This window comes from Lissotriton vulgaris, chromosome 1_1, assembly GCF_964263255.1.
Source record: "Lissotriton vulgaris chromosome 1_1, aLisVul1.2, whole genome shotgun sequence".
NCBI classification, from domain to species: Eukaryota; Metazoa; Chordata; class Amphibia; order Caudata; family Salamandridae; genus Lissotriton; species Lissotriton vulgaris.
Window position 1 is genome coordinate 84,484,348 of NC_141685.1, and position 1,153,433 is coordinate 85,637,780.

At 47.4% G+C, this 1,153,433-nt stretch overlaps 8 protein-coding genes across 14 annotated transcripts; 6 read left to right on the forward strand and 2 right to left on the reverse strand.

Moving 5' to 3' along the window:
- Window positions 1-49,730: 49,730 nt before the first annotated feature.
- LOC147737460 (uncharacterized) lies at window positions 49,731-51,810 on the reverse strand. 3 transcript variants are annotated; one of them, XM_086930865.1, is made up of 3 exons: window positions 51,422-51,759; window positions 50,642-51,169; window positions 49,731-49,969 (listed from the first exon to the last, which is right to left on the reverse strand). In XM_086930865.1, exons 1-3 carry the CDS (start codon window positions 51,757-51,759, stop codon window positions 49,915-49,917), a joined length of 921 nt encoding a protein of 306 aa, XP_086786991.1. In that variant the 3' UTR covers window positions 49,731-49,914. The 3 variants fall into 3 exon arrangements, with proteins under 3 accessions (XP_086786991.1, XP_086786910.1, XP_086786832.1); XM_086930784.1 differs by having other exon boundaries at window positions 49,731-51,144; window positions 51,211-51,810; XM_086930706.1 differs by having other exon boundaries at window positions 49,731-51,810.
- A 139,405-nt stretch (window positions 51,811-191,215) lies between these two features.
- Window positions 191,216-196,271, forward strand: LOC147737461 (uncharacterized). Of its 2 annotated transcripts, XM_086930590.1 has the most exons (5): window positions 191,216-192,424; window positions 192,509-193,012; window positions 193,181-194,083; window positions 194,168-194,278; window positions 195,926-196,271. In XM_086930590.1, exons 1-5 carry the CDS (start codon window positions 192,294-192,296, stop codon window positions 196,152-196,154), a joined length of 1,878 nt encoding a protein of 625 aa, XP_086786716.1. In that variant the 5' UTR covers window positions 191,216-192,293; the 3' UTR covers window positions 196,155-196,271. The 2 variants fall into 2 exon arrangements, with proteins under 2 accessions (XP_086786716.1, XP_086786636.1); XM_086930510.1 differs by lacking the exon at window positions 195,926-196,271 and having other exon boundaries at window positions 191,216-194,309.
- Window positions 196,272-249,880: 53,609 nt separating this feature from the next.
- LOC147737462 (uncharacterized) lies at window positions 249,881-250,952 on the forward strand. Its single transcript, XM_086924099.1, has 2 exons — window positions 249,881-250,223; window positions 250,309-250,952. Exons 1-2 carry the CDS (start codon window positions 249,881-249,883, stop codon window positions 250,950-250,952), a joined length of 987 nt encoding a protein of 328 aa, XP_086780225.1.
- Window positions 250,953-339,691: 88,739 nt separating this feature from the next.
- LOC147737463 (uncharacterized) lies at window positions 339,692-460,685 on the forward strand. Its single transcript, XM_086931217.1, has 2 exons — window positions 339,692-339,938; window positions 456,926-460,685. The coding sequence occupies exon 2, from the start codon at window positions 457,737-457,739 to the stop codon at window positions 459,168-459,170; it is 1,434 nt and encodes a 477-aa protein (XP_086787343.1). The 5' UTR covers window positions 339,692-339,938; window positions 456,926-457,736; the 3' UTR covers window positions 459,171-460,685.
- Window positions 339,893-829,376, forward strand: LOC147737464 (uncharacterized). 4 transcript variants are annotated; one of them, XR_015297554.1, is made up of 6 exons: window positions 519,874-519,971; window positions 614,818-614,860; window positions 626,570-626,620; window positions 654,676-654,726; window positions 825,512-827,995; window positions 828,036-829,376. XR_015297554.1 is itself a non-coding variant. In XM_086931333.1 (2 exons), the coding sequence occupies exon 2, from the start codon at window positions 826,650-826,652 to the stop codon at window positions 827,793-827,795; it is 1,146 nt and encodes a 381-aa protein (XP_086787459.1). In that variant the 5' UTR covers window positions 339,893-339,938; window positions 825,512-826,649. The 4 variants fall into 4 exon arrangements, 2 of the variants coding, with proteins under 2 accessions (XP_086787459.1, XP_086787573.1); XR_015297548.1 differs by lacking the exons at window positions 519,874-519,971; window positions 614,818-614,860; window positions 626,570-626,620; window positions 654,676-654,726 and adding exons at window positions 751,719-751,889; window positions 751,970-752,178; XM_086931333.1 differs by lacking the exons at window positions 519,874-519,971; window positions 614,818-614,860; window positions 626,570-626,620; window positions 654,676-654,726; window positions 828,036-829,376 and adding an exon at window positions 339,893-339,938 and having other exon boundaries at window positions 825,512-827,795.
- LOC147737465 (uncharacterized) lies at window positions 575,875-579,652 on the forward strand. Its single transcript, XM_086931091.1, has one exon. The coding sequence runs from the start codon at window positions 576,667-576,669 to the stop codon at window positions 578,155-578,157; it is 1,491 nt and encodes a 496-aa protein (XP_086787217.1). The 5' UTR covers window positions 575,875-576,666; the 3' UTR covers window positions 578,158-579,652.
- LOC147737466 (uncharacterized) lies at window positions 692,461-736,122 on the forward strand. The gene is made up of 3 exons (XM_086924126.1): window positions 692,461-694,285; window positions 734,018-734,875; window positions 735,323-736,122. Exons 1-3 carry the CDS (start codon window positions 692,461-692,463, stop codon window positions 736,120-736,122), a joined length of 3,483 nt encoding a protein of 1,160 aa, XP_086780252.1.
- A 200,573-nt stretch (window positions 829,377-1,029,949) lies between the features above and the next one.
- On the reverse strand, window positions 1,029,950-1,089,076 carry LOC147737467 (uncharacterized). Its single transcript, XM_086930976.1, has 9 exons — window positions 1,088,839-1,089,076; window positions 1,088,638-1,088,753; window positions 1,088,476-1,088,535; window positions 1,061,646-1,061,753; window positions 1,061,453-1,061,546; window positions 1,061,255-1,061,346; window positions 1,061,073-1,061,163; window positions 1,060,901-1,060,986; window positions 1,029,950-1,032,584 (listed from the first exon to the last, which is right to left on the reverse strand). Exon 9 carries the CDS (start codon window positions 1,032,054-1,032,056, stop codon window positions 1,030,467-1,030,469), a length of 1,590 nt encoding a protein of 529 aa, XP_086787102.1. The 5' UTR covers window positions 1,032,057-1,032,584; window positions 1,060,901-1,060,986; window positions 1,061,073-1,061,163; window positions 1,061,255-1,061,346; window positions 1,061,453-1,061,546; window positions 1,061,646-1,061,753; window positions 1,088,476-1,088,535; window positions 1,088,638-1,088,753; window positions 1,088,839-1,089,076; the 3' UTR covers window positions 1,029,950-1,030,466.
- Between the last annotated feature and the right edge of the window lie 64,357 nt (window positions 1,089,077-1,153,433).

A 1,153,433-nucleotide genomic window follows, 5' to 3' on the forward strand; every position in this document is an offset into this window, starting at 1 on the left:
CCCAAAACTGTCCCACTTGTGATTTCAATGTGAAGATGTAGTCTAGTCTGGAGTGGCTTTTATGTGCCGCGGAGGTATGTGTGTACTTCGACTCAATGGATTATGAGCCCGCCACAGGTCAATCATGCCCATCGCTGCTATCAATCCCTGTAGTGGTTTGCTTCAGAGTGTCCCCATTGCCTCGGTCAGTCTATCTAACTGCGGGTCCATGACTGCATACATATCACCCCCAAGAATGGGCATGTAGGCATGCCTATGGGCAACTCAAGTACGGTGTTTCCCAGCAGTGCAAGGGTATCACTACCTGCCTCGGAGGAATGTATACCAAGCAAAGGTTCAGGGTTTTCCCTTCCCAAGTGCTGGTGATTGCTACATACTGTCCTAGCTTGTCGAGCCAACACCTATTCACTATCAGTGAGACGGAAGCCTTAATTAGAATCCCCGCTCCCCTTGAGCCTGAGGTATACCTCGCGTGCATGTGCAACTTGTACCCATATCTATACATTGCATTTCAAGCGCCCCCAAACTAAGGACGATATGCCTTATTGGCTTGCTGAGAAACTTGACCAACTGGAAGCAGTATTTCCTAATACCACTCCTGTGGAAAAACACAGGATCCTCACAATTAGTTTGTAGAAAGACTTAGTGCCAGAGGTAACAGATTGTGAGAATTGGGTCAAAGTATTTGCAGCAGTATATGCGAAGTGCTTCGACACACCGTCTATGACTGTCCGCCCTTCGTGATCAAACGTGTTCAAGATGAGCACGGTCCGGATGCGGCAGTCGTGTTGGGAATGAGGCTTGTTGGAGTGTTTGACGTAGTTGCTGATCTCATCCTTTCGAATGTAAAGGGAGCTGCGGTTAACTTTCAGGTGTCAAATGCTTTGTCCCTGACGTCGACAAACCCCGAGTGGAGGCTTATAAGACCATTGGCCACAATAGTTTGGGTGTTTTGCTAAATCAGCAGCACAACCGCAAACTCAGACGGCGAAGTCTACTAAAGACGACTGTCCAAATTTTCCAAAACAGAATTGGAAGAATAAAAAACAGGGGAAGCAGCAACAGAAACAAGGGTCACATCCTGCATCACCTATACCAGTGTCTACTGAGCACACTTATGATTTGCGCGACCGCACGAGAATTAGGTCTCCTGATAGATTTCAGGTTCCTGATCAACGTTCTCCTCGTTCTTCACAGGAAACATCGGGCATGCAAGCCAGTGGAGGCGAACGCAGCAGAAGTTGGGGCGCCCCACAAGGACGTGAGCAGCCCCGCCTGACTAATGGTAAAGGCAAGCAGGACGACTTTCCATGTCAACGCCCTCAGTTTCAGAAAAAGAAAGTTGTTGCGTTAACTGCAATGTATGCTACAGATAGTGAGAACACAGCTTCGGAACCTGACATGGGCATTAATAGACTATATGACATTGCTCTTTTGATAGAAGGTGACATACAACGTGTAATAAAAGAGATTTTTTGGGAAAATGTTACCTCTACATATGACAGTCTGTTAGCTGAGGCAGACTGGCCCCCGCCTTTCATTTTGGCCGCTCCGAGAGGGGAGGAGGTGATCCTCCCTAGTTTTTCGCACACAGCGCCCAAGGAACAGGCGCAGAACTTTGCAGAAGAGTGGGCTCTGGTGCTTGCACCAGTGTTGTACCGTACTCAGGTCGGGTGGGATAAACTTTCTCCCAGCCACGAGATTCTATTGCGGTCTATGCCACAACCTGAATATCCCATGCGGGCGAGAGGCTAAAGCTCCCGTTGCAGAAAACCTTGAACAGTCAGAATACCAAGGTGTCATAGAGACATGTGTGTCACACATGAATAATCCTCTTTTCACTGTTACTAAACCTGATGGGTCATACCGCCTGGTTTTAGATTATCGACATTTAAATTCACAGTGTTGTACATGTGTGGTACAGAACACCCACAGTTCAGCTCTCGCTGACAGTCTGGTGCAAAAAAGATTTAAGACCACACTAGACATTTCCAACTAACTGCCTTTTTAGTCATAACCTGTCCTCTGTTAGTAGTCAATGAACAGCGTTCACTTGTGGCGGCAAACACAAACAATTTAAAAGATTGGCCATGGGCTATAAAAACAGCCCAGGCATCTTTGCCGTGTGTGTCTTCTGTATGTTAGATGGCATTGACCCTGATACATGCTCATACGTTAATGATATTTATCTCACGGATAACGAATTATGGCCGCATCTGTGTCGCGTTGACCGCATCATAGTTATGTTCGCAGACTTCGGTTATAAATTTAACTTTGCAAAAATCACATATTGCAGAGTACTCAGTGTTGTTCCTGGGCTTTGAGCTCAACAATGAAGGTAGGGGTCTTGCACCTCACTTCCTGGAGAAATGTGCACGTATGCAATCTCCTACAACACTGAAAAAGCTACAATCCTTGCTGGGATTTTTGAATTTGGGGCGTACTTACATTCCCGATTATGCCCAGTGTATCAAGCAGCTATATGCTTTCATAAAACTAACTTTTACCAAGTCATGCTGGCTGCCTGAACATTCAGCTATTCTGCAAGCTTTTCAGTCTGATCTTCTTCAATCTAAGTACTTATTGACTTGCGATAACCACACTAACGTGGTAATGGGAATTGTGCCAGGTGCTATGGGTTTCACGTACTTGACGTTTAATGAAGGAGACACAGTGTCTATCGCATACAAGTCGCACTTGTACACCGGCTGAAATGCGATTTTCTTCTGTTGAAAAAGTCTTGACGGCTGTGAAGATGGCGATTCTAAAACAGAGAGCGCTGTCACAAGGAAAACGCATGTTGGTTCTTACACCTTTCCTGCACTTGAAGCAGTCAGTGTACCAAATTCTAAAGCTTTACATCCTCATTGGATACAATGGGCCACCTCGCTGACATTTCCGGATGTCACATTTATCTTTGACCCCTCATTGCAGACTCAGGAGTTCTTACAGTATGAGTTTGTTCATTCTGCTTCCTCTGCCCATGCGCCCGCTTGATGATTACCATTGTATCATTTACACTGACGGTTCTTCGCAATCGGCGATAGGCTCTAAGCATTCTTATTCAGCGGCCTGCATAATAGTGGCTGGTAACATAGTGAATGGTGAATTAAAGTCCGATGTCGTGCACATGCAGACATTAGGTGACTGTACCGCCCAGTTGGCAGATCTACGTGCTCTAGTGCTTGCACTGGAGTTTGCTGACCCTCCTGTGACTACTTTAATTGTGAGTAACTCTTACTACTGTGTTCAGTCCTTCAATGAAGATGCATTCTTTTGGACGGTACTCCGCCCTCATGGTGAGATAGACTCTGCTGGGACCCTGTGCTGGTCATGGGATGAACAGCGCAAACGAGCGGGGATCCCGTTGCTATTTGCCCCTTTCATCCCATTATCTCAGAACCCAATGATGCCTTGCATAAGGGACAGTATCAGTAATGCTTTAGCTCAGAAAATGAATCTTCGGACATTCGAAGACCTATACCCTGGAGATTAATTCAGACCTCCCCTGTGGCACCCGAGGGTCAACTGGTCCCGTTTACTGAGATCTTTTTGTATCATAGAACACGCACAGCATGTAGTGCCCTCTGTGAGGAATTCCTGAGGGTGCCGCCGACCCTGCCTGCATTCGAAAATCTGCTTAAATTCCCGTCTCCCCATACACTTATTACACACCTCTATGTCCGCATGCAAGACACTGCTCCGATAGTAACGCCAAACTATTTTAAGCATTGGAACGACAAACTAGAAACGCCACTGACTGAAGCCCAGTGGGACTATTGGTGTGGCAGCTGTCGGAGCTTTCCCCGAATTATGAATGGAGGCTGATCCACTTTAAATATTTGCATAGATACTACAGGATCCCAGTGGGCCTTCACCGGATGGGCATTCGCGATGAGGATACCTGTTGGAGATGTGGCTGTGCTTCAGCTACGTTCTTACATGTTGCATGGCAATGTTCCAAGATAGCCGACTTCTGGGTGCAGATTTTTGAGTCGGTGAACAGCATATTGGGGGTGTCGCTGGCCCAGTCTCCCATCCTTAGCCTATTAGGGTACGTAAAGGATACTCCGCCAAAGTTCCGTTAACTGTACGCACTCTTCCTACTGTTTGCTAAGAGACAGGTTGTAATTAATTGGGGCAGACAGCGAGTGCCTTCCCTTAAAGATTGGGTTAGAGACGTCACATATGGGCACGCACAATTGAGCACATTTGGGGAATTGATGCCACCCTCATCCAGACCCGCAATATATGGGAGCCGTTCTTAACGTGGAATGCTGGCTTACAAATAACAACTGAAGTGACAGACGCGGAGGGCACGCAAACTGCTCCCCAGACGTGATATATCCACACCCAATTTCAATGCTAGAGCACATGAAGAGATAGCTCCGGACAGAGGACACAATGTACAACTGTAGCAAAGGCCGTCTTTGGGAAGATATGTTTAACATCATTACATTTGTGTTAATAATTGTTGAAATGTGTGCAATATTCCTAGCTTGATTATTATCATGCCTGAGATTTGTTGTAGGTGGGAACGATGTGAGCTATTATTAGCATTGTGTACTGAAATGACAGACTGTATACGCTCCTTTTCAATCCATTTCGTAATGGCTTGCTGGAATGTAACGGAATTGTGTTCAAAATGGCAATAAATTAAAAAAAACTGTGTTAATAGGTCCAAGCTGTGGCAGTTGATGTCCTCCATTGGCATTGACAGTAACATAATTTTATTTCTAAGGGATCTTCACCGTGATTCAACTGTGGTTGTCCGCTATTCAAAGGACCTGAAAGTGTCCAGTCAGCTTGACATCAAGAGAGGGGTGCTTCAGGGGTGCATTTTACCGCCCTTTCTTTTTAACCTATATATTAATTCCTTAGAGAAGGCCCTTTTGGCCACAAATGCGGATTGTCCCCAGGTAGGCAAGCTTAGCCTGCCAGTCCTCCTATACACGAACAACGCAGTCCTCTTGGCGAAGACAGCTAGGGGCCTACAACTTCCTCTGAATTCTTTTGCCCTTTTTATGGAGGACTTGGACCTTTTGTTTCATCATGCCAAGTCGTTCATTATGCAGGTGGGACCTCGTAAAGCTAAGCAGTTCACTTTTAAACTCTGACTTCATCAATACCGAAGACCAATGTTTTCTCCTATTTGGGAGTTGTGTTTGACGATTCCTTGAGTTGGTGCCCTTTGCTTACTTGGAAGAAAGGGGATCTAGTGAAAGCTTTTGCAGCTGTTTTTAACTCTGCCAGCAGAGTGGGAGGCAATAGGGGCTCTTTTGAAGACAAATGAAGACAAATATATCTAAAAAGGTTAGTTATGGGAGTGAGATTTTGGGCCACATTGGGGTAGGAGCAGTGCAAAATGCTGAAAACTCTTTCCTCCGAATGGCCCTTTCTGTCCCACAAAGTACTTCATTTTATGTCATGCATGAAGAGTTCGGAATGCCTTTCCTCTCAGATGTACTGGCTTTCCGTCCCCTGGCTTTGTGGCTTAATATTTGGGCTAAGCAAGAAAAAACACTTAGCAGAGACATCCTACGGGAATGCCTTTCACTTGACCGTGTCTTATGCATCCGATGGCTCCAGTATATAAGAGTTGGCCTCTCCAGGGTAGGTAGCTTTTGGCCGCCATAAGTGTGGCAGGGTGAGTCCCTTGCTCACTTTGCCACTGGATTCAAGCAAGCCGGGCTGAAGACGGCTGGAATGCCAGAAACCGGTCCTCGGAAGCTTGTTTCCGGTCCAGGGAAGACATGGATTGGCAGTTCGGGCTGGACTGTTCCCTTGAGGCACAGGGTCAGACTGATTTGCATATAGCCATGTCTGAACTGGGGTGGCAGAGTGGGCTAAAGAACGGTGATGGATTAAACCCAGATCTTTTGACTGGGTGTGAGTGTTTGATTGATTCAGATGCTCCGTCCATCACCACCCCCTTTTGTACCGCTTTTGGGCGCCATAAGTGTGGCAGGGTATGCTCAGACGTGAGTCCCTTGCTCACTTTGCCACTGGATTCAAGCAAGCCGGGCTGAAGACGGCTGGAATGCCAGAAACCGGTCCTCGGAAGCTTGTTTCCGGTCCAGGGAAGACTTGGCTTGGCCGTTCAGGCTGGACTGTTCCCATGAGGCACAGGGTCAGACTGATTTGCATAAAGCCATGTCTGAACTGGGGTGGCAGAGTGGGCTAAAGAACGGTGATGGATTAAACCCAGATCTTTTGACTGGGTGTGAGTGTTTGATTGATTCAGATGCTCCGTCCATCACCACCCCCTTTTGTACCACTTTTGGCCGCCATAAGTGTGGCAGGGTATGCTCAGACGTGAGTCCCTTGCTCACTTTGCCACTGGATTCAAGCAAGCCGGGCTGAAGACGGCTGAAATGCCAGAAACCGGTCCTCGGAAGCTTGTTTCCGGTCCAGGGAAGACATTGCTTGGCAGTTCGGGCTGGACTGTTCCCATGAGGCACAGGGTCAGACTGATTTGCATATAGCCATGTCTGAAATGGGGTGGCAGAGTGGGCTAAAGAACAGTGATGGATTAAACCCAGATCTTTTGACTGGGTGTGAGTGTTTGATTGATTCAGATGCTCCGTCCATCACCACCCCCTTTTGTACCGCTTTTGGCCGCCATAAGTGTGGCAGGGTATGCTCAGACGTGAGTCCCTTGCTCACTTTGCCACTGGATTCAAGCAAGCCGGGCTGAAGACGGCTTGAATGCCAGAAACCGGTCCTCGGAAGCTTGTTTATGGTCCAGGGAAGACATGGCTTGGCAGTTCGGGCTGGACTGTTCCCATGAGGCACAGGGTCAGACTGATTTGTATATAGCCATGTCTGAACTGGGGTGGCAGAGTGGGCTAAAGAACGGTGACGGATTAAACCCAGATCTTTTGACTGGGTGTGAGTGTTTGATTGATTCAGATGCTCCGTCCATCACCATCCCCTTTTGTACCGCTTTAGGAACTATTGGCTAACCCTGAGTGCAGATGTAAGAGGGACCTTTCTCTGGTCAAAGAGTGTTTTTTAAGAATGAGCCACTTTGATAGAGAGGGAAATGAGCGGTGTAAGCCTAGTGTTGTAATACTTTATTCGATAAAAGATTTATCACAAAAGTAGATACAATTTCCATCATAAAAGGAATAATATTCTTGTGTACCAAATACAACCAATAAACAATGCAATAAAAAACCAATATATACAAAATAAAAAATAAAAAGGTGAATGGCCATAAAATACTGTGACCTTATGTCTTATACAACCAATTAAAAAGGCCAATGGCCCTAATGTGCTGTGGGATTCATGTCTTATTCAACTAATTTCATTAGTCTGCAGATTTTCTACCTCATTTTAGATTGTAACAATTTCGAGCGTATCTGCCATGCCTTCCCCGGATACTTTGCAGCCCGCAAACAATCGTCAGAGATGTTGTGTCTGTTAGGATGCGCAAGGCCATCGTATACTGCCTAACTCCTAACTCCCTGCATACTGGTTTTAACCACCTTTTCCTAGCCCCCCTGTAGGCGCTACAGGCGAACAGGAAGTGCGCTAAGGACTCAGTGGGGCTTGCACAACCTGGACAGGTCGCTTGATGGGACAAGGAATTTCTCCAGATCCTAGTAAATTCATTCAATGGGAGTGTCCCATACCTCAGCTTTAAAAAAGAGAGTTCTATCACTGGGTATTTTAATAAAATCAAAAAAAGGTTCAAGCTTCCTGGCCGGTTTATGCTCCAGAAAATGGTCGGTTAAAGTCCCCCACTTAGTGTCTTTTAGTTCCTCAGCCTGCACCCACTCCCAGTAGATTTTCTTAACTGTTTGTTTGTTTCGGGGGGTTTTGGGGGGGGGGGGGGGAGAATGGGCTGACCACGATTCACCCAACCCTATGTTTATGACCAACTGTTTTAGTTTGTTCAGCCACACGATATTCTTTGAGCTGTTCAAACTAATAAGTTCGTCAAACACTGCTGCATAGATTGCCAATTCCGGTGTTCTTCTCAAGTGTACCCAGTATAGTAATGGGCGCAGGCAAACTATGTCTTTAATAGAACGTTGACCCAGGTCATGAAAAAGAGGTTTTAGGGGGTTTAAGAGTGGGAGCCCAACTAGGTCTCTCATGAACTTATTTTCGGCTTTAACTAGCTCCGCTGTGTTATCGAACCTCCACAATTCTGACACATAGACTGCAGAAGCCAGTGCCTTCCCAATACACGGCTAGAGCCGGGGCTATAGGTCTACTAATAGAGGCCCGATGATCTCTTAAGATGGCTCCCGAAACTCTGTTACGATTTAGGAGCATTTTTGCCACATGGGAGTCCCATTTCATTCTGCTGTTGACCCCGACCCCCAGGTACTCAAAAGCATCCACCACCACTAGCGGAGATCCATTGAGGGCAACATTAATCTTCCTAGATTTTTTAGGCCGGGACAATACCATCAGTTTTGTTTTAGTAGTATTGATAGTTAGACCTCGTTCTTCACAAAACTGACTAAACCTATCTAGTAGTTTCTGCAGACCAGAGGGGATTTTGGACATCAGGAGGGTATCATCTGCGAAGAGGAGGGTTGGTGTTTTCTCGCCCGCCAAGGTGGGGGCATCAGCTGGGTCCTCTCTCAAATGGTCTGCCACACCATTTACAAAGAGAGAGAACATCGTTGGGGGCCATCACACAACCCTGGCGGACCCCCCCTATTCACTGGTACCCTCCTGGTCAGTTGACCCTGGCATCCTCATCTGATTCTTGCATAGTTACCCTCATGTAGTCTTTTTATAAGCTCCAGGAGATATCGTGGAAAACTCATATCCGGCAGCACCTGCCAAAGTTTGGCGCGAGGGACCAGATCGAAGGCGGTTTTCAGGTCAATAAAGGCTAAGTACAAACAGCCTTTCGCGATGGACACAGATTACACCGTAAAGAATCTGAAAACCTAGTCCATCGTACTCACTTTCTGCCTGAATCCCGCCTGTAGGTGCGTCAGGATATTTCCCTCAGGCCATGACCCAATTCTGGAGATGATGACCCTGCCAACTACCTTCTGTACCACGTCGATTAAACTAATCGGCCTGTAGTTGGCAGGGTCCTCTCTAGCGCCCTTCTTGTATATTGTTACCACTTCTGCCCCTTTCCACGATTCAGGGACTGAATGGCCCTGAACCAGCAAATTCATCAGGAGGACAAATAAATTAGTCCACCACGTGAGATCATGTAGTAATAAATCACCTGGGAGCCCATCCGGACCTGCGCCCTTCCCGGGGGTTATGTTCTTAATGGCAGATTGAACCTCTTGGACTGTAAAGGGCTCTAATGGTTCAAGGCTCTCATGGTCTGATTCTAGTTTCAAGTGCCCACCTTGTATTTGGTCAGATTCAACCTCACCTCAATATAAGCTTGAGAAGTGGGAGTGCCATTGCTGCTCAGTTATGTGGTTTGGGAGAGGGTCTGCTCCCCTTCTGTTTAGTTTATTGATCAATTCCCAAAATAAGGTTGAGTCTTTTAGAAAGGCCGCCATTTTGAGTTCCTGCCAGTGTTCTTCCTCCCAATCCCGCTTTGCAGATTCTAAGGTTTTATTGTACTCCTTTCTAGCCAATCTAGCGGCTACCTGGTCCTTTTTACGGAGGGCTACGGAGATGGCCTCTCTTTTTCCTACATGCTGCTGTATACCATAAGTTGCCACATTTAAGTGCTCTACTTTTATGTCCACTAAAATCATTAACCATAAAATAAGTACCCAGATATACTATAAAATTCCCATAGGATTCACTCAATTGAAAACCCTGCTCGTTATCCTGGGAAGTAATGAGCAATAAGGGTTCCGCACTTTTTTGTTCTACTAGATCACCTATGCTAGTTAGGACATTCTCCTGGCATGCCACCTTAGGCCATTTTAGTTTGCGATTGGAGTTAGATGGCACTACTTATTTTGTTGATAATAGCGGTACATTTAATGTCCTCCTATTACATTCCCAGCTAATTTTCATGCAGAGGGGATTATGGTCACTATCCTCTGTTTGTTTAACTTCCATGTCGACTACATTCCGCCATAGTTGTGTATCCAACAAAATATAGTCAATTACCGAGGGGCCACTAAGTCTATTAAAAGTCATAGCCCCATGTGGGTCAGAAATCGTTCTACCATTCAATGCACGTAAGTTGTATTCCATTGTTAGGGCATTGATTTGTATCGCCCTAGCTGACCATGTTTTAATTGGCCTCAAGCTCAATGTGGGGATGGAATGTCTTGTGTCTTCTTCATTATTTCCCAAAAGGTCTTCTTCGCTTACAGGTTCATACGTACAGTTCAGGTCTCCTCCCACAATAATATTAGAGAGAGGGGGAATACCTTCCAAGGCTATTTCAAGTAGTGATACTGTATGCGAAATTTGAGCCCCTGGTGTTCCTCTAGCATATATATTAAACAACTCCACTCTGCTATCATTCAAGGGACCTTTAAGTGATAGGTGTAGAATATCCTCTGAAGCTGAATTATGGACGGTGATGTCCCAATTCAGGGCCACCTTGACCCAAACGTGAAGCCCCCCCGATGGGCGACCCTTTCCCGAGCTTGTCGCCGGTGCAAAATAGGTGGAATACCGAGACTTGTATAGGGGGATCGTGCTCCAAGTCTCCTGGAACAAGCAGACCTCAAAATTATTGATGAAATCATTCCATTCTGGCATTACCAGTTTCTTTTTCGAGGCCTGCAATGTTCCATGAGAGGAATCGAATCATCCCTGGGTTTCCTTCACCCTCTTTGTATGAATCTACAATTTCCAGACCCGACATTTCCCTGCCCAACGAACTAGCCGTTGGGCTGGTTACGCAAGGGGTGTTCCTAACGTCATCTGCGTTAGGTGTTATTACCGGGTAAGACCTACAATTAGCATTGGATAGTCAATCTATATGATTTAAATCTGAATCCTCCTTACCCCTGCTATGGACCAAAGGGGGAGATGTCTAATCTGTATGCTGGAGTGCTTAGGCGGGCACGTCCGAAACTCTAAAGCCACTAGGTTTTCTGCGAAAACTGCATTACATAGTTGGATTTCAATGCAATCTGTGTGGGAGCTGAACAGGGATAATCTATTGACGCTAATCATGTCCTCCCTGATGATGGATCTGCACCCCCTTACATGGCGGAGCCAGTGAATTGTTTTGTTGTGAATAGATTCACTAGTTTCATGGCCGGAGTTCCTGTTGAGTTTTGGGACTCCGGTCATGTAAACTGTTGCAGTGGAGTTTCTAGGAATTTTGCCTTTTGATGAAGTGTTTGAGGGGTCAACCTTGTGTTTTCCATTTTTGCCCTCACGAGTACCATTGGAAGTTAAATTACTCGAGTGAGCAACCCTAATTCCACCTGCTATTCCCCGTACTTTCATCATTTCAGCGTAAGGCCGAAGGCTATGCTGGCAAGTGGACACATCCCTACCATCTGATTTTTGATCCTGGGATCCTTTTTTTTTAGGCCCACCTTCTATCGCTGGATTCGAGAGTAAGGGTTCTCTTACATTAATTAGTGCTGGTACTATAGCGGGTTTAGGGGTTTTGGGGGGGAATTGATGCTGTAGGTATTTCCTTTCAGAGCTGACTCCAACAATTTGTTAATCGCAATCATTTCCCTCTCCACGTTCTCTAGTCTCTTGAGGAGTGCCCTGTTGGAATGTGCACAACTCACACATCCCCCAGCATCTACACCACATTGCTCTGGGGCCCTAGGAGCCTTGATGGTTACCGGTGTTGTGGTATCATTTAGGTCCCCAGCTTCTTCTTCTAAGACTGGAAATCTATTAGAACAGTTGATGCCTATTTCATATGCATTTTCCTTTGGCATACCATAATTCAAATTTTCCAGCATCTTACTCGACGGATTAGCCCCCTTTGGTACCTCTGCTAAGTCTACCGTAGAGGGCCCTTCTAATGAATTATGAACTTCACACGTCGTGATAGTTTATGGGGTGTTTTTGGCAAAAATTGCAGGGATCACTTTCCCTCGCTGCTGTTTTAACACCTCAGAGAGGGGATCCGGGGTTTCCACCCGATAATTACTGGAATTTCCTGCCAAGACCTCCTCACATTCACTGACAATGGTTTCAATTCTTGTCAAAGTACAATTAGAGGCTGCATGCAAAGCACTTTTTGCCTTTTTCCCCTTTTTTGGTTGTGACAATTGAGCTCCCCCCCCCCAAAGACTTTCTTTTGCCCATTATTAATCAAATAAATTTGAACGGGCACTCTCAAGCGCTTTTATACGCAAACAATGGTTCTTTGCGCACAAACAAGGGCAGCAAAGAAGCCGGGTGGACTCCCGGAGCCGTTCCCCTCACGGCAACACCGGGAGAGCAGGAGGTGACTGGCAAGCTGGTACTGCTAACAAGCGCGTCCCGCGCTGCGGGAGGGCCGGGACGAATTTCAAGGCCCCCGGCGCCCTCTTGATGACGACAGCAGCGCGCGCCTCACGCAGCCCCCTGGGAGGTGTAGTCACGGGGGCTGCGGGCGCGGGAGTGCAGGGTCCGTGGCAGGAAACAAACAAGGGCAGCTAAGTAGCCGGGTGGACTCCCGGAGCCGTACCCCTCACGGCAACACCGGGAGAGCAGGAGGTGACTGGCAAGCTGGTACTGCTAACAAGCGCGTAAGCCGAGTGTGTAAGTACACCGTGTTAAAAACTGTACCAACCAGCAAACCTTATCTTCTAGGGCTTAAAAGCATCCATAGTCATTTTCTATTGACCAGGTTTCGGCTCAACCTCATCCATTACCTCATGGCACACCCTCGCGGATTCCACAGAGGCCAGTGCCTCCTGCCCTGTGGCTGCAACAGTGAGTCTCCTCAAGACATGATGCACTTTATAATGTTTTGTAGTTTTTATGCTGTCCCTAGAAAGTTATTTATTATTCCCATTCTCAAAAAAGCGGGTTTAAGGCGTGTGAGACCAGCTCTTATCTTTTTACAACTCCTCTCTGACACTGTTTCGCATACGCTTTACTTTTTACGGGTCGCTGTTAGACTCCGGTCAAGCTGCGATTAACTTCTGTACTGTAATTCATGAATTTTTGTTTTATGTTTTGATTAACTTGGACATATTTTATTTGTCAATCTGCAATTTGGAAGATGTTTTATCATTTTTTGTATGACTTTTATGGTTTTCCTTTGTAAAACCGAATAAAGTTTGTTGATAATAATCACTAGGGGATTCATTTACAGGGTAGCATGGTATCCCTCACAATAACTCCAGGAGTCACAGTCCACACAATGTACATGCTTATTTCCCCCTACTTCCAACCTTACATATACCCCTAATCACCTCCCCAAACCTTCCCCTGATAATGCCTATGTGGTCCTCCGTCATCCCACAGACCACATTTTTGGCCTCTTTGAAACTGCCCATACAATAAAAATGCTGCAGTTGTAAATACATATCAACTACCATTTGTTGTGTTTGAAACATTTTATTGAATAATAAAACCTAATAAACATAAGCTGATTATTAAAGCAAAACAAAACATCAGTTGCCATACACATAAGAGACAAAAGTAGTACATAAAAATCAACGTACTGTAACACAGCAAAGTTATGTAGAGCACAATTCCTAATTTTGGGCAATCTTTAAAGTTCAACGATAGACACGTTCATAAAGAACAGGAAAGGAAAGAAAGAAGGTGGGTTACAGTGATTTCATTAATGTAATGCTTCCTACATATAGAAAAACAAAATGTATTATTTTCCTTAAGCAATAATGTCTGCACACTAAAATACTAAGAGAAATATATTGAACAATGAACATTTCATAAGTAATTAGAATTCAATTTGAATAGTTTAACCTCCTCAGCATTATTTGACTCATGATTACAAACTGAATGCTTTCTGGAAAGGAACTGCCTCATGGGGTTCAAAATCACATATTTTCCAACAATAGGATTACAATGATAAACTTGAATTTCAATTCAATTAATTGATTTAGGCCGTTTTGGAAATCAGCAATTTTAAATATATACAAAATCCATACACTTTTGTAAAATTGTCACCTAAACTTGAATTCAATCCACCTTTTGATTAAACACTTCCCATTCCGCAAGCATCACAGGACCACTTGTTGTTATCTTCCCAATTAGTGATAATGTTTCAGATGGCAACAACAATAAATATGTTTAGAATTTTACCTCCGAAAGGAAAAACATGCCATTTCTAAATCATGGTGCACAATAAAATGTAGGAACAGAAGGGCATTTTTAGGTATAGCATTCATTAAGGTTTGACCAGGCTTGAAATTAGAGTTCCTGAACGTTTGGACATTTAAATGTCATATTTTAAAAGAGTTCAAACAGACCCAGCACGAGCTCCGCGAAAAATTAAAGATGAGTGAATTGTACTTAGACAACATGTGCGGATTAGTAATCTATTGATGTAAAATACAGTGGTCAGGCAATGTTTGTGGATCTAATCTATTCAGATTTTAACTCCATAGTTTGTTCAATAAATTGACTGAGCATAATACTTGAAGGTCCATCTCTCAGATCAGTTCTATTACCGTTTTATTTGCAATAACACTAAAAGAGATCAATGAAAAATAGATTTTAAAAGCCATGGGTAGAATTGATCCTTGGTCTAAATGTAGATTATTGTCTGCAATAGAAACCAGTACAAACAGATCAAATCTTAAAGGATTGAATATGTTTATTATAGTGGCTTAGAGTAAACCCAGAAGACACACATTGGTCCTAAAACTCCGAAAATGTATCTAAAGATTATGATTACATCCAATTTATGTCCAGAGACCGCTTTAGATGCTTTCCTGTTTAAGTGACAACATTTGCAAATATACTTAACAAAACATTAAAGCTGGATGTCAGAAATTCTGTCTTTAAGCATTGTGTAAGAGTCATGTGTGATGGTTTTTATTTGATCTGAAGCAACACCATCACAAAATAGCTATGTGCACAGGTTATCATTCAACTAACATAATTAGCAAACTTAATTTGGAGGGAATTGAGAAAAATTGCCTCATGTACCAAGGGTTTTATTGTTCAAAAATCCACTAGTTCGGTAATTCACAGAGTTTGCAAATGCTAAAACCCCTTTTTGAAATGTACTAAGCCCATTTAACAATTCAGAATTTGGAAGGGGAATCTTAATAGTGTCCCTTCCGACTTTGTAATACATCCTTAAGGTATGTATTAAGCTTTGAAACCGTACGTGGGCTCAAAAACAGTAACAGGAGGTAGTAACCCATGGGGACATTTGTGAATCTGAAAGTAAAATGGGGTTCATTAAAAAATGCCTTTATTTAAAAGCATTTACAACAAGGGGTGGTGAGGGACAGAGTCTCTGAATTAAACAGAATACTCTCACCCAGTCAAGAGATCAGGGCTAGATCCAACACCGTTTTTTAGCTCACTGCACCATCCCAGTTTCAGAACCTGGCTGTATGCAAATTAGTCTGTTCCTGTCCCAGTGCATGATGGGAACAGGGCAAACCAAACTACAAAAGCCAATTCTTACACTGGGAAGGAAACAAGCTACCGGGGACCGGTTTCTGGCATTTCAGCCTCTTCGGCCCGGCTTGCTTGAATCCTGATGGTGCAATGAGCAAGGGACTCACATCTGAGCATACCCTTCCACGCTTAGGGTGGACAAAAATATTTACAACAAGGGGTGGTGAGGGACAGAGTCTCTGAATTAAACAGAATACTCTCACCCAGTCAAGAGATCAGGGCTAGATCCAACACCGTTTTTTAGCTCACTGCACCATCCCAGTTTCAGAACCTGGCTGTATGCAAATTAGTCTGTTCCTGTCCCAGTGCATGATGGGAACAGGGCAAACCAAACTACAAAAGCCAATTCTTACACTGGGAAGGAAACAAGCTACCGGGGACCGGTTTCTGGCATTTCAGCCTCTTCGGCCCGGCTTGCTTGAATCCTGATGGTGCAATGAGCAAGGGACTCACATCTGAGCATACCCTTCCACGCTTAGGGTGGACAAAAATATTTACAACAAGGGGTGGTGAGGGACAGAGTCTCTGAATTAAACAGAATACTCTCACCCAGTCAAGAGATCAGGGCTAGATCCAACACCGTTTTTTAGCTCACTGCACCATCCCAGTTTCAGAACCTGGCTGTATGCAAATTAGTCTGTTCCTGTCCCAGTGCATGATGGGAACAGGGCAAACCAAACTACAAAAGCCAATTCTTACACTGGGAAGGAAACAAGCTACCGGGGACCGGTTTCTGGCATTTCAGCCTCTTCGGCCCGGCTTGCTTGAATCCTGATGGTGCAATGAGCAAGGGACTCACATCTGAGCATACCCTTCCACGCTTAGGGTGGACAAAAATATTTACAACAAGGGGTGGTGAGGGACAGAGTCTCTGAATTAAACAGAATACTCTCACCCAGTCAAGAGATCAGGGCTAGATCCAACACCGTTTTTTAGCTCACTGCACCATCCCAGTTTCAGAACCTGGCTGTATGCAAATTAGTCTGTTCCTGTCCCAGTGCATGATGGGAACAGGGCAAACCAAACTACAAAAGCCAATTCTTACACTGGGAAGGAAACAAGCTACCGGGGACCGGTTTCTGGCATTTCAGCCTCTTCGGCCCGGCTTGCTTGAATCCTGATGGTGCAATGAGCAAGGGACTCACATCTGAGCATACCCTTCCACGCTTAGGGTGGACAAAAATATTTACAACAAGGGGTGGTGAGGGACAGAGTCTCTGAATTAAACAGAATACTCTCACCCAGTCAAGAGATCAGGGCTAGATCCAACACCGTTTTTTAGCTCACTGCACCATCCCAGTTTCAGAACCTGGCTGTATGCAAATTAGTCTGTTCCTGTCCCAGTGCATGATGGGAACAGGGCAAACCAAACTACAAAAGCCAATTCTTACACTGGGAAGGAAACAAGCTACCGGGGACCGGTTTCTGGCATTTCAGCCTCTTCGGCCCGGCTTGCTTGAATCCTGATGGTGCAATGAGCAAGGGACTCACATCTGAGCATACCCTTCCACGCTTAGGGTGGACAAAAATATTTACAACAAGGGGTGGTGAGGGACAGAGTCTCTGAATTAAACAGAATACTCTCACCCAGTCAAGAGATCAGGGCTAGATCCAACACCGTTTTTTAGCTCACTGCACCATCCCAGTTTCAGAACCTGGCTGTATGCAAATTAGTCTGTTCCTGTCCCAGTGCATGATGGGAACAGGGCAAACCAAACTACAAAAGCCAATTCTTACACTGGGAAGGAAACAAGCTACCGGGGACCGGTTTCTGGCATTTCAGCCTCTTCGGCCCGGCTTGCTTGAATCCTGATGGTGCAATGAGCAAGGGACTCACATCTGAGCATACCCTTCCACGCTTAGGGTGGACAAAAATATTTACAACAAGGGGTGGTGAGGGACAGAGTCTCTGAATTAAACAGAATACTCTCACCCAGTCAAGAGATCAGGGCTAGATCCAACACCGTTTTTTAGCTCACTGCACCATCCCAGTTTCAGAACCTGGCTGTATGCAAATTAGTCTGTTCCTGTCCCAGTGCATGATGGGAACAGGGCAAACCAAACTACAAAAGCCAATTCTTACACTGGGAAGGAAACAAGCTACCGGGGACCGGTTTCTGGCATTTCAGCCTCTTCGGCCCGGCTTGCTTGAATCCTGATGGTGCAATGAGCAAGGGACTCACATCTGAGCATACCCTTCCACGCTTAGGGTGGACAAAAATATTTACAACAAGGGGTGGTGAGGGACAGAGTCTCTGAATTAAACAGAATACTCTCACCCAGTCAAGAGAGCAGGGCTAGATCCAACACCGTTTTTTAGCTCACTGCACCATCCCAGTTTCAGAACCTGGCTGTATGCAAATTAGTCTGTTCCTGTCCCAGTGCATGATGGGAACAGGGCAAACCAAACTACAAAAGCCAATTCTTACACTGGGAAGGAAACAAGCTACCGGGGACCGGTTTCTGGCATTTCAGCCTCTTCGGCCCGGCTTGCTTGAATCCTGATGGTGCAATGAGCAAGGGACTCACATCTGAGCATACCCTTCCACGCTTAGGGTGGACAAAAATATTTACAACAAGGGGTGGTGAGGGACAGAGTCTCTGAATTAAACAGAATACTCTCACCCAGTCAAGAGATCAGGGCTAGATCCAACACCGTTTTTTAGCTCACTGCACCATCCCAGTTTCAGAACCTGGCTGTATGCAAATTAGTCTGTTCCTGTCCCAGTGCATGATGGGAACAGGGCAAACCAAACTACAAAAGCCAATTCTTACACTGGGAAGGAAACAAGCTACCGGGGACCGGTTTCTGGCATTTCAGCCTCTTCGGCCCGGCTTGCTTGAATCCTGATGGTGCAATGAGCAAGGGACTCACATCTGAGCATACCCTTCCACGCTTAGGGTGGCAGGGTATACTCAGACATGAGTCCCTTTCTCACTGCTCCATCAGGATTCAAGCAAGCCGGGCCGAAGAGGCTGAAATGCCAGAAACCGGTCCCCGGTAGCTTGTCTCCTTTCTGGTAAAGAATTGGCTTGGTAGTTTAGTCTGCCCTGTTCCCATGATGCACTGGGCCAGGGACAGACTGATTTGCATATAGCCAGGTTCTGAGCTGGGATGGGGCAGTGAGATAAATAACGGTGATGGATCAAGCCCTGATCTTTGGACTGGGTAAGAGTGGTCTGCTCAATTCAGACACTCTGTTCATCACCACCCCCTTTTGTAAATCGATTTTGGCCACTATAGGTGTGGCAGGGTATACTCAGACATGAGTCCCTTTCTCACTGCTCCATCAGGATTCAAGCAAGCCGGGCCGAAGAGGCTGAAATGCCAGAAACCGGTCCCCGGTAGCTTGTCTCCTTTCTGGTAAAGAATTGGCTTGGTAGTTTAGTCTGCCCTGTTCCCATGATGCACTGGGCCAGGGACAGACTGATTTGCATATAGCCAGGTTCTGAGCTGGGATGGGGCAGTGAGATAAATAACGGTGATGGATCAAGCCCTGATCTTTGGACTGGGTAAGAGTGGTCTGCTCAATTCAGACACTCTGTTCATCACCACCCCCTTTTGTAAATCGATTTTGGCCACTATAGGTGTGGCAGGGTATACTCAGACATGAGTCCCTTTCTCACTGCTCCATCAGGATTCAAGCAAGCCGGGCCGAAGAGGCTGAAATGCCAGAAACCGGTCCCCGGTAGCTTGTCTCCTTTCTGGTAAAGAATTGGCTTGGTAGTTTAGTCTGCCCTGTTCCCATGATGCACTGGGCCAGGGACAGACTGATTTGCATATAGCCAGGTTCTGAGCTGGGATGGGGCAGTGAGATAAATAACGGTGATGGATCAAGCCCTGATCTTTGGACTGGGTAAGAGTGGTCTGCTCAATTCAGACACTCTGTTCATCACCACCCCCTTTTGTAAATCGATTTTGGCCACTATAGGTGTGGCAGGGTATACTCAGACATGAGTCCCTTTCTCACTGCTCCATCAGGATTCAAGCAAGCCGGGCCGAAGAGGCTGAAATGCCAGAAACCGGTCCCCGGTAGCTTGTCTCCTTTCTGGTAAAGAATTGGCTTGGTAGTTTAGTCTGCCCTGTTCCCATGATGCACTGGGCCAGGGACAGACTGATTTGCATATAGCCAGGTTCTGAGCTGGGATGGGGCAGTGAGATAAATAACGGTGATGGATCAAGCCCTGATCTTTGGACTGGGTAAGAGTGGTCTGCTCAATTCAGACACTCTGTTCATCACCACCCCCTTTTGTAAATCGATTTTGGCCACTATAGGTGTGGCAGGGTATACTCAGACATGAGTCCCTTTCTCACTGCTCCATCAGGATTCAAGCAAGCCGGGCCGAAGAGGCTGAAATGCCAGAAACCGGTCCCCGGTAGCTTGTCTCCTTTCTGGTAAAGAATTGGCTTGGTAGTTTAGTCTGCCCTGTTCCCATGATGCACTGGGCCAGGGACAGACTGATTTGCATATAGCCAGGTTCTGAGCTGGGATGGGGCAGTGAGATAAATAACGGTGATGGATCAAGCCCTGATCTTTGGACTGGGTAAGAGTGGTCTGCTCAATTCAGACACTCTGTTCATCACCACCCCCTTTTGTAAATCGATTTTGGCCACTATAGGTGTGGCAGGGTATACTCAGACATGAGTCCCTTTCTCACTGCTCCATCAGGATTCAAGCAAGCCGGGCCGAAGAGGCTGAAATGCCAGAAACCGGTCCCCGGTAGCTTGTCTCCTTTCTGGTAAAGAATTGGCTTGGTAGTTTAGTCTGCCCTGTTCCCATGATGCACTGGGCCAGGGACAGACTGATTTGCATATAGCCAGGTTCTGAGCTGGGATGGGGCAGTGAGATAAATAACGGTGATGGATCAAGCCCTGATCTTTGGACTGGGTAAGAGTGGTCTGCTCAATTCAGACACTCTGTTCATCACCACCCCCTTTTGTAAATCGATTTTGGCCACTATAGGTGTGGCAGGGTATACTCAGACATGAGTCCCTTTCTCACTGCTCCATCAGGATTCAAGCAAGCCGGGCCGAAGAGGCTGAAATGCCAGAAACCGGTCCCCGGTAGCTTGTCTCCTTTCTGGTAAAGAATTGGCTTGGTAGTTTAGTCTGCCCTGTTCCCATGATGCACTGGGCCAGGGACAGACTGATTTGCATATAGCCAGGTTCTGAGCTGGGATGGGGCAGTGAGATAAATAACGGTGATGGATCAAGCCCTGATCTTTGGACTGGGTAAGAGTGGTCTGCTCAATTCAGACACTCTGTTCATCACCACCCCCTTTTGTAAATCGATTTTGGCCACTATAGGTGTGGCAGGGTATGCTCAGACATGAGTCCCTTTCTCACTGCTCCATCAGGATTCAAGCAAGCCGGGCCGAAGAGGCTGAAATGCCAGAAACCGGTCCCCGGTAGCTTGTCTCCTTTCTGGTAAAGAATTGGCTTGGTAGTTTAGTCTGCCCTGTTCCCATGATGCACTGGGCCAGGGACAGACTGATTTGCATATAGCCAGGTTCTGAGCTGGGATGGGGCAGTGAGATAAATAACGGTGATGGATCAAGCCCTGATCTTTGGACTGGGTAAGAGTGGTCTGCTTAATTCAGACACTCTGTTCATCACCACCCCCTTTTGTAAATTTATTTAAAAGCAATCACAGACAGAGTAGTGTGCTGACTCCACAAGCAACCACTTTTACCAAATGGATTATTAATACATGAACCTCAGTATTTCCAATATTGCTGAAATGTAGTCTCTAATATTTTTGTCGTGTGGTGTAAATATTTGTTTCTGTTATTTTATTTCCCATTTCCATATTGTCATGAAATGTACCTATTCTTTTTGTCAAACATATTGAAATATCTTTATCACAATTTTTGGGGCATTCTAAAAAGTGTTTTCACTCTCTAACTTAAAGCGTCCTAAGAACAATACTGACGCCAGTTCCTGGTTTCTCCTAGATCATTTAGCTTTCTCACTAAAACAAGCACAATATTGATTTGAGAGAGGTGGGTATTGTAGTCATATGCACTGGGGTTCGTTGTAAAAAGACAAATATTGACCTTCCTTTATCTTTAGAAATAATACTTGCAAACATTTATATTAAATAATTTCAGATAATTTACTGATAAAGATATCAGATAAAGATCCCCTAATTTCTTATACCTTGTGGTATTAAAAATCTTCTTGAAATAACAGACTTCTCTTCTAGATAAATCCAGGTTTGAGAAGGTATTAACTGCGATTATCAACTTTCCGTTATTTTAACACATTTTCTCAGTGCACAGAGTATTTTTCCTACATTGATCACAACATTTCAAGCAATGGTCTGTGCTTAAACGTACAATGAAGGGGTAAAAATGTATTTCTACCACAATCAAGAAACCCTTGGGTTTATGAGGATTACTGTTGCAAATTAAGACCCAGCTAAGATGAAATATCCCTTTAAAAAGAGGATTTTCCTCACCATGTTCTCTCTCTAAATGTATGCCAATGCACTTTAGGTGCATTACCAATTGGAACATGGATCACCTTGTAAGCCCCTGTACAGTGTACCCTAGGTACCCAGGGCATAGGTGCATCCAAGGCCTACCAGGGGCTGCAGCACGTATTGTGCCACCCCTGGCCTGGCCTTACTATTTGACACAACTGGCTGATCACTCAGCTGTGGCAAGGTGGTGTAATCACTCTTTGCTTTAGGTATAGTATCTCTATATCTAACATACAAAGGACACACAGTAACCTATAAGTCACTCCTATGGCAGGCCTTACCAATCCTGGAGGCAGAGTGCTTAGTTATGTGTGAGATGGTGCTCTAGCATGAGCTGAGCCTGTCTGCAGCTTTTGGGATAATGTCCTTTAGCTGTTTCCTGATAGCGTCATACCATATACTCTTAAGTGCATTATGAACCTTGAGGTTAAATGCTAACTCTGGTTTGACATTATCAAAACATGTCGAGTAAGGTGTCATACGAATTGGAATACTACCCCCGCACCAATTATGGCGACGGGGTAGCATTACACCCTTCTAGAGGGACACAACATGTACAGAACCTGAACCCCGGTTAAAGTTAAACAGAGCCTCAGCATCACAAAATGGATGCTGCCACCACAGACACAAGTCTGACCTCCTGCTGCTGGGAGTCCTTCCAGCGAGGGAGGCGTGGACAAAGGGTTTCCTGCCTTGGGAGGTGCTAGCACCACCCCAGACAGGATTTTGTGTAGTGGGTTAGGGAGGGCTGAATAGAATCAGACATGCCCGGGGCACACAAGGTGTCACCGTGCATATGCCAGTTCAAACCGGTGCTGGGGCACTCCAGCCCCAGCTCTGGCGCGAAACTGGACAATGGAAAGGGGGTGTAACCACCCCCCTTCCTGGTCCCACCCATAGGAGGGACCTAGTAGGTAATCCAGCCCCTTGATTTGGTTTAAAGGTAGGAGCTGTGTCCCCAGACTTTAGATTATCCTGAACTACGCTTGAAGAAGAAGAAACTCTGGACCTTCGACATTCTGCTGCTCAGAAGACTGAAGAATCTCCCTTGTGGCCAAGGAGTGACCACCCTGTGAACATAGGCACCATCCAGCGATCAATGACTTGCTTTGCCGCTGCCTCGAGCCAGAGCCCGACAAGAACCAGACTCCCAGACATCTACCAGCCCGATCCACAGTCCCTGCAAAGCTGAGACGAGTGGAGGCGACCTGAGACGTGGGACCGGACCTCTTGGAAAGTCCACGAGAAACTGACTGCGCAGCACTTGAGGCACCCTCACCGCTGTGCTTGGGGTCTTCAGAAGCCCCACCACCGAGCTACATTTGCACCAAGGACCAGCCCCCCAGCTCTAACGAGATCTGCGTGGGGCCCTTTTGCTTTGTTCCACTCGACGCGCCTTCCCGGTTGCTAGCCCGCTGGCTAGTAGCCATTTTGGCAACCAAACGACAACTTTCCACCGCTGGTATGGTTGCTCCAGACTGGCCCTTGCTGCTCCTAAAAGCAGCAACCCCTCTGACCTTGCTGGTCCGAGAGAGAAGCCTTCTTTGTTTCCTGTGTTGCTTGCATTAGCCAAGGCCTGTTTGCTCCGATCAAGAAGCCGACACCGCCATCAACTAGAGCCTTCGTGGGACAGCTCGTGAGTGACTCCTGGTCATCGTCATCGTCACCTGGTCCACGTGGCTGAAGAGAAAAGCTTCACGACATCACCTGTTTGCACCCGACAACGCCTGGTTCCTTCCTGGTTCCACGCCAGTCACTGGCTAGTGACTGTGAACATTGTCCCCTCTGCTTTCAGGTCTTCACCTCTTCAGATCCACCCTTGGATCCACCGGAACTCTTCACATTAGGTCGCCTGCAGCATCAACACTCCAAGGCTCCATCTGAACTCCTGCAGAATCCCGACACACTTTGGCACCACTGCACCCGCTTCCTGCGGGTGAGGTAACGCAAGCACTCTGGTGCTCCCGAGTAGTTCCTCTCTCCTAGTGTCCAGATTCCAAAGGGTTAAGTTCTAAACTGACGGGAAGACTTCCTACCTTTAACTTTAAAACGTTTACACATCCATTGATTTCAATGTGAACTGCTTCTAACTTTGCGCACTGCAAACCAGATCCTGTGGGCCTCCTAGTTCCTAACCTTAGTTAGATCCTCGTAGCCCCAGCGATTCCCAAGGCCCTAGGCCTTACTTCCTTTTGACTTGTGGTACTTATACCACTTCTTTAGTATAGGTTTTAGGGGCCACCCGGGCCTATCCATATTTTGTGCAACTTTGTATACTTATCAATTGAATTGTTTTAACGTGATTGCTTCTGTGCTCATAAAGAGTTCAGGGGACTATTTGTAGTAAATAAATACATATATATGTTCTATATATATCCTGTGTGGCGTCCTTTCACTTGTTGTTCAAGGGGTTACATATGGTAATACAGCTGGCTTCACATGCCAAAAGAGTTTAGCCTAAGACTGCTTTGTCCATGCTACCAATAGGATAGCTGGTCTATATGGTTGACTTACAACCAATCACCATAAGGGTTGTTTGGACTGATACAAGGTGGTCACTAGAACTAGAGAACATCATATATAGGGCTCCCGGTTTTCCGTTTTTACGGATTTTTACATATAAATACAGACGGAAAACAAGTTTTCCTTTATCTGTATTTATATATAAAAACGGGAAAATACTAGTGGGCTAAGAGGTGTCAGCCCAGGCTGAGACAGCTTCCGGGCACACACAGAGCTGCCAGCCGCACCCGAGTACTTCACAGGTCTATAAAAGACCGTTTACTTGTTGATGAGTCCTTGTTGTTCTTTCACCCCTTCTAAGAGGCCCAGCCAGAGTCAGATTAGGAGCGTCTATTTACACCATTGTTGCGAGACTGAAGAAACGCAGCTCGCTCCAGGAAGTCTCTTGGAGGGAGTGTGTTATACCCTGGGACACCATGAACACCCGCGTGGAAAGCCTGAGACCACTGCGGTGGAGGATAAAGACTGTGTGACATCATGGATTGTAATAATCTGCTAAAAAATATTTTCTATTTACTTACCATTTTCTTACACTCTCCCTGTGTCCCATTAGAGTTTTTTCTGATCTCTCTCCTCTGGGGCTGCACAACGAAGTCTGTTAAAATGCTCTAGTCTGCACTTGACTCCCATGGCTGGCAGCAGAGGTGTGATTAAACGGGAGGGCAGCAGAGGTGTGATTAAACGGGAGGGCAGCAGAGGTGTGATTATTAGCATCCTTCTCTGATCTTAGCAAGTCGAGGGACCACATAGAGAGGGGGCAGGGGGAGAGTGGGGCGGAGGAGGGGGGGCTCTCTCTGGAATTACCTCACCACGAGGAGTCAGAGACAACACGCTGACACCTGGCACGTGACCTGCTTAGCAACCTGTGGCAGTCTGGAAACATGATCACACCTGGCGTGCCCAATTTAATGCAGTTACGATTGGCAGAAGGCAGGACGATTGCAACGGGGCAAGCCCCCTTCAAGCTGGCCACACATTTTATCCGGGGAACAAGGTAAACCCTGTTGATGTAACCTCCAACCAGGCTACACATGGCAGTCAGACAACACGATCACACATGGCATGTGCCATACTAAGCAGCACCTGGTCCTCACGCAATAAGACCAACTTCCAGCTGGGGCAGCAGAAAGCATAACATACAGGCATCTGCACTGTAATAGATGCTTTGTTGTCAAATTCAATGGCTTGAATCGACCTCACTCAGATGAAAGGCTGAGTGGACCAGACAGGATAGGAACCCGTAATAGCAGTGTGAACATAGATTTCAGCAGCTGGCGCTTAACCGTATGAGCTATTTCAGCAGCAAGGACGTGAGGGAATCAGAGGGTATTTTAATAATGTATTATCCTTGGCTGCAAATATCTGCATGGCAGCCGAAGAATGCAGCCATTTTTCACCACGACGTTCTCAATCCCCAGAACGGGCTGGGCAGGATAAAAAGTGAACAAGATCACACCTGGCTAGGTCCTACTGACTGCATCTGTCATCCACAGTTCAAAACCACACCTGGCCAGACTACGATTATGTCACTTCACTTGCAGTCCAGCTATTTACTGCAACATATAACGTTGAAGGAAAACAAGCACTGGCAAAGTCAATAGGTCTAACTCTGGCAAACTGGTGCAACAGATTTTTTTTATTTTTTAATACAAATATATATGCCACAAAAACTAAAAAAAACTAAAAACTTGCTAACACTGAAGGATGATCATATGCTTGTTACTATATTGGTGTTACTCAATGCTCTCCCTGTGTAGTTAGAGTGCAGTGTCACTTTAAATAAATGTGGAAAAATACTAGCTGTACCGTTGTATTTTGCTTGTGGCAAAAATAAATGTGGATAAATACAGAAATAATGTCCCAAAAATAAATATGGATAAATACATACGGAAATGGCAAAAAAATAAATACCATAAAACCGGGAGCCCTTATCATATATCAGGCCAACTTCTCAAAGTCTCTGCTTCACCTCTGCAAAATAAAATTTCTCCCCAGACCTGGGAAGATCATTTCTACAATCTTTATTCAGTAACTCCATTTAATGAGCCGAACACTGTGCTGAGGACTGTGTAAACAGACTACTTTATAGCTGCACCTGGCCCTTTCCTTGACCTGGCTGACATCCGCAGCTCTGGATGCAATAACCAGAGGTAGAGCTCCAGGATTAGACAGCATTGCAGCATATATCCTTTGTCTACAAAGAGATTAATTGTATTAGTATAACCTTTTCTTAACTAATGCCATTATCAGTGGTGCCCAAGTACCAGACTCTTGGAAGGGAACGGACGTCATCCCGTTATATAAGAAGGGGGATAGATTCCATCCAGCCAATTACAGGCTGATCAGCTTGATCAACTGTGCAAAGAAAATTTCTGCCCAATTGGTCTTGAGCAAGATTGAGGAATGGACTGCTGCTATGGCCAAAGTATCTTCCTTTCAGACAGGCTTCAGGTAGAAGATATCCACGATTATGCCCAGGTTGGCTGGAGAACCCAGGGCCAGGTGACTGAACGATTTCCTATCAATTGAGGTGTTTGCCAAGGCGGTGCCCTGGCACCCACCCAGTTTTCTTTATATCTTAATGTTGTTCATTATCTGCCCTCAATTGATGCACCATACCTGGCAGGCAAAAAACGAACAAGTTACTTAACTTCGGTAACGATGCATGTGTAAGAGACATATATTAGTTATAGATTCCTTATCTTACAATTACCCCCAGGCGTCAGACTGGATCCGAAGAAATTTTTTCTTAGCAGTACCCCTGCGTGTCGGTAGGTGGCATCGGTCGACTCCGCATCCGTCATCGGCGTTGTGGTTGCCGGGATGACGCCGCGGTGTCTACTTAGACACCACTCCTGAGCGCTGACCACAGTGTTGACACAACGTTCAATGCCAGAAGCGCAGACCCATGCAAGACACTGGCCATTGGTACACAAAACTAGGGACCTGCAAGGGAATCCCTATCCCTATAAGTCAGTGTGCAGAATGGGGAGGGCGGGTGGGGCGGTAAGGCATCTATAACTAATATATGTCTCTTACAGATACATCATTACCGAAGGTAAGTAACTAGTTAATCTGAAAGAGACTATAAGTTATAGATAACTTACCCTAGAATAGATACCCCAGCAATTCCAACCCCGTAGGAGGGTCTGCAAACTAAGATCACACCAAGAAGTCCTGGAGAACAGAATGGCTGAAAAAGCCATCTCTCCGGACTTGGCTGTCCAGGCAGTAATGCACAGTAAATTTGTGCAGGGACGCCCACGTGGCTGTGTGACAGATGTCAACCAGCGGAACTCCACGTCCCAAAGCAGTAGTGGCTGCCGTTGGTCTGGTAGAGTGGGTGCGCAGTCCTACTGGAGGTTCCATTTTAGCCAAAGAATAACAGATCTTAATGCATAGGACGACCCATCGAGAGATGGTATCTTTGTGCACTGCCGACCTTTCTTGGTGCCCACATAATCCGTAAAGAGTTGATCGTCCACCCGGAAGTCATTAGTGCGGTCAAGGTAGATAGACAGCGCACGTTTTGGGTCCAGACAGTGGAATCTTCCCTCCTCTTTGGACGGGTGCAGAGGCGGGAAGAAGGTAGGCAAAGCGATGGTGAGACCTATGTGGAAAGAGGCAATCACTTTGGGCAGAAAAGAGGGCTTATATGGAGGACTACTTTGTCCGGATGGACAGCAAGAAAGGGAGGTCTGGAAGATGAGCCTGAAGATCACTCACCCTGCGAGCAGAGGTGATGGCAAGCAAAAAAGCAGTCTTCCAATGAGGCAAAGTGGACGATTATGTAGGGGCTCAAAGGGAGCACACATAAGATAAGTGAGGAAAAGATTCAAGTCCCACTGGGGAATTACGAAAGGAGAAGGAGGAAAGAGAGGAGTAAGGCACTTCAGAAATCTGATAACAATAGGATTGATGGCCATGCTCAAGAGCTCGGGGTACCAGACTCTTCGTGACCAGTCAGGAGCCACAAGAATGACTTGGGACCTGTCGCGTTTGATCTTCTTCAGCAATCTTGGCAGAAGTGGTACAGGGATAATGTCCTTTAGCTGTTTCCTGATAGCGTCATACCATATACTCTTAAGTGCATTATGAACCTTGAGGTTAAATGCTAACTCTGGTTTGACATTATCAAAACATGTCGAGTAAGGTGTCATACGAATTGGAATACTACCCCCGCACCAATTATGGCGACGGGGTAGCATTACACCCTTCTAGAGGGACACAACATGTACAGAACCTGAACCCCGGTTAAAGTTAAACAGAGCCTCAGCATCACAAAATGGATGCTGCCACCACAGACACAAGTCTGACCTCCTGCTGCTGGGAGTCCTTCCAGCGAGGGAGGCGTGGACAAAGGGTTTCCTGCCTTGGGAGGTGCTAGCACCACCCCAGACAGGATTTTGTGTAGTGGGTTAGGGAGGGCTGAATAGAATCAGACATGCCCGGGGCACACAAGGTGTCACCGTGCATATGCCAGTTCAAACCGGTGCTGGGGCACTCCAGCCCCAGCTCTGGCGCGAAACTGGACAATGGAAAGGGGGTGTAACCACCCCCCTTCCTGGTCCCACCCATAGGAGGGACCTAGTAGGTAATCCAGCCCCTTGATTTGGTTTAAAGGTAGGAGCTGTGTCCCCAGACTTTAGATTATCCTGAACTACGCTTGAAGAAGAAGAAACTCTGGACCTTCGACATTCTGCTGCTCAGAAGACTGAAGAATCTCCCTTGTGGCCAAGGAGTGACCACCCTGTGAACATAGGCACCATCCAGCGATCAATGACTTGCTTTGCCGCTGCCTCGAGCCAGAGCCCGACAAGAACCAGACTCCCAGACATCTACCAGCCCGATCCACAGTCCCTGCAAAGCTGAGACGAGTGGAGGCGACCTGAGACGTGGGACCGGACCTCTTGGAAAGTCCACCAGAAACTGACTGCGCAGCACTTGAGGCACCCTCACCGCTGTGCTTGGGGTCTTCAGAAGCCCCACCACCGAGCTACATTTGCACCAAGGACCAGCCCCCCAGCTCTAACGAGATCTGCGTGGGGCCCTTTTGCTTTGTTCCACTCGACGCGCCTTCCCGGTTGCTAGCCCGCTGGCTAGTAGCCATTTTGGCAACCAAACGACAACTTTCCACCGCTGGTATGGTTGCTCCAGACTGGCCCTTGCTGCTCCTAAAAGCAGCAACCCCTCTGACCTTGCTGGTCCGAGAGAGAAGCCTTCTTTGTTTCCTGTGTTGCTTGCATTAGCCAAGGCCTGTTTGCTCCGATCAAGAAGCCGACACCGCCATCAACTAGAGCCTTCGTGGGACAGCTCGTGAGTGACTCCTGGTCATCGTCATCGTCACCTGGTCCACGTGGCTGAAGAGAAAAGCTTCACGACATCACCTGTTTGCACCCGACAACGCCTGGTTCCTTCCTGGTTCCACGCCAGTCACTGGCTAGTGACTGTGAACATTGTCCCCTCTGCTTTCAGGTCTTCACCTCTTCAGATCCACCCTTGGATCCACCGGAACTCTTCACATTAGGTCGCCTGCAGCATCAACACTCCAAGGCTCCATCTGAACTCCTGCAGAATCCCGACACACTTTGGCACCACTGCACCCGCTTCCTGCGGGTGAGGTAACGCAAGCACTCTGGTGCTCCCGAGTAGTTCCTCTCTCCTAGTGTCCAGATTCCAAAGGGTTAAGTTCTAAACTGACGGGAAGACTTCCTACCTTTAACTTTAAAACGTTTACACATCCATTGATTTCAATGTGAACTGCTTCTAACTTTGCGCACTGCAAACCAGATCCTGTGGGCCTCCTAGTTCCTAACCTTAGTTAGATCCTCGTAGCCCCAGCGATTCCCAAGGCCCTAGGCCTTACTTCCTTTTGACTTGTGGTACTTATACCACTTCTTTAGTATAGGTTTTAGGGGCCACCCGGGCCTATCCATATTTTGTGCAACTTTGTATACTTATCAATTGAATTGTTTTAACGTGATTGCTTCTGTGCTCATAAAGAGTTCAGGGGACTATTTGTAGTAAATAAATACATATATATGTTCTATATATATCCTGTGTGGCGTCCTTTCACTTGTTGTTCAAGGGGTTACATATGGTAATACAGCCGGCTTCACATGCCAAAAGAGTTTAGCCTAAGACTGCTTTGTCCATGCTACCAATAGGATAGCTGGTCTATATGGTTGACTTACAACCAATCACCATAAGGGTTGTTTGGACTGATACAAGGTGGTCACTAGAACTAGAGAACATCATATATAGGGCTCCCGGTTTTCCGTTTTTACGGATTTTTACATATAAATACAGACGGAAAACAAGTTTTCCTTTATCTGTATTTATATATAAAAACGGGAAAATACTAGTGGGCTAAGAGGTGTCAGCCCAGGCTGAGACAGCTTCCGGGCACACACAGAGCTGCCAGCCGCACCCGAGTACTTCACAGGTCTATAAAAGACCGTTTACTTGTTGATGAGTCCTTGTTGTTCTTTCACCCCTTCTAAGAGGCCCAGCCAGAGTCAGATTAGGAGCGTCTATTTACACCATTGTTGCGAGACTGAAGAAACGCAGCTCGCTCCAGGAAGTCTCTTGGAGGGAGTGTGTTATACCCTGGGACACCATGAACACCCGCGTGGAAAGCCTGAGACCACTGCGGTGGAGGATAAAGACTGTGTGACATCATGGATTGTAATAATCTGCTAAAAAATATTTTCTATTTACTTACCATTTTCTTACACTCTCCCTGTGTCCCATTAGAGTTTTTTCTGATCTCTCTCCTCTGGGGCTGCACAACGAAGTCTGTTAAAATGCTCTAGTCTGCACTTGACTCCCATGGCTGGCAGCAGAGGTGTGATTAAACGGGAGGGCAGCAGAGGTGTGATTAAACGGGAGGGCAGCAGAGGTGTGATTATTAGCATCCTTCTCTGATCTTAGCAAGTCGAGGGACCACATAGAGAGGGGGCAGGGGGAGAGTGGGGCGGAGGAGGGGGGGCTCTCTCTGGAATTACCTCACCACGAGGAGTCAGAGACAACACGCTGACACCTGGCACGTGACCTGCTTAGCAACCTGTGGCAGTCTGGAAACATGATCACACCTGGCGTGCCCAATTTAATGCAGTTACGATTGGCAGAAGGCAGGACGATTGCAACGGGGCAAGCCCCCTTCAAGCTGGCCACACATTTTATCCGGGGAACAAGGTAAACCCTGTTGATGTAACCTCCAACCAGGCTACACATGGCAGTCAGACAACACGATCACACATGGCATGTGCCATACTAAGCAGCACCTGGTCCTCACGCAATAAGACCAACTTCCAGCTGGGGCAGCAGAAAGCATAACATACAGGCATCTGCACTGTAATAGATGCTTTGTTGTCAAATTCAATGGCTTGAATCGACCTCACTCAGATGAAAGGCTGAGTGGACCAGACAGGATAGGAACCCGTAATAGCAGTGTGAACATAGATTTCAGCAGCTGGCGCTTAACCGTATGAGCTATTTCAGCAGCAAGGACGTGAGGGAATCAGAGGGTATTTTAATAATGTATTATCCTTGGCTGCAAATATCTGCATGGCAGCCGAAGAATGCAGCCATTTTTCACCACGACGTTCTCAATCCCCAGAACGGGCTGGGCAGGATAAAAAGTGAACAAGATCACACCTGGCTAGGTCCTACTGACTGCATCTGTCATCCACAGTTCAAAACCACACCTGGCCAGACTACGATTATGTCACTTCACTTGCAGTCCAGCTATTTACTGCAACATATAACGTTGAAGGAAAACAAGCACTGGCAAAGTCAATAGGTCTAACTCTGGCAAACTGGTGCAACAGATTTTTTTTATTTTTTAATACAAATATATATGCCACAAAAACTAAAAAAAACTAAAAACTTGCTAACACTGAAGGATGATCATATGCTTGTTACTATATTGGTGTTACTCAATGCTCTCCCTGTGTAGTTAGAGTGCAGTGTCACTTTAAATAAATGTGGAAAAATACTAGCTGTACCGTTGTATTTTGCTTGTGGCAAAAATAAATGTGGATAAATACAGAAATAATGTCCCAAAAATAAATATGGATAAATACATACGGAAATGGCAAAAAAATAAATACCATAAAACCGGGAGCCCTTATCATATATCAGGCCAACTTCTCAAAGTCTCTGCTTCACCTCTGCAAAATAAAATTTCTCCCCAGACCTGGGAAGATCATTTCTACAATCTTTATTCAGTAACTCCATTTAATGAGCCGAACACTGTGCTGAGGACTGTGTAAACAGACTACTTTATAGCTGCACCTGGCCCTTTCCTTGACCTGGCTGACATCCGCAGCTCTGGATGCAATAACCAGAGGTAGAGCTCCAGGATTAGACAGCATTGCAGCATATATCCTTTGTCTACAAAGAGATTAATTGTATTAGTATAACCTTTTCTTAACTAATGCCATTATCAGTGGTGCCCAAGTACCAGACTCTTGGAAGGGAACGGACGTCATCCCGTTATATAAGAAGGGGGATAGATTCCATCCAGCCAATTACAGGCTGATCAGCTTGATCAACTGTGCAAAGAAAATTTCTGCCCAATTGGTCTTGAGCAAGATTGAGGAATGGACTGCTGCTATGGCCAAAGTATCTTCCTTTCAGACAGGCTTCAGGTAGAAGATATCCACGATTATGCCCAGGTTGGCTGGAGAACCCAGGGCCAGGTGACTGAACGATTTCCTATCAATTGAGGTGTTTGCCAAGGCGGTGCCCTGGCACCCACCCAGTTTTCTTTATATCTTAATGTTGTTCATTATCTGCCCTCAATTGATGCACCATACCTGGCAGGCAAAAAACGAACAAGTTACTTAACTTCGGTAACGATGCATGTGTAAGAGACATATATTAGTTATAGATTCCTTATCTTACAATTACCCCCAGGCGTCAGACTGGATCCGAAGAAATTTTTTCTTAGCAGTACCCCTGCGTGTCGGTAGGTGGCATCGGTCGACTCCGCATCCGTCATCGGCGTTGTGGTTGCCGGGATGACGCCGCGGTGTCTACTTAGACACCACTCCTGAGCGCTGACCACAGTGTTGACACAACGTTCAATGCCAGAAGCGCAGACCCATGCAAGACACTGGCCATTGGTACACAAAACTAGGGACCTGCAAGGGAATCCCTATCCCTATAAGTCAGTGTGCAGAATGGGGAGGGCGGGTGGGGCGGTAAGGCATCTATAACTAATATATGTCTCTTACAGATACATCATTACCGAAGGTAAGTAACTAGTTAATCTGAAAGAGACTATAAGTTATAGATAACTTACCCTAGAATAGATACCCCAGCAATTCCAACCCCGTAGGAGGGTCTGCAAACTAAGATCACACCAAGAAGTCCTGGAGAACAGAATGGCTGAAAAAGCCATCTCTCCGGACTTGGCTGTCCAGGCAGTAATGCACAGTAAATTTGTGCAGGGACGCCCACGTGGCTGTGTGACAGATGTCAACCAGCGGAACTCCACGTCCCAAAGCAGTAGTGGCTGCCGTTGGTCTGGTAGAGTGGGTGCGCAGTCCTACTGGAGGTTCCATTTTAGCCAAAGAATAACAGATCTTAATGCATAGGACGACCCATCGAGAGATGGTATCTTTGTGCACTGCCGACCTTTCTTGGTGCCCACATAATCCGTAAAGAGTTGATCGTCCACCCGGAAGTCATTAGTGCGGTCAAGGTAGATAGACAGCGCACGTTTTGGGTCCAGACAGTGGAATCTTCCCTCCTCTTTGGACGGGTGCAGAGGCGGGAAGAAGGTAGGCAAAGCGATGGTGAGACCTATGTGGAAAGAGGCAATCACTTTGGGCAGAAAAGAGGGCTTATATGGAGGACTACTTTGTCCGGATGGACAGCAAGAAAGGGAGGTCTGGAAGATGAGCCTGAAGATCACTCACCCTGCGAGCAGAGGTGATGGCAAGCAAAAAAGCAGTCTTCCAATGAGGCAAAGTGGACGATTATGTAGGGGCTCAAAGGGAGCACACATAAGATAAGTGAGGAAAAGATTCAAGTCCCACTGGGGAATTACGAAAGGAGAAGGAGGAAAGAGAGGAGTAAGGCACTTCAGAAATCTGATAACAATAGGATTGATGGCCATGCTCAAGAGCTCGGGGTACCAGACTCTTCGTGACCAGTCAGGAGCCACAAGAATGACTTGGGACCTGTCGCGTTTGATCTTCTTCAGCAATCTTGGCAGAAGTGGTACAGGCACAACTCCACTCGCGGCGGAAAGGGTAGCCGATCGAGATCCGCCTTGGAAACTCTAACACACAGAACTGCTGACATTGCGTGCTCTCTTCAGTGGCGAATAGATCTAACCAAGGCTCTCCCCACTGCTGAAAGAGACCTTGCACCACCTTCGAGTGAAGATGCCATTTGTGATCCATGAGGCACTGAGTTTGTCCATCCTGGCATTCAGTGAACCTGCTAGTTGTTGAACCACCAGAGATATGGCCTGATGTTCCAGCCATGTCCAAAGGCGAAGAGCCTCTTGACATAGGGTCCACAACCCCACCCTGTCCTGTTTGTTGCAGTACCACATGGCGGTGGTGTTGTACATGAACACCTGCACAACTCTTACTTTAACAGAAGGAAGGAATGCCTTCAGTGCAAGATGAATCGCCCAGACCTCCAGAAGGTTGATGTGGTGCCTGGACTCCGCCGGAGACCAGAGGTCTCTGATCTCCGCCTCTCCCATATTGCCGCACCATCCCAGGAGTGAAGCATACGTCACTACTGTGAACTCAGGTTGAGGAAGGGAGAGGGATCTGCGTTGACCCAATCCTGGTTCGTGAGCCATCACTGCAACTGACTTGCAGTCCCCTCCGAAATCTGAACGTCATCGGAAAGATTCCCCTGGTGCTGCGCCCACTGGAACTTCAGGTCCCACTGCAGAGCCCGTATATGCCATCTGGCATGATCCACCAGCAGGATGCAGGAGGCCATGAGGTCCAGCAGCCTCAAGGTCATTCTCACAGAAAACCGGGATGGATGCTGAAACTTTGGTATCATAGTCTGAATATCCTGGACTCGCTGCTCCGGAGGATAGACCCAAAACTGCGCTGTGCCAGAACCGCTCTGATTCAAAGGACTTATGGGAGGGAATCAGGTGCGACTTCCGCACGTTAACTGTGAACCCCAGCAAATGCAGGAAGTCCGCTGTAGTCTGGAGGTGGGAGACGACAGCCTGGGCGAGCCTGCCTTCAACAGCCAGTCATGAAGATAGGGGAAGACTGTAACCCCTGATCTGCGCACATGAGCTGCAACCACCGCCATCACTTTCGTGAACACCCCAGGGGCGCTGGTAAGGCCAAAGGGGAGCGTGGTAAACTGAAAAAGCTTGTGGCCTACCATGAACCGTAGGTAGCGCCAGTGGGCAGGCAAGACGCGGATGTGAAAGTAAGCGTCCTGCAAGTCCAACGCTACCATCAAATCTCCAGGGTCGAGGGCAGACAAGACCTGAGCCAAGGTTAAAATCTTGAACTTCTCCTTCCGGAGAAACCGGTTGATGTCCCTGAGGTCTAAGATAATACGCAGGCCTTCGTCCTTCTTGGGTACCAAGAAGTAGTGGGAATAGCAACCACGACCTACTTCTGGCACAGGGACGCATGTATCTCTTCTGGAATGGGATGGGAAGGCCCTATGGGAGACAGAGATTAGGGAACCCTCGTCAGCGGCAGATACCCAACTCCAAATCAAGCTGTTGGAGTTGCGAGCATTTCACTTGGCGGTGAAGGTCTTCCGGCCCACCATCACAGGAGGGCTGGAGCAGCTTCTCACAGACAAGACAGTCAATGGCGATGGTCTCATCAGGAGTCACGTTAGAACTTGTTTGACAGCGAGCCCAGGATTCATTGGCTGCAGTTGTTTGGTACGACGAACAGGCGCTGGAACTGCTTGGTGGAATTTGACTTTCGTGAGCAGTACCCCTGCGTGTTGGTAGGCGTCGTCTGCGGCTCCGCGTCCGTCATCGTGATCACCGAAATGACGTCACTGGAGTACTTAGACGCCACCCTCGCTGACGTCAGTTCTGTACATTATGTCCGCGCCAGGAACGCAGAGCCATGCAAGGAACAGACACTGGTACCATGAAACTAGGGCCCTGACAGGGAAATTCCTGAACCCTAGATATCGGTTTGCAGAAACGGGGAGGATGGGTGGGGTGGTAAGGAATCTAACACTAACTAATGTTTCTTACAGATATAACGTTACCGATGGTAAGTAAATTGTGCATCTGAAAGAAACACGTTAGTGTTAGATTCCTTACCTTAGAATAGATACCCCAGCAATACCAACCCCGGTGGTGGGTCTGCGAACCAAAATCACACCAGGAAGTCCTGGAGAACAGAACGGCCAAAGAAGAAGTCTCTCCGGCCTTGGCTCTCCAGGCAGTAATGCTTGGCAAACGTGTGCAGCGAGGCCCACGTAATGTAGGTATACTTATAGAGCGCAAACCTGTCACCCAGAGGGCATCCTGGCGCTTAGCTGCCTGACAAATGTCCTGCAAGGGACTCCCCGTCTCAAAGCAGTAGTAGCCGCTGTAGCCTGAGTGGAATGGGAGCGCAGCCCCACAAGAGGTTCCTTTTTAGCCAAGGAATAACAGATCTTGATGCACAAAACGACCCACGAGAGATGGTCCGCTTGTGCACTGCCTGTCCCTTCTTAGCTCCCACCTAGCCAACAAAGACTTGGTCGTCCACCTGGAACTGTTGTGCGCGGTTCAGGTAAAAGGAGAGTGCACGTTTTAGGTCCAGACAGTGGAGCCTCTCTTCCTCTTTCGAGGGATGTGGAGGCGGAAAGATGGTGGGCATGGTAATGGTCTGTCCGATGTGAAAGGCAGTAACCTTACTAACTACAGGAAGGGAACCGGTCTGTTTGGTGTGATAGAAAGACCACACATGTGAGAGCAGCTACAGTTCACCAATGATACATAACTCGCACAATCTCAGGCTTGAGCAAAGGCAGTAACCACCTTGGGTAGAAATGAAGGGCGAGTCCTCAGAACAACTTTGTGCGGATGGACAGAGAGGAAAGCAGGCTAAGAGCCTGGAGCTCACTTACTCTTCTGGCCGAGGTGATGGCAACCAGGAAAGCAGTTTTTAGGGTCAGAAGACGGAGAGGGCAATTATGAAGTGGCTCAAAGGGAGCGCACATCAAAAGGGTAATAACCAGATTCAAGTCCCACTGAGGCATCACGAAAGGAACAGGAGGAAACATGTGCGTGATGCCTTTCAAGAATCTATTGACAACAAGGAACTTGAAAATAGAAGGCTGACCAGGAAGCTACTAGGAGGCTGAAATGGCTGAAAGATAGCCCTTGATAGTGCCCAGGACAGAGCCCTGCTGGGCGACAGAAAGAAGAAAGAGGAAAACCTCTGAAAGAGGGGCAGAGAGATTATCCACAGCCTTTGCTGTGCATCATGCCACAAATGTGTTCCACCTGCAGGCATATACCGTTTTTGTGGGGGGAAGCCTGTCTGGCAGAACAGCATCACAGACTTCAGGAGGCAAGTCAAATGGCCTCAACTGTCGCTGCTCAATCTCCACGCATGAAGGTGGAGGCTGGACAGGTTCGGGTGGTGGACGTTCCCTGCTGCTGCGACAGAAGGTCCTCCTGAAGAGGCAGTCGAATCTGGGAATCGATTCACATTCTGAGTAGCTCGAGATACCAGTATCTTTGTGCCCAATCCGGAGCCACAAGGATGACTTGGGCCCGGTCGCGCCTGATCTTCTTCAGCACTCTGGGCAGAAGTGGGATAGGTAGAAAGGCGTACAACAGACCGCAACTCCACTCGCGACAAAAAGCGTCGCCGAGCGAGTGCCACCTTGCAAATTCCTACGCGCAGAACTGAAGACATTGCGCATTCTCTTCGGTGGCGAATAGATCTAACCAAGGCTCTCTCCACTGCTGAAAGAGACCTCGTGCCACGTCCGAGTACAGACACCATTCGTGATCTATCATGCACCGGCGGCTGAGTTCGTCCGCCCTGGTGTTCGGCGAACCTGCCAGGTGTTGAACCACCAGGGTGATGCCCTGATATTCCAGCCATGTACAGAGGCGCAGAGCCTCCTGACATAGGGTCCACAACCCCACCCGCCTTGTTTGTTGCAGTACCACATGGCGGTGGTGTTGTCCGTGAACACCTGCACTACACTTCTCCAGACAGAGGGAAGGAATGCCTTCAGTGCAAGTCGGATCGCCCGCAGCTCCAAAAGGTTGATATGGAGCCGGAGACCAGAGGCATCGGATCTCCGCCTGTCCCATGTGGCCACCCCATCCCAGGAGGGATGCACCCATCACCACTGTGTGCTCCGGTTGGGGAAGGGAGAGGGATCTGCCACTGGCCCAATCGCGGTCCATGAGCCACCACTGCAGCTGTCTCGCAGTGCCCTTCAAGATCAGAACGTGGTTAGTCAGGTTGCCCTGATGCTGTGCCCACTGGAACTTCAGGTCCCACTGGAGAGCCCGCATCCGCCACCTGGCGTGATGTACCAGCAGGATGCAGGAGGCCATCAGCCCCAGGAGCCGCAGGGTCATTCTGACCGAAACTCTGGATAAAGGCTGAAAGATTGGAAACAGAGCCTGAATATCCCAAACCCGCTGCTCGGGGGGATACACCCAAAACTGCGCCGAGTGTAGAACCGCTCCGATGAAGAGGATCTTCTGAGAGGGACTCAGGTGTGACTTCGGCACGTTGATGGAGAACCCCAGCGAGTGCAGGAGGCCGGCCTTACTCTGGAGGTGGAAGATGACTGTCTGGGGCGAGCCCGCCTTCAACAACCAGTGGTCAAGATAGGGGAAGACTGGAACCCATAATCTGCGCAGATGAGCTGCAACCACATGCCACGAATGAAGCGTTGACGCTCCTGAGGTCCAAGATAGAGCACAGGCCCCCTTTGCCCTTCTTTGGAACCAGAAAGTAGTGGGAATAACAACCATGTCCTACTTCTGGACCAGGAACGCGCTTGATGGCCCCCTTGGCCAAGAGGGCCGTAACTTCCTCTCGCAGAAGTTGCAAGTGATCCCCCGACATGGTACTGTGGTGGCATGGCTGGAGGGGTCGCCTCAAAGGGGAGGGAGTAGCCCCTTCGGATGATTTGCAGCACCCACCTGTCCGAAGTGATGGAACGCCAGTGGAGTACGTTATGGCAAACCCTGCCTCCGACTGGCGTGGAATGAGCCTGAAAGCTCAGACTAGGAAGGCTTTAAGGCAGAAGCTGCGGGAGCTGATGTGGACTGACTGGCTCTCTGACCCCCTGCTCCACCACGGCGGGCAGCACGTCCGCGACCGCGTTGAGGCTGTACTAACGTGTGGGGGTGCCCCTTCCGTGGCCACGAAAGAGACGAAAAGCAGAAGTTTACTGGCGCTGACCCGACAGGCCCAAGAACTTGGCCATAGCCCTGAAGTCCTTAAAGCGCTCAAGCTCGCTATCTGCTTTGTCGCCAAAGAGGAGACGGCCATCAAAGGGCATGTCCATGAGTGTGTTCTGGACATCCCCTGAAAAACTGGCGAACCTCAGCCAGGCGTGACGAGTAATCGCCACAGTCGTTGAATTTGCTCTGCCCAGCGAGTCCGTGGTGTCAAGTCCACATCGGATGGAATACCGTGCTGCGTCTCGGCCACCAGCGACAGCCTGGGCGAGCTGTGTCTGGGCCTCCGCCGGACACTGGGGTAGCACGTCCACCACCGTATCCCACAGAGAGAGCGTGTAACAGCCCAAAAGGCATGAAGTGTTAATGGACCGCAATCCTAGGCTGACCGAGAAGAACAGTTTCTTGCCAAACTGATCTAGCCTTTTGGATTCCTGATATGGCAGAGCGGTCGGGAATGCGGTCTGGGACGTGGAGGCCTGGATAACCAGACTCTCGGGGGTGGAGTGGGTGGACAGAAAGCAGGGGTCGCCCGGAGCCGGGCGTTCAAGTCAAGTCAAGTCATAAAATTTGTATAGCGCACTACATACCCAGAGGGTTTCAAGGCGCTTAGGAAGGGGAGGAGGATTATTTGTCAAATATCCACGTTTTAAGCTGCTTTCTGAACGCTAGGTGGTTCTGGGTGAGGCGAAGGTAAGCGGGGAGTGAGTTCCATGTTTTAGCAGCCAGGTATGAAAAGGATCTGCCTCCCATGGTGGTCTTGTTGATGCGAGGTACAGTGGCGAGGGCTTGGCTGGAAGAACGTAGTTGGCGGGAGGGGGTGTAGAAGGACAGACGAGAGTTGAGGCAATCTGGCCCGATGTCGTAGAGTGATTTGTGTGCGTGGGTAAGCAGTCGGAAAGTGATCCTCTTATTGACGGGTAGCCAGTGGAGGTCTTTCAGGTGACCAGAGATGTGTTTGTTGCGTGGGATGTCTAGTATGAGCCTGGCTGAGGCGTTTTGGATTCGTTGGAGTTTCTTCAGGAGTTTAGCGGTGGTACCTGCGTAGAGGGTGTTTCCGTAGTCCAGTCGGCTCGTGACCAGAGCGTGGGTGACTGTTTTCCTTGTTTCGGAGGGGATCCAGCGAAATGTTTTTCTGAGCATGCGAAGAATGTTGAAGCAGGAAGAGGATACGGCGCTGGCTTGTCTGTTCATTGAGAGTGAAGAATCCAGGATGACGCCAAGGTTCCGTGCGTGGTCTGTCGGGATGGGTGCTTTTCCGAGGGCTTCCGGCCACCAGGAGTCGTCCCAAGCAGAGGGGGATGTACCTAAGATGAGGACTTCTGTTTTGTCTGAGTTCAGTTTCAGACGGCTTAGTTTCATCCATTCGGCCACTTCTTTCATTCCTTCGTGTAGGTTAGTTTTGGCGGTGTTGGGGTCTTTGGTGAGTGATAGGATCAGTTGGGTGTCGTCCGCGTAGGAGATGATGTTGAGGTTGTGTTGGCGTGCGATGGCCGCGAGGGGGCTCATGTATACGTTGAAGAGGGTGGGACTGAGTGAGGATCCTTGTGGTACGCCACAGATGACTTCGGTGGCCTCGGACTTGAATGGTGGGAGGCGGACTCTCTGTGTTCTTCCGGAGAGGAAGGAGGTGATCCATTCAAGTGCTTTTCCTTGTATTCCGATGTTTCTGAGGCGCTGTAGAAGGGTGCTGTGGCAGACTGTATCGAATGCTGCAGAGAGGTCGAGGAGGATGAGGGCGACTGTGTCTCCATTGTCCAGTAGAGTTCGAATGTCGTCTGTTGCTGCGATGAGGGCGGTCTCAGTGCTGTGTTTTGTTCGGAAGCCAGATTGTGAGGGGTCGAGGGATTTGTTGGCTTCGAGGAAGGCGGCGAGCTGGTTGTTGACGGCTTTCTCGATGACTTTGGCCGGGAATGGAAGAAGCGAGATGGGGCGGTAATTTTTGAGTTCTGTGGGGTCCGCTGTTGGTTTTTTCAGAAGGGCGGTGAGTTCAGCGTGTTTCCAGTCTTCTGGGAAGGTAGCGGAGTTGAAGGAGCAGTTGATGACGTCTTGGAGGTGCGGTGCTATGACGGAGTCTGCTTTGTTGAAGATGTGGTGAGGGCATGGGTCTGTGGGGGATCCTGAGTGGATGGAATTCATCAGGCGGATTGTGTCCTCAGTGGAGATTGGATTCCAGGCGTTAAGGGTGTTCACGGGGGGAAGATGGTCAGCAGATGGTAGGGTGGGTTGGTTTCCGGGTTGGTTGTCGAAGCTGTTGTGGATGTCTGCAATCTTGTTGTGGAAAAAAGAGGCTAGGGAGTCGCAGAGGGTTTGAGAGGGGGTGATGTCGTTGGAGTTGGCCGAGGGATTGGAAAATTCCTTGACGATGTTGAAAAGTTCCTTGCTGTTGTGGGCGTTGTTGTCAAGTCGATCCTTGAATGCTGTTTTCTTGGCTTTTCGGATCAGTTGGTGGTGAGTGCGGGTGGCGCTTTTGAAGGCGTCCTTGGTGCTGGTGGTTGGGTCTTTTTTCCAGGCCTTTTCAAGGGAGCGGCAGAGTTTCTTGGACTTCTTGAGATCATCGTTGAACCATGAGGCTTTCTTGCTGCCAGGTTTGCTTTGACGTTTTTTCAGTGGTGCTAAGGTGTCGGCGGTGTTGGATAACCATAGGGTGAAGTTGGCGGCGGCTAGGTTTGGGTCCGTTGGCGTCGGTCCACGTACTGATCCACAGGGAGAACTGTGGAGGGCTTGGACCAAGTGCCCATCAGAAAGTCAGTGAGGGCCTCAATAAACGGCAGCAGAGGCTTCGTAGAGCTGACTGGCTCAGAGAAGTGTGGCTCAATGGTTAGAGCGGCAGACCCTGATGCAGAGGTCTAGTCCGGGACCAGGGTTCAATTCCCCGCCTCGGCGTCTCGGTGCCTATTCCAATCATGGAGTCCCACTCTGCAACTCTGGGCAATAGCTTGCTTAATCTCCACAACGGCCCCCACAACGCTAAGGATGCCTGGCCTCCACCTTGGGGGAGCCCAGGAGTGGACACCTCATAGGGAAAGCCAGGATGGGTTCCACAGCGGTATTCGTACAAGCGCCTTGAGACCCTTGCGGGTGAGTAGTGCTCTATACAAGTATCAATTTACATTTACATTTACTGGGGGTTGAGTACTGAGAAAAAGGGGTCCCAGTGTGGAAGCAACAATGATTTTACCATTTCAAACAAAAAAAAAATCAAAAACAACAAATGAATCCACATTGTTTTAATTCACAATGAGGATGGGTATAACGAATATACAAAGTATCGTAGGTTGTACAGTGCTCAAGGGGGGAAGGAGGAAGTGATTGAGTGAGGATGGTGTGGTACGGGAGTTGTGACAGTAAAATCAACCTGAGTAACAAAATTACATTTGTATGTTAATTCAAATACAAAAATAGGACCAATGGTTCAATGCAGCAGTATATACATGTAATACTCCAGAAGTGCAAATAATGTCAAATTAGGTATGGAGTTGACAAATATCGGGACAGTTGTCGACGTTTCGACCCTCAATGTAACGCAGGGATTAGTGCAGCCCTTGCAGCAGGGTCTTCATCAGGACATGGAACTGGGCGGGCAACCTAATGAATATATATAAGTTCTATTAATAGTTCAAAATAATCGTGGGACACAACTTAATTGTGAGTTGTAACAAAAAGCACACATCAACAAAGAGCATACCGTTATGATTATTGCTCTTCCTGTGAGGGGCTTTCATCGCCGTGGGTCATATTCATTACTAAGGGTGGGAGACAAATTAAATTAGAATTGTGGGAACCGAAGGTTCTGAAAGCAGCAGAATAAACATACTGTTATTCTTTTCAGAGGCTCAAAATGGATTACCGGTCATCATATACACAAGCGTTGTGTACTCACTTTGTGAAATTGAGAGAGCGGTGGAGGTCGAGACCGGCCCGCGGGCGGTGGATTTGGCCGTATCTGGAACAAGACATTGAGTTAGACTTTACAGAGCAACGTCCTGTTGGAGTGACTCGGCACCAGAGACGAGTGGAGAAACATGCGCTTACCTACATAATGCGGTAGCTCGGCAAAAAGTCCAGAGGTGGTCTTAAGGGGATCACTCCGTAGTATCTGTGAAGCAATAAGTTAAAAAATGATCGTGAATAGAGGATCTCATCGGGGATCACGATCTCAAAGACTGCAGTGGCAGGGCGGATGAGGCTCACCGAGCACCGTCCCGTGGGAGTGACTCGACACCAGAGACATGTGGAGAAAAGGGCGCTTACCTAATGCGGTAGCTCGGCAATAAGTCCAGAGGTGGTCTGAAGGGGATCCCTCCGTGGTATCTGTGAGGCAATAAGTAAAAAAATTATCGTGAATGGAGGATCTCATCGGAGATCACGATCTCAAAAGCCGGAGTGGCAGGGCGGATGGAACTCACCGAACGCCGACTTAATCGGGCATGTACTCCCGCTCGTTTTCTGCGTCTGCAATCGCAAGACGAGCTTCCTGGTTAGGTTAGTAACCTAGGGAACGGTGTCACGTGACTATGGGTCATGAATAGACATTGAAAAAAGACTGCGCGTTTAGTACGATTATAATACTTTAGCGGCAATTAATGGAGTTCGTTTGAAGTGCTCTATAATAGCCGAAAAGGTCATTGACATGATGAAATGATGATTAATCAGACATAGAAAAACCACAGACAATAGTTGCAAAAAGGATTAGATATAGAATTCCCCAGACACATTGGTGAAGCCATTGCAGTGTGTAACAACCAATCAAAGAGGAGCATCTTTAAGGATCTAACTAATTCTAAACGATTTTAGCTATTTTTGGCGTACCTCTCACATGAGGGTATAGGCCAGTTCTGAGTCAGATCAGTTCAGGATTATGCTACCACCCCAGGGTAGTCAGTTACATAGGAACATATTAGGGTAATATTGCTAACTGGGAAAAAGAGCTATCCTGTTCGTTGAGTCCATTATGGATAGAATTAAAAAGAAGCATCCACTTTACTTCGCGTACATTTAGAATACTAGCAATGTTACCACCTCGTGGTCCCAAAACTGCCTTTTCTAGTACCACCCACCGGAGACTATCTGGGGGGTGTGCCGCGAGTTTGAAATGGTCTACAAGTGGGGCGCCTTGGACCATACATCTGATCCTGCTCATATGTTGGAGAATTCTTACTTTAGCCTTTTGTTGGGTTTGGCCAATATAAATCAATTTGCATGGACATACTATTGCATAGATGATGTTAGATGTATTGCAATTGCTGTGGAATTTGAGTTTGATTCTGTGTTGGAGATGTACGAATTCCTTTGTTGGTATGGTGGTGTCACAGGCCTTGCAGTGGCCACACCTGAAGTGGCCAACAACTGGAGGAAGATTCCATAATGAGGTAATGGTGGGGTCATCAGGACTTGGTAGAAAGGACCCAACTACATAATCCTTCACACTTTTGGCTTTTTTGAAAGCATGTAATGGTGTAGCCATTTGATTGACATTGTCGGATATCAATTGCCAATGTTGGTTTACAATGCGTTTGATTTGATTGCTTTTAGTCGAAAACGTTGTCACACACACAATCCTGTTATTTTGTTCCTCTGTCCTGTCTTTTGGAGTGAGTAGTTCATCTCTTAGATAAAACCAGGCACGTTTCCTTGACTTCTTGACTAGTCGTCTAGGATAGCCCCGTTCTTGAAGACGGTTCGCAAGGTCCTCAGATTCCTTGAAATAGTGATCTTTGTTGGAACAGTTCCTCCGGATACGGAGGAACTGTCCGAATGGCAAGTTGTCACGGAGTGCGCGAGGATGATGGCTGGTATATTGTAACAGTGAATTCCTCTCAGCAGGTTTGCGATAGAGTGTAGTGAATAAGGTTCCAGACTCCTCGTAGATGGTAATGTCCAGAAAATTGATAGTTTTGTTGTCCAATTGGCTTGTGAATTTGAGATGGGGTGATTGTTGATTCAACCATATGAAGAACGATGATAATACCTCAGTGTCGCCACTCCAGATTAACAGTATGTCGTCAATATATCGCATCCAGAGACTGAGTTGGTCTCTGAATGGATTGGAGTTGTTTAGTACAGTATCATCTTCAAATGCCGCCATGTATAGAATTGCCACGTCTGGGGCGAAGGGAGCCCCCATCGCTACGCCAGAGATCTGAAGATAGAATTGATTTTTAAATATTAAAAGGTTTTTTGTCATTGCAATCGTCAGAAGAGCTACAATGAACTCTGTTGGAACTTGCACTGGAGCAGGTCGTTGGTTTAGACACCTGGTTATCACAGCTAAAGCTTCCTGTTGTGGGATGCAGGTGTAGAGCGATACCACATCGCATGTAGCTAGTACTTGACACTGTAGGTCGAAGGATCGATTCTCGACAATGTTTATAGTGTGCATGGTGTCACGCAGGTATGATTGAGGAGACTCTGCGAGAGGTTTAATGAAGAAATCGATATACTTCCCAAGTGGTTCCAGTATGGACCCACAGCCAGAGACTATGGGGCGTCCCGGGGGGTGGTCCATGCTTTTGTGTATTTTGGGTATAGTATAAATGGTTGCCAGTCGTGGATGTTTTTGATTAAGATATAAAAATTCGTGTTCAGACAGAAAACCCTGGTCCAGGCCAGCTTGCGTCAGCTGCTGAATTTCGATGGCGGTGGCTTTTGATGGATCCAATCTTAGTAGTTGGTAACTGGTCCCATCGTTTAATTGGCGCAAGATCTCGGACTCGTAGTCGGACATGTCTTGGATCACAATTGCGCCGCCTTTATCCGCTGGCTTAATCACCACATCGTTGTTGCGGGCGAGTGATTGCAGGGCCAACTTTTCAGTTTTACAGATGTTGTACTTTGTGAATGATTTTGTATCCAGAATTTGTTGCACATCTCTCCAAACAACGGTCTCATAGGCCAGTATTTTGTGTGACATGGCACTGGCGTGCGGTACAAAGGTAGATGGTGTTCGTAATCCTGTCAATGAAGGGTTGGACCGTGCATCAGAATTGTGAAAAAAATATTTCAGCCGTATTTTTCGAAAGAACTTGAAGAGTTCAGTTCGTATTGTAAAGTTATCAGGTCTGTGGGTCGGTACATATGATAACCCTTTGTTTAGAACTTTGATTTCATCCTCGTTCAAGTTGTGTTGAGATATGTTGATAACGGGGCTCAGGATCTCAGGAGTGTCTACCATCGGTAGGTTTTGTTGCGTGTTACCCTCTCCCCATGCTGTTCCGGTTGAAAGTGCACTTGCTTCGGGGCCTGGCCTCGTCCTCCGTCCCAATTGTTCGTATTCTGTTGGCCGCGTTGCTGGCCACCTCGCCAGTTGTTGCCTCTGCCACGGGATGGACGCCATGGTGCTTGGCGTTGTCCTAAAATAGGGTTATAATGATGTTGCTGGTAGCCGTAGTTTTGATAATTAAAGAAAGGGACTGGGGCCTGAACTATTAATAGAACTTATATATATTCATTAGGTTGCCCGCCCAGTTCCATGTCCTGATGAAGACCCTGCTGCAAGGGCTGCACTAATCCCTGCCTTACATTGAGGGTCGAAACGTCGACAACTGTCCCGATATTTGTCAACTCCATACCTAATTTGACATTAATTGCACTTCTGGAGTATGACATGTATATACTGCTGCATTGAACCATTGGTCCTATTTTTGTATTTGAATTAACATACAAATGTAATTTTGTTACTCAGGTTGATTTTACTGTCACAACTCCCGTACCACACCATCCTCACTCAATCACTCCCCCCCACCCCTTGGGCACTGTACAACCTACGATACTTTGTATATTCGTTATACCCATCCTCATTGTGAATTAAAACAATGTGGATTCATTTGTTGTTTTTGAATTTTTTTTGTGTGAAATGGTAAAATCATTGTTGCTTCCACACTGGGACCCCTTTCTCTCAGTACTCATTCAACCCAGGTCCCAGTGACTATTTTTGGGTAAACCCCCCCATATATATACGACTGGCGGTTGAAGCACCTCGGTGAGGAAGTTAGTCCTCACGCTGCTACAGGGAGCTCAAGGGCTAGGGCCTTGGCCGCCCTGCGCAACACCACAGCATAAGTAGCCCCCTCCTCCGTAGTCACGGAGGGAGGAGAGAGAAAACCAGTGTCAGGCGAAGTGGCTAGACCACTGGCATCGCCCAGCTCATCATCCTAGTCCTGACTTAACTGGCACTGCTGTGCCAGAGGGTCCTCAGACCCCTCCCAGTCCTCCCCTTGATCTGTGTCCTGATTAACAGGCATGTCAAATGTCAAAGGTTCTTATATAGCGCCTTATCACCGATAGGTCTCAAGGCGCTTGCTTTGGGAACCCGTCCTGGCTTTTCCCTGTGAGATTATCCCTACTGGGCATCCCCAAGGTGAAAGCCAGGCCTCCCGCCGCTGGGAGGCCGTAGTGGAGATTAAGCAAGCTATTGCCCAGAGTTGCAGAGTGTGAACCCGTGATTCGAGTAGGCACCGAAGCGAGAATTGTCGAGTCCGTGGACATTTGGGCTCAAGACCCTGCCGCGTCGGGAATTGAACCCTGGTCCCGGGTCTGACCTCTGCTTCAGGGTCTGCCTCCTCTAACCAGTGAGCCACACTTGCATAAATGACAGAGCCGGGTCATAGGTGAAGGGCTCACCCATCGACATCGGGGACGGCACTGCTCCGACGCCGAACCGGGACTGGGGCTAAAACCAGAGACGGTGTTGTCCGAGGATGGCGCCGGGGTCAGCACCAGCGGAGGAGTCATAAGGTCAACTGGCGTCGACCGGGATCCAGGCCTGGATCCCACGGGGTCCTGCACGCCGAGACCGAAGTTGCTGACGGCACCGGGGCCGAAGCCGCCAGCAAGTTAGGACTCCCAGTCGGACCCGCGGGCCCGAAGCCACGCCGGCAGGTGTCGACGACGGGAAGAGAGTCCTCTTGGCTACGAGGAAGTCTCTAATATCGCCCGGAGTCGCATTCAGTCCAGGGACCAGAGGGTGTGGGACAGGATGCGACTCCTGAGCCGCGTGAGTGGCGAGGGGAGTCCTCACTGCTTCTTTTTGACATGCCTCGGCTTACCCGAGTGCGAGGACTTGGATCCGGATGATCGGTGATGACTGCGGCTCCGCGACCAGTTCCTCGACTTCCTCCCCGACTGGGACCTCAAGCGGCACAGAGTCGACTGCCGGAGCTCGAGGAGCTTACGGGAACGCTCCCGCCTAGCCTTCGACGTCAAGGCCCGGCAGTCGGAGCACGACTTGTCATCGTGGTCGCCCCCAAACAGTAGGAACACCGGCGGAGGGGGTCGGTAACAGACATCAGTCGGTGATAGGCGTCACACAGCTTGAAACCGGGCATCCCTACTGGCACCAGGAGTCGAGTCGACTCGACAAAGATAGACAAATATGTCCAAAAAGTTAGTAAAAAATGACTAAAGGTACGTGCTCTTCCCGGATCTGCGCTAGCTGGCGCGGAAAAAAGAAGAACTGACGTCAGCGCACGAGGGCGGCGTCTAAGTACTCCAGCGACATCATTCCGGCGATCACGACACCGACGACGGACACGGAGCCGCAGACGACGCCTACCGACGCGCAGGGGTACTGTTGACGAAAAACTTTCCGTATCCAGTCTGACGCCTGGGGGTAATTCTAAGGTAAGGAATCTAACACTAACATGTTTCTTTCAGATTCTGTCTTTCAGATACTAGCTTTTTTGGCATAAGGATTTTCTCCAGTGTGGAGTTTCTCATGGTGAGATAGCGTTTTTCTCTGCAGCTCTTCTGGCGTTCAGAACACTCAAAGTTTTTCATCAGTATGGAGAATCGCTTATGATTAGTGAGGCTGTGCCTATCAGATAGGAATTTCTGGCATTCACAGCATTGGTAATGTTTTTCCCCTGTGTGCGTCTGCTCATGTAGAGGGAGATTGTGTTTAAAACTGATGCTTTTCTGGCACTAAAATATTTTGATGGTGTGTTTTCTTATGGCGCTTGAAATTATCTCTACCTCTGAATCTTTTCTGACAATTAGAGCACTGATAATTTTCTTCTCCAGTATGGATTCTCATATGTTTAGTGAGATTACATTTAAGGCTGAAACATTTTTGGCATTTGGAGCACTGATAAGGTATTTCCCCAGTGTGGGTTCTTATATGGTAAGTGAGACTGCCTTTTTTACTGAAACATATCTGGCATTCGAGCACCTATATGGTTTTTCCCCAGTGTGGGTTCTTATATGACTAATGAGACTGTTTTTTTGGCAGAAATATTTTTGGCATTCAGAGCACTGATATGGTTTTTCCCCAGTGTGGGTTCTTATATGATTAATGAGACTGTTTTTTTGCCCAAAACATTTTTGGCATTCAGAGCACTGATAAGGTTTTTCCCCAGTGTGGGTTCTTATATGCTGAGTGAGATTGCTTTTTACCCTGAAACATTTGTCACATTCAGTGCACTGATAAGGTTTTTCCCCAGTGTGGAATCTCACATGCCCAGTTAGAAGTGATTTAAGTGTGAAATCTTTTGGGCATTCAGAGCACTGATAAGGTTTTTCGCCAGTGTGGACTCTCACATGTGCAGTTAGAAGTGATTTAAGTTTGAAATCTTTTGGGCATTTAGAGCACTGATAAGGTTTTTCCCCAGTGTGGGTTCTTATATGCTGAGTGAGACTGAGTTTGTCTCTGAAACATTTCTGACATTCAGAGCATGGATAAGGTTTTTCCCCAGTGTGGGTTATTGTATGTTGAGAAAGAGTTCTTTTGTCAGTGAAACATTTCTGGCATTCAGAGCACTGATAAGGTTTTTCCCCAGTGTGGATCTTTGTATGCTGTGTGAGTCTACTTTTTAAACTGAAACATTTCTGGCATTCAGAGCACTGATAAGGTTTTTCCCCAGTGTGGATTCTTATGTGCCGTGTGAGTCTACTTTGTACACTGAAACATTTCTGGCATTCAGAGCACTGATAAGGTTTTTCCCCAGTGTGGATTTGTATGTGCCGTGTGAGTCTACTTTTTACACTGAAACATTTCTGGCATTCAGAGCATTGATAAGGTTGTTCCACAGAATGGGTTATTGCATGTTGAGAAAGACGTCGTTTGTTACAAAACCTTTCCTGGCATTCAGAGCACTGATAAGGTTTCTCCCCAGTGTGGGTTCTTATATGATGAGTGAGACTGCTTTTTACACTGAAACATTTCTGGCATTCGGAGCACTGATAAGGTTTTTCCCCAGTGTGTGTTCTTATATGACGAGTGAGACTCTTTTTTTCACTGAAACATTTGTGGCATTCAGAGCACTGATAACGTTTTGCCCCAGTGTGGATCTTTGTATGCTGTGTGAGAATACGTTTTACACTGAAAACTTTCGGGCATTCAGAGCACTGATAAGGTTGTTCCACAGAATGGGTTATTGCATGTTGAGAAAGGCTATGTTTGTTACAAAACCTTTCCTGGCATTCAGAGCACTGGTAAGGTTTTTCCCCAGTGTGGGTCCTTGTATGTTCAGTAAGTCTTCTTTTATCACTGAAACATTTCTGGCATTCAGAGCACTGGTAAGGTTTTTCCCCAGTGTGGGTCCTTGTATGTATAGTAAGTCCTCTTCTGTCACTGAAACATTTCTGGCATTCAGCGCACTGATAAGGTTTTTCTCCAGAGTGGATTCTCATATGTTCAGCGAGTTTCGATTTACGGGCAAAACTTTTCGGGCATTCGGCGCACTGGTAAGGTTTTTCCCCAGAGTGGGTTAATGCATGTAGATATAGACTCGCTTTGACACTAAACCTTTTCTGGCATTCAGAGCACTGATAAGGTTTTTCTCCAGTGTGGATTCTCATATGCACAGTGAGATAAGATTTACGCCTGAAACTTTTTTGGCATACTTTGCACTGAGAGTGGTTTCCCCCAGTGTGCATTGTGTCAAATTCTGTGAGATAAGATTTATGGCTGTATCTTTTTTGGCACATGTAACTTTTTCCCCCGACTTAGGTTATTCTGCCTTGATTGAGGCGGTTTTGAACACTGAATTTGTTCTCACAGTCCGTGTTTTTATAAGGTGTATTCCTAGAGTTAATATCTCTACGTTTAGTTTTCTCTTGCTTATATGCCACAGTAAGAGTGAACCCGATTTTAGAGTTAGGCTTGTTTAGATAATGTTCAGCATTTATCTCTAAAAGAAATTGTGTGTAATCTTTTTAACACTTGAATTGAGCAAACTATGTCTGGAAGCAGCCCTGTAACACCTGTCGAAATATTTCTAGCAGATAATAGTCTTTAGGTTATAGCCTATCCGGCAGCAACTTATTTTGTGACTGAAGATTTTCTCAAATCTATTTGTATAGGTTCTTAGCAATGCAGTGATAAGGTGTTAGTCTGATATTTATTAATTAAACTGATAAGTACCTTTTTGCACTGACGTAATGGCAGTAACTGAGGGCGTTAGAACGTGCACAGTACTATTGTGGATCACGAGTCTCAGAACATCAGTTCCTTTTACCCTTTCTATGTTTGGTGTAAGGTTAGGTTTGTAGTTCTGAAGACGAGGATTTATTTACATTACCTATAGTGCAACGTTGCTCATCTAATCGAGTTTTACCTTTAACAGTTTTACATATCACTCATTCACAGCAGATACTGTTGAGGCGATTTACATAGAATTACAGAACAGTACACAATAAAAAATAAACAATATGAGATGGTTATGAACACAATAAAGTGGTGAATTTTTAAGGTTTTCGCAAGAGTGAGCAGAGTGGGTCGTGGTTTTCTACCCAGAGTCAGATAGTCTCAAACTTGTGTAACTGGTTAAAAACAGTTGTTGAACAAAGGTGATTTTCCAATCTTTCGGTTGTTAACGTGTCAGCTTCAGAGTCTTCTCTCAGCGTCTTTTCTTTGATGGTCTGCAGAAGAAACCTTTTGTTATAACTTTCTTTTTATGCAGTGTGTGCTTCCTCTCTAGAATTACATGATGTTTTAGATGAAGGTTATTCTGTACACAGATATGGCTTTGCTCTGGGTTAATGAAATGCTAAATTAGAGACTTCACTTACAGTATAGTACTTTCCTCAGCTCCCACTTCCTCGACACACTTAGATTTTGGAAATTGTTTAAACATAGAATGCTGGATGTCCTTCAGTTTTTCAAAATAATCCTTCTTAAGGCACAGACTTCAGTTGCCTGGTGCTAAATCTTGCTTTCTTCGTCAGTAATTTCAATCACCTATAGTATTAAAATTAAATAGTTAATACATGAAAATTTCCCAAAATATAATTTACAAGCCAAATCAATGCAGAGTTGCAGAATTTTGAAAATGTTGAGCTGGTTTTCATACAGAGCAGAGTGTAGAATTGTAGCCTGAGAGTACTTGGATGTAGGAGTGAGGATTTATAGAATTTTCAACATTTTATTAAGCTCACAAAGGATACATGCACCCTATTTATTTATTTATTTATTTAATATATTTGTAGAGCGCAAGCCTGTCACCCAAAGGACATCCTGGCGCTTTGATCAGAGAACCGTGCACTTTGACTGAAGTAGTCGCGCAACCATTATTTAGGGAATAAGTGCGTTTTTAAGGCCTTCCTGAACGGAAGATAGTCCTTGTGACTCCTTAGAGAGAGTGGGAGGGAGTTCCATAATTTAGCTGCAGCCACGCTAAAAGAGCGACCACCCATCCTCACTCTTTGAAACCTTGGCACCACCAGGAGGTGAGCCGACGAAGACCGCAAAAGCCGTGGGGCCGAGTACCATGCAAACATATTTTGCAGAGGGATAGGGCCCAAAAGGTGTACAGCTCTAAACACCAAGCATGCCGGTTTAAACTGAACCCGTAGATCTACCGGGAGCCAATGCAGATCTCGTAGCGCAAGAGTGGAAGAGCTAGACCTGGGCCGGGAAGGGGCCAGCTTAGCTGCCATGTTCTGCACCCGCTGAAGCTTCCCTATCAAATTTTTTGGGGCCCCCAAAAGAAGTCCGTTGCAGTAGTCGAGCCGACTTAATATGGTCCCACGGACTACTTCCGGCCTGGCATGAACAGGGAGAAAAGGCAGGACTCTGCGTAAAATGCGTAGCAGCATCATACACGTTCCAGTGTTTTTGTTGACGTGTATGTCAAGTTGTAAATTAGGGCCAAACATTACCCCCAGGTTGCGTGCTGACTCCGATGCCAGCACTGGTTCGGAAAAGGTACTGGGCCAGAAGTTCTCGGGCAGTGCCCGCTGAATACGATCAGTAGAACAGTGGAGCACCTCCGTCTTCGAGCTGTTGAATTGCAGAGAGTTAGCTCGTAGCCAGTCCGCTGTGGCTGCCATACAGCGATGGAAGGTGCCCAGCGAGACCGCATTATTCCCTTCCAAGGAGAAGACCAGCTGGGTGTCGTCGGCATAATTAAATGCCGAGACACCGAAAGATTTTATTAGCTGGACTAAAGGGCGGAGGTACAGGTTGAACAGTATCGGGCTGATGGCCGAGCCCTGTGGAACCCCCTGACCTATTTTCCTTGGCTCAGAGCTGAAAGGCGGAAGTGAGACCAACTGTTGCCTACCACCAAGATATGAAATCAGCCAGTCTCTAGCCCCCTCGGTGACCCTGCACTCCTCCAGCCTCCGGACCAGGGTCCGATGGCAGACCGTATCGAACGCGGCCGACATGTCGAGCAGCACCAAAAAGGCTGCCCGACCACTGTCGACACGCGAACGCAGATTGTCCAATACGGTCACCAGCGCGGTCTACGTCCCATGTCCAGGGCGGAAGCCAAACTGGGCCTCGTCGAACCACCCGATGTTCTCCAGGAAGCCAGAGAGAGAGCGAGTTACCCACTTTTCCAGGATCTTGATCGGAAAAGGAAGCAAGGAGATCGGCCTGTAGTTGGAGAAACAGGCCGGATCCAAAGTTGGCTTTTTTAGCAGAGGCGACACCACTGCTAACTTCCAGCTTTCTGGCACCGACGCCGATTCCAAGGATTGGAGGCAGATCGAAAACAGAGGCTGAAGAAGTTCTGCATGAAAGGCCTTTCAAAACTTGGGGGGCAGCGGATCAAGCGGAGACCCCGATGACACCGAATGAGCAATCTTACAAAATTCTTCAAAGGAAGGGGGGGGGGGGAAATTCAGCCGGGATAGCCTGGGTAAAATGGTCGAGGCTCCCGGCCCAAGGGTAGCGGTAGCCGTCTGGGGTCGACTGGGCTGCTCCACCGGAGCTCCCACACCGATCGGCTGGGGTCGACTGGGTGAGCTGCCCGGAGCTCCCAGATCAGAGGCAGCAGTGCACGTCTGGGGTCGACTGGGCTGCTCCACCGGAGCTCCCACACCGATCGGCTGGGGTCGACTGGGTGAGGTGCCCGGAGCTCCCAAATCAGAGGCAGCAGTGCACGTCTGGGGTCGTCTGGGCTGCTCCACCGGAGCTCCCACACCGATCGGCTGGGGTCGACTGGGTGAGCTGCCCGGAGCTCCCAGATCAGAGGCAACAATGCACGTCTGGGGTCGACTGGGCTGCTCCTCCGGAGCTCCCACCCCGATCGGCTGTGGTTGGCTGGGTGAGCTAGCCAGAGCTCCCAGCCCCCGGTCGGCAACACTAATACAAGATCGACTAGACAGGTCAGCGGCCATTCCCAGGCTGGCCTCCGCAGATACGGGATGTGTTAAGCCCTCCAGGATCTTAGCGGTCTTCTCCTCGAAGGCAAGAGCCAACGAGTCGCACAGAGCCTGTGACGCCCGGACCGAATTAGCCGCACAAACCGGATGAGACAAGTCCTTGACAATTTTGAACAGGGCTTGAGATTTATTAGGCACCTGCAGCAGGGACGTTTGTATAAAAGTCGCCTTGGCCCGCTTGATGTTACAAGTCCACCCTATGGACTTGTAACATTGAATCCCAAAGGCAGAAATTAAAGTCATATGCACTGGCACCAAACAGATATTTAAAAAAGGACACTATTAATTAATTTTTAATGTAGATTTCTGGGACGGGAATTTCCCCTCCATGGACAACAGGCGTTTCCCCTGCCCTGAGTTACCACCTACTTGTATCTGGTATCCTGACTTTTGAGTTCTGGTCTCTGCCGCACATAAATCTATTGTGTGCTGCGAGGACTATGCCTACACATATCCCTCAACTATGTCCAGAGTATGAATCAAGGGCAATGAAATTAAGGAGTACTTTCATATGCTCATTTTATTCCACCTGATTATCAGTTGTTAGGTTTTTCTGCACCTGGATGTATCAGGTGTAGAAAAACAGGACACCATTTTTTTCCAGACAGGAAAATAAGACTGAAAAGACGCACAAGACTCTGGGTGCAGCAGAAGCAGCCAAGACTTATGCTGTTTTTATACAAACTGGGAGAAACACACAATTCTTCCCTTTGTTAGACAGTTCTTTACCCTCCCCTCCCCTGCTTCACCCATCGCCCAACCAACCACATGCATTTATCTACCACCTGCTTAAAACAAGTGGTAAATAAAAGCAGAAGACAATATGTAATAGTGAATGGCATGTGGTTTGACAGGCAGACGAATCTGTTCCTCGTGGCAACTCCCCTGTCCATGGCATCAAACTTGTGACTGCATGTTGCTGGGGTAAATATACCACAAAGTTTAAAAAAACACAATAACATGAGATTTTTCTGCCACTCCAGCACTGTGCAACTTCTAACAAGGGACTATGAGCGGTCTTGGACCAGTCCTGTGACCTGGAGGGTCACACCAAGTGTTCCCTTATTTAAGCCAGAGGACTATCATGGGTTTAACAGCTTGAGCGGTGGTGGCAATGCACCCTGTTGTAAGGATCAATAGCCTGATAAGATCTTTGCATCATGGTCAGTGGAGTGGCGTCCTGCTGACACACCTATGTTTATTTTTTTTTTTTTTGTTTTTTATTAGCAATACATGAGTATTCAACTCACAAGAGTACAAACAAATTAAAGTATAGTGAGTACATGCGTCTTAACCATCACACCACATTTAAGCATATACATTTAACTCGGACAGTTCCATAGCAGATCGACTTCTTCTGGTATGCCCAACTTTAGTACATAGAATTAAACACAACAAAAAAAAATTGCCATTCAAAAATCCAAATAAGATAAAACAGGACCCCAAATTTGTACGCCCAGCTTTCGCTTACGCCTACCTTTTAATGCATACAAACTATACTCTAAATTAAATTTAGCCTAGAACCTAGCCCTCCAAGCCTCAAACTATGGGGGATCCCTTTGTTATCAGCTTGAAGCTATACATAGCCTTAATACTGCTGTTGCTAAAAAATTCAAATATATAGCATTCCTTGGTACACTATCAGCATTTACCCCCATCTCTACACCCAACAAAAGCTGCGTAGGCGACAAATCAATAGGTGTTTCCAAAATAGCAGTTAGAAATTTATCAACATGCTCTAATAATTCTTTTAATAGTGGACACGTACAGAAGATATGCATCACATCTACATCAGGGTTATCACAGCAAAAGCATTTCCCCTCCTGTCCACCACCCCATTTGGCAATCTTATGAGGTGTCATATATAAATAAAAAATAGTTTTATAATGTTGGGCAGACAGGTTAGCAGTCATAAATAATCGACTAGCTAATTCAATGGAGGTCTCCAAACTAATATCAGAACATCCTAACCTGCTTTCCCACTTACGATTATGTTCTTCCAAATCATTGGATCTTGTTTCTAACATACAACTATATAACCCCCCTATTCTTACTGCTTTTCGGCTAGCTTCAATAAGAGAATTAGTCTGAATATTCCACCGGGCAGTGAGGAGATAGTTCCTAATTTGTAAATATTTTAAAAAATCTGCCCGGGTATATGGTATTGTTCCATGATCTGATTAAACGATTTCAGACCCCCTTCCGTATACAAACCCCCACTATTTTTATACCCTTACTCTGCCAGTTCTGCACTGTCCTATCCCAAAATACACTCGGAAAGCAAGTAACAACAGTTAATGGGGTATACCAGGAGACTTTCTCTATCATGAACATTTTCTTAATAGCTTTCCAAACCTTCCAAGCTGCTAATACAGTCTTGAATCTTGTGCGCTATTAATAGCTCCAGTCTAGGTGAATGAACAAACAGTTTTTTGCATCTGACCCCAGCAACATATGATATATAGCAGGAGATTCAGCAGCCACACTTGGCCCTATTCCAGTAAAGAGTATATTCATATGTTGGAGCATGCATGCATAGTAGTAGAGTGTAAAGTCCGGTACAGACCACACCCCAACCGCTCTAGGTAACACCATAAACCGTGCAGCTCTGCGGGCCTTCCCTCGTGCCCATATAAAGTTCATACATAATGACTGTAATTGTGTCAAATGAGTGCGTGAGACTTCAAGTGGAACACATCTAAAAAAATCCAGTATTTTTGGCAGAATCATCATTGTCAGCATATTGCACCTGCCAACTAATGACAGATGCAAGCATCCACACCGATCAAGCTGTCTACACCCGCTTCCCCTAATTAGCGCCAACTAATGCTGGTGCCGACGTCCTTAATAGCACTCCTAGATATGTTACTTCCTGTGAGACCCGTGGGTCATTAAAACCTCTAACATTATGGCACAAGATTTGCGTTTTGGCGGTGTTTGATTTATATCCCGAGACAGACCCATATTCTGCAGCGAGATGTTCTACTGCCTGTATTGCTGCTGCAGGTTTAACGGAAAGCACCGCAACATCGTCTGCGTAAGCCAGAACCCGATATTGTTGCTGCTGAACAATAACAGGCTGTATTTGTGGGCTATGGTCAAGCATTTTCAAAAAAGGCTCTATATACAGGGCAAATAATAATGGGGAGCAGGGGTAGCCCTGTCTAGTACCCCAATTTATTACCACTGCTTTTGACTCGAGGCCCAGGGTACAGATCTTAGCGACAGGTTGGCAGTATAGCGTTTGTATTGCTACTATATATTGCTGCCCAAAACCCCGCTGCCGCATTACTTCCCATAAAAAACACCAAGACACTCGGTCAAACGCCTTCTCGGCATCTAACAAAATAAGGCTCAGCGGGTCCCCAGTAGCGTTGGCGTTATCTAATAATGCAATAACTCTACTAACATGATTTGTAGTGCCACGCTTAGGGATAAAGCCATGTTGTCTAATAGACACAAGTGGCGATGTTACCGTGGCAAGCCGAGTGGCCAACATTTTTGAATAAATGGTGGGTCACTTACTGTCGGACGGAGGGTTCAGGCTCTGTGAAGGAGGCATCCTACAGCACCGGCGCACTTTGGAACTTGCACTCGAGGCTCCCAGCTAACTCCTCGCCGCACCCGCTCCGCGGGTGCCGCTTCGCTGGTGAGCCCCGGTGTGAGCAGCTTCGTGGGAGTGCACGCGAGGTCCTTGGAGGCAGGGCGGTAAGGGGCCCGAGGCACCAGCGGGGCTGCGAGCGTGCAGGGACTTCATTTCCCAGAAGTCCCTGCGAGACCAAGGAAGAGCTTCTGGTCCGCTCTCCCTGCTGTCCCGCCCCCCGCCCACCAAAGGATTACAAAAAGCGTACCTGCAATCCCCAATCTGTGGGTCACTTACTGTCGGACGGAGGGTTCAGGCTCTGTGAAGGAGGCATCCTACAGCACCGGCGCACTTTGGAACTTGCACTCAAGGCTCCCAGCCAACTCCTCGCCGCACCCGCTCCGCGGGTGCCGCTTCGCTGGTGAGCCCCGGTGTGAGCAGCTACGTGGGAGTGCACGCGAGGTCCTTGGAGGCAGGGCGGTAAGGGGCGCGAGGCACCAGCGGGGCTGCGAGCGTGCAGGGACTTCATTTCCCAGAAGTCCCTGCGAGACCAAGGAAGAGCTTCCGGTCCGCTCTCCCTGCTGGCCCGCCCCCCGCCCACCAAAGGATTACAAAAAGCGTACCTGCAATCCCCAATCTGTGGGTCACTTACTGTCAGACGGAGGGTTCAGGCTCTGTGAAGGAGGCATCCTACAGCACCGGCGCACTTTGGAACTTGCACTCAAGGCTCCCAGCCAACTCCTCGCCGCACCCGCTCCGCGGGTGCCGCTTCGCTGGTGAGCCCCGGTGTGAGCAGCTTCGTGGGAGTGCACGCGAGGTCCTTGGAGGCAGGGCGGTAAGGGGCGCGAGGCACCAGCGGGGCTGCGAGCGTGCAGGGACTTCATTTCCCAGAAGTCCCTGCGAGACCAAGGAAGAGCTTCCGGTCCGCTCTCCCTGCTGGCCCGCCCCCCACCCTAATCGCCACCTACATAACGCCATATCACTCCCGCAGCGCGGGACGCAGCCCGGGCTAAGACTGGGCAAAGACAGGGCCGTTTTAGGCCGTTAGAGGCAGTTAGAGACTGGACTGGGCCACACTATTTGATGTTCAAGTTTTCCTCTCAACTAGAACCCAGCATGGCAACCCGTGAGTTTAGAGACAGAGCTGCCAAATCAAAATTAAAAAATGGCACCCTGGATGATTTCATCACCAGGACCCACACAGCCATTGATAACGAAATAACCAAGATGCAACACAGGGTTTCATTAGAACTCGAAGCTGCTAGAAGATTGTCAGTCGAGTTAACTGCCGCCAAAAAATCCTCTCTTGGCCCTATTGCCTGGGCTAAAACTCCTGAACGGCCGATAGGCTCCACACCCGCCATGATTGTTACTAACGCCGATATTCACGCTACACAAGTAGCTAGTTCACCCTCCCCACAGGGGAACCTTTTACAAAGCTCTATCCCCCTCCCAAATTCCCATCAGGGTGCGAATGTAGACCAAAAGAAGGGTTGTGACGAGGGCTTATTCTCGATAGTTGAACCCACCCCTGCTTTACAAGAAAAAGGTGGTAGCCTACCCATAGCACAAAAGCATCCACACAACAAAAGGAAGCGTAATCCTACCTCGGCATACACAAGAAAAAAGGCAAAAGTCGCGAAGGCGCAGCTTCCAACCAAGGCACCTCCCCTTGATAGTTTGCCAACACCGAAATCTTCTACCCCAGTAACATGCACAGAAAACATCCCCCCCTCACACAGTAGTCATTCAAGAAAACAACGATCTTATTATAGAAAGCGACACTGCAGGAACCCCTCAATGCTCCATCAAAGGGAAGGATGTTGAATTCCTCACTATTGTTTGGGAAACACTAAAAAAACTACTTTCCCCAATAGAAAAGAGATTCACACATATAGAGACTCAGCTACTAGAAATAGAAAAAAGTATATTAAACTTGGCAACCATTATTATGCAGAACTCCAAACCTACATGTACAAATGGACCCTTGCTTTCAGCGGCACTCTCGGATCCTACCACCCAGGCAACAATGAATTCGCGGCCTCCTCCTATGGCCAAGAAACCAGGATCTATTAACACACTTCCACCTGCTGCATCCTCTTCCCTCACCACTTCTAATGTTACACCCAAGGTCAAACCAACCCCCAAACCCCGAACCAAGGTAGATGTCCATAATCCTCCCAGTGGGGTAATGTCAAACGCTATGCAACCGGGGGTTGCATCCCTTCTGCCACCCCCCCTAGCTGCACCCTCCCAAAGAACACCTGTCCCGACCGAACTCCCCAACGTGAGGCATAATGGCCAGAACACAAATCCTACAACATCGCAGAGAGCCAGCACCAGTTTTATACGATCAAGGGGATTTGTAGATCTGCCCCCTGAGGCTAGCCCCTATGTCGTGGTGCTGACTGGGGTAACCGAACTGATATACAATCAGCATGAAAACTTTGCCTCTCTCAAGAACAAGGTGATCCACTGGTTGGAAACCAATAAACCAATCCCCAACCACTTAAGGAGCAAAATCCTTATGGTACGGAGGGTACCTTGGGTAGGGACCACACAAAAGTCCACCTCTGGAGACTGTGTGATAATCACCTTTGAGGATTCCAACACTGCCCACGCCGTTTACTCATGGATTAACCACAGCTCAACTGCATCAATAATAGCAAGACCACTCACCTTCTTCTACCCACCACGTGCCCCTCTAGTTCAGGGGGGGAACTGGAGTAGGATGCAGGCGAGGAAACACACTTGGGGAGCACAAAGTAACTGGTGGGCAGACACACCCGGAGGATGGAACGGGGTCCCGACTTCCAATAGATATGGTTGTCTCGAGGAAGTGGACTGACTTTCACACCCAATAAGCACTGTACCCCCCCACCCATCCCAATTTACGACCACACTCAGTCTTTGGGCATTGCACCAATAACCAGTATCTTAAACACACATACGGTTGGTACATCTCCCCCAGCAACACCAGCATACATAGTGCCAAACGATGCTAGAGCAGGGGCATATCGACAAATCACATGCACTCCCAAGGGTGCAACTGCTGATTCTAACCAGAGGCTGAAATATAAACTCCTCATTCCACAGAGCCTCACACCAAACAGTGCTCCATTGGACACCTCCCCACCTAACCAGCGTGGGAAATCTGTAGCTCTAGGGCGCCTCGGAACATTAGACACCAGAAGCACAACAGAGGAGCACGGCATACTCTCCATTTTATCCTGGAATGTGGCTGGGTTAGCTAACAAAGTAGATACCCCTGACTGGACAGAACTAGTAGAGGGCTACGACATTTGTCTCTTTCAAGAGACTTGGGCTAGAGAACAACTTAGCCGCCAGGGATTCGCGACCTTTAGTACTGAAGCGAAATGGGGGGGAAAGGGCCGCCCTTCTGGAGGCCTTTCGATCTGGGTTGGGTCCCACCTGGCCTGCATGGCCACACCTATGGAAACCAATTCTTGTGACTTCCAATGTGTCTCCCTAGAATGGCCATGTGGAGGGAAGCTTGTAGTGATTAACTTTTATTCAAGGCCAGTTGGGGTTGCTGCAACATCGGGCCCAGTGGAAGACCTAGCACACTTTCTTGACACACACAATTTTTCTTCCCCTTTAATCATAGCTGGTGACTTTAATCAACAATATGAACCACTCCCTGCCTACATGGAAGGTATATCGGCCGAGGAGGATGACCTATGGGATATTCCTTCCTTGACAGACGCAGTCACCAAGGCATGTTCCCCCCTCGCCATTCAGATAATGTCCCTCACACTCAGCCACTCTTTGAGGGCGTGCAACGGCCGGATGGAGGGGGATATCCCGCCTCAAAAACACCTTTAATAGGCCGGGCCACGAGTCAAGGATTGACTATATAATGGTATCAACCAGGGACTGGAAGAGGGCGAAAGATTTTAAAGTCATCACCAGATACGATAGTGACCACAATCTGCTTTCACAAAAGTTTGAGATCCCTTACCGTCAACCAGAGAAGGTAGATCCCAATGCACCATCTCAGTCCGACTTAGTGTTAACCAGCAATAGGCGTAGAATAAAATGGACCAAATTGCTGGAAAATCACACTAACATTGAAAGACTCTATGCACTAATCGTCCCTACCCTGGAAAAAGTAGAGTGCTGCGTGAACCATCTAGCTAGCGAATCAGAGACTAACACCACGGGTAGCCTGGACTCTCAGGCACAACCGGCTGCCCTTGTTAACATCCACTCTGAGCTATGCACCAATCTAGCTGAAATACTGAACCCAGTTGCCAGGCTTCGTAAGCCCAAAAAGAGAAGAGTGACCTGGTTTAACGCCTCTTGCAGGGAAGCAAAAACTCTTCTGGTGGAATCACTGAAAGCCCGAGATACCCCAATCATAATCAGGGAGAGACGAGTAGCCTATAAATCTGCCCTCCACACTGCAAAAATAGAATGGGACGAGGAGAATTGGACAAAAATAACAGCCGCCCTCGCTTGCCAAGACTCACGGACCTTTTGACAAATTGTCAGGCACGGCTCGTCTGAACCACTTGCAGCAGTCGAGGCCTGTATAGCACCATCTGTTTGGGAGGAACACTTTAAAAACTTATACCTTCCGCATAGCAGTGATAATGGAAGCAGTGAACATGATGGAGAGTCCCCCAACACCAAAAACAGGCTAACGGACATCGAGGGCTTCACCCTAGAAGAAATCACCCTGGCAATTTCCTCCCTGTCTGCTGGTAAGGCGCCTGGCCTAGATAGGCTCCCAGGCGATCTTTATAAGCACGAACCCAATGTCTGGGCTCCCTATCTAGGGGTACTATTTAATTTATTTTGAAGGGTCTGCCAATCCCTTCCACCTGGCCAGGGGCAGAAATTGTGCCAATTTTCAAAAAGGGGTCGCCCCTCCTTCCTGCAAATTATAGGCCTATAAGCCTAATCGATGTTTCCCAGAAACTCTTTTCCAAGCTCTTGCTAAACCGCCTACATGAGTGGATTAGGGACTACATCATCTTGAGCCCTTTTCAAGCAGGCTTTAGGGAGAAGGTCTCCACAGTAGACCAGGTCTTTCGTCTCGCCATGATACACTGGAAAACAGTACAACTGGAGGGTGGCAGCCTCTACACCGTATTTGTGGACCTGAGGGCAGCGTTCGACTTGATACCGAGGAATAAGCTGTGGGAGGTCCTTGATAATCTGGGGGTCCCTGAAGGTCTCTTGAAAATGATAATACGCCTCCACACTAGTAACTACGCCCAGGTTAGATGCGGTAGGATGGGAGAACTGTCTGAGAAGTTCCCCGTTGGCAGGGGGGTAAGGCAGGGTTGTGTGCTTGCACCAACCCTGTTTTGCCTCTATGTCAACGGGGTAATCGCCCACTTAGCGGGCGTAACCAACTCTGACGCACCGAAACTGGCATCCGAGAGGGTATCAGCCATCATGTTCGCCGATGACACATTGCTTTTATCCAAGTCGGCAAAAGGTATCCAGTGTACCCTTGATGGCTTTGTGGACTTCTGTGAGACCCATGGATTAGAAATCAACGCTACCAAGACTAAATTCATGGTCCTCAACCCTCCACAGAAATTCCATTTCCGTCCAAGCATCTCACACATCAAGCTGGAAAGGGTAAATACCTTCGAATACCTGGGAATTGTTTTGAACGATAAATTTACCTGGAGCTCTCACCTGGAAAAAGCTGCACTGAAACTGACCCAGCAGTCGGGAGGCATAATGAAGCTCGTGGCAAACAACAAATCCTCGGTTAGGCCAATCGGCCCCCCATTACAGATCTACAAATCCCAGGCCAAGGGGGCTGTCATCTATGGATCAGAACTCTGGGGCCACGAAAATACAGCTAAATTGTTGAAGGTGGAAAACAGATTCATCCGTAACCTTGTAGGGCTACCACCGAGCACCCCCCTTGTCCCCTTGAGGATGGACCTTGGCTTATGCCCGCTTGATGAAGACCTGGCTCTACGCCCACTGGCCTTCTGGCGTAGAATATGGACAACTCCTGAATTGGCCAGTTACAGGGAAGGACTACGGGAGATCCTAGCCACTCCTGGTGCCGGAAAAATCAAATGGCTTTACTATATTAAGCTAGAACTGGTGGCTGTAGGCCTCTCAAGTATGTGGTCTGACCCCCAGAACGTGTGCCACACCATCTCTAAAAAGGATCTAGCCAGGTCATACCGAGAATCTAAACTTTCCCTGATTCTCAACCATCAACATCCCGGGTCCCTGACAGCGTCCTTTTTCTCTCACAAGGTGAACTACAACATGGAACCTATTCTAGACAAAATTTATCCCAATGTACTGAGAAAATTATATCTTCAGTGGAGACATGGCTCTCTTCCTATCAAAACTTTCACAACCAAATGGAGCCATGATCCTAGCAGTGCTTGTCCCGCTTGTAGAAACTCGGATGAAAGTGAGCTCCACATCCTTTTTTTCTGCCCAGCTTACCATGGGATACGTAGGCACTGGATTCTCCCTCTATGCAGAAACCTGGGATTTAAGAAGTGTTTGCACGCTTACAGAGTCCTAAAAACTGACTTGTCAGACCATATTGTTTTCACTATGGCTAAGTACTTGGGCGCCCTTTGGTCCATCAGAAGAAAATGCCTCAAAATATAGACTGAGTAAGGATCTGTTTTTACTATATGAGGATTCCTCTCCAGTATTGTTTATGCATTTTACATTTTATTGTACAAATCATTTAAATGTATTGTTTTATATGATTGTCTTTTATGGTAAATTTTTACCGAAATAAAGGTTTTCAAACAAGAATAAATGTTGCCATCCGCGTTTAAAAGAGATATGGGGCGATACGATGGTGGAAGCTCCGCTGGTTAACCTTTTTTTCTTAACACAATAATACTGGCTTCGTCCCACCTTGTGCTCTTTTAAATATTAATAACATATCATCTTTTATAAACTCGAAGAAAGCTTTATATACCTCCAATGGTAATTTATCAGGGCCCGCAGCCTTACCAATTGCAAGTTCCTTAATAGCTTGTTCGCGTTCCAACATTGTAATAGGAGCTTCTAATCTCGTTACGTCCTCCTCCCCAATATCTTGCTCACACTGTTGAGATACAAATTCCTTGACTTTCCGGACATCATATTGATCATCCGTGTATAATGCTTCATATAAAACTTCTGAACACCTCCAGTATACCAATCTCATTCTCAACACGCTGGCCATTACTAGCCAAAATGTAATTGATTCTCTCAGCTGCCTCCTTCATCCTTAATTTTTGCGCCAAGCACCTACCGCTGGCCTCCCCACATTCATAGTTAAGTCGCTGTCTTACTACATATTTTTTAGCAGCCTCTTGGCTCCATTGGAGATTTATTTTCGCCTTGATCTTTGACACTTCTACTACAAATGCCCCAATGTCCCTGCCCATATGAATACCCTGAACTAGAGCCTCTTCAGCTCTGACCAGACCCTGATATAGCTCATGTTCCTTTAATGCCTGTTGCGTCTGATTATACAAACCATAACTAAGGGTTTCTCCCCTAAAAGCAGCCTTGAATGCATCCCAAACATACTCAGGATCAGTACTACCCCGATTAATACGAAGGAATTCAGCCATCCAAGCCTGCATATACACAATAAACTGCTCATCCAGGAGAAGCTTCGGGTCAAAAGAAAATGCCCTGGGTTTATTCAGAACTGCTACACCTGGAATAGATGACACACCTATGTAATGCTCCATTTCTATGCCTGTGCCCAGACTTTGCGCTGACATCAAGTGCATGTTTAGGGTGTTGGTGTGCGTAGCATAAATGCAATGTGAGAGTGCGACAGAGTAAACTGCATCTCCTGCAGCCAGTTGTGTATACAAGTGGGACCATCTATCCCTCTTTTATACCCCAGTTCAAAGTCCTCTGTTACCAAGGAATAATGTGCTCTACAAAGTACCCAGGTGCCTGCTGTGCCACCAGGGATGGTGTCACCTGACAGTCTATCTAAGTTGATGGGACATCACCGGCAGGCTGAATTACTTAATGGAGAAGCTGTGTACCTGTCCTGAAGAGCGTAGAAGTCTGGCTAGAAGCCTGCCTGTCTGGTGAGAAAGGGAAGGGAGTTTGACTATCCAGCAGGAGGACAAGGCTGTCCTGGAAGAAGCAAGGTCCGACACATCCTCGTTATCTGTAGGGCGGGGCGGAAAGCCATCCAGCAGGACCAGCTAGTCTGAGGGACCCCCTCCTCCCCCGCCAAGACTCTCCCAACAGATCAAGGCAGGAAATAAAACTCTACCACAACGTGATTGTTGAGGCCCAGTTGGACGATTGTGTGCTGCCAACTGCCCATTCAAGGTTGCATTTGCCAAATTCCTAACACAAAAGGGTCTGAATCTATTGGCTTCCTGGAGAGCCTGTGTTGGGCTTTTAGCTGCTGAATTTCTGACTACTCTGTGTCAGAGGCCCATGAGTGACTACAACTACGCCAGTGTCGAACACCCTGTATGAGCTTACGCCTGTGGTCCAGCCGGCCACAGTGTGGGCTTAATTGCTGACAGTCGGGCCTCCAGAGGGGCTGCACTTACCGACAGGCCAGGTGTGACTTCTACCTTGGGACTGCTGATCTTCAGGCAAAGGCAAAGAAAAGACAGAGTGGATGCCCTACTGAATGCAGCCCTACATCCAGGACAAAAGCGCCCCACAAAAGCCTGCTGGTGGGTCACTGCTCTCTCGAGTGTTCGGGCGTGCCATTCAAGTGCCGGAAACAGGAAAGAGACCCAGACTAGACTGACTCATCCAGTGGAAGGATAAGACGCTTACGATAGAGCATATACGCATTGGGGTGACTGGAGTGACAGAACTGCACCTATACTATATTCATGATACTCCTAAATGTAAATGTAAATGTGGGTATACTTGTAAAGCGCACTATCACCTGAAAGGTATCATGGTGCTGTATACCGCTGTGGAACCCTTCCTGGCTTTCCCTGTGAGATGCCCCCTTACTGGGCACCTCCACGGTGAGGCCAGGCATCCTAGCGCTTTCGGGGCCGTTGTGGAGATTAAGCAAGCTATTGCCCAGAGTTTCAGAGTGGGACCCATGATTAGAGTAGGCACCTAGGCGAGAATTATCGAGTCCTTGGACATTGAGCCCAAGACCCTGCCGCGTCGGGAACTGAACCCTGGTGCCGGGCCAGACCTCTACCTCAGGGTCTGCCGCTCTAATCGGTGAGCCACACTTCTCCTCTTCCCCTAGAGGGGAAGAGGGTATCAGAACCGGACGCACCTATCTGCAGCACATGGTAGTCTGGCATGCCTGCACCATCCTTTCACCCAGACTGTCCATAAAGTTGATTTTAGAGCTGTTACGCACATAGCAGGGGGAATATCAGACCATTCGCTGGTGGAGGTGCAACTCGATGGTCCGGTTGTGGACTTCATCCTACCCCCAAGGGTTGATCCGTGATATTTAAAAGACAAGACGTTCAAAGGTTGTATGAGAGATAGAGCAGAATTCTATTTTAAAGAGAATGGGCGGCCTGTTGAATCAGCTTGCGTGCTATAGGATGAATTCAAGGCAGTGATTCAAGGCCAGACACAAGTCTTGATTGGGAGAATGTACGTAAGGAACGTAAATTGAAGTGCGAGGCTCAGGACACGGAATGTGCTTTCCTGGAGGTTCGCTTGGCAAGTGGGGAATCAGTTTCTCTCCCATTGCACCATCAACTGAAGCAGCACACATTAAGAGCACTAATGGAAAATAGCGGGCACTCATGCGCTAGCTACCCAGCATTGTCTCTATGATGTCGGTGATAAAGCCAATGAGTTGCTTACATGGTTAGAGAGACAAGACAAAGGACGGAACTGGATCCTTGAGGACACTGACAACAAGGGGACGGAAATACTGGGAGAGACTTCCTGAAAGACCTGACCCTGCCAATGCTAACGTATGAGGACCGAGACGCACCAGACCAAGACCTGACAGTAGACTGAATAAATAAGACAATAGGAACCTTGCACACAGGGTAAACGACGGGGCCTGATGAGCTCCCCTTAGAATTATATAAAAGCATGATGGATAAAATCAGGGAATACCTCCAGAGTAGGTTTCAGACTGCCTGAAAATAAGGGTGTCTCCCGGAGCACCAAAGAACATCTGAGGTGGCGGTCATCCCAACAAGCATTAGAAATGCAATAGGTCTCGGATTTATTTGAGTTAGAGCTAATCGCATTGTAAATGGCAATGTCTTTTAGCCATGTGTTATGGAGTGTATGCAGGTGGTGTGTAGTGGAATTATGTGGGTTGGATTGGAATCATAGCAATGGTGGCATGCTGCACTCACTCACACTCTGCCGCACTCACTCACACTCTGCCGCACTCATTCACATGCTGCACTCAACACGCTGCCCTCAACACGCTGCCCTCAATACGCTGCCCTCAACACGCTGCCCTCAACACGCTGCCCTCAACACTCTGCCCTCTGCATGCCCTCAACACACTGCCCTCAACACGCTGCCCTCAACACGCTGCCCTCAACACTCTGCCCTCTGCACGCCCTCAACACTCTGCACTCACACACACTCTGCACGCCCTCAACATGCTGCCCTCAACACTCTGCCCTCAACACGCTGCCCTCAGCACGCTGCCCTCAACACGCTGCCCTCTGCACGCCCTCTGCACTCTGCACGCCCTCAACACTGCCCTCAACACTCTGCCCTCTGCACGCCCTCAACACTCTGCTCTCTGCACGCCCTCAACACTGCCCTCAACACTCTTCCCTCTGCACACCCTCAACACTCTGCACTCACACACTCTGTATGCCCTCAACATGCTGCCCTCAACACGCTGCCCTCAACACTCTGCCCTCAACACGCTGCCCTCAACACTCTGCCCTCTGCACGCCCTCAACACGCTGCCCTCTGCACGCCCTCAACACGCTGCCCTCTGCACGCCCTCAACACGCTGCCCTCAACACGCTGCCCTCAACACGCTGCCCTCAACACTCTGCCCGCCCTCAACACTCTGCCCGCCCTCAACACTCTGCACGCCCTCAACACTCTGCACGCCCTCAACACTCTGCACGCCCTCAACACTGTGCATGCACTCAACACGCTGCCCTCAACACTCTGCCCTCAACACTCTGCCCTCTGCCCTCAACACTCTGCCCTCAACACTCTGCCCTCAACACTCTCTGCCCTCAACACTCTCTGCACTCAACACTCTCTGCCCTCAACACTCTCTGCCCTCAACACTCTCTGCACTCAACACTCTCTGACCCTACCCCAGCCCAGCGCCCCTCTGTGTCTGCAAGAACCATGCCCTAGAAGCTGACTGACCCTGCCCCAGCCCAGCGCCCCTCTGTGTCGCAAGAACCATGCCCTGGGAGCAGACTGACCCTGCCTAAGTCCAGCGTAGACACAGAGAAGAGGTTGACAGGGAGAGCTCCTTGCTCTAAATACATATTTGGAATTTTTGCAGTTTGCCAACTCCAGCTGGAAAGCAAGCGCCGGCCCCAAATGCTCTTGTTATTCAGTTCATAGACAGCTAAGCGGCCCCATTTGCTGACATAAATCATGGGCATGAAATGTATCCAGTCTCTCAATTAAAAGTTTTAAATATAATATACAAGTATATCTCTCAGCACCCCTGCCTACTCGATCTCATAACAGATATTAGTATGCCCGATACGAGAGCAACTCGCCACAAAAAACAGAAGCCGCAAAAAAAAAAAAGAAACATAATCGTAAACCGCCGGCGAGTGGTGCACGCGCGCACGCCACTGCCACCATATGTCTTGAATTATCTCTGCCGTGACGGCTGAGATAATTGAAGATATATGGCCTTCTAGTGCGCGTAACAGACACCAATAGGCCATAGTTGGAGCTACTCGACTGCCTATGGCCTATTGCGTGTTCTATTTCTAAAGCACACGCACACGAAGGCCAATAGCAATGCACGTAGCAAAAAAAAAGCACGAAAAACCACGAGCAGCCAGGAATTTGTTAGGTACGTTTTCGGAAGCCCTGAGAAAAGGACTCTTAGGCCACGCCCACTGCTGACGCAGTGGGACGGTTGGCCCGAGCCCTAAAAAGGACGAACCAGCAACTGAGTGTGTGGCTTCATATTGAGACTAAGGTCCCTGCGAACGCCCTGGCGATCTGCCTGCGGACAGTAATTGCAACAGTGGTTCATCCTGATCAATCGGGCTTTATACCACACCAGGGAACGCGCTTAAATCTCCGACACCTTAATGGAGTACCATATGCAATAGGGGATTCCTTTGCTGAACCAGTGGCGCTGCTGTTAAGCTCTTGTATGTGGCTCCTCTAGCCAGCATGCGCCTCAATAATACAGTCTACTGAGTCTTTGCCATCCAACAGGGATGTTCCTTATCTCCTATGCTCTGCACACATGTTTGGGTTCACCAGGACCTCTCATATGGGGTATTCCAGTTGATCAGGAGTGGGATGTGAGAATCTCCGTCTACTCAGACGTTTTGGTATATGACACGTAGCCAGCATTCTCGAGTGAATGAATCCTACACATTTTTCACATACTTGGAGATTATTCAGGATATAATATTACCTGGAAGAAGTCCTTAATATTCCTGCTGGTGGCAGGGACCCTGCGGCTGCACTCTAGGTGCACAGTTAGGGTGGCACTACATGGCTTTAAATATTTGGTTGTGTTCATTACAAGAGAGCACAGGCAGGAACATACTCCCGAAATTAGACCGTCTTCGCTGGGATACCCCACACTTGCGGGCGCTCCCGCTCTCCTTACTGGGCTGGGTGGCCCTATTTAAAGTGATGACCCTCCAGGGTCTCCTGTACATTGTGCAATAAATGTCCTTTAAGATCCTACCAGACATTTTTTTTCAAAAGATAGTCTGAGAACTTCGGCTCCTGTTGTGGGATGGCGGCGCGTCACGCTGAGTAAGGTGCAGAGGGGAGTTTATTAAGATGGACTGGCGGTCCGGAGTATTCACAAGTATTACTGGGCCTCGCAGCTGGTGGCAGTCAACAACTGGGTTTTTGCAGACTGTGAGTATCCTGCTTACCGGGTAGATAGATTGGCCATGGGCATGAGAGGTTACCCCACCCTGGTGCTGTATCGAAGAAAGTATGAGTGCACCCTGCCTACTCATACCCAAACATTGGTAAAGGTGTGGAAAGAGGCTACCAGGTATTTAGGCTGTGAAGGTAAGCTGACTGAAATTACTCCACTGTATGATGGTGATCTCTTAAGTGCAGCTGGAGTATTGCAGGTCTTCACAAAATGGGGATTGATTAGCCTAGAGCAGCCGGGCTATGTGTGGGGGGACAGGCGCTTGTGTCCTTCACGATCCTACAACAAAAGTATAAATTAGGGGAATAAAAACAGTTCTGGCATTTGCAGGTGGCCACGCTCTGCAAAGTCACATCCGGGAAGGGGGGCAGTTGCCTGATGCACCCCTACTGGAGGACCAGCTACTAATTGATCTCCTGACCGAAAAAGCAATCTCAACCATCTATAGGAAGTTGATCTACAATTCTCTGGATGCCTTGGGGACGCGGAGAGCTGTGCGGGAGAGGGATCTAGGCCCGCTTGGCGATGGCGATTGGGTTGAGGTCATTCAGGGTGTCAGGGAGTTGGCAATTAGAACTCATTTTTCTCTAATTTAACTACAGATACTGATACTGCCAAATCAATGACCCTGTTTACACTAAAGGGCAGCTTGAACTCAGAGCTCAACAACAGACTCGATTGAATAAATGACCGGCACACTGCTTATCTTGCCAAGACACAGGTACTTTGTAAATCTCTTTTTATTGAACAAGTGCTCAATCGATGGTGTTGACACCGAAAATACGGTGCACATTAATGAGAGTGATTAGACCAAAAACACAAAGTCTGCAAATATAGAGTGAGTAGCATAGCTTGGCTTGTCCTGACACTCCCTGGCCAAATCCCACTACATAAAACTAGATTGCCCTTTATCGAAGGCAGGTAGTCCTCCCAAGGTTCTGGAGGTCGCTGGGCTGCAAGACGACTTAACTTTTGGTTCTGGATCATCCAGGGATGCAGACAGGCCAGTAGGACTGGGACCAAGACAATAGTTCTCTACAGATCCTCACCAGCAGAGAAGGCTGCAGTGCCCGGCTCATCTTAGGTCGCCAAGAACTGAAATTCATGGTCTGGGGATGACACCTAAAATCTTGATTTAAGGATGTTACAAGGGAGTGACAGGTAGAGGCTAATGGGCTCCTTTCCTGGGGTGTCTACACCCTCTATCATGCCCACCTCCTGTGGGAAGGGGACATAGTCCTAGCCCTGATTGGATAACTCCCATCATCTTCAAGATGGTGGGCACTACAAAGTGTACTTCACCTCGCCTCTAGCACCTGAGGGATGGAGTTAACAGAGGGGGCGGGGGCACACCTCCTGTTGTATCTAAGGTTTCCCACCTGTCCTTGCACCTAAAAGGGGGTGAGGACAGGAAGATCGCTTGCTCCCTCTAACAGGAGAGGTTGGGGTCGCATTACAAAGGCGGCAAGGCGTTTGAAAATCCTTACCAAAGATGGCTCTTCCTGACTAGGGGGAGGTGTGAGCACCTCCACCCAGGAAAGGCATTGTTATTGACCTCGAAGTGCACAGGCACTCTCCCCATGAGGACAGAATACACTCTGGTGGTAGCAGGCAGCTCAGGCCAGTCGGTGACCACACTAAGGAGTGGTAGATTTTACGGGACCCCTCTAAGGGGTACTCTGTGTGCAATTTTTAATAAATCGGACACTGCAATCAGCGCAGGTATATTTCCTAGGACAGCGAAAACTATACAGCAGGTCTTGCTCACAGTCCTTATACTGTGACTGCCACTACTGAACATTAATCTTGAATTGTTAAACCAGGGCCAGGATCTGGACAGGAGCCAATGAACAGGAGGGCAACTCACCAGATAATAGAAGTCTTCTGTCTTCACACTCACTTAGAGAGAACAATGCCATCCCATGCATTGCATGAGAAAGAGACCACAACCCTCAGTGAAACACTCACCTCTCAGATGTGATTCGTTAATAAGAATAAAATGAACAAAACGGGTTCCTGGGAACCCCACAGATACACTGTTCCTACCAGTACCATAAATGCTTGGGGTCCCGCAGGTAAACCTAACAGTGCTATAAAGGCTTAGGGGCCCTACAGGTAAACCTTTCCTAACCCAGTGCTACAAATGCTATGTACTCACTGCAGCAGGACTGGGCGTTCTAGGTGTGCAATTAGGTTGTTTGGCATTCATCTACCCTTAGCTAAGCCACGTGATAAAGGCAGTAGATCAGAAATAGCTCTCACTATTGAAAAGGCGAAGACCCTGGTATAACACAAACGCAGAAATGCGGTTCGGCTCTACCAGGACATGTAGTAAACTATTCATTTATGTATATGTAGGATTAGATTGCATTGCAGGTTAATTCTTATTTCACTATTTTCCGCACACAACATACAACATAGATTCCTCACGAGCTTATCTCTTTTCTCACCGACTGAACGTTCCAGGTCTTTGCCCCAACGGCCAGTTCTGTTACTAATTCCTCTCCCTGCGGGGAACCCTATGGCTCCATTCTTAGCCCTTTGTTAATTAACGTGAGTGTCAGACCTCTGGCTGACATTGCAGAGGAGGCGGGCTGTCCCTGTTCTCCTATGCTGACGACACCCTGATAGTCTTCTCTCTCTCTGTGGAGAGGGTGTCTGAGACATCTGCTCTCCAGATGGGGTTGAGTAAAATTGCATACTGGATGCAGGCCAATTTTCTCAAACTCAATGGAGAGAAAAGTAAGGTCCTGATTCTGGGGAAGAATAAAGATCTTTGGGGTCCCCAAAACTGGCCTACTTGAATGGGTGTTCTTCCTCAGCTCTACTGCCAAGATCGCAATTTAGATTTTGATGAGAATAGCCCGGGCTGTTTTCAGCCAGAGTAACAAAGCTAGTAAAAGATTTTAATGACCAGGTATTGTCCTGTGTCGATGTCCTATATCTGACGGATGATGACCTCTTGGAACATCTGACAAGAGTAAATCGCATAATTCTGGAGTTTGCTCACATGGGCTACAAATAATTTTAGAAAATCAAAGATTTCTGGACAGGCCTCTCCTCCTCCGCACCCCTGGACAGGCCTCACCTCCTCTGCACCCCTGGACAGGCCTGGCCTCCTCTGCACCCCTGGACAGGCCTCATCTCCTCTGCACCCCTGGACAGGCCTGGCCTCCTCTGCACCCTTGGACAGGCCTCTCCTCCGGGCCTCACCTCCTCTGCACCCCTGGACAGGCCTCTCCTCCTCCGCACCCCTGGACAGGCCTCTCCTCATCTGCACCCCTGGACAGGCCTGGCCTCCTCTGCACCCCTGGACAGGCCTCATCTTCTCTGCACCCCTGGACAGGCCTGGCTTCCTCTGCACCCCTGGACAGGCCTCACCTCCTCTGCACCCCTGGACAGGCCTCTCGGTGAAGGATTCTCATGAAAGACAGAGGAGCCCAGAGTTCATTCCACCCCATACAGCGCCTCTGACTCCACCCTGAGCCTCGGGCGCTATGCACAGGCCCCGAAGAAAGACACTGCTCCCCTAGACAGGCCTCTCCTCCTCTGCACCCATGGACAGGCCTCTCCTCCTCTGCACCCCTGGACAGGCCTCTCCTCCTCCGCACCCCTGGACAGGCCTCTCCTCATCTGCACCCCTGGACAGGCCTCTCCTCCTCTGCACCCCTGGACAGGCCTCTCCTCCGCTGCACCCCTGGACAGGCCTCTCCTCCGCTGCACCCCTGGACAGGCCTCACCTCCTCTGCACCCCTGGACAGGCCTCTCCTCCTCTGCTCCCCTGGACAGGCCTCACCTCCTCTGCACCCCTGGACAGGCCTCTCCTCCTCTGCTCCCCTGGACAGGCCTGACTCCTCTGCACCCCACTCAGGCTCAGCAGCACGAACAGCTGAGCTCTCCTGACCTCACCATGGATGTCAGGCCGGGGGGGGGGGGGGGGGGGGGGGGGGGGGGGGGGAAATCTGATCCATGGATTAATAAATTGCAGCCAAGTGAGTTGGCAGCTCTCCTACCTGAGCAGAAACCTGTCCTGGCTCTCTCCTCCTCCTGGGGGGCAGATCTGGGGTCTGTGAGGGTCTGAAGATGAAGGTAACTGCACAGACAGAAAGGGCTCCTTCCTCTTCTGCAGCACACGAGGAGAGACAGGAAGTGATGTCACCACCGCTGCTGGTGCTGTCTCTACTGCCACTGACCCGGAAGAGGAAACCCTTCTCCCTTCCATACAATTTGCAGCTCAGTGGGTTTCATCAGCAGGCGAGGAGCGCCCTCTGGTGGCCACTGACGGAACAACTGCCTCCAGGCTCCAGCAGGGAAACAAGCTTTGGTGACTGTAAAGACCTGGGTTTTTAAATGTCACAGAGGTGTGGACACTCACAGTCCATGACAGGGTCTTGTATGGGAAACAAGCATTGGCACCTGCAAAGGAACAGACATGACATTCAGGAGTTAATTTAAATGAGGACTTGTATTTCATTCAATGTGTGAAATGTAGACTCAGCTGCTGCAATGAGGCTGAGCAGTGTTTCTAATGTTCCTGTTCCTGGGGGTGATTCTGTATATTTGACAGGGCCGTGAATCCTCAAACCATAGCTGCCAAAGTTTCAGATCGCTATGTGTGACATTTTCATAATTTCAATGACTATGAGTGACACTGACTTGCCGCGGGCAAAATCAAGTAATGAAGATTAGGGAAACAGATAAATATCAGAAATTACCCCCATTTGAGCAACAAGAAACTCTAACAAGGTCTTAAAACTGCAGCAAAGCAGCAGAAATGGAAGGAAGGGCACTAACCGGAGACAGCAGCATGACTGCAGCTCTCAGAGACAGAGACATTTTCCCCTGAAATAAAACTAAACACATAAATCCATGGAAAAAGCGAAATATCAGAAATTACTACGCCCTTTAAAACAGTAATACGCTTTGGAAAGACGTTCAAGCTTCTGCAAAGCCCCTGAATTGCAAACTTACTAACCAACAGCCCCTTTCTAAGATGAATGTTACTGGAAGGGGGCCTGCTACAAAAGGCATATGTTTCAAAACTCACTATTCACAAAGAAGGGGAGAGGGTCAAAGAAATTATACAACTCCACCACTCCAAACCCCCTAAGGCAAAGTATACACACAAGAAGGGGTGGAGGGATTAGAGTACACGTGTAACAACACAAGACAAAAAAAAGAAATCTGTTTTGAAAACTGCCCTCACTCACACAAAAGTGTGTGACATGCTTCATCATCGGGTCTGCTTACAAAACGCTCTGGTGTAGCCACACTCAGGCCGGAGCATAAGGGAAGGGGAAAAACTAATAATGGTTTGAGAAACTAGTCTTCTCTTCTAACCCGACCCATCCTCATTCTTTTTAATCCGGGTTGTGGAACCTATAAATAAAGGTTTCATTGGTATCCACAAACCAGTTTTAAAGCACTTTCCCATTAACTGCACTTTGTCTTATCACCGTTCCCAGTCACAGGGTGATATTCACTGTTCTATCACTCGGTTTGTTACATTTGTGTTGTGTCTTGTCATTTCTCAATATTTTATTATATTTTATCCCCTTCCCTTATGCTCCGCCCTGAGTGTGGCTACACCAGGGCGTTTTGTAAGCATATGTTTTAAAACTTCATGGGATATAAATTGCACACAGATGATCAATCATGGTAATTAAGACATCATTTTTAGAAGCATTAAATGTGAACTGTAACTCGTCCAAGCATGTTTTATTTAAGGGACCATTTCTCCCTTTTCCGTCTTCATACTGCGTTTCAAAAAAGGTTTTTGTTTTGGCGTTTATAAAAACAGAAGAGTTCAGGTCTTACAAGCAATATTCTGCTTAGGCGGCGTGTGGAGAGCAGGGCACGTGCACACTCCAGTACGGATGACAGCCCTAGGTCAGGTGTAACATGAAAACGAAGTACAGAACTCCCATGATCGCTTTTAGGTGACCTCGAGAAGCCACAATGTACTAAAAAAACAGCCCATGGAAAATACAATGCAATAGTTTTGACAAAAACGCAGTCATGTAGCTAAGAACCGGAGTATGTGCAAAACGAGAGGTTCGGTATTAAATACACTCGTATCACTGCTAAACAATGCCCAAGCAGGCCTCTGCAACAGGTTATGAAATAATTGCATAACATTATAATGTGAATGCAGAGCCCGCACACTGCCCAGATGAACAGAATGGCCCTGCACACATTTGTTTTCAGAAGTTGCTGTCACAGAGAGCTACTACATAGATACTGAACACGTGAACTGTGCTGAATTAAGTTCGCTAGAAGAAACCAAGAGAACCCGTTTACTAAATAGATTAATTCAGTCTAAAAACAAAGCTACATTGGCCCAACTAAGCTGAATAGCTTAGACAATTGTGACAAATGAGGCCTCTGTCTTTACAACAATGGAATAAGACACCTGCAATGTATTCGCATGTCTTGTAAAAAAAAAAAAGCTCTGTCACACATGCTAGTTACATGATGAAAGAGAGTGCCCAACGGGAACGTCGTACCACACATAAATCAAGGACAATTTGCAATTACATTTATTTTTACTTTTTATGGAACGCTACAAATTGAAGATATTTTCCATTCTTATTGTACGATGCCACTCCAGTAAGCAAAAACATAGCCGGGACTGCATAGAAGAGGGTTTCGCTGTGAATAAGCAGCACAAACTTCTACTATTTAGTACAAACAACTCAGGTCACAATCTGGCACTGAAAGTATTAGGAACGGCAGCACTGGCAGCGTGCTAGCGCTATTAATAAAATGTAAAGTACACTTTGACAAAAACCGATACCTCTCGAGGAGCAGCAATTGTACGGGCCGGACCTCGCCGCAATGACTACCTCCGACAATCAACACTCTCCCGCTGCTTTGCACCACATTAGGGGTTGCATTTCTGTGCTGCTTTCTTTTCACCTCCCCCTTCAGGGGATCACTCAAGAAAACAAGGAAAGAATCAGGTTGTAGTCACAATAAAGTCATGAGACATATTTTCAGGATATGTGCATGAGCTAGATATACAAATAATTAATGAATATAGCAAATTGGCAAGGTCCTGGCTCTACTTGGTCGCCAGGGGCTATTAAAACATTCAAAAATATTGAGCAGAGTTTAAGAACTGTTGCGCGGCCTTCATGGGAAGTCCAAATCTGCAAACAGTTCTTTTAAAAGTCAGTACTTCTCTAGTTGAAGTGTTGCAAGAGATACTTTACATAATCCGCACCATGTGCAACGCCCTCTCCATGTTTTGTTTGCGGTCATCTGTTTGCCGCGCTGGCAGACCCACTGTCTGTATGAACAAACGAATACTGCACAGAGGTATAATGACAAGGATGGCGTCACTGAAAAATCCGGGCTGGCCCGTTGCTATGCTTTCACACTGCACGCAGATTTTAGCAGCAGTTGCCTGACCGAGACAACGCGCGACCATCCTGTTACATGCACTCCCCCAGCACTGCGTTTCCATCCCCTATTACACGTACCCACTCACTCCCTGCCCATTACTCGCTAACATGGGTATGCATATGTAACTGATAGCCCGGTTTGAAATACACATAGCTTTAATGAGAATTGGTGTGTACAGGTATGTATGGTTATGAATATGCAATTGATAGTCCTGTTTAAAATATATAATGCCTTAGTGTGATTTTTAAGCATGTACTGAATACGCATTGCCCTTTAACTACTTATCGCCACAGAAAATACATAGTATACATATTGACTGACATGAGATGGGAAGCCCTGATTCGAACATGCAGTGCTGTAGAACATCTGGGTGACCAGATGTGGTTTGGATATTATTGGGCCCCCGACTTTCATGAGGGGGCGACTGCCTCGGGTTGAGTCACGTATGTGGACTTATGGTGAAATAAGGATTCTCGAGATGGTTTCCTTGGTTGTTGGAGTTGCTATGAGTGAATGCTGTAGAGATGAGTGCAGGCCTCTGCCTACTGTGGGGGTAGAGAGGAGTGCAGGCCCCTGCCTACTGTGGGGGTAGAGGTGAGTGCAGGCCTCTGCCTCCTGTGGGGGTAGAGGTGAGTACAGGCCTCTGCCTACTGTGGGGGTAGAGATGAGTGCAGGCCTCTGCCTACTGTGGGGGTAGAGGTGAGTGGGGGTAGAGGTGAGCGCAGGCCTCTGCCTCCTGTGGGGGTAGAGATGAGTGCAGGCCTCTGCCTACTGTGGGGGTAGAGGTGAGGGCAGGCCTCTGCCTCCTGTGGGGGTAGAGGTGAGTGCAGGCCTCTGCCTCCTGTGGGGGTAGAGATGAGTGCAGGCCTCTGCCTACTGTGGGGGTAGAGGTGAGCGCAGGCCTCTGCCTACTGTGGGGGTAGAGATGAGTGCAGGCCTCTGCCTACTGTGGGGGTAGAGGTGAGTGCAGGCCTCTGCCTACTGTGGGAGGCTTTCGAGGAATGTTTGGACAGAAGTACAGTCCCACTGCCTTTTGCTGGTTGCTTGCCCATATATCTGTATTATTGCTCAGTATGCAACGAAGATGAGTTTTGCTGCTCTGTCCCTGTTAATTTATATGTGGATAGTCCGTTTGGTTCAGTTTTGCGTGCTTGGAGAGAAATCTACATATATACATATATTTTCTCGCGCTCTGTAATGCTTTGCGACCTGGGTTGAGTTTAGGGGTCTGTTTTCTGCGGGAGGTACCTGTCAGGTTGGGGTCTTATTGCATTAACTGCCCCGGGCTGAGGGACCCCGCGCGCCCTGCACAGGCTCCAGACTCCTGGCACAGCTGTGGTGTGTAGTGTCGTTCTGCGCATGCTCAGCTGCGAGCAGGGGCCCCTCTGTGCAAGGTCAGAAGTAGAGAGCAGTCTCTTCTCCAAGGCAGTAAACAGTAACTCTGCGCATGCTCAGAGGTACGTGGCTCTCTTTTTTCTGCGCATGCTCAGAGGTACGGAACGCCCTTTTCTCTGCGCATGCTCAGAGGTACCACTCTCTTTTCTCTGCGCATGCTCATATGTACCCGGCTCCCTTTTTCTGCGCATGCTCAGTTGTACCAAAAAAGTCTCCTTTTTGCTCATGCTCTGAAGTGGCAAGTCGAGCCAGCAAATGTGTCTCCTGCGCATGCTCAGATGTACATTCTGTCTTGGGCCGTCAGCGAGCCCTTCTCCCGCGCATGCCCAGAAGGTAAGATTCACCTTTTGCGCATGCTCAGATCTGCAACTGCGTTGTACTTTTCCCCCTTGCGCATGCGCTTTAAGCTGTGTGTTCCTTGTCCTTTATCCCGCTTTATTCCTCGTGCTTTAATCCTCAGTGAAGCCCGGAAGTCATCCTCCTCGGCTCCTTCGTTGAGTTTGGATCGAAGAGTTATTGTCCTGCTCTTGTCTCTCCTCCCTCCAGCCTCCCAGAGACTGACTCCTCCCTGCCCCTGTCTCCTCCCAGGCTCCTTCCTTTCACCGCCCCCCCCTCGCAGGATGAAACTGTGACAAGGTAAGGAGTGATGGTTCTTGGTCCCCACCCTGAATGGACAAGGCAGGGTCACTGGGGGTCAAACCTACAATACTTATTCTGTCTGTGTGACTGCTAGAGGTGGGGGAGCCCGAGAATTCATGGGAAGGGCCGAGCCATGGTAGGGTCACTGGGGTCAGACCTGCAATGCTTCTGTTGTCTGTGTGACTGCTAGAGGTGGGCGAGCCAGAGAATTCATGGGAAGGGCCGAGCCATGGCAGGGTCACTGGGGTCAGACCTGCAATGCTTCTGTTGTCTGTGTGACTGTTAGAGGTGGGCGAGCCAGAGAATTCATGGGAAGGGCCGAGCCATGGCAGGGTCACTGGGGGTCAGACCTGCTATGCTTCTGTTGTCTGTGTGACTGCTAGAGGTGGGGGAGCCCGAGAATTCATGGGAAGGGCCGAGCCATGGCAGGGTCACTGGGGGTCAGGCCTGCAATGCTTCTGTTGTCTGTGTGACTGCTAGAGGTGGGCGAGCCAGAGAATTCATGGGAAGGGCCGAGCCATGGCAGGGTCACTGGGGGTCAGACCTGCAATGCTTCTGTTGTCTGTGTGACTGCTAGAGGTGGGCGAGCCTGAGAATTCATGGGAAGGGCCTAGCCATGGCAAGGTCACTGGGGGTCAGACCTGCAATGCTTCTGTTGTCTGTGTGACTGCTAGAGGTGGGCGAGCCTGAGAATTCCTGGGAAGGGCCGAGCCATGGTAGGGTCACTGGGGTCAGACCTGCAATGCTTCTGTTGTCTGTGTGACTGCTAGAGGTGGGCGAGCCCGAGAATTCATGGGAAGGGCCGAGCCATGGCAGGGTCACTGGGGGTCAGACCTGCAATGCTTCTGTTGTCTGTGTGACTGCTAGAGGTGGGCGAGCCCGAGAATTCATGGGAAGGGCCGAGCCATGGCAGGGTCACTGGGGGTCAGACCTGCAATGCTTCTGTTGTCTGTGTGACTGCTAGAGGTGGGCGAGCCAGAGAATTCATGGGAAGGGCCGAGCCATGGCAGGGTCACTGGGGGTCAGACCTGCAATGCTTCTGTTGTCTGTGTGACTGCTAGAGGTGGGCGAGCCAGAGAATTCATGGGAAGGGCCGAGCCAAGGCAGGGTCACTGGGGTCAGACCTGCTATGCTTCTGTTGTCTGTGTGACTGCTAGAGGTGGGCGAGCCTGAGAATTCATGGGAAGGGCCGAGCCATGGCAGGGTCACTGGGGGTCAGACCTGCAATGCTTCTGTTGTCTGTGTGACTGCTAGAGGTGGGGGAGCCTGAGAATTCATGGGAAGGGCCGAGCCATGGCAGGGTCACTGGGGGTCAGACCTGCAATGCTTCTGTTGTCTGTGTTACTGCTAGAGGTGGGCGAGCCAGAGAATTCATGGGAAGGGCCGAGCCATGGCAGGGTCACTGGGGGTCAGACCTGCAATGCTTCTGTTGTCTGTGTGACTGCTAGAGGAGGGGGAGCCTGAGAATTCATGGGAAGGGCCGAGCCAAGGCAGGGTCACTGGGGGTCAGACCTGCAATGCTTCTGTTGTCTGTGTGACTGCTAGAGGTGGGCGAGCCTGAGAATTCATGGGAAGGGCCGAGCCATGGCAGGGTCACTGGGGGTCAGACCTGCAATGCTTCTGTTGTCTGTGTGACTGCTAGAGGAGGGGGAGCCTGAGAATTCATGGGAAGGGCCGAGCCAAGGCAGGGTCACTGGGGGTCAGACCTGCAATGCTTCTGTTGTCTGTGTGACTGCTAGAGGTGGGCGAGCCTGAGAATTCATGGGAAGGGCCGAGCCATGGCAGGGTCACTGGGGGTCAGACCTGCAATGCTTCTGTTGTCTGTGTGACTGCTAGAGGTGGGCGAGCCCGAGAATTCATGGGAAGGGCCGAGCCATGGCAGGGTCACTGGGGGTCAGACCTGCAATGCTTCTGTTGTCTGTGTGACTGCTAGAGGTGGGCGAGCCCGAGAATTCATGGGAAGGGCCGAGCCATGGCAGGGTCACTGGGGGTCAGACCTGCAATGCTTCTGTTGTCTGTGTGACTGCTAGAGGTGGGGGAGCCTGAGAATTCATGGGAAGGGCCGAGCCATGGCAGGGTCACTGGGGGTCAGACCTGCAATGCTTCTGTTGTCTGTGTGACTGCTAGAGGTGGGGGAGCCTGAGAATTCATGGGAAGGGCCGAGCCATGGCAGGGTCACTGGGGGTCAGACCTGCAATGCTTCTGTTGTCTGTGTGACTGCTAGAGGTGGGGAGCCTCAGAATTCATGGGAAGGGCCGAGCCAAGGCAGGGTCACTGGGGGTCAGACCTGCAATGCTTCTGTTGTCTGTGTGACTGCTAGAGGTGGGCGAGCAAGAGAATTCATGGGAAGGGCCGAGCCATGGCAGGGTCACTGGGGGTCAGACCTGCAATGCTTCTGTTGTCTGTGTGACTGCTAGAGGTGGGGGAGCCTGAGAATTCATGGGAAGGCCGAGCCATGGCAGGGTCACTGGGGGTCAGACCTGCAATGCTTCTGTTGTCTGTGTGACTGCTAGAGGTGGGCGAGCCTCAGAATTCATGGGAAGGGCCGAGCCAAGGCAGGGTCACTGGGGGTCAAACCTACTATGCTTCTGTTGTCTGTGTGACTGCTAGAGGTGGGGAGCCTCAGAATTCATGGGAAGGGCCGAGCCATGGCAGGGTCACTGGGGGTCAGACCTGCAATGCTTCTGTTGTCTGTGTGACTGCTAGAGGTGGGGGAGCCTGAGAATTCATGGGAAGGGCCGAGCCTTGGCAGGGTCACTGGGGGTCGGACCTGCTATGCTTCTGTTGTCTGTGTGACTGCTAGAGGTGGGCGAGCCAGAGAATTCATGGGAAGGGCCGAGCCATGGCAGGGTCACTGGGGGTCAGACCTGCAATGCTTCTGTTGTCTGTGTGACTGCTAGAGGTGGGCGAGCCAGAGAATTCATGGGAAGGGCCGAGCCATGGCAGGGTCACTGGGGGTCAGACCTGCAATGCTTCTGTTGTCTGTGTGACTGCTAGAGGTGGGGAGCCTCAGAATTCATGGGAAGGGCCGAGCCATGGCAGGGTCACTGGGGTCAGACCTGCAATGCTTCTGTTGTCTGTGTGACTGCTAGAGGTGGGCGAGCCTGAGAATTCATGGGAAGGGCCGAGCCATGGCAGGGTCACTGGGGGTCAGACCTGCAATGCTTCTGTTGTCTGTGTGACTGCTAGAGGTGGGGGAGCCTGAGAATTCATGGGAAGGGCCGAGCCATGGCAGGGTCACTGGGGGTCAGACCTGCAATGCTTCTGTTGTCTGTGTGGCTGCTAGAGGTGGGCGAGCCTGAGAATTCATGGGAAGGGCCTAGCCATGGCAAGGTCACTGGGGGTCAGACCTGCAATGCTTCTGTTGTCTGTGTGACTGCTAGAGGTGGGCGAGCCCGAGAATTCATGGGAAGGGCCGAGCCATGGCAGGGTCACTGGGGGTCAGACCTGCAATGCTTCTGTTGTCTGTGTGACTGCTAGAGGTGGGGGAGCCTGAGAATTCATGGGAAGGGCCGAGCCATGGCAGGGTCACTGGGGGTCAGACCTGCAATGCTTCTGTTGTCTGTGTGACTGCTAGAGGTGGGCGAGCCAGAGAATTCATGGGAAGGGCCGAGCCATGGCAGGGTCACTGGGGTCAGACCTGCAATGCTTCTGTTGTCTGTGTGACTGCTAGAGGTGGGGGAGCCTGAGAATTCATGGGAAGGCCGAGCCATGGCAGGGTCACTGGGGGTCAGACCTGCAATGCTTCTGTTGTCTGTGTGACTGCTAGAGGTGGGCGAGCGAGAGAATTCATGGGAAGGGCCGAGCCATGGCAGGGTCACTGGGGGTCAGACCTGCAATGCTTCTGTTGTCTGTGTGACTGCTAGAGGTGGGGGAGCCTGAGAATTCATGGGAAGGCCGAGCCATGGCAGGGTCACTGGGGGTCAGACCTGCAATGCTTCTGTTGTCTGTGTGACTGCTAGAGGTGGGCGAGCCTGAGAATTCATGGGAAGGGCCGAGCCAAGGCAGGGTCACTGGGGGTCAAACCTACTATGCTTCTGTTGTCTGTGTGACTGCTAGAGGTGGGGAGCCTCAGAATTCATGGGAAGGGCCGAGCCATGGCAGGGTCACTGGGGGTCAGACCTGCAATGCTTCTGTTGTCTGTGTGACTGCTAGAGGTGGGGGAGCCTGAGAATTCATGGGAAGGGCCGAGCCTTGGCAGGGTCACTGGGGGTCGGACCTGCTATGCTTCTGTTGTCTGTGTGACTGCTAGAGGTGGGCGAGCCAGAGAATTCATGGGAAGGGCCGAGCCATGGCAGGGTCACTGGGGGTCAGACCTGCAATGCTTCTGTTGTCTGTGTGACTGCTAGAGGTGGGCGAGCCAGAGAATTCATGGGAAGGGCCGAGCCATGGCAGGGTCACTGGGGGTCAGACCTGCAATGCTTCTGTTGTCTGTGTGACTGCTAGAGGTGGGGAGCCTCAGAATTCATGGGAAGGGCCGAGCCATGGCAGGGTCACTGGGGTCAGACCTGCAATGCTTCTGTTGTCTGTGTGACTGCTAGAGGTGGGCGAGCCTGAGAATTCATGGGAAGGGCCGAGCCATGGCAGGGTCACTGGGGGTCAGACCTGCAATGCTTCTGTTGTCTGTGTGACTGCTAGAGGTGGGGGAGCCTGAGAATTCATGGGAAGGGCCGAGCCATGGCAGGGTCACTGGGGGTCAGACCTGCAATGCTTCTGTTGTCTGTGTGGCTGCTAGAGGTGGGCGAGCCTGAGAATTCATGGGAAGGGCCTAGCCATGGCAAGGTCACTGGGAGTCAGACCTGCAATGCTTCTGTTGTCTGTGTGACTGCTAGAGGTGGGCGAGCCCGAGAATTCATGGGAAGGGCCGAGCCATGGCAGGGTCACTGGGGGTCAGACCTGCAATGCTTCTGTTGTCTGTGTGACTGCTAGAGGTGGGGGAGCCTGAGAATTCATGGGAAGGGCCGAGCCATGGCAGGGTCACTGGGGGTCAGACCTGCAATGCTTCTGTTGTCTGTGTGACTGCTAGAGGTGGGCGAGCCAGAGAATTCATGGGAAGGGCCGAGCCATGGCAGGGTCACTGGGGTCAGACCTGCAATGCTTCTGTTGTCTGTGTGACTGCTAGAGGTGGGGGAGCCTGAGAATTCATGGGAAGGCCGAGCCATGGCAGGGTCACTGGGGGTCAGACCTGCAATGCTTCTGTTGTCTGTGTGACTGCTAGAGGTGGGCGAGCGAGAGAATTCATGGGAAGGGCCGAGCCATGGCAGGGTCACTGGGGGTCAGACCTGCAATGCTTCTGTTGTCTGTGTGACTGCTAGAGGTGGGGGAGCCTGAGAATTCATGGGAAGGCCGAGCCATGGCAGGGTCACTGGGGGTCAGACCTGCAATGCTTCTGTTGTCTGTGTGACTGCTAGAGGTGGGCGAGCCTGAGAATTCATGGGAAGGGCCGAGCCAAGGCAGGGTCACTGGGGGTCAAACCTACTATGCTTCTGTTGTCTGTGTGACTGCTAGAGGTGGGGAGCCTCAGAATTCATGGGAAGGGCCGAGCCATGGCAGGGTCACTGGGGGTCAGACCTGCAATGCTTCTGTTGTCTGTGTGACTGCTAGAGGTGGGGGAGCCTGAGAATTCATGGGAAGGGCCGAGCCTTGGCAGGGTCACTGGGGGTCGGACCTGCTATGCTTCTGTTGTCTGTGTGACTGCTAGAGGTGGGCGAGCCAGAGAATTCATGGGAAGGGCCGAGCCATGGCAGGGTCACTGGGGGTCAGACCTGCAATGCTTCTGTTGTCTGTGTGACTGCTAGAGGTGGGCGAGCCTGAGAATTCATGGGAAGGGCCGAGCCATAGCAGGGTCACTGGGGGTCAGACCTGCAATGCTTCTGTTGTCTGTGCGACTGCTAGAGGTGGGCGAGCCCGAGAATTCATGGGATGGGCCGAGCCATGGCAGGGTCACTGGGGGTCAGACCTGCAATGCTTCTGTTGTCTGTGTGACTGCTAGAGGTGGGCGAGCCAGAGAATTCATGGGAAGGGCCGAGCCATGGCAGGGTCACTGGGGTCAGACCTGCAATGCTTCTGTTGTCTGTGTGACTGCTAGAGGTGGGCGAGCCAGAGAATTCATGGGAAGGGCCGAGCCATGGCAGGGTCACTGGGGTCAGACCTGCAATGCTTCTGTTGTCTGTGTGACTGCTAGAGGTGGGCGAGCCTGAGAATTCATGGGAAGGGCCGAGCCATGGCAGGGTCACTGGGGGTCAGGCCTGCAATGCTTCTGTTGTCTGTGTGACTGCTAGAGGTGGGCGAGCCAGAGAATTCATGGGAAGGGCCGAGCCATGGCAGGGTCACTGGGGGTCAGACCTGCAATGCTTCTGTTGTCTGTGAGACTGCTAGAGGTGGGCGAGCGAGAGAATTCATGGGAAGGGCCGAGCCATGGCAGGGTCACTGGGGGTCAGACCTGCAATGCTTCTGTTGTCTGTGTGACTGCTAGAGGTGGGCGAGCCAGAGAATTCATGGGAAGGGCCGAGCCATGGCAGGGTCACTGGGGGTCAAACCTACAATACTTCTTCTGTCTGTGTGACTGCTAGAGGTGGGCGAGCCTGAGAATTCATGGGAAGGGCCGAGCCATGGCAGGGTCACTGGGGGTCAGACCTGCAATGCTTCTGTTGTCTGTGTGACTGCTAGAGGTGGGCGAGCCAGAGAATTCATGGGAAGGGCCGAGCCATGGCAGGGTCACTGGGGGTCAAACCTACAATACTTCTTCTGTCTGTGTGACTGCTAGAGGTGGGCGAGCCTGAGAATTCATGGGAAGGGCCGAGCCATGGCAGGGTCACTGGGGGTCAGGCCTGCAATGCTTCTGTTGTCTGTGTGACTGCTAGAGGTGGGCGAGCCAGAGAATTCATGGGAAGGGCCGAGCCATGGCAGGGTCACTGGGGGTCAGACCTGCAATGCTTCTGTTGTCTGTGTGACTGCTAGAGGTGGGCGAGCCAGAGAATTCATGGGAAGGGCCGAGCCATGGCAGGGTCACTGGGGTCAGACCTGCAATGCTTCTGTTGTCTGTGTGACTGCTAGAGGTGGGCGAGCCTGAGAATTCATGGGAAGGGCCGAGCCATGGCAGGGTCACTGGGGGTCAGGCCTGCAATGCTTCTGTTGTCTGTGTGACTGCTAGAGGTGGGCGAGCCAGAGAATTCATGGGAAGGGCCGAGCCATGGCAGGGTCACTGGGGGTCAGACCTGCAATGCTTCTGTTGTCTGTGTGACTGCTAGAGGTGGGCGAGCGAGAGAATTCATGGGAAGGGCCGAGCCATGGCAGGGTCACTGGGGGTCAGACCTGCAATGCTTCTGTTGTCTGTGTGACTGCTAGAGGTGGGCGAGCCAGAGAATTCATGGGAAGGGCCGAGCCATGGCAGGGTCACTGGGGGTCAGACCTGCAATGCTTCTGTTGTCTGTGTGACTGCTAGAGGTGGGGGAGCCTGAGAATTCATGGGAAGGGCCGAGCCTTGGCAGGGTCACTGGGGGTCGGACCTGCTATGCTTCTGTTGTCTGTGTGACTGCTAGAGGTGGGCGAGCCAGAGAATTCATGGGAAGGGCCGAGCCATGGCAGGGTCACTGGGGGTCAGACCTGCAATGCTTCTGTTGTCTGTGTGACTGTTAGAGGTGGGCGAGCCAGAGAATTCATGGGAAGGGCCGAGCCATGGCAGGGTCACTGGGGGTCAGACCTGCTATGCTTCTGTTGTCTGTGTGACTGCTAGAGGTGGGCGAGCCAGAGAATTCATGGGAAGGGCCGAGCCATGGCAGGGTCACTGGGGTCAGACCTGCAATGCTTCTGTTGTCTGTGTGACTGCTAGAGGTGGGGGAGCCTGAGAATTCATGGGAAGGGCCGAGCCTTGGCAGGGTCACTGGGGGTCGGACCTGCTATGCTTCTGTTGTCTGTGTGACTGCTAGAGGTGGGCGAGCCAGAGAATTCATGGGAAGGGCCGAGCCATGGCAGGGTCACTGGGGTCAGACCTGCAATGCTTCTGTTGTCTGTGTGACTGCTAGAGGTGGGGGAGCCTGAGAATTCATGGGAAGGGCCGAGCCTTGGCAGGGTCACTGGGGGTCGGACCTGCTATGCTTCTGTTGTCTGTGTGACTGCTAGAGGTGGGCGAGCCAGAGAATTCATGGGAAGGGCCGAGCCAAGGCAGGGTCACTGGGGGTCAGACCTGCAATGCTTCTGTTGTCTGTGTGACTGCTAGAGGTGGGGGAGCCAGAGAATTCATGGGAAGGGCCGAGCCATGGCAGGGTCACTGGGGGTCAGACCTGCAATGCTTCTGTTGTCTGTGTGACTGCTAGAGGTGGGGGAGCCAGAGAATTCATGGGAAGGGCCGAGCCATGGCAGGGTCACTGGGGGTCAGACCTGCAATGCTTCTGTTGTCTGTGTGACTGCTAGAGGTGGGCGAGCCAGAGAATTCATGGGAAGGGCCGAGCCAAGGCAGGGTCACTGGGGGTCAGACCTGCAATGCTTCTGTTGTCTGTGTGACTGCTAGAGGTGGGCGAGCGAGAGAATTCATGGGAAGGGCCGAGCCATTGCAGGGTCACTGGGGGTCAGACCTGCAATGCTTCTGTTGTCTGTGTGACTGCTAGAGGTGGGCGAGCCAGAGAATTCATGGGAAGGGCCGAGCCATGGTAGGGTCACTGGGGTCAGACCTGCAATGCTTCTGTTGTCTGTGTGACTGCTAGAGGTGGGCGAGCCAGAGAATTCATGGGAAGGGCCGAGCCATGGCAGGGTCACTGGGGTCAGACCTGCAATGCTTCTGTTGTCTGTGTGACTGCTAGAGGTGGGGGAGCCTGAGAATTCATGGGAAGGGCCGAGCCATGGCAGGGTCACTGGGGGTCAGACCTGCAATGCTTCTGTTGTCTGTGTGACTGCTAGAGGTGGGCGAGCCAGAGAATTCATGGGAAGGGCCGAGCCAAGGCAGGGTCACTGGGGGTCAGACCTGCAATGCTTCTGTTGTCTGTGTGACTGCTAGAGGTGGGCGAGCGAGAGAATTCATGGGAAGGGCCGAGCCATGGCAGGGTCCTTGGGGGTCAGACCTGCAATGCTTCTGTTGTCTGTGTGACTGCTAGAGGTGGGCGAGCCAGAGAATTCATGGGAAGGGCCGAGCCATGGTAGGGTCACTGGGGTCAGACCTGCAATGCTTCTGTTGTCTGTGTGACTGCTAGAGGTGGGCGAGCCAGAGAATTCATGGGAAGGGCAGAGCCATGGCAGGGTCACTGGGGTCAGACCTGCAATGCTTCTGTTGTCTGTGTGACTGTTAGAGGTGGGCGAGCCAGAGAATTCATGGGAAGGGCCGAGCCATGGCAGGGTCACTGGGGTCAGACCTGCAATGCTTCTGTTGTCTGTGTGACTGCTAGAGGTGGGCGAGCCAGAGAATTCATGGGAAGGGCCGAGCCATGGCAGGGTCACTGGGGGTCAGACCTGCAATGCTTCTGTTGTCTGTGTGACTGCTAGAGGTGGGCGAGCGAGAGAATTCATGGGAAGGGCCGAGCCATGGCAGGGTCACTGGGGGTCAGGCCTGCAATGCTTCTGTTGTCTGTGTGACTGCTAGAGGTGGGCGAGCCAGAGAATTCATGGGAAGGGCCGAGCCAAGGCAGGGTCACTGGGGGTCAGACCTGCAATGCTTCTGTTGTCTGTGTGACTGCTAGAGGTGGGCGAGCGAGAGAATTCATGGGAAGGGCCGAGCCATGGCAGGGTCACTGGGGTCAGACCTGCAATGCTTCTGTTGTCTGTGTGACTGCTAGAGGTGGGCGAGCGAGAGAATTCATGGGAAGGGCCGAGCCATGGCAGGGTCACTGGGGGTCAGACCTGCAATGCTTCTGTTGTCTGTGTGACTGCTAGAGGTGGGCGAGCCAGAGAATTCATGGGAAGGGCCGAGCCATGGTAGGGTCACTGGGGTCAGACCTGCAATGCTTCTGTTGTCTGTGTGACTGCTAGAGGTGGGCGAGCGAGAGAATTCATGGGAAGGGCCGAGCCATGGCAGGGTCACTGGGGGTCAGGCCTGCAATGCTTCTGTTGTCTGTGTGACTGCTAGAGGTGGGCGAGCCTGAGAATTCATGGGAAGGGCCGAGCCATGGCAGGGTCACTGGGGGTCAAACCTACAATACTTCTTCTGTCTGTGTGACTGCTAGAGGTGGGCGAGCCTGAGAATTCATGGGAAGGGCCGAGCCATGGCAGGGTCACGGGGGGTCAGGCCTGCAATGCTTCTGTTGTCTGTGTGACTGCTAGAGGTGGGCGAGCGAGAGAATTCATGGGAAGGGCCGAGCCATGGCAGGGTCACTGGGGTCAGACCTGCAATGCTTCTGTTGTCTGTGTGACTGCTAGAGGTGGGCGAGCCAGAGAATTCATGGGAAGGGCCGAGCCATGGCAGGGTCACTGGGGTCAGACCTGCTATGCTTCTGTTGTCTGTGTGACTGCTAGAGGTGGGCGAGCCAGAGAATTCATGGGAAGGGCCGAGCCATGGCAGGGTCACTGGGGTCAGACCTGCAATGCTTCTGTTGTCTGTGTGACTGCTAGAGGTGGGGGAGCCTGAGAATTCATGGGAAGGGCCGAGCCTTGGCAGGGTCACTGGGGGTCGGACCTGCTATGCTTCTGTTGTCTGTGTGACTGCTAGAGGTGGGCGAGCCAGAGAATTCATGGGAAGGGCCGAGCCATGGCAGGGTCACTGGGGTCAGACCTGCAATGCTTCTGTTGTCTGTGTGACTGCTAGAGGTGGGGGAGCCTGAGAATTCATGGGAAGGGCCGAGCCTTGGCAGGGTCACTGGGGGTCGGACCTGCTATGCTTCTGTTGTCTGTGTGACTGCTAGAGGTGGGCGAGCCAGAGAATTCATGGGAAGGGCCGAGCCAAGGCAGGGTCACTGGGGGTCAGACCTGCAATGCTTCTGTTGTCTGTGTGACTGCTAGAGGTGGGGGAGCCAGAGAATTCATGGGAAGGGCCGAGCCATGGCAGGGTCACTGGGGGTCAGACCTGCAATGCTTCTGTTGTCTGTGTGACTGCTAGAGGTGGGGGAGCCTGAGAATTCATGGGAAGGGCCGAGCCATGGCAGGGTCACTGGGGGTCAGACCTGCAATGCTTCTGTTGTCTGTGTGACTGCTAGAGGTGGGCGAGCCAGAGAATTCATGGGAAGGGCCGAGCCAAGGCAGGGTCACTGGGGGTCAGACCTGCAATGCTTCTGTTGTCTGTGTGACTGCTAGAGGTGGGCGAGCGAGAGAATTCATGGGAAGGGCCGAGCCATGGCAGGGTCACTGGGGGTCAGACCTGCAATGCTTCTGTTGTCTGTGTGACTGCTAGAGGTGGGCGAGCCAGAGAATTCATGGGAAGGGCCGAGCCATGGTAGGGTCACTGGGGTCAGACCTGCAATGCTTCTGTTGTCTGTGTGACTGCTAGAGGTGGGCGAGCCAGAGAATTCATGGGAAGGGCAGAGCCATGGCAGGGTCACTGGGGTCAGACCTGCAATGCTTCTGTTGTCTGTGTGACTGTTAGAGGTGGGCGAGCCAGAGAATTCATGGGAAGGGCCGAGCCATGGCAGGGTCACTGGGGTCAGACCTGCAATGCTTCTGTTGTCTGTGTGACTGCTAGAGGTGGGCGAGCCTGAGAATTCATGGGAAGGGCCGAGCCATGGCAGGGTCACTGGGGGTCAGGCCTGCAATGCTTCTGTTGTCTGTGTGACTGCTAGAGGTGGGCGAGCCAGAGAATTCATGGGAAGGGCCGAGCCATGGCAGGGTCACTGGGGTCAGACCTGCAATGCTTCTGTTGTCTGTGTGACTGCTAGAGGTGGGCGAGCGAGAGAATTCATGGGAAGGGCCGAGCCATGGCAGGGTCACTGGGGGTCAGACCTGCAATGCTTCTGTTGTCTGTGTGACTGCTAGAGGTGGGCGAGCGAGAGAATTCATGGGAAGGGCCGAGCCATGGCAGGGTCACTGGGGGTCAGACCTGCAATGCTTCTGTTGTCTGTGTGACTGCTAGAGGTGGGCGAGCCAGAGAATTCATGGGAAGGGCCGAGCCATGGCAGGGTCACTGGGGGTCGGACCTGCAATGCTTCTGTTGTCTGTGTGACTGCTAGAGGTGGGGGAGCCTGAGAATTCATGGGAAGGGCCGAGCCTTGGCAGGGTCACTGGGGGTCGGACCTGCTATGCTTCTGTTGTCTGTGTGACTGCTAGAGGTGGGCGAGCCAGAGAATTCATGGGAAGGGCCGAGCCATGGCAGGGTCACTGGGGGTCAGACCTGCAATGCTTCTGTTGTCTGTGTGACTGTTAGAGGTGGGCGAGCCAGAGAATTCATGGGAAGGGCCGAGCCATGGCAGGGTCACTGGGGGTCAGACCTGCTATGCTTCTGTTGTCTGTGTGACTGCTAGAGGTGGGCGAGCCAGAGAATTCATGGGAAGGGCCGAGCCATGGCAGGGTCACTGGGGGTCAGACCTGCAATGCTTCTGTTGTCTGTGTGACTGTTAGAGGTGGGCGAGCCAGAGAATTCATGGGAAGGGCCGAGCCATGGCAGGGTCACTGGGGGTCAGACCTGCTATGCTTCTGTTGTCTGTGTGACTGCTAGAGGTGGGCGAGCCAGAGAATTCATGGGAAGGGCCGAGCCAAGGCAGGGTCACTGGGGGTCAGACCTGCAATGCTTCTGTTGTCTGTGTGACTGCTAGAGGTGGGGGAGCCAGAGAATTCATGGGAAGGGCCGAGCCATGGCAGGGTCACTGGGGGTCAGACCTGCAATGCTTCTGTTGTCTGTGTGACTGCTAGAGGTGGGCGAGCCAGAGAATTCATGGGAAGGGCCGAGCCAAGGCAGGGTCACTGGGGGTCAGACCTCCAATGCTTCTGTTGTCTGTGTGACTGCTAGAGGTGGGGGAGCCTGAGAATTCATGGGAAGGGCCGAGCCATGGCAGGGTCACTGGGGGTCAGACCTGCAATGCTTCTGTTGTCTGTGTGACTGCTAGAGGTGGGCGAGCGAGAGAATTCATGGGAAGGGCCGAGCCATGGCAGGGTCACTGGGGGTCAGACCTGCAATGCTTCTGTTGTCTGTGTGACTGCTAGAGGTGGGCGAGCCAGAGAATTCATGGGAAGGGCCGAGCCATGGTAGGGTCACTGGGGTCAGACCTGCAATGCTTCTGTTGTCTGTGTGACTGCTAGAGGTGGGCGAGCCAGAGAATTCATGGGAAGGGCAGAGCCATGGCAGGGTCACTGGGGTCAGACCTGCAATGCTTCTGTTGTCTGTGTGACTGTTAGAGGTGGGCGAGCCAGAGAATTCATGGGAAGGGCCGAGCCATGGCAGGGTCACTGGGGTCAGACCTGCAATGCTTCTGTTGTCTGTGTGACTGCTAGAGGTGGGCGAGCCAGAGAATTCATGGGAAGGGCCGAGCCATGGCAGGGTCACTGGGGGTCAGACCTGCAATGCTTCTGTTGTCTGTGTGACTGCTAGAGGTGGGCGAGCCTGAGAATTCATGGGAAGGGCCGAGCCATGGCAGGGTCACTGGGGGTCAGGCCTGCAATGCTTCTGTTGTCTGTGTGACTGCTAGAGGTGGGCGAGCCAGAGAATTCATGGGAAGGGCCGAGCCATGGCAGGGTCACTGGGGGTCAGGCCTGCAATGCTTCTGTTGTCTGTGTGACTGCTAGAGGTGGGCGAGCCAGAGAATTCATGGGAAGGGCCGAGCCATGGCAGGGTCACTGGGGTCAGACCTGCAATGCTTCTGTTGTCTGTGTGACTGCTAGAGGTGGGCGAGCGAGAGAATTCATGGGAAGGGCCGAGCCATGGCAGGGTCACTGGGGGTCAGACCTGCAATGCTTCTGTTGTCTGTGTGACTGCTAGAGGTGGGCGAGCGAGAGAATTCATGGGAAGGGCCGAGCCATGGCAGGGTCACTGGGGGTCAGACCTGCAATGCTTCTGTTGTCTGTGTGACTGCTAGAGGTGGGCGAGCCAGAGAATTCATGGGAAGGGCCGAGCCATGGCAGGGTCACTGGGGGTCAGACCTGCAATGCTTCTGTTGTCTGTGTGACTGCTAGAGGTGGGGGAGCCTGAGAATTCATGGGAAGGGCCGAGCCTTGGCAGGGTCACTGGGGGTCGGACCTGCTATGCTTCTGTTGTCTGTGTGACTGCTAGAGGTGGGCGAGCCAGAGAATTCATGGGAAGGGCCGAGCCATGGCAGGGTCACTGGGGGTCAGACCTGCAATGCTTCTGTTGTCTGTGTGACTGTTAGAGGTGGGCGAGCCAGAGAATTCATGGGAAGGGCCGAGCCATGGCAGGGTCACTGGGGGTCAGACCTGCTATGCTTCTGTTGTCTGTGTGACTGCTAGAGGTGGGCGAGCCAGAGAATTCATGGGAAGGGCCGAGCCATGGCAGGGTCACTGGGGTCAGACCTGCAATGCTTCTGTTGTCTGTGTGACTGCTAGAGGTGGGGGAGCCTGAGAATTCATGGGAAGGGCCGAGCCTTGGCAGGGTCACTGGGGGTCGGACCTGCTATGCTTCTGTTGTCTGTGTGACTGCTAGAGGTGGGCGAGCCAGAGAATTCATGGGAAGGGCCGAGCCATGGCAGGGTCACTGGGGTCAGACCTGCAATGCTTCTGTTGTCTGTGTGACTGCTAGAGGTGGGGGAGCCTGAGAATTCATGGGAAGGGCCGAGCCTTGGCAGGGTCACTGGGGGTCGGACCTGCTATGCTTCTGTTGTCTGTGTGACTGCTAGAGGTGGGCGAGCCAGAGAATTCATGGGAAGGGCCGAGCCAAGGCAGGGTCACTGGGGGTCAGACCTGCAATGCTTCTGTTGTCTGTGTGACTGCTAGAGGTGGGGGAGCCAGAGAATTCATGGGAAGGGCCGAGCCATGGCAGGGTCACTGGGGGTCAGACCTGCAATGCTTCTGTTGTCTGTGTGACTGCTAGAGGTGGGGGAGCCTGAGAATTCATGGGAAGGGCCGAGCCATGGCAGGGTCACTGGGGGTCAGACCTGCAATGCTTCTGTTGTCTGTGTGACTGCTAGAGGTGGGCGAGCCAGAGAATTCATGGGAAGGGCCGAGCCAAGGCAGGGTCACTGGGGGTCAGACCTGCAATGCTTCTGTTGTCTGTGTGACTGCTAGAGGTGGGCGAGCGAGAGAATTCATGGGAAGGGCCGAGCCATTGCAGGGTCACTGGGGGTCAGACCTGCAATGCTTCTGTTGTCTGTGTGACTGCTAGAGGTGGGCGAGCCAGAGAATTCATGGGAAGGGCCGAGCCATGGTAGGGTCACTGGGGTCAGACCTGCAATGCTTCTGTTGTCTGTGTGACTGCTAGAGGTGGGCGAGCCAGAGAATTCATGGGAAGGGCCGAGCCATGGTAGGGTCACTGGGGTCAGACCTGCAATGCTTCTGTTGTCTGTGTGACTGCTAGAGGTGGGCGAGCCAGAGAATTCATGGGAAGGGCCGAGCCATGGCAGGGTCACTGGGGTCAGACCTGCAATGCTTCTGTTGTCTGTGTGACTGTTAGAGGTGGGCGAGCCAGAGAATTCATGGGAAGGGCCGAGCCATGGCAGGGTCACTGGGGTCAGACCTGCAATGCTTCTGTTGCCTGTGTGACTGCTAGAGGTGGGCGAGCCAGAGAATTCATGGGAAGGGCCGAGCCATGGCAGGGTCACTGGGGGTCAGGCCTGCAATGCTTCTGTTGGCTGTGTGACTGCTAGAGGTGGGCGAGCCAGAGAATTCATGGGAAGGGCCGAGCCATGGCAGGGTCACTGGGGTCAGACCTGCAATGCTTCTGTTGGCTGTGTGACTGCTAGAGGTGGGCGAGCCAGAGAATTCATGGGAAGGGCCGAGCCATGGCAGGGTCACTGGGGGTCAGACCTGCAATGCTTCTGTTGTCTGTGTGACTGCTAGAGGTGGGTGAGCCAGAGAATTCATGGGAAGGGCCGAGCCATGGTAGGGTCACTGGGGTCAGACCTGCAATGCTTCTGTTGTCTGTGTGACTGCTAGAGGTGGGCGAGCGAGAGAATTCATGGGAAGGGCCGAGCCATGGCAGGGTCACTGGGGGTCAGGCCTGCAATGCTTCTGTTGTCTGTGTGACTGCTAGAGGTGGGCGAGCCTGAGAATTCATGGGAAGGGCCGAGCCATGGCAGGGTCACTGGGGGTCAAACCTACAATACTTCTTCTGTCTGTGTGACTGCTAGAGGTGGGCGAGCCTGAGAATTCATGGGAAGGGCCGAGCCATGGCAGGGTCACGGGGGGTCAGGCCTGCAATGCTTCTGTTGTCTGTGTGACTGCTAGAGGTGGGCGAGCGAGAGAATTCATGGGAAGGGCCGAGCCATGGCAGGGTCACTGGGGTCAGACCTGCAATGCTTCTGTTGTCTGTGTGACTGCTAGAGGTGGGCGAGCCAGAGAATTCATGGGAAGGGCCGAGCCATGGCAGGGTCACTGGGGGTCAGGCCTGCAATGCTTCTGTTGTCTGTGTGACTGCTAGAGGTGGGCGAGCCTGAGAATTCATGGGAAGGGCCGAGCCATGGCAGGGTCACTGGGGGTCAAACCTACAATACTTCTTCTGTCTGTGTGACTGCTAGAGGTGGGCGAGCCTGAGAATTCATGGGAAGGGCCGAGCCATGGCAGGGTCACGGGGGGTCAGGCCTGCAATGCTTCTGTTGTCTGTGTGACTGCTAGAGGTGGGCGAGCGAGAGAATTCATGGGAAGGGCCGAGCCATGGCAGGGTCACTGGGGTCAGACCTGCAATGCTTCTGTTGTCTGTGTGACTGCTAGAGGTGGGCGAGCCAGAGAATTCATGGGAAGGGCCGAGCCATGGCAGGGTCACTGGGGTCAGACCTGCTATGCTTCTGTTGTCTGTGTGACTGCTAGAGGTGGGCGAGCCAGAGAATTCATGGGAAGGGCCGAGCCATGGCAGGGTCACTGGGGTCAGACCTGCAATGCTTCTGTTGTCTGTGTGACTGCTAGAGGTGGGGGAGCCTGAGAATTCATGGGAAGGGCCGAGCCTTGGCAGGGTCACTGGGGGTCGGACCTGCAATGCTTCTGTTGTCTGTGTGACTGCTAGAGGTGGGGGAGCCTGAGAATTCATGGGAAGGGCCGAGCCTTGGCAGGGTCACTGGGGGTCGGACCTGCTATGCTTCTGTTGTCTGTGTGACTGCTAGAGGTGGGCGAGCCAGAGAATTCATGGGAAGGGCCGAGCCATGGCAGGGTCACTGGGGTCAGACCTGCAATGCTTCTGTTGTCTGTGTGACTGCTAGAGGTGGGGGAGCCTGAGAATTCATGGGAAGGGCCGAGCCTTGGCAGGGTCACTGGGGGTCGGACCTGCTATGCTTCTGTTGTCTGTGTGACTGCTAGAGGTGGGCGAGCCAGAGAATTCATGGGAAGGGCCGAGCCAAGGCAGGGTCACTGGGGGTCAGACCTGCAATGCTTCTGTTGTCTGTGTGACTGCTAGAGGTGGGGGAGCCAGAGAATTCATGGGAAGGGCCGAGCCATGGCAGGGTCACTGGGGGTCAGACCTGCAATGCTTCTGTTGTCTGTGTGACTGCTAGAGGTGGGGGAGCCAGAGAATTCATGGGAAGGGCCGAGCCATGGCAGGGTCACTGGGGGTCAGACCTGCAATGCTTCTGTTGTCTGTGTGACTGCTAGAGGTGGGCGAGCCAGAGAATTCATGGGAAGGGCCGAGCCAAGGCAGGGTCACTGGGGGTCAGACCTGCAATGCTTCTGTTGTCTGTGTGACTGCTAGAGGTGGGCGAGCCAGAGAATTCATGGGAAGGGCCGAGCCATGGCAGGGTCACTGGGGGTCAGACCTGCAATGCTTCTGTTGTCTGTGTGACTGCTAGAGGTGGGCGAGCCAGAGAATTCATGGGAAGGGCCGAGCCATGGTAGGGTCACTGGGGTCAGACCTGCAATGCTTCTGTTGTCTGTGTGACTGCTAGAGGTGGGCGAGCCAGAGAATTCATGGGAAGGGCAGAGCCATGGCAGGGTCACTGGGGTCAGACCTGCAATGCTTCTGTTGTCTGTGTGACTGTTAGAGGTGGGCGAGCCAGAGAATTCATGGGAAGGGCCGAGCCATGGCAGGGTCACTGGGGTCAGACCTGCAATGCTTCTGTTGTCTGTGTGACTGCTAGAGGTGGGCGAGCCAGAGAATTCATGGGAAGGGCCGAGCCATGGCAGGGTCACTGGGGGTCAGACCTGCAATGCTTCTGTTGTCTGTGTGACTGCTAGAGGTGGGCGAGCCAGAGAATTCATGGGAAGGGCCGAGCCATGGCAGGGTCACTGGGGTCAGACCTGCAATGCTTCTGTTGTCTGTGTGACTGCTAGAGGTGGGCGAGCGAGAGAATTCATGGGAAGGGCCGAGCCATGGCAGGGTCACTGGGGGTCAGACCTGCAATGCTTCTGTTGTCTGTGTGACTGCTAGAGGTGGGCGAGCGAGAGAATTCATGGGAAGGGCCGAGCCATGGCAGGGTCACTGGGGGTCAGACCTGCAATGCTTCTGTTGTCTGTGTGACTGCTAGAGGTGGGCGAGCCAGAGAATTCATGGGAAGGGCCGAGCCATGGCAGGGTCACTGGGGGTCAGACCTGCAATGCTTCTGTTGTCTGTGTGACTGCTAGAGGTGGGGGAGCCTGAGAATTCATGGGAAGGGCCGAGCCTTGGCAGGGTCACTGGGGGTCGGACCTGCTATGCTTCTGTTGTCTGTGTGACTGTTAGAGGTGGGCGAGCCAGAGAATTCATGGGAAGGGCCGAGCCATGGCAGGGTCACTGGGGGTCAGACCTGCTATGCTTCTGTTGTCTGTGTGACTGCTAGAGGTGGGCGAGCCAGAGAATTCATGGGAAGGGCCGAGCCATGGCAGGGTCACTGGGGTCAGACCTGCAATGCTTCTGTTGTCTGTGTGACTGCTAGAGGTGGGGGAGCCTGAGAATTCATGGGAAGGGCCGAGCCTTGGCAGGGTCACTGGGGGTCGGACCTGCTATGCTTCTGTTGTCTGTGTGACTGCTAGAGGTGGGCGAGCCAGAGAATTCATGGGAAGGGCCGAGCCATGGCAGGGTCACTTGGGTCAGACCTGCAATGCTTCTGTTGTCTGTGTGACTGCTAGAGGTGGGGGAGCCTGAGAATTCATGGGAAGGGCCGAGCCTTGGCAGGGTCACTGGGGGTCGGACCTGCTATGCTTCTGTTGTCTGTGTGACTGCTAGAGGTGGGCGAGCCAGAGAATTCATGGGAAGGGCCGAGCCAAGGCAGGGTCACTGGGGGTCAGACCTGCAATGCTTCTGTTGTCTGTGTGACTGCTAGAGGTGGGCGAGCCAGAGAATTCATGGGAAGGGCCGAGCCATGGCAGGGTCACTGGGGTCAGACCTGCAATGCTTCTGTTGTCTGTGTGACTGCTAGAGGTGGGCGAGCCAGAGAATTCATGGGAAGGGCCGAGCCATGGCAGGGTCACTGGGGGTCAGACCTGCAATGCTTCTGTTGTCTGTGTGACTGCTAGAGGTGGGCGAGCCAGAGAATTCATGGGAAGGGCCGAGCCATGGCAGGGTCACTGGGGTCAGACCTGCAATGCTTCTGTTGTCTGTGTGACTGCTAGAGGTGGGCGAGCCAGAGAATTCATGGGAAGGGCCGAGCCATGGCAGGGTCACTGGGGGTCAGACCTGCAATGCTTCTGTTGTCTGTGTGACTGCTAGAGGTGGGCGAGCGAGAGAATTCATGGGAAGGGCCGAGCCATGGCAGGGTCACTGGGGGTCAGACCTGCAATGCTTCTGTTGTCTGTGTGACTGCTAGAGGTGGGCGAGCCAGAGAATTCATGGGAAGGGCCGAGCCATGGCAGGGTCACTGGGGGTCAGACCTGCAATGCTTCTGTTGTCTGTGTGACTGCTAGAGGTGGGGGAGCCTGAGAATTCATGGGAAGGGCCGAGCCTTGGCAGGGTCACTGGGGGTCGGACCTGCTATGCTTCTGTTGTCTGTGTGACTGCTAGAGGTGGGCGAGCCAGAGAATTCATGGGAAGGGCCGAGCCATGGCAGGGTCACTGGGGGTCAGACCTGCAATGCTTCTGTTGTCTGTGTGACTGTTAGAGGTGGGCGAGCCAGAGAATTCATGGGAAGGGCCGAGCCATGGCAGGGTCACTGGGGGTCAGACCTGCTATGCTTCTGTTGTCTGTGTGACTGCTAGAGGTGGGCGAGCCAGAGAATTCATGGGAAGGGCCGAGCCATGGCAGGGTCACTGGGGTCAGACCTGCAATGCTTCTGTTGTCTGTGTGACTGCTAGAGGTGGGGGAGCCTGAGAATTCATGGGAAGGGCCGAGCCTTGGCAGGGTCACTGGGGGTCGGACCTGCTATGCTTCTGTTGTCTGTGTGACTGCTAGAGGTGGGCGAGCCAGAGAATTCATGGGAAGGGCCGAGCCATGGCAGGGTCACTGGGGTCAGACCTGCAATGCTTCTGTTGTCTGTGTGACTGCTAGAGGTGGGGGAGCCTGAGAATTCATGGGAAGGGCCGAGCCTTGGCAGGGTCACTGGGGTCAGACCTGCAATGCTTCTGTTGTCTGTGTGACTGCTAGAGGTGGGGGAGCCTGAGAATTCATGGGAAGGGCCGAGCCTTGGCAGGGTCACTGGGGGTCGGACCTGCTATGCTTCTGTTGTCTGTGTGACTGCTAGAGGTGGGCGAGCCAGAGAATTCATGGGAAGGGCCGAGCCAAGGCAGGGTCACTGGGGGTCAGACCTGCAATGCTTCTGTTGTCTGTGTGACTGCTAGAGGTGGGGGAGCCAGAGAATTCATGGGAAGGGCCGAGCCATGGCAGGGTCACTGGGGGTCAGACCTGCAATGCTTCTGTTGTCTGTGTGACTGCTAGAGGTGGGGGAGCCTGAGAATTCATGGGAAGGGCCGAGCCATGGCAGGGTCACTGGGGGTCAGACCTGCAATGCTTCTGTTGTCTGTGTGACTGCTAGAGGTGGGCGAGCCAGAGAATTCATGGGAAGGGCCGAGCCAAGGCAGGGTCACTGGGGGTCAGACCTGCAATGCTTCTGTTGTCTGTGTGACTGCTAGAGGTGGGCGAGCGAGAGAATTCATGGGAAGGGCCGAGCCATTGCAGGGTCACTGGGGGTCAGACCTGCAATGCTTCTGTTGTCTGTGTGACTGCTAGAGGTGGGCGAGCCAGAGAATTCATGGGAAGGGCCGAGCCATGGTAGGGTCACTGGGGTCAGACCTGCAATGCTTCTGTTGTCTGTGTGACTGCTAGAGGTGGGCGAGCCAGAGAATTCATGGGAAGGGCCGAGCCATGGCAGGGTCACTGGGGTCAGACCTGCAATGCTTCTGTTGTCTGTGTGACTGTTAGAGGTGGGCGAGCCAGAGAATTCATGGGAAGGGCCGAGCCATGGCAGGGTCACTGGGGTCAGACCTGCAATGCTTCTGTTGCCTGTGTGACTGCTAGAGGTGGGCGAGCCTGAGAATTCATGGGAAGGGCCGAGCCATGGCAGGGTCACTGGGGGTCAGGCCTGCAATGCTTCTGTTGGCTGTGTGACTGCTAGAGGTGGGCGAGCCAGAGAATTCATGGGAAGGGCCGAGCCATGGCAGGGTCACTGGGGTCAGACCTGCAATGCTTCTGTTGTCTGTGTGACTGCTAGAGGTGGGCGAGCGAGAGAATTCATGGGAAGGGCCGAGCCATGGTAGGGTCACTGGGGTCAGACCTGCAATGCTTCTGTTGTCTGTGTGACTGCTAGAGGTGGGCGAGCCAGAGAATTCATGGGAAGGGCCGAGCCATGGCAGGGTCACTGGGGGTCAGACCTGCAATGCTTCTGTTGTCTGTGTGACTGCTAGAGGTGGGCGAGCCTGAGAATTCATGGGAAGGGCCGAGCCATGGCAGGGTCACTGGGGGTCAGGCCTGCAATGCTTCTGTTGTCTGTGTGACTGCTAGAGGTGGGGGAGCCTGAGAATTCATGGGAAGGGCCGAGCCATGGCAGGGTCACTGGGGGTCAGACCTGCAATGCTTCTGTTGTCTGTGTGACTGCTAGAGGTGGGCGAGCCTGAGAATTCATGGGAAGGGCCGAGCCATGGCAGGGTCACTGGGGGTCAGGCCTGCAATGCTTCTGTTGTCTGTGTGACTGCTAGAGGTGGGCGAGCCTGAGAATTCATGGGAAGGGCCGAGCCATGGCAGGGTCACTGGGGGTCAAACCTACAATACTTCTTCTGTCTGTGTGACTGCTAGAGGTGGGCGAGCCTGAGAATTCATGGGAAGGGCCGAGCCATGGCAGGGTCACTGGGGGTCAGGCCTGCAATGCTTCTGTTGTCTGTGTGACTGCTAGAGGTGGGCGAGCGAGAGAATTCATGGGAAGGGCCGAGCCATGGCAGGGTCACTGGGGTCAGACCTGCAATGCTTCTGTTGTCTGTGTGACTGCTAGAGGTGGGCGAGCCAGAGAATTCATGGGAATGGCCGAGCCATGGCAGGGTCACTGGGGTCAGACCTGCTATGCTTCTGTTGTCTGTGTGACTGCTAGAGGTGGGCGAGCCAGAGAATTCATGGGAAGGGCCGAGCCATGGCAGGGTCACTGGGGTCAGACCTGCAATGCTTCTGTTGTCTGTGTGACTGCTAGAGGTGGGGGAGCCTGAGAATTCATGGGAAGGGCCGAGCCTTGGCAGGGTCACTGGGGGTCGGACCTGCTATGCTTCTGTTGTCTGTGTGACTGCTAGAGGTGGGCGAGCCAGAGAATTCATGGGAAGGGCCGAGCCAAGGCAGGGTCACTGGGGGTCAGACCTGCAATGCTTCTGTTGTCTGTGTGACTGCTAGAGGTGGACGAGCGAGAGAATTCATGGGAAGGGCCGAGCCATGGCAGGGTCACTGGGGGTCAGACCTGCAATGCTTCTGTTGTCTGTGTGACTGCTAGAGGTGGGCGAGCCAGAGAATTCATGGGAAGGGCCGAGCCATGGTAGGGTCACTGGGGTCAGACCTGCAATGCTTCTGTTGTCTGTGTGACTGCTAGAGGTGGGCGAGCCAGAGAATTCATGGGAAGGGCCGAGCCATGGCAGGGTCACTGGGGTCAGACCTGCAATGCTTCTGTTGTCTGTGTGACTGTTAGAGGTGGGCGAGCCAGAGAATTCATGGGAAGGGCCGAGCCATGGCAGGGTCACTGGGGTCAGACCTGCAATGCTTCTGTTGTCTGTGTGACTGCTAGAGGTGGGCGAGCCAGAGAATTCATGGGAAGGGCCGAGCCATGGCAGGGTCACTGGGGGTCAGACCTGCAATGCTTCTGTTGTCTGTGTGACTGCTAGAGGTGGGCGAGCCTGAGAATTCATGGGAAGGGCCGAGCCATGGCAGGGTCACTGGGGGTCAGGCCTGCAATGCTTCTGTTGTCTGTGTGACTGCTAGAGGTGGGCGAGCCAGAGAATTCATGGGAAGGGCCGAGCCATGGCAGGGTCACTGGGGTCAGACCTGCAATGCTTCTGTTGTCTGTGTGACTGCTAGAGGTGGGCGAGCGAGAGAATTCATGGGAAGGGCCGAGCCATGGCAGGGTCACTGGGGGTCAGACCTGCAATGCTTCTGTTGTCTGTGTGACTGCTAGAGGTGGGCGAGCCAGAGAATTCATGGGAAGGGCCGAGCCATGGCAGGGTCACTGGGGGTCAGGCCTGCAATGCTTCTGTTGTCTGTGTGACTGCTAGAGGTGGGGGAGCCTGAGAATTCATGGGAAGGGCCGAGCCATGGCAGGGTCACTGGGGGTCAGGCCTGCAATGCTTCTGTTGTCTGTGTGACTGCTAGAGGTGGGCGAGCCAGAGAATTCATGGGAAGGGCCGAGCCATGGCAGGGTCACTGGGGTCAGACCTGCAATGCTTCTGTTGTCTGTGTGACTGCTAGAGGTGGGCGAGCGAGAGAATTCATGGGAAGGGCCGAGCCATGGCAGGGTCACTGGGGTCAGACCTGCAATGCTTCTGTTGTCTGTGTGACTGCTAGAGGTGGGCGAGCGAGAGAATTCATGGGAAGGGCCGAGCCATGGCAGGGTCACTGGGGGTCAGGCCTGCAATGCTTCTGTTGTCTGTGTGACTGCTAGAGGTGGGCGAGCCAGAGAATTCATGGGAAGGGCCGAGCCATGGCAGGGTCACTGGGGGTCAGGCCTGCAATGCTTCTGTTGTCTGTGTGACTGCTAGAGGTGGGGGAGCCTGAGAATTCATGGAGAGAATTCATGGGAAGGGCCGAGCCATGGCAGGGTCACTGGGGGTCAGACCTGCAATGCTTCTGTTGTCTGTGTGACTGCTAGAGGTGGGCGAGCCAGAGAATTCATGGGAAGGGCCGAGCCATGGTAGGGTCACTGGGGTCAGACCTGCAATGCTTCTGTTGTCTGTGTGACTGCTAGAGGTGGGCGAGCCAGAGAATTCATGGGAAGGGCCGAGCCATGGCAGGGTCACTGGGGTCAGACCTGCAATGCTTCTGTTGTCTGTGTGACTGTTAGAGGTGGGCGAGCCAGAGAATTCATGGGAAGGGCCGAGCCATGGCAGGGTCACTGGGGTCAGACCTGCAATGCTTCTGTTGTCTGTGTGACTGCTAGAGGTGGGCGAGCCAGAGAATTCATGGGAAGGGCCGAGCCATGGCAGGGTCACTGGGGGTCAGACCTGCAATGCTTCTGTTGTCTGTGTGACTGCTAGAGGTGGGCGAGCCTGAGAATTCATGGGAAGGGCTGAGCCATGGCAGGGTCACTGGGGGTCAGGCCTGCAATGCTTCTGTTGTCTGTGTGACTGCTAGAGGTGGGCGAGCCAGAGAATTCATGGGAAGGGCCGAGCCATGGCAGGGTCACTGGGGTCAGACCTGCAATGCTTCTGTTGTCTGTGTGACTGCTAGAGGTGGGCGAGCCAGAGAATTCATGGGAAGGGCCGAGCCATGGCAGGGTCACTGGGGGTCAGACCTGCAATGCTTCTGTTGTCTGTGTGACTGCTAGAGGTGGGCGAGCCAGAGAATTCATGGGAAGGGCCGAGCCATGGTAGGGTCACTGGGGTCAGACCTGCAATGCTTCTGTTGTCTGTGTGACTGCTAGAGGTGGGCGAGCCAGAGAATTCATGGGAAGCGCCGAGCCGTGGCAGGGTCACTGGGGGTCAGACCTGCAATGCTTCTGTTGTCTGTGTGACTGTTAGAGGTGGGCGAGCCTGAGAATTCATGGGAAGGGCCGAGCCATGGCAGGGTCACTGGGGGTCAGGCCTGCAATGCTTCTGTTGTCTGTGTGACTGCTAGAGGTGGGGGAGCCTGAGAATTCATGGGAAGGGCCGAGCCATGGCAGGGTCACTGGGGGTCAGGCCTGCAATGCTTCTGTTGTCTGTGTGACTGCTAGAGGTGGGGGAGCCTGAGAATTCATGGGAAGGGCCGAGCCATGGCAGGGTCACTGGGGTCAGACCTGCAATGCTTCTGTTGTCTGTGTGACTGCTAGAGGTGGGGGAGCCTGAGAATTCATGGGAAGGGCCGAGCCATGGCAGGGTCACTGGGGGTCAGACCTGCTATGCTTCTGTTGTCTGTGTGACTGCTAGAGGTGGGCGAGCCTGAGAATTCATGGGAAGGGCCGAGCCATGGCAGGGTCACTGGGGGTCAGACCTGCAATGCTTCTGTTGTCTGTGTGACTGTTAGAGGTGGGCGAGCCAGAGAATTCATGGGAAGGGCCGAGCCATGGCAGGGTCACTGGGGTCAGACCTGCAATGCTTCTGTTGTCTGTGTGACTGCTAGAGGTGGGCGAGCCAGAGAATTCATGGGAAGGGCCGAGCCATGGCAGGGTCACTGGGGGTCAGGCCTGCAATGCTTCTGTTGTCTCTGTGACTGCTAGAGGTGGGCGAGCCAGAGAATTCATGGGAAGGGCCGAGCCATGGCAGGGTCACTGGGGTCAGACCTGCAATGCTTCTGTTGTCTGTGTGACTGCTAGAGGTGGGCGAGCGAGAGAATTCATGGGAAGGGCCGAGCCATGGCAGGGTCACTGGGGGTCAGACCTGCAATGCATCTGTTGTCTGTGTGACTGCTAGAGGTGGGCGAGCCAGAGAATTCATGGGAAGGGCCGAGCCATGGTAGGGTCACTGGGGTCAGACCTGCAATGCTTCTGTTGTCTGTGTGACTGCTAGAGGTGGGCGAGCCAGAGAATTCATGGGAAGGGCCGAGCCATGGCAGGGTCACTGGGGGTCAGACCTGCAATGCTTCTGTTGTCTGTGTGACTGTTAGAGGTGGGCGAGCCTGAGAATTCATGGGAAGGGCCGAGCCATGGCAGGGTCACTGGGGGTCAGGCCTGCAATGCTTCTGTTGTCTGTGTGACTGCTAGAGGTGGGGGAGCCTGAGAATTCATGGGAAGGGCCGAGCCATGGCAGGGTCACTGGGGGTCAGGCCTGCATTGCTTCTGTTGTCTGTGTGACTGCTAGAGGTGGGCGAGCCAGAGAATTCATGGGAAGGGCCGAGCCATGGCAGGGTCACTGGGGTCAGACCTGCAATGCTTCTGTTGTCTGTGTGACTGCTAGAGGTGGGCGAGCCAGAGAATTCATGGGAAGGGCCGAGCCATGGCAGGGTCACTGGGGGTCAGACCTGCAATGCTTCTGTTGTCTGTGTGACTGCTAGAGGTGGGCGAGCCAGAGAATTCATGGGAAGGGCGGAGCCATGGTAGGGTCACTGGGGTCAGACCTGCAATGCTTCTGTTGTCTGTGTGACTGCTAGAGGTGGGCGAGCGAGAGAATTCATGGGAAGGGCCGAGCCATGGCAGGGTCACTGGGGGTCAGGCCTGCAATGCTTCTGTTGTCTGTGTGACTGCTAGAGGTGGGCGAGCCTGAGAATTCATGGGAAGGGCCGAGCCATGGCAGGGTCACTGGGGGTCAAACCTACAATACTTCTTCTGTCTGTGTGACTGCTAGAGGTGGGCGAGCCTGAGAATTCATGGGAAGGGCCGAGCCATGGCAGGGTCACTGGGGGTCAGGCCTGCAATGCTTCTGTTGTCTGTGTGACTGCTAGAGGTGGGCGAGCGAGAGAATTCATGGGAAGGGCCGAGCCATGGCAGGGTCACTGGGGTCAGACCTGCAATGCTTCTGTTGTCTGTGTGACTGCTAGAGGTGGGCGAGCCAGAGAATTCATGGGAAGGGCCGAGCCATGGCAGGGTCACTGGGGTCAGACCTGCTATGCTTCTGTTGTCTGTGTGACTGCTAGAGGTGGGCGAGCCAGAGAATTCATGGGAAGGGCCGAGCCATGGCAGGGTCACTGGGGGTCAGACCTGCAATGCTTCTGTTGTCTGTGTGACTGCTAGAGGTGGGCGAGCCAGAGAATTCATGGGAAGGGCCGAGCCATGGCAGGGTCACTGGGGGTCAGGCCTGCAATGCTTCTGTTGTCTGTGTGACTGCTAGAGGTGGGCGAGCCAGAGAATTCATGGGAAGGGCCGAGCCATGGCAGGGTCACTGGGGTCAGACCTGCAATGCTTCTGTTGTCTGTGTGACTGCTAGAGGTGGGCGAGCGAGAGAATTCATGGGAAGGGCCGAGCCATGGCAGGGTCACTGGGGGTCAGACCTGCAATGCATCTGTTGTCTGTGTGACTGCTAGAGGTGGGCGAGCCAGAGAATTCATGGGAAGGGCCGAGCCATGGTAGGGTCACTGGGGTCAGACCTGCAATGCTTCTGTTGTCTGTGTGACTGCTAGAGGTGGGCGAGCCAGAGAATTCATGGGAAGGGCCGAGCCATGGCAGGGTCACTGGGGGTCAGACCTGCAATGCTTCTGTTGTCTGTGTGACTGTTAGAGGTGGGCGAGCCTGAGAATTCATGGGAAGGGCCGAGCCATGGCAGGGTCACTGGGGGTCAGGCCTGCAATGCTTCTGTTGTCTGTGTGACTGCTAGAGGTGGGGGAGCCTGAGAATTCATGGGAAGGGCCGAGCCATGGCAGGGTCACTGGGGGTCAGGCCTGCAATGCTTCTGTTGTCTGTGTGACTGCTAGAGGTGGGCGAGCCAGAGAATTCATGGGAAGGGCCGAGCCATGGCAGGGTCACTGGGGTCAGACCTGCAATGCTTCTGTTGTCTGTGTGACTGCTAGAGGTGGGCGAGCCAGAGAATTCATGGGAAGGGCCGAGCCATGGCAGGGTCACTGGGGGTCAGACCTGCAATGCTTCTGTTGTCTGTGTGACTGCTAGAGGTGGGCGAGCCAGAGAATTCATGGGAAGGGCCGAGCCATGGTAGGGTCACTGGGGTCAGACCTGCAATGCTTCTGTTGTCTGTGTGACTGCTAGAGGTGGGCGAGCGAGAGAATTCATGGGAAGGGCCGAGCCATGGCAGGGTCACTGGGGGTCAGGCCTGCAATGCTTCTGTTGTCTGTGTGACTGCTAGAGGTGGGCGAGCCTGAGAATTCATGGGAAGGGCCGAGCCATGGCAGGGTCACTGGGGGTCAAACCTACAATACTTCTTCTGTCTGTGTGACTGCTAGAGGTGGGCGAGCCTGAGAATTCATGGGAAGGGCCGAGCCATGGCAGGGTCACTGGGGGTCAGGCCTGCAATGCTTCTGTTGTCTGTGTGACTGCTAGAGGTGGGCGAGCGAGAGAATTCATGGGAAGGGCCGAGCCATGGCAGGGTCACTGGGGTCAGACCTGCAATGCTTCTGTTGTCTGTGTGACTGCTAGAGGTGGGCGAGCCAGAGAATTCATGGGAAGGGCCGAGCCATGGCAGGGTCACTGGGGTCAGACCTGCTATGCTTCTGTTGTCTGTGTGACTGCTAGAGGTGGGCGAGCCAGAGAATTCATGGGAAGGGCCGAGCCATGGCAGGGTCACTGGGGTCAGACCTGCAATGCTTCTGTTGTCTGTGTGACTGCTAGAGGTGGGGGAGCCTGAGAATTCATGGGAAGGGCCGAGCCTTGGCAGGGTCACTGGGGGTCGGACCTGCTATGCTTCTGTTGTCTGTGTGACTGCTAGAGGTGGGCGAGCCAGAGAATTCATGGGAAGGGCCGAGCCATGGCAGGGTCACTGGGGTCAGACCTGCAATGCTTCTGTTGTCTGTGTGACTGCTAGAGGTGGGGGAGCCTGAGAATTCATGGGAAGGGCCGAGCCTTGGCAGGGTCACTGGGGGTCGGACCTGCTATGCTTCTGTTGTCTGTGTGACTGCTAGAGGTGGGCGATCCAGAGAATTCATGGGAAGGGCCGAGCCAAGGCAGGGTCACTGGGGGTCAGACCTGCAATGCTTCTGTTGTCTGTGTGACTGCTAGAGGTGGGGGAGCCAGAGAATTCATGGGAAGGGCCGAGCCATGGCAGGGTCACTGGGGGTCAGACCTGCAATGCTTCTGTTGTCTGTGTGACTGCTAGAGGTGGGGGAGCCTGAGAATTCATGGGAAGGGCCGAGCCATGGCAAGGTCACTGGGGGTCAGACCTGCAATGCTTCTGTTGTCTGTGTGACTGCTAGAGGTGGGCGAGCCAGAGAATTCATGGGAAGGGCCGAGCCAAGGCAGGGTCACTGGGGGTCAGACCTGCAATGCTTCTGTTGTCTGTGTGACTGCTAGAGGTGGGCGAGCGAGAGAATTCATGGGAAGGGCCGAGCCATGGCAGGGTCACTGGGGGTCAGACCTGCAATGCTTCTGTTGTCTGTGTGACTGCTAGAGGTGGGCGAGCGAGAGAATTCATGGGAAGGGCCGAGCCATGGCAGGGTCACTGGGGGTCAGACCTGCAATGCTTCTGTTGTCTGTGTGACTGCTAGAGGTGGGCGAGCCAGAGAATTCATGGGAAGGGCCGAGCCATGGTAGGGTCACTGGGGTCAGACCTGCAATGCTTCTGTTGTCTGTGTGACTGCTAGAGGTGGGCGAGCCAGAGAATTCATGGGAAGGGCAGAGCCATGGCAGGGTCACTGGGGTCAGACCTGCAATGCTTCTGTTGTCTGTGTGACTGTTAGAGGTGGGCGAGCCAGAGAATTCATGGGAAGGGCCGAGCCATGGCAGGGTCACTGGGGTCAGACCTGCAATGCTTCTGTTGTCTGTGTGACTGCTAGAGGTGGGCGAGCCAGAGAATTCATGGGAAGGGCCGAGCCATGGCAGAGTCACTGGGGGTCAGACCTGCAATGCTTCTGTTGTCTGTGTGACTGCTAGAGGTGGGCGAGCCTGAGAATTCATGGGAAGGGCCGAGCCATGGCAGGGTCACTGGGGGTCAGGCCTGCAATGCTTCTGTTGTCTGTGTGACTGCTAGAGGTGGGCGAGCCAGAGAATTCATGGGAAGGGCCGAGCCATGGCAGGGTCACTGGGGTCAGACCTGCAATGCTTCTGTTGTCTGTGTGACTGCTAGAGGTGGGCGAGCGAGAGAATTCATGGGAAGGGCCGAGCCATGGCAGGGTCACTGGGGGTCAGACCTGCAATGCTTCTGTTGTCTGTGTGACTGCTAGAGGTGGGCGAGCGAGAGAATTCATGGGAAGGGCCGAGCCATGGCAGGGTCACTGGGGGTCAGACCTGCAATGCTTCTGTTGTCTGTGTGACTGCTAGAGGTGGGCGAGCCAGAGAATTCATGGGAAGGGCCGAGCCATGGCAGGGTCACTGGGGGTCAGACCTGCAATGCTTCTGTTGTCTGTGTGACTGCTAGAGGTGGGGGAGCCTGAGAATTCATGGGAAGGGCCGAGCCTTGGCAGGGTCACTGGGGGTCGGACCTGCTATGCTTCTGTTGTCTGTGTGACTGCTAGAGGTGGGCGAGCCAGAGAATTCATGGGAAGGGCCGAGCCATGGCAGGGTCACTGGGGGTCAGACCTGCAATGCTTCTGTTGTCTGTGTGACTGTTAGAGGTGGGCGAGCCAGAGAATTCATGGGAAGGGCCGAGCCATGGCAGGGTCACTGGGGGTCAGACCTGCTATGCTTCTGTTGTCTGTGTGACTGCTAGAGGTGGGCGAGCCAGAGAATTCATGGGAAGGGCCGAGCCATGGCAGGGTCACTGGGGTCAGACCTGCAATGCTTCTGTTGTCTGTGTGACTGCTAGAGGTGGGGGAGCCTGAGAATTCATGGGAAGGGCCGAGCCTTGGCAGGGTCACTGGGGGTCGGACCTGCTATGCTTCTGTTGTCTGTGTGACTGCTAGAGGTGGGCGAGCCAGAGAATTCATGGGAAGGGCCGAGCCATGGCAGGGTCACTGGGGTCAGACCTGCAATGCTTCTGTTGTCTGTGTGACTGCTAGAGCTTGGGGAGCCTGAGAATTCATGGGAAGGGCCAAGCCTTGGCAGGGTCACTGGGGGTCGGACCTGCTATGCTTCTGTTGTCTGTGTGACTGCTAGAGGTGGGCGAGCCAGAGAATTCATGGGAAGGGCCGAGCCAAGGCAGGGTCACTGGGGGTCAGACCTGCAATGCTTCTGTTGTCTGTGTGACTGCTAGAGGTGGGGGAGCCAGAGAATTCATGGGAAGGGCCGAGCCATGGCAGGGTCACTGGGGGTCAGACCTGCAATGCTTCTGTTGTCTGTGTGACTGCTAGAGGTGGGGGAGCCTGAGAATTCATGGGAAGGGCCGAGCCATGGCAGGGTCACTGGGGGTCAGACCTGCAATGCTTCTGTTGTCTGTGTGACTGCTAGAGGTGGGCGAGCCAGAGAATTCATGGGAAGGGCCGAGCCAAGGCAGGGTCACTGGGGGTCAGACCTGCAATGCTTCTGTTGTCTGTGTGACTGCTAGAGGTGGGCGAGCGAGAGAATTCATGGGAAGGGCCGAGCCATTGCAGGGTCACTGGGGGTCAGACCTGCAATGCTTCTGTTGTCTGTGTGACTGCTAGAGGTGGGCGAGCCAGAGAATTCATGGGAAGGGCCGAGCCATGGTAGGGTCACTGGGGTCAGACCTGCAATGCTTCTGTTGTCTGTGTGACTGCTAGAGGTGGGCGAGCCAGAGAATTCATGGGAAGGGCCGAGCCATGGCAGGGTCACTGGGGTCAGACCTGCAATGCTTCTGTTGTCTGTGTGACTGTTAGAGGTGGGCGAGCCAGAGAATTCATGGGAAGGGCCGAGCCATGGCAGGGTCACTGGGGTCAGACCTGCAATGCTTCTGTTGTCTGTGTGACTGCTAGAGGTGGGCGAGCCAGAGAATTCATGGGAAGGGCCGAGCCATGGCAGGGTCACTGGGGGTCAGACCTGCAATGCTTCTGTTGTCTGTGTGACTGCTAGAGGTGGGCGAGCCTGAGAATTCATGGAAAGGGCCGAGCCATGGCAGGGTCACTGGGGGTCAGGCCTGCAATGCTTCTGTTGTCTGTGTGACTGCTAGAGGTGGGCGAGCCAGAGAATTCATGGGAAGGGCCGAGCCATGGCAGGGTCACTGGGGTCAGACCTGCAATGCTTCTGTTGTCTGTGTGACTGCTAGAGGTGGGCGAGCGAGAGAATTCATGGGAAGGGCCGAGCCATGGCAGGGTCACTGGGGGTCAGACCTGCAATGCTTCTGTTGTCTGTGTGACTGCTAGAGGTGGGCGAGCCAGAGAATTCATGGGAAGGGCCGAGCCATGGTAGGGTCACTGGGGTCAGACCTGCAATGCTTCTGTTGTCTGTGTGACTGCTAGAGGTGGGCGAGCCTGAGAATTCATGGGAAGGGCCGAGCCATGGCAGGGTCACTGGGGGTCAGGCCTGCAATGCTTCTGTTGTCTGTGTGACTGCTAGAGGTGGGGGAGCCTGAGAATTCATGGGAAGGGCCGAGCCATGGCAGGGTCACTGGGGGTCAGGCCTGCAATGCTTCTGTTGTCTGTGTGACTGCTAGAGGTGGGCGAGCCAGAGAATTCATGGGAAGGGCCGAGCCATGGCAGGGTCACTGGGGTCAGACCTGCAATGCTTCTGTTGTCTGTGTGACTGCTAGAGGTGGGCGAGCGAGAGAATTCATGGGAAGGGCCGAGCCATGGCAGGGTCACTGGGGGTCAGACCTGCAATGCTTCTGTTGTCTGTGTGACTGCTAGAGGTGGGCGAGCCAGAGAATTCATGGGAAGGGCCGAGCCATGGTAGGGTCACTGGGGTCAGACCTGCAATGCTTCTGTTGTCTGTGTGACTGCTAGAGGTGGGCGAGCCAGAGAATCCCTGGGAAGGGCCGAGCCATGGCAGGGTCACTGGGGTCAGACCTGCAATGCTTCTGTTGTCTGTGTGACTGTTAGAGGTGGGCGAGCCAGAGAATTCATGGGAAGGGCAGAGCCATGGCAGGGTCACTGGGGTCAGACCTGCAATGCTTCTGTTGTCTGTGTGACTGCTAGAGGTGGGCGAGCCAGAGAATTCATGGGAAGGGCCGAGCCATGGCAGGGTCACTGGGGGTCAGACCTGCAATGCTTCTGTTGTCTGTGTGACTGCTAGAGGTGGGCGAGCCTGAGAATTCATGGGAAGGGCCGAGCCATGGCAGGGTCACTGGGGGTCAGGCCTGCAATGCTTCTGTTGTCTGTGTGACTGCTAGAGGTGGGCGAGCCTGAGAATTCATGGGAAGGGCCGAGCCATGGCAGGGTCACTGGGGGTCAAACCTACAATACTTCTTCTGTCTGTGTGACTGCTAGAGGTGGGCGAGCCTGAGAATTCATGGGAAGGGCCGAGCCATGGCAGGGTCACTGGGGGTCAGGCCTGCAATGCTTCTGTTGTCTGTGTGACTGCTAGAGGTGGGCGAGCGAGAGAATTCATGGGAAGGGCCGAGCCATGGCAGGGTCACTGGGGTCAGACCTGCAATGCTTCTGTTGTCTGTGTGACTGCTAGAGGTGGGCGAGCCAGAGAATTCATGGGAAGGGCCGAGCCATGGCAGGGTCACTGGGGTTAGACCTGCTATGCTTCTGTTGTCTGTGTGACTGCTAGAGGTGGGCGAGCCAGAGAATTCATGGGAAGGGCCGAGCCATGGCAGGGTCACTGGGGTCAGACCTGCAATGCTTCTGTTGTCTGTGTGACTGCTAGAGGTGGGGGAGCCTGAGAATTCATGGGAAGGGCCGAGCCTTGGCAGGGTCACTGGGGGTCGGACCTGCTATGCTTCTGTTTGTGTGACTGCTAGAGGTGGGCGAGCCAGAGAATTCATGGGAAGGGCCGAGCCATGGCAGGGTCACTGGGGTCAGACCTGCAATGCTTCTGTTGTCTGTGTGACTGCTAGAGGTGGGGGAGCCTGAGAATTCATGGGAAGGGCCGAGCCTTGGCAGGGTCACTGGGGGTCGGACCTGCTATGCTTCTGTTGTCTGTGTGACTGCTAGAGGTGGGCGAGCCAGAGAATTCATGGGAAGGGCCGAGCCAAGGCAGGGTCACTGGGGGTCGGACCTGCTATGCTTCTGTTGTCTGTGTGACTGCTAGAGGTGGGCGAGCCAGAGAATTCATGGGAAGGGCCGAGCCATGGCAGGGTCACTGGGGTCAGACCTGCAATGCTTCTGTTGTCTGTGTGACTGCTAGAGGTGGGGGAGCCTGAGAATTCATGGGAAGGGCCGAGCCTTGGCAGGGTCACTGGGGGTCGGACCTGCTATGCTTCTGTTGTCTGTGTGACTGCTAGAGGTGGGCGAGCCAGAGAATTCATGGGAAGGGCCGAGCCAAGGCAGGGTCACTGGGGGTCAGACCTGCAATGCTTCTGTTGTCTGTGTGACTGCTAGAGGTGGGGGAGCCAGAGAATTCATGGGAAGGGCCGAGCCATGGCAGGGTCACTGGGGGTCAGACCTGCAATGCTTCTGTTGTCTGTGTGACTGCTAGAGGTGGGGGAGCCTGAGAATTCATGGGAAGGGCCGAGCCATGGCAGGGTCACTGGGGGTCAGACCTGCAATGCTTCTGTTGTCTGTGTGACTGCTAGAGGTGGGCGAGCCAGAGAATTCATGGGAAGGGCCGAGCCAAGGCAGGGTCACTGGGGGTCAGACCTGCAATGCTTCTGTTGTCTGTGTGACTGCTAGAGGTGGGCGAGCGAGAGAATTCATGGGAAGGGCCGAGCCATGGCAGGGTCACTGGGGGTCAGACCTGCAATGCTTCTGTTGTCTGTGTGACTGCTAGAGGTGGGCGAGCCAGAGAATTCATGGGAAGGGCCGAGCCATGGCAGGGTCACTGGGGGTCAGACCTGCAATGCTTCTGTTGTCTGTGTGACTGCTAGAGGTGGGCGAGCCAGAGAATTCATGGGAAGGGCCGAGCCATGGTAGGGTCACTGGGGTCTGACCTGCAATGCTTCTGTTGTCTGTGTGACTGCTAGAGGTGGGCGAGCCAGAGAATTCATGGGAAGGGCAGAGCCATGGCAGGGTCACTGGGGTCAGACCTGCAATGCTTCTGTTGTCTGTGTGACTGTTAGAGGTGGGCGAGCCAGAGAATTCATGGGAAGGGCCGAGCCATGGCAGGGTCACTGGGGTCAGACCTGCAATGCTTCTGTTGTCTGTGTGACTGCTAGAGGTGGGCGAGCCAGAGAATTCATGGGAAGGGCCGAGCCATGGCAGGGTCACTGGGGGTCAGACCTGCAATGCTTCTGTTGTCTGTGTGACTGCTAGAGGTGGGCGAGCCTGAGAATTCATGGGAAGGGCCGAGCCATGGCAGGGTCACTGGGGGTCAGGCCTGCAATGCTTCTGTTGTCTGTGTGACTGCTAGAGGTGGGCGAGCCAGAGAATTCATTGGAAGGGCCGAGCCATGGCAGGGTCACTGGGGGTCAGACCTGCAATGCTTCTGTTGTCTGTGTGACTCCTAGAGGTGGGCGAGCGAGAGAATTCATGGGAAGGGCCGATCCATGGCAGGGTCACTGGGGGTCAGACCTGCAATGCTTCTGTTGTCTGTGTGACTGCTAGAGGTGGGCGAGCCAGAGAATTCATGGGAAGGGCCGAGCCATGGCAGGGTCACTGGGGGTCAGACCTGCAATGCTTCTGTTGTCTGTGTGACTGCTAGAGGTGGGGGAGCCTGAGAATTCATGGGAAGGGCCGAGCCTTGGCAGGGTCACTGGGGGTCGGACCTGCTATGCTTCTGTTGTCTGTGTGACTGCTAGAGGTGGGCGAGCCAGAGAATTCATGGGAAGGGCCGAGCCATGGCAGGGTCACTGGGGGTCAGACCTGCAATGCTTCTGTTGTCTGTGTGACTGTTAGAGGTGGGCGAGCCAGAGAATTCATGGGAAGGGCCGAGCCATGGCAGGGTCACTGGGGGTCAGACCTGCTATGCTTCTGTTGTCTGTGTGACTGCTAGAGGTGGGCGAGCCAGAGAATTCATGGGAAGGGCCGAGCCATGGCAGGGTCACTGGGGTCAGACCTGCAATGCTTCTGTTGTCTGTGTGACTGCTAGAGGTGGGGGAGCCTGAGAATTCATGGGAAGGGCCGAGCCTTGGCAGGGTCACTGGGGGTCGGACCTGCTATGCTTCTGTTGTCTGTGTGACTGCTAGAGGTGGGCGAGCCAGAGAATTCATGGGAAGGGCCGAGCCATGGCAGGGTCACTGGGGTCAGACCTGCAATGCTTCTGTTGTCTGTGTGACTGCTAGAGGTGGGGGAGCCTGAGAATTCATGGGAAGGGCCGAGCCTTGGCAGGGTCACTGGGGGTCGGACCTGCTATGCTTCTGTTGTCTGTGTGACTGCTAGAGGTGGGCGAGCCAGAGAATTCATGGGAAGGGCCGAGCCAAGGCAGGGTCACTGGGGGTCAGACCTGCAATGCTTCTGTTGTCTGTGTGACTGCTAGAGGTGGGGGAGCCAGAGAATTCATGGGAAGGGCCGAGCCATGGCAGGGTCACTGGGGGTCAGACCTGCAATGCTTCTGTTGTCTGTGTGACTGCTAGAGGTGGGGGAGCCTGAGAATTCATGGGAAGGGCCGAGCCATGGCAGGGTCACTGGGGGTCAGACCTGCAATGCTTCTGTTGTCTGTGTGACTGCTAGAGGTGGGCGAGCCAGAGAATTCATGGGAAGGGCCGAGCCAAGGCAGGGTCACTGGGGGTCAGACCTGCAATGCTTCTGTTGTCTGTGTGACTGCTAGAGGTGGGCGAGCGAGAGAATTCATGGGAAGGGCCGAGCCATTGCAGGGTCACTGGGGGTCAGACCTGCAATGCTTCTGTTGTCTGTGTGACTGCTAGAGGTGGGCGAGCCAGAGAATTCATGGGAAGGGCCGAGCCATGGTAGGGTCACTGGGGTCAGACCTGCAATGCTTCTGTTGTCTGTGTGACTGCTAGAGGTGGGCGAGCCAGAGAATTCATGGGAAGGGCCGAGCCATGGCAGGGTCACTGGGGTCAGACCTGCAATGCTTCTGTTGTCTGTGTGACTGTTAGAGGTGGGCGAGCCAGAGAATTCATGGGAAGGGCCGAGCCATGGCAGGGTCACTGGGGTCAGACCTGCAATGCTTCTGTTGTCTGTGTGACTGCTAGAGGTGGGCGAGCCAGAGAATTCATGGGAAGGGCCGAGCCATGGCAGGGTCACTGGGGGTCAGACCTGCAATGCTTCTGTTGTCTGTGTGACTGCTAGAGGTGGGCGAGCCTGAGAATTCATGGGAAGGGCCGAGCCATGGCAGGGTCACTGGGGGTCAGGCCTGCAATGCTTCTGTTGTCTGTGTGACTGCTAGAGGTGGGCGAGCCAGAGAATTCATGGGAAGGGCCGAGCCATGGCAGGGTCACTGGGGTCAGACCTGCAATGCTTCTGTTGTCTGTGTGACTGCTAGAGGTGGGCGAGCGAGAGAATTCATGGGAAGGGCCGAGCCATGGCAGGGTCACTGGGGGTCAGACCTGCAATGCTTCTGTTGTCTGTGTGACTGCTAGAGGTGGGCGAGCCAGAGAATTCATGGGAAGGGCCGAGCCAAGGCAGGGTCACTGGGGGTCAGACCTGCAATGCTTCTGTTGTCTGTGTGACTGCTAGAGGTGGGGGAGCCAGAGAATTCATGGGAAGGGCCGAGCCATGGCAGGGTCACTGGGGGTCAGACCTGCAATGCTTCTGTTGTCTGTGTGACTGCTAGAGGTGGGGGAGCCTGAGAATTCATGGGAAGGGCCGAGCCATGGCAGGGTCACTGGGGGTCAGACCTGCAATGCTTCTGTTGTCTGTGTGACTGCTAGAGGTGGGCGAGCCAGAGAATTCATGGGAAGGGCCGAGCCAAGGCAGGGTCACTGGGGGTCAGACCTGCAATGCTTCTGTTGTCTGTGTGACTGCTAGAGGTGGGCGAGCGAGAGAATTCATGGGAAGGGCCGAGCCATGGCAGGGTCACTGGGGGTCAGACCTGCAATGCTTCTGTTGTCTGTGTGACTGCTAGAGGTGGGCGAGCCAGAGAATTCATGGGAAGGGCCGAGCCATGGTAGGGTCACTGGGGTCAGACCTGCAATGCTTCTGTTGTCTGTGTGACTGCTAGAGGTGGGCGAGCCAGAGAATTCATGGGAAGGGCCGAGCCATGGCAGGGTCACTGGGGTCAGACCTGCAATGCTTCTGTTGTCTGTGTGACTGTTAGAGGTGGGCGAGCCAGAGAATTCATGGGAAGGGCCGAGCCATGGCAGGGTCACTGGGGTCAGACCTGCAATGCTTCTGTTGTCTGTGTGACTGCTAGAGGTGGGCGAGCCAGAGAATTCATGGGAAGGGCCGAGCCATGGCAGGGTCACTGGGGGTCAGACCTGCAATGCTTCTGTTGTCTGTGTGACTGCTAGAGGTGGGCGAGCCTGAGAATTCATGGGAAGGGCCGAGCCATGGCAGGGTCACTGGGGGTCAGGCCTGCAATGCTTCTGTTGTCTGTGTGACTGCTAGAGGTGGGCGAGCCAGAGAATTCATGGGAAGGGCCGAGCCATGGCAGGGTCACTGGGGTCAGACCTGCAATGCTTCTGTTGTCTGTGTGACTGCTAGAGGTGGGCGAGCGAGAGAATTCATGGGAAGGGCCGAGCCATGGCAGGGTCACTGGGGGTCAGACCTGCAATGCTTCTGTTGTCTGTGTGACTGCTAGAGGTGGGCGAGCCAGAGAATTCATGGGAAGGGCCGAGCCATGGCAGGGTCACTGGGGGTCAGGCCTGCAATGCTTCTGTTGTCTGTGTGACTGCTAGAGGTGGGGGAGCCTGAGAATTCATGGGAAGGGCCGAGCCATGGCAGGGTCACTGGGGGTCAGGCCTGCAATGCTTCTGTTGTCTGTGTGACTGCTAGAGGTGGGCGAGCCAGAGAATTCATGGGAAGGGCCGAGCCATGGCAGGGTCACTGGGGTCAGACCTGCAATGCTTCTGTTGTCTGTGTGACTGCTAGAGGTGGGCGAGCGAGAGAATTCATGGGAAGGGCCGAGCCATGGCAGGGTCACTGGGGTCAGACCTGCAATGCTTCTGTTGTCTGTGTGACTGCTAGAGGTGGGCGAGCGAGAGAATTCATGGGAAGGGCCGAGCCATGGCAGGGTCACTGGGGGTCAGACCTGCAATGCTTCTGTTGTCTGTGTGACTGCTAGAGGTGGGCGAGCCAGAGAATTCATGGGAAGGGCCGAGCCATGGCAGGGTCACTGGGGGTCAGGCCTGCAATGCTTCTGTTGTCTGTGTGACTGCTAGAGGTGGGGGAGCCTGAGAATTCATGGGAAGGGCCGAGCCATGGCAGGGTCACTGGGGGTCAGGCCTGCAATGCTTCTGTTGTCTGTGTGACTGCTAGAGGTGGGGGAGCCTGAGAATTCATGGGAAGGGCCGAGCCATGGCAGGGTCACTGGGGGTCAGGCCTGCAATGCTTCTGTTGTCTGTGTGACTGCTAGAGGTGGGCGAGCCAGAGAATTCATGGGAAGGGCCGAGCCATGGCAGGGTCACTGGGGTCAGACCTGCAATGCTTCTGTTGTCTGTGTGACTGCTAGAGGTGGGCGAGCGAGAGAATTCATGGGAAGGGCCGAGCCATGGCAGGGTCACTGGGGGTCAGACCTGCAATGCTTCTGTTGTCTGTGTGACTGCTAGAGGTGGGCGAGCCAGAGAATTCATGGGAAGGGCCGAGCCATGGTATTGTCACTGGGGTCAGACCTGCAATGCTTCTGTTGTCTGTGTGACTGCTAGAGGTGGGCGAGCCAGAGAATTCATGGGAAGGGCCGAGCCATGGCAGGGTCACTGGGGTCAGACCTGCAATGCTTCTGTTGTCTGTGTGACTGTTAGAGGTGGGCGAGCCAGAGAATTCATGGGAAGGGCCGAGCCATGGCAGGGTCACTGGGGTCAGACCTGCAATGCTTCTGTTGTCTGTGTGACTGCTAGAGGTGGGCGAGCCAGAGAATTCATGGGAAGGGCCGAGCCATGGCAGGGTCACTGGGGGTCAGACCTGCAATGCTTCTGTTGTCTGTGTGACTGCTAGAGGTGGGCGAGCCTGAGAATTCATGGGAAGGGCTGAGCCATGGCAGGGTCACTGGGGGTCAGGCCTGCAATGCTTCTGTTGTCTGTGTGACTGCTAGAGGTGGGCGAGCCAGAGAATTCATGGGAAGGGCCGAGCCATGGCAGGGTCACTGGGGTCAGACCTGCAATGCTTCTGTTGTCTGTGTGACTGCTAGAGGTGGGCGAGCGAGAGAATTCATGGGAAGGGCTGAGCCATGGCAGGGTCACTGGGGGTCAGACCTGCAATGCTTCTGTTGTCTGTGTGACTGCTAGAGGTGGGCGAGCCAGAGAATTCATGGGAAGGGCCGAGCCATGGTAGGGTCACTGGGGTCAGACCTGCAATGCTTCTGTTGTCTGTGTGACTGCTAGAGGTGGGCGAGCCAGAGAATTCATGGGAAGGGCCGAGCCGTGGCAGGGTCACTGGGGGTCAGACCTGCAATGCTTCTGTTGTCTGTGTGACTGTTAGAGGTGGGCGAGCCTGAGAATTCATGGGAAGGGCCGAGCCATGGCAGGGTCACTGGGGGTCAGGCCTGCAATGCTTCTGTTGTCTGTGTGACTGCTAGAGGTGGGGGAGCCTGAGAATTCATGGGAAGGGCCGAGCCATGGCAGGGTCACTGGGGGTCAGGCCTGCAATGCTTCTGTTGTCTGTGTGACTGCTAGAGGTGGGGGAGCCTGAGAATTCATGGGAAGGGCCGAGCCATGGCAGGGTCACTGGGGTCAGACCTGCAATGCTTCTGTTGTCTGTGTGACTGCTAGAGGTGGGGGAGCCTGAGAATTCATGGGAAGGGCCGAGCCATGGCAGGGTCACTGGGGGTCAGACCTGCTATGCTTCTGTTGTCTGTGTGACTGCTAGAGGTGGGCGAGCCTGAGAATTCATGGGAAGGGCCGAGCCATGGCAGGGTCACTGGGGGTCAGACCTGCAATGCTTCTGTTGTCTGTGTGACTGTTAGAGGTGGGCGAGCCAGAGAATTCATGGGAAGGGCCGAGCCATGGCAGGGTCACTGGGGGTCAGACCTGCAATGCTTCTGTTGTCTGTGTGACTGCTAGAGGTGGGCGAGCCAGAGAATTCATGGGAAGGGCCGAGCCATGGCAGGGTCACTGGGGTCAGACCTGCAATGCTTCTGTTGTCTGTGTGACTGTTAGAGGTGGGCGAGCCAGAGAATTCATGGGAAGGGCCGAGCCATGGCAGGGTCACTGGGGTCAGACCTGCAATGCTTCTGTTGTCTGTGTGACTGCTAGAGGTGGGCGAGCCAGAGAATTCATGGGAAGGGCCGAGCCATGGCAGGGTCACTGGGGGTCAGACCTGCAATGCTTCTGTTGTCTGTGTGACTGCTAGAGGTGGGCGAGCCAGAGAATTCATGTGAAGGGCCGAGCCATGGCAGGGTCACTGGGGGTCAGACCTGCAATGCTTCTGTTGTCTGTGTGACTGCTAGAGGTGGGCGAGCCAGAGAATTCATGGGAAGGGCCGAGCCATGGCAGGGTCACTGGGGGTCAGACCTGCAATGCTTCTGTTGTCTGTGTGACTGCTAGAGGTGGGCGAGCCAGAGAATTCATGGGAAGGGCCGAGCCATGGCAGGGTCACTGGGGTCAGACCTGCAATGCTTCTGTTGTCTGTGTGACTGCTAGAGGAGGGGGAGCCTGAGAATTCATGGGAAGGGCCGAGCCATGGCAGGGTTACTGGGGGTCAGACCTGCTATGCTTCTGTTGTCTGTGTGACTGCTAGAGGTGGGGGAGCCTGAGAATTCATGGGAAGGGCCGAGCCATGGCAGGGTCACTGGGGTCAGACCTGCAATGCTTCTGTTGTCTGTGTGACTGCTAGAGGTGGGCGAGCCAGAGAATTCATGGGAAGGGCCGAGCCATGGTAGGGTCACTGGGGTCAGACCTGCAATGCTTCTGTTGTCTGTGTGACTGCTAGAGGTGGGCGAGCCAGAGAATTCATGGGAAGGGCCGAGCCATGGTAGGGTCACTGGGGTCAGACCTGCAATGCTTCTGTTGTCTGTGTGACTGCTAGAGGTGGGGGAGCCTGAGAATTCATGGGAAGGGCCGAGCCATGGCAGGGTCACTGGGGTCAGACCTGCAATGCTTCTGTTGTCTGTGTGACTGCTAGAGGTGGGCGAGCCAGAGAATTCATGGGAAGGGCCGAGCCATGGCAGGGTCACTGGGGTCAGACCTGCAATGCTTCTGTTGTCTGTGTGACTGCTAGAGGTGGGCGAGCCAGAGAATTCATGGGAAGGGCCGAGCCATGGTAGGGTCACTGGGGTCAGACCGGCAATGCTTCTGTTGTCTGTGTGACTGCTAGAGGTGGGCGAGCCAGAGAATTCATGGGAAGGGCCGAGCCATGCTCTCAGCTCTAACAGCCAAAGCACGAGCCGAGCCCAGGAAATAATCCGTCTGTTGGTAAACCACATAAACAGCATAAGTTAAGCCGCGTGGCAGTTTACCTTTCATTCTCAGCCCTGCCAGCCCCTCCTTTCTTATTTTCCTGAAGCCGTTCTTCTCTTTGCCACTCACTTCAATGTATTATTTCTCTATTTCTAACTCTTCCACTTCCTGCTTTTCATCTCATTGGTGAGACCTTCCTATGTTTTGTGTATATACTACCTATGTCTTTTGAGAGCTAATGGCTGAGCCCTACCTGCCCTCACCCCCGTCTCTCTGCTCCTTCTCTCTCTTTCCTGACTTTATTTTAAAAGGGTGGATTCAGCTTTGGGTGCAAGAAAGCGCTGTAAAGAAATTAGTGACAAAATTCAAAACTAACTACGATAGGAGGCAAACTATCAATCAATCAGTATAACTGTATTCAGTGGCAGTTAGCCACCCATAAAAGCAATATATAAAACAGCATACGTTTAAAAAGCATAAAAAGCAACGCATGGCACCAAGTCAAAATATATGCCCAATCGAATCAGAAGACCACATAAATAATAGAAGTTTAAAATGAATAACAATACCACAATATAGCATTAATAAAAGACAGATGTGCATCAGTAGAAAGGGCAGAATATAAAAGACCTTCACATCTAGATGGATTGTTTCTCCACATTCACACAGAGTTCCTACAGCATAGTCGGCTGAAATTCAGCGAAACCAGAGCAGAGAAGGGGGAATAAAAACCTCATAATGGGTCCGCCATGCACTCCCCATCTGCCCCAGCAACACACTTACATTTCTCAATTGTAGGACCATAGATGAACAGTATATACAGTAGATAAAATACACTTTGAGTGCATAATACCACCCAGCGTTGCTGCATAAGATTATACACTGTATCTTGTTACTATGGAAGAGGTAAAGACATTTGTTTTCTGGCATAAAAGACAGCCCAAAAAAAAGATGTCATATTGCAGCAAATCTCTAAAGTGGGGAGAGATTGTAGGTATAAATACACAGGTCGACATTGCGTAAAGCGTATAATAGGTATAATATGGCGCTTCCTCTAGTGGTTAAAAAACTTTCAGAAGAACACCACATGCATAGTATTCTGCGCCATTGCATCACCGTAGGGACAACTAGGTAAAATTGTGGACCAATCATTCATGTTTGGAAAACTGACCAATCAGTGGAAAGTGCCTAATCTTAAACGAGTCAGCACAAACCTGCGTCTTGCATTTAGAACTGCTTCAAGATACGGTTGCATATCATAGGTAGTTAAAATAATTAGATTTTTTTTTAAAACATTAGGTTTACAGATTTTAAATGCAAGTCTAACATTCTCCAAATGGGTTAATTTTTTAGGTCGAGCCGAGCAGCAGCACACATGCGCTGCTCACTCTGAAAGACTGCTGTAGGAGAGTATGGGAGAGAAGCCACGCCCACTCTCCACCCATATTTTACATTGGCTTGTGTCATTGTCTTTTGTAAATGCTGACTTCGTATTCAATAATAGGCTTGTTAGTCCCTCCTTAGTCCTAAGCATGGGCGAATTTTGCGAATCTCGCGTTCGCGAATTTTGCGGATTTGCGAACTCGCAATCCGCAAAATCCGCGAATTCTCGCGAATTTGCGGATTTTTTTTTGTGTTTGCGCGGGTTTCTGCCAGCTCGCGAGGGTTTTGTACAATTTCGCAAATTGCGAACTTACCTGTCGGGTCGCAAGTTTCGCGAACTTGTTGTTTCTACGTATCCAGCCTGTTTGGGACACTCTTCTTCATCACTGCCACTCTCTGTCACCACTGCCACTCTCTGACTACTCATGCCACCCTCTGGCCCACCCATGCCACCCTCTGTTTCATCACAGCACCCTCTGGTTGTCCAGTCAGTGTACATTATTGTGGCAACGCAAGCACACCTTCCCTGCCTCAAGTGACCTGAATTAATTTGGGGCTGATTAATGTGTCACAGAATATTTTTTTAGCTGGCACCTGCTTCCTTAGTGCTTCCTGATTAGTGATCTTTTGCACTTGCTAAGTGCTTTCATTGTTGCAAAATTAGTTACAACACCTGCCCTGCCCCAACTGACAATAATGAATTAGGGGCTGATTAATGGATTTGAACTTCCAGCCTGGCTCCTGCTTGTCTCCCTTAGCTGTAATTCAGGACCTTTGTGGCATATGTGTAACTATTCTGAGGTTCAGAGCAGGGTCACATAATAGTTGCAACTGGCAACTGAACTCTGGAGGGGCCCCTCAGGAAGCACTACAGGAAATGGCTACTAATGATGAGCCTGAACTTTTGAACCTGGTAAGTAGTTTCAGTTTTGCTAAGATCGTATTTCTGCAATTTTGCACGTATTCGCGGGGCGCGAAGTTGTACTGGGAAGCCGCGAACTCACGCGAACAGTGCGAGCAAAATCCGCTGCTCGCGGATTTGCGGATTTTGCGGGAGATTCGCGAATCTCGCGGATTGCGAATTTACCGAAAATCCACAAAATCCGCGAGCGAAACGGATTTTCCGCCCATGCTTACTTAGTTCGGCATTGTCTTCATTTGTAACCTCCCATGATTACTGGCCCCTTTTACTTTAGTTGTTACACAGGATCCAGCAAATTTGCCTCCTGCGCACGCTCAGATGCACAAAGTGCTGTTTCCCCCTTGCGCATGCTAGGATGTACAAAGCTGTCTTGGACTGCTCAGAGATACATGTTCCCGCGCATGCCCAGAAGTAACAATCTGCATTGTGTGCATGCTCAGATCTGCAACTGTTTTTTTCCACTTGCGCATGCGTATTAAGCTACGTATTCTCCGTACTTTAACCCACACTGAACCCCGGAAGTTGGCCTGCCTCGGCTCCTCTGCTACTTCGTTGAGTTTGGATCGAATAGTTATTTTTCTGTCCTTGTCTCCTTTAGCCAGGACAGCACATGGGCGCCATTTCCCCCCTGGTAGGCGTGGGCCAACTTTATGTACTCTTTCCAGTCAAACCTCCGGGCCGTCTTCTCCGAGGGCAGAGGAGAAGAGTCCCACCATGAACGCCTCCGAATCTGGACCCTCGCTATCCTCCTCAAGGCCTTGGACTCGTTCATTATCGCGACGAGAACGATTTTCCAAATCTTCGCCTTTAAGTAGTGAGTTGCGTAGTTGCTTGTGAATGTCGGCTGTGGTGTCTTCTAGAAGTTTGAACTTACCCGCCGCCTCCTGTTGCTGTGCTTCCAAATTGAGCATGCGTGTACCCACGGAGTCGACATCTGCCTGGATAGAGACCAGCTTTTCGCGCACCTCCGCGCAGAAGGTCTCAAAGGAGGCTTATAAGTCTGCCTTAATGTCCTCCCGAACCTCGGTGCGTAGCTCCTGCTTGAAGTCACGCAGGGAGGACAGGAGATCCTCTCAAGTCAGTGCCATGGTCGCTCCCTCTACCGTCGTCCCCCTTCCAGCCGAGGTGAAGTAGATGGAAACCCTGCTGTTGAGGTGGTTCTTGGGTGGCATATGGGGCCCTCCACCAGGTCAGGCTGCGATCGTCCCTAACACACTGGAAATCTGTTCCTTCTTGGACATCGCTAAAAGTGGCCCCATAGTGGGCCTCTGGGGGCCCGTTACTCCTGCGCCTTCTCTGGATGAGCCTGCCATTTTCTGCGGCGCAATCAACGCAATCAACACAATCAATCAACGCAATCAATCAATTGCTGTCCGGGACTCTACCAAGCATTTCTCGAAGCCTCATGGTCCATGATCAAGCCCACACAGGGCAGCGATATTGCCGCATTTCAAAATCCGCGGCTGTCAAGATGCCTTCATGCCCCTTAGTCAATAGGGCCCGGGACGGAGACGATCGGTCTCACGTCCAATCGGCCATGTTAGTTGGTCACACCCCCGGGATCTATGTTTTATCGGAGGTTTATGTTTTTTAAATCTTTCTGACCACTCTAAATCTATCCAGTCTCATATTAATGGTTTACCTGAATTATCTTCAGAAGTCCGACAAAATTTGAATCAGGGATGGTGGGATTGGCTCTTTGGGTGGTTACCTGATCTTGGTTTACTTCGTTCCATTTTGGGTGGTGCACTATTGGTCGTTTGCTTTCTAATTGCAATATGTTGTTGAATTCAGTGTGTACCTAATGTTTTAAGTATGTTTCGACCTGGTACTTCAACTAGATCTTTCAGTTATGTTTCCTATTATTCTGGCAATGATTTGCGTACTGTTTAATGTTTTTATTTGATTCGATGGTGTTGGACAATGGTCATGGGTGGAATGTAATGAATGTGCCATTTATATGGTTGAATGGCCCAATTATGACCATTGCTTATCACCATCTCAGTATATTCTGACCCAATATAGTGATGTATAGGCCTGCATAGTATGAATACGCTACAAAGTAGGGCTTAATAATGCCTTTTCTGTTTCCAAATGTATCTTGCTTCATGGCAATGCTTGCCTATCAGCTTTGGCATACTCTTATGCCGTCTTGCATACTAATTTTGCTCGTTTTCGGTAATAGAGACCTATGCTTGAGCGACTCCATTTTCTAGGCTGTCGCCATCTTCTGAACCTTTCTAGGTGAGAAACCATGTTTTGCTTTTCACTTGTTTTCTGCACTTTGTTTGTTGGTAGAAACCGTTTCTTGTCAGAGGAATGTACTTGCTCTGCTCCGAAGTCATAACAGACGCCTGGCCAGCTGAAGCTGTGGCCTTGGTGCAGAGCGGTACGGAATCTGATGGGAAAGAGGGGGCGAGGCTCACAGGAGCTTCGTCTTACAATTCCACTAGTACTAAAGGAGGTGTTTGAGCTCTGTTCGTTGGAAATCCATCACAGGGCACACGTGCAGCTGTGACGGTGGAACAAATGGCGTCACTCTGTCTCCTGATTCGGCCGGAGAAATGGGCTCCCCTCTGGCAAAGTGGAAGCGGGATGATCAGACAGTTGATGAGGTATTCCACTAATTCTTATATTTCTATTATTCTTATCTAACTATCTTCTGTTTTCAGGTTCTATACATTTATATACATATGAGTTCTATATATGTTTTACTGATTGCATTTAGCAATTGCCTAGGTGTTAGTTTGAGGATGGATATTTGCTTATAATACAATTTGGCCTACCGTGTATTCATGATACTAATAAAGAAACCCCTGAGTATATCATTATTTGTTTGTGTTCCTTGTGGAGGAAGGTCGGGCCCCTTTTTTACCAAGTGCTTACGGAAGGATGGGTGAATTCCCTTCCAATGGGAAATTGTTGATACGGGAGGGAAACCGGCTCCCAGCAAGGAGTGAAATTCTAATTCTTCCACCCCCAGCATTGTTGTAAGAGGCATTGTGTGTATTTGTGCATTGGGTATATGTTGTTCTTCCTAGGTGAGTATTCTGTAGCGGAGTGGAGCAGCAAATTGCCTCACACACAACGCCTGTCTCTAGGGAGATTGTAGTGTGTATGAGCCCTCTCGGCAAGGCATAGTATTATTATTAGTCCTTTTTTTGGGAAACATCCTTTACAACGCAACTAACACAACGCACTACCATTACAACAAAACTTTTACAACGCAAGATCCATTACAATGCATGCCATTACAACGCAGCTGCTATTACAACGCATGCCATTACAACATAAGTATGGGTAAGTATTTAATTAAATTTTAACCCCTACACCATCCAACACTTACCCTACTATTACGTCCCCTGGAGTTAGAATAATAATTTTAACCCCTACACTATCCAACACTTACACTATAAATTACTTACCCATACTTACGTTGTAATGGCATGCGTTGTAATAGCAGCTACGCTGTAATGGCATGCGTTGTAATGGCATGCGTTGTAATGGATCCTGCGTTGTAAAAGTTTAGCTGTAATGGCATGCGTTGTGAAAGCATGCATTGTAATGACATACATCCCTTTTTTTTGGGTAAGTAGTGTGGAGTGGAGTGTTGTATCTTTTGGTCCCAAGAGGAATGAACTTGCATGGCCTGATTATTTGCAAAAATCGCTCCATAACACCGGCTCCATTTTATGCACTCTATCTCTCTCCCTGTTCTCCAACTCTCTTGGGGACAGGTCCTTTGAAGAAACTTAGCTGCCGGCTCTGGAAGGCACTTTCTTCCCATCCAGGCCCACTGGCCCCTCTAGCTGCCCATCTAAATTCTCTAACTCCTCCCTAGGCTCTTCAGGAGGCTCAGTGGCATTCCTACATTCTACCCAGGCCTTCAGCGCCTTCTAGTATTCCTCATTCTTGGTGAGGCCTTTCATAGAGACTTTAACATTTCCTGCAAGCAGCTTTGAGATAAGATGTAGTGTAAGTGTTAATCCTATCTTCTTCGAAATTAATGTCAACATATGCATTGGATTCTGTTTTGCTCATGGTGAAAAACAGTTGGTAGTTCTCAAAAAGCAAAAAGAAGTTCCAAGGAAAATTCTACCAAAAAGTATGTGGTTTCGTTATGGTCTTCACTCACAAGTAGTGTACACCAATCACTGTATATGAGCCACAAATGCAAGTCCAAATCCTCACTCCTGACCACCAATGTTAGAAATGGGCATCTCTAGTTGGCAGAGGTAGGTACCTTTGACCAAATAGGGACCCTTCCTTCTAGTCAAGGTACAGGGCTACACTTCTAACATAACCCCTGCTCACCCCTTGGTAGCTTGGCATGAGCAGACAAGCTTATCTCAGAGGCAGTGTGAAATTCAGGGGGAGCCGGTGGTGAAGTCTTTGTGTCCTTGAGACTTCAGAACAGGAGGCAAGCTCAGCTTCAAGCCCCTTGAGATCGTCCTCAAGATAGTAAAAGCACACATAAAGTTCCTTTTCTCCTTTCCTTGGCAATAAAGTAACGACTCCAGGCCAACCCCAACAGCACTCCTCCTTCAGCTTCCTTGGTTCTTCTCCTTGGCAAAGGTGTGTCCTGATTCCCAGAAGTGATATAAAGTTCTGGGGTCTGGTCCCCAATATTTATACTGCAAAATCCTTTGTCCTCTGAATGCAGAGGGTGCCTGTGTTCAGCCAAAACCAGTTCTGGGTGCACTATGCCAGTGCACAACTTCTTCCTTTGTCAGTGTGGGCCAGGGTCATCAGACGCACCAAAGGAGGTGGAACCAGCATTGTGGAAGGCAGGCACAGCCCTATTCAGGCCCGGGTGCTACTCCTCCCACCACTCCCAATGCAGATAGGTCTATTCAGCCCAGTGCTAACTCACCCTCCCTCCTGGAGTCGCCCCAGCCTCTGTCACTCACAAACCAGACATGGAATACACAACCTAGCAGAGGCAGGCTGGATGGTTAGGCGAGAAAATACCTACTTTTAAAAAGTGGTATTTTCAAACACAGAATGTTAAAACCAACTTTACAAAAAGGTGTATTTTATCATTCTGAGTTCAGGCATACAAAACTCCAATTTCTACCTAGTACCCTGGGTCAGTTAGGATTATAAGATGTTATCAAATTGCCCATTCTGGCCTATGGGAGCAGGTAGCATTGCAATAGTGAAAAACGAAATTGGCTGTAATTCACTATCAGGACATGCCACACACATCAGGGCTTGTCCTACCTTTTACATAGAATGCACCATGCCCATGGGGGTACCTTGGGCCTACCTTAGGGGTGACTGATATGTAGAAAAGGGGAAGTTTAGGGACTGGCAAGTGAGTGCACTTGCCAAGCCGACTTGGCAGCCCCAGGCTGCTCTCAGGCTCTGCAATGGCAGGCCTGAGTCACATTTTACAAGCTGCTTCTGTGGGTGGCACAACCAGTGCTGCAAGCCCACCAGCAGCGGCTAGACCAGCAAAAACATAGGCGGCAACAGCAAAAAATGGAAGGGAGACCCACAGCAATGGTGCCAGGTCTAACAGAGCACATGTGTATGAGTGCGAATGAACTGCACCTGTACTATATTCATGCCACTCCTAAATGCACCAAGAGGATAAGAGGGGACCAGACCGGAAGAATAAATCTGATACTAGGGAGGAGAGGGGTGGACACGAGGGAGCGCAGCACCTGCCAACTTAAGAGGCTAGAGATATTGACTTGTTTTTGATTAATGTAGTATGTAGTATTGGGTGCAACTGAGAGAGTAAAGTACATTTTTGTTGGCAAGATAAGCAGCGTGCTGGTCATTCTTTCTATTGCGACTCTTGGTTTATTGCTCAGCGCTGAGTTCAAGCAGCCGACATTACCAGGCTGAGAATTCTGTAACTGCTCGCCCTCGTTACCTTGAGAGTCAAGTACAAAAAGGATTTACTCAGTCCAGTTTGCACAGTCATTCTGGAATAGGTCTCGGGACATCAAAGGAAAATGACCTCAACCCAGTAGCCCCTGCCTACACCGTGCCTCCGGAACTGGATTGAACATAGAGGCTGAAAAGAAAACCCCTTGCTTGGGTTTGTCAAGCTAAGGCCTTTGATCCTTGGCAAGGGACATAGCAGTGTCTTGTCATTCACTTATTCCTATGCAGTAGGTCACATACAGACAGCCTTCTATCTTTTTCTTTTCTCTCCTCTTCTATTTGTCAATGATCAATACTCTGGGCCTGATTTTAGGTCCAACGGGCTGCCTGCCTTGTGTCGAGATTTTCACTGGCCCTGTCAGTTCAGAGGAGCCACAGTGGTTTCTCTGAAGGCATGGAAAGATTGGTGAGCGGCTGCAATGTTTCAAGCGGCCACTCACAAATGTTGGTATTTTTTATAAACACGCTCCCAAAGTGGGTGTTATTTGTTTTTAGAAACAACTACTCACCCTTGACATTTTAAAGTTTTTCTGTTCATGACCACCACGTTTTCCCTGGTAGTCCCCAAGAAGAGAAAAATACAGACAGCCCGATCTAAAGAGGATGGGCAGCCCTATGTATTTACATCGACGGCACCCAAGTAAGGCTGGACGCAAAACAATCCACCGGACTTGCACTAGGTCAGGCAGACGATCCGTTTGTTGGACATGATACTCCACCACGCTTGTGAAGGAGTACCCAGCTCACCAAACTCTAAATCAAGACCTTTATCTTGTCTGTGCTATGCATGTATCTCTAGGTCTGCTTCATTATGTCCATCAGTCTTTGTATTATCTACCTGTTATTGAGGCCTGTGTGTTTAGTACAGGTTTAATCTTGATGTGTGTGTGTGTGTGTGTGTGTAGGTGTATTGATACACTGCGTTTTAATATACACTTGTTTATGCCCTTATTATTATAAAGTGTTATGTGCGACCAGATGTCTCCTGTTCGTGACTTCTGAGGAACCCACAGGTTCCTAACAGTACTATAAAGGCTTGGGGCTCCGCAGGTAAACCCTAACAGTGCTACAAAGGCTTAGGGCCCTACAAGTAAACCTTTCCTAACCCAGTGCTACAAATGCTATGTGCTCACTGCAGCAAGACTGGGCGCTCTAGGGCAGCAATTAAGTTGCTTGGCATTCATCTACCCGTAGCTAAGCCACGTGACAAAGGCAGTAGATCAGGATGATTCTCCTTGATCAGAGTAGCTCTCACTATCGAAAAGGTGGAAACCCTGGTTTAACACAAACGCAGACATGCGGTTAGGCTCTACCAGGACATGTAGTAAACTATTAATTTATTTATCTGTAGGATTAGATTGCAAGTTAATTCTTATGTCACTATTTTCCACACACAACATACAACATAGATTCCTCACATGCGCCCCCCTGATGAAGGGAGAACCCCCAAAATGAATTGGGGCAGACTGAATTTGAATTTACTTGCAGAACAGTAGATTTTGAAAGTGATTCTATGAGAATAAATATGCTTGAACTGGAATACAAGTGTATTTGCTTCCAAGTGAAGGAGACATTGATGCACTTTTACGGGTACAAGCTATGGAGCAGGAGACACAGACCTGATCTAGTCTGGCGCTATATAAACAACTGCAGCCAAATACATCTACCTTCTCGCACGCAATGAGTGGATTACATAAATACTACAATAATGAATAAAAAATAACTAAAACAAGACAGAGTGGGTCGAAAAGGGGCCAGGTTGATTTTATTCACACCCAAAACACATTAGAGCCACTTTACAGAGTTTGCCAGTGAAGCGCTACTTTTGTTTTCTTGTCTTTCTCTGAACAGCATTGTTTTCCTTGGCTGGGGAAGTGCACCATACCTGGATGTACTGCAATATCTGCTTGATCGGTGAATTAAAAAAAAAATGCATACCACAGCTCTGTATTCATGAATGCAGTCTTGTTAAACCATATTGCTTACGTTTTGTAAGGATATAAACAATGGACATTGAAACTGGTCCCTTCAGGCCATGTAGTCATGGCCTTAACTTTTCATGCAAAAGCACTCATTGATTTCTGAATAATAAGTGCAAAAGCGTTAAGGTAACCATGTTGTTCCTGCTTTCATTTCACATGCTTTTACTTACTCTTACATTCCTTATGAGTGTTTGCTTTTTCCAGGATGTTGTCACTTTTTATTTTAGGCAGCATATTGCTCTTGTCTAGTGCGTAATTTGAATTGAGTCGCCTCCAGGTGTTTAGTGGGGCACAATTGGGTTGTAGTAGGTTTGCTCTGTAACCTCTGGACTCCTGTAAACCTTAACAAACACCAGTAATCAGACACCAGGGCCATCACCTGGGATCACACAAACACACACATGGGGAATGGGATTATATGGAATTGTTTGACTAGATACAATAACCGCCCTGCGGGGACATGATGTCCATTGTCTCTCTTTTGTTTTTCATAAATAACAATTAAAAAAATATTGTTCTTCATAAATAAGAATGACAGTGTTTTTGCGGGGACACAATGGGTGAGATGCAACAACCGCCTCCCGCCGCGGAGCGCGAGGCGCCACAGCACGCGCGGAGATGGATTAAAGTGCAGAGCTCCTCGGGTTGGGTCCTCTATGGAAGGGGGAGTGTCTTTCCTCTGCGCAGGCGCAGTGAGGCTGAGCGTCCTCTGTCCAGGGCAGTTTACAATCTACTCTGTGCAAGGTCCTAACTCGGCGATAGGAAGTAGTGTGTTTGCCCCGCATGTGCGCAGCTGTGACGCGCGGTCCTGCGCGTGCGCAGCCGTAGACTCCATTTGTTCGCGCGCCCGATGGTGACTCGTGCAGCGCCGTGAGCGCGCGCATCACTCCGGGGAGGAATAACACACTGGGCACCACTCCTCACAGGCAGTCGGACTCAGGCGGGCCCGGTGTGCCCCCTCTCCCCCGGGCTCAAGGGGAGGTGAGGTGTCCTCAAATCGCCCAACCATGTGTGGTTTTTTTCGGTTCTTTTTAATTCCTGTGCTTCTTTGTGTCCCTGCGAGGATCCCGTCACCCTTTACTGCGCTCCGTGCTGTCGAGGCGTCTGTCCTCCGCGCATGCGCAGTTCTTCATCCAACAGGCCCTCTCTACTCGCGCTCCGCGGCGGGAGGCAGTGTCTGTCCTCAGCGCATGCGCAGTTGTTAATCTAGGGCCCTCTTTACCCGTGCTCGTAGTTCTGTCCTGGGGCTTTCCCGTTTATGATGGAAGTCACTGTTGACGGTTCTGGTTGTGTCCTCTCTTGGTGTTGATGGTCCCGGTTGTTTCCCCTCTCGGTTGGACTCTGTAGGCCGCGCTTCCCTGTGAGGCTGCGCGATACTCAGTGACACACTCTTACAGATTCATGCGCTTCACTACACCCAGCGCTTTAAGACTGCGCACTTGAGACACACTGTGTGTCCTGCGCATGCGCAGTTGCAGAACATCAGCGTGGCTCTTGTGTCGGTCGCGGTTTATTGTCCCAGCGGTGCCTCCAGAGCCACCTCCGCCGGGCTCCGCTGTCCCCTTCAGGGCCCCTCCTCTCTCACAGGCCGAACGCACGAGGGGAGTTAAGGTAAGACATGGCCTCGAGGCAGCGGTCAAGAGCATTAACGTATGAGATCTGCAAGGGGCGGGGCACGTGGGGGCGGGGTCTATGATTGAGGGGGTGGGGCCTGTGGGGGCGGTGTCTGTGAATTGGGGCGGTGTCTGGGTCAGTGGGGGCGGGGTTTGTGAATGTTGGTGGGGGCGGGGCCAGTGGGGGCGAGGTGTGTGTGTGGGGGCAGGGTATGTGAATGGGCAGGGTCTGTGGGGCGGAGCCTGGCTCAGTGGGGAGGGGGCCTGTGGGTGTGAGGGCAGGGTCAAAAGTGTTGCTATAAAACATAAACCTGCCAGCCTGGGGGCGTTGCATTATATAGGGAGCGGGCGCCATATGTTTCTGAGTTTGATTTCCTGCGTTCACCGACGCCTGTGCCTGTGCGGCCAGAGTTTGGAACTCGCTTCCTCCATACCTCCGCACCGCCACCTCTTCCCGCATCTTCCGAAAGGACCTTAAAACTCTTCTCTTTCAAAGGCACGGCGACCAATAACTCTGACTGTTTCGTGTTCCTCACGGCTAGGAGCGGACTTCAGGGCATTGAGGTTTGGTTTGCTCTCTTGACCGGCAGGGCTGCGAGCTAGAAGCGGTGGACTCCAAGTTCCAGGAGTCCCCGCGTGCCCGTGGCCACCTGGGCTGCTCTCCCTGCCGGCTCCGCCCCTCACGTCCAATCCCACTGTAATAAAAGGAAAGGGCCACCCCGCTGCGCGGGAGCGCGCGGGAGAAGCCCGGGACAAGGGCGGGACCGTTTGTGACCGTTCGTGACCCGGAGTGACCGGACCGGGCCACCCCGCTAACCTGTGTGCGTCCCCATCCCTAAGGACTATGGCCGGCAAAGACAATAGGATTAAATCCTCCCTGACTGGCAGCCTGTCAACCGCTGGAGGTATGGAGAAATTCCTCATAAGGGCTAATAACATTATAGATAAGGAGATTGTCATATTGGAAAAGCGTTTGTCCACAGAACTTATTTCTCTTAAACGATCTTCTATTGGACCCCTTGCTAATGCCAAAACGCCCATTAGAGACAGCGATCAATCTGCTATTGCGGATACAATATCCCCACCCACAGAAGACCCTAGCCACCTAGCTTCCCCGGTTATGTCAACTGTCATTGCTGCTGACCCTAATTGTGTACCTGTATGCAATAATGTCTCCATTTTATCCCACCTTGACGTGAGCACTACTGAGTCTAAGAACTGTGGGGAAAGAGAGGGTGCAGTGAGGAAACGGAAAAGAGTGTACAACAAAAAAGATGTCAAATTGGGAAGGGCCACAAAAACAGCTAAGGTACGGGAGGCACCACCACCCCAGACCAGCTTTACCCCCCGGGATGCTCAACCTCCGAATAAAGAAATATCCATGGAATGGGCCGTGGCTCTACTTAAATCAATCATATCCCCATTAGAGGCTAAACTGGATAGGCTCTGCTCCAGAATATCTAATGTAGAGAAAACATCTGCCTCCATTTTAGCCACCCTTGGTAACCTTCAGAACCAACACATCCCCACGACTACCATAACCCCTGCGATCCCCGCTCCCCCCAATCCGGTTTTGAACCAACCCAATATCCCCCCACCTAATACCTGCATACCACCCCTTATCCAATCTCAGTCAAATAATTCAACAACTAACAATGTGGCGAGCCAACAACCAAGCCAAATTAACCCAACAGATCATTCGGCCCAGGGAGCACCAAGTGAGGCACCTAATACCCCTAGACCTAGACGCCCCGATTTACCACCGGAGGCAAACCGGTTTACTGTCATCTTAGCCGGAGTACCACCACTAGAAACAGGGGAATCAGAAACTTTTAGTTCCTTGAAGAACAAAGTTATAAAATGGCTCAACTGGAATAGACCGCTCCCGAGCCACCTGCACAACGAAATTATTATGGTAAGGAGGGTTCCCTGGATAGGCAAGACCCCTAAAAACATCAATGGGGACTGCCTAACCGTTAGTTTTAGAGACCCCCGCACAGTATCCCATATATGTGCAGGTTTCAACAGATCTTTTGACTCTACGATCCAGACCCTTCCTGTTTCCTATTTCTTCCCACCAACCAACATCCGCTACCAACAAAGAAGAGGGGATTGGTCTGTTGTGGAACGGAGGGGCAGACAACGAGCATATGATGCTAGACCACCAAGACAACCCCTATACGCACCTCAATTCCACCCCTTTACGGATCACAACCGCTTTGGTTGCTTAGATGGCCTAGAGGGAGTAGACTGACTACACCCCGTCTCTCGCTCTCTGAAGCAGACTAACATTCCGGCTAAACCTGATGTCCCATCTATGGTTCACTTATCCACCCCTACCGTAGCTATCCCCATTAATCCAGCCCAGATTCTACCCGTTACGACATCTACCATACAATGTTCCGAAATTACTCCCCTTATCCCTGCCCCAGCTACCCCCACTGTACCGGATCTGGTCCGTTCAGATACGACCAGTACCACACCCTCTGTCCCAACTAACCACATTAATACAGTAATGGATCAAAGGGTTAAGGGCTATTCATTGATGAGCTGGAACATTGCTGGGTGGCGGCAAAAGGTTTCAGCACTGGGTTGGAGGGAACACATTGTGGATTTTGATATTTTATGTCTGCAAGAAACGTGGTCAGTGGAAGATATTGCTTTTGACGGTTTTGTTTCTTATAACTGTAATGCGGTGGAATCTGTAATGGGGAGGGCCAAAGGGGGATTGTTGATTTTACTTTCTGTACACCTCCCCTTACGTGTAAGGAAAAGCCATATTGTGGGGTCCCATTCGCAAATTTTGGAAATATTGATAGGCAGGGATAGAAATTTATTATTGATTAACCATTACAATAACACGTTTGACCCCTCCAGCACCACTGTAGTAGATGAACTTGAATCGGCCCTGGATTCTATCCTCTGCAATACAACTGTATCTTATGATATTGTTTGGGGAGGAGATTTTAATATCAGAACTTGCCCTCTCTCATACTCAACTACCTGTGGTCATGATGGGGAAAATGGGGAAAATTTACTCCACTTTTTACACTCTCCATATGGCACCTCACTTAACAATTTGATGTTAAAAATTAATATATCAATCCACCAACATGCCCCTGATAACGAGGGTAATCTGGCGCCTACCTTTAAGGGGAGAAACACCACCTCTATTATTGATTTTTTGATTATTTCTAACCGGGTAGCTTCTCATTGTTCGGTCCCCCAGGTCTTAGATCACGACCTGAGTGACCACAATGCACTTACCATGGTCCTATATTGTGAGCTCCATAGGGATGTATTCTCCGGTAGGGTTGTCGATGACATTACCCCATGTAGACCGAATGGGACTCGCATAAAGTGGAGTGGGGAAAAAGCAGAGAATTTACATCGCAGGGTGGTGAAAGCTGGCCTAAACACGATACTTAGCTGTCTTGATACGGAAGTCCCCCCAGAACAATCTGTTAATAACTTTGAGAAGCTGGGTGTCACAATTAAGCAAACTCTTACCTCAAAGAAGGCTAAAACCAGACAGGCCACACAGGGTTGGTTCAACCAAGCATGTACAAGGGCATTAAAATCCCTTAAACTTGCCCTCTCATCTACCCCGAGAGACAGGGAAGCGGTTAAATCCCTGAGGGCTAATTACAAAAATGAGCTCAAAATCAGGAAACAAGAACTTAGAGAAATAGCCTGGGAAGACCTGAGCAAAGCTGCAGCCCTCCGGGACAGTAAACTATTTTGGAGTACCATCAATAGCCCATTCCTGCAAAAAGAGGAATTCCCTGTTCTCACTGCCCAAGTTAATGAAGAGGGATGGGTGGCCCACTTCTCAGGGATCTTCGATCCAACTGGAGGGTCTCTTGCAAATTTTAACACCATTAGCAATACCCCAGTTGAATCCCCGAGAATCTCGATCCACGAGGTGGATTTGGCAATAAGGAATAGCAAAGGGGGGAAAGCCCCTGGCCCAGACGGGGTACCAATCGACCTATACAAATATGACCCAGCGCTCTGGAGCCCATTACTGACCATAGCCTTTAATGCTGCTATGGATAACAGGACCCCTTCTACCTGGGGTGAATCCATCATTATTCCAATCTACAAAAAGGGGGATAGAGGAGAGGCTAAGAACTACCGCCTTATCTCCCTGCTGGATTCCTCACTAAAAATTTTGAGCAGGGTCCTGTTAGCACGCTTGGAAGATTGGGCTTTAGATAACAACATTCTCGCCCCATCCCAATATGGCTTTAGAAAGGGCCTTGGTACGATCGAACAATGTATTAACTTGAACCTTTTAATAGGGAAGTATACCAAGGCCAAGCCGGGTTCATTATTTTTGTGCTTTGCAGATCTTTCAAGCGCATTTGATTTGGTCGACCATACCTTGTTATGGACAACTCTGCTGGGTATGGGAGCGCCCCCCGATATCATCTATTTCTTAGCCACACTCTATTCTAACTTATCCGCCAAAATTCGTTATGGTCCTGAGGGTGAATGCACACGGAAGATAAGAGTAAGATCTGGCATTCGACAGGGCTGTGTATTAGCCCCGTTGCTTTTCTCACTCTTCATTAACTCGGTGGAACAAGAATTAAAGCAAATTCATGCCGATGCCCCCCAAGTAGGAGGCACCCCTATACCGGTATTGCTTTATGCCGATGATACAGTTCTTCTTTCCAGGACCCCTATAGGCCTACAAAAATTGATGGATGGTTTCTATGATTTTATATTGAAAAGGAAACTCAAAATTAATAACTCAAAAACGTTTGTCATGGTGTGTGGGAAAAAGCTGAAACTTTTTAAACCTTTTTCTTTTAAGGAAAACCATATTGCAACTGTCACTAATTTCTGCTATTTGGGAGTTACATTTAACGACAGAGGATCATGGGCCCCTGAGGAAACAAATGTCAAAGCCAGAATGGGGAAAGCATCCTTAGGCGTCTTCCGCTTTGCTTCCAAAGTAGGAAGCCGCCGTATTGTTGATATGCTGACCATATACAAGCACAGATGTACCTCGATAGCATTGTATGGCTCGGGGGTATGGGGACATTGCAATGCCAAGGCCCTGCAAGTGGAAGAAAACAAGTTTATTAAACGGCTACTGTGTCTCCCCTCCTCGGCATCTACTGTTTTAACCCATTCGGAACTAGATCTGGATTACCTGTCCGACCTCACCGGATTGAGGCCACTGATGGTATGGAAATCCATTTTTACCAAGACGGAAACAGCTTTTACCTAAGATATCATCAAAGACTGCTTACTCTTGGATAAAGTCTCAAGTATCCCATGGCTAAAATATGTAGTTTCAACTGTTAAAGACCTGTTTGACATGGACCTAGGAAATGACCCTACCAATCTGAACACTCTAGACAAACAGGAACTAAAAAATGTCTATCTTAGGGCAAAATCGGATGTGCGATGTTATGCTACTAGAGAATATTCTACTCATATTTTCCATCTGTCCTTGAATGATGATAGCCGGGGTATTCCTATGTACCTTAATGTTATCCACAGACAGTCCCATCAGTTTGTTCTTTCAAGGCTAAGATTAGGTATAGTACATAACTTGGTTGCTTTCCCGACTATGAAATCTCACCCAGTTACCCCATGTCCATGTGACGGCTCTTCTAAACAAAGCACAATGCACTTTTTATTACTCTGTCCTTTGTATAAAGCGCAACGCACCTGTTTCCTCAAGCCTATGTTCCTTAAATACTCCATGTATACCACTGATAGCGCTTTGAGGCTTCTCTTTTCACTTTCAAGCCCAGATATATGTTTTTATACTGCCACTTTTATACTGAAATCTATCAGAGCTAGACTTAGCATGGTTTTCCCGTAATTTTATGTACAGCAATCCACACAGCATGCGACAATGTTATCTCTGTTTCTGCATTTTTTGTACAATGTATATGTAATGTTTTAAATTGTATACTTTTATGATGTTTTTTAAACATTCGAATAAAGTTATAAAACTGAAACTGACTAGTTCGTCCTTACGCTTCAACTGTGGTATGTGTTTTTCTGGAACCCAAAGCGCTCCAACTTTAGTTTACAGTGTGTCTTTTTTAGCGGATTTATACTCTGTAAATATGTTGCCATAATATCTAATCCTATATACTTCGCTCTATTGTAAAGCGCTCTGACACCAAGTATGCGCTTTAAAAAAATGACTAAATAAATCCAATGCCCTGCGACCAGGCTGTTGGAGACTCGTCTTGGCCTTAGGGCTCCCAGTCACACGTCCTCAGGTCTGTAGACTAAAGACGGTTGCAGTTTGCAACTCGGAACTGTTTAATTCCTCGAGCTCCGGCGGGCTGCTTTTGGAGGCTTCAGGCATGATTCTGAATACCGCAGTAGTCAGCGAATCTCAAGTTGCACATTCTTATCTTTCTCCTGGGCCACCGCAACCACAGACTTTACCCACTTGCTGCCCGCATCTATAAACGATGTGTTTTGACACAAGTGTGTCCACATGAGCATCTTTTAATTTGGCTGATCTGGGATGTTACATGGGGCTTGCTGCAAATATTTTTAGGTCTTGCCTACGCAGCGCACAAGCACTGCTAAGGCGGGACCTCTTGGAATCGCTCAGGACTTTTGTTTAAACTCATGAATGTTTTGCACTGTTCTCTATTGGCACTTGTGCACGTTTGGTGTTTCCCTTGCAAGAGCACCGTCTGTTTTCAATTATCTTGCTCGCGCTTGTGCTGCACGGTAGGTAGCCCTACATGGGCTCATGACCTGTAAACTAAGGGCCAATAGTAGGCTGCAGCACTGCTTGTGCCACCCACTTAAGTAGCCCTTTAAACATATTTCAAGCCTGTCTCTGTACGAGACATCCCTGGCAGGATAGGAGGGATGTAGTGCAACTAACAAGGACCCCCTGTAATTCACTAACTCATCAACAGAGACCACGTCATAACAGGAACTCATTGTGGAAGTAATATAACTACATTAAAACATATAGGAAATTTATTTTATTCATTTTTTTAAAAAATTCACACGGAAAAAATAAAGCAAAATTGTGGTGCATCATAATTTAGGTACAATTCAATTGTTATGTGATATGACAGAGCCAAAATGTGGTCTAAAATCGAAAAAGCACATTAATACATATACACAAACATAATTTGTAACCGTCTTACAAAGACAAATAATATGAGGTGGCTAGTCTGGGTCGAGTGGACGCTGAGTCTCGCAGCAGTTTTTGCGAGGTGAGTCTCCTGCTGCATCACATCACGCCTGGGCTCGCATTTTTTGTGGTCTTGATCACAGGACCACCCCCGCAGCTGCCGTGGCCCTTGCTATGCGGCTGGTTTGATGTTCGAGGGCACGGTTTTCTCTGCCGATATGCCTTGCTGTCGATCATCACACTGTGATTTCAAGTGCACAGGCTTTTTAAGTGCTGCCGGTTGAGCCCACTTATGAAAGATCTTCGGGACCTTACGTGCAAAATGGCGCTGGTGGATTTTTATCTCTACATCATCCGTGCCGAGAGCAATTTCAATCCCCTCTGAATTTGACCTGCGACTTGAATTGGCCCTTTGAACTCCCGGACAGTGAAATCCCCACCGAACTCCACCTGATTGTGCCTGCCGTAGCTCCGATCCTGTCAGTTTCAAACCAAGTAACATCGATACCGATATCGATACATGCTCGCTTGGAGAGCCTCGGCAGCCCCCGCTCCTACTGACTGACCCGCGGCTGGCTGCCTCCAGCACTCTGCACACTCCCAACTCCGTGCGGAGCCACACCTGCTTCAAGGCCTCCCCGAAATGTACACACGGCCCCTTCACCTGCTGGAACTGCAGCTACACCAGCCTCAGAGCCAACGAACCACCAGCCAAGAAAGACCCCAACCACCTCCGATGCATTCTACTGAACACCCGCTCCGCAAGCAAGCATGCCGTCGAGCTCTGGGACCTGATCGACACAACATCCCCGGACGTCGCCTTCCTGACAGAGACCTGGTTTAACAACTCCTCCGCACCCGACATCGCCATAGCCATCCCAGATGGCTACAAGATCACCCTCAGAGACCGCACCAATCGAGTCGGAGGAGGAATCGCCATCGTCCACAAGAACAACATCAGGATCTCGACCAGCACCGACGACGCGCTCAGCACCGCCGAACACATGCATTTCCAGATCCACACAGACCCTAACTCCACCCTCAGAGGCACCCTCGTCTACCGACCCCCCCTGGACCCCACCCCCAGTTCAGCGACTCCATCGCCGACTTGATCAGCACGCACGCCCTGACCTCCACCGACTGCATCCTCCTCGGAGACCTGAACTTTCACCTTGAGAACAACAACAACTCCACAACCCTGATCGATAACCTCGCCAACCTCGGACTGAAGCAACTCGTCACAAAGCCACCCACTCCGCTGGCCACACACTCAACCCTGTATTCTCCTCAAGTCCGCACGTCTCCGTCAGCCACACCACAGAACTTCTCTGGACCGACCACCGCTGCATCCACTTCGCCTTCCAGAAACCAACCACACACCACCGCACCCAGCAGATCTCCCTCCGCTTCTGGAGCAAAATCACTGAAGACCAACTACACGCAAAGCTCGCTCTCAGCCCACCCACCAAACCCTCCAACACCGACAACGCTGCTGCCCACAGCCTCAGACGCTGGATCGAGGACTGCGCCAACACCGCGCCCGCTGAAAAAAACCCCCATAGAGACACCAGCAAGAGGGCCAGCTGGTTCACCCCAGAACTCCTAGCCTCCAAGCAAGCCTGCCAGAACCTAGAGAAGAAATGGCACAGTGAACAAACTCCTTCAAAGACCGCCTCGAAACAACGCACACAATAGCAAGGAGCTCTTCAACATCACGAAGGAACTCTCCAACCCCAGCTCCAACACCAACGACATCCCGCCGTCGCAAACCCTGTGCGACTCCCTTGCCACCTTCTTCCATCGTAAGATAGCAGACATCCACGGCAGCTTCAACACCCAGACAGCCCCAACCGACAGCAACACAACAGACCCTCCGTACACCATCGACCATGACCCCCTGCTAGCCTGGGCCAGCGTGAGCATCGATAACACCATCAAGAACATGTGCACAGTCCACTCCGGCTCTCCTTCAGATCCATTCCCGCACCACGTCTTCAACAGAGCAAGCAGCTCCATCACACCCCACCTGCGCACAGTCATCAATCTCTCCCTTGAGACACGACCTTCCCAGAGATCTGGAAACACGCCGAGATCAACGCCCTACTCAAAAAACCTAAGGCAGACCCAAGAGACCTCAATAACTTTTGGCCCATCTCTCTGCTCCCCTTCCCGGCCAAGGTCATCGAGAAAACTGTCAACAGACGGCTAACCCGATACCTCGAAGAAAACCGAATCCTGGACTCTTCCCAGTCAGGGTTCCGCAGAACCACAGCACCGAGACTGCCCTCATCGCCGCCACCGACGACATCAGGACCCTGCTGGACAACGGAGAGACCGCAGCACTCATCCTCCTAGACCTCTCTGCCGCCTTCGACACCGTCTGCCACCGCACACTATGCGCACGCCTCCATGCCGCAGGGATCAGAGACAAGGCTCTGGACTGAACTACCTCCTTCTTCTCCAGCAGAACCCAGAGCGTCCACCTCCCCCATTCCGGTCCAAGGCGCACACACAACCCCACACACACACACAACCGCACACACACACACAACCACACACACACACACACACACACACACACACACACACACACACACACACACAACCACACCAAGCACTGGTATAGCCAATAGGTCTCGCCTTTGGGACCTTATAAGTGTTTAGCCACGCAACAGTTGATGTGGTTGCACCAAGGATATTGTGCTACATAACTAAATACTTAGAAGGTCCCAAAAGCGAGACCTATTGACTATGCCAATGCTTGTTCTTGTAGGCTGTTACCTTTGGTTTAAAGGGAATGATGTTGTGGTGTGTGACCTCAATGCTGTAGTTTGCATTTCATTACCGTCATTTGCTTATCCTGGAGAATCTCCGGGGTGCAGGAGGTTTGCTGTTCCAGAGTTCTTTCTTCAGCTTCTGGGCAGTTGTCGCTCTGTGGCGATCTGTGGTCCTGTTTCTCTGCTCTTCTTGTAGCAGCTCCTATCAGAGCTGCATCCTCCCGCCAACGATAATATGATGCCAGGCATCACCCAGCACACAACACAGCCTATGATGGGCTACGTCTATCTGCCCGGCACAGTTAGAGCGAGGATAACGTTCTCCGGATCTATCAGGCTGTGACTGTAACCTAAGGGCTTAAGATTAAATGAAGAGCTTACCTCCTTCCTGAGTGGCTCCAGACTGCTGTGAGCAGAACCTATAGCTGACAGCACCCTGGAGTATGTATGTATAAATCAGATTATGTTGGAAGTAACCTGCAATATAGTGGCAGGCAACACCCTGCCAACAAGTAGGATTTCTCATAGTATTTTATTTCCTGGCACATTAATGGTGATAGTCTTTTAACTGGCAGAAGAACATCACTTACCGTACATTTTCCTGGGTTTGTCTTTAAAATGACGTACACATTAGGAATGGCATTTCATTCTGCTGGAATGATAACACAAGTTATCTTGTACTCTGCTATGAAGTTGCACAGATCTTTGGCTGCAATGCCTCCATGTTTCATTCAAACATGCTTTCTACAGAGCACATACATGATTTGCTGCTGTAGATAAATAATGCTCCTGTGTACTGTGGCAGACTCAGTAATTTTGAAAAACTTCATGATTTCTCTTTCAGCACTTCAGAGTAAAACCTTTCACTTTTTGACTCAGTCATTTGGCAGAAACATAACTTAGGACCATTAAAATAGTTGTGATGGGGAACATTCATGTGGGGTTAGGACTGACTCGACCAGAGTGCTTGCTGACTTGGAGGAGTATGGAGTTGACCAACTTGCCTGGTCCGGTGTGAAACTAAGCCAGCGATGCTTTGCTGGAGGCTCATTTGCCCTGATAGCTGGTCAACTGTTTGAGGAGGAGGAGGTGAAGAGCTGGCTAAGTGTGCCATGAGGCTGGGATTTCAGTACATCCCTGACAAGTGAGCTTTGTGTCGATGTGGTGTTCCTCTTATACCACGTGCAATTCATCCTCTCCAAAGCCTCAAGAATTCTTGGGTGTGAAGGGCGACTGATTCTGATTGGGTGCTGGATAGTTTTCCAGAAACTCATGTTCTTGATTGTTCATGTTTGTCAGTAGTTAATTAAACACGCCCAGGGGTTTTATCTCTTCAGTTGACACAAGCTGCAATAAAAGTTTCTTTCTCGTTGCAAAAAAATATGACCGGCTGACGAGCCTCTGTAGGTCAAAGAATGGAAGGGCTGGGGAACTGTTATTCATCTCACTGCTAAGCAGAGCCATGTCATGCTTCATCCTCCGTCAGGCCTCTGATTTTGACCAACATCGCTTAGAACACTGGGACTTTAGAGCCCATCCTTTTAACGAGAAAAACAAAACTACAAGTCCCATAAGCAATAGTGGTGGAAGGTGTAACGCATGACCTGGGGCAACATCAGATTCAGCACATCCAGTTCCATTTTTTAAGCATTTGACACAATATTGAATTTATAACCTTTGTTTTTTATGGTCATGAGTCACCAGAATACTAAAAACGTGTCTTTTATTTTCAGGGTCAATTACGTAATGGTCACCAGCTTGGAAGCTTTGTTAATTCTTCAGTATTTGTCATTGATCTCCACATGTGGCTGGTTTGGGTCTGCCCCCTGCATCGTTCCCGATAACTCGCACAGGTAAGGAGCTTGTAGTAGCAACATGATAACCCCATACTCGTCTGTAAGAAGTGCGCTCCGAGGCAGGTATCCGATCATGTTTGTGAAACAAGGAAGGGCAAATATCTGCTATGTACATTTGTTAAAAAAAAACAATCAAATCACAGTATACTGTTCCGGAGGTTCAGTCCCAGAGTCATTATCTGGAACTGAACGCAGACACCCTAGGAAGCATGTGCTTTTAAGACAAGTTGCGTTCACTCACCTGAAGGTGACATGCTTCATCATTGGGATATTCTCCTCACCAGGCCGACTGTACAATGCCTGGCGGCACCACAAGAGCACACTTTGTCGGAGATTTTTTATTAAGTATGCCGGATGAGCATTTTAGGACAGAGAATGTTGTGTCATAAGATGTGAGATTGGTGAAAGTCTGACTATAAGATCAACTATCGACCAGTTGCCACAATATAGTTAATGTGATCATCCTGGTCCATGTTGAGATTAAAAACAGTGGCAGAGAAATTGAGGAACTAATGGCCCCTATCACTGTTTGAAAGTGTCGATCACCAATGGACCTGCTGGTAAGCTGGGGTCTATACTTTAGGTCAACCTTTTTCATGCCTTGTGTAGTCATGGAGCAATCTGTTGGCATTTCATCAGGACCAAATATGGGAAAATGGGTAAATGTGACCTAATCTTCTCCACAGCGTGAGGAGCTCTGTAACTCAAAGCCCTGCACCGTGCATAGGTGATAAGGTGCCTAGTACCATCTTACTACCACAGGTGAGCGCTGCCTAACAGAGTGCACTAGATACGGTAACCCTCCTAAGGGTCAGGACATACTGACTTATCCAATAGCGAGGACGCTGCATCAGAGGGCAACTGGTTTGAAAAGCACATGCTTCCTTGGGTGTTCTGTTAGAGATAATGTCTCTGGGACTGAACCTCCAGAACAGTATACTGTGAGTTGATTTATATGAAGAATGTGTATACTGGACTGTCATTTTCCTTAGCATCTCTTGTGCTAAGTAAAATGAAAAACAACACACCAGGAGGCTAACACATCTATCATACATTTAATGCAAAATAGCAAAAGGCCAAGCAAACTAACAAGTGACAATTGTCTGTGCAATGGACGAGAGCATCCACCCTAAAGCAAGTTGGATTATATAATGCTAATGCTACACAATGTATTTTTATGCACTTTTCCCCTAATACAAGTCAATGAAACGTGAACACGTGATAGAAACAGTTACTGAACAACACTAATGAGTAGGAGGCAGGATCTTCTCTCGAGAGGAATGTGAGGAGTCCGTGAGGTGCAGATAAAAGTTACACAGACAAGCTGCAGAATTCACTGTTTCTGGAAATAACACTTCTGTTTGTCAATATTCAATTTACTACAAGATGCAGGAAAGTGTGCAGATGGACTTTACTAAATAAAATGGTTCCGAGCCCTAATAGAACCATGTAACTTTGCAGGCATATTAAGGCGAACAGACACATCAAATTAATATAAGAATATTGTAATTTGGTAATGTAATATATCAATGCACGTTGTGGCATTCATGTGTAACCAATTATCGGTGTTAAAGAAACCAGTATATCCAGTTATGCTTTCTCAATTCCTTCTTCCTAGAGGCCACCACTGCTGCTATCCAGCTGTGTTCAGCAGTGCCTCCTGTGACCTGGAATCCTGCATTTAATCAATACCAAAGGTCGTAAATGCTTCTAGCCAACTCCGGTCACTGGTGCCACTCGCACCCCACCACCCTTGGGCCTGTTATTCTTTTAGCCGGCTCCCGTCAGTAGTGGCCCCTTGGGCCTTTATGTAAGCCTACTAGCCAGCTCCTGTTAGTACTGGCCCCCTGGGACCTGTTATCATTCTAGCCAGCTTGAGTCATTAGTAGCACCTTGGGACTAGTGATCATACTAACCAGCTTCAGTCAGTATTGCCCCCCTGAGACCTATTATCCTGCTAAGTAACTCCAGTCAGTAGTGACCCCTGTACCTTAAATCTCAGGGTTTCCTGAGGTTCAACAGCCCGTTTTGAACACTCCCTTTGACAAAGAACACCTGTTTGGTCCTGTAGTTGACCGATCCTTAGAAAAGAATAAAAAGGACACTGAAGTAGCCAAATCCATTGTAGCACTCCATTCCCCATCCAATAGAGGCTCCTTTCACCGCTCGTTTTACATAGCAGGGTCCAAAACATCATCCTCAGACTCAAATGCTTCCTCTTACAAAGGTAACATCCAATCCTTTTCCTCTAGAGGTTTCTACAGAGGAGGATATAGAGGAAACAAATCCAAAGGCAGACCCCTGCTCAAGAAGCCCTCCTCGCCCCCACCGACCTCAAGAACTACCGACCCATCTCCCTCCTCCCCTTCATGACCAAAGTCACAGAGAAGATCGTCCATGCCCAGCTAACAAAATTCATCGAAGAAAACTCCACCTCGACCCCTCCCAATCCAGATTCCGCAGCCTACCACAGCACCGAGATCGCTCTCCTCGCTGCCATAGACAACATCCACCTCGACCAAGGGCACACTGCAGCTCTGATCCTACTCGATCTCTCTGCAGCATTCAACACCGCACACCCACCGGCAGACTCCACGACGCCGGCATACAGGGAACCGCACTTGACTAGATCCGCTCCTTCCTCACCGGCAGAACCCAAAGAATCAGACTGCCACCCTTCCTCTCCAAACCCACAGAAATCAACTTCGGAGTACCACAAGGATCGTAGCTCTGCCACACGCTCTTCAACATCTACATGGCCCTCCTCGCCACCATCGTCAAACAGCACAGACTCAGTATAGTATCCTACCCCCACGACACCCAGGTCATCCTCTCTCTCACCAAGGACACTACACAATCAGACAACAGTACATCTACTTCACCAGTTGGGGTTTACAATAATTGCACAAAAATCTCACCTGTGTCCGGCACAAGTGCAATCTTATCTGGGAGCCTCCATCAACACTCTCAATGCTCCTGCCGCTCCCAATATAGCCAGGATTCACAATATCCAGGCCACACTATTACAATTTCAACTCAACCAATCATTACCCGCCAAAGTCTTCATGCATCTGCTGGGAATGATTGCATCCTACGTTGCAATCGTACCTCATGCAAGGCTTCACATGCGTCCTCTGCAACAATGTCTAGCGAGTCAGTGGAATCAATCACAGTGGGCCAGATGTACGACGTAATTTTGCATGCGCAAACAGGTTTGCGAACCCGTTTGCACATGCAAAATCACTGTTGGCCGTGTACAATTTCAAAATAGCAAGTCGCAGTTTATTTACGACTCTCTATTTAAGAATTGCAAGTCGCAATTAGGAAGGGGCCTTCCCTTCCTAATTGCGTCTGCAATGCTATGTGTGAATGTTTTGTGACCACAATTGCGGTCGCAAAACACTTGCAAATTACCACCCTCTTCAAGAGGGTGGTAATGCAGTCGCAATTTCGAAGGGGTCCCCACGGTACCCCTTCCACTTTGTGACTGTGTCTAAAAATACTGGAAGACTGGAAGACTGGAAGACGGAAGACACCTCCTTGGTGCCTGTTCAAACAGGCACCAAGAAGCATCTTGCCCGTCTGCATTGTAGAGGCTCCCGCCGGATCCTGAAGACTCTGTGACACAGGACACAGACTTCCAGACATCTCTGACGCTGCTCGACGTTCCCAGCAAAGCTGAGACCCGTGGCGGACACGAGATACGTAGGACCGGAACTCCTGGACATCCTGCATTTTGCAAGCTGGATCTACTTTCCGAGGTATTTGGAAGTTGTGCTTTGGGTGCTTGAAGCCCCAGATCCGAGCCACATTTGCACCGACGCACAGGCCTCCACACTCTATGAGTGTCCCGTGGGGCCCGCTCCTGCATTTCAGCTCGACGCGTCTTCGCGGTTCCTTGCCCTTTGGCTAGTGAGCCCCTGGAAGACTTTCTTTTAAAACTAACTCGCTTTCCTGGTTGCTCCAGGCTTGCTCCAGCTTCCCTACAAAGGATAAGCTCCTCAGACCTTGCTGGTCTGCTCCGAAGCCAATCTTCATCTCCTGCGTAGATTGCGTTTGCCAAGGCCTGTTGGGTCCAATCCAGATACCAACACTGCAGTCCACTAGATCCTTCGTGGGACAGCTCGAATCCAGCTCCTGGTCATCGTCGACGCCTCCTGGTCCTCGTGGCTGCAGAGACAAGCCTCACTTCTTCACCTGAAATCACCCGAAATCGCCTGGTTCCTTCCTGGTTCCTTCCTGGTCACTGGCTAGTGACCCAGACTCTGTCCCTTCTGCTTTCAGGTTCTTCAGATCTTCAATCCACTCTTGGATCCACCTGGACACTTTTCCTCCGGTCGCCTTCTGCCCTTCTTCGCAGCTCTCCATTGGAATCGACGACGAAACCCGACACGAAAAGACACCTACGCACCCAGCTTCCCTGGGTGAGGTAACTCGAGTACTCTGGTGCTCCTGCGGGTATTGACTCTCCTAGTGTCCTAGTCTGAAAGGGCTCCACCTTTGTTCACTCCCGTGTGCCCATAATCTGTAACTTTGTAACTTCTTCGTTTCCCATAGAAAGTCAATGGTAAGCTGCGGCTGTGTTTAGTCACTGCACGCGTCTCCCGTGGTCCTCCTGCATCCTAACCGTTGGTTGTTTAGAGTATCCCCAGCCATTCCACAGGCTATAGGCCTGCTTTCTATTCCAAAACTGGTTCTTATACCAATATTTTAGTGTATGGTTTGTGAGGCCCCTAAGGCATAACTGTATTTGTGCAACTTATCGTATGCTAATTAAGTAACTTGTATTGTGCTTTTACCTCTGACCTCATAAAGAGTGCAGAGGGGTTGTGTTTAGAATAAATAAATATATATTTGATATATACCTTGTGTGGTGTCCTTTCATTTGGTATTCAAGGGATTAAAAAAGGTAAAACAACGTGCTTAACTCGCCTCTAAGTCTTAGCCTGACGACTACTGGTCCATGCTACCACTAGGATAGCTTTCTATAAGGTTGACTTTACAACCACCATCAATAAGGGTCGATTAGACTGGTGCATGGTGCCCACTAGAACTAGTGGACATCATATGCCAGGCTGTAGTGTAGTTCCTATTTTCCCTATAGGCCCTGCGCATTGGAATAACATAAACAGCAGTGTAGACGTAGGACTGCGGTCTTCTAGGTCTCTACTGACTATGTTAGACTTAATTTAGGTTTGCGCCAGCTAGCTCAGAGGTCACTGGAAACTTTCTTGACTGAATAGGAAGTGATCAGCTTCCCTGGATCAGACAAGAAGGGATTCAGCTTCCGACAACCACATAAACATGACAACTTTGCTCCTCAGATAAGAGTCAATCTCTAGAGTCGTGTGAAACAATAGACAGCTATTTCACTCAGTCAGTTGTTCAGATTTTACTTTCACCAGGATGCAGAGAATCGAGAGACGGGCGTTTTTCAATAAAAGATATTATTTATTGAGCAGTCTTCCTTCTCATGCAAGAGAAATGAATTGCCACAATTGCAAAACTTGTTATTATGAAAAGTGCGTACAGTAAAAGGAGTATTACGAAATAATACTATAAAAGCATTGATATGGTTTCTTACCCATAAGATGGTTAAAATGAATAAAATATATACATTTCATATATACATTGGCTAACGACCTCAACTGGTGCTTCTACCTACGCCTTCCCCAGTGTACCTGACCTAAGCCTAACACGTGGGAGGGAGTAAGTAAGTAGCAGTTTAAGTTAAGTTGTTTTTGCCAAGAGTTTGTTTCAAGAATTCTCTCTAAGGGTTTAGTCAGCACCGTACCTCTGGAATAGAATGCAGGAGGTCTGGTATCTCCTCTCAGGACCCGATATCCCAGTTACCCGCAAGGGTAGGCTGGAAACTCCGGAGCTGGATTTTCTCGGCAGGAGAAAAGACAGCGTCTTTCTCAGCGCGTCAAGGAGGAGGCGGGGCAGCGTCCGTGGGCTTCTCGCATCTGCTGGGCTCTGCAATGGACAGCTGTTCTGCTCCAGTATTCACCACCACTGTGTGTTTGCTTAAGGCAGCATTGGTATATTTATACCTGAAAGGTGCTGAGTTTGACGTACGTTTTTGGACATAAGACGTCAATAAAGATGTCATTAAGAACTGGTCGTTCTTACAGTGCTCGCAGGAGTTCTATTACTAATCAAAACAAAGCAAGCGGGCTTTCCCAGGTTGCTGGGGGTTTGAGATGTCGAAAGAACTCGGTGTGTTATCTAGGAATCTAAGGAAGTGGCTTCTGCTGTGTCATGGACTGTCATGAGCTGCAGAGACGAGTTACTGAAATATGGCTCTGATTGTTTATGCCATTATAGGGATATGTATTTATTATAGCCGTATAGGGGCATGAGGTCACAATATTGATCGGGGTCCTAGATAGAACACAACAAGGCTAACTTCTCACAAACTTCATCCCCAAGTTCTTCTTCCCTACTTTCAAAACGAGGTTTTCCAGTGAACAACGCAAAAGGCCCAAACTCTGCATCCAGGTTCCCACACCCAGCATCCAAAGGCAATGCCCTATGGATGATTTGGTCAGGGATATTTGCTTACCCTTTTCCGCCTCTCCTGCTAATTCCATTACTGGTTCGGACACTCAGACAAACGTCCCCCACATTGATCTTAATAGCCCCCACATGGGCTCGCAACCTTGGTACTCTCATCCTTAGAACTCTCAGTCGTTCCACATCAAAAGCTACATCTCACACCTTGTCTCCTCACTCAGAGCCATTGAGAAATCAGACATCCAAATCCCAGAGAACTCAACCTAGCGATTTGGCTCCTGAAGTGATAGAGTTTAGTTATTTACAACTACAACCAGACTGTATGAATATTCTCAAGGAAGCTAGAAAGCCTACTACTAGAGCATGTTATGCAGCAAAGGATTAGTTACTTACCTGTAATCCTAGTTCTCTTCCAGGGGTATACTCATCAAAGTCATAAGCACTGAATAGTCCCGCCCTCGTGCGGGACCCCGGAGCAATAGCCAATAATATGCATATATCTACATATATATATATATATATATATATATATATATATATATATATATATATACATACATATAAATACACATATAATAACTATATATATATAGATAATATGCATTATACATATGCAGCCTAAAATAACCATACTAGGCTCAAAAAACTGCCCCCAAATGCCTGAAACAAATCTTTACATTTGTAAAATAAAGACATATAAATGACATTATATGAAAATGCAAAGAAGAAAGCACTGCCTTTGTTGTCTTTGAAACACACCGCCTTTATTTTCAAAGGTAAAACAGGCAGGACCATAGAGGCAGCTTTAGCCTAGATAGGCTGCATTGTAACAATAGGAAAAAAACTGGCGCCGTGCCTTTAAGACCTCCAGGAACCCCCAGGCTCCCATCATGCACCACAGGTGACAGTTAGGTCAGTTCTTTTGGACGGCGTATAACAGTGTAATCACAGCATGGGTAATGCTAAACACAATCCGGTCTGGTATTCGTCCGGGGAGGAGGGTGGGTGTGCTTATGACTTTGATGAGTATACCCCTGGAAGAGAACTAGGATTGCAGGTAAGTAACTAATCCTTCTCTTCCAGGGGATACTCATCAATAGTCATAAGCACTGAATAGAGTAGCAAGCCCATCCCATACCCTGCGGACGAACACCAGATCCTCTAGACAGCACACTTATGTGAATTACCCAAACAAATTTCTCAGTGATGCCTGACCAACTTGGGCATCGGCTTGAGCGTCAGAATCAAGGCAGTAATGGCGGGCAAATGTGTGAACCGACCGCCACGTAGCTGCCTTACAAATTTCATGCACAGGAACATTTTTAAGCATTGCTATAGTAGCAGCCTTCCCTCTAGTGGAATGAGCTCTAGGTCTACCCGTGAGCTGCTTTCGTGCCAATTGATAACATAACAGAATGCATGACACAATCCATCTAGAAATGGACCTCTTAGTAGCAGGAAAACCCGTATTTAGAGGACCGTAGTTCACAAACAGGTGATCAGTCTTTCTGACACTCTTAGTTTTATCAAGGTAAAACTTCAGAACACTTTTCAAATCCAAAGAGTGCAGAGCTCTTTCTGCTGCAGAGCTCGGAGTAGCAAAAAACGTAGGTAGTGTCACTGATTGATTTATGTGAAAATCCGAGATTACTTTAGGAAGAAATCTCGGATGAGTCCGAAGTACCACTCTATTCGCATGGAAAACGAGATAGGGTTCTGTTGCACAAAACGCCTGAATCTCGCTCACCCTGCGCGCAGAAGTGATAGCTACAAGGAAAGACACCTTCCACGACAGATGTTGAAGAGAAGCTTTATGTATAGGTTCGAATGGGGGACCCATCAATTTAGACAAAACCACATTAAGCTCCCAAGGAGGTGAGGGGGCCCTCACGGGAGGATATACCTTCCTGAGACCCTCCAGGAAATCCTTTACAACTGGCATTTGAAAAAAGGAACCCTGAGAAGGGGACTTTCGATATGCTGTTATTGCTGCCAGATGTACCTTAATAGAAGAATACTGCAAACCTGCTTTGGCCAAAGAAAGTAAGTATGGTAACAGTACCTGTTCCTGACCTCGAATCGGGTCATGACCTTCAGCTGCACACCAAGTGAAAAATCGCTTCCACTTGAAAGCATATGTTTTTCTTGTAGAAGCTCTTCTTGCCTCCTTTAAGATGTACATACAATCCTGAGAAAGACCTAGGTGACCATACTGGACGAACTCAGGTACCATACTGCTAGCTTCAGGGACGGCAGGTTGGGATGGAACACCCTGCCGTTCTCTCTCGTCAGCAGATCCGGACAGCAAGGAAGCCTCTTGTGCGGCACTTTGGATAGACACAGGAGATCCGGGTACCACCATTGGCGAGGCCAATCCGGAGCCACCAGAATCATGTCTGTCTTGTACTTGTACAGCTTCTTGATAACCAAGGGAATGAGTGGAATCGGTGGAAAGGCGTAGAGTAATGTCTCTGTCCAGTCTATCCACAGAGCATTCCCCTTGGATCCTTGTTGTGGGTACCTGGATGCGAAGACGCGGCATTTTGCGTTTTCTGCGTCTGCAAAGAGATCGATTTCCGGTAACCCCCAGGTTTGAAAGACGTCTTTTATTACTTCGTCTTTTAAGACCCAGTCGTGCGCTTCTGCGAAGTGTCTGCTTAGTTCGTCTGCTTGGACGTTGAGAACACCTGGCAGATGGACAGCTGAAATTTTCATACCCCGAGCCAGAAGCCACTTCCATGTTGCTTGCGCTTCCAGCGACAGAGGTCTGGATCTCGTTCCGCCCTGCTTGTTCAGATAGTACATCGGTGTTGTATTGTCCGTCTGAACAAGCAGAGAGGATGTCTTGAGCACAGGAAAGAAAGCCTTGAGAGCTAGATGGACAGCTCTGAGCTCCAACATGTTGATGTGATACAGCTTTTCTTTCTCCGACCACACTCCTTGAACTTGAAGTGACTCTAGATGAGCGCCCCAACCCTGCAGGGACGCATCTGTCACCAGAGATCGTTTGGGTATGTCCTCCTGAAAAGGTACTCCCACAACCAGATGATTCCGCTGCATCCACCATTGAATGGAGATTCGCACCGACAGAGACAGTGACAGTTTGTCTTCCCATCGGTTTGAAAACTGGGACCACTGATCCTCTAGTGACTGTTGCAGAGGTCTCATGTGTAACCTGGCGTTTGGAACAAGGAAAATGCAAGACGCCATGGATCCCAGCAGAGACGAGATCTGTCTGGCCGTTGGTCGAAGAGTCCTTAACATTGTTTGGCACTTGAGGAGAATGGATGATAGTCTCTCCTCCGAAGGATACGCTTTTGCGTCCTTTGAATCCAGAAGTGCGCCCAGGTAGTGGATCCTCTGTGTGGGATTGAGGATAGACTTTTTGAAGTTCACGTGCAGACCTAGTCTTCGCAGCTGATGAATACAGAACGTGAGATTTTGTTGAAGTAGAACTGGAGATGCACTCTTTAGCAGCCAATCGTCTAGATAGGGATAGACGAAAATATGCCTCTTTCTTAGGAAAGCCGCTACGACTGCCATGCACTTTGAAAAGGTGCGAGGAGCTGACTTTAGCCCGAAGGGCAAGACTGCGAACTGGTAATGATTGGTTTGTATGCAGAACCTCAAACTTCCGATGTTTTTGGGCAATGGGGATGTGAAAATACGCATCTTGAAGGTCTATAGAGCACATCCAGTCTTTTGGATGCAGAAGTGGGGTTATTTGATGTAACGCCAGCATTCTGAATTTTTCTCGTCTGATAAACTGATTGAGGCGCCTGAGATCTAGTATGGGCCTGTACTCCCTGCTTGGACCTTTCTTTTGAACTAGAAAGTAACGGGAGTAAATTCCTTTTCGACGTTGTGTCCTTGGGACCTCCTCGATGGCTTTCTTTTGGAGTAACACCGACACTTCCTTTTTCAAAAGGTGAAGACGATGGAATACAGTCTTTTGAGGAAGAATTGAGGGTGGTGGAAACTTGAACCTGATTGCATATCCATTTTGCACAATATTCAGCACCCATGCGTCGTTTGTGATGTTTTTCCACTCCTCCAGGTAAAAACGCACACTTCCCCCCCACCGGAGTGGTCAACGGGCTCAGGGGAAGCAAACACTCACTGTTTTTGCTGTTGCTGCTTGTTTCCAGGAGCAGACGGTCTGGTAATTCCGCCTCTTCCTCTACCAGGACGACGCTGGGAGAACTGAGATCTTCCTTGATTCTGTTGTGAAGACCATTGAGGGGTTTGAGCCCTCTGCTGGCCCTGTCTCCGATCATAAGGACGGTATTTTTTCTTAAAATTGTCCTTTCTCTTTTCGAGACCTACAGCTCTCACAGTATCCAGCTCTGTCTTCATTTTTGACATTTCGTCGTCAGCATGAGACCCAAAGAGCGTTTTCCCATTAAAAGGCAGGTTCAGAATGCGTTGCTGGGCTTCAAGTTTAAGTCCCGTAAGTCTTAGCCAAGCTGAACGCCTCGCGCAAAGACCATGAGCATAGCCATGCATGGATAGATCGGAAGCATCCGCAGCTGCGCTAATCACCTGATTAGACACTAGCCCACCTTCATGAAGTATTTCCAAGAAGTCATTCTTGTCTTCTTTGGGAAGTTTTTCAGCGAACCTGGATAAGGAATCCCAAAGAGAACGGTCATAGCGACCCAACAAAGCGGAGGAGCTGGCAACCTTCATGTAGGAAGCATAAGTGGCACACATTTTCTTTCCTACCGAATCCAAAGTCTTGCTATCCTTGTCTGGGGGAACAGACGAGGACGTTGATCCATTCTGATTCTTACGTGCCGCTGAGACGATGACCGAATCAGGTTGCGGCTCTGCTCTTAAAAATAACGGGTCAATGTCCGGAGCCCTGTACTTCTTTGCGATCCGTGAGGGGACCGCTCCCAAAGAAGCCGGTGTCAAGAACTTATGTTCGGCAGGCTCCAAGAGACCTGGAACCAGAGGAAGTAAAGGTCTCGATGATAATCTCTGATGCAAAGTTTCGAAGATAACTGTAGTCTTCGCAGTAGAGACAGGCATCTCTATATTAAGTTTCGCTGCTCCCCGGCAAAGAACCTCATTGAAAGTGATTACGTCATCAATCGGCGATATCCTGCTCGGAGGAGTCGAAGATAACGTAGGCGAGTAATATCTCTTCAAATTCGTAGATCTTGTCGAGGATCTCGTATCACGTCTCTTGGATGATCGGTGATGTGAAGACCTCGGAGAAGGTGACCGCCTTCTCACGGAAGGAGACTTCCTCTGCGGAGTACGCTGCCGCCTTCCAGGGGACTGGGTCACTCGAAGAAGAGGTTACCTTGATCTTGACACGGTTCTTTTCGACACCGGCGACCTGGACCTAGACTCTGGAAGATTGATTCTCCTTATCTTCCAGTCTCTAAGTTCTCCCAACCATCGTGGAGAGATGTTAGCTCCTGTAGGCGATGGCGCTCTTGAAGGCTCTGGAGAGATCTGAACTATATTCAGCTCAGGGGATGAAGATGAACTCCCAGAAACAGCCACAGAAACCTGAGATCGGTCTTTAGAAACCGTTCTAGGTCATTTAGCTGCAGGCGAAGTGGAACGTGGCCTCTTCGACGTCGATCTTTCCAGAGGTGATCTTCTCGACGTCGACCTCTTCGACGTCGACCTCTTTGGCGGCGACCTCCTCGGCGGCCTCCTCCTCGGCGGCGGCGGCGACCTCCTCGGCGGCGGCGACCTCCTCGGCGGCGGCGACCTCCTCGGCGTCGACCTCCTCGACGTCGAGGGTCTCTTAGGTGATGGAGTCAAGCGCTTCGACGGCGAAGCTTTTCTAGGCGTCGTGTGCCTCGACGCCAACTGGTCAGGGCTCTTCGACGTCGAAGCCTCCATTCCCCGGTTCGACGTCGATGTCATAGCGCCTCTTGACGGCGGCCTTGACTGACTTTTTGAGCCTCTCGACGGCGAACGGCGACGTCGATGAGACGACGATGAGACGACGTCGAGTCCCGTCCTCTCGTAGTCGTAGGGGAGCCAGACTTGGATCGCCTACGCTCATGGCGTCTCTCACCTCTCATCGACGGCGAATCCTTCTTCGACGGCGACTTCGACGTCGACGGAAGACGTGACGCTGATTTCGACGATTTCGAACATACCGGAACTCTAGAAGAAGATCTGTCCCTCGAAGTCGACGGGGAACGATGTTTTCGCTTCTCCCCTCTTTCCTTATGTTCTTTCCGCTGAGGAGAAGGTTTCCTGGAGTGAAGTTCTTCTCTTCCACTCACGGTTTCACCTCTGTCATGCAGGAACTGAAGCCTGCTCTTCTCCCTCTCTCTTAAAGTTCTGTTTGATAACTTGCTGCAATGGTAGCAAAGCTCTGGCTTGTGTGTAGATGGAAGACAAGCCACACAGACCGAATGAGGGTCTGTTTTAGACATTTTTTTTCCACAGGCCGGGCACTTACAAAATAAGGCAGGCATTGTGACTTGAAAAAAAGGTCAAAAAACCACAAAAATTGTTGAATTAGTCAGGAAAAGACTAAAGATGTCGAGTAATGACAAAAAATTGAAAGAACTACCAGAAAAAAGTGAAATAAAATCACCAACTGGCGAGCTCAATGCTCCAGGATCCTCACAGAAGGAGCCGAAAAAAAGAACTGACCTAACTGTCACCTGTGGTGCATGATGGGAGCCTGGGGGTTCCTGGAGGTCTTAAAGGCACGGCGCCAGTTTTTTTCCTATTGTTACAATGCAGCCTATCTAGGCTAAAGCTGCCTCTATGGTCCTGCCTGTTTTACCTTTGAAAATAAAGGTGGTGTGTTTCAAAGACAACAAAGGCAGTGCTTTCTTCTTTGCATTTTCATATAATGTCATTTATATGTCTTTATTTTACAAATGTAAAGATTTGTTTCAGGCATTTGGGGGCAGTTTTTTGAGCCTAGTATGGTTATTTTAGGCTGCATATGTATAATGCATATTATCTATATATATATATAGTTATTATATGTGTATTTATATGTATGTATATATATATATATATATGTAGATATATGCATATTATTGGCTATTGCTCCGGGGTCCCGCATGAGGGCGGGACTATTCAGTGCTTATGACTATTGATGAGTATCCCCTGGAAGAGAATGGAACGTTTTGTTGCCTATTGTAACAACAACAATATCAATCATCTTGATGCGTTTGTGCAGAACATCATTTGTTATCTGTTGCATTTACAGCAATGTGGATTAACTTACACATCCATTTGTTTACACCTGGGAGTCGTAGCTGCATACTTGCAAAATAGACAACACCTATCTCTCTTCAGAGTACCAGTGATTAAAGCCTCCATGGAAGGATTAAAAAGGGTTATACCGCCAAGTATTCACCCTGCCCCATAGTGGAACTTAAACATAGACCTTACAAGACTAATGGGCCCGCCTTTTGAACCAATGCACAAATTTCCGTTACAATTCCTACTATGGAAAGTTGCTTTCCCCATAACGATAACCTCACTAGGGAGAGTTGATGAACTTCAGGCATTAACTATACAAGAGCCTTTCTTTCAACTTCACAAAGACAGAGGGGTTCTACGTACCAATCCTAAATTTCTCCTTAAAGTAGTTTCTGCTTAGGGGTAACTTGTGTACAATATCAAATTAAAATAACATATCATTAGCAGTTTCAATATTAATTGAACCATCGGAATTCTGGTATAGAATTTATGTGCTGCAATGATAATAGAGCAAAAGACACACAATTGATGGACGGAATGCAGAACAAATCAAAACATTCACCCCCAGCCAAGAGATCTGGGTTGAATCCATCATTATGCTAGTTGCTAGTTTTGCCGCCATCTTAGGGAAGGTGCTGGGTGACGGTGCATTTGGCCGGACGATCCCACCCCCGGACAGCATAAAATGACATCACACTCTCGCCCGCGCAGCCGACGATCGCAGCGGGCGCGCCTAAGGCAAGCCCGTCTGCGCCCGTCCGGGCCCAGGGCCACACTCCCTGCCCAAAATCTTCCTGACAGAGGGCAGCTGAGTTACTCCAGCCAGGAGCACCTATCGCTAAGACCCAGAGCTACATGTCCCATTATCGAGTTACAGAAGGAAGGTAAAAACTGTCCATCCTGCTTGCGCGCTTTTGCATTCGCATCTACCGGGGACCCAAACCTGCCCCAAAACCAGTCCAAGATACCAAATCATAGAAACAACACTATCAAGGCTAGCTTACTCAATGTCAGGTTCTTGTTTAAACACAACATCCACACAGCGGAACTGATTGAAAGCCAAAAAATTGACCTACTATTTGTTACGGAAACCTGGGCAGATGAAGCCTCGGATGCCGATCTGACCTTGGCTATCTCAGAGGGCTTCTCCATTTATAGAGCCGACAGGAAAATGAAACGCGGGGGAGGTTTAGCAATCATAGCAAAAGAGGGGCTTAGGATCAAGAGTTCAGAAAAAGGGAGTAACCCGGACTGTGAAACCCTGATCTTTCAGATTAAGATCACAAACAATTACACGTTCAATGGCCTATTAATTTACAGACCACCAAGTGCCAAAACGCCTCAAATTGAGCTACTAAGTCCGTTCTTAGAATCTAGTGTGATAGGCCCTGACTACACAATTCTAGGAGACTTTAACCTACACTTGGAGAAAACTTCTGATCCCAAGGTAGCTTCATTCAAGGATGCATTGGCAAACTTTGCCTTGAACCAAAAGGTATACCCCGACACTCATTGTGCTGGCCATACCTTAGATGGTATTTTCACCTCATGTCAGAGCCTAAACAAAATTGGCACTCTCCCGGTTCCATGGTCAGACCACAAGCTGGTCTTCTTCTTATTAGAAATTAAAGAAGACACAGGAAGGCCCGCTGAAATTCTTAGGAACACTACATATCCCGACTGGTCAAAAGTCAACCCTCAGGCTCTTCTTGACACACTCCGCTCATCCTACCCAGTTCTCGATGCGGACAGCAATACAGCCTGTAAGCAATTTAATGGGTGGTTGGATGCCCCAGTTCAGGTCACTTCCCACAAAGGAGAGTGACTTTCAAAGGGAAAACCCCCTCACATCCATGGTTCTCAGAAGCACTGAAGGCACAGAAACAGACGTGCAGAAGGGCAGAGAAAAAGTGGAGAACCAATTACGACACCAAGCTCAAACAGGAATATAAAGCAGTCCTGGCCAGCTATAAAAAATTAACAATGACGGAAAAAAGCAAATACTTTGTGCAAAAAATCAATGAGTCAAAAAATTCTAGTAAAGCTCTCTTTGCCACTGTAAAAAAAACTATCAAAAATTGGAAACAATAGTTCGGAAGCAATGTCGTAACACATTGGGTGAACTCTTTGTCAACAAGGTATCCTAAGTTTATGATTCCTTTAAAAGTCACCACCCAGATAACGCAGCCCAGGCTCTCTCACACCTAACAAATCTAGCGGAACAATCAGCCCAATTCACACTGTTCCATTTCATCCCTCCTACAGCAGGTAAATTCGGAAAGAGGTGCTTACCACTAATTCAGGCAGTCCAATGGACCCTTGCCCGCCTAAAGTAATGCAAGTCCAATCCATACTACACAATGCCACACGATTCCACTCAACGTCATATAATTTGGAATAAGAGCTGGGTAACAACGCAGTCACGCATAGCAAATGTCATTTCTTTTTACAGGAGGCTTTAGAGGTGGGGCTTCTTTATCTATTTCAATACCACGGGAGGGGATTGGTGTGGGAGGAGTGTGAAAGGGACTGTGTGTGTTTCGGGAGGGGGCGGGTTGAAGAACAGAACACGCTGATGTCACGAGGGGGGATATTTCAGCCAAGCGTCCTGGACATGAATAATGTCCCAACTGTGGGTAGCATGAAAGCGGAGGGGGAGGCGGGGCTTTTAGAGATAGTTAGAGACGGAGACAGGACGGTTGGAGAGGGTAAACAATCTCGCGACCACGAAGAGGCAGAGTTAAGAGGGGTTTGAGGGACAGACTGCCAAGCACAGAGACAGCTCACTGGGTAGCGGCGCACACGCCCTGTAGGGGCTTGGTGGAAGAGGAAACGCCATGTAAGGAGTGTGTCAACTCTTACTCTAATATGGGCTTGATTCTAATGTCCACATAGGGGTTTGAATGATTGAATCCGTTATCGGGCATGAATCGGGCAATTTAGATTAGGGACCTAGATAAGAACATGACAGCTTGGGGTGCAGAAAGAGAGTGCCGTAGAAGATGGGTCTTAAGAGATGCGAACTCGGCTGTTGAAAAAAGCCCAGCGCTGATCGAAATCCTATGAGGCGTACCAGGGCATCATAAGAAAGCGGGGCAGAGTAACAATGGATGAGGGAAGGACGGGTAACAGAATACGAGGAAGGAGGGCAGAGGGGCGGCAGGCCACAAGAGGAAATATGCTGGTGAGGAAGGAGGGAGAAGCACAGAAACGAGCGAGAAAAGGAGCTGGCGAGGGTGAAAGAAACGGTCAGTTCACTCGGAAGGGAGGGATCGTCGAAAAAGGGTTGTGAAGGAACAGCATACGAGGACAGAGACGAGAACAGCACAAGCAGGAAGTGGTATAAGGGAGGGGGTGGCAAATGGTGAGCACTGTCGCGGCCACTTTGATGTTCTCAGTGCCACGCGGCTCACTGAGAACAACAAAGCGGCCGCGAAAGTGCTCCCAATGGCTGCAGGCTGACAAATGATGCACGCGCCCAGCCCACATGCACTGTACCCCTCCGCCTGCAGCCTTTGGGAGCACTTTTGAAAACCCCTTACTAAACTCTCACAGAGCAACGCATGTGCGTTAGCTCAGCGAGACCTAAAAAGGAACAGGACCTGCACTACACTCCCAACATGTTCCAGGAGGAATGTGGCTCCATCATATTATTATCAGAAGTTTGATAACAACAAGAATAGTGCACAGAGGGAGTCAAATGTTGAAGTTGAAGAGACAAAAAAAACTGAGATCAAGAAAGGGAATAGAGAAAGAAGAAACAGGGGAAAAGGAAACTTAGAGTTATAGGAATCCTTACCTGACAGTTATATTATATTTTGTTCCTCCGAGGGTGGCAGCCACGCTGCACTGCCTGGTCATCACCAGAATATCTTGAAAGGAAGTAAAGAAATAGTTTTGCTTCAGACGACAATCACACTTCATCCCATTTTACAAATAACCGTCCTGAACTTCCAAAACAAAAGAATCTCTTGTTCTCTGGACGCCATTGCCAAGCAACTCTGGTTATGAATAAATACTTTTTTGGTTCAAGAACCACGATCCTTTGCTGGGAAATGTCTCTGTGAATATGGAGTGCACCCACAGTCTCAGAGAACAAACCCTAACAACCCAGTCCACGTCTTCATAACCCCCATCTTTCCATTTAGATCCCATGAAACTTGCAAATCAAAACAATCTGGTTCACAAAAGGCATGTTAAAGTCCTTGTACATAATTCTGTCCACCATTCATAAATAATTCAACCAGACTCTTAGATTTTTCCAAACCATGTTCTCTGAGCAACTGCAATTCTAGCTCAAGCTGATGCAGAGTTCGAATGAATGAATGAATGAATGAATGAATACGCACTTATATAGCGCATGACTACCCGGAGGCATCCCAGTGCATTAGACAACCTAGTCATTACTCAACGGTTCAGGAAAACAAAAAGGTCTTTAAAAGTTTCCTGAACCTCAGATGGTTAACTTCCAATCGGATGTGGGACATTCAGAAATTTCTTATTGCTGGACCTTAAAGTCCGTGGAGTTTGATGGAGTTTGAACATAGGTTGTATCAAGGCAGGTCCGGAATCTATCATCGACTTATGCACAATAGTCATAGCCTTGAACCAAATACTTTGTTGCACTGGCAACCGGTGCAGTTGACGTAATGCTGGCTTAGTCAAGCTCCTCCTAGGGATGTCCAACAGCAGACGAGCCGCACAGTTTTGGACTGTCTGCAGGATTTTTATCGTTCCCTGAGGGGCACCCAGATAAACTGCATTCGCGTAATCAAGCCGCAATAGGATCAGGGCCTGCACCAGGAGGCGCCTGGCTTCAAACGGGAGGAGCTTAAGAATCTTTCTTATTAATCTTATTAGGGCGTAACAGGTGGTTGCCACCTTACGAGATTGAACCAGGAAACTAAGAGTTGGGTCTAGCCAGACACCTAAACTCTTAATTTGTTTCTTGTGGGAAGGGGGCTGGCCAAAGCTGCTAGGCCACCAAGCATCCACAGTAGTGGGTGCATTGTGCCCCAACATCATGACCTCAGTTTTTGTACCATAAGCTTCAGGAAGGACTCGTCCATCCAATCGAGTACTTTACTTAGGCATGCAGAGAGATTATTACAAGCCGAGCCCTGACCAGAGTGAAATTACTAACTGGGTGTCATCGGCATAAGTGACCAGTTGCACCCCCCTGGGCAAAACCACCTCAGCCAACGGCCTCATGTAGATGTTAAACTGGTGGGACTAAGGGAGGCTCCCTGGGGGACGCCGCAGTGCAGGGGCATCTGGGTTGAAATTACCTCCTCCTCAAAGACAGCAAAAGTTCTGTCCGTGAGAAAGGAATGAAGCCATTTCAGGGCCACACCAGATACCCCTATGTCACTTAACGTTTGAATCATGACTGTATGATTGACAGTGTCGAAGGCTGCGCTTAGGTCTAATAGGATGATGGCTGCACAGCTTCCAGCATCCACAATTTTCCTGGCTTCTTCGACCACTGCAATGAGGGCGGTCTCTGTGCCCTGTTTGCGCCTAAAGCCCGTCTGGGTGGGGTGTAAGGATTTGTGGTTTTCCAGGAAGGTGGAAAGTATAGCGTTCACATGTTTTTCCACCAGCTTACTAATGCCCTGCAGCAAGGAAATGGGGCGATAATTTGTCCAGTCCTCCGGGTCTAGATTCGTTTTTTTTTAAAATAGCCTTCCACTCGCCTGCTTCCAAGGAGGTGGAACAAGACCCGATGCCATGGAAGAATTAATTACCTCCTGAATGACTGGCGCCACCGTCTCTGATACCCTCTTAAGAATGGTACGGGGAGCAGCATTGGCGGGGGACCCGGACTTAAGATTTCCCTGCAGTAACTGCAGTGTCGAGCAGTCGAGCGGATTAAACTCCTCAAGCCTAGTCATCCCTTAAAGTATTTCATCTGAATGTTAGATCTATGTCTTGTCACTCCCAAGAAGTCTTTTCTTTGATTTCAGATGACAATCCGGACATTTTCTTTTTTACGGAAACCTGGCTACATGATCAATCCATGGCGGTTATTAATCTAGCACTCCCTGCGGGTTACATTATGCACTCCCTCCCACGCAAAACCAGAGGAGGAGGCATTGCAGTCGCGATAAAAACCTGCTATCCCTGCATCTGGAAACCTGTCACCATAGCTGGTTGCGAGAGTGCTCTCTTCAACATATCAGTGAACCCCCATTTCACATTCACGGGTCTTCTAATCTATAGACCACCTGGGCCCGATGCCGCGTTCCGCCAAAGCCTCCCTGAGGTGATTTCCTCTTTGGCCCTGAAAACCGCCAACTTCACGGTTATCGGCGACCTCAACCTGCATATGGATGCTCCTCTTTCAAACTCGATCCATAGTTTGTTGGCTGACATGGAGGCATTCCAACTGACTCAATTGGTACAATTTCCAACCCATACAGGCGGTCATTTATTAGATCCCATTCTGACCAACCTCTCTCCGAACATTACAGTACTTCATCCCAGGCCTATGGCATGGACTGACCATCACCTTATTGAATTTCATATCAGAACTTCCTCTTCCTCATCTAAGAACAAGTCCTCTGCCAGTCTTAGACGCCCCTGGAGAAACTTAAATCTAGAGCATTTCCATCAGCTCCTGTTGAAATTTCATCCTTCACCCCCTACTGAAGTGTCTAGCGGCTATGACAGTTTCTGTGACTGGTTAAATCACTCACTTGACTTACTTATTCCGGCTAAGTGGAGCAAGACTAGATCTAGTCCCTCCAACCCCTGGTACAATGACTCGCTTAAAACACTTAAAATCTCCTGTAAAAAGGCAGAACGCGCATGGCGCAAAACGTATGATACTGACCTCAAGGCAGCCTATAGGGCCTGCACTAGAGTGTATCATCGGGCTATATGCACGGCCAGGGCTGCGTTCTACTCCTTGGAGATAAAAAATAGTACCAACCCCACCAAGGTCATTTTCAGGGTGTGTAAGGACCTTACTGGTAAAAGGATTGATACTGCCGCTCTCCAACCTTCCATGTCACATTGTGAGAACTTAGCCTTATTTTTTGTAGAAAAGGTGGAGGCTATCTACAAGTCGTTTGCCCAGCTCCCCATTGCGGAGACTAGCTCTATGTCTCTGGTCCATAAACCACTGCTGATCATTCCTAGTCCGACCTTGGATGAATTTATTGCCCTGACGACTAAAGTCAAATCCGGCTCCCCGGACGATCCCATGAGACCCAATCAATTTCGGGAATTTGCTGAAGGCTGCTATCCTGCTTTGCATGGCCTCATTAACTTATCCTTCAGCTCGGGTAGTGTCCCCAAAGCTTGGAAACAGGCGACGGTGATTCCGATTCTTAAAAAACCCGCCCTTGATCCGACCAAGCCTGAACACTACCGACCCATATCCCTTCTTCCTTGGCCAGCTAAACTGGCAGAAGCTCACGCTAACGCCATACTATCTTCTCATCTGCAGGAAGCTAATATATTGGATAATTCCCAAAATGGATTTCGTGCAGGCCACAGCACAGAGACTGCCCTCCTGGCTGTGGTGGAACACATCAGGCATTTGCTGGATCTGGGTCAGACGGCGGCACTGATCCTATTGGATCTCAGTGCCGCATTCGACACCGTGTCTCACCAGATTCTGCTACACCGCCTGATGGAAGCTGGAGTTGGAGAGGTGGCACTTGAGTGGTTTCGCTCCTTCCTTCAAGATCGTGCCTTTAAGGTTTCCACTCCTCCTTTTGTTTCTGCCCCTCGCCCTATACTCCAGGGTGTCCCCCAAGGGTCGGCCCTAAGCCCTACCTTATTTAATTTATATGTCCAGCCATTAGCGGAGGTAGCCCATAACTTTGGTCTCTCCTTAGTGTCATACGCCGATGACACGCAGCTGGCGGTGGCACTCAATGGCGATTCCAACATGGATGCCTCCACCTTTCAGTCAGCTCTTAAAGCTCTGGCTGGTTGGTTGGCTGACAATCGGCTTCAACTTAATGCCTCTAAGACCGAGGTCATTATTTTTGGTAGGGAAAGTGAATTATGGGGAGATCAGTGGTGGCCGTCCGATCTTGGCCCTGTCCCCACCCCTGTGGCAGAGGTTAGAAACCTCGGGGTGTGGTTTGACAATAAGCTTTCTTTCACGTCCCACACAAAACGAGTGGCCGGTACTTGTTTTGGTACTCTGCAGTGTCTCCGACCTATCTTCAAGTCTTTCGATGCGGAGACTAGACAGATTATTGTCCAAGCCCTGGTGCTAACTAGACTGGATTACGCCAGTTCCTTGTTTCTGGGCCTAAACCAGGCTGAGCTATCTCGCCTACAGAGGGTCCAGAATGCGGCGGCTAGGATGCTTGTTGGCCTTCCTAAGTTTGTCTCGGCTCGTCGGACCATTCAGGATCTTCATTGGCTGCCGGTGGGGCAGAGAATTAGGTTTAAAGCTCTCTGCTTAACCTTCAAAATTCTTAAAACTGCCTCCCCTCCTATCCTTGCACAGACCATCCAGCACTATGTTCCCACCAGAGCTCTTCGCTCTGCCGGATCTAATCTGGCTATAGTGCCACGGTTTAAAAAATCAAGGTTGGGCGGCCGCTCCTTTTCAGTGATGGCAGCATCCCTCTGGAACTCTCTGCCGGCTTCCTTGCGCTCTATTCCTGAGCTGCTTCCTTTCAGGAAGGCACTTAAAACCTTCCTTTTTGCAACCACTTAGGCCCACCTTTTTAACTTCCATTACTTATTCTGTCGTGTTGTGTTGTTATTCTCCAAGCGCCGGGACGCCACTTTGCTGCGGCATCCGCGCGCTATACAAAAACCAAATAACATAACATAACATAGCATAACATCCCAAGAGGGGGAGGGAGGAGTGGTACCGGGTCAACCTGCTGAAACAAGGAGTAGATTTTGGCCACTTTAGTAGCAAAATAATTTGCTAATTCATCGCAACGTTAGCCTCGTATCTGTGCAACAGAATTTTTTCAGTCGAGCTGGGGGAAGCTAGTTCAAAAACTTTCAGTTCCCCTTGCGGAGTGCCCCAGGGGTCCTCTTTAAGTCCAACCCTTTTTAATTTGTATGTAGCCCCATTAGCTGAAAATCATTAGGGCAGCTGGCTTCACACCAGTGTCTTATGCCGACGACACCCAGATTGTGGTGTCTATTAGCAAGGATGTGAAAGAGACAGCGGAGAAATTCAGATCCTGCATGGTACAAGTCAGACAATGGATGCTCACCAATTGTCTGAAATTGAATGGGGATAAAAGTGAGGTTCTGGTGCTAGGGGGTGATCCAAACATCTGGTCCCCGGAGTGGTGGCCTGATAGCCTGGGCAGCTGTTCGGTTCCAGCAGAGAAGGTCAAAAATCTGGGTATGACCTTAGATATCAATCTTTCCTTCGACGCCCAGGCCAGTAAATTGGCTTCGGCAGTCTGGTTCATTTTAAAAATGATTAAAAAACTATTGCCCTTCATCCCAAAGGATGCCAGGAAAAAGATGGTAACTGCCCTTGTCCTGTCTAGGATAGACTATGGGAATGCCCTGTATGCCGGAGCTAAGCTGCAAATTCTATCAAAACTTCAGCGCCTGCAGAATGCAGCTGCAAGGCTGGTGCTAGACATTCCTAAACACGAGCCAATTACCCATAAATTAAAATCCCTGCACTGGCTCCCTATCGTCAAAAGGATTAAATTTAAATCACTGTGTCTGTCCTACGAGGCGCTCCAGGGGTCTGGCGCTCAGTTCTTAAAGACCCGTCTGAAACAGTATGAACCCTCCAGGCTTCTTTTTTTTCCAGTCAAGCCAAATTGATCCTGGTGCCCAGATTCAAAAGAGCCAGATGGGGAGGCAGAAGTTTCCTTCTACATACAGCAAAAATTTGGAACCTGCTTCCAATTTCTATAAAAAACAGTCCATCCCTGCTTTCTTTTAGAAAAGCAGTGAAAACCTGGCTTTTCACGGTAGCCTGCTAGAGGGCTTGATCAGGCCAGAAAACCTTCTTCTGTCTTAGCGCCAAGATGCCCTCAGGCATTCGCCCGCTCTATAAAATAATAAATCAAATCAAATCAAATTAAACCTGCACTACTTTCCCAAGAGGGGTGGGTTGGGAGCTCCCGTCAGTCTGAATGTGGAACGTGTAGCACATTTATTGATTAAAAGAGATGCTGGATTGCCATTTACTTCTTCTACAAAAGGGCCGCTCTGGGTGACCTCTAGGACTGCACCAAGCATGCAATCCTTCTCCTGTCTCAGGCACCGTCATTGTGTCTGATTCAGTCCAGTAAAAACTCCTAGTGTAGATGCAAGTTGTGAAAAATCCTTATTAATCACTGAAGAATTTTGTTGAAATCCTGAATTTGTTGAGAATTTGGCATTCTATTCTGTATTGGGCTGTGGGGCCATCAGGACTGAAGGCATGCTCCAATATATCTGTCTTTGATTCTGCAAGCTCGGCACAGAGGCCAGTTGGGCTGGGACCATTGACTGTGACATCCCATTGTGTGCCGTCTGATTCATGTTTCAGTTTCCCAGGTTCCTGCAAACATCGCAAGGATCATCTCTTATTCTGCACATTATTAGTGTTTGAGGTATTTAAATTGCCAAAACATCTGTGTTGGGTTTATATCTGTATATATACATCTGTTTTGGGTTTATATCTATAACTAGAATCAGAAACAACATTATTACACTTAGCAATTCTTCTTACATTCCACAACTTTCCATCTTGAGTAATTACAGAATTACTAAACACTTTTTTGATTTGTATAGGTTTACCAAACTTACATGACCCTTTCATCATCAGACCTGGTCTCATAATCCTTACCCAATCACCCACAACAAAATTATGAGTTTTGACCTTCCATTTTTTACTGTACCAACTCATGGTCTTGTGTTGCTTTGCTTCTACTCTCTTAGCTGTATCATGTACACATTCTTTAATGTCCAGTTTACCTTGGCACTTGTTCTTAAACCACCATGGACACGTTTTTGAAGCTGGATCTCTTCCTTTGAGTAGTTTAAATGGACTAAGCTCTGTTGTAGTATGGGGTGTAATTTGATACACCCACAATCTCTCTCTTAACTCATTCATCCATTCACCACGCGTTCTCACCACATCTGTTATATAAGACTTCAACACCCTATTAAACTGTTCCACCTGGCCATTCTCATGTGGTTCATATAATGATATACACTTGTGTGTAATACCATGTTCCTTTAAGAAATTCTCCATCTTTAATGATTTCAATTGCACCCCATTGACCGTAACTAAACTCTCTTTAAAAAAACAATCACCGCATTGGTAGTGGCATTGGGTACAAATTTTACTTCTGGCCATTTTAAGTGGAAATCAATCAACACTAGCGCATATTGTGAATTTTCTGGTAAATTCTTAAATGGGCCTGAAACATTAAAGGCTAACTTTTGCCACGGCATGTCTGGCCACTTAACAACCTTTAAAGGTGGAACATTAGTTTTTAGCATTTTCTCACTCGACACACACTCTTACATTCTCTTACTGTCCTATCTATAAATGCATCCATTCCAGGCCACCAAAAGAAACTCCTAATCAACCTCGTCATAGAAGATATACCGGGATGTGTCTTATGAGACAACTTGAGTATGAGATCCTGTATACCTTGTGGTGGAACACATTTGCCCTGACTTAAACAAAAAACCATTTTCCCATTCCAATTCATCCGCCACCCTTGCAAATGGTAAGAGCTCTTCTTTAATTAATTTTTTTTAGGCCATCCTTCCATTATATATTTTTTAAGAGTACTCCACCTATCCTCTATCCTGACACAACTGTCCCACTTCTCCTCTGTAATCTCTTGAAAATGGTCACCCATCACATCAGCTATAGTCACAATAAATTCTCCTTCCTTAACCACATCCACCTTGTCCTGTTCACACAGCAGACGAGATAGAAAATCGGCAGTGACATTTTTCTTTCCTGGAACATACTCTGTGCTAAAATTGTACTCCTGCAATCTTGATGATAACCTCGCAATCCTGGCAGAAGAATGCCAACCGCCACCTGTGGACAATATATTAACTAGCGGTTTATGGTCTGTCCTAAGGATAAATCTACAACCCCACACATATAACCTGAAATGTTCCACCGCCCACACACACACGAGCAATTCTCCCTCAATTTCTGCATATTTCCGTTCAAACTCGTTCAATGTGGGTGAGGCAAAAGCCACGCACAACTCCTCTTTTCCTTCTCTTTGGGACAGAATGCCCCCTAAACCATATAAACTGGCATCCACCGTGATTATGCACTCTTTCTTCATTCTAATGGGTTTCCATGTAGGAGCATTAATTATATCCATCTTTATACATTCAAAAGCCTCCTGTTGTTCATTTGACCACACATTTTGTCTTAATAAAACCCGCAATGGTTCCATTTTAGTCGCAAAATTTTCCACAAACTTACTGTAATATTCACACATACCCGTGAACGATAACAACTGATCCTTATTAATAGATTATGGGGCTTTAACAATTGCATCTACATTAGTCTTCTTTGGAACAATTCCATTTCCAGACAATGTGTGACCCAAATACTCGACTTTACGTTTGAAAAGATAACATTTGTGTGCCCTCAATGTGAGACCATGGCTCTCTAACCTTTTGCAACACTTCATCTAAATGAAATACATGCTGAGTTTCGTTCCTTGAGAAAATTAAAATATCATCCTGGAAGCATTTGACAAATTCATCCAAATCTCTAAATATCTGGAACATCACTCTTTGGAACACTGACGCGCCGACGCCAGGCCAAATGGCATTCTCGTATATTGGTATAGGGCAAAAGGCGTAATTAACGCTGTGAGTTTCTTTGACTCCTCCTCAAGTTCTATTTGGTGGTATGCTGATCGCAAATCTAACATTGCAAATATCTGGGCTCCCTCAAACATTGATACAACTTCGTTAATATTTGGCATTGGGTGACAATATTAGAGTTGAGAGCTCTAAGGTCAACACATACTCTCCATTTTTGATCCGGTTTGCGGACCAAAACTATGGGGGAAACCCACTCAGCCGATTCAATAGTTTCAATAATCCCCTCATCTGATAATTCTTTAACATATCCTTCAATTCTTGTCCTACACTAATTGGAACTCCCCTAATTTTTTGTTTGATAGGTGTGGCATTTTCCTTTAAAACTATTCTATGAGAGAAATCCTTTAATTTCCCTAACTTGTCACAAAACACATTCTTGTAACTGTTTACCAATTTCTTCTCTTTATCATTACAGTTATCGTTGTTACCAATGGTGGCAATCTGATTATATAGTGTATCATCACATAAAGAACTTAAAGAACTACCGCCCCATCTCACTCCTCCATTCCCTGCCAAAGTCATTGAGAAAGCCGTCAATAATCAGCTCGCCGCCTTCCTTGAATCCAACAATTCCCTCGACCCCTCACAGTCTGGCTTCCGAGCCAATCACAGTACCGAAACCGCCCTCATCGCAGCTACAGACAACATCCGAACGCTACTGGACAACGGAGAAACAGTTGCCCTCATCCTACTCGACCTCTCCGCCGCCTTCGACACAGTCTGTCATAGCACCCTCATACAACGCCTCAGCAATGTCGGAATACAAGGAAAAGCTCTGGACTGGATCATCTCGTTCCTCGCCGGAAGGACTCAGAGAGTACGCCTCCCCCCAGTCAAATCAGAGGCCACCGAAGTCATCTGCGGCGTTCCACAAGGATCATCTCTCAGTCCCACCCTCTTCAACGTTTACATGAGTCCAACATCCATCGCGCAACAACACAACCTCAACATCATCTCCTACGCAGACGACACCCAGCTGATCCTCTCCCTCACCAAAGACCCAAACACCGCCAAATCCAATCTACACGAAGTAGCCGAATGGATGAAGAACAGCCGTTTAAAACTAAACTCGGACAAAACAGAAGTACTCATTTTAGGATCATCCCCCTCTTCCTGGGACGACTTATGGTGGCCACCGGCCCTGGGCACAGCACCCACACCTACAGATCACGCACGTAACCTGGGCTTCATACTAGACTCCTCCCTCTCGATGACCAGACAAGTCAACGCCGTCTCATCTTCATGCTTCAACATCCTACGCATGCTCAAAAAAATCTTCCGTTGGATCCCCACCGAAACAAGAAAGACAGTCACCCACGCACTGGTCACTAGCCGACTGGATTATGGAAATACCCTTTAGGCCGGAACCACAGCCAAACTACAGAAAAAAACTCCAACGCATCCAAAACGCCTCAGCCAGACTCATACTGGACATCCCCCGTCAAGCTCACATTTCCGGTCACCTGAAAGACCTCCACTGGCTCCCCGTCAACAAGAGAATAATGTTCCGTCTCCTCACCCACGCACACAAGGCCCTCTAGGACCTAGGACCCGAATGCCTCAACACAAGACTGTCCTTCTACACACCCACCCGCCAACTACGATCATCCAATCAAGCCCTCGCCGTAATTCCGCGCGTCCATAGATCCACCGCTGGAGGAAGATCCTTCTCCTACTTAGCGGCCAAAACCTGGAATTCCCTCCCCACTCACCTCCGCCTTACACAGAACCACCTCTCCTTCAGAAAGCAGCTTAAAACCTGTCTATTCGATAAGTAATGCACCCACCCTCCCTCAAGCGCCTTGAGACCCTCTGGGTGAGTAGTGCGCTATACAAATTCCTGAACTTGAACTTGAACTATAAAGTGACTGGTTCTTTTGCTCTTGGATTCAATATAATTCCTAGTTTATATTGATCACGCCATCCCAGGACATTAACCCCTTTCCTTGCAATGTACAGTTTAATATCAGTACTCCTATGCTTAAAACAGATTCTCACTCCAAAGTAACCCTCAACTTCAATCTGATTGCCTTCAAAACTTTCAGCCAAAAAGTCAGATGGTACTAAATTCTCTAAACACAATTGTTCAACTGCTCTACAAAATATTGATGTGTGATAATTGTCCACTGGGACCCTGAATCTACCATTAACACTATGTTCACTCCACAAACTCTAAAATCACCATTAGGTTAATTCCTAATATAATCAGGAACTCCATCAATAATAGAAACAACAAAACATCTATCTACTTTGTCTGTTTCATGTACAAGATTAGGCCTGTTTACTTCATTATTCGCAACACATGACACTGCACCTCTGGAGGGTGTGACATTATGTCTAATGTCCCGACATACACTTGTGAAGTGCCCTACTCTACCACAGTTCCTACATTCCTTGTTGATTGCAGGACAACCCGGAAATGATGCTAAATGAGACTTATTGCCACATCTAAAACAAACCGCATTGTTCCGTGTTGACCCTTGAACATTCCTGTACATATTAGTGTTCAAACTTCCTCGATAGTAGTGTTGGAAACGTGTGGGTTGTCGTTGCATTTGGTTCTCGTTTTTTGGTTTAATATAACAAACCTCCTCCTCTGCCATTTTTTATTTGCATTGTCTTTGACAACCTCCATCCATTTTTCCGACTGTTCTAATGCCTTTGCTTCTGAAATTGCCTCAGCCAAACTAGGATTTCCTAAAACCCATAATCTTTCCTGTATTGTTTTATTTTTAACATGTACTATGATTTGATCTCTTATCATTTCATCCGTTAACAACCCAAAATTACAATGCAAAGATAAAGATCTCAATCCTGTGAGGAAGTCATCGAAACTTTCATCATATTTTTGCTCTCTAGTATAGAACTTGAATCTGTTTAAAGCAATACTTGTAACAGGCTTAAATCTTTTTTCTGTTCTTAATAAAGCCTCATTATACACATTCAAATTATCACCGCTTCCATAGCTCTGGGAAGTAATTTGAGGCAATGATCTAAAAATAATTTGCCCTCCGAACCTAAACAATGCAAAAAAATACTTTTCTTTCTTTCTGCCCCCATGTGTTCGCCATCTATAGCCTTCATGTTTGTGATAAATTCTTCCTTCCATCTCGCCCAAGGCATGGGAGGATCACCCTTGGACTGCAAAAACTTTGCTGGGGGTCAAATTGCATAGTTACACGTTGTATTAAGAAAATGTAACTAGCAGAATTAAATACAGTATATATGCATCAACTAAGTTTTAAATGTGTAACTATATATTGTGTGATAATAGAATGATAATTGTTATACTATGACTCTTAACATATTAATATAATTTGAAAATACCCTATCATTTAAAAAAAAAAATTAAATACCACATTGTAAAGAAACACCACATTAGTTGTCCTTTGCGTTGAAATGAAGAGTAATCACCGTGTAGTATTTCTTCGTAGAACACCAGGAAGAGAAACTGGCTAACTTTGAGGAATAAATGGTTGCGTAGTGTTTATTTGTAGTTTACCAGAAAATGAAGAATAAATTGCTGCGTAGTGTTAAACTGTAGAAAACAAGAAAAACGAAGCATTTAATGTTGTGTAGTCTTTAGATGTAAATCACCGTATTTGTTCGTGTTTTGTTTAAGAACAGTTGCCCCGGTGATAAAAATGCCCGCTGATGACATCAGACGTAAGCGTGCTATGTCCTGACGAAGATCAACGCGCTGACTTGTGTAACGTCTCGACGAAGATCAACGCGCTGAAATCATTGCCAAGACTCGGTTGCCATGGACGTTCGTCGGTGTTGGAATTCTGCAGTGCCGCTTAACAAGCGTGAGTGAAACTCAAAAGATGCAACAAACTCCCAATGTACACGATGCGGTGCCAAAGTAATGACCGTCTTGTAAGCTTCCCATAAAACTGACGGGGAACCAACAGATGCAGTGTTTTCCGCAAAGAAGTATTTTGAGGCTTTGCGGATTTCTTTTCAAATTTACGGGACTTGTAAGTATCTGGGGTAAATAGGGTAAAGCCTCTTACGGGACATTTGGTGGTAGGAGTAGGTTAACACTACTGGTGAGTGGTCTGATATACCTCTGGGTTTGATCGTAATGTCATCAACGTTCTGCAGACTGGTTTCCGATGTCAAAAAATAGTCTATTCTAGATAGACTGTTGTGTGCATTTGAATGAAACGTGTATTGTTGTGTTGTGTGATGGGTATGCCTCCAAATTCAACCAGCCCCAGTGCCTCCGCGAAACTCTGCAAGCGAGAGAATCCAGGTGCCTGCGTCCTCACCGGATATCTGTCTAACTTAGCATCCATTGTGGTATTAAATCCCCCCGATAATAAGGTCTCCTTCCGGCAGGTCTCCTCTCGCCAGTGGTATAGCGTCCGATATGTGCCCATTGTCCGTTACATACGCCAGTGGTCCGGTGTACAGGAGGCGGATCCACACACAAAACTTAGGGACAAATCCCAAATGAGGAAGGACAGCGAAAAGGTAACTCCACTCCACCATATCAAAAGCCATCCTCGCATTTAGGGATATGACAACCGCCGGCTCTGACAGGGCTGGTGCTTGAGCCATCGCTCCATGCAAGCGTCTGAGGTTTAGCGCAGTGTTTCTATTTGGCATGAAGCCTGATTGGTCCGGGTGAACTAAATGCAGGAGGGGTGCCATCAGTCTGTTTGCCAGTACTTTAGCAAACATTTTTGCCTCCGCATTGAGGTATATTGGGCGATAAGAGGTACACTCTGACAGAGGTTTACCAGGTTTCTGGATAGCCACTATTGTGGCCAGTCGCTGGTCAAGCGGCAGTTCGCCTCTATCTAAGCTGTCGGTGTACATTCGCAGTAAGTGTGAACTGATAGTGTCCGCCATCTGTTTATATAATTCTATCGGGATCCCTTTGGGTCCCAGCGCTTTGCCTGACTGCAGCGAGAAGATTGCGGCTTGCAACTCGTCCTCTGTGAGATCCGCCTCCAGCTTCAAGGAAGCCTCCTGCGTTAGTTTTATGCATTTCTATACCTTTTATGGAGGCTGCTGCCTCGGCCTCGGACATGCCCGATGCCGATGTATAAACATCTCGGAAATGCCCTGCCAATGTGCATATAATGGCCCACGGGTCTGTTGTGAACTGTCCCTCTGCTGCCTGTAGTTGCGCTATTCCCTTAGTGCTCTGCTCTCACCGATCAAGCCAAGCCAGGAGCTTCCCGTCCTTGTCCCCTACATCATATACCTTATGTCTGGTTGCTGTGAGGTTGGACATCGTCTCTCTTTGCAGATGATCCCTATACTGTTGTTGTTTGAGGTGCAGAGTGTGCGTCGAGTCAGGTGTGGGGTCCGTCGAGTGGTCTGTTTCGGCTGAGTGTAATTCTAGCTCTAGATCCATTAGTTCTTTCTTTTTTTCTCGTTTGTGTCCCGTATTGGAGACTATTGCCTGCCCCCTAATTACAGTCTTGTAAGCTTCCCATAAAACTGACGGGGAACCAACAGATGCAGTGTTTTCCCCAAAGAAGTATTTCGTGGCTTTGCGGATTTCTTTTAAAATTTTCGGGACTTGTAAGTATCCGGGGTAGATAAAGTAAAGCCTCTTACGGGACATGTGGTGGTAGGAGAAGGTTAACACTACTGGTGAGTGGTCTGATATACCTCTGGGTTTGATCGTAATGTCATCAACTTTCTGCGGACTGGTTCCGATGTCCAAAAATAGTCTATTCTAGATAGACTGATGTGTACATTTGAATGAAACGTGTATTGTCGCATTGTGTGATGGGTATGCCTCCAAACGTCAACCAGCCCCAGTGCCTCTGCGAAACTCTACAAGCGAGAGACTCCAGGTGCCTGCGTCACCATTGGATATCTGTCTAAGTTAGCATTTATTGTGTCATTAAACTCCCCCCCCCCGATAATAACGTCTCCTTCCGGCAGGGTAAGCAGAAATTCACTAAGAGCTGGGAATGCCACTGTGTGGAGCGCCGGGGGGATGTATCGTGATATCACATTAATAAGCTTACCTTCCCATTGACCCTGTATTGCTGCAAATCTCCCCTGATCATCTTTTCTGGTTTGGATTACTATGAAGGAAGAGTTTTTCCGCACCAGGATACCCGTTCCCCTGGAGCCCGACGAGAACTCCGAGTGTACCACCATCTTATACCCCATCTATCTAATGCCTTACACTCAGTGACTGTGAGGTGTGTTTCCTGCAGGAGTGCCAATGTGGGAGCTTGACGTTTCAGGGCCTGTAGCACCAGTCCTCTCTTAATCTTGTCTCCTAGCCTGTGTACATTCCAAGTGAGTAGTGTGACGGGGGTCACCTCAGCTTCAGGGGCTGTGTCCTGGGTACAATCAACTGGGGTGTATGATGCGGTAGTTGATGAGCGTGAGCCGTAATCCAACCATGTTATGTGGAAACCTGTCAGCCAGGGGATATTCCACCATGTTATCATTCGTGTTTTGTTTAAGAACAGTTGCCCCGGTGATAAAAATGCCCGCTGATGACATCAGACGTAAGCGTGCTATGTCCTGACGAAGATCAACGCGCTGACTTGTGTAACGTCTCGACGAAGATCAACGCGCTGAAATCATTGCCAAGACTCGGTTGCCATGGACGTTCGTCGGTGTTGGAATTCTGCAGTGCCGCTTAACAAGCGTGAGTGAAACTCAAAAGATGCAACAAACTCCCAATGTACACGATGCGGTGCCAAAGTAATGACCGTCTTGTAAGCTTCCCATAAAACTGACGGGGAACCAACAGATGCAGTGTTTTCCGCAAAGAAGTATTTTGAGGCTTTGCGGATTTCTTTTCAAATTTACGGGACTTGTAAGTATCTGGGGTAAATAGGGTAAAGCCTCTTACGGGACATTTGGTGGTAGGAGTAGGTTAACACTACTGGTGAGTGGTCTGATATACCTCTGGGTTTGATCGTAATGTCATCAACGTTCTGCAGACTGGTTTCCGATGTCAAAAAATAGTCTATTCTAGATAGACTGTTGTGTGCATTTGAATGAAACGTGTATTGTTGTGTTGTGTGATGGGTATGCCTCCAAATTCAACCAGCCCCAGTGCCTCCGCGAAACTCTGCAAGCGAGAGAATCCAGGTGCCTGCGTCCTCACCGGATATCTGTCTAACTTAGCATCCATTGTGGTATTAAATCCCCCCGATAATAAGGTCTCCTTCCGGCAGGTCTCCTCTCGCCAGTGGTATAGCGTCCGATATGTGCCCATTGTCCGTTACATACGCCAGTGGTCCGGTGTACAGGAGGCGGATCCACACACAAAACTTAGGGACAAATCCCAAATGAGGAAGGACAGCGAAAAGGTAACTCCACTCCACCATATCAAAAGCCATCCTCGCATTTAGGGATATGACAACCGCCGGCTCTGACAGGGCTGGTGCTTGAGCCATCGCTCCATGCAAGCGTCTGAGGTTTAGCGCAGTGTTTCTATTTGGCATGAAGCCTGATTGGTCCGGGTGAACTAAATGCGGGAGGGGTGCCATCAGTCTGTTTGCCAGTACTTTAGCAAACATTTTTGCCTCCGCATTGAGGTATATTGGGCGATAAGAGGTACACTCTGACAGAGGTTTACCAGGTTTCTGGATAGCCACTATTGTGGCCAGTCGCTGGTCAAGCGGCAGTTCGCCTCTATCTAAGCTGTCGGTGTACATTCGCAGTAAGTGTGAACTGATAGTGTCCGCCATCTGTTTATATAATTCTATCGGGATCCCTTTGGGTCCCAGCGCTTTGCCTGACTGCAGCGAGAAGATTGCGGCTTGCAACTCGTCCTCTGTGAGATCCGCCTCCAGCTTCAAGGAAGCCTCCTGCGTTAGTTTTATGCATTTCTATACCTTTTATGGAGGCTGCTGCCTCGGCCTCGGACATGCCCGATGCCGATGTATAAACATCTCGGAAATGCCCTGCCAATGTGCATATAATGGCCCACGGGTCTGTTGTGAACTGTCCCTCTGCTGCCTGTAGTTGCGCTATTCCCTTAGTGCTCTGCTCTCACCGATCAAGCCAAGCCAGGAGCTTCCCGTCCTTGTCCCCTACATCATATACCTTATGTCTGGTTGCTGTGAGGTTGGACATCGTCTCTCTTTGCAGATGATCCCTATACTGTTGTTGTTTGAGGTGCAGAGTGTGCGTCGAGTCAGGTGTGGGGTCCGTCGAGTGGTCTGTTTCGGCTGAGTGTAATTCTAGCTCTAGATCCATTAGTTCTTTCTTTTTTTCTCGTTTGTGTCCCGTATTGGAGACTATTGCCTGCCCCCTAATTACAGTCTTGTAAGCTTCCCATAAAACTGACGGGGAACCAACAGATGCAGTGTTTTCCCCAAAGAAGTATTTCGTGGCTTTGCGGATTTCTTTTAAAATTTTCGGGACTTGTAAGTATCCGGGGTAGATAAAGTAAAGCCTCTTACGGGACATGTGGTGGTAGGAGAAGGTTAACACTACTGGTGAGTGGTCTGATATACCTCTGGGTTTGATCGTAATGTCATCAACTTTCTGCGGACTGGTTCCGATGTCCAAAAATAGTCTATTCTAGATAGACTGATGTGTACATTTGAATGAAACGTGTATTGTCGCATTGTGTGATGGGTATGCCTCCAAACGTCAACCAGCCCCAGTGCCTCTGCGAAACTCTACAAGCGAGAGACTCCAGGTGCCTGCGTCACCATTGGATATCTGTCTAAGTTAGCATTTATTGTGTCATTAAACTCCCCCCCCCCCCCGATAATAACGTCTCCTTCCGGCAGGGTAAGCAGAAATTCACTAAGAGCTGGGAATGCCACTGTGTGGAGCGCCGGGGGGATGTATCGTGATATCACATTAATAAGCTTACCTTCCCATTGACCCTGTATTGCTGCAAATCTCCCCTGATCATCTTTTCTGGTTTGGATTACTATGAAGGAAGAGTTTTTCCGCACCAGGATACCCGTTCCCCTGGAGCCCGACGAGAACTCCGAGTGTACCACCATCTTATACCCCATCTATCTAATGCCTTACACTCAGTGACTGTGAGGTGTGTTTCCTGCAGGAGTGCCAATGTGGGAGCTTGACGTTTCAGGGCCTGTAGCACCAGTCCTCTCTTAATCTTGTCTCCTAGCCTGTGTACATTCCAAGTGAGTAGTGTGACGGGGGTCACCTCAGCTTCAGGGGCTGTGTCCTGGGTACAATCAACTGGGGTGTATGATGCGGTAGTTGATGAGCGTGAGCCGTAATCCAACCATGTTATGTGGAAACCTGTCAGCCAGGGGATATTCCACCATGTTATCATTGCCGTTACAAACTAGAACAAAAAAACTCGGAACCCATACTTCCCAACCCCTTGTCAAACCCTCCCACCCTGCCTCCCTGCCCGACGGACTCTGAACTTCCCGCTACCCCAACTCAGCAGAGGGCTTCATCCCAACCCAGAACAGTGTACTTGCGTGAAGGGGGTAGAAAGTCCATGGAGAAGCGCAGACCTTCCCTTCCCTCCATAGCCCGCATCAGCCCAGTGTCCAAAGCCGGCGCGTCTGCAGCGTTATCTATGTTTGGGTGTCTATTGATCGGCCCGCTTTCCAGTTTTATCCGTGGGCGAGGTCGTCCACTTCTGTCCGCTGTGAACATTCCCGGTCTGATTGCCTTTGATCTTGGCTGCTTGAATCTCCGTTCTCGTTCCGATAGCGTTGGCCTCTATTCCCGCGACATGGTCCGTCTACTCGTCGCCAGCCTTTTTTGCACCATTTTTTCTTAGCTTGTTCCATTGACACTGGCAGTACACTACTCGTGCATTATTTACACTTATTGTGGTTTTCTGCACCATTTTTTCTTAGCTTGTTCCATTGACACTGGCAGTACACTACTGGCTTTCTTAATGGCGGGTACGCACACCAATCCTACCCCACCTGACCTCAGCTGACGTGTGGGGACATAGGGGGGTCAGGAGATCCGACCGCGACGGAGGGGCCCTTCCCTGCAGGATCCGATGACAGACACAAAGTGCCTTGAAAGTGACCTTTCTTTAATTGGGAGTCAGTGTAACGCGGCCAGGGCTGCCCTAGCCGATGCCCTTCTCGGACGCCTCAAAATAAGGTGGGCTGCCACATTCTGCACTCCCTACAGACGGAGCATACACTTGGTTGTTGCGCCTAGATAAAGGACATTACCATAGTCCAGGCGCGACGTCACCAGGGCATGAACCAGAGTCTTCCTAGACGCTACAGGGAGTAGGTCCAAGGTTTAACGCAGGACCTTCAGGATCCCAAAACAGGCGCCTGCTACCCGTCTTGTTTGATAGTCTTAGGAAAGACTGGGATCTAACCAAACTCCCAAGTTCTTTGCCTGCACACAGGGCGTAGGTGACCCCCCAAGTCCTGGGGGCCACCATGCCGATGACAACACAGTCGGGGCCTTACCCACCACAAGCACCTCTGTCTTGTTGCTATTCAACTTCAGGCAGTTCTTAGCTATCCATGCAGCCAATTCTTGCATGCATGCCGTGAAGTTGGAGGCAGCCAACTCCTGTGCCTGGGTCAGGGAGACCACCAGGTGCGTTTAATCGGCATAGGATACGACCCTGATCCCGACCCCTCAGCAGTCTCCGCTACGGGAGCTACATAGAGATTAAACGGGGTCGGGCTCAGGGTCGAGCCCTGCAGCACTCCCTGGTTCAGCATGATGACCCTGGAGTAGTGTTTGCCCGGTCTCACCTGGAAGCAGTGACCCGACAGAAAAGATTGTAGGCAATTCAGGGCATTGCCAGATACCCCACCCTTCCTCAGACACTACCAACGTGTGATGGGCTACAGTGTCAAAGGCGGCACTTAGATCCAACAGGATCAAGGCCACCGTTTGACCTGCATCCACAAATTGCCTGATGGATTCAGTGGCAAGAAGCAGCGCGGATTCTGTCGAGTACCCAGCTCGAAAGCCAGACATGGTCCCAGCCCTACTGGCCTGTCTGCATACCTGGATGATCCTGAACCAAAAGTCAACTCGTCTTGCAGCCCAGCTACCTCCAGAACCTTGGGAGGACTGCCTGCCTTCGATCAAAACCAAGGTCTCCAGGGAAAAGCAGACCTATTCACAAAGTGGCTTGGTATACTGTAGGGGCGTTGTCTGGTATGTAAATACAACAGCTAGGCCCAATCAATTTGCATACTCCGCCTCTATCTGCAAGAATAACATCCAACACCATTCTGTTCTGTAAAGTTACGAGACAGTCCGCCTGAAGCTCAGCGGTGAGGTCTCAATGCCCCCACCGTATTGTTTACTGTAGCCTCGACAACGCGAATAAGGTGTCTGATGTCTCTGCTATTAGCCATAGGCCCCCAAAATTGGAGGAGTCCTTTGATAAAGTCCCCTCCCTCTTGTCCTGCCGTGTGGGGCTGTATATGTTGGAGGAAGGAGGAAAGCCACATAACACGATCCCGAAAAATTTATCGGCAACCATGTGACAGACAAAATATGTACCTTGAGCTGGTATTAACAGAGGAGAAGTCTGAGATGAAAAAGTATAAGTATGGTTACAAGTGCTCTTTCCTAATTGGGCTTTGACATTCTGACCATTCCCTTGCAAACAGTAATGGCCTCGACAGGGTAGAGTCCAAACGGGTGGAGATCTTTTTCGTCCAGCCCTATCTGTAAGGCTGTTTTTGTATCGGGTCAAGTTCCAACCATCATATGCTTGCTTCTCGTCAGGTGGGATCTTCCCACCTTCACCAGTATTCTTTGTCATGGCTACTATTCCCTTCATCAAGGGTTCGTGACCAAACATCAGTATTAACAGGGTATCGAGGTTGGTGCTCATATGCGTTGGAAAACATGGCCAGAAATGCCCAGGAGGATCCTTCATAAGAAAACGGCAAGACTAAAAATAGCATCCCCTTATCCGTGCTGTGAGGCATGAGCCCACAGACCCAACAATCGGTGGTGTTAGTGACCAGTTGATGCTGATGCAACAACTGTATGAATGAATTGTTAAAGTATTCCGTTCTCCTGGTCGGTTCATGTTCAGAGAGGGTATGTAGCTGGTGCGGGGAGACAGTAGTGTGAAAAGATATAGGGTGAGAGGTGGGTGTAGGTACAGGTATTGGCTGCAAAGTGTGAGTAACCCAACCCACACAAGCTAATAAAACACATAGAAAAATCAAAACACAGAATACTACGCCACATCTACTAAACAATAATTTACAATATTTCTTTTTCATTTCTGCTCTTTTATCATTTTCCGATTCACCAGAATTCATCCTCTAAAGTGTTGCTCGTGGCAATCTTCCTATCTCACTTAGTTGTGGTTATTAGCCGTCCTATGACACTACAGGTCCTGCAGGCCTATTGCCACTACTCAGGTCACAAACCAAGTCTCCTACCACGACCCTGCAACTTAAATTGGATGATTCCAGTATCACACAGGAAAGGAGAGAAAAAAATATATATGCAATTCAAAATTTGAAATGTAAGTTCAGAAAAAGGAAAAGTTTTCAAATGTCTCTTGTCTTTCTAGGCCAAAGATTGTATTTGTTTTTGTTAGTCGCAGTCTGGTCCTGAAAAAGTGTCTCTGGATCAGTTGTATCTATTTTGAGATGCGATGGTACAGCTTCTTGCAAAACATCATCGTCTTCCTTCTCAGTCCGAATTCATTCAAGGTACAAACCGGGGGACCCTTTCTCCTTCAAAATCACCTATACCTTTGCGGACCCACTGGTCAAAAGGCAAAGGCAAGGGTACCTTTTTGCAGTGCACACCATGAATGCAGTTCAGTTCTTTTTCCCAACAACCTTCACGGCTGTACGTGTCGTCAGCAGGACCTGTCTTGGCGGTCCCCAGCGAGCTCCAGATTCTTTTTTCTTTGGAAATTCTTCAGACACACCCAGTCCCCAGGTTGGATGGTGTGCCCGGGATCGGAAGAGGCCTGAGGCAAAAGCGTCTTGTACCTGCTGATGGAGAACACGCAATTTAGTGGTGATGTCATGCAAATAATCAACCAACATTGGATACTCTATATCCGAGTACTTTTTGGGCCTAGGGACACCCCAGACATTAGCCTGGCATCTGAACACAATTTCATATTGGCTAAGTCCCACACGAGAATGAACAGCTGTTCGGGTGGACAAGAGAGCCAAAGGTAAAGCATCGGCCCAGGCAAGACCCGTGCTGGCCTGTATCTTTGCAAGTTTAAGCTTGAGAGTGCCATTATAGCACTCTACCAAACCCGCTGACTGAGGGTCATTTGCCGCATGGAATTTCTGCTTAATACCTAGACCTGTACATACTTTCTGCATGATTTGGCCCACAAATTCACTTCTATTGTCACTCCAGACAATTCGAGGTAAACCAAACCTCTGGAAGTATTCCTTCAGAAGGACATTTGCTGTAGACAAAGCAGTATTATCCTTTAGGGGGTAGGCCTCTATCCATCTAGAAAAAGGCGCACACCACCATTAGGACATCCTTTAGGTTATTGCATCTCTCCATATGAATGTAGTCTATCTGCAACACCTCAAAAGGATATGTTGGGGGAGCAAAATGGCCTGCTGGAGTTGGTGTCCCTCTTCCTGGGTTATGCATTAAGCAATGCAATGCTTAACTAGATTGTCTGCACATTTAGGGATTCCCGCATTCTGCCATACCGTAGCCAAAAGCTTGCATATTCCTTTCACACTGATGTGGGCTGGACCATGCGCCATAGTCACTACTGGAAGTACATAGGCGTCTGTTAGCAGCCAACGCTGATGTTCCGACAATTCTATCCAACACCCCGTCACATCTAACATTCCCGTACCATCTTTCCACTTACTTAATTCTTTCTCTGTAGCCTCTTCCTGAATCATTTTCACACTTTCTATTGTGTCCTCACACATTCCTCCTTGACTGACCGATCTGGCAGGTCCAGCAAAATACATACGACTTGTCACATCTCTAGCTGTCTCTTTTGCTATCTGATCCGCGAAAGCATTTCCTTCACCTACGTCATCAGTGATCCTCTTATGTGCACTACACTTCACAATCGCTATCTGAGTGGGCAAGGCAAGTGATTCTAAGAGGTCATTTACTAGCTGGCCATGCTGTATTTTAGTACCGTGTGAGGTAAAGAATCCTCTTTCCTTCCAGAGGCGGCCAAAACTATTGACTACCCTGAATGCGTATTGGCTATCGGTGAACACATTCACTCTTTTTCCTTTAGCCAATACACAAGCTCTAGTCAGAGCTATCAATTCAGCTGCTTGGGCTGAATTCTTCCTAATGCGTGCTGTTTCTACAATTGTATGCAAGGTGGTAACAGCATAGTCCCAAGGGATCCAGAGAATTGTAGATCAACTTCCTATAGATGGTTGAGATTGCTTTTTCGGTCAGGGGATTAGTTAGCAGCTGGTCCTCCAGTGGGGATGCCTCAGGCAACTTCCCCCTCCTTCCCAGATGTTACCCTGCAGAGCGTGACCCACCTGCAAATGTCAGAACCGTTTTTAGTCGCCTAATTCATACCAACCGGACCATCGAGTTGCACCTCCACCAGCAAATGGTCTGAGATTCCCCCTGCTATGTGTGTAGCGGCCCTAAAGTCATCTTTATGGACAGTCCGGGTGAAAAGATAGTGCAGGCATGCCAGACTACCATGTGCTGCAGACAGGTGCGTCCAGTTCTGATACCCTCTTGCGCTCTAGGGGCATTTATGAGTATCATGAATATAGTATAGGGTCAGTTCTGTCACTCCAGTTACCCCCAATGCGTGTATGCTCTGTCGTAAGTGTCTTACCCTTTCACAGGATGAGTCAGTCTTGTCTGGGTCTCTTTCCTGTTTCCCGACATTTGAATGGCACCTCCGAAGACTCGCGAGAGCAGTGACCCACCAGCAGGTTTTGTGGAGCGCTTTTGTCCTGGATATAGTGCTGCATTCAGTAGGGCACCCACTCTCTTTTCTTTGCAGTTGCCTGTAGCTCAGCAGTCCCAAGGTAGCAAGTCACACCTGGCCTGTCTGTAAGTGCAGCCCCCTCTGGAGGCCTGACCATCAGCAATTGAGCCCACATTCAAGTCAGTAGATTCAGACTTTGTTGTGTTAGGAATTTGGCAAATGCAACCTTGAATGGGCCTGTTGGCAGCACACAATCGTCCTACTGGGCCTCAACAATCATGTTGTCGTAGAGTTTTATTTTCTACCTTGAACTGTTGGGAGAGTCTTGGCATCCCTCAGACTAGCTGGTCTTGCTGGATGGCTTTCCGGCTCGCCCTACAGATAACGAGGATGTGTCGGACCTTGCTTTTTCCAGGACAGCCTTGTCCTCCTGCTGGATAGTGAAACTCCCTTCCTTTTCTTACCAGACAGGCAGGCTTCTAGGCAGACTTCTAGGCTCTTGTGGACAGTTACACAGCTTTTCCATTAAGTAATTCAACCTACAGGTGATGTCCATTCAATTTAGATAAACTGTCAGGCTGACACCATCCCTGGTGCCACAGCAGGCACCTGCTTACTTTGTAGAGCACATTATTCCTTGGTAACAGAGGACTTTGAACTCTGGTATAAATGAGGGAAAGATGGTGTTTACTCTGTCACACTCTCACATTGCATTTATGCTACGCACACCAACACCGTAAACATGCACTTGATGTTATTGCAAAGTCTGGGCACAGGTATAGAAATGGAGCATTACATGGGTGTGTCAGTAGAAAGCCACTCCACTGACCATGATGCAAAGATCTCATCAGGCTATTGATCCTTACAACAGGGTGCATTGCCACCACCACTCTAGCTGTTAAACACATGACAGTCCTCTGCCTTAAATGAGGGCACACTTGGTGTGACCCTCCAGGTCACAGGACCGGTCCAAGATCTCTTATAGCCCCTTGTTAGAAGTTGCACAGTACTGGGGTGGCAGAAAAATCTCATGTAATTGTTTTGTGGTAGATTTATCCCAGTAACGTGCAGTTACAGTTTTGACGCAATGTACTGGGGAGTTGCCACGAGGAACAGATTCTTCTGCCTTTCAAACCACATGCCATTCACTATTTCATACTGTTTTTCTGCTTTCATTTACCACTTGTTTTAAGCAGGAGGTAGATATATGCATGTGGTTGGTTGGGGGGGGGAGATGGGCGAAGCAGGGGAGGGAAGGGGAAAGATATTTCTAACAGAGGGAAGAATTGTGTGTTTCCCCCAGTTTGTAAAAAAACAGCATGAGTCTTGGCTGCTTCTGCTGCACCGAGTCTTGTGGTTCTTTTCAGTCTAATTTTTCTGTCTGGAAAAAAATGGTGTCCTGTTTCTCTAAATCCAGGTGCAGAAAAGCCTAACGACTGATAATCAGGTGGAATAAAATGAACACATGAAAGTACTCCTTAATTTCATTGCCCTTGATTCATACTCTGGACCATAGTTGAGAGATAGGTCTAGGCATAGTCCTCGCAACACACAATAGATTTGCGTGCGGCAGAGGCCAGAGCTCAAAAGTCAGGATACCAGATACAAGTAGGTGGTAACTCAGGGCAGCGGGAAACGCCTGTTGTCCGTGGAGGGGAAATTCCCATCCTAGAAATCTACATTAAAAATTAATTAATAGTATTCTATTTTCAATATCTTTTTGGTGCCAGTCCATATGACTTTAATGTCTGCTTTTGGGATTCTATGTTACAAGTCCATAGGGTACATGTATCCTTTCTGAGCTTAATAAAATGTTGGAAATTCTACAAATCCTCACTCCTAGATCCAAGTACTCTCAGGCTACCATTCTACACTCTGCTCGGTCTGAAGAACAGCTCAACACTTTCAAAATTTTGCAACTCTGCTTTGATATGGCTTGTAAATTATTTTTGGGGATATTTACATGTATTAACTATTTAATTTTAATACTATAGGTGATTGAAATTACGGACGAAGAAAGCAAGATTTAGCACCAGCCAACTGAATGTTAGTGCCATAAGAAGGATTATTTTGAAAAACTGAAGGACATCCAGCATTCTAAGTTTAAACAATTTCCAAAATCTAGGTGTGGCGAGGAAGTGGGAGCTGAGGAAAGTACTATACCTGTAAGTGAAGTCTCTAATTTTGCATTTCATTAACCCAGAGCAAAGGCATATCTGTCCACACAGCATCGGAAATAGTGCCAGAAAGACCAATCACAACGTCCTCATCTGAAATATTACCAGAAAGACAAATTGCCTCAGCATAACAGAATAACGTTCATCTAAAGCACGCATGATCTAAAGCATCATGTAATTCAAGAGAGGAAGCACACACTGCATAAAAGAAAGATATAACAAAAGGTTTCTTCTGCAAACCATCAAAAAAAAGACACTGAAAGAAGACTCCGAAGCTGACACGCTAACAACCAAAAGATTGGAAAATCACCTTTGTTCAACAACTGTTTTTAACCAGTTACGCAAGTTTGAGACTATCTGCCTCGGGATATAACACCTCGACCCACTCTGCTCACTCTGGCGAAAACGTTAAAAATTCACCACTTTATTGTGTTGTTCATGACCATCTCAGATTGTTTCCTTTTTATTGTGTACTGTTCTGTAATTCTATGTAAATCACCTCAACCTTATCTGTTGTGCAGGAGTGATATTTAAAACTGTTAAATATCAAAATGGATTAAATGAGCACCGTTGCGCTAGCTAATGTAAATAAATCCTTGTCTTCAGAACTACAATCCTTAACCTTACACCAAACACAGAACGGGTAAAAGGAACTGATGTTCTGCGACTGATGAGCCACAATATTACTGTGCATGTTCTAATGTTCTCAGTTACTGCCATTATGCCAGTGCAAAAAGGTACTTCTCAGTTTAATCATTAAATATCAGACTAACACCTTATCACTGCATTGCTAAGAACCTATACAAATAGATTTGAGAAAAACTTCAGTCACAAAATAAGTTGCTGCCGGATAGGCTATAACCAAAAGACTGTTATCTGCTACAAACATTTCGACCGGTGTTACAGGGCTGCATCCAGACATATTTTGCTCAATTCAAGTGTTAAGAAGATTACACACAATATCTTTTAGAGATAAATGCTGAATATTATCTAAACAAGCCCGACTCTAAAATCAGGTTCACTCTTACCGTGGCATATAAGCAAGAGAAAACTAAATGTAGAGATATTAACTCTAGTAATACACATTTTAAAAACACGGGCTGTGAGAACAATTTCAGTGTTCAAACCCGCCTCAATCAAAGCAAAATAACCCAAGTTGGGGAAAAAGTTACCTGTGCCAAAAAAGATTCAGCCATAAATCTCATCTCACTGAATTTGAGAGAATGCACACTGGGAAAATCCTCTCTCAGTGCTCAGAGTGCCAAAAAAGTTTCAGCAGTAAATCTAATCTCACTACGCATATGAGAATCCACACTGGGGAAAAACCTTATCAGTGCTCTGAATGCCAGAAAAGGTTTAGTTTCAAATCGCAACTTTATCGACATGCATTAACCCACTCTGAGGAAAACCCTTATCAGTGCTCTGAATGCCAAAAAAGTTTCAGCAGTAAATATTATCTCACTGAACATATAAGAATCCACACTGGGGAAAAACCTTATCAGTGCTCTGAATGCCAGGAAAGGTTTTATAACAAACAACGTCTTTCTCGACATGTAATAACCCACTCTGGCGAAAAACCTTACCAGTGCTCTGAATGCCAGAAATGTTTCAGTCAAAAATCCAGTCTCACTCAGCATAGAAGAACCCACACTGGGGATAAACCTTTTCAGTGCTCTGAATGCCAGGAAAGGTTTGGTAACAAAGAAAGTATTTCTCGACATGCAATAACCCACACTGGGGACAAACCTTATCAGTGCTCTGAATGCCAAGAAAGGTTTTATAACAAACAAAGTCTTTCTCGACATGTAATAACCCACTCTGTGGAAAAACCTTACCAGTGCTCTGAATGCCAGAAATATTTCAGTGAAAAAAGAGACCTTACTGTACATACAAGGACCCACACTGGGGAAAAACCTTATCAGTGCTCTGAATGCCAGAAAAGGTTTTGTAAAAAACAAAGTCTATCTCTACATGTATTAAGCCACACTGGGGAAAAACCTTACCAGTGCTCTGAATGCCAGAAATATTTCAGTAAAAAAAGAGACCTTACTGTACATACAAGGACCCACACTGGGGAAAAACCTTATCAGTGCTCTGAATGCCAGAAAAGGTTTTGTAAAAAACAAAGTCTTTCTCTACATGTATTAACCCACACTGGGGAAAAACCTTACCAGTGCCCTGAATGTCAGAAATATTTCATTAGAAAAATAGGACTTATTATACATATAAGGACCCACACTGGAGAAAAACCTTATCAGTGCACGGATTGCCAGAAATGTTTCAATACCCAACCTGATCTCGCTCGGCATAGAAGAACCCACACTGGAGAGAAACCTTATCAGTGCCCGGAATGCCAGAAATGTTTCATTGACAAAAACAGTCTCACTCATCATATAAGAACACACACTGGGGAGAAACCTTTTCAGTGCTCTGAATGCCAGAAATGTTTCAGTGTAAAAATCAGACTCACTAAACATACAAGAATCCACACGGGGGAAAAACCATATCAGTGCTCTAAATGCCAGAAAAGGTTTTGTAACAAACAAAGTCTTTCTAATCATGCAGTGACCCATTTTGTGGAACAACCTTATCAGTGCTCTGAATGCCAGAAATGTTTCAATGAAAAACGCAATCTCACGGTGCATGTAAGAACCCACACTGGGGAAAAACCTTATCAGTGCTCTGAATGCCAGAAATGTTTCAGTTTAAAATCTAGTCTCACACAGCACATAAGAATCCACACTGGGGAAAACCCTTATCAGTGCTCTGAGTGCCCAAAACATTTCAACAGTAAATCACTTCTAACTGCACATGTGAGATTCCACACTGGGGAAAAACCTTATCAGTGCTCTGAATGCCAGAAAAGGTTTTGTAATAAACAAAGTCTTTCTAATCATGCAGTGACCCATTCTGTGGGACAACCTTATCAGTGCTCTGAATGCCAGAAATGTTTCAGTTTAAAAAGTAGTCTCACACGGCACATAAGAATCCACACTGGGGAAAAACCTTATCAGTGCATTGAATGCCACAAATGTTTCAGTGAAAAAAGACATCTCACACTGCATATAAAAACCCACACTGGGGAAAAACCTTAGAGGTGCTCTGAATGCCTAAAACATTTCAACCGTAAATCACTTCTAACTGCACATGTGAGATTCCACACTGGGGAAAAACCTTATCAGTGCTCTGAATGCCAGAAATGTTTCAGTGACAAAAGAAGTCTTTCTCGACATACACTAACCCACACTGGGGAAAAACCTTATCCATCCATGCTCTGAATGTCAGAAATGTATCAAAAACATTCGAAAAACATGTGGATGTCATCTGCCTGCAATTCCTGACATCTCGGGCATTTTGGTGGCGGTGATGGGGCGAATTTCCTGATTTTATAAGGAGTGTAGTAAAGCCTATTGACCACGAAAAAATGGTTCTTTTTCAGACAGGCAGGCTTTATATGTTTGTATAGTGTCTTCAAGGATGGTTCAAGCATGCCCTCTGCCTGTGGTGCCATGGAGAAATTGTTCCAAACCCCCTCTTCCAAAGCTATCCCATTAGTAGATGTTGATACCATACCGAGATTTCTTTTATAACAGGTGTGAAGGATTGACTTAGCCTTTCTATTTCCTCATTACTTTTTATCTCCTCACGTTCCGCTGTATGCCAGGACAGCAATTGAAGATATTTAAATCTTGATAAATCTGTCCCTACCTTTGCCCTCAAGTACACCCATGGGTATATCCCTTCCTCATCCATTAACTCTTTTCATTTCGTAATCCCAGCCCTTTTTATAGGTATGCCAAGGCATCGTTCAAGCAGTCAGGGGTACCAGGTGAATCCCAAACTGGAGCTGAGTCTGAATAGTACCCAATCCCACTGCTTACCCTTACCCTGTACCATGTTTCTAGGGCAGTTTTTAGTATCTTCAAACAAACCCACTTGAAGAATCTAGGAGATCCAAATTTATACATAAAGGCATCGCTTCCCCCTTCTGCTCTCACCATCTCTTCCAGCAATCTGCCCCAGGATGAGTCGCCTGGCTTAGTAAGTAGCATGCGTAGGCTCTTAAACTGGAATGCCACTACATATAGACTAATATCGGGGAGAGCTTACCCACCTTTTAATAACCTTCTTCTGAGTTTCTTCCAGGTCAGGCGCATCCCTTTGTCCCCCCACAGAAAACAACCTATTTTGCTCTGTATCTTATTTATGTCTTTCTTAGGGAATGTTAGCGGTATTGTGGAAAACAGGTAGGAGAGCTTGGGGAGAATGACCATTTTCACTAGATTCACTTTCTCATAGATTGACAATGGGAGGTTCTTCCATCTGCTAAACAAATGGTCCATTTCCCTAGTTGTTCTGTCCAGATTTAACTTAGGAATTCGATCCAATTCCCTCACAATATATATTCCCAGATATCTAAACTCCCGACTCTCAGTGCCATACCATTGATCTACGTTCCAACACATGACCTCAGTCTTGGATCTGTTCACCTTGTATCCTGATAATGCCTGAAACTCTGCTGTCAGTTCCTCGATCCGAGGAATAGCTGTACCTGGATCACCCGTATATAAAATCAAGTCGTCCGCGTACAGCGCCAGCTTAGAGCTATACTGACCTGACTGAAATGTGAGATTCCACTCTGGGGAAGAAACCTTATCAGTGCTCTGAATGCCAGAAATGTTTCAGTGAAAAAAGAATACTCACTACACATACAAGGACCCACACTGGGGAAAAAACCTTATCAGTGCTCTGAATGCCAGAAATGTTTCAGTGAAAAAAGAATACTCACTACACATACAAGGACCCACACTGGGGAAAAACCTTATCCATGCTCTGAATATCAGAAATGTTTCAATGAAAAAAGAATACTCACTCGGCATACAAGAACCCACATTGGGGAAAAACCTTATTGCATTGAATGCCACAAATGTTTCAGTGAAAAAATCAATCTCACTCACCATATAAGAACGCACACTGGGGAAAAACCTTATCAGTGCTCTGAGGGCCAAAAATGTTTCAGCCGTAAATCTGATCTCACTGTACATTTGAGAATCCACACTGGGGGAAAAACACCAGTGCTCTAAATCTCAGAAAAGATTCAGAGGTAGTGATGGCTACATGCATCATAAGAAAACACACCATCAAAAATACTTCAGTGCTCCAAGTGCCAGAAAAGCATCCATTTTAAATGCAATCTCACCTACATGAGCAGACGCACGCAGGGAAAAAACATTACCTATGCTGTGAATGACAGAAATTCCTATTTTTTGATAGGCACAGCCTCACTAACCATAATCCACTCCATACTGATGAAAACCTTATGAGTGCTCTGAATGCCAGAAAAGCTGCAGAGAAAAACGCTATCTCACCATGAGAAACTACACACTGAAGAAAATCCTTATGCCATAAAAGCTTGAATCTGAAAGACAGTTATGCTTCATGAGAGATCCCACTCTGGGGAAAAACCTTATGAGTGCTCGAAATGCAAGCAAAGTTTTGGTCACAAATTACGTCTCACTTGTCATGAGCAAACTCACACTGGTGTGTTCTGAATGTCAGATAAGGTTTAGTCTTGAATACAATGTCACTTCACATGAGAGAATTCACACTGGATTAAAGCCTTATACAGGAGGGGAAAGCCAGAAACGTTATACTCAGAAAGGAGATCTCACTAAACATGAGAAATGCACCCGCACCAGGTAAAAAGTAAGGCGTATCTTAAGTTGCAGAAAATCTTCTAACAACCTGACTTTACATGAGAAAACACTTATTGCAGTTGCAATAGGATTAATCAAGAAATTCTTGCAGGATAACTTAGGCTGCCCGCATGCAACCTCCAAAGAAATTTCAGGCCTTGAAAATGTTTTAACTGCAACAAAATCCACAATTTGAGTATCTGAAAGTTACAAAACTCTCAAGGTCTTTACTTGACACAGAGAAGTGTTAGTAATTGCAAACATCAACTAATTAACAAAAAATTCACAATATTAATGTCTTAAATTTTCTCCACCCAAAAGGTTTCTACTCACACTTGTTTCTTAACATATGACTGAAATCTAGATTTTCATGCTAAGAATAGGTCTAGGCGGTGTTTCTCAATGAAGAACTCGGCAAAGTGTCAAAAAAACTCAACCGCTCAATGCAGAGTTCTGCGAGCAGCAGAGTGCGTTAGGGTCAATTTGAACCGCTTTTTTGGCGAGTGGCACGCTACTCCAGGATCCCAAAATGATTAGTGGTGAATTAGTGTAGGGAAATATAAAATGTATTTGAGAGATGGACATGTTGGTCTGTTAGTTAGGTTGAAAAAGAGACTGGACGGATAGATGAGGGAAGGTTTTGCATTTATATAGCGCTTGCTACCCCTGATGAAGTGTTGAAGCGCTTTTCAGCGAGTAGCATGCTACTCCAGAACCCAAAAAGATGAATAGATAGATGAATTATTGTGGGTAGGTTGTTTTATTATATAAATACAACTGTATGAAAATTTATGAAATTCTCTTGTAAAGTTGTATCCAAGTGGCAAGTATAGTCTCTGATAATAATGTATACAAAGTTGGCTTGCCATCAAGACTGATGCCCCGTAATATTGATGCAAAGTCAGTTGTGCTGAAGTATTTTAGACTCTTGTTGAATTGTAACATCCACCTAGTAGTGTTGTAGACGAATCTAGGACCCTAGTGTAATTTTCCCGATTCATGCCCTTATATAGGTATAACTTATTATATCCTTATATAGGCATAAGAATCATAACCATATTTAGACATAGCCAATGCAGTCCAAATACGACATGGCTACTTCCACAAGTTCCTAGAATCCACAACGAATTCTTGGAGAAACTAAACTTCAGCAGTCCGGGACTTCCCCCTGCTTAAGTATTGATTTGTCCAAGAACTCATGGAGTTTTCAAAGAACTGCGAGTTCTTAGTGAGGTTATTATGTCCAATCTTACGTCGAACTCTGCACCTTCCAGGTATAAATATACCCACATCTGCCCTAGCAAACACACGGTGGTTTGGAGCTGATCGGCTAACTGCTTTCCCGATACCCTGCTGTAGCGAGTGACGAAGGAAGCCGACCTTCCAGCTGATGCACTGAGAAAGACGCTGTCTTTTCTCCTGCCGAGAAATCCAGCTCCAGTGTTTCCCTGCTACCCTTGCGGGTTACTGGGAGATTGAGTCCTGAGACCTCCTTCATTCTAAAACCAAGGTATGGAGCTCATTAGACCCTTAGAGAAATTTTGGATAGATTCTTGGCAAAAAATACTGAACTTAAGCTATACCTCACTTACTTCTTCCCTCGTACTAGACTTAGGTTAGGTACACCTGGGTAGGCGTATTTTAGAAGCACCAGTTGAGTACTTTTAGTCGTTATTTATCATTGTATGTATTTTATCCTTTTTATGTATCTTATGGCTTAGAAACCTGCAAATCCTGGTGAAACGAAGCATGCACAATTAACTGAGTCAAATCGCAATGTATTGTTTCTGCGACTCTAGAGATATATTTCTTATTCTTGGGGAACAAAGTTGTCATGTTTATGCGGTTGTCAGAAACTAATCCCTTCTTGTGAATTCGAGAAAGTTTCTAGTGACCTCTGAGCTAGCTGGCATTCACAATCAAGTCTAACATATTCAATAGTGACCTAGTTGACGTCAGTCCTACGTCTAAACTATTGTTTATGTTATTCCAGTGCGCAGAGCCTATTGGGAATATAGGAACTACACTACAGTAGGTACTGTTGTTTGTATCATGTCCACATTGTAGGCAGACACAAACGCCGAAATTGTGCACTATTTATATTAAGCATAATGTAGGTGAACAGATTACAGTAACCAATGTACAAGCTGTAGTAGGTGCTTGGAAGTAGAGTGACATAGAGGGCAATAAACACTCATTTTACTCTATCACTAGCTTAGTACAGACGAACGCCAAAGGCTTCGTACATGATGAAGCATCAGAGTGCACCCTCTTTCTGCGTCCCATGGGCATTTTGGCTTTTGTTCTACAGAAGAGGCTGCAGACACTTCCATAGTCCTTTATGTAGTGTGGATCACGTAGAAGAGATTCTCAGCGGGCATTCTTTCCTTTGTATTGGGCATGGCCACATTCAAATGTGGGAAAACCTTTTGTCTTGCGACTGCACTGTATTATTGACACGGGCGAAAGGGCAAACAAGCAGTTAGGAGGCGTACTGATTGTATACCTCCACCTGACAGGATGGTGACAGACCCCAACCAACTGCAGGGGAAACATGCCACCTCGTTTAATAGCTGCCAGACGCTTTACTTTGTAAGCAGACTGGTGGTTTACAACTGTACCTACGTTGGGGCACCACATGCTTTTTCCAGCATAATCTGGTGTACTTCCCCTGTGTGACATGACAGCACCCACTGAAGACTGCACCGTTGTGTAGTCTGGGACAGTGCACCTTCCCTGTAATTCTGAACTGGGCCTTGAAATACGGTACTATTTTGTGTGCCTTTTAATTCAGGTATACAAAGAATGTGGTACTACTTGTATACTAAGGTACATAATGAGATTACGTAGATTACACCCCTGTGTGCCTAATGCTGCCACTTGCATTTCAAGACCAGTGATTAATGTGGCTTTATGAAGTTCAATGCCATTGGGTGTTCCCGACCTGTCTGATACTTGCATATGGAAAAGATGGACCATTTGGAACCTAAAGATAGATAAACATATTCATAGGTCACAATTTAAGTCTGCATCTAAAATAAAACTGAAAATTAGGAGAGGTGATAAGTGAGATGTTAAAAGGCAGCCGCTTATCGAGTTGCATTTGTAAGTAGGCCTCCCGATATTATGAGATCTATTCCTGCTTCAGCCCTTAATTGCAATGAATACTTTAATACCCAGGCATGAAGTCATTGTCGAGCTGTTTAAATATCCACCTGTCTCCCCACCTCTTCCCCAATGCATCCTTAACCAGTGGCCTAGCCAGTGTGCCCTGGGCCCTAAGGCAAGAAAGGAAATGTGACACCTGCCCTCTGTTTGAACTGTGGAAAACAGCAATAATTGTTCTGTGGGCCCCTCATGCCTTTGTTTGAACTGTGACAGACTGCAGTTATCAGGGTTTAGTGGGCCTTTAAGGCGTCTGGGACCTGGTGCCACTGCACCTGCTGCACCAATAGGTAGCTAATCCCCTGCCCTTAACAGCTTCTATTCTAGCCCCACTGGTGAACTGAACCAGCCAAGTACTTCTCTGGCCATATCTGCAAGCTGCAGCCGCCTCTTCAACTGAAGGGATTTAAGTCACATGAAAGAAGCATGCGGGAAACAACTATTTCTGAGGCAGTCAACCAACCTGAATCCATTTAAAACCAGGGACGAAAAAACTGTTCATCCTCATCTCTTGCTTATCAAAAGTGTAAAACAGATTCATCTAACACTAGAGTGTACCACATAAAAAAATTGTGATTCTGTGTACAAATTAAAACTAGCATGCATAAAGAAAGGGGAGCCTTTGGCCAAAATAGCCATTTTCCCTACCCATACTTCTAACGCATCTTATACAAAAAAATGCTAACTACATTTTCATCCGGAAATAGTCATTAGCGCCTACTCATAAGCAAATGACATTTAGAATTCACTTTCACTTCAAGCTTTCAAAAGTAAAATGATATAAAAGCAGTTTTGAATTTTTATGACATTGTGTAGTCTTACCAAAATTTAGAGCATCAATTTTATATGACACGCCATAGAAAACAGGACTTCTATACATATACTAAACCTCCAGGAGCATTAGATTAACCAGTTATAAAGTCACGTCTAGCTTCGTTAGTTTATAGTCTTCTTTTTTAAGAGAAATTCTTTCACATTGCTACTGGATCTGCATGGCTAAACACTTATAAGGTCCCAAAGGTGAGCCTATTGGCTATGCTAATGCTTGTTATTGACAATGAGCAGCAGCACTTTTGATTAGGTCCTGAAGAAAACCGCAAACACCTCCTTGGAGGGTTAATAGGCTGAAACATGTTGACCTCTTATTAACTTTCACTCGGCTGCCCCCACTACCCTGAGCTAATTTTTGTGGTATTTAGTATACCTTTCTCTATAACAAAACATGCCTGAACTCCTCCGTCTCAGTGAGGGGGCTGTACCCTGTACTGTGACTAGTTATAACGGTGGGAGGAGATTCCGAATGAGGAAGCATGCCTACTATGGTGGGTGAAGGAAATCTTCACTTTAAAGGGATATTTCATCTTAGCTAGGTCTTCATTTGCAACAGTAATCCTCATAGACTCAAGGGTTTCTTGATTGTGGTAGAAATTAATTTTTGATTTTTGATACCACAAGGTATAAGAAATTAGGGGATCTTTATCTGATATCTTTATCAGTAAATTATCTGAAATTATTGGACATAAACTTTTGCAAGTATTATTTCTAAAGATAAAGGAAGTTCTATATTTGTCTTTTCTAAACTAACCCCAGTGCGTATCACTACAATAACCACCTCTCTCAAATCAATATTGTGCTTGGTTTAGTGAGAAAGCTAAATGATCTAGGAGAAAGCAGGACTGCGCGTCAGTATTTTTCTGAGGAAGCTTTAAGTTAGAGAGTGAAAACACTTTTTAGAATGCCCCAAAAATTGTGATAAAGATATTTCAAAATGTTTGACAAAAAGAATAGGTACATTTCCTGACAATATTGCAATGGGAAATAAAATATTAGAAACAAATATTTACACCACATGACAAAAATATTAGAGACTACATTTCAGCAATATATAGGAAATACTGAGGTTCATGTATTAATAATCCATTTGGTAAAAGTGGTTGCTTGTAGAGTCAGCACACTACTCTGTCTGTGATTGCTTTTAAATCAAGGCATTTTTAATGCACTCCATTTTACTTTCAGATTCACAAATGTCCCCCTGGGTTACTACCTCCTGTTACTGTTTATCAGCCCACGTATGGTTTCAAAGCTTAATACATACCTTAAGGATGTATTAAGTATTGAGAAGGGACACTATTAACATTCCCCTTCCAAATTCTTAATTGTTAAATGGGCTTAGTACATTTCAAAAAGGGGGTTAGCATTTGCAAACTTCGTGAATTACCGAACCAGTGGATTTTTGAACAATAAAACCCTTGGTACATGGGTAAATTTTTCTCAATTCCCTCCAAATTAAGTTTGCTAATAATGTTAGTTGAATGATAACCGGTGCACGTACCTATTTAGTGTTAGTGTTACTTCAGATCAAATAAAAACCATCACACATGACTCTTACACAACGCTTAAAGACAGAATTTCTGACATCCAGCTTTAATGTTTTGTTCAATATATTTGCAAATGTTGTCACTTAAACAGGAAAGCATCTAAACCGGTCTCTGGACATAAAATAGGATGTAATCAATTTCTGAGTTTCAGGAACAATGTGTGTCATCTATGTTTACTCTAAACCACTATAATAAACATATTCAATGCTTTTATATGTGATCTGTTTGCACTGGTTTCTGTTGCAGACAATAATCTAGATTTAGACCAAGGATCAATTCCACCCATGGCTTTTAAAATCTATTTATCATTGATCTCTATTAGTGTTATCGAAAATAAAACAGTAATAGAAAGGATTTGAGAGATTTACCTTCAAGTATTATGCCTAGTCAATTTATTGAACAAACTATGGAGTTAAAATCTGAATAGATTAGATCCACAAGCATTGCCTGACCACTGTATTAAACATCAATAGATTGCTTATCAGCACATGTTGTCTAAGTACAATTCACTCATCTTCAATTTTTCATGGAGCTCATCGTGGGTCTGTTTGAATTCTTTTAAAATGTGACATTTAAATGTCCAAAAGTTCAGGAATTCTAGTTTCAAGCCTGGTCAAACCTCAATGAATGCTATACCTACAGATGCCCTTCTGTTCCTACATTTTATTGTGCACCATGATTCAGAAATGGCATGTTTTTGCTTTCGGAAGTAAAATACTAAACATATCTATTGTTTTTGCCATCTGAAACATTATCACTAATTGGGAAGATAACAACAAATGGCCCTGTGATGCTTGCTGGAATGGGAAGCGTTTAATCAAAAGGTGGATTGAATTCGAGTTTAGGTGACAATTTTACAAAAGTGTATAGATTTTGTATATATTTAAAATTGTTGATTCCAAAAAGGCCTAAATCAATAAATTGAATTGAAATTCAAGTTTATCACTTTAATCCTATTGTTGGAAAAGATGTGATTTTGAACCCCATGAGGCGGTTCCTTTCCCGAAAGCATTCAAGTTGTAATCATGAGTCAAATAATGCCGAGGAGGTTAAAATATTAAAATTGAATTCTAATTACACATGAAATGTTCATTGTTCAATATATTTCTCTTAGTATTTTAATGTGAGGACTTTATTGCTTAAGGAAAATAATTAGTATTAGTTTTTTTATATGTAGGAAGCATTACATTAATGAAACTACTGTATCCCACCTTCGTTCTCTCCTTTCCTGTTCTTTATTAATGTTTCTATTGTTAAACTTTAAAGATTGCCCGAAATTAAGAATTGTGCTCTACATAACTTTGCTGTGTAACAGTATGTTGATTTTTATGTACAACTCTGTCTCTTATGTGTAGGGCAACTGATGTTCTGTTTTACTTTAATAATCAGCTTATGTTTATTAGATTTTATTATTAAAATGTTCCAAACACAACAAATGGTAGTTGATATGTATTTACAACTACAGCATTTTTATTGTATGGGCACTTTCAAAGGGGCCAAAAAATGGCTGCGGGTTGACGGAGTACCACATTGGCATCAGCAGGGAGAGGTTTGGGCAGGTGATTGGGGAGACATGTAAAGTTGGAAGTAGGGGAAACAACGCATGTACATTTTGTGGAATGTGACTCCTGGAGTTATTGTGAGGGATACTATGCTATCCTGTAAATGATTTCCCTAGTGATTATTAGCAACAAACTTTATTTGGTTTTATAAAAGAAAACCATAAAAGTCATACATAAAATGATAAAACATTTTCCAAGTTACAGATTGACAAATATAATATGTCCAAGTTAATCAAAACACAAGATAAAAATTCATGAATTACAGAGCAGAAGTTAATTGCAGCTTGACCTGAGTCTAACAGCGAACAGTAAAAAGTAAAGCGTATGCAAAATAGTGTCTTTAGAGAGGAGTTGTAAAAAGATAAGAAGTGGTCTCACCCTCCTAAAACCTGTTTTTTTGAGAATGGGAATAATAAATAACTTTTTAGGGACAACATAAAAACTACAAAACATTATAAAGTGCATCATGTCCTGAGGAGACTCACTGTTGCAGCCACAGGGCATGAGGCACAGGCCTCTGTGGGAGCCTAGAGGGTGTGCCATGAGGTAATGGAAGAGGTTGAGCCGAAACCGGGTCATTCAAAATGATTACGGATGCTTTTAAGCCCTAGAAGATAAGGTTCGCTGGTTGGTACGGTTTTTAACACGATGTACATACGCACACTAGGCTTATAGAGCTCATTTCCCTCTCTATCACAGTGACTCATTCCTAAAAAACACTCTTTGACCAGAGAAAAGTCACTCTTACATCTGCGCTCAGGTTAGCGAATAGAGTTCCTACCTACCCTGGAGAGGCCAACTCTTATAAACTGGAGACATCAGAAGCTTGAGACATGGTCAAGTGAAAGGCATTCCCGTAGGATGCCTGCTGAGTGTATTTTCTTGCTTTGCCTAAATATTAGGACACAAAGCCAGGGGACGGAAAGCCAGTACATCTGAGAGGAAAGGCATTCCCAACTCTTTGTGCACGACATAAAACGAAGTGCTTTGTGGGATAGAAAATGCCCTTCGCAGGTAAGAGTTTTCAGCACTTTGCACTGCTCCTACCCCAATGTGGCCCAAAATCTCACTCCCATAATTAACCTTTGAGATATATTTGTCTTCATATGTCTTCAGCAGTGCCCCTATTGGCTTCCCTTCCCCTCTGCTGGCAAAGTAAAAAACAGCTGCAAAAGCTTTAACTAGATCGCCTTTCTTCCAAGTAAGCAAAGGGCACCAACACAAGGAATCGTCAAACACAACTCCCAAATAGGGGAAAACATTGCTCTTCGGTATTGATGAAAGTCAGAGTTTAAAAGTGAACTGCTTAGCTTTACAAGGTCCCACCTGCATGAACGACTTGGCATGATGAAACAACAGGTCCAAGTTCTCCATAAAAAGGGCAAAAGAATTCAGAAGTTTTAGGCTCCTAGCTGTCCTTGCAAAGAGGACTGCGTTGTCCGCGTATAGGAGGACAGGCAGGCTATGGTTGCCTACCTTAGCACAATCCGCATTTGTGGCCAAAATGGCCTTCTCTAAGGAATGAATATATAGATGCTAAAATGCACCCCTGATGCACCCCTCTCTTGATGTCAAGCTGACTGGACGCTTTCAGGTCCTTTGAATAGTGGACAACCGCAGTTTAATCACGCTGAATAAAACGATGTTACTGTCAATGCCAATGGAAGACATAAACTGCCACAGCTTGGACCTATTAACCCAGTTGAATGCTGAGGACCGGTCCATGAAGGCTAGGTATATGGGGCTGGAACGAGTCACAGTGTATTTGTTCAGAACCATGTACAGGTTTAAACACTGTTCCACAGTGAAACGACCTGGGCGAATGCCGTTTTGGATATCGGATAAAAAGTTGTTTTCATCAACCCATGATACAAGTGTGTCAAGTACCATGCGGCCCACCACCTTCACCACAGAGTCCAGCAGAGAAATGGGCCTATAACAATAGTTACTGTCCCGCTATCCCTTTTTAAATGCCAGGACTAAAATCGATTGAGCCCAAGAATCTGTGCGGAAACTCCTGGACTGCAGTATTGATGACAGCTGTGAGGTCAGGCACCCAGGTTTTTAAGTGGGCGATGAAGAGATCTGGTGGGATCCCATCTGGAGCAAAATTATGTACCCAATCGTCCTCTGTGATTTGAGCATCCACTAAATTAGCATTATTTTCAGATTGAAATGGGCTGTTAATAATGCCTCAGAACTTTGAGCTATTACGCAGTGTACTAGCCTCCACTAAATTGATCCAGGCCTCCTCCTTCAGGATAGACTCGCGAGTTGCTAGAGCAGCCTTATATGCTCTTCTTAGTCTTTTGACCACCACCTGGTCTCGGGGCTTATCACCCAAGGTCTGACTCAGGTTCCTGGAAGCCTGGGAGCACGCCGAGTCAAACCATCATGGACCTGGTTGCTAACGGGCCCCGTAGAAACTTCCTTATGACAGTAGACATGGATCCAAATGCACCTATGATGTCCGGAGCACTTGCCTCATCGTCAAGACAGGTGGCAAACTCGCTGCGACACCGAATTAAAAGGGACTCGTGGGGTAGCTCTGGGACAATACACCCCCACTTTACACTCCTTCCCGCTTCCACCTCTTTAAGGGGGACACGAGCCCCCGCCCAACTTGGTGTGTCTGAGTGTTTGGGTCAGCCTGTTGAGACACAAATGGGGTTGTGGTCACTGCATTCACTCGCCTGCACAGAAAAATCGGTAACCAGAGAGTAAAAGGGGGTATATACAAAGGTGAAATCAATAACGGCCTCACACCCTCTCCCAATAAAGGTGGGAGTAATGTCTTTTTTCCCCGGAGGCAGCTTATTATTACAGATGTTAGATCAATTTCAAGTAAAATGGAGTTAAGCTCAACACCCTTTGGAGTATGTTCCATGTGTAAGCCTGCTTGTGGTGCACAGCCCATAGCTTCCACTCCTCCTTGCATGATGTCCCTACACATGGGTGTTAAAATCCCCTGTTAAAAAATGTAGTGATAACTTTGACCTTTCAAGATGCTATTCTGAAGTACAGGCCCCAGCAGAGTTATATTTCCCTCATCCAGGTGTGTCTCTCCAGCGTTGAAGAAGTTAACAGAGCAGCTTGCTCCTTCCACTGGGCAACAACATCACATGTAAATTGAGAGAGACATACTGTGAGGTATTGTAAGAAACTGGCTCTGTATACTGCACCAAAGTGAGGTACAGTGTGTATAGAGTCCAAGGGTCTCCAGAGGTCGGCAGAGGTTAAAGTTAGATAGAACCTTACTCTCTGAAGTTGTAGCTTGGTCGAGCAGTAAGGCAGTATAAGAGGACAGTGTTAAGCAATTGATGTACACACTCAGTCAGCAAATGAATTCACACACTCAAGAACTGAACTCTAGGCCAATTGTTTTTGCATGAAAAATATACTGTTGTTTTATTTCTAGAACCAAGCAAGCCTGGCACAGGTAAGCATAAAAATACTTTGCGGTAATCATTTACTTGTATGAACAAAGTTCAAGTATGCAGTAGAAATTGTACTTTGTTTGATTTACAGGGGAGAAGTAGTATGCAACACTTAGCAAATACAGTACATTGAAATGAATAGGCCTTTTCACTAAATTGCAGGTAAGTTCCTTTTTGCTTTACTTTTCTAACTCCGTGCTGGATACCTAGATTCAGCACTGGTACATTTCCCAGAAACAGCTAAGTAATTACGTTTTGGTTAATCGCATGATTTTTAAAGAATATTTCCATTTTTCAAAACTCCACACTTGGAAACTTTTTGGAGCAGTACATTGAAATGAATGGGCTTCTACAATAAATTGCAGGTAAGTTACTTTTCGTGTTACTTTTCTAACTCAGTGCTGGATACCTAGATTCCGTCCATCATCCCCTTTTGTATCGCTTTGTTCGCCCTAAGTTGGCAAGGTATGCTCGGACATGAGTCCCTTGCTCACTTTGCCACTTGATTCAAGATAGCCTGGCTGATGAGGGTTATGAACCCGAAACCGGTCCCAGGATACCTGTTTCCGGTCCAGGGAAGACATGGCTTGGCAGTTCGGGCTGGACTGTTCCCATGAGGCACAGGGTCAGACTGATTTGCATATGGCCATGTCGGAACTGGGGTGGCGGAGTGAGCTAAAGAATGGTGATGGATTAAACCCAGATCAGTTGACTGGGGATGAGTGTTTGATTTGCTCAAACGCTCTGTCCATCATCTCCATCATCCTCTTTTGTATCGCTATGGATACCTAGATTCAGCACTGGGACATTCCCTTGAAACAGGTAAGTAAACACGTTTTGGTTATTTGTGCAATTAAAAAAAATATTTTTAGATTTCAAAACTCCACACTTCGAAACATTTTGGAGAAAAAGTGTCTATGTTATCCAACGGAGGGAAATCAGGTTAACGGTTCTCAGGTAAGTAATTGACTGTGGGAGTTAATGTTCTGGGGTTAGACTCAGGGGGTCTCCTAGGGTCAGTGATGCACTGTTGTTGTACCCTCAGCTGTACTAGGACAGCCGGGTGCAGAGTGTTGAGGCCCAATGTTATCCTAAGGAGGATAGGGGGGCTTCGTTTGGTGGCGGCTGGCAAGCAGACCACAGGATTGTGGGAGCAAAGCTCCTAGGGTTTAGCTCAGGGAAAGTTGGGGACCAAAGGTGCACCCTCAGCGGCACTAGGGCGGCCGGGCGCAGGGGCTGTTTTGAGGTAGGGTGCCCTGTTGATTTCAATGGAGATTCTCCGGGACAAAGAAACACTGCAGGCTTGTGGATGAGGATCTTCCAGGAGCGACCACCACTTTGAGTGGTAAGTTGGGATCTTGTAGGTTGGTTAGGCACCGCTGGGTTGGGCACACAAGGCCGCGGGGCGTCGGATGTAGGGGTGCCTTTGGACGTCGGATTTTCTTACCCGCTCCGGTCACTGTAGAGGGAGCCCTCTGGATTGAGGCTACAGACGTCTTCTGGAGGCTTGAGGCAAGTCATGGGTCACCGGATCTCGGGTCAGGATCGCCGGGGGACCTCCTTGTGGTGTTTTTCCACTCGAGCTTGGGTCGGGTTCGGCGGGTGTGGAGTGGGCTGGATTCTCTCTTTCTGACTGGCACCCGACTCTGCAGTTTAAACACGTCCGGTGTTCACAGGAGAAACAGTCTTGAAAGTGAAGGCAGGCAGGCCGGCCATTTGGGGTTTTTGAGGGTGCTGGCTGCTCGAAAGGCCGGGGTTTCGCAGGAGCAGGTTCAAGGGAAGACAGGCCTGTAGGGCTGGGGCCAAGTCAGTGGGCGTCGTCCTCTTGTTAGCTCTGCACGGCTTCTCATCCTTCTTCTCTTCTTTTCTTGTTGTTGCTGGATATGAGGAAGGAAGGTTCAGGCTGCCACTAAATACTAAATTTAGGGACGTTACAGGTAGGTAAAGGGCAGGGACCAATGGGTCCCTTCCCTGGGGTGGGTACATCCCCTATTATGTCACTCTCCAGTGGGAGGAGGGCAGGAGCCTGTCCCTGGTTGGCTGGGTCCCCCCATCCTCAAGATGGTAGGGACTCGAGGTTGTGCTTCACCTCGCCTCCCCCACCTTAGGGGTGGAGTTGGCAGAGGTGGGCACACCTCTCTTCCGCACTTGTTTTTTCCGCCGGTTCTCCCGCCCAAAGTGGGGGGTAGAACCACTGGGGACCCATTGCTGAAAGCGGCAAATGGTCTGGAGAGTCTCACAAAGGTGGCATGCCTTTGAAGCTTCCCCTTCGTGAACCCTGGATATCCTGGGGGAGGAGGCTTGGCACCTCTTCCCAGGATGTACATTGTTTCAGGCCCCCGAGATCAGCAAGCTCTCGACCCAGGCATCCAGAAACATGTCTGGAGGTGGCAGCCTAAGCAGCCACTCAGTCAGGTCACTAGGAGTTGGTCGAGTTTCAGGGGGCATCTCTAAGATGCCCTCTGTGTGCATTTTACATTAAATACCACACTGGCATCAGTGTGGGTGTAATGTGCTGAGAAGTTTGATACCAAACTTCCCAGTCTTCAGTGTAGCCAGAATGGTGCTTTGGAGTTCGTAATGACAAGCTCCCAGCACCATATATTCTTAATGGCAGCACTGCACTTAAAATGCCCAGGAATAAACTTGGGCACTGTAGGGATATAGGGCTCATGCACCTGTACACTCACCACTGGCATAGGGCACCCAGCTAGAGGGGTGACTGATGTATGCCAGGGCAGTGGATTGTGGGCATGACACACAAGGATGTGTGCCATGTCGACTCTTCACTTTGTTCTGCACCAAGTTACTGTAACAGAAACCCACTGTTCGAGGCATATGAGCTGCAGAATTCACACTCTGTGCATAGATCGCCATCTGGTGTTGGGTTTGGATGCTTGCACCTTGTTGTTGTCTTTGAAGAAGTCTTTTGTAGTCATGAGATAGGTGACTCCTCCCTTAGACGATAGTGTGCATGGGCATCGACTCCATCCTCAGATTGTTTTTTTCTGCCATCGGGTTCGATGTAACTTCTGCGCTCCGGTTCGGCACCATATCTCCAAACCTTTTCGAAGCACAAACCATCATAAAATTTGACGGTATTGTTTCTCGATCGCGTGACCTTCGACACGCTCCTCAAATATCCCATTCCGGTCGTCGACACCGGCCGCTGGGCCTATCAACGCCATTCGGGCCTACGGCTCATGGAAAGGACTCCTCACAGTGACCACCACAAGGTCTGTAATCTGGGACTCTCGACAGAGCACGACGAGAATAATTGCCATGCCTGCACCTCCTTTAGATCCAAAAAGACCATCCGTGATTGCCGGGCCCGACGACACATCATGGCGCAGCAAGCAGTTCTGGTACCAGTGGACATCTTTGATGAAGGCCCGATGTCCCAGAGGAAGATTCTGAGGAACTGGAAATCGTGTCCGAAGCAGACGAGTCTGACTCGGACCACCCCATCCCTCCCGATCAACAAGTGAGTATCACTGCCGCAACCCCAACCCCACCTGCAAAAAAGAAGGCCCTGGTCAAGACTTCGCCTGTTGGTCCCAGCCATGACCAAAAACAATGTTCAGAAGCCCCACCCCCGGGCTCGGCTCCAAAGACAAAGGACAAGCCTTCAGGCAGCTCGTGACCGAGCAAGCCGCATGTTAGTGTCCCACAGGCTCCATCGGCACTGAAGTCGGGTGCACAGCCTACTGCCAGAAAGAAATCAGCATCGACCACCCCGGTGCCGAAAGAAATGGCATCTGATCGAAACCAACACATTCGGAACCGAAAAAGATTTCCGCCTCCACATCGAAGCCGAAGGATCCAAAAACACCTTCCAAGGCTCCGGAGCAGAAATCCAAAACTCGCTTGGACCCGAAAAGATCGGCACCGAAAGCGTCTACCGAAGAGGAATAACTTTTTCGACCGGATCCTATCGATCCGAATAAAAAAACACCCCACATAGACCCTAACACCAGACATGTGTCTACTGTTCCACACAAGAAAAGGAAACTGGATACACGAGGCATTCCTGCAGTGCCTCTTAAGAATAAAACTGTGCTACTTCTCCTGTTCTTCCTACCAATCCTATCTCTCCTCCATACTCTCCTATAATTACACCAATCTCATGATTACTACAGGTTGATGATGGTTTAGGGGATGGGGGAGGCAACAATGACCCTTTTACAGACCCTGATACCAACAGACGTACCACAGGACGACTGGGACGATTATGATGACTCGGTCGACCCTCCAGACCTCCCTGATCCCCAGGCATACCCAACAAAGCCATCTCCCCCAGATGACAATATTGGCTTTAGTCAGTTGGTAAATAGGGCAGCTACATACCATGTTGTGTCAATGCATTCAGACACTTTTGAGCAGTCACTAAAGACTGTACAAACCCTGCCAATGTTAAAAGGTGTCATTAAACATGCCCCTGACATATTTAAAGACCCTGTTAGGGCTAGAATTCTCAATGTGAGAATTGACAAAAAATATAAACCTCCTCTCAATGATCCCGCCTACATCAAAAGTCAACTCCCTTAAGATTCCCTGGTGGTAGCTAACGCTAAGAAACGGGCTAATTCGCAGACCTCTGGTGAGGCACCACCTCCTGACAAGAAGTATAAATTATTATATGCTTCCCGCAAACGAGTTGCTGCTCAAGCAGCTAATACCTGGCGGATAGCCAGCACACAAGCATTACTTGCTAGGTATGATAGGGCTCACTATGACCAAGTAGAAACCCTATTGCAACATTTACCAGATCAATACAAGACCAAGGCCAATGATCTCATCCAAGAGGGGAAATTAATAACAAATGCATCAATCAAGTGTGCCCTTGATGCAGCAGACACTGCCTCTAGGGCCTTTAACACTAGCATATTACTCAGACAACATGCTTGGTTGCACATTTCTGGCTTCAAACAGGAGGTACAAACAACTATCCTCAACCAGGTGTTCAATCAGCAACAACTTTTTGGACCGGCTGTAAACACCAAAAAATTAAAAAGGACACAGAGACTGCTAAATCCATGGGAGCATTACAGTCTCCATCGACACGTGGTTCCTTTCGCCGCTCCTTCTACAGAGGATAATCCAAGAACATTGGTACAGGCACAATTTCCTCTTCATACAAAAACACCACACAAACATCTCCCAGTAGGTGATATTTTAGAGGTGGATACAGGGAAAGTAACAACAAAGGGAGAGGTCGCGGTAACAACAACACTCGCACCTCCCCCGCTAGTAAGCAGTGACTTCCCTCCAGCCCATTCCACTCTGGTCGGAGGGAGACTATCACAGTTCCTACCTGTCTGGAATTCCATCACTATGGACAAGTGGGTAAGACATATTATCCAGTATGGTGACTGCCTGTAACTTTCTGCTACTCCCCTCAACTTACCACCCAAACAGCGTCCAATGTCCGGGGAACATCTAACACTCCTCAAACAAGAAGTTCTTTCACTGCTTCAAAAGCATGCAGTAGAACCAGTTCCCATACAACATCAATGAACAGGGGTTTACTCCCTGTATTTCCTAATTCCCCAAAAAGACGGGACTCTAAGACCAAAACTGGATCTTAGACCTCTCAATTTCTACGTTCAATCAGATCATTTTCACATGATCACTCTTCAGCAGATCCTTCCACTGCTTCAAAGAGGCGACTTCCTTGCCACACTAGATCTCAAGGACTCCTACTTCCAAATTCCCATTCACCCTGCTCACAGGAAATACCTAAGATTCACAGTTGACGGCCAGCATTATCAGTTCAAGGTCCTTCCATTTGGGGTGACCAGAGCACTCAGGGTGTTCACAAAGTGCCTTGCAGTAGTAGCAGCACACTTAAGAAGGCAACAAATCCAAGCATTTCCATACCTCGACGACTGGCTCTTAAAAGCCAAGTCATACGTCAGTGTGTTCATCACACTTATCAAATGATCCAGCTATTACACGACTTAGGGATCACACTAAACTACACCAAGTCACACCTTCAACCCTCCTACGTACATCAGTATCTAGGAGCTATAATAGACACTTGCAATGCTCTGGCATACCCAAATCCAGCCAGGATAGCCAGCATGCAAACCCTCATCACCAAGTTTCAGCCTCAACACTCTCTCTAAGCACAAGTGTTTATGCAGCTAATAGGCGTGATGGCCTCTTGCATTTTCATCGTACCTCATGCAAGACTTCAGATGCGCCCTTTACAAGCATGTTTGGCATGTCAGTGGAATCAGGCTCAGGGACAACTTACAGATCTGATGTTGGCAGACAGCCAAACACATCGCTCTCTGCAGTGGTGGAACACACAAAACCTTTCCAAAGGATGGCCGTTCCTAGAGCCAGTTTCACAAATAGTGCTAACAACAGACGCATCACTCACCGGCTGGGGAGCCCATCTCCTAAATCACACAATTCAGGGCAAGTGGACCACTCAACTAAAAGCGCTCCACATCAATCACCTAGAACCACTGGCAATATTTCTAGTTCCAAGTACATCTTCTCCACAAGGCTGCCTTAGTCCGGATGGACAATATGACAGCAATGTACTACATACAAAAGCAAGGAGGAGCACATTCTTTGCAGCTGTCTCACCTAGCGCAAAGTATATGGAGGTGGGCCATTACACAAAACATATATCTCCTGGCAGAACATCTTCCAGGAGTAAACAATCAGATAGCGGATCTGTTAAGTCGTCAGACTCAACAAATACACGAATGGGAACTTCATCCACAAGTCCTTCAACCTTTCTTCCAAATTTGGGGCCAATCAGACATAGATCTGTTCTCCACACACTCAAACGCGAAATGCCACACCTTCGCTGCCAGGTTCCCAAACCCGTTGTCCAAGGGCAATGCAATATGGATGAACTGGTCAGGGAGATTTGCGTACGCTTTTCCGCCACTCCCACTCATCCCACTAGTAGTACGCAAGCTCCAACAGCCGTCTCTCAAGATGATCCTGGTTGCTCCCACATGGGCTCGGCAACCATGGTTCACAACACTCCTCCAACTTTCAATAATTCCACACCAAAAACGACATCTGTCCCCTAAACTGCTGACGCAGAACCATGGAGAGATAAGGCACTCAGATCCAGCACAACTGAATCTAGCAATCTGGCTCCTGAAATCTTCGAGTTCGGTTACCTGAACCTCCCACGGACTGTATGAATATTATTAAAGAAGCCAAACGCCCGACTACTAGAGCTTGCTATGCAGCTAAATGGAAAAGATTTCTCATTTACTACAATAACAACAAAATTGACCCATTAGATGCTTCAATTCAGAACATTATTTGCTATTTACTACATCTACAAAGATGAAATCTTGCATACTCGTCAATCAGATTACATCTAGCTGCTCTTGCAGCCTACTTACAAAACAGGCAACATTTGTCATTGTTTAGGGTACCTGCTATCAAAGCCTTCATGGAAGGCCTTAAAAGAATTATTTCAACCGGACTGCCACCATCTCCAGTGTGGAACCTAAACATTGTTCTTACTAGGCTCATGGGTCCCCCGTTTGAGCCTTTACACAAATGCGAATTACAATTCCTTACATGGAAAGTAGCTTTCCTTGTCGCAATCACCTCTCTCAGGAAAGTAAGTGAGATTCCGGCTTTAACGGTACAAGAACCATTTTTACAAATACATCGCAACAAAGTGGTTCTTAGAACATTTCTTCCAAAGGTGATTTCTCCATTCCATCTTAATCAATCAGTAGAGTTACCAGTATTTTTCCAAAACCCTGATTCTGTAGCGGAAAGAGGTCTTCACACCCTTGATGTCAAAAGAGCTTTACTTTATTACATAGACAGGACTAAAGCCTTTAGGAAAACAAAACAACTGTTTGTGGCTTTCTCACCACCTCATAAAGGCAACTCAATTTTCAATGCTGGAATTGTCAGGTGGATAGTAAAATGCATTCAAATATGCTATCAGAAAGCAAAATGCATGTTAACAATTCCCCCTAGAGCGCACTCAACACGCCAGCTAGGGACTTCCATGGCATTCTTAGGGAACATTCCCCTAGAAGACATTTGTAAGGCAGCAACATGTTCTACTACATACACCTTCACCAAACACTATTGTGTAGATGTACAGGCAAACACTTTTTCAAACCACTGCAACAGATACAGGCAACCATCGCTAGGGGAGACACAGCTGTACAATCTATGCACAGAGTGTGAATTCTGCGACTCATATGTCTCGAACGGAAAATGCTACTTACCAGTATGCATCTGTTCTTGGCATGTATAGCTGCAGAGATTCACACGCCCCCCACCTCCTCGGGACCTGTATCTGTTCCAGTGTTATGTTAGATACTTTCTCATGGACATCTCTATTTCTTACAAACTCCATCATTTCCCTTCATGGCGAAAAACAATCTGAGGATGGAGTTGATGCCCATGCGCACTATCGTCCAAAGGAGAAGTCCCCTATCTTGTGACTACAAAAGACTTCTTCCGAGACAACAACAAGGTGCAAGCATCCGAGCCCCACACCAGATGGCCATCTATGCACAGAGTGTGAATCTCTGCAGCTCTACATGCCAAGAACAGATGCGCACTTGTAAGTAGCATTTTCCTTCCTACAGGGAGCAGAGATTTGTATTTGTATTTGTAGTTGAATTTATAGGGCGCGCAGCTACCCACAAGGGGTCTCCCGGCGCCAATAGAGAAATGATTACGCATCGTGATGCCAAGGACAGCTAGAGAAACAAAGGTGATAAGCCCCCTCTTGGCTCTCCCTGACCTGGATGGGGTAGCTGGAACAAAGAGGGTTTTATAGCCATCCAGGTGCTAATTATTGTCTCCAGCTCAAGTTTCCTGGAGGCATATCACATCAAAACTCTTAACAAGGGCCAACCATTCGGTGTTCCCAATCTTACTCTTCAGCCCACGATATTCCAAGAAAGAAATGTACACCCTCCATTCACACTCGATACCTGTTCCGGGGGCGACACATTTCCCTGGGATGCGGGTGCCACAGGGTCCGAGGGACCCACTCATCATCAATCGCAATCTTCCTATGAGCTCATAGGAGTAAACCTATTTGCTGTGCTTACCACTATAATCCCCTCTTCACAACCCCTATGGCCCACCTCTTGGAGCCGCTCGCGCTGGGACTGTAGGTGGTAATAATTGGGTCTGTAGAAGTATCCCAGTGGGAGTGTCAAGATTGCTGAGTTCCAACACCTGTGGTTAGACTGGGCAACCGTGCTTAAGATTCGGTTTACCATGACTGGATTGTTAAAATTGATGATAATGCAGTCCCCCAGCCAGGATTTCTTGACGCTATCAACCCACTGTGTCTGGCGCACCATGAGAATTTGGTTTTCCACCCTAAGCCTAGGGGCAATGTTTTAATTGAGCCAGTGCACCACCTTATTGTTCAGCTGGTAAAAGTCTTCCTTAGTCCCGGGGTTGAGGCATGGTACTCTAGCTAACACCACAACAAGCGTCGTGGACTCTGGTAGGAGATGAATAGAGCCCAAACTAGGATAATAGTTATTCTAGTCCCGGGGGCATGGCTTCCAGCCCTTCCCACCTATCATCGGAACTGTACAATCCACCCACTTTGAAACCCTGAGAATGAAAAGATACTGGGTTCTGAGTGCCCCTCACCCCCCTCCGGTTAGCTGGACGGTGCTGGTGGTCAGTCCTGGGCAATAGGTGCAGATGTATCTCCTACCATGTGACTAGGCTGCTTCGTGATAGACACTGCTCTGTCTCCTGCTTCTGTGCCACTACTACTGGGACTGGAAATGGTGGTCGAGATCGTAGGCCTTGTAGGAGGGATACTTGTGGAGAGAAGGACACGGTCCCTTTGCAAGTAGCTATCAGTGCAGACAGGTTGCTTTCCAGTGCAGAAAGTCGGAGTAGGATGGGGTCCAATTTAGTTCCAAATTCTGACAGCAAGGCTGCTTTGAGCATGTCTAACAAAATTGCATCCAGGTTAGGCACTTCTGGTTGCATGTCAGGAGGACACATTATCCAGTATTAGGAAGCACATAGAGCAGAAGATTGTAGAGCTGGAATTGTTTAACCTAGCCCATGAAAAAACCCAGGTCTTCCCCCTTACTTAATTTTATAGTAACACAATAGAGAGGCTGGGCTCGTTTGTTATTATCAAGGAGCCTAGAACGCTGAAACTGAACCTTGTCAAATCGAGTAACCTCTGGTATACGGCCACATGCAGAGGAAAGAGGAAGGCTTTAACTGTAGCCCTGCGCAAGAAAGACTTGACATTAGTAAGAGGAGGCAGAAAGGAGTACTCAAGAGCCACAGTTTTAGCGAAGCATGACTGGGAGGAACAGCACTGGCAGGAGCTTAAATCTGCCTCCCAGATGAAAGACCCAACCTTATTTTGGGAGTTAAATAATAAAGCCAATAGAAGGGGAGCTGATCCTAACCCAAACCACATTACAGAGCAACAATGGTACACCCATTTTCTCAACCTGTACTGTGGCGTACGAGAATCTCAGTCCCCACAAAGCGCTCCTGTAAGATCTGGATCAGAGAACTCTGTACCAGCAGAACCCTTTTCAATCAAAGAGGTACATGTGGTCATTAAGGGTATAGCCCCGGGAAAGGCTGCCGGCCTGATGGTCTTCCTGGAGATCTACTCTTATATGATCCTGTGCTTTGGGCCACATTTATTTCCCTCCTAATGAATCTTATTGCAAGGGGCCACGCCATCCCCGATTCGTGGAAGGGAGCTGAGGTGGTAACCATATATAAAAAAGGTGCTAGAGGACCCTGCCAACTACAGGCCGATTAGCTTAATCGATGTAATCCAGAAGGTAGTTGGCAGGGTCATTGTCTCCAGGATAGGGTCTTGGATGGAAGAAGGGAACATTCTCTCAAACTTCCAGGCAGGTTTCAGACAGAAGGTGGGCACGATGGACCAGGTATTCAGATTTTTTATGGTTTACTGGAAAATCGTGACCATCGGGAAAGGCAGTCTATACCTGGCCTTTATAGACCTAAAGACCGCCTTCGACTTGGTGCCCCGCGATAAACTTTGGCAGTTGCTGCAAGACCTGGGCCTCCCCATTTCTCTTCTTGATTTTATTAAGAAACTTCACGAGGGGAACTGTGCCAAAATCAGATGGGGGATCCGGGGCAGTTGACAGAGAGGGTGGCAGTGAACAGGGGGGTACGCCAGGGCTGTGTGTTGGCCCCGACTTTGTTCTCTCTCTTCGTTAATGGCGTGGTAGACCATTTGAGAGAGGACCTAGCCGATGCCCCAGTCCTGGCAGGGGAGAAAACACCTACCCTGCTCTTAGCCGATGACACCCTCCTGATCTCTAAAAGCCCAGCAGTCCTTCAAAAACTGCTGGATAGGTTTAGCTCGTTTTGTGTGGAAAGGGGCCTAACCATCAACACCACCAAGGCCAAGCTAATGACCCTGTCACCTTCAAAAATATTTAGGAATAAAATCTCCCTTAATGGTATTCCACTAGAGGTGGTTGAGTCGTTTGACTATTTGGGAGTTCGGGTTAATAACAGGATGAATTGGAACTCCCACATGGCCAAAATGCTTCTCAACCACACACGAGTGTCAGGAGCAATTCTAAGAGAGCAGGGGGCGTCTACTAGTAAACCAATAGCTCCGGCCCTTATGGTGTACGAAGGGAAAGCATTGTCTTCGGCAGTATACAGGTCTGAATTATGGGGGTTTGAGAACACCATTGACCTGGTTATATCTGAGAATAAGTTCCTTAGAGTTCTGGTTTCTCTTCCAGCCTCCACCCCTTTAAAGCCCCTCTGTCAGGAAAAGGGTAAACGCTTGATTAAAGACATAGTACGTCTTCACCCTCTATTATTTTGGGTATGTTTAAGAAGGACGCCTGAACTGGCAAATTATGCAGCAGCCTTCGACGAACTCATTAAATTGAACACCTGTAATAAGATCAAGTGGATAAGCAAACTTAGGCAGCTTGTCTCAAATATAGGGTTGAGCGAAACGTGGGCCAGCCAGTGCCCGCCACCCAAACAAACAATTAAGAAAGTATATTGGGAATGGGTGCAGGCGGAGGAGTTACATAATTCCAAATGGGGGCCCCTTACTGAGCAGTTTCTGGAGCACAAACCTGTTAGGAATCTCAAACCATTTCTCGACTTCATTCAAAATCCCAGAGACAGGACACTCTATTTAAAGCTGAGGTTTGGAACCCTCCCGATTAATGAAATCACAGCAGGCTGGAACAAGTGTAATTCTCCATCTGTTCCCTGCCCAGGGTGTACAGCTCCCACGGAGTCACCAGCCCATTTTCGTTTTGCATGTAAAGCATATAGGGTGGCGAGAAGAACATGGCTGAAACCAATCTGCAAAGAGCTGGGTTTTAGGCACCACAGGATGGCTCAACGTATCTTAGCATCTGATACTACGTCCTTGGTCATTGTCTGCGGGGTAGCCAAGTACCTGGGTACTGCTTGGCATACCCATACAAAGTTGTTAAAGAAAAACATGAGTTAGGAGATAGTGGGTCCACTCCGATTGCTTTTCCTCGATTGTACTGTAGCGGCACTTTAGGTTTTTATTGTACATATTCTTTTTATTGTATTTTATTGTCCTGTATATTGGTTATATCTATAAATGGATTGTTTTTATGATTGGAGGATGTACATACTTTTATGATAACATTTTTATCGAATAAAGTACATACAACAACAACAACACTTCTAGGTGGACTGCTGAAGATGACGGTGATCCAATGTTCTTTTTGCGTTTACAAGGGCCCACAACTGAGGGGCGCTTCCTCTTAGCGCCTCCTGGGACCCACCCCTTGCCAGGGGTCATGTCAGGGGCTGACCTAAAAATTGGAGACTGGGCACCGACCCGTGTGACAACTGGTGTGAGGGGGACGAAACCCCCAGCCTAGTCTTGAGGCATATCTTGAGGTATGTCCACCAAGCCTACTTGAGGAGACTGAGTATGGGAACCAGCATATGGAGCAACAGAAGAAACCCCTAGGGAAGGGTGGGAACGTGAGCGAGATAATTGTCTAATAGCCAGTTCAATCTCCTTGTCCAGAACCCTAGCAGCATGCTGCAAAAAAAGCATCCTATCTATGACTTTTATGTTTTTTTCCATTTATAACACCGAATAAAGTTTGTTGAATCCCCTAGTGTTTAGAAGAAACATAGATTAGACAGTACTGGACCTTAAAGTAAGCCTTTTCTGCCTGCTATTGCTGCATTTGGTGAGCCAAGTCTACACAGGAAGTAACTTGATTGGTATGAAATAAAATCTTAGGCATCGCTATCACCTTATTATACCTTTAGGGCCCGATGTAGGTAATCTCAATTTTCCGATTCTTAAATACTGAATTTTACCGATTCGGTATTTAAGAATCCGTAAATATGATGTAGGTAAAAAATAGGTAAAATTTACAGATTCGGTAATATTCCTAATTACCGAATCAGTAATACCGAGTAATAGCGGGAGCATATTCAAGGGTGACAGGGTGTCACATTGACACCATGTTACACCCCTGAATCGTGCATGTGTGCACATGTGGCGCACATACATGCCCTTTAGGGCATGTATGTCTGCCACATGGCACTTTGAAAAAAGCAAATAATTGCTTTTTTAAAGGTATTTGGTACAACAAGTTGGTGGAAAATAGAGAATGCTTAAAGCAAAAAGGAACTCACTTTGTTGTAAATGAATCTCGGACCCTAGTATAAATTTCCCGATTCATGCCCTTATATAGGTATACTTTATCATTCCCTTATATAGGCATAGAAATCATTACCATATTTGGCCCAAACCATACAGCCCAAATACGGCATGGATACTTCCATTAAGCTCCAAGAATTAAAAACGTTTTCTTGGAAGTACCCGCCTTCAGCAGCCCAGGACTTCCCCCTGCTTGAATATTAAGTTCTCCTAGAACTCCCGGCGTTTTCCAAAAAATTAGCCTTTGAGTGTCGTTATTAAGTCCAAACATGCGTCAAACTCGGCACCTTCAAAGTATAAATATGCCTTGATTTGCCTAAACAAACACACGGTGGTTTGGAGCAGATCGACTATCTATTTGCCCGACGCCCTGCAGCAGCAAGTGCCAAAGGAAGCCGACCCTCCAGCAGACGCACTGCGAGACTCTGTCATTTCTCTTGCCGAGAAATCCAGCACCAGTGTTTCCGGGCAACCCTTGCGGGTATCTGGGAAATCGAGTCCTGAGAACGAGATACAAGACCTCCTTCATTCTAGAACAAAGGTACAGAGCTGATTAGACCTCCTAGAGAATTATTGGAATCAGATTCCTGGCAGAGAACTCTCAGACTTAAACTCCTCCTCTAATACTCTCTCCCTCTTACCAGACTTAGGTTAGGTACACCGGGGTAGGCGTATTCTAGAAGCACCTGTTGAGTATTTTAGTCATCCTTTTATCACTGTATGTATTTTATACATTTTATACATTTTATTCACTTTATGGCTTTTAAACCATATCATGCTTTTACAGTATTACTTTATAATACTGTTCGTATTATATGCATTGTACTTCATAGTAAGCTTTGCTATTGTAGCAGTTAATTTTCAATGCTTGAGAAAAAAGACTGTTCAATAAATACCTTTTTATTGAAAATGTCTGTCTCTCTATTTCTCTTGCACCTCTGGTCAAACTAAGCATGCACGATTGACTGAGTGAAACAGTTATCTATTTTTTACGCGACTCTAGAGATTTGATTTCTTATTCTTGGGAAACAAAGTTGTCATGTTTTATGCGGTTGTCAGAAACTAATCCCTTCTTGTTTATTCGAGAACGTTTCTAGTGACCTCTGAGCTAGCTGACACTCACAATTAAGTCTAATATAGCCGGTAGAGACCTAGTAGACCTCAGTCCTACATCTAAACTACAGGATATATTATTCCAATGCGCTGAGCCTATTGGGAATATACGAACTACACTACATGGCGCCCAACGTTTGGTAAGGCGATAATTTAACGCTAGATACTAGAGTAACTCAGTTGTGCTTTTCACACAGACCCCTCTTTCCCGTAAAAACTCCAATAGACGTCTGGAGTGGGTAAAAGGGCATAATATCCGCCAAAACTTAGAAGGACGAGAATCCTATGTCTTAGTTTTTGGTTTATTCAACGTTGAAGGATACAGTGTTACAAAAATATTGTGCACCTAATCTTTGTCTCCTTGAATTCACAATAAATAAAAATGAGTGACGACGAAAGGAAGAGAGCTAGAATATACGCTCAAGGAGTGTTAGACAACACAACCTTCCCAGAAACAGACCCGGATGCTAGGGGCATCCCGGCAAATGTAAAGAAAAACCATAACTATAACACTTAGAGAACATGGGGTATCTTCGAGAGGTGGTTAAGTCATATTTGTGATAGAGGCACACAAATATCGGCAGACAGAGGTATTCTACTCTTGGATTACTTTTCCACAAGCAAATCCAGTAACAAAAGAGTTCCACTACTACAAAGCAGAGGAACCTCCAGAGGAAAATGTTCCTTTTGAGGACATTGAAATTCCACTAACTTACCAGGAGCATCAGCTCTGGTTTAAAGGCGCCCTAAAACATCAAAATCACATTACCAGGCTCGGTCCACTAGGTAGACCAGGAGCTATATGGCCGGTTCTAGCCAGCTATACACCACATCCTGACATTGAAGAAATGTCAGACAGAGAACTTTTTAGCTCAGCTAAAACAATTAATAAAAGCATATAGACAATTAGTTCAATTAACAATTGACAGTCCAACCTGCTACCAGAAGTTAAAAGAAACAGATATAGCAGACCAACCTTATGAGCTTGCCAGAATTATTGAAAAATCATATGAAGAATTAGGTAGAGATAGTTTGGGTGGAAAACCATTGACGCCCCAACTAACTGAAAATCCTGAAAAAACATTTATTAAGAATAATCTCAGTACTCCAAAAAAGAAGTGGGAGAGTAATAAACAAACTCTTCCTAGAGAAAAATATTCTCAACCCAGAGGAAGATCTCCCCAACAGAGACAAGTCTCCCGGAAGGGAGCCCTCTGAAAAAAAGATATAATCTTAGGAATAGGGATAATTTGAAAAAACTTGATAGATATCAAGATAATGATAAACGTCCCTCTCGATATTTTGAGACTTCCTCGCAGAAATCGGAAAGAAGAGGATGATTAGAACACAAGAAAGAACGCGTCAAGTCCAAAGACAAGGAACCCGTTCACCAAAGTAAAAAAGCTCAGTTTTCCAAAAAGAAGGTAGCAAGCATAAATGTCAGACATGCTGAGGATCTTGAGGACACAACTCAAGAACGGGGAATGGGCTCAGACAATGCTAGACAGCGCAGCAGAAGTAACCATAGTTCGCAAGATCCTGAAGGATCATCTGGAGACAGTGGACTTGAATGAATGCATTGAGGTTGAAACTGCAGATACCAGGGTTAGTATACCCCATAAGTTATATGAAGTAACACTCCGGATGGAGGGGGACATAACTAGAAAAATAAGAGCACTCTTTTGGGAGAAGCTCTCTAAGGGCTATGACATCCTTCTAGACTGGCCACCTGAATTTGTCAGGGAGTGCCCACATGGCGAAGAGATAATTATGCCAGCCTTCTCCAATCATATTCCAATTCATAAAAAATATACATATGCTGGAAAATGGGCAGTAGCCCAAGCTTCAGAATTTTATAAAAATCACGCAGGATGGGATGAGGTTTCTCCTCACCATAAAATCCAGTTAAAAAAACCAGCCCACTGCACAAAGGCAGTACCCAGTTAAGCAAGAAGCTAAAAAACAGGTCAGGGAGATTTTAAATCAACTTGAATACCAAGGGGTGATTGAAACATGCACCTCATCTAGGAACAATCCTTTGTCTCCTGTATCCAAACCAGACAATTAATATCGTCTAGTATTGGATTACAGACACTTAAACTCTTGTTGCAAAACATTTACAGCACAAAACTCACACAGTACAGCACTGATGAATAACATCGTGCGCAAAAAATATAAAACGACATTTGATATTTCAAATGGATTTTTCTTTCAAAATATTGCACCAGAAAGCAGGCATTTGACCGCTTTCTCAATATTGGGGACAGAGCGACAATTTTGTCGTCTCCCCCAAGGATTCAAGAATAGCCCAGGGTTATTTTCAGCAAACGTACAATGATGAGGCATTATCTTATGTCGATGACATCTATCTTACGGATGACGACTTGGACAAGCACTTGCGAAGAGTGAACACCATAATACTTTGGTTCGCTTCTGAGGGGTATAAATTAAATTTTTCAAGAATCAAAGAATCAAGAATTGCCCACCTCAATGTCATATTCTTGGGATATGAATTGTCAAGTGAAGGCAAAAGCCTAGCAGCAAACTTTCTAGAGAAATGTGCGCTGCTCCAACCCCCAAAAACGCGGAATAATTTGCAATCAATTCTAGGTTTCCTGAATTTTGGAAGAACTTACGTTCTGAATTACGCAGAAAGGGTTAAACCTCTCTACGAATTAATCAAACCCAATTTTAAACCAACACATTGGACTCAAACACACACAGAAATGTTGCTTTCAGTCCAAATAGACATGTTAGTAAAAACTAAACTAGACACACGCGAAAGCGTGCGTAACCTTGTAATCCGAATCATCCCAGGAAGATGTGGATTTACGTACCTAACCTTTAATGAAGGAGAAACGGTACCAATAGTTTACAAATCACACTTGTACACACAAACAGAAATGTAGTTCACTTCTACAGAGAAAATTCTGACAGCGGTTCAAACTGCTGTAGCAAAAGAGAGAGCTCTCGCGCAGGGTAAACGCATAATGATCGTTACACCTGTACCTGCCTTAAAGGCAGTGACAAGAGCAATAAGAAAAATAAGAGAAATCCTTTTTCATGTATTTATGGAGACAGACTGCTGTCTTTTTGGGATCTGTATCTCATTAGAATGGTGATGCATTAAATTGTATCTAAGGTTGTAACCGGATCAACAAATTTACAATTTCTACCAGGTACATCAATCTCTAACATACTAAAACATAATTTCAGCTGAAGAGAATGTTGGGTCAAAAAACGTTATTTATTGATTTTTCAAAAGTTTATTATGTACTTTGATTACAAAACATTTAAAAACTCACATTTGTTAAAAAAACATTTTCATAAGTTTTAAAAAAAACAATACAATAATTTTACAGTGAAAAATGTGTCGATGCGGCGTTTCGGTGATTTGAAAGTTCACCTTCTTCAGGACAATTTTTCAAGAATTAAAACCTCTAAAGTTAAAAAACAAAGAAATATATAAATACTTCTTATAAAAACAAGGTTATTCTCATCAATCAGTCATTTCTACATTTTACATTATCGTCCCTACATTCTCATTTTCGTTATTAAATTCCTCCTGTCAGATTTATAAATGCAAACAGACTATCCCTTTTCTAAATGGTAATATTTACGATCTCATTGTTACCATTGTATACAACTAAACATCATTTGTTGATCCAACAAGCCTCATGTATCTACCATTCAAACTGGATTTAATGCGGATCCCAAGATTATTAAGGATCTAATTTGGGTGGATTCCATAACTATATTCTATGGATTCTAATTACTCCAAATTTCTTATGCAAATTTTTTTTAAAAAAATTTGTATCCACCTTGGTGTTTCTACTTGGTCCAAGAATTTAACTCAAACATACCTTAATACGATGCTGTGAAGTCGCTTTGATCAATGGGCGATTTCAGAATTTTCCAGAGATTGTTCCATCCTCTCTAGGATTGGAAAGAACATTCTCATAAATCAGGAAGTTTTTTAAGATTTTAAATTTTCTCAGTCTAATTTTTATTGAAATTACCTTCTTGTTATGAAGGTGGTTCCCAACGTTCAATAAGTTATTTCCTTTATTGAGTTTGTAGGCCCTCTGTGTGAGTTTTCAATCCTCACTGTTTAAGGGAGACAATAATATTCATTTATATTGTATTAATCATGGCTACAGTCTTTATTATTTCATCTGTATAGGTGTCTGGCTATGGATTGCTTCATAGTCTCCCTGTTTTATCCCAGTTCGTATTCTCTCTTCCATTACATCTGGGACTTACTCATCTAAGGTGTTCCCTATGTAACTGGCTCCCCTTATTTCGTCTTTTTAACCTTAATGGGTACTGAGCCTTTTTTGTTACTATATGCCTTTCTCACATAGGTCTTTACCCGCGGAGAGGAACACAACGGAAACAAGTGAGTCACGTCGCGGCTCTCATCCCATCCCATAAGAAAGAGATTTTAACCCGTAGTTAGTTCGAGCGGCGCAATAACTTAAGCCCCATGTACCTCCTCTTACAGGTTGCCGCTTATATAAACAGTGCAGTCCTTGAAGGTTTTAAACAAATACCACGAATAACCTCATTGCAGACAACGAAAGTGCCAGGTAAGAGAGGGTGTTGAAAAGGAGTATATAAAATGAGCCCTTATAAGTAAAACATCAGCCTGAATATCCATCTATTTATATTCCCAGCAAGAGAATACGACATGATGGTATGATCAATAAACGGCCGTCCTTCTGAAGATAAATATACGAATTGGGAAGGTAAATGAAATTATTTAACAATACGGTCTCGAAATCCTATGTGGGAAAGGCATATAGTAACAAAAAAGGCTCAGTACCCATTAAGGTTAAAAATACGAAATAAGGGGAGCCAGTTACATAGGGAACACCTTAGATGAGTAAGTCCCAGATGTAATGGAAGAGAGAATACGAACTGGGATAAAACAGGTAGACTATGAAGCAATCCATAGCCAGACACCTATACAGATGAAATAATAAAGACTGTAGCCATGATTAATACAATATAAATGAATATTATTGTCTCCCTTAAACAGTGAGAATTGAAAACTCACGCAGAGGGCCTACAAACTCAATAAAGGAAATAACTTATTGAACGTTGGGAACCACCTTCATAACAAGAAGGTAATTTCAATAAAAATTAGACTGAGAAAATTTAAAATCTTATAAAACTTCCTGTTTACCGTCGGTAAACCCCTTCTTGGCTCCTTATCTCGACAGCCTAACCGACCCTGACCTAACACGACCCTATAGGTAATTATGTTACCCACTCGTGGTTAGAGTCCAATTGGCACAATTAGATCATGACTGCCAGGTGGTTTGAGACAGTCACACCATACCTCTGGGTTGTACATTCTCGATTGCATGTTGTACAAACCTACCTATGCACTTGTGCCGCTGTAGACGTTCACATCGTCCAACTGTTTTAAATACCCCACGAATGGAATTGTACTCAATATTCCCATGCACATTCGCCGCTTTCACTTGGCACTGTCGGCTTGTCACCTTCTACACGCACGACAGGCACCAACCTAGCATGTTTTTGATTACCAAACTAGCATTGCGCCGTGTTCGCCTGGCACTGGTTGCCTGACACCCCTTCACATGAATGACAGATACCACCTTAAGCATGGTATGGTAAACTGTTGGAACATGTTCTGTGAGTTATGCAGCTTGCTAATCGTTTGTCATATGTCCCCTTGTTTCCTCCTGTTAATACAGGCTTTCAATTCAGGCTAGCATTTGAATGTCCTGATGATGATCCATAATCCTATACTGGATCGAAACGCCGTCGACAAACTATGTAGTCTAAACACTAGCTGACAACCTTGTGGTTATCATGTTTTTTCTACATTTGTGAAGCAAATATATTGAAAATGTTCTCTTTTTGCTCCTGTACCTTTTTCAGTGCCTGAAAATCCTTAGTTAATTGTACTGTGTATTGTATGTATTGCGTTGTGGATACAGGACTGTGTCCCACTGCCCTAATGTTGTTTTTGAAATTTGACCTATTTCACTATCAAATAAACTTTGAAGTCCGGCTGGACTTTACGTTCATTATAGTGCACATTGTAGCCTATAATTATTGAAATTGTAAATTTTCTCTGTCAAGGACCATTGTTGTTAACTTTAATTGATACCCCAGGTCCTTGCTTACCTAGTGGGTTCCCTTGTTTTTTATTAGAGCCTCTTAAGCTGGGTGAGGTGTCTTAGACTAGCCCCCTGATCTGGCCCAGCGGTAGGGAACCCCAGGGACCATCTACAGTGACCTGCAGAAGAAGCCTGCCTGCAGCCCCTCAACTCAACCCCCCTTCGAGAATCAAGTAACAAGAAACAGGAAGCTGGTATTTACAAGAGCGCAAATCCATCAATCTCCAAGAGGAAGAAGTCTAACTGCTCTGACCAGGTACTGGACTGTGCTGCACCTGCGCCCCCTTTGTCCTGACCTGGGCCCCTCCGCTAACCTGCCACTGTCGTGTGGCCTGTCCTGCATCCTCTGGACTGCATCATTTACTACCGCTGACTGAACTGCGGTGCCCTTTAATAAGCGCTGGAATTCGGGAGAGGATTGCACCCCTGAAGCGCTGTTGTGGAAACTGCCCCAGCGCTGACTCTGCCAGAGACTGCTGCTTGAGGCGCTGTGGTAATTGCCCCCTTGAGCAGCGTGGTGATTCCTGAGAAGCGCTATCCCTGCGCAGTGCTCGCACCCAGAACTGCCTCAATGACCCCGGCTGTGTGCACCTCTGAAGCGCTGATGTCGACGGATCTATGAGGAACTTCCAGAGCTCCCTTACCTCACGAGGCGCTGTGAGGGCCGAGGACTGTGTGCCCTGAGGAGCGCTTATCCAGCTGTCAGCTGTCCCCCTCGGCGGTCCTCGATGCCAGGAGAGGACTGCCACCGTGTACCGTGGGCCGCGCTCCCATTGGCCGCCGGGCCGCGCCCCCATCAAGTCAGGCCTCTGATTGGCCCAGTACCGGGAGAAGCCCCGGCGGGCCTGAGAAACGTCGTGGAGGGGGCAAGGAGGAGAGAGAGCCCCCTCCGATTCGCTGCACCATCGGGCCCGGCGGAAACCCCGGCGCGGGCCCTGAGAAGCCCCGCAACTGGCCCCACAGCGCAAAGAAGACCAGATGGCTCTGAGTAGAGCACGAGCCCTCCCTCCAGCCTCGGAAGCCGCTGCAAGGGCCCCGGAGGGCCGAAGATTGGAGGTAACCCCCTGGGAGGAGGGCGGGAGGCCGCAGAAGGCCCACGTTCCCTCCTCCCCAGGGGAAAGTTGGAATTGGGCCCCGTTGACCCTCACAAGTCTCCCGGAACTGGGGAATAGCCCCATTGAAAACTGGTAACTGGGCCCCGTTGGCCCTAATTATTTACAAGTGGCCCCCTTGAACACTGGACCGGGGCCAGGGCCCCTCAACACACTGTGAGGGCCCCACTGGATAAAAGTTAACCCCTGCCTGGGGTACAGTTGAGTGCCGGTCACTGTAGCCTTATGCATGGCTTAGTGGGAATTAGCTGAATTGCTCACCTGTGCTGGATGCCTTGATTATTCCAGCCTCATGACCGGGTTAGCCCTGATGAGGGGAAAGTTCATTACTGCTAATGAGATTTTCCATGAAGTGTCTACTCCTGTTTAGTGAGATGGTTACCCCTGCTGAATGAAATGTTTAGTCATGACTAGTGGACTGTTACTACTAGACTGTAGGAGCAGCGTAGATATTGTTGAAGTGCCATGCTGCTTCAGTGAACGTGCTGAGGCTGAGGATATTATATGCTGCAGAGATTATTGAGGCAACTGCATTAGTGACCTGGTAATGCAAATATCGATTGAGTTCCCCTTTACTGAGCTCCTGGCTGTGCTCCCATGAAAAAGGGTTTACATATGCCTAATGAAAGGGGTATCCTTGCTTCATAACCGGTTGAAATAATGCCTACAGATCTATAACCACATGGTTGCTTTTCATAAGGAAAGTTTTATATGCCCAAGGAAAGTTCTACATGCCCATAGTTATGGAATGAGGTGCTCCTTGCTTTAATGGAATGTTTGCTTAACCGTTGAAATGGTTATTTCCTCATGAAATGTTCATACCTGCATTTTCCAGTAAGACTGCAGGGGTTTACCATGAAATGGTGATTTCTTCATGCCTAATGAATGTTTTCGTTTTACTTCATAAAGTGTTTAGGCCTACAAAGGAAGTTGTTTACTCCAGGTCTACCGTTATGTAAGGTACTGCTTACTTCGGGCTAATGAAATGTTTGACATTTAATGAAATGTTTTATCATTTAATGCACTGTTGATTCCCACTGAAGGAACTATTTTACTCTTGCAAAAGGAGTTTAATGAAATGCTTTGATGATTAATTGATACTGTGATTTTCCACTCCTGAACCTTAATCTTACATAAAAATTATTTGATTTTTAATCAAACACACTGGAGTGGCGTCAGTCATTGCGTGCCTTTTATTGTCTCAGTGGTTGCGTGTGCTGTGTAGTCACTTAACACCTAAGCTTTCGGGTGCCTACCTCCTTGTGCCAGGCTACCACCGGGGAACTGGCGACCCCAGTTTCTACAAAGTCAGAGACCGATTCATCTGCCTTTTGCTTACAGGATGCTAACACAGTCCAATCTATCTTTTCAGGAGGCAGGAGAGTTTTCAATTTAACTAGTATATCCTTTGAAGGTCTAAAAGTTCTTGTTGTGGTTTCTGTGCGGGTTCCCTTTCTGCATCTATCCTCTCTAGTACCTTCCAAAAATCCCCAAAAGTCGGATGATCATCGACTTTATGAATAGACCTCCACATATCAGGGGGTAGAATAAGTCCAAAAAACATATCAATATCAGATAAAGTCATGGTACAAGACCTAATGGCTCCTTCAACTTCTTCATAGAAAGCGGATCGATTTTTTCCGTGGGTCAGGCAAAGCAGCTTTAAGAGCCATGACAACTGCTCTATTCCAAGGAGTATAGACCCCATTATAAATAAAATAACCCTTCGCATCAGTGGAATCTTTATTATCATCTGTTCTCGTATCCCAGGAGGGACATACAAAGGCCCGGCTTCCCGCATGGGTTTCCCATGAACTACAATATTCTTATCCGTCCCTGGAGTGTCATCCTGTGGCAGGGTGGTCTGAATTGTATGTTCAGCTGCAGCAGCTGCCTTTTTCTCCTCTCTCAAACGGAATGTATCAGTTCGTAGTTTAACGACGTGTCTAACTAAGTCAGCCACCTGGGGAGGGAGAAAAAGACTGTTACGCAATTTTTTATAATCATCTGCGATATCAACAGGCTCTAATTCCGTGAAATGCTTTCTAAACCGTTCAATTAATTCTGTGGTAAACATCTCTACAAAATATAACTGCTCTCTATCCAGCCATTGTTGTACATCGGCTATTAGATCTTAAGCAGGAGTGTTAGCATGGGCTGCTTTGCGAGCAACAGATCTAAGAGTGGCTGCACAATCAGCAGTCCGAAAAGAGCGAGTCTGACATTGAGCATCTGATCCTGACTGATCCTGATCTGAAGAAAAAATATCAGCATCAGAATCAACCTTAGGGGCAGAGGGAAAAGTATATGGAAGCGGGCAACGATCTAACAAAATGGAATTGTCCTGTGGTTTAATAAATAGAGGGTAAAGGGGGCGCCGGACAGGGTATTGGACATTTACCTGTAAACGACGCTCCCTATCCTCTCTCTCTTTTATCTCCTTCATTTCTCTATTTTTCAGCTCCAGCGCTTTCGCATGGATATTTTTGCGTTGTTCCTTTTCTACCAAAGCTTGCTCTCTTCTCACTCGTTCACACACTTCTTTCTCCCACATTCGTACACAGTCAAACATATCTTGTCTACTTTTGTGCTTAAACATAGATTGTTCCACATAGTGAATTTTTCTAAGATCAAATGACCCATTTATAGGCCATCGCAACTCAGGATCATTACTAGTATATTTATTCCATAGTGTGCTATAGGTTATAGAAGGAGTACCATTTTTAATATACATGTCCCTATTTGGTGTACTCTCGGGGCGGGGGGAGACGGCTGATTCCGTTCTTGTTCCATATTGGTACCTCCAAGAAAGCAACACATTCTATGAAGTGTGCTAGGAACAGGCATGCCAAGAATCTTGCAGCATATACAATATTATTTGCCAAGTGGCACTTACCCAATGTGTGCCATTCACGTTTTAAAAAAGTCAGAGAAAAATCTCCTCTTTACCGGTCTATATAAATTGCAATTCATATATATCCAAGCAACTTCCAAGATTTTGGCCAAACAAACAAGAAGTGCCGCATCAAATGACCTTACCAAGCAAGAGTCTCCAGATTCCAAGTGTCCAAGTGTCAAGTTCTGAATCGACCAACTGGTCTCTGCACGGCAAACACCAGAAGGGATCTAAGTCAAGGACCGGCACCACCTGGAGGGTCAGATCGGGAAGAGTAGAAAAACTCTGACTGCCAAGACACGGTCCTCCTCAGGCAGTGATCATCCAAGACCACTCCGTCGGGTATCAGAGTCGCCGATGAGCTACACGGGTGGGTGCCAATTTGTAGAAGTGGACCTCAGCAAGGCCTACCAGTGCTAGGGGTTCATCCTTCTCTGCACACAAGTCCTCAGACCAGCAAATAGAAGTTGGCACGGAAACTAAAATGTCAAGTAAACAATTTATTAAACCTCATGAGGTGGAACTACATTCACACAACACCCTTCCGCAGTGTATGAAGTAGCACAAGGAATGGAAGAACCATGGGTCTTTTTTACCCACACAGGAGCTCAAAAGGAGGCGGTGCAAGTTCACATTGGAAGAGTTACATTCATAGATGGTTATACAGAGAATGCACAGTCAACGAAGGAGGGGCGATAAGTTGCTGCTCTCAGTTAAAACAGCCTGACAGTAACAGACTAGAGCTGGTGCATGGGCAGCTACAGACTCTTCTGAGCATGAGCAGAGTAACAAAGGCTAAGTATAGCCAGTTCTTGAGCAAAGCTGAAGGGCAAGCAACAGCGAAGAAGGAAAGAGCACATGGTGAGCACATGGTCAGACAAGATGGCTGCCGGAAACAAGATGGCTTCAGCTCAATGCTAACAGTGATCTCTGCCAAATTTCCACACGGTCTAAGCTCTTGTATTGCCCAGACTGGATTATGGTAGTGCCACTCTATGTGGCTTACCTCAATACAAGTTGGCCTCTCAAAGAGCCTCCCTCAACACGGCAGATACTTGTCTCTGGAACAAAATGAAATACACACATCTCCCCAGCCCTAAAATCCCTGAATTGGCTACTGTACGAAGCAAGAATTCAACAAGAAATTGCATGCATGACTCATAAAGTGCTACACATCAATACCTCCAGATATCAGGCCCAAAAGCTAAACCATGAGGGGGCTGCGGACCTTTGTGAAGTGTGCACACCCTGCTTCTGAAACCCAAATGAACCCATAAAAAGAAAACGGGCGCCAGCACGTTCTCCTTTGTCCCACCTAAGATATGGAATTCTCTACCTCCGAACGTTTATCTAATCTCTTCTACCACCTCCTTCTAAAAAGAAGCAACATCTTTTCTGCAGACTAGTTTTTTACCCTAAGACAATATATTTATGCTTATTAAAATGTAACCGTACTAACTACTCTTTATGATGCTTGACCATCTTATTGCTGACTATTATTGAGATCAAGCTTTTTACTCTATTTATTTTCATTGCTGTGTTTTTCATTCACTCATGTCTATTTTACCAGTCCAACTGTTACCCTACCTTTTGTCATGTAAAGTGTTCTAATACCCACTAGGGTCATGTTCGCGCAATACAAAACGATAAATAAAAATAAATATACATTTTTATATGAATTTCTCAGAGTTCTGAGCTTTTGTAGGTGTGGTGCGGGGGCTAGCCTCCATCGTCTCTCTGCAAATCTGAGTTTGCTTCTTTCTTCATTTTGGTGACCGTTATACCACGGTTGTGTTAATTTGTTTTTGGTCCTTTTTTGTTGTTGGGGGGGGGGGGCGGAAGGGGGGCTACCATCTCCATTTTGTCATTCATAGTTCCATGAGTTTGTGAACATCGGAAATGCTTTCCGGGGGTTGAAGTTTTCTTTGGCATAGATCATACAGGTCATCTCTATTCTTATTTCTAGTATCCCTGACCCACCGTCTAGGTCTAACCTCTTATCTTGTTACCTGTGCTTCAGGAGCTGAGATGTGGAATGAGATGCTGTGATGATCTGACCAATCGCATGCCATTATGGACTCTATGCATAGTGCTTCTGTCATGGAGATATGGGTTAATGATGTTCCTTTGCCGTGTGTTCGACCTGTGCATGTTTTTTTTTTTTTACAGAGTTTTTTATAATTCGACTTGAGCCGGATCGGGTATCAGAGCGCTTTACATAGCACCAGTTGCATTACATGAGGACACATTTTTTTATTTTTCATTTTTATTAGGCACAGGGATATTAAGTGATTTGCCCAGAATCACAGTATGTTCTGCGTCATTGCCAAGACTCTTTCCCAGTTCCCCAGATTCAAGGCCGACCGCCCTAGCCGGTAGGCCAACTCCTCTCCCCTGATTGCATGATTGCTCCAGATTATGGTCTTTGAAAAAAGATTTAGTGCAGGCACATGTGGGTCCTCAATTTAATTGCAATTTAGGTTGAAGTCACCTAGAAAGATTGTGTTTGGGTGTCGTAAGGTCTGTACTGTGATTGTTAATTGCTCATGAGGGTCTGGTTGTCTCAAGGAGGGTGGTAGATAATATGTAATTTGGTCAGGGAATAAATCCCCCTAACCCATGGGGACTTCAACTCCCATATATTCACAGGAGGATATCTTCTCCATTTGGAATCGTTTGATTTGTAAGGTTGATCTGTGAATGCACGCAACCCGCACGCCCCCAACTTGGTTGTAGTGTGTGGTTCAGTCTAATGATGTTGTAGTTAGGTGGAACTAAGATATCTAATAGTGGTGTGGAAAAGGTATTTAGTTAGGCCACTAGTAGGATTGTTGTGTCTAGCAAGGATGTGGAATTATATAGGCCGACGCCCAGGACATATTGTTTGAGGCCAAGGGCAACAAGTTTTCATTTGTATTTTGTCGTTGGGACAAGTAGGCCCAACCCCCCCTGCAGCACAAACCCTTTGGCTGCCAGTTTACAGTACCACATTATGGATCAGGAAAGGGCACTGTCTGCAGTTAAGGTAATATTTTTGTCCATATAATAATGCTGTTCAAGCTTGTATTTATGGTTCATTAATTGAAAACATTTATTATTAGGGTGAGAGTAAATGTTGTGAGCTCCGACTGCACTACTGACCGTGATTCCACTATAGAAACCTGTACACACGTTTGCAAAGTTTAGCAATTTGAGGCTATGTATAATGCTTCCTTATTTGATGCAAATATTTGCAGAAAATGGAAAGTAAGATTGATGAGTCTTTGCTTTCAAAATAAAATGTTCATAAATAAATGAAAGCAAAAAAAAATTAAAACTTCGCTAAACTACTGTAACATTTCAGATAACATTTCTTTGCAGCTGCAGCATCATTTAGTAACATGTGTTGATGCATGCTAGTATTTCCCAATACTATTCATTATGGAAAATCAGTGTAACCAGTTTCAATAAGATTAGGGGAAACAAAAATAAACAAGCATCGGCAAAGCCAGTAGGTCTGAAATTGGTGGTCAGCTTTTTAGTTTTGTCAATGTGCGAATTGTTTTGGCATGGTTTTTGTACAACCTTATTGGTCGGAGAACTGCCAGGCCCTCACCATTAAAACAAACCTTGGCAAAATCAACAATTGTTTTTGGTTTCAAATAGCATATTCTGCCACAGTAGTTACTGGCATTGAGCAAAACTACTGTGTGCCGATATGCTCCTTGTGAAAGAGCAGATTGCAGTCACTCACAGTGAAGCCAGCCGATACAGAGAGAGAGAACATTTTAATAAACGTCATGGTCAAGGCCAGACCAAATTAGGCAACCAATTATTAAAGAAAGTCTAAAAAGTGCACCCAGGGTATATGTCCTTGCATTAATTGCAGCTATACTGCTTTCGTGAATTCCCAAGAATTTACAGAAGTAGAACAAAAAATAGTACTCCTAGAAAATATTTGTGAACTGCATTTTGGCATGAGCAAATATGGATGTGTATCATCTGAGCTTTGCAAGTTAACTTTCCCTCCAACCACTCTTTTTCCCAACTCTGTAAGATTGTTTACCTATGCCATTGTAAAGAGTACATTTCCAACATTTCTCAGTATGGGAAAAGATCAGAGAAGAGTTGTTGAAAACCCTTAAAATATGCAAGTTAGTAGGTTTGCACAGACTCAAAAGGGCATTCTAACCCTAGAACTATTGCTTACCACTACCTTCAGCCCCAGTATGTAGATCTGCAGAAACGTGGCAACATAAGGGGACTGCAAGTATTCAAACACTACTCTGGTATGAGCCCTGGCATAATCAGAGAGGCTATATCAGAGCTCTTGTATAAAGAGATTGCTGCCATAATTTGTCACCACACTACTAGGGACAGGTGGATTTTGTTACAGTACAAGTAGATTTCTGAAGCTACCTTCCTCATGGACAAGTAGATATTTTATTAAATTCCACAGCCCTGGTCTAGGTTATGTGACTGGATGGGGTCGGCTATATCTTTGGCATATTTAGCTTCTGATTGCAGTTGTGCAGTAAGCTCCTCAGTGTCTTTTTAGGCTCTCTTTTTTCTGTCTTGATTACCTGTGATGAAGGTGATCTGTCTTCCTTTTGAGAGGTTTTTAGTACAAGCTATGACTCTTTGCACCAGAGAAGTATTTATAGCTATAGTGTGTATTTTATAAGTTGTTTGTGTGGTGAGGGTATGTTATGTAAGATTGGCAAAGGTCATCAATGTCCACCTCTAACATCTGGTATGTTGTCCTGATGAGGTGTATAGTTGTGTTTGGCAAAGGCATAGAGATCCATCTAGATGTGCTTGATACTGTGTGTTTGTGGTGGTTGGAGATCTATGTAGACTCTTAGTTTCCTGAGCCGTAGTTATTTCAACTCCCAGCTTAAGATTGGCCATGATATTCCATAATTCTTGTCTAGTGTCGACTCTAAGTTGTTAACACATGCTTTGTACTGCATGAAAGAAGTAGCATTGTTTGTGGTGCTGGGAAGGGGAGACTCTTATGAGGGTGTGCGTGCTTGCTCTTTGAGATATTGCTTGCCTGGTTTGGGGACTTGTGCGAAGAGGTATACTGCACAGTGAGTGGTCAGACTGATTTGCATATGGCCATGTCTGAACTGGGGTGGCAGAGTGGGCTAAAGAATGGTGATGGATTAAACCCAGATATGTTGACTGGGTGTGAGTGTTTCGTTCAGATACTCCGTCCATCACCACCCCCTTTTGTACCGCTTTGTTCGCCAGAAGTTGGCAGGGTATGCTCAGACGTGAGTCCCTTGCTCACTTTATTTATTTATATTTATTTATTTGTGTATTTTATAAAGCGCGCAGCTACCCCAACGGGGTGTCCCGGTGCTAATTGAACAGACAACAGATGGTCCAAAGCAGAGGCTTACAGGCAGAAAAGGAAGGCTTTAAGGGATTTGCAGAATTCAAGCTCCGACTGGCACATGCGGATGCAAGGCAGAAGCTTGTTCCAGCGCTGGGTGGCACACACTTCGAAAAGTGCTTTTTTGAATCTTGGAGTCACTAGTAGCAGTTTGGTGTTTGAACGGAGAACTCTGGAATTACTGTATGGGCGGAGACTTGACCTAAGATGGCCTGGTTCTATGACTTTCGTAGACCAATAGGCCAGGGTCATAGCTTTGAACTCAATTATTTTAGAGATGGGGAGCCAGTGCAATTTGCGAAGGTATGGGGAAATGTGTTGCCTAAGTGAGATGCCCCCGACCAAACGGGCAACAGCATTTTGCACTGTCTGGAGTCTGTGGCACAGACCTGCTGTCAAGCCCAGATAAAGTCCGTTAGCATAGTCAAGATGCGAGGTTATAAGTGCTTGGACTATGGTTTTACGGTTATCGCTGGGCAGATAATTTGAGTTTTGTTATGATTTTGATTTCAAAGAAGCAGGCAGCCGAGACTGTTTGTACCTGATACACAAAGGATAAACGGTTGTCCCATCGGAACCCCAGATTTCTAACCGAGTCCTTAGGGAGAGGAGCCTGGCTCAGGTCTTCCGGCCACCATAAATTAGTCTAATGGGGATGGTTGGTTGAAGAACAGGAGCTCGGTTTTTCCAGCATTGAGTCTGAGAAAATTTAAGTCCATCCGTTTCGCAATATTCCTAAGGCATAACTTCAGGGGGTCGAAAGTGGTGGATATTGGCTCATCAAAGGAAAAAAGGAGCTGAATATCGTCAGCATATGATGTAATTTTAATGCCCGATTGTGAGATAATTTCAGCCAGAGGGGTAAAATACACATTAAAGAGGAGCGGACTCAGCGAAGAGCCTTGAGGGACACCCCATTTAAGTGGCCTAACTGAGGAGGTATAGGGGGGGAGTATGAACCTGTTGTTTACGGTTCGAGAGGAATGAGGCAATCCAATTTAGAACCGTACCCTGGATACCAATGGATCTCAACCGTCTCAGCAGGATTAAATGAGAAACGGTGTCAAATGCTGCCGATAAATCCAGCAGCACTAACACCGCCCTCGAACCCCAGTCAAGAGTCCACCGCACAGGATCTGCCATTTCAATCAGGGCCGATTCTGTGCTGTCGCCCGAGCGAAATCCACGCTGAGAATCATGAAGGAGACCATGGGACTCTACAAAGCTGGCAAGTTGTTGATGAGCCAGTTTTTCCAGGATCTTGGCCGGGGCTTGAAGAAGGGAGATCGGCCTATAGTTTCCCGGGGTCTCTGGATCCGCATTGGCTTTTTTCCAAATAGGGACAAGAAATGCGTGTTTCCAAGCTCTGGATACATGCCCGATCTCAGGGAGGCGTTCCATATGGAGTTAAGATGGGGGTTGAGGAGTGCTGCTAGTGCTTTATATTGTTTTGCTGGCCCAGGGTCACTGGGAGAGCCAGATTTGCATTGAGCAATTCCTGGAGGGAGGTGTCTTCAGATATTTCCGAGAATTCCGCGAGGATCGGAGCGAAGGTTTTATAAATCTTCTGTTCCTCCTCAATATCAGAGCTATCCTTTGTAGGAAAAGAGGCATAGATAAGAGCAATTTTCTCTTCAAAGAACTCACAGAGAGTTGAGTACAGAGAGACTGAGACACAGGCTGACGCCGATTCAAAGCCTGTGGATCAGTGAAGGATCGAACAATTTTGAAGATCTCTCTGGGGGCATTGCTAGCTTTATCAATTCTGTCTGATAGAAAACTTAGTTTGTGTTTTTTGATTAGTTTACGATATTCTTTAAGGGCTGTCCGGCACTCAATTTTACTTTCTGTGGAGTACTTCAGTCTTCAGCAGCGTTCCGATATTTTGCAAGCAGACTTTTTCTGTTTCAATTCCTCCGAATACCAAGGGGCTGCAGGTGAGGACCTGAAGGTTTTAATTGGTCTAAGAGGGGCCACTGAGTCTATTGCCTTGCCCATCCAATCATTAAGGTTGGCAATACTTGAGTCCAGGTCAGAAGCTGGGGGCGGGCAGGAGTCTTTTAAATACTCTTGGAGGGATTCAGGGGAAATTTTGCTCCAATTTTTACCGAATTCCTTAGGGGTTAAAAAGGGTCTATCATGATGGGTCATGTGGATAGAAAAGGGAATAAGATAGTGATCAGACCATATAACTGGTATGGGATCCTCAACCAGAATGTCAGGGAGATTAGAGCAAATTAGATCTAGCGTGTGACCGAATCTGTGTGTGGGGAGTGCTACTAGTTGGAAAAGATTACAGGCAGCCAACGTGGAGATGAAATTCGAACTGAGGGGACAAGTAGCATTTTTTCCACATGCAGGTTAAAGTCTCCTAGGACCGTGAAATTGGCATATCACGTGCATGCTTGGATGATATAATCCGTCAGGGCTGGTAGATGGGAGGAGCTGGAGTGAGGGGGACGATACATCAGAAGGCCAGCACATGAAATTGAGGCCGACAATTTGATGCAAAAGGGAAGACCTTCAATGCAATCAATTTGATCGTAATGGGGAGAAGTAACCGTCCATTTAGATTTATAAATAACTGCCACCCCACCCCCTTGTTTACCATTTTGTCGATTGGCACATATAATACTGAGGCCTTCAGGAATGCCCAAAGTCAGGGCGGGGTTTGTCTCCTCACTTAACCAGGTTTCTGTCAAGAAAAGGAGGTCCCAATCATTATCCTTAAGGGACTGCAGAATGTCTAGAGAATGTTTAACCAGTGATCTGCAGTTTATAAGTGCAGCTTTAAGAGGTATTGTCACCTTGGGGCCCAGGGGTAATGATGAGCTAAGCAAAGAAGAATATCTATCCCGTGTGATGTATTTGTTCAAGGAGAAACCACAACACTTACATGAGAGATCCGAGCTCCGGGTTTCAGATGTGTGGAGCAGGGCGTGGGGGCGCCAAGTAGGTCTAAGTGCAAGTATCTCCATCTGGCTATATGAAGTCCTATGGGTGATGTTAAATCGGGCAGCGTTTCCAGCCCCGGCCACGTGCTGGTCGCGGACGGGCGCAGATGGGCTTCCCTTAGGCGCGCCCGTTGCGCGCGTCCGGTTAGGTATAGCCATTTTATCCTGGTGAGGGCGGGAGAGGCCAACAACTAGACCTCCACCCTGAGACTTCCCCCAAAATGGCGGCACTGTAGATCACAGATTGCTTGGCTTCCCGCGTCAGCGCTCAAATCGGCTGATGAGGGGAAGTGTGCAAAGCGTGCAGGAAGGTAGGAGCAAGTGCAAATAAGCTGGGGCAAAGATGTTTAAAATACAATTAAAAACGAAACGCTTGACTATGTTCCCGGCTTCAGCCTCAGGAACTGCTATCTGTGTAATCTGCGCGTGTGAGCCCCAGTGCGTCTTTAATCCTGGTGAGGGCGTGAGAGGCCAACAACTAGACCTCTACCCGAGACTTCCCCCAAAATGGCGGCTCTGTAGAGCACAGGTTGCTTGGCTTCCTGCGTCAGCGCCCAAATTGGCTGATGAGGGGAAGTGTGCAAAGCGTGCAGGAAGGTAGGAGCAAGTGCAAATAAGCTGGGGCAAAGAAGTTTAAAATACAATTAAAAACACCACTTTGCCACTGGATTCAAGCAAGCATGGCTGAAGACGGCTGGAATGCCACAAACCGGTCCTAGGAAGTTTGTTTCTGGTCCAGGGAAGGCATGGCTTGGCAGTTCGGGCTGGACTGTTCCTATGAGGCACAGGGTCAGACTGATTTGCATATGGCCATGTCTGAACTGGGGTGGCAGAGTGGGATAAAGAACGGTGATGGATTAAACCCAGGTCTGTTGACTGGGTGTAAGTGTTTGATTGGTTCAGATGCTCCGTCCATCACCACCCCCTTTTGTACCGCTTTGTTCACCAGAAGTTGGCAGGGTATGCTCAGACGTGAGTCCCTTGCTCACTTTGCCACTGGATTCAAGCAAGCCTGGCTGAAGATGGCTGGAATGCCAGAAACCGGTCCTAGGAAGCTTGTTTCTGGTCCAGGGAAGGCATGACTTAGCAGTTCGGGCTGGACTGTTCACATGAGGCACAGGGTCAGACTGATTTACATATGGCCATGTCTGAACTGGGGTGGCAGAGTGGGCTAAAGAAAGGTGATGGATTAAACCCAGATCTGTTGACTGGGTGTGAGTGTTTGATTGGTTCAGATGCTGTACGGCGTTTTCTCTCTCCCAAACACAGGCTCAAGAGTGAAGCGTGGTGAGGAAAGGCGTTACCGCTAACACCAGGATGCAGTAATGCGAGAGAAAGCGGGAGGAAAAATCGGACCCGTTTGAAAATTACACGCTGACCGGAGATTTTGTTTTTGCTCTACGGCGTTTTCTCTCCCAAGCACAGGCTCAAGAGTGAAGCGTGGTGAGGAAAAGGCGGTACCCTCGGGTCTCCCCCGCCGAAGTGATCGGCGTTTCTTTGGCAGTTCCAGTGCGCCGAGAGGAGGAAGGTGGAACCCGTCGGGTTGCAACTTTCACTGCAGACTTTTCAAGTTTTGATTCTCGGTTGCAGTGTCAGCCGGTGTACTTTGGATTTGTGGATGTGCCCACCGGCAGTGTTATCTCTGCCGGTCTCTGCTCCTCGACTGTGTTGGTGGCGGGCGGCAGCGGAGATAAGGCGCAGCCGGGTGGCTGCTGCACGGAGACTCCACACAGTGGCAGAGAATTATCATGGGAACAAGGGAAGGCACCGCAAGGCAGTAGTTGCAGCAGATGCTGAGATAGCCGGAAAAAACTGGAAAACGGGAGAAGTGCAAAGAGAACCGGCCGAACTGGAGGATCAAGCTAAAACCAACACTTGCCCAAGTAAGGTGGGGTTAACTAATGTAAGGGGGACCATAAGTAGCGAATGCATAAGAGGCTATAGTGAGGATCAGACTAAGGAATCTCAAGGGAGAGTAACAAGGAGCAAGGCTAAAACTTCAGAAAAAGAACTACAGGGCCCAGAGTGCACTTGGGGGGAGGTTCACAAGACAGCACAGGACTTAAAAAGAAAATCTGAATCAGTCCTAGACAGTAAAAAACAACAAAGAACTAAGAATAAACTCAAGAATAAGAGCTCGAAAGCCCCGGGGGATATTACACCATCACTGCGCTCATATTTTAGAGTCCTACCCCAAGTTCTGCAGATCACCCAGGATATGGCAGCAGCTGCATTAGAAAACAGCAAGCAAATGCAGAGCAACCCCGACTCACTACCAACCGGGGGTGTAACTGTGGCGCAACAAGATGAGGGGCGAGGGGCCGAAGCTTCGGCTACTCCACCCACACCTTTGGTTCCAAAATTACCTACAGAGAAGGAAGCTCATAGCATAATAGCAAAAGAGGGGGTGTCCCTGGATGTATTAGTTGGAAGTGAAGCTGAACAAAATATAGCTCTGAACCTTGCTAAATCGCTCGAGGGTATAGTCTCCTCCATTGCGACAATGAGAGAAGAGATTAAACAGGAATTTGTAGTCTCCAAAATTAATCAAAATGAAATAAGAGCAACCTGTGAGAAGTTAGGTCATAAGGTTGATGGCCTTTATGAGAGGACCGAGACTCTAGAAAGCTCTGTGGGTCTAATAACAAACAATCTTGAGTGTGCCAGGTCAAAAATATACAATCTTCAAAAAGAAGGAGAAAGCATGAAAGAGCGAATAGAAGTGTTGGAAAACTTTTCTAGACGCAACAATATCCGACTTTTGAAGATCCCGGAAGGGAAGGAAAGTGGAGATCTCAAGGGATACATAACAAAACTAATAAAAGAGGCACTCAACTTGGAGGAAACGGAAGAAGAACTTGGCAAAGACATCCAACGGATACATAGAGACCCTTTTCGTTTGAATCCGGCAAGGACCAAACCTAGGAAAGTGTTAATTAATTTCCTGACATACACTCTTAAGGAGAAAATACTAAACCTAGCTTTGAAAGCCGGTACAATAAAAGGCCCGGATTTTTCCTTTGAAATTCGCTCTGATCTTTCAAAAACTACACTGGACAGACAGTGGGAATTGGGGCAGCGCATGGATAAATTTAGATCCTATGGGGCTACGGTGCAGATGAGATTTCCTGCATTTTTGCGCATCATGTATAATAATAAAATGCATAACGTTCGCACTACTCAAGACGCAGATGAGCTGCTAGAATCCATCCAAGATCATGCCCGAGCCCAAGCCCACGATCAGGCTCACTCTCATAAGGCTTAGAAAGCGAATTATATACAGATAAAGAAAAAAGAAAAAAAAAAGGGAATTTTCAAATAGGGAGACGGTAAAAAAAACGGTTGAGAAAAAAAAAAGGGGGAAAGAAATGAAGGAAAAAGAGGGGGAAAAAAAAAAAGCAGGGAAAATGAGAAAAAAAAAATGGGAAGAAGGGGGAAGTAGGGGAAGGAAAGGGAAAAGTGAGGAAAGGGGAACAAAAAAGGGAAAAAGGAAAGAAAATATATAAAATACCCACAATAAATGTATATAGGTAGGAATGAATGAATAATTAGATATCATAGGTGTGCACGTATGCACGTGTATACGTATATGTATATATGCAAACAGCACTTGAAACTCCCACTTAATTCACGCTTACGATTACTTTAATGAGGTTGAGGAAGGGAAGGAAGGGAGGGAAGAGAGAGAGAGAGAGGAGATAGGAAAAAAAAGAAAGGAAGAAGAGATTTTTTTTTTTTTTTTGAAGTTCTTTTTTTCTTTCCCTACTTACTCATAGACTAACATACTCCTGTAATATTAGGTAGCAGTAGTAGTCCATGGATGGGCTGCAGACGGGCGTTAATCTGGCTAAAGACCAAGCCAGAGTAAGTATGGGGGGGTTTCCCGGGGCAAGGGGAGGGTGGGGGGGTGGTAGAAGGGAAAAAAAAAAAAACTCATTTGTGCTCCTCAACTGTTTGCTTAAATATTCAATATTACGACTTTTTACTAAAACAGGTTATTTTCATGCTAGGTCTAAGGAAATTCTATATAAATACAAAAAAACGAAGGGTGTCAGGAGAAGATACAAACTATGACATGCACTAAATTCTTGTCCTGGAACGTAAATGGCCTGCGCGTGAGAGGTAGACATGAGCGAATACTACAATATCTGAGGGACTCACCGGCGCAGGTCATAGTGTTGCAGGAAACACACCTTCTCAAAACAGAAGCAAATATTATATTAAAAAAACATAGATGGATTGATACATTTTGCTCCACAGACCATAACGCTAACGTAAGAGGGGTAGTGTTTATCTTTAAAAAATCTGCAAAGGCAGAAATATTAGAGAGCAGAGAAGACCAAACAGAGAGATGGCTAATGATAAGAGTTTCGCTTGATGGTCATACTAGAGTTTTGGTGGGTTACTATGGTCCAAACTCGGACGACCCATCACATCTAGATGCAATAAGGATTCAATTACTAACAGTGCAAGACCCAATAATCTGGATGGGTGATTTTAATATTGTGCTCGATCCCAAACTAGATAAATCAATAAGATCGAAAAATATTGGCTCGATCAAATCTAGGGAAACACTAAAAGCAATTATGGCACACATGGGTCTGGCTGATCTTTGGAGAGAAAAAGCGGGTAAGAAGATTGGGGTGTCCTATAAGAACAGCAGGTTTAAACACAAATCCAGAATAGACTATGCCTTTTTCAGTTATTGTCTAAAAGATACTCTAGAATCAATAGAATACCTTCCATCTCATCTGTCAGATCATTCGGCATTAGAGTTTACTCTTAAGGCTGAAACCTCTATCAAACACCCTTCATGGTCCTTTGATAGGACACTCCTGCTTGAAGAAGAGGAAATCAACTTCCTAATTAAGGAGTCTATAACCTTCTTCGATTTAAATAGAAACTCAGCCACCCCAACAATCATCTGGGAGACATTCAAAGCGTTTATAAGAGGACAAATTACCAACAGAGCTTCCTATAAACGAAAGCTATACTTTGACAAGATAAATAGAATAGAAAAAGATATGAAAACCTTAGAGTCAAAAACATCCTCACCATCAAGTACAGCTGAAGAACAAGAACAAATGGCTGAGTTGAAAGCGGAGTTAGAACATATACTGCAGGAGAGAATAAATAGAAGGTGGGAAGCGAGTAAATCTTCCCAATTTGAGTTTGGAGAAAGTGCAGGAAAAATTTTGGCTTGGAAAATCAAATCTGATAAAGCCCTAAACTACATCAGGGAAATTAAGATAGAAGGTGAGCCTGAGACAAGAACTACCAGTCCTGAGATAGTAAGAGCATTTCTTGAATTTTTTCAGGACATCTACAAAGAGGATCTCCCCAATGATCCAAACGCAAGAGATAGCTGGTTGGAAGCCATTACATTACCAAATTTCTCATCGACCCAGAGCAAATTATTAGAATCAGTCATCACACAAGAGGAGGTGAAAAAAGCTATCAGTCAAATCAAGAAAGGCAAAGCGGCAGGCCCGGATGGGTTGCCGGGAGAGCTCTACAAAACACTTGAGAACGCCATTATACCAATATTAATTGAACTCTTTAATGGCATTCTATTGGAAGAACAGCCTATGCCTAAATCTTGGGGCGAGGCCACAATTGTCCTTATCCCCAAACCAGGGAAATCCCCATTAGAGTGTGGGTCATACAGACCAATATCGTTACTTAACAACGACTATAAAATTTTTACAACTATAATCGCCACAAGACTGGCTAGCGTTATTGGTACTGTAATCCATCAAGATCAGAAAGGATTTATTAAGGGGCGACAATTAGCTGAGCTAACCCGTGAGCTAATAGGGGCTATAGATATTGCCACCGCTTTTTCTCTCCCTTTGGCTACCCTGACTCTAGACGCAACCAAGGCATTTGATAGAGTTAACTGGCTCTATCTAAATGATGTCCTAAAAAAATTTAACTGTGGCGAAGTGTTCTGCAGAATGATTAAACAGTTGTACAACTCACCGTCAGCTAGGTTGCTGGTTAATGGGTCCTTGACTGAAGCATTTAATATTACAAGAGGTACAAGGCAGGGCTGCCCGCTTTCCCCTCTCCTATTCGACTTATACATCAAGCCTTTTGCCCAGGTGTTAAGGGAAGAGGTGGACATTTCACCCTTCTGTTTCGGAGACTGAGAAAGACGGGTAGCACTATATGCAGACGACATATTAGTGTTTACAGCTGATCCAGTCAAGGCATACCCAGTGGTTATACAACGTGCTGTAGAATTTGGCCATGTCTCAGGTTACGACATAAATTCGAGCAAGAGTGAGATCATGGCATGGAACTTACCCAATTTAGATCTCGGGATTAATATCTCATCCTCAATGCGGTATTTGGGAATCAAAATAACTCAAGATGTCGGCACCCTTGCACAAACTAATTTGGAAAGAATACACAGTGAAAGCAAAAGACTTATGAAATCTTGGACACACCTGCCTCTCTCTATAACAGGAAGGGTTAACTTAGTCAAAATGTGTATTCTCCCAAAATTCACCTTTATTTTTAACACTATCCCAATTACTATGAACACCAAAATGTTGGAAAAATGTCAAAGAGAAATCAATTCATTTATATGGAATTACAATACTACAAGAATATCATGGAAGAAGCTCAGAAGAAGAAGAGAAAAAGGGGGCCTTGCACTACCGGACTTAATGTTCTATTCATGGGCCTTTCAGATGTCCTATTCTAGAATGCTTCTCAAAATGCCATCTAATCTACCTAATACATCCATGTATGGAGCCATGCTAAAGGAGACAAATCTTGCAGCATATGGCTTTATGTTTAAATTTGGTAGTCAAACTTTCTTCAAAAATATAAAACTGAAAATACTACACTCATGGGCCAAAAATTGGTTTAACATCAGGAAAAAACTGGGACTATCTTACTATTCAAACTATGCACCAATTTGGGACTCTCCCGGGTTACCACTATGCCTGAAAGATAACTTGTCCAATATAATTGAACAAGCAGGCATCTGTAAATGGGGCCACCTATTTAAAGATAAAAAACTTATAACTTGGGATGAGTTATACGAGCAAGTTGGCCCAGAGCTTTCCAGATTCAAATATATTCAAATGGATAGTTGGGCAAGATCTGAAATCCGTAAAGACAGTAACATTGGAAAAATAAGCGAAACGGAACAACAATTGGTAGAACGTCCAACTGGAGGAAAAGAAGTAGCTAGATGGTACTGGCTTCTGTTGGAAGAAAGCGAAGGGGAGTTTAAACTCCCGGATAAGTTATGGGGGACAGAAATTGGGATTCCATGCGAGGAGAGATGGATAAACTCTTTTGAGATTTTACGCAATATCGTAAAGCCCTCTTGGCTTGTACGAAATCACATTTTCTCTGTACATAGGGCATATTTAACACCGCAGAAACTCTCTAAATATCAAACAGACAAAAAATGTAATAAATGTAACTTAGCAGACGCATGTGACATACATATGTTCCTAGAATGCCCTAATATCACAAAATTCTGGGAAGACGTGAAAAACACTTTAAATTCCATACTAAACACTTCCTTGTCAATAACTCTCCCACTTGTCATCTTTGGAACAGAAGACAACATCACAGGCAAGGAAAAATCATTTCTCTTCTATGCAATTTTGATGGCGAGAAGACAGATTTGCATTCAATGGGTAGAGAAGACACCTCCTCTACACTGTTCATGGCTTACTTCATTATATGAGATATCCAAAAGAGACCTAATGAGATCTGTAAACAAGAGAAAGTTAGCATTTTGGGACCTCCTGACCAACTGGAGATGATCCGGGGTTTTTTTTTTTTTTTTTTTTTACCCGGGTCCGATGATTATGCCATCTTTACTCTTTTGGACCAAGGGCTAGGACAGTTTCGAACAAGGTCCGGCAGGTTGAAACATACCTAGATAGAGTCAAAAGAACGCTCCCCTAACTGGCTTTTTCTTTCTCGACACATATCTCCCGCCATTAACACATATCACGCCAGTAAGGTCGTGCAAGGTGGTTGGTATCTTCCATCAGAGGGGAAGGCAGATGAGGACAAAAAAAAAAAAAAAAAAAAATCTGTTTTTAAATCCACAGGTGATTGAAGAGTGGGCATAGAAGACAAAATGGTAGTCAGTAATAAGCAAATAATTGAAAACTATTAAAGGACCAATGCTAAAGAAGTAAAGTTGCTTCAGAGCTCCAACAAAAGAAAAGTATCTAATGAAAAGATGTGGTGAGAAACTTGGATTTGAGTAAAATAAAGAATGTAAAAGCAGTTTCTCTAAATAGACTTCCTGCTGCTCTAATGGTAAATGAAGAATGCCCTGGAGATGCTAACCAAGGGCAAGAAACCATCTGTCTGAACCAGAGAGGGCAAGCATCAGTCTTAAGTTCTATCCAGTCCAAGAGAAGATAATACACACAGAACAAATGGGACTTGAAGAGTTTTTAACAGACCTCAGCAAATGGAACACTTGAGCACCATATACAGTGAATTGTCTTTATATCAAAAACAAATATCTGTTCGTCACTTATAGAGTGTAAACGAAGATGCTTAAAAGACAGGTAGTCCGCTTAGAACTAAGATACCTCTTAGTTACGAACAAGCGATGTGGGTATATCTGGGACAAAGGGAAGGAGAATGAGGGGAATAAATGCACCTCTGTGACCAATGACCACCTTTTGCTTGTAGTCCAGGTCCCAGTGTCCACTATCATTCTTGCCCATTAGATGTGACCTCGGGTACTTGTTACCGGGCAAGACCTGCACAATCTTTAACATCCTCATTGTAGTCTTATATACAGACATGGAAGACATCCATAAGAAGGGTGACCAGAAACAATGTGCTGCTACTGATGCACAATAGTATTCTAAATGTTCATGCCAATACATTATGTGAATATGTACCTAGCTTTGAAATACTGAACACCAACCAAAGACCTGATCAATGCTTCATTAACTCATAAATAAATATGAGAAAAGGGTTAGAGAGTCCACATGGATGTAATGAAGAGGCAATAATCCCATGAGAGGCTTCCCCATAAGTACCAGCAGCTGCTGATATTAAGGTTGTAGGGTGAATTAGGTTGCCTACAGAGGTTATAAACTGTGAACTCTACAGAGAAGTGATCTTTGGCTAAATAAAAGTGTTAAGTTGAACAAGTCAGCACATTTGAGTGGGTGATGCTGAATAGGAATTAGTATTGTCATATGGTGTGTCAGCTAGAAAAATCCCAACTTGGAAATATTAACTTCAGAAAGAAATCTTATCTCATAATGGAATGTATACAAGACAAAACCGAACCTGGAGATATTAGCACCAAAAAGAAGTCTCATACCTGCTCTGAATGTGAGAAGAGCTTTAGTTGTCAATCCAGACTCAGTCAGCATGAGAAAATTCACACTGGGGAAAAACTTCATCAGTGCTCTGAATGCCTGAAACGCTTCACTCACAAACACCAGCTGACTCAACATGTGAGAATTCACACTGGGGAAAAACCTCATAAGTGCTCTGAATGCCACAAAGGTTTCCGTTGTAAATTCAGCCTTATTCAACATGAGAGAATACATACTGGAGAAAAACCTTTTCATTGCTCTGAATGTCTGAGAAGCTTCAATTGTAAAACCCTTCTCAGTCAACATGTGAACACTCACACTGGACTATCAGTGCTCTGAATGCCTAAATTGTTACCAATGTAAAGCAGATCTCACTCGACATGAGAGAACGCATACTGGGCAAAAACCTCATAAGTGCTCTGAATGCCAGAAAACCTTCAGTCGGAAAACCATTCTCACTCGGCATGAGTTAACCCATTCTGGGCAGAAATCCCATCAGTGCTCTGAATGCCCAAAAAACTTTAGTCGTAAATACCTTCTCACTCAACATGAGAGAACCCACACCGGAGAAAAACCATATCACTGCTCTGAATGCCATAAAAGATATGGTCTGAAAAGTGGTCTTAAATTCCATGAGAGAACTCACACTGGGGAGAAACCATATAAGTGCTCTGAATGTCACAACAACTTTAGAGATAGAGCTAGTCTCACTCACCATGAACAAACTCACACTGGGCAAAAACCTTATCAGTGCTCTGAATGCCTAAAAAAGTTCAGTTATAAAACCAGTCTTATTGTACATCAGAGAACTCACACTGGGGAAAAACCTTTTCAGTGCCTTGAATGCCAGAAAAGCTTCAGTTATAAACTCAGACTAACTTTACATGAGAGAACTCATTCTGGGGAAAAACCTCATCAGTGCTCTGAATGCCAGAAAACCTTTAGTCTGAAAAGTCATCTTACTGTTCATGAGAGAACACACAATGGGGGGAGAACCTTTTCGGAGCTCTGAATTCCAGAGAAGCTTTAGTTATAAAATAATTCTCACTCCACATATAAAAGCCCATCCCACCTAAAATATTGTATGAGTGTTATGAAGGCATGTAAAAATTCAGTTGGAAGGTCAAAGTTATAAAGGAAAAGTGTTTATTAGTGTTTTGAATGCCAGAAAAGCTTTAGTCAGAAAATTCATTTCAATGAACATGAAAGAATGCATCCTGTGCCAAATCCTTATCACTGTTCTGAATGTCAGAAACACTTGAGTTGTAAAATGGACGCCCGTCGACATGAGTGAACCCCCACTGAGTGAAAAACCTTAAACATATATCCTTTGCCAGAAGCACTTGTCACACCCATTGCAGTGGTTGTAAACCATCTATACTAAGAGCAAAACTGGTTTACTTCCAATCTCAAAAAGCTGACGCTGATAATTCCTCAAATAGATCTTTGGTTCTACCAAGCACAGTTCACAGGCTCCTCTTCTAAGATTCATGGGTTACCTTCGCTACAGCTTTTAGAATGACATGATGTTTTCCTTTTTTCTTTTAAACATATCTTTATCGCACGCACATTTTATAGCTTATGTTTTAACGCACCCCTCCAAGTGGACAGTCCATTCTTAAGATTAATTCATGTCACGTCTTATACACAGATCAAACATGTATACATATATTGCTATCTTTCCCACGTAGAAGACACCTGCGGAAAAATGTATCCAATTGCCCCCCATTCCCACATCTTATAGTGAATAGAAAGGTGCTCTACTATCCCTCTTCTAGTATAGCCACCCACCCGTCGGCGGTGCCCACACCCTTGTCCCTTTTCTCCTTGCCCCCTCTCCTTTTTTTTGCATATACTGCCACTTCCGTATGATTAATAGCCATTAGACGAGTGAGCCATTGTTGGATCAATGGTGCTGAGAGGTCTTGCCATGCCGTATCCAAGCTTAGCCGAAAATCCATCATTACAATAAACACAAATGCCTGTGCCTGGCTAGGGATTGATTCATTACTAATCCCCAGTAATATAAGTTGTGGGCTCTGCACTATACTTAGTCCCAGTTTTCCCTCCAGGAACTCAGTAATGTCCCCAATCAGGCCACCTAGGGCTGGGCAGGTTGCAAACAGCGTATCAAATGCGCCCCGTGTGAATGGCATTGGGTACAATGTTCATTTCTGGTTCCACCCCATTTAGCTATTTCCCCCTGAGTGTAGTACAACTTGTAATCTGTTTTAAAATGCTGTACTTGAGAAAGGCAAAACTTAAGATTGTCTGTGCCAGATTTCTGGACTCCGAGAGACGTCTTTTCCTGCTTGAACCTTCTCTTCACACAACATTATCTGCTTTTCTATATCATCTGGCATGAGCTTATTCAAGAACTGATAAAGCTTCCCGATGGGGGTTTGCTAATCGACCAGTTCAACCTTATAAATACCTTTGCCCCTCCTGCTTTTTTCAGTAAAAAAATCACAGAGAAATTGGGGAAATTTGGACACAGCTAAATGTTACCAAATTTTGTTAAACAATGCCCCTGCGCAGGATTCCATTTCTCTAGCTTCTTTGAATAGTATTTATAATTGGATTGCCTCCGCGGCCAATACGTGCCTGCCATCGTCGGCTAAAAAATTTAATGACCATCGCCCCCCTGCCCCGTGGTTTACGGAGCAGCTAAAAACTGAAAAAAGCAAGTGTAAAGCGGTGTAAAGAAGTTGGAGAAGGAACTAGGCTCCTGAGGCCAAACAGATTTATAAAGCCACACTGAAAAAATATCATGCATTGTGTAAAAAGGTATATGCTGACTTTGTTTCCTCGTCTATTTCGGGGGCAAACAATTGCTCGCGGACGCTGTTTTCCATGGTTAAAAAGCTGCCAGGTTCTGGGACTGAGCCTAGTCCGCCTGTTCTTGATGAACCTCAATGTGATTCCCTTCCCAGGTTCTTCATAAACAAAGTCGAACAAATTCATCAGAAACTAGGGGGAATTAATTTGTCAACCCCGGCCCTGCAGAACACTACCCGGATGTATTCCGGGTCAGAAGTCTCACGGTTAAAATTGGAGCAGTGGGATCTTTTGGATATAGGCTCCCTATTAAAATTTTTAACTAGTATCTAATCAGGTTCTCCATGTGATCTGCTTCCAGCCACAGTGCTTCTTCAGATGTAACAACCCGCTCTTGGATTAGTGATGGGACTACTAAACGCTTCTCTTAGAGAAGCACAGATGCCCACAGTCTGGAAACATGCAATGGTCTTACCTCTGTTAAAAAAGCAAATGCAGATCTAACCATGCCATCTAATTTTAGACCCATTTCCCTGCTCCCGACTTTCTCGAAGGTGTTGGAGAAACACGTAAATGGCCAGTTACCTTTGTTCGTGGAAGCATCCCAATTTTTCCACAACTCGCAATCAGGATTCAGAGCAGGGTTCTCTACGGAGACCACATTGATAGGCGTTACTGAGATGTTACGCTAGCGCTTGGACGCCGGTGACACAATTGCCCTTATTTTATTGGATCTAAGTGCCGCTTTTGATACGGTTTCTCATACCGTATTACTTGAATCTTTACAGGCACTGGGTATTGCTGGGACTGCGCTTGGCTGGGTGTCTTTCTTTTTAGCGGAATGAACATTCCCGGTGTTCTCTACCAGGGCCTCTTCAAAGTCTTATTCTTCCCTGTATGGTGTGCCACAGGGTTCTATTTTGAGCCCGTTGTTTTTCAATATTTATGTGCAACCATTAGCAATGATTTCGGAAGCTGCAGGGCTTGCATTGTTTTCCTATGCTGATGATACACAAATCATCTTTTCATTCTATAAAGAATATGTGGATCTCTTGCTTCCACACCTGACGATGGTTCTGGAGAAGGCTTTAGAACAGGGACAGTTACCGGCTACTATGAGAGAAGCGCTTCTGGTGGCACTGCCAAAACCGGGTAAACCGCGAAATAGGTGCGAGTCATATCGACCCTTGTCCCTAATGAATACCGATGTTAAAATTATTGCCAAAGTGCTCGCGACACGATTGCGCCTGCTTCTCTCGGTCATGGTGTTACCGGTTCAGTCCGGTTTTATCCCCCTTCGCTCTACCACTCACAATTTGAGGGCTCTGTTCGCGGTGCTACATCTCCTCAAACCAGACTTGGCTGCGGTGGCTGTTATGCTAGACGCCGCGAAAGCATTCGACTCAGTTGCATGGCGGTATATGATTGCGGTACTGCACCGTATGGGAGTGCCTTTTTTCTTTACCTCGCGAATCACTCAGCTCTACACGAATCCCATAGCGTGCGTGCGCGTTAACGGTCATGTATCGGCACCGTTTCCTGTCCAGAGGGGGACTCGACAGGGCTGTCCTCTTTCGCCTTTGCTATTGCTATTGTGTTGGAACCTCTGGCGTGTGTTCTGAGGCAGCGTTATGCTGCTGCTGCACTGAAGTTCCCTCTCAGATCCCTGGCAGTGTCCATGTATGCCGATGATATGGTCCTCTACGTGCGAGAGCCTGCTCGTTATGTGAAGTAGTGTGGCTCACTGGTTAGAGGCGGCAGACCCGAGAGCAGAGGACGGCCCGGGACCAGGGTTCGATTCCCGGCGCGGCAGGTTTCTGGACCAGGGTCAGCGGACTCGATAATTCTCTCGCCTCGGTGCCCACTCTGATCAGCGATCACACTCGGCAACTCTGGGCATTAGCTTGCCTCATCTTCACTAACGGCCCCACCAGACCGCCGGGGATGCCTGGTCTCACCCTGGAGATACCCATTAAGGGACCATCTCTCAGGGAAGCCAGGAAGGGTTTCGCAGCGGTCGAAGCGCCTTGGGACCCTACGGGTAAGTAGTGCGCTATATAAAATGCCAATACAATACATACGTTATCTGGAATCCATACTTCGGGAATTCGTCCGGTTTGGGCGACACTCGGGCCTTTCCATTAACTGGGAGACATCTATTATGCTGCCACTCACCGACATCACACTGCCTTTTCCCTTGGAGTTCCCGTTGGAGTGGGCGACGGAACCGGTGCGTTATCTAGGGATTTGGATGCATAGTGATAGCCGAGAAGTAATCCGGGCTAACTATGGAGTGGCCATTTCCAAATTGGAAGACCAGGTGGCGCGTTGGATTCGGCTCCCTCTCACATTCGCTGATCGGGTATCTCTGATCAAAATGGTGGTACTTTCGAAATTTTTATATCTTTTTGTTAATATCCCTCTCGCGCTGGCGTCGCATTTCTTCACCAGGCTGCAATCCTTGTTGATTACCTTGACCTGGGCTGGAAAGAAACCGCGAGTGAAGTGGGAGGTGTTGACTAAGCCATACGGCCTTGGGGGCTTCGCTATACCAGACATGAAACTATACTATCTTTGCGCACAGGCACACTTTGCCACCTACTGGCTGTCGGCCCCACCATATACCCCTCACGTAGCACTCGAAGCTAGTGCGGTCATGCCAATTCCCCTAAAGGCGATGATAGTCAATCCACGCTCGGTATTTGATAAAGGGGAAGTGGACACGGTGCAATCTACCTCTAAAGCTTGGCGCGAATTGGGTAGACGGGCAAACAGATTGCCGTTGTATGCCCCTAGTATGCCATTGCTGTATCATGCAGAGATCTCGGTCTCGAGCGAAATTGGGGCTCTACAGGTGTTACAGGGTGCGGGGATGCACACGGTAGGGGATCTCTTCCCAGGTGCCACGTTCCTCTCCTTACAGAAAATGTTGGAACAGTCCCCTAACACTGCTATGTCTACGTTTATGTATGTTAGGCTCCGTGCTGCCATACATACCTTATATCCTATGTATCCGGAAGAACCTCCGGCACTGGGAGCTTTACAGTTGATATATACCACGACAAATAGAGTAAAATTACTCTCCAGACTGTACCGAGCCTCGCAAGAGGATGAGGGAGGAGACGCGGGGACAGCCAAAGCTAGATGGGATGGGTGCTTGCCGGAACCGCTCACTGATGATGAGTGGTCAGAATGCTGCTCCATGACGGGAGGATTTGTGGCCAACGGCAACTTTCGCCTCATTCATTATACATTTTTGCACCAATGGTACTACACTCCAGTGCAGCTGGTTAGGTATGGTCTTCGTGATACGTCTCAATGTGTACGTTGTGGTATGGAAAAGGCAGACTTTGTACACCTGGCCTGGGGATGTGCACGTGTGTATGCCTTCTGGGTTGCTGTGACTGAGGCACTCTCTAAAATGACGTTGACTGTTGTTGTGCTGGACATACGCTTGTGTTTGTTGGGTATGGCCTCCGGTGTGCCGGCGGGTGTGAGGGGCTTGATAGTGCTAGCACTGCAAATTGCCAAACGTAGGGTTGCTGTATCCTGGGATGGAGACGGGCACCAGATGTTCAACTATGGTTGAAAGACATGGCATATTGCAGGGATCAACTGGTATGCTATTATGAGGAACTTCCTACAATGTCTCGACCACGTGATATCTGGGGCCCATACACGGCGTACATGCTCTCCCTGGTTGATGATGATAGTGCCGAAAGTGTAAGTGGGGATTCACCGACAGATGAGGGGGGTCCTGAGGGGCTGTGAGTGTGCGCTGCCTGCTCTGCTGTAGTGATTGCTGAGCTGTGCTTCGTCCCCTTTGCACAATTTGCCTCTTGCTAGTTGATAACATAGACATGTGGCTCTCCCCTCCGTGTGCCAGTGGCCTGTATCCTGTACTGGGATGGGTGCTCACGGGTTGCGGGATCTGGCCAACAGGTTTCCTGATTGACTGCATATTATACGTTGCTTACCCTATACTCTTCTGTATTACATGACAATGCTATGACCTGAATTCTGGGATGTTTGGGTGGGGGGATGCTGGGGATCTAGGTTGTTGTTCTTATAAAATCACAAAATGAGACTGCATTCAACATGTATAATGATAATACAAGGTACACGCAATGCCTGGAGCAATGTATATCGTTTGCTGTTGCTTATATCACACAGGTTGACCAGATATCGTCGATTATATGCATCATAATATTCTTCGTTTGTTTGTTCGCAGCCGGCCCTCTTTATGGGTTGTAGGCTAACTGGTGTGTGCTTGTATCAAGTGAAATAAAGGTCTTCCAAAAAAAAAAAAAAGATAAGTGAAGAGAAGCGCGAAAAATAAATAAAAAAAATCATCTTTTCATTATCAGCAGGGGGAAATAGGACCCTTCTAATCAGCAATTAGGCTTGCGCAAGATTGCAGTATCAATGCAACTCAATTTGCTCAAGCTTAACGGGGAAAAGACGGAAGTACTCATTTTTGGGAAAGAGTCTGAACCTTGGGGCCCCCAACATTGGCCAGCTGAAATGGGACCTTTACCCATGCCCTCCTCTCAGGCACGCAATCTAGGCTTTATTATCGACAATAAATTGTCAATGAAACAACAGGCAGTTCAGACAGCAGCCACCTGTTTTACCATCTTAAAATGGCTAAAAAAAATAATCTGGATGCTTCCTGTTGAGACCCAAAGAACAGTCATCCAGGCTCTAGTAACATCTCGCCTGGACTACGGTAACATTCTCTTCCTGGGGTCTAACAGAGAGGTACTACCTAAGCTTCAGGTTGTGCAAAACTCTGCTGCCAGATTGCTTAGCGGCCTTCCCAGAATGTCCAACATGGGAAATGCCCTGAGAGAACTGCATTGGCTTAAGGTAGATAAGGTAGAACATCGCATAAAATTTAAAGCCTTATGCTATATGTTCAGAATAAAGATCGGCTCTGCCCCCAAATATCTACAATATCTGGTTCATGAGTACCACCCCCGGCGCCTACTTCGCTCGTCATCAGGAGAACTGTTTGAAATCCCGAGGTTTAAATTGTCGAGAATGGGAGGCCGCTCCTTTCCTCTTCTTGGGCCAACCTTATGGAATTCCTTACCTGACGGGATGAGGAGGGAGAAGCTGTTTCCCGTCTTCCGGAAACAATTAAAAACCAGTTTTTTTAACCAACATTGCTAATTCCGATATTGCGCTGGGAAACCCTTGTTGGATAGCTGTGCGCACTACAAAATAAAATTAAAAAAATAAAATAAAAAAAAAGAGCTGAAGATATTTTAAAAAACTTGTAATGCCCTAGATTAAACCTGTGACGTAGGGTCTCAAACAATTCATGTAAGAGTCCCAAAAAATTACCGGGGATTAACATTTTTCTGTAATGCAGTGTAGATGTTCAGTGTAGAAGTTCAGCCAACCCAGGCCTACTTGAACAAACAATGGACGGTCTTAAATTGAACTCTTTTATAGTATCCATACTAAAGCTGCCTCCAAAATACACCCATTGCCGCATCCCCTACCAGAAGCTTGTACAGGATTAGTACTTTGATAAGCCTCTCATTTTATCCGCAATAAAATAGATTTCTGTTGCAGGACAGTGGCCCAGTAGTAGATTGTTATATAAGGTACTGCTAACGCCCTGCGCTCTCTCAGGAGGTTTAGATATTTCAGCACCATTATAGGCCTAGTACAAGCCGACAAAAATCGAGAGATCGTCCCATCAATAACCTTAAACCATTGGTTCCCTACTTCAAGAGGGATGGTCCTAAAAAGTAGAGTATTTTAGGGATCTTGATCAAATTGATTCTACCTATTAAAGACATTTGTAAGTTGTTTATTCTGCCAAATTCTACCCTTGTACTTTTTATTATTGGATCCAAGTTTGCCTTTATAATTTTATCTACCTCAACTATGATTTTTACCCCTAAATAGGTAGCCCCCTCAACCACTCGCCAATCCTCCCATTCCACTTCTGTGTTTTTAACAATTTGGTTTTATGGATATCCAGAAAATCTGCCGAACTGCTCAGCCTATTCATTTATTTCTCTTAATGCTTCCCTGGGATCTGTAGTAACTACTGCCAAGTCATCGGCCAGTATTTTTCTTTCCCAATCATGCAACCTAATAGGCTGCATAACATTTTTTTTTCCTAACCTCCTTATCATAGGATCAATATACAAGGCAAATAACAAGGGAGAGCAGGGATATTCTGTCTAGTACCTCACTGTATTTTTATAAGTTCCAATCCTAACCTTGAGATGCTGATACAATGCTTTCAAGGCCATTTAAAGCCTGGCCCCTAAACCAATCTGCTTGATCAGAGACCGTGCCAGCAGACCCTGTCAAATGCTTTTGCAACATCCAAGTGTATTTGCACCATTGAGTCTCCCTTCACTGCCGCTGCGTCAAAGTGTAAATACCCGCCTGATGTGGTCAGTTGTTCCTCGATCCGGATCAAAGCTGTGTTTCCAAGCAGATACGATTTTGCTAATTTTTCCAGACAGCCTTGTAGCCTAGATCTTGGAGTAGATTTTAGAGTCACTGTTCATTAGGTTAATCGGCTGGTATGAGCCTAGTTCTAATGTAGACTTCCCTTATTTTAGGAATACCACAATATTTATTAAGGCCCGAGACCCATGTGACGCCTCCCCTCCCTGTACTATCAGCAAAAGTTCCAGCAGGTACTTATTGAGCAAGGGGGACAAAATCTTATAGAACTCTCCCGGAATGAGTTCCGTTCCAGCTGCCATCCCAGCTGCAAGGACGGAGGTTGCTAACTCGATTTCCTCCATAGTGATTGGTTGACCTAAATATTCCTGGTCTTCCTCTCCTATATTCTCCATCATCACGGAGTTCAGATATCTTATCAAGTCCTCAGACTCCCCTCCCACATCCTTGGTGTATACCTTTGGTAAAATCTCTAAAAGGCAGCCTTTATTCCTTCTGGCTCTGAGACTATTCCTAACACAGGATCTTGAACTTCCTGAATATGGGACTAGGTTATTTGCTGCTTAGTCCACACCGCCAACAAATGACCCACCCCTAACTATATTCAAAAAAATTATATTTCTGCAGCCTTCTTTGTCTAAAAACTCACTGTTGCTACTTTAGCCACAGCCTCTTTCAGCTGTGCCGTCTGAGTCTCCATATCCAACGCCACTGTTTCCCTCACCATAGCTTCTGCGATTGACAGCCTTTTATAGAGGTCACCCAGAAGGAGTCTCTCTTTTTTGATGGGCCCAGCTGTACCAGTCAGTCTCGCCTCGAACCCCATCTTGGAAGGCATCCCAGATTATCCCAGCAGGAGCACTACCCATGTTTTTAGGCATAAAAACAGAAATCCATTCCTGCATGTAATTTAGGTATGCATCATTCAGTAACAGAGCCCGTTCAAAAGACCAACCCCACGACTGACCCAACTTATCTAGATGAGGGACCTCTAGTACCAACAGGTTATGGTCTGACGTGACCATGGGATATTTCTCTCTTCGGCAACCCTGCAAAAGATCTAGGGAAATAAAAAAATAGTCTAGCCTTGCATAAACTTTATGTGGAGCTGAAAAATTAGGGACTGACGCTAATCAAGAAAGAAGATCAGAACAAGCTGAACCGGCCAAGACATGGATACCAGCACTGCCGGCAAACTAAGATGGGACTATTCTACTACCCATCAGGTTTACAGTGAGGACGGGGGAGGAAAAAGCTTAACACGAGTCCGCTCTGGCAACTTCCCTGAACCAAAAGACCTCCCTCTATTGAATTTATTTACTCCACCTTAAAGCAAATGCAACGGGATGCCCGGTTGGAACATCGTTGGGCCCACTAGGCCACAAAAAATTGCTTGGGTCAGTTTAGAAAATCAGTAAAACTTCCTCAGATATCAAGGAGAGAGTGACCCTTGAGGAGGAAGGGGCCAGAGTAACAGAGGGGAAAGGCAGGAAACTCTAAAAGCATAACGACGCACATTATTCACACATGACGGACGTAATGTGGAAACTTGAGGAATTCGATAACCAACAGCATTGAAACAATCTAAGGTTTCTGGGTCTAGCAGAAAACATTGAGGGGAGTGATATCAGATGTATTATGGTGAGACTTCTTAAGGGAGTTTTTCCTGACTTACCTCAGTGGAACTGGGACACTGAGGTGCAGCAAGCTCATCGTTTTCCGATGATGCTAAGAAAAAAACAAGCACTGGCGTTGCCAATAGGTTTCGCATTTGGAAAGTTGGAGCTATTGGTTTTGTAAATGACATTTTATATTTATATATTGTTATTGGCATTGTCAATAACAATATCTAAATATAAAATGTCATTTACAAAACCAATAGCTTCAACTTTTCAAATGCGAAACCTATTGGCAACGCCAGTGCTTGTTATTGTGACTGTCTGTACTTTCTGAATTTCACTAAACATTTTTCGTATTTATATATATTTACAGTGCTGCAGTGCTTTTTTAAAGTGGCCCATCGGCACAGTAGTCATATATAAATCATCTAAGCAAACAGACAAACACGGCAAGGCTTTAAATATACTGTTTAAAATAAACTGTTCCAAGAAGCCTCCGAGATTAATCGTAGGGTCACATTAGCACGGGCATCTGGCTACTGTTTTCTGGAAAGCTTTCACAATTGTAGTAAAGCATTGGCTGGCTTCGTGAGGGGAAAGAGCATTACAGAGTGAGAGAAAGAATAGGTCTCGCTTTTGGGACATTATAATTATTTAGTTTTGCAGAACACTATCCTTGATGCAACATCAGCTGTTGCATGGCTAAACCTTGTACCTTATAAGTGTTTAGCCATGCAACAGTTGATGTTGTTGCACCAAGGATATTGTGCTGCACAACTAAACACATACCAATGCTTGTTTAACGATGTTGTGCAGCATGGATAAAGAGGCACCCCCCCATTAAAATAAAGATGCTAATATGCAGTCGCAGCAGCTGTGTAATTTTGTAGGTAAAAGCACAATACATGAACGCACCTACAGCGTGCGCGTGAAGTTTTTTTTTTCTTCATTTACTGATCCAAGTTGTACTCGTAAATAAAGAAAAATAAAGCAGTGGCAAAGGTTTTTTTTTTAAGGCGGGTGGAGGAAAATAACGAAAGCTGGGCTCAGAAGTAACACGGAAAGTACTGGTGCGGGAAAGATCATAGAGGATGGCGGCTGGACAAGCAGGGCGAGAGAGAGCAACGTGGAGTACTTGAGAACAGAAGCACACAGGAGAAAGAGAGCAACGCGGAACGGGTAGAAGCGCACAGGGAAAAAAGCAATGCGTTGGAGGTGAAGCACACAAGGGCAAGCACAACACTGGAAGTAACACTGAAAGTACTGGTGCGGGAAAGATCATAGAGGATGGCGGCTGGACAAGCAGGGCGAGAGAGAGCAACGTGGAGTACTTGAGAACAGAAGCACACAGGAGAAAGAGAGCAACGCGGAACGGGTAGAAGCGCACAGGGAAAAAAGCAATGCGTTGGAGGTGAAGCACACAAGGGCAAGCACAACACTGGAAGTAACACTGAAAGTACTGGTGCGGGAAAGATCATAGAGGATGGCGGCTGGACAAGCAGGGCGAGCGAGAGCAACGTGGACAGGGAAAAAAGCAATGCGTGGGAGGTGAAGCACACAAGGGCAAGCACAACACTGGAAGTAACACGGAAAGTACTGGTGCGGGAAAGATCATAGAGGATGGCGGCTGGACAAGCAGGGCGAGCGAGAGCAACGTGGACAGGGAAAAAAGCAATGCGTGGGAGGTGAAGCACACAAGGGCAAGCACAACACTGGAAGTAACACGGAAAGTACTGGTGCGGGAAAGATCATAGAGGATGGCGGCTGGACAAGCAGGGCGAGCGAGAGCAACGTGGACAGGGAAAAAAGCAATGCGTGGGAGGTGAAGCACACAAGGGCAAGCAGAACACTGGAAGTAACACGGAAAGTACTGGTGCGGGAAAGATCATAGAGGATGGCGGCTGGACAAGCAGGGCGAGCGAGAGCAACGTGGACAGGGAAAAAAGCAATGCGTGGGAGGTGAAGCACACAAGGGCAAGCAGAACACTGGAAGTAACACGGAAAGTACTGGTGCGGGAAAGATCAGAGAGGTTGGCAGCTGGACAAGCAGGGCAAGAGAGAGCAACGTGGAGCACATGAGAAAAGAAGCACACAGGAGAAAGAGAGCATCGCAGAACGGGTAGAAGCACACAGGGAAAAAAGCAATGCGTGGGAGGTGAAGCACACAAGGGCAAGCACAACACTGGAAGTAACACGGAAAGTACTGGTGCGGGAAAGATCATAGAGGATGGCGGCTGGACAAGCAGGGCGAGCGAGAGCAACGTGGACAGGGAAAAAAGCAATGCGTGGGAGGTGAAGCACACAAGGGCAAGCACAACACTGGAAGTAACACGGAAAGTACTGGTGCGGGAAAGATCATAGAGGATGGCGGCTGGACAAGCAGGGCGAGCGAGAGCAACGTGGACAGGGAAAAAAGCAATGCGTGGGAGGTGAAGCACACAAGGGCAAGCAGAACACTGGAAGTAACACGGAAAGTACTGGTGCGGGAAAGATCAGAGAGGTTGGCAGCTGGACAAGCAGGGCAAGAGAGAGCAACGTGGAGCACATGAGAAAAGAAGCACACAGGAGAAAGAGAGCATCGCAGAACGGGTAGAAGCACACAGGGAAAAAAGCAATGCGTGGGAGATGAAGCACACAAGGGCAAGCACAACACTGAGGGAGTGGCGGAGCAACATGGAGAAACAAGCACTGGAGGGAGCAGGTAGGAGTGCACGAGGAACACCAGAGAGCGGGGGCGAAGAGTCGAGCAGTGAGGTGCGGGTGAGGTGAAGCAACAGAGGGCGTGGGTAGGTAGGAGAAGCAATGGGTGAAAGAGCAGTGTAGAGCGGGTGGGGGAGAAGGACGCTGACGACAGAGCAACATGTAAAGTAGATTGGGAGAGAGGGGCACATGAGCGACGGCTGAAAAGCAAACAACACTTATGAATATAAAAAAAACGAGGTATAGAATGACGAGCAACGTGATGAGAAAGGGAGGGGGTAAACAAGAAAACGATGGGAATAGGGGAGAAGTGTGGCAGGCAGATGGCTGCGCGGAGGGAAGCCGGATAGGGACGGGAGAGCCTGGTGGGGGGCGGGAAGGTATAGAATGACGAGAAAACGATGGGAATCAAAAAATAGAAACGAAAGAAAAACAATGTAAACCCGGGAAAGCAAGACTATTCCGCCATGCTCGGCTCGAAAAAGCAAATGGCCGGATGGGGGCGGGAGAGCCTGGTGGGGGGGGCGGGAATGCGTGCGAGGGGAGAAGTGTGATAGGCAGATGGGCCGGATGGGGGCGGGAGAGCCTGGTGGCAGATGGGCCGGATGGGGCGGGAGAGCCTGGTGGGGGGGCGGGAATGCGTGCGAGGGGAGAAGTGTGATAGGCAGATGCGCGGAGGGAAGCCGGATGGGGGCGGGAGAGCCTGGTGGGGGCAGGCGGATTAGGGAGATGCTCGTGCGTGTGTGGTCACGTGACCCGCTTTTGTGGTCACATGACCTCACATGCACTGTAAAGAAACCGCAGTGGAAACCGCAGTGGTTTGACTATTCGATCGAGCCCATGAATTTTCGCCATTCCATTCGCAAGCGAATGGTAATAAGCGAAACCTAACAAGTGGCAGGACAACCTGAACGGCCTCTGGCAGTTTTATTTTTCTTCGATAACTTCCTACTCCGGTAAGCCATATTCAACAAGACAGAAGGCAAGCGCACCTATGAGGTGCATACGTTCTTTGTCCGCCCGGACTTTTGCCACACTATTGTGGAAAGTCGATGCCGACTAAGCCAGCTGATTTCATCCTTTCAGGGACTATGTAGTGAGGCATATCTATTAAATCCAGCCCGTCTTCAAGTTCTCTCTAATGGGAGGGTGCAGATTTTTACATCTGAAATGAAGGCCGAATAGTATCTGAATGAGATTAAAGGAGGTCCAGGGTGCCAGGATTAGAATGAAACTTTTCCCTTAATAACTCTGTAAGGATTTCTGCAGCCGGCAGTCTATGGACTTTAAGAAGTGGGCTCTTTTTTTTTTCCTTCTTACTTATATTTACCACTGAATCTTTCTTTTCCTTCCTTTGTCTTTTTTTCCGCCCTGATTTTTACATGAGGGTTGGAGCCTGGGGGCACTTCGGGCAAGGTGAAGTGGGTGGCATCAACAGGGTCAGATCTGACCTATTTGCTTGTTTGTGGTGGAGGTGGTCAGGGGGCGAGTGCCTTAGGGTGGCTTGGGGGAGGGGTCGGGTGACGTAGGGGCAGGGGAGGTCATCAAAGTAGACAGGGACAGTCATGCTAAAGGGGGGTGACAGTTAGCTTTTCACAAATTATGAATTTATTTGCAGATTGCAACTATTAATATTTATGGGTTAAATGATCCCATGAAAAGGCGTAGGGTAGCCCTTGATATGCTTCATCTCAAGGCAGGCATCATGTGTGCAAGAGGCACACATTGAGGGTTCTAGGAAGACACTGTTGGAGTGTTTAGGGTACCAAGGGGTCGGTAGTACTTCACAAGGAGCACGTAAACGGGGGTTGCAATTTTGGCATGAAAAGGCGGAGGCATGTTCCCAAGGGTTTAGGTAGACAAAAAAGGGCGCTGGGTCATCGCGCAGTGTCAGTTCCCCAAAGAGGGTTTTACACTATGTTCAGTATATGGGTCAGTCTTTGATGACCCAGCGGTGTTTGTGTGGTTAAACTCTGAGTTATCATTATGGCCACTCCTGCTTATCATGTGTGGGGATTTCTATATCAATTCAAATGTGGATTTGGTAGGCACGGGCCCTAGAAAGTATAAAGGTCGTACATCTAAGGCTCTTCAGTCTCTGCTGGATCTAGGCTCCACCCATGTTCTGAGGGACGTTTGGAGAAAGAAATATACCTCAGATCCTGGTTTTACATATTTGACGTGAAATTTTCCAATAGCAAGATCATTAATATGCTCACTAATATAAATGTCCCATATCCGCCAGAATGAGATCATTGTCCTTGCAGACCGACGCCCCTTCTGGGATTCCTTTGCCACACTAGTTGAAAACATTTGTAAATAAAATCATCAACAAACTAAAACCTATTACCACATGTTCAAAAGCCTGCAGTGCCAAAACCATTTAACCTGACCAATATGCCTCCGTGACAATCACCATATTTGTAAAAACATCTCTCTTGGTAGGAAACATCCCAGACATTAATGCTGTTATAATGACACATCTCGTAAAGACACCTGCCAGTGACCTAAATGTCCTTGCCAATTACAGACTGATTTCTGGCCTGCATCAGTATTACTAAATCCTGGAAGTATCTTAGTGACTTCTAGCTAGTCATCAGGCACCAAAGAAGTATTAAAACTATCCTATTGAACCTCTGGTAAGCATCCCTCTCTGCCAGGGACCACAGTAAAAGCTGCATATTGATCCTCCTAGTCCTGTTCGCAGCTTTATATACAGACAACCACATCCCATTATATCTGAAGGTACTAATATTGGCAGATTATATTTTTATGTCCCCCTCGTTACTGAATAATGCTATTTTCTATAATGCTCAGGAGTCTCCTTTGAGCGATCATAATCCGGTCATCCTTATCCTGGATATTACCTGTGGCATCCTGAGCAAAGGTGGCAGGAACTGGGTTCCAAATAAGGTGCTACCCTGTGACCAGGGGAGGAGGCTTAGATGGGCCAATGTAACTCCAGATATCTTTTTAAAGGGCCTTTGTGAGAAATGCACAGATAGTATCGCTATTTGCATTGACCCTCTAAGCACCAAGAATGAGGTACTTGGAGCTTTTGAGGGAATTTGCACTCAGATAGGCCGTGATTTAAGTATAAAAACTCAAATGAGATCCAAGTGTGGCCCTAAGTGGTTTGACGAAAAATGCTCACAAGCTCACCGCTCTCTAATGTTAGCCTTGAAAAAACAACCTCGGGATAGGGATTTGATAGCCGCGAGGAGGAAGTAGTATAAGCTAGTACTGCACAGTCGGAAAAAAGAAATCAAGGATGAGGCGTGGAATTCACTGTTGTCCGTGTAGGAGTTAAGGGATAGTTCCAGGTTCTGGACTATCATAAACACCCCCTTTTTTTGGGGGGGGGGGGATAATGAGGAACAGGAGTGTAATATTACAGAAGCCCAATGGCTTTCTCACTTTGAAGCGATTTATAAGGCGAGGGGGACCTCTGAATGTATTCCCTGGTCCTCATTTCATCAAGATAGTACCACGCTTGAGTTTAATGAGGGGGAAATTGAGAAAGCCATAAGAGTCACTGCTAGTAATAAAGCGCTGGGACGAGATGGTGTTCCAGCAGACCTCTATAAAAGCAACCCTCATTTCTGGGCTAAAATTCTTGCTAACGTCTTTAGTGCTGTGGGCACAGCTGGTATCCCGGCCTCCTGGTCAAAATCAATTATTCCCATCTTCAAAAGGGGCAGCAAGGGGATCCTCTGTGTTATAGGCCGATATCTCTTATTGATTCCTCTGTGAAAATTCTAGGAAAGGTAATTTTAACTAAAATCACAGAGTGGATACATGAGAGGGGGATCTTGTCTAATATGCAATATGGTTTTAGATGTGGGAGGAGCACCATGGACCAGTGTTTAAATTTGCATTTATTAATAGGCCAATACACTATGGCCAAGAAGGGCTGCCTGAAGATGGCTCTTATGGATTTGTCCAGCGCGTTTGACTTGGTCAACAGGTCAAAGCTCTGGAATATTTTATTGGAAAGGCTCTTGACCCCTGTCCAGTTTTTTTTTTAAGCTAACCTTCATCAAGATCTTACAGCTTCGGTCAGGATAACCCAGGCTGGTGATTGCACCAGATCTTTTAACTCTGGCAGGGGCGTCCGACAGGGATGTATTTTAGCACCCCTACTTTTTACCCTTTATATTAGTGATCTGGACAAAATGGTTGTGGAGGCGGCTTTGGATATTCCGCGTGTGGGAGACTGTTTTATCCCTGTGCTCCTATACGCGGATGGCTCTGTACTTTTAGCCCGTACTGCGGTGGGCCTTCAGCGGCTCCTAGATGCTTTCGGGACGTTTTTGCACTCACTGGACTTATTCGTGAATAACGGAAAGTCACACACCATGACAGTAGGCTAAGGAGCTAGAAAAACATGTTATTGTAATGGAGTGGAAGTTTCTCCTGTGTCCTCTTTCACTTACTTGGGAGAGCTATTTGACAATAGGTCATCCTGGGTCCCGCAACAAAAAGTTAAAAAGAATGCAGTTATACAAGCTTTCTCGTCTCTTGTAGGGTTTGCACAGCGTTTGGGGGCCAGGCCGATAGAGGCTATTCTAAAAGTTTATAAAGCGCTTGGCCATTGCGGCCTATGGATCCTCCATCTGGGGCTATAAAGATCAGGCTGGGATACAGATAGCTGAAAATAAATTCCTTCGGAGTCTTCTGTCTGTACCACAATCTACCCCAACATATGCTATTCACCAGGAGTTAGGGCTAGGCTATGTCACTGATATTTTGAATACAGCACCGTTGCTTTGCTGGCTCAAAACTTGGCTGAACCCTGACTTAACCCTGAACCATATGATTTTACAGGACTGTGTTAAATTAGATAAGTCCTTAAAAATCAAATGGCTGTCTTATGTCAAATGTATGTTGTTTAAAATAGGACGGCCAGAACTTTATGAGGAATAAAGTTTTGATGATGGGGCCAGAAGAGCAGGAGCTATGTAAACCTCTAGTTAGGCCCTATTACCTGTTAAAAACATCAATTAACATGGAACCTTATTTATCAATTGTTAACAATCCTTACCATCGTTGGCTCCTAACTAGGCTCCGTTTTAACTTGATTCATCTCACATTGGGGGATTATCGGGAATGGTGTAACCCTGTTGACGCTGAACCCTGGCAATGTGATAATTTCTCAACCCAGGACACCTTACATTTTATGATGTTCTGTGACTTTTATTCCAATATTCGTATGAGATTTCTGGTTCCTATTCTGAGAGGAAAGGGTTATTTTCAACATTGCATCTTTTTTGGTAGCGGCGCTGAGGCTAAAGAACAAGAGAAATTTGAAGATGATTTCTTCATAAGTAAGATTGTAAGGCGGCTCATAGTTATTTTATTAGAACAAGGGGTGCGACCTGTTGATAATGTTTTATTTAATGAATTGAAATATTGTCTGTGTATTTTAATCATTATGTTAAATTACTTGTAATATTGTTTATGTTTCTGGTTTGTTTCTGAACTTTTATGATTTTAACTAATCGAATAAAGTGGATTGACTGACTGACTGACAACCACATCATTCTCTCTTCTCAGCTTTAGACCTCTTTTGGGCTCAAATGTGTTCGACTCCAGTGGTTCAGATCGCATTTCACTAACTGCAATGACCAGTGATGTTTCTGAGGGTTCATCTCTCAGACCAACTCTCTTCACCTACAATGGCTCGACTCACTTCTATCCTCGACAACACCCGCAGTGGCTACCACCATGCTGACAATACCATAATACACATTAAAATCCCCAAAAAACTAGAGAAAAAATGTAACAGCATCATTGCCTCCAACACATAGAGAAATGGTTGACAAAAAATTCCTTGGAATCTTTTTCAACGATGAACTGTACGTCTCCACTTGCATTGTCTTTTTTCTTCAAGACCATAACTCCTAGAATGAAAAGAAAAAACAGAATTGGGACAGCAATTCACACCAGGACCTTTGAAACTTGGCATTTATGACTATGGATAACTTGCTACCTTCGCCAAGCGTGTTATGTCCTGTCTCTAAGAATTAATCTGCTCTGTTCTTTCTGTACCTCTGTTTAAAACCTCTCTGTTGTAATATCATTATGTACAGCTTGTTTAAAACTTAGATTTCCTTTATAAGGCATTCTTCACCCTCTATCTCCATTCACTGTGCTTTCACTCTCAATTCTCCCTTCACTTTCTGTTTGGCAGGTGTTTATTTTCCTATGTGTTTGTTTCTATTTTTTCCTGTGCTCTACTGCAGCGCATGCTCCATCTCCATTGTGTGTACATAAAGAGCTTCTGCCCATAGGCTAGTCAGTTGCTATAGTTTCCTTGCCTTGTATGTCTGCACAGGGACTGTGTAGAAGAGTAGGGTCTGCTTCCTATGGTCACCCCACTATTTGCTGTGATTTTCTGGTTTTTTGACTCTAGACTGGCTATGGTCCTGCTAATCAGGACCAATTGATACCATGTACTTTAGGTACATACCAGATTGGGTATTGGGTCACCTTTGTGAGCCCCTGTATAGTCTACCATAGGTACCCAGGGCATAGGTGCATCCAAGGCCTACCAGGGGCTGCAGCATGTATTATGCCAACCCTGGCTGGCCCTCCAAACTGACAGCACAGGTCTGTTTCACACAGCCTGGGTAAGGTGGTGTAATCACCCCTTACTTAGATATAGTATATCTATATCTACCTTATATATAGACACATATGCACCTATAAGTCACTCCTATGGCAGGCCTTAACAATCCTGGAGGCAGAGTGCTTGGTTTTATGTGAGAGGGTGCCCTAGCATGAGCTAAGCCCCTCTGCAGCTTTCGGAACCATCTCCTTATAGCTGATCTATGATATAGCCATACCATATACTCTTAAGTGCATTATAATCCTCGCTGTTAATGCTACCTTCAGTTTGGCTTTATCAAAACATGTTGTGTAATGTGTCAAACACTTTGGAATACTACACCCCCCCGCCAGTCCTGGCGGCAGGGGTAGCATTCCACCCTTCTAGAGGAAGAAGACATGTAGTTACTGGTAAACCCGGTTAAAGTTAAACTGAGCCTCATCATCACAAAATGGATGCTGCTGCCACAGACACCAGTCTGACCTCCTGCTGCTGGACGAGACTCCGGCAGGGGAGGCCTGGACAATGGGTTTCCTGTCCACGGAGGTGCCAGCACCTCCCCAGACAGGCTGTAGTGTATTGGGGCAGGGAGGGCTGCATTCAGAATGCATTTTCCAAACACTGCCAGGGGCACACATGGTGCTCCATGCATAGCCCAGTTCAAACCATTTGCTGGGGCACTCCAGCCCCACTCTGGCACGAAACTGGACAAAGGGAAAGGGGTGTGACCTCCCCACCCCCTTCCTAGATCCACCCATAGGAGGGACCTCCCAGGTAATCCCACCCCTTAACTTGGTATAAGTATAGGAGCTGTGTCCCTAGGACTTTAGATTACCCTGAACGAATCTTTGAAAGACATATCCTGGACCTTTGACGTTCCATTTCGACTGGAAGATGTAAGACATCTCCCTTGTGGTCAAGGAGTGACCATCCTGTGCAAACAGGCACCAATAGCAACTTTGCTGGTCTGCATTGTCGAGGCTCCTGCCGGAACTCGAAGACTCTGCGACACAGGACGTGGACTTCCATACATCTCTGACCCTGCTCGACGATCCCAGCAAAGCTGAGGCCCGTGGCGGACACGAGAGACATGGGACTGGAACTCCTGGGCATCCTGCATTGTGCTAACTGCATCGACTCCTGAGGTAACTCGCAGTTGTGCATTTGGGGTACGAGAAGCCCCAGACCTGAGCACCATTTGCACCGAAGCTAAGCCCTCCACACTCCACGAGTGCAGCGTGGGGCCCGCTCTTGCATTTCAGCTTGACGCGTCTTCCTGGTTCCTAGTCCATTACCTAGTGAGGCCCCTGAAGACTTTTCTTTGAACTTAACTCGCTTTCCTGGTTGCTCCAGGCTTGCTCCAGCTTCCCTACAAAGGAGAAGCGCCCCAGACCTTGCTGGTCTGACTCGAAGCCAATCTTCATCTCCTGCATGGATTGCGTTTGCCAAGGCTTTTTGGGTCTAATCCAGATACCGACACTGCAGTCAGCTAGATCCTTCTTGGTATAGCTCGAATCCAGCTCCTGGTCATCGTCGACACCTCCTGGACCTCGTGGCTGCAGAGACAAGCTTCATCTCTTCACCTGAGATCATTGCAACCGCCTGGTTCCTTCCTGGTTCCTTCCTGGTCACTGGCTAGTGACCCAGACTCTGTCCCCTCTGCTTACAGGTTCTTCAGATCTTCGAACCACCCTTGGATCCACCCGGACACTTTTCCTCTGGTTGCCTGCAGCACTTCTTTGCAGGTTTCCATTGAAAACGGTGACGAAACCCGACACCAAAAGGCACCTATGCACCCGGCTTCCCTGGGTGAGGTAACACGAGTACTCTGGTGCTGCCGTGGGTCTTGACTCTCGAAGTGTCCTAGTCTAAAGGGGTTTTGTCGTAGTCCATCTGGAAGTGCCCTTGAACAGGAACTTTGTAACTTCTTCCTTTCCCATGGAAAGTCAATGGTAACTCGTGGCTGTGTTTAGACACTGCACGCGTCTCCCGTTTGCCTCCTACTTCCTAACCTTTGGTTGTTTAGTGGAGCCCCAGCGATTTCCCAGGCCCGCTTTCTATTCCAGACGTGGTTCTTATACTACTATTTTAGTATATGGTTAGTGAGGCCCCTAGGGCAAAACTGTATTTGTGCAACTTATCGTATGCTAATTAAGCAACTTGTATTGTGCTTTTACTTCTGACCTCATAAAGAGTGCAGAGGGGTTGTGTTTAGAATAAATACATATATATTTGATATTACCTTGTGTGATGTCCTTTCATTTGCTATTCAAGGGATTATAATTGGTAAAACAAACTTGCTTTACATGCTCTCTGAAGTCTTAGCCTTTAACTGCTGGACCATGCTACCACTAGGATAGCTTGTCTATAAGGTTGACTTTACAACCACCACCAATAAGGGTCGATAAGACTGGTGCGAGGTGCCCACTAGAACTAGTGGACATCATATGCCAGCCTAACTTCTCACAGACTGTAATTCCAGGAAAAAATAAACTGCTTTTTCAAGACTTACCGCCTCTGGCACAACTCTAAAGTTTGGTCACAAGTTACTCTGCAGTCCTTTGTGGTGTCCACACCCTGCACCACAGCTGATACAGGTTTTTACGTCCTGTATTCACATCAGTATTTCTCATAACTGCGCTTTCCTGCTGGCTGATATTTTCTTCAAAAGTGGTTTCCTTGAGCTTTGGCTGGACCGGTCAAAATTGCTTTGTGGTGTTTAATCTCCTGATCAAGGCATTTCATCAACTTGGAGGGGCTGCTCCCTGTTATTGTGTAGCAGTGTCACTTAATGTTCAAGTTGAATAACGCTTCTGGCAATTAATTTCAGTAAAGCTTTATGTGCACTGAAATTTAATATCTACAAGCTTTACAAACTCAAGTTGCTAATTTTCACATAAAGGTGTTCATTAAAAACCTTCAGGTTAAATGTTTGTTTGTATATATATATATTGATCCTCCACGCTTCGGTAACTGCCGCAGCTGCACCTGAACAGAGGGTGCATCGTCAAAAACGGACCACCGTAGCCATTAGGCTGAAGTATTTTGTTTATCTCTATAGGCTTGGAAACATGTGACCATTCCTGTACTACAAATCACTGGGTGAAATTCGACCATGTCATGTGATCAAGGGCTCCAGGGTCCGAAACGTGTCATGGCGGACAAGAGGGTGCACAGAATAAAATAAGCGTTTAATCCAACCTGAATGGGTCCGTTTTGTTTTTCGTTTTTGGCTTCCAGTTTCTGTGGGGCGAATGGCGAAGTTCCAGATATATATATATATATATATATATATATATATATATTGATCCTCCACGCTTCGGTAACTGCCGCAGCTGCACCTGAACAGAGGGTGCGTCGTCAAAAACGGACCACCGTAGCAAGGTCCGGTATTATGCTTCAACTCCTCCCAACAAGGAAGGACGACGCCGTGTTCTGGTTCAAATAGTTTTAATTCAGCCGGCTGAATTAAAACAATTTGAACCAGAACACGGCGTCGTCCTTCCTTGTTGTGAGGTGTTGAAGCATATATATATATATATATATATATATATATATATATATATATATATATATATTACCTACTGGCGGTCGCCAGTAGGTATATATAGTTAGGATTTTTTCTCTATGGGATTTTTGAAAATTCTATGTCTAATAACTTTGGCGTTTGTGGACGGAATTGGCTGAAATTTTCAGGAAAATGGAACATTTTGTTTCTGAGCAGCCCCTGACAATTTGGGGCGGTTTCATCAAGGGGGGGCTGAGAAAAAAGGGGGGTCCCAAAACACATTTTTCCCATGTTAATTTCCATAGGGCGGTTGGCCTCACTTTTAGCTCGAACGGCTGAATGGATTTGCACGAAACTTGGCAAAATTGTAGGGACTGTTAGCCCGATGTGCCTTTGCTAGGTCTCAATATATGTGCTCCAGTGGATTTTGAGTAATTTAGGTTCAAAAAAAGATATATATCTGGGCGGAGCCTAACCACACATCTGATCTGATTGGCTGTCAGCACTTCATCCAAGAAGTGTTGTCAGCCATCTTGGGACCAATATACATGATAGCACCTCATTAAAAAGCATTGTAGTTAATAGAGGGTTTTAGGACTTTAGTTACATTATAAATCATTTGTTGATGGTACCATACTCGTTTTAGGAATTGTGGTGGGTTCTAAGGTGATTTTACCATGTGAAAAAACCTTCTGCTGTGATATCATGAATATTGTTTGAAAGAAAACTAATATCTCATGATTTTCCCACAGTGGTTTGGAAGGGGATCTATAAGCTAAACTGAAAGCATATTTTCTGTAAATTCACATCATCTTTCTCAGTCATGTGAAAATGAAGTCTGACATTCTCAGTAAAACATGTACATCCAACAAGGACAGAGACTGTCAGTTGATTCCTTTGTGTTCTACTGCAGCCTCCTAGAGTGTTCTAAAGAACAACTAGAGCGCTAACAGTCCTACTTATTACAAAGGTATGGCACACCTGAAGCCATCTTGATTGGAATAAAGTGGTAACTCTTAAAACATTTAATTTAAAAAGAAACAACATGAGGGGGTATATTTTGCCATAGAAAGTATGATTAGTGCTGCAGAATGAAAAATTAGGGCACATTTTGAGTGACTTCTCAAATACTTTTCTATTTCATTAAAACATTCTGACATGCAGTCTTCCAAAATGGCCACCAGAGACAAAAGAGCCCAAATTTAGCCCAAATATCACCCAGATGTAGCCCAAGTATAGCCCAATGACAGAATGTCCCAGAGTGTTCTAAAGAACAACTAGAGCGCTAACAGTCCTACTTATTACAAAGGTATGGCACACCTGAAGCCATCTTGATTGGAATAAAGTGGTAACTCTTAAAACATTTAATTTAAAAAGGAACAAAATGAGGGGGTATATTATGCAATAGAAGGTATTATTAGTGCTGCAGAAAGAAAAATTAGGGCACATTTTGAGTGACTTTTCAAATCCTCTTCTATTTCATTAAAAAAATTCTGACATGCAGTCTCCCAAAATGGCCACCAGAGACAAAAGAGCCCAAATGTAGCCCAAATATCACCCAGATGTAGCCCAAGTATAGCCCAATGACAGAATGTCCCAGAGTGTTCTAAAGAACAACTAGAGCGCTAACAGTCCTACTTATTACAAAGGTATGGCACACCAGAAGCCATCTTGATTGGAATAAAGTGGTAACTCTTAAAACATTTAATTTAAAAAGGAACAAAATGAGGGGGTATATTTTGCCATATGAATTATGATTAGTGCTGCAGAAAGAAAAATTAGGGCACATTTTGAGTGACTTCTCAAACCCTCTTCAATTTCATAAAAAAATTCTGTCATACAGTCTCCCAAGATGGCCACCAGAGACAAAAGAGCCTAAATGTAGCCCAAATATCACTCAGATGTACCCCAAGTATAGCCCAATGACAGAATGTCCCAGAGTGTTCTAAAGAACAACTAGAGCGCTAACAGTCTTACTTATGACAAAAGTATGGCACACCAGAAGCCATCTTGATTGGAATGAAGTGGTAAGTCTGAAAACACTCAATTTAAAAAGGAACAACATGAGGGGGTTAATTTTGCCATAGAAAGTATGATTAGTGCTTCAGAAAGAAAAATTAGGGATCATTTTGAGTGACTTCTCAAATCCTCTTCTATTTCATTAAAAAAATTCTGACATGCAGACTGAAACATGCACTTTGAATACCAGCAGCAGACGTCCCTGGTGAGCAGTAGCTTTACTACAGTGATCTAATGTGCAACTAGAGTGCTAACATTCAGAATTTATGGCAAATGTGTGACACATCTGAATGCCTTCTTGATGGAACCAAAGTAAACAAGCATTGAAAATGCAATAGATCTCGCCCTCGTTTAAGTTAAAGCCATTCTGTTTGTAATGAGGTGGCTTTTTAGCTTTGCTTTTATTAGTGTTTTTTCAACTTTCATGTAAATAACATGCATCTGTATGCATATAAGTATATGTATGCATGCATTTATGTTTCTATTTATATAGATATACAGATGATATATGTTTATATATGTATGTATATATATATATTCACTGAAAAAAACATAGGCTATAGACCATATATAGTTAGGAATTAGCATTTACAAAACCTTGAAAATTCACTGAAAAAGCCATAGGTTATAGACCATATATAGTTAGGAATTAGCATTTACAAAACCTTGAAAATTCACTGAAAAAACCATAGGTTATAGACCATATATAGTTAGGAATTCGCATTTACAAAACCTTATTTTACTCACACAAAACCATTGAAATTCCATATATAGTTAGTTGCACTAACTATATATCGCGCACCCGCAATCCACTGCTGATGATGTCACATATTACATCATTCATGACATGGTCAGTGACATCACTGATGACATCACTGATGACATCTCAAATGACATCACTGATGACATCACTGATGACAACATCCAGTGACTGTATGTTTCAGTAAAGTTAAAATATGTCTTACATATTGAAGAATGAGTGGATGTATAAGTGTCTGGATGAAGGATTTAGTAGGTGCATGACTGACTGTATGAGTGAGTGATTAAATGTGTCTCACTGAGTGCATGGGTTAGTGACTAAACTGTCTTAATTTGTGCATCATTATGTCTGTTGTTCTGTAAACTGTTGCATGTGTTGATAAGTAGCTATATGAGTAACTATATGGGTTATTGATTGGTTGCCTAAGTATTTGTATGGGAGACTGAGTGTTTGTGTGGGTGGCTGGGAGGTGTATGACTCTGTGCATAGATGTGTGAGCAGTTGATTCACTAGATGTATGGTTTCAAAAGTGCATGTGGAAACAGCTGTATGGGCGGTTGACTATCTGCATGAGTGTATTGGTGAGTGAATGGATATCTCAGTGCTACATGTCAAAGTAAGTACATATGTAAAACACAGTACATGTGAGAGTTGACATATATAAATAACTGTGCATAAGAGCCAGTGAATGTGTGAGTGGCTGTATGGATCATTGTGAACTTGTATCAGGGATTGTATAAGAGAGTAAATATGTGTTAGTATATGTTTGAATAAGTAAAGTTTGTATAACTGTATAGTTGAGGAAATGGAGGTGTGATTGATTCTTTGCATGACTGACTAGGTGTGTGAGTAACTCCATGGATGAGTGACAGTCTGTGAGTGTCTGTTTACACTGATTGTATCTAAGGTTATATTAGAGTCTGAAGAGGTTCATCGTATTATCACATGAATGATATCATCAGTGATGTGATCAGTAATGTCAAATGAGATGTCATCAGTGATGTCATCAGTGATGTCATTTGAGATGTCATCAGTGATGTCATTTGAGATGTCATCAGTGATGTCATCAGTGATGTCACTGACCATGTCATGAATGATGTAATATGTGACATCATCAGCAGTGGATTGCGGGTGCGCGATATATAGTTAGTGCAACTAACTATATATGGAATTTCAATGGTTTTGTGTGAGTAAAATAAGGTTTTGTAAATGCGAATTCCTAACTATATATGGTCTATAACCTATGGTTTTTTCAGTGAATATATATATATATATATGGTATTACCCTAGTGGTGTTGTCACTAGGAAATTACAGATAGGTCTGTTTTCCTAGACAGAATGTTTTCGGGTGTTCTGGTAATAACTCTGGCCCAATTTCCAACTTTCTAAAAAAGAGTTCATCCACCTCAGCTCCTTCCTGGAAAGTTTTGGGGTGACCCAGCAAGCAGTGGCCAAGATAAAAGGGAGTGTCACAAATCGCAAAATCCCCATGCATTTTTCATAGACTTCTTTAAGATGGGCTACAGCAAAAACTGCGTAATGGAATTACACCAAATTCTGCAGGAAGCTAGATCTTGGTCCACAGACTGCTTTTTTTTTATTTAATGTAAATTCATTCAGTAGTTTTTGAGAAATTAAGGTTAAAAAATGATTCTATATCTGGATGGTTGGGTTTGAAGGACTCTTGCAAGAATACTCTTACTGGCATTGAGCAAAACTACTTTGTCCCGATGTGCTCCTTGTGAAAGCAGATTGCTGTCACTCACAGTGAAGCCAGCAGATACAGAGAGAGAGAGACAACATTTTAATAAACGCAAAGCGTCATGGTCAACACCAGACTAAATTAGGGGCTCAATTATTAAAGGAAGTCTATGTCCTTTGCATTAATTGCAGCTATACGGCTTTCATGAATTCCCAAGAATTTACAAACGTAGGACAAAAAATAGTACCCCTAGAAAATACTTGTGAACTGATTTTTGTCATGAGCAAATATGCATGTGTATCTTTGCTCATGCGAACATCTGAGTGTTTGAAAGTTCAGTTTCCTGCCAACCACTCTTTTTCCCAACTCTGGAAGAAGGTTTACGTCTGCCATTGTAAAGAGTAAATTTCCAACATTTCTCAGTATGGGAAAAGATCAGAGAAGGGTTGTTGAAAACCCTTAAAATATGCAAGTTAGTAGGTTTGCACAGACTCAAAAGGGCATTCTAACCCTGGAACTATTGCTTACCACTACCTTCAGCCCCAGTATGTAGATCTGCAGAAACGTGGCAACATAAGGGGACTGCAAGTATTCAAACACTACTCTGGTATGAGCCCTGGCATAATCGGAGAGGCTATATCGGAGCTCTTATATAAGGAGATTGACGCCATAATTTGTCACCACACTTCATAGCTCTAAAGTGACAAGTGGATTTTGTTACAGGACAAGTAGACTTATGAAGCAACCTGCCCCTTGGACAAGTAGATATTTTATTAAATTCCACACCGCTGGTCTGGATTGTGACAGGATGGGGTTGGCTATGTCTTTGGCATATTTAGCTGCTGATTTCAGTTGTGCCGTAAGCTTTTCAGTGTATTTTAGGCTCTCTTTTTTTGTCTTGATTACCTGGGATGAAGGTGATTTGTCTTACTTTTGAGTGGTTTATAGGAGAAGCTATGATTTGTTGCTCCAGAGAAGTATTTTTTTTTGTTGTTGTTGAAAACCTTTATTGTGTAATTCCGGCAAACAGTTACGGGCCTACAACCACCTGGCCGGCCTCGGCTACGACATAGTGCACATTAGCAAATTTACGGTAACTCAATAGCACACCGATAGAAATAGCAAGCATGGCAAGTTACACTATAACCAGTGCGGTCACTGAGTATCAGGAGGAATTAAGGTTCATTTTTAAAATGTATAGAATATAAAGGATCAATAGCCGCACAATCTAGCAGGGAGTACCGAGTGGGCAATGCATACGACAGAGCAGTTGAACAGCGAGCAATTTCAGGATATCGATGCAGAGGCTATCATTAGGCAGCATAAACCATGCAAGCAACACACCAGCCATCGCCCATCCCGGCACGGAAGACAACCCTGATTCCTCCCACAGGACCGCAAGAAGCGGAGAACCGCGGGGGGTATCCAACAAACCCAGCATATCGACCCAAAGGAAGAAGAAAGAAAAAGACAAAGAAAAGAAGACACAAGAAAGAGAAAGGAAGAGAAAAGGCCCGTAGTAACTAAGGGAAAACAGAACAAGAACCTCAACCCCCAACCCCCCACCCTGCACCCCTGCAGAGGCTACGGCCTACCCCCCCTAGCAGCGTGCCTGTCGCCCTCAAAACGAAAACCCGAAATGTAGAAAGAAAGACGTAGGCAAGATAGGGCCATAGAACAAAGAATAGAGAAACCCAAGATCCCACCTCACCAACCCCCCACCCTGCACGTCGAAGAGGCTACGGCCCACCCCCCAACTAACGTGCCCGTCACCCCAAAAATGTCCCAATGAAAGGGAGGAAACGGGGGAAAGTCATTAATACCAAATCCCCACCCTCCCCCACTCACACCCAGTAGCCCAGGTCCGAGCACAAATAGACCCACAAGTCAACAAACAGTAAAGGCGTCATATCACAGATCAGAAAAGCGTCCTCAGCTCAATAGCAATCCGGGTATCCATCTTGCAAAACAATGATGAAAAGTTCACCCCTGGCCCATCTTGACCCTGCCGTCGATACGCGGCCACTGATAGTTAGCAACGCAGTACAACCTCAGATAGGCAGAGTAGCTGGGCAAACAAATCAGAACCGACTTTTGGGGAAACTCCGACAGCAGGGGGCCAAGAAGCCAGCAATTCCAGATACGTAGGCGCAGCAGGAAGGTTCCGGGCCAATCTCCCAAATCGCGACACAGTACAAGCGGCTTGAAGTGGATGGGCAAAGGAACAGTTTCAAGAAGGCAAACCAACTGGTTGCCAGCGTCAGACCCCATTGTCGCATGCACACAGTCAGTCGATTTCAACTCGTCCCCAACACGAGGCAGGTCCCCCCGCTGAGCCATCTGTAGGTATACGACAGTTACATCCAGCGCCAGTGGGGAGTCACTAGCAGCAGCACTCTTCCTCGGACCGTCGAAGCCCTCATCAGTCGGTGGAGCAAGAATGGCGTCCAGCTTCCGCCCGAGTTTCCTGGCCTCCCCCACCCAGGCAAGGTGGAGGGAGCCCAGGGCAGCAATAAGGTCCCGAACCGTGGGTTCCATCTAGCATGGCCAGCACAAACTCTCCTGCAATCAGTATAGCGTCTGCCACAGCCTGCGCCAGCAGGTCACACAGGTGCACCTGGTCACGGAGCTAGTATTAGAAGCAACAAACGGGTAGCCACCACACTGAGCTATCACTAGCGATCCGCCATTTCGCAATGGCCGCAAGCAGGTCACTCTGTCCGTGGGCGCCTGATAGGAAGCGCATGCAGTGGTCGCGCTGCGTTGTCTGAGGTCACATCACCATGGACAGTCCCGCCAGCCGCGTATCAAATTGCCGATCTTCATGTCACTAGGGTCCGCAAAAGAAACACAGGTCTACCCCAAGTCCACAAGTGTTTATAGCGGTACACCCGATCCAAAATGGCGACCCTCCGCCCGTCCAGCCGGCCCAAACAAGCAGCCCAAGAACAAAGGAACAGTCTTACTGGCCGATGACTCGAAATCTCCAAATGCAGCCGTATCCTTGGCAGCGCTAGTCAAGCACAGCCGCCTGAGCAGTTCAGATGCTGCCTCTCGCGATTCCGAGCGACGGGTGTCCCGGCCTGCAGGGCCGCGTCATCGAGTGAACCCAGCCACCGGCATCAACCTCCGGCCCCTCGGACAGCGGACGGGCTCAGTCTCGGTCCGGGCGGAGAGGAGCAGGAAGGAGGGTTGCCGGACCCATCCAGACTCCGGAGTTGCAGCAAACCAATCCTCAAGTCTTCCGACGCCGTAGTAGGTCGGCCCCGAGCTTGTGCGAGCGGGGGAAGGCAGGATAGTTATGTTATGTTATGTTATGTTATTTGCATTTAAATGCGCACAGCTGCTCCAGCGAAGGAGCGTCCTGGCGCAGGGAAAGGTAAACACAACACAACACTAAGTCCAGTAACAAAAAAGCAGAACATTAAAAGCAAGGAACATTTAAAACAGGAAGGTTTTCAGAGCCCTACGAAAAGATATTAAGTCATTCGAGAGGCGGATTTCCAAGGGGAGCGCATTCCAGAGGGTTGCAGCTTTCACGCGGAAGGAGCGACCCCCCATCCGACTAAGTCTAAAATGGGGGACGACCACCAAGGACTGTCCAAGGGATCGTAGTGAGCGGGTAGGAACGTAGGGAGAGATCAGTGTATTGAGTATCCCGGGTGCCAACTCTCTCAGAATTTTAAAAACCAGGCAAAGAGCCTTGAATTGGATACGCTTGCTTATCGGGAGCCAGTGCAGGGACCGCAGAGTGTTAGAGGTAGGGCAGGTTCGAGGCAGACCAACCACCGCCCTAGCCGCCGCGTTCTGGACTCGCTGTAAACGAAGAATCTCGGCTTGGTTCGCTCCTAAAAGGAGTGAGCTGGCGTAGTCCAGCCGCGAGATGATCATTGCTTGAATGACCAGCTGTCTTGTAGGAGCATCAAAGAATCGCAGCAGGGGTCTTAGCCCGCGTAATACTCCAAAACAGCAGGCCGCCACTCTCTTCGTGTGAGTCACAAAGCTTAGCGTGTGGTCAAGCCATACTCCCAGATTCCTGAGTTCCAGGACAGGGGCCGGCGCTGATCCCAGCTCCGGAGGCCACCATTCGTCCCCCCAGTGGTCCGCTTCCCTTCCAACGATCATCACCTCTGTTTTTGTCGCGTTCAGCTGGAGACAGTTGTTATTCATCCAGCTGGCCACCTCTCTCAGTCCACTTCGGAACCTGAGGGCATCCTGCTTGGCATCCCCGCTGATCGTAACCGCCAACTGAGTGTCATCAGCATAGGAGACCATGGTTAGGCCCCATTGCCTGACGACCTCAGCCAGCGGCTGCACGTACAGATTAAAAAGCGTGGGACTCAGCGAGGAGCCCTGAGGGACCCCCAGGTCCAAAGGATGGTACTTGGACTGAAATGGAGGGGTGGCAACGCAGAAGGAGCGATCACTGAGGAAGGAGCGGAACCACTGCAGAGCTGAATCACAAATGCCAATGTCCTGCAGACGGTGTAGCAGGATGCGATCGGAAACCGTGTCAAAGGCAGCGCTCAGGTCTAGTAAAATAAGCGCTGCCGTTTGACCTGCATCGAGCACACTCCGCAAATGCTCAACCATTGCCAGAAGGGCCGTCTCAGTGCTGTGGCCAGCACGAAACCCATTCTGCGTGGGATCCAGGACATTCACTAGGGTCATATGCTCCGTGAGGGCCAGATTTACATGGGCCTCCATAACCTTGGCCGGCCAAGGGAGCAAAGATATTGGGCGGTAGTTTTCTGGTCTCGACGGATCCAAAGATGTTTTTTTTAGGATCGGGGAAACCACCGCTTGCTTCCATTTGGCAGGGACCAGGCCAGAGGTCAGGGAGAGGTTAATCAGAGAGCACACTGCTGTGCGTCCCTGAAAAGCAACGTCCCTGAAAAGAGCAGATCTTACCGGGTCTGCAGGCGATCCAGACTTGACTCGCAGGGCCCACTTAGCAAACTCCTCATTAGAGATGGTAGGAAGGGAGTGCAGCGATGGACAGCTACTAGAGCCGCTCCAGGGAATCACTGGTGACAGTGTGCTCGGAAACGCCTGGTAGATTTTCCTGACTTTGTCCAGAAAGAAGGTGGCTAGGGCTTCACAGTGGGCGGTGGAACTGTCCGACTGTGGGGGAACTCTCTTTGCCATCAGGTCTTTTATGGTTGTGAAGATGGTTTTGGTCGGGTTGAGGCTATTTCGGAATTCGGCTGCGTAAAACGCCGCCCGGGCCCTACATATAGCTCGATGGTAAAGCTTAACTAAGGCCAGGTAGATGGATTTCTTGTCGGCATCGTACGACTTACGCCACTCCCTTTCTGCCCGTCTGCAAGAGGACTTCATTGCACGCAGCGCGCTGTCATACCAGGGGCTAGCCTGCCGGGGACTGGACTTGCTGGAGATGATAGGTACCAGGACGTCCAGCGCCCTGGTAATCCAGTTACAGAACCGGTCATAGCCCGAGGTGGCATTCAGCAGGGGACCAAGAGGCTCAGCACCCATAATGCGGTGAAGGTCCTCTAACCTGAGTTTGTTCCAGTGGCGTCGGGGTATCCGCAAAGGAGGTGGTATAGTGGGATTGGCAGGGAGGGGAAGCCAAGCAGACACCAGATAGTGGTCAGACCATATCACAGGATCAACCGCCACAATCCGGACATCCGAGAGAGTCGTAAAAAACGGATCAAGAGTGTGGCCGGCCATGTGTGTAGGCTGAGAAACAAGCTGGGTCAACTGCAAGGCCTCTAAGTCGGCCAAAAAACCACTGATGGCCAGAGACTCTAACCTATCAAAGTGGAGATTTAGGTCGCCCAAGATAGAAAAATTTGCACAACCACTAGCCAATAGGCTCACAGCCTCCGGAAAGGCACCTCTAAAAGCTACGTCGCTGCCTGGGGGGCGATAAACAACCATACCTGACAGCGAGAACTGAGGGCTGATAGAAACCTTAAACAGCGCACTCTCACATCCAGCAATCTGCAAGACCGTCCAGGTGCATAGTGAAAGGATTAATGCCGTGGCGAGCGGAGCTCACAAACTAGGCGGCCATCTCGTTTTGCGCTCGGCCACGCCCCCCTCCAGAGAAATATTTATAGCTATAGTGTGTATTTTATAAGTTGTTTCTGTGTGGTGAGGTTATGTTATGTAAGATTGGCAAAGGTCATCTATGTCCACCTCTAACATCTGGTTTGTTGTCCTGTTGAGGCGTATAGTTGTGTTTGGCAAAGGCATAGAGATCCATCTAGGTGTGCTTGATACTGTATGTCTGTGGTGGTTGGAGATCTATGCGGTCTCCTAGTTTCCTGAGCCGTAGTTATTTCAACTGCCAGCTTAAGGTTTGTCATGATATTCCATAATTCTTGTCTATTGTCAACACTACATTGTTAACACATGCTTACACCGGTAGAAGTAGCATTGTTAGTGGTGCTGGGAAGGGGAGACTCTTATGAGGGTGTGCGTGCTTGCTCTTTGAGATATTGCTTGCCTGGTTTGGGGAGTTGTGCGTAAAAGTTTACCGCACAGTGAGTGGGAGGAAGTTTTGATCAGACCCTTGAATAGCTTACTGATTATTACTGATGTGCACAAAACTGTTCATCAGAGTTTCCATCTTTAGACCTCCTCAATCTAGTGTTCCATTGTTCTCAAGCTTTCTTTCTCGAGAATGCCTAGAGCCCTCTCATCCCTCGCCCAAAATGAACTTACACTCTGGATGTTCTGTATTAGCTAATAAATGTTATTCCTTTGTTCCAGTTTGCATTCTTTAACAATCTCTATTTTTAAATCCACAGGTGATTGAAGAGTGGGCATGGAAGACAAAATGGTAGTCAGTAATAAGCAAATAATTGAAAACTATTAAAGGACCAATGCTAAAGAAGTAAAGTTGCTTCAGAGCTCCAACAAGAGAAAAGTATCTAATGAAAAGATGTGGTGAGAAACGTGGATTAGAGTAAAATAAAGAATGTGAAAGCAGTTTCTCTAAATAGACTTCCTGCTGCTCTAATGGTAAATGAAGAATGCCCTGGAGATGCTGACCCAGGGCAGGAAGACCATCTGTCTGAACCAGAGAGGACAAGCATCAGTCTAAAGTTCTATCCAGTCCAAGAGAAGATAACACACACAGAACAAATGGGACTTGAAGAGTTTTTACCAGACCTCAGCAAATGGAACACTTGAGCACCATATCCAGTGAATTGTCTTTATATCAAAAACAAATATCTGTTCGTCACTTATAGAGTGTAAACGAAGCTGCTTAAAAGACAGGTAGTCCGCTTAGAACTAAGATACCTCTTAGTTACGAACTAGCGATGTGGGTAAATCTGGGACAAAGGGAAGGAGAATGAGGGGAATAAATGCACCTCTAGGACCAATGACCACCTTTTGCTTGTAGTTCAGGTCCACATGTCCACTATCATTCTTGCCTATTAGATATGACCTTGGGTACTTGTTACCGGGCAAGACCTGGAAAATCCTTCACATCCTCATTGTAGTCTTATATACAGACATAGAAGACATCTGTAAGAAGGGTGACAAGAAACAATGTGCTGCTACTGATACACAATAGTATTCTGAATATAAATGTAAAGATATGTATATCCGTATTTGTAAAGTGCAAACTACTCACCCTTATGGGTCTTAAGGTGCAGGGGGCTGTCGTGGAAATTAAATGAGCTATTACCCAGAGTCACATGGTGCTGAACTGCCGCCGGAGTCGGAGATAGAACTGTGAACCCTGTGCTCCAAAGTCAGCTGCCCTGGCCGCTGCACCACACCTCTCCATACCAATACATTATGTGAATATGTACCTAGCTTTGAAATACTGAACACCAACCAAAGACCTAATCAGTGCTTCATTAACTCATAAATAAATAAGTATGAGAAAAGGGTTAGAGAATCCACATGGATGTAATGAAGAGGCAATAATCAATCAGAGTACTTGTAGAGCGAGCGTGCTACTTACCCATGAGGGTCTCAAGGCACTGAGGGGAGGGGGTGATGCTACTGCTTGAAGAGCCAGGTCTTGAGGAGTCTTCTGAAGGCGAGTAGTACTTGGGTCTGCCGTATGTGGGTGGGGAGGGTGTACCAGGTCTTGGCGGCGAGGTAGGAGAAGGATCTGCCGCAGGAGGTCGTTCTTTGGATGCGGGGGACAGCGGCGAGGGCGAGACTGGCAGAGCGGGGCTGGCGGGTGGGGGTGTAGAAGCTGAGTCTGCTGTTCAGGTAGGCTCGTCCGGCGTTGTGGAGTGCTTTGTGTGCGTGGGTGAGGAGCTTGAAGGTGATCCTCTTGTCGATGGGGAGCCAGTGTAGTTCTCTCAGGTGGGGGGTGATGTGGCTGCGGCGGGAAACGTTGACGATCAGTCGGGCGCAGGCGTTTTGGATGCGTTGTAGTTGTCGTAGGTGTTTGGCTGGGGTTCATGCATAGAGTGCGTTGCCGTAGTACAGTCTGCTGCTGACGAGGGCCTGTGTCACAGTTCTTCTTGTTTCGGTCGGGATCCACTTGTAGGTCCTGCGGAGCATGCAGAGGGTGTTGTAGCAAGAAGAGGAGACAGCGTTGACCTGCCTAGCCATGGAGAGGGAGGAGTCGAGGATGAATCCTAGGTTGCGTGCATGGTCGATGAGTGTTGGTGCGGTTCCCATTGTCGTCTGCCACCAGGAGTCATCCCAGGCTGAGGGGGTGGGTCTGAGGATGAGTACCTCCGTCTTGTCCGAGTTCAGCTTCAGACAGCTGTTCCTCATCCAGTCGGCAACGGCCTTCATTCCCTCGTGGAGGTTGGTTTTGGTGGTGTGTGGGTCTTTGGTGAGGGAGAGGATGAGCTGGGTTTCGTCGGCGTAGGAGATGATGTTGAGGTCATGATGGTGGGCCACTTCCGGCCAAGGAAATGGTGGCTCGGGCACTTATCCTCACCCGTTTGGATTACGCGAATGCGCTCTTTCTGGGCATCCCGGGTTTCCTGGTGAATAAACTGCAATTGATCCAGAACTCGGCGGCTAGACTCTTATTTAACATCTCTAAGAGATCTAGTATTAAATCACATCTGAGCGACCTTCATTGGCTGCCCGTGGTCCAGCGGGTGCAATTCAAGGCCCTTACTTTAGCTCACAGAGCTTTGCACGATGTAGGCCCCTCCTACATAAAGAAACAGGTGTGTTTCTACACCCCCCGCCGTGCTTTATGATCGGCTTCTCTTCGCTTGATGGCTACCCCCCGCTTTCGCCGCTCTAGGATGGGGAGGTCAGTCCCTTTCAGTCAAAGTAGTAATTCTGTGGAACAGCCTTCCTGTCTCGCTACGCCACGTACAGGACTTCCGCTGTTTTAAGAAACTTCTTAAAACTCATCTTTTCAAACAGGCCTTCTAGCCCTTTACATCTGTATGTCTGTAGCCCATTACGCGCCATGATACTCCCGAGTAATTGTGCTCGCTACAAATCCCCATATAACATAACCTAACATAACTTGTGCGAGGGGGTCCATGTAGATTTTAAACAGTGTCGGGCTGAGGGATGATCCCTGGGGGACATCGCAGATGATGTCAGAGACTTCAGATCGTAAGGGTGGGAGGCGGACGCTCTGGGTTCTGCCAGAGAGGAAGGACGTGGTCCAGTCACGGGCCTTCTCTTGGATTCCGGCTTCTAGGAGGCGTGTCTTTGGAGTGCGATGGCAGACCGTGTCGAAGTCGGCCAACAGGTCCAGGAGGATGAGGGCTGATGTTTCGCCGTTGTCTATTTGGCGCCTGATGTCGTCTGTGGCTGCAATGAGGGCTGTCTCGGTGCTGTGGTTTTGTATGAATTCGGACTGGGACCGGTGCAATATGTTGTTGTCTTCCAGGTGGCAGGTCAATTGTCTGTTGATGATTATTTCGATGACCTTTGCCGGGAACGGGAGCAGGGAGATGGTCCGGAAGGTCTTGTGGTCCTTGAGGTCCGCCTTGTGCTTCTTGAGGAGGGCGTTGATTTCGGCGTGCTTCCAGCTTTCCGGGAATGTCGCTGTTTCGAAGGAGATGTTGATGACCTTCTGTAGTTGGGGTGCGATGGCTGCGTCTGCTTTGTTGAATATGTGGTGTGGGTACGGGTCTGACGGAGATCGTGAGTGGATGGAGTTTATGACCTTGCGTGTCTCGTCGTCATTGACGTTGGACCAGGAGGTCAGGCGGATGGCGCTGGTGGTGTTCACAGGGGAGGTGGAGTCTGGTGTTAGTTGGGGCGGTCGTGGTGTTGAAGCTGTCGTGAATGTCCGCGATCTTGCGGAGGAAGAAAATGGCTAGTGAGTTGCACAGTTGTTGTGAGGGTGGGATGTCGTTGGCGCTGGGGTTGGAGAGTTCCTTTACGATGCTGAAGAGCTCTTTGCTGTTGTGTGCGTTGTTATCCAAGCGGTCTTTGAAGGAGGATCTGTTGGCTAATCTGATGAGGTGGTGATGTCTGCGGGTGGCGTCCTTGTCAATCAATCAATCAATCAAGAGTATTTGTAAAGCGCGTTACTCACCTGCTAGGGTCTCAAGGCGCTGGGGGGGGGGCTGCTACTGCTCGAAAAGCCAGGTCTTGAGTTGCTTCCTGAAGGAGAGATGGTCCTGGGTGAGTCGTAGGTGGGTGGGGAGGGTGTTTCAGGTCTTGGCCGCCAGGTAGGTGAAGGATCTTCCTCCAGTGGTGGTTCTGCGGATCCGTGGGACGGTGGCTAGGGCGAGGCTGGCAAAGCAGAGCTGGCGGGTTGGCGTGTAGAACGTGAGGCGGTTTTTGAGGTATTCGGGGCCCAAGTCGTGGAGAGCCTTGTGTGCGTGGGTGAGGAGTCTGAACGTGATCCTTTTGCTGATGGGGAGCCAGTGCAGGTCCCTCAGGTGGGCGGAGATGTGGCTGTGTCGGGGGATGTCCAAGACAAGTCGTGCTGAGGCGTTCTGGATGCGCTGGAGTCTTTTCTGTAGTTTGGCGGTGGTCCCAGCGTAGAGGGCGTTCCCGTAGTCCAGACGGCTGGTGACGAGGGCCTGGGTGACCGTTTTCCTGGTTCCAGTGGGGATTCAGCAGAAGATCTTACGGAGCATGCGGAGAGTGTTGAAGCAGGAGGAGGTAACGGCGTTAACTTGCTTGGCCATCGTGAGGGAGGAGTCAAGGATAAAGCCCAGGTTGCGTGCGTGGTCCGTGGGCTTGGGTGGGGGGGCCCAGAGCAGGGGGCCACCAGGAGTCGTCCCAGGCGGAGATGGATGGGCCGAGGATGAGAACTTTCGTCTTGTCTGAGTTCAGTTTCAGGTGGCTGAGCTTCATCCAGTCTGCAATGTCTTTCATTCCATCCTGGAAGCTGGCTCTGGCGGAGGTGGGGTCATTGGTGAGGGAGAGGATCAGTTGGGTATCGTCGGCGTAGGAGATGATGTTGAGGTTGTGCTTGCGTGCGATGGCTGCGCGGGGGCTCATGTAGACGTTAAAGAGGGTGGGGCTGAGCGAGGACCCTTGAGGTACGCCACAGATGATCTTGGTGACTTCTGCGAGGAAGGGCGGGAGACGGACTCATTGGGTTCTGTCGGAGAGGAAGAAGGTGATCCATTCCAGGGGCTTTCCTTGGATCCCGGCGTGGCGGAGGTGGGTTGTCAGGGTGCGGTGGCAGACCGTGTCGAACGCAGCTAAAAGGTCGAGCAGGATGAGGGCGGCGGTTTCACCGTTGTCCAGCAGGGTCCGGATGTCGTCGGTGGCCGCGATGAGGGCGATCTCGGTGCTGTGGTTCGCTTGGAATCCGGACTGCGATGGGTCGAGGGAGCCGTTCGTCTCCAGGAAGGCTGTCAGCTGTTTGTTGACAGTTTTCTCGATGACTTTTGCAGGGAAGAGGAGGAGCGGGATGGGGCGGACGTTCTTGAGGTCTGAGGGGTCTGAGGTGGGTTTCTTCAGGAGGGCGCTGATCTCTGCGTGCTTCCAGCTCTCCGGGAAGGTGGCGGATATGAAGGAGTTGTTGATGATGTCCCGAAGTTTGGGTGCGATGATGGAGTCGGCTTTGTTGAAGATGTGGTGTGGGCAGGGATCAGCTGGGGAGCCCGAGTGGATGGTGTTCATTGTGTGGGTGGTATCTTCCGTGCTGACCTGAGTCCAGGCGCCCATGGTGGGGGTGGTGGGGGGTGTAGGTTCAGTGGTGGGGTACGAGCGCCGAAGCTGTCGTGTATGTTGACGATCTTATGGTGAAAAAAGGTGGCCAGAGAGTTGCAGAGGTCTTGAGAAGGAGTTGTTGCTGGCGTTGGGGTTGGAGAGCTCTTTCACGATGTTGAAGAGTTCCTTGCTGTTGTGGGTGTTGTTGTCCAGTCCAGTCCAGTGGTTGTCCGCTGTGCGTTGGTGGAGCCATATTTTCTCCAGTTTCCGGCATGCTCAATTGCAGGTCTGGAGCTAGTTGGTGAACCAGGTGGCTCGCTTGCTGGCGTGGTTGTTGGAGGGTTTCTTGAGCGGGGTGAGGGTGTTGGCGCAGTCGTCGATCCATTGTCTGAGGTTACGGGCTGCGGCGTCTGGGTTGGTGGGGTCAGTGGGTGGATTTTGGGCAAGGGTGGTGATCAGCTGGTCCTCTGTGACTTTGCTTCAGCGGCGGCGAGGCAGCTGTTGGGTGCGGTGGTGCGTGGTTGGTTTCTTGAAGGTGAAATGGATGCAGCGGTGGTCGGTCCAGTGGAGTTCAGTGGCGTGGTCGAAGGCGACGTGGGTGCCTGTGGAGAAGATGGTGTCCAGCATGTGGCCGGCTGCGTGGGTGGGTGCGGTGACGAGTTGTCTGAGGCCGAGGTTGGCGAGGTTGTCGATCAGGGTGGAGGAGTTGGCGTTGTTGTTGTTCTCGAGGTGGAAGTTCAGGTCCCCGAGGAGGATGTAGTCTGTGGAGGCGAGTGCGTGGGTGCTGGCGAGGTTGGTGATGGAGTTGCTGAACTGGGCCGGTGGGGTCTGTCGATGAGTGTTGTTGGACTTGGCCCTTCATGCAGGTTCACCCCTAAACTTTTTGCTTTTTAAATGTGAATTGGTGGTAGTGATTTTTGGTTTCTGCGCATTTTCACTGTGTCCCAGTGGAAAGTGTGTGCTCACTCTGAGTGTGTGGAGTAAGGTTGGCCTGCCCTCCCATAGGAATGCATGGGGAATGTATGTGTCCCTGGTAGTTCCTGATGCGTGGGGTGTACAGGCTCGAGTCTGGTATGTGCGGACTCATGTGATTGAATGCTGCAAAATGATGTTTGTGGCATGATTGTGTCTTGTGTAGAAGTGCCACTTCTAGGAGTTGGCATATTAGTGTAAAAGGTGCTGGCGTGTGATTGGCTGGGATGCCAGGCTCCATAAGTCATGATTGGTCTGCCCGGTGGTGAGTGTTGAGATTAGCATGCTGATGGCTGGGGAGGAGTGCACCTGGTTCCTGAATAGGGCTGGGCTTTCCCCACTCAATGCTGGCTCCGCCCCCCGTGATGCGACTGATGACCCTAGCCCTGCCTGTGAATAGAGTGAGGGGCTGAGCACATCAAGGGTGCTCCAAAACCAGCTGCGACTGGTTTCTCCACTCACCCTGAGACAAAGACAAAGGATTTATGTGTATAAAAATGGGGCTGTGTCCCCACAGAAACTGTTCTCTGCCAGGATCCTGCCTGAGGGGGCTGCTGCTGGGGCCAGGAGGACCGCCACTTGGATTGTCTCCCTGCCTGGAGACCCAGTGAGCTGGCTCTGGGCCCAGCCTTGCCCCCCCTGCCTGCTGTAATTCTTGGAGGACTTTTGCTGTACTTGTGGGCCTGTAAGTGCCTGGAAGCGCTCTATTTGCTATTATAGCGCTTGGGGACGCTGTATCTTCTCTGCCGGTGGCCACCCGGCATTTGGCCACTTAATTGCCGCCCTCGAGGGATTCCCTGGCGTGGGGATCTCCCTTTTTGCCCATTTGCGGCGCAGGAGCTCACCCCGCTTATTTGCCGCTTATTGCCGATTTTAAAGTCCCCTGGCAGGTGTCAACCCTGCCAGGGACCTTGCCGCTATTGATTTGTGGCCCCCACCTCGCTTTATATTGAAATTGAACGAGGGAGCCCACCCCTCGTCTTGGCCCCCGAGATCACCACCGCAGCACCGGGCCGAGAGGAAGCAGCTGCCGACGTCACGAAAAGGCCGCGCTGGGATTGGCCCAGCCAGCAGAGACTCCCTCGCGTCATTGGGCAGGAGCTCCATGATTGGCTCTCCCCGGAGGGCTTCCCCAGGCGATCACCCGGAAGCCCCGGCCAAGGAGAAACTGCCCTAAGCCCTGCATCCAGAAGGAGTGAGGTTGCAGGGCTCCCATGTGAGCCATAGAGCCCCGTGTCCAGGAACAAAGAGAGCCCCCAGCGGAGCCCGGTGAGTTTTGGGCTGGGGGAGAGCTCCGGGCCTAGCCCTCGTACTAGAAAGAGGCGCAGAGTGCACCGTGTGTGTCGAGCGGCCCCATCTGGTCAGCGGGCCGCTCCAACTATCCCGCCAGTGATGTTCAGTCAGGGGGCATTTTGATATTCAGAGCAGGTCGAGGCTCCAACGCGGGGGCATTTGGTTACTGTTTTGAGTCCACGAGGGACTCCAAAGACGGCGCCAGTCATATTTTGAGCCACGAAGGCTCCCGGGGGGCACCATGGTTCTAGTTGTGTTTTGAGAGCCCAGAGAGGCTCGTGGGGCCATTTCTTTACTCAGAGCCCAGTGAGGCTCCAAAAAGGGGACAAGTATATGTTCAGAGCCTGCGAGGCTCCCACGTTGTCCCCACCATTATCTACACAGCTGCCCAGCACTTCGTGGACAGCTGCCACGTTTAGGCCCCTGACTTTGGGACACAGGGCGTCCTAGCCCTAGAGAGGCCAGTTGCCTAGGGACAGTCACAGGTGTGACTAATGTGATTTTTGCCCAATTGTGTTCTTTGATACACCTCTGAATGGTATTAGGCATCATGTGTTTTCCTTCCCTGCACCTCTGAATGTGTTGTTTATGCATCATGTGCCTTGTTCCTTTCAACTCTGAATGTATGGTTCGAGGCATGTGGGCTGCTGAATTCATATCTGTGTATAGTCCGCCACCTAGTGTTGGGTCCGGATGATTGCACATTGTTGTCCTGGAAGAGTCTTCGAAGTATCACGAGATAGGTGGCTCCTCCCCTGGACTACAGTGCGCATGGGCATCGCCTCCATCCCCAGATTGTTTTTTTCCGCCATAGGGTTCGGATGTGTTTTCGGTTCCCTCCTTCGGAACCGATAGTTGTTCGATTTTACTTGAGACCAAAAGGTCTTTAGGCTGGGCGTCGGTATTGTTGCGTTCGGGTTTTCTTACTGACTCTCAGCTCCAATCTCCTACTGCCCTTCCACGTGCTTCGACGCGGACGGGCCTACACTACCACTTTTACTATGGAGCGGACTCCATTCAAGAAGTGTCCGCTGTGTCACTCAAAATATTCGCACCTCGACGTGCACCCCGTGTGCAACACATGCTTGTCACCGGATCACCGTGAAGACACCTGCATGGCGTGTTCAAAGTTTAGGAGTAAGAAAACTTTGAAGATTCGCCGGGCTAATCGACTCCAAGCACAGTTGTCGGCTGCGGCGCCCCCACCTGATGACATCTTTCAGGAATCGGTCGAGGAAGAGGCCGGCGTACAAAAGTCGGACTCTGAACCCGCGTCCGAGGAAGAAACCTACGACGCGGATGAGGAGACCTGCGACGAAGTCTCCGGTGAGGTAGGGGACGACGAACTGATTTGTGCCACGATGGAGGATAGCTCAGAAGAAGAGCTTCCCCAACCGGACTCCGGGGTTGCCCCCCGTCATACGGCCCAGGTCGAGGGATCGCCTTCGGGCCTTACCCAAGATCTTACTATGAGTCCTACGTCCCCGCCTCCGGGCCCGGTCACGGACATTTCTAACAAGAAACCGAAAGTGAAGCCAACTGGTCCCGCACCCTCGGATGCGAAACCGAAACCGAAAGTGGCATTGGTGAAGAAGGTTCTGGAGGCGTCAACTTCCACGAAACCCAAAATGGCCGACTCGAAGAGCCACGCCAAAATGGCCGACCACAAGAGCCGCGCCAAAATGACCGACCCGAAGCCCTCTGGGTCGGCGCCGAAGGCGAAGGCATCCGACGCGGCTGCGTCGGCACCGAAAGGGGTCGCGGACCCGAAACAGGCTTCGAAGAAGCGTCACGCTGATGGTGCGCCAGGCCATGGGGCGTCGGCACCGAAGAGGAGGCCTACCGGCGACCGGACTCTCGGAGACGAGGAGTCGCTCGCGACGGTTCAGCCCTCGGCATCCCTTACAAAGAAGGTGGGAGAATCCTTGAAGCGGATCCAACAGTCCACTGTTGTTCCCAGCCAGGACACTGTAGTGCCTAGGCCCACGCCGAAGCCTGCCAAGGAACAAACGCCAATCCGTTTTACCCTTCCTCCCAAGTCGGCGCCGAAGGCCTTCGCGCCTAAGCAGAGCGGACACTCTCAGGAAGTATTGACGCCGAAGGCTGCCTTGGTGGTGTCGAAGCTTCGGCTCCAACCGCTCGCGGTGGAGGAACGTCGGGAGGTGACCATCGACGCCAACACCGGAAAATTGTCGCTCCTCAAACGAAAGATTACGTCGGAGCCGCCATTGGAACCTTTTAGGATTCCACTTAAGAACAAAAAGTACTCTGCGGACTCTTCGGCTCTGATGGAACCTCTGTCTCCACAAGCCATGGAACACTCGCCGGCCCATTCCCCAGTGCCTGGTGTGGACGAGGAGGACGATGAGTACAACTATCCTGCGTACTCGGATCCGGAAGAGGAGCAGGTGCCCTGGACAGCAGGAGGCGACATGGACGACCCGCAGTCGGGCCAGGACACTCAACTTTTCGCCGCGAAGACGTCACCGACAGAGGACTCGGCGGCGTTTAATGCATTAATAGAAAGGGCAGCAGCGAACCATGACGTCGAACTGCACTCAGACCCTGTGGATGCGGACTTCCTAGTCGACACCTTCTCGGTAGCCGAAAAGCAAGTCAAGACGCTACCAATGCTCAAAGGGGTGCTGAAGCATGCACAGGAGGTATTCAAGGAGCCCACCCGGGCGAGGGTGGTCAATCCTCGCATCGACAGAAAGTATAAGGCGGCGCCCACAGATCCCACGTATATTAAGGGACATTTGCCATTGGACTCCCTGGTGGTGTCCAACGCTCGGAAGAGGGCGAATTCGCAGACTACTGGTGATGCTCCTCCCCCAGACAAAGAGTCAAAAATCTTTGAGGCATCAGGCAAACGCATTGCTGCACAGGCAGCAAACATCTGGAGGATCTCTAACACTCAAGCCCTGCTTGCTCGTTATGATAGGGCCCATTATGACACATTAGAGGCCGTCCTGCAACACTTGCCTGACCAATACAAGGAGGCGGGGGAGATGCTCATTCAGGAGGGTAAACTTATTACTAACGCATCCATCAAATGTGCCCTAGATGTGGCAGACACTGCCTCCAGGGCTATCAATACAAGCGTGTTACTTAGACGCCATGCCTGGCTTCGAATTTCTGGGTTCAAACCCGACATACAAACCACAATACTGGGTCAAACAGTGGATCCTGACCATCTGTTCGGCCCTGAGGTGGATGCCTCCCTAGAAAAGATGAAGAAAGACACCGAAACTGCCAAGTCTATGGGGGCTTTACAAAGTCAGCAGTTTCGGGGCGGTTCCTTTCGCCGCTCCAATTCAAGAGGCACCTCAAGAGGTCAGGCATCCCAGTCCACGCAATACTACAAGGGTAACACCCAGTCCTCGTATAACAACAACAAGGGCAGGGGTGGCTACAGAGGCAATAATATCAAAGGCAGGGGACGTGGAAACAATGCCTCCAGGTCCACCACCTCCAACAAGCAGTGACGCCTTGTCACTTCCCCCCGATCACACGACACCTGTCGGGGGGAGACTCCAGCAGTTCCTGCCGGCGTGGAGGTCCATCACCACGGACAGGTGGGTGAGGTCTCTTATCCAGTACGGGTACTGTCTAGAACTTACGTCCATTCCACCGGACATACCGCCAAGAAGCCGTGCTATGTCCGACGAGCACTTGACCTTGTTGCAGCAAGAAGTACTGGTCATGCTGCAAAAAGGGGCGATAGAGCTCGTTCCATTGCAAGAACGGGGAACAGGGGTTTACTCCCTGTATTTTCTAATCCCCAAAAAGGACGGATCACTCAGGCCGATCCTGGACCTCAGGCCCCTGAACTGGTACATCAACTCAGAGCACTTCCATATGCTCACATTGCAGCAGGTGCTTCCCCTGCTTCAACGCGGGGACTTCCTAGCAACGCTGGATCTGAAGGATGCCTATTTCCATATTCCCCTGCATCCTTCACACAGAAAGTATCTCAGATTCAAGATCTTAGACCAGCATTACCAGTTCAGGGTCCTGCCGTTCGGGGTCACCACGGCACCGAGAGTCTTCACCAAATGCCTAGCGACTGTAGCAGCGCATCTCCGTCGCCAGCACGTCCATGTCTTTCCATACCTAGACGACTGGCTTATTCAGGCAAAGACGGAACAGCAGTGCGTAGACCACGTGTCACGCACCATTCACCTCCTGCACGATCTGGGATTCTCTCTGAACTACCCAAAGTCCCATCTCCAGCCCGCCCACGTGCGACAGTATCTGGGCGCAACAATCGACACTCTGGCAGCCACTGCGCAGCCGAGTTCGGTGAGAATCGCCAGTATCCAGGCGCTGATCCAACGATTCAGACCCCAAACCTCGCTTCCAGCGAAGGTGTTCATGCAGTTGATAGGCATGATGGCCTCCTGCATCTCCATTGTCCCGCACGCGAGACTACATATGCGTCCGCTTCAGGAGTGCCTGGCACGTCAGTGGACTCAGGCTCATGGGCAACTGACAGACCTAGTGTTGGTGAGCGGTCGGGCGTACAACTCTCTGCATTGGTGGAATCCACTGAACCTTTGCAAGGGCCGACCATTCCAAGAGCCTGTCCCACAGATCATCCTGACAACGGACGCTTCTCTCCAGGGATGGGGAGCGCATGTACTCCATTACACGGTGCAGGGACTATGGACTCTTCAGCAAAGGAAGATGCACATCAATGTGTTGGAACTGATGGCAATCTTCATGGCCTTAAAGGCGTTCAAAGTACATCTGTGCAACAAGGTCGTGTTGATCCGGACGGACAACATGACGGCCATGTACTACATCCAGAAGCAGGGGGGAACACACTCGCCACAGCTGTCTCATCTGGCTCAGAGCATGTGGAAGTGGGCCATTCAGAGGAACATCTTCCTCATGGCAGAACATCTCCCAGGCAAGGACAACCAGATGGCGGATCTGCTCAGCAGACACAGCCATCAGATGCACGAGTGGGAGTTACATCCATCAGTACTCCAACCGTACTTCCAAAGGTGGGGTCATCCAGAGATAGACCTGTTCGCCACAAAGGAGAACGCAAAATGCCGAAGCTTCGCCGCCAGGTTCCCACACCCCCAATCACAGGGCAATGCGATGTGGATGAACTGGTCAGGCAGATTTGCGTACGCTTTTCCCCCAGCACCTCTGATACCGCTGGTGGCACGCAAGCTCAGGCAACACTCGATGACGCTCATCCTGGTTGCTCCAACGTGGGCTCGCCAACCATGGTACACCACGTTTCTGGAACTCTCCGTGGTACCGCATCAAAGGCTTCATCTCACTCCCAGCCTTTTGACGCAGAGCCATGGCGACATTCAGCACCCAGATCCGCAACAGCTCAACCTGGCGATCTGGCTCCTGAAGTCCTAGAGTTTGGCTACCTCAATCTTCCTCCCGATTGCATGGACATCATTCGGGAGGCGAGAAAGCCCACTACTAGAGCTTGTTATGCGGCTAAATGGAAGAGGTTTGTCGTCTACTGCGTGGAGCACAGCATTGACCCGCTAGACGCTTCCATTCAAAACATCATATGTTACCTGTTTCACCTGTATCGGTGTAATCTAGCTTACTCTTCCATCCGCATTCACCTGTCGGCTATGGCAGCATACCTCCAAAATAGGCAACACCTGTCACTCTTTAAGGTCCCTGCTATCAAGGCTTTTCTGGAAGGACTCAAAAGAGTCATTCCACCAAGGACTCCACCAGCTCCTGAATGGAACCTCAATGTGGTTCTTACAAGGCTGATGGGTCCTCCCTTTGAGCCACTACACTCTTGCGAGCTGCAGTTTCTGACCTGGAAGGTGGCGTTCTTGGTAGCAATCACATCGCTACGGAGGGTTAGCGAACTGCAGGCGCTCACCATCCAAGAACCCTTCTTCCAGGTACATGCCAACAGGGTGGTGCTCCGCACTAACCCTAAGTTCTTACCCAAAGTGGTCTCGCAGTTTCACATAAACCAAACTATTGAATTGCCGGTGTTCTTCCAAAACCCAGAGACGCTGGCGGAGCGGATGCTCCACACCCTTGATGTGAAGAGAGCCTTGATGTATTATGTGGACAGGACAAAAGATTTCCGCAAAACCAAACAACTTTTTGTTGCTTTTGCCACACAACACAAGGGAAATGCAATCTCCAAAGCAGGAATAGCTAGATGGATAGTAAAGTGCATTCAGATCTGCTACGCTAAAGCAAAGCGCACTCTCACTATACCACCGAGGGCCCACTCCACTAGGAAGTTGGGGGCCTCTATGGCGTTCTTAGGTAACATTCCCTTAGAAGACATCTGTAGAGCAGCCACATGGTCTACCACTCATACTTTCACTAAGCACTACTGTGTAGACGTGCATTCAAAACAACAGGCAGCTGTTGGTCAGGCTGTTCTAAAAACACTTTTTCAGACTGCTGCAGCTGGCACGGGCGGCCGCCGCTAATGGAGGGATTGCTATGTATTCTATGCACAGATATGAATTCAGCAGCCCACATGCCTCGAACTGCAAATGCTACTTACCAGTATGCATCTGTTCTTGGCATGTAGGGCTGCTGACATTCATATCGCCCACCCTCCTCCCCGGCGCCTGTAGCAGCTGCAGTATGTATTCATATACAAACATATGCTCATAGCATGGTCATCACTCACTTCTTCACTCCATCTCTGCCTATGGCTAAAAACAATCTGGGGATGGAGGCGATGCCCATGCGCACTGTAGTCCAGGGGAGGAGCCACCTATCTCGTGATACTTCGAAGACTCTTCCAGGACAACAATGTGCAATCATCCGGACCCAACACTAGGTGGCGGACTATGCACAGATATGAATGTCAGCAGCCCTACATGCCAAGAACAGATGCATACTGGTAAGTAGCATTTGCATTATGCATCATGTGTTATGTGCTTATACCCCTACAGGTATTGTGATACTTAGGTGGTTGTTCTTGCTAGTACAGGTGGTGCTAGTGAGGTGCTAGTTCCCTGCGTGACCTATTCCTAAGGTGGTTAGGGTTGCGTAGGTGGTACTTACCTGCTACCAGTGATTACTGGGTGTGTGCTTTATGTTCTATTTTGTGCTACAGTGATTTATATTCTATGTTCTAAGTGCTAATTCTACCCAGTGCTAAGTTCTAAAAGTGCCTATTCCTGACAGTGGTCCATGTGGCCCTGTCTTGTACATATCCCCTGTAAATTCTGCCCGTGCCTGTTGGCACATTGTAAAGTGTGTGTTTTATCTAATGTGTTTTGGTATAATACAAAGGCTATTTTTATATATAACCTTGTGTGGAGTTTCCTTTATGGTGGGCCTTGGGTGTTGTTGCTGGGTGCGCACGCAAACACTTAACCTGCTTAGCCTCCAAGTTTAGCCTTGCTGCTCGCGCCACGTTACCTAGAGGGTGAGCAGGGGTTATCTTGGCGTGTAACTCCCTTGCCCTGACTTAGGAGTGGTGGTTTCTGACTGACTTTGGCGCAAGCCCTAGCCAGCCAGGGATCCCATTTCTAACATGTGTTCCTCTGAGGGTGGTGTTGGGTTCGGTGTGGATCCGGAAGTGCAGGTGTTCGGCGGTGTTGAGGGTGTCATCTGCGTGGGTGGCGACTTTGATGGTGGATTTGTTGACAATGGCTATTCCTCCTCCGTTTGCGTTGGCGCGATCCCTGCGGGTGACCTAGTAGCCGCCCGGGATGGTTATGGCGATGTCGAGGGCCGAGGAGTCATTCCACCAGGTCTCGGTCAGGATGGCCACGTCTGGGGCGGAGGTGTCGAGCAGATCCCAGATCTCGACGGCGTGCGGATCGGGTTTTGAGGAGAATGCAGCCGAGGTGGTTGGGTCCAGTCCTTGGAGGTTTGGTGGTTCTGTCGCAGGTGAAGCTGCAGGTGCGGCAGGAGAAGGGTCTGTGGGTCCGTTTCGGGGTGGCCTGGAAGCAGGTGTTGTTTCGGCCGGCGTGGAGGTTGCTGGCGTCGTAGTGGAGTCTGGTGTCGTGGCGATCGCGGGGTCCAGGGGTTCTGACGCTGGGCATGGTCCAGGCATGGATGGGCGCAGACAGGCTTGCCTTAGGCGCGCCTTCAGCGCACCAGCAGCGCGGCCGGACAACTGCTGCCATTTTAAGGGGATCTAGGAGGGAGGAGCAGCTGGGAGGCGGGAGGCAGGGGTTAGCGAATGGGTTCCGGGGGGGGCTGCGGGCGCGGGCCGCAGGGGCAGCAGCAGGGGGAACCACGAGCAGTGGGCGGGGGGGCGAAGAAAAAACGGCGAGGAAAACGGAGCCCAGGAATTGGCCAGTGGAACCAAGGGTGCAGGGCACAAGCGATGGAGGAGCAGCAGCGGGAGGGAGTGACCTACCTGGTAAGGTCAAGGGTCGCTCTCCTCACTGCGCGCTGCCGCCACTTAAAGGGGATCTGGGAGGGAGGAGCAGCTGGGAGGAGGGAGTCAGGGGTTAGCGAATGGGTGCGAGTGGCGGGGCCGCAGGGGCAGCAGCGGTGGGAATTCAAGTAATAATTGTATTGATACTGCCTTCAAGTGTTTTTTCTCTCCTGAATTTACATTAAGTGACTTGCGATTTAATTTCATGTATTTAAGGACTACGTGCAATGTAGTTCGTCAATGTTTCAGACCTGTGAGTCTGTTCACTCTGTTTATGAACATGTGACAGTATTTAATTCACTCTTACACAAACACTCACGCTCGTGAACAAGAGGGAGTGTCCTCGAAACGCGTCGAGTGGAGCCTGAATAAAGTTCGTATTTCTGCACAAGCTGGCCCGGACATTCCTTTTTTCAAATTTGATCCTTTGATAAGTTTGGTATATATATATATATATATATATATATATATATATATATATATATATATATATATATATATATATATATATATATATATATATATATATATATATATATATATATTCACTGAAAAAAACATAGGTTATAGACTATATATAGTTAGGCATTAGCCTTCAAAAAACCTTGGAAATTCACTGAAAAAACCATAGGTTTTAGCCCTTATATAGTTAGGAATTAACCACATCGCTGCTGTGCATTTGCCCCTCCTGTGCTGGAAAGTGTGATTTTGGTTCTTTCATGACGAGCTCAGCTCGTCATCAGCACAGCTCCACTGTGCCTCATGACAAGCTCAGCTCGTCATGAGCATGGAAGGGGTTAACATATAAAAAACCATTGAAATTCCTCCTATATAGTTAGCTGGACATTTTATTGATATAAAACCAATGAAATTCGACATATAGTTAGTTGTACTAACTATATATTTCGCGCATCTGCAATCCAATGCTGATGATGTCACATATTACATCATTCATGACATGGTCAGTGACATCACTGATGACATCACTGATGACATCCTCCAGTGTCTGTGTTTTTGTAAAGTTTAAATATGTTTTACATATTGAATAATGAGTGGATGTATAAGAGTATGGATGAAGGATTTGATTGTATAAGTGAGTAAGTATGTGTTAGTATATCTCTGAAAATGTAAGCTGTTCTGTGTTTAACTGTATAGATTAAGAAATCAAAGTGTGATTGATTCTTTACAGGACTGACTAGGTGTGTGAGTAACTCCATGGATGAGTGGCAGTGTGTGAGTGTCTGCATAGGTGTATGAGTGCATATGATAGTGTTGTAATGATGAGTGACTGTATGTACGAGTGACCTTATGGGTGAATGAATGAATGTGTGTGTAGGCGTAGGAATCAGTGAGTGCGTATGTAGTAAATGGTATTGGTGTGTCAATAGTTTAAAAAAATGATACTCTGTATTTTACACTAGGTGTAACAGAAGTTATATTAGAGTGTAAGGAGGTGCATTGTATTATCACATGAAGTATATCACCAGTGGTGTGATCATTGATGTTAAATGAGATGTCATCAGTGATGTCATCAGTGATGTCACTGACCATGTCATGAATGATGTAATATGTGACATTATCAGCATTGGATTGCGGATGCGCGAAATATATAGTTAGTGCAACTAACTATATGTCGAATTTCATTGGTTTTATATCAATAAAATGTCCAGCTAACTATATAGGAGGAATTTCAATGGTTTTTTATATGTTAATTCCTAACTATATAAGGGCTAAAACCTATGGTTTTTTCTGTGAATTTCCAAGGTTTTTTGAAGGCTAATGCCTAACTATATATATTAAAAGCTAATATATATATCTATACTTAAAAACTATGAATAATTCCAAAAAGAGCGAAACAACTCAGATTCCCCCCCACAGTACTGGAAGGCAGGACATAGACAAAACCTCTTATTACATCTGCCTACTGACAGGTTTACCTGTCATCACTGTTTCGAAAAAGTAAAAAAAATACAGTGAGTCAGTTGGCTTTGGGTCTTCTACTGGCTGACATGCATTTTGTCCTGATTTGTAGTTACTTGGATGGGCTGTTCATCAAGGCTATGGCATTTTGTGTTCTTTGGTATATTTTCCTTCGTCACATTACAGCATTTTATTTGCTTGTTCGCGGATTTTTTGTTAGGAGCATGAATGCTGTTTGGATCCCTTCCCCTTTCAGAAAGCTACTGAGCCGTTCACTATTTGCTCCTGAGCAGTCATGTGTCTTACGCTCTGTCATGAAACATGTTGGAATTACAGCTTTTTTTAAATCACAAAGTAAGGACAAAAGCATACATATAGGCTTTCTTAAATGTGCAACAAAAATACTGACCCTTTGTCAAAAGTGCCTATTGTGTAATGTTTTGATGTGTATGCCTTTAAAGTTCACCATTTACAACACAAATGCCATCGTCTGACTCATTTTCATAAACACTCTTCTTGCAGGGTACAGCTTAACCCTGATAATGCAGTCTTTTCAACAAAGGGACCCTGCTCCCTGCTTCCATACAACCGCAGACATGAGATTGTTTCGTTATCTAATTACTGATTGTGGCAACATAACGTTCCCCAATTATTACCAAACACTTTCTTTAGTAAAAAAGCCTGACTGACGGGATTTACCAGTTATTTTTTATTGTGTGAGCTGGACCTGCTGAACAGTGAGCGCAGCTGTGTTGATGCTCTGTCCTATCAGAAAGTTGAATCTCCTTCAGTGCCACCGTGGGTGACAGAGTGCTGAGCGGGTACAAGCGAGAGGCTGCACTCAGGTGAAGACAGGAATGACAGCAGAAAATTTCGGTGTAATTATGAGTGACATTCAATGATTATGAGTGACACTTTGTTGTAAGCAAAATTCAAGCAAGGAAGATGAGGGAAACATATAAATATAAAAAATTACACACATTTGAGCAACTAGAAACTCTGCAGAGCACCAGGAATGGAAGGCCACTAACCCACATGAGAAACAGACTGAACTTACAACAACATATCAGGCCTATTGTCATTGCCAATCCTAACTAACAGTATCACAGCCACAGTCCTTTCTACCGCCATAACAAAGTGAAATCTCTGAATGGCCACCTGACTTACTACTGGGCTAGCCTTTAAAATGCAGGAGAGACTGTCAGGTGCTTTATATATTGGTGCTGTCACGGTCTGTTGTTGGGCAGGCTGCTGTTTCCCATTAGGCATAACAAACTACAAGTCCCAGAATGCACAGGTGCACTCTGCTGCAGCCTGCCTGTTCTCAGGCTCGTCCCGGGCCCGGTGGCGCTCGCCAGCCAGACTCTCACTGTGAGCCGGCAGTAGTGTTTTGCGCACCCGGCCCGGGCCGCCTGCTGCGATCATACCTCTTGCGCGGGCGGCAGTTAAGCGCAGCATGACTCTGGACCTGTGGCTCGTCCCCGCATTAGCACCGTGTCTTTGCACGGCAGGTTGCCACCAGGAGTGCCGCGTTGCCTTGCCGCCTCCAAAGCAGTGCCTCCTAGGGCGCTCCGCCCCCCTCGCCCCCCCCCCCCCTAGCTACGCCAGTGAATACCCCGCACCCAGTGCTCGAAGTGGGGAAAAAAAAGTAGGGGAACTGTGGGCGGAGAATCAGGGGGCGGGAATAACTGAAGATTGAATCAGTGGGCGGAGTCAGGGGTGTGGCTAGAAATAGCAAAACATACCAATTTTTAGTACGTTTAGCATTTCACTGACCAGTTACAGCTTATAATGTTATTTAATTAAAACAATGGATAAACATGTTTGAGGTTTAATTCAGGAAAAAGCAAACAGTCATAGGGAATACAGGTTTATTTAAAGCGTGTGAAATATAAGCAGGAACAACATGTTACCTTAATGCTTTTACTCAATGTTCAGAAATCCATGATTATTTTTTGTCTCAAACATTGAGGTCATGAATACAGGGCTCCTCCTGTACACATGTGTTAAGCAGGGCTCAGAAGAGAAAGGGACTCTTCAGGAGAATCTAGACTCACGGAAACCCACAAAGGCTCCTTCATATTCATGTCGCCAGCTAGCTGCTCAATCATAAATTAATATAGCAAAAAGAACAACTGAATGCAGAACAATATCACACATTCACCCCAGTACAGAGATCTGGGCCTAAATCCATTGTTTCTTTGCTCATCATGCCATTCCAGTTTGGACCCAGCCATATGCAAATCAGTCTAGATTCTGAGCCCAATGGGAACAGTCCTGCCCCTCCCTTCTCCTACCCCCGTCTCCGCTCCTGCCCCCGTCACCGCTCCTGCCCCCGTCACTTCTCCTGCCCCGTCACTTCTCCTGTCTCTTCACTTCTCCTGTGCCGTCACTTCTCCTGTCCCCATCAATTCTCCTGTCCCCGTCACTTCTCCTGTCCCCTTCACTTCTTCTTCTCCTGGTCCCTTCACTTCTCCTTCTCCTGTCCCATCACTTCTCCTTCTCCTGTCCCTCACTTCTCCTTTTCCTGTCCCGTCACTTCTCCTTCTCCTTGTCCCTTCACTTCTCCTGTCCCTTCACTTCTCCTGTCCCCGTCATTTCTCCTGCCCCTGTCACTTCTCCTGTCCCATCACTTCTCCTGTCCCGTCACTTCTCCTGTCCCGTCACTTCTCCATCTCCTGTCCCGTCACTTCTCCTTCTCCTGTCCAGTCACTTCTCCTTCTCCTGTCCCTTCACTTCTCCTTCTCCTGTCCCTTCACTTCTCCTGTCCCTTCACTTCTCCTGTCCCGTCACTTCTCCATCTCCTGTCCCGTCACTTCTCCTTCTCCTGTCCCTTCACTTTTACTGTCCCAGCACTTCTCCTGTCCCTTCACTTCTCCTGTCCCTTCACTTCTGCCCCGTTCACTGCTCCTGCCCCCGTCACTTCTCCTTCTCCTGTCCCCGTCACTTCTCCTTCTCCTGTCCCTTCACTTCATTTCTCCTTCTCCTGTCCCTTCACTTCACTTCTCCTTCTCCTGTCCCGTCACTTCTCCTGTCCCCGTCACTTCTTCGAGTGGAGGATGGGCACATTTACTTATTTTGCTTTGTGTGCATCAGAGGTTTTCTGCAAAATGGGGGGCATTCTAATTTTCTGACTACTCCCTTGGTTGGATGGAGCAGTGAAGGCCGCTCTTTTAGGGAGTGCAAATGACACTCTCATCATGTGCTGCTTGCCATTATAAGTGTAGTTCAAAGTTCGGGGCATTTTGATTTTCTGGCTTCTCCCCTGAGCAGAGCCTCACACCTTAAAGGCCACAGGATCGCAGAGGAGGGCTTAAGATCACGTTGTCCTCCAGTTAAAGGGGTCTGGCAGTTTAAAGGAAAACCCTGTTCTGTTTATCAAGACCTGTATTTCGAACAATCCCCAACAATAGGCATCCCACGATGTTCCCTTGTTCAATTACGTCTGCTGGGTGTTGAGACTAATGAAATATTCGCCGGATTTCCTCTTTAATACATCACGTACCGAGCAGCAAAACACACTTTTAAAAACACAGCTTAGAGCACTAAGCAAAATATATATTCCATAAAACGCATTAGAAGAAGCAAGCACCTTCGGGCACGCCTTTGACAGCCACAAGTGTTTTTACAAGTATACTGTCTAAAAAAATAGCTTGATCGGATGTAATGCTTTTTCTCGCCTCCTCAGCGTCGTGGACGTCAGGGTTGTGTTTTCCAAACAGCATATTACACTACCCACAGCGCACCTCTCACGCCCCAGCGGGATTGTTTTAAAGTTTTGATTACACATTTGCGGACCCATCTCGTATATTTGTTGCACAAGATCCATGTCCTGCACCCAGATCCCAGAGACACCTCATGCAGATCTCACTGGCATATGCTAAAGGCAGGCAGCGGGCGGGCGCATTGTCATTCCAAAGGGGATAATCAGCCTCAATCGGAATGACAATGGGCCGCCCTCGGTCTGCACGAGCTCAGGGAGGGGCTGCTGCAGCCTCTGGAGTTCAACAGAGAATGCGAGCAGCCCCTGGAAGCTGAAAAAAAATGCACGCTTTTAGTAGGACTATTCTCTCCGTCCTGCCCGCCCACTTCTACCGCTACCCGCACCCCGCACCCTGCACCCAATCCCCGCACCAACCTACCTACGCTGCTGCTCGGCCAAAGCGTCTCCTCTTCTCCCGGGGCTCCCTCCGCACACGGGAGCCTCGTACCAGCCCACACTTCTCCTCAGGCCTGCATCACCCGGTCTCCCCCTCGGCACGGGAGGCCGGTCCGGACATTGAAGGCTTCCCCCAGGCAGGGGGAAGCGGAAATCACGTCCTCCCGGCCCCGCCCACAACCAGGCGGCGGCCATCTTCAGGCGGCTCGGGCCGCGGCGGTGATCTCGGGGGGCAAAACGAGGAGTGGGCACCCTCGAAATCGAAAAAATAAACACAAAAATGAAAGAGAGAAGCCACCCAAGCCCCCCCCAATTTTTTTTTTTTTAAATCGCGGGGGTTCGCGCACCAGTGCGCGCTTATAGATATATAATTTGTTTCTCTTTTAATTTTCTCAGGAACCACTGGAGGGATTTACACTATTTTACCAAAAGCGTGATCTGCGTACCAGACACTGCTATTTTGACAAGTTTGGTGTAATTCCCTTCAGCGGTTCAAGCTGTAGCCGAGTAAATGTAAATGTGTAAATGTGGCGTATTTGTATAGCGCGAACAGTGACCCGGAGGCATCCCGGCGCTTGTACTCCTACCACAAGGGAACCCCTCCTGGCTTTTCCTTGTGGGGTGTCCACTCCTGGGCATCCCATGGTGAAACCAGGCATCCCTTGTGTATCAGGGGGCCTTTGTGGAGACTAAGCAAGCTAATGCCCAGAGTTGCAGCGTGGGACCCATGCTTAGAATCGGCACTGAGGCGAGAATATCCGGTCAGAGGAATTTAAGCCAGAAACCCGTCGAGGCGGGAATCGAACCCTGGTCCCTGGCCAGCGTTCTGCATCAAGGTCTGCCGCTCTAAGCATTGAGCCACACTTCTCCACTGTCCGAGTCTAAAGGTCCTATGGAAATTAACATGGGGAAAACACGTTTTGGGACCCCCCTTTTTTCTCAGCCCCCACTTGACGAATCCCCCCCAAACTTTCAGGGAAGGAGCGGAGCGAGCCATCTTCTTTGAGAAATTTGCGAAGATTCATCAACCAGTTATTCCAAATAGAATGTTGGGGATTTCCTATGGAAACTAGGTCCTAACTATATATACCTACTAGCTACCGCCAGTAGGTAATATATATATATATATATATATATATATATATAACAATTCCTTTCAGAGTTTGAAACACGCACTCGCAGACTTCTTAGTTCCCCAAGCTTTTTTATTTCAGTCACATCAAGGTTGAGGAGACAACCGACGCGTTTTGCTATCCACGATAGCTTGATCACAGTTCAAGTTGGCTACATTCAATTCAACCAATAAAAACATATTTCCAAAATCATGTGACATATGCCAGTAATTATTATGTACAAAGTGTCCTGTGGGAGATGTAGTTTGTTTTATTTCCGCATTAGTCTTAGATTAGTTTGGGTTTTTATGAACTATTTACATGTATGTGTGTTATTATAAAAATGCCCTTTGCCATTTTTTAACCCGTGTTGTTTTGATCTTATTATTTCAACTTTTTATTCCACCCCGAGTGCAACTCATTTTATTATCTTTTGCCCGTAGTTACTTTCTACATAATTTTTAGGCTTAAACTTGGGACATTTTGACATTTGTTTAGGTAGAGTACCGGTTATTTTATTAACTCCGGTCTCTTTGAGATTTATGATAATCACTGGGTGTTATGCGTGCAGACGCATCTCTAGATGTTTTAGCACAATGCGAAAATGCCTTAATCGAATGATGGTATTATTTACACCTTAATACTCTATTGTGATGATTTCTCAATTTCTGCGTTTATTCATTATTTAAGAATATTTTATGATTTGGGCATTAATTGTGCGCACAACGCTGTTAATGTGATTTGCAGCGATTGCATTTTATTTGTTTGTAAGTGGAGCCCCCCAGTGGGCTTTTGTATCCATGTTACCCGGCATATTGATAATTATCTCATTAATCAATGCCTGTCTCCAGTTTTCCCTTTTAAATTGATTTTCTTATTTTAAGATTTTTAAATTGAACACGGGAGCAGGTGGGTGTTTTTTTTAATAATTAGATCTCAGTACCTATTCTTAGGGAAAGGGGCGACCATTCGGTCCCCCCGAACGTAAGGCGGAGTACCACGATCCCCCCGGGAAGCCATCTTGGGCGGGAGGCGAGTCTCGGCTGGTATGCCCGAAGCGGCGTAGCCGGGGCGCGCCTTTTTCCCGCCCTGGAGTGGGCTGGCCTAGACACTGACGCGGCCGGGCCACGCCCTCGGGGCAGGCCGGGGCGGGTTTACGCCCGCCCTGAAGACGGATAAAAGGAGCAACAAGCCAAGGAAGCATCCTCTTGTTCCAGTGCTCTGAAGCTGCACCACCTCGCTGCACGTGAGCTCGAGACGGAACGAGGAGCCAATTTTGAGCGTTGTAATCTTTCTTGTTTGTTTTGCAGATACTCTGTCGGAGAATGCCTAAGAAGGCGGGAAAGCGAATGACTACCGACCAGATGCTGCGTGTTCTCATGAAGGAGGTGACCGACCTAAAGAAGCGAATGGCGGATAAAGACGAGGAAGGGGGGCCGAAACGTCCTCTGGCAGGAGCAGCTCCAGGAGGAAAAGGCAAGAGGCCCAGAAGGGGAGCAGCTGGGGGAGACGTCCCGGTTCCCTGTACCCCACTCGAAGCACCCACTCCTGTGCCGGAGGAAGGGAATCCGATTCCCGTAGTGGTCACCCCCGTGTCCGGGGAGGATATGCCGCCCGAGCTGGCAGCACAATTAGCAGCGTGGTTGGGTAAAGGTAGCAAGGGCGCCACGGCTGACGACGCGCAGGTGTTGATGAAGCAGCTGCGTGAAACAAGGGAAGCGACGAAGGCACCATCGCCGGCTGCGGCAGTAGAGAAACCACCTGGGACAGGTCCAGTCGCAGATACAGCTTCCGGTTCAGGTAAGCGGCCATTGCCGATTGCGAGGGATGAGTCGGCACCCTCTCGAAGGGAAAAGTTGGGTCAACATGTCCCTCTGGCTATCAAAGAGAAGATATGGGCAGGGGAGTATATAAACATCTTCTCGTTGCTTACCGATCATTATGAGATGGAGCATGTTAAGAGCCAGAAGGAGCTCATGCATCCGAGTGTTTGGCGCGCTAAGATGGCCGCCTTTAAGGTAAATGAAAACATTGGCAATTGGGGCAAAGCATGGGGGGTTTTTACATCCATCTTGGGTGAACGTAGGCCCGAATTGCTGCCCGAATTGCCGATTTATCAGTCACGGATCATGGGGTATTCTGTATCACACGAGGGCAATCATTGGTTCTGTTACGATAATATTTTCAGAAAAGCGAAAGAGCATGATAAAAACTTAACTTGGGATTGTTATGATTCTGTGTCCTGGTCTAAAATGGAAGATACTGGTATGTTGAAGTTGCCATTGGTAGGGAGTAACGTTGGTGAATCCTCCCGCCAATATGCGGGGACGCCCTTTCGATCAGGTACGAGTAACGACAATCACTCGAGGCCAATCGGCAACGCAGGTAAAAGGGGGGTCTGTTGGAACTTTAACAGGGGAAAATGTACTAGGCCCCAGGGGTCATGCAAATTTAGGCACGAATGTGGTGGGTGTGGGCAATCATCCCATCCTGAGTCCATGTGCAGAGCCAAAACGGGTGATAACGGGGGTAGAGGAGGCGCCAAACAGGTCTGACATAGTCCGAGGGGCGCCTTTACCTACTCCGATTGATACCATGGCAATGATTCCCTGGCTCAGCGAATACCCGGATCACGCTTCCGCTGGGGTGTTGCGGAACGGGTTTTCATATGGTTTCCGCATCCCAGTGGGGGAGTTTCAGGGTATAGCAAAATGTAAAAACCAGATATCGGTCTTACAGCATACGACCGTGGTACAGGAAAAGATCAGGAAAGAGGTGACTCGAGGTCGAGTCGCCGGTCCATTTAATGTGCCACCAGTTGCTAATTTTGTTTGTTCCCCTTTAGGGGTGGTCCCCAAGAAGGACCCGGGTGAGTTTCGGCTGATACATAACTTATCAGCCCCACGTGGTCTTTCCGTAAACGATGCGATAGACCCGGAAGTGTGTTCGGTGCGGTACGCATCCTTCGATGAGGCCGTAGCCATATTGAATCGCCTGGGGCCCGGTGCGCTGATGGCAAAATCTGATATCGAGTCAGCGTTCCGGTTGCTCCCGGTACATCCAGACGATCAGCGTCTCCTTGGTTTCATGTTTCAGGGTCACTATTACATGGATAGGTGTATGCCGATGGGGTGCTCTATATCTTGTGCCTATTTCGAAAAGTTCAGTTGTTTCCTGCAATGGGTCTTCACAAAGAAGACGGGGTTTCAACATGTTATGCATTATCTCGATGACTTTTTGTTTCTGGGGGCAGCCGGGGATCCGGAATGTGGACAGGCTTTGACTGCATTTTGTGTCTTGATGAATCAGTTTGGCGTGCCATTGGCACCAGGTAAGACTGTGGGTCCCTCAACTTACCTCGAGTTTCTGGGGATCGAGCTCGACTCCGAAGAAGGTTGTTTTCGTTTACCAGGTGACAAAGTGTTAAGATTCAGGGCATCCCTGCAAATGTGTATAAGTGAGTCTAAGGTTAAGCTACATCAATTACAACAATTGGTGGGACAGTTGAATTTTGCCCTAAGAGTTATACCGATGGCCCGCCCCTTTTCCCGCTCGATCGCTCAAGCCATGGTCGGCCTGAAGGAGAGTCATCATCGCACAAGGCTCTCGGCAGAGGTTCGCCAGGACATGCGCATTTGGTTGGCATTTCTGGCGGATTTCAATGGTCGAATTGTCTGGAACAAACCGGCCGTGTCCTCTGAGGAGCTGGGGCTGTGGACAGATTCGGCAGGGAGCATTGGTTTTGGTGCCATATTCGGCACTCAGTGGTCGGCACAAAAATGGCCGTCATGGTGGCATGATAGTGGACTGACAAGTAACATTGCTTTCCTGGAACTTTTCCCCATTCTGGTGGCCCTGAGAACGTGGCCCGAGGGGTTCAGAGATCACTCTGTGGTATTCTGGTCTGATAACATGACCGTGGTTGAGTGTATCAATAGCCAGGCAGCACGATGCAAATGGATTTTGAGATTGCTCAAGGAAATCGTATTACTGTGTATGCAATTGAATGTACTATTTAAGGCGAGACATGTCCCGGGGGTGATGAACCAGGCGGCTAATGCGCTTTCTCGTTTTCGTATGCAGGCCTTCTGGGGTTTTCTGCCCACAGCGGACCCGGTGGCGGCACCCTTTCCCGAAGCTCTCTGGTCTCTCGGTGCCCCGAACTTCGTAACCTCGTGGGAGAGAGTTTAGCACCCAGGACGAGGAAGGCATATGAAGGGGCGTTCCGTTCCTATTGGGCCTTTTTGGGGGCTGCTAGAGGGGAGCTTTGGGGCCAGGAGGAGTGGGTAGTGAAATTCCTGATGTCTTTACATCAGGCAGGCAAATCGGTGGCTACGGCCCAGAGGCATCGGGCTGCCATTTCCTTTGTTGCTAGGGCTCATGGGATCCAGGACCCGACAGCGTCTTTCGTTGTGCAAAAAGCGCTACGTGGGTGGCAACGCCTTGAGGGTCGCAGAGTAGATGAAAGGCGCCCGATAGGTTTGGATAGGTTAGCCCTGTTATTATCCAGACTCCCTGCAACGTGTTCATCCCAGTATGAGACGGTGTTATTCCGAGCCGCTTTTACGCTGGCATTCCATGGGGCTATGCGGGTAAGCGAACTAGTGGCGAGGAACAAGCAGGACGTGATGGGGGGACTGTGCCAAGAGCACGTTCAGATCAGAGGGGAGACAATGACTGTCTCGTTTGTCAGGTCCAAGACCGATCAGGGTGCGATGGGTGATTGCATAATCATACGAAGGATTCCCGGGTCCTCCATGTGCCCGGTGAGTTGTGTAGAGGAATATTTAGCACAAAGGGTGGCATCATGGGGGGGGACCTTGTTGAGACACGCTGACGCCACCCCACTGACGAGGTTTCAGTTTCAGCGGGTGCTTGCGATGTCGATTACCGCTGCGGGCTTGAACCCGGGCGAGTTTGGGACCCATTCCTTTCGGATAGGGGCTGCTACAGAGGCTACAGCCAGGGGTCTGAATGTCGAACAGGTTAAACGTGTGGGGCGTTGGTCCTCCAATTGTTATAAAAGGTATGTGCGGTTGCACATGTTGTGAAGCTGTAATGATGTACTCACGCTTCTTGTTTTTGTTTGGTTTCAGTTGCGCAAGCCTACGAGGCGGGGCGGACTATGCATTCGACCCAACACCGGGCCAGCGGTCAGACTTCACCGGCTGTGAGGAAGGAGGTGTGGGTCGTGGGCCACTCATACGTGAGGCGTGCCGCGGACGTATTCAAAGCAGGTGACATGATTCACGTGGCTGGGGAATACGGGTACAGTGTGTCCTTCTACGGAAAGGGCGGACTCTGTATTGACCAGTTTCAATCATTTTTTGAGGGTTTGCTAGGGCGGACGAGGTCACCGCCGTCTATAGTCATAGTACATCTTGGGGGCAATGATTTGGTCACCACTGGTAGACGATTTCTTCTTGAGGCGATGCTGTCCACTGTAAGTTGGTTAGCGAGGAGAGTTCCAGGGTGCACGATTGCATGGTCCCATATGATCCCACGAAAAGTATGGCGGGGGGCGATTTCTGTTTCTGCTCTGAATCATTCAGTAAGAAAAATTAATAACAAAGTGAGTAGATTGTTCCGTTCCAATACACTGCATTCTATTTCGCATGGTTGTATTACTGGTGACAGCATGTATTTGGGGGATGGTGTTCATTTGTCCCGGGTGGGGAACGAGTTACTCATAGGAGACTGTATAGCTTGGCTAAAGACCTTAAGACATGACCTTTAGGTAGGAGTGTTGTGGGGGGTCCGGATAGAGCATGATCGGTGAGCACTAATTGGAAGATCCCTATGAGTGGGCGTCACCCATTACGGTTGGGAGCGCTCGAGGGAGGTGGCCATTGGCCCCTCAACGGGGAAGGCGGTCCCTTCTAAGGATGGGCCGCCGAAAGGAAAGGAAAGGCGGTCAAGGCCCCTTCCTGGGTAGGAGGGGCTACAGCCCCTCCTGGAGAATTTCCCGGGGCCAGGACATCTGCGACGGCAGATGTGGTAAGTTGTGTGGGGTTTGGGGGGGGGTCTACGCTACCTTCTAGATTCCACACACTCCCTCCCGTCTTCCAAAAGTTCAGAACCGTTTCCAGTTTCCCATCCTTGGGGATTGTGTTAAGAGGGGGTGGCGGGTATCTCAGCCATATTGTATGGGTGGGTAATTAAGTGATTGTGATACAAATAAATACATACTTTATTTTCTTCTTCCCCCCCATCCGAAGGACGAGGAGGCTTTAAAGAACTTTTCAATTCCCAAACAAGCAAATTATAAATGAATATACAATTCTTCACTTTGATTCAGACCAAAGGGGGTAAATGTCCTAAATTTGAGAATTTGTCTTGACTCTCTTTGTCTCAGTTTTTTCTCTCTGTTTCCCCCTCTGTCACTGGGATGTACCATTTCAAGTGCACAGAAAGTCAGTAATTTCCAATCTCCTTCGTGTTCTATCTCCATATATTTTGCGATTGCATTACTGCAATCCTTATTGACAGTTGCGCAAACATGCTCCAAAACTCTTTTCTTGAGTTCACATATTGTGCTCCCTATGTATTTGATGGAACACGGGCACTCTATCATGTATACCACGAATTGACTTCTGCAGGTTATCAGATCCTTGATCTGCCATGTTCTATTGTTCGGTAATGCCACTTGATTCATATTTTTGGCGATCTGACACACCTTGCAATTATAACATTTTCTGAAACCCTTTGTTTTTAACCATTGTGTTTCTTTTGATTTCGGTTTGATAGTGGCTGTGTACTAATTTGTCCTTAAGGTTCAGTGCTCTCCGAAAGGTTATATTGGGGTGATTTCCCATTATATTTCCTACTATTGGATCAAGTTATAACAGTTTCCAATTTTTTCACAGTACCTGGGCAATTTGTTTTGATTCACAGCAGTAGTCCATGATCAATCTTATGGGTTCTCTGTTTGATGGTACAATGTCCTGTGGTTTTGGTATTATCTTTAGTGTGTCCTGTCTCATTTTTTGATTCGCTCTTATCCATCCTTTCTTGATGATGTGTTCTTTGTAGCCGCAATTTTTGAATCTAGGTGCTGTTTTCTTGCTATGTTCTTGCCACTGCAATTACTCCGAACATATTCTGCGAATTCTAAAGAATTCCCCATATGGAATGTTTTCAATGATTGAGGTCTTGTGAAAACTGGTAGCATGTAGGGTTGCATTTGTGGATGTCTTCCCTTGAGTGTATTCCCGTCTTTTCCTTTCCCGACCCCTCCTTTACCTTCTTCGTGGGATTAAGTCGAGAGGTGAGCCCCTTTAGGAGACTTCACGCTGCTCGCTGCCTATCTAGTTTGGGTTTTTATGAACTATTTACATGAATGTGTGTTATTATAAAAATGCTCTTTGCCATTTTTTAACCCGTGTTGTTTTGATCTTATTATTTCAACTTTTTATTCCACCCCGAGTGCAACTCATTTTTATTATCTTCTGCCCGTAGTTACTTTCTACATAATTTTTAGGCTTAAACTTGGGACATTTTGACATTTGTTTAGTTAGAGTACCGGTTATTTTATTAACCCCGGTCTCTTTGAGATTTATGATAATCGCTGGGTGTTATGCGTGCAGACGCATCTCTAGATGTTTTAGCACAATGCGAAAATGCCCTAATCGAATGATGGTATTATTTACACCTTAATAGTGAGGAAAATTGAATTTTATATGATCTATGTATCCCCTACGTGTACCCCAACGTGTATATATGCATGACATCCATGCACTTTCCCTCTATGGCCGGAATGAAGACGCATTAGCATTTGCGTCCAACGTTAACATGTCATCTACCAGGCCCTCCATGAACGAAACGATAATTCAGCCTTAAAGCCTACGTTGCCAATGTATTCACATGGTGCACGTTTTAACATCGAGATGCACACGTTTTTGTGGCTCAGCCGAGCCAGGCCCTGAATTCAGGCTCCGAGCCTCTTCTTTCTCTGAAAACTGCAGTTTAGGAATGCATCCCTGACCTCTACCTTACTCCCTGCCCAGTCGAGCGGTGCCCGGCCCGGCCTGGCCTGCCTGCCAAGACGGTATTTTGCCTACAGTTATCTGCTCAGCCTCCGAAAAAACACATTCCAGTCTAGTGAAATAGGTAAACATATTTCCGCCTGCAGAGCATAGGGCCCAGCCTTCCTGTCTCCATACAAGTGATTTACTGAACCCGTTGCCATGGTAGGCATACGGCCCTTTTCATTGCACGAAGAAATATATGCACTCACTAGCATTCAGTGATGAACGGCCTCTGCCCGAGAGACCTTTTACTTCAGATAATACATCCTCCAAACACAAGATATCAGATATGCTATAGGTGCAGGTCGTTCTGACATCCCAGACACCAGACTCCTCTACTAGTGCTAAAGTCAAGCCCCCCAGCTCTCCCCAGTTACACGTCAATACACGTCATGCTCAGTTGCGCGCACATGTAGGGAAAAGGTTTCTGCTGACTCTGCAGATTTTCTCTTTGCATCCACCCACCTATGACACTTCTGTGACGCGCCCAGTACACACCTCCGTGTACGCCCCATTACACGCCTTCTTTTACGCCTATGTGTTCTTATCTCTCTACTTTCACTTGTTACGCCTACTGTATTCATTACAATTGTACGATTTTACTATATATAATGTGTGATGTTAATAAAGCATTAGATATCCCTTCCTGAACCTTAGTGGTGATGGAACCCGATTCTCGTTGACTCGAGTCATCTTAATTAAAGCCCGTATGACTCAGATACCACGGACTCTGCCTCTCATTTTTATGAGCTATTCTTATTGTTATTAATCTATAGAAAAATAGTCCCGGTAATTTTATTTACCACATAATCTGGCGCCCGAATAGGAACTAGTCCCCTTCTCCATGCGCCGGCGATGTAACGCAGGCCCCTGACCCCTTCTACAGCCGTGACGGACCCCCTTCTGTGCACATTCGCTGGTTTTCCTGCTAACTCCCTCAGGCCCACGGAGGAGACGGAGACTGCGACCAGGTATCCACACGAGGCGGTGAGGAATGCGGACTGTCCCGACCAGAGCCCAAGCCGAGAGAGCAAGGTCCGAGGTATCCAGAGGCCCACCTGTTTCCGAGGCGCATGCGTAGCAACCAGAAGCCGTAGCAGTCCAGTCCAGTGACGAGTTTCCGAGGCCTTCAGTTTTGCTTCCCGGTGAGTACCATTGTTGGGAACGCATCTAGACGGGTTCAATTATTTGAGCCCGGTCAAGACGGGTCTGGGTACACAGATCCGGTATAGAGGTGTCCATTTAGGTGGATGCGGTATGACGTGTCTCTTTATGGGACCGGTATGACTGTACTGTTCTAGCAGTGCATCCAGTATTCTAGTATTGTTTCTCGAGATTTTCAGAATTGTGTTATTTTATGTATCAGGTAGTATTTGTCCGAAATGTTTTAATGTCGTGGTATGAATGATTATTTACAGTATATTATTGTGCTCATTGTATTTTTGTCCAAGTCAGTTCAAACATGCCGCTGTTTTCGAAATTACGTCAGATAGGAACCAGGAAAGGGATACTCGAAGAAGCAGTTCCCGTCCCGCCTAGGGACACTCCCGGACATTTTATGTACCATAAACATGGCTTAGATGCCATACTGTACTTAGCTTTATGGGCGGACTACACTAAGGATCTGGAAGAGAAATATAGATGGCCTGTTTCAGGGACATGGGATGCTGATTGCATCATGAGGGTAGAGGAAACACTGTGGAAAAAGAAAGCCAGACAATCCCAGAAAGATGACATAGAATTGTGGCGTAAAGAAGCGCATAGAAGAACAGAGAAAGAAATTAGGAAAGCAGAAAAAAGTAGAGAGGCTTCAGAAAAAGCCCAAGAAAAAGAATTACTAGAAGAAGGTGAACGAGTTAGAGCAGAACAGTTAGACCGACAGAGAAATGCCCTTATTAAAGGTATGTATCCCCTTCTCGCCGAGGGCCTACCTAGGGTGACCCCGGAAGTACCCAGTAACTTGCCGCCACCACTGATCCCGACTACACTCCGTAGTCATAAACAGACCGCAGCGGACATTTTCCTTTCTTCCTATTTCGATGACGCTGCTCCAGAGTATGTAAATGTACGTGTACCACCTACTAATCCTCCTCCCAACCCTGTCAATAACGCGACTTCCCCCACTATTCCTCCTGTTACCAACCCCCCTCCGAATCCTTTTCTCCCAGCACCGGTAGTACAAGCTCAACCTGCATTACCAGTAACTATGCAACCAGCAGCACAGCTAGTAACACCTGATGCAAGCCTAGGCGATCTCAGTTTGGGAGCAGCGGGAGGGGGCCCCTCCACTCCGCCTCAGATAAAACGATCATCATTACGAGAACAAGCATTACAACGCACGCCAAAAGCAGCTACGTACGCAACCCTTAGACAGTACCTTACTGACTGTATATATGAACCAGTACCAGGTGAAGGTTCTATGCTCATATATTCAATATGTTTAAGACGTGTTGCAGATTATTTGCTTATTTTACCAGACATGAAGGAACATTTAGACAAAATATACCACTTCATCAGAACGGGGGAGGGACCAGATAGTATCCACGAGGCCATGGCACACAGAAAAGTGAAGCTTCAACGTATGATCTTACAGTTTTTGATTAATTGTTTGATCAGGGAACAAGACCAGCCAAGTAAAAATAGAGATGGGATTAAAGTCCTGACAAACTGGAGTGACAACATAGCTGCTGGTAAACATGATAAACAGACTTGTGTAGAAGCCATGTACAGAAAGATTCGTAAAGAAATCGTTGTGATACACGAGAGAGAAACCGAGAAAGAAGATGACGAAGTCTCAGAGGACGATGATTTAGCAATTGAGGAGCCAAGTAAAATAAATTACGTAGGTAGGGCAAGACCTTTTGATAGACCCATACGACAAGAATACAAGAAACGTTCTCTTTCTCCCATACCAGAACAGTATTCTCTTGAACACATATTCCAAGCTACTGACCAAGCATTAAAAAGACGAGTAGGGAGTAGTGAACTTAGTACCATGCATGAACAGGAACTAGCCCGGTCAGCAGTGCAATGGGCTGGCAATACTAACGTATATAAGGATGACGTAGTAGCGCAAACATTTTTGGAGTCTTCCTCCAGAAGAACAGCGTTTAGCTGGTATGTACATGATTCAACATCTCATCACATTGTACGAGAGTCAGCATTCCGATCCAGGTCCCCTATATAAATTATTAGACGATTTACTCCTAGCAAGATGGAGAGGTCTAGGCACTGAATTAATTAATGACATATTAGAACAACGACATAAATACAGGACTTTTCTGACTCCACATTTCGTTCCTGTTCCACACCAAGAAAGGAAGACCTTTTACATAGACAGACGGAATCCTTTACGAGAGGTTCACCCCGTTAGAGATAACGCGGGTACACTTCAACGAGTATTTGTTTATACACCCTTAACAAAAATGGAATTATTGGAAATGAAAAAATTACTACCCTGTCATGATAAAGATCCAGCAGGGTTCCACCGTGAATTAAAAGACATGCTCCGCATGGGAGAGTATACATATGCTGATACAATTAAAATGTTAAAAGTCCTGTTACCTGCAGGCATTTACGAAAAACTCAAAGAATGGGAGGTGGGAGAGAAAAAGATTAATTGGACAGAATTAGAAGACGAGGATAATGCACAAACTCCAGGTACTGGTCTCGGGGATAAAGTTAAAGAATTACCAGAGTTATTGATACAGGTTCTGCCGAGATTATTGACAACCAAAAAGGAGGATTGGGATGCCATTTCAGCCTGCAAACAGAAACAAGATGAAGACACTAGTGATTTCTATTCTAGATTTGAGAAATGTTTTATTATTAATAGCGGCTTAAAGACAAGTAGTGAATCGTATCCACATCTGTTTGTGTCCAAACTAGTAGAGAATTCCTTACCCCAGATTAAAAATAGAGTACTGAAGGTTGAAAGTACCTGGCAAGCCAATAGCCCTTCCCAAATGTTAAAGATGTTACAGTACCACCAGAACCGAATCAGAGAAGAACAAGAACACGAAAAGAGACGCATGAAAGACACGAAAATGAAAGTATTAGTTGCCCAATCAGTTCCAGCCGCTGATGGTCAGAGAAAGGGCGTGCCACCTGTAAAAGGGACCTGCAACTACTGTAAACAGCCAGGTCACTATATAAATGAATGTACTGTCCTGAAACACAATATCGCTACAGGCAAGACGAAAGAAAGACCGCATCCTCCTAGACAGGAACACATCCCGCAGAACACGCAACCTCCACAGAACGTACAACAGACAGTAGCTGTACCTCAACCTATAGCTGCCACACAACATGTTACACAACAAATGTACCAGTATGCACAGTCAGATTACCCAGATTATCAACAGTACTCATGAAACAGCCTAGAGAGGGAGGTTGGCTTGCCCCTTATTGAGGTTCCTGTGGATCAAGAGGGTCCCTATGTGCATAGTCATGTATTAGGGAAAGACAGAAAATTTCTGATTGACACAGGGGCGAGCAGAACTACCATCAGTCATGACGAGGTTCCAGGGGCACCCCTCTCAGGCTCACAGAATATTTCCCTGGGATTTTCCGGAAAGCCTATTGTTAACGAAGTATGAAAGCCAGTTTCCCTAGAAGTTGGTCCATTGTCCCGCACTACAGACTTGTTACTTACGAAATCATGTCCAGAAAACTTGCTTGGTATAAAAACATTGAAAGAACTAGGAGCAGTGATTTGTTGTTCTCCGGAAGGAGTGAGATTGTTTTTACGTGATTTTAAGGGACATTATGTGTTGAGAGATTTTGATCCAAGACTTCAGAATGTACCACAGCATTTATGGGCATAAGGTCCGACTGATGTAGGTTACATGCACATTACACCATACCGTGTCACCCTCAAGCAAGGAGTTGTACTGCCCCGAATCCGACAATACAAGTTACCACCTGAAGCTGTAGTGGCCTTACTGAAAATTGTTGACGAACTCATTGCACAAGGAGTGGTTGTAGAAACTGACTCCAATGTATGTAATTCTCCTATCATTCCGATTCTTAAACGAACTGACCCAAATGCACCACCGGTCTATAGTTCAAGTTCAAGTTTATTTCACGTTTATTTGGACCGTTGGTCCACAAACAATACATATCGATAAAAAGTTCATCCAAAAAGTTAAATAAAACATTTCATTACACACAGACACCCTAAAAACATATTTTTAAAATACTAATTATTAAAACTTGTTTAAAAGATATAAAACTGCCTTCACTTTTTGCATATATTTCCCCATTGCCACAGCAATATCTAAGTGGGACATTTCTGTCATCAGTGTCACAGCCTGGGTCCTAGTTTTAATCTCATATTTCATAAGAATTGGTTTTAAAAATTTGATACGCAAGTCCAAAAACTTCAGACAATCAAATAAGATATGCAGCATATCACATTTGGACCCTAAAGAGCAAGTACAGCTTCCCTCCTCATTGATCATGGCCCGCTTTACCGAGTTGTTCATATTACAAGGGTTAACCCCAATTCTAGCCCTCAGAACCTCATTTCGTAATTGACGGTCCGGTAACTTATCTATGTAGGGGAAGCAATAAGCATTATTCCATGCATCAATCATAAAACTGGTCGAGGTTTTACTTGCAAGATAGATTTTGTCCTGTGCATGCGATATTTCCTTTCCCGTTGACCTGAGTAACTTTTTATCAATATTAGCCACGGAGACAGTAGGGCACACATTAACTCTCATCTTCAAGCATAACTTTGTTACTTTCCCCCTGGTCTCTCTTGCCCATTTTAGTTCGCTGTCCTGTATTTCATTTTTGCCCCATTGAGATATTTTGGTAATTGCGCCTATTTCTAGGCGTTGCCAAAAGCGCTAAAGGGTCATACCAACTTGTATACCCCATGAAGTCAGGCCTAGTTCCAGTCTTACTGCCTGAACCATTGCTGACCGGGGGAGCGTAAATAACTTTTTTAGGTTTTTGCCTTCTTCCACATCCCAGTTTTCCTTACCACTTAGGAACAACAGTTCAGCACCATACAAGTATTGTGGGGGTACAATAGCAGCATAGGCTTTTAGTACTGGTTTGTCGGTCATAGCACCATAGGCTTTGTTAAACAATTTCAGACCGCTAATCGATGCAGAGGTTCTTACTTTAGATGCCTCTAAGTGGGTATTCCATTTCAAATTCTGCTGGAACCATAACCCCAAGTATCTATACTCTGATACTGATTGCACTTTTTCTGACCCAATCCACCATGAGAACTCAGTTTTCCTCCGGCCAAAGCTCAATGTTTTGGTCTTATCCATATTTATCACAAGTTTTTTTCTTAAGCAGTAGTCATTGAAAGCATTTAATTTTCTTTGCAAGCCAACCTCGGTCTGGTCCATAATCACCAGATCGTCGGCGTAGAGTAGGCATGCTATCTGCTTGCCATTTAGTTTCGGGCTTGCCCCAGTTCTGTTCCCCAACATTGATGGTAGGTCTGCTAGGAACAAGGAGAACAATAGGGGAGCTAATACACATCCCTGACGCAGACCATTTCCAATTTCTATTTTCCCTGATAGACTACCATCTATGTCTAAAATTATCTGTGCCCAGTTTTTAGTGTGGAGCATTTGAAGCAGCCGCAGTATATCATTAGGAATTCCCTGACTAATTAGGGCCTCCCACAGCAGCTCCCGGTCCACTAGATCAAAGGCTGCACGGAAGTCAACGAAACAACAGAACAACCTACCCCGCGATTCCATTGCCTTACGTGCTATGGCCCAAAGAGCAAAACAATGGTCGATAGTAGAGTGGCCGGCTTTAAACCCACCCTGTTCCGGGGGGATGGTTTGGTTTTCCTCTGCCCAATCTTTTAATAAATTTAAAATTACTTTTGCAAAGACTTTTTCCCCTATATCGAGGAGGTTTATAAGCCTATAATTTTTCGGTATTGTGTGGCTACCCTTTTTATGAATAGGCCTAATAATTGCACCCTTCCAACTTTCTGGGATGATTCCCGTATCCAGGATTACCAGGAACATCTTTGCAAAGAACTCTGCCCACCATTCAGGCCTCGTTTTAATTATCACTGCTGGGAGGTTATCTGGTCCTGCGGCACGTGTAAGGTTCAAACTAGCTATAATCTCCGTTATATACCTTGGGGTAAAATGGTCCTTTATCTCATCCCTCATCCGTGGCCAACCTAAGGTTCCCGGTATTGGTTGTGTCTGCCATCTTCCATAGATTTCTTCCAGATAGCCTACCCAATCATCTTCCGGGACCTTACAAGCGAGGGAACCGGCTTTACCGCCCAAACTCTCTTGGACTAATTTCCAGAACCCTCTCACATCCTTGGATTCAATCACCTCCAACATATTTGCCCAACATTTCTCTTCATACCTTCTTTTTTTATTCCGAATTAATGTTTTATACTTTAACCTTAGTTGCTGAAGTGTTTGATATAGGTCCACTTTAAACATGGCCCTTACTCTTCTCTCCTTCTGTCTTATCAGGGCCTTAGCTACCCTGCATTCATCGTCAAACCAGGGTTTCCTATTTTTATTAACTACATAGCTGCTCAGTCCTGACTTTTTTACCTTGAATTCCTTCTTGAGAGAATCTGCCAGCTTACCTATGGTCAATTCAAACCACGGGATTCCTGCATTAGACTGAATTTCTTCAGTTGGGATTGATTGTTGAATTAGCCCAAGCTTTTCTATCTGTTCGTCTGATATACAGGTTGTTAATCGTTTGGGGTAATCCACATGGACCTGTAGAACTCTCTCTCTACGTTTACATTTCGGGATGCGTATTTCTAACTTCAAAGGGAAATGGTCACTACCTGTCGTTTTCGCCACCTCAAAATTTCTTATTTGATTAAAGCACCAGGCCTGACAGAACATATAGTCTATTGGGCAAGGTTGCTGGCCCCTCACAAAAGTCTTTCCCGTGGGCTGGTCTTGCTGAAATCTACCATTTGCACATACCATGCCCAAGGACCCCATTAGCTGACTAAGTGACTCATCCTGCTGTGAGAGCTCCCCCCTTGGAAAGAGTGCAGCTTCAATGTTATATGCTTCTAGCAATTCTTTGTGCCAACTATCTACCTTTTTGGGGTCCAATCTATGGTTAAAATCACCTACTACTAGTACTAAATCCTTCAGATGCTTGGCACTAGTTGACTCCAGATCTTCTTTCAGTTTACCCAAATTCTCCTTATATTCGTGGGCCTTTCCCTTCTGTATATACACATTTATAATGCATATTCCCTCATATCTGGGATCTGCCTTCTGCAATAAGATTCTGCAACCTAGTGCCCAATCACTAAGTAGTTTTAACCTTTCAACCCTCCTGACTATCTGTGTGGAGATTAGCGTTAATTGACCCCCTGAAGGCCTCCCCAGATTATTTTTCTTTGCTGCTTTAGAGTGTTGGGCAAATCCTTCCATAACCAAGGAGTTTAGGGTATCGTCACACAGCCATGTCTCCTGAAGGCACACAATGTCATTACTCTTTATAATTTTATCGAACTCGATCTGTGCCGATATTTTCTTGTAGCCATTTATATTCCATGATAGACTGGTGATTGACCTTCGAGAATTAAACAAATGCATAATACCCCAGTACCCAGTGGTCCCAGACATTTCCTCCCTATTGACTGCCATTGATTCCGAAGCTGCGTTCTTCACTGTAATTGATCTCAAGAACGCCTTCTTTAGTGTCCCCATCCATCCGGAAAGCCAGTATCTCTTCGGATTCTGTTTAAATGGCCGAAGCTTCAAATTTGCAAGGGCTCCTCAAGGGTTCACAGAAAGCCCTAGTATTTACAGCCAAGCTCTGAAATGACAACAACTAGACAGTATTCACATGCCTACTGACACTGCATTGCGCCAGTACGTTGATGATCTTTTGATCACAGCGCGAACAGAACATGACTGCGAACGTGCATCACTGACAGTCTTATATTTCCTGGCCGAAAAGGGGCATAAAGTGTCCCCTTCGAAGCTGCAATTCTGTGCCCAGCAAGTGGTCTACCTAGGACACTTGCTGTCCAAGAGGGGTAGACAGCTGACACCAGACCGTTTTCAGTTAATTGCACATCTCCCAAAGCCCAGGACGCAAAAAGAAGTACGGGCCTTCATAGGCCTCACCTCTTACTGTAGACAATGGATTCCCCAATACGCATATCTAGCCAAACCACTCGTACAATTGACAACACAGGAGGCAGCGACTTCGACTGTCCTCCCTTGGACTCAGGAACATACACTTGCTTTTGATGAACTGAAGAAAGCTCTATGTCAAGCACCTGTTTTAGCGACACCATATTACAGCAAACCTTTTACACTTTTTGTCACTGAACGCGATGGCACAGCATTATCTGTTCTCACACAAGATCAAGCAGGAAAACACAAGCCTTGTGCTTACTTTTCTAGTACATTGGATCCAGTGGCCCAGGCTCTGCCTGCGTGCCTAAAATTGGTTGCAGCAACAGCTCTAGCTATCAGACAAAGCGATTCCATAGTGTTAGGACATCCCCTGACAGTACAGGTTCCACACTCCGTGGAAGTTCTCTTAAACAGGACACAGACACAACACCTGACCATAGCACGACTGACAGGATATGAACTGACATTGTTTCAGCCACACATAGAGATCAGACGTTGCAACATATTAAACCCTGCTACACTGTTACCCTCGATTACAGCAGACCCTACGCCACATAACTGTGTGGAAGTCATTAACACAGTGACGAAGCCAAGACAAGACTTGACAGACATTGCATTACCCGACCCAGACCTGACACTTTATGTGGATGGTTCATGTATGAGAACAAGCACAGGAGAGTTAGTAGCCGCATATGCAGTGACCACTGATACTGAAGTCGTAGAATCACATCGTATTGACACCTTGTCTGCCCACGCAGCAGAGCTCATTGCTCTGACCCAAGCCTGTATACGAGCCAAGAACCTGAAAGTAAACATATACACAGACTCACAGTATGCATTCGGAGTCGTACACGACTTTGGAGTCCTCTGGCAAGAGAGAGGTTTTTTGACCTCCCACGGTGCCAAGATACAGCACGGTCCCCTCATTCAAGCTCTGTTAGATGCAATACACTTGCCTACAGCCATAGCCATCATGAAGTGCAAAGCACATACGAAAGTTACTGACACCATTTCCCAGGGTAACGACCTGGCAGATCGAACAGCCAAACTTACAGCACAAACCCATACAGACATTCCAGCTGACATGACAAAGACCGAAGTACCATCACTGACGAATTGCATGACATTCAGGGATCCCACACAAGATGTACTCGACATACAGACACATGCCACTTCAGACGAAATTAAGAAATGGACTGAACAAGGAGGGGTCCAGACAGATCAGGGATGGATGACAAAGGGAAAAGCCACATGGTTTCTCCCCGACTCTATGGTTCAAGTTATCATTAATACAGCACATAGTCCAGCACACTTAGGAGAAAAAGCTATGTTAGACAGCATACAGAACATTTGGTTCAACAAACATTTACGTGCAGCAGCGAAACAGAAAGTACGTACCTGTATGATCTGTTGTCAGTTCAACCCAGGCAAAGGCATTCCCGTGGAACAAGGTGGATTTCATCCTCCTGACCACCCTTTTGAAGTCCTCCAGATGGATTATATCCAGATGGACCGATGTTGAGGATTCAAGTATGTCCTCGTAGTTGTATGTGCCCTATCCAGATGGACAGAAGCATACCCAGTCCCAGATTACACTGCTGTGACCACTGCCAAACAGTTGGTCCGTGAATTCTTCCCGCGATACGGCTTGCCCCGTGTCGTGTACTCAGATAATGGACAGCCATTCTCATCTGAACTTATGAAACAAGCATCCCTCCTGTTAGGGTACCAGTTGAAGTTCCATTGTGTACGACACCCCGAGGCAGCAGGCCTCGTCGAGAGACACAATCAGACTCTAAAAACATGACTAGCGAAGGTCTGTGCAGAAAAAGGCGTGGATTGGATGGTAGCCTTGCCGGTTGCCCTCTTTTACATGCATATGGTAGCCCATTCCAGAACCGGACTATCTCCTTATGAGGTTGTCTTCGGTAGACCCCCAAATATTTGGGGTACACCTATGCCTAGGAAAATTACTGATGTCGACAGTAATATGCTGACAGATTACCTGGCTTCCTTGATGTCTGCACTACTCTCTTGTCGTTCACAGGTTGCAGCCGCCTTTCCAGACAACACCCAGGTTAAGGATCACGCCATTGTCCCGGGCGACCTCGTATTTGTAAGGAATTTCGACCGGTCAAGCCCCTTGGAGCCACGTTGGAAGTCACCGAAACTTGTGCTGCTGACGACGAGGACGGCAATAAAAGTGGAGGGACGAAAGGGCTGGATCCATGCCCATCATGTAAAAAGATTTCATAGACTTGGCTCAGATTCCAAAGACTGTTTTGCGAAAGCCTCTGAGAACATTCCTGATACTGACACTAAACTCCTTTTGTTAGAAAACACTCCGCAACAGGAGTATCGTTCTAAGCTACGGTCTAGTAAGTCAGGCAGCGTTTAATTGTTTAAGTCCCCCTCGGGTGAAGCGGTTAGACAGGTTCCTGATATGTATGAGACTGTAGACCCAAATAGTGAGAGAGATAGACAGAGACAAATGAAAGTCAAATATTGTAAAAATCTACGTAGTAGATGCACCGTTACCTTGTTTATTATGTTTTTTTTAAGTATTACGATTATATGTATAAGCTTGACGCTATATGTTTTCTTTCCTCCCCTTGGTTCACATGTACATTCTTCTTTCAATGATACTGTAGAGCACACATTCAGCGACCTGCCACCTCACGAACTGTCCTATCGACTAGCACTGCGCAACAACACTTTTATCCGTATGTTACACCATTCTCACCAGACAAGCAATGTCACGAATTGCTGGGTATGTGGCCGACTCCCGCCCTACCAGAAAATGAAGGGAGCTCTGCCCCTTTTTCCTTATCCGTTTTCGCACAATGGTTCGTGCGGAGCATGGTTTGCTCTAATGTCCTCACTAGGCAGTAAGTCCACAGTTTCCCAGAGCAATTGGATAAGGGGAGATCTAAACACAGTTATGAATAAGGCATGTTTCCCAGACCAAAACGGTCTTCCCCAAAGGACAGGGACCGATCTAGAAAATGAAGTGTATGATTTAGGTAATTTTTCCCTTAACCTCATGATCCTAAACGTCCAGTCTGAGACTAATACAGATTTGCCGTTTATAACCGTCTTACCAGTAAAAGGTGAATTATGCGTTAGGAAAAATGGTTCAGTACACCTAGGACACAGTGATTGTAATACTGTGGTCGAATTCCGTGATAAAGGAAAATCTACTTTCAAAGCTTCCCGCCATTCCTATTTTATTTGTGGTCAGACAGCTTATGTACGTCTGCCCTTAGATTGGGGTGGAACGTGTTATATTGCGTTCCTACTACCACCGGTTTTCCTAGCCCCATCCAATTATCATCGAGATTCCCGACTCGTACATGTAAGACATAAGAGGGATATAGAGTCCCCAATTGTTGATCAGACTGAGACAACATTGGAGCAATATACAGATTTCAATAAAGGATTTTTTTTCTTCATAGGTCCCATTCAAAATAGTAAACTAATACGTAGATTAACCAGAACTTTGGAAGCAGTAGTGAATGAGACTACTTCTGCCCTAGGTAACTTAACGGAAGAGCAGTCTGCTATAAGACTCGTCGTTCTTCAGAACCGCCTTGTTCTTGATGTCATTCTGGCCGATAGGGGCGGAGCTTGTAGAGTGATTGGCTCCAGTTGTTGTGTGTTTATTCTTAATAACGCACCGTCAGTGTATTCAGCAATAACAAGGCTCCATAAAATAGCTCAACAGATACACCAGAATCCTGGCACCTGGACTTGGTTCGGTTGGCTCTGGAGTGTAATATCAGCCTGGGGATGGAAAGTATTGTCATTCCTAGGAATAATACTGCTCATAGTATTCAGTTGCTGTCTCTGTCTGCAATGAGGTCCAGCGATTTGCGGCTTGTGCGCCACTGCCTGTATTCCCAGTCCACGTTCACGTTCCCGTGCTCGAATAAAAAGGGACGAGCAAATGATGCTGTATGAACAAATAGACGGTCTCATGAAGATAGATATATCCTGAAGGGAACGTAGGGGACAAGGAGGGAATGAGAAAAATGGAATTTTATATGATCTATGTATCCCCTACGTGTACCCCAACGTGTATGTATGAATGACATCCATGCACTTTCCCTCTATGGCCGGAATGAAGACGCATTAGCATTTGCGTCCAACGTTAACATATCATCTACCAGGCCCTCCATGAACGAAACGATAATTCAGCCTTAAAGCCTACGTTGCCAATGTATTCACATGGTGCACGTTTTAACATCGAGATGCACACGTTTTTGTGGCTCAGCCGAGCCAGGCCCTGAACTCAGGCTCCGAGCCTCTTCTGTCTCTGAAAACTGCAGTTTAGGAATGCATCCCTGACCTCTACCTTACTCCCTGCCCAGTCGAGCGGTGCCCGGCCCGGCCTGGCCTGCCTGCCAAGACGGTATTTTGCCTACAGTTATCTGCTCAGCCTCCGAAAAAACACATTCCAGTCTAGTGAAATAGGTAAACATATTTCCGCCTGCAGAGCATAGGGCCCAGCCTTCCTGTCTCCATGCAAGTGATTTACTGAACCTGTTGCCATGGTAGGCATACGGCCCTTTTCATTGCACAAAGAAATATATGCACTCACTAGCATTCAGTGATGAACGGCCTCTGCCCGAGAGACCTTTTACTTCAGATAATACATCCTCCAAACACAAGATATCAGATAGGCTATAGGTGCAGGTCGTTCTGACATCCCAGACACCAGACTCCTCTACTAGTGCTAAAGTCAAGCCCCCCAGCTCTCCCCAGTTACACGTCAATACACGTCATGCTCAGTTGCGCGCACATGTAGGGAAAAGGTTTCTGCTGACTCTGCAGACTTTCTCTATGCATCTACCCACCTATGACACTTCTGTGACGCGCCCAGTACACACCTCCGTGTACGCCCCTTTACACGCCTTCTTTTACGCCTATGTGTTCTTATCTCTCTACTTTCACTTGTTACGCCTACTGTATTCATTACAATTGTACGATTTTACTATATATAATGTGTGATGTTAATAAAGCATTAGATATCCCTTACTGAACCTTAGTGGTGATGGAACCCGATTCTCGTTGACTCGAGTCATCTTAATTAAAGCCCGTATGACTCATATACCACGGACTCTGCCTCTCATTTTTATGAGCTATTCTTCTTGTTATTAATGTATAGAAAAATAGTCCCGGTAATTTTATTTACCACAATAGTCTATCGTGATGATTTCTCAATTTCTGCATTTATTCAAAATTTAAGAATATTTTATGATTTGGGCATTAATTGTGCGCACAACGGTGTTAATGTGATTTGCAGCGATTGCATTTTATTTGTTTGTAAGTAGAGCCCCCCAGTGGGCTTTTGTATCCATGTTACCCGGCATATTGATAATTATCTCATTAATCAATGCATGACTCCAGTTTTCCCTTTTATATTTATTTCCTTATTTTAAGATTTTGAAATTGAACACGGGAGCAGGTGGGTGTTTTTTAACCCGTTAAGCGCGCCGCAAATTCCGCCCCAGTGCGGACGTTCGATCGCGCTAACGGGATCCGGACGTCCAACGGTCGTGCGCAGCACTAGCGAGGTAGTGCACGCGACGACCGTTGGACGTTCGCAGCACTGAAAGGGTTAATATTTAGATCTCAGTACCTATTCTTATTGTATGGGTGGGTAATTAACATTTTCTGAAACCCTTTGTTTTTAACCATTGTGCTCCTTTTGATTTATTTGCGGTTTGATGGTGGCTGTGTACTAATTTGTCCTTAAGGTTCAGTGCTCTCCGAAAGGTTATATTGGGGTGATTTCCCATTATATTTCCTACTATTGGATCAAGTTATAACAGTTTCCAATTTTTTCACAGTACCTGGGCAATTTGTTTTGATTCACAGCAGTAGTCCATGATCAATCTTACAGGTTCTCTGTTTGATGGTACAATGTCCTGTGGTTTTGATATTGTCTTTAGTGTGTCCTGTCTTATTTTTTGATTCGCTCTTATCCATCCTTTCTTGATGATGTGTTCTTTGTAGCTGCAATTTTTTAATCTAGGTGCTGTTTTCTTGCTATGTTCTTGCCACTCCAATTCCTCCGAGGCTCCGAACATATTCTGCGAATTCTTAAGAATTCCCCATATGGAATGTTTTCAATGATTGAAGTCTTGTGAAAACTGGTAGCATGTAGGGTTGCATTTGTGGATGTCTCCTTACGATGTAATGTGGTTTGCAATTCATTATTGTGCACATAGATTTCAGTGTCCAAAAATACTATCCTTTCTTTGCTGATGGTATAAGTAAATCTGATCTTTGCATCTGAAGAGTTTAAAATATTAAAGTACTCCTGAAACTCCACAGCTGTACCATCCCACACGATCAGAAGATCCTCTATGTAGCCTAGCCATTTAGTGATCTTATTAACATATTTATCATTGTTGGGGTGCCATGCCACTTGTTGTTCCCACCACCCCATTACAAGACATGCATATGCAGGGCTAAAGGAGAGACTCATTGTAGGAGAGTAGGGTCTGCTTCGTATGGTCACCCCCACTTTTTGCTGTGATTTTCAGTTTTTTCGACTTTAGACTGGCCGTGGCCCTGCTAATCAGGACCACAGTGTACCACTTTTTACCTGTTCCCTTGCTGTTATCAGGGACTTATACCTCCTCCCCCTCTTTTAGAGAGTACCTTCCCCTTTAAGTAAATGTGTAGAGACCTAGTGGGAAGAAGGCAGTATAGTCCCTCCCTTCCTTTGAGCTGGTGCTTGGCTTTATTGTGTGTTTCCTGGTTCTAGGCCCCTTCTCCGTGACCCTTGAGTGTATTCCAGTCTTTTCATTTCCCGATCCCTCCTCTACCTTCTTCGTGGGATTAAGTCGAGAGGTGAGCCCCTTTAGGAGACTTCACGCTGCTCGCTGCCTATCTAGAAAGAAGGAGAACCTGCCCTCGGAGAGCTCGCATTACCGAGCTCTTTCTGCCAGATATTTTGAATCCGCGGCAGGTGCTGCTAGGTGGCCCTCTTCTTACGCGGGCGTTGCCGCTTGCAGGACTATCGCGGCTGAAGCCGCTAAGGAAACAAGTATCGCGGCTAGAGCCGCAAAGTGATTTCTGTGACCGCGGCCGCTGCCACCAGCGGGATACAAGCGGCTAAGTCGACAAAAAAGGAAAACATTGAGGCAGGAGCCGCTTGGTGGATACTTGGACCGCGGCCGTTGCCGTTTGCACAGACTTCGTGGCTGTAGCCGCCCTATTAAACTAACCTCGCTGCAAGAGCCGTTAACCAGAATTCCTCCCTCATGGCCGTTGCCGTTCTGGTGGGGAGTCGCTACTGATTGCCGCTAGGAGATATTCCACGGTAGAGGCCGCCATTTAATTACCATAGACACGAGAGAGAGACATAGTGCCATCTACTCCCATTCACAGGACCCTGGGGGAGTTAATTTTTTTCTTTAAGCTAGATTGGGTATCGTGTGAGATATCATCACATTTTGCATATAGCAACCTATAATGGAAGTAGACGCATCCTCCAGAGGATGCACCAAGCTTGGTAAATTGTAACTAGGCCTTCTTCTTACCGAGGCGCACGGCAGGAGCCGGCAGCACCGCCTCCAATGCCAAATTATCTAATTTTTTTCTGTTCTTTGTGACTTTAGAGACGCACGGCAGGAGCCGGCGGCATTGCCTCCCACGTTCCATGGGCCTACCTTGCTAGTGGCTGGGATTCCTTTGTTTGTTACAGTGAGGGAGTCTACAAGTCTATTCTCCCCTCATCCAAGACGCTACGAATTTCCCTTTCAGGGTAAGAGAAATGGTCTGTCCTAATTAGTGTTATATTGTGCTGGATAGTGCTCTCAGAGGTTCCTGCAACAGTAGATAAGCATTAGGGACTTTGTTTTTGTTGTTTCTCCAGGGCCGGCTGAATGTCATTCCCCTGATGTCCTGAGAGTCCTGTTCTCCTTTGGGACATCATCCCCCCCGAAACTTCCTGCCTAGAATCATCCTTCCCTAAAGAAGATAACTCTCTTTCTTAAGGTGTATTCTCCCCCTTCCCCTGTAGAGCAATCGCCCTATCAGTTTTAGACCTGAGTGGAGGATTGCTTTGTGGGGGGAGAGGGGAGGCTCTCATCGTTCCTGCGGTACCTGGTATTCAGGTGAGTGAGGTTGTGACACACAGCCTAGCTGTTCCCTCTCTAAATTGATACCATGTACTTTAGGTACATACCAGATTGGGTATTGGGTCACCTTTGTGAGTCCCTGTATAGTGTACCATACGTACCCAGGGCATAGGTGCACTCAAGGCCTACCAGGGCCTGCAGCATGTATTATGCCACCCCTGGCTGGCCCTCCAAACTGACACCACAGGCTGTTCACACAGCCTGGGTACGGTGGTGTAATCACCCCTTACTTAGATATAGTATATCTATATCTACCTTATTTATAGACAAATATACACCTATAAATTACTCCTATGGCAGGCCTTAACAATCCTGGAGGCAGAGTGCTTGGTTTTATGTGAGAGGGTGCCCTAGCATGAGCTGAGCCCCTCTGCAGCTTTCGGAACCATCTCCTTATAGATGTTCTATGATACAGCCATACTGTATACTCTTAGGTGCATTATAATCCTTGCGGTTAATGCTAACTTTGGTTTGGCTTTATCAAAATATGTTGTGTAAGGTGTCAAACACTTTGGAATACTACCCCTCCCCCCCCCCCCAGTTCTGGTGGCGGGGGTAGAATTCCACTCTTCTAGAGGGAGAAGACATGTAGGTACTGCTAACCCCGGTTAAAGTAAAATAGAGCCTCAGCATCACAAAATGGATGCTGCTGCCACAGACACAAGCCTGACCTCCTGCTGCTGGACGAAACTCCAGTAGGGGAGGCCTGGACAATAGGTTTCCCATCAGGGGAGGTGCTGGCACCACCCCAGACAGGCTTTAGTGTATTGGGGCAGGGAGGGCTGCATTCAGAAATGCTTTTCCAGACACTGCCTGGAGCACACAAGGTGCTCCATGCATAGCCCGGTTCCAACCAGTTGCTGGGGCACTCAAGCCCGCTCTGGCGCGAAACTTGACAAAGGGAAAGGGGTGTAACCACCCCCTTCCCAGGTCCACCCATAGGAGGGACCTAGCAGGTAATCCAGCCCCTAAACTGAGTTTAAGTATAGGAGCTGTGTCCCTAGGACTTAGACAACCCTGGACAAATCTTTGCAAGACATATCCTGGAGATTCGACTTTCCATTCTGACTGGAATATGGAAGACATCTCCCTTGTGGTCAAGTAGTGACCACCCTGTTCAAACAGGCACCATCAGCAACTTTGTTGGTCAGTTTCAAGGCTCCCGTCGGAACCCGAAGACTCTGCGACTCAAGAACTGGACTTTCAGACTTATCTGACCCCAACCCACATCAAAGCTGAGATACGTGGTGGTCATGAGAGACGTGGGACCGGACATCTTGGACATCCTGCATTTTGCTACCTGCTTGACTCCTGAGGCATACTTGCAGTTGTGCATTGGGGTAAGAGAAGCCCCAGCCCCGAGCACTCTTTACACCAAAGCACAGGCCCCTACACTCCGCGAGTGTCCCGTAGTCCCCGCTTTTGCATTTGTGCTTGACGCGTGTTCCCGGCTCCTTGCCCGTTGGCAAGCGAGTCCCCCAAAGACTCTTTCACCTTTAACTTGCTTTCCTGGTTGCTCCAGGCTTGTTCAGGCTTCCCTACAAAGGAGAAGCGCCCCAAACCTTGCTGGTCTGACTCGAAGCCAATCTTCATCTCCTGCGTGGATTGCGTTTGCCAAGGCTTGTTGGGTCCAATCCGGATACCGACACCGCAGTCAACTAGATCCTTCGTGGAACAGCTCGAATCCAGCTCCTGGTTGTCGTCGACACCTCCTGGACCTTGTGGCTGCAGAGACAAGCTTCACCTCTTCATCTGAGATCATTGTGACATCGCCTGGTTCCTTCCTGGTCACTGGCTAGTGACCCAGACTCTGTCCCTTCTGCTTTCAGGTTCTTCAGATCTTCGATCCACCCGGACACTTTTCCTCTGGTCGCCTGCAGCACTTCTTTGTAGATCTCTATTGAAAACATCGACGAAACCTGACACCAAAAGGCACCTATGCACCTGGCTTCCCTGGGTGAGGTTACACGAGTAATCCGATGCTCCCGTGGGTCTGGACTCTCGAAGTGTCCTAGTCTAAAGGGGTTTTGTTGTAGTCCATCCGGAAGTGCCCTTAAACAGTAACTTTGTAACTTCTTCGTTTCCCATAGACAGACAATGGTAACTCGCGGATGTGTTTAGACACTGCACACGTCTCCCGTGGGCCTCCTACTTCCTAACCTTTGGTTGTTCAGAGTAGCTCTCTAATAAAAGAGAGAGGGACCCCAAGGCCAAAGGGATAGGGTTCCACAACTGACTATAGTCAAAATAAGATTCCCTTTGGGCACCTTAACGTAGAGACATAAATTCTTACAAACACTTAAATATAGACTTATCAACAACAAAATCAAAATATGGAAGCAAAACAAAGATATATATAATAACAGTGAAAACACTATAGTAAAATAATTCTGCACGATTTATTAGTATACAAAGAAACTTAATTAAAATTCGGAAACAAACATTGTTAAAAAAGGACAAATTACATAAAATTGATCAAAAGATTCCTATTATTAAAAAGGAGATACAAAACAGGAACTAAATTCAGCAAAAAGTCAGAATTTTCCTTATTTTTTATCAGTTGTATTTCTCCTTTTGCATCGACGCGTTTCGGCGGTCTTTAGCATTTAACCACCTTCATCAGGAATACAATAAATGTCTCCCAATAGTTCTCCAAAATATGTTGATTAAACAGCATCAGGGGTATATACCTCCTTATCTGTACAGTTAAATTCTGATTAGTTCCCGTCCAGCGAGATATCAAATATCCATTAAAAACATATCTTCCTTGGCAGATGTGAGATGTCATCAAGAGGGAAGATAGCACCTGATGATACGGTATGAGCCTCTACAGATCCTCTGTTAAATAGTGATGTTCAAAGGACCCAGATAACATTAATCTTCTAAAATAGCGCTGTACCATGAAACTAACGTCATCACATGTGTACAACAATGTCACTATACTTGTAACCTCATCAATGCACGCGGTAGAAAAGTAGCCATTCAATGATAAAAACTGCCTCTTCACGGGGTTGTATCCACACGTATATATACCCAGATCAAACGTGAAAAACCGGCGGCTTAGTGGGGGAACTATTTTCAACTGCATGTGTAATTATCAGCGTGCCCTTCCTGCAACTCCCCAAATGGAGCGTGAAAAGCGGCGGCTTTACGGGACAAATATATTCAGCTGCACGTGTCAATATCAGCGTGCACTCCCTTCTTATATAGAAAGCCAGCGTCCCGCGTGCTGCTTCAGTAAAAAAAAAGTTTGCCGTATTTTCACGCTCCATTTGGGGAGTTGCAGGGAGGGCACGCTGATAATTACACGTGCAGTTGAAAAAAGTTCTCCCACTAACCGCCGGTTTTTCACATTTGATCTGGGTATATACGTGTGGATACAACCCCGTGAAGAGGCAGTTTTTATCATTGAATGGCTACTTTTCTACCGCGTGCATTGATGAGGTTACAAGTATAGTGACATTGTTGTACACATGTGATGACGTTAGTTTCATGGTACTGCGCTATTTTAGAAGATTAATGTTATCTGGGTCCTTTGAACATCACTACTTAACAGAGGATCTGTTAGAGGCTCATACCGTATCATCCGGTGCTATCTTCCCTCTTGATGACATCTCACATCTGCCAAGGAAGATATGTTTTTAATGGATATTTGATATCTCGCTGGACGAGAACTAATCAGAATTTAACTGTACAGAGAAGGAGGTATATACCCCTGATGCTGTTTAATCAACATATTTTAGAGAACTATTGGGAGATATTTATTGTATTCCTGATGAAGGTGGTTAAATGCTAAAGACCGCCGAAACGCGTCGATGCAAAAGGAGAAATACAACTGATAAAAATTAAGGAAAATTCTGACTTTTTGCTGAATTTAGTTTCTGTTTAGTATCTCCTTTTTATTAATAGGAATCTTTTGATCAATGTTATGTAATTTGTCCTTTTTTAACAATGTTTGTTTCCCAATTATAATTAAGTTTCTTTGTATACTAATAAATCGTGCAGAATTATTTTACTATAGTGTTTTCACTGTTATTATATATATATATCTTTGTTTTGCTTCCATATTTTGATTTTGTTGTTGATAAGTCTATATTTAAGTGTTTGTAAGAATTTATGTTTAGAGTAGCCCCAGCGATTCCCCAGGCCCGCTTTCTATTCGACGTGGTTCTTATACCACTATTTTAGTATATGGTTTGTGAGGCCCCTAGGGCAAAACTGTATTTGTGCAACTTATCGTATGCTAATTAAGTAACTTGTATTGTGCTTTTACCTCTGATCTCATAAAGTGTGCAGAGGGGTTGTGTTTAGAATAACTACATATATATTTGATATATACCTTGTGTGGTGTCCTTTCATTTGCTATCAAGGGATTATAATTGGTAAATCAAACTTGCTTTACATGCTCTCTGAAGTCTTAGCCTTTGACTGCTGGTCCATGCTACCACTAGGATAGCTTTCTATAAGGTTGACTTTACAACCACCATCAATAAGGGTCGATTAGACTGGTGCAAGGTGCCCACTAGATCTAGTGGACATCATATGCCAGGCTAACTTCTCACAACGGCCCTGTAACAAAAACGTCCCCAAAACCGGCCCACACCCGTGCGGCGCACCGGGGGATAGCACCGGTGCCCGCTGTGGGCAGTCCAGCCCCGGCCTCCTTGTGCTGAGGGGGTGCCGCTGCCAGAGGCGGCCACAGTGGACGGCGGGAGAGGCGGCAGAGCCGAGGCGGTGAACCGGGGAAGACTGGACACCTGGTGAGCAGTGATCCAGGACAGGGAGGGGACAAGAGAAGGGGGGCATGGAAGGGCTGGACCAGCAGATAACAGCGCTGGGTCAGACCCCGGACAGGACGGGGAGGGGACAAGGGAGGCAGGGAAAGGCTGGGGTCAGACCCCAGACAGGACTAGGTGGGGACAAGGGAATGGAGGCAGGGAAGGGCTGGGTCAGCTCAGTCATAAATGTAATCTCAGGAATTCGGTAGGGAGGTGGGGGGATATGGTAGACTGGCACAGGGCCCTCTTTCTACGGGGAATTTTCATAAGAGAAGAGGTGCTGCTGCTCCAGAGTTTGAGGTGAGCGGGGAGCCGTGGGAGGGGCGAGTACCGTCAAACAGAAGGGGGAGTGAGATGCTGCTGCAGCCTGCAGGGGGTTTGTGACTGGGCCGTCACTATTAAGGACACGTAGACAGCAGCCTAGTTTATTTAGGTAATGTGTTAACAGGAAGGCAGGTAAAACAAAAGACAAAACGTGAAGGCAAGGAACTTCAACCCATAGAGACTGTAGCAAACATAAGAAGTAAGTCGCAGACAGCACGGCGCACGGACCTGAGTTTAATGGTCACTTGTAGAGACTCGAAGCATTGACAGCCGCACAAAGACACGAGTCGACTGGAAGCTTCCCTGGGCGGGCACAGCAGAGCCCGCGCCAGTCAGTGCAGGGGATCCGATCTGGGGGTGCGTGGTGCGTGTCAGGGGGGCAGGGGTGGGGGGGAAAACCGCAGAGGTTCATGGGCGAGGGGGGGGGGGGTCGGGGCTTTGGCACCAACAGAGGGGGGCAGAGGAGGACAATGCAAGTATTGCAACAGGGGCACCCGTATGGAAGGGGGGGGTCAGGGCATGGCTGGTGAGGGGGTAGGGGCATGGCTCGTTAGGGGGGCTGGCTCTCGGTGCTGAGGCTCAGTGCAGGGCTGCGGGGAGTCCATGGCAGAGACCAGAGGGGGGGGGGGGGGAATCGGTGACTGGAGAGCGGCACGGACAGGCGGTGATCCTCGGCAGACAGGACAGTGCCCCCAACACACCCCCCCTCCCCCCCGCTCCGCTCCTCGGTCGGGGGGGGGGGGGGGGAGTTCTGCTCGGAGCCTCGGGGAGGAGGGGAGCCTAGGCTCGGACCGGTCCACTCTGGGTCAAGGTTTGAATCTCGGCGCCTCGGCCTCCGGTGACCCTCGGCGGGCGGTGTCTGTGTCTCCCAGGGAGGGGGTCGCTCCAGGCCAGGCTGCCCCCGGGGAGGGTTTACAAGGTAAGAAGAATGGAGTGAGGCGGTCAGAGTCCACGTGGACCCCCCACACCTGGAGGAGGAGAGGGGGGACGGGGGAGCAAGTATCTGAAGCATTGTATACAAGGCGGGGGGGGGGGGCAGCCTTTCATCCTTCCGAGGCCGAGTGGGAACGTGACGGAGCAGCACAGGGGGGGGGGGGAAGCGGCGGCCCCCGACGGTGAGGAGAGGCGCCTTGACGCCCATCTGGACTTAGTTGCGCGTTAAATTGTTTATCAGGAGAGCGCGCGGGCTGACCCTGATACGGAGCGCGTGACCCGCGAGCTGACCCTGACACGGAGCGCGTGACCCGCGACCTCACCCTCACAGGTGCGTGGCCTGGATTTCACGTCATGACCCAGGGACCTATGAAAGGGGAAAAAACGCCCACGTCACTGGAAGGGGGAAGAGAAGAACCCGGAAGGAGCGGAGCACGAGGAAACGCCGAAGGTCAGCTGCCCACCGCTGACCCCAGAGACGAGAGGCCACGAGCCCAGGGTGCTAACCCCAGAGACGAGGGGCCACGAGCCCAGCGTGCTGACCCCAGAGACGAGGGGCGCGTGAAGCCCACGCCGCCAGCTGACCCCAGAGGCGCTCGAGGCCGACGCAGCGCTCCGCCACGTTCCTGCAGGCGCGCGGCCGACGCAGGTATGTGCCACCCTTTCAGAGGGGCCCGGGAGGGGTCACCCTCCATCACCCCCGGGGGTGCACCCCTGAACCCCCTCCTCTGTCGTGAGGCTCCCCAGTGACTCTCTCTGAGGAGGAGTGACCTCCTCCAGGGATCCAGCTTGGGTCTGTCCCTCCCGCCGTCGTGTTTAAGGTCTCTCAAAAGTGCTCAGGTGTGTGCGCCTCTTAGTCGTCCGAGACTGTAGCCCCGCCCGGATCCCCTCCACTTTCCCCTTTGTATTCCTTCTCCCTCTAGCCCTCAACTGCCACGCACTTTTTTCCCCGAAAGTGAAAATTTAATGGGAAGGTTGGAGGTTTTTAAAATTGGGTTTAATTGCTAAAAGACATAACAATATTGTTGACTATCATATCAATTTGTCTTTTCTGTTCCTATTGCATCCTTCTTATTTTTTTTTTTCTAGTGTCCGAGTATTTATCTCATATATTTAAAAATTGTTCTTGGCATTTGAAACAATACTTCCAATTTCACTGCCACGCTAGGCAGTGCAATATGAACAATCGTACAACCATTTGTGACTGAGTTTTACCCCTCCTGCCTGTCACCTCCCCTGGTCCTCTGGGGGTTTCACGTGTCCCTTAGCAACTGGATAATTCTCCCGCTGCGTCACCCTTGTGTGGAGCACTCTCCTCTCATCTCACGCACCATATACATTGTTGTTTATCTCATTATCACTATCACTGAAGTCCAGGTTGAATGTCACCAGACAGGACACTCACCAACACGTATGGCAGGTTCTCACCTTAAGGCATGGCATGAATTCGGTTATGTTATGCAATTAAGGTATAAGTGAGAGTTTAAACAAATGTCCCTTGTGTCTCTCTGTTTCCCTAATTTTGATTACAGGCTTGCACTTTCAGGCATTACATTGGTTGTCCTGATGAGGATCCTTCATTCCTACAGGGTCGAAACGCCGCCGACAGTAGGTGTAGTTTAAACACCAGTTCCCCATTGTGTGACATAATTATGTTTTTACTACATGAGAAAAGCTAAGTTATTAGGTTTCATATGTACTAGCTTCTCACAAAAGAAAGATTGCCTGATGAACCTTTAACCCTTTTTGTTTGTTTAGCCCTGTTGTATGCTGTGGATACAGGACTGTGTCCCACTTCATAATTCTTGTGTTTGATATTGCCTTGCATTATTTTCATTGATTAAATCCTAGGGTCCGGCTGGACACCTTACTTATTATAGTGCACATTGTGGCTATTCATTAGCTGTCACATCCTCCTTTGTCAAGGACCGTTGTTTCAAGATAATACTAGTACCCTTGGTCCTTGCCTACCTAGCGGGTTCCCTTGTCTCTCCAATTAATATATTGGCAGAGACTGGTAGTTTTTTTTGGCGAGTTATATCTAAAGAGTGTGGCAGTGTGTTTCAATTTTCTCTGCAATGAGCACTGTGTAAGTGCTCATTCGAGCTGATACCCTGGCAGAATCAGTGATGACTGCGTCAAAGTTGAGGACGCTATCCAGAGTGCACTTTGCCGTTTTCGTGCTCTAGAGTGGCCTCACTTCATGTGAGGTACCGGGTTTTTAGGGACCCGGCGGTGCCAGGGGAACACCCAGAGACCTCTTGAGTTCTTCCTGTTTTGGCCCACAGAACCACAGAGTCTTCTAGGTGATGTCAAGGATCGAGTTTATTGGCTGCAACCAGTAACAGGTGTCCTAGAAATACAACAGCGTGAAGCGCATGTAGGTTCTTAGGAGACTGCTCGTTTTTACTGAACCAGTCTTCTCTTTTTATACAAAATATTACCCTTCAGGCAAGAATTCTTCGTTTTTACAGTTTGTCATATAAATACTTCTACTACAAAGAAAAAGCAGAGTCATGATGGCAAGCCCATATTTTCGTTTGTCCGGTTTGTGATAGATTACCCAGCAAGGCCCAGAACTTCCATCAGATATCGATGAACCCTCAATAAAATCGGGCACCTCCTCCTTGTAAAACTAGTCATAAAGAAGAAACAGGGACAGGTGTGTGTGAGATTAGCGTAGCTTGTATGCGATGAACGGTTTATGACATGTTGTGCCTCGATGCTAATCTCGCTCGGCCATTGGGATGAGAACTGCCCGAACAGGTTTAGCTTGAGGCAGTGGAGTCAGCTTGCCCAGGTCACAGAGGAGTCAGCAAAGGTGTACGTGTCCTTTCAGATCGACTTCGGCCTTGGTCATTTTGACTATGTAAGGGCAATCACAAGATGGATGCCGCTCACAAAATGGAACCCGAGGGTTCAAGACAGAAACTACAATTTAAGGGTGATTTCGTCACTCAATCATGACGCAAATACACAGGTATAATGTCTGGATCATTACCGGTCTGCCGATACCAAACTCGTTATGGTACGATGATATTTTCTGACACGAGTGTAGTGCTTCGGTACCATACAACAGCAGGGTCCAGAATTTTCAGTACCACAGACCCTCCTTTTGCCCTTATATAGGCAATAACCTATACTCACGCTAATCTGAGTCCAGGTCTGTGTGCATAAAGTCATTGAGATGCTGCTGTAGCATCATCCTGTTACTTAGTTCATCTCTTGATACAGGCTTCCTTACACATGATGTAGCACAGAGGCCACATATTGCAGGAGCGCACTGTACACACAAGCAGAACAGAACAGAATGGCTAAGACCATCCCAATGAATATCAGAATCTTCCATCCCCAGGCAGATATCAGTTTCCAGAACCACCCCATTAAGGACCAGTCTCCTTCATCCACGTGAATGGACTCGGAAATCTTATGCAGTTTGGAGATGGCCTGGTATACTGTCTGAGCATTATCTGGGATGAAGATGCAGCAACTGGATTGGATCACTTTACATACCCCACCACGTTCTGCAAGTATGACATCTAAGGCAACCCTGTTCTGAAGGGTCATAAGGCGGTCCGACTGGAGCTCCGCAGTCAAGTTACTAAGGGCACCAGCCGTTTAGATCACGGCCGATTCAACTACCCTCGTCAATTGGCGAATGTTCCTGCTGTTCACCATAGGCCCCCAAAACGGCAGAAAACCTTTCGCGAAATCCCCAAATTCTTGTTCCGCAGTGTCGTCTTTACTCACAACACCCCTAACTGTCCTTGTCCGATGGTAATATGTCTCGGCCGTGTAGGTGGGTGGCAGCAGGAACGAGATAAAACATGTGCCCGAAAAGTCAGGGGCCAACCATGTGTATGCTCTATCATGGCAGACGAAGTAGGTACCTTTAGCCGCTAAGAACGAAGGGGAGGTCTGAGACGAGAAGACATAGGTCTCAGTACAGACACTCTTCCCTAGCTGAGCTCTGGGGTTTTTGCCATTTCCTTGCAGACATAGGTGACCTTGGTGGGGTACTATCCAGATTGGGGAGGATTTCTTTGCTCGCTGGTTCTCACTTAAGGAAATTCCATATTTTGTTACATTCCATCTACTGTAAGGCTTCAGTTCATCTCTGGGAATCGTTCTATACGTGTCGATATCTCTACTCATATTTCTAATTCCTGCCACTAGTGCCTTGTTGCTCGAGTTTCTTCCTGGGAAATATGGTTCGAGGGAAAACAGGAACATTGTTTGAAATGCCCACTGAGAACCATGGTAGCTAAATGGCAGGACAAAATATGGGATGCCCTTATCTGTTGTGTGTGGCATAAGTCCACATACCCAACAATTTGTCGTGTTCATTACAGACTGGTGCTGGTGTAGGAGCTGAACGAATGAGTTATTTATGAATTCTAATCTTCTGGCAGACTCGTGTTCAGGTAGGGGGTGAAAAGAATGCTGGGAAACAGTAGGAGGAGGTGTGGGCTGTGTGGTGTGGGCAATTGATACTCGAAAGGTGAATAAAGCATAGCCCACCAAAAACATCATTATACTACACAACATGAAAATGCATATTATTAAAAATCGCGTTTTTGCCATCACAGTGCATATTCTCGTTTCAAAGTTCGTTGATCTGGCAGGTCTCTCCATCTGGGGAAACTCTATCCTCTAAGTTGCTGCCCGCGGTGGGAGATTGTTTCTGCTAAAGAGTTCTTCTGTCAGTTTAGGGCAACTCCCTTAGACCAACCAGAACTGTCGACCTAACCGTCTCCAGCTGCACTCCAAAGACTGTGGCAACCGCGGCCCTAGCAGCAGAACCGGATGGCAGTTCAAAAATCAAAAATGAGCAAGTTTCCTGGATGAGAGAGCTGCACAATCAAAAAGAAAAGTATTTATTTGTCCATAGTCATAGGTCTTGGCCTCAAGTTCTAACGGTTTCGACCAGGGGCTGTGTGGTCTAAAAACAGGAGTTCAGGCTCAGTAGTGTCCAACTGCATTGACGGTGGCACAGATCCTTGTAGAATGTTATCGCTTTCTTTTTCAGAAGTAGTTCCTTTCAGACGTGCATCACTGAAGGGTAAGAAACGAGGCACAGTCTCAGTCTCAGTCTCAGAGTCAGCAATTCCCTCCTGGACCCATCGGTCATAGGGCAGAGGTAACAGGACCTTCTTGCAATGGGTCCCGTGGATCCAGTTCTTCTTTCCTTCCACTCGAAATGACGATCTTGTGGATAGGAGAACTAGGTGAGGGCCGGTCCACCGGGGCTGGTCATTCCTCGTTCGCTGGAAATTTTTCACGAGGACATATGTTCCAGGATCGATAGTGTGTCCCGGAGCTTCAGAGGCCTGTGGCAGACTGTCGTAGACCTGTTGATGTAAAACACGCAATTTAGCCGTCAATTCATACAGATAGTCAAGCAGTACAGGATGCTCTATTTCACTAAACCTGGTGGGCCTTGGCACTCCCCATATGTTGGCCGGGCGGCCGAACACAATTTCATGTGGACTAAGTCCCAATCTAGAGTGAATAGTCATTATTGTGGATAGGAGCGCCAAGGGCAGAGCATCAGGCCATTTAAGACCTGCGCTTGCTTGAATCTTGGCCAATTTCAATTTTAACGTGCCGTTGTAGCACTCTACTAGTCCAGCTGATTGGGGGTGATTTACAGCGTGGAACTTCTGGTGTATGCCTAGCCCTTCACACACTTTCTTCATCACTCGTCCCACGAATTCACTCCCATTGTCACTCCAGACCATTCTAGGCATTCCAAACCTGGGGAAGAACTCTTTGACAAGGGCTTTAGCTGTGGATAAGGCAGTATTGTCCTTAAGGGGATATGCTTCGACCCACCTGGAAAAGGCACAAACAACAACGAGTACGTATTTCAGATTGTTGCACCTTTCCATGTGGATGAAATCTAGCTGCAAAACCTCGAACGGATACGTTGGAGGCGCAAAATGACCAGCTGGAGTTGGGGTTCCCTTACCAGGATTGTACTTCAGACACACCATACAGTTCTTGACCACATTCTCTGCACATTTAGGGATTCCGCTATTCTGCCATACTGGAGCCAACAACTTACAGATCCCTTTCACACTGATGTGATCCATCCCATGAGCCATCGTCCCCACAGCAAGCACATACGCATCGGGTAACAGCCATCTCTGATGTTCCGACAATTCAACCCAACAACCATTCGCATCCAGTTTACCCCTGCTTTCTCTCCATTCATTCACCTCTTTTTCTGTGGCTTCGGATTGGATAGACTTCACACTCTCGATCGTATCTGCACACACACCAACATCACCAATCCATCTCGCAGGCCTGCAACATACATTCGGCTCATGACATTCCTTGCAGTTTCTTTTGCGACTTCATCTGCAAACGTGTTTCCACGACCAACATCATCTGTCACCTTTTTGTGTGCACTGCATTTCACAATCGCAACTTGTAATGGCAAGGTCAGTGACTCGAGAAGCTCATTTACTAATTGACCGTGTTGGATTTTTGTACCATGCGAAGTCAGGAACCCACGTTCACGCCACAATTGTCCAAAACTGTGAGCCACGCCAAAGGCGTATTGGCTGTCCGTGTACACATTCACCCGTTTTCCTTTTGCCAACACACATGCTCTTGTAAGTGCAATCAATTCTGCTGCTTGCGCGGAATTGTGTTGGATACGTGCAGCTTCAACAATCGTGTGCAGTGTTGCCACAGCATATGCCGCAGTCGTATCACCATTTGGCAACTTGAAACATGAACCATCAACCCATAAGGTATCATTACATTCAGGAAGAGGAGTGTCCTGTAAGTCTACTCTCCCTTTTGTCTCTTCTTCTGTCCTAAAACAGCAGTCATGTTGTTCGACCTCATCTGTCTCTACTGGAATGGGCAAAACGTGGCTGGGTTGAGAGTGTCACACCTCTTAATGTGTACGTGACTCGCTAGCAGTGTCAGTTCATAACTTGACAGTCGAACACTAGTTAAATGCTGTGTCCTTGTTCTGTTTAGCAAAATGTCTACTGCATGTGGGACCATGACAATTAGGGTATTATTCATTACTAGCCCAGCAGACTGTCGAATACAGACAGCTGCTGCCGCAGTGGCCCTCAAGCAACTTGGCAATGCCTTAGCTACCGGGTCTAGAGTTGCTGAAAAGTACGCACATGGACGCTGTTTGCCACCAAAAGGCTGTGTCAGAACTGATAATGCACGACCTTCCTTCTCGTGGACATACAACGTAAAAGGCTTACTGTAGTCGGGGGTACCCAACACAGGAGCCGAACACAATGCATCACACAACTCGGAAAAACTTGTCTGACACTCTTCAGACCACGGAATGGGTTTCGGTGTATCCTTGCAAGTTAATGCCACCAAAGGTTTGGCCAACAAGGAGAAATTTGGTATCCATTGTCTGCAATATGATGTAATGCCCAAGAAAGCACGCACTTCTCTCTGTGTTCTTGGGACACTCAATTTTGCAATTGCCTGTATTCTTTCTGGGGTCAGCTTCCTTCCCTCCTTCGAAAAGATGTGACCTAAGTAGGTCACTTCTTGTCGACAATATTGTAATTTTGAAAGAGACTTTGTGGCCCAGATCACATAAATGACGCAACAACGACAAAGTGGCTTGCTTGCAAATCTCCTCAGCATCTGCAGCGACTAGTAAATCATCTACGTACTGAATAAGCGCCGCGCCATCAGGTAGAACAATCGCGTCAAGCTGCGATTTCAGAGCCTGACTGAATATCGATGGACTTTCACAGTAGCCCTGAGGAGCGCGTTTGAAGCGGAAACTTCGGCCTCCAAAATTGAAGCCAAAAATATCCCTGTTCTCCTCCGCAATTGGGATGCTGAAGAAAGCATTCTTCAAGTCAATCACCGAGAACCAAGTGGCTGACGCTGGAACCATAGTCAATAAGGCAGTGATATCGGGAACAACTGGAAACTGTGGCACAACAATCTTGTTCACTTCTCTAAGATCAATCACAAACCTATAAACCGGTGGCTGGGAAGTATCAGTGCGCTTCAAAACCGGCAGAACAGGACTATTACAAATGTTGCCTGTTGTCTCTTCAATGACATCTTTCTCAATCAGATCATAAATTATTGCTAACTACGCCTTTTCTCCTTCACTAGAAATCTTGTATTGGGGAATGCGTGGCAGTCTAACATTAGCTTTCAATGTTATAACATATGGCGCTATTTCCAAAAGACCCACATCATTGGCTCCAGTAGCCCAAAGTATCTGGAAGAGAAGAAAATTCTGCTGGAAGCTTTTCCCTCGACAAATGCATTGGAGAAACCACTTTCTTGCCCAGAGTAAGTTGTACTCCCGAAGGAGAACAGTACAAAGTCGCATATAATCTCTTTAACAGATCCAATCCCAACAAGTTTTCACCACAACCTGTGGTAAGAATGAGAGGTGCTTCTAATTCACATGGTCCAACCAAAAGAGACATAGGACTAGAGAGCGGGTTCCTAACCGGGGCGCCACAAAAACCTACTGAAACATTCATTTCGCCAGATAAAGGTGCACCAGGAAGTTTTGAGTGCATAATAGAACTCTTTGTAGCACCAGTATCCAACAGAAAAGGCTCTGACACACCTGATGTAATCACCTCAACATAAGGTCCATTCTGATCTACTGGAACTGAAACAACTCCCTCTCTTTGTCCATGGCTGTCCTAGCAATCATTACCCTCATTCTCGTTCTCTGCATAGTAGTCCTCAGCATAGTACTGAGCTGTCCTAGAAGACGCATTATTCTGTTGGTCAAAACTGTTCATAGAATTCTGAGGCGGAAAGGGACGAGCGTTCTGGGGGAAATTTCCACGGCCCCTACCTCTAGGAGCTTGTTGAACACCTCGACCTCTCGCACCAGAAACACCATTCATGCGCTGTAACAAAACCGGACAATTAACCTTGAAATGACCCTGCTCTTTGCAGTACGCACATTGGTTCGGACCATACGGTAAACGCTGTTGAAAAGACTCGTTTCTTTGCGAGTTCCTCGAATACTGTTGGGGTTGCTGAAAATCGTGCTGACTAGTAGTACGAGGCGGATAAGATTGCTGGAAAAGGACTTTATTTTTCAATTCTTTAGTCAGTTCAGTTTATAACTTTATTCGAATGTTTAAAAAACATCATAAAAGTGTACAATTTAAAACATTTCATATACATGTACAAAAAATGCAGAAACAAGATAACATTGTCGCATGCTGCGGGGATTGCTGCACATAAAATTACGGGAAAACCATACTAAGTCTAGCTCTGATAGATTTCAGTATAAAAGTGGCAGTATAAAAACATATATCTGGGCTTGAAAGTGAGAAGAGAAGCCTCAGAGCGCTATCAGTGGTACACATAGAATATTTAAGGAACATAGGCTTGAGGAAACAGGTGCGTTGCGCTTTATACAAAGGACAGAGTAATAAAAAGTGCATTGTGCTTTGTTTGGAAGAACCGTCACATGGACATGGGGTAACTGGGTGAGATTTCATAATCGGGAAAGCAACCAAGTTATGTACTATACCTAATCTTAGCCTTGAAAGAACAAACTGATGGGACTGTCTGTAGATAACACTAAGGTACATGGGAATACCCCGGCTATCATCTTTCAAGGACAGGTGGAAAATATGAGTAGAATATTCTCTAGTAGCATAACTTCGCACATCCGATTTCGCCCTAAGATAGACATTTTTTAGTTCCTGTTTGTCTAAAGTGTTCAGACAAGTAGGGTCATTTCCTAGGTCCATGTCAAACAGGTCTTTAACAGTCGAAACTACATATTTTAACCATGGAATACTCGAAACTTTGTCCAAGAGTTGGCAGTCTTTGATAATATCTTTGGTAAATGCTGTTTCCGTCTTGGTAAAAATGGATTTCCAAACCATCAGTGGTCTCAATCCGGTGAGGTCAGACAGGTAATCCAGGTCTAGTTCCGAATGGGTTAAAACAGTAGATGCCGAGGAGGGGAGACAAAGTAGCCGTTTAATAAACTTGTTTTCTTCGATTTGTAGGGCCTTGGCATTACAATGTCCCCATACCCCCGAACCGTACAATGCTATCGAGGTACATCTGTGCTTGTATATGGTCAGCATATCAACAATACGGCGGCTTCCTACTTTGGAGGCAAAGCGGAAGACGCCTAAGGATGCTTTCCCCATTCTTGCTTTAACATTTGATTCCTCAGGGGCCCATGATCCTCTATCGTTAAATGTAACTCCCAAATAGCAGAAATTAGTGACAATTGCAATATGGTTTTCCTTAAAAGAAAAGGGTTTAAAAAGTTTCAGCTTTTTCCCACACACCATGACAAACGTTTTAGTATTATTAATTTTGAGTTTCCTTTTCAGTATAAATTCATAAAAACCATCCATCAATTTTTGTAGGCCTATAGGGGTCCTGGAAAGAAGAACTGTATCATCGGCATAAAGCAATACCGGTATAGGGGTGCCTCCTACATGGGGGGCATCGGCATGGATTTGCTTTAATTCTTGTTCCACCGAGTTAATAAAGAGTGAGAAAAGCAACGGGGCTAAAACACAGCCCTGTCGAATGCCAGATCTTACTCTGATCTTCAGTGTACACTCACCCTCAGGACCATAACGAATTTGGGCGGATAAGTTAGAATAGAGTGTGGCTAAGAAATAGATGATATCAGGGGGGGCTCCCATATCCAGCAGGGTTGTCCATAACAGGGCATGGTCGACCAAATCAAATGGGCTTGAGAGATCTGCGAAGCACAAAAATAATGATCCCGGCTTGGCCTTGGTATACTTCCCTATTAAAAGGTTCAAGTTAATACATTGGTCAATTGTACCAAGGCCCTTTCTAAAGCCATATTGCGACGGGGCAAGAATGTTATTATCAAAAGCCCAATCTTCCAAGCGCGCTAACAGGACATGTTGGACAGGCCACGTGAAGGGCCGCTTCCCCTCTGCCCGACCAGGCCCGAGCCCGGTCCCTCAAGTGTCACACACCACCACTTCACGTTTTCCGTCCCCTCCGGGACCCTTGCCTCTGAACATATCGACCTCGTGGGCCCGATCCACTACTGGCCCGCGCGCCCAGCCTGGGCGCCATCTTGGACACTCCACCACGAGGCCGCGTGGCCCCCGATCGACCCCAACCCTGGGCCTGGCCAGGCCTCAGACATCCCGGCACCACCATCCACTCAGGAGGTGAGCGGACTACTTGGCAGGTCAATGGGAGAAAGAGGTGTCGATGGCTCTCCCCCGCCAGGTACCGCTCGCCCACAACCTCCCCGGGCGCTGGCTCCACCCCCCTGCTGGGTGTCTGGACTCCTTCATCCCGGACCCCCCGACCCCCAAGTGCGAGGGTCCGGACATCAAAGGGCACCAGCCCTATAACTGGGGCAGCTCCAGAGCAGGAAGTCAGTTGTATCCTGGAGTCGAGAGACGCAGAGAAGAACTCATCCTTGACGGGCTATTGGCGCTGCCGTAGCTCTGCCTTGCGAACTATCGTCCTGCCTGCTGGCGCTGCCGCAACCTTCATAAACCTTCGTCGTTGTCGGGACCTGCTGGCGTGGCCGCGGACCGTTTGTAACTACCATCTCCATCGGGACCTGCTGGCTCCGCCGCGGACCGTCGCTTCCTTCGTCCATCCCGGGACCTGCTGGCTCCGCCGCGGCCCGATCATCTAGAACGCCGAGCTTGAGGATTGAGAGCTATTTTTCATCTATTGGTAACAAGACTGTCCCGCTACCCCTTTTCCCAATCCAGAGACCAGAATCGAGGGGACCCCTGAGTCCAGACCTCCTTGTATCATTTCACCGTACTTAAAGAATTGCTTATAAAGTATTGTTAAACCTTATCCTGGTGTGGTGTCCGTCTGTGGGGGGGAAGTTACTTGTCTGTACGATCGCTGGAGACGGCTCTCCCCGGAGACCTCTCCCCTTATCCTCGGCCGACCCTTCCGGTCCGTCTAACATTGGTGGCCAGCGGCGTGATCCGAATCACCGCATAATCGTACAGAAAGTAGCTCACCCCACGACGAAATCACGATGACAACCAAAGAAAGCGGATCCACCGAGAAATTTCAGATGGAGAAATTGGACGAGTACAGCCATCGTGAATTAAAACAATTCTGCATCGAACTAGGTATCACTACCACCGGTCTAAGTACCAAAGACGATTTCAAGCATGCCCTAGAGTCCTGGGCAGAAACCGGGGCCGTCGGAACCACCGACCAAAACATCGCAGCAGTAGAAAAAAACACCACGGCCCCCGAGGAGCGAAGAACGGGTCTCTCGCAAGACGAGATCCAGGAACGAGAAAGGACACAACTACATGAACTAGAAATGGCTCGGCTCAAAATGGATGTTGAACTTAAGTTGGCCGAACAAAAACTGAGCTTAGAGCACCTGCGTCTCCGAGAAGAAAGAGAGGAAAAACAGAGACAAAGGGAGCTCGAGGAAAAGAGACTGGCATATGAACACGAGCGCAAATTAGCTGAGATAGACTTACGCAAGCAGAACAAAGAATTAGGGGTGCCCGAGCAACCCCACACCCCAGGGACGACAGATAAGAAGGTACACATCCCCAAGGATGTCGTTCGAGAATACTTCCGAGAAGACGACATCCAGCAATGGTTCAAGGCCTACGAAATCGCTATGACCGCCCACCGGATCGATCGAAGCGACTGGGGAGCCGGTCTATGGGGGAGATTCCTCAATGAGGGCCGCGATGCCCTGCTACAGCTCCCGGACCACCAGATGACCTCCTATGACCACATGAAAGCTGCCCTCCTCACCCGCTATGGGCTCACACCCGAGATGTACCGTCAGAGGTTCCGAGACTGCACCCGCATCCCGGGTACAACTTGGGTGGACTACGTGAACTATTTTAGCCGAGCCTTCGAGGGCTGGATCAAAGGAAGCAATGTCACAACTTACGAACAACTATTCAACCTCATGGTGTGGGAGCATCTATCAAACAATTGCTTCATTGAGCTGCGGCAGCACCTCCTCGACAGCAAATTGACTGATCCACGGCAGCTCGCAGCCGAGGCTGACCGGTGGGAAATCACCAGAGTGGGCCGAAATGGATCCTATGAACAGAACCGGAACAACAACGGTCAGCACCGTCCCCGAGGAGGAGGAGGGGGCCAAGGACGAGGAAGAGACAACGCTCCGGTCGCCCCCGCTACCATCACCACCCCCCCGGCCAACCGGGGCAGCACCCCGGCGCGACCGGGATACAGAGCCAATGTCACGTGTCACCGATGCCAACGAGTCGGCCACTATGCAAACGACCCAAATTGCCCACAGTACCAGAGCCCAAGACCCCGCCAAGTGGCCGCTGCTGCCCTGGGGGAAGAACAGATCTCCGAGGAGCAGGAAGAATATGAGCAAGAGCATCAAGAATGGGAGCCAGCCGCCATGGCTCTAGCATGCTTAGGGGGGAAAGACATGGTCCCGCGGGTCCCCCTCCCCGCTAACACCCGGAAGTACAGCCAATGGGTGAGCATCAATGGACGCCAGGCCGAAGCCCTCCGTGACACCGGGGCCAGTGTAACAGCCGTCCGCTGTCACCTGGTGACCCCAGAACAGTTCCTACCAAACATTCTCTGCCCTGTCCGTTCAGCCGATAACTCGGAAAGTCTGTGTCGGATGGCCTGCGTCCCTTTCGAATGGGGAGGGGTCTCCGGCATGTTGAAAGTGACGGTCCGGGATGATGCCCCCGTAGACTGCCTCCTGGGAAATGACCTTGAAAGCTCTCCGTGGGCAGCCGTAGAACGAAGAGAACACCTGGGGATGTTAGGCATCCCGGACTGGGCGTGCGTCACCACCCGGTCCATGGCCGCACGTGCCAATCCCCGACCGGAGGAACCCGAATGGCCGGCGCCTCCTCCCCCGGTCGCCCCAGTCGAAGACACCGACCGTGCCGTCCCCCCAGAACCAGCTCAACCTCCGGACCTCGCTGGCCTCGACCAGTGGCATCAAGAGGGGGGGCCCACACAGGAGCAGTTTCGCCAAGAGCAGAAGACCTGTCCCTCCCTCGAGGGACTCCGCCAACAAGCCCTCGCCCAGAGCGCAGGGGATACCTCCGGAACCCATTGGATTTACTGGGACAATGATCTGCTATACAGTGAGCAAAGGATCGCGGAGCTGGGGGCCAGCCGAGTGCTAGTGGTACCCCTCCGTTTTAGAGACTTCTTGCTAAACCTGGCCCACGATGTCCCCCTGGCCGGACACCTGGGTCAGGATAAAACCTACAGCCGCCTAGTGACCCACTTCTTCTGGCCCAAAATGAGGAATGATGTACTCCAGCATTGCCGATCTTGCCCCACGTGCCAAGCCAGTGGAAAGAGCGGCCGCAAACTAAAAGCCCCCCTGCAACCATTTCCCGTGGTCACCACCCCGTTCGAGAGGGTCGGGATAGACATTGTGGGGCCCCTGGACCCCCGTACAAAACAAGGACATCGGTTCATCCTGGTACTGGTGGACCACGCCACCCGCTACCCCGAGGCTGTTCCCCTGCGAACTGTGACAGCCCCGGTAGTCGGCCGGGCCCTGATGGGGATCTTCTCCCGTGTGGGCTTCCCCCGAGAAGTCGTCAGCGACAGAGGCACGAACTTTATTTCCAAATATATGAAGTCCCTCTGGCAACAGTGTGGGGTCACCTACCGATTCACGACCCCCTATCACCCTCAAGGAAACGGACTCGTTGAGCGGTTCAACCGCACGCTCAAAGGGATGATTGGGGGGTTGGAAGAGCCCCTCCGTCGCCAGTGGGATGTGCTGCTGCCGTGCCTCCTCTTCGCATATCGAGAGGTCCCCCAGAAGTCCCTCGGCTTCAGCCCGTTTGAATTATTGTATGGACATCCCGTACGGGGGCCTCTCAGTCTAGTCAAGGAAGGCTGGGAAATGCCCCCTCTAAAGAACCCTCCAGATGTCTTCAAATACCTCCTAACCCTCCGCAACCAGACCCGACGGTTCAGAGAGCTGGCAAAAGCAAACTTGGAGGCCAGTCAAGAGGACATGAAAAAGTGGTATGACCAAAATGCCTCCTCCATCGAATTTGAACCCGGACAACAGGTATGGGTGATGTCCCCCACCGAACCCTGCGCCCTGCAAGACAAGTGGACGGGGCCCTTCAAAGTAGTCGAGCGCAAGGGTCCTGTCACCTATCTCATCGGCATGGAATCTTCACGGAACCCCCTCCGAGTCCTCCACGCTAACAGACTGAAACCCCACTTTGTACGTTCAGAACTCAGCCTCCTGATGGCCACAGACAATGGAGCCGAAGAAGACTCCGAACCCCTCCCTGACCTCCTACGGACTCGGGAGAAAGATGGCTCTGTGGATGGGGTCCGACTCTCGGAGGCCCTCACCCTGGAACAACGCCAAGAATGTCGAGACCTTCTGTTGCAGTTCGCCGGCCTGTTTTCCCTCACCCCAGGTGTCACTTCCTGGTGTGTGCACGACGTGGATACGGGGGACAGCCCCCCTATCCGCCACCGGGCCTACCGCGTACCAGATCGGGTACGGGCCTGCATCCAGGAAGAAGTAACCAAAATGCTCACGCTCTGGGTCATTGAGCCCTCAGACAGCCCCTGGGCCAGCCCAGTAGTACTGGTCCCCAAAGCAGCCCCTCCCGGCACCACACCGGAACTCCGGTTCTGCGTCGACTACCGGGGCTTGAATGCGGTCACCAGAACGGACGCACACCCCATCCCCCGGGCAGACGAGCTAATCGACCGCATGGGAGCTGCCCGCTACCTCAGTATTTTCGACCTGACGGCGGGCTATTGGCAGATCGGCCTCACACCCCGGGCCCAAGAACGATCTGCATTTTCCACTCCTGATGGCCATTATCATTTCAAGGTCATGCCCTTCGGCATGAAGAATGCTCCAGCAACATTTCAGCGGCTCGTCAATCAGGTCTTGGCCGGGCTCGAAGGATTCAGCGCCGCCTACCTAGACGACATCGCTGTGTACAGCCACCATTGGTCCGACCACCTCCACCACCTCCGAGCGGTGCTACAGGCCCTTCAGCGAGCTGGCCTCACGATCAAGGCCAGCAAATGCCAAATTGGTCAGGGGTCCGTAACCTACCTCGGACACCAGGTGGGAAGCGGCCTGGTGGCCCCTCTGCAGCTCAAGATTGCCGCCATCCAGTCCTGGCAGCCCCCCATCACCCAGACCGAGGTACGCGCCTTTCTGGGACTCACGGGCTATTACAAACGGTTCGTGAAAGACTATGGTACCATAGTGGGGCCCCTCACAGAACTCACGTCCAAAAATCAACCCAAGAAGGTCAACTGGACCCCAGATTGTCAAACAGCCTTCGAACAACTGAAGGCCGCCATGTGCTCCGCCCCTGTGCTCCAGGCCCCCGACTACAGCCGGGAATTCGTCGTCCAGACGGATGCCTCCGACCACGGCATTGGGGCGGTCCTGTCTCAATTGAACACCGAAGGCCTTGATCAGCCAGTGGCCTTCATCAGCAGGCGACTCCTACCTCGAGAACAACGCTGGAGCACCATCGAGAGGGAGGCCTTCGCCGTGGTATGGGCCCTCAAGAAGCTCCGGCCCTACCTCTTTGGCACACACTTCCGGGTGCAGACCGACCATCGACCCCTGCAGTGGTTGATGCAGATGCGGGGGGAGAACCCAAAACTACTACGTTGGTCCATCTCCCTACAAGGGATGGACTTCACTGTTGAACACCGGCCTGGGCCAGATCACGCCAACGCGGATGGCCTGTCCCGCTTTTTCCGCCTCGACGAGGAGAGTCCCCAAGAGGATGGGTGACTCTCCCCGCCTTCAGCTGGGGGGGACGCATGTTGGACAGGCCACGTGAAGGGCCGCTTCCCCTCTGCCCGACCAGGCCCGAGCCCGGTCCCTCAAGTGTCACACACCACCACTTCACGTTTTCCGTCCCCTCCGGGACCCTTGCCTCTGAACATATCGACCTCGTGGGCCCGATCCACTACTGGCCCGCGCGCCCAGCCTGGGCGCCATCTTGGACACTCCACCACGAGGCCGCGTGGCCCCCGATCGACCCCAACCCTGGGCCTGGCCAGGCCTCAGACATCCCGGCACCACCATCCACCCAGGAGGTGAGCGGACTACTTGGCAGGTCAATGGGAGAAAGAGGTGTCGATGGCTCTCCCCCGCCAGGTACCGCTCGCCCACAACCTCCCCGGGCGCTGGCTCCACCCCCCTGCTGGGTGTCTGGACTCCTTCATCCCGGACCCCCCGACCCCCAAGTGCGAGGGTCCGGACATCAAAGGGCACCAGCCCTATAACTGGGGCAGCTCCAGTGCAGGAAGTCAGTTGTATCCTGGAGTCGAGAGACGCAGAGAAGAACTCATCCTTGACGGGCTATTGGCGCTGCCGTAGCTCTGCCTTGCGAACTATCGTCCTGCCTGCTGGCGCTGCCGCAACCTTCATAAACCTTCGTCGTCGTCGGGACCTGCTGGCGTGGCCGCGGACCGTTTGTAACTACCATCTCCATCGGGACCTGCTGGCTCCGCCGCGGACCGTCGCTTCCTTCGTCCATCCCGGGACCTGCTGGCTCCGCCGCGGCCCGATCATCTAGAACGCCGAGCTCGAGGATTGAGAGCTATTTTTCATCTATTGGTAACAAGACTGTCCCGCTACCCCTTTTCCCAATCCAGAGACCAGAATCGAGGGGACCCCTGAGTCCAGACCTCCTTGTATCATTTCACCGTACTTAAAGAATTGCTTATAAAGTATCGTTAAACCTTATCCTGGTGTGGTGTCCGTCTGTGGGGGGGAAGTTACTTGTCTGTACGATCGCTGGAGACGGCTCTCCCCGGAGACCTCTCCCCTTATCCTCGGCCGACCCTTCCGGTCCGTCTAACAGGACCCTACTCAGAATTTTTAGTGAGGAATCCAGCAGGGAGATAGGGCGGTAGTTCTTAGCCTCTCCTCTATCCCCCTTTTTGTAGATTGGAATAATGATGGATTCACCCCAGGTGGAAGGGGTCCTGTTGTCCATAGCAGCATTAAAGGCTATGGTCAGTAATGGGCTCCAGAGTGCTGGATCATATTTGTATAGGTCGATTGGTACCCCGTCTGGGCCTGGGGCTTTCCCCCCTTTGCTGTTCCTTATCGCCAAATCCACCTCGTGGATCGTAATTCTCGGGGATTCAACTGGGGTATTGCTAGTGATGTTAAAATTTGCAAAAGCCCCTCCAGTTGGATCGAAGATCCCTGAGAAGTGGGCCACCCATCCCTCTTCGTTAACTTGGGCAGTGAGGACAGGGAATTCCTCTTTTTGCAGGAATGGGCTATTGATGGTACTCCAAAATAGTTTACTATCCCGGAGGGCTGCAGCTTTGCTCAAGTCTTCCCAGGCTATTTCTCTAAGTTCTTGTTTCCTGATTTTAAGTTCTTTTTTGTAATTAGCCCTCAGTGATTTAACCGCTTCCCTATCTCTCGGGGTGGTTGAGAGGGCAAGTTTAAGGGATTTTAGAGCCTTTGTACATGCTTGACTAAACCAACCCTGTGTGGCCTGTCTGGTTTTAGCCTTCTTTGAGGTAAGAATTTGCTTAATTGTGACACCCAACTTCTCAAAGTTATTTACAGATTGTTCTGGCGGGACTTCCGTATCAAGGCAGCTAAGTATCGTATTTAGGCCAGCTTTCACCACCCTGCGATGTAAATTCTCTGCTTTTTCCCCACTCCACTTTATGCGAGTCCCATTTGGTCTGCATGGGGTAATATAATCGACAGCCCTACCGGAGAATACGTCCCTATGGAGCTCACAATATAGGACCATGGTAAGTGCATTGTGGTCACTCAGGTCGTGATCTAAGATCTGGGGGACCGAACAGTGAGGGGCTACCCGATTAGAAATAATCAGAAAATCAATTATAGAGGTGGTGTTTCTCCCCTTAAAGGTAGGTGCCAGATTACCCTCGTTATCAGGGGCATGTTGGTGGATTAATATATCAATTTTTAACATCAGACTGTTAAGGGAAGTGCCATATGGAGAGTGTAAAAAGTTGAGTAAATTTTCCCCATTTTCCCCATCATGACCACAGGTAGTTGAGTATGAGAGAGGGCAAGTTCTGATATTAAAATCTCCTCCCCAAACAATATCATAAGATACAGTTGTATTACAGAGAATAGAATCCAGGGCCGATTCAAGTTCATCTACTACTGTGGTACTGGTGGGGTCAAAGGTGTTATTGTAATGGTTAATCAATAATACATTTTTATCCCTGCCTACCGATATTTCCAAAATTTACGAATGGGACCCAACAATATGGCTTTTCCTTACACGTAAAGGTAGGTGTACAGAAAGTAAAATCAACAGACCCCCTTTGGCCCTCCCCATTGCAGATTCCACCGCATTACAGTTATAAGAAACAAAACCATCAAAGGCAATATCTTCCACTGACCACGTTTCCTGCAGACATAAAATATCAAAATCCACAATGTGTTCCCTCCAACCCAGTACTGAAACCTTTTGCCGCCACCCAGCAATGTTCCAGCTCATCAATGAATAGCCCTTAGCCCTTTGATCCATTACTGTATTAGTGTGGTTAGTTGGGACAGAGGATATAGTGCGGGTCGTATCTATGTAAACCGGATCCAGTATAGTTAGGGTAGCTGGGGCAGGGGTAATGGGAGTAATTTCGGGACATTGTGTGGTGGGTGTCGTAACGGGTGAAATCTGGGCCCGGTTAATGGGGATAGCTACGGTAGGAGCATAGATGGGACATCAGGTTTGGCCGGGATGATGGTCGGCTTCAGAGGGCGAGAGACGGGATGTAGTCAGTCTACTCCCTCTAGGCCGTCTAAGCAAGCAAAGCGGTTGTGATCCATAAAGGGGTGGATTTGAGGTGCGTGTAGAGGTTGTCTAGGTGGTCTAGCATCATATGCTCGTTGTCTGCCCATCCGTTCCACAACAGACCAATCCCCTCTTCTTTGTTGGGAGCGAATATTGGGTGGTGGGAAGAAATAGGAGACAGGAAGGGTTTGGATCGTAGAGTCAAAAGATCTATTGAAACCTGCACATATATGGGATACTGTGCGGGGGTCTCTAAAGCTAACGGTTAGGCAGTCCCCATTGATGTTTTTAGGGGTCTTGCCTATCCAGGGGACCCTCCTTACCATAATAATTTCGTTGTGCAGGTGGCTCGGGAGCGGTCTATTCCAGTTGAGCCATTTTATGACTTTGTTCTTCAAGGAACTAAAGGTTTCTGATTCCCCTGATTCTAGAGGTGGTACTCCGGCTAAGATGACAGTAAACCGATTTGCCTCCGGGGGTAAATCGGGCCGTCTAGGTCTAGGGGTATTAAGTGCCTCACTTGGTGCGCCCTGGGCCGAATGATCTATTGGGCTAATTTGGCTTGGTTGTTGGCTCGCCACATTGTTAGTTGTTGGATTATTGGACTGAGATTGGATAAGGGGTGGTATGCAGGTATTAGGTGGGGGGATATTGGGTTGGTTCAAAACCGGATTGGTGGCAGGGATCGTAGGGGTTATGGTAGTCGTGGGGATGTGTTGGTTCTGAAGGTTACCAAGAGTGGCTAAAATGGAGGCAGATGTTTTCTCTACATTGGATATTCTGGAGCAGAGCCTATCCAGTTTAGCCTCTAATGGAGATATGAGTGATTTAAGTAGAGCCACGGCCCATTCCATGGATATTTCTGTATTCAGAGGTTGAGCATCACAGGGGGTAAAGGTAGTCTGGGGTGGTGGTATCTCCCGTACCTTAGCTGACTTTGCAGCCCTTCCCAATTTGACTTCTTTTTTGTTGTACACTCTTTTCCGTTTCCTCACCGCACCCTCTCTTTCCCCACGGCTCTTGGACTCAGTAATACTCACATCAGGGTGGGATAAAATGGAGACATTATTGCTTACAGGTACACAGTTAGGGTCAGCAGCAATGTCAGTTGATATAACCGGGGTAACTAGATGGCTAGGGTCTTCTGTGGGTGGGGATATTATATCCGCAGTAGCAGACTGCTCGCTGTCTCTAATGGGTGTTTTAGCGTTGGCAAGGGGTCCTATAGAAGATCGTTTAAGAGAAATAAGTTCTGTGGACAAACGTTTTTCCAATATAACAATCTCCTTATCTATAATGTTATTAGCCCTTATGAGGAATTTCTCCATACCTCCAGCGGTTGACAGGCTGCCAGTTAGGGAGGATTTAATCCTATTGTCTCTGCCGGCCATAGTCCTTCGGGATGGGGACACACACAGGTTAGAGGGGTGGCCCGGTCCGGTCACTCCGGGTCACTAACGGTCCCGCCCTTGTCCCGGGCTTCTCCCGGTCGCTCCCGCGAAGCGGAAATACTACACTCCTGATATACTACAGCTGTGATTTCAATTGGTGATAGGCGGGGGGGGTGTGTGGCCAGCGGGGAGAGCAGCCCAGGTGTTACTGGTTGGGCGCGCAGGGGCTCCTGGTCACTGGAGTCCCCTGCCTTGCTCGCAGCCCCGCTGGATCACTTGCCTGACCCCGCGCTCCTCCTTAGCTCCTGGTGCAGCCTCAGATGGACGACGCGCTGCGGGACCCGCGAAGCGGGTCCGGCGAGTCGTGGGTGGAGAAGAGGAGGGAAAGGTCCGCAAAGCAGCTGGTCCGCCGCGCTCCGCAAGCAGGTAGCAACAATCCGTTTTAGGGTGTCCCACAGGCGCTGGTGTAAAGGCAGCTTTTAACTCCGTTGGCGGGGGGCGTGGCCAGCGGGGAGAGCAGCCCAGGTGTTACTGGTTGGGCGCGCAGGGGCTCCTGGTCACTGGAGTCCCCTGCCTTGCTCGCAGCCCCGCTGGATCACTTGCCTGACCCCGCGCTCCTCCTTAGCTCCTGGTGCAGCCTCAGATGGACGACGCGCTGCGGGACCCGCGAAGCGGGTCCGGCGAGTCGTGGGTGGAGAAGAGGAGGGAAAGGTCCGCAAAGCAGCTGGTCCGCCGCGCTCCGCAAGCAGGTAGCAACAATCCGTTTTAGGGTGTCCCACAGGCGCTGGTGTAAAGGCAGCTTTTAACTCTGTTGGCGGGGGCGTGGCCAGCGGGGAGAGCAGCCCAGGTGTTACTGGTTGGGCGCGCAGGGGCTCCTGGTCACTGGAGTCCCCTGCCTTGCTCGCAGCCCCGCTGGATCACTTGCCTGACCCCGCGCTCCTCCTTAGCTCCTGGTGCAGCCTCAGATGGACGACGCGCTGCGGGACCCGCGAAGCGGGTCCGGCGAGTCGTGGGTGGAGAAGAGGAGGGAAAGGTCTGCAAAGCAGCTGGTCCGCCGCGCTCCGCAAGCAGGTAGCAACAATCCGTTTTAGGGTGTCTTTTTATCTGCCTTCTCTAGCTCATCTTTGCGTCTATTCTCATAGTACTGGGCTGTGGCTAGTATCTGTGCTGACGTGGAAACAGCCCAAGCACTCTTAGAATCCTTCAACTTGTTGCATAATTCAGGAAGTAGATTATGTACAAATTTGTCGACAAACAGTCTCTGGCCACCCTCAGTAGCCATATCCTGACCACTATGATCGACGAAAGTCTCTTCGAACCGCGTGAAAAAGTCAGACACATTCTCATCTTTCTTCTGTTTGCATGCAGACAACTTGTCCCAATTCACACGTAATTCGGGCATCAGGGTCTTCATATATGTTATAATTCTACCAGGAAGTTCCGCTACTAAAGGCTCGGGCTTAGAGCCACCAACTTGTCTCGCATCAGCAGTAGCAATATTAACCCATGTATCACCTAACTCTTCGTCATGATCTGCATGATGAATCTTTCCCCATAAAGGCTGTGGAACAACATTTCCAAATAACATGTCTATGTCGGCTAAATTCATGATACAGGAGCTTGCAGTCTGTGACAATTCCTTATAATACCCTGCAGGATTTTTACGGGGATCAGGCAATGTCTGTTTGAGCGCTAAAACCTCAGATCTTTTCCAAGGAACATGTACCCATACACGCTGGAAATGCGGCGGAATGGCTGGATTCGCATTTGCATCACCTTCCCTCCAAACTGGGGGAACCTCTCTCATGGGATACTGTCGCGCCTTTTTCCTACCTGGCATGTCATGCTCAGACAGTGATCTAGAATTGCTTCCCTTACTCCTATAAGACAATAACATCTCAATCGCTTGTTCAACGTCGGCACCCACGATCATGCCTTCTCCCAACTTGAACCGCATACGGAATAATTTAAACATGTACTTTGGATCATTTCCCTCCAAATCTTCAGAGGAAGATACACATTTGTTCAAAAACATATCTCTGTGTAGATGCTTCCCACTGACAGAAGACTTCCATGACGGACTGAACGTCATACTTTACAGTGTTGGTAACCCAGTTACGCGCTAACTCATTCAGTACTTCTCTCTCTTGATAGTCAGGCAGTCGACTCCGCAACTGTCTACGTTCTGTTATAGGGGTCGTATTAGGCGACCCAAAGAAAGGTGAGAAAAGACCAGTGACAGTGTTTGCTACTCTCTGTCGAACAGAAGGAGAAGTTGACGGAAGGGTAGAAACGTCAGAAAAGACAGGCTGATGTAGAGCAGAAGTGGAGGCAGTAGCAGAGGCAGTATTAGGATAAGCAGTTGGAGCGGTAGGCGAAGTCGTAGAAAAAGTGGCTGGAGTATGTAGCAAAGGCGGCGGACCTTGAGAGGGCTGCGCCGGAGGAGTAGAAACCAGCTGAAGAGGAGCTGGTGGTTGTGGAGGAACTGGAGTTCGTGTGGCGGGGAGTGGTATAACAAAGCGTTGCGGGGGTGCAGTAGCATTTTGTGCATAGGGGGATGTCGAACTTAACAAATGCGACATTAGGGGATCTTTTTCAAGCTCTTTTGCTGCTTCCTGCTGAAGATGCGGCAAAACTGGGTAGCATTTATCTATTACCATTTTACGTTTCCTGTGCAACTGCTCACTCATCTGTTCTTCTTCATTGTCTTTATACTGCATAGCAGCTTGCATTATCGAGATACCCCTTTCTCTCTTATTTTTCTTCGCTAATTTAATTTCCTTTTTGTTTGGCCTCCTTACGCCATAGGCGAAAGGAGTCCAACATCGCCGGCCGGGCTTTCTTCTTAAAAAGTTTAACTTCTAGATTATCCAGGAGTTCCGTATCAATATTGGGTCCATTTTAAAACACCATCTTTTCTGGTGTATTTGATCCACACTTCATTGTATGCGATAGGGCCTACTCCATGTTTCACATATAATTCATATGTCGGAGTTCCAATCGGAGGAACCGGACACGAGTCCTCCAATCAGGAGTCCTTATTACAACCAAGACAAAACAAATTTCCAAGTCTGCTAAGACCAGGCATCGTCGCTCTCTAGTCTAGCTTCAAACTTTAAAGGATTATCGATTACGATATTTCTCGTGAATACACGAGTCCTTCGGCTTTGACGCTTGCAAGTTCCAAATCAAAGCGTATCCGAAGGATACCAAACTAAGAACCAAACTAAGGACTCGGAGACGCTCCACTTATACTTAACTGAAGTATCGATGATCGATGACGTCACTAGAAGACTCGTCTATGGTTTCGCTCTACCAATCGTCAATGGGTCCAAAACGGGGCAATAGTCAGGGCAGCAGTTCTTCGTAGCCGTCGGGACGCGGGGAACCTCGCAGCAAAGACCTTCGGAACCACGGCGACATACAGGGGTCGCTGAAGTGGCTGGCCGTCCTCTTGAATTTTCACACGAAGCTCCTCACGAACATCTGGCTTGGACCGACACCGCTTGATACCGCCCCGAGTTGGACGCCGACTGAGGTACCGGGTTTTTAGGGACCCGGCGGTGCCAGGGGAACACCCAGAGACCTCTTGAGTTCTTCCTGTTTTGGCCCACAGAAACACAGAGTCTTCTAGGTGATGTCAAGGATCGAGTTTATTGGCTGCAACCAGTAACAGGTGTCCTAGAAGTACAACAGCGTGAAGCGCATGCAGGTTCTTAGGAGACTGCTCGTTTTTACAGAACCAGTCTTCTCTTTTTATACAAAATATTACCATTCAGGCAAGAATTCTTAGTTTTTACAGTTTGTCATATAAATACTTCTACTACAAAGAAAAAGCAGAGTCATGATGGCAAGCCCATATTTTCGTTTGTCCAGTTTGTGATAGATTACCCAGCAAGGCCCAGAACTTCCATCAGATATCGATGAACCCTCAATAAAATCGGGCACCTCCTCCTTGTAAAACTAGTCATAAAGAAGAAACAGGGACAGGTGTGTGTGAGATTAGCGTAGCTTGTATGAGATGAACGGTTTATGACATGTTGTGCCTCGATGCTAATCTCGCTCGGCCATTGGGATGAGAACTGCCCAAACAGGTTTGGCTTGAGGCAGTGGAGTCAGCTCGCCCAGGTCACAGAGGAGTCAGCAAAGGTGTACGTGTCCATTCAGATCGACTTCGGCCTTGGTCATTTTGACTATGTAAGGGCAATCACAAGATGGATGCCGCTCACAAAATGGAACCCGAGGGTTCAAGACAGAAACTACGATTTAAGGGTGATTTCGTCACTCAATCATGACGCAAATACACAGGTATAATGTCTGGATCATTACCGGTCTGCCAATACCAAACTCGTTATGGTACGATGATATTTTCTGACACGAGTGTAGTGCTTCGGTACCATACAACAGCAGGGTCCAGAATTTTCAGTACCACACATGTCAAGCATAACTCTTGGATTCATAACTCTGCACATGGGCGGTGTCTCCTCTGAGCCAACGCACGTCTTTTGAAGAAGCTGGACTGTATTTTGCCGGTGAGTGGGGGGCACTTTTATTTGTGTTTCTTGTGCACTCATGATGCAATTTGGTTCATGGCAGTTGAACCGCTGCATTTTAAACATGTCACAAGCCTCTCTACAGGCACACCCTTACCGGTCACAGTCTTACCGGTCTCGTGATGCCTCCATCTTCTCTGACGTCCCGGCATTTCTGGATTCCAGCTGCCTATCAACGCGTTAGTGCACAAACGTGCCTTGAGCCACCCGGCGCCGCGTCAAGTCATGCCGCCATTTTGTGTTTATTGTACAATGCCTCAGATTGCCGGTTATGTTTGTTGTACTTCGTTCTGTTTGGCGATCACGGAAAAGTCGTTTTGCCAAACGCTGGGCTGTCTGCCTTCCGAGCCGCACAAGTTTGGCCAGCATGGTCAGTGTTACATTTTCTTCAAGATGCGGACAGTTTTGGCAATGTATCTGTTGGAGAGGGAGCGTAGCACTGGAACTCTCGACTTTTCTTCAAATATCACATTTCATAGACTGCCTGATACTACTTATGTGTGGCAAGATTCAGCGTTAACTGCGGACAGCTGTATGCAGACCCCGGGTGAGAGACCGCTCACCGGTGCTCAAATCTTTTATTTATTTCTTTTGAAGTGCTTAGCATTGTTTTGACTGCGCGCTGGTTTGGGCATAATCTTTTCTTTGGGTTGCATTATCTTTGTGGAGATTTCTGGTGTGTTTGCCCTATTGTGTGTATTTGAGGTCATTATGGAAAGTGTATTGAGAGCTGTTGTGACTGGATTGTTTCCTTGGGCAACATCTTTTAACCCTATGGTGTACCCTTCTTTGGGGAGGTTGTGTGCTTTGTGAGTAGTCTATGCCCATTTCTGTTTTCTAGAGTGATGTTGGATCTTATGGTGTACCCTATTTAGAGGATGTTGTAGTTTTGGTTTTCCGGGGTGAGTATCCTGTGGTGTACCCTACTTTGGGGAGGTGGTAGTGTTTGTGGGTAGTCCATGCCCCATTTCAGTTCCCAGTGTAAATTTCCTGTGGTGTACCCTACTTTGGGGAGGTGGTGGCGTTTGTGGGTAGTCAATGCCCCATTTCAGTTCCCTGTGTAAATTTCCTGTGGTGTACCCTACTTGGGGGAGGTTGCGTTTTGTGGGTAGTCAATGCCCCATTGCAGTTCCCAGGGTGACTATCCTGCGGTGTACCCTTCTTAGGGGAGGTTGTGTTATTTTACAGGGTTAATACTCTGTGCTGTTGCCAATATTTGTTGGTTCATTTTTTCAGGGTCAGTATCCTGGGTGTACCCCATTTAGGGGAGGTTGTATTATTTCACAGGGTTAGTACCCTGCGTTGTTCCTTATTTTTGGTGGAGATTATTTAGACATCTTTTCATTTTGACACTATCCTCCTGTCGAAGTTTACCTGCTTGGAACTCGTGGCCAAGGGTTTCATGTTGGTAGGTCTTTGAGTGAAGAGTGTTATCATATTTTCAGTGTCAGTATGTCTTTACCAGGGGAACTTTTGGTTTCTTGTCAGAGCATTTTTCTCTAGGGAATTTTTGCTATGGGGCTTACACTCTTCTGGTTGTCTAGAGTGAATTTTACCCCTGTTGTATCTTTCCCAAAGGTCTGTGTCTACGCTCATCTTTATTTACCAGAGTGCTTACCCTGTGGTGTATCTATGTATGGGGAGGTTGTGAGCGTGACCACCTTTCTTTCCTGCATTGGTCTTTATTCATTTAAACCATGCTGTTTCTCTAAGGGAGGGGGATGAGGCATGTAGTAGTAAAATTATTGAATTTCTGCTCATGCTAATGATACCTCATGTCGTACGTTATTAGATTTCTGTATCTCATTCTGTACTTTCATGCAAATGTTATATTTAAGGTATCTTGCCTATCTTTCTCTCTATTTTGTTGTCTTTCCCTAAGGAAAGAGGATGTGTAGTAAATTACTTCTCTACTCTTCTCCACTGAATAGAATATCCATGATATGACATCATAGGATGCCTGGGTGTCTCTCTGGCTCACAGTGTCAGTTAGTCAACTCAGGCTGAGCTGCTTGGAGCCTGCTCCTGGTGGGGTTTTACCTATACTTCCTATCTTCTCCTATTCATCTATCCTAGAAGGAATCTACAATAAAGGATTATCTAACTATATACAGCTGGACTGTGTATCTTCCTTTACTACAAGGTTCCCATATATCCCTGGGTCTTGACGCAGCCGGTAGCTCCACTGCATATAATACAAGATTTTCATTACAATAAACCGTATCCTTCACCCAAAACTTAGTCATAGGAGCCAACGCACTTTCCCAGTGCTGCAAGACTCGGTGCTTGGCCAATAACAGCACAGCGCGCACACATTTTCACATTGCACCCTTTAAGTGAGGTACATGGCAAAGCAAACATACTGATAGATCACACTGCAATACAATCCCAGTCATTTCCTGGCGTGCTTCCCCCCCCATATCAAGCGAGTGAGAGTAGAGCGGACGTCCCTGAAAAACTTTTGTCCACTTAATTGGGATGTTACAGAATAAATATAAAAAGCATGGTAGCACAACCATTTTAATGATCGCTATTCAATCTGCGAGGGAGAGTGGCAGCTTGTTCCATCTGTCTACCTGCTGTTTGAGAGCAGCATATGCTCTGCCATGGTTCTCCCTGATGACCAGTTAGGACTCCGGGGTATCCACACACCCAAGTATTTCACTGGGTCCGTAGTCCATACCAAAGGGTAGTCCATAGTTTTGGGGGGCGTGTTCGTTGTTAGTGGTATAACTATCAATTTTTCCCAATATATTTGTAGTCCTGAGAAGAGTCCAAACCGAATATATTCCCTTAACAACTGCGGCAGATACAGATCCGTCTCCCTTCAAAATAACACCATATCATCTGTGTACAGTGATCTACCTACGGGGCGATGTAAGAAATCCAGTGCAGATTCTCGGTGGCGCTGCCGTAGGATGCAAGCCAGTGGCTCTAGTGCCAGTGCAAACAGTAGAGGTGAGAGGGGGCAACCCTGATGGGTACCCCTATTTATTTGAAATGGGTGTGGTGTCAGTCCCCCCCACTCGCACCAGCGCCACAGGGCTGTTGTACAAAAGTCCTATCCAACCTAGGAACAGTGGCCGGAATCCCATGTGGCGCAGTACATGGAACATGTCACTCCACTCAATGGAGTCAAATGCTTTTGCCGCGTCAGGAGGATCGCAGCGGCTGTCAGTTCAGGGTTCAGTACATGGAACATGGCAAAGATAGTTCTCAAATTATTAGACGTGGATCGCTCTGGGATAAATCCCAATTGGTCCGGGAGAACCAGGTTGGGCATGAGGGGCTAAAGCTTGGTAGCTAATATTTTCGCCAGTATCTTAGCGTCCAGGTTTATCAGAGACATTGGCCTATATGAGTTGCACCTATCCAGGGCCTTTTCTTTTTTATGCCTCGCCCTGGCGATTACAGCGCGAAGCGTTGTCTCGCCGCGAGACCTATAGTCGACGCCTGTGCTTACCAGGAGACAAGAGATGTGCATGCGCAGCATGCCGGAATCGGATCAGGTCACGTGTGTGAACACGCGCCCCGATTCCGGCATGCTGTGCACACAGATGCACGCGCACAGACGCACGCGCACACAGAAACGCACACACAGACACATGCACGCACACATCCCCTCCCCCCCCCCTCTAACTCACCGGGCTCTTTCCGCGAGTCCCTCTCTGCCTCAGCAGCGGGGTCAGTCTCGGCAGCAGGCGGGGCTCGCTCACTTCTGGCTGGCTTCACGCGCACAAGAGCGCGGGGTAGGCTCCCGTCTGCTTCCTGTCTTTTTGCTGTCCCGCCCCGTCCCAACACAGGTTGCATGGCTTCCTGTCCAAGCCGGGCTGCCGCAGTGAGTTTCTCAATACCTGACTTGCTCTTTATTTAATAGAGTTCCCGTAATGCTTGTTTATTTCACAATCGCGGCAGAATGACGTGCGCAGTCGGGACAATAGTGTCTTAATATTATTATACCGATCGCGAAAGCGATCGCTTTCAGTGTTGCTTGTTTCAGTTATTAGTACTAGTGAAAGTGGCTGCACTTTCGCCAGTGTCCGCCTTTCAAAAGGCGCTGCCTTGCGGTAAAATGCGTGTGCGGGCCTACGTGCAGGCACTAAGTTCCCCCCTCCCTCCAGAGCTTGCCCCACCCCGCTGGTATGGGCAGGCTGCCAGGGGACCCACTGCGGGGCCCCACAATATGTCACCATGGGATAAAGCTCGGGAATGTGATCCCAACTTATAAAACCAGAATCTACAGGACTCTCAGCGGCAGGGCTCATGGTTTGGGGAAAAAGGGTGGCGCTAGGGGCAGGGTGAGGTGGGTGTTTGAGGGGCAAGGTCAAAATTCAACAGGCGGCCGGCTGCACATACCAGCTGAACAGCCATGAGGGCTGGGGAGCCCACAATCCTGAATCACTATTGACTCAATGCATGAAATCTGTAATCCGAGATTGTCTGTAATTGTGTCATTGGGTGAGAGCCATTCGCTTGACCACCGAGTCTGACTCCGTTTTTTCCCTTCTGTGACGTCAGAGCAGCAGGACTCCTGGCCCTTTTCTGACGTCAGAGCAGCATGGCTCCTGGCCCAGATGTCACGGTCTGGGGCAGAGGGTCTCTACTTACCGTGGACCCCACAGACACAAGGGAGGCAGGGATGACGAGCGGCGCTCCTGCACCCCGACCGACCCCTCTCTCTCTTGTCAGCAGCAGGTCTGGGGAGCCCCTGCTGACGGGGAACAGCTGTGTTGGTCGATGACGAGCGGTTGTTAGTGAAGCTGTCAGCCAGCCCCCTTCCCTCTTTCCCCCCACCCCCACACACACATAGGAGAGCGCAGCTCTGGGGGAGAGTAATGTATATTTTACATTAGTAGTTGTCACTAACCGTTTGTTTTTTTACCAGTGGTTTTCACGGACAATAATGATGCTCAAGGATCCACTTACCTGTACTGTAAGCAAAATACCACGTGTTGGACAGGCCCCATGAAGGGCTCGCTCCCTCCCCGCATGACAGGGCCCGGACACCGGCTCTCCAGGTGCTACCCACAGAAGCAACCCGCAACCCGTCCCCTACGGGACGCCTGCTCCCGGATATATCTGTATCACTGGCCCGGGCCACCGTCAGCACCATTGCCCGGCCCAGCCGCCATCTTGGACACTGCACCACGAGGCCGCGTGGCCTCAGCCCGACCCCAACCCTGGGCCTGGCCAGGCCCCGACATGCCGGCACCACCATCCACCCAGGAGATGAATGAACCACTTGGCAGGTCAATGGGAGAAAGAAGTGTCGATGGCTCTCCCCCGCCAGGTGCCGATCGCCCCCAGCCTCCCCGGGCGCTGGCTCCACCCCCCTGCTGGGTGTCTGGACTCCCTCAACCCGGACCTCCCGACCTCCAAGTGCGAGGGCCCGGACATCAAAGGGCGCCAGACCTATAACTGAGGCAGCTCCAGAGCAGGAAGGCAGTTTTATCCTGGAGTCGAGAGACACCGTGAAGAACTCATCCGTGACGGACTGCTGGCGCTGCCGCAGCCCTGCCTTGTGAACTGTCGTCCTGCCTGCTGGCGCTGCCACGGCCTTCTGCAACCTTCATCCTCGTCGGGACCTGCTGGCGCTGCCGCGGCCCGTTGCTACCTACGACCACCTCGGGACCTGCTGGCGCTGCCGCGGCCCGCTGCTACCTACGACCACCTCGGGACCTGCTGGCGCTGCCGCGGCCCGACCTTCCCGAACGCCGAGCTCGAGGATTGTGAGCTACCATCTCATCTCAAATACCAGATTGGTAACAAGACTGAGTTGGGGGCCAGTCGAGTGCTGGTGGTGCCCCTCCGCTTCAGAGACTTCCTGTTGAACCTAGCCCATGATGTCCCCCTGGCTGGACACTTGGGACAAGACAAAACCTACCACCGCCTGGTAACCCACTTTTACTGGCCAAAAATGAGAAATGACGTCTCCGACCACTGCCGGTCCTGCCCCACCTGCCAGGCCAGCGGGAAGAGCGGCCGCAAACTCAAGGCCCCCCTGCAACCATTCCCTGTTGTTACCACCCCGTTCGAAAGGGTGGGCATAGACATTGTGGGGCCCCTAGACCCCCGAACAGCACAAGGGCATCGATTCATCCTGGTCCTGGTGGACCACGCCACCCGCTATCCAGAGGCCGTTCCCCTTCGAACTGTAACAGCGCCAGTGGTAGGCCGAGCCTTAATGGGGATCTTCTCTCGAGTGGGCTTCCCCCGGGAGGTCGTCAGCGACAGGGGCACGAACTTTATTTCGAAGTATATGAAATCCCTCTGGCAGCAGTGCGGAGTCACCTACCGATTCACAACCCCCTATCACCCGCAAGGAAACGGACTGGTCGAGCGGTTTAACCGCACTCTCAAGGGGATGATCATGGGGCTGGAAGAACCCCTACGACGCCAGGGGGACGTGCTACTCCCGTGCCTCCCCTTCGCCTACCGAGAGGTCCCCCAGAAGTCCCTCGGCTTCAGCCCCTTCGAACTCCTGTACGGACACCCCGTTCGAGGGCCCCTCAGCCTAGTTAAAGAAGAATGGGAAATGGCCCCCCTGAAGACTCCTCCAGACGTCTACAAGTACCTCCTGACCCTCCGCAATCAGACCAGGCGATTCAGAGAGATCGCCAAAGCCAATCTTGAGGCCAGTCAGGAGGACATGAAGAAATGGTACGATCAACATGCCTCCTCCATCGAGTTCGAACCTGGTCAGCAGGTATGGGTGATGTCCCCCATCGAGCCCTGTGCCTTGCAGGACAAGTGGACGGGGCCCTTCAAGGTGGTCGAGCGCAAGAGCCCCGTCACCTATCTCATTGACATGGAAACCTCCCGGAACCCCCTCCGGGTCCTCCACGCCAACAGACTCAAACCACACTTCGTGCGCTCGGAGCTCAGCCTGCTGATGGCTACAGACAGTGGAGCGGAAGAAGACTCCGAGCCCCTCCCTGACCTACTGAGAACCCGTGAAAAAGATGGTTCAGTGGACGGGGTCCGACTTTCCGATGCCCTGACCCCGGAACAGCGCCAAGACTGTCGGACCTTCCTGTTGAAATTTGCAAATCTCTTTTCCCTCACTCCCGGAGTCACCCCCTGGTGCCTGCACGACGTGGACACTGGGGACAGTCCCCCTATCAGACACCGGGCGTACCGAGTACCAGATCGGGTGCGCGCCTGCATCCAAGAGGAAGTGTCCAAGATGCTCGCACTCGGAGTCATCGAACCCTCGGACAGCCCCTGGGCCAGCCCAGTCGTACTGGTCCCCAAAGCTGCTGCCCCGGGCACCACCCCCGAGCTCCGATTCTGCATCGACTATCGGGGTCTGAACGCTGTCACCAGAACCGACGCTCACCCCATCCCCCGAGCAGATGAACTGGTCGACCGCATTGGGGCTGCCCGCTACCTAAGCATCTTCGACCTGACAGCAGGCTACTGGCAGATCGGCCTCACCCCCAGGGCCCAAGAACGATCCGCTTTCTCCACCCCGGATGGACACTACCATTTCAAAGTGATGCCATTCGGCATGAAAAACGCTCCAGCCACTTTTCAACGACTTGTGAACCAGGTATTGGCGGGCCTCGAAGAGTTCAGCGCCGCCTACCTGGACGATATCGCGGTATACAGCCGCCACTGGTCAGACCACCTCCGCCACCTCCGAGAGGTCATGCAGGCCCTCCAACAGGCCGGCCTCACAATCAAGGCCAGCAAGTGCCAAATTGGCCAGGGGTCCGTGACCTACCTCGGACACCAAGTGGGAAGCGGTCTGGTGGCCCCCCTCCAGCTCAAGATTGCTGCCATCCAGTCCTGGCAGCCCCCCGTAACCCAAACCCAGGTCCGAGCCTTCTTGGGGCTCACCGGATACAACCGGCGGTTTGTGAAGGACTATGGCAGCATTGTGGGGCCCCTCACGGAACTCACATCCAAGAACTACCCAAAAACAGTCAACTGGACTCCTGACTGTCAAACGGCCTTCGAGAAGCTGAAGGCCGCCATGTGCACCGCCCCTGTGCTCCAGGCCCCCGACTACAGCCGCGAGTTCATCGTCCAGACTGATGCCTCAGACCATGGCATTGGGGCCGTCCTCTCCCAACTGAACCACGAGGAAGTCGACCAACCAGTGGCCTTCATCAGCAGACGCCTGCTGGCCCGAGAACAGCGCTGGAGCACCATCGAGCGGGAGGCCTTTGCAGTAGTATGGACCCTTAAGAAGCTCCGGCCCTACCTCTTCGGTACCCACTTTCGGGTGCAAACAGATCATCGCCCCCTGCAATGGTTAATGCAGATGCGGGGGGAGAATCCCAAACTACTGCGATGGTCCATCTCCCTGCAGGGGATGGACTTCACTGTGGAGCATCGCCCTGGCCAAGACCACGCCAACGCGGATGGCCTGTCCCGCGTTTTCCGCCTCGATGAGGAGAGTCCCCAAGAAGATGGGTCACTCTCCCCGCCTTCAGCTGGGGGGGGACGCATGTTGGACAGGCCCCATGAAGGGCTTGCTCCCTCCCCGCATGACAGGGCCCGGACACCGGCTCTCCAGGTGCTACCCACAGAAGCAACCCGCAACCCGTCCCCTACGGGACGCCTGCTCCCGGATATCTCTGTATCACTGGCCCGGTCCACCGTCAGCACCATTGCCCGGCCCAGCCGCCATCTCGGACACTGCACCACGAGGCCGCGTAGCCTCAGCCCGACCCCAACCCTGGGCCTGGCCAGGCCCCGACATGCCGGCACCACCATCCACCCAGGAGATGAATGAACCACTTGGCAGGTCAATGGGAGAAAGAAGTGTCGATGGCTCTCCCCCGCCAGGTGCCGATCGCCCCCAGCCTCCCCGGGCGCTGGCTCCACCCCCCTGCTGGGTGTCTGGACTCCTTCATCCCGGACCTCCCGACCTCCAAGTGCGAGGGTCCGGACATCAAAGGGCGCCAGACCTATAACTGAGGCAGCTCCAGAGCAGGAAGGCAGTTGTATCCTGGAGTCGAGAGACACCGCGAAGAACTCATCCGTGACGGACTGCTGGCGCTGCCGCAGCCCTGCCTTGTGAACTGTCGTCCTGCCTGCTGGCGCTGCCGCGGCCTTCTGCAACCTTCATCCTCGTCGGGACCTGCTGGCGCTGCCGCGGCCCGTTGCTACCTACGACCACCTCGGGACCTGCTGGCGCTGCCGCGCCCCGCTGCTACCTACGACCACCTCGGGACCTGCTGGCGCTGCCGCGGCCCGACCTTCCCGAACGCCGAGCTCGAGGATTGTGAGCTACCATCATCTCATCTCAAATACCAGATTGGTAACAAGACTGTCCCGCTACCCCCTTTCCCTTCCAGAGACTAGAATTGAGAGGATCCTCGTGTCCTGATCTCATTGTACCGTACTGCCTTACTTCAAGAACTGCCTATAAAGAGCGTTAACCTTATCCTTGTGTGGTGTCCATCTGTGGGGGGGAAGTTACTTGTCTGTACGATCGCTAGAGACGGCCCTCACCGGAGGCCTCTCCCCTTGTCCTCGGCCGACCCTCCAGGTCCCCGTCTAACACCACGAGAGTAATAACTTGCTGCAGTTTAGTGGTGACGTTCAATGGTTGCCCAGAGAGCCCAGGGTTGGATGTGCATGTGGCTCCCTTTATGATCAAGCAGCGGGCACCATGAGAAACCCGCACTACCTCATCCACTGCACCAGAGCGCCCGCCCACTCATGTCCGTCATAACACCCCTGGTCAAGGCAGCCGGCCGCATCGAGCAGTGCAGGCAGTATCTGCAAGCAAGAGTCTGCAATGTGTTGTAAGAAGGGGGGTCAGCTAATGTGCAGCATGGTAAACCCGGCTGCACTTTACTACCAACTGATTAGGAGAAAGTAAGTAAACCAGCATTCACGACAAAGATTTGACCAAACTCCTCAGGAGAGTTTAACAGTTCTAAATAGAAAAGCAAGACCAGCAATAGCAAGGGCAATCATGGGTGGAAAATTCGATAACATCAGTTTCTCTGTTTACCCAATCATTGACTCGTCACCAATCAGGAGCCATCAACTGGCCTGGAAAAGCCTGCAGAGGCTAGCCACCTACCCATCACACAGCACCAATCGTAGCCTTGATTTCCTTCAGGCATTCTAGCAAAGGTAGAAGGTTAGGGAAAGTTAGGAGGCTTGAAAGACCAGCCAATAAGTTACCAGATGACTCCATGTCATCAGAGTTCCAGTCCTTGTCTTCCATTTAGAAGGCAAACTAGGACATGAACTCCCGCCGCACCTTAACGCATGGAACTCCACTAAATCTCTAGGTTATAATATTTTGTAGAAAGAAAATTGGGACTAGAACACAGGATCCCTGACAGAGGCTCATGTGCTATAGTTCAGACGCTGGCACAATACCGTGTTCATTCGGACACAGGTATAAATCTAGTAAGGCAGACACAGCATTCCCTTCTCCACAAGTGAGTGAATCGAGTAATATTCACTCACAGTTGCATTTTGGGCGGCCAGAGGCAAAGAATAAGGGTTTTGTCCATATTCAGCAGGATGTGCCGACGCCGAAGCTCGAACACAGATCCCCAGCTCTAACTGCTGTGCCACTGACGGTCTCTCGCTCTGTGAATACCTGTGTTTGCCGAAAAGGCTTTGCTCTGATGTTTGCGAGCTGCATCTTTGTTTTCAATATTTTAAATTTTTCGTAAGCAGCACAGCACACTGCCTATGCTGCGCTTGTTATTTTAGTAACACACAGAGTCCTCCCCTCACCCTCCTCCAGGTCTCAAAGCATGTCCTTTCAATTAAAACAAGCACTGGCGTTGCCAATAGGTTTCGCATTTGGAAAGTTGGAGCTATTGGTTTTGTAAATGACATTTTATATTTATATATTGTTATTGACAATGCCAATAACGATATATAAATATAAAATGTCATTTACAAAACCAATAGCTCCAACTTTCCAAATGCGAAACCTATTGGCAATGGCAGTGCTTGTTTTGCTTAAGGCCTTTTTGGATTCCCACAGAAATCTAAGTGGCCCAGAGACTGGCGAAGAAGTCAAGACTGCCTCTCGCCTGCACCACAGGCCGGGCAGGAGCTCCCAGGAGGGGGTGTGGTGCGTGTCAGAGCCTTCCTGTAGGGGAGGGGCCGAGGGGAGTGGTGGTTCTAGTATGTAAAGCGTACTCCAAGGCCCCGCCCGTGAAATGTCAATAATATAATTATGTGCCTGCTTTCTGGGGCCGGCCCGATGATGAAACCTGAGCCAGTGATGTTTGACTGGTTGTTGATTAGCATCTCAAACGGGAATGCGCTATAGCGCTTTGATCGAGAGTACATGATTCCCCTCTCTGGTGAGCTCATACGGGACTGCCTGTTCTTTTTTGGTTGACCTTGACTGGATGAAGGGGTGGGATGGCCGTGCCTGGATTTGAACCCGGGACTTTCATATCATCACAATGAACGATTTTGGTTCTAGCCTCAAGAGTCAATGCTTAGAATGTCATCGTCATGCGTGTAGAGCGACCGCCCTCAATTAAGATTTTGTCACAAACCCACTCTTAATTTTGCCACGTACCTTGTCGCACATTTCACTACATAACAAGTATGAGGTGCTGCCCGCTGTGGTTAAAAGTTCCTGCGTTAATCTCCGGCGGCATGTGGTGATTCAGTCGGCCACTGCTGCACATTTCAAATACTGTTTCATTGGACTTGATGGCAAGGTAAACGTTCCTAGAGAACAGACTGCATTACAAGTCCTTTAGTAACCGTAATCAGGAGTCCCGCAGTCCCGCATTTGCGAGAGGGTGGGGTTACACCCGAGGTGCCTGGGGGCTTCACTGGGCGGGCATCCGTAGAATCCAATATGTTAACGGAGTACGACTGTGCCAGGGGAAGCGTGTGCAACCCCTAGCTCTAGTGAGAAACAGATGCAAACATAGATAGAAATGAGGAAGTCGCAGTACTATTTCTGTGTTGGTGGGATGTGAATAGGCAGTATAAGAGAGATTACTAACTGCAAACTGATACGTATTGTAGCGATAGGAGTTTACATTGTCAAGCTGCGGGCGGGGGAGAGCTCCTGGCAAATGGCCTCGCAATGCTGGCAAATGGCCGGAGGTAAGCCGGATGGGGGTGGGAGAGCCTGGTGGGGGGGCGGGAATGCGAGCGAGGGGAGGAGAAGTGTGGCAGGCGGATGAGGGAGATGCGTGGAGGGAAGCCGGATGGGGGCGGGAATGCGAGCGAGGGGAGGAGAAGTGTGGCAGGCGGATTAGGGAGATGCGTGGAGGGAAGCCAGATGGGGCGGGAGAGCCTGGTGGGGGGGCGGGAATGCGAGCGAGGGGAGGAGAAGTGTGGCAGGCGGATTAGGGAGATGCGTGGAGGGAAGCCGGATGGGGGCGGGAGAGCCTGGTGGGGGGGCGGGAATGCGAGCGAGGGGAGGAGAAGTGTGGCAGGCGGATTAGGGAGATGCGCGTGCTTGTGTGGTCACGTGACTCACATGCACTGTGAAAAAACCGCAGTGGTTTGACGAGTCGATGGAGCACTTGAATTCTCGCCTATTACATTCGCAAGCGAATGATAATAGGCGAAACTTAAAAACAACACCTCTAGTACTCTGTTCACTACAGAATCTGGGAGCCTCACAGCTGTGAGTACCTTACAAGCAGCTGGCTGGCTGCATTCAGACGTGTGCGGGCTTCCAGCTCCACTCTCTGTTCCCCTGTCTTGTAGAGAGGGAGGGGGGAGCGTTGCCCGATGTCACCCCTGCTCTGCTGGACGCCGTCATGTTAGTTTTTGGAAGCAGCACCTCCTAGTGTGAGCCTTTGACCAGGGCACAGTATCTCGGTGCAGGAAGCAGTAATTTCACTGTGCAAAGTAGAAGCACAGCTTGTCTTGCAGCCTTACCAAAGCCTGCATCCAAGATACCATTTGAGTTGCAGCGCAGCTACCTGGCTTTTTTATTTTATTTTACAAAACACCTTTAGTTTCTGATAAAAGTGCACTTGTTTTTCGAGCGTTTGAGGGATGTGCTTCCTTGAGATACGTGTTCTGGGGCTCCCCTTGCTCGACCAGAAGAATTCCTTGGGTTTGCTTGTGGAGTGGAGGGGCGGAGGGGGGGGGTGTTTATTGACACCTCCGTCTGTTTGCTTAGGAACGTTTTGCACACGTGAGCTGCATCTGCTGCTGCGTTAAAAGTGTTGAGCCAACATATTTACTGTTTGTGATCAACAAAGGCTTGTTTTACTTACAGCTGACAACCCCGCGCTGCGCTGTACTATGTGGAGCGCGTGCCACTTTCCTGCCTTCCCCACCAGAAGCCGGGCCAGAGTGTTGCACTGATGCGGAACCCGAGCATTCATTGCCTCCTGCCTTCATACCAAGTCGCAGTCAAACTGAAAGCAAATTATTCCTGTCACCATTTCTGTTCCTCTGCGTTTTTACTGTTTTTAAAGAAAATGTGTGAAACGCATCTCTCAGCGAGTTGTCATAGGAGAATCGGGCTTCCTTATCGCCGGAATGTCTGATTACAGAATACCACTTTCCTGCAACGAGCCCACGGCGCGCAGAGGCCATCCAGGGCAAAGCATCTCTCACCCACACATTTACCCATCCTCTTACCCACTCATCTAACCACCATCTTACCCACTCATATCACCATCCTCTCATCCATTTATCCATCCTTTCACCTACTTATTCAACCATCCTCTCACTCATTCATTATTCTATCCACCCAACCATCCATCTTTCACCCACCCACACATGCATCCTTCTAGCCACCCATTCATCTTTCGTCCACTCAGTGTTTATCCTTCCACCCATTCATCCATCTTTTCACCCACTCATACACCCATCCTCTCACAAATGTATCCATGATTTTATGCACCCACTCATCCATATATCCTTTTATCAACCCATTCTTTCACCAGCTCATCCATCCATCCTTTTTCCCCTTTTCTACTAGTAGCCCATCTTTTTTCTTCTTTATTGCGTTAATGTTGCCTGTTTATCTGCCATGTTGCAGACAGAAGAGGTACATATAGAGCCCCACCCGCTTTAGCTGCTAAAGTGGGGGTTCACAATGTCAATGCAATAGATCTATGATCTGTGGCTCGGAAGCTGGGGCGTGGCATTTGAGGATGCTGCCCACCGGTTATTCTCTCCCGTCTCCTTATAACCCTGCCCCTCCTTTCACCAGAGGCTCTCTGTTTCTAACCCGGTCACTTATTTCATCTCAACCTTTCAGTCTATCCCTGTGGCAATCCCCACCACCACTCTAGGCGATCTCCTAGTCACCCTGCCCCTTCCTTCACTAGAGTCTCTACTTCTTACCGGCCTCCTCCATTCACTTCACCCCTTCAGTCTCTCCTAATTTCCCTCCCCATGGGCTATGTCTCTCTCTCCGAGTCACTCAGTTCCTCCTTTCACCAGAAGCTCTCGGCTTCTTAGTGGACTCCTCCTGCCACTGTCTTCTAGTGGTACTGCCATCCTGTACTACACGGGCTATCTCTGTCACCTTTTCTTCCGTAAAAAATTGAAAACTCTTCTTTTCCCAAAATAGTTCCCCTTCCCCCTCTGGTCTCCACAAGTATTATAGCGCGGGGATGCCTCCGGGTCACCAGGCGCTCTATAAATCGCTAAATAAATCTCTCCACTCGTCATTCTGTCCCTCCTTTCAGCAGAGGCTGTCTTTTTCTCAACCAGTCACTCATTTCATCCCAGTCTTTCAGTCTTTCATGGTGGGGATGGGGATGGAAGAAAGACTTGAGGGGACACCAGGGAGGAATAAAGTCATAACATTTGTGAACCTACCTCATTCCAGTGCAGAGAAGCAAGGTGACTAGCCGCCTTCACCAGCTGGCATCACATCATGCCAGTGCAACGAGGCAGGGTGACTGGCTGCCTTCAGCAAATGGCATCTCATCGTGCCAGTGCAGTGAAGCAGAGTGACTAGCTGCCTTCAGCAGCTGGTGCAGGGTGGCTGGCTGCCTCACACACACACAACCACACACACACATACACAACCGCACACACACACAACCGCGCACACACACAACCGCGCACACACACAATCACACACACACAATCACACAACCACACACACACAACCGCACACACACAATCACACAACCACACACACACAACCACAACCAGACACACAACCACAACCAAACTCAACCACACAGACCCACACCCACAACCACACGCACGACCACACGCACGACCACACGCACGACCACACGCACGACCACACGCACGACCACACGCACGACCACACGCACGACCACACGCACGACCACACGCACGACCACACGCACGACCACACGCACGACCACACGCACGACCACACGCACGACCACATGCCCGACGACACACACACGGCCACACACGCCCGACCATGAACACAACACACACAACCAGACACACAACCACCACAACCACACACAACACACACACAACCACCACACACAACACACACACACACAACCACACACACACAAACAACCGCACACACCCGCGCACACACACACCCACACACCCGCACACACACACACCTGCACACACACACACCCGCACACACACACACACCGGCACACACACACACACACCCGCACACACACCCGCACACACACACACACACACCCGCACACACACACACCCCCGCACACACACACCCGCACACACACACACACACACCCGCACACACACACACCCGCACACACACACACACCGGCACACACACACCCGCACACACACACACACACACACCCGCACACACACACACACGCACACACACACACCCGCACACACACACACCCGCACACACACACACACACACCCGCACACACACCCGCACACACACCTGCACACACACCCGCACACACACCCGCACACACGCACACACACCCGCACACACACACCCGCACACACACACACCCACCCGCACACACACACCCGCACACTCACACAACCGCACACTCACACAACCGCACACACACCCACCCGCACACACACCCACCCGCACACACACCCACCCGCACACACACCCACCCGCACACACACCCACCCGCACACACACACCCACCCGCACACACACACCCACCCGCACACACACACACCCACCCGCACACACATACACACCCGCACACACATACACACCCGCACACACACACACACCCGCACACACACACCCGCACACAACCGCGCACTCACACAACCGTGCATTCACACACACCCACACACACACACACGCACACACCCGCACACCCGCACACGCACACACACACGCACACACACACACACACCCGCACACACACACCCGCACACACACACACCCGCACACACACACACACCCGCACACACACACCCGCACACACACCCGCACCCGCTCACACACACACACACCCGCACACAACCACGCACTCACACACCCGCGCACACACACACCCGCATACACACCCGCACACACACACACAACCGTGCACACACACAACCACACACACAATCACACACACAATCACACAACCACACACACACAACCACAACCAGACAAACAACCACACACTCAACCACACACTCAACCACACACTCAACCACACACTCAACCACACTCAACCACACACAACCACACCAACACACTTCACACACACTTCACACACACTTCACACACACTTCACACACACTTCACACACACTTCACACACACTTCACACACACTTCACACACACTTCACACACACTTCACACACACTTCCACACACACACTTCCACACACACACAACCACACACACAGCCACACACACAACCACACCATCAGTGCACACTTTCACCAGGCACAGACACCACCAGCCATCAGTGCACGCTTTCACTGGGCACAAACACCACCAGCCATCAGTGCACGCTTTCACTGGGCACAAACACCACCAGCCATCAGTGCACGCTTTCACTGGGCACACACCACCAGCCGTCCGTGCACGCTTCCACCAGGCACACAAGCCACCAGTCATCAGTGCACACATCAATTGTTTAACGCATCCACAATTAACTATTGTAGCAATTGCAGTATGGCGCACTTTACTATTGAACATATTCATCTAAAGCGCACCATGCCACCATTGCTACAAAAATAAATACAAATTTTTTCGGTCTACAATTTATAGACTTATTATTATTATTATTATTATTATTATTCTGAGTTTTGTATAGCGCCTGGTTACCCGTAGGCATCCCAGCGCTCACCAGAAAATAACACTACCAAAAGAATGCAGAGATTAAGCAGAAAACAGAAAGGTTTTTAAAAGTTTGCGGAACCGAAGAAGACTGGCTTCCGAGCGCAGTTGTAGGGGCAGTGAGTTCCACAAGGTGGCCACATTTATCGAAAACCTTCTGCCGCCCGTTCTGGCCTTCTTCACCCTCCTGACCTGAAGAAGATGTTGATGGTCAGAGCGAAGAGAGCGTGGGGCTTTGTAGGGCTGGACCATCTCCCCCAGAATAGGTGGACCTACCCCATGCAGAACTTTGTGGGCAATACAGAGTGACTTGAATTTCACCCTGTCCCTAACAGGGAGCCAGTGCAATGCCCTCAACGCCGGGCGAGCAGATTGACGCCTGGGGAGACCTGTCAGGAGCCTGGCGGCCGCGTTCTGCACTTGCTGCAGTTTGTTCAGGGTGGATTCGGGTGCGCCCAAGAATAACGCGTTGCTGAAGTCCAGCCGCGAGATGATAAGTCCCTGGATAAGAAGCCTCCTAGTGGCCGCTGGGAGCAGAGGTAGAATCTTCCGGGCTGAACGGAGCAGGCCAAAACACACGCCAGCGGTCTTTTTAGCATGAGTTTTAAACGAAAGGTCCTGCTCCAGCCACACCCCCAGGCTCTTGATCTCCTGCTTGGGGGTGGGAACCGTTCCCAGACAGTCAGGCCAGCTGCTGTGGGGCAAGGATAGAACAGAGTTCCAGAGCAGCATCAGTTCCGTCTTGGAGCCGTTTAGCTTTAGTGCTGAGCTGCACATCCACGTGTAGATCTTCTCAAGACACGTGTGCAGCCGGTCGGGATGGTGCCCCGACTGGGAAAGGCCTACCACCAGCTGAGTATCATCAGCATAACTGATGATTTCAATACCCAGCGGCAGTACCACACTCTCCAGGGGGGCCATATAAACGTTGAATAAGGTAGGGCTCAATGAAGAGCCCTGAGGCACACCACACTGGAGAGGGGTTGAAGATGATTTTTCATGGCCTTCCCACACCTCAAATGTACGACCTTCCAAGAAGGAAGCAAACCATTTGAGAGCCAGACCAGTGACCCCCACCCCCGACAGCCGTTGGAGAAGCACCTGATGGTCCACGGTGTCAAAAGCAGCACTGAGGTCCAGGAGGATCACTGCCACTGATCCCCCCGAATCCAGAATGCTCCTCGCATTCTCCACGACCGCCAGCAGGGCGGTGTCAGTCCCCTGACCGGGACGAAAACCCGTTTGGGAGTCGCCCAGGAGGGAATTAGCTTCCAAGAAGTCCGAGAGGCGACTGTTCACCAGCTTCTCAGCCACCTTACTAATACCCGGCAGCAGGGAGATAGGCCGACTTTTGCTGCAATATTTAGCAATGCCAATAGCTCAAACGTAATTATTGCGAGACCTATTGCATTGCAAATGCTTGTTTTAACAGTGTAATTATCAGGGCTTGGCAGAGGGACGGTGGCAGCACGCCAGTTTCATGTGCCTCTGCATACATTTCAAGTAGATGAGGCGCAAGCAGATCGATTGTATTCTTTATAGAATTCAGCCGCAAGCCCGTCGGGCCCCAGCGCCTTTTGGTTAGGCAACGTGCATACCACCGCCTTTATATCCTCTTCATCTATGGGTTGGCAAAGATTGACGGTGGCCACCCGACAGCCACGCACAGGCAATGTTGGATAGATAGGCGTCCGCGTCCGTCACACTCCCCAGTGCTGTGTGTAAATCGGAGTAAAACCTGCGGAATTGTTCCACTATCGCCTTGGGGCGTAATGCTCTGTGCCCTGCTGGTCTGTGAGCTTAGTTATGTGGTGATAGTCCTCACAAATTCTTATTATAGTGGCCAAATTTCTGCCTGGGCGCCTCGCTCCCCATAGGCTCGCGCCACATGTCTGCGTGCAATGTCGCGGTTCTCCGATTTTGCCAGTGAGTTGTATTTCCTTTTTTGTTCATGTATATGGGCTAGGGTTTCAGGTCAGTGATTGTCTGTGTATTGCCGTTCTAAACCTGTTAGTTAGTGTTCGGCCTGTGTTAGTTGGCCTCGAACATCTTTAAGAATGCCCACTGTGGTGCTGATACAAACCCCTCTACTAGTCACTTTGAAAGCTTCCCACAGTGTGGATGCACTGTCCACCGTACCCGTGTTTACAGCAAAATATTGTTCATTTGTTTCCCTGACAGTAAATACATCGGATCCAAAAAAGCATGCGCACGGAATTGCCACATGTACGGGCAATGTACCTTAGTCGCATGTTTAAAGGCGAGCAGCACCGGATTATGATCCGACAATGTGCTTGGAGGATCGTGACGTCTGTAACCCAGTCATTGGCCCTCTCACTGAGTAGCCAGTAGTCCAATCGAGACCATCTATTGTGTGCAGGTGTAGCATGCGTACCCTCCTTAGCTGTACCATTACGTAGTCTTCAGACATCTACAAAACCAAATTCGAGTATAGCATTATTAATGCACTGTGCTATTCTGGGTTTACGTTACCCCCTGCGGGCTTGATATATACAGCTGAGATTCTAGGTATGTGCTTGGGTCCCCCCACACACAATGGCTGCTTCAGGCCATTCGTGCAGAGCGCCGTGCAGCCGCAGGAAAGTGTCTGGCTCGTCCGCTATCGGCCCAGAAGTGTTTATGGTGGTGACATGGGAGAGCCCGAGCTAACCATGCCCTATGGTGCATCGCCCCTCTTTGCCTATGTATGTGTTAATAGGCGTAAATGCAATGCCTCTCCACTAATATTAGTACCCCTCTGGCATATGAGTAGTACGAGGAGGCTAGCTTGTATCCTGCCCATTTGCTGGCGATGTTCACCTCAGTGGACATACTCCGATGCGTCTCCTGCAGGAGCGCGATCTGTACGCTGTAGCGGTCTAAGTAGGCGAACACTTGTCTGATTTTTTGGGGGAGTATTAAGCCCTCTGACATTCCATGTCACAGTTATATTCCTCACACATAGTCATCACGAGGCGTTAAGTGTAATTGTGTCGGTGTCCTGCTGCCAAGGTCAAAGAATGCGATCAGTGTGAGTTCAAGCGTCTCTGGTAATTCAATCACATTAACAAACCCAGCTTTTGAACCTTGCCATTCTCCTCCCCCACCCACTTCAGCAGCCCCAAATTGCTAAAGCCATCCCACAAACAAACTCTAGAATCCCCCTTCCCACCCTTCAAACAAACCCCATTAGAAACAAGAAGATAATGTGGTGCACACATGGAGGCGGGAGCCGCCTGCCAGAAACCGCAGTGACAGTCACATGGGGGGTCGCTTAATCATCTAAGTTCCACCTTGCAGCCCTCTGACCTCCGTGAAGAAACCACTTATCAAAAATGCAAACCACAGCACCAAGAAAAGCTCTACATCATGCGCATGCGCATTCCCCCCACAGTTACATTTCAGGAACCATACATCATGACGTGTGTTGGTGACGTTTACTTATCTGTGTCCATGCAGCTCGTCATCGGTTGAAGACAAGCTGCAATGTGCAAGTACTGTCCAAGGGTCGAGGGGGTCCATCAATCATTCAACATCTGAAGTGTGTCCTTGCTCCTCCTACGGTCCCCTCAGTGATTTTCTACGTGGTCCTGGAGCGCCCTTCAGCTGCAAAAATTTAGGGATGTCCTTAGGGTCTTTGTAGATCTTGTTTTTTTCCCCGTCAATGACTTGAAGCTGTGCTGGGTAGACGTATGGAATATTCTGGTCCCTCTGTCATTTCTACTGCCACAAACTTTTTCTGCGCCTCTTGGACTTGTTGTGTGAAATCCGGCTATATGGAAATGTTCATCCCATCATGTGTTAAGTTTTCCAGCTCCCTGGCTTTTCGAAGCGCTGCATCCCGATCTCTATAGTTCAAAAGTTTCGCAATGATCGGGAGTGGTCTGGCCCCCGGCGGAGGCGGCGGGGCAAGTGATCTGTGTGCTCTTTCAATGATGTAGGATAGGTGTGTACGCACGGAGTGCTAATACATCCCCAGGTGAGGCACACCGTACACGATCATAACAATGATTCAAAAGTTCAAAGGAGGTTATAGTTGTTTTTCACTATTTATTTAGTTGAAAAGTTTTTCAGTGACATTGATCAGGTATCATTCCGATGTTACACTCATTGAAGTTGCCATGATACAATTACACTGCTCCAATGCATTTAGGGCGGGTGGCCCTTTATCACGGAGTGCTGAAAGGAAGACAGAAAAGGATCCGAAGTCGTGGTGGAACAATCATGCAAAAAGGTGAATACAACATGCTCGGTGGGTGGAGGGTGGAATGATGTTAGGGAAGGTGAAAGGTGAGGGCTTACATGCAAGGTGTACGTGAGATATAAAAAATAAAATAGGTGAAGGGCACTAGGTACGAGGGTAGCAGAAGTCATAAGTTTGAACGTCGGACTTACTTAGTATCGATGATGGTGGCTGCCGCTACCTCAACGAGTCGGGACAAGCGCATGGCGTTGTGACGGTTAGTAAGGGGTGTGTAGTGAATATTTAAAGTGTGTATAAGGCAGTGGAGATAAACGAAGGACTAGGGTTGAGATGGAAATGGTGGGGTCAAGGTGACGCCATATTAGAATGGTGAAAACGAATAATAGGAATGAATGTGAAAAAAGGATGTTAAAAGTAGGTGAAGAGTACAAAGAACAATGCAGGACATATATACAACTATATACAATAAAGTTACAGGTAACAACTGTATTTAGTGCGGTCATTCAGACCGTGTGGTTTGAGAGTCTGTAAACGGTAAGTCCATTCTAGTTCTCTTCTGGGTAAAGTTTTTCTGTTGTCAACACCTTCTTTGGGGATGATGGCTTCCAAGACAATGAATTGTAGTTGTGCTATGGTGTGTCGGGCTTCAGAGAAGTGGACTGCAATGTTTGACTTCTCCTGTTTTAGACGAATGTTCGATTTATGTTCATTCAAACGCGTTTTGATTTTGCGTTCGGTCTTGCCGACGTATAGCTTGCCGCAAGGGCATTTTAAAGCATAGATTAGGTTAGCAGAGTCACAGGTGGCGTTGACTTGAAGGTGAATCGCGTGTCCCTTCATGGGGTGTCTGATGCTGTTGAAACAGGTCTGATGCTGTTGCAACAGCATCAGACACCCCATGAAGGGACACGCGATTCACCTTCAAGTCAACGCCACCTGTGACTCTGCTAACCTAATCTAGGCTTTAAAATGCCCTTGCGGCAAGCTATACGTCGGCAAGACCGAACGCAAAATCAAAACGCGTTTGAATGAACATAAATCGAACATTCGTCTAAAACAGGAGAAGTCAAACATTGCAGTCCACTTCTCTGAAGCCCGACACACCATAGCACAACTACAATTCATTGTCTTGGAAACCATCATCCCCAAAGAAGGTGTTGACAACAGAAAAACTTTACTCAGAAGAGAACTAGAATGGACTTACCGTTTACAGACTCTCAAACCACACAGTCTGAATGACCGCACTGAATACAGTTGTTACCTGTAACTTTATTGTATATAGTTGTATATATGTCCTGCATTGTTCTTTGTACTCTTCACCTACTTTTAACATCCTTTTTTCACATTCATTCCTATTATTCGTTTTCACCATTCTAATATGGCGTCACCTTGACCCCACCATTTCCATCTCAACCCTAGTCCTTCGTTTATCTCCACTGCCTTATACACACTTTAAATATTCACTACACACCCCTTACTAACCGTCACAACGCCATGCGCTTGTCCCGACTCGTTGAGGTAGCGGCAGCCACCATCATCGATACTAAGTAAGTCCGACGTTCAAACTTATGACTTCTGCTACCCTCGTACCTAGTGCCCTTCACCGATTTTATTTTTTATATCTCACGTACACCTTGCATGTAAGCCCTCACCTTTCACCTTCCCTAACATCATTCCACCCTCCACCCATCGAGCACGTTGTATTCACCTTTTTGCATGATTGTTCCACCACGACTTCGGATCCTTTTCTGTCTTCCTTTCAGCACTCCGTGATAAAGGGCCACCCGCCCGAAATGCATTGGAGCAGTGTAATTGTATCATGGCAACTTCAATGAGTATAACATCGGAATGATACCTGATCAATGTCACTGAAAAACTTTTTAACGAAATAAATAGTGAAAAACAACTATAACCTCCTTTGAACTTTTGAATCAATGTTATGATCGTGTACGGTGTGCCTCACCTGGGGATGTATTAGCACTCCGTGCGTACACACCTATCCAGTATCGATTTACGTGTTTTTGACGGAAACACCACCCACGAGAGCACCTTTAACCTCTGAACTTTCAACATCAACCGAACTTAATTTTCATCTCTAACCCGGCTGTGCACCACCCACACCCTTTCTTCGACTTTCAATGATGAAGACATCCGAGAACGTGTCTTTGCCAAAAAGGCTCACTAGTAAATGTTCGATGTAGCGCTCCATGTTTCCCGTGTTTGTTGTTTTCGCCACACCCATGACGCGCAAGTTGTTACGGCTGGATCTCGCCTTTAAATCTTCTGATTTCGCCATGATAGCAGCCAGTGCTTTCTCAACCATTTCTTGTTTTGTTTCCATTTAGCGTTGTGCGTCTTCTGAATCTGATATTCGTCTTTCCGCCATATCTATCCTCTCCGTGTGACGATCGAGCCGTTTCGACATACAATCCACTCTATAGGTCAAGGTATCGATCTTCCCATCTACGTTAGTCAGCGTGGCTTGGATCTTCATGAACATTGACTAAAAATCCACCGACGCAGCAGGGTACGCATCCCCTATTGGCGCTTGAGTGGAGGATAGTTCCGCTGTGCCTGAATCTGTTGTTTTCTTGGCTTGATCAAAATTTTGGGCTGAGATTTATCCCGTTTCCCCATTGTGCGACCTGTTGGAGGCCGTGCCGGTGTGTCGCGTCTCGTGGGACCAAGGTACGGTTACCGTGTGGGTTGCGTGGGTAGTACCAGACGCCACGAACTCCGCACCGCCGCGCCTGCAACTTATCCTCTGCAGCTGTGAAGAACCAATAGGCCTCCAGTCAGCCCGTGTGTAGTGGGCCAGGCTCTGTGGTGCTCGGCCTCCCTAGATCAAACTTGGCGCTATCAGTGTTCAATGAGTGGAGGCCACCAAGAATTCAGAGCAGTGGTATGCCTGCGTCAGGAGGTGTATGATGGTCCCCGGACAACACACTCGGACAGTTCCACCCTCCCGAGCAGTGATTGTGGACCTCAGTAATGTACAGCTTCAGATGCAGGTGGGGAGCCAGGTGGGAATTTCTCTGTAGTCGATGCAGAGTCAAGTGGGGATTCCTCTGTAGCCTGGTGCAGACCATCCCCCTATGTGCGCATCTCAGTTGTTGCCGCTGCTTGAGCAAGGTCCTGGGGAGGGTTTCAATCTTGCAGCCCAGTCCTTTGGTTCTCCCCAGTCCCTGCACGCACACACGCCGCGCAGTTGCAACCTCTCAGGACCCACACCCCTGCGTCAGAGGGCGCTCCCCTCTGTCTCGTCGATCTCCTCAGCGGCCTCTATGTCGAAGTTAGGCCATCTGCTCCACGGGGGCACAATGCAGGAGGGTCACGGGGATCGCACAGCAGCACTTCACCTCCGCTGCATGGCTGCAGACAACAATTCGATCCAGGGCCTTTGCACCGCGATCTCCACAGCTATGCCACCAAGAGCCACAGGCTCTCACGCAGATCAGATCTGCAGCACGTGCTTCCGCTAATGCTCTCCTCTACCCTGAGGACTTGCTGCAGCTTCCTGCGAATGCCCCATGTCAGTCTCATACAGGCCTCCCGTACCGCCACTTTCAGTGCCTCCCATTCCGTTGCCCTAATGGTGGTCGCTCCCTCCCAGATTGTCATGTAGTCCGTCAACAAATGGGATGTGGTCTCCTTCCCAATCAGGTCTTCTAGAATGTCTGCCAGCATTTGCCATGTTCTGGGTAGGTGAGTGGGGGTGACCCAGCGGGCCACACAACTGATCAGGACATGATCAGACCGCAATCGAGCCAGATGGGTCACCTCCACGTTAGGAAGGCCCCCATCCCTGACACCAAGACCCTGTCCACCCTGCTGTATGTGTTATGAGCAGGTATACAATTTCTGCGTTGAGTGCCTATTTCTCCATATGTCCCTTATTCCCAAGTCCTGCATTACCTCCCGATGCCTCTTGGTCATCTGCTGCTTATTTCCCTGTCTAGGAGGGTGCCTGTCCAAGTTTGGATCCAACACTCAATCAAAATCCCCCATCCAGAGAAGAGGAACGTCCAGGTCCTGGTCCAGTATGTCTTGTATGGACTGATAAAAGCCCAGGTCGTCTATGTTGGGGGCATAGATCTTTAGGATAGTGATATCCCGTCTGTCAAGTATCACCCTGAGTAGGACATAGCGGCTGTTCACGTCGGCTTTCATGTCATGTACTGCAAGACAAACTGCGTCCCAGGAGCCACCCATATCAATACACCCCTCACATAAGTAAAATAGGATGAGTGAAATATCTGGCCTCTTCATTTTTTTTTTTTTTTTTGGTCAACCTATTTGCTCCCACGTCATCCAGGTGGGTTTCTTGCAAGCAGGCCACTCAGACGTGGTGTCGCTTAAGAAACGCGAGTACTCTGTTACGTTTTTTGTATGTACCCAATCCCCTTACATCTCATCTAAGGAACTTAACCTCCATAGCCATAGCGATATCTAGCTTGGTGTTGTCCCAGTCCCCAGCTGTGCACTCCACCCACATTCCACATGTGCTGCATATAACTACTACTAACAAACAAAGCAAACTGTGCCATGCTCCCTCCACCCCCCAAGGACCGGTAACGTTGAACCAAGCTATCGTCAATGCCCTCCCCATGCTTGTTCCAGGATGTGCGCAGCTTACCTCGCAGCCCAACAGGGGCCACTGAACTTCCCAAATTAACCAGCCTCACGACCTAGCCCGCCCATCACTATACGTACAAAATGACCGTCAAGGGAAGTGTAGTCCAGCTGGGGTCCCCAATATGGTTGCAGTACTCTCAATGTTACATTTGGATTGTTGTTTCCCCTCTTGCCACTCCAGGCACCTCCGTTTCCCCCCCTCCCCGGCTGTTCATATTCATTCTGCCCCTCCCCCCACCCACCCAGTAGTAAATGTGTGTCCCACATGCAATTCATTCTTTAAGTATTATAAATGTCGGAGCAGCCAACAGTAGTTCAGCACCTGTGTGAATGTCCCCTTTTTTATGTAGCTTCTGTCGCTGGAGCAGCTTCCAGGATGGTTTTATGGACTATGTACGTCGTTGGGTTCAGTGTTTCCGGGGTATCCTCAGTGGCAGGCCCAGATTCAGTGTTCGGTGAGGAGGAGGTACCCATCTTGATGGTTTTCAGATGCATGGTGCCGTCCTCTCCCACCATAATTCTCTGTTCATCTGGTGGGTCCCCGTCCGCGGACTGACCCGGGTGCCTTTCATTTCGAGTTCTTCCCCCAGACCAAGTGCCCCATTCCCTTCTTTTGTTATGATGTTCTTCGGGGGGGCATTCACACACCTCCGGCATCTCAAAGAAATAGGCCCTGCCTTGTGCAATTACCTTCAGCTTGGTTGGATATAGCAGCATGTACTGTAGTTGCATATCACAGAGCTTCCGTTTTACCGCCAGAAAGGTTTTCCACTGCTCCTGGACCTGCTTGGTATACTCCGGTAATATGACTATTTTACTGTTTTCATAGCAGAGATTCTAAGTCTCTCTTGCAGCCCAGAGGATACAGTCTCTATCTTGATAGATCAATAGTTTTGCGATTATTGCCTGGGAGGGAGCCCGGGGGGGGGGAAGTACTGGGGGGGGAGGGGTGAAGGCACCAAGGCTGTGTTCTCTGTCCACTGCAAAGAGTTCGGATAAGCCCCACGGACGCAACTGGGTGCGTATCCATCGCTCCAAGAATTGCTTTTTCCTGTCCTCCTCAACTTGTTCAGGGAACCCTAGGACTCTTATGTTGCTGTGCCTTGCGCGCCTCTCCGCAACCTCGGCCCGGCACTCAAGGGCCCTTGTGACTGTGGACGTCTGGGCCACGTGCTGCTTAAATGCTGCCACCTCTCCTTTTAAGTCCACTATATCTCCATCCGCCGTGGATACTTTATCTGCTACTTTACGTAAATCGGCTCTCAATATGTTCACATCAATAGACACAGTCTCAATTTGTCTTTCCAGGAGCTTCCTGGAACGCTGGATGGCCGCCAGGAGCTCTGCACATGATGGTTTGCAAGTTGCCCCATCTTCCCCCTCATTACCAGTGCCGGTTCGTCTTGTCATTCTTTGCGGGGGTGTCTAGGGGTAGTATACTGTGTGATTGTGTTGGCCCTCGCAAAGCAGGTCGTTTTGTCCTTGTCCATTGTGTGCACACCAGGTGCCCCCGTGCTCTAGACCCGGGTTGCATCAACCACCTCAGTTCATCAGCCACCACAGGCTTCTGCGTCTTCGTCAATCTGGGCACTGTAGTCACTGTATTATCCTCTCTGGAATGTGGTGGGGGAGAAGAAAGAAACAAGAGGAGGAGGCAGCTCTGTCTGACACCCCACCCCCAGGCCGTCCTAAATGGTCTGCAGCAGTAGGACCAGGCCACGTGCAGCTCGACAGAAAACCCTTTGTGTCAATGTGTTGTAATTGCCTGTGATAATGTGCAGCATCCCATGCGCCGCATAGCACCCTCAAGGTGAAGTTTGGTCCCCAGCACCCCGGGAGATTTCCCCCTTGGCCTTGCTCATCAGCAATCCAGGCCCCACCTCTCCGCCCACAGTCCAGGGGGCCACAGGGGTCAAACGACAACTGTTCCTTGACTCCAGCAGGGTCAAGAGTGTGCAACTGCACAATCTGCAGCCACCGCTGCAAAGGGAAATCGTCCTCGAGCTACACGGAGACCGAAGTTTGGGACTAGACCGTCCGACTCACAAGCTCAAGTTTTGGGCACAAAATAGGATCCCTCAGAGGCATGGACTGCCTTATTGACATCGCACAAGATACTGAATCCCTTTGTGGGTTGGAAAAAAATTTAAATAACTTGTGTATAATTTGTGCTTACATCGTGCACTTAACAAATTGTTGCTACACCTTTGACGGTGTGCTGAGGATTTCTTTGACTAGTCAGTTTTTGTATTTCACCCACAACTTGAACACCGAAAGACGTAATCTAAGATTAGCAGAAAGAGCCTGGAGATACTCTCCATCCATAGAGCTTCTAAAATGCTTAAGATCAACGAGGAACACATACAACAGAAGAATAAGGCAAGTGAAAGCTAATGTCTTTAGAGTACAGCTTGACCAAGCCAGAAATACGCCCAAAAACTATTTGAAATAGTCAAGCAGCAGTCACGCCGGAACCAGCGCCCTCCCAAACTGTGAAGAACTGGCTGTCTTCTTCATGGAAAAAACCACAAAGATCGAGAATGAACTACAAGTAGTGAATAAACTACTACCGGCTTCCTCACTCAGTTTTTCACTCACCACCCAGTATACTGAAAGTAGTGATCCATCCAGGCCCCCTTCCAAAAACAATGCCTCTTGCCACTCCTTCTCCTCAAACAATGAAAGTGACATTTACAAAATCCTTTCATCATTAAACCCATATAATCACTTCACTGACCCTATACCCCCATCTATATTCAAGAGATCAGCACCTTCATTCTCCCCTATGGTCTAAGATAGTAAATGCCTCGCTACATCAAAGCACTCTCCCTGATTGTCTAAAAGCAGGACACCCCCACTTTTTAAAAAAAAACAACGCAGACTGCTCTGATCCTAATACCTTTCAGCCCATCTCCAACATCCCTACTCTTGCGAATCGCTTAGAAAAATGTGTCTAGATCCAACTCTGCAACAACATAGACAACATTTAACTCCTTGACCAACACTTCACTGAATCTGCAATTACTCATTTTGTGGATGACCTATTAATGCTGGATCTTAATGAATCATCCCTCATGATACTGCTCACCTTTAGGGCTGCCTTTGACAGTTAATCACGATAGACTACTGAAACTATTGGAACAAAGGATGGGCTTATTAGTGGTCGTATTGCAATGGTTTTCCTCATTCCTCTAAAACAGATCTCAGTGAGTCCAAATGAATCCATCTCTGTCTAAGCCCCATAAGATCACTCTTGGCTTTCCACAGGGATCTGCTCTCTCACCCATTCTCTTCAATCTATTCCTGGAACCACTGGCAAACCACTCACAATCCGCAACCATCCACTATGGATTACTGTAATGGTCTCTTCCTCAACGCACAATCCAGAGTTATAACTAAACTACAAACTATCCAGAACGCAGCAGCACGTCTGCTTTCTGGCAAAACAAAATATGAATCAATATCAAAAAGCATAAAGGAACACCACTGGCTCATTATTCAAAACAGAATTCATTTCAAGTCCCTTTGTATTGTATACAAAGCGCTCAAAAACCAAGGACCACTTTTTCTGAAAGAGCAGCTGCAACTGTACAAACCAAGCAGACTGTTACGTTCAGCTACCCTCAGCCAATTGGTCATTCCCCGCACCAAGACGGTATCTTGGGGTGATTGACGCTTCTTGGTGGCAGCCCCGAAGCTTTGGAAGTCTCTACCCCTAAACATCAGGCAGAGCCCCTCCCTCCTTCACTTCCGTAAGCTCCTGAAAACATGGCTGTTTGATCAGTGATTGCCCTTTCCCCACTCTCCTCCTCACAAATAACTGGTTTTTATCAGCGCCAAGACGCCCGAGGGTATTTGCTGCGCTTTAGAAATATCAAAAATAAATAAATAAATAAATAATACCCTGGGGATGAGCTATACTCTTCTATCCGGGGGCTCTTGGGGCTGAGCTGGGCTCTTCTATCCGGGGGTCCCTGGGGCTGAGCTGGGCTCTTCTATCGGGGGGCCCTGGTGCTGAGCTGGGCTCTTCTATCCGGGGGCCTCTGGGGCTGAGCTGGGCTCTTCTATCCGGGGGTCCCTGGGGCTGAGCTGGGATCTTCTATCGGGGGGCCCTGGTGCTGAGCTGGGCTCTTCTATCTGTGGGCCTCTGGGGCTGAGCTGGGCTCTTCTAACCGGGGGCCCCTGGGGCTGAGCTGGGCTCTTCTATCTGGGGGCTCCTGGGGCTGAGCTGTGCTCTTCTATCCGGGCCCCTGGGACTGAGCTGGTCTATTCTATCCAGTTGCTCCTGGGGAGGGCTGGGCTCTTCTATCCGGAGCTGAGCTGGGCTCTACTATCCAGGCCCCCTGGGGCTAAGCTATACTCTTCTATCCGGGGCCCCTGGGGCTGAGCTGGGCTCTTCTATCTGGGGGCCCTGGTGCTGAGCTGGGCTCTACTATCCGGGGGCCCCTGGGGCTGAGCTGTGCTCTTCTATCGGGGGCCCCTTTGGCTGAGCAAGTCTATTCTATCTGGGGGCCCTGGAGCTGAACTGGGCCCTTCTATCCGGGGGCCTCAGGGGCTGAGCAGGGCTATTCTATCTGGGGCCCCTGGGGCTGAGCGGGGCTCTTTTAGCCGCGGGTCCCTGGGGCTGAGCTGGGCTCTTATATTTGGGGGCCCTGGTGCAGAGCTGGGATCTTCTATCCTGGGGCCTCTGGGGCTGAACTGGGCTCTTCTATGCGGGGGTCCCTGGGGCTGAGCTGGGCTCTTCTATCGGGGGCCCTGGTGCTGAGATGGGCTCTTCTATCCGGGGGCCCCTGGGGCTGAGCTTGGCTCTTCTATGCGGGGGTCCCTGAGGCTGAGCTGGGCTCTTCTATCCGGTGGCTCCTGGGGAGGGCTGGGCTCTTCTATCTGGGGCCCCTGATGCTGAGCGAGGCTCTTTTATCCGGTGCCCCTAGGGCTGAGCTGGGCTTTTCAATCCGGGGCCCCTGGGCTGAGCTAGGATCTTCTATCCGGGGGCCTCAGGGGCTGAGCAGGTCTTTTCTATCCGGGGCCCCTAGGGGCTGAGATGGGCTCTTCTATCTGGGAACCTCTGGGAGGGCTGGGCTCTAATATCCGGGACCCCTGGTTGATGAGCTATACTCTTCTATCCGCGGGGCGCCTGGGGCTGAGCTGGGCTCTTCTATCTCGGGCTCTGGTGCTGAGCTGGGCTCTTCTATCGGGGGCCCCTGGGGCTGAGCTGGGCTCTTCTATCCGGGGGCCGCTGGGGCTGAGCTGCGCTCTTCTATCTGGGGGCTCCTGGGGCTGAGCTGTGCTCTTCTATCCGGGGCCCCTGGGACTGAGCTGGTCGTTTCTATCCGGTGGCTCCTGGGGAGGGCTGGGCTCTTCTATCCGGAGCTGAGCTGGGCTTTCTATCCAGAGCCCCTGGGCTCTTCTATCCGGGGCCCCTGGGGCTAAGCTTACTCTTCTATCCGGGGCCCCTGGGGCTGAGCTGGGCTCTTCTATCCGGGGGCCTCTGGAGGGCTGGGCTCTTCTATCTGGGAGCCCTGGTGCTGAGCTGGGCTCTTCTATCTGGGGGCCTCTGGGGCTGAGCTGCGCTCTTCTATCCAGGGGCCTCTGGGCCTGAGCTCTATTCTATCCGGGGGCCCCTGGGGAGGGCTGGGCTCTTCTATCCGGGGGCCCCTGGGGCTGAGCTGTGCTCTTCTATCTGGGGCCCCTTTGGCTGAGCTAGTCTATTCTATCTGGGGGCCCTGGAGCTGAACTGGGCCCTTCTATCTGGGGGCCCCAGGGGATGAGCAGGGCTTTTCTATCTGGGGCCCCTGGGGCTGAGCGGGGCTCTTTTATCCGCGGGCCCCTGGGGCTGAGCTGGGCTCTTCTATCTGGGGGCCCTGGTGCAGAACTGGGATCTTCAATTCTGGGGCCTCTGGGGCTGAACTGGGCTCTTCTATCCGGGGGCCCCTCGGGCTGAGCTGGGTTCTTCTATCCGGGGGCCCTTGGGGCTGAGATGGGCTCTTCTATCCGGGGGCCCTTGGGGCTGAGATGAGCCCTTCTATCCAGTGGCCCCTGGGACTGAGCTGGGCTCTTCTATCTGGGGAACCTGATTCTAAGCTGGGCCCTTCTATCCGGGGGCCTCAGGGGCTGAGCTGGGGTTTTCAATCTGGGGCCCCTGATGCTGAGCGAGGCTCTTTTATCCGGTGCCCCTGGGGCTGAGCTGGGCTTTTCAATCCGGGGCCCCTGGGCTGAGCTGGGATCTTCTATCCGGGGGCCTCAGGGGCTGAGCAGGTCTTTTCTATCCGGGGCCCCTAGGGGATGAGATGGGCTCTTCTATCTGGGAACCTCTGGGGGGGCTGGGCTCTTCTATCCGGGACCCCTGGGGATGAGCTGGGCTCTTCTATCTGGGGACCCTGGGGCTGAGCTGGGCTCTTCTATCTGGGGGCCCCTGGGAGCTGAGCTGGTCTATTCTATCCGGTGGCTCCTGGGGAGGGCTGGGCTCTTCTATCCGGAGCTGAGCTGGGCTCTTCTATCCAGGGCCCCGGGCTCTTCTATCTGGGGCCCCTGGGGCTGAGCGATACTCTTCTATCAGGGGCCCCTGGGGCTGAGCGATACTCTTCTATCCGGGGGCACGTGGGGCCGAGCTGGGCTCTTCTATCCGGGGGCCCCTTGGGCTGAGCTTGTCTATTCTATCCGCCCCCTGGGAGGGCTGGGCTCTTCTATCCGGGGGCCCCTGGGGCTGAGCTGTGCTCTTCTATCCGGGGCCCCTTGGGCGGAGCTAGTCTATTCTATCTGGGGGCCCTGGAGCTGAGCTGGGCACTTCTATCCGGGGGCCTCAGGCACTGAGCAGGGCTTTTCTATCTGGGGCCCTTGGGGCTGAGCGGGGCTCTTTTATCCGCAGGCCCCTGGGCCCGAGCTGGGCTCTTCTATCTGGGGCCCCTGGGCTGAGCTGGGCTCTTCTATCCGGGGGCCCTTGGGGCTGAGATGGGCTCTTCTATCCGGTGGCCCCTGGGGCTGAGATGGGCTCTTCTATCCGGTGGCCCCTGGGGCTGAGCTGGGCTGTTCTATCTGGGGGCCCCTGGGGCTGAGCTGGGTTTTTCAATCTGGGGCCCCTGTAACTGAGCTGGGTTTTTCAATCTGGGGCTGAGCGGGGCTCTTCTATCCGGTGGCCCCTGGGGCTGAGCTGGGCTCTTCTATCCGGAGGCCCCTGGGGCTGAGCTGGGCTTTTCAATCCGGGTGTCCTGGGCTGAGCTGGGATCTTCTATCCGGGGGGCCCTGGGGCAGAGCTGGGCTCTTCTATCCCGGGGCCCTAGGGGCTGAGCTTGGCTCTTCTATCCGGGGGCCTCTGGTGGGGTTGGGATCTTCTATCTGGGGCCCCTGGGGCTGAGCTGGGCTCTTCTATCTGGGGGCCTCAGGGGCTGAGCAGGTCTTTTCTATCCGGGGCCCCTAGGGGCTGAGATGAGCTCTTCTATCTGGGAACCTCTGGGGGGGCTAGGCTCTTCTATCCGGGGGCGCCTGGGGCTGAGCTGGGCTCTTCTATCTCGGGCCCTGGTGCTGAGCTGGGCTCTTCTATCCGGGGGCCTCTGGGGCTGAGCTGGGCTCTTCTATCTGGGGACCCTGGGGCTGAGCTGGGCTCTTCTATCTGGGGGCCCTGGGACTGAGCTGGTCTATTCTATCCGATGGCTCCTGGGAGGGCTGGGCTCTTCTATCCGGAGCTGAGCTGGGCTCTTCTATCCAGGGCCCCTGGGCTCTTCTATCCGGGGACCCTGGGGCTGAGCGATACTCTTCTATCCGGGGCCCCTGGGGCTGAGCTGGGCTCTTCTATCCGGGGGCCTCTGGGGGGCTGGGCTCTTCTATCTGGGGCCCCTGGGTCTGTGCTATACTCTTCTATCCGGGGGCACGTGGGGCCGAACTGGGCTCTTCTATCCGGGGGCCGCTGGGGCTGAGCTGTGCTCTTCTATCCGGGGCCCCTTGGGCTGAGCTAGTCTATTCTATCTGGGGGCCCTGGAGCTGAGCTGGGCACTTCTATCCGGGGGCCTCAGGCACTGAGCAGGGCTTTTCTATCTGGGGCCCCTGGGCCTGAGCGGGGCTCTTTGATCCGCGGGCCCCTGGGCCTGAGCTGGGCTCTTCTATCTGGGGCCCCTGGGGCTGAGCTGGGCTTTTCTATCCGGGGGCCCTGGGGCTGAGCTGGGCTCTTCTATCTGGGGGCCCCTGGGGCTGAGCTGGGTTTTTCAATCTGGGGCCCCTGTGGCTGAGCTGGGTTTTTCAATCTGGGGCCCCTGGGGCTGAGCTGGGCTCTTCTATCTGGGGGCCCCTGGGGCTGAGCTGGGTTTTTCAATCTGGGGCCCCTGTGGCTGAGCTGGGTTTTTCAATCTTGGGCCCCTGGGGCTGAGCGGGGCTCTTTTATCCGGGGCCCCTGGGGCTGAGCTGGGCTTTTCAATCCGGGTGTCCTGGGCTGAGCTGGGATCTTCTATCCGGGGGCCCCTGGGGCAGAGCTGGGCTCTTCTATCCCGGGGCCCTAAGGGCTGAGCTTGGCTCTTCTATCCGGGGGCCTCTGGTGGGGTTGGGATCTTCTATCTGGGGCCCCTGGGGCTGAGCTGGGCTCTTCTATCTGGGGGCCTCAGGGGCTGAGCAGGTCTTTTCTATCCGGGGCACCTAGGGGCTAAGATGAGCTCTTCTATCTGGGAAACTCTGGGGGGGCTAGGCTCTTCTATCCGGGACCCCTGGGGATGAGCTATACTCTTCTATCCGGGGGCGCCTGGGGCTGAGCTGGGCTCTTCTATCTCGGGCCCTGGTGCTGAGCTGGGCTCTTCTATCTGGGGGCCCTGGGGCTGAGCTGGGCTCTTCTATCTGGGGGCCCCTGGGGCTGAGCTGGGTTTTTCAATCTGGGGCCCCTGTGGCTGAGCTGGGTTTTTCAATCTGGGGCCCCTGGGGCTGAGCTGGGCTCTTCTATCTGGGGGCCCCTGGGGCTGAGCTGGGTTTTTCAATTTGGGGACCCTGTGGCTGAGCTGGGTTTTTCAATCTAGGGCCCCTGGGGCTGAGCGGGGCTCTTTTATCCGGGGTCCCTGGGGCTGAGCTGGGCTTTTCAATCCGGGTGTCCTGGGCTAAGCTGAGATCTTCTATCTGGGGGGCCTGATTCTGAGCTGGGCCCTTCTATCCGGGGGGCTAAGCTGGGTTTTTCAATCTGGGGCCCCTGGGGCTGAGCGGGGCTCTTTTATCCGGGGCCCCTGGGGCTGAGCTGGGCTTTTCAATCCGGGTGTCCTGGGCTAAGCTGGGATCTTCTATCCAGGGGCCCCTGGGACTGAGCTGGGCTCTTCCATCTGGGGGCCCTGGTGCTGAGCTTGTCTATTCTATCCGGGGGCCCTGGGGAGGGCTGGGCTCTTCTATGCGGGGCCCCTTGGGCTGAGCTAGTCTATTCTATCTAGGGGCCCTGGAGCTGAGCTGGGCCCTTCTATCCGGGGGCCCCTGGGGCTGAGCTGGGCCCTTCTGTCCGGGGGCCACATGGGCTGAGCTGGGCTCTTCTATCCGGTGCCCCTGGGGCTGAGTTGGGCTCTTCTATCCGGGGGCCCCTGGGGCTAAGCTGGGCTCTTCTATCAGGGGGTCCAGTCGCTGAGCTGGGGTCTTCTATCTGGGGGCCCCTGGGGATCAGCTATACTCTTCTATCCGGGGGCCCTTGGGGCTGAGCTGGGCTCTTCTATCCGGGGGCCCCTGGGGCTGAGCTGGGCTCTTCTATCTGGGGGCCCTGTTGCTGAGCTGGGCTCTTCAATCCGGGGGCCCCTGGGGCTGAGCTGGGCTCTTCTATCCGGGGGCCCCTGGGGCTGAGCTGGGCTCTTCTATCCGGGGGCGCCTGGGGCTGAGCTGGGCTCTTCTATCTGGGGGCCCTGGTGCTGAGCTGGGCTCTTCTATCCGGGGGCCTCTGGGGCTGAGCTGGGCTCTTCTATCCGGGGGCCCTTGGGGCTGAGCTGGGCTCTTCTATCTGGGGCCCCTGGGGCTGAGCTGGGCTCTTCTATCTGGAAGCCCTGGGACTGAGCTGTCCTCTTCTATCCGGGGCCCCTGGGACTGAGCTGGTCTATTCTATCCGGTGGCTCCTGGGGAGGGCTCTTCTATCCGGAGCTGAGCTGGGCTCTTCTATCCAGGGCTCCTGGGCTCTTCTATCCTGGGGCCCTGGGGCTGAGCTGGGCTCTACTATCCCGGGGCCCTAGGGGCTGAGCTGGGCTCTTCTATCTGGGGTTCTCTGGGGGGGTTGGGCTCTTCTATCTGGGGCTGTGCTATACTCTTCCATCCGGGGGCACTTGGGGCCGAGCTGGGCTCTTCTATCCGGGGGCCCCTGGGGCTGAGCTGGGCTCCTCTATCTGGGGGGCCCTGGTGCTGAGCTGGGCTCTTCTATCTGGGGGCCTCTGGGGCTCAGCTGCGCTCTTCTATCCTGGGGCCCCTCGGGCAGAACTTGTCTATTCTATCCAGGGGCCCCTGGGGAGGGCTGGGCTATTCTATCTGGAGGGCCTCTGGGGCTGAGCTGGGGTCTTCTATCCGGGGGCCCCTGGGGCTGAGCTGGGCTCTTCTATCTGGAGGGCCTCTGGGGCTGAGCTGGGCTTTTCTATCCGGGGCCCCTTGGGCTGAGCTAGTCTATTCTATCTGGGGGCCCTGGAGCTGAGCTGGGCCCTTCTATCCGAGGGCCTCAGGGGCTAAGCAAGGCTTTTCTATCTGGGGCCCCTGGGGCTGAGCGGGGCTCTTTTATCCGTGGGCCCCTGGGGCTGAGCTGGGCTCTTCTATCCGGGGGCGCCTGGGGCTGAGCTGGGCTCTTCTATCTGGGGGCCCTGGTGCTGAGTTGGATCTTCTATCTGAGGGCCTCTGGGGCTGAGCTGGGCTTTTCTATCCGGGGCCCCTTGGGCTGAGCTAGTCTATTCTATCTGGGGGCCCTGGAGCTGAGCTGGGCCCTTCTATCCGAGGGCCTCAGGGGCTAAGCAAGGCTTTTCTATCTGGGGGCCCTGGTGATGAGTTGGATCTTCTATCTGAGGGCCTCCGAGGCTGAGCTGGGCTCTTCTATCCGGGGGCCCCTGGGGCTGAGCTGGGCTCTTAAAATCCGGGGGCCCTTGGGGCTGACATGGGCTCTTCTATCCGGGGACCCCTGAGGCTGAGCTGGGCTCTTCTATCTGGGGGCCCTGGTGCTGAGCTGGGCTCTTCTATCCGGGGGCCCCTGGGGCTGAGCTGGGCTCTTCTATCCGGGGGCCCTTGGGGCTGAGCTGGGCTCTTCTATCTGGGGCCCCTGGGGCTGAGCTGGGCTCTTCTATCTGGAAGCCCTGGGACTGAGCTGTCCTCTTCTATCCGGGGCCCCTGGGACTGAGCTGGTCTATTCTATCCGGTGGCTCCTGGGGAGGGCTCTTCTATCCGGAGCTGAGCTGGGCTCTTCTATCCAGGGCTCCTGGGCTCTTCTATCCTGGGGCCCTGGGGCTGAGCTGGGCTCTACTATCCCGGGGCCCTAGGGGCTGAGCTGGGCTCTTCTATCTGGGGGCCTCTGGGGGGGTTGGGCTCTTCTATCTGGGGCTGTGCTATACTCTTCCATCCGGGGGTACTTGGGGCCGAGCTGGGCTCTTCTATCCGGGGGCCCCTGGGGCTGAGCTGGGCTCCTCTATCTGGGGGCCCTGGTGCTGAACTGGGCTCTTCTATCTGGGGGCCTCTGGGGCTCAGCTGCGCTCTTCTATCCTGGGGCCCCTCGGGCTGAACTTGTCTATTCTATCCAGGGGCCCCTGGGGAGGGCTGGGCTCTTCTATCTGGAGGGCCTCTGGGGCTGAGCTGGGGTCTTCTATCCGGGGGCCCCTGGGGCTGAGCTGGGCTCTTCTATCCGGGGGCCCCTGGGGCTGAGCTGGGCTCTTCTATCTGGAGGGCCTCTGGGGCTGAGCTGGGCTTTTCTATCCGGGGCCCCTTGGGCTGAGCTAGTCTATTCTATCTGGGGGCCCTGGAGCTGAGCTGGGCCCTTCTATCCGAGGGCCTCAGGGGCTGAGCTGGGCTCTTCTATCCGGGGGCCCTAGGGGCTGAGATGGGCTCTTCTATCCGGGGGCCTCTGGTGGGGCTGGGCTCTTCTATCGGGGACCCCTGGGGATGAGCTATACTCTTCTATCTGGGGGCCCTTGGGGCTGAGCTGGGCTCTTCTATCCGGGGCCCCTGGGGCTGAGCTGGGCTCTTCTATCTGGAGGGCCTCTGGGGCTGAGCTGGGGTCTTCTATCCGGGGGCCCCTGGGGCACAGCTGGGCTCTTCTATATGGGGGCCCCTGGGGCTGAGCTGGGCTCTTCTATCTGGGCCCCTCGGACTGAACTGGTCTATTCTATCCAGTGGCTCCTGGGGAGGGTTGGGCTCTTCTATCCGGAGCTGAGCTGGGCTCTTCTATCCAGGGCCCCTGGGCTCTTCTATCTGGGGCCCCTGGGGCTGAGCTATACTCTTTTATACGGGGCCCCTGGGGCTGAGCTGGGCTCTTCTATCCGGGGGCCCCTGGGGCTGAGCAGGGCTTTTCTATCTGGGGGCCCTGATGCTGAGCAGGGCTCTTCTATCTGGGGGCCTCTGGGGCTGAGCTGCGCTCTTCTACCCGGGGGCCCCTGGGCCTGAGCTTCTCTATTCTATCCGGGGGCCCCTGGGGAGGGCTGGGCTCTTCTATCCGGGGGCCCCTTTGGCTGAGCTAGTCTATTCTATCTGGGGGCCCTGGAGCTGAACTGGGCCCTTCTATCCGGGGGGCCTTAGCGGCTGAGCAGGGCTTTTCTATCTGGGGCCCCTGGGGCTGAGCGGGGCTCTTTTATCCGCGGGCCCCTGGGGCTGAGCTGGGCTCTTCTATCTGGGGGCCCCTCGGGCTGAGCTGGGCTCTTCTATCTGGGGCCCCTGGGGATGAGATGGGCTCTTCTATCCGGTGGCCCCTGGGACTGAGCTGGGCTCTTCTATCTGGGGGCCCCTGGGGCTGAGCTGGGCTCTTCTATCTGGGGGGCCTGATTCTGAGCTGGGCCCTTCTATCCTGGGGGCCTCAGGGGCTGAGCTGGGTTTTTCAATCTGGGGCCCCTGATGCTGAGCGAGGCTTTTTTATCCGGTGCCCCTGGGGCTGAACTGGGCTTTTCAATCCGGGGTCCCTGGGCTGATCTGGGATCTTCTATCCGGGGGCCCTGGGGCTGAGTTGGGCTCTTCTATCCGGGGGCCCCTGGGCTGAGCTGGGATCTTCTATCCGGGGGCCCTGGGGCTGAGTTGGGCCCATGGGGCTAAGCTGGGCTCTTCTATCAGGGGCCCCTGGGGCAGAGCTGGGCTCTATCTGGGGGCCCCTGGGGCTGAGCTGGGCTCTTCTATTCTTGGGCCCCTGGGGGCTGAGCTGGGCTTTTCTATCTAGGGCCTCTGGGGCTGAGCTGGGTTCTTCTATCTGGGCCCCTTGGGACCAAACTGGGCTCTTCTATCCAGGGCCCCTGGGGCTGAGTTGGGCCCTTCTATCCTGCTGCCCCTGGGGCTGAGCTGGGCCCTTCTATCCGGGGCCGCTGGGGCTGAGCTGGGCTGGGATCTTCTATCCGGGGGCCCTGGGGCTGAGTTGGGCTCTTCTATCCGGGGGCCCCTGGGCTAAGCTGGGCTCTTCTATCAGGGGGTCCTGTGGCTGAGCTGGGGTCTTCTATCTGGGGCCCCTGTGGCAGAGTTGGGCTCTTCTATCTGGGGGCCCCTGGGGCTGAGCTGGGTTCTTCTATCTGGGGCCCCCTGGTGGCTGAGCTGGGCTTTTCTATCTGGGGCCCCCTGGTGGCTGAGCTGGCTCTTATATCCGGGGCCCCTGGGGCCAAACTGGGCACTTCTATCCAGGGCCCCTGGGGCTGAGCTGGGCCCTTCTATCCGGGACCACTGGGGCTGAGCTGGACCCTTCAATCCGGGGCCCCTGGGGCTGAGCTGGACCCTTCAATCCGGGGCCCCTGGGGCTGAGCTGGACCCTTCAATCCGGGGCCTCTGGGGCTGAGCTGGGCTCTTCAATCCGGGGGCCTCTGGGGCTGAGCTGGGCTCTTCTATCCGGGGGCCCTGGGGAAGTTTCCTGCCTGCCCTGGGGGTGTTTGTGGGCATAATTTGTGTTGAAGAGGGGATCTGTGCACTGCATCCTACTGCACTATGAATAATCTGTGCACGCTGCACTGCATCTGACGGCACTATGAGTAATCTCTGCACAACATCCCTCTGCACAATGGAAATCACTGCATTGTGCACTGCATTTTACTGCATGAGGAATATGTGCTGTTGCACTGCATCTTTACAACACTGTGAAGAATCTTTGCACTCTACACTGCATCTCACTGCAATGTGAGAAATCTGTCCACGCAGCACTGCATCATACAACACTGTGAGAAATCTCTGCACGCTGCACTGTATATACTGCACTCTGAGCAGTCTGTACATGCTGCACTGCATCTTACTGCACTATGACAAGTCTATGTCTGTACACTACACTGTGTGAAATCTGTTCATGCTGCACTGTATATACTGTATATACTGCACTATGAGCAGTCTCTACATGCTGTACTGCATCTTACTGCACTATGAATTATCTATGCACACTGCATTGTTTCTTACTGTACTGTGAGGATTATATGCGCACCTCATCTTACTACACTGTGAGAAATATGTGCACACTGCATCTTACTACTATAAGAAATCTGTGCACACGTCACTGCATCTTACAACACTATGAATAAATTGTGCACACTGTACTGCATCTTACAGCACTATGAGAAGTATGTGCCACTGCACTGTGAGAAATCTGTGCACACTGCACTGCATTCTACTGCAAGGAGTAATCTATGCACACTCCACTGCAGTTTAGTGTTCTATGAGAAATCTGTGCACACTGTGCTGCTGTTATGTTATGTTATAAGAGATTTATAACGCGCACAACTACTCTGGAGTATCCTGGCGTGATATTCCACTCTGAGAAATCTGTTCACACTGTACTGTAACGTAGTACACTCTGAGAAACCTGTGAACGCTTCACCGCCTCTTACTGCACTATGAGGAATCTGTGCACACCACAGTTCACCTTACAGCACTATGAGGAGTTCGGAGTACTGCAATGCTATTTACTGCTCTGTGAGAAATCTGTGCACACTGCACTGCATCTGACTGCATTATGAGGAGTCTGTGCAGTGCACTGCATCTTATTGCACTATGACAAGTCTATGTCAGTGCACTGCACTGTATCTAACTGCACTGTGTGAAATCTGTGCACACTGCACTGCACCTTGCTGCACTATAAGGAATCGGTGTCACTGCACTTCGTCTTACCCCACTATGAGAAATCACTGAAGGGGGTGGACTGAGCTGGCTTCTTCTACCTGGGGACCTCTGGGAGGGTGAAGGGGCTTTCCTTCCGGCCCTGGGGACTTTTGTGGTCATTACGTGTGTTTAAGGGTGAATTTATGCACACTGCACTGCATCTTACTGCACTATGAGAAACCTGTCACACTGCACTGCATCTTACTGCACTATGAGAAACCTGTCGCACTGCACCATACTCCACTATGAGAAATCTGTGCACACTGCACTGCACCATACTCCACTATGAGAAATCTGTGCACACTGCACTGCATCTTACTGCACTATAAGAAACCTTTCACACTGCACTGCATCTTACTGCACTATGAGAAATCTGTGCACACTGCCCTACATCGTACTGCGCTGTGTGGAATCGGTGCATGCTGCACGGCTATTTGCACTATGAGCAATCTGTGCATGCTGCCATGCATTGTACTGCACTGTGAGTAGTCTGTGCCCCCTGCACTGTGAGAAATCGGTGCACATTGCTCTGCTTTTTACTGCACTTTGAGGAAGATGTCTGTGAAAACGTCACTTCTTTTTACTACTTTGTGCGAAATTTGCGCTCAGCTTACTAATAATCTCTGAGAACCGAGAAAATCTGTATATTGCATTGCTTTTCCTTGCTCTATGAGGGCTGTTGACAGGAACGTTAATATGCACACACTATACTGCTTTTTATTACTGTGGGTATTTAATATACAAGAGGAAATCTGTGCAGACCCCTCTGCCTTTGACTATTCTGTGCAGGGTGTTTAGAGCCCATCTGTGGTCTGCAAACGGAATCCCTTTTTACTACAGTCCGAGTGGTGTTTAAAAAAAGAGAAAATCTGGGCACGCTGCACCGCTCTTTACTCTTCACTGAGAAAAAACTGTCCATACTGCATGTTCTTCTGCTACATTTAGGGGCACACAGCGCAGCCCAGCAAGTCACCTAGCTGCACTGCATGATCAGGAAAGGGCAGGAATGTGTTGAGTGAGTGGATTTGTGAGTGGCTCTTTGGATGAGTCACTGGTTGTGTTCGTACTGGTAAGGGTCTGTGAATGGGCATGTGAGGGGTTATGTGGGGTTGGGATTGGGTGTATGAGAGGTTCTATGGGGTAGGAGTGGGTGTCTGTCTGTATGTATATGCGAGTGGTTGTATTGGTGAGTGAGTGGATGCATGAGTGGCTGTATGGGTGACTTAGTGGGATGTAAGTGGCTGTGTGAGTGAGTGGATTTGTGAGTGGCTCTTTGGATGAGTCATTGGTTGTGTGAGTATTGGTATGGGTCTGTGAATGGGTATGTGAGAGGTTATGTGGGGTTGGGATTGGGTCTATGATAGGTTCTATGGGCTTAGGAGTGGGTAGGTGAGGGGTTCTGTGGATGTTGTCATTGGCGATGACACTGACCATGTCATGAGTGATGCAATATGTGAGTTAATAAGCTGTGCATTGCAGAGGCATAAGTTATAGTTAGCTCAGGTAACTATACCAGCTGAATTTCTATGTTTTGACCCAGTGAAATCTGAACCTAACTCTAACGTCCCTGTAACCTGTAGTTTTTTCAGTGAATATATATATGTATACTCCACATGTATTCTGCCTTGCCTGTCACTCCTGAGAAAACAGCCACACCAACGCAGTAGTATTTTATCACTGGTATTTATTTGTTAAACGAAACTGGCCCGTTTCGATCTGACGAACTTTTTCACATAACCGGTTTTTCTCTATGTTCATTGCATTTATACAACATGCAAAAACGCGTTCAAGTAAACATGTAATGTAATGTAATGTAATGGTGTTTTATAGAGCGCACTTCTGCCCTGAGGTCTCGTAGCGCTTAGGATGGGTGAGGAGCGCCGACTGTCAGAAAGTACGCGTTTTGCAGCGTGAATCTTTCTGGATTCACTATGCTGTGCATTATTCCGCGATCTGGTGGTTGGGTCCGGATTCTTAGTCTTTTTTCTCTTTTTTTTTTTTTTTTTTATCCCAGGTGGGCGTCAACGTCCCACCATTTGGTGCACTTTGTGACGTCGGCACGCTCCTGCGGAAGCTCCCACCCTTGGGCGCCATCTTCAGATTCTTTTTTCCGCCGTTGGGTTCAAGTTCAAGTTCGGGCATTTGTATAACGCACTGCTCACCCAGAGGGTCTCAAGGCGCTTGGGGAAGGGGTTCATTATTTGTTGAATAGCCAGGTTTTAAGTTCTTTTCTGAAGGAGATGTGGTTTTGAGTAAGTCGGAGGTGAGTGGGGAGTGAGTTCCAGGTCTTGGCAGCAAGGAAGGAGAAGGATCTGCCACCCATGTTGGATTTTCGGATGCGCGGGACAGCGGCGAGGGCTTGATTGGATGATCTTAGTTGGCGGGTGGCTTTGTAGAAGGACAGTCGAGTGTTGAGGCATTCGGGTCCTAGATTGTAGAGGGCCTTGTGTGCGTGGGTGAGAAGGCGGAATGTGATTCTTTTGTTGACGGGAAGCCAGTGGAGGTCTTTTTGGTGTCCGGTGATGTGATCTTGGCGAGGGATGTCTAATATGAGTCTCGCTGATGCGTTTTGGATGCGTTGTAGTTTTTTCTGTAATTTTGCTGTGATTCCGGCGTATATTGTGTTACCATAATCCAGTCGACTCGTGACCAGTGCGTGGGTGACAGTTTTTCTTGTCTCGAGGGGGATCCAACGGAAGATCTTTTTGAGAATGCGAAGTACGTTGAAGCAGGAGGATGAGACTGCGTTGACTTGTCTGGACATCGAGAGAGAGGAGTCTAGGATAAAGCCAAGGTTACGTGCATGGTCTGTGGGTGTGGGTGCTGTGCCCAGGGCGGAAGGCCACCAAGAGTCGTCCCAGGCAGAGGGGGAAGATCCTAGGATGAGCACCTCCGTTTTGTCTGAGTTGAGTTTTAGGCGGCTATGTTTCATCCATTCGGCTACTTCTTTCATGCCTTCGTGAAGATTGTTTTTGGCGCACGAGGCTCCAGAGAGTTTTGGAGGAGAAAAGGCGAAAATAGGTCTATTTTCAAGGAAAAGTTGAAGAAGTTGGAGAAGAAGACTTCCAGAGGCGGGACGACGAAGGAGGAGAAGAACCTCGAGAACTTCGACGCCAGAAGGAGAACGCGCACTCAGGGGGCCCCCTGAGGCGCTCACATGGACAACACACCGTTCAAGTTCTGCCGTAATTGCCACCACAAGTACGCGCAGAAGGACCAGCATCCATTCTGCAACCTCTGCCTGCCGCCCGACCACGGGAGTGAGGATTGCAACGCCTGCTCAGTCTTCACGCAGAAGACCCTGAGAGTGAGACAGAGGGTGGCTCACCACACGATGCAAGGAAAAGGCTCCACACCGACCCTGTACGAGCTGGGAGCGTCCTCCGACGACGAGGAGAACATCGCTCAAGGCCCAGATGACTTCACGGTCGCAGAGACCGATAAGAAAACATCAAAGGAGGTAGGAGAGTCTACGACCCCTATACCCCAAGCAGGGCCTCGAAAACCTGAGGTGGACTCTCGAAAATCAGAGCCCAAGACCTCCAAAGGAGCACCGGCGCCGATTTCGACGTCCGAAGCTGCATCCTCCGAAAAGCCCAGCGGATCCTTCGAGAAGGACTCCCAGACGGTGAAGACCGGCAAAAAGCCAAGGTCGTCTAAGCAGATCCTCGAGAAGGGATCCTCGACTGCGAAGCAGGTCCTCGAGAAAGGATCCTCGACTCCGAGCGAGAAGGCGCCGAAATCGCTCTCGACGTCGTAGAGGCCAGCCGAAAAGCTCGACGCCGAGCAGGCGGCAGAAATGGAGAAGAAAAGGGGAAGGCTCAAGGCAGAGATGGAGAACATGCTCCAGAGGAAAAGAGACTTCGATGAAAAACTACACTATTCCCCCCGAAGCCCGCGACAGTCGTCGCCGAGGTGGAGACACAGGAGGAGTTCGACGCAGAAGAGCCGCCGAAAACTCCAGAACCCTCGGAGGAGAGAGAGGAAGAAGACTTCTATTTCACGGAGGGTGAAGATGGTGACCTCCGCGAGAGTTACTACTCCGAATCCTCGACGACACATGACGAGGATTGGCAGGACCTCGACGCCGAAAGCCCCGAGGAAGCTGTGGAGACATACCCTTCAAGGCCTTCGCCGCCTGATGACATCGGGCCTACTATGAGGTTGTAAAGAAGGCTGCAGCAGCCTATGGAGTCAAATTAGAGGAGGAACAGGCCAAGGTAGACTTCCTGTTGGAGACTTTGCTCCCCTCACAGACAAAGAGTCATTTCCTGCCCATGTTGAAGAGTACCACGGCGCAGGGGAAGGAGGCCTTCAAGGAACCAGCTACCTGCAGGTCAGTCACGCCAAGGACAGAGAAGAAATACAAATTCTCTTCCCAAGACCCCCCTTACATCCAGGGCACTCTTTCTGCAGACTCCATCATAGCAGCAACGTCCAGAAGAAGGGCCAACGTGCCGACAACATCGGGGCCACCACCTGACCAGGAAAGCAGGAGGATGGACCTCACTGGCAGAAAGGTGGAGAGAAATGCAGCTATGCATTGGAGGATGGCAAACTCAAATGCACTCCTAAACAGACACCAGTACCAACATTGGGAGGAAATGAGTAAGTTGCTCAAGCACCTTCCGGAAGAATACAGGCAAAGGGCAGCCCACCTCGTGGAAGGGGGGAAGAACATCGCAAACTCATGCCTGAAGACGGCCCTAGACGGGGCAGAGACATCAAGCAGGTTGATGGCCATAGGGATCACCGAAAGAAGGCAAGCTTGGCTCAGAATTTTGGGGTTCAAGGCAGAGGTCCAGAATAACATCCTGAACACCCCTTTCAATGGGGAGACGCTGTTTGGGGCCACAGTGGATGAGAAACTCACCCAGCTGAAGAAGGACAATGAAACAGCAAAGTCTATGGGGGCCCTACAATTCAGGGGGATGCGAAGGGGCACCCCTACAAGGAGACCGAGTGGAAGAGGTGGAAACCAGCAAGGCCATTCGCACCAGACGTACCACCAGGGTCAGCAAGGTGATAACCAGGGGCACCAGGGCCACCAGAAGCAAAACTGGAACGCCCAGAACAGGGGCCAGTCCTTTCGTGGGAGAGGAAACGGACGGGCCAGAGACGAGGGGGCGGTGATCAACCACCCCAAAAGTGACTTCACAAAGATAAGCGCGCTCACCCATCCAAGCCCTCTGGGGGTAGAGCACTGAAGACCAGAGAGGAGAGGGTTACACGGACTGGACTCAAGGGAACACGCAACTCCAGTAGGAGGAAGGTTGAGATTCTTTCTCCAGGAGTGGAGAAAAATTACCACAGACAAGTGGATACTGAACATTATACAGTACGGATACTGCATCGAGTTGGAGAAAAGACCACCGAGCAGAAAACCAAAGAAAATAAATCACAAGGGCAGGGAGCTGCAGTTGTTCCAAGAGGAAGCTCGAGAACTCCTCCTCAAAGAGGCCATAGAGCCAGTCCCACCCAAGGAACGGAACAAGGGAGTGTACTCAAATTACTTCCTAGTGCCAAAGGTCGACGAAAGCCTAAGACCCATCCTGGACCTATGGTTCCTAAACAAATATGTAAGGACACAAAGGTTCAAGATGACTTCCCTACAAGAGGTCAGCCCACAAATAAAGGCCGGGGACTTCTTGTCCACCATAGACCTCAAAGATGCGTACCTGCACATCTCCATGAACAGGAAACACAAGCACATGCCAAGATTCAAGGTGAATGAAGATCACTATCAGTTCACAACCCTAGCTTTCAGACTAAAGTCAGCGCCAAGGGTCTTTACAAAATGCCTCGCAGCAGTGTCTGCACACCTACGAAGAGAGGGGATACACGTGTACCCCTACCTAGACGACTGGCTCGTAAAGGCAAGCTCTTACACGAGGTGCAAAGATCATGCAGAGAAAGTCACAAGAACGCTCACAAACCTTGGTTTCTCCATACACTGGGGAAAGTGCTCCTTGAACCCAAAGCAGGTGAAGATCTTCCTGGAAGCTCAGATTTATTTATTTTATTTATTTTGAAAGTTTTATATAGCGCGAACAAGATCTTTGCAGATATCAGAGCGCTTTACAAGGAGAAGGGGTGATAGCATAATAGTGGGTAATAGTTGAGGTAGTTAGGTACAAGGTGCATAGTTACATAGGTAGGACAAATACAAAAAGTAGGTAATAGTAGAGGTAGTGTAGGTACAGGGTGCATAGTCAAACAGGTACGTCAATAATATGAAAGTACAAAGAGAGGGAGCATATACTTGCTTAAGCGTGCTTAAAATGCTTTTGGAGATAGCATAATATCAACACTATCGAATGCAGAGTGACGCCCAGCGAGAAGAGAACACTCAGCCTACTGAGGGAGAAACGTCACTACCAGAAGGGGCAAGCTCTGACAGTGAGAACAGTGAGCAAGATCTTGGGGATGATGGCGTCATGCATACACCTGGTCCCCAATGTACGCCTGCAGATGAGACCACTACAAGAGTGGCTGCAACAACAATGGTCACAAGCGGAAGGAAGTTGGGAAGATGTAGTGGTTGTAACGCACAAGGTGCAGGAAGAGATGAAGTGGTGGACGAAGGAGAAAATAACAATGGGGAAGCCTCTAGCACCACCGGACCCAACAGTGACCATCACCACAGACGCATCCCAGAAAGGATGGGGCGCACACATGAGCAGGCTCAGAGTGAGGGGTCTGTGGAACCCAGGGAATGCAGTCAAGCACATCAACTACCTGGAACTCAAAACCGTGTTGCTGGCCCTCAAGGCCTTTCAGAAACACCTGTACAACCGAAGGGTAATGATACAGACAGACAACACCACAACGATGTTTTACATCAACAAGCAAGGAGGGACACAGTCATTTCCTCTGTCAAGGTTGGCCCAAGAACTCTGGAGATGGGCGATCCCACTCAAGATAGACCTGCTAGCCATACACCTGCCGGGGAAGGACAATGTGGAAGCGGATTGGCTAAGCAGGCAGACGTCAGTATCCCACGAATGGGAGCTGAACAGTCAGGAGACAGAGAAACTGTTCAGGAGATGGGGCACGCCAACAATAGACCTGTTTGCAACATGCCAGAACGCGAAAGGCCAACACTTTGCATCGAGGGAACCAGAACCGCTATCCCAGGGGAATGCCCTATGGATAAGTTGGTCAAAGAAATTTGCCTACGCTTTTCCCCCGACGCCACTGATCCCCATAGTTCTCAACAAGTGCAGGTCGAGCAACTTGACACTCATCCTGGTGGCTCCCCAATGGCCCAGACCGACCTGGTACTCGCAGATTATGGAAATGGCGCAGGGAGAAGTTTCTTCCCTTCCCGAGTAGTGAAAGGGTTCTTGGAGGGAGCAAAGAGAATAGTGCCACCCAAAAGGATGCCGCCGCCGGCATGGAACTTAAACGTGGTGCTGACAGAACTCATGAAAGCCCCTTTTGAGCCCATGCATAAAGCATCGCTACAAATGCTGACAATGAAAACAGCCTTCTAGTAGCAATCACCTACGCAGAGTGAGCGAGCTGCAAGCACTGACACAACAGGAACCATACATACAGATACAGTGACAGGGTCGTGATGAGAACAGACCCACACTTCATGCCCAAGGTAGTGTCAAAGTTCCACATGAACCAGAGTATTCAAATACCTAGCTTCTTCCAGAAGCCTACGTCAAACGCCGAGAGGGCGCTCCACACTCTGGATGCAAGACGGGCAGTAATGCCCTATATAGAAAGGACAAAGGAACACAGGAAGACGAAACAGTTCTTTGTGTCCTTCGCAAAAAGTTTCCTGGGTAGACCAGTGACTAAGAACACCATCGCCCGATGGATTGCACAGACAATACAACTCTGCCACAAGCAAGCAGGGCAGGAATTGGCGGAGGGGGCGCGAGCCCACTCAACAAGAAACAAGGGGGCAACAATTGCCTTTCTGGCAAACACACCCATCCAAGACATTTGCCTTGCGGCAACATGGGCTTCAGTGCACACTTTCACCAAGCAATATTGCGTAGATGTGCAGATGAACAAGGAAGCACAAGTAGGCCAAAGAGTGCTTCAACATTTTTTTTTTTTTTTTTTTTGGAAAACCTTTATTGAAAATTCCAAGTACACCGCTATTCAGCCATACATCCCGGAGGCTAGGCAGCATTATATGGCAAATTGAAAATGCGCACAAAACAGTAAAAGGAGCAATCAGGTTTAATTTTATAGTTTTTAAAAGTGAACTCAATGAACGGAGTGAAACCAAAGAAAAACAAGGAAGAGAAGGAAAAGGGAAGAAGAAGAGGGGAGAAGAAGAAGTAGATGGCAAGGCAAGAAGCACAGAGAATCGGTAAGGCACATATCCAGGGGGAGAGGCGGGAACATCCGCATCATGAAGCAATCATTACAAAGAAGCACACATGTGTAAGGGGAACAAGAAACAGGATCACGTCACGTGAAATTTGGGTGGAGGGGGTGGCTACGGTGATAAACGAATTTCCGGTTGGACCACCTCTGGGGGCACACAAATGTCACCCCTATATGAGTTCCAGGCACCCCAGACTAGCCCCCACATCTTGGGCTTACCCCGGGATAAGTAGACAGTTTTCTCCCGGAGCATGCACCAGTCCATGTTGGTTTTCCAAAGACTCACAGTGGGGGGGGGGCCGGAGCACCCCATCTCATTTGATTTCCACCCTGGCCATCACATCCGCCACTTTGGAAATACCAATGAGGTCCCACCGGTCAAAACCTTTGGAGTGCCACAGTTTCCCCAGCAAGTCAGTCATAGAGGGGAGTAGCCATGGTGAGCCTATCCTTCCACCCCAGAGACTTTGTAACCTCCCTCCACAAGCGCACCATGGTCCTGGTAGGACCAGTCAATTTCCGGTCCAGAGATCTAGAATACAGCGCTCGGTAGTACATCCCATCGTTCATGAGCCAGCGGTCCATGGCATATCACGGATTGACCACCGGTCCGTAGAAGCCATGATTGATGGCAGCCAGTTGTGAAGCCCAGTAGTACCGGCGCACGTCAGGCAAGGCAATACCGCCGTCGTACCACGGGATGGTCAGTTTGGCTACGGCGATGCGCGGCCTACCATCCCACAAGAGGGTACGCTGCAAGCACTCAATCTCCCTGAAGTATTTAGAAGGCAGCGGGTCCTGCGTGTTTTGGAGAGCATATAGGAATCTCGGCAGGGACATCATTTTGAACAACGCCGCGCGGCCCAGCAAGGACAGCGGCAATCTTTTCCAGCCCTCCACGTCCCGCCAAAGGCGTGCCAGAGGAGGGAGCAAGTTGTTCTCGTATCGTGCCCGGGCATCCGTTGAAATATAGATGCCCAGGTACCTAAAGCCCTGCTGCGAGACCTGTATTGCACAGCCCCTTGGGAGACGCGGAGTGTCTCCGCGTAACACGTAGAGGTAGGACTTGGACCAGTTAATGACCAGGCCCGAATAGCCACCAAAGGTACACAGTACATCAAACACCACAATCAAGGACCGGCAGGGGGAGGTGAGATAAAGAAGAATATCGTCCGCGTATAGCGAAACACGATCTTCAAACCCCGGTGACCATCTGATGCCAGTGATATCAGGGTGAGTGCGAATCCAAGAAGCCAGCGGCTCCAGCGCGAGAGCGAAGAGGAGTGGTGATAACGGGCAGCCCTGTCTGGTACCTCTGCGCAAGGCAAAGGAAGCCGACATGCGGCCATTGACCGTTATGTTGGCCATCGGGGAGGAGTAGAGAAGCCGAACCCAACTGATGAAGTTGGGGGCCGAACCCAAACTTGGACAGCACAGCCCAAAGATAGTTCCATTCCAGCGAGTCAAACGCCATCGTCGCGTCCATCGAGGCCAGGACGGTTGGCTCACAGAGCATGTGCGCCCGCGCCACTACAGCGTGAAGTCTCCTGAGATTAAGGGCTGTGTTACGGTGGGGTATGAAACCAGACTGGTCCGGGTGGACCAAGTCCGCGATCACGCCTACTAGCCGATAGGCCAGCAACTTAGCCAAGATTTTGGGCTCGGCGTTCAACAAAGAAATTGGGCGATACGACCTACAGAGGTCTCTGGGCTTCCCCTCCTTGTGGATGACCACAATGGTAGCCAGGCGTTGATCCAATGGAAGTTCACCGGCATCTCGGGCTTTCAAGAACATATTTCGTAGGGGCGCGGCGATGGTGTCTGCCTTGATTTTGTACAGCTCCACTGGGAGACCATTGGGACCCGGAGCCTTCCCGGAGCGCAAAGACCTTATTGCTAACGCCACCTCGTCAACCGAGATGCCGCGGTCCATGTCATCACGCTCAGCATCAGACAGGCAAGGAAGCTCGACCCCCTCCAAGAAGGAGGCCGAGTCCGATTCAGTCAGAGCGGAGACCGATGTATAAACCGTCTCAAAGTAGTCGGCAAACGCTGCGGCAATAGCGGTGGGGTCAGTAACAACCAGACCATCGTCACCCAGGATCTCAGGCACCACACGAGAGGCCAGTTCCCTCTTGTCCAACCAGGCAAGAAGCTTGCCCGCCTTGTCTCCGGCGTCATAAATCCTCCCTTGCTGTTCCCTGCCCATCGCCCTGTCCGCGTCAGTGGCAGTGGCACTATACTCCGACTGCTTCAGGGAGAGAGCATGTAGCAGTTCAGGTGCCGGACCAAGCGCTAATTGGGAATTCAGATCCGCAATATCCGACTCCAACCGTACCATGTCTTCATCCCGTTGTCTGCGCACCTCAGCTATCAAGGAGAAAGCCTCTCCTCTAAGGACAGTCTTAAAGGCCTCCCAAAGGGAAAGGGCCGACGCAACCGTGCCTGCATTTTCGGTGAAGTACAGACCAATAGCTTTAGCAAGGAGGTCTCGAGTCTTGGGGTTGCGGAAATACCAGGGGTTGACCGGCGCCACCCTAGTCGCCGCCGCGATGCCAAAATCAAAGGACACCCAAACTGGAGAGTGGTCCGATATACCCCTGGCCATGAGGCGAGCCGCAGAGACGGTCCGTGCCTGAGCCGCGGGTGTCAGTATGTAGTCAATTCGGGAGAGGCTGCCGTGAGCCCCCGAGTGGAAAGTGTATTGCCGTTGGGCGGGATGTAAAAGTCGCCAACAATCAACGAGGCCCATGGTGCTCATAAAATGAGGGAGCCATAATTGCGCGCTGCGTAGATCTCTGGACGGAAAACGATCCAAGGTGCCCGAAACCACAGAGTTAAGGTCCCCGCCCAGTATTAACAAGCCCTCCGGGAGACCCAAAATGGCACCTCCAAGATCCTGGAAGGTAGCCGCTTGCAACCCCGGGGGGACATAAACAGAAACCAAAACCAGGGTACGTCCCTCCCACCTGCTCACCACGGCAACATAGCGGCCCCTATCATCAACCACTGTGGACTCCCCCTCCAGGGGAAGAGACATGCGCATCATTATCCCCACCCCTCGGTAACCCGTAGAGAACCCGGAGTGGGCCACCATTTTGAACCCCTTCCTGTTCAGAGCCTTACAAGTATTACCAACGAGATGAGTTTCCTGCAGGAGAATAATGTCCGGAACACAACGTTTAAACATTTGAATCACAACACCCCGTTTAATACGATCCCCCAACCCATTCACGTTCCAACTAAGTACATTCAAGATCTTACCCCCCATCATCAAAGATGCCCCGTCCCAGCCATCCCCCCCAGAAAGCAGCCGCCGAAACGGAATATGCGAAACAGTAGTTCCCTCGCCATGAGATAAGTAGGAAAAAAGGAGGAGAAAAAGAACACACAACCCAACTGACCCCCTCCCTGCACCCCTGCATTAGACTAAAAGCCACCCCAACTAGCAGTGTGCCTGTCGCCCCTAGTAAACTAAACTACGAAAAGCCCCCAGAGGAGAAAGGAGACATCCTATCACCCCCCGTTACCCTCCAAGGTTGAAAAAACAGGAAAAGTAAAAAAGAAACAGAAGTCAATGAACGATGCCGTCCGCAGGGCCCCCCGCAGAAAGGCCAGCCTGTCGAAGTTTATCCCCGGGAGCCTGGACCTCCCTCTACCCCTGCCGACTGATCCTCCGGAGTAGTCCGACGTTGAGGCAAAGTGTCCAACCAGTCCCCTGCAGCATCAGGCAAATCAAAAAACAGCGTCCGATCACCATGTTCAATTCGCAGTTTCGCTGGGTAAAGCATGGAGTATCGCAACCCCATCTCCCTCAGTCTCCGTTTCACTCCCATAAAACTTTGGCGGCGTTTCTGGACAGCCTGAGTGAAGTCGGGGAAGAAATTAACGTCCGCATTCTGAAACCGCAGCGGACCGCCAGTTCTCGACGCTTGTAAAATTGCGTCTCGGTCCCTGTAATTGAACAGTCTGGCAATGATGGGGCGCGGGGACGCACCCAACTTCGGTTGGCCACCAGGCAGTCTGTGGGCTCTCTCGACCGAAAAGAATTTACTCAGGCCCCCAGGCGCCAAGTGCTTCACCACCAGGTCCGCAACAAACAAATCCGCAGCATCTTCCTCCGCACCCTCCGGCACACCTGTAATGCGGACGTTCTGGCGCCGTGCCCGTCCCTCAAAATCATCCAGCCGGCGCGCAAGCATCACATTAGCGGCCTTCAAGTCCCGTACCTCGGTCTGCACGTCCGACACATCAGTAATCAAACTCAACGTCTTAAGGTCGAGTGATTTGACCCTTTCATTGGTTTTCCCGAGGTCGGCCCTGATGAGGTTAAGCTCGATCTTGAGTGTATCAACCTTGGTAGGCAGCGCTTTGTGTTGGCTGTGCATCTCGGCCTTCACGCCAGCAATGGCTCCCATCAAGTCTCGGAGGGTGGGTTCGGTATCTTCTGGGAAAACATCCCGCTGCGGGTCCTTGGTGTGACCCGATGCACCCGGCGAGCCTCTGGAGTGAGAGAATCTTTCAGGGATGGTGGACTGAGAGTGGAGGGGCTTCCTGCTGACCCTCGGGGGCTTCCCTTTGTCTGGATCTCCTCTGCCCGCCATGTTGGGCGACGGGAATCTTACGACCCGAGAGAAGGCAGGCCAGTAGCACCACCACCAATCGATCAAACCCAACAAGTCCCACCACCGTCCCCGGGGAACAGCAAGCCTCCAGGGAGGTGGGCAGGGCCGCCGGGCCAGCAAGTCAATGAGTCTCACTCGAAATGCCACCGTGTAGGGGCTCCGTCACCGCCCCAACAATGCCAGGCAACTATGGCGTCGTCATCACCAGGTTTCAAGACGGTGTAACTCGGTCCAGGAAACTCGGATCTTTGATCTGAGACCAGGCGCCGCGTCAGCACCAACACCGCAACTGGTACCCAGCGTCGTGGGACAGGATAGGTGGCAGGATCAATATGGAGGATCGGAGGGTCTTCGGAGCTCCGAGCTTACACGGCCATCTTGGTTGCCCGCGAAGCTCCTCCTCGCTTCAACATATTTTTAACAACCAACGCCCATCTTCCACCCAGCCGCCACATGAGTAACAAAACCGCTCCGAAATCTATGCACAGCATAGTGAATCCAGAAAGATTCACGCTGCAAAACGAATAGTTACTTACCTGTCGGTGTAGTTTTTGCAGCTTGAAGATCTTTCTGGATTCACTAGCGAACCCACCCACCTCCGCCGGAAGGATGAGGCTGGAGAAGGTGGAAAGACATAGAGTAAGAAGAAAGGTTTAAGATGACAAGATACGTGAAGAGATTTACGTTCAAAGAAGGATTAACACACATAGCCATGGATTCACCACAAGGACAGAGAAAAAAGAATCCAAAGATGGCGCCCAAGTGTGGGAGCTTCCGCAGGAAGCGTGCCGACGTCATGGAGGTGCACCAAATGGTGGGACGTCGACGCCCACCTGGGCTACAAAAAAAAAAAAAAAAAGAGAAAGAAGACTACGAATCCGGACCCAACCACCAGATCGCGGAATAATGCACAGCATAGTGAATCCAGAAAGATCTTCAAGCTGCAAAACCTCACCGACAGGTAAGAAACTATTCGTTAATGAAAAAGAAGGGTCTTCAGCCGTTTCCGAAACTTGAGTAGATCTTGTTCAATGCGGAGGGAGAGGGGTAGGGAGTTCCACCGTGAAACGGCATTCCACGAGAACGAACGTCCTCCCCACCTTGCTCGTTTGATTTTGCGGATTGTTGCCCGGCCTGTACCCTCAGTTCGTAAGGCGCTTGGCGGATGGTAAGGGGAGACTAGGGAGCAAACTAATGCTGGGCCAGTGCGCCACATGGCTTTGTGGGCTATACACAACGCCTTGAATTTGATCCGATCCTGCATTGACAGCCAATGGAGGGTTTTCAGGGCGGCAGACCCTGAGTGTCTGCGAGAAAGTCCGAGCAATAGGCGAGCTGCAGAGTTCTGAGTAACCTGCAGTTTTTTTATGGTACCAACCGGAGCACCTAAATACAAGGAATTCCCATAGTCCAGGCGGGACAAGATGATAGCCTGCACCAAGATCCACTGGACATGGAATGGGAGGAGCGGCAAGATTTTCCTCAGCGTCCTCATCAGCCCGAAACATGTTGCAGAGAGTTTGGTGGCTTGGTGGTTAAACCCTAAGGTGTTATCAAGCCATACTCCAAGGCATTTAATCAGATTTTTTGGTTCAGGCATGGTGCCCATATAAGAAGGCCAGTCAATGCTTGGTCCAGGGGAGGGGACTTCCTCAGGAACATCCGTTCCGTTTTCTCCCCGTTCAATTTCAGAAGGGAAAGTGCCATCCAACTGGCTACTGCTTCTAAGCAGGTGCCCAAATTGCTAGACGAACCTTCAGGATGGTTTAAACCGACCACCAGGTAGGTGTCGTCCGCATAAGTTACAATTTCGATGTTAAACGGGTGCACAATGTCTGCCAAGGGTTCCATATAGACATTAAATAAGGTCGGACTTAAGGAGGAACCCTGTGGGACCCCTCAGTTGAGGGGCCATGGCATAGATTCAGTGGTACCCTCCGAGACCTGGAACACCCGGTCTTCTGGGAAGGATTGCTGCCAGGAGAGAGCTGGCCCTGTTACGCCGAGCCGCCTAATACGTGCTAGCAGGATGTTGTGGTCCACTGTGTGGAAGGCGGCACTCAGATCTAGCAAAATAATTGCTGTGGTGTCGCCTTGATCCATATCTCTCCGAGCTGATTCTGTCACTGCCAGAAGGGCAACTTCCGTTCCGAGCTTCGGACGAAAGCCTGCTTGGGAATCTTGGAGTAGATTGTGAGACTCCAGATGGTTAACCAAAGAGGAATTGATGTGCTTCCCTAACAGTTTGCCCAGCCATGGCAGGAGAGAGATCGGGCGGTAGTTAGCCATGGTTGCAAGGTCAAGATGTGTTTTTTTCAAAAGGGCTCTGACCTGTTCACATTTCCATGCCAGCGGCACCATTCCTGCGACAATAGAAGCGTTTAGAGTACTAAGAATCGCCGGTCTGATTGTGTCTGCAACTGGTAGCAGGTGGCGGGTAGGAGCTGGGTCAGTGTGGGAGCCAGATAGCACTTTTAGCATTAAAATTTGCAGTGACTCCTCGTCAAACAAAGGGAATTCCGTGAGGGGGCAGTAAGTGGTTACAGTAGTATCCTCGGGCGAGAGATTAGATGCATTCCTAACGGGGACAAAAGAGACAGAGATAAGTTCAATTTTTTGATGGAAGTACTCCGTCTGTTTCTCGCAGCGGTCTTGGGCCTCTTTAGGGTCAGGGAGATTTTGAGGGATCTTAATAAGTGTTTTCGCGATATGGAAGATTTCCCTAGGGGAATTGGCTGCCGTTCCCATCTTCTGGTCATAAAACAAGGATTGCGCCAACTTTCAATCTACCTTACACTTCCTGATCGCTTCTCTGTAATTTGTTAGCCTTTCTACCTCTGGGCCTTTCTCCATTCCCTCTCTAGTTTCCTGCACGTTTGTTTCATCTCTCGTAATTTAGGGGTAAACCATGGCGCTTCCTTAGCCTTGGTTTTTTTATGTAGGGCTTTTAGTGGGGCTACTTGGTCCAATGAGGTCTTAATCCAGATTTTAAAGTTCCTATTAGATACCTCCGGGCCAGTGCCCAAAACCGGGGACACGGCCGTCAAGGAGCGGACCCATTGGTCCGTTGGAAGATAAGACCAGTTCCTCCCCATCCGCGGGCTATTAAAGGAGCCGGGGGAGAAATCACCGTTTCCCAGGTTAGAGGCACCAGCAGATGATCGGTCCAAAGAAGGGGCAAAGGAGAGCCCACATGGAGCTTGTGGCTGTTGCTAAAAACCGCATCTAACAAGTGGCCCTTCATATAACATAAACAAAATACTTCACATTCTGTCATTCCCCCTCAACTCTTTGTCAACAAAAAATTTATCAATGACGAACAAAAGCTGTTATTTAGTAAACTAAGTTTTACCAATAATATTGACTTTAGCCACCATATATTAGGTATAGTTGGCTTCTATGACAGTTCTTCAGCTATGTTTGGCTTATTTCTGAATTATATTTTTATTTTGATAAACAATTTCTTGTTAGTCTTGTGCACTAATTCAAAACTGACAAACAAATGCTGCTGACAAGTTCTCCTTGGCAATCGACATAGACGGTAACACTGGCTTGTCACTCTAGACTCATTCGCAAGATGCCGAATTATACATGCGGCGAGCGGAGAAGACGAATTACTGAGAAAAACCTAACCAATTGTCCTCAACTGCTTTTTATAATAGGTAAGACCATTAGCCAATATGTAACTAATAGGGAGTAATATGACTTTCCTTTAATTATGCTCCAACAAAGACTAATCTCTGTAGGTCACTTTCCTCAGGCATACCAACTCAGAGTATTCTCATACTGCCGAGCACCAGTATGAAGCACTAGAAAATAAGAAAAAGGAACCTAACTTTGACACAGGAGTTTACACCACGTGGGATAACTCCCATAAAGGTAACCTCTCCCACGTCTAATAACCGATAACTCCTGTCAGTTAGGATATTAATTCATCCATGTAAATCTACTTTGCTTGCAGGATTTGGCCACTGCTACTTTATACAGGACTCGTTGTTACTAGAAGGTCAAACAGCGGTCTCTATTTGATAGAAAAGGTCCATACACAGTACCATATCTCTTGGTGAGGGGCTCAATGCACTTATCATTTATTTCTATATTTTTTATTCTGACTTTTTGCAACACGGGTTGAGGAGACCATATCTCCAATTCGCTCCACTTTTTCCCACTATTTCAGCACTCAACCGCTTGTGTTACTATCTTCATCTGATCTTTATTCTTACTAACATACTTGTGGGAATCTTGGTGCTTCATACTTTGCCACCGATAGTGTCATAAATGTTTCAGCACAGGCATTGTTGTCCGAGCCTGAACAACGCACTATAGCATGGAATTCTAACCTAAAATGTCTAAAATGAACTGTGAATTGGATGCATTATAAGGACTGTAATTAACACTGAGCAAAATAGGTTCTTATTTCAGATAAAAGAACCCTGTGCTTTTAATATAGAGTGTTATATATTTGTCTGCTGTCTAGTTCTATGTTGGCCCTGAAGAAGGTGAACTAGTTCATACTAATCACCGAAACATACGTAGGCCGTACCCATCTGAGATCCCCCCACAGAGAGTTATAACAAAAAGGAAAAAGAAGAAAAGGAATGAACAGTTTGGAAATTATATAATATCAAGTAAAAGAGACTTTGGATATTTAAACTTTGCTAAACTCACAGGGGAGTCTCAGTGATAATTTAGATGTATGTATATGTATTGTATTTGTTAGTATTGTAAGAGTATAGGATTGTGAGTGAGTGGTGAAGAATGAATGATAGAATGAGTGGTATGAGGTTATGGTGACTTTATGGGGTTCTTTGCCAAAAATGTCTTCGAATTGCAAACAGTGTGATACAGAATTATTTATATGAAATGTTGAAAAAATCTTTTTATAAAAAAATGAATGCCTACACAATATTATAAAAATGATAATAAATGAAAAAAGAAAAAAATAGCATGACATAGTGCACTTTTCTCTTCTTTATACTGCATCCTCCTTGAAATATTTTGTGATTCAATCGCTATATGAAAAATGTACAGGTCAGATTAGAGGAAATTCTCTGTGGTAGCGATCCTTTTCCCAGTGGAATGGGGCGGAGGAGTTTCGTTCGCACCTCCTGCCCGAAATGGCCCGCTCCCTGCCGGGCAGCGGAAAAGCCCCACCTCCAGACTTCAAAGGAGATGAGTGCCAGATGGCCGGAGGCACCGACCATCAGCCCCAGGCCTGAGGAGCCATCTGGGAGGGCTAGAGCTTGAAAGGAAAAAGGAGAGATATAACGGGGCCACCTCGGGAGTGGAGAAAGTTGAATCTTGGAACAAGAGGGCCCTACTGACATGGTTGCGGCCCATCCTAGAGAAGAAGAAAGTCACGCTCCCACCAAAGACACTCTGAGCCCTGCTGACTAGATCGCGGCTCCCCTGACCCCGTGAGGACGCTTTGTTGCCCCCGACTTGAGCCCTGCTGACTTCGTCGGGGCTTTAGCCTTGTACCTGGCCTACATCTGTCCGTCCCATACCTGGAAGCGCTTGAGAACCTATGCGCTCCAGAGGACGCACTGCAGCTACATCTGTTCGTTCCGTACCTGGAAGCGCGTGAGAACCTGTGCGCTCCAGAGTACGCACTGCATCGACCGCTGTACATCACGGCCCGGGGAGCGCAAGGAGACCAGTGGCGCTTCAGGGTGTGCCCCACACCGGAGACCGGACACAAGAGCCCTTCGCGCTCCAAAGTACGAGCAGCACTGGCCTGTCACCGCCAGAAGAGGCGACCCAACCTACGGCGCTCAGAAGTGCGAGCCGTACCTGGAGCCTAGGGTGTGTGGAACATCAAGTGAATGAATCGTGGTTGATGGTACGAGTTGTCCACAAACCTGCTGCTCTAGACCCCATCGGTATCGCACGACTCGAGGATTGTGAGTCGTACGCCTGATACCTCTACATTGCAGCCCTCCATATCCCGCGGGTCGAGGATTGAGAGGCGTACGCCGGATACGTGGCCTCCACCATCCGTGCCAGGAGTGCTGAATACCACAGCCCTCCCGAGCTGACCGGACTAGAGACTAACCCGGGGAGACTGTGAGTACCTAGAGAATTCCCACTAAGTCTCCTGCATATCCCCTCCATGAATCCCGGCCATTCAAGAAGCAAAGCTAGCCCCTAGCCCAAGTGTACATAATACCTGATCTGATGAGAAGCCATATATAAAGAACTTGTTTTGCCTATAACCCATTGGTGTGGTATCCCTTTGTATTGTGGTGGTGTCTTCGTGTACATGAACATAAATGCTTAATCCTCCCCTCTGGAGGGTCTGACTCTAGTGCTCGGTAACGTTCCTGGATGAGAGGGGTCCCGGGGTGGTCATGAGTACTTACTTCTGTCCCCCAGGGACCTCCCCCCTCTAACACTGGTAGTAGCGGAAGAGATCCGTATCAGCATTTGTGGTCATTGTATAGGGGAGCAGCTGACACACTACCTAGCGCCATTAGTCTTACCGGACCCAGCAGGAACTCTACCTTTCAAGAAGACCAATTACAGAATTACACCCATAGGGAACTGAAACAATTCTGTAAGGACTTTCAAATCTCCTTCCACTGGCCTAAACACCAAGGAAGATTTCCAGAAGGCCCTGAAGGCCTGGGTAGAGTCCAGGGCGCCTCCTCCCCATGTAGAAGGGAACGGCGCTGGGGACGGACGGCAGGACGAACCCGGGGCCCCTGAGATGGAAAGAGCAGTTTCCCTTGCGCGTAGCGGCATGCTAGAGAGAGGCCTGTCCCCAGAGGGACTGGCAGATCGAGAGAATAGCAGAGCCCACGAGTTAGAGCTAGCTAAGCTAAAAATTGAAGGGGAGTTCAAATTAATAGAAAGGAAGTTAGCTATGGAAGAGTTGAGGTTGCAAGGGGAGTTGGAGGAAAAAAAGTTGCAGCGAGAGCATGCGGGCAGGAAACTCCAGTTAGAGCACGAACGGAGCTTGAAGGAGCTCAAACTCAAGGCTAGGAGTGAGGAAGCCGGGCACCCGGGGAACCGAGGAACCCCTCCCCCATAGAAGCCAAGGATCACATCCCTAAAGAAGTAGTCAAGGAATACTATAGGAACGATTTATTTCAAAGGTTTTATATAGCGCTGCTGGACACGAGTATCAGAGCGCTTTACAAGGAAGGTGAAAACAAACAATGAGGTAGACAGCATTACATTGTGATAGTGAGTTCAAACATGTCTAGTGCGGCAAAGAAGCATGGAAATATCAATTAAAATGTATATAGATAAAGATGGAAGGAGAGAGATGGAAATGAGGCGAGGGTGAGAAAGGGAAGGAATGAGTATAGAGGAGTAGGAGGGAGGGGAGTGCATAATATGAGAGTAAGGAGTGACCATGGATGGTGTCGTAATACTAAGTATCACGATACTGTGAACATGTAAAGTGTCAGTGACATTAGATATCCCAGTATTTGTTGAGAAGCAGTATTTTAAGTTCTTTTTTGAAGAGATGATAGGAAGGGTTGCAGCGGATATCCTTTGGGAAGGAGTTCCAGATTGTGGGAGCGTTACAAGAAAACGCACAGGATTGGGTTTTATGACATTTAAGTCTGGGTGGGATCAGGACAAGTGAGTTAGTGCTTCTCAGGGATCTGGAACAACCTGCTTTCTGAAGTTTTGTAGGAAGGGGTGTTTTGGTGGAGAGCTTTATGAGTGATGCAGGCAATTTTGTATGTGGATTTCCCTTCTATTGGTAGAGGATGGGGAGATGTGATCAAATTTTCTGCAATCGGAGTTGAGTCTAGCCGCAAGGTTGAGGACAGATTTAATTGAGGCAAGATGGATTTTAGGAGTGCCAGCCAAAGTGGCGTTGCCGTAGTCGATCCTGGAGAGTACCAGTGATTGGACAACAAGTTTGAAATCTTCTGCTGGAATAAAAGGTTTGAGTTTTTTGAGGTGGAGAAGGGTGAAAAGGGCGCTTTTGGATGCATTTTTAATGTGGGGGATGAGTTTGCGATTTTGGTCAATACTGATGCCAAGAGACTTAACAGTATTAGAGGTGGAGCGAGTGCAGTTTAGTGCTTTGATGTCATTTACCCAGAGTTGGATGGGAAGAGGATTGTTTTTGGGGGAGAAAATTATGATTTCTGTTTTTTTGGGATTTAGTTGAGATGGTTCAGATGGAACCAGGTTTGAATTTTAGTCAGTGTCTCATTTAGGTGAAGGATGTCTTTGTGACATTTGATCTTGTAGTATAATTGAGTGTCATCAGCTAGAGATGGTAACTGATATTAGAGTGTTTGAGGATGAGGGTGAGTGGTTCCATGAACAGATTGAATAGGGTAGGGGAGAGGATGGAACCTTGAGGTACTCCAAGTGAAACAGGTTGAGGTTTGGAGAGGAAATGGCTAAGTTTGATTTGTTGAGATCTGTTTTGTAGGAATGAGGAGAACCATTTGAGTACCGTGCCTTCAAAGCCAAATCGATCTTTGAGAGTGCTGAGAAGGGTGGGGTGGTGGGCAGTATCAAATGCAGCTGAGAGGTCGAGAAGGATAAGTATCGAGGATTCTCCATGTCAAGGGAACAATGAATATCATCCATGATATTAAGAATAGCAGTTTCTGTGCTGCATCCCTTTCTGAAGCTGGACTGGAAGACATCAAGGAGGTTGAATGAGACAATATGTTTCTCTAGTTGCATTAGGACACATTTTTCGAGGGCTTTGGAGAGGAAGGGAAGGTTAGAGATGGGATGAAGGTTGTTTGGATCATTGGGGTCAGCTGTGGAGTTTTTGGGAATGGGCGTAATTTGGCCAAGTTGGAGGGAGGCAGGAACACAGCCTGTGGAGAGAGAGGAGTTGATAATTTTAGTCCATATAGGGGCAATGGTAGATTTGAGTTCTTGAGCTAATGTGGCGGGGAGAGGATCTTTGGAATGTGCAGAAGGTTTAAGTTTGACAAAGATATTGGTGATCAAAGATTCAGATACTGGACTAAAATCGTTCCAAGTGGCGTTGTTTTTAGCGGGGGGTTTGTTGTATGAAAGGTATTATGCAAGAGGAAATCAGGTAGGGAATCAGAGGTATCAGGCGTGGTGAAAAAAGTGATCGACGTAGACCTATGAGTGTTTGGAAGAGTGTGTAGGGTAGTGGTAGGTTGGGTGAGAGAGGGAGGGAAGAGAAGGATAGTTCGATCATGTTGATTTTGTTTGTAAAGAAGCTAGCTATTTCTTCGCATTTGTCTGTGGAGGCTAATATTTTAGGAGGGCCAGAGGATGTTTGTTTTTTTACAATATTGAAAAGTTCTCTAGGGCGGTTTCTGGCTTGATCCAGCTGAGATCGTAGAAAGGAGTTTTTTTCGTTAAATATGTGTTTTTTGTACTGGGCACGAGCAGTCCTAAGAATAGACCGATTCTCCACGGTAGGGAGAGATCTCCAGACCCGTTCACAATGTCTAAGTGACCGTCTTTCATTATTAAGTTCGCAATTGAACCAGGTCTTAGGGAGTATGATTTTTGTTGTTTGAGTTTGATAGGAGCAATTTTGTCTAGGCTTCAAGAATACAGTTGTTATAATGGTTGGTTAGGTCATTAGTGCTGTCAGAGAGAGGTGGTAAGTCTAAGTGAGCCTTAATTGTTATTTCAAGTTCGCCGGGAGGAATAAGGTGAAGGTTGCGTGTGGATTTTTTGGATAGTATGTTGGAGGGGGCTGGTCGAGAGGTATTTTTGGTCAAGGTGAAAAGGATGCGGTAGTGGTCAGACCAGTCAACCGGAAAAATATTTGTGAGGGAGGCTAGATCGTTGTTCGTTATAATGGCATCAAGGGTGGCACCTTTGTTATGAGTGGGAGCGAGGCAAAGTTGGGACATATTGGTGATGTCCATGGTATTATTAAGTAGGATGACAGCAGGATCAGCATTGTTGTTCTAATGGATGTTATAATCCCTGAGGAAGAGGTTATTAGAATGGGAGAGTGACGATTGTATGATAAGACCAGTCAGTTCTTCCGTAAAGGAAATGTTGTTACCTGGGGGGTGGTAGATGACATGTAACCGGGTGGTGGGGGAGTCAGGTATGGTGAGATCGGCGCAGAGGTATTCAAAGGATGAAGGGTCTTGAAGATTGACTAGCGAGATGTTAAGTTCGGCTTTGAAAATTAAGGCGAGTCCACTGCCTGTTTGATTGATTCTGTCTTTTCTGTTGATATCATAACCAGGGGGGATAAGCAAGTCGAGGATGGTGGTGGAGTGGGGTGTGAGCCACGTTTCAGTTAGGACAGCAATATCAATGTCTTAACTGAGAATAGTTTCAGCAATCTCCGTAGCGTGACAGGAGGCAGATCTACAATTTATCAACATCCAGCAGAGGGGGGTGGGGACTGGTGGAGGAGAGGGGGGACAGATGGGGGATCTGTTTAAGTAGTTGGGGAGGTCTGGGGGAGGAGGGAGGAAGGGGGGGATTGCTTGTTCCTAAAAGAACTGGAATAGACGACATATGCGTCGGGTAGGAGGTGGATCAGCAGTTCATCAAGCAATGTTGAGTAGTGGGGCGCAGGTGATTGAGAGGGGGGCACGGGGGGATAGCTCTGAGTTGTTGAGGAGGTCTGGGTGAGGAAGGGGGAGAATTCTGTTTCTTAAGAGAACCTGGATAGAAGAATTATGACTGAGGGGTAAAATGTACGACGGTGGGGGTGGAGAGATAATTAAATTCGAGGGAGTGTAAGCTTTGGTGGGTGGAGATGGAGAAATAGTTAGATTAGAGGAAGTTTTAGCTTCCGGGGTTTCTGGTAGAGTACCAGGTTATGGTTGAGTGGAGTTGAGTGGAGACACGATTTGAGAGGGTTGAGAGGGTAGTGTGTTGGTTAAATGGTTGTAAGAGTGAGGGGTGTTTTTGCAGGTGATAGTTAGGCAGACACTGTGTAGGTGTGTTGAGGAGGTTGTCATTGAGTGAGGAGATGGTTTTAGAGAGGAGTGAGATGTCGCTTCTAAGAGAGGAGAGTTCTAAGATGAGGGACCAAAGGACAGGTTCAATCTTCGGGGAGGCTAGAGTGTGAGTTGATGGGTGCGGGGGGACAGTGTTTATTTATCTGTTTGTCGAGTAAGGGTTGGTAAGTGGGGGGATAAAGAGTGGCGGAAAAGGTATAATGCCTTGTGGGGTGGGAAGGCATGTATTAATGGAATCAGGGGAGATCAGGGGGGATGGGGATGTAGGGGGAAGCGTTGTTTGGATGAATGTAGTGTTGCAAGGATAGGGGATGTTGATGGGGCGGTTGGGAGGTGAGGTGAGTGTAGCGGTGCAGGGTGACTTAGGAAGAGGTGCTGGGGGAGGGGTGAGGGTAGGTGAAGAGGGGGATGTGGGGTAGAGGGGTATTATTGTTTGGATGTAAGAAGTGTTGCAAGGAGGGGAGGTGTTGGAGGAGAGGTTGAAGGGAGAGGTGAGTGTAGCGGAGCAGGGTGGCTTAGGAAGAGGTGTTGTGGGGGAGAGGTGAGGGTAGAAGGCGGGGGGATGTGGAGGGTACCGTTGTTTGGATGTAAGAAGTGTTGTAAGGAGGGGGGAGGATAGGGGGAGGTTGGAAGAAGAGGATTGTGTAACAGAGCTTATTGAAGTGGGAAGATGCGATGAGGGAAGGGGAGCAGTGAGGGTAGATGGGGATAGTAGGAGTTGAGGAGTGATGTGGAGAGGAGGGAGGAGGGACTTTGTTGGAATGGCGGGTGATGAATCAAGCGGTAGAAGGTGTGCGATGGCAGTGTTCAGGGATTGTGATATGGTTTGGGGTGGAGTGCTAATAGGTTGTTTAATGGGCATAGTGGAGGGACATGGCCGTCCTGCTGATATCACGGCTGGACTATGCCAACGCCCTCTATCATGGCATCCCAGCATACAGCCTGCGGAGACTCCAGATGATCCAGAACCAGGCGGCCCGGTTGGTCTATGGTCTCCCACGCTATCACCACTCCACACCTCTTCTCAGGGAGCTTCACTGGCTTCCTGTAAAGGAACGCTCCCTCTTTAAGACCGGCTGCATGGTCTTCCAGGCCCGTCAAGGCACTGCCCCCGCCTTCATTTCTTCATTAATAAAAGAATACGTTCCCACCAGAGAGCTTCGTTCTTCTTCCAAGTCTCTCCTTCAGATCCCACGTTTCAAACGCAAAAAGTGGGGTGGGACCAACTTCTCTACCCTGGCTCCCACGTTTTGGAACTCCCTCCCTGACCATCTCCGTTCTGCCACTCACTATCTTTCCTTCCGCAAGGATCTAAAAACGTTCCTTTTCAATCAGGCCTTCTCCGTGTAACCCCCCCCGTCTCTCTTCCACAGGCTCCATGTTTTTGTCCTCAGTTGCTGAACCTCCTACCAGCGCCAAGAAACCGTACGGTGCACGCTGCGCTTTATAAATGTTTTAAATTAGAAATTAGAAAGGGAGAATCAGGGGGGGAGCGATAGGGGTGAGGGAGATGTAGAGGGAGAAGCATGCCATAAAAGTTGGGATTGGACAGAGGAGCGAGGTAAGAGGTAGGGTTGATCATTGGGGGTAGTAGAGGGAGGTGTTGCATCAGTAGGGAGCGATGGAGTGGAGAGAGATTAAGGGAGATGTGGACACTGTAGGTTGTGTAGGGTCAGATAGGAGAGGTGAAAGGGAAATGGGTGGGATGGGGGGGTAATGACTCTAGGGTAGGATGTGGTGAGAGCGCAGGGTCAGGGGATTGTGTGGTGGTTAGGGATACAGTGCTAATATGTAGATCATTAGAAGTTGGAGAGGACGGGGGGGGGGAATCCAGAGGAGGCGATAGGGGGTAAGGTGAAATGGGGGCGGAAAAGGCGTTGAAGTGTAGTTCAAAGATGTCAAGGTGTTTTTCAGATGTTTGGATGAGTATGGTTCCCGATTTGAAGATGGATATAACTATTTCCCCGGGAAAGGAAGAAGATGGTTTGGTGGAGAGTTTAAACCCGTAGGGGATGTTGCATGAGTTGGAGATCAGGAAGTGACCTAGGAATATGCTTTTCATTTATACGGGCGTTTGGTGAAGAAGATGAGATTGGTGACAAGAGAAGAGTTAAGGCTGTTATGGTGGTCAGTGAATAAGGTTTCAGGGTGGAGACAGATAAGTTTGTGTTTACGTTTTTTTTTAACCATGTTTAGAGTGATGGGGTGGGTAGATGATGGACCAAGAGTTAGGGCCAAATTTGGAGATGTGTGGGGATGAGATTGGTGATGGAAGAGAGAGTGGGGGCATGGTAAAGAGAGAAGAAAAGAGAAGGGGGAGGAGGGGAGAAGCACACTGGAATGAGAACGAACTAGTGCTCCAAGGTAGTATGGTATGGCGTGTAACAATGTCCTGGGCAAAGTTATACAGTTAGGGAACAGAAGCAAAGGTGAATAGGAGGATTAAACAGAGAGCAGTCTGAGCAGTTACATGGGACACGATTAAAATGATCATAGGTGAGGGTGGACTGAGCAAAGGAATATCATAGTATACATAATGACAAAAAATAATAAATAATTCAATGAACTTTACAATTTGCAATGAAAAGAATTATGAAGCGTCACAATAAAATAGCATAACTAACATGATATCAAAATGAGAGCAAAATAAGTATAAACCAATATAGAAAAAATATGATCGAATATGATAGGTAGAGTAGATTAATAAATAGGAAGAAAATAGTAGTTATACATGGTGACAAAAAATAATAAATAACACGATGACCTCCCACCGGCTCCCGGAGAAGGATTGGGGGCCGAGCTGTGGGGGCGATTCCTGAGCGAGGGGAGGGATACCTTGCTAGAACTCCCCTCCACGGTACTGAATTCCTATAGAGAACACGCCCTATGTTTTGAGCATATAACAGTTTTAGGCTAATAACACGAGATGAGACCAATTTTGAAAAATGTTTAGAATATATATAGTCAGTAGAGAAAAAATCTTAGTGGATAATGCTAAATGTTTAAACAAGATACGCGATAAGAATCGCATGATATTTTTGCGAACAGTGATGAGAACTTCATTTCTGAATGAGGGTTGATGATAGAGTAACTCTGTGACTTTAAGTGTGATCTCAATTGCCAAGTTTTTTGAGTATGTGGTTACCCAAGACAGGATTGTGGCGAAGCTATGAATGGTAAATAATTTACCTTGAACACATAGCACATAGATAGACTAAGCAAACGCCCCGTTTTAATACCCTCCCTAAAACTGACACATCCCCCCTTTTTCCACAGGCACAAAAGTTGACCTCATAAGTTGACCTCATAAGGAAGGAGATATTAATGATCCCTTCTCACCAACTCACCCGGTCCTGAAGAAAGCCCGACGATCACTTTGACGGACAAGGGCTGAAACATGTCGACCTTTTAACCCACGAAAATAGGTAGCGAAGAGAACCCTAACAATTCTCAAATCGCATACCAAGGATATTTTCACTTTCACTAACTTGTACCCAGAATAATAAAATTCACTCTCTGGCTCTTCGAGTTATTTTAAATTCACCACTCTCACAAATCACTGGACACTACTGCACACAACCTTGGATGACTACCTCCGGGCGGAGGCTGCATACCAAAGAACCCCGTGATTATGCAGACACTCGATAATTCCAGCGGAGAATCAAGATATACCGCTACCCACATTCCATCTCGAGTGTATGAGGGTTTTTTACAGAAGGACGTACAGAATACCTGAGTAATCCAGGTTGGCAGGACAAGTGATCCAACCCCACACTGATTTAAATATTTGAACCTAAGGAAACTGGTTGGATCGTCGATTTCCTTCTCCCCCGCTTTGATTGAAGAAGAGGAGAAGAACTGAATTCCTATAGCCACATGAAGGACGCCCTAGTAGCTAGGTATGGGCTCACCCCAGAGATGTACAGGCAGCGATTCAGGGATTGCAAAAAGGTCCCTGGTACCACCTGGGTAAAATATGTCAACTTTTACAGTAGAGCCTTGGGCAGCAAGGTCACCACATTCGAAGAGTTCTTTGATCTGATAGCCTGGGAACACCTATCATTAAACTGCTTTGTGGAACTGCACCAGAACCTCCTGGACAACAAGCTTACTAACCCCAGACGGCTCGCCGTGGAGCCAGACCGCTGGGTGAACACCCGGGTCCCCAGGGGCCCAGTGGGTGACTATGCTAGAAATGAGAAGGGCCCCTGACAGTGAGGGGGGGGGGGAGGCCAAGGTAGGTTGCAGGAGTTCCCGCCAGGGCCCCAACGTAGCCCCCAAGGAAACCAGCAGCCAGGATCACTGTCTCCCCCCGTAACGACCCCTGGGGTCCCTCCAGGCAGACCGGGGCCAAAGAACGCCACCTCTTGTTACAAATGCCAACAACCAGGCCGCTATGCCAGTGATGTCCAGTGTCCCCTCTACAAAAAGCCCACCATCTTTGGCAACCCCCCCGTCACCTGACCTCAGTCGCCCTCGAGAAGTTAGAAGCTCCCGAGGAGTGGGAACCTGTAGCAATTTCGCTAGTTTCCCTAGGGAATGGAGAAATAGTCCCCGGAACCCCGCTACCACCCAACACTATGAAGTACGTGCAGTGGGTGACCATCAACGGACACCGGGTAGAGGCCCTCAGCGACACCGGTGCCAGTGTCACAGCTGTCCGCTGTCACTTGGTATCAAAGGAGCAGATTGTCCCTCACGTCCTCTGTCCCGTCATTGTGGCCGACAATTCTGAGAGCCTCTGCAAAATGGCCCAAATTCCCTTCGAATGGGGGGGTGGAGGGGGGGGGGGGAAGTATCTGGCACCCTGCAGGTAGCGGTCCGACCCTCCATGCCGGTCGATTGTTTACTGGGCAACGACCTGGAGACTTCTCTGTGGAAACAGGTGGAACGAAAGGCTCATCTGAGAATGATGGGCCTACCTGAGTGGGTGTGTGCCACCACTCGGGCCATGGCCGTACGGATGTGTGCTCCAGAGGAAGTGGGGCCAGAAAGAGGGGCCCAGAGCCCCATCTTAGAGGGAGGAGAAAGGGAGTGCGGACAACCTGACCCCTCGAGTCCCAATACCCTAGGGGAATCCAACCCTGAAGAAGAAGAAGCCCGGGCCCTACCGGAGAGCAGATTGCAAAGCTGGGGGACCTCCATGGATTGGGCCAGTGGCGACAAGAGGGGGGACCTTCCGGGGACCGGTTTCTGGCATTTCAGCCGTCTTGGGAACAGTCCAAGGCTGATGGATTAAACGCAGATCTGTTGACTGGGTGTGAGTGTTTGATTGGTTCAGATGCTCTGTCCATCACCACCCCCTTTTGTACCACTTTTGGCCGCCATAAGTGTGGCAGGATATGCTCAGACGTGAGTCCCTTGCTCACTTTGCCACTGGATTCAAGCAAGCCGGGCCGAAGACGGCTGAAATGCCAGAAACCGGTCCCCGGAAGCTTGTTTCCGGTCCAGGGAAGGCATGGCTTGGCAGTTCGGGCTGGACTGTTCCCATGAGGCACAGGGTCAGACTGATTTGCATATGGCCATGTCTGAACTGGGGTGGCAGAATGGGCTAAAGAACGGTGATGGATTAAACCCAGATCTGTTGACTGGGTGTGAGTGTTTAATTGGTTCAGATGCTCCGTCCATCACCACCCCCTTTTGTACCACTGGCATAGAAAGGAGCAGGGGTTTCCGTTGGGCTTTAAAGGGTGTTTTTGGGTGCACTTATCGCCCGTGTGTCTGTGTAAAAGTGATGCCTTCACTCAGGCGTCCCATGCTTAGGGCTCCAATCTCCCTGCTCGGGTCGGGAAGAGCCCGCCAAGGCGCACTGCACAGACCAGTGAGGAAAGAAATGTAAACACATCTGCCTGTAATCAGAGCAGTCGCTGCTCTGGTCCTGGGCAAAGTAACAGGCATGCTGCTCCCTCCCCTCCTGTAACCAATCACAACGCTGCAATGGCAGAGTTGTGATTGGTGGGGAGTCCAGTAGGGCAGCCTTCATAGAGCAAATGTAGAGTGTGCATAGACTCCCATCCGCCCCCAAGCAGGCATACCCTACTTCTGCTTTCTCGCAGCTCAAGAAGCAGAAAATAAAATGGAGTTTAAAATACCATTTTATTTTCTGCTTTTTCGTGCAGCGAGAAAGGAGTGGGGCGGTGCTCAAACGCCCTAATGGAGCGGCCGCCACTGCCAGTGTGTCATATGCCTGTTTTAAATCTAGTGTAATGCAGCCTGCGTTGTGATTTGTTTCAGAGATGGTCCCCCTAACGTTGTACAGTATGCAAATATTCAGTGAGGTACTGCGTGTCTGCACGAAGGCACATTGGTCAATATGTATTAAATTCTGTAGATATGGGAGGAGGTGAAGTGCTTAATATCTTGTATTCTGTGTCTAGTAATGAGAGGGGGCGATATCCTGAAATGTCTTTGGCAGCTCGGCCTGATTTAGGAATGGATACCACCAGAGCCTGCGTTGTAGTGGACGGACCCTGTTTCCATCGCAGAGTTATACAGCTGTTCTAATTGGGGCACCATAATATCCGCAAAGGTGTCAAAGAATTCTATTGGGGCGCCATCTAGGCCAAGGGCCTTATTTCGTGGCAACGTCCGAATAGCGACCCTAACTTCTGCCCTATTGATACGGCCTGATAAAGCATCTGGAGCGGTACGACCTCGTTGAGGAAAAGGTAGGTCCTCGTAGAAGGCATCTACGATGTCATCTGTCTGTTAAGGCGGGGCTTGGTATGGAATTTCATAAGTACCGAGTGCTTCATTTATATCTCGCTGAGTGGTTACAGTGGACCCCACCCCGATGTGGTTATCTCGTGAGTGACTACGGCTTGTGGCACATCATGTAAAATGCGCTCCAGCAGCGCCCCTGATATTTCCGCCTCTGAATGTTTTAACTGAGTGTATGACTTATAGTCTTTTATTTGGAGGCTTTCCAGCAGTTCAGCGGGTTTTACATGGGCCTCTTGTAATTCTGCTGTCTGTGTGGGGTACCATGCTGCTTCTTGTTCTAAGGCGGTTTTTAACTCATCCCATTCTACGTGTCTAGTGGAGGCAGTGTTGGCATTTTCTGTAAAATAATTTTGTATACCGTCCGTTATTGCATTCTTAAAGACAGGGTCTTCTAACATCTGAGGCCATCATTTCCAGGTTGGGGCCGTGGTGGCAGTGCTCCCCCGGCAACGGTTAGTTCTAATGGGCTGTGGTCTGAGAAGGTTTTTTCCAGATAGGTAGTGCGTGTGACTTGTGCTGTGAGGGGAGTAGAGCAGAATATTCTGTCTATCTGCGTGTGCAGGCGGTGGGTTGAGGAGTAAAAGGAATACTCTCTGCTGTGCCAATTTTTGAGACACCAGACATCTCCCAACGCTTAGCCCTCCGACCACCTGGCCAGGGCCTCCGCCTGCTTGATGATCCTGCTCCTAGAATCGGGGGATGTGAACGGTTAATGTTAATATTCATGACTGCGTTGTAGGCTCCACCCAGTATCCTTGGGTACCCTGCCCAGTCCACCAGCACATCATTAATGTTCATCAGGAATTTATCTTGATCAAAATTAGGGAAGTATATACTTCACAGTATCACCTGCGCGCCATCCAGCGTTCCCTTTACTAGGGTATATCGGCCCTGTGGGTCTTTGCATTGGTCGAAGGCTACAAAGGGAACCCAGCTATGCACCCAGGTGGGAACCTGTGGTGATCTGTAATCTGTATTTATTGCTGCTTGATGTCATGCCATCTTGGAATATTCTGATGTCACCTGTGGGTCTTTGCTGGGGGTTCCACTCGAGTGTTCCTTGTGTGGCAGTTGCAGCTGCTGTGTCTTATCTACTGGCTGGACGTCTCTCTTCTCTTCAATAAATCTACAACATCCTTTTCCTGCGTCCGCCTCATCTTTACATTGGCGACAAGGATGGTCAGCTGTTCTTAACATTTAAAGGGGCATCTTCTTTTGAACGATCTCAAGGTTCAGAACTTTTCATTTCTACGTTTGCCCCAGTTCGGCTCGACACTCATGTGAGTAAATTTCAAATTTTATATGCCTGCTGCGCACCTAGAAAGCCGTCACAGCCGTCGGACTTGTTCTCACTTTACCGCTGCTGTTTTCAAGACTTTTAATGTGCATCTGCAGCGTTTAAATTTGCCTATTTGATTTAATCGTCAGCGAGGCATTGACTGAATCTGTAGAAGTTCAACAAGGTTTTGTCTGTGCCAGCCGAGTTCTGCGAGGCAGTTTCTGTTTCTGTGAAGTTTTCCTTTCCTCTCGCTCTGCTCTCCCAGCGCCTCGTACTTTTCCTTCCATCTCGGCTTGCTCGCTGTTGTGATGACGCATTAGAACCTTGAGCGTACACCAGTGAAGCTTAACGACATAACGTCACTACGCACCCTGGCAGCCCTAGCAACTCTGATTCGTCACGACGCAGACGCTGGCAGCCTTGGCAACTCTTTGTTTATTGCCTACGCCTTCGTCACAGAGGATTATTCTATGCTGACGCACACAGCTTAAGATTACGTGTTCGTCACAAAGCGTTCACTCTTGCTGACGCGCACAGCTGATTTGTCTCACTGTTTTCCCTCGCTGATGCGCACAGCTGATTTTCCTCACAGAGTTTTCCCTCGCTGATGCGCACAGCTGATTTTCCTCACAGAGTTTTCCCTCGCTGATGCGCACAGCTCTAATTTTCTTTTGTCAATTAACGCGGACAACTTCTTCAGATGGTCTCATTTTGTTTTTATTTTCTTCGCTGGTGCGCACAGCTCTGATTCTTATTAACTGCATACTGCCTTATATACTTGCATTTAAATTCTATTGTAACAAATACTTTTCTGATGTTTACACAGAGAGCTGATACTCCTCAAAGGTTTTCACAGAGCGCTGATGTGCACAGCTTTGTGTCAATACTCTTCTAAGGTTGTTTATAGGCTGATGTGCGCAGCATTAATTGCTTTGCATTGCATTTCTAATTTTAATGTGCACAATTTTTACTATTTACTGATTTTACAAAAATGTTCTATCCTGATGTACGCAGCTTTTATTTTCAAAGTTTCTCTACATTGATGCGCAGAATTTGAATTTTTGTTGTACATTTACAGAGATACTTTCCTTTCACAGCTTTACTCGTTCTAACTAAGTAAAGGAAAACAAGGGGTTGACTTTTTGTTAATCTTCATCTTAATATAATGCAAAGTGTCACTCCTCCGGCTCCTTTTCTTCAGACACCTGGTGACCCACCTCTTGAATGGAAACTCTGGATAAGATCTTTTATGGCTTACTTGGGTGCAATTGATGGTTTGATATTTCGAGCAGAAAGGAAAAAAAGCCTTATGTACTATCATCTTGGGGTTGAGGGCCAAAATGTGTTTGACCATTTACCTCCTTTTGTTCCTCCTGCTGGTGAAGATCCTGACGAGTTTGACATTGCTATAGCCAAATTGGACAATTATTTAATTAAAACCAAAAACATTGTTGTCCATCGTTACAAATTCTTCACCAGAGCTCAAAAACCTGAGGAAAGCATTGATACTTTTGTCACAGCTTTAAAAAATATTAGCTTCAAAGTGTGAATTTGAAAACTTCACTTCCCAACTTATCAGGGATCAACTGGTGGCACGTTGTTCGTGTAAGCAAATTCAAGGAAAATTGTTGACTTGCAAAGATCCTACTTTAGATAAGGCAATTGACATAGCAACGAGTATTGAGACATCTGTGGAGGATTCTAAACAATTGGAAGTTGCTCTCTCCAATACTTCTATTTCGAGTGCAGTTTCTAATAAAACATCCAATTTTACCCCTCGTGACACACATGGCTATTTTAGAAGGATGGGAACTACTGGTACTAGAAGACCTTTCATGCCCAACAGACAATTCAGTCAAAGAACTTTTTGTTTTAGATGTGGTTCCTCTTACCATGTGTCTAATTTCAAAAATTGTCCTGCTGCCAACCAACAGTGCAGCCAGTGTGGCAAAAGTGGTCATTTTTCTAGAGTTTGTATGAGAGGTAAAAGAGGCAGTGTAAGGTGTGTCATGAATGAGAGTGATTCTTCTCCTGATTTAAACTCTACAGAAAACACAACTGAGAATTTAGAATGTGATGTAACTAGTCAAGGGTATGTAGTTGTTGTTAAGGATAGAGACGATGTATAGCAAACATCACATGTTCCTGATCCAGAAGTTGATACTACTATTGAAAAACAGTGTGTTCAATTACTTGTAGACACTGGAGCGCGTATCACTATTGTTTCTCATGAAAAATACATTCGTTTTTGGCAAGATAAGTGTTTACTTCCTCCGGATGTTCTCACTGTAGCTTTTGAAGGGAGCAGAATTGATCTTTTAGGTTATTTTTGGGCTGAAATTGGTATTTTTGGGAAATTTATCACGGGGAAGGTTTATGTTGCAAAGCGAGGCATTAATGTTCTTGGCCTCCTTCATCAAGCTAAGTTTGGTGTTACTATCAAACCTGGTTTACCCAATCCTGTATTTATTGAAGGATGCAATGCTCCTTCTTCTGCTTCTTCGATTCCTGTTCCTTTTTGTAACATTCTAAATAGTAAGACGTGGGAATGCAAGTTTGAGAACATTTTTGAAGACCGTCTTGGCAAAATCACCAATTATCAGCATTTTATCAAGGTCAAAGATAACATTATTCCTGTCAAACATAAACTGAGAAATGTCCCGCTTAGTATTAGAGAGGATTTGTCCAAACACTTAAGATCACTATGTGAACAAGGAATTATTGAAAAGGTGGAGTCCACTCCATGGCTTTCTCCCATTATGCTTGCAAGAAAAATGTCTGGTGACCTTAGGATGTGTGTGGACTTGCGCAGCCTCAACAATGCCATCTGGGTTGATGGTTTTCCTCTTCCCCGCATCGAAGATCTAATAGCAAAAGTAGGTTCTTCTACTTGGTTTTCAAAACTTGACCTCAAGGCAGCTTATCACCAGATCGAGCTGCATCCCCAATCTCGACATCTAACAGCTTTTGTTACACCTGATGGTATATTCCAATTTTGTCATCTTCCTTTGGGCCTGGCCTCTGCTGCCGCCGTCTTTCAGAGGATCATGTCTGAAATGTTTGAGGAACTTTCTAATGTAGTCGTTTTTCAAGACGACATTCTTGTTTTCACTCAATCTGAGGTTGAATATGAGATAGTAATTGAACAGGTTTTCACCATTTTAGAACAAAGAGGAGTAACTTTACAGTAGAGTAAGTGTGTTTTCAAAACTAGAGAGGTTGAATATCTTGGTCATATCATTTCGGAGAATGGTATCAAACCTAGACCAGGTTTAGTAAAAAGTATTATTGAGGCTCCTGCACCCTCCAACAAAGAACAGCTTTTATCCTTCTTAGGTCTTTGTGAGTTTTACTCGAAATTCATGAAAGACTATGCTAAGACTACTGAATGTTTCAGACTTTTATTAAAAAAGGGTGCCACTTTTAGCTGGTCTGATGAGTGTGAGAAGGGTTTTCAGCTTATAAAAGAGCATATCACTAAAGCACCTGCTCTACAACCTTTTATCGGTAGTAGAGAAACTGTGATCACTGTTGATGCATGCGAATATGGTTTAGGGACGGTTCTTTCACAATTGTCCAATGGCAGGGAATTTACAGTAGGATTTGCTTCCAGGACTCTCCGTCCTGTCGAAAGAAAATATTCTGTTATAGAAAAAGAGCTTCTAGCTTGTGCTTGGAGTGTTGAAAAATTCAAATCTTACTTATGGGGTAGACCTTTCAGGCCAGATGTAGGTAAAATAGATTTACCGATTCTTAATTACCGAAAATTACCGAATTTCACCGATTCGGTAATTAAGAATCAGTAAATCTGAGGGGTGGATATGTAGGTATTCCAGATGTGCTGGAATAACGATTCGGAAAAATTCAGTATTTACCGATTCGGTTAATACCGAATCGGTAATGCTCATTCATTCCTATGGGCTTTGAAGCCCATAGGAATGAATGGGCATTACCGATTCGGTATTTACCGAATCGGTAAATACCGAATTTCACAAGGGTGCAATGGGGTGTCACTTTGACACCCTCTGGCACCCCCAAAACAGGCTTGGGTGCCATGTGGCAGGCATACATGCCCTAAGGGCAGGTCTGCCTGTCACATGACATAGGTGTGCATGCACACATGTGCATGCACACCGGAATCGGTATTTTACCATCAAATTGGATTGGATGGTAAAATACCGATTCGGTAAGGCCTCTGGGACTCAGAAGAGTCCCACCTACATCTGGGTACCTCAGATGCAGTAAATTTACCGAATCTGTATTTTACCGATTCGGTAAAATGACCGAATCGGTAATTTGACCGAATCTGTAAAAAAATTCCCCCTACATACCAGTCACCCATTTACCGATCGGTAACGGCCAAAATCGGCAAATGGCCGGTCGGTAAATGGCCTGAAACGGCCACCTACATCTGGCCCTTGATCCTTCAAACTGACCATCGACCGATAGTCGATATTTTGTCAGGCAAAAATATTAAACGTACGACCGCCCGTTTGGCTAGGCTTTCTACTAAATTACTGGAATATAACTTCAAGGTCATTTACATCCCTGGAGGTAAAAATAAACGGGCATATTGTTTGTCCAGACTTCCCATACAAGATTCTGATGAACAAGAGTGGGAAACTGAAATTGAAGAGTGTTTTGTGGCCAATATTAGTCATGACTTTATTTCATTCGCCGAAAACAATTGGATTAAAGCAGTTGAAAATGATGACATCCTTAAAGAAGTAATTTCTTTTATACAAAAAGGGTGGCCAAAGGAAAAATCTCTTTCTTCTGAACTTCAGATCTATTGGAAAATTAATTCTGAACTTTCTTTGGAAAATGGCAAAATTGTTAGGAGTGAAAAATTCATTCCTCCCTCTGTTTATAGAGAAAGATTAGTTTCGGATGCTCATTCTGGACATCTTGGAGCTACTATTACCAAGAGGAATGTTAGAGCGAATTTTTGGTGGCCAAAAATGGATAATCAAATTGTAGAGGCAGTTAAGCATTGTACACGTTGTAACACTAGTGACAAGGTTCTTGTCTTAGAAGGTGTTTCTGATTCCATTGTTCCTCCTCCAGCCAGGGCTTGGCAGAAAATTGGTTTGGATTTTCTTGGTCCATTTCATGTTCTTCCTAATACTTCTAAATACTTTCTTGTTCTTGTTGATCATCTCTCAAGATGGGTGGAGGTCGAACCCATCAATGTTCCCAACTCTAAAAGTGTCATTGATTGCTTAAGTAAAATTTTCAAAAGGGAAAGTTGTCCGAAAGAAATTCTCACTGACAACGGGGTACAGTTTGTTTCTAAGGACATGAGTGTTTTTTTGAATAACTGTTGTATTAAACATACTAGAACCCCTTTATATCCTCCCCAGAGCAATGGTAAAACCGAGAGGTTCAATAGGGTTGTTGTTGAATGTGTGCAAGCAGCTTTTAGGTCTAAAAGTTGTATTTTTCAAGCGGTTAAAGACCTAGTATGGTCTTATCATATTTCTCCTCATGTTGCTACAGGTTTGACTCCCTTCGAACTTATGAGAGGAAGAAAAGCTTGTTCTCAAGCTTATCCTTTTTGGATGGTCAAAAGTTTCCACCGAGGGTGTGATTTGGAGGAGGTATGGGAATGTGCAAATAAGAAATCTTCTGAATTACTGTCTAGTAATGTTGAACTAGGAAAGAGGGCTCCACTTAGTATTTGTGTGGGTGATTGGGTTAGAGTTAAAAATCCTGTCACAGTTAAGAAGGATTTTTCTAAATTTCTTGAATCTCAGCAAGTTGTGGATGTTCGCAAAAATGCTGTTAAATTGTCAAATGGAAACTGGTGGAACACATCTCGTGTTGCAAAAGATCCTTCTTTTCGTTCAACTGTACTTTCTCCTAAAAATGTTAAAGCTGAGAATGGTTTCAGGAAAAGCACCAGAGTGATTGTTAAGCCTAACAGATTTTGTGATTATATCTAATTTGTTAATTCAAGTTGTTAAACTCTATGTTTTTCGTGTTTTTTTTAATGTTCTTTTTTTCTTTTCATTGATTTTTTTGTTTATTAAAAAGGGGGGAGGTGTGTGGTGATCTGTAATCTGTATTTATTGCTGCTTGATGTCATGCCATCTTGGAATACTGTGATGTCACCTGTGGGTCTTTGCTGGGGGTTCCACTCGAGTGTTCCTTGTGTGGCAGTTGCAGCTGCTGTGTCTTATCTACTGGCTGGATAACTCTCTTCTCTTCAATAAATCTACATCCTTTTCCTGCCTCCGCCTCATCTTTACAGAACCCCCCTGGCAAAGGCAGAGTATATTGTGGAGAAGAATTGGCCTCTCCATTTCTTACACATCTTGAGGACTTTAGAAATAGTGAGGTGAGATTTTTGAATAAAGCCTGTGTGACCTGCATCTGTTGAGCTGTGCATATATTCTATGGCGTTTGTGTATTGACCCCAATCCCCGTACATTCCAGGTTATTATTGTGTAGGCGTCTGTCATTTGACTGTGTATCTTAGTGTATTATGTTTAAAACCCAACCAACACATGCACTAAGAATGAGAGCGCCAATCCAAACCCCGCAAACAAGGGAGCCGGGATCCGCGCTACCGGCAGGACCCCAGTCAAAATCTTAACGTATGCTACATAGGGTCTACAATCTTGTTTACTTCACTGCAGTCTCACAGCTACATGCCTCAATTGCCAGCCATCGGTGGGTCCGTTCCTCAGGCATCTAGCCACTGCCATGCTGCACCATTCTGTAGTGCTCAAATGTTATATATTGTGTGGGAAGCATGCACTTACCACCCAGGAGTCAGACAGTTCTCAACCAGCGTAGCATACTCAGGTTAATCATGTCAAGGACAGTTATCATGCACCCCCCCGGAGCGCCAACAATCTCAGTAGAGGGGTCTCCGTCGGTCGGTTCATCAATCGGAATCCTGCTGTTGATCGTCATGTTTCTGTTCCTTGCGTTTGCCAGCAATTATTTTGAGGAAGTCCTGGGCCACCTTAGGCGTGGGAAGTATGGTGGTTTTACCTTCCCAGGTTACCTTCAGATGCGCAGGGTATAACATAGCGTATTCCACCGGCATGTTTCTCAGCTTCATCTTAACAGTGGCGAACCCCTCCTTCGGGCCTTTTGCACAGCTATAGTGTAATCCAGGTAGAATTCTAGTTGGTTACCTTGATAGTTCACTTGCCTTTTCTCCCGCGCCCTCCGTAGTATGTTGTTGCGGTCCCGATAATTTAAAATTTGAGTCACTATAGGTCTAGGGGGAGCGCCTGGTTGAGGATGGGACGCCAGCGATCTGTGTGCTTGCTCAACAATGAAGAGCGGAGATAGCTGTTCCACTCCGAAAATCGCTTGACACAGCTCCTCAACATATGTCTCCATGCGGCCCGTATTGGTTGTTTCAGGGACCCCCGCTATACGGATGTTATTGCGGCGCGATCTGGCCTCCAAATCTTCCGCCTTGGCCTTGATCACCTCCAACACCTTTTCCATTCCTCCACATTTGCTAGCAGTGGTATGTGCCTCATCCTCGACCGCCAATATACGGGTTTCAGCCACATCTAGGCGCTCCCCCTGTATGTCTAATTTGGCCGCCATGTTATCCACCCAGCTGGTAAGATGGTCGAGCTTCCCGTTAATGTCCTGCAAGTTGGATTGTATTGCCTATTGCTTTCCGTGGCCTTGTCCACATCTGTTTCTGTATCAGAGTGCGCTGCAGGTCCATGCACCACCCTGCGTGATTCAAAGTTAAGCTTTGATTGCTGCTTGTCTGGTTTCCCCATCCTGATGGACGAGCCGGGACCTTAGAACACTTGTCTGCGAGCAGCACACTGTAGGAAAAAAGGTGCCCTGCGGCGCAGTTCTATGTCTGCGCTGTTGATCGCAGAAGGGCAACTTATGATCGTTCCTGTGTTGTCCAAGACCAAGCACCCACTGTAGCGTCACCTGCTAGATCCAAGGGCGAACACAGGGTGGAGACGCTGAGATATTCAGGTGAAAAAGGCAGCTATGGAGGTAGGTAACAAACCGTGGCAGCATGAAACTGCTCGTGTCAGAAGGTGAGGCCAAGGCAGTGCTATCAGGTAAGGCTGTGCAATGTGAGCTCCCACCATCGTCTGCCAGATAACTACAGCCCGCGAAGGTCGTCGCAAGAAATCCACATGTATAATGCAATTAGTGGCTGCTAAGGCCCCGGCCTTCAGCTATCTGTGTGGCGCAGTAAGGGTCAAGAAAGGTTTTTGTCCTAGGACTGGGGTGCACTGCCCTACGCTAACGCTAAGACTCGAGAAGAGTGGATAATCAGTGGAGTATGAGGTGCAAGAGGGCGAGGGTAAAAAACCTGTAACCCCCCCAGTGGAGTGTCAACCTAGACTGACACTGTATCAAGACAAAACAGAAACCCATGCACACTCTAGAGTAAGTACGTTGAAAAGTCAAAATAGAATCAGATACAGTTATGGAGACAAGGGCATGGAAAACACAATGGCAATAGTAATATTCAAAACAAGAGCAAAATGTTTCGTCGCGTGTGGCACAATATGCCTGCGACTATTCAGGGCTGTACAAAATTGAATAGAAGCCGTCGGTTGCTCAATCAGTGATAATTCCAACCCGACCGGGCTCAGGACCAGGTAAAAGCATATGTTTCAAGTAGTGTTTCCCGCACAAATAATCCTTATTGGGTGAAGGAAAAGAATAGGATTGCGGAGTAAATCTGACAATGTTCAAGAGCATGTATTGAAGTGCTGTTCATAGAAAACCCATCGGTATTGGGTGAAGTAAGGATATAGGGCGAGGATACGTGCTAATGGACAGGTGCGCCCAGCAGGCGTGTCATCTCGTGTGTTGGCTAGCGGGTATTATCATGATCCACAAAATGGCCGGCTCCCGGAATCTTCCAAACCATTCTTGCCAATCAAAATGGAAAGCGGCCCGCGCTCCAGTCACTCAGCTCACCGGGCAAGCTTATGGTCATAGTTCTGCCTGTGGCACCCCTGCTTCGCCATGTCAGGTGGATAGCAGTCACGCTGTTGGCAATGCAGGTCCAATGTGGCTACGGCGAGAGTGAAACACTGCACAGTGTATAGGGCGCGGGGTAGGCAGTGGCAAAAATCGGCAGTGTAATGTGAGCAATATCGGCCACTGCTCCAGATGATGCAGGCTTACTCGCCATCCGAGAGCCGTCACTTTCTCACGGTCCCCACTCTACTGCCGCTTGCAGCACACATTCGAGCGGCTCCGGAAGGTCCCCGCACCTGATGTCATCCATGGTGTGAGCGGAGTATGAGGAGAAGGGGCGGCAAAAGGTGGCAAGGGGGAGCTCTCCTACCTGACAAGGAGGCTTTCCCCACGTTGCTCCCTGGAGGCTGCCATTTTCGGTCGATGGTGGTGTTGCAGACAGAAGCGCCCAGATCAGTTCATAACAGGAGCAGTGAGCTTTAAACTACCGCATCTCAGGGTACAAACTCGGGCCGCGGCGGCCGTGATCACTGGGCTCCAGGCGCCCCGCTCCCCATCGTAGCAGCGCTCAGTTCACCGCTCAGCTCTCCAGTCGGCCAACGGGCGGCATCTTGTAGGGTGGCAGCCGCCATGCACTGGAGATGGAAAGGCTCTCTATATCCTCATTCCGGGCACCGAGTGCCGTCAAAATCGCTCTGCAGCTTCTAGAAGCGTTCCGCTGCTGACCGCTTCCAGTGGCATATCGTCTGTTTTAAGGGCGAAAACACGCAGGGCCAAGGTCTGTCCGGCGGAGCTGTCACTTCAGGCAGCCATCCCGCAGTGCGCCCTCTAGCCCCCCCTTTGTGGGATTATTATGGCGTGATTTCAGAGAAGCCGTCATTTTCCGATTTCGGAGTTTACTTTGCGTGGAGGACCCTGATGCTGTCGAGGGGGACATAATCTCCAACCATTCATCTGCATCTTCCGGGGTGTCGAAGAAGTTTGCTTTTTGGTCATATATGACTTTCAGGCAAGCAGGGAAGAGTAGGGCATACTTCAGATTAAGAGTTCAAAGCTTCTTTTTTGTCGCCTGATATGAGGACCTTTCCACTGTACTTGCCTCGTGTAATCAGGGTTTTTATAAGATCCTCTGATTTTCATATTGTATTCGGGATCCCTCTCTGTCCTTTTAAAGCAGCGTGTCTCGATCCCTGAAGTTCAGGATTCAAGCAATTATGGGACAGGGCATGGCCCCTGCTGTTGGTCTGCCTGACGGAATTCTGTGTGCCCTTTCCACACAGAAGAAGTCTCAGAGGCCCTCCGAGGCCACATGCTCGCTGAGCCGTTGCTCCATAAATTTGGTAGCGTTGGGCCCTTCACATCCTTCCGACAGACCTTTAACGTGAACATTATTCCTCTGAGCTCTTCCCTACGCATCATCAATCCGTTCCTGTTGTCCCAACACTTGGAGCTGTAGCTGTGTCCGTTGCATTGCTTGCTCTTTGTGCTGTGGCACCAGTGAGTATATTATCTTTAACGCTGGTGGCAAGTTTAGCATGGTCTGCTTTCAGAAGTGTGAATCCTGTTGATAGGGAGCCGATTTGTTGCTCTATGCCTTTTCTGGAGTCCCGAACTTCCTGTAGGATTAAGTCTAGTTTGTCGGGTTCTGAAGTCATGTTTGTTGGTGGGACACAGCTCAAGGAAGGCTGATGAGAGGCGGTGGTCCGTATTCTCCATTTGTTGTTTGCCTGTAGGTGTGGTCGTCTCCGGGACTTTACTTTTGGGGCCTCCCATTTTTATTTGTTTCCCTGCACAGCACCCGGAGGCCACACAGCGTGCCTATGGATAGAAGTGCCTATTTGGGTGCAATGTCTCTGTTATTGCACGGGCTTCAGCAGGCAGCTCAGTGTGGTCTGTCGTATGTATGGTTCTAGCCTGAACCAGTGGGCCCCAGTAGGCGATTCTGTGTAGTGTCTTCGGTAGTTTCCTCCAACTCACAGCCCCCAACCCCACTGTGTTGTTGCACAGGTAGCTGATAAATTATGTTACCCAAGTGAACACTTTGCTTTTAAGTTGGTGAATTCTCTTTCAAGCAGTTAGCTCGGTTCCATTCTCGAGTTGCCCTTTGTTGTATGCGGTGTCCACTCTGTCCCAAGCCTGAACTACCTCCAAGAGCTCCTTCGTTCACCCTCCAGTGACTGCGTCCTGCAATGGGGGACGAGCACGGTGACTTATGTTGTTAGGTGCAGCAGAGTGTCTTGCTTCCCTCAGTAGGCCATATGATGCGTAACACTTCACTCAGTGGGGATTTGTCCGCCCAGCATCAGGGAAGGCCCATGTTTATGGGCAGTATCCTGGGGCCTACTCAACCTCTTTGTGTATATAAAGTAGAAGGAGGGTGGATGGGGGAGCACCGAGAGTCTCTACTCACCATTTTTCTTTCGTGGTCGAGCACAGCCACTGCATGTGTGTTCGTCCCAGGCCAGTCACAATGTAGGACAGTGCCCAGGTGTTGCCCGGAAGTGCTGCCGGGCCACCGTTAGTCCTGTGCAGAAGGGGTGTTTGGGCATTTCACATACCCAGGGGGAGCTTGCAGGTCTTCGCTCACCCACTGGAGATCGCAGCCAAGTCTGGTGTTGCGCAGGGGCGAGGTTGTGAGCTGTACCGTGTTGACTGCGCCAGTTTGCTGGCCTCTGTTGCCGGCCATCCAACCCCCGGGGCCCCTCTTAGGCCTGCCTCCACTCTCCAGTCCCCTGCTCGTCGTCTGTCCAGTGGTCCCAGTAGTTCAGTACAATGCAGGTTTGGGGGGAGGGTGGACACAGCCTTCCGCCACCAAAGCTGGAGAGGCGCGGGTTCGCTCAGTGTGTCATGCCGGGGACGGGTCCAGAGGCCTCAGTGATGCAGCTCTCAGGGTCCTTGCCCGCATCCAGGGTTCTCTCTATAGCCCCGGAATGCAGGGGTCCCCAACTGGTTGGATTATCGTACCTCTCTGTGCCGTCCTCGTCCCCGTGATCTCTCAAACCGGTGTTGTTTAACCTGTATCGGGATCAGGCGAATTGGTTTGGCCTCAAATGGATTCAGGATAGTCGCTGTGTTTGGCTGCCCAGAGGTCCCATCAACTGTTTTAGAGTGGGTATATCATCCGCCTTCCGCTGTGCAGTCACACTTCTCTCGTCTGGGTGTAGGATGCATCCTAGCAAAACAGGATTTGGCAGCCTTAGTTGGTCTGGGCGTGGAGCTGTCTCAGAGTGTGTCCACTATGCACAGAGGTTGGTCACGCTCTGTGGTTGTGAGTGACTGTATTGGAGAGGGAATGTCTGTGTGAGTGGCTGTAAGGATGTGTGAATGGTAGTATGGATGTGTGAATGGTTATGTCAGTGGTTATGTGGGTGTGTGAGTGGTTGTATGGGGAGTGAGAGGCTGTCAGTGGCTGTATGGGTCAGTGAGAGACTGTGTCAGTGGCTGTATGGGTAAGTGAGTGGGTGTTTGGGTGGCTGAATGGGTAAATACGTGGGTGTATGAGTAAGTGGCAGTGTGAGTAGCTTTATAGGGGAGTATGTGGGTGTATGAGTACCTGTATGGGTGCGCGAAAAAAAGCAAAGGTTACAGGGACGTTATAGGTAGGAAATAGCATCAAAAACTTTAGAAATTCACAGAAAAAAAGGGTACAGGGACATTTACTTAGGGTCAGATTTTACACACACAAAACCATATCAACTCAGCAGTTATAGTTACATGGGCTAACTATAACTTACGCCACCCACAATGCACTGCTTATGAAGCGGGCAGAGAAACACATGAAGAAATTGCTCCTGCCCGTAGAGCGCAGGATTTTAAGCTGCTCCCTACAGGTAGGAACAATGCTGGCTCCCGCTGGCATCACGAAGGCCTAGGGACCCCCTCTGGCCCCCAACAATAATGATGTGGGTGCCCTGGGTGGGCTCAAGGGCACCCACCCTTTACTGGCAGGGCCATTTTTGTAAATCTTTCTTTATGCGTGGTGATAGCATATGCATAGTAAAGACTTGTGTGGTAAAGGTGGTATGTGGTCAAGGCATATGCATGGTAAAGACTTGTGTGGTAAAAGTGTTACGTGGTCAAGGCATATGAGTGGTAAAGACTTGTGTGGTAAAGGTGGTATGTGGTCAAGGCATATGCATGGTAAGGACGCATGTGGTGAAGGTGGTACGTGGTAAAGACTTGCGTGGGAAAGGTGTTACGTGGTCAAGGCATATGCATGGTAAAGACTTGCGTGGTAAAGGTGGTACGTGGTAACGGTATTGCGTGGTAAAGGCATTTGTTGGAATGTATGACATTATAATTAGTCTAATCCTGCACAATCTCTTGACTTGAAACTTAATCTTGGGCCTTGATAAACTGGACACAGACATCCCCAAAAAAGTGCAAAAGAACATGTAGTGGGAATGTCATGTCACATTGTCATCACATGCCATTTTCCCAGTGCATTGTACCATTTCCCCAGTTTTGCCCGGATAAATGGTGCTATGAACCGTATAGCACTACTCGCCACCACGCTTAGAGGGTGATCCATTTCTCTTCCTACCCTGGAAGGGGAGTTACTCCTTCATTTTGTGGAAGTGAAACTCTGTTTCCAGTGTCAGAGTCAGATTGGGGTCTGTGAATTCTCACTTACTAACTCACAAGTTAGCGTTCATTCACAAACTGACAAGGCGAAGCTTGCGTGCGCTGCATTTACTAGTGTGTGATTCTACACAGGCAAAACATGTACACCTGGCAGCGATCATCTGACTAGTTTTCAAACATTGTTGAAAGAGCTGCTTAGTCCTAAAAACTCCAACTCTTTGAGCATAAATAGGATAAGCTGTAAACAACTATTCTGGGGACACAGACAAGCCCACTGACACTTAGGGCCAGATGTATCAAAGGGTTTTACCCATTCTGTGTCTATGGGGAAATGTGTTGATACATATGGCCCTAAGAGAGAAACAGTAATAACACTTAATCACATGCCCTGGAAAGCCCCCTAGTCCTGCTCATCATACAGACCCATCTCCCTCCTAAACATTCTTGCTAAACTATTCACAGGCATTCTGGCACACAACCTAGTCCGTTCATAATGGCCTTATGACTGCAAGTCACAGCAGTAGTGAGATAATACTGTGCCGTTAATAAAATGGATGCTTTCCAACACTGAGAGGACACTGGACACAATGTCTGCCAAGGGCGCGATTTATATTTAGGCAAATGGTTTATTCCGTCATAAATGTGGCAGGTGTCCCGTCCACCCTATTAAAAGTGTATTATATCCTGTGTCAGTTGTAATAAAGCGGACGGGATCTGTCATGTTTGAAGCAATAACCTGTCCGATAAACTCTAAATCAGGCCCTATGTCTGCAGCAAGTGTTGTAGAAGGAGCGAGAACCAGCATTATAGGAAGAGGGCCTAGAAGCAGATATAGTCCCAGAGTCACTGAAGCACCTACCTCTTCACTTCCTCTGTTTTAACCTCATTTGCACCTACCTGTGCGCCTGCTCTGTTTGTACCTCATAGGTACCTATATGTGCACCTCATCTGTTTATACCTCACAAGCACCCACCTGTGCACTCTCTCTGTTTATAGCTAATAGGCCCCTTCCTGTGCACCTCCTCCTTTAGTACCTCCCAGGTGAGCTTCTGAAATGAAGCTTGTGAGCTCCGTACTGCCAACCATGGCCTCTTGACTATCAGGCCATTATCTGCATCTGCATCTGCATGCTTCAAGTGTGTCTCCCTGCCTCAGCTAACAATGAACCCTGAGAGTGAGTACACCGACCGAGGGGAGTAGGGGAGCTGAAGGACATGGAATGAGGTATACCTGGATAAAAGAAATATGAGATGGGAGAAATGACACTTCACCTGTGGACAACACCTCCTCCCGCTCTACCAAAGCCCTGTTGAGTCACAAAGTAGCATCCTGGCCTTCAGACAGACAACAATAAGTCAAATATCTTGTAAATGTTGAAAAACAAAAACAATTATTTATATGCACACATCTGTTGGATTGGGAGATATTTCAGTTAAATTATTGGTTGTGATGGATTCTCTATAAGGAATAAATGACTGATATCGTTGAATAATAAATGTCATGAATTAATGTTTGTTTGCCAAATCTGTGTGCGCAATTTAAAGACGGGCCTTTGCAATCAGCCCCTCATTCTGTTTCACAGAAAACCCTGGAAGGAGCTGCTGATTGAAATACAACAGGATCATAACTTTACCTACTTTAGGAAGAACTAAAGACTCACTTTTTAAGTTGTCTTTCAGGCCAGAATCAGTCAATAGTTCAAGGGAGATGGATATATATTCCGCTGATAGAAAATCCACCTCAACTCGGGATAATGCTCCAGTCTTCCAGGTTAGAAGGATCCAGAAATGCTTGAGCCCGGAGGGCTGTAAAATGTGTTGAAGGGGACTTAGGGGCTTATTACGAGTGTGGCGGTCTTCCAATGGGACTTCCACAGCGGAGGTACCAGGCAGACTGCCACGCCCATTGAGAGCCCGCCGCCGGATTATGGCCTAAATCCAGGGTGAGAGGGCTGTGCAGCAGCGGTCTCGCGGCGGCTGTATTAGGCTCATTGGAGAGTCTAAACAGCATACCACCACCTTAAGAGTGCCTGCAGCACATCCCTGCACCATGTCATGCATGCCACACTGTGCAGGAACAAGGGCGCAATTCCATGGAGTGGACCAACATGTCCCCCCCGCATGCAACCCCAGGAGCAGAATCAGCCCGGGCCCTGTGAGGGCCCCCTTACCTGCATGTCCTTTATCCTTTTCATGATTTACAAAAAGGGGGTGGTGATGAACAGAGTGTCTGAGTTAAACAGACCACTCTTACCCAGTCCAAAGATCAGGGCTTGATCCATCACCGTTATTTATCTCACTGCCCCATCCCAGCTCAGAACCTGGCTATATGCAAATCAGTCTGTCCCTGGCCCAGTGCATCATGGGAACAGGGCAGACTAAACTACCAAGCCAATTCTTCACCAGAAAGGAGACAAGCTACCGGGGACCGGTTTCTGGCATTTCAGCCTTCTTCGGCCCGGCTTGCTTGAATCCTGATGGAGCAGTGAGAAAGGGACTCATGTCTGAGTATACCCTGCCACACCTATAGTGGCCAAAAACGATTTACAAAAAGGGGGTGGTGATGAACAGAGTGTCTGAGTTAAACAGACCACTCTTACCCAGTCCAAAGATCAGGGCTTGATCCATCACCGTTATTTATCTCACTGCCCCATCCCAGCTCAGAACCTGGCTATATGCAAATCAGTCTGTCCCTGGCCCAGTGCATCATGGGAACAGGGCAGACTAAACTACCAAGCCAATTCTTCACCAGAAAGGAGACAAGCTACCGGGGACCGGTTTCTGGCATTTCAGCCTTCTTCGGCCCGGCTTGCTTGAATCCTGATGGAGCAGTGAGAAAGGGACTCATGTCTGAGTATACCCTGCCACACCTATAGTGGCCAAAAACGATTTACAAAAAGGGGGTGGTGATGAACAGATATAATATTTTTGTCCACCCTAAGCGTGGAAGGGTATACTCAGATGTGAGTCCCTTGCTCATTGCACCATCAGGATTCAAGCAAGCCGGGCCGAAGACGGCTGAAATGCCAGAAACCGGTCCCCGGTAGCTTGTTTCCTTCCCAGTGTAAGAATTGGCTTTTGTAGTTTGGTTTGCCCTGTTCCCATCATGCACTGGGACAGGAACAGACTAATTTGCATACAGCCAGGTTCTGAAACTGGGATGGTGCAGTGAGCTAAAAAACGGTGTTGGATCTAGCCCTGATCTCTTGACTGGGTGAGAGTATTCTGTTTAATTCAGAGACTCTGTCCCTCACCACCCCTTGTTGTAAATATTTTTGTCCACCCTAAGCGTGGAAGGGTATACTCAGATGTGAGTCCCTTGCTCATTGCACCATCAGGATTCAAGCAAGCCGGGCCGAAGACGGCTGAAATGCCAGAAACCGGTCCCCGGTAGCTTGTTTCCTTCCCAGTGTAAGAATTGGCTTTTGTAGTTTGGTTTGCCCTGTTCCCATCATGCACTGGGACAGGAACAGACTAATTTGCATACAGCCAGGTTCTGAAACTGGGATGGTGCAGTGAGCTAAAAAACGGTGTTGGATCTAGCCCTGATCTCTTGACTGGGTGAGAGTATTCTGTTTAATTCAGAGACTCTGTCCCTCACCACCCCTTGTTGTAAATATTTTTGTCCACCCTAAGCGTGGAAGGGTATACTCAGATGTGAGTCCCTTGCTCATTGCACCATCAGGATTCAAGCAAGCCGGGCCGAAGACGGCTGAAATGCCAGAAACCGGTCCCCGGTAGCTTGTTTCCTTCCCAGTGTAAGAATTGGCTTTTGTAGTTTGGTTTGCCCTGTTCCCATCATGCACTGGGACAGGAACAGACTAATTTGCATACAGCCAGGTTCTGAAACTGGGATGGTGCAGTGAGCTAAAAAACGGTGTTGGATCTAGCCCTGATCTCTTGACTGGGTGAGAGTATTCTGTTTAATTCAGAGACTCTGTCCCTCACCACCCCTTGTTGTAAATACTTTATCCTTTTCATGGCGGGGTCCCCGCCATGAAAAGGGCGGTGGATATGCAGACGTAATATGCTCTGCGACATCGGCACTGCCAACATATTCAGGGTGTTTGCAGACCGCCTCCACAGCGGGATCCTTGATCCTGGCGGGGTGGCGGTCTTGTGGCGGTCCTCCCACCACACTCATAATACGGCGGTCAGACCGCTAGGAGGGTGGCAGTTGGACCACCACCGTGCGTACGGCGTAGAGAAGTGTGGCTCACCGGTTAGAGGAGGTAGACCCTTAAGCAGGGGTCAGACCCGGGACCAGGGTTCGATCTCCGACGCGGCAGGGTCTTGAGCTCAAATGTCCACGGACTCGATAATTCTCGCTTCGGTGCCTACTCAAATCAGGGGTTCACACTCTGCAACTCTGGGCAATAGCTTGCTCAATCTCCACTACGGCCCCCCGCGGCGGGTGCCTGGCTTTCACCTTGGGGGTACCCAGTAGGGGACATCTCACAGGAAAAAACCAGGACGGGTTCCCAAAGCAAGCGCCTTGAGACCCTCTAGTGGTGATAAGTGTGCTATATAAGAAGCCATATTACATTATTTATTACATTATTATCATGAGGGCCGTCGCACTCGTAGTAAGGCCCTTAATGAGCTGCAAGGTAAAGGCGGGAGTTGGCATTTGAGCTGATCCAGTGTGAACATGAAAGCATTGTGAAAAAGGTGTCTGGAGTTACCTTTGATATATATACTTCCTAAAGAGTTACCTTTGTCATATATACTTCCTAAAGAGTTACCTTTGTCATATATACTTCCTAAAGAGTTACCTTTGTCATATATACTTCCTAAATAGTTACCTTTGTCATATATACTTCCTAAAGAGTTACCTTTGTCATGTATACTTCCTGAAGAGTTACCTTTGTTATACACTTCCTGAAGAGCTACCTTTGGTAGATACTTTCTGAAACTGAATTAACAGCAGCACTTCCTGATTCCTCTCTTTTTCAACAATTTGTTCTGTTTAAATGAAATCTTGTCAATGTATATCTACCTAAAACTGTCTATGTAGCATGAGTGCTCTGTGACTGCCCTTTCTTTAGTAAGTTACTCAGTGAATAATGGTAAATCACTGCTTTTTCAGAAGTAAATAAGATGTGACATGTTCAACCACAGTTTTAATGAAATATCTATGTATGGTAAAATGTTCCTTACTAAATTTCAAATATGGTAGCGAAGAGATGTCTTCTACAGCTGATTAAATATTGTGTATTCACATTATATTACATTTGCATTTAGTAATATTGCATTTCTTTACATCCAACAGAAAATAAGCCTTAAATGCATGGATTGATTATGAATAATGAAGAATACACATCAAACCTGCAACAATTATCAAAAATAAGGAGCTCCAAAAACTTCAGTGCAATCAGAGGCAGAGGACAGATACAGGAAGAAGCAGTCAAAGGCAATTCAGTCAATGAACGAGTCTGAGCTCTGCACCTCGACACCCCAAGACGAAGAAATGACCTCAACAAAATTAAGACAACCAAGACAACAAAACTGACAAACCACCTGCATAAACAAGTGTCCAACACCAGCTTTGATCAAGAGGCTGGCATGAGAGTTGGAGGAAGGTCTTGTGTCTATTTGGGATCCATAGCTTGGAACAAACTCCCTTTTCAGCTTTGAGCTGTTAGCAACATGATAATGTTTAAAAAAGGTTGAAAACTTGGCTTTTTGTCCATGTTTGAAACAACCGGATTTACTTTCTTTTCTGACCTCTGCTTGGCCCCAGGACACTCTTTGGAGTAGCTGTACACATTACAAGTCGCTTCATCATCATGATGTGGCTAGAGCAGTGCTTCGCTATCTAAACTGGCAACAGCCCACCATTCAGTGCTCTAGGTGTATTGCAAACTCTTCCTAGCCAAACCACAGGCACCAGGGAAAAGCACAACAAAGTGGAGCCTAACAACTGAAGGGAAAAGGAACGAGTGGGTCTGCTGCCTAAAGCACAGAGTATTGTCCCAATTTGCACCTACCGGAAGGAAGATTAAGCTTTACCCGAAGCATGCGTAGCCATTATCCATTCTAAAAATGCAATCACCCACAAGGAAGCCATACTTATGTTATGAATGTGGCAGGTATTTAGTGAGTCTTGTATTTTATTGTTAAATCTAAATCAAGTGTCCAAAATATCACACACATACAGGGAATGTGAAAATAAGGCAAGTGGTTTATTAACTATGCTGACCCTTCAGGAAACACGGTCAGGAGACAAAACGTGCAATTGTATTGAATATGTCAAGAACTTTAGCCAATTAGAAACCCTAAAAGAGCATCAGCGAATACAAACAGGGGAAAAACCATACCATTGCACTGAATGTCTAGAGAGCTTCAGTCAAATTGCAAACCTCCACAGACATCAGAGAATACACACAGGGGAAAAACCATACCTTTGCAAGGAATGTTTGCAGAGCTTCAGTCGGTTATCACACTTCCAAACACATCTGCGAATACACACAGGGGAAAAACCATACCATTGCAATGAATGTGTAAAGAGCTTCAGTCGGTTATCACACCTCCAAACACATCTGCGAATACACACAGGGGAAAAACCATACCATTGCAATGAATGTGCAAAGAGCTTCAGTCAAATTTCAAACCTTTACACACATCAGAGAATACACACAGGGGAAACACCATACGATTGCAAGGAATGTGTAAAGAGCTTCAATCAGATTTCGCAGCTATACACACATCAGAGAATACACACAGGGGAAAAACCATACCATTGCAGTGAATGTGTGAAGAGCTTCAGTCAGTTACAAGAACTTCAAGCACATCAGCGAACACACACAGTGGAAAAACCATACAATTGCAAGGAATGTGTGCAGAGCTTCAGTCGGTTATCGCACCTCCAAACACATCTGCGAATACACACAGGGGAAAAACCATACCGTTGCAATGAATGTGCAAAGAGCTTCAGTCAAATTTCAAACCTTTACACACATCAGAGAATACACACAGGGGAAACACCATACCATTGCAAGGAATGTCCAAAGAGCTTCAATCAGATTTCACAGCTACACACACATCAGAGAATACACACAGGGGAAAAACCATACCATTGCAGTGAATGTGTGAAGAGCTTCAGTCGGTTACAAGAACTTCAAGCTCATCAGCGAACACACACAGGGGAAAAACCATACCATTGCAAGGAATGTGTAAAGAGCTTTAGTCAATTATCAACCCTCCTTAGACATCAGAAAATACACACAGGGGAAAAACCATACCATTGCAGTGAATGTGTGCAGAGCTTCAGTCGGTTAGCACATCTCCAAACACATCAGCGAACACACACAGGGGAAAAACCATACCAGTGCAGTGAATGTGTGAAGAGCTTCAGTCAGTTAACAGCCCTCCGGAGACATCAGCGAATACACACTGAGGAAAAACCATACAATTGCGGTGAATGTGGAAGTAGCTTTACTTACTCTTCAGCACTAAGAAATCATCAGCGAGCTCACAAAGGGGAAACAAATCTTTTAAATGCCATGAATGCTTGAAAAGCTGTAGTCCATTATCACTCCTAAGCAGGCATCAGCGAACACACGCAGAAGAAAAGCCTTCAAGTGCAATAAATGTGTGAAGCAATGTAGTAAATTATCAAGCCTATGTAGACATCAGCTTACACACACTCTGTAAATACTGTACAACTGTAGTGAGTGTAGAAGTACCTGTAGGAAATCTTTTGCATTAAGGATTCATCCGTTAATGCTCACAGAGAAAAATCCTTTCAGGTGCAGTGAATGTGTGAATATCTTCTGTCAGTTAATAAACCTTCGGATACATCAACTAACATACACAGAGTAAAAATGAGCATTGCAATGAATGTCAGAAGTGATTTTGTCAATTGCAGACACACCTGGGCTAAACCTTACAATTGCACTAAAAGTGTGACAAGCTTTTGTCAATTTCTTATTCTGCATAGCCTCAGCAAACACACACCTTCATTTAACTCACTTAGAAATAATCCCTGAGATGCAGTGAATTCAGAAAGAACTTACGAACATTAACAATAATATTGACTCATCTGAGGACATAGACAGGAGCAGAACAGTGCCGTTATTGTGAGATGAAGGAATTACAGGAAAAATATATAATTATGTGGGATATTCAAATACCAGATGAATGAAGACTCGACTAGAAGAAAAGAAGAAAACCAAAGATTTGTAGAATAATAAAAGTGTCTGTTCCCAGTGATTGTTCACTTTGGTACACATAGTAAAAACAACGTGATATAACAGGAAATCCACTGGGAGACTAGCACAATGTGGAATAAAAGAAAAGAAAACTGGTGGTTTTTATTTGGCGACGAAGAATTACAAAGAAAAGCATCCGAGAGTTCCTGTTCATGCTACCTGTAAAAGTGTAGTGAGGATACGGTTCTGCCTGCACACATTACTATATTAGCATAAGTGAGTTAGTTGCTCAAAAGCCATTTTGCTGCTTTTGCACATGACACTACATGTTTCTGTTTTTATAAAGACAAACTGCTTGCTTTTCCTTCACATGAGAACGGTCTGGTTTTCACATCTCTAGACTGACAGTGCGACCTCAAGTCTGCACAAAGTGTTCAAGGTTAAAATAACAATGTATGCTGTTGATGCAGGTTGATCGACCCACGCTCTAGACACAACACGAACACAGGTGCTCATTTCTGAAACTCAGGTGGTTTTAATATTGGACTGCATGCATGAGACTAGCACTTGGAAAAAACCTTTCCATCGACAAAGAGCTGTGCTGATCTGGGATGTGATTCACTTTACCTGACTTTGGAGGTAGGCGGTCCCCGTTTTAACCTAGAGATCCTCTATTATTATTATAATACCTAGCAAGGGGAGGGTGGTACAAAAGGCGCTATAGACCTGGTTCCACTATCATTATAATATGATTTCTCCCTTTCTATTTTATGGAATTGTAACAATGCTGATTGTATTGATTTTATGCGTCTTTTTACTGATGTTACCAACGATATTGCATCTTAGAGCACGTAGTTGAAATAAACATTTTAAACTATACCATGTCTGTGATTACTCACATTGTGGACATTTATGAGAATAAAAAGGAAATAGTGTTCTTGATTTACACTATTCCTGAGAGGTCCCAAAGTCACTGTTTTGGGTTGTCTAATCATTGGTAGCTTTGCTTTAGTACGGAGAACGAATGAGACACTGATGCTAGTTGGATAGGGGTTCTGGGCACTGAGGTGGATTTTAGGTACACCACAATACACTGAGGTCCTGGTTTCCTGAGCATAGTTCTGTGCATAATCAGAACCCCTCCAACATGGCGCTCAACGTCTTTATTAGAGCTTTATATGTCCACAATACCCTTACCACTGTTTCCGGTTAACAGGCGTGACGAATTAACCTACCTATACGAATGTGTTATAGGTTCATTTAAACTTGAGATTTATAAAAAGGTTCACGTTTTGAATTACTACCCTTTTTGTGTTGCAATTTATAAATTGTTTTTCTTCTCTATGTCCTTATGGGTGATATTGACATAGCTCAGCCCTTTGAGCTTTTCTACTCTTGGGTTATATTTCTTGCAATAAATGCGGATGAGGATACATTCCATACATACATTCACACTGCGATTCCTGTGAACTACACTCCATATAGGACACAAGAGATTCCAATTTCGGCATGGCAGCATCGTGTTTGGTTTAATGGCACCCTCCCCCACACGCAACTCTGTTTCAGTTAGGTCCCTTGTCAATTCCTGGGGCCACTTGGCCAGTCTTAGCCGGGTTCACACCATATCCACGTTATCTGAATGCCCCGATTAACGACTTGTGTCAACTGTATACCTCTTTTGTTGGGGTACATAGGGCTTTTGATCATTGTTTCTTGCAGCGCAATAAGTTGGACCGGCCGGGATGTCGATTAGTTCCGTCATGGTTAATTCAGTTAATTCGGTAATGGGCAAGCACCCCCAAACTAAGTACGATATGCCTTATTGGAAGCAGTGTTTCCTAATACCACTCCTGTGGAAAAACACAGGATTCTCACAATTAGTTTGCAGAAAGACTTATTGCTAGAGGTAACAGATTGTGAGAATTGGGGTAAAGTATTTGCAGCAGTATATGCGAAGTGTTACGGCACGCCGTCTATGACTGTCTTGCTTTCTGTGATCAAGCGTGTTCAGGATGAGCACAGTCCGGAGGCGGCTGTCGAGTTGGGAATCGTAGTGTAGTTCCTGTATTCCCAATAGGCTCTGCGCATTGGAATAACATATATAGATACAATGTATTACTGAGGTCGACTAGGTCTCTATCGAATATATTAGACTTAATTGTGAGGGCCAGCTAGCTCAGAGGTCACTAGAAACTTTCTTGAATAAACAAGAAGGGATTAGTTTTTGACAACCGCATAAACATGACAACTTTGTTTCCCAAGAATAAGAAATGTATCTCTAGAGTTGCGGAAACAATAGATAGCTATTTCACTCAGTCAATCGTGCATGCTTCGTTTCACCAGAGGTGCAGAGAAATAGAGAGACAGGCATTTTCAATAAAAAGTATTTATTGACCAGTTTTCTGTCTCATGCAGGAGAAATTAACTGCTACAATCGTAATACTGGTTGCAAAATACAATGCGTACAGTACGAAGAGTATTATAAAATAATACTGTAAAATGGTGCTTCTAAAATACGCCTACCCCAGTGTACGTAACCTAGGTCTAGTACAAGGGAAGAAGTAAGTGAGGTGTAGCTTAGTTTCAGTATTCTTTTGTCAAGAATCTCTCTAAGGGTCTGATCAGCTCCGTCTCCGTTGGTTTTAGAATAAAGGAGGTCTAGTATCTCTCAGGACTCGATTTCCCAACAACCCTCAAGGGTAGCTTGGAAACACTGGAGCTGGATTTCTCAGCCAGAGAAAAGGCAGCATCGCTCTCAGTGCGTCTGCTGGAGGGTCGGCTTCTTTCGGCACTTGCTTCGGCAAGCTGTGTCATGTAGGTAGATAGTCGAACTGCTCCAAACCACTGTGTGTTTGCCTGGGCATATTTATACCATCAAGGTGCCTAGTTTGACGTAATGTTGGTCATAATAACGTCATCAAAGACTCAGTTCTTTGAAAACTCCATAAGTTCTCGGATAAATCAATATTCAAGCAAGGGGAGAAGTCCCTGACTGCTGAAGGCAGGTTTTTCCAAGAAATCTTTATGGATTTTTGGAACTCGTGGAAGTAGCCATGCCGTATTTGTACTGCATAGGCTAAGTCTAAATATGGTTATGATTTCTATGCCTATATGAGGAGAAGGTGATTTATACCTATATATGGGCATGAATCGGGAAAATTACACTAGGGTCCTAAATTCATATACAACAGAATGAGGCTCGCTGGAGTGTTTGACGTAGTTACTGATCTCATCTTTTGTAATGTAAAGGGAGATGCGGGTAACTTTCAGGTGTCGAATGCTTTGCACCGTGTCCCAGACGTCGATAAACCCCGAGCGTTACCGAGAAATATTGCGGAGGCTTATACGACCATTGGCCGCAATATTTGGGTGTTAAGCTTTTTGCTAAAACGGCAACTCAACCGCAGACTCAGATGGCAAAGTCTACTAAAGACGACAGTCCAAATTTTCCAAAACAGAATTGGAAGAATCAAAAACGGTAAGCAGCAATAGAAACAGGGGTCGCGTCCGGCGTCGCCGATACCAGTGTCTACTGAGTGCACTTATGATTTGTGCGACCACGCAACAATTAGGTCTCCTGATAGATTTCAGGTTCCTGAGCAACGTTCTCCTAGTTCTTCACAGGAAATATTGTGCACGCAAGCTGGTGGCGGAGAACACGGCAGGGGTCGGGGTGCCCCACAAGGACATGAGCAGCCCCGCCCGTCTGATGGTAAAGGCAAGCAGGACGACTTGCCACGTTAACGCCCTCATTTTCAGAAAAATAAAGTTGCTGCATTAACCGTAAGTATGCCATGGATAGTGAGAACACAGCTTCGGAACCTGACATGGGCATTAACGCTGCTCGACAGCGCAGCGGAGGTTACAATAGTGCGGCAAGCGCTGCGTCCATATCTGAAGGCGACAGCAACTGACACTTTTATCACAGTGGAAACTACTGACACTATGGTGGCCCCCCTGACAGACTATAAGATATAGTTCTTTTAATTGAAGGTGACATCCAACGTGTAATAAAAGGGATTTTTTGGGAACATCTGACCTCTACATATGACATTCTGTTAGCTGAGGAAGACTGGCCCCCGCTTTTCGTTTTGGCCGCTCCGAGAAGGGAGGAGCTGACCCTCCCTACTTTTCTGCACACTGTGCCAAAGGAGCTGTCCGCAGAACTTTGCAGAAGAGTGGGCTCTTCTGCTTGCACCTGCGTTGTACCGCACTTAAGTCGAGTGGGATAAACTTTCTCCCAGACACGAGATTCCATTGCGGTCTATTCCACAGCCACAACCCCAATATCCCATGCGGCAAGAGGCTAAATCTCCGTTGCGGAAATCCTTGAACAATTAGAATATCAAGCTGTGATTGAGACATGTGTTTCCCCCATGAATAATCCTTGTTTCACTGTTACCAAACCTGATGAGTCGTACTGCCTGGTTTCGGATTATCGACATTTAAATTCACATTGTCGTACATGTGGGGTACAGAACACCCACTTTTCAGCTCTCGTTGACAGTCTGGTGCAAAAAAGATTTAAGACCACACTAGACATTTCCAATTGCTTTTTTGTCATAACCTGTCCTCTGTTAGTAGTCAATGGACAGCGTTCACTTGTGGCGGCAAACAAAAGCAATTTAAAAGATTGGCTATGGGCTATAAAAACAGCCCGGGCGTCTTTGCCGCAGATGTTGTCTCTTTGCTAGATGGCATTGATCCTGATGCGTACTCGTACATTGATGATATTTATCTCATGGATGACTTATGGCCGCATCTGTGTTGCATTGACCGCATCATAGTTATGTTTGCGGACTTCGGTTATAAATTTAACTTTGCAAAGTCACACATTACGGAGTACACAGTGTTGTTCCTGGGCTATGAGCAAAAGAATGAAAGTAGAGGTCTTGCACCTCACTTCCTGGAGAAATGCGCACATTTACAGTCTCCTACAACTCTGAAAAAACTACAATCCTTGCTGGGATTTTTGAATTTCGGGCGTACTTATATTCCTGATTATGCCCAGCATATCAAACCTCTATATGCTTTGATACAACCAACTTTTACCAAGTCATGCTGGCTGCCTGAACATTCAGCTATTCTGCAATTTTTGCAGTCTGATATTCTTGAATCTAAGTACTTATTGACTCATGATAACCACACTAACCTGGTAATAGAAATTGTGCCTGGTGCCGTGGGTTTCACGTACTTGTTGTTTAATGAAGGAGACACAGTGCCTATCGCTTACAAGTCACACTTGTACACTTCGGCTGAAAAGCGATTTTCTTCTGTCGAGAAAGTCTTGGCAGCTGTACAGATGGCGATCCTAAAAGAGAGAGCGCTGTCACAAGGAAAACACATGTTGGTTGTTACACCTTATCCTGCATTTGAAGCAGTGATGAAAGCCAGTGTACCAAATTCTAAAGTTATATATCCTAATTGGATACAATGGGCAACTTCGTTGACATCTCCGGATGTCACATTTATCTTTGACCCCTCATTACAAACTCAGGAGTTCTTACAGTATGAGTTTGTTCATCCTGCTCCTCTGTCCATGTGCACGCTTGAGGATTACCATTGTATCATTTACACTGATGGTTCTGTAGTGTAGTTCCTCTAGTCCCAATAGGCATCTGCGCATTGGAATAATATAGACAACAGTATAGACCAGGGACTGAGGTCACCTAGATCTCTGTGGACTATATTAGACTTAAGTTTTTGACAGCAAGCTCAGAGGTCACTAGAAACTTTCTCGAATGTAAGAGAAGGTGTTAGGCTTCCTACTTAGACAAGAAGGAATTTAGTTTCTGACAACCATACAACATGACCTCTTTGCATCTCCATGAATGAGGAGGGAATCTCCAGAGTCGTGAAAAACAATAGAGGGTATTTTACTCAATCAGTAGTGCATGCTTAGTTTCACCAGAAGTGTAGAGAAAGAGAGACGGGCATTTTCAATAAAAGATGTTATTTATTGAACAGTCTGTTTTCTCACACATGAGTAGTGAACTGTTACAATTGCAATACTTGTCATAAAATAAAGTGCGTACAGTAAAAAGAGTATTATTAAATAATACTGTAAAAGCATATTATAGTTTCTCAGCCATAAGATGCATCTAAAACATATAAAATCTATACAACAATAATAACATGTCTAAACTGACTCAACTGGTGCTTCTAGCTTATGCCTACCCTGTGTACCTAACCTGAGTTTAGTACGGGAAGAGATAAGGGAGAAGTCGGTTAAGTTAAATAATTTCTCTGCCAATATTCTAACACCAAGAATTCTCTCTGAGGCTAATCAGCTCCGTACCTTGATTTAGAATGTCGGAGGTCTTGTATCTCTCTCTCTCAGAACTCGATTTCCCAGCAGCCTGCAAGGGCGGCAGGGAACACCGGAGCTGGATTTTCACGGCTGGAGAAAAAGACAGCGTCTCTCTCTGGTGAGTCAAAAGGGAGGGTCGTCTTCCTTCAGCTCTCGCAAACAGCAGGGCGTAGGGCGAGTAGTCAGTCGATCTGCTCTAAACCACCGTGTGTTTAACTAGGCAAACCTGGGCATATTTATACTAAAAAGGTGCCGTGTTTGACGCACAAGGGTGGACATATTAACATCTCTAGGTGCATGAAGTGCGCAATACATTCCAGGGGTCTGGGACAAATCAATACTGGAGGCTTAGAGTATTCTCTTGGGGCTACAGTAAGTTTGTCATGTCCCAGAGCCAGTTGTACTCTCTAGGGGCTTATAGGCAGAGGAAGCGCCATGTTAGGACTGTGCTGACTCTGTCTAAATATGGCCATGATTCTTATGCCCATATATGGGTATTATAAGTTAAATCCATATTTGGGCATGAATCTGGAAAATCATATTAGGGTACTAGATTACTTTACAACACCCACTCCACGGTAAGATGTACATCCTGATAAGCATATACCTACTTCTAAGCATAGCTAAGTATGTGTATACATCCCACCCACAAAATACAACACATTTTTGAATTTCAAAAAATGGCATGTACATGTAAAAATGAGTACTGTACTGTACGACTTAGTAAAAGGCAAACTGTATACTGAGCATTATACTGAGCATTGCATACATTAAACCATATATCATTCATGAAATATTTACAATTTATGAAATGTCTCTAAATACAGAAAAAAAAATCGAGAACATTTCATCACATTTCAAATACAAGATTGCAAGTGCTAGAGGCTGGGTTTTAATACTGGCTCTAGATCCAGAAATCTCGTTCTCTAAGAATATGTTTACTTTGAGCCGAGTATCTTGTGCCAAAAAGGGGTAAATATTTGGGAACGGAAAAAAAGATAGTCTTTTCAAAGTTGTGAAAAAGTCTCTTAAAAAATAGCAGGTCTGTTTTGAAAATCTGAAGGCACCTGACCTGTTTTTTAGCTTCTTGCTTTATTGGGTACTGCCTTTGTGCAGTTGGTGTATTTTTCTATTGGATTTTATGGTGAGGAGAGTCCTCATCCCACCCAACATTATTTTTATATAAAGCTGGAGCTTGTGCTACAGCCCATTTTTTAGCATAGGTGTGTATTTTATGTATTGGAACATGTTTTGAGAAGGCTGGCCTAAATATTTCGCCATGTGGGCACTCTATAACAAACTTTGGTGGCCAATCTTTCTCAGCCAACAGGATGTCATAACCCTGGGAGAGTTTTTCCCCAAAAAGTGTTTTAATTTTCCTAGTTAGGTCTCCCTCTATACTGATAGTTGTTTCATATATTCTATGGGGGACACTCACTCTCATGTCTGCAGTTTCCACTTGAATGTATTAATTCGTGTCCACTGTCTACAGAAGATTCATCACGTTCTTGCGAATGATGGTTATCTCTGCTGCGCTGACTAGCATTGTTAGAGCCCATTCTCCGTTCTTGAGTTGTGTCCTCAGAATCCTCGGCATCTTTTACTTTTACACTGGCTACTTTTTTCTTTTCAAATTTTAATTGCTTACTCTGTGGAGCAAGGTCCTTGTCTTTGGACTTGGCGTGCTCCTCCTTCTGTTCTGACCGTCCTCTTCTTTCCAATTTCGGTGAGGAAGTCTGAAAAGATCGAGAGGAACGTGTATCATAATCTTTATCTTTCAAGTTTTTTCAGATTATCTCTATTTCTAAGATTGTATCTTTTTTCAGAGGGTTCCCTTTGGGGAGGTCTTTCCACCCATTCAGGAGATTTATTTCTCCTCTGGGTTGATCTTCCTCTGTGTTTTGACTGTTTTTCCCTGGGACTAGTATCTTTATTACTTTCCCATTTCTTTTTTAGAGTAGTTGAAGTCTTTTTTATAAACGACTTTTCTGTACTGTCTGGTAGTTGATGTTTTAGTAGTGTTCCACCCAAACTATCTCTACCTAATTCTTCATAACACTTTTCCATTATTCTGGCAAGCTCAAAAGGCTGGTCTGCTACATCTATTTCCTTTAATCTTTGGCGGATCGCCACAGATGCTGCTTCACCTCTCACATTTGCTAATAGTATAGCAGAGACTAGCTTAAAGTCTTTCAGTAATTTCATACCTAGATTTAAAGCTGGTTCTGGACCATATTCATTCTGAATTTGCTTCAAAACGTCTGGTATTACCGCAATAGACAGAACACCATGTGTTTTTGTATAGATTGAAGCAAAGACTGTTCCCCAAGTGTCACAGTCCTCCACATTTGGTGTGATCCCCATTGGTAAACAGATGGTCAGAATTCTGTGTTTTTAATGCGGTGTACTGTCAGGAAAAACTGCCTCTATCTGTGTAATTTTCTGTGCTAACCAAAATGGAATCTGTTCCCGTTTTGTGGGTAACTTTCCAATGACTGACTGTATTGTCTGTGGTGTAATTTTATTTGTATTCCCCTGATAAGGGGCGTGCTGTGGTAGTTTTACTGTCGGTTGGACTGTTAAAGTCCTCATGACATATTGGACTAACTGTCTGTGAATCTTAATTAGTTCTTTTAGCTGGATAACTACCTCATCTCTTGTCATTTTCTCTATGTCAGGATGTGGTGTGTAGCCAGCTAATACTGGCCAGATTGCTCCTGGTCTACCTAGTGGACCAAGCCTGGTTATGTGTTCACTGTGATGTAGGGCTCCATTAAACCATAGCTCATGCTGCTGGTAAGTTAGTGGAATTTCGACCTCCTCATGAGGAATATATTCCTCTGGAGTATCACCTGGTTCATAGTAGTGAAACTCTTTTGTTATAGGATTTACTGCTGGGAATGTTATCCATGAATAGAATACCTCTGTCTGCCGATACTCATGTGCCTCTACTACAAACACAATTGTACCACCGTTGGGTGGTACACAGTTGTTCATTAATTTGAGAGTCAAAATTTTCCTCACATTTATTGGGATGAGCCAGGCTCTCCGATTAGTTTGTAAAATGCTATCATCAGCTGTTATTAGCTGTTTAGCAATGTCTGCCGCTTCGGCATCATCCATATTTTTAGAGCAAGATTCAAGGGAACAAAGATTAGGTGCACAATATTTTGGAACACTGCATCCTTCAACTTTGAATAAACCAAAAACCTCTTCATAGGATTCTCATCCTACTCAGTTCTGGCGGATATTGCCCTTTCACCCACTCCAGGCGTCTATGGAGTATAATGGAAAAAAGGGGTCTGAGTGAAAAGCACCATTGAGTTACTTTAGCCTCCTACGTTAGATTATCGCCTTACCAAACCGTTGGGCGCCATGTAGTGTAGTTCCTATAGTCCCAATAGGCATCTGCGCATTGGAATAATATAGACAACAGTATAGACCAGGGACTGAGGTCACCTAGATCTCTGCGTACTATATTAGACTTAAGTTTCTGCCAGCTAGCTCAGAGGTCAATAGAAACTTTCTCGAATGTGAGAGAAGGTGTTAGGCTTCCTACTTAGACAAGAAGGGATTTGGTTTCTGACAACCATACAACATGACAACTTTGAATCTTCATGAATGAGGAGGGAATCTCCAGAGTCGTGAAAAACAATAGAGGGTATTTTACTCAATCAGTCGTGCATGCTTAGTTTCACCAGAAATGTAGAGAAAGAGAGACGGGGTTTTTCAATAAAAGATGTTATTTATTGAACAGTCTGTTTTCTCACACATGAGAAGTGAACTGCTACAATTGCAATACTTGTCATAAAATAAAGTGCGTATAGTAAAAAGAGTATTATGAAATAATAATGTAAAAGCATATTATATTTTCTCAGCCATAAGATGCATCTAAAACATATAAAATCTATACAACAATAATAAAATGTCTAAACTGACAAAATTGGCTGAAACATTCCACTCTTTCGTCTGTTAAACATCATTTATCTTTGTTGACCGACAATGTTGATTTAACTGATTTTGTTAAGGGTCCTGTGAGTGGAAGATCTAAATGATATATATATGTTCTATTTACTAGCTCCGTTGCACCAATATCCAGGTCACTTGCAGACGGGTGCCTCTCGTGGTGGCGCCCCACGTGAGTAAATTGCAGCTCCGAGTTTCTCTCGAAATTGACAGAAAGAAATTCCGGCACTCGCAGGGAAAGTGTTCAATATGATTTTAATCAGAACCACTCACCAGACAAACGCGTTTCGGTTTTCCTTCGTCAGTGTCTACCATTGACACGAAGGAAGCAAGTTTAAAAGCTCTTCATCACATTTTTGCATGTACATAGAAAGAGGACTGACGTTCGCCCCCGTGAGAGACAGTATTACATAGTGAATTACTTTTTACTTTAGCATTCAAGAATCACATTCAAAAAGGCACTGTGAAATACGTTTTCAAACAATAATTTCGGGCGCTTTACATTTCCTATTTCCGAAATTATTTCTATTATGTGTCAAGTTTGTTTGCCTTTGTTGTGTGGTGTGTGTTATTAAGCCGTGGATCGGCATTGCTCACGGGGTGTGATAAATCTCATTAAGGTTAATTACAGAGTTTATGCTTTTCCTAAGTGGGAAGCTAATTCCTCATTCCTGTTTAATCCCAAAGGGGCCTTTGTTTGGAGGTCTATTATGTAGCGGGATTCAAGCCTTCTTAATTTCCGCAACCTGTCTCCACCCCTTGGGTCCACTGGTATGTGATCTAGCGCAAAAAATTGCAAAAGTTCTCTGTTGCTGTTGTGCCTAAGGGCAAAGTGTTTTGCTACGGGATAGTTGAAATCCTTATTCATGATAGCACGTTGGTGCTCCAGTACACGTAACTTGACATTTTTTACTGTACTGCCTATGTACTTCAGTCCACATGGGCACAATAGGCAGTAAACAACATGGGTGGTATTACAAGTGAGAAACTTAGATATTTTCTTACTATGCCCTGACCCTGGTATTTCGAATGTTGTTCTCTTCTTGCTCCTCTCACAGGCTTTGCCGCAAGGGTAAAATCCTGGCATGTCCCTAATTCTGCCTGTCATTGTGATTTTGTCTGGCAGGTGGCTGTGTACAATTTTATCCCTAATGGATCTTCCTTTTCTAAAGGTGATTAAGGGAAAAGCTGGAATCTCTTTTCCTATGATCTGATCCGTTTTAAGGATATGCCAGCTCCTCTTTAGGATGTTTCTCAGATGGTTTGAATCCTCTGAGAAAGTGGTTATCAATCTGAATTTTCCTTCATTTTTATTTGATTCTGATTTCCTAATTTGTTCTTTTAGAAGTTGGTCTCGGGGGATTCTTTCAACTCTTTTCAGAGTATTTTCCAGAAGTGTTTTATTGTATCCTCTGGCTTGGAATCTGTCCATGCTTTCTCTTGCGGCTTTTGCAAAGTCTACATCTCTAGAGCAATTTCTCTTTTTCCTGAGAAGTTCTCCGTAAGGGATACTTCTGATTAGGGTCGGGGGATGACTGCTTCCGGCATGTAAAACCGAGTTGCCGGCTGTTATTTTTCTAAACAGTTCTGTCTCAATTTTAGCACCCGTCAAGTTAACTCTCAGATCCAGATAGTTCACTGTTGATACGTTGATATCTGCAGTGAAATTCAGATTTAATTCGTTAAGGTTTAGGTATGCCACAAACTCTTCGGCTGAAGTTACAGACCCCTCCCATACTAGAAAGAGGTCATCAATGTACCTATACCAGACTTTCAGGTTTCCTGCCCATTTCTGGAAACCAGGGCTTTGGGTAACCTGCTCCTCCCACCAGCCCACGAATAAATTCGCGTAGCTGGGGGCAAAGCAGGTTCCCATCGCCGTCCCAGTGACCTGCCTGTACAATTGCCCTTGAAACAAGAAAATGTTATTAAAAAGACAGTATTCAATGAATTCAAGCAACATTTGACTATGTTTAGTGAATTTCATAGGTCTCTTGTCAAGGTAATATTTCATTGCCAATAGTCCCTGGTTGTGATCAATGCTCGTGTATAAGCTGGTAATGTCCATAGTTATTAATATACACGAGGAATTACATTTCACCTTTTCAATCTTGTTCACAAAGTCTTTAGTGTCCCTAATATAAGATTGTAGTTGTAAGACACTCTGAAAGAGAAAGTGGTCAATATAAATGGACATATTTTCAGATACACTTCCTATCGAGGAAACTATTGGTCTGCCAGGTGGGTTACTGCTGTCTTTATGTATCTTAGGCAACTGATAGAAGGTGGGCACAGTCGGGTTATTGTTTTTCAAAAAGAAATACTCATCAGTGTCCAGCATATCATTGCTGTGCCATTTATTTACAAGTGCTTGGAATTTGGCAATGCTTTCATCATACGTCTTTCTGGTCGTTTTTTCGTATGATGTTGAATCCTCCACTTGCCTGTATGCTTCTTGGCAATACTGTGCTCTTGACATCACCACAATATTGCCACCTTTATCTGATGGCTTGCAGATAATGTCTGGGTCGTTGTCTAAAGTTTTGAGGATTTCTCTTTGTTCCTTTGTCATATTCGGTATTTTTCGTGTCATTTTTCTTTGTCGAGTTCTGAATTTCACCAGGTCTTTTGTCACAGCCTCCGAAATGGCATCAATAGCATCATAAGGCATGATTGGTACGAATGTCGAGGGAGGTCTGAAATTTGTTGTTGGTGCTGCTTGTTCAACACCAATCCTTCTGGTTCGTTGGGTGATAGAGTCTGTGTTTTCTATGTCACCACTTTCCTCAGTTCTTAGTTCTTCCAGGATCTCCCAGGTTGTGATATCGTTTGTTGTCAAGATATCAGTCTCTCGTGTTCTTAATTGTCTCGTTTCTTTAGACGATGGTTTTAGTTTGAAATATTTATGTAATTTCATTTTCCGCACAAAGGTGAACAGATCGATTCTGGTTTGTGTGAATTCGAGTCTCTCGTTGGGGCAGAATGATAAGCCCAGTTTTAAAGTTTTCTCTTCCAATGGTGACAGGACTTTGTCGGTCAGATTTACGATTGTTAGACTGTCCTAATTCTCTACCATTTTGCTCCTCTTTTGCTCCTCGTGATCCTCGGTGTGAAGTTGCCTTGATTTCTGCCTCTGCCTCGGCCCCTTCCAGCCCCCTCTTCAGGTTCTTCTGTTGCTTCCGGGGGTCTGCTTTTTCCCCCCCTTAGCCAAGTTCACCGGACTAGGTCGTACTCCATATGAAAAGGGGTCTGATCTTGTGAAGTGCTTGCCAGTTCATCCCCGGATTGTTCATTTTCGGTTACCTCCGATTCGGAAGTTTCTACTCTTGGCTGGGCTGCGCGGGCAGCTTTTTTCTTCATCTCGCTACGAGGAGCATCGAATTTTTTCGCAAATGTCAATATTCTGCCTAGGGAATAATCTCTTTCATCCCTCTCGAATTTTTCTTGTTTCCTTTGGCGAATTTTTAATTCATATTTCTCAAGTCGTTTTCTTTCTGTCAATTTCGAGAGAAACTCGGAGCTGCAATGTTCTATTTACTATGAAGTTTGGAAACTGTCGCAGGTTGAGGCTGCTTCCCGTTTAAGAGCAATAGACCAAGCTAATTTGGAAAAAGTGCTTGCTCTCATTGATAATAGCATTAACACACTCTCTTCCAGGATTTACACCTTGGATAATATTGTTTCATCTGTTGTGCATATTGTGCAAAATAATGTTTCTGTTTGGTTCCATGGTCAAAACGAATTGCGGTTCATCACGCAGTTTGCATGGACCTTACAAACTCTAAAATCTGGGAAAGTGCCTTGGGACTACATTAATATTTTGTCAGTGTTTTTACCATTTAATTTAACAGAAAAACAACAGTTCATGTCCATGAAGGATGCGTCATATTCTCTATTGCATATTTAAAAATTAGAACTATTACCATTTTCTGTAGCCAAATCTAATTCAGTTGTGTGGCTCATCCATGGTTTAATAACATTGCCTTTTCCTCTGTTTATTTCATGTATGAAACACTATGCCCTGGGTAGATATGAACCACTCGGTACCGCTTTTCTCCATGTCATGCACACGTTGACATTAGGTGACTGTACCGCCCAGTTGGCAGAACTACGTGCTCTAGTGCTTCGGTTAGAGAGCATGAGGGGTAAAATGTCCCAATCCCTTACTGCCTGTTTATTGAGCAATGGTCCCTCTTTTTTGTCAAGCTTGCCCTCGGCATGGGGAAACCCCTATCCCCCTTATTATAGCAACGTTTGAGAAAGGTGTGTCAGGGCAAGCTTTGTTTTTTATAGTCTATTATGGAAAAATGCCAATTGCACGAGACGACTCGTACCGACATTACACCAAAATCAGGGAATCCCTATTTATCCACAGAAAAAAATGACCAGATATACTTCTTCAACCTGATTTGTAACGCCCTGAGGAAGTCCCAGGCCGGATGGCCATGTAAGGGGTGAAACACGTGTTGGCTGTTCTCCTACGTACTATCACGAATATAGTAACACCTTTATTAAAACAAAAAAATGAACCATTGTGTGATTGGAATTTTTCCATAACAGACTATAAAAAACAAAGCTTGCCCTGACACACCTTTCTCAAACTGTGCTCTAGTGCTTGCATTGGAGTTTGCTGTCTCTCGTGTGACTACTTTAATTGTGAGTGACTCTTATTACTTTGTTCAGTCCTTCAATAAAAATGTATTCTTTTGGACTCAGAATAACTATCGTGATTTCAAAGGTGGCACAATTAAGCACAAGATCCTATGAGTTCGAGTCGCAGAACTTAAAGAACGTCTGCCTCTCATAAATGTAATTCATATTCTTGGTCACCAGAATGTAGGAGCACACGCTGTTGGTAACAGTCTTGCTGATGAAGCAGCAAAGACCGCAGTAGCAACATATGTAGTAGCCGCAGTTACACAGTCCAACAGTAACATTGATGATGACATCTTGGCAGCTGTAGCTGCTACAGAGATCGTTGATAATTACCCTCAGGGTTTCCCTTCTAAATACTGTTATCATTTAAGTCCTGATAAAGTTCCCTATGTGAAAATTAACAACGTTTGTGACAGGCTGATTCCCGACGCAGACCGCAGGCTACCCTTGATAACAGCCGCTCATGAAGGAATAGTCTCAGCTCATACCGGCGTTTCAGCGTATGTCTCTATCTTACAGCAGTGTTACTGGTGGTGTGGATTGTGTAAATAAACTTGTGAATATGTCCTTTCTTGTTATGTATGTCAGCAGATTAAACCTTCAACTGCTGCACGGCCGCCACAAACTCAGCTGTACATATCTAATAGATCACTTGGTTGTGTTTATTTAGATCACTGCGGTCCTTTTTCTTCTGATACTAAGTATACGTCTGTTAGTTGCAGTGGATTCGTGCACACGTTTTCTATGGGTTTGGCCACATGTCTTTATGGGAATTTTTGCATGTGGCACCTTCCATTCTGATCAGGGTCCAGCGTTCACCTCTAAGGCGTACAAGGAAGCCATGGGGTCTTTGGGGGTGCAGGTGAAATTTTTGTCTCCATACTCCTCAGGGAGTCGATTCCCAGCGCGTTATAAGTATGCAAATAAATAAATAAATAAATACTGGCCTGAGGGCAATTGTGTTGTGGAGCGAATGAACCGTGACTTAAAGCAATCTTTGCCAGCTAGGGTTTTAGGTACTAGGTGCACTAAATAATCTTCCTAGAAGATCTCTGGGTTGGCAGACTCCATACGAAATGCTCTTTGGCATAAAAATGTTTATCCCGGACCTTGATGGTCTAGACATCGCGGCGGTGGTTACACCTCTGCGTTCTGCATTTGCCGAGCTGTTCGGCATTCTAGTTCCATATTGGCACTCCGCGCGTGTCCGTTTTTCATTTTTACAGCACAGCTCGGGCTTTCACTCGACTCTCCAGTTTGTGTCGTTTTTATGTCTACACTCCCCTCTAAATGCGCACACACGGTTCCACCTAGCTTCCTGGTTTCTCATGGTGTCCTTGTGGATACACAGCGGTTTCTCACACTTTGTTTTCTGTTAGGCGTAAGCTTTTTTGTACTTTGGTGCCTGCTGTACTTGTTTACCTGCATTTCCCTGTTTACCCATATTTTTCGTTTTCCGTCAACTTGTATTTCTCGCATGTTATCTCAGTGTCTCCAGCACTATTTCATCTTTCTGTATTTCTACCGTAGTCTCACTCGCGTGCACCCGTTTCGCTTTTTTTCAATATTCACTTAGTCTAAGTTTCATCTTGTCACACCAGCCTGCCATTCACAATGGGTTTAATATCGCACGGTTACCGCTTGTGTAACGTTTTGGTTTCTCAGCTCACTGCTCACCTTGCATTGTCAGTTTCTTTTGAGCAGCATGTGATATTTTATCAGCTCTCGGGCCCTGTGTCTCTCCTATGCATATTTCCTTTGTTTTACATTAACAGATTACGGACCCCCTGAAGAAGAGCCAGCGTGGCTCGAAATGCATCGGGGACACCATTAAAACCATTGATATTTCCTATTGTTGCATAACTGATGCCATGGTTATGAAATCTAGAACATTTACTTTGAATCACTCTATTCTTTTCAACTAAATTTGTTGCAATTTACATTTGGAAAATCAAACTGAATTTCAAAGTGATTAAAACTTTGTTATTTCACTTCTAAGACTACGCATGTTTACCATTATTTAAAGTGCAGTATCACGTAGGTGTGCTCAAGGTCCCTACCTTACACCTGTAAGGCTTTCCTTTGCTAGACATGGCGGCGACAGCTGTACCTTTTGACGTAGATAATCATTCTGCTGTGTTACAGAACCTACAAGAGACTCGAGACAGTCTTGCAAAGGAACACTTGCCCTCCACATCTGGAGCTGAAGCTGATCTACAGATTCCGGTAGTTAGATGGCTACCCCGAGTCAGTGACCTGCTCCGTGAGAAGGTGGAGAACAAGAAGGAGTTCAGCCCCTCTTATCATGCACCCGTTCCTGGGAAACAGGTATGACTCCATTGACAATTTCAAACTACAACGAGTGGCCGATTCTTCTTAGTATGACTCCTGCTGTCTCTTGTCCAGCAATGCTGATAAATTCTGTTTTGGCCTTGGCTGACACCAACAGGCCTGACCTTGCTATAGAGATGTCCACAGTCACTAATCCATTATTAAATTTGCCAGCTGGCGATCCACATGAAGATACTGAATATACATATCCCACGGATGTGTCTTTGCCTGGTGTGTAAACAAGTCTAGCTGACCAGTCACGTTTTTCCTTTGACTCTGAACTCTTTACCATCGAGTGTACCATTGAGGTTTTCTATTTTTGTTACTTGGTTTAAAAGACATTTTTTGGTTCCACCTTAGAATTACATCTGGTTGGTTCTCATCTCCATTTTTTTGGTTCATGTCGATTGGATTTGTGATGGTATTTTTCTGTCTGGTAAATGGACACAATATAACTGAACAATCAAAAATTTGATTAATTGATGGAACTTTGGCCCCACACTCCTCATCACACATCATGAAAAGAGACCAGACTTTTGTCAACATCACAGCCTAGCCCGTGCTAGATGTTATTGTATGAGATGCTGTAAAATTTCAAATTCATGGACCCACAGAGGTGGTTAATGTTCCTAATGTACTTCGTGTTTCAATGGGGGATGTTGTGAAACAAACCATACGTTCTGATGATTGGGATGCCCAAGCCATTGAAGCTCTCTTTTCTGATTTGAAATATTATGCTGCCTTTGATGCTGAGGATTTATATTTAGACTCCACAAACTACGCCGACTTGTTCAGTTACTAACACTATGGCCATCACTTTCTGCATAAGGCTAATACATTTAGAAATGTGGTTAATTACACCCAATGGGAACATTGTCCTACTCCCATAGAAGGCAGCTCAAATACCCTTCTGAATAAATTCACATATTTTACTGACTTTGATCGGTCTAACCCGAGCTCATTTTATTTTAAAATTAAATTACAAATCTAATTCGAAAGTGAGACTTACTCACTCAAAATTGTTGTATTCCAAATCATTTATGGATCAGTTAGCAGTGGATGGCTACAAGCTATGGAAAGATACCATAGATCTTAAATCTGTTTGGGGTTCTAGACCCTGGCAAGTGCAGGGCACTGAAGCTTTACACCGAGCATGTCTTATTCTCGGCCACATGTTGTTTTTAAATAGTACGATCTCACAAACAACTTGTCTTAGTTTGGCCACTTCAAAACACATGAATACCCCTAACATTCCTAATCTGCATGCTTACCCTAATTGGAACAATCATACTGATAGGTCCCTTGATGAATTACAATCTTTCATTTTAAATTCCTCCTTTAACATTTCGTCCCTGGACCCTGAGGGTTGGCTGTTGTGGCCAACAAGTTCTAATTCTTGTCAACATGGCTTTCTGGATTTAGCCCCTAGCCTTACACAGGACAGAACTGATCCCTTTTTGAAACTTCCCATTCAGTTACCACCTAGTCAGTGGGGAAATGATGTCAAAATTGGCTGAAACATTCCACTCTTTTGTCTGTTAAACATCATTTATCTTTGTTGACCGACAATGTTGATTTAACTGATTTTGTTAAGGGTCCTGTGAGTGGAAGATCTAAATGATATATATATGTTCTATTTACTATGAAGTTTGGAAACTGTCGCAGGTTGAGGCTGCTTCCGGTTTAAGAGCAATAGACCAAGCTAATTTGGAAAAAGTGCTTGCTCTCATTGATAATAGCATTAAAACACTCTCTTCCAGGATTTACACCTTGGATAATATTGTTTCATCTGTTGTGCATATTGTGCAAGATAATGTTTCTGTTTGGTTCCATGGTCAAAACGAATTGCGGTTCATCACGCAGTTTGCATGGACCTTACAAACTCTAAAATCTGGGAAAGTGCCTTGGGACTACATTAATATTTTGTCAGTGTTTTTACCATTTAATTTAACAGAAAAACAACAGTTCATGTCCATGAAGGATGCGTCATATTCTCTATTGCATATTTAAAAATTAGAACCATTACCATTTTCTGTAGCCAAATCTAATTCAGTTGTGTGGCTCATCCATGGTTTAATAACATTGCCTTTTCCTCTGTTTAAGTTTAGTTCATGTATGAAACACTATGCCCTGGGTAGATGTGAACCACTCGGTACCGCTTTTCTCCATGAAGTTTGGTCTCTGCTCTTCTCATACGGATGTCTGAGGGATGGCTAAGAGGTTTACTTAAAAGGGGAGGAGTGCACTTCCACACCTGATCATTCACTTGTATGCAAGAATCCCTGTGCCAGCTATCGTACCAACATTCACACTATTAGCTAACAGTAGCTATTTACTTTTAAATAATGTGGCTTGCTGCGGGATGTTGGCTGGATTTACGTACATTGTCACTGTTTCACAGCGAGTAGTTTGCTGTAAAAATTAGCTTTTCCCACCCCTGCATGGGAGGCTTGATATCTCGATTTGGCCTTCCATTCCGACCCTGAAAGCAGAGTTCAACAAGTTGAACAGAATAAGAGCTTTATTGTCTCAAACAGAAGCCGCTCTCACTTCTTCTCATGAAACATTTTTCCTTCATGTTACTAAAACGTGTACAGAAGTACACATGCTTTTAAATACGGATCTCCCACTTCATTTTGGTGCTTTAATCCACACTATCTTTAATGCCTCAACCACTACAGGCCTGGACCCCTTTTTTAAAACTGTTCGCTCCAGCCTTGTGACCTCATTCCAAACTCTATTTGGTGTGATACTGGCATTTTTTCATTCTATTTTTTTCTAGCATCTTTGGCGGCTTCCCTCTAATTCTCGCCTTGGCTGCTGGTCTGCTGCTGTTTATTTGCTTGCTCCAAAATGGCTGCACTGTCTGTGTCAAGAGACAGCCGACCCAGGCTCACGCAGCTTCATGATCGAAAGCTTGAAGACTATGGAGTACTGCCATTGGGCACATTGGCCATGGTATATGGATTATCATTTCGCTTTTCATTCTTTACTTGCGTTCAGCCCGTGTTTCATTGCCTGGATTGCCAATTTGAATGGCCATTAGAACTCTGTCTCTCAAATACGGTGTCTCCTGCTCCAGATTTTGACCATCTAATGAGTTCCTTAGTGGCTCATGAGTTGGCCTGTTCTGTAATCGGAATTATGGTCTGTGCAGCGGCACACAGAGTTTTGGCAAATTGGGACATATATACGGCTGCGCATGACTTCCAGGAACAAAGTTATCTTGAAGTAAACGCACATTGTCCTCTGATCGTGCTAGAGGCTCCTGCAATTGAAGAACCTGTATGTTCATTTCCGTTACTAAACTGAATGGTGGACTCTTTGCTGACAATAACAATGACTTCCTTTTGGAGGCTGTTGCGACATACTGCGACATACACGCTGATGGATTAGATTGGCAACGATAAAGCATGCGATGCATCACTCAAGTTTTTTGATTCTCCCTGTGGTGTTATTTTTCTTTCTCTCACTTGCATTTTTTTTCTTTTTTAATAGACATTCTTTTCATTTCATTTCTTTGACATGAATGAACTCATTTCTTTCTCGGATGAACTTGAACTCTGCATTCTTCTTATGTTTCTTTTCGTGCATTGGCCCCATCAACGGAGGCTGTATTGAGGATACGGTTCTGCCTGCACACATTGCTATGTTAGCATAAGTGAGTTAGTTGCTCAAACGCCATATATAATTATGTGGGATATTCAAATACCAGATGAATGAAGACTCGACTAGAAGAAAAGAAGAAAACCAAAGATTTGTAGAATAATAAAAGTGTCTGTTCCCAGTGATTGTTCACTTTGGTACACATAGTAAAAACAACGTGATATAACAGGAAATCCACTGGGAGATTAGCACAATGTGGAATAAAAGAAAAGAAAACTGGTGGCTTTTATTTGGCGATGAAGAATTACAAAGAAAAACATCCAAGAGTTCCTGTTCATGCTACCTGTAAAAGTGTAGTGAGGATACGGTTCTGCCTGCACACATTGCTATATTAGCATAAGTGAGTTAGTTGCTCAAACGCCATTTTTCTGCTTTTGCACATGACACTACATTTCTCTGTTTTTATAAAGACAAACTGCTTGCTTTTCCTTCACATGAGAATGGTCTGTTTTTCACATCTCTAGACTCACACTGCGACCTCAAGTCTGCACAAAGTGTTCAAGGCTAAAATAACAATGTATGCTGTTGATGCAGGTTGACCGGCCCACTCTCTAAACACAACACGAACACAGCTGCTCATTTCTGAAACTCAGGTGCTTTTAATATTGCACTGCATGCATGAGACTAGCACTTGACAAAAACCTTTCCATCGACAAAGAGCTGTGCTGATCTGGGATGTGATTCACTTCACCTGACTTTGGAGGTATACGGTCCCCGTTTTAACCTAGAGATCCTCTGTTATTATAATACCTAGCAAGGGGAGGGTGGTACACAATGCGCTATAGACCTGGTTCCACTATCATTTTAATATGATTTCTCCCTTGGTATTTTATGGAATTGTAACAATGCTGATTGTATTGATTTTATGCATCTTTTTACTTATGTTAGCAAAGATACTGCATCTTAGAGCACGTAGTTGAAATAAACATTTTAAACGACACCGTGTCTCTGATTGCTCACGTTGTTGACATTTATGAGAATAAAAACGAAAGAGTGTTCTTGATTCCCAGTATTCCTGAGAGGTCCCAAAGTCGCTTGTTCTGGGTTGTCTACTCATTGGTAGCTTCGCTGTAGTATGGAGAATGAATGAGACACTGTTGCTAGTTGGATCGGGGTTCTGGGCACTGAGGTGGATTTTTTGGTACACCACAATACACTGAAGTCCTGGTTTCCTGCGCATAGTTCTGTGCATTAGCAGAATCCCCGCAACAAAAGCAGCTCTAGAAACCATGCTTGGACTAAGAAGGGTATTTTCAGCTAACTTTAGGGATTAGTGATAAAACCTATAAGCTCAAAAAACTTGGACTGAGTCCCTGCAAGAAGAACTAATTTAACAAGCACACACTGGTGAATAGTCACAGCTGATTGTGGTATTTGGTTGTTTTCTACAACAGTAATGATTCAGTGACAGCGGCCAGAGAACACTGTCCAAAAGCAAAGTGAAATGAGAAGAATGTGAACTGTCACTCTCGGTATATTGCTTGCAATACACAACATTTACCAGACAAGCCCTGACACGGAACAAGTGAAAGGATCAGAAGGAGAGCTGTGACTCTCTTTGTTAATGCTTGCAGTGCACTGCATTCACCACCCAGGCCCTGACATGGAAGAATGAAAGGAGAAGAATGTGAGCTTTGACTCTCAGAGTTAATGCTTGCAGTGCATGGCATTCACCACCCAAGCGCTGATGTGGAAGAAGTGATGCCAATGTCCATCGTTGCATCTCTAAATGCACCCATCATAGTGGCCCTTTACCAGAGGTGTTTATCATCAAGCTGGATCTTAACGCACCGCTGACTCTGAAGCTGATTCACTATTATATGGATTGTATACAGCAGAGGTGTTTATCATCAAGTTGGATCTTAACTCACCGCTGACTGAAACAGATTCATGGTTAGATGGATTGTATACAACAGAGGTGTTTACCATTGAGCTGGGTCTTGGCTCAATGCTGGCTATGTAAATGATTCACTGTTAGATCAATTGTATATAGCGAAGGTGATTATCATCGAGCTGGATCTTGGTCACCGCTGGCTGTGTAATTAAGTCACGGTCAGATGAATTGTATATAACAGAGGTGTTTATCTTCGAGCTGGATCTTGGCTCACCGCTGGGTATGTATATAAGTCACGGATAGTTGAAATGTATATAACAGAGGTGTTTATCATCAAGCTGGATCTTGGTCACCGCTGGCTTTGTAAATGATTCACGGTTAGATGGATTGTATATAACAGAGGTGTTTATCATCGAGCTGGATATTGACTCACCACAAGTTCTGTAAACGAGTCATGCTTAGATGAATTGTATATAACAGAGGTGTTTCTCATCGAGCTGGATCTTAACTCACCAACCGTTGATTATGTAACTGATTCACTATTAGATGGATTGTATACAACAAAGGTGTTTATAATTGAGCTTGATCTTGGCTCACCACTGGCTGTGAAAATGAGTCCCGGTTAGATTAATTGTATAAATATATGTTATGAGTTTCTTATTTACAGAGATTCATTCAACCAAATTCCAACTGGTTTAGGACAGAATCAATGCATGACGGCAACATTATTGATAGGAATTATTGTTAATGGAGGATCTCAGTACACAGAGCTTCTCATAAATCTATGAGAACCAAGTAAGGGTGAAGGGTCAGCAGTTATAAAGTAATGGTTATTTGATTTTTTTTTTTGTTGAAACGCTCAGCAAATGTCATAATCCAGAATGTTGCTCCTCCTAGGTCTCGGATTAATTTATCGTTTTATACTTTTTCTCATAGTATGAGAGGCTCTTTTTCTGTGCCCCTCTTTGTTCTTACAGTGATAAATCCCTAGCAAAGGCTATCTTTGGAACAGCTTCACTGTGATTACTGAGAAAGATCTTCTTACACCTTTGCCAAGTTACCTGAACAAGAGAGTGTTATGAGTTTGTCTAGGGGCTAGTAATTCCATAGTTCTTTGGGTGCTTAAATATAAATATTATATATATATATTTATGTATTCAACCGCTGAAAAAAAAAAAGTTTACAGGGACGTTATAGTTAGGAAATAGAATTTTAAAAACCTGAGAAATTAGCTAAAAAATTAAAGGTTACAGGGACGGTATAGTTCAGTTCACAATTTATACACAAAAGCATAGAAATGCAGTAGTAATGGTTAAAGTTATCTCAAGAAACTATAATTCGTACCTTCGGGTAACTATAACTTGCGCGCCCACAATGCAGTTTTCTTATCAATAATTTTGCTGCAAATTATATCATCAATGATGGCATAGAAGTCATCATGAGTGATGTAATATGTGGGGTAATTAGCAGAGCATGGCTAGGATGTGAGTTATAGTTACCTTAGGGCACTGCCCCAGATGCTCCATGCCTATGGCAAGAACCAGCATTGCTCCCACTCGCAGGGACAATCTAAAAATGCTAAGCGGGCAGGGAAGCAATTATAAAGTCTGCTCTCAGCAGCCAGGTGCATTTTTTAATGCTCCTACCTGCTGGCCGCAGACGTAGTGTTTGTTCGCGCTTTGCAGGAGCTTTAAAATTGCTCCCAGGAAGCGAGAGCAAACACAGGTTTCCGTGTTCGGACCAGTGCGGGCAGGGAAACTGATATGCTCTGGGTGTGGGCACCCCAGGGCATAGCCAAGCCGGCAATGGAGTATGGGGTCCCCAGGCTTATTAATGGCCCTGGGAGGGGTGCATTTTGCCCCATTCACATTTGCTTTGACAGCCTGCCCCCAGGATGGGGACCCTGGGGCTAAAATTGACCTGGGGAGGGGGCTTCTTGTTCCCCTCCCTCATGATTTTTGCTTCGTACCTGGGGATGCACCCCTTTTGATCCGAAATCGGCCCGGGGAGGTGGGCTGCATGGTTCCCCTCATTACAATTACGGCTGGGCCCCGGGTAATGGGATTCCCAGGTCCGAAATTGGCCAAGGATGGGGGCATTGCCCCCTCCTCTGTGGTTTGGATAGCTAGGCTCTGGGGGTGTTGTGGTCCCCAGGGCTGGAATCAGCCCGGGGAAGGGGCCACGTGCCCCTTCCCCTAAAGTTTGGATGGCTGGGGAGTGGTGATCTCCAGGGTCATAACTGGCCTGGGGAAGTGGGGCCAAGTGCGCCCCCTCTCTCTTAATTCTGAAGCTTATTATCCCCCAGGATGTGGCCCACCCGGGGGTATTATAAAAAACAAGTAGGCCTCTCATTTCAGCTCCTTCCTGGAAAGTTTTGAGGTGATCCATCAGGCGCGGCCGAGAAAAACAGGGGTCTCCCCCTTGTATTTTCTATAGACTTCTTTAAACAGTGCTGTAACAAAAACTGCTGAACAGCATTACACTAACTTTGGCATGAAGCTAGATCTTGGCCCACAGATTTAGCTTTTTGTTATTTGGTGTAAATACAATCAGTAGTTTTTGAGAAATGAAGTGTCAAAAATAATTGTATATTTAGGCAGTTGGTGTCCAAATGTGTTCTGATTGACCAAATTAGGAGGCAGTAGTCAATCCTGATTGGTTGGTTTCAACCTGAACAATATGTTTTGGCAGCCTTTACCAGACTCAGTGACATAATAAATTAATTAAACAAGCATTTTCAATGCAATAGGCTTCGCATCTGCAAGAGTTTAAGCTATATGCATTGTAAATGACGATGTCTTTTAGTTATGTTTTAAGAAGCAAAACTCAAATAAAATGGATTATCATGTGCAATGGCAACAACACAAACTCTCGTAAATGCGAGACCTAGTGCACTGGGAATGGGAACCAGAAGAGAGATATAGGGAAAGAGAAAGATGAAAAGAGCGAAGGAACGACTACACATGTGGAGACAGAGAGGAAGAGTGAAAACACTGAGACCATTAATACATTTCATTCTACTGAAACTAAACGCAAATGTAAAACTTCAAAACATGAAAAGCATAATTATTCCATTTACCTTGGAGAAGTTGATTGAAGGGGGTCATGAAGCCCATGGCTGACGTTGGTTGCAAACAGAGTTACAGTTTGAAAAGTGCAGGACACTGTAAACAATTTAGAATAGCACTGAAAGCGTGATTTGCGGGAGCTTAAGCAACCCAAGGCTGGGTAACCAAAGCTGTTCTCATTGGCCCATATAAGTCCTTCAGTGGAGCAGCGAGCACTAGGATTGGCTGATGGCTTTCAAGCCAATCATAGTAGCTCTCCACAAAAAGTCTATGGCAACCATTAGAGGGTGAAACACACCGCTTCATTGGCTGTCACCCAAAATATTGAAAATTATAGACGTGGCTTCGTATAAAGGCATTCTTAAGGAGAGTCCGTGAAAAGTAGGGACGGTTAGTCACCATGGGTGTTGATGGGATTTGTGTGGAGAAATGAGGGATGGAGGAGCACATACGAAGCACCACAGCCACTACGGTGGTGATGAGAAGCCAGTTGTTATTGAGAATGGGATTGCAGTCGCAACCACCTTCGCTGTTTCTCTCTTTTTTATTTTTGTAAACAGATTTTATTCATTTTCATCTTGTCAATTAGTAGCAGTACATTTCAACAAGAGCGTCTCATCTTAACTTAAGCAGCGGGTTTCAACAAGCTCAGTTGCATCTATTCAGTCCTGCTCCCCGCTTCTCGCCCCTTATAGCTGTCACCGCAAGGGCAACCACTCCCCAAATTCCAAACAACTCCCGCAACTTTACATTCAATTTCTTTATATCGAAGATAAGCTTCTCGGTTGTCTCTTCTCATCTACACACATATCTATCTAAACAACTAATAAGTGAACAAACCCCTCTCCCTCTCCCATCCCCTTCCCCCTCTGCCGCCAGGCATGTTGCTCTATCATGTGAAACCACCTCCGCTGTTTCTCTTGTGTTGTTTTGTGGCCACAACTTTAGCTGCTATGGTGATGGGAGTGAAAAGGACACACATGATGATTTGTATGAGAGAGGCCTGGGCATGAATGACTGCATGGTTGTGTGTGGCACTAAATAGGCAACTGTGTTCAAGAAAGCGTGTGTACAGATTACTAGTGTTTGCACTGTACATTGCGTGTGTGTTACTGTACCTGAAGTGCAAGGGCTTTTGGATTTTGGTGTTCTGCCCACATGCAAGAAAGGGGGTAGAGGGGGAGCTGAAAATGACGGAATGCTGCTTTTGCGCTGCCTTTGTCTCGGTCTGCTTCGTACAGCTCTGTGCGGTGAATGCTTCAGTGCCGCCAGTGCTTCTTGAGCTAGCAGCACCGGCGACAAGCTCCTGCTCAACTCTCCCTTCCTACACCGGCACCACCAGCCTCTATGACCTCTGAAGAGGCGGTGACTAAGACTAGTACAAAACAAATAAAAACATTTTCAAAAATGCTTTATTATTGCTAAAATCAAATTTCTTGTTGCCAGGCTGCAACCAAAATAACCATTTTCTCATGATAACTTGCCTTGTTTGGCTTACATAACACTGTTATTTATTGCTGAACCATCAAGTTACCATTTGATGAGATTAGCAATGGGAATGACGGCCTTGCACAAAGGCAGTTTCTGAACCGTAACAATAAACAAAATAAGTAGAAACAGGCGCCCTGCTGAAACATGAAGCGCAGCGCCAGTGTGGAGAAAAGTTATGCACTCGTTGAAATAAAAGAAGTAGTACACAAAGGAGCATATATACAACTACAGCGTAACCAAACTGTAGTTGGCCGCTGCTCCTGAGAGAAAACCGCAAGTAATGTTACAGGAGTGCCAACCAATCAGAAGCCAACAAAGAAGAGTGATGGAGGAGTAAACCAATGGCAAGCAGCCAGGTGGGAACACACTCCGTGGCAGCCGTTAAAGGACTCTTGGACATGGAGCCAATGGAAATGAAAAGATGGTAACAGTTACAATATAAATTATTTGTGGATGGTCCCACACTCATTTTAGGAATGGTCTGTTTTAAGGTGATTTTACCCTGTGAAATTAAAGGATCCTAGCAGTTACAAAACAAATCATTTGTTGTCTGTTCTAAGCTGTTATAATCTGATTTTAATCATGTCTAAGAGAAAACAGTTCTCTCGTGATTTTCTCACAGGGGTTATAGAAGGTGCTCCAAAAGCTAAAATGAGAGCGTGTTCCCTGTAAAAAGTCTGACATTTTCAGTAAATCGTGTACTTCCAGCAGGAGCAGCGAATGTCAGCTGATACGCAGTGTTCTACTGCAGCCTCCCAGAGTGTTCTAAAGAACAACTAGAGCACTAACAGTCTTACTTATGACAAAAGTGCGGCACACCTGAAGACATCTTGATTGCATCAAATTGGTAAAACATTTAATGTAAAAAGGAACAAAAAGAGGCTGTTTATTTTGTCATAGAAATTATGGTTTCTGCTATAGATAGCAGAATTAGCAAACGTTTTAAATGAGCTCTCAAATATCGTCTTCTATTTATTAATACTGTCTGGCATGCAGACTGAAACATGCACTTTCAACGCCAGCAGCAGACTGCCATATAACTCCCTGGTGATCAGCAGCTTTACCACAGTGTTCTAATGAGCAGCTAGAGTGCTGACATTCTGAAATTATTCCAAAAGTGTGGCACAGCTGAACTTCATCTTGATTGAACTGAAGTGGAAAGCTGAAAGCAGTTTCTCCTGAGGATACTGCAGTAAATTAAAACTTTGAGAGCTAACGAAATGGAAAGTTTAGATTCTAAGTACACAGAGGTGACAATTATGCATATCTTTTGTTACTTTATTAATCCAGCAGCCTTTAAAGAGCATCTTAATAAAAAACAGCCTTAACTACATTTCCCATGAACCAACAGGGAAAGTGTATCCATAACAACCATTGTCCAATCATATACCAGTCCTTTGTGTCTATATAACTGTGACATCCCTTCCTGTCCCTCTTCTTCTCTGGAGGAAGTTAACCCTTACTGCATGCTCTACTTGAGTTTATGATTGTTACCTACTTAATAGAAAGGTGACCCATGTTATCCTGTTCTTTACAATGAGTTCTCACACCAACAGTTGAATCTTTGCATGTATGTATCTATTATCAAGTTTGCAGCTGATAACTAAGAATGATTAACATTAGACCAAGGCGAAATTACTTTTCCAAAATCAATTAAACCATTGATTAGCATTAATTACTGTCAAACAAATCATCTTAGGTAGGGCGAGGAGCTCTCTCCTTGATGTCTACATGTGCGATAATCCCCTCCTCCGTCTCCTTAATCGAATCAACTTTCCTTCTTATTAGCTAGGAAATATTTCTTTCTATGTCACAACCGGATCCGAGGATAATGCATGTTTAAAGCTTACTTACCACCAAAACTGTGGTATCTGAAATAAGTTTGAAATAAAACTTCTTAAAAGTTGATTCTGATGACCAATCTGTCATGGTTGTGCCCGAGCCCGAGTTTAACGCTGCAGTAAAGGGGGAGGTGAAGCTCCGCCCGTATAAAACGCAACGCTTCAGGAATAATAATAATAGGAGCATTTATAGAGCGCTGAGTTACGCACACCAACGTGTCCCCGCGCTGACGATGAGAGAGGCGCAAAACAGGGAAATTTAGCTGCCAGGCAGGCCATTATCTGACATAGAGGTAGGTTTTTAATTTAGCTCGAAACCTCGTTTCTACTTGTTCCAAGCGTAGGTCTACTGGGAGTTTGCTCCAGTGGTTTGCCGCTAAACACCTAAAGGATCTGCCTCCCATGAATACAGACGCTTCGCGTTCTAGTTGTTGCCTTCTTGCGTCGTCACTTCCGGGTCTCTCCCTTCTCTTTTGGGTCCTGAGTTCTAGCGTTGGCGTGTCGTGTCTGGTTCCTGCTTCCCTCCTCGAGAGTTGTTGTGTGCCTTCTTCTGCTCCCGATCACTGAGCTCTTTAAAGGCGGCACGGGGACCTTCATTGACCCTCCCCGCTTCTCTCATCCCCTTTGTGAAGAACTTTCACTTGTTTGGTGGTAATGCGCTAGCGCTAGTCAGGTGGCCCCGCCCTCCTCCCCTCTAAGGCTCCGTTGACTTGCTGTCTAGGGGCTCTTTTCTGTGACGTTTTGGCATCTGCATTTCCCTTATATTCTTGACTCGTGCACAGTGTCCTCACACTTAGTTAATAGGATTTCTCAGTCATTTATACTCCTTCTTTGAGCGCTATACTGACCGGCTGGCTTCATTTTTAGGTGGCTGCATATTATATTTATGTTGGTCATTAGGAAGGTTGTGCTGTTAACAACTCATAGAATACATAGTTTCTTTTTAAGCCACCATGAATTACATGTTCCTCACATATTTTAGTGGATAAAATACGCAACTACTATACTGCATAAGTATCCTACTATGATTTGGTGTGATTAGGTGTTAACATTATCTTTGTCTATGTTTAGGAACATTGCACCTGTTGCCCTATTCTTTTCATTTTTAACTGTGGACACAAGCGGAAGAGGGGAGATTTCCAGGTAAAATATTTAACAGACCATTAGTTCTGTATGCTAGATCATAGCCTATTATCCAACTGCTAATGTAACTTTCTGTTCGCAAGAATTCTTCCAGGTCCCAGTGGAGCTTTCGTGGTGTTGAACGTGTGCTGGACGTGCCCTGTCTCTCCTTCTCTTGTTTCCCCTCTTCCCCCTATTTACTGGCACTGCTTTGACTTTGTTGGGCGGGCAAGTGGTAGAGGGAAGTTGGGATTTATTCATCTGACTCCTGCCTCCTGTCCCTGTGGAGACCTCAGGTGAGCCTGACACAATCCACAGCAATCATAAGTCTTTTAATCTACCAGCTACTTGGATGGCCTTAGACGCCATGGCCTGTCTCGCGGAGTGGGCCCCAAACCTTTGTACATCGATTCTGGGTTCTGCCATGATCCACTTTCTGATTCAAGTCTGCCTGTCTCTGAAAGTTGAAAAGATGATGATTTTAGCACCTTAAACCCTTTGGGATGCTATTTGCACGCAAAAAAAACAACACTGTCATCTGCAGCACTTTATTCCCTTTTCCCCCCAATAACCAAAATGTAGCTTTATTTCGGCTAATTTCTCAGTCCCATCCAGGGAATCTACAAACCCGGGGTACCTTTAGAATCCATAGAATGTTGGAAAAAATAATGCAAATTGGGCAGGGATAGCTTATGTGGACAAAACGCTATGGAGGCCTAAGCTCAAACTACCCGAAATAGCATGTGGTGCCTAGCAGTGAAAGGGTTAATGGGAATGTTGATAGTAACCTGAAAACACTTCTTGGGCAAACTAATAGCTTGGTGGGTTTGTGTTAGGTCTGTGGTCTTTGTGCATCTCTAACTCAGCGTGTGCACTGAACTGAGTCCCTGAACACTGCTGTTTCTAAGTTCAGCCTTGGGGTGATTGTTCTTTCTCACATGTGGCCCACACACTTTGGAATACTCTTCCCACTGAACTGCGCCATCTCCCCAATAAACTTTCCTGCCATAGGGCCTTGAAGACCTATCTTTCCTGTAGTTTAGGTGAACTGTTGATACTATAGACTGTTCTAGCACTGGGAGGCCTTTGGGTAACCACTCGCAAGTCCCACAGAATAAAATAGAATGAATGTCCGGTGTTCATTGGGCTGTTTTGGGTCTGAAAAATGTCTTTCCATTGAGAAAGCAACATGGAGTCCAAGAGAAAAGGAGTGGGCAGACACTTCCTGTCATGGTCAGTTGTAGAGAAGTTACCCTCCATCCAGGAGTTTGCACCATAAAGTGAGGTTCCGTGCCGATTTGAACCCGTGTTTTCAATATTGTCGGAAATACATAATATTGGTATCAGCGAACCGCAAATGATCCATTTAGTATATCCTGGTGTTTTCGCTACGCTACGAACAAGAGCACTCCTTTTATAAACACATTTCTGATCTACCCACGGCATCCATCTTGGATCATGGCCGCCATTTTGTGTTTCTTGCCCTCACATACGCAATAGCCTTTAATCACTTCATTTCGATTAAGGACACGTAGCCTTAGCCGGAGATTCACCTCTTACAGGACACGTGCACCTTAAACCAGATCACGCTGTAGCTGCATGACTCGACAAAGGCTGCCTCCTCTGCTCGAGGCCAGTCCTGCCAAACTGGTCTTCGTATCCATTGTCCTGAACACGATTAGGAGGCCGAAGCCGGTAGCCTTGCCCATTTACAACCCACAAACATCTCTTATCCTGCTTTTCTATCTTCTGCACCTGGCTCTGCTCCTTTCCTTCTGGGCCTTTATTAGGGGGAGGTAACGAAATTTACGATGAGGCGGTCCGGCTCTTGAATGAAAAGTTGACATGGGATTATGATGGAAAGGTGGGAACCCCTCGTTCGTAATGTTTTGTCATCAGATATTGTCGATGATTCTTGTTTACGCCAAATATTTATTGTTCATGACACAAAGGTTTGGGAATGTACTAACATGTGAAGAATTCGCCTAAAGGCCAAAATTTAGTATATAAGGAGCAACCCTCTTTGTACAATTCGAACAGGCTCCTAGTTACTGCCCATGCGTAGTTTCTGTGACTTCTGTGTCCCTGCAGTAATAAACCTTTGGTCTTTGACGCCACCATCGAGAAGCCCGTGTTTCTGTTCATTTGTGCACCAAGGCAGGTGGAACTCCGGGGTCTTTGGGTGTTGTTCCCTGACACCTCTGGACGGAACCAAAAAGTCCAGAACTCCAATTGGCGCCCAACGTGGGGCGACGTCATTCGGTACCGGTCTAAAAGCTTGAAGAGTTCGAGAAGCTTCGTGTGAAGATTCCTGAGGGAGGCGCCCCACTTCATCGATCCCGGCATATCGCAAAAGTGGCCCGACGTTCTCTTCCACGAGGGTTCCCGTTCAGGACAGCTGCAGTGGGCCGTTGCCTTGACCGTCGCCCTGTCTTGGACCCGAGGTGCAGTCCTTAGTACAGCGAAACGTGACGGGTTTCTCCTTGGTGACGTCTTCAGTGCCTCAGTTAAGTATTTAGTGATAGCTAGCTGGTTACTTTGTGAGGGTTGCTAAAATCCTTGATCGGTTCTTGGTTTAGTTTGGTTTCGTAAGATTATCACTGGTTGTTCTAGTTACGATAATCTATTTGGTTTAGTTTGGGTATCGATACATCAGTTCGTTTTGGTAGGCCTAAGTTCTTGGTTCAAGTGCACATATTTGTTCCGTGTTTTGTTTGTTTTGTGTTCCGGACTGAAAATGGTAAGTCGGAAAAACTGTATGTTGTCCTGTTTTAGTTAACAGTGACTCACGATTGGAGGACTCATGTCTGGTTCCTCCGATTGGGACTCCCCTATATGACTTGTATTGTAAATTTGGTGTGGGTCCTATATCTTATAATGAGGTGTGGGTCCGTTACTGTAAGAAGGATGGTGTCCTTAGTTGGCCACTGCATGGTAGTTTTGAACCCGAAATTCTCGACAATTTAGAAGCGAAATTGTTTAGGAAGAAAGCCCGGCCGGCAATGTTTGATTCTTTCCGTTACTGGCGAAAAGAATCCAAACAGAGAGAAATGAAAAGGTTAAAGAAAGAACAAAAAGAGCAAGAAGAGTTGACCCTAGAACAAGCAACTAAGCAGTTGCAGGCTAACGAGTGTGAGAAAGCCATAGAGGTGGCCATTAGAGAGCACAATTTAGCGATTGACAAGTGCTATCCTGCCTTGCCATCGAAAACGGCTAAGATACTGGAGGATTCCGAAAACGATCCTCTGCTATCTTATTTGTTACGGTCACCTCCACCGTATGCACAGGGTGCTACGGCTCCACCTTTACCGAATGTTCAATGGCCGGTTGCTGGACAACCTGGTGTTGCTCCTGTCCCTCAGAATCAAGCTCCTGTACCTCCTGTGGTCAATGTAAATGTTCCTACGGCTCCTCTTCCTGGATTGCCGACTTCTATACCTGTATCTGTCTCGCTTACACCTACTGTTCCGCAAACTATCTTCCTTGATACTTCTAGTAATCCGTTATCTGTTCCTACCTCTACTGTGTTTTCTACATCTGCAAGTGTGTTGACTCCACTTTCTGTTCGTCGGAGAATCACTGATTCTGTGTCTAATATTCTGTCTCCTTTCTATAAAACTTTAATCAAGACTCCTACTTCTGACTCTGTTCAAAGACGCAGTCAGCTTCCGAGTACTGAGGAACGGGGAATTTTAGATTCCACAGCTCTCAGATGGATTTCGAAGAGTAGGAGATATAGTACGAGAGATGTGCTAGATACGTTTATGCAGTGGAAAGAACCAACTCAACGGTATGTCTTTGATGAGATGTGCTCGTTGTTACGTGAGGAGATAGAAGAAGACGATGTTGAATCAAATTTAGAAGATTTAATCAAGGTTCAGAAAGACTTTGCTGCTGGAATGATAGTGGGTGATAATATAGAAGAAGCGATGGAACTGATTTTAAGTTATAGGAATGATCCATCACTTCGTTCACCAAGAGATCTAGAGAAAAGCAAGACTAAGTTAAGTCGCCAATATCCAATGAGGGAGGTTCCTCCAATTTGGCGCGAAGCTGTGCAAGCTGACGCACCAAATGGTGTTGTAGCCGCTCCGGCCCAATTTCAAAGAGTGTGGATACACATTCCGTGGAAGCGAGCTGAAGTGCTAGCAGTGAAGCAGGCCTTGCCAGATCCGCGTAAGAATCCTGCTGGATACTATAAGGAATTAACACAGACAGTTGAGGCTTGTATAATGAATTTAGCAGACATCGATATGTTATTTGGCAACGTAGTTCCGCAACCAGTGTGGGCTAAAATTCGTAGAGAGGATCATCAAGTTGCCTTAGGTGGTGACTGGGCAGCTATCACTGCAGCGGATGGTCAGCAAGTAGGTGGTGCAAAACCCGAACCCCTAATTGCTAATCTTCCAGGTAGAATAATTGATCTAATGAAGACTTTGATGCCCGCATTGCGTGTTAATTGGGACAAGTTATCAGCATGCAGGCAGAAGAAAGACGAAAGTGTCTCCGACTTCTTCACGAGGTTTGAAGAGACTTTTGTAGATCATAGTGGTCAGGACATGAGCACAGAAGGAGGGCAAAGACTGTTTGTTGATAAATTTGTGCATAATTTGTTACCTGAATTATGCAATAAATTAAAAGATTCAGAGAGTGCGTGGGCTGTGTCCACAACAGCGCAAATACTTGCGACTGCACAGTACTACGAAAACAGGGATAAAGAGGAAAAGGAGAAATCAGAGAAGAAAACGAAGGATTTAAAGACTAAAGTTCTTTTACAGCAGGCGTATCCGCCTCGCACGAATCAGACTAATATGCAACAGGGTTCGTATCAAAGAACAGATTATAGTACATCAAGACCTCAATATCAGTGGAACCAATGTGCTTACTGCAAGAAAGAGGGTCACTATAAAAATGAATGTCCGATCTTGGCGCAAAATAATGCAGCAGCAGCTCAGAGAGGTCGTGGTGGTTTCGTACAAAATTCTAGAGGTCGAGGGCGAGGTGCTATGCCTCCACAAACGAATGATCGTCCTTCGAATCACTTTGATCAACGAAATGGACAGTCTACTCAGCAAAATAGATCTCAACAATATCTTGTTGAAGACTATTGTGAAGTGGATGAGGGATTTCAGCAAAATGGGTACTAGGACAGCCATGGACAGAGAGAGGGAGTAGTATCAGTTCCAGTGGATCAGAGTGGGCCTTATGTCGCAGTAGCAACATCAGGTGTAGTCGAACCGTTTCTGTTGGATACTGGTGCCGCGAAAAGTTCTATCATTCATGCGAAACTCCCTGGCGCACCTTTGTCTGGCTCAACAAATGTTTCTGTAGGTTTTTCAGGCGCCCCTGTTTACAATCCGATATCTGGTCCTTTGTCTATTTCTGTTGGACCATGTCACTTGAAAGCACCTCTGATTTTGACGACAGGTTGTAATGAAAATCTGCTTGGTTTAGATTTGTTAAAACGACTATATGCGACATTGTACTGTTCTCCGGAGGGAGTACAGCTTACGTTGGGTAAAAATATCACTTCTCCGATGTACTTGTCAATGGATGCACTCCCGCCAGAGCTACGCTCACTCCCTGATTCTCTTTGGGCGACTGGTCCTAATGATGTAGGCCTATTAGAAATACCACCATATGTAGTAACGTTAAAAGCGAATGTAAAATTTCCAAGAATTCCTCAATATAAAATATCTAGTGAAGGTGAGCGTGCACTTTTATTGATTGTGCAAGATTTGATTAAAAAAGGTGTGGTTGAAGAAACGAGAGGAAATGTCTGTAACAGTCCTGTACTGCCGATTTTGAAACGAACTGATCCTACAAAGCCTCCAGTTTATAGGTTTGTTATCGACCTTAGAGAGGTTAATAAAATTGTGGTCCCGCAGTTTCCTGTAGTGCCAGACATTACTGCCTTGTTAACACTGATTCCTGCTACAGCTACTTGGTTCTCAGTCATCGACTTGAAGAATGCCTTTTTCAGCATTCCGATAGCCGAAGAAAGCAGAGATATTTTCGGCTTCTGTCTAGGAGGTCGCAGTTTCAGATTTAAACGCGCTCCACAAGGCTATTGTGAGAGCCCATCCATTTACAGTCAAGCATTAAAAAGCCAGTTAGATTCCTTTGTCCTTCCTCCAGGTTCTGCTCTAGTACAGTATGTAGACGATCTTTTAGTGGCTGCTGATGATAAGGAAACTTGCAAAGCAGCTACGATTTCGTTATTGCATCATTTGTCTAATTTGAATCACAAGGTGTCACCTTCGAAAATGCAATACTGCTGCCAAGAAGTGACCTACCTAGGTCATCTCTTGTCAAAGGAGGGAAGGAAGTTGACCCCAGAGAGAATAAAAGCAATTACGCAGATGAATGTTCCCCGCACACAGAGAGAAGTACGTGCCTTTTTAGGTATTACCTCATACTGTAGGCAGTGGATCCCAAATTTTTCTCTTTTAGCAAAACCGTTGGTAGCTTTGACTGGGAAAAATGTTCCGAGTCCGGTGCCATGGTCTGATGAATGTCAAGAAAGTTTTACTGAATTACGAAAAGCCTTGTGTTCAGCTCCTGTATTAGGTACACCCGATTACAGCAAGCCATTCACGCTCTATGTTCACGAGAGAGAAGGATGCGCGTTGAGTGTTTTGACACAGAAGTTTGGTGATAAACAACGCCCTTGTGCGTATTTTTCATCAACATTAGATCCGGTAGCTAGAGCGTTGCCTAGTTGTTTGAGAGCTACAGCGGCAGCTGCGGCTTCCATTCGACAATCTGCTGGTTTGGTGATGAACAACATGCTAGTGGTCATGGTTCCTCATGCAGTGGATACACTCATGAATCGAACGAAGACACAACACCTTACCAGTGCGAGACTATCTGGTTACGAGCTGACATTACTAGCGAGTCATATTCAGATCAAAAGATGTAATGTATTGAATCCAGCAACGCTGTTGCCGACTGATCAAGAGTCGAGTGATTCCGAGCCACATGATTGTTGTTTTAAAACGGAGGAAGAGACAAAAGGACGAATAGACTTAAAGGATACTCCGTTACCCGATCCAGATGGTACGCTGTATGTGGACGGGTCATGTTTTAAATTAGAGAATGGTGATGTGACTGCTGCTTACGCAGTAACGACTTTGAAGACGATTGTGGAGACTGCAAGAGTGAGTCAGAATTCTGCCCAAGCTGCAGAATTACTAGCTCTAACAAGAGCATGTGTTTTAGCTAAGGGAAAGAGAGTGAATGTCTTTACAGATAGTCAGTACGCATTTGGTGTGGCCCATAGTTTTGGCCGCTTGTGGAGAGAAAGAGGTTTCATTACGTCCCATGGGACTAAGATCCAACATGGTCAGCTAGTTAACGACTTGTTGGAATCTCTAACCTTGCCGACTGAAGTTGCGATTGTAAAGTGCAGTGCTCATAAAGCAATCACGGATGATGTTGGTCGTGGGAATGCTTTTGCTGATGAAATTGCTAAACAGACAGCTAGAGACACGATGAGCAGAATGTATGTTGCTACGTCTGCAAGATGGATTGCTGACTCTGGAATGTGTGAGGATACTATGGAAAGTGTGAAAGAGATTCAGAAAGAAGCAACTGAGGAAGAAAAACGTGTATGGAGAGAAAGTATGGGCAAGTTGGATTCGAATGGATGTTGGATTGATTTGACAGAACAGCAACGTTGGATGTTGCCTGACGCGTATGTGCTTGCAGTGGTGACAATGGCGCATGGAGTAGCGCACATAAGTTCTAAAGGAATTTGTAAGATGTTGGCTCCAGTCTGGAAGAATGATAGGATCAGTAAGTGTGCAGAGAGAGTGGTGAAAAATTGTATGGTATGCTTGATGCATAATCCTGGCAAGGGAACTCCAACTCCAGCTGGTCATTTCGCTCCTCCTTCCTGCCCCTTTGAAGTGATTCAGTTAGACTTCATTCACATGGAGCGCTGCAATAATTTGAAGTATGTCCTGGTGGTAGTTTGTGCTTTTTCCAGGTGGATCGAAGCATATCCACTAAAGGACAATACTGCCCTATCAACTGCCAAGATTCTTCTCAAAGAATATTTCCCTAGGTACGGAATGCCACGGATTGTATGGTCAGATAACGGAAGTGAGTTTATAGGGAAAGTTATGCAGAGTGTGTGTGCTGGTCTAGGGTTGAAACAAAAATTCCACAGTGCGAACCATCCCCAGTCTGCTGGTTTAGTGGAGGGTTATAATGGCACCCTTAAGCTAAAATTAGCTAAAATACAAGCATCCACAGGTTTAGCCTGGCCAGACGCACTTCCTTTGGCTTTGTTATCAACGAGAGCAACTGTACATTCTAGAGTGGGGCTTAGCCCTTACGAGATCGTTTTTGGCCGCCCGGCAAATATTTGGGGTGTGCCGAGGCCTAAAAAGCTTTGTTCCCTAGAATATCCTATGTTGATAGACTACCTTTACGACTTGACTGCTAAATTGAGTCTTATTCATCAACAGGTTTTCGATGCTTTGCCAAAGCCTCCGGAGAGTCCAGGGCATCAGCTGAAACCAGGCGAGTTCGTAGTCATCAGGAACTTTGCGAGGACGAAGAACCTTCAGCCGAGATTTGTCGGCCCCTTCCAAATCCTACTGACAACGAGGACAGCGGTTCGTGTAACTGGACGCAAGCACTGGGTGCATGCATCCCATGTAAAGCGTGTGCCTTTGCCACTTCCTTACGACGACTGGGTGAAGAAGGGAATTGGTTCCTCCGAATTTCAAAGCACTCCAAAATTTATCCCTTTCAGCGATGCCGAATTGATCACTGACACTCCAAGTTCTGACTCTCCTCCAGAAAAGACTCTTTCGAACACTGAACATTTGTCCCCTGCATCAGAAAGAACTCTGTCATCTGCGAACTCGAACACTGCAACAGCTACCAGTGAAACGCTATTTGCTGATCAGACAGTACCTGCGAAGCAGAGATATAACTTACGAAACCGTAAAATGGACAAATAAAGCAGGCAACTGCCTATTGTGATATTTTTTAATTTTTGAACTTTTGCCTTCAGCCAGGAAGTTTGCTATTTGTTTTATTATTTTTAAATTGCCTTGCTGTCTGGGTAGCCGTAGGGTCGTGGCTGTGTGCCTAGTTGAATTTGCAGGGGTCTGACACAAGGTCGATCTTTCTGTTGGTTCTGGGAACTCCCAGGGCTGATAGAGGCATTTTCACCTACGTACACATCATCAGTGGTCGCGAGCGGATTGTAGAAGATGGAGCTTCCTGCGCTGCAACGAGAAAATGTGATTTATGTTCGCAGAAACAGACTTTATAGAATTCTTCATAGCAAATGCTTTTTGATGCAATGTGCCATTACATTCTTGATTATTTTGATAACGTTGGTGGGTGGAATCGTCTTCAGTATAAATTTGATTTTTGTGCCAGTAACTACAGTACCTCCCCTTGATCCTGCTACTTCTACTGTTTCTTCTATACACTCTTTCCATTCGTTTCCCGAACATGAGCAAGCCCGACGCTCAGAATTCATTAACAACACTTTTGTACAGCTCTTGCACCAACACCAACTGGTAGTTAACACTACAGACTGCTGGGTGTGTGGCTTGATACCCCATACTATGGATAAAGGTATTCCCTATCTGGTTTTGCCTTTCAGCTACAATGGATCATTTCAGGCCCTTCAAACCATCTTTGCTTATGCCCTTGAGACCTATCCTCCACGTCCACCACGTTCCACTAAATATAACTCTGCCAACAAAGCTTTAGTCCAGGGAATTATTGACATGATCAAGGACGTCAATAATACTCCATCTTACCCTAGAGACGAATTGCGAGTGTATTTAAGTTGGAATACTTCAGAGTATCGCCTTAGTTTAGAAGAGAGCAAGCGTAAAAGCTCAACTCCAATCTGGGTCGTACCTCACCGAGGTCAGGTCTGTTTGCAAGGGAATGGGAGGAATCCGAGAGCTCAGCTAGGGAGGAGTGAGTGCGTAGAGACTTATGTGTTTCCGGCTAACTCTTCCCCTGCCTTTCTTACTGCTAGGGGTACCTACTTCATCTGTCGAGATAGAGCTTATACATGGTTACCTGCCGACTTTTCAGGATCATGCTATATTGCTCGATTGTTGCCTCCGACATACACTGCTTCATCTGATTACCACAGAACCAGAGTAGCGAGAGGTGTCTTCAGCAAGGAAGATACTGCTGGTCAGGAAGCTGGAGACTTTTTCAAAGGCTTCCTTCCGTTCTGGGGGCCTATGGCCAATAGTAGAAACATACGTCAGCTAACACGGGTAGTTGAATCTACTATTACCGAAACTGCTGGTGCCCTTAGCAATTTGACAGCTGAGCTTCAGGCGGATAGACTGATGACGTTGCAGAATCGTATGGTTCTAGACGTTATACTTGCAGATCGAGGTGGGGTATGCAGAATGATCCAATCGAGCTGCTGTGTCTTTATTCCTAATAATGCTCCAACAGTCTATGAGGCGATCTCTAAGCTACACAAGATTTCCGACTCTATTCACGTAGACAAGGGAAACTGGTCCTTTATGGAGTGGTTTTGGACTCTGATCTCAGCGTGGGGATGGAAGGTTCTGATGGTCATTGGTGTCATCTTAGTATTCCTATTCTCATGTTGTCTGATTATCCAGTGTGGTCCTGCTCTGTGTAGTCTTTGTGCTGCAACTTGTTTTAGGAAACCACCTGCGTTTGGAGAAAAGGCACGAGAAAGGATGATGATACAACAGCATGTCACTGACCTGATGAGCATAGAATTAGACTCTGACGTAGACTGAGTAATTGCCTATGTAAGGGCAAAAGGAGGGTCTGAGGTTCCGTGACGATTTGAACCCGTGTTTTCAATATTGTCGGAAATACATAATATTGGTATCAGCGAACCGCAAATGATCCATTTAGTATATCCTGGTGTTTTCGCTACGCTACGAACAAGAGCACTCCTTTTATAAACACATTTCTGATCTACCCACGGCATCCATCTTGGATCATGGCCGCCATTTTGTGTTTCTTGCCCTCACATACGCAATAGCCTTTAATCACTTCATTTCGATTAAGGACACGTAGCCTTAGCCGGAGATTCACCTCTTACAGGACACGTGCACCTTAAACCAGATCACGCTGTAGCTGCATGACTCGACAAAGGCTGCCTCCTCTGCTCGAGGCCAGTCCTGCCAAACTGGTCTTCGTATCCATTGTCCTGATCACGATTAGGAGGCCGAAGCCGGTAGCCTTGCCCATTTACAACCCACAAACATCTCTTATCCTGCTTTTCTATCTTCTGCACCTGGCTCTGCTCCTTTCCTTCTGGGCCTTTATTAGGGGGAGGTAACGAAATTTACGATGAGGCGGTCCGGCTCTTGAATGAAAAGTTGACATGGGATTATGATGGAAAGGTGGGAACCCCTCGTTCGTAATGTTTTGTCATCAGATATTGTCGATGATTCTTGTTTACGCCAAATATTTATTGTTCATGACACAAAGGTTTGGGAATGTACTAACATGTGAAGAATTCGCCTAAAGGCCAAAATTTAGTATATAAGGAGCAACCCTCTTTGTACAATTCGAACAGGCTCCTAGTTACTGCCCATGCGTAGTTTCTGTGACTTCTGTGTCCCTGCAGTAATAAACCTTTGGTCTTTGACGCCACCATCGAGAAGCCCGTGTTTCTGTTCATTTGTGCACCAAGGCAGGTGGAACTCCGGGGTCTTTGGGTGTTGTTCCCTGACACCTCTGGACGGAACCAAAAAGTCCAGAACTCCAAAAGAACTATCATCAAACAGCTTACCCACCTCCTTGTCTATTGAAACACCATGGTGATATGGAGTACGAAAACCCTCCTGGAGGGATTACGAAGGAGGGTGGCTAGGCTTTCATGGAGGTTTAGTTTAGTCTACAGGCTCTTATCTGCAGTGATGGATGTTCTCCGCTCTTCCAGCCAGGCTGTTTTATTTAACATATACTCCTCATTGTAGGGCTGTTTTTACTGGGGTTGCAAATTGTGTTTGACTTTGTACTTCCATATATATGCTTATTTGTTTTAATATGTGACTTAAGTCCGTCAGGGCACTCAATTTATTATTGATATTCCAATTTTTCTTTTTGATCTTTGTGCATATACTTCCCAGTGTTTTGTCTTGAAACACTCTTTTTTCAATGTTAGCAAGGAAGGGTGGAGGATACCGCCCTTTATAGGTGTGAGCACATTTCCAATTACTTCTTTCGTCTATACAAATTATTCTCTCTAAATCAACAGTTCCATAATTTCTCGTGTTCTTTAGGAGTATGATTTATTTCATAATTCCTTCTTCTTCTTGGAAGAAGGAATTATAAAATAAATAATACTCCTTAAAGAACATGAGAAAGTGTGGAACTGTTGATTTAAAGAGAATAATTTGTATAGACGAAAGAAGTAATTGGAAATGTGCTCACACCTATAAAGGGCGGTATCCTCCACCCTTCCTTGCTAACATATTTGTTTTAATAGTCACTGATGTGTGTCTTTTACTTGTGTTAGGGTTATAAGTACAAGAAATATTCTCCAGAAACCAGTGCCTGTGTTTATTCTTCTTTGGTTGATTTAAGTTTTCTAGCCCAGTTTAACAGAAACTCGCTTAGAGGTCAGGAGACCTCACGTGAGGCTTGTACGTTGCAAACATACATTGCTCTCAAGTTCTGTGTCACAGGGAGCTCACTGGGGCCTTTGCTCCAAGCCACTGTCATTTTCTTGGTGTTGCTCTGGCCAGGTCACTGGTGAGCTGAACTGGCTTGGTTTCAGTTCATCGCAATCAATAGTCCTTCATCCCTTGCGATGATTTAAGCCAGGGATGATTTTAGCTTTACAAAGGGTTACAGAAGTAGGGGTGAATTGAAGGAGTAGTAAAGGAGCAGCATCGAGTAGTGCAGAGGGAGTGGGAAATCCAAAAAGTGGCAATGAGAAGCGTAGAGAGAGTAGGGAATCCAAGGTGCCGCATCAAGTGCGCAAAGGTTGCACGGAATCAAAGGAGCTGCATCAAACAGTGCAGAGGGAGTAGGTTTTCAAGGAGCAGCATCAAGCAGCGCAGAGGGAGCAGGGAATCCAAGGAGCAGCATCGAGCAGCACAGAGGGAGTAAGGAATCCAAGGAGCGGCATCGAGCAGCGCAGAGGGAGTAAGGAATCCAAGGAGCGGCATCGAGCAGCGCAGAGGGAGTAGGGAATCCAAGGAGCGGCATCGAGCAGCGCAGAGGGAGCAGGGAATCCAAGGAGCGGCATCGAGCAGCACAGAGGGAGTAAGGAATCCAAGGAGCGGCATCGAGCAGCGCAGAGAGATCAGGCAATTTAAGGAGCGGTGTTCATATATTCTGCTTTGTGAATATAACTAACCTGTCCATCCAAAAATGTGGATTTTCTAGTTTCGTGTGGTTCTTGGATGTTGGAGCAGTTGAGCGGTGTCGGTATGATGTGCATTCACCTTCCTCTTTCCTAGCGGACTAATCTGGTCTAGGTCAGTAATCTCCCTCTTAGAAATGGGGGTCTCTAGTTGGCAATGGTTTGCACCTTAGTCCAAGTAGGAACCCTTCTTCCTGGTCAGGGTAAGGAGGATAAACCTCTAAAATAATTCCTGCTCACCCCCTTGGTCACTTGGCATGAGCAGACAGGCTTATTTCAGAGTCAGTGTGTAAAGCATTTGTGCACACATACAGTAATACAGTGAAAATACTACAAATGGACACCACACCAGTTTAGTAAAATAAGTAATCTTTATCGAAACCAAACAAGACCTAAATAACACAAATCCACAATACAGTAATAAAAATATGACTTTCAAAACATAGAAAAAGATCAAAGCAAATTGCTGATGCAAAACTCCTCACATAAAGTACTTTTGGTGCTTTACGCGCACAAACAAAAACTATTGCAGGTAAGGTGAAGCGTCGGTTCCTTATGCCCAGGCAAGGTGATGCATCGGTTTCTTACTCCAGGGGAGGTGATGCACTGCTGCCTTACTGCCAAGCAGGGGCGATGATGGGCTGGTTCCTTACTGAAGGGGAGGTGATGCATCAGTTTCTCACTGTGCGGCCCCAGCATTCTTGCAGGCGTGGTGACCAGATGCGATGCCCGAAGATAGGGGATGCATCAGTTCTCGCTGTGGCAGCGGCAACAACACTGCGTTGCTTTCTTCAGCCGCGGTCCCATTATGCTTTGGTTTGGGCAGGCAAACAGCAGGACCTGCTTCGGAATCGGTGTGGTTATCTCTGATTTCAGAGATCGGTGCATGGAGTTCGGTGTGCGGTGCTTTTTCAAGTCGTGGGCAGCCGGTCTGTTGGTTTCTTCAACGATGCATCGGAAACAGGTGCGGATGCGTCACGTTTCTTGAAGTTGCATTACTTTTCCAGCTCCCATCGGCAAAACAACCTCCAGAGGCCTAATACAGCCACAGGTTCCTCTTGGCAGTTCAGAACTCCCAGCAAGGAAGTTCAGGTGAGCTGGTGGTGAAATCTTTGCATCCCTGAGACTTCAAAACAGGAGGCAAGCTCTGCTTCAAGCCCTTGGAGATCTTCCTCAAGCAGAAGACACAGCACACAGCAAAGTATTTATCCTAGCCTTGGCAGTAACTGCTACTGCAGACCAACCCCAGACAGCTCACAGCAAAGGGGCAGTACTTCTCCCTCAATAATCTCAGCTCTTCTCCTTGGCAGAGGTTCCTCTTGAGTTCCAGAAATGATCTAAAAGAATGGGATATGGGCCCCACTTCTTATAACACAAAATCCTTTGTTCTCTGGTGGCAAAAAAACTCTTTTCCCAGCCCAAACCAGTTCTTTCCTCTCTGGTGCAGGTTCTTGGCAGGAGGCAGAGACCGCATCGTCCAAGGCAGACCAGGCCCATTTAGATGTGAAAGGAATCTCCTCCCTGTACTCTGAATGGAGCCCAGGTCTATTCAGCCTAGCCCTGACTCACCCTGAAAAGGCAGGACACACCTCACCCCCCACCCCTCCAAGTGGCTGTCTGAACAGAATACACATCCCTAGCCACTGTCACTCCAACGCCAGACAGTCAATACACAAACCTAGCAGCCGCACACTGGATGGCTAAGCAAGAAAATATCCACTTTCGAAAAGTGGTATTTTCAAACCCAGTATATAAAAAGCATTCTTACTAAAAGATGCATCTCTTTATTCTGAGTACAGGCATACCAAACTCTATTTTCCAATCTTGTTTCCATGGGCGGCTATACTTATAAAGTGTTATAAGTAAACTCCCCATTCTATCCGATAGGACATATAGCATTTGAATAGTGAAAAACTGGCAGTATTTCACCATCCGAACATGCCACACACATCAGGTCATGTCCTCCCTTTCACATACACTGCACTCTGCCCACAGGGGTACCTTGGGCCTACCTTAGGGGTGACTCACATGTAAGAAGAAGAAAGGTTAGGGCCTGGCAAGTGGGTGCACTTGCCAGGTCGACATAGCAGTACTAAACTGCACACAGCCACTGCAATGGCAGGCTTGAGACCCTTTTGCAAGGCTGCATGTGTGGGTAGCACAATCAGTGCTGCAAGCCCACTAGCAGCATTTGGTTTACAGGCCCTGGGCACACACAGTGCACTAGGGACTCAACAGTAAACCAAATATGGAAACACTTATCCATGAGAACAATTTACTGAGGGAGCACTTGCACTTTGGCACTGAACAGCAGTGGCAAAGTGCCCAAAGCATCCAGACCAGCAAAAATGAAATCCAACACTCATTAAAACACAGGAGGCAACAACAACAAATGAAATGGAGACCCATGCCAAGGGTGCCAGCTCTGATTCAGAAGAGGGGGTGGTGATGAACAGAGTGCCTGAATTAAGCAGACCACTCTTACCCAGTCCAAAGATCAGGGCTTGATCCAACACCGTTTTTTATCTCACTGCACCATCCCAGCTCAGAACCTGGCTATATGCAAATTAGTCTGTTCCTGTCCCAGTGCATGATGGGAACAGGGCAAACCAAACTACCAAGCCAATTATTACACTGGGAAGGAAACAAGCTACCGGGGACCGGTTTCTGGCTTTTCAGCCGTCGTCGGCCCGGCTTGCTTGAATCCTGATGGTGCAGTGAGCAAGGGACTCGTGTCTGAGTATACCCTGCCACACCTATAGTGGCCAAAAACGATTCAGAAAAGGGGGTGGTGATGAACAGAGTGTCTGAATTAAGCAGACCACTCTTACCCAGTCCAAAGATCAGGGCTTGATCCATCACCGTTATTTACCTCACTGCACCATCCCAGCTCAGAACCTGGCTATATGCAAATCAGTCTGTCCCTGGCCTAGTGCATCATGGGAACAGGGCAGACTAAACTACCAAGCCAATTCTTCACCAGAAAGGAGACAAGCTACCGGGGACCGGTTTCTGGCATTTCAGCCGTCGTCGGCCCGGCTTGCTTGAATCCTGATGGTGCAGTGAGCAAGGGACTCATGTCTGAGTATACCCTGCACACCTATAGTGGCCAAAAACGATTCAGAAAAGGGGGTGGTGATGAACAGAGTGTCTGAATTAAGCAGACCACTCTTACCCAGTCCAAAGATCAGGGCTTGATCCATCACCGTTATTTAGCTCACTGCACCATCCCAGCTCAGAACCTGGCTATATGCAAATCAGTCTGTCCCTGGCCTAGTGCATCATGGGAACAGGGCAGACTAAACTACCAAGCCAATTCTTCACCAGAAAGGAGACAAGCTACCGGGGACCGGTTTCTGGCATTTCAGCCGTCGTCGGACCGGCTTGCTTGAATCCTGATGGTGCAGGATATACTCAGATGTGAGTCCCTTGCTCATTGCACCATCAGGATTCAAGCAAGCCGGGACCACGACGACGGCTGAAATGCCAGAAACCGGTCCCCGGTAGCTTGTTTCCTTCCCAGTGTAAGAATTGGCTTGGTAGTTTGGTTTGCCCTGTTCCCATCATGCACTGGGACAGGAACAGACTAATTTGCATATAGCCACGTTCTGAGCTGGGATGGTGCAGTGAGCTAAAAAACGGTGTTGGATCTAGCCCTGATCTCTTGACTGGGTGAGAGTATTCTGCTTAATTCAGAAACTCTGTCCATCACCACCCCTTGTTGTTAAATATTTTGTCCACCCTAAGCGTGGAAGGGTATACTCAGATGTGAGTCCCTTGCTCATTGCACCATCAGCATTCAAGCAAGCCGGGCCGACGACGGCTGAAATGCCAGAAACCGGTCCCCGGTAGTTTGTTTCCTTCCCAGTGTAAAAATTGGCTTGGTAGTTTGGTTTGCCCTGTTCCCATCATGCACTCGGACAGGAACAACTAATTTGCATATAGCAAGGTTTTGAGCTGGGATGGTGCAGTGAGCTAAAAAACGGTGTTGGATCTAGCCCTGATCTCTTGACTGGGTCAGAGTATTCTGCTTAATTCAGAAACTCTGTCCATCACCACCCCTTGTTGTTAAATATTTTGTCCACCCTAAGCGTGGAAGAGTATACTCAGATGTGAGTCCCTTGCTCATTGCACCATCAGGATTCAAGCAAGCCGGGCCGACAACGGCTGAAATGCCAGAAACCGGTCCCCGGTAGCTTGTTTCCTTCCCAGTGTAAGAATTGGCCTGGTAGTTTGGTTTGCCCTGTTCCCATCATGCACTGGGACAGGAACAGACTAATTAGCATATAGCCAGGTTCTGAGCTGGGATGGTGCAGTGAGCTAAAAAACGGTGTTGGATCTAGCCCTGATCTCTTGACTGGGTAAGAGTATTCTGCTTAATTCAGAAACTCTGTCCATCACCACCCCTTGTTGTTAAATAAGGGTGCCAGCTCTAACACTCCCTTTTCCCATTTTTAAGCTTACACCTAATCTGAGCCATGGTATATCCTCTAGGCACTACCTTGAATGCTTCCCAAACTTTAACTCCTGAGGAGATAGAGCCCGCAATAATGTCAAAATAATCTATGATATTATCCCACAGATGTTTCAAAAGAGTATTATCCAATAGCAACCAGGCATTCAAACACCGCATTCCAGCTGAGTGCTCATGTATGTGCTTCACAAAGCTTTGAATGACCCTACAGGAAGTGATGTCACCTAATATTTGACGTTAATAATGTCAGAGGATGGGGCGTGGCTTCGGCTTCGCCCGAGAAGGCGGCGTAGCTCCTCTCCCGACCTCTGCTCCTTGATGCTTTTTCTCATCTCACCAGGCAGTTTTCGACTCGGAAACGCTGCCGCTTGCTGTTGGACATGAGGTGAGCCTAGCACCCTCATATTGGATGCTCTCTACTGCTTTTTTTTTAATCAATTTTCGTCCGCGACTCGTTTTCTCGAGTCCCGGCCGCCATTTTGTTTGTTGAGAAGTGCGAATTGCACTTTGGGATGCTGCAACTTCCTTTCAACTGGTTTATTCTCTGAATTGTCGCATCGCTGCATTTCTACTCCTGAAATGAGGTGAGCCCAACTCCCCCTGACTTGTAATGGCTTTTGCAGCTTTCTTGGTGCTATTGTCGATTATGCCACGGATCTCTGGCTCCCATCCGCTATTCTAAATGACACCACAGCGTTTCTGCACTTGATCCTCTGGGCTCTGTCTGCTCATTTCTGTGCTTCAATTTTTGGACTGCTAATCGCTCATTCTCTGTCTTCATTGTGAGGTGAGCCAACGATCTCATGTGCACCAGTGTTTTGCTGCATTTATACTGTTGGCAGCTGCTTTTCATTTTCTCCACATTTCAGCCGCCACTCTCCCTCCTTTTCTCTCCTCAGTGGAGTGCATTCTTCACATGAGCGCTATGATATCACATCATTCCCAAATTTTGTGGCTGTTTTTCTTTTCTCTCAGCTGAGTTTTTTTTCCCTCAGACACTCTGCCTGTTGCTTTAATTGTTTCATGACCTCAACACTAATCAAATGACTTTTCTGGTGACTTTCTTTCACTGGTTCTAACTCTTGGTGACCAACGCCTTGCTCAGTATCAGTTCTCTGTTACTCCTATATGGGGAAACTTCGTAACCTGAAACTCTCTTCAATTGCCAAAGTACCTACTCACTCAGACTCTGACTCTCCGTCACAGGATATGGAAGAGGGCGCAATGTCTAAATCTGAGATTAATTCAGGTGCTATTTCTAAGTCTCACAATTCTGCTATTGACAGCTTCAGCTACCTCTAAGCACCTCAAGAAAGACCCTCCCTCCCTCTCCTGATCATACATCTTCCTCTATGGATCTTATTCTAGAGGAGCTACGAGCTCTTAGACCTTTTATGGAGATGACAACTAAAACTTTACAAGTCATGCACGACAAATGGTCGTCATTGGACTCTTGTGTCTTAATTCTTGAGCAATCCACAGAATCTCTACAAAGTTCCTGCTCCTGGATTTCTTCCCTAGACTCTGAAATTCTTCAGCTCAAAAGACAGACAGAGGATTTGGAAAACAGGAATCGTAGAAACAACCTACGTCTTTATGGTCTTCCTGAACTTTCAGAGGGATCTAATCCTACCGCCTTCTTCCAATCCTTCCTTCCAAACATTTTAGACGCACTTGCCTTACCTTCCATCAATATACAGAGAGCACATCGGCTGGGTACCAAAGTCTCCTCCAAGCCTCGAGGCGTCATCAAGCTGTTTTTACAGTACACTGATCTCCTACAGGTTCTTTCAGCCACTAAGATCAAGAAACAAATTGTTTGGGAGGGTAATTGTCTCTATCTGTCGCAAGATGTTGCTAAGGTTACTGCTGACCGTCGGAAGAAATTTCTTGATATGCGTCCAAAGTTGAGAGCACTTAATGCCAGATATGGTCTCCTTCAACCATGCCTTTTCAAAGTCACCTACAAGGAAAAGACTACTACATTTGAGGATCCTGCAGTACTACAAGAATTTGTACGTCGTCATGGAGCGGATGTTATGGACACTTCCAATAACACCTAATTGATCCTGATACTTCTATAGTCTTGTGTATCCCATTTTTATTTTTTGTTGTCTATTTCTAACCGCGTGTTCTACCCTTTATTATTACCCTATGTGTACTCTTACTTCATCTTAATGTTTGTCCTTGTTGATCTTTCTCATTGCTATGTTTTTCTACCTCTCACAGATTCCCCCTCAATCATCATATCCTGACGTTTCCCCACTAGTCCTGTCTACTGTCTTTACGCCACCATGTTAGCGGAGGTTAGGTTGTTGCTCTTGCTGTTATCGTTGTCGTCTTTTGACGTCGTCATCCCCCTCTCCCCCTCGTTTGTACCCGTAAGTATGTTTCTCTGTCATCTGTTATGGATATATACTGTCTTTACGTTCTTTGTCCTTTTCTTCTTTATCTCTTTATCCTTTCTCTCTTCTCCTTTCCTAACCTTTTCCTCTTCTCTTTCTCTTTACCTTCTCCTCTTCTCTTTGGTTCCTAGCTTTTTCTCTTTTCTTCTCTTTTTCATTTTCTACTTCTCATTTTCTATAGTTTCAGTAAGCATGCTATTGCTTTATACTTCCTCACAGTTTTTTAATTCCGTGTTGTTACCTGGAATGTTAAGGGATTGAATAATCCGATTAAAAGGCAACGGGTATTATCACATCTTGCCAGACTTAAAGTAGATGTTGCTCTTATTCAGGAATCCCATCTCTCAGAGGCTGAGGCTTTCAAAGTTAAACGTTGTTGGGTAGGACATGTTTTCTTTCCTCCTACTAATGATAAGAAAAATGGTGTTCTGATTTTATTTCATAAAAAGTTAAATGTCTCCGTGATTTCTCAAGAATGTGACACTAATGGTCGTTGGATATTTTTTAAAGTACTTATTGATAACATTCCCATTTTGTTTTTTAATGTTTATGCTCCTACGGGCGTTGACAAGCTTTTTTGGCCTTCTATCTCAGATAAATTGTCTACTTTAAAAGATGATTATATTATTTTTAGTGATGATTGCAATCAAATTGTTGACCCTATCCTTGACCGTCATTCCAAAGTTAAATTCTCACCTTCTAGAATGCACTCCCAATTCACCAAAACTATTCAAAATAATGCATTAGTAGACTTATGGAGGTTGTGCAACCCCGATCTTAGGGAGTACAGTTTTTATTCCCCTTCTCATAATTCTCAATCCCGAATTGATTACATGTTTCTTAGCAAAGCCTTGACTCAACACACCATTCACTCTGATATTGTCTCCATCTTGATATCAGATCATGCTCCTGTACTTGTTGATATTGACCTCATTCCCTTCTCCCCACACTATGGTAGATGGAGATTCAACAACTCCTTACTCCTTGACCCCACTTTTTGCACAGAATTAACTAAGTTCACCTCTGAGTTCTTTTTACTTAATCATTCCCCCGATTCCTCTTATGTCATGGTTTGGACTCATTTAAGGCAGCCTCTAGAGGTTTTATAATTAATTTTGTTTCGCAAAAGAAAAAACTCAACGAAGCTAAGTCTGCTCAACTACTCTCTCATATCAAACACTTAGAGCTTACCTACCACTCCTTGAATTCCGAATCCTCCCTTAAAGATATTATTGATGCCAAAATTTCCTTTAATAAATTTACCGCTGATGCTGCTTCCAAGTTACTACTGAAGTGTAATTCACGTTATTACGGTGGCCAAAATAAAATGGGGAAGTTACTTGCTAACTATCTAAAAATTCGAAAGGAAAGAACAAAAATTTAAATGATCAAAACATCAGCTGGTGACTCTTTACTTAAGGAAAGGATATTCTTAATGAATTTGTGACTTTCTACAAAACTCTTTACACCCCAGAATCAGTTCCTGACTCAGCCGACCTACTTTCTTATTTCCAATCTCTCCCTCCTCCTCTTTCATCCCATGTAGATTTTGGATCTTTAAATGCTGACATCTCATTATCGGAAATCTCCCATGCTGTCTCAAAATTGTGCCATGGTAAAGCCCCCGGCCCAGATGGGTTTACCATTGAATATTAAATCACTTTGCCTCTCTCCCTCTACCAAAACTTTTACTGTTATTTCAATCTTTTCTTGTCTATGGCCTTTCAAGTGGCTCTTCTCAACAAGCCTTAATATGCCTAATTCATAAGGAGGATAAGGATCATTCTCTCTGTAAGAATTACAGGCCCATCTCTTTAGTCAACACCGACTTTAAAATTTTAGCAAAGATTTTAGCTCTTCGCATGGACCCTTTCCTACCCGACTTAATTGGTCCTGAGCAGTCTGGTTTCGTTAAGGGACGCTTGTCCTCTGACAATTCCTGAGTCTTCTTTGATATTCTCAGTAAAGCCCCCTCTCTTGATCTTCCTCTAGCTGCTATTTCACTAGACGCCGAGAAAGCCTTTGACAGGATTAGTTGGGATTTTATGTTTCGCGCTCTCTCTTGGGCTGGTTTTCCACCCAAATTTATCTCCTTTATTTCTCTACTTTATTCTGGCCCTCGAGCGTCTATTTTTGTCAACGGCGTAGTTTCAGATTATTTCAACCTTCAAAGAGGCGTCCGACAAGGTTGCCCTCTTTCCCCGTTATTATTTGTTTTGGCTTTAGAACCTTTTCTTACTAAAATTTGTCAGGATGATTCAATTTCTGGTTTCCACTTTGACTCTCAACAAGTTAAACTTTCGGTTTATGCAATGATATTCTTTTTTACTGTTCGGATCCTAGCTCTTCTCTTCCCTCTCTTCTTCAACAAGTTTCTTCTTTCTCCGCTGTTTCTGGCTAACGCCTTAATGTAGACAAATGCGAAATTCTTCCTTTAAATTCTCTCAACCAAAAACATCTTTTTGATTCTTCTGGTATTTCGTGGAAACCCTCCAAAATTAAATATTTGGAAGTTTGGTTTGCTCCTCTTTTATCTGATATTCTGAAAATACATTTTGATTATGTTTCCAAGAAATTGGATGACGCCCTCACTCATGGGCACACACTTTTCCTGTCTTGGTGGGGACGTTTGAATTCCATTAAAATGATGCTCTCACCCCTTCTACTATACACTATCTCCATGATACCTATCCGTATTCCCGATTATCATTTCAAGAAAATGGATTCTATCCTACTAAAGTTCCTGTGGAATGGTAAACGAACCAGCATTGCTCTCGCCTCTTTGAAGAAGGATAAATCTCAGTCTGGAGTTCACTTCCCTGATTTCAAGGCATATCATTGTGCTTTTTCTCTCAAACCAACGGCTCGTTGGCTTTCCAACGATCTTCCTCTTTATCCCCCTCTCTGGTTTAAGATTGAGTCTTCCTTTATCTCTCCTTTTGATTTTCATGAAATTTTATCTTTCACATCTTCTCTGACTCGCTTTCGTAATCCTGTCATCTCTCATTCTCGCAATCTCCTTCCCCCTTATTTGTCCTCATCGTATCCTTCTATCTCTTCCACTCTTGATCAACCCATCTGGCATAATAAACAACTCAAGATCCGTAACCGCTCTTTCTTTTGGAAATCTTGGCACTCACATGACCTTCGCTGGATCTCTCAACTTCTCTCTCACAATCACACTCCCCTTTCTTTTCTAGATCTTCAATCTCTATTTTCCTTACCATCTAGCTCCCTATCTCAATACAACACGCTGCTTCCCTTTCTTACGCCTTATCTTGCTTCCTTACCGATTTCCAACCCCATTCCTGCCGCTTTTCGTCCCATTTCTCTGGCACGTGCCTCCTCTCCCTCCGCATCGTTTCTTTATAACTCTGCTCGATTATCTGCTGACAGGCCCAAATCTAAAATTGAATTGGCTTGGGAACGTGACTTCTCATTAGAATGGTCAATTGTCTTATGGGAAAAATTTAGTCTAAGATTCCTAAGACCTCTATAGCTGCCAATACAACTCAAACTCTATATTTTATTTACACCCGTACTCTTTTCACTCCTTCTGTTTTGTCCACCTTCTCCACTGGCACCCCCTCTACTTGCTGGTCATGTCCCTGTCCACTTGCAGATTTAAAACACATGCTATTTGAATGTCCTTCCATTCTCCAATTTTGGAAACTAGTTTGGCTTCAAATTCAACGCATCTTTCAGTTCCGGATTCCTTTTTCTATTCCTCGCATCTTTTTAGGCTCTCTATCCCCTGCACACCCCCATTCTCACCACACTGCTCTTTCATTGATCTTTTGATAGGTATTGCTTTTCATCACATTACCTCTAATTGGAAACAAGCCACTAATGTTTCTTTTAGGTCATGGTGGAAAGCAGTGTGTTTCCACCACCGTCTAGACACTAATTATGTTTCTCCTGTTTCCTTAGCAATTAAATGAGATCTCCTTTGGCTTCCTCTAGTAACTTATCTTTCCTCCTCTGCCCCTTCCTCCAAAATCCATGATGTTCATTCTACAGAGGTACGCAAACCACCTTAATTTCCCCCATTGCCTTTAAAATCACCAATACTTATTAATGTTCCCTTTATTGCTATTTTCCCTGCTATTTTCAATTTGTTCTGTTTTCTGTAATTTATTATGCTTGCTTTATCACTCTATATGCATGACTTTGGATATTTTCATTGTTTTCTTTATTTATATTTATTATATGCCACTCCATATTCTTTACCGTTATTGTATAACTTTATGAATTATTATATTGATTGTTTTTTCATTCCTGCTTCTGTTCATGTTTTCTCTCAAACTTAAAAAAAAAAATGTCAGAGGATGAGATATCAGTGAAATTATAGGAATGATGAGTGCACAGCTAACATCCAAATCATTAATGCAGACATCCAAATGGACATTACACCGAATGTATAATCTGTTCAGTCGTCAAGGTGAAGCGTCCCCACACCACTTCCGGCTGACACGAAGGTCAGCTCTCTAGTTGCTCCCCCATATAAGACTGAAGGGCAGCACTAGACAATTGGATTGTTCTTTGACATACGAGCGCACGCTACTCGCATTACTCATCCCTGAGATTGCTTCAGGCTCATGCTGAGTTAGGTTCATGCTTGGTTAACTCCAGATAGTCAGTGCCCGCTTTTATCGACAGACGGCAGCGCCGATCAAAGACGCCTCCTAGCCGATTTTAAACACACTTGTGTTTTTACTGTAATTGACTGAAAAATTGCATTTTACTCTATTTTAATCTAAATTGAATTGTCACTTCGTTACTGTGCTGCACTCACCTATTGCCCCGGCGGGTTCCCCGTTCCACCGCTGAAAGTTCAGTTTGTGTGTAGGGAACCGGAAGCGTCCCCACACAACTTCCGGCCAACACGAAGGTCAGCTCTCTAGTTGCTCCCCCATATTAGCTAATGCCTCCTGTCTCACGCAGCGGACACGCACAGCGGACACGCACAGCGGGCACGCCACCTGTGCGCCGAAGGCGCGCCAAAGGTAAGCCCATCTGCGCCCGTCCGCGCCGGGACCGGGCCCAGGGCCATACCACCTGGTCAGGCTCAACCACCTTTTAACCTTCCAAGGATCACGTACACCTCAGCGGATTTGCTAGCTTTTAGGATGCCCTCCAATGTATTACACTGTCCACCACATGCCCTCCGCTCAAATCCTATTGGAGGCCCTTTTAAATGCGCTTTTTGCATAACTGCTCCCCCTCCTCAATCTCCGCCCAGACCATTCCAAGCCGCTCTTATTAACGCTCGCTCTCTCCCAAAACACAGAATAGAGATACTAGAGTTTATCACCGCCCACTCCCTTGATCTACTCTTCATCACAGAGACTTGGGGCGACAATGCCTCAGGGCCGGACTTCAGGGCCGCTTTACCGGACGGCTTCTGTGCAAGTCGTCATGACAGAATGATAAAAAAAGGTGGCGGACTAGCCATTATTCATAGAGACCATTTCCGCATAAAAACCATAGCCCTTAACCACGTAGGCTGCGAATCACTCTTCTTCTCCATTGTTCTCCCCAAAAATCAGTCTTTTACCGGTACCCTACTATTCCACCAGGTCCTCGAACCAATTTCCTCGCAAATCTCAATAATCTCATTGAAACCGCGGCAGGAACCCCCCACTACACGATATTAGGTGACTTCAACTTTCATCTAGAATCCCTTACAGATAATGAAACATCCCTCCTTACTAACGACTTCCAGGCAGCTGGACTCCGCCAAACTGTCACTACACACACTCATAAAGCGGGCCACACCATTGACGGCATATTCTCTAACAACCCGGACATCACGGCTCCCACTGCTATTCCCCTTACTTGGATGGATCACTCTGCTGTCCTCTTCAACATCAAACCAAAAAGGCCTTCTCCGACCTATGCTAAACATACCTCTGTGTTGACTACCAGAGATTGGAAAAACATTGACATTTCCCTTCTAATGTCCACTCTGACAAACTCTTTTAATACTACGGAGTCTGACCCGGAACTAGCATCTAAAAATTACCTTACCCGCCTTGACACTGCCTTTAACACTTTGGCCCCCCCTAAGTCCACTTCTCGAAACCGAAGAACCCCTTCCACCCCTTGGTTCTCTGAACCTCTTTGTCTACAAAGACAATACTGCCGAAACCTCGAAAGACATTGGTGAAAGCACTATCACCCACAGGATAAACAAACATACAAGAATGCTCTTGCCAACTATAAACAACTCATATTTTCTGAAAAAAGGAACTATTATATCACCCAAATCAACTCGGCAAACAACTCGGCAAAAAAACTTTTTCAGGTGGTCAATCATCTTTCTAATTCCCCTGACCCCCTCCAGACACCTCCCAATCCCTCTGTGACTCCTTGGCCAATTTCTTCTCCGACAAAGTCACTTCCATTTTCTCTGCTTTCACGCCTCACTCCTGCCCTGCTAAGAACGTCTCCTTAGACGATTCTACCTCCCACTCCCCTACCTTTCTCAAATTTCGTCAGGCCCCCATTGAACAAATGTCATAGTTAATTTGCACAACTAAATTAGGTTCACCCTTGGACCCTTGCCCTCACTCCATTCTCAACCTCATTTCAGAGGTCATCGCCCCGGCCATTGCCAACATTTGCAACACCATATTCCATACAGGCTTCTACCCTTCTGTGTGGAAAAATGGCAGTATTAGGCCACTGCTAAAGAAACCCAATCTTGACCCAGTATTACCAGCTAGTTACAGACCTATTGCATGTCTTCTGTTCCCTTCCAAAATCTTTAAAAACATAATGAACAGACAATTATCCGAATTCATAGAGACCAACCACTTGCTGGATGACACTCAATTCGGTTTCAGACAAGGACACGGAACGGAGATGGCGCTCATTAAAGCTGCTGATGAGATCAGGATGACCATGGATAAAGGCGGGGCGGCAATCCTAATATTGCTAGATCTATCTGCAGCCTTCAACATGGTCGATCATACCACCTTGATCGACCATGTCTCAGCAATAGGCATTAGAGACAGGGCCAAAGACCCTCTTGCTTCCTTCCTGGCCAATCGCACACAATCGGTAAAATTGGGGCCATTTGCTTCTCCCATTTTTTCCCTCCCCTGTGGAGTACCACAGGGTTCCTCGCTAAGTCCAACCTTATTCAAAATATATGTTTTGGACTTAGCGAGGGTGATTAAGTCATAAGGCATTCATCTTAAAACTTACGCCGATGACACCCAGCTGGTCCTGTCAGTCCATCACGATGGAGATTCAGTTGCAGCCAATTTCCTAGAGGGAATGCTAGCCATCAGCTCCTGGATGGCATCTAATTCTCTAAAATTAAACTCTCATAAAACCGAGAGCATGACATTCAGCAAACTAGAACCCAGTTGGTCCCCACAGTGGTGGCCAAGTGATATGGGACCTCCACCTGTAACAAGAGTCAGAAACTTTGGGGTCGTCTTCGACGACAAATTGCTCTTCAACCACCACGTTAATACTGTGGCATCCTCTTCCTTCTTCACATTGAGGAAAATTAAGAAGCTCCTTCCCTACCCCCCGACCGCAGCGGGAAAAACCCTAATCACAACCCTCTTTTTTTCTAGGATTGACTACTGCAATGCCCTCCTCCTCAACACACAAGAAAAAGTTCTAAACTAGCTTCAGGTAATACAGAACGCCTCAGCAAGAATCCTCTTAGGCATCCCTAAGTTCAGCTCCATCTCTTCGTTCATCCGCCAGCTCCACTGGCTACCCATCAAAAGCCGGACTAAGTTCAAGGCATTATGTATCCCGCAGTTCCTCAAATATGCCTTCCGCCCACTTGCTTCTTCTAGGACCCTGCGCTCAGCCTCAGCACATCTCCTTAACGTCCCGCACACAAAAAAAGCTAAGTGGGGCGACAGATGCTTTGTTATCTCCACAGCAAGACTATGGAATGCCCTCCCCCTCAACATTAAAATCAGTCCCACCCTCCTTAACTTTAGGAAGCAATTAAAAACTTGGCTGTTTACTCACTAACTGTGCTCTACATGTCCATTTTCAATCCTTAAGCGCTTAGACACCTCTGGGTAATTGCGCGCGATACAAATTGCCAAAACATAAACATAAACATAAACAAATAGCCAAAGTGAATTCCTCTGTTTTAAGAGAAACTTAAAAACTTATCTCTTTCCTAGTGAAGTGTGATCTCTGTAACCGTTGCTAGTTTGTCTTTCAAAGCGCCAGGATACCCTTTGGGTGGCAGTGTTTTGCGCTATATAAGTCCGGAATACAATACAATACTATACAAATATTGAAAATATACTGTTATCAATATGTAGGCCAGTGGGATTGCTGAACTCTATGGAATGAATAGTATCTCCCTCTTTGACTTTAAGCGGCTACTCTGCACACAGTAGAAGTTCGAGCAAAGTCACATATGGAATTCTAGTTCTAGCCTCCCCCTTCTCTGAGTTATAAGATTCAGCAAGGTGTGAGTGAGACTTTAGCACAACCTCTAAATGTGTGAGTGTCACTCATGATGAGTGAGACTTGAAGGCTCTGATGTGTGTGTGTGTGTTGGATCTGATGTCACTGCAGAGGCAACAAATGCAACTTGCCTGACAGTGCTACGAAGCCCTCCTGCACCTGCACATGGATGGTGTGTGGACGAGGAATGACTTATGACAGGAGAGAGGGTTACCACCTGGCCGGTCTTTTTGCAGCATGGCCTGTATTTTAATGTTCCGGCGAGTACAAAAGTAGGAAGATATGTTAAAGCTGGTATGTTTACCTCTAATCAGTGCAAACTTAAAATATCAAATATAAGCAGAAATCACTTTAAAATGTGATCTAGAGCTGCCTTAACGAATCATGACTGATAGTTAAAGTAAACAAAGACAGAAAAGCCATTTTAAAAATCAATACAAATACTTTTATCCAAAGTCTTATTGAAAATTAATATCCGGGCCGTTGCAAAACCTTAACACATGACCAAAGGTGGTAACTCTAATAAGAGTCTGTATGAAGGAGTCTGGCATTAATTAGTGCTGGAATACCCTCTCATCCTCAGACCCGGCACCGGTCACTCACTGCCAAGGGACCATCCACAGAGGGAGAAACCTCTGAGAGTCAAACCCGATTGTTCTGTCTTATGAATTTATTGAGACTGCAATCTACTTCTTTCTTTATTTTATAAGTGAACCTTTGAAGGGAGGGAGTGAGCAGGTAAACAATGCAGAGAAATGCAAAAGTTAATTTGGAATGCTGTTTGAATATACACAGCCCTACCAAATATAAAGAATTACCCACAGAAACAGGGAAATTAGAAAAACGCTGTCCAGATTAATTCTGGCAGTTTCAACATTTTCATATATTTAATGAAACAGAGACTGTCATTTTCAATTGACTAGAGGCGGCGGTTCCGTCAGTGGCCACCAGAGGGAGCTCCTCGCCTGCTGATGAAAACCACTGAGCTGCACATTGGATGAAAGTGAGAAGGGTTTCCTCTTCCGGGTCAGCAGCGGCAGAGACAGCACCAGCAGCGGCGGTGACATCACTTCCGGCCTCTTCTTGTGTTTCCAGCCTGCTGCAGAGGAGGAAGGAGCTCTGTCTGTCTGTGCAGTTACCTCCATCTTCAGACCCTCACAGACCCCCCTTCGGACCCCAGATCTGTTGCCCCCCATTCCCCCCCCACCCCCCGGCCCCAGGGGGAGGAGAGAGCCCGGACATGTCTGCACAGGTCTAAGCTCAGGTAGGAGATTGTCAGCACCTTCTGCTGTGTTTGTAGAAATAGACTGAATAATCCTGGAGGGAATCTCTGCAGGAGCCGGGCTGAGCTGGGCTCTTCTATCCGGGGGCCCCTGGGGCTAAGCTGGGCTCTTCTATCCGGGTCCCTGGGGCAGAGCTAGGCTCTTCTATCTGCGGGGCCCCTGGGGCTGAGCTGGGCTCTTCTATCCTGGGGCCCCTGGGCCTGAGCTGGGCTCTTCTATCCGGGAGCCCCTGGGGCTGAGCGGGGCTCTTCCATCCAGGGCCCCGGGGGTTGAGCTGGGCTCTTCTACCTGGGGGCCCCTGGGGATGAGCTGGGCTCTTCTATCTGGCGCCCCTGGGGTTGAGCTGGGCTCTTCTATCCGGGGCCCCTGGTGCTGAACTGGGCTCTTCTATCCGGGGGCCCCTGGGGCTGAGCTGGGCTCTTCTATCCGGGGCCTGGAGGAGGAGGGGTTGTGCTCTTCTATTATGGAGCGCCTGGGGGGCTTTACTCCCAACTCTGGGTGTGTTTGTGGGCATCATTTGTGTTAAAAAGGGGATCTGTGCACTGCATCTTACTGCACTATGAGGAATCTTTACACTCTGTCCTGCATCTTACTGCACTGTGAGTAATTTGTGCACTACACTGTATCTATCTTACTACACTGTAAGGTATCTTTGTCACTGCACTGCATCTTATGGAACTATGAAAAATCACTGCCAGGAGCTCAACTGAGCTGGCCTCATCTATCTGGGGACGTTGTGGGGGAGGCGAGAGGGGGTTTTCCTTCTTGCCCTGCTGGTTTTAGTGGTCATCATTTTTTTTAAGGGGAAATCTATGCACACTGCACTGCATCTTGAGGAAAGCTAGTGTGCACACTACTGCTTTTTATTACACTGTGAGTGGTATTTAAAATAAAAGAGGAAATCTGTGTAGACTCCTTTTACTATTCTGTGCAGGGTGCTAAGAGCCCATCTGTGGTCTGCAAACAGAATCACTTTTTACAACAGTCCGAGGTGCGTTTAAAAAGGAGAAAATCTCAGCACGCTGCACCGCTCTTTACTCTTCAGTGTGATAAATCTGTCCATACTGCACTTCCTTCTACTACACACAGGGGCACACAGCGCAGCTCAGCAAGCCATCTAGCTGCACTGCGTGATACTGAAGGGCAGGAATGTGCTGCATCTAACACTCTACAGCGCAGTCCTGTCTTTCCCTGCGCTGGCGCTCAATGTGCTCCTAGCCCCAAAGCCGGCACCCCTGCACCTCGGTACAAGAGTGCGTGCCTTGCAAACAGGATTGTTTTTGTGCAGAAAGGGGCACCCTCTTGCACAAAAGCAATCCCCTGAAGCATTTTCCTCTTTCATGTGCGCTGCAGAATCCAGGACACATCGAAGCAAGGAAGAAGGAGAAATAAAGATATTTATCCGCGTTACACCTTTCCATTTTGACGCACTCCCAGGTCTGCCAGTGTTGGTGAATCTGGGAATGCGGCAAAATCTATGGGGCGATGCGTGGGAACGCCCACTCTCCACCCAGGGAACCCGTCACTGGGGCAGATAACGCTTCAAGGGCGGCCCCTAAGTGTGGTATTTTCAGAAGCGATGACCTGTGCGCGTTGCTTTGTTCTTTACTACGTCACGAGGCTTGTTAACAGAAGAGGAAGTCTGAGCCCTGCACTCGAAGCAGTGTTAGGACCACAGGAGGAAATCTATTTTACAGCAGAGTGAGGGGAGGTTACAAAAGAGAAGATCTGTCCACTCTGCACTGCAGTTCACTGACACTTTGAGGCACATTTACAGAGAGAATCTGTCAGTACTGCACTGCTTTTACCCATACTATGAGGGGCCATAACAGGAGGAAAGCTGTGTGCAGTGCACTGCTGTGTATTACACTACCAGGGACATTTACATAGGAAACACAATGAGGGGTGTTTACAAAAGAGGAAATCTGTGTACAAAGCATTGCTTTTCACTATATTATAATGGGTACCTATCGATCTGTAAGGTGCATGGATGTTTATGTACACTTCGAGAAGTGTTTAAAGTACAGAATATCTGTGTGCTGCTTTTTACTCACAAACTACGAGGGGCATTTAATGTGGGGACATTTATAAACTGCACCACTTATTACCGACACCCATGGGTTTTAATTAAACAAGCAAATCTGTGCACATTGCACTGCGTTTTACTGCCACTATCAGGATTGCAGAGGTCAACATTGCTACTCTGCACTACTTTTGACTTTACTTCACTTTGAGGAGGCGTTTGCAGAAGTAACCTCTGCACCTGGCACTGCTTTTTACTGACAGTGGAAGGGAAACAAGGACATGAATAATCTCGGTTAGATCTAGATTCATTCTGATATCCAGCCTTTCTGTTACACAGACTATTACCAACTGATAGTTTCTGGAGATTCACTTTGCATACATCCCTTCTACAAACAGTAGGCTGGTTTGCTATATTCCCACCAAAGGTTTCCAGACTCACCGGTGCTGAATGCATCAACCTGAGTGAGTCAGAACCTTGTTTATCTTGTGAACATCTGAGAGGAAGAGGACATTTGATTAGTCCCTACATGTGGGTCAATCTCTGTGCACGTGGCCTGCTTCAGAAAGCAGCCCCTGGTAGCTTCCCCGAGGAACCCCTTGTTGTTCACTGGATGTCTGGCATAGGGGTGGAATACACATCCGGCCTCCTGTACCCTGTTCCAACCCATTTGTCTCCACATCAGAGCAGGAAGCCAGCAGAGGTGAAACAAAAAGATCCTCTTTTCTTAATGGCGACTGATGCAAATTAGAACAAAATCTCCCTTGCTGATTGGAGACTGGTTGAAAGGCAAATTCAAGAAAGGGCCTCTGGTTTGGCTTATTGTAGAAACCTGCCTGTTGCACCTCGTGTGGCGATGGAAGAGGGTGTGACGGACATTATTTCACAGAAGAGCTCAGATCGAGAATTGCAGTGCTTGGTATCTGAAGAACCCATTTGAGCCCTGAGCAGAGGCATCCTTTGTGACCCAGTGAACTAATGCCACGTCCCACCTAATGCCCATCACAATAGAGTCTGTAAGACCAACAGTCGTGGGGCAGAAAACTTGTTGGCTTAAACAATGTAAAGAGACCATGACTTGGTTGAAATCTGTACCTATAATATACAGAGCTAGCCTCTGCACCAGAAATTACATTATTTGCGTCACATCCTTTTAGTGCCTGGGCTGTGTTATTGCATTGTTTGTATCAGTTTCTCCTAGTGCCTGGCCTGTGTAATAGGATTGTTTGTATCAGATTCTCCTAATGCCTGGCCTATGTTATTGCATTGTTTGTATCAGTTTCTCCTTGTGCCTGGCCCTTGTTATTGCATTGTTTTTATCAGATTCTCCTAATGCCTGGCCTATGTTATTGCATTGTTTGTATCAGTTTCTCCTAGTGCCTGGTCTGTGTTATTGCATTGTTTGTATCAGTTTCTCCTAGTGCCTGGCCTGTGTTATTGCATTGTTTGCGTCAGATTCTCCTAGTTCTTGGCCTGTGCTATTGTATTGTTTGCGTCAGATTCTCCTAGTGCCTGACCAGTGTTATTGCATTGTTTGTATCAGTTTCTCTTAGTGCCTGGCCTGTGTTATTGCATTGTTTCCATTAGATTCTCCTAGTGCTTTGCCTGTGTTATTGCATTGTTTGCATCAGATTCTCCTAGTTCTTGGCCTGTGCTATTGCATTGTTTGCGTCAGATTTTCCTAGTGCCTGACCAGTGTTATTGCATTGTTTGTATCTATTTCTCCTAGTGCCTGACCAGTGTTATTGCATTGTTTGCGTCAGATTCTCCTAGTGCCTTACCAGTGTTATTGCATTGTTTGCTCAGACTCTCCTAGTGCCTGGCCTGTGTTATTGCATTGTTTGTATCAGTTTCTCCGAGTGCCTGGCCTGTGTTATTGCATTGTTTGCATCAGATTCTCCTAGTTCTTGGCCTGTGTTTTTGCATTGTTTGCATCAGATTCTCCTAGTGCCTGACCAGTGTTATTGCATTGTTTGTATCAGTTTCTCCTAGTGCCTGGTCTTTGTTATTGCATTGTTTGTGTCGGATTCTCCTAGTGCCTGACCAGTGTTATTGCATTGTTTGCGTCAGATTCTCCTAGTGCCTGGTCTGTGTTATTGCATTGTTTGCGTCAGATTCTCCAAGTGCCTGGCCTGTGTTATTGCATTGTTTGTGCCAGATTCTCCTAGTGCCTGACCAATGTTATTGCATTGTTTGTATCAGTTTCTTCTAGTGCCTGGCCTGTGTTATTGCATTGTTTGCCTCAGATTCTCCTCGCCCTTGGCCTGTGTTATTGCAGTGTTTGCGTCGGATTCTCGTAGTTCTTGGTCTGTGTTATTGCATTGTTTGGATCAGACTCTCCTAGTTCTTGGCCTGTGTCATTGCATTGTTTGCTTCAGATTCTCCTAGTGCCTGACCAGTGTTATTGCATTGTTTGTGTCAGTTACTCCTAGTGCACTTACCGGTACCACAAACATCCCTACCAGACTCTTTGAGAAAGAACAACGGTGGGTGTACCGTCTAGGAACCAACATCATTGGGCTCAATGATGATATCCCATGGAATACTGTACTCAACTGAAACCCTTTGATTCTAATGTTTGCCAAAGTCACCAACCATGTATGTCCGATCAGTAGCGCTCCATTTAGAAACAAACGCCAATGCTGTAAACACCAAGAAACTAATTTCCAGTTTCTGATAATATTTATATTCATGTAGAAAACATTGCGCGTAATTTACCCCACGCTCTTAAAATAACGGTTATATACAAGCAGATCTCAATCAAACACACAAGCCAACTCAAATTGTGTTATACTGGCGTAACAGCAAGCCCCGCTGTTAAATAAACACCATGCAATGTCTTGCATGGCAAGAAATACTACCATGTCTTACCGCCATACACATTCATTATTATGTGTTTGATTGTATTCCCTTTAAAAATCTACAAAACGAAGCCTGAATTCAATGATCGGCCCACTAAAAATAAGCCTCGGTCAGGAGAAATTAAACGAGGTTACCACAGCAACGAGGACAACCAAGGCTCGTTGTAAAGGATTGGCCTGCTAAATGCAAGCCTCTATCTGGAGAAATAACACGAGGTTGCTATAACAACGAGTGCATCCAAGCCTCGTTTTCACTCGTTTTCACCGACCGCGCCCACGGGATAGAACACCCTGGCCTCGGTCGGGATTAGCCACGCCCACCCGGAAGAGCGCGAACAGCGTTTCACAGCCCCTTAAAAACAAATCCACCGGCCCCGCTCTCCATCGTCGGGGTCCGGTAGAGGTAGTACTAGGTGTACAAGCGGGCTGAGAGTGCTGAGGGCGTGAGTAATGCTGCAATGAGGATCGGATCAACTCCATACTATCGAGCTAAGTCAATCGCGATTCCGTATGTTTCTAGCCTATGTTTTCTTACCTTTAGGATGTGCCAGGGACACTCCATCCCCCCTCCTGAGACCCATGGTGCAGATAGCGCCAATCTTTAAAGTGAGACTTGTTTTTATATTATACTTGCGTGTGGGGGTCACTGACTCTTTGTCTATTGATCCTCTGAAACACTCATACCATGAGATTTTAACCCCTTGAAGCCACTGATGGCTTATTTTAAATCACTTTTTTCACTACACTTCCCAGAACTAGTTTTATCATCCCTAGAGGGTATGTGGATGGTGCTTAACGCTAGTAGTTATTCTGGGAACACGTTTGTTGCCACTGATTTGGAACACCATGAACCGTAAAGTACTTTGGCAGAGCCCTACAAATAATTGTTTGTTTGTCTTATATGTCTGTTCGTACTTTTTGTTCTACAGGTGCCGAGACACTCCAAACTAGGAGTGTTTTTTGGAATGAGCATTTGCTCTTCCTATTTTTATGCACTTTAAACACTTTTTATTTTTTCACTTTCACGTCCCCAGGTTAGGGTGGACGATTAGAGAGTCCATACCGCCGGGGTTTATCATTGTCCTGACGAATGCCTAGGTAAAATCAAACCAATACTAAGGCTGAAACATGTTGACATACTAATGATATATTAATTCTGAATTAAACCAACCATTACCTTGGCTTTACAATTCAGACACATAGAACTCTTGTATTCGTGTCCTAGGGATCACTAATAAACCTTTTTTTAGATACCCTTTAGACACTTTTAAGTTTAAGTTTATTTATCCTCACAACACACCCTTTACACAATACCAGCTCCGCAGTCTTCTGGCGTCGCAGCACACCGAAGAGGCACTAGGTCTCTTCGGTGGGGCCCGATGATGAAGCATGACACTGACTAGGTCGGTGTGTGAGGGCTTTCCTTAAAACCCAAATAGGGTGCGATTATCTTAAATCTGGTGGCTCCATCCAAGTGGCTTATTAGAGACATTAACCTCTCTTCTTTTGTTTATTCATATATTACTGGGGATCAAGAGAGTGTTCCTGCACTTCCCTATCTCTCCCATTGTTTTTCAATTGCATTGTTTGCGTCAGATTCTCGTAGTGCCTGACTAGTGTTATTGCATTGTTTGTATCAGTTTCTCCTAGTGCCTGGCCTGTGTTATTGCATTGTTTGCGTCAGATTCTCCTACTTCTTGGCCTGTGTTATTGCATTGTTTGCGTCAGATTCTCCTAGTGCCTGACTAGTGTTATTGCTTTGTTTGTATCAGTTTCTCTTAGTGCCTGGTCTGTGTTATTTATTTATTTATTTATTTATAGTGTTTTATATAGCGCGAACAAGACCCGTGGGTATCAGAGCGCTTAACATAGACGATTACAGATTGACATTATAGTAGCAATTATAACAACAAAACAAAACAGGTGAGGTAGATGGTGATATACTATCTAGGGCGATTTAGATAAATAAATTCTTAGCGCCTGTGCCATTACCATTAAGAGGTGCATAACGTAAAGCTTGAGTCATAGTCAAATATTCGGCTCGGTGAGGTAGGGTTACATAGTATTATAAGTACAATTATCTAAGTAGATTAGCACTGAGAGTAGAGATAGTTTAGATAGTAGCGAGGATCGTAAAGATAAACAAAGTAAGGTATAGGTAGTATCTTTCAGGTGGGAGATGCAGTGTAGAGATCATATAAATATGAGGTAGCAGTAAGGTGTACAGCCGGTGTTTGCGCGGTAATCAGTCCTTTGTCTTGTCGATCTTCAAATGATTCAAGATGAGTCTGATCCTCTTTTGGCATAAATGTTCACACCAGTAGTCTGTAGGGATCTTTATGTAGGGTATATACTCATCATGTGGTTCTTCAGTTCCCGTTTAAATGTTGCAGTGTTTTTAATCTTCCTGATGTTAGGAGGGATTGAGTTCCAGACTCTGGGGGCGGCTCCGGAGAATGCTCGGTCATATGTCTTTTTCTTTCGGAAGAAGGCCGGCTTCAATAGCAACTCTTTAGCGCTTCTGGTTGGTCTGTTACCTCCCGATAGTTTAATTTTCTTGGCTAGATATCTAGGCGTGTTGAAGTGGATCGCTTTGTGGGAAATACAGGCTATCTTCATTTTAATTCTAGCTTCATAAGGTAGCCAGTTTAGTGCCTTCAGGTGAGGAGATATGTGGTCGAATTTCCTGGTTCCCGTGATGAGTCTTGCCGCTGCGTTGAGACAGGCCTTTAATGGTGCCGTCGATGTTTTCGGTAGGCCAGCTAACGTGGTGCAGCCATATTCGATCCTTGAAATAACTAGCGATTGGATGGCAAGTTTTAGATCCGCTTCTGAGATAAAGGGTTTCAGTTTTCTTAGATAGTTCAAGTGGAAGCGGGCGCTCTTAGCCATTGAGTTGATGTGTTCTTTCATGTCGAGGTTCTCATCTAATATAATTCCTAGTGATTTGGCTGAGTTAACTAGGGTCGGTCAGATTCTCCTAGTGCCTGACCAGTGTTATTGCATTGTTTGTATCAGTTTCTCCTAGTGCCTGGCCTGTGTTATTGCATTGTTTGCGTCAGATTCTCCTACTTCTTGGCCTGTGTTATTGCATTGTTTGCGTCAGATTCTCCTAGTGCCTGACCAGTGTTATTGCATTGTTTGCGTCAGATTCTCTTAGTGCCTGGTCTGTGTTATTGCATTGTTTGCGTCAGATTCTCCTAGTGCCTGGCCTGTGCTATTGCATTGTTTGCTTCAGATTTTCCTAGTGCCTGACCAGTGTTATTGCATTGTTTGTATCAGTTTCTCCTAGTGCCTGGCCTGTGTTATTGCATTGTTTGCGTCAGATTCTCCTAGTTCTTGGCCTGCGTTATTGCATTGTTTGCGTCAGATTCTCCTAGTGCCTGGCCAGTGTTATTGCATTGTTTGCGTCAGATTCTCCTAGTGCCTGACCAGTGTTATTGCATTGTTTGCTCAGACTCTCCTAGTGCCTGGCCTGTGTTATTGCATTGTTTGTATCAGTTTCTCCTAGTGCCTGGCCTGTGTTATTGCATTGTTTGCGTCAGATTCTCCTAGTTCTTGGCCTGTGTTATTGCATTGTTTGCTTCAGATTCTCCTAGTGCCTGACCAGTGTTATTGCATTGTTTGTAGCAGTTTCTCCTAGTGCCTGGCCTGTGTTATTGCATTGTTTGCGTCAGATTCTCCTAGTGCCTGGGCTGTGTTATTGCATTGTCTGTATCAGTTTCTCCCAGTGCCTGGCCTGTGTTATTGCGTTGTTTGTTTCAGATTCTCCTAGTGCCTGGCCCATGTTATTGCATTGTTTGCATCAGATTCTTCCAGTCCCTGGCCTGTGTTATTGCATTGTTTCCGTCAGATTCTCCTAGAGCCTGGGCTGTGTTATTGCATTGTTTGTATCAGTTTCTCCCAGTGCCTAGCCTGAGTTACTGCATTGTTTGCATCAGATTCTCCTAGTACCTGGTCTCTGTTTTTGCATTGTTCGCATGAAATTCTCCTAGTGCCTGTCCTGTGATATTGCATTGTTTGCATCAGATTCTTCTATTACACGGCCTGTGTTATTGCATTTGTTAGACCTAGTACCATTGGCGTGGGTCTCCCTTTCTCTTTTTGACGGATTGCCTCCTCTGTTTTTGATGTTTGCTGGTTTAGACGCTTTGGGCACTGCGCCACTGCCATTCAGTGCCGCAGTGCAAGTGCTCCTTGGAATCTTGGTGTTTAATTCGAGATTCCATGATTGGTGTATTTTATTTACTGTCAGGTCTTAGTATCGTGCACAGGGGTGCCCGGGCTTGTAAATCAAATGCTGCTGGTCGGCTTGCAGCACCAATTGTGCCACCCTCCGGAGCAACTCATAAAGTATGACTCAGACCTGCCACTGTGGAGTGCCGTACGCAGCCTGGGGCTGCTGTGTGACTCGGTGAGTGCAACCACTCAATGGTCTGTGAACCTTCACTTCACTGCATGTTGGTCACACCTAATGAAGATCTGCGGGCAGGGTGCGTTGTAAGTAGAAGGCTGGTCATGCCCTGGAGTGTGTGGCATGACCTAGTAGTGAATCACCATGAGCGCGTTTATCCCTATTGTAAGGCAACCTGTTCCCCGTAGGCCAGAATGAGCAGTTTGGTTATAGCATCCTACAATTCTAACTGACTCAGGGAAGCAGGTGGAGAGTCGAGTCTAGTATGCCTGAACTCAGAATGGTAAGATGCATCTTTCAGTAAAGTTGGTTTTACCATTCTGTGTTTGAAAATACCACTTTTAGAAAGACGGTATTTTCTTGCCTAACTATCCTGGTGTGGTGTCCGTTTGTAGTGGTTGATCTATATTACTGTACCACGAGAACTTTGGAGCCGGAGGAGCGCCCTTGGTCCAGCGCCGACAGCACCTCATTGCCGCCAGTCGCGCCGCCGCTCCGGGACTACAGGTCCCGTGAGCCTTTGCGGCGGCGCGTTCCCTGACGCGATCAACGCGACAGGAGGGGCTTCAAAGGAAGCGAGCCCTCGGCGGAGCGGGGGGTCCTGCCAAACAAAGTAGCGGAGCATACTGAAGCTTACCTTTCGTGTGGACAGAAGTGCAAGAGCCACGAGAACTTTGGAGCCGGAGGACCACCCTTGGTCCAGCGCCGACAGCACCTCATTGCCGCCAGTCGCGCCGCCGCTCCGGGACTACAGGTCCCGTGAACCTTTGCGGCTGCGTGTTCCCTGACGCGATCAATGCGACAGGAGGGGCTTCAAAGGAAGCGAGCCCCCCCCCGTCGCGGGACACCCGGGGCGAAGCCCGGGCAAAGGGCGGGCCCTCTGTGGCCCTCAGAGGCCCGAGAAGGCTAGGCGAGGCCACCTCCCTGACGTCCATTGTTTTGTATCAATAAGGTATGGTTCAAAGTTGCCTATAACTCATTGTATAGCTGCCATTTGCCCATCGCACCTGACCCCTACCCTGTTATACCGCTCATCCATCTTGACTACTCGCTACAGTCTGTAGGCAACATGGTGAAGAAGAAATTGGCACCCGCTGCTACTGAGTCACTCAATGCTATGGACTCCTATGTTATACAAAAGGTCAGTAAGATTAATAATGAGAGGAGGCAATCCTTAGGCTTGAGCCAATCCCCAGTTCTGCCCCCAGAAAGTCCGTCCTCAAGTGCATCAACCACAGTGACGTCGGCTACACCGCTAGAGCTTCCTTTAATAAATAGATCAGATCTTATCCCACAAGATCATGGCAGCGAGGAAGAAGATTCCGATGTTTTGGTAAATTTGTCTGCTAACATTGGCCCTGACTCCAACCATCAGATAATTACAGTGGAAGAAGTATTATCACCGGAGCAGCCCGCACCACAGGCTGTGAGAGCTTGGAGAAAATCTCAGTCAAAGCGAGGGGGGAAACAACAAGGCAGGAAAAAGTTGGCCACACCACCCCCAAGGCGTGAAGTGCAATATGTGGAGTTTGACGTTGAAGCGGAGTCAAGACGCATTATTGATGATGATCTATTCAATCGGATACAAGAAATTATTGATATTAAAATCAGGACAATCATTAAGCCTTTGATCCGGAAACTGGACAAATTAACATCGGAGGTCAAAAAGGCGGGCGTAGTACATAGTAAGTTGGTCGAAGAGGTGGAGAATTTATCCTCCCTTGTAACAAAATTGGTGGCTGGAGATGCGGAGGTTATACCTACTGAGAACGCATCACAGACCACCCTATTAGAGCAGCCACTACCATCACCATCATTATCGGCACCCAGACAAGAAGCAGCAGCAGGAGCCCTTTCCACCTCCACAACTGCCGATTTAGCAGGATCAAAACAAGAGGACGTCTCAGCCCAATTCATTTTGGAAGCCTCCCCAGTGGTGCTTGTACTAGCAAATGTTCCCGTTTTACCACAAGATAAAATAGAATCTAAACAGGGTTTGAAAGATAAAGCGCTACATTGGCTCACCACTAATATGCATATGGCACATCAAGGGTTGTATAGTTTAGCAGGGGATATCGTCATGACCAGGAGGGTACCATGGATTGGGAATAAGCCCAAAAAATTTAAGGGGGACTGCGTAATTATAAACTTTGCTAACGCGGACATCCTCCCAAACATTTTGACCAATATCTTCCCACCCCAACGGCGTAGCGGCTCTATAATCCCCCTCACCCTAAAATTTTTCTTTAGCGAGGCCCAGCTTGCTACTTTCTTTAACACTCCTAGAGCCAAGAGAGTGAACAATGCCACCAGCTGGGAAGGGGGTACCAGATCTCGACATCCTAACGACCGTTTCTGGCCCATGTCTAACTTTGAGCCTGGAAGATTTAATTACCCGCAAGAGCTAAATTTCAGGCCTGCTATGCCATTTGACCCAGTCATAAACGGATGGGGCCCTGGCTTCCCGGGTCACGACTTTATTGGTTGGAGTAACAGGTTTATTCCACGGATGAGAAATGACCAGTTTCTGCTACGCCCAAATACGCCACAACCTATGTGGAATACCTCAGTTACTGGTCAAGGTCAGGTAGCTACTTCCTTTGATTGGGGATGTGGAATGGGGAACAGGTATGGCCCTTTATCCAACCTAAATAACTGTGATTGAATTAAGCTTGGAATTGACTTAGAAAGCGAGGCTAGAAACATGTCACTATTAAACAGTGGCCAATATTATATCGGTGAAGACCCCAGCGAGCCTACTTTTAACGAAGTATTAGAGAGAAATGAGACGCGAGAGCGCGACCACCCCCTGTTATCACATCAGATGGATGCATGTGAAATGCCAAACTTGAACACCGATTTAATACAGAGCCTTCCTGAAGTGGAAATAAACGAGGGGGTTATATCTTCACGAATAGCTGAAGGGTGCTTGGTGGAGGTAAAAGAGCCTAAGATACCAACTGATCCCTGTAAAATCATAAGTTGGAATATAGCAGGCTCAAATGCAAAACGCCAGGATAACGCTTGTTCGAGCTTTGTCTCAAATCATCACATAATCGCTTTGCAAGAAACGTGGGATACATCCGCCAATTTTTGGTGGGATGGATTCACTAGTTTCACTAAACCTGCTGTCCCCAGTCGTATGGGTAGAGCCAAAGGTGGCCTGGTAATCATGTTTTCCTTAGACTTGAAGGGAAGCTATAGGCAGATCAATACTGACTCCGTCAACATCTTAATGGTTGAAAGGGTGATAAATAATAATAGCAGGACCATTTATGTTAACTTTTACAATTCTGGGAATAGCGAACACAGAGGTTGTAATGTTGCTAACCTAGATAGCATTTTAAATACAGTATCTCAGAATATCAAGTTTGCTTTTGAGTTCATATTATTAGGTGATTTTAACATTCATTTATGTAACTTACCCTGTAAGGGAAGTAGTGACAATGTTAATGCGGAGGATGAGGAGGCCCCCCTGGGACCCCACTTTGAACATTCCACAGAGGGGCACGAGTTAGAAGAACTTCTTGCTGACCACGATTTGTATGAACCTGATAGGGGTCCGAGGGCGCCAACCTTTACTGGGACCCAACACGGATCAGTGATAGACTACATCTTCGTCTCACAAGGCATCCTAAACCGGACTATGGACTATCGAACAGTCATAACACCTTATAGCGATCACAACCCTGTACTACTTGAAGTGGCCTGGGGAGGCCAGATGGGTGCACCGCCAATAGCGTTAAAACCTGTACATCCCCTGAGGCCCTCCGAACAAGATAGACGATTGAAATGGGCTAAAGTGATTCCGGAAAACTTTTATGAAAAAAATTTCCCTAAAATAAAAGATAAGGTGGATATTTACAAAAAAAACGGCGCCCAAGGTAAAGAAGTAATAGCGGCTTATGAGGCAATTTGTGGCCAGGTGGCTAAGGATCTTCTAGCCAAACCAAAAAAAGGAATCCCTGGAAATAAGCGCTGGTTTGACTCTGCATGCTCAAAAGCCCACAGAGCATTGCTGGCAGCCTTAAAAACCTCCCCTAGGGTCGGAGACGACATTGTCAGACTAAGGAAAAATTATAAGGCAGCCATTAAGAATCGCAAGGATATCATCAAACGCGAATCATGGGAAAATCTCCTCTCAGCGGCAGTGTTGAAGGACAGTAGGAGATTTTGGGAGATTATTAAACAGCCTTTATTTTCCGATGATAAAAATGTTCCCATGGACTGCGTGATCACCGACGAAAAATGGCTGCATCATTTTAAAAATGTCTATGAGGGTGAGGACGAAGGAACTAAAGATGCCCTATTGCCTATAGTAGCTGTACACCCTATTATTTTTAACCCCGAAGAAGTGGAAAAAGCATTATTGGCTACAACAAGACATAAGGCACCTGGCCCTGACGGTGCCCCTGCTGACTTCTTTATGTACTCACCTAAATTGTGGGCGGAGGTTCTGTCAAATGTGTTTAATGCTGTCAACGATAACCAAGCCCCTAGTTCTTGGGCCACATCCACCATTGTCCCTATTTTTAAAAATAAAGGCCAGCGGGATGATCCCGCTTCCTATAGGCCTATATCTCTTTTGGACTCAACCATAAAAATCTTAGGTAGAGTACTTTTGGCCAGACTAAGGGAGAATGTTGAGAGCTGTGGTGGGCTGTCTGAATTACAATATGGATTCAGAGAAAGAAAAGGGACTATCGAACAATGCATAGATTTGCACCTACTGATCTCTAAATATACTGTGGCAAAGGAGGGTTCCGTGTTTCTCGCATTCATGGACCTCTCTTCGGCCTTCGATCTGGTTAATAGGACAAAACTGTGGTTGATATTGTTGGAGATGGGTATCGACGAGTCATTGGTTGTGTTCATGGCCACCTTGCATCAGGAGCTTTTTGCAGCTGTCCGAGTAACAAATGATGGTAGACGCACCCCTTTGTTTAAATCCTTAAAGGGGGTGCGGCAAGGCTGCATCTTAGCCCCCTTACTATTCACCATTTATATCAATGGTTTGGGCGGTCACCTGCGGGGTCAGGTAGCCGACGTTCCGTATGCAGGAGGCGTCAAAATACCGGCACTCCTGTATGCGGACGACGCAGTATTGATAGCCCGCACTGGTGTAGGCCTACAGCATCTCCTGGACGCCTTTGGTTCTTTTATGGAGAGTCTGGACCTCAAGGTTAACGCCTCTAAATCACACACAATGGTAATGGGGCGTGAGTGTAATAAAAAAAGACATAAAACATTTTTCTGTAGGGGGGTCCCCGTCTCCAATGTGACCACATTTCCCTATTTGGGGATAGCGTTTGACCAGAAAGGATCTTGGGGCCCCCAGATAAGAGCAAAAAGGTTGGCAGTAATAAGATCGTCTTCAGCAGTATTGGGTTTTGCTGGTAAGTTGGGGGCTAGGCCCATGGAAGCTCTTTTAAAAATCTACACGAGTAAACCGGTAGCCATAGCGTCATACGGTTCCCCTCTGTGAGGGTACGTAAATCTTGACCCAATTCAGAGAGCAGAGAACAGATTTATCAGATCTCTGCTCTCTGTTCCACAGTCAACCCCAACGTATTCTATCCACAAAGAGGTGGGCTTGCCCTATCTGTCTGATACCTTGAGTCTAGCACCGTTGATTTTGTGGCTGAAAATGTGGATGAACGAAGATCTCTCTTTGAACCATAAAATTTTCCTTGACGTCCTATCTCTGGACAAATATAATAGTATCCCATGGTTGGCCTATTTAGCGAAAACATTTACAGACCTGGGTCGCCCGGAACTTTTTTCATCCCCGGATAAAATTAGGGGACAGGATATAGCCATTATTAAAAAGTTATTCAAGGAAAGGCAGGAAGCATGGCGGGAGGAATACGAATTGTTGAAACCAGCGGTAAGGGCCCATAGCCTTTTGGTTAGCTCATCCTCATTCGCCCCCTACCTGAGCTTTGCCACATTCCCCTATCACAGGTTTTTACTAATAAAGTTTAGATTTAATTTGCTACATTTTTATTTGGGTTCTTTTAAGAGCTGGCAGAAGCCTGAGTTGGCCCCACCGTGTAGCTGCGACAATTTTTCGGTGCGGGACACCTTGCACTTTGTCATGTTTTGCAGTCTGTATCACGAGCAGAGAAAGAAACATTTGCTTCCTATCCTGAAAGAAGCAGGCTTCGCACAGGTGCGACCAGCTTTGCTCTTTTTACAACTTTTACCTAATCCACGCATCACTTTTTGCATGGCAAACTTTTTGGTAGCTGCCGTAAGGGCGAAATCTGTTGGCCAAATCTTGCCTTAAAATCAATGGCTTTTTATTATGCATTCTTCACCCGAAATGTAAAACTATTTTTAACTATGTATATAACTTTTTTTTAACTTTAAATGCCTAGTTGGTTTTTCTCTAGGAAAATGTAGATAGAAGTATTGTATGTATTGTATGTAAATGTAATTATTTTTATTTGTTTGTTCTTTGTATGATTTGTAAAAAAGTCGAATAAAGATATTCTGACTGACTGACTGACTATATTACTGTATGTGTTCACAAATGCTTAACACACTGCCTCTGAGATAAGCCTGTCTGCTCGTGCCAAGCTACCAAGGGGGTGAGCAGGGGTTATCTACAGTGTGTAAACTCCCTTGCCCTGACATACACAAAGGGTCCCTACTTGCATACTGTTGCCAATTAGAGACTCCAGGTTCTAACAGCATTGTCTGCATCAGATTCTCCTAGTGCCAGGCCTGTTTTATTGCATTGTTTGCATCAGATTATTCTATTACACGGCCCTTGTTATTGCATTGTTTGCATCAGATTCTTCTAATGCTTGGCCTGTGTTATTGCATTGTTTGAATCCGATTCTCCTAGTGCCTGGCCTGTGTAATTGCATTGTTTGTGACAGATTCTCCTAGTGCCTGGCATGTGTTATTGCATTTTTTAAATCATATTGTTCTTTGTATGACTTGTAAAAAAGTCGAATAAAGATATTCTGACTGACTGACTGACTATATTACTGTATGTGTTCACAAATGCTTAACACACTGCCTCTGAGATAAGCCTGTCTGCTCGTGCCAAGCTACCAAGGGGGTGAGCAGGGGTTATCTACAGTGTGTAAACTCCCTTGCCCTGACATACACAAAGGGTCCCTACTTGCATACTGTTGCCAATTAAAGACTCCGGGTTCTAACAGCATTGTCTGCATCAGATTCTCCTAGTGCCTGGCCTGTTTTATTGCATTGTTTGCATCAGATTATTCTATTACACGGCCCTTGTTATTGCATTGTTTGCATCAGATTCTTCTAGTGCTTGGCCTGTGTTATTGCATTGTTTGAATCCGATTCTCCTAGTGCCTGGCCTGTGTAATTGCATTGTTTGTGACAGATTCTCCTAGTGCCTGGCATGTGTTATTGCATTTTTTAAATCATATTCTTCTAGTGCCTGGCCTGTGTTATTACATTGTTTGTGTCGGATTCTCCTAGTGCCTGACCAGTGTTATTGCATTGTTTGCGTCAGATTCTCCTAGTGCCTGGTCTGTGTTATTGCATTGTTTGCGTCAGATTCTCCAAGTGCCTGGCCTGTGTTATTGCATTGTTTGTGCCAGATTCTCCTAGTGCCTGACCAATGTTATTGCATTGTTTGTATCAGTTTCTTCTAGTGCCTGGCCTGTGTTATTGCATTGTTTGCCTCAGATTCTCCTCGCCCTTGGCCTGTGTTATTGCAGTGTTTGCGTCGGATTCTCGTAGTTCTTGGTCTGTGTTATTGCATTGTTTGGATCAGACTCTCCTAGTTCTTGGCCTGTGTCATTGCATTGTTTGCTTCAGATTCTCCTAGTGCCTGACCAGTGTTATTGCATTGTTTGTGTCAGTTACTCCTAGTGCACTTACCGGTACCACAAACATCCCTACCAGACTCTTTGAGAAAGAACAACGGTGGGTGTACCGTCTAGGAACCAACATCATTGGGCTCAATGATGATATCCCATGGAATACTGTACTCAACTGAAACCCTTTGATTCTAATGTTTGCCAAAGTCACCAACCATGTATGTCCGATCAGTAGCGCTCCATTTAGAAACAAACGCCAATGCTGTAAACACCAAGAAACTAATTTCCAGTTTCTGATAATATTTATATTCATGTAGAAAACATTGCGCGTAATTTACCCCACGCTCTTAAAATAACGGTTATATACAAGCAGATCTCAATCAAACACACAAGCCAACTCAAATTGTGTTATACTGGCGTAACAGCAAGCCCCGCTGTTAAATAAACACCATGCAATGTCTTGCATGGCAAGAAATACTACCATGTCTTACCGCCATACACATTCATTATTATGTGTTTGATTGTATTCCCTTTAAAAATCTACAAAACGAAGCCTGAATTCAATGATCGGCCCACTAAAAATAAGCCTCGGTCAGGAGAAATTAAACGAGGTTACCACAGCAACGAGGACAACCAAGGCTCGTTGTAAAGGATTGGCCTGCTAAATGCAAGCCTCTATCTGGAGAAATAACACGAGGTTGCTATAACAACGAGTGCATCCAAGCCTCGTTTTCACTCGTTTTCACCGACCGCGCCCACGGGATAGAACACCCTGGCCTCGGTCGGGATTAGCCACGCCCACCCGGAAGAGCGCGAACAGCGTTTCACAGCCCCTTAAAAACAAATCCACCGGCCCCGCTCTCCATCGTCGGGGTCCGGTAGAGGTAGTACTAGGTGTACAAGCGGGCTGAGAGTGCTGAGGGCGTGAGTAATGCTGCAATGAGGATCGGATCAACTCCATACTATCGAGCTAAGTCAATCGCGATTCCGTATGTTTCTAGCCTATGTTTTCTTACCTTTAGGATGTGCCAGGGACACTCCATCCCCCCTCCTGAGACCCATGGTGCAGATAGCGCCAATCTTTAAAGTGAGACTTGTTTTTATATTATACTTGCGTGTGGGGGTCACTGACTCTTTGTCTATTGATCCTCTGAAACACTCATACCATGAGATTTTAACCCCTTGAAGCCACTGATGGCTTATTTTAAATCACTTTTTTCACTACACTTCCCAGAACTAGTTTTATCATCCCTAGAGGGTATGTGGATGGTGCTTAACGCTAGTAGTTATTCTGGGAACACGTTTGTTGCCACTGATTTGGAACACCATGAACCGTAAAGTACTTTGGCAGAGCCCTACAAATAATTGTTTGTTTGTCTTATATGTCTGTTCGTACTTTTTGTTCTACAGGTGCCGAGACACTCCAAACTAGGAGTGTTTTTTGGAATGAGCATTTGCTCTTCCTATTTTTATGCACTTTAAACACTTTTTATTTTTTCACTTTCACGTCCCCAGGTTAGGGTGGACGATTAGAGAGTCCATACCGCCGGGGTTTATCATTGTCCTGACGAATGCCTAGGTAAAATCAAACCAATACTAAGGCTGAAACATGTTGACATACTAATGATATATTAATTCTGAATTAAACCAACCATTACCTTGGCTTTACAATTCAGACACATAGAACTCTTGTATTCGTGTCCTAGGGATCACTAATAAACCTTTTTTTAGATACCCTTTAGACACTTTTAAGTTTAAGTTTATTTATCCTCACAACACACCCTTTACACAATACCAGCTCCGCAGTCTTCTGGCGTCGCAGCACACCGAAGAGGCACTAGGTCTCTTCGGTGGGGCCCGATGATGAAGCATGACACTGACTAGGTCGGTGTGTGAGGGCTTTCCTTAAAACCCAAATAGGGTGCGATTATCTTAAATCTGGTGGCTCCATCCAAGTGGCTTATTAGAGACATTAACCTCTCTTCTTTTGTTTATTCATATATTACTGGGGATCAAGAGAGTGTTCCTGCACTTCCCTATCTCTCCCATTGTTTTTCAATTGCATTGTTTGCGTCAGATTCTCGTAGTGCCTGACTAGTGTTATTGCATTGTTTGTATCAGTTTCTCCTAGTGCCTGGCCTGTGTTATTGCATTGTTTGCGTCAGATTCTCCTACTTCTTGGCCTGTGTTATTGCATTGTTTGCGTCAGATTCTCCTAGTGCCTGACTAGTGTTATTGCTTTGTTTGTATCAGTTTCTCTTAGTGCCTGGTCTGTGTTATTTATTTATTTATTTATTTATAGTGTTTTATATAGCGCGAACAAGACCCGTGGGTATCAGAGCGCTTAACATAGACGATTACAGATTGACATTATAGTAGCAATTATAACAACAAAACAAAACAGGTGAGGTAGATGGTGATATACTATCTAGGGCGATTTAGATAAATAAATTCTTAGCGCCTGTGCCATTACCATTAAGAGGTGCATAACGTAAAGCTTGAGTCATAGTCAAATATTCGGCTCGGTGAGGTAGGGTTACATAGTATTATAAGTACAATTATCTAAGTAGATTAGCACTGAGAGTAGAGATAGTTTAGATAGTAGCGAGGATCGTAAAGATAAACAAAGTAAGGTATAGGTAGTATCTTTCAGGTGGGAGATGCAGTGTAGAGATCATATAAATATGAGGTAGCAGTAAGGTGTACAGCCGGTGTTTGCGCGGTAATCAGTCCTTTGTCTTGTCGATCTTCAAATGATTCAAGATGAGTCTGATCCTCTTTTGGCATAAATGTTCACACCAGTAGTCTGTAGGGATCTTTATGTAGGGTATATACTCATCATGTGGTTCTTCAGTTCCCGTTTAAATGTTGCAGTGTTTTTAATCTTCCTGATGTTAGGAGGGATTGAGTTCCAGACTCTGGGGGCGGCTCCGGAGAATGCTCGGTCATATGTCTTTTTCTTTCGGAAGAAGGCCGGCTTCAATAGCAACTCTTTAGCGCTTCTGGTTGGTCTGTTACCTCCCGATAGTTTAATTTTCTTGGCTAGATATCTAGGCGTGTTGAAGTGGATCGCTTTGTGGGAAATACAGGCTATCTTCATTTTAATTCTAGCTTCATAAGGTAGCCAGTTTAGTGCCTTCAGGTGAGGAGATATGTGGTCGAATTTCCTGGTTCCCGTGATGAGTCTTGCCGCTGCGTTGAGACAGGCCTTTAATGGTGCCGTCGATGTTTTCGGTAGGCCAGCTAACGTGGTGCAGCCATATTCGATCCTTGAAATAACTAGCGATTGGATGGCAAGTTTTAGATCCGCTTCTGAGATAAAGGGTTTCAGTTTTCTTAGATAGTTCAAGTGGAAGCGGGCGCTCTTAGCCATTGAGTTGATGTGTTCTTTCATGTCGAGGTTCTCATCTAATATAATTCCTAGTGATTTGGCTGAGTTAACTAGGGTCGGTCAGATTCTCCTAGTGCCTGACCAGTGTTATTGCATTGTTTGTATCAGTTTCTCCTAGTGCCTGGCCTGTGTTATTGCATTGTTTGCGTCAGATTCTCCTACTTCTTGGCCTGTGTTATTGCATTGTTTGCGTCAGATTCTCCTAGTGCCTGACCAGTGTTATTGCATTGTTTGCGTCAGATTCTCTTAGTGCCTGGTCTGTGTTATTGCATTGTTTGCGTCAGATTCTCCTAGTGCCTGGCCTGTGCTATTGCATTGTTTGCTTCAGATTTTCCTAGTGCCTGACCAGTGTTATTGCATTGTTTGTATCAGTTTCTCCTAGTGCCTGGCCTGTGTTATTGCATTGTTTGCGTCAGATTCTCCTAGTTCTTGGCCTGCGTTATTGCATTGTTTGCGTCAGATTCTCCTAGTGCCTGGCCAGTGTTATTGCATTGTTTGCGTCAGATTCTCCTAGTGCCTGACCAGTGTTATTGCATTGTTTGCTCAGACTCTCCTAGTGCCTGGCCTGTGTTATTGCATTGTTTGTATCAGTTTCTCCTAGTGCCTGGCCTGTGTTATTGCATTGTTTGCGTCAGATTCTCCTAGTTCTTGGCCTGTGTTATTGCATTGTTTGCTTCAGATTCTCCTAGTGCCTGACCAGTGTTATTGCATTGTTTGTAGCAGTTTCTCCTAGTGCCTGGCCTGTGTTATTGCATTGTTTGCGTCAGATTCTCCTAGTGCCTGGGCTGTGTTATTGCATTGTCTGTATCAGTTTCTCCCAGTGCCTGGCCTGTGTTATTGCGTTGTTTGTTTCAGATTCTCCTAGTGCCTGGCCCATGTTATTGCATTGTTTGCATCAGATTCTTCCAGTCCCTGGCCTGTGTTATTGCATTGTTTCCGTCAGATTCTCCTAGAGCCTGGGCTGTGTTATTGCATTGTTTGTATCAGTTTCTCCCAGTGCCTAGCCTGAGTTACTGCATTGTTTGCATCAGATTCTCCTAGTACCTGGTCTCTGTTTTTGCATTGTTCGCATGAAATTCTCCTAGTGCCTGTCCTGTGATATTGCATTGTTTGCATCAGATTCTTCTATTACACGGCCTGTGTTATTGCATTTGTTAGACCTAGTACCATTGGCGTGGGTCTCCCTTTCTCTTTTTGACGGATTGCCTCCTCTGTTTTTGATGTTTGCTGGTTTAGACGCTTTGGGCACTGCGCCACTGCCATTCAGTGCCGCAGTGCAAGTGCTCCTTGGAATCTTGGTGTTTAATTCGAGATTCCATGATTGGTGTATTTTATTTACTGTCAGGTCTTAGTATCGTGCACAGGGGTGCCCGGGCTTGTAAATCAAATGCTGCTGGTCGGCTTGCAGCACCAATTGTGCCACCCTCCGGAGCAACTCATAAAGTATGACTCAGACCTGCCACTGTGGAGTGCCGTACGCAGCCTGGGGCTGCTGTGTGACTCGGTGAGTGCAACCACTCAATGGTCTGTGAACCTTCACTTCACTGCATGTTGGTCACACCTAATGAAGATCTGCGGGCAGGGTGCGTTGTAAGTAGAAGGCTGGTCATGCCCTGGAGTGTGTGGCATGACCTAGTAGTGAATCACCATGAGCGCGTTTATCCCTATTGTAAGGCAACCTGTTCCCCGTAGGCCAGAATGAGCAGTTTGGTTATAGCATCCTACAATTCTAACTGACTCAGGGAAGCAGGTGGAGAGTCGAGTCTAGTATGCCTGAACTCAGAATGGTAAGATGCATCTTTCAGTAAAGTTGGTTTTACCATTCTGTGTTTGAAAATACCACTTTTAGAAAGACGGTATTTTCTTGCCTAACTATCCTGGTGTGGTGTCCGTTTGTAGTGGTTGATCTATATTACTGTACCACGAGAACTTTGGAGCCGGAGGAGCGCCCTTGGTCCAGCGCCGACAGCACCTCATTGCCGCCAGTCGCGCCGCCGCTCCGGGACTACAGGTCCCGTGAGCCTTTGCGGCGGCGCGTTCCCTGACGCGATCAACGCGACAGGAGGGGCTTCAAAGGAAGCGAGCCCTCGGCGGAGCGGGGGGTCCTGCCAAACAAAGTAGCGGAGCATACTGAAGCTTACCTTTCGTGTGGACAGAAGTGCAAGAGCCACGAGAACTTTGGAGCCGGAGGACCACCCTTGGTCCAGCGCCGACAGCACCTCATTGCCGCCAGTCGCGCCGCCGCTCCGGGACTACAGGTCCCGTGAACCTTTGCGGCTGCGTGTTCCCTGACGCGATCAATGCGACAGGAGGGGCTTCAAAGGAAGCGAGCCCCCCCCCGTCGCGGGACACCCGGGGCGAAGCCCGGGCAAAGGGCGGGCCCTCTGTGGCCCTCAGAGGCCCGAGAAGGCTAGGCGAGGCCACCTCCCTGACGTCCATTGTTTTGTATCAATAAGGTATGGTTCAAAGTTGCCTATAACTCATTGTATAGCTGCCATTTGCCCATCGCACCTGACCCCTACCCTGTTATACCGCTCATCCATCTTGACTACTCGCTACAGTCTGTAGGCAACATGGTGAAGAAGAAATTGGCACCCGCTGCTACTGAGTCACTCAATGCTATGGACTCCTATGTTATACAAAAGGTCAGTAAGATTAATAATGAGAGGAGGCAATCCTTAGGCTTGAGCCAATCCCCAGTTCTGCCCCCAGAAAGTCCGTCCTCAAGTGCATCAACCACAGTGACGTCGGCTACACCGCTAGAGCTTCCTTTAATAAATAGATCAGATCTTATCCCACAAGATCATGGCAGCGAGGAAGAAGATTCCGATGTTTTGGTAAATTTGTCTGCTAACATTGGCCCTGACTCCAACCATCAGATAATTACAGTGGAAGAAGTATTATCACCGGAGCAGCCCGCACCACAGGCTGTGAGAGCTTGGAGAAAATCTCAGTCAAAGCGAGGGGGGAAACAACAAGGCAGGAAAAAGTTGGCCACACCACCCCCAAGGCGTGAAGTGCAATATGTGGAGTTTGACGTTGAAGCGGAGTCAAGACGCATTATTGATGATGATCTATTCAATCGGATACAAGAAATTATTGATATTAAAATCAGGACAATCATTAAGCCTTTGATCCGGAAACTGGACAAATTAACATCGGAGGTCAAAAAGGCGGGCGTAGTACATAGTAAGTTGGTCGAAGAGGTGGAGAATTTATCCTCCCTTGTAACAAAATTGGTGGCTGGAGATGCGGAGGTTATACCTACTGAGAACGCATCACAGACCACCCTATTAGAGCAGCCACTACCATCACCATCATTATCGGCACCCAGACAAGAAGCAGCAGCAGGAGCCCTTTCCACCTCCACAACTGCCGATTTAGCAGGATCAAAACAAGAGGACGTCTCAGCCCAATTCATTTTGGAAGCCTCCCCAGTGGTGCTTGTACTAGCAAATGTTCCCGTTTTACCACAAGATAAAATAGAATCTAAACAGGGTTTGAAAGATAAAGCGCTACATTGGCTCACCACTAATATGCATATGGCACATCAAGGGTTGTATAGTTTAGCAGGGGATATCGTCATGACCAGGAGGGTACCATGGATTGGGAATAAGCCCAAAAAATTTAAGGGGGACTGCGTAATTATAAACTTTGCTAACGCGGACGTCCTCCCAAACATTTTGACCAATATCTTCCCACCCCAACGGCGTAGCGGCTCTATAATCCCCCTCACCCTAAAATTTTTCTTTAGCGAGGCCCAGCTTGCTACTTTCTTTAACACTCCTAGAGCCAAGAGAGTGAACAATGCCACCAGCTGGGAAGGGGGTACCAGATCTCGACATCCTAACGACCGTTTCTGGCCCATGTCTAACTTTGAGCCTGGAAGATTTAATTACCCGCAAGAGCTAAATTTCAGGCCTGCTATGCCATTTGACCCAGTCATAAACGGATGGGGCCCTGGCTTCCCGGGTCACGACTTTATTGGTTGGAGTAACAGGTTTATTCCACGGATGAGAAATGACCAGTTTCTGCTACGCCCAAATACGCCACAACCTATGTGGAATACCTCAGTTACTGGTCAAGGTCAGGTAGCTACTTCCTTTGATTGGGGATGTGGAATGGGGAACAGGTATGGCCCTTTATCCAACCTAAATAACTGTGATTGAATTAAGCTTGGAATTGACTTAGAAAGCGAGGCTAGAAACATGTCACTATTAAACAGTGGCCAATATTATATCGGTGAAGACCCCAGCGAGCCTACTTTTAACGAAGTATTAGAGAGAAATGAGACGCGAGAGCGCGACCACCCCCTGTTATCACATCAGATGGATGCATGTGAAATGCCAAACTTGAACACCGATTTAATACAGAGCCTTCCTGAAGTGGAAATAAACGAGGGGGTTATATCTTCACGAATAGCTGAAGGGTGCTTGGTGGAGGTAAAAGAGCCTAAGATACCAACTGATCCCTGTAAAATCATAAGTTGGAATATAGCAGGCTCAAATGCAAAACGCCAGGATAACGCTTGTTCGAGCTTTGTCTCAAATCATCACATAATCGCTTTGCAAGAAACGTGGGATACATCCGCCAATTTTTGGTGGGATGGATTCACTAGTTTCACTAAACCTGCTGTCCCCAGTCGTATGGGTAGAGCCAAAGGTGGCCTGGTAATCATGTTTTCCTTAGACTTGAAGGGAAGCTATAGGCAGATCAATACTGACTCCGTCAACATCTTAATGGTTGAAAGGGTGATAAATAATAATAGCAGGACCATTTATGTTAACTTTTACAATTCTGGGAATAGCGAACACAGAGGTTGTAATGTTGCTAACCTAGATAGCATTTTAAATACAGTATCTCAGAATATCAAGTTTGCTTTTGAGTTCATATTATTAGGTGATTTTAACATTCATTTATGTAACTTACCCTGTAAGGGAAGTAGTGACAATGTTAATGCGGAGGATGAGGAGGCCCCCCTGGGACCCCACTTTGAACATTCCACAGAGGGGCACGAGTTAGAAGAACTTCTTGCTGACCACGATTTGTATGAACCTGATAGGGGTCCGAGGGCGCCAACCTTTACTGGGACCCAACACGGATCAGTGATAGACTACATCTTCGTCTCACAAGGCATCCTAAACCGGACTATGGACTATCGAACAGTCATAACACCTTATAGCGATCACAACCCTGTACTACTTGAAGTGGCCTGGGGAGGCCAGATGGGTGCACCGCCAATAGCGTTAAAACCTGTACATCCCCTGAGGCCCTCCGAACAAGATAGACGATTGAAATGGGCTAAAGTGATTCCGGAAAACTTTTATGAAAAAAATTTCCCTAAAATAAAAGATAAGGTGGATATTTACAAAAAAAACGGCGCCCAAGGTAAAGAAGTAATAGCGGCTTATGAGGCAATTTGTGGCCAGGTGGCTAAGGATCTTCTAGCCAAACCAAAAAAAGGAATCCCTGGAAATAAGCGCTGGTTTGACTCTGCATGCTCAAAAGCCCACAGAGCATTGCTGGCAGCCTTAAAAACCTCCCCTAGGGTCGGAGACGACATTGTCAGACTAAGGAAAAATTATAAGGCAGCCATTAAGAATCGCAAGGATATCATCAAACGCGAATCATGGGAAAATCTCCTCTCAGCGGCAGTGTTGAAGGACAGTAGGAGATTTTGGGAGATTATTAAACAGCCTTTATTTTCCGATGATAAAAATGTTCCCATGGACTGCGTGATCACCGACGAAAAATGGCTGCATCATTTTAAAAATGTCTATGAGGGTGAGGACGAAGGAACTAAAGATGCCCTATTGCCTATAGTAGCTGTACACCCTATTATTTTTAACCCCGAAGAAGTGGAAAAAGCATTATTGGCTACAACAAGACATAAGGCACCTGGCCCTGACGGTGCCCCTGCTGACTTCTTTATGTACTCACCTAAATTGTGGGCGGAGGTTCTGTCAAATGTGTTTAATGCTGTCAACGATAACCAAGCCCCTAGTTCTTGGGCCACATCCACCATTGTCCCTATTTTTAAAAATAAAGGCCAGCGGGATGATCCCGCTTCCTATAGGCCTATATCTCTTTTGGACTCAACCATAAAAATCTTAGGTAGAGTACTTTTGGCCAGACTAAGGGAGAATGTTGAGAGCTGTGGTGGGCTGTCTGAATTACAATATGGATTCAGAGAAAGAAAAGGGACTATCGAACAATGCATAGATTTGCACCTACTGATCTCTAAATATACTGTGGCAAAGGAGGGTTCCGTGTTTCTCGCATTCATGGACCTCTCTTCGGCCTTCGATCTGGTTAATAGGACAAAACTGTGGTTGATATTGTTGGAGATGGGTATCGACGAGTCATTGGTTGTGTTCATGGCCACCTTGCATCAGGAGCTTTTTGCAGCTGTCCGAGTAACAAATGATGGTAGACGCACCCCTTTGTTTAAATCCTTAAAGGGGGTGCGGCAAGGCTGCATCTTAGCCCCCTTACTATTCACCATTTATATCAATGGTTTGGGCGGTCACCTGCGGGGTCAGGTAGCCGACGTTCCGTATGCAGGAGGCGTCAAAATACCGGCACTCCTGTATGCGGACGACGCAGTATTGATAGCCCGCACTGGTGTAGGCCTACAGCATCTCCTGGACGCCTTTGGTTCTTTTATGGAGAGTCTGGACCTCAAGGTTAACGCCTCTAAATCACACACAATGGTAATGGGGCGTGAGTGTAATAAAAAAAGACATAAAACATTTTTCTGTAGGGGGGTCCCCGTCTCCAATGTGACCACATTTCCCTATTTGGGGATAGCGTTTGACCAGAAAGGATCTTGGGGCCCCCAGATAAGAGCAAAAAGGTTGGCAGTAATAAGATCGTCTTCAGCAGTATTGGGTTTTGCTGGTAAGTTGGGGGCTAGGCCCATGGAAGCTCTTTTAAAAATCTACACGAGTAAACCGGTAGCCATAGCGTCATACGGTTCCCCTCTGTGAGGGTACGTAAATCTTGACCCAATTCAGAGAGCAGAGAACAGATTTATCAGATCTCTGCTCTCTGTTCCACAGTCAACCCCAACGTATTCTATCCACAAAGAGGTGGGCTTGCCCTATCTGTCTGATACCTTGAGTCTAGCACCGTTGATTTTGTGGCTGAAAATGTGGATGAACGAAGATCTCTCTTTGAACCATAAAATTTTCCTTGACGTCCTATCTCTGGACAAATATAATAGTATCCCATGGTTGGCCTATTTAGCGAAAACATTTACAGACCTGGGTCGCCCGGAACTTTTTTCATCCCCGGATAAAATTAGGGGACAGGATATAGCCATTATTAAAAAGTTATTCAAGGAAAGGCAGGAAGCATGGCGGGAGGAATACGAATTGTTGAAACCAGCGGTAAGGGCCCATAGCCTTTTGGTTAGCTCATCCTCATTCGCCCCCTACCTGAGCTTTGCCACATTCCCCTATCACAGGTTTTTACTAATAAAGTTTAGATTTAATTTGCTACATTTTTATTTGGGTTCTTTTAAGAGCTGGCAGAAGCCTGAGTTGGCCCCACCGTGTAGCTGCGACAATTTTTCGGTGCGGGACACCTTGCACTTTGTCATGTTTTGCAGTCTGTATCACGAGCAGAGAAAGAAACATTTGCTTCCTATCCTGAAAGAAGCAGGCTTCGCACAGGTGCGACCAGCTTTGCTCTTTTTACAACTTTTACCTAATCCACGCATCACTTTTTGCATGGCAAACTTTTTGGTAGCTGCCGTAAGGGCGAAATCTGTTGGCCAAATCTTGCCTTAAAATCAATGGCTTTTTATTATGCATTCTTCACCCGAAATGTAAAACTATTTTTAACTATGTATATAACTTTTTTTTAACTTTAAATGCCTAGTTGGTTTTTCTCTAGGAAAATGTAGATAGAAGTATTGTATGTATTGTATGTAAATGTAATTATTTTTATTTGTTTGTTCTTTGTATGATTTGTAAAAAAGTCGAATAAAGATATTCTGACTGACTGACTGACTATATTACTGTATGTGTTCACAAATGCTTAACACACTGCCTCTGAGATAAGCCTGTCTGCTCGTGCCAAGCTACCAAGGGGGTGAGCAGGGGTTATCTACAGTGTGTAAACTCCCTTGCCCTGACATACACAAAGGGTCCCTACTTGCATACTGTTGCCAATTAGAGACTCCAGGTTCTAACAGCATTGTCTGCATCAGATTCTCCTAGTGCCAGGCCTGTTTTATTGCATTGTTTGCATCAGATTATTCTATTACACGGCCCTTGTTATTGCATTGTTTGCATCAGATTCTTCTAATGCTTGGCCTGTGTTATTGCATTGTTTGAATCCGATTCTCCTAGTGCCTGGCCTGTGTAATTGCATTGTTTGTGACAGATTCTCCTAGTGCCTGGCATGTGTTATTGCATTTTTTAAATCATATTGTTCTTTGTATGACTTGTAAAAAAGTCGAATAAAGATATTCTGACTGACTGACTGACTATATTACTGTATGTGTTCACAAATGCTTAACACACTGCCTCTGAGATAAGCCTGTCTGCTCGTGCCAAGCTACCAAGGGGGTGAGCAGGGGTTATCTACAGTGTGTAAACTCCCTTGCCCTGACATACACAAAGGGTCCCTACTTGCATACTGTTGCCAATTAAAGACTCCGGGTTCTAACAGCATTGTCTGCATCAGATTCTCCTAGTGCCTGGCCTGTTTTATTGCATTGTTTGCATCAGATTATTCTATTACACGGCCCTTGTTATTGCATTGTTTGCATCAGATTCTTCTAGTGCTTGGCCTGTGTTATTGCATTGTTTGAATCCGATTCTCCTAGTGCCTGGCCTGTGTAATTGCATTGTTTGTGACAGATTCTCCTAGTGCCTGGCATGTGTTATTGCATTTTTTAAATCATATTCTTCTAGTGCCTGGCCTGTGTTATTACATTGTTTGTGTCAGATTCTTCCAGTGCCTGGCCTGTGTTATTCCATAGTTTGTATCACATTCCCCTAGTGCCTGGCCTGTGTTATTCCATAGTTTGTGTCAGATTCTCCTAGTTCCTGGCCTGTGTTATTGCATTGTGTGCATTACATTTTCCTAGTGCATGGCCCGTGTTATTGCATTGTTTGCGTCACATTCTGCTAGTGCCTGGCCTGTGTTATTGCATTGTTTGTGTCACATTATCTTAGTGCCTGGCCTGTGTTATTCCATAGTTTGCATCAGATTCTCCTAGTACACTGCCTGTGTTAATACCAAAGTTTGCATAAGATTCCCCTAGCGCCTGGCCTGTGTTATTGCCTTGTTTGCATCAGGTTCTCCTTGCTCCTGGCCTGTGTTATTGCATTGTTTGCATCACATTCTCCTAGTGCATGACCTGTGTAATTGCATAGTCTACATCAGATTCTTCTAGTTCACAGCCTGTGTTATTGCATTGTTTGCGTCACATTCTCCTCATGCCTGGCCCTTGTTATTGCATTGTTTGCGTCACATTCTCCTAGTGCCTGGTCCTTGTTGTTGCATTGTTTGCATCCGATTCCCCTAGTGCCTGGCCTGTGTTATTGCATGGTATACATCAGATTCTTCTAGTACACAACCTGTATTATTGCATTGTTTGTGTCACATTCCCCATCCAGCCTGCTTCTGCTAGCATTTGTGTGTCTGGGTTTTGTGAGTGACAGGGCTGGGGGACTCCAGGAGGTAGGGCGCGACAGCACTTGATTGATTGTCCTGAGAGTGGTGGGAGGAGTAGGCACCTGGGTCTGAATAGAGCTGGGCCATCTTCCACAATGTTGGTGTGATGAGGTTTGGTGGAAGAAAGAATAAGGGATCAGTTCGTTTTGAGATGTGTGAGCGATAAAATAAGGGAGGAGTTGTGGTTAAAGGATGAACCTGCACTTGAAGAAGTGATAGGTATTGCAAAAAGGGTTGAACACATGTTAAAATGCGTTGGAGAACTGAGCAAGGAGAAGAAGGATGAAAACCCAAGTAGTTGTTCAGCACAAGAAGTGGTGTGTCAGGCTCTGAAGAGAGATGATGAGAAGAAAAAAAAAGAAGGGTGCGAGGGAGAAAAATTGAAAGGGGAGGTTGATGGAGGTAATCCGAAAATACTGACAAGTAAGAAATTCACAACGCCTTTTCAAGGAAATTGCTATAGATGTGGGAAATATGGGCATATGGCGAATGCGAGAGAGTGTCCTGCCCTTAAGTTCAATTTTAATGTGTGTGGAAGAAAGGGGCATATTGGTAGAAATTGCATATCAAGGGTTGGGAGAGATACGAGGACAGAGACTAAGTTGGTTAGTTTTCAGATTAATAATGATGTTGTAGAACATCCTTCTGATTATGTGTTGGTTGGGGAAGCAAGTGTGTTGATGAAATTTGATTCATGCTCACATGTCACTTTCATTTCAAAAGAGGTGTTTGAAAAGAAAAAGACTTTGTGTAAACCGGATATAAGACCAACAGGTTATCAAGAGCAACCCATAAAAATAATGGGTTACTTTTTTGACTGCATTGAATATAAGGGGAGGTTTGTGGAAGCAAAAATGTATGTGGCAAACAGGGGAGACAACTTGTTGAGTTGGTCTCATCAAGCAAGGTTGGGTGTGAGTCTCAATCCAAATGCTCACCCTGTTATTCAAGTACAGTCTGTAGATGATGAAGAGAATAAGTTTATAAAGGATTTTAAGGAATTGTTCAGTGAAAAACTTGGATGTATAAAGGGTTACAATCACAACATCAAACTGAAGTTGGGTGCGGTGCCTGTTGCTGCTAAAGTAAGGCGCATTCCAATTTGTGTAAAGGATGCTGTGGGAAAAGAGATTGAGAGGTTGTTGTCAACTGGGGTTATACAACCAGTAGAGGCAACTGAATGGCTCGCACCAATTGTGGTCGCGAGGAAGCCAAATAATGAGATTCGGCTGTGTGTTGACCTTCGTGCATTAAATAAGGAGGTTATAGTTGACAAGTACCCTTTGCCAAACATAGAGGAGTTGGTTTCTACATTAGATGGGGCATGTTACTTCACCACCTTGGACATGGCTTCGGCGTATCACCAGGTCCCGCTAAAGAAAGAGTGTCAGGAGCTTACTAGTTTTATAACACCAATGGGGGCATTCAAGTTTTTAAGGATGCTTTTTGGGCTTGTTTCGGCAGCCTCGGTATTCCAAAGAATTATGGAAGATCTGTTCAAAGGAATACCGGGGGTAAGATGTTATCAGGACGATGTTCTCATTTCTGGTAAGAATGAACATGAACATGATGAAAGGGTTTGTCTTGTGTTGAAGAAGATGATGGATGTTGGATTAACTTTACGACGGAGCAAGTGTAAGTTTGGTGTCAATGAGCTAGATTATTTGGGCCACCATATTTCGAGGAAGGGCATATGTCCAAAAATGGAACTTGTGGATACAATTGAAAAGTTGAAGGAGCCATGTTCAAAAGAAGAGGTGTCATCATTTTTGTGCATGGCGGAGTTTTACAATAAGTTTGTGAGAAATTTCGCAGATAAGACTGTTAATCTTAGGAAAATCATGTGTAAAAACTCTGTGTTTAATTGGACAGAGGAGTGTAGTAGAGAGTTTGCTCAGGTAAAGATGGATCTGAGGAATGCACCAAATTTGCAGGCGTTTGTTTCAGGGGATCCAACATTTATTGTAACAGATGCTAGCAGTAAGGGTCTGGGTGCTCTGTTGTTACAGGTGAGGAAAGACAAAGAGGTTCTCATAGCTTGTGCTTCGAGATGTTTGAAGGGGGCGGAGTTGAATTACTCTGTCATAGAGAAAGAGGCGTTGGGAATACATTGGGCTGTGAATAAATTCAGGAAGTTTGTTTGGGGTTCCTCCTTTACCATCAGATCTGATCACAAGCCACTAAAGGAGGTGTTTGAAAAGAAGGGGTTGGACTCAATCTCGCGAGAATTAGGAGGTGGGTAATTTCTTTGCAGGAGATTGTGTTCAGGTTTGAGTATATTCCAGGAAAAAATAATGTCTCGGCTGATTGTCTGTCAAGGCTGGTGGATGTCGTAGAAAATGTTGATGAAGCTATGGTTGACGATTTTGAGTGTGAATTAAAGGTGTGTGACGTTACTTTGGGTGCGGTGAAGGAAGATGCTTGGAAAGAACAGTTGAGTAAGGATGAGGAATTAAAGGAGGTCATTAAATTGTTGGAAGGAGGTATGTCTCGTTCTCTAAAGAAACCTTGGTCGTTGGTTGCTGATGAGTTAGCAGTGGTGGATGGTTTGCTTATGAGAGGTACTAGATTAGTCCCACCTGTTAATCTCAGAAGTGTTCTGGTGGACATGGCTCATGAAGGACACTTAGGCATTTCTAAGACGAAAGAACGCATACGAATGGACTTCTGGTGGCCAGGTATTGATTTGTTGGTGGAACGTACAGTTAGGGATTGCTCTTCTTGTCAGGCAAGTGATAAAGTCTTGAAAACTAGGTTTTCCCCAATGGTTTGCAGGAGGTTGCCTAGGTCCCCCTGGGATGAGATTGCAGTTGATATTGTGGGGCCGTTAAATGGTGAGCATCAAACTCCGTTTATGTTGGTTTTATTGGACTTGTATTCAAGATGGGTGGAGGTTAGTTTGGTAAGGGAGATTACAAGTGAGTCTGTTATTTCTTTCTTGGAGTCTGTCTTTAAGCGCGAGAGTTTCCCGAACTCTATTCTTTCTGACAATGGGCCACAATTTTGTTCTGGGAATGTTGAGGATTATCTCAGTAGGTGTGGCATAGTTCACAAGAGGATTTCTTTGTATCATCCTGAGGCAAATGGGCTTCACTCGGATTCCCCCTCCATCACGGGGACCTGCCAATCTGTGTGCGGTGGCTGGGGGGCGTGGCCGGTGACATCACCAGCGCCCCCAGCCACGTGATGCCGCCCGTCCCAGCTTCTGCGAGGCCCAGCGCGGCTTCTTCAATGCTGCGGCGGCCCTCTCCTGGCTCCAGGGGCCGCTGCGAGGGTCCAGTCACTAGCGGAACTTCCTTGATTAGCGACCCCGAGGTCGCGGCGGTGATCCGAGGCACGGCGCTTCTTCAGACGGCCCAAGGGCCCGCGGTGGTGAGTTCAACTTCGGCGCTAGTGCAGGGTAGGCACCCGCCAATAAATTAATTATGAAGCGGGGGTAGTTGAGCTGCGCTTTTGAGCCCACAGTTCTTCCTGGCCCCGGGCTGCGGCGGTGAGTAGGGCCTGCAGTGCGACTTGGGCACAGCGCTATGAAGGGGGCAACATCGCTTAGAAGGGCAGCAAGGCAGTCCCGGTCATGGCGCTCCGGGAAATAGCGCTTCAACACACACACCGCTTAGGATTGTGGCGCTTAGGGGGGAGACAGCTACTCCAGTCCCAGCACTTGGAGGCTCAATGCTTCTTGCAGTCCCAGGCAGTATAGCGCTTGACAGGTACACCACAGGCAGCAACTCTCCCGGCCGACAACGCTTCTTCTAGGCACGGCGCTTTAGGATTGTAGCGCAAGGGGGGGCAGACAGTCCCAGCAGCAAGCCCCAGGGTAACACTCCTCACCTCCTGGGGGGGTCCAAGATGCTCCTTCCATTCTAGGCACTTCTGGGCGCAGCGCTTGTGTGGTGCAGGGTCAGGCACTTCAGGGACCTAGGAGGGCCCTCCTTCTTCAGGGGGCTGGGGGACAGAGCAGTAGGCACTACTGGGCCAGGTCAACAGCCAGTGGAGGCTTCATCAATACAGGGTGGTAGGCTGACACCATCCTCCACTGCAGCGTGGCCCTCCACCTGTACAGCAGCCTGAACTCCTGAAGTGGGGCTTCCAATAGCCCTGGGGACAGTAGAGGGGTGATAGATGGCTGCAGGGTCCAGCACACATGCCCAAGTGGCGGTCTCCCCTGGCAGCAGGTCCCAGCTCTGTCTCTGCACATGGTGGCACATCCCCCTTATTTATAACCCCCTCACCCTACCTACCAGACAATGGCAGAACCTTCTAGAATTCTCAGGCAAACTGGTTTAAACTTTTCTCAGGGGGGGAGTAGAGCACCCTGGGTGCCAGGCTTTCCCTCCAAAAGCAGGGATGGCTGGGTACCTAACGACTAGACTGCAAACCTACTGCAGTCAGGTGGCAAAACACACAGCAATGGCATCCATGTTTATTGTGACATTTCATCAGGGTACATTTTACACAATGGGGGGAAAATACGTGCACACCATTGCATCACATTATCACATTAACATGGCGTCTCACACCACACATGGCCTATACAGTAACCTTTACCATGGCGGAGACATCCTTAAATTAGGGGGGCAAAAAGCAAAAAAATTTGGGGGTAAAAGGAACAAGTCCAACATAGTAACAGCTAGGTAGGAATGATGTAAAACAAACTGGTAAGTGAGGTGTTAAATAACGGAGCTGTTGTGATAAACAGACAGCAAAACGTCCATGTTGAAAAAACAGAAGTAAGACAATGGTACATATTATGAAAAAATGGTTGAATAATATACAGTTCTGTGCGGTGTGTCATTATTTTTTCTTGTCTTCCAGTCTATTGGGATTTTGCCAACTAACTTTGAGCGTGGAGCTTCCACGAATCTCAGAGACAGGCCGTTCCAAAGATGGTAACAGAGAACGTTGAAAGATTTGAGCCTGGATGCTGGTAGATGGTTTTAAAGATTGGAGTCTGGATTGGACTACCAAGTGCTGGTAGATCGATTGGTAGCTCCTGGAGGGTGTTTAGTTGGTCTGTGTGTTGGCTCAGCGGTCCAGGAGGTCTAAGAAAATTTCAGCAATTTGCAGAGGGCTTGCTGAGGACTAAGACCGCAAAACTTCATGCAATATTGACTTGAGGGTGTGTGTTTGGGCAGGATTAATTTGATTCTTATTGCAAAATGTATGACCTTGTCCAAACAGCATTGATGTTACCAAGGATCAAAATCTTATGTTACAACAGATAGGGAAAGTCAATGTACCTCGAGGTTCTTGAAAAGCTCTCTGCACTGTGCTGGTACAGTGAGTATGTTTACTAGTTGCCATTTTCAAGGGGATGTTCAGAAAGAGTGGTTGAATTCCTCCTTGGAATTGTATTTCTAGCTTCAGCTCTTGGAGTCTTGCAGTATGTGGTGGATGCGGTAGAACTGCCTCAATTTTCCACGGAGCTTAGAAAATCCAGATTGTCCTTCATCTCACAGCTTGAGCCCTGAGGCTCGACCAGTAGAATTGCAATAAAGAAGGTGACCTAGACCAGTTGTACCTCACCCGATCTTTGAACTGATCATTGAGGAAAGAAGCCCCAGCCTGGAAGGAAGATCTGCACAAGGCACCGCTGACAGACGTCCTTGCTGGCGGTGGCCTCAAAGCAGTGAGAGACCCACAAACCCCACGATCCTTCAAGCCCAGCTGGCCACAGTCACCAAAGCAACAACAAACTTGATCCAGGGCCCTGGAGCTGTAGGAACACGTTACCAGCAGAGCGTACGTTTGACACAGTGATCATAGCACTGGGGGACCAAGAATTGACTGACAGAATTAAAACAGGCAGACAAAGTACAAGCTAACAGAACATCACATCAGCGGAATAAGTATGTTGTCAAGTCGCTCCTGAAGCCACTATGACTTTAATGAGGGAAGGGTTGAGTCGAGGAACAAAAAGAAGAAATTCAGTTTGTGATACCTGCACTCGCTGAAGGTCCTCCACCCCCATCCAGCCCTCTGGAAGCGAGGACAATAGGTGAGGCCTCAGGTCACTGAAGGTCCTCCACCCCCATCCAGCCCTCTGGAAGCAAGGACAATAGGTGGTGCCTCAGGTCACTGAAGGTCCTCCACCCTCATTCAGCCCTCTGGAAGCGAGGACAATAGTTGAAACCTCATATCACTGATGGTCCTTCACCCTCATCCAACCCTCTGGAAGTGACGACAATAGGTGAGGCCTCAGGTCACTGAAGGTCCTTCACCCTCATCCACCCTCTGGAAGAGAGGACAATAGGTAATGCCTCAGGTCACTGAAGGTCCTTCACCCCCATCCAGCCCTCTGGAAGCGAGGACAATAGTTGAAACCTCATATCACTGAAGGTCCTTCACCCTCATCCAGCCCTCTGGAAGCGAGGACAATAGGTGAGGCCTCAGGTCACTGAAGGTCCTTCACCCTCATCCACCCTCTGGAAGGAAGGACAATAGGTAATGCCTCAGGTCACTGAAGGTCCTTCACCCCCATCCAGCCCTCTGGAAGCGAGGACAATAGTTGAAACCTCATATCACTGAAGGTCCTTCACCCTCATCCAGACCTCTGTAAGTGAGGACAATAGGTGAGGCCTCAGGTCACTGAAGGTCCTTCACCCTCATCCAGCCCTCTGTAAGCAAGGACAATAGGTGATGCCTTAGGTCACTGATGGTCCTCCACCCTCATCCAGCCCTCTGGAAGCGAGGACAATAGGTGAGGCCTCAGGTCACTGAAGGTCCTTCACCCCATCCAGCCCTCTGGAAGCGAGGACAATAGGTGAAGCCTCAGGTCACTGAAGGTCCTTCACCCTCATCCACCCTCTGGAAGAGAGGACAATAGGTGAGGCCTCAGATCACTGAAGGTCCTCCACCTGTATCCAGCCCTCTGGAAGCGAGGACAATAGGTGACGCCTCAGGTCACTGAAGGTCCTTCACCCTCATCCAGCCCTCTGGAAGCGAGGACAATAGGTGAAACCTCATATCACTGAAGGTCATCCACCCCCATCCAGCCCTCTGGAAGCCAGGACAATAGTTGAGGCCTCAGGTCACTGAAGGTCCTTCACCCTCATCCAGCCCTCTGGAAGCGAGGACAATAGGTGAAACCTCATATCACTGAAGGTCCTCCACCCCCATCCAGCCCTCTGGAAGGGAGGACAATAGGTGATGCCTCATATCACTGAAGGTCCTCCACCCCCATCCAGCCCTCTGGAAGCGAGGACAATAGGTGAAACCTCATATCACTGAAGGTCCTCCACCCCCATCCAGCTCCCTGGAAGTGAGGACAATAGGTGAGGCCTCAGGTCACTGAAGGTCCTTCACCCCATCCAGCCCTCTGTAAGCGAGGACAATAGGTGAGGCCTCAGGTCACTGAAGGTCCTTCACCCTCATCCACCCTCTGGAAGAGAGGACAATAGGTAATGCCTCAGGTCACTGAAGGTCCTCCACCCCATCCAGCCCTCTGTAAGCGAGGACAATAGGTGAGGCCTCAGGTCACTGAAGGTCCTTCACCCTCATCCAGCCCTCTGGAAGCGAGGACAATAGGTGAAGCCTCAGGTCACTGAAGGTCCTTCACCCTCATCCACCCTCTGGAAGAGAGGACAATAGGTAATGCCTCAGGTCACTGAAGGTCCTTCACCCCTATCCAGCCCTCTGGAAGCGAGGACAATAGTTGAAACCTCATATCACTGAAGGTCCTTCACCCTCATCCAGCCCTCTGGAAGCGAGGACAATAGGTGATGCCTCATATCACTGAAGGTCCTCCACCCTCATCCAGCCCTCTGGAAGCGAGGGCAATAGTTGAAACCTCATATCACTGAAGGTTCTTCACCCTCATCCAACCCTCTGTAAGCGAGGGCAATAGGTAATACCTCAGTTCGCTGAAGGTCCTTCACCCTCATCCAACCCTCTGTAAGCGAGGGCAATAGGTAATGCCTCAGGTCACTGAAGGTCCTTCACCCTCATCCAACCCTCTGTAAGCGAGGGCAATAGGTAATACCTCAATTCGATGAAGGTCCTCCACCCTCATCCAGCCCTCTGGAAGCTAGGGCAATAGTTGAAACCTCACATCACTGAAGGTGCTTCACCCTCATCCAACCCTCTGGAAGCGAGGACAATAGGTGATGCCTCATATCACTGAAGGTCCTTCACCCTCATCCAGCCCTCTGGAAGCGAGGACAATAGGTAATGCCTCAGTTCGCTGAAGGTTTCCACCCCTACCCAGCCCTTTGGGCATGAGGAATATCATTTAGGACCCAGGCGATGGGTCTTAGACTTCATGTATGAGTATTGTGCGGGCACTAACACGTCTTACAAACCCCCTTTGTACTTTGTAAGACGTCTGATGATTGAAACAGAGGAGTTTAAAGTTGACCTGTTTTTCATCAAGGAGGCAGTGATAGGACAGGATGATAGTTCTGCACCCTAACTCTATCCTTGCCAGCATATTCTGAACAGCATATTCTGAAAGTGTAGCTGTCTTCCCCGTGCAGCCTTCCACAAGTTGAGGTAGGTAGTCCAGCCAAGAGAGAAAAGAAGCTCTTACCCCCTTAACTCTTTTAGGAGTGGGTAGTAGTTTTGTTGAATCATTCCAGTAATCCTGTTGAAAAGCTCAAGAAGACCAAAAGTTTTTTGTATTTGAGGAAGAAATCAGATATCGCTGTCAAATGTACTTCCAATGTTTTTAACTTAGTCAGGCTCAACTGGTGTGGGACAAAGCTCTGGCTTCCCTGTGAGAGTCCTCTAGCAATGAGAAGAACTTCAGTATGAACTTTATTCATATTTATACATTTAGTAGTCATCAGGAAGTAAATGGCTGTCAAGCAGACCCTCAGACGGCTGATGGAATTGTCAGAATCCCTGTTCAGCCTAAGGAACAGCTGTGTGCCATCAGCAAAGGATAATACTTACAGACCAAAGGAGTGGACTAACCTCTCATAGGTGCCACATCCGGATTAAAGAGAAAGGGTGAGATATCACATCCATTGGATTCCTCCATAAACTATTGCCAGCGTTGCTGAGCAGACGAGCAGAAGAACAACAGTGTTTAAACACCCACGCTGAAGAAGCAGAACGATGGTAGAGCTGCCCTCAGTGCCTCCCCCCAAAGGACATTCAAAATGAGAAGGAATTGTTCAACAGTGTCTAAAGTGGTCATCGGATCTAGAAGGTTCAGGCAGGCCTGGAGGTCATCATCTTGACTCATTCGAAGCTCATCCCAGAAGGCTAAAAGAACTGTGCCCGTGCAGTGCCAGAGCTGGAATCCTGGGTGTTACCCAAACAAGAGCATAGTCCCCTAGACTTTTAGGATCTGATTTAGAGTTTGGGGGACAGGGTACTCCTTTGCAAACACGAAAGAATAAACTGCCTGGATGGCAGACCTCAAGGGTTTCCAGCTTCCTCTGACAGCCAAAGTGTAGGGATAGTCAAAGGAGGGGCATTACACTGCCCACCTTATTTAGGGTGGGTGATGTACTGTCCTATTTAGGTCTCGCCTAGCAACGCAACGCTTTCGCTGATTGCTTGGCGAGATCTATTGTTGTCGATTTCTTTTCGGAAAGTGTACAGGAGATGTGCACGCGCCCAGACAGGATATGTGCATGCATATGGTGTGCGGGCATGGAACGCTTATGTCAGCTGCTTCCATTTACCAGCTTGTGAATGGACAGCATACCATTCGTCGCTGCTTGTTGCAGTGTATCGTGGTTAGGATTGTAGCTCAGTCCCCACGCTGCTGCGGGTAGCTGCTGGTATACCGCTGAAGCTACATGTTGGTATCCTGCCCTCCTGCCTTCTAATGCTGGTAGGTGCTACAATTCAGATTCAATTTACACAGTAAATTTGCAGAACAAACTTTTTATAAGATATGTGCAGAACAATGCCATTTTTTTAGGACTGACTTAAATGCGAGGCAGCACCTTAAAAGTGAACAACGCAGTGCAGTTAAAAACTGATACGAAACTAATGTTATAGCCAAAGTAACACCATATTATGTGCCTACCGAGGATGCAGCAAGTGTATGGGGTGCAGATGTTTGTCTTCTTTTGTTTACTTCCACCGCCCCAGTGAGATGGCTCGCTCTTGTGTTCACTTTCTCGCACCTAGGATTTCCTTTGCTAAATAAAGTGTTGTACAGGAGAGAAGGTCATAATACCAGTAAAACTTAAAACAATGAAAGTATATATAACGAGAAACCCAAACAACGCAATGCTGAACGCGGAGTACACTGTTCAACACAGATGTGTGTGTGGTACATGGTGTGTGTGGAGTGCTGCAGAGCAGGCACCTCACCCCCAGGTAGAAGCAGGTACACAGAAGGATGCAGACAGGCAGTCACCAGCTAGCAGTGTTATGAACAGGACTGCCCGCTTTATCACCCTTGCCCTCCCGGTACACTATATTAGATTAGTAGAGTGCATACATATTTTCATTTGTTTACATTTATTGTGTACATTTGAGTATATATATACATGCATATACCATCTGTACATATGTTTAACATGTGGTGATTATTTATGAGATATGGCTTGTGTGAGAAGTTGGCCTGATATCTGATGTCCACTATTCTAGTGGGCACCCTGAATCAGTCCAAACAACTCTTATGGTGATGGTTGTAAAGTCAACCTTATAGACCAGCTATCCTAGTGGTAGCATGGACAAAGCAGTCTTAGGCTAAACTCAAGAGGGCATGTGAAGCCAGCTGTTTTACCATATGTAACCCCTTTAATACCAAATGAAAGGACACCACACAGGTTATATATAAAATATATATGTATTTATTTCTAACACAACCCCTTTGAACTCTTTATGAGGGCAGAGGCACAATCACATAACAAGCTACTCAATTATCATACAATAAGTTGCACAATATACAGTAGAGCCCTAGGGGCACTTCAAACCATATACTAAAATAGTGCTATAAGAACCACGTCATGAACAAAGGATAGGCCTAGGGCCTAGGGAATCGCTGGGGCTATGCTGTACTACCAAAGGATAGGAAGCAGGAAGCCCACGGGAGGCATGTGCAGTGTCTTTACACACACGTGAGTTACCATAGAGTTAGAATGGGAACGAAAGAAATGGAAACTAGTTCTTTTAGGACACTTCTGGATGGACTAGGACAAAGCTACTGAAAACTAGGACACTAGGATAGTTAATACCCACAGGAGCACCGGAGTACTCGCGTTACCTCACCCACAGGAAGTGGGTGCATAGGTTTCAAAGTGTGTCGGGTTTCGTTGCTGAATCCTATGGAGCCTTGAAGAAAGATGCTGCAGGCGACCAGGAGAGAAGTGTCCGGTTGGATCCAAGGGCGGATCGAGGATGAAGAGTACCTGAAAGCAGAGGGGACAGAGTCTGGGTCACTAGCCAGTGACCAGGAAGGAACCAGGAAGGAACCAGGCGATGTCGTGAAGCAATCAGGTGATGTCATGAAGCTTGTGTCTGCAGCCACGTGGACCAGGAGGTGTCGACAACAACCAGGAGCTGGGCACGGACTGTCCCACAAAGGATCTCGCTGTTGGCGGTGTCGGCTTCAGGATTGGAGTCAACAAGCCTTTGCAAAGGCAACCCACGCAGTAATCAAAGATGGCTTCTGGATCAGACCAGCAAGGTCTGATGGGCTTCTCCTTTTCAGGGAAGCAAGGGCCAGCCTGGAGCAACCAGGCCAGTGGTGGAAATTTTTAGATTTGTCATCACAGAGGCCACTAGCCAACGGGCAAGTGACCGGACAGACGCATCGAGCAGGAAAATGCAGAAGGGCCCAACACGGCGCTCGTGGAGTGTGGAGGGCTGATCTTTGGTGCAGATGATGCTCAGGCGGGGGCTTCTCAATCCTTTTTTTTTTTTTTGAAACACCTTTATTGAACAAATGCAGATATCATATCCATGCGCCTACAACCAACATAGTGGCCGGCATTTCAATGCATGTATCATCACACTATGTCATTTCTCAGCAATTTTCCAGCACCTGTGTACAGCAAGCCGCCTACAACCGCTGCGGGCCGGCCGCAATCACTCTACTCGCTGTCATAATCTGCAAATCTACCTTACCTCACCCATTCATCCCTTGTGTGATGCCTACAATGTATCATCCGTGGCAGGCGCACCATACTTGGTGCCATTTTTATCCCATCACCCTTGCTTATGGTAACCCACACATTTGCATGACCTCTTCCAGTGGTCCCCGCCCATCACTTCCAAGGGCAATGGTGTATGCATTAGCGGAACTTTGTTAACTCAAAACTTTAACTGCACAAACAAAAGGGCAAAGGGCTCAGTGTTCAGTGAGTGTGGCTGTTCGACCAATCTCCACACATACCTGGACCAGCCGTCCATTATTGCAACGTCTCGTACTAGTGGACATTCACCACTCCTGTAGTCCTTTATGGCAACATCTCATGATCTCACACCCCCTCCGCCGTAGTTGGGGACCTCGCTTCAGATTGAGTCTCGCTGCACGTCAGGAGGTATTCCCGCAGGGGGGCCCATATGTCTCTGGGCTTAGATTTAGTGGGTAGCTCCTCAGCATAGTACTCTAGTTGATCCCTACAGTACACCATATCTTTGAGCCAGGTCTCCACTTTTGGCCTGCGCTTACTGTCCCAGGTGAATAATGTGCGCCTCTTTGCCAACAACAGTGCGACTTGTATCAGCCGACCCATCACCCCCTTCACTTGCGGAGCATACCCCAACAAACACAGTTCAGGGACATTTAACAAATCTATACTGGTCATTTTCCCGATGCACTTCAACACTTCTGCCCAATACTCCTGTACCGCTGCGCATTCCCATGCCAAATGCACGAATCCTGCAGCTCCCTTCCCGCACCTTTTGCATGTGTCGTCGCCCCTCAACCCTATCCTGCAGAGCCTGAGAGGTGTGTGGTATGTCTGGTGCAAAAACTTCAGGTGTATTATTCTCAGGTTGCTGTTGGGGGTCAGTCTTCCAGTCGTCGCGCATATCTTTTCCCATTCCACCACCGTTATCTGAGTGTCTAGTACCCTGTTCCACTTCTCTAAGCTAGCGTCAGCCGTGCGCGGCGTGTCAGCTTGTGTCGCCCTGTATAATTTAGTGATCATTTTCTTTCTGGTGGGGGCCGCTATAACCGTTTGCAGTGGCAGTGACGTCTCCGGTTCTGACGGGAATGTGGAGTAGTGGGCCTGCATCGCTCTCCTCAGCCTGTAGCATGTGAATGTGAATAGCATTGTCGGGTTCACTATATATGCCATGTCCTCCCTTGTGATGTATTGCCCACCCACAAACAGGTCCCCCAAGTGTGTCAGGCCAACTTCTTGAAGAGCCCTGATAGATCCCTTATCCTGTGCCACCGACAAAGCTGCGTGACCCTCTATAGGTAGCATCGGGGCATAGAGTGGGAGTTTTTCCGTCATGCGACCTATCGCCTGCCAGGCAGCCGTAGTGGCATCGATTGTGTTTATCTCCGCCCTGGGCGTGTGTCTGGCTGTATGTGAAATTATCCCCTTCAGTGGTATAGGGTCTGCATCACCATGTTCCACCGCCACGTGTGGCATGTAGGCGTGCGGCTTAAACCAGTAGTAGGCATATTGTGCCTGGCAGCACAGGTAGTATAGGTACATGTCTGGGGCCTTAAACCCCCCCTGTTCAAATGGGAGTGTAAGCGTGTGCCAACTGATCCTGGGTTGTTTTGCCCCCCACACTAGACGTAGCAGCTGTGTTTGTACCGTTCGAAAAAAATGTCTAGTTAGAGGGACCGGGACGGTACAAAATAGATACAGGAATTTCGGCAATATCACCATTTTTATAACAGCTATTCTGTCTGCAAGCGATAACGGTAGGTTGATCTATTTGTCCACTTGCGCGACTAACACCGTATATGCTGCCCCATAATTTTTGGAAATTACTACTGCTGGGTCTCTATGCACCCATACTCCCAGATATTTCACCGGCTCCTCAGACCACACCAGTGGGTAGTCCATCGGTATAGATCTAGTGGCTACCGTCAGTGGCATAATCACCGATTTTTTCCAGTTGATGTGAAGCCCGGAATAAAGACCAAAGCGAACATACTCTCGAAGCATGGGGGAAAGTTTGGTGTCAGGGTCTCGTACGTACAGAACCATATCGTCCGCATAGAGGGATATTCCTAACGGTCTCAGTTTGAACTTCAATGCTACGGTTTTGTGCAATTGCCGTATCTTGCATGCCAGCGGTTCCAGTACTATGGCAAATAGCAGTGGCGACAAAGGGCACCCCTGTCTTGTTCCACGCCCAATGCACACTGGTTCCGATGTCTCCCCTCCTATGCGCACTCTCGCCGATGGGTCATTGTACAGCAGTTTTACCCAATTAACAAAGATGGGAGGAAATCCCATTTGGTTCAAAATGTGCACCATATACCCCCACTCGATAGAGTCAAACGCCTTTGCGGCGTCTAGTAGCACCGCAACTGCCTTCAGCTCAGGGTTGAGGACATGCAGCAGGGAAAATACAGTTCGCAGGTTCACGCTGTAGATCGGTCTGGACTGAAGTCAGCCTGGTCTGGCAATACCACTAGCGGCATCAGTGGCTGAAGTCTTGTCGCAAGGATTTTTGCCAGAATTTTAGCATCTAGATTTATGAGGGAAAGGGGCCGGTATGACTCACATTCCTCCGGGGTTTGTCTTTTTTCAAGAGCGTTATGATCATAGCCTGTCGGAGTGTAGGCGGCAGTCTACCCGTCTCGTATGCTTCCGCATACATTCCCAATAAATGTGGTGCCAGTATCTTAACGTATGCTTTGTAGAATTCTGCCGTCAGGCCGTCCGGCCCCGGTGCTTTCCCATTAGGAAGTGAACGAATGGCATCCTCTACCTCCTCCACATCAATCAGACGGCTTAAATAGGCTCGATGTGCGTCCGACAGCCAGGCGCGTGCTATGTCATCTAAATAATCGTTTAGTGTGTCGCTGTCTGTGCCCCCCCTGAAGCATACAGTGTACTATAGAAGGAGCGGAACTGTTCCAGTATGTCCTTGTTTGTGTGGTATTCCTGCCCAGTGCTGTCTACTATGCGCTCTATCTGCGGCTGCATGGCCCGCGTCGTTAGTCGGCCAGCTAGTGACCTACCCGGTCTCCCTCCTTCTCCGTACCTCCTTGCCATGTGTCTCTTGGAAATGTATTTAATTTCGGAGTCAGCCAGCTCATTATATTCGCCTATTCTTTCGTGTATCTGCGCCAGTGTCTCGCTGTCAGGCAGTCTATCATATTGTGTTTCCAGATCTCTTAGTGTGCGCTCCAAGGTGTGTATTTGATTACGTATGTCTTTCAATATCCCTGCCGATGTAGCTATGCATACGCCCCTAATTGTAACTTTGAACGCCTCCCACAGTGTCTCTTCGCTGTCTACAGAGCCTACATTGTCTTCAAAATAATGTTCAATTGCCAGCCTCACTGCCTCCGCAAATGATGTGTCCAATAAAGCCTCTGCCCTGAATCGCCAAGTGAAGGGAGGCCGCTGTGTCATTGGCAATGTGCATGTTAACATGACCGGGTTGTGATCTGATAGAGTTCTCGGTAGTACCTGTACATCCCCCGCCCACGTGGCCACCTCATCGCTAATAAGCCAGTAATCCAGCCTGGACCAACCATTAGTCGCTGGTGTTATATGTGTACCCAGACGTGTCTGCGGGTGTCTGCGCCTCCATGCGTCTACCAGCCCAAATACTGTCATGGCGTTTGTGATAGATGCCGCCGCTTTCGTCATTCTGGCCCCTTGCGGGTTAGACCTGTCTGCTGTCGGGTCCAGTTGCGTGTTTAAGTCTCCTCCCCACAAAATCGGCGTGTCAGACCACGTCCGTAATACCCTGTATAGGCCATCGTATGCGGATGTGTCATCTACTACTGGGCCATATAGATTAATGATGGTCACTGTTGTGTGCCCCAGCTTTCCCAGTGCTATAACCCAACGCCCCTCTGTGTCTGTGGCTGTCTCTAGCAGCGTAAATTTTACTCCCTTCTTTATTAGGATTAGCACCCCCCTTGCATACGAGGAGTAAGACGACCCCACCCTGTGACTAGCCCATCTACATGCCACATGTTCTTCTGATTTCTTGGTTAAGTGTGTCTCCTGCAGTAAAGCAATCCCAATATTGTGTCTATCTAAATAAGCCAGTACTCTCCTAATTTTCTGCGGGGTGTTGAGACCTCTACCATTCCATGTGGCCGCTCTTATAACTTCGCCCATTTCAATGAAGATTGTGCCTTAGCAGTGAGTCCATATGCCAGACCTATTAGTGTGTACCTTCGATCGAACCTTTCCCTATTACACACTGCATGTGTTGTGATAGCCCTTTGCCAAACATGAAAACTAACTCCCCCCCGCCCGCCTCCCACTTCAGCATACCCCAATTGCTAAAGACATTGCCCCTCAATAATTCCCACTTCAAGAACAGGTCAAACAAGTAAACATCAGATTGAGGAACACCCATCGGGGCTCATGGCAGCTTCCACCCTCCCATGTTGTATAAGGGAAGGGAGCCGTTAAATCTTTTTCAAGTTCCAATATCCCCACTTGGCCCGCCAGGGGTGGCCATCTCCGGAACCGCAAATGTTTCTGCCTGTGATGCATCATCCCTCGTGTTGTGTGTCACCATTTTCATTTTCCCAGTATGTACGTCCCATTACCTTTTCCGCCCTTCACACCACCTTACTTGTCAGTCGTCAATGTCCGATGTTCTGGCTTCTGCAGCGTCCTTTTTGTTACGCAGCAGATCTTTGGCGTGGTCCATCGCCTGTTTTGGAGTCGAGCACATTTTACCTTTCTCAAATGAGCCTATTCGCAACTTGGCGGGGTACAACATTGCATAGGGTATTTGTTCCTTCTGCAGCAGCTTCTTAACGTTCAAATATTCCTTCCGTGCCGCTTGTACAGCAGGTGTAAAATCCGGATAGAGCGACAGGGGGTTTCCTTGATGGTTTATTGTGCCTTTCTGTCGAGCAATTCTCAAGATCGTGTCTCTGTCTCTAAAGTTCAGTAGCCGTGCCACTACTGGTCGGGGAGGTGCACCCGGGGTGGTCGCGCCGCCAGAGACCTGTGCGCTCTCTCAACAGCAAAGAGCGGGGAGAGTTCCTCCTTCCCGCATAACTCCATGAGCAATGCTTCCATGTAGTCCTCCATTTTCCCCACATATGTCGATTCTGGAAGACTTACTAAGCGAACGTTGTTTCTACGCGACCTAGCTTCACTGTCCTCACTCCTCGCCTGAATAACCTCGAGCAGTTTCGCAAAGTCTCCAGTCTTTTCTGCTATCTGCCGAATCCCATCTTCAGCGTCCGATATCCGTTGTTCCGCCTCGTTGAGCCTGGCAGAGTGTTTGTCAAGCTTGGAGGAGAACTGGTCTATGCGACCTGTTAGCACTTCAATCTTGCCGTCGATGGTTTGCAGGCTATTCTGTATGGCCACCAGTGTTTTTTCCAAATTTACTGACGGTATGGGTTCCTGTTCAGTGTTCAATTCTGTTGTGCGCTGATTTCTGCCCCCCTTCCGCACCTCAAATGTCAATGTTGGTTGGGTTTTGTCATTCTTCCCCATGGCTTATCCTGGTCTCGCTCCTGCCAGCTAGTGTTCCCTAGTTGTGTCTTGCTAGAGCCGAGTATTTTGGTTATTTCCCTGTGCCGCAGTCCCTGGTGGTCGTGTCCGGTTCCGTCCACAGTATGCACTGTGCTCTCACTGCCTGGTATATCACTGGCATAAGCCCCAGTACGCAGAGTTCAGCCTGTGGTAACCCGTGGTCCCAGCACCGCAATCTGTCTCTGGGAGGGCCCCTGTGGCTCACCTCCAGTCCTCGCCGCACAGCCTGATCAAGAACACTTATGTTCAATGGTTGTAGATGGTAATCGGTGCAGGCCCATGCCCTCCGTGCTTCTCCACGTGTTCTGGCCCTGCTGCTGCAATGGCGCGCTTTCTAACCACCCTGGGGCCTACAGCTGCAATTCGTGGCCTCTGTTCGTCTACCTCCGCATTGTCCCTGAGTCGCTTCTCAACACACCCCTGTGTCGGCGCCTACCATGGAGCCTCAGTCCGGTGTCCCTCGTTGTGATGCGGCCTTTCTCCGGGTGCCTGCCCGCGATATCACAGTGCGGCGCAGCGGTGCTTGTATCCCTGGGTTTTTGCCCCCTGCATGTATCTTTTAGCCCCCCTGCAGTGCGGGCCTTTGTCCGTATAGCAGTCGGAGCGGACCCCACAGATCGGCCTTCCTGGTGTCTTCTTGCCCCAACGCGCCACACGCAACCTGCTCCTCCCGCTTTCTTGCGGCCTGTTAGTACTGGTGCAGCCAGGGGCTCGAGTAGTCCCGCAAGCCGCCGTCAGTGTCTCTTTCCTGTGTCCCCCGCTATAGATCGGCCGAGCACCATCAGAGCCTTTAGTTTGCCTCAGAATGTCGGAGGTTAGACCCGCATAGCCGCCCTCTGTTTTCCTTAGCGCCCCGGCTCCCCAGTCGTTGTCTCGCTGTGACTGCCTCCCGCGGCCATCCGTTCCTGCCGCCGCCGGGGACTCTCGTATACCTGCAAGCTGTCTCCCGTGCTGTCTCGTGTGCTTCTCCGCCCCGGGCTTAGCCACTTCTCCTGTCCCTTCTCAATCAGCCTCTGCAGCCGTCGCAGGTGTCTGTACTCACTGTGGCATTGTCCGGCTTCCAATCGGGTGGTCCGCCCACCTCAGTTCCTTCTCTAGCGGGCAGACTCAGCTCCGGCACTCTCCGCTGTTACAGGTCTTCAGGTGCCGCCGTCATTCTTCTTCGTGCCTCTGGGCTCCGGCAGGCTCGACTCACTTTTTCGATCCCTAGGGCCTCGCCGTCAGTCCAAGTAGCAGCCCGATTGTCCCGCAGCTTTCTTCTCACATTCCGGTGCTTCCCCCCGGCAGTGTCCGGGATAATGGCAAGGATACTGTGCGAATTTAGTTTAACGGCTGGCGGAGCAGCACTACAGTGCGGCCATTCTCGCCGAGCTCCAAGCCACGCCCCCCGGCTTCTCAATCCTTAATGCACAACTTCGAGGGTGCCTCAGAAGTTGCATGGGAAGCAATTCGGAGGCTTTCAAAGATGGCCGGTCAAACGTCTCTTGTAGCCTCCACGGGTCTCAGCTTTGCTGTGGCTGTGGATCGGGCTGAAGGAAGTCTGAAAGTCCGGGTCTTGTCAGGCTCTGTGCTCGGGCTCTGGCAGGAGCGTCGACAAAGCAAACCGTTGATCGCTTGATGGTGCCTGCTTGCACAGGGTGGTCACTCCTTGACCACAAGGGAGATTCTTCAGTCTTCTATCTTCAAGTAGAACGTCGAAGGTCCAGAGTTTCATTTCAAGTTTCAGTTCAGGATAAATCTAAAGTCTCTTGACCCATCTCCTACCTATATACCAATCTGAGGGGCTGGATTACCTGCTAGGTCCCTCCTATGGGTGGGACCAGGAAAGGGGGTGATTACATGACCTTGCCCCAGCTGAGTGATCAGCCAGTTGTGCCAATGTAAGCGGCCAGCCAGGGGTGGCATAATACATACTGCAGCCCCTGGTAGGCCTTGGATGCACCTATGCCCTGGGTACCTATAGCTGTACAGGGGCTCATAAGGTGACCCAATGTCCAATTGGTAATGTACCTAAAGTACATGGTATGAATTTAGAGAGAGCAAATCTGGGCTGTGGGTCTGATTAGCAGGCCCACAGCCACATTAAGTCGAAAACCAGTAAAGCAAAAAGCAAAAAGTGGGGTGACCATATGAAAGCAGACCCTACTCTCCTACAGCTTGTGTGTGCCACACCTCTAATTCACTTTTTCACATTCTTTTGTAGAGGTGGCCACGCCTTTCTTTTCTGCACACACCGCTTCATATTGAAGTTAGCGGCCATGCTTTTGTTTTATCCTGCGGGCTCGCCACAAAGAGCTTTTCACACCTACCACCCGGTCACAAATGCAGGAAGAACAGCGGTCGGTAAAGACAAAGTAACTGGCACAGGACCATCTGATAACATATTGTAATATATCCACTTTGGTCTGTTTTCCTTGTCTTACATGTGCTTAATAGTTAAATACCTTTTGACTCTATTTTCATTTAGCATTTACTTTTTATTTTACGTTAAATACGCTCAAGTTTACATATATTATTTTTAAAAATACATAATCAAACCAAACCTCTCATTTTATAGTTAGGCAAAATACTTTGCTATTTGCAATGCCCATGGCTCTAACTCTTGAAAATGTGAGACCTATTGCATTGCAAATGCTTGTTTTTGTTAGTCAACTCCAGGTAAAACCTGGTAGCGATGGACAGAAAAGAAAATAATGATCCTCACTACCCGTGAAAAACTCCCAGTGTGTTTTTCAGAATCAAACTCCCACTTTGTAAACATTTGGTGGATTGCCATCAAAATCGAATGTGGGCGTCCACCACATTTTTATGCTCTGAAAAGAACCCCTGTCAATGTACAAAGGTGACAACTGAGTCAACAGTCTTCTCTAAATTTAAATGTAAAGTTCCAACTGGACTGGTTAAGCCTTTCGTTCGGTGGTGAACCAAATACCAAATACCAAAAGTGCCTCAGCACTAAAAGAAGCGTAAGTGCTACTGGTAGCTTTCAAGACACTGGTAACAAAGGCCCATTGAAATGGACTCTGTAGACGGCATTGACTCAGTTTAGGTTCATGTCCCATTGAGTACCATGACGCTATGAGACACTGGTAGCAAAGGCCCATTGAAGTGGACTCCGTAGACGGCATTGACTCAGTTTAGGTTCTTGTCCCATTGAGTACCATGACGCTATGAGACCAACTGGGGTCTTAATTAGTCTAATCCGGCGCTATCTCTTGATGTGATACTAAACCCTAGGCCTTGATAAACTGGACATAGAGGGAAATAGCATTTACAATGCACCATTTACCACGCATGCCTTTATAACAAAATGGCAAGTATATATATCAGATGTGTGTGTCTGTATATATCACCTACTTGCGGTTGCCAATAGGTAGTTCTATTTAGGATGTAGTTTCCATAGGAAGAGCGGTTTTTTCATTTGCCAATTACTTTGGTGTCATTTGACAAATCCTCATGACATTTTTTGAAGTAGTTTGCATCTCACTTTAGCTGCTGTCTTTTTTCGGGGTGATCTGTCAAGCGGGGGCTGAGAAAAAAGGGGGTGGGTAGTCCCAAAACGCTGTTTCTCAGTGTTAATTTCCATAGGAAATTTAGACATGGCTACAGCCCTGATCTGTTTAACAGAGTGACACCAAATTTGGCAGGAAGGTGGATGTTGATTCAGGGAAGTGCCTTTTGTGATTTCTTTAAATCTGTACAGTAATTGCAGAGTTATTTAAAGAAATTTCCAGTTGTATACCTAGGGACACGGAGGACCCGCACCCCTCCCGATCTCGTGCTGAGATCTGATTGGCTGCCAACACTTCAAACCAGGAAGTGTTGGAAGCCATCTTGTGACTGCTTGAATCGAGTCACAGAAAAAAACATTTAAAAAAAAGAAAAGGGGTCTGGGTAGAAAAACCCTGACCCCACTAACCCTCTTGGTGGGGTTCCACAGGGACCCCGCATGGCCAAAAATGCATTTAAAAAAAACAATTTCAGCAGGATCCACGGACCCGTACGATTTTGTTTTTTAAACCAAGCGTGGTCTCCAGTGTTGGCCCCAGGTGGGCCAGGTCCTGAGAGCATTTTTTAAAATAATAGAGTGAGGGGCCCACATGCCCCCCCATGAAGCTGAATATTACCCCAGGGGCCATCAGCTACCCGGGGGTTTCTTTGAAAATGAAAGTGGGAGAGGCTCGTACAGCCTCCCCCACTGCCCAGGAACTCCCACCTCCCCTGTGCTTATTTAATTATAATTGGCCGGGCTCTTTGACTCCCCTCCTGCCCCGGTGACCGCCACCTCCCTGGGGCTTTCTCTTTACACCAAGCATGGGTTGCACGGACCCCCCTTCCTCCACCCTAGGGGCTGCCACCTTCTCAGGGCATTAATTTTAAATAATGCGGGGGCCACACAGAACCCCTGCAGCCCCAGGGAATGCCACCTCCCTGGGCCTTTTGTCAATTTGAAAGGGTGTTTTTCTCAGATACCCAAGGACCACCTCTCCAGGGCTCTGATTTTGATTGATGTGGGGGGCCACACAGACCCCCTGCAAACCCAGGGACCGCCACCTGTTTTTTGTTAAATGTATTGCGGGGGTCACATGGCCCCCGCAGCCCTGGGGAAAATATGAAGAACCTGCAGCCAATAATGGCCCTGTGCACCACCACACCCCTCAGGGCAGACTCCTGCTATGTCCCGGGGTGCCCACCCCTGGGACATAGCTGTTTGTTGTGGCTTGGCGGGAGCTATACCGCTCCTGCCAAGCCACTGCAAACTGTGTTCCACTTCTAGCAAGCGAGAGCAGAAAAAGATCCTCTTGCTTGCTGAAAGTGAGGCAAAGAGAGGAAGCTACGTGTTAGCAATTGCCTCTCTGTCAAAACAGTGCTGGATCCTGCAGGAGGCGGGGAGCTGACAGGGACTGCAGGGATCTGGGGACTCCTCCCATGGCCACCAACATATGTAAGTGGGAACAGGGCACCCAGAAGAGAGTCCGGAGGATTGGGTCCCAGGGGCCAAAATCAGCCAGGGGGTGGGTCCACAGACCTCTTTCCCTTATGATTTAAAAAAATTAAATAAAATAAAAAAGCCTGGCGGGCCAACAATTCCTCCTGGTACTGCCAGTATGTCCCACACAGCGGTATTGCTGAGAGGTCTTTGAAGGCCATGCCCCTTTTCTCCCCCACTCTGCAAACGTGCCTCTTGTGCACTGCTGGTTAGGGGATGAAGTCCCCTTGGATGCTGAGGGTCATTGGGGGCAAATAAGCCATTGTGTTAACTCAAGTAAGTCCCACAGAGTGTGATTGCTGGGAGAACTTCGACGGCTATGCCCCCTTTCTCCACCACCATTTCTAAAACATGCATCCTGATGGTTCTGGGGGGGCTAGAAGACCTCCTGTTACCTCCAGCAAGCCAGACACAGCAGGATACCTCAGAGCTGGTTGATGCCCTGCTCCCTTTCTCCACCACTCTGCAAACGCAACTACTAGTTAAAAAAACGTAGAAATTCACATACAAAATAAAAGATTACAGGGACATTATAGTTAGGAAATAGAATTTGAAAAACCTTTAGAAATTCACTTAAAGAACCAAACATTACAGGGTCGTTATAGTTAGGAAATTTATAAGGGTGTGAGTGGTTCTGTGGAACAGGGTGCTGAGTCGGCGAATAAGTTTGGGGAGCGTGCTCTGCCTACCTACCTGTGAGGAGGAGTGATCCTGGGTGTGTCGACCACATAGGGACATCTTGACTTTATACATTAGTGACCAGCCCTTGGTCACGGTCAGGCACCACCGTGCATGCTGCAGAGGTCCGTGTGCCTGGGATTGTTTGGCATACGGAAAAGTGATTTCTACGTGACGTTTGTTGCGAGGACATCCCACCCCTACAGCTGCGAGGGTCCACTTGCTGGCAGATTGGACAGTTTGAGGGGGACAGGGTAACACCCTCTTTTTTTACTAAAACGATGGTTGCAGGACTAGAGCTAAGCCCCCAATGATTGTTTTACGAAGGAATATTGATGGCGCCCACTTGGGGTGTGATTGTGCACTACTGGTCCCAGAATGCATTGGGGATGATTTACATGCCGAAATGGAAATAAAAGAAGGATTTCACCAGTTAGCGCCGTTGCCATCATTTTTTTATAACTGCCTATGAAGAAGGGTTTCAAAATACCCGAAACGCGTCGGCGAAATGTTTGTTGAGCGTGCTCTGCCTACCTACCTGTGAGGAGGAGTGATCCTGGGCGTGTCGACCACGTAGGGGCATCTTGACTTTACATATATATATATATATATATATATATATATATATATATATATATATATATATATATATATATATATATATATATATATTTGACTGCTCCAGACCACACCAACAGCGAGTAACTCTTCAAAGCGGGTGCTGCAACGCGGTGGTGTACCGCGGAATGTATAGAAGCTCAAACACTCTTCAATTTCAATGAAAAGAAAGGCAGCACTCCCGGGATTTTCAGCACAGATGAGTATTTATTATCTCGACAGACGCGTTCCGGGAAAACTCCCTTCCTCGGTGTCAAACATTGACGCTGTGCGCGGTGCCATTTTTAAACAGATATCTGGCCAAACAAAAAGCAAACACAAACGAGGCGCAACCGCATCCATCTCAATGCGGAAAGCGCCATTTGTAAGTGTAGTGTTTCCAAAGTCACACATTCTCAGACAACCAAACATTTCCTAATCGTCTGTGACTCTAGTTTAGAATATCGCCGTCGATCGGCAATCGCGACCCAGCCGGATCGCGAAGATCCTCCTGTGAGAGGTCAACATGGTTAAAGCTACATAGTGGGGCCAGTAACGCTAAATTGCTATAGCGCCAAGTGTTGATGACATTTTACTGGGTATAGAAATTCCCCAATCATGACACACTTCATTGTATTGCAATTACATTTAAACTATGCTCATTGATAACAAGATATCAAGCCGTGGATCGGCTATTGCAACCCGACAAGGGTTGCTTTTGCCCCTGTGGTGCCACTGATTTCAACCACATATTAATTGAGAGCCTAAACAGCATACCACCACCTTAAGAGTGCCTGCAGCATGTTCCTATGCAGGAACAAGGTTCAATTCCATGGGGTGGCACAACACGTGCCCCCCGCATGCAACCCCAGGAGCAGAATCGGCCGGGGCCCTGTGAGGGCCCCCTTACCTGCATGTCCTTTATCCTTTTCATGGTAGGGTCCCCGCCATGAAAAGGGCGGTGGATATGCAGACTGTAATATGCTCGGCGATGACGGCATCAGCACTGCCAACATATTCAGGGTGTTTGCAGACCGCCTCCACAGCGGGATCCTTGATCCTGGCGGGGGGGCGGTCCCACCACCACACTCATAATACGGTGGTCAGTCCGCCTGGATGGTGGCAGTTTGACGGCAACCGTGAGTAGGGCGATCATGAGGGCCATCACACTCATAGAAAGACTCTTAATAAGCTGCAAGGTAAAGGCGGGAGTTGGCATTTGAACTGATCCAGTGTGAACAGGAAAGCATTGTGGAAAAAGGTGTCTGGAGTTACCTTTGTCATATATACTTCCTAAAGAGCTACCTTTGTCATGTATACTTCCTGAAGAGTTACCTTTGTTATACACTTCCTGAAGAGTTACCTTTGTTATACACTTCCTGAAGAGCTACCTTTGGTAGATACTTCCTGAAACTGAATTAACGGCAGCGCATCCTGATTCCTCTCTTTTTCCACAATCTGTTCTGTTTAAATGAAATCTTGTCCATTTATATCTACCTAAAACTCTACCTGTAGCACGAGTGCTCTGTGCCTGCCCTTTCTTTAGTAAGTTACTCAGTGAATAATGGTAAATCACTACCTTTTCAGAAGTAAATACAATGTGACATGTTCAACCAGTTTTAATGAAATATCCATGTATGGTAAAATGTTCCTTACTAAATTTCAAATATGGTAGAGAAGAGATGTCTTCTACAGCTGGTTAAATATTGTGTATTCACATTCTATTACATTTGCTTTTAGTAATATTGCATTTCTTTACATCCAACAGAAAATAAGCCTTAAATGCACGGATTGATTATGAATAATGAAGATAACACATCAAACCTGCAAAAATTATCAAAAATAAGGAGCTCCAAAAACATCAGTGCAATCAGAGGCAGAGGACAGATCCAGGAAGAATCAGTCAAAGGCAATTCAGTGAGTGTCCGAGTCTGAGATCTGCACCTCGACACCCCAAGACGAAGAAATGACCTCAACAAAACCAAGACAACAAAACTGACAAACAACCTGCTGTATAAACAAGCGTCTAACACCAGCTTTGATCATGAGGCCGGTATGAGAGTTGGAGGAAGGTCTTGTGTCTATTTGGGATCCAAAGCTTGGAACAAACTCCCTCTTCAGTTTTGAGCTGTTAGCAACATGATAATGTTTAAAAAGGGTTGAAAACTTGGCTTTTTGTCCATGTTTGAAACAAACTGATTTACTTTCTTTTCTGACCTGTGCTTGGCCCCAGGACACTCTTTGGAGTAGCTGTACACATTACAAGTCGCTTCATTATCATGATATTGCTAGAGCAGTGCTTCGCTATCGAAACTGGCAACAGACCAGCATTCAGTGCTCTAGGTGTATTGCAAACTCTTTCTAGCCAAACCACAGGCACCAGGGAAAAGCACAACGAAGTGGAGCCTAACAACTGAAGGCTAAAGGAAAGGGGAGTTCTGCTCTCTAAAGTACGGAGTATTGTCCCAATTTTCACCTACTGGAAGGAAGATTAAGCTTTACCCGCAAGCATGAGAAGCCGTTATCCAATCTAAAGATGCAGTCACCCACAAGGAAGCCTTACTTATATTATGAATGTGGCAGGTATTTAGTGAGTCTTGTATTTTATTGTTAAATCGGAAATCAAGCGTCCAAAATAACGCAAGTGGTTTATTAACTATGCTGACCCTTCAGGAAACACGGTCAGGAGAAAAATTGTTCAATTGCACTGAATATATCAAGAACTTTAGCCAATTAGAAACCATCAAAGAGCATCAGCGAATACAAACAGGGGAAAAACCATACCATTGCAATGAATGTGTAAAGAGCTTCAGTAACATTTCAAACCTCCACACACATCAGCGAATACACACAGGAGAAAAACCATACCATTGCAATAAATGTGTAAAGAGCTTCAGTAACATTTCAAACCTCCACACACATCAGCGAATACACACAGGAGAAAAACCATACCATTGCAATGAATGTGTAAAGAGCTTCAGTCAGTTATCACATCTCCAAAGACATCAGCGAATACACACAGGGGAAAAACCATACCATTGCAATGAATGTGTAAAGAGCTTCAGTAACATTTCAAACCTCCACACACATCAGCGAATACACACAGGAGAAAAACCATACCGTTGCAAGGAATGTGGGCAGAGCTTCAGTATGTTATCACACCTCCAAACACATCAGCGAATACACACAGGGGAAAAACCATACCATTGCAATGAATGTGTAAAGAGCTTCAGTAACATTTCAAACCTCCACACACATCAGCGAATACACACAGGGGAAAAACCATACCATTGCAGTGAATGTGTGAAGAGCTTCAAACGGATTTCACAACTAAACACACATCAGAAAATACACACAGGGGAAAAACCATACCATTGCAGTGAATGTGTGAAGAGCTTCAAACAGATTTCACACCTACACACACATCAGAAAATACACACAGGGGAAAAACCATACCATTGCAGTGAATGTGTGAAGAGCTTCAAACAGATTTCACACCTACACACACATCAGAAAATACACACAGGGGAAAAACCATACCATTGCAGTGAATGTGTGAAGAACTTTGGTCGGTTACATGAACTTCAAGCACATCAGCGAGCACACACAGGGGAAAAACCATTCAAGTGCAGTGAATGTGTCAAGAGCTTTAGTCACTTATCAGACCTCCGGAGACATCGGCAAATACACACTGGGGAAAAACCTTACCATTGCAATGAATGTGTAAAGAGCTTCAGTCAAATTTCACAGCTCAACACACATCAGAAAATACACACAGTGGAAAAACCATACCAGTGCAGTGAATGTGTAAAGAGCTTTAGTCAATTATCAGACCTCCGGAGACATCAGCGAATACACACTGGGGAAAAACCATACCAGTGCAGTGAATGTAGAAGTAGCTTTAGGGTACTATCAAACCTACACACACATCAGAGAACACACACAGGGGAAAAACCCTACCATTGCAAGGAATGTGGCAGTAGTTTTACTTACTCTTCAGCATTAAGAAATCATCAGCGAGCTCACAAAGGTGAAAAAAATCTTGTAAATGCCATGAATGTTTGAAAAGCTGAAGTCCATTATCAATCCTAAACAGGCATCAGCGAACACGTGCAGAAGAAAATCTTTCAAGTGCAATGAATGTGTGAAGAAATGTAGTCAATTATCAAGCCTATGAAGACATCAGCTTACATATACTCTGTAAATACCATACAACTGTAGTGAGTGTAGAAGTATCTTTAGGAAATCTTTTGCATTAAGGATTCAACAGTTAATGCACCCAGAGAAAAATCCTTCAGGTGCAGTGAATGTGTGAACATCTTCTGTCACTTATAAAACCTGCGAATACATCAACTAACACACACATAGTAAAAATGAGCATTGCAATGAATGTCAGAAGTGATTTTGTCAATTGCGAACACACCTGGGGTAAACCCTACAAGTGTACTAAAAGTGTGACAAGCTTTTGTCAATTTCTGATCCTACATAGCCTCAGCGAACACACACCTTCATTTAACTCACTTAGAAATAATCCCAGATTTGCAGTGAATTCAGAAAGAACTTAAGAACATTAACAATAATATTGACTCAACTGAGGACATAGACAAGAGCAGAACAGTGCCATTATTGTGAGATGAAGGAATTACAGGAACAAATATATAATTATGTGGGATATTCAAATACCAGATGAATGAAGACACGACTAGAAGAAAAGAAGAAAACCAAAGATTTGTAGAATAATAAAAGTGTCTGTTCCCAGTGATTGTTCACTTCGGTACACATAGAAAAAACAATGTGATATAACAGGAACTCCACTGGTAGACTAGCACAATGTGGAATAAAAGAAAAGAAACACTGGTGGTTTTTATTTGGCGATGAAGAGTTACAAAGAAAAACATCCTAGTGTTCCTGTTCATGCTACCCGTAAAAGTGTAGGGATGAATATGATTCTGCCTGCACACATTGCTATATTAGCATAAGTGAGTTAGTTGATCAAACACAATTTTTGCTGCTTTTGCACATGACACTACGTCTCTGTTTTTATAAAAACAAACTGCTTGCTTTTCCTTCACATCTCTAGACTCAGACTGCGACCTCAAGTCTGCACAAAGTGTTCAATGTTAAAATAACAATGTATGCTGTTGATGCAGGTTGATCGGCCCATGCTCTAGACACAACACAAACACAGCTGCTAATTTCTGAAACTCAGGTGCTTTTATTATTGCACTGCATGCATGAGACTAGCACTTGGAAAAAAACTTTCAATCGACAAAGAGCTGTGCTGATCTGGGATGTGATTCACTTCACCTGACTTTGGAGGTATGGGGTTCCTGGTGTTAACCTAGAGATCTTCTATTATTATAATACCTAGCTCCTAGCAAGGGGAGGGTGGTACACAAGGCGCTATAGACCTGGTTCCACAATCATTATAATATGAGTTCTCCCTTTGTATTTTATGGAATTGTAACAATACTGATTGTATTGATTTTATGCATCTTTTTACTTATGTCAGCAAAGATACTGCATCTTGGAGCACGTAGTTGAAATAAACATTTTAAACTATACTGTGTCTCTGATTGCTCACGTTGTGGACATTTATGAGAATAAAAACAAGAGTGTTCTTGATTCCCACTTTTCCTGAGAGGTCCCAAAGTCGCTTGTTCAATGGTAGCTTCGCTGTAGTACGGAGAATGAATGAGACACTGTTGCTAGACGGATAGGGGTTCTGGGCACTGAGGTGGATTTTTGGTACACCACAATACACTGAGGTCCTGGTTTCCTGCGCATAGTTCTGGGCATGAGCAGAATTCCCGCAACATGGCACCCAAAGTCTTGATTAGTGCTTGTATCTGTCCACAATACCCTCAACACCTTTTCCGGTTAACATGCGTGACGGATTAACCTACCTATACGAATGTGTTATATTTTAATTCAAGCATGAGATTTATAAAAAGGTTTACGTTTTGAATTACTACGCTTTTTTGTATTGCAATTTATATAAATTGTTTTTCTTCTCTATGTCCTCATGGGTTATATTGACATAGCTCTGCATAGTTGGGCAGCGCTCCGGCGTCATCTGACGCAGTTTGAAGTACCAGACGATGGTATGTCTGTTATCTTTGTGGTGAGTGCTGATTCGGCGTTCCCCGTAGCTTTTCTACTCTTGGGTCACGTTTCCTCTAATAAATGCGGATGAGGATACGTTTCATACATACACTCACTGCGATTCCTGTGAACTATACTCTATATAGGACCCAAGAGATTCCAAATTCGGCATGGCAGCATCGTGTTTGATTTAATGGCACCCTCCCACACAACGTAACTCCGGTTCGGTTAGGTCCCTTGTCAATTCCTGGGGCCACTTGGCCAGTCTTAACCGGGTTCACACCGTATCCACATTATCTCAATGCCCCGATTGACGACTTGTGTCAACTTTATACTGGAGAACTGGGCCTTATGGGCCGAGCGGCGCAGGGCACGCCTAAAGTCTCCAGGTTCACCTGCCTTGTCAAACAGAGACACAAGACACTCTGTTAGGCGTAGAAAATCAGGTTTATTAGCTGCAGCTAAGCACAGTGGCCCTAGAAGTACACCAATGGTAAGTTCTCAGGAGACTGCCACTTAATTCGGTGGTGCACACTCTTATATAGGACACATATTTACAATATCGACTCCCAAAACATACAAAACGGACAAATAGGAAAAGTTCAAAAACAAGCTGTCAAGTATCTCGAATACGCCCTTCTTTCAGACCCCGTGTTTTACCCTCCCCTCAAGTTAATCAACGCTAGTGCATGTAATTCAATTTGCAGGTGACAGGACGTATTTGTGTGCTTCAAAGGATAGTTCTGTAATAGGAGAATACAAGGAGAGAATGGTGAAGGCCAGTCAAATAAGATACAGTAAGCGAAGAATGGTGGGACCCAAACAGTCAACTAAGACAAGGATCAATCAGTCTAGACATAGATTAACGGACTCGGCCAGACCCTGACATCGATTGCGTAAGCAAGGACAAAGGGTTACTTTTTAACAGAGGAGATGCATAGCAGCTGAAAAGGCCAAAACACTATGTTCGCCGTGCAGCCTGAGTAAAGGCAACACAAACTGGCGGCTATTATTCTTATACAAACTGGCGGCTAGATACAGAGCGAAGTCGAAAACCACAGAACCTCAGACCCTCCTTTTGCCATTACTCAGGCAAAACACAAAGGACTCAAGTTAGTCTGAGTCGAAGTCAATGGTCATGAGGTCATTGAGCTGTTGCTGCAACATCATTTTGATGTTCTCCGTCTGCTGTGACACAGGCTTTGAGACACACAAGGTGGCACAAAGACCTCAGATGGCTGGGCCACACTGCAAATAAAGACCGCAAAAGAAAATGATGGCCAAAATCATTCCAAGGAACGTTATTACTTTCCATCCCCAAGTGGACAGTAGTCCCCAAAACCCTCCCATCACAGACCAATCTCCTGTGTCCTGATGAATAGACTCTGCAATCAAGTGTAACTTAGAAATGGCTTGGTATACTGTAGGGGCGTTATCAGGAATGTAAATGCAGCAACTAGACCCAATCAATTTACAGACTCCTCCTCTATCTGCAAGGACAATGTCTAAAACCTTTCAGTTTTGCAAAGTCATAAGGCGATCCGCCTAAAGTTCGGCCATCAAATTACTCAAGGCTCCGGAAGTTACATTTATCGTAGCCTCAACAACACAAACTAGCGGTCTAATGTTTCTGCTATTGACCATTGGGCCCCAGAAGGGAAGAAACCCTTTGATTAAGTCTCCTCTCTCTTGTCCAGCTGTGTCTCCAGAATCAATAACCCCTCTGCCATATCTTTTTCTGTGATGACCTGAAGGAGCAGTATATGTCGGGCGAAGGAGAAAAGCCACGTAACATGTTCCTGAAAAATAGGTGGGAAGCCATGTGTAGGCTCTATTATGACAAACAAAATATGTACCTTGAGATGGTACCAGCGGTGAAGAAATCAAGGGTGAATAGATGTATGTATGTGGAACAAACACTCTTTTCCTGCTTGTTCTTATTATTCCGACCATTTATTTGTAGACATAAGTTACCTTTATGGGGTACGGTCCAAATTGGCAAAGATCTTCTTTGTCTAGCCTTATCTGTGAGGCTAGTAACGTAACGAGTCACATTCCAACCATCATATGCTTGCTTCTCATCAACAGGGATCTTACCAATGTCGGCAATTTTAGCCATAGTCACTATTCCCTTTATCAAAGGACTATGACTAAAATCTGCTCCACCATTATATGGACCATCAGGAGGATATCGAAGTTGATTCAGGTGTGCATTAGAAAACATAGCCAAATAAGCCCAAGCGGAACCTTCATAGGAGAATGGAAGGACTAAATATGGCTTCCCTTTCTCAGCATTATGGGGCGTGAGCCCACAAACCCAACAGTCAGTAGTGTTAACTACCAGTTGATGCTGATATAACAACTGGATGAATGAATTGTTGAAGTATTCTGTTCTCCTAGTTTGCTCATGATCTGGGAGTGTATAGAACTTATGCGGAGAGGTAGTAGTAGAAGAAGGCAAAGAAACAGAAGTAGGAACAGGTGCTTGCTGCATAATGTGGATAATCCAACCCACACCAGCTGATAAAACACATAAACATACTAGAATACACAAGACTACGCCACATCTATTGAACAATAATTTCTTGTACTTAAGCTGCATTGAAACTTTCTTATCCTTCCCTTCCACTTTTATTATCCATTCTCTAAGGCGTTGCTCATGGTAGTCTTCCTGGACCACTTCGTTGTGGTTATTAGCCGTCCTTTGACACTGCAAGTCCTGCTGACCTAGGTCACTACTCAGGTCACAGCCTAAGACTCATACCGTGACCCTGCAACTTGATGGATAGTGGAAAAAGGAAATGTCTTTCAGCAAGAGTAATCAAAAAGAAAAAGGAAATCACAAAAAGTTCAATTGTCCTTAGCCAACCTAGGTCTTAGGTTGTACTGTGTCTTGCCAGGTATCGTTTGATCTCGAAACAAAGTTTCTGGATTCGTTGTGTTCAATCGTTTCTGTGAGGGTACAGCCTCTTGCAACACGTCGTCATCTTCTTTCTCAGAACTTGTCCAGTCCAGGTGTGCACTACTGAAAGGTACAAATTGGGGTACTTTTTCACTCTCACTGTCGGCTATGCCTTCTCTGACCCACTGATCGTAAGGTAAAGGCAAGGGAACCCTCTTACAGTGCACACCGTGAACACAGTTTTTCTTCCTGACGACCTTCACTGCTGTACGCGTCACCAAGAGCACTTGTTGCGGCGGCCCCCAGCGTGGTTCCAAGTTCTTTTTCCTCTGAAAGTTTCTTAAGCATACGTAATCACGAGGTTGGATGGAATGACCTGGATCTGAGGAAGCCTCCGGCAAAGCGTTTTGGACCTGTTGATGAATAACACGTAATTTAGTGGTGAGGTCATGCAAGTAATCAATCAACAATGGGTATGGAATATCAGAATACTTTTTAGGTCGAGGGACTCCCCAGACATTGGCTGGATGCCCAAAAACGACCTCATAAGGGCTAAGTCCTAAACAAGAATGTACAGTTGTTCTTGTAGAGAGGAGTGCCAAAGGTAGGGCATCGGGCCAAGCGAGGCCCATGCTGGCCTGAATCTTTGCTAATTTGAGCTTGAGAGCACTCTACCAAACCCGTTGACTGAGGGTGGTTTGCCGCATGGAATTTCTGCCTAATACCAAGACCCGCACACACCTTCTTCATAATTTGACCAACAAATTCCCTTCCATTGTCACTCCGGACAATGCGCGGCAAACCAAACCTTGGGAAGAATTCCTTCAAGAGGACTTTGGCAGTGGACAAAGCAGTATTATCCTTAAGGGGGTAGGCCTCTATCCATCTGGAAAAGGCACAAACCACCACCAGGACATACTTGAGGTTGTTGGAACGTTCCATATGAATATAATCAATTTGTAATACCTCAAAAGGATACGTAGGGGGAGCAAAATGACCTGCCGGAGTTGGGGTTCCCTTTCCTGGATTATGCATCAGACAAACAATGCAGTGCTTTACTACGTTTTCCGCACATTTGGGGATACCTTCATTCAGCCATACTGGAGCCAGAAGCTTGCATATTCCTTTTGCACTGATATGAGCTAGACCATGCGCCATAGTAACTACAGGTAGTACATAAGCATCTGGTAACAACCAGCGCTGGTGTTCTGACAACTCCGTCCAACATCCTGTTGCGTCCAACATTCCCGTACTCTCTCTCCACTTGCTCAATTCCTTCTCTGTTGCTTCTACTTGAATAATTTTCACACTTTCTACTGTGTCCTCACACATACCTACTTCTCTGACCCATCTTGCAGGACCTGCAACATACATACGACTCTTAACGTCTTTCGCTGTTTCTTTCGCTAACTCGTCTGCAAAAGCATTGCCACGACCCACATCATCAGTGATCCTTTTATGTGCACTGCACTTTACAAGCGCTATTTAAATAGGCAAGGCAAGTGCTGACAAGGTCAGTCACCAACTGACCATGCTGTATTTTAGTCCCATGGGAAGTAAAGAATCCTCTTTCCTTCCACAAGCGACCAAAACTATGAGCCACGCCAAAGGCGTATTGGCTATCGGTGTAAACAGTCACTCTCTTTCCCTTAGCCAACAAACTCGCTCGTACAATCAACTCAGCTGCTTGCGCTGAAGTCTGTGTAATGCGTGCAGTTTCTACTACTGTATACAAAGTAGTAACAGCATAAGCTGCAGTCGTCTCGCCATTAGGAAGCTTAAAACAAGATCCATCCACCCATAGGATTCCATCCGGGTCCACGAGTGGTGTATCTTTCAAATCTATTCTGCCTTTTGTTTCCTCCTCTGTACGAAGAAAACAATCATGATGTTCTTGTATATCTTTCTCTTCTGGAATAGGTAACAATGGTGCTGGATTTAAAACATTACATCGCTTGATATGTATGTGGCTAGCCAAAAGTGCAACTCGTACCCAGACAAGCGAGCACTCGTGAGATGTTGCGTTTTCGTTCTGTTCAAGAGAGTATCCACTGCAAGTGGTACCATAACAACAAGAGTGTGATCCAACACCAATCCAGCAGATTGACGAGTAGAGATCGCTGCTGCTGCTGCTATTGCTCTGAGACAACTAGGCAATGCCTTGGCTACAGGATCCAATGTAGCCGAAAAATAGTCACATGGCCTTTGTTTGTCTCTAAATTGTTTTGTCAAGACTGACAACTCACAACCTTCTCTTTCATGCACATTAAGTGTGAAAGGCTTACTATAATCTGGAGTACCCAACACAGGAGCAGAACACAAAGCAGTACGTAAATCTGAAAAACTCTTCTGACATTCATCAGTCCAAGGAAGAGGTTGGGGTGTATCTTTCAGAGTAAGTGCCAACAAAGGTTTAGCCAACAAGGAAAAATTCGGAATCCACTGTCTATAATAAGAGGTAATGCCCAAAAAGGCACCCACCTCTCTTTGTGTGGATGGACAGACATCCGTGCAATTGCATGAATACGTTCTGGGGGCAATATTGTGATTTAGAAGGTGACACCTTTTGATGTAAATCAGGCAAATGATACAAAAGCGAAACAGTCGCATTTTTACAAACATCCTCTGAATCTGCAGCCACTAACAGATCGTCCACATACTGAATAAGAGTAGCACCAGGAGGCAAAGAGAAAGGGTCAAGCTGATATTTCAAAGCCTGACTATAAATGGAGAGGCTCTCACAATAGCCTTGAGGTGCACGCTTAAATCGAAAACTTCGGCCTCCAAGAGAGAAACCAAAGATCTCTGCTCTCCTCAGCAATAGGAATGCTAAAGAAAGCATTTTTGAGATCAATAACTGAAAACCAAACAGCTGAAGCAGGGATCATTGTGAGCAAGGCAGTAATATCTGGGACAACAGGAAACTGAGGGACAACAATTTTGTTGACCTAGCGAAGATCAATCACAAAACGATATACAGGAGGCTAAGAAGGATCAGTACGTTTAAGAACAGGCAAAACAGGACTATTGCAAACATTTCCTCTCGTTTTTTCAACCACCCCTTTCTGGACTGAATCATGAACAATAGCCAATAAAGCTCTTTCACAATCATTAGAAATCCTATACTGAGGAATGCGAGGCAATTTAACATCAGGCTTGACAATGATCACGTAAGGTGGAATTTTAAGCAAACCAACATCATTTGGACCCGTCGCCCAAAGTGTAGCAGGAAGTGTACGCAATTCAAGCGGCAATTGATCCTTAGACAAATACAGAGGAGAGACTAATTTATCACCCAAAGTAAGTTGTACACCAGAGGGGGAATTATACAATGTGGCTTCTAGTCGTTTCAATAAATCCAAACCCAACAAATTCTCACCACAACCAGTCATTAAAATGAGCGGGGCTTCCAAATCATAAGGACCAATGAAAATAGGCAAAGGGCAAGAAACCGGGTTGCGAACTGGGGCGCCAGAGAATCCTACGGAAACATTCGTTAAGCCAGACAAAGGTGCCCCAGGAAGTTTGGAGTGAATAATAGAACTCCTCATTGCACCAGTATCCAAAAGAAATGGCTCTGAAACACCCAATGCAACAACGTTAACATAAGGCCCATTCTGATCAACTGGAACTGATACCACTCCCTTGCTTTGTCCATGGCTGTCCTAGCTAGTATGGAAATCAAGATTTTCGTTTTCAGTACAATAATCGTCATTGTAATATTGTGCGGACTGAGAATTTTGCTGATCGAAATAATTCATAGTATTTTGAGGGCGAAAGGAACGCTGTTCCTGAGACAACGCACCTCGCCCTCTACCCCTAGGTGCTGACTGAAAACTACCACGGCCTCGTGGTCCTGGCAATCCACCATTAGGCTGCAATAAAATCGGACAACTACTCTTAAAGTGACCTTCTTCTTTACAATAGGCACATTGATTAGGACCCAACGAAGGTCGCGGAACAAAAGGTGCAGGTTTCTGTAACAATCTTTGAAACTGTGAAGGCTGTTGCGATTGACGCTGAGCAGAACAAGGGGGATAAGCTTGTTGTAAAAGAACCTTAGTTTTCAACTCTTTAGTCTATTTCTCCGCTCTATCCTTGTCTTCCTTATCCCTATTCTCGTAGTACTGAGCAGCGGCTAATATTTGAGCAGACGAAGAAACGGCCCACGCACTCTCAGAATCTTTCAATTTATGCGATAATTCTGAAAGTAAATTAAACACAAATTTATCCAGAAATAATCATTGTCCACCTTCAGTACTCATATCTTGACCACTATGGTCAATAAACGTCTCCTCAAAACGGGTAAAGAAATCGAAGACACTCATCTTTCTTCTGTTTACACGCAGCTAACTTATCCCAATTAACGCGTAAGGCAGGCATCATCGTTTTCATTAAAGTGATGATTCTACCAGGCAATTCTGTAATCAAAGCATCAGGTTTAGCACCACCTACTTGTGCTGCATCCGCGGCAGTAATAGCAGCCCAATTACCACCTAAAGCTTGAACGTGATCTTCCCTACGAATCCGAGCCCATAATGCTTGAGGGACTACATTTCCCATCAGCAAATCAATATCTGCTAAATTCATAATGCACGCATCAACTGTCTGGGACAGCTCTTTATAATACCCAGTAAGATTCTTACGAGGGTCCGGTAAAGACTGTTTAAGCGCCAAAACTTCTGATCTTTTCCAGGGGACATGTACCCATATACGCTGAAAATGAGCTGGGACAGCCGGAACAGCGCCTACGCGTGGAACCGCATCTCTCCATACTGGAGGAACTTCTCGCATAGGATAGTGTTTCATTTTACGCCGAACCGCAGGATCAGGTTCAAGAGAGACTTGAGAGAAAAAGGAAGACCTAAAATTAACAAGTGTCTGGACAGCATCCTCAACATCGGGACCCACAATAAGTCCTTCATCAAATTTATCCTGTATGTCAAACTACCCCTGAGGAGGTAAATCCAAATCCATATCACCCCATCCTTTAAGAAGCATATTACACATAATATTAAAAACATATCTCTGGGTAGGCGCATTCCACTGAAGAAAAGTATCCAAGATATTGCGCACACTATACTGTGGACCACTCATGATCCAATTGTTAGCAAGAGAGTCTAACCTAACTTGCTCGTCAGAGTCTGGAATTTGACTACGAGATTGCCTTCGGGACAAGGCAGGAGTAAAATTAAGAGACCCAAAGAAAGGTGATAAAAGACCAGAAACAGTATCGACTAGCCGTTTACGAGCTGTAGGAGAATCTGACAATAAAACAGGAGACAATGTATTAAGCACGGCAGGAGAAAGGCTAGTAGTTAGAAGAGAAACTGACGGTAAAGGAGATTGAGGTACCAGAGTCGGCAGCAAAGGAGGTGGAGGTGGAATGACTGGAAAAGGAAATTGTGGAAGAATCGGAGCAACCGGTTGAGCAACAGGTGGCTGAACAATCGGTTGTAATAGGGGTGCGTTAGCACCTAATACATATGGTGGAGGTAATCTCAACAGATGAGACATTAAGGGATCTTCGCCAGATCTTTAACATGTGGGGAAGTAGGCAACACAGGATAACATCTATCTATTGCCATACGATGCTGTCTTTCCGAGACCTCAGTCATCTGATCAGTCTCATTAGTCTTAAACTGTTGGGCAGCCTGTAAAATCGTCATATCTTGCTTTTTCCTATCTCTTTTTGCCTGTTTAATTTCTTTCTGTTTGGCTTCCTTACGCCATAGGTGGAAAGAGTCAAACATTGCCAGCCGGGCTTTTCTCTTAAACAAAATTGTTTCTAAGTTATCTAATATATCAGGCTCAAAGCTACCATTTTGTGGCTACTGTAGAACACCATCTTTCTTTGTATATCGAATCCATGTTTCATTAAAAATAATAGGACCAAGACCATGTTTCGAATAGAGCTCATAAGTGGGAGTTCCAACCGGAGGAATTGGACAAGAATCCTCTAGCCGGGAATCCCTAGTACAGTCAAAACAGCAGAATTTCCTAAACTTACTAAGCCCAGGCATTTCGTAACGAACTTCAAGGGGTTAAAAGCAATGATTACAGTACAAATGTACTTACCCCTTGGCTTCGACTAATGCATTTGTCGAATAACAAAAAACAAGACAAAAGAGTGGGCGCTACCCACGAATACTTAACTAAATGTTTTTGTACGCCAACAGGTGTTCGTCTAACGTCTCACGATACCAATCATCACCAGAGCGCCAAGGCAGGGCGGCAGTCAGGGCAGCAGTCGTCAGCAGCCGTCGGAAAGGAGTAGCCGCGCTACAAAAGACCTTCGGTCCACTTCAAAATACAGGGGTCGCTTGATGTGGTTCGCGATTCCTCCAGAATTTTCTTGCGAAGCTCCTCTCGATCCTTGGGCTGAACCACTACCACTGAAGCCGCCCACACGTTGGGACGCCAATTGCAGAACTGGGCCTTATGGGCCGAGCGGCGCAGGGCACGCCTAAAATCTCCGGGTTCACCTGCCTTGTCAAACAGAGAGACGAGACACTCTGTTAGGCGTAGAAAATCAGGTTTATTAGCTGCCGCTAAGCACAGTGGTCCTAGAAGTACACCAATGGTAAGTTCTCAGGAGACTGCCACTTAATTCCGTGATGCACACTCTTATATAGGACACATATTTACAATATCGACTCCCAAACATACAAAACTGACAAATAGTAAAAGTTTGAAAACAAGCTATCGAGTATCTCGAATACGCCCTTCTTTCAGACCCCGTGTTTTCCCCTCCCCTCAAGTTAATCAATGCTAGTACATGTAATTCAATTTACAGGTGACAGGACGTATTTGTGTGCTTCAAAGGATAGTTGTGTAATAGGAAAATACAAGGAGAGAATGGTGAAGGCCAGTCAAATAAGATAAAGTAAGCGAAGAATGGTGGGACCCAAACAGTCAACTAAGACAAGGATCAATCAGACTAGACATAGATTAATGGACTCGCCAGACCCTGACATTGGTTTTGTAAACAAGGACAAAGGGTTACTTTTTAACAGAGGAGACGCATAGCAGCTGGAAAGGCAAAAACACTATGTTCGCCGTGCAGCCTGAGTGAAGGCAACACAAAATGGCGGCTATTACAAAATGGCGGCTAGATACAGAGCGAAGTCAAAAACCACAGAACCTCAATACATCTTGTTGGGGTACATAGGGCTTTAGTTCAATATGTTTCTTGCAGCGGAACAAGTTGGACCGGCCGGGATGTCGATTAGTCCAGTCATGGTTATTTCGGTTTATTCGGTAATGGGCAAGTACCCTCAAACTAAGTACGATATGCCTTATTGGCTTGCTGAGAAATTTGACCAACTGGAAGCAGTGTTTCCTAATACCACTCCTGTGGAAAAACACAGGATTCTCACAATTAGTTTGCAGAAAGTCTTATTGCCAGAGGTAACAGATTGTGAGAATTGGGGTAAAGTATTTGCAGCAGGATGTGCGAAGTAATTCGGCACGCCGTCTATGACTGTCTTGCCCTCTGTGATCAAGCATGTTCCGGATGAGCACAGTCCGGAGGCGGCTGTCCAGTTGGGAATGAGGCTCGTTGGAGTGTTTGACGTATTTGCTGATCTCATCTTTTGTAATGTAAAGGGAGATGCGGTTATCTTTCAGGTGTCGAATGCTTTGCGCTTTGTGCCAGACTTCGACAAACCCCGAGCATTACCTAGAATTATTGAGGAGGCTTATAAGACCATTGGCCGCAATAGTTTGGGTGTTAAGCCTTTTGCTAAAACAGCAACTCAACCGCAGACCCAGATGGCAAAGTCTACTAAAGACGACCATCCAAATTTTCCAAAACAGAATTGGAAGAATACAAATCAAGGGAAGCTGCAATAGAAACAGGGGTTGCGTACGGCGTTGCCGATACCAGCATCTACTGAGCACACTTATGATTTGCGCGACCACGCAAGAATTAGGTCTCCTGATAGATTTCAGGTTCCTGAGCAACGTTCTCCTCGTTCTTCACAGGAAACATCGGATGTGCAAACCGGTGGAGGAGAACACGGCAGGTGTTGTGGTGCCCAACAAGCACGTGAGCAGCCCCGCCCATCTGATGGTAAAGGCAAGCTGGAAGACTTCCCACGTTAACACCCTCATTTTCAGAAAAAGAAAGTTGCTGCGTTAACCGAAAGGTATGCCACGGATAGTGAGAACACAGCTTCGGATCCTGACATGGGCATTAACGCTGCTCGACAGCGCAGCAGAGGTTACAATAGTGCAGCAAGCACTGCGTCCATATCTGAAGGCGACAGCAACTGACACTTTTATCACAATGGAAACTACTGACACTAGAGTGGCTCCCCCTGACAGACTATATGATATAGTTATTTTAATAGAAGGTGACATCCAACATGTAATAAAAGGGATTTTTTGGGAACATCTGACCTCTACATATGACATTCTGTTAGCTGAGGCAGACTGGCCCCCCGCGTTTCATTTTGGCCGCTCCAAGAGGGGAGGAGGTCACCCTCCCAAGTTTTCCGCACACCGTGCCCAAGGAGCAGTCAGCAGAACTTTGCAGAAGAGTGTGCTCTGGTGCTCGCACCTGCGTTGTACCGTACTCAAGTCGGGTGGGCTAAACTGTCTCCCAGACCAGAGATTCCATTGCAGTTTATGCCACAGCCACCACCCCGCTATCCCATGCGGTGATTGACTAAAGCCCCCATTGCGGATATCCTTGAACAATTAGAATATCAAGGTGTCATTGAGACATGTGTGTCACCCATGAATAATCCTCGTTTCACTGTTACCAAACCTGATGGGTCGTACTGCCTGGTTTTGGATTATCACATTGTCGTACATGTGCAGTACGGAACACCCACAGTTCAGCTCTTGTTAACAGTCTGATGCGAAAAAGATTTAAGATCACACTAGACATTTCAAATGGCTTTTTTAGTCATATCCTGTCCTCTGTTAGTAGTCAATGGACAGCGCTCACTTGCGGCGGCAATCAAAAACAATTTAAAAGATTGGCCATGGGCTATAAAAACAGCCCAGGTGTCTTTGCCGCACGTGTCGTCTCTTTCTTAGATGGCATTGATCCTGATGCGTACTCGTACATTGATGATATTTATCTCATGCACGATGAATTATGGCTGCATCTGTGTCGCATTGACCGCATCATAGTTATGTTTGCGGATTTCGGTTATAAATTTAACTTTGCAAAGTCAGACATTGCGGAGTTCACAGTGTTGTTCCTGGGCTATGAGCTCAACAATGAAGGTAGAGGTCTTGCACCTCACTTCCTGGAGAAATGCGCATGTTTATGGTCTCCTACAATTCTGAAAAAACTACAATCCTTGCTGCGATTTTTGAATTTCGGGCGTACTTATTTTCCCGATTATGCCCAGCGTATCAAACCTCTATATGCTTTGATACGACCAACTTTTACCAAGTCATGCTGGCTGCCTGAACATTCAGCTATTCTGCAATTTTTGCAGTCTGATCTTGAATCTAAGTACTTATTGACTCATGATAACCACACTAACCTGGTAATAAGAATTGTGCCTGGTGCTGTGGGTTTCAGGTACTTGACGTTTAATGAAGGAGACACAGTGCCTATCGCTTACAAGTCACACTTGTACACTTCGGCTGAAAAGCGATTTTCTTCTGTCGAGAAAGTCTTGACAGCTGTACAGATGGCGATTCTAAAAGAGAAAGCGCTGCCACAAGGAACACACATGTTGGTTGTTACACCTTATCCTGCATTTGAAGCAGTGATGAAAGCCAGTGTACCAACTTCTAAAGTTTATATCCTAATTGGATACAATGGGCAACTTCGTTGACATCTCCGGATGTCACATTTATCTTTGATCCCTCATTGCAAACTCAGGAGTTCTTACAGTATGAGTTTGTTCATCCTGTTCCTCTGTCCATCTGCACGCTTGAGGATTACCATTGTATCATTTACACTGATGGTTCGGCACAACCGGCGATAGGATCTTATAGCATTCTTAATCAGTGGCCGGCGCAATCGTGGCTGGTACCATGATGAATATAGAATTCAAGTCCGATGTGGTGCACATGCAGACCTTAGGTGACTGTACCGCCCAGTTGGCAGAGCTATGTGCTCTAGTGCTTGGGTTAGTGAGAATGAGGGGTAAAAGGTCCCAATCCCTTACTGGCCATTTATTGAACAATGGTCCCTCTTTTTTTGTCAAGCTTGCCCTTGGCATGGGGAAACCCCTAACCCACTATTATAGCAAAGTTTGAGAAAGGTGTGTCAGGGCAAGCTTTGTTTTTTATAGTCTATTATGGAAAAATTCCAATCGCACGAGACGACTCGAACCGGCATTACACCAAAATCAGGGAATCCCTATTTATCCACAGAAAAGAACAACCAGATATACTTCTTCAACCTGATTCGTAATGCCCTGAGGAAGCCCCAGGCCGGATGGCCATGTAAGGGGTGAAACAAGTGTTGGCTGTTCGCCTACGTACTATCACGAATATAGTAACACCTTTATTAAAACAAAAAAATGGACCAACGTGTGATTGGAATTTTTCCATGATGGACTATAAAAAACAAAGCTTGCCCTTACACACCTTTCTCAAACTGTGCTTTAGTGTTTGCATTGAAGTTTGCTGACCCTCGTGTGACTACTTTAATTGTGAGTGACTCTTATTACTGTGTTCAGTCCTTCAATAAAAATGTATTCTTTTGGACTCAGAATGACTATCGTGATTCCAAAGGTGGCGCAATTAAGCACAAGATGCTATGGGTTTGGGTCACAGAAATAAAGAACGTCTGCCTCTCGTAAATGTAATTCATACTCTTGGTCACCATCGTGTAGGAGTACACGCTGTTGGCAACAGTCTTGCTGATGAAGCAGCTAAGACCGCAGTAGCAACATATGTAGTAGCAGCAGTTACAAGGTCCAACAGTAAGAATGATGATGACATCTTGGCAGCTATAGTTGCTACAGAGATTGGTGATAATTACCCTCAGGGTTTCCCTTCTAAATACTCTTATCATTTACGTCCTGATAAAGTTCCCTATCTGAGAATTAACAACGTTGGTGACAGGCTGATTCCCGATGCGTACCGCAGGCTACCCTTGATAACAGTTGCTCACGAAGGCATAGCCTCGGCTCATGCCAGCATTTCAGAATATGTTTCTATCTTACAGCAGCGTTACTGGTAGTGGATTCTATAAATAGACTTCTGTATATGTCCTTTCTTGTTATGTATGTCAGCAGATTAAACATTCAACTGCTGCACGGCTGCCACAAACGCAGTGGTACATATCTAATAGACCACTTGGTTGTGTTTATTTAGGTCACTGCTGATCTTTTTCTGCTGATACTGCGTATAAGTATATCTTCGTTACAGTGGATTCATGCACACGTTTTCTCTGGGTTTGGCCACAAAGGAGTGCTGATGCTCGAACTGTCATCAGAGATTTGCATGTCTTTGTGAGAATTTTTGCGTGTGGCACCTTTCTTTCTGATCAGGTCCAGCGTTCACCTCTAAGGTGTACAAGGAAGCCATGGGGTCTTTGGGGGTGCAGGTGAAATTTTTGTCTCCATACCGGCCTGAGGGCAATTCTGTTGTGTAGCGAATGAACTGTGACTTAAAGCAATCTTTGACAGCTAGGGTTTTAGGTACTACGTGCACTAAATAATCTTCCTAGAAGATCTCTGGGTGGGCAAACCCCATACGAAATGGTTTTTGGCATAAAAATGTTTGTCCCGGACCTTGATAGTCTAGACATGGCGGCGACAGCCGTACCCTTTGATGTAGATAATCATTCTGCTGTGTTACAGAACCTACAAGAGACTTGAGACAGTCTTGCAAAGGAACACTTGCCCTCCACATATGGAGCTGAAGCTTCTCTACATATTCCGGTAGATTCCGTAGTTAGCTGGCTAACCTGAGTCAGTGACCTGGTTCGTGAGAAGGTGGAGAACAAGAAGGAGTTCAGCCCCTCGTATCATGCACCCGTTCCAGTGCTTGGCATGCAGGGCACAAGAACAGTCATTTTACCACCACTTCCGGGTCGCAAGGGAAACAGGTACGACTCCATTGACAATGTCAAACTACAACGAGTGGTCGATTCTTCTTAGTATGACTCCTGCTGTCTCTTGTCCTGCACTGCTGTGAAATTCTCTTTTGGCCTCTGCTGACACCAACAGGCCTGACCTTGCTATAGAGATGTCCACAGTCACTAATCCATTATTAAATTTGCCAGCTGGCGATCCACATGAAGATACTGAGTATACATATCCCACCGATTTGTCATTGCCTGGTGTGTAAACAAGTCTAGCTGACCAGTCACACTTTTCCTTTGACTCTGACTCTATAACATTGAGTGTACCATTGAGGATTTCTATTATATTGGTTTAAAAGAAATGTTTTGGTTCCCCCTTGGACTTACATCTGGTTGGTTCTCATCTCCATTTTTTTGTACATGTCGATTGGATTTGTGATGGTATTTTTTCGTCTGGTAAATGGACACTATATAACTGAACTATCAAAAATCTGATTAATTGATGGAACTTTGGCCCTACACTCCTCATCACACATCATGAAAAGAGACCAGACTTTTGTCAACATCACAGCCTAGCCCGTGCTAGATGTTATTGTATGAGATGCTGTAAAATTTCAAATTCATGGACCCACAGAAGTGGTTAATGTTCCTAATGTACTTCGTGTTCCAATGGGAGTTGTTTTGAAACAAAACATACGTTCTGATGATTGGGATGTTCAAGCCATTGAAGCTCTCTTTTCTGATTTGAAATATTATGCAGCCTTTCATGCTGAGGATTTATATTTAGACTCCGCAAACTACGCCGACTTGTTCTGTTACCAACACTATGGCCATCACTTTCTGCATAAGGCTAATACATTTAGAAATGTGGTTAATTACACCCAATGGGAACATTGTCCTACTCCCAAAGAAGGCAGCTCAAATAATAAATTCACATATTTTACTGACTTTGATCGGTCTAACCCAAGCTCATTTTATTTTAAATTTAATTACAAACGCGAATTCGAAAGTGAGACTTACTCACTTAAAATTGTTGTATTCCAAATCCTTTATGGATCAGTTAGCAGTGGGTGACTACAAGCTATGGAAAGATACCATAGATCTTAAATCTGTTTGGGGTTCTAGACCCTGGCAAGGGCAGGGCACTGAAGCTTTACACCGAGCATGTCTTATTCCGGGCCACATGTTGTTTTTAAATAGTATGATCTCACAAACAACTTGTCTTAGTTTGGCCACTTCAAAACACATGAATACCCCTCAAAGTCCTAATCTGTATGCTACATCAAGGGACCTATCATACTGATAGGTCCCTTGATGAATTACAATCTTTAATTTCAAATTCCTCCTTTAACATTTTGTCCCTGGATCCTGAGGGTTGGCTTTTGTGGCCAACAAATTCTGATTCTTGTCGACATGGCTTTCTGGATTTAGCCCCTGGCCTTACACAGGACACTACTGATCCCCGTTTTCAAACTTCCCATTCAGTTACCACCTATCAGTGGGGAAATGATGTCAAAATTGGCTGAAACATTCCATCCTTTCGTCTGTTAAACATCTTTTACCTTTGTTGACCGATAATGTTGATTTAACTGATTTTGTTAAGGGTCCTGTGAGTGGAAGATTTAAAAGATATATATGTGCTATTTACTATGAAGTTTGCGAACTGTCGCAGGTTGAGGCTGCTTCCCGTTTAAGAGCAATAGACCAAGCTAATTTGGAAAAAGTGCTTGCTCTCATTGATAATAGCATTAACACGCTCTCATTGATAGAGGGCGTGGCTTGGATGCCGAGGAGGTAGGCAACGTGAGCCCGGAGCTCCGCGCCTGATCCCAGATATCATCCTGATATTCTACGCGAATTCCAACGAAAATTGGAAAATTCATTGGCTGAAGGTGCCACGGAGGTAGCGGCGCTCTGGATTTGCGGACTACGGTTGTTTATCGTCCAGAAAATCGAACTTCAGCAAGTTCCGCAGGAACGATCAACTTCGATCTAAGATGGCGCCCTGAGGCCTGAGCTGGTGACGCAGAGTGCGGAGGTGACTAGTGGCCCTATACTTCTGGAATTCCAGTGCCAGTGGTGTTTGCTAGACCCGAGGGTTTATCTCAACTTGTGAGGTGACACGGGTGACCTCCTTCTTGCCTTGGTGAAGATACGACGGTGGAACTGGGGTGCAGGAGAGGTCGCCGAGGAAGACCCAAAATGGCGGTGGCTTTGTGAGGCGACTGCTCCACTCTCTTGTACGGACCAGGGTTCCGGGGACCCCATCACCGGCGCTTAAATCTGAGAACCGGATCGGCCTGTGGGAGGGGCCTGATCAGTGTCCTACATGTGTCCCGGACCTCCGGCCCCATTGTCTCAGGGAACTTTCCGGAGGCGAGGTCCTGAACTGCTAAAAGGCTGCACGGTGCTTGAGCAGTGGTCGAACATAGCGGCAGATTGGGCTTCCGGGGCCAGCGATTACTACCGCCGAGATGGGGAAACCGAAAGGAAAGGGAGATGGAGCGGCTGACCCAGAAGCGCTGGACGGAGCGGACCATGATCACCCTGCTCTCCAGCACATGCAGGACCGCATACTGGAGGCTATCACAACCACAAAAGATACTCTGCAGCAGGACATTGCCCAGGTGGCGACAGGCCTGGGTCTCCTGAAAGCGGAACACGATAAACTTAAAGACAGGGTCAAGAGCGTGGAGATATCCCTGCAAGAATTAACCCCGGATCATAAAACGCTAAGAGGCCAGATGGCAGATGCCCTGGACAGACTGAAAGTATTGGAAAGGAGAGCGGAGGACGCTGAAAACAAAAGCAGGTGCAATAACGTTCGTCTGGTAGGCCTTCCGTAAAAAATCAAGGGAGACAACATGGTGGGCTACCTCGACCATTGGTTACGCACTGAAGTGGCACCAGAGGGACTCTCTACCTTCTTCTCGCTAAAACGGGCCCACAGAGTCCAACCCGACCGCCGGCTCCTGGCCTGTCCCCTCGCCCGGTAGTGATTAAGCTGCTTCACTACAAGGACCGGGACTGGTTACTGCAGAGAGCCAGGGAAGCAGGGCCCTTCCAGGTATACAATAATAGGGTCACCCTGTTCCCAGATTACACTTTTGAGACTCAGAGGCTCAGGGCCAGTTTCCGGTCGCTTAAGCGCGAACTCCGTGGTGAGGGCATCAAATATTCCCTTCTCTTCCCAGCGAAGCTGAGGGTGGTGGTGGACGATAAATCGCTTTTCTTACCACCTCAGCAGACGCTTGGGCATGGTAGGACACGTATAAGGCCGGGACAGACGGAGCCAGAATCAGGGAAGAAGAGGCATGAACAAAACAGCCGACCAGGAAATCGCAACGAATTCGGAAGAATCGGCGTAGAACTGGGAAACCTTCAGTGTCGCAGACAGAGGAGGAGCGGAAGGCGGCTTTGCAGGCGGTGGTGGATCTCTCAGGAAGGACATGGAGCCAGTCCAGGAAGGGCACAGACTCAGAGGAACAGGGTACGGGGTCGGAAACTGAACTTTCAGAATTTGGTGGTGCTAAGGGCCCCATTGTAACACCTCAAACATCGGGTGAGATCGTCGAGGCCTGAGGAACTTGCTTTGGAGACTGAACTGCTAGTCTGACACTGGGGTGCCGCGCCCGTGGGTGCAGCTTAACATTATTGTGGAGCTTCGTGAGTGATCATGGGGGGATCAAGGGGCGGGATATGCGGGGCTAATCTGGATTGACGAACTCCTTCGGTATCGGACCGCGCCCTACTGGCCCTTAAGGTCATCGCAGTGGAGACTGCGAGTTGTAGTGTGTTTCTTTGAGGGGAATCTTACCTAGTTGCAACAGTTTGGATGGGTTCTCTTCTGATTAAGGGGGGGCCTGTCCTGGGGGGGTGGGAACCGAGAGTAATTGGGGAAGCTCAGGTTGGGGTTGGAAGGGTGCGGGGTTTCTTTGTTTGGAGAGGGTGGGGGGATCAGTATTGTGTTGGCATGAGCGCATGGTCGGAAATTGTTATTGTTACGTCCGGAGATGCAGGAGGGTATGGCTAACACGGGGGCTTTAAAATGTGTGACCTGGAATGTGCGGGATCTACACACCATGGTGCGCAGACACAAGGTTCATGCTTATCTGACACGTAGGGGAGTGCATATAGCTTTTCTTCAGGAGACGCACCTCACGAAACAGGAAGGAGTGGCGCTGCAGAGAAGGTGGAGGGGGCAACTATTTAATACAACATATTCGGCCTTCGCGAGGGGTGCCATGATTTGGATACGTGCTGGGGTTCCCTTTCAGGTCACCAAGCAAATAATAGATCCAGAAGGCAGGTTTGTGGCTATGGAGGGGAGACTTAGGGGGCGAATGGTGTCATTGTGCAGTGTGTATGCTCCGAATGTGGATTTGCCCGCCTTCCTGACAATGCTTTGGGGCAAATTGGCGAGCTACTTGGCGGGTCCAATGATTATGGGGGCGGATTTTAACTCGGTAGTGGACATTACATTGGATAGGTCTCACCCCCCATTACACTCATCACCAGTACATAGGTTAGCGAAACGGAGATTGGATTGGCAGGAGAGTTGGGACCTGGGTGATGCTTGGAGGACGCTCCATCCCATAGCGAGGGATTATTCCTTTCATTCTAGTATACACGACCTACACGTCAGGCTGGATGTGTTTTTATGCTCTTCACCCGTGCTTGCAGCGGTAGGAAGTGCTGAATACTTGGCCCGCACATTGTCTGACCATAATCCCTTGTTGTTATCCCTGAATTGGATGGTGGATGTTTCTTGTGTCCCAACTTGGCGACTACAACCTGATACCTTGGATGACTTGTTGTTTAGGGAGGCCTTGGGGGAGCGAGTGACTCGTTACTTCGAGGAGAACAGTGGCACCACGTCCACCAGGGCTGTGGAGTGGGATGCGTTTAATGTGGTGATTCAGGGACACTGTATTGGGGCTACTGCGGGTGCACGCAAAACATTGTTGGATGACCTCGAGCGTGTGGAGCGAGGGTTGAGGAAGTTGGAACGGGAGCGCCCGAATCATCCCGAGCTTCAGGAGGCGGTTGGTAAAGCCAGAGAAGCGATGGCGGTGGAGTTGGAACGATTACGCAGTTTCGATCTCAAGGACTATCTGACTAGGGCGCATGCGGAGGGCGATAAGGCAGGGACAATGTTGGCCTGGCTTGCCAATCCGCTTCGGCGTGGTATCCCAATTGTGTCCATTCAGGAGGAAGGAGGCGGGCTTTGCCACACCCAGGCCGGGATCCTGAATAGGTTCAGGACATACTATGAGGGCCTGTATGAGAGCGGGCCGGTGGGCGGGATAGAGGACCTAGACACCTTTCTTGGGGGGCTGCAGTTGCCGCAACTAGAACAAACGGAGGCCGAGGAGCTGGGCCGCGCTATAACGATTGGAGAAATAGGGTGCGCAGTGAAACAGATGGCCAGAAATAAAACCCTGGGGCTCGACGGCCTGCCGATTGAGTTCTACAGTAAATATATGGAGTACTTAGCCCCGCAACTGCAATCGGTTTACAATGAGGCGCAGTCGAGAGGGAGACTACCGCACTCCATGTGTGAGGCCCTTATGGTTCCCCTGTTGAAGCATGGTAGAGCGAGTAGTGACCTCTCCTCCTATTGCCCACTATCCATGCTCACGACGGACTATAAGATTCTGAGCAAAATCTTGGCTAATAGATTGTTAACCCACATGGCAGGTCTGACACATAATGATCAGTCCAGCTTCATTCCTAAGCGGAACACCACCCATAACATCCGTAGGCGGACTCGGATACTGGGAGCTCGGTTGTCGGAATTGTCTACTCCCCTAGTGTTCTCCATAGATATCGAGAAAGCTTTCGATAGCCTAGAGTGGGATTATCTGTATGGAGTAATGAGGCGCTTCGGTCTAGGGGAAGGCTACATCGGCTGGACAAAGTATTATATACGGAAGCCACGGCGAGGGTTCGAGTGGGTTAGCTGATCTCGAGTCCATATCCGGTGCGACACGGCACTAGGCAGGGATGCTCGCTTTCCCCCCTTTTGTTCGCGTTGGCGATGGAACCTTTTGCAGCGGAAGCCAGATCTGGACGCTACTATAAGGGACTGGTCTTTAGGGCCAGGCCGCATGCTATCTCGCTGTACGCGGACGACCTACTGATGTTTTTGGCTAATGCCGATGAGGAACTGGTGGGCGCAAGGGGTTTACTGGAATTGTTTGGGAGGTTATCGGGCCTGAAGGTCAATTGGACCAAATCTTGCCTGTTTCCGTTGAGACGGGGTGAGCCGTGCCCTCTCACCGCACAGAAACTTAGATGGGAGCCTCATTGCCTGCACTAATTGGGGGTTTATATCTATCATACACCTGCATATATGCTGGATGGTAACATCACCCGTTGCATTAACGCCTTGAAAGGGAATATGGACTTTTGGGCCACCCTACCACTCTCAATGACAGGTCGGATCTCCTTGCTGAAGATGGTGGCGCTCCCTAGGCTACTGTATTATATTCAAACCTTGCCGATATGGATCCCGGGCTCTATCTTCCGCCGTCTGAGGTCACTGATTATAGCATTTATATGGGGTACGGGTCAGCGACGAATAGCGCTGGACACCCTCTTACGGCCCAAGGACGAGGGAGGTATGGCAGTGCCTGATTTTGAGTGCTATTATCTGGCTGCACAGTTGCAAACCTTTACCCAGGAGGTCGCGAGGGTGTACCGAGGCCCAGAACAGGGCAGGGATGAGGGCACCCCGCGTCACGTGCTTGCGTATATTACCTTTAATCAGAAACTGCTGCTCAGGGACCTGGCTGTGGAGGAACAGACGTTTCGGCTTTGCTGGAACCGGGCGCGCAAACGGGCGGGAATCCGTCGAATGTATGCTCCGGAGATTCCGCTAGGCATGATCACGGCCCTACCTCATGGTGGGGATTGGTCGAGGCTGCTGGGTTGGGAGGAAGCTGGGGTCCAGATGCTGGGCGACCTCTATGAGGACGGAACCTTGCTTCCGTTCCAGGAACTGCAGGAGCGATTTGACTTACCAAGAGGAGACTACCTTTTGCACGCGGCAGTGACTGGCGCCATGCAGGAGCACTGGGGCGAAGGGCTGCAGGGACCCGCTACCTCTATGGCATGCCAATACACGATGATGGCAGCGGGAACCTTCAAGGCAGTGACCTGTCTGTATTCCCGAATGTTGCGAGAAACCCTGCAGCCGCTCACTGCCCTGAAGGCTAAATGGGAACGGGACCTCCAAATGGAGATTCCCGATGCCACTTGGGGCCAACTGCTGCGGAGGGCGCGGAAGAGCACAAGAAACGCCAGATTCCAGCTTATACATTTCTATATTCTTCATAGGGCATATCTTACCCCAGGGAAATTGAAGCAGTACTTTGGAGTGGAACAAGGGGCCTGCCCTAGGTGCGGCGCACTGGAGGCGGACTTGGGACATATGCTCTGGGACTGCCCCCAGTTGAGGGAGTATTGGCAGGAGATTGGGAAAGCACTGAACAACGCCACGGATAGAGAGATACAATACACCAAAGCAGTGGGAGTACTACACTGGTTTCCCCACATGCCTAAAAATAAGACGACCAGCAGGTTTATAGATATGGGATTGATACTGGTGAAGGGGGAAATCACCAGGAATTGGAAATCGAGGGTGGGGCCCACGTACAAGCGTTGGTATAATGAATGTTTGAAGTGGGCGGCATGCGAAAGTACTTTGCGATTTCAGCTGGCTCGAAGGGCTGCGGATGAGAAAGCTTTGGAGAGGGCATCAGCGTGGGAGATTATAGTGCAGGCACTCCGGGATGGTACGGGGGAGGAGGAGGGTGAGGACACGGACTCTGATATAGTTGGCCTCACTAACGCACCAGAAGCACACCATTAGCGAAAGTTACATTCCTTCTTGCACTTACCAGACCTTACGTTTTCTAGGATTCCACTACAGTGCTGCTACGGGGGGGGCTGTTGAAGAGTTTGGGGGGGTGGTTGTTAAAGGGAGGGGGAGGTGCGAAAATTTAAAAGCGGCCCACGTCCTCCTGTACTTTCAAGAAATGGACATCGGGGGGGAGGATGCAAGAGATGGACATACTATTGCCGCAGCTCGGCTTCCTGGTTGGGGGCACGAGCAGAATACTAATGATTGTCGAACAAATGTGTACCATCACGCTGCATTGATTTAATACCCATACCTGTAATGTATATGCAAAATTTTGGTACTGCAATAAAAATGATGTTACAAAAAAAAGACGCTCTCATTGATAATAGCATTAACACACTCTCTTCCAGGATTTACACCTTGCATAATATTGTTTTATCTGTTGTGCATATTGTGCAAGATGATGTTTCTGTTTTGTTCCATGGTCAAAATCAATTGCGGTCCATCACGCAGTTTGCATGGACCTTACAAACTTTAAAATCTGGGAAAGTGCCTTGGGACTACATTAATATTTCGTCAGTGTTTTTACCGTTTCATTTAACAGAAAATCAACAGTTCATGTCTATGAAGGATGCGTCACATTCTCTATTGCATATAAAAAAATTAGAACCATTACCATTTTCTGTGCCCAAATCTAATTCAGCTGAGTGGCTCATCCATGGTATAATAACATTGCCTTTTCCTCTGTTTAAGTTTAGTTCATGTATGAAACACTATGCCCTGGGTAGATATGAACCACTTGGTACCGCTTTTCTCCATGAAGTTTGGTCTCAGCCCTTCTCATACAGATGTCTGAGGGATGGCTAAGAGGTTTACTTAAAAGGGGAGGAGTGTACTTCCACACCTGATCATTCACTCGTATGCAAGAATGTTGAATTGCACGATGCGTGTAATATGGAGGCTCCGAATTTAGCTTTTATTTTGAAGGGAATCCCTGTGCCAGCTATCGTACCAACATTCGCACTATTAGCTAACGGTAGCTATTTGCTTTTAAATAATGACGCTTGCTGCAGGATGTTGGCTGGAATTCCGTACATTGTCACTGTTTCACAGCGAGTAGTTTCCTGTAAAAATTTGCTTTTCCCGCCCCCGCATGGGAGGCTTGATATCTGGATTTGGCCTTCCATTCCGACCCTGAAAGCAGAGTTCAACAAGTTGAACAGAATAAGAGCTTTATTGTCTCAAATAGAAGTCGCTCTCACTTCTTCTCATGAAACATTTGTCCTTCATGTTGCTAACACGTGTACAGAAGTACACACGCTTTTAAATACCGATCTCCCACTTCAGTTTGGCACTTTAATCCACACTATCTTTAATGCCTCGACCACTACAGGCCTGGCCCACTTTTTTAAAACTGTTAGCTCCGGCCTTGTGACCTCATTCCAAACTATATTTGGTGTGATACTGGCATTTTTTCATTCTATTTTTTCCAGCATCTCTGGCGGCTTCCCCATGTTCCATTGCCTGGATTGCCCATTCGAATGGGCATTAGAACTCTGTCTCTCAAATACGGTGTCTCCTGCTCCTGATTTTGACCATCTATTGTGTCCCTTAGTGGCTCATGATTTGGCCTGTTCTGGAATCAGGATTATGGTCTGTGCAGCAGCACACTGAGGTTTACCGAATTGGGATATGTTTACGTCTGCGCATGACTTCCTGGAACGAAGTTATCTTGACGTATACGCAAGTTGTCCTCTGATTGTGCTAGAGGCTCCCGCAATTGAATAACATGTATGTTCATTTCCGTTACTAAATAAAATGGCAGAACTCTTTGCTGACAATAACAATGACTTCCTTTTGGAGGCTGTTGCGACATACTGTGCATACACGCTGATTGATTCGATTGGCAACGATCCAGCATGCGATGCATCACTCAAGTTTTTTGCTTCTCCCAGTGATGTTATTTTTTTTCTCACTTGTATTTTTGTTTCTTTTTTACTAGACATTCTTTTCTTTTTGCCCCTTTCATTTCCTCGTGACCCATTTTTTGACAAGAATTAACTTATTTCTGTCTCGGATGAATTTGAACTCTGCATTCTTCTTATGTTTCTTTTCATGCATTGACCCGTTCAAGGGAGGGTGTATTGAGGATACGGTTCTGCCTGCACACATTGCTATGTTAGCATAAGTGAGTTAGTTGCTCAAACGCCATTTTGCTGCTTTTGCACATAAAACTACATGTCTCTGTTTTTATAAAGACAAACTGCTTGCTTTTCCTTCACATGAGAATGGTCTGTTTTTCACATCTCTAGACTCACACTGCGGCCTCAAGTCTGCACAAAGTGTTCAAGGTTAAAATAACAATGTGTGCTGTTGATGCAGGTTGATCGGCCCACGCTCTAGACACAACACGAACACAGCTGCTCCTTTCTAAAACTCAGGTGCTTTTAATATTGCACTGCATGCATGAGACTAGCACTTGGAAAAAACCTTTGAATCGACAAAGAGCTGTGCTGATCTGGGATGTGATTCACTTCACCTGACTTTGGAGGTATGGGGTTCCCCGTTTTAACCTAGAGGTCTTCTAATATTATAATACATAGCTCCTAGCCAAGGGATGGTGGTACACGAGGCGCTATAGACCTGGTTCCACTATCATTATAATAGGATTTCTCCCTTTGAATTTTATGGAATTGTAACAATGCTGATTGTATTGATTTTATGCATCTTTTTACTTATGTCGGTAAAGATACTGCATCTTAGAGCACGTAGTTGAAATAAGCATTTTAAACTATACTGTGTCTCTGATTACTCACGTTGTGGACATTTATGAGAATAAAAACAAAAGAGTGTTCTTAATGCCCACTATTCCTGAGAGGTCCCAAAGTCTCTTGTTCTGGGTTGTCTAATCCTTGGTAGCTTTGCTGTACTACCGAGAATGAATGAGGCACTGTTGCTAGTCGGATAGGGCTTCTGGGCACTGAGGTGGGTTTTTGGTACACCACAATACACTGAGGTCCTGGTTTCCTGCGCATAGTTCTGCGCATGAGCAGAATCCCCGCAACAAAAGCAGCTCTAGAAACAATGCTTGGACTAAGAAGGGTATTTTCAGCTAACTTTAGGGATTAGTGATAAAACCTATAAACTCAACACACTTGGACTGAGTCCCTGCAAGAAGAACTAATTTAACAAGCACACACTGGTGAATAGTCACAGCTAATTGAGGTGTTTGGTTGTTTTCTACAACAGTAATGATTCAGTGACAGCGGTCAGAGAACAGTTTCCAAAAGCAAAGTGAAAGGAGAAGAATGTGAACTGTCACTCTCGGGTATATTGCTAGCAGTACACAACGTTTTCTAATGGGGAGCCAATGCAGTTGGTGAAAGAGAGGTAAAGAGGGGGTTCGAGCAGGCTTATTGAGGGCAAGACGGGCTGCCGTATTTTGAACCACTTGAAGTTTGGCCGCCAAGTCCTCTCTTACTCCCACCAACAAAGAGTTGCCATAGTCCAGTCGACTAACTAGGAGTGACTGGATAAGAGTCTTTCTGGCATTTAGCGTGATCCACTGATAGATTTTTCTGAGCATCCTCATGGTACCAAAACACGTGCCTGACACGGTCTTCACCTGCTCTTCCATGGATAATTTGTTATCAATTTTGATACCCAGGTTCCTAGCCCATCCTCTAGGGGAAGGGGATTCTGCTAATTCTGCTGGCCACCAATCTGGGGTCCATATCTTCTCCGCCTTGCCAAACAGTAAGATCTCAGTTTTCGAGGAGTTGAGCTGGAGGAAATTCTTCTTCATCCAGCTTGCGATGCTGATCGTGCAGTTTATAAATTTAAGTTTGGTTACTGAAGGGTTAGCCTCAAAGGGGACTATCACCTGTGTGTCGTCTGCATAGGATATAGTTTCAAAACCACAATTCCTAATGATGGCAGCTAAGGGGGACACATATATATTGAAGAAGGTAGGGCTCAATATTAAGCCCTGTGGGACTCCTTTATCTACCAAAGTGGTTTTTGACACAAATAGTCCAACTGGACAGTCTGTGTTCTATCAAACAGATAGTTCTGAATCCATTTAAGGGCCATGCCTCTGACACCAATCTCTCGAAGCCTGTCCAACAGGATGCGATGAGAGATGGTGGCAAAGGCCGCCGACAGATCAAGCAGCACTAACATCACAGGGATATCCTTGTCCAGAGACATTCTTAAAGTGTCAGTAACCTCCAACAAAGCGGCCTCAGTGCTATAAGAAGCACGGAAGCCCGACTGGGATATGTCCAGTAAGTTATTCTGTTCCAAGTAGCAGGAAAGGTGCCGGTTGACTAGTGTCTCCATAATTTTTTAACAACAGGGAAGCGAGGAAATCAATCTAAAATCTGTAAATCCGTAGGGTCCGCTAATGCCTTTTTAAGCAAAGGTTTATTACGAGCGCATTTCCCTTTTCGTGGCACCATTGCTGTGCCTATTGAGATGTTACAAACTTGAGCAAGCACATAAGATAAGACTGGGGTTAGTTCAGACATAACAGCAGGCGGCACCGGGTCTAGCGGGAACCGCATTTCACCTGCATTAATAACAGGCTTACTTGTTCCCCTGAGATGTTGAGAAAATATTCTAGGCTCGAAGGACAGTGGTTTTCAGGCACAGGGACCTTTTCAAGAGCTACCTCTTCAGGCCCAAAGGCGCAATAGATCACGTTCATTTTTTTAGTAAAGTAGCTCCTTAGATCCTCACATAATTTTTGGGTGGATGGCTGGAGTGGGTTGTTAGACCTCGGGTTTGTGAATTCCTTTAGGATAGAAGAGCTCCCGAGAGGAATTCCTAGCTTCCATAATGCGGGAGCCTAGGTAGGATTGCCTAGCTATGTTATAGCTGTTTAGATAGGCTCTATGAGCCACTCGGTAGCACGATTCCTCATGCTCCAAGTTGGATTTCCTCCATTTTCTTTCTAACACCCTCTCTTAAGACTATCTCAATACCAGGGGGCAGGAGCTGCCCTTGCCTGAATATTTACCCTTTTTAAAGGTGCAATAGAGTCGAGGCCATCCGTTATAGAGGCCTCGAACCTTTCTAAGGCAGTCTCACAATTGTCACAGCTTTCAAGTATGGGAGGGATATAGACCCGACTAAACGCAGCGGAAGTTACCTTTTTCCAGGATCTACGCAACTCCTTGTGAGTGTGTGGGGGGCCGGAAAGTTTTTTCAACGCCCAAGAAAAATGTAGTGCCAGGTGATCAGTCCAGCTTAACTTTAGGGGGGGTTCGGCAACTAACTCAGGGATGCTGGTAAAAATCATGTCCAACACATGTCCAGCCACATGTGTAGGGCTAGTGACTCTAGGGGTCAGTTCAAGAGTTTCCATCACTGCCACCAGACGGACAGATTCTGTATTGGAGAGAACCTCCAGAGGATGATTGAAGTCCCCTACCAATAGAAACCTGTTGGTCTGTAACGTATAAGGGGCCAGCCGTTCTAGCAGTGCTGAACAAAACTCCTTCCTGATACCTACCGGGGGTGATATGCTAGAGCTCCCCCCACTCAATCTCTTGGCGGGGATGCCCTCTGAAGATCAATAGCTCGATAGTGGGGGAAGATAGTGTATCAAGAGTCTTAATATGATAAGGGGGACGAGTGGGAATGGCCAAACCTCCACCCTGTTTTCCTGATCTATCCAGATGGACCACAGCATAATCTTGTGGAAAAGACATTGCCAAAGCTGGCGTTGCTTCATTATTCAGCCAGGTTTCGGTGAAAAGGCAGATGTCTGGCCTGGTCTCGTCTAATAGGTCCCAAATTTCCACCACGTGTTTTGGGATAGATCGCGCATTCAGATACAACCCCTTATATGGTAATGCTAGGCCCATCCCGGTCTGTCTCTCACTTCCAGTGTCCTGCACCCTTCCAGTAGGACTGGGGATGGAACATAATAGTGAACTAAGGGGAGTATGCATGACTTCCCGCTATGTCCATCCACAATCGGGGCACTTCTCTAAGGTGACAGCACCTACTACTTGCAGGTTAATTCTCTCCCCTGCACAAGCTGAGGCAAGCCCATATTCTACCAACCTCTACTTAGGGTACACCAGCCTGGGATAAACCGGCAGCATCCCCTGGCAGCCGGCAGCGTCCAGGCGCGGATGAGCGCAGACGGGCTTGCCTTAGGTGCGACTTCGTTGGGCCAGTGGCCCGCCCACTGCGCGCGGCAGGAAATGCAGTGATTTTATACCTGGGAGGGCTGTCCACTAGAGCGCTAACCGTTAGAGTGGCGCCCCACAGGTCTGAAAGACTATGGGCGTGCTCTCTCCACTCAATCAATCGGAAATCCGATTGCGGTGGACCGGAGAGCAGTCCAAACAATGCGCGAAACGTAATCAGTTAAGAGGCAGTTTAGATAAAAGGCAGTTCTAGGTTAAAACAAATGTCACATCTGAAACATATAATGCTAAAAACAAATTAACAGAAGATTCCTACTCAGACTGCTTCCTTCTCTCATTGAGCTGGATCTTGGCTCACCACTGGCTGTCTAAATGAGTCACGGTCAGACGAATTGTATATAACAAAGGTGTTTATCATCGAGCTGGATCTTGGTCACCGCTGGCTGTGTAAATGAGTCACGGTTAGTTGAAATGTATATAACAAAGGTGTTTATCATCGAGCTGGATCTTGGTCACAGCTGGCTGTGTAAATGAGTCATGGTCAGATGAATTGTATATAACAGAGGTGTTTATCATCGAGCTGGATCTTGGTCACCGCTGGCTGTGTAAATGAGTCATGGTCAGATGAATTGTATATAACAGAGGTGTTTATCATCGAGCTGGATCTTGGTCACCGCTGGCTGTGTAAATGAGTCATGGTCAGATGAATTGTATATAACAGAGGTGTTTATCATCGAGCTGGTTCTTGACTCACCGCTGGCTCTGTAAATGAGTCATGGCTAGATGAATTGTATATAACAGAGGTGTTTATCATCGAGCTGGAGCTTGGTCACCGCTGGCTGTGTAAATGAGTCACGGTCAAATGAATTGTATATAACAGAGGTGTTTATCATCGAGCTGGATCTTGGTCACCGCTGGCTGTGTAAATGAGTCACGGTCAGATGAATTGTATATGACAGAGGTGTTCATCATCGAGCTCGATCTTGGCTCACCACTGGCTGTGTAAATGAGTCACGGTCAGATGAATTGTATATCACAGCGGTGTTTATCATCGAGCTGGATCTTGGTCACCGCTGGCTGTGTAAATGAGTCATGGTCAGATGAATTGTATATAACAGAGGTGTTTATCATCGAGCTGGATCTTGGTCACCGCTAGGTATGTATATAAGTCACGGTTAGTTGAAATGTATATAACAAAGGTGTTTATCATCGAGCTGGTTCTTGACTCACCGCTGGCTCTGTAAATGAGTCACGGTCAGATGAATTGTATATAACAGAGGTGTTTATCATCGAGCTGGTTCTTGACTCACCGCTGGCTGTGTAAATGAGTCATGGTTAGAAGAATTGTATATAACAGAGGTGTTTATCACCGAGCTGGATCTTGACTCACCGCTGGGTGTGTTAATGAGTCACGGTTAGATGAATTGTATATAACAGAGATGTTTATCATCAAGCTGGATCTTGGTCACCGCTGGGTATGTATATAAGTCACGGTTAGTTGAAATGTATATAACAAAGGTGTTTATCATCAAGCTGGTTCTTGACTCACCGCTGGCTCTGTAAATGAGTCACGGTCAGATGAATTGTATATAACAGAGGTGTTTATCATCGAGCTGGTTCTTGACTCACCGCTGGCTGTGTAAATGAGTCATGGTTAGAAGAATTGTATATAACAGAGGTGTTTATCATCGAGCTGAATCTTGGTCACCGCTGGCTGTGTAAATGAGTCACGGTCAGAAGAATTGTATATAACAGAGGTGTTTATCATCGAGCTGGATCTTGGTCACCGCTGGCTCCGTAAATGAGTCATGGCTAGATGAATTGTATATAACAGAGGTGTTTATCATCGAGCTGGATCTTGGCTCACCACTGGCTGTGTAAATGAGTCACGGTTAGATGAATTGTATATAACAGAGGTGTTTATCATCGAGCTGGATCCTGGTCACCGCTGGGTATGTATATAAGTCACAGTTAGTTGAAATGTATATAACAAAGGTGTTTATCATCGAGCTGGTTCTTGACTCACCGCTGGCTCTGTAAATGAGTCACGGTCAGATGAATTGTATATAACAGAGGTGTTTATCATCGAGCTGGTTCTTGACTCACCGCTGGCTATGTAAATGAGTCACGGTAAGATGAATTGTATATAACAGAGGTGTTTATCATCGAGCTGGTTCTTGACTCACCGCTGGCTGTGTAAATGAGTCATGGTTAGATGAATTGTATATAACAGAAGTGTTTATCATCAAGCTGGATCTTGGTCACCGCTGGCTCTGTAAATGAGTCATGGCTAGATGAATTGTATATAACAGAGGTGTTTATCATAGAGCTGGATCTCGGCTCACCGCTGGGTATGTATATAAGTCACGGTTAGTTGAAATGTATATAACAGTGGTGTTTATCATCAAGCTGGATCTTAGTCACCGCTGGCTCTGTAAATGAGTCACGGTTAGATGAATTGTATATAACAGAGGTGTTTATCATCGAGCTGGTTCTTGACTCACCAATAGTTGTGTAAACAAGTCACGCTTCGATGAATTGTATATAACAGAGGTGTTTATCATCAAGCTGGATCTTAACTCACCCAGCGCTGATTATGTAACTGATTCACGGTTAGATGGATTGTATACAACAGAGGTGTTTAGAATTGAGCTTGATCTTTGCTCACCACTGGCTGTGTAAATGAGTCGCGGTTAGATGAATTGTATATAGCAGAGGTGTTTATCATCGAGCTGGATCTTGGTCACCGCTGGCTGTGTAAATGAGTCACGGTCAGATGAATTGTATATAACAGAGGTGTTTATCATCGAGCTGGATCTTGGTTACCGCTGGCTGTGTAAATGAGTCCCGGTTAGATTAATTGTATAAATATATGTGATGAGTTTCTTATTTACAGAGACTCATTCAACCACATTCTAGGACAGAATCAATGCATGACGGCAAAATTATTTATAGTAACTATTGTGGAATGGAGGAGCTCAGTACAAAGAGCTTCTCATAAACCTAAGAGCATCAAGTAAGGGTAAAGGGTCATCAGTTATAAAGTAATGGTTATTTGATTTTTGTTGAAACGCTCCTGCAAAGGTCATAATCCAGAATGTTGCTCCTCTTAGGTCTCGGACTAACTCATCGTTTTATACTTTTCCTCATAGTATGAGAGGCTATTTTCTGAACACCTTACTGTGATAAAGTCCTAGCAAAGGTTGTCTACGCAGCTTCTTCACTGTGATTACTGAGTAAGATCTTCTTACACCTTTGCCAAGTTACCTGTAAAAGAGAATTTTATGAGATTGCCTAGGGGCTAGTAATTCCATAGTTCTATAGGTGCTTAACTATAAATATTATATATATATATATTTATATATTTATCCACTGAAAAAAAAACAAAAATGTACAGGGACGTTCTAGTTAGGAAATAGAATTTAAAAAAAACAGAGAAATTAGCTAAAAAAAAAAAGGTTACAGGGACGGTATAGTTCGGATCACAATTTATACACAAAACCATAGAAATTCAGCAGTAATGGTTAGAGTTATCTCAAGAAACTATAACACGTGCCCTCGGGTAACTATAACTTGCACGCCCACCATGCAGTTTTCATATCAATAATTTTACTGCAAATTATATCATCAATGATGGCAAAGAAGTTATCATGAGTGATGTAATATGTGGGGTAATTAGCAGTGCATGGCCAGGGTGTGAGTTATAGTTACATTAGGGCACTGCCTCTGATGCTCCACGCCTCCGGCATGTACCAGCATTGCTCCCGCTCGCAGGGAGAAGCTAAAAATGCTGCTCCCTGCATGCAAGAGCAATTTTTTTCATGTTTCTCTGCCCACTTCACAGCGGGCAGGGAAGCAATTGTAAAGTTTGCTCACAGCAGCTAGGTGCATTTTCTAATGCTCCTGCCTGCTGGGAGCAGACGTAGTGTTTATTCTCGCTTTGCAGGAGCTTTAAAATTGCTCCCACAAAGCGAGAGCAAACACAGGTTTCCGTGTCCGGACCAGTGCGGGCAGGGAAGCTGCTATGCTCTGGCTGGGGCGAACAAAGCGATACCAGGTATCTCTTTGTTCGCTTGGAGTTGGCAGGGTATGCCCAGACGTGGGTCCCTTGCTCCCTCTACTGCTGGATTCAAGATAGCCTGGCTGATGAGGATTATGAATCCGAAACCGGTCCCAGGATGTTTGTTTCCGGTCCAGGGAAGACATGGCTTCGCAGTTCGGGCTGGACTGTTCCCTTGAGGCACAGGGTCAGACTGATTTGCATATGGCCATGTCTGAACTGGGGTGGTGGAGTGGGCTAAAAAATGGCGATGGATTAAACCCAGATCAGTTGGCTGGGGGTGAGTGTTTGATTGGCTCAAAGGCTCCGGCCATCATCCCCTTTGGTATCACATGGTATATCCTCTAGGCACTACCTTGAATACTTCCCAAACTGTAACTGCTGAGAAGAAGTTTGACAAGAGTATCATCTAATAACCACCAGGCATTCAAACACCACATACTTTTCAACTCCCACTGTCGATGTCAGAGGGCTAGTTGGACTGGTGAATGATCAAAAAGCCCGCAGGAGAGACTGACATATTTACCTATGTCATCTACATGAACTGTCTGTACTGAAAATGGGAAGGACCTACAGAGGCGAATGAAGAATGGCAAACCCTGTGAACCACTGAGTAAATCCTGCATGATTGACACAGGTGTATGTGTACTACCAAGGAACACAAACGTTGTACCTAGTAAATGAGTCTCTTGAAGTAACAGGATATCAGGGGTGTGATGTTCAACAAACAACATAACGTCCCCCTCTTAATTTTAGTATTCAAACTATTATCAGTCCATGACTTTATACTATAGCCCATCTCACAGTCTGACAACAATTTGTTAGTCATTAGAATCAAAGTGATCCTGTTCAACTCGCAGGAGCATGTGCCTGGCAACACGAACAAAATGAAACCCTGAAGAATCTAAACGAAAATCCATCCCCTTTACACCCCCACCCTATATTTCCATCCTAGAAATATCAGACATCCCAAATAATATGTAATAATGAACTGTGAAACTCAAGTGAAAATAGAAACAAGCAAGCAAAAGGAGTGATGCACTTTGAATGAAGAGCCCCTTTTCTTATAGAGACCCTTTTCTTTTCTCTTTCAGGGGCTTTGTATTGTGCAGAAAAGCTGAACATGAAGTCAGTCCTTTCATAATGGTCTCTGTTTCCACATGGGAGTGAGTGGGTAAAAAATGCAGAGAAATGCAAAACTTAATTTGGGGCAAATCGTTGGAAAGTTGTTTGAATATACGCAGTCCTATAAATATAAAGAATTACCCACAGAAACAGGAAAAATAGAAAAACAGAAAAACGTTGAGTAGTTTAATTACGGCAGTTTTCTTACATTTTCATGTATTTCATGAAATTCAAGGATGTCATTTCCAATTCACTTTTAAAGACTGGAGGCGGTGGTTCCGTCAGCGGCCACCAGAGGGCGCTCCTCGCCTGCTGATGCTGAACTGCACATTGGCTGAAAAGGAGAAGGGTTTCCTTTTCCGGGTCAGCGGTGGCAGAGACAGCACAAGCAGCGATGCCGACATCACTTCCGGCCTCTCCTGGTGTGTTCAGCCTGCAGCAGAGAAGGAAGGAGCCCTGTCTGGTGGGCAGATACCTCCATCTACAGACCCCCCTCAGCACCCCCAGGAGGAGAAGAGAGCCTGGACAGGTTTCTGCTCAGGTAGGATGTAATGATTGAAAGTATGGGCCCTGGGCCCTCATGGTAGGTGCAGCAAAGACGACACGGACACCAGGATAGTGTGGTAGGAAAGGTCCTGAGCACGTGCGCTCAGCCTCTTTTATTGGCAGCGTCATGTGACACCATGACGTCTGTGGTGGGTGGGTGTAGATTGTATTACATTTCATAGAAACACTAGAGCGTGTCCACGCTAAGACACCACATCACTCCCCCTTTTAATCTATGGAAAGACTAAGCCTCAGAGTTTACATTTGTAGAAAATAACATATCTCAGGATACAGTGAAGTGTTCAGTTCCGCCAAGCTTTTCACTTCGCCGCTGCTTGGGATTGGGCAGATGGAGTTCAGATTGTTTAGGGGAACAACTGTCCGCTTAGGCCTGGTGGTGGTGCCGATGGAAACAGTCTGCAAGCCTTGGGGAACCCCGTTGTACTCACAGTCTTTCTGTTGCTGACCTCCTCGGTGACGGGTGCGGTTGGAGTTCTTGTGGTTCGCCGTGGAGTGATGGTTGGCCTTGGGCTCACTGTGGGGACCCACTGCGCCTGACTTCTTCTTCACTCTTAACTGTAGTAACAGCCAAGTGGATTCATTCCTTCTTTACTTAACTGTGGCAACGGCCACGTGGATTACTTCCTTCTATTATTAACTGTGGCAACGGCCACTGGGATATACTTCTTTCTGCTGTTCTTAACTGTGGCAACGGCCACGTGGATATCCTTCCTTGCTTAACTGTGGCAACGGCCACGTGGATATCCTTCCTTGCTCTCAAGCCGTGGCAGGGGTGCCACCTGTCTTTCCTTTTCTTCCTTTCTGTTGATGGTGGCAGACGTGCCACTCAGCTCTCTCCTCTTCTTCCTTTCTTTTCGCAGTGGCAGACGTGCCACGCCGATCTCTCCTCTTCTTCCATTCTTTTCGCAGTGGCAGACGTGCCACACAGATCTCTCCTCTTCTTCCTTTCTTTTCGCAGTGGCAGACGTGCCACGCAAATCTCTCCTCTTCTTCCTTTCTTTTCGCAGTGGCAGACGTGCCACTCAGATCTCTCCTCTTCTTCCTTACTTTTCGCAGTGGCAGACGTGCCACACAGATCTCTCCTCTTCTTCCATTCTTTTCGCAGTCTTCATCCTTTCTGTTTCGCGACATCACTCGGTCCAATCTTGCATCTTCTCTCCTGACCTGGCTCCTCCATGCAGGGCGCGCCCGCTGCATGTGTGATCCTGGTTTGTCCCCGACTGGAACACTTCCTCCTTCTTCCTCAGCTTCCTGAGTTGGCGTCGCGAACCCTCTTCACTGGATTCTTGTAGGTGACGTTCGTGGGATGGTGTTTAGAGACCTTGACTAGGTCGAACGTCCTGGACCATTGGCGGCCCGCTCCTGCTGATGTTTTGGCAGGTTTCTTCGGTCGTCCTTTCGGACTTTCTGATGTTGGTTAGAGAACCCATCGCGGGTCATACTTGGTACGCGATCTTTCTGTGGATCGGCTTCTGGGGGTGCCACGCTTAGTGGTCTTCTTCGGTAACTCTTCTGCACTGTGGCGTTACCTGTGCCCTTCTTCCATCTCGTGGGGGCTGTGCCTTGCCACGTGGCGCGTTATCTGCGCCCGTTTTCTTCAAGGCTCTCGGACACTTGTTGCGTGTCGTCGGTACTTGCAGCTTTGGCTGGCGTCCTTTGTCTTGCTGCTTGGCTGACGTCCAGTACTTTGCTGCTTTTGGACCGTCGGGTACTTGCTGCTTTGGATGGCGTCAGAAGTTTGCTGCTTCGGACCGTTGGCGGGCGTTAGTTGATTCTGCGGTGATCTCCCGTGGCCACTAGAAGTCACAGCTCTCTCCGTCTTCCGATCTCGGCAGTCTTATTCCCTGATCCTACCTCCAGTGCTTGGCAGCTGTTTTCTCCAGACGTTTCGTCCTTGCTTGGATGCTTGGTGAGGCGTTGGTGCCTCTTCCCACGTCACTCTGGAAGTGGCGTCTGCCGACTCCTTGCTGGTGCGTGTTGGTGTTTTCTCTTCCTTGTCTTCTGCGCGGAGCGCGCTTTCTGGGTTGCGGCGTTGAGATGCTTTCCCTTGGGGCACTACTCCGTCTGTTGCCGCTAGATGGTGCTAACTTCTTTTGCTTTGAGCAGTGCTTGTTTTGTGCTTGAAGATGTTGGTGCAGTAATACTTTTGGCCACTGGGTGGCAGTGTTGCAGGATCTTGTAGCCTGTATTGTCTTCCCGGGTGTGCACTCTACTGCTTCAGTGCACAGGGGGTTGGAGCTGCTGCTGAGAAATGGGTGAGTGATTTTCTCTTGCTTTTCGTGTTGCAGCAATGTACCTATTCAAAATGTGCTGACGTCAGGCATATACTGTAAACGCACTGTTATGTCCCTTTGGTGTTGTGCAGCTTGGGTGCTGGGGGCAACTTTGGCTGTCTTTGTGGGTGCACCGTGGTTCTACTTGATTCAGTGTCTCGGTGGGTTAATTTAAACTTTTGGCGGTGTTGACCGCTTAGCTGGCACTCTGCCCCACACGGAGCCCACGAGGAGGAAGCTCCTTCCTGACGGCGGTGCTGGCAGATTGCAGACGGTCTCTTCGCTTTGCAGCGCTGGCCGCCTGCAGACCTTGGCTCTCCCTCACTCTCTCTCTCCCCGTCCGCGGCCGCCTCGGCAGTGCTCACGCGGGCCGGCTCTGCCTATTTGAAAGTTAGTGGTTCTCTGGCACGGCCGGCTTCACTTTCTCCGGTCTCCCGCCATGCTTGTCGCAGGCCGCGGTTGGGCTCCGCTGGCGCTGCTAAGACTTCCTTTTGCTGGGACGCTGCCGGCAGGTCACGGGTGGGCTCCGCTGGCTCTGCTGTGTCTTCCCTTGGAGGAGGTGCCGCCGGCTGGTCGCGGGTGGGCTCCGCTGGCCTGGACCACGTCGCGAGGGGGGTCGGGAGGCGGTTAGCTACTCCGCTCCCTCCCCCTCGTTGGTGTAGTAGGGTTTTGGGTCCGGCCGCCTTCCCTTCGCGCCGTGGCTTACTCTGGGCCCCGCCGCTTCCTTTACACACGCGGCGGGGGCAGGGGATGACTCGGGCAGGCCGCGGGTAGGCTCCGCTGGTCCTGCTTATATATTGGCACAGTTACTGCTGGGCACTTCGCCCGCCAGGGGCTCACCTTCGGCCGGCAGGCCAGATGCTGCGTCGCGGTCGTGGCGGGTGGACTCCGCCCGGCCCGTGCTCCACTCTGGTGGGGTTCTTGCTTTGCGGCCGTCTCAGGTGGGCTCTGGGCGGTCCGCTCATTCCTCGAGGCACATGTTGGTGGCGGCCGTCGCAGGTGGCTTCAGTCGGCTAGCTGGTCGCCTCTTGGTGGCTGCTGGGCTCCGACATGCACCGGCTTCTCGGCTCGCTGTGCCTTGCTGCAGGGGGTGCCCTTCAGGCAGGCACCACTCCCCCTTCTTCGCAGTGTTTGGTAGTGGCACGCGTGGGTTGCACTACCGACCTCGTCGCCATTGTAATGATTGAAAGTATGGGCCCTGGGCCCTCATGGTAGGTGCAGCAAGGACGACACGGACACCAGGATAGTGTGGTAGGAAAGGTCCTGAGCACGTGCGCTCAGCCTCTTTTATTGGCAGCGTCATGTGACACCATGACGTCTGTGGTGGGTGGGTGTAGATTGTATTACATTTCATAGAAACACTAGAGCGTGTCCACGCTAAGACACCACATAGGAGAGCTGCCAACTCACTTGGCTGCAATTTATTAATCCATGGATCAGATCCCCCCCGAGGAGGAGAGGCCTGTCCAGGGGGGCAGAGGAGGTGATGCCTGTTCAGAGGAGGGGCAGAGGAGGAGAGGCCTGTCCAAGGGTGCAGAGGAGGAGAGGCCTGTCCAGGGGGGCAGAGAAGGTGAGGCCTGTCCGGGATGCAGAGGAGGTGAGGCCTGTCCAGGGGTGCAGAGGAGGAGAGGCCTGTCCAGGGGTGCAGAGGAGGAGAGGTCTGTCCAGGGGTGCAGAGGAGGTGAGGCCTGTTCAGGGGTGCAGAGGAGGTGAGCCCTGTCCAGGGGTGCAGAGGATGAGAGGCCTGTCCAGGTGTGCAGAGGAGGTGAGGCCTGTCCAGGGGTGCAGAGGAGGAGAGGTCTGTCCAGGGGTGCAGAGGAGGTGAGGCCTGTCCAGGGGTGCAGAGGAGGTGAGGCCTGTCCGGGGATGCACAGGAGAGGCCTGTCCAGGAAGGCAGAGGAGATGAGGCCTGCCCAGGGGTGCAGAGGAGGAGAGGCCTGTCGAGGGGTGCAGAGGAGGTGAGGCCTGTCCAAGGGAGAGGCAGAAGAGGTGAGGCCTGTCCAGGGGTGCAGAGGAGGAGAGGCCTGTCCAGGGGCAGAGGAGGAGAGGCCTGTCCAGGGGGGCAGAGGAGGTGATGCCTGTCCAGAGGAGGGGCAGAGGAGGAGAGGCCTGTCCAAGGGTGCAGAGGAGGAGAGGCCTGTCCAGGGGGGCAGAGGAGGTGAGGCCTGTCCAGGGGGGCAGAGAAGGTGAGGCCTGTCCGGGGATGCAGAGGAGGTGAGGCCTGTCCAGGAAGGCAGAGGAGGTGAGGCCTGCCCAGGGGTGCAGAGGAGGAGAGGCCTGTCCAGGGGTGCAGAGGAGGTGAGGCCTGTCCAAGGGAGAGGCAGAAGAGGTGAGGCCTGTCCAGGGGTGCAGCGGAGGAGAGGCCTGTCCAGGGGCAGAGGAGGAGAGGCCTGTCCAGGGGGGCAGAGGAGGTGAGGCCTCTGGGGCAGAGGAGGAGAGGCCTGTCCAGGGGTAGAGGAGGAGAGGCCTGTCCAGGGGCAGAGGAGGAGAGGCCTGTCCAGGGGTGCAGAGGAGGTGAGGCCTGTCCAGGGGTGCAGAGGAGGAGAGGCCTGTCCAGGGGCAGAGGAGGTGAGGCCTGTCCAGGGGTGCAGAGGAGATGAGGCCTGTCCAGGGGGGCAGAGGAGGAGAGGCCTGTCAGGGGCAGAGGAGGTGAGGCCTGTCCAGGGGTGCAGAGGAGATGAGGCCTGTCCAGGGGGGCAGAGGAGGAGAGGCCTGTCAGGGGGGGAGAAGATGTGAGGCCTGGGGGTACGGAGGAGGTGAGCCCTGTCCAAGGGTGCAGAGGAGGTGAGGCCTGTCCAGGGGTGCAGAGGAGGTGAGGCCTGTCCAGAGGAGGGGCAGAGGAGGAGAGGCCTGCCCAGAGGAGGGGCAGAGGAGGAGAGGCCTGTCCAGGTGTGCAGAGGAGGAGAGGCCTGTCCAGGGGTGCAGAGGAGGTGAGGCCTGTCCAGGGGTGCAGAGGAGGAGAGGCATGTCCAGAGGAGGGGCATAGGAGGAGAGGCCTGTCCAGGTGTGCAGAGGAGGAGAGGCCTGCCCAGGGGTGCAGAGGAGGTGAGGCCTGTCCAGGGGTGCAGAGGAGGAGAGGCCGGTCCAGGGGCAGAGGAGGAGAGGCCTGCCCAGGGGTGCAGAGGAGGAGAGGCCTGCCCAGGGGTGCAGAGGAGGAGAGGCCTGTCCAGGTGTGCAGAGGAGGAGAGGCCTGTCCAGGGGTGCAGAGGAGGTGAGGCCTGTCCAGGGGTGCAGAGGAGGAGAGGCATGTCCAGAGGAGGGGCATAGGAGAAGAGGCCTGTCCAGGTGTGCAGAGGAGGAGAGGCCTGTCCAGGGGTGCAGAGGAGGTGAGGCCTGTCCAGGGGTGCAGAGGAGGAGAGGCCTGTCCAGGGGCAGAGGAGGAGAGGCCTGCCCAGGGGTGCAGAGGAGGAGAGGCCTGCCCAGGGGTGCAGAGGAGGAGAGGCCTGTCCAGGGGTGCAGAGGAGGTGAGGCCTGTCCAGAGGAGGGGCAGAGGAGGAGAGGCCTGTCCAGGAGTGCAGAAGAGGAGAGGCATGTCCAGAGGAGGGGCATAGGAGGAGAGGCCTGTCTAGAGGAGGGGCAGAGGAGGAGAGGCCTGTCCAGGAGTGCAGAGGAGGAGAGGCCTGTCCAGGGTTGCAGAGGAGGAGAGGCCTGTCTAGGGGTGCAGAGGAGAGGAGGCCTGTCCAGGGGTGCAAGGGAGGAGAGGCCTGTCCAGGGGCAGAGGAGAAGAGGCCTGTCCACGGGTGCAGAGGAGGTGAGGCCTGTCCAGAGGAGGGGCAGAGGAGGAGAGGCCTGCCCAGAGGAGGGGCAGAGGAGGAGAGGCCTGTCCAGAGGAGGGGAATAGGAGGAGAGGCCTGTCCAGGAGTGCAGAGGAGGAGAGGCCTGTCCAGAGGAGGGGCAGAGGAGGAGAGGCCTGTCCAGAGGAGGGGCAGAGGAGGAAAGGCCTGCCCAGGAGTGCAGGGGAGGAGAGGCCTGTCCAGGGGTGCAGAGGAGGAGAGGCCTGTCCAGGGGTGCAGAGGAGGTGAGGCCTGTCCAGGGGTGCAGAGAAGGTGAGGCTTTCCAGGGGTGCAGAAGAAGTGAGGCCTGTCCAGAGGAGGGGCAGAGGAGGAGAGGCCTGTCCAGGGGTGCAAGGAGGTTAGGCCTGCCCAGGGATATAGAGGAAGAGAGGCTTGTCCAGGGGGCAGAGGAGGCGAGGCCTGTCCAGAGGAGCAGAGGAGGAGAGGCCTGTCCAGGGGAGCAGAGAATGAGAGGCCTGTCCAGAGGAGGGGCAGAGGAGGAGAGGCCTGTCCAGGGGAGCAGAGGAGGAAAGGCCTGTCCAGGGGTGCAGAGGAGGTGAGGCCTGTCCAGTGGTGCAGAGGAGGAGATGCCTGTTCAGGGGTTCAGAGGAGGTGAGGCCTATCCAGGGGTCCAGAGGAGGTGAGGCTTTCTACGGGTGCAGAGGAGGTGAGGCCTGTCCAGGGGTGCAGAGGAGGAAAGAACTGTCCAAGGGTTCAGAGGAGGAGAGGCCTGTCCAGGGGTACAGAGGAGGTGAGGCCTGTCCAGGGATGCAGAGGAGGTGAATGACAGGGTACCAGGGCACATCAAGTCAAATTGAATCAGTGGTCTGTCAAAAATTGGGGGGGGTTACTATAACAGAAACCCACTTTCCTACAGGTAGTCTTTGAACAAAATGTGGAGATGCATACCATGCGTTCTAACTTGTCATTTGCTGGTCTATTTTCCAGAAGGGTCTCTCTTGGAGTCCACCAAGCACGTTTCATCGTATTTTCAGCAACTTGTTTGGGTATCCGCGTTCCTTTAATTTGTGCACAAGAATTTCTGCATTCATGAAATAATCACTTTTACCTGACCAATTCCGTCTTATTCGGAGAAATTGGCCAGAAGGCAAATTGTCATGTAAACTGTGTGGATGATGGCTTGTATAATGCAGGGCATTGTTCCTAACCCTTGATTTGGTAAACAATGTATTTATTCATAAAGTTTTATATAGCGCAAACTTGATCCCGAAGGATATCAGAGCGCTTTACAGTTAGAGGGAGAGGAAGGAAAAGATCACAACAAGACTAAAATGGTGAAACTAATATGCATAAAATCCTATAGTGCAAACATAACAGATCCTATCTAATTCAGGGTTAACGTAGAGTGGGCTCATCAAAGATAAAATGACATCAAGGGAGTGATGATACATAATGATGTAAGCGGGGCAAATACAATTGTAACAAACAGAATTATCAACCAATGCTGTAGTATTTACAGAGCGATTAGGGTCCGTCGTGATAAGGTAAGAACTTATTCATGAGGAATCTTTTTGCTTCCAACTTGAAAGCATCCTTGGAGGAGATTCTATGAATTTCCGGTGGGAGAGAGTTCCAAATATTTTGTGCAGCGCCAGAGAAGGCTCGTTGATGGTAGTTCATAATCTGCCATTGTGGCCAAAGACCGCTACATCCAAAAATGTGATAGATAACTTGCTACTGGACACACAGAATTGTATATCTACTGATCTGGCATTCAGCCATTCAATAAACACATTTAAGATATCATCTTGTTCATCCCAAAAGCAATGTGTACCACCCAGAGGCAATGTCTATGTGGTAATCAAACTCTCGTGTCATCGGTAGGCTAAGAGTAAGATTTATTCACCACTCACCCAACTGCACCAGGAATGTAACTGCCGGTAACCTGGCAACGCATCAACAACAACATTCCAGGAGCCGCTGGAAGGAATCTTTAGTTAAAGATGCGTCACCACAGTCTAGGTCCATTTTAAAAAGCACAGTTTTACCTACAACTTTAGAATGGTTGTATATACCCCTGATCTTGGACATAAATGGGGGAAAGGCATACATTTAGTTAGTGATTCCTGAAGCTCACTATTTCACACATTGTAGGTCAGGAATAAACACAGAGTCTCCTGGTTGTCCAGTTTCGTAGTGCAGTAAACCACACTTGGGGTGTTGGAGATTGTGATGGAGAGGCAGAGGGACTACAATCCCTGGATAATGACCTGTATAGTGGCACTGTCGAGAAGTAACATTTGGTGTCTATTTCCAGCATATTTAGGTATAGTGGTAAAGCCGGGATTAGATGTTATGTCTAGTGGTGTTGTGCGCACACGTCTGTGAATTGCCCACCTCGTTAAGGGTTGTGTCAAGGGTTATTTTTACATCATTTTTCTAGATGTATTGAGCATATTTATAAGTGCCTTCCCACCATCAATGCCCGCTCCTTAGGCAAACATAAGGATGAGATAGCAGAGCTACTCACTGATCATAAACTCAATGTCCTTTTTATAACAGAGACTTGGACAGACCCTGCATCTGGACCAGACCTCGCAGTGGCTACGCCCGAGGGCTATTCTGCCTTAAAACCAAGATAGACTGCACAATAAAGGAGGCAGGCTGGCAATAATTTTTCGCAGCCAGCTAACTACTAAAATAGATCCTATCCCCTCTTCCATTTGCGAAGCACTATACTTCACGATCCTGCTCAGTCCATCCCAAACATTTAAGGGGATACTACTATACCGCCCCCCAGGATCGAGAACAGAGTTTCTGTCCGGCCTAGGTAACCTCCTAGAATCCACAGTAGCCGAAGATACCTTCTCTATTCTAGGCGACTTCAACTTTCATTTAGAAAACCACCTAGATAAGGACACCTCGTCACTACTTGCGGACCTAGAAGCAGCAGGGCTGTCACAGCGAGTTCATAAAGCCACCCACACAGCGGGTCACACGCTGGATGGCCTTTTCACAACTAACCAAAATATCCTTGTAAAAAATATACTCCCTCTAGTGTGGACCAACCATCACGCAATCATATTTGACATTTCAACCCACAGTAAGCCTTTCCTAAACGCCAGCATAAATAGGCCAGATGTAGTTAATCTTGAAAAAAGGTAGACAATCATCTCCTCAATACCCAGTTGTCCTCCCCTCGACCAGATGCCTCGCCAGACTCTAATACTGCCGTGGCCAATTACACCAACTGGCTGCAGAAGGCCTTCAATCTGCTGGCACCGAGCAAAACCCTCTCCAAAAATCGAACCTCCCCGTCAGCCCCATGGTTCACTGAAACCCTAAGGGAACAAAAGAAAGTATGCAGAAATCGGGAAAGGCAATGACGCAAATCCTACACCAGCGAAGTAAAATTTCTCTACAAAGATGAGCTTGCCAAATATAAACGCATTATTGCACAGGAAAAAAGTGAATACTATGTATCCCAAATAGAATCGGCAAAACACTCCAATAAAAAGCTCTATCAAGTAGTCTCTAAGCTATCAGGTCACACACCTACCGCTGCTACAACACCCTCCCAGTCACTATGTAACTCCTTAGCGGATTACTTCTATAATAAAGTTAACAACATCTATTCGGAATTTGCATCTCACACCAAGTTGGCCGATCAACCTCTGATCAACAGTACCCCAGAACATTGTTTGAAGCAATTTGAAAACATAACAGCAGAAGAAATAAATTCTTAATACAATGTCCTCTATAAAGTCAGGGTCAGCAAATGACCCTTGACCACAGGACGCACTCACACCAGTTGCTGAGCAGGTGGCTGCTGTTTTATCCAACATTTTTTATGTAATGTTCTCCTCTGGAACCTATCCACCACCTGGAAGAAGACAATCTTAAAACCTCTATTAAAAAACCCAACCTGGACCCAGTTGTTACCAAAAACTATAGGCCTATAACTAGCCTACCTTTCACAGCTAAAATTGTAGAGCAACTCATGAATATTCAACTTTCCAAGTATATAGAAGACCATCATCTCTTAGATGACACTCAATTTGGGTTCCGCAAAGGCCATGGAACAGAGACCGCTTTAATTAAGGCGTCAGAAGACATTAGAATTATCCTGGACCAGGGAGGAACAGCAATACTCATCCTGCTGGACCTCTCAGCGGCCTTTGACATGGTCGATCATACTATCTTGATCGATCTTGTCACTTGTATGGGCATCCAACACAAGGCCAGAGAACTCCTGCAATCCTTGCTCACCAATCGCACTCAGTCGGTAAACTTAGGCAATTTCCACTCTGCCTAATTGGCCCTACCATGTGGGGTCCCTCAAGGCTCATCCCTGAGTCCGACTCTTTTAAATATCTATGTGTCGGACCTAGCCAAAGTCATCAAGGCTCATGGGATGGGCCTTACTTCCTACGCCGACGATACTCAACTGGTGCTGGCTATGAACAACAACGGAGAAAGGGTTGCAGCTAACTTTCAGGAAGGCATGCTCGCCATCTGTAGCTGGATGGCCAGCAACTGCCTCAAATTAAACTCTGAAAAAACAGAGGTCATGCTCTTCGGTAAACTACTCCCCTGCTGGTCTCAAACCTGGTGGCCCCCCTCCATGGGCACCCACCAACTCCAGTAACCAAGGTTAGGAATCTGGGTGTTACATTTGATGATAGACTGGCTTTTCTTCCACATGCTAATTCGGTAGCCTCAGCATCGTTCCACAAATTACGCATGATTAAAAAACTTCTGCCATTTCTTCCTCTGAACGCTCTAGTCAGCACCTTAGTTATGTCTCCCATAGATTACTGCAATGGACTGTTTGCGAATGTGCAAAAGAAGGTCATTCAAAAACGTCCAACAGTTCAGAATGCAGCTTCTAGAATTTTATCAGGAACCCCTAAATTCAAGTCCATTTCCCACATTGTCAAGAATTATAACTGGTGTCAGTAAAGAATCGGATAAAGTTCAAGACAATTTGCATTGCCTTTAAAGCATCTCACAAAACAGATCCGAATTTCAAATATATCCCCCAAAGATTCACATACACTTCAGCTAAATGTGCCACACACTAAAACAGCTTCTTGGGGCGACAGAAGATTTGTGGTCTCCACGGGTAAACTCTGGAATACTATCCCGCTGGAGGTCAGATCCTGTCAGTCTTTGCTTACTTTTAGAAGGCTGATAAAAACCTGACTCTTCAATCAATAAGATCTCCATCAGGGTTACCTACTGCGGTCCGTAGCACCGAGACACCCCAGGGTATTTGTGCGCTTTACAAATCTCCCAAACAAAATCAATAATAATAAATAAGGAAGCTTGGTCTGTGTGTAAAGGCGCTTTCATGTACTGGATTCATGTGAGGCGGAGAGCCCATTTTAGGTGTCTCCCTTGTATCTACATAGCCTCTAAAGTTTTGTGTCGTTCCATAACGTTAGTGACAATCTGCATTATCTCCTCTCACTCCATGCCCGCTGCTGCTTTTTAGAGTCTCTCCACGTATTGAAATTCATTGTAAAGCAGATGACCCTTGTAGAGAAGGTTATAATCTCTCTGACACCACTTGGTACGTAATATCCCACACCTGGCCCAAAAAAAGTGGTGCACAGTCAATATATTGATGTTGTAATATCAACCTACCTTAATATCAAGTTTTTTATATCGTAGGTACAAAATATCGACAGCAAGAATATCGATGACCAGAATAGCGACCTTAAGGTAAGTAATTTTGTTTTATTTAATATTGATGTAAGTAATATCGTTAGCAAAAATATAGTTGTAAATAATATCAAGATTTATATTAGTGTTATGTATTTAAGTATGTATTTTATATGTATGCGTTTAATATTTTTTGTAATGTATTTTATTTATTTTTAAATATATGTATGAAATGTTTAGAAAATATTAAAATATTTTTAGGCAGATTTTGCATTTTAGTATTAGAGCGGGTTGTGGGTTTACAGGGGAATAGGGTGAGAAGTAATTTAATTATATTAAATTAAAAAATCATTTTCATTAAATATAAATTAATTTTAATAAAATGTTGTGTTTTAGTATTAGACCGGGTTGTGGGTTTATAGGGGAAGAGGGTGAGAAGAAATGTAATTATATTAAGTTAAATATTAATTTTTATTAAATATAAATTAATTTTAATAAACATTTGCATTTTAGTATTAGAGCGGGTTGTGGGTTTATAGGGGAATAGGGTGGGAAGTAATTAAATTATATTAAATATACATTTTTATTAAATATAAATTAATTTTAATGAGAAATTGTGTTTTAGGTCTGTTGCGTTTTATGGCTTTGTAGGGTAATAGGGTGGGAAGTACTTTAATTATTTAATTAATATTTTTATTTAATTTGTATTTATTATTAATGTATTGGTAATTAATAATTGGCCATTCGCTTTTATGACTTTATTAATTAATACGTATATTAATAATACATAATGTGTTATTAGTTTTATTTATGGTTATTGATAATTGCATTATTGTGTATTAATTAATAATTGGTAATTCATTTTTATTAATTGATTAATCGTTAATTATATTATTTTGTTAATTTTGTATGTGTAGCGTGTTGTGTGTTTATAGGGGAATAGGGTGGGAACTAATGTATTATAATTAATTATTTATTTTGATTAATTAATATTTATTAATTAATAATTGTTAAATAATTATTAATTGGTAATATTTTTTTATTAATTGATACAAAATAATTGTGTTATTTTTTATGTGTAGTGTGTTGTTGGTTTATAGGGGAATATATTTGGAAGTAATATATTATAAATAAGTCATTATTATTTTTAAATAATTAATGTGAAATTATTATTAATTAATTACTAATTGTTCATTATTTTTAATTAATTTATAATTAAAATAATGTTCTTTTTTATGTGTAGTGTGTAGTGTATTTAGAGGGGAATAGGGTGAAATGTAATTTAATGTTAATTACGTAAACATGTATTTATTTGTATTGATATTTATTAATAATTCTTTTAATGAACTTTTTCAAATGTTATTTCTATTAAAATATTTTAATTATAAGTGCCTAAAATGAACACCTATGCTATCCACCACTTTCCCTACTGTTACACTGGAGTGGGTGTAGTAATTTTTACCCCTATGCTATCCCACACTTTCTCTACTGTTGCATTTATGGGAGTGGGAATAGTAATATTAATTTCTACGCTATCCAACATTTTCCCTACTGTTGCACTCTCTGGAGTGGTAATAGTATTTTAACCCCTACGCTATCCAACACTTTCCCTACTGTTGCACTCACTGGAGTGGGAATAGTAATTTTAACCCCTATGCTATCCGAACACTTTCCCTACTGTTGCACTCTAAGGAGTGAGAATAGTATTTTTAACCTCTACGCTATGCAACACTTTCCCTACTGCTGCACTCACTGGAGTGGGAATAGTAATTTTAACCCCTATGCTATCCAACACTTTCCCTACTGTTGCACTTGCTGGAGTGGGAATAGTAATTTTAAAACATACGCTATCCAATACTTTCCCTACTATTTCACTTACTGTAGTGGGAATAGTCATCTTAACCCCTACGCTATCCAACACTTTCCTTACTGTTGCATTTGCTGGAGTGAGAATAGTAATTTTAACACATATGCCATCCAAATCTTTCCCTACTGTTGCACTCACTGGAGTGGGAATAGTAATTTTAACACATATGCCATCCAACACTTTTCCTACTTTTTCACTTACTGGAGTGGGAATAGTAATTTTAACCCCTACGCTATCCAACACTTTCCCTACTGTTGCACTCTCTGGAGTGGGAATAGTAATTTTAACACATATGCTATCCAACACTTTTCCTACTTTTCCACTTACTGGCGTGGGAATAGTAATTTTAACCCCTACGCTATCCAACACTTTCCCTACTGTTCCACTCACTGGAGTGGGAATTGTCATTTTTACAATTACGCTATCCAATATTTACCCTACTGTTGCACTCACTGGAGTGGGAATAGTAATTTTAACGCCTACGCTATCCAACTATTTCCCTACTGTTGCACTCACTGGAGTGGGAATTGTAATTTTTACAATTACGCTATCCAATATTTACCCTACTGTTGCACTCACTGGAGTGGGAATAGTAATTTTAACGCCTACGCTATCCAACAATTTCCCTACTGTTGCACTCACTGGAGTGGGAATAGTCATTTTAACCTCTGCGCTATCCAACACTTTCCCTACTGTTGCACTCATTGGAGTGGGAATAGTAATTTTTATAGTTACGCTATCCAATATTTACCCTACTGTTGCAGTCACTGGAGTGGGAATAGTAATTTTAACCCCTACCCCTCCAACACTTACCCTACTGTTGCACTCATTGGAGGGGGAATAGTAATTTTTACAGTTACGCTATCCAATATTTTTCCTACTGTTCCACTCACTGGAAGAAGCGTGCCTCAATGGTTAGAGCGGCAGACCCTGATGCAGAGGTCTGGCCCGGGACCAGGGTTCCATTCCCGCCTCAGTGGCTCTTAAACACAATTTCCCCGGACCTGATAATTCTCACCTCGGGTCTAGTCTAATCATGGGTCACACTCTGTGACTCTGGGCAATAGCTTGCTTAATCTCCACAACGGCCCCAGCAGCGCTGTGGATACCTGGCTTCCCCTTTGGGGTGCCCAGGAGTGGACATTTCACAGGAAAGCCAGGATGGGTTCCACAGCGGTATGAATACAGCGCTACGAGGCCTCCGGGTAGAAGTACACTATATAAATACTCTACATTTACATTTCACTGCAGTCGGAACAGTAGTTTTAACCCCTAGGCTATCCAATATTTTCTCTACTGTTGCAATACCTGCCACTCCTGCAAGTTCGACTGCATCAGGACCCACACTAAATCCACAAACCCCAAACAGAACTCCGACACTAACTACCTAAATTGCATCCTGCTCAACACCCGCTCGGTCCATAGTCACGCCACTGAACTTTGGAACCTACTTGACCCACATCGCCAGATGTCGCATTCCTTACAGAAACCTGGATGAACGCTTCATCAGCACCCGACATCTCCGTAGCCATCCCGGACGGCTACAAGATCATCCGAAAAGACCGCACCAACCAAAAAGGAGGAGGCATCGCCATCGTCCATAATAACACCATCCGCATCACGACCAGCTCTGACGATAACCTCTCTTCCGTGGAACACCTACACTTCCAGATCCACCCTCAGAGGCACCCTCATCTACTGGCCACCAGGACCCCGCACACAATTCAGCGAAGACATCACTGACTTCATCAGCCCTCACACCCTCCCCTCCGAGGACTACATTCTACTGGGAGACCTCAACTTCCACCTGGAAAAGAACAACGACAGCAACACCACCACCCTTCTGGACAACCTCGCCAATCTCGGACTCAAACAACTTGTTGACACCCCCACCCACTATGCTGGGCACACGCTCGACCCAATCTTCACCTCCAGCAAACACATCTTCAATCACACCACAGCCCTTCATTGGATGGACCACAGCTGCATTCACTTCAACTACAAAAAGCGCACGACCCACAACCACCCATAACCACCCACAACCAATTCCCCGAAGACACTGGAACCAAATTACCATCGAACAGCTCTTTTTTTTTTTATTTTTAAAATTTTTAAAACCTTTATTATAAAAGAGCACACAGCTATTCAGCCTAACATCCCGGAGGCAAGGCAGCATAGTATCAGGAGGAAAATAGTGCAAGGCGATTTACATCAGAACATTGCAGGTTGTTTTTTATTTTTTATAAAGATAACCAAACCAAGAAAGAAACGCCAAAGGGCGCATAAGAAAGGCAATGGAGTAAAGAGGACGTGTATGAGTCGGTCAGAGGCAGAGGAGGACAGGTAGAGAATCGATAAAAGAATGAATAGTAGGATGGGGAGGGGGGGAGTAAAGAACAGGAGAAGTACAATCAGCATAAGACAGTTGGTGTCACAGGTTACGGTGATAGGTGTTCGTCCCGGGGAATAGGCTCCGGTGGTAAGCACACATCACCCCTGTACGCATTCCATGCCCCCCACACTTTGTTCCACGTTTGAGGCCTCCCCCTGGCAGCATAAACCGACTTTTCTCTGAGCATACACCAATCCATGTTGGCTTTCCATTGTACCACCAGGGGGGCCGTAGCAGCACCCCACTTCTGAGCAATATCTCGCTTAGCAATCATATTGCCTAGTGTCGCCCAACGAGTCTGCGCCGTGTTGTAATCAGTCGGTTCCCAGACATTGAGGAGGCACCTCCGCGCCTCCGCAGCCAACTCAACACCAGTCACCTCTCTCATAATCCGATGTACTCTCGCCCAGTAAGGGGCAATAACGGGGCATTCCCACAGAATATGCATAAAGGTAGCGAGTACCCCGCAACCACGACGACAAAGGCCATCGGGCGAGAAGCCCATGTGCACAAGCCGGGGGCCGGTGACATACACCCGGTGAAGGATTTTGAATTGCACCAGTCGGAGACGCGAGGAAATGGCGACCTCCTTAGGGGAGGACACTGCACTCTGCCAGTCCTCGTCGTCAAGTTCCAGGCCATCTGCCACCCATTGTTCTCTCAAGCGCAGGAGGAGGTCAGTTCTAACATTTATCAGTTTTTTATAAGACAAGGAAATGGCACTGTCAGGCATATGGCCGTCCAGAATCCTGTCCTCCAAGGGGGAGCTTTCAGGGATTTCGCCCTCCGCTGGCCTAGCAGAAATCAACGCGTGCCTCAGTTGGGCGTAGCGGAAAAACTCCGAGCCGCCCAAATGATACTCGGCCTGCAGTTGGGGAAAGGTCTTGACTTCTCCTTTAACAACCATGCCTTCCACCCTGGAGATACCTATGAGATCCCATTTATCAAAACCCTTGGTGTGCCACAGTCTGCCCAGGATATCAGAGTCGTACAGTGGGGTGAATCCAGTCAGTCTGCCCTGCCAACCCTGTGCTTTAGTAATCATCCACCAGGTGTGAACCGCTGCCTTGGTCGGGCCCGTGAGGCGCCGATCGAAGGATCTGGAATACAGGGCGCGATAGTAGTTGCCACCGCGCAAGAGCCATCTGTCCATTGTGTAGCCTGGGCTATCCGCGGGGCCATAAAAACCATGGTTGATGGCAGTGAGCTGAGAGGACCAGTAGTACCGCCGTACGTCCGGCAAGGCGATACCTCCGTCATACCACGGTAATGTGAGCTTCTGGATGGCGACACGGGGTCGACCCTCCCAGAGCAAGGCACGTTGCAGGCTCTCAATTTCTCGGAAATAGCGAGCCGGAACCGAGTCCTGAGTGTTCTGTAGAGCATACAGGAACCTGGGCAAGGACATCATTTTAAACAATGCCGCCCGGCCCAGGAGAGAGAGCGGGAGCTTGCGCCAACTATCCACATCTCTCCGCAGCCGCTGGAGAGGGGGAAGGAGATTGTGATCATATCGCGCCTTTGAACTACCGGAAATGTATATTCCCAGGTACTTAAAGCCCTGTCCGGCCAACTGGATATTGCAGCCTCTAGGGAGGCGCGGCGTGTCCCCTTTTAGAATGTAAAGGGAAGACTTAGCCCAGTTAATGACCAGGCCAGAGTGGCGTCCAAACAGCCTGAGCACGTCGCATGCTACAATGAGTGACTTGCAGGGAGAAGTAAGATAGTGCAGGATGTCATCTGCGTATAGGGAAACTCTATCCTCAAAGCCCGGGGCCCAAGTGATACCGTGCAAGTCCGGGTGCGCACGTAGCATGGCCGCGAGTGGCTCCAAGGCCAGCGCGAACAGGAGAGGTGACAAGGGGCAACCCTGTCTGGTACCTCGGTGGAGAGCAAAAGACGCCGACATGCGGCCATTGACTGTAACATTAGCCAACGGGCAAGCGTAAAGAAGTTGCACCCAGCTCAGAAAGCCCGGTCCGAAGCCAAGCTTCGCTAGCACCGCCCAAAGATAACTCCACTCAAGGGAGTCAAAGGCCATCGTGGCGTCAAGAGAAGCAAGCACCGCCGGTTCTTCCAGAGTGTGAGCTCTGGCCATGGCACCATGAAGCCGACGCAGGTTAAGGGCAGTGTTACGGCGGGGAATAAAACCCGATTGGTCCGGGTGCACCAAATCCCGATGACTCCAATCAACCGATTTGCAAGCAATTTGGCTAGGATCTTAGGCTCCGCGTTGAGGAGAGAGATGGGACGGTAGGATCTGCAAACATCTCTCGGTTTCCCCTCCTTGTGAATAACCACGATGGTGGCCAACCGCTGATCCAAGGGGAGGAGGCCCTCCTCCCGAGCCCGCAGAAACATAGTCCGCAGATACGGGGATACCACATCCGGTCGAATTTTGTATAGCTCGACCGGGATACCATTGGGGCCAGTCGCTTTACCCGACCGTAATGCACGGATCGCCAAGGCAACCTCGTCAGCGGTTATGTCCCGATCTATGTCGGCACGGTCCTCTTCAGAAAGACACGGGAGGTCAATTGTCGAGAGGAACGCGGCCGAGTCAGCCTCGGAGCGGTCTGAGCTGGAAGTATAGACACCCCGGAAATAATCAGCAAAAGACTCGGCAATGGCACTTGGGTCCGTGACGGTCACTCCGTCATCGCCCAAGATCTCCGGCACCACACGGCTAGCCATCTCGCGCCTGTCCAACCAAGCCAGCAGCTTTCCGGCCTTGTCCCCAACGTCATAAATACGACCTTGCTGTTCCTTGGCCAGAATAAGGGCAGCATTTGTGGCGAGATCGTGATATTCCGATTGTTTAAGGGAGAGGTCATGCAAAAGAGAAGGGTCGGGCTCGGGCCCCAAACGGGACTCGAGGTACAGAACCTCATCTTCAATACGCGCGAGGTCGGCATCTCTGACTCGCCTGGCCTCCGCAATGAGAGCAAGGGCCTCACCCCTCAACACAGTCTTGAATGCCTCCCACAAGGTGATAGCCGAGCCAACCGAGCCTACATTTTCCGAGAAATAGAGGTCGATGGCCTTGGCCAGGAGCGCACGCGTCTTGTGATTACGAAAATACCATGGGTTTACCGCCACCGGACGGTCAGACAGGAGAATGTTGAAATCAAACGAGACCCACAACGGGGAATGGTCGGAAATACCCCGTGACAGAAAACGGGCCTCAGACACGGCAGGTGCATGCTCAGCCGGGGTAAGGACGTAATCTATACGGGACAGACTTCCATGGGCACTCAATAGGAAGGAAAATTGGCGGAGCATGGGATGTAGCAGTCGCCAACTGTCCACCAACCGCATGGAATCGAGGAAGGAAGGCAACCACATTTGGGAACTGCGGAGATCTCTCGGCGGTTGGCGGTCCAGGGAGCCAGAGCAGACTGAGTTGAGATCACCCCCCATTATCAATAGGCCCGCAGGCAGGGACAAAATGGCGCCACCAAGGTCTTGGAAGGTACTGGATTGCAGGCCCGGGGGAACATAAACCGAAAGTAGCGCTAAGGAACGCCCCTCCCATCTTCCCGCCACTGCGGCGTAGCGTCCCCTCTCATCAATCACAGTGACGTCTATCTCAAAGGGAAGGGACGCACGCACCAGGATACCCGCCCCCCGGGAACCCGAAGAGAACCCAGAGTGGGCCACCATTTTGTAGCCTTTACGATTAAGGGCCTTGCAGGAGTTCCCTACCAAATGCGTCTCCTGTAAAAGCACAATATCGGGCATATGTCTCTTTATCAGTTGAATCACCACCCCTCTCTTAACACGGTCACCCAACCCATTAACATTCCAACGGATCACTTTTAATTTCCTACCCCCCATCGTCCCGCAACCCGTCCCACCCGACCCCAGCCAACTCGATCATCAAGTAAACAGTAGTAAATACAATCCATTGCCCAAAGAAAAGAGAAGATGAAGAACGAACACACAGATAAACTTGCATAGTTGCACCCCCCACCCTGCACCCCTGCATAAGACTAAAAAGCCCCCCCAACCAGCAGTGTGCCTGTCGCCCCAAATACTACTCTACAAGAAGAGACCCAGAGGAGTGAGGAATCTCCGCGAACACCCCCCGCCACCCTCCATGTACAAACAGGAAAGTCAACAGGGTCAATTAAAACAATACCCAATAGTCACATGAGGCGGAAAGACCAAGCGACGGTTTTCCCACTGTAGAGCCAAGTCTCATAGGTCCGGGCCACGAGCCGCACCTCCATCATGTTCGTCGTGGGCGTCTCGACGCGGCGACAAAGTGTCCAACCAGTCACTCACATTCTCGGCAAAGTCAAAGAAAAGGGCCCGGCCCTCATGTTCAATCCGGAGTTTGGCAGGTAACATCATGGAATATTTATATCCCATATCACGCAATCTCCGCTTCACCCCGGCATAGCTTTGGCGCTGCCGCTGTACCGTCCTGGTAAAATCCGGATAGAAATGAATGTCGGCGTTCTGGTACTTGAGCGGTCCATGTCGTCTGGATGCCTGCAGGACTGCGTCCCGGTCGCGAAAGTTGAGTAGTCGAGCCACAATGGGCCTAGGTGCCACGCCCGACTTCGGCGGGCCACCTGGCACCCGGTGGGCTCGCTCCACCGAGAAAAAGTTGCTAAGGCCAGGCGGTGCCAGATGGGTCTTTATAAGTTCTTCAACAAAGAGGTCCGTCGCCGCTTCCTCCGAGCCCTCCGGGACACCAACAATGCGGACGTTCTGCCGCCTAGCACGACCCTCAAAGTCCTCCAGCCTCCTTGAGAATTGATCCGCAGTCATCCGCAGGTTCCGGACCTCTGTTTGCAGGTCCGAGACGTCGGCCGTCAGGCTGGAGGTCTTAATGTCCAGTGTTTTGACTCGATCATTAGTTTTGCCCAGGTCGGCTCTAATAAGAGTCAGGTCAACGGCCATAGTGTCCACCTTGTGTGTCAAGACCTCATGTTGCTGTTGCATGTCCGCCCGGAAACTGGTGATGGCTCCCATAATGTTGCCCAGGGTAGGCTCGGAGCCGTCGGGCGAGCCCGTAGGCGGGAGGCTCTTGGCAGAGGGTCCCGTAACGGGCGGCGTCTTCGGCTGGGTATAGCGCTCAATCCTGTTCTGTTGCGACTGTGCTTTCCCGCGGACGCCTTTGTTCGATGTCTTGTCGGGGTCCCCTCTGCCCGCCATGTTGGGTCCGATGAGGACAAAGGGCTGTGCCAGTCAAGCCCGAGCCCAACGAGCAAGATAAAGTTTCCGGGCTGGACAGGGAGACCAGGCCGTCTTGAAAACGCACTGCGGGCGCTAGTATTCCGCCAGCAGAGACGACAGGCAGCCACTCCGCAGATCGATCGTGCGGAGTGACGGAGTCCGGAGAGACAATGGCACAGCACTGGCACGGAGTTCCACTCGACGTAGCTCAGCGTAGGAAGCACCGATTCGAAATCGGAAAACAGTTCTCGCCTCAGTAGACCATCAGCAATAAGAATCCACCCTTGTGGGTCAGGATTTCAGACAGGATATCTGAGGAGGATCGGAAGGTCCGCGGAGCTCCGAGCTTACGCGGCCATCTTGGTTGCCCGCGAAGCTCCTCCCATCGAACAGCTCTTCACATCACTTCACCAAATCCCTCCTGCCAAATCATCGGACCCAAACCAAGCAGCCAGCAACCTCACACAATGGATCACCCAAAGCGCTGATGAATTAGCTCCCTTGGAAAACCATCAAATCAAGCAAGGCAACAATAAAGCACCCTGGTTCAACGATGACCTTAAGAAATCCAAGAAACACTGTCGTAACCTCGAAAAAGCCTGGAGAAAAAACCCAACATCTGACAAACTGACCATCCTCAAGAACGCCACCCGCAAACACCAACTGATCCGATCTACCAAGAAATCAGCATTCAAGGATCGACTTGACAACAATGCCCACAACAGCAAGGAACTATTCAACATCGTCAAAGAATTTACCACCCCCACCGCAGGCACCAACGACATCACTCCCTCTCAAGACCTTTGCGACTCCCTAGCTTCTTTTTTCCACAACAAAATCGCCGATATACATAACAGCTTCGAAAACCAATCCGGAGTCCAGTCCACTCCACCCACCTCAGAACCAAAACACCCCTCTAACAACCTTTGCGCCTGGAACCCAATCACCACTAAAGACACCATCCGCCTGATGAACTCTATCCACTCAGGATCGCCAACAGACCCATGTCCCCACCACATCTTCAACAAAGCAGACTCCCTTATCGCACCCCATCTCCAAGACGTCATCAACTGCTCCCTCAACTCCGCTACCTTCCCGGAAAGCTGGAAACATGCCGAACTCAGCGCCCTTCTGAAGAAACCCACAGCTGACCCCACTGAACTTAAAAACTACCGCCCCATCTCGCTCCTCCCTTTCCCTGCCAAAGTCATTGAGAAAGCCGTCAACAATCAACTCGCCACCTTCCTCGAATCCAACAAATCCCTCGACCCTTCACAATCCGGCTTCCGAGCCAAACACAGCACCGAGACCGCCCTCATCGCAGCAACCGACGACATTCGAACACTACTGGACCACGGGGAAACAGTTGCCCTCATCTTACTAGACCTCTCCGCAGCCTTCAACACAGTCTGTCATAGCACCCTTATACAATGCCTAAGCGACGTCGGAATACAAGGAAAAGCATTAGATTGGATCATCTTGTTCCTTGCCGGAAGAACCCAGAGAGTCCGCCTCCCCCCTTTTAGATCAGAAGCCACCCCAGTTATCTGCGGGGTACCACAAGGATCATCACTCAGTCCCACCCTCTTCAACGTTTACATGAGTCCCCTCGCATCCATAGCGCGCCAACACAACCTCAACATCATCTCCTACGCTGACGACACTCAGCTGATCCTCTCCCTCATCAAAGACCCAAACACCGCCAAAACCAACCTACACGAAGGGATGAAAGAAGTAGCCGAGTGGATGAAGAACAGCCGTTTAAAACTGAACTCAGACAAAACAGAAGTCCTCATCTTAGGCTCATCCCCCTTTGCCTGGGACAACTCATGGTGGCCACCGGCTTTGGGAACCGCACCCATCCCCACGGATCACGCACGCAACCTGGGCTTTATCCTAGACTCCTCCCTCTCGATGACCAGACAAGTCAACGCCGTCTCATCATCATGCTTCAACACTCTACGCATGCTCAAAAAAATCTTCCGTTGGATTCCCACCGAAACAAGAAAGACAGTCACTCATGCTCTAGTCACAAGCCGGTTGGACTACGGAAACACCCTCTATGCCGGAACCACAGCCAAACTACAGAAAAAACTCCAACGCATCCAAAACGCCTCAGCCAGACTCATACTAGACATCCCCCGCCAAGCTCACATATCCGGTCACCTGAAAGACCTCCACTGGCTCCCCATCAACAAGAGAATAATGTTCCGTCGCCTCACCACGCACACAAAGCCCTCTACGATCTAGGACCTGAATGCCTCAACACGCGGCTGTCCTTTTACACCCCCACCCGCCAACTACGATCGTCCAATCAAGCCCTCGCCGCAGTTCCACGCATCCACAGATCTACCATGGGAGGAAGATCCTTCTCCCACCCACCTCCGCCTTACACAGAACCACCTCTCCTTCAGAAAACAACTAAAAACTTGGATCTTTGATAAGTAACTTAACCCCGCCTCCCACACCCAAGCGCCTTGAGACCCTCTGGGTGAGTAGTGCGCTATACAAATGCTGAACTTGAACTTGCATGTGTATATATGTATTTAACATGTATACAAATTGTGTTAACAATTTAGAAGTTATGAAAATTATTATTAATTAATATTAAGTAAGTATATATATAATATATATTATATGTATATATTTAATTTATGTTAACATTATATATACTAGTTATTTTAAAATATTAAAAAATATTTAACTATGTTTCTTATATATATATATATATAGTTATTTTACATTCTTTTTTAACTTTAAAAAAACTAATATTTTTAACAACAATATTTTTTTGTTTCGATATTTTTGTGCTTAATGTAGATAGGATATCGATATTCTTGACTTCGAAATTTTGTTTCCCATAGTTTTTGTAGGTCGATTTTCTGTCTGTCCATATTATAAAAAAAAAATAAACTGAGTGCATGATTTACTATATGGTAATACTTCCTTGAAATATTACTCATTTTGCTCATACTTCAGGCCATGTGAAACTAGTCTTTGCCCTCCCACCCTCTTGTCCACACAGTACCCTGAATCCCGCCACCTATTACATGCTCACCTCTCAAGAGAACTTACAGACAGAATAGAACTTTTCCTGCTGTTAGACACTGAACACTTTCTGTCAGTAACTCCACTGGGTGCAAACCCATTGGTGCCTGGTCTGTGTTATTGCATTGTTTGCATCAGATTCTACTCGTGCCTGGCCTGTGTTATTGCATTGTTTGCATCAGATTCTACTCGTGCCTGGCCTGTGTTATTGCATTGTTTGCATCAGATTCTCCTTGTGCCTGGCCTGTGTTATTGCATTGTTTGCATCACATTCTCCTTGTGCCTGGCATGTGTTATTGCATTGATTGCATTAGATTTTCCTAGTGCCTGGCATGTGTTATTGCATTGTTTGCATCACATTCTCCTTGTGCCTGGCATGTGTTATTGCATTGTTTGCATCACATTCTGCTTGTGCCTGGCATGTGTTATTGCATTGATTGCATTAGATTTTCCTAGTGCCTGTTCTGTAGTATTGTATTGTTTCATCAGATTGTCCTAGTGCCTGGCGTATGTTTTTGCATTGTTTGCGTCAGATTCTCCTAGTACCTGGCCCATGTTATCGTATTGTTTGCATCAGATTCTCCTAGTGCCTTGCCCGTGTTATTGCATTGTTTGCATGAGAATCTCCTAGTGCCTGGTCTGTACTATTGCATTGTTTGCGTCAGATTCTCCGAGTGCATGGCCTGTGTTAATACATTGTTTGCATCAGTTTCTTCTAGTGCCTGGCCTATGTTATTGCATTGTTTGCATCAGATTCTCCTAGTGCCTGGCCTGTGTTGTTGCATTGTTTGCATCAGATTCTCCTCGTGCCTGGCCTATGTTAATACATTGTTTGATTCAGTTTCTTCTAGTGCCTGGCCTATGTTATTGCATTGTTTGCATCAGATTCTCCTAGTGCCTGGCCTGTGTTATTGCATTGTTTGCATCAGATTCTCCTCGTGCCTGGCCTGTGTTAATACATTGTTTGCATCAGTTTCTTCTAGTGCCTGGCCTATGTTATTGCATTGTTTGCATCAGATTCTCCTAGTGCCTGGCCTGTGTTATTGCATTGTTTGCATCAGATTCTCCTGGTGCCTGGCCTGTGTTATTGCATTATTTGCGTCAGATTCTCCCGATGCCTGGTCTGTGGTATTGCATTGTTTGTGTCACGTGTTCCTAGGCCTGACCTGTGTTATTGCATTGTTTGACTCACGTTTTTCTAGTACCTGGTCCGTGTTATTGCATTGTATGCACTGCTTTTGGTGTGTTATTATTCTAATAGTTGCAGCTTTTTTAACAAACATGGTACCTTTTATATTTCAATCAAGTGCATCTGACTACAAGGACGCTGCACTCATCCTGCAGTAGCAATCTATTTCCAATTTTTGTAGCAACAGACAGCACAACATGTGGTCAGAAACAGTACATAGGTAAGTAGGTATGATGGAAAACAAACTGTTGAGTAACGAAGAAGCTGCTGTGATAGACGGCAAAACATCCATATCTAAACAACAGCAGTAGAACAATGGTACATGGAATGATAATGGTACATTTATTTACACTTCTGTGCAGTGCGTGTCACTTATTGTTCTTTTCTTCCACTCTCATGAGATGGTTTTACAAGGGAACTCTGAGCTCACTGAGTGTGGAGCTTCCACGAATCTCAGAGATGGGCCGTTCCAAAGACGGTACCAGAGAAGGTTGAAAGATCTGAGTCTTGATGCTGGTAGATGGACTGGTGATCCCTGAGGGGGTGTAGTTGGTGTGGGTGTTGCCATGGCTGTCCAGGGGTTGTAAGAAAATGTCAGCAATTTTTGGAGGGCCTTCTTTTGTGTGAGAACCACCTAGCTTCAAGCAATACGGACTTGAGGGTTTGTGTCTGCGCAGGATGAGTTACATTCTGATGACAAAATGGAGGACCTTGTCCAAAGGGAATAGATGTTACCAAGGTTTAACATCTTCAGTTATGACAGATAAAGAACGTCCAAGCACCACGAGGTGTCTGAAAAGCTTTCTGCACTCTGCTGGTGCTGGCTGGATGTTTATTCTTCAGTTGGCATTTGCCAGGGGATGTTCAGATACATTGGTTTTATTTATTTATTTATTTATATATTTATATCGCGCCTGAATCCGCCCCGAAGGGGTATCTCCGCGCGTAGCTTCTGGAAGGGTATTAGGAACAGCCAAGGACGTGAGACTGCAAAATAACAGGAGAAGTCATTAGTCTTGTGTGAAAAGGTATGTTTTTAACTTCTTTCTAAAGGAGAGAAGATTAGGGGGGTGTCTCAGCTGTGGGGGCAGAGAGTTCCATAGCATGGGGCCTTTAAGTGAGATGGCCCGTCCTCCCTGTCTTGCTCTCGTCACTCTAGGGACCTGTAGCAACATAGTGTTGCTAGAACGCAGGACACGTCCAGGTGAGTAAGGGACAAATATGTCTCTTAAGTATTTAGGGCCAGACCCGTAAATACATTTGTGCATTATACAGCAAACTTTAAAGTTGGCGCGTTGTCTCACCGGGAGCCAATGAGGTTGAGAGAGGAGTGGACGTGAAGGAGTTCGGGGCAAGGCATTCAAGATGAGTCTTGCTGCGGTGTTTTGTACCACCTGCAGTCTGCCCAGTTGTTCTTGATTGGCAGAGATGAGGAGTCCATTGCAATAGTCTATCCGACCGATGACCAATGCTTGTACCAAAGTCTTCCTGTGGATGTCAGGCAGGAAGGGGAAAATGCGTCGGAATAGCCCAATTACTCGGAAACAAGTGCCCGTAACTTGATTGACATGATCTTTTAGTATCAATGCTTGGTCTAGGCGCACTCCCAGATTTTTGACAGTCTGTTTTGGTACAGGGACAGGTCCTAGTTCAAGTGGCCACCAGTCGGGGGACCATAGCAGGGTGGCCCCTCCAAACAACATGACTTCGGTTTTGGTCACATTGCATTGGAGGAAGTTATGGGCCATCCAATCTGCCACGGCTCTCATACCATTTTGAAAAGATTGTATAGCTGTCGGTGTGAGGGTTTGGAAGGGATACAGCAACTGGGTGTCTTCAGCGTAGGAGATTGGGGAGAACCCGTGAGATCTTATGATGTCCGCCAAGGGGGCCACATATACGTTAAATAACGTGGGGCTTAAGCAAGAGCCCTGAGGCACTACTTTGGTGAGCTTCCTACAGATGGATTTGTGGGAGCCTAATTTGACACCTTGTTGACGGTCCGGTTGAATTAAACCTTGGAGCAGCACTTGTAGCGTTGACTCTTGGAGTCTTGTATATGCTGGATGCGGTAGGACTGTCCCAATGCTCTTCGGAGATCAGAAAATCCAGACTCTCCTTCATCTCAGACCTCGAGCTCTGTGCTTGACCAGTAGAGCTGCAATAAAGAAGATGACCGAGACCAGTTCTACCTCTCCCAACTTTTAAACTGATCATTGAGGAAAGAAGCCCTTGTCTGGAAGGAAGATCTGCACATGGTGCACTTGACAGAAATCCTGCCTGGAAGGAAGATCAGCACAAGAAACTGCTGACAAAAGTCCTGCCCGGAAGGAAGATTTGCACAAGGCGCAGCTGATAGAAGTCCTGCCTTGAAGGAAGATCTTCACAAGGCACAGCTGACTTAAGTCTGCACATGGCAAAGCTGACAAAAGCCCCTGCCTGGAAGAAAGATCTGCACAAGGCACAGCTGACTGAAGTCCTGCCTGGAAGGAAGATTAGCACAAGGACCACCTGACAGAAGTCCTGCCTGGAAGGAAGATCTGCTCATGGCACAGCTGACAGAAGTCCTGCCCGGAAAGAAGATCTGCACAAGAAACAGCTGCACAATCCCCAAGGAGCCCTTCTACCCTTAGTTATAATGAGATTTGATGTATAAGATATGGGCAGTGATTTTTTAGTGACGTACCACTGGAAGCGTCGACTAAGGTATTCTGGACTGGAGTTAAGCAGTGCCTTGAATGCAATGCATGAAGATTTGAACTCAATCCTATTTTAGGTGTCACCTAGCGTTGCTTCACATGCGCTGCTTGCCCTTTAGAGTTATAGTAAGAGAGGGGATTTGAGAAGGGGACTCAAAGCGCCGCCCCTCACTTTCATTGGCTTGCATCACCATTTATGCTAAACGGTGGCCTGCCATTGTAAATGGGGTTTTGTAGCCGCTGTCCCTTCACCTTTTCGTCCGGTCCATCCGGACAGGCTTGTCTGCTTTGCTGCTGTCGCAAAGCAATTTCTTATCTTTATGGGGCCGTCTGTTTTTACTCAGCCCCATGTTTATTTTTGCATGGTGCTTTCATTTAAAGTGAAAGTGAAAGCGCGATGCAAATATAAACACACGGCTGAGTGAAAACAGATGGCCCCCTCCCTTCCCGCAATGGCGAGCGCTGGTTCCCACTGCAGGCAGGCACAAAGTGCATGGCGCTCTTTCACCTTCCTATTTTTTCGATAAATCTTGTTTTTGCATTTTTCATGTTTCACATTAAAAAAAACATGTGTGAAAGCTCTTGTTGGGAGTAATTTACCTTCGGTAACGCTTTTTCTGGTGGATACAGTGTCTGCCTGTGGATTCCTCACTGTATGAATATCCCCTGCGCCAGCATTCCACAGAAACTTTTTTCCTAGCTCTGCACGCCAACAAGGACATCACAATACCACACCTCCGCACGCGACTCGTCACCTGAGCCATAAGAGAGGCTAGTGGGTGTGATGACAGCAGTTCCACCCATTTTTTCCGTGCCACCGAGGCAAAAGGGTGAAACGACAACATACTCAATGTATGCACAGTACATAATATTCAATAACTACACATAGTGTAAATTCGAAAGGAAAGCCAAAGAGCAAAAGCATTTCTTATAAATGATACACTGTGGGGGCGTGGCTTGGCCGGCTGCAAGATGGCCGCACTCTAAGTGGGCTCTGCCGGCCAAGCAACACAATCCGTCATTTTCCTCCTGGCATCTTACCTCGCCAGCGCTGCTCTTTTGATCTCCGCCCCCGGGGGCTGTCCTGCACCTTCCTGGCCAGTTTCCGCCTCTCTGTTGGCCCGCTGGTCGACGCTGTTGGCCTCGTGGTGGGCCCGGAGCCCCTGTACCGGTGGCGAGCTCCAAGCTGCTGGACCTGCCGCTGCTGCTGGTGGTGAGCCTGCTGGCTGTGCTGGGCTCCGCTGCGGAGATCGTCATTCCGTTCCCCTCTGGTGAGTTGTGCCGCTGCCTGGGGTTAGTGCCTGCAGGGTTTGGGGGCCATCTGCTGAGCGGCCGGGTGGTGTGGCGCTGCGGCCTAGTGAAGCCTAGTTCGCTCCTGGTCTTGGCCCTTCGTGCGGGCCGCGGTGCTGCCGTTGCTTGGCTGTCCCGGCGGGGAGCCCCTCCTTGCCTCCCCCGTCGGTTCCTTTCCCCGTGGTGGGCGCTGACCCCCTGGGCCTTGGCTCACTGAACACGATCTGCCTCCTCCTTCGCGGGATCGCCATGGGCCTGCATTCCATCGGCCCGCCCCCGATCCTGGACCTGTTGCTGGGCAGACCAATGTGCCTCCGTGTCCTGTGTTGCCTGAAGCGGGGCCTGGCAGTGTTGGGACTGCCGCGGAGCTCCAGTGCATCTGACCACTCCCATCTGCTCAGCAAATTAAAATCCACAATTGCCTTTCGAACCCCTCCCCATCTCTATAGGAGTTCCGCAAGGATCCATACTATCTCCCTCTCTCTTTAACCTCTTCATGGAATCCCTCACCCTCATTCTCAAACAAGCTGGGATTAACTATCCCCTCTACGCTGACGATACACAACTCTACCATAAGATAAAAACCCATGCCGACAACCTCCACCTCAACAACACCCTCATCAAAATTCAAGCCTGGTTCCACTCGAACTATCTCAAACTTAACCCAAAAAAACCCTGAAATTATTCTTTTCTCCCCAAAAAACAACCAGCTCTCCATTCAAAAGTGGATCACAGACCTTAACGCCCTTAACTGCTCCTTATCCCTAGCCACCTCAGTCAAATCCTTAGGCATCTCCCTTGACAACCGCCTAACTCTCAACGTACACATCAACAACTCTGCCAAAGGAGCCCTCTTTACCCTCCGTAACCTTAAGAAAATTAAGCCCTTCATCCCAATTGATGACTTTAAACTGGCAGTCCAATCTCTTACTCTATCATGCATTGATTACGGCAATGCCATCCTCACCGGAATTCCTAAAACCCACCTGGCACCTCTTAAATCAGTGCTCAACCTCGCGGCTAGGCTTATCACGGACTGCAAACGATTTGACCACATCTCTCCCGCCCTCAAATGGCTCCCTATTGAAGGTAGATCCACATATAAAACCGCCTGCATTACGCACAAAATCCTCCACCAAAACACACCGACATACCTCTCCAACAAACTGACCAAAGCAGGCTGCACGCGATCACTGAAAAGCTCCAACACCCTCCTACTTATCCCCCCTTCAGAAAAAGAATTCCACTCAGTCACGCTCCTTTTCAGGCAATGCCCCACTTATTTGGAATGCCCTCCCAAAAGACCTCCGTTGTAACCAGTTCTACCCCAGCTTCAAAAAAGAACTCAAACTTCTTCTCCTTAATAAATACTGGGGCTTCTAATCTCTCCCTAGTAGCCTCGCCCCTCTGCATCACCACACCTAGCTGCTCCGCATATGGCTAGTGACCACCCGCCTACCCAACCCCCTTTCCTTCAATCTGATCACCTTACCTCCCCTCCTTATGACCCTCAGTTTTTTCTTGCATGTTTTTGCATACTTAGGTGAAGCTTCCCACCAAGCTGTGACCGCTATATTGTATTTCTCATAGTGTCTAGCAATTGTTTTTACTTTTTCATCTAGTTGTCATGTATCCTATGTGGACTTACTCTTTTATTAATCCATCGTCTGTGCTTATACACACTGTACCTGCATTGAAACACCTTGTAAAGTGCTCTGATACTCCTGGGTCCAGGCAGCGCTATATAAAACCTCTTAAATCAGCAGAGACCCCCAGGCTCGTGGGAAGCCAAAAGAGAGGCGAGAACCGGTCTGGTGGAGAATGGCGTTGAGTGACTATGCGGGAAACAAGACTGGCTATAGGAGGCGTCACCTGTGCAAAGGCTCTGAACAGGGAGCAGCGAGGAATGGACTTCACTCCAGTAGCCTTGCTGTTGGTGGGGGGGGGCCCTAGAGTGGGGAGGGGGGACAACGAAATATAGATGACAATGGGAAGAGATATTTTAACTAAGGCACTATGCAATTAAACAAAACTTAATAGTTACAATGTGCTGGAAACGCAGGCGAGAATGGGTCAGATGAGAGACTCCAGCCTACTTTAGCATTAAGCATGTTCTATAGGGCGAAAAGCTCCCTGCAGGTTGGGGAAGAGGGTAGTTCAAGCAGGGAAGCAGGGTGGGGGGTGCAAGTTAAAGGGATAGAAACCCATCAAGTGGGTGTGATTGTTACAGTAGTTGTTATTTTTATGCTCGGAGCTAAGAAACACAGTAATATAGGAGGGCACATGGATGAGAGCTGTCGGACACATGAAACAATTCCATGGAGGTGGACACAGGTGCTGAGGAGATGCACTTAACCAGCTGGGGGCGCGAGGGGTTGAGAGTTTTCACTCACCATAACATGACCAACTCTCCATGATGGCACTTACAATTTTGACGTGGAATATCAATGGTTTGGGTAGTAAGGTGAAGCGAACGCTGCTGCTCCACTGCCTTCGTAGGCATGGTCCTGGCATGGTGCTGCTCCAGGAGACCCACCTAAGAGGCAATCCCTGAAATGCAATGGATAGATATGGGTACAAGTTGCACATGCACGCAGGGTATACCTCAGACTCAAGGGGAGCGGGGTTTCTAATTAAGGCATCCGTTTCACTGATAGTGAATAGGTGTTGGCTTGACAAGCTAGGGCAGTATGTAGCAATCACCAGCACTTGGGAAGGGAAAACTCTGAACGTTTGCTCGGTATACATTCCTCAGATTCTGCATAGTGATACCCTTACACTGCTGGGAAACACCACACTTGAGTTGCCCATAGGCATGCCCATTCTTGGGGATGCCATGAATGCAGTCATGGACCCGCAGGTAGATAGACTGACCGAGGCAACGGGGACACTCTGAAGCGAACCACTACAGGGATTGATAGCAGCGATGGGCATGATTGACCTGTGGCGGGCTCATAATCCATCGAGTCAACAGTACACACATACCTGCGCGGCACATAAACGCCACTCCAGACTAGACTACATCTTCACATTCAAATCACAGGTGGGACAGTTTTGGGAGACCACACACAAAGCGCTTTCTATATCCGACCACTCCCTCAGTCACAGTGCAATTAAAGGGACCAACGAGAAACACTACACTGCCATGGCACGTCAGAAACAAGCAGTTCATGCAAAAGGTACAGATGCAAACTACCAGCAGCGGTGCGTCCATTGGGGCGTAGGGGCGGAGCCCCACCAGCCACCATGGACGCATCGCGGCCGCCGGCCGTATCTTTAAAATTGCGCAGGGGGGTGGCCTGCTGCAGCTTGAGTGACAGTCCACACACTCAGGCTGCAGCAGACCGTAGTGCGCAGTCCCGCTGGGGAACTTACAGTACGCATGCTTGAGAAAGTTTTCAACTTTTTCAAGCATGCGCACTGTAAGTTCCCCAGTGGGACCCTGGGGTGCTTCACAGTGCTGCTGTAGCCCGGGTTTCCTTAGGGCGAAAGGGCGAGCAGCAAAATGACCCCCTAGCCAATCCTGGCGCTGCTGCTGCGCCAGGATTGGCTGGTCCACCTGCAAGCGGCATCCCATTGGATGCCGTGCGTTGGGTTGGCCCAGCGGCAGCATTCATTTCGTCGTAAGCCAAGGAGGACTGGTCGTTGGCGCCGGCGGTGCCCGATTCCGGTTACAGCTGAAAGTGAAACAAACAGTGATCGCCTCTCCATCTGCCCACAGTCACCGAATCCGTGTCATGGAAACCTGTGAAATTGTGTGTGCAATGGTGTGAAGATGCGTCCACTTCAGCCGTCCAACTCGCACGCCTTTCCGTTGTCTGTGTCACAGGTAGAAATTTCTATATCAGATCCAAAATTAGAAACACTATTTTGTTTCGCGTAAAATATGCAACATTTTGCTTTCGAACTACACTTAAGCAGCAGCACTGTTTTTCCTATTGCGGTGCTATCAACTTACTGTGATGTTGGTGCAGTGTTTTTTTAAGTAGCATCTCTTTCACATCGAGAGAGAGAGCGAGAGGCGGGAGTGAAGTGGAGGGGGCCGAGGGAGGAAAACGAGATAAGAGCACGGACGGAGAGAACGAGACGCAGAAAGGGAGACGGGGGCAACGTGCAGAGAAGGGGACGAGATGAGAGAAGACAGCCCTGAGAGAAGATAAGAGAATGTAAGAGAGAGGGAGAGAGAGAGAGAGAGAGGGGGGTGAGGAGAGAAGCTAGGTCACTGCTGAGAGGGGAGGGCAGGCACGAAGGAAGAGGAAGAGCATGTGAAACATAGGGGGGGAGGGTTGAGGGAAAGAGTGACCCAAGCAAGGGAGAAGAGATAGGTGGGTGGAAGAGAAACGTGTGAGGTGAAGGATAGTAGGAGGAAGTGAGGGAAGCGGGGACAGAACGTGGGAGGGAGTGACACAGAGGGAGGGGGTGACACAGAAGGAGTGAATGACACAGAAGGAGGGGGTGACACAGAAGGAGGGGGTGACACAGAAGGAGACACAGAAGGAGGGGGTGACATAGAAGGAGGGGGTGACAGAGAAGGAGGGAGTGACACAGAGGGAGGGGGTGACACAGAGGGAGGGATTGACACAGAGGGAGGGAGTGACACAGAGGGAGGGAGTGACACAGAAGGAGGGGGTGACACAGAGGGAGGGAGTGAGGGATGGAGTGACACAGAGGGAGGGAGAGGCAGTTGTGGCAACGCCAATACGTTGATTGCTATTGGGCTGTACTTAACTTCGCAGACCACTTGCCGCCCCACCACTTTGAAATGTCACCCACCGCTACTGCAAACTACTCAATACTTTCAAGACAATGAGGGCTCGGTGGAATCGGCCTCCAATTTGTGAGAGGCTTACAAGGCAGTGATCAGAGGATACACCCAGGCACAAATAGGCAGTCATAGAAAAGAACAAAATAGAGAAGCTGAAAAACTTGAACTGTACAAGAGTCTAGCAAGTAAGGTTGCTCCCAATCTTTTAAATGTGAGTTAGGAGAAAAAGGGGAACTCCCCCTGGACCAACGCACAGCCACGATAGTGGTGATCCCCCAAAAAGGTAAATCGCTGGTCTAGTGTGGGTCGTATAGGTTGATATCCTTGCTAAACACAGAGGCATAAGTGCTGGTGAAGATACTAGCACAGTGGTCCATCTGGATCAGTCAGGGTTTATGCGTCATAGGGACACACGGCTCAACCTTCGAAGGCCATACTGGACCAAAAATACACAAGATGAGGAGGAGGTACTCCTTTCATTGGATGCCCAAATGGAATTCGATAGTATTGAATGGCAATTCATATTTGCCATGTTATTAACACCATGGCTGCTGTGCATTTTCCCCTCCTGTGCTGACATTTTATGAATCCTCATTGTTCATGACGAGCTCAGCTCGTCATCAGCACAGCTCAACTGTGCCTCATGACGAGCTGAGCTCGTCATGAGCATCGAAAGGGTTAAGAAGAGGGAATAGTTATTGGGCTTTTTCTAGGTCCAGCGGTCATGCCCTAGATGCAGTCAACGATGATATCCCCTGGGTTTCGCTGAACACCTGAAGCACCTGCAGAACATATCCCCTTCATTATCTCTAATTGTATTTTATCTGGCCTACTAAGGACAATGAGACAACTCGCATGATTACAAACGCCTCCATCACCCTAGCACTTATTCCTCCTGCAACAACTACGAAGTAACATACGTTTCTGAAACCCAACACAACAGTAATATCAAGCTGGCCTTAAACACTTTCTTCGCTCTACCCTCTTATAGCCAAATATAGGGTACTCTGACGGACACATTGTGCCTACCTGTTGTACTGTTTTGGCCCATAGGAACCTCTACCGTAACACCACTTAAAAGAATAACTAATTAAACGTCCAAGACATTCTACCGGGTGCTTTTTAACTTCACATCGACCCACGTACTCTCTTTCAACTTCGCATGGACCTAGGTGGCTGTTCACCCCGGCACAGTCTAATATAAGGGAGGCTGGCATACGCTATACCATTACTGTGCCAACATATTTATCACTGATTTCACCTTAACTAGGACTTATTATATACCCTTATATTACATTGAATTGTATATACACTTAGACAACCCACAGGGCAATACACACTCAGCGTACGTAGTTTTCTAGGGCCAACTACCTCTTAGCTGGGTTATGTACTACACTCCAAGAAGGCCGCCTTGTTTTAAGCATTTAACGCATGCCTCTCAGCCTTCTTCGCTGTTGAGTAACGAGGCCACTCCTCCACCACAGTCATTCCAACATGCATGAAAAGTACTTATACTCCGCGTCCGGAGCAGACTTCACCTTCCTGAAGAGCAGCGGTATGGGTAGGTCGAGAGACTGGTTCTGCATTGGGAACAGGTAAGCACCACTGTAGGTGTTTGTGTCGTCTTCTTTTTTGTAGCGCTCGTACAGCATGGAATAGTGACTCCTTGTTTGCCCGCAAAAGCTACAAACGGTTTACGAGTATGGTAACGGGGTGTGTCTTGTTTTGTTCTTCCCCAGTGTATCCGCTGATACTGTGGTCCCCGCCCTACTGTTCACACAAGTCCGTACGGGCAGCAGGGAGTTGTTTTTTGACTGCCTCGAGACTGCACACATATTTAGCCACAGGAAACATTGACACTGCCCACTCCCCACGGTTCTTTGTTTGGGATACGATACGAGTGGGGTGCCACGAGGTTGAAAACACAACAGTCCCCCTTGTTTATAAACCAACATTTCATGACCCTTTTTGAACCTTTGTGTGCGAGACAGTGCCTCCTCCCAGTGCATGTGTGCTTCAACCGTTGCAGACTTTACACATTTGTGCCTGCCTATCTCGTTGACTCAATGAATTTCGATTTTCCTATTTTCATAGTGACACCACTGTTTGGGTGTCTTTTATCCGTTGCATCAGATGAGGCCAGACTTCACACTAATTTCGGTGAGTCTTGCACACACTGGCGCATCAGCCTTGTGAATATCAGGTGGTCGCTGATCAATGGGTTACCCCTCTGATAAACAGTGCTTTTCAACTTTCTAATGAATATAATGCGCAAAACGTCTCATGACCTGTAGTATAAAAACTCAGGACTGCTGTGCCTTTTCACTGTTTGTTTTTATTACAGGTGATCTCTGTTCCCTAGGAGGCCATTCCCTAGGCGAATACCAGTGGTAGGTAGCATTGCACCCTTACCACACTTGTATGTAGATAGGTTGTTTTTCACAATTTGTTTGACTCACGGTCCTGAAGAATCACCACTGATCAATTATTGACATTTCTAAGGCGAGAAACATGTCGACCATCTGGGAGTAGAATAGGTATTTTGTCGCATAGATAACAAAACACACTACTGCTCCCTTAGTATTTTATTTAGGTAGGGTACCCGACAGAATACAGTCTTCAAGAGGAATCCCTAACCTATTTTAAACCACACCACACACATCTACATTTGACTAAGGCCCCTCACACCCACTACACCCATACGGCAAGGAACAAAAGATCTTCGATAAAGAGCCCCTGTAAGGGTGCCCGTTGGGCATTGCAGCGCCGGCCCAACGAGGAGCAGGCTCATGTTTTGAAGCATGACACCTACCTTGCTGGATGTGGAAGGGCACTAGCACTGCCACAGTATATGCCCCATGGACACCCTCATCTCTCAAAGACCAAATGTTGTGTGGTTGAAGAAGTTTGTCATCTTAGAAATGCTTAAAGTGGGTTTGATTGCCGGGTAACCTTTACTCCATTGGTTTGGGCATACCTAGGAGTCAGTCCCACTTAATAGCCTGTGCCGGCATAAATGAGGCATCTGCAGGCACCCACTTCAGAACACTCCTAGACCTGAGGAAGAGCAGAAGAGGACAGGACCTCCTGTCTGTGATCTGAAAAAAGCCCTGAAGGACTGGATCTGCTCCGTCCTTTACTCTGGACAAGAAGTAGTCTTGTAGGGTCATACGGCTGACCTCCTGTTCAACCTACAAGGATACAGTACACTAAAAAGGCCTTTGCTGCAACTGTCCAGCTGACCAGTGGCATGGACTGGACTGGTCCTGGCTGTTGGTCCTTGACTGAGCCCATATGAGGCTCTAAGTGCTTCCCCTGAGGTCCTGGGAGGCTATAGAAGTGCACTCCTATTATGGAATAAGACTAAAGTCAAAAGGTAAAATCTTTGACCAGCACGAACCTGGTTGGTGTATCCGACCTGACTTCCATTGCGGTCACCATCAATTTACGCCTAGGTCTTCCGCAACAATGGAGTATCATTCGCACCTTGTGATTCTTGGTTACAGTTCATATCTCAGATTCCGCTTATTGGGTTTTGTCATTTTAGTGTTATTTTGTTCATTACATTTCACTTTATTTTTCTATTTCGCTTTTTTATTTTTTTGCATTTTGACTTTTACTGTTTTGGTTTCTGCATACATATTTTACATAGTACCCTAAGTTAAGCCTGCCTGTTCCGTGCCTTAGGTACCAGGGGGTTGACTCCAGATTACTTTTAATGGCGTTGAAAATTCACTCTGACAGGGGTTGTGTTTTTTCCTCTTTCACCACAAATAATAATTCCATTTCTTGCAGAAAGTAGCAGAGAGTTTTTAGAAATGATCTGTAAAAAGGCAGTTGATAACCTACCAGGGTTGAAGCACTTGGAATATGGGACGAGTATCGTGCGGGAATAGAACCTCTAAATATGTCAGTTTGGAAATGAACCAAGCATCACGCTTGAATGTCACAACTTTTTAAAACAAGGTAGTCAGGAAAGTGTGAGGAATATATTGCAGCTCTTTGCATTTTGACAGCCACAAGCAAATCTGAGAACAGAGTGGATGGATGTAGCAGAGACGAGTCTGTGTTTAACTGATTCTCTAAGAAGTTGCAGGAGAGATTACTGAGCTGCAGGAACCCAACTCTCCCCGAGAAGTGAATATTCCTAAAAGCATAGAGCGCTCCACGCTTTCATCTAAGACACTGACCTCTGAGGAGGCCGCATCACCAGTGAGTCGCATTCTTGGGACTGCTCTGGGTTGTTCTGTGAACTCCAGAGAAATGGGAATTGAGCTGAGAAAGCTCATCATGGCAGTTGTTACTGATGTGGGTTTAAGGCACACGTGGGAAGTAATGGGAAATGCCCGGATCAAGGACAATGTTGCAGTGTTGGGGCATTTTCAAGCAGTATGAGTGTATGCACTACTGTGAAAGTCTGCACAATTGATGTTAATGAGGAAGAATGTCTCCAGAGGGAATAACTTAGCTTTAGCAATTGATTCCATAGTTCGTTCCACCTTCCTGCGACAGGTAATGTGTCCCTTGTGTATGGTTCATGCTGGTACGGTGTTGTTAAATGAAAGGGCGGAATCAGGACTACCCATCAAGATTTTGTGTGATGTAGCCTTTGATAAAACTAGAGCCGTGAGAAACAGCTGACCAGCTCCAGTATAAATCCCAAAGCCTTAGGTGAGCAGGATATCGATATATACTGGATTACTTTGTTAGTCTGCTGGAATGATTGGGTAAAAAGATTACCTCAAAAATGTATGTAACTATCAATGGATGGTAAGGGATGGAATGGCAGAATCAGACTAAGTTGGTTTCGCTATGAGGCCGGGTCCTGATAATCCAGTGGTGTTGAGTGACATGCCGGTATCGAATGCCAATGACATTAAGAATACTTTACTACATTCTCCTGTTGTTAACCGAGTGGGTCCAGTGAATGGGTTGAGCATTGTATCAAACTTAAAGCTCAGGCGGTACCTCTCATTCATAGAGTGCGCTCTGTTTTTCTAAGGGTACAGAGTGAGTTTACTGCCCCTTTACATGATTTATGATGTCACCAATTCCTCTGAATGGTTTCACCAGTTCTTATTGTCCAGAAGAGGTCTGGGGGCATTCAACGTTCACAGACCACAGCCCTTTGGCTTGAAAGCTTAATGGTGTCAGTAAGGCCCCTGTAAGGTTGCTAAGGTTGTTTTTAAAATTACAACTTTGACATCAAATTAGTGCACAGAGACAGAAACTACAGGGCTGGCTGCTTATCTAGAAAGCCATTTTTGGGTAGTTTGTGTGACGAGGATTTGGATGTTCATGAATGTTTGTGGTAGCGGTGCTGGACGCTGGCCATGATGCTGCTTGCGCTGACCCAGGAGTGGTGCAAGTTAACAAGGACTTCACAGATGGTCTCCCCTGGGACTGGTGCTTAAGTGCTGAGGTGTTTGTGTATGCTCAAGTGGCGGCAGAGCTAGCTGTGCCTCTGAGTATGGTTGTGAGACCCGATTCTTTTGTTCTACTTGGTAAACCGACCGTACTTGTTGAATATTCACCCAGTGTGAGTGGTGAGATCCGCATTGCTGGTCTGCCTGAAGTTATGATGCTGCTGATAGTAGCGGGTCTGCTAAAAGCGATGGCGTGACTGGTGGAACTATAAAGCCAAATAAGAGACTCACAGCAGTAATTTCTCCTTTCAGAGCGTTATTGCTGCAGATGGAGTGAAGCCAAGAAGTAAGCACATTACTAAGGTACCAACAAAGTTTAATCTTTTTCATTTGTATTAACTGTTTCTCTTTTGCAGCATTTGGAAATGCATTTTCTAGCTTTGTTGCTTTTTGGTTCGTTTTTTATTGTAGGCTGATACCTTCGGTTTAAAGGGAAAGATGTTGTAGTGTAGGACCTTAATGCTGCAGTTTGCATTTCATTACCATCATTTGCTTACCCTGGAGAATCTCCAGGGTGTAGGAGTTTTGCTGTTCCAGAGTTCTTTCTTCAGCTTCTGGGCAGTTGTCACTCTGTGGCGATCAGTGGTTCTGTTTCTCTTCTCTTCTTGTAGTAGCTCCTATCAGAGCTTCATCCTCCCGCCAACGATAATAAGATGCCAGGCATCGCCCAGCACACCACACAGCCTATGATGGGCTACGTCAATCTGTTATTCTTCTAGTCAGCTCCTGTTAGTACTGGCCCCTGGGACCTGTTATCATTCTAGCCAACTTGAGTCTTTAGTAGCACCTTGGGACTAGTGATCATACTAACCAGCTTCAGTCAGTATTGGCCGACTGAGACCGATTATCCTGCTTAGTAACTCCAGTCAGTAGTGACCCCTGTACCTTAAATCCTGCAAATATTCAAAACCAGAGGTCAACTCTACAGCCAACCAGTTCCAGTCAATATTGACATGCATTGTTACCCTACTTGTAATGAATAACAGAGGCCAGCGTTGTTGCTAGCCAGCTCCAGTCACCAGTGGCCCGTCACATATTATCCCCAATAGGATCAATGCCAAGGCCTGTGCAGATGCTAACCTGCTCTAGTCAGCAGTGACTTACCAGGCCTGTTATTCTGCATTTAATCAGCAAGGCTTCGGCCCTAAATACACTCACCCCCACATCCTTACCGTAAAATAGCAATGTCATTTATGTACTTACATCATACGGTAGGTACCGCACTATATCACACGATCCCAAAAAAAAGGAAAAGAAAAAATTGCCTAACCGTTCAGCGCTCCACCTTGTCAAAAATGACCAAATCACACCAAGCACTGTAGCCCGCCACATCACATGGCACACTCAGCCACAACATGACAAGATACCACGGCCGGGATTTGGGGGCCATTAATCCTCTCTTCCAGGCATGTGTGCTGTAGATGTACATGCTTTGCATACTCCTGCCATCTTGTGTTGGGTCCGGATATTTGCAAGTTGTTTTTCTTTGAAGAAGTCTTTCCAGTCACGAGGTTAAAGGACTCCTCCTTTCGGTGATAGTGCACATGGGCATCGACTCCATTGTTAGATTGTTTTTTTATGCCAAACTGGTTGGGATGCATATTTCTGCGCTCCGAAACTGCTCTTCGGGTTCCCCTCAGTGCGCAGTCCACCTTACCCTCAACGGTATTGTTTCAGTACGCGTTTCCGTGTTTTCCGCGTTTCAAATCGATTGACTAACTCTCCATTTTTGATAGAAAACCTTGTGGGCAACCGTCGGGCTTTGCTGCGTAGGGCCAGCCATCTGCAAATGGAACGGACTCCATTCCATTTCTGTCCTGGGTGGCACTCCAAGTACCCTCGCACCGACCTACATCAAGTTTGTGACTTGTGCCTCTCTCCGCAGCACAAGGAGGAAGACTACGACGCTTGTAAGTCATTTCGGTCCAAGAGGAATCTACCCGATCATCAGGCTCGACGACGAGAGAGGCAGCATCAAAGCATTCAACACACTCTGGATATCTTTGGGGAAGAATCTGAGCAAGACGAGATAGAAGCGTCTGCCGTAGAAGAAGAGGCCCATCTCTATGCCAGAGCACAATCGGGGCATGCTGGGGCAGCCATGTGATTGCAATTCTACGTCATGCCAGTACCATAGGCGACTGACCAAATGTATAGGTTATCTTGCGCCCTTCTGACATCTAAACAGGCCTAATAAACAGCATTTGGGTGTCAGCTGAATACTTAGTTGTGTGGCATGCACCATTTCTTCGACAGCTTGTTGCCAGAAGGAGTGTATTGCATCGCAGGATCATGGTTAATGTAAGGAATCAGCCCCCACAGTGTTGCAGCGCAAGCATATATCTGGGCAAGACACGACCATTCGATAAAGGTCTTGTGGCGTTAAGTAGGTTCTTTGCAGAAAATTATAATGTATCAGTTGAAAATGGTCATTACTAGAAATCATGCGTATTAGTTCACAGGCCCGCTGCCAGGCTTGATCTTCCAATGTAATGTCAAAGTCTAAATTCCAGGCCTCTCGGGCCCGTGTGTAGTGCCTACTGTATCTGATCGCATTGTTCTGTAAAGATGCATAATTAGGTGTCTACACGCACCATAGGTTAGCAGTATCTCAAGGGTTTGAGTATGCGGCGGAGCTGTCGGATAGCACGGCCAGGTGTGCTTAGTTGTGTCTGAGATTGGAGAAACCTCTTGTTGAACCTTAGCAGATATAGTGGACTATGTGCTTGACTTTTGCTCCAGGATGTATGAGTACGTTAAAATAGTAAGCAAAAACGTTGCGGCCAGCCTAGAGCTGCAGAAGCTCTGGTGATGCCAAAAGGCTGCTATGGTTGAGTTCCAGCCAGGGCAGATGGTATGGGTTTTGGGGCCTGTGGCTCCTAGGGCTCTGCAAGGAAAGTGGAGTGGACCCTACCCTATCCTAGAAAGAAAAGGCGGGTCACCTACCTGGTAGACCCTGGTTCTGAAAGGAATCATAAGATATCAACCGCCTTACACCCTACTATGACATGGCAGATGTGACCATGCTCATGGTTACGGATGAGGATCGGGAAGCAAAGAGTGAACCTGGCCCTGACCTGTCCAACAATCCAAAAGATGGGTCAGTGGAAGGTGTGGTCTTGTCAGACAACCTACTTGCCCATCAGGAGACTGATTGCAGACAAGTCCTAAATCAGTTTGCTGAGCTCTTCTTTTTGACCTCTCGCCAGACTCGCTGGTGTATCCAGGATGTAGATGCTGATGGATGCCTACCTGTCGAGAATAAAACATACAGGCAGACTGAACATGTGAAAGAGAGAATCACAGCTGAAGTGAGCATGATGCTGGAATTGGGAGTTCTAAAGCCTTCTGAGAGCCCCTAGACCTGCCCGGTTGTCTTAATCCCCAAGCCTCATAACTAGGATGGTAAGAAAGAAATTAGGTTTGTGTGGACATTTGGGGCGTGAATGCTGTGATCAAAAGCGATGAATACCAAACTCCATGGGCAGATGAACTTATTGACAAGTTGGGAGCAGCCAAGTATCGGAGTATGTTTGATCTGACTCCAGGAACAAAAGAAATATCTGCATTTTCAATCCCAGATGGGTCTTATCAGTTCACTGTAATGCCCTTTGGTTTGAAAAATGCACCTGCCACTTTTCAAAGGTTGGTGAACTAAGCCCTTGCTGGATTGGAATCCTTGAGTGTAGCCTTTCAACACAATATTGCTGTCTTTAGCTTCACCTGGCAGGATCACCTGATCCACCTTAGGAAAGTACTGGGGGCTCTGAGAAGTGCAGGCCTCATTATCAAGGCATGCAAGTGCCAGATAGGGCAGGGAAAGGTTGCATACTTGGGTCGCCTCGTGAGTGGAGGCCAGGTTCAACCCTTACAACCCAAGATCTAGACCATTCTGGACTGGGTGGCTCCAACTACCCAGACTCAAGTGAGGGACTTCCTTGGCTTCCCTGGTACTATAGGAGGTTTGTGAGGGATTATGGCACCATTGTGGAACCCCTCACAGACTGACTTCCAAAAGAATGCCACAAATAGTGAACTGGACTGTGAGCTGTCTAAAGGCTTTTGACACGTTGAAGGAAGCAATGTGCTCTGCAGCTGTTCTGAAAGCTGAGGATTATGCCAAGCAATTCATTGGGCAGACTGATGCCTCTGAACATGGTATAGGAGCAGTGCTATCCCAAAGACATGACCAAGGTCAAGATCAGCCACTGGCTTTCATCAGTAGAAGGCTAATCCCCAGGGAACAGCGTTGAAGTGCCATTTAGATGGACCCCTTTGCTGTGGTTTGGTCCCTTGAGAAGTTTAGGTCAAACCTCTTTGGCTCTCACTTCCTAGTTCAAACCGACCACAGGCCTCTCCGATGGTTAATACAAATGAAAGGTGAAAATTCCAAATGGCTAAAGTAGTCCATCTCCCTACAGGGAATAGACTTTGAAGTGAAACAGAGACCTGGGACTGCCAATGCAGATGGACTTTCCAGGTTGTCCCATTTAGACAATGTTTAATGTTATGTTAAAAATACTTATAAAGCGCGCGCACACCACAAGATTTCATGGCGCTGCGGACAAGGGAGTCCTGCCGCTAAGTGATTTCATTCATAAGCCTGGCGAAAGAGCCAGGTCTTTAAGAGTTTCCAAAATTGAGGATATGATAACATCGATCTAAAGTCCTGAGGAAGAGAATTCCAAAATTGAGGGGCCAGGACCGCAAATCTTAGTCCCCCCCCAATTTCTAGCGTTTAAAGGAAGGAGTAGCTAGGGGATTCAAATGGGAAGACCTAAGATCCCGAGTGTGGATATATCTCTGGACCCAAGTAGATACAGGCACTGGGCAGTTGCCATGGAGCGCTTTAAAGAGAAGGCATCCCAACTTGAATGCACTGCGTTCGACTACCAGAAGCCAATGTAACTTTTTCATAAGAGGGGTTACATACTGCATTCTTGGCTGGCGATAGATTAATCTAGCAGCCTGGTTTCGCACTAGTTGCAGTCTTTTAGATTGATATGCCGGAATGCCAAAGTAAAGAGTTAGTGTAGTCAATGTGAGAGATGACTAAGGCTAAAGCAACTTGGGTAAGAGCTTCAGTTGTGAGAAATCTACTGTTCTCCAGTAATGGGGTATCTTTTATAGATTCACATGCTTGAATCATTCCCCGTCGTTGAAGTGGGATTCCCACGGTACATAGAATAGCAATATAACAATAGCATAGCGAAAGCATAGCTAATAGAGCAATAGGAAGTATTGTAACATGGACGTTAATAGGAAAAAAACGTGTCACTTTAATAACTTGTCCAAATCATTAGATATGGTACAAACTCCAGCCAATCAGGCGACAGCGCCCTCTGGAACCTTCTCCTCAGAGGCTCAGGCTCTCAGATCTTCTACCGCACATCGTGTGTAGGGAGTCTCCCTGAGCGCTGCTCAGTACCTCTACCTTTTCTCTTCAGAAACCCGTCTTCACTGCTTTGACTACTAGAAAGAGGTCACTCATCAGACACTGTGAGTCTTGTGTGAAACTCTGGCTTCATTCCAAAGACCCCCACAAAAAATGTATCTACTTCCTCCACCCTGAACATCAGGTGAGAGATTGTAAAATCTGCTGGACTTTTCCTCAAAAGACTTTAAGAGACAGAGAGGGAAGTCTACTTCTGTGGTTACAGAAACTCAAGACCAAGGATAATCCCTTATCAGATTTTGAGAGGGATTCCTCTCTCAGGACTGTCATCTCTAAGAAGAGGGCTTGTGAGGCGGAGATGGTATCTGCTATGGCTAAGGTGCTCAAGAAAGACCACACCTCTACTCATGAAGGCCTGACTTCTTCCTCAAAAAGGGCTCCTGCTCCTTCTAAGGGACTACCTCTGCCCTCTACGCCTCCGAGAACTGCCTCTAAGTCTCAGGCGTCTAAGTCTCTTCCTGAGTCAAATTTGCCTAAAAAATGGGTTCCTCGTCGACGAAGACTTCCGTCGCCACTGCTACAATGACGACTTCCACCTTTTCTTCTCTTAAACCTACAATGATTATTTAATTCGCGTCTTCTCCGTCAATGTTTGTCATGCTTGTCTGCCACCTCCCTCACTTCGCCGTCGATGAGAAAGAGGACTGTCTCCGGTCGGTCATCGTTGGATGCCTCCTCACCGACGAGACGGTCGATGGCTCTCAATGCTCTACCTGCTTCGTCGACAGATGCCTCGTCGAAGGTTGCCTCGTCATTGAAGGGTGCCCAAGTCGGCAGCTCTGGCTGCTGCACCACATCCTCTCCCCATAGCAAGTACATAGGCTGGACACTCGTCATTATGAGTTCGCAGCTCCATGATGGCTTCACTGAAATATGTGATGTTTGGCACCAAGCATCTCAACATAATAAACTTGCACCGATTCCAGTGTAAATTTTTATTAAAAATTGCAAAACAGAGGGCCCCTTAGCGGGGTCCCCTGAAACCAATCAATCTTTAGTGTGGTCATTGACTGGCCCGAGCCAGCCTGCTACCACCGGAGTGTGTTCTGACCTCAGGGGAGAGTGCCTGCGCACTCTGAGGCTGAGAACAATGCATTTCCTGTGTGGAGGTGTTCACGTCTCCCCTGGACAGGAAGAGCCATCCGTGGTGGGGAGCTTCAGAGGTCTTGCCTCCTTTGTAATGCAACCCCAGCCTCTCCTGTTCGAAGGAGCTGGCCTCCATCCTGTCCTCACACCCTTTTTGGCGGCAGGACAGGTGGGAAACCTTTGGTAGAAGAGGAGATGTACCCCCCTCTGCCAACTCTAGCCCTCGGGTGCTGGAGGCTAGGTCAAGTTCACTTTTCAGTGCCCACCATCTTGAAGATGATGGGACTTTTCCAGTTAGGGCTACAACTGTGTCCTCCTCTCACAGAAGGTGGGCATGTTAGAGGGCATAGACACCCCATGCAAAGGGCCCATTGGACACTACCTGTCACTCCCTTGTAATGCCCTTAAATCTAGTTTTCAAGTGGCATCCCCAGTTTCTGAACTTCAGTTCCTGATGACCTAAGAAGAGCCGGGCACTACCGATGTGCACAGCAGAGAAGATTGCAGAGAACTACTGTACACAGGTGTTCCAGGACCTTTTGTCTAAAGTAAAATCTGTATCCCCTACGGACTGCTGCCCACCACACATCCTAAAAGAAGCCTTCACCGTCTCCCGGGTCCAGACCTCTCTCTTCTGAATGAGTCCCTATTCTAGGGCTGTGTCCCTTAGGCCTTTAAAGATGCAATTGTGGTTCCCCTTCTGAAGAAATCAGGGGCAAACCCCAGATCCTGTTCAATTACCGCCCAATCTCTTTGCTGACCTGGCAAAGGTACTGGAGGCTCATGTGGTGAAGTGCCTGTCCAATTTTATTGAACAGTCCAATCCAACTATATCGACTCACACTAAGCTGGTTTTCGGCCTGCCCACTCAATGGAGACCGTAATACTGCGAGAGAGGGCTGAAATTGAGGGGCCAGGACCGCAAATCTTAGTCCCCCCCCAATTTCTAGCGTTTAAAGGAAGGAGTAGCTAGGGGATTCAAATGGGAAGACCTAAGATCCCGAGTGTGGATATATCTCTGGACCCAAGTAGATACAGGCACTGGGCAGTTGCCATGGAGCGCTTTAAAGAGAAGGCATCCCAACTTGAATGCACTGCGTTCGACTACCAGAAGGTAAAATATTTATTTATGTTTTTAAATATTATAAATTAAATATATTAATTTAAGTAATTTTTTAAATAGGTATGAGAATAGGAGTATATGTTTTGGGGTACTGAGGTATATGTTTTGGGGTGTTTGGGTATTTTTAGGTTTTAGGGCAGGGTTTGGGTTTTGGGGTACAGGGGTGTTTTTAGGGTAGGGTTTGGGTTTTTGGGGTACAGGGGTGTTTTTAGGTTTTAGGGCAGGGTTTGGGTTTTGGGGTACAGGGGTGTTTTTAGGTTTTAGGGAATGGTTTGGGTTTTTGGGGTACAGGGGTGTTTTTAGGTTTTAGGGCAGGGTTTGGGTTTTGGGGTACAGGGGTGTTTTTAGGTTTCAGGCCCTGGTGCTGTTGGATCTCTCGCCCGCCTTTGACAGGGTCGATCATGGGATCTTATTGGACCATGTCAAGGAGGCTGGCAATCAGAGCTCAGCCCTTAGTTAGATTAGCTCCTTTCTAGAGGATCGCTCCCAGTCAGTCTAGAGCGAGATTCCACCATGAGCGGACCTCGTCTGGACTCCTCAACGTTACCTTCAGCCTCTGCAAGGAGACCCCCCTCAACCCTGACGTGCTTTGGTATGCCTTTTCTGACACCAAAAGGCACCCTTGCAACCATCCGTCCTGGGCTTTGGTGAAGAGGACAAAAGGTGTTGCTACATCCTCAAGAATCAAAACTTACGATGACAGCTTTTGGTTTCCTTTGACCGGCCTCCGGGCCCTATTGCATGTGGTACTCCATTAAGGTGTCAGAGATATAAGCGCGTTCCCTGGTGTGGCATAAAGCCCGATTGATCAGGATGATCCACTGTTGCAATTACTGTCCGCAGGCAGATCACCTGGGCATACGCAAGGACCTTAGTCTCAAAATTAAGCAGGGAGGTAGGTCTATAAGACCCACACTCAGTTGCTGGTTCGTCCATTTTTGCGATGACCACCACCTCAGATGTTATTTGGTCCTCTGGGAGACACCCTTATTTTCAAGCAGTCTGAAACCTCCTCTGGAGGCACTCTCTGATTTTATCCATCATGCTTTTATATAATTCTATGGGGAGCTCATTGGACCCCGTCGCTTGCCCTATTTGTTCCTATTGTCTTATTTATTTAGTCTACTGTCAGGTCTTGGTCTAGTGCATCTCGGTCCTCATTCGTTCAGGTCTTTCAGGAAGTCTCTCCCGGTATTTCTGTCCCTTTGTTGTCAGTGTCCTCAAGGATCCAGTTCCGTCCTTTGTCTTGTCTTTCTAACCATGTGTAACAACCTGGGGTCGTCACAAGCACAGGAATATAGACAAAATGCAAATGAACAATTGGCCACCACTACCTCTCACTCATTGTAGTCTCTACAGAACGTCGACACGCAGGTAGACAATCAATCGGAACACTGGCCCTTTAATGCTGACTGGGAATACGAGTGGGAGGAGTCACAACAGGACACGGAGACGTCTTATTCCAGGGACAACGAATCACGTGGGTGTTTATTCACCCGGAGGGAACAGACGGAGGAGCGGAGCGGAGACGGAGCGAGAGACGGAGCAGAGCGGAGTTCGGCAGCGTATGAAGAGAGAAGACAAAGAGTCGTTGAAGAGGACGCGGAGGACGAGAAGCCAGGAGGCCACCGACCCCACGAGCCGCCCAGCCATACACCCGCGGGAGGTGTATGGCTCAGCCAGGTATGGGATAAACTCAGGGGCTGGGTCAAACGTAAAGCAGTTGGTACCGATTAGACCTGGGATATCCCCCCCTCTTCCTGGTACCCCCTTCCCTGAGCACTAAACCCCTCACGCCGGCAATAGCTTACTTGTGTGTCACCGGTAGTTTGGTCCTCACTCCCTTACCCTTTCAGCAATTAGACAGAGCAAACAGACCACTTATACCCGTTATCTTTTTCCCTGTTTTCCAACAAGCGGCAAGACGGAAACCGAAGATCCTATTCCGCAGAGAAGACTGGACATGGAGCATAGAGCATCGTCGGCGGAATCTGGGATTAGGAAGACCGCGAGAAGTCGGCCCCCGGGGGGCCTAGTTCTTGGAGTTTCAAGGCATAATCATAGGACCGGGAAAAAAAAAAAAACCCCGGTTATTGTCTCCAACGAACCAGAACGTCCCAAAAGATACGACTACGCTCACCGCCTGATCTCCTCAAGTCAGTTTTAGAGGTTGCGTAGAGAGACGACAGCCAGCTTGCATGGGTTGGTGCTAAATTTTCAATCCAAACCTTACATATCTCTCTTCTTGCAAGCAGTATGGCGAAGAACAGAAATGTCCTAGCGTGGCCCTTTATATTGTTGTCCCATCCAAATATAATCAAGGAAAGTGTGATGGAGATCGAAGTATTAAGGATGGAGTCCAGAGTTGCTTTAACTTCATTCCAAAATTGTAATATGTTGGGGCATTCTTTGAACATGTGGACGTCTGAGGCTGCGATCTGGCCACATTTATTGCATTTCTTCCCTGGGATAAATTTAGAAAGTTTTAGCGGAGTAAAATATGCACGGTGAATTGTAAAAAAGTGATTGCGTCTTAGCCATGCAGGTTTGACACACTTATATAATAGGGTACAGGAATTCTGCCAGGTTTCGATGCTCTGGGCCCCCAGATCTGAGCCCCATAGTTGTTCCGGGAGGGTGAAATCTCCATCTATCTCTTCTAGCAGGCACCAGTACCATTTCGAGACCTCTTTTCCCCCTGCAGGTTGCGCTACCAATTTCTCTTCGGTGGTACTATGCTTCCCTAATGGTGGCCCAGATCTATTTGTTGCCTTAGCCCAGCTATCTAATTGTAAATACTTAAACCTCGAGAGCTCTATCCCCCACTGCTCCCGCAAAACCTCCCAGGGCCTCAGAGAATCACCTGTCAACACGTCGCCCCATGTTAGTATCCCTCCTACTCTCAACGGAATAGTAAGCCGATCATCCCAGCAGGAAGGGAGCCCTGGGGAATCCCAAATGGGCGCAAGGTTGGAGTAGTATGACAAGCCCAGGTTCCTCCTTATATGTGACCATAGCTTCGCTTGGGACATAAGAGTTTTTAATTTAACTTTCTTGAAGTATTTCTGTTCTCCAAACTTGAACATGTAGCCGTTAGTTGGTAAGCCAGCACCAATCAGCATTGCCATGAACATGAGGCCTATTGATGTATTGGATGGCACTTTTAAGAGCATTCTCGAATGGGATAGTTGGAATGCCCACGCATAGTATTGTAGATCTGGTAGGGATAGGCCCCCCTTTTCCCTCCTCCTCCTCAGCTTTTTCCACGATATTCTTGCTGACTTGTATCCCCAAACGAAGGAGTTAAGCTCTCTCTGGCATTTCTCTAGCGCTGTTTTATCAAATGCAAGGGGGATCGTGTTAAATAAGAAGGTGAACTTGGGAAGAATTGACATTTTTAGCAAACTTACTCTACCAAGAATAGTCAGTGGGAGATTAGACCAAGATTTTAAAGATTTTTTAATTTCCTTAAAAATTCTCTCAAGATTGACTTGGGCAATTTGTGCGATATCTTGCACTATCCCAATTCCCAAGTATCTCATTGAGTTTGATGTATTTAGCGTTAGGTCAGGTATGTTCCATGCCATAATGTCTGTTTTGGAGGCGTTTATCTCATAGCCCGAGATGCGGCCGAAATCTTCGGCTCTCTCAATAACTACTGGTAGAGCGATCTCCGGGTCTGAGGTAAAGACCAAGATGTCATCTGCGTACAAGGCTACTCGCTTTTCCCACTCCCCGAACCCAAAAGATGGAATAGAGTCTTCTTGTCTGAGAACTTCCGCGAACGGTTCAATGTATAGGTTAAAGAGGAGGGGGGAAAGCGGGCAGCCCTGTCTTGTGCCTCTAGAGATCTTGAACGATTCAGACAGCTTGCCATTTATTAGAAGCCGTGCTGTTGGCGATTTATATATAAGTTTTATTGTTCGACAGAGTTTCTCCCCTAAGTTGACCCTCTTTAACACGTCGTTTAAATAGGACCAGTTTACCCTGTCGAAAGCTTTAGCTGCGTCTAGGGTGAGGGTTGCCAGTGGGATAGAAAAAGCTGAGGCGATATCGATTGCCCCCACTAGATCATATGTTAGGTCAGAAAGCTGACGCCCTTTAATGAATCCCTTTTGATCTTGATGGATTATTTCCCCCATTACTGATCCCAATCTAGCTGCTAAAATAGAAGCATATATTTTGTAGTCATTATTTAACAATGATATAGGGCGGTAAGACCCACATAGTGTTGGGTCTTTTCCAGGTTTTAAGATCAAGACTATAGTTGCCTCGCTCCATGATTGAGGTGGGTCGTTACCGTCCTTCAGAATATTGTTAAAAAGGGCCGTCAGCGTAGGGACAATTGTATCGGCCAAGGCTCTATACAGTTCTCCGGGGAGTCCGTCAGGACCTGTAGCTTTTCCATGTTTTAGTGCGGATACGGCCTTTTTAACCTCTGCCTCTGAGATGTCCAAATCCAATGCCTCACTTTGCGCTTGCGATAACTGTGGAAGAGATATCTTATCCAGCCATGTCTTCCTTGCCTGTTGGTCATCTACAATATCATCCCTATATATTTCGGCAAAAAACTGCGTAAAGGCAGTACTGATTCCTTCATCTGATGACCTGAGCTGATTTTCCCCCTCTGCCATGATCCCTCTTATGTGGTTTTTTGCTTGGTCTGCTTTGACCCTCCAGGCTAGAATTTTACCTGCGGTTTCTCCGAATTCAAAATTGGACAATTTGCTCGCCTCCCATTTCTTTGAGACCCTTTCTTGTAGGATATCTTCTATCTGACTTTTGAGGTCTGACATATTTTTTTGATCTTGTAGTGAGCCAGTTGTGCCCCTAAGCCTTTGTTCAATTATCTCTAGCTCCTGTTCTAGGTTTTGGATTTTGGATAGATAGTTTTTCCTCCTAAAGGAAGCTCTGTTGGTGATGCAGCCTCTCAGGTATGCCTTAAGAGTTTCCCATACTAAGGCAAGGGAGGTTGAGTGCAAATTGCTATCTAAAAACATCCCAGTTTCGGAGTTGAGATATGTCACTTCCTCCGGGACCAATAGAATAGTTCGATCAAATGACCAGGAGGGATGTTTTTTGTGAGTCTGAAGTATTAAGGTGAAAGACAGAGCTGAATGGTCGGATAAGTGAGAGGGTATATACTTTATACTGGCTATAGAGTTTTGGAGACAGTAGCTAAACAGGGCAAAATCTATTCGTGAAGTATGTTTGTATTTTAGATTCCGATAGGATACCCCTGGTTTAGTGCCGGCTCTTTCTCTCCATAAATCTGCCAGACCCAGGTCCTCCATAATCCCTTTTAGAGACTGTCTAGATTTTGAAGGTGGTTGACAACTGTACCTGCTGTTATTAGTGGTTTTATCAAGTTTTGGATTCAGAATAACATTAAAGTCACCTGTCCAAATTATGGGGTCAGAAGTGGTTATTAAGTCGTTTCTTATTGTTTCTAGAAAGGATGGGTCATCAGAGTTAGGACCATAATACCCGACTAAATTGTATTTCTGCCCATGTATAGAAAGATTAACTATGAGCCATCTTCCAGAATTTTTTTTATTTTATTTAATATTATTTAATTGATTTAATTATTATTAATTATAAAAAAATATTTATTTATGTTTTTAAATATTATAAATTAAATATATTAATTTAAGTAATTTTTTAAATAGGAATGAGAATAGGAGTATATGTTTTGGGGTACTGAGGTATATGTTTTGGGGTGTTTGGGTATTTTTAGGTTTTAGGGCAGGGTTTGGGTTTTGGGGTACAGGGGTGTTTTTAGGTTTTAGGGTAGGGTTTGGGTTTTTGGGGTACAGGGGTGTTTTTAGGTTTTAGGGCAGGGTTTGGGTTTTGGGGTACAGGGGTGTTTTTAGGTTTTAGGGCAGGGTTTGGGTTTTTGGGGTACAGGGGTGTTTTTAGGTTTTAGGGCAGGGTTTGGGTTTTGGGGTACAGGGGTGTTTTTAGGTTTTAGGGCAGGGTTTGAGTTTAGGGATAATTAAATTATATTGACCATTTTTAAATTAATTAAAATATATTTAATAAATTACATTAATTAAAATATATTTAATAAATTGAAATAATTATTTTACATTAATTACATTTTTAAATTAAATTAATTAAATTAAATAAATTATTATTATTAATTTAATTTAATTACAATTTTAAAAATATGTACATTAAACTAATTTCATCATTTTAATTTATTCAAATTAATTACAATTTTTATTACAATTACATTTATTAAATAGATATTATTTTATTAAATTAAATTAATGACTATTTTAAAATGTATTTTAATTAAATTGTTTAAATAAAATTAATTAAATTAACTTAATAACATTTTTAAAAAAAGGTATACTTACCTATACTTACGATGTAATGCCATGCGTTGTAATACCATCTGCTATGTAATGCCATGCGTTGTAATGGCATCCGATGTAATGGATCCTGCGTTGTAAAATCTGCGTTGTAACGGAATGCGACGTAAAATAACGCGTTGTACTGACACCAATCCACTCTTAACAACCTCTTTCTTGTTTGTCAACCTTATTTTTATTTTTAGTTTCCGTTATTGCATCTTTGTTTTATCTTTTTTTCTTTGTTTATAATATCAACACATTGTTCACTTTCTCAATTATACATAAAGTAACATTATTACATTTTCACTTGTAACATGTATATATCCATACAAATGTTCACAAAAAGCCCAATGCATTTCGGCACCTCTGTGGTGCCTTCATCAGGGGCGACTCTGAAAATAAAAGAAATATACGTTCTGTAAGTGTCTCTTCTTAGGTGTTGCATGGGGGTGTGAACTAAATTAAATCAATGTCGTACCTGTAATCTACCACTGTAGATATACCTGTGTTCTTGCCTCTGTCAAAATGCACTGCATGAATTACAAAAAAAGTAAACAAAAACCAGTCACGTCTTATATACAAAACCTTGGTATCTGGCTGTGTGCCTATCCTGCTTAAGTAAACATACCTGATTTATGTTCTTTGTGTTGCCTGAAACAATAAACAAAACCTGTCAAAAACCTCGTCAAAGAACTCTACTCATACCGCTTAAAAAAAGAAGAAAGGATGCTTAGAATCATAATTCCAAGAACCCTACCTTATCTTCTGTATTCCTGTTCTCCTAAAAGTCGAAAAAAACGAAAAATCACTAAATAAATGTTACGTGCTCTATCCCAAACTGTTGGATTACGTCTTTATACTAAGGTTCCCGTACCTGTTATGTCGAAAATCTGCTCAGTAACGAAAAACCGCAGCCCTGTGATTGCTGTTACACCCAGGAAATGGGTGTACTTCATTTAAACTTCGCGTACTCCGCCCGATGGTGGGGTCATAGAGATCAAAAATGGACTACCGCCTACCAGATGTCTTCTAGTATGGGCGCCATCTTAATCTGGGAGGAAGTTGTTAGAAAACAATTCATTTCATGCATAAGTTGTGCGTAAAAATTAAAGTTAACCATAGCGTATCTCATCATCTATATTGTGCTCTCATAGAACGCTAAAAAAGCGAAGATCTTCATGTTAATTCACCTGATCGGTCCTACACGGACTCCGTGTTGATGTGAACGGTACTTGCTTGAAAAGTCTATAACGAGCGATCATGTTGCTAAGCAACCCACAATTTTGTGTGGTCTATTGAAATCCCATAGACACCCCTCGGGTGTAAAACTTAATTTCTGCCTACTAGTCCTATAAGTTCTAACTGACAATTGCTAGCATAAACTAACTATCTGATCCCTCTGTGTATTTAATGAAACCATTGGTTGCTAGGTGATGTCCTGTGTCTGTGTGTTGTGGGGCATATGTTTACAATCAACAAACCTATTTCATACAGTTGATATGCATAAACAATATTTTTAAATACTTTGTTTATGTTGTCAAACAACCAGTCCCTTCAATGTCATATCACTTATGTTCATTCTTTCTAATAAACTCTCTTGTTAATAAACATTTTAGTTTTCAATTATGAACCTAAGGACATGTTGTTAGCCCATGAGAATCACGCTTATTTTGTTTACTCTTGTTATTCTCAGTTTGTGAAAAACTCTTGATTTCAATGTATATGGGATGATTGTATGCTTAGCTTAAGTCTGGTTTGTCAGCTTGATATAAACTGGATTATGTCCTTACAGATAACAAGATAAATCATATTTATCATTTAGTCCCGTAGGTGCTAAAGTTTTTAGATATTTAATCCAAAATAATTCTCGTATCATCAATCTTTGGTGATTGTCAATTCCTTGTTGAATCTTTAACTGTTCTATAATGAGAAATCTTAGTTGCGAAATAGTGTGTTTCTCTGTCATCCAACGAAGTACCAGTGGTGAAGTGAGATTCTGATTCCGGATTCTACTTTTGTGTTCTGTAATCCGTGTTTTCACTTTACGCTCCGTCTTCCCAATGTACATTTTGCCACATGGGAATTTGATTGCATATACAACATTTTGTGTGTTGCAGTCGCTGGTATGTTTCAGGTGTATGAGTTTGCCAGTGGTTGGATGTGTACATTATTTCCTGTAATCACATTGTTACAATTGGTGCAGTTTAGACATCTCATGGTACCCTTGTATTCTGCTGGTAATGTAAGATGTGGTTTATATTTTAGTCTTGCTCTTAAATTTGATCCTCTAGTGTACGCATGTAGAGGGAGATCTTTGAAAATGCCATGAAAATCTGGTTCTACAGACAATAATTCCCATCTTTTGTTGATAATTTGTCTGATTTTTGGTGATAGAGTTGTGTATTTGGTTACAAATACCATTCTGTCATGTATTTTCTTTTTGCTGGGTTTTAGTAAATCCTCTCTGTTCATTGTTTGTACTTTATTTAGTTGTTTTTCTAGTACTTCTGCTGGATATCCTCTTTCTTTGTATTTTTGAACCTGTTTAGTTAGTGTTGTTTGGCTGACTTGTGTATCAGAGCATATACGTTTAATTCTTATGAACTGGGACACTGGTAAGTTCTGGATGAGGCTCCTGGGGTGAAAGCTCGTATACATCAGTGCACTGTTCCGATCTGTCGGCTTGGTATATAATGCAGTTTCAAACCCATGTGGTGTTTTGGTGATCCTTACATCCAGGAAGTTGATGACTTCGTCACTTATCTTATGAGTGAATTGAATTCTGGTATCCACTTGATTCAATGAAATTATCAGTTGTTCGAGAGTTTCCTGTGTGTCGTCCCAAATTAAGAAGACGTCATCAATGAAACGGCTGTACATTTTCACATGTGACCATTCTTTCCTTGACATCAGATTATTTGCCTCGTATTGAGCCATGAAGGTATTCGCGTAGGCAGGGGCCCCTGCAAAGCCCATGGAAGTTCCATTTAACTGCGCATAGTATTCATTCTTCCATGAGAAATAGCTGTTATAGAGACAAAATTTCAATAATTGTAGCAACAAAATTTTTTTGTTTGTGGGTAGATCTTCCATTTTTAGCAGTGCCCATTCAATAGATTCCAATCCGGCATGATGAGGTATAGAGGTGTAGAGTGCCAGAGTGTTCATAATTGAAAACTAAAATGTTTATTAACAAGAGAGTTTATTAGAAAGAATGAACATAAGTAATATGACATTGAAGGGACTGGTTGTTTGACAACATAAACAAAGTATTTAAAAATATTGTTTATGCAAATCAACTGTATGAAATAGGTTTGTTGATTGTAAACATATGCCCCACAACACACAGACACAGGACATCACCTAGCAACCAATGGTTTCATTAAATACACAGAGGGATCAGATAGTTGGTTTATGCTAGCAATTGTCAGTTAGAACTTATAGGACTAATAGGCAGAAATTAAGTTTTACACCCGAGGGGTGTCTATGGGATTTCAATAGACCACACAAAATTGTTGGTTGCTTAGCAACACGATCGCTCGTTATAGACTTTTCAAGCAAGTACCGTTCACATCAACACGGAGTCCGTGTAGGACCGATCAGGTGAATTAACATGAAGATCTTCGCTTTTTTAGCGTTCTATGAGAGCACAATATAGATGATGAGATACGCTATGGTTAACTTTAATTTTTACGCACAACTTATGCATGAAATGAGTTGTTTTCTAACAACTTCCTCCCAGATTAAGATGGCGCCCATACTAGAAGACATCTGGTAGGCGGTAGTCCGTTTTTGATCTTTATGACCCCACCATCGGGCGGAGTACGCGAAGTTTAAATGAAGTACACCCATTTCCTGGGTGTAACAGCAATCACAGGGCTGCGGTTTTTCGTTACTGAGCAGATTTTCGACATAACAGGTACGGGAACCTTAGTATAAAGACGTAATCCAACAGTTTGGGATAGAGCACGTAACATTTATTTAGTGATTTTTCGTTTTTTTCGACTTTTAGGAGAACAGGAATATAGAAGATAAGGTAGGGTTCTTGGATTTATGATTCTAAGCATCCTTTCTTCTTTTTTTAAGCGGTATGAGTAGAGTTCTTTGACGAGGTTTTTGACAGGTTTTGTTTATTGTTTCAGGCAACACAAAGAACATAAATCAGGTATGTTTACTTAAGCAGGATAGGCACACAGCCAGATACCAAGGTTTTGTATATAAGACGTGACTGGTTTTTGTTTACTTTTTTTGTAATTCATGCAGTGCATTTTGACAGAGGCAAGAACACAGGTATATCTACAGTGGTAGATTACAGGTACGACATTGATTTAATTTAGTTCACACCCCCATGTAACACCTAAGAAGAGACGTTTACAGAATGTATATTTCTTTTATTTTCAGAGTCTCCCCTGATGAAGGCACCACAGAGGTGCCGAAATGCATTGGGCTTTTTGTGAACATTTGTATGGATATATACATGTTACAAGTGAAAATGTAATAATGTTACTTTATGTATAATTGAGAAAGTGAACAATGAGTTGATATTATAAACAAAGAAAAAAAGATAAAACAAAGATGCAATAACGGAAACTAAAAATAAAAATAAGGTTGACAAACAAGAAAGAGGTTGTTAAGAGTATATCAAATAATTAAGGTGCGGAGCACCAGGTGAACAGTGCACGATTAGGTGGGTTAAATACCCAGCATAACCAGATTACAGATTCCAGGAGTGACTATCCTGATTAATCGTGGCACCATTTCCAAAATCAGGCAAAATTTGAAAATCACGGAGTGCTCCTCGCTAACCCTATTTACTCGGTAACATTAAATGTGTACATAGGGATATCAGACCCTACCCAATTGCCGACATTATCATAGAGTCAACGGCAGGAACCACACAAGCGGTAAGGGTGGAGGTGATGGACAATTTACCGGAAGATCTGATCATTGGAACAGATAACCCTAGCTTCTTGAATATGTTTAAAGACAAGCTGGCAATTCAGGGACACACCGATAATAAGCATACTGAACTAAAGGAACGTCCACAGGTGAATAGCCTTAGTTTTGTAAAATTGACTAAAAATGCAATGTCTCCCACGAAGGGCTCGTCAAAAGCAGCAGGTTACGATTTATACAGCGCATATGACTATGTAATACCATGTAGAGAGAAAGCACTGATCAAAACGGACTTACAAATAGCAGTCCCCACAGGGTGCTATGGCAGGATCGCTCCTCGTTCAGGCTTAGCCGCTAAATATTTTATTGACGTTGGGGCAGGGGTTGTCGATGAAGACTACAGGGGTAATGTTGTGAAACTCCTGTTTAACTTTGGGCCTGAGACATTTCGACATTTCGGGTCAATAAAGGAGATCGAGTGGCACAACTCATTTGTGAAAGTATAGCCTCTACTATATTGGAAGAAGTAGACCATTTGGAGGACACAGACCGGGGGTCTAGAGGTTTTGGGTCCACGGACACGCGGAATGAACCAGTACATACGGCTCTTTCTCAAGACCCGTGGGTTTCGGATAAAAGTTTTAAATTTGCACAAATTAGTGACCCAACCCTGTTCAACGCGTGGGACCAGGCCCACCAAAGAGCTGTAGATTCTAAAGATTTTCCCGGGTTCATCATACAGGATGAGCTATTGTATAGAATTGGAAAGGAGGGGGGTTCTGCTCAACTTCTAGTACCTGTATCTTTTAGAGAGAAAGTCTTTTTTTTGCACACAGCCACATTGTTGCCGGCCACACCGGCGCTGAAAAAACAACTCAGAATATTCTCAGGCAATTTTTTTGGCCTGGGATTTATAAGGATACTGAGTCTTTGTAACGGTGCAAGGCGGAGCGCTACCGAGGAATGGTGGTCTCCCATTACTGATCCTGTCACACCTCCTTCCTTACAGACTGAGCCCTGGGATACAGGACTGGACGACGTGGAAGAAGAGCACGGCGCCTTTAATTGGGCGTACTCTGAGGAGGAGGTGACCCCTCCTCCTGTATTCGTTTGTGAGGCCAGATTGGATAAAAAGCAGGAAGTACGGACAGAAGCGTGTGACATCACCCCGGAGGAGGAGCAGGCGAGGAGCGGCGTCGGAGAGCGGTTGGAGAGACGCGGAGAAGTCGGTAAAGAAGGACACCGAAGGAATTCCGAAGAGCAGGCCGAAAGAGAAGACCCCCACGGAGAGCCAGGAGGCCAACGACCCTGTGAGCCGCCGTGCCACTCTCCCGGGGGAGGAGCGTGGCTATCCCAGGTACGGGACCATATGGCGGTGTGGGTGGGAAGACGGCGTGCGTGTAAATAGTGTATAGAAAACCCCGTCTGTGTTTCCTCGTACTCCCCCTCCTCTTGTGTTCATTACCCCGCGCTTATCCCTCACTGTCTGTACCCTCCTCACGTCACCGACCACATAGTAATAAGTTTATCACTGGTGACCTTCCCCACTGCACACGGCCCCAAGGTGCAAGTCCCCAAAAGACTGTCGAACTAACGGCTCCCTCTCTGTTGGTCTTCCTTTGCATGGGCTCCGGAACAACGAGACTCCCCATTGACCAGACCTTGAGGACAAGACCGGAAGACCACAGACCCCGGAGAAGGAGAACACCACGGCTCAAAGACGGATCCCAGTCAATTTGCTAGGGAGAGACTAACGTTTAGGACCAGGAGAACTTTGCAACCAAACCCTAAGCGACCTATACCAATAAAACCCTCCTTACTCCCAAGACCTGTTGTCCATTCGGTTTCTGATTCTATACCGGGTTTGCCTGTCAGTCCTGTCCCAGAGCCTAATCTCGGTCCTACGGTTAACCCCTCACCCCTACACCCGGTCACAGTCTTATTGTAGAAAGTGTGAAATATGCCAGAAGATGAATATGGTCAGACCACCAGCTGTGCCCTTGCAGCCATTGCCAGTCATTGGGAAGCCTTTCGAAAGGGTTGGCATGGATCTGATAGGTCCGTTGACCAAGACAAAAAAAGGGTTCCAACACATCCTGGTCGTGGTCGACTATGCTACGAGGTTTCCGGAGGCATTTCCTTTATCTGCAGCCAAATCGAAACAGGTGGGAGATAAAATGATTGAGTTATTTAGCAGGGTTGGTTTCCCAAAAGAGATTTTGACGGACCAGGGTACTCCGTTCATTTCCAAGTTGATGAGGGAAATTTGTAATAAGTTGGACATCCACCAGATCCGTACCTCTGTTTACCATCCTCAGACGGACGGACTGGTGGAACGTTACAACCGTACCCTGAAAGCAACCCTCCGTAAGATGATGGAAGTCAGCGGGAGTGATTGGGATACAATGTTACCCCTAGCATTATACGCCATCAGGGCGCAGAAACAGAGCAGTATGGGGATCTCGGCTTTTGAACTGCTGTACGGCCGTCAACCCCGCTCCCTGTTAGAAATGACCAGGGACGCCTGGGTTAACGAAAATGCAGAGGAAATAACTACAACCCTTGATTACGCCAATGCCCTAAAAGCTAAACTGGGGAAATTAAGGGATTTGGCGATGGATCATCTTATGGCAAGCCAACATAGCCAAAAGTCTGCTTATGACAAGGGTAAAAAGGGGAGACAGCTCAATGTAGATGACTGGGCCTTAGTTCTACTGCCTTCCTTCTCACATAAATTTAAGGCCGAATGGATGGGCCCCTATAAAGTAGTCGCAGTAATTGGTCGCACTAGCTATAAACTGCAGATCGGTCTCAATAAACAACAGTCATAGAGATTCAAGGACTGTATGTTGGCAATTGGAGACTGGATGTCCTCCAATTGCTTAAAGCTCAATTCAGACAAAACCAAGGTGGTTATCTTCGGACAACTCAATCCAAGCTGGTCACCCGATTGGTGGCCTGCATCATTTGGAACTGTGCCCAAGCCAACGCCCAAAGTAAGAAACCTGGGAGTAATCTTTGACGACCAACTCAACTATGTTGCTCACGCTAACCAGGTAGCCTCCTCTGCGTTTCATAAATTACGTCTAATTAGGAAAATAACCCCTTTCCTACCTGAAACTGCCGTAAAAACTCTGGTAAGTTCCCTAGTGCTGTCCACTCTGGATTATTGTAACGGCCTCTTTGTAAACTCCCAGATTAGGGTACTCGATAAAATGCAAACAATACAGAACGCGGCTGCAAGACTGATTGCCAGAATTCCTAAACACATGTCAGCTACAGATACCATCAGGAAACTACACTGGCTTCCTATCAGAACCAGGGTCAAGTTCAAAGCGCTTTGTATTGTGTACAAAGCTCTCCATGGACAAGGATCTCAGTTCCTTAAAGACCAATTAACCCCCTACTGTCCTTCGAGGATTCTGCGATCCTCCGCTCTGAATGACTTAGTGGTGCCTCGCACTAAAACGGTCTCCTGGGGAGACCGTCGATTCCTGGTTTCTGCCCCAAAACTATGGAATACTCTCCATCAGTCAATTCGAACCTGCCCCACTCTCTGGTCCTTCCGTAAACTTTTAAAAACCTGGCTTTTTAACAATTATTCCGTCCCCTCTGCTTTACACACTCAGTGGAGATCCTGTTGCAATGCTATAGCGCCGAGACGCCTCCGGGCATTTGTTCGCGCTTTACCAAATTTCATAAATAATAATAATAATATCATATTAACCTTTTGAAAAAGTGGTTGGGCCCGCCCCCCGCCGACATTCACTTGACAGACGGATCATGATCAGATAGCTCGACCATTGACCTGCTGGTACACAATGAGGAATTACAGACCCAGCAACAGTTGGAACTGAGAAATACGCTGGTGAATTATGGGGACGTTTTTTCAAGCCGCCCAGGGAGAACGTCTCTTGCTGAACATTGTATTGATACCCCACCTGACAAGAAAGTTAGGATTAAACCTTACAGAGTCCCCAAAGCCAGGAGAGCAGCTATTAAATCTGAAGTGGAGGAAATGCTTCGGTTGGGAGTGATTCGTCCCTCCAAAAGTGATTGATCCAGTCCCATTGTTATGGTCCCTAAACCTGACGGCAGTCGGAGGTTTTGTATGGACTTTTGTGCTTTGAATGACATCTCGCTCTTCGATGAATATCCCATTCCCAGAGTGGTGAATTAATAGAAAAACTGGGCAACGCTAAATACATATCTACCCTCGATTTAACAAAGGGGTATTGGCAAGTTCCCCTACGGCAGGAAGACATCAAAAAGACTGCCTTCTCGACGGATGAGGGTCATTTTGAATTTACTGTACTACCGTTTGGCCTCCATGGGGCGCCGGCTACATTTCAACGTTTGATGAACACTGTTCTGGCTGGGTTATTTGATTTCACATCTGCTTATCTGGACGACATTGTCATCTACAGTCCAGATTGGCAGACCCATCTCAGGCACCTATCCACGGTATTGCGGACTCTACGGTACGCAGGTCTTACTGTGAACGCTAAGAAATGCAAATTGGCGTTTCAAAAGGTCAAATACCTTGGTTATGTTTTGGGACATGGACTGATTGAGCCGCAAATTGAAAAGGTGAGGGCAATTGCCGACACTCCTTTTCCATCGACTAGGAGGGAGCTGAGGTCTTTTTAGGTCTTGCTGGTTACTACCGACGGTTTATTCCACAGTTTGCGGATATAGCTGCACCCCTTACCGATGCCTTAAAAGAAAAAGGGAAGGCGTCTACTCCAGTTCGTCCTACGGAACAAATGCAAGAGGCTTTTCGCATATTGAAGTCCGTCATTACCTCAACTCCAGTGTTGTCCTCCCCAGATTTCTCTTGCCCTTTTTCGTTGCACACGGATGCATCGGATTACGGCATTGGGGCAGTGCTTTCCCAAGTAGGGTGTGATGGGCATGACCACCCGATCCTGTATGTCAGCAGGAAACTCTTTCCCCGGGAATTGAAATATGCCACTATAGAGAAGGAATGCCTCGCGATCAAGTGGGCCATTGAGAAATTGGCGTACTACCTCGAAGGACGGCATTTTGACCTCTTCACAGATCATGCACCACTACTGTGGATAGCCCGCAATAAAGCTAAAAACGCTAGAGTCCTACGATGGTTCTTATTGCTACAACCGTACACTTTTTCCATTCATCACCGGAAAGGCATTGAGAATGTGGGGGCAGACTTTCTATCCCGTCACCCACTCACCGATCGTGAGTGTCCAGAGGGGGAGGTATGTAACAACCTGGGGTCGTCACAAGCACAGGAATATAGACAAAATGCAAATGATCAATTGGCCACCACTACCTCTCACTCATTGTACTCTCTACAGAACGTCGACACAAAGGTAGACAATCAATCGGAACACTGGCCCTTTAATGCTGACTGGGAATACGAGTGGGAGGAGTCACAACAGGCCACGGAGACGTCTTATTCCAGGGACAACGAATCAGGTGGGTGTTTATTCACCCGGAGGGAGCAGACGGAGGAGCGGAGCGGAGACGGAGCGAGAGACGGAGCAGAGCGGAGTTCGGCAGCATATGAAGAGAGAAGACAAAGAGTCGTTGAAGAGGACGCGGAGGACGAGAAGCCAGGAAGCCACTGACCCCACGAGCCGCCCAGCCATACACCCGCGGGAGGTGTATGGCTCAACCAGGTACGGGATAAACTCAGGGGCTGGGTCAAACGTAAAGCAGTTGGTACCGATTAAACCTGGGATATCCCCCGTTTTCCTGGTACCCCCTTCCCTGAGCACTAAACCCCTCACGCCGGCAATAGCTTACTTGTGTGTCACCGGTAGTTTGGTCCTCACTCCCTTACCCTTTCAGCAATTACACAGAGCAAACAGACCACTTATACCCGTTATCTTTTTCCCTGTTTTCCAACGAGCGGCAAGACGGAAACCTAAGATCCTATTCCGCGGAGAAGACTCGACAGGGAGCATAGAGCATCGTCGGCGGAATCTGGGATTAGGAAGACCGCGAGAAGTCGTTCCCCGAGAGGAAAGATAACAACTAAGAAGAAAAGCTCAGACTCGTTGTATATCAAAATAAAACCCACTAAGACTAAGATCAGCGTGTTGCCTATTCCTGCCGCACCCGTAACACCATGCAAGCAACTCATTGGCTTTATCACCGACATCATAGAGACAATTCTGGGTAGCCAGCGCATGAGTGCCCGCTATTTTCCATTAGTGCTCTTAATGTGTGCTGCTTCAGTTGATGGTGTAATGGGAGAGAAACTGATTCCCCACCTGCCCAGTGTGCCTCCAGGAAAGCACATTCCTTGTCCTCAGCCTCGTACTTCAATTTACGTTCCTTCGGCATTCCCCCAATCAAGGCTTGTGTCTGGCCTCGAATCACTGTCTTAAATTCACCCTGTAGCATGCAAGCTGATTCAACAGGCCGCCCGTTTTCCTTAAAATAGAGGTCTGCTCCATCTCTCATACGAGCTTTGAACTTCTTGTCTTATAAATATCCCAGATCAACCCTTGGGGTAGGATGAAGTCCACAACCGGACCATCGAGTTGCACCTCCACCAGCGAATGGTCTGAGATTCCCCCTGCTATGTGTGTAGCGGCACTAAAATCAACTTTATGGACAGTCTGGGTGAAAAGATAGTGCAGGCATGCCAGACTACCATGTGCTGCAGACAGGTGCGTCCGGTTCTGATACCCCCTTACCCTCTAAGAGCATTTAGGAGTATCATGAATATAGTATAGGTGCAGTTCTGTCACTCCAGTCACCCCAATGCGTGTATGTTCTGTTGTAAGCGTTTTACCCTTTCACAGGATGAGTCAGTCTTGTCTGGGTCTCTTTCCTGTTTCCCGGCATTTGAATGGCACGCCCAAACACTTGAGAGAGCAGTGACCCACCAGCAGGCTTTTGTGGAGTGCTTTTGTCCTGGAGGTAGGACTGCATTCAGTAGGGCACCCACTCTGTCTTTTCTTTGCAGTTGCCTGAAGATCAGCAGTCCCAAGGTAGCAGTCACAGCTGGCCTGTCGGTAAGTGCAGCTCCCTGGAGGTCCGGCCGTCAGCAATTGAGCCCACACTGTGGCCGGCTGGACCACAGGCGTAAGCTCAGATAGGGTGTTCGACACTTGAGTAAGTGTAGTCCCTCATGGACCTCTGACACAGAGTAGTCAGGAATTCAGCCACTAAAAACCGAGCTCAGGCTTTCCAGGAAGCCAGTAGATTCAGACCCTGTTGTGTTAGGAGTTTGGCAAATGCAGCCTTGAACGGCTCGGTTGGCAGCACACAATCATCCAACTGGGCCTCAACAATCACGTTGTCGTAGAGTATTATTTTGTGCCTTGAACTATTGGGAGAGTCTTGAGGTTGGTGGTGGGGGGTGTCCCTTAGACTAGCGGTTTACTCTGTCGCACTCTCACATTGCATTACATAGCGCCTTGAGACCCTACGGGTAGGTAGTGCGCTCTATAAATGTCTTTGATTGATTGCATTTAACCTACGCACACCAACACCCTAAACACGCACTTGATGTTAGCGCAAAGTTTGGGCACATGTATAGAAATGTAGAATTACATGTGTGTGTCAGTAGGATGCCACTCCACTGACCATGATGCAAAGATCACATTAGGCTATGGATCCTTACAACAGGGTGCATTGCCACCACCGCTCTAGCTGTTAAACCCATGACAGTCCTCTGCCTTAAATAAGGGAACACTTGGTGTGACCCTCCAGGTCACAGGACCGGTCCAAGACCTCTCATAGTCCCTTGTTAGAAGTTGCACAGTACTGGAGTGGCAGCAAAATCTCATGTAATTGTTGTTTTTTTACTTTGTGGTGGATTTACCCCAGTAACGTCCATTTACAAGTTTGATGCCACGGACTGGGCAGTTGCCACCAGGAACAGATTCTTCTGCCTGTCAAACCACATGCCATTCACTATTTCATAGTGTTTTTCTGCTTTTATTTACCACTTGTTTTAAGCAGGTGGTAGATATATGCATGTGGTTGGTTGGGGGAGATAGGTGAAGCAGGGGATTGAAAGGGAAAGCATTTTCTAACAGAGGGAGTAAGGTAAATTTTAATTGCATGATTAACAAAAATCGTACAATTACTGCATTCTTAAAGGAAACACACCAATTTAAATACAGACCAACGATTTTAAAATTTCAAAAAATCCAAATTAGTTTTCTTAAATAACATAAACACAATTTATAGACATTACATCAGATCGTCATCTTTCCAGGACTTGATATAAATTGTGACAATTAACATTTCTGTAATTGATGTGTGATATAAAAATATTACTAAATGTTGTCCTTAATTATCTTAGACTTCTAGATTTCCTGTGGGCAACTCTCAAGTATCCAACTTCTTTTTAACAAGTATTAAAAATTTAGTAAAATTGGCGTTCATTTTAATATTCGATGGTCTAAAAAAAACTATCATGGCATGTCTGCAGATACGAACACCTCTGCCAGTGAAGCAGTTTTTCAAATATCGTTTTCTTTCCGCCATCATTAGAACACATACACAAACAAAATGCAAAATACTTTCGTCCTATAGGTGGCATAGTCGGCTTAGATGTTCTCAACCAGGGCACTACATGTTTTAAGCCAGGTAAGTTGCCGGATCGTGCTTTCATAAAGGTGTTTTTGGTTTGTAGAGACCATGGTATTTCTAAATATGGCTGGACCTTAAGACTTGTATATTCCTGGACCAACATCCATGCGTGGGATCTCTTAATAAACACTTCTTTGTCTTTTAAAAGTGACATTTTTTTATTTTCAAAAACCTTTATTAAGGAATATCAACATGGCAGACACAATACACCGTGCAGAACCGCCGCACGCGGTAGCAAGATAAATTACAATACAGACATTGAGTTGCAATTGGGTTACGTTTATAGCAATTCAGTAAAACCAGGAATGTTAAAGTCACAGAACCACAGTCCAGGGCTACAGCCTCCCAAGGGGAAGCACGCATAGAAGCACAATAACATATGAAAGTCTAAAGCAGCAGATGCGCTGATGGGAAATAGGGGAGGTGGGAGCATTCACTAACCAACCCTGTCGGCCGCTGTGGACCCAGGCCCGGCGGGGAGCGCGCAAGAGGTAGCGGAGAGGAGCGGGAAAAGGAGATAGGCGACCAGTGGGGCCCAAATGTCGACAGGGTGGGACCTGGCAGAATTAAATCCCAAAACTCAGAGAGGAGTCTGGCATCGATAGGCATCCTCCAACCTACTCTAGATCCTAGGAGCAGGCCGCCGACCCCAACACATGGCCACCCTACGTCTGGCGAGGACCAAAAGCATCGAAATCAGGCGGCGGGAAGCATCAGGGCAAAACTTAACAAAGCCAAGAATGCACAGGGGAGGGTCTGGGCGCACTGCAGTACCGGTGATGTCAGAGACGGTGGAGCACACCGCCTGCCAGAATTCAGAGACCTTGGGGCAGAGCCAAGCTAATGGGCAAAGTCTGCAGCGGGAGCAGCGCAACACATACAAGTATCTCCGGGGGTGAGCCCAAACCGGTGGAGCCTCACTGGGGTGCGGTACAGTCTGTGCAAGTACTTGAAGTGGATCAGGCGGAGCCGGTAATTCGGGGACAACTTTTTGGTTTGATTACAACCAGTCGGCCTCCAAAATGTCAATTCCATGGGGTGGGTTGAGTCCAGGCGTAGATCCGAAAGTCAGGCGCACCCATCCCACTAGCAGACATAGGGAGGGTGAGGATATTGTAGGCCACCCTGGGTTGTTCACCTGCCCAAATACGCAAAATGACTAGAGAGCGAAGTTTGCAAAAGAAATGAGAGGTGAGGGGGATAGGTATGTTCAAGAAGAGATAGAGAAATTTAGGCAGGACCACCATTTTTGCTATGGCGATACGGCCAGCCAAGGATAGCGGCAGTCGGCTCCACGAAGGGATTCTCGATTCAAGCCAATCAACAGCCCACCTTAAGTTCTACCTCCACAATTCATCCAAATCCCTACTTAACCAGATGCCCAACTAGCACGTGGGGCTGGATGCCCACACAAATGGAAAGTCCGGTGTGAAGGGAACAGTAGCATCAGTCAGGGGAAATAGGACCGACTTACTCCAGTTCATCTGGATGCCCGAAAGCCCGCCAAAATTTATGATTTCCCGAACCAGGGGGCTAAGATTTTCCTTGGGGTGGCGGACATATAGGGTGACGTCATTCGCATACATTGAGACCAGGAGAGAGCGGGAAGGGAAACCAATGCCCCTGTGTGTATGGTGTTGCCGTAGCCTGGCAGCCAGGGACTCCATGGCGATGGCAAAACATGGGCGATAACCTCCCCAAAGCTGCACGCTCGACCCTCTCTACCAAGGAAGGACAGTTTACAGCCGGCTTCATCCGAGAATTCGGTATGCTTTTGGCAAAGCAGCGCCAGCGTCTCAGGGCTGGAGCACGCCGCCTGGGCGGCATCAAGCCACGAGTATTTCACTTCCATATAAGGCTCGGGAGCAATTTCGCTTTTATTACTTTTATTAATGGGGTAAAAGTTGGGCCTCCCAAGAAGCTATAAAGTAGGCGAAAAGCCCCTTGTAGACTTTTGGCTCTTTTCTTCATCTCCATTTTATGATATGAAAAAGATCCTTTCATGTCAAACAGTATCCCAAGAAATTTATAACATTGAACTTTTTCTAGCTCTCGCTTTTGGTGGTACCATTTGTATTGACTGCCCTTCCGATTCTTGGTACTGACTTCCATTAATTTTGTTTTTGTTTTCGTTTATTGTCATTTTGTTCTCAATTGAATACATTGATGTTTTGTTTATTTATCGCTGCCGTACTATCCTTGTTTGGCTTAGCAGGACGACGTCATCAGCGTATAATAAGTTTGATATTTGTTTCTCAGCCAGCTTTGGTGAGTCTGCTAACTCATTGTTCATTGCAAGGGTAAAGTCTGATAAAAATAGATTAAATAAATATGGAGCTAAAACACACCCTTGCTTTAGGCCTTGAGTTTTTAAAATTTTCCTCTAAAGCTTTGAGCCATTCCCTAGCCGGACTCTTGTCCAGGTATCAGTATCTAACAATTGTATTGCATTTAAAAGGCTGGAGCTAATGCCATAACGATCCAGTTTCCTCCATAAAATCTGCCTATTTATGCAGTCAAAGCAGCTTTAAAATCAACGAAACATAAATATAATGGCTGTTTTTTTGTTTTATATTTTTCCTTTAAAATTCCCAGTGTTAACACATTTGTTGTACCTTGACCGTGTACAAAACCTGATTGGTTCGGTGGAATTAAATGGTTTTCATTAGCCCAATCAATTAACTCCTTAAGTAGAACCGATGCAACTAATTTAGCTTCAATATCTTGGAGCGTAATTAATCTGTAATTGGATGGGAGGGACCAGTCCCAACTTTTATATATAGGAGAAATGATAGATCCCTTCCATACCTCGGGGACGGTTCTTGATTGGAGAGCATGATTAAATACTGGTGTTCGATAGCTCGACCAATATGATGCTTTCTCCTTATACAACACAGCGGGAATTCCATGTGGGCCTTGGGCACCATTGGATCTCTGATTCTGTATTAATTTACATACTTGGTTTTCTGTTATCGCTACTGAGTTATTATTCTTTTCTCCTCCTATTCCATTTATAGCCCAATCAGTAGAATTCACAGCCATGTTAGGAGTAGGATTCAAATGCATATCTATGAACGATACCCATTCAGATTCAGTTACTGTTGATGAAGTAGATTTCCTACTAGATCTACTCAGTTTGTTTAATACAATCCAGAAGCCTCTTGACTTACTCCTTTTGCAAGCATATAGAGCTTTTGCCCACAACTATTGCTTTTCTTGCATTTTGTCTTTCCAGACCATTTTCTTTACTCCTCTATTTATCTTTTTAGGTTTTACTCTGTAAATTAAATTAACTTCGAACTTTTTTTACCAATCTCAGGATTCTGTTACGTCCTTTTTTTAATTGATGGCTTTCAAACGAAATTTTCACCAATGAACATGCTGTGTTTTTTCCTCCACTGACCTTTATTAGCATATTATTGAGATTGACTGGCAATTAATTGCTTTGTGAAGAGAGACCATTTTTCGACAGCATTCGAATATTATCCTTCGAAGTGAAAATCAACAATTGCCTGCGCAGTGTTTGTAATAGAATCTTTGGTGTTATCTGACCAATATAGTTTCTTATAATTTACTTTCATTATTTCTCCCGGAAGTGTTGTATATTTTTTAAATCTTAGGCCATTTAGGTTTAACTCCATTATTTGTTGATCGTGGTCGCTTATATATATTCCCTCTATTTGATAAGACAAAATGCTATGAAATAGATTCAACAATGCTATGGTATAATCTATTCTAGACCTATGATACCCTGCTTGAAAAGTCCATGCTGATGGCGAATCTTGGGGAAATTGCTCATTTAGCACCCTTAGACCTATGGTTTCTAATTCTTTTACAAGAGTCTTGCCGATTTTTTCATTCTTTTGTTCCCTCATACCCATTGTTGATGAAAAACTTGGAATTGACCCTAAGTAGTTTTGCCATTGTATTTCAACATCTCTATCGTAAGAACATAGCATATTCATGTTATAATCCCCGGTAATAATAATCTCAGTTTGGGTGTCATTGTCCAGTTGCTGCAATATCATAATTATCAAATTGGTCGCAATTGTTCTTCGTAATTATATACGTTGATTACTACAAGAGATTTAATTATATTTTGTTCCTTGTATCGTATTTTGGCAATTAGATCATCCTTTTGACTTGGGACGTCCATTTCACTTTCCATTTTTAGCTCAGTTGATATAGAAATAGCCAAACCCCCACAAGGTCTGCCATAGTTACTTGTTCTCTTAGCTAATGAGTAATAACCATATAAAAATCCAAAGAAAAAAGTTCCACAGCGGATCTGACAACCAGCACCGCTCGCTCGAATCCGTCATGGGGACATTACAGTAACAGGACGCGTGGAGTATTTGTGGTAGCAGCTTATTAAGGTCTGCGCACGTGCCTGTCTTTGGACGCCAGAAAATCTTACATTATTTTTTGGAATATTACCTTCTTGGATAATCGTGCCTTTTACTTATAAGCCCTTGACGTGTTTATAATATTATCCGGATATCAGAACTTTGATATCGGCTTCTGTACTGTTTCGGTCAAACATATTTATTGACGTCATTCCGTTGCCTCAAGATCTAATAACATCCTTGCCCTGACGAAGCTCCCATGGTTGGGGAGTGAAACGCGTTGGCTGTCTTATAAATGAAAAAATAAAAAGAAAATATATTTTTGATACTACGTGGTCCTGGTCTACTCCATATTTGGTGCTGCCTCCATTTTGTTTCTAAAGTAATAGCCATATACCCTTTCAATCTAAAAGGAACTAAAGCCCAAGTGTCTTGTAAACAAATTATTTGAAAACAGCACAAAGTAGCTAATTGGTTATTCTGAATCTTTGCTTAAACGCCATTTATATTCCACAAACATAATCTGACCCTTTCATTCATAATTCTTGGCCCCCTTAAAGGAACTTCAGATTGTAGATGTCATTCCTGCCAGACATTATGGAGGGCTGCTGTTAGCCAACCTAATTTGACAGTGTCAAATAATAATTCTCCTATTTTTTTCCTCTCATTATTTTAAAAGATGCCCGTTAGTCATACCTATGTTTGTTTTAAATATTGAAAATTTCTTATTATTCTCGGTTCTCATTTGGTTATGATTTTGTAATTTTGTTGAAACAAAAGGGCTGGGATAGAAAGGTTTCAGGAGAGTTATTTTTTTCCCCAGTCCTGAAAGAGAATATGTTCTTGCATAATAAGGCTGGCGGCAGTAGAAGATGTCCAAATTACTAATGTTGATTCTCGATTATTATTCTTGATTATGAGGAATTGAATTGATTCTATGTCGGTACATTTAATTTTCTTTAATGAGGGTACTGCATTACACAATTTTAATATGTTCCCAAGAGTCACAATATCATTATTACCCCTAGATTTATACTCCGGCGTAAGAATTACCTGCACCACTCCTTCTTTTTGATCTGGGTTCTTTAATTTAATTTGTTGCAGGCTATTTTCACCTTGAGCATGTTCAATTAACCTTCCATTATGAATTCTAACAGTTTGAGACTATGATTGTCGATGTTTATGTAACTGCTTCATTTCGGTTCCCAGATCTTGTGGTAATTTAATATCCTTCCAGGTTTTTAACAAATCTCTATTCGTTTCATCCTCTCTTATACTCTCACTCTTTGCTCTATTTGTTTCCAATTGTGATGGCTTATTTTCCACCTGTTTATTACTTTCCTCCACTTGCAGCATTTCTAAGGACTGAATTTTCCCATTCTCTATCATTTCCATACTATCAGCTTGCTTGTTTAAGCATTTACTTTTTCATAACTGCTTGTACCTCCGATGGATCCTTATTAAATAGAGGGTAAAAGGGTTTTGTTGGTAACATTTGTTTACCCTCACCTTCACTATATGATATTTGGTCATGGTTGTTTCCAGTGTTCAATCTCACTATATCTGATGCATTTGTATTTTTTATACTTTTAGAAGTTTTATTTCTTGATTTCTGTTGTTTTTTCCTCTGTCTTTTTGATAGATGAACTTCTGGAGCTGCGTCTGTCAATGTTGATTGTGTCGAGCATAGGTTTATCACTTCTTGATCTTTTGTTTTATTATCTATTTTTTCTTTAACAACAACAGTATTGTCTTTACACTTTATTGTATCTTTGGAGGGGCAGTCGGTCTTGATGGGTTGAATTCCCACATTAGAAAAATTCCCTTTTTCATTGTCAATTATCGTTTTTAAAATATCCGGAATTGTAGCAAATTTGTTAATTAGTGGGGCACAACTACACTCTGCATACGTAGATATTGACTGAGATTGTGCCCTTACTATTAGATTATTTTTCGTTGTTATCTTCTGCTCAATTCCAGTTACAGAGGATGCTATAGCGCTCAAGAGATCTATTTGGACCTCGATTTTGTTGGACTGATATGTTAAAGCTTCCAGAGTTAATTGCGAGGTTTTGAAGAATAAATCCCAAATTGCTCCAGCGTTCCCACTTCCAGGTACCTGAGTACCTGGGCTATGTTGTTGCCCATTTATGAATGATAGGTCCTTATACTCCTCTTTTTGTGGTCCTTCAAAATCATGTCCCTCGTTCCAAGAATTAATGAATTGTGGACTACTATTCAAAACGTCTTTTTGATATGGAGTACTCCAACGAGGCAGAGTTTCTGGATTGCTGTGTATTCGTCCTTATTAATTTGAGATCCGTTATTTTGATTACATTTCGGCTGGTCCAGTTTTTTGAACGGAATTAATTTTAGACAGAGTAAGATCCGATTTCAGTGGGGTATTGGCTTCCCATATGATTTTCACCCCACCATTTAGTTCATTTGGAGCTTCGTGCTCTGGTTGATTTCTTTGGCCCAAATTAGACGGTTCCCCTATACCGTTAGCTCTTCTATTGGCGTTGGCTGCTTAGTTGGTAGTAATTGCTGAGTATCTCACATTGTTAGATTTGTGCATTTTGCGTCCTCTTGTTGTGAACGACCAGCAAGTGGAATAGTTAACATCTTTAGGTCCATTATTTGGCCCTAGTGGTTGACTTGGTCCTTAGTTGAATTTGACATTCATTTGACTTCAGATCCAGACTCAGGGTGGCCTGGTACACTTACTCCTTGCTTAGGGGATGTAATATTTGTTCTACTCAGTGGTTTAATTGGAGTTTGAAGATCACATGGGTCAGTTAGCAATGTTAGCATAGCACCAGTTGGATCTTTCATAAAATCAAACTTTGACGGCGACTTTCCTAGTTTCCCAAATGTATGGACCTTAGATGATTTAAAGGACTGTATGTCACCTGCCTGTTTCATTTTAAACGTATCTAATATTAGTGTTTGTTGTATTTTTCTTTTCCTTTTGATAGGAGGGAAAGGTGGCCGCTCCTTTCCTGACCTCATAATACACCCTCTAAGGCGAAGAAGCCATGCTTCTTTCAGAGAATCAAACGGGCCAGTGACAAGACCAAAGGGTGCTTTGGTAGGACAAAAATACCTCCAAGGGAAAACACCCCCAAGGCACACCTCAGTACAGAATCCGCCGGTGCTGCTGGTTACTTAATTAATTAATTAATTAATCGATTGATTAATATCCGGCCTCCTGGTAGGAGTGTAGTGTAGCATGCAGAGTAATTCAGGGGTTGAGGGGTGCTTCAACAGGGTCAAAGTCTATTGTCACTTTCCCCGTTGAATAATTTCTCGGATTTTGTATTAGAGACTTATTACAGACTCCAATGGCTCAGCGACTTACGGACTGATCAACTTTAACTATTTGCCATACGCCACACACCTCTTGCCACTTGTCACTCACCACTCACTGTTCATTGCTTGTTCGTTGCTATTCATCGCTGTCAAGAGTACAAGGGAGAATGCTGGCAATCATTGAGGAGCAAGTGCGGGATCCAGAGCCAGTCCCACTACAGACAGCAGATGTAGGCACTTCACTCCACTCCTCGGCTCAGTTCTGCTCTGCTCAATGCTTAGTAAATACGTAAAATCAGGCGGCAGGCCAAGGCTCCTCTGGGCCCTCTGTGCTCCTCTGTGCCCTGCAGCAGCCGCCGCACCAGCAGCACCGCAGGCCAAGGCTAATTTGACCCCTGCAGTGGCTGCCGCACCTGCCGGCCCTGAAGTGCCTTAGCACTGCAGGGCCGGCAGCGGCCGTTCCTGCCCCCAAAGCAGATCCGTCGAACTTAAAGCACCCGTATAATAGGACACGGGAGAAGCGGGAGAAACCTTCGGGAGCGGGAACCGGTCACAAAACAAACCCGGGCAGTCGTCCCAGGCTCCGCTTCTCTTGCTCGTTAACTCCTCCGCGGCTCGGCCTCTCAGCTCTAATCAGTACGCTCTGCACTCAATGCCGAATCACAGGCCGACAACGACTGTGAACACCAACAGAGGGAAGAATTGTGTTTTTCCCCCAGTTAGTAAAGAAAACAGCATAAGTCTTGGCTCCTTCTGCTGCACCCAGAGTCTTATACGTCTTTTCAGTTTAATTTTTCTGACTGGAAAAAAATTGCATCCTGATTTTCTGCACCTAGTAAATACAGGTGCAGAAAAACCTAACAACTGATAATCAGGTGGAATAAAATGAACACATGAAAGTACGCCATAATTTCATTGCCCTTAAGTTCATACTCTGGGCCATAGTAGAGGGATAGGTCTGGCATAGTCCTCGCAGCACACAATAGATTTGCGTGCGGCAGAGGCCAGAGCTCAAAAGTCAGGATAGCAGATACAAGTAGGTGGTAACTCAGGGCAGGGGAGAATGCCTGTTGTCCATGGCGGAGTCCTTAGCGTCCCAGAAATCTGCATTACAAATTAATTAATAGTGTATATTTTTTAATATCAGTTTGGTGCCAGTTCATATGACTTTAATATCTGCCTTTGGGATTCTATGTTACAACTCCATAGGGTACATGTATCCTTTGTGAGCTTAATAAAATGCTGAAAATTCTACAAATCCTCACTCCTACATCCAAGTACTCTCAAGCTACCATTCTACACTCTGCATTGTCTGAAAAACAGCTCAACATTTTCGAAATTGTGCCTTGATTTGGCTTGTAAATTATATTTTTGGAAATGTACATGTATTAACTATTTAATTTTAATACTATAGGTGATTGAAATTACGGACGAAGAACGCAAGATTTAGCACTAAGCAACTGAATGTCAGTGCCATAAGAAGGATTATTTTGAAAAATTGAAGGACATCAAGCATTCTACGTTTAAACAATTTCCAAAAATCTAAGTGTGGCGAGGAAAGTACTATACCTGTAAGCGAAGTCTCTAATTTTGCATTTCATTAACCCAGAGCAAACCCATATCTATGCACACAATATCAGAAATATGTAGAAACACCACTTCAGCATCCTCATCTGAAATATTATCAGAAAGACAAATTGCCTCAGCTTGACAGAATAACGTTCATCTAAAGCATCATGTAATTCTAGAGAGGAAGCACACACTGCATAAAAGAAAGTTACAATAAAAGGATTCTTCTGGATACCATCAAAGAAAAGACACTGAAAGAAGACTCCGAAGCTGACACGTTAACAGGCAAAAGATTGGAAAATCACCTTTGTTCAACAACCGTTTTTAAACAGTTACGCAAGTTTGAGACTATCTGCCTCGGGATATATCACCTCGACCCACTCTGCTCCCTTGCAAAAACCTTAAAAATTCACCACTTTGTTGTGTTCATGACCATCTCAGATTGTTTCCTTTTTATTGTGTACTGTTCTGTAATTCTATGTAAATCGCCTCAACATTATCTATTGTGCAGGAGTGATATGTAATATTGTTAAATATAAAAATGCATTAAAGGAGCACCGTTGCGCTATAGCTAATGTAAATAAATCCTCGTCTTTAGAACTACAAACTTTAACCTTACACCAAACATAGACAGGGGAAAAGGAACTGATGTTCTGCGACTAATGATCCACAATAATACTGTGCCGTTCTAACGCCCTCAGTTACTGCCATTACGTCAGTGCAAAAAGGTACTTATCAGTTTAATCATTAAATATCAGACTAACACCTTATTTCTGCCTTGCTAAGAACCTATACAAATAGATTTGAGAAAAACTTCAGTCACAAAATAAGTTGCTGCCAGAGAGGCTATTACCTAAACACTATCATCTGCTAGAAAAATTTCAACAGGTGTTACAGGGCTGCTTCCAGACATATTCTGCTCAATTCAAGTGTTGAGAAAATTACACACAATTTCTTTTATGGATAAATGCTGAAAATTATCTAAACAAGCCCGACTCTAAAATCAGGTTCACTCTTACCGTGGCATATAAGCAAGAGAAAACTAAACGTAGAGATATTAACTCTAGGAATACACCTTATAAAAACACGGAGTGTGAAAACAAATTCAGTGTTCAAACTCGCCTCACTCGAGGCAAAATAACCGAAGTTGGGGAAAAAAGTTACATGTGCCAAAAAAGATACAGCCATAAATCTTATCTCACAGAATTTGACAGAATGCACACTGGGGAAAACCACTCTCAGTGCAATGTATGCCAAAAAAGTTTCAGGAGTAAATCTTATCTCACTGAGCATATGAGAATCCACACTGGGGGAAACCACTCTCCGTGCAAAGTATGCCAAAAAAGTTTCAGGCGTAAATCTTATCTCACTGAGCATATGAGAATCCACACTGGGGAAAAACCTTATCAGTGCTCTGAATGCCAGAAAAGGTTTAGTATCAAACCGAGTCTATATCGACATGCATTAACCCATTCTGTGGAAAAACTTTACCAGTGCGCTGAATGCCAAAAAAGTTTCAACCGTAAATCTTATTTCACTGAACATATGAGAATCCACTCTGGGGAAAACCCTTATCAGTGCTCTGAATGCCAGGAAAGGTTTTGTAACAAACAAAGTCTTTCTCGACATGTAATAACCCACTCTGGTGAAAAACCTTACCAGTGCTCTGAATGCCAGAAATGCTTCAGTGACAAAAACAATCTCACTCGGCATAGAAGAACCCACACTGGGGATAAACCTTATCAGTGCACGGAGTGCCAGAAATGTTTCATTGACAAAAACAGTCTCACTCGGCATAGAAGAACGCACACTGGGGATAAACCTTTTCAGTGCTCTGAATGCCAGAAATGTTTCATTGAAAAAAGCAAACTTACTGAACATACAAGAATCCACTCTGGGGAAAACCCTTATCAGTGCTCTGAATGCCAAAAGCAGTTCAATCGTAAATCACTTCTAACTGCACATTTGAGATTCCACACTGGGGAAAACCCTTATCAGTGCTCTGAATGCCAGGAAAGGTTTTGTAACAAACAAAGTCTTTCTCGACATGCAATAACCCATTCTGTGGAACACCCTTATCAGTGCTCTGAATGCCAGAAATGTTTCAGTATAAAAAGTAGTCTCACACGGCACATAAGAATCCACACTGGGGAAAAACGTTATCAGTGCACAGAATGTCACAAATGTTTCAGTGAAAGAAGCTGGCTCACTCGGCATATAAGAACCCACACTGGGGAAAAACCATATCAGTGCTCTGAATGCCCAAGAGATTTCAAACTTAAATCACTTCTAAAAGCACATGTGAGATTCCACACTGGGGAACAACCTTATCAGTGCTCTGAATGCCAGAAATGTTTCAGTGAAAAAAGGCATCTCACGCAGCATATAAAAACCCACACTGGGGAAAAACCTTATCAGTGCTCTGAATGCCAGAAATGTTTCAGTGAAAAAAGCCATCTCACGCAGCATATAAAAACCCACACTGGGGAAAACCCTTGTCAGTGCTCTGAATGCCAGAAATATTTCCAAGACAAAAGAAGTCTTTCTCAACATACAATAACCCACACTGGGGTAAAACCTTATCAGTGCTCTGAATGCCCAAAATATTTCAAACTTAAATCACTTCTTACTGCACATGTGAGATTCCACACTGGGGAAAAACCTTATCAGTGCTCTGAATGCCAGAAATGTTTCAGTGACAAAAAAAGACTCACTAAACATACAAGGACCCACACTTGGGTAAAACGTTATCAGTGCACTGAATGCGACAAATGTTTCAGTGAAAAAAGCAGTCTCACTCAGCATATAAGAACCCACACTGGGGAAAAACCTTATCAGTGCTCTGAATGCCACAAATGTTTCAGTCAAAAAATCAATCTCATTCATCATATACGAACCCACACTGGGGAAAAACCTTATCAGTGCTCTGAATGCCACAAATGTTTCAATGCAAAAAACAGTCTCACTTACCATATAAGAATCCACACTGGGGAAAAACCATATCCGTGCTCCGAATGCCAAAAATGTTTCAGCCAAAAATCTCATCTCACTGAACATGTGAGAATCCACACTGGTGAAAAAAAATATCAGTGCTCTAAATGTCAGAAAAGATTCAGAGGTAGAGATGGTTACAAGCGCCATAAGAAAACACACTGTCAAAATAATTCAGTGCCCCGAATGCCAGAAAAGCTTCAATTTTAAACTCAATCTCACTCTACATGAGCAGACGCACCCAGGGGAAAAACATCATCAATGTTGTGAAAGCCAGAAATTCCTGTTTGATAGGCACAGCCTCACTAACCATAAGGGACTCCATACTGTTAAAAAACCTTATGAGTTCTCTGAATGCCAGAAAATCTGCAGTGAAAAACGATATCTCACCATGAGAAACTCCACCCTGGAGAAAGTCCTTATGCCATAAAAGCTTGTATCTGAAAGACAGTGTTATGCTTCATGAGAGATCCCATTCTGGGGAAAAACCTTATGAGTGCTCGAAATGCAAGCAAAGTTTTGGTTACAAATTACTTCTCACTTGACATGAGCGAACTCACACAGGAGAAAAAAGCCTTATGTGTGTTCTGAATGTCAGATAAGGTTTAATCACGAATACAATGTCACTTCACATGAGAGAATTCACACTGGTCTAAAGCCTTAAACAGGAGGGGAAAGCCAGAACGTAATACTCGGAAAGGAGATCTCACTACACATGAGAAATGCATCCACACCAGGTGAAAAGTAAGGCATATCTTGAGTTGCAGAAAAGCTTCTAACAACCTGACTTTACATGAGAGAGCACATATTGTAGTTGCAATAGGATTCATCAAGATACTCTTGCAGGATAACTAAGGCTGCCCGCATGCTACCTCCAAAGAAATTTCTGGCCTGGAATTTTTTTTAATTGCAACAGTATCCACAATTTGAGTATCTGAAAGTTAAAAACTCTCAAGGTCTTTACTTTACACAGAGAAGTGTTAGTACTTGCAAAAATCAACTAATTGTCAAAAAAATCACAATAATAATGTCTTAAATTTTACTCCACCCAAAAGGTTTCTACTCACCCTTGTTTCTTAACATATGACTAATATCTATATTTTCATGACAAGATTAAGCCTAGGCGGAGTTCCTCAGTGAAGAACTCCGCGAAGTGACAAGAAAACTCTGGCGGTCTACGCGGAGTTCCGCAAGCAGCGGAGTGCGTAAGGGTCATACTGTTCGTGGTGATTTTGATCTCCTGGTGTTTGTCCCGCCCTGTAAAAATAATCGTAAATAGCACCTTGTGCCGTACAAGAGGGTGCAGCTGCTTCTTGTCGAGCTGCAGCTTTGTCAATGCGAAGGAAGGTTTCTCAACGCGAGGTGGTTGTGACCTGCCGCAACCACTCACATTGAGAAATCCGACGACCTGCTTAGAGAAATCGCGCAAGGAGATTGATTTTGCTCGCCAACTAGACGTTGGCGAGCGCGAGCAAGGAAAAATCTCATCAGGAGGTGGATTTTCCCTGCTCCGGCAAATGACGTTGAAGAGCGCGAGCGTAGAAAAAAACCTTGCTACGCTCCATGGAGCAGAGTTTTTAGGAACTATGCGAGCTCCGCCGAGTACAGAAAACTCCACGAGCAAAGTTCACCACCCAGAATGAGATAATATACAACAGCAGGAAAACATAACAAATCAGTTACTTGCCTTTGATAACGCTCTTTCTGGTGGATACTCCTTTACCTGCAGATTCCTTACCTTGTGAATATTCCCCACACGTCAGACTGGATCCTCAAACTTTAAAGCAGTCTTCCTGCTTGCAGTAGGAGACATCATGCATCTCAGTGTTGACATCATCCTGCTCCAGAAGTGACAAGCGTAGACGCATGGAAGAAGTTCCCATACTTTTGTACTTTCCTTACGTTTGTGTGTCACACCAAACGCACAGCGGCCTGTTGCTTTGGCATCCTGCGCGGGCTCCGTCCAGTGCTTAAGTTCTTCGATGCCCCCACCAGGCAACTCATGATCCAAGCCACTGTCTTCTCCAGGCTGGATTATGCCAGTTCCTTACTGGTTGGTCTGACTCGGGCAGAGATCGGGCGTTTACAACGGATCCAGAACGCCGCAGCAAGATCGGTGGTAGGCCTCCCAAGATTCTGTCCTACCTCCAGTACCCTGCGGTCACTACATTGGCTCCCGGTGGCCCAGCGGATCCAGTTTAAGGTCCTCTGTGTCGCCTATAAGATTCTGAAGGGGTCCCCAGCAACGATTCTTATGGCCCTTCCAGCCCATTACACCCCAGCTCGCCCCTTAAGATCTGCGGACCTAGAACTGGCTGTTGTGCCGCGTTTTAAGCGGAGTAGGGCAGGAGGACGTTCGTTTCAAGTTCGCGCGGCGGTTCTGTGGAACTCCCTGCCCCCGGCGATCCGTGCTATGAGGGATCTGCTTTCCTTTCGCCGTGCGGTGAAAACCTTTTTATTCCCTTAGTTCTTTACACTGTTTGTTTATTGTTTAGTTGTGTTGTGCAGCTGCCTTGTCGGGCGCCAGGACGCTCCTTAGCTGGAGCATCTGTGCGCCAAATAAAAACGCATAACATAACATAACATGTGCACTGTGTACAACTACAGAGGCCTATGAGTTTATTATCTCACAGGTCTGTATCACATATGCAGGCCCTGGCCAGATATTAATTCACAATTTTTATCATGGTTAGAATTCAGATGAGGCCTTTTCATTTCCAAAAATTGTAATTGTATTCTCAGCAGCAAGTGTATATATAAATCGTTGAGTGATGACTGTGCAGTGCTCAAGATGAAAGAGATATGATGATAAAACCGTCCGATCCACATATTGTACACAAAATTAGGGCTGTAAATATTTCCTACAATACAAGTTAAGCAAAGGCTATTCTTAGAAGACATCATTTCTATGAAATAGTCCCTGTATAGTCAAAGTTTCGACTGTTCCAGTTAATTACCGTGGTCTCATCAGGACGGTAGATCGCGACCTCTCCAATATACTTCTCAACTATATTCAATACAACCCAGTAAGGATTCTTCTGTATCTCGGGGCAGCGTACCCGGGAGGAAGTCAAATTCAACTAAGCAGTTCCAGGTCCTGTTCGCCGGACCAAACAACTGCAGCCAGTAAATCCTCGGCTTGCTGTCAAACAAGTTTGTGTGACACTTCCTGCTGAGACCACCGTCATTGACTGTCTTGTCTGTGAGAAGCTGCACCAGCCCTCCTGTGATGGTGGGCCGGAAGACCTTAATCGCCAAGTGAAATGCTCGCAACTCCAACAGCTTGATGTGGAGTTGGGTCTCTGCCACTGACGATGGTTCCCTAATCTCTGTCTCCCATATGGCCTTCCCATCCCAGAAGTGATACATCCGTCTCCACTGTTAAGTCTGGGTGGAATAGGGAGAGGGGTCTGCCACTGGCACAATCTAATTCACCGGAGAAAATTTTGGATACTGCCTACAATAAGGTGAGTCAGTGTCTCGAAGGACACGAAGAGGTTTTACGGCTGTGCCAGCTGTAGCAGCAGGTCACACAGTGGCATGATGTCCTGGACGTTGCCTTTGTGTGCCATGGCCATGAAAGAACTGTGAGACCTGCTGGGTTTGCAGCAGGGTCTGGCTCTGGCAGTGTTGAAAAACACTACTGTAGCCAAAAGGGGACGAGATATGTGATGAAATTGCGTGGCGGAGGCAGACAGACCCAAGTAATCTGTCTGGGGCCTAGTCCATTTTCCTGCTTAAAAGGTGAGAGCCATCGAATAGCTTGTCCATTAACGAAGCTTAGGTATCTATAGAAACATGTCCTCAGGAAGCCTGCTATGTAAATCCATCCTGCGTTTGAGGCAGGAGCTAGTGTTTACTGGGTTAAATTACGGATTAAAGTCCACAGGTGTGAGGGGGTCATTGAAACCTCTTACCAGATCTCTTAAGGAGGATCACAATCCACAACTTTAGAGGTGCACTGACTATTTTACTGTGGTAAAGGATGACAGGTCTCGCTTCCCAGGTCAGCCACAGTACAACCTCCTGGATCCTTTCTGGTATTACCTGAGACAAACAGGTTGAGGGTTTTGAATGCTTCTAGTCCATTATATAAAACTATAGCATTAACACAGTTTGACTCAAGAACTAGGCATTTTGTGTCCGATTTTTCAATTTCTACATTTAAATCTTGCTTTGATATTTTTTCTCTTCCATCCTGCTAATTTATATTTTTTACTGAGAACACTTCGATAGCAAGATTTTCTTTAAAGGATTATGATAGAGCGAGGGGGGTCTTTGACAGCAGGTGATGCCAAGGGTGCTCATGTTCTGATAGATGGTGACATTTTAGAAAATGAATATCAGAATATTGGAATGCTAAGAGCTGAAGACAGTGGAGTTGCTCAGGCCAATGGTGACTGGTATAGACCTTCTGCTCAGACATTCCAAGGTTTGCCTTTCTTTTTCTCCCTTTTTAATATATAACATTTTACCTTCAGTGGATGGACTAGACTTTCAGCCTCGGGCTATAGCGGTTGTTAAAGACCCTCTAGCTACCAACCCCCCATCACTCTGGTTCAGGACCTTCAACACGCAGTGTAGTTTTAGGCAGAGGGCTATCAAACTTTATTAAACATTGTGGAGTTGCTTTTTTAATCCATAACTGATTATTTAATCTCACAATTCTTTACTACCAGAACATAGTATTTCATTTTTAAAACAAATCTCTTAATCAGCCTTTGAAAAAATAAATAAACATGGCATTGTATTACAACGTTAGTAAGGAATTTACAGTTGCATTTATAAGACAGTTACATTTCGCTGGCAGTGGATTTCTGGAGATATTCTACTGCTTGTTTAATTGAGGCCAGTTGAATTGCCAAATTACTATAATAACAAGCATTGGCATAGCTAATAGGTCACGCTTTTGGGACCTTATAAGTATTTAGTTATGCAGCACAATATCCTTGGTGCAACAACATCAACTGTTGCATGGCTAAACACTTATAAGGTGTCAAAACTGAGACCTATTGGCTATGCCAATGCATGTTACATCTTGAGTTCTTATGCATCCACTGTATTCCTGTTTACACTGTATTCCTTTTTTTGGTGTTTTTAAAAACATTTTCTAAGAACGTGAATTGACGAGGTTTAATTTTTTTTCTCTCAGTTGATATGTTTTCACCCTCTTTTGTGGATTTTTTGCAAACTGTTCACAATTTCTTTCCATTCCACGGCACTACCAATGTTGCATAGTGCATAGGTTTCAATATTTATTTCCCTTTTTTGCTGCGGGTGATTTTGGTATGAATTCGGACTTTCCTTATGCACTTTTACTCTGACTTTTTCCTAATCACGTTGGGTTACCATAAGGCAGAATTTGTATTTGAAATTCATCTTCCCCTTGTCACCTGATCTTATTCTGTTTTTTTTCCTGACTGCAATAGACTTCTATGCAGCTATATTTAAACTCGGTTTGTACAAATTTACTTCAAACATTTTTGTTTTTCTTTTCTTTGCAGGTGGTTGATCTTGCCCTTCTTTCATTACTTTGTGTAAAGCTTTACATTGTGATTTCATTTCTGTTGCTTTTTTTTTTTTTAGTTGCACGTACTTTAGAGCAGAAGTGGTTGCTTTTTGAAATAAGTTTTACCAGCAAACACAAGGAAATGATGGACGGAGCACTGAAACTTTTCAGACACTCACCCCCAGTCACAGATCTGGGTTGAGTCCATCATCGTTGTTTAGCTCACTTCGCCAACCCCAGTTCAGACCAGGCCACGTGCAAATCAGTCTTGACCCTGTGCCTCATGGGAACAGTCCAGACCGTTCTGCCAGACCGTTCTGCCAGAAAGTACTAGTGTGTCTAAAATTGCTTGAATGTGATATGGTGTCAGTGCACGGCCCTCCTTACACAGAAGGTGACCTAAGTAGGTTACCTTCGGTCTACAATATAGCAATTTCTTCCTTGACACTTTATGATGGTGTGTAGCAAGAGAAGAAAGCAAAGACAAAGTGCACCTCTTCACACAGTTCAGGCGTATTGCCTGCCAACAAGGTGTCATCGACATGTTTTATGAGAGCCACTGCTTTAGGCAAAACGAAAGAATCAAGCTGTCTCTTCAATGCTTGACTGTAAATACTAGGACTCTCAGTATAACCTTGAGAAACTCTACAAAATCTATACGATCGATTATTCAAAGTGAAACCGAACAAATATCGGCTATCAGGATGAATAGGGATTGAAAAGAAAGCGTTCTTCAAGTCTATCACGGAGAATATAGTTGCTGTCGGAGGAACCAAAGTAAGTAGTGTCGTTATGTCCGAAACCACAGGATATTGCGGTATTACAATCTTGTTAACTTCTCGCAGATCAATAATGAATCTGTAAATCCTTGTGTCAGTATCTTTTTTCAAAATAGAAAGAATAGGACTGTTGCAAACATTGTAACGGACTACCTCCTCAACCCCCGCCTTATTCAAATTATGAACAATGCGTATAAGTGCTTCTATGCCTTCCTGTGAAATTTTATATTGGGGCAATCGTGGCAATGAAGTGCCCTCCTTGGGCCCGATTCACAGAATGAACTTAAGACTCAATCCTAAACTTACTACTATTTTGGTATTCACAGAATGAACTTACTACTTTCTGTCTTAAGACAAACTTAAGACAAATTCTTAACTTCTGTGAATACCAAAAGTAGTAAGTTCATCATGTGAATACCAAAATAGTAGTTAGTTTAGGATTGAGTCTTAAGTTCATTCTGTGAATCGGGCTCCTTGACACTAATGTGCACTGGTGGGATAACCATCTGTCCTACATCTGTGTCTGAAGTAGCCCACAAAGTACTAGGGAGTGAAGCTAATGCAGTATCCTCTTTAACAAGATAAGATCTCTCAATTGTGGGGTAAATAACATGTACTCCTTCAGGAGAACATCGTATCGTAGCCCTGAAATACTTGAGCATAACAAGACCCACAATATTGTCTGGTGTGTTCGGAGAGAGCAAAAATGGACATGGAGCAGTGGACTTATCAACATGGAATGCAAGTGGTTGTGACAATGGGCTAAGGGAAGGTGTTCCATCGAACTCTATCGATGTAATGGTTGAGCCAGACAGGGGAGCCCTTGGAACCAATTATTTAGATAAGGCGCTACGAGTAGCTCCTATATCCACCAGAAAATGATCAGTAGAACCCAAAACATGTGCTGTAACATAGGGACCCCTCTGATCTACGGGAACTTCAACTGATTCCTTACCCCACCCTAGGCAATCCTATGCATAAGCATAATCTTGAAAATCAGACGGCACATAGTCGGACATTTGATATTGGTTCCTTCTATCAAAAGTGTTAAACCCATCCTGCCCACGTGTATTAGCATCAAAAGTCGCATGATCATCAACCTTACGTACAATTCTCCACATATCAGGGGGTAATATCAATCTGAAAATCTGAAAAACAAATTATATCGGGCAAAGTCATAGTACAAGAGCTAATGGCTCCCTCAACTTCCTCATAAAAAGCTGCTGGATTTTACAGCGGATCAGGTAATGCAGTTTTAAGAGCCATAACATCCGCTCTGTTCCAAGGAGTGTAAACCCAATTATAAATAAAATGACCCTTTGCATCAGAGGAAGCCTTATCATCACTCGTACCAGCTCCTTTAGGAGGAACAAACAAAGGTGCGGCTTCCCGCATAGGTTTCGCATGAACTATCAGTCTTATCTGTTTCGAAGATAGAAGCTTGTGCTAGGCCGGTCTGAGATGTTTGTGCAGCTGCGTTCGCTGCCTTTTTCTCCTCTTGCAAACGGACTGCCTCAACACGCAATTTAACCAAACTCCTGATTGAGTCAGCCACCTGAGAAAAGACAAAAAGACCATCACGCATTTGCTTACAATCATTTGCTAAATCAACAGGCTCCAAATCGTCAGAATGTTTCCTAAACCGTTCAACAACTTCTGCAGCAAACACTTCTGTAAAATATACTTGCTCCCTTTCCTGCCAATCCTTCATGTCACCTAAAAGTTCAGAAGCAGAAGCAGTACTACGGGCAGCTTTGCGAGCAGTAGATCTAAGCTCAGCAGAACGCGCAGTGATCAACATAGAACGAGTAGCTCATGCTTTATCTCGATCTGTAGGAAAATCCTCATCTGACTCATAAGGAGCAGAAGAAAAAATAGACGAAGGCGGAGAACGATCTATTCAGAATAGGATAGAGTGGTCGCCGAACAGCGTATTGGCCAGTTACCTGTAAATAGCGCTCCCTCTCTTCTCTCTCTTTTAGTTCTTTTATTTAATTATTTTTAATTTCTAATGCTTTCGCATGGATGTTCTTTCGCTGTTCTTTTTCAATCTAGGCTTGTTTACGCTTCATTTGTTCACGCTCTTCTTTCGCCCACATTCACACACAGTCAAACATATCTTGCCTAGTCTTTCACTCAAACCTACATTGTTCCACATACTGAATCTTTCGCAAATCAAATGACCCATGCATAGGCCAACGCAACACAGGATCCTTATGAGTATATTTATTCCATAACGAACTGTACATTACAGAAGAAATACCATATTTAATCTACATATCCCTATTAGGCGACCCCTCCGGGGCGGCCGGTTGTACTTCATCAAGTCTCAAACTGGTACCACTACAAAAGCAACATATCCTATGAAGTGTGCTAAAAAACAGGCATGCCAATAAAAGTGCAAAATATGCAGTATAATAACCTAAGTAGCACTTAAGGTACCTTTAGTACAATGTGCCATTCAAATCAAGTCAAATATAGAAAAGTCTCCTCATTACCTGCCTATATAAATTGCAATTTATATATACATCACATACAAATCCAAAGTTGGCCAACACAAATTCCAAAAGCCACAGTAAGTGTGGCTAAACTAACTTACCAATCCCAGGCATCAAAACCAACAACAAGCGCCACAGAACAACTCTTACCAATCACTTGGTGTCCAGGTTCCACCTGCCAGTTCTCAAAATCGACCAAATGGTCACTGCACTGCGAATCAACAGAAGAGATCGCAGTCGAGCACTGGCACCACCTGGATGGTCAGATCAGAAAGAAAGGAAAAACACCGTGGTTGCCAAGACTCGGGTCTCCTCGGGCAGCAATCGCGTCCAAAGCGAGATTCCAATCCTTTGTTTCGACTACTCCTTCAGGCATCCTAGTCGCCGATGAGCCCCGTGTTGGAGCGCCAATTTGTAGAGGTGGGCATCAGCCAGGCCTACCAGTGCTAGGAGTTCGCCCTTCTCTACACAAGTCCCCAGACCAATAGGAAAGAAGTTGGCACAGAAACTGGAATAGAAAATACAAAGTTTATTAAACCTCATGAGGTGGAACTACATTCACACAACACCCTTCGGAGTGTATGAAGTAGCACACTGAATAGAAGGAGCTTGGTCCTTTTATACCCACACAGGGGCTCAAAAGAAGGCGGTACAAGTACAAGAAGAAGGTTTTAGGTACATATAAGGTCATACAGAAAAGGCTCAGTCAACAAATGGGAGGATCTAGCAGTTGCTAATCCTCATGAACACATCCTGACAGTTACATACTAGGGACAGCTGCAAGCTCAACTGAGCATGTGCGAAGCAGAAGAGCCTAAATATAACCTGTCTCTAGGCAGATTTCAAGAGCAGATAACAGCAAGGTAGGACAGATCACATGGCACGCACATGGTAGCACATGGCAAAATGGCTGCCAGAAATACAAAATGGATTCCAGAAAACGGGCAAGATAGCCTCTAAATACAAGATGGCTTCTGCTAATGCTAACCCAATCGCTGCCAAATTACAACACTAGGGTCTATCGTAGCATTTCACAGAGGGAAAATGCATACAAAGTTATGACACAATGGTATTACATGCCCGCTTGACTGCACAAAATGTTCCCTGCAACGTCCCCCTTGTGCTGGAGATGTTCGAATGCATCTAGAGACTTCATTCACATTTGATGGGATTGTCTGCTCCTGACCCTGCTCTGGAAGGAAGTCCTTAGTCATATTAAGGAGGTACTGTGCTACCCCCTGCCTGAGTCCACAAATACGATCCTTTTGGGCCTTAAACCTGATAACCTAAAATCACTCACTCACAGCGATTGGACTATAGCACTTCACATGCTTGGGGCGGCTAAACAACTTATAGCACTATATTGGAAAAAAGCGGAGACTCCCCCAATTGCCGCTTGGTTCGTGTGCTTGTGGTATGTAGTAACTATGGAACTTTTTACAGCGTGACTGCAATCACGAGACACCCACTTCACCGCTGTTTGGCAACCCTTAGTTAAATACCTCTGTAAAATAGAACATACACGTTATTTACCCTCCAAGCTTAGAGCGCTGCGACTCTTTGAGGATGCTATACTCCCGACAGATCCTAACAGGCTTCTCACATAATTAGAACAGTCGTGCACACCAATCCCTTCAATAAGCATTAAGGCCTTCATTCTCCACACCTGACACGTCACACACCTAATCCCGTCCGTCCACCCAACCGCCTACGTTGCTGTATACCTCTCCTTTCTACTATCTCTTTTTCCGACCCTTTTCTGTCCATCTACCGTTATCCACTTTATATGGGCCTCTAGCCCGTGTTCTCAATGTTATTGGTTTTAAACAGGTCCTGAGACTTCTCACAACACGCTAATATTGTTATATGTACTAGATCACGCGGCCGGCCTAACATGGGTTGTAGGCGACATGCTGTGTTCCAACTAGTTTATTAATGCCTTTTTCTATGCTGGGAAACACTTGAAAGCAACGCGGCCAGCCCTAAATGGGTTGTGGGCTTAATGCTGTGTACATCTGGACCTATGTTCTACTCCTGATTTAGACAATAAAACAGATTTTTAAAAAAAAGATACTTCAATATGTTTGACAAAAAAATAGTTACATTTCATGACAATATTGAAATGGGAAATAACAGGAACAAATATTTACACCACATTACAAAAATATTACAGACTACATTTCGGCAATATAGGAAATACTGAGGTTCATGTACTAATAATCAATTTGGTAAAAAGTGGTTGCTTGTAGACTCAGCTCACTACTGTGTCTGTGATTGCTTTTAAATAAAGGCATTTTTAATGCACCCCATTTTACTTTCAAATTCACAAATGTGACCCTTGGGTTACTTCCTCCTGTTACTGTTTTTCAGCGCACATATGGTTTCAAAGCTTAATACATACCTTAAGGATGTATTAAATATTCAGAAGGGAAACTATTAACATTCCCCTTCCAAAGTCTGAATTGTTAAATGGGCTTAGTACATTTCTAAAAGGGGTTTAGCATTTGCAAACTCTGTGAATTACATTTTTCTCAATTCTATCCAAATTAAGTTTGCTAATAATGTTGGTTGAATGATAAAAGGTGTACGTACCTATTTAGGGTTAGTGTTGCTTCAGATCAAATAAAAACCACCACACATAACTTACACAATACTTAAAGACAGAATTTCTGACATCCTGCTTTAATGTTTTGTTAAATATATTTGCAAATGTTGTCACTTAAACAGAAAAGCCGCTAAAGCAGTCTCTGGACATAAAATAGGATGTAATCATAATCTTTAGATACATTTTCTGAGTTTCAGGAACAATGTGTGTCTTCTGGGTTTACTCTAAACCACTATAATAAACATATTCAATCCTTTTAGATTTGATCTGTTTGTACTGGTTTCTATTGCAGACAATAATCTAGATTCAGACCAAGGATCAATTCCACCCATGGCTTTTAAAGTCTATTTATCAATGATCTCTATTAGTGTTATCGCAAATAAAACTGTAATAGAACCGATCTGAGAGATGGACCTTCAAGTATTATGCTCAGTCAATTTATTGAACAAACTATGGAGTTAAAATCTGAATAGATTAGATCCACAAGCATTGCCTGACCACTGTATTTTACATCAATAGATTACTTATCAGTACATTTTCTCTAAGTACAATTCAGTCATCTTCTATTTTTTGCGGAGTTCGTGCAGGGTCTGTTTGAACTCTTTTAAAATATGGCATTTAAATTTCCAAAAGTTCAGGAATTCTAGTTTCAAGCCTGGTCAAACCTTAATGAATGCTATACCAAAAGATGCCCTTCTGTTCCTATATTTTATTGTGCACCATGATTCAGAAATGGCCTGTTTTTGCTTTCTGAGGTAAAATTCTAAATATATTTATTGTTGTTGCCATCCGAAAAAATTATCACTAATTAGGAAGATAACAACAAGTGGTCCTGTGATGCTTGCTGGAATGGGAAGTGTTTAATTAGAAGGTCGATTGAATTAAAGTTTAGGTGACAATTTCGCAAAAGTGTATGGATGTTGTATATATTTAAAATTGTTGATCTCCAAAAGGCCTAAATCAATAAATTGAATTGAAATTCAAGTTTATCATTTGAATCCTATTGTTGGAAAAGATGTGATTTTGAACCCTATGAGGCGGTTCCTTTCCAGAAAGCATTCAGGTTGTAATCATGAAACAAAGAATGCTGAGGAGGTTAAAATATTCAAATTGAATTCTAATTACTTATGAAATGTTCATTGTTCAATATATTTCTCTTAGTATTTTAATGTGCGGACTTTATTGCTTTAGGAAAATAATTAGTATTTGTTTTTCTATATGTAGGAAGCATTACATTAATGAAATCACTCTATCCCAACTTCTTTCCTTTCCTGTTCTTTATGAACGTTTCTATTGTTGAACTTTAAAGATTGCCCGAAATTAGGAATTGTGCTCTACATAACTTTGCAGTGTTACAGTATGTTGATTTTTATGTACAACTTTTGTCAATTATGTGTATAGCAACTAATGCTTTGTTTTGCTATAATAACCAGCTTATGTTTATTAGGTTTTATTATTCAATAAAATGTTTCAAACACAACAAATGGTAGTTGATAAGTATTTACAACTGCAGCATTTTTATTGTATGGGCACTTTCAAAGGGGCCAAAAAGATGGTCTGCGGGATGACGGAGGACCACATTGGCATCAGCAGAGAGAGGTTTGGGTAGGTGATTGGGGGTATATGTAAGGTTGGAGTAGGGGAACAACGCATGTACATTGTGTCGACTGTGACTCCTGGAGTTATTTTGAGGGATACTATGCTACCCTGTAAATGAAACCCCTAGTGATTATTATCAACAAACTCCATTCGGTTTTATATGAGAAAACCATAAAAGTCATACATAAAATGATAAAACATCAGGTGATGCAAACACTTTCTTGGATGCTGTTCTAAATCTGCCCAACTGTGACTTGTTGTCTCCTGTCTGATGTTATGATCTGATAATACCAGGTAGTTGAGTGTGACTAACTGAGAAAGCATGCCTCACGTTCAGCGTGTGGAGTGCTGCCATGCTGCTCCTTCTCCAGCCTCCTCAATGTGCCTCAACCACTCCCGGGGCAGCTCTGCCGTAGGAGGCCTCAAGTAAGCCGACGCTGCAGCTCCGGTCATGAAAGCAATAATGGTGTATACGCTGCTCCTGTCTTACCTCATTTTCTTTGCAATTAACTCCCCTCTGCACAATTAATAGTAAAATTCTGCTGCGGATGTTTGTAAACACACTGGTGCTGATGGTGCACCGAGGTTAGTGCCGAGGGAAACCCTGAAGAAAATGCAGCGTTTTGTTCTTGGCTAAACTTGATAGGGCCGCAAACGCTGGTTTTCCCAGGCAGCCGGTGGTGGTAAGCGTAGCCGGTGGGAAGCGGAGCCAAGTGCAGCCAAGTGCGGCCGGGCGCTGCTGCTGAGACCGGGTTACAGTGGTCTCTTGGAGCCTTTACCTGCCTGTCTGTCTGCTGATTACCGGCTAGGAAACGCCAACTATTGCCTTTGGAATCTCCTCTGGTGGGACGAGGGTCCCAGGGGATACGCTGCTCTGTCTGCATTGTTTGCCCTGCCCGCACCTCCATCTTCACTCTGGGGAGGACTGCAACCCCCAGAGTGCACCATTCCATATCACAGCTACCTCGAGTGAGGGAGAGGCGTGGCCATCGTGCTTATAGCGGTGCCGCTCCTCTCGGCAGTCTCTCAGAGTCTTTACCTACCTGCCTGTCTGCTGATTACCGGGGTGCTGTGCAGCTTACTTGAAAGCGCGCTTGAGTGCATTGATGCAGGGACCGAGCTTCTGAGTTTGAGGCTCTATTCCGAACGCTGCTGATCAATCCTCACATCTTTGCCTCAGGAGCAGTTTCTCCGCTTTGCACGCTGTGGGTGCCGTTCCAGCCAGATTTGCTGCACCTTGTGCCTCATTGCAGGACTATATTCCCCAGAAGGCCAAGCGCCTGGAAGTGCTAAGAGGAAGGGGAGGCGTACTTAAGCGGTACTGAGCACCGAGCGGGCGAAGCCGAAGCCGAAGCCCGGAGGAGGCTTGGCCTGGGCCTCCCCTCTAATAAGTGGTCCTACATCATACCATCTTTATAAGAACTTTATAACAAATCCCAGGTACAGATTTAAATTACACCTTCTTGCGTTATTGATCCGTGTGAAGCGAGATTGATACTCAACGTCGTGGGGGAGTGACTTTTTGATGCACAAAAATGAGTCATTCTGCAATGACAAATAGAAAGGGGGTCAAGGGGACTTTGGATGCATTTATAACGAGGGCAGAATCCTTTCTATCCCACGAGATAGAACTAACAGAGAGGAGGTTGTCTCTGGACCCTTCATCGCACCCAAGGCGAACCTCATTAGGATTACATAATCCGGCAGGTATCTCTCAAAATTCAATTCAATCCTGCTCATCACCTTATAACTTGGGGACAGCACCGGTGGCTTTGGAATTGTTGGCCCTTGTACACGACGAGCCGCTAGAACTACAAATGGATACCTCTAACGGACCAAGCATAGCCTCTAGAACTCGGACTTGCAATTTTTCTAGTGGGGGCATAAAGGCTAAGCCGAAGGCAAAGGCAACTGTGAACCGTAAGAAGGGTATGGGTCTGTCAAAACAAAAACTCCAAAAAGAGTCCCAGTGCCACTCCCAGACTAATACGGAGGTAAAGAGTTGCTCAGTAGGTACTCAGACCATGGATGTTTCATTGTCTATACATTCTTGACCCAAGGACGATGGCACAGTCATTACTGTCACCGATATGACTGTACTGGACACTGACCTTGGTCGGATCAGGGAATCCATAGACAAAAATTTTGCCTCATTGGACGGCCGTTTAAAGCTTCTGGAAGATGAATTGACTGATTTGTCTGGGCGCACGGAGTCACGTATTACTACTGTGAACTCTTCGGTGCCCAGTGAGGGGCAGAACTCTGGCAATGCCCTACACCATCAACCTCCATCAGTGGTCTCGGCCACATTAGAGAAATTGTTGGCAATTTCTCTAATGTGGCTGGGAGGGGTGTTGGACATATGAACCAACTTAATTTAGATCATAACAAAGGGACATCAGATATAGCACCCGTTAGTAATCAAAGATTGCCCAACCCAGAGATCACATAGATCACATATAGGGAAAGGGATAGGGTAAGTGAAGAAGGCCTGACCTTGAATTTACCTCCAGAAGCTACACCATATACAATAATACTGGCAAATGTACCACAATCCACGTCCAATTTAATTGGATCCTGGGAGACTTTATGCAATAAGTCTCTAGGTTGGCTTGGGTCTAAAATTGGTCTAACGGATGCCCTATTTAGGGAATTTAAAATGGCAAAGAGAGTGGGATGGGTGGGGAACCGTGATAAGAGGCTCCCGGGTGACTGTATAGTTCTCACCTTTAGATCACCTAGTTTAAGACAAGAAATTTTGCGCCGACAGGGCTCCCTCCATGTGAACAATTATGGTATAAATGTACTTCCATTGGGTTACTTTTATCCCCCTACTAACGACCTCCAATGTGCAGGACTTGAGATTCAGCCCCCAGCCCACTACGTGAACAACATGCATCATACCCAATTCAGTTTACCCTTGACCAGGAGATTTGAGGCCCTTTCTTCTTTGGAAGACAACGATTGACTCAGTAACAGTATTAGCAAAAAAATACAATGCCAATCAAAAGGAAAATCCTCGCAACACACAGCCTTATTTGTAAATACTGAATAATCTGACATTAGGGAAAGAAATGCCACTAATAATTGTAATAATTGTAAAACCCAGAGTAAAATAACCCAATCGAAGGTCAGCATTTCTTATAGTGAAACACTAAATAGCTCTGGTGGCCCCAATGTAGTTTCTGTCCCCTTTGACTGCACATCACAGTCTGGCCCTAGACTGAAAGAAATAGAGATCTTGTTCTGGAATGTGGCAGGCCTCAAAGTAAACTGTCTAACCCTGCCTGGCTGGAGTTCATCTATAATTTTGACATTATATGTATTCAAGAAACTTGGTCTGATAACATCTTACATATTAATGGTTTTAAGACATTTTCCAGTCCAGCAGTGCCATCAAGTAAGGGAAGGAATAAGGAGGGCCTTTGCATTTATGTGTCCTATAGGTTAAATGCTCACAAGAGAGATCTCATTAAGTCTAAAACCTATTATCAGGTCTGAAAAATCAACTTAGATAATAAGTATTATTTAGTCTTGTCAAATTTTTATAATAATATACCAATTGCGGACACCAGACAAATCTTGATGCATTTGCAGAGAGATTTGGACAAGACCCAAAGAAGTTCTGGTAAAGACTACTGTATAATCTGGGGCGGGGTTTTTAATTGTGGACCCTGTCCATATATCGTGGGAGATGTTTGTGGTGTAGATCCAGATGATGCAAATGATTCGTCCCATTTTCTGCATACCGCTCCTGGAGATTTATTTAATTTGTTAAAATATTCTATGGACTTGGGATTTGCAAATAGTGTCTGTTTACCCCCAACCCCTTTTAATAGTACCTTTAATGGGCGTGGCTTGTTTTCAGCCATAGACCATATATTGGTATCAAACAGATATGCGGACAAAATACACAATTTTAAAGTACATACTGTTGCTTTTAGCGATCATTATCCGATCAGTGTCCTTTTAAAACTCCCTGCCAAAGTATTAACAAGTAAGACATCGGTAACTCACTTGGCAGAAGATATTGCTATCGATAGACGAAATGGTTACACAGTCAAATGGGCGGGTGTAAATCAACTTGAACTTTGTAAGCATCTTCTGAACATCTGCAAAGATGATTTTATAGCCTGCCTCGATGAAAATACAAATAAAACAGATATTCTTAGTTCGCTTGGGAAAATAACTCCGACTATACAAAACAGACTATGGGCAAAAAGTAAGAAAGGGGCTGATAAGAGAAGTGGTCGGTTTGATTCGAAATGTTCTCAAACCCATACAGCCTTGATAACCGCCTTAGACAAGTCCATAAAAGATCGAGCAGTTATACAAAGGGCAAGACTAGCCTATAAGACGTCTCTTCTTAAGGAACGCAAGGAGATCATTAAGTCGGAACTATTACAAGATCTAAAATGAGCATCAGCCTTGAAAGATACGAAAGGTTTCTGGAAGGCAGTGAATGCCCCAATCCTTGCCCCAGGTAACCTGCCTAGTATTGAAATAGAAATAGAGGAGGATAAATGGGCGTCCCACTTTTTTGGCCTTTATAGTAATCAGGTGGTCCCCCAAAAGGAGGTGGCTATATGTTTTAATCCTCCAAACCATCTTCCTATTGAAATTGACTTTAACACCCAGGATGTTATCTTGGCCATTAATGAAAGTAAGTAGGGAAAAGCCCCGGGCCCCGACAGTATACCAGTGGACTTATTTAAATCCGATCCATTGCTATGGGGACCCCAGCTAGCCCTGGTTTTAACAGCTTGTTTCTCCCTGGGATTCACAGCCACGTGGATGGAATCAATACTTGTCCCTATTTACAAGAAGGGTAATCGGGGCGATCCGTCCTGCTACAGACCAATATCATTACTAGACTATTTTGCAAAGGTGGCTGGGCGTGTCGTTTTAAACCGCCTCCAGTTACGGGCAGAGGAAAACTGTATAATTTCTGAATTACAGTACTGCTTCCGCCAAGGTGTGGGAACCATTGAACAATGTCTGAATCTGAACCTACTGGTAGGAAACTATTTAAAGGCTAAAAAGGGGAATTTATTTTTATGTTTTGTTGATTTGAGTTCAGCCTTTGACTGGGTTAACCATCAGAAGCTATGGAGCATTTTAGATGTCATGCAGGTTGATCCACCCATTCTTAATTTTTTAAAACAGTCTTATTTAGATGCTAGGGCCCGGGTGCGCTATGGAAGGGGCGGTGATCTCAGTAAGACCCTACCGGTAAAGAAGGGGGTGAGGCAGGGGTGCGTGTTGGCACCCCTCTTGTTCACTCTTTATATTAATAGCCTGGGAGCAAAATTAGGCAATGACTGTCTCGATTTGCCATGCATAAATGGATGGCCAATAGGAGCTTTATTATATGCTGACGATGCCGTCTTATTGGCTCGTACCCCCATTGGCCTACAAAATGTAATTAACAGCTTTTCTGCCTATATGTTAGAACTTGATCTTCGCGTTAATATAACCAAAACATTTACAATTAAATGTTGTAAGCCCAGTATCAAGTGCCGAGAATTCATCATCGAAAACAGGAAACTCGAACACACGGCTCATTTTTCTTACCTGGGCATTGTTTTTGAAAAAAGGGGTTTACGGGCTAAAGCTTTTGAATCTAGGAAATGATTATTTTGTAAAGCCACTGGTGCTATAATCAACTTTGCAAGAAAATTGGGGAGGCGCCCTGTTGCAGACTTAATAACAATATATAAAGCGAAATGCATTCCTGTTGCCATGTATGGAGCAGGCATCTGGGATTATGCCAATGCCGAGTGCCTGCAAATAGTTGAAAACAGTTTCCTGAGATATCTTGTAGCTGTACCCAGTAGCACAGCCGCATTCGTATGCCACGCTGAGCTGGGGTTGCCTTATCTTTTAGACTTGATTAAATTGCAGGCCATTTTGCTGTGGCATAAAGTTTGGACTGGTGTCTCCACTGGTTTGAACAGGGACCTGATTAAAGATTGTTTTTCCCTTGATGTGGTTGATCGTATCTTCTGGTTGACTTATGTTAAACATTTTTTAGAGAGTTTAGGACATTCGGAAAATTTCTCTAATCCTGACACTTTGAACAATATTACTAGAAATAATATAAATCGTTATGTTTGGACTATTTGGAGTCCATTAATCTATCCAGTAACATTGTAAAACCGCCAGTGAGTACACACCAACTACTCTTGACTCAACCAGGGATACAACCATATTTACTGAACACTGCAGGAGCTTATGATAGATTGTTATTGACGCGCCTACGCCTTGGCATTTTTCACACTAGGGTTACCATCCCAAAAATCAACGACTGGTCCCGCACCTTATGTTTATGCCTGTGTGACAATATCTCTGTTCAGTCGACAATCCATGTTATGTTTTTTGCAAGTTTTGTTCTATGCCCAGGAAAAAATGGATATTACCAATTTTAATGAGTTAGGCTTGAGACAATGTCGCCCTGCCTTTCTAAAGCTGCAATATCTGAATGACAGATCTGTGACTGTTCACATTGCTAAATATTTGAAAGGGGTGGTCAGACAACGGCTGTCAATGGATGGTCCTATTACTTCTTAAAGCATCGCTTGAATTTGTATTTTGTATATATAAATGAAATGTATGTTTTTATTGTTTATTATGTTTTGTGCTTTTATGGCTTAACAATTTTTAAATCGAATAAAGCGTATTCTGATCTGATCTGACTCTGTGTGTCTGCATGTGCCTGAGTTCCTGTATGCCTGTATGTGCCTATGAGTGCCTGTGTGTTCCTATGTGTACCTCTGTGTATCTGTGTACCCCTGTGGGTGCCTATTAGTGCCTGTGTGTGCCTTTGTATGCCTGGGTGAGCCTATGAGTAACTTGGTGTGCCTCTGTGTGGCTGGCGTGCCTATGTGGCTATGAGTGCCTCTGTGTGGCTGTGTGTGCCTGTGTGTGCCTATGTGTGCCTCTGTGTATCTGTGTACCCCTGTGGGTGCCTATTAGTGCCTTTGTGTGCTTTTGTATGCCTGGGCGAGCCTATAAGTAACTTTGTGTGCCTCTGTGTGGCTGGCGTGCCTATGTGGCTATGAGTGCCTCTGTGTGGCTGTGTGTGCCTGTGTGTCCCTATGTGTGCCTCTGTGTATCTGTGTACCCCTGTGTGTGCCTATTAGTGTCTGTGTGTGCCTTTGTATGCCTGGGTGAGCCTATGAGTGACTTGGTGTGCCTCTGTGTGGCTGGCGTGCCTGTGTGGCTATGAGTGCCTCTGTGCCGCTGTGTATAACTGTGTGTACCTATGAGTGTCTGTGTGTGCCTGTGCATGCATGTGAGTGCCTGTATGTGTCTCTGTGTGCCTATGAGTGTCTGTGTGTGCCTCTGTGTGCATGTATGTGCCTTTGAGTGCCTGTGGGTTTTGTACCTGTATGTGTCTGGGTGTCCCTGGAAACAAATGAACAGTGGCATTTGCAATCTACGTGAGAATTAATTCAAACTCTGGCTTCTGTATGCTGAAGATGTTCTGAGGTGGTGTGGACTGGACACAAACCATCACGTTTGCTACTGAATGTGCATTTGTCTGCTCTGCACTGCTATATAGTTGGCCCTGTCTGGTGTGTGGTTGTCCCTGTCTGGAGTGTGGTTGTCTCTGCCTGGAGTGTGGATGTCCCTGTCTGGAGCGTTGTTGTCCCTGTCTGGAGCGTGGTTGTCCCTGTCTGGTGTTTGATTGTCAATGTCGGGTGTGTGATTGCCCCTGTATGGTGTGTGGTTGTCCCTGTCTGGTATGTGGTTGTCCCTGTCTTGTGTGTGGTTATCCCTGTCTGGTATGTGGATGTCCCTGTCTGGTGTGTAGTTGTTCCTGTCTGGTGTGCTGTCCCTGTCCCGAAAGTGTATGTCCCTGTCTGGTGTGTGGTTGTTCCTGTCTGGTATGTGGTAGTCCCTGTCTGGTGGTTGGTCGTCTCAGTCTAGTGTGTGGTTGTCCATTTCTGGTGTGTGGTTGTCCCTGTCTGGTGAGCGGTTGACCCTGTCTGGGGTGTGGTTGCCCCTGTCTGGTCTGTGGTTGTCTTTTGTTTGGTGTGTGGTTGTCTCTGTACATGGTTGTCCCTGTCTAGTGAGTGGTTGTCCCTATCTGGTATGTGGTTGACCCTGTCTGGTGTGTGGTTGTCCCGGTCTGGTGTATGTCTATCCCTGTCTGGTGTTTAGTTGTCCCTGTCTGGTTGATCTTTATGGTGTGGGGTTGTTCCTGTTTGGTGTCTGGTCATCCCTGTCTAGTGGATAGTTGTCTCTGTCTGGTATGCTGTCTCTGTCTGGTATGTGGCTGTCCCTGTCTGGGCTGGGGTTGACCCTATCTGGAGTGTTGTTCTCCCTGTCTGGTGTGTGCTTGTCCCTATCTGGTGTGTGGTTGTCCCTGTCTGGTGTATTGTTGTCCATGTCTGGTGTGTGTTTGTCCTTGTCTGGTTGTCCCTGTCTGGTTGTTCCTGCCTGATATGTGGTTGTCCCTGTCTGGTATATTATTGTCCCTGTCTGGTGTGTGGCTGTCCCTGCCTGGTGTGTAGTTCTCCCTGTTTGGTGTGTGGTTGCACCTTTCGGGTGTGTGGTGGTCTCTGTCTGGTCCCTGTCTTTTGTGTGATTGTCCCTGTCTGGTATGTGTTTGTCCCTGCCCGGTGTGTGGTTGTCTCTGTCCAGTGTGTGGTTCTCCCTGTCTGGTGTATCGTTCTCCCTGTCTGGTGTGTGGTTCTCTCTGTTGGGTGTGGGGTTGCCCTTTTCTGGTGTGTGGTAGTCTCTGTCTGGTGTATGGTTCTCGCGGTCTGGTGTGTGGTTGCCTCTGTCTGGTGTGTGGTTCTCTCTGTCTGATGGTTAGTCTTCTCTGTATGGTTTGTGGCTGTCTCTGGTGTGTGATTATCCCTGTCGGGTGTGTGGTTCTCCCTGTCTGGTGTGTGGTTCTCCCTGTCTGGTGTGTAGTTCTCCCTGTCTGGTGTGTGGTTCTCTCTGTTGGGTGTGTGGTGGTCTCTGTCTGGTCCCTGTCTGTTGTGTGATTGTCCCTGTCTGGTGTGTGATTGTCCCTGTCTGGTGTGTGATTGTCCCTGTCTGGTATGTGGTAGTCCCTGTCGGGTGTGTGGTTCTCCCTGTCTGGTGTGTGGTTCTCCCTGTCTGGTGTGTAGTTCTCCCTGTCTGGTGTGTGGTTCTCTCTGTTGGGTGTGTGGTGGTCTCTGTCTGGTCCCTGTCTGGTGTGTGATTGTCCCTGTCTGGTATGTGGTTGTCCCTGTCTAGTGTGTGGCATTCCCTGTCTGGTGTGTAGTTCTCCCTGACTGGTTTGTGGTTCTCCCTGTCTGGTGTGTGGTTCTCTCTGTTGGGTGTGTGTTTGCCCCTTTCGGGTGTGTGGTGGTCTCTGTCTAGTGCGTGATTGTCCCTGTCTGGTGTGTGATTGTCCCTGTCTGGTGTGTGATTGTCCCTGTCTGGTATGTGGTAGTCCCTGTCGGGTGTGTGGTTCTCCCTGTCTGGTGTGTGGTTCTCCCTGTCTGGTGTGTAGTTCTCCCTGTCTGGTCTGTGGTTCTCTCTGTTGGGTGTGTGGTGGTCTCTGTCTGGTCCCTGTCTGGTGTGTGATTGTCCCTGTCTGGTATGTGGTTGTCCCTGTCTAGTGTGTGGCATTCCCTGTCTGGTGTGTAGTTCTCCCTGACTGGTTTGTGGTTCTCCCTGTCTGGTGTGTGGTTCTCTCTGTTGGGTGTGTGTTTGCCCCTTTCTGGTGTGTGTTGGTCTCTGCCTGGTGTGTGGTTCTCCCTGTCTGGTGTGTCATTGTCTCTGTATGGTGTGTGGTTCTCCCTGTCTGATGGTTAGTCTTCTCTTTATGGTTTGTGGTTGTCTCTGTCTGGTGTGTGATTGTCCCTGTCTGGTGTGTGGTTCTCTCTGTTGGGTGTGTGGTTGCCCCTTTCGGGTGTGTGGTGGTCTCTGTCTGGTCCCTGTCTGGTGTGTGATTGTCCCTGTCTGATATGTGGTTGTCCCTGTCTGGTGTGTAGTTCTCCCTGTGTGGTGTGTGGTTCGCTCTGTTCAGTGTGTGGTTGCCCCTTTCTGGTGTGTGGTGGTCTCTGTCTGGTGTGTGGTTCTCCCTGTCTGATGGTAAGTCTTCTCTGTATGGTATGTGGTTGTGTCTGTCTGGTTTGTGATTGTCCCTGTCTTGTGTGTAGTTTTCCCTGTCTGGTGTGTGGTTCTCCGTGTCTGGTGTGTGGCTGTCCCTGTCTGGTGTGTAGTTCTCCCTGCCTAGTGTGTAGTTCTCTCTGTTGGGTGTGTGGTTGCCCCTTTCTGGTGTGTGGTGGTCTCTGTCTGGTGTGTGGCTGTCCCTGTCTGGTGTGTAGTTCTCCCTGTCTGGTGTGTGGTTCTCTCTGTTGGGTGTGTGGTTGCCCCTTTCTGGTGTGTGGTAGTCTCTGTCTGGTGTGTGGTTGTCTCTGTCTGGCATGTGATTGTCCCTGTCTGGTGTGTGGTTTTCCCTGTCTGGTGTGTGGTTCTCTCTGTTGGGTGTGTAGTTGCCCCTTTCGGGTGTGTGGTGGTCTCTGTCTAGTGCGTGATTGTCCCTGTCTGGTGTGTGATTGTCCCTGTCTGGTGTGTGATTTTCCCTGTCTGGTGTGTGATTGTCCCTGTCTGGTATGTGGTAGTCCCTGTCTGGTGTGTGGTTCTCCCTGTCTGGTGTGTAGTTCTCCCTGTCTGGTGTGTGGTTATTTCCAGGGGTCAGAGGAGGTGAGGCCTGTCAAGGGGTGCAGAGGAGGTGAGGCTTGTCCAGGGGCGCAGAGGAGGAGAGGCCTGTCCAGGGGTTCAGAGGAGGAGAGGCCTGTCCAGGGGTGCAGAGGAGGTGAGGGCTGTGCAGGGGTGCAGAGGAGGTGAGGCCTATCCAGATGCAGAGGTGGTGAGGCTTGTCCATTGGTGCAGAGGAGGAAAGGCCTGTCCAGGGGTGCAGAGGAGGAGGTGAGGCCTGTCCACGGGGTGCTGTAAGGTGAGGCCTGTCCAGGGGTACAGAGAAGGTGAGGCCTGTCCAGGGGTGCAGAGGAGGAGAGACCTGTCCAGGGGTGCAGAGGAGGAGAAGCCTGTCCAGGGAAGCAGAGGAAATGTAAATGAAATTGTTGATGTCGGCCAACCACCCTGGCCTCACGGATGTGATCCGTATGAGCTCCACTGCATTAGCTCGGAAAATCAATGTTTAGAGAGCACCTTTCAAAGTCATATCCTAAAGTGGAGGAAGCCGGGAATAGGAGATACTGAGGGGGCTGCATATTAACCCCTTGAGGCGCAGACGAGGGACGCAGCAGGCACCATCTACATCGAGACTGCTGATTGCCACATGGTCCCGGTGGGGACGCACCCATCTACTGAGGGTACTAACCAGATCAGATACTACTCAGCTTAAGGTATCGGAAGTGGGGGTGGAGTCAGGGAGCTTTGCAGTAAACACCACACCCCTACTGGACACCCCAGCTTTAAATCAGCACAGGCTGTTTCCAGGAAAAGTCCTGACCGCTGAAAACGCCGACTGCGGGGCTGGGAGTTCAATGTGAGGAATTGCTGAACGCACGCTGGGCGCTTGGAGACGTGAACGGGGCGAATAGACTGTATTAACTCCATCTAGAGTATCCCTAAAATCGCTGCCTGCCCCTGAACGTCTGCAGCAAGCAGTGGAGCTTTTCCTGGTGACATCTACTCGCCCGCGACCATTCCCTGCTTGGCTCCAGTTTTTCTCTTCCTCCTTCGAGCGGAGCCAGGAGACGGGTGAGGACGCCGGTAATATGCGAACTGCAGTGTGGCATTTAAAGCGCTGAGCTCCAAACCGCACTGTGTTGACACTCGGCCAACCGACCTCGGCCAGAAGGACGGTGGAGGGAGTCGGGATAGGCCCCCTAAAGACACTGACGCGGAGGGGAGAAGGACGCTATAGCAGCGGATGAGTTGGAACCACCTAGAGAAGCGCTGCAAGGTGGTAGCAAGGAGTGGCGTGGTGCTAAGATCTTCCCTGAAGGAGTTTACTTAAACCCCTGAACCTGTAAGCAGGAATTGGATCCTGACAGGAGGGGTTTCAATGCTGCCAAAGTGAGAGTTTTATGACTCCTTAATTCATCGGACGGTGTTGGGGCTTTACCTGTTGTTTGCCGTGTCCATTGCTTCCTTCCTCCCGGCCGGGCTTGGCTCCGCCCCCTTGCTTGCGAACGACCGTCCGGGCTTGGCTCCGCCGGTCCACCGATGACCTCACACCTGCCTACAATCTCTAGAATACTTGGGGCAACGCGGACCTGACGGACTAGTGAGCGCGCAAGGTGGCGCATAAAGCTGCAATAGGGGCCGAGTCCCCTGTTGTTCATCGGACGGTGTTGGGGCTTTACCTGTTGTTTGCCATGTCCATTGCTTCCTGCCTACAATCCCCAGGATCACTTGGGGCAACGCGGACCTGACAGATGAGTGAGCGCGCCAGGAGGCGCATAAAGCTGCAACAGGTCCCTAGTCCCGCGAGGACCCGCGCGGGACGCGCCGGGCTAAGCCCGGGCAAAGGGCGGGCCATCTATGGCCGCTGAAGGCCGGGCCGGGCTACCCTTTTAATGTTTACGATCCTTGCCGCGACTTTAACCCTAGACAAGCGGACGATCGTTCATCATGCCATTGCGACAAGACAAAGGGGGGAAGTCTACAACAAAATCAGACTGTGGAAGCATATCCGGAACTATTGACAAATTCATCACTAGGGCAGGCGCCGCCCTTGAACCAGAGATAGAAAATACTGAAAAACGGCTCTCCTTAGAAGTCTTTAATTCCAAACGTTCGTCACTGGGCCCAATCAAGAACAGCACTACTCCTGAAAATCGTTTGAGCCAGCGTCTTCTTGACTTAGAACTGCCAGAGATTAGTATTGGGTCAGGCACACCAAGTAGTGTCACAGCAGAGAATAGCACAAGAGATAGCATTATCACCCAGGAGGAAAAAGGGCATTGTAATACAGATCCCTCGAAGATCCACACATTTTCTGCTGTAAAAGCAATACCTACAAGTGTGAATCTAACAGGGAAAACAAAGCGGGGTGGGGGCGGACAGAAAGGTAAACAGGCCAAGATCCCTAAACTAGGGGAAAAAATAGTTACATCAAAGGGTACAAACAATCTTATCCATATATTAGATGCCGCCCCTGCCCAGAATAAGGGTGCCCACTTTACAACCAACAATGGTCAACAGCAGTCACTGAAAAGATTGCTAGTGACTGGGCCAGGAGAGGGTGGGTTGATTGGGCAAGTGGAACATATTGTAAAGTCCCTAATGCTTCCCATCTTTGAAAGGCTACAAATAATTAATAAAAACTTGGGTAAACTCCAAAAGGCTACAGCAGATAACACCCAAATACTAAATTCTGTACTAGATAGCAGGAGGTCGGAGGGACAAGTTACACATGCTAACAACTTGATTAACACCGAACAACCTAATGCCGCAAACGTCGGTCAGCATGTAACGCTGACCGAGAGAGTGACGGGGGAAATTAGTTTGGGTGGCACCAGGGAGAGATCACAGGGAACGGAGGGTAGTGGTAGTATAACGAGGTTACCTGAGATACCCCAAGAAGGGGACAAACAGCGAGGCTCGAAACATACTGACCAACAAGCCATGGGTGGGGGTGACCGAACCATCTTAGATCTACCACCTCAAAGTACCCCATTAGTGATAATCCTGGGAAACGTTCCCCCATTACGACAAGGAGAGAGAGAGGACTTCCATCAGATTAAAAACAAGGTAACACATTGGTTACACCGAAACACAAGTGAAGGATATAGAGTAGGACACAACATAATTATGGCCCGCCGAGTAGCGTGGCTGGGACGGTCAAGAAAAACTAGGGATGCAGACTGTATAGTGATCAATTTTAACAGTCCGATACCAGTCGAAAGGATACTCAGGGAAGCAGAGGGGAGACAGGGTATAGTTATACTGCCCCTTGGTTTTTTTTATAGGCCAGGGTTGTATGACACCTTTAAACACAGGAATATGATACACACACCCAAGCCACCACACCCTGGAAGACTGGATGGGTGGGATATTATACCCTCTAGGTTTAACTGAGCCAGGATGGGGAGTGCAGCAGGACAACTCACACCTCCGGAGGTCATGAATAGATTTAATGCCCTTTCGGGCCTTAATGATTGCGATTGACGGCGGGATGACTTGCCCATTTACTCCCCTCCTATTGAACCGTGTACCTTGCTCGTACATCCCACTGCCCCGGTAAGATCCCAGGTATCATATCAGGTAGCTCAGCCATCGGCAATTATCTCATCAGTTAGGCAGGGTATCGAACATGTGAATTTTGACCCACACGCGATATTAAGTGTTAAGTTAACACCGCCAGTGCAGGCACAGAACGATTCACCCTCTGTATTGGCTGGAACTTACACGGCCACACCAACTCAGACTCTATCTTCAGCACCCACACTTGACCCCAGTAAGATTGATAATTTCAATGTAATCTCATGGAATGTTGCAGGGCTCGCTGATAAGATCATTGACCCCACTTGGACCCAGTTTATTAGTAATTTTTTAATTATATGTTTACAGGAGACTTGGCTAGTTGATTGTAACTTTTCTCTTGAAGGGTACAAAGTCTTTTATGTCCCTGCGGTCCCCGCAGCTAGAGGGAGAGCTAGGGGAGGTTTGGTAATTTTTACCTCCCTGGCATTAAACTGTAAAATCAGGTCTATCCCCTCTCTGAATAGTGACATACAGGCAATTGTTCTTGAACGGGGAAATCTTAGCCTTTGCCTAATACATTTTTATGATGCTGTTAATAGGGAAGAAGGCAGTAAGATCACGGAGCTGGATACATTTGTTAAGCTGCACTGTGGCCTACAAAGAAAGAGTATAATGATCATGGGGGCTTTAATATACACCCCTGCGGAACGCCCGGGCTCTCCAAAATGATTGAAATGGGCTGCCTGAAGGTGAAGGTCCTACACTTCGAGCACTCAACACAAGGTGATGCACTAAACGATATGCTAGACGATTTTGATCTTTTGCTAGCCGCTAGTCTGTTATCCCCACTAAATATTCAAAAGCTACCCACTTTTAAAGGAGGTCATGGTGGATCATTTATTGACCATATATTAGTTTCTACTAATTTCTATACCTCGATAACGGGTTACACAACCTTGGAAAGCCCCTCTAGTGATCATAACCCCGTCTGTACCAGAATAAGCAATAATCTCTTGCCTAGGAAGGAGCTTGTGCAGGCAGTGGGGACCCTTAAAACAACTAATAACAGGGGGCGCCTTAAGTGGACCCAAGTAACTCCCCCATTGTTTTATGAAAATCCGCAAGAATTATTTAAGGCAGAATTCTTGTATTGCTTAGACCCCGAGTCCTCTGCCATGGGCACAATACCTGCCTTCAAAGGTATAATTAGCAAAGTTGGGACCCTGTTAACCGTTGGTGGCCAGAATAAAATCAATGACGATCCAAAATGGATCGACCACAGTTGTTCAAAAGCTGCCAGGAACCTAAAAGATGCTTTAAAGAGTACCCCTAGGGACCATGTGTTAATCCGCTCTGCTCGAGCTGCATATAAAACACAGCTAGGTTCGTAAGAGGGAGGTGAAGGAGGACATATGGCGAGAACTCTTAGAGCCCCAGACTCTATCAAGTAGCTCCAGATTCTGGAATATTATTAATAGTCCGTTATTTCCATCTAAAAAATCTGAAGATCGGGGAACTAACATAACAGAGGAGGAATGGACGGACCATTTCAGGGCTATCTTTGAATGCACAACATCTGCCCCGTGTTTCAAATAAACTCAGAGCGTGGAAATGATATCATATTTACAGCACAAGAAGTGGAAAATAGCATTAATAACCTTACGTGTAAAAAGGCTCCAGGCCCGGACGGTGCTCCACCTGATGTCTACAAATCCAATGTATCCCTGTGGGTGCCAGTCTCGGTGGCAGTATTGAATGCAGCAGTAAAGGCTGGATGCCCTGAACCGGGGGGATTGTCTACAATAGTCCCTGTGTTTAAAAAGGGGGACAGAAATTGTACAATGAATTACAGACCCTCCTCCCTGATCGATTAAGTCGTGAAAGTTGTAGGGGGAATAGTGTTGAACAGATTGAGTGCTTGGCCCGAAGAAAATAAAATTATATCAGAAGTGCAGTATAGGTTTCGCCCGGGAAGATCTACTGTGGCCCAATGTGTCAATTTACATCTCATTCTGGGAAAATACACTGTAGCCCGAGGGGGAACAATCTACATGGCATTCATGGACCTATCCTCAGCCTACGACTGTGTTAATCGGGAGGGGCTGTGGGGGTCCATGGATGCCATGGGGGTTGATGCTTACCTGGTGGATTTCTTGAGAGATCTCCACAAAGAGGCCAAGGCAAACGTCAGGTACTCGCAGGATCTAAGGGTCTCGAGGGATTTTAGCACAGAAAGGGGGGTACGTCAGGGTTGTATCCAAGCCCCCTTTCTTTTGAACCTTTATATAAATGGTTTGGACCGAATCTTGCAGGCAACTGGGGTGGATTATCCGTATGTGGGTGACAGGGGTCTTACCGTCTTGCTATACGCAGACAACGCGGATCTCCTAGCTCGAACCCCTAAAAGCCTACAAGTTCTGCTAAACACATTTTGGGGGTTTATGGCAGAAAGAGATCTGGCCATAAACAATGCAAAATCTTTTATAATGCAGGTGGGGCCTGGATCTAAGCGCCAATACCCATTAATGGTAAATGGAACGAGAGTGCCAACAACCTCTACCTTCTCGAATCTGGGCGTTCTCCTAGACGAGAGACAAAACTGGGCCCCCTTGATTAAGAAGAAGCGGGGGGAGGTGACCAGGAGCAACGCTGCAATTCGTAACTTTGCGAGCAAGATGGGCAATCGCCCAGTGGCCGCAATGTTGAAAATGTATCAAGCCAGGAGCGTAGCCATAGCCACATACGGGAGGGAGTGAGTTGTGGGGGTACACCAGAGCTGAAAGGATTCAGGTGGCCGAAAATACCTTCCTAAAACAACTGCTGGGGGTCCCCCAAGGGACATCAAACTTCTCCGATCACGAAGAAACTGGTGTTCAATACATCTGCTGTGGTATTGGGTTCTCCAGGTCTACATATTCCGCAAAACCGCTTACACCATAAAGAGAAATTGGCACGGAAACTGGAAAATGCAAAAGACAAGTTTATTAAGACCCCATGGGGTGGAGGTACATTCCTACAGCACCCTTCGGCAATGCAAGAAGTATCACCCCGAACATCGGTGCGGGACCTCTTTTATACAGTTTTACAGTAATAAAAAGAGTAGGCGGAACACATTTGCTCAGTTTAGGTACATATAAGGTCATTTTTGGAACACAGCCAACTTATGGGAGGAGTTACAACACCACTGGTCAGTTCGGAGAACATTCCTAAGTGATGACTGTTCACTAGTACAAAGGGTTTAACTGCGCATATGCGAGCTTGACCAGTACTAAAAATAGCCTGTTGCTGGGCAAGTTTAAGTGGTCAGTGGTACAGAGAAAGGACAAAAGGGCATGCTGACCACGAGGCAGTGCGTTCATATAAAATGGACGCCAGTGTTCTCAAAATGGCCTCCGAACACCATAGTCAAGATAAGGGGAAATCCGTGTAGCAAAGCTTAACGCTAACCCGATCACTGTCAAATTACGACACTGCGACACCCTTGGCTTGCGCCCCATGCTCTTCTGGCTAAAAAGTTGGCTAAACAAAGATCTCGTTCTTACACACAAAATATACAGGGATTTGTTGAATTTGGACCACATGCCTGTAATACCTTGGTTCAAATACTGAATGAGATCCTTTAATGAGCTGGGACGCCTGGATCTTTTCTTAACTCCAGAGTGCATAACAAAGGAAGGCGTGGCCTTTGAAAAGGAATCCTCTTTAGAGCGTAAGCAGATCAAGCATGAGGAATAGGAACTCCAGAAATCTGGAGCACGCAGACATCTAATGCTCAAAACCTCTGCACGAATGGAGCACTATCTTGCATGGACTCTATCAATGCACGAAAGATTTCTGCAGGTAAGGTTTAGATTGGACTATTTTCACCTCTTACTGGCAGTACCTAGGGGGAGCCATAAAGGACAGGTGTTAGCACCCTGTGGCTGCGAAAACCTGTCTCCACAGGATCTGTTACACTTTGTCCTTTTTTGCGACTTTTATGCGGCCCCCGTAGATTGTTTTTAAAATCTCTCTTAAAAAACAACATTTTTCACAGGCACGCCCAGCTTTGTTTTACCTGCAATTGTTAAAACCCGACTGTATACCGCTGATTGTAGGGTTTTTAAAATGCTCTTTAAGATACAGAAAAAGCCTGGATTTCAAATGACTAGGATAAAATGTATTACTATGAATTGCTTTTAACTTTATATATTGCCTTTATACTCTTACTTAATGTGTACCGACCCTCTTGAACTCATGTAACCTGATCCGCGATGTCCATTTTTAAATTCGCTTGTTCACTTGTGTAAATGTAACTTTTATGGTTCTCATTTTTGAAGCCGAATAAAGTTTAAATGAAATGAAATGAATGAATGAAATCAGCATAGCGCCGCAGAGTCGAGAGACTGTGGCATGCAAAGATCTACATGCATTCCTTCCAGGGGCTTCAGGGGATCGCACGCCTTCACCAGCTCTAACCCCGCAAGCTGAGGGCTGTTATGTTATGTTATGTTAAATTAATTTTGTATAGCACACAGCTACCCAAAAAGGGTTTCGCAGCGCTAAACCTGACAGAGAGCAAAAGAAAACAAGACTGCAGAGGGAAGCAAACTATTGGTTAAATAACCACGTTTTTAAAAGTTTCTGAAAATTCATGTAAGAAGTTTTATTATGAAGTGCGATAGGAAGAGAGTTCCATATGGATGGGCCAAGGCAAGCAAATGAGCGACCTCCCATTCTGGAAAGTTTAATCCTCGGCACCAGGAATTTTCCCTGAGTGGTCGATCGTAATAGACGGGACGGTTGATAAAGTTGAACTAAGGTTTGCAAGTATTTAGGAGCAGAGCCAGCCTTGATTTTATACATGTAGCTCAGGCCTTAAACTTAACGTGGTTTTCAATCCTGAGCTAATGAAGGTTACGCAAAACACTGGAGGTGGAAGATGTTTTAGAAAGCTGACAGAGCAGCCTGGCAGCAGAGTTCTGTATTACCTGCAGCCTCCGCATGACATCCTTATTTGAACCCAAATAAAGGATGTTACCGTAGTCCATTCTAGATGTCACAAGTGCCTGGACTACGTTTTTTTTGAGTGGAGACCGGGAGCATCCAGATGATTTTTTTCAACCATTTTAAAATGGTGAAACAAGTAGCTGCCACTTTTACTACCTGCTGCTTCACAGATAATTTGTCATCAATGATGACTCCCAAGTTACGGACATGATCAGTGGGCTGATGTAGAGCACCCATTTCACTAGGCCAGTGCTGTGGGCCCCAAAGATTTTTATTTTTTTCCGAAAATTAGGACCTCAGTTTTCTCGCTGTTAAGCTTGAGTAGATTTAGTTGCATCCAAGATGCAATGTTTTTCAGGCCAATCTGAAGAACTGCAGGTCCAGGCATCCTATCCGTAGATAGGGAAAAGATGATTTGAGTATCATCTGCATAGGAAAAAAGGCTCAACCCTGCCTCTTCTGCAATAGTCGCCAAAGGTTTAACATACAAGTTGAACAGGAGAGGACTAAGGATTGAACCTTGGGGTACCCCATAAGAAGAGGTCTGTATTTTAGAGTTGGCTCTAGATGAAAACACTTGAAATGTCCATTTAGTTAAAAAAGATGAAAGCCAGTCGAGCTCTGAACCGGTGATGCCAAGAGATTGCAAGGACTTAATTAACACAGTGTCGCTGTCTTAGCATTTCTGTTACTCCAAGAAGAGTAGTTTCAGTCGAATAGCCGGCCCTAAAGCCAGATTGAGAGGAGTGCAGAAAGTCAGCAGATTCGACAAATTGGGTTATTTGTAAGTTAACAGAGTATGTGAACAGTTCTGGGCTTTAGAAATAGTGGAAGACACATAGTCCTTCCTAGCTGTTTTACAAAGTGCTTGATAGTACTTTAACGCTTGCTTATATTTTAATTTGGCCTCCTGTGCGTAATTTCTTCTCCAACTTCTTTCCAGAGCTTTACATTTGTTTTCTTCAATTTTCAAGTGCTCCGTGAACCAAGGAGCTGGAAGACGATGATTATAGATTTTTTTTAAAGATAAAGGAAAACAGTACTCAACTGCATTAAAGATCCAATCGTGTATTGAACTCAATGAAGGGGTTGACATATGATCAATAGAAGGTGTACTATTAGCAAGGTGTTTGTTAAAAGCATCCATGTCCAGCTTACTCCAATTCCAGGATTTCTGTGAAATACTAGTATTATCAACATTTGGAGTCACCGAAAAAATACAATAAAATGTAACTGCAAAATGATCTGACCAGCAGATAGGAAGAGCAGGGTCACACTGCAGATCAGATAAGTTTGAAAAAATTGGATCTAGAAGGTGGGCAGCAATATGTGTGGAACCAGTATTACAAAGAATGAGATTTAATGCAACAAACTCAGCGATCAATGTATTGCTGACCGTGCAGTCTGGTTTATCGAGATGTAAATTAAAATCACCCAAAATAGTGAAATTTGCCGCTTTAAGAAGATGGGGGGTGACAAGTCTGGACGTGAAGAAACCCAGGAGCTTGATGGTGCGGGAGGCCGATAGATAAGAATAACAGAAAAGGTCATTTGCGGGGTCATTGTAATTTTAAATAGAGCTGCTTCACAGCTCAGAAAAGATGAATCTTACAGTTTACATTGATAGGATTTATCATAGATTTTAGTAATTCTTCAGCCTTTCCCGTCAAGTCTATCATTTCTAACTATAGCATAGTTAGATGGTAAGCCTGAGGCCACATCAGGGCCGGAGCTATCATGAAGCCACATTTCAGTTACAAAGATGGCATCAGGATGTTCACTATTCAAGAAGTCAAATATGTCCATCCTATGTTTAGGAAGGGAACGGCAATAAATATTCCAAAAAGTAAAAGCTTTATTAATAGGGTTATTGCCCAATGATAAGCTGTTTTTTAAAAGAGGTGAGTTATTTGAAATCTTACTTGTATAGGCTTTTAAGGATGTTGTGCAAAACATAAAATTACAACAAGGGCAGCAAGACGCATTGTCTAACGGCAGACAAACGTTGCAGTCCGGATCAATAATTGGATCAGTTGTTCAGCAGAATGATGTATTGAGGTGTCAGATTAATAAAATATTTGACCAGGTTCATGGCCCTTGGTCCCGAAAGGGCGCAGACGGGCTTGCCTTTGGCGCACCTTCGGCTGTGGGGCCCCTGGGGGTGCTGTGTCGCATCCCACAGAGGCCTTGTAGTTCCAGGGAAGGCCCTGCTGTCTGTTTTCAAAATGGTGGGCGCGCCATCTAGTGCTTGGCTGAGGGGGTGCTAAACTCCATTGATACTGCACTGATGGCCTGGAGTCATTCTCCATGCACTATCTTTGCTTCCACTGTGGATTAATGACTGCCCAGGTACTGACATATGGGAGGTAATGTCGGCACAGGGTGCTTCTCCCGCAACTAGCTGCCTTGTAACTCAGCCTCTCCAGTTACACTAGGGACCCAGGGCTCCTCTCCTTTCTGGGGCCCGGGGTGCCCCTGTTCCCATCTGGAGACAAGGCAGGGGGCACAACATGAGCTAAAGGGTATACATCGGGGGTTCCCTTTCTCGCGCTTACGGGAGAGTTTAAACTAAAAGACACACCTGCTGTGTTAACGCTAATTTTGCATCTGTGTACTGTGCAAATACAATCAGGCACTAGTGAAACATGCCCAGAACAACAAGCGTGCTACAGTGAGCACCAACAGGTCTGTGCTGACCAACCAGCTACAAACCTTCCTGTCTTGGCAGAGCCCACCTCCATAATTAGAGTAAACAGGAACTGCATCCCCTGATAATGCAGTATACTTCAGCCCTACAAGAGCTTTCCAAGGGATATATTGGCCACACTATAGCTAAATGGACACATTCCAGCAATCTAGAGGGCACAAAGACATCTAAGAAGGCCGTGGCCCATCGCTTGGGGGAACTAACTCGCCAACCTTGTACTTGCATCAGAAGCCATATTCCACAGGCCTCAGAAAACCCCACAAAAGAACAGTGTGTCGAGCTACTTTGAACTGACTGAAGTACAATACTTGCACTCATCTGCAACCACATAAGGCAAAATGGAATTAACTAAGGAGGATCTCCTATCCTCCCCTCAGGACTTTAAAAAAGAATTGCGAGAAGAACTTAAAGAAGACCTCGCTACCTCTCTGGAGAATTTGCAGACAGACCTCCACTCCAAATTCACTACTCTACAACAAGACGTAGGCTCCATTGGAGTGCGGACACTTGACCTCGATACTACATGCCAGACCCGTGTTCCTAATATACCTTGGGAGAGAGTAAACTCCAATCTGTGTTCCTAGTATATCTTAGGAGTGTGTAAACTCCAACCTGTGTTCCTAGTATACCTTGGGAGTGTGTAAACTCCAACCTGTGTTCCTAGTATACCTTGGGAGTGTGTAAACTCCAACCTGTGTTCCTTGTATACCTTGGGAGTGTGTAAACTTCAACCTCTGTTCCTAGAATGCCTTGGGAGTGTGTATGATTCAACCTGTGTTCCTAGTATACCTTGGGAGTGTGTAAACTCCAGCCTGTGTTCCTAGTATACCTTACGAGTGTGTAAACTTCAACCTGTGTTCCTAGTATACCTTGGGGGTGTGTAAACTCCAGCCTGTGTTCCTAGTATACCTTGGGACTGTGTAAACCCCAACCTGTGTTTCTAGTATATCTTGGGAGTGTGTAAACTTCAACCTGTGTTCCTAGTATACCTTGGGAGTGTGTAAGCTCCAGCCTGTGTTCCTTGTAAACCTTGGGAGTGTGTAAACTTCAACCTGTGTTCCTAGTATACATTGGGAGTGTGTAAACTTCAACCTGTGTTCCTGGTATACCTTGGGAGTGTGTAAACTCCAGCTTGTGTTCCTTGTATACCTTGGGAGTGTGTAAACTCCAACCTGTGTTCCTAGTATACCTTGGGAGTGTGTAAACTCCAGCCTGTGTTCCTTGTATACCTTGGGAGTGTGTAAACTCCAGCCTGTGTTCCTAGTATACCTTGGGAGTGTGTAAACTCCAGCCTGTGTTCCTTGTATACCTTGGGAGTGTGTAAACTCCAGCCTGTGTTCCTTGTATACCTTGGGAGTGCCAGAAACTCTACCTTGTGTTTCAAGTGTGCTCTCCAACTCATGTTTTAAGTGTGACCTTGAGAGTGCCAGAAAACTCCAACTCATGTTCCAAGTTTTATCCCAGGAGTCCCAGAGTCTCCAAGCTGGGCTATGACTTTTCCTCGAGAGTCTCAGAGATTCCAAGTTGTGAATTTTATCATTCACCTTTCATGCCATATGCAGAAGAAGCGTGTAAGTGAATGTCATGTAAGTTTATGCAATGCACATGCATGATAAGGCCTGTTGGTGTATGATGGTAATTGTGTCTTCTTGTTTTTCCAGTGCATTGCGTCTTTGCAAGCCAGAGGTCCATGTCCTGCGCTCATCTACCTTTGAAGACTCAGCCGCTCTCTAGTTTTTGCTGTGTCGCACACTTGCTGACCGTAACTAGCACCGCAAGTCGCAGTTTACTTTTTTTGTTACAACCTCCCTTCTCCCCAGTGGCCATGCTTTGTTTAGGTCTTGCCCTGCGAGGGATAGGAGGTCTAGCATCAGCTCAAGTGTCTCCACGGTTGGAACCAGGTGAGTGTGAGACACTCTGCGTAACCTGCTAACACCAAGACAAAACAGCAGCAACTCTGGGCCACCTGGAAACGGGTAAAGTGACTAACAGGCAAATGAAACTGCCCTTTGAAACATGGTGTGAGTCCAAGTTGACCTCTCAGGGACAGCCGCCTCTGAAAGAGATCGACACCCGTCCTTTTTAGACCCGGCTGGGTAGGACATGAACGTCTTGCTCAAGGTGACACAGCACAGGCTCGTTTTCATAGACACCAAGATGGATGCCATGACGTATCGCATGGATTCCATAACAAGCAAGATGGAAAAGCATGAGGACCACTTGACGGAGGCTGAACACCACATTTCCACAACTGTGGACATGCTTGCGTCGAAAAGAAAAATGCTTCAAAATATGGAGAAGGTCCTCTGAGTCAATGCTGTAAAAAATGAACATTTAGAGGCCAGGTTGTGCTGCAATAATATTCACATGCTAGGTGCTCACGAATCAGTGAATACTGACCTGATGGAGGACTGCATCGATAGTCTGCTCCTAGGTTTGTTTGGTGGGGAGCGCTTCTCTCGACTACTGGTGGTGGAGAGGACACACAGTGCCACCAGGAGACCCTGCACGGCCAATAACAGCACTTCTGCTAAACTTTTGCCATTGAGATACAGCACTAAGCCGCACCAGAGAAAAGGGGAAATAAACTTTGATGGAAACAACATCTCCATTTACCCAGACTTCACACTGGCAGTCCAGGAGGCCAGGCGTAAGATCCTGCCACAGCATTTTACCTATGGGCGATATGTTATTTACTGAAGCTATGGCTCACACAGGAGTACACTCAGCTATACATGCTCCCATCATGACTGACACAGGGCACACTCAGATTCCTGAGATGGTGTGCATCACATGGAATGTGCGATAGTTGGGGGGGGGGGGTCCACGTTAAAAGCGCCTTCTCTAATAGACATAAGCTATCAATAGGCCTACGGCAGAAAACTCATTTCAACCCGAAGGCAGCCCTGCCTTTGACAGGAAGTAGGCGTTGCACATATAACTATCCTCCTACTCCTCATATGTGAGATGTGAGGCCCTACCTATTAAGAAAAAAACTCCCTTAAGGGTGGAGGAGTCACACTCGGACCACTAGGGTTTATATGTGATGGTGCAAGGTAGATGGGGGACGCTGCCTCTCACGACTGTGAACTGCTATGGTTCCAACAATGATGACCCTCACTTCTTCAACGCTCTATGGGGGATCATAGCGTCCTCCTCCCTACTTTGGGCAGGAGACTTTAACTGCCCCTGAACAACACCCAGGACATATCCTGGTGTCTCACTCATGACAGAGCTCTGGGGACCAGGTGCCTGAGAGATATAGTTGAAGATCATATGGTGGTTGAGATTGGGAGACGGAAATCAGGTTGTATGATGTTACAATGCATGCCAACCCCCGCATGCCATTGCAACGCAAATCTTTACCCCGACTTGCTGTCGGGGCGATCTGGAAGTTGGAATAGTGTAATTTACTATAGGGAAGGTGTTGGAGTTAAATCCAACACCTTCTACCCCCTGCAACAAGCCTTTTGCGTTGCAATGACATGCAGGGTAATGGCATGCGTTGTAACGCATGCGTTGCAACAGTTGTTTCCCGCAAAATCCTGATGGGCGGGAGGTCACCTTCTACTCAGCTGTTCATGAGGTGTGGTCCAGAATTGTTTTTTGGCTTGCTTCTCTGGACGTGTGCCTGTGGATCACATGTGTGCAATTCCTCGCTCATACATTTTCTGAGCATTCCCTGGTTGTTCTGCATGAAGCGTTGTCCTGGAGAGGGTGTGATTGGCACCTAAATGCCTGGAGAATGACAAGGTAGATCATTGGCGTAACAATTTAAACACCCCTGGGCATCATTCTGTAGTCTATCAGGGTGTTATGTTATGTTAAAATTATTTCTACCGCGCACGGTCACCAGTCGGTTTCATGGCGCACATTATGAGACTCCACAGATCCTGCACAACTTCCACACACATTATTCCAACCTCTATACCATCTGAGGAACCTCCAGTACCAATCTGTGAGCGAATATTTAGACAATGTCACGCTGGGCTGGCGTACGTCAACGCAGCATCAGTTCCTGTCTCAGCCTATCACATTGGACGAACTCGAGGAGGTGATCTGTGGCCAGCTGACACATAAAGCCCCACATCCGTTAGCACTGTAAGAAGAATCACGAGCAAAACATGTTCTCCCTGAACCTCTGTGAAGCCATCCTAGTTACCTTGATAAAACCATCTCAATACTGTGATCAATACCGCCCTTTATCACTGCTAAATGAAGACAACAGTTTCATCCAAAGTATTTACCAAGCAACAAGATGAGAGCAATAAGGCTAACAAAGATTTTAAGGATTCAGTGTTGTTCTCGAAACTAGAGAAATGCAAAAAAGACTTAGAGAAGTTTTCAAAGGAGAAAGTGTATCCCTACACTAGTGCCACATACACACCAACACCATACAATAGAAATGGGAGGAAAGGAGGTTCAACTTATGGCACCTCAACGTCCGAAGATCTTTCCAGTGATTCTGATTCTTCAAACCAGGGCTCCAATATGAATTACAACCGTGGGAGAGGCAATAGAAGACAAAGGAGAGGCAATACCTTTAATCAAGGGCAATTCAATCCATGGTGGATTCCCAACCCATGGACTCCGGGTCAATTTCCCTTTACGCATCAAGCAGGACCCTATGGTCCATCACCTTTCCCACCAGGTCAACATTTTCCACCAAGTCAAAATCTACCTCCTTTTTTAGGGTTTGGCCAAGGGAGACCGCGTGGCAGGAGAAGAGCTCAGCAAAGTCAGGTACAGTGGAATCTGCCCCCAGAGTCGATGGACTTGAGGAGCGGGAGGAAAATACCCCAGGATCAAGCGAGCACCAGCACCAACACGGAGAAGGGCTCATAGTGAATCTCAGTTCACGGACACTGACACCCATTGAAGAGAAAGTCCTAAATCGTGGTCTGGGTTTTGTAGCAACGAACCAAGGTGATGCTTTTTAAACCCAGATTGAAATCTCCAAGTTCTTCCGTAAAATACGGTTACATTTCTTCTTTGAAAAAAACACAGGCAAGAACATTGAACAAACCACGACTGAACTAAATACGGGCTTAAGAAACCCTTCAACTTTCCCGCCTCTCAATACTACAGTTCCAGCCAAAGTTACAGCCTTTGAAGAAGCTGTCAAACATGATGTGCAAAATCTTTTTTTGGAAAGACACAAACCTTTTATTAACATTACAAAAGCGGAACAGGAAGCAATTCGAAAATTGTCCAAAGACCCTCTTATCACGATAAAACCGGCTGATAAGGGCGGAGCCACTGTCCTGCTGGATACTACAACCTACAGGACAGAGTGCATGAAACAATTGAGCGACAGTCAAGCGTATAGACGTCTACCGGAAGATCCCACACCTAGACTGATGACACAGATTTGCCATCTGGTGGAAGAAGCACTCTCTGAAGGTTGGATAACCTCCAATGAAAGTAACTATCTACGCAGAACACATCCCACCATGCCATACTTCTACATCTTACCCAAGATTCACAAAGCACAGCGGCCGCCCCCAGGACGCCCGATAATCTCGGGCATTGGCTCACTTATGGAACCTCTTTCATCATTTGTGGATGTTTTTCTGAGACCACTGGTGCGAACTATGCCGTCTTACTTACAAGACACCAAAGACGTGCTCAGGCTACTACCGGGAATTGAATTCGACTCCACATCGGACATACTTGTATCCTTCGATGTGGAGTCGCTCTACACCTCTATTCCACAAAATGAGACACTTGAAGTAATTGAAGAACTTCTCAATGCGAGCAATTTGGATTCCATCACGCCGGTCTCATTTATCATGGACCTTGCATCCTTAGCGATGAAAGAAAATTTCTTTCAGTTTGAGGACGATGTCTATCTACAAACGTCAGGTACCAGTATGGGCAGCGTTTTTGCGCCAAGCCTGCAAACCTCTATATGCACAAATTTGAACAAGACCATGCATTGAATATCGCAAACCCGTATTTATCATCTATACGGGTTTGGAAGAGGTACATAGATGACATTCTGGTGGTCTGGAGGGGTGAGGTGAAAGATCTCTTACATTTTCACTCCTGGTTGAACAACTGCAACAACTTTCTTAAGTTCACCATAGAGTACAATCACCAATCTTTGGCTTTTTTGGATCTACTGATAACTGTATCCCCAGATGGACTGCAATCAGAGCTGTATAAGAAACCGATGGCCCGCAACTCACTCCTGGAATATGGGAGCTGTCATCCTAAATCCTAAATCCTAAATCCTAAATCCTAAATCTCTGAGGGACAATCTCCCATTTGGACAATTTTTACGTGTCCAACGTAATTGTTCTACAACAGAGTCTTTCAAAAAGCATGCCCATGATTTGGAAGAGAAACTCCTTGAGAGGAAATATCTCAAGAAACTGATTCGCACATCCCAGAAGAGGGCTTCTAACAACAACCGTGAGGCTCTGCTGGAACCACCTCTACCTAAAGAACAGAACGAGAGAATCACGTGTGTTAACACGTTCAGTACCAGATCCAATGCCATCCAACAGATCATCCGCAGAAATTGGAAGATCCTCAATACTGGTGCTGACGAGCTAGAACAACCCCTATTTGCTTTCAAGAGGGGTACCAGCATCAGAGATCAAATTATACATACAAGACCACGTCCGGCTACCATCCACCAGATTAGGACACTGTGGGACATGCCTGCAGTGACCGGACACCACCCTTGTGGAAATTGTGCAGCTTGCCCGCAAACAAATAAATCTACAAGCATCAATATTGGGACAAGCAGAGCCTGGGAACAACGACGTTTTACTAATTGTATTAGCAGCAATCTAATATATTTAATCACTTGCCCATGCTCTTTGAGATATGTCGGAATGACGACCAGGAAAGTAAGAACTAGGATCTCTGAGCATAAAAGCACCATCCGCTGCAAAAAACAGGCGACCCGCCTAACCAACCATTTCTTGGAAGTCAACCATAAACCCACAGACTTCGTTTGGACAGTGATTGAACAACCTGTCATTCCAACTCATATCACTGATGTGTCAAAATACCTGTTCAAATTAGAACAGAAATGGGTATACAAACTTAACACTGATAAGGCTGGGCTTAATGAGGATATCCCATGGATGTCATTGTAGATTCCTTTAGGTTAAAGCTTAAAATTCTGGACTGTAATAAAATGATCAGTTTTACATACATGCGCCTTCTTCCATGCATTTGGACCCACCTCTGATGATAAATATGACATCTCTTGTTCATAACTGCCAAGAGATACTATTGCTCCAGGCTTATCTTCTCAATTTACACATTAGGTATAGTGGCTCTGTGTCAAAAGCTGCACCTAGGCTACTGCGCACTGCTCTCCTTCTCCCTTATTAACTTCCACACACATTGAGGCATATATAGCATGTTTAATGATTACAGCTATGCCTAATTCATTTTAATACTACTAATACCTTTACCATATTGAATATGCTGGCAATAAATAAACAACAGTAACCTGCAACAGGTATGTGGCACGACCAGCGTAATGATCAGTACACGTTTGTATTCCTAACTTCAGATTGGCAGATGTATGTGAACCGAACAACATGCTTATGATCAGATCAAAAATCGGCACACGAATGTGAACCGAACTACATTTCCCAGCAGACGTTGGCGCGTATGCGTCTACTGCACGGAGAATACAGAACCGGACTACAATTCCCGGCAAACCTAGTCGCGCACGAGCACCTTCGAAGCGTACTAATGACACTGACAAACCGAGCCCGGGTACCTCCCCAGACAGCCCAGACGGCTGCTGAGTGTACCGACGGGCAGGTAAGCCCTATACCTCCTTGCGTGTTTGGAATGAGTGGGCGCACGAACAGATAGGCTTGTGTGTGAAAGGTGTATACAAAACTAAGATCGGCTCGATTAAACTAACGTTGGCGGTACTATAATTATCTTAGTGACTACCGCTACAAATGCAGCATTAATACAATGCAAAGACCTCGAGTACAAGTGATAACACAAAAGAATGAATGCTGGGTCAGAAAAACGAACACATGTACGCTGGGGCAATCATGTACACTGATGTGATAACTTGCGTTCAAGCCACTACCGCTTGCATAAGGTTCTGAACGGTGTAGCGCTTTACGACCTGAACCATAATATGGATAATGGTAGATCATCGGGGTAAAAAGAAAGAACAAAAGTAGTCTGAGATGAGCCAGAGAGGGATGAGAAGCGCACAGGGCAGCTGTTTGTCCTTTAGACATTCAATTAGACCGATGTTAAACACATGAAGTGACCTTGATTTATAAATTGGTTTAATCCGGGAGACATCTCCGAGCAGAAATAAGCAACATAAGCGGTTGGGTAAAGGTTATGCGACTATATGAACAAGAGACATTTTACATGGGCTTTGATACCATTTCTGAATAAGAGGAAGTGTTGTAATTACTGGCCTTCGCGTTGTTTTTATTTTGACTTGCACATATCACTTTCTCTATATCTTAGAGCAGTGCGCTATCTTCCTGAGCTGTGGCCAGGCGAGGAGTGGCACGTTCCTCTTACCCTATAGGTGAGCGAGAGGGCTTTTATCTACCTGGCGACCAGATACTGACTGCTTTAGGTTTTCCACATAATCATGTGTCCAAAAGAGATGACTTACACTAATTTTGGTAATGTCGTTTTTGTCTTTGTTTGTGTCTAATATCTATGTTATTGTGTCTTGATGACGTTTGTTCCTGGGACATCCTTTGCAGAATTGAGAGGACACTTGGAAAACAAGTAGGAGAGTAAGGAGTTGTGTCCGTGAACGTCGGACGGGAAATACTCCTGATTCCCTGGTCAAGGATCAAAAGAACAAAAATAGAGGAGTACTACCCGATGAGGGTATGTGAAGGCTCTTGTCTGAACTCAGGAAGAATTGTTCCTTTGTTAGGAAACCCCTCACTCACCACCTAGTGGTGACTTGCTTCATCATCGGGGCCCACCCAAGTGGCCTAGCGTCACTTGGGTGTGCTTCAACACCTGCAACTGCAGTGGAGCTGGTAGTGAAATGTGGGGTGCAAACAAAAAAGAATGTGAGTGTTAAAAATGTCCTGGTATTCTTTTGTATAAAGTTTTAATAAAAAAGATACTGGACAAAATTAAAAGATAAGGTTGAGATAATAGTGGGGAAGTTACGGTCCACTTATCTCTATTTTATGTGTTGGTCGACATGTTTCTACCATCAGGGGAAAATCCCCGGTATTCCTCAGGACCAAAAACAAGGAAGTGGGTGGTATGTGCCCCCTAAAAGACACACCCAGATCTAAATCCTTGGACAACCAGAAGAAAAATCAGCTTCTGGGACGCACACCTAGAATGGAGGGTGCTTTAAAAACCTGTAGGGAAGGAAAAGAAATGAATAAAATAATTACTATCCTGTTACGTAGTGCAGTGCTAGAGTGCAGGATTCGTGCAATTATTCTGGCTTCCCACAGTGGTGTTTTGCACAGTGCCTTCATCGAAGCAGAGCGTGTCTACATGTGTTGTGCAAACGTGCTCTTAGCTATGGAGATAAAATATCTATGGAGTAAGGTCTGATGTTGGCCTTAGTGCGTGCTATATAGGAAAGAGACATGCTGGCAACAAACTCAGGGGTGCACTATGTAGGAGTGCTCATATTGTGTACCGCCGTGGATTGAATAATGTGCCAGCTAGGTAACATTTAATTTCTTTTGTATGACCTGATCACAGATTGTGGTCAACAGAAAAAGACAAACTGGACTGACAAACACACACAACATAAAGTAATTCACAACTTAAGGTATGGCAGACTGATGGAAAACAGGGCTTACAGTGCTGTAGCTCAACTCGAGCTGCATCAGGCAGGAGGGGGGCGCTATGCCGGTAACAACATAGTCTAAGGAAAAAAAAGATATGTCGGTTGTAAAGGGGTCCCTTTTAGGCACTGGCGTTGGCCTCCGATTTTGGTCCTGTCTGTAAGGAAAGAAAAGAATAACTTACAGTTGTCAGGGCGAGATCAGGCGGTTCACCTACTTCCCCGTGCTCGCTGCTCGGGAGTAATGAGACAGCGTGGGCGTGGTGATTAAAAGCGTACGGTTGCTTCCGGTCCAGCCCGGGAGAGTATGGGTGCCTCGGACATGCCCACCCTTGTCCCTCCGAGGCACCCATACTCTCCCGGGCTGGACCGGAAGCAACCTTACGCTTTTAATCACCACGCCCACGCTGTCTCATTACTCCCGAGCAGCGAGCACGGGGAAGTAGGTGAACCGCCTGATCTCGCCCTGACAACTGTAAGTTATTCTTTTCTTTCCTTACAGACAGGACCAAAATCGGAGGCCAACGCCAGTGCCTAAAAGGGACCCCTTTACAACCGACATATCTTTTTTTTCCTTAGACTATGTTGTTACCGGCATAGCGCCCCCCTCCTGCCTGATGCAGCTCGAGTTGAGCTACAGCACTGTAAGCCCTGTTTTCCATCAGTCTGCCATACCTTAAGTTGTGAATTACTTTATGTTGTGTGTGTTTGTCAGTCCAGTTTGTCTTTTTCTGTTGACCACAATCTGTGATCAGGTCATACAAAAGTAATTAAATGTTACCTAGCTGGCACATTATTCAATCCACGGCGGTACACAATATGAGCACTCCTACATAGTGCACCCCTGAGTTTGTTGCCAGCATGTCTCTTTCCTATATAGCACGCACTAAGGCCAACATCAGACCTTACTCCATAGATATTTTATCTCCATAGCTAAGAGCACGTTTGCACAACACATGTAGACACGCTCTGCTTCGATGAAGGCACTGTGCAAAACACCACTGTGGGAAGCCAGAATAATTGCACGAATCCTGCACTCTAGCACTGCACTACGTAACAGGATAGTAATTATTTTATTCATTTCTTTTCCTTCCCTACAGGTTTTTAAAGCACCCTCCATTCTAGGTGTGCGTCCCAGAAGCTGATTTTTCTTCTGGTTGTCCAAGGATTTAGGTCTGGGTGTGTCTTTTAGGGGGCACATACCACCCACTTCCTTGTTTTTGGTCCTGAGGAATACCGGGGATTTTCCCCTGATGGTAGAAACATGTCGACCAACACATAAAATAGAGATAAGTGGACCGTAACTTCCCCACTATTATCTCAACCTTATCTTTTAATTTTGTCCAGTATCTTTTTTATTAAAACTTTATACAAAAGAATACCAGGACATTTTTAACACTCACATTCTTTTTTGTTTGCACCCCACATTTCACTACCAGCTCCACTGCAGTTGCAGGTGTTGAAGCACACCCAAGTGACGCTAGGCCACTTGGGTGGGCCCCGATGATGAAGCAAGTCACCACTAGGTGGTGAGTGAGGGGTTTCCTAACAAAGGAACAATTCTTCCTGAGTTCAGACAAGAGCCTTCACATACCCTCATCGGGTAGTACTCCTCTATTTTTGTTCTTTTGAATTGAGAGGACAGCCAGGTTTGAGCAGGTGATATCTGTATCAGAAACCTTTTTAAATCGCACTTTTTGAGCAGTAGCAAATGTTATAGGTCCTGAAGAAGCGGGAGATACGTAGTGATCTTTAAACTACCGCAGAAACATGTCGACCAACATCTAGGGTCAGTGACTATTAGGGTTAATCACTGACTGTTTTGCACTGAATGGTTTTAATTTTGAAAATGAACGGCACCAGAATAAAGTTTTCTTGCGTTCATTATTCAATTTTATCTTAGAGCACGTCACTATCTTTCTTTTGATTTTCATAACTTTCTTTTGCACTGCTCCTCAGTTACAAATACAGCACTTCCGCTTGCACCATTTTGTACAACACTAACCTTTCCCTGCCTAGGTGGCAACAACCTAGACTCTCCACTATGGGAAGTGGTTCAAAGGATGAAAGGGCGGAAAAGGAAGAGTAACTGATGGATTTCCTTCCCAAACAGTGCGATGTCTGGTTGTGTGCTTTTTTAACAACTTCTAGCACACATTGACTCATCTAGACACATTTCATTTCTTTGACACATTTTCTGACCCATAGTTATTCTTTGTTGTATTTACTGATCTGAGTAGGGGGCTGTAACTGTGTGGTCGTTAAATATTCCCTGGGACCCTCCACCCAAAAATGTTCTTGTTGTTTATGCCAGTCTGGAGCAACCAGACCAGTGTCGTAGTTTTCAAAGTTCGTCGCCAAGATGGCCACTAGCCAACGGACCAGTGACCGGTTAGGCGCGTCGAGTGGCAAAATGCAGAAGGGCCCCATGCAGATCGTGGAGATGCTGGAGTGCTCACCTTTGGTGCAAATGCTGCCCGGGGTTGGGGCTTCTCAGTCCCAAAGCACAACTTGGAGGGAGCCTCGGTTGTCACGCTGTCAGCTTTTCGGGTGTCTTCCAAGATGGCTGGCTCCACGTGTCTCGGTGCCTCCACGGGTCTCTTTGCAGGGACTGTGGATCGGGCTGTGAAAGGTCTGGAGGTCCAGTTCTTGTTGGTCTCTGGGCTTGGGCTCCGGCGGGAGGCGGCGGCAAAGCAGACGTCGAGTAGCTGGGTGGTCACTCCTTGACCACAAGGGAAATTTTTCTTCAGTCTTCTGTGCAGCAGAACTTCGAAGTTCCCGTTTTCTTCTTGGTATTAAGTTGATTTCAGGATGTCTGAAGTCCTAGGACACAGCTCCTACCTTTAAACAAATTCTAGGGGCTGGACTACCTGCTAGGTCCCTCCTATGGGTGGGACCAGGAAGGGGGGTGGTTACACCCCCTATCCTTTGTCCAGTTTAACGCCAGAGCTGGGGCTGGAGTGCCCCAGCACCGGTTTGAACTGGACTATGCACGGGGACACCTTGTGGGCCCCAAGCCCTGCCTGACCAATATACAAAATCCTGTCTGGGGTGGTGCTAGCACCTCCCCTGGCAGAAAACCCTTTGTCCACGTCTCCCAAGCTGGAAGGACTCCCAGCAGCAGGAGAGCAGACTTGTGTCGCGGTGGCAGCATCCATTTTGTGAACACTGAGGCTGTGTTTAAGTTTAACCGGGGTTCAGGTTATGTACATGTCGTATCCCTCTAAAAGGGTGGAAAGCTACCCCCGTCGCCAGAACTGGCGAGGGGGTAGTATTCCAATTCGTATGACACCTTACCCGACATGTTTTGATAAAGCCAAACCAAAGATAGCATTTAACCGCGAGGTTCATAATGCACTTAAGAGTATATGGTATGGCAATATCTAGAAACAGCTAAAGGACATGGTTCCGAAAGCTGCAGACAGGCTCAGCTCATGCCAGAGCACCATCTCACATAAAACCAAGCACTCTGCCTCCAGGATTGTTATGGCCTGCCATAGAATAGAAGTGACTTATAGGTTAACATGTGTTCCATTTAAGGTTAGGTATAGGCATACTACACCTAAGTAAGAGGTGGATACACCAACTTACCCCAGCTGAGTGATCAGCCAGTTGTGTCAAATTGATAGGCCAGGCCAGGGGTGGCATAATACATGCTGCAGCCCCTGGTAGGCCTCAGATACACCTATGCCCTGGGTACCTAGGGTACACTAGTACAGGGGCTCACAAGGTGATCCAGTTCCAATTGGTAATGCACCTAAAGTGCATTGGTATGTACCTAAGGTACATGGAGTCCATTTTAGGGAGAGAGCAATTAGCCTGGGGCCCTGATTAGCAGGATCCCAGGCCAACTAAGTCAAAAAACAGCTAAACATTAGGCAAAGATTTGGGGGTAACCATAGTCAGATATCCACCTTCCTACACACCCCAGTTCAGACATGGCCATATGGAAATCAGTCTGACCCTGTGCCTCATGGGAACAGGCCAGCCCGAACTTCCAAGCCATGCCTTCCCTGGACCGGAAACAAGCTTCTGAGGACCGGTACCACTTTGTTCACCATAAGTTGGCAGGGTATGCTCAGACGTGACTACTGCCTTCGATGCGGACAGCAGGGCTCACAATTTAGATGCAGTGGCGATTGCAGATGACGCACCCCAGTACGCAAGACACGTTGCTCCAAGTGTGGCCCACACAGACCGAGCATGTGTAACAGGCTGTGCACACGCTTCAGGTGCTACTAACTCACTGCGCCACAAGTCATCGCCACATGGCCTTATTAAGGCAGAATTCATTAGACAAAAGACATTGCTCCCAGTGCAGCCCGCCAGGACCACGTATCATTGTAGGGTGCGCACACACTGAGTGCTCCAGGTGCTGCTAACTGTGCAGCTCAACTCAATGCCATGTGGCTGTGCGCCCATCCTGACCGCTGCCTCCGGCCTACACTGGGGTTACCACGGTTCGCAAGTCAAGATTAGTAGCAATGCAAATTGTGTAAGTGACTATAATGGCTTAAGTAGACCAAATGCTCCCAATCTGTGCAACTTAAGTCAACGTCACGTGGCTGTGGGCCTTTGCTGACCGCTGCCTCTGGCCTACACTGTAGAAGGCCGGCGACACGTGGTGCCACTAACCCTCTTTAACACAAGCCAACCCCACATGTGTAACTGTGCCCTGAGTCCTGAATGGCAGTGACCCCAAGTCCGTGGCACCAACCACAGCACCACACTCCCTCAGATTAGTGAGGCATATTTCGATATGCAAGGCCAGTGACAGGTAGTCCCACTAACTCTCTTTAACGCAAGCCGATCCCACACGTGTAACTGTGTCCTGAGTCCTGAATGACAGTGACCCCAAGTCTGTGGCAGCGACAACAGCACCATACTCCCTTCAATTTGTGAGGCATATTTTTATATGCAAGCCGGTGACACGTTGTGCCACTAACCCTCTTTAACAGAAGCCGATCCCACATGTGTAACTGTGTCTTGAGTCCTGATTGGCAGTGACCCCAACTTCGTGACAGTGACCACAGCACCTGACTCCCTTCGATTAGTGAGGAGTATTTGCATATTGAAGGCTGGCAACAAGAGGTGCCACTGAACCTGCACTATGCAGGCCGGTAGGGCCACCAACACATGCACATGGCTGTGGGCCCTTCCTCGTCGCTACCTCAGGCCAACACTATGGTCAGCAGGCCTCACAATTCAGATACAGTCCTGACTCCACATGACGCAGTCCAGTAGGCAACACTCATTACTCCCAGTGAGGTCATCCACACCAGGCACCATCCCAGGCTCACACAGTCTCAATACTTCTGGTGCCACTAACCCTATTTAACACAAACCAATCCCACATGTGTAACTGTGTCCTGAGTCATGAGTGGCAGCGACCACAGCACCAGACTCCCTTCGATCAGTGAGGCATATTTCCATATGCAAGGCTGGTGACACGTAGTCCCACTAACCCTCTTTAACACAAGCCGATCCCATATGTGTAACTGTGTCCTGAGTCCTGAATGGCAGTGACCCCAACTTCGTGGCAGCGACCACAGCACCAGACTCCCTTCAGTCTTATTTGTTGTTTTCTTTACATACATTTTTTATATGCAAATCTATACATGACTAAGATTCTTCTTTGTCCAACCACACAGGGAAACTTCCGGGCCCAAGAAGGGTGTTGGGGGTATGTTGGTAATGTGGGAAGAGGGTATGTTACCTGCTAATGTGGGGAGAGGGAGCGTCAAAGGGGTATCTCTCACAGAAAGAACTCCAATATTCTTTCACAAATGCCTAGCGCTATTTCTGCCCGACCGCCGCAAGAAGTTGAGAAGCTGCTGAGTCCTCCAGTGAGTACTCGCTTTTCTTGCCTCTCTACCCGGATTGTGCCCGTGTTTTTGCCTCTGTCTCCTCGTTGTGCGTCTGCCCCCTCGTTGTGCATCTGCCCCCTCGCTGTGCTTGCTCCCCTGCCCCCTCATTGCTCGTGCTTGCTCTCCTGCTCCCTCATTCGTTGTGCTTGCTCCCCTGACCCCTTGTTGCTTGTGCTTGCTCCCCTGACCCCTCGTTGCTTGTGCTTGCTCCCTTGCCCCCTCGTTCGTTGTGCTTGCTCCCCTGCCCCCTCGTTGCTTGTGCTTGCTCCCCTGCCCCCTTGTTGCTTGTTGTGCCTCTGTGCCCTGCTTGTGATCCGGTTTTTGTGCCTGTGCCCGGTTTTTGTGCCTCTGTGCTCCCCTGCCCCCTCGTTGCTTGTTGTGCCTCGGTGCCCCCCTGCCCCCTCGTTGCTTGTTGTGCCTCTTTGCACTGATTGTGACCCGGTTTTTGTGCCTCTGTGCCCCCCTGCCCCATCGTTGCTTGTTGTGCCCCCCTAGCCCCTCGTTGCTTGTTGTGCCTCTTTGCCCTGCTTGTGATCCGGTTTTTGTGCCTCTGTGCCTGGTTTTTGTGCCTCTGTGGCCCCCTGCCCCCTCGTTGCTTGTTGTGCCTCTGTGCCCTGCTTGTGATCTGGTTTTTGTGCCTCTGCCCCCCCACCACCCTCGTTTGTTGTGCTTGATGTCCTGCCCCCCCCCTCGTTGGTCATGCTTGCTGTCCTGCCCCCTCGTTGCTTGTGCGTCTGCCCCCTCGCTGTGCTTGCTCCCCTACCCCCTCATTGCTCGTGCTTGCTCTCCTGCTCCCTAGTTCATTGTGCTTGCTCCCCTGTCCCCTTGTTGCGCCTCTGTGCCCTGCTTGTGCTGTTTTTTGTGCCTCTGTGCCCTTTTTTGTGCCTCTGTGCCCCCCTGCCCCCTCGTTGCTTGTTGTGCCTCTGTGTCCCCCTGCCCCCTCGTTGCTTGTTGTGCCTCTATGCCCTGCTTGTGATCCGTTTTTTTTGCCTCTGTGCTGCCTTGCTCGTGATCCGTTTTTTTTGCCTCCGTGCTGCCTTGCTCGTGATCCGGTTTTTGTGCCTCTGTGCTCCCCTGCCTGTGATCCGGTTTTGTGCCTCTGTGCTCACCTTGATCCAGTTTTTGTGCCTTTGTGCCTCCCTGCCCCCTCGTTGCTTGTTGTGCCTCTGTGCCCTGATATGATCCGATTTTTGTGCCTCTGGGCCCCCCTGCCCCCTCGTTGCTTGTTGTGCCTCTGTGCCCTGCTGTGGTCCGGTTTTTGTGCCTGTCCCCCCCTGTCTCCTCGTTGCTTGTTGTGCCTCCCTGCCCCCTCGTTTTTTGTGCCTCTGTGCCCGGTTTTTGTGCCTCTGTCCTACCCTGCCCCCTCATTGCTCGTGATCCCTCGTTTGTTGTGCTTGCTCCCCTGACCCATCGTTTCTTGTGCTTGCTCCCCTGCCCCCTCGTTAGTTGTGCTTGCTCCCCTGCCCCCTCGTTGCTTGTGCTTGCTCCCCTGCCCCCTCGTTGCTTGTTGTGCCTCTGTGCCCTGCTTGTGATCAGGTTTTTGTGCCTGCTTTTTGTGCCTCTGTGCTCCCCTGCCCCCTCGTTGCTTGTTGTGCCTCTGTGCCCCCCTGCCCCCTTGTTGCTTGTTGTGCCTCTTTGCACTGCTTGTGACCCGGTTTTTGTGCCTCTGTGCCCCCCTGCCCCATCGTTGCTCGTTGGGCCCCCCTACCCCCTTGTTGCTTGTTGTGCCTCTGTGCCCTGCTTGTGATCCGGTTTTGTGCCTCTGGCCCGGTTTTTGTGCCTCTGTGGCCCCCTGCCCCCTCGTTGCTTGTTGTGCCTCTGTGCCCTGCTTGTGATCCGGTTTTTGTGCCTCTGCCCCCCCCTCGTTGGTTGTGCTTGCTGTCCTGCCCCCTTGTTGCTTGTGCTTGTTCCCCTGTCCCCTCGTTGCTTGTTGTGCCTCTGTGCCCTGCTTGTGATCCAGTTTTTATGCCTCTGTGCCCCCCTGCCCCCTCGTTGCTTGCTGTGCCTCTTTTGCACTGCTTGTGACCCGGTTTTTGTGCCTCTGTGCCCTCCTGCCCCATCGTTGCTCGTTGTGCCCCCCTACCCCCACGTTGCTTGTTGTACCTCTGTGCCCTGCTTGTGATCCGTTTTTTGTGCCTCTGTGGCCCCCTGCCCCCTCGTTGCTTGTTGTGCCTCTGTGCCCTGCTTGTGATCCGGTTTTTGTGGCTCTGTGCCCTGCTTGTGATCCAGTTTTTGTGCCTCTGTGCCCTGCTTGTGCCTCTATGCCCTGCTTGCGCCTCTGTTCCCTGCTTGTGATCCGGTTTTTGTGCCCTGCTTGTGACCCGGTTTTTGTGTTGCGCCCCGGCCCCCTCGTTGGTTGTGCTTGCTGTCCTGCCCCCCCCCCCTTGTTGGTTATGTTGGCTGTCATGCCCCCCCCCCCTTGTTGGTTGTGCTGCTGTCCTGCCCCCGCCCTCATTGGTTGCGCTTGCTGTCCTGCCCCCCCTCGTTGGTTGTGCTTGCTGTCCTTCCCCCCCGTTGGTTGTGCTTGCTTGTGATCCGGTTTTTGTGCCTCTGTGCCATGCTTGTGCCTCTGCGCCCTGCTTGTGATCCGGTTTTTGTGTTGCGCCCCTGCCCCCTTGTTGGTTGTGCTTGCTTTCCTGCCCCCCCCCCCGTTGGTTGTGCTTGCTGTCCCGCCCTCCCCTCATTGGTTGCACTTGCTGTCCTGCCCCCCCCCCCCCCACCACCCCTCATTGGTTGCTCTTGCTGTCCTGCCCCTCCCGTTGGTTGTGCTAGCTTGTGATCCGGTTTTTGTGCCTCTGTGCCCTGCTTGTGATCCAGTTTTTGTGCCTCTGCGCCCTGCTTGTGATCCGTTTTTTGTGTTGCGCCCCTGCCCCCTCGTTGGTTGTGCTTGCTTTCCTGCCCCCCCCCCCCTCGTTGGTTGTGCTTGCTGTCCTGCCCTCCCCTCATTGGTTGCACTTGCTGTCCTGCCCCCCCCTCATTGGTTGTGCTTGCTGTCCTGCCACCCACCCCCCCCGTTGGTTGTGCTTGCTTGTGATCCGGTTTTTGTGCCTCTGTGCCCTGATTGTGATCCGGTTTTTGTGTTGCTCTCCTGCCCCCGCCCCCTCATTGGTTGTGCTTGCTGTCCAGCCCCCTCCCTCGTTGGTTGTGCTTGCTATCCTGCCCCCCCGTTGGTTGTGCTGGCTTGTGATATGGTTTTTGTACCTCTGTGCCCTGCTTGTGCCTCTGTTCCCTGCTTGTGATCCATTTTTTGTGTTGCTCTCCTGCCCTTGCCCCCTCGTTGGTTGTGCTTGCTCTCCTGACCACCCCCCTCGTTTGTTGTGCTTGCTGTCCTGCCCCCCCCCCTCCCTCGTTGTGCTTGCTGTCCTGCCCCCCCCCCCGCCCCTCGTTGTGCTTGCTTGTGATCCGGTTTTTGTGCCTCTGTGCCCTGCTTGTGCCTCTGTGCGCTGATTGTGATCCGGTTTTTGTGCCTCTGTGCCCTGCTTGTGATACGGTTTTTGTGCCTCTGTGCCCCACTTGCGATCCGGTTTTTGTGCCTCTGTGCCCTGCTTGTGATCCGGTTTTTGTGCCTCTGTGCCCTGCTTTTGCCTCTGTGCCCTGCTTGTGATCCGGTTTTTCGTGCCTCTGTTCCCTAGGGCATTACTGGGCAGAGAAGTGTTTGTGTGTGTGGCTCTCTGTGGGTGTGTGTGGCTCTCTGTGCGTGTGTGTGGCTCTCTGTGCGTGTGTGTGGCTCTCTGTGCGTGTGTGTGGCACTCTGTGCGTGTGTGTGGCTCTGTGTGTGTGTGTGGCTCTGTGTGTGTGTGTGTGGCTCTGTGTGTGTGTGGCTCTGTGTAGGTGGCTCTGTGAATGACTGTGGGTGGCTCTGTATGTGTGTGTGGGTGGCTTTGTTTGTGTGGGTGTGTGGCTCTGTGTGGGAGTGTGGCTCTGTGTGGGTGTGTGGCTCTGTGTGGGTGTGTGGCTCTGTGTAGGTGGCTCTGTGTAGGTGGCTCTGTGTGAATGACTGTGGGTGGCTCTATGTGTGTGTGTTGGCTTTGTGTGTGTGGCTATGTGTGGGTGCAAATGCAATAGGTCTCGCATTTCTGAGCGATTAAGCTATTGGCATTGTAAATGACAATGCCATTCATTTATGTTTTAAAAACAAAAACATAAATAACAAGCATTGGAAATGCAATAGGTCTCACACCATTAGAGTTAGAGCTTTTAGAAATGTTTTTTGTTTTTTAATTCTTAATGGTGCGAGACCTATTGCATTTGGAACTGAGGAGCCAGGTTGAGGCATGGAGTTGTGATTCTGGAAGCTTCCCGTGCCTATCGGGAAAAAACGTGACCTTGCGTAATGTAACTGTTGTTCATGCACAGAGCTCCAACTACAGGACAAAGGTATGTTTTTTTCTTGAAGCGTTACAATCCTAAAACGAAACAAAACACAATAGTCCTGCGATTGTAACCGGAAGCCCGTCATTTCGGATTGCAACCCTACTAATTGGGTTATCTTGTTTTTACCTCATAAATTAGGAAATAGAGGCTGAAATGCTAGAGCTTCTAGTACCTTAAAACTGCATTTAAAAAGCACAAATAATAGTAATCATTCTTCTTTTCATATACCTCTCCGATTTCCCAGCCGTATCCTCGCGTGTACACAATTATGTCGGAAGTCGGCACAGGCAGGGGAAGTTACTTCCGGTGCAACCGGATGTGTGTACCAAAGTGCTAGGTCAGAAGCGTGCGAGGGGGCGTAGAGCAGGGGGCGGAGCTGGGGGAGGCACGGCCTAGCGGCCGTGCAAGTGATGCAAGTAGAGTAGGGGGAGGAGAGGCAGGGGGAGGAGAGTTAAAGGAGGCACGGCCTAGCGTCCGTGCAACCAAGAAGATTAACGAAAAAGCCGATTTGATGGGCGTGGCTTAAAGCGCGTGCACATCATCAAGTCGGATTTCTCGTTAAACTCTGGTTAAGCCCCTATATCTCTCGCCAGCTCAATGCGCATCGGAAGGCAAGACCTAAAAATGTCATGAGCAATGCCAATAGCTCAAACTTTAACAATGCTGAGACCATTGCATTGTAAATGCCTGTTTAAAATATGCTGCCTTACTTGTAATGTTCTTACTGGCAGAGGCCCTTACTATCTACGAAAGAAACCGGTAAAACAAGTACCAGGTACAAATCTCAGATTTGGTTCATTAGGACTGCTACAGATCCCTCGTATATGCTTGAGCCGCACTGGGGGTAAAGCCTTTTCGTACCTTGCTCCAAAGTACTGGAACAGACTGCCCATGGCCCTGCAGGAAACTCTGACTTATTGCACCTTCAGGAAACAACTAAAAGCCTTCCTGTTTTAAAATAGCTGCTCACTTGACTCTCAGCTATTTGGTTTTTTTTCCTAGGCAGCGCCAAGATGCCCCAGGGTGAATTGTGCGCTATAAAAGATCTTACAACATAACACCAGCAGATAACAGCATTGGGTTAGGCCCCGGACAGGACTGGGTGGGGAAAAGGGAATGGAGGCAGGGAAGGGCTGCACCAGCAGATAACAGCGCTGGGTCAGAACCCAGACAGGACTCGGTGGGGCCAAGAGTAGGGAGGCAGGAAGGGATGGGTCAGACCCCGGACAGGACTGGGTGGGGGACAAGGGAGGCAGGGAAGGGCTGCACCAGCGCTGGGTCAGACCCCAGACAGGACATGGTGTGGACAAGGGAAGGGCTGGGGCAGCATATAACAGCGCTGGGTTAGACCCCGGACAGGACTGGGAGGGGAGGGGAGGGGACAAAAGAATGGAGGCAGGGAAGGGTTGGAGCAGTAGATAACAGCGCTGGGTCACACCCCGGAGAGGATTGGGTATGGGTAGGGAAAGAGAAGGGAGGCAGGGAAAAGCTGGAACAGCAGATACTAGCGCTGGGTCAGACCCCGGACAGGACAGGGTGTGGACAAGGGATGGGTCAGCTCAGCCATAAATGTAATCTCCGGAATTCGGCAGGGAGGTGGCTGGCACAGGCCCCTCTTTCTCCTGGGAATTTTCACAAGAGAAGAGGTGCTGCAGAGTGTGAGGTGAGGGGGTGGGGATGGTCCGGGGAGCAGTGGGCCTTGGGAGGGATGAAGTACCGTCAAAGTGAAGGGGAGGTGAGATGCTGTTTGTGGCTGGGCCGTCACTATTAAGGACACGTAGACAGCAACAGAGTTTATTTAGGTTTGTGAGAATGCTAATGTTGTGAGAGGGGCAAAGATAATGTGTCACCACGAACGGAGGTGGAAACAAAAAACAAAACGTGAAGGAACTGTAGCAAAGAATAAGTAAGGCGCTGACAGCAGGGCGCACGGTAACTGTGTTTAATGTGCAACCAAAGGGCTAAAATATACCTCCACGCGCGTGCACTTGTTGGGGAATTATAGCAGTACAAACTCATGAGTGGAATGAGAGCCTCCCTGCGCCGGGCACAGCAGACCCCGCGCCTCGTTTGGAGGCAGTGCAGTGAATTGGATGCGGGTGTGTGCCTGGGGGGAGGAGGACAATGCAGGGAGGTGAAATGCCTCAACGGGGGCACCCAGGGGGAGGGGGAGGAGAGGCAGGGGCGACGCTCGAGAGGGAGGCTGGCTCTCGGGTTAGACGAGTCAATGGCAGAGACAAGAGGGGGGAAGGGGCCTCCGGGGATTCTGGGGGGTGACTGCAGCTCTGCGTGTGAGGCGGTGATCCTCGGCAGGCAGGACGGTATACCCCCCCACCCACCACCACCGCAGGCCGGCTCCTCGGGCCGGGGGTGCAGGGCTACAGCAGGGGTGGAGGGGGCTCGAGGCTCTGGGGTTTGAATCTCGGCGCCTCTTGTGACCCTGGGCGGTCGGTCGGTGTGTCTCCCTGGGAGGGGGTCGTTCCGGGGTGGGGTGGCGTGGGGGCCGACGGACGGGGCACTCAGGGGTCTGACCAGGAGGCTGCCGCGGGGAGGGAGCTGCGGCGCCGCCGTCTTTACACGTCTTTAGTCGACGGCGCTGGAGCCCTGTGGTACCAGTGGCCCCCACCGGAGCGCGCGGCCCGCAGCCTGACTGGATATCGCGTCATGACCGATAGTCCACGTCACTGGAACAAGGAACAGAAGAACCCGGAAGGAGCGGAGCACGCGGATGCTCAGCTGTCCACCTCTGACCCCAGAGACGAGGGGCGCGCGAGGCCAGCTGACCCCAGAGACGAGGGGGGCACGAGGCCGACACGAGGCCGACGTCAACAGCTGACCCCAGAGACAAGGGGCGCGCGGCGCGAGGCCAGCTGACCCCAGAGACGAGGGGCGCGCGAGGCCAGCTGACCCCAGAGACGAGGGGGGCACGAGGCCGACACGAGGCCGACGTCAACAGCTGACCCCAGAGACAAGGGGCGCGCGGCGCGAGGCCAGCTGACCCCAGAGACGAGGGGCGCGCGAGGCCAGCTGACCCCAGAGACGAGGGGGGGGCACGAGTCCGACGTCAACAGCTGACCCCAGAGAGGAGGGGCGCGCGAGGCCCACGCCACCGCGTTCATGCAGGCGCGCAGCTGACGCGGGTACGTGCGGAGCTGTCGGGGGGCCGGGAGGGGTCAGACTCCATCACCCTCGGGGGTTTTCTTTTTTTTTTTAAATGTATATAATGTGATTTTCTATAGCGCGAACTTTGCCCGATGGTGTCAGAGCGCTTTACAAAAGAACCAGGTTCAAAACATAAGGACTTAGGAATGCATAAGTTACATAAAGGATACAAACAGGAAAACATTGCCAATGTACAAGTTGTAAATTCACTCAAAGAAGGGATACAAATGGATAAACTCTAAGAGACACATAGGAATGGTAGAGAGTACAAAGGTCTTTAGCATATACTAGTGATTGGAGTTATCTCTGTATGCATATATATACACATAGCAGATTTTCTCAGGTCAAGACCCCAAAAAAAACGACAACCAAGAGAGCAGAGTGCCATTAAGTGGGGTGGGGGGGGGGGGGGGGCACAGTCACAGCACCAAGGGAGGGAGGGATACAAGGGTATGGAGAAAAGGCAAATCAGAGGATCATCAAGGGGGAAATGAGAGAAAAGGGTAAAGGGCGAGTGAATGGACAAGATGGCGGGTCGGGGTCCAGAGAAAAGTGGCCGAGAACAGCAGCAAAATGGCGGCCAGGACAAACGAAAAAGTAAAAAGTCCATTAGAGTCCTTCCTGGTTTGTTGACTGATGGCTGGCAGTCACTGATGCTTTTCGTTGGGCCGCTTTATAAATCAAGAGTTGGGTGTCCCACGGTTCCCTGCCTCGAGCTGCAGCTTGAAGAAGGCTGTCCCGCTGTTGGTAGCAGGAGAGCTCACTGGTCTGCCGGCTTCCGTCCTTGCTATTAGCTATTATGGGGTAGCCCAGTGACCCTCAAAACCTGGGTCCTAATGTGTAAACAAAAACAATAGTTCTTGACAGGACTGGTATCTATAATAAGAGATATCATTCAAACCAAGATTGTAGTTGTGTGTCATTGTATACTGCATATTCAATGTGTATGTCAATCAATCAATCAATCAATCAGTGACACTTATAGAGCGCGCTACATACCCGTACGGTCTCAAGGCGCTGGGGGGGGGTGGGGGGGGGCCGCTACTGCTCGAACAGCCAGGTCTTCAGCTTCTTCCTGAAGGAGAGGTGGTCTTGGGTCAGGCGCAGGTCGGTCGGGAGGGAGTTCCAGGTCTTAGCAGCCAGGTAGGAGAAGGACCTTCCTCCTGTAGTCGCTCTTCGGATGCGGGGGACGGCGGCGAGGGTGTGGTTGGCTGATCGGAGGTGGCGTTTGGGAGCGTAGAAGTTGATCCGGCTGTTGAGGTAGCTCGGGCCTTGGTCGTGTAGGGCTTTGTGTGCGTGGGTGAGGAGGCGGAAGGTGATTCTTTTGTTGACGGGGAGCCAGTGAAGGTCTCTCAGATGTCCGGTGATGTGGCTGGTTCGTGGGATGTCGAGGATGAGTCTGGCTGAGGCGTTCTGGATCCGCTAGAGTCTCTTCTGGAGCTTGGCGGTGGTACCGGCGTAGAGGGCGTTGCCGTAGTCCAGTCGGCTGGTGACGAGGGCCTGGGTGACGGTCTTCCTGGTCTCGATGGGGATCCACCAGAAGATCTTCCGTAGCATGCGTAGGATGTTGAAGCACGCCGAGGAGACGTTGTTGACTTGCCTGGTCATGGAGAGGGAGGAGTCCAGGATGAAGCCCAGGTTGCGTGCATGGTCTGTCGGTTTGGGTGCGGTGCCCAGGGCGGGAGGCCACCAGGAGTCGTCCCAGGCGGAGGGGGAAGAGCCCAGGATGAGGACCTCCGTCTTGTCAGAGTTCAGTTTCAGGCGGCTGGTCGTCATCCACTCGGCTACCTCTTTCATCCCTTCGTGCAGGTTGGCTCTGGCGGAGGCGGGGTCGTTGGTCAGGGAGAGGATCAGCTGGGTGTCGTCGGCGTAGGAGATTATGCTGAGGTTGTGTTTGCGTACGATGGCCGCGAGGGGGCTCATGTAGACGTTGAAGAGGGTGGGGCTCAGAGATGATCCTTGAGGGACGCCGCAGATGACTTCGGAGGCCTCTGACTTGTACGGTGGTAGGCGGACTCTCTGTGTTCTTCCGTCGAGGAAGGAGATGATCCATTCCAGCGCCTTGTCCTGGATTCCGATGTTGCTGAGGCGCTGTACTAGGGTGCGGTGGCAGACCGTGTCGAATGCCGCGGAGAGGTCTAGGAGGATGAGGGCCGCTGTTTCTCCATTGTCCATCAGGGCTCGGATGTCATCGGTGGCGGCGATGAGGGCGGTCTCGGTGCTGTGATTGGCTCGGAAGCCGGACTGTGAGGGGTCGAGGGATCCGTTCGTCTCGAGGAAGGCGGCCATCTGCTTGTTGACGGTCTTCTCGATGACTTTGGCAGGAAACGGGAGGAGCGAGATGGGGCGGTAGTTCTTGAGGTCGGTGGGGTCCGCTGTTGGTTTCTTGAGTAGGGCGCTGAGTTCGGCGTGTTTCCAGCTCTCAGGGAAGGTGGCGGTGTCGAATGATGTGTTGATGATGTCTCGCAGGTGGGGTGCGATGACAGCGTCGGCCTTGTTGAAGACGTGGTGAGGGCAGGGGTCGGTCGGTGATCCGGAGTGGATGGAGTTCATCGTGCGGATGGTGTCTTCGGTGCTGATCGGGGTCCAGGCGTGGAGGGTGGTGGTGGGGGGGTGGCTGTTCGGTCATGGTTGGTTGTTGAAGCTGTTGTGTATGTCCGCGATCTTGTTGTGGAAGTATGAAGCGAGGGAGTTGCAGAGGTCTTGCGATGGGGTGATGTCGTTGTTTCCTGCGCTGGGGTTGGAAAGCTCTTTCACGATGTTGAAGAGTTCCTTGCAGTTGTGTGCGCTGTTGTCCAACCGTTCCTTGAATGCTGTTTTCTTGGCGGCGCGGATCAGCTGGTGGTGCTTCCGGGTGGCAAGTTTGAAGGAGGTCCTGTTGTCCGGTGTAGGTTCCCTTCTCCAGACTTTCTCGAGGGCTCGGCAGTTCTTCTTGGAGCTCTTGAGTTCGTCAGTGAACCACGGGGCTTTCTTGCTTCCGGGTCTGCTGGGCGGGGTCCTCAGCGGGGCGAGCTCGTCCGCGCAGATGCTGATCCACTTCGTGAGGTTGTCGGCGGCCTGGCTGGGGTTCGCTGAGCTGGCAGGAGGGTGCTGGCTCAGGGAGGTGGCAAGCTGGTCTGCTGTGATCTTGTTCCAGCTTCTGCGGGCGGCCTGTTGCTGGTGGGGGTGGGTCGTCGTTCTCTTGAAGGTGAAGTGGACGCAGCTGTGGTCCGTCCATTGAAGCTCTGTGGCGTGGCTGAAGTCGATGTCTGTGCTGGAAGAGAAGACTGCGTCGAGTGTGTGTCCGGCGAGGTGGGTGGGGGTGGACACCAGTTGCTTGAGTCCCAGGTTAGCGAGGTTGTCCAGCAGGGTGGTGGTGTTGCAGTCGTTGTTGTTCTCCAGGTGGAAGTTGAGGTCCCCCAGGAGGATGTAGTCAGCGGAGGGGAGGGCATGCGGGCTGACGAAGTCGGCGATGTCCTCGCTGAATTGTGTGCGTGGTCCAGGGGGTCGGTAGATCAGGGTGCCTCTGAGGGTGGTGTTCGGGTTGGTGTGGATCTGGAAATGCAGGTGTTCGGCGGTGGTCAGGGTGTTGTCGGTGCTGGTCGTGAGACGGATGGTGTTCTTGTGGATGATGGCGATGCCTCCTCCCATCTGGTTGGCGTTGCGGTCCCTCCGGACGATCTTGTAGCCCTCTGGCATAGCGATGGCGATGTCGGGAGCTGATGTGGCGTTCATCCAGGTCTCCGTGAGGAAGGCAACGTCAGGGGCTGTGGCGTCTAGCAGGTTCCAGAGTTCGATGGCATGTCTGTGGACGGAGCGGGTGTTGAGCAGGATGCACTTGAGGTGGGTGCTGCTGGTGTTCGGCTTGGCGGGTGCTGGTGTGAGGCAGGTCCGGATGCAGGTGAATTTGCAGGCGTGGCAGCTGAAAGGTCCGTGGGTGCGTCGTGGTGTGGCTTGATGGCAATCTGGGAGTCGGCCGGAGTTGAGAGCGATGAGGGTGGCGGCGGAGTACGTCAGGCGGGTCGGTCGGGGTCTTCGGGGGCCAGGGGTCCTGGCGCTGGTCGCGATCCGGTCGCGGACGGGCGCAGACGGGCTTACCTTCGGCGCACAATCGGCGCGCCCGCTGCGCGTGACCGCTGCGCGTTCGCACGGTCGCCATATAAAGGTGAAGTGCGCGGTTGGGCGGAGCAGCTGGGAGGCGGGAGCGGGGAGGGAACAGAAGGAAAAAAGGGGTGGGGTCTGCGGTGGTGGCGGGAAGCGGGGAGCGGGGAGGGAAGACGGAGGGCGGCGAGGTAGGCGGCCAAACAGGAAGGACACAAGCTGAAAAAAGCTGAAAAATAAACAGGCACTAATGGAAAAAAAACGCTAACACGGGCAAGAAATGCAGTATAATACAAAACAGTATGACAAGCACAAATGTCGGACAAAACAAAATAAAAACAAACGACAACAGAGTCAGCCGGCAGCGAGGCAGGCAGCGCGGCAGGGACAAGGCTAAGGGGCACACGCAGCAGCTGGTGGCCGTGCGGCGCGGGGGTGTCCCACAAGTGGGTCACACTTACCTGTGTCGCACGGTCGCCATTTAAAGGCCAAGTGCGCGGGTGGGCGGAGCAGCTGGGAGGCGGGAGCGGGGAGGGAACAGAAGGAAAAAAGGGGCGGGGTCTGCGGTGGTGGCGGGAAGCGGGGAGGGAAGACGGAGGGCGGCGAGGTAGGCGGCCAAACAGGAAGGACACAAGCTGAAAAAAGCTGAAAAATAAACAGGCACTAATGGAAAAAAAACGCTAACACGGGCAAGAAATGCAGTATAATACAAAACAGTATGACAAGCACAAATGTTGGACAAAACAAAATAAAAACAAACGACAACAGAGTCAGCCGGCGGCGAGGCAGGCAGCGCGGCAGGGACAAGGCTTAGGGGCACACGCAGCAGCTGGTGGCCGTGCGGCGCGGGGGTGTCCCACAAGTGGGTCATTGTGCCCATGTATGATTTATTCTAAGTATAGGAAAACACAGAAATTGGTGTACTCCCAACAGAACCACTGTTGTGTCCATCCTTGCGGCCCCTGCAGAACATAGAATACCCCGGGTTGTCCAGGCTCTCTGCGATCTTGTTCCCGTGCCCCTTGCAGCTGGGCCGGATCGGGTGCTGCCTTCCCCACCATCCCTGTGTTAGTCCCTATTACTTTCAAAGGTCCCTGTCCTCCCCTATTACCAATACCGCTTCAGTTTCTGGCTGCCGGAGCTAGCAGCGAGAGCCTTCAAATACAGCCTTCCACCCAGAGTTAAGAGACTCATGGGTCGGTATGAGGCCCAGGATCCGTGCCCTGCTTTGGTATAATAAATGAAATAAGAGCTTCACTCGGAGATGCAGTGACCCCCCCCCCCTAGAAACAGCCATATGTTTAAAATATACACTTAATGTGCAGTGAGTTCAGATTAAGAGAATCATGGATCGCTGTGAGCCACAGGATCCGTGCCCTGCTTTGGTATAATAACTGAAACAAGAGCTTCACTCTGAAATGCAGTGACCACCCCCAGAGACAGCCATATGTTTAAAATAGACACAAAATCTTGATGTTAAGATCACCAACACCAATACAGGGTTTGAAACAAGTTTGTTCTGCAAAAAAACCGACAGGAACAACACTGTACATTATTCGAGTTTCCACCCTCAACCACTCAAAAATCATCTACCATACAGTCAACTCATTCGAGCCAAAAGAATAACTTCTGATCCCAATAAATTCAATGAAGAGGCAAACATTATAATATCACGCTTTAAAGCCCGAGGGTATACGAACCAGATCCTTGAGCAGGCCAAACAACGATGTGCAACCAAATCTAGACACGATTTACTGAGCATTACAACTACGTCCAAAACCGATGTCATCACTATGGCTTCTAAATATTCCACAGCCAGCCGTAAGTTCAAACAAATCATCAAAAAACACTGGGACATTCTCAGAGTTGAACCTGACTTCAACAAAATCTTCGAGACAGAACCCATCTTTGCTTACTCCCGAGCCAAAAATTTGGGGAAACTTATCAAACATCCTAAAGTCACGTGCCAAATATTCAAAGGAACTATTCCATGTTGGAACTGTAATCACTGCAACAGTGCCATAAAAGGCACAACTGTTAACCATCCTATGAAAGGGCATCAAATAAAGATCAGAGCCACGGCTACGTGTGACACATCCAACGTAATTTATATGTTGAAGTGCCCATGCGGCAAAATTTATGTTGGACAAACCGAGAGAAAACTCAAAATAAGACTCACGGAACATAAGTCTAACATAAGAACTAAACAAACTAAATCAACAATAGCACAACATTTTCTTGAAGCAGGTCATGGCATCAGCCAATTGCGCTTTTGCGCATTGGAAACCGTCACTAAGGAACCAGGCAAAGACAATCACAATGAACTTCTGAGACATGAAAATTATTGGATTTTCACACTGTCCAGCATGAAACCACACGGACTCAATGATCGAGTGGAATATTCTTGTTATTTGTAATCCTCGTTTGGGTATCTCCTGAGTGCGACTATTGGTTAGCCCTGTGTGTTTTACTTTTATTTATGTTCTATCCATTTTCTGTGTAGCAACTATGCTTACACATGCATCGCTTTGTTTATTTGCCTTTCGGTTTATCTTATATATCATATTGTCTGCATTAACTCCTTTTTTTACACGTAGCAGTGTTTTTTTTGCCTGACACTCGCGATTGTTATTGCTTATTGTCACTTGGTTGCCTGTTTCTTTTCCCATTGCAATATGTCCATTCCTTCGTTACACATCCAGCACAGATCTCTTTTCCGAGTCCTTTTTTCCTTTCTGATTAGCCTTCACTTCACCGCATTACCGTCAGCGCCACCCGTAACCTAGCAACCACTAACCTTTAACTACTTCCGGGATTTAGCTAAACGCCCTGACCCGGCAGACGACTGCTGTACCTTCACAAATCCTGTCCGTGCACGCCACGGTAAGCTTTTCATTAACTCTCACCCGTTAACTTTAGTTCACGGAAAAACGGCATGTTGTCAGCTTAAACTTCATTTCTTACCCGCATGTTTTTACTCGCGTTCACGTTATCTCACGGTTAGTATTCCGCCATCGTTCTTTCACTTAGTCACGAACCTATTCACTGGTTATCTGGCACCCGTGTTTTTAAATTGAACCGTACACCATTTTTTTCACCGCTATTCTTTCACCTGCACCCCTTTACCGATTTTTTTCATTTTCCAATCACTTCACTGTGATGTATCAGAAACGAAGATCGTTTTCTTAAACACACCCCGTTTTTCTTCTTCATTGACAGATATTTATCCCCTGGAAGAAGGCATCCACGTTATGCCGAAATGCATTGGGATTTATATGAGTGCATTTTGTAAAAATGAAAGATTCTTTTGAACTAAAGATTTTCTTGTGAATACAACAAGATGGAACAATAAAAACAAGCATTTCTAAAAACACGACTTTCACATTGTTTATATTGGTGTAACCTTCATAAAAGGACTATTGAGGAGCCCGGGGGACACTTCTCACTACACGAGCAGTGCTACCTTCAGCATTTCTTACGCCCCCTGTCGGAGGGTGATACTCCGGAGCACCTTACAAACTTTAAAACTATCAAAAACAACGCTGTGCGTCCATCAATACCCCTTTGATACACCCCCAGAGACAGCCATATGTTTAAAATAGACACAAAATGTGTAGTGAGTTCAGATTAAGAGAGTCCTGGGTCCGACAACTACATTAGCCTCACCTCCCCCTCCCCCATTATCACCAACTACATTTTTTACTCCAAACGCCCCTCCAAATGGAAGAGCATCTTCCTTCAACACCTCCCACTCTCTAAAATACCCAAAATTCCACATGCATCCAAACTATCCACCACTTCCTCCCCAGCTTTTCTTGGTAATGTTAATATCTCCATCTACAAAACAGGTAACGTCTTCATACAAGCCATCCCATCTTGCCATCTTCGAACTCCACTTCTGCACTATGTCCCTCCTCCTCAAGCACTCGGCATCTAACACTCCACCTCCCCATACGAATAGCACCCCTAACACCTCCCCCCCTGCTCCACCTCCACTCTTTACTACCCAAGTAACACTGACACCCAACAATGGACCTCACTATCTCCCTCCTGGGACCTCTCTACTGAAAATGACATCATCCATCCCCAATCACTTACCTCACATCGCCCTCCTATCTCCCTCTCCCCCACCCCCTTGAACTCCCTCACTTCGAACTCCTTGAGAAATGATTGCCCCCACTCCCAATCACCCACCTACCTCTCCGCTCCCATGACCCCATGACCCCATCTACCCTCGACCCGCCAAAAGCCCTCCTCCCTGGCCCAACCTCTTGTGTACTCCTCTGCACCCTCCCCTCAATCACCTCCTTCACCGGAAACTCTATGCCCCCAAACAACCCAACCCCTCCACTGACACTAAACAGCTCCGTCTCCCATCACTCCTCACCTACCCACTCTCAATCACCCTTTCACCTCCCCCCTCCCACGACCCCACCTCCCCCTGACCCTGAGGAAACTCGACCATATGGGTCAAGCGGCGTTCAAGACGCCTGAAATTCCCCGGGTTCTTCTGCCTCAGCCACACAAGGAGTACTGGACACTTACAGAGACAATGGACACTCCGTCTTGGGGTAACAAGTCGATTTATTAGCTGCAGCTAACACAGTTGTCTGCAAAGTCACTAGGAGAGCGATATTCGCAAGAGACTGCTCCTTAACATTGTAACAGACAAGCTTAAATACAGTACAATACAATACGAAAAGCAATAACACACATTGTTGAGACTTCGACAAACGAGAAACACAATAAATTGATCTCTGTGTAACTAAATATCAACAACCATGTTTGCATTTTGGCCCTTAAGCAAATTACTGAGAGAATCCCCATTATACGTTTTACAGCTAACGAAAACACTGGTGCGCTCTACAAGGGCAGACATAAGGCTATAGAATGCTTCGAGATGTGTAAAAGAAAACTACAGATAAGATAGTAAAGAGGAAAGAATGGTGTGAATCAACAGTCGTCTGGGCAAGAGATTACATAGCTCAAACAACGGCTTAATGCACTCGACCAGTCCCAGACACTTCTTTAGTAAACAAGGTCACAGGAGTCATCTGACACGCGATGCCAGAAACGACAAAAACATTGCTTTCGTCTTGCTGCCTGAGTGAAGGCAACCTAAAATGGCGGCGACAACAAAATGGATGCTGAAACATGGGCAAACCATTTTTTCCAGTTCCACAGACCCTCCTTTTGCCATTACTCAGGCAAAGGCAAATTAACTCAGGCTAATCAGAATCAGAGGAATCAGAGTCCATATTGATATTCATAAGATCATTAACTTGTTGCTGTACCATCATCCTAATATTCTCAGTCTTAGGGGGGTACAGATCTCGGGGCACATGAAGTAGCCAATAGACCACATACTGCAGGCCCGCAATGTACAGACAGACAACAAGAGAATATTATAGCTGCGAACGTAAATACAGCAACTAGATCCAATCAATTTACAGACACCACCTCGGGCTGCCAAGATAACATCTAGAGCAACTCTGTTCTGTAGCGTCATAAGACGATCAGCCTGTAACTCAGCCGTAATATTACTCAGTGCTCCTGCAGTCACATTGATGGTGGTTTCAACCACACGAACCAATTGCCTGATATGTCTACTATTGATCATTGGACCCCAAAAGGGAAAGAAACCCTTGAGGAAATCACCTCCTTCTTGGGCTGAGGTATCTTGAGCATCAAAGACGCCTCTACCAAATCTATGTCTATGATGGTCTGGTCGTGCCATGTAAGTAGGAGGAAGTAAAAAAGCTACATAATAAATACCTGAAGAATTAGCAGGTAGCCAAGTATAGGCTCTATCTCCACTAACAAAATATGTTCCAGGAGACGGAATTAAAGGAGGAAAATCCGGTGATGAGAAAATATACGTGTATAGACAATGTTGATCATCATCTGTCCGTACACTATTGACTCTCAGACAGAAATTAGCTTGATGAGGCACAGTCCACACTATGGACGAATCACCTTTCTTCATCCTATCACCCAAACCAGACATGTAATGGGTAATATTCACTCCTTCATATGCTTTTTTCTCATCAGGTGGGATCTCACTCTTCTCTACGATCCGTGCCATAGCTACTATACCCTTAATCAATGAACTTTGGCTATAATCCCAACCTTTTCCAAAATTGTAGTTATGAATCTTCAGTCTATTATGATATGCTACCGTAAACATCGACAGATAGGCCCACGCTGAACCTTCATGTGAGAATGGCAGAACCATATATGGCATTCCTTTATGAGCATTGTGGGGCATGAAACCACACACCCAACAATCAGTCAAGTTGATAGCCAACTGATGCTGATGTAATAACTGAATAAAAGTATTATTCACGAACTCAGCTCTTCGTATTTTTCATGTGGGGGCAGAGTATACATTTTATGTGAAGAGATAGAAACACCAGTATTGTATTGTACTAGCCAATAAAATACACAATAACATAAAAACACATAATGTCACGCCAAATCTGCTCGTTAGTAATTTACAATACTTCAGCTTCATTTCTTTTCTCCTATTAACCCTGTCGCCTAGTACCCTATCTCTTATTACTACACCATCCATCTTTATCTAAAAAAGTAGTCGCTCACGGCAATCTTCCTTAACCCCTTGCGTGCGGGGCGTATTTTCCGCCTGTGCTGACTCTGCCTTGCACGGGGGGAGTCATGACGGAACGGTTCTGTCATCAGCACAGCTCACCCGTAGCTGATGACGGAACCGTTCTGTCATCAGCACGCAAGGGGTTAATCACTCAGCTATTATCTTCTGTGTCCTGTAGCACTAGCTAATTACTAATTTGACATACAATCAGGTACAGTCTGAGTCTCCTACCGCGACCCTGCGACGGAGACAGATGGTGCCTCTGTTCTAAAAAAAACAACAACACTCAAAAGGAGAAAAAATAGTCTTTTAGAAACTTGAAAAAGGAGAAAAAAACAGTGTTCAACGTGTCCGACTAACTCGTGGTCTCAACTTGTATCGGCTCACACTCGGAACAGTTTGGTCAGGGAACAGAATCGTCGACTCACAAGGTTGCACTGCAGAAGATACCAAAGAATCAGCTTCAGAAATGTCATTAGTTCCACTACCAGATGTGGTGTTTACAACTTCAGAGTCTTTTGCTCCACATCTGATATATTGATCAATCGGAAATGGTAGTGCAATCTTTTTGCAGTGGGTCCCATGGACCCACGACTTCTTCCCAACGATCTTCACTGCAGTTCTTGTAGCCAACAACACCTGTCTCGGAGGATTCCACCTCGGCTGGAGACTTTGTGAGCGCTGAAAATTCCGGGTGCAGACCCAAACACCAGGCTAAATATTGTGACCTGGGTCTGTGAGAACCTCTGGAAGTGTATTCTGTACCTGTTGGCGAATAAGACTCAATTTAGCAGTCAAGTCGTATAAGTAGTCAATCAACAAAGGACATGGTAAATCAGAATACTTTCTTGGACGGGGGACACCCCAAACATTAGCCGGCCTTCCGAACACCACCTCATATGGGCTAAGTCCCATACGAGAATGCATTACAGTTCTGGTTGACAAAAGAGCTAAAGGCAAGGCATCTGGCCAAGCAAGACCTGTACTAGCTTGAATTTTAGCTAACTTAAGTTTGAGAGTGCCATTATAGCGCTCTACCAAACCCGCTGACTGAGGATGGTTTGCCGCATGGAATTTCTGTCGAATACCTAAACCCGTACATACTTTCTGCATGACTTCACCCACGAATTCGCTTCCATTGTCACTCCAGACAATTCGCGGCTAACCATATCTAGGGAAGTACTCTTTGAGCAACACTTTCGCAGTTGACCAAGCCGTATTATCTCTTAGTGGGTAAGCTTCTATCGAACGGGAAAAAGCACATACTACCACTAAGACATACTTGAGATTGTTACATCGTTCCATATGACTATAGTCGATCTGTAACACCTCGAAAGGATATGTCGGAGGGGAAATTGACCTGGTGGAGTAAATGTTCCCTTTCCAGGATTATGCATCAAACAAACAATACGATGTTTAACCACATTTTCTGCACATTTCGGGATACCTTCATTTTTCCAAACTGAATCCAACAATTTACATATGCCCTTCGCACCTATATGAGCTGCACCATGTGCCATAGTTACAACCGGCAACACATAAGCATCTGGTAATAACCATCGCTGGTTCTCTGACAGCTCTATCCAACAACCATCCGAATCTAACCTTCCCATACCATCTTTCTACGTACTTAATTCCTTCTCAGTGGCCTCTTCCTGGATCTATCTCACATTCTCAACCGTATCTTCACACATTCCACTTTCCTTAGCTCCATTCGCAAGTTCCGTAACATACATTCCACTCGTGATGTCTCTAGCTGTACTTTTCGCGGTCGTGTCTGCAAATGCATTTCCTCGACCAATATCATCCGTAATCTTCTTGTGGGAACTACACTTAATGATCGCTATTTGTGTAGGTAAAGTAAGTGACTCTAGAAGATCCGCCACTAACTGACCATGCTGGATCTTCGTCCCGTGGGAGGTAAATAATCCTCTTTCCTTACACAATCGGCCAAAACTGTGTGCGACGCCAAAGGCGTACTGACTATCAGTGTACACATTCACTCTCTTTCCCTCTGATAACACACATGCTCTAGTCAAAGCTATCAACTCAGCTGCTTGCGCTGAATTGTATTCTATCCTTGCTGTCTCAACTCTAGTACATAAAGTAGTGACAGCATAGGCAGAACAGTTTCTCCATTCTGTAGTTTATAGCAGGATCCATCCACCCAAAGGATTCCATCCGGATCCTTAAGTGGAGTATCCTTTAAACCAATTCTACCTTTCGTTTCTTCCTCTGTACGAAGAAAACAATCGTGCATTTCCTGATCATCTTTCTCATTCGGGAGTGGCAAAAGCATAGCTGGATTTAATGTATTGCATCTTTTAATATGCACATGACTCGCTAACAGTGTCAACTCATATCCTGACAATCGAGCACTCGTAAGGTGTTGGGTTTTTGTTCTGTTTAACAAAGTATCCACTGCATGTGGTACCATGACAGTAAGTGTGTTGTCTAATACTAATCCAGCAGATTGTCTAATGGAAATAGCAACAGCGGCAGTAGCTCTCAGGCAACTTGGCAAAGCTTTAGCTACCGGATCAAGTGTAGCAGAAAAATACGCACATGGCCTTTGTTTGTCCCCAAATTGTTGCGTCAGGACAGACAAAGCACAACTTTCTCTCTCAAATACATAAAGTGTAAAAGATTTACTATAATCTGGGGTGCCCAATACTGGAGCAGAGCACAAAGCTCTACGTAAATCAACGAAACTCTTCTGACATTCGTTCGTCCAAGGGAGTGGATCGGGCGTATCTTTCAACGTAAGGGCCAACAATGGTTTGGCCAAAAGTGAAAAATTAGGGATCCACTGTCTGCAATAGGAAGGGATACCTAGGAAGGCACGTACTTTCCTTTGTGTCGTAGGTACAGACATCTGTGAGATAACCTGAATACGTTCTGGAGTCAATCGTCTTCCCTCCTTCGACAAAAGATGACCTAAATAGGTAACCTCTTGGCGGGCATATTGCAACTTAGAGGGTAATACTCTATGGTTCAATTCAGACAAGTGTCGCAGCAAACCAACAGTCACACTCTTACACACTTCTTCCGTGTCAGCAGCCACCAACAAATCATCCACATACTGAATAAGTGCAGCACCTGGAGGTAAGAAAAAAGAGTCAAGTTGTGATTTTAGAGCCTGACTATAAATAGAAGGACTCTCACAATAGCCTTGAGGAGCTCTCGTAAATCTGAAACTACGACCTCCTAAAGAGAAACCAAAAATGTCTCTACTTTCTTCAGCAATAGGAATACTAAAGAAAGCATTTTTGAGATCAATAACCGAGAACCAAGCTGCCGAAGCAGGAATCATCGTCAACAGAGTTGTGATATCTGGCACAACAGGAAACTGTGGTTTAACAATCCTATTTACCTCTCGAAGATCAATCACAAATCGATACACAGTAGGCTGTGAAGGATCCGTTCTCTTGACAATCGGAAGAACAGGACTATTGCACACGTTACCTCTTGTCTCTTCAATCACACCCTTTCTGACAAAATCGTGAACAATATCCAAAAGTGCTCTCTCGCTTTCGCTCGAGATGCGATACTGTGGTACTCGCGGCATCCAAACATTTTCCTTGAGTGTAACCACATATGGCGGTATTGCAAGACAACCCACATCGTTAGGACCCGTAGCCCAAAGACTCTCAGGTAGGGAAAGCAACTCAGGTGGAAAATTATCTCGAGAAAGATATACCAAAGACATCAACTTTTTCCCTAATGTAAGATGTACCCCAGAAGGAGAACAATACAGTGTCGCATGAAGTCTCTTCAGCAAATCTAAACCCAATAAATTCTCATTACAACCAGTCGTCAAAATCAATGGAGCATCCAAACTATAAGGACCAATCGAAATGGGTAAGGGATTGGAAACCGGGTTTGAAACCGGGGCGCCAGAAAAACCAACAGAAGTATTTATTAAGCCAGACAAAGGTGCGCCTGGGAGTTTAGAATGAATGATTGAACTTCTCATCGCGCCAGTATCCAAAAGGAATGGCTCTAAGACACCCATAGCATCAGCAGTGACATATGGCCCATTTTGGTCAACTGGAATCGATACAACTCCCTTACTTCGTCCATGGCTGTCCTATTCAGTATAAGCGTCTTCCCAATTTTCCTCAACATGACAATCAGTATTAACGTACTGCGTAGTCTGAGCTCTCTGTTGATCAAAACAATTCGCAGCGGCGGAAGAATTAGAACGTTGCTCTTGAGAAGGCATTCCTCGTCCCCTACCTCTGAAGCCTGACTGATAAGTACCACGACCTTTTGGAGGTACTACACCACTGTTACGTTGCGCCAAATCAGGACAATTATTTTTAAAGTGACCTATTTCCTTGCAATACGCACACTGGTTAGGTGCCAACAAAGGACGCTGACCAAATGAATCAGGCCTCTCAAACATTTTCTGAGACTGCTGTGGTTGTGCAAACTGAGGCTGAACCATGCGCGGAGGATATGCTTGTTGTATCAGAACCTTCGTCTTTAAATCCTTATTCTTCTTTTCCTGTTTCTCTTTTTCTTCCTTATCCCTATTCTCATAATATTGTGCCGTAGCCAATATCTTTGCAGGGGAGGAAACAGCCCATGCACTCTCTGAACTTTTGAGCTTATTCGACAACTCGGGAAGCAGATTATATACGAACTTATCAACAAACAATCGTTGGCCTCCCTCAACGCTCAGGTCCTGGCCTCTATGATTAAAAAACGTTTCTTCAAACCGAGTGAAGAAATCCGAAACACTCTCATCCTTTTTAGGTCTCGCCTGTCGATGCGCATGCGCATCGAGCTTGCGAGTCTATGGTGGCTTATCCACTCTTTATCCCCAACTTGCAAGGAATCGTGGCGATTCCTTGCAGTGCACGAGAAATTTAAGCTCAATGCGCATGCGCATTGAGCTTAAATGCGCGTGCACATGCCCCCAGCCGCCTGCCTTGCCTACTCTCCCAGCTGGTGCCGCTCCACCCCCTGCGGCATCAAAGGCTTTCACGGCCGGCCGGCCATGCTTTCAGTTTCACGACCGGCCGGCCGTGTGAAGCCCGCTCTCCCTGCTCCGCCCCCTGCTCCGGCCGAGACGCATTTCTCCTCCCTCCTCCAGTTAAAGGAGCCTAACCCCAAACCAATCATGCATCGTGGTCGCACCATAATCTGCATTTGTTTTATTTTACCTATAAAATGTAAACCATTAACGAGTCTGAGCATTCTTACAATTAAACGCTCTGATGTGTTCACATCCCCTGCTAAAGCCCTTGGACTCGCTCTTCCTATGGGCTACTTCAAACATGACTCGTTATTTTGCCTTACTTGGTTGCAGTGTTACTAAAGCCATCGAATGCAGCCCAATCTGTAGACTAGTGTAAAAGCATGCACCGTGATGTTGAAAAAAGCGATGTCCTGGCGAATGCTTTCCAGTGCCTTATTTATTTCCGTTGTGTTTTCTCTTTGTCCTGAACTTTGACCCGCCTCCTTGCCTGGAGGCTCAGAAAAGAGACAGCGCGCGGGAGCCTCTGTCAGGCACGCAGCATGTCGCGCACGGTTGAGTTCACCGTGAGAGCGCCTACCCCCCTCGCCTCACCACTCGGTTCTTAAGGTTTGTTGTCCAAATGCGGCAATGCCCGGGGCTGGGACCAATTACCATCTGCTGTTGTCATTAACATTAATACCAAGATACAGTTGCACATTTGTGATTGAATTGACGGGAAAATATGACAGGATATTGTGGTATTCCAGTCTCTTAATTTAACGTTCGTTTTCATTGTGTAACGTAGCTTGGACCTAACCATGACGCGTTTCTTCTAGCATGTTCCCAAATCATGTCTCTTTGTTGCTTTAGGTGCGGTACGCTAATGAGAAATGATGATCGTTGTCTGAGAGAAAGCAATTGTTAAATTGTTGTAGACTCTAATGGCTTACAGCTGGGTATGTTTTCGAATTTGTTCTCGCTAGCCCAGGCTCATTTTTAGCCACCGTTACCAATCACAGTCAGACGGATGTGTTCTCTTTGTGCAGCCCAGTTACATACATAACAATAAATAATAGAAGGGTGTTGTTTTACATACATTCAGATCTGTGGCGCTGCAGCTGTGTAATTCGGTGTTTGCGCAAGAGCACCCACCCTCAACCCCTCACCCTCACTCACCCTCAAACCCTCACCCTCACTCACCCTCCACCCCTCACCCTCAACCCCTCACCCTCAACCCCTCACCCTCAACCCCTCACCCTCATTCACCCTCACCCTCACTCACCCTCAACCCCTCACCCTCACTCACCCTCACCCACCCTCAACCCCTCAAACTCACCCTCACTCACCCTCAACCCCTCACCCACCCTCACCCTCACTCACCCTGACCATCACTCACCCTCAACCCCTCACTCACCCTCACCCTCACTCACCCTCAACCCCTCACTCACCCTCACCCTCACTCACCCTCAACCCCTCACCCTCACTCACCCTCACCCTCACTCACCCTCAACCCCTCACCCTCAAACCCTCACTCACCCTCAACCCCTCACCCTCAACCCCTCACTCACCCTCACTCTCACTCATCCTCACTCACCCTCAACCCCTCACCCACCCTCACCCTCACTCACCCTCAACCCCTCACCCTCACTCACTCACCCTCAACCCCTCACCCTCAACCCCTCACTCACCCTCACTCTCACTCACCCTCACTCAGCCTCAACTACTCCCCTTCAGCCTCACTCACCCAAAACCCCTCTCCCTCACTCACCCTCACTCACCCTCAACGCCTCACTCACCCTCACCCTCACTCACCCTCACCCTCACCCTCAACACCTCAACCTCAACCCCTCACCCTCACTCACCCTCACTCACCCTCACTCACCCTCACTCTCACTCACCCTCAACCCCTCACCCTCACTCACCCTCACCCTCACTCACCCTCACTCTCACTCACCCTCAACCCCTCACCCTCACTCACCCTCACTCACCCTCACTCACCCTCACTCACCCTCACTCACCCTCACCCTCACACAGTGCAATAGTTCTCAGACCATTTCAGTTAGAGCTTTTAGAAATGTTTATGGCTTTTTTTATTTGTAATACTTTAGCATTGGCTACAGGAAACAAAAATGCTAAACATTTACAAAAAAACCCATAAACAATTCTAAAAGCACTAACTCTAATGGTGCGAGACCTATTGCATTTCCAATGCTTGTTCTGTTTACATGCCGATAACTTATCCCAATTTACTCGTACCGCTGGCATCATAGTCTTCATTAACTCTATTATTCTGCCAGGTAATGCCGTAATCAAATCATCAGGTTTCGCACCACCGACCTGTGCCATATCAGCAGCTCTCAGAGCGACCCAATCACCACCTAATTCGGCATTATGATCTTCTCTGCGAATTCTAGCCCAAAGTGCTTGTGGAACCACATTCCCAAACAACATGTCAATATCGGCTAGATTCGTGATACTCGCGTCTACCGTCTGGGATAATTCTTTATAGTATCCTGCCGGATTTTTACGGGGATCTGGAAGAGTTTGCTTTAACGCCAATACTTCCGACCGTTTCCATGGCTCATGTACCCATATACGTTGAAAGTGAGCAGGGACCGGATGAGCACCAGCCACGGCTTCTCTCCATACAGGAGGAACTTCATGCATCGGAAACTGCTTAAACCCTTCCTGTTCATTTAAATCACCAGCCGTGATTTTCTGAGAAAAAAATAAAGTCCGAAATTCTAGTAACATAATCAGTGCTTTCTCAACATCCGACCCTATTATGTAACCCTTCTCAAAATCCGCCTGAAGCTTAATCAACTTTGATGGTGTCACATCCAACTCAACATTCTCCCAATGTTTAATGAGAACATCGCACATAACATTAAATACATATCTTTGAACAGGTTCTGACCATTGACTAAAGGTACTCACGATATCTTGTAGAGTATACATAGAACCCTTTTCTATCCACTTACGACCAAGCGAATCCAAAACCATTTGCTGCTCTGTAAGCGGAAGTTGACCACAAGATTGTCGTTTAGAAAAAGACGGGGACAGATTCAGAGCCCCAACCAATGAAGAATATAAACCAGTGACAGCATTAGTAAGCTTCCTATGTGAATATGGAGAGTTACTCACAAGAATGGTGGAAAAAGACGTATTAGAAGTAAATGGAAGAGGAGGTGTAGGAGGAATTACAGGAGGCAAAGGCTGAGGAAGAGGAACAGGTAACTGTACAACCGGTACCTGAGCAGGTACTGGCTGAGGGACAGGAGGAGCAGTAGGGGTTTGAACATAAGGGGGAGGAAAATTTAGAAGACATGACATAAGAATATCTTCCTCGTCACCCTTACTCTTTTCTGGAGGAGAAACAGGCAGCATCGGATAGCATCTATCGATCGCCATACGATGCTGTCTTTCCACAACCTCCATGACTTTCTCTTCTTCATTAATCTTCAGCTGTTGAGCAGCTTGAACAATTGACATTTCCCTCTCTCTCTCTTATCTCTTTTAGCTTCTTTAATTTCTTTCTGTTTGGCTTCCTTTCGCCATAGGCGGAAAGAATCAAACATCGCTGGCCGGGCTTTCTTTTTAAACAAAACCGCTTCTAAATTATCGAGAATAGCGGAGTCAAAACTACCATGTTCTGGCCATCTTAAGACTCCACTCTTCTCCGTGTATCGAACCCATGTTTTATTAAACGTAATAGGACCCATACCATGCTTTGAATATAGTACATAAGTGGGCGTTCCAACTGGAGGAATTGGACAAGAGTCCTCCAACCGGGAGTCCCTAGTACACCCTAAACAGCAGAAGCGCCTAAACTTACTTATTGCAGGCATCACTAATTTCTCAATGAAACACTTACCAAGAATGCTTATCGTATTTCTTATTCAAACAAATACTTACCAAGAACGTTTATCGTCTTTCACAAAAATGACCTCAAAACCCAAAAGTCACTTATGGATCCCAAAAACAAAGTTACCAAAACAAAGTTACCAAAGTACATCAGTTACTAATTCATCAGTTACTAATTCATCAGCTACTAATTCATCAGTTACTAATTGGGCAGTTACTAATTGGGCGCGACCCACAAAATACTTAACTCAAATATGATCTTCTTACGCCAACCGGAGGTCCAATTATCGTCTCGCTCTACAAAATCGCCACCAACGTCGGGGCCAAGGCAGGACAGCAGTCGAGGCAGCAGGCGTCAGGCAGCCGTCCAGCAGGAGAAGTCGCGCTGAAAAAACCTTCGGTCCACTTTCGACATACAGGGATCGATGACGTGGGGCGCTTCCTCCGGAATTTGCTTGCGGGACTCCTCACAATCTTCAGGCTACACCGCTACCACCGATGCTGTCCACTCGTGGTCGCCATTTGAGGAAACTCGACCATATGGGTCAAGCGGTGTTCAAGACGCCTGAAATTCCCCGGGTTCTTCTGCCTCAGCCACACAAGGAGTACTGGACAAGTACAGAGACAATGGACACTCCGTCTTGGCGTAACAAGTCGATTTATTAGCTTCAGCTAGCACAGTTGTCTGCGAAGTCACTAGGAGAGCGATATTCGCAAGAGACTGCTCCTTAACATTGTAACAGACAAGCTTAAATACAGTACAATACAATACGAAAAGCAATAACACACATTGTTGAGACTTCGACAAACGAGAAACACAATACATTGATCTCTGTGTAACTAAATATCAACAACCATGTTTGCATCTTGGCCCTTAAGCAAATTACTGAGAGAATCCCCATTATACGTTTTACAGCTAACGAAAACACAGGTGCGCTCTACAAGGGCAGACATAAGGCTATAGAATGCTTCGAGATGTGTAACAGAAAACTACAGATAAGATAGTAAAGAGGAAAGAATGGTGTGAATCAACAGTCGTCTGGGCAAGGGATTACATAGCTCAAACAACGGCTTAATGCACTCGACCAGTCCCAGACACTTCTTTAGTAAACAAGGTCACAGGAGTCATCTGACACGCGATGCCAGAAACGACAAAAACATCGCTTTCGTCTTGCTGCCTGGGTGAAGGCAACCTAAAATGGCGGTGACAACAAAATGGATGCTGAAACATGGGCAAACCATTTTTTCCAGTTCCACAACCCGCCAAACGCCCTCCCCCTGTCCCAACTACTCACGCACTCCACCGCCCTCTCCCCTCAATCTCCCGTTTCACCTGAAACTCTTTGCCCCCCAACAACATAACCCTTCTACTGACACTTAACAACTCCATCTCCCCTCGCTCTTCACCTACCACCCAATCTCACCACCCACTCATCTCGCTACCTTCTGCAAATATTCAAGACCACCCCCTTTACCCAGGCCATATTCCTTGTTTCTCCTACGCCCCCTCCATCCCTCCCCTGAACTACATGTCTCAGAACCCACACAACTCCAAACCTGACCGATCTAACGTGACCACCGAACCCCTCAAAACTCCCAGCCACATTGCCTCCGCCACACGTCTATTACCCCATCTCCCCACTCACACACAAATCTACCCTCCACAAATAACTCAGACCGCGCCTCCTCGACATCTCACCTCTCCTTAATTGCCCAAAGCCTACAAAACATTGAACGTGACCTTGTTAATGTAACCACCGAACTGACCTGACTCAGGAAAGATTTCATCTTCCTCCGTGCCAAAACCCTCCCCCACCATAAATCCCCTTCCCACCATCCCTCAAAAATCCGTCACACCACACACAACATTTGAAGATCAATCCCTCTCCACCGCGATGCACACAGACCTCGCCGCTCCTCTAACCATCTCTCCCCTCTGACACTGCCGACCTATGCAACTCCTACCCCCTAATGTACCAACCACAAATCCCCCACTTTCCCACCCCCACATCACGGTTATTATAGATACAAATAGAACCCCTTCCTCCCCCTCTTCCCCCAGACTACTGCCCCAACTCATGTTGATCCCCTCATGCCCTTCCCCCTTATGCAACCACACACCTTTGAAGTGCATGCTCGTCAACTGCCGATCGGCTGTCGTACACGCCACGGAAATCTCGGAAACAATCTTGAGTGAATCCATTGATATCGCATTCCTCACAGGAACCTGGCTAAATGACCACTCAACAAGCATACTTGACCTACTCTCCACTCCTGGATACTCTATTCTTAGAAAAGACAGACCAATCAGAGTGGGGGGTGGTCTCGCCATTATCTTCAAAAATAATTTCCATTTATCCCTTGTTACTAACCCAGGCTTCTCCTCCTGCGAATACCTAGAAGCGAAACTATCAACCCTCAACTCCCTCCCAATTCGCCTACACAGCTTTTATCGCCCCCATGTGCACCACAGCCCTTTATTGAGGATCTATCTGAGCTCCTAACAAAATCTGCTTTATCCAAATCAAAAAATATCTTTCTTAAGGATTTTAACCTCCATTGGAATGATACCAATGACCCCACTATCTCCCTCCTCACTACTCTCCTTGAGATCAGCGAACTCAAACAACTTTGCTCGTTCCCAACACACTCCAAAGGTTCCATACTTGACGTCATTCTGTCCAATGACGATCTGACATCCGTGACCAATATCATCCCCACCGACTGGTCTGACCACCACCTTATACTGTTCACCATAGATACAAAGGCAAGCCTCCCCACCTCTAAAGTTAACAGACCTAAAGGGTATCCCCCCAGACGAACTGGCTCCACCTAAACTCAAAACCCAAAGAAACATCCCCTCTAACTCTTGGTTTAATACTGAGTTAAATAATGAAAGACGGGCACTCAGACTAGCTGAAAGAACCTGGAGACACCAACCCTCTGCCGTCCATCTGGCTCAACTTAGACGTTCTAGATCCAAGTACAAAAAGCACATCTTCAAGCAAAAGGCATCCTTCTTCCCCACTCAACTAGATCGTGCCAAAAACAGACAGGGAACTCTTCAATATAATACCTAAGCAAACATCCCCAGCTCCTCCTAATATGACATCCTCCTCGGCCAGATGCAACAAAATTGCCCATTTCTTCTCCGAAAAAATTGCCAAAATTGATCAATCCTTACCTCCCACAAAACTACCCTCCAACCCATCCCCATACGACCCCTCTCACCCTCCCTCTACTCAACACCCCCCAATCACTCCACTGACCTCCCTCATACCACTGCTCCGGCTACCAACTCCCCCGACTCACAACTAAAAAACAATGCATCCTTGCTCAACTTCCTCCCTGTCACAGAGCTAGAAGTCCTCAAAATAATTGGCAATCTTAAACCGTCCTCTCACACAAATGATCTTGTACCCTCCAACCTTGTCCCCTCCCTTAAACACATCATCGCCCCCTTCTGGACAAAAATTATCAACACCTCTCTCTCCACGGGCTGTGTCCCCACCTCCCTTCAACTGAGTCAAATGTCGCCCATAATTAAAAATCCAAACGCGGACCCAAATGACCTTAACAATCTCCGACCTATCTCCAACCGCCCCCATCTCTCAAAGGTCCTTGAAAAACGTGTCCTACTGCAACTTGACAAACACATCGAAAACTTTAACCAAATTGACCCCCTTCAGTCTAGCTTCAGGAGAGGCTGTAGCACCGAAACGGCAATGCTCAATGTCATTGATGACATCCATCAATCACTTGATAATGGAGAGTCCTCCCTTCTTATCCTCCTGGATCTCTCCGCAGCATTCGATACAGTCAACCATTCAGCCTTACTCAATGTTCTTATGACCCGTTTCGGTCTTAACGACACTGCCCTCAAATGGTTCACCTCATACCTTCAAAACCGAACTCTGAAAATAAAAATTCTAAATTGTCTCTCTAACCCCTCTCCCGTCTCCCTTGGAGTCCCCCAAGGTTCTATCCTCTCCCCTTCCCTCTTTAACCTCTTTGTGGAACTTCTCACTCTCATTCTTAAACAAGCTGGCATCAACTACCACCTATACGCTGATGACACCCAAATCTATTACAAGATTAAAACTCACGCTGACATCTTACACCTTAACAACTCCCTTCACAAGATCCAATCCTGGTTCCAGTCAAATCATCTCAAACTAAACACAAATAAAATTGAAATCCTCCTCTTCGCCCCTAAAAAGAACCGTCTCCCCATTCAATCGTGGATCTCAGACCATAATGCACTCAACTGCCCACTCACACTGTCCAACTCAGTCAAATCGCTTGGCATTACTATCGATAACGTCCTCACCCTAAACATTCACATCAAAAAATCTGCTAAAGGTGCCCTCTTCGCTCTCCATCACCTCAAGAAAATCAAACCATTCTTACCCATTGATGATTTTAAACTTGCAGTTAAATCACTGGTTCTCTCACGTATTGACTATGGCAACCCCATCCTCAACGGAATCCCCAAGGTCCACCTTGTTCCTATTAAAGCTGTGCTCAACCTTGCAGCCAGGCTCATCACAGACTCCAAACGCTTCGACCATATCTCCCCAGCTCTCAAATTGCTTAAATGGCTCCCAATTGAAGGGAGATCAACTTACATAACGGCCGGCATTACCCATAAAGCTCTCCAACAAAACTCTCTGCAGTACATATCCAAGAAACTCCTTATCGCTGGTACCACTCGTCCTCTGAGAAGCTCCAACGCCCTCCTCCTAATCCCACCTTTGCACAAAAAGAAAGCAACACAATCTCGTTCCTTCTCTGGAAATGCCCCTACTATCTGGAACTCCCTCCCGAAAAACCTTTGCTGTAACCCCTCGTACGCCAGCTTAAAAAAAGGCCTCAAAACCCACCTCCTTAACTACTACTGGGGATCCCAATCTTGTGCCTGACTTCTGATCTCATCTCACTATACCATATCTGTCCCTGTAATATAGTGGCCTTCTTACTGTAATCCAATTACCTATATTACCAGTATTATACTGCTTTGTCCCCCCATTACCCCCAAACGCCTCAAGGGAAATTCTTGCGGTCAGAAGAGTATGTTATGTTATGTTATGTTAAATCTATTTATTGAGCGCGCTAACACCATTAGGTTTCTTGGCGCTATACAGAGGGAGCAGGGAGGAGAGACAGAAAGAAAACCAGACTGAGAAAGAACAACTAGTGATAAGCTACAGTAAACAGGTACGTTTTGAGGGCAGATCTGAACGTGGGGTAGGGGGAGGATAACCTAAGAGGGAGAGGAAGGGAGTTCCAAAAAGAAGGGGCTAAAAAAGAAAACCTAAGGCCACCGTGTTTTTTCCGTTTGAATCTGGGGACGGAAAGTAAAGCCAGTTGGGATGACCGAAGGGTACGAGAAGGGACATAGGGATGGAGCAAAGAAGAAATGAAGGAGGGGCCATGACCAGTGAGGGATTTGAAGATGATGCAACCAAGCTTAAATTTACAGCGGGCAGAGACCGGGAGCCAATGGAGACTCTTAAGGAGAGGTTGAACGTGCTGATCCCTGGGTTGATGGTAAATCAAGCGTGCAGCTTGATTTTGGATCAGCTGGAGTCTCCTGAGTTGGTATGCAGGAATGCCTACGTATAGTGCATTTGCGTAGTCAAGCCTAGACATGACTAACGCAAGCAGGGCCAGAATAAGAGCATCAGTGGTCAGTAGGCGGGAGATTTTGCGTATTTTCCTGAGCTGGAAATGGCTAGAGGAAACTACAGCGCTGATCTGTGGTGTCATAGATAGATCGTTGCTTATGACAACTCCCAGACTTTTAGCTGAGTTGACGGGGCAAGGGGGGTTGCCAAGACTGGCAGGCCAAAAGGAAGAGTGCCAGGGATTGGAGGGCCCCCCGACAAGGACCAGCTCAGTCTTGTCGGGGTTGAGTTTCAGATGGTTTGTGCCCATCCAATCACTGATGAAGCAGAGGGTGTTTTGAAAAGTGGAGATGGATTGGTCACTGGAGTCAATGGTGAAAACCAGTTGGATGTCATCCGCGTAGTTGAACGCGGAGACATTGAATCGACGGAGGGAACGAATTAACGGGGCCAGGTACAAATTAAAAAGGAGAGGGGATAAGGAGGAACCCTGCGGGACACCACAGGTCAGTTCGACTAGAGGGGCGGAGAACTGGGACAACCTGACAGCTTGATGGCGATGGGTCAGGAAAGAGCGCACCCAATCCAAAGCAGTGCCCTGGATGCCAGCCTCTCCGACACGGTCGACCAAAATGTCATGGTCGACCGTGTCAAAGGCGGCCGACAAGTCCAGAAGAACCAGGGCCTGGCAGGTGTTAGCGTCGGCGCCCCTGCGTAGTTCGTCCATCACAGAGAGGATGACTGCTTCTGTGGAATGCGCAGGTCTGAACCCAGCCTGCTGGGGATCCAAAACACCAGAGTCCTCTATAAAAGAAGTAAGGGTCTGAGTGACGTGGGACTCCAGGACTTTGCTGAGGAAGGGAAGGAGGGAGATAGGGCGATAGTTGCTCATGGTGGAGGGATCAGCCGTGGGTTTTTTCAGAATGGCGACCACCTCTGCCCGTTTGAAGGAGGCCGGAACCACCCCTAAGGTTAAAGAGTTGTTTAAGAGGGCCAAAGGGGGGTCCGGACAAGAGGTGAAAGCTTCTCGCAGGGCAGAGGGGGGGCAACAATCGCTAGGGGAGCCAGAAGAGACTTTAAGCAAGAGGGGGAGAAAAGTCTCAGTTGAGATGAGGGGAAACTGGGAAAGGGTGTGGGTAATGTGGTGAGAGGAAGTGCTGGCAGGAGGAGAGACAGGTGAAACATGAGCGGAAATGCTGGTTTTAATTTTAGCGATTTTATCCACAAAAAACTGATTCAAGGCATCGCAAAGGGGCTGGGTGGGGAGCGGGGCAATAGTAACTCTAGCCAGATTGGACAGTTCCTCAACAATAGAAAAGATATCCTTAGATTTATTGGTGGAATTCAAGATCTTAATGGAGAAATAGTTAGATTTAGCCCGAGCTATAGCATATTTGTATTCCCTCATCTGAGAAGAAAAAACAGCCTTTGACTCAGGGGTGTATCCTCGGCGCCAGCGTCTTTCGGCCTGACGGAGACTAAGTTTCAGTGCCTTAAGTTCCAGAGTAGATTGGATTGGGAGGGGACCGATGACAGTGGCAGGAGATACTATAGTAATTAACTTTAGGGACACCTCTGCTGTGGACCATATTTCTAATGCCCCGCCTGGTAGACCAAACACCCAAATTTATCCATTACATCTGTCATATTTTTACCCTACCCCCCACCAGACATCAATTTACACGAACAGAGCTCATTGCAGTAGGGGTCATTATGATCCACCAAATAAAGGCAACATTGGCGATTGTCTGAGGAAGGCACATTTCCACACAACCCCACATACCCACTACAAGCCCATTGGAACAGGTTCAGCGTGCTGGGGGAGGTGGATTGACTACTACAGGATGGGAATTCTTCACTAGAAATTGTCAGTGAAGAGTTTACGAAAGGGCCTGAACTGAAGGGAATTATTCCAACCACCACCCTAGTAGTAAGCACGAGGGAAGCAGAGAGACGGGTGAATTGGAGCACCAACGGGGGACCCAGATCACAGCCCATGAGGAACCTAGTAAAGATACTTGGGATTTACCCAGCCCAGTTAAAAGGGAAGAGATAAACTTAAATAAGGAAACTGCCCCAAATTAAATAACGATTAATGAGGGAAATATGACCACCTACCCAGTTGGGGTTGGGCAAGTACTCTAGTTGGGCAGGACACACTAAAAATTGTGTCCTGGAATGTAGCAGGACTTGCTGCTAAATTTGAGGACCAAGAATGGAGGCAATATATCACTAGGTTTCATGTTATATGCCTTCAGGAGACCTGGATGATTGACTCCAATCACTTCTCCATGGAGGGGTTTAAGTGCTTCCCAGTCCCTGCTCAAAGGTCATCTTCAGGGAGAGCGGTGGGAGGGTTAATCACATATGTAGACCTTCGTATAGAAGGGGTCTGGTCCAATTTAAACTGGATATCACATAATATGCAGGCGATAGGTTTCCGCTCAAAAGGGGTAAACATCACCCTGGTTAATTGGTTCAACGCGGTGGGAGCAAATGGCAAGGGAAACACAGTAAAAGAACTGGACTCCTGCTTAAATGCCCAGCTATCGGTGGCAAAGGCAGCAGTTGCCCCATCGGTGGTTCTTGTAGGTGATTTTAATTGACATCTTTGTGGGATCCTAAGACCACTAAACAGGGACTGGTCACGGTGCACAGTGGAGAAAGGACCACACTTCCTGCATTCTCCAGAGGGGTGGGAGATAGATAGGGTGATGAAAAGCCATAATCTGGTCCATACCATGGACATGGTTGAAATGGGTAGCGGTGGGGAGCTTAATCCAAACTTTAAGGGCAGAGGATGTAATTCTAATATATATACTATATCATGGTCTCTCTTATACTAAAAACATGGGTTAGTAGGGTGGATATTGAAAATAGCATATTTAGCGACCATAACCCATTGGTGTTGGAGTTAAAGGACTAAAAATTTAAAATGCACCATCTAGAGTAGGAACGATAGAGAGAATATCAGGCCAAGGGAGGAGGCTTAGATGGTCCAAAATAGATGGGGACAGGTTTTATAAAATCTTAATAACCACAGGGTCAGATGCAATAAATGTATGCCTCGACCTAAATAACAAGGGCGTGCCGGTAGTATCCGCATTTGAAGAGCTGGCCAACCTCATCGAGGGACTTTTAAAGACCACCACGACTAGGACAATAGCCACTACACCTCGATGGTTTGATAAAGAATGCTCAAAGGCACATAAAGATCTTAAATACAGCCTAAAAATGCATCCCAGGGATAACACTCACATAGCCCAATGTAGGTTGATATATAAGAAGGCCCTAAAAACCCGCAAAACCAGCCTCCAAAGGCTGGCCTGGGAGGACTTAAGGGAGGCGGCGGAGAGAAGAGATCTGACTAAGTTCTGGAAAATTATAAATAAACCATGTTTCCAGGACTCAAAACGCCCCAAAAATTCTGAATACCATTTTACCAGAGCAGTGGCATGCCCACTTCAATAATTTATCTAATCATACAGGTGAAATTAATAATGATGTGGGGCAGAGGCTACAATTGACGGCACAGCTAGAGATTACCCTGGCAGAAGTGGAAGGGGCAATCCTGGGGCTAACCAAAAATAAAGCACCTGGGCCAGACGGCATCCCCCCGACCTTTATCTTAGTAATGTAGAATTGTGGGCACCCATTCTCACAAGGCTCTTGAACGCAGCGGTGGAGGTGGGCCTGCCGCGCTCTTGGTCCACGGCAACTATAGTTCAATATTTAAAAAAGGGAATCGGGATGACTCTCAATGCTGCCGCCCAATATCCTTGATTGATGTCACGGCGAATGTGCTGGGCCGTGTCATCTTAAACCGCCTGTCTGACTGGGTTGACGACCACCAGTTAATAACAGATATCCAATATGGGTTTAGGGCAGGAAGGTCAACCACGGACCAATGCCTGAACCTCTATCTGTTGATCGCCAAGTATACTATAGCCAGCAAGGAGGCGGTCTATCTGGGGTTCATGGACCTCTCTGCGGCATTTGACCATGTGAACAGGGAGAAGCTATGGGCCTTGATGACAGACCTAGGGGCAGAAGAAGATTTAGTTAACACCCTCAAGGCCCTGTACTGGAACACAACCGCGTCTGTCCGCTTTAATCAAGATGGAAGCAAGACCTCATCATTTCCATGCACTAGTGGAGTGCGGCAAGGCTGCATCCTAGCTCCATTTTTGTTCTCATTGTACATTACCAACTTGGACAGGGAACTACGAAAACTTGGAGTGGATTCCCCACAAATAGGTTCCCGCCCAGTCCCCGTCCTGCTTTACGCGGATGATGCGGTGTTGTTAGCCCGGACGCCGCGGGAGCTGCAGAGGCTGATCAACGGATTTGTAAGCTTTATGGCAACACTTGATTTGTCGGGAAACGGCCTCTACAACGAAGCCGTTTCCACGAAATCATTTACCACGCATGCACTACAACGCATGCGTGGTTACAACGAAAGGGTTTACCACGCATACCTTTACTACGAAATACGTAGTAAAGGCATGTGTGGTAAATGAAAAGAAAAACGAAGGGGGGTTTGGGGGGTCTCCCCCATAAAAAAATAAAGGTCTGGGATAAAAAGGGGGGCTGGGGGGGTCTCCCCCCCAAAAAACAAAACTAACCTGTGGAGCCGAAGAAAAAGCCGAAACCGAAGCTGAAGCAATCAACGTCGTTAGGGAGGAAACGGAAAGTAACTTCCGCTTCCTCTTAACGACGTACGACCGACGTAACCAGAGAACATGGAGGGAAGGCGAGTTAAAAGGTAAGGGGTATTTTAGAAAAATACATATATATATATTAAGGGTTAAGGGTAAATATAAGGAGTGAGGCTGGAGGAATGTAAGTGGAGAGTTTTAACCTTTATCAAGAGTATGCCCTCACCATGCATACATTTACAACAAAAAACGGTGTAAATGTATGCGTGGTAAAGAAATATTCAAGGTAAAGGTTAAGCGTGGAAAACGAATTCCGTTGTAACGCATGCGTGGTAAAGGCATGCGTTGCAACGGAATTCGTTGTAACGTCATACATTCGATTTGTCAGCAAACCTGGACAAGTCATATGTTATGTTAGCGGGGGCAAGGCCAGACACAAAATTTTCTTATAAGATAGGAACTTACAAAATTGGTCAGGTTCAGTCTTTTTCCTACCTAGGTGTATTATTTGATGGGCTCTTAAAGTTCAAACCTCTGGTGGACAAACGGGCTGCAAAATTGGTGGCCTCTGCTGGGGCGATAATGGGTTATGGGAGAAGGCTGGGTAGATGGTCCCTGAGCAAGTGATGAATTTATATAGATCAATATGCTGTACTAAAGCAGCATATGGGGCAGAAGTCTGGGGTTTCGCGAATACATACCAGGTTCAGGCAGAAGAAAATAAGTTCTTCAGAAGTATCCTGAAAGTACCACATAGTATGTCTGCCTACATTATACATGAGGAACTGGGAGAACCTTATATTGAAGACCAAATCAAGATCAGGCCGCTTCTGACCTGGGTCAAAATTTGGTCCAACCCAGAGGCTGGCCTGAGTTGGCAAATCATCACAGACTGCCTGAATCGAGACAAAGGGTGCTCCATCCCCTGGATAAAATATGTAAAATCCACTCTAGGGGCTATAGGTTGTAAGAACTTCTATGCCGCGCCTGAAGCCCTTATTGCCCAGACTAAGACAACCGTTAAGAAACTGTTTGGTGAATGGATATGGACAACCATGCGCAGGGCAGCTACAGAAGAGCGTAAATCTACGGTTGTGTCCTATAGACTATTGAAAACGGAAAGCGGAAGGGAACCCTACCTTTTAGTGACTCCTACCGCACAGGACAGATTTTATATGACCCGTTTTAGGTTTAACATGTTTCATCACTTACTGTCTGATGCTCTTGGTTTTACCTTAACGGTTGAGCAGAAGGGTACCTGCGGCTGCGACAATAGGTCTCCGCAGGATACCCTTGTTATGTTATGTTATGTTAAATGGCATTTTATATAGCGCGCGGCTACTCAAACAGAGTGTCCCGGCGCTGTACAGATCTATAGTGGGGGTCTGAGCACAACATAGCAAACTAAAGTCCAAAAAGCCATGTCTTGAGGTCCTTTCTAAAGGACAGAAGGCTGTCTGCTTTCCTCAAAGAAAGGGGGAGCTTGTTCCAGAGCTGCGGCGCGCACGCCCTGTACGATCGACCTCCGATGCGCGCGCGCCTAACTACTAGGACGACAGCTAGAGCTTGTGTGGCCGAGCGTAATGATCTGGAAGGGTGATAAAACTGGACATGCTTCCGTAAATAGGCTGCACCAATTCCATGCAGAGATTTAAAGGTCCCCTTCACTTTGTATTGTTATGCTCATTTTATTCATTACCTAGGCGTAAGTTCCTTGTGGGAATCCTGAAACGAGCTAAATTAAGACATGCCAAGGTAGCTCTATTGTTTTTGCAGAAGGCTACTGATGCTTATACATTGTCCTGTATCTCGAGTTTCATCAAGATGGCAATGAGGTTAAGGAACTCGAGACAGATGAGTGGTTTGTAACGCCCTGTATATTGAGACACTGGATATATGGACATTATTGATAAGAATGTAATGTTTTTTATCTTTCTAACTTTTTAATCGGGTTTTTTATCTTTCTCAATGTTTTTATGTACTTTTATCGTATCTTTTGAAGTGCTGAATAAAAAAATTGAAAAGAATACTGCTTTGTCTATTGCTTCATTCCTCCTTGATTTTATAATATGGTTGTTTTTTACTTTGTTATTATGCTTTTTTACTACTTGTGGCCTTAATCTATCATGATCATGTAAAGCGCTCTGATACCTCTGGGTCTAGCCAGCGCTATATAAAACTTTTAAAATAAATGAGTATAATAACTGAAATAAGAGCTTCACTCTGAGATGCAGTGACCCCCCCCCCCTCCAAGAGACAGCCATATGTTTAAAATAGACACTATCACCTCGGGGGCGTAATGCTCCATGCCCTGCTGGTCTATGAGCTTAGGTATGTGGTGATAATATTCACAACTTCTTATTTTAGTGGCCACATTTCTGCCCGGGCGCCCTCCCTCCCCATAGGCTCGCACCACATGTCTGCGTGCAATGTAGCGGATCTCAGATTCTGCCAGTGAGTCGTATTCCCTTTTTTGTTCATGTATACGAGCTAGGGTTTCAGGACAGGGATTGTCTGTGTATTGCAGTACTAAACCTGTTAGTTTGTGTTCGGCCTGTGTTAGTTGGCCTCGAAGATCTTGAAGAATGCCCACTGTGGTGCTAATACAAACCCCTCTAATAGTCACTTTGAAAGCTTCCCACAGTGTGGATGCACTGTCCACCGTACCTGTGTTTACAGCAAAATATTGTTCAATGGCTTCCCTCACAGTATTATTATACAGTGGAACCAAAAGAGCCTGCGCACGGAAGCGCCATATGTATGGGCGATGTACATTAGTTGCATGTTTAAAGGAGAGCAGCATCGGATTATGAGCCGACGATGTGCGTGGGAGGATCGTGACATCCGTAACCCAGTCATTGGCCCTCTCACTGAGAAGCCAGTAGTCCAATCGGGACCAGCTATTGTGTGCAGGTGTAGTAGGCGTACCCTCCTTAGCTGTACCATTACGCAGTTTTCAGACATCTACAAGACCAAGTTTAAGTATAGCATCATTAATGCACTCTGCTATTTTGGGTGTACGTATCCCCAGCGAGCTTGATTTATCCAGATGAGGATCTAGGTATGTGTTTAGGTCCCCCCTCACACAATGACCGCTTCAGGCCAGCCGTAGGAAAGTGTACGGCTCGTCCGCTATTGGCCCATAAGTGTTTATGATGGTGACAAGGGAGGGTACAAGCTTACCTTGCCCCATGGCGCATCACCCCTCTTTGTCTATGTATGTGTTAATAGGCGTAAATGCAATGCCTCTCTTCACTAATATGAGTACCCCTCTTGCATATGAGGAGTACGAGGAGGCTAGCTTGTATCCTGCCCATTTGCCTGCGATGTTAACCTCAGTGGACATACTCAGATGCGTCTCCTGCAGGAGGGCGATCTGTGCGCTGTGGCGGTCTAAGTAGGCAAACACTTGTGTGATTTCTTTTGGGGGGTATTAAGCCATTTGACACTCCATGTCATACAGTTATATTTCTTGCTCATTGTCATCACGAGGCGTTAAGTGTAATTGTGTCAGTGTCCTGCCGCCAAGGTCAAAGGATGCAATCCGTGTAAGTTCAAGCATCTCTGGTAACCAAGATGGCCGCTCTGTAAGAGCTCACTGCTAGAGCTCCAGGGGTCCAGGGTTCGGGATAACTAATTTATAGTTTAAATCCACGAGTAAACCCTACAGAAAACAACAACCGCCTCCCTCCCCCCCCCCACCCCCTCTAGGACCCGGACAAAGAATAACGTGAATCTAAGGAACTACGGCGACTTACCTCGGCAGGGGAGGGTCCGGAGTCCAGTTCTGACTGCTGCCCATCGGACTTCGGGTCGGCGCAGGGATCGTCTGCGGAGATCTTCAGGGGACGAAAGAAGGGAAGGCGGAGACGGCGGAGGGCCCACCGAGGAACTTGCACCGGATCACTGAGAGAGCCGGACCAGGAGCGAGGACCGAGCTAGGAGAGGAGAACGTGGACTGATGAGGCGGCGGGGAGCTGAGACGACGAGGATTGTGAGAGCGGAGGGACGACGACGAGCCGGGGAATCAGAAGGGAGCCACCGCCTGCAGCGCGACGTAGGTGGAGAGAACAACAGAACAAAGATAAACTCCAACACAACAGTGAGAAGGGCTGAAGCGGCGCGCCTGACTTTAAGATGGCGGCCGATTAGGACATAGTCTGGTTTCCTATCTAAGCACGCGACGTTTGGGAAAAGCGGAGAAATACAACCACACCTATGGCGAAGTAGGCAAGAATTATGTGCATGCTTAAAAGCTCATACAGCCTATAAGATTTAGCTTACAGTATACCACAGAAGTGGAAATACTCATTCACAAAAGCGCGTCGGATCCAAGCATGGCGGCTGTTCAGGACATCGAGAGACTAGAATGCTCGTGACAAGACTGGGAGAAACGGAGGAGACCCATCACATCATTAGGTGGAGCAGGCAGTGAAAGTCGTACAAGACTGTTAGAATGGCCCTATAGTGAATGCTGCAAGTGAGGAAACAGTGAGGAAACGTCATGCCTGACTCGCAAATAGTGACCGCATATGCCACTGAGTATCGCCCATAGAGATCTCATCTGCGTGTGGAGAGTCATTAGAAATAGAAAACAGGACCTCAATAACCTGCACCAAATCTAGTGAATAACCGAAGCAGGAAAGACGAACCATAGCAGGAAGACAAGGAAATAATATAGGGAATAACGAAACGCTGGACAGAGCTAACCAGGGCCGGCGCTAGGCATGGGCAGTGTGGGCAGCTGCCCAGGGCCTCGCGCTAAGCTAAAACACAGGGGGGCCACCGCATCCGTGTGAAAGGCCACACTTCCACAGTTAGCCGCCCTGCTCCTCTGAGGCCCCCTGCCACACACTATCATATTACAAAAAGAGGTGCCTTGATCTTGCTGGTGAGGTAGTGGTGGCATTCCAGGGGTTGCAGTGGGGGAAGAGACAAGTATAATGAGAAGGGGCCAGCAATTATGTTAATTCACAGTGCGGGGACGGCGCAGCACCCCTGTTAAGTACCGGCCATTCTAGGTGACAGAAGGCCCCTTTGTTTAGATAAGGAGAGGGAGCAGCCAGATCGCATCACTTATACCGAATTTTTTTTATGGAAATGTGCCTGCTCGTTACTGCTCCGAGGCTCAGGGGAGAGGGGCCCCCTCCCCTGGGTCTCAAAACACTGGAGTATACTGTAAGGTCCAGCTGTGGGGGGCCCTTCCGTGGGCCTCTAAGCGCTGGAAAAGCTGCAAGGCCCAGGTGTGGGGGCCCCCTTCCCTGGGCCTCTAATCGCCGGAGAAGCTGCAAGGTCCAGGTGTGGGGGGGGGCCCTTCCCTGGGCCTCTAATCGCCGGAAAAGCTGCAAGGCCCTGGTGTGGGGGCCCCCTTCCCTAGACCTTATATCCATTTTGTAGTGCTGCTAAGATGCTAAGAGCAGATGAGCCCCAGGCATGTCATGATGGCCTGTAGATTTACTTCGAAGTATTTTGCCTGTCTTTAGGTCTCATGTCTAGAGCCTTGGGGGCATGCCCTTACTTCTTTAATTTAATATATTTAGTTCCCCATACTTTTTCATTTTAAACACGCCTCCCAGGATGGCAGAAATAGCCAAAGCCTATAGATAAGGCTTGGCTGTTCGGGGCAGGGAGGTCAGACTCTGTCATTTTCCTTCATGCCCAGAGAGGACAAGGACAGTGCCCACTTCTGCTCTGCCGCTGGCAGCTCCCCCCCCCCCTTCTTCCCCTCCTCTTTTTCTGTCTTGCTCCTCCGCACTTACTGAAAACCGTAACTTCAAGAAATGGGTATCACTCCCTCTTATCTCTTTTCCTTTATTTGTTCTTCAGTGAAATTAATCCAAAAAGAAAAACACTTTTGCGGGAAATTTCGTCTTTTTTAGAAGTTTTTCTATTCCAAAGTGCAGTCTCAGGACGGAGAGAAATAAGTTTCAAGATGGGAAATATAACCAAATAAAGCAAGACACAGTGGGTTGCAAAGTGGCCTGATTGATTTTATTCAAATCCAAACACATTAGCACCACATTACAGAGTTTACCAGTGAAGCGCTATTTTTGTTTTCTAGTCTTTCTTTGAACAACAATGTTTTCCCCGGTAGAGAAGTGCACCACTCCTGGAGGTACTGAAATACCTACTTGAAGGGTGGATTGGATAACAAAATGTCCCTTCTGGGACTTGTAGTCACATCCTTAACTTTTCAGGCAAAAGCACTCACTGATTTCTGAATAATAAGTGCAAAAGTGTTAAGGTAACTAACTATGTTGTTCCTTCTTACATTTCGCATGTGTTTCTTAATCTTGCTTTCCATTGAGTGTTTGCTTTCTCCAGGATGTTGTAACTAATTGTTTTTTCAGCAGCATATTACTATTGTCTAGTGCATAATTTCAATTGAGTCACAACCAGGTGTTTATTGCGGGGCACAATTGGGTTGTAGCTGAAAGCAATGCGAGTTTCTCTCAGTGGGGCAGTATGGTGTTTAGTGGGGAAGAAGATGTGGCACAAAGCCCAGAGCTGCTGAATTTGTAACTGGGGAACCAAGTTCAGCCTTCATGACCTGTCCGCTAGACAACTCTCCTGAGGGAGCACATTCCCATGCTAGACTGTCGAAGGCCCTGCAAGACCTTAGAAGCTCTGGTGTCTTAGCACCAGCAGGTGGACCCTAACAGTGGCAAGCATGGGTTAACCTTGAAAGTCTGGCAATCATAATCCATACTGAAGTTCACCTCCAGTTTTGCACGGAGGCCTACGAAGCAGCACATCATAGTGCGACTATGACTGTCACTGAGGTCAGAGAACACCTTGTGACTCTGGGCAATAGCTCGCTTAATCTTCCCGACGGCCCCCAGCGCCTTGACACCTTCGGGTAATTGTTTGCGCTTTATAAATACTGGACATTTACATTTACATTTAAGCAGGGAGGCTCTAGGGCGTTGCGACCGGTACAATCGCACCTGGCGCTGACTTCGGGTGGGGTGTCATGTTTGCAGGTATATTATGTTTTTGAAAAACACTTAATGCCTCCTCCTGGCCTCCAGCAATTTTCAGCAACAATAAAAATATAATGATAACTCTGGTGATTAATATTCTTCCTAGTCAGAGATAGAGTTTTGCTAAGTGGAAGTTTTGATTCGTGAAAAGGTAGTACAGACGGTTAATGTGCCTGCTGCAAAGGACACGTACTATGCAGAACACCAAGTGCACATAATATAAATAGGTCAGTGGGTTACTGCTTTTCTCAGAGAGAGCCTTTTGTTTGTTGCAGTTTATAAGTCAAAATCCTAACAAAGAACAGTGAGCTGTTAACTGTCATCTTAGAGTTTGATGCAAACTGCAAGGTATAAATTAGAGCATTATGTTTTTCCCCCAGTCTGTGATTATCCTAATGTTGCAAAATGAGTTCTTTTAGGTAGAAATCAATTCTGGTTATTAAGGAGAACCCTCAACCATGGTGTTACATTCTAAATTCATAGTTTGTGTTTCTCCTGACCAATCACTTTTAAACTATACTTCCTACTTGTATGGTTGTCATGTGAGTCCTTTGCCGTTCTTAACATTTCCTATAGAGTTATTTACACACGTATGATTGATTGTCTCTGTGTAATGTATGCAATATTAAGTGGGGGAGAGGAGTTGGCCTAACGGCTAGGGCGCTCGACCTCGGGATCTGGGTTCGAGTCTCGGTAACAACGCCAAACATCCTGCGATTCTGGGCAAATCACTTAATCTCCCCGTGCCTAACAAAAATGAATGTGTGTCCTCATGTAACGTAACTGGTGCTATGTAAAGCGCTCTGATACCCGATTCGGTTCGGGTCAAGTTTGCGCTATATAAAACTCTGCAATAAAAAAAGGAAAAATGGCTCTGACACCCTACACTGGTATCAGTGGCACTGTAAATCAAATTAAATGCATCTGACCGAGAGTGTGGTTATGGAGACTTGAGAGGCACTGCTAAAGGGTGTTAGTGAGGGAATCTGTAGCGGAGGGCGTCATTGGAGGGCACCAACAGACATTGTCGCACAGTGCTTCACTAGCGCTAAAGCCGGCCAGTACCACTTCCTACAGTTTAATACCAAATCAAAAACATTGATTTGAAAACCCCTTGAACCTACTCAGCATACCTTTACTTTAAACACACCCAGATACTAGACCTTCCCTAATGATTCAATACCAGGGAGCCACTCAACAGGAATAATCTAGAATGTTGGAGTTACTCTATCTTCATTGTTTGATTGCAATCTTTCCTTTTATCTGCTTTTTATAAGAAATGTAGATTTGCTCACTTGTTTTCCATGCTCTCATCACCTCAAGCCTTGTGAGGAAAAGTGAATAATTCTGTACTCTAAATCCAAAAGCACTGGTTCTTGGTTCTCAGCTGCCCTTTTGTGTTATGGTCAGTGAGTTACATAGCTTTCAAAGTAAAATGAAAAATACATGTATCTGAACTCAAATTAATCTTGCTATATATTCCCTTTTGCACATTTTTTCCCAGTGATGCCATTCAATTTATTTTCCACAATGCTGTGGGATTTTTATCATGCACTCATCTGGAAACAATCAGTTAACATGGAGTAAAAAATATCCATTATTTTGAGACCTGCACTTAGCTTTTCCATCCAATGTGACAAATGTAATCCATTTTATACAGTATTAAAATATATGGACTTATTGCATTTGTATATTTATCTTTTTGTCCATGTTACTGATGTCCACATTGGGTCTCTTCAGTGACACCAAATAAGATCAATTATCCTGCGATGTCACTTTCTGTGATGTCAATCCTTGTGATGTTACATGTAAATTAGAGGGGCCTCACATCCTCCCTTTCGCCCGGGGCCCGAGAAGTCCTAGGACCGGCCCTGGAGCTAACACCCTAATCTTATACCGATAGGGGAAAGCTGAGACTTCATAATAAAATTACCTGAAAGAGAGGTCTACATTAACTATTCTATAACATCAGCAGGGGAAGAATTTAAGATACAAAGGGTGGAGACTCAACATATATCCTACAACTTGGCGCAAACATGGATGAAAGATACTCTGTGGCCTCTGGCACGAATGCCCTGAGCTTAAAATATCCAGCCAACTTATCCAAAAACGCAGCGAAAAAGTTTAAACATGATACCCTGAGGAAACACCCAGACACACTGTTCTCTGACCCATACTTTAATATAGACAAAGGAATTATAATGAACGACTTAATATTCTTCTCATATAAAACGGCTAAATGGCGTGATGCCTTCACAAATACGCTTAACATAAAAGCTATAAAGAACATCCCATATGGCACAAAAATAACGACCTCGCCTTCAATAAGATGTGGAGCCGAACTATATATTACTATATATAAAACAGGGATAGTGCTGATTCAAGCAGCGAACAGCGAACTAGATAAGTTCGACAAGATGTTCCCATCCGTAAAAGAGCGGCTTGTGGGACCAAGACACCAACCAGATCTGAGCACACATGAAGTCGCCTCCGGAAACACCAGCTCTACCTCCAGAGACGCCAATCAAAATGGAGGCCACCAGGCACAGGGTCTGGCTATTAACACGAGTTATAGAAATGAAACAGGTCTGACAGTATCGAATGAGGAGGCTGAAGAGACAGGAAGGTCTACTAGTCACGAGAACAACGAACAAGACCTACTCCTTATGGAGGAGCCGACGCCAATCTCATATGCTGGGACTTCCGACGCTGGGCGCACACCTAGCTTGAAAGAACCACATAATGAGAATCGGGAAATAAATATGATCGAAGATAACAAGCTCCCGTTACCTCCTTCCGATACCATAAAAGACTCAGAGAGAGCATCGCCAACAAAAAATCGACTAGCATCTCCAAACCCAGATATCATACACAACATATCAAAAAGAAGCGGAACAAACAATCGAACAGTGAACATAATGAAAAAGACTACGACAGTAAGACCAGAACAAAAACAGAAAAGAGAAAAAGGCAGAACACGGGCAGGCAGGCTAACCATTTCTAAGAAGTCCCCCCAATATCGGAAAGATATCAAAGATCTTCAGAAACTAGTTGGCTACATGGCTCAAGACACAATTAGTTCTCGACTAGCGATTGAAAAAATACTGGAAATGACGGCAAGCACGCACTCCAAAGTCACGCATATACAAAACCTTGTACACTACTCGCAAAGAAGGAGCAACGAGATGGCCATGCCAGCAGCAAATAGGCACAACAGACCAAACAGAACAAAGCCCTGGTCGAAGGAGGAATCGCTGGCCTTACTCAGAACGTATGAACCCGCGATGCATATGAGAGAGGAAAGAATCAAAATAGTTCCAATCGACTCCAATAGAACATCCAGAAAGAACGATAGAAAACCGGACCTCAATAACCTACATCAAATCCAGCTAATAACCGAAACAGAAAGGATGAACCTTAGCAGCTCTGGGACTGCAATGAACTGCCTCCTACTCAACTGTAGCTCGGCAACCAAACATGCGTCCGATATAGCAGACCTCATCATCAACAATGGAATTGATCTGGCGATCCTCACAGAAACATGGCTCCCAGAATCATCATCGCCAACCCTGGATCTATTGGTACCTCCCCAATATAACATTATGAGACGAGATAGGCTGAAAAAGACCGGAGGAGGGATAGCCTGCCTCCATAGATCGGATATAGAGGTCAACCTAATACAATCGGACCCACTCGAATCCTGTGAATACTTAGGTCTCAATGTAAGATCTGCAACCAATCAAAGATGCAACTTGCATGCGTTCTATCACCCACCGGGAGAGAACACAAAGTTCACGGAACAGTTAATGGAGATCATTACGGCCAACTCCAACATCGATTCCAATAATATATACCTAGGCGACTTCAATCTACATTGGGAGGACTCCAATGACAAAATAGTCAACGCGCTTAAGGATTTCCTCGTCGAGCTAAACCTCAATCAAGCATGCACACAACCTACTCACTCGAAAGGAGCAACGCTTGACTGGATTATTTCAGGAGCCAAAGACACATCAATCCTCTCCATAGACCCGTGTGATTGGTCAGATCACCATGCCATATCTTTCTTGATACCGGTAGTGAAAAAGGGTAACACCGTTCAACCCTTCACACTCAGAAAATGGAGTCGAGCTACAAAAGAGGCTAATATGGAGCAACTCGTAGAAAGGTGTGAGAGAGACCTGAAGGTACCTAGCAATCTGCAGAAAGTAAATGAGATGACAGAACACTACATAACCACAGTCGGGAACATCGTCAATGACGCCATGCCACTAAAATTGAAAAGAGTCACCGAAAAGGAAAAAAATCCATGGTTCAATGGATCACTCAATGAAGAGAGGCGCAAATTGAGAATGGCCGAAAGAAAATGGAGACAACACCCGTCATCCCCGGAGCTGACAGCACTCCGAAAAATCAGAAACCTATATAACAAAAAGGTCATCAACTCCAAAAGGGAATATATAAGATCCGAACTGGACAATGCCAAAAACAGACCACGGAAACTCTTCGAGATCCTAAAGCAACAATCAAATAAGTTATCCAAAACCGCCCATGAGAACTCAAAAACTCCTCTAAGCTGCGAGGATTTCTCGACATTTTTCACGGAGAAGGTCAAAGCACTGGAATTGGAGCTCACAAGCGCAGCGGCTACCTTGCCAATCCAACCATTGACTTCGAACAAGCACGACAGGGCTATAGAGCGTAGCGAATCAAAAAACAAAGCATATTGGGATACATTCAAACTATTTGACCAGGAGAAGGTCGCCAAAACGCTCTCGGAAATCAAGCCTAATAACCACTATCATGACCCTCTACCTGCGAAGTGCGTAAAAGAAATCAACTATATTGTGGTCCCAATTTGGACCAAAATAATAAATGCATCATTATCACAAGGGAACCTCTCTGACTGCCTAAAAACAGGACAAGTTGTTCCCATAATCAAAAAACCTACAGCGGATGCAACAGATCCGAACAACTTCCGTCCAGTTACCAACATTCCTTTACTGGCCAAAGTAATTGAGAAATGTGTGCAGTGCCAACTGAGCAAACACATCAACAAGTTCTCCCTACTAGATGAATGCCAATCAGGATTCCGATCAGGGCATAGTACGGAAACTGTGATCCTCCATATTGCTGATGATGCGCTACAGGCCCTCGACCAAAACCAAGCTTGCCTACTAATTCTCCTAGACCTGTCCTCGGCATTTGACACAGTAAATCATGAAGCTTTACTGACCGGGCTGCGGAACAGGATGGGACTGGAGGGAAATGTTCTGAAATGGTTCGAGTCTTTCTTACAAAACAGAACACAACGATTCCTGGTCAACCAATCAATCTCACCTATATGCCCTAACTCAATTGGAGTTCCACAAGGATCGTCACTATCACCTGACCTGTTCAACCTATATGTCGAACCCCTCACAGAAATTCTCCCAAACTCAAAGATATCCTATCACATGTATGCGGACGACACGCAGATATACATGAAGATCGCCTCCCTTGAAGACATTGAGCTAATGAACGAGACCTTAAATATGGCATTGCAATGGTTAAAGGCCAATCATCTGAAACTCAATGCTAATAAAACAGAGTTCCTATTAATCTCACCAACAAGGAGCCAAGCAGAAATAAAGGAATGGATCAAGCTGGTGACGGCGCTAAACTGCACCCCCACCCTAGTCAACTCAGCTAAATCGCTAGGAATAACTCTAGACGAAAATCTTGACATGAAAACCCATATTAACTCAATGGCTAAAAGTGCCCGCTTCCATTTGAATTATCTAAGAAAACTGAAACCATTCATCTCAGACGCCGATCTTAAACTGGCTATCCAATCCCTAGTCATCTCTCGGATTGAATATGGCTGCACCACCTTAGCCGGATTACCAAGCACGTCGACAGCACCACTAAAAGCTTGCCTGAACGCAGCGGCAAGACTCATCACGGGATCAAGAAAATTCGACCATATATCCCCACACTTGAAAGCATTAAACTGGCTACCCTTTGAAGCCAGAATCCAACTAAAGATAGCATGTATCACCCATAAAGCGCTCCACTACAACACGCCGAGATACCTAGCCAAGAAAATTGAGCTGTCAGGAGGTAACAGACCAGCTAGGAGTGCTAAGGAGCTGCTATTGAGGCCAGCCTTCTTCCGAAAGAAGAAAACCTATGACAGAGCGTTCTCGGGAGCTGCCCCCAGAATTTGGAACTCACTCCCCCCACGAATTAGGATGATCCAAAATACCTCAACTTTTAAACGGGAAGTGAAGAGCTTCATGATGAAGAAATTCGCCACATAGATTCGTTCGATTACAATGAAGTGCAGTCCGATTACTGAACTTTGTTGAGACGATATGAGACTGGTGACTCCACCGAGACTAAACTGTAAACAAAATGCTACCTCAAGTAAAGACAATCGTATATATCCACATCACTTTATATTTTATCACACTGGGTAAATCCAGATAATTCTTACCTTTATATGTTAGCGTAATAGAATACGATATAAGTTTTAGCCTTAACCTACCTCTTATCACATATTGCACATTTGGAATGGATATAGATCTATATGCACCCAAACCTTATAACTTTCTACCTCATACCAGTATGTTGTTATTATTGTGCATACACCGTTAACGTGTAACTTGCCCTTTATGTGAAGCGCTCTGATACCCTTGGGTCTTGTTCGCGCTATACAAAACTTTATAATAAATAAATAAATAAATAAAATTAACAAACCCAGATTTTGAAACTTGCCATCCCCCCTCCCCCACCCACTTCAGCCGCACCAAATTGCTATAGCCATCCCACAAACAAACTCTAGAACCTCCCTTCAAACAAACCCCATTACAAACAAGATGATAATGTGGTGCACACATGGAGGCGGGAGCCGCCCGCCGGAAACCCCAGTGACCTAGTCACACGGGGGGGGGGGTTGCTTAATCATCTAAGTTCCACCTTGCAGACCTCTGACCTCAGTGAAGAAACCACTTATCATGAAAAATGCAGACCACAGCACCAAGAAAAGCTCTACATCATGTGCATGCCCCCAAAGTAAAATTTCAGGAACCATACATCATGACGTGTGTTCATGATGTTTACTTATCTGTGTCCATGCAGCTCGTCCTCGGCTGCAGACACGCTGCAATGACCCAGTACTGTACAAGGGTCGAGGGGGTCTGTCAATCATTCAACGTCTGAAGTGTGTCCTTGCTCCTCCTGCACGCCCTTCGATGATTTTCTAAGTGGTACTGGCGCGCCCTTCAGCTGCAAAAATTTAAGGACCTCCTTAGGGTCATTGTAGTTTTTGTTTTTCTCCCCCTTCGGTGATCCGAAGCCGTGCTGGGTAGAGCATCGCTTATGGAATATTCTGGTCCCTCAGTGATTTCTTGACTGCTACAAACTTTTTCCGCGCCTCTTGCACTTATTGCGTGAAATCTGGGTATATGGAAATATTCATCCCGTCATGTGTTAAGGTTCCCAGCTCCCTGGCTTTTCGAAGCGCCGCAAACCGATCTCTATAGTTAAAAAGTTTTACAATGATCGGACGCGGTCTGGCCCCCGGCGGAGGCGGTGGGGCAAGTAATCTGTGTGCTCTTTCAACGATGAAGACATCCGAGAATGTGTCTTTGCCAAAAAAGGTCACTAGTAAATTTTTGATGTAGCGCTCCATGTTTCACATGTTTGTCGTTTCCCCTACACCCATGACGCGCAAGTTGTTATTGCGGGATCTCGCCTCTAAATCTTTTGATTTAGCCATGATAGCAGCCAATGCTTTCTTGACCGTTTCTCGTTTTGTGTCCATGTGGCATTGTGCGTCTTCTGAATCCGGTATCCGTCTTTCCAACATATCTATCCTCTCATTGTGGGATCGAGCCGTTCCGACATATGATCCACTCTATAGGTCAAGGTATCGATCTTCCCATCTATGTTAGTCAGCGTGGCTTGGATCGTCGTGAACATTGACTGAAAATCCACCGACGCAGCAGGGTTCGCGTCCCCCATAGGCGCTTGAGTGGAGGATTGTTCCGCTGTGCCTGAATCTGTTGTTTTCTTGGCTTGATCAAAATTTATTTTTGGCTGAGATTTATCCAGTTTCCCCATTGTGCGGCCTGTCTGAGGCCGTGCCGGGGTGCTGCATCTCGTGGGACCAAGATACTATCACTGTGTGGGTGGCGAGGGTAGTACTAGACGCAACAAACTCCACAACGCCGCTCCTGCAACGTATCCTCTGCAGCTGTGAAGAACAATAGGCCCCCAGTCAGCATGTGTGTAGTGGGCCAGGCTCTGTGGTGCTCGGGCGCCCTAGATTAAACTTGGCGCTAACCGTGTTCAATGAGTGAAGGCCACCAAGAATTCAGAGCAGTGGTATGCCCGCGTCCGGAGACGCATGATGGTCCCCGGACAACACTCTCAGACAATTCCACCCTCCCGAGCAGTGATTGTGGGCCTCAGTAATGTACAGTTTCAGATGCCAGGTGGGGATTTCTCTGTAGCTCGATGCAGAGTCAAGTGGGAATACCTCTGTAGCCCAGTGCAGAGCCTCCCCCGATGTGTGCATCTCAGTTGTTGCCGCTGCTAAAGCTAGGTTTTGGGGAGGGTTTCAATCTCGCAGCCCAGTCCCTGTCACGGCTGTCTTCTCCCCTGTGTGCAACCGCAGTCATGGGGGAGTCACTGATTAAAACTGACTGCTATCACCCTCCAGCGCTCAAAGGATTCTCAGGTGTGTGCGAGCTCTCACTGCGGCATGGGACGTCGGCGCGTCTGTTACTTGGGGCAGTCCGACACTCGCTGCCGCATCGTGCCGATCGCTGGTTCTACTGAGTCCCCAGTCCGCATACACGCCGCATGGCTGCAACCTCTCAGGACCCAATACCACTCATGAGAGGGCGGGCACCTCCATCCCGTCGATCTCCTCAGTGGTCTCTACGTCGAAATTAGGCCATCCGCTCCACGGGGGCACAGTGCAGGAGGGTCACGGGGATCGCACAGCAGCACTTCACCTCCACTGCACGGCTGCAGACAACGATTGGATCTAGGGCCTGCGATCTCCATAGCTACGCCACCGCGGGCCACAGGGTCTCGTGCATACGCTTCTCCCAGGCCTCACGGCGGCCGCAAGTCGCGAGCAGTTGTCGGGGGTTACAGGAGCGACGACGTCCGCCTTTGCTGGTAAGGTTTATCGCTGCAGTCTTCCAGCATCATTATCCGTTCGTCTCATCACCCGAGACAGACTGCTGTTGTAGGATAGTTGCAGGATTGTGAAGCGACCGCGCAAGCTCGCTTACAGAGCGGCCATTAGCAGGCGTGGCTAGCTCCGCCCATCCTCCAAGTGGGAGCTCACCTTTTTCCCCTGATCATACATCGTCTGCTCAAGCTTTAGAAGAGTGAGCTCAAGCCCAGTTGGTATAGATGGAGTTTAGTTCCCCCCCTTTAGGGCAGTGACCTTTCTTTGGAGGGGTTTCCTTCTGAGACTTTTATGCCCCCACAAGCTCGGCCTCCAATGTTTTTTCTGCAGCTCTTCGTTTATTCAGGGAGGAATTTAAAGCTATGCAATACCCCTTTAGCACAACCTTAAAGGCATCCCAAGTGTTTGAGGAAGGGGAGTCACCTGGTTATGTTAAGCTGGAAATATTTCCTGATCAATTTCCATAGGTCATCGCGCCCGAGTTGATCCCGAACCAGTCCCCTACCGGTTTCAAGATCATACAGATCACTCCCAGTCTCATGGTGGGGGTAAGATTCCACGTTCGAAGGTCGCCCAAAAAAACCACAGTAATGCCAGTGGCAGTGTACGCTCGATAGAAATCAGGTGGCAACCCATCTCCAGGGGCCTTAGCTCCCGGGAGCATCAGTAGGGCCTCCTGTACTTCCTCAAGGAACTACTTTGCGTCTAGCTCTTTAGAGGAAAAATGAGGGGAGGTGCATCAGGGTCATTGTTTGCAGGAATGGTATGTATCGGTTCTCCCTGACCGCCGGGTCAGCTGCATAGACTGTCTGTCGGTGTCATTGGAACACCTCCAGGATTGTGGCCTGTCAATTTGCAGTGGTCAAGGTAGGGGCCTGCTCCCTCTGGAGAATCCAAGCTAGAAGGCGTACGGTCCTGTCCCCCTCTCTATGCAGCTTCTGCTGATACTGACGGAGCGTATATTTAATCTAGTCTTTCCCATATGTCACTGATGCGTGTACGTACAACCCACTCCAGAGCAGCAGCTGGTTTGGTCAGATCTTCAGCACGTGCTCCCGCTAATGCCATCTCCTCTGCCCTGAGGACTCATTGCAGCTGCCTGCGAACGCCGCATGTCAGTCTCATACAGGCCTCCCGTACCACCACTTTCAGTGCCTCCCATTCCGTTGCCCTATTGGTGGTCGCACCCTCCCAGTAGATTGTCATGTAGTCCGTCAACACATGGGATGTGATCTCCTTCCCAACCAGGTCTTCTAGAATGTCTTCCGGCATTTGCCATGTTCTGGGTAGGTGAGTGGGAATGACCCAGCAGGCCACACAACTGATCAGGGCATGATCAGACAGCAATCGAGCCAGATGGGACACCTCCACGTTAGGAAGGCCTCCATCCCCGACACCAAGACCCTGTCCAACCTGCTGTGTGTGTTATGAGCAGGTATACGATTCGATTCAAAATCTTTATTCGGATTCAACACATCCATAAAAGCAACACATCATATAATCCCAAAAATAAAATAATTGGCCAAGGTACATTTAAAACCAACATATTAAACATGTTACAGATTTCCATATTTACATAGAACTTAGCAGCAATAATACAGGAGCTATATCAAGGATTTTCTATAGTTTTGCGTACATAGGTAATAACTCTCAGAAAAGTGCTGACGCGGACTATCAATTCATCGTTATCCAGATTGAGCAACATTAGATAGGACTGTTCCAGGGAAAGTGGTCTATGTTGTTTAAAATATGGGGCTAAAAACCATTTAATATATTTCAAATAAAATGTACACATAAAAAAAAGAAGTGTAGATCATTTTGTCGGCTCACTCCATCACATGGGCAAAATTTATTTTCAGAATTCATAGAGAAATAACCCAGTGGGAAGCATAATAAAAATCTAACAGTGCCTGCTCTTAGGCGAAACAAAAGTGACCTTTCCCAATTAGTCATTGGCAGAGTAAGATATAATGGGATTTGTTTATTGTTCAGGTCTCGATTTACATAGGACTGAACAGTTGATTAACACAGCTCCCCTTCCAGTCTCTGTTTGCTATAAAGTGCATACAATTCAAATTTTATTTCCCTTTTGTCTGTGGGCTTAATCCTAGATGGATCAGTAAAAAGATAACCTTTGCCCACATTAGCCAGTTTGTTGTAGACTCCGGAGAGCCATGGGATGTTCATCCCTTTTTCGCAGGTCAAACAATCCCTTAGAATATCATGAGTTAGGGAGGCGGATGTATTCCCCCAAATAGCCAACCAAAACAAGGCAGGCCTTGTTGCAATAAAATCAGATAAATAATGTAGATTTAGTTCACAATGGCAGATATACTCTGAGGTTGAGATAGGGGCTCCCAGAATTTTCCTGCAAAACCGATTTTCCTCGGTTTGAATACTGGGTGCTTTAACCATGCCCCATATCTCAGCCCCATAAGTGGCTACCGGAGCACACTGTAGTTTAAACATTTTTTAAATGGCTTTGGTAGCGCCTATTTTCTTAGGCCGTGGGAGACTAAGAATAGAGTTGATGGCTTTTGAGAACTTGCCTGTGGCGTGGGCCAAATGTCCACTCCACAGGCCGTTCGCAGCAAAAACCATACCTAAATAGGGGAAGGTCTTTGTAAAATGTAGTTTATCCTTCCCCACGGAAATAGCATAAAGCTGTTTTGTCCCAGGCCCACAAGACATGATAAAAGATTTTTAAAAATTTACTTTAAGATCTAGATTTTCCATGTATTGTACAAAGTTTTTGACCAGTGCACGTAAGGCATTTGGTGTAAGGCCCATGAGCACCGCATCATCAGCATAGAGCAGTGATGGTAACAGCCCCCCCTTATTTTTGGGACATCCATAGTTGCCTGTTTCAGGGAGTCACTCAGCCCGTTAATGTAGATAATAAACAACAGGGGTGCTAAAACGCACCTCTGCCTGACTCCTCTTTCCACCTTTATGGCCCCAGAGATCTCCCCTGCCATACCAATCCTCACTTGGGCTTTTGTGTCGGTATGCAAATAGGCCACAAAATGTACAAGGGGCTCATCTAGGCCGTAATCTAGAAGGATGGACCACAATTTAGACATGTTTACTAAGTCAAATGCGGATGATAAGTCCATAAAGGCTAAATAACTTGGTGATGACCTGGCAATGTTATATTTACCGATTATTAAGTTTAAATTCAGACACTGCTCTGTAGTCCCAACTTTGCTTCTAAAGCCCATTTGACAGCGATCTAAAACCCCGGATTCTTCAGCCCAGTCATTCACTCTGTTATATAGGACTCATCCCAGGGTTTTCAGGGTTTTATCCAACAATGAAACAGGTCTATAATTAGCGGGATCTGTTCTCTCACCCTTCTTGTATATTGGCACTATTATGCTTGTGGACCATGTATCTGGCATTGGTACTAACGGCAAGCTGTTAAAAACGTTTGTTAAAATTGGTCTCCAAAGTGCAGGTTTCCATTTGATAATGTCTATTGGTAAACCATCTGGACCGGGGGCCTTGTTGCCAAGGCTCTGATTGATGGCCATGGTCACCTCACCCAAAGTAATCTCTAGGGGTCGCAGTTGCCCAGGTATATAGTTGTCTTTGACATTAAGCGGTGTAGCATATATTTTGGAGAAATGTTCTTCCCACTGATGACTCGAAAGGGTGCAGCTAATTGTGGATAATTGGTTACCCATATTCCGCATGTTTTTTACTGCGGACCAGAAAGTCGCACCATTCCTCCCGGCAGCGGAAATAGTTCCTCCCAGTGCTCTGTCCAGATAGCTGCCTTTCCCTCCCCTATTGTTAGTTTATACTTCTGTCTTGCTGCCCTAACCTCCATTTGGCATCTAGGTTTAGCACTCAAGGCCTTACGAAGGTCCCTATTTCCGGCTGAGCAATTGCTATCGAACCACCTCGGATCCCTACTTATTCTCTGATTGGGCACGCTTAGAAGTGACTTTATGACGGTGCACAGACTAGAGAAGTCCTTAATTACCCTTAAATTATTCCCATCGGAGAGGGTGCATGAGTCAATTAAATGTTGGTGATTACTTATGAAAGAATGGACAATGCGTCCACTATCAACCCCCTCCATTTCAGCCTCAAATTGTTTGTCGAGGGGGTGATATCCCTTGCTCCTGGGGTGCGGGTGAATTCAGTAGAAGGTCCCAGTCTAATGTTCACCACTAGTGCATTGTGATCCCCAAAGGCGGTTTCTAAAACTTTTTGTGATATTATCAATTAATTCTGGTGACAAAAAAATATAATCTATGATGGTAGAATAATCTCTGCCTCTAAAGGTCGGAACATAATTAGTTATAGGGGTAGGGCTTACATCCATTACATTAGTTAGGATATGATCCTGAATGAAGCAATCCAGTTCCCTGCCCCTTTTGGTTGCTCTGTCCATTTGGGTATTTCCCTCTTTGGAATTAAAATGTGAAAACTTTGCGTTAAAATCCCTGGCTAAAATAACCCTGTTGCCCACGCTATTATCTGATAACTCTACTACCTCAGTTAAATTTTTAAAAAGTTCTATGAAATTTTATTTGGGATTGAATGGAAATCGTTATTATAAAAATTAATCAAGTAGAAAGGGAACCTTCTTGTGTACTCAATGATCTGGATATTCGGGCTTTTAGTTGGTATTTTCTTTATGGTGCCACCTACAGTTATCCTAATCCCAATTAGTAGCCCACCAATTGGGCGGCCAAAATCAGGCTTGGTGGCAGTGCTACTATTGCAGTGAAAACCCTCTATATCGAAGTCAGCAGTAGCCCATGTCTCTTGCAGCATTATTACATCTTTGTCGGATAGGATCTTTAGCCAATCCTGATCCGACAATCGCTGTTGCAACCCTGCTTCATTCCAACTGAGGATCCTAAGCTCAGATTTAGTGGTCCTTTTTGGACAGGGTTTTTCAGGTTTCCTATGTATGGCCACATCTTTTAAAAGACTATAGTTGTCTGAAACACTATCTTCCTTATCTCCAAAACTACTGCTCCTTTCAGTTGCCACCCTTATAGCTGATGTCTTCTGTCTGATAGGAACTACATCTGTTTGTACAACTACGCCACTCTCTACAGGTGGGAGCCTTTGGTTACTAATGACCATCGCGTTTTCGCTCTCCTTACGCTTTCTGGGTCCCTTCCGAGTTCTGTTAGGGGACTCAGTAAGAGGTGAGAGTCAATCGACCATCTCCAGACAAATAAACCTGTTGAAGGTCGGGATCCCTCTGAATGTATCCCTAAATACTCAATTTCTCTGAAAGCTTCCTCCCCACTCTCCCCAATTACCTCCCTGATCCCAGTGACCTACCCTGCTCCAACCCCCATCAAATTCATGATCATAATAACCCGACCCGGTATGACTCCTAGGCGGATAGAAAAAAGAAAGACGCTTGGTTTCAATGCCTTCATTATACCCTTGGGTTCTCCAAGAGCATATGTAGTCTACCGTGCGTGGGTCCTCAAAGTTAATTATAACACAGTCACCCTGGGTTTTCTTCCTCTCTTGTCCCACCCAGGGCACTCTGCGCACTGTTAGAATTCTGCTTGACCAGTGAGGGGGTAATGGCCTGTTACGACTTAGCCAATGTTGGACTTTATTCTATAGGGACCAGGTAGGTTCATCGTCATGACCTGCCACCTCTGGGACCCCAGTCATAACTACCACAAAGGGGCCCGCATCTGGGGGCAAGTTAACTGCAGATCTCTCTTTACTTCCCCTATTCCAATCCTTATTTGGGATTAAAGTTTGGGGCAGGTATACAATTTCTGCATTGGGTGCCTATCTCTCCATATGTCCCTTATTCCCAAGTCCTGCATTACCTTCCAATGCCTCTTGGTCATCTGCGGCTTATTTCCATGTCTAGGAGGGTGCCTTTCCAAGTTTGGATGCAACACTCAATTAAAATCCCCCATCCAGAGAAGAGGAGCGTCCAGGTCCGGGGCCAGTATGTCTTGTATGGACTGATAAAAGCCTGGATCATCTACGTTCGGGCATAGATATTTAGGATCGTGTTATCCTGTCTGTCAAGTATCACCCTGAGTAGGACATAGCGGCCGTTCACGTTGGCTTACATGTACTGAAAGAAAAACAGCGTCCTAGGAGCCACCCATATCAGTACACCCCTCGCATAAGTAAAGTAGGAGGCGTGAAATATCTGGCCTCTTCATTTTTTTTTTGGCTCCCACATCATCCAGGTAGGTTTCTTGCAAGCAGGCCACTCAGACGTGGTGTCGCTTAAGAAACGCAAGTACTCTGTTACATTTTGTACCCAATTCCCTTACATCTCAATAAGGAACTTAACCTCCATTGCCATAGTGATATCTAGCTTGGTGTTGTCCCAGTCCCCAGCTGTGCACTCCACCGACATTCCACATGTTCTGCATACAACAACGACTAACAAACAAAGAAAACTGTGCCATGCTCCCTCCACCCACCAAGGACCAGTAACGTGCAACAGCGCTATATTCAATTCCCTCCCCATGCTTGTTCCAGGATGTGCGCAGCTTCCCTTGCAGTCCAACAGGGGCCACTGAACTTCCCAAATTAACCAGCCTCACGACCTAGCCCGCCCATCACTATACCTACAAAATGCCCGTCGAGGAAAGTGTAGTCCAGCGGGGGTCCCCAATAAGGTTGCAGTACTCTCAATGTTCCATTGGATTGTCGTTTCTCCTCTTGCCACTCCAGGTACCTCCGCCTCCCCCCCTCCCCCCCCCCAGGTTGTTCACGCTCATTCTGCCCCTCCCCCCACCACCCCAGTAGTAAATGTGTGGCCCACATGCACTTCATTCTTTAATTATGTTAAATTTCAGAGCAGCCAACAGTAGTTCAGTGCCTGTGTGAATGTCCCCTTTTTCATGTAGCTTCTGTCGCTGGAGCTGCTTCCAGGATGGTTTCAAAGACTATGTATGTCGTTGGGTTCAGTGTTTCCGGGGTATCCTCTGTGTCAGGCCCAGATTCAGTGTTCGGTGAGGAGGAGGCACCCAGCTTGATGGTTTTCAGATGCATGGTGCCGTCCTCGCCCACCGTAATTCTATGTTCATCTGGTGGGCCCTTGTCAGCGGACTGACCTGGGTACCTTTTATTTCGAGTTCTTCCACCTGACCAAGTGCCCCATCCCCGTCTTATGTTATGCTGTTCTTCGGGGGGAGGGCATCACCTCGTTTCTTCAGCCATTCACACACCTCCAGCATCTCAAAGAAATTGGCCCTGCCTTGTGCAATTACCTTCAGTTTGGCTGGATATAGCAGCAAGTACTGTAGTTGCATATCACAGAGCTTCCGTTTTACAGCCAGGAAGGTTTTCCGCTGCTCCTGGACCTGCTTGGTATACTCCAGTAGTATGACTATTTTACTGTTTTCATAGCAGAGATTCTAAGTCTCTCTTGCAGCCCAGAGGATACAGTCCCTATTTGATAGATCAATATTTAGGGAATTATTGCCTGGAAGGGAACCTGGGGGGAAGTAATGGGTAGGGCTGAAGGCACCAAGGCTCTGTGTTCTCTGTCCACTGCAAAGATTTCGGATAAGCCTCACGGACACAACTGGGTGCGTATCCATCGCTCCAGGAATTGCTTTTCCATGTCCTCCTCAACTTGTTCAGGGAACCCTATGACTCTTATGTTGCTGTGCCTTGCCTGCCCCTCCGCAACTTTGGCCCGGCACTCAAGGGCCCTTGTGACTGGACATCTGGGCCACGTGCTGCTTAAATGCTGCCATCTCTCCTTTTAAGTCCACTATATCTCCCTCCGCCGTGGATACTTTATCTGCTACTTTACGTAAATCGGCTCTCAATATGTTCACATCAATAGACACAGTTTCAATTTGTCTTTCCAGGAGCTTCCTGTAACCCCGGAAGGCCGCCAGAGCTCCACACATGGTAGTTTGCAAGTTGCGCCATCTTCCCCCTCATTACCAGTGCCGGTTTGTCTTGTTATTCTTTGCGGGGGGGTGTCGAGGGGTAGTATACTGTGTGATTGTGTTGGCCCTAGCAAAGCAGGCCGTTTTGTCCTTGTCCATTGTGTTCACACCAGGTGCCCCGTGCTCTAGATCCAGGTTGCATCAACCACCTCAGTTCATCAGCCACCAAAGGCTTCTGCGTCTTTGTCAATCTGGGCACTGTAGTCACTGTACTATCCTCTCTGGAGTATGGTGGGGGTGGAGAAAGAAACAAGAAGGGGAGGCAGCTCTGTCTGACACCCCCTCCCCAGGCCGACCTAAATGACCTGCAGCAGTAGGACCAGGCCACGTGCAGCTCGACTGCAAACCCTTTGTGTCAAATGTATTGTAATTGCCTGTGATATTGTGCAGCATCCCATGCTCCGCATAGCACCCTCAAGGAGATGTTCGGTCCCCAGCACCCCAGGAGATTTCACCCTTTGGCCTTGCTCAGCAGCTATCAAGGCCCCACCTCTCCGCCCACAGTCCAGGGGGCCACAGGGGTCCAACGACAACTGTTCCTTGACTCCAGCATGGTCAAGAATATGCAACTGCACAATCTGCAGCCACCGCTGCAAAGGGAAATCGTCCTCGAGCTACACAGAGAGCGACATTTGGGACGAGACCGTCTGACTCACAAGCTCAAGATTTGGGGACAAAATAGGATCCCTCAGATGCATGGACTGCCTTATTGACATTGCGCAAGATACTGAATCCCTTTGTGGGTTGGAAAGATCACCACAAAAGAAAGGTCTTTATCAAAAAGGACATAGCCTTGAGAAAGTAGCGGGATGATTTTCCTTTGTAAGCAATGAAATACGTGTTGGCTGTCTGAAGCAAGACCAAAAGAATAAAAATTAAAAGAAATGAAATAACTTGTGTATAATTTGTGCTTACATCGTGCACTTAACAAATTGTGGATACACCTATGACTGTGTGCTGAGGATTTCTTTGTCCATTCAGTTTTTGTATTTCACCCACAACTTGAACACCGAAAGACGTAATCTAAGATTAGCAGAAAGAGCCTGGAGATCCTCTCCATCCATAGAACTTCTAAAATGCTTAAGATCAACGAGGAACACGTACAACAGAAGAATAAGCTATGTGAAAGCTAATTTCTTTAGAGCACAGCCTGACCAAGCCAGAAATGCGCCCCAAAACTATTTGGAATAGTCAAGCAGCAGTCACGGTGGAACCAGCGCCCTCCCAAACTGTGAAGAACTGGCTGCCTTCTTCATGGAAAAAAAACACAAAGATAGAAAATGAGCTACAACTAGTGAATGAACTACTACCGGCTTCCTCACTCAGTTTTTCACTCACCACGCAGTATACTGAAGGTAGTGATCCATCAGGCGCCATTCCAAAAACAATGCCTCTTGCCACACCTTCTCCTCAAACAATGAAAGTGACATTTACAAAATCCTTTCATCATTAAACCCATCTAATCACTTCCCTGACGCTCCACCTCCATCTATATTCAAAGAGATCAACACCTTCATTCTCCCCTATGGTCTAAGATAGTAAATGCCTCGCTAAATCACAGCACTATCCCTGATTGCCTAAAAGCAGGACACCCCCACTTTTTAAAAAACCAACGCAGACTGCTCTGATCCTAATAACTTTCAGCCCAACTGCAACATCCCTACTCTTGCGAATCTCTTAGAAAAATGTGTCTAGATCCAACTCTGCAACCACATAGACAACTTTTAACTCCTTGACCAACACCAATCAGTTTTCCGTCAAGGTCACAGCACTGAATCTGCACTTACTCATTTTGTGGATGACATATTAATGCTGGATCTTAATGAATCATCCCTCATGATACTGCTCAAATTTATGGCTGCCTTTGATAGGTAATCACGATAGACTACTGAAACTATTGGAACAAAGGATGGGCTTATTAGGGGTCGTATTGCAATGGTTTTCCTCATTCCTCTAGAACAGATCTCAGAGAGTCCAAATGAATCCATCTCTGTCTAAGCCCCATGCAATCACTCTTGGCTTTCCACAGGGATCTGCTCTCTCACCCATTTTCTTCAATCTATTCCTGGAACCACTGGCAAACCACTCACAATCCGCTACCATCCACTATAATATGTACACTGATGACAGTCTGCTGTATCTCAAAATCACCTTCCCAGAGGACATTATTTTCCTCAATTCCACTTTGCTTTTCGAGGGACCTCCGGATACAAAATTAATAAATAAAAGACGGAAATCATGTAGTGGAATCAGGAGGTGGTGCTCCCTGAAGTGAAGTTACGGATGAGGTACCTTGGAATCCATTTGGTCGGGGACATCACATAGACATCGAAAGTAAATTTAGATAGAGTGTATAAGGATATATGTGGACAGTTACAGCGTTGGTCCGGGCTTCCATTAAACATCTTTGGGAGGGTTAACCTCATAAAAATGATAATACTGCTGAAGGTAACTTTTTTGTTTAATTCAGTACCCTTATCTTTTAATTGAAAGGATATAGCTAGACTACAAGGAAAAATCGGGTCTTTTATTTGGAACTCAAAATCGCCTAGAATTTCTACTAGGAAGCTAAGAAGACAATTGAAAATGGGAGGACTTGCGTTACCTGATATTCTCCATTATTGCCATTCTTTTCATTTTAAAAACTTCAGGTTAATGGCAGATAAAGCTGATACATCTTTTTTGGGACGTCTATTTCAGGCATTATTGCATGGTATTCCCCAAAGCCATGCATTTTTTCTGTTTAAGTTTGAAGACCCAAGATTCTATAAAAAGGTCAGACTAAAGATATTACTTACAGCTCTGAAGAATTGGGTTTTTTTCAGGAAAAAGCTAGAAATCTCATATTATGCATCCCAGGCCCCGATATGGGATTCGCCAGGTACTCCGGATTGTCTAAATGACCAACTGTCAACTCCACTTAAGATAGCTGGGTTGATTCAATGGAAAGACCTGCAAGATAATCAGCAGCTATTGGGATGGGATTCCCTCTTTAGGTTGACAGGAGGAACCCTTACTAGGTTTAAATAATACCAGTTATCAAGCTGGTGGTCTACTATAACATGGGATGATATATCTAACTCCAAATTTGGCCTAGTAAATAGGAAGGGGCGTTGGGATAAAGAGCTTTCTTATTGGTATGAGGCCCTGATTGAAAAGGATGGAGTTACTGAAGTGGAACTTAACAAGCTCTGGGGAAACGTAGAGGGCCTGGATAGCAATAACATAGTCGACCTATGGGTGGATTCCTTTAGTCTGTTGAACGCAATAGTAAAGCCAGCTCCTCTCAAACTGAATCATTTGTTTACTCTCTACAGAGTATATTTTCTCCGAAAAAACTGGCAAAGATCACAAACCTGCAATATGGCTGCCCACGGTGTAAATTACCAGAGGCTGATGATTTACATATGTTTGTTGAATGCCCAAGTCTTAATCCTTTCTGGACTAGAATTGAGGGTTTCTTGGTAGATGTGTTGGGCACGCAGATTGTGATATCATCTAGAACGATTCTGTTTGGCCTAGAAGCAGAGTACCATCTGAATGATTTGCAGACTAAATTTATCTTTTATGTAATTTTATTAGCAAGACAAGAGATATGCAAGATATGGAAGTCTGAAAATGCTCCCATTTTTTCTGAATGCCTGAAGTATATCATATATACTAGTGAGTCAGACATAGCGTGTGAGAATTCCTCTCAGGATAAGATTTGGGAGCTCCTAGTGGCATGGCGGAACCGATGAGAATATTCTGATGATTTCACCTGGGTACTGTTGGTGCTTGGTACTCAACCAAACCGAGGGCTGTCAAGTTTTGCAGGTTGAGGTGGATAAGCAAACAGTAAAGACTGGAGGGGGGTTTCTTCACCTCTCCCCATAGACATCAAATCATGTGGCCGGAATATTGAGATGTTGGGGAGGAGGAGAGGATCCCTTTCCAGAACACCCACTATTGGTATATGAGGAATAAAAAAATAAATAAAAAATTCCACTTTGCAAAATACACATCACTGGCTCACGGATAACCATCTCAAACTCAATACTGCGAAAACTGAATTCTTTCTCATCTCACCGCCGAATAATATCCCCGAGATCGATCTTTGGTTGAAACCTCTTGCAGCCCTCAACTGCTCTCCTCACATCATACACTCTGCTAGATCCTTGGGTATTAGATAAACATCTGAATATGCAGGATCACATTAGCGCAGTCACCAAAGGAGCAAATTAGGAGCTGACTATTCTGCGGAAACTTAAACACTACCTTCCACATGAAGACCTAAAACAGCAAGGCCTACCAGTGCTAAGGGTTCGCCCTTCTCTGCACATAAGTCCTCAGACCAGCAAATAGAAGTTAGCACGGAAACTGAAATGTCGAGATAACAATTTATTAAACCTCATGAGGTGGAACTACATTCACACATCACCCTTGGGCAGTATATGAAGTAGCACAAGGAGTAGAAGAACCATGGGTCTTTTATACCCACACAGGAGCTCAAAAGGAAGCGGTACAAGTTCACATAGGAAGAGTTTCATACATGTGGTCATACAGAGAATGCACAGTCAACAAAGAAGGAGGGGCGATAAGTTGCTGAATCCGGTTAAAACAGCCTGACAGTAACAGACTAGAGCAGGTGCATGGGCAGCTACAGATTCTTGTGAACATGTGCAGAGTAGCAAGGGCTAAGTATAGCCAGTTCTTGAACAAAGCACAAGGGCCAGCAACAGCAAAGAAGGAGAGAGCACATGGTGAGCACATGGTCGGACAAGGTGGCTTCAGCTCAATGCTAACAGCGCTCTGCCAAATTTCCACAGACTTCCCTTTTAGCATTAGCTGAAGACATCTATAATCTAGGAGAGTCTTAAGTATACATCATGCACAATGATCTGCATCATTTCATCAACTTCTTTGTCTAGTACACATTGGACATTTATTTGTTTAACATCACGTCTGGCAGGTGTACAAGCAGTGATACAGATGGAGCAAAGTATTGGACCACATTGTATACATAGGCAGCATGTCAGTAGAATTTCAAGCAATATACACAGAACTGTTAACAGTTTCCAGGTGACAAACAATGTACATAGCCAACCAGTTAAAGTTCATGTTCCAGTATCAGGGTGATTCTCAGCAGCAATCTTATGTAGTTTAGATATCGCATCAAAATCTGAAGGGGCATGATCTGGACTGTACACGCAGCAACTACTCCCGATGATGCGACATGCACCACCTCGATCAGCCAGGACTACGTCCAGGACCATACAGTTTTGGAGCACCACAATCCCCACAATCTGTAGTTCCTCTGTGATGTTTCCAAGTACCATAGCTGTCTGGTTGGTTACAACCTCTACGACCCGCGTCAAACGTGTGAGATTCCTACTGTTCAAGGCAGCACCAACAAAGAACAGCCTCAAATTAAAATCAACATATTGCTGTTGTGAGGTGTCAGTCTGATCCACCTCATCGTGATTTGCTGTCCTCTTAAATCTGTTTTTGGAAAAGTCATTAAACAGTTTTGAGTCCTTGTGATATGATGCAGGGCAATAAAAAAGGCACATAGCAAACTCCAGACCATCCAACAGGTAGATGGTAGTATCCCTTATTTCCACATATAAAATAGGTGTTATGTGAAGACGTGAAGCTACTATTATTATTACCAGCAATGTTCAGAACTAAAGTACATTCACTTTTCCCCACTGGAATTTTCCCAACACTACTCGCACATAGATCTGCTTGGGCTCTAGTTATAGCTATAACAAATGGTCTATTACCCATTGCAGTTTGAGTATTTGGGTAAACATAATGTCTTGAAGCATTTCCTCATCGGTACTCCTCCATCTCCCATTTAGTCCCTTTTAGCTTGCGGATCACCTTATTCATCAGGATAACACGCTTTATTAAGATAATAGATTAATCTCCCCACACCCATATCAGTAATATTAGTCACTTCAGAAGCAAATAAAAGTGCAAACCAGGCTTGACAACCGTTATGAGAAAATGGAAGAGGAATAAAAGGTGTTCCTCCCTTTTTACGCCTCGCTGAGCCAACGTGCATGTGTTGCTCTGCGAAAGTTAAGTAAGGGCTCTCAAAAATGCTTCCAAAGTCTGCAGGCGGATCAGGCACAGTGCATGTGCGCCGGGCGCGTGCACCATTTGTCCGCCTGCAGCCTTTGGGAGGACTTTCGCAGCCGCTTTGATGTTCTCAGTGAGCCGCTCGGCCACTGAGAACATCAAAGCGGACGCAAAAGTGCTCACCATTTGCCACCCCCTCCCTTATCCCACTTCCTACTTGTTGCTGAAAGAATCGTTCCTTAGTGAAGCGAGGCCGAAATGTTGGGGGTTTTCATGCACACACATCCCACCTTGCAAAACGGACAAAATCTGCACATCCCTTCGATACCAAATTAGAGGCAGCAGCGCGTTTTACATACGCAAAATAAAGTACAATGTGATATAATGTATAAAACTAATGCACTCTGGGAGTTGTCTTTTTTTTCATTTCAATGGACCCTGTTTGGGACATGGTGGCTGTTTGTAAAGTGAAAGGTCGTGGCTAGACAGTTGTGATCGCAATGACACCCAGTTAGTTGGCAATAGTATCTCTTGTCTGAACTCTGGGGTCAGGCCAGGATGATAGCCACAAACAATCAAATGTGATTGTTCATGGCTTCCAGGAGTATTGATAATGTCCTAGATTGAGAGTTCACCTGTTTGCACCCCGTCTCCCATACAGAGAGTAGATATGCCTATCTTCTTTCACCCCCTCCCCTAGAAGAAGCAGTAATAATTAACATAAGTAGTGAAAGTGCGTCCTTTATATATGTAGACACCTATTTGCAAAGCGCGTTGCCAAAAAAATACTACGGAGCATTTTGAGAAAAATAACGGAATAGCCACGCTTGGTTTATAGAAATGCCAGCTTTGTCAATGCGAAGGGAGTTTTCTGAGAGGGTAAGTCTGAGGCAGGCAGCCGGGTTTTTGTGAGATCTCCAGAGTTTCTGACACACTATTCCATCTGAGAAGTTGGTGGGGCTGGGCAGAGTCAGCCACGTGTCAGGATTAAATGTATCTGAGTGCATTCTGGATTTTGAGATTCTGCTGATATATCTGTTATTAACTGGCACCAAGTCACAAAGCATGATTTTCATATATATGAGCCTCCTGGGAATGCCACTTTCATTTTTGTTAACAGCTGCCTACAAGTACCAAGATTCCCGGTGCTGTTTGCTGTAAAACTAGGATTGACTAAAAGCCTTCATCATGCCACGTGACTGGTAGACAGCTATATGTGTGCCCTGGAGAGTTCACTAGCCTGGAAGATGGTATTGGTTGGAGAGAGGCTGGACTCTAAATTTAACAATTTTTGCTCCAAGCACATTCCAATGCCTTCTGCTTCTTGGTGTCTTGTATGAAACAGGGTTGATCTGAACTCTCATCATGCGACTAAAGTTTATTTCCTGGTGGCGACGAAAGAGAAGAGTTTTATTTAACCCAGAATTTCTTTCTCACTGCCATGTTTTCATCTACCATAGGGAACTGGGTTGTGGTGGTGGAAGTGATTTTGTTTTTTTTGTGGACAGATGGGGGACATGAGGTTCCAGGGACAATGCAAGTTTTGCAGCGTGAATCTTTCTGGATTCACTATGCTGTGCATTATTCTGCGGTCTTGTGGTTGGGTCCATAATCATAGCCTTTTTTTTTTTTTTTGTAGTCCAGGTGGGCGTCGACGTCCCACCTTTTGGTGTATTTCCGGTGACGTCGGCATGCTTCAGCGGAAGCTCCCACTCCTGGGCGCCATCTTCAGATTCTTTTTTCCGCTGTTGGGTCTGGATCGTTCCCGAAAGGGCTCCATACTTTTTGGGAGAAAGAAGATGAAAAACACGCAGTTTTTGGACGAAAAGATATTGGGAAGACTACAGGAGACTACATCATCGAAGAGGACGACGAAGGAAGAAAAGAACTTCAAGCACTTCGATGTCCATCGGGGAATGCACGCTCAGGGGGACGCCTGAACGCATGAGATGGACAACACTCCTTTCAAGTTCTGCTGTAACTGCCACCACAAGTACGCGCAGAAGGACCAGCACCCGGTTTGCAACCTTTGTCTACCGGTCGACCACGAGAGCGAGGACTGCAACGCCTGCTCTGCCTTCACGCAAAGACTCTTCGAGTTAGAGCGAGACAGAGGGTAGCCAACGCCAGCATGCAGGGCCAGGGCCAGCCACCGTCCCTTCGAGACCTGGGGCTATCATTAGACTCCCGAGAGACCCTGAGTCTCGAAGAACTGAGGCGAAAACCTTGAAAGCGCCGACGCCGTAGACTTCGGCGTCCGCAGCTACACCCAGGCCCAGTGAATCCTCTGAGAAGGACTCCCCGGCGCCGAGAGCTGAGGAAAAGACGTCAAAAAACGCCCCCGAAAAGGAGCGTTCGACGCTGAGGGAAAAAGACCCGAAGAGCACTTTGGCGCCGACAAAGGACCCAAAAGTCAGCTCAGCACCGAAACCTTGGACACCGAAGGTTGGCTCGGCGCCGACCTGTCCGCCGAAAAGGCCGGCTGAACCATTCGGCGCAGACCACGCTGCTGAAATGGAGAAAAAGAAAAGACGGCTCGAGGCCGAGATGGAGAACATCCTGCAGCGAAAGAAAGAATTCGACGCCAGGATGAAAGACTTCATAATCCTGACAAAGCCTAAGCTACAGGTGGTCGAGATAGCGGAGGAGGAGGACTATGACGTTGAAGGACAGTCTGAGAACTTCGAGGATTTTGACGATCCAGAACAAGAAGAAGCCTCCTACTACGACTATAAAGGAGACGACGACCGCAGGACGCTCCTCGGGTCTGCATCCTCGGAGACTCAGGAGATCCCAGAAGAGGGCGTCAACACGTATCCTTCGAGGCCCTCGCCGCCGGATGACATTGGGGTTTACAACACAGTCATCAGAAATGCGGCTGCAGTTTTCAAGGTAAAACTCGACGAAGAGAAGCAGAAGGCAGACTTCCTTCTAGAGACACTGCTCCCCACACAAACTAGGAGCCAGTACCTGCCCATGCTCGAAAGCGTAATGGCACAGGGGAAAGAGGCTTTCAAGGAGCCTGCAACATGCAAAGCCATCACTCCCAGGACGGAGAAAAAGTATAAGCATTCCTCCAAGGACCCACCCTACATCCAGGGATCGGTCTCAGCAGATTCCATCATTGCAGCCACGGTAAGGAAGAGGGCCAATGTGTCTACTACTTCAGGGCCACCTCCAGACAAAGAAAGCAGGAGAATGGACCTTGTGGGCAGAATTGAACGGAATGGCGCAATGCACTGGCGCATGGCAAATTCCAACGCGCTGCTCAACAGGCACCAGTACCAGATCCTGGATGAACTGGGCCAGTTAATAAAGAACATGCCTCAGGAATTCAAGCAAAGAGCTGAAAACCTTGTTGAGGAGGGGAAGAATGTGGCAAACTCTTGCATCAAAACCGCCCTAGATGGAGCAGACACCTCCAGCAGGCTCATGATGATGGGCATCACGGAAAGGAGACAAGCCTGGCTCAAGATTTCAGGCTTCAAGCCAGAAGTGCAACACAGCATCCTGAACACCCCGTTCAATGGAGAGACGCTGTTCGGGGCCCCAGTAGATGAGAAGCTCAGCCAACTGGAAAAGGATATCAAGACAGCAAGATCCATGGGAGCATTGCAGTTCAGAGGTACTAAAAGAGGCACCCCCTCGCGAAGACCTAACGGGAGGGGAGGTAACCAACCAGGAACTTCACACCAGGCGTTCCAACAAGTCCATCAGGCAGACACCCAGTCACAGCAAGGGCAGCAAAAACAGTCCTGGCAGTACCAGCAGAGAGGCCAGTCCTTTCGCGGGAGAGGGAATGGATGTGGACAGAATAGGAGAGGGGGACAACAACCCCCCTCTAAGTATCTTAATCAAAGTCCATGTGCCCACCCAAGCAAAAACTCCCAGGGTAGAGCACAAACACTACACACAGGAGTTACGCGAATTAAACACCCGCGAGCATGTAAGACCAGTGGGAGGAAGACTAAAGCACTTCTTCCAGGAGTGGAAGAGGATAACTTCAGACAAATGGGTACTCAACATCATACAGTTCGGGTACTGCATAGAGTTGGAAAGGAAACCAGCAAACAGAAAGCCAAAAAGAAGAAAGCTATCAAGGAAAGACCTAGAGATACTTCAAGAGGAAGCAAAAGATCTCCTGCAAAAGCAGGCCAAAGAACCAGTGCCTTACAGGGAAAGGAACATGGCAGTGTACTCAACATACTTTCTGGTGCCAAAAGTAGACGAAACGATGAGACCCATCCTAGACCTAAGATTCTTAAACAAATTCATAAGAACGCAAAAGTTCAAAATGACCTCCCTACAAGAGGTAGTTCCTCAATTGCAAAGCGGAGACTTCATGGTCACCATAGACCTCAAGGATGCCTACCTGCACATCCCAATGAACAGAGGGCACAATTATCTGCTCAGATTCATCATCGGAGAAGACCACTCACTACCAGTTCACAACCCTGGCGTTCTGACTCAAATCAGCACCAAGGTTCTTCACAAAGTGCTTCGCAACAGTCGCAGCACACCTACGAAGGGAGGGGATACACGTATACCCTTACCTGGACGACTGGCTAATAAAAGCAAGCTCATACAGAACGTGCAAGCAGCACGCACAGAGGGTGACAAGCACACTTATGAACCTGGGATTCTCCATCCACTGGGGGAATGGAACCAGAGCAAATAAAAATCTTCCTGGGAGCACAGATCGACACCTTACAAAGCAAGGTGTTTCCGAGCAAAAAGAGAGAGGCAGCACTAGTGAAGGAGACGCAGCTCTACCAGAATGTAATGTAAAGTAATGTAATGGACTCTTATTTAGCACAGACTTCACTCCAGGGAGTATCTTGGCGCTTCAGAAGGGGCAAGCTCGGACAGTGAGGACAGCGAGCAAAATCATGGGCATGATGGCATCATGCATACACCTAGTGCGAAATGTACGGCTACACATGAGACCCTTACAGGAATGGCTGCAGGAGCAATGGTCACAAGCTACAGGTCGTTGGGAGGATCTAGTGGTTGTAACGCACTCAGTGCAGAAAGAGATGGCATGGTGGAACATGGGGAACCTAACAAGGGGGAAGCCTCTGACGCCACCAACGCCAACAGTGACCATCACCACAGATGCATCCCAGAAAGGATGGGGAGCTCACATGGAGAAACTCAGAGTGAGGGGTCTGTGGACACCAGCAGATGCGGTCAGACACATCAATTATCTGGGGTTGAAGACAGTTTTCCTCGCTATAAAAGCCTTCCAGACAAAGCTGTACAACCAGAGAGTGTTGATACAGACAGACAACACAACAGCGATGTTCTACATCAACAAGCAGGGTGGGACGCAATCAACCCGCTTTCGAAGGTAACGCAGGAGATATGGGCATGGGCCATCCCACTCAAGATAGACCTGCTAGCCATACATCTACCAGGGAAGGCCTATGTAGAGGCAGATTAGCTCAGCAGACAGACGCCGGCATCCCACGAGCGGGAACTCAATGCACAAGAAACAAGGAGGCTGTTCGACAGGTGGGGGACACCGTCGGTGGACCTATTTGCAACACGCCAGAATGCAAACTGCCGAAACTTTGTATCCAGGCTACCCGGGGAGGGGACTCCGGGGAATGCCCTATGGATAGACTGGTCGAGGACATTTGCTTATGCTTTCCCCCCCCGATACCGCTGATGCACAAGGTACTCAGCAAGTGCAGAACGAGCAACATGACACTGATACTGGTCGCACCGCAGTGGGCCAGGCAGACATGGTATTCACAGATCATGGAGATGGTACAGAGTGCACCCCACAGGTTCGGGAGGAGAAAAGACCTACTCTCCATGCAAAACGGAGAGGTGCTGCACCCAGAGCCAGAGAGCCTGAGCCTAGTAGTGTGGCTCCTGAGGACATAGAATTTGCGCATCTGGAACTACCAAAAAACACCCTGAGGGTGCTTCGGGAGGCACGGAGGCCCAGTACACGAAAATGCTACGTATCAAAATGGAAGAGATTCACACTGTGGTGCAGAAGGGAAAGGCTGCACAATAAGATGCAGAAGGACTCAACAGTGCTAAAATACCTCACACACCTGCTCAACAAAACACTAAGCTCATCCTCATTGAGAGTTCACTTGGCAGCGATAGTCGCTTACACAAGAGGTTAAACATGTAAGAGTTTCTTCACATCACAGGTGGTTAAGCGATTCCCGGAGTGAGCAAAGAGGATTGCACCACCAAAAAGGGTGCCGCCACTTGCATTGAACCTTAACCTAGTCCTAACGGAGCTCATGAAAGAGCCTTTCGAGCAAATTCACAAAGCATCCCTAGAAATGCTAACCATGAAAACAGCTTTCCTGGTAGCAATCACCTCACTCCGCAGAGTGAGCGAGCTACAGGCGCTAACGCTACAAGAACCCTACATCCAGATTCACAACGATAGGGTGGTAATGAGAACGGACCCACACTTCATGCCAAAGGTGGTGTCAAGGTTCCACATGAACCAGACTATACAAATGCCAAGCTTCTTCCAGAAACCGGCCACAAGCGCCGAACGGGCTCTGCACACCCTAGACGCAAGAAGGGCAGTCATGCACTACATTGAGAGAACAAAGGGGCACAAGAAGACAAATCAGTTCTTTGTGTCCTTCGCTAACAGTTTCATGGGGAAACCAGTAACTAAAGGAACAATTGCGCAATGGATCGCCCAAACAATACAGTTCTGCCACAATCGGACAAGACAGGAACTAGCAGGGGGGACACGTGCCCACTCTACCAGGAAAAAGGGAGCTACAATAGCCTTCCTAGCCAACACACCCATTCAGGACATATGCCTGGCGGCAACATGGGCTTCAGTGCACACGTTCACGAAGCACTACTGTGTGGATATACAGATGAACAAGGAAGCACAAGTCGGACAAAAGGTGCTTCAACACATATTCAATAACCAATGCTCATCTTCCACCCAGCCGCCACAAACATGAGAAACCGCTGCAAAGTCTATGCACAGCATAGTGAATCCAGAAAGATTCACGCTGCAAAACAAATAGTTTCTTACCTGTCAGTGTAGTTTTGCAGCTTGAAGATCTTTCTGGATTCACTAGCGAACCCACCCACCTCCGCCAGAAAGATGAGGCTGAAGAGAAAAGGGGGTTTAAACAAAGACAATACTTGGAATAACAAACCTTGGAGGCTAAAGCGGTGAATAATTTGGTTGAACATTGCCATAACTTCGGTAACAGAACAAACACGAGAAAAAAGAATCAGAAGATGGCGCCCAGGAGTGGGAGCTTCCGCAGGAAGCATGCCGACGTCACCGGAAATACACCAAAAGATGGGATGTCGACGCCCACCTGGGCTACAAAAAAAAAGAAAAGACTACGATTCCGGACCCAACCACAAGACCGCGGAATAATGCACAGCATAGTGAATCCAGAAAGATCTTCAAGCTGCAAAACTACACCGATAGGTAAGAAACTATTCGTTCAGTGCCATGTGCAAAACACACTAAAAACAGCCCTTGGCCCAAACAGAAGGGACTGGAACTCAGCAATTATATGGCTTGCTACTTCCTTTGCTATAGATTTCCCCAACGTCCCCTTTGCGCCACTCGTAAATGAAAGCGCGGGAAGTCTGTTTCCTGTGCGGTTCAATGTACCCAATTATAGATGTCTATAGATGGCTAATAGACACAAATACAGACTTATTTACATGAACCTCAGATGTGACATGTAGGAACTGGGTTCGCTAGGTCCCTGGGAGGGGTAGCTTGGACCGAGCAGGCAGGCACCCAAAGCTTAGGTGTTAAGTGACTATACAGCACACACATCCACTGAGCCAATAAGAGCACGCAAAGACTGAGTCCACACCAGAATGCTTGATTCAAATAAATAAGTTTTATCTGGGATTAGAATCAGGGCAGTCAAAAATCACAGCAGCATTAACTCATTGCCTTTCCTTTAAAGCACAGGCTTTGCATTACTCAGCAAAAAATACTTAAATAAATAAATATTAAATATCAAATAACTGTAGGCCTGGTAACAGCCTTGCTCCTAGTCAGCACCTGCAAGGAATTCCCTTTTAAGACATTTAAATAACATTTAATTACTCAGCAGCAGTCACTAAATGGAGGGTAAACATTTCCTAGCTGCAAAGATAAGCCATTTATCAGCAAATGTAGTGCATTTCACCAGGCTGGAATAAAGCAATTAAATAATTAGAAATTAGCATTTCTATTGGTCAGAATAGGCAGGACATTACTCTCAGGAGCTAAGCATGAGAATTCCATTAACAATCAGGCCACCATAACAGAATAACCTTTCCCCTACTAAGGGGTTAACTTTCCTTATGGATAGTCACAAGAGCCCCCTTTTAGGGCTCCACTAATGACACAGGGCTCCTGCCCAGTCCTCAGTACTTATTGGGGCCAACGGGGCCCAACTACAGCCTCCCGCGGGGAGGGCGGTCTTGGTCCGGGGTTTACCTTACTTCTTCGGCCCCTGTTTGGGCCCTTGCGAAGGTTCAGTACACTGAGGGGTGATTCCCGGAAGCGCGCTCTCCCTACTGCGCCCTGCGGTGGTATTGAAGGCTCTTGGGTTCCTTCTGAGCCCTCCGGTGAAGTCGGGGCGGGCGGGGGTTCCGGTCCTCTTCGCAAGCCCCCGCGCAGGTGTCAGTGCCGGTCCCGGTCCTCCCTCATTGCCTGCAGGGACCGGGAACCAATGGGAGGCTAAGGCGCCCAGCGACCGCCAATAGCAGAGCGGCTCGCAGGGGCACAGCACAGGGATCCAATCAGCACACGGCGGAGGCGGAGTCAACACAGGCACCCCCGTCATGTGACGCCAGATCCCGGCTTCAGGTCTAGCGAGGCCTACTGCGGCCTGACAAGATTTCAATGCGGCCCTCTTCTGGCTCCGGGGTCCGCCGAGGGGTGCAGAAGGTGGCGCTGGCATCTCGGAGAAGGTGCTGGGCCGCAACTATGTCGACATGGCTCAAAGGGCTCCTGGGCTGAAGCAGTAGGTTCAGGAGCACGCTCGGTGGAAAGCGCGACAAGGGGGCACCGCTGAGGAGCGCCTGGTAGTTAAAGCGCTCGGTCCTCGTATCGCTTTGGGGGCAATTCACAATCGCGCCTCGGGCCGCACTCATAGGGCCCACCGAGCGTCTCCACGCAGTAGCGCTTCTCAAGGGGGGCACAGCGCTAGCCAGTCAGCAGTTCAAAGCGCTTCTCAAGGGGGATCAGACAGATTTGCAGGTCAGATAGCCCAGGACAGGCCACACGAACAGCAGAAGGGACCCAGGTGAAGTCAGGGAGCGCAGGGGGGTGACACAGCGCCAATACCTGGTTGATTTCCCACCAGTCCTGTGGGCAGTGAGAAGGTCTTTTTGGCGCTAGCTGGTTCCTACTCCCTTGGTAGAAGTTTCTTGAAGAGAGGTGGGGGGTTTGAGTTGAAGGCTGGTCAAGTTTCCTCAGCAGATCACTTCAGGTGGTCCCTGGGTTCCCCTCCCGCTGGGCCAAATCAGTGGGCTAGTTCAGTGTTCCTCACACAGCTTGGTGGACAGCGCCTCAACCCTGTCTCCCCCAGTAGCATAGGTTCCTGACTAGGCCCTACCGCCTAAGTCTCCTGCGGAGGGTCCCCCAGGTCAGTGATGCCCCAACTGACTAGAAAGTTTCCGTCCCTTTCCTTTTATAGCGACAGTTGGCAGTTGGTGTCTACTCCCCTATTCTGGAAGGTTCCAGGAGCTTCCTAACTCCAGCTATGGGCAGGCTGGCATTGCAACAATGTTTAAGGGTTCCAGCCAGCTCCTGGCTACTAGAGTGCACCTAAAAAGACCACCCTGCAGTAGCAGGGGTCAGTGGCAGCCATCTTAGGGGAAGAGAGCACCTGCACCTTAGCCTTGATTTTAACATCTCAACCTCACAAGGCCTATACAACTTCGTTACAATGGGGGGACATCCTGAATTAGGGGAGCGAAAAGCTAAATATTTCAGGAAAAAGGGCCAAGTCCAACATGATGTAATTTACAAATAATTACAGGTATTCGTAAACATACGAACTTTCGCTCATCATTTGTTTTTGAATATTGTGATACACTCTTTTTACCATCTCAAGTAATTATGTATAAAATGGCTAAGAAGCACGCACACATGAGCGTGTATGCGCACAAGCAAGTTGCTTGGCTATTCGAAGCCGTGATTACAGCGCTGTCACTTGAACAGTTCTAACCATCATATGATCCCACAGTAGCAATAAAAAGTTCTCATCTAAATATTCAGTGCTCAATATGCCTTCCACAAACCTAATTTGAAACCTACCCCCTCCCTCTCCCTCTCACACGCAAACACCCTCCTCTCTCATAAGTATGTATCGGTACCTTCAGAGGGGAGAGCGGGCATTGAAACTTAGCACGTCTGCCCAAATCACAGCACATTACTAGCATAAATCAGGAACTGTAGTTCTAGACTGAACACATGTATTGCATATAAACTTAGTGTCATGGTCTACACCCCCAAAAGCCCCACCCCGCCGCTCGCACACACACATATACACACATGCTCTTCCTCCTTTCTATGTCCCTTTTTAACACGCCTGCACACATGACACATCGTTCTCCAATCGCTTTTTTAAAAACGCACAGGTTATTTTTGTACCCCACTGACACAGACCCCCTAACTCTCTTTTGCTCACACACACACACACATGTTCCTTCTCACATACATCCCAATCTCACACTCCTTCTACCATATCTTTCACTTCCATACACCCTCTTTGACTCTCACAGACCCACACTCTACATTTTACACTATTTTGACTCCCTGACACAATTTCCCTCACACATAAATACACACTGTCTTTCACAGACATACAAATCTTCCTCTCTCACACCTATTCTCACCATCTCTCACAAACATACACTTGGATGCTAAGGTACACCCACATTATTTTGAGACACACATACACACACACACACACGTTCCTTCTCACACACATCCCAATGTCTCACACAGTCTACCATATCTTTCACTCACACACACCCTCTTGGACTCTGACAGATCCAAGCTCATATGTATTGTGCATAGTATGCTTATACATTGAATTCCTACTCGGTAACTGTAATTGTTGCTGGCTAATGCCGCAGTGGGCAACACGTTTTCATTTGTATTTTGTCATTGGGACAAGTAGGCCCAACCCCCTGCAGCAGAATCCCCTTGGCTGCCAGTTTACAGTACCACATTATGGATCAGGAAAGGGCACTGTCTGCAGTTAAGGTAATATTTTTGTCCAAGCTGTTCAAGCTTGTAATTATGGTTCATTAATTGAAAGCATTTATTATTAGGGTGAGAGTAATTGTTGTAAGCTCCAACTGCACTACTGACCGTGGTTCCACTATAGGAACGTGTACACACGTTTTCAAAGCTTAGCAATATGAGGCTACGTATAATGCCCCCAGAATGCTCTCTTATTTGATGCAAATATTTGCAGAAAATCGAAAGCAAGATTGATGAGTCTTTGCTTTCAAAATAAAATGTTCAACAAATAAATGAAAGCAAAAATAAATAAATTCGCTAAACTACTGTAACATTTCAGATACATTTTTTTTGCAGCTGCAGCATCGTTTAGTAACGTGTTGACGCACGCTAGTATTTCCCAATACAATTCATTATGGAAAATCAGTAGTTCCTGGCATTGAGCAAAACTACTGTGTGCCGATATGCTCCTTATGAAAGCAGAATGCTGTCACTCACAGTGAAGCCAGCCGATACAGAGAGAGAGAGATAACATTTTAAGAAACGCAAAACGTCCTGGTTAACGCCAGACCAAATTAGGGAACCAATTCTTAAAGAAAGTCTAAAAAGTGCACCCATGGGATATGACCATGGGTGCACTATTGAAGCTATACCGCTTTTGTGAATTCCCAAGTATTTTCAGAAGCAGGACAAAAAATAGTACTCGTAGAAAATATTTGTGAACTGCATTTTGGCATGAACAAATATGCATGTCTATCTTTGCTCATGCAAACATCTGAGCTTTGCAATTGAACTTTCCCTCCAACCACTCTTTTTCCCAACTCTGTAAGATTGTTTACGTCTGCCATTGTAAGGAGTAAATCTCCAACATTTCTCAGTATGGGATAAGATCAGAGAAGGGTTGTTGAAAAACCTAAAAACATGCAAGTTAGTAGGTTCGCACAGACTCAAAAGGGCATTCTAACCCGGAACTATTGTGTACCACTACCTAAAGCCCCAGTATGTAGATCTGCGGAAATGTGGCAACATAAGGGGATCGCACATATTCAAACGCTATCATGGTATGAACCCTGGCATAATCCGAGAATCCATATCAGAGCTCTTATATATGGAGGTTGCTGCCATAATTTGTCACCACACTACATGGCACTAAAGGGACAAGTGGATTTTGTTACAGGACAAGTAGATTTCTGAAGCAACCTTCCTATGGACAAGTAGATATTTTATTAAATTCCACACCCCTGGTCTAGGTTATGTGACGGTATGGGGTCAGCTTTGTCTTTGGCATATTTAGCTGCTGATTGCAGTTGTGCAGTAAGCTTTTCATTGTCTTTTTAGGCTCTCTTTTTCTGTCTTGATTACCTGTGATGAAGGTGATGTCTTACTTTTCAGAGGTTTTTAGTACAAGCTATGACTCGTTGCACCAGAGAAGTATTTATAGCTATAGTGTGTATTTTATAAGTTGTTTGTGTGGTGAGGGTATGTTATGTAAATTGGCATAGGTCATCAATGTCCACCTCTAACATCTGGTTTGTTGTCCTGTTGAGGCGTATAGTTGTGTTTGGCAAAGGCATAGAGATCCATCTAGGTGTGCTTGATACTGTGTGTTTGTGGTGGTGGGAGATCTATGTGGTCTCCTAGTTTCCTGAGCCGTAGTTATTTCAACTACCAGCGTAAGGTTGGCCATGATATTCCATAATTCTTTACTTATCTTGTCTATTGTCGACTCTAAGTTGTTAACACATGCTTGACCGGGAGAAGTAGCATTGTTTGTGGTGCTGGGAAGGGGAGACTCGTATGAGGGTGGGGATGCTTGTTCTTTGAGATATTGCTTGCCTGGTTTGGGGACTTGTGCAAAGAGGTATACCGCACAGTGAGTTGGAGGAAGTTTTGAGAAGACACTTGAATAGCTTACTGATGTGCACAAAAACTGTTCATCAGAATTTCCATCTTTAGACCTCAACCTAGTGTTCCATTGTTCTCAAGCTTTCTATCTCGAAAATTCCTAGAGCCCTCTCATCCCTCTCTCAAAATGAACTCAGAATCTGGATGTCTGTATTAGCTAATAAATGTTATTCCTTTGTTCCAGTTTGCATTCTTTAACAATCTCTGGTTTTAAATCCACAGGTGATTGAAGAGTGGGCGTAGAAGACAAAATGGTAGTCAGTATTAAGCAAATAATTGAAAACTATTAAAGGACAGATGCTAAAGAAGTAAAGTTGCTTCAGAGCTCCAACAAGAGGAAAGTATCTAATGAAAAGATGTGGTGAGAAACGTGGATTAGAGTAAAATAAAGAATGCGAAAGCAGTTTCTCTTTATAGACTTCCTGCTGCTCTAATGGTATATGAGGAATGCCCTAGAGATGCTAACCCAGGGCAGGAAGACCATCTGTCTGAACCAGCGAGGACAAGCATCAGTCTAAAGTTCTGTCCAGTCCAAGAGAATATAATACACACAGAACAAGTGGGACTTGAAGAATTTTTAACAGACTTCAGCAAATGGAACACCTGAGCACCATATCCAGTGAATTCTCTTGATATCAAAAACAAATATCTGTTTGTCACTTATACAGTGTAAACGAAGCTGCTTAAAAGACAGGTAGTCCGCTTAGAACTAAGATACCTGTTAGTTACGAACTAGCGATGTGGGTATATCTGGGATAAAGGGAAGGAGAATGAGGGAGAAAAATGCACCTCTAGGACCAATGACCACCTTTTGCTTGTAGTTCAGGTCCACATGTCCACTATCATTCTTGCCTATTAGATATGACCTTGGGTACTTGTTACCGGGCAAGACCTGCAAAATCCTTAACATCTTCATTGTAGTTTTATATACAGACATAGAAGACATCTGTAAGAAGGGTGACTAGAAACAATGTGCTGCTACTGATGCATAATAGTATTCTGAATTTCATGACAATACATAATGTGAATATGTACCTAGCTTTGAAATACAGAACACCAACCAAAGACCTGATCAGTGCTTCATTAACTCATTAATAAATAAGTATGAGAAAAGGGTTAGAGAATCCACATGGATGTAATGAAGAGGCAATAATCCCATGAGAAGCTTCCCCATAAGTACCAGGGGCTGCTGATATTAAGGTTGTAGGGTGAATTAGGTTGCCTACAGAGATTTTAAACTGTGATCTCCACAGAGAAGTGATCTTTGACTAAATACATGTCCAAGTGTTAAGTTCAACAAGTGCAGCACATTTGAGTGGGTGATGCCAAACACATGCTGAATAAGATTTAGTCTTGTCTTATGGCATGTCTGCTAGAAAAATCCCAACTTGGAGATATTAACTTCAGAAAGGTATCTTATCTCATAATGGAATGTATACAAGACAAAACCGAACTTGGAGATATTAGCACCAAAAAGAAGTCTCATGCATGCTCTGAATGTGAGAAGAGCTTTAGTTGTCAATCCAGACTCAGTCAGCATGAGAAAATTCACACTGGGGAAAAACTTCATCAGTGCTCTGAATGCCTGAAACGCTTCATTCACAAACAACAGCTGACTCAACATGTGAGAATTCACACTGGGGAAAAACCTCATAAGTGCTCTGAATGCCACAAAGGTTTCAGTTTTAAATGCAGCCTTATTCGACATGAGAGAATACATACTGGAGAAAAACCTTTTCATTGCTCTGAATGTCTGAAAAGCTTCAATTGTAAAACCCTTCTCCGTCAACATGAGCGCACTCACACTGGACAGAAACCGTATCAGTGCTCTGAATGCCTAAATAGTTACCAATGTAAATCAGATCTCACTCGACATGAGAGAACGCACACTGGGCAAAAACCTCATAAGTGCTCTGAATGCCAGAAAACCTTCAGTCGGAAAACCATTCTCACCCGGCATGAGTTAACCCATTCTGGGCAGAAATGCCATCAGTGCTCTGAATGCCCAAAAAACTTTAGTCGCAAATACCTTCTCACTCAACATGAGAGAACCCACACCGGAGAAAAACCATATCACTGCTCTGAATGCCAGAAAAGATATTGTCTGAAAAGTGGTCTTAAATTCCATGAGAGAACTCACACTGGGGAGAAACCATATAAGTGCTCTGAATGTCACAAAAACTTTAGAGAAAGAGCTAGTCTCACTCACCATGAACAAACCCACACTGGGCAAAAACCTTATCAGTGTTCTGAATGCCTAAAAAAGTTCATTTATAAAATCAGTCTTATTATACATCAGAGAACTCACACTGGGGAAAAACCTTATCAGTGCCTTGAATGCCAGAAAAGCTTCAGTTATAAACTCAGTCTAACTTTACATGCGAGAACTCACTCTGGGGAAAAACCTCATCAGTGCTCTGTATGCGAGAAAACCTTTAGTCTGAAAAGTCATCTTACTGTTCATGAGAGAACACACAGTGGGGGAAGAACCTTTTCGGTGCTCTGAATTCCAGAGAAGCTTTAGTTATAAAATAATTCTCACTCCACATATAAAAGCCCATCCTAGCTAAAATAATGTATGAGTGTTATGAAGGCATGTAAAGATTCAGTTGGATGGTCAAAGTTATAAAGGAAAAGTGTTTATTAGTGTTTTGAATGCCAGAAAAGCTTTATTCAGAAAATTAATTTCAATGAACATGAAAGAATGCATCCTGTGCCAAATCCTTATCACTGTTCGGAATGTCAGGAACACTTGAGTTGTAAAATTGATGCCCGTCGACATGAGGGAACCCCCACTGAGTGAAAACCCTTAAACATATACCCTTTGCCAGAAGCACTTGTCACACCCATTGCAGTGATTGTAAACCATCTCTACTAAGAGCAAAACTGGTTTACTTCCTATCTCAAAAAGCTGATGCTGATAATTCCTCAAATAGGTCTTTGGTTCTACCAAGCACAGTTCGCAGCCCCTCTTCTAAGATTCATGGGTTACCTTCGCAACAGCTTTTAGAATGACTTGATGTTTTCCTTTTTTCTCTTAAACATATCTTTATTGCACATTTTATAGCTTATGTTTTAACGCACCCCTCCAAGTGGACAGTCCATTCTTAAGATTAATTCATGTCACATCTTATACAAAGATCAAACATGTATACATATATTGCTATCTTTCCCACGTAGAAGACACCTGTGGAAAAATGTATCCAATTGACCCCCATTCCCACATCTTATAGTGAATATAAAGGTGCTCTACTATCCCTCTTCTAGTATAGCCACTCACCCGACAGAGGTGGCCACAACCTTGAACCTTTTCTCCTTGCCGCCTCTCCTTTTTAGATCGAGCCTCCGCAGCGCGCATGCGCTGCAAAGGAAAACAACCTGCTCAAGTTCAGAAAGAGCCTTAAAACATGGCTGTTCTCTGCCTAATTCCCCCTCATCGCAAGAAGTGAGTTCTGTAACGATAGCGCGAGGCACCCGTACGGGTATTTGCGCGCTTTAAAAATTGCATTAAAAAAAAAAAAAAAAAAAACCTTTTCCGAGCGCTTAGGCTTTTCAACCAAGCACGTGCACGCGTTCTATTTCCTTCATTGGCAACGCGTATACGTCAGGAGATTCACTCGCGGGAGCATGCGGCCCATCTGGTCGCAATTTTCTATCCCGCGACTGAATCCCTTCTCCCTGCTGCCGCGCGAGCGCTTTTTTCTTGTTTTTTTTAGGAGCGCGGCCGCTCACTTCTAAAATGTTGGCTTCTTGTTACATTAGTTCTGTCTTGGAAAATGGCGAGTGAACTCCACTGTGCGCGCTGAGCGGAGCACCCTGATCTCGAGACAACATTCACAAGCAGCCACCTGCCAAGCAAAGCAGCTTTCTGGCCATTGCTGCATTTTTTTCTCAGACGGAGCGGTGATATAGTGCACACCACTAAAAAACAGACGGCATGCCTAGCCTCGGCGCCTGGAGTCGTGCACCAGGGCCCCTCCCGCCTCGGCTGCCACTTAAACTGGTAGTAATAACAAACCTCCCAGGACATCAATAGAGTCACTGTGTTGAATAATCACAGCGCCCAGGCAGGAGGCTTCCAGCAGGCGCAGCGGCGGCTCCGTCACCTGTGACATCACCGGTGGAGCTCAGACCGCTCTCCGAGCACCCGTCTCCAGGCTGTCCGCTCTCTCCGCGGCTCATCCGCGTCCACAGACCCCAGCACAGGAAGCTGCCTGCCTGCAAGGGGAGACGCTGGGAACGGGGAGAACCCCAAAGCCACGGAGCTTGGAAAGCAGGCGCGCTGCACCATGGATTTCATCTCTGCGTTTTACTTGCTGCCTTTTCTCCCGGCTCTGGCTCTCGGCGCTAGGTAAGTGAGATTTTGCAGAGTGAATCTTTCTGGATTCACTATGCGTGCATTATTCCGCATTCTGGTGGTTGGGTCCGGAATCGTAGTCTTTTCTCCCTTTTTTTCGTAGCCCAGGTGGGCGTCGACGTCCCACCATCTGGTGCACCTTTCGTGACGTCGGCATGCTTCCTGCGGTAGCTCCCACCCTTGGGCACCATCTTCAGATTCTTTTTTCCGCCATTGGGTCTGGATCGTCGCGTGAAGCTCCAGAAGTTTTGGAGGAGAAAAGGAGAGAAATAAGCGGATTTCTTCGGGAAAGAACATCAAGAAGACCAGGAGGAAAAGATCACCAGAGCCGGGACGACGAAGGAGTAGAGGAACCTCGCGATCTTCGACGTCCAACGGAAAATGCGTACTCAGGGGGCCCCCTGAGCGCAGTAATGGACAACACACTGTTCAAATTCTGCCGTAATTGCCACCACAAATACGCGCAGAGAGACCAGCACTCAGTCTGCAACCTCTGTCTGCCGGTCGTACACAGAAGCGAGGACTGCAACGCCTGCTCAGTCTTCACGCCGAAGACACTGAAGATTCGGGAGAAACAGAGGATAACTCACCATACGATGCAGGGCAAGGGCAAGGCCCCGTCGCTGTACGAACTGGGCCTCTCCACCGACGACGAGGACAACATCGCCGAAGGTCCAGATGACTCCACGGTCGCAGAGACCGATAAGAAAACAGACAAGGTAGGAGAGTCTACAACCCGAAACCCTCGACAGGGCCTCGAAAACCTGAGGTTGACTCTCGAAAATCAGAGTAAGGAACCTCGAGGGGACCACCGGCGTCAAAAGCCTTGACGACTGGAGCTGCAGGCCTCGAAAAACAGCCCAGCGGAACCTTCGAGAAGGACTCCCAGGCGGCGAAGACCCGCGAAAAGCAAAGGTCATCGAAGCAAGCTCCCGAACAGGGTCCCTCGACTTTCAAAGAGAAGGAGCCAAGAACCGCCTCGACGTCGATGGTGCCGTTGAAGAGGGCTGCCGAAACACTCGACGCCGAGCAGGCCGAGCAGATGGAGAGAAAGAAGAGAAGGCTCGAAGCCGAGATGGACAACATCATCCAGAGGAAGAAGGGTTTCAATGACAAAATGAGAAGCTTCAGAATTCCCTCGAGGCCCACGACGGCCCTCGAAGAGATAGAAGAACAGGAGGAGTTTGACGCCGAAGAGCCGCCGAATACTTCGGAGCACTCGGAACAGGAAGAAGAGGAAGACCTCTATTACACAGAGGGTGACTATGGGGACCAGCATTCGAGCTACGACTCGGGATCCTCGACGGCGCAAAACCTGGATTGGCAGGACATCGAGGCCGAAAGCCCGGAGGAGGCTGTGGAGACATACCCCTCGAGGCCTTCGCCGCCAGATGACATTGGGGCCTACTATGAGGTGGCCAAGAAGGCTGCAGCAGCTTATGGAGTCAAATTGGAGGAGGAGAAAGCAAAGGCAGATTTCCTGCTCCCCTCACAGACAAAAAGCCATTTCCTACTCATGCTGAAGAGTATAACGGCACAAGGGAAAGAGGCGTTCAAGGAACCAGCTACCTGCAGGTCTGCACGCCAAGGACGGAGAAGTACAAGTTCTCCTTCCAGGACCCCCCTTACATCCAGGGGACAGTCTCAGAAGACTCAATCATAGCCGCAACAGCCAGAAGAAGGGCCAATGTGCCAACAACATCTGGGCCACCACCTGACAAGGAAGGCAGGAGGATGGACCTAACAGGCAGGAAAATTGTGAGAAATGCAGCAATGCACTGGAGGAGGGCAAACTCCAACGCCCTCCTGAACAGACACCAGTACCAGATTTGGGACGAGATGAACCAATTGCTCAAACACCTCCCACAGGAATACCAGCAGAGAGCTGCTTACCTCGTGGTAGAGGGGAAAAGCATCACAAACTCATGCCTAAAGACCGCCTTAGATGGGGCTGAAACAGCCAGCAGGCTGATGGCTATAGGGATCACAGAGAGAAGGCAAGCCTGGCTCAGGATCTCAGGCTTCAAGACGGAGGTTTAAAATAACATCCTGAACACCCCTTTCAATGGAGAAACACAATTCGGGGCCCCAGTTGATGAGAAGCTCAACCAACTGGAAAAGGACAACGAGACTGCATGGGGGCCCTGCAATCCAGGGAAATGAGAAGAGGCACTCCGACGCGGAGGCCGAACGGAAGGGGTGGAAACCAGCAAGGACAGTCACACCAAGCGTTCCACCAGGGTCAACAGAGTGACAACCAAGGTCACCAGGGCCAGCAGAAGCAAAACTGGAACTACCAGAACAGGGGCCAGTCCTTTCGCAGGAGAGGAAACCGACGGGGCCAAAGGAGAGGCGGTGAACAACCCCCCCCTAAGTGACTTCACATGGAAAAGGGTGCTCAACCACTCAAACCCTCCGAGGGAAAAACACGGAAAAGCAAGGAGGAGAGTGTTACACAGACAGGACACAAAAGAGCATGTAACACCAGTAGGAGGCAGGCTGAGATTTTTTCTCCGAGAGTGGAGAAAAATAACCACGGACAAGTAGGTATTCAACGTTATACAGTTCGGATACTGCATAGAGTTGGAAAAGCGACCACCAAACAGAAAGCCAAAGAGAAAGCAGCACTCGGGAAAGGAGCTGCAATTGCTCCAAGAGGAAGCTCAAGAACTCCTCGTCAAAGAAGCCATCAAACCGGTACCATTCAAAGAACGAAACAGGGGAGTGTACTCAAACTACTTCCTGGTGCCAAAAGTGGACGAAAGCCTAAGACCCATCCTGGATCTACGGTTCCTAAACAAATATGTAAAGACTCAAAAATTCAAGATGACGTCCCTACAAGAGGTCCTCCCACAGAAAAGGGCCGGGGACTTCTTGTCCACCATAGACCTCAAAGATGCGTACCTTCACATCCCTATGAACAGGCAACACAAGCACATGCTAAGATTCACAGTAAACAAGGATCACTATCAATTCACAACCCTGGCTTTCGGTCTAAAGTCCGCACCAAGGGTATTTACCAAATGCCTCGCAGCAGTGGCCGCACACCTACGAAGAGAGGGGATACACGTATACCCCTACCTTGACGACTGGCTCATTAAAGCAAGCTCTTACAGGACATGCAGGGATCATGCAGAGCAGGTCACAAGAATGTTAGCAAGCCTGGGGTTCTCCATACACTGGGGAAATTGCTCAATGAATCCGGAGCAAGTGAAGATCTTCCTGGGAGCTCAAATCAACACCGTCCAATGCAGGGTGTTGCCCAGCGAGAAGAGGACACTCAGCCTCCTGAGGGAGAAACGTCACTACCAGAAGGGGCGAGCTCTGACAGTGAGGACAGTGAGCAAGATCTTGGGAATGATGGCGTCATGCATACACCTGGTCCCCAATGTACGCCTGCAGATGAGACCACTGCAAGAGTGGCTGCAACAGCAATGGTCACAAGCTACAGGAAGTTGGGAGGATCTGGTGGTTGTAACGCACAAAGTGCAGGAAGAAATGAAGTGGTGGACCAAAGAGTACATAACAATAGGGAAGCGTCTAACGCCACCGGACCCAACAGTGACCATCACCACAGACGCATCCCAGAAGGTCAGGCACATCAATTACCTAGAGATGAAAACAGTGTTGCTGGCCCTCAAGGCCTTTCAGAAACAACTGTACAACCAGAGGGTGCTGATACAGACAGACAACACCACAACAATGTTTTACATCAACAAGCAGGGGGGAACTCAATCATTCCCTCTGTCAAACTTGGCACAGGAAGTCTGGTGATGGGCAACACCACTCAAAATAGACCTGCTAGCCATACACCTGCCAGGGAAGGACAATGTAGAAGCGGATTGGCTCAGCAGACAGACTTCAGCATCCCACGATTGGGAACTCAACATACAGGAGACAGAGAGACTATTCAGGAGGTGGGGCACCCCGACAATAGACCTGTTTGCAACAAGCCAGAAAGCACAATGCCAGTACTTTGCATCCAGACAACCAGAGGCACTATCCCAGGGGAATGCCCTATGGATAAGCTGGTCAAAAACATTTGCCTACGCTTTTCCCCCTGATACCGCTGAACCCCAGGGTTCTCAACAAATGCATGACGAGCAATATGACGCTCATCCTGGTGGCACCACAATGGGCCAGGCAGACCTGGTACTCACAGATAATGGAGATGGCGCAGGGGCCACCCCACAAGTTCTCAAAAAGAAAAGACCTACTCTCCATGGAAAACGGAGAAATTCTACACCCAGAGCCGGAGAGCCTCAGCCTAGCAGCTTGGCTCCTGAGGACTTAGAGTTTGCGCACCTAAAACTACCAGAAAGCACCCTGCGGGTGCTGCGAGAGGCAAGGAGGTCCAGCACACGAAAGTGCTATGGAGAAAAATGGAAAAGATTCACTCAATGGTGCTGCAAGAAAAAACTACAGAGAAAGCTGACCAGAGAATCAACGGTGCTAATATACCTCACGCACCTAATTAAGGCCAAACTAAGCTCATCCTCGCTGAGGGTACACCTGGCAGCGATTGTGGCATACATAAGAGGAGATGATACAAAAGGGGATGATGGACTGAGCATTTGAGCAAATCAAACACTCGCCCCCAGTCAACTGATCTGGGTTTAATCTATCACCATTCTTTAGCTCACTCCGCCACCCCAGTTCAGACATGGCCATATGCAAATCAGTCTGAACCTGTGCCTCATGGGAACAGTCCAGTCCGAACTGCCAAGCCATATCTTCCCTGGACCGGAAACAAGCATCCTGGGACCGGTTTCGGATTCATAATCCTCATCAGCCAGGCTACCTTGAATCCAGTGGCAAAGTGAGCAAGGGACTCACGTCTGAGCATACCCTGCCACACTTAGGGCGAACAAAGCGATACAAAAGGGGATGATGGACGGAGCATTTGAGCAAATCAAACACTCGCCCCCAGTCAACTGATCTGGGTTTAATCCATCACCATTGTAATGTAATGTAATGTAAATGCCAATTTGTATCAGGCAACAATCGCTCCAAGGAGCATCTAGGCGCCCGAGTAAGGACAACCAGATGTCAGGTTGCCTCTATGCTTGCTTGACCAGATCCAAAAATCACACTAGGCTTCTGGCAGTTGTATCTTGGAGATTAAAGATCCAGGTTTTTAGGTGTTTACGAAAGTCTATTTCCTTGTCCAATAATCTCAGATGTGGGGGGAGAGTATTCCACGCTTTTGCACCCAATACCGCCAGGGACTTTCTCCCTCGGGTTTTGAGTCTGAAACCTGGGACGGTAAGCAGTTTGGCAGTTGAGGATCGTAATGCTCGAGTTGGGCAGTATCTACTAAATTTTTTCCTTAGGTATAATGGGCCTAGGTCATGAATAGCTCGAAAGGTAATTAGTAGTACTTTAAACAAGACCCTTTTTGTTATGGGCAACCAGTGTAGTGCATTGAGGGCTTTGGTTGCTGATGATCTTTTCGGCCATTTCAGAACCAGCCTTGCTGCAGCATCCTGCACCATCTGAAGTTTATGTGTGACTGCTTTATTTGTACCAGCTTAGATGCTGTTGCAGTAGTCGATGCGTGATGTTACTAGTGCAACCGTAACTGTTTTTCTTGCTTCAAAGGGCAACAAATCAAAGAACTTTCTCAGTCCCTTTATCACCCCAAAGCACATGCCTGCCACTCAAAAGGGGATGATGGATGGAGCATTTGAGCAAATCAAACACTCGCCCCCAGTCAACTGATCTGGGTTTAATCCATCACCATTCTTTAGCTCACTCCGCCACCCCAGTTCAGACATGGCCATATGCAAATCAGTCTGACCCTGTGCCTCATGGGAACAGTCCAGTCCGAACTGCCAAGCCATATCTTCCCTGGACCGGAAACAAGCATCCTGGGACAGGTTTCGGATTCATAATCCGCATCAGCCAGGCTACCTTGAATCCAGTGGCAAAGTGAGCAAGGGACTCACGTCTGAGCATACCCTGCCACACTTAGGGCGAACAAAGCGATACAAAAGGGGATGATGGACGGAGCATTTGAGCAAATCAAACACTCGCCCCCAGTCAACTGATCTGGGTTTAATCCATCACCATTCTTTAGCTCACTCCGCCACCCCAGTTCAGACATGACCATATGCAAATCAGTCTGACCCTGTGCCTCATGGGAACAGTCCAGCCCGAATTGCCAAGCCATATCTTCCCTGGACCGGAAACAAGCATCCTGGGACCGGTTTCGGATTCATAATCCTCATCAGCCAGGCTACCTTGAATCCAGTGGCAAAGGGAGCAAGGGACTCATGTCTCAGCATACCCTGCCACACTTAGGGCGAACAAAGCGATACAAAAGGGGATGATGGACAGAGCATTTGAGAAAATCAAACACTCGCCCCCAGTCAACTGATCTGGGTTTAATCCATCACCATTCTTTAGCTCACTCCGCCACCCCAGTTCAGACACAAGAGGAGAAACAGGGAGAAGCTTCTTTACATCTCAAGTAGTAAAAAGATTCTTGGAAGGGGCTAAAACAATAGCGCCACCAAAAAGGATGCCGCCTCCGGCATGGAACCTCAATGTGGTTCTGACAGAGTTCATGAAAGTACCTTTCGAACCCATCCACAAAGCAACACTACAAATGCTAACAATGAAAGCGACTTTTCTGGTAGCAATCACCTCACTATGCGTTGTAAGCGAGCTCCAAGCACCAACATGACAAGAACCATATATACAGATACATAGTGACAGGGTCGTGATGAGAACGGACCCACACTTCATGCCAAAGGTGGTGTCATGTTTCCATATGAATCAGAGTATACAGATACCGAGCTTCTTCCAAAAGCCAACAACAAGCGCCGAGAGGGCGCTCCACACTCTAGACGCAAGAAGAACAGTGATGCACTACATAGAAAGGACAAAGGACCACAGGAAGACGAAACAGTTATTCGTGTCCTTCGCAAAAAAAAAAACAAAAAATCCTGGGTAGGCCAGTGACAAAAAGCACCATCGCTCGATGGATCGCACAAACGATACAATTCTGCCACAAGCAAGCAGGGCAGGAACTAACAGGAGGGGCACGGGCCCACTCCACCAGGAAGAAAGGGGCAACAATCGCCTTTCTGGCCAATACACCAATTCAGGACATATGCCTGGCGGCAACATGGGCTTCAGTGCACACGTTCACTAAGCACTACTGCGTGGATATACAAATGAACAAGGAAGCACAAGTTGGACAAAGAGTGCTTCAACATATATTCAACAACCAACGCTCATCTTTCACCCAGCCGCCACAGATGTAACAAAACCGCTACAAAATCTATGTAGTTTTGCAGCTTGAAAGATCTTTCTGGATTCACTAGCGAACCCACCCACCTCCGCCAGAAAAGATGAGGCTGGGGCGGAATGGGGTGAAAATACAAGGAATATTCGTGAAAAACAAGCCTTTGATGGTTGAAAGCGGTGAATAACTTAGTTGAACATTGCCGTAACTTCAGCAACAGAACAGACACAAGAAAAAAGAATCCGAAGATGGTGCCCAAGGGTGGGAGCTTCCGCTGGAAGCATGCCGACGCCTCGAAAGGTGCACCAAATGGTGGGACGTCAACGCCCACCTGGGCTACAAAAATAAAAAAAAATAGAAAAGACTACTATTCCGGACCCAACCACCAGAATGCGGAATAATGCACAGCATTGTGAATCCAGAAAGATCTTTCAAGCTGCAAAACTACACCGACAGGTAAGAAACTATTCGTTTAGGATTTTGTTCCAACCCCTTTCTGGGTGCATAACTGCTCGCTTTCCATTGTTACTGTGCGCAGGGAAGGATACTGTTTTCTTTCGCGGGATCAATTTCCGCGTGTGGGACTGGTGTGCAGATGATGGGTATCGAGATCCCACCTGCACGGACATGCTGGTGTGTCAGTCAGCCCCATCCGTGGCAGGTGTAGTTCTTCCGTGACCTTTTAAATAGTTATGTGGCTGTAATTTGGCAAACAGCAAACATCACAAAAACAAGTGAATGCAGCGACCTGTCACAGGCGCTAATTAATCCTGTGACTTTGGAAACAGCCAGGGAAGCCGGCGTTCCCTCTGCTTGCCAGGCACAGCTTTCCTAGAATGCAACTCTATTTGGAAGGACTATTGCAGCATGCTGCTAGCATCAAAGAAGTATTTTCTAAGCGTGTGACGTCTTTTGGAAATAAATATTAATACATTGTAGAAGTAATATTTGTTGCAGTTTCCTAATATTAACTCTGGTTTGCTAGCAAGTATCCCTGACATATAGTTATAAAAACATATGCAACCTGCAAATCGTGCGTTGCTCGCATGTTTTTTGTTGGGGTGCCAGATTTGCAGGGCTTATGGCGAACAGTGTGTGCATGTGCTGAAGTGACAGATTGGGGCACTCTGGGTACGAGAAAAGGTAATCGTGGGTCTCTGGTTTGAAGGACTGGGCTATTCTAAGGCCCAGCGGTGCCAGGGGACAACACCTGAAACCTTCGCGGGTTACCTGTTCCGGCGTACAAATCACAGAGACACGGGACACTTCCTTCGGCATCAAAGATCAGCGTTTATTTACTGCAGGGATACAGAAATCGCTAGAAGTACAACAGAGTGTAGGTTCTGAGAGTCTGCTTCGAATTGCAAAAGTGGATCGCTCCTTTTATACACATTTTCGTCATTGAACAACATAGCGAACAAAAGGTTACAACTCAGTTCCCACAGTAAACTTCAAAAGGATTGCATTCATGTTTTCAGAAGCCCGGAACATAATTACAGTAACATTGCCGGTTCCCAACTGTAAAAGCACGTTATCTCACCATTAGGCACATTCCATTCTAGCTGTAAATGAGCTAAGAGAAGAGACAGAAACAGGTGCAAGGAAGACAAAGACAGACAACAGATTGAAAAGAGTGTAGGGGCAATATCGGAAGCGTGATCACAGGATCAAAGGATTCGAGCCTAATGCATGCAAGGCTGAAACAATAGACCGGCATGGCAAGATGAGCCTTGAGCGGAGCCATCTGCCTTTGCCGTGTCATCCCCCTAGTCATAAAGACACACTCAAAGGAATATGCATCTTCCGCAGGAGCTTGGGAATCCCAGGGTCATGAAGCGGACATTGTCCGTTCGCCGGCTACGTGAGGGCAAGAAACAAAATGGATGCCGTATCTAAAATGGAACCCGAGGGTTCAGATGGAGAAACCCACGAATAAGACGAACCCTGCAAAGTAGTGTAGCGAAAACGCGTACACCTACTAAACTCGTCATTTGCGGTTTGTAGATACCAAACTCGTCCATATCCGAACATGCCCAAAACGTCGTTACGATTCTCACGGAACCTCAGACGCTCCTTTTGCCCTCATGTAGGCAAGCACTAGTCGATATCAGAATCAATTTCGATATTCATCAGATCGTTCAGTTGTTGCTGGAACATTATTCTATCCATCAATGTCTCTTTGGTAACAGATGGCCTTCTTATACACGTTGTAGCACAGAGGCCACATAAGGCTGGACCACACTGTACACGACAACACGTGAACAGGAACGTCACAACAACCCCTACAATCATCAGAATCTTCCAACCCCAAGTCGACATCAGACCCCAAAACCATCCTAGAAGCGTCCAATTGCAACTTCGAGATGGCTTGATAAACAGTTGGAGCGTTATCAGGTATGAAAATACAGCAGCTCAAATGGATCACCTTGCACACACCACCTCTATCTGCGAGTACAACGTCTAAAACCATACGGTTCTGCAACGTCATAAGTCTATCCGCTTGAAGCTCTGCTGTCAGGTTACCAAGAGCACTTGCAGTTATGTTAGCAGTCGATTCTACCACACGAGTCAACTGTCTCAGGTTCCTACTATTGACCATAGGTCCCCAAAACGGTAGGAAACCCATAAAGAAGTCTCCTGCTTCTTGACCGGCAGTGTCCTCTTTGCTAATAACGCCTCTCACAACTCTAGTCTTGTGATAGTCTGAGGCAACTGTAAAAGTCGGTGGCAAAAGATTCGCGATATAACATGTACCCGAGAAATCACGGGGCAACCACGTATAAGCGCGATCATAACATACAAAATAGGTACCCTTGGCAGTCAGGAAGACAGGGGAAGAGAGCATCGGTAAAACGAACGTTTCAGTACAAGCACTCTTCCCAAGCTGAGCTCTCGGATTTCGACCAAGACCTTGCAGGCAGAAATGACCAAGATGGGGTACGATCCAGATTGGAGATGAGCTCTTAAGCTGTCTATCACCCACTGACATACTATACTCAGCCTCACTCAGATCCTTGTATGCTCGCACCTCTTCCTCTGGAATAAGCGATGCATCAAAAATATCTCTATCTAGATCAGCAATCGCTATCGCCAAAGACTTGTGGTACGGGCCGGGACCAAGGTCTGCGGAGCGTGGCTCTCGACGAGGGTAGGAATCTAGTGCACTACAGAACATAGTTTGGAATGCTCGAGCTGATCCCTGGGAGCTATAAGGAAGAACCAAATACGGAATACCCTTATCCATGGTATGTGGCATTAACCCACACACCCAACAGTTGGTAGTATTCATCACCAACTGATGCTGATGCAGAAGTTGGACAAAGGAGTTGTTCATAAATTCCGCACGTCTGACTTGTTCATGTTGGGGCAGAAGATGAAAGAAATGTGGAGAAATAGTGGGAACAGAATTCAGATCATGAGAAGGAGAAGTAGGTGAAGTGTAAGGTAATAACGACTGAATCCCAAGATACACCCCACCCACCAGTAGCATAGAAACAGTTAGGAATAACATGAAAACCTGAAACAAAAAACTTTTTGTTCGCAAAAGCTTATGCAATTTGGATCTTTGCGCCGACATCCTCTCTATTTCCGACAGCTTAGAGAACTCCATCCTCTAAAGACCGTCCGTAACGTTCTTGACGCACCTGGTTCTGAGTAGCGATTATCAATTCCCAGGAGTTCCCAGGAATCGACAAAAGTAACCGACCTAGTGTCAGAAACCTTCTAAACAGAAGTAGGTACCCGCACGGCCCTACGGCCAACCCGGATGATAGGTTTTAATCAAATAAACATTCAATTTAATATAAGTCTCCTAGCTGCACAGAAGAGGAACACACGTGAAAAAAGAACTCAAAAATCAGGAAAAAAAAATGCAAATGTCCACAATGTTCATAGCAACAGTGAGGGGGTAATGTGAATTTAAAAACAAAAAAGGAATTTTTTATTAGTCCTTGTCACGCGATCGAAGAAAATATCGACTTTTTCCAGGTCGAGTTTGCTCTTCAAACAACGGTTCAGATGGCAAAACAGTGTTCGATTGTTCAGATGACAGTTCAGAACTTGAATTCTCCAATGCTGAAGATGAAGGTACAGTTCCAGATGATTCAACAGGTGTATCTGACTGAACTGAATCGTTCTCTACAAGTTGAGCATCACTGAATGGCACGTAGCGTGGAAGGGCATCGGTCTCGGTCGGGGCAAATCCTTTCTTCACCCAGTTATCTGCTGGCAAAGGAAGCGGGACTTTCTTTGTATGGGTGGCATGCACCCAATGCTTCCTGCCGTCCAGCCGAACTGCAGTCCTCGTTGCCAGCAAGACTTGGTAGGGTCCCACAAACCTTGGCTCAAGATTACGTTTTCTCCCAAAGTTGCGGGTTACCACCCAGTCGCCAGGTTGGAGCCGATGACCAGGACCCTCTGTTTGTGCCGGTAGAGCTTCAAAAACCTGTTGATGAATCAAACTCAATTTAGCAGTCAGATCGTAAAGATAGTCAATCAACATTGGATATTCAAGACTGTCAAACTCTTTAGGCCTCGGAACTCCCCAAATGTTCACAGGACGGCCGAACACAATCTCATATGGGCTAAGCCCTACTCGAGAGTGCACAGTCGCCCTGGTCGATAAGAGAGCTAGAGGCAGTGCATCAGGCCATGACAAACCAGTCGTTGCTTGAATTTTGGCAAGTTTCAGTTTCAGAGTACCATTGTACCCTTCCACTAAACCCGCCGATTGGGAATGGTTAGCACTATGAAATTTCTGACAGATTCCCAGGCCCTTACACACACTCTTCATCACACTTCCCACAAACTCACTTCCATTATCCGACCATACAATCCGTGGCATGCCGTACCTGGGAAAATATTCCTTGAGTAGAACTTTTGCTGTGGACAGGGCAGTATTATCCTTAAGAGGATAGGCCTCGATCCATCTGGAGAACGCGCAAACCACAACCAAGACATATTTCAGGTTATTGCATCTCTCCATATGGATGAAGTCCAACTGGATAACTTCAAAGGGGCATGTAGGAGGAGCAAAATGACCAGGTGGAGTGGGGGTGCCCTTGTCAGGATTATACATCACACATACCATACAGTTCTTAACCACTCTCTCAGCACACTTAGCAATCCCATCATTCTTCCATACAGGAGACAACAACTTACATATACCTTTCGCGCTAATATGTGACATGCCGTGGGCCATAGTAACAACGGCAAGCACATACGCATCCGGTAACATCCATCTCTGATATTCTGACAAATCAACCCAACATCCATTCACGTCTAACTTCCCCGTGCTTTCTTTCCACTTAGTCTTTTCAGTTTCGGTGGCCTCATTCTGAATCGCTTTCACACTCTCAACTGTGTCCTCACACATACCAGTCTCCGTCGGCCATCTCACTGAACTCGTAACATACATTCGAGTTGTCAGATTCTTAGCCGTTTCCTTAGCAATCTCATCCGCAAACGCGTTACCACGACCAACATCATCCGTAATCTTTCGATGCGCGCTGCATTTAATGATTGCCACCTGCTTAGGCAATGTAAGTGCATCCAAAAGATCGTTCACGAGCTGTCCGTGTTGGATCTTCGTACCATGCGACGTCATAAATCCTCTTTCTCTCCACAATCGACCAAAGCTATGCGCTACGCCACATGCATACTGGCTGTCGGTAAACACATTCACTCGCTTCCCTTTAGACAAAACCCACGCTCTCGTTAACGCAATCAACTCTGCCGCTTGCGCTGAATTCTGACTCAATCTCGCAGTTTCCACAACCGTACTCAGCGTCACTACAGCATATGCAGTCGTCACATCACCATTCGGCAACTTGAAGCATGAACCATCAACATACAAAGTACCATCGGGATCTACCAATGGAGTGTTTTTCAGGTCGATACGACCCTTCGTTTCTTCTTCAGTTCTTTAGTAACAGTCATGTGGTGCTACATCACCTGATTCCACATTAATCGGCAACAATGTCGCGATACTGTAGCAGTTTTGCAAATTTGCTCAGTGTCAGCAGCCACTAACAGATCATCAACGTACTGAATCAAGGCCGCACCAGCCGGTAACACAAATGCATCTAGTTGACTCTTAAGGGCTTGACTGTAGATCGATGGACTCTCACAGTAGCCCTGTGGTGCGCATTTAAACCTAAAACTGCGACCACCTAATGAGAAGCCGAATAGATCCCTGCTTTCCTCAGCAATTGGAATACTAAAGAAAGCATTCTTTAGATCGATCACCGAGAACCAGGAGGCAGAGGCTGGAATCAGGGTCAGCAAAGCTGTAATGTCAGGCACCAGGGGAAACTGTGGGATCACGATTTTATTCACTTCTCTCAAATCAATGACAAAACGGTACACAGGAGGCTTGGATGCGTCAGTTCGTTTCAGAATAGGTAACACAGGACTATTACACACATTTCCCCGAGTTTCTTCGATGACATCCTTTTCGATCAAATCATAAATGATCGCTAAGAGCGCTCGCTCGCCATCAAGAAAGATACGACACTGGGGAATACGTGGTAATCTCACATTCGATTTCAATTGGACGACATAAGGTGGAATGTCCAGTAGGCCCACATCATTGGGACCAGTTGCCCATAATGACTCCGGAAGGGAACTCAATTCCGGTGGGAGCTTATCAGTTGACAAGTACATAGGAGAGATCACTCTCTGACCTAATGTAAGCTCCACTCCCGTAGGAGAGCAATACAGAGTTGCATACTCTATTATTGGATGTTAACCTCATGGTGGCACCTGCCTAAAAGGCGCTTTTAAACTTATAATATCCACCATTCTTTAAAATTAAACTGTGGACGCAGGATGTATTTTCTAGCCTAAAACATATTTACATAATGCAAATATTCGCTCTTTTAGCTTAAAATATAATTGAATAAAGCACATATTATTTACCTTTATAGCATGTTGGATCTATAAGAATCCGGCACATTAAAGACCATTGCTCAAGACATTGTGAGATATACATCACAGAAACGTGACCCCCAACAGAAAGACGCTATTTGACAAATTACAAGGTATATAATGTATTAGCAGACACATATTCATGTGTCTCACAACAAAATTTGTATGACACTCTGTTCTGTCTTGCATCACCATTGCACTTAAATTAAGGAGGGACTTTCCCATAATACTGAACAAATTGTATAAATATTTTTCATAGATATTCGTCACAATGGTTGCGAAAGTATACTAAGGAAGTGACTCACAATTAATCCTTCATGAGAAGAAACAGATAAGCCCTACTTAAATCCAGACAGTGACTTACCTGGTAAGAAATATCATGCATGTTCTGACTAGATTATGATCAATAGGGAAACATCCAACATCCAAAGGATTAAAGAATAAGGTGCATAGCTATAACAACAAGACTCTAATCTCTCCCTTTTATAAGAAAATGTCATGGTCACCTTTTTTAAGAAAATGTTATGATTACTTAAAGGTTCTCTCTTTTCAAGAAAATATTATGGTCACCTAAATGTTCTTTTTACTGCTCATTCCAGCATCGGTAATAATCTCTGCTCTACCCACCAGATCGTGAATATATATGTTAGCTAGTCCTGTTCTTATGCAAAGAATATAGAAATTTCAATCCCAAAATAGAACAAACTAGAAACTATGTTGGAAAGAAGGAAATGCTTCAGTGGAGTTGTTTTTAGTTCAAAACTGAATGTTAAATGAATGTAAATTATGTATAAAGTATGTAAATAGTATATATGTTTTTGTTTTTTATAAAAAAATAGATAGCATAAGTAGATTATGAAAAATGTATATATGTATAAATTGTAATTAATGTAGATATATGTGTCATTTGTAGCCCTGAAGAAGTCCTTTTGGACGAAACGCATAGGCACCGGCTACAACATTGTTTTTATGAAGACAGAATCCATGCTTTTTTAATCGAATAAAGAATTTACTATTCATCCACTGAAGACTCATAACTTACCAGGATTAACTGAATGAAATATTGTGACTCTATATTGTACATCAAAAAGAAAAAAAAATGTCTTTGTTATTTGTTGCAGTTATGTTAGCAGTCGATTCTACCACACGAGTCAACTGTCTCAGGTTCCTACTATTGACCATAGGTCCCCAAAACGGTAGGAAACCCATAAAGAAGTCTCCTGCTTCTTGACCGGCAGTGTCCTCTTTGCTAATAACGCCTCTCACAACTCTAGTCTTGTGATAGTCTGAGGCAACTGTAAAAGTCGGTGGCAAAAGATTCGCGATATAACATGTACCCGAGAAATCACAGGGCAACCACGTATAAGCGCAATCATAACATACAAAATAGGTACCCTTGGCAGTCAGGAAGACAGGGGAAGAGAGCATCGGTAAAACGAACGTTTCAGTACAAGCACTCTTCCCAAGCTGAGCTCTCGGATTTCGACCAAGACCTTGCAGGCAGAAATGACCAAGATGGGGTACGATCCAGATTGGAGATGAGCTCTTAAGCTGTCTATCACCCACTGACATACTATACTCAGCCTCACTCAGATCCTTGTATGCTCGCACCTCTTCCTCTGGAATAAGCGATGCATCAAAAATATCTCTATCTAGATCAGCAATCGCTATCGCCAAAGACTTGTGGTACGGGCCGGGACCAAGGTCTGCGGAGCGTGGCTCTCGACGGGGGTAGGAATCTAGTGCACTACAGAACATAGTTTGGAATGCTCGCGCTGATCCCTGGGAGCTATAAGGAAGAACCTAATACGGAATACCCTTATCCATGGTATGTGGCATTAACCCACACACCCAACAGTTGGTAGTATTCATCACCAACTGATGCTGATGCAGAAGTTGGACAAAGGAGTTGTTCATAAATTCCGCACGTCTGACTTGTTCATGTTGGGGCAGAAGATGAAAGAAATGTGGAGACATAGTGGGAACAGAATTCAGATCATGAGAAGGAGAAGTAGGTGAAGTGTAAGGTAATAACGACTGAATCCCAAGATACACCCCACCCACCAGTAGCATAGAAACAGTTAGGAATAACATGAAAACCTGAAACAAAAAACTTTTTGTTCGCAAAAGCTTATGCAATTTGGATCTTTGCGCCGACATCCTCTCTATTTCCGACAGCTTAGAGAACTCCATCCTCTAAAGACCGTCCGTAACGTTCTTGACGCACCTGGTTCTGAGTAGCGATTATCAATTCCCAGGAGTTCCCAGGAATCGACAAAAGTAACCGACCTAGTGTCAGAAACCTTCTAAACAGAAGTAGGTACCCGCACGGCCCTACGGCCAACCCGGATGATAGGTTTTAATCAAATAAACATTCAATTTAATATAAGTCTCCTAGCTGCACAGAAGAGGAACACACGTGAAAAAAGAACTCAAAAATCAGGAAAAAAAAATGCAAATGTCCACAATGTTCATAGCAACAGTGAGGGGGTAATGTGAATTTAAAAACAAAAAAGGAATTTTTTATTAGTCCTTGTCACGCGATCGAAGAAAATATCGACTTTTTCCAGGTCGAGTTTGCTCTTCAAACAACGGTTCAGATGGCAAAACAGTGTTCGATTGTTCAGATGACAGTTCAGAACTTGAATTCTCCAATGCTGAAGATGAAGGTACAGTTCCAGATGATTCAACAGGTGTATCTGACTGAACTGAATCGTTCTCTACAAGTTGAGCATCACTGAATGGCACGTAGCGTGGAAGGGCATCGGTCTCGGTCGGGGCAAATCCTTTCTTCACCCAGTTATCTGCTGGCAAAGGAAGCGGGACTTTCTTTGTATGGGTGGCATGCACCCAATGCTTCCTGCCGTCCAGCCGAACTGCAGTCCTCGTTGCCAGCAAGACTTGGTAGGGTCCCACAAACCTTGGCTCAAGATTACGTTTTCTCCCAAAGTTGCGGGTTACCACCCAGTCGCCAGGTTGGAGCCGATGACCAGGACCCTCTGTTTGTGCCGGTAGAGCTTCAAAAACCTGTTGATGAATCAAACTCAATTTAGCAGTCAGATCGTAAAGATAGTCAATCAACATTGGATATTCAAGACTGTCAAACTCTTTAGGCCTCGGAACTCCCCAAATGTTCACAGGACGGCCGAACACAATCTCATATGGGCTAAGCCCTACTCGAGAGTGCACAGTCGCCCTGGTCGATAAGAGAGCTAGAGGCAGTGCATCAGGCCATGACAAACCAGTCGTTGCTTGAATTTTGGCAAGTTTCAGTTTCAGAGTACCATTGTACCCTTCCACTAAACCCGCCGGTTGGGAATGGTTAGCACTATGAAATTTCTGACAGATTCCCAGGCCCTTACACACACTCTTCATCACACTTCCCACAAACTCACTTCCATTATCCGACCATACAATCCGTGGCATGCCGTACCTGGGAAAATATTCCTTGAGTAGAACTTTTGCTGTGGACAGGGCAGTATTATCCTTAAGAGGATAGGCCTCGATCCATCTGGAGAACGCGCAAACCACAACCAAGACATATTTCAGGTTATTGCATCTCTCCATATGGATGAAGTCCAACTGGATAACTTCAAAGGGGCATGTAGGAGGAGCAAAATGACCAGGTGGAGTGGGGGTGCCCTTGTCAGGATTATACATCACACATACCATACAGTTCTTAACCACTCTCTCAGCACACTTAGCAATCCCATCATTCTTCCATACAGGAGACAACAACTTACATATACCTTTCGCGCTAATATGTGACATGCCGTGGGCCATAGTAACAACGGCAAGCACATACGCATCCGGTAACATCCATCTCTGATATTCTGACAAATCAACCCAACATCCATTCACGTCTAACTTCCCCGTGCTTTCTTTCCACTTAGTCTTTTCAGTTTCGGTGGCCTCATTCTGAATCGCTTTCACACTCTCAACTGTGTCCTCACACATACCAGTCTCCGTCGGCCATCTCACTGAACTCGTAACATACATTCGAGTTGTCAGATTCTTAGCCGTTTCCTTAGCAATCTCATCCGCAAACGCGTTACCACGACCAACATCATCCGTAATCTTTCGATGCGCGCTGCATTTAATGATTGCCACCTGCTTAGGCAATGTAAGTGCATCCAAAAGATCGTTCACGAGCTGTCCGTGTTGGATCTTCGTACCATGCGACGTCATAAATCCTCTTTCTCTCCACAATCGACCAAAGCTATGCGCTACGCCACATGCATACTGGCTGTCGGTAAACACATTCACTCGCTTCCCTTTAGACAAAACACACGCTCTCGTTAACGCAATCAACTCTGCCGCTTGCGCTGAATTCTGACTCAATCTCGCAGTTTCCACAACCGTACTCAGCGTCACTACAGCATATGCAGTCGTCACATCACCATTCGGCAACTTGAAGCATGAACCATCAACATACAAAGTACCATCGGGATCTACCAATGGAGTGTTTTTCAGGTCGATACGACCCTTCGTTTCTTCTTCAGTTCTTTAGTAACAGTCATGTGGTGCTACATCACCTGATTCCACATTAATCGGCAACAATGTCGCGATACTGTAGCAGTTTTGCAAATTTGCTCAGTGTCAGCAGCCACTAACAGATCATCAACGTACTGAATCAAGGCCGCACCAGCCGGTAACACAAATGCATCTAGTTGACTCTTAAGGGCTTGACTGTAGATCGATGGACTCTCACAGTAGCCCTGTGGTGCGCATTTAAACCTAAAACTGCGACCACCTAATGAGAAGCCGAATAGATCCCTGCTTTCCTCAGCAATTGGAATACTAAAGAAAGCATTCTTTAGATCGATCACCGAGAACCAGGAGGCAGAGGCTGGAATCAGGGTCAGCAAAGCTGTAATGTCAGGCACCACGGGAAACTGTGGGATCACGATTTTATTCACTTCTCTCAAATCAATGACAAAACGGTACACAGGAGGCTTGGATGCGTCAGTTCGTTTCAGAATAGGTAACACAGGACTATTACACATATTTCCCTGAGTTTCTTCGATGACATCCTTTTCGATCAAATCATAAATGATCGCTAAGAGCGCTCGCTCGCCATCAAGAAAGATACGATACTGGGGAATACGTGGTAATCTCACATTCGATTTCAATTGGACGACATAAGGTGGAATGTCCAGTAGGCCCACATCATTGGGACCAGTTGCCCATAATGACTCCGGAAGGGAACTCAATTCCGGTGGGAGCTTATCAGTTGACAAGTACATAGGAGAGATCACTCTCTGACCTAATGTAAGCTCCACTCCCGTAGGAGAGCAATACAGAGTTGCATACTCTATTATTGGATGTTAATCTCATGGTGGCACCTGCCTAAAAGGCGCTTTTAAACTTATAATATCCACCATTCTTTAAAATTAAACTGTGGACGCAGGATGTATTTTCTAGCCTAAAACATATTTACATAATGCAAATATTCGCTCTTTTAGCTTAAAATATAATTGAATAAAGCACATATTATTTACCTTTATAGCATGTTGGATCTATAAGAATCCGGCACATTAAAGACCATTGCTCAAGACATTGTGAGATATACATCACAGAAACGTGACCCCCAACAGAAAGACGCTATTTGACAAATTACAAGGTATATAATGTATTAGCAGACACATATTCATGTGTCTCACAACAAAATTTGTATGACACTCTGTTCTGTCTTGCATCACCATTGCACTTAAATTAAGGAGGGACTGTCCCATAATACTGAACAAATTGTATAAATATTTTTCATAGATATTCGTCACAATGGTTGCGAAAGTATACTAAGGAAGTGACTCACAATTAATCCTTCATGAGAAGAAACAGATAAGCCCTACTTAAATCCAGACAGTGACTTACCTGGTAAGAAATATCATGCATGTTCTGACTAGATTATGATCAATAGGGAAACATCCAACATCCAAAGGATTAAAGAATAAGGTGCATAGCTATAACAACAAGACTCTAATCTCTCCCTTTTATAAGAAAATGTCATGGTCACCTTTTTTAAGAAAATGTTATGATTACTTAAAGGTTCTCTCTTTTCAAGAAAATATTATGGTCACCTAAATGTTCTTTTTACTGCTCATTCCAGCATCGGTAATAATCTCTGCTCTACCCACCAGATCGTGAATATATATGTTAGCTAGTCCTGTTCTTATGCAAAGAATATAGAAATTTCAATCCCAAAATAGAACAAACTAGAAACTATGTTGGAAAGAAGGAAATGCTTCAGTGGAGTTGTTTTTAGTTCAAAACTGAATGTTAAATGAATGTAAATTATGTATAAAGTATGTAAATAGTATATATGTTTTTGGTTTTTATAAAAAAATAGATAGCATAAGTAGATGAAAAATGTATATATGTATAAATTGTAATTAATGTAGATATATGTGTCATTTGTAGCCCTGAAGAAGTCCTTTTGGACGAAACGCATAGGCACCGGCTACAACATTGTTTTTATGAAGACAGAATCCATGCTTTTTGAATCGAATAAAGAATTTACTATTCATCCACTGAAGACTCATAACTTACCAGGATTAACTGAATGAAATATTGTGACTCTATATTGTACATCAAAAAGAAAAAAAAAATTCTTTGTTATTATACTATACAGAAATAGATCGTTCTTACATTGTTAAAGAGTGCTGGATATTGTGAAAAATTATGTTTGTTTGAGACTTCTTCAGTCTCAGGGAGACCTAGGGGTTCTGGATCTCCTGTCCTTAGCACCTAAAATTTGCAGATATTAGTGTGACACTAGTGGATAGGTGCAATATCGTATAGCCTCAAACCCCTGTGCTCGGTGTGTATAACAGAGTCGCATATAACCGCTTCAACAAATCCAGACCCAAAAGATTCTCACCACAACCAGTAGTTAAAATCAAAGGGGCCTCTAGCTCACGTGGCCCGATCATAAGGGACAAAGGGCTAGAAACTGGATTGCTAACCGGGGCGCCAGAGAATCCAACAGAAACATTTGTTAAGCCAGACAAAGGTGCGCCAGGGAGTTTCGAATGCATGATGGAACTTTTTGATGCACCAGTGTCCAACAGAAAAGGCTCAACTACGCCCGATGTGGCAACTGCGACATAAGACCCTCTCTGATCAACCGGAACTGATACTACTCCCTCTCTATGTCCATGGCTGTCCTAGTAATTGTTGTCTGCATCAATCTCATGCTCGACATAATAGTCATCCACATGATACTATGCAGATCTACCAGACGATGTATTTCGTTGATCAAAACAATTGTCCGCGTCCGATGAAGGAGTAGAACGCTCATTTTGATTTTGAGAGGTGCCACGACCTCTACCTCGAGATGCCTGCTGAGGACCACTACGACCTCCTCGGGCCGAGACACCATTATTTCGGTCACGTAAAACAGGGCAATTAAACTTCAAATGGCCCTCACCCCTACAATATGCACACTGATTATACCCAAGCATAGATCTGGATGTAGAGGAGTCAGAACGCGACTGCATCCTAGAAGACTGCGCTTGTGGTCGATATTGCTGTTGCGAGTCATTTTGATTCGATCGCGGAGGATATGCTTGCTGCAATAAGACCTTAGTTTTAAGCTCTTTCGTTTTCTTATCTGCACGATCATTCTCTTCTTTTTCTCTATTTTCATAATATTGGGCTGTTGCTAATATTTGAGCAGTGGTTGAAACAGCCCATGCACTTTCAGAATTTTTCAATTTGTTGCATAGCTCAGGAAACAGATTTAATACAAACTTATCGACAAACAGTCGCTGACCTCCCTCAGTGCTCATATCCTGACCACTATGATCGATGAATGCCTCCTCAAATCTAGTTAAGAAATCGGAGACACTCTCGTCTTTCTTTTGTTTGCAAGCAGACAATTTATCCCAGTTCACCCTCATCGCTGGCATGAGCGTTTTCATGAGCGTAATAATTCTCTGGGGCAGGTCCATAATCAACTGTTCAGGCTTAGCCCCACCAATTTGCCGTCCGTCGGCCGCTACAAGAGCAGCCCAATCACCACCCAACTCAGCTGCATGATTCTCTTGACGAATTTTCGCCCAAATCGGTTGCGGTACGACATTACCAAACAACATATCGATATCAGCAAGGTTCATAATAGAAGCATCCACAAGTTGGGATAACTCCTTGTAATAACCTGCCGGATTCTTTCGGGGGCCAGGCAAAGATTGTTTCACCTGCAAAACTTCCGATCGCTTCCATGGGAGGTGTATCCAAACTCTCTGGAAGTGTGGCAAAATTGGAGGAGCGACAGTAGCATCACCTGGCATCCACACTGGGGGAACTTCTCGCATAGGATACTGACCAGATGTCGCTTTCGGATCATCAGAGTCGTCATCAAACGACACTCGAGGAGGCACGGTAGAACTAAAAGCTAACAAACGCTCTAAGGCACGTCGTACATCACCGCCTACAATCATGCCGTTCGAAAACTGATTCTGAAGTTCAGTCATATCAGGCGGTACATTATCTAGCTCATCATTATCCCACTCTTCTCTCAAGGATTTACACATCTCCTCAAACACGAATCTCTGTGTGGGCTCATTAAACTGAGAAAACGTATTGAAAACTGCGCGGAGTGTACTTAGCAGGATGTCTAATCCACCTACGCGCCATAGTTACTAACGTCGCGCTTTCCCTTCCACCTGGAATTTGACTCCGTCTCTGAGAGATGTCAGCGGCATCGGACTCAAGTAACGATCCGAAAAGCGGAGAATAGAGAGTAGCAACAGTATGAGGTATACGGCTACGAACAGAAGGAGAAGAGGAGAGAAGTACAGGAGCAAAAATATTAGGAGTAAACGTAGGAACAGTAGGAGTAGCCAAGATAGCAGGAGTAGTAGTAACAATAGACTGAAAAGGTACAGGCAAAGGAGCAGTAGGAAGAAGGGGAGGTAAAGGAGCAGGGCCCACTTGAGGAACAAGGGGATTCGGAGGAACAGGACCAACAACAGGCTGACCAGCAGCCGCCGGAACAACAGGTGGGGGAACAGGAGGAACTACAGGGGCTGTAGTACCCTGTACATAAGGAGGTGGTGATTTTAATAAATAGGATAACAAAGGATCCTCTTTCGATTCTTCTCCCTTCTTTTCAGAACTTGACGGTAAAACCGGATAACATTTATCCACCACCATACGATGCAATCTGGTAGAAACATCCTTTTCCTTCTTTTCTTAGTCTCGCTGATACTGTTCTGCACTTTGCATCATCGTAATGATACCGTCTCTCTTATTTTTCTTTATCTGCTTGATTTCTTTCTGTCTGGCCTCTTTGCGCCATAACCGAAAGGAATCAAACATTGCTGGCCTAGCTTTTTTTTAAAACAATTTCGCTTCGAGATTATCTAAAATCTCAACTTCAAAACTACAATGGGGTGGCCAACTAAGGACACCATCGTTTTTCGTATAACGGATCCAACATTCATTATATACGTTAGGGCCCACTCCATGTCGACTATAGAGCTCATAAATCGGAGTTCCAACTGGAGGTATCGGACATGAGTCCTCCAACCGGGAATCCGTGTTGCAACATTTAAGGAAACCAAACAAAATACTACGGCCAGGCATCGTGCACACTAACCGAGTTTACAAACTTCAAGGGTTATCGAATTACGATATCCTCGCAAAAATACGAGACCCTCGGTTTTTTGGCAATTGCAATCATCAAAGAAAAACCCAAAGGAGAGAACCAACAACTAAGAACCACAAATGCAATGGAACCATGCAAACAACCAAGTTTCAACAACAACAACCAAGTATCAGAATACGAAGCAACACATGTTCCAAGAAGGAACCAAAGAGTTAACCTAAGAACTGGGAGCGACCCACAAATACTTACCTGAGAGAACAATGGCGTCACCAGGAAGGCCCGTCAATCGTCTCGCTGTACAAAGGACTACGCCAGGCGCCAAAACAGGTTGACAGTCAGGGCATCAGTCCGTCGCAGCCGTCAGGAGGCGGGAATCTTCGCGGGAAAAATCTTCGGACCACTTATGTCGACAACAGGATCGATGAAGCGGGGTGCACCTTCCCTCGGAGATTTCACACGAAGTTCCTCACGATCGTCAGGCTTTGGACCGGTACCGCTGATGTCGCCCAACGTTGGGCGCCAACTGAAGGACTGGGCTATTCTAAGGCCCAGCGGTGCCAGGGGACAACACCTGAAACCTTCGTGGGTTACCTGTTCCGGCGTACAAATCACAGAGAGACGGGACACTTCCTTCGGCGTCAAAGATCAGCGTTTATTTACTGCATGGATACAGAAATCGCTAGAAGTACAACAGAGTGTAGGTTCTGAGAGTCTGCTTCGAATTGCAAAAGTGGATCGCTCCTCGATACACATTTTCGTCATTGAACAACATAGCGAACAAAAGGTTACAACTCAGTTCCCACAGTAAACTTCAAAAGGATTGCATTCATGTTTTCAGAAGCCCGGAACATAATTACATTAACATTGCCGGTTCCCAACTGTAAAAGCACGTTATCTCACCATTAGGCACATTCCTTTCTAGCTGTAAATGAGCTAAGAGAAGAGACAGAAACAAGTGCAAGGAAGACAAAGACAGACAACAGATTGAAAAGAGTGTAGGGGCAATATCGGAGGCGTGATCACAGGATCAAAGGATTCGAGCCTAATGCATGCAAGGCTGAAACAATAGACCGGCACGGCAAGATGAGCCTCGAGCGGAGCCATCTGCCTTTGCCGTGTCATCCCCCTAGTCATAAAGACACACTCAAAGGAATATGCATCTTCCGCAGGAGCTTGGGAATCCCAGGGTCATGAAGCGGACATTGTCCGTTCGCCGGCTACGTGAGGGCAAGAAACAAAATGGATGCCGTATCTAAAATGGAACCCGAGGGTTCAGATGGAGAAACCCACGAATAAGACGAACCCTGCAAAGTAGTGTAGCGAAAACGCGTACACCTACTAAACTCGTCATTTGCGGTTCGTAGATACCAAACTCGTCCATATCCGAACATGCCCAAAACGTCGTTACGATTCTCACGGAAACTCAGGTTGGCGCAAGTATTGTAGTATGTAAATGTAGTAGTATTTGTATAGCGCACCGAATCGACCCCTGAAGGGGTATCTCAGGCGCTTGTACGCATACCGCTGTGGAACCCTTCCTGGCTTTTCCCTGTGAAATGCCCACTCATTGGCACCCCCAAGGTGAAGCCAGGCATCCCAGCGCTGTTGGGGCTGTTGTGGAGATTAAGCAAGCTATTGCCCAGAGTTGCAGAGTGGGACCCATGATTAGAATAGGCACAGAGGCGAGAATTATCAGGTCCGAGGAAATTGAGCCCAAGACCCGCCGAAGCGGGAATTGAACCCTGGTCCCGGGCCAGACCTCTGCATCAGGGTCTGCCGCTCTAACCATTGAGCCACACTTCTCCACTATTCACTTGTGACAAGCGGGAACCCTCTCCTCTAAGTCAGGGCAAAGGACTTACTCTCAGAAATAACCCCTGCTCACCCTCTAGGCGGCGTGGCGCGAGCAGACTAGGCTAAACTCCTGAGCACATACGGTTAAGCATTTAGTGCAACACACACAATAAATCATCATCAACCCACCACACAGGGACGGACACAAGACTAGTTTTGTAAAAATATATTCCTTTATATAGAAACTCTCAAGCAGGCTTGTAAATACAGTCTCAACGATTTCAGGATGATTCCAGTTACTCTTAAAATGCCACAGTTCTTAATATCCCAATGTTCAGTCTTTTGGAAGGGTTGAGTACCTCTAAACACCCCTTCACTGTTCTTTAGGCACTGTCTTTAGGGGTAATGTACTGTACGTTCAAGGTCTGGGCCCTCTGGAGCGCTCCTGTGCACTCCGTACGATCACCGGACAAAGGCCCTACTGAATCTCACTCCTCCCGCGTGAGATACGTACGTTGCAAGTGGACCAAACAGGGTGTACGAGTCGTACCAGACTCGTGCGACTCGTACTACAGTGCGTTTTGAGCACAAGCACCGCACGGACACTGCAGTCAGGAGCGCGGGGTACGGTCAGGCGTACTTGGTGCAGATTTGTGTAGAGCGAGGCGGGGCGATTCGTTGGTTGGCAGTGAGACTCACACCTGGTTATAGCGTACAGTACATTTTGATCGTAGGGGTACGGGGCGGACACAAGCAGGCGTAGAGGGGACGTCCGACGTCGCGGTGCAGTCTTCCTTTGTGGCGAGCTACGGCTCGTGGCTCGGGAGGGCTGTGCTGCGTTGCGGCCGAGTCTTTTCTGCGGTGTGCTCTGGTTCTGAAAATAGGGGGCGGGCCCCGGGAAGCAGTGTGAGGGGCGAACAAAGGCCTCCACGAGTACATCATGTACTCCTTCTCTCTACGCGCCGCTGCTGTTCACGAACAGTGGCAGCTGCGGATTTCAGGGCAGTTTCACCTCGGGGAAGACGGGCACAAGGCGAGGTCAGTTCTTGCGGTGCAGACAACAGTTAGGCAGGCGGCAGTCACGGTGCTTGAGCCAGCGTGGTTGGTCTTTGCGGTGTAAGCTGGGACTTGTCAGATAGCAGATGCTTTGCTCGACGGTACAGGGTGCCCAGGGCCTTTCGGAGGGCACAGCGATTTCCTCACGGCGCGCTCAGCTTCTCCTTGGTAGAGCTGCGGGGAAGATGCAACACTCACAGCAGCTTCTCTTTTCAAGGGGGGGAGCACCCACTGTTCCTGGGGCGCAGTTCAAGGGGGCAAGTTCACCAGCAAGCCCTTGGAGATTGTTCAAATGCACAAGTTGAATTTAAAAGTCTCTCAGTCTTTTCTTCCTCTCTCCTTCTTGCAGCAAGGCACCCACCACAGGCCAGTCTCTCAGGATTAGAGACAGTAGTCCTCCATGCAGCTTTCCCAGGTCCTTCTCTTCAGGCAGAGTTTCTTCTTGGCGTAAAAAGGATCTGATTTCTTAGGAGCAGGGCTCCTACTTTTATATGTCATTTCTTATGTTCTTGCAGGCCAGGGGGGCCTTTGCTTAGTCCAGTCAGTCTCTGAGCACTTTGTTTTGCAGGCTCTGGTTTCTCCTTTCAGTGTGCAGGGCAGGGACATCAGACACTCTGCAAGAGGTGGAGCCAGCATTGTGATGACAAGTACAGCCAGGAGCACTCTGTTGACAGTCTTCCCTCTTCCTGGACCAGGTGCAGGGAAGAGTCATTGGTCTCTCCCCAGGGGGCGGAGCCACATTGTGGTGGCAGAGCACAGCCCTATTCAGAGTCAAGGGGCACTCCCTCCACCCTTCCTGGTGTAATCCCTCTATTCACCACCTGTCATCCCTAGCCCTGTCACTCACAGAACCCAGAAAGCAGATACACATAAGAGCAGAGGCGGGCTGAAATTTTTAGGCAAGCAAGTGCTAACTTTCTAAAAGTGGCATTTGCAAACACAGGATATTAAAATAAACTTTACTAAAAGAAATATTTTATTATCCTGAGTTCAGGCATACTAAACTTGACTTTCTACCATGTTCCCTGAGCCTGCTGGGATTATAGAGTGTAATCATTCTAGCAGCCCATTCTGGCCTATGAGAACAGGTAGCCTTACAATCGTGAAAAACGAAATTGACTGTAATTCACTATTAGGACATGCCACACACATCAGCGCTTGTCCTGCCTTATGCTTACAATGCACCCTGCCCATGGGCCTACCATAGGGGTGACTAATATGAAGTTAAGGGAAGGTTTAGGGACTGGCAAGTAGGTGTACTTGCCCAGTCAGCATGACAGTACCAGACTGCACGCAGGTTCTGCAATGGCAGCTCTTAGACACATTTTACACAGCCGCTTCTGTAGGTGGCACAACCAGTGCTGCAAGCCCACCAGCAGCATTTGTATTTACAAGCCCTGGCACTCCTGGTGCACTTTACTGGGGACTGACAGTAAACCAAATAAGTCAATCATGAAAACCAATCACATATACATTTTACAGTAGGGAGAGCATATGCACTTTAGCACTGGTCAGCAGTGGTAAAGTGCCCAGAGTCCTAAACCAACAAAAACAGGTCAGAGAGAATATTGGAGGAAGGCAAAAAGTTCAGGGATGACCCTGCACAGAGGGCCAAATCCAACAGTGGTGACTTACGAGGCACTGCAAGGTCTGCGCTGCAGCTGGTACTAAATGCCACAGCTGCAGTGTTTGCGAGATAGCGTCATCATGTTACTGTGCAGGCATGGTGGGGAGATTCATTCATGCCTTCAAACTAAGTAGCCATTTTGGTCCAAACATATAGCCAAGGGCATTGACATTGCCCGGGGGATGGCTTGTGGGAGCTTGTGTCTTCTGAGCACCGCAGCAGCAGTCTAAGCGCTCCCAGGGGTACTGTCTCTTACACTCCAACACTAACCTCCGAACAGGGACAATGTTTGGGAAAAACAGTGAAGCCCCTTCGAGTTCTGGTATGATTGACAGGCTCGCCGGGACCTGCAATTGCAGCAGTGACAGGGAGAAGGCACCGGCTTTCAGTTTCACTAGTGTTCATTTATTGTTAATAAGTACTGGTTAGTATCTTAACTGTTAAAGGTCCAGTTTAACCTGATTTCATGAAGTATCCGATCTATTTCAAAGCCTCCTTTTAAATGATGATGTCACAGTGCTGAAAATAATGTCTTTGTTAATTCTTGTTTTTATTTGCGAACTGAGCCAGCCATGCATATGAATAGTGCAGGCTGAGTGGCAAGCAATCATGGAGGGTTTATGTTGGATCCACAAAGCCTTAACAGAACCCAGTTTAATATGCTGTCTTGTGATTTTGTTTTTTCTCTTTGAATCAAATTTTAAAACAATGAAACACGAAGCACTATTCAAGGGTCTCTCAGGTAGAAAAAAATATAAGCTTGGAACTGTGGCTCAAGTATTCGTCTGCCCGACACAAACTTTGCAAAGTACTGACCGCTCTTCCGAATGCGTGCGCTCCTGAGTAATGCTTGAGGATCATTATTTAATCCATTATGACATAACTATTGGGTGCCAGCAAGATGAGGCATCGTGTGTACAGTTGTTACCTTGAGAACATCTGGCTTGAGTATGGTCCCTTTCTGGCGTTACTCAGCAGTATTGATGCAGGAAATGCTGAATCATTCTCTGCTCTGTGTAGCAACATAAAGGTGGCGATTACAAGTCACACAGAGCAATATGAACTTCTGAAAAATAGATTCACTCACTGGGAACTAATATTTCTGTTAACTGAAACAGCTCCACATTGCATGCAAGCGACGTGCCGCTCCTATAGTAGAGGTCTCATTAAAGTAACTATTGGCTGTGTCAATGGTTGTTAGTTGCATAAGATAAATAAGCAGCAACTATGGCTTGTATAAAATATTGAAAAAGCTTCCACTTAAAGCCCTGGTGACACCACAACAATGTTGCTGCTCCTGAGTTTAAAAAAGAGAAGGGAAATCCAGAGAGAAAATCACTCTCTTTAAAGGAATTCCCTTCCCCTCCAACACTCACCTGGCATGACCTCATGCTGTAACTTCTCCACAAGTGAGCAGTGTAAGCACGTGCAGTCCAGACAAAGCACAGTCCGCCTGCGCCAGAGCATAAAACAGAGCCCGATAGAGACCCGCTTCGAGGCCCCCTTTAAACAAGCATTGGCATAGCCAATAGGTCTCGTCTTTGAGACCTTATAAGTGTTTTGCCATGCAACAGTTAATGTTGCAGTAAGGATATTGTGCTGCATAACAAAATACTTATAAGGTCCCAAAGGCGAGACCTATTGGCTATACCAATGCTTGTTTTGCATATACTGCCACTTCCGTATGATAAATAGCCATTAGACGAGCGAGCCATTGTTGGACCGATGGTGCAGGGACGTCTTGCCATGCCGTAGCCAAGCTTGGCCGAAAATCCATCATTACAATAAACACAAATGCCTGTGCCTGGCTAGGGATTGATTCATTACTAATCCCCAGTAATATAAATTGTGGGCTCTGTACTATACTTAGTCCCAGTCTTCCCTCCAGGAACTCAGTAATGTCCCCAATGAGGCCACCTGGGGCTGGGCAGGTTGCAAACAGCGTATCAAATGCGCCCCGTGTGAATGACATTGGGTACAATGCTTTTTTCTGGTTCCACCCCATTTAGCTATTTCTCCCAGAGTGTAGTACAACTTGTAATCTGTTTTAAAATGCTGTACTTGAGAAAGGCAAAACTTAAGATTGTCTGTGCCAGATTTCTGGACTCTGAGAGGACGTCTGTTCCTGCTTGAACCTTCTCTTCCCACAACATTATCTGCTTTTCTATATCATCTGGCATGAGCTTATTCGGGTTTGCTAATCGACTCTATCCACCAGTTCAACCTTATAAATACCTTTGCGCCTCCGGCTTTTTTCATTAAAAAAATCAGAGCTGAAGATATTTTAAAAAACTTGTGATGCCCTAGATTAAACCTGTGCCGTAGGGTCTTAAACAATTCATATAAGAGTCCCAAAAAATTACCGGGAGATAAAATGTTTGTGTAATGCAGTGTAGAAGTTCATCCAACCCAGGCCTACTTTCTTCAGTACCGCGGCCCATATTTTGAACAAACAATGGAGGTTCTTAAATCGAATTCTTTTATAGTATCCATACTAAAGCTGCCTCCAAAATACACCCCATGCCACATCCCCTATCAGAAGCCTGTACAGGATTAGTACTTTGATAAGCCTCTCATTTTATCCCCAATAAAATAGATCTCTGTTGCAGGGCAGTGGCCCAGTAGTAGATTGTTATGTTAGGTACCGCTAACCCCCTGCGCTCTCTCAGGAGGGTCAGATATTTCAGCACCATTATAAGCCTAGTATAAGCCCACAAAAATCTAGAGATCGTCCCATCAATAACCTTAAACCATTGGTTCCCTACTTCAACAGGGATGGCCCTAAAAAGTAGAGTATTTTAGGGATCTTGATCAAATTGATTCTACCTATTAAAGACATTTGTAAGTTGTTTATTCTGCCAGATTCTACCCTTGTACTTTTTATTAATGGATCCAAATTTGTCTGTATAATTTTATCTACCTCAACTATGATTTTTACCCCTAAATAGGTAGCCCCCTCAACCACTCGCCAATCCTCCCATTCTACTTCTGTGTTTTTAACAATTTGGTTCTTATCCTGATTTAATGGATATCCAGAATATCTGCCGAACTGCTCAGCCTCTCCATTTATTTCTCTTAATCCTTCCCTGGGATCTGTAGTAACTACTGCCAAGTCATCGGCCAGTATTTTCCTTTCCCAATCATGCAACCCAATAGGCTGAATAAATTTTTTTTCCTATCCTCCTTCTCATAGGATCAATATCCTAGGCAAATAACAAGGGAGAGCAGGGACATCCTGTGTAGTACCTCACTGTATTTTTATTAGTTCTGACTGGCCTTCCATAATGGAAATCCTAGCCTTGAGATGCTGATACAATGCTTTCAAGGCCATTTAAAGTTTGGCCCCTAAACCAATCTGCTTGATCAGAGACCGTGCCAGGAGACCCTGTCAAATGATTTTTCAACATCCAAGTGTATTTGCACCATTGCGTCTCCCTTCACTGCTGCTGCGTCAAAGTTTAATTACCCGCCTGACGTGGTCAGTTGTTCCTTGATCCGGAACAAAGCTGTGTTTCCAAGCAGACACGATTTTGCTAATTGTTCCAGACAGCCTTGTAGCCCAGATCTTGGAGTAGATTTTAGAGTCACTGTTCATTAGGTCAATCGGCTGGTATGAGCCTAGTTCTAATATAGACTTTCCTTATTTTAGGAATACCACAATATTTATTAAGGCCCAAGACCCATGTGGCGCCTCCCCTCCCTGTACTATCAGCAAAAGTTCCAGCAGGTACTTATTAAGGCAGGGGGACAAAATCTTATAGAACTCTCCCGGAATGAGTTCCGTTCCAGCTGCCTTCCCAGCTGCGAGGGCGGAAGTTGCTAACTCAATTTCCTCCGCAGTGATTGGTTGACCTAAATATTCCTGGTCTTCCTCTCCTATATTCCCCATCATCACGGAGTTCAGATATCTTATCAAGTCCTCAGACTCCTCTCCCACATCCTCGGTATATACCTTTAGTAAAATCTCTAAAAGGCAGCCTTTATTCCTTCTGGATCTGAGACTATTCCTGACAAAGGATCTTGAACTTTCTGTATATGGGACTGGGTTATTTTCTGCCTAGCCCACAGGGCCAACAGATGACCCACCCCTAACTATATTTAAAAAAATTATATTTCTGTGCCAGAAATGTGTCTGTGGCCTTCTTTGTCCAAAAACTCACTGTTGCTGCTTTAGCCACCGCCATTTTCAGCTGTGCCGTCTGAGTCTCCATACCCAAGGCCACTGTTTCCCTCACCATAGCTTCTTCGAGTGACAGCCTTTTATAGAGGTCACCCTGAAGGAGTCTCTCTTTTTTGACAGGCCCAGCTGTACCAGTCAGTCTCGCCTCGAACCCCATCATGGAAGGCATCCCAGATTATCCCAACGGGAGCACTACCCATGTTTTTGGCATAGAAACCAAAATCCATTCCTGCATGTAATTGAGGTATGCATCATCCAGTAACAGAGCCCGTTCAAAAGACCAACCCCACGACTGACCCAATTTATCTAGATTAGGGACCTCTAGTACCTATGGGTTATGGTCTGACGTGACCGGGGGATATTTCTCTATTCAGCAACCCTGCAAAAGATCTAGGGAAATAAATAAAAAATAGTCTAGCCTTGCATAAATGTTATGTGGAGCTGAAAAATTAGGGACTGATGCTAATCAGTCAGCCCTGGGGGTAGTCCCCGACAAAATTGCTACTCAAAAATGGAGAAAGAAGACCAGAACAAGCTGAACCGGCCAAGACACGTATACCAGCTCTGCCCGCAAACTAAGATGGGATATTGCACTTTTGCCACACTATTGTAAAAAGGCGATGCCGACTACGCCAGCTGATTTCATACTTTCAGGGACTAGGTAGAGAGGCATATCTGTTATATCCAGCCCGTCTTAAAGTCTCTAATGGGAGGGTGCAGATTTCTGAAATGAAGGCTGAATAGTATCTGAAGGAGATCAAAGCAGGTCCAGGTGCCAGGATTAGAATGAAAAGTTGCCCATAATATTAACTCTGTGAGGATTTCTGCAGCCGGCAGTCTATGGACTTTAAGAAGGGGGCTCTTTTTTTTTCCTTCTTCTTACTTATATTATATTTACCACCGAATCTCTCTTTTCCTTCGTTTGTCTTTTTTTCTGCCCTGATTTTTCCATGAGGGTTGGAGCCTGGGGAAGGTGGAGTGGGTGGCATCAACAGGATCAGATCTGATCTATTTGCTTGTTTGTGGTGGAGGTGGTCAGGGGGTGAGTGCCTTCGGGTGGGTTGGGGGAGATGTCGGGAGGGGTAGGGGCAGGGGAGGTCATCAGAGTAGACGGGGACAGTCATGCACAAGGGGGGTGACAATTGGTTTTTCACACATTATCAATGAGTCATTTTCAGATTGCAACTATTAACATTTATGGGTTAAATGACCCCATTAAAAGGCATAGGGTAGCCCTTAATATGCTTTATCTCAAGGCAGGCATGTGTGCAAGAGACACATTGAAGGTCCTAGGAAGACACTCTTAGAGTGTTTAGGGTACCAAGTGGTCGGTAGTACTTCACAAGGAGCACGTAAACGGGGGTGGCAATTTTGGCGTGGAAAGGCGGGGCATGTTCCCAAGGGTTTGGGTAGACAAAAAAGGGCGCTGGGTCATCGCTCAGTGTCAGTTCCCCTAAGAGGGTTTTACACTTTGTTCAGTATATGGGTCAGTCTTAGATGACCCAGCGGTGTTTGTGTGTTTAAATTCTGAGTTCTCATTATGGCCACTCCCTCTTATCATGTGTGGGGATTTCTATATCAATTTGAATGTGGATTTGGTAGGCATGGGCCCTAGAAAGTATAAAGGTCGTACATCTAAGGCTCTTCAGTCTCTGCTGGATCTAGGCACCACCCATGTTCTGAGGGACGTTTGGAGAAAGAAATATACCTCAGATCCTTGTTTTACATATTTGACGTGAAGTTTTCCAATGGCAAGATCATTAATATGCTCACTAATATAAATGTCCAATATTCGCCAGAATGAGATCATTGTCCTTGCAGACCGACGCCCCTTCTGGGATTTCAAGTACCGCCTAAACCCCCCCCCACCTCATCCGTGCATTCCCTAACTCTATCTCAGCAGCTAACCCTGCAACTCGAACTACCTCAAAGACACTACCTCAAAGACGCCCCTCAGGAGCAAGATAATTCTGTTAATCCCTGAACTCGTATGAATATTTGTCTTTTTGTTGTATTGTTCCACACTTGTCCCCCCAGATCGACTGTAAAGTGCTCCAATACCCTCAGGTCTGGTCAGCGCTATAGAAAACTCCAAAAATAAATAAAAAATAAATAAATTCCTGTGCCACACCTGTTGAAAGCATTTGTAAATAAAATCAACAAACTAAAACCTGTTACCACCTGCTCAAAAGCCTACAGTGCCAAAACCATTTAACATGACCAATATGCCTTCGTGACAATAATCACCATATTTGTCAAAACATCTCTGTTGGTAGGAAACATCCCAGACATACATGCTATTATAATGACACCTCTTGTAAAGACACCTGCCAGTGACCTGAATGTCCTTGCCAATTATAGACTGATTTCTGGCCTGCACCAGTATTACTAAATCCTGGAAGTGTCGTAGTGACTTCTAGCCAGTCATCAGGCACCAAAGACATATTAAAACTATCCTATTGAACCTCAGGTAAGCATCCCTCTCTGCCAGGGACTACAGTAAAAGCTGCATATTGATCCTCCTAGTCCTGTTTACAGCTTTGTATACACACAACCACATCATTCTCTCTTCTCAACTTTAGACCTCCTTTGGACTCAAATGTGTTTGACTCCAGTGGCTCTGATCGGATTTTACTAACTGCAATGACCAGTGATGTTTCTGAGGGTTCATCTCTCAGACCAACTCTCTTCACCGACAAAGACTCCACTCACTTCTATCCTCGACAACACCAGCAGTGGCTACCACCATGCTGACAATACCATAATACACATTAAAATCCTAAAAGAACTAGAGAAAAAAGGTAACTGCATCATTGCCTCCAACAAATACAGAAATGATTGACAAAGAATTGGCTATGTCTGAATAGCAGCAAAGCTATAGACTCTGTCTAGTTCCTCTCTCCCAACCCAATAAATCAGTTACAAACCTTGGAATCTTTTTCAACGATGAACTGTAAGTCTCCACTTGCATTGTCTTTTTTCTTTCTTTTCTGCTGCCTTTGTGGACATCCACCCTTTTGAATATCATGTCAAATTCAACAAACGGATGAGGATGCCAACATTTTATAACATTTTGACAATCACCATGCTGCCAAGTTGTTGAAGCTCCAACTAGGCGATCTGGTACTTGCCTAGTCGAGTATTCATCACAAGGATGATACAGATTTAGCCCCTCAGCTTTTTGTGATCACCAATGTCCATGGTACCATGACTGTAGCCTGGTGAGATGAACACACCATCACTCGCAACTCATCATATTTCAAGGCTCTACTAGGAGGAGAGCGTAAGTTAGTGATGAGAGATGACGTTAAAGATGACTCCAGCAACCCTGGAATACTTGATGCTGGAGGAGAAAATCATGAAGGAGCACAGGACCAACTACCAAACAAACTGTGCACCCTTACTTTGTTTCCCAGTCCTTGACGTCTTTGTTTTCTAATGGAAAAACAAGACCATAACTCCTAGAGTGAAAATAAAAAATAAAATTGGCACAGCATATCACGACAGGACTTGAGAAACTTTGCAGTTATAACAATGGCTAACTTGCTACCTTCGCCAAGCATATTGTGTCCTCTCTCTAAAAATTCACCTGCTCTGTTCTTTGTGTCCCTCTGTTTAAAACCTCTCTGTTGTAATATAATTATGTATTGCTTGTTCAAAACTTAGTTTTCCTTTATAAGGCATTCTCCACCCTCTATTTACATTCACTGTGCTTTCAATCTCAATTCTCCCTTCACTTTCTGTTTGGTAGGTGTTTATTTTCTTATGTGTTTGTTCCTATTTTTCCTTTGCTCTATTGCAGCGCATGCTCCATCTCCATTGTGTGTACATAAAGAGCTTCTGCCCGTAGGCTAGTCAGTTGCTGTTGTTTCCTGGCCTTGTATGTCTGCACAGGGACTGTAATTCCAGGAAACAATAAACTGCTTTTTCAAGACTTACCGCCAATGGCACAACTCTAAAGTTTGGTCACAAGTTACTCTGCAGTCCTTTGTGGTGTCCACACCCTGCGCCACAACTGATACAGGTTTTTATGTCCTGTATTCACATCAGTATTTCTCATAACTGCGCTTTCCTGCTGGCTGATATTTTCTTCAAAAGTGGTTTCCTGAAGCTTTGGCTGTACAGGTCAAAATTGCTTTGTGATGTTTATGTTCCTGATCAAGGCATTTCATCAACTTGGAGGGGCTGCTCCCTGTTATTGTGTAGCAGTGTCACTTAATGTTCAAGTTAAATAACGCTTCTGGCAATTAATTTCAGTAAAGCTTTATGTGCCCTGAAATCTTAAATTTACAAGCTTTACAAACTCAAGTTGCTAATTTTCACATAAAGGTGTTCATTAAAAACAGTTAGCTTAAATGTGTGTGACTATATATATATATTCACTGGAAAAAAACATCGGTTTCAAGCAGGTTATAGTTAGGAATTATCATTTAAATAACCTTAGAAATTCACCAAAAAAAAACATACGTTTCAGTGGTGTTATAGTTAGTTGGACATTTCACTAGTACAAAACCATAGAAATTCCCCCGTTATAGTGATGTAATATGTGACCTCATCAGCAGTGCATTGCGGTCACGTGAGTTATAGTTAGCAGAACTAACTATAAAGGGGGAATTTCTATGGTTTTGTACGAGTGAAATGTCCAACTACCTATAAGGTTTTTTCTAAATGACAATTCCGAATTATAATGTTCACCACTTCTCCATATTTTCAACAAGAAGCCAAATCTGTACTGCTACCTAAAAAAACAGGCAATAGTTCCACTTACCACTAACAAATTAACATCAACATTTAACTAGTGTAAGGATGTTGACTATGTACTGCATGAATTACATTCAACTTATACCCATATATAAAGAGGAATATGTGATAGAGGTACTAAGTATAAACTTTGACACCCAACAAAATTACAATACCCAGCTCCACCACCACTACAACCACCCTTACTGTCCCCTCCCCCTCTACTACCTCAGAGGCAGTGCAAAACAGGACAACGGACCTTCCCAAAATAATATATCCCCTCAACAGCACACTAGCTCAATGTTCAGAGATATGGCAACCAACTATGTATATGGGAAGGAACTCGCACATCAACAATAATCTACACAATGCCAAGACTACCAGTGAAATGCTATACATAACTCACTATAGAAACCAAAAACGTTTCCGTGTGTAGATATACTATTAATACATGTAGTGTACTGCACAGTGGGAGCAACCATATCTCAGATACTGGGGAATATTTCGGTCATGTAGCTGTATTGTCCCCCCCTCTTGAAGCAGAAGCGGAGTGGGCTGGTCCAACGTATGCAACGTCAGCTTAATACTATAAATAATTAGCCTACGCCTTGGGCGTGGTTGACTTCTGCAAAGAGAAGAGACTCCGCCATAGCGAAGGTCCCTATAACGGCCTAGCCTGTCTGATAGACACTCTTTTTTTGATTTTTGATTACTGACCGGGGAACAAGAGTGTCTGCTTACTCTCCCTACCTCTCTCCTTGTTATTTCGTAATATAATTATGTACAACTTGTTCAAATCTTAGTTTTCCTTTATAAGGCATTCTCCACCCTCTATCTCCATTCACTGTGCTTTCACTCTCAATTCTCCCTTCACTTTCTGTTTGGTAGGTGTTTATTTTCTTATGTGTTTGTTTCTATTTTTCCTTTGCTCTATTGCAGCGCATGCTCCATCTCCATTGTGTGTACATAAAGAGCTTCTGCCCGTAGGCTAGTCAGTTGCTGTTGTTTCCTGGCCTTGTATGTCAGCACAGGGACTGTAATTCCAGGAAACAATAAACTGCTTTTTCAAGACTTACCGCCAATGGCACAACTCAAAAGTTTGGTCACAAGTTACTCTGCAGTCCTTTGTGGTGTCCACACCCAGCACCACAGCTGATACAGGCTTTTACGTCCTGTATTCACATCAGTATTTCTCATAACTGCACTTTCCTGCTGGCTGATATTTTCTTCAAAGTGGTTTCTTGAAGCTTTGGCTGGACCGGTCAAAATTGCTTTTGGTATTTAATTTTCTGATCAATGCATTTAATCAATTCATCAACTTGGAGGGGCTGCGCCCTGGTATTGTGTAACAGTGCCACTAATGTTCAAGTTGAATAACGCTTCTGGCAAATAATTTCAGTAAAGCTTTATGTGCACTGAAGTGTAATATCTACAAGCTTTACAAACTCAAGTTGCTAATTTTAACATAAATGCATTCATTAAAAACATTTAGTTTAAATGTGTGTGTGTATATATATATATATATATATATATATATATATATATATATATATTATATTACCTAGCGGTGTTGTCACTAGGAGGTTATAGATAGGTCTGTTTTCCTAGACAGAATGTTTTTGGGTGTTTTGGTAAAAACTCTGGCCTAATTTCCAACTTTCACAAAAAGATTTCATCCACCTCAGCTCCTTCCTGGAAAGTTTTTGGGTGACCCAGCAAGCAGTGGTCAAGATAAAAGGGAGTGTCACAAATCGCAAAATCCCCATGCATTTTTCATAGACTTCTTTAAGATGGGCTACAGCAAAAACTGCTTAATGGAATTACACCAAATTCTGCACGAAGCTAGACCTTGGTCCACATACTGTGCTCTTTGTGATTTAAAGTAAATCTATTCAGTAGTTTAAAAAAAATTAAGGTTAAAAAAATGGTTGTATATCTGGACGGTTGGGTTTGAGGGACTCTTGCAAGAGTACCTTGAACCCAATGTTAAAAAATAGAGCATTCTTTTTGGACAATTAGCTCTTTTCCCCTTGGGCGAGTTCACTCTGCAAAAGTTTCAATTTGTTTTAAAAAAAAAAAAAAAACAGATTGTTTGAACTTTTAAATAAACAACAAAATTCACCAGTTATAGGTAGCACAGCTAACTATAACCTGTGCCCCCATCATGCAGTGCTTATGACCTCACATATTACATCATTCATGACATGTTTTGCAACATAATTTATGACAATACTGATGACAGCTCTCAAAGTATGTTAGTTTGTTTTATGGTTCACACAGTGGTGAGTAGTTACCATATTATTTTCTACCCAGTTTTGTACAGCCTGTATCTAGATAATGGGTGTGTTTACAAAACTCGTGCTCTTAATACATCATAGGTATGTAGAGGTATTGAACACTTTATAAATCTTTGCACTGAAGAATAATTCTGTGTGCAGATGACAGTTGACTCACATTTTTTGGTTCTATAGAGAATGATTCCAACAGGGTAAAGATTCTACTTAGTAGATACTACATATTGTAAGCAGGTCTCAGTTGGCACCAAGGCATGCACACCGTGCTGCAGAGTCTAACTTTCTTCCTGTGCACACAATGTCAGCCGATCACCTCCACAGTCCCAGGTTGCACCAAAGCACGCACACTGCTTCACTAAGACTTACTCCAACTCCGGTGCCCCGATATCCAGGCACTCTTCACAAACGCCTTTGGCTGCACCAAGACATGCTCACGATGTCCAAGCCTCACTTCGCCTCCGGTGTACTAGATGACCAGGCGCTCTTCACCAGCGCCTCTGGTGCACCCCGACACGCACCCTGCATGTCTGAGACTCACTCCACTTCCAGTGCAAATGTTGCCCAGGCACTCCTCACCAACGCCTCTTGTGCACCACGACACTCACCCTGCGCGTCCGAGACTCCCTTCACCCCCGATGCACACACTGACCAGGCACTCTCATCAGTGCCTGCGGTGCACCACGACACGCACCCTGCGAGTCTGAGTCTCACTTCTCCGATGCACACTCTAACCAGGCGCTCTTTTCCAACACCTGTAGTGCACCACGACACGCACCAAGCACGTTCGATTCTTGCTTCTCCGTGTGTCCAAGATCACAGAGCACACCATCTGAGGGTCTCAAGCTGCCACAACGCGCACCCACCGCGTTGCTTGAAACTTTTCCGGAAACTTTTATATTCCTGTGTTTACAAAGAGGGAGCCAGCTCACCTTGGGCCCTTGGGGTAACAAGACACAGCACAAAGCACAGTCTTCTTCAAGCAGGGGGACCCAGTGCACAAAGCACAGTCCCAACAGCCTCTTCATTGGTTAAAACAGCAAACTGCAGACCAGCCCCAGATCACAAAGCAGGGGTTGGTCCTTCCCAGCAGTCTCTTCAGTTGTTCCTTCCTTAGCAGAGGTTCCTTTTGACCACAAAATGGGTCCAAGCCTTTTCAGTCTCAATCCATTTCAATTCCGCCGTTCGGGGGTTTGAGCTCTCATAGTTATACCCCTAAATGTCTTTGAAGTTTGGTGTGCTCAGTGGTCCCTGACCCCTGCCTAAATCAGTTCTGGGTGTCTCCCTCCCAATATCACCTTTCTCCCTTTGATACTGAGGTCTGGATCCTTAATCACTCAGCAGGAGATGGGTCAATTGTTTTATAGCAGCAACCCAGGCCTTTTCAATTCCCGGACTTCTCTTCCACCGACTCCCCAGATGCAGGGCAGCTGGTGCCATCACAACCCCTCCCTGGGTCAAGACCTCTACCAGCTCCTCTCACCTCTCAGATCCAGACAGTCAATCCACATTCAGCAGAGACACACAGAAATGTTTAAAGCACAAAACTCAGCCACTTTCTAAAAGAGTGGCTTCTGAACACACAGTGACAAAACCACTTGCATAGAAAGATGTGTTATGACACTGTGAGTTCGTACATACTGAACTTCACCTCTCCATTTTAAACCTATGGGAAACTAGGCTAACAAACACAATACCCAGCCTTCCCCATGCAGTTCAATGGGCAGGTTGGCCTTTCACCAGTGAAAAATGAAATGGAGTGTTTGTCCCTGTCAGGACATAGCACACATCTCAGTATATGTCCTGCCTTTTACTTACACTGCACTCTTTCCAGGGGTTACCCAGGACCTACCACAGGGGTGCCCACTGTGTACACAAAAGGGAAAATGAGGCCTAACAAGTGGTTGCACTTATCAGTACAACATGCTAACTTAGCAAATTGCGCACAGGCCCTACACTGCCGCCAGAGTTCCCGTCTCCGCGCACCTCTGCATTACTAGCCCTGACACACAGTGCACATCACTATGGACTTTACTAGTAAGGCAAACATTCCAATCATGGCCAGTCAATTACCATTACACTTTACAAAGGGAACACTTGTACTTTGACACTGATCAGCAGTGGCAAAGTACCCAAAGCATCTAAATTGGCAACTCTATGTCAGGAAAACGGTGTAGGGGGAAAGCAAAACGTTTATGGAACTTTAGCCAAAAAGGCCAAGTCCTACATTTGCTTTCAAAATAAAATCTTCATAAAAAAATGAAAGCAGAAAAAAAATCATTTAGCTATATAACTGTAACATTTCAGGTACCGTTTATTTGCAGCTGCAGCATCGTTTAGTAACGTGTTAATGCATGCTAGTATTTCCCAAAACTATTCATTATGGGAAATCAGTGTAACCAGTTTCAGTAAGATTATGGGAAACAAAAATAAACAAGCATCGGCAAAGCCAGTAGGTCTGAAATTCCTGGTCAGTTTTTTAGTTTTGTCAATGTGCGAATTGTTTTGGCATGGTTTTTGTAAAACCTTATTGGTCTGGTAGCTGTCTGGCCCGCACCATTATAACAAACTTTGGCAAAAGCAACAATTGTTTTTGGTCTCAAATAGCATACACTGCCACAGTAGTTACTGGCATTGAGCAAAACTACTGTGTGCCGATATGCTCCTTGTGAAAGCAGAATGCTGTCACTGACAGTGAAGCCAGCCGATACAGAGAGAGAGACAACATTACGCAAAACATCATGGTCAACACCAGACCAAATTAGGGGCTCAATTATTAAAGGAAGTCTATGTCCTTGCATTAAGTGCAGCTATACAGCTTTCCTGAGATCCTAAGAATTTACAGAAGTAGGACAAAAAAAATAGTACCCCTAGAAAATATTTGAACTCCATTTTGGCATGAGCAAATATGCATGTGTATCTTTGCTCATGCGAACATCTGAGTGTTTGCAAGTTTACTTTCCCTCCAACCACTTTTTTCCCCAACTATGGAAGAAGGGTTACGTCTGCCATTGTAAGGAGTAAAGTTCCAACATTTCTCAGTATGGGAAAAGATCAGAAAAGAGTTATTGAAAACCCTCAAAATATACTAGTTAGTAGGTTTGCACAGACTCAAAAGGGCATTCTAACCCTAGAACTATTGCTTACCACTACCTTCAGCCCCAGTAGGTAGATCTGCAGAAGCGTGGCAACATAAGGGCATTGCAAGTATTCAAACATTACAGGGGCGCTAGGTGGCGCCAAACCAAGATGGACGCACTAGAGTGAAGCTCCCGCCAGGCCGTGCACTCATTAAAATCCTGCAGTATCCTGAATGACCGAACAGACTCAAAACCAGCACCACTGGGTCCATCGGAGCAACACCAAATTCGTCCAGTTTTGCCCATGGGGAACTTTACAAATTGCCGTCTAACCGCCAACGGGAGGGGAGAGCTGACCACGACCTGCTGAACGCCGGGGACGCCCGCCAGGAAAGGCCGCTGCTTTGAGGCCTGCGTGATGGCCGCGAGAAACGAACATCGCTGATTTGGGCCTGCAGTCATCCGGTGTGGCCGATCCTTCACTGACCTCCCCACTGGCTACTGAGGTGAGCGCTGCCCCTGCACAAACCCTCTCCTCCCGTGCCGAAGACCCGACCCAAGGGCACCCTCCGGAAGGCCGGTAACCGCCGCATGCGGCCCACCCTCTGCCGGACACCCTGAACACTTAAGCAGGGCCGATAGGTGGCCTTCCTGCAGTCATCCGGTGTGGCCGATCCTTTACAGACCTCCCTGCTGGCTACTGAGGTGAGCGCTGCCCCTGCACAAACCCTCTCCTCCCGTGCCGAAGGCCCAACCCAAGGGCACACTCCGGAAGGCCTGTAACCGCCGCAAGCGGCCCACCCCACTGCCGGACACTCTGATCAATTCAACAGGGCCGACAGGCGGCATTCCATAATTGCAGCATGACCCCCTGCCACTTACAGCTGCCTGGGAGCCCACACTGCCCGACCGCCAGGGCTGCGAACCTGCTGACACTCACCAGACCGGCAGAGCATCACGAGACCCCCGAGGCTTTGCGGCCTAGAAACGTGTTATGTTATGTTATGTTATACTTGGTTTTGTATAGCGCGCGGCTACTCAAAAGAGTGTCCCGGCGCTTTGGTTTGCACACCTATCTCATAACATAACAAGAAAAGAACAGATAAAAACAGAGAATCCAGAAAAGAAAAAAAAAACCCAGGAAACAGCTAAGAAGTAAAAAGCCAAGTTTTAAGCCCCTTCCTAAAGGCCAGCAAGTTAGAAGTACTGCGCAAGGCCACTGGCAACGTATTCCATAGCTGGGAAGCCAGCAATCTAAAGGAACGGCCTCCAATGCGTGCCCTCTTAACACGAGGAGCTGCGGCGAGGAACAAGGATCCTGACCTCAAGGGTCTGGCTGGATGGTAAAAAGCCAGCCTTTTTTGAAGGTATTTCGCTCCGGTGGCATGCAGAGCTTTATGCGCCAGAGTCAAGGTCTTAAAAATTATCCGCTTCCGGACAGGAAGCCAGTGCAGTGCCTGCAGGAGGCACGGCGAGATAGTCCAAAAATTGCCCGTGCTGCCGAGTTCTGGACCACCTGTAGCCGTTGAAGCAGATATTCTGGCAGGCCGAGATAAAGAATGTTCGAATAATCAATTCTCGAGCCAATTATCGCCTGCACTGTGATCTTCCTGTGCTCCTCCGATAGTAAAGGGAGAAACTTATGCAACATCCGGAGCAGGCCAAAACAAGTGCCGGTAAGGCAGATTATCTGTGAGCGCAGTGTTAGGCCGTTGTCAATCTTAATCCCTAGGTTTTTAGCCACCTGGGACGAACTTGCTGGTGGAAACATGTTCTCTGGTCACCACACCTTCCAGTCCGGATCTGAACTGCACCCAAAGAAAAGGACCTCGGATTTATCCGAGTTGCACTTGAGGCTGTTATGTTGGAACCACTGAAAAACAGCCTCAAGGCAGCCCCGGATCCTCTCTCCGTCGAAGTCCGCACCCCTCTCACAGGTGAAGAGGAGCTGGGTGTCATCAGCGTAGGAAACGATCTGAGCCCCGAAAGACTCCGCCAGAGCCGCCAGAGGGGTCATGAAGATGTTGAATAGAGTCGGGCTCAATACTGAGCCCTGAGGGACTCCGACACCAAGTGGCGACATCTCGGCGGAGCAAGCAGAGGCCCAGATCGTTTGTCGATGGCCCGCCAGAAACAAACGAAACCAGTTGAACACCGTCCCCCTAAGACCGATCTCAAAAAGCCTTGCGAGGAGACCCTCGTGGGGGACGGTGTTGAAGGCCGCCGACAGATCTAACATCACCAGCATCGCCCTGCCACCTGAATCCAGCACATCCTTAATCGCCTCCGAACCTTCCAGGAGTGCTGTTTCGGTGCTAAGATTGGTGCGGAATCCAGATTGAGTGGGGTGCAGTAGATCATGGGACTCCAGATAATCGGCGAGCACCTTATGCACATGTTTTTCAATAATCTTAGCGAAAGCGGGCAAAAGCGAAATAGGCCTGTAATTCGCCAGCACCTCCGTGTCCAATCCGGGCTTTTTGAGCAGGGGAATGATCATCGCCTGCTTCCAGGACCGAGGAACCACACCCTGTACAAGAGAACAATTCAGCAGGGGGTTCACATAAGGATTAATGGCTGCTGTCATTTTCGCCATAAACTTGGCGGGGCAGGCATCCCGAGGAGAACCTGATTTTAGACAAGCCATCAAATCCAACGAAGAGGCCATAGAGAGAGGAGGAAAGACTGCCAGAGCCGGACCTGCACTAGACAGGATGGCCGAGACATTCTCTGCCAGGCAGTGCACCTCAGGCTCCTGCACCGGGAAGGAGTCCTGGATCAGTCGGATCTTGGAAGTAAAAAAGTCAGCAATCGCGCTGACCCAAGGCTCAAGGGGGGGAGTCTGAGTCGACGCAGCGCGTGGAGTCGTAAACTCCCGCACAATGGCGAAAAGCTCCTTACAAGAATTAGAGGCAGCTTCAATTTTCCTCGCGAAATAACTCTTCTTCTCAGAGAGAATGTCTCGATGATAAGCTTTCACTAAAGGCACATATTGGTGCCCTGGAAGTGGGAATTTCGCCAACAGCCGCCGAATATTTAACCCGGACACCGGAGACCACCATGCTGCTTTGCCCCCCCCCGCCCCCTCCCCCCTGCGGCTGGAACTCCCTTGGACATAGCGCCCTGAAGCTCTGGGGCACCATGAGCTAGTGACTTCAAGGGGCACCATCTTTCCCGCGTAGCCTTAAGTTTATCCTGCAGGATTGAGGCTGTTTGGGCAGGACAGCGCGTCACAGCACTCCGAGTAACTGCGGCCTAACAGCAAATGGTGCATTAACGGAGCCGGGGAAGAAGGGTACCCTCCAGCGGCTGCCGCACGAGGATTCCGGCCATCAGCACACATCCTTCTGAAGCAACCCCTACGGCTTCTGAGTTTCACACTGTCCGGGGGCACTGAACAACGCCGCCATCTTGCAGGGCCTACCTTCCCGCTCAACCACCAGCCCCTCCCCGATAATCGGAGCTTCTTCGGCCCCCCACCGATCCTGTGGAGGTCATTGCTGCCCCTACAGACATCACCCTATCAGCCAACCCTAACGCGGGGATACAGAGAGGCCTCCGGGAGATACTCTGAGGCCGGAGGCATACCAGCGTGACCCCCCCCCACTGACGGGCTTGACCCAATCGTGCCAAGAAGCCCACGCCCTTGTAGCTACAGCCATCTGACCCAGGATTAAGGGCATCCGAGGTCCATCTGAAGAGACTGGAACCCCCCGCCACCTCTATTGCATATCGACGGGATACCCCCCTGTCTTGCCCAGGAGACATCCGGCGAGACCAATAGCACCACAAGACTCTGCGCCCTCCGGTCTCCCCGACCATTGCGCTCCACAGCCAGGAGGCTAAAGGCACTGCCTAAACATCACCCTCGCACTCGGAGTAAAGGACAGCAACTACCCCTGGTGCTCGACTACAACCGTGTCAGCTATCTCCTCCACTGCCTTTGACACCGTCCTGGCGACCACTTTCACGGCGTCGTCTCGGACCCCGAGGCGAGACATGGGCCGCAACAATGCTAAAAAGTCCAAGATACCCTTCGAAACTCGAGAGACTGCCAAAACTACGCCGGAGACGAATGGCAGCCCTGGGGCCTCAACCCCCCAGGATGAAGACGAAAATCTATTCTGCTAAGTATGAAGCAAAGCCTATCAACGATAGACACCAAAATCGACGCCATAAATACTCGCATGGATAGCGTTGTGGCCAAACTTGAACATCACGATACCCGCATAAAGGAAACCGAGGACAGAATCTCGGTGGTAGAGGATGGGGCGACATCTACCACTAAGCAAGTCACGCAAATGGAGAGGCTGCTTAAGATAATTGCTGACAAAAATGAGGATTTAGAAGCGAGGTCCCACCGCAATAACATCCGCGTCCTAGGCCTTGCGGAGTCCACCAACACGGGGAGAATGGAGGTCTTCATGGAAACCTTAGTCGTGGAACTTTTCGGGAAAGAACCCTTCTCCTCACACCTCATTGTTGAAAGGGCCCACAGATCCCTAGCTGCACGACCTCCTCCTGGCGCCCAGCCCCGTCCCATCATAGCCCGCTTCCTAAACTACAGGGATAGAGATGCAGTGCTTCGGCGGGCGCGAGAAACTGGTACAGTGAAGTACGGAAACACAACCCTCTCTTTCTTTCCAGATTTCACCCCTTCAGTCCAAGACGCCAGGCGCAAATTCGCCACATTTCTTTCACAACCAGCAACAAGTAGAGGACTTTCTCAAACAACACAGACGGGAACAATCGAGGGATGAAGAGGAGAGGAATCGCTCAAGGTCGCAGTCCCCGATGTCCCACCAAGACTAGCTGGCATCAAGACTTTTCTGAACGCTAAGGTATTGTGCGCTGCTCCCATAACATCTGGACAATGAAGACTCCGATGAGGTACCATATTCTGTTGTATTCTCTCATCGATTGGAGACACTGTTGAGTGCTTGGCCACCCACCTCCGTCCCACATAGGTCGGCTAGGCTCTGTCCTGGCTGTAAGTGGGTGAAAGTGTGGAGGGCAGGTCTGGCGCCCCTAGATTCCGTCCCTAATGGGCGAGCCCCTAACCGCCTCTTTCCCTTCTAGGGCAAGAGCAACGGTATTGACTGTTTTGACTTTGGTTCTATTTGGGTTTAGGGTGGTGGGAGGGTCATTGACTGCCCGGCTAGTTGGGGATGCCGGTGTGGGAGGGATGACACTTTGCTCCGAATCTACAACCCAAGATACGCCATTTATAACGGAGATGTACTTCAATGTCTTGGTTGATAGTCTAATGGTATACCGGCCAGTTGGGGAGGCCGTGAAAGTTAGGAAAATAAACTGCTTCCAGTATGCTGGACTCATTTCCCCAGATACCTAGAACTGGGGGGGAGGGAGGGAGGGGACTGAACTATGCTCTAGTCGGAAAGTGCTTTGATTACTGTTTAACGTCGAATGCTGCAAAGTTGGCCATTGTTTTCACTCAATGTGGGGATGGGGGGGATAGCGGATAAGCAACCATTGCTCCAACTCCAGGTGATGTCGTGGAACGTGCCCGGACTAAATAATCCTAGGAAAAAACGTCAGGTGCTGGGATATTTGGACAGGCATGGGGTGTCTATAGCGATGCTGCAAGAAACACACTTAGCGCCTAATTGCCCTCCCTAGTTTGCGTCCAGATGGGCATCGCACAGAGTCTTCTCATCCTACTCAAACTACGCCAGAGGCGTTACAATCCTGGTAAAGAAAGGGGTGGGCTTTACCCCAGCAGGCACAGACACGGACCCGGGAGGCAGATACTGTATGATCTGGGGGAAACTACACTCTCATGTGGTACTCTTTGCCTGCTATTATGGTCCCAATACTGACGACCCGTCAACACTTCTTACCATGTGGGGCAAGATCCAAACACTAGGTATAGCCCACGTCATAATAGGGGGAGACTTCAATACGGCTGTGAAGCCTGCTGAGGATAGGTCACACCCGCAGCCAGTACATTACACAGCGGAATGCCTGGCTTTCACCTTGGGGATACCCTGTAGGGGCTATCTCGCAGGGAAAAGCCAGGACGGGTTCCCAAGGCAAGCGCGGAGATACCCCTTCGGGGGTCGATTCAGGCGCTATATAAGAAACATAATAATAATAATAATAATACCCAACGCACCCTTCTCGGCATCATGGAGGACCAGCGCTGGACTGATGCTTGGAGACAAACACACCCCATCCAAAGACAAGGTACACACTTCTCGGCGGTACACTCCACCTGGGCACGCATAGATTATTTTTTTCTGACTGCAGGCCTCACTCCTTGGGTGGTCAAGGCTCTGCACCTGGCCCGCACCCTCTCGGACCACTCTCCTGTCCTTCTCACCCTGCGCGCCCCTTTGGACGTATCTCCCTACCTAAGCTGGCGCCTCAACCCTGCGCACCTCACAGACTCGGCCTTTAGGACAGAACTTGAGCTAGACATACAGGATTTCTTTGCCGTGAGGGGATGGTGTATATCCAAAGGGGGGGTGGGTCCTTAAATCACTTCGGAGCGATCTCCATAAGCTCGAAACTGAAATACGCACACTTGAGCGTAATATTCTTTCGGGGCGGGAGGGACGCGAAAGGCAAGCACAGATACGGGAGAAGGTTAACGAATACACAGAGGCTGCAGATAGAGAATGTAAATTCCTGGGGGAACCCTACACAGCACGCACATTTCGTGAAGGTTACAGGCCGGGCAGAGCTCTGGCTTCGGCTGTTCGACCCCCCAGGCACCACAACTACGTAACTACCCTGCTCGATGAACACAAGATACCACAGAACGACATACCTGGACAGCTCCGGGTACTTACCGACCATTACACATCACTTTACACCTCCCAGAGACAATCGCCCCTTGCCCTACACACGTACCTGGAAGATACTGCGATAGCCTGGTTAGGACCAACACAACAAAAATTCTTACATCTCGAATTAGAACTGGATGAAATAAAAGATGCTATTATGTCCATGAAATCTGGCAAATCGCCTGGGTCGGATGGCCTTCCAATAGACTTCTATAAAACCTACATACACTTGCTTGCCCCTATACTTAACCAGGTATACTATACAGCACTCGAGGAAGGCGCCTTACCAGACAGTATGCGGGAAGCCCTGATAGCGTCGCTACTCAAGCCGGGCAAACCACCAGAATTGTGTGATTCCTACAGGCCACTCTCTTTATTAAACACTGACGTCAAAATACTAGCAAAGGTCCTAGTGACACGCCTGAACCTCCTTATGGACCGACTGATACTTCCGGATCAGGCCGGATTTGTCCCTAACTGTGCGACCTCCCACAACCTCCGCACCTTGCAAGCTGTACTTCAAGACATTGACCCTAGATGCGAGGCAGCAGCTGTCTTCCTAGACGCCACCAAGGCGTTCGACTCCCTGGAATGGGACTATCTACTGTCATTAATGGAGAGGATGGGTACTCCCTTTAGCTTCCTAGACCGGATCAAGCTCTTATATACTAAACCCTGCGCCTCCATTCTACTGAATGGTTCTCGGTCCGCCCCCTTTGAAATACAAAGAGGCACTCGCCAGGGATGCCCACTATCCCCAGTGCTCTTTGCCATAGCTACCGAACCCCTAGCAGCAAAGCTCAGGCAACATCATAATCACTGCTCGCTAATTTACCCCGAGCGACAACTGCTCATTTCGCTATACGCCGATGACATGACTCTTTACATCTACAAACCGCAAGAAAATATGAACCCCCTCTTGCGGGAAATAACTAAATTTGGAGCCATAACGGGGATACAGATAAATTGGTCGAAATCTGCCCTGTTCCCCTTAACAGATAAAACTCTGCAGTTCCCACTTGACTACCCTCTAATATGGGAAAAGAACAAGATAAAGTACTTGGGAATCGATATAACTAGGGACCGCAACACCCAAAATAGGGCAAAACTATGGCACTGTCCTCGATAAACTGACGGAGAGCGTCACTAAATGGATCCACCTCCCGCTGTCCATGGCTGGACGCATATCCCTGATAAAGATGGTAATCCTCCCCAAACTGCTATACCTGTTCACTACCATTCCATACAGTCCTGGCACGTATTTTTTCCAAGCGCTTGACTCCCAGTTGTCTAGACTGATTTGGGGGGGGGGAAACAAGCCAGGATGAAATTAAAGACACTCATGTTGCCATAACACCAAGGTTTCGAGGTACCCACTTTCGCTGCCTACTGGCTTCACCCTCCTCCCTTCATGGCCCATTTGGCCGTAGAGGATGGTTACATGAGGCCGGAAAAGCCATCAGGATATCTTTTTTCTGAGGCACATATCACGGTCCGGGACCCCACCACTGTAGACTGCACGGTACTAGCCTGGCGAAGACTAGCTGCACGAATGGACGTTGCCCTTTTATACTCCCCGCGCATGATCCTAGCCCATGACCCCAGATTGAGCATAGCCCGTGAAGAGATAGGCCGCCAACTACTTACCAAACTGGGCCTTCATACATGGGGCGATTTGTTTACACAGGGGCAGTTTCGCTCTGCAGCTCAATTTTTTGGGGAACACGCGCCCTCTGTCATGGACACGTTCCTATACGTACGACTGAGACAAAACATAAAATCTGTCACTCCCAATTTCCCAGATGAGCCGGAAGTCGTGGCCCCCTTGCACTCTCTTCTCCAGACTGATACCGCGAAACATGTAGTCTCCATGTTATACCAAAATGCTTATACAGCCTCTACTCCCCCGGATCTCAGTGCGAGACGCGACTGGGATGAGGACCTGGATGCCCCGCTCACAGACGACCAATGGGAGGAAAGCTGTGCACACACGAATTCAGTAACGGGTAATGCCCGGCCTTAGACTGGTCCACTTTAAGTTCTTGCATCGACTGTATTACACCCCTGCCAAACTCCGTCGATTTGGCCTGCGTGACGTGGACCGCTGTCCAAGATGCAAACAGCCGGGAGCGGACTTCATCCACCTGGCATGGTCCTGCCCCGCTGTGGCCTCCTACTGGATAAACATTTTCGAAGCCATGTCTGAAATGGTTGGAGTGGCAATTGATCCCTGCCCCAAAATTGCTCTGCTGGGCCACTCCTCTCCAGCGCTTAAGAAACACCGAAAATTCTTCGCGCTCGAATTTCTGATCGCGAAACGTCATATCGCCTGCAGATCGGGCAGAGGGAGAGCCCCTAAATTCAAACTCTGGTTGACCACCATGTCTACTTGGCAGGAACAGCTACATAACTATGCCGATCTGTTACCCCATAAATCACGCCCTAAAGACCTCTGGGGCCCTCTCACTGCCTATCTCCTCAAGACCCTACCTGGGGATGAACCCACGCCGGACAATCTAACAGGCGCTGGCCACAGTGCACCAACCTCTGTCCTCAGAGATGTTGCTGATTCCCCCCTGTCGGGCGCTGCAACACCTCCTCCCTCCGGCCCTTCATTCCACCACTGGATGTAGGTTTCAACACTGATACTGATGCTGCACATGGGCATGGGCACAATGACTCGGACGCGCAGCGACGCACTACATCAGCTCTGAGTGATCGGGAGGTGGACTACCTCCACCCCCACCCCTGGCTCAGTCGCTGTACCCCTCCCCGCGACACGCACATCGTACTACAAATGGTTCCAAACGCGCAGCGTTCTACCTAATGCGCTAACAGAATCGCAGATGGCACTTCCACCCCCCCCCCCACAACCTTCATGTTGGTTCATAAGCGGCAGAGCACACCCACTCAATATGACCACAAATCCTAGGATTGGGAAATCAGACACCCTTGCGCTGCACCACAAGCTCCTCATAGCCACATACTAAGTATGGTGGACAACTATAGGCATAGATCAACTATCTAGGTTCTCACAATCGACTACGAGAGGTTTACAGTTCAACCAACCAAAAAAAAAAGAAAAATGACCTCCAATGTTTAATATTTGTTGGTATTTTGCTATGTTCCTGCTGTTTTTCATTACAGCTCCACACTATTTAAAACGCGGCCGGCCCGGATGGTACTGAGGAACAATGTGACAAGGATTTGGGTAACATTTTGATGTAATTTTTAACTGCCACTGTTGAGAGATAAGGAAGTATGCACAGGGATGAAAATATAAAACCCGGCTGTTGCATTGATGGCTTTATTGTAATGTTCTCTTGAATATAATGCAGCTGTGAATAAAGTTCTTATAAAAAGTATTCAAACATTACTATGGTAAGAGCACTGGCATAATCAGAGAGGCTCTATCAGAGCTCCTATATAAGGAGATTGCGGCCATAATTTGTCGCCACACTTCATGGCACTAAAGGGACAAGTGGATTTTGTTACAGGACAAGTCGATTAATGAAGCAACCTGCCCCTTGGAAAAGTAGATATTTTTATTAATTTCCACACCGCTGGTCTAGATTATGTGACGGTATGGGGTCAGCTTTGTCTTTGGCATATTTAGCTGCTGATTGCAGTTGTGCAGTAAGCTTTTCAGTGTCTTTTTAGGCTCTCTTTTTCTGTCTTGATTACCTGGGAAGAAGGTGATCGGTCTTACTTTGTAGAGGTTTTTAGTAGAAAATATGATTTGTTGCTCCAGAGAAGTATTTATAGCTATAGTGAGTATTTTATAAGTTGTTTTTGTGTGGTGAGGGTATGTTATGTAAGATTGGCATAGGTCATCAATGTCCACCTCTAACATCTGGTTTGTTGTCCTGTTGAGGCGTATAGTTGTGTTTGGCAAAGGCATAGAGATCCATCTAGGTGTGCTTGATACTGTATGTCTGTGGTGGTTGGAGATCTATGTGGTCTCCTAGTTTCCTGAGCCGTAGTTATTTCAACTACCAGCGTAAGGTTGGCCATGATATTCCATAATTCTTTACTTATCTTGTCTATTGTCGACTCTAAGTTGTTAACACATGCTTGACCGGGAGACGTAGCATTGTTTGTGGTGCTGGGAAGGGGAGACTCTTATGAGGGTGTGCGTGCTTGTTCTTTGAGATATTGCTTGCCTGGTTTGGGGAGTTTGCAAAGCGGTATACCGTACAGTGAGTGGGAGGAAGTTTTGATCAGACACTTGAATAGCTTACTGATGGTTACTGATGTGCACAAAACTGTTCATCAGAATTTCCATCTTTAGACCTCCTCAACCTAGTGTTCCATAGTTCTCAAGCTTTCTATCTCGAGAATGCCTAGAGCCCTCTCATCCCTCTCTCAAAATGAACTCAGACTCTGGATGTTCTGTATTAGCTAATAAATGTTATTCCTTTGTTCCAGTTTGCATTCTTTAACAATCTCTGGTTTTAAATCCACAGGTGATTGAAGAGTGGGCATAGAAGACAAAATGGTGATCAGTAATAAGCAAATAAATGAAAACTATTAAAGGACCGATGCTAAAGAAGTAAAGTAGCTTCAGAGCTCCAACAAGAGGAAAGTTTCCAGGAAAAAGATGTGGTGAGAAACTTGGATTAGAGTAAAATAAAGAATGTGTAAGCAGTGTTTCTAAATAGATTTCCTGCTGCTCTAATGGTATATGAAGAATGCCCTAGAGATGCTGACCCAGGGCAGGAAGACCATCTGTCTGAACCAGCGAGGACAAGCATCAGTCTAAAGTTCTATCCGGTCCAAGAGAAGAAAATACACACAGAACAAGTGGGACTTGAAGAACTTTTAACAGACCTCAGCAAAATGGAACTTGAGCACCATATCCAGTGAATTGTCTTGATATCAAAAATAAATATCTGTTGGTCACTTATTCATTGTAAACAAAGCTGCTTTAAAGACAGGTAGTCCGCTTAGAACTAGGTAGTCAGGTTAGGACTAAGATATCTACTAGTTACAAACTAGCGATGTGGGTATATCTGGGACCAAGGGAAGGAGAATGAAGGAAAAAAATGCACCTCTGTGACCAATGACCACATTGTGCTTGTAGTCCGGGTCCACATGTCCACTACCATTCTTACCCATTAGAAGTGACCTCAGGTATTTGTTACCGGGCAAGACCTGCAAAATCCTTAATATCCTCATTGTAGTCTTATATGCAGACATAGAAGACATCTGTAAGAAGGGTGACTAGAAACAATGTGCTGCTACTGATGCACAATAGTATTCTGAATGTTCATGCCAATACATTATGTGAATATGTACCTAGCTTTGAAATACTGAACACCAACCAAAGCCCTAATCAGTGCCTCATTTACTCATAAATAAATATGAGAAAAGGGTGAGAGAATCCACATGGATGTAATAAAGATGCAATAATCCCATGAGAGGCTTCTCCATAAGTATCAGGGGCTTCTGATGTTAAGGTTGTAGGGTGAATTAGGTTGCCTACAGAGGTTATAAACTGTGAACTCCACAGAGAAGTGATCTTTGGCTAAATAAATGTCCAAGTGTTAAGTTGAACAAGTGCAGCACATTTGAGTGGGTGATGCTAAACACATGCTGAATAAGATTTAGTATTGTCTTATGGCGTTTCTGCTAGAAAAATCCCAACTTGGAGATATTAACTTCAGAAAGGTATCTTCTCTCATAATGGAATGTATACAGGAGAACCCCGAACTTGGGGATATAAGCACCAAAAAGAAGTCTCATGCATGCTCTGAATGTGAGAAGAGCTTTACTTGTCGATCCAGACTCAGTCAGCATGAGAAAACTCACACTGGGGAAAAACCTCATCACTGCTCTGAATGCCTGAAACGCTTCACTCGCAAAGGCCATCTGACTCGACATGTGAGAACTCACACTGGAGAAAAACCTCATAAGTGCTCTGAATGCCACAAAGGTTTCCTATGCAAATTCAGACTTATTGAACATGAGAGAATGCACACTGGAGAGAAACCTTATCAGTGCCCTGAATGTCCCAAAAGGTTCACTCAAAAATCCCATCTCAGTCGACACGAGAGAACTCACACTGGAGAAAAACCTCATAAATGCTCTGAATGCCAGAAAACCTTCAGTCGGAAAAGAGTTCTCACACGGCATGAGTTAACCCATACTGGGCAGAAATCCCATCAGTGCTCTGAATGCCCCAAAAACGTTAGTCGTAAATACCTTCTCACTCAACATGAGAGAACCCACACTGGGGAAAAACCATATCACTGCTCTGAATGCCAGAAAAGCTATTGGCTGAAAACTGGTCTTATTTTCCAAGAGAGAACTCACACTGGGGAGAAACCATAAAAGTGCTCTGAATGTCACAAACCTTTAGTGAAAGAGCTAGTCTCACTCCCCATGAACAAACCCATACTGGGCAAAACCTTATCAGTGCTCTGAATGCCTAAAAAAGTTCAGTTATAAAAGCAGTCTTATTGTACATCAGAGAACTCACACTGGGGAAAAACCTAATCAGTGCCTTGATTGCCAGAAAACCTTCAGTGTGAAAAGTCACCTTACTGTTCATGAGAGAACACACAATGGAAGAACCTCTTCGGTGCTTTGAATTCCAGAGAAGCTTTAGTTATAAAACAATTCTCAATCCACATGTAAAAGCCAATACTAGCTAAAATAATGTATGAGTGTTATGAAGGCATGTAAAGATTCTGTTGAAAGATCCATGTTATAAAGGAAAAGTGTTTATTAGTGTTCTGAATGCCAGCAAAGCTTTATTCATAAAATTAATTTCAATGAAAATGAAAGAACACGTCCAGTGCCAAATCCTTATCACTGTTCTGAATGTCAGGAACACTTGAGTTCTAAAAGGGATGCCTTTTGACATGAGAGAACCCACACTGAGTAAAAAACCTTAAAAATATACCCTTTGCCAGAAGCACTTGTCATATCCATTGCAGTGGTTGTAAACCACTTAAACTAAGAGTAAAACTGGTTTACTACCAATCTCTAAAAGCTGATGCTGATAATTCCTCAAATCGGTCTTTGGTTCTACCAAGCACAGTTCACAGCCCCTCTTCTAAGGTTAATGGGTTACCTGTGCAACAGCTTTGAGAATGACTTGATGTTTTCCTTTTTTCTTTTAAATATATCTTTATTGCACATTTTATAGCTTACGTTTTAACGTACCTCTCCAAGTGGACAGTCCATTCTTAAGATTAATTCATGTCAGGTCTTATACACTGATCAAACATGTATACATATATTGCTATCTTTCCCACGTAGAAGACACCTGTGGAAAAATGTACTCAACTGACCCCCATTCCCACATCTTATAGAGAATAGAAAGATGCTCCTCTATCCCTCTTCAAGTGTAGCCACCCACCCGTCAGAGGTGGCAACACCTTTGACCCTTTCCTCCTAGCCTCTCGCCTTTTTTTGCATATACTGCCACTTCCATTTGATAAACAGCCATTAGACGAGCGAGCCATTGTTGGACCGATGGTGCAGAGAGGTCTTTTTTCTTTTCTTTTTTCTTTTTAGTCCTCATTTCACCATTAGCGTCTTCAAGGTTAACAATAAAAGCCATTCCAACCTGGGCGCCCTGGGCCTATGTTATTGCATTTGCTTTATGCCAACCAGGCCAGCTTCTTTTGTGCGAGGCTTGGTGTAATCATTGGACCATTGAGACCTTAGACAAGCCTCCTTTCAGTGCCCCAAGATGTCAAGGGTGGCCAGATATTTTTGTCACTGTCATTTACCAGGCCCTGATCCAATCTTGCCATGCCTAATGCCGCACCCAACCAGCTCTCATACAGCGGAGGTCTAGGGTCCTTCCACAATTTGCAGATCTCCCTGCGAGCAATCAGGATCGAGCAAAGAAATAATCTCACTTGCACGGCTGAAAGCTGGCTTGTAAAATCAGAGTCCAGACTCAAACTTGAGCTAGGTTTAAATTCAACTTGAACTTAAAAATACCTTCCACGCTACATGCACACTGTACAACGAATGTATGCCCTATGTTTTCTCGACAAAATAATAAAAATTGTTTTAAAATAAAAAAAATGCCTTCCAGGGCACTCTCCACATTGTGCCAAAAGTCTCTTAAATAAACACATTAAAAAAATGTATGTTGTCCGCCTCAACTTGATCACATCTAGGAAACTTGGGAGGTGAGCAGGGAGCAAACCTTGCAATTTTCTTGGGCGTGTAATACAGCCTATTAATTACATAAAAATGATTCTTTTTAACCCGTTGGACGCTCATGACAAGCCCAGCTCATCATGAGCCACGGTGGCCGTGTGCTCATGACGAGCTGAGCTCGTCATAACCGTCAGAACCCTCGCACGCGGGGCTAATTCCCCCACTGTGCTGAACGTTCTGAAGAAATGGGTGTGGCCGTGATGAGCTCAGCTCGTTATGAGCACACGGCCACCGTGGCTCATGGCGAGTTGAGCTCGTCACGAGCACCAGGGTGCTGTGTGCGCCCCCCGCCACCCAGCACAGCGTGGAATTACCCCCGCGGCCAACGGGTAAAGTGAAGCCGGTTTAACAAAGTTGTATAAGGTTTGAAGAGATAAAGCATATAAATTTACAGATGTATCTCCCAAAACAGAGGAATTCCATACTAGATGCGAGGGGGGGGAGCTCTACATCCTCAGCGTCTAATAGACTCCCATACCAAAATCAAACCTCCCTCTTTTTTGGATTTGCATTCTGAAGACTGTACTCAATCTCCCAATTTCCGCCTATATGCTACTTCTCTGCTGAAAACCAAGAGCATAATTGCACATATTTAAATCTAGAGAAGGAGTCACCAATTTTAGATCTTAAAACCTCCCAAGGAAGAACTCAGTCGGATGATATTAGGTCGAACCAGATCATAATTCCTGCCTTATTAATAGGGAAAGCTAAATTGTCTTCTAGACACACACAAACATATATAGCATTTAAATGAGTTCAACAAACTATAGACAAACATGTACCATCACCAACCAATTTGTTCTATCTGACATTGTAATTTCATGATCAATGCTTCTATTAGATGCTAATATTACTCTATAAATTGTAGGTAACTCCAATTGTAAACCTACTCATTTACGAGTTTCTTAGAATAAGTAAAGAATAATAGGAATAAGTATTCTTGAATGTATACTTTAACCGCGAAATAGTAGGATACTAAACAATCCTGAAACAAACATAACACAAGCGCCCGTTTGTTAATTATTTATTGGTCGTCATTCAAGTCGATTCTTTAGAAAATAAAAACAAACAAAACTAGTCCTTTTCACTATGTTAAATATACAATTTGATTTGGTCGCGCCTTTTCCCCCCCTTTTAATGAAACAGAGTAATGATATATTCTGCATCACCTCCATTCACAACTATTAAGGTCGGTAAATTGCATATTACAAGATGGCCGCTATTCTCCTTTTAGAGGAGATAAAGAAAGGACACATCTCGCTAGTCCTATTTCCACTACCAAACGAACAGGGTATAAAAACCATGAGGCGAGAGAATTACAAGTTCTCTGCCGAATTGCTGCTGCCTGTTGAACTGCGAGGATCGCCTTCGACCTTTGTTTAACCAGGTAAATGGTATATCTTTACAACTGAGGATCTATAGTTGAGAAACTAGTTTAATGTCCTTTGAGCTAGTTTAAGCCTGGGCACCTCATAATATTTATGGTGATCTCCTTATTATCATTTGTAGGACCGCCGTTTTAAGTGAATTTCATTTAAAAGTGATCGAGGGCCTGCAAATCACTTAAATACACAGGTATGTTAGTCCTCTAACATCGATATCTTACTAGGCTAGTTTTCTGTATGTGGTAACTTTAACATTTGAGATAAAAAGTCTTAGTTGAAATGATATGTGACAAGTTCTCCTTGATTTATCTCCATTAGAAAACTGAAGTATAGACTGTCTGTGCGTTTTCATCAGCAGCGCCACTTCCAAAGTCACACAGGGAGATATAAAATCAGTTGATTCCTGTCTTTACAGGTAAACCTTTGTTCCCCATGTCGTGGCTGATATAATTAATGGCTGACATGATAATTTTTAATGTGAGCCGTATGTGTCAGTTGAGAATCTCTGCATCTCTTACAGCAACAACACCGTTGTTTCATATATGTATACAGATATGTAATCAGTTTGCCCACCATAACAAACAGATGTGACAAATATTGAAGACCCTTTGGACCAGAATGTAATATATGGTCGACTAAACACACATGATAATGTCGAGAGGTAGCCATACCCTTGTTGCAGTAAATAGAAAATAAGGCCAAGAATATGATTTTTTTTTGAGAATCTAATGTGTTGATTCCTTCACTCAACTTTAATAAAAAATAAAATAACTTTTTATCAGCAATAGTTTGGCCCTAATCTTCAAATAATGCATTCAAGTTACACTTCAATTAAAGGATCGATATGAATGCATTAATTAGTCTATCCTGATATTTGTTCTACCATGAACAAGGGTTACATATAATATATGCTCTATAAACAACTTATGGTTTATTTTTGCTTTTCTGAAAACAGATGATTGTACTCATCGCTACCACCTACTTGAATTTGAGGCCCATTAAAACTCCGTGAGCTTCATTTATCTATAAGAAAGGTAAAAGTTTCCGCCGAATCTACTAATTGTGACCAGGTTAAATGGATTAGAATTTTATTTCTTAATTGCAATTGGATTGTTTTGTGTTTCTATACAGACCATATCCACTATATGATGAATCGAGTGTTACAATGTATAACCGAACAATGTTGTTGGTTAGCTGACAATAGCATCAAGAATGAAAAAATAATAATGAAATCTGTACAAAAGATAATGATGCCGTAATATGTCTTGAATTATGTTGACAATCTCCTTTCTTCTGAGTATTAAGGTGTCATTGAATGAAATATTATGAATCAAAAAGCAATATAGTTTGTTATTAAATCATGTAGAGAGCTTAGGGTTTTTAGGATAATATATGCAAATCCCTTGAATGGGAATAAAACAGTTTTTTAATTATCCTTTTTACTGTTTTTTAGGGTATTCATGATTTGATTTGTCTGTCCTGAGGATGGTCTCCATAACGCAAGTCTAGAGACCGAAACGTCGACTGCGCTTATTCCACTGATTTTAATGATATAACTTGTAAATAGGTGGATTAGCTACAACAATTGCTGCAAATAGGCTGTTTTATTGATATTTTTTCCTATAGTAGCTTTTGCAACAAATGGTATACCCATGTATATTTTATTTTTGTTTTGTGAATAATTAAAACAAACAGAACTTTTCCATACACCCTGCTATTGCTCTCTCTTTTTATTACCGTTTGGTATTAGCTCTATTTGTTTAAAAACTTTGTCTGACACAAATTGTGCATCAGTGGTGTCAAATGCTTAGGACCACAAAATAATATATAATTTTGAATACTCTACAGTTCAACAAAACCCTTGATGGCACAATTACCCTTTCATTCTAGACACACAGGCAGTCCCGGGGAGTCCCAGATTGGAGTGAAGTCTGAATAGTATTTTATCCCCCATCTCGCCTTAATTTTATGCCACACAACAAGGGCGGATTTTAATACCTTTAGGCGAACCTTCTTAAAAAAACCTAGGCGCCCCGAACTTATAAAGAGGTCCGATACCCCCTCTGTTAAATATTGCAGGGATTGGTTAGCATGAGCTGAAAGCCATTTTGTATTTTGGCAGCCATTTTTGGTAGCCATGTGCTCGCCATGTGCTCTGTCCTCCCTCAGTGTTGACTGTTCTTGTAATCTGCCTAGAAACTAACTATATTTAGCATCTTCCACCTTTGCACTTGCTCAGAAGGGCCTAGCTAGTAGAATGCACCTGCTCATCCTATAGAACTGTCAGGCTATTTTTGCTGCTATATGGAGAAGTGACTCTCCTCCCACTTTCTTGAGCAAGCAGATCTTGCATGCCCGTATTAGGCATTTTGCATACTTACATGTTCCAGGACTGCCCCTTGGTCTTAGGCTGACTATGTAACCCTAAGCATATATAAGACCCCAGTTTTCTGTACTCCTTAGACTGCCTCATTCAGTTGCTAAGGCTTCTGTGTGACGTAGTCTCCCTCATCTGAGGTGAATTGTATTATTTTTCTATTTCAGCTTCTGTGCCAATTTCTTCTTTTTTTGGTTTAACAGGACCAAGTATCAGTGAGACCCCTGAGAAGGTTTCTGTGTTCTTCACCTCCCCGAAGGTGGCCATAACCCTCAGAATCCTCCACACCAGTCCACTCCCTTCCTCCACCTCTGCACAGTTGGGGCCTTAGCCTGAGACCAGAACGTGGCTACATCTCTCTTTGCCACCGCCACTGCTGGTCCCAGGAATCTCTTATCAGCCCTAGAGCCATCGAGGCCATTGAACACTCCCAGCAGCAAGCGCTTCGGGTCATGGTGAACCTCCCATCCGAGGGCCTGAGAAAGTTTGAGTTCCACCCCCCTCCAGAACGGCGCCAGGGCCAGGCACTGCCATACCATGTGATAGAAATCTGCTAAAGGCAGACTCTCAGCGCGCGCAGGCTGGGGGGGTCGTATATGGGCCCGGAAAAGGCGCGCCGGAGTGAGGTATGCTGCATGGAGAAAGTAAAGTTGGACAAGGCGTAACTTTGAGGATGTTGTCAAGGTTTTGGGTGCCATAAGGGCATTGCGCCAGTCCGCCTCCTCCAAAGGACCCACCCAACCCTCCCAGCGGTCACAGAGCCTGTCTAGGGACGCAGGACCATTGTTCACCAGCGCCCGGTATATGCAGGAGACCCCACCCCTCCCCAGGTTCCTCATCATCACCTGGGCCTCCAAAGGGCTGAATTCTGGGAGAGAGACAGGGGATGGAATGTGAGTGTGTAGGGCGTGCCTGAGTTGGAGGTACTTATAGAATTGGGAAGGAAGAAGGGCGTGGTGTCTGTAAATCCGCAAAGGACTGAATGTGGTCTCCCACCCACACGTCTTCCAGTAGCGAGATCCCGACTAAATCCCATCGACAGAAATCCTGCAAGGACGAGACCTCCCGCAACCAAGCTCCACTCCACAGTGACGTTTGCCTAGCCGCTTACCCCAGGGAACATCCCTCAGCCCGATACTGTTTAACATCTATGTGGCCTGCATCGCCCGACAGCATGACATCCACATAATGTAAGCCGACGACACTCAACGGATCCTCTCCCTGACCAAGGACACCCTCACTTCCAAATCCAACCTCCACGAAGGAATGAAGTCCGTCGCTGACTGGATGAAGAACACCCGACTAAAGCTGAACACAGACAAGACGGAGGTCCTATTCCTCGGCTCCAGCCCTTCAGCCTGGGATGACTCCTGGTGGCCTACGACACTGGGGGCAGCCCCGTCACCCATCGACCATGCACCCAACCTGGGAGTCATCCTCGACTCAACGCTCTCCATGGCCAAGTAAGTCAACGCAGTCTCCTCCTACTGCTTCAACACCTTCTGCATGCTCCGCAACATCTACAGGTGGATCCCAACAAGAAGAACAGTCACCCAGGCCCTCGTCAGTAGCAGACTCAACTATGGAAATGCCCTCTATGCGGGAACCCTGGCCAAGCTCATCAAACGACTGCAATGCATTCAAAACGCCTCTGCACGCCTGATCCTCGATGTACCATGCCCCAGCCACATCACCCCCCACCTGAGAAACCTGCACTGGCTCCCCGTCGACAGGAGAATCTCCTTTAAACTCCTCATCCACGCACAAAAGGCACTCCACAAGACCGGTCCAGCCTATCTCAACAGACGTCTCTTCTTCTACGTCCCCAATCGCCAGCTCTGCTCCGCCGACCTCTCCCTCGCCACCGTCCTCCATATCCGAAGAACCACTGCAGGTGGCAGATCCTTCTCCCACCTCGCTGCCAAGACCTGGAACACCCTTCCACTCAGCCTACGACCGACCCAAGACCTGCTGACCTTCAGGAGGCTACTCAAGACCTGGCTGTTTGATGAGTAGCGGCACCCCCCCCTCTTTGTTCGACGAGTAGCGGCACCCCCCTCTTTCTTCCCTTTTTTCTTCCCCAGCGCCTTGAGACCCTCGCGGGTAAGTAGTGCGCTCTACAAATTCTGTGATTGATTGATTGACCATTTGGGCTTGTCATACAAGAAAATATCGTCAGGAATGCAATCTAGACCCGGTGCCCTACCACCAGCTAGGGCCCTCTGTGAGCCACTGACATCTGCCTCATCAAATACCCTAGCAGAGGAGATGGGATGGATCAAAAACGGTGCCCCATCATCAACTTCTTCCTCTGCATATTGAGTGGCAAAATAAGTTATTATTTGGTTAGTTAGTAGATCTTCCAGCATTTTTATGTTGTTCTTGTATATAATGCACTCTTGTTGTTTTGTTTAGTTATCATTTGGTCAATTTACATACCTCACAGTATTTATAGGTTATGCATGTTTATTTAATGCACTCGCATTGTTCTGTTGTTCCCCTTATATACATTTGTTTTAATGCATTTGTTGTGAAATAGGAACATGTGTTATAATCTCGTGCATCAGTGCTCGGGTGGGTTGTGGAATGAGAGGCACCAGGCAGAAAGAATTGGAATGCCTTGGGAGTGAGTTACAGCTGCTGTAGGGGAGTCGCTTCAATGAACATATCAATCATATCATGCTTTGTGATCCTGTGTATAATGTGATGACTTACGACACCGCGCATATTCGCAAAACTGTATTTGATGAGGATAGCAGAGAGATTCTTTTGTTTAATTGTGATACGTCTGCCTCACAGCCATTTGCGCTGAGCTGAAGGGGTGAAAGGGGCTTCGTATAAGCACCTGGCAGTGGTGCTGAATTCCTTGCGTGTGGAAGAGTTTTCACGCAACAATAAAAATGTCAAGTTAACTCTGCTGAATAATGTTATTGCTGCAGCAAAATCAGCGTTTTGTCAAGAGGCAGTTTTCACTCATCATGAAATAGCGCAGAGTTAATATGCCTGGTTCAACTTACAAGGACACCGGGTTAGTGCCCTTCCATTTCTGGTGTTTTTCAGCAGTTTTAAAGATTTTCTTCGAGTTTTTCATTGCTCAAATGGGTGTAATTTCTGTTAGTTGCCTGTTTCCCTGGGCTTCACTGCTTACTTTTGCTCAAGAGAAAGCAGGGGCGGCTTTAACACTTGTGGTGCGACAGACGTTTATGGCTCCCCCTCAGCACGACTTCCTCCTCAAATTCCCCCACTACCACCTGGCAAAAGTGCCCCTCATCACCCCATAGCCCATCTCTCACATACATTTAGTTTGTTATAAAGTGCTGGTAAAGGGTGGCTTTACTAATCCACTCAGCTATCCACATAAAATACAGACCTGTTCTTTGCAGCAGGAACATTGATCACAAGAGGTATCTTGTCATTGTTATTGCTGCCTGACAACTTGAAGCACAAGAAACTCTGCAGGAGGCGCATTTAAATCTTAAGTTGTTACTAAACACAGTGTACTCCTGAGGTCAGTGCCCCCCTCCAGGTCTGCGCCCAGTGTGTCAGCATCGGTCGCAATGCCCAAAGCCGGGCCAGTGAGTAAGGGTCACTTCAGGTGCTCTACATGCGGTCGTTGAATGTCACTCATAAGTACACTGAAACTATGAAAATGTCACACATAAGCAATCTGAAACCTTGGCAGCTATGAATGTAAAGGTTTCATTGATTGTTGTCATGGTTGCAGTAAAGATTGAGCAGTTTAATTGTTCCTAATAGAATTGTGAATGCTGTAGGTGCCTGTCCTCTTCGCAGCACGGTGATGCACTTGTGGGGTGTGAGGAGATCGCTTGTGGGCGCTCCCAGGCACTGTTCACTTGGCCAGCAGGCGGGGCTGCCAGAGAGGCCCCTGTAGAAAGAGCAGCCCAGGCGCTGGGGCACCAGTAACCTTAACTGCCATCATTATCTCTGCAGCATCTACCTGCATTTGATAGTGGATCTTTATTCATTCAAATAAATAGTTCCCTTGCTTTATCTGCTTCAGGATCCTTATGTACAGAGGCACAAGACCGGTCCCGGTGAGTCCAAGACACGAGCTGGAGCAATAGCGCGGGAGACATTGGTCACTTGAATATTGTCGCTGAGGCACCCCCTGGCGCACCGCTAGCACGCAGAGATGCACCCAAATATTCTCCCCGAGCACCCCTGGCCCACCCCAGGAGACCAGGGACGCACCTGAATAATTCTATGTCGGGACCGGACTCAAGATTGATACATTACTTTCTTCACTTCTAATTAGCAGCAGTTTCAAAGTTAAACAAAAACACACTGTCCCAGTCCAACTTCCAAGAGTCCCTAGGTAGTGTCTATGACACCCTTTAACCAATATCAATATAGTCCATCAATGCATACATATCCCTGTTGCCTGCAGTCCTTCCTCTTTCTTCACTGCTGTTATTTAAGTCCCTCATTCCACTTACAACTTTTTTGGGGATAAGGTGTTTGGGGGGATTAAGAGTGTTACTAGCATTGCACTATGTTGGTGATTTACTTTGTTATAGTTGCTAGACCAAATTAACATAATTGTTGTGTGTGGACTTGCAAGAGGTTGACAAGACACATAGCAAGCTCCAGCGCATCATTTTCTCACACCGAGGGTCTGCGGGGGGTGCTGTTTCATGCTTTTTGCAGCCAGTTGGATGCATTGCGATCTGTGAGGCAGTGCACTATAGCCTTATAGCCCGCCGTAGAGAGCTATACCAGCTATTAGAGGCCCTCTCCAGCGTTGGCGAGGGCCTTTAACAAGGGAGAGGGACTTTAATAGCCGGTATAGCCCAGCTACGAAGGGCTTTAAGGCTATTAGAACATTCTGCCACTAGAGGGCAGAATATTCTAACAAAAAAAACCAAAGCCTTATGGGAGCGTGAGGGGGTTGGAATCCCCTCAGGCTCCCTCAAGCCTTTGTTCACAGCCAGAGCTGTGAACAAAGAAGCATTGGAATGTTGGAGCTCCGGGCTTATACCAGCCATTAAAGGCACGGAGCACCCCATTGTTTTCAATGGACCTACCAACATTCCAATGTTCTAATATGCTGTAGAAGGACTCTCCAGACTTGTGACTCATGCTAGGGAGTAGAGAAGGGCATTTCCACGGCTGCATTGCCGTGTGACCCCCCTTCCTACCAACCCTCGCAAATCACCGCTAGTGCGGTAAGAGTACAGCCTATAGGCTGCATCGAGATTGAGACCAGGGTTCTTTCTCCCATTGGAGCACCTCCAGGGGTATATATGGAGTGATTTAGGGCCCATACCCTCTATATATATGGATCCTTTCCGGGATCATGAGTATTCACCTGTTTAAGCCTCTGAGGAGGAATGGCCCCCATAGCGCTACCTTCCAGCAGGGGTGGACATGCTGCTTTTGCAGGCAACTTTTAAGGCGTTGGAGCTTCTGAAAGAATAGACTAAAGTCCCAGGTCTCTGGAGGTTCCAGGATCTTTGGAGCCATGGGGAAGAACGTAGCGACGTATCCACATCTACCGTTCTAAAGGCCCATAAACAAAATGTGGGGCACCTGGAAGCTTTTGACTGCTTAACGGACGACTTCCCTAAGAGATCACACACGTTAAAGAATGCACCCTACCGGGAGGAAGACTAACCCAGGAATACTGGTGACACTGTCGCAGCAAATCCTGACCCTGACAATGGGTACCGAGATCTGGGGGAGGGCTTAGCATTCCAGGTCGATGGCTTCCGGCTCCTTTGAAGGGGACTCCACCTCCGCTGACATGTTTGAACCAGAGGGTATATACCATCTGCGATCCTCGGAGCGGCTTCCAGACCAAAACTCTGCAGAGTATGTTGCTTGTAAAATACGCCAACCCCTGAGCTAAGGAGTTTGCACCCGCCTTTGGGGGGGGGAGTGCTCTAGACTGCCCATAGAGGGGAAGGTGGCGGCCACCACTGACGTTAATCCCAAGCTGTGCATATTCTTTGCTAATTATATGAAGGACCCTAAGAAGGGCATTGACCGCACCTGGAGGGCATGTCAGGATAAATTACTTGATGTGGTAGGCCCACTAACGAAAATTATTGAACTGGCTGAATGCTCCAGACAGTCAGGTAAACCCTTGCCCACAGATATTGTTGCCGGGTGGGTGCAACGGGCAATGTGCCTTTTAGGCAATGCCAATTGTGCCACTGAATGTAAATTGTGATGTTGCCAGAAGCGTAATTTTCGGCATAAAAGACAGAGTTTTGTTCATTGAGATTGTGCAGTCTCTTTCAAACTACCCGTGTGTACTTCGTAGACCTCTGTCCCTGGTTGCAAGAAAGGAGATGCTCCCTCCTTCTAAAAATCAACCCAAAACTGGGGGAACTCTCCTCATCTGAGGCAGGGCCATAGCAAAGGGCAATTTGTTTGGTAAGCCTTTCGTGAAGGAGCTGGGTAAATTTGTGGCCAACTTTTCAGTGCTTGGTAAAGTGCAGACCTCCATCAAAAAGATTTTTCCGGGGAGGCTCTTTGCCGGAAGAGGCAGGGGTCGCTTCTCTGGCCGCTCTTTCCAGTCAGGCTTCAGCAGTTGGAATGATGGCAGACAAGGCACCTTCTAGCCCAATCGAGGAATCAGAAAGGGCAGAGTCAACAGTGCCAAAGGTGGGGCTAACACTCACACACAGGCTTTAACAGTAAGCAGCATCTTTTCTTTCCCTGTTGAACTAGGGGGAAGACTGCAATTGTTTTCAGGCAGGTGGAAGGCAATCACGATAGAGCCGTGGGTCCTGGAAACGGTAAAGGGCTTCTACATAGAGTTCTAGGGAACTCCAGTCCAGTCATCCAGACGACGCCCTTTGTTTTTTTCGGAGACAGATATGTCACAGATCGACTCGGAGTTGCAGGAGCTACTCTCCAAGGGAGCCATTCGGAAGTCGGTCCTGCACCCTTGGGGTTTCCTCAGAATCCTCTTTCTGGTAGAAAAGAAATACAAAGGTTTCTGTCCTGTCATAAATCTAAGGGGCTTCAACGAATAGTTGGTGTATCTCCTAAGAGACCTATTGCTACAGAATGACTGGATGGTGCTTTAGAATTTCAAGGACGCCTATCTGACAGTCCCCATCTTTACACCTCACCGACAGTTCCATCAGTTTTCTTGGATTTATCAGGTGTTTGCGTTTCAGTCTCTCCCATTCGACCTATCCTGACCACTGTGGTGCTTCATGAAGCTCCTCAAACCATTGGTGAAGATTCTCAGAACTAAGGGCATAGGACTGATAATCTATCTACACAATATCCCTCTGAAAGACCAATCATGCACCCATCTAGTGACTCACCTGAACATGACCATTGCATTCCTGCAGGAGTTGGGGTTCGTGATCAATGCCCAAAAATAAGAGCTGACCTTGTCACAGAGCATGCTATTCCTGGGATTTCTCATAGATTCCACTTCAGCCACTCTCAGCCTTCTGTAGGAGAAGATATTGAAGATCAAGAAGTAGTTGAACAAGGTCTTGTGAAGGGACAGACTATCCCTCTGACAACTGGCCAGGATTGTTGGCTTATTGACTTCTTCAGTCCAAACCCTCTTCCAGGGCCCGATCTGCTACCGAGCATTACAGAGATTGAAGGCGGTGCATCTTCAGAAGGGTCTCACATACTCAGAACTGATTTCTCTGACGGATGAGGCCATGATGGAACTGCAGTGGTGGATGGACCACATGGTAACTTGGAATGGGAGTGCGTTCTTCAGATCCCTCCCGGACCTGGCGAGAGGGTCAGATGGCAGCCATCAGCGGGACCATGGGTGGAGGATAAACTGAGCATGCACATCAACTACCTGGAATTCTTGGCGGGATCCTTTGCGATCCATTCATTGACAAAGGACAGATTCTCCTGCTATGTGCTATTGAGGATGGACAACACGACAGCGGTCCAGAACATCAATTGACTGGGCGGTACTAGCTAGAGAGCGCGAGCCGAGATTGCTAAAGACTTCTGGCACTATATTCTCCAACATCAGATTGAGGAGATGGGGGCGTACCATCTAGGATCCCTGAATTCAGTAGCAGACTGGAATTCCAGGCATTTTACAGACAGGCTTATGCATTCTCGTCGTTTCTTCTGATCCCCAGAGTGGCAGCTCAAGTTCAACATCAGAGGGCGTCTTTGATTCTGATGATCCCCGTCTCCTGCCTTCTGGAACTTTCATGGATGAACCCAGTGCAAGTTCAATAATTTCAGGACCCCAATGGCCATCTACATCCTATGGTATTACAAGGCCACTTACAGCTCATCGTGTGGAAGATTTTAGGCGACGCTGGCAAGGCGGCAGACTTTTGGATGAGGCTGAAAGACTCATATATCAGGCATGGGCCCAGGGATCATCAAGTGGTACAGATTGGCTTGGAGAAGATGGGTTCATTGGTGTGTGGAGAGACACCTAGATCCTGTGGGGGTGCAAATTACAGATATTTTGAGGTTTCATGCTGAACTGGTGGCCCAGCCTATTTCATTGTAAATTCTTTCCACTCAGCGATTTCAGTAGGGCACATGCCTATTTACAGCAATGCGGTTGGAGAGCATTCACGTGTGTACTAAAGGGTCTAATTCGCCAGAGTCTAGATATTCGCGCAAAGCCTCTACCACCGGGCGCAGTAGCTTTGTGAAGCACCACAGGGCCGACGAGAGGCCGAAAGGGAGCGCCTGGAACTCGAACACCTCTCCGTTCCAGAGAAACTGAAGGAACCTCCGATGTGATGCACTTGTGGGGTGTGAGGAGATCGCTTGTGGGCGCTCCCAGGCACTGTTCACTTGGCCAGCAGGCGGGGCTGCCAGAGAGGCCCCTGTAGAAAGAGCAGCCCAGGCGCTGGGGCACCAGTAACCTTAACTGCCATCATTATCTCTGCAGCATCTACCTGCATTTGATAGTGGATCGTTCCCTTGCTTTATCTGCTTCAGGATCCTTATGTACAGAGGCACAAGACCGGTCCCGGTGAGTCCAAGACACGAGCTGGAGCAATAGCGCGGGAGACATTGGTCACTTGAATATTGTCGCTGAGGCACCCCCTGGCGCACCGCTAGCACGCAGAGATGCACCCAAATATTCTCCCCGAGCACCCCTGGCCCACCCCAGGAGACCAGGGACGCACCTGAATAATTCTATGTCGGGACCGGACTCAAGATTGATACATTACTTTCTTCACTTCTAATTAGCAGCAGTTTCAAAGTTAAACAAAAAAACACTGTCCCAGTCCAACTTCCAAGAGTCCCTAGGTAGTGTCTATGACACCCTTTAACCAATAGAAATATAGTCCATCAATGCATACATATCCCTGTTGCCTGCAGTCCTTCCTCTTTCTTCACTGCTGTTATTTAAGTCCCTCATTCCACTTACAACTTTTTTGGGGATAAGGTGTTTGGGGGGATTAAGAGTGTTACTAGCATTGCACTATGTTGGTGATTTACTTTGTTATAGTTGCTAGACCAAATTAACATAATTGTTGTGTGTGGACTTGCAAGAGGTTGACAAGACACATAGCAAGCTCCAGCGCATCATTGTCTCACACCGAGGGTCTGCTGGGGGTGCTGTTTCATGCTGTTTTGCAGCCAGTTGGATGCATTGCGATCTGTGAGGCAGTGCACTATAGCCTTATCGCCCGCCGTGGAGAGCTATACCAGCTATTAGAGGCCCTCTCCAGCGTTGGCGAGGGCCTTTAACAAGTGAGAGGGACTTTAATAGCCGGTATAGCCCAGCTACGAAGGGCTATACGGCTATTAGAACATTCTGCCACTAGAGGGCAGAATGTTCTAACAAAAAAAACCAAAGCCTTATGAGAGCGTGAGGGGATTGGAATCCCCTCAGGCTCCCTCAAGCCTTTGTTCACAGCCAGAGCTGTGAACAAAGAAGCATTGGAATGTTGGAGCTCCGGGCTTATACCAGCCATTAAAGGCACGGAGCACCCCATTGTTTTCAATAGAGCTCCCAACATTCCAATGTTCTAATATGCTGTAGAAGGACTCTCCTGACTTGTGACTCATGCTAGGGAGTAGAGAAGGGCATTTCCACTGATGCATTGCCGTGTGACCTCCCTTCCTACCAACCCTCGCAAATCACCGCGAGTGCGGTAAGAGTACAGCCTATAGGCTGCATAGAGATGGAGACCAGGGTTCATTCTCCCATTGGAGCACCTACCAGGGGTCTACCTCTGTATATATGGAGCGATTTAGTGCCCATACCCTCTATATATAAGGATCCTTTCAGGGATCATGAGTACTCACCTGTTTAAACCTCTGAGGAGGAATGGCCCCCATAGCGCTACCTTCCAGCAGGGGTGGACATGCTGCTTTTGCAGGCAACTTTTAAGGCGTTGGAGCTTCTGAAAGAATAGACTAAAGCCCCAGGTCTCTGGAGGTTCCAGGATCTTTGGAGCCATGGGGCAGAACGTAGCGACGTATCCACATCTACCGTTCTAAAGGCCCATAAACAAAATGTGGGGTACCTGGAAGCTTTTGACTGCTTAACGGACGACTTCCCTAAGAGAGCACACACGTTAAAGAATGCACCCTACCGGGAGGAAGACTAACCCAGGAATACTGGTGACACTGTCGCAGCAAATCCTGACCCTGACAATGGGTACCGAGATCTGGGTGAGGGCTTAGCATTCCAGGTCGATGGCTTCCGGCTCCTTTGAAGGGGACTCCACCTCGGCTGACATGTTTGAACCAGAGGGTATATACCATCTGCGATCCTCGGAGCGGCTTCCAGACCAAAACTCTGCAGAGTATGTTGCTTGTAAAATACGCCAACCCCTGAGCAAAGGAGTTTGCACCCGCCTTTGGGGGAGGGGGGAGTGCTCTAGACTGTCCTTAGAGGGGAAGGTGGCGGCCACCACTGACGTTAATCCCAAGCTGTGCATATTCTTTGCTTATTATATGAAGGACCCTAAGAAGGGCATTGACCGCACCGGGAGGGCATGTCAGGATAAATTACTTGATGTGGTAGGCCCACTAATGAAAATTATTGAACTGGCCGAATGCTCCAGACAGTCAGGGAAACCCTTGCCCACAGATATTGTTGCCGGGTGGGTGCAACGGGCAATGTGCCTTTTAGGCAATGCCAATTGTGCCCTGTCGGCAGAAAGTAGATGCTCCCTCCTTCTAAAAATCAACCCAAAACTGGGGGAACTCTCCTCATCTGAGGCAGGGCCATAGCAAAGGGCAATTTGTTTGGTAAGCCTTTCGTGAAGGAGCTGGGTAAATTTGTGGCCAACTTTTCAGTGCTTGGTAAAGTGCAGACCTCCATCAAAAAGATTTTTCCGGGGAGGCTCTTTGCCGGAAGAGGCAGGGGTCGCTTCTCTGGCCGCTCTTTCCAGTCAGGCTTCAGCAGTTGGAATGATGGCAGACAAGGCACCTTCTAGCCCAATTGAGGAATCAGAAAGGGCAGAGTCAACAGTGCCAAAGGTGGGGCTAACACTCATAGAGGCTTTAACAGTAAGCAGCATCTTTTCTTTCCCTGTTGAACTAGGGGGAAGACTGCAATTGTTTTCATGCAGGTGGAAGGCAATCACGATAGAGCCGTGGGTCCTGGAAACGGTAAAGGGCTTCTACATAGAGTTCTAGGGAACTCCAGTCCAGTCATCCAGACGACGCCCTTTGTTTTTTTTGGAGACAGATATGTTACGGATCGACTCGGAGTTGCAGGAGCTACTCTCCAAGGGACCCATTCGGAAGTCGGTCCTGCACCCTTGGGGTTTTCTCAGAATCCTCTTTCTGGTAGAAAAGAAATACAAAGGTTTCTGTCCTGTCATAAATCTAAGGGGCTTCAACGAATGGTTGGTGTATCACCACGTAAAAATGGAGAGCATCCATCTCCTAAGAGACCTATTCCTACAGAATGACTGGATGGTGCTCTAGGATTTCAAGGACGCCTATCTGACGGTTCCCATCTTTACACCTCACCGACAGTTCCGGCAGTTTTCTTGGATTTATCAGGTGTTTGCGTTTCAGTCCCTCCCATTCGACCTATCCTGACCACTGTGGTGCTTCATGAAGCTCCTCAAACCATTGGTGAAGATTCTCAGAACTAAGGGCATAGGACTGATAATCTATCTACACAATATCCCTCTGAAAGACCAATCACGCACCCATCTAGTGACTCACCTGAACATGACCATTGCATTCCTGCAGGAGTTGGGGTTTGTGATCAATGCCCAAAAATAAGAGCTGACCTCGTCACAGAGCATGCTATTCCTGGGATTTCTCATAGATTCCACTTAAGCCACTCTCAGCCTTCTGGAGGAGAAGATATTGAAGATCAAGAAGGAGTTGAACAAGGTCTTGTGAAGGGACAGACTATCCCTCTGACAACTGGCCAGGATTTTTGGCTTATTGACTTCTTCAGTCCAAACCATCTTCCAGGGCCCGCTCTGCTACCGAGCATTACAGAGGTTGAAGGCAGTGCATCTTCAGAAGGGTCTCACATACTCAGAACTGATTTCTCTGACGAGTGAGGCCATGCAGTGGTGGATGGACCACATGCTAACTTGGAATGGGAGTGAGTTCTTCAGATCTCTCCCGGACCTGGTGAGAGGGCCAGATGGCAGCCATCAGCGGGACGATGGGTGGAGGATAAATTGAGCATGCACATCAACTACCTGGAATTCTTGGCGGGATCCTTTGCGATCCATTCATTGACAAAGGACAGATTCTCCTGCTATGTGCTATTGAGGATGGACAACACGACAGCGGTCCAGAACATCAATTGACTGGGAGGTACTAGATAGAAAGCACGGGCGGAGATTGCTAAAGACTTCTGGCACTATATTCTCCAACATCAAATTGAGGAGATGGGGGAGTACCATCTAAGATCCCTGAATTCAGTACCAGACTGGAATTCCTGGCATTTCACAGATACATCAATTTGCAGTTGGATCTTTCGGCATTGATCGACCGGTGGGGTCCCTGCTCCATAGATCTGTTTGCTTCCAGACTAAATGCACAGCTCCCTTGGCATATCAGCTGGAGGCCTGATCCGGGAGCCTTGGTGGTGGACACTTCCATGCTCAATTGGACGACGTGGCAGGCTTATGCATTCTCGTCGTTTCTTCTGATCCCCAGAGTGGCAGCTCAAGTTCGACATCAGAGGACGTCTTTGATTCTGATGATCCCCGTCTCCTGCCTTCCGGAACTTTCATGGATGAACCCAGTGCAAGTTCAATCATTTACCATGATCCTTCAGGACCCCAATGGCCATCTACATCCTATGGTATTACAAGGCCACTTACAGCTCATCATGTGGAAGATTTCAGGCGACGCTGGCAAGGCGGCAGACTTTCGGATGAGGCTAAAAGACTTATACATCAGGCATGGGCCCCGGGGATCATCAAGAGGTACAGATTGGCTTGGAGAAGATGGATTCATTGGTGTGTGGAGAGACACCTAGATCCTGTGGGGGTGCAAATTACAGATATCTTGAAGTTTCATGCTTAACTGGTGGACTTGGGCCCAGCCAATTTCATTGGAAATTCGTTCCACTCAGCGATTTCACCAGGCCCCATGCCCATTTACAACACCGCGGTTGGAGAGCATTCATGGGTGTACTAAAGGGTATCAGAGTGTCTAATTCGCCAGAGCCTAGATATTCGGGCTTGTAGGATGTGAACCTGGTGCTGCGTCTTTTGGTAGGACAACCAGTATCTGTCTAGGAAGGAGATTTCAGTGAAACTGGGCATGTTACTCTGTTTCATTTCATGCAAAATACTGTCTGATATTAGAGCCCTTGACATCGTGTGTCTTTACCCCAGAGGGGGTAACACTCTCTATTTCTAGGAGGACTAAGACTAATACCAGGTTGGTAACTTACCCTTCTTTTGAGGCTGCTCCTAAAATCTGTGTGGTAAGATATATAGAAGCCTACAAGGAGATGATGGCGGAGGTGAGACCTCCAGGGGAGGAAAAACTACTGATCGTTCTCAGGAAATCATTCAAAGTAGTCTCTTTTACCTCCATTGCCCGGTAGATACGTTGGATTATGGCAGAGGCCAGAATAGACATTCATTGTTTTGGAGCTCACTCGACTAGAAGAGCAATGGCCTCCAAAGGCGTTCAAGTAGGCGGTAGATTGGATGAATGTGGAAGATTGGTCCTCAGAATCCACCTTTAAAGGTTTTACTTTAAACATATTTATGAGGCAGCATCCTTGGTGGTACGTATTCTTTTAACATGCATTTTCCTCACCTCCAGTCCTGACATAGAATGACAAATTTCCTAGCTGCAATGAAGGAAACTTTTAATTCTATTAAGGATGCTAAGATGATGATTATCCCACCCGGATCACATTGGGAATATGTTCCGGGTGCTACTGTTTAATTCCATTTTAAATACTGTTTTAATAATTATTTTACTCATGGGGAGCTGTGTTCAATGCTCCGGTGGTGGGACACGAGGGAGCTGTGCAATAGCTCAGGCAAGCGCTCACGTATTCTAGACGCTGGGTCAGCGTTCTAGCGGCTGGACCCGACGCACAGCTGATGACATAAAAACGCCAGATGGCGCCACCGCGCAGCGCTTAATAGAGGGGTTACTGCCCTCTCTGAACAGGATCGCTCTACTTTTCTGCTGCGCCACCTTTTTTAAAACAATAGCTGTGTTGTGGACGAATCTAGGACTCTAGTTTAATATTCCCGATTTATGCCCTTATACAGTTATATCATATCATATCCTTATATAGGCATAGTAATCATACTCATATTAAGACATAGCCAATGCAGTCCAAATACGGCAGGGATACTTCCAAAGATTCCTAGAAATCACAACGAGTTCTTGGAGAGACCAAACCTCGAGCAGTCCAGGACTTCCCCCTGCTTCTGTATTGATTTGTCCTAGAACTCCTGGAGTCCTGAAAAAAACTGCGAGTTCTTGTGACGTCTTATGTCCAACCTTACGTCAAGCTCGGCACCTTCCAGGTATAAATATACCAGCATCTGCCCTAGCAAAACACACAGTGGTTTGGAGCCGATGGACTAACTACTTGCCCGACGCCCTCCTGTAGTAACTGACGAAAGAAGCCGACCATCCCGCTGACGCCCTGGGAGAGACGCTGTCTTTTCTCTTGCCAAGAAATCCAGCTCCGGTGTTTCCCACCTACCCTTGCGGGTTACTGGGAGATCGAGTCCTGAGAGAGAGATACAAGACCTCCTACATTCTATAAACCAGGTACGGAGCTGATTAGACCCTTAGAGAATTCTTAGTTAGATTCTTGGCAGAAACAATTTCACTTTAACACTACTTCTCACTTACTCCTTCCCATGTACTAGGCTTAGGTTAGGTACACCGGGGTAGGTGTATCTTAGAAGCACCAGTTGAGTAAGTTTAGTCACTATTTATCATTGTATGTATTTCATCCAATTTAAGTACCGTATGGCTTAGAAACCATACCATGCTTTTACAGTATTTTTTAATAATACTCTTTTGACTGTACGCACTTTACTTTATGACCAGTATTGCGATTGTAGCAATTCACTTCTCTTGCATGAGAAAGAAGACTGCTCAATAAATAACCACTTTTATTGAAAACACCCGTCTCTCTGTATTTCTCTGCACTTCTGATGAGACTAAGCATGCACGATGGACTGAGTGAAATAGCTATCTATTGTTTCCGCGACTCTGGAGATATACTCCTTTTTCTTGGGGAGCAAAGTTGTCATGTTTATGCGGTTGTCAGAAACTAATCCCTTCTTGTGTATTCCAGAAAGTTTCTAGTGACCTCTGAGCTAGCTGGCATTCATAATTAAGTCTAACATATTCAATAGAGGCCTAGTCAACTTCAGTCCTACGTCTAAATTATTGTTTGTTATTCCAATGCGCAGAGCCTATTAGGAATATTGGAACTACACTACATGGCGCCCAACATTTGGTAAGGCGATAATTTAACCCTAGATACTAGAGTAACTTAGTCGTGCTTTTCACACAGACCCCTTTTCCAGTAAAAACTCCAATAGACGTCTGGAGGGGTCAAAAGGTTAATATCCGCCAGAACTAAGTAGGATGAGAATCCTATGTATTAGTTTTTGGTTTGTTCAACGTTGAAGGATACAGTGTTCCAAAATATTGTGCACCTAATCTTGGTTTCCTTGAAATTTGCTCTGCAAACTTACTGTCAACAAAATGACGGAAAGTGACGACGAAAGGGATAGAGCGGTTTTGGCAGCTCAACTATTGGCGGAAGACACAAGTCTCCAACAAAACTTTCCAGATGCAATAATCATCCCAATAAATGTAAGAAGGAGTGTAACTTACAAACTTATAAATAACAGAGTATCATCGAGAGGTGGTACAGTTATCTTTGTAATAGAGGCACATGAGTATCGGCAGACAGAGGTATTCTATTCATGAATAACTCTTCCAGCAGCAAATGCTGTAACACGGGAGTTCCACTACTACAAAACAGAGGAACTTCCAACAGACTATGCTCCTTTTGAGGACATTGAAATTCCACTAATTTACTAGGAGCATCAGCTCTGGTTTAATGGCGCCCTAAAACATCACCATGAAATTACCAGGCTCGGTCCACTAGGTAGACCAGGAGCTACATGGCCGGTATTAGCTGGTTACACACCACATCCTGACATCGAGAGCATGTCAGACAGAGAACTGTTAATTCAGTTGAAACAATTAATTAAAATACATAGACAATTGGTCCAATATGTCATGCAGACTTTAACAGTCCAAACAGCAATAAAAATTCCGCAGCACACCCCTCACCAGGGGAACACAAACAAAATTACACCACAGACAATACAATCAGTAATTGGCAAATTACCCGCAAAACGCTAACAAATTCCATTCAGGTTAGCTAAAAAGATTACCCAAATAGGGGCAGTATTCCCTGATAGTACACCTCATGAAAAACACAGAATTCTGACAATCTGTTTACCAATGGGGATCGCACCACATGTGGAGGACTGTGACATTTTGGGAACAGTCTTTGCTTCAATCTACACAAAAACACAGGGTGTTCCTTCAATAGCGGTGATACCAGATGTTCTGAGACAGATTCAAAATGAATACGGTCCAGAACCTGGTTTAAATTTAGGTATGAAATTACTGAAAGACTTAAAGCAAGTCCCGGCTATACTTCTAGCCAACATAAGAGGTGAAGCAGCATCTGTGGTGATCCGCCAAAAATTAAAAGAAACAGAATTAGCAGACCAGCCTTTTGAACTTGCCAGAATAATTGAAAAGTGCTATGAAGAATTAGCTAGAGATAGTTTGGGTGGGAAACCACTAAAACCACAACTACCTAAAAATCCTGAAAAATCTTTTATCAAGAATAATATCACTACTACAAATAAGAAGTGGGAGGGTAATAAACAGACTCTTCCCAGAGAAAAACAGTTTCAGTCCAGAGGAAGGTCTCCCCAAAGGAGAGAGAGATCTCCAGAACGGGGGTGGGGTGGGGGGGGGGGTAGGACTCTCCAACGAGAGCCCTCTGAGAAAAGATATAACCTCAGAAATAGGTATATTTTGAGAAAACCTGACAGACATCAAGATAATGATACACGTCCCTCTCGATCTTTACAGACTTCCTCACAGAAATCGGAAAGAAGAAGATGGTCAGAACATAAAGAAAAGCGCGTCAAGTCCAAAGACAAGGAACCTGCTCATCAAAGTAAAAAATCACAAATTGCCCATCTCACTGTCTTATTTCTGGGATATGAGTTATCAAGTGAAGGCAAAAGCCTAGCAGACAACTTCTTAGAGAAGTGTGCAGTGCTCCAAGCTCCAAAAACGCTGAAAAACTTACAATCAATTCTAGGTTTCTTGAATTTTGGATGGACATACATTCTAAACTACACAGAGAGGGTTAAACCTCTCTACAAATTAATTAAACCTGATTTCAAACCAAATAATTGGACACAGAAACACACAGAAATTTTACGTTCAATTCAAACAGACATGTTAACAAAAACAAAGCTGCAAACACTCGTAAACGAACGCAACCTTTTAATCTGAGTCATCCCAAGAAGATGCGGATTTACGTACCTGACCTCTAATGAGGGAGAAACTGTACCAATAGCTTACAATTCACACTTGTACACACAAGCTGAAATGAAATTCAGTTCTACTGAAAAATTCTGACAGCGGTTCAAACTGCTGTAGCAAAAGAAAGAGCCCTCGCACAGGGCAAACGTATAATAATATTTACACCTGTACCTGCCCTGGAGCCAGTGACAAGAGCAAGCCTTCCAAATGCTAAAGCTTTACATCCGAGATGGATACAGTGGGTTAATTCTCTTGCTGCATCAGACGTAGTATACGAATTTGATCCTAACTTAAAATCACAGGAATTTCTCCAATACGAGTATGAATGTCCTCTGCCGACCGAAATTCTGCCTCCGGAACATTACAGCTGTATAATATATCCAGACGGATCAGCACAGCCCGTAGTTGGGGGTAAACGAGCTTATAGTGTTGCGTGCGCGATTGTTAAAGGTCGTTGGCACGAAGGTAAATTCAGATCTCTGGTCACTAAAACTCAATCACTCAGAGACTTGCCAGCTCAGCGAGCTGAACTACAGGCTTTAAAGATGGCACTTGAAAATGCTGATCGCGAATTCCCCACACTAATAGTGTGCGATTCACATTATTGCGTCCATTCTTACAATGATTTCTTGCAGACCTGGATTCAAAACGGTTACAAAGATGAGAAAGGTGGCACAATAAAGCATAAAAAGCTATGGGAACAATTAGTTCTTTTACAGAAAGAACTACAAAAGACTCACATGATACATACGCTGAGTCATCGACGTGATGGCGTTCACGTTGCAGGGAATTCATTGGCTGATAAAGCCGCAAAGGCAGCTGTTCAACCGGCTTCCATAGCTACAGTTAAGCGTTCTAAAAAACGAATAGATGGTGAAACAATGCTGGCAGTAAAAGCCTCACTGGAAGGCAATTATGCGGCGTTGCCTCTATATTATCCAGTCGGAAATACATACATAATTGATGCGAACTCCGTTCCTTTTGCTCAAATCCCTGGAGTGGGGGACAGAGTAATTCCAAACAGGAACCGGAGGGCTTACTTGATTCAAGGAGCACATATGGGAATGGGTCTGAGGCATCAAGGGATCTTAAAATCTCTAATAGAATTACAAACGATGTACTGGTGGCCGGGAATGAGCGTGCAAGTTTATAACTTTGCAATGGATTGTCAGGACTGCAACAGAGATCGCAGTTGTGAACCGGACCAGATAACTGACTCAAGCACAGTAGGACCAGCCCAGACACCTCTATTAGATAGCATTAGACTATCAACACGCAGACGTCTGACCTGACAAATGCGGTCCCATAAATATTAAGACGAGATTCATTTGGATGTGGCCCCAGCGCTCGGCTGACGACGGAACTGTTATTAAAGATCTGCGAGTCTTTATCGGCACATATGCAATTGGCACGCTACATTCTGACCAGGGTCCTGCGTTTAGCTCTCGAGCTTACAAGGAGGCCATGGCCAGCTTGGGCATTGCTTTGCGGTACTCTAGCCCCTTCCATCCTGAGGGTAATGCGGTACTGGAGAGAAAAAACGGTGAAATAAAGCAATCTATAACAGCGAGGGTATTAGGTTTGGGTGATGGGTGGGTCAAACATCTTATAAGTGTCCAACGTAGTCTTAATCATCTGCCAGGACTTTCTCTGGGTGGAATCACTCCGTATGAACTTTTGTTTGGTACTAGAATGTTGATCGAAGACCTCGATCGTCAGAATTCAGTGGTGGAACAAAAAACCTTTGATATCAAAGATCGTTTGGCTGTTTTACAAGACTTAAAAGAAACAAGAAGAAGTCTAAGTAACACAAAGCAAAAGCCAGCGACCACTGAAGAAAAACCACTCTCAGAACTCAAACGCAATCGCATCAGAACAATACTACATGGAACCGTACTAAAGGAATATGTTACCAACAACATAGCCCCAAAAGGACTACTAGTGACCAATGCCCCAAGAATTTTCCTAGAGGATGCCGAATTTAGAAGAGACTGGGCCCAAATAGCGTGGCACTGCACGCACGACTGTATCATGCTCATCTTGAAAACAGCAGTGCGACTATCAGAGAAAATCCAGATAGAAATTCAGCAACTGAGAGCCAAATAAAAGCCACAATTACAGGATATAAAAAGAAATTAGACGATATAAACAAAGAGATGAACGAATACAGAGAGAATCTCACACAACAAAAAGCATTAAAGTTTCAAAAAGATCTCAAAAAATATTAATTTGTAAAAGCCTACCCATATTCGGCCCCGGACTTCAAAGCAGCTACCACACAGGAACAAGACTCCGATGCATCAAGCAACACTTCCCATAGTTCCAACAGCAGTGGAGGTTCTAATACAAGCACGCCACGACAAAGACAAAGAGGGGGATACCGTGGACATTACCAGTGGCCACAATACAATCACCCCCCCTTCCAACATCCGTATCAACAACCCCAACATATCCCAATGTATGGTTGGCAACCACCATTTCAACAGTTTCCTTTCCAGTCCAACCAGTTCCGTCCTCCTTTTCAGAACAGAGGCAGGCGCGGGAGAGGTCGCAACAAACGAGGGAACAACGTTCACTGGGAGGAAGAAGAAATAGTGAGCAGCAACACCCGGAACAAAACCGCAGCCAACAGAGCAGGCCCCAGCAACACGAGGACCTAGTGACAAACTTGTCGTCACGCATCCTAACAGCCACAGAAAAGAAAGTCCTAAACAAAGGACTGGGATTTGTCCCCACAGCTAACCTGGACAAGTTCAAACTGCACTGCGAGTTAGCAGCCTTTTTCAGAAAACTAAAACTCAAAGCATTTTTTGAAAAAACAAACACTGATAACAATGAAGAAGTCACCAACGAAACAGGACTGAGAAAAAAATCTACCTTTGTCCCACCACCACACACCATTCCAGTGGAAATAAACACGTTTGAACAGGCAGTATTCAATGACATTGAATCTACCACCACTCCCTCTCGATATCAAAACACCAGCAGATCCGAGAAAAAGGCCATATCGGACCTTAAAAGTGATGATACTATTATCATCAAACCTGCTGACAAAGGCGGAGGCCTAGTAGTCATGAACAAAACAGATTACCAACAAGAATGCAAACGTTTACTTGAGGATCGAAATAACTATTTACCTCTCGCCTACGACCCCACAGATGACCTACAGAGAGAGATTGTCGATCTGGTAGAAGAAGCAGAACATGCAGGTGACATTTCGAAACAAGAAGCAGATTATTTATCAAAAACTGAGGCCAAAATACCATACTTTTACGTGGTCCCTAAAATGCACAAAAACAGACTACCACCACCTGGAAGACCAATAGTATCTGGTATAGGCTCACTTCTGGAACCTCTCTCCAGGTTTTGTGACTTTTTCTTGAAACCCATTGTGCAAGGAACTACCACCTATCTCAAAGACACTAAAAGCTTACTAACACTCCTGGAGACCATCAAAATGGAGGAAGACATGATCTTAGTAAGCTTTGATATTGAAAGCCTCTACACCAACATCCCTCAGGATGCCACCATTAATGTTCTAAAAGACACTCTGGAACAAACCACATGGGAACACCGAACACCAAAAGAATTCATCATCAGATGCGCGACACTAGCCCTCAAAAGAAATTTCTTTGAGTTCGAATGGTCCCTATACCTACAAATAGGGGGGAACATCAATGGGCAGTGTTTTTGCGCCAAGCGTAGCGGGTTTGTATGTGTATGATTTTGAGAAAAAGTACATCCTCTCACCTAACAATCCATACCTAGATAACATCAAATTCTGGCGCAGATATATTGATGACGTGCTAGCAATCTGGAAGGGCCCACAAGAAACTTTAACAACATTTATAACTTGGCTCAACACTTGTGACCAACACCTCCACTTCACCCACAATATGGATTAGAATGAAATGGTCTTCTTAGACATACAGATCAAAAGAGAACAAGAAGTCCTAACCACCAAAACACACTTCAAGCCTACAGCAAAAAACAACCTCTTAAGATTCGAGAGTTTTCACCCACGACCGCTGAGGGAAAATCTTCCCTATGGCCAATACTTACGACTACGTAGGAATCGCAGCAAACTCACGGATTACAAAGAACAGGCTGAAGACCTTACGGTGAAATTAGCACAACGTGGTTACCCAAAAAAGATCACAAACAAATGCCAAAAACGAGCCAGAAATCAACCGCGCCAAGCTCTTTTGGAAGAAACCACAAAAAACAATGACGACACACCCCTAACATGTGTGACTACATACAATGCGATTTCCAACCAAGTCAGCAAAAGCATCAGGAAACACTGGTCCATAATCAACTCTGGAAGCTTTAACTGGGAAAAACCTCTTTTCTCATACAAAAAAGCCCCAAGTCTGAAAAATACTTTGGTCAACACAAGACCTAAAAGCAGCACAAACACCAACGATCCGACCTTGACACAGATATGGGGTCTCCCCCCAATAACTGGACATTCCCGGTGTGGAGACTGTAGTGTCTGCCACCTGACAGAAAACACCAAGACACTCAGCTTGGAACCCGGTAAAGTGTGGGAGCAGAGGTCCCACACTAACTGCAACCGCCGCAATGTCATCTATCTCATCACCTGCACCTGTGGTAAACCTTACGTGGGTATGACGACTCGCAAAATCAAACAGCGCATTTGCGAACACAGAAGTACCATAAGATGCAAAAAGAATATAACAAAACTTACGGATCACTTCCTAACGGCCCACCATACCACCAATGACATGAGGTGGACAGTCATTGAACAGTTGCAACCAGGTCCCAACATCCAAGCCCGTTTGTTCGAGAAAGAACAGAGATGGATATACAGACTTTCCACACATAAAAGGGGTCTTAATGATAATATCCCGTGGGGCTCTGTACTCAAATAGGACAACTGTTTGTAACATCCACATTCCTTTGTATAATCCTACCTAACATGCATGCGCAGCAAACTTATCTGAAACTTTCGATAAACCCAACACCACGCATGCGCAGCATCTCACTGTCTCCATGACAACCCATTTCCCCACGGGCCTCCGTAGTAGTCACATGACCACACCCGGAAGCCAGCCAGTAGTTAAATAATCACCACGCTCACCCATTCCTCATAGCCGAGCGGTGGACGATAGACGTAGGTGATTAGCCTCTCTCCACGACAGCCAACTGTAAGTAACCTTTCCTTCCAAACAGGATCTACCACTGCCTAAAATCACGAGCCACCACCCAGGCCTGCTTCCGTATACCTATCCATGTGATATACATCTTTTCACTTAGAATATGTTGTAACCCGTGAAGCACCTACCCCCTGCTCGTTGAAGCCAAACAAGAGAATTCCTCTAGTAAGCCTGCTCTCTGACATGTCACGTTCTGTGACAACCTTCGTGTTATATGTTTTTGTGAGTCTGGTATGTCTCTTTTTCTTAAGCACCACAAGTCCCAAATAGGACATCTTTTAGCTCACCTGCTACAAATAGCAGCCATCTGGCATAGTTCACAACTCTTCGCCACTTAAGAAATGAGCACAAAAACCCTCTTGACTTAATATAGCACCGATGCATGCTTTTCAGGCACGCACTGAGAACAACATCAATGATTTTTTGTATAGCCTTAAATATCCTCCAATGAAGCGTACACTCTCACGATAAGAGCGCACTTCTACTAGCTAAGAAGGCACATCCTCAACTCCAGAAGGCACTTTTTCCAAACACCACCGTGGAATGCAAGTACGATTGCACGTATGATGCACTAAGAATCTGCACTACGTTACAGGATAGTAATCACTTCCTTTTCCTTTCTCCTTTTTCTCCACAGGTTTTTTACTGGCACCCTATATTTTTAGGAGTGTCTTCCCAGTGGAACACTTTTTCCTCTGGATGGCTAAGGATTTAGGACAGGGTGCGTCTTTTAGGGGACCCAAACCTCCCACTTCCTTCATTGGTCCTGATGAATACCGGGGATCACCCCAAATGGTTGAAACATGTTGACCAACACATAATTGAGATACGTAGGTCGTAACTCTCCTTCCAGTATCTCACCTATATTTTAATATTGTCCAGTTGGTTTTTTATTAAAATTGTAATACAAAGTCATAAACCAGGACAATTTTTAACACTCACACTTTTTTTGTTTGCATCCACACTTCACAACCTGCTCCACTGTAACTCAGGTGTCGAAGCACACCCAAGTGACGCTAGGCCACTTGGGTGGGCCCCGATGATGAAGCAAGTCACCACTAGGTGGTGAGTGAGGGGTTTATTAACAAGGAACACTGATTCCACGTTTGGAAAGCCTTCACCTCTCTCATCGGGTAATACTCCTTCATTTGTTCTTTAAAATTCTTGACCAGGGGATCAGGAGTATTCCCCGTCCAAGATCTACGGATGCAATTCCTTACTCTCCATATGTTTCAGAAAAACCACCTATCCCAACAATCAATGTTTCCATTGATTGTTGACTTTATCTTCTTACTCTAACTTTTTTACAGTGTATTATTTTCTTGGCTCATTGATTTATCCATATGTCCCTTTAACTCATTCTATATTTATGCTCTTGTATTACTCTTTCTTCCGGTATTCCCTCTCTAATTTAGACATTCGACTCCCTCGCAAGCATTGTTGTTGTCTTCTACTGATCTGCTCTTATCTGCCAATTGTTTATCTATTTGATTGCAAGCTTTGCTGCTGGTATACTGATCTGCTCCATTTGTGCCGATTGTTTATCTGTTGGATTTGCTCCATGCTGTCTATATAATTTGTTTATCTATTTGATCTGCTCCATTTTGCCGATTATAATTCCTCACTTGTCTACCCTATTCCTTGTCTAGCCCCCATATTTCTACCCCTCACTCTCCGAGTGCCCCCCTTAGTTCCCAATTCTCCTCTCCTGCTCTACCCCCCATTTCCTTAACTTCCCTCTCTCCACTCTCTCTTCCTCTCACGTCTACCCAACATGCCCCCTCACAGCATTGACCATCACCACCAGGACTCTACTCTATCCAAACATGGCCACAACTCATGGACCATTCTCTACCCCTCCAATCTCTCCAAACATGCTAAGGAAAACTTCAAACATAAACTCCGTATCCGTAAACCTGAAACACATATTGTTGATAACTACCTCAGCCTCACCGCCCCCATTATAACCAACTACATCTTTTTCTCCAAACGTCCTTCGAAATGGAAAAACATCTTCCTACAACACCTCCCAATCTCTAAATCAACTAAAATACCATATGGATTCAAAATATCCACTGCTCCCTCCCCAGCCTTTCATGGTGATATTGATATCTACATCTTCAAAACAGGTAACAACCTTATACAAGCCACGGTATCCCACCTTTCCATCTTCGAAAACCACTTCAGCATTATGTCTATCCTCCTTGACCACTCTGTACCGAACACTCCATCTCCCCAAATGAATAGTGCCCCTCCAACCTCCCCCTCCCCCTTGCTCTACCTCCAGTCTCAACCATCCAGCTAACACCATCCTCCAACAATTGACTTCACCATCCATCTCCCTGGACCTCTCTACAGCAATCGACATCCCCCAACCACAGTTACCTATTTCTCATCCACCTCTAATTTCCCTCTGTACCCCTAACTTCTGGAACACACACTCCTCGGACCCCTCCACTAAAAACGGTTGCCCCCAATCCCTCCCATCTACATATCATTCCCCTACCATGACCCCCCTCTTCCTGACCCCGCAACCTCTCTCCCCCTACCCAAATACTCACGTTCTCCACCGTCCTTTCCCCTCAATCCCCTAACACAACTCCTTACTCCCTCCTCTTCCCCATCCTGAGCACCCTCTTCTCCTTCCCATCCCCCCTATCCTGCCCCTTCATGCCCTTCTAACTCCACCTCCCAATCCTTTATCCCTACCCCCGATAAATACACAACCCCGCCACCCCAATATATCCGCTCTCCACTCGCTCTATGCCCTTTTATCCTAGATGGTCACATCTCCTGAAGTTCTTAACCTCCTGTCTAACCTAGCCCAACCCCCCACACCTAACAGCCCCAACACCCCCCACTCCACACCCACAACCCTAGCTCCTCCCTCACACATCAGTTCACCCTCCGCAACGAACCCAGACCATTCCCTACCGTCAGATAATTCCCTTCCCCCTTTCCACGTCCCTTCAGTACCTCCCTTTACCCTAATTGCCCAGAGCCTACACAACATTGAACTCGACCCATCTAATTTGATTACTGAACCCCTCTCACCTAACAGCTCTGTCACCCCTCACTCTACTCGCACTACCCTATCTACCCCCTCACACATCAGTCCACCCTCTGCAACTAACCCAGACCATTCCCTAACCCCGCCCACGACCCTTCAGTACCTTGAGGAAATATACATTTTTGGTCAAGTTTTGTTCCCTATCGTGTACCCCACCGTCTCCATGTACCAGCTTAAAGTGCATGTAACTTCCCTCCTGTGCCCGCTATGAAGACGCAAATACATTTGCGTCCAACGTTAACATGTCCTCTTTCAGACCCACCCTGAATGGGTTGAATAGTCCGTTCCTAAGTATGCCATGCCAACGTCTTTTTGTGGTGTACTTTACATGTTTTTCAGCTCTAGCTGAGTAGGCCCTGAATTATCCATCGAGCCTTTTTTCTGGCTTCTGACTCCGAAAGCCTCAGCCCAGGCTGCCTCTGTACCCGTGAACTCTGACTTACTTCCAGCGCGGCCCACCGTGCTTAGCACAGCCTGCTGCCTGCCAAGACTGACTTCAACCTTCGAATTATCTGTTCCGCTCCTCGCAAATACATTCCTGCCTACTAGCTTAAGTAAACATTCCCCAGCTGCAGAGCGAAAGGGCCAGGCCACACTGTCTTCTAGCAAGTAATTCATAGCTCCTGTTACCATGCTACCATGGAAGGCCCATGCCCCCACGCTTCTCATGCAGACACTTAGGCGCTTATACACGCACTCACAGTCAGTATAGAATAGCTTCTGCCCCAGAGACCTTTCCGCCCAGATAGCTCAGTTCCTAAACACCAGATATCAGATATGATAGAAGCACAAGTTGATCTGACATGCCAGACTTCTGTCTCTTTCCGTCAGTTCAAACGTCAAGTCCTCAGCACCCTCCAGCTTCGCGTCAATCACACGTTTCATGCAGCTGCGCGCGCATCCAAGCTTCCGATTTCTGCTGACATTGCAACATTTCTGTTTAGTGCCACCCACATGTGACACCTACCTGTGACGTTTCTAGCACACACCGCCTAGTTCACGCCTCCTGATTACGTACTAGTAACACGTGGATGCTGTTATCTTGTCTTCTCTCAGCTGTTACGCCTACTATATTGTTTTCTATGGTGTAAATTAAGTATATAAGCTATGTATTGTCAATAAAAGTTGGCTCTATCCCTTCCTGGACCCTGTGTGGTGCCAGGAACCTGATACCCAGTTCCGGAACGATTCCTTTTTAAGGAATAAAACCCCTAAGAACTCTAACACCACGGACTCTGTTTCTTTCTTTCCGATTGAGTTATTATTGATTAAGTACTTACCTGCATAGAAATTAAGACGGTAAATTAAATATTTACGACATTCTGGCTCCCGAATAGGGACCCCTCCCCCACCCCACGCGCCGGTTGGTGCGTTGCAAGCTCTGTCCCCTGCCATCAGTTAGAAGGAAACTACGCGTACCGGCAGGATTTCCTGTATCTCCCTCTGGCCCACGGAGGTGACGAAGATTGCGATCAGCACCCAGACGAGGCGGTGAGGAGTGCGGAGGATCCCGACCAGAGCCTAGCCGAAAGAAGCAAGGTCCGAGGTGTCAAGAGGCCCACCAGTTTTCCGAAGTGTCCACGTGTCGAGTCGAGCCGAGTCCGGTCCAGTCCAGTCGAGTTTTCTGAGGCCTTCAGTTTTCCGTGCTTCCCGGTGAGTACCATTGCTGGGACGTATCTAGACGGGTTTGGGTACACAAGTCCGGTCTGCACTGTTTTAGACAGTGTATCTGTACTGTTTAGCAGTATATCCGATGATTCCTGTTCTTGCATGGTGCTCAGCAGTGTATCGGTGCTGTTTAGCAGTACATCTAGTATAGGGGGTAGTCATCATGTGTCTTTAAATGTTTTTCCATGTGTTTAATGTCGTTGTATGAGTGACTGTTTTTAATGTGCATTATTGTGTTCTTGTATAAATAGTTGTACCCAGTATTAAGTAGCAAGGATTGAGCATTCAGTACTAAGTAAGCAAAATGCCGTTTTTTAACAAGTTAAAACAGATAGGAACTAGGAAAGGGATACTAGAGGAAGAAATTCCCATTCCCCCTAGGGACACTCCTGGAAATTTTATGTATCATAAGCATGGCATAGATGCCATATTGTATCTAGATTTATGGGCCGATTATACTAAGCATCTAGACGAAAGACACAGATGGCCCGCTACCGGAACATGGGATGCCGAGTGCATCATGAAAGTAGAAGAAGCATTATGGAAAAAGAAAGCCAGACAATCTCAGAAAGACGCCATAGAATTTTGGCGTAAGGAATCACATAAGCGTACAGAAAAAGCACTCCGTAGAGAAGACAGACTTAAAGAATCAGATAAAGCTCAAGAAAACGAATTAGTCACTGAAGGGATCCGAGTAAAATCAGAGCAAGTAGACCGTGCACGAAACAATCTCGTAAACGGTATGTATCTCGTGGCCGAGGGTTCGCCTGAGGCCATTTCAGAAATACCGAAAAATTTGCCGCCACCATTGGTTCCAACTAAAGTAACTCATAGGACCACCAAAGATATATTCCTGAATTCCTATCTAGAGGATGTAGCACCCGCTTACACCAATCTGCCTGTTCGTGCCCTGCCTACCGACGGGGACGGGGGTGGTAACCCGCCACAAGATCATATTCCACCAGTACCACGACAGGTTCCCCCTGTTCCACCAGCTCCACCACTTCCTGCACCTAAAATTGATCTACCGAAACCACGTCTATCTGACCCTACTAAAAGACAAATTCAAGTTCAGATACAGACTCCACAGAGAGATAATGCCCACGCTTCCGCCTCAGGAGGTGCGATAGGGGGTCTCCGGACCCCGCCATTAACACACAGATTCAACATTAGGGACTTGCAGAGTCCTTTCACGTTCAAGTCACCCCGCCTCGACATACTCAAGGAAAACATTTCAGTTTGCAGATATGATCCAGTACCCGGCAAAGATGATAGAATGATAATGGCATCACTACGGTTACGATCTGCTACTGATTTCCTGCTGTTATTTGCAGGAATGAAGGAGCGCCTAGATAGAATATATCAGTTTGTTCAGACTGGGGTAGACCCTGACAGTATTAAGGATGCCATGGAGCATCAGAAAGTTGACGTTCAAGCACAGATACTACGTTTTTTCATAAATTGCCTAATAAGAGAACGAGACAGGCCTGAGACAGATCAGGGTGAATTAGATGCACTCAACAAGTGGGGTCAAAACATATCTGAAGGAAAACACGACAAGGGGACTTGTATAGCCAGTATGTACAGGAAAATAAGAAAAGCAGTGATAGACATCCACAAAGAAGAGAAAGAAAAGGCTTCATCCGAGGGGGAAGAAGAACTTGAAGAATCAGAAAGGACTACAGACACGATAGCGTATGTAGGTAAGGGAACTTACCTTAGGAAGGGCATTCGTCCAGAAAGCAAGAGAGTTTTCCTCTCTGCCTTAACAAACCCGAATTCTCCCGAACATCAGTTCCAGGAGACCGATAAAAGGCTTCGAGACCGAATGGGGTACCATGTACTCAATTCTATGGATGAACAAGAACTAGCCCGGTCAGCCATATTATGGACGGACAATCCGGATATATATAACGATGACACAGTAGCGCAGACATTCTTGAACCTTTCCCCAGACGAGCAGAAATTAGCAGGTGTATATATGATTCAGCATCTCCTCACGAAATACAGAAACCAACATTCTGATCCAGGTCCCTTACACGATACATTAGAAGCACTACTCATGGATAGATGGAGAGGTTTAAGTACCAAATTAATTCAAATAATTCTAGAACAGCGACACAGATATAACACTTTCGTAAGCTCTGAATACGTTCCCGCTCAGCCCCCAGAAAGAAAAATGTATCATATGGAACGTCTGAATGGCATTGAAAGTCAGAACCCCTTACGCGAAGTGCACCCAGTTATGGGTGAGGATCATAACTTGAAACGTGTGTATGTACACACGCCTCTGACCAAGTTAGAACTGTTAGAAATGAAGAAACTAGTCCCGTGCCATGATAAAGACCCTGCAGGTTTTCACAGAGAACTTAAAGACATGTTACTGATGGGGGATTACACATATGAAGATATCATGAAAATGTTAAAGGTACTGTTGCCCACGGGCATCTATGAGAAACTCAAGGAAAAAGAATGGGAGGTGGGGGAGAAAAAGATTGTATGGACAGAAATAGAAGACGAAGAGAACAAACGTGTCCCAGGGGTAGGCCTTGGGGAGAAAACTAAAGCATTACCAGGTTTGATAGTACAGGTTCTGCCAAGATTATTGACAACTAGAAAGGAAGATTGGGACGCCATCTCGTCCTGTAAACAGAAACATGATGAAGATACTAGTGACTTCTATTCAAGATTCGAGAAATGTTTCATTATTAATAGTGGCCTTAAACCAAGTAGCGAGTCATATCCGCATCTTTTTGTATCAAAATTAGTCGAGAATTCCCTGCCGTTAGTTAAGAACCGCGTGTACAAAGTTGAAAGTACTTGGCAGGCAAATACGCCATCCCAGATGTTACAGATGTTACAATACCATCAGAACAGAATTAGAGAAGAACAAGATCAGGAACAGAAACGCATGAAAGACACGAAAATGAAAATGTTAGTAGCCCAGTCGGTTCCAGCCGACGGTCAGAGAAAGGGTACGACTCAGACAGGTCACGCTACAGCTCCCATTAAAGGGACATGCAATTATTGCAAGCAGCCAGGCCACTACGTACACGAATGCCCAGTTCTGAAACATAATATAGCGACAGGTAAGACAAAAGAAAGACCGTATCCGCCTAGACAAGATCATGGTCATCAACAGACCTCACAGAACGAACAGCCCATGCAGAATACACAGCCTATGCATGATTCATCACATGCAGCACAGACAGTAGCGGTACCACAGCCACAGCCCATTGCCGCAACTCAACAAGTTTCGCAACAGATGTACCAGTATGCCCAGTCTGCATACCCCGATTATCCACGATACACATGAAACAGCCTAGAGAGGGAAGGTGGCTTGCCTCTTATTGAAATTCCTGTAGATCAAGAAGGTCCTTATGTACACAGTCAAGTATTGGGAAAAGACAGAAAGTTTTTAATTGACACAGGGGCAAGTCGCACCACAATCAGCCATGATGAAGTCCCAGGGGCACCCCTCTCAGGCTCACATAATGTTTCCCTTGGTTTTTCAGGACAGCCCATTGTAAATGAGGTATCAGAACCAGTTCCCCTGGCTGTGGGTCCATTATCACGTGTTACAGACTTATTACTTACGAAATCATGTCCAGAAAATCTGTTAGGAATAAAGACATTGAAGGCTCTAGGAGCTATAATATGCTGTTCCCCGGAGGGAGTTAGACTCTTTCTGCGGGATTTCAAGGGACATTATGTCTTGCGAGAGTTTGATGTCAGATTGAAAAATGTACCAGATCACTTGTGGGCAAAAGGCCCAACCGATGTAGGTTGTATGCATATCACACCATACCGTGTTACACTCAAGGCAGGAGTTGTTTTACCCAGAATCAGACAATACAAGTTACCACCCGATGCTGTAGTGGCTTTACTGAAAATCATTGAAGAGCTCATTGCCCAGGGAGTGGTCGTAGAGACGGACTCCAATATCTGTAATTCACCCATCATTCCAATTCTTAAACGTACTGACCCCAATGCACCGCCAGTATATCGGCTGGTGATTGATCTAAGAGAACTGAATAAATGTATTATTCCACAGTATCCTGTGGTTCCTGACATCTCTTCCCTATTGACTGCTATTGATTCTGAAGCAACGTTCTTTACTGTAATTGATCTCAAGAACGCCTTCTTTAGTGTACCTATTGACCCAGAGAGCCAATACCTCTTCGGATTCAGTTTAAATGGACGAAGTTTCAAATTTTCCCGCGCACCTCAAGGATTCACAGAAAGCCCCAGCATCTATAGTCAAGCACTGAAAAGACAACTAGATTGTATTCAAATGCCAGTTAATACCGCTTTACTGCAGTACGTCGATGATCTACTGATCACCGCACGAAGTGAGCCCGGAACCCAGAACCCAGACACAGCACTTGACTATAGCACGACTGACAGGTTACGAATTGACACTATTCCAGCCACACATAGAAATCAGACGCTGCAGCATTCTGAACCCGCAACATTGTTACCTACAATTACGATAGATCCAGCCCCGCATGATTGCATAGAGATCATTGATGCAGTAACAAAACCCAGACGAGATTTAACAGATGTTCCACTGACAAATCCAGACCTGACACTTTATGTGGATGGTTCATGTATGAGAACAAGTACAGGAGAATTAGTGGCCGCATATGCAGTGACCACTGAAACTGAAGTTAAAGAAACACATCGTATTGACACACTGTCCGCTCAAGCGGCAGAGCTTATTGCTCTGACCCGAGCCTGTATACTAGCCAAGAACAGAAATGTCAACATATACACTGATTCCCGTTATGCGTTCGGAGTCGTACACGACTTCGGCATGTTATGGCAAGAAAGAGGTTTCTTGACCTCTCACGGTGCCAAGATCCAACACGGTCCCCTCATTCAAGCACTGTTAGAAGCAATACATCTGCCTTCAGGCATATCAGTCATGAAGTGTAAAGCACATACTAAAGTCACAGATTCTGTTTCCCAGGGTAATGACCTGGCAGACCAGACAGCAAAACATACAGCACTGACTCACACCCAGACTACTGATGTGACAAAGACAATAGTACCGACAAATTGTATGACAGTCAGGGATCCCGCCCTAGATGTAATAGATATTCAGACACATGCTACTGCAGATGAAATAAAGAAATGGACTGAACTAGGAGGGATCCAGACAGATCAAGGTTGGATGACGAAGGGAAAATCAACATGGTTTCTCCCTGACTCTATGGTTCAAGTCATAATCAATACAGCACATAGCCCAGCACATCTAGGAGAGAAAGCGATGTTAGACAGTTTACAAAATCTCTGGAGCAACAAACACTTACGAGCAGCAGCGAAACAGAAAGTGCGTACTTGCATGATCTGTTGTCAGTTCAATCCAGGTAAAAGCGTCCCTGTAGAGCAAGGTGGATTTCATCCTCCCGATCACCCTTTTGAAGTCCTCCAGATGGATTATATCCAGATGGACCGTTGTCGAGGATTCAAATATGTCCTTGTAGTTGTTTGTGCACTTTCCCGTTGGACCGAAGCATATCCAGTCCCAGATTACACTGCTCCGACCACTGCCAAGCAGCTGGTTCGTGAATTCTTCCCACGGTACGGCTTGCCTCGTGTCGTGTACTCAGATAACGGACAGCCATTCTCGTCCGAATTAATGAAGCAAGTTTCTTTGCTGCTAGGATATCAGTGGAAATTCCATTGTGTCCGACATCCCGAAGCCGCAGGCCTTGTAGAAAGGCATAATCAGACACTAAAGACCCGCCTTGCAAAAATATGTCAGGAGAAAGGGGTCGACTGGATAGTCGCCCTGCCAGTGGCACTGTTCTACATGAGAATGGTTGCCCACTCGAGATCAGGACTATCCCCGTACGAAGTGGTCTTTGGTAGACCACTGAATATGTGGGGGACGCCCATTCCTAAGAAAATTACTGATGTTGATTGTAATATGTTGACAGATTACCTTGCCTCCTTGATGTCTGCACTCCAATCATGTCGTTCACAGGTTGCCGCAGCCTTCCCTGACAACACTGATGTAAAGCCGCATGATGTCCGTCCTGGGGACCTGATTTTAATTAGGAACTTTGACAGGAAAAGTCCGCTGGAGCCCCGCTGGAAATCGCCGAAGACCGTCCTTCTCACCACGAGGACCGCAGTGAAGGTTGAAGGAAGAAAGGGGTGGGTCCACACGAGTCATGTTAAAAAATTCAATGAACTGAAACCAGATCCAGACTCGTCCACCCCCACCAAAGACTGTGTTGAACCTAGAGACTTTAAAGTTTCCGAACGAGAGAAAACTCCCCAAGAAGAGTACAAGTTGAAGCTCCGATCTAGCAAGTCAGACAGTTTAATTGTTTAAGTCCTCCCCTAGGTGAATCGGTTAAATAGTTTCTGACATGTATCCCCAAGATCGAGATAGAGAGAGAGAGAGACAATTCAAGAAACGTACATATTGCAAATCACTGCGTAGTCACTGTATAGTGACATTATTAATTATGTTTTTTCTAAGTCTTCTGATTATTGTTGCAAGTATACTACTCCCCATCTATTACCCTATTTTCAAGCGTGAACAATCTGCTTACAATGTTTCTGCTGAACATTCTTTTAGTGAGTTACCTCCACATGAACTTTCTTACAGACTCGCGCTGCGCAACAACACGTTCATTAGTATGTTACATCACTCCCATCAGACTAATAATGCTACAAATTGCTGGATATGTGGCCGACTCCCTCCCTACCAGAATTACAAGGGAGCTCTGCCCCTTTTTCCGTACCCATTCACTCACAATGGCTCCTGTGGTGCATGGTTTAAAATAATTAATTCATTAGATCCTGATATTGCTGTTTTCGAAGGGAGCTGGGTTTGGGGAAATTTGAACTTAGTTCTGCTCGATGTCTGTTACCCTGACAAGAAGGGACTCCCCATTAGAATAGGAACTGACCTAGAAAATGAAGTATATGGACTAAGCAATTACACAATTAACCTTATGATTCTTACTGTTGAATCCGAAAATGCACCAGTTCTGCCCGCTATGTCAGTATTACCAGTCACTGGTGAATTATGTGTCAGTAAAAAAGGTTCAGTACACTTAGGTCATAGTAAATGTACTACTGTGGTCGAATTCAGTGATCAAGGTAGATCGTCCTTTAAAGTTACCCGTCATTCTTATTTTGTTTGTGGTCATACCGCATACATACGTTTACCTCCAGATTGGGATGGTACCTGTTATATTGCATTCCTTCTGCCACCTGTTTTTCTAGCCCCTCCTGATTATCATAGAAATACAAATCTAGTAAAGACTAGACTCCGAAGAGATCTCCCGCTTGTCGACTACACCGAAACGGCATGGGAACAATACACAGATTTTAATAAAGGATTCTTTTTCTTTTTAGGCCCTGTTCAAAATAGTAAATTAATACACAAATTAACTAGAACACTTGAAGCAGTAGTGAATGAAACTGCCACCGCCCTAGGTAGCTTAACCGAAGAGCAGTCCGCCATGCGGGTTGTTGTCCTTCAGAATCGTCTCGTGATTGAAGTCATCTTGGCAGATAGAGGTGGAGCCTGTAAGGTCATCGGGTCAAGTTGCTGTGTTTTCATTCCAGAAAACGCGCCATCTGTATACAAAGCTATTACCCGTCTTCATAAAATTGCAAATCTGATACATCAGAATCCAGGCACCTGGACTTGGTCCGGTTGGTTTTGGACAACGTTAACTGCTTGGGGATGGAAGATCCTATCCTTCCTAGGTATTGGCCTAGTCATTGTATTCAGTTGCTGCCTGTGCCTACAGTGTGGGCCAGCGATTTGTGGACTGTGTGCCACATCATGCATTGGACATTCCAGTTTCCTCTCAAACCGTCAAAGAAAGAAAGACGAGCAAATGATGTTACAAGAACAAACTGATCGATTCATGAGGATCGAGATATCATGAAGGGTCCGTAGGGAACAAGGAGGGAATGAGGAAATATAAATTTTTGGTCAAGTTTTGTTCCCTATCGTGTACCCCACCGTCTCCATGTACCAGCTTAAAGTGCATGTAACTTCCCTCCTGTGCCCGCTATGAAGACGCAAATACATTTGCGTCCAACGTTAACATGTCCTCTTTCAGACCCACCCTGAATGGGTTGAATAGTCCGTTCCTAAGTATGCCATGCCAACGTCTTTTTGTGGTGTACTTTACATGTTTTTCAGCTCTAGCTGAGTAGGCCCTGAATTATCCATCGAGCCTTTTTTCTGGCTTCTGACTCCGAAAGCCTCAGCCCAGGCTGCCTCTGTACCCGTGAACTCTGACTTACTTCCAGCGCGGCCCACCGTGCTTAGCACAGCCTGCTGCCTGCCAAGACTGACTTCAACCTTCGAATTATCTGTTCCGCTCCTCGCAAATACATTCCTGCCTACTAGCTTAAGTAAACATTCCCCAACTGCAGAGCGAAAGGGCCAGGCCACACTGTCTTCTAGCAAGTAATTCATAGCTCCTGTTACCATGCTACCATGGAAGGCCCATGCCCCCACGCTTCTCATGCAGACACTTAGGCGCTTATACACGCACTCACAGTCAGTATAGAATAGCTTCTGCCCCAGAGACCTTTCCGCCCAGATAGCTCAGTTCCTAAACACCAGATATCAGATATGATAGAAGCACAAGTTGATCTGACATGCCAGACTTCTGTCTCTTTCCGTCAGTTCAAACGTCAAGTCCTCAGCACCCTCCAGCTTCGCGTCAATCACACGTTTCATGCAGCTGCGCGCGCATCCAAGCTTCCGATTTCTGCTGACATTGCAACATTTCTGTTTAGTGCCACCCACATGTGACACCTACCTGTGACGTTTCTAGCACACACCGCCTAGTTCACGCCTCCTGATTACGTACTAGTAACACGTGGATGCTGTTATCTTGTCTTCTCTCAGCTGTTACGCCTACTATATTGTTTTCTATGGTGTAAATTAAGTATATAAGCTATGTATTGTCAATAAAAGTTGGCTCTATCCCTTCCTGGACCCTGTGTGGTGCCAGGAACCTGATACCCAGTTCCGGAACGATTCCTTTTTAAGGAATAAAACCCCTAAGAACTCTAACACCACGGACTCTGTTTCTTTCTTTCCGATTGAGTTATTATTGATTAAGTACTTACCTGCATAGAAATTAAGACGGTAAATTAAATATTTACGACAACCTCCTTCACCCCAATTGCCATGAGCCTACACAACATTGAACTCAACCCATCTAATTTGATTACTGAACACCTCACACCTAACAGCCTCATCACCACTCACTCCACACCCACTACCCTACCTCCCCCACACACATCAGTCCACCCATCCACAACTAACCCAGTCCACACCCCCTCAGTACCTCCCTTAATTGCCCAGAGCCTACACAACATTGAACTTAAACTATCTAATTTGATTACTGAACTTTCTCAATTCAGGAAAGATGTTATCTTCCTCAGCTCCAGAACCTTCCCTCACCATAAAATCCCTGCCCACCCCCCCAAACAAATCCGTAACACCAAACACAATCATTGGAGATCGAATCCTCTCCGCTGCCGTATACATAGACCTCGCCGCACCTCGAACCAACTCTTCCCAGTCTGACCTCTCCGACCTATGCAACTCTTACCTTCATAGTTTACCAACCACCAATCCTCCATTCCCCTACTTCAACATCCCTGTTATCCTAGGGACTAATAGAATCCCCTCCTCCCCCGCTTTCTCCAGACCACTGCCCCAACTCACGTCGATCCACTCTTGCCCACCAACCATATGCAACCCCACACCACTTACATGTATGCTTGTCAACTGTCACTCCGCAGTCCAACACGCAACATACATTTCAGAAACTATCCTGAGTGAATACATTGACATTGCATTCCTCACAGAAACCTGACTCAATGACAACTCAACAAGCATACTTGACCTACTCTACTCCCTGGGATACTCTATTCTTAGAAAAGATAGCCCTGACAGAGTTGGGGGTGGTCTAGCCATTATCTTTAAAAATGAACTTCAGCTATCCCTTGTCAATAATTCTGGCTACTACTCCTGCGAATACCTGAAAGCTGGCTACTACTCCTGCGAATACCTGAAAGCTGAACTGACAACTCAAAATTCCCCACCCAATTCCTCTACACAACATCTATCGCCCTCTGGGACCCCCCAGCCCTTCATCGAGGACTTATCTGAGCTCCTGACACAATCCTCATTATCCAACTAAAAAAAATCTCTATTCTTGGGGATCCTCACCTCCGTTGAAATGACTACCATGATCCTACTATCTCCCTCCTCACTAAACTACTTAAGCTCAATGAACTCAAACAACTATGCCTGTTCCCGACACACACCAAAGGAGCCATTCTTGACGCCAGTCTTTCCAACGAAGAACTGGCCTCCGTGACACATATCATCCCTATTGACTGGTCCGACCTTCACTTTATACTGTTCACCATTGCTACCACTGCAAATCTCCCCATCTCCAAAATTAACAGACCTAAGAAATTGACCAGAAATCTAAAATATATCCCCCCGGGTGTTCTTGAGTCTAAACTCCAAGCTCAACTTCTTCTCATTCCCCCTCACAAAATTCTAATGAGCTCACTGAACACTTTACCAATACTGTCACCGGTATTCTTGACCAATTAGCCCCGCCTAAACTCAAAATCCAAAGAAACACCCCCTCCAACTCATTGTTTAACACTGATCTTAATAGCGAAAGACGGTTACTCATACTGTCGGAAAGAAGCTGGAGACACCATCCCTCTCCCTCCCATCTTGCACTGTTCAGAAATGCAAGATCCGCGTACAAAAAACACATCTTCAAGGAAAAGACATCCTTCTTCCGCACTCAACTTGATTGTGCCAAAAACAGGCCTAGGGAATTCTTCAAAATCATTCGAAACCAAACTTCCCCGCGCGTCCAAATCTCATTGCCTCCTCAGCCAGATGTGAAGAAACTTCTCACTTCTTCTCAGAGAAAATAGCCAAAATTGATCATTCTTTCCTTCCCACACAACTCCCAATGCAAACCTGTCCTCACCTCTAATGCCCACTCCACATCCCTTCGACCAGTTAACCCCTTTTCTCTTTCGCACACTGTTAGACCTGTCTGCCCCTGTGAGCTCCCTCACAATTATTATTTATTTTGTCCCCTTTGGCCTTCCAGAGCATCCAGTTATGTTTTTTTGTTTTAATGTCCATCAGAACTTTTCCAGTATTGTCGCAGGGGCTAGGTGTTCCTTGAATCGGTTATTCTTGAAAGGCCTAGTCTCCCTCAGAACAATTACCACTGTTAGAGTCCTACAATGGTGGCCACCAACTGACAAAACTGTCACCTTCGGGAGGTTGGCCCATTGACTTGCATTAGGAAGGTTCTAGAACCCTCCAGCACCTTCCAGTAGCCAGGACCCAGCCTATATAAGGCCGAGAGCAGGGTGGCCATTTTAGGTGTGAAGTGACCGGAAGGAGAGCAAGGTGGACCAGGGCAGGAGGGAGGCAGACTTGTGAGGAGGACAGCACTTTCACCAGTAAAGATCGTCCTGTGGGTCGGCTGAATACTTGTATTGACGCTGCCCCTCTGAGACTGACCAAACCTTGACCTAGAAGTGGATTTCTACTCCTAAAGCAAGACCCACACTTTTCACTGAAGTCTGGTGTCTGGGGAAGTAAATCAAGGTCTGCCTGCCATCACGCAATTACAAGTTCCCCTCATAATCCTGTGGTGGAGATTGCCCAAGGAATAACAGGGTCGCAACGTGTGTGGAGATTCCCCACTTACTGTGAAGAGAAGACGGCGCTTCGCTGGCATACCGGTGGCGTGGGGATTCCCATCTCCTCGGGTCAGTGGTCAACGGCGGTGGAGGTGGAGGCGTGGCTGGACGGAGGCGCCTGGGGCGGAAGAAGGAGGTCCGAAGCGACGTCGAGGAGGAAGTCGGGCGGAGACAGAGCCCTGGCCCAAGGTGCCTCCAGAGACGTGGAAAGCGGCTGAGCCCAGAGCGACGGAGGCCGGGCGGAGGCGGAGCCAGCCTTCGAGAGTTCGCCGTGAGAAGCACCCGCCATTGTCGCACAGCCGGAATAGCACCACTGGAGAAGATCGGAAGGGCTCACATGACTCCGAGTGAAGTAAACCCTCTCCGGTGACAGAGCGAGGGAGCGACGCTCGTCAGAGACTTCCGCTGTGAGGGTCGGACACCGCTAAAGTAACCTGGGAGAGTTGACCGGGAGAGGGAGGCGGAGCACATTAAGGTGTGATTACGTCCACCGAACAGTAGTGACACTACAGGAACAGCCTGACAGTGGAACTCTACCCTTCTAGGACTGTTCCCGATCTAAAAAGAGGGCTAATGAATTTTTGAGGAGTGTGAAAAGGGGAGACGTGGCCCAGAGTTCATTGATCCCTAGATCGTGTGGTAGGATATCTCTAGAGGGATATCCCAGAAGTCTTAGGGTAGTAGCTGAATAATCCATCAGCGTGAAGGGGGTTATTGAGGAACCAGGTCACCACTGATAGGAGCCGGGCAGTTGTAATGTGTTGAGAATGTTCCAATAATATATCTGTCTTCTCTCAAAGTTATAGTTGGTGGTGACATTGTTCAGGATAACTGTGGGGGCGGTCTGCTGTTCAACGGAAGCCTCAGGCTAATGCTGAGACTGCGTACCAAGGGTAATGTACAATACAGATTAAACGTTGAGGTGCATTTACGTAGTTTGTAGCCTGTGTCACCTGCTCATTTACTGCTAGGAAAAGTCACTGCTGTTGCTACAGATGATCTATATACGATATGTAAAAGAAACGTATTGAACAACTCTGTAATAAGAATGTAAATGAATGCTGCTTAGTGACACTGCAAAATTCTGCTTGTAATCAAATGTAAGCATTAATCTGATTTAAAGAAAAAGAAAAGGGTACAAAGAGAAACTTTTATAAAAGGTACTGGTATTTTTCTACATTGGTGTGGTGTCCTTTATTTTTAGTGGTAGGCATTGAGTTACTGTGAGTGAATTGTAAGCATTACACGCAAGCCTTAGAGTTCTAGCAACTCCCGTTCTGTGCCAGGCTACCCTATGTAGTCTAGGTTTCCTAGGTCTAACATAATTGGTGTTTCAGCGGCGGGATAACAGGTTTGTGCTTACAACCACTTATTAGTAACACAGTGCTTACCACGGGCCTACACCTGGAGTTTTCTCCAAGCGGACTCCCTAATTAAACTTTTGCTTTTCCAAATCTACTTCTAGCGGTGGGTGGAGGTTGTCCTTGCATTACACCCTTCCTTGTTTACTTCTGGACACCTGTTGAGTACACCGTGACAAAATGGAATTTGACCTTGGGGAACTGGAGGCATACACTGTGGCCCAGTTGAGGGATTTTTGTCAAAAGAAGGGGGTATTCTACAAAAGGTGTGCGAAGAAAAGTGAGCTTCAGACAAGTGTGAGGGCCTGAATGGAGGCTCACTTAGAGGAGGAGCTGGAAAAGGAAGAGGTGGATAGAGACACTGTCATTGGGGCAGAGATGTTATACCAAACTGAGGGGGGGAACCTTGTGACAGGTCCTAGAACACTCTCAAGGGAGGGCAGCAGTGTCTCAGTGAGGAGTTTAACTGAAGCTGAACTAGCAGACAGGAGGGAGGAAAGGAAGCTATAGTGGGAGTTAGCGAGGTTGGAGTTGGAGAGGGAGGAAAGGAGGTTAGCTCACGAGTTGACTCTTAGGGAGCTGGATCTCAAGGCCCTGCAGATAGGGTCTCCCAATCCAAACAATGGTGGCAGCGAGAAAAAGGAGGAAACCAGGGAGCTCAGACCAAATTTACCCAAGGATGTAGTTGCTAGCTACAGTGCCTGCGATGATATTGCCAAATGGCTGGCCGCATACGAGGTTTCCCTCAGAGCTCATGGAATCCAGGAGAAATACTGGGGGGGAGGATTATAAAGGTACATGCCGCCTGCAGGAAGGGATGCCTTATTGGCCCTCGAACCGGACGAGCAGACCCATTACCCCACCATGAGAGTGGCGCTCATCAAGAAATTTGGACTAACCCCCGAGAAATATAGGCAAAAGTTCCGGAGTAGTCACAAATTGGGCACACAGAATTGGGTGGATTTCCTTGATTATGCGAAGAAGGCCTTGGGGGGCTGGGTGAAAGGCAGTGAGGTGGGGGATTATGAGGGATTATATGACCTGATCCTCAAGGAACACCTACTGGAGAAATGTCCTCCTGAGTTACGACAACAGTTGGTGGATAGCAAGCTGACCAGCCCCCGGAAGCTTGCTGAGGAGGCGGACATCTAGGCTAGTACCCGGGTGTCCTCAAAGGGGACTGGAGGGGATTCCCAGAAGGCCGGACAGGGCGCTCCCCAAAAGAAAGAGGGGGGAGATAACAAGAGGGAGTTCTCTAAAGGTCCCCAAAATAACTTTAAGGGAAAAGGATTCACCCCTAAGGCTAACCTACCCCGAAACCCTAACCCTGGCCAAAGCCAGCAGCCAAGGGTTTTCCATTGCTTTGAGTGCGGTGGTGTTGGGCATTATAAGGGAGACGTGAAATGCCCAAAAAGACCACCCCCTCCCACTGGAGGAAAGGCCCCGGGAGTAGCTAGTGTAGTGCTCGGGGAGGAGTTGCCCGTAGATAAGGGAGGGGAGTGGGCGGGTGTCACCTTAGTGTCCCTGGGAGATTGGGAGATGGTTCCAAAGATCCAGTCGCCCTCAAATACGGTTAAGTATGAGCAATGGGTCACCATCAATGGCCAGAGAGGGGAGGCTCTGAGGGACACAGGAGCCAGTATGACTATGGTAAGGAGTCATCTGGTGTCTCCAGAGCAGATACTTCCAAATGTACTCCACCCGCCGCGTTGGCTGACGGCACGATGGGTCACTATCCCGTGGCCGAGGTTCCATTTGAGTGGGAAGGGGTTGCAGGTTTACTTCGAGTTGCCGTAAGCCCTGCCGTGCCAGTCGATTGTCTGTTGGGGAATGACATGGAGCACAATGCTTGGAGAGAGGTGGAATACCGGACTCATTCTGAGATGCTGGGTACACCTGACTGGGCCTGTGTCAGCACAAGGTCCGCGACTACCCGGAGGGGGAGTTCGCTTACGCTGGGGCCTGGAACAATGGCCCAGCCAGCTGCCAGAGAAGAGAAGGACAGTAGGTAGGAGGAGCCTGCCTCAACATCCCCACCTTGTGAGATGGATAGGCCACCTGCGGTGGTGGACCTGGAGTCCACGGAGGAGGATGTTACTCCATTGGAGAACCTACCCATCCTGCTAGTTGGCATGTGGAGGGAGGTCCTACCAGGGAGGAATTCTGCAAGGGTCAGAAGGAGTGTCCTACTGAGGCGACAGGCCGAAGCCCAGGCAGCAGGAAACGTTACAGGGCACTACCATATTTACTGGGAGGATGGGCTCCTGTACAGTGAACCCAAGGCACCCGTGCACAGTTCATCACGGGCCTTGGTGGTCCCTAAACGTTATCGAGCCTTTCTTTTGGAACTGGCTCATGATATACCCTTGGCAGGACACTTGGGTCAGGACAAGACCTTTGCCCGTCTTGTCCCCCACTTTTATTGGCCTCAGATGAGGGTGGCGTCCGATACCTATTGTCGGACATGTGTGTCTTGCCAAGCCAAGGGGAAAACAGGGGTGAAGCTGAAAGCTCCCCTGGAACCACTTCCTGTCATTAGCACCCCCTTTGAAAGGGTGGGCATCGACATTGTGGGGCCATTGGATCCACCAACTTCAGCTGGTCACAGGTTTATCCTGGTTCTGGTGGATCATGCCACACGGTACCCAGAGGCAATTCCTCTGAGGACCATTACTGCACCTGAAGTGGCAAGGGCCCTGGTGGGGATCTTTACCCGAGTGGGTTTCCCCAAGGAGGTTGTGTCCGACAGGGTGACCAACTTCATGTCAGCTTACATGCAGGCTATGTGGAAGGAGTGCGGAGTGACTTACCGGTTCACTACTCCTTATCACCCACAGGCCAATGGCCTTGTGGAAAGGTTCAACAAGACCTTGAAGGGCATGATAAGAAGTCTGCCTGAGAGCCTGCAGAGGAAATGGGACGTCCACCTACCCTGTCTATTGTTTTCTTACAGGGAAGTGCCACAAAAGGGAGTGGGCTTCAGCCCCTTCGAGCTTTTGTATGGGCACCCTGTACGCGGACCTCTCAGCCTGGTGAAAGACGGATGGGAAAAGACTCCCAGGAAGCTTCCCCAGGATGTGGTGAGCTACATGCTGGCCTTCCGGAGCCAAATGGCTAAGTTGTGGAAGCAAGCTTCTGACAACTTGGAAGCCAGCCAAGCAGTAATGAAGGAGTGGTATCACCACAATGCTCACCCGGTGGAGTTGGAGCCTGGCCAGAAAGTGTGGGTGATGGAACCTGGAGAGTTAAGTGCTTTCCAGGATCGCTGGACAGGCTCCTTTGAGGTGATGTAGAAGAAGGGTAAGTCCATGTACTTAGTGGATCTTAAGACCCCCCGACAGCCCCTACGGGTGCTGCATGCCAATCGCCTCAAACCACATCACAAGAGGCCCGAGGTTACCTTAATGATGGTGACTGATGGAGCAGAGGAAATGGAAAGTTAGCCTCTCCCTGACCTTTGTTCGTCTCAGGAAAAGGATGGGTCGGTGGAGGGAGTGATTCTCTCCCCATCCCTAACTCCTGAACAGCAGAGGGATTGCCGCCAGATCCTGGAGCAATTTTCCTCCCTGTTCTCCCTTGTCCCGGGAAGAACCCATCTGTGTACCCATGATGTGGACACAGGAGACAGCCCACCTGTGAAGTCTAAAATCTACCGGCTGTCAGACAAGGTGAAGGCCCATTAAAGAAATGGGGTCAGTGTAGTCCGTTGTCGATGTTGATGAAAATCCGGTTACTGGCGCGGCCAAGATCTTGGCGCCTCGGTAGACGCTAACTCGGGAGTGAGCTGTTGCCATTCTAATCGTCTGGAAACGCGCGGCATTGGAAAGCCTTGAACTACAATACCGTTAAATGAAAGTGAGTCGACTACTGCGATCCACTCATCACAGTGGTTCTACGCCTGACTTTTAACCACCAATTTGGGAATATTATACACAGGACGAATAACATGGAACAAGTGTGAGGATTTCAAATAATTGTACAGCTGTACACAGTAACCACCAGATTGATTTTTGGACTCTGACAAACTGCCTCGTGGTTACAAGAAATTTACCTGGGAATATATAACCAACAGATTCATTGTGCAGGTTCTGGCAACTGTGCATAGAATAGGAGCCAGTGGACTGCATGGACTAAACCCAACTTAAGTAGATAACGACTACTGCTTCATTAACAGGGGTCACCAAGATAACCCTGCGCTGCCCCGTCTAATATGTCCTGAAGAAGACTCGCATGGCCCAGGCACAACTAACCGCAAGGCCGCAAGACGAGTCGAAACGTCGACACTTTATCTAATACCTGGACCACTACCTATATCCACCCCCCCTTTTGTGATAGAGTGCAGATAATTGTTACATCTTATGTCTGATAATAAGATTAAGAAGTCCCCTTGGACTAATTGAATGTGGTCAGGTACTCTGGTCCAGCATTTTATTGGCTGGCATTCCTTCGGAATAGTAGAAATTGTTGTTTTTATAAATTTTGTGTGATTTCTTCTTCCTTTCACCCTATCATTTGCACTTTCTTTGACACCCTTTTTCTACTGCACGCTATATACGGGGCAATTACAATTACAATTCTAGATGTATACAAAAAATATATAAAAATTTGTAAATTGCAATACTAATGTTATATATGACAATAGATTAAAATATTGCATATAATTTCGGACCGCGTTGTTGTTGCCAATTCTTATGTTCTTCATTAGTTGGTTTGAGCAGTGACAAATAATATATGCTTCTAATCAATTAAGGTTTGATTCATTTCTTTTGTACTAAGTTATAGGTCTCGGACCATTGTTTGCTAATATCAAGGTGAAGGCCAGCATCCATAGTGAAGTCACTAAAATGCTGGAGCTAGTAGTGATTGAACCTTCTAGTAGCCCCTGGTCCAGTCCGGTGGTTCTGATACCAAAAGCCGCCCCGCCGGGCACCACCCCAGAACTGAGGTTCTGTGTGGATTACCGGGGACTAAATTCAGTGACAAAGACTGATGCTCATCCGATCCCAAGGGCGGATGAACTCATTGACCGGCTGGGAGCTGCCCAATATTTGAGTACCTTTGACCTTACTTCAGGGTACTGGCAGATTTCCCTTACAGATGGAGCAAAGGAAAGGTCAGCCTTCTCCACGCCTGAGGGTCACTACCAGTTCTGTGTGATGCCCTTTGGGCTCAAGAACGCTCCTGCCACATTTCAGCGCTGGTGAACGAGGTCCTCTCTGGAATGGAGGCCTTCGCTGCTGCTTATCTGGATGACATTGTGGTCTTCAGTAGCAGATGGGAGGATCATTTGCAGCATTTGCAAACTGTTCTCCAGGCCCTGAAACAGGCTGGCTTGACAATCAGGCCAGCAAGTGTCAGATCGGGCAGGGGTCGGTGGTGTACCTAGGCCACTTGGTGGGCAGGGGATCGGTGCAGCCCCTCCAGGCAAAGATCGAGGCTATCATGGCCTGGGAGCCCCCCAAGACCCAAACAGAGGTCTGAGCCTTCCTGGGCCTCACAGGATATTACCGTCGCTTTGTGAAGGGGTATGGCACCATCGTGGCACCCCTCACAGAACTTACATCAAAGAAACAACCCCGACGGGTAGTCTGGACAGAGGCTTGTCAGCGAGCCTTTGACAATCTGAAGTAAGCAATGTGTACTGCTCCAATACTCAGGGCTCCTGATTTTTCAAGAGAGTTCATTGTCCAGACTGATGCATGGGAACATGGCATTGGGGCAGTGTTATTGCAACTCAATGAAGAGGGCTTGGACCAACCTGTGGTCTTCCTGTCCAGGAGACTGCTTCCCCGGGAACAGAGGTGGAGTACAATTGAAAGGGAAGCCTTTGCGGTGGTCTGGGCTCTGAAGAAGCTGCGTCCATACCTGTTTGGCTCGCACTTCCTGGCTCAGACTGACCACCAGCCCCTTCGTTGGCTGATGCAAATGAAGGGGGAAAACCCCAAGTTGTTGAGATGGTCTATCTCCCTACAGGGAATGGACTTCCAGGTGGAACATCGGCCTGGAGTGGACCACACCAATGCAGAGGGTCTCTCTAAGTATTTTCGCCTTAGTGATAAGAACTCCCAAGGGGTTGGGTAGCTCTCCCCACTTTCAGCTGGGGGGGACGCGTGTTGGACCCGTCTGCTTCTGAGAGGTCTCCTACCTTTTATTATTTATTTTGTCCCCCTTGGCCTCCTAGTGCTATTAGTTTTTTTTTGTATGTTCACCAGACTTTTTCAGGGTTGTCATGGGGTTAGGTGTTCCTTGACGTGGTTCCCTCACCTTTATTTGTTTAGGCCTAATGACTCACATGAAAATTGAGGAAAACAATGGGACCTAAAATGGTGGCCAGTAACTGCCATAACGGCTATCTTAGGGAGGCTGGCCCATTGGACTGCATGGGCAAAGCTCTAGAACCTTCTAGCAGGTTCTGGTAGCCAGGTGTCAGCTTATATAAGGCAGAGTCCAGGGCAGCCATTTTGAGTAGAGTGAGCAAAGAGCTGGGGTGTGGATCTAGCTCACGGAGGAGTGAGGCGTTAGCGTGGGGAGGAAGGCACTGAGGGGAGCCAGATTGACCTGTGGGCCAGCGGCTATTCCTGTCTGATGTGACCCGCTATCTACCGACCAAGCCCTACCAAGAAATTGCCTCTATCTCCTTACCATGCTCCTGGGCTCATAAGAAGTTATCTCCAAGTAACTCCTGAGAAATTATCACCAAGTGACCCCTGAGCGCTGTAAATGCTGGTTTGAGAGAAACTAGCAACATGGAATTATCCTCGGACGGCCTGCGGCGCTGTGAACCTGTTTTTAGTCCGTTGAGGAGAAAAGCAGAGTAGCGGTCTTTTACAATCTTATGTTATTTATATACACCTATTTACAATGAGATGCATTATTATATACAGCTATTTACAACGTGTCCACCTTGGTATGTTCCATCCACCCCATGGTGATAGTGCACTTGGTAGCTTCCTGTGAAGCTGGCCTTAGAATGTTCATGTGAGGAGAGGTTCTTTGCTGGAGAGCGGAGCAGTGAATAAAGGCAGTTATTTACCAGACGCCCCAGTTTTCTACTTTTAACAGTGGCGACGTTCTGTGCAAGGGGACAGATGTTCCTGCTCCTCCCCTTTTTGATTGTACTCCGGCAGCTAGTAAAGTAAAAGGACTTTAAAGAAGAGCATCGAAAGTCGCCAGGATAAAGCCATCTCGGGACATTACCTAAGCAGCTTATCTGGTGAGGTCTCGTCAAACTTAACGTAATTGAAATGCTTTATTAATAAACCTACAGTTTCAGCACCATCCGCCGTGATTAAGCGCGAGCGATTAGACCAAGTAATTGCATTTTATTACCATTGAAGCAGCCGAGCGTGAGGGGTGGTGGCGCTAATGGACATTCTACTGTGTAACCAAGTGTGTAGAAGCGCCTGCTCGTGAAAGTCTTCTGTGTAAGGCATTTTCCCTTGAAAATGAACATTGCCGGTGATTAATTGCTGCGTAACCGGAGCTTGTCAGGAAAGGGACGGCTGACTAAAAGAAACACTGTGAGGGTGCTTGATGATGTTTCCACGGGAGGTATTTCTAAATGACATTTCCGGCAATTGACAGATCAGCAAATCGGAGCTTGTCGTGAGAGGAAGGCATTTACTCTCCAAAATGAACAGTGCCGGTATTTGAAGGTTGTGTAAACCGGAGCTTTTCAGGAGGAGTCTGCTGATTAGAAAACACAGGTGGCGTGCGTGAAGAGGGAGGCTATTCTTTCACCACGGAAGCGTATTTAATTGAAATAATCTGAGTTTGTCAGGAAAGGGATGCTAAAGGTTAAAGTGGCACACTTTTGTCATGCAAAAACGTCTGGCGCTGAAATAATCTTTCACTTCCGTACCGGAAGCGGTGGGAAGTGATTGAAATGATTTGTGCCGGTGTGAAGGAAGGCTCGTGCTGGGGGCGCCTGCAGCAGTATCCTTCATCTCCTTAGCGGGCGCGACTGAAGTAACACTGCCACATAAGATTGACTTTGCCTTATCTTTTATTGCGTGGGAAGCTGAGCGCGAAAGGAGGCTCAAGGCGCCGACGCCGTGTACACGAGCGGTTCAACTCTAGTCAGGAGCTGTTCCTCAGCTGAAGTGAGTGCGATAGCGCATTTCTGGCGCTAGAGGGCATTGTGCTTTTATCATCATTCGCCTAGTGATCTGACCACATGTTCCCGGTGTGCAAGCAACCTGGAATTGAGCTTTTTTGTTAAACTGCCAAACTCAGCATATTGGTGACATCTGTGCTAATGCTTTAATCGCTGACAGGCACAGCCATTCATTAAATAGCCTGTCTTAGAAGCACAAGTAAAGGGAGGCTTAGCACCTCACTTCTGTGTGTGTCATATTGAAGAAAATATCGAATTTCTTCATGGTGACACGCACACCAAATGAATCTTAACCCAAACATCGGAGATACGCACTCCAGTGTGTGTCATATTTTGGGAAAATTGAATCTGCCCACGGTGACATACACACCATACACACATACAAACCTGGAACTCACTTCCCACTCACCTTCGCCTTACTCAGAACCACCTAGCATTCAGAAAGCAACTCAAAACTTGGATATTCGACAAGTAATTCTATGTCAGGACAGGAGGCACCGATTATGCTTATACTCAATTTCTTTACTGACATATAGCAGCCAATCACAGAACAGTAAAGAAAACAACAAACTACGTTACCCATGAACCCAGGGTAACCATAGAGTACACCAATAGTATATAAACAGTCTCAGAGGTAACCACTTCCTCTTTCTTTGCTGCTCCGCAGCCAGTTAAGTGCATATTTGATATTCTATTGTTGCTTAACTTGTATTTTATTATTGTTATTACCGCTTTGCATGCGCTGTGTGCTGCTTTACTCGGCGCTTCTCTTGCGCTCTTGCTGCCGTTCGGGTCGTTCGCTTCTTCGACCGGCCTGCGCGGTGGGGAGCGTGTGTCACCTCCCTGGGTCGGGCACTTGCTGCCGCTGTCCCGTTTTTCCTTGTGGAGGGAGTTTGGGGAGGTACTGACTCGTGCGCGTTTAGCGCGAGCGGTTCCGTGGCTGTCTGGCAAGCCGGTTGACTGCGCATGCGCGACCTTTGTCACGCTGAGTATTTCCTCGCGCAGCTGAGTTTGTAAACATTCCAGCGCCGGCTTCTGACCTTGTCTGTCGACGAAACCGCCCACTGCCTTTCAGCTGACCCCCTTTGACACCGGAGCTTGTGGAGAAAGTCCCGGTTGATTAATAGCATAGGCTTTGCCTAGAGTGGTTGTGTTTTTTGTCAGCAAGCCTCCCTCCACGCTCTAATTGTTGTTTCTACGCAGTTTTTTCTGCTTGTACTTGCTGGCTGTGAGGTTTTTTCACTCCCTCGGACTATGTCACTGACATACCAGATTTCTAGTCACCTGGTGGGCTATATTCACACGTTCCCTGTGTGCCATGAGTGATTCCTATTATTATGAGGAGGAAGGTGACTATGAGGAGGAAGGGCCCGAATTTTTTGAGCAGGACCTTGTTAAGGCACTGGACAAAGGGGTTCAGCATTCCATGAACAAGGCGATGGTTCGCGCCATCACACCCCTGAAGCGCCATTTGACGCAGTATGCGCAAAAGCAAGGTTGGGTGCCTTCCAAGAAGTCCTCATCCCCTGGTAATCCCCATTCTTCTGATTTTCGGAGACTGGCTCGGTCATTGTCCTCCTCCAAGTTGAAGACTGTCCCTGTGATTGTTGAGAGTGACGACCATGATGCTTCCTCCTCCTCCTCGGAGGTTTTGCCTCCTCCTCCCAAAAAGCGTAAATGTAAAGAACATTTTTTTGACGCCTCCTCTCAGCCTCCTGTCTTGACTTTTGAACCTGAGGATATTGTACACCCTAATTCTTCTGCCTGGCTCCCCTCCCCAGCTGTGGCGGAGTATGTTCAACAATATATACGCCATCCTTTTGACAAAGACGTGCATGCGCGTCTTCGCTCAGAGTGTCCGCGGCCCGATTTAGCGGATAACCTTGCGGACACGCCTGAGGTCGACCCTACAATGATGACATATATGAAGAAATTTTCTAAGGACCCCAAGAAGGGTCTAGACCATTCCTGGCGGGCTTGCCAGGATAAAGTCTTAGACCTCCTGGGTCCTATCACTAAAATATTGGATCTGGGTTTCCGAGCCAAAGAAGCGTCTTCCACGGTTGATCCTGATGAGCTCATTGAGTGGGCACAGCGGGCCGTCTGCTTTTTAGGGAACGCCAACTGTGCCCTCTCAAGTGAACGTCGGCGTTCAATTCTACTGAAGTTGGACCCGAAGTTATCTGAACTTTCTTCTTCTGAGGCAGGGGCTGCAGCTCAGGGTCTTCTTTTCGGCCAGCCTTTCTTAAAAGAGCTCACGCATTTTGTCAGTACCTTTAGCAGTATTGACAAAGCACAGGCAACCTTGAAACGGGCCATGCGTCCGGTTTTCAACAGGTCCGGACGAAACAGGGGACGCTCGTCCGGCCGTGGTCAATACCAACCCAATCAACGTGGGTACCAGTCCCATAAGGGAGGCCAGCAGGATTCCGGTTATGCCCAGCAGTCTAACTTCTACCCTTCCAGGAAAGGACGGGGTCAGTACAAAAAAGGAAGATCAAGCGGCAACTCCGGCGGATATCAGGATTCCGCCACTTCAGGTGAGACTTCTTCCTGCATGCAGTGTTGTTCTGGGGGGCAGGATTCGCCATTTTCTAGCCAATTGGCGCGCAATCTCAGGTGATGCTTGGGTGCTGGAAACGGTTCAGGGATTCAAAATCGAATTCTATCATCCCTTCCACCAGTCTCGTCCTCCCTTTCCTCTTCACTTCTCAAGGCAAAGTCAGGAGTTCATCACAGAGGAACTCAAGTCTCTGGTATTGAAGGGGGCCTTTGTGCCGACAGTACGCCATCCTCAGGGGTTTGCCAGTTCGATCTTCCTGGTGGAGAAGAAGGGAGGGGGATCGAAGTTGGTCCTCAATCTGAAGGATTTCAATGCGGGAGTAGTTTATCGGCACTTCAAGATGGAGGGCATCCATCTGTTGCGAGATCTCTTGAGGGAGCGAGATTGGATGGTTCGTCTGGACCTCAAAGATGCTTATCTCTCTGTCCCGGTCTTCCGTCCCCATCGCCGCTTTCTGCAGTTTCAGTGGCTGGGGACTTGGTATCAGTATCAGGTTCTGCCCTTCGGCCTTTCGTCAGCACCGTGGTGCTTCACGAAACTGTTACGTCCTGTGGTGGAATCTCTCCGCAGTCGCGGAGTTCGTTTGATCATTTATTTGGACGACATCCTCCTACTGGCGGATTGTCCGGTCAAACTAATGACTCATCTAGACTGGACCATAGACCTTCTTCAGTCACTCGGTTTTCTGGTGAATGTTCCCAAATCAGTACTTCATCCTACTCAAGTGATCAATTTCTTGGGGTTCAGGGTCAACTCCCTCACTTGTCAACTTCTACTTCCCCAACAGAAGATTCGGTATATCAAGAGGGAATTGAATTCCATTATCTCGAGTCCGACTGTGTCATTGAGGTTGTTAGCACGAGTTGTCGGTCTCTTGGCGTCTTCCCTACAAGCGATATTTCCGGCTCCGCTGCATTATCGGGCCCTTCAGCGTCTGAAGATTCAACATCTTTAGCGGGGCCTGCGATATTCCGATCTGATCCCTCTCTCGGAGGAAGCCAGATTGGAAATGCAATGGTGGTTGGATCACATGGAGGCCTGGAACGGCAGAGCTCTTTTCGGCTCCTCTCCGGAGATTGTGATCGAATCGGATGCCAGTCGTTGGGGCTGGGGAGCTCGTTGCGGTCCAATCTCGACGGGGGGACGGTGGTCTCCGCAGGAACTTTCACTCCACATCAACTGTTTGGAGTTGCTGGCGGGGTCGTTTGCGATCAAATGCCTGTCGCCTCTTCGGTCCCACTGCTGTATCCTTCTCCGGATGGACAATGTATCAGCAGTGCGTTACATCAACAAGCTGGGGGGGACTCGATCGAGGTTGTTGGCAGAGATTGCCAAAGAATTCTGGCATTATTGCCTTCAGCACAAGATCACAGTTATTGCGGAGTACCTTCCAGGTTCTCGCAATCTTGTGGCGGACTGGAACTCCAGGTATCTGAAGGACTTCAGCGACTGGAGACTCCATCCTCGGGTGTTTCGCCAACTTCTTCGCAGTTGGGGTCCGTGTCTGATCGACCTCTTTGCGTCCCGTCTCAACACCCAACTTCCCCAGTTTTTCAGTTGGAGACCGGACCCAGAAGCTCTGGCCACAGATGCTTTCCTCCAGCCGTGGCCGTCGTCCCTCTGTTATGCGTTTCCCCCATTCATGATGCTCCCAAGAGTTCTGGCCTATGTGACGCGCTTTCGGGCGGAATTAATTCTGATTGCCCCTCTCTGGCGGGCTCAGCCGTGGTTCCCTGTTCTTCTGGAGATGGCATGCGACCTGCCGTTTCTTCTTCCTCAGAAGGAGAATCTCCTTCTAGATCCACTGCAGAATCCGCATCCCCTGGTTCAGTCCGGATCCCTCCTTCTCCTGGCGTGGCGGATTTCGGGGAACGTTGGGCGGTGCCAGGCCTTTCTGAAGACGCTACCAGATTTCTCAGCAACGCCTGGGCCCCAAACACTCACAAGCGTTACAGAAGCTCCTGGAAACGTTGGAGTGATTGGTGTGCTCAACGGCAAGTTGATCCCACATCGGCTGATATCTCTTTGATAGTTAATTTTTTGGCTTCTCTGTCCTCTTCTTCGGATTTGGCCTACTGCACAGTCAACAATTTCCGTTCCGCCATTTCGGCGGGTCATCTTCCTGTGGATGGGAAACCTGTTGGTGAACATCCACTTGTGGCCAAGATTCTAAAAGGTATTCGTATGGCTACTCCTCCTCGTCCTAAATATGTTTCCTTATGGGACGTTTCAGTTGTCTTACGTTTTCTGGAAGCTTGGCCGGTTAATTCTTTATTGACTCGTAAACAACTTTCGGCCAAGCTTACTATGTTGTTGTGTTTGCTTTCCTGCAAACGAATATCAGACGTCCGCGCTTTGGATCTTGCGGGTCGTAGCTTCACGCCTGAGGGTGTTTCCTTTCGCCTTTCCCGGCCGACTAAAACTAACACTGAGGTCATCTCTTACCCTTCTTTTCCGGCTCGACCTAACCTTTGTGTGGTCCAATGTCTTAAAGATTATGAGGTAAGTACTTCTCTTCATCGATCTGATATGCAAGGTCAATTGTTGATTGCCTTACAAAAGCCCCTTCGCCCCGTTACTCCGGCCACATTGGCTCGTTGGGTACGATGGCTCATGGGGGAAGCGGGCATTGATGTGTCTGTGTTTGGTGCTCACTCGGCTCGGGGAGCCATGGCCTCTAAGGCTTTTTCGTTGGGTGTCACTTTATGTGACATTATGAAAGCTGCTGACTGGTCCTCAGATTCTGTGTTTAAGACCTTTTACTTCAAGCCTGTTCCTACTGTTGCTTCTGTTGTGGTGGAGGAGCTTTGAACAAGCATAATCGGAGCCTCCTGTCCTGACATAGAATTCAAAATTTGCTAACATTCGTGACAAGAATTTTCAATTCTATTAAGGACTAGGAGGCGAGGATTATCCCACCCATTGTATATGCATGTACTATATCATATATTGTTACTGTGCAATGATTCATGGATCTTCTTCCTAATGTAATGTGATGATTACCTTGTTTTTTCTCTACCCACCCTTTATTTGCTCATGATTACACGGAATGTGTATTACGGCTTTATGTCTCTTTTCAGGCTCTGATCCCAAGTGAGACTCCTCCGGCTCCGTCCTTGTGGAAGGTGTGCTGCGAATTTCTTCTCCTCGTTGGCCTGCTTTTGTTCCTGTGGCTTTGGGAAGTTCCTCCTCCTCCTCCTCGTTCGGATTTTGGTCCTTCTGGATGATGTTCTTCTTGGATTTATGATGTTTAAGTTGCTCTTCCTAATGGATTTGGACAAAGAAAGAGGAAGTGGTTACCTCTGAGACTGTTTATATACTATTGGTGTACTCTATGGTTACCCTGGGTTCATGGGTAACGTAGTTTGTTGTTTTCTTTACTGTTCTGTGATTGGCTGCTATATGTCAGTAAAGAAATTGAGTATAAGCATAATCCTCGCCTCCTAGTCCTTAATAGAATTGAAAATTCTTGTCACAAATGTTAGCAAATTTTGAATTCCCCACCCTTTCTCAAGCGCCTTGAGACCCTATAGGTATGTAGCGCGCTATATAAATCTCTTGACTTGACTTGACTTGACTTGACTTGACCTTTTCTAACGGACAATACAATTAAAGACAGTGTCTGTCAACGACTGCTTTAGACGGTATAAAGTTGTTTAAAATGTACAGTAAGCAAGTTGTGTGAAAGTTACAGTTAAAGTTTTACTCATTCTAGGCCAATTAGCACAAGGTATAATATAAATAAGAGTGAGTGAACCATTATAAATATATAATTCATAGGTCATTGTGCTAAAGTATTCAGATTGCCTTCTTACTGTGTTTAGTGATCTTTAACTTAGAGTAACGCAGTCAGTCAGATTTACATTAAAAGTCAATATACTGTCACCTTAGTCTGTAGGAAACTGGTTTAAAGTGCAGTAGGCAGATTAAAGAAGTAGGTGCAGCTGAAGGGTTGTTTTGCCTGCGTACTATTACATTGAGCTTTAGTATGTGAAAAGCTGTGTTAAATTACAATAAACTAGTTAAGGGAGTATATTTGCAGTTAAAATTGCTTTGCCTAACTCATATTGTAAAAAAAAAAAAAAAAAAAAAAAAGATAAATTTGAAAGAACGTTGAATGTATTAATGTACCATTTTCATGTTGATAAGTGTGGTCTAAATAAGGCAAACGTCGGAGATACTCACTTATGTGTGTGTCATAATTTGGGGGAAATGTGAATCTGCCCACGGAGACGCACACTCTACTTCCTGCAAATAATTATATAAAAGACAGAATAACTGTCAGTGAGCCTTAGATTGTAAAAGCTGATTTAAATTACGGTAAGCTAGCAAGGGAGCATATTTACAGTAAAAGTTTGCTTTGCCTAGGTCAGGTTGCATAAAGCATAATACAAATATTAAAACATTGAATGTATTAATGTTGGTAAGTGTGGTTTAGTATAACTTTGATCATAAGTTCGAGGAATTCACAGGTTCCACAGGAAAACTCTTACACGGATAATATTGTAACAGTTATTAGTTAAAATATTTTTTAGCACAGAGTAGTATACAACTTTTATAAGCGTTGTGAGTATTAGTGTACCATTTCCGGTTAAGGGGTGTGGTTTAATAATTTTAACATCAGTTTTCCAAGGAATTCTCAGGTCATGGGAATACCCTCTGTCACAGAACCTTACTCAATCTATTCTGTTAGATCATCATGGCAGCCGCAAGTATGACACAACCTGCATCATTCTTGAATGAATGTGGGGAACCCAGTATGCCTTGGGAAGAATGGGAAAAAGTTTTTGAGTCATATCTGGTGGCAATTGGTGGAGAAAAATTCAGTGAGTTTAGGAAGCAACATATGTTATTGCACAACTTGGGTCTAACAGGCAGAAAGGTGTTTGAATCACTCCCAGAACCGGAAGATGAAGATGATGATGAGGAAGTTTACAACATCGCATTGATAAAACTAAGAACTCATTTTGGTGATAAAATTAACATAGTGTTAGAGAGGCACAAATTCTTCAGCCGCATACAGGGAAAGCAGGAGAGTGTCTCTACATACATAGCTATACTAAGGGGTCTCAGCAAATTGTGTGACTTCAAGGACTTAAACGACTCCTTAATTAGAGACCAGCTGGTACGTTGTACAAACAACAAAGAAATACAAAAGAAGCTTTTGAATAAACAACCAGACCTGCAGGAGGCAATTAAAATTGCTAAGTCCATTGAACATACCGACGTGTGTATAAAAGAAATGAACAACACAGAGAACAAAGTAGCGGAAATAAGTTACACAGAGGAAGAAAAAGAAGTATGCAAAATTAAGGGTGATACCTACAAACCACAAAACAAGAAGGATTTTGGACAAAGCAAAACAAGTGATTCAGAAGGTTCCAAGTTAAAATGCTACCGCTGTGGAAGCAGCAACCACTTAGCAAATGACCCCAATTGTCTAGCAAAGTCTGCGAGGTGCAGGAAATGTAATAAGAAAGGGCACCTGGCAAGTTTGTGTGGTTGCTTTCCAGAGAGATCGCGGAGCAATAGAGGAGAAGACAAGGCCCACGTGAAGGAAATATTTCTACAAGTCAAGGAAGTGGAGGAGGAGAAACAAGAATATCCAGAATGTGAAGTCAACATTGATGGAAGGAAGATTAAAATGTTTGCAGACTCTTGCTCTCCATACACCCTAGTGAACTACTCTGATTTCATAGCCATAATGGGCCAGGAACAAAAGAATTTAACAAAAGCAGACTTAAATCTTAGCGGATATAACGAAGATCCTATTCCAATGAAGGGAATGCTCAAATCTATAATCTCCTTCAAGGACCGCATCATAGTAGGCAAAGTTTACATTGTGGAAAAGGGATCTAACTTACTAGGGTGGCGACACCAGAAGGAATTGGGAATTGAATTGGACCCCAATCATCCTGAGCTAGTACTGAGCCCCAACCCGGGAAATGACTATGAACATGTTGTTAAAGAAGTCTAGGAAGTCTTCTTGGAAAAGGGATATATGTTCTGTTAAACTGTACGGAGGGAAGTAATTATTGCAATGGTTATAAGGGAAAAATGTGTTACAATCTTATGTTATATATTTACACTTATTTACAACGTGATGTATTATTGTATACACCTATTTACAACGTGCCCACCTTGGTATGTTCCATCCACCCCCATGGTGATTGCGCACTTGGTAGCTTCGTAGCAATCCTGAAAGCAAGTTTTCCAAACCTAGGTGCATAAGAGCAATCAAAAGAAACACGGTCATTTTAGATGATGATCAAATGTGGAGCATGGACAGACTAGTAAGGGCTCAACAAGAACAAAATAGTCAGACCCAAAACCTTCCCAGTTCTGACGTCTCCCCTACCCAAAGAACATGCAAGACACCAGGTTGGTACAAAGACTTTATTGTTTACAAATGAACTTTCTTCTTAAGATATGTTATGTTAGACTGTATTGAGGGAAGTTATTTATTGCAATGGTTATAGGGGGGAAGATGTGTTACAATCTTATGTTATTTATATACACCTATTTACAATGAGATGCATTATTATATACAGCTATTTACAACGTGTCCACCTTGGTATGTTCCATCCACCCCATGGTGATAGTGCACTTGGTAGCTTCCTGTGAAGCTGGCCTTAGAATGTTCATGTGAGGAGAGGTTCTTTGCTGGAGAGTGGAGCAGTGAATAAAGGCAGTTATTTACCAGACGCCCCAGTTTTCTACTTTTAACACGGTCCCATTCGGAGTGACTTACTCACCGCGAGGAAGGACCCGGTGCGCTGTGCGGAAAGCACCGCATGAAGGCTCTGACTCCTGCGTAGTGCCAGAATTGCCTATTGCGAGGTCCCTCGGTGGAGCTGACAGGAGGAGAGCCAGCGGTCGCGGAAAGGAGGCGGGTTCGTGGACGGAGGAGGCGGAGAGAAGTAGACGGAGGCCGGCTGTGGGCGGAGTCCGACAGACGTGCGGTAAACACTCCGGAAGATCCGGCTGTCAGCTTGTCGTTCAGCAGTGAGAAAACGGCCGTCGAATAGCAAGGCGAGTGAAGGTAGAGAGCAGCGGAAGCCTTCACCTGGTCCGCAGGTGTCAGGTCGGACATCGGAACAGAGACAGACTGGCAATTACCATAAGACCAAGTAAGCGGGGAACTTGACGGGCGGGAGGCGAGACTAGTACTCAGCCCTGAGCACCTCTAACCTACCGAACTGCACAAGGGACAGTGTGTTATAAATACCTAACTGACTCCTACCTCTATTTCCACATTTGAGCGGACCGGCCCGTTGGGGGAAGTCACTGATTACTCATTGTTACATGCCCAAAGAGTTCAGGGTCGCGAAGTAAGCTTAGAAGAGAGAGGAATAGGATGGGAGGGTATTTAGGGCACCGACCCCTGTAGTCTGTTAGGTCTGAAGAGTTCTTCTCAACTATAGTCTGTCAAAGGAATGTTGACTCAAAACAAATGAACCAACTGTGAATTCTGACCTAATATTCTGTTTGCCTCTATTTAGAAAACCAGCTAACTGAAACCACTTGCAGAGATACCATTGGGGGGAAGAAGGGAAATGCTGTGCTGCTGTAATCCCTAGCTAATGTTGACCTTGTGTCCCCACGGATAAGGTATCTGTTGACATTGAAGTAAACGTGTCCTGATCTTGCTGTTTACGCTAAACTTGGAATCGGTAAAATCCTTAAGGGGGGAGATAAGTTGTAGATATTTTTGCTGATTCTCTTTCAACCAGGGACAATAAGAAATATTGTGTAAGGTACTACAAAGCCTTGTTTTTAAGAGTCAATGTGTGAAGGAAAGTACATGCATTGAACAAGACTTCAAGAACTGCTAAAAGTGAAAGATAATTCTCCAAAAACTTTTATAAAAGGTAACCGTATTTTTGTAAACTGGTGTGGCGTCTTTATTTTTAGTGGTAAGGCATTGAGTTACTGTGAGTGAATTGTAAGCATTACACAAAAGCCTCGGAGATTAGCTGCTTCCACTCTGTGCCAGGCCACCCTATGTAGTCTAGGTTTCCTAGGTCTAACAGTGTGTTTAATGTATTAATATAAATGGAAGTTCTACAGAAGCCACGTTGTTGAGTTTAAGTTACTTTTGAATCAGCACTGCCGATATGACATATGAGGGTCCACGCACAGAACAGTCACTACTATACTTGTTCTTCAATTCTGTGGAGTTTTTTTTGGTGCAAAATAATCCTAAAATATGCAGACTCACTTATCATGCGGATGACATGTGCTGCTGTATAGTGTATTGATGATGCGTTACAGAATGATGCCAGTCACAATAAATTGTTGCGTCGTCGCCACCGATAGACTCTCTTCCAGACGTACATTTTAATATACAACGAAAGGTTAATCATTTTATTTCACCGACTGTAAATTGGGAGACAAGGCTGAAGATGCTGCTCTTTTAAAGTTGCTATATAAAAGCTTTCATGTTTATGACTTATTAAAAACCATCATCCGATTTACCTAAAATACGCCATTAAGCCTGGACCCGTTAACTAACAGGTGGCCAGTATGCACATACGGTTTCTGTCAGGTGTTTTAAAATAGAAAATACACTTGTCAGACTGCAGGCGAGAATAGCAGGTTCAATGCACGGCACAGCTAGTTAGTGATACTTAAATAAGTGTATCGGGTTATATTTTTTGTGTGCTTACAGTGTAATTTGAGGTCTCACGTTTTGTTAATACGATTTTTCGTGTTTTAATTGAGGTGCATCACTCTGTTTGCCATCTAGCATAGTTAAAAAAATGAAGTAAATGCAATTAAACGTGCGTTAAAAATTCCTCAGTTTCAAAAACAAATGACGCAATATTTTAATTTCAAAACCTTTTCATTATGTGAAACAGCCTGGACGAAAACATCAACAGTTTACAACCTTAGACATTCCCAACAGTGCACGAGCTTGTGGACGAGCTTGCCTGATCCTTCCCCCTGCCAGCAGCATTTGGCACATCAAAGCCTTCGCTGCCCCGCCCCCCGCCGTCACTTATTCACGGCCGCAGGCCGTGCCTCGCTTCCCGGCTCTGCTCCTCCGCACCCCGCCACGCAATGCAGAGAGCTTGTTATCTTTTGCCCTTCGATCCCTCTTTCCCCTTATAATTGTATTCCTTCTGCCTCTTGTTTTTTTAGTTTTTACTGCTCCTATTGCTGCAACCACTCTTTCTCATAGCCCTCGGTGCGTCAGGCAAATAGCAATGTCCACTGGTCCTCGGGTGCAGCAGGCGCCGTATATCATGCTATCAGCCTTTTCTACCGGTTTCCGTCCCCTTGCCGTACTCAGGAAAGGCTTGTCTGTGGATTTCTTAAAAGGAAAAAAAGCCCAATTGCCGCCTTGGAAACTCCTCTCTCTCTCCACCGGAATCCTCTCCTTTAGCACCGATCACTTTCCCCACTCTCCCTACCTTTGCTGGACCCTCCAACTCCAAATCCACCCTCCAAAACCACCCTCCAACTCCAAATCCAGCCTCCAACTCTAACTCCCACCCTCCAAATCCACCCTCCAACTGCAAATCCACCCTCCAACTCCACCCTCCATCTCAAAATCCACCCTCCAACTCAAAATCCACCCTCCAACTCCAACTCCACCAGGCACACACACCACCAGCCGGCAGTGCACACTTCCACCTCAGCACCACTACAGCATCACTCAGGGGCACCACAACATCAATATGCGCTACCAGAGCATCACTGAATGCCACAGCATCACTCGGCACACCCACAACATCATTTTGAGCCAACAAAGCATCAATATGTGCAACAATTCAACAACAACTGATTCAAATATGTTCTCTCAATTTTTCAAAATTTATTAAAAATGTCACCCAAAAAATGTAATCTTTCACTTCTGTTCTTGTATTTTCATCACTATAAAAAACAATAAACATAATCTTCCACAAAATTATTTGCAAACGTTTAAGCTATTGCCATTATATATTACAATATCTTTAATTTAACTATTGAATATTGAAAAAAAAACATTGCTAATTTTATTATTAACCTCTTCGATGCTCATGACGAGCTCAGCTTGTCATGCAGTACACTGGTCGTGTGCTGATGACGAGCTGAGCTCGTCATGAAGCATGGGGATCAAAATATTTCAGCACCCAACGGGAATTGCCTTAGCAGCCAAGGTGTTAATACATCGAAGTCATGTAAAGACAACACATATTGCATTACAAATGCTATAGGTGTCACATTTCCACAAACTAACACTATTAGCATTGTAAATGACAAAGTTATTAATTTCCAAAATTTCAAAACAAAAACATAAATAATAAATTTGTCATTTACAATACTAATACCTCAAACTTTACTAATGTGAGCCCTATTGCATTGCAAATGCTTGTTGTATTATGTATGTACGGCGTGATTATGAGAATGCTTACATTAATTCAGGAGTGGAGTTTTAAGTGTGATTGCATATTTCATGCTGTAAAACATTTTTTTAAAGGATTGAACATTTCTGTATGAAATACAGATTGTGAGGATGGATTTTGGATGGAACTGACCAAGATTCAACCACTCGGATGTTTCATAGGTGGGGACTTTCCCACAGGTACACTGGACATCTTGTGGTGCTCTCCATGCCCAGAGGCTCCAGGTGTTGTACACTTTTTGGGGTGTCTTTTTAGGTCTCGCCTAAGCAGCGCACATGCCAAAATTGGGAGGTAATCATGTTTCGTGCCTATTATACGCGGATGATCTAGTGATTATGGACCTGACACAGATAGGCCTCCAGAGGAAATTAAACATGTTCAATGAATACTGTCGGAATAAAAAGTTAACAGTGAACATGGATAAAACTAAAATGTTATGCTTCGGTAGGAGTAAAACTAGCTTCCTGTGGTATCTGGATACAAAGCCACTCGAGAGGGTGAACAAATACAGATACCTGGGAATCTGGTTTATGAGTAACCTTAAACGGTATACCCATCTGGAGATTCTCTAAATGAGGGCGTCTGCCTCTGTGAAGGGGTTAAAAAGATTTAATAGTGTGTACGGAGAAAACTCAGATAGGCCGGTCATAAAAGCCTATCTAGCAATGGTCCCCCCCAATTCCTGTATGGGGCAGAAGTGCTCTATTTAAGTGGGAAAAAAGGGTGGGATAAAGAGGAGGGAAATATTTTTAAAAACCTGTTCTCTTTGCCTAAATCCTCTATGGCTGTGGTTCCCAAAGTGTGCGCCGTGGCGCCCTGGTGCGCCGTGATGAGCAGCCAGGGGCGCCGCGCCGCCATGCAGGAAGTAGGTGATATAAATTGCAGCCCAACATGCGGAGGGGGGTTTAAAATACCACCTTCGGAATGGTTTTGCCCAGCACACTGCGGCCATACGCTTCCGTACGTACGCACGCATTTACACGTTGTACATAAGCTGTGTAGGCTCACCATTACTGCCTTAGCAAGCTTGGAGCATCGGAGACACGTTGCTGGTGACCCCCGTGTTGTGCCCTGCCCTGCCTCGCTTGACCCTGTTCAAATCGGTAAGTAAGTGTCGCAGATGAATGTAGGAATGTCTCATCATAATGCTTTTTAATTTTCAATCGTTTGAACAGTAGTGTAGTGGCGCGCGATTTCACTGAGCTCCGCATGAAAGCCCTTCGATTTTGCTGGTAACGTGAGATTCATGCCAAGCTTTAAAAGCGAGCCAGATAATCAGAACCGTGGCTTTTCAAAGTCTTTTTCCAGCTTGTCTTCCTTGTACCCGTGTTTTCTCGGCTTTTCAGTGAGAGATAGTGTGAAGGGAGTTCTACGTGGGAAGCCCGAAGGTGTCAGAACGCTTCACAATAGGAACAGTAATGATAAATGTGAAAATTACAAGTGACCAAATTACAAAACCAAACGTTAAGTTACATGAGGCAGTAATATGAGCAAACAAAATACAAGAGGTAGCAAAAGGTACATTAGAGGGGGCGCACGGTGGAAAATGTATTTGCAAAAACTCCGGGTAAAAAGGCAAAACAACAGAGTCTGGTGCTTTAATGCTACCTTCATGGAGTGGAGCTCAGAATTTGGAGGTATTTACCACTTCCAGTAAATACCCGATCCTCATCTTCCAGTATTTACAGGTGCATTAAGTGCCCCACCCTATGCCACCCTGCTCAAAATCAGGGCATCATTATATGTAATTTCACCTCACATGGCTATCATGAAAGTGCTGCACAGGTCAGGCACTTTTGGGCCTACGTGGAATGCCCGAAGATGTCAAAGCGCTTCACAATAAGAACAGTAATGATACATGAGAAAATTACAAGTGACCAAATTGCAAAAGTTAAGTTGCATGAGGCAGTAATATGAGCAAACAAAATACAAGAGGTAGCAAAGGTACATTACAGGGGGGAAAAGTGATATGTGTGCAAGTTGCAAAAACGTACAAACTACAAGTAGAGGTATAATACTGCAATAAATGGCAGACACTCAAGCACAAGAACACATTGGGAAGGCACTTCCATAGTCATGGAGAAAATAATTTTCTGTACTGGAAGGTCTTCCTTAAGATAATAGAGAGGGCGTGAGTTACATTTGGAAGTGTCTTTGAAGGAGGCGAACTTTGAGGTCAGTTTTGAGGCCTGGGAGGAGGTGGTGGCTCCCGAACACATGCAGAAAAAAATTGGTTTTCTCTGAGAAAAAGGCCCCCAAGCAGGGCGAGTTTGTCACTCCCTGGTGAAACTAGTGACGGGTAAACGGAGTGTGGCTGATCCAGGGGCCACCATGTCCCAGGGCGCCTCCATGCATATTTTGTTACTAATATCATTATAATACCTTCATTGCGTCCCAATTACTTTACGGAAGACAACAGGAAGTACTCCCTAGGTCGGGCTTACATCCCGCCCACTGGTAAAAAAAAATAAACGGTGGGGAGCCACGGCCAACTGCCGATTAGGTCAAGGGAGCCACGGGTCAAAAAAGTTTGGGAACCACTGCTCTATGGTACATGCTGCAAGACTGGAGCTGGGAATTACCTCCTGGGCAGTAACTGCCTGTTTGGCACTAATCCGCTTTTGGCAGCGCCTAGGGTCTGGAGAGCACTTAAAAATTTCACAGTGGTGTAAAAGTGAAATTGTGGCTAGCGAACTGACCTGGGCGAAAGAAACAAGAGCCGCACTAAGCGAAGCCTATGGTGTGTTGGGTTTAAAACTATGCCCGGAACTGGGTCATCCACGTATAGCTAGGAAGGAACTGAGGTCATTGGGAGCCGAGACGTCCCGCACATATGATAGAGAGTATCTCTCGCAGAAAGTTTCGGTGTCGTATATGACCCTGGCCTGGGAACTTAACCAACAGTACCCCTACTTAGACAGATTGCCCAGCTACCGCCTAAGACGTGAGGTCCTAAAAGTGCGAATGGAGATAAACCCCTGCTTTGGGAACAAGGAAGCCAAAAATTTTATGTTGAATAATAATGGAACCTGTACTTGCGGGTTGGGTACCCACTGCGATATTGTACATATTTTACTAGACTGTATGATGTTTTTAGATTTACAAAAATAAATTTTATGCCCGATTTTTAAAAAATACAGGATCAGAAATAGGATGCAAGCTGCTAGCTTTATAGCTGAAATGAGGTATCTAGATATTGCTTGTGCTATGGGGAAATTTTTGTGTAAAGTCAAGTTGTTCCTAAAGTGTTCAGAGTAAATATCTTATGCGGCGCTCATGGGGGGAGGATGAGCCTGTACATGTAAAGGTTAACGTTATGATTTGGAACCTTTGGAATTGATTTGATGCTGATGGAAATTACCTGACTTAATTACCCCTAGGGGAATTTTTGTATTTAGTACGAAGGAACGTACTATTTTACGGGAAGTACAAATGCCATGTTTTTAATATGATTTGTTTAAGTTTTAACAGTAATTTTATGTATAGGGTATACTTTTAAGATTTTAATTAACCAAATAAAGTTTTCTTACTGACTGACTGACTGACACAAGCATGAGCGTGTTCTTCGAAAAAGAGAAGACTACTCTCCAAAGTGCACGCCTCGCTCCGCCTCTCCATCTTGTTCACACTTCTTGTTTCCCTTTCCCTTCGTTTGCACTTTAAGGTTTATTCTTTGCGAATGCATTTTTCATACGCTTAAATTATTCTTTGACGTTTGCAGATTAAGACTCACTCATTGTTCACAAGCTCATACAACTTTATTGAGGCTTTGAGCTAGCGCACTGGCTGAAATGAGCACTGCACCTTTAAGGTCTACCAGGATTATGACGTTCGTGTCACGTTTTCACGTCCTGTTTCTACATAAACACACTATGTTGTCTTGCGCGCATTGACTACTTTGTTGGTTTCAGGTTATATATGGATGGCGGTCACAGATGCACCGGTAAGGAACGCTTATATGTCTTTTTTTCTGAGACTTTTTCACTACTGTGACTTGGTCTCATTTTCACATTTGTTGCCACGTTGAATTAGATTTGGGTTAAGCCAATCTCCAATAATAATAGCTTTTATGGGTAGCGGTTACGCATTTTTTGTTAAATTATACAAGTATTCCTAGACTCTCATATTAACTACTCTGGCCTGCATTTTTACAGGGTGGAATATTCCAGCTGTATTGTTTTCTGTCATTTAATCAGGTTACTGTGCATCCCTGTTTCCCCTTACCAGTTTCTGATTTTTGCTTAAGAATTTGGGGACTCAGTGTCCTTTGCTGGTGAGTTTGAGCTTCCTACGGATCATTTCACCATTGGGTTCATTCCAATTCTCTAGTAACATTTTATGGCCTATTTGTTTTCAGTTGGAATGGGAAATATGATGTCCCATTCTGCCTTTCATCCACGTCGAGTTCCTTAGGTATTGTAGTACAGCGATTTGCATGGCCAATAGGTCTCGCTTTTGGGACCTAATAAGTATTTAGTTGTGCAGCACAATATCCTTGGTGCAACAACATCAACTGTTGCATGGCTAAACACTTAAAAGGTCCCAAAGGCAAGACCTATTGGCTATGCCAATGCTTGTTTGTTCTTGCTGCAACAGAGTTCTTGATGAGAAAGAACCTGTTTGTTGTGGTACATTTTTGCTTTTGAACTAAATAACCGAACATGAACTGATGAATACTCTTGGAGATGGTCTTTTGACATGAATGTTTCAGTGACTGGTTTTGGTTGTGGTTACTCTAATAATAGTATTTTTGGTAGATTTTGTTGGTAACTTTTTACATGTTGTATGGAATTCTAGCCCCAATGACTTTGTATCAAGAAAAAACAATTGTTGTCTAGAGGTCTAATAAAGAAGAATTTGAACATTTAACGGTGACTGGACTATCACACATCAAATTACTGTAGACTTGGAGTGCTCTAAGGATAATTGTTGAACTTAAAGTGACATTACGGTCAGGCTTGAGAATAATATCTTACTTTACGTTAATAAAACTAGGAAATTCACTGTGCAAAAACCTTAGGTTAAATTAATAGTTAGATGATAATGTCAGTTATAATGTTACATTTGAAACTTAGAAATTACTGAAGTTCACAAGGTATAGTTTACTGAGCTAGCTATAACTCTTGCCCCCCCACCAATTGCGATTCTCCTATTAACATGCCTAGAGAATCTAGATTGCATTAAAGACACGGAGGCTGACATTATGCAATGACTTTTAATGCAGTTCCAAGCAGCCGCATGAGTCATAATACAAAGGATCCAAAAGAACATTGAAACAAGCTAAGAAACATAACATGACAACCATCTGCCTCGTTTATATCAGACGAAGAGAAGGTCCAATAAAATAGCAGAAATGAAGAACTCGAAGGCTGACATCCAAAGGAGACGTGAAGAAGGTAACCAACCAAATGAAAATCCACAAACGTAGCTCACGAACAAGGATTATCTGAAAAGAAAGAAAGCTGTGAAAAATTGTGACCAAAGGGTCCACCAACAGAACAAAATAATCACAAAATTGAATCAAGGTAAAACATGTCAATGAGAAACAATTGAAACAATTGAAATAACATGTCAATGAGAAACATATGAGCAACCAAAGTATAAGTGAGAATAAACAGCGAGTCACCAAGCACCAAACAGGGGAATGGGACGGGTGGGATAATGTCAGCCTCCGTGTCTTTAATGAAATCTAGATTCTCTAGGCATGTTAATAGGAGAATCGCAATTTCATTACAAGAACGGAGGCTACATTATGCATGTTAGTAGCCTTGTAAAACGACATTAGACATGTGTTCAATTGGTTTACAATAGTGTCTAGCAAAGGTACTAGGTTAGACCAGTCAGCAGCTTTAAGAAGATCATCCAACTTACCTCCGGACCATAGTGACTTACTCACCATAGCACCTCTAAGTGAATGAGCTTGAAACTTGGCTACGTTAATACCTGCTAGATTCAAAGCAGACTTAACCCATCGAGCAATGGAAGTCGAGAAAATGGCCTTATGGGGTTTAACTACGGAAATAAGGAGTTGATTCTCATTAATAGGCTGCACGTTAGACATTTTCTGATCATACGCTTTCATACATTCAACTACACAAAGTTTCAGGCAAGGGTTGAAAAACGAGGATAAAAGATTGAGTCAGACATGGTTTTGGTTCTTCTGTAGAACTCAAATTTAACTCCAAATAAATTATAGGATCTGTTGGAGACCTCCAGAGCTTTAACGTCAGAAACTCTTCGACAAGAGATAAGACAAAGGAGAGTAGCGAGTTTAATGGAGAGAATTTTTCTATTCAAAAGAAAATTGTCGGGCCAAGAAATGAAAAGATCTAGAATCAAATTCACATCCCAGAGGGTATCATATTTTGGTTTTGGGGGTCTTTTGAGACGAATGCTCTTCATAACTCTACAAACAATTACATTTTTACCGACTGTCTTTCCATTAACAAAAACATGACCTGCGGAGATAGCCGATCTATAGCAATTAATCGATCTATAACTTAAACGTTTATGAAAAAGTTCAGCAAGAAAGTTCACTACATCAACAATAGGTGCCTGTATGGGATCCAAATCCCTTTCCAACAAAACCAAGATTTCCAGATATTATTGTATCTGTAGTGAGTTCCAGGCGCCCATGACTCTCTGAAGAGAGTAGCAGCTGATGTCGAAAGTCCTGAGACTTCGTTGGATCTCCTGACACTCTTCAAGCAAGAAGGTTCAAACTCCCCAATAGGGTCAGGAGGTGAGGATCTCCGTTTACGTCGATCTTCTATAGAAGGTATCAGAAAGGGAAGTTCGTATGTTAGCTCCAGAACTGTGGGGAACCATGCTTGTGATGGCCAGAAGGGAGTTATCAGGACTAGAGAGCATCGATCTAGTCTCACTTTCTGCAAAACTCCCCGGGTCATTGGAAATGGGGGAAAGGCATATGCATTGATCCATGACCAGGGTTGAAGGAATGCGTTCACTGCTAGAGCACCAGGATCCGGCATCCAGCTGTAGTAATGCTCCAGCTGAGAAGTGAGACGGCTCGCAAAAAGGTCTATCTCGAAGGGACCCCAGAACGAATTCAGCGAGTCGAAAACAGCGACTTTGAGCTTCCAGTCGCTGAAGTCCGAAAGGAATCTGGAATTCCAATCGGCAGAGACATTTGAATTCCCTGGCAAGTACCCCGCCTTGAGGGCAATTTTGTGTTTTAAGCAGAACATCCGGAGCCTCTTGGCTAGATTGGAAAGGTCGGCAGATTTTGTACCTCCCAAACGATTGATGTAGGCCACTGCGGAAACATTGTCCATCTTCAATACGACCGACCGCCCCTGCAGGGAGTGTGAAGCTCATAAGAGCGTACAGGCCAGCAGTTAGTTCGAGGAAATTTATGTGGTGAGATGTTTCCTCCTGAGACCATACCCCTCCCGTATTCTAGTCCAGGAGGCATGCACCCCAACCATGAAGGGAAGCATCCGATTCCAAAACAAAATCTGGTTCTGGTCCAAAGATTGCTTTCCCATTCCAAGCCTCCAGGTTTTCCAGCCACCAGCCTAGTTCTGCTTTGGCCTCCAAATCTAGGGTGATTCAGTCTTCGTACCAGAGACCGGACCTTAACGTTCTGCCTTTCATCCTTTGCAAGGCCTGGCAATTCAGAGGGCCTGGAAAAATCGCCTGGATGGAGGAAGATAGGAGACCTAGGAGTCTGGCCAGCTCCCTTAAAGGGAGATCCTCCTGTCCTATACTGTATCTCTTTCCTGATCGTTGAAATTTTGGAAGGTGGTAAGAGAAGAAGACACTTGGAAGTGTCCAGAGTGAAACCCAGAAACTCCAGAGATTTTGAGGGGGTTAGGGTGGAGTTCTCTTTGTTGATAATTAATCCTAGACTTTCTAGCAGATTTATGACCGTTTCCAGATCTAAGAGAATTTGTTGGAGGTCTTGAGACCTTATTAGGATGCCGTCGAGGTAAATGATAAGACGGACACCTCGCTCTCTCAGGAAGGAGGCTACTGCTCTCATAACCTTGGTAAAGCACCAAGGAGCAGAAGAAAGCCCGAAGGGGAGAGCCTGGAACTGGTAAAGGTGACTCTTCCACAGAAATTGGAGGAATGGTTGATGCATTACCGCCATCGGAATCGTGAAATACGCGTCCTTTAAATCCAGTTTGACCAACCAGTCTTCTTTTTGGAGAAGATCTCTCAGGAGATGTATTCACTGCATTTTGAAATGCCTGTAAACAAGAAATTTGTTGAGGTTTTTTAGATTTATAACTGGTCTCCAACCCTTTCCTTTTTTCTCTACAAAGAATAGTGTACTTATGAAAGTTAAAGAATCCAAAGGAACCTCCATTATTGCGCCTTTTTGGAGCATTGAAGTGATTTCTTCCTCTACTATTTTCTATTTCTCTAGAGAAACAGGAATGTCCCTTGGTAGGGTAGTTTGAAACGGAGTCTGAACAAAATCAAAAAGCCTTTCACTGTGGATAGAACCCAAGGATCCTGGGTTATCTCTTCCCATCTTTTCAACAAAAGCTTGAGTCTGCCTCCCACCTTTAAGGGGACAGAAGGAGAAAGTAAGAGTGGAGGACTTACTGGGAGGATTGGAGGTGAATGAAGCACGAGGTCGTGTCTCTCTCGCTCGGTTTCCTCTTCCGCAAGTGTAGCAGTAAGGGGTGTTGTATTGTTGATAGCCTCTTCCGAAGGCGCGTGATCTCTGGTAGGGCCTCTGGTTAAATCGGCCGGAAGAAAGGCCCCTTCTTCCGGCCCTGCCTTAAAGATTATTATTAGACACCCTTCTGATGTTATGTTGGGCCTTATCAAGGGTTGTGAAAGTAGACACGTACTTTCCGAGTGATTTGATAAGCTCCTCCCTAAAGAGGAGGCCTTTTGGGTTTGAGGAAGGCTCTTTTTCGGCCATGTCAGAGAGTTTGGGATCGAGTTTATATAAAATCAGTCTACGCCTTTCGGCGTTAATACTCGCATTAGCGTTGCCCAGAGAATTAGGGCTCTTTGACTCCATCCTCTGATTATATCCGTATCAGGAGGGGTACTGTGAAGGTGGCACTCTTCTTCAGAGTCAAGTATCCTAGTAAGGGGGCCGAGAACATCTAACAGGCGGTCTAGGCAGCCCTTAAACGATTTCTCTAGCCCCTTCCTGGGATCACGCCCAAGCCTGAAGAGGAACTTTATCAGCTCAGGATCAAGATTAGGGGTATAACACGCCTTTTCATCAATGGAAGGGCTTGAACATTCCATTCTTAGTATATTCCTAGTCTCCCTTTCAAGGGGAAATCGTATCCATTTCTTAATAAACTTTGAGACAGGGGAGGGGGAAGAGGCTGCTGCGGAATCCGGGAGCGGTAAGGAAGATATTGTGGAGCGTGTGTCGGGGGACTCCCTGGAAGCATGTCGGATTCCCCACCCTAAAGGTAAGGGGAGAGGTGGCCGCAGAAGGGGGAAGACGCTGTCAAAAGCGCAGTCGAGCCCGCCCGCTGCCGCTGCGAACCCATCTGCAAACAACTCTTCACCCCTTCGAGGTAAGAAAGCCTTTTTATATCTCTCAGCTGAAGTTAAATCTAAGTGTATAATGTCTAACACCATCAGAGGTAAAGCTAAACATAAAAAGAACCTTAACACTGTGTTGGATGTCGGTTCAAAAATAACTCCATCCCTACGCTCCTATTTCAAAGTGATACCCCAGGTGCTTCACCTCTCAGAGGTCCAGGGCATGTCTACTACTTTGATTGAAGAAACACTCCTGCCTCGCACTCCTTTTCATTTTCCTTAAATAATTACTCCACTTTCATTTGATTTCTTCTGTAAATTTATTTGCATTTTCAAGTTTTTTCAACAGTTGTAGTGAACATCATTGCTTTGCTTTTGTATTGTTTTCATACATTTTTCATACATTGTATTGTTCCCAATGCATTTCAAGCATAGCGCCCTTCATCGAGTAGCGAAGAAGCGAGGGTAAAGACGACTACAAGCTTGAAAGCATTACAACAATATCTTTCAAGACAAGGAATCCCCTGATGAAGGGCGCTATGCTAGGAAATGGATTGGGAACAATACAATGTATGAAAAATGTATGAAAACAATACAAAAGCAAAGCAATGATGTTCGCTACAACTGTTGAAAACACCTGAAAATGCAAATAAATTTACAGAAGAAATCAAATGAAAGTGGAGTAATTATTTAAGGAAAATTAAAAGGAGTGCGAGGCAGGAGTGTTTCTTGAGTCTCAGGAACCACACAGGCTGCACATATTTGACATTTACCCTAACAGCTCAGTAGGGTCACCTACCTACGCACCACCGACTCGGATGAAATATTACTGACAACAAATACACAATAAATTACACTGAGTGCGGAATCACGTTCCAATTGGCAGATTCGTACTACTTTGATTGAGCCAGAGTCTGTTGTCCAAGATATCGCAATACCGGTCTCAGCTCTTCCTTATCCTCCTGATGGTGCTCCGGTCCCTGTATTGGATCCTGCTCCAAGGTCTGATTGTGTTACTACGGCAGTGCCTGTTCTGTCCTTGCCTGTAATTTAGACTACTGAAGAGATTACATCTCCCACGGGCTTGGCTGCGTATCCACTAGAAGAATCACAGGGGGGTGGAGGATTGCCCGTCAGAGTCAGTTGCGATAGCCTGTCGGTGGAAAACTGCTATGGCAGCTATGAGGCAGGGGCACAGGATGCAGTAGAGGACAGGGCTGGGGGGGCTGTCGGTCCCATTGCCCCAGTGGAAACAGGGTTGGGGGGCGAGGATGAGCACGGTTTCCCTCAAGACCCTGCTCAGCAGCAGCAAGCATTGGGCTCTGCTTCAAACATTGACGCAGGGGTTACAATGACTAGTATCTCAGTCACTTCTTTGCTTGCAATTTTCTCTACTCTATCCCGTTACATAAAGAGGGGTTTTGAGGAGTCCGCTGCTAATCAGTTGGAGATTCGGAACTATTGCGAATCCCTTGTTAACAAGATACATGGGCTAACCTCAAGGACGGGGAAATTGGAGGAATCTGTATCAGTGATGTCGATACATTTGGATAAAGCTGAGGAGGACATTGTTAAGCTTAAAAAACAGGACCAGGCCCTTCTAGACAGGAAGGAGGTGTTGGAGAACAACGCTAGAAGAAGTAACATCCGTATTCTTAATGTGCCCGAAGGATCAGAAGGTTCGGATGTTAAACAGTTTATCACCCACTTATTGAAGGACTCGTTATGTTTGGATCAAACCTTGGAGGAGCTGGCCACGGATATCCAAATGGTTCACAGAGATCCATTTAGACGGAACCCGCAAAGGTCCAAGCCTCGTAAAATACTTTTAATTTTCATACATATGCCCTTAAAGAGCTGATTCTCAACCAAGCTCTAAAGCAGAAGTCCCTACCTGGTAAGGGGTTTACCTTCCTTATCAGGTCAGATCTAGCCAGAGTCACGCTGGAGAAGCAGTGGGAGTTCGGTAGGCGTCTGGATGCCTTCAGGAAGTTGGGTGCGACCGCCCAGCTCATGTTTCCGGCAGCATTAAAGGTGATGCACAATAACAAGATGTTTAACATTAGGACAGTGCAAGCTGCTGATGAGCTCCAATTAGATTTGGGTAACAAGGCTTCGATAAATAGGATATGTCCCTCAAAGCGAACTAGGGCGACCAGCTCCAACTGGTTGATTAGGATCTCTATTATGGGAAACAAAACTTGTGAGTATTAGTACATAATTAGAGGTGTGTCAAGTCAAGTCAAGTCATAAAATTTGTATAGCGCACTACATACTCAGAGGGTTTCAAGGCGCTTCGGAAGGGGAGGAGGATTATTTGTCAAATATCCACGTTTTAAGCTGCTTTCTGAACGCTAGGTGGTTCTGGGTGAGGCGAAGGTAAGCGGGGAGTGAGTTCCATGTTTTAGCAGCCAGATATGAAAAGGATCTGCCTCCCATGGTGGTCTTGTTGATGCGATGTACAGTGGCGAAGGCTTGGCTGGAAGAACGTAGTTGGCGGGAGGGGGTGTAGAAGGACAGTCGAGAGTTGAGGCAATCTGGTCCGATGTCGTAGAGTGATTTGTGTGCGTGGGTAAGCAGTCGGAAAGTGATCCTCTTATTGACGGGTAGCCAGTGGAGGTCTTTAAGGTGACCAGAGATGTGTACGTTGCGTGGGATGTCTAATATGAGCCTGGCTGAGGCGTTTTGGATTCGTTTCTTCTGGAGTTTAGCGGTGGTACCTGCGTAGAGGGTGTTTCCGTAGTCCAGTCGGCTTGTGACCAGAGCGTGGGTGACTGTTTTCCTTGTTTCGGCGGGGATCCAGCGAAATGTTTTTCTGAGCATGCGAAGAATGTTGAAGCAGGAAGAGGATACGGCGCTGACTTGTTTGTTCATTGAGAGTGAAGAATCCAGGATGACGCCAAGGTTCCGTGCGTGGTCTGTCGGGATGGGTGCTTTTTCGAGGGCTTCCGGCCACCAGGAGTCGTCCCAAGCAGAGGGGGATGTACCTAGGATGAGGACTTCTGTTTTGTCTGAGTTCAGTTTCAGACGGCTTTGTTTCATCCATTCTGCGACTTCTTTCATTCCTTCGTGTAGGTTAGTTTTGGCGGTGCTGGGGTCCTTGGTGAGAGAAAGGATCAGTTGAGTGTCATCCGCGTAAGAGATGATGTTGAGGTTGTGTTGGCGGGCGATGGCCGCGAGGGGGCTCATGTATACGTTGAAGAGGGTGGGACTGAGTGAGGATCCTTGAGGTACGCCGCAGATGACTTCAGAGGCCTCGGACTTGAATGGAGGAAGGCGGACTCTCTGGGTTCTTCCGGTGAGGAACGAGGTGATCCATTCAAGTGCTTTTCCTTGGATTCCGATGTTATTGAGGCGTTGTAAAAGGGTGCTGTGGCAGACTGTGTCGAATGCTGCAGAGAGGTCGAGGAGGATGAGGGCGACTGTGTCTCCATTGTCCAGTAGAGTTCGAATGTCGTCTGTTGCTGCGATGAGGGCGGTCTCAGTGCTGTGTTTTGCTCGGAAGCCAGATTGTGAGGGGTCGAGGGATTTGTTGGCTTCGAGGAAGGCGGCGAGCTGGTTGTTGACGGCTTTCTCGATGACTTTGGCCGGGAATGGAAGAAGCGAGATGGGGCGGTAATTTTTTAGTTCGGTGGGGTCCGCTGTTGGTTTTTTCAGAAGGGCGGTGAGTTCAGCGTGTTTCCAGACTTCTGGGAAGGTAGCGGAGTTGAAGGAGCAGTTGATGACGTCTCGGAGGTGCGGTGCTATGACGGAGTCTGCTTTGTTGAAGATGTGGTGAGGGCATGGGTCTGTGGGGGATCCAGAGTGGATGGAATTCATCAGGCGGATGGTTTCCTCAGTGGAGATTGGGTTCCAGGCGTTAAGGGTGTTTACGGGGGGAAGATGGTCAGCAGATGGTGGGGTGGGTTGGTTTCCGGGTTGGTTGTCAAAGCTGTTGTGGATGTCTGCAATCTTGTTGTGGAAGAAAGAGGCTAGGGAGTCGCAGAGGGTTTGAGAGGGGGTGATGTCGTTGGAGTTGGCTGAGGGGTTGGAAAATTCTTTGATGATGTTGAAAAGTTCCTTGCTGTTGTGGGCGTTGTTGTCAAGTCGATCCTTGAATGCTGTTTTCTTGGCTTTTCGGATCAGTTGGTGGTGAGTGCGGGTGGCGCTTTTGAAGGCGTCCTTGGTGCTGGTGGTTGGGTCTTTTTTCCAGGCCTTTTCAAGGGAGCGGCAGAGTTTCTTGGATTTCTTAAGATCATCATTGAACCATGCGGCCTTCTTGTTGCCAGGTTTGCTTTGACGTTTTTTCAGTGGTGCTAAGGTGTCGGCGGTGTTGGATAACCATAGGGTGAGGTTGGCGGCGGCTTCGTTGGCGTTAGAAGAGAGGGCTGGGGAGTTTCGAAGGAGCGATGCGGAGATTTGGTCCGTGGTGATTTTGTTCCAGTTTCTTTGCAGGGTAGGTTGGGAGTGGTTGATGGGTTTCGGCTTGTTGTAGGTGAAGTGAACGCAGCTGTGGTCGGTCCATAGGAGATCCGTAGTGTGGCTGAAGGAGACATGATTGCTGGAAGTGAAGATGGGGTCGAGTGTGTGACCTGCGATGTGGGTGGGGGAAGTGACTAGTTGTTTAAGTCCGAGGTTGGCGAGGTTGTCCACGAGGGTGGCGGTGTTGTGGTCGTTTATCTTTTCAAGGTGAAAGTTGAGGTCTCCCAGAAGAATATAGTCTTTGGAGGGAAGCGCGTGTGGAGAGATGAAGTCTGTGATGTCTTCACTGAATTTTGCGCGGGGTCCTGGTGGTCTGTAGAAGAGAGTGCCTCTGAGTGTGGTGTTGGGGTCGATGTGGATCTGGAAGTGAAGGTGTTCGGAGTTGGCGAGGTTGGTGTCAGAGCTGGTTGAGATGCGGATTGATTTCTTATGGACGATAGCGATTCCTCCTCCTGTGTGGCTGGTGCGGTCTTTGCGAGTGATCTTATAGTCTTCAGGGATGGCAATGGTGATGTCTGGTGCGGAGGAAGCATTCATCCATGTTTCCGTAAGGAAGGCGACGTCTGGAGAGAAGGTGTCTAGTAGGTTCCATAGGTCAATGGCGTGCCTGTGCACCGATCGGGTGTTGAGAAGGATGCATTGTAGGTGGTTGGGGTCGGGGATCTGTGGTGTAGTCGTAGCGGACATCTTGTCGGTGCCGCAGAATTTGCAGGAGAAGCAGGAGAAAGGTCCTTGGGTTTGGCCAGGGGCGGCTTGGACGCGGCAGTTGGGAGCGCGACCGGGGTTAAGGGCTAGGAGGGTTGCGGCATCGTAGGTGATGCGGGAGGGCTGGGCAGCGCGAGGAGCAGGGGGTCTAGCGCTGGGCGCGGTCCAGGCGCGGACGGGCGTAGACGGGCTTACCTTTGGCGCACCTTCGGCGCGGATTGGGCGCGGACGCTGCGCGTGAACGCTGCGCGCGGGAACTACTGTCATATATGGATAGTGGAGGGGGAGGGGCGAGGGCGGCTCAGCTGGGAGGCGGGGCGGGCTCCAGGGATCACAACAACAACAAAATGGAGGCGGAGGGGGGAGCACAGCGTCGCGCTAGTCAGAGCGCGCAAATATAAAGAAAGCGGCACTAATAATTAATTAAATAAGCAAATGAACAACTCGGCAGGCAGGCACACAGCAGGCAAATGCAGTTGAGCAGTAATCAGGGCTAAAGCGGTACAATGATACCGAGTACAGTAAAAGCGGCACTGATAATTAATTAAATAAGCAAATGAACAACTCGGCAGGCAGGCACACAGCAGGCAAATGCAATTGAGCAGAAAGCAGGGCTAAAGCAGCACAACGATACCGAGTGTCACGAGGGGACACTGGGGAGCGACCACTCAGCCTGAGGGACAGGAGCGAGTCACGGCGCTCTAAGGTTCTGCAGCGCGGATCAGGTCAGTGGGAGGGCGGCTCAGCTGGGAGGCGGGGCGGGCTCCAGGGATCACAACAACAACAAAATGGAGGCGGAGGGGGGAGCACAGCGTCGCGCTAGTCAGAGCGCGCAAATATAGTGAAAGCGGCACTAATAATTAATTAAATAAGCAAATGAACAACTCGGCAGGCAGGCACACAGCAGGCAAATGCAGTTGAGCAGTAATCAGGGCTAAAGCGGTACAATGATACCGAGTACAGTAAAAGCGACACTGATAATTAATTAAATAAGCAAATGAACAACTCGGCAGGCAGGCACACAGCAGGCAAATGCAATTGAGCAGAAAGCAGGGCTAAAGCAGCACAACGATACCGAGTGTCACGAGGGGACACTGGGGAGCGACCACTCAGCCTGAGGGACAGGAGCGAGTCACGACGCTCTAAGGTTCTGCAGCGCTGATCAGGTCAGTGGGAGGGCGGCTCAGCTGGGAGGCGGGGCGGGCTCCAGGGATCACAACAACAACAAAATGGAGGCAGAGGGGGGAGCACAGCGTCGCGCTAGTCAGAGCGCGCAAATATAGTGAAAGCGGCACTAATAATTAATTAAATAAGCAAATTAACAACTCGGCAGGCAGGCACACAGCAGGCAAATGCAGTTGAGCAGTAATCAGGGCTAAAGCGGTACAATGATACCGAGTACAGTAAAAGCGGCACTGATAATGTATAATCATCATTAATAGGTTAAAAAGGGAAAAAATAACAGAACAAACATACAATCTTAAAAATAGGAATGCACTTATTGGTTTTTTGATATAGCTAGGTTATTTGGGCAGAAAATTTGGTTTAGGGGTTGGGGGGATTAGCGGGAGCTTGAGGTGGGGTGCTATCTACTGGACTTGATTCGGTTAGATACACCAAGGGTTCTCCATGGGAGGGGGGAGGGGGTAGGGAGGAGCACGGGGTCAGAGGGAGGTTAGGGGGGGCTAAAATCACATAAAAATTCCTCAGTTGCCATTTTTGTGGTTTACGGGTCCACGTTGATCATTTGATCTTCTATGTTGTGTTGCCTTGTCTTTTATGTTTAGGACAGGATAAAGGTATCGTTTGCTTCCAGTTGAGGTTGGGCGGGGGTTGAGTCAGTGATTATGGGCAAAATAAAAATAATATCAGGAACGTTAATGGCCTGTGCACTAAACCTAGGGCCAGAAAGTTGTTACAATATCTTCGTGACTCAGATGCACAGGTCATCATCCTCCAGGAGACTCATTTGATTCAGGCCGAAATTGACGCATTAGTAAAGGGGAACAAGTGGATTAATTTTGCAACCTCCACCTCTCAGTCTATATCTTCTAGGGGGGTATCTCTCATCTTTAAGAGACAGCTTAAAGCTAGGGTACTATATTCTAAGGTAGACCCAGGTGGCAGATGGGTTATCGCATCTCTCTCTATTTTGGGTGCTCAACTGACTATTGTTGGGTATTATGGTCCTAACCAGGATGATTCATCATCCCTGGAGATTATCTTCTCCCATCTTTTGTACTTTCCCGAGCCAGTAATATTTTCAGGTGATTTTAAAATTGTGTTGGACCCAGTTTTAGATAAGTCTCACAATAATCGGTCCCTGATCCCTTCGGAATCAAGGTCCTTTCTGTTGAATGCAATGAAACAGTATGGGTATGTGGACATTTGGAGATTAAGGGCAGGCAATCATCAGGGCGTCTCCTTTAGGAACTACAAATACCACCACCAGTCGAGAATAGACTTTGTATTAATTAATCAGAGGCTAGTTGATTTTGTTACGGACATTAAATATCTTCCATTACATCTATCCGATCACTCTGCCGTAGTTGTGGAGCTTACAACCCCTCTTAATGCCCCTGTTAGGGGCTGGTAATTTGACCGCTCGCTACTCTCCCATCCTGATGATGTCCTGTTCCTTAAAACCGAAGTCCTGCATTTCTTGAGGGTAAATGTGGGATCTGCTGGTAATGGAGTGGTGTGGGATTCTCTTAAAGCATTTTTGAGAGGTCTCATCACAGGTAACGTGTCTTATAGAAGGAAGGAGTACAGAGAGGCTGTAACCTCAGTAGAGGCGGACATAGCTAAGACCCAGCTCGACATCGATACTAATTCAGCCTCCACGGATGCTGTTTTGTCACCCATGTATGACAGTCTACTCTCCTTAAAGGGCCATTTAGCTTCAATTCTAAATCAGCGTACACAAGAAAGGTGGGAGGCTAGTAAAGTCGCACACTTCCAGTATGGTGAGGGAGCGGGGAAGCTATTGGCATGGAAAGCCAAAACGGACCAGGTCCGTAATAACATCGAGTCGATTAATGTAAATAATGCTTCACTTTCCCTAGATGCTGATATTATATTGGCTTGTAGAGATTATTTTCAAACCATTTATCACGAGGACAAGATCACCGATCCTGAGTTTCATCAGGAGGGGTACTGTGAAGGTGGCACTCTTCTTCAGAGTCAAGTACCCTAGTAAGGGGGCCGAGAACATCTAACAGGCGGTCTAGGCAGCCCTTAAACGATTTCTCTAGCCCCTTCCTGGGATCACGCCCAAGCCTGAAGAGGAACTTTATCAGCTCAGGATCAAGATTAGGGGTATAACACGCCTTTTCATCAATGGAAGGGCTTGAACATTCCATTCTTAGTATATTCCTAGTCTCCCTTTCAAGGGGAAATCGTATCCATTTCTTAATAAACTTTGAGACAGGGGAGGGGGAAGAGGCTGCTGCGGAATCCGGGAGCGGTAAGGAGGATATTGAGGAGCGTGTGTCGGGGGACTCCCTGGAAGCATGTCGGATTCCCCACCCTAAAGGTAAGGGGAGAGGTGACCGCAGAAGGGGGAAGACGCTGTCAAAAGCGCAGTCGAGCCCGCCCGCTCCCGCTGCGAACCCATCTGCAAACAACTCTTCACCCCTTCGAGGTAAGAAAGCCTTTTTATATCTCTCAGCTGAAGTTAAATCTAAGTGTATAATGTCTAACACCATCAGAGGTAAAGCTAAACATAAAAAGAACCTTAACACTGTGTTGGATGTCGGTTCAAAAATAACTCCATCCCTACGCTCCTATTTCAAAGTGATACCCCAGGTGCTTCACCTCTCAGAGGTCCAGGGCATGTCTACTACTTTGATTGAAGAAACACTCCTGCCTCGCACTCCTTTTAATTTTCCTTAAATAATTACTCCACTTTCATTTGATTTCTTCTGTAAATTTATTTGCATTTTCAAGTTTTTTCAACAGTTGTAGTGAACATCATTGCTTTGCTTTTGTATTGTTTTCATACATTTTTCATACATTGTATTGTTCCCAATGCATTTCAAGCATAGCGCCCTTCATCGAGTAGCGAAGAAGCGAGGGTAAAGACGACTACAAGCTTGAAAGCATTACAACAATATCTTTCAAGACAAGGAATCCCCTGATGAAGGGCGCTATGCTAGGAAATGGATTGGGAACAATACAATGTATGAAAAATGTATGAAAACAATACAAAAGCAAAGCAATGATGTTCGCTACAACTGTTGAAAAAACCTGAAAATGCAAATAAATTTACAGAAGAAATCAAATGAAAGTGGAGTAATTATTTAAGGAAAATTAAAAGGAGTGCGAGGCAGGAGTGTTTCTTGAGTCTCAGGAACCACACAGGCTGCACTTATTTGACATTTACCCTAACAGCTCAGTAGGGTCACCTACCTACGCACCACCGACTCGGATGAAATATTACTGACAACAAATACACGATAAATTACACTGAGTGCGGAATCACGTTCCAATTGGCAGATTCGTACTACTTTGATTGAGCCAGAGTCTGTTGTCCAAGATATCGCAATACCGGTCTCAGCTCTTCCTTATCCTCCTGATGGTGCTCCGGTCCCTGTATTGGATCCTGCTCCAAGGTCTGATTGTGTTACTACGGCAGTGCCTGTTCTGTCCTTGCCTGTAATTTAGACTACTGAAGAGATTACATCTCCCACGGGCTTGGCTGCGTATCCACTAGAAGAATCACAGGGGGGTGGAGGATTGCCCGTCAGAGTCAGTTGCGATAGCCTGTCGGTGGAAAACTGCTATGGCAGCTATGAGGCAGGGGCACAGGATGCAGTAGAGGACAGGGCTGGGGGGGCTGTCGGTCCCATTGCCCCAGTGGAAACAGGGTTGGGGGGCGAGGATGAGCACGGTTTCCCTCAAGACCATGCTCAGCAGCAGCAAGCATTGGGCTCTGCTTCAAACATTGACGCGGGGGTTACAATGACTAGTATCTCAGTCACTTCTTTGCTTGCAATTTTCTCTACTCTATCCCGTTACATAAAGAGGGGTTTTGAGGAGTCCGCTGCTAATCAGTTGGAGATTCGGAACTATTGCGAATCCCTTGTTAACAAGATACATGGGCTAACCTCAAGGACGGGGAAATTGGAGGAATCTGTATCAGTGATGTCGATACATTTGGATAAAGCTGAGGAGGACATTGTTAAGCTTAAAAAACAGGACCAGGCCCTTCTAGACAGGAAGGAGGTGTTGGAGAACAACGCTAGAAGAAGTAACATCCGTATTCTTAATGTGCCCGAAGGATCAGAAGGTTCGGATGTTAAACAGTTTATCACCCACTTATTGAAGGACTCGTTATGTTTGGATCAAACCTTGGAGGAGCTGGCCACGGATATCCAAATGGTTCACAGAGATCCATTTAGACGGAACCCGCAAAGGTCCAAGCCTCGTAAAATACTTTTAATTTTCATACATATGCCCTTAAAGAGCTGATTCTCAACCAAGCTCTAGAGCAGACGTCCCTACCTGGTAAGGGGTTTACCTTCCTTATCAGGTCAGATTTAGCCAGAGTCACGCTGGAGAAGCAGTGGGAGTTCGGTAGGCGTCTGGATGCCTTCAGGAAGTTGGGTGCGACCGCCCAGCTCATGTTTCCGGCGGCATTAAAGGTGATGCACAATAACAAGATGCTTAACATTAGGACAGTGCAAGCTGCTGATGAGCTCCAATTAGATTTGGGTAACAAGGCTTCGATAAATAGGATATGTCCCTCAAAGCGAACTAGGGCGACCAGCTCCAACTGGTTGATTAGGATCTCTATTATGGGAAACAAAACTTGTGAGTATTAGTACATAATTAGAGGTGTGTATAATCATCATTAATAGGTTAAAAAGGGAAAAAATAACAGAACAAACATACAATCTTAAAAATAGGAATGCACTTATTGGTTTTTTGATATAGCTAGGTTATTTGGGCAGAAAATTTGGTTTAGGGGTTGGGGGGATTAGCAGGAGCTTGAGGTGGGGTGCTATCTACTGGACTTGATTCGGTTAGATACACCAAGGGTTCTCCATGGGAGGGGGGAGGGGGTAGGGGGGAGCACGGGGTCAGAGGGAGGTTAGGGGGGGCTAAAATCACATAAAAATTCCTCAGTTGCCATTTTTGTGGTTTACGGGTCCACGTTGATCATTTGATCTTCTATGTTGTGTTGCCTTGTCTTTTATGTTTAGGACAGGATAAAGGTATCGTTTGCTTCCAGTTGAGGTTGGGCGGGGGTTGAGTCAGTGATTATGGGCAAAATAAAAATAATATCAGGAACGTTAATGGCCTGCGCACTAAACCTAGGGCCAGAAAGTTGTTACAATATCTTCGTGACTCAGATGCACAGGTCATCATCCTCCAGGAGACTCATTTGATTCAGGCCGAAATTGACGCATTAGTAAAGGGGAACAAGTGGATTAATTTTGCAACCTCCACCTCTCAGTCTATATCTTCTAGGGGGGTATCTCTCATCTTTAAGAGACAGCTTAAAGCTAGGGTACTATATTCTAAGGTAGACCCAGGTGGCAGATGGGTTATCGCATCTCTCTCTATTTTGGGTGCTCAACTGACTATTGTTGGGTATTATGGTCCTAACCAGGATGATTCATCATCCCTGGAGATTATCTTCTCCCATCTTTTGTACTTTCCCGAGCCAGTAATATTTTCAGGTGATTTTAAAATTGTGTTGGACCCAGTTTTGGATAAGTCTCACAATAATCGGTCCCTGATCCCTTCGGAATCAAGGTCCTTTCTGTTGAATGCAATGAAACAGTATGGGTATGTGGACATTTGGAGATTAAGGGCAGGCAATCATCAGGGCGTCTCCTTTAGGAACTACAAATACCACCACCAGTCGAGAATAGACTTTGTATTAATTAATCAGAGGCTAGTTGATTTTGTTACGGACATTAAATATCTTCCATTACAGCTATCCGATCACTCTGCCGTAGTTGTGGAGCTTACAACCCCTCTTAATGCCCCTGTTAGGGGCTGGTAATTTGACCGCTCGCTACTCTCCCATCCTGATGATGTCCTGTTCCTTAAAACCGAAGTCCTGCATTTCTTGAGGGTAAATGTGGGATCTGCTGGTAATGGAGTGGTGTGGGATTCTCTTAAAGCATTTTTGAGAGGTCTCATCACAGGTAAAGTGTCTTATAAAAGGAAGGAGTACAGAGAGGCTGTAACCTCAGTAGAGACGGACATAGCTAAGATCCAGCTCGACATCGATACTAATTCAGCCTCCACGGATGCTGTTTTGTCACCCCTGTATGACAGTCTACTCTCCTTAAAGGGCCATTTAGCTTCAATTCTAAATCAGCGTACACAAGAAAGCTGGGAGGCTAGTAAAGTCGCACACTTCCAGTATGGTGAGGGAGCGGGGAAGCTATTGGCATGGAAAGCCAAAACGGACCAGGTCCGTAATAACATCGAGTCGATTAATGTAAATAATGCTTCACTTTCCCTAGATGCTGATATTAGATTGGCTTGTAGAGATTATTTTCAAACCATTTATCACGAGGACAAGATCACCGATCCTGAGTTTCATCAGGAGGGGTACTGTGAAGGTGGCACTCTTCTTCAGAGTCAAGTACCCTAGTAAGGGGGCCGAGAACATCTAACAGGCGGTCTAGGCAGCCCTTAAACGATTTCTCTAGCCCCTTCCTGGGATCACGCCCAAGCCTGAAGAGGAACTTTATCAGCTCAGGATCAAGATTAGGGGTATAACACGCCTTTTCATCAATGGAAGGGCTTGAACATTCCATTCTTAGTATATTCCTAGTCTCCCTTTCAAGGGGAAATCGTATCCATTTCTTAATAAACTTTGAGACAGGGGAGGGGGAAGAGGCTGCTGCGGAATCCGGGAGCGGTAAGGAGGATATTGAGGAGCGTGTGTCGGGGGACTCCCTGGAAGCATGTCGGATTCCCCACCCTAAAGGTAAGGGGAGAGGTGACCGCAGAAGGGGGAAGACGCTGTCAAAAGCGCAGTCGAGCCCGCCCGCTCCGCTGCGAACCCATCTGCAAACAACTCTTCACCCCTTCGAGGTAAGAAAGCCTTTTTATATCTCTCAGCTGAAGTTAAATCTAAGTGTATAATGTCTAACACCATCAGAGGTAAAGCTAAACATAAAAAGAACCTTAACACTGTGTTGGATGTCGGTTCAAAAATAACTCCATCCCTACGCTCCTATTTCAAAGTGATACCCCAGGTGCTTCACCTCTCAGAGGTCCAGGGCATGTCTACTACTTTGATTGAAGAAACACTCCTGCCTCGCACTCCTTTTCATTTTCCTTAAATAATTACTCCACTTTCATTTGATTTCTTCTGTAAATTTATTTGCATTTTCAAGTTTTTTCAACAGTTGTAGTGAACATCATTGCTTTGCTTTTGTATTGTTTTCATACATTTTTCATACATTGTATTGTTCCCAATGCATTTCAAGCATAGCGCCCTTCATCGAGTAGCGAAGAAGCGAGGGTAAAGACGACTACAAGCTTGAAAGCATTACAACAATATCTTTCAAGACAAGGAATCCCCTGATGAAGGGCGCTATGCTAGGAAATGGATTGGGAACAATACAATGTATGAAAAATGTATGAAAACAATACAAAAGCAAAGCAATGATGTTCGCTACAACTGTTGAAAAAACCTGAAAATGCAAATAAATTTACAGAAGAAATCAAATGAAAGTGGAGTAATTATTTAAGGAAAATTAAAAGGAGTGCGAGGCAGGAGTGTTTCTTGAGTCTCAGGAACCACACAGGCTGCACTTATTTGACATTTACCCTAACAGCTCAGTAGGGTCACCTACCTACGCACCACCGACTCGGATGAAATATTACTGACAACAAATACACGATAAATTACACTGAGTGCGGAATCACGTTCCAATTGGCAGATTCGTACTACTTTGATTGAGCCAGAGTCTGTTGTCCAAGATATCGCAATACCGGTCTCAGCTCTTCCTTATCCTCCTGATGGTGCTCCGGTCCCTGTATTGGATCCTGCTCCAAGGTCTGATTGTGTTACTACGGCAGTGCCTGTTCTGTCCTTGCCTGTAATTTAGACTACTGAAGAGATTACATCTCCCACGGGCTTGGCTGCGTATCCACTAGAAGAATCACAGGGGGGTGGAGGATTGCCCGTCAGAGTCAGTTGCGATAGCCTGTCGGTGGAAAACTGCTATGGCAGCTATGAGGCAGGGGCACAGGATGCAGTAGAGGACAGGGCTGGGGGGGCTGTCGGTCCCATTGCCCCAGTGGAAACAGGGTTGGGGGGCGAGGATGAGCACGGTTTCCCTCAAGACCATGCTCAGCAGCAGCAAGCATTGGGCTCTGCTTCAAACATTGACGCGGGGGTTACAATGACTAGTATCTCAGTCACTTCTTTGCTTGCAATTTTCTCTACTCTATCCCGTTACATAAAGAGGGGTTTTGAGGAGTCCGCTGCTAATCAGTTGGAGATTCGGAACTATTGCGAATCCCTTGTTAACAAGATACATGGGCTAACCTCAAGGACGGGGAAATTGGAGGAATCTGTATCAGTGATGTCGATACATTTGGATAAAGCTGAGGAGGACATTGTTAAGCTTAAAAAACAGGACCAGGCCCTTCTAGACAGGAAGGAGGTGTTGGAGAACAACGCTAGAAGAAGTAACATCCGTATTCTTAATGTGCCCGAAGGATCAGAAGGTTCGGATGTTAAACAGTTTATCACCCACTTATTGAAGGACTCGTTATGTTTGGATCAAACCTTGGAGGAGCTGGCCACGGATATCCAAATGGTTCACAGAGATCCATTTAGACGGAACCCGCAAAGGTCCAAGCCTCGTAAAATACTTTTAATTTTCATACATATGCCCTTAAAGAGCTGATTCTCAACCAAGCTCTAAAGCAGACGTCCCTACCTGGTAAGGGGTTTACCTTCCTTATCAGGTCAGATCTAGCCAGAGTCACGCTGGAGAAGCAGTGGGAGTTCGGTAGGCGTCTGGATGCCTTCAGGAAGTTGGGTGCGACCGCCCAGCTCATGTTTCCGGCGGCATTAAAGGTGATGCACAATAACAAGATGCTTAACATTAGGACAGTGCAAGCTGCTGATGAGCTCCAATTAGATTTGGGTAACAAGGCTTCGATAAATAGGATATGTCCCTCAAAGCTAACTAGGGCGACCAGCTCCAACTGGTTGATTAGGATCTCTATTATGGGAAACAAAACTTGTGAGTATTAGTACATAATTAGAGGTGTGTATAATCATCATTAATAGGTTAAAAAGGGAAAAAATAACAGAACAAACATACAATCTTAAAAATAGGAATGCACTTATTGGTTTTTTGATATAGCTAGGTTATTTGGGCAGAAAATTTGGTTTAGGGGTTGGGGGGATTAGCGGGAGCTTGAGGTGGGGTGCTATCTACTGGACTTGATTCGGTTAGATACACCAAGGGTTCTCCATGGGAGGGGGGAGGGGGTAGGGGGGAGCACGGGGTCAGAGGGAGGTTAGGGGGGGCTAAAATCACATAAAAATTCCTCAGTTGCCATTTTTGTGGTTTACGGGTCCACGTTGATCATTTGATCTTCTATGTTGTGTTGCCTTGTCTTTTATGTTTAGGACAGGATAAAGGTATCGTTTGCTTCCAGTTGAGGTTGGGCGGGGGTTGAGTCAGTGATTATGGGCAAAATAAAAATAATATCAGGAACGTTAATGGCCTGCGCACTAAACCTAGGGCCAGAAAGTTGTTACAATATCTTCGTGACTCAGATGCACAGGTCATCATCCTCCAGGAGACTCATTTGATTCAGGCCGAAATTGACGCATTAGTAAAGGGGAACAAGTGGATTAATTTTGCAACCTCCACCTCTCAGTCTATATCTTCTAGGGGGGTATCTCTCATCTTTAAGAGACAGCTTAAAGCTAGGGTACTATATTCTAAGGTAGACCCAGGTGGCAGATGGGTTATCGCATCTCTCTCTATTTTGGGTGCTCAACTGACTATTGTTGGGTATTATGGTCCTAACCAGGATGATTCATCATCCCTGGAGATTATCTTCTCCCATCTTTTGTACTTTCCCGAGCCAGTAATATTTTCAGGTGATTTTAAAATTGTGTTGGACCCAGTTTTGGATAAGTCTCACAATAATCGGTCCCTGATCCCTTCGGAATCAAGGTCCTTTCTGTTGAATGCAATGAAACAGTATGGGTATGTGGACATTTGGAGATTAAGGGCAGGCAATCATCAGGGCGTCTCCTTTAGGAACTACAAATACCACCACCAGTCGAGAATAGACTTTGTATTAATTAATCAGAGGCTAGTTGATTTTGTTACGGACATTAAATATCTTCCATTACAGCTATCCGATCACTCTGCCGTAGTTGTGGAGCTTACAACCCCTCTTAATGCCCCTGTTAGGGGCTGGTAATTTGACCGCTCGCTACTCTCCCATCCTGATGATGTCCTGTTCCTTAAAACCGAAGTCCTGCATTTCTTGAGGGTAAATGTGGGATCTGCTGGTAATGGAGTGGTGTGGGATTCTCTTAAAGCATTTTTGAGAGGTCTCATCACAGGTAAAGTGTCTTATAAAAGGAAGGAGTACAGAGAGGCTGTAACCTCAGTAGAGACGGACATAGCTAAGATCCAGCTCGACATCGATACTAATTCAGCCTCCACGGATGCTGTTTTGTCACCCCTGTATGACAGTCTACTCTCCTTAAAGGGCCATTTAGCTTCAATTCTAAATCAGCGTACACAAGAAAGCTGGGAGGCTAGTAAAGTCGCACACTTCCAGTATGGTGAGGGAGCGGGGAAGCTATTGGCATGGAAAGCCAAAACGGACCAGGTCCGTAATAACATCGAGTCGATTAATGTAAATAATGCTTCACTTTCCCTAGATGCTGATATTAGATTGGCTTGTAGAGATTATTTTCAAACCATTTATCACGAGGACAAGATCACCGATCCTGAGTTTCATCAGGAGGGGTACTGTGAAGGTGGCACTCTTCTTCAGAGTCAAGTACCCTAGTAAGGGGGCCGAGAACATCTAACAGGCGGTCTAGGCAGCCCTTAAACGATTTCTCTAGCCCCTTCCTGGGATCACGCCCAAGCCTGAAGAGGAACTTTATCAGCTCAGGATCAAGATTAGGGGTATAACACGCCTTTTCATCAATGGAAGGGCTTGAACATTCCATTCTTAGTATATTCCTAGTCTCCCTTTCAAGGGGAAATCGTATCCATTTCTTAATAAACTTTGAGACAGGGGAGGGGGAAGAGGCTGCTGCGGAATCTGGGAGCGGTAAGGAGGATATTGAGGAGCGTGTGTCGGGGGACTCCCTGGAAGCATGTCGGATTCCCCACCCTAAAGGTAAGGGGAGAGGTGACCGCAGAAGGGGGAAGACCCTGTCAAAAGCGCAGTCGAGCCCGCCCGCTCCCGCTGCGAACCCATCTGCAAACAACTCTTCACCCCTTCGAGGTAAGAAAGCCTTTTTATATCTCTCAGCTGAAGTTAAATCTAAGTGTATAATGTCTAACACCATCAGAGGTAAAGCTAAACATAAAAAGAACCTTAACACTGTGTTGGATGTCGGTTCAAAAATAACTCCATCCCTACGCTCCTATTTCAAAGTGATACCCCAGGTGCTTCACCTCTCAGAGGTCCAGGGCATGTCTACTACTTTGATTGAAGAAACACTCCTGCCTCGCACTCCTTTTAATTTTCCTTAAATAATTACTCCACTTTCATTTGATTTCTTCTGTAAATTTATTTGCATTTTCAAGTTTTTTCAACAGTTGTAGTGAACATCATTGCTTTGCTTTTGTATTGTTTTCATACATTTTTCATACATTGTATTGTTCCCAATGCATTTCAAGCATAGCGCCCTTCATCGAGTAGCGAAGAAGCGAGGGTAAAGACGACTACAAGCTTGAAAGCATTACAACAATATCTTTCAAGACAAGGAATCCCCTGATGAAGGGCGCTATGCTAGGAAATGGATTGGGAACAATACAATGTATGAAAAATGTATGAAAACAATACAAAAGCAAAGCAATGATGTTCGCTACGACTGTTGAAAAAACCTGAAAATGCAAATAAATTTACAGAAGAAATCAAATGAAAGTGGAGTAATTATTTAAGGAAAATTAAAAGGAGTGCGAGGCAGGAGTGTTTCTTGAGTCTCAGGAACCACACAGGCTGCACATATTTGACATTTACCCTAACAGCTCAGTAGGGTCACCTACCTACGCACCACCGACTCGGATGAAATATTACTGACAACAAATACACGATAAATTACACTGAGTGCGGAATCACGTTCCATAACATAGTGAGATGCTTGATAGCGAAATCTCGGAAGAGGAAGAGGAAGTCAGGAAAGCAATTCATAATGCCAAGAAGGGGAAGGCGTTGGGGCCTGATGGCCTACCTGCTGAAATTTATAGAGTACTGGAGCAAGAACTTGTCTCTTTCCTGGTAGTGTTATTCAACCAGATTTTACTGGATGGCGTGCGTCTTCCAGTTTCATGGGATAGCGCATCGATAACACTAATTTTAATACCAGGGAATCCTCCTACGGCATGCAGTTCGTATAGACCTATTTCAATCTTGAATGTAGATTATAAAATATTTGCCACAATTCTTGCCAATAGATTGGCTCTAGTAGCCCCCGAGATTTTGCACCCAGATCAAAAGGGGTTTGTGAAGGGTCGGCAGCTATATGAGCTAACCTTTGATTTGATAGGGGCTATCGATCTGGCTGCTCTGGAGTCCCTTCCCTTGGCGGTTCTTATGTTGGATGCCACCAAGGCCTTCGAGAGGGTCAACTGGTCATACCTGTCAGAGGCCCCGGCAAAGTTCAACTTTGGAGGGGGGTTTCGTCGGGCAATCAGCCTTTTATATCAGAGCTCTAATGCCTGTGTTCTGGTCAATGGAGTTCCATCAGATCCTTTTAACATCTTGAGGGGAACACAGCAGGGCTGCCCGCTCTCCCCGTTGTTATTCGACCTATATGTTGAACCATTTGCCCAATGTCTAAGGGACAATGCTAATATTAAGTCGTTCACATATAGAGGTTGGGAGAGGAAGGTGGCCCTGTATGCGGATGATATTCTAATTTTCACATCTGAGGCTCATACGGCCCTTCCTGCAATACTTAAAGGTGGCTTCTGAGTTTGGGGAGGTATCCGGATAGGAGATCAACGCCTCCAAGACCGAGATGATGGCATGGAATATTGACCAGAACTTATTTAACTCTAGTATTCGTCCGGGCTGTAAGATGAGGTATCTGGGCCTTAGCATAGTAGGTAAAATTGATCAGATTGCCATAACAAATTTCACTATGGTTGCGAAGGACTGTCGTAAGCTACTACAATCATGGGCAGATCTCCCTTTATCATTATTGGGAAGGGTCAACTTGGTTAAAAAGTCCATTTTACCCAAGATTTCCTTTTTATTTAATACTATTCCCTTATACTTTGACCCATCCCTTATTAAAAAGCTACAGGCCGAAATCAGTAATTTTATCTGGAATAAACATCTTCCAAGAATCTCTTGGAAAAAGCTTAGGAGGCGTAGAGAAAAGGGGGGCTTGCAGCTCCAGACCTCCAGGTGTATGCCTGGGCGTTCCAGTTATCTCATGCCAGGATGCTATTAAAAAAAACATTTGAGTTCGGGGTGGGGATCCTGTACTCTACTTTGCTCAAGGGTGAGGGTGTCAGCCAGTCAGGCTTTCTTTTTAAATTTGGTGACCCCAAGTTTAAAAAAAGAAAATTAAACTAAAGATCTTGCAGGGAATGGCAAAAATATGGGCCCAGTTAACAAAGTCTATTAGAATAGGGTAGTATGGTAGCAAGTCACCTTTATGGGATATTCCTGATAGCCCGGCTTGGCAGGGGGACAGTCTCACAGTCCCGATCAGGGAAGCTGGGGTTGAGGTTTGGGGCGACCTATTTATTGATGGGGTCCTGCTCTCCTGGGATTGTTTGAGTAACAAAATCGGCCCAAATCTGGCTAGGTTCAAATATCTGCAAATATCCAGCTGGGCCCGTTCATACATCGCCCAGCCCACTCGAGGAAGCAAATTCCCCATAGGAGGATACGGCTAGGTCGCTCGACCTCGGACCTGCGGAACCCGGTTCGAGTCTCGGTAATGTCGGTAAACCTCCTGTGATTCTGGGCAAATCACTTAATCTCCCCGTGCCTAACAAAATGAATGTGTGTCCTTGTGTAACGTAACTGGTGCTATGTAAAGCGCTCTGATACCCGGTTCAGTTTGGGTCTAGTACGCGCTATATAAAACTCTGCAAATAAATAAATAAATAATAACCCTTCTAGTTGACAAGAAGGAGATTTCGTCCTGGTACAACTTGATCTTGGAGGAAATGGATGGTGCGTTTCTATTACCAGATGAGCTTTGGTCACCACATGTGAGCAACTGTAACTTGCAAGATCTTTGGAGCTCGTCGTGTAGGATGTTGTGGGATGTGGTTAAACCGGTGTGGTTAAACCACCTTTTTACCATTCACAGAGCTTACTATTCTCCCCTCCGACTCTCAAAATTGGCACCGGGGAATATGGTAGCCTGTCCGAAATGTGGGCTGGTGGCTGCCTCGGACGCCCACATGTTCTTCAAGTGCCCCCACTTGTCCTTATTTTGGGAAGCCATAAGTAAAACCCTTTCGTCATCTGTAGGCTCCAACATCGTTCTGGACCTCTCTCTGGTGATTTTTGGAATGTTATCAGGGGTTTCCACTTTGGCGAGGAAGTTAGTCTTTTACTCTATCCTGCTTGCTAGAAGGGAGATATGCAGAAAATGGAAAGACCCTTTACCTCCCTCTATTAATGACTGGTATGCCTCAGCGCTGCAGGTCTCTAGGTTGGACTTAGTTAGATCTGGAAACCCAGCTAAAAGAGCTTTCTGGCATCTGCTGAAGTGGGTTCACTGAGTGACCGGGGTTTTTTTTTTTCCCGGGTCCGATGATTATGCCATCAAACCCACACTTGGGAATAGCTGTGCTCTGGTGGCTAAACCAGTAGCATCCTGGCTGTAATTTGCACCCTCCTCATGGTTTTATCTTGGTGAGCATTGCTGGTTAAAACACTATTGCTGAGGGATGAGGCCTGCACTCCAATTCTGTCCCTGCCAGTTGCAAAATACTGAGGCAGCATGTTGCTTGTTAACCTACTGATTTCAACACAAAAAACCTAGGTGGCAAATGAGGACAATAAAAAATAAAAAATAAAAAAAACTTTGAGACATGGTCTTGGGGGGACCATTGTGAGGAACGAGGATGCTTTAAATTCAGGGGGGAAAACATCTCTTCCCCTAGGGGGTCCAGAATACTGTCTTTTGAGGAAGTAGGAAGTTCATCCTCTGTGTCAAAGATGCCAACATCCTCATCATCCAGGTCTAGTACGTACTCGTCTGGATCGTCAGAATTATCATCATTGGAGTCCCCCATAATATGCTGAGCACTATGAGACAATGAGCCGCCAAGGGCATCCGAAATATTTGGGCCGCGGTGGGCACCCAAAGATGATGTGTTGCTAGGGACATCCTTCTGGTTTGAGGTGCGAGGACCTCCAAATTGCTTCGAGGTGCTAAGACCACCCATACCAGTAGAGGTGCTAGGACCTCCTGTGCTCGCAGGGACGTGAGATACAATATTGTTCGATTTCTTAGTACGTTTGCCACTCACAGGTAAACTATCGCAGCAAGGAATCTCATCAGATCCATCCTCCTGAGAGGGCAAGGGTCTTTTGTAAGGTACGACCTGGCCAAGGGTCCCCAGCATACATGACCTCATCTCCCTTTGGATCAGGAGTCTAAAACCTTCCCGATCAAAATTAGGGAGTGTGGCATTAGTCATATCCGACTCAGAGTCAGACAGATGCTCCATTCTCTTTCCATTTTTTTTTGTACAGAAAGCTTCAAACGCTCCTAATTTATCTAAAGAGACATACCCTATGCACACAATTTATCTCCCCTTCTTTTTTTATGTGAATAAACGCTTAGTGCGAGGAGCAATAAGGCAAACCTACCCTCTTTATATATGTATATATATATATTTTTTTAAATGCTAGGATCGCCGTGAAATTAAGCAGAAAGAATTTCCCCGAAGGCAGAGATGAACAAGCAGCTGATCGCTCAACTGCCGAACAAGGGAGGCGAGGAAAGTCCCCTGGCAAGGCACGCTCGAAGAGTGTCTCTCGCCAGGGGCAAAACCTCTAATATCGCGCTTCCTACGCGATGTGTGAGAAATGAGGAGAGAGAGCGGGCCTGCCGCGGTGTACCTTTTCGGGCGGTAGGAAGCGTCAAAATTATGCAGGGATAGCATTGAAAAACAAAGGCAAACTCGCCCATAGCTGTGAAGGCAAAGAGGTTAAACAACACCATGACCATGTAAATTGTACATATGCCTAAGGACACAGAGAAAGATGCAGGGTAAGGGAGAAGATCTCCATAATTTGCAGATCATTGGGAGGGGAGAGGACAGAGGTGGGGAGAGGGCCACCAATAACCATAAACACCTAAAAATATCGATATATAATCAAAACAGTTAAAAAATAGCGAAATAGTCAGAGAAGATAGAAGGGTATTTATCTGCTTGGAGCCACATTTAAAAGAGGCAGATGTAAATGTACATGTACATGTATTTATATAGCGCAAATCGCCCACATCGCAGGCATCTATGCGCTTGCTTAGGGAACCCGTCCTGGTATTCCCCTGTGAGATACCCCGGCAGGGTATCCACAAGGAGAAAGCCAGGCATCCCGCCGCGAGGGGCCGTTGTGGAGATTAAGCAAGCTATTGCCCAGAGTCGCAGAGTGTGAACCCGTGAGTCGAGTAGGCACCGGAGCGAGAATTATCGAGTCCGTGGAATTATTGAGCCCAACCCCCGTCGGGGCGGGGAATTGAACCCTGGTCCAGGGCCGATGTTATGTTTCTTAGCTTGTTTCAATGTTCTTTTGGAACCTTTGTATTATGACTCATGCGGCTGATTGGAACTGCATTAAAAGTCATTGCATAATTTAGCCTCCAAGACCTCACACATTACATCACTTATGACACATTAAATGACATCATTGATGACATCTACAATAATGAACACACATTTTTTTTATTAACTTTGCGCCAGGCGTGGGAATTAGATTAGGGTATTCCTACCCTGCCCCCTTATGTACTATTTTTTGTGACACGTAAGGCACAGGAACCGAGTCTTTATGTCCTGTAAGTGCGGCCGCAACATTTCTCTTGATGTTGGGCCCAGCCAGTGACATCGCTCACTCCCACGGGACCAGTCTCAAGTTGACCAACAAGAAAAAAAGCCATCTCAGCTCGTTAGAATGCTTTGTTTTAAATTCCCAGTTGATCTCCATCTTGAGCGCCGTGATTCACCCTCCATACTGAAGTTTTTGGGCGACCTGGAGGCATGCCAGCTTAATCAGCTGGTTGCTGGGCCGTCTCACCAGGCAGGCCACCTATTCGACCCAGTGTTCACAAACATCCAGGAAGCCACAACGGCTACCCCCAGTCCCCTCAGCTGGACCGATCACTTTCTGGTCCCCATCCTGATCAAGATCCCAGCTAGCGGCAGGGAGAAACTCCCCCCCTTTCTCTGGAGGCGTCCCTGGAACAAATTGGATGATGTCCTGTTTGAAGCCGGACTGAAAACCTCCAGCCCCGTCTGACCTGGCAATATGGAGGAGGCGCATATAGCTTATAGGGAGTGGATAAGCAAGTCACTGGATCATTTCATCCCTAAGAAACGGTCGAGGCCAAAGCGCGACCAGTCCCATCCCTGGTACTCTGAGGCGCTTGCAGATACAAAAAAGCAATGTAAGTTTCTTGAGCGCATCTGGAGACGATCATATGACCCTATAGCTAAAACCAACTGCAGATCCACTACTAAAGCCTACCATAAACTTATAAAAAAGACCAAAGCTAGCTATTACACAGACCTGATTAACTCAAGTACCAATCGCTCTAAAAATATCTTTGCTTTGGTGAAGGACATGACCAAGGCTCTGGGGGGTACATGTAATCTGATAACATCTGATGCGCAGTGCGAAGAACTATCCTGCTTCTTCATTGACAAAGTCAAAGGGATATACAACTCGCTACAACCTGACGGTCCCTCTATGTCCCCCAGCCCCGCCATAGGCCTACCCGACCCTCCATACTCCCTTCAAACCCTCCCACCCATTGAACAGACAGAGATGGAACTCCTGGCTTTAAAAGTAAAGTCTGGATCCCGGAAGATCCCGTCAAACCTGAAATGTTTAGATCATTCCATGACTCCATTTTGCGGGAGGGGCGGGAGTTGATTAATAGCTTTCTACAGTCAGCCTCTATCCCCAAATCCTGGAAACATGCTAAGGTAGTCCCTCTTTTAAAAAAACATCGTTGGACCCTTCCAGGCCAGATAGTTTTAGACCTATCTCTTTACTTCCGTACCTTGCTAAAGTGGCGGAAGCTCATGTCAATTCCACCTTGACCATCTACCTGGAGTCCAACGGGATCCTGGACGAGTCCCAAAATGGCTTCCGTGCCAAACTTAGCACGGAGTCTGCCTTATTGGCGGTCACAGAACATCTAAGGGTGGCACAGGACCTGGGCACAACCTTGATTCTGATTCTGATGGATTTGAGTGCGGCCTTTGACACGGTCTCCCACAGGATCTTACTCGAGAGACTGTGGGAGATCGAAATCAGGGAGAGAGCCCTGGATTGGTTCGTGTCATTTCTATCTGACCATTCCTTCCAGGTGCACGCCCCGCCGTACTCATCCAGCAGGCTCCCTCTTGAATGCAGGGTGCCGCAGGGGTCTGCGATCAGCCCCACATTGTTTAACATGTATATCCGCCTCCTGGCCATGTTGGCTCGGGAACGCAAGATTAAATTAATAGCGTATGCGGACGACACGCAACTCATTTTTAACTTCTCAAATGACAATGTGGTGGACCAAATTAAATTTCAAGAAGATATCCTGGCCATATCAAGCTGGCTGTCAAGCAACTGTCTCCAGTTAAATTCATCTAAAATTGAGGTACTTCTTATTGGCAGCGGCACACAGAAATGGGATGAGCATTGGTGGGCCCCTACTCTGGGACCGGCTCCCATTCCTAAGGAGGTAGTTAAAAATCTGGGTGTGATGCTGGATAACTCACTTTCCCTAGAGACCCATGCAAAAAAAGTGGCAGGCACCTGTTATGGCCGCCTTCGCTCCCTTAAACCCATCCTTGGCTTCTTTGAGACCCCAACTCATCAGATCATAGTAAATGTAAATTGATACTTGTATAGCGCACTACTCACCCGCAAGGGTCTCAAGGTGCTTGTACGAATACCGCTGTGGAACCCATCCTGGCTTTCCCTGTGAGGCGTCCACTCCTGGGCACCCCCAAGGTGGAGGCCAGGCATCCTTAGCGTTGTGGGGGCTGTTGTGGAGATTAAGCAAGCTATTGCCCAGAGTTGCAGAGTGGGACTCCATGAATGGAATAGGCACCGAGGCGAGAATTATCAGGTCCGTGAATTTTTTAGCCCAAGACCCGCTGAGGCGGGGAATTGAACCCTGGTCCCGGACTAGACCTCTGCATCAGGGTCTGCTGCTCTAACCATTGAGCCACACTTCTCCAGTCCAGGCCCTAGTCTTATCCCACCTAGACTATTGCAATGCCCTCATGCTTGGCTCCAACTTGACTGTGATAAATAGGCTGCAAAGAGCTCAGAAAGCTGCCACTCGTGTTCTGTTTGCTCTACCAAATACCTGCCACACATCCCCAATTCTGCGGTGCCTGCATTGGCTCCGGATAAAGCAACGCATTCAGTTCAAAACTCTTTGCCTTACCCATACAATTCTGCATTGCGCTGGCCCCCAAGCCCTGCAGGGGCTTTGTTCCTTCTATGCCCCCATGCATGCCCTCCGCTCAGTGGACCTCTTCCTTGCCCGCACAATCAGGATCCGGAGGAGCAGAGCTGGCGGCCGCTCCTTCAGGTATCTAGCTCCAAAGCTCTGGAACTCGATCCCATTACGGGCTCGGGCTACCACCAATCACACGCAATTTCGAAAAAACAAATTAAAACCTTGCTGTTTTCTTCCATCTAACATACTCTCTTTGGTTGCTAAGTGCTGTCATCCGTTATGTCCGCAAGCACTGGGACGCCCCGTTGCTGGGGTAGCCATGCGCTATACAAACAACGATAACATAACATAACAGATAACATCAGGATTCCCCCCAAACCAACTGTCCCGATATCAAAAGTACCCAACAAATTTACACCAAATCACAACATGCTTTGACAAAGCAGACCGGTCATGGCTGCATTGTGTGTCCTGGCTCACAAATGAAAGGAAAGCCTGCTGAAGTGAAAAAAACTAAATAACAATGATTGCGTTCAGTACACAATGCATTTATGAGATTTAAAAAAATAATGTGATAATTAAATATACTTATCAGATTGTGAAATAATCCGCCATCCATTACAAAGGAAATATTCCATAAGAGGAGGAATAATCACACTAAAGAGCCAATAGCATGAGGTGAGAAGGATATTCTCCTTTGGGTGGAGCCAAAGCTCACTCAATGCACAACTTGATAACAGCAGGTACAGCCGCGGCCCGTGCAGGTAACAATGGTGGGGCGGTGAGGTCAGGTTGGGGGGTATTTCGAGGGACGATGTTGAGGGAAAACTAAACAAATAACTAAGTTTCCTTCAGCATCGTCCCTCAAAATCCCTCCCAACCTGGCCCCACTGCCCCACCGCTGTTACCTGCTCGGCCCGCGGCTAACCAGGTGTGCAAAAACCAGCGCCATCAAGCTAGACCTAAAAAGCATAAGACACCATCATGGTTAGTTGTTGTCGAGGGGAATTATGTCTGAGTAAAACAAACCCTAATGTAAGAACTTTATTATAAAGAACACATATAACAAATTATTATAACTCATGCACCTCCATACAGAGTGTATTCAGTAGCCAAATTACACTAACTATAACTTGCCACTCTACCATGCACTCTGTTCTTACAAAAGATTTGATCTGCAATGTAATTTCTGTTCTTGTAAATACTAATATTTTAGACAGTATAAGCGAGATAATATAAAACAGTAGAAGTAGTTCATGGAGAAGGCCAGATTCACACAGGTAATCTGAAACAAAAGTCTAACTCTACAGAGGTAATTTACGAGTCGTATATTTTCGTCCGCAGTTGGGCAGGAATCTCCGGCTTTGGCCGTACTCTCCGCAGCCAAGCTGTACTCTCCGGCTAAAGTCGTACTCTCTGGCTTAGGCCGGATGAAGTGTAATTAGTGGGTTGGAATGCAATTTTTAGAAAAAGGAACATTAGCAACGTGTGGTAAATGGTAATGGAGGCCATGAAAATCAGTTTGTGCAGGGAAAAGAGTGTGGCCGGATACTACATCATATCCCAGAAAAGTTTGCTCCTTTGCATCATGGTACATGCAGTACACAGTTTGGGCTCCCCACAGTGATGGTTGTAGAATCAGCACTACAGTGAACGCTAAGCGGAGATTCTGGCCCGACTTCGAACATAAAGATACGAATCGTAAGTTACCTCTGTGAATACCAATAGTCGTAATAGTCGTAAAGTTAGATTTTTGTCTCAGATTGCCTTTGTGAATCGGACCCACTGTGTATGGAGGCGCGCAAGTTTTTAAATAATTTGCCGCTGTTGTGTCAATTATAAATGAAAGGTTTACGTTTAGAAATTTGGTTTCTGTGTGGTTTCAGTTTGGTTTGCAGATAAAGGATAAATGCATTTATATTAAAGGTGGTATCTAAATTATAAGTTTAAGGCACACCTACAACTTAAGAATTGGTAAGGCTTTTGTATTTTCCTTTTGGTGTTTATAGAAAGAACATTTTGCTAACTATTAAAAAGGTTTACCCTTTTGCATTTTCTAAGAATTTCAATTGTGATTTATTGTTAATAAAAAATATGTTTCAGATCATACAGTTTACTGTCGTCAAGTGGACTGCTAGTAAGTGGAGTATGGTAGAGCAGAGTGGAGGAGAGTGTGGTACTGTGTACCTTCATAGAGTATAGTGTTGCGGAGTTGTGGAGTAGACTGGAATGTGGTACAGTGGAGTGGCTTACAGAGGAATACTGTAGAGTGGAATGGTGTACATTGGAGGGGGTAGAGTTGAGTGGTGTGCAGTGGAGTGGAGCATTGTAGAGTAGAGTGCACTGGCAAAGTGTACAGTGGAGTAAATTGTTATATAGTGTAGTGGCATTGTATATAGTACAGTGGTGTGCAGTTCACTAGATTAGCAGGCATAGTATAGAGGTATGTAAATTGTTATATAGCGTAGTGGCATGGTGTAGAGTAGCAGGCATTGTATAAAGTTGAGTAAATTGTTATAAATGGAGTGGAGTAGTGTTGTACACTAGGGTGTAAGGGCATAACGTTGAATAGAGGGATGTGCACGGTAGTTGAGGTGCATAGAGAGGATTAATTGTTCTAAGATGGAGCGGTGCTTTCTACAGTATAGTGAAGTGGAGTGTTTTAGAGTGTTGGAAAGTCAGAGAGTGTTGTACACTGGGGTGTAAGAGCATACAGTGGGATAGAGGGTTGTTCAGTGCCATAAAGTGGGTAAAAGTGTCCCCTACAGTGAAGTAGAGTGTAATAGAGTCCAGTGGAGTGCTTTAGCATAAAGTGGAATAGCGTGCTCTAGAGCACAGTCGCATGGAGATGTTCTCAGTTAACGGTGTAGTATAGGGTGGAGTAAAGTGTTGTAGAGTGGAGTGGTATTTGGTACAGTGGAGTGGATTGGTGTGTTGCAGATTGTCACAGAGTGGATTAAAGTGTTGTACATTGGAGTAGTGTGGAGCAGAGTAGAGTGCGATACAGCATGATAGAGTTGAGTGGCATTGAGTAGCGCACAGTGGTGTCACATAGAGTGCAGTAGTGGACTTGAGTGAAGTACAGTGCAGCAGAGTCTCATATTAACTGTGGTGGAGCAGCATAGAGGGAGTTGTGTAGAGTGTCATAGAGTGGAGTATAGTGGCGCAAAGTGATATAGCATTAAATAGAGTGCTGTGCAGTGGCATTGAGAGGCTTTACATTATTGTACAGTGTAGTATAGTGTGATAGACACTGCAATTGCATACAGTGGAGTGGCGTAGAATGGTGTGGCATACACTGGAACACCATAGAGTGGAGTGGGGGAGAGTTGAGTTACCAACAATGGAATAGCGTAGAGTACAGGGGAGAAGTGTAGAGTAGAGTGGGGTAGAAGGGAATGAGGTACAGTGGAATAGCATTGAGTAGAGTGGTGTGGAGGGGAGTTGCTTCCAGTGAAAAGCATACAGTATAGAATCATACACTAAAATTGGGAACAGTGGAGTAATGTAGAGTGGAGTAGCATACACTGAAGTGCCTTAGAGTGGAGTGGCATAGTGTGGAGTGGCATACAAAGTTCAAAAGTACTTTATTCGGTTAAAAAAGGTCAATTAACCATAAAAGCAACAAATAAAAATTACAGTTACGGTGAATAAATACACAGTTTTTGTATCAGGGGAGGGAAGCACAATTTTTTCTATAAAATTACTTAAGATTTATCCAGCCATCGCTTTTCGAAGTTTAAAAACATGTCTAAAAAATTCTGACAATGAAGCAACAATAAAAGCAGTGTCCATTCTTTGCAATTCTAAAAACGCTGGGCGGCATCTATTTACATTCATCTCCGGTGGAGAAGTGTGGCTCAGGGGTTAGAGGCGGCAGACCCGGAAGCTGAGATCGGCCCTGGACCAGTGTTCAATTCCCCGCCTCGGCGGGTCTTGGGCTAAAAATTCCACGGACTCGATAATTCTCGCTCCGGTGCCTTCTCGACTCACGGGTTCACACTCTGCGACTCTGGGCAATAGCTTGCTTAATCTCCACAACGGCCTCTCGCGGCGGGATGCCTGGCTTTCACCTTGTGGATACCCTGCCGGGGTTATCTCACAGGGGAATACCAGGACGGGTTCCCTAAGCAAGCGCCGGGAAACCCACTGCGGGTAGCTGTGCGCTATATAAGCTCAAATACATTTACATTTACATTTACATTTAAGGATGGGGACAATACATTTCTTGCGGGGCAAAGTATAGAATCTACAGAAAAACAGCACGTGAATATCGGGAGGCTTAAGTATGGTTGTAACTTAACTCCGCATAGTATCAACTGATGGGAGCAAACCGTCTTTTTCTTCGTTTCCTCTAGCAATCTCTTTTCCCTGAGGTGATCCATACACATTTTTTTCAATACTTTTCTGGATATGTATGCCAATGAAAGTGGATCCTCATAATATTGTTGGCAGTCAAGTTCTGTCAAGAAGGATTTCACATAGTTTAACCATTTAAAAACTTTGACATTTTCAAGTTGTAACACATCCAGAAGTATGGCACGGTTTACTACACACTCATTAACAGTCCATACCCTATGCCACAATAGGATGGGCTGAATTCTTATTATATCTGAGATGTAGGACTGCCATAACTCCTCATGACAGATAAGGGTTGCAGTACTTTCGGGTACAGACAGCAAATACCGCATAAACCTATTTTCAACTAATTGTATTGCATTTATGTTAGCGTACCCCCAAAGTCCCGCGCCATACAAAGCCACCGATATACACGTTGCATTGTAAATGGTTAAAATTTCCCTTATAGGTTTCTTTCCGAGCTTTTTTATAAAACTCTTTAGGGCCATTATTGTCTTTGAAAACAATAGAGTTCTTGCCTTTATAGCGCTTGTCCATGAACCAGTCTCGCGGAACAAAATGCCTAAATAGGGGAAGGTGGCCGTGTTTTCTAAGGGAGGGTTGTTTATAAACATGGTTTTCATTAGCTTCCTAGATCGTGTTCCACAGTTCATGGTAAAAGTTTTACTACAGTTTATTTTCAAGTCTAAACTGAGCATGAACTTATTAAAGGATGCTAACAAGTTCTGGAGGGCAATGGGTGTGCGCGCCATTAGAACAGCATCGTCCTCATACAGGAGTGCAGGGATAGATCTTTTACTAACCATCGGCATATCCCTGCACTCCTGCAGTAGACGATGCTCCAACCCATTTATATAGATCAGGAATAGAAAAGGCGCCAAGATGCATCCCTGGCGTACTCCGCGTCCTATCCCAAAAGGTCTGCTACATTCCCCCCCTCTTCCAAACCGAACAGTAGCAGTAGCCCCAGAATACAGCTCCCTCAAGAAGCAAATGATTGGATCTTCCAAGCCCATACTTTGCATCAGTTCCCATAGTTTGTTGTGAGACACACAGCCAAACGCCGATGTGAGGTCGACAAATGCGAAGTATAGGCGCTCCCTTTTTATCGATATGTACTTCTGATGGACCAAAAATAGATTTAAGCACTGCTCAATAATTCCTATGCCCCTTTGAAAGCCAAATTGTAGATCTCTTATTACCCCATTATCCTCCGCCCAGTTTTGCAATTTGGCTAAGATGACTCTACCGAGGATTTTTATAGATGAGTCGAGTAGGGATATTGGCCTGTACCATGCACAATTTTGCCTATCTCCCTTCTTGTAGATAGGTACAATGATAGATGTGAACCATGACGGACTTAGACCCCTCGCTAATGCTGCATTAAAAAGCTGTACCAGAATGGGGCCCCAGATATCACTGTTAGCTTTATAGAGATCTGCTGGGATCCCGTCTGTACCTGCTGCCTTTCCACCCTTTGTAGCTTCCAAACTCTTCAGAACCTCAGTCAATGTAACCACTACTTTTTGGGCATCCTCCCCTTTTTCACATGTTAAGTTAGAAACTTTTTCGGGACTTTGTTCTAGGCACGTGTAAAGGGTGGATAAATGTGTAACCCAGTCATCTTCACTAATCGCAATTTCCATGCAAGCCTTGGTGTTATCAAAAAGGAAGGGGGCATTTACCGCCCTCCAAAAGGCAGATATGTCTTTAGACTGCGAAGCTTCACATTGTTCTTCCCATGCCACCCTCTTTATAGCGTTCCTTCTGTGTTTCAATGCCAAGTTATAGCGTTTCCTTAAGTCTCTTATGAAGGATGGGTCCGGGGGGCCCGGTGGATTGCATGTTTTAGCTCAGTGAGGACCTTAGTGCATGCGTTATCAAACCATTTTCTATGGTTCTTGGGCCTGTTCCTAGAAACCGCCCTCAGGCTCTCTTTAATGGTGGCAGCTATACTATTAAAATGGTCTATGTTTTCACTCTTAGAGTGTTCATCCAGGCAAATTCCAAAGCTAACTCTACAGGTGTTAACCAGGTTAGCTAGCAATTCATCCGGGGCCACCTTACTCCACTTAAGCGTATACCCATTCTATCTCCCCAGCGTAACGTCCGGGGCTATCTGCATTTGAGTCTTGTCATTTAGATATGTCATGAATGGGATATCAACTTCAAGTACTTGTGGAAGGTGGTCACTCATTGGTGAATCAAGAATCTTATAGCTAGAGATCCTATGTCCATAACTATTCGAACAAATAGTAAAGTCAATGGTAGTCGATGCACCCCTACCAATAAAGGTCGGGACAAATGGTGTTGGTTGCATGGCCAATTCATTTACATATCCCAGATCACAGTTAAATAATATCTCATTTAACAAATCCCCGGTTAAGGTATGTTGGAAATGTGTCAGGTCAATGTCTTGCTCTAACATTAAACCACAAATCCCTTTTTGACCCTTATTGCAAAATCATTACTTCCCTCCCCTTTCTATCTATTTCACCTTGTAAATCATCATTTAACCTTTTCACAATATCCTGGATTGCGCTATTTGGGAGATTGTTATAGAAGTTAATAATAATGAAACTAATTCCAGTCTTAGTATCTATCACCACTTTTTGGGAAAAACTACACTCTGAGTAAAAACGTACCCTCTCATATGGTATACAGTTTGAGAGGTACGTGATTAGGCCACCCTTAGGTCTCCCATGTGCTCCTGCTACTGCTGGCGTACAATAAGTTTTATAACCGTTTATATGTATGGGCTCAATGGTCCACGTTTCTTGCAGGGCCACAATATCCATATTATCTATGACAGTATCCCAGGAGGGATTAGAGATTTTCTGCTTTAAGCCTGCCACGTTCCAAAACAATACGGTGCAGATTTCTTTGTGACCAGCTATTGCAAGCTCTTCCTATCATTCCCAGGTTTCTCAGGTATGGTTTTACCCATGATATCTGTTTGGCCAGAGACCTGTTTATTACTACTTTTAGGGCTTGGTCCCTTTTTGCATTTAACAGTCTCCTCCACCATAATTTTGGTCACATTAGCCAATTCATTGTTTTCTGGCATACTCTTATTGCTCAAACTATTATCTGACGGATTTAAAGGAATACTTAGGGAGGGCGAGGCCTCAAGGAATTCTTCATGCTCCGGGCGTCAGTCAACCGCCTCCAATGGGCTAACCCTATTATAGCAAGGTGATGGAGTGAGAATTCGCACATAAGGCTACTTGCTCTTTTCATGAACCTCGATTAACTTGTAACAGTATTAAACAATCCTGTTCGTCATTAATATTACACTTTTCCAGTACACGCGGGTGTTCTAGAGATGCTTGCCTATGTGTTTACTAACCGTAACACCGCTTGCATATTACAGAACCACTTGTGATGTGAAGTGCTGTTGCTGCTCGAACCTTTGGCGACTCGGAGGCCATTTGAATTCCTTGAGACTTGTGCTTTTGCCCACCCGCCTCCCGCCGCCGGACTCCAATTTCATCTCGGGGTCGGGCCGCCGAGCGGAGCGCGGTGCGGGGTGAAAAAACTACAGTTCCCAGCAGCCTCTGCAGCGCTAGCCGCGTCATTCGCGCGCCAGGAGGCGCTTAAGTCTGCAGTCACCCCGGTCGAGGGGGGGAGCCACTTGTGATGTGAAGTGCTGTTGCTGCTCGAACCTTTGGTGACTCTGAGGCCACTTGAATTCCTTGAGACTTGTGCTTTTGCCCACCCGCCTCCCGCCGCCGGACTCCAATTTCATCTCGGGGTCGGGTCGCCGAGCGGAGCGCGGTGAAAAAACTACAGTTCCCAGCAGCCTCTGCGGCGCTAGCCGCGTCATTCGCGCGCCAGGAGGCGCTTAAGTCTGCAGTCACCCCCGTCTCGCGGGACGCCGGGCGAAGCCCGGGCAAAGGGCGGGCCGTCTGAGGCCGTCCGAGGTTGGACAAGGTTGGGTTGGGCCAGGGACCCTGCCCGACAATTCCCTTGCATACTGCTGGATACAGCCCTTCTGGTCTACCATACATCAGGTAAACAAACTTCTTGTTGAACCTTGTGAGTAAACTTCTTGCACCGAGTTTATTAGCCATCTCAATAATGCCCGGAAAAAAGCAAACCCCAGTTAATAACACCATGGAGAATTATCTTGTTCAAATCGTGGCTAAAATAAATAGCGACAGGAGGTCCTCATTGGGACTTGATTCATCCACCCAATCTCCTCCGGCAGATAAAGTGACAGAGGACTCTTTTGCATTACTAAATAGCAGCATCTCTGGTGTGGTACATGACTCTCTCCAGGATACAACTACCATCCAGCCTAGTGGCATAGTTGCTAATACTGAAGCTAATAGTGATAAAGAAGTAGTGGCTGAGACATCTACTAATAACGAGTCCACTATCCCTACTGCCGTCCCTATTCCAGCCCCGAGGGTTACTGGGGGCAAAAGAAAGGCCATACAAAAACGGGGGGGTTTAAGGTCTGCTAGAAACAAAGTTGCAACACCACCAAGGAAAACATTTGAAGAGGAGGAGGATGATCTGATTGGGGAAGCATATGTGACCCTTTCCAACGCCCAATTTAATAAACTTTGGAGCATGATGGACACAAAAATTAAAGGTATAGTTAAACCCCTGATCAGTAAAATAGACAAACTAACTGCTGAGGTCAGCAAACTGGAAGGTTTACTTGAAAAAACCCTGGGGGAGGTAGGAAACCTCCCTGAAGTCATCGTATCCAGTGTACAGCCATTGGTGAGTGAAATACAATCATGCAAAATCAATGGATCTATTCCTATTGCTGTACCAACTCCTCCAATAGCACCACTGATTAATCCACTTGGAGGTACCTCTGCTGTTGCACCCACCGTTTCTTCAATTGATGACTCCAATACTTTGAGAGGGTCCTTCGAGCTAGTAGTGGAAGCCTCGCCACTAGATCTCGTACTTGCAAATGTACCTCCACTAGCATCTGGCGAGGTTGAATCAACATCATCACTACGAAATAAATCTTTATCATGGCTCACTAACAATATGGCAATTTCTCCCTGGGGGAAGCAGCAACTATCCGAAGAACTTGTAAATGCCAGAAGGGTAGAGTGGATTGGGAACAGGGTAAAAAAATTCAAGGGGGATTGTGTTGTGCTCAACTTTTCCGACCCTGAGGTTTTGCCAAACATCTTGCCTCATATCTTCCCTCCACAGCGAAGATCCACTTCAATTGTTCCACTGACTTTGGACTTTTTCTATCCTCGGAAAGGTAGAGGCCCGAATTCAAGTACCTTAAGAACAAAATGGAACGTTGTGACCAAAAAGGGCAGTAAGAATGTCGGTTTCACTGAGTGGGGTCCAGGTTTGGAAAACAGATTCTCTGCCCTCTCAAACTTAGATGCATGTGATTGACAACCATTTAACCCCACGCCCATGTTGCAAATTCCTTTCGACGCATGTACAATTATGGAGTCCAGCCATTTAACAGGTGCTCAAAATGTGATACACAATCCTGAGGCCATAGCAGGACCAACTATTGTAAATATAAATGATAATGGTACTGACGTTACGATGTTGAACGGGTTAGATCCCAGTTCTAAACCAACCATGATAAATTTCACGGGGAATCTATTGTCTTGGAATGTGGCAGGGCTATGCTCCAAACTGGATTGCGGAGAATGGTTTGGGTTTGTCAGCCAGTATGACGTTTGTATTTTCCAAGAGACATGGGCTTGTGATCCTGTTTTTGCACTGGGGCATTTGAATTTCAACGTTCTGGCCACTAAGGGCCCTAAAGGGCGTCCGATGGGGGGACTCACCATATGGGTCCGTCAGTCTCTTAAGGTTGTAGGGAAAAACGTGGAGCTCCATCAAAAAGACATACAGCTCATCAGACTTACGAGTGTTTCATCCATCTATATTGACATTTATAATATATATGCCAGAGGTGGAAGAGCAGGAAAATCAGAGGTCCTCTTGAATTCGTATAATCTTCTAGAGACACATTCTCCTGGGAAGAACATAATAATTGCAGGCGACTTAAACCGCACATTTGAACCGCTAGATACTGGTGAGGCTTTCTTGGGTGCGGAGGAAGATAAGCATTGGGATATTCCTGCACTTGATACAACTCCAGTAACTCGCTGGACTGAGGATATTTTAGGTTTAAATGCAATGTGCCTTGAACAAGGTTTAAGAGCTCTGAACGGTCGGACAAAGTCAGATAGAGTACCAGCTATGACTTTCAACAATGGGAGAAACAAAAGCCGCATTGATTATGTCATTTGTAGTATATCTCTTTGGTCATTTGTTATTGATCTGGTTGTAAAGGAAAGGCTTGAGAGCGATCATAACCCTCTATGTGTTCTCCACAAATGGTGGCTGTCTGATGATATTGTTCCTAGTCTCTGTGTCGAACCCTCACCTCCGATGATCGTACCATCTAATGACATGCGCAGGCTGAGGTGGACAAGTGTTAGGACAGATCAGCTGGTTTTAGAAAAAATAGGAGTGGCGACTGATAAGGCTATTATGGCCCTAGAGGGAGTGGCTGGCTATTCCCCGAGCCAAGATAATACTACTAAGGTTCATGAGGATCTCTTTCATGAAATCAAATGCCATTTCTTAAAACCGGTAAACAGAAAGAGGGTTTGTGCTTATAGAGCTGCTAAATGGTATAATCATGACTGTAAGGTGGCACGAACCTCTCTGGGAGCCACAATTAAGAATAACAATCGGGGGTTATTAGATCAGCCAGGAAACATTACAAAAACTGTATTTCCAAAGCGAAAAGAGACTGGGATGAAGCCCATTGGAACAAGTTGAAATGTGCAAGTGATCGAAATCACTCTAGATTATTTTGGCACATAGTTAAATGGGGTCAAGAAAGGATTGAAGAGGCAAGTACTAACAATGTCCCCCAGGATGCCTGGATTCAGTTCTTTAGTGAACAGTATGCTTCCAGGGACCAGACTGAAAATAGTAGGTGTCAGACCATTTTATTGACAGAAGACAATATTTTCACGCAGAGTGAAATACTGTCTGCCCTTAAAACTGTTCAAAGTGGCCGTGCTCCTGGCATTGACGGAGTTCCAGCGGACGTTTTTCTAAACGACACTGGAAGGTGGTGCAAATACATTTACCTGCTAATAAACAACATTGCCAGAGGTGCAGATATCCCGGTAACATGGAGGGGTGCTGTTATTATCCCGGTATATAAAAAGGGAGATTGCGCCCAGCCCTGTAACTACCGCCCAATCAGTTTAATAGATACTATTCAAAAAATTGTGGGGCGTGTGATTGTCAACAGGTTGCTCGATTGGGCGGAGGACCACAACATTTTATCTCCCTTCCAGGCTGGATTTCGCAGGGCAACCAGCACTGTGGATCAAGTCTTTCGTTTTCAACTGATCCAGTGGAGAACCGTGGTGCTAGTCGGAGGCAGCCTTTACGCGGCATTTGTTGATCTGCGGGCTGCCTTCGACCTGGTACCAAGGGCAAAACTGTGGGAAGTGCTTGCGACTTTAGGGGTCCCAGGGGACTTGTTGTCTTTGATCATGCGATTGCACGAAGGTAACTATGCCAAAATTCGATGGGGTGGATACGGTAATGACACAGCCGAATTTCCCGTTGAGCGCGGGGTTCGGCAAGGGTGCTCAATGGCCCCAACTCTGTTCACCCTTTTTATCAATGGTATTGTTTCCCGCATGCAATCTAAGGTAGTGGATGCTCCCTTTCTTGCAGGTGTGAAAGTTCCTATTTTAATGTTTGCCGATGATACGTTAATTTTATCTAAAACGCCAAGTAGTTTGCAAAAAGCATTGGCAATATTTGATGAGTTCTGCGTAGATCACGGCCTGGAGGTGAATGCGTCCAAAACAAAACTCATGGTTTTTAATCCGCATAGAAATTTTAAACCCAAAATTTCCATGAGTGGACGCATTCTTGAGGTCGTAAAATCTTTTACCTACTTGGGGATCCTCATCTCAAATGATAATAGGTGGCACCAACATCTTAACATTGCTACATTAAGGCACAAGCAACTAGCTGGCACTATTATAAAGGAACATCGGAAATCGCTGACTAAACCGATTAAACCACCTTTGATAATATACGAGGCCAAAGCAATTGGGTCAGCTTTGTATGGTGCTGAGCTATGGGGGCATGAAAATCTGCAGGAACTACAAATTTCAGAGAATACATTTTTAAGGACACTCACAGGTACCCCTCAGAGTAGTCCGTTATTGCCCCGGCGTTATGAGCTTGGCAGGAGAGAAATTTCGGAAATGGCCAAACTACGCCCGATTCTATACTGGCGTAGGCTCTGGACCACACCAGAGCTCTCCCACTACGCGGATGGGTTCATTGACGTTATTAAAGCTGACCGCTTTAATAAAATCAAATGGTTCAAAGCACTAATGACTGCATTGTTCGAACTAGGACTAAATGCTCTATGGTCCGATCCAGCTGGGGCATTATTTCCCACTAAGTCTATCCTAAAAAACATTTTCTGGGAACAGGTTGCTCAAAGGTGTCTGCTTAGTACCAACAGTGACCACTAGTTTTCTTGAAGTCAAATGTACCCTATTTATGAAATGTATTGGGACTATATATTGAAGCCCATGGACAGGAAACTGCTTTTTCAACTAAGGGTTGGTTCTCTCCCTCTCCGTAATTTAACATCTAAGTGGAAATCAGGAGGTTTAGCTACTTGCCCAGTTTGTGGGGAAGGAAATGAAACCCTTGGTCACTTTTTGTTTTCCTGCCCAGTATATTCTGCCCCAAGGCGAGCCTGGTTGGCACCTATGTGCAGGAACTTAGGTACAAAAAGTAGCATGGTAGCGCTGCGTATTGTTAGATCTACTTCTGTGACTTGGATCACAATTGCCATCGCAAAGTACTTGGGGTGGGCGTGGGTAATAAGGCAGAGATTGCTAGTAGGGTAACTACTCTCTGCCTAGTTGTCCAGAGACTGCTAAGCTAATGTCTATTCTCTGTAACTGTTTATTTAGTTGTTCAGAGACTGCTAGGCTACTGTCTATTCTCTGTAACTGTTTATTTTGTTGTTCAGAGACTGCTAGACTCTGTAACGGTTTATCTAACGTATCATTCGGAATGAAACTTTAATGGTTTTAGCTCAAAGTTACCGCAATCATTTTTGTATTTTTAATAGTAATGAACTTTAAACCTGTGATTATGATGTGCAATAACTTTTTATGTGATATGTGCTTATGTCTAAATGACTTTTGTAATTTAATTGATATTTTATTATATGTTTGTTTGTCTGCTTTTATGAGTAATACTCGAATAAAGCACTTTGGAAAAAAAAAAAAATTACAGAATGGCCGCTTTGCAGAAATTTAGTCTGCGCATGCGTCGGTCATACCCATATGATGTGACGCACTCGCAGATTTGGAGGGAGAAGTTCGCTCATGCGCATTGTAGCTGACATGGCCGCTTGTTTCTAACCATGCATCTTGCTTGCATACGCTGCTTTGCATTTCTATCTATTTTCGCATAATCATTAATCGCTATAGTTATTATGAAATAAGGGGAACACAGTAGATTATCATGGTGTACAGTGTATTCTATTTTGCCGTGTTATTAATTTGTTTTCGCTTACTTTTCATGTACCACGCATACATGGGCCTGGGTGAGGGAAACCAACTCCATCTTGAATCCCGTTCCGACCCTGTCACGTGATGAGGGAAAACCCACACTGCGCAGAAGCAGAACTCAGCCAGCTGGCTCCTGAAGCAAGATGCGCCTGGGAACCTACCTAGGTCCTGGGAGAAGATGCTGCTATCTACCTAAATTTTGTTACATTGTTTCTGTATTCTGTATACACCCATTGTTTTTCCATATTCCTATGCCTGGGAACATGAACGCAGGGGGCGGGTATGAAAAATTAAATATTCATTATGGGAACATAGAATTTAGGAGGTAATAGTGACCTAATCATCTCTCCTGACCAATCATAAGATGGGACCCTGTCACTTGCAACATATGTGGGTGGTCTGGGAACCCCAGAAGGGTAAAACTAGCCTAGTTAGTTAGGAAAAATTGTCCGACTTGTCCGGATAGCAGACCTGTCACCGACCCCACGACGCTATAGGTGATTCATACAGAGAGCTGCAGAGCGCTCTGTCCGAATTTTCCACCTAACGCCAAGGGGTGGAAATAGTCCTCAGTGCTGGCGAAGTACTTTTGCTGGGAGATTCGTGAACCCAACCAGGGTATTTGGCGGATTCCGTGCGGTGAGGGGGTAACGCAGGCGTTGCATCCGAAGCTGTAGGGGTTGGTCGTGCCCTTTGGTGAGCCCAGTCCTGACCCAAATCCTGAGGGGTATCCTGTCCTGATTTCCGTGAGCTGTACCTGCTCACCTACTGATGTCCTAATTCCTTGAGGGTCCTTGTCCTCGTCCTTTCCCGAAACTGACCCGTGGCCAGGGTTAGTCTTCATTTCCGTCTTAGGTAAATATACCTGTGGGTGTCCGTCCTCTATCCTTTCCTTCTCTCTTTCTAATAAAGCCTCTATGCCCATGATTTTCTCTCTGATCTCTCCACGAATGTATTTGCAAACTGTTTATTAGCATGTTCCAATTTTTCCCTTTCCCGTAGGACATATCTGACACTGTTTTGGCTTAATCAAAGTGTGGTGAACTACAATATATGTGTGAGAACTAAGTTAGATAGAATAAGATTAGGGTTTGAATCACATATAGGCTATAGAAATTCACTGATTGATGTGTTTGAACTTGCCGTACCTAGTTTAAGTCAAACTGAATAGCATGTTCCCTGTTACCCTTACCCTTTAGAAAACTCTGTTGCCCTAAATGGTGTTATCCCTTATTCACAGTTACATCATTTTCTTGGTTCTGCTTATTGATGTTTTTATCAGCATTTGCCTCATAATCTTGTCACTTTAAGTTTTACATTTCTATATAAAGTTTTTAAACCTCCCCAGGTATCTGTGGTCATTTCAGAAAAGGTATAACCAATGTTATGTGAATAAAACAAATATTGTTAGAAGACTTATCTCCTGTTCTCAAGCTCCTGATCCAAAGGAAGGATAAGTGCCTGTGGTAAGTCAGGTGCTATGGTAATAGTGTTACAGAAAACACACATAGAATACTGATAGTAGCGTGTAAAATCACCGACTTATAAAATTGTATTTCGGAATCACGTCATGGGCCCAAGTGCGTGAAAATCTGGTAAACTCTGAGTCGGGTGACCTGCGCGTTCTATCAAAGGGATGAAGGATGGAGCAACCTGTGGGCCTGGCCATTTACCGCGATGCTGCGGGCCACCTTGTAAGAATCTCCCAGCCCTCCGCTGTATTAAGGTCCAACCATCGTCACCGCCCCCTCCCCAGCTATAGGGGTTTGGATCGCTATACATATCATACCTCCTCCCTTCCCTGGCACAATTTGCGTTTCTAGTCCAGATCCATCTATCATCTGGCTGTTTAGCTGGCATATAAAAGTAAGACAGAGGTCTAGCCACAATCGACAAACCATGATTTCTAGGAACCCCCCGGCAAATATGATCCACTGTTCGCGGGTTTTCAAACGATATAACCACGCAGTCCCCCTGTGATCTTTTCCTGTTGTAACCCACCCATGGCATCCTCTGAACCATTAAGATGTTACTGGCTAATACTGGAGGTAAAGGGTAGTTAGAATTTAGCCAATGTATCACCTTATTTCTAAGTGCCCAAGAGGGTTCCGTAGTTTGGGGAGCCAATTCCGGAACCCCAGTCAAGATAACCATGTAGGGGCATGCATCTGGTGGTAGATTAATGCCTCTACGTTTTTCTGGCTTCTCCGTTGGGCTTTGTCGGGATTATGAGTGAGTATATTTGGGGGAACTGTTGTACCTGGGGTTGCTTCACTAGCCGGGGGAGATTTGGGACTATCTTTACTTACTACCGAGCTGGTGGTATTTTGCTTGGGTTTGGAGAGGGGGTTTTTAGGGGTTAATTTTTTCCCTTCTGCCCCTTTGTTATTAATAGTCAGCGATTTATCAGCCGGTAAGATTGCAGGATTTACCCTTTTTTCCTTGGAAATATGGTGCGCTTTTATATCATTCTGCAGCGCCTGCCGTAGCTTCTCTATCCCAAGGAGCCTCTCTTCTAAGGGAGCGAGTAAGGATTTAATTAGCAATGTCAAGGTACATATTGTAGGGTCCTCCCTTTCTGCTCGTGCATCTGTACTATTAGCTGTATTACTGTCAGAGAAGATGTCAGCTAGTGTATCATCTAATGTGCTGTCATCTAGAATAGTCAGGGGCATTGTCTTTTGCAGGCCCTCTTTCTTCTCGGAGTCAAGCCCATTAATTTCCCCTACTGCCTCTTTGCTCCTGTCCTCCCTTACACCGCCCACTTTAGCTGCTTTTACTTTCTTGCCAGTTTGGTTATTATTGTTGGTACATTTGTTTTTTGGGATTGCCCTCTCCCTTTTCCCTCTTATTTGACTGTTTAAAGTCTCGGCCTGCGTGTCTAAATGTTCCCCGGTCGTGGTGTTTTCCATAGGAAGTAATAGTTGAGAATCAAGAAGGATCAAATCTTGGGTAGTAGGCTGAGCACAGGCGGTATTATGTACCTCCGCGTGTGTCTGCAGGGGGATAGATTCAATTAAAGCATTTTCAGGGCTACGAGCCACGGCTATGTGGCCCAAGGACGACCTCTTAGCAAATGCTAAGTGTTGGGAAACCCTTCTCTCCATTGGTACAATCCCTTGATCTATCAAGGAGTTAGTACCTACTATGAAGTCATCGAGTGTTCCCGTCAACTTTACCCCACCAGCCGCAGCCTTACTTCTAGTTTCTCGGGTACTCATTTTATAGGGGGAACAGATGTCAGGTTACACAGTTGGGAAGGGAAGTATGTTTAAACAGGGCTGTTTTAATGTATATGCAACAACAAGTGCGATGGTCAGAAGCTATCCCAACTGGAAGTGATAAATGCTAATATCTACTAATACAAGTTAGGGGGCATTAGCTTACAGCCACAGTTCGTAACAGGCACAATATGCTGTAATGCGATAGCAAGGGGTTCCAGAGAAAGCAAACTGCCAGGTATGGAATTAATAAATTAAGTGATTAGCTTATAGTTCCATTTATCCTTGAACCTGTTGATAGAACCAGGGTGTATGGCCCAGCCCAGTCTCCTCGGGCCTCTGAGGGCCCGCCCTTTGCCCGGGCTTAGCCCTGGGCGACACGCGCGCGATCCCGCGTCGCGGTATTTTCCGGTGCTTTAATCTGCCTCCAGGAGGAAGTTGGTCAAGATCAGCCGCTTGGGTTTCTGGAGGATGTAGTTTCCCACCTCCTCTCAGCGGCCGCGGGGTGTATCAGCAATCGCGGGAGGGGGAAGCCACGAGTCTCCTGCTCTGTGCAAAGTCCTTGGTAAAGGAGGAGAACTGCCGGGTAAAATGTCTCTAGCAAAGGTGAGTGCCTCTAATTAATACACTGAAGTGGCTTAGAGTGGAGTGGCATAGTGTGGAGTGACGTACACTGAAGTGGCTTAGAGTGGAGTGGCATAGTGTGGAGTGACGTACATGGAAGTGGCATAGGGTGGAGTGGGTAGAGTGGAATAGCATAGAGTGGTGTAGAGTGGGGTAGAAGGGAATGAGGTACATTGGAATAGTGTTGAGTAGAGTGAGTTAGAGTGGAGCTACCTACAGTGGAATAGCATTGAGTAGAGTGGTGTGGAGGGGAGTAGCTTCCAGTGAAATAGCATACAGTATAGCAGCATACACTAAAATAGGGAACAGTGGAGTAATGTAGTGTGGAGTGGCATACACTGAAGTGCCTGAGAGTGGAGTGGCATAGTATGGAGTGGCGTACACTGAAGTGGCGTACAGTGGAATAGTGAACACCAGGGTGGAATAAAGGGGAGTGGCGTAGGGTGGAGTGGGGCAGAGTGGAATAGCATAGAGTGGTGCACGGTGTAGTGAAGTGTTTTACAGTGGAGTGGGGTAGACTAGTGAGGTTCCGTGACAATTGTAAGTGGTGTTTTCGACTCGCCCGAATATGGTCGAGTCTGGTATCTATGAACCGCAAATGACGAGTTTAGTGGGTGTGCGCGTTTTCGCTATGCTAACCTAAACCGTTCGTCTGTTTCGTGGGTTTCTTCATCTGAACCCACGGGTTCCATTTTAGATACGGCATCCATTTTGTTTCTTGCCCTCAAGTAGCCAGCGAACGGACGCTGTCCGCTTCGTGACCCTGGGATTCCCAAACTCCTGCGGAAGACACGTGTTCCTTTGAGGGTGTCTTTATGATGAAGGGATTGACACTGTAAGGCAGATGGCCCCGCTCGAGGCTCATCTTGCCGTGCCGGTCTATTGTCTCAGTTGTGTATTCATTAGGCACATCTCCTTTGATCCCTGCAATCGTGTTTCCTGATACCACCCCTTTTTACACACTCTTCGATCTGTTCGCTATCCTCGTCTTCCTCTGCACCTGTTTCTGCCTCTTCCTTGATTTGTTTACAGCTAAACGGAATGTACTAATGGTGGGAAGATGTACTTTTACAGTTGGGAACTGCCAAATGCTACTGTAATTATGTTCCGGGCCCTGAATACATGAAAGCGACCCCCTATGAAATTTACTGTGGGAAGCGGGTTGTAACCTTTTGTCTGTCATGTTATCCTATGACGAAAAACTGTATAAAAGGAGCGATCTACAGATACAATTCGAATCAGACTCCGTGAACTTACATGCTATGTACTTCTCGTGACTTCTGTGTTCCCTGCAGTAAATAAACCTCGAATCTTTGACGCCGAAGGAAGTGTCCCGTGTCTCTGTCATTTGTACGCCGGAACAGGTAACCCACGAAGGTTTCAGGTGTTATCCCTGGCACCGCTGGGTCTTAGAAAAACCCAGTCCTTCAGTTGGCGCCCAATGTGGGGCTGCATCAGTGGTACCAGTCCAAAGCCCGACGATCGTGAGGAACTTCGTGTGAAATCTCCGAGGGAAGGTGCACCCCGCTTCATCGATCCTGTTGTCGAAACAAGTGGCCCGAAGACTTTTCCCGCGAAGATCCCCGCCTCCTAACGGCTGCGACGGACTGCTGCCCTGACTGTAGACCTGTTTTGGCGCCTGGCGTAGACCTTGGTACAGCGAGACGATTGACGGGCCTTCCTGGTGACGCCATTGTTCTTTGAGTTAAGGATTTGTGGGTCGCTCCCAAAGTCCTTAGTTGTTGTGGGTGCTTAGTTGTTGCATGGTTCCATTGCATTTGTGGTTCTTGGTATTTTGTTCTTCGTTGTTCTATTTGACGTCTGCAGTCGCCAAAAACCGAGGGTTTTTGCACTTTTGCAGGGACATTGTAATCCAATAACCCTTGACGTTTGTGAAACTCGGTTAGTGTGCACGATGCTTGGCCGTAGTACTTTGTTCAGTTGTTTTAGAGGTTGTGGTGCGGATTCCCGGTTGGAGGACTCGTGTCCGATACCTCCGGTCGGAACTCCAATTTACGAATTATATAGTCGACATGGTGTGGGTCCTATCACATTCAATGATTGCTGGGTTCGCTACACCAAAGATGACGGTGTCCTTAGTTGGCCACCTCATGGTAGTTTTGAGGCCCCGATTTTAGATAATCTTGAAGTTAAATTGTTCCAAAGAAAAGCAAGGCCGGCCATGTTTGATTCCTTTCGGTTATGGCTCAAAGAAGCCAAGCAGAAAGAAATCAAGCAGCTTAAACGTAATAAGAGAGAAGGTATTGTTACAACGATGAGAAATGCAGAGCAGTTTCAGCGAGACAAAGAAGAGAAGGAAAAGGAAATTTTTGATAGATTGCAGCGTATGACAGTGGATAAATGTTATCCCGCTTTACCGACGGGTACGGAAAAGAAGGGAGAGGAAGCAGTAGAGGACCCTTTGTAGTCCTATCTACTGAAGTCGCCACCTCCGTATGCACAGGATACCACAGTTCCTGTGGTTCCTCCTGTTCCTCAACCTGCTGTTCCGGCAGCTGTTAACCAGCCCGGCGTTAACCCCGCTATTGCGAATCCTCTTGTTCCTATTCCTCTACCTGCTACTGTCCCTACTGCTCCTCCGTCTATACCTTCTCAATCTACTGCTCCCGCTACTCCTACTCTTGTGGCTACTCCTGCTGCTCCTGTTCCTCCTGTTTTTGGTCCTCCTATTGTTACCCCTTTACTTCTCTCTTCTTCCCCGTCTGTTCGGCGACGTATCCCTAATATCGTTGCGAACTTCTACTCTCCTCTTGGACCGATTCTTGGTTCTGGTGAATCTGAAGCTCCCCAAAGACGAAGTCAGCTTCCTGGTGGTAGGGAACGTGACACGCTATATAAAATGGCGAAAAATTGGATTAGGTATCCCCTTAAGAATCCCACGTATAATTGTTGACACTTTCTCTCGATTCAATGAGCCGACACAAAGGTTCGTGTTTGAAGAAATGTGTAAGCTCTTACGCGATGAGATATCGGTTGATGCGGCCTGGTCAGTATCCCATGCGAGAAGTTCCACCAGTGTGGATGCCAGGTGATGCTAATGCCGTTCCTATTATTCCTCCGCATTTCCAGAGAGTGTGGATACATCTTCCGTGGAAACGATCAGAAGTTTTGCAGGTTAAGCAGACTTTGCCCGACCCTCGCAAAAATCCTGCAGGGTACTATAAAGAATTGTCCCAGTTAGTGGATGCTACGATTATGAATCTTGCCAACATTGATATGTTGTTCGGCAATGTTGTACCGCAACCTGTGTGGGCGAAAATACGTCACGAAGACCATGCAGCCGAATTAGGTGGTGATTGGGCTGCGCTTACCGCGGCTGATGTATGACAAGTCGGTTGGGCTAAACCTGAACAACTCATTACCGATCTTCCTCAGAGAATAATTACCCTTATGAAAACGCTTATGCCAGCTATGAAAGTTAACTGGGACAAATTGTCCACTTGTAAGCAAAAGAAGGATGAGAGTGTCTCTGATTTCTTTACAAGATTTGAGGAGGCGTTCATCGATCACAGTGGTCAGGATATGGGCACTGAGGGAGGTCAGAGATTGTTTGTGGACAAATTTGTGTCGAATTTGTTGCCTGACCTAAGCAACAAATTAAAAAATTCAGAGAGTGCGTGGGCTGTTTCCACTTCTGCTCAGATATTAGCTACGGCCCAATATTATGAGAATAGAGAGAAAGAGGAAAATGATCGTGCAGACAAAAAGACGAAAGAACTCAAAACGAAAGTGTTGTTACAGCAAGCATATCCTCCGTGCTCGAATCAGAATGATTCGCATCAGCGGAATCAATCGCAGTCGCAGTCAAATAGGTCACAATCGCGGAATGACTCTTCTTCGCAGAGATCTATGCTTGGGTACAATCAGTGTGCCTACTGTAGAGGCGAGGGTCATTTGAAATTTGATTGTTCGGTTTTGCGTGATCGCAATAGTGGTAATTCATCTAGAGGAGGCCGTAGTGGTCCTCAACAGGCTTCACGACGTAGAGGTCGTGGTGTTACGCAGAATCAAAATGATCGTTCTAATAATTCCTCTGATTCTAATAATTGTTTTGATCAGCGTGGTTCCTCATCAGGTAGATCCGCACAGTACAATGTGGATGACTACTACGTCGATCAGGGTACTGACGACGGTAATTACTAGGACAGCCATAGACAAGGAGAGGGAGTAGTATCAGTTCCGGTTGACCAGAGAGGGCCTTACGTCGCAGTTGCCACCTCGGGCGTAGTTGAGCCTTTTCTGTTGGACACTGGTGCAGCGAAAAGTTCCATCATGTATTTGAAACTCCCTGGCGCACCTTTGTCTGGCTTAACAAATGTTTCCGTTGGATTCTCTTCCTGCATCTTTGTGGGCAACAGGTCCCAATGACGTGGGCCTGCTTGACATCTCTCCTTATGTTGTTCAACTGAAATCGAATGTGCGATTACCACGTATTCCCCAGTATCGTATCTCCCTTGATGGTGAGCGAGCGTTGTTAGCGATCATCTATGATTTGATCGAGAAAGATGTTATTGAGGAGACTCGGGGAAACGTGTGTAACAGCCCTGTGCTGCCCATTTTGAAACGCACTGATCCATCTAAGCCTCCTGTTTATCGTTTTGTTATTGATTTACGGGAGGTGAACAAAATTGTGATTCCTCAGTTCCCTGTGGTGCCTGACATTACGGCTTTACTGACTCTGATTCCAGCATCTGCGTCCTGGTTCTCAGTGATCGATCTGAAGAATGCTTTCTTTAGCATTCCGATTGCTGAGGAGAGCAGGGACCTTTTCGGTTTCTCTTTAGGTGGCCGCAGCTTTAGGTTTAAACGCGCTCCCCAGGGCTACTGTGAGAGTCCATCGATATACAGCCAAGCCCTGAAGAGCCAACTTGATGCGTTTGTGTTGCCGGCTAGTGCGGCCTTGATCCAATATGTCGAAGACTTATTGGTGGCTGCAGACACGCAAGAGATTTGCAAAATTGCTACGGTGTCGTTGTTGCAGCATCTCTGTGATTTACATCATAAGGTGTCACCGTCTAAATTGCAATATTGTTGTCAAGAAGTAACCTATCTAGGTCACTTGTTGTCAAAGGAGGGAAGAAGGTTGACCCCAGAGAGAATTGCAGCGATCGCTCGAATGACTGTGCCAACAACTCAGAGAGATGTGCGTGCCTTTCTAGGTATCACGTCATACTGCAGGCAGTGGATTCCAAATTTTTCATTGCTAGCGAAACCATTGGTAGCTCTTACGTGCAAGGATGTTCCAACTCCTTTGCCATGGACGGAAGAGTGTCAGAAAAGTTTTTCTGAACTGCGTGATGCGTTGTGTTCGGCCCCTGTGTTAGGTACTCCTGACTACAGTAAGCCGTTTACACTATACGTTCACGAGAGGGAAGGTTGTGCGTTGAGTGTTTTGACGCAACAATTTGGCGGTAAGCAGCGTCCATGTGCATATTTTTCCTCGACCTTGGACCCAGTAGCTAGAGCATTGCCGAGTTGTTTGAGAGCAACAGCGGTGGCTGCGGTGTCCATCTGACAATCTGCAGGATTGGTCATGGATAATATGCTTACGGTGATGGTTCCGCATGCAGTTGACACTCTTTTGAATCGTACGAAAACCCAACACTTGACGAGTGCAAGGTTGTCTGGTTATGAGTTGACGCTTCTGGCAAGTCACATTCAAATAAAGCGCTGCAATGTCCTAAACCCGGCGACTTTGTTGCCAACTAATATGGAATCAGATGAGGTAGCACCACACGATTGTTACTTACGAACTGAGGAGGAAACAAAGGGTCGTGTTGACCTAAAAAACACTCCATTGGAAGAACCCGATGGTACTTTGTATGTGGATGGTTCGTGTTTCAAGTTGCCGAATGGTGATGTGACGACTGCGTATGCTGTGGTGACGTTGAGTACGGTTGTGGAGACTGCGGGATTGAATCAGAACTCTGCACAGGCGGCAGAGCTAATTGCCTTAACCAGAGCGTGTGTGTTGTCGCAAGGGAAACGGGTGAATGTGTTTACGGATAGTCAGTACGTGTTCGGTGTTGCACATAGTTTTGGACGATTGTGGAGAGAGAGAGGTTTCATGACATCGCATGGTACGAAGATCCAGCATGGACAGCTTGTGAATGATCTTTTGGATGCACTTACATTGCCCAAGCAGGTGGCGATTATTAAATGTAGTGCACACCGTAAGGTAACGGATGATGTTGGTCGGGGCAATGCTTTTGCTGATGAGATTGCTAAGGAGACTGCGTGAAACCTTACGACTATAATGTATGTGACGAGTTCGGTAAGGTGGCCTGCAGAAGCTGGTATGTGTGAGGATACTATTGAAAGTGTGAAGGCAATTCAGAATGAGGCCACCGAGACTGAAAAGACCAAGTGGAAGGAGAGTACGGGAAAGCTGGATGCGAATGGCTGTTGGATTGACTTGTCGGAGAATAAAAGGTGGATGTTGCCGGATGCATATGTGCTAGCTGTTGTGACTATGGCACACGGTTTGTCACATATTAGCGCGAAAGGTATTTGCAAGCTGTTGTCCCATGTATGGAAGAATGATGGTATTGCTAAATGTGCTGAGAGATTGGTCAAGAATTGCATGATATGTATGATGTACAATCCTGGCAAGGGAACTCCTACACCCCCAGGCCATTTTGCTCCTCCTTCATGTCCCTTTGAAGTGATTCAGTTGGACTTCATCCATATGGAGCGATGCAATAACCTAAAATATGTTTTGGTTGTGGTTTGTGCATTCTCCCGATGGATCGAAGCCTATCCTCTCAAAGACAATACTGCTCTGTCCACAGCGAAAGTCCTACCGAAGGAATACTTTCCTCGGTATGGAATGCCACGGATTGTATGGTCTGATAACGGAAGTGAGTTTGTGGGGAGTGTGATGAAGAGTGTGTGTAAGGGCCTTGGAATTACACAGAAATTCCATAGTGCCAACCATCCCCAGTCAGCAGGTTTGGTTGAGGGGTACAATGGTACTCTCAAACTAAAACTCGCAAAGATTCAGGCTACGACTGGTCTCTCGTGGCCTGACGCTTTGCCCTTGGCTCTTCTGTCAACTAGGGTGACTGTACACTCTCGAGTAGGGCTCAGCCCATATGAGATTGTGTTTGGCCGCCCTGCAAATATTTGGGGGGTTCCTAGACCCAGTGTGTTCGCTGATCTTGAATATCCAATGCTGATCGATTACCTGCATGATCTGACTGCTAAACTGAGGTTAATTCATCAACAGGTCTTTGAAACACTGCCGGCGCAGACGGAGGGTCCGGGCCACCAGCTCCAACCCGGAGACTGGGTGGTTACGAGGAGTTTTGGCCGAAAACGAAATCTTGAGCCGAGATTCATCGGACCCTATCAGGTGCTCCTTGCCACGAGAACTGCTGTTCGTTTGGAAGGCCGTAAACACTGGGTGCATGCCAACCACACCAAGAAGGTACCTATACCTTTGCCAGCGGACTCGTGGGTGAGGAAGGGCATCGCCTCGTCTGAAGCTGAGGTTTTGCCGAACTTTGTTCCATTTAGCGACGCTCAGCCTGTGGGAAATACTTCAGTGCAGCCGGACGATACTGTTGAACATTTGTCATTGGAGAACTCAAGATCTGAACTATTGTCTGATCGACAGGATTCTGTTTCATCATCTGACCAACTGTTTGAAGATCAGACTCGTCCTGGGAGAAGCAGATATTTTCTCCGTTCCAACACTAGAGACTAATAAAAAATATTTTTGCTTTCTCCCCTGACATTCACGTTACCCCATTATCACTCTGAACATTTTTGAATAACTGAAATTTTTGTATGAATTCTGAGTTCTTTTCTGCATATGTGTGTTTTGTTTCCACAGCTAGGGGATTTTGTATATATATATATATTGTTTAATTAAAAAGAACCTTACATCCGGGTGGACCGTAAGGCCGTGCGGGTACTTCCTTCTGTTTAGTAGGTCCTGACACTAGGTTGGAGACCGTCGATTCCTAGGAACTCCTGGGGATTGACTATTGCTACACAGAACGAAGTGCGTCAAGAACGTTGCGGACGGTTTTAGAGGATGGCTTTCTTGAAGCTGTCGGAATTGGACAAGACTCAATCTCAAAGATTTTAACTGCATAGGATTGCACGTACTAAATGCTTCATGTTTCAGGTGTTCCTTCTGTTCCTAACTGTTTCTTCGTTATTGGTGGGTGGGGTGTATTACATGATACAGTCATTATTGCCTTCTGCCTCACCTACCCCTTCTTCTGAACCTAAACCTACCTCCACTGTTTCTCCTCATTCCTTCCACATCTTACCCCAACACGAGCAGGTTAGACGTGCGGAATTTATGAACAATTCCTTCGTTCAGCTCCTTCATCAGCATCAGTTGGTGATGAACACTACCAATTGTTGGGTGTGTGGGTTAATGCCACATACCACTGATAAGGGAATTCCGTACTTGGTCCTTCCTTACAGGTCCCAGGGTTCAGCTCGAGCATTCCAAACTATGTTCCGTAGCGCACTAGATTCTTACCCCAATCGAGAGCCACGTTCTCCACACTTTGGTCCCGGCCCGTACCACAAGTCTTTGGCAATAGCGATTGCTGATTTAGATAGAGATATCTTTGATCCATCGCTTATTCCAGAGGAAGAGGTGCGAGCCTATAGGAATCTGAGCGAGGCTGAGTATAGTGTGTTAGTGGGTGATAGACAGCTCAAAAGCTCATCTCCAATCTGGATCGTACCCCACCTCGGTAATTTTTGTCTGAAAGGTCGTGGTCGAAGCCCGAGAGCTCATCTTGGGGAGAGTGCTTGCACTGAAACGTATGTTTTACCCATGCTCTCTTCCCCTGTTCTCCTGACTGCCAAGGGTACGTACTTTGTATGTTACGACCGTGCATATACATGGTTGCCCCTTGACTTCTCGGGCACCTGTTATATTGCAAATTTGTTGCCACCGACTTTTACAGTTGCCTCAGATTATCACAAGACCAGAGTTGTGAGAGGCGTGATTAGCAAAGAGGACACTGCCGGTCAAGAAGCGGGAGACTTCTTTAAGGGTTTCTTGCCGTTTTGGGGGCCTATGATCAATAGTAGGAACCTGAGACAGTTGACTCGAGTGGTGGAATCGACCGCTAATATCACTGCAAGTGCCCTTGGTAATATCACAGCAGAGCTTCAGGCGGACAGGCTTATGACGTTACAAAATCGTATGGTTTTGGACGTTGTCCTTGCAGATAGAGGTGGAGTATGTAAGGTGATCCATTCGAGTTGCTGTATTTTCATTCCTGACAACGCTCCAACTGTCTATCAAGCCATCTCGAAGTTGCATAAGATCTCTGAGTCCATACACGTGGACGTAGGGGATTGGACGCTACTAGGGTGGTTTTGGGGCCTGGTGTCGACGTGGGGTTGGAAAATTCTGATGATCATTGGGGTTGTTGTAGCATTTCTGTTCACGTGTTGTCTTTGTGTACAGTGTGGTCCTGCCTTATGTGGCCTCTGTGCTACGACGTGTATAAGATGGCCACCTGTTACCAAGGAAGCGCTGATGGATAGAATAATGTTGCAGCAACATCTGGATGGTCTGATGAATATCGAGATAGATTCTGATTCCGACTAGTGCTTGCCTACATGAGGGCAAAAGGAGCGTCTGAGGTTCCGTGACAATTGTAAGTGGTGTTTTCGACTCGCCCGAATATGGTCGAGTCTGGTATCTATGAACCGCAAATGACGAGTTTAGTGGGTGTGCGCGTTTTCGCTGTGCTAACCTAAACCGTTCGTCTGTTTCGTGGGTTTCTTCATCTGAACCCACGGGTTCCATTTTAGATACGGCATCCATTTTGTTTCTTGCTCTCAAGTAGCCAGCGAACGGACGCTGTCCGCTTCGTGAACCTGGGATTCCCAAACTCCTGCGGAAGACACGTGTTCCTTTGAGGGTGTCTTTATGATGAGGGGGATGACACTGTAAGGCAGATGGCCCCGCTCGAGGCTCATCTTGCCGTGCCGGTCTATTGTCTCAGTTGTGTATTCATTAGGCACGTCTCCTTTGATCCCTGCAATCGTGTTTCCTGATACCACCCCTTTTTACACACTCTTCGATCTGTTCGCTATCCTCGTCTTCCTCTGCACCTGTTTCTGCCTCTTCCTTGATTTGTTTACAGCTAAACGGAATGTACTAATGGTGGGAAGATGTACTTTTACAGTTGGGAACTGCCAAATGCTACTGTAATTATGTTCCGGGCCCTGAATACATGAAAGCGACCCCCTATGAAATTTACTGTGGGAAGCGGGTTGTAACCTTTTGTCTGTCATGTTATCCTATGACGAAAAACTGTATAAAAGGAGCGATCTACAGATACAATTCGAATCAGACTCCGTGAACTTACATGCTATGTACTTCTCATGACTTCTGTGTTCCCTGCAGTAAATAAACCTCGAATCTTTGACGCCGAAGGAAGTGTCCTGTGTCTCTGTCATTTGTACGCCGGAACAGGTAACCCACGAAGGTTTCAGGTGTTATCCCTGGCACCGCTGGGTCTTAGAAAAACCCAGTCCTTCACTATAGTGCCATACAGAGTAATAGCGTACTGTGGAGTGGAATACAGTGGAATAGCGAAGTGAGGGGGTTAAGAGGAAAGTGGCACAGCGTGGAGTGTCACACAGTGAAATAGCGTACCGGCCAGTGTTGTACATTGAAGTGGCATAGAACGGCACAGAGTGGATAAGCGTAGAGCTTAGGGTCATAGAGTGGAGTTTCCTAGAGTAGAATATTGTACAGTGGAGAATTGTGGAGAGGAGTGGTGTGGAGTAGAGTGGGGTAGAGTGGAGGGTGGTACAGTGGAATAGCGTACAGTGGAGTGGTGTAGAGGGGATGATGTAGAGTGGAGTGGCATACACTGAAATATCAATTAGTGAAGTAGCCAAGAGTGGCGTGGCATACAGCGGAGCAGCATACACTGGAGTGCCTTAGAGTGGAGTGGTGAAGCTTTAAGATAGCGCACACTGGAGTGGCATACAGTGGAGTTGTATGCAGTGGAGTTGAGTACACTGCAGTGGTGTACAGTGGAATAGTGTACTGTGGAGTAGCTTACAGTGGAGAGTGGAGTGGCATGGCATGTTGTAGACTATAGTGGTGTGGAGTGCCATAGCATACAATAAAGTAAAGTGTCATAAATTGGAGGACCATTTTGAACAGTAGAGTGTGGTGATGTGTTGAACAGTATTGGAAAGTCTTGTAGGCAGCAGTAGAGAAGAGTGGCATACATCCAATAGTGCTTTGAAGGGTGGAGTGGTGTAAAGTACAGTGTTGTAGAGTGTTGTAGAGCAGATTGGCAGTGCTATGAGGTACAACGACAGAGTGGCGTACAGTGGAGTGGAGTACTGTGTTATGGAGTAGAGTGGAGTAAAGTGGTGTACAGTGGCATACAAAGAGTTCCTTACAGTGTCAAATAGTGGACTATAGTATCATAGAGTTGCATAAAGCAAAGTAGAGTGTTCAACAGTGGCTTATAGTATAGTACAGTGTTGTACAGTGGAGTGTTGGAGCATAGACTGGAGTAAGGTGTCGGAGAGTGGCATATGATGAAGCTGAATGTTGTACAGTGGATTGCGTAGAGTACAGTAGTGTGCAAAACAGTGGATTTTTGTACAGGAGCGTAAAGGGAGGTAAAGTTTAGTACAGAGAAGTAGATTTGAGTGGAGTGGTGTAACCTAGTGTGGAGTAAATTATAATAGTGTGTGTTGGTGTGTCACAGAGCAGAGTTGAGTGGAGTGGCATACGGTAGGTAGTAAACTCTTATAAATGTAGTGGGCTCTTGTACAGTAAAGAGAAGGGCTGTGTCATAGAGTATAGACAAGTGTTGTATATCGGACTAGAGTGTTGGACAATGGAGTATACGTTCATAGAGTGGAGTATAGCGTTGGACAAATGTGTGTATGGGGAAAGAGTAGAAGGTCGTAGAATGCCATGAAGTTCATATTACTCTGCCACAGCATAATGTTCACTGCGCTATTTCTCCAGAAGTAAGTCTTCAGTTGGTTCACATGAAACACCCTTTGAGGTTACAGTGTGTTTGGTTACTAGGATAGTGGTAATTTTACTAGGTATTGGCGCCACTGAGGGATGTGCACCTGTCCACACTTTAGGTACTTAATTATAATATCTGCACGGTGCTACAAGGAGAAGAGAACCACTTCCCTCTTCTAGTAAGGCGAATGCCACAAAATGCTTAAGACCCCTTAGCACACGTTTAGTACATTATATTTCATTCATATACATGTGTTTCCACCATTTGGTACACGCTCAAAATCAGTACGTATACGGAGCAGAAGGGACGTATTACCTCCCATAAACGAACACTACGATAAGCCCACCAATATTGAATCAACATTTTGGTCAATACTTGGAAGAAAATTCCGCCACATCAAACCCACAAGAACCCCTCTGAGGGTTGGAATTATCACCTCAAAATATAACTACAGAAACAGTGGAGAATAGCCTTGAAAAAGTCGGGGGTTACATTCCCCATATCGACGAAACACGTGTCGGCTGTGACGTCTCCTGAAATAAAACAACAAACTAAACCTGAACAAAAGGATTGAGAATTTGATTTTGAGCGTGTACCAAATGGTGGAAACACATGTATATGAATGAAATATAATGTACTAAACGTGTGCTAAGGGGTCTTAAGCAGGTTACAGTGTGTTACCTGTGTCCAGCAAACAGTTCACATCAGACACTTTCCGCTTCCATTTGTATGGTCCATACCACTTATCCTCCAAAGCTTTCAGATATATGGGCTTTCACACCAACACCCCCAGGCCCTTCTAATACCCAATAAGCATTGCTTTCTTGAAATATCACTCCTTTTATTAGCTCCTGACTAGCCTGAAGGTTTTTCATCGCCTGATCCATGTATTGCCCCATCAAACATCTGAGGCCAATCACAGAGTCGACCACATAATTTTGTGCGAACTTGGAAGTTCCTTCCACCCTTTGCTGTTCAACTTGAGTGGGCCCCAGACTGGGTGCTCACACAGAAGTCAAAGTGACTGAAATCCATGCCCTTGTAGGGAATCTCCTCGTTAGTGAATAAGAGACATGGCAAGAGAAGATCCCTCTTCCTCCTGAAGTTAAATGCCCACTGCATTCAAGCCAGACAAAATGATAGGGGCTATTCATTCCATCAATCAAAAAAGACTTAAATGCACGCCAACCAATCTAACATCTCTGGCAGAAACTGCCCTTATATTACATAACACGCTACAATCAAATGTGGTTGGGCACATTCAATACTGGGAGCTATACACTGAGTCTCTGCTACGAGATCTGGCCACCAAGCCCATCCAAAAAAGCAATCTTCCTAATAAGGGCACCACATCCAACTTAAAAAGAGGTCAGAGAGCACAACTAAGGTCACACAAAAAACAAATTAACTCGACCCTACGGAAGCTAAGATCATCTGCAGAGAAAACAAACCTTCGGATAGAGCTGAGGAAACAAAGAGCGGAACTCAAACGCACAAAATGGAACATAAAACAAGAGGTTGAAAACGAAACATGGGCAAAACTGCTATTTGATACCAAAAGCAGTAATAGCGCACGCTTTTGGCAATCGGTGAATAGGATTCTGCGTCCAGAATATAAAGAACCAGGCTCGCACATCATGGAACAGACATGGATAAACTACCTTTCCAGCCATTTCAACAATCACCTGGAACAGGCAGGAACCCAAGAATCCAACAAAAAAGAGCCCCACCGCATAACGCCCTCGTCGGAGTCTCAGATTAAGAAGGAGCAAGGCCTACAGGAAAGCATCATGGTTGCATCAGCCTCTCAGCAAATAACACAAATATCAACACAAATTCGCAAGGGCAGGAAAGAAGGCGCTCCAGGTCCCAATGGCATACCGCCAGCTTTATTCAAGGAAAAGAGCACAGAATGGGCCACTATCATGCAACCGCTATTCTGTGAAATTAGACTTCTAAATAAAATCCCAGAATCCTGGAGAGGGTCGACAATCGTCCCCATATATAAAAAAGGCGATAAAACTGATCCAAACAACTATCGTCTAGTAGCCCTTCTTGACAACGAGGCAAAATACTTTGCGGGTACAATCTTGGAGGAGATTGTCTCATGGGCGGACTCCAATGAGATTATACCTTTGAACCAGACCGGCTTCCGTAAAAACACTGGAACAACCACAAATATTCTGGCCACCTCACTAATGATCGACGCAGCAAAAACACGGAAATTGCCGCTGCACATGTGCTACATTGATTTCAGTGCGGCATTCGATAACATCGATAGAGACAGTCTCTGGAGGAAACTGGCACAATGGGGAATACCGCATTCCACGTTAAGCATGCTGAAGCTTCTCCATTCCGACACCTGGGTGCAGGTGAAGCTAGGAGGCGGCACACATTTATCATCTAAAGTCCGCACCACCAAAGGCCTTAAGCAAGGGTGTGTGCTCGCCCCAACACTGTTTAATCTGTATATGGCGGATCTACCAGGCGTATTAAACTTTTGCAATTCCCATCCCCCGAGGATGGGAGGGAAACCCCTGAGCAACCTTCTGTACGCAGACGATGTCGTGCTACTGAGCCATACCTACATCGGCCTCAAGCAACTACTAATTCAAATGCATAGTTATGCCATGGAAAACAAACTAAAAATAAATTTAAGCAAAACTCGCACTATGTCAATAAACATACACAAAAAGCCGCAGAAGATATGGACACTGGGCGGCCAAAATATTGAGCCAGCTTCGGACTATAAATACTTGGGAGTCATCTTCGACCAAGATGGTTCATTCTCACAGCAAATGCTGGAAGCAAAAAGGAGAGCGTCTTGTATTGCCGCCACATTAAAAAGCAAAGCTAACCAACTAATAGGACCAATTTTGACTCCTTACTTGAAAATCATCCAGGCTAAGCTACTACCATCCATCTGCTACGGCAGCGAGGCTCTACGTGGGAGAGATGCCAAGAATCTGGACGTAATCCAGACAAAAGCCTACCGAACAATGTTTTCGCTCCCATCCTATACATCGCCCGCCCAACTCAGGCTGGAATTTGGACTACAAAAACAAGCTCTTGCAAGACAGGGAGCTTACATCATCTGTTGCCACAAACTTCGTTCTGCTATTACGAACACTTTAAATGAGCTGTTATGGCAAGACATTCAAAGCAGGGACGCATCTCAGGCAAGATCTTACCTGAAGAAAGCCTTGGGGACTACCAAACTAACTGCGATCTGGGATTTGCAACTCGGCCACAAAGCATTTAAAAAACTGGTCTGGAAAACTGTCAAAACTCTTTCACTACTAGAGGATAAAGAGTCATTCGCTAAAAGAAACCATGCATGGATGACCATAAACACATATAAATCCCTGACACCTCAACCATACTTCAGCCAGGGTTATCCCAAGACAATAAAACTGAAGTTTCTGAAATACAGACTAGGGGTCTTGCCTACCAGAGAGCATTTGCCACCATGGCTAAGGAGCAATGGCCACGAACCCTGCACCTTCTGCAATACAGAGAAGGGCGACATACTTCATATGACTTGCCTCTGCCAAGAGTTCAGGCCAGCACGCCAGCTGTTCCTAAAGGACCAACTTAGACAGATAGGAACTCGCACTAGAAGGCAAGCAGTACTGGCTTGTCTTAACCCTGCAAACACAAAACTGAACTGCAGGTATGTAAAGTTCCTTGCGCTAATTAAGCAGAAACTGCCAAAAAACATTACACAGCATATAGACACTAATTTGAACTTAATGACACCTGCTCTTACCCAAAAGTAACGCATCTGGAAATTTGTATTGGGCTTTTACTGTTTGCTCTTTTAATGACGTTTTAAAGACACAACTTCTTTTATGATATTTAATCTGTTTTGTAAAATGTTTGCACTGGTTTTAATTAACTATGCATAATAAAATTACCTTACCTTACCTCCTGAAGTTTTCTGATAAAGCTCTCATTATACTTTTAAGGGTTTTGTTAAACTTCTCGACTAATCCCTTGGTTTGTGGATGGTTTGCAGTAGAGAAAGGTGACACACCAGCTTGCTATCACATCCCTGTATGTTCAAGAGGATTTGGAATGGGTTCCCCCGGTGAAAATCACAGTCTTTGGAAATACAGTCCAGAAAAGATGCCCAGGGAGCCATAACTCTCCGCTATGCAATTGTGTGTTTCAAAGGTGCCACTTCTTGACACCTTGTGCCATGATCCAAAGGCAACCAAAATGTACCGATGCTGAGGGGAGGTGTATGGAACCTCTACCCTGGGCTGCTGGGTAGTTCATCAAAGGGAAGAGAGCTAAACGGGAAAGACCTGTGCCATCAGCTCTACTTGAGTGGGGTGCAGGGGGGAGTCATCTAGACAGTGACTTTGAGGTTTGCTTTAAGCTTCCTAGAGTGATCATAGATCTTTACTCTTTCTGGTCCCTATACCCCGGGAAAGAACACACATGTGAGTAATCCACAAGATCAGAATCAGCTTCCTGTCTGGTCATTGTACTGCCAGCCACGCGCATTGCTCGCATTCTGGTTGTCTCTTTGTACCATATGTTATCTTAACAGCATCTGTCTAGCATTTTCTAGCTTTACTATTGCACCAAAATGCTTTCTTATTAATGTCATTCTTTTTTTGAAAGGCTCTTGGATTTATATCCAAGGGCTGTGTTTGGATGCTTATCACTGGAAGAGATTTCTAAAGTATCAGGTTTCAAATTGGTTATGCCACTGATGGCCATACGAACCACATATTCCTAAACATAATGGGGTATTTGATGAGCCAGTGTGCTTCGCTCTTGCACCATGCAATGAGGTGCAAAAGCGATGCATATCTTAAATGCAACTCATGAAGCCATGCAAGGCCACTTTACATGGCCCTGAGTGGCTCCATAAATCTGGAGAAAAGCAAGCAACACAAATCGCTGCATTGCTAACTCTGCCCGGGGTGGCGTTCCATGGGCGTTGCGTGGGTGTTCCCATGAACCTTTTTTTGACATATTCTCAGATTTACACAAACTAGTAAAACTGGGAAAGTGCCAAAAAATATGCCTTCCCAAGAGAGGGGTAATGTGGGCTAATATCTTTATTTCTCCTCGTTGCTTCCTCTTTCAGAATGCAGCACACATCGAAAGAGGAATGTGCCTCTCAGGATTGTTTTCTTGTAGGAAGGTGCCCTTTTCTGCATAAAAGAAATCCTGCATACAACTGCATTGGTGCTAGGCTGCGAAAAGGGAAAAGAACAATTGATGGACAGAATGCAGAACAATGTCAAACATACACCCCAGTACAGAGAGCTGGGCCTAAATCCAGTTTTTTTGCTCACCATGCCATTCCAGTTTGGACTCAGCCATATGCAAATCAGCCTTGACCCTGTGCCCAATGAGAACAGTCCAGCCTAAACTGCCATGCCAGGTCCCCCCTGGAATGGAAACATACATCCTAGGACCGGTTTCGGGCTCAACCCTCATCAGCCAAGATAGCTTGACTCCAGTGGCATGGAGAGCACAGGACCCATGTCTAGGCATACCCGTCCCATTCAGGTGACAAATGGAAAAAGAACAATTGATGGACAGAATAGAGAACAATGTCATGTATTCACCCTAGTACACAGTTTTGAGCATAATAAACTGTGACCCGTGTGCCAATTATTTACACCAATGACAACACAGATTCTCAAAATAATTCAGTGACTTCTTCTCAGAATCTCAGCAGAGTTTTTCACTAGTGTGTCAAGTAAAAAAGACCAACATCATTACAGACTACTTACTTACCCATATCTTGGACCGGTTCACGAGGGCTTTTAGCTTCATTATAGCCAATTATACATTGAGAGTTAAGCTTTCACAGGACTATGTTATGTTATGTTAGCTACATTTGTATAGCGCACAGCTGCCCCAGCGAAGGGGCGTGCCGGCGCTACAAGGAAGCGAACAAACATTGCAGAACACAGCGGCCAGTGCGAGACCAAGAGAAGCTAAAGACTACAGAAATAAAAACGTCTTGATGGCCCGCCTAAACTCCAGCAGGTCGTTAAGGGCACGGATATGGGAGGGGAGGGAATTCCAAAGTGCTGCCGCCAACACCCGGAAAGAACGGCCCCCCGCCCTACAAAGTCTGAAACGTGGGACAACAACCAAGTTTTGGCCTGAGGAGCGCAGAGAGCGCTTGGGCTCATAGGGTACCAACAGATTGCCAACAATCTGCGGGGAGGAATGATGGAGAATCTTAAATGCCAGGCACAAGGCCTTGAAATTGATCCTTTGCCTCACAGGTAGCCAATGAAGGGATCGAATGGTGTTGGCTGCCGAGCTGTACCTAGGGAGGCCCACCTCCGCTCTTGCGGCGGCATTTTGAACACGCTGGAGGCGTACAATTTCAGCCTGATTCGCCCCTAATAAGAGCGAGCTCGCATAGTCTAGCCGAGAAAGCACCAAAGCTTGGAGGACCAACTGTCTAGTAGAAGAGTCAAAAAATCTCAGAATCGGCTTGAGACCGCGTAAGATGCCAAAGCAGGTTGCGGCCACCCTTTTAGTGTGGCAGCCAAGACTGAGGGCAGGATGGAATTATTCCCCAGAGGAACTCACAGAATTTTTTTTAACAATTTACATAGGACAACAGCTCAAGCAGGTCCTACTTAGTACGCCAGTGGAGTGGCTACATAGATTGCCTTTGCTAGAATTTTAGCACTGTATGTTCTTACCAGGGGCTCTGAAGAACAGCCTTCCATATTAAGAATAAAGCTTGAAACTCTCAGTTAGTCAGGGACATAGGTAAACCAACATTCTGGATATGATCGTTCCATGAACATTTCAACAAAAAGAAAACCCTTAGATAACCTTCGCTTCATCACTGTTCACTCTTCCAAGGTGCTCACAGCTTTCTGAGAAACTCTTTGTACTCGGCGCCTTCATTCTACATCCATCACAGACACCGTTGTTCTAGATGTAACACAAGTGATCACTCAGTAGATGAGGTAGCACTAAATAAGAACCGTTTGAATATGAAATGTACATTTAAATCCCTCTTGTAGAAGAATATATTCAAGTACTGAACATTTTGTGGCATTTATATTGTTTATTAACAAGGGGAGTGCCAGAACACAAATATTTTTAGTTTTCCTCAATAAATGAGGTATTGGTTTGATAAAAAGGACTGAATTAGTAGGAGTGAAGCCCAGATGTCTGTATTATAAGTAGCATTTCTCCCTTCATCAACACGGGAGAGCTAGTACCATCTCAAGAAAAAAACCATCGCCAGCCCTGGGAACACTGAAAGCAGAGCCATTCTGGAAGCAGTCACACTTTCGAACAATCTAATTTCTTTACAATCAGCAGTAAAATAACATAAATCCAAATCATTTTTTTTTGTTTTATTACGTATCCAAAACATACATTTCTTTTTATCATGTAAAATCGAGTAATTATTGTGTACGTTTTATAGCGTCATGATTGGTTCTAGGAATATAACAGCTTGGTGCAATCAATCTCTTTTTTTTTCATTCCTTTTGTGGATCAATCATTTCATAATTTGGCTCCATCTGCCATCTACAATTGTTGTTCAATAATGGAAAATTGTGATTTTGTTCACTTTGTGCTCGGTCTGGCTATCACATGGTGTGAGGCTCTGTGACATATGTTAATGATCCCTCACTCTTTTAAAGAGATGCATTGTGGTCGGCCTGGCTATCACACCGCTGCAGCTCTGCGACCTTCATTATTGATCCTGCACTCTTCTGAAGTGTGCTCGGCCTGGCTATCACACAGCTGCAGCTCTGTGATCTTCATTATTGATCCTGCACTCTTCTGAAGTGTGCTCAGCCTGGCTATCACACAGCTGCAGCTCCGTGACCTTCATTATTGATCCTGCATTCCTCTGAAGTGTTCTCGGCCGGGCTATCACACTGCTGCAGCTCCGCGACCTTCATTATTGATCCTGCACTCTTCTGAAGTGAAGTATTTGTCCTGGCTATCTCACAGTTGCAAGCCTGATACCGACTTTATTGATCCTGCAGTCTTTGAAGTGTGCTTGGCCTGGCTATCACTCAGCTGCTGCTCCGTGACCTTCATTATTGATCCTGCACTCTTCTGAAGTGTGCTAGGCCTGGCTATCATTCAGCTGCAGCTATGTGACCTTCATTATTTATTCTGCACTCTTCTGAAGTGTGCTCGGCCTGGCTATCACACAGCTGCAGCTCTGTGACCTTTGTTACTGATCCTGCACTCTTCTGAAGTGTTCTCAGCCTGGCTGTCACACAGCTGCAGCTCTGAGACCTTCATTATTGATCCTGCTCTCTTCTGAAGTCAAGTTATGTGATCAACCAGGCTATCACATCGCTGCAGCTCTGCGATCTTCATTACTGATCCTGCATTTTTCTGAAGTGTGCTCGGCCTGGCTGTGATCAACCAGGCTATCACATAGCTGCAGCTCTGCGATCTTCATTACTGATCCTGCATTTTTCTGAAGTGTGCTCGGCCTGGCTGTCACACAGCTGCAGCTCCGTGATCTTCATTATTGATCCTGCACTCTTCGAAAGTGAAGTACTCAGCCTGGCTATCACACAGCTGCAGCTCTGTGACCTTCATTATTGATCCTGCACTCTTCTGAAGTGAAGTACTCAGCCTGGCTGTCACAGCTGAAGCTTATATAAAATGAGGGATCCTTTTTGCTTGTAAACACAAAGCCAGAATATAATTTCAGTGAATAATGAATTTATTCATGTTTCTTCTCTTCTAAACACAGATTTATTTTTTCAGGCCAAGGGTCTAGAACTGTAAAGCAGAGTTCTGAATTCTATTTGTTAAGCGCTGGAATAATTTGCTGTTCAAGATTCAATTTTTACTTGAACGTCAAGCTTTCAGAAACCTGTGAATAACCAAGGGCCTGATTTAGATCTCGGCGGACAGGTTACTCCATCACAACGTTGATGAATATCCCGTCCGCTGAAATATTAATCCCACTGTTTCGGCGGATGTTATATCTGTCACCGTTGTGATGGAGTAACCGGTCCGCCGAGTTCTAAACCAGGACTTAAATGTTTCAACTTCTCGGTCTCCTCGGATTTCATTGAATGATGATGGAAATGATCATCATTTGTTCTACATCAGAGCTTCAGAGGTAAATGTCAGCACTGAAAGGGTTAACTCAGAGAGCTGCAGCTCACATTCTCCTGCTACAGAGGTAAATGTCAGCACTGCAAGGGTTAACCCAGAGAGCTGCAGCTCACATTCTCCTGCTTCAGAGGTAAATGTCATGCACTGCAAGGGTTAACCCAGAGAGCTGCAGCTCACATTCTCCAGCTTCAGAGGTAAATGTCATGCACTGCAAGGGTTAACCCAGAGAGCTTCTGCTCACATTCTCCTGCTTCAGAGGTAAATGTCATGAACTGCGAGGGTTAACCCAGAGAGCTGCAGCTCATATTCTCCTGCTTCAGAGGTAAATGTCACGCACTGCGAGGGTCAACCCAGAGAGCTGCAGCTCACATTCTCCTGCTTCAGAGGTAAATGTCATGAACTGCGAGGGTTAACCCAGAGAGCTGCAGCTCACATTCTCCTGCTTCAGAGGTAAATGTCATTCACTGCAAGGGTTAACCCAGAGAGCTGCAGCTCACATTCACCTGCTTTCACTTCTGCTCTTCTAAACTGTTCTCTGGCCGCTGTCAGAGAACCATTAATGATGCACTAAATGAGCAAAACCACAGCCAGCTCTGAAGAATATTTATTGTGTGCTTGTTAAATTGTTTTGAGTGTGTTGGGTTTAAATGCTTTATTACTAATCACTAAAATTAGCGGAAAATACCCTTGTTAGTCCAAACAATGATCATGGAGTTGATTTTACAGGTAGCATGGCCAGGTGTGCTTGGATTTCTTTTGTTATAAGTCTCTCACAGAATAAAAACCAACAATGTTTCTTTACTTTTAGTCCACTTTGTGCTAGTCTCCCAAAGGGTTTCCTGATATTTCAAGTTTTTCCTAGATTTAGGGAAATAAACAAAAGCAGAGAATAGACAATTTTATATTTTTAAAAATATATATGTTTTCTTCTTTACTACTAGTTCAGTCTTCTATCCTCTGCTTTTTAGCAGCTGGTATTTGAATATCCTGCATTATTGTAATTTTATAATTTTGTATAATTTCTTCATCTCGCAATAACTGTACTTTTGTCCTTCAGTGTATGCCCACAGATAGGTCAGTAGTATTGTTAATGTTCTTAAATTATTACCAAATTCACTCAGCTCTATGTTTATTTCTATGTGTGTTCTTATAAACAACTAAAGAGAATCCCTAAACATCTAAAAAGTTACTGATGAGATGAGAATACCACCAATAGTTCATGCATTCCCTATATCACCAAATACCATATACCACATATTATAAAGTTGTGGCAACAGGTAAGTGATAGTATGCCCCGTGAAGAAAAAGAGAACCCTCAGGCACCCACACAAGGCAGGTAGCCAGTTGTCGTCATTGGGTTCTGGTTGTTAGTAAATGTGATAATTTACAAAACACTTTAAAGGTGAGGTTAAAATGAGTATCAACCACTCCTAACAAGACCTTTATTAGAAGGGTGGTTCTGACTCAATTAAAAACAGTGTGAAAAATAAGCGGACAAATAGGGTTGTGTGATCTGAACCCCAATATCCTAAAAAGAGGTCGACATATTTCAGCTATTTGGTCAGGTTCTGACCTAGCATTCCTCAGGACCTATCAAAAAAAAGTATATTTTCACCTGGATGGAGGCGCACCCCAAGGGACCTACTCACCCCAGGTGGATACAATCAAACAGTGATTTGGAAGAGTTTACCAGTTAGTAGTCGCCGCACTGGAAGGTGCAATTGTATCCCTGCTATTTGCAAGTTTAGAATTTATTATAGGACTACTTCCAGTGTAAAGAAAAGTAGAATCTCTCTCTTCAGGACTTCTTATTGTCCCAAGGCGTACTTCCTGGATATGCGGCGGAGTTTACGGACTGCGGCGGAGTTCGGATTAGGTGGGACAGCGGAGAGCCGACAGCATGTCGATGCTGGCGTGAAGATTTTCCACCGCCGCATATCCAGGAAGTACGCCATGGGGCAATAAGAAGTCCTGAAGAGAGAGATTCTCCTTTTCTTTACACTGGAAGTAGTCATATAATAAATTCTAAACTTGCAAATAGCAGGGATACAATTGCACCTTCCAGTGCGGCGACTACTGACTGGTAAACTCTTCCAAATCACTGTTTGATTGTATCCACCTGGGGTGAGTAGGTCCCTTAGAGTGCGCCTCCATCCAGGTGCGAATATACATTTCTTTGATAGGTACTGAGGAATGCTAGGTCGGAACCTGACCAAATAGCTGAAACATGTCGACCTCTTTTGAGGATATTGGGGTTCAGATCACACAACCCCATTTGTCCGCTTATTTTTCACACTGTTTTTAATTGAGTCAGAACCATCCTTCTAATAAAGGTCTTGTTAGGAGTGGTTGATACTCATTTTAACCTCACCTTTAAAGTGTTTTGTAAATTATCACATTTACTAACAACCAGAACCCAATGACGACAACTGGCTACCTGCCTTGTGTGGGTGCCTGAGGGTTCTCTTTTTCCTCACGGGGCATACTATCACTTACCTGTTGACACAACTTTATAATATGTGGTATATGGTATTTGGTGATATAGGGAATGCATGAACTATTGGTGGTATTCTCATCTCATCAGTAACTTTTTAGATGTTTAGGGATTCTCTTTAGTTGTTTATAAGAATTATTTGATATAAGGGTGTAAGAGATATCTCGATTTACCCTTCCTCTCCTGTTGTTTAAATATATTTCTATGTGTGTTCAGTGATGGTGGTGTGTTCGCTGATGTCTTTGTAGGTTTGAAGATTGACTGAAGCTTTTCACATAGTCATTACACTGGAATGACTTTTCCCCTGTGTGTGTTTCCTGATGTCTATGTAGGTTTAAAAAGTAACCAAATCTCTTCCCATATTTACTGCACTGGAATGATTTTTTCCCCTGTTTGTGTTAGCTGATGCAGGTTTAGGCTTGATAAATATATATAGCTCTTCCCACATTCATTGCAATTGAATGGTTTTTACCCTGTGTGTTTTCTCTCATGGTGTTTTAGGCTTGATAATCGACAAAAGCTCTTCACACATTCACTGCAATGATATGGTCTTTCACCCGTGTGTATTCTCTGATGGACTTTTAGATGTGATAAATATATAAAGCTTTTCCCACAATCGCTGCACTTGAATGGTTTTTCCCCTGTGTGTGTTCGTTGATGACACATTAATGATGAAGAGTAACTAAAACTACTTCCACATTCAGTGCACTTGAAGGGTTTTTCTCCAGTGTGTCTTCGCTGATGAGTTCTCAATGATGAAGATTGACTAAAACTACTTCCACATTCACTGCAATGGTATGGTTTTTCTCCAGTGTGTGTTCGCTGATGAATCCTTAATGTTGAGGATTCACTAAAACTACTTCCACATTCACTGCAATGGTATGGTTTTTCCCCAGTGTGTGTTTTCTGATGCTGTTCGAGGCGCGTTAATCGACAAAAGCTCTTCACACATTCACTGCACTTGTATGGTTTTTCCCCTGTGTGATTTGTCTGATGGTATTTCAAGTCTGTTAATTGACTAAAGCTCTTCACACATTCACTGCAATGGTATGGTTTCTCACCAGTGTGTGTTCGCTGATGATTCCTTAATGTTGACAAATTCCTAAAACTACTTCCACATTCACTGCAATTATATGGTTTTTCCCCTGTGTGTGTACGCTGATGCTTTTCTAGGCCCGATAATTTACTAAAGCTTTTCAGACATTCACTGCAATGATATGGTTTTTCGCCCATGTGTGTTGTCTCATGGAGTTTTAGGGCTGATACATTTATAAAGCTCTTCCCACAATCGCTGCACTTGAATGGTTTTTCCCCTGTGTGTGTTTGTTGATGATACATTAATCCTGAAGAGGAACTAAAACTTTTTCCACATTCACTGCAGTGGTATGGTTTTTCTCCAGTGTGTTGTCGTTGATGTACCTTTAATTTTGATGAGACACTAAAACTACTACCACATTCACTGCAATGATATGGTTTTTCCCCTGTGTGTGTTTTTTGATGCATTTTTAGGTGTGATAATTGACTAAAGCTCTTCAGACATTCACTGCAATGGAATGGTTTTTCTCCAGTGTGTGTTCTCTGATGGATTTTTAGTTCTGATAAACATATAAAGCTCTTCCCACATTCACTGCACTTGAATGGCTTTTCCCCCGTGTGTGTTCCCTTATGCCGTTTTAGGTGTGCAGATTGACTAAAGCTCTTCACACATTCATTGCATTTGAATGGCTTTTCCCCTGTGTGTGTTCTCTGATGCAGTTTAAGGCTTGGTAAATTTATAAAACTCTTCCCACATTCACTGCACTTGAACGGCTTTTCCCCCGTGTGTGTTCGCTGATGCAGTTTAAGGCTTGATAAATTTATAAAGCTCTTCCCACATTCACTGCACTTGAATGGCATTTCCACGGTGTGTGTTCGCTGATGATTCCTGAGTTTAGATGATTCCGTAAAACTACTTCCACATTCACTGCAAGTGTATGTTTTTTCTTTCATAGTTAGTGTCTCTGAGTCGGGTATGTATTTTCCTACATCTCTTGACTGTGCTTTCTGAAGGGCCAACATGACCGATAAAGCACTTGTGTTATTCTCACACAACCTGTATGTGTGTGGTATTTTGCTTATTTTCTTTCCAACTAAACACTAAAGTGCAAAGGTCACCAAATACTTGCCACATTCATTTTTTATTTTTCAGTTGTCTGGCTTCACTCCATTGTGATTTTTGCTGGTTGCTGTGGAAAGGCCTGAAAGAGTTCACAAAACACCTCTAGCACTGAAAGGTGGTCTGATATCACTTTAGGAAGCTGAGCACTGCTGTAACCAATTCATGATCAAAGCTGGTATTGGACACATTTACACAAGGAGTGTTTTTTTCTTCTTGAGACACAGAGGTGCACAGCTGAGACCCGTAGAACCACAAATTGCCCATGACGGTACTTTGAAGATCTGTCAGTTTATGTTCAGGTTCGGCTGTCTCTGTCGGCAGTTATGTTTTCCTGAATACTGGAATGTAATGTTTCTGACTTTGCTCTTGCAGATTTACAGTATTAGCTTCATTATTCTCAAATATTTTGTACAATCAAGGATTGTTTTCTGTTGGATGAAAAGAGATTTAAATTACTTAAATGGAAAATACTGGAATGTACCTATACAATTTTTAATTGATTGTAAAAGGATCTCATTTATTATTATTGTTGAAACTTATGAAGACATATTTTACCATACAGAGATATTTTCATAAAAGTTCCTTTGAATATGCCACATCTTATTTATTTCAGCAAAGGTGTTCATAGAGAAACTTAGCAAAAAAAGGGTGCTCGCATAGCACTCATATCCTAGTTACAGGTTTAGGTAGATGCATATGGTCAAGGTTTTTTATAAAATAAGAACAACTCTTGGAGTAAGAGATGGATCTGAAAGACTCAAGACAGCAAAGTGGACATCAAAATGCTTTGTTATACATCAAATCTTATTGTCCACAGAGGTGCCTGGTTTCATTCACTGCTAACTATTTTTTCAAGAGTATTACCTTCGCTGTTTTCTCAAAGCCTGATTAAGTGGGCCTTTTGTGCGCTGATTGTGTTTGGGACCCTTGGGGCTCTATCTGGGCATTGTAGGCCCTGCATCATATATCGACCCTCTCCCCATATAAAGCGGCGCCTCTAAGACTCTAGAAATCTAGATATTGACCTAAGATTTAGCATGTCCCTCTTATGGACATGAAAGAAAGACTATCATGTTCTATAGCTTCAAAGTATTTCCATGCTGGCGGCCATCTTACAATGATGCTTTTTACTAATTCTGCGTAGATTTCCAAACTGGTTCGGTCTATCGAATTTCCAAGTGTATCTAGGCCACTGTTCATCCCATCTCTCCTATCCCTCTAATTCGGATTCTATCTTCCTAATTGCATAATCTAGTTTGACCTAATGTATTTCAACTTCCCTTTTTTTGTAATCGCACCTGGTCCTTCCCTTCAGGATTTGCTGATCTCCACCTAGTAATCACATGCATATAACGCTGGGAAGCCCAGAACAGAAAAAGTACCTTCTTCTCTCTGGACATCTCCTGTCATGATGCTGTTGTTTAAGGGCTGCCTTTGTAGAATGGAGTCATGGAACTTTCCTCCAGTTACCCCATGATTTGCCCCATCCCTTCCTTACTTCATATGACCATACCCCTTTCCCCTCTCTTCCCCTCAGCTTCCCCCCACGTGAGCATTCTGTAACCCGGTCCCTCCCCTCTTTCCACTCTGGAAATTTGGAGCCCTTAGCCATGGATTCCCTTTCTCATAGATCTCTAGACTCCAACTAGTTCCAGACGGTTGTAATTCTTACACTATCATATACCCTCCTAAACTATGTAAACGCGTTTTCTCAAACTTCAAACACAGGCTTCTCAAATTTCAACTAGTAACCCTTATTTCCAGCCCCTATGTTTGCACGACTAAAGGAGCTAGCATAAGTTACGAGGGCCAGATGCATCAACAAACCGTTTAGCGATTTCCTAATTGCGAATCCTTGCGATTCGCAATTCGAAAATCGCAAATCAGATTGCATGAAAGTGTAACACTTTCTGCGATACCTAGGGGATTGCAAATGACCTACCTCATGAATATTAATGAGGTAGGTCGCAATTTGCGACCTCCTATGAATCGCAAAAATCACAGGAATGGTGGCCTGCTGGGGTCAACAAACCACCATGTCCGTGATTGCTTTTAAATAAAGCAATCTTTTTTTGAAAAGCAGCCCCGTTTCATTAAAGGGAAACGGGATGCTTTACAAAAGAGAAAATGAAAACGTGTCCTTTCATTTTCTAAGAGCAGGCAGTGGTCCATGGGATCACTGCCTGTTCTTAGAAAATGCATTTACAGACATTCACAAAGGAGAAGGGGTCCCTTGGGGACCCCTTCCTATTTGCAAATTGATTACCACCTACTTGAAGTAGGTGGTAGAATGCAAATGTTTTGTGAATGTTTTCCGACCGCATTTCGGTCGTTAAACATTCATGCATACGCATGCTGTTTGGTATTAAGAAGGGATGTCCTAAACATGCCCTTCCCCCTTTCTCTACCCCAATTCCAACACGGTTGACGGGTTGCTACTCCTGTATTTTTGTTCAAAACTTCCTAATAGGGAATCATAAACCCGTTTTGCGAGTCGGTAACAGGTTACCCAAAATAGGGTTTGCTGCATCAGAAGAGCATTTTTTGGCGCTCGCAAACGGCTGATTCTGTGAATCGGCCGTTTGCGAAGGGAAAACATGCTTGATGCATCTGCCCCATTATCTTTTACACTACAAGATCAGCACAATGAAGGAAAGCCCTTTGCTCTCTGCTCCGGATCACTGCATCCACTAAAGCCCCCCACGGTCTCAGTCTCTCGGTAACTCCCTCTATTGTTTGCAAAGCAGAGGCAACCATCGCTCTTCATAGTAATGGGATTATCCTAATTCAAGTATCTGAACGAAGCCTAGAATTACTTGATGACATTTTCCTCACTCATCAAACTCTCCCAGACCCAAGCTCTTCCTAGCCCTTTAGGCATCCCACAGGTACCTTGTTCTGTATCCCCCCTCTCCCCAATACTTGTATTGCTCCATTCCTTTCCCCTCCTCCACATCCATCTTCATCAGATTACCCAACAGCATTCATTTACCATTACCCTTTCCATATGATTCAATGACAGTTGTCGTCATAATAGTCTGAGCTGTCTTCACACCCCTTAAGCAGAGACCACTGAAATACATGACTCGATACTAACACCTTCACCTTATCTCTGCCCCTTACCCTGAACATTCCCTTGCAGTCACCACTGATGCGTTTGTGACACCTCCTTTGGACCCGCTAACTTGACCAATAAGAGCTGATCTCTGACCTTCTCTGTCAACAAAAGAGCCCTACCTAGTCCTGAAACATCACTATACTGACCCTGTGGGTAAGGATCCAATATAATTGTTGGTACCCTCGGTGTGTCGCTCACCTCAGTTCCCCAGGTCAAGATGCTACATTTACAAAAAGCAACATGTAAGCACAGGTCACCCCACACAGGGTACAGAAAAAGTGTGAGAGAGCAGAGAGAGTGCCTCACGGACGTATCACCCGAGGGGGTTCCCGGCTAGCAATTGCCGGTATACCCTCTTCTCATCATTGGTCACTCTCTCTGTGTGAAGAACAGAACAAACACAACAAATTATAACTGTGCATATGTGAGAATAGACAGAAATAGACAGACAGTGTACACATACAAATACTACTGTAAACCAAGGTGTGTGAAAATACACCTAAGACCCCAACAAAAGAAAAGGAGAGGTAAAACCGGTGAAGTTTTGCTGGCTGTCTGTTTTATTCCGGTGCTGCAAAACTTCCCATTAAAAATGGTTAATTATGTACCACCATTATCTGCTTAGAATGGACCGACATGTTTCATTGTTCCTGTGTCAGCAATTTCATCAGGGTGAAAAATGGGGTCTCTATTCTCAGTCTTCACTTCAATAATCAAGGACCTTGTGCTTGCCAAGTCTTCACATACCGGCAAGTATCCAGGACTCCGTGTCACGTGATCACGTGTCCGTCACTGGCTCTACCAATTTCGAGCCACTGCAGCCGCTTTCCTCTGGCGCTTCCGACGATCCTCTGTCCTTCTCTGCCTGCCTGCGCCAAGGGGACTCCATCCCCTAACGTGCCCTGCGGCAGATTCGTTTAGCGCCAGGAGGCGCTCAAATTCATCACAGGGCTCCAGCAGTGCAGGGCACAGGCCGTCGTGCCCAGGCGATGCCCAGGCCAAGGGCGGGCCATTTGCACCCTTCAGAACCAGGAAGAGGCTGGGCCACATCCCATGGTTCTGTCGCGAGTGGTCGACATGGACTGCCTGATTGACTGGCTGCCATGCTATTGAACTCTGCATTTTAAATGTACTGTTGGATTTACGGGGGACTCACTGTGGAAATGTTGTTCCTCACACTAGTACTGTTCCTATACCATTGCTTTTTGGACAGACTGGATCAATTGTATCTAGTGGATTCACAAGGGAATTGGGAGAGGGAGGGGTTCGTCCATTTTGGTTGGATACAGTGATTTGTTGTCAGTAACTGGGTAGGGTGGGAGTTCAGAAGAAGCATCTGTCCCATCTATTACCCCCCTTAAGGGCATATAGAATCATGGGGAAAAGTAAAGGGCAAGATAAAGCTCATGGAGCTCTCCGTTCAAAAAAGAGGGGCACTTGTGGTATCTGCCATGAATCAATAGATAGGATTGAGACCTTGTTTTCGGAATGCTATGAGATAGCAACCTCAGAATCTACGATGCCCCCTGCCCACGTGGAAAACTCTCCCAGCATTGACCGCAATCCTAGTTTAGTATCAAATTTCCCACCCATGCACCGGGAAGTAAGAAAAAAAGTGTACCTGTAAATTCCACCTATGTTAAAAAATGTCAATACTGGTAAGAAGCCTAGAAGCTGCCCCCTCAGTTTAACGCCAAACACAAATATAGTGACACAATCTAGCGATACCCAGGACACCAGTGAGGATTATATGTACCTTAAAAAGAGTGCAAAAATAGATTTGAAGCCCTCATGGAAAGGGCTCATAGGGAAGTGGTAGGTGGGGCGGCTGACCAAGACAGTGGGAACTCCGAGCTAGCTGGTGTGGTTCAGGCTCTAAAACCCACCACTGAGTCTTTGCGAGAAGAGGTGGCTGTCCTAAGGAAGGAGATCACAGATCTAGCAGGAAAGGGCAAGAGCGATAACCCAAATATGAGGGAAGTTGATATTGGTTATCCACCTATTCTCTAAAGGAACCCTTCACTCCTAGACTCTGGGCCCTTTGAGGGGGAAAGAGGAAGGCCTATCCCTCTTAGTTCAAACAAGATCCATCATGACCCATGGCCTAGGCCCATCTTGAATCAATTCGTCCACGAGAAAAATTACTTGGCTAGTAATGCATATGTATATAGGTTGAGGTCCGTACCTGCCCTCCACAGGGTAAGGAGGAGGATAGGGGGTTTCAAAGAAAGTAACCCCACCATCAGATAAATGTTCTTGTATGTTTGGTTCTGGGGGTCAGTAGGTATGGGCAAAATAGTAAATGGAATCTATATGGGACCTCAGCAAGACAAAAATCACGAAATATATCTAAGAAAAGTCCCTAGATTGCTAAAGGCTGGTCGGAAGATCGCGAATTACTGCAAAAATAAGGTCATTCATTGCTTTAGGGAAATTAGGCACTCCTCAATTATAAGAGAAGATATAATAAATGTTAAATGAGTAGCAGTCCCAGGCTCAGCAAAGGATGTAGTTATCTCATTTTCCTCTTTGGCCATTGTCGATGGTCTTATGTCAATCGACTCAAGTACTATACCCACAGCTATCACATCTATTATGATGAGATACAGCCTTCCGGCAGAAATAGATCCAATTATTACCGGGTCTGTACTGAGATTGTTATACCCAGATGAATTTATGTGTCAGGAATTGCTCCTTCCCCTTCGTCTTTTGCAGCATAAGACGGAAATCGGAGCTTGAACGGACTACAAGAACCAGAAGGCTAAGTGCAGAGCAAGCGTGATAGCATCTGCCCATGAAAGAAGCCCATGATGGAGAATGAGCGTTGGATATATTGAATCCTGCCTGCGCACGTCTTGTTTGGAGTTTCCAAGTCACGGACAGCAGAGGTTGCTGTGTTCATAGACCGTGTATTGTCCCAGTGGAAAGGTAAGATAGAGTGGCTGCTCTCTTACGCTTTGATCAGATTCCTCGCGGTTGAGTGTCAGGCTTGGCGCTCCCGTGGAGGCTCTCAGAGACGCACGCCAGGAGGTGTTTTCCTGCGTCTATGTAATCCCCCTTGAACTATTGGCATCTCAAGGTTGAGCGGAGGCTCCCTTGGGGTTTCCTTGCGTAGAGACGTGGTAGAGTGCCAGGCTTGGCAATCCCGCGGTTTCCGCAAGCTAACGCTCACTGAGGAAGGTGTTCCGTGTTTCCAAGCGCACCCACTGCTATCGTTACTCCCCCAAGATAGAGTGGCTGCTCTCTTGGAACAACGTGCCACTCCCGCAGTTGAGTGCCAGGCTTGGTATTCCCGCGGTGGATGTGAGGTGTAAGGAACTACATCACGTATTGAATAATGAGTTCCCTTGGCTACTGGATAAACAGGGAAGGCACACGAGCATCATTGTCGGCCGTTACTTTGCACAGTGCCCTCCGTTGGCGAGTACCAGGACTGGTACTCATGCAGAGGACGGTTGGTTCTGATTTAAGTTACTCATTTGTGCAGACTGAGACAGAGGGGATGAGAGACTACACAACCAGTGGTATCGTACCTATGATTAACTATAGATCCCTAATTTCGAGACTATCTGCTTTCATTTTGCCATAGGCGATCATAATCAGTGTGTACCTTTCTTCACCATTAAAACACCCCTTTTACCTACGATTGGTGTTATTCTGTATCTGTTCGTCACAGTGTCGCTAAATCGCTCCTGAGGAATACCGGGTGATTACATAATATCCGACATACGTACTTTATCTTCCTCCTGATCGGCTTGGCGACACAAAGCCAACATGGATGAAGTCTTGGCTGCGCTGGCGGCCATTCAGAGCGAATTGGCTACCTCACGGCAAGAAACAGCTGACTTGCGGACCAGAATAGAAACTTTGCAAAGGAACCCTTTCAGTGCTGGTACTCCTTCACAGGTCTCTCCATCTTCTGTGGTGGTGGAAATACCCGTATCCATTCCTCTTGCCACACCAGAGAGATACAGCGGGGATCCCAGCATGGTGCAAGTGTTCTTATCGCAAGTGGCCTTACATCTCTCCTGTAAACCGAAGTCGTTTCCCACTAACCAAGCAAGGGTGGCATTCCTTATCTCATACCTGGTAGGAAACGCCGCCCAATGGGCTGTTCCGCTGGTGAGTCGTGACGACCCCCTCCTATTTGACTGGGCCGGCTTTCAGGAAGAATTTGCGAAGGTGTTCGACCGAGGGCTAATTCATATACAGCTGACAGAGAACTGCTGGAACTTCGCCAGGGCAGTGGCGATCTTTTGCAGTATTTGAACAACTTCAGGCGGTTGGTGGCAGAGACCAAGTGGCCCTCATCTAAACAAACTGCGCTCTTTCACCAGGTGTTGAACGATGAATTGAAAGACGTTATTGCGCAAATCGACCCACAGCCCAAGACCTATGAGGATCTCATTAGTCTGGTACTACGCCTGGATCATCGATTGGGCGAGCGGAGAGGCAATCACAAGAGAAAGGGGAAGTCAGCGCCCCCATTAGGGTTGCAAGGACCTACCGACGCTCAATCGTCTCCCCGGGCTGAACCGATGGATATTGGGGCTATCAGGGCTAGTCTTATTTCTGCTGAAAAAGAATCGCACCGCAAACAAGGTCTCTGCCTGTTTTGTGGAAAGAAAGGACATTTTGTGAGGGAATGCCCAGCGAAACCGAAGTTCAGTAGATATCGGACTAACAGATCGGTGACAGCTGTGGTGGATGCTCCGGCGGAAAACTAACGGACTCCCTGAATAGCGAAGGGGCATCTTGGAGTCACATTAGCATCCCTTCTTTGTCCCGCATGGTTCGCGGGCGTCTCCAGCATCTATTCATTGACATTCAGGTGGGGGTACAGGCGGACTGCGTTCCTGTGGTGGCCATGGTCGATTCTGGGGCCACCGGTCAGTTCATGGATGAAGCAGAGGCGCAACTTCTGGGTATTGACCTTCTTGCCAAGGAGTTCCCTGAGGACGTATACGCTGTGGATGGGCGTAAGCTGGTCTCAGGTCCGATCTGTCAAGGCACTGGAGGTGTTCATGTATGGTTTGGAGACTGGCATGAGGAGGTGATCGACTTTAGCATCATAAGAGCTCCTCAGTACGGAATAATTTTGGGGTTGCCATGGCTCAGGAAACACAACCCATCCATCAACTAGGACAACGGTGAGATACGCATGGACTCTCCGTATTGTCTCCTACGCTGCAGTATGGCTCCTGAACACCCTGTCCAGGATACTACCTCAACACAGATGGTAGCCACGGCAGCGGAAAAGGCTGTGGTCCTTCCCGTTGAACTATCTGGGTTATACGGACGTGTTCGATGATATTCAAGCGGAGGTGCTCCCCCCGCATCGGGTGTGCGACTGCCAGATCGACTTGGTTCCTGGGGCAAGTGTGCCCAGCAGGAGGTTCTGCACCTTGATCGAACCCGAAAACCTCCATCTACGCTCCTACCTGGATAAACTGCTTAGTCTTGGATTCATCAGGCCGTCTAAATCCCCAGCAGCCTTGCCCTTTTTCTTCATCCTTAAAGCGCATGGGGAATTGAGGGCCTGTGTAGACTTTAGGGCGCTGACCGCCAACACGGTCAAGAACAGATACCCCTTGCCTCTCATAAACGTCCTGTTGGAACAGGTAAAAAAGGCCAAGATCTATACCAAGCTCGACCTCAAGGGGGCCTACCATCTCGTGCGCATGAGGAGCGGCGACGAATGGAAAACTGCATTCAAAACCAGATTCGGACTCTTCGAATACCTTGTGATGCCGTTTGGGCTCTGCAATGCCCCTGCGGCCTTTCAATACTTCCTAAACGATGTGTTATGCGATATCCTGGATATATATGTCGTCGTTTACATCAACGACATTCTCATCTATTCTGACACAGTGGAGGATCACGTAAAACACGCATCTTCAGTATTAAGAATACTTCGGGAGAAAATGCTGTTCTGCAAACTCAGCAAATGTGATTTCCATGTCACATCTGTGGAATTCCTGGGAGTAATGTTGAGTCCTTCTGGACAGGAGATGGCACAACGCAAAGTCAAGGCGGTGGAAGACTGGCCTACCCCTCAGTGTGTTAAGGATGTGCAGTGTTTCATCGGGTTCGCCAACTTTTATAGGAGGTTCTTCGATGGCTTCTCTGGGCTTGTGGCTCCTATCACGGACTTACTGAGGAAATCCCAGACGTTCAGGTGGATCCTCGAAGCACAGGAAGCTTTTGTGGCCCTGAGAGGGCGTTTGTTACGGCTACCGTTCTAGCCCATCCTGACCCAGAGCTGCCTTATACGGTGGAGGCGGATGCATCCGAAGTTGCTTTGGGGGTCATTCTTTCGCAACGACACGCTCCCTCTGGTATACTCCACCCGGTGGCCTTCATGTCCCGAAAGCTGAACGACGCTGAAAGAAATTACCACATCGCAGAAAAGGAGCTGTTGGCTATAAAGGATGCCTTCACTGAGTGGAGGCATTTATTGATGGTAGCCAGACACGTGGTAACTGTATTTACGGACCATCGGAACCTACAGTTCATGACGGCGGCGAGACACCTTTCCCCCCGTCAGATGAGATGGATGCTGTTCATCCCCGGTTCTCATTTCCACATTACATACAGACCCGGTAAGGACAACAGGAAAGCCAACGCTCTTTCCAGGCAATCAACCATCGCTGCGCCGCTTCCTGCCCCCGTCCATTCCATACTCAGTCCGGAGGTGGTGTTGGGAGCTATACAGTCTGAGGCTTTTCTTAAAGGGGTTCAGCTTGGTGTTCGCTCTTCCACTTGGAGAACATGGCTTAAGTGCCATAAGGAGTGGCAGGTCAGAGATGGCATACCTATGAACGGTTGCCGCCTGGTGTTACCGACGCCACAGCTTCGTAAGCAAGCATTCTGCTGGTGTCACGATTCCCCTTGCGCAGGGCATCTTGGAATCGAAAAGACAACTGATAGCCTGGGCAGACAGTTCGGGTGGCCTTCCATGAGAGCGGACGTCAAGAATTGGGTCGCTGCCTGCGAGATCTGCGCAACCATGAAAACGGACCATGGGCGCCCGCAAGGGCTGTTGCAGCCTCTGTCAGAAGTTGAACTGATATATGATGTTCACTAGTTCTAGTGATCACCTTGTATCAGTCCAAACAACCCTTATGGTGATTTGTTGTAAATCAACCTTATAGACCAGCTATCCTAGAGGTAGCATGGACAGAGCAATCTTAGGCTAAACTCTTTTGGCATGTGAAGCCGGCTGTATTACCATATGTAACCCCTTGAACACCAAGTGAAAGGACACCACACAGGATATATATTCAAAATATATATGTATTTATTACTACAAATAGTCCCCTGAACTCTTTATGAGCACAGAAGCAAACATGTTAAAACAATTCAATTGATAAGTATACAAAGTTAAACAAAATATGGATAGGCCCTGGTGGCCCCTAAAACCATATACTGAAGAAGTGGTATAAGTACCACGAGTCGAAAGGAAATAAGGCCTAGGGCCTTGGGAATTGCTGGGGCTACGAGGATCGAACTACAGTTAGGAACTAGGAGGCCCACGAGATCTGGTTTGCAGTGCGCAAAGTTAGAAGCAGTTCACATTGAAGTCAATGGATGCGGAAAAGTTTTAAAGTTAAAGGCAGGAAGTCTTCTGGTCAGTCTAGAACTTAACCCTTTGGAATCTGGACACTAGGAGAGCTAAACTACTCGGGAGCACCGGAGTGCCCGCGTTACCTCACCCACAGGAAGCGGGTGCAGTGGTGCCAATGTGTGTCGGGATTCTGCAGGAGTTCAGATGGAGCCTTGGAGTGTTGAAGCTGCAGGTGACCTGATGTGAAGAGTTCCGATGGATCCAAGGGAGGATCTGAAGAGTTGAAGACCTGAAAGCAGAGGGGACATGTTCAAAGTCACTAGCCAGTGACCGGCATGGAACCAGGAAGGAACCAGGCGTTGTCGGGTGCAAACAGGTGATGTCGTGAAGCTTGTCTCTTCAGCCACGTGGACCAGGCGATGATGACGACGACCAGGAGTCACTCACGAGCTGTCCTATAAAGGCTCTAGCTGTTGGCGGCGTCGGGTTCTTGATCGGAGCAAACAGGCCTTGGCTAATGCAAGCCACGCAGGAAACAAAGAAGGCTTCTCACTCTAACCAGCAAGGTAAGAGGGGGTGCTGCTTTTAGGAGCAGCAAGGGCCAGTCTGGAGAAAACAGACCAGTGGTAGAAAGTTGTCGCTTGGCCGCCAAAATGGGCACTAGCCAGCGGGCCAGCAACCGGGAAGGCGCGTCGAGTGGAACAAAGCAAAAGGGTCCCACGCAGATCTCGTCAGAGCTGGAGGGCTGGTCCTTGGTGCAAATGTAGCTCGGTGGTGGGGCTTCTCAAGACCCCAAGCACAGCAGTGAGGGTGCCTCAGGTGCTGCGCAGTCAGCTTCTCTTGGACTTTCCAAGAGGTCCGGTCCCACATCGCAGGTCGCCTCCACTCGTCTCAGCTTTGCAGGGACTGTGGATCGGGCTGTTAGATGTCTGGGAGTCTGGTTCTTGTCAGGCACTGGGCTCGGGCTCCGGCAGGAGGCGGCGGCAAAGCAGTCGTTGATCGCTGGATGGTGCCTGTATTCACAGGGTGGTCACTCCTTGGCCACAAAGGAGATTCTTCAGTCTTCTGAGCAGCAGAACGTCGAAGGTCCAGGGTGTCTTCTTATGTAGTCGAATTTCAGGGTAATCTGCAGTCTTGGGACTCAGCTCCTACTTTTAAACCAATTCTAGGGGCTGGACTACCTACTAGGTCCCTCCTATGGGTGGGACCAGGAAGGGGGGTGGTTACACCCCCTTTCCTTTGTCCAGTTTCACGCCAGAGCAGGGGCTGGAGAGCCCCGGCACCGGTTTGAACTGCCCTATGCACGTGGACACCTTGTGTGCCCCGGGCATGTCTGTTTCTATTTAGTCCTACCTAACCAGATATACAAAATCATGTCTGGGGTGGTGCTAGCACCTCCCAAGGCAGGAAACCCTTTGTCCAAGCCTCCCTCGCTGGAAGGACTCCCAGCAGCAGGAGGTCAGACTTGTGTATGTGGTGGCAGCATCCATTTTGTGATGCTGAGGCTCTATTTAACTTTAACCAGGGTTCAGTTTCTGTACATGTCGTGTCCCTCTAGAAGGGTGGAATGTACCCCCGTCGCCAGAATTGGCGAGGGGGTAGTATTCCAATTCGTATGACACCTTACTCGACATGTTTTGATAATGTCAAACCAGAGTTAGCATTTAACCGCGAGGTTCATAATGCACTTAAGAGTATATGGTATGACGCTATCAGGAAACAGCTAAAGGACATGGTTCCGAAAGCTGCAGACGGGCTCAGCTAATGCTAGAGCACCATCTCACACATAACCAAGCACTCTGCCTCCAGGACTGATAAGGCCTGCCATAGGAGTGACTTATAGGTTACTGTGTGTCCTTGTATATGTTAGATATAGAGATACAATACCTAAAGCAAAGGGTGATTACACCACCTTGCCCCAGCTGAGAGATCAGCCAGTTGTGTCAAATTGTAAGGCCAGGCCAGGGGTGGCATAATACATGCTGTAGCCCCTGGTAGGCCTTGGATGCACCTATGCCCTTGGTACCTAGGGTACACTGTACAGGGGCTAACAAGGTGATCCATGTTCCAATTGGTAATGCACCTAAAGTGCATTGGCATAAATTTAGAGAGAGAACAGCAGGCTGTGGGTCTGATTGGCAGGCCCACAGCCACATTAAGTAAAAAAACAGTGAAGCAAAAAGCAAAAGTTGGGGTGACCATAGGATAGCAGACTCTACTCTCCTACACAACCCCCCCAAACGCAGGGACAATAGACTAACCTTGACCAGTTGTGTCTTCTTGTTCTAAGTGGAAGTACCTGGAGAGACCATCTGCATTACCATGGTCAGTCCCTGGGCGGTGCTCCACTGTAAAGTCCATCCCCTGTAGGGAAATGGACCACCTGAGCAGTTTGAGGTTTTCACCCTTCATCTGATTTAGCCACAAGAGGGGCTTACGGTCGGTCTGAATCTTGAAGTGAGTTCCAAATAAGTATGGTCTCAACCTCTTCAGGGCCCACACCACAGCAAAGGCCTCCCTCTCAATGGCTGACCAACGTTTCTCTCTAGGGGTCAGCCTTCTGCTAATAAAAGCAATGGGCTGGTCTTGACCATCTACATTAAATTGTGAAAGCACAGCTCCCACCCCCAACTCAGAAGCATCTGTTTGGACAATGAACATTATGGAGTAGTCAGGACTCTTTAAGATAGGTGCAGAGCACATGGCCTGCTTCAGGTCATCAAATGCCTTTTGACAGTTTCCTGTCCACTGAACCTTTTTGGGCATCTTCTTGGATGTCAAGACATTAAGAGGAGTCCAAATGGACCCATAGTTCTTAACAAACTTCTTGTAGTACCCAGTCAGGCCTAAGAAAGCTCTGACCTGAGTCTGGGTGGTTGGAGGAGCCCAGTCCTTGATGGTCTGGATCTTACTCTCCAGTGGTTGAACCCGACCTCCACCTACAAGGTGGGCCAGGTATACAACTGTACTCTGCCCTATCTGGTACTTAGTAGCCTTGATAGTGAGGCCTGCCTTTTGCAGAGACTCTAGTACTTTTTCAGGTGGCTCAGGTGATCCTCCCAGGTGGAGCTAAATACAACTATATCGTCTAGATATGCTGCACAAAAGTCATCCAACCCAGTAAGGACTTGGTTCACCAACCTTTGGAAAGTGGCAGGTGCATTCTTCAGACCAAAGGGCATCCCCACAAATTGGTAATGACCTCCTGGGGTTGAGAATGCTGTTTTGGCCTTAGACTCCTCAGCTAATCTGATTTGCCAATAGCCAGCTGTCAGATCAAACGTGCTCAAAAACATGGCAGAAGCCAGTCTATCAATGAGCTCATCTGCCCTTGGAATTGGGTGTGCATCTGTCCTGGTGACGATTTACAAAAGGGGGTGGTGATGAACAGAGTGTCTGAATTGAGCAGACCACTCTTACCCAGTCCAAAGATCAGGGCTTGATCCATCACCGTTATTTATCTCACTGCCCCATCCCAGCTCAGAACATGGCTATATGCAAATCAGTCTGTCCCTGGCCCAGTGCATCATGGGAACAGGGCAGACTAAACTACCAAGCCAATTCTTTACCAGAAAGGAGACAAGCTACCGGGGACCGGTTTCTGGCATTTCAGCCTCTTCGGCCCGGCTTGCTTGAATCCTGATGGAGCAGTGAGAAAGGGACTCATGTCTGAGTATACCCTGCCACACCTATAGTGGCCAAAATCGATTTACAAAAGGGGGTGGTGATGAACAGAGTGTCTGAATTGAGCAGACCACTCTTACCCAGTCCAAAGATCAGGGCTTGATCCATCACCGTTATTTATCTCACTGCCCCATCCCAGCTCAGAACATGGCTATATGCAAATCAGTCTGTCCCTGGCCCAGTGCATCATGGGAACAGGGCAGACTAAACTACCAAGCCAATTCTTTACCAGAAAGGAGACAAGCTACCGGGGACCGGTTTCTGGCATTTCAGCCTCTTCGGCCCGGCTTGCTTGAATCCTGATGGAGCAGTGAGAAAGGGACTCATGTCTGAGTATACCCTGCCACACCTATAGTGGCCAAAATCGATTTACAAAAGGGGGTGGTGATGAACAGAGTGTCTGAATTGAGCAGACCACTCTTACCCAGTCCAAAGATCAGGGCTTGATCCATCACCGTTATTTATCTCACTGCCCCATCCCAGCTCAGAACATGGCTATATGCAAATCAGTCTGTCCCTGGCCCAGTGCATCATGGGAACAGGGCAGACTAAACTACCAAGCCAATTCTTTACCAGAAAGGAGACAAGCTACCGGGGACCGGTTTCTGGCATTTCAGCCTCTTCGGCCCGGCTTGCTTGAATCCTGATGGAGCAGTGAGAAAGGGACTCATGTCTGAGTATACCCTGCCACACCTATAGTGGCCAAAATCGATTTACAAAAGGGGGTGGTGATGAACAGAGTGTCTGAATTGAGCAGACCACTCTTACCCAGTCCAAAGATCAGGGCTTGATCCATCACCGTTATTTATCTCACTGCCCCATCCCAGCTCAGAACATGGCTATATGCAAATCAGTCTGTCCCTGGCCCAGTGCATCATGGGAACAGGGCAGACTAAACTACCAAGCCAATTCTTTACCAGAAAGGAGACAAGCTACCGGGGACCGGTTTCTGGCATTTCAGCCTCTTCGGCCCGGCTTGCTTGAATCCTGATGGAGCAGTGAGAAAGGGACTCATGTCTGAGTATACCCTGCCACACCTATAGTGGCCAAAATCGATTTACAAAAGGGGGTGGTGATGAACAGAGTGTCTGAATTGAGCAGACCACTCTTACCCAGTCCAAAGATCAGGGCTTGATCCATCACCGTTATTTATCTCACTGCCCCATCCCAGCTCAGAACATGGCTATATGCAAATCAGTCTGTCCCTGGCCCAGTGCATCATGGGAACAGGGCAGACTAAACTACCAAGCCAATTCTTTACCAGAAAGGAGACAAGCTACCGGGGACCGGTTTCTGGCATTTCAGCCTCTTCGGCCCGGCTTGCTTGAATCCTGATGGAGCAGTGAGAAAGGGACTCATGTCTGAGTATACCCTGCCACACCTATAGTGGCCAAAATCGATTTACAAAAGGGGGGTGGTGATGAACAGAGTGTCTGAATTGAGCAGACCACTCTTACCCAGTCCAAAGATCAGGGCTTGATCCATCCACACAGAACCTCATCTCTCTCTTGCCATCTTGTGTGTGAGGTTTGGGGACCAGAACCACTGGGCTAGCCCAGGGGCTCTCTGAAGGCTCAATGACACCTAACTCCACCATTTCCTGCACCTCAGTCTTTATACAGTCCCTGACATGGTCAGGTTGCCTGTAAATCTTGCTTTTCACAGGAAGACTGTCACCAGTGTCCTCCACATGGGTACACCAGTTAGTCTGACTGGGTGTCAATAAGAACATATGTCGGAATGACTGTAAGGCTTGTCTGCAGTCATTTTGCTGATGGTCAGTGACGCTGCCACCTAAGGCCACACCATCAACTGAGAAATATAACAAGGACCCCCTGGTTAGGATACAATTCCTGGGCCAGGGAAATTAATTTAATGCAAAGGTAACAACCCAGGCAAAATCACAAAACAAGAGCTGGCTTGACAGATACATATAAAGAGAGAACCACAATGAAATACAATGATGTATAAAAATGTAATTATATTGATATAAAAGATTCATATAAACATTTTTTTGGGATACAATAACAAGCATTTGCAATGCAATAGGTCTCGCATTAGGAAAGTTTGAGCTATTGGTCTTGTAAATGACAATTTCTTTTATTTATGTGTTGGTTTTGAAAATAGCTAAATTAATAGCTTTGTCATTTACAATGCCAATAGTTATAACTTTCGCAAATGTGACACCTATAGCATTTGTAATGCAACATGTTTTGTATTTACGTGACTTAGATGTATTGATATTACAAATTACAATGGCTTTTAATTTTTTTAAATAATTAATACTTAAATAAAAGTGATTTTAATTTATAATGGCAATAGCTTAAACTTTAAGCCCAAAACCAGTCCTGGGATGCTTGTTTCAAATCCAGGGAGGACCTGGCCTGGCAGTTCGGGCTGGACTGTTCCCATTGGGCACAGGGTCAAGACTAATTTGCATATGGCTGGGTCCAAACTGGAATGGCATGGTAAGCAAAAAAAACAATTGATTTAGGCCCAGATCTCTGTGCTGGGGTGAATGTATGACATTGTTCTGCATTCTGTCCATCAATTGTTCTTTTTGCATCTGTCGCCGTACAGGCAAAGTGCTAGCTGACCCGCAGGATGTGCAGTGAGCCTGTGGGGGCAGGAAATGCTGAGGAGCTTTGTCGGTCATGTTGTGAAATAAAAGAGGGGGCGTAACCAGCAGCGGAAGGGCTCGCTGCAGCATCCGCATATGGTCAGCCCTGATTGACAGGAGCAGTGAGTGACGCAGTTAAGTGAAGAATAAGAGTTACGATGAAAGGAAGTAGATCGGAGCATCGGTCTACTTCCTGCTCTACCCCGTGAAGAGAAACCCGGCCCCGGAGGTAAATACAGGGTCATGGGGAAAGAACTGCCACTGTAAGCGGAGTCAGCCTAACATGGGGACAGCAATTGGCACCAAAGGTCAGGCACCGGAGTCTTTGTGGGTAGCTCCATTCTCCATGTGGCACATGAGGTGTGAGAGTGCCTGCCGTGGAGTGGTGAAAGCAACTAAAGAAATAGTGAGCGGTTGTTGACCACACAGACCACGCATTACGGGCAGGGAGGTGGCAGCACTACATTACCTGAGATGCTGCTGAAGCCCGTATAATCAACCCTACCCACAGTGAAAACAAAGCCTACCTGGAAGGAGATGAGGTGCTGCTGGGCGGTGGGAGGATCTCCCGTAGCTTGGAGAAGGTTTGCAGCCTTCGAAAATTGTGCCCCACCCACGGGAGGTGAGAGCACGGGCCATCAGGATTCCAGGGCAGACCTGAATGAGCGCGATGCTTGGTCTGTAACGCAGATGTGGCAGGCGAAGAGGAAGTATAGATGGGCTGGTGCTGCAAAGCGTAGTAGCAGCGGGTCAGACTCTTGGCCCAAAAGAGAAATGACCCGCACAAGAGGGAAGCTGCTGGGCCTCAGGACAAGTGCTGTGCTAGTGGCGGTGTTTCAGAACAGCACTAAAGAAAAACTAGACGATCCCTATAAAAAACGAGTTTGCAGTTTTAACAAATAAAACGAAGGTAATTTTACCTCGTATGCTCAGAACACAAGACACTTATCACTAGAACAGACTCAGAGACAGTGCGAAACCAAGCTTGCTCCCCGAAGAGATACTAATCACTCAGACATGCTCGGCCTGGCGTGCACAATCCTGGGCGGAAGTCAGGCAGGCCGGGGGCGGGACGTCAAGACACACCGGAAGCCCAGGCGGGAGCCTACCCAGCACTGGGACGTGTGAGCAGGAGGAGAAGGGCAGCTGGCGCTAGCGGGGCTCCCGTGAGGTGAGAGAGCCCCGCACCGAAGGAAGAGACCGCCGCCTGCAACGAGCCCTCGCATGGAGAGCTGGAGACGAGTACCGGTGAGTGGGGGCCTTTGCTGAGCTGCGGGGGGCGGGGGGCATGTGTGTGTGCGCGTGGGGCGGCGGGGAGCTCTGTATGTGTGTGAGAGTGCGTGTGTGTATGTGTCTTGGAGTCTGTGTGTATGCGTGTGTGTATGCGTGTGTGTATGCGTGTGTGTATGCGTGTGTGTGTGTTTAAAAGAGCCCAATGACTGGGGGGGGGAGGGGGTGTGTGTGTGTGTGAGCGAGCGAGTGTCTGTCTGTGTGTGTATGCGCACGCATGTGTGTATGTGTGGGGATGTGCACGGCGCGGGAATTGCTGAGAATGTGGACGGAGCCGACGTGCGCGTTCACGCAGCCATATCCAGCAGCAGAAGCGCGTGGCACCCTATTGTCCCTAATTCCCCCGTAACGGACAGCTATAGGTCTCCTAGCAGGACGCATCCTTCGGATGCTAATCCAGCGAGACCTAAAGAACATATATTGGTTAAAAAGACATTTGTTTCAACTGATAGCACTTAGAGAATGATACAATATATGATGATCTCTGTGAGACCTGTCTGCTTCTGAGGGTCCTCTCACAACTATGATTTATTTTGTCCCCTTTGGCCTCTGAGTGTTATTATTCTTTTTTTTTATGTCCACCCAGATTTTTGGTTGTCAGCATTGATTGTGGGGCTAGGTGTTCCTTGAGTAGGACGTTGTGCCTTACCCTTGAGGCCTAGTCATCCACATGAAAATTTAGTGAGATCCCAGAAACCTAAAATGGAGTCCACCAACTGACATAACGGTCATCACAACCAAGCTGACTCATTGAGTTGCCTGAGGAAGGTTCTGGAACCAACTGGCAAGTTCCAACGGACTAGGGTCAGCCTATAAAAGGCCAGTACTCAGGTGGCCATTTTGTGTAAGCCTGTGACCAGAGAGGTAGCAGTGACCAGTATGGAGAGAGGAGAATTACAGAGGAGAGCTTTGCACCAGTAGGGGCGCAGTTGTCCTGTGACCGACTGTGTCCTACTTGGATGTGACCCCCTTGGATGTGACCCCCTTGGATCTGACCAAACCCCACTGAGTCTGAGTATCAACTTCGCACCTGGACTTTCACCTCAAAGACACCGGAAATCCCCTTGGTGTACTTTGATCTTAGCGGGGGTTCATATACCCCTGGGTCGCTCCTGTCAACATTCAACTTAATTACCCCTTTTGAAACGGCATTAACGTGAAGAAGGAAGAGGAGCTGAAATTACAACCGCTGTGTCTGACTTCACAACAGGCGAGGCACACTTACCGTGCAAAAGGAAGAGTAGCCTGTGGCAGCGGCCGAGGAAGAGATCATCCGTCCCACTCGGAATCACCTGAAGCGGCATTGGTGTATCTGAGGGCCTGCACTTCCGAGGTTCTGTAGTGGTGGAAGACGGACCAACGCCAGCGAAGGCGGGCCGAGGAAGAGCTTCTGAAGGAGAGCCGAGCGTCATCGGTGAAGGCAGTCCTACGCAGAGGAAGGTACAGCGCTCGCACTGGTGAGGAGATCGGGAGGAGTTGTGACGCGCTCTGTCAACACCGCCGGTGGACGTCCCGCCCTTGACCCGGTCGCTGTGGAGAAGTGTCGCATGCCGACCCCCTGACCCCTGAGGTGAGGCGGTTCCCGAGACTGTTTCGTCCAAGCCGACGAACTCCGGCAGTGTCAAAAGTAAGCTGGGGCATTGCTGGGGAGAAGGGTGGAATCGGTTCTTGGAGGAGCGGTGCTTGAAAGGGTGACGGGCGATTCTCGTATGAACTAGAAGCCGGCCAGAGTATTTCCCTGAACTTGACTTTCACAATACGAGTAAGCCAGTAAAGGACCAAGTCTTATAAACACGAGGAGAGTGAGAGGATAGAGTGGAACTCGTGGGGGGCTGTGGGTTAGAAAACAAGGAGTTGTGGGGAGATAGGCACAATCTCTATCATAGGGGAGAGTGTAGATACCGTCCTACAATCTGAGGTGACAGTGTAAGCAGAACCTACTAAGCTGCCTGTATGTCAGCAGGGGTGATGTTACTGGGGCCAAAGTGAAATGTGATGTTAATTTGCCTATTCTTTCCTAGTGAAACAGCCGTGCCAACCCTTGTGAAGTATTGTGTACAGTGAATGTTAAAAGTGATCTGAACCTGAAGCAGCGGGGGTGAAGTATACTCTGGTTCCTTCTTAGGAATCGTCTAACTCAATAATCTTTCTGTAAGCAACTGAATTGTATTGATTTCTCTAAGAAGAAAAAGGAGGGTCATGTAAACGGATACTGAAACGTGTAATGTAATGAAATGTAAGAAGTGATAAGAACTGCATTCATTTGAAAGGTGATGTACTAATGTAATAAGAGAGCTATCAAACCAAAGAGAACAGAGTCTATTTTAATAAAGTACGAACCTTATTTTCCTAACAAGGTGTAGTGTCATTTTTGGAATGGATGGGCGCTGAGTTCCTGAGGGGTTGTACGCAAGCTTACACATTTAGCCTTTGGAATTAGTCTTCCCCTCTGTGCCATACTACCCACGTGTTGGCTAGGAAATCCCTAGGTTTAACATATTGGTGTTTCAGCGGTGGGATACTACTTGTGCTTGCGTATACCTTGCAGTAATTCAGGGTGCACAATAAACCTAAACCTGGAGTTTTCTCCAAGCGGTCTCCCAAATTTATATTTTGATTTTCCAAATTTACTCCTGGTGGTGGGTGGAGGTTAGCCTCAGATTACGCTTCTTAGTTCTCGCCTGAGTGCCCATTTGGTACCATATTTAAAAAATAGAATGAAACCTTGAAGAGATAGAGACCTACACTGTGACCCAACTTAATGAGTGGTGTCAACAACAGGGGGTGTTCTTTAAAAAAGGTACCAAGAAAAGCGAGTTACAGACAAGCTTGAGGGCATGGGTGGAAGCTCATACAGAGGAGGAACGGGACATAGAAGAGAGTGATAGAGACACTGTCCTTGAGACAGGAATGCTGTACCAAACTGAAGGGGGGAATCTGCTGACAGGTCCCAGGACACTTTCAAGGGATGGCAGCAGTGTCTCAGTGAGGAGCTTTACTGACGCCGAGCTGGAAGACAGGAGGGAAGAGAGGAGACTGAAATTGGAGTTAGCTAGATTAGAAATGGAGCGGGAGGACAGGAGGTTGGCCCACGAACGAACAATAAAGGAGCTAGACCTTCAAGCCTTAACATTAAGGTCCCCTAATCCAAACAATGGTGGCAGCGAAAACAAAGAGAACACCAGAGAACCCAGACCCTATTTACCCAAGGATGTCATTGCTAGCTACACCCCAGGTGATGATATTGCCAAATGGTTAGCCGCTTATGAGGTCTCCCTAAGGGCCCATGGGATCTTGGAAACCCACGGGGGGTGGGCTGTATAAGTACATGCCACCTGCTGGCAGGGATACCTTGTTGGCTCTGGAGCGGGATGAGCAAACCCACTACCCTACAATGAAGGTGGCGCTGGTGAAAAAGTTTGGACTAACCCCCGAAAAATACCGACAAAAATTTAGGAGGTCATAAATTAAGTACACAGAATTGGGTGGATTTCTTAGATTACGCGAAGAAAGCCTTGGAGGGTTGGGTGAAAGGCAGCGAAGTAGGGGATTATGAAGGTCTATATAACCTCATACTCAAGGAACACCTACCCGAGAAATGTTTTCCCGAGCTGCGACAACACCTGGTGGACAGCAAGCTGACCAGCCCCAGGAAGCTTGCTGAGGAGGCGGACATCTGGGCTAGTACCCAGGTGTCCTCAAAGGGGACTGGAGGGGATTCCCATAAGACTGGACAGGGCGCCCCCCAGAAGAAAGAGGGGGGAGATAACAAAAGGGAGTTCTCAAAAGGTCCACAAAATACTTCACAAGGAAGGGGCAGAGGATTCATCCCTAAGGTTAACCAACCCCGCAACCCTAATCCTGGCCAAAGCCAGCAGCCAAGGGTTGTCCATTGCTTCGAGTGTGGTGGTGTGGGACACTATAAAGGAGATGTGAAATGCCCAAAAAGACCACCCCCTCCCACTGGAGGAAAAGCCCCGGGAATAACTAGTGTAGCGCTCGGGGAGGAGATGCCTTTGGATAAGGGAGGGGAGCGGGCGGGTGTCACTTTAGTGTCCCTGGGGGATGAGGAGATGGTGCCAAAGACCCAATTGCCCTCAAATACTACCAAGTATGAGCAGTGGGTCACCATCAATGGCCATAGAGGGGAGGCTCTGAGAGACACAGGATCCAGTATGACTATGGTGAGGAGTCATCTGGTGTCTCCGGAGCAGGTCATCCCAAATGTACTCCATCCCGCTGTGATGGCTGACAGCAGATTGGGCCACTATCCCGTGGCCGAGGTACCCTTTGAGTGGGGAGGGGTTGCAGGTTCACTTCGAGTTGCCGTAAGCCCTGCCGTGCCTGTTGATTGCCTGTTAGGAAATGATATGGAGCACAATGCTTGGAGGGAGGTGGAATACCGGACTCATTCTGAGATGCTGGGTACACCTGACTGGGCCTGTGTCAGCACAAGGTCCGCGACTACCCGGAGGGGGAGTTCGCTTACGCTGGAGCCTGGAACAATGGCCCAGCCCGCTGCAGGAGAAGAGAAGGACAGTAGGCAGAAGGAACCTGCCTCAGCATCTCTACCTCGTGAGATAGATGGGCCACCTGCGGAGGTGGATCTGGAGTCCACGGAGGAGGAAGTTACTTCCCTGGAGAACCTACCCATCCCTGCTGAGTGGCATGTGGAGGGAGGTCCATCCAGGGAGGAATTCTGCAAAGCTCAAAAGGAGTGTCCTACTCTTGAGGGGCTGCGGCAACAGGCCAAAGCCCAGGCAGCAGGGAACATTGTGGGGAACTACCAGATTTACTGGGAGGATGGACTCCTCTACAGTGAGGCCAAGGCACCCGGACATGGTTCCTCCAGGGCCTTAGTGGTCCCTCAATGTTTTAGAGCCTTTCTACTAGAACTGGCTCATGAGATTCCCTTGGCGGGACACCTAGGACAGGACAAGACCTTTGCCCGGCTTGTCCCCCACTTTTACTGGCCTCGGATGAGAGTGGCGTCTGATACCTACTGTCGGACGTGTGTGTCTTGCCAAGTCAGTGGGAAAACAGGGGTGAAGCTGAAGGCTCCCCTGGAACCACTCCCCGTCGTTAGCACCCCCTTCGAAAGGGTGGGCATCGACATTGTAGGGCCATTGGATCCACCAACTTCAGCTGGTCACAGGTTCATCCTGGTTCTAGTGGATCATGCCACACGGTACCCAGAGGCAATTCCTCTGAGGACCATTACTGCACCTGCAGTGGCAAGGGCCCTGATGGGGATCTTCACCCGAGTGGGTTTCCCCAAGGAGGTTGTGTCCGACAGGGGGACCAACTTCCTATCAGCTTATATGCGGGCTATGTGGAAGGAGCGTTGTGTTACCTATCGGTTTACCACTCCTTATCACCCACAGACCAATTGTCTTGTGGAAAGGTTTAATAAAACCTTGAAAGGCATGATAAGAAGTCTGCATGAGAGCCTGCGGAGGAAATGAGACGTCCTCCTCCCCTGTCTCTTGTTTTCCTACAGGGAAGTGCCACAGAAGGGAGTGGGCTTCAGCCCCTTCCAACTTCTGTATGGGCACCCTGTATGGGGTCCTCTCAGCCTGGTGAAGGACGGATGGGAAAAGACTCCCAAGAAGCTTCCCCAGGACGTGGTGAGCTACATGCTGGCCTTTCCGGAGCCAAATGGCCAAGTTGTGGAAGCAAGCTTCTGACAACTTGGAAGCCAGCCAAGCAGTAATGAAGGAGTGGTATGACCACAATGCTCACCCGGTGGAACTGGAGCCTGGATAAAAAGTATGGGTGATGGAGCCTGGAGAGCTAAATGCCCTCCAGGATCGTTGGACAGGCCCCTTTGAGGTATTGGAGAAAAAGGGTAAGGCCACTTACTTGGTGGACCTTAAGACCCCGAGACAGCCCCACCGGGTGCTTCATGCCAATCGCCTCAAACCACACCATGAGAGGCCCGAGGTTGTCTTAATGATGGTGACCGATGGAGCAGAGGAAGAGGAAAGCGAACCTCTCCCTGATCTTTTCTCGTCTCAAGAGAAGGATGGGTCGGTGGAGGGAGTGATTCTCTCACCATCCCTGACTCCTGAACAGCAGAGAGATTGCCGCCAAATCCTGGAGCAATTTTCTTCACTGTTCTCCCTTGTCCCGGGTAGAACCCACCTGTGTACCCATGATGTGGACACAGGAGACAGCCCACCTGTGAAGTCTAAGATCTACCGGCTGTCGGACAAGGTGAAGGCCAGCATCAAGGGTGAAGTCGCTAAGAGGCTGGAGCTGGGAGTGATAGAACCTTCCAATAGCCCTTGTTCCAGTCCGGTGGTTTTGGTACCAAAAGCTGCCCCACCGGGCACCACACCTGAATTAAGATTCTGTGTGGATTACCGAGGACTAAATTCTGTAACAAAGACTGATGCCCATCCGATCCCCAGGGCGGATGAACTCATTGACCGGCTGGGAGCTGCCCAATATTTAAGTAACTTTGACCTTACTTCAGGGTACTGGCAGATCTCTCTTACTGATGGAACAAAGGAAAGGTCAGCCTTCTCCACGCCTCAGGGTCACTACCAGTTCTGTGTGATGCCCTTTGGGCTCAAGAACGCCCCTGCCACTTTTCAGCGGCTGGTGAACAAGGTCCTTTCTGGTATGGAAGCTTTTTCTGCTGCTTATCTGGACGACATTGCTGTCTTCAGTAGCAGCTGGGAGGACCATTTGCAACACTTGCAAGCTGTTCTTCAGGCCCTGCAACAGGCTGGCTTGACAATCAAGGCCAGCAAGTGTCAGATCGGGCAGGGGTCGGTGGTGTACCTAGGCCACTTGGTGGGCAGAGGGACGGTGCAGCCCCTCCAGGCGAAGATCGAGGCTATCATGGCCTGGGAGCCCCCCAAGACTCAAACTGAGGTTCGAGCCTTCCTGGGCCTCACTGGATACTACCGTCGCGTCGTGAAGGGGTATGGCACCTTAGTGGCCCCCCTCACTGAACTAACTTCTAAGAAACAACCCCGACGGGTAGTCTGGACGGAGGCTTGCCAGCGAGCCTTCGTGACTTTAAAACAAGCATTGCGTACTGCTCCAATACTCAGGGCCCCTGATTTTTCAAGAGAGTTCATTGTCCAAACAGATGCATCAGAACATGGCATTGGGGCAGTGTTATCGCAACTGAATGATGAGGGCTTGGATCAACCTGTGGTCTTCCTATCCAGGAGACTACTCCCCAGGGAACAGAAGTGGAGTACTATAGAGCGGGAAGCCTTTGCGGTGGTTTGGGCTCTGAAGAAGTTGCGTCCATACCCATTTGGCTCGCACTTCCTGGTTCAGACCGACCACCGGCCCCTTCGTTGGCTGATGCAAATGAAGGGGGAGAATCCCAAGTTGTTGAGGTGGTCCATCTCCCTACAGGGAATGGACTTCCGGGTGGAACATCGGCCTGGAGAGAACCACGCCAACGCAGACGGTCTCTCTAGGTATTTCCGCCTTAGTGATGAGAACTCCCAAGGGATTGGGTAGTTCTCCCCACTTTCAGCTGGGGGGGACGCGTGTGAGACCTGTCTGCTTCTGAGGGTCCTCTAACAACTATGATTTATTTTGTCCCTTTGGCCCCTGAGTGTTATTATTCTTTTTTTTTTATGTCCACCCAGATTTTTGGTTGTCAGCATTGATTGTGGGGCTAGGTGTTCCTTGAGTAGGACGTTGTGCCTTACCCTTGAGGCCTAGTCATCCACATGAAAATTTAGTGAGATCCCAGAAACCTAAAATGGAGTCCACCAACTGACATAACGGTCATCACAACCAAGCTGACCCATTGAGTTGCCTGAGGAAGGTTCTGGAACCAACTGGCAAGTTCCAACGGACTAGGGTCAGCCTATAAAAAGCCAGTACTCAGGTGGCCATTTTGTGTAAGCCTGTGACCAGAGAGGTAGCAGTGACCAGTGTGGAGAGATGCGAATTACAGAGGAGAGCTTTGCACCAGTAGGGGCGCAGTTGTCCTGTGACCGACTGTGTCCTACTTGGATGTGACCCCCTTGGATCCGACCAAACCCCACTGAGACTGAGTATCATCTTCGCACCTGGACTTTCACCTCAAAAGGCACCGGAAATCCCCTTGGTGTACTTTGATCTTAGCGGGGGTTCATACACCCCTGGGTCGCTCCTGTCAACGTTCAACTTAATTACCCCTTTTGAAACGGCATTAACGTGAAGAAGGAAGAGGAGCTGAAATTACAACCGCTGTGTCTGACTTCACAACAGGCGAGGCACACTTACCGTGCAAAAGGAAGAGTAGCCTGTGGCAGCGGTCGAGGAAGAGATCATCCGTCCCACTCGGAATCACCTGAAGCGGCATTGGTGTATCTGAGGGCCTGCACTTCCGAGGTTCTGTATTGGTGGAAGACGGACCAACGCCAGCGAAGGCGGGGCCGAGGAAGAGCTTCTGAAGGAGAGCCGAGCGTCATCGGTGAAGGCGGTCCTACGCAGAGGAAGGTACAGCGCTCGCACTGGTGAGGAGATCGGGAGGAGTTGTGACGCGCTCTGTCAACACCGCCGGTGGACGTCCCGCCCTTGACCCGGTCGCTGTGGAGAAGTGTCGCATGCCGACCCCCTGACCCCTGAGGTGAGGCGGTTCCCGAGACTGTTTCGTCCAAGCCGACGAACTCCGGCAGTGTCAAAAGTAAGCTGGGGCATTGCTGGGGAGAAGGGTGGAATCGGTTCTTGGAGGAGCGGTGCATGAAAGGGTGACGGGCGATTCCCGTATGAACTAGAAGCCGGCCAGAGTATTTCCCTGAACTTGACTTTCACAATACGAGTAAGCCAGTAAAGGACCAAGTCTTATAAACACGAGGAGAGTGAGAGGATAGAGTGGAACTCGTGGGGGGCTGTGGGTTAGAAAACAAGGAGTTGTGGGGAGATAGGCACAATCTCTATCATAGGGGAGAGTGTAGATACCGTCCTACAATCTGAGGTGACAGTGTAAGCAGAACCTACTAAGCTGCCTGTACGTCAGCAGGGGTGATGTTACTGGGGCCAAAGTGAAATGTGATGTTAATTTGCTTATTCTTTCCTAGTGAAACAGCCGTGCCAACCCTTGTGAAGTATTGTGGTCAGTGAATGTTTAAAGTGATCTGAACCTGAAGCAGCGGGGGTGAAGTATACTCTGGTTCCTTCTTAGGAATCGTCTAACTCAATAATCTTTCTGTAAGCAACTGAATTGTATTGATTTCTCTAAGAAGAAAAAGGAGGGTCATGTAAACTGATACTGAAACGTGTAATGTAATGAAATGTAAGAAGTGATAAGAACTGCATTCATTTGAAAAGTGATGTACTAATGTAATAAGAGAGCTATCAAACCAAAGAGAACAGAGTCTATTTTTATAAAGTACGAACCTTATTTTCCTAACAAGGTGTAGTGTCATTTTTGGAATGGATGGGCGCTGAGTTCCTGAGGGGTTTTACGCAAGCTTACACATTTAGCCTTTGGAATTAGCCTTCCCCTCTGTGCCATACTACCCACGTGTTGGCTAGGAAATCCCTAGGTCTAACAATCTTAGATTACAAGAATAGAGCTGTAGTATGTCAACGCGTTTCGACACTTGTACTGTGCCTTTATCAGGACAGAGCTTTCAGCTGAATTCTAGAAAAATTAATAAACAGTTTTAAGATTCTAGACTTTAATACAGTATGTCATATAACATTCATTGTGGTGCATTATACATTCTTTTCGTACAAGTTAGCCAGACTTGTGGTTGCAAAAACTGATATGTTGCTAAAGGGAGACAGATTCTTGACATTGGTCCAAGATTTTACGCATTAACATTCTATACAGAAGTATTTACATACATTTATGGCTGTATCTGCAGTATTTTTAAAAGATCCTGCATATAGCAAAAATATACATACATAAACAAGCAGAATATGGGGTTTGGTTAGAGTAGAAAAGAGATGGTAAAGACAAGATGTGTAGCTATTTTGTACGGTACCTGGTGTAACTATTTGGGTTCCTAATTCATCAATTTACTTATATTTCATAACTGGGAATATTTATGAGTGTGTAATACCCATATGCTTGATTTAGTTATATCATTACGCCGTCTTAGTAGCTGGTACACCAAATTTCATTTCTTATCTGGTTCATAGACGTCGCTTACCTTAAGTTGGAAAATGGGATTAATTCTTTATTATTCCAGGGTTGATTGATAAAAAATAACCTTGTTGCGCGAAAATGATAATAGAGGCAAGTATTGGGCATTTAATGACAAGCAATTATTTAAGGTTACATGTTAAATTTCCTTCAATCGCAGCTAATACTTGATGTATTCGGAAAGTTTGCAACACATTTGTTATAGTCTTTTTTGCCCTATTGTCGTTTTGCTCCATTAATGTTTTTGCCCTAGATTGAATTTTGACCTGGATTAGTATATTCCTAAAGTCTTTCTGTTTTGGACATGGTTTCTATGTTAGGCATACTTTACACATTTCTGTTCAAATTTACCTGCAATGTTTGGGTTGTGCTCCGTTGGGTCGCGCTAGTTGGGAGGCATAGAATGACTTGTTTACGTAGAAGGTTCACGATGAGTCCTGTTATTAATAAGAGTAAATGACGTTCAGTTTTCCTAGAGTTACGGGCGATGTTATAACTTCATGCCTATGCGATTATTACTTACATATTTTCATGTGCCTAGCTGTCTTAGCGTGTCAATTCAGATATTTGGGGTGGGGCACCTTAGTCCTACGGGCTGATAGCGGTATATGAATCTATTAAGGAGCAAACAAAATTATCGCGAGTACAAGCTTTAGTGCTTGATTGCATTAGTATCTCAATTTGCATAGTCTTGCGGTATAGTACCTCCATAGTAAGATTACACTGCCCGCATCCCACTAAAGAGCCTGATGTACCTATTAAGCGATTTTCAAAGTTAAAAACAGGTTTCCGGGGTTCTACACAGGAGACAAATGGGTAAGTTTAAATAAATATGTTGTCACAAAATAACGTGCCTTACAGTATTCATCATAAGTTGTGGTATTCTTTTACAAGAACGGCTACCTGATCATGCCGCAGACTTGGTTCCTTGCTGTTAGAAGTCGCTATTTGATGGCGATTCAAAGGAGAGCCGGGCGTTGCTACCTGCTGGTCGTCCCTGTTTTTTTAAATTGGCAGATAATCATAAATATATTGTAAATTAGCGTCCTTAGGAGCCATGAATCGTTACATACGCCCGAAAAGGATTAGCATTTACCTGATAGTATTGCCGTGTCTAGGCGGGTGTAAAGCCTGCCCGATGCCGCGTTTTATAAGAACGGGCTTAGTTTGCTGATGGTGCTGTAGGGTAAAGGCGAAGTTATATCTAGGGGTAGGAAAAGAAAATATCAGAAGCGCGTAGGTAGTTCATGGTTTAAAGCACTTTTGCAGTTTTTAATCTTAATGCGGCTATCGCTTTTTCTTCTCTTTCGCGCTTACCGTCTCAAACTCCTGAGAGCTGGCGTTTCCTGGCGGGTAGCTTGTTTGAATCAGAAAAGAGTTTGTAAGCTCGTATCTGATTCGTTTTTATATCCGCTCACCTCAGTGCAATACCAATGAGGTGACACCCTCTTTTAAAGGGGAATGCCTATGTGGATGTTACATTGCATTCGTGGACATATATTTATATTACTTGTTAGTATATATGAGAAAGCGATGCGACAGGTGTATATCAGCACATGGGTGATTTGGGTTAGCAAGGTGTAAGATGAAAGGTGAAATCTGTCATGCAGATTCGTGCTTGACAAATTGCAAGTCACACGCATTTGGCGTCTAAATTGTCATGGCTATTGGTTCCTGACCTTTAGTTCTTTTTATATTAAGATATTTGGTGTTATTATATACCTTTCTATAAAAGTGATGGCTGTATAGTTTGGGATTATAGAACTGGTTGGCTGATTATTTTTATTCCTAATTCACGTCGTATGTATGTAATAGTTCATATACATATATAGAGGTGAATACTGGGTCTGAGGCAATTATTTAAGAATTATTGCGTTGTGTTGTGTCTCAGGTAGTTCTGTAAACGATATTTATGCTATAGTATTGCGTTTTCTCAAGGCAGTTCCTGGTTAAGTTCATGGGGAAACGTTCCAAGAGTAAAAATCCAGTATACTTCCTTTTTCCTTCTCACCTTATCACCTTGAGGAGTGGGCTGGGGGGTTTTGAAGAAGCGATGAGGAGATCTTGTCGATGGTGATTTTGTTCCAGTTTCTTTGCAGAGTGGGTTGAGGGTGGTTGTTGGGGGTGGGCTTGTTGTAGGTGAAGTGGACGCAGCTGTGGTCAGTCCAAAGGAGAGCTGTGGTGTGGCTGAAGGAGACATGTTTGCTGGAGGTGAAGATAGGGTCGAGTGTGTGACCTGTGATGTGGGTGGAGGTGGTGACAAGTTGTTTAAGTCCGAGGTTGGCGAGGTTGTCCAAAAGGGTGGTGGTGTTGCGGTTGTTCTTTTCAAGGTGAAAGTTGAGGTCTCCCAAAAGGATGTAATCCTTGGAGGGGAGCGCGTGTGGAGTGATGAAGTCCGCGATGTCTTCACTAAACTGTGCGCGGGGTCCTAGTGGCCTGTAAAGGAGGGTGCCTCTGAGTGTGGTTTTGGGGTCGATGTGGATCTGGAAGTGAAGGTGTTCAGAGTTGGCGAGATTGACGTCTGAGCTGGTTGAAATGCGGATGGATTTCTTATGGACGATAGCGATACCTCCTCCTATGTGGTCGATCCGGTCCTTGCGTATGATCTTATAGTCTTCCGGGATGGCAATGGTGATGTCTGGGGCTGATGTGGCGTTCATCCATGTTTCTGTTAGGAAGGCGATGTCCGGAGAGATGGTGTCTAGTAGATTCCAGAGGACAATGGCGTGCCTGTGGACTGATCGGGTGTTGAGCAGGATGCATTGTAGGTGGTTGGGGTCCGATATCTGGTGTGTGATCGTAGGTAAGGAGTTGTTCTTGGTGCCGTCGAACTTGCAGGAGTTGCAGGAAAAGGGTCCATGGGTGTGTCCAGGGGAGGCTTGAACGCAGTTGGGGGAACGGCCGGAGTTGAGGGCTAGGAGGGTGGTGGCATCATAAGTAATGCGGGAGGGGTGGACATTACGAGGACCAGGGGGTCTGGCGCTGGGCGCGGTCCAGGCGCGGACGGGCGTAGACGGGCTTACCTTCGGCGCACCTTCGGCGTGGACGTAGCGCGTGGACGTAGCGCGTGGACGCTGCGAGTTGGTGCATCTGACATAAATGGAGAGTGGAGGGGGCGGAGCGTGGGAGGGTCAGCAGGGAGGCGGGGGCGAGGGAGGGCTCGGGTCAACCTGGGAAATGGCCGACCAACAACAACAACAAGGAGCAATGGAGCGCTATGAGGGTCAAAAGATGCGAGTTCGTGCGCGGAGACAGTGGAGATCGTGACACACTTTAAATAAGTACACAGCCAATGTAATGCAGACAATGCGCAGCTACAATTATTACAGGTACTGCACGGTGAAAGCGATATCAGTTACCAATCAGCAAAGCGCTATGCAATTAAATAAACAACAGTGCGCGCTAGCAAGTACAAACACAGTGCCCAGTCAGCAAGCAAATGTAGGCGCTACAATACCACAGGTGAGGGAGGAAGCGGGGGAGCGACCACTCGCGTTGGAGGCAAGATGTGCCTGTCGCCCCGGAACTGCCCCACAGAAGGGAAAAAGATACAAGAAGTGGAGGAGGAGAGAAACAGACACACCCCCGGACACCCGGTACCCCCCGCCGGCAGTGACCCCCCAAGACACCTTCATCATCAATCAAAGCAAACAGTCGACATGATCACGGGGGGGACAGTCACCAATAAACCCCCCCCCCCCACCTCACCCCTGGCCCGGTGAGATACTCGGTGCTGTACCGGCAAAAGTGAACTAAGCAATCACAGAAATGTAAAAGTCAACCCTGCAAGCTTCACGAGGAGATCTATCGCCAAAGTCAGAACAAATGCAATCAAAGGGAGCGTCTCAGGTGGTCCGAAGCAGTGGCAAGGAGCGAGATCAACTCAAAGTCAAAGGCAGCCCTGACCAGTGCGAAGCCATACCGGAGCACATTTCGACCAAGCCACATCCATCCAGAGGCAGACAAAGCGTCGATTTTTGTGAATTTTTGGTACTCTGTATATGCAGGACACTTTCTTCTCTGATTCATTCAGAAATGCATGTTCTTTTTCATTTATAATGCCTGCATCACGGGCTTTGGTGGTTATTTGGTTTATTGTCTTTATTATTCGTTCTGTAGGGTTCAGTCTAATCTTTTTATAAAAGGTGGAGTCATTCAGCATTTGAATCATGTTAGTTTCATAGCTCAAAGAGTCCATCACGACTATGCCACCCCTTTTGTCACTACTTTTAACAATGACCGATTTATTATTTTTTAGTTTAGTCAGGGAGTCATGTTCTTCTTTGGTAATATTGTACCTAGGTTTGGGGACAAATCTTAGTGCCTGTTCCAATCGTTTTAGGACTACCTTTTCAAAGATTGCTGTCTCTGGACCTATTTGGTCTAGTGTAGAAGTAAAAGTGGAAGGAAGGGACACTATGTTATAGATTCTATTTTCTGATTCTAAGAGTTCACTGTCAGAGAAGAATTATTTTAATCTAATCTTTCGGAAGAAAGAGTGGATGTCCTGGTATAATTCGAACAGATTAACTTTGTCGTGGGGGACAAATGATAGTCCTTTTGTCAAAAGAGACAGGTCGGTGGGCCCAAGAATATGTGAGGACAGATTAAATATCGGTATTACATCACGTTCCTCCAATATTGCTTGCTGCGGGTTTCCAGATATTGTTGAGATTCCTGTGTATATTGGTGGTTCTGATAGTGTCACCTTGTTTGGTTCTGGAACCTGACCCTTTGATGTCCTTGTCTCCCCCCACGTTGGCCTAAAAAAAGCTGGCGATTGTTTCTTTGGCCATTTCGAGGGTCAAATGGTCCCTCATCTTGGTATCCCTTACTTCCTTCTCCATCATACTCAGGGTCTGAGGAGTCAGAGAAGGTGTTAATTTTCTGATGAAAGTTGTAGTTGGGTGCTCCAGGTTGGAAGTCTGTTTTAAAGAACCCATCTACAATATAGGGATACGTCTGTTCCAAAGTATAAAATCTTTTATCTTTTTACAAATTTTTCTTCTTTCCTTTTTTTTAAGTAATCTGTGAAGGATAGAATATCTTTATTTACTAATTGCAATTGTTTATCTGCCTCTTCTAAGGTGGTGGCTTTTTTGATTTTGTCCTCCAGTTCCTCTATTTCTTTTTGTATATCTGCTGCTAGTTCCTTTGATGTAGATATTATTAGGATCATAAGATCTCGGGAGCAGCGACTAGCAATCATGCTCCATTTAATGAGGAAGGTTTTGATGTCTACAAAGAGGCCTGGGATATTAAGGACCCTAAGTCCTAATGGAATTATGCCAGCCTTGAGGTAATTAAGCATGAATTCCCCATGCGCTTCTATTCTGATTAATTTCTTTTGTAGGTTTAACAGTTTATTGGTGTCGCTATTATTGTGGGGATTAGTTGTAGAGCCATTACCAAAAGTTGCACTGGTGCCTTTCAGTGTAGCGAAGTCCTCATCTGAAAAACCAAATGTTTGGACCTGAGCCATGTGGTTTTTTTCTTTAGTGTTACACCAGTACCTGAGGATATATAGAGAAGAGAGGATGATGGACAGAATTATATTGTCATAAAGCAGAGAAAAGCTTGTTAGTTGGAAGGACTCGGATAATCTTTTAGCAACAGGAAAGATACTAACAAGCTACGTCCCACACGGGTGCACCGTGGGTAAATTGAGAAATATAACAAGGACCCCCTGGTTAGGATACAATTCCTGGGTCAGGGAAATTAATTTAATGCAAAGGTAACAACACACCATCAACTGAGCCATCTTCAGGGTTCTGAGACAGCAGGTCTGGGAGAGGGTCACTCTCTTCCTCCTGCCCCTCATCTGTAGCCATGAGCAAGCCCATGTCTGCCCTGTCGACATATGCCTTTAGTCTCTTGACATGGAGCACCCTGTGGGGGCTCCTGGGAGTGCCTAGGTCCACCAAGTAGGTAACCTCTGCCTTCTTTCCAACAATTGTGTGAGGTCCAGACCATTTGTCTTGGAGTGCTGCTGGGGCCACTGGCTCCAACACCCACACCTTCTGTCCTGGCTGATAATCAAGACAGCCTTTTGGGCATGCCAGGCTTTTTGGAGTTCCTGGCTAGCCTCAAGGTTTTTAGTGGCCTTCTTCATGTACTCAGCCATCCTGGAGCGGAGACCAAGTACATAGTCCACTATATCTTGTTTAGGTTGTTTGAGAGGTAACTCCGATCCTTCCTTCACCAGACATAGGGGTCCCCTTACAGGATGCCCAAACAGAAGCTCAAAAGGGCTGTAGCCAACCCCCTTCTGTGGAACCTCTCTGTAAGCAAACAGAAGGCAGGGTAGAAGGATATCCCATCTTCGCCTAAGCTTTTCAGGTAACCCTTTGATCATACCCTTCATGGTCTCGTTGAATCTCTCAACAAGTCCATTACAATGTGGATGGTAGGGAGTGGTGAACTTGTAGCTAACACCACACTCCTTCCACATTGCTGTTAAGTATCCTGACATGAAGTTTGCACCCCTGTCAGATACTACCTCCTTTGGAAAGCCCACTCTTGAGAATACTCCCAGGAGGGCTCTTGTTATGTTATGTTATGTTAATTATATTTTTATAGCGCAGATTCCCCAGCAAAGGGGCGTCCTGGCGCTAGACAGGTACTATAACATAACACACAAAGGGAAAAAGAAGAAAATGGCAACTACTCGGAGGCGGGAAACAAAAAGCGCCTTGAGACCCTCTGGGTATGTAGCGCGCTATATAAATTCTTTGACTTGACTTGACTTGGATAAACAGGGAAGGCACACAAGCGGCATTGTCAGCCGTTACTTTGCACAGTGCCCTCCGTTGGCGAGTACCAGGACTGGTACTCATGCGGAGGACCGTTGGTTCTGATTTAAGTTACTCAGTTGTGCCGACTGAGACAGAGGGGGCGAGAGACTACACAACCAGGGGTATCGTACCTATGATTAACTATAGATCCCTCATTTCGAGACTATCTGCCTTCATTTTGCCATAGGCGATCATAATCAGGGTGTACCTTTCTTCACCATTAAAACATCCCTTTTACCTACGATTGGTGTTATTCTGTATCTGTTCGTCACAGTGTTGCTAAATCGCTCCTGAGGCATACCGGGTGATTACAGTATGATGCCCCCTGGTCAATCTTGGGAAGGGCTGGCTAAACAAGTGGTAGAAAAAATGGGGGTTCCCGCTAGTACGGCAGAAAGTAGTGTGCAATGGATTTGGAGGAGCAGAGGGGATCAATAGTTTTCTAAATGTTGAGCTAGGGGAAATCGTTGCGAACAATTCTAGCTGTATTCACACAATTACAGTCTCGACAAATGTTAGAAATTTGACAGAAGATACAAGGGTGTCTGTTATTTTGGCGAGAAGTAGGGAGCAAAGAAGTGGGGGAGAAGGAGAGGGGGTTAACAGTTTACCAAATGATGAGCAAGCGGAATCTGTTGAGATTAATCCCAGCTATACTCTCTCAAGTACTTGTACCACAAATCTTACATTTTTGGTTTGTAATACTTTTCCAGGAAACTTGGAGTCTGCATACCCCATATCGGAATGGGTAGTCAACCTATGGTCTGAATGCTAATAGGAAAAAGAAGGGGAGGCCATTGGGAGGCTTAACAATTTGGAAATACTTTAGGCCTAAAAATAAAACTGGTTCATATGGACTCCCCTGATATATTAGCTTTAGATCTACATATGCCTGGTGATCTAAAAATTAGGATCTTGAATGTGTATACTTGAGTCGATCGGGGATTCCGATGATGCCAATACTATCAGAATTTTAGACCAGGTATTATCTGAATCCAATGACAGCGTGAGAGCCATGGTAGCAGGGGACCTACACTGTACCTTTGAGTTTTTAACTAGGATTCCTAGAGACCTGACCGAGGATTGGGATACGGTCTGGCAGGTCCCCGAGGTCGAACTTTCCCCAGTCAGATGGTCTAAGAGAGTAGACAGGTGTTGGCTCTCTTGTTACAGCAAGACCTGAGAGTCACCAACGGGAGAACAAAGTCAGACCCAAAAGGGGAGGTAACATATAATAGACCTGGTTATGCCAGTAGGATTGTCTATTGCCTGGTTGCACTTAGACTCTGGCCCCTAGAACAGGACATAGTAGTGGTCAACCACCTGGACAGCGATCACAATGCCTTGACCTTGTCCCTAATGAATCCGGGTAGCAACAATTCTGAAATAGGTAGTTGGGGTAACAAGGACCTAGGAGTACTTTCTATGACTAATAACACAAAAAGTATTAGATTGAACTGGGTGGAGACCCATACCGAGTTGGAGGCACCCCCAGATGAAAGAGGAAAAACCCAGGATGAAGCTGTGGAGGCCCTTGTGTTCTCTATGGAAGAAACCCGGGTGGCAATTGGCTCTAGTATTGCAGCTAAAGCCCCAGGACCTGATTGCATCCCTAATGATTTGTACAGAGAGGACTTAACAGTCTGGGTCTCCTATATTAATATGATCACAAATGCCATTTTAGCAGATCTGGGTATTCCCACGTCATGGAATATGGTGGAGATTATTCCATTTTTTAAGAAGGGCAACAGAGCTAATATAGCCAACTATTGGCCTATAACGTTAATTGATTCATTGCAAAAAATCTTTTGTACACAGGTTTGCGACAAGTCCAGGATTGGATCTCAGAGCACCATATTCTGAGCGATATCCAAGCAGACCTTCGTGCGAACATTAGCACATTGGAGCAGATTTTATGTTTTTATGTATTTATTGGAGGGAGGTTAGCATTCGAGGTGGCAAACTATATGTAGCCTTTGTGGACTTACGTACAGCATTTGATTTGGTCCTGCGCGCAAAGCTGTGGAGAGTGTTGACCGAGATGGGGTTGCCACGTAAACTATTAGAAATCCGATTGCACTCCTCAAACACAAGTTAGGTCGGGGGACGATAACCATGTCACTGAGCAATTCCCTGGGTGAGAGTATTCTGCTTAAATCAGAAACTCTGTCCATCACCACCCCTTGTTGTTAAATATTTTGTCCACCATAAGCGTGGAAGGGTATACTCAGATGTGAGTCCCTTGCTCATTGCACCATCAGGATTCAAGCAAGCCGGGCCGACGACGGCTGAAATGCCAGAAACCGGTCCCCGGAAGCTTGTTTCCTTCCCAGTGTAAGAATTGGCTTGGTAGTTTGGTTTGCCCTGTTCCCATCATGCACTGGGACAGGAACATACTAATTTGCATATAGCCAGGTTCTGAGCTGGGATGGTGCAGTGAGCTAAAAAACGGTGTTGGATCTAGCCCTGATCTCTTGACTGGGTGAGAGTATTCTGCTTAAATCAGAAACTCTGTCCATCACCACCCCTTGTTGTTAAATACTGAGCAATTCCCTGTCACCTGTGGAGTGAGACAAGGCTGCGTTTTAGCACCCACACTTCTCTCCCTCTTTATTAATGGTGTCATTGTTTACTTGGATATGGATGGATGTGGTGCTCCAAAGGTGGGGGAGTGAAGAGTTTCAGCTTTACTCTTCTGGCATGACACCCTTTTATTTTCCAAATCTCCCCTTGGCCTGCAACACCTATTGAATCATTTTATAACATTTTCTAAGGAACATGGCCTAGTATTAAATGAGGCAAAAACTAAATATATGATATTCTCGAGGGGGAACTCCAAGCCATCCAAGAGACAAATGTATGTAGGAGAATGTCCCCTCGAGCAAGATTTTGCATTTGACTATTTAGGTATTCATTAAATCACAAATTTAAGTTGGGCACCTCAAATCGAAAAGGCACAAGCATCCTTCATCCAACAAACCGCACACTGAGGTAAGATACATTAAAAAATGTGTCCAGGAAAGTGGGTTCAGCTCTAGAGATTTATAATACTAAAATACTGGGGGGGAACCTCTATGGGGCTGAATTGTAGAGCACTGGAAATGTAAACTGCCTTGTCTCTGTAAAAAACACGTTATTTTGATCAATGCCTAATCTTCCGATTAGCACACCCATAGTACCCAAGTGTAGGAGAGTATCATCTGCTTCTTATAGTTAACCCCACTTTATGCTGATGTTTCACTGATTTTCAACTTTAGTCTGATTGGGGCCCTGCTTTCAAGGACTGCAGCCTAGCTGCTTCCTCTCTAAAATGATTCCATGTACTTTAGGTACACTCCAGTTTGGGTACTGACAGGCCTCTCCTCCTCTGCACCCATGGACAGGCCTCTTCTCCTCTGCACCCCTGGACAGGCCTCACCTCCTCTGCACTCCTGGACAGGCCGCTCCTCCTCTGCACCCACTGGACAGGCCTCTGCACCCCTGGACAGGCCTCACCTCCTCTGCCCTCTGGACCGGCCTCACCTCCTCTGTACCTCCGGACAGGCCTCTCCACCTCTGCACCCCTGGACAGGCTTCTTCTCCTCGGCACCCCTGGAAAAGCCTCTCCTCCTCTGCACCCCTGGACATGCCTCTCCTCTTCTGCCTCCTGGACAGGCCTCACCTACTCTGTCCCCTGGACAGGTCTCACCTCCTCTGCACCCCTAGGCAGGCGTCTTCTCCTCTGCACCCCTGGAAAAGCCTCTCCTCCTCTGCACCCCTAGGCAGGCCTCACCTCCTCTGCACCACTTGAAGCCTCACTTCCTCTGTACCCCTTTGGAAAGGCCTCACCTCCTCTGTAACCCTGGTTAAGCCTCACCTCCTCTGCACAACTAGACAGGCCTCACCTCCTTTGCACCTGGTCAGGCCTCACCTCCTTAGCACCCCTGGTCAGGCCTCACCTCCTCTGCACCCCTGGGACAGGCCTCACCTCCTCTGCACCCCTGGGACAGGCCTCACCTCCTCTGCACCCCTGGGACAGGCCTCTCCTCCTCTGCACCCCTGGGACAGGCCTCTCCTCCTCTGCACCCCTGGACAGGCCTCACCTCCTCTGCACCCCTGGACAGGCCTCACCTCCTTTGCACCCTGGACAAGCCTCACCTCCATAGCACCCCTGGACAGGCCTCACCTCCTCTGCACCCTCTGGACAGGCCTCACCTCCTCTGTACCCCTGGACAGGCCTCACCTCCTTTGCACCTGGTCAGGCCTCACCTCCTTAGCACCCCTGGTCAGGCCTCACCTCCTCTGCACCCCTGGGACAGGCCTCACCTCCTCTGCACCCCTGGGACAGGCCTCACCTCCTCTGCACCCCTGGGACAGGCCTCTCCTCCTCTGCACCCCTGGACAGGCCTCACCTCCTCTGCACCCCTGGACAGGCCTCACCTCCTTTGCACCCTGGACAAGCCTCACCTCCATAGCACCCCTGGACAGGCCTCACGTCCTCTGCACCCCTGGACAGGCCTCACCTCCTCTGCACCCCTGGACAGGCCTCACCTCCTCTGCACCCTGGACAGGCCTCGCCTCCTCTGCACCCCTGGACAGGCCTCACCTCCTCTGCACCCTCTGGACAGGCCTCACCTCCTCTGTACCCCTGGACAGGCCTCACCTCCTCTGTACCCCTGGACAGGCCTCTCCTCCCCTGCACCTCTGGACAGGCCTCTCCTCCCCTGCACCTCTGGACAGGCCTCACCTCCTCTGCACCCCTGGACAGGCCTCTCCTCCTCTGCACCTCTGGACAGGCCTCACCTCCTCTGCACCCCTGGGCAGGCCTCTCTTCCTCTGCACCTCTGGACAGGCCTCACCTCCTCTACACCCCTGGACAGGCCTCTCCTCCCCTGCACCTCTGGACAGGCCTCACCTCCTCTGCACCCCTGGACAGGCCTCTCCTCCTCTGCACCCCTGGACAGGCCTCTCCTCCTCTGCACCCCTGGACTGGCCTCTCCTCCTCTGCACCTCTGGACAGGCCTCACCTCCTCTGCACCCCTGGACAGACCTCACCTCCTCTGCCCCCCCTGGACAGGCCTCACCTCTACTGCACCAAGGGACAGGCCTCTCGGTGCTTCTTACAGGAGTTCTCAGTGAAGCGCCTCTGACTCCGCCCTGAGCGTCGGGGCGCTATGCACAGGCCCCGTAGAGAGACACTGCTCCCCTGGACCTGCCCAGGCGCCCAGGTATTTTTGACTTTATTATTTATTTATTTATGCATTTTTATATAGCGCGGACTTTACCCGAAGGCGTCAGAGCGCTTCACAGTAGGAACAGAAAAGATACAAGATGAGAACATTACACGAGAACAGATTACAAAGGCAGACGTTACATTACATACAGTAAAAGTGAAAATTGTGAGCAACCAAAATACATGAGGTAGTAAAAAGTTGTGAGCAACCAAAAAATACATGAGGTAGTAAAAAGTGTAAAAGAGGAAACGGTGACAAGTGTGCAGGTTACAAAAGAGAACAAAGTATAAATTGAGGTATAATACTGCAATATGTGGTAGACACTCAGGCCCCAGAACAAGCGTTACGTGGGCAAAGGTGGCACTTGTGCAAGTATCAAAGGAAGAAGCATGTGAGGTAGTAAACCGTGTGTTACAAAGGCAAACTGAAGTGTGCATGATTACAAAAGGGTACTAAACACAAGTACATGGAAAATACTGCAAAAAGGCAAACACTCCAACCACAAGAACACACTGGGAAGGCACTTCATGGTCATGTAAAGTAGAACTTATCAGTAGTGGGAGGTATTCCTTCAAATAACAAAGAGGACATGAATTACTATTGGAGGTGTCTCTGGAGGAGGAGAACTTTGAGGTCCCTTTTGAAGGCCTGGGAGGAGGCGGTGGTCCAAAGCTGAGGCGGCAGGGAGTTCCAGATTCTCACTGCGCTGCCTGAAAAGGATTGGGCCATCGTTCTTTCCTTCTTGAAAGTGGGAGGTTCAAGCAGTAGATTCTCCGCATTGCGTGAAGGTCTAGAGCCTCCTTTCAGTTTATTCGCCAGATAGCGAGGAGAGGAGGAGTGCAAGGCTTTGTGGGTGATACAAGCGGTCTTGTAGATAGCTCTAGCCTCGAAAAGGAAGCCAGCGAAGGGTGGATAACATCGGTGTGATGTGATCGCTTCTTTTGGCCCCATAAATGAAACAAGCTGCTGAATGGAAAACAGACTTAAGTGGGGACAGGTGAGATTTGGGGAGGCCAGTAAGAAGAGAATTGCAGTAGTCTAGTCTGGAGAGGACCAGCGATTGCACCAGGATTATAAGGTCCTGCTCCGGGAAGAAGCGACGGACTCCCCAAAGAAGGCGCAGTTGGTATTGAGCAGATTTTGCAACGGAATTGATGTGGGGAGTTAGATTGAGTTTTTTGTCTAGAATGACACCAAGGGATTTTGCGTTGTCGACAATGATGGGTTTATTGTTTAGTAGATTCATCTAATCCATCCATGATTGAACCGGGGGAGGGGAGAGTGAGGAGGAGAAGAGGAGGAATTCAGTTTTGGAGGGATTCAGAATCAGTTGATGAGTTGACATCCAGTTTTGAATGGAGTCGAGAGTAGAGCTTAGGATGGAGAGATCGTGAGTGGAAGCAACCTTGAGGTAGAGTTGAGTGTCGTCTGCATAGAGATGATAGTGAATCCCAGATTTGCTTAGGAGATTTCCCAGTGGTTCTAAATAGAGATTGAACCCCAAAGTGTCCTCTCTGGGAGGGGGCAGATCTCTGGGGTATTTCTGACTTGTGGTGATGATCGTGTCTTGTTTCTAGAAAAGAAGGGGGGTCCAAAAGAGACTCCAAGGCTATATCAGTCTTCACTTAGTTTGTGTAAGAGGGACACACTCAAAAACTCTGGACCTCTGAGTTTTGAACAGATAAAGTCTTTAAGGGGGTTGTGAGTGTGCTTACAACAGTTCTTCGTTTCATCAGGCTGAATCCTTAGTCATATAGATTGAGTCAAAAGTCCATTTTTTAATATAGAAAGGCGATCTTTATTGATTCGAATAAAAACATGAACAGCCGACACGTGTTTCGCCCCCTTTGGCGATTCGCGCCAGGGCTTTTTCAAGGCTATTTACATATAAGTCTGCTCATTGCAGTTCTTCCTCATTATTATGCTGGTTTCCAACAAACATCCGATTTTTCAATAGTATAAATTTGTGAGGGGAAATCCCTAAGTTCCGAAGTCAGGAGCCTGCAGGTCGTTCCTTCCGCTTTCGGAATCGGATCGTGTCTTGTGCAGCTGACACAGCACCCCACTGTACCCCACTCCTGATGTCTGTCCCTCTGGGGGTGTTATACTGCGTGTGTCTCTTCTTGTGCACAACTTGTGATAATAAATGTTTAATCCGAGTGACTTGACTCCCCACGGCCTCGTTCACGCTTTATAAACAAAACTGTTGGACAGGCCTTGTGGAAGGCCCCGCCCCTCCCCGCATGGCAGGGCCCGGACCCCTGCTCCTCCTGTGTCCTAGACAAGAAATATCCCGGCAACCCACCGGAGCAACCCACGGTCCGTCCCCGACGGAACTCCAGCTCCTGAACACCCCGGTATCGGCTTGCCCGGGCCCCTTCCAGAACCACTGCCCCCGGCCCAGCCGCCATTTTGGACACTACACGACAAGGCCACGTGGCCTCGGATCGACCCCAACCCCGGGCCTGGCCAGGCCCCGACATCGAGGCACCACCATCCACCCAGGGGGTGAAGAGACCACTTGGCAGGTAAATGGGAGAAGGAGTGTCGATGGCTCCCCTCCGCCAGGTGTCGATCGCCCCCAGCCTCCCCGGGCGCTGGCTCCACCCCCCTGCTGGGTGTCTGGACTCCCTCATCCCGGACCTCCCGACCTCCAAGTGCGAGGGTCCGGAGATCAAAGGGCGCCAGACCTATAACTGGGGCAGCTCCAGAGCAGGAAGGCAGTTGTATCCTGGAGTCGAGAGACACCAAGACGAACTCATCCTTGGAGGCCTGCTGGCGCTGCCGCGGCTCCTTCTCGTGAACCATCTTCCAGGCCTGCTGGCGCTGCCGCGGCCCTCCTCATCGTGAAACCATCTTCGAAGCCTGCTGGCGCTGCCGCGGCCCTCCTCATCGTGAAACCATCTTCGAAGCCTGCTGGCGCTGCCGCGGCCCTCCTCATCGTGAAACCATCTTCGAAGCCTGCTGGCGCTGTCGCGGCCCTCATCATTGTGAACCATCTTCGAAGCCTGCTGGCGCTGCCACGGCCCTCATCATCGTGAACCATCTTCGAAGCCTGCTGGCGCTGCCGCGGCCCTCATCATCCTGAACCATCTTCGTAGCCTGCTGGCGCTGCCGCAGCCCATCCTTGCGAACCCTCAAGCTCGAGGATTGTGAGCTCCATCTCCTGCTGCTCCCGTACCGGCCCGGTACTAAGACTGTCCCGCTACCCCTTTTCCCCAAAGAGACTAGAATTGGCAGGATCCTCGTATCCTGGTCCCGCTGTATCGTTTATCACCTTGCCTCAAGATTTCTATATAAAGTGTGCAGAACTCATCTTTGTGTGGTGTCCATCTGTGGGGGGGGAAGTTACTTGTCTGTACGATCACCGGAGAAGGCCCTCACCGGAGGCCTCTCCCCCTGTACTCGGCCGACCCTCCGGGTCTCCGTCTAACATTGGTGGCTAGTGGCGCGATCCGAGCCGACGCATAATCGTAGAGAGTAACTCACCCCACGACACACAGCCACCATGACGACAAAGGAGAGTGGAACAACGGAAAAATTCCTGATGGAGAAACTAGAAGAATATAGCCACAAGGAACTAAAACAATTCTGTATAGAACTGGGCATTGCTACCACAGGACTGAGCACGAAAGATGACCTCAAACACGCCTTGGAGTCTTGGGCGGAGACGGAAACGCCCTTACCCCAAAACCAAAGCCTCGAGACCACCGAAACAAGCACCGCTCCTACAGAGGAAAGAAGACCGGGCCTCTCGTCCGAGGAGGCCCGAGAACGGGAGAAGAGCCGGCTCCACGAATTGGAACTGGCTCGACTTTGCTTAGATGGAGAACTCAAATTGGCGGAACAAAAAATAACACTAGAACACTTACGGCTCCGAGAGGAGCGAGAAGAGAAAAAGAGTCAGAGGGAGCTGGAAGAGAAAAGACTAGCCTACGAGCATGAGCGCAACTTGAAGGAACTAGAGATTCGGAGACAGAACAAAGACCTCGGAGTCTCCGGGCACCAGAGCCCCCCTGTCACTACGGACCCCAAGGTCCACATCCCCAAGGATGTCGTCAGAGAATATTACCGGAACGATGATATCCAGCAATGGTTCAAAGCCTACGAGGTAGCAATGACCTCCCACCGGATCCCACGGAGCGACTGGGGAGCCGGGTTATGGGGGAGGTTTGTCAACGAAGGGCAAGACGCCCTGCTGCAACTCTCTGACCATCAGATGACGTCCTACGACCACATGAAGGCCGCCCTCCTCACTCGATACGGACTCACGCCCGAGATGTACCGTCAGAGGTTCCACGACTGCAAACGGATCCCGGGTACAACTTGGGTGGAGTACGTGAACTTCTTTAGCCGAGCCTTCGAGGGGTGGATCAAGGGCAGCCAGGTGACCACTTACGAGCAGCTATTCGACCTTATTGTATGGGAGCACCTCTCTAATAACTGCTTCGTCGAGCTCAGGCAGCACCTCCGTGACAGTAAACTGACTGAACCCCGAAAACTCGTCATCAAAGCAGACCGATGGGAGAGCACACGAGTTCCTCGAAACTGGCCCAGCGAACAGAACAGAGCCTCCCAAGGGCCCCATCGCCCCCGAGGGGGAGGAGGAGGCCAGGGTCGGGGCAGAGACACCGTCCCGGTGGCTCCCACCAGCAACACCCCGCCCCCGGCCGGAAGAGGAAGCCCTCCGACGCGACCAGGGTTCCGCACCAACGTTACCTGCCACCGATGCCAACGACCGGGCCACCACGCCAATGATCCCAACTGCCCGAAAAACCCGAGTCCCATGCCCCGCCAGGTCGCTGCCGCCGCCCTGGAAGAAGAACAAGCCCAAGAAGACACCGAAGAGTACGAGCCAGATCAGCCCGAGTGGGAACCCGCCGCCATGTCCCTGGTCTGCCTAGGGGAAAGAGACCTGATTCCGCGGGCGCCCCTTCCCGCCAACACGCAGAAGTACAGCCAGTGGGTCACCATTAATGGACACCGGGCTGAAGCCCTCCGTGACACCGGGGCCAGTGTGACCGCAGTCCGCTGCCATCTGGTGACCCCGGACCAGATCTTACAAAATGTACTTTGTCCAGTACGGTCGGCCGACAACTCCAAGAGCCTGTGTCGGATGGCCTGCGTTCCCTTCGAGTGGGGAGGGGTATCCGGCATGCTAAAAGTGACTGTCCGCGACGATGCCCCCATAGACTGCCTCCTGGGGAACGACCTCGAAAGTTCTCCCTGGTCAGCCGTTGAGCGAAGAGAGCACCTGGGGATGCTGGGCCTCCCTGCATCCCCAGGTGCTCTCTTCGCTCTTCTCTGCGTAACGACCCGGTCCATGGCCGCCCGCACCATCCCCAGTCCCGAAGAGCCAGAATGGCCAGAACCCCCTCTGCTGATCGTCCCCGAAGGAGCAGCCCCGGAGCCCAGTTCCCCGGAGTCCAGCGAAGAAGGACTTGATCGGCTCCGGGACCTTCCCGAACTGGCCCAGTGGCGTCAAGAGGGTGGCCCCACTCAGGAACAATTCCGACAGGAGCAGAGAACGTGTCCCTCCCTCGAGGGACTCCGACAGCATGCCTCCTCCATCGAGTTCGAGCCGGGACAACAGGTCTGGGTGATGTCCCCGGTTGAACCTTGCGCCCTACAGGACAAATGGTGTGGGCCCTTCAAGGTAGTAGAGCGCAAGGGTCCAGTCACCTACCTGATCGACATGGAGTCACCCCGGAACCCCCTACGGGTCCTCCCCGCCAACAGACTCAAACCCCACTTCGTGCGCTCGGAACTTAGCCTCCTGATGGCTACCGACAGTGGGACTGAAGAAGACTCCGAGCCCCTCCCTGACTTGCTGAAAACGCTCGAAAAGGACGGCTCCGTGGAAGGGGTCAGACTCTCCGATGCCTTATCCCCAGAGCAACGCCAAGACTGTCGAGACCTTCTGCTCCAATTTGCCGACCAATTTCCCTCATCCCCGGGATCACCCCCTGGTGCCTTCACGACGTAGATACCGGGGATAGCCCCCCTATCTGACACAGGGCGTACCGAGTGCCGGATCGAGTGCGCGCCTGCATCCAGACAGAAGTCTCCAAAATGTTGGCTCTGGGAGTGATCGAGCCATCCGACAGCCCCTGGGCCAGCCCGGTCGTGCTGGTCCCCAAGGCTGCTGCCCCGAAAGTCGCCCCCGAGCTCAGGTTCTGTGTAGACTATCGGGGTCTGAACGCCGTTACCAGGACCGACGCTCATCCCATCCCCCGGGCAGATGAGCTGATTGACCGCATGGGGGCCGCCCGCTACCTGAGCATCTTCGACTTGACAGCGGGCTACTGGCAGATCGGCCTCACCCCAGGGGCCCAAGAGCGATCCGCCTTCTCTACCCCGGATGGCCACTACCACTTCAAGGTGATGCCATTCGGCATGAAAAACGCCCCCGCCACCTTCCAGAGACTCGTGAACCAGGTACTGGCGGGCCTCGAGGAATTCAGTGCCGCCTATCTGGACGATATTGCTGTGTACAGTCGCCACTGGGCAGAACACCTCCACCACCTCCAGGAGGTCCTGAACGCCCTCCGGCAGGCCGGGCTGACCATCAAAGCCAGCAAGTGCCAGATTGGCCAAGGGTCCGTGACCTACCTGGGACACCAAGTGGGAAGTGGCCTGGTGGCCCCCCTCCAGCTCAAGATCGCTGCCATTCAGGCCTGGGAACCTCCGGTCACCCAAACAGAGGTCCGAGCCTTCTTGGGGCTCACCGGGTACTACTGGCGCTTTGTAAAGGACTATAGCAGCATTGTGGGGCCCCTCACGGAACTCACATCCAAGAAGAACCCCAAAACAGTCAACTGGAGTCCTGAATGCCAGGCGGCTTTTGAGAAATTGAAGTCCGCCATGTGCACCGCCCCGGTGCTCCAGGCCCCCGACTACAGCCGGGAGTTCATAGTACAGACAGACGCCTCAGATCATGGCGTGGGGGCCGTCCTCTCCCAACTCAACACCGAGGGAGTTGACCAACCAGTGGCCTTCATCAGCCGACGCCTGCTGGCCCGAGAGCAGCGCTGGAGAACCATCGATCGGGAGGCCTTCGCCGTGGTGTGGGCCCTCAAGAAGCTCCGGCCCTATCTCTTCGGTACCCACTTCCGGGTGGAAACAGATCACCGCCCCCTGCAATGGCTAATGCAGATGCGGGGAGAGAACCCAAAGTTGTTGCGCTGGTCCATCTCCCTGCAGGGGATGGACTTCACTGTGGAGCATCGTCCAGGCCAAGACCACGCCAACGCAGACGGCCTGTCACGCTTCTTCCGCCTCGGCGAGGAGAGTACCCAAGAGGATGGGTGACTCTCCCTGCCTTCAGCTGGGGGGGACGCATGTTGGGCAGGCCTCGTGGAAGGCCCCGTCCCTCCCCGCATGGCAGGGCCCGGACCCCTGCTCCTCCTGTGTCCTAGACAAGAACTATCCCGGCAACCCACCGGAGCAACCCACGGTCCGTCCCCGACGGAACTCCAGCTCCTGAACACCCCGGTATCGGCGGGCCCGGGCCCCTTCCAGAACCACTGCCCCCGGCCCAGTCGCCATTTTGGACACTACACGACAAGGCCACGTGGCCTCGGATCGACCCCAACCCCGGGCCTGGCCAGGCCCCGACATCGAGGCACCACCATCCACCCAGGGGGTGAAGAGACCACTTGGCAGGTCAATGGGAGAAGGAGTGTCGATGGCTCCCCTCCGCCAGGTGTCGATCGCCCCCAGCCTCCCCGGGCGCTGGCTCCACCCCCCTGCTGGGTGTCTGGACTCCCTCATCCCGGACCTCCCGACCTCCAAGTGCGAGGGTCCGGACATCAAAGGGCGCCAGACCTATTACTGGGGCAGCTCCAGAGCAGGAAGGCAGTTGTATCCTGGAGTCGAGAGACACCGAGACGAACTCATCCTTGGAGGCCTGCTGGCGCTGCCGCGGCTCCTTCTCGTGAACCATCTTCCAGGCCTGCTGGCGCTGCCTGCGCGGCCCTCCTCATTGTGAAACCATCTTCGAAGCCTGCTGGCGCTGCCGCGGCCCTCCTCATCGTGAAACCATCTTCGAAGCCTGCTGGCGCTGCCGCGGCCCTCCTCATCGTGAAACCATCTTCGAAGCCTGCTGGCGCTGCCGCGGCCCTCCTCATCGTGAACTATCTTCGAAGCCTGCTGGCGCTGCCGCGACCCTCATCATCGTGAACCATCTTCGAAGCCTGCTGGCGCTGCCGCGGCCCTCATCATCTTGAACCATCTTCGTAGCCTGCTGGCGCTGCCGCGGCCCATCCTTGCGAACCCTCAAGCTCGAGGATTGTGAGCTCCATCTCCTGCTGCTCCCGTACCGGCCCGGTACTAAGACTGTCCCGCTACCCCTTTTCCCCAAAGAGACTAGAATTGGCAGGATCCTCGTATCCTGGTCCCGCTGTATCGTTTATCACCTTGCCTCAAGATTTCTATATAAAGTGTGCAGAACTCATCTTTGTGTGGTGTCCATCTGTGGGGGGGGAAGTTACTTGTCTGTACGATCACCGGAGAAGGCCCTCACCGGAGGCCTCTCCCCCTGTACTCGGCCGACCCTCCGGGTCTCCGTCTAACAAAAACTTCTTAAAATAAATACAGAATAAACCCCTCCCTGGGGGACTGCTGCTGCCTCCTCCTTGGGGCGCCTGTAGAAGGATAGGAGGGGCCCCTCTGCTGCTCCTTGTGGGAGGGGCCCCTCTGCTGCTCCTTGTGGGAGGGGTCCCTCTGCTGCTCCTTGTGGGAGGGGCCCCTCTGCTGCTCCTTGAGGGAGGGGCCCCTCTGCTGCTCCTGTGCGAGGGGCCCCTCTGCTGCTCCTCTTGGGAGGGGCCCCTCTGCTGCTCCTCTTGGGAGGGGCCCCCTCCGCTGCTCCTCTTGGGAGGGGCCCCTCTGCTGCTCCTCGTGGGAGAGGCCCTTCTGCTGCTCCTCGTGGGAGGGGCCCTTCTGCTGCTCCTCGTGGGAGGGGCCCTTCTGCTGCTCCTCGTGGGAGGGGCCCTTCTGCTGCTCCTCGAGGGAGGGGCCCTTCTGCTGCTCCTCGAGGGAGGGGCCCTCTGCTGCTCCTCGAGGGAGGGGCCCTCTGCTGCTCCTTGCGGGAAGGTCCCCTCTGCGTCTGGGAGGGGCCCCTCTGCTGCTACTTGGGGGAGGGGCCCCTCTGCTGCTCCTCGAGGGAGGGGCCCCTCTGCTGCTCCTCGAGGGAGGGCCCCTCTGCTGCTCCTCGAGGGAGGGGCCCCTCTGCTGCTCCTCGAGGGAGGGGCCCCTCTGCTGCTCCTGTGGGAGGGGCCCCTCTGCTGCTCCTTGTGGGAGGGGCCCCTCTGCTGCTCCTCGTGGGAGGGGCCCCTCTGCTGCTCCTCGTGGGAGGGGCCCCTCTGCTGCTCCTTCTGGGAGGGGCCCCTCTGCTGCTCCTTGAGGGAGGGGCCCCTCTGCTGCTCCTTGAGGGAGGGGCCCCTCTGCTGCTCCTTGAGGGAGGGGCCCCTCTGCTGCTTCTTGAGGGAGGGGCCCCTCTGCTCCTCCTTGTGGTAGGAGCCCCTCTGCTGCTCCTGTGGGAGGGGCCCCTCTGCTGCTCCTGTGGGAGGGGCCCCTCTGCTGCTCCTGTGGGAGGGGCCCCTCTGCTGCTCCTTCTGGGAGGGGCCCCTCTGCTGCTCCTTCTGGGAGGGGCGCCTCTGCTGCTCCTTCTGGGAGGGGCCCCTCTGCTGCTCCTTGTGGGAGGGGCCCCTCTGCTGCTCCTTGTGGGAGGGGCCCCTCTGCTGCTCCTGTGGAAGGGGCCCCTCTGCTGCTCCTTCAATTGGGGCCCTTCTGCTGCTCCTCGTGGGAGGGGCCCTTCTGCTGCTCCTTGAGGGAGGGGCCCTCTGCTGCTCCTTGCGGGAAGGTCCCCTCTGCGTCTGGGAGGGGCCCCTCTGCTGCTACTTGGGGGAGGGGCCCCTCTGCTGCTCCTCGAGGGAGGGCCCCTCTGCTGCTCCTCGAGGGAGGGCCCCTCTGCTGCTCCTCGAGGGAGGGGCCCCTCTGCTGCTCCCCGAGGGAGGGGCCCCTCTGCTGCTCCTCGAGGGAGGGGCCTCTCTGCTGCTCCTCGTGGGAGGGGCCCCTCTGCTGCTCCTTGTGGGAGGGGCCCCTCTGCTGCTCCTTCTGGGAGGGGCCCCTCTGCTGCTCCTTGAGGGAGGGGCCCCTCTGCTGCTCCTTGAGGGAGGGGCCCCTCTGCTCCTCCTTGTGGTAGGAGCCCCTCTGCTGCTCCTGTGGGAGGGGCCCCTCTGCTGCTCCTTCTGGGAGGGGCCCCTCTGCTGCTCCTTCTGGGAGGGGCCCCTCTGCTGCTCCTTCTGGGAGGGGCCCCTCTGCTGCTCCTTGTGGAAGGGGTCCCTCTGCTGCTCCTTGTGGAAGGGGCCCCTCTGCTGCTCCTCTTGGAAGGGGCCCCTCTGCTGCTCCTCTTGGAAGGGGCCCCTCTGCTGCTCCTCTTGGAAGGGGCCCCTCTGCTGCTCCTTGAGGGAGGGGCCCCTCTGCTGCTCCTTGAGGGAGGGGCCCCTCTGCTGCTTCTTGAGGGAGGGGCCCCTCTGCTCCTCCTTGTGGTAGGAGCCCCTCTGCTGCTCCTGTGGGAGGGGCCCCTCTGCTGCTCCTGTGGGAGGGGCCCCTCTGCTGCTCCTGTGGGAGGGGCCCCTCTGCTGCTCCTTCTGGGAGGGGCCCCTCTGCTGCTCCTTGTGGGAGGGCCCCCTCTGCTGCTCCTTCTGGGAGGGGCCCCTCTGCTGCTCCTTCTGGGAGGGGCCCCTCTTTTGCTCCTTCTGGGAGGGGCCCCTCTTTTGCTCCTCGTGGGAGGGGCCCCTCTGCTGCTCCTCGTGGGAGGGGCCCCTCTGCTGCTCCTCGTGGGAGGGGCCCCTCTGCTGCTCCTCGTGGGAGGGGCCCCTCTGCTGCTCCTCGTGGGAGGGGCCCCTCTGCTGCTCCTCGTGGGAGGGGCCCCTCTGCTGCTCCTCGTGGGAGGGGCCCCTCTGCTGCTCCTCGTGGGAGGGGCCCCTCTGCTGCTCCTCGTGGGAGGGGCCCCTCTGCTGCTCCTCGTGGGAGGGGCCCCTCTGCTGCTCCTTCTGGGAGGGGCCCCTCTGCTGCTCCTTCTGGGAGGGGCCCCTCTGCTGCTCCTTCTGGGAGGGGCCCCTCTGCTGCTCCTTCTGGGAGGGGCCCCTCTGCTTCTGATTGTGGTGGGGGGAAGTTAGGTGGCTGGAAAGAGGAAAAGAAAGGGGAGGCTGGGACATCTTAAGGATTTTGGGGGCCCTGGACCAAACATTTTGGGCCCCTGCTCAGAGCAGTTGTGAATTCCTGATCCAGTCAGACTGCTCCAGACTCTAAAGTGTGTCCAATGACTCAGCAGCAGCTCACTGACGTCACTGCACACAATCCCTGCCACCCACCTGTAATACAAATATATGAAAACAAACTGTATTTAAAAACTATTCAAGGTCATCGGGGCAGGGCTGTGTGGAGAACAGAGCCAGGTCTATCAGGGGCCCCTGAAAGGCTGGGGCCAGAGCCAGGTCTATCAGGGGCCCCTGAAAGGCTGGGGCCCGGTGCCAGAGCCCACTTTGCCAAGGCCTTAAAACGACTCTGGGAGGAGGGAGAGGGCGAAACAGGGGGAGGGGAGGTGGAGAGAAAGCAATCAGAGAGAGGAAAGAAGTGGAGATGGGTGTATGGATTGATGGGTGGATGGATGGATGGGTGGGTGAATGGATGGATGGATGGATGGAAGGGTAGATGGATGGTAGGGTAGATGGATGAATGGGTGGGTGGGTGGGTGGGTGTGTGGATGGTTAGATGAATGAAATGGAAATTATGTTTATAAAGCGCTCGCAGGCCGAGGCGTCTTGGCACTGAAACAATGAGACAACAGTGCACTGACAGTTGCTAAAGCTAGTTAAGACGGAAACAGCCAGGACTCCAAGCAAGTTAGTTTGCAGCCTCATGGCAGTTGGCATCTAATTCCATAATTTGGAGGCACGATAGGCAAAACCTCTGCCCCCCCAACTGGCTCTGCAATATTTCGGTGTTTGAACAAGACCCCCATTCGTTGATCTTAAGTTCCTCGTGGGAACATACCTTGGGAAGAGTTTCTGGATATCGGCTGCTCGGCCACCGTAAAGTGCCTTATGGACCTGACAGAGAGCCTTAACCTCCACTCTGTGCTGGGTGGGAAGCCACTGGAGTGATCTGATTCCAGCTGAAGTGGAATGAATGGCCTTTCAGAATATTTAAAAGCAAACGGGCAGCTGCGTTTTGAAGAGACTGTAATTTTGCCAGCTGAGCTTTATGAATGCCCACAAACAGAGCATTACAGTAGATAATATTGGTCAAACAGGAATGAAAACTGATGTCCGGGACTTCCGGATCTCTTGATACGGATATAATAATTTGGGAATCATCCGCATAGGAGACCAGGGTGAAGCCACGCTCTCCAACAATTGTGGCTAGTGGGGTGACTTATAGGTTGAAAATGGTGGGTGATAGAGCTGAGCCCTGCGGCACCCCACAAGGAAGATGGGAGGTGTCAGATTGCAGATGACCCCAGATGATACTCTGCTCTCTGGATGCAAGGAAGGAGGTGAGGAGGGCCAGGGCCATCTCCCCAATCCCCAAAGTCTTCAGCCGCTGCACTAACACCGTTCGATTCACGCTGTCAAATGCTGCCGATAGATCTAGGAGGGTGAGGATGACCCAGCCGCCCCTTGTCAACCTGACCACAAATCCCTTCTGTAGCCATTATCAGCGCCATGAACGGAAGCCATGCTGGCTATAATCTAACAAATTGTTACATTCAAGGAATTGAGTCAGTTCCATATTCATTGTTTTTTACAGGATTTTGGCTGCTGGTGGCAAACAGGAGATTGGACGGTAGGGCAGGTTTCTTTAGGATCGGCCTGATACAGACTTTTTTCCAGGCACATGGAAAACTCCCTGAGTCAAGTACTTTGTTAAGAAGGGGGGTTACATAAGCACTAATTGTGTCTGGAACTTAATGAAGAATTGCGGGAGGACACGGATCATTAGGTGAGCCTGACTTGGTGGTTAAAAGAAGGTGCTTCACCTGCTGTGGTGTGAAACTTAAAAAGCTTATGAGTTGGCTCTGAGAGCTGACCACGTCCTCTGATAACTTAGAGTAAGCAGTTGTAGTGGTTACGGTAGGAAGGAGCTCGTCATAAATATTTTGGACTTTTGATTGAAAAAAAACTAGCCAGCTTATTACAAAAGGCTTGATCAGGCTTAAACTGAGGGATGGGTCGGTGGCTGGATGGATGGAAAGAGAGAGAGAGAGAGATTGCACAAGAACGTTAAGAGAGCGAAGCTGATTTGAACATTTTTGCCAGGGTCGCTGCTGGTTGCCCGTCCCGTCCGGCTAGGAAGGACCACGCGGAGGCAGGAGCTGCTGGTACCACAGAGTCCTATATCACTACCACTGGAGCGGGGGTGTCACTTCTTCTTGTCCTAATAACCCCCCTCCTTTCTGTCCCCCTCCCCAGCAGAAGTAATGTCCAGGTGTCTGGGGAGGGACAACTCTCTGTTGCTGCAGGGTCCTGCTTTCCTGTGTTGTACACTACTACATACAGTGCTTAATTTGTAAAAGAATGAGAGCCGGGCCCAAAGTTGTACTCAGAAGCCCACAGCCGGCGCTACTGAATGTCGGGTGCTGAATACCAAGGCTGAGCAGTCTGGATTCCACCTCATGGTTCTTTAATCCAGATAATCTCGCCTCCTTAATCTCACTCCTGTAGGTCCCTGCTTTCTCCCTTTGGCACTTTTTTCATTGTTCTCCCCCCTTGTGTGTTTTTCACTACCTCCTTATGGGTCAAAGTCTGATGAGGAAAAATAAGTGCCGGCCCCCAAATAGAGAGTGCTGATGGGCCCCATCTGTGACCACCTGCTCAAATAAGCCCTAAACATTATCTTACCCCACGGTTGACAAATGAAAGAATTTAGGGCCATCAGGAGGGGTGAGGGGAAGAAGAAAAACAGACAGGAAGGAGAAGAATGAAAGGAAAGAAAACACGAAAAAAGTGTGCTGAGGAAGAGAATACACACAAGCCACTCCATGACCACATCTGCTCGACCCATCACTGTGGACTTCTGCGTTTTAGCTGTTGCTTCAAATACTATGGTGGTCTCATGGTCCTCGGGAGGGGGGTAATCTGGCCTGGCTCATGGTGGTCTGGCTCATGGTGGTCTCATGATCCTACGGGTGGTCTGGCTCCTGGTGGTCTCATGAGCCTACGGGTGGTCTGGCTCCTGGTGGTCTCATGAGCCTACGGGAGGGGTGTAATCTGGTCTCACTCATGGTGGTCTCATGATCCTATGGGTGGTCTAGCTCATGGTGGTCTAATTAGCCTACGGGTGGTCTGGCTCCTGGTGGTCTCATGAGCCTACGGGTGGTCTGGCTCCTGGTGGTCTCATGAGCCTACGGGAGGGGTGTAATCTGGTCTCACTCATGGTGGTCTCATGATCCTATGGGTGGTCTAGCTCATGGTGGTATAATGAGCCTACGGGTGGTCTGGCTCCTGGTGGTCTCATGAGCCTACGGGTGGTCTGGCTCTTTCTTCCAAACATCTTGTGTCGGTGTAGATGCGGCCAAAGAATGGGATCTCTTCTTTTTCTAGTTTACGCTTGACTGGATTCAGTCAATCCAACGCCGTCCTGCTGGAGGTCTCGCCTACTCAGCCAGGAAGCCCAGACTCTGGGCCTCATTTATGAGGTTTTGGGTAGGGCAGCACCAAAAGGAATCTTGCTGTACTGCTCTATGCCAGAACAAAAGGGCAGGAATGTGCCGTATCTATGTGATACAGCGCATTCCTGTCCTATCCCCCAGCGGAGGCGCACAATGGGCTGCCATCCGCCAATACAGGCATCCTTTCTCCATGGTGCAATGCAAGGGTGCCTGCGTTGCAGGGTTGATTGATTTTGTGAAGGAAGGGAGACCTTCCTGCACAAAGTCAATCACAAGAGGCGATTTCCTTTGTCTATTAGTGCGGCAGACTGCAGCACTAATAGAAAAAGGAAAGCAGGGGGGGGCGGGACATAAAATAAATCTCCTTGTTGTGCCTCCCTAATGCCACCCCTGGGGTGGCGTTAGATTCTGTCATATTCCCAGGTTCACAATGTATCGTACATCAGGGAATGCGTCAGGTTCCATGAGTGTTGTGTGGGAACACCCACAGTAACACCCATGGAACACCCTTTTCATGCAGTGTTCTGAGTGAAAGGGGCACATATTTATAAGGAGAACAAAACAGGGTCCTGACTCTTAACCAGCAAGGCTTAGTCAAATTGATCAGTGCAACAAAACAGCTGCCAGTGCTGGACACAATTAAATCAACTTATTGTAAAAAGACTGTTACGAACAAAACAGATCAGTCGGTTGTCACTAACGTCACTAGTTTATTTTGGTAAATGAATTACTTCATCAATTTATTTCTCATTTTCTCTCAAAAAGCATTTTTTATGCATATATACAAAATATACAAAATGTTCAAACAGTAGAAAACAAATAAACATTTACAATTTGTCCTCACATCCACTCTCCACACTGTTTACACCATACATTCATTCAACACTCACCATGCATACAACATAAACCACTGAGGTATAGACCTTTGTCAAAAAAAGCAATATTTAAACCAACCAATTAATTAGTGGATCCAATAGTTACAATACTTTTTCTATGCATTTTTTCATGACAAATCTTTTTGGACTGAAACCTGTAATATCGTATTACAGGACTTGTAGTAATTTTGTTTTAACAAAGGTCAATTTAGGTCGACGCTTTTCGAACCCCGTACTGCGGGGTTCTCGTCAGGACCAGAAAGATTTCTACAAAACAAAAGACAACAATTTCCATATTAAAAACCTATAACATTGCCAAACTCTAATTAACAACAAAACAGCCACCAGTCGGCTCCACCACGCCTACCTTGACAATCCCGCTATTGATGTTTCTTTAGTTGTATGATAAATATTGTGTTTTGAAATTCTGCATACAGGAAGACAAGGACATAACAATAATGACTTAATATTCATTGCACCGACCACTACATGTCCTATCTGCACATCCAATGTGCACTCTGGCACTGACCTTTTAGATGAAGTGCGAATCCTGACCAGTACTCGTGATGGCAAGAACCATTATTCCAACTTGTAAAGGGTAATTGGCTTGGCCGCTGAAAGTTGGCTGCTAGTACTCCACTTGCCCTGTAAAATGTAACAAACCATCTAACATCCACTTAAGTCGAGTTCGGATGAGGTAATCTCGTCCATGGTTGTAAAACGGACTTACTTTTGAAATTGGCGTGGCGCGCCTGGTCATATACAGGCAGTGTGCCTTCCCACGTGTTTATTTACTCAAAGACGCCCGTTTCAAGGAACATAATAAAAGGCAGCTTTAGTTTCTATGACCCCCGAACGGCTCTATCTCGTAAACTCCCTAGAGCGGAGAAGTGGTCTTCCAGCATGCTTCTAGCGCCCCGGGTCCGATAGCGCTGCTTGGTAACTCGTGACGAAGCATTCCCTTACCTAACAGCGCCTCTGTTGCGATCTCGCGATGGCTCCTCATCCGCTTCCTGCCTCGTGTAGCGGTCATGTGATCGGCACTTGCGATCTCGCGATGGCTCCTCATCCGCTTCCTGCCTCGTGTAGCGGTCATGTGATCGGCACTTGCGAACTCGCGATGGCTCCTCATCCGCTTCCTGCCTCGTGTAACGGTCATGTGATCGGCACTTGCGATCTCGCGATGGCTCCTCATCCGCTTCCTGCCTCATGTAGCGGTCATGTGATCGGCACTTCTTAAAGGGACATATACCTCTGAAACATTGTCCCCGAACAGCGCATGCTCTGGATGATAGTTGAAATCATGATTGATTGGACATACTGTAATGATTTAGTTTTTGGGATTATATGTCAATCCGTCATTTTACATTTGATTGAAGGACTTCTGGTCCTCAGTTTAAACGTGGGTGCACCTCACTAGAATTTCACATAGGCGAAAGTACTGAAACATCATAGCACCTCATCCCTCCAAGTCTGCCAATCATATAGTGTGTGGTTGATGCAGTCTGTCTCCTATTAACACTACCCTCGCTTGTGCCATCCGTACTTGAAACCAATGGAATGACAATACTTTTTCTCCTTCAAACATCATCGTGCATGTATAGTGAATGCTAAGCTCAGAAACGTATCGATCTTTACATGCCACAATGTGACACAGTAGCCTCCCCTGGTTTAGTCAAATGACCCATTATCATGAGGTCTTTCATTGATCTGCTGAATGAGTGATTCAAGGGGTCCCCTTAAACACTTCCGAAATTTCGTTAAATCCAGTAAAGGCAGTGTTATATTTCATGATAAGTAAGGCCTCTCTTTGTGCCAGTTTAGCCTCCGTGCCGCTGCCTCTAGGATCCTGCTCAATGTCCAGCGAAGGTCTTCCTCTTTGTGTTTACACACTTCCCAGTGTTGAACTAATGGCGCTTTTGGAACTGCTCGTCGTATCCTGGACTTATGCTGAGTAATTCTCTGCCTTGCTTCCTGGGAGGTTTTGCCAATATACAATTTTGGACAAGGACACCATACCCCATACATTATATTCATCGTTTGGCAACTGGTGAACGCTTCGTGTTTCCAATGTATTCCATTGAAAGTGAAAACGGAACCCTCCCCCGTTGAATCACAACATGTGCAGTTACCGCACCTGTGGTGTCCAACTACTGGGGGTAACCCCAACATCCCTCTCAGTGTAATTTTTGGTTCACGTGGAAGGGCTGCTCGCACTATATGATTTGCCACACTTCTCTCTTTTTTATAGGCGAACAACGGAGGTTCTTTTAAATCACCATGTAGGTCTTTAACCAGGTGCCAATTTTGCATGACCAATTTACGCAACTGATTTGTATTTGGTCCAAAGGTACTTACACAGACAATCCTTTTTTGGTCCTTTTTCGTCTTTTTCTGTAACAGTTTCTCTTGGGACTCACCATGCCCTTTTTAATGCATGTTTTATAAGTTTTTTAGGGTAGCCCCTTTCCAATAATCATTCCATAAGGCCATTCGCATGGATGAAATACTCGTCTTTGTTGGAACAATTTAGTCGAATTCTCAGAAATTGGCCAAACGGCAGGTTCTGTTTAATCCCCCTTGGATGATGACTGGAAAAATGCAATGCTTTATTCCTATCCCTAGGCTTGCGAAACAATGTTGTGCCTAATGTGCCTTCGGTTGCATAAACTTGTACGTCCAAAAAAGTGATATTCCTAGTGGACGCTGAATGGCTGAATTTTATATCTTCCGTTCTCATATTGAGCCTTGTAACAAACTCATTTAGGCTATCCTGGGGTCCTGACCAAATAAAAAACACATCGTCAATATAACGCATGTATTTAGTAATATATTCAGCAAAAGGATTGTTGTTGTACACGAACCTGCTTTCATAAAGGCCCATAAATAGGACCGCTAGCTCCGGTGCGAAGGGGCAGCCCATGGCTACCCCCTTGGTCTGATAGTAAAAGTCATTGTCAAATTGAAAATAATTTTTTTGTAAGGCAAATTTCGCAAGTTTCATGATGAACTCCGTTGGTACCCTAGTGGGTTGTTCCCGTTGTTCCAAAAAATATGTTAATGTTTCTAAAGCCTGTTCCTGAGGTATTTGCGTATATAAAGACACGATGTCCATGGTCACCATCAGTTGGTTAGTTTCATCAAATTGAATAGATGTAATTTCATTGATGAATGCTGTTGTGTCTTTAAGGTGTGCAGGCACCTTCTCTATCAATGGTTTCAGGAAGTGGTCAATGTACTTTGCCACTGGCTCGGACAGTGAATCACACCCTGAAATTATTGGGCGGCCGGGGGAGTTTACTGCATCCTTATGCATCTTCGGCAGAACATAAAACAACGGTGTTCGTGGATGCTTGTTCTGAAGAAATACAAATTCTTTTGGTCCTAGGATCCCAATATCATGTCCTTCCTGGAGGATGTTGAAGAGTTCATTTTGTAATTCCTTGACTGGGTTATGATTGATCTTTTTATAACAAGTCGGATCTTCCAGTTGATGTCCCAAAGGACTACAGCCCCTCCTTGATCCGCTTGTTTTATAATAAGCGATCTGTCATTTTTTAAGGAAGAAATGGCATCCTTTTCATTTTTTGTTAGGTTGTACTTTACAAATTGTTTCTTTTGCTCCATAGTAGTAATACCTGATAGGGTTGTCCTCTCAAAGGTAATCACCTCTTTTGGAAATTTTGATGAAGGAGGGCAGAATAATGATTTTTTCCGAAAGCCCGTTTCTTCCATGTTTAATATTGTGAGAAGTTGGCCTGGTATATAATGCTCACTAATTCTTAGTGATCACTTTGTACCATGCCAAGCAACCCTTATGATGATGGTTGTAATTCAACCTTGTAGACCAGTTATCCTAGTGGTAACGTGGACAAAGCAGTCTTAGGCTAAACTCTGAAAGGCATGTGAAGCCAGCTGTTATACCATACACAACCCCCTTGAATACCAAATGAAAGGGACACCACACAGATATATATTGAAAATATATATTGATTTATTAACTATAAAATCCCCTGGACTCTTTATGAGCACAGAAGCACAAGTGTTAAATCACAAGACAGTTTAAAATACACAAAAGTTGCACAATATGGATGAGCCCTAGGGGCCACCTAAACCATATACTAAGAAAGTGGTATAAGAGATACCAATAGGAAAGTGAACAGGCCTAGGGCCTCGGGAATCGCTGGAGCTATTCGAGACTAGCAGTGAGTAAGTCGGGAGAGGCCCACGGGACTCGGGTGCAATGTTTAAAGTGCACGCACTTTCCAATGTAAAGTCTATGGTGCGTAAAAAGTACAAAGTTAGAAAGTTAGGAACCTTCCGAGTGACCTACGGAGTTGAAACTTAAGACACAGGCCCTTGAGATGTGTACCAGTGCAGGAGCACCGGCGGAGCTGAGTTACCTCACCCACAGGAAGCGGGTGCACAGGGTCGAAGTAGTGTCGGGTTTCGTCACGCTGGTCGATGGTGCTTGGAGCTGAAGATGCTGCAGGCGGCTCGATGTAAAGAGTTCCGGTGGATCCAAGGATGGATCTGAAGATGTGAAGACCTGAAAGCAGAGGGGACAGTGTTCAAAGTCACTAGCCAGTGACTACCGTGGAACCAGATTGGAACCAGGCGATGTCGGGTGCAAACAGGCGTTGTCGAGTAGCTTCTTTCTGCAGCCACGTGGATACCCGGGGTCGAGGACGTCCAGGAGTCGGTCACAAGCTGTCCCACGTAGGCTTCTCGCTGTTGGCGGTGTCGGCGACCTGATCGGAGCAAACAGGCCTTGGCAAATGCAAGCCACGCAGAAGTTGAAAGATGCTGATCACTCGGACCAGCAAGGTCAGAGCGGGTGCTCCTTTTTACAGGAGCTTGGGTAGGTCTGGAGCAACCAGACCTGCTGTGTAAATCGTCGGTTTCGTCGCCAAGATGGCCGCTGACCACGTGGCTAGTGGCCGGGATGGCGCGTCAAGTGGCACGATGCAAAAGGGCCCCACGCAGATCGTGGAGATGCTGGAGGGCTGATCTTCGGTGCAAGGGCTGCTCGGTGGTGGGGGTTCTCAGTCCCCAAAGCACAACATCGAGGATGCCTCAGAAGCTGCGCAGTCAGCTTTCGAGTGTCTTCCAAGAGGTCTGGTCCCACGTCACTCGGTGCCTCCACGGGTCCCTTCTTTGCGGGGACTGTGGATCGGGCTCTGAGAGGTCTGGGAGTCTGGTTCTTGTCGGGCTCTGGGCTCGGGCTCCGGCGGGAGGCGGCGGCAAAGCAGACGTTGAGTTGCTGGTTGGTACCTGTGTTCACAGGGTGGCCACTCCTAGGCCACAAGGGAGATTCTCTTCAGTCTTCTGTGCAGCAGAATGTCGAAGTCCAGTCTTCTTCTTCGTGTAAAGTTGATTCAGGATGATCTGCTGTGCAATGGCACTGCTCCCACTCTTATTCCCAATCTGAGGGGTGGATCACCTACTAGGTCCCTCCTCTGGGAGGAACCAGGAAGGGGGGCGGTTACACCCCCTTTCCTTTGTCCAGCTCCTCGCCAGGACTGGGGCTGGAAAGCCCCAGAACCGGTTTGGAATGGCCTATGCACGGGGACACCTTGTGTGCCCCGGGCATGTCTGATTCTTTTCAGCCCTGTCCTACCCAATACACAAAACCCTGTCTGGGGTGGTGCTCGCACCTCCCAAGGCAGGAAACCCTTTGTCCAGGCCACCATCTGCCGAGTTTCGGTCAGCAGCAGGAGGCCAGACTCGTGTCTGTGGTGGCAGCATCCATTTTGTGATGCTGAGGCTCTGTTTAACTTTAACCGGGGTTAAGGCTACACACATGTCGTGTCCCTCTAGAAGGGTGGAATGCTATCCCCGTCGCCAGAACTGGCGAGGGGATAGTATTCCAATTCGTATGACACCTTACTCGACATGTTTTGATAAAGCCAAACCAAAGATAGCAAATAACCGCGAGGATTATAATGCACTTAAGAGTATATGGTATGGCAATATCCCGGAACAGCTTAAGGAGTGGTTCCCGACAGCTGCAGACAGGCTCAGCTCATGCTAGAGCACCATCTCACATATTTCCAAGCACTCTGCCTCCAGGATTGATGAGGCCTTCCATAGGAGTGGCTGATAGGAACATATGTGTCCAGTTTAGGGTTAGGCACAGGCATACTGTACCTAAGTAAGAGGTGATTACACCAACTTACCCCAGCTGAGTGATCAGCCAGTTGTGTCAAATGTGGAGGCCAGGCCAGGGGTGGCACAATACATGCTGCAGCCCCTGGTAGGCCTTGGATACACCTATGCCCTGGGCACCTAGGGTGCACTGATACAGGGGCTCATAAGATGAACCAGTTCCAATTCGTAATGCACCTAGAGTGCATTGGCAATAATTTAGAGAGAGAACAGCAGGCTGTGGGTCTGATTAGCAGGCCCACAGCCACATTAAGTCAGAAACCAGTGAAGCAAAAAGCAAAAATTTGGGGTGACCATAGGATAGCAGACCCTACTATCCTACATAACCCCCCCCCCCCAAACGCAGGGACATTAGACTAACCTTGACCAGTTGTGTCTTCATGTTCTAAGTGGAAGTACCTGGAGAGACCATCTGCGTTGCCATGGTCAGTCCCTGGGCGGTGCTCCACTGTAAAGTCCATCCCCTGTAGGGAAATGGACCACCTGAGTAGTTTGGGGTTTTCACCCTTCATCTGATTAAGCCATAAGAGGGGCTTATGGTCGGTCTGAATCTTGAAGTGAGTGCCAAACAAGTATGGTCTCAACTTCTTCAGGGCCCACACCACAGCAAAGGCCTCCCTCTCTATAGCTGACCAACGTTTCTCTCTGGGGGTCAGCCTTCTGCTAATGAAAGCAATGGGCTGGTCCTGGCCATCTACATTAAGCTGTGAAAGCACTGCTCCCACTCCCAACTCAGAAGCATCTGTTTGGACAATGAACTCTCTTGAGTAGTCAGGACTCTTCAGGATAGGTGCAGAGCACATGGCCTTCTTCAGGTCATCAAATGCTTTTTGACAGATTTCTGTCCACTGAACCTTTTTGGGCATCTTCTTAGATGTCAGATCATTAAGAGGAGTCACAATGGACCCATAGTTCTTAACAAACTTCCTGAGTACCCAGTCAGGCCCAAGAAAGCTCTGACCTGAGTCTGGGTAGTTGGAGGGGACCAGTCCTTGATGGTCTGGATCTTACTCTCCAGTGGTTGAAAAATATTGGTGGGAAGGCCCTTATAAATATGCTCAATACATCTAGCAAATGATGTAAGAAAAACTTTGCAAAACCCTTAACGAAGTGGGCAATTCACTATTGGCGATCAACGTTGATTTTTTAAGCCCAGATGCTGTGTTTATATGAAGGAGATATTTAGATATGCCTTTGTATAAAGAGATGCAGAAATCCATTCTTGATAGAATTAGGACTAGACTCAGGACTTTCCTAGACAGAGCTGCCAGTAACTTCATTCTGACAATGGGACTGGACGACCCCCTACAGTGGACATCGGATCTGGTACGGTATCTTGGTATGCGTGCAAAAGTCCCGGACACCGGCAACACCCCGCACGCAAAGATCCACTCCAGCCTGCACAATGGGGAAACCAAAAATCACGCAGAACCTGACTGTACCTGAGACTGCACCGGAGAATCATCCGAGCACCCGCACATTGGCTAAGCTGGCAACTATAGCCCACCAGATCCATGGGAACTTCCTGCCGAACTACCTTCCCCCTACCCCTCCTCGCTCTACTCCTCTCCACTTTCCTGCTGCTGACATCTGCCTTCACCTGTCCTGGCCCTTAGTCCCCACCCTGTCCATCTGTGAATTTTACCTCGTCTTTTGAGATCTAGCTATTTTGTCTGATGCCCGATGGAGCTACCTGGTTTAGCTATAGGGGAGATGGGCCGTGGACTCCCTCCTTGGTCGTCACCTACCCAATCGGTGTTAGACAGACTTCATTTTGTCTCTCCCTGTTGTCTCTTCCCTCATCCCCCCCTTTCTCTCCTTCCATGCCCCTCCCCTCTACGCTCCATTTATTTTGCCCTCCATGTTATTTAAATGCTTTCCATTGAGACCTAGCTATTTGGCCAATGCCCGGTGGAGCTACCTGATAGCTATAGTGGAGATGGGTTTTGGGACTTCCCCTCGACCGTCACCTACCCAGCCGGACTTTGGATAGACTTTCCTTTCGTCTCTCTGCCGTATCTCCCTCCCACCCCTTTACCCCCTTCCTCTCTACACTTCAATCATCTCGTCTCCTATGCTCTTGCATTTGTTTGTCTAGCATCTGATGTAAATTGGAACTGATGTAATCTTGTAATATTTGTGGAACCTCATGTAAAGCGCTCTGATACCTCCGGGTCTAGCCAGCGCTATATAAAACTCTTGAATAAATAAATAATAAATAATTAAATAAAGCTGGGATTGACAACTTTCAGCATTTGGGAGCTTGTAGAACAGGTGATTTTCACCTCCTTTGCAATCCTGAGTCGGTCTACAGGCTGGCACCATTCTTACGCCTCGCAAGTGAACTCTCTGAGCCTTTCCTCACCGTACCTCTCCACCGGGGGCTCCGGCCCTCTGGTCAGGGGCTGGGGGTCCTCAGCGGTATGCTAATGGCACGTGAAAGGGCCCAGTATAGAAATATGACACCACCCCAAACACATACACACATGACTCCCAGTTCTTTCAAGGTCACGTGGCACACACTACCCTCTTCAGGTAACGACGAAAAGAGCTCATTTCTACATTTAAACAAGCATTGGCAAGGGCTAGTAACGAACGCGCAATGCTTGCAGGGAATGCACGTCTGTCATTGATGCGAAGGGACCCTGACACCTCCTGTTGTGTAGAGAAAAGACAGCTCGTGTCTGTCGGATTGAGCAGGGATGAGGCCGGACACAGGCGCAAGAGGCACCAATACGCGCTCCCGGCCGGGCTGAAACGATGGACACTCACTGTTCCCATAAAGGCGAAAGTTCAACATCACGCAGTCTCTTGGGCCTGCACAGTAAGGGGTGCAGCAGGCAGGAACAGAGAGCCCAGAATGAGACGGTGCCCAGAGAGACCGAGTGAACAACGGCCCTGGGGGCTGATGGACCGAAGAGGGGCTGAACCTGCCCAGAGCCCGGGGTGGCCTGGAGGGGACAAGAAGGAGTGCGGAGGGAGCTTGGGTGGCAGAGGTCTGGCCGGGCAGTGTGGCTGCAGTAGGGCCGGAGGTGGCTCCGGAGGGAGCCTGGGTGGCAGAGGTCTGGCCGGGCAGTGTGGCTGGAGCAGGGCCGGGGTGGCTCCGGGAGGAGCCTGGGTGGCAGAGGTCTGCCCGGGCAGTGTGGCTGCAGCAGAGCCGGGGATGGCTCCGGAGGGAGCCTGGGTGGCAGAGGTCTAGCAGGGCAGTGGGGCTGGAGCAGGGCCGGGGGTGGCTCCGGAGGGAGCCTGGGTGGCAGAGGTCTGGCCGGGCAGTGGGGCTGGAGCAGGGCCAGGGGTGGCTCTGGAGGGGGCCTGGGGAGCAGAGGTCTGGCCGGGCAGTGGGGCTGGGGCAGGGCCGGGGGTGGCTCCGGAGGGAGCCTGGGGGCAGAGGTCTGGCCGGGCAGGGTGGCTTCAGCAGGGCCGGGGGTGGCTCCGGAGGGGGCCTGGGGGGCAGAGGTCTGGCCGGGCAGTGGGGCTGGGGTAGGGCCGGGGGTGGCTCCGGAGGGGGCCTGGGGAGTAGAGGTCTGGCCGGGCAGGGTGGCTTCAGCAGGGCCAGGGTTGGCTCCGGAGGGGGCCTGGGGAGCAGAGGTCTGGCCGGGCAGTGGGGCTGGGGCAGGGCCAGGGGTGGCTCCGGAAGGGGCTTGGGGAGCAGAGGTCTGGCCGGGCGGCTTCAGCAGGGCCGGGGGTGGCTCCGGAGGGGGCCTGGGGAGCAGAGGTCTGGCCGGGCAGTGGGGCTGGGGCAGGGCCGGGGGTGGCTCCGGAGGGGGCCTGGGGAGCAGAGGTCTGGCCGGGCAGGGTGGATTCAGCAGGGCCAGGGGTGGCTCCGGAAGGGGCCTGGGGAGCAGAGGTCTGGCCGGGCAGGGTGGCTTCAGCAGGGCCGGGGGTGGCTCCGGAGGGGGCCTGGGGGGCAGAGGTCTGGCCGGGCAGTGGGGCTGGGGCAGGGCCGGGGGTGGCTCCGGAGGGGGCCTGGGGAGCAGAGGTCTGGCCGGGCAGGGTGGCTTCAGCAGGGCCAGGGGTGGCTCCGGAGGGGGCCTGGGGAGCAGAGGTCTGGCCGGGCAGTGGGGCTGGGGCAGGGCCGGGGGTGGCTCCGGAGGGGGCCTGGGGAGCAGAGGTCTGGCCGGGCAGTGGGGCTGGGGCAGGGCCGGGGGTGGCTCCGGAAGGGGCCTGGGGAGCAGAGGTCTGGCCGGGCAGGGTGGCTTCAGCTGGGCCGGGGGTGGCTCCGGAGTGGGCCTGGGAGCAGAGGTCTGGCCGGGCAGTGGGGCTGGGGCAGGGCCGGGGGTGGCTCCGGAGGGGGCCTGGGGAGCAGAGGTCTGGCCGGGCAGTGGGGCTGGGGCAGGGCCGGGGGTGGCTCCGGAAGGGGCCTGGGGAGCAGAGGTCTGGCCGGGCAGGGTGGCTTCAGCAGGGCCGGGGGTGGCTCCGGAGGGGGCCTGGGGAGCAGAGGTCTGGCCGGGCAGTGGGGCTGGGGCAGGGCCAGGGGTGGCTCCGGAGAGGGCCTGGGGAGCAGAGGTCTGGCCGGGCAGTGGGGCTGGGGCAGGGCCGGGGGTGGCTCCGGAAGGGGCCTGGGAAGCAGAGGTCTGGCCGGGCAGTGGGGCTGGCACTATAACGCTGTATACGCTCATGAGGCGGGGGGGATGCTGAGAGGGGGGCCCCTAAGCGTGAACGGCAAAAAGGCTCATGGCCGCGCACGCTCACAATATTAGCCTTTATCGGGTCACATTCAGGGTCAGTCACATCGGGTGTTTCAATGTCCCCAGAGGGTCAATCTCAGGCTGTTGATGTGAGATACAACGCCTAGTGGCCTCTGGCGCCTCCTTCAAGGAACACAAGCGGAGTCCGTGACAATATACCAGGGATAATTCCAGCTGTTGTCGTTTTGAACATCTGCTTTTGCGACAGGCTGATGGAGCAGGGCCGGGGGTGGCTCCGGAGGGGGCCTGGGTGGCAGAGGTCTGGCCGGGCAGTGGGGCTGGGGCAGGGCCAGGGGTGGCTCCGGAGGGGGCCTGGGGAGCAGAGGTCTGGCCGGGCAGGGTGGCTTCAGCAGGGCCAGGGGTGGCTCCGGAGGGGGCCTGGGGAGCAGAGGTCTGGCCGGGAAGAGTGGCTGCAGCAGGGCCTGGGGTGGCTCCGGAGGGGGCCTGGGGGGCAGAGGTCTGGCCGGGCAGTGGGGCTGGAGCAGGGCCGGTGGTGGCTCCGGAGGGAGCCTGGGCTGCAGAGGTCTGGCCGGGCAGTGGGGCTGGAGCAGGGCCAGGGGTGGCTCCGGAGGGGGCCTGGGGAGCAGAGGTCTGGCCGGGCAGTGGGGCTGAGGCAGGGCCGGGGGTGGCTCCGGAGGGGGCCTGGGGAGCAGAGGTCTGGCCGGGCAGGGTGGCTTCAGCAGGGCCAGGGGTGGCTCCGGAGGGGGCCTGGGGAGCAGAGGTCTGGCCGGGCAGTGGGGCTGGGGCAGGGCCAGGGGTGACTCCGTAGGGGGCCTGGGGAGCAGAGGTCTGGCCGGGCAGGGTGGCTTCAGCAGGGCCGGGGGTGGCTCCGGAGGGAGCCTGGGTGGCAGAGGTCTGGCCGGGCAGTGGGGCTGGAGCAGGGCCGGGGGTGGCTCCGGAGGGAGCCTGGGTGGCAGAGGTCTGGCCGGGCAGTGGGGCTGGGGCATGGCCGGGGGTGGCTCCGGAGGGGGCCTGGGGAGCAGAGGTCTGGCCGGGCAGTGGGGCTGGCACTATAACGCTGTATACGCTCAAGAGGCGGGGGGGATGCTGAGAGGGGGCCCCCTAAGCGTGAACGGCAAAAAGGCTCATGGCCGCGCACGCTCACAATATTAGCCTTTATCGGGTCACATTCAGGGTCAGTCACATCGGGTGTTTCAATGTCCCCAGAGGGTCAATCTCAGGCTGTTGATGTGAGATACAACGCCTAGTGGCCTCTGGCGCCTCCTTCAAGGAACACAAGCGGAGTCCGTGACAATATACCAGGGATAATTCCAGCTGTTGTCGTTTTTAACATCTGCTTTTGCGACAGGCTGATGGAGCAGGGCCGGGGGTGGCTCCGGAGGGGGCCTGGGTGGCAGAGGTCTGGCCGGGCAGTGGGGCTGGGGCAGGGCTGGGGGTGGCTCCGGAGGGGTCCTGGGGAGCAGAGGTCTGGCTGGGCAGTGGGGCTGGGGAAGGGCGGGGGGTGGCTCCGGAGGGGACCTGGGGAGCAGAGGTCTGGCCGGGCAATGTGGCTGGCACTATAACGCTGTATACGCTCAAGGAACAGGGGAAGGATGCTGAGAGGGGGCCCCTAAGCGTGAACGGCAAAAAGGCTCATGGCCGCGCGCGCTCACAATATTAGCCTTTATCGGGTCACATTCAGGGTCAGTCACATCGGGTGTTTCAATGTCCCCAAGGGTCAATCTCAGGCTGTTGATGTGAGATACAACGCCTAGTGGCCTCTAGCGCCTCCTTCAAGGAACACAAGCGGAGTCCGTGACAATATACCAGGGATAATTCCAGCTGTTGTCGCTCTGAACATCTGCTTTTGCGACAGGCTGATGGGGCAGGGCCGGGGGTGGCTCCGGAGGGAGCCTGGGTGGCAGAGGTCTGGCCGGGCAGTGGGGCTGGAGCAGGGCCAGGGGTGGCTCCGGAGAGGGCCTGGGGGGCAGAGGTCTGGCCGGGCAGTGGGGCTGGGGCAGGGCCGGGGGTGGCTCCGGAGGGGGCCTGGGGAGCAGAGGTCTGGCCGGGCAGAGTGGCTGGCACTATAGCGCTGTGTACGCTCAAGGGGCGGAGGGGGATGCTGAGAGGGGGCCCCTAAGCGTGAACGGCAAAAAGGCTCATGACCGCGCACGCTCACAATATTAGTCTTTATCGGGTCACATTCAGGGTCAGTCACATCGGGTGTTTCAATGTCCCCAGAGGGTCAATCTCAGGCTGTTGATGTGAGATACAACGCCTAGTGGCCTCTGGCGCCTCCTTCAAGGAACACAAGCGGAGTCTGTGACAATATACCAGGGATAATTCCAGCTGTTGTCGCTTTGAACATCTGTTTTTGCGACAGGCGCGCGCAGGTCCCATGACTCTGTGGTTGTGTCAATAAAAGCCCCGTATGCCCTGCGCTGCTCCAATGAAAGATCACACACAGGCCACTCGCCTGAGCGCAGGAACACATGGAAGCAGGGCTGCACCTTAAGGGTATAAAGTACTCGACAAGACAAGAAGACAATCACTGGCAAAGCCAATCCGTCCCAGCTGCAAAATGACGAACTCTTGGCCTTGGTAAAGCTCTCCCCTCAAAAGGCTGGAGTCCAAAGGCATGCGCGCACCAGACTGGCGGCCAGGGGTGGGTCTTTATGAAAGGAAACCCTTCAAGAAGCCAACACTGCTTTCAGTGAATCACAAGCTGACATGTGCTGAGGGAGGCTGTGTACACACTGCTTTCAGTGAATTACAAGCTTGCATGTGCTGAGGGCAGGCTGTGTACACACTGCTTTCAGTGAATCACAAGCTTGCATGTGCTGAGGGCAGGCTGTGTACACACTGCTTTCAGTGAATTACAAGCTTGCACGTGCTGAGGGCAGGCTGTGTACACACTGCTTTCAGTGAATTACAAGCTTGCATGTGCTGAGGGCCGGCTGTGTACACACTGCTTTCAGTGAATTACAAGCTGGCATGTGCTGAGGGCAGACTGTGTACACACTGCTTTTAGTGAATTACAAGCTGTGCTGAGGGAGGCTGTGTACACACTGCTTTCAGTGAATCACAAGCTGGCATGTGCTGAGGCAGGCTGTGTACACACTGCTTTCAGTGAATTACAAGCTGGCATGTGCGGAGGGCAGGCTGTGTACACACTGCTTTCAGTGAATTACAAGCTGGCATGTGCTGAGGCAGGCTGTGTACACACTGCTTTCAGTGAATCACAAGCTGGCATGTGCTGAGGCAGGCTGTGTACACACTGCTTTCAGTGAATTACAAGCTGGCATGTGCTGAGGGCAGACTGTGTACACACTGCTTTTAGTGAATTACAAGCTGTGCTGAGGGAGGCTGTGTACACACTGCTTTCAGTGAATCACAAGCTGGCATGTGCTGAGGCAGGCTGTGTACACACTGCTTTCAGTGAATTACAAGCTGGCATGTGCGGAGGGCCGGCTGTGTACACACTGCTTTCAGTGAATTACAAGCTGGCATGTGCTGAGGGCCGGCTGTGTACACACTGCTTTCAGTGAATTACAAGCTGACATGTGCTGAGGGAGGCTGTGTACACACTGCTTTCAGTGAATAACAAGCTGGCATGTGCTGAGGGCAGGCTGTGTACACGCTGCTTTCAGTGAATAACAAGCTGGCATGTGCTGAGGGCCGGCTGTGTACACACTGCTTTCAGTGAATTACAAGCTGGCATGTGCTGAGGGCAGGCTGTGTACACACTGCTTTCAGTGAATTACAAGCTGGCATGTGCTGAGGGCAGGCTGTGTACACACTGCTTTCAGTAAATCACAAGCTGACATGTGCTGAGGGCAGACTGTGTACACACTGCTTTCAGTGAATTACAAGCTGGCATGTGCTGAGGGAGGCTGTGTACACGCTGCTTTCAGTGAATTACAAGCTGACATGTGCTGAGGGAGGCTGTGCACACACTGCTTTCAGTGAATCACAAGCTGACATGTGCTGAGGGCAGACTGTGTACACACTGCTTTCAGTGAATTACAAGCTGGCATGTGCGGAGGCAGGCTGTGTACACACTGCTTTCAGTGAATCACAAGCTGACATGTGCTGAGGGCAGGCTGTGTACACACTGCTTTCAGTGAATCACAAGCTGACATGTGCTGAGGGCAGGATGTGTACACACTGCTTTCAGTGAATCACAAGCTGGCATGTGTTGCGGGAGGCTGTGTACACACTGCTTTCAGTGAATCACAAGCTGTGCTGAGGGCCGGCTGTGTACACACTGCTTTCAGTGAATCACAAGCTGGCATGTGCTGAGGGCAGGCTGTATACACACTGCTTTCAGTGAATCACAAGCTGGCATGTGCTGAGGGCAGGATGTGTACACACTGCTTTCAGTGAATCACAAGCTGACGTGTGCTGAGGGAGGCTGTGTACACACTGCTTTCAGTGAATCACAAGCTGACATGTGCTGAGGCAGGCTGTGTACACACTGCTTTCAGTGAATCACAAGCTGGCATGTGCTGAGGGCAGGCTGTGTACACACTGCTTTCAGTGAATCACAAGCTGGCATGTGCTGAGGGTGTCAGGTCTACTCCACGGGATCCAGTTGCCGCACAATGGTTCCACCTCCAAATGTCACCAACACCCTGAATGTAATAACACAGGGTGTTCGAGTCATTAGGCGAGGGAGAAAAATAACAAACTAAAATAAAAAACGAGGGAAGGGAAAGGCTGGGATCAGCAGGGAAAGGATACCTGTAACAGAAAACAAGACATGTATCATATAAGTGCTTAATGCTACACAGTCCTACTCTCATAAAGTCTCGCTAAATATACTGAGGTAGATATATACCTGAATGACAAGAAAGACCAAGCCTTTGATAGTAAACCAACACAGCCCTTCAGTCACAGCCTGTCATAATATCCTAAGAACACAGAAACATAGGGTGAATGAAGGTCCACACACAACAGACTCATTTGCTCTCTATTAAACCCTCATCTTCATTCAGCTCACACATACCACAGACTGTTAGAAGGACTCAGTGTAGAAATGGGGGTCCAAGTATTCAGTAAATATTGCATATATGTTCCAAACAATGTTCCAAGGAAACGGCAGTGTGTAGGAAGCAAGAACTACAACACTCCGCTCACAATCCTTCAGAGGAACAACAATAATGACCCAATTGTAAATAAAGCCTTCACAACAGTAAAACGTAGTTGCGACCACCACTGAATTCTGTTCATGTGCTCCAGAAATAAAACGAATAACAATGATACCAGGAACGTGTAGTTTGCCTCACTACAACGCCCCCTCTGATACTGCTTCCCTTAATGGCCAGAAGAGTAACGGTGACACGTAGTTAATCTCACTACCGTGCCCCGCTACCTTGACATACAAGAAATCAAATGACAGAACGGTAACGCGTGGTTTCGACCGCCACCGCGCTCCGCCTAAACCAAACCCCAGGAAGTCTCCGGGAAGCGTCGCTAGCAACCAGTACAATGCACAGCAAGTAAATGCGAGCCGCGAGTGGCGGCGAAGAGACTGCACAACGATACCTGCGGAGTTAGCTCAAACCTCACAGAGGGAGATTCTTGACAGGGCAGTCAATCTCCAAACGTCGGCTTCGGGAACATGGAAGTAGCGTGTAGAGCAGCCGCTCTCACGCTGGACTCTAGGAAGACACTGAATAACGCGCAACCGGAAGCGCTTCTCTCCCGTAGTTGTACTTCCTGAGAGGGGCCTCGAGGCTCATGGGAAGTGTAGTTTTAGCGAGGCAGGCGCGATAGACGGTGATTCCTGACAGTACATCCCCCTCCCCTAGCGCCTCCTAGGACCAGGCCTCAAGGGGTATCTACGATGATAGGCACGAACCGCACTCGGGGCATGTACATTTCCGACAGGTTCCCAGGAATCGTCCTCTACTGAGTAGCCTTTCCAGGATACCAGGTACCACAGAACGCCCCTGCGCCATTGAGAGTCCTTAATACTTCGTACTTCGTACTCATTTCCGAGTACCGGAGGCGGGGCCCTTCTCCTCGCCGATAGGGCTGGTTTCAAAAGATTGCAGTGGAATACCGGGTGCAAACGCAATGAACCGGGCAATTTCAACTTAAACGCCACAGGATTGATTCTCTTCAGGATGGTATATGGCCCGATGTAACGGGGATGAAAAACACTTCGCAACTTAAATCGAATGTTGCGAGTCGACAACCAGACCCTGTCACCCACTTGGAACGTGGGGGCCTCCACGCGGTGTTTATCCTCCCATTTCTTGTACACGGCTTTCGCCTTTTCCAAGTGCACCCGAACCTTCTTATGTAGGGCTTGGACCTTCCGCATTTGTCCCAAAACCGTAGGCTGTCGAGACACCTCCTCCGGGATGTGCACGGGAAGGATTCGTGCGTCAAACCCGTAAGTAGCGAGAAAAGGAGAAACCCCCACGGAACTATGCCATGCGTTATTGTACGCTATTTCGGCCATCCACAACAGAGAAACCCACGATTCCTGAGCATCATCAGCAAAGCATCTAAGGTATTTTTTCAGCGTCTGATTTAACCGCTCAGTCTGCCCGTCAGTCTGCGGGTGAAAGCTGGTGGAGAGTGAGGATTGGATATGCAATGCCTGACACCACGCTTTCCAGAATCTTGCTACAAACTGCGGGCCTCTGTCCGACACGATAACCTCTGGGACACCATGCAACCTGATAACATTGGTAAGTAGTAGTTGAGCCGTCTGCCCAGCTGTTGGCAAATTGACACAAGGTATAAAGTGTCCCAATTTAGTGAGGCTGTCAATGACCACCAACACCGCTGATTTACCCTGATCAAGTGGCAGTCCTGTGACAAAGTCTAGACTGATGTTCTGCCACGGTTTTCTCGGTGAAGGTAAGGGCATCAACAGACCTTTCTTCTTACCCGGCAAGGTTTTCGCCCTAGCACACACTTCACACTGACCTATCCAAATAGGGATGTCGGTGTTTTCGGACTCCCACCAGAAATGTCTGTTCATCAGATGAACAGTCTTTTTTACCCCCTGATGTCCAGCCAAAGGAGAATCATGGCACCACTTAAAGGCCTTTTTTCTCAGTTCTGTAGTAGGAAGGAACAATCTATTGTCCTGAAAGGGCAAACCATTCACCAAGTTGCGATTGGCACCCTTCGTAACCCAAAGGACCCAAGCATTATGATCTTTTGCCTTGCGCACTATGTCCAAGAAGGTGTTAGCCTGTATAGCGCAGATCACTTTGTCAGGACTTACTATGGCCATTTTCGCTTCCTCACCTCCATGGTCTTCCAACTGATCCCTACGGGATAAGGAATCTGCTTTCATGTTTTCTGCCCCTGGTCTAAAGGTGATGGTGAAATCGTATTCGGCGAAAAAGAGCATCCACCTCATCTGTCTTTGCGTTAAGTGCTTAGCTGTCTTCATATATTGAAGATTGCGATGGTCTGTATAGACAGTAACTGGATGTCTGGCCCCCCAAAGGTACTGCCGCCATTCCTGGAATGCTCTTTTGATCGCCAACAACTCCTTTTCGGCGATGGTGTAGTTCTGTTCGGGTTGGCTTAGTTTCCTAGACAGATATGCCACTGGATGAAGCTGTCCGGTGTCCTTATCTCTCTGGGAAAGCACCGCTCCAATGGCTTCATCGGAAGCATCTGCTTCTATGACATAAGGGTGTTCTGGTCTAGGGTGAGCGAGTATAGGTGCGGTGGTGAAGGCTTCTTTTAAGTACTGGAATGCATCAGCAGCTTCAGGGGTCCACCTAAAGCTTACTCCTTTCCTAAGCAATTTGGTCAGAGGGACGGCCACTTGAGAGAACCGCAATATGAACCGACGGTAATAGTTTGCAAATCCCAAGAACCTTTGCACGTCTTTTACACATGTGGGTGTGGACCACTCAAGTACAGCCTGTATCTTTCTATCGGACATCTGCAGCCCCTCGTGACTCAACAGGACCCCTAGGAACTCGACCTTGTCCACACTGAATTCGCATTTACTTAATTTGCAAAACAACCTGTGCTCTCTTAACTTTTGTAGCACTTCTGTGACATGCCGTGTATGTTCTATGGTGTTTTCTGAATAAATTAAAATGTCATCGATGTATACCACCGCACTGACATCCACCACCTCTTTTAACACATCGTTCAAAAAGAACTGAAATGCCGCCGGGGCGTTGCATAGCCCGAACGGCATTACAGTGTATTCATACAAACCGTATCTCGTTTTGAACGCGGTTTTCCATTCATCCCCCTCTCGCACACGAACCAGGTGGTACGCCCCACGAAGATCTAATCTGGTAAACACCTTGGCGTACCGTACCTGGTCCAACAAAACAGAGATAAGAGGCAGTGGATATCGGTTTCTGATGGTGTTCTTATTCAACATCCGATAATCCACACACGCCCTCAAATCCCCGTTTGCTTTCTTGATGAAAAACAGGGGGGATGCGGCAGGAGACCTGGATGGGCGAATAAAGCCTATATCAACATAATGATCCAAATACTCCTTCAGATGAGCCGTTTCTGGGTCAGAAAGCGCGTAAACCCTACAGGATGGTATTGTGGCTCCCTCCACCAAATCGATTCTACAGTCATACAACCTATGAGGGGGGAGCTGCTCGGCCTTACTTTCACTAAAGACGTCCCTATAGGCCTGATATTCCACAGGTAAACACACATCCTTTTCAGCAGCGGTAGCCACCATCAATGGAATAACTGCTGGAGAAAAACAAGCGTCCCCCCGTGGTTCCATGTGGGATTTGCATACCTCAGACAAGAACTGCATCGATTTTTCTTTCCAGTCTATGGAGGGATTATGATGGGTGAGCCAGGGCATTCCAAGGATTACCTCGTATTGCGGGGCTTCTATAATATTAAGCACCAGCTCTTCCCTATGTCTACCTTCCTTCACATCAACAGTGAGTGTCACACTCTCCGTTTGTTCGGTTATGAGACCAGATATCAATGGTTTCCCATCAACAGCCAGGACTTCCTCCGGGGTGTCCCTGGGTACCCGATCTAATGACAAAGACGTTACAAGACCACTATTGATGAAATTCCCAGTAGCCCCCGAATCAATCATAACAGTTACGTCATATACCTGCAGTTGACACTCTAGTCTCATGGGCATCAAAATATGGGATTCAGATTCATGCAGGGTCAGCACAGTTAACGAAGGTGCTTTCCAGGGTTGTGTTTCTCTAGAGCTTCCTTCCTCCCCTTCGCAGACCTCCTCTTTAACGCTACCAACTGCGACAGCTACTCTCTTATTTCGAAACCATGTACCTGAACTTTTGGGTTTGGAAGGACAGTCCCTTACATAATGACCTTTCTTGCCACAATACATGCAGAGGCCAGCCACCCTACGACTTTCTTTTTCTTCTCTGGTTAAGGGGGAACGGACCGCCCCGATTTCCATCGGTTCGGAGGTCGTGTCCGGAGAAGGCAAGGCCCTACGTGGAAGCCATTCTGTTCTGGAAGGGCCCTTCTCCCATCTTCTCCTGTCCCCTCCCCTATCTGTCATTCTACCATCCAGTCTCAGGGTCAGGTTTACCATATCAACATAAGTAACCGGTTGGGGATCTATTTGAGCAATGACGTCTTTAAGACTATCCCTTAAGCCCTGATAGTATAGGGACATTCTTTTCTCCTCTGGCCAGGAGGTCTCAGCCACCAGCCGATTGAACTTCGTAAGGTACGTTATCAAGTCGGATCTACCCTGTCTCAATTCAAGAAGCTCTCGGTCTGCACTTAAAGTGGTGGCCCTTCGGTCAAACACCTTCTCGAATTCAGTGCGAAAAGCAGACCAATCCGAGAGAATGGGGTCGTCTTTCTTTACCAATGGTACTGCCCAATTGGCAGCATCCCCTACCAGATATGAAAGTGCAAATGCCACTCTAGAATGGTTGTTAGGAAACGATGCTGGCTTACACGAAAAGTGTAACATAACTTGGGTCAAGAACACCTGAGTTTTAGCCGGGTCTCCCGAATATCTCTCCGGACTAGCCAGAGGAATAGGGGGGGGAACCGTCACCTGAATCTGAGGATTGGATGAAGAAAAGGGATTTCTAGACAACCTATCCACTTTTTCCTTTAAAGCAGCAGCCTCCGCTTTCGAGGAGGCCAGCTCCTGTTGAACCACAAGCAGAGCCTGCAAAACATCATCCATGGTGGCCATTGTGCAACCACTGGACCAGGCAGAGCAACGTTCGTGGGCGCGTTATTCTGTCAGGTCTACTCCACGGGATCCAGTTGCCGCACAATGGTTCCACCTCCAAATGTCACCAACACCCTGAATGTAATAACACAGGGTGTTCGAGTCATTAGGCGAGGGAGAAAAATAACAAACTAAAATAAAAAACGAGGGAAGGGAAAGGCTGGGATCAGCAGGGAAAGGATACCTGTAACAGAAAACAAGACATGTATCATATAAGTGCTTAATGCTACACAGTCCTACTCTCATAAAGTCTCGCTAAATATACTGAGGTAGATATATACCTGAATGACAAGAAAGACCAAGCCTTTGATAGTAAACCAACACAGCCCTTCAGTCACAGCCTGTCATAATATCCTAAGAACACAGAAACATAGGGTGAATGAAGGTCCACACACAACAGACTCATTTGCTCTCTATTAAACCCTCATCTTCATTCAGCTCACACATACCACAGACTGTTAGAAGGACTCAGTGTAGAAATGGGGGTCCAAGTATTCAGTAAATATTGCATATATGTTCCAAACAATGTTCCAAGGAAACGGCAGTGTGTAGGAAGCAAGAACTACAACACTCCGCTCACAATCCTTCAGAGGAACAACAATAATGACCCAATTGTAAATAAAGCCTTCACAACAGTAAAACGTAGTTGCGACCACCACTGAATTCTGTTCATGTGCTCCAGAAATAAAACGAATAACAATGATACCAGGAACGTGTAGTTTGCCTCACTACAACGCCCCCTCTGATACTGCTTCCCTTAATGGCCAGAAGAGTAACGGTGACACGTAGTTAATCTCACTACCGTGCCCCGCTACAAGAAATCAAATGACAGAACGGTAACGCGTGGTTTCGACCGCCACCGCGCTCCGCCTAAACCAAACCCCAGGAAGTCTCCGGGAAGCGTCGCTAGCAACCAGTACAATGCACAGCAAGTAAATGCGAGCCGCGAGTGGCGGCGAAGAGACTGCACAACGATACCTGCGGAGTTAGCTCAAACCTCACAGAGGGAGATTCTTGACAGGGCAGTCAATCTCCAAACGTCGGCTTCGGGAACATGGAAGTAGCGTGTAGAGCAGCCGCTCTCACGCTGGACTCTAGGAAGACACTGAATAACGCGCAACCGGAAGCGCTTCTCTCCCGTAGTTGTACTTCCTGAGAGGGGCCTCGAGGCTCATGGGAAGTGTAGTTTTAGCGAGGCAGGCGCGATAGACGGTGATTCCTGACAGAGGGCAGGATGTGTACACACTGCTTTCAGTGAATCACAAGCTGACGTGTGCTGAGGGAGGCTGTGTACACACTGCTTTCAGTGAATCACAAGCTGACATGTGCTGAGGCAGGCTGTGTACACACTGCTTTCAGTGAATCACAAGCTGACATGTGCTGAGGGCAGACTGTGTACACACTGCTTTCAGTGAATTACAAGCTGATATGTGCTGAGGGAGGCTGTGTACACACTGCTTTCAGTGAATCACAAGCTGACATGTGCTGAGGGCAGACTGTGTACACACTGCTTTCAGTGAATTACAAGCTGGCATGTGCTGAGGGCAGGCTGTGTACACACTGCTTTCAGTGAATCACAAGCTTGCATGTGCTGAGGGCAGGCTGTGTACACACTGCTTTCAGTGAATTACAAGCTGATATGTGCTGAGGGAGGCTGTGTACACACTGCTTTCAGTGAATCACAAGCTGGCATGTGCTGAGGGCAGGATGTGTACACACTGCTTTCAGTGAATCACAAGCTGGCATGTGTTGCGGGAGGCTGTGTACACACTGCTTTCAGTGAATCACAAGCTGACATGTGCTGAGGGCAGGCTGTGTACACACTGCTTTCAGTGAATCACAAGCTGGCATGTGCTGAGGGCAGGCTGTGTACACGCTGCTTTCAGTGAATCACAAGCTGACATGTGCTGAGGGCAGACTGTGTACACACTGCTTTCAGTGAATTACAAGCTGGCATGTGCTGAGGCAGGCTGTGTACACACTGCTTTCAGTGAATCACAAGCTGTGCTGAGGGCCGGCTGTGTACACACTGCTTTCAGTGAATCACAAGCTGGCATGTGATGAGGGCAGACTGTGTACACACTGCTTTCAGTGAATTACAAGCTGACATGTGCTGAGGGCAGGCTGTGTACACACTGCTTTCAGTGAATTACAAGCTGACATGTGCTGAGGGAGGCTGTGCACACACTGCTTTCAGTGAATTACAAGCTGTGCTGAGGGCCGGCTGTGTACACACTGCTTTCAGTGAATTACAAGCTGTGCTGAGGGCCGGCTGTGTACACACTGCTTTCAGTGAATTACAAGCTGGCATGTGCTGAGGGCCGGCTGTGTACACACTGCTTTCAGTGAATTACAAGCTGTGCTGAGGGCCGGCTGTGTACACGCTGCTTTCAGTGAATCACAAGCTGGCATGTGCTGAGGGCCGGCTGTGTACACACTGATTTCAGTGAATCACAAGCTGTGCTGAGGGAGGCTGTGTACACACTGCTTTCAGTGAATTACAAGCTGGCATGTGCTGAGGGCCGGCTGTGTACACACTGCTTTCAGTGAATTACAAGCTGTGCTGAGGGCCGGCTGTGTACACGCTGCTTTCAGTGAATCACAAGCTGGCATGTGCTGAGGGCAGGCTGTGTACACACTGCTTTCAGTGAATTACAAGCTGTGCTGAGGGCAGGCTGTGTAGACACTGCTTTCAGTGAATTACAAGCTGGCATGTGCTGAGGGAGGCTGTGTACACGCTGCTTTCAGTGAATCACAAGCTGGCATGTGCTGAGGGCAGGCTGTGTACACGCTGCTTTCAGTGAATTACAAGCTGGCATGTGCTGAGGGCAGGCTGTGTACACACTGCTTTCTGTGAATCACAAGCTGGCATGTGCTGAGGGCAGGCTGTATACACACTGCTTTCAGTGAATTACAAGCTGTGCTGAGGGCAGGCTGTGTACACGCTGCTTTCAGTGAATCACAAGCTGGCATGTGCTGAGGGCAGGCTGTGTACACACTGCTTTCAGTGAATTACAAGCTGTGCTGAGGGCAGGCTGTGTAGACACTGCTTTCAGTGAATTACAAGCTGGCATGTGCTGAGGGAGGCTGTGTACACGCTGCTTTCAGTGAATTACAAGCTGGCATGTGCTGAGGGCAGGCTGTGTACACACTGCTTTCAGTGAATCACAAGCTGACATGTGCTGCGGGAGGCTGTGTACACACTGCTTTCAGTGAATCACAAGCTGGCATGTGCTGATGGCAGGCTGTGTACACACTGTTTTCAGTGAATCACAAGCTGGCATGTGCTGAGGGCAGGATGTGTACACACTGCTTTCAGTGAATCACAAGCTGACATGTGCTGGGGGCAGGCTGTGTACACACTGCTTTCAGTGAATTACAAGCTGTGCTGAGGGAGGCTGTGTACACACTGCTTTCAGTGAATTACAAGCTGTGCTGAGGGCCGGCTGTGTATACGCTGCTTTCAGTGAATTACAAGCTGGCATGTGCGGAGGGCCGGCTGTGTACACACTGCTTTCAGTGAATCACAAGCTGGCATGTGCTGAGGGCAGACTGTGTACACACTGCTTTCAGTGAATCACAAGCTGTGCTGAGGGCAGGCTGTGTACACACTGCTTTCAGTGAATCACAAGCTGACATGTGCTGAGGGCCGGCTGTGTACACACTGCTTTCAGTGAATCACAAGCTGACATGTGCTGAGGGAGGATGTGTACTTACTGCTTTCAGTGAATTACAAGCTGACATGTGCTGAGGGCAGGCTGTGTACACACTGCTTTCAGTGAATTACAATCTGGCATGTGCTGAGGGCAGGCTGTGTACACACTGCTTTCAGTGAATCACAAGCTGACATGTGCTGAGGGCCGGCTGTGTACACACTGCTTTCAGTGAATCACAAGCTTGCATGTGCTGAGGGCAGGCTGTGTACACACTGCTTTCAGTGAATTACAAGCTGACATGTGCTGAGGGAGGATGTGTACTTACTGCTTTCAGTGAATTACAAGCTGACATGTGCTGAGGGCAGGCTGTGTACACACTGCTTTCAGTGAATTACAAGCTGGCATGTGCTGAGGGCAGGCTGTGTACACACTGCTTTCAGTGAATTACAAGCTGGCATGTGCTGAGGGCAGGCTGTGTACACACTGCTTTCAGTGAATCACAAGCTGACATGTGCTGAGGGCCGGCTGTGTACACACTGCTTTCAGTGAATCACAAGCTTGCATGTGCTGAGGGCAGGCTGTGTACACACTGCTTTCAGTGAATTACAAGCTGACATGTGCTGAGGGAGGATGTGTACTTACTGCTTTCAGTGAATTACAAGCTGACATGTGCTGAGGGCCGGCTGTGTACACACTGCTTTCAGTGAATCACAAGCTTGCATGTGCTGAGGGCAGGCTGTGTACACACTGCTTTCAGTGAATTACAAGCTGACATGTGCTGAGGGAGGATGTGTACTTACTGCTTTCAGTGAATTACAAGCTGACATGTGCTGAGGGCAGGCTGTGTACACACTGCTTTCAGTGAATCACAAGCTGTGCTGAGGGCAGGCTGTGTACACACTGCTTTCAGTGAATTACAAGCTGGCATGTGCTGAGGGAGGCTGTGTACACACTGCTTTCAGTGAATCACAAGCTGTGCTGCGGGCCGGCTGTGTACACACTGCTTTCAGTGAATTACAAGCTGGCATGTGCTGAGGGCAGGCTGTGTACACACTGCTTTCAGTGAATTACAAGCTGACATGTGCTGAGGGAGGCTGTGTACACACTGCTTTCAATGAATTACAAGCTGGCATGTGCTGAGGGCAGGCTGTGTACACACTGCTTTCAGTGAATTACAAGCTGGCATGTGCTGAGGGAGGCTGTGTACACGCTGCTTTCAGTGAATTACAAGCTGGCATGTGCTGAGGGCAGGCTGTGTACACACTGCTTTCAGTGAATTACAAGCTGGCATGTGCGGAGGCAGGCTGTGTACACACTGCTTTCAGTGAATCACAAGCTGACATGTGCTGACGGCAGGCTGTGTACACACTGCTTTCAGTGAATTACAAGCTGACATGTGCTGAGGGAGGCTGTGTACACACTGCTTTCAGTGAATCACAAGCTGTGCTGAGGGCAGGCAGTGTACACACTGCTTTCAGTGAATTACAAGCTGGCATGTGCTGAGGGAGGCTGTGTACACACTGCTTTCAGTGAATCACAAGCTGGCATGTGCTGAGGGAGGCTGTGTACACGCTGCTTTCAGTGAATTACAAGCTGACATGTGCTGAGGGCAGGCTGTGTATACACTGCTTTCAGTGAATTACAAGCTGGCATGTGCTGAGGCAGGCTGTGTACACACTGCTTTCAGTGAATTACAAGCTGGCATGTGCTGAGGGCAGGCTGTGTACACACTGCTTTCAGTGAATTACAAGCTGTGCTGAGGGCCGGCTGTGTACACGCTGCTTTCAGTGAATCACAAGCTGTGCTGAGGGAGGCTGTGTACACGCTGCTTTCAGTGAATTACAAGCTGACATGTGCTGAGGGCAGGCTGTGTACACACTGATTTCAGTGAATTACAAGCTGACATGTGCTGAGGGCAGGCTGTGTACACACTGCTTTCAGTGAATTACAAGCTGTGCTGAGGGCCGGCTGTGTACACACTGCTTTCAGTGAATCACAAGCTGACATGTGCTGAGGGCAGGCTATGTACACGCTGCTTTCAGTGAATCACAAGCTGACATGTGCTGAGGGCAGGCTGTGTACACACTGCTTTCAGTGAATCACAAGCTGACATGTGCTGAGGGCAGGCTGTGTACACACTGCTTTCAGTGAATCACAAGCTGACATGTGCTGAGGGCAGGCTGTGTACACACTGCTTTCAGTGAATTACAAGCTGGCATGTGCTGAGGGCAGGCTGTGTACACACTGCTTTCAGTGAATCACAAGCTGACATGTGCTGAGGGCAGGCTGTGTACACACTGCTTTCAGTGAATCACAAGCTGGCATGTGCTGAGGGCAGGCTGTGTACACACTGCTTTCAGTGAATTACAAGCTGGCATGTGCTGAGGGCAGGCTGTGTACACACTGCTTTCAGTGAATCACAAGCTGGCATGTGCTGAGGGCAGGCTGTGTACACACTGCTTTCAGTGAATCACAAGCTGTGCTGAGGGAGGCTGTGTACACACTGCTTTCAGTGAATTACAAGCTGGCATGTGATGAGGGCAGACTGTGTACAAACTGCTTTCAGTGAATCACAAGCTGACATGTGCTGAGGGCCGGCTGTGTACACGCTGCTTTCAGTGAATCACAAGCTGACATGTGCTGAGGGCCGGCTGTGTACACGCTGCTTTCAGTGAATCACAAGCTGGCATGTGCGGAGGGCCGGCTGTGTACACACTGCTTTCAGTGAATCACAAGCTGTGCTGAAAGCAGGCTGTGTACACACTGCTTTCAGTGAATCACAAGCTGTGCTGAAAGCAGGCTGTGTACACGCTGCTTTCAGTGAATCACAAGCTGACATGTGCTGAGGGCCGGCTGTGTACACGCTGCTTTCAGTGAATCACAAGCTGGCATGTGCTGAGGGCAGGCTGTGTACACACTGCTTTCAGTGAATTACAAGCTGGCTTGTGCTGAGGGCAGGCTGTGTACACACTGCTTTCAGTGAATTACAAGCTGTGCTGAGGGCAGGCTGTGTACACACTGCTTTCAGTGAATCACAAGCTGACATGTGCTGAGGGCAGGCTGTGTACACACTGCTTTCAGTGAATTACAAGCTGGCATGTGCTGAGGGAGGCTGTGTACACACTGCTTTCAGTGAATCACAAGCTGTGCTGAGGGAGGCTGTGTACACACTGCTTTCAGTGAAATACAAGCTGGCATGTGATGAGGGCAGACTGTGTACACACTGCTTTCAGTGAATTACAGGCTGGCATGTGCTGAGGGCCGGCTGTGTACACACTGCTTTCAGTGAATTACAAGCTGTGCTGAGGGCCGGCTGTGTACACGCTGCTTTCAGTGAATCACAAGCTGGCATGTGCTGAGGGCAGGATGTGTACACACTGCTTTCAGTGAATTACAAGCTTGCATGTGCTGAGGGCAGGCTGTGTACACACTGCTTTCAGTGAATTACAAGCTTGCATGTGCTGAGGGCAGGCTGTGTACACACTGCTTTCAGTGAATTACAAGCTTGCATGTGCTGAGGGCAGGCTGTGTACACACTGATTTCAGTGAATTACAAGCTGACATGTGCTGAGGGCAGGCTGTGTACACGCTGCTTTCAGTGAATTACAAGCTGGCATGTGCTGAGGGCAGGCTGTGTACACACTGCTTTCAGTGAATTACAAGCTGACATGTGCTGAGGGCAGGCTGTGTACACGCTGCTTTCAGTGAATTACAAGCTGGCATGTGCTGAGGGCAGGCTGTGTACACACTGCTTTCAGTGAATTACAAGCTGGCATGTGCTGACGGAGGCTGTGTACACACTGCTTTCAGTGAATCACAAGCTTGCATGTGCTGAGGGCAGGCTGTGTACACACTGCTTTCAGTGAATTACAAGCTGACATGTGCTGAGGGAGGATGTGTACTTACTGCTTTCAGTGAATTACAAGCTGACATGTGCTGAGGGCAGGCTGTGTACACACTGCTTTCAGTGAATTACAAGCTGGCATGTGCTGAGGGCAGGCTGTGTACACACTGCTTTCAGTGAATTACAAGCTTGCATGTGCTGAGGGCAGGCTGTGTACACACTGCTTTCAGTGAATCACAAGCTGTGCTGCGGGCCGGCTGTGTACACACTGCTTTCAGTGAATTACAAGCTGGCATGTGCTGAGGGAGGCTGTGTACACACTGCTTTCAGTGAATTACAAGCTGGCATGTGCTGAGGGAGGCTGTGTACTTACTGCTTTCAGTGAATCACAAGCTGACATGTGCTGAGGGCCGGCTGTGTACACACTGCTTTCAGTTAATTACAAGCTGGCATGTGCTGAGGGAGGATGTGTACTTACTGCTTTCAGTGAATTACAAGCTGACATGTGCTGAGGGCAGGCTGTGTACACACTGCTTTCAGTGAATCACAAGCTGTGCTGCGGGCCGGCTGTGTACACACTGCTTTCAGTGAATCACAAGCTGACATGTGCTGAGGGCCGGCTGTGTACACACTGCTTTCAGTGAATTACAAGCTGGCATGTGCTGAGGGCCGGCTGTGTACACACTGCTTTCAGTGAATTACAAGCTGGCATGTGTTGCGGGAGGCTGTGCACACACTGCTTTCAGTGAATTACAAGCTGACATGTGCTGAGGGCAGGCTGTGTACACACTGCTTTCAGTGAATTACAAGCTGGCATGTGCTGAGGGCAGGCTGTGTACACACTGCTTTCAGTGAATTACAAGCTGGCATGTGCTGAGGGAGGCTGTGTACACGCTGCTTTCAGTGAATTACAAGCTGGCATGTGCTGAGGGCAGGCTGTGTACACACTGCTTTCAGTGAATCACAAGCTGGCATGTGCGGAGGCAGGCTGTGTACACACTGCTTTCAGTGAATCACAAGCTGGCATGTGCTGAGGGAGGCTGTGTACACGCTGCTTTCAGTGAATTACAAGCTGACATGTGCTGAGGGCAGGCTGTGTACACACTGCTTTCAGTGAATTACAAGCTGGCATGTGCTGAGGGCAGGCTGTGTACACACTGCTTTCAGTGAATTACAAGCTGTGCTGAGGGTCGGCTGTGTACACACTGCTTTCAGTGAATTACAAGCTGGCATGTGCTGAGGGCAGGCTGTGTACACACTGCTTTCAGTGAATTACAAGCTGACATGTGCGGAGGGAGGCTGTGTACACACTGCTTTCAGTGAATTACAAGCTGGCATGTGCTGAGGGCAGGCTGTGTGCACACTGCTTTCAGTGAATTACAAGCTGGCATGTGCTGAGGCAGGCTGTGTACACACTGCTTTCAGTGAATTACAAGCTGTGCTGAGGGAGGCTGTGTACACACTGCTTTCAGTGAATTACAAGCTGGCATGTGCTGAGGGCAGGCTGTGTACACACTGCTTTCAGTGAATTACAAGCTGGCATGTGCTGAGGGCAGGCTGTGTACACACTGCTTTCAGTGAATTACAAGCTGTGCTGAGGGCCGGCTGTGTACACGCTGCTTTCAGTGAATCACAATCTGGCATGTGCTGAGGGCCGGCTGTGTACACACTGCTTTCAGTGAATCACAAGCTGGCATGTGCTGAGGGCAGGATGTGTACACACTGCTTTCAGTGAATCACAAGCTGACATGTGCTGACTGTTAACACACTGCTTTCAGTGAATTACAAGCTGGCATGTGCTGAGGCAGGCTGTGTACACACTGCTTTCAGTGAATTACAAGCTGTGCTGAGGCAGGCTGTGTACACGCTGCTTTCAGTGAATTACAAGCTGGCATGTGCTGAGGGAGGCTGTGTACACGCTGCTTTCAGTGAATTACAAGCTGGCATGTGCTGAGGGCAGGCTGTGTACACACTGCTTTCAGTGAATTACAAGCTGGCATGTGCGGAGGCAGGCTGTGTACACACTGCTTTCAGTGAATCACAAGCTGACATGTGCTGAGGGCAGGCTGTGTACACACTGCTTTCAGTGAATTACAAGCTGACATGTGCTGAGGGAGGCTGTGTACACACTGCTTTCAGTGAATCACAAGCTGTGCTGAGGGCAGGCTGTGTACACACTGCTTTCAGTGAATTACAAGCTGGCATGTGCTGAGGGAGGCTGTGTACACACTGCTTTCAGTGAATCACAAGCTGGCATGTGCTGAGGGAGGCTGTGTACACGCTGCTTTCAGTGAATTACAAGCTGACATGTGCTGAGGGCAGGCTGTGTATACACTGCTTTCAGTGAATTACAAGCTGGCATGTGCTGAGGCAGGCTGTGTACACACTGCTTTCAGTGAATTACAAGCTGGCATGTGCTGAGGGCAGGCTGTGTACACACTGCTTTCAGTGAATTACAAGCTGTGCTGAGGGCCGGCTGTGTACACGCTGCTTTCAGTGAATCACAAGCTGTGCTGAGGGAGGCTGTGTACACGCTGCTTTCAGTGAATTACAAGCTGACATGTGCTGAGGGCAGGCTGTGTACACACTGATTTCAGTGAATTACAAGCTGACATGTGCTGAGGGCAGGCTGTGTACACACTGCTTTCAGTGAATTACAAGCTGTGCTGAGGGCCGGCTGTGTACACACTGCTTTCAGTGAATCACAAGCTGACATGTGCTGAGGGCAGGCTATGTACACGCTGCTTTCAGTGAATCACAAGCTGACATGTGCTGAGGGCAGGCTGTGTACACACTGCTTTCAGTGAATCACAAGCTGACATGTGCTGAGGGCAGGCTGTGTACACACTGCTTTCAGTGAATCACAAGCTGACATGTGCTGAGGGCAGGCTGTGTACACACTGCTTTCAGTGAATTACAAGCTGGCATGTGCTGAGGGCAGGCTGTGTACACACTGCTTTCAGTGAATCACAAGCTGACATGTGCTGAGGGCAGGCTGTGTACACACTGCTTTCAGTGAATCACAAGCTGGCATGTGCTGAGGGCAGGCTGTGTACACACTGCTTTCAGTGAATTACAAGCTGGCATGTGCTGAGGGCAGGCTGTGTACACACTGCTTTCAGTGAATCACAAGCTGGCATGTGCTGAGGGCAGGCTGTGTACACACTGCTTTCAGTGAATCACAAGCTGTGCTGAGGGAGGCTGTGTACACACTGCTTTCAGTGAATTACAAGCTGGCATGTGATGAGGGCAGACTGTGTACACACTGCTTTCAGTGAATCACAAGCTGACATGTGCTGAGGGCCGGCTGTGTACACGCTGCTTTCAGTGAATCACAAGCTGACATGTGCTGAGGGCCGGCTGTGTACACGCTGCTTTCAGTGAATCACAAGCTGGCATGTGCGGAGGGCCGGCTGTGTACACACTGCTTTCAGTGAATCACAAGCTGTGCTGAAAGCAGGCTGTGTACACACTGCTTTCAGTGAATCACAAGCTGTGCTGAAAGCAGGCTGTGTACACGCTGCTTTCAGTGAATCACAAGCTGACATGTGCTGAGGGCCGGCTGTGTACACGCTGCTTTCAGTGAATCACAAGCTGGCATGTGCTGAGGGCAGGCTGTGTACACACTGCTTTCAGTGAATTACAAGCTGGCTTGTGCTGAGGGCAGGCTGTGTACACACTGCTTTCAGTGAATTACAAGCTGTGCTGAGGGCAGGCTGTGTACACACTGCTTTCAGTGAATCACAAGCTGACATGTGCTGAGGGCAGGCTGTGTACACACTGCTTTCAGTGAATTACAAGCTGGCATGTGCTGAGGGAGGCTGTGTACACACTGCTTTCAGTGAATCACAAGCTGTGCTGAGGGAGGCTGTGTACACACTGCTTTCAGTGAATTACAAGCTGGCATGTGATGAGGGCAGACTGTGTACACACTGCTTTCAGTGAATTACAGGCTGGCATGTGCTGAGGGCCGGCTGTGTACACACTGCTTTCAGTGAATTACAAGCTGTGCTGAGGGCCGGCTGTGTACACGCTGCTTTCAGTGAATCACAAGCTGGCATGTGCTGAGGGCAGGATGTGTACACACTGCTTTCAGTGAATTACAAGCTTGCATGTGCTAAGGGCAGGCTGTGTACACACTGCTTTCAGTGAATTACAAGCTTGCATGTGCTGAGGGCAGGCTGTGTACACACTGCTTTCAGTGAATTACAAGCTTGCATGTGCTGAGGGCAGGCTGTGTACACACTGATTTCAGTGAATTACAAGCTGACATGTGCTGAGGGCAGGCTGTGTACACGCTGCTTTCAGTGAATTACAAGCTGGCATGTGCTGAGGGCAGGCTGTGTACACACTGCTTTCAGTGAATTACAAGCTGACATGTGCTGAGGGCAGGCTGTGTACACGCTGCTTTCAGTGAATTACAAGCTGGCATGTGCTGAGGGCAGGCTGTGTACACACTGCTTTCAGTGAATTACAAGCTTGCATGTGCTGAGGGCAGGCTGTGTACACACTGCTTTCAGTGAATCACAAGCTGTGCTGCGGGCCGGCTGTGTACACACTGCTTTCAGTGAATTACAAGCTGGCATGTGCTGAGGGAGGCTGTGTACACACTGCTTTCAGTGAATTACAAGCTGGCATGTGCTGAGGGAGGCTGTGTACTTACTGCTTTCAGTGAATCACAAGCTGACATGTGCTGAGGGCCGGCTGTGTACACACTGCTTTCAGTGAATTACAAGCTGGCATGTGCTGAGGGAGGATGTGTACTTACTGCTTTCAGTGAATTACAAGCTGACATGTGCTGAGGGCAGGCTGTGTACACACTGCTTTCAGTGAATCACAAGCTGTGCTGCGGGCCGGCTGTGTACACACTGCTTTCAGTGAATCACAAGCTGACATGTGCTGAGGGCCGGCTGTGTACACACTGCTTTCAGTGAATTACAAGCTGGCATGTGCTGAGGGCCGGCTGTGTACACACTGCTTTCAGTGAATTACAAGCTGGCATGTGTTGCGGGAGGCTGTGCACACACTGCTTTCAGTGAATTACAAGCTGACATGTGCTGAGGGCAGGCTGTGTACACACTGCTTTCAGTGAATTACAAGCTGGCATGTGCTGAGGGCAGGCTGTGTACACACTGCTTTCAGTGAATTACAAGCTGGCATGTGCTGAGGGAGGCTGTGTACACGCTGCTTTCAGTGAATTACAAGCTGGCATGTGCTGAGGGCAGGCTGTGTACACACTGCTTTCAGTGAATCACAAGCTGGCATGTGCGGAGGCAGGCTGTGTACACACTGCTTTCAGTGAATCACAAGCTGGCATGTGCTGAGGGAGGCTGTGTACACGCTGCTTTCAGTGAATTACAAGCTGACATGTGCTGAGGGCAGGCTGTGTACACACTGCTTTCAGTGAATTACAAGCTGGCATGTGCTGAGGCAGGCTGTGTACACACTGCTTTCAGTGAATTACAAGCTGGCATGTGCTGAGGGCAGGCTGTGTACACACTGCTTTCAGTGAATTACAAGCTGTGCTGAGGGTCGGCTGTGTACACACTGCTTTCAGTGAATTACAAGCTGGCATGTGCTGAGGGCAGGCTGTGTACACACTGCTTTCAGTGAATTACAAGCTGACATGTGCGGAGGGAGGCTGTGTACACACTGCTTTCAGTGAATTACAAGCTGGCATGTGCTGAGGGCAGGCTGTGTGCACACTGCTTTCAGTGAATTACAAGCTGGCATGTGCTGAGGCAGGCTGTGTACACACTGCTTTCAGTGAATTACAAGCTGTGCTGAGGGAGGCTGTGTACACACTGCTTTCAGTGAATTACAAGCTGGCATGTGCTGAGGGCAGGCTGTGTACACACTGCTTTCAGTGAATTACAAGCTGGCATGTGCTGAGGGCAGGCTGTGTACACACTGCTTTCAGTGAATTACAAGCTGTGCTGAGGGCCGGCTGTGTACACGCTGCTTTCAGTGAATCACAATCTGGCATGTGCTGAGGGCCGGCTGTGTACACACTGCTTTCAGTGAATCACAAGCTGGCATGTGCTGAGGGCAGGATGTGTACACACTGCTTTCAGTGAATCACAAGCTGACATGTGCTGACTGTTAACACACTGCTTTCAGTGAATTACAAGCTGGCATGTGCTGAGGCAGGCTGTGTACACACTGCTTTCAGTGAATTACAAGCTGTGCTGAGGCAGGCTGTGTACACGCTGCTTTCAGTGAATCACAAGCTGGCATGTGCTGAGGGCAGGCTGTGTACACACTGCTTTCAGTGAATTACAAGCTGTGCTGAGGGCCGTCTGTGTACACACTGCTTTCAGTGAATTACAAGCTGACATGTGCTGAGGGAGGCTGTGTACACACTGCTTTCAGTGAATTACAAGCTTGCATGTGCTGAGGGTCGGCTGTGTACACACTGCTTTCAGTGAATTACAAGCTGGCATGTGCTGAGGGCAGGCTGTGTACACACTGCTTTCAGTGAATTACAAGCTGGCATGTGCTGAGGGCAGGCTGTGTACACACTGCTTTCAGTGAATTACAAGCTGGCATGTGCTGAGGGCAGGCTGTGTACACACTGCTTTCAGTGAATTACAAGCTGTGCTGAGGGCAGGCTGTGTAGACACTGCTTTCAGTGAATTACAAGCTGTCATGTGCTGAGGGCAGGCTGTGTACACACTGCTTTCAGTGAATTACAAGCTGACATGTGCTGAGGGAGGCTGTGTACACACTGCTTTCAGTGAATTACAATCTTGCATGTGCTGAGGGCAGGCTGTGTAGACACTGCTTTCAGTGAATTACAAGCTGGCATGTGCTGAGGGAGGCTGTGTACACGCTGCTTTCAGTGAATTACAAGCTGGCATGTGTTGCGGGAGGCTGTGCACACACTGCTTTCAGTGAATCACAAGCTGGCATGTGCTGAGGGCAGGCTGTGCACACACTGCTTTCAGTGAATTACAAGCTGGCATGTGCTGAGGGCAGGCTGTGTACACACTGCTTTCAGTGAATCACAAGCTGTGCTGAGGGCAGGCTGTGTACACACTGCTTTCAGTGAATTACAAGCTGACATGTGCTGAGGGAGGCTGTGTACTTACTGCTTTCAGTGAATTACAAGCTGACATGTGCTGAGGGCAGGCTGTGTACACACTGCTTTCAGTGAATCACAAGCTGTGCTGAGGGCAGGCTGTGTACACACTGCTTTCAGTGAATCACAAGCTGGCATGTGCCGAGGGCAGGCTGTGTACACACTGCTTTCAGTGAATCACAAGCTGACATGTGCAGAGGGAGGCTGTGTACACACCGCTTTCAGTGAATTACAAGCTGTGCTGAGGGCCGGCTGTGTACACACTGCTTTCAGTGAATTACAAGCTGGCATGTGCTGAGGGCAGGCTGTGTACACACTGCTTTCAGTGAATTACAAGCTGACATGTGCAGAGGGAGGCTGTGTACACACCGCTTTCAGTGAATTACAAGCTGTGCTGAGGGCCGGCTGTGTACACACTGCTTTCAGTGAATTACAAGCTGGCATGTGCTGAGGGCAGGCTGTGTACACACTGCTTTCAGTGAATTACAAGCTGACATGTGCTGAGGGCAGGCTGTGTACACACTGCTTTCAGTGAATCACAAGCTGGCATGTGCTGAGGGCAGGCTGTGTACACACTGCTTTCAGTGAATCACAAGCTGGCATGTGCTGAGGGCCGGCTGTGTACACACTGCTTTCAGTGAATCACAAGCTGGCATGTGCTGAGGGCCGGCTGTGTACACACTGCTTTCAGTGAATTACAAGCTGACATGTGCAGAGGGAGGCTGTGTACACACCGCTTTCAGTGAATTACAAGCTGTGCTGAGGGCCGGCTGTGTACACACTGCTTTCAGTGAATTACAAGCTGGCATGTGCTGAGGGCAGGCTGTGTACACACTGCTTTCAGTGAATTACAAGCTGACATGTGCTGAGGGCAGGCTGTGTACACACTGCTTTCAGTGAATCACAAGCTGGCATGTGCTGAGGGCAGGCTGTGTACACACTGCTTTCAGTGAATCACAAGCTGGCATGTGCTGAGGGCCGGCTGTGTACACACTGCTTTCAGTGAATCACAAGCTGACATGTGCTGAGGGCAGGATGTGTACACACTGCTTTCAGTGAATCACAAGCTGACATGTGCTGAGGCAGGCTGTGTACACACTGCTTTCAGTGAATAACAAGCTGGCATGTGCTGAGGGAGGCTGTGTACACACTGCTTTCAGTGAATTACAAGCTGGCATGTGCTGAGGGCCGGCTGTGTACACACTGCTTTCAGTGAATCACAAGCTGGCATGTGCTGAGGGCCGGCTGTGTACACATTGCTTTCAGTGAATTACAAGCTGTGCTGAGGCAGGCTGTGTACACACTGCTTTCAGTGAATTACAAGCTGGCATGTGCTGAGGGCAGGCTGTGTACACACTGCTTTCAGTGAATCACAAGCTGGCATGTGTTGCGGGAGGCTGTGTACACACTGCTTTCAGTGAATTACAATCTGGCATGTGCTGAGGGCAGGCTGTGTACACACTGCTTTCAGTGAATTACAAGCTGACATGTGCTGAGGGAGGCTGTGTACACACTGCTTTCAGTGAATTACAAGCTGTGCTGAAAGCAGGCTGTGTACACACTGCTTTCAGTGAATTACAAGCTGGCATGTGCTGAGGGCAGGCTGTGTACACGCTGCTTTCAGTGAATTACAAGCTGGCATGTGCTGAGGGCCGGCTGTGTACACACTGCTTTCAGTGAATTACAAGCTGGCATGTGCTGAGGGAGGCTGTGTACACGCTGCTTTCAGTGAATCACAAGCTGGCATGTGCTGAGGGCAGGCTGTGTACACACTGCTTTCAGTGAATCACAAGCTGACATGTGCTGAGGGCAGGCTGTGTACACACTGCTTTCAGTGAATTACAAGCTGTGCTGAGGGCCGGCTGTGTACACACTGCTTTCAGTGAATTACAAGCTGGCATGTGCTGAGGCAGGCTGTGTACACACTGCTTTCAGTGAATTACAAGCTGGCATGTGTTGCGGGAGGCCTTGCACACACTGCTTTCAGTGAATTACAAGCTGACATGTGCTGAGGGCAGGCTGTGTACACACTGCTTTCAGTGAATTACAAGCTGTGCTGAGGGAGGCTGTGTACACACTGCTTTCAGTGAATCACAAGCTGGCATGTGCTGAGGGCAGGCTGTGTACACACTGCTTTCAGTGAATCACAAGCTGGCATGTGCTGAGGGCAGGCTGTGCACACACTGCTTTCAGTGAATTACAAGCTGACATGTGCTGAGGGAGGCTGTGTACACACTGCTTTCAGTGATTTACAAGCTGTGCTGAGGGCAGGCTGTGTACACACTGCTTTCAGTGAATCACAAGGTGGCATGTGCTGAGGACCGGCTGTGTACATACTGCTTTCAGTGAATTACAAGCTGACATGTGCTGAGGGAGGCTGTGTACACACTGCTTTCAGTGAATTACAATCTGGCATGTGCTGAGGCAGGCTGTGTACACACTGCTTTCAGTGAATCACAAACTGTGCTGAGGGCAGGCTGTGTACACACTGCTTTCAGTGAATTAGAAGCTGGCATGTGCTGAGGGCAGGCTGTGTACACACTGCTTTCAGTGAATTACAAGCTGACATGTCCTGAGGGCAGGATGTGTACACGCTGCTTTCAGTGAATCACAAGCTGGCATGTGCTGAGGGCAGGCTGTGTACACACTGCTTTCAGTGAATTACCAGCTGTGCTGAGGGCCGTCTGTGTACACACTGCTTTCAGTGAATAACAAGCTGGCATGTGCTGAGGGAGGCTGTGTACACACTGCTTTCAGTGAATTACAAGCTGTGCTGAGGGAGGCTGTGTACACACTGCTTTCAGTGAATTACAAGCTGGCATGTGCTGAGGGCAGGCTGTGTACACACTGCTTTCAGTGAATTACAAGCTGGCATGTGCTGAGGCAGGCTGTGTACACACTGCTTTCAGTGAATTACAAGCTGTGCTGAGGCAGGCTGTGTACACACTGCTTTCAGTGAATTACAAGCTGGCATGTGCTGAGGCAGGCTGTGTACACACTGCTTTCAGTGAATTACAAGCTGTGCTGAGGCAGGCTGTGTACACGCTGCTTTCAGTGAATCACAAGCTGGCATGTGCTGAGGGCAGGCTGTGTACACACTGCTTTCAGTGAATTACAAGCTGTGCTGAGGGCCGTCTGTGTACACACTGCTTTCAGTGAATAACAAGCTGGCATGTGCTGAGGGAGGCTGTGTAGACACTGCTTTCAGTGAATTACAAGCTGTGCTGAGGCAGGCTGTGTGCACACTGCTTTCAGTGAATTACAAGCTGTGCTGAGGCAGGCTGTGTACACACTGCTTTCAGTGAATTACAAGCTGTGCTGAGGGAGGCTGTGTACACACTGCTTTCAGTGAATTACAAGCTGTGCTGAGGGCAGGCTGTGTACACACTGCTTTCAGTGAATTACAAGCTGGCATGTGCTGAGGGAGGCTGTGTACACACTGCTTTCAGTGAATCACAAGCTGTGCTGCGGGCCGGCTGTGTACACACTGCTTTCAGTGAATTACAAGCTGGCATGTGCTGAGGGCAGGCTGTGTACACACTGCTTTCAGTGAATTACAAGCTGACATGTGCTGAGGGAGGCTGTGTACACACTGCTTTCAATGAATTACAAGCTGGCATGTGCTGAGGGTAGGCTGTGTACACACTGCTTTCAGTGAATTACAAGCTTGCATGTGCTGAGGGCAGGCTGTGTACACACTGCTTTCAGTGAATTACAAGCTTGCATGTGCTGAGGGCAGGCTGTGTACACACTGATTTCAGTGAATTACAAGCTGACATGTGCTGAGGGCAGGCTGTGTACACGCTGCTTTCAGTGAATTACAAGCTGGCATGTGCTGAGGGCAGGCTGTGTACACACTGCTTTCAGTGAATTACAAGCTGACATGTGCTGAGGGCAGGCTGTGTACACGCTGCTTTCAGTGAATTACAAGCTGGCATGTGCTGAGGGCAGGCTGTGTACACACTGCTTTCAGTGAATTACAAGCTGGCATGTGCTGAGGGAGGCTGTGTACACACTGCTTTCAGTGAATCACAAGCTGTGCTGCGGGCCGGCTGTGTACACACTGCTTTCAGTGAATTACAAGCTGGCATGTGCTGAGGGCAGGCTGTGTACACACTGCTTTCAGTGAATTACAAGCTGACATGTGCTGAGGGAGGCTGTGTACACACTGCTTTCAATGAATTACAAGCTGGCATGTGCTGAGGGCAGGCTGTGTACACACTGCTTTCAGTGAATTACAAGCTTGCATGTGCTGAGGGCAGGCTGTGTACACACTGCTTTCAGTGAATTACAAGCTTGCATGTGCTGAGGGCAGGCTGTGTACACACTGATTTCAGTGAATTACAAGCTGACATGTGCTGAGGGCAGGCTGTGTACACGCTGCTTTCAGTGAATTACAAGCTGGCATGTGCTGAGGGCAGGCTGTGTACACACTGCTTTCAGTGAATTACAAGCTGACATGTGCTGAGGGCAGGCTGTGTACACGCTGCTTTCAGTGAATTACAAGCTGGCATGTGCTGAGGGCAGGCTGTGTACACACTGCTTTCAGTGAATTACAAGCTTGCATGTGCTGAGGGCAGGCTGTGTAAATGTAAGGTGTTTTAAATGTAAGGTGTTTTGTAGCGCGCTCAATTACTACCGGAGTATCCTGGCGCGAATGACCGCTGGGGAACCCGTCCTGGCTTTCCCTGTGAGATGGTCCCGTGCTGGGTATCTCCAAGGTGAAGCCAGGCATCCCCGGCGTCTGTGGGGGGCCGTTGTAGAGATGAGGCAAGCTTAATGCCCAGAGTTACCGAGTGTGATCACTGCCCAAAGTGGGCACCGAGGCGAGAATTATCAGTCCGCTGACCCTGGTCCTCGACCCTGCCGCGTCGGGAATCGAACCCTGGTCCCGGGCCGTTCTCAGCCTCCGGGTCTGCCGCCTCTAACCAGTGAGCCACACCTCTCTACCTGTGTACACACTGCTTTCAGTGAATCACAAGCTGTGCTGCGGGCCGGCTGTGTACACACTGCTTTCAGTGAATTACAAGCTGGCATGTGCTGAGGGAGGCTGTGTACACACTGCTTTCAGTGAATTACAAGCTGGCATGTGCTGAGGGAGGCTGTGTACTTACTGCTTTCAGTGAATCACAAGCTGACATGTGCTGAGGGCCGGCTGTGTACACACTGCTTTCAGTGAATTACAAGCTGGCATGTGCTGAGGGAGGATGTGTACTTACTGCTTTCAGTGAATTACAAGCTGACATGTGCTGAGGGCAGGCTGTGTACACACTGCTTTCAGTGAATCACAAGCTGTGCTGCGGGCCGGCTGTGTACACACTGCTTTCAGTGAATCACAAGCTGACATGTGCTGAGGGCCGGCTGTGTACACACTGCTTTCAGTGAATCACAAGCTGGCATGTGCTGAGGGCCGGCTGTGTACACACTGCTTTCAGTGAATTACAAGCTGACATGTGCTGAGGGAGGCTGTGTACACACTGCTTTCAGTGAATTACAAGCTTGCATGTGCTGAGGGCAGGCTGTGTACACACTGCTTTCAGTGAATCACAAGCTTGCATGTGCTGAGGGCAGGCTGTGTACACACTGCTTTCAGTGAATTACAAGCTTGCATGTGCTGAGGGCAGGCTGTGTACACACTGCTTTCAGTGAATTACAAGCTTGCATGTGCTGAGGGCCGGCTGTGTACACACTGCTTTCAGTGAATTACAAGCTGGCATGTGCTGAGGGCAGACTGTGTACACACTGCTTTTAGTGAATTACAAGCTGTGCTGAGGGAGGCTGTGTACACACTGCTTTCAGTGAATCACAAGCTGGCATGTGCCGAGGCAGGCTGTGTACACACTGCTTTCAGTGAATTACAAGCTGGCATGTGCGGAGGGCAGGCTGTGTACACACTGCTTTCAGTGAATTACAAGCTGGCATGTGCTGAGGCAGGCTGTGTACACACTGCTTTCAGTGAATCACAAGCTGGCATGTGCTGAGGCAGGCTGTGTACACACTGCTTTCAGTGAATTACAAGCTGGCATGTGCTGAGGGCAGACTGTGTACACACTGCTTTTAGTGAATTACAAGCTGTGCTGAGGGAGGCTGTGTACACACTGCTTTCAGTGAATCACAAGCTGGCATGTGCTGAGGCAGGCTGTGTACACACTGCTTTCAGTGAATTACAAGCTGGCATGTGCGGAGGGCCGGCTGTGTACACACTGCTTTCAGTGAATTACAAGCTGGCATGTGCTGAGGGCCGGCTGTGTACACACTGCTTTCAGTGAATTACAAGCTGACATGTGCTGAGGGAGGCTGTGTACACACTGCTTTCAGTGAATAACAAGCTGGCATGTGCTGAGGGCAGGCTGTGTACACGCTGCTTTCAGTGAATAACAAGCTGGCATGTGCTGAGGGCCGGCTGTGTACACACTGCTTTCAGTGAATTACAAGCTGGCATGTGCTGAGGGCAGGCTGTGTACACACTGCTTTCAGTGAATTACAAGCTGGCATGTGCTGAGGGCAGGCTGTGTACACACTGCTTTCAGTAAATCACAAGCTGACATGTGCTGAGGGCAGACTGTGTACACACTGCTTTCAGTGAATTACAAGCTGGCATGTGCTGAGGGAGGCTGTGTACACGCTGCTTTCAGTGAATTACAAGCTGACATGTGCTGAGGGAGGCTGTGCACACACTGCTTTCAGTGAATCACAAGCTGACATGTGCTGAGGGCAGACTGTGTACACACTGCTTTCAGTGAATTACAAGCTGGCATGTGCGGAGGCAGGCTGTGTACACACTGCTTTCAGTGAATCACAAGCTGACATGTGCTGAGGGCAGGCTGTGTACACACTGCTTTCAGTGAATCACAAGCTGACATGTGCTGAGGGCAGGATGTGTACACACTGCTTTCAGTGAATCACAAGCTGGCATGTGTTGCGGGAGGCTGTGTACACACTGCTTTCAGTGAATCACAAGCTGTGCTGAGGGCCGGCTGTGTACACACTGCTTTCAGTGAATCACAAGCTGGCATGTGCTGAGGGCAGGCTGTATACACACTGCTTTCAGTGAATCACAAGCTGGCATGTGCTGAGGGCAGGATGTGTACACACTGCTTTCAGTGAATCACAAGCTGACGTGTGCTGAGGGAGGCTGTGTACACACTGCTTTCAGTGAATCACAAGCTGACATGTGCTGAGGCAGGCTGTGTACACACTGCTTTCAGTGAATCACAAGCTGGCATGTGCTGAGGGCAGGCTGTGTACACACTGCTTTCAGTGAATCACAAGCTGGCATGTGCTGAGGGCAGGATGTGTACACACTGCTTTCAGTGAATCACAAGCTGACGTGTGCTGAGGGAGGCTGTGTACACACTGCTTTCAGTGAATCACAAGCTGACATGTGCTGAGGCAGGCTGTGTACACACTGCTTTCAGTGAATCACAAGCTGACATGTGCTGAGGGCAGACTGTGTACACACTGCTTTCAGTGAATTACAAGCTGATATGTGCTGAGGGAGGCTGTGTACACACTGCTTTCAGTGAATCACAAGCTGACATGTGCTGAGGGCAGACTGTGTACACACTGCTTTCAGTGAATTACAAGCTGGCATGTGTTGCGGGAGGCTGTGTACACACTGCTTTCAGTGAATCACAAGCTGACATGTGCTGAGGGCAGGCTGTGTACACACTGCTTTCAGTGAATCACAAGCTGGCATGTGCTGAGGGCAGGCTGTGTACACGCTGCTTTCAGTGAATCACAAGCTGACATGTGCTGAGGGCAGACTGTGTACACACTGCTTTCAGTGAATTACAAGCTGGCATGTGCTGAGGCAGGCTGTGTACACACTGCTTTCAGTGAATCACAAGCTGTGCTGAGGGCCGGCTGTGTACACACTGCTTTCAGTGAATCACAAGCTGGCATGTGATGAGGGCAGACTGTGTACACACTGCTTTCAGTGAATTACAAGCTGACATGTGCTGAGGGCAGGCTGTGTACACACTGCTTTCAGTGAATTACAAGCTGACATGTGCTGAGGGAGGCTGTGCACACACTGCTTTCAGTGAATTACAAGCTGTGCTGAGGGCCGGCTGTGTACACACTGCTTTCAGTGAATTACAAGCTGTGCTGAGGGCCGGCTGTGTACACACTGCTTTCAGTGAATTACAAGCTGGCATGTGCTGAGGGCCGGCTGTGTACACACTGCTTTCAGTGAATTACAAGCTGTGCTGAGGGCCGGCTGTGTACACGCTGCTTTCAGTGAATCACAAGCTGGCATGTGCTGAGGGCCGGCTGTGTACACACTGCTTTCAGTGAATTACAAGCTGGCATGTGCTGAGGGAGGCTGTGTACACACTGATTTCAGTGAATCACAAGCTGTGCTGAGGGAGGCTGTGTACACACTGCTTTCAGTGAATTACAAGCTGGCATGTGCTGAGGGCCGGCTGTGTACACACTGCTTTCAGTGAATTACAAGCTGTGCTGAGGGCCGGCTGTGTACACGCTGCTTTCAGTGAATCACAAGCTGGCATGTGCTGAGGGCAGGCTGTGTACACACTGCTTTCAGTGAATTACAAGCTGTGCTGAGGGCAGGCTGTGTAGACACTGCTTTCAGTGAATTACAAGCTGGCATGTGCTGAGGGAGGCTGTGTACACGCTGCTTTCAGTGAATCACAAGCTGGCATGTGCTGAGGGCAGGCTGTGTACACGCTGCTTTCAGTGAATTACAAGCTGGCATGTGCTGAGGGCAGGCTGTGTACATACTGCTTTCTGTGAATCACAAGCTGGCATGTGCTGAGGGCAGGCTGTATACACACTGCTTTCAGTGAATTACAAGCTGTGCTGAGGGCAGGCTGTGTACACGCTGCTTTCAGTGAATCACAAGCTGGCATATGCTGAGGGCAGGCTGTGTACACACTGCTTTCAGTGAATTACAAGCTGTGCTGAGGGCAGGCTGTGTAGACACTGCTTTCAGTGAATTACAAGCTGGCATGTGCTGAGGGAGGCTGTGTACACGCTGCTTTCAGTGAATTACAAGCTGGCATGTGCTGAGGGCAGGCTGTGTACACACTGCTTTCAGTGAATCACAAGCTGACATGTGCTGCGGGAGGCTGTGTACACACTGCTTTCAGTGAATCACAAGCTGGCATGTGCTGATGGCAGGCTGTGTACACACTGCTTTCAGTGAATCACAAGCTGGCATGTGCTGAGGGCAGGATGTGTACACACTGCTTTCAGTGAATCACAAGCTGACATGTGCTGGGGGCAGGCTGTGTACACACTGCTTTCAGTGAATTACAAGCTGTGCTGAGGGAGGCTGTGTACACACTGCTTTCAGTGAATTACAAGCTGTGCTGAGGGCCGGCTGTGTATACGCTGCTTTCAGTGAATTACAAGCTGGCATGTGCGGAGGGCCGGCTGTGTACACACTGCTTTCAGTGAATCACAAGCTGGCATGTGCTGAGGGCAGACTGTGTACACACTGCTTTCAGTGAATCACAAGCTGTGCTGAGGGCAGGCTGTGTACACACTGCTTTCAGTGAATCACAAGCTGACATGTGCTGAGGGCCGGCTGTGTACACACTGCTTTCAGTGAATCACAAGCTGACATGTGCTGAGGGAGGATGTGTACTTACTGCTTTCAGTGAATTACAAGCTGACATGTGCTGAGGGCAGGCTGTGTACACACTGCTTTCAGTGAATTACAATCTGGCATGTGCTGAGGGCAGGCTGTGTACACACTGCTTTCAGTGAATCACAAGCTGACATGTGCTGAGGGCCGGCTGTGTACACACTGCTTTCAGTGAATCACAAGCTTGCATGTGCTGAGGGCAGGCTGTGTACACACTGCTTTCAGTGAATTACAAGCTGACATGTGCTGAGGGAGGATGTGTACTTACTGCTTTCAGTGAATTACAAGCTGACATGTGCTGAGGGCAGGCTGTGTACACACTGCTTTCAGTGAATTACAAGCTGGCATGTGCTGAGGGCAGGCTGTGTACACACTGCTTTCAGTGAATTACAAGCTTGCATGTGCTGAGGGCAGGCTGTGTACACACTGCTTTCAGTGAATCACAAGCTGACATGTGCTGAGGGCCGGCTGTGTACACACTGCTTTCAGTGAATCACAAGCTTGCATGTGCTGAGGGCAGGCTGTGTACACACTGCTTTCAGTGAATTACAAGCTGACATGTGCTGAGGGAGGATGTGTACTTACTGCTTTCAGTGAATTACAAGCTGACATGTGCTGAGGGCCGGCTGTGTACACACTGCTTTCAGTGAATTACAAGCTGACATGTGCTGAGGGCCGGCTGTGTACACACTGCTTTCAGTGAATCACAAGCTTGCATGTGCTGAGGGCAGGCTGTGTACACACTGCTTTCAGTGAATTACAAGCTGACATGTGCTGAGGGAGGATGTGTACTTACTGCTTTCAGTGAATTACAAGCTGACATGTGCTGAGGGCAGGCTGTGTACACACTGCTTTCAGTGAATCACAAGCTGTGCTGAGGGCAGGCTGTGTACACACTGCTTTCAGTGAATTACAAGCTGGCATGTGCTGAGGGAGGCTGTGTACACACTGCTTTCAGTGAATCACAAGCTGTGCTGCGGGCCGGCTGTGTACACAGTGCTTTCAGTGAATTACAAGCTGGCATGTGCTGAGGGCAGGCTGTGTACACACTGCTTTCAGTGAATTACAAGCTGACATGTGCTGAGGGAGGCTGTGTACACACTGCTTTCAATGAATTACAAGCTGGCATGTGCTGAGGGCAGGCTGTGTACACACTGCTTTCAGTGAATTACAAGCTGGCATGTGCTGAGGGAGGCTGTGTACACGCTGCTTTCAGTGAATTACAAGCTGGCATGTGCTGAGGGCAGGCTGTGTACACACTGCTTTCAGTGAATTACAAGCTGGCATGTGCGGAGGCAGGCTGTGTACACACTGCTTTCAGTGAATCACAAGCTGACATGTGCTGAGGGCAGGCTGTGTACACACTGCTTTCAGTGAATTACAAGCTGACATGTGCTGAGGGAGGCTGTGTACACACTGCTTTCAGTGAATCACAAGCTGTGCTGAGGGCAGGCTGTGTACACACTGCTTTCAGTGAATTACAAGCTGGCATGTGCTGAGGGAGGCTGTGTACACACTGCTTTCAGTGAATCACAAGCTGGCATGTGCTGAGGGAGGCTGTGTACACGCTGCTTTCAGTGAATTACAAGCTGACATGTGCTGAGGGCAGGCTGTGTATACACTGCTTTCAGTGAATTACAAGCTGGCATGTGCTGAGGCAGGCTGTGTACACACTGCTTTCAGTGAATTACAAGCTGGCATGTGCTGAGGGCAGGCTGTGTACACACTGCTTTCAGTGAATTACAAGCTGTGCTGAGGGCCGGCTGTGTACACGCTGCTTTCAGTGAATCACAAGCTGTGCTGAGGGAGGCTGTGTACACGCTGCTTTCAGTGAATTACAAGCTGACATGTGCTGAGGGCAGGCTGTGTACACACTGATTTCAGTGAATTACAAGCTGACATGTGCTGAGGGCAGGCTGTGTACACACTGCTTTCAGTGAATTACAAGCTGTGCTGAGGGCCGGCTGTGTACACACTGCTTTCAGTGAATCACAAGCTGACATGTGCTGAGGGCAGGCTATGTACACGCTGCTTTCAGTGAATCACAAGCTGACATGTGCTGAGGGCAGGCTGTGTACACACTGCTTTCAGTGAATCACAAGCTGACATGTGCTGAGGGCAGGCTGTGTACACACTGCTTTCAGTGAATCACAAGCTGACATGTGCTGAGGGCAGGCTGTGTACACACTGCTTTCAGTGAATTACAAGCTGGCATGTGCTGAGGGCAGGCTGTGTACACACTGCTTTCAGTGAATCACAAGCTGACATGTGCTGAGGGCAGGCTGTGTACACACTGCTTTCAGTGAATCACAAGCTGGCATGTGCTGAGGGCAGGCTGTGTACACACTGCTTTCAGTGAATTACAAGCTGGCATGTGCTGAGGGCAGGCTGTGTACACACTGCTTTCAGTGAATCACAAGCTGGCATGTGCTGAGGGCAGGCTGTGTACACACTGCTTTCAGTGAATCACAAGCTGTGCTGAGGGAGGCTGTGTACACACTGCTTTCAGTGAATTACAAGCTGGCATGTGATGAGGGCAGACTGTGTACACACTGCTTTCAGTGAATCACAAGCTGACATGTGCTGAGGGCCGGCTGTGTACACGCTGCTTTCAGTGAATCACAAGCTGACATGTGCTGAGGGCCGGCTGTGTACACGCTGCTTTCAGTGAATCACAAGCTGGCATGTGCGGAGGGCCGGCTGTGTACACACTGCTTTCAGTGAATCACAAGCTGTGCTGAAAGCAGGCTGTGTACACACTGCTTTCAGTGAATCACAAGCTGTGCTGAAAGCAGGCTGTGTACACGCTGCTTTCAGTGAATCACAAGCTGACATGTGCTGAGGGCCGGCTGTGTACACGCTGCTTTCAGTGAATCACAAGCTGGCATGTGCTGAGGGCAGGCTGTGTACACACTGCTTTCAGTGAATTACAAGCTGGCTTGTGCTGAGGGCAGGCTGTGTACACACTGCTTTCAGTGAATTACAAGCTGTGCTGAGGGCAGGCTGTGTACACACTGCTTTCAGTGAATCACAAGCTGACATGTGCTGAGGGCAGGCTGTGTACACACTGCTTTCAGTGAATTACAAGCTGGCATGTGCTGAGGGAGGCTGTGTACACACTGCTTTCAGTGAATCACAAGCTGTGCTGAGGGAGGCTGTGTACACACTGCTTTCAGTGAATTACAAGCTGGCATGTGATGAGGGCAGACTGTGTACACACTGCTTTCAGTGAATTACAGGCTGGCATGTGCTGAGGGCCGGCTGTGTACACACTGCTTTCAGTGAATTACAAGCTGTGCTGAGGGCCGGCTGTGTACACGCTGCTTTCAGTGAATCACAAGCTGGCATGTGCTGAGGGCAGGATGTGTACACACTGCTTTCAGTGAATTACAAGCTTGCATGTGCTGAGGGCAGGCTGTGTACACACTGCTTTCAGTGAATTACAAGCTTGCATGTGCTGAGGGCAGGCTGTGTACACACTGCTTTCAGTGAATTACAAGCTTGCATGTGCTGAGGGCAGGCTGTGTACACACTGATTTCAGTGAATTACAAGCTGACATGTGCTGAGGGCAGGCTGTGTACACGCTGCTTTCAGTGAATTACAAGCTGGCATGTGCTGAGGGCAGGCTGTGTACACACTGCTTTCAGTGAATTACAAGCTGACATGTGCTGAGGGCAGGCTGTGTACACGCTGCTTTCAGTGAATTACAAGCTGGCATGTGCTGAGGGCAGGCTGTGTACACACTGCTTTCAGTGAATTACAAGCTGGCATGTGCTGACGGAGGCTGTGTACACACTGCTTTCAGTGAATCACAAGCTTGCATGTGCTGAGGGCAGGCTGTGTACACACTGCTTTCAGTGAATTACAAGCTGACATGTGCTGAGGGAGGATGTGTACTTACTGCTTTCAGTGAATTACAAGCTGACATGTGCTGAGGGCAGGCTGTGTACACACTGCTTTCAGTGAATTACAAGCTGGCATGTGCTGAGGGCAGGCTGTGTACACACTGCTTTCAGTGAATTACAAGCTTGCATGTGCTGAGGGCAGGCTGTGTACACACTGCTTTCAGTGAATCACAAGCTGTGCTGCGGGCCGGCTGTGTACACACTGCTTTCAGTGAATTACAAGCTGGCATGTGCTGAGGGAGGCTGTGTACACACTGCTTTCAGTGAATTACAAGCTGGCATGTGCTGAGGGAGGCTGTGTACTTACTGCTTTCAGTGAATCACAAGCTGACATGTGCTGAGGGCCGGCTGTGTACACACTGCTTTCAGTGAATTACAAGCTGGCATGTGCTGAGGGAGGATGTGTACTTACTGCTTTCAGTGAATTACAAGCTGACATGTGCTGAGGGCAGGCTGTGTACACACTGCTTTCAGTGAATCACAAGCTGTGCTGCGGGCCGGCTGTGTACACACTGCTTTCAGTGAATCACAAGCTGACATGTGCTGAGGGCCGGCTGTGTACACACTGCTTTCAGTGAATTACAAGCTGGCATGTGCTGAGGGCCGGCTGTGTACACACTGCTTTCAGTGAATTACAAGCTGGCATGTGTTGCGGGAGGCTGTGCACACACTGCTTTCAGTGAATTACAAGCTGACATGTGCTGAGGGCAGGCTGTGTACACACTGCTTTCAGTGAATTACAAGCTGGCATGTGCTGAGGGCAGGCTGTGTACACACTGCTTTCAGTGAATTACAAGCTGGCATGTGCTGAGGGAGGCTGTGTACACGCTGCTTTCAGTGAATTACAAGCTGGCATGTGCTGAGGGCAGGCTGTGTACACACTGCTTTCAGTGAATCACAAGCTGGCATGTGCGGAGGCAGGCTGTGTACACACTGCTTTCAGTGAATCACAAGCTGGCATGTGCTGAGGGAGGCTGTGTACACGCTGCTTTCAGTGAATTACAAGCTGACATGTGCTGAGGGCAGGCTGTGTACACACTGCTTTCAGTGAATTACAAGCTGGCATGTGCTGAGGCAGGCTGTGTACACACTGCTTTCAGTGAATTACAAGCTGGCATGTGCTGAGGGCAGGCTGTGTACACACTGCTTTCAGTGAATTACAAGCTGTGCTGAGGGTCGGCTGTGTACACACTGCTTTCAGTGAATTACAAGCTGGCATGTGCTGAGGGCAGGCTGTGTACACACTGCTTTCAGTGAATTACAAGCTGACATGTGCGGAGGGAGGCTGTGTACACACTGCTTTCAGTGAATTACAAGCTGGCATGTGCTGAGGGCAGGCTGTGTGCACACTGCTTTCAGTGAATTACAAGCTGGCATGTGCTGAGGCAGGCTGTGTACACACTGCTTTCAGTGAATTACAAGCTGTGCTGAGGGAGGCTGTGTACACACTGCTTTCAGTGAATTACAAGCTGGCATGTGCTGAGGGCAGGCTGTGTACACACTGCTTTCAGTGAATTACAAGCTGGCATGTGCTGAGGACAGGCTGTGTACACACTGCTTTCAGTGAATTACAAGCTGTGCTGAGGGCCGGCTGTGTACACGCTGCTTTCAGTGAATCACAATCTGGCATGTGCTGAGGGTCGGCTGTGTACACACTGCTTTCAGTGAATCACAAGCTGGCATGTGCTGAGGGCAGGATGTGTACACACTGCTTTCAGTGAATCACAAGCTGACATGTGCTGACTGTTAACACACTGCTTTCAGTGAATTACAAGCTGGCATGTGCTGAGGCAGGCTGTGTACACACTGCTTTCAGTGAATTACAAGCTGTGCTGAGGCAGGCTGTGTACACGCTGCTTTCAGTGAATCACAAGCTGGCATGTGCTGAGGGCAGGCTGTGTACACACTGCTTTCAGTGAATTACAAGCTGTGCTGAGGGCCGTCTGTGTACACACTGCTTTCAGTGAATTACAAGCTGACATGTGCTGAGGGAGGCTGTGTACACACTGCTTTCAGTGAATTACAAGCTTGCATGTGCTGAGGGTCGGCTGTGTACACACTGCTTTCAGTGAATTACAAGCTGGCATGTGCTGAGGGCAGGCTGTGTACACACTGCTTTCAGTGAATTACAAGCTGGCATGTGCTGAGGGCAGGCTGTGTACACACTGCTTTCAGTGAATTACAAGCTGGCATGTGCTGAGGGCAGGCTGTGTACACACTGCTTTCAGTGAATTACAAGCTGTGCTGAGGGCAGGCTGTGTAGACACTGCTTTCAGTGAATTACAAGCTGTCATGTGCTGAGGGCAGGCTGTGTACACACTGCTTTCAGTGAATTACAAGCTGACATGTGCTGAGGGAGGCTGTGTACACACTGCTTTCAGTGAATTACAATCTTGCATGTGCTGAGGGCAGGCTGTGTAGACACTGCTTTCAGTGAATTACAAGCTGGCATGTGCTGAGGGAGGCTGTGTACACGCTGCTTTCAGTGAATTACAAGCTGGCATGTGTTGCGGGAGGCTGTGCACACACTGCTTTCAGTGAATCACAAGCTGGCATGTGCTGAGGGCAGGCTGTGCACACACTGCTTTCAGTGAATTACAAGCTGGCATGTGCTGAGGGCAGGCTGTGTACACACTGCTTTCAGTGAATCACAAGCTGTGCTGAGGGCAGGCTGTGTACACACTGCTTTCAGTGAATTACAAGCTGACATGTGCTGAGGGAGGCTGTGTACTTACTGCTTTCAGTGAATTACAAGCTGACATGTGCTGAGGGCAGGCTGTGTACACACTGCTTTCAGTGAATCACAAGCTGTGCTGAGGGCAGGCTGTGTACACACTGCTTTCAGTGAATCACAAGCTGGCATGTGCCGAGGGCAGGCTGTGTACACACTGCTTTCAGTGAATCACAAGCTGACATGTGCAGAGGGAGGCTGTGTACACACCGCTTTCAGTGAATTACAAGCTGTGCTGAGGGCCGGCTGTGTACACATTGCTTTCAGTGAATTACAAGCTGGCATGTGCTGAGGGCAGGCTGTGTACACACTGCTTTCAGTGAATTACAAGCTGACATGTGCAGAGGGAGGCTGTGTACACACCGCTTTCAGTGAATTACAAGCTGTGCTGAGGGCCGGCTGTGTACACACTGCTTTCAGTGAATTACAAGCTGGCATGTGCTGAGGGCAGGCTGTGTACACACTGCTTTCAGTGAATTACAAGCTGACATGTGCTGAGGGCAGGCTGTGTACACACTGCTTTCAGTGAATCACAAGCTGGCATGTGCTGAGGGCAGGCTGTGTACACACTGCTTTCAGTGAATCACAAGCTGGCATGTGCTGAGGGCCGGCTGTGTACACACTGCTTTCAGTGAATCACAAGCTGGCATGTGCTGAGGGCCGGCTGTGTACACACTGCTTTCAGTGAATTACAAGCTGACATGTGCAGAGGGAGGCTGTGTACACACCGCTTTCAGTGAATTACAAGCTGTGCTGAGGGCCGGCTGTGTACACACTGCTTTCAGTGAATTACAAGCTGGCATGTGCTGAGGGCAGGCTGTGTACACACTGCTTTCAGTGAATTACAAGCTGACATGTGCTGAGGGCAGGCTGTGTACACACTGCTTTCAGTGAATCACAAGCTGGCATGTGCTGAGGGCAGGCTGTGTACACACTGCTTTCAGTGAATCACAAGCTGGCATGTGCTGAGGGCCGGCTGTGTACACACTGCTTTCAGTGAATCACAAGCTGACATGTGCTGAGGGCAGGATGTGTACACACTGCTTTCAGTGAATCACAAGCTGACATGTGCTGAGGCAGGCTGTGTACACACTGCTTTCAGTGAATAACAAGCTGGCATGTGCTGAGGGAGGCTGTGTACACACTGCTTTCAGTGAATTACAAGCTGGCATGTGCTGAGGGCCGGCTGTGTACACACTGCTTTCAGTGAATCACAAGCTGGCATGTGCTGAGGGCCGGCTGTGTACACATTGCTTTCAGTGAATTACAAGCTGTGCTGAGGCAGGCTGTGTACACACTGCTTTCAGTGAATTACAAGCTGGCATGTGCTGAGGGCAGGCTGTGTACACACTGCTTTCAGTGAATCACAAGCTGGCATGTGTTGCGGGAGGCTGTGTACACACTGCTTTCAGTGAATTACAATCTGGCATGTGCTGAGGGCAGGCTGTGTACACACTGCTTTCAGTGAATTACAAGCTGACATGTGCTGAGGGAGGCTGTGTACACACTGCTTTCAGTGAATTACAAGCTGTGCTGAAAGCAGGCTGTGTACACACTGCTTTCAGTGAATTACAAGCTGGCATGTGCTGAGGGCAGGCTGTGTACACGCTGCTTTCAGTGAATTACAAGCTGGCATGTGCTGAGGGCCGGCTGTGTACACACTGCTTTCAGTGAATTACAAGCTGGCATGTGCTGAGGGAGGCTGTGTACACGCTGCTTTCAGTGAATCACAAGCTGGCATGTGCTGAGGGCAGGCTGTGTACACACTGCTTTCAGTGAATCACAAGCTGACATGTGCTGAGGGCAGGCTGTGTACACACTGCTTTCAGTGAATTACAAGCTGTGCTGAGGGCCGGCTGTGTACACACTGCTTTCAGTGAATTACAAGCTGGCATGTGCTGAGGCAGGCTGTGTACACACTGCTTTCAGTGAATTACAAGCTGGCATGTGTTGCGGGAGGCTGTGCACACACTGCTTTCAGTGAATTACAAGCTGACATGTGCTGAGGGCAGGCTGTGTACACACTGCTTTCAGTGAATTACAAGCTGTGCTGAGGGAGGCTGTGTACACACTGCTTTCAGTGAATCACAAGCTGGCATGTGCTGAGGGCAGGCTGTGTACACACTGCTTTCAGTGAATCACAAGCTGGCATGTGCTGAGGGCAGGCTGTGCACACACTGCTTTCAGTGAATTACAAGCTGACATGTGCTGAGGGAGGCTGTGTACACACTGCTTTCAGTGATTTACAAGCTGTGCTGAGGGCAGGCTGTGTACACACTGCTTTCAGTGAATCACAAGGTGGCATGTGCTGAGGACCGGCTGTGTACATACTGCTTTCAGTGAATTACAAGCTGACATGTGCTGAGGGAGGCTGTGTACACACTGCTTTCAGTGAATTACAATCTGGCATGTGCTGAGGCAGGCTGTGTACACACTGCTTTCAGTGAATCACAAACTGTGCTGAGGGCAGGCTGTGTACACACTGCTTTCAGTGAATTAGAAGCTGGCATGTGCTGAGGGCAGGCTGTGTACACACTGCTTTCAGTGAATTACAAGCTGACATGTCCTGAGGGCAGGATGTGTACACGCTGCTTTCAGTGAATCACAAGCTGGCATGTGCTGAGGGCAGGCTGTGTACACACTGCTTTCAGTGAATTACCAGCTGTGCTGAGGGCCGTCTGTGTACACACTGCTTTCAGTGAATAACAAGCTGGCATGTGCTGAGGGAGGCTGTGTACACACTGCTTTCAGTGAATTACAAGCTGTGCTGAGGGAGGCTGTGTACACACTGCTTTCAGTGAATTACAAGCTGGCATGTGCTGAGGGCAGGCTGTGTACACACTGCTTTCAGTGAATTACAAGCTGGCATGTGCTGAGGCAGGCTGTGTACACACTGCTTTCAGTGAATTACAAGCTGTGCTGAGGGCCGTCTGTGTACACACTGCTTTCAGTGAATAACAAGCTGGCATGTGCTGAGGGAGGCTGTGTAGACACTGCTTTCAGTGAATTACAAGCTGTGCTGAGGCAGGCTGTGTGCACACTGCTTTCAGTGAATTACAAGCTGTGCTGAGGCAGGCTGTGTACACACTGCTTTCAGTGAATTACAAGCTGTGCTGAGGGAGGCTGTGTACACACTGCTTTCAGTGAATTACAAGCTGTGCTGAGGGCAGGCTGTGTACACACTGCTTTCAGTGAATTACAAGCTGGCATGTGCTGAGGGAGGCTGTGTACACACTGCTTTCAGTGAATCACAAGCTGTGCTGCGGGCCGGCTGTGTACACACTGCTTTCAGTGAATTACAAGCTGGCATGTGCTGAGGGCAGGCTGTGTACACACTGCTTTCAGTGAATTACAAGCTGACATGTGCTGAGGGAGGCTGTGTACACACTGCTTTCAATGAATTACAAGCTGGCATGTGCTGAGGGTAGGCTGTGTACACACTGCTTTCAGTGAATTACAAGCTTGCATGTGCTGAGGGCAGGCTGTGTACACACTGCTTTCAGTGAATTACAAGCTTGCATGTGCTGAGGGCAGGCTGTGTACACACTGATTTCAGTGAATTACAAGCTGACATGTGCTGAGGGCAGGCTGTGTACACGCTGCTTTCAGTGAATTACAAGCTGGCATGTGCTGAGGGCAGGCTGTGTACACACTGCTTTCAGTGAATTACAAGCTGACATGTGCTGAGGGCAGGCTGTGTACACGCTGCTTTCAGTGAATTACAAGCTGGCATGTGCTGAGGGCAGGCTGTGTACACACTGCTTTCAGTGAATTACAAGCTGGCATGTGCTGACGGAGGCTGTGTACACACTGCTTTCAGTGAATCACAAGCTTGCATGTGCTGAGGGCAGGCTGTGTACACACTGCTTTCAGTGAATTACAAGCTGACATGTGCTGAGGGAGGATGTGTACTTACTGCTTTCAGTGAATTACAAGCTGACATGTGCTGAGGGCAGGCTGTGTACACACTGCTTTCAGTGAATTACAAGCTGGCATGTGCTGAGGGCAGGCTGTGTACACACTGCTTTCAGTGAATTACAAGCTTGCATGTGCTGAGGGCAGGCTGTGTACACACTGCTTTCAGTGAATTACAAGCTGGCATGTGCTGAGGGAGGCTGTGTACACACTGCTTTCAGTGAATCACAAGCTGTGCTGCGGGCCGGCTGTGTACACACTGCTTTCAGTGAATTACAAGCTGGCATGTGCTGAGGGCAGGCTGTGTACACACTGCTTTCAGTGAATTACAAGCTGACATGTGCTGAGGGAGGCTGTGTACACACTGCTTTCAATGAATTACAAGCTGGCATGTGCTGAGGGCAGGCTGTGTACACACTGCTTTCAGTGAATTACAAGCTTGCATGTGCTGAGGGCAGGCTGTGTACACACTGCTTTCAGTGAATTACAAGCTTGCATGTGCTGAGGGCAGGCTGTGTACACACTGATTTCAGTGAATTACAAGCTGACATGTGCTGAGGGCAGGCTGTGTACACGCTGCTTTCAGTGAATTACAAGCTGGCATGTGCTGAGGGCAGGCTGTGTACACACTGCTTTCAGTGAATTACAAGCTGACATGTGCTGAGGGCAGGCTGTGTACACGCTGCTTTCAGTGAATTACAAGCTGGCATGTGCTGAGGGCAGGCTGTGTACACACTGCTTTCAGTGAATTACAAGCTGGCATGTGCTGACGGAGGCTGTGTACACACTGCTGTCAGTGAATCACAAGCTTGCATGTGCTGAGGGCAGGCTGTGTACACACTGCTTTCAGTGAATTACAAGCTGACATGTGCTGAGGGAGGATGTGTACTTACTGCTTTCAGTGAATTACAAGCTGGCATGTGCTGAGGGCAGGCTGTGTACACACTGCTTTCAGTGAATTACAAGCTTGCATGTGCTGAGGGCAGGCTGTGTAAATGTAAGGTGTTTTAAATGTAAGGTGTTTTGTAGCGCGCTCAATTACTACCGGAGTATCCTGGCGCGAATGACCGCTGGGGAACCCGTCCTGGCTTTCCCTGTGAGATGGTCCCGTGCTGGGTATCTCCAAGGTGAAGCCAGGCATCCCCGGCGTCTGTGGGGGGCCGTTGTAGAGATGAGGCAAGCTTAATGCCCAGAGTTACCGAGTGTGATAACTGCCCAAAGTGGGCACCGAGGCGAGAATTATCAGTCCGCTGACCCTGGTCCTCGACCCTGCCGCGTCGGGAATCGAACCCTGGTCCCGGGCCGTTCTCAGCCTCCGGGTCTGCCGCCTCTAACCAGTGAGCCACACCTCTCTACCTGTGTACACACTGCTTTCAGTGAATCACAAGCTGTGCTGCGGGCCGGCTGTGTACACACTGCTTTCAGTGAATTACAAGCTGGCATGTGCTGAGGGAGGCTGTGTACACACTGCTTTCAGTGAATTACAAGCTGGCATGTGCTGAGGGAGGCTGTGTACTTACTGCTTTCAGTGAATCACAAGCTGACATGTGCTGAGGGCCGGCTGTGTACACACTGCTTTCAGTGAATTACAAGCTGGCATGTGCTGAGGGAGGATGTGTACTTACTGCTTTCAGTGAATTACAAGCTGACATGTGCTGAGGGCAGGCTGTGTACACACTGCTTTCAGTGAATCACAAGCTGTGCTGCGGGCCGGCTGTGTACACACTGCTTTCAGTGAATCACAAGCTGACATGTGCTGAGGGCCGGCTGTGTACACACTGCTTTCAGTGAATCACAAGCTGGCATGTGCTGAGGGCCGGCTGTGTACACACTGCTTTCAGTGAATTACAAGCTGGCATGTGTTGCGGGAGGCTGTGCACACACTGCTTTCAGTGAATTACAAGCTGACATGTGCTGAGGGCAGGCTGTGTACACACTGCTTTCAGTGAATTACAAGCTGGCATGTGCTGAGGGCAGGCTGTGTACACACTGCTTTCAGTGAATTACAAGCTGGCATGTGCTGAGGGAGGCTGTGTACACGCTGCTTTCAGTGAATTACAAGCTGGCATGTGCTGAGGGCAGGCTGTGTACACACTGCTTTCAGTGAATCACAAGCTGGCATGTGCGGAGGCAGGCTGTGTACACACTGCTTTCAGTGAATCACAAGCTGGCATGTGCTGAGGGAGGCTGTGTACACGCTGCTTTCAGTGAATTACAAGCTGGCATGTGCTGAGGGCAGGCTGTGTACACACTGCTTTCAGTGAATTACAAGCTGGCATGTGCTGAGGCAGGCTGTGTACACACTGCTTTCAGTGAATTACAAGCTGGCATGTGCTGAGGGCAGGCTGTGTACACACTGCTTTCAGTGAATTACAAGCTGTGCTGAGGGTCGGCTGTGTACACACTGCTTTCAGTGAATTACAAGCTGGCATGTGCTGAGGGCAGGCTGTGTACACACTGCTTTCAGTGAATTACAAGCTGACATGTGCGGAGGGAGGCTGTGTACACACTGCTTTCAGTGAATTACAAGCTGGCATGTGCTGAGGGCAGGCTGTGTACACACTGCTTTCAGTGAATTACAAGCTGGCATGTGCTGAGGCAGGCTGTGTACACACTGCTTTCAGTGAATTACAAGCTGTGCTGAGGGAGGCTGTGTACACACTGCTTTCAGTGAATTACAAGCTGGCATGTGCTGAGGGCAGGCTGTGTACACACTGCTTTCAGTGAATTACAAGCTGGCATGTGCTGAGGGCAGGCTGTGTACACACTGCTTTCAGTGAATTACAAGCTGTGCTGAGGGCCGGCTGTGTACACGCTGCTTTCAGTGAATCACAAGCTGGCATGTGCTGAGGGCCGGCTGTGTACACACTGCTTTCAGTGAATCACAAGCTGGCATGTGCTGAGGGCAGGATGTGTACACACTGCTTTCAGTGAATCACAAGCTGACATGTGCTGAGGGCAGACTGTTAACACACTGCTTTCAGTGAATTACAAGCTGGCATGTGCTGAGGCAGGCTGTGTACACACTGCTTTCAGTGAATTACAAGCTGTGCTGAGGCAGGCTGTGTACACGCTGCTTTCAGTGAATCACAAGCTGGCATGTGCTGAGGGCAGGCTGTGTACACACTGCTTTCAGTGAATTACAAGCTGTGCTGAGGGCCGTCTGTGTACACACTGCTTTCAGTGAATTACAAGCTGACATGTGCTGAGGGAGGCTGTGTACACACTGCTTTCAGTGAATTACAAGCTTGCATGTGCTGAGGGTCGGCTGTGTACACACTGCTTTCAGTGAATTACAAGCTGGCATGTGCTGAGGGCAGGCTGTGTACACACTGCTTTCAGTGAATTACAAGCTGGCATGTGCTGAGGGCAGGCTGTGTACACACTGCTTTCAGTGAATTACAAGCTGGCATGTGCTGAGGGCAGGCTGTGTACACACTGCTTTCAGTGAATTACAAGCTGTGCTGAGGGCAGGCTGTGTAGACACTGCTTTCAGTGAATTACAAGCTGACATGTGCTGAGGGCAGGCTGTGTACACACTGCTTTCAGTGAATTACAAGCTGACATGTGCTGAGGGAGGCTGTGTACACACTGCTTTCAGTGAATTACAATCTTGCATGTGCTGAGGGCAGGCTGTGTAGACACTGCTTTCAGTGAATTACAAGCTGGCATGTGCTGAGGGAGGCTGTGTACACGCTGCTTTCAGTGAATTACAAGCTGGCATGTGTTGCGGGAGGCTGTGCACACACTGCTTTCAGTGAATCACAAGCTGGCATGTGCTGAGGGCAGGCTGTGCACACACTGCTTTCAGTGAATTACAAGCTGGCATGTGCTGAGGGCAGGCTGTGTACACACTGCTTTCAGTGAATCACAAGCTGTGCTGAGGGCAGGCTGTGTACACACTGCTTTCAGTGAATTACAAGCTGACATGTGCTGAGGGAGGCTGTGTACTTACTGCTTTCAGTGAATTACAAGCTGACATGTGCTGAGGGCAGGCTGTGTACACACTGCTTTCAGTGAATCACAAGCTGTGCTGAGGGCAGGCTGTGTACACACTGCTTTCAGTGAATCACAAGCTGGCATGTGCCGAGGGCAGGCTGTGTACACACTGCTTTCAGTGAATCACAAGCTGACATGTGCAGAGGGAGGCTGTGTACACACCGCTTTCAGTGAATTACAAGCTGTGCTGAGGGCCGGCTGTGTACACACTGCTTTCAGTGAATTACAAGCTGGCATGTGCTGAGGGCAGGCTGTGTACACACTGCTTTCAGTGAATTACAAGCTGACATGTGCAGAGGGAGGCTGTGTACACACCGCTTTCAGTGAATTACAAGCTGTGCTGAGGGCCGGCTGTGTACACACTGCTTTCAGTGAATTACAAGCTGGCATGTGCTGAGGGCAGGCTGTGTACACACTGCTTTCAGTGAATTACAAGCTGACATGTGCTGAGGGCAGGCTGTGTACACACTGCTTTCAGTGAATCACAAGCTGGCTTGTGCTGAGGGCAGGCTGTGTACACACTGCTTTCAGTGAATCACAAGCTGGCATGTGCTGAGGGCCGGCTGTGTACACACTGCTTTCAGTGAATCACAAGCTGGCATGTGCTGAGGGCCGGTTGTGTACACACTGCTTTCAGTGAATTACAAGCTGACATGTGCAGAGGGAGGCTGTGTACACACCGCTTTCAGTGAATTACAAGCTGTGCTGAGGGCCGGCTGTGTACACACTGCTTTCAGTGAATTACAAGCTGGCATGTGCTGAGGGCAGGCTGTGTACACACTGCTTTCAGTGAATTACAAGCTGACATGTGCTGAGGGCAGGCTGTGTACACACTGCTTTCAGTGAATCACAAGCTGGCATGTGCTGAGGGCAGGCTGTGTACACACTGCTTTCAGTGAATCACAAGCTGGCATGTGCTGAGGGCAGGCTGTGTACACACTGCTTTCAGTGAATCACAAGCTGGCATGTGCTGAGGGCCGGCTGTGTACACACTGCTTTCAGTGAATCACAAGCTGACATGTGCTGAGGGCAGGATGTGTACACACTGCTTTCAGTGAATCACAAGCTGACATGTGCTGAGGCAGGCTGTGTACACACTGCTTTCAGTGAATAACAAGCTGGCATGTGCTGAGGGAGGCTGTGTACACACTGCTTTCAGTGAATTACAAGCTGGCATGTGCTGAGGGCCGGCTGTGTACACACTGCTTTCAGTGAATCACAAGCTGGCATGTGCTGAGGGCCGGCTGTGTACACATTGCTTTCAGTGAATTACAAGCTGTGCTGAGGCAGGCTGTGTACACACTGCTTTCAGTGAATTACAAGCTGGCATGTGCTGAGGGCAGGCTGTGTACACACTGCTTTCAGTGAATCACAAGCTGGCATGTGTTGCGGGAGGCTGTGTACACACTGCTTTCAGTGAATTACAATCTGGCATGTGCTGAGGGCAGGCTGTGTACACACTGCTTTCAGTGAATTACAAGCTGACATGTGCTGAGGGAGGCTGTGTACACACTGCTTTCAGTGAATTACAAGCTGTGCTGAAAGCAGGCTGTGTACACACTGCTTTCAGTGAATTACAAGCTGGCATGTGCTGAGGGCAGGCTGTGTACACGCTGCTTTCAGTGAATTACAAGCTGGCATGTGCTGAGGGCCGGCTGTGTACACACTGCTTTCAGTGAATTACAAGCTGGCATGTGCTGAGGGAGGCTGTGTACACGCTGCTTTCAGTGAATCACAAGCTGACATGTGCTGAGGGCAGGCTGTGTACACACTGCTTTCAGTGAATCACAAGCTGACATGTGCTGAGGGCAGGCTGTGTACACACTGCTTTCAGTGAATTACAAGCTGTGCTGAGGGCCGGCTGTGTACACACTGCTTTCAGTGAATTACAAGCTGGCATGTGCTGAGGCAGGCTGTGTACACACTGCTTTCAGTGAATTACAAGCTGGCATGTGTTGCGGGAGGCTGTGCACACACTGCTTTCAGTGAATTACAAGCTGACATGTGCTGAGGGCAGGCTGTGTACACACTGCTTTCAGTGAATTACAAGCTGTGCTGAGGGAGGCTGTGTACACACTGCTTTCAGTGAATCACAAGCTGGCATGTGCTGAGGGCAGGCTGTGCACACACTGCTTTCAGTGAATTACAAGCTGACATGTGCTGAGGGAGGCTGTGTACACACTGCTTTCAGTGATTTACAAGCTGTGCTGAGGGCAGGCTGTGTACACACTGCTTTCAGTGAATCACAAGGTGGCATGTGCTGAGGACCGGCTGTGTACATACTGCTTTCAGTGAATTACAAGCTGACATGTGCTGAGGGAGGCTGTGTACACACTGCTTTCAGTGAATTACAATCTGGCATGTGCTGAGGCAGGCTGTGTACACACTGCTTTCAGTGAATCACAAACTGTGCTGAGGGCAGGCTGTGTACACACTGCTTTCAGTGAATTAGAAGCTGGCATGTGCTGAGGGCAGGCTGTGTACACACTGCTTTCAGTGAATTACAAGCTGACATGTGCTGAGGGCAGGATGTGTACACGCTGCTTTCAGTGAATCCCAAGCTGGCATGTGCTGAGGGCAGGCTGTGTACACACTGCTTTCAGTGAATTACAAGCTGTGCTGAGGGCCGTCTGTGTACACACTGCTTTCAGTGAATAACAAGCTGGCATGTGCTGAGGGAGGCTGTGTACACACTGCTTTCAGTGAATTACAAGCTGTGCTGAGGCAGGCTGTGTACACACTGCTTTCAGTGAATTACAAGCTGTGCTGAGGGAGGCTGTGTACACACACACGCAGGAGCGCAGACTTGGCATACAAGCATGTAAAGCAGACACAGCATGCAATATTTCACGGTGCACCATGGACGTGCTAGGCTGGTACATTATTATTAAAAACAAACATGGCTCCCAGTCCTCTCCTACTCTTGAATGCTGCAGCGGAATGAAGCCCGCGCTGTGATTACAACGAAACATTGTGAGACTTACTGTGTTTAAAGCAACAGTTGTGGAGCTTTCACCGTCGGTGCTGTCCAGGTGTGGCGTCGTGTTAAGAAGAGCTGCCAAATGCTCATTTAAGTAGCAAACTAGTTTGGAGGGGGCCGTGAAAGGGGCGTGTTTTTAAATAACAAAGGCCTCGCGCTCGCCTTTCGTCTCGTCAGAAGCTCGCGATGCTTTGCTAATGTTTCCTCGTCTGCCGAGGAGGTGCGAAGGCCACAGGTCAAGGGTGAAAGGGCAGGTCGGGGTTGTTCCACTTGTGCGGTCGAGCACAGCTAGAGGCGGAGCCATGCCACAGACACAAGAAGGTGTAAAGATGGCGCTGCGTGTGGTCACAGGTCAAGGGTGAAAGGGCAGGTCGCCGTAGGATGTCCCTTCGTGCAGGGATGGCTCCAACAGCGGAACTGCTTTACTACAAGAATCTTTCCAAACTTTAATACTGATCCCAAAATCTACAGCGATTTGATATAACCCCTCTGAAAAGGTTGTAAACATATTCACGTGTGAAAGGCATGAACTATGTTGAGTAACGCATGTGTAAAATGTTATTCATGAAATGATTACCATTGAAGCAAAACATTCCCACCCTTTGTAAATTGTTTTTATTGGGTCTAATGTTGCAAAGCTGGTCAGCGCATTTAGCGCCACGAAGCCTCGAGTAATGCGATAAAACTTATGTTGCCCATAAATCAACATGATGTGAATAAAAAAAAGCGTTTTTTTAGGCTGTGCTCTCTTCAGGTGTGCTGAGCCAATGTTAAGAAAAGAAAACACGCGCACAAATAGAGTGTAACAAACCCAAAAAAAACATTCTATTTTCCTTTTAGTGCGAAAGCAAATACAACACGCATTATACATCAAATATATTTTGTAATTACATAAGTATAGACATTATGTTTCGTATGGAAAGGTCCAAGAACTACAAGTGATATTTTTTTATTTTGAAATGTAAGTGAAACCAAAGCAAAACCAGTGTTAGCAAATAGAAGGGGATGTACGAACACGCATAGTGACGGTGAACGGGCGCGCCAAGCTGCAGCTCGAGGCGCTACTGATGAGTTGTAAATGGTGGCGCCGTCGATAAGAAAGACTCTACTTGTGACTGTCCCAAGGGGGCAAAAAGACATCAGACTGAACCTTCCACTTGTGCGGGACGAACCAAGCAAGAGGCAAACTGATGGCAGAGCGAGGGCCATTCACAAGAAGGCGCGTCCCTGCCTTGGAAAGTAGTTGTAAAAAACACTTAGCATGTCGACCGGAGATAAAAAATAAAAAAAAGAAGAAATGAGCACTACAAACCGACCGGAGCTGGGGAAAAACAAAAGAAATAAGGATTACAAAACATTACAGAGACAAATCTGCAATAGCAAACATAACATAGCGCTAAGTACAACTTACCTTGACATCGCTGCGCTCTGCCACCGCCATTCTGTGCAAGCGTCTCATTGGGGCACATTATAAGACCGGAGCTGGGGAAAAACAAAATAAATAAGCATTACAAAACAATAAAACTCGAAGCAAGCGGAACGCGGGTAGAGGAAAGCATTCACTCATTAAAAACAGTGGCGGCTGATGACATTTGAAAGTGGTGAGGCGTAAATGTTCAGGATGAGTGACTGGTAGCGAATGAGCTGACTGCCATAAGGAGGTTTCAGGGGGTTCTCCCCCACAAAAATATTTGAAAACGAGTGGGCAAATCATTCATTTTCAAGCAAATTAGAGAAAGCAAGTAGGTTCATAAAGTGCTATCTAAAACTGCGTAATAAACCTGTTTTTGCAATATGTACAGCCTTTAGATATATTTCAGTAAGTTCTAATTAACACATGATGACGTGCAACACGGTCGCTGCCATTCATTCCTGTCCAACTTCTTGGAAGTAAAAAGCCATTTCAGTTCTGCATCTTATGTTGGCAATGTACAAATGACAGTTTACAGAACAGAACAGAACAGCTGTCCATTGCCCACACAACAAGTCTTAAGTACACGACTCCTTCGTTATAACTATTCAACATACCCATGCACAATAGCCCAGGGCACAATAGCCCAGTAAATGACCGTTGGATGTCAAACTTGTGCAGTGCTCCTCTACATAACATAGCCCTGCACTGTGCCCTGTACATTCATCCCAGCGCAATGGTTTTACAAAGACAGATATGGTACAATGCCTCAGCAACATGCCTCGGCGTAGAGCCAGTGCAACATGCCCTCTCACAAAGGCATCTCACAGTACCCCCTGCAGAGAGCCTCCTGCATGGACCTCCAGTTTGGAAACACTTCCTTAGGGTGTCTGCACATGGCCCCTCACTGGAAGCTGCACAGATGGCGGTGGCAGGGGCATGCGCAGTGACACTATGTTGTTGGTTAAAGTGTCATACTTGTCTGAGGTGTCCCAGGATCCAGAGGCAGATGTATGTAGAGCCCTCTTTGTAGGAGCACCCTAGGTGAACGGTGCCAGTGCATATATGGGTGCAACGGGTGCCAGCTGTAGAACAGGGCTGTGCACACCTCGCACATTACACCAACAGCACATAAGGGAGATATGGGGCCTCGTTCTAGTGAAAGTGCCCACAGAGGAACAAG

Bases quoted from the DNA above. Each gene is read 5' to 3' on its own strand.
- LOC147737460 (XM_086930706.1), bottom strand. From the start codon at position 51,810: ATGTGCCAAAAAAGATACAGCCATAAATCTTATCTCACAGAATTTGAC.
- LOC147737461 (XM_086930590.1), top strand. From the start codon at position 192,294: ATGCACACTGGGAAAATCCTCTCTCAGTGCTCAGAGTGCCAAAAAAGT. The intron at 192,425-192,508 runs GTTTAGTTTCAA...ATGCCAAAAAAG, and splicing joins TGCTCTGAATGCCAGAAAAG to TTTCAGCAGTAAATATTATC. The intron at 193,013-193,180 runs GTTTTGTAAAAA...ATGCCAGAAAAG, and splicing joins TGCTCTGAATGCCAGAAAAG to GTTTTGTAAAAAACAAAGTC.
- LOC147737462 (XM_086924099.1), top strand. From the start codon at position 249,881: ATGGAATGTATACAAGACAAAACCGAACCTGGAGATATTAGCACCAAA. The intron at 250,224-250,308 runs GTAAAACCCTTC...AATGTAAAGCAG, and splicing joins ATGTCTGAGAAGCTTCAATT to ATCTCACTCGACATGAGAGA.
- LOC147737463 (XM_086931217.1), top strand. From the start codon at position 457,737: ATGTGGCAGGTATTTAGTGAGTCTTGTATTTTATTGTTAAATCTAAAT.
- LOC147737465 (XM_086931091.1), top strand. From the start codon at position 576,667: ATGTGGCAGGTATTTAGTGAGTCTTGTATTTTATTGTTAAATCGGAAA.
- LOC147737466 (XM_086924126.1), top strand. From the start codon at position 692,461: ATGAGAATCCACACTGGGGGAAACCACTCTCCGTGCAAAGTATGCCAA. The intron at 694,286-734,017 runs GTAGAGATGGTT...AAAAAAACACAG, and splicing joins ATGTCAGAAAAGATTCAGAG to GCAAGAACATTGAACAAACC. The intron at 734,876-735,322 runs GTACCAGTATGG...GTTCTACAACAG, and splicing joins TGTCTATCTACAAACGTCAG to AGTCTTTCAAAAAGCATGCC.
- LOC147737464 (XM_086931333.1), top strand. From the start codon at position 826,650: ATGGCATGTCTGCTAGAAAAATCCCAACTTGGAGATATTAACTTCAGA.
- LOC147737467 (XM_086930976.1), bottom strand. From the start codon at position 1,032,056: ATGTTGGCCCTTCAGAAAGCACAGTCAAGAGATGTAGGAAAATACATA.